Here is a 1,105,711-nt window from a genome sequence, read left to right as displayed (position 1 = left end):
TATACGTGATTAACTGGACCTGTCAGGTCTTGCTAATTTCAATAAGGAAATTCTGGCTACTGGAGCTAAAGCTGCCTTTGGTGTATTTCATAAGGATCCTAAGGCCTTCAGTGCTGTCTTTATGCTGATTTACTGCATTGAAGGTACATGATTTCACATTTAGAACTTCAATTAAAATAAAAGATGTAACTTGCTTTATGTTGGGCAATTCACATCAATAGCCTGTTTAAAAGATACGTTCTTCCCTGCCCTGAATTATGAATGCATTTGTTGAGTGTCTAATTTAGCTAAAAACATATTTCTTGTGATGCTGCTTAATACAACAGTTGTCTTAATATGTTATTTAGCACTTCACCTGTAGCAGTGTAATGTTAAAGATTACATTTAGATGAGAATAATCAGCAAGCCAAGTGAACCATGGGCACAGTAAGAGAAGAACGTTCACAAGGCCAAAAAAGGCATTACAATCGTGTTTTGGTCTTCACTGATCTACTGCTAGACTGATGATACAACAGTTAACTATTTTTAAGTTGTGAGATATTTTGCATAGTTAGTATTTAAAAAATTAAAGCAAATGGTGTGTTAGTGAATATCCAGGCTACGTGTTTGGAAAAGGGCAAGAAATACTCAGGATTTAACCATTCGAGGAAAAACAAAAAATTCAGAACACGACAACATTGCCAGTCTTCAAGCTCTTTATTCAATTTATGCTTTAGGCATGAATAGTACTCCTTGTTAGGGCAGGGAAAGCAGCAGCTAGAGGAGACTCTTATCTGGTCCTGGCAATTCTTTATTGTATGGTTGCACTTGACACTCAAATTAATGAAACAAAGAGCCAACTTGATGAATCATTGCAAGCAGATTATCTGTGTTTCTCCAGGGCTCCTTTTGAGATGCCACTAGACACAGTTCTTGCATTTTTCAGGATTGCTCCCCCTTCATCTAGCAAGTTGCCAGTGACCGATAAAACACTTCTAATATATTTTGCCGTGCCAAGCAGAGATGTCGTATTTATGATTTAAGCTCATGGCAGTGCGTTGGACATCTGTTACATGGTATGTCTGACCAAATTCATTAAGCTTCAAGCTTATGCTCCCTCCCTTCTCCTGGGATAGCAGTTAGCTAGTTGTTAAATCTACTTATGAAATGGCCAAATTTAAATTAAATTTAAAAATTTAATTCTGTTCTTGATTGGAATGATTTTTAGGACCCTGGTTTTCAAATATTTGATTAAATTGGTGTAATTCTTGGGCATTCTGAATCTAAGGCAAATGCACAACATGAGGGTGAGGGAAGGGCAGATAAGATAAAAAAGAGTAACTGAAGTTAATTAAGTTTAATAATTACTCGTTGAAATGCAGTGCGATGGCCTAGAGGTTAAAACCCTCACTTGCATGTGCTAGGATCCCATATGGATGCAGGTTCGTATCCCAGGTGCTATACGTCCCTTCTAGCTCCTGCTTGTAGCCTGAGAAAGCAGGTAAAGTTTGCCCAAAGCATTGGGTCCTTGCACCCCTGTGGAATGCCAGAGGAGGCTTCTGGTTCCTGGCTTCAGATTAACTCAGCCCTGGCCCTTAGGGCCACTTTGGGAATGAATCATTAGCTGGAAGATCTTTCTGTGTCTACTCCTCTCTGTTGCTTTGACTTTCCAATAAAAATAATAAATAATTCTTAAAACATGACAACCCTTTATCTGTGGTTCTTTATTGCAACAACACAGAGATGAATAAAACACACTTGTTCCTCTAAGGAAATTTATGCGTGTGTTGGCATACATGCCTGAATAAGAAATGGGTGAGTGTACTATATATTCAACATATATTTATTAGGCAACTACTATATGGGATCTTTGTTGAACATCTATAGCATGGGAAGTGTTTGAGAGTGCTTAGATTAATAAACAAGCAGATAAACAAACAAACTAAAAAAAAAAAAAACCAACCCTGTAATGTCCTAAAGGAACTCACATTCCAGCCCCAAATAAGTACACAAAAGTTTATTTTACAAAGAACTAGGAACAATGAATATGCTTGATTTGTTTTCTATTCCTGTGAATGTCTGCTTATTTAAGATCTGAGAAGTTGATATTTCAAGGGCATTCATGTATGTTTACATAGCTTCTTACATAGCTTCTAAATAATTTGATTTTTCAGAAAAAGCAGAAAATAGGCAGTATTCACAAATACTTCCTTGACTTGGAGACAAGTAGACAGGTAGTCAAGCACATGAAGCTTTTTCAGTTCATATAACTTGCAGAATTCAATAGAAATTTCGTAGAGGAATCACAATTTGCTTCTCAAGACTCTAGTAGCTGAGACAGATTTCTCACCATTTAAAATTTTGCCACATTTCTGCCTTTGGTGCCATCACATCCAATCAAATAGATTTCTACTTATGAAAAAAAAAAGAAAAAGAATGGAAAATAAATTGAATGTTCTACAATGCAAGTTATGTGTTAAAATGAAGGTGAGAATTTATGAAACCAGGCATGTCACGAGATGAAGGGGGGCAGATGAGAACCAAAGCTCAGGAGGCACACTTGGCTATGCGCTGGACCATAAAGTAAGCAGAGGACGAAGGAAGACTGCTGGAACTCATCAAGCCCTGCCCATGATTCCTAAGTCACTGTCTTTCTTCCTCTCTTTCTCTTTCTTTCTTCCTTCCTTTCTTTCTTTCTTTCTTTCTTTCTTTCTTTCTTTCTTTCTTTCTTTCTTTCTTTCTTTCTTTCTTTCTTTCTTTCTTTCTTTCTTTCTTTCTTTCTTCCTTTCTTCCTTTCTTTCTTTCTTCCTTTCTTCCTTTCTTCCTTTCTTTCTTTCTTCCTTTCTTTCTTTCTTTCTTTCTTTCTTCCTTTCTTTCTTTCTTTCTTTCTTTCTTTCTTTCTTTCTTTCTTTCTTTCTTTCTTTCTTTCTTTCTTTCTTTCTTTCTTTCTTTCTTCCTTCCTTCCTTTCTTTCTTTCTTTCTTTTTCTCTCTTTTTCTTTCTTTCTCTTTCTTTCTCTCTTTCTTTTCTTTCTCTCTCCTTCCCTCCCTCCCTCCCTCCCTCTCTAAGACTTGTTTATTTTTGTTGGAAAGTCAGATATACAGAGGGAAGGAGAGACACACAGCAAGATCTGTATCCCCGACTCACTCCCCACGCTGCCACAACAGCCAGAGCTCAGCTGATCCTAAACCAGGAGCCAGGAGCTTCTTCCAGGTCTCCCATAGGGATGCAGGGTCAAAAAACCTTGGGTTGTACTTGACTACCTTCCCAGGACACAAGCAGGGGGCTGAAAGGGAAATAGGGCCACCAGGACATGAACCGGTGCTCAGATGTGATGCTGGCTCATGCAAGGTGAGGACTTTAGACACTAGGCTACTGCGCTGGGCCCCTAAATGATTTCTTTATTCAGAACAAATGTTTGCAGCAATAAACAGACTACATGGTATTAACAGTGTTTGAGATAAGGATGCTTTCTATATTATGATCTCAAAGAAAGGAAAGTTCTGCTAAATGTACCAAAGTAAACAATAACAATAATAATAATAATAATGGCAGAAAGTCCTGAAACAGATTTGATGATGGTCATTTGTACTGTGCACTGTCTTTGATTCAAAGGCTAAATCTACTGGCCTGATTGGTCGAGAACAACTTCCTGAAGTTAGACTGCAAGGATCATGATCCTCCATTTAACAATTATGAAAGCTCTGTGACCTGGGTGTGTTACTTAGTTATGCCATAGTTTCCTCAAGTATAAAACAGCACCCATCTGAAAGTGCTGCTGTGGAGGTTAAATGAGATACTATTCGGGAAGCATCTGGAGTGATAATAAGCTTGTTAAAAGTATTTTATGATCATGACTGATTAGCTGAGCTTAAAGGTAAAACACCAGACTTGACCTTATTTCTAATAGCTACATAATCTAGAGCAAGGAACCTAAAACTGTATTGAGTGCTAACTTAGTTGTAAACTAAATATAATAAATTCCTCAAGGATCACAGAAATATTGTATATGTTATTGCTTTGCAAATTATGAAACTGCATGTGTTCAAGTGATGGTAACTCATTCCGTCTTTCAACAAATATCCGTTGGGCATCTGTGTGCCAGGTTTGATTTTAAGTGAGTCCTAGAGAAATGTAAAAGGCACACAAGGCTTTGCCCCATGATGCTTAATATTCTAAGGAGAGCTATAAACCCATATAGGATGCCAGGCTCTAGGAAGACAAGCAGAGGGAGCATGCAGATTTGAAGGTGTCTTCTGTTTTGATTAGGGTGGTGATAGTTGAGCAGCAATGTGGATCAATGAGGGAGTGAGCCACCAAGGTTGTCTGTAGGAAGAATAATGCACCAGGCAAAGGAAATGGCTTATACAAAGGCCACAGGCGAAAGAACTTGCTGGATATGTAGAGAGACACACGAAGGCTCACGTGGAAGGGCACAGAAAGAAGATGGTGGCCATGGGTGCAGGGAACTACTTCAGACCAAATGGTCTAGGATCTCCTAGGTTGTGAAACAGACACTGTGAGGAAAACACATTAGAAGGATTAATGTAGGCAAATATCTTAATCCTTAACTTCGGCAAAGATCACTTGACTACTGGGTGGAAAATAACTTGGGCAGGGGTGGGAGGTAGAATGGAATCGCTACGATAATTTTTGTTATTGTAGTAGTTCAGGTGGGAGGAGGTCAGCTTGCTGTTAGAGATGTTGAATTCACAACCTGATGATTAATAAATATGAGATATGAGAGAACAGGCAGGAAAATCTGCAATATTTTTGGGAAGTGCTGTTGGAAGAATGAAGTTGTGTTTCTGACATGGAAAATGCTGTAGAAGAGGCAGGTTTCAGGGGGCCATGGATGAAGAATTTGGATTTAGATCTACTCAGTGTGAGATGACACCGGCAATTGCAGTTCAGACTCACATACATTTATGAAGGAGAGCACCTTGGAATGAGCCAGAACCCAGGAGAGAAAATGTCACGGCCTTGAGCCCTGGCAGTTCTAAAAATTCAGATGGCAAGGACAGGAGGAGTCATTATTGTAACTGCAATAGTGAAGAAGAGCAAATGACTCTCTGAACTTGATTTCATTTAGGTGGATGACTGTTCTCATTTTGAATGGGTTTCGCATACCAAGGCAGTTAGTCATTTATGTTCTCAAAACACTTTCAAATTCTATTATTGTGCCAAGCATATTTAGTCATATTTATTTATGTATTTATTGTTGATCCTGACTTCTTGGCTATAAATTTACTAGAACTAGGACTATGTCCTATTATTGTTTATATCCACCAAGCATGGCATGAAACAGGAAAATATTATTCACTAACAATTTATCTGGCCTTTACTATGAGGCAGTGTTATAACAGTTTCATGTATGTTAACTGATTTAGCCCTCATCATTGCTGTGTGAAGGATGCTGTGATTATCCTCACTTCAGAAATGAACAAATGGAAAGTCAGAGCATCATGTACCCAAATATTATTAAAAAAGAAATTGTTAGCATTTGGATAAATATGTATTAAGATACGTACTTGTTAAAATTTGAATAGATGTGTATAAATTTATACAACCAAGTTATTTAAGTGAACTCTAAATTGGTCTGATTCACAAGACTTTTGTTGGAATTTTCTCCCTCTCTCTCCTTTTTTTTTTCACATTTTATGATACAGTTCCATAGACTTTGGGATTTCCTTTCCCTCCTCCCAAAATTTCCTCTGCCCCATTAATTTCCAAATTATTACAATAGCCCATAAACAGTCCTAAGTCTGTCGTTCTGCTCTTTAAGTTTATCCTGACATTGTAGGTATGGACAATGGAGAAGTCCAGCATCCTATTGTCAAGATATATTTATCAGTTGCATTGGGATCTATCTTTGATTGGGAAGTAGAGATGCACACTGCATTGTATCTTCCCATCTGCATGTGATAGTGCCTATTACACAGTTGCTATACATCTCCTTAAGTGAAAAGCCACAAAACAAAATCAACAATAGGAAGAACAATAGAAATTTATAACACAACGAAGTTAAATGATGCTACTGAATGTCCAGTGTGTCACTGAAGAAATGTAGAAGAAAATAAAAAATCCTTTTTGAAGAAAATAATGCTACTATATGACATATGAATCAGTGAAGAAATTAATAAGTAAAACATTTTTTGAAGAAATGAAAATAAAAAAGTCAAAACTCACGAGATTTTGCAAAAACAGTATTGAAAAGGCTATTGATCTTCTGTTTTGCATAAAGGTTGCCTTATGTTAGAGAAAACATATGATATTTGTCCTTTTGGGATTGATTTATTTTGCTGAGCATAGTGGTCTCTGGTTGGGACCATTTGGGGATTATTCTCTTTAGATAATATAATCAAAGAACTCGCTGTGTGATACTCTTTTTTCTCTTTTTTCTGAATCCCCACCTCCTTTCTGATTTCTCAAACAAGGGAATGTTCTGATTAGCATTCCCGTGTAGGGAATACTATACTATACTATATGGTATACTGCACATATCTTTTAGACTGATACTCACTTTATTCATCGTGTTGAGTGTATTAATACTTTGCTCCTTTTTACAGTTTACTACTGTTCTATTTTGTAAATACAGTCCATAATCCTAGCAATGAATATTTGGGCCATTGAAATATGGAACTATTATTATTAAATCTACTGAGAACGTACTTTATACAAGTCTTCTGTAGATCTAAAATAATGCTATCACATCTCTTGTGTGAATACGTAGAGATGGAATGGTTAGATCATATGACAGGTGTATGATTAGCTTAGAAGAATTTAAAAAACTGTTTTCCAGCATGCTTGTTCTATTTTATATACTATTTGTAAGTGAATAAGAATTTCAGTTGTTCCATGTTCTTGTCAGCTTGTGATGTGATCATTTTTTTAAAGTATGCTTTACTCTTAAAAAGAGTTTTTGCAGTTTTGAAGATAAAGTTAGAAACCTTTTTTTTTTTTGTACCCAGGATGCTTTGTAAGTATGTGCTCTTCATTCTTTTTTTACTCCATCTCTGACCTTCTCTCAACAATCTTTTGAACTGGTCTTTAATTGAAAGAATTCATAATTATCCATTGAGTCTTTCAGAAGTCCCTCTATCTTTTATTCTTTCTTCCCATCTCAGGATATGCCTTTACCTCAAGATCCCTGGACCTCCGGAAAGCCAACTAAAGCCCTATCTTATGCTTATTTAGTTCTATTAAAATTACTAACTTGAAATCACAAAGAACAGCTTTGGTCTAGCCTCTGACACTTGATTTTCTTATGACCAGGTCTGACTGACTGCAGAACACTGTCTCCCAATGTGTGCATCCCACACACTACTGTTTTCAAAATGCTCTAACTCTAGGCTGAGCCCTCCACTGGATGTTAGGGCTTCAAAAAGGAATAACACAGCTTTCGCTGCAGAAAACACACCCATGAACAAATAATTATAACCCAATGAGCCAAACCTAGCTTTAGTTATAAGCAAAGAGGTCAAAGGGCTTGAAAGGGGGACACATAGACATGGAAGGGTGGTTTGGACCTGAGTTTTGACAAGGCAGAATTGCTCAGATGGTTATATAGGATCACTAGGAAAAGGCCAGGAGAAGGTCAGTGCTTACTGTCAAAGGGGATGCTATAACAAAGACATACAAGCACTGGGCCTCATGATAGGTGCTGGGCATGGACTAGAAGTTCATGAGAGAGATTGGGAAATTGTCGGAACCAGGATGGGGCCATTTAGTTGTGCAGGCTGTACAATGCACATGGATGTACATCTAAGAGGGTATCACTCATCACAGACATTGCAGATTTGTAATTTATTTGTGAATTTCCATGAAAATAATTATTATGTATCTTACTTTCCAGAATGTTATAACATTCTTTTTTTTCATTAGATAGATGGTAAAGTGTTTACAAAAACAAATGGTATTATAAGCTTGCATGGGTTGGGGGTAATCTGATCAGAATCTTTTTCTGGTTGGAAGTCAGTAGAAATAGACAGTAAGAAAGACAGATTTGTGAGGGAATCTCAAGCCAGAAAGAAGCTGGAAGACTGACAAAATGTATGTGAGAGACAGAGGCTTAAGCCAGAGCAGGGTTGGCCCTCTACTGGTCTAAAATTCTTACACATGTATGATGTTGTACTGCCTAACACTGATCAAACTCCAACTTGCAGGGGGAAACTTTAATAAATAAATATGATGTAGTACTTTCTCCATGCAAATAGTGGGTACAATTCTGGCCACTCTTCAAAATGAGAAGGAATAATAATAATAGATGATTTACTTCGTCTCTTAATCTGAGTATTCTCAGCAGCATACACTGGGATAAAAAGGATCCACATGCAAGTCTTCACTGGCAGATGACAAAAATTCCAATGGGGGAGTAGTGAAAATACATAGAAATGGAAGACTGCTAATGAGCAGTACATTTTCAAGCAAGTTAACAACTCTAGGCAACTAGAGCCCAATTCTGCTGGGAAAACTCTGGCAGCAGGCCCCAGTTATTATAGCTGAACATGAGAGAAGGGTGATGCCTATTTGGATGAGGGATGCTTTGGGTGTAAGGAAGAGAGCACTAATTCCTTGGCATACATAATCTGAAGCACAGGTGGCACAGCAGGCAGGCAGGCAAGCTCTTGAGACTGGAGATATCTTCAAGCAGCATGTAGATGCTAGAATATTCAGTGTCCAGTATGCAGTGAAGTGGCAAAGGTGTGTGGATATGGGCAAGGTACCAACAGCACCTGCTGCACATGGAGATTACTCTTCTTACAGCTTATTTCGTGTCATTTGAACCTTTCAATAACCCTTGTTAAGTAGAGAAATGAGCAGTTTTCAAAATGTATTAATCTGCTTTGCCATAATTCAATAAAATATCTGAGAAGAGGTTTTTCTTTTTTGTTTGAAGAAAGAGTTTATTACAATTTATAGTTTGGAAGCCACAGTTTAGGATCAGGTGGTTGCATAATCTGGCATCTATGAAGGCTCATCATGTTAGGTGTATAGACAGGACCATACACGGAGCCAGAAAACAGAGAGAGTGAGGCAGAACTTGAATTCAGAGTCTGGGAGACAAATATTCAACATAAACAGGCTATTGCTTATGAAAGACCTGTTTCTCCTACTCTGCAATTGCTATCCCAATCAGAATCATCTCTACATCAAGAAATATCTTCTTAGGATGGATTTTTATCCTAATTTACCTTCTGATTGGTTAAGTCATACATTTTGAAATGCCTTTGTTTTCCCATTCCTAGAAAACAAATTGGTTTTGTTGAATGAGATGGTGAGTGAATGATTGATATGATCATTTTTTAAATTGTGAAGACAGAGATAAGAAAACTTGTCTGAAGTCACAAAGTAGTTAATAGCAATGATTTTGCACTCAACTTTATCATATTCGAAAACTCTTATTTTTACAACATAACTCCATAAAGGTGGACATGGCAAACTTTTTATTGAGAATGCATAAACCATGGCCAGATGTATTAGATATGGAATATTTGTGAATGTAAGTTCAAAAATGCATACATATACTTCTTAGAGGAACCTGGCTCAAAGTCCTATTAGTAGCTATGTCTAACATGAGACTGAGGATTGGTACTCCGTGTCCATTGCTCTTTGTTCTCTTCAGGGCTTTATATCAGTGTTATAGACATAAAAATTTAGGAAAATGTGGAGGAAAGAAGATAGATATTTGATAAATTGTGCAAAAAGATAAAAATAATAAAGAATGGAAGACAGTATAAGCCAATAACTGTGCAGAGCACCTAGTAAGTTTCAATAAACAGAGTTCATTGCAGAAGCAATTGATTTTTGTTTCACTTGTAATGTTTCTTAACAAAGTGGGAAAGAACAAATAGGGATAGGTACCATTGCCTCTTTAAAAACAGCAACCATCTTTTTCTCTAAATAAAAAAGATAAAGAATCTTCCCTGCAGGATCCAATGTAGCTCCTCCTGCAGAACTCCCAGTGTGCCTGCTAAATCAGGAACTCAAGGACGATACTGCTCCACATTGAGACAGTGAGGTGTTTTTGTGCTTTTAACACAACATGCGACAGAAGCAGTAGCAGCTGCAAGCAAGGAAGCCAGTTAGTATTCAGATAAATGAAACTTTCATTTTGAGTGTCCTTGCGGTATCTCTGTTAATGTGAAAGGCATGATTGATCCATATGCACCTTGCTGTGTCTTCCCATGCTAATTTATGCCTTTTTTTATGTCTTTTTAAATTTTTGTTTAGAAATGTTGCATTTGCCACTTATGTGGAATGATTTATTTAAGCAGCATTGAAATGTTAAACCTGAAAAAGTCAACATTAACAAGAGTCAATTAGAATCATACCTCCTCATCAAAAGATCTAAACTTGAGATTTTTCAAATTTCTCTTCACTCCTTGGAAACTTCCCTTCACCACTTTGCAATGCTAAGTGTTCAGGTTCCACTGTTGACTCAATTGGATAATCCTCTCTACCCACACTTTTCTTGGCCCTCTCCTTTCTCCTCGCCCTGAAGCAAGTGCTAGGATCCCATAGGGGTAGTAGTTCATGTCCTGACTGCTGCACTTCCTATCCAGTAGTTCCCTGCTTGTGGTTGAGATGGCTCCAAAGACTTGGGCGCCTGAACCCATGTGGGAGACCCAGAGGGATCTTCTGACTCCTAGCTTCTGAAAAGCTCCTGCCGTTGCAGCCATTTGGGAAATGAACTAACAGATGGAATATCTTTCTTTTTCTCTTCTCTCTGCAAATCTGCCTTTCCAATGAAAAGTAAATTAAAAATTAAATTAATTAAAAAACCCCAAATGCTACTAATTATTATTGTTGCTAATGTAAGATTTCTCTTGGAATCCCACTGAGTAAGTTGGAAGTGCAGCCTCTCTGGATGACGTAGAAGAGAGATGGTCAAATCTCTCTCCTCCTGAAAGAGGCAGCTGCTTAGAAAATAAACACAGCATGGAGACCACTGGCCTTCCTAATGTTGGCAGAAAGAAATACACTTCAATAAAAATGAAAACAGGCTGATGGATTCCTATACGCTATGTTCTGTTTGTTATGTGTCCATGTTTCATTGACTACTTTTAAACAGCGCTCCAGTTGTCCTCCAGGTAAACATCAGCCTATCCTGGAGTGGAAGTCCAAGACAAAGGGCCATCCCAGCAGTTTTCTTGCTGTTTTTATAATATTCGAACATCAGTGATATAGCCAGCTTGATCTGTGTTGAAATTTTCAGCTCAATACAAGTTAAAATATTTGAAAAATGTTAATTCATTTTGTATTCATTCATTCAACAAACATTAATGGAATACCAAGTCTAAGTCAGATGTCATTGTAATAAGCTGAAGATTTTGAAGCAGGAACACAACTGCGCAACCCTATCTCTTCCCTTGGCTCCAACCAGGGCCCCTTCCTGCTGTGCCCATCTGTGTGCAGTCTAGGTGACACCTTTTCCGTTACACATGCTCAGCCTGCCACATACTTCTGCATGATATCTCATGTGTTCCGTAACACTTTGGGTTTCTCTTCCAGTGGAGGAATGCCTTGCTTCTGTTTTCATTTTCAGAACTTCTCTCCCAATAATTATTCACCATAGCTAATTCCTCATGTGAATTTATCTCCCATTTCCTGTCATGGAGAAAGCCTCTGCAGCACCCACCTGGCTAGATGACCTTGAGGCTTAGCTTTAATGACTCATTTTGCCCCTGATCCGGCCCTGACATTTAGTAGGGCCTCAGTGACATGTGATGTCCCTTCTCCTTAGGAACACAGCAGCTGAAATGGAATACTATGTGACCACTTATTATTTATTCATCGTGATGCATCAAGAACTTCAAAATATGGGGGGTCATTTCTTCTTTTTGTAAGTTGTCATCAAATAGGATTTCTCAATCTTCAGATTCATTAGGTTGGAGTGAATAGTGCAAACTTGAGGCAAATAAAACTCTGTATTTTTGCTGAGTTTTTTTCTCACACATTTTCATACCTAATAATAATATATTTTTTAAATATTTATTTTTTTATTGCAAAGTCAGACATATATATGGAGAGGGGAGAAGACAGAGGGAAATACTTTCCATCGGATGATTCACTCTCCAAATGATCGCAATGGCTGGTGCTGTGCCCATCTGAAGCCAGGAGCTCTTCTGTGTCTCTCACATGAGTGCAGGGTCACAAAACTTTGGGCCTTCCTCGAGTGCTTTCCCAGGCCACAAGCAGGGAGTTGAATGGGAAGCCGGGCTGCTAGGATTAGAACCTGCACTCATATGGGATTCCAGCGCGTTCAAGGCAAGGACTTTAGCCACTAGGCCACAGCCAGCTCCAGGCCTAGTATTTTGAAGTTGTAAAACTTATTTTCAACTTGGGAATCTGCTATTATGGTTTGTGTGGTTTCATATATTTGTTAATTAGTTATGTATTCTGATGAGTAAAATTTCAGGTTTTCATATATGAATTTGGCACCTGGGTTTATATGTATCCTAAGTAGAAATACCAATTGATAAATGATAATATTTTAATTGAGGTGACTTGACATGTAGTAGTTCCCCAAATCAGTTAATTAACTAATGAAGCATTTATTGAGAGCCTGTGCTGTGTCTTCCAGAAGAAAAGGTAAAGATACTACGAAGATAGAGGAGTTTCATGGGTTCATGGCGGGCATTTCTAAGAATGTTTACAGTGTACTGTATTGAAAGTAAAAGGAAAACCAACCAACCAACCAACCAACAAACCCTCCCACCCTCAGACTATTTATGACATTATGGTAACAGTAAAGGAACAATTCACTCACTGGTTTTAAGATCTATGTTTCTTTTGAGGAATTGTTTATTTTTACTCAAGAGGCAGATTTTAAATATATAGAGAGGGAGATACAGAAAGACAGAAAGAGCTTCCACTAACTGGTTCACTTACCAAATGGCCATGACAGCCAGAGCTGAGGTGGTCCAAAGCCAGAACCAGGGAATTTCCTTCATGTTTCCCACATGGGTACAGGACTTGAGCCACCTTCCCCTGTTCTCCTAGGCCATAAACACAGAGCTGGATCAGAAGTAGAGCAATCGGGACACAATGAGTGCCCATAGGGCTGCTGGGGTCAAGGCCTGCTAAGCCATGATGCCAGCCCCTGGGATCCAGATTTTGTTATTATTCAGGTGTGGTAAAGGCAACACATTAGAACATGTTGCCATTGAAAAGGTTGTCAGAGAATATGATAAAGATTGCACATCATACAATGAAGGTCATCAGAGGAGCACTTAAAATGACAGGTGGAGAAAGATTTTTTTTTTTTTAATTTGCAATTTAGCAGACTTTGTGGCCATGGGGAATTATCCCTAGTTTTGTGGCACCTGATTCTAGGGCAATCAGAATGAGTAAGAGGATACTTCCAAAACAAGTGTGGATAAATGGAATTAAAAGATAAATATAGGGGTGTTGCTTGGTCTACTGGTTAAGACTGCTGTGTCTGATGTTGAAGAGGTGGGGATCTAGCCTCAGTTCTCTCTGAGATTCCAGTTTTCTACTAATGTGCACCCTGGGAGGTTATAATCATACATCAAGCAATTGTTCTATAGGCTCCCATAAAGGCATAATGTAGTTTCTTTTATACACATGTAAAATAATTCAAAGATAGAGGTATAAAGATGTATAAGGAAGTAAGATTTATTGAAAGGAAAACAAAGTACAAACTCAAGAAACTAGTGCATTACCAAATAGCCAAAAATGCAAAATCCCTGCCCTCTCAAAGCAACCACACCAGAGAAAAACATCTGATATTGAACAGTTTCTGTATGAAGGAGAAATCTTCACCCAAGGGGGAAAAAAAAACAAAAACAAACTAACCCTAACCCTATCCTTTATCCCTCCAGAGGCATATGGAGTGATGTTTAGGACGGGGCCCGACTGAATACTCAAAAGATGGTGTGGTGTGGAGGGGAAGGGTTATAGCACTTTCCATTTTCATTCCCTTTTTTAGGAAATAACAAAAGTGCCATGGAGTCAGGTGTATTGTAACATGAAAAATCATTGAGGTTATTAGGTATTACACATCTTACAGCCATGTTGGCTATTTCCAGATAGTGCTGACTCCCAGTCTGTGTACCATCTGAGCTTGCCTTCCATATACCAACAAGCCTCCCTTAATCTATTTTCCAGTTGTGGAAGCCACATTTTATCCCTTTTGCAAAGGCTATACAAGGAATGGGAAGATAATTTGGATGGGGTACAAAAAGGGACTTGACATGTAGATCAATGGGGCTGTCTCATGCACCAGCTGCAGTCGTCTTGTTTGGAGCTGGGGTGTTGGGCTGTGGCTGTCAAACCCTGGATTTCCTTGAGCTGTTCATCACCAACCAAGATGGTGGAAAAGGAGCTTTTCAGCAGCAGTTCAGCTGGAGCTGTCAGACTTCAACTGCTTTTTCCAGATACTTGTATTCCCCCAATAGTTGAGTTATTGTCATTCACATCAGTTGCTCCTGACTTTGTTCTATTTACTTATTTATTTATCTTTGATTCAGCCCTGGCAGTTGAGGGCATTTGGGTAGTATACTAACATATAAAAATTCTTTTTCTTACTTCTCAAAAAAGAAAGGACTGAGTTTATTTTGGTACAAAAATTGAAATTCATGCATAGTTTTTCATAAAATACATTTTTTTGTAAACTTACTGAGGACCCCAAGTGAATGAGAACTGATAAAGAAGGCAATTGAATATTTGTGCTCTGTGTTGGTCAGTTTGTGCATCATGTTCTTATAAAAGTTGTTTGCTATCTCTAGGAATAAGCTGAACATGGATAGTCACTCTCAATGTAAGCAGGGCTCAAGGTGTAAAACATCAGAGTATGTTAAATTAAAAATTTTAAAAATGATTAATATTGCCACACAGGTCAAAATGGTTGGGAAGACAGGTGAGGGCAGGCTGGGAAGAAGAATCTTTAAACAAGGGGCTCACTTGGTGCTAATGCCAAGGTGTGAAGAATAACTTGTTTGCATTCCAATTTATTTGAAGCCCATGGTGAGGAGTTAATATGAGTAATAAGCTAGTGTGTTGGGTGTGGGGTGGGTGTGGGAGCTGGTGTTGGCAAGGGTCAGTTTTTGAAGTTTAGATAAAATATTTGGACTTTAAAGATATTCAAGAATAGTTAAGTGATTTTATGTTGGAGGGTGACAATGATTTTAGTTTGTATCTGTGTAGTGAAACTCTATGCCAGTAAATCCATGCTACTTAAAAATTAATGAAGTTTCACATTTCATTTTTGTAAGATAAACAACATGATATGTTTAGTACTTTCAACAGTTATGTAAAGAATGTTTACTCTTCCTCTCTAAGGGATTGTAAATCCTCAATGTTCTCTTTTCAGTGACTGCCTCACAGACAAGTAATACAGCGAAGGAGAGTCTAAGACGGTAATTAGAGGATCAGTGTCCTGGTTATTGCATTGGTTGAGTCACCTAATTTCTCTGTGCAATGGATCAGTGATTAAGATCATCCACTACAGGCAGACAGTGGGTGTGAATCCTGCCTCAATCACTTACTATGTGACCTTGGGCAACTTATTAGTTTTTAATTCAATTGCCTCATATGTAAAAGGGAGATGAAATTATCTGCATAATCATATTGATAATATTTGGATTTTTTCCACACTAAGCATGACTTTGCCAGCACAAACTCTGAGCATATTAATATCTTTTGCAATAATAAGTTCAGCTACACTGTGAACCAAATAAAATAGAACAATAAAAGGCAATGGGATGAAGCTTTTGGAAATCACTGGTACTATTATATATGGGGTGAGTTCTCTTGTATAAAATGTATTTGGAGTGAACATCTGATGTAATGGCTAAGATGTTTCTTGAGATTGCTCCATCACCATGCTATAGTGAGTAGGTTAGAGTCTTGACTCTTCCTAGGGTTCCAACTTACTACAAATGTGCACACAGGAGGGGAGGGTAAATCAGGAGTTGGATCAAGCACTTGAGTTCTTTTCATCTGTGTGGGAGATGTGGATTGAGTTCCATACTCGTGGATTTGAGTAGACACAGCTTTGATTGTTGCCAGCATTTAGGGAGTGAACCAGCATTTGGGGAAATGAAAATAAACTAACCAATTTTAAAAAATGCTTGAGATCAGTAGTATTTTAAATATTTACCTAGATTGTAAAATGTTTACATGTTTAACACAGTATTTTTGTAATAGAACCCATGTATAAACACAAAATAATTGATTTATGCTTCATATATACCTGTACACATGACCTGGTTTTTTTTTAAAAACAGAATGCTCGGTTTATCTATGTTTCAACTTGCCCATCATGTGAGTCCAAGTATGAAATTTTCCACTTGAAGTGTCATGACAGTGCTCAAAGGTTTTGGACTTTTGGAGTATCTGAGGATTCAAAATTTTAGATTATGAATGCTCGAGCTCTATTTTCACACTTAGGAATAGCCACTTTAACACAACAGAAGAATGGAATATTGAAAAATATTTTTATTGCTTGATATTAACATCCTGTAAATTTGGTGTGCTGCTCTAAATGTTTATACAAACCATAGATAGACTTATAATCCATTTTCTTTCTCCTATACTCCATGTCTAAGACACAGATCTCAAAGAACCAATGGGTACAGGGAGTGGTGTCCTGCAGCCATATTTCTATTGGCCTCCTAGTGACATTTGTGCTGTTGCCCTTGTGACTGCAGGCTCTGTGGGTACCAGGAGATATAATGATTATTCGCTTGGATTGGTAACTGCTGTACTGCCTTGCTCTTTACTGTCCTTTATGTCAGTAGGCAATCACACACCCACAAAAAAACTTGTGTGGGCTGGACTGAATGACCCTGAATAACAGGGTCAGATAGAGGAACTGTGAGAGTATCAGAAAAACGGAGATTGTAGATATTGTACAGAATACTAACGGAAGACTATTAAAATCATCCATAGGCAGATATCCTGTGTTCAAATACATAAAGAATGAATATCTGTGTCAAGGATGACTGACTAGATGATTCAAAACCAGAGAACTCAGAATGCTTATCTTATTCCTCTGCCATCTCTAGTAATAACAGGTGTTATATACACATGCTTAGCAAAACTACACTCTAAAATGAAAAGTAAAGCTTACCATTCTGCCAAATGTTGTGCTACTGTAAGTTCAGTGAAAACACAATGTATATTAGCTGGCTTTTGAGTCACTATGAAGTAAAAGGAAATGCTTTCAATTATTAGTTATTTAGAAATTGTACCAACTATTACAATTAGAATAAGTTCTAATCATGCCCATGAACAAACATAACACAGTCAGACTCTAATTTGAACATACTATTAAAGCTTCTCATGAACAGAGAAAATCAAGCCTAGTTCAATGTTAGAGCAAGAGCTGAATGGAGTGCAGAGTAAACAAGAAATAATTTGCTACATAGATGTATTATTCTTTTGGGGTTGTGTCAGTGAGTAGTTTTGTTTTAGTCTGGTTCCATGATTATACCTGATAATGCTGATTGTAGCTTGAACTAAATCTTAAGGAAGGGAGTACTATTAATCTTATTGCTACCTTGAATTCATTCTTTTCCCTTTTTCTTTGCAGAATTACTTCTTCCCTGTTTTTTGACTTTTAGATGGACTTGCAGTCAAGAAGTTCTGCCCTCGTATAGCCTGAGTTCATGATCCCACACACATAACCTAAGTCAATCTGGTTTTCACCCATGGAACTTGAAAAGTTGAGCAGTCATGAAAATATGAAAACAGTCTGAATGAAGCAGACCTGTACCTGTGACAGATGTCTGCAGCTCTTTTGGTTCTTGCCCCTTTTGAGCTTGGTTCGTAACGTATTCTTTCAATCTGGGTGTATCACCCCATGTCCTCTGAAAGATTCATTGTGTTAACCAGAGACTTGAACTTTGATAGCATTAAGTCAGAGTGTACAAGATTTCAGATCAGGCAGGAAGGGGAGAAATTGGTTCTTGACATAAGGAAGATGATCACAAAGAACAAGATGAGTCTGTGTAACTCCAAGGCAGAAAGGGAGTGGGTACAAAATGAATTCTGAAGGAGTTTTAGTCTTATCGATTCCTAATATGTGAGCTGTGGATCCCAATGTACTATGCAGTCTCAAAGGCATTTATGGGCCCGGCGTGATGGCTCATGGGTAAATCCTCATCTCGTAAGCACCGGTGCCAATTTGTGTTCTGGATGCTCCACTTCCCTTCCTGCTCTCTGCTTGTGGCCTGGGGAAGCAGTAGAGGATAACCCAAACCCTTGAGACCCTGCACCCATGTGAGGAGGCCCGGAATAAACTTCTGGCTCTTGACTTAGGATCTGCGCAGCTCTGCTTGCAGCCATTTGGGGAGTGAGCCATCGGCTCCCTGCTGAAAAGCAGCATAAGAATCCCAAGTGTTTGGGTGCCTGCCACCTATGTGGGAGACCCAGATGAAGCTCCCAGTTCCCGTCACTGGTCTGATTTAGCCCTGGCTTTTGTGGCCATCTGGGGAATGAAACAGCAGATGGAAGATCTCTTTCTCCAGCTCTCTCCCTCTCCCTGTAACTCTCATTTTCAAATAAGTGAATAAATATTTTAAAAAATGTTTAAAAAAGAAAATGTTTAAAGTACGAAGCTTTTTGCAAACACAGGTGGCATAGGCATGGTGTGCTTGCTCAGGTTAGTATAGACTTGGGGTAACCCTAACCTAACCTTTCTCTGTTCATATTGTTCCCTCCCTGGTGCTCCCTGCATCCTATGCTCCAATACTTTTCTGCCTGTGTATCCAAGAATTCCTTTTGCTCGTTGATCTAGTCCTTTTCTCCCTTATTAGCTTTTTGTCTCTCCTTCCCCTAGATCCCTGTCTCTGTTAAACCATAAACTGTAATGTGATGCATGTCACATGTTTGGTAACAACTTAGCTAGTTCATTTCAAATTCCCCTGTAGCAGCTAGCACAGTGCCTTGCTTGCAATGGTCACATTGTATTTGTTTGCTGAATTGAATTCCCTCCTATGGATCCTTCCTGATTTTTAAAAGTGCTTCCAATTACATTTATGATTCTGAAGCTTATAACGTCTTAAACTACATTTTCTAAAAGAAAAATATTATGACTTTTCCCCTTATAAGAAAATGGTTTTAAGTAAGATTTTTTTTTAAAGATAGATACAGTAGGAAAAAGTATAAAAGTGTAAATAGCAAATTCCTTTTCTTCCGGGATGACAGAAGGGTAACCTTCTCCTCCATATGAGTTCATAGAACGCAAGCTATTTTTATAGCTTATTGTTCATATCAATCCTTTAAAAATTAGCATTGCAAATAATGGTAATATGTATTAAATTTTAGCAAAAAAAAGTGTAATCTGATATCTAAAAAATGAGGGTTCTTACACCCAATGTAAGTCAGCAGTTCTCAGCTGTAGACTGGTTAGCGCTTTATTGAGGTAACCATGATATTAGTATTAATTAAAATACCAAGGATTACAGATGCAATGCTTCTTTTATAAATTGGGGCAGACTTCAGCTGCTCTTTACATAAATATATCTTGTCTACTTGTATTCTGATTTGCTTTCTTGAATGTAAGAGAATGATGTAGAATTTCAATTGCTGTCACAAGAATTGAACACCATTCACCATCTGTCTGTCTCAATCGCAGAGCATATTGGCCCACTTGTGTTGATACTTATATTAATTGTAATAGCAATAAATTCTTATGGTATTTGTGATTTTTTGTAGTTTTTTTGTAGTTTCATCATTTCTTTTTACTTACTGTTCACTTTACCTATGAGAGTATTTATTAGTTATTTTAAAACTCATTTGGCCTAGTCTTTAGGCTGTCATCTGGGATAACCACATTTCAAATTTGAGTTTTGGGTTTAGACCTTGGCTCCACTCACAGCTCAGTTGTCCTGTTATTGTGTACATTGGTAGGCAGAAAATGGTTGCCTAAGTACTTGGGTACTGTCACCCACATGGGAACCCTGGGCTGAGTTCATGTCTTTCTCCTTTGCCCTGTTATAGCCCTGGTTTGGTTCGGGTATTTGAGGAGTGAGCCAGTTAATGTGTGTTCAGTTAATTGTCCTTCTGTTTATCTCTATCTTGTGTTTCTGCCTTTCAAAGAAATAAAATCAGTCTATTAAATAATTTTTACAATTTAATTGCATTCAAAAGTTAACACAGGGCCCGGTGGCGTGGCCTAGCAGCTAAAGTCCTTGCCTTGAACGCCCCGGGATCCCATATGAGCACCAGTTCTAACCCCGGCAGCTCCACTTCCCATCCAGCTCCCTGCTTGTGGCCTAGGAAAGCACTCCAGGACCTTGGGACCCTGCACCTATGTGGGAGACCCGGAAGAAGTTCCTGGCTCCTGGCTTCAGATCGGCATAGCACCAACTATTATGTTCACTTGGGGAGTGAATCATCGGACAGAAGATCTTGCTCTCTGTCTCTCCTCCTCTTTGTATATCTGACTTTCCAATAAATAAATAAATCTTTTAAAAAAAGTTAACAGAACACTACAATTTTTTTCAAATTCCCTTCACTTGAATTTCTCATTTAAATTTTTTATCACATTTACCCTATCTCTTCTTATAAATTGTATATGACTCACACAGGCACAGAAACACACACAGACTCCAATCGGCATTCATTTCTGAGGTGTTCTTGCAGAGAATGTCTTGATCACAAGAAAATGATGCATGCAGCTAGACATTGCATTTAGCTGTCCTGTCTGTTAAGTCTCTCTCAGTCTGAAACACTTCAATCTTTCTTTTTGTTTCATATCAATGTTAATTTTTTTTTTCTTTTTGGAAGGGCTGGACCAAAGTTGGAGCCAGGTGTCTGGAAGTCATTCTTGGTGCACAAAAAGTTACTTAAGCTGTCACTGATCCTCCCAGAGAGCACCTCATTGGGAAGCTGGAGTTGGGAGCCAGATTGGGAAAATGAACTGGGCACTCAGATGTGGGAGATAAATGTCACAAATATTAAGTGAAAAGTTCTCTCCCTTTATAATAGTTCTAAAGTGATGTATACATTTCATTCTTTGAAGAGCCTTGCTCAGTGCATGAACCAAAACTGTATTTAAAAGTTGTTCAGTGGCCACATTACAAAAAGCAAAAACAACTAAGTGAAACTAATAGCCACTATAAATTTATTTAGTTCATTATATTAAAATGTTATTTCAAAATATAGTCAGTACAATGAGAACCCCCGCAAAGCTAGCATTAATTTTCACAGCAGAAACCTTACAGGCAGAAAAATGTGGGATGATTTATTCAAAGTGCTAGAGAAAAAAAAAAACATATCAATAAAATACCATATGCTCGGGCCATTTTTGTGGTGCAGCGGGTTTAACTGCTGCCTTTGATGCTGGCAAAGCATAGGCAAGGAAGCTGTAGTCCTGGCTGCCAGCACTTGCTCATGTGCCTGGAAAGGCAGCAAACAATAGCCCAAATGTGGGGACCCTTCCATCCATGTGGGAGACCCTGACGGAATTCCAAGCTTTTGGCTTCCCACAGATGGAAGCTCTTTCTCTATGCCCTCATTTCTTTCCCTAATTTTGCCTTTCAGATAAATGAGCAAATATTTTAAAAGAATACTATATTCCACAAAGCTGTCTTTCTAAATGATGAAGAAGTAAAGACTTTCTCAGGGAACCAGCAACTGAGGGAGTTTATCAGCAATATTATTAACTTACATGAAAAGCCAAAGGAAATTCTTGAAGTTCAAATGAAAGGATGCTAATTTGCCACATGAAAATGTACAAAAGCATAAAACTCACCAGTATGCATAGTATATCAACAAATTCAGAATATTCCAGTACTGACAGGATGGTGCGTAAATCACTTAATTCCTATATAAAATGTAAAAGCATTAATTAAGAACAGCTGTTGTTATAATATCTTATTAACAGATATATAATATGAAAATATGTAACTTGTGACATATAAATCATAAAATGCAAAAAGCAGGGAAGAAGTGTGGAGCTTTTGTGTGGATTTGCAGTTAAATTGTAATCATCTTAAAACAGACTATACAACTATAAGGTGATTTATGTAAGCCTTAAGGTAACCATGAGGGGAAAAAATCTCTAGTAAAAAGAGAAAAGATAAAGAGGAAGCAATAAGAGAGTATCATTAAAAATAATCAGATCAAGAAAGAAGACAGCAAGAGAGGCATAAAGGAATAAGAGAACTGTGAAATAGAAAACAGTAAACAAAATGCCAGAAATAAGCAATTATCTGCTAATAATTAGTTGAAATGCACATAGATTAAATTCTAACCTAAAGGAAGTGTGGCTGAGAGGACTGAAAACAATTTACGGGTATTCGTTTGTTACTATGTTTAAGGAGCCACTTGGGATGTCTGATCCCATACTGGAGTGCCTGGCTCATGTCCTAGCTCCCTTTCACCCATGTCCCGGTGATGTGCATCCTGAAAAACAACAGGTGATGATTTAGGAGCTTATATCTCTTGGCCTGGCCCAGTAGCCTAGTGGCTAAAGTGCTTGCCTTGTATGCGCTGGGATCCATTATGGGAACCAGTTTATGTCCTAGTTGCTCCACTTCCCATCCAGCTTCCTGCTTGTGGCCTGCGAAAGCAGGATGGCCCAAAGTATACGCCCACATGGGAGCCCCAGGACAAGCTTCTGGCTCCTGGCTTTGGATCAGCTCAGCTATGGTCGTTGCTGGAAGCTTTTTCTCTTTGTCTCTTCTTCTCTCTGTAAATCTGACTTTCCAGAAAGATGAAATAAATCTTTATTTTTTAAAGGACAACAACAAACCACCTTACATCTCTTCCCCATATGTGGGAGGCCTGTACTGAGTCTTGGGCTCTTGTTTTCAGCCTTGTCCAGTGGTGGCTACTGCAAGCATCTGGGAAGTGAACCAGCGGATGAGTGATTCTGTCTCTCTGACTTTCAAATAAAAAGAATAAGCTAAAAAATGTGAAAACATATTCAAGTATATGCTCTGTGGAAGTGATTTACTTTAAAGACATAGTGAAAGGATGAAAAAGATATTCCATTCAAACCATGGTCAAAAGCATAGGGATAGCTATATGTATGTCAGCCAAAATAGACTTTAAAGTCAACAGCTTTACTAAGAAATAGGTATCAACACTTCACCTTCTAGAATGAATAGATTGTTCAGAGAGAAATTCAATAATTAAGTAATTTAACTGAACAATTCTGTAAACCTTCCAGACACACAGAACTTTCTAGCCAATATTGGAGTAACTACATTTTAGGAACCCAAGGATTAGTCTCTAAGATCATATGTTAATCACAAAACAAGTTTTAACAAATTCAGAGAAGGGATTGGATTCATTTCCAATATCTTTTCCAATCACAATGGAATTAAACCAGAAACAGAAAGAAAATGAGAAAATACACAAGTGTGGTATTATTAAAGCAATACACTCTTAAATACTCATGAATAAAAGAGAAAATTTAAAATAAAGTTTACAGGTATCTTAAGATAAAAATGAACAAACAGGGCCCAGCATGGTTGTCTAGCAGCTAAAGTTCTTGCCTTGAATGCACCAGGATCCCATATGGGTGCCGGTTCAAATCTCAGCAGCCTTGCTTCCCATCCAGCTCCCTGCTTGTGGCCTAGGAAAGCAGTTGAGGCAGACCAAAGCCTTGGGACCCTGCACCCACATGGGAGACCCAGAAGAGGCTCCATGCTCCTGGCTTCGGATTGGCTCAGCTCCAGTTATTGTGTCCCCTTGGGCAGTGAACCATCCAACGGAAGATCTTCCTTTCTGTCTCTCCTCTTCTTTGTGTATCTGACTTTGCAATAAATATAAATAAATCTTAAAAATAGAACAAACAATGCTAAAATTTATGAGGTTCAGGGAATGATGAAATAAGCACAAAATTTATATCAATTAATTCCTTTGTTAAGAAGAATAAAGATCTCAACTAAATCTAGCATTATGTCTCAATGAATGAAAAAAAAGGAATAAATTATTCTTAATACATTAATCTCAGAACTGAGTGTTTTCCTGGGTGAATTCTTTAAAATGTTCAAAGAACAACTAATACAATATTTCCTAAACACCTCACAAAATAGAGGAAAGAACACACACAAACTCATTTTATTTCTAATTTTTAAAAAGATTTATTTATTTTTATTGGAAAGGCAGATAGGATTAATGGAGAAGAGTGACAAAGAGAAAATGTTCTATCAACTGGTTCATTCCTGAAATGGCGACAACTGCCGAAGGTGAGCTGATCTGAAGCTGGGAGCCAGAACTTTCTTCCAGTACTACAATGTGGGTGCAGGTCACAAGGCCTTGGGCTGCCCTCTACCACTTCCTCAGACCACAAGCAGGGTGCTGGATGGGAAGTGGAATAAATGGAACACAAATCTGTGCTTATGTGGAATCCCGGTGCGTGCAAGGTGAAGATTTAGCCAACGAACCATCTTGCCATGTCACAAACTCATTTTATAAGGCTAGAATAATAAGGCAGACACTATAAGAAAATTTAAGGGGCACAGTGGTGTGTACCTGTAGTCCCAACTACTCAGGAGGCTGAGGTGGGAGGATCACTTGTGTCCAGGAGTTTTGGTCCGTATTGTGCTACGCACATAGAGTGTCCACAATAAGTTTGACCTCCATAGAGTAACCCCTTTGGGAGTGGAACATCATCGGATTGCCCAAGGAGGGGTGAGCTGGCTCAGATCAGAAACAAAGCAGGTCAAAAAAAGAAAGTTATATTCATGATTAACATAGATGTAAAAACTTTTGCATAATACCAGTAAACTAAATTCAACAGCACACTGAATATGATATTCATCACGACAAAAGGAAAATTATGCTCGGAATGCTGGGATTGTTCAGCATTTTTTCATCGAGCAAGCAAATAAATGGGAAAAGAAAAAGAAAAAAAAAACTTCCACATGATTATTTCAGTAGACATGGAAACCATTTTATGAAGTTCAACTTCAATTCATAATTGAAATGGTCAGAAAAATAATAATGGAAGGTTCTGATTCCAGTGTAGTAATGACTGTATATAAGAAACTATGGCAAACATGATAGTCAGTGGAGGAAGGGCTGGAAAAACTGAGTTTCTGCATGTAAAATAAGAAAACTAGAAGATTATTTTGAAGAATACATAACATTTCTTGAAATGGCTGAAAGACATAAACACAATGCTTTAAACTCATAAAATAACAGAAGAAAATAGGAAATTTTTCTGGACATTGATCTTGGCAATGATCTTTTTGAATATGAAATGAAAAGAACAGTCAACAAAAGCAAAAACTAAAAAAATGAGACTGCATCACACAAAAACGATGTACATAGTCAGGGCTAGTACCATGTTTTAACAGGCTAATCCGATTGTGGTTTCATGTCTACTCAGCTCTGGACATTGTGGCTACTTCGAAATGAATTAGCAGATGAAAGATTTCTTTCTCTTACTCTCTGCGTCTCCTTCTATCTTTAAATCTGCCTCCTAAACAAAAATAAATAAATCTTGTGAAAATTATGAGAACAATAAGGGAAAAATAGCAATAGGATGGGAAGGCAATGCAGAAACAGTAATAAATATTTGTAAACAGTTTAACTGATGAACACTCAGTGTCCAGAATACATTAGGAATTGAAACAAATCAGCAGCAAAATAAGACAACAAAAAACAACTTAAAATGGTAGAAGATATGATATACTTGTCTCAAAGAAGATTTAAAAATGGCCAATGGCTATATCAAAAACTGCTTGGCAACATAAATCACTGGGGAAATGCAAACTACAATTCTGGGTTTCTCCTTTTCTGCTTTGTAGTCCATTTTTCTGACAATAAAAAGCTTCACTCTCATTATAGTTAGTGTATTTATTTAAAATAATTTCCAAGTCTATTCCTAAATTAATTTATTCATTTCCCTTGCTTCACTCAAGGATTTCCAAATTTACAGATACTCAAGTTCCTTGTATGAAATGATACAGTATTTGCAGATAGCCTATGCAAATCTTCTCTAGTGTTTTTGTTTATGATACTTAATACAGTGAAAATAATACAGCTAAATAAATAGCTGTGTTATTTGTGGTATAACAACAGCAAACACGCCCTGAACATGTTCACTGCAGGTGTTTGATTGGATCCTTTTGGAAAAAGAGGAAGATTAAACTTAAACTTTATTTAATTTATCTTAAAGGCAGCATTACAGAGAGAGGGAAAGACACAGAGAGAGGCCTTCTCTCCAATGGTTCATTCCCTAAATAGCTGTGACAGCTAGAGCTGAGCCAATATGAAGTCTGAAGCAAGGAGCTTCTTCCAGGCCTCCACATGGGTGCAGGGGCCTCTGGACTCAAGCCATCCTCTGCTGTTTTCCCAGGCCATTAGCAGGAGGTTGGACCAGAGATGGGACAGCTGGGACAGCAACTGGTGAGCATAGAAGATGCTAGCACCTCAGTGGGAGGCATAGGCTACTGCACCAAGCCCTTGCCCCCAAATCAGATATTTTTAAAATTGTGCCATTTACAGACACATAGATTGTGGACAAATGAAACTCAATTAGAAAATTAAATACATTACGAAATTTTCAAGAAAGTAAGGGCACTTCTGAACACCAATGACTCTTAATAACATAGTAAATGAGAGAAAATAATGAAATTGTAAAAATTAGAACCTGGAACAAGAATGGACACAGGAAGCTGGGGTTGTTCTGATTGGAGAGAGGGCATAGAAATACAATAAAACACAATTTATTGAGAATTAATGCCCCAATACAGGGATCGGATGTAACCATTCTGAGGACTATGTGAGTGGACAGCTGAATGAATCACTCTCACTCTATATTCAAGGTATAGTAAGGAATCACCTTTTATTGAAAGAGTAGGGTAACTATTGCCACTGCTATGGAAACTAGTTAGGTGATAAAACAGAAGTATTCCCTAAGAATTTTCTACCATAGGTCTACTCTAGAATGGTGTCCATAGTTTAACTATATGCCACCTTTGTGACCAAACTGCAAGCCAAAAGACTACACTGCTTCAGCACTGTAAGCACTGTCAGATATACTTAACAGTCTGAAGATTAAGTTCTAGCAGATATGATCTCATGATTAAAAGAAGAAATGTATCAAACACATGAGAAAACCAGATAGTATATTTAACAATCAGCAAAAAAAAAATCCACATAGGTCTGCATACCTAGATTATCAGATACTTAATGCTGCAGTGCCGTTTGTTACAAGCTTAAGCAGCAGTAGTGAAGACAAGGAAGAAAACAGCAACAAGAGAAGCCTAGAGCAGTTGTGCTCATGGCTCTTCTAACAAACAACCCCAGCAACACTTTGGTCTCAGCTAGAGTTCAGATCCGCTAAGCAATACATTAACACTGCCTGGTTCAGCCTGTAATACTTCAGTATATCCCAGGAATTCATTAAAGTAACTGTAAAACAGAAAAGAAGAGGTTAAAAAAAAAAGGACAAGTGACAAAAGCAGTCAGCGACAGGTGTTTGAGGTGATGGAGACACTGCCTGGGGCTTCAGCATCACTTTTCAGATGCCTGCGCTTAAGTGCTGGCTCCACTCCTGATTCCACGTCCTATGAATGCACACCCTAGGAGCAATCAGCAAAGGTTTCAGTAGTTGGGATTCTGCCTGACACGTAGAGACAACAGATTGAGTTCTTGCCTCATGGACATTTGCAGAGTCAATGAGTAGAATGTCTCTCTTCATTTGTGTCTTATCTAATAGACATATTAAAAAAAAATAACTGTATTTAGGAAGAAATTTACAGCACTGAAATAAAGGCTCAAGAGCGTCTAGAAGTGTCATATACTGCTAGCAGGGATGTAAATTGGTACAAGCACTTGGGAAAGTTGGTTGTGACTACTTCAAGTGAACTTACATGGCAAACTTCATGACCCAACAATTCCATTCCTAAGTGGGAATGTATGTGTACCAAATTATGTTCTGAAAATTCATAGTAGCACTACTTTTAATAGTTCCTAATCAGAAACTATTACATGGCCTTCAGCAAAAAATATATAATAATAAATAAATTATGGAAGTCATATGATGGAAAATTATCAAATAAGGAGAATTAACAAATTACATGTTCACACAACAATGTGTATGGTCCTCACAAAAATCATGCTAGGGGTTAGTGACACAGCACAATAGCTTAAGCTTCTCCCTCTGGTGCCAGCATCCTATATGGGTGCTATTTGGAATTCTGGCTGGTTCACTTCTGATCTAGTTCCTTGCTTATGGTCTGGAAAAGCAGCAGCGGATGGCTCAAGTCCTCTGGCTCTTGCGCCTACATGGGAGCCCTGGAAGAAGGCTCTTGGTCCTGGCTTGTAACCAACTCAACTCCTGTCGTTGCAGCCATTTGGGTAGTAAGCCAGTAAATCAAAGATTTCTTTCTCATTTTGTCTCTCCATTCCCCTTTCTCTATCTCCATTTCTCTCTTTGCAACCCCATCTTTCAAATAATAAATAAATAAGTAAATAAATAAATAAATATTTAAAAATTCATGTTAGAATATTGTGTGCATGAAGTCACATGGAAGAGAGAATATATTTATGATTCCATTTAGTTAAATTAATTATTAATTGTTCTTGCTGTGGAAGTCAATGGTTTCTGTAAGCATTAGTGACCAGAAGAATGTATGAGAAGGTAGTGGGTTTGCTCATCCTGCTGTATCATCTTTGTTCATTTATTGTGTTGTAGGTTGTTATATGATTGTGTCTGGGTTGTTAAATTCATCATAATATATGTTTAGGGTCTATAAGTATGTTCTTCTGTTTGTACGCTATGCTTTAGTTAAAAATTGAATATTGAAAATGCTAGTGTAAGAGACAGGGAATAGTGTATCAATATTTATCTGCTCATTCAGCAAATCTATTTTTCACCTGTTCTGGCAGTTCCTAGTGGTAGAGCAGAAAAAGATAAACTTTTCCTGAAAGTGCCTATGCTCTGCTGGAAGAGTCAGAAAATAAACAAACAAACAAACAAACAAACAAATAAATAAATAAACAAGTTAAGGAATGACATGTTTACGGAAGAAGGTATAGAGTGTAAGAAGATAGAAGATGCTGACTGGGAGTACTTATGTGCATCTTTCTTAGGACGTGGTAACAGAATAGAAGCTGGAATGAGACAAGGAAAAACTGTGTGGTCCGAGATGGTGCAAAGTTCCGCAGTAGGAAGAACTATTTGTGTAGCGAGAAAAGGGAAAAGTCATGCACCATTTGAAAATGAAGATGGCTAAATAAGCATTCCATGAGCTGAAATGGCCTTCCGCATGACTTACACATGCAGAAGGTGTCCTGACAAGCATTTGTGATACTATTTGCTTTCCTTCTGTATTAAATTTTGAGAGTGGGGTTTGGTGAGTGACCGTGTGTTCTTACATCTACCAAACATTGGTTTTGGGCATTGCATTGCCAAGAGCATATCGCTCAAAGTCCTTGTCTGGTCAAGAGAAGCACCCACCAGAATCAAGTAGGGGAGGAATCTGATGAGATTTTTGTGTTCTTAAAGGATTATTTTGGCTACTGTGTTGAAGAGCCAATGGGAAAAAACCTGAAGCCGGAGAAATATATGAGACAGGGAGGGTCATATATGAAACAGTACTGGCAGCCCAGAGTAGGAACAGCTGGCGACCTGAAGTGTAAGTAGGGTACACCATGAACATGGCGATGTCCAGATTCTATAGGCAATCATGCTGCCTGTGTAAGAATTACATTGTTAGAGCAGCTGGTGGAGATCATACTGATGATACTAAGCTCACAACCAACTCAGTTTTCATTCAATGGGCTATGTTTTTATTCAATATACCTAAATACTGATACAAGATTTCTGGGTCTTTTGTTGCTGTTCTTTAAACTTGAACTTAATTCCCTTGAGATACAAGCCACTTGAACAAATCATTTCCCCATTTAGAGATACTAAATAAAGCCTTCCTGGGTACCATTTTAATTACACCCTCTGTATCAAATATGAAAATGTGTTCCTAAATTATTTAGTTAATTTGCTGAGAAATAAATAGACCAAACTGGACACTGCCTCCTAATTGGACCTGTATCAAGGGAATTAACAGTCTCCCATCTATTTTCACTATGTTCTCCCAAGCTTGCTGACACATACTGTAAGATAATTAACCCCACCTTTCCACCATCTCCATTATTAGCGGTTTTCAGTCTGCGGCAATGTGAGCAAAGAATCTGTTACCTAGTAATATGAGTGATACTGACTTTATACACTGAGTTAATCTAATGAGCCTGCATTTAACAGGTTTTTGTTTCCATATAGGCATGCATCAGCTTTGGAACTCTCCTAGGACCTGCTATGAATACTCATTGGACTCATCATATATGACTTCCCACAAAGTTGATTTAACTGAAGATCCATGCTGTATACCAGGAACCAAATGCATTTTACAGTAGTAGAAAAGATGTTGGCACACATAAATATATGTTTTCAATTTATATATTTGTATATACTGAGAAGCATAAGTGATCTCATTTTAGGGTCTCTGCTCATCCTGACTTTCCCAGTCCTTCACCTTGGAGAAAAACAGAGGTCAAAACACTCGTTCACAGCTGTCTGCATCTCCAGCTGGAAAAGGTGGTGAAATGATGGAAAGGTTTACAGCTTAAGAAGAGTCTTTACCCATTGTTAATGTCAGATCACACATGGTCTTCATTACAAATTCATCACTTTGATTTAAGGGAATCCTTCCTGACTCAATAAGAAAATATCTCTGGAATATCAATAACCGTGAGGAGTCTGAGATTTGACTTGCTTGCAAGCTAACAAGTGAGTTTGGTGTTAATTCTTAGATACTGGCAGGAAATGTGAGACTCCTGATCAGAGGCACGGATGCATTTACTGATCACAGAGCAAATGGCATGAGCTTCATGTTTGTGTTGGCTTCCATACTTCTCCATGTGCGCAGGGGAGATGTTGATGCAGGTGTAAGTGATACTGTACACACACTGGGTTTAGTAATGTGGTGGAGAAAGCCTGTCTTTTAAGGGCAGATGGTAGTGACCCCTCCCAACCCTTTCCTTGGAGGGAGATTTTATCTTTATTACTCTTGGTCTGGAAACAAAAATCCTCTCTGTCCTAGAGGAAGATGCTATCACTGTTGCAAATATTCCTGAAAAGATGGCCCTGGACAAAGGCTGAAAAAGGATATCTAGAAATACGATGGAGAATTGTCCAGCAACATGTGAGGAAAAGCATATCAAGACCTTCATAACTTACACATAGAACCAAATGGATCTAAAGATATCATCTGAGGCTAGTTATCCAAGGACAGCTCCCCAGGAAAAGAAAGGCAATTACAGTTAACATCTCCTGGGGTCTCTGTAGTCTGGTAATCACATAATCACACTGAGGGACAGACATGGAAGCAACAGTCACCTGGAGATCCTGGAGTAGTATAGAGATGTTGCTTTCACATTACTTAAATTTGCTTTCATGGTTCCTTCACTCTGGACCACTATTCCTTCCACATCCTCAGTACGATGCTTTCCTTTTGTCTTTCAATATTTCACTAAGGGGACAGTTTTCTGAGCAACAGCTATTCTGAACCCTTGCCTCCAACTAAGATAGTCACCACATCTGTGTTCCTATAGGATCCCGGGTTTATTCCCTCAACAATACCTTCTTTCACATGGCATCAATATTGTATTGTGTTGATAGGTTTCCCCTGGTCAGTTTTAACCTTCTTGAGGGCAAAGATTCAAGTGACTTGAACCAGCAAGAATGTAAGGATGCACATTTGATCTTGCACCTTCAGCTTCCTTTAATTCAGTATAAATTTTGTCACAGATTATAATTTCCTTCCTTCGAGGAAATAAATTTGTCTTTGAATTATTTGATATTTTCTCTGATACAGTGCTCCTCAGAATGTTAGAGGGCACGATAGACTGCTGTAGCGGAGACCCAAAATACAAAAATCCCAATGTGATTAAGTTTATTTTTCATGCAGTGGCACAAAATAATTAAGGAGGTGGAACAAGGTGGTGGGCAATTCTCCAAAGACCAAATCATGTATTTCAGTTTGTCAATTACAATTATTTTCCCCCTTGGGCTTGCATGCTTCACATTTTCAGACTCTCTAATTCTCAGAATTTCTCAATCCTTACTGAGATGTTATAGTTCTTGTAATATTGCTGAATGGCCAAGGACAACATTCACAAAATGTCAAATTTCAGTTTTCAACCTTTTCTTCCTAAGCTACTATCTCAATACACAAGTGATTTACTTTCCAAATTACCTTAGAGGATGGTTTTATCCATTGCTTCATGTATAGCTACATCTCACTAATTTCAGACAGCAGTTTTCTCAACACTTTACTGTGAGGTCAACACCTCTTCCAATGGGTTTTGTTCTTTTGCTTTAGTATTTGATGATAGCTCACTGCTTTTTTTTCACCAAGTACCTGCCTCTGTCCAAGTGAGAAAATATGGTAGACTGTATTATTATTCTAAAGTATTTGCTGTAGAGCCCTCAGCGTCCCCATGGAAGTATGACAATTCTTAGCTTCATTGTGATAAGGTTGGCCATATCACTTGGTTTTATCAGTCACTGGGGACAGAAACATCGTATATCACATCTGGACAAGTTTAAAAGTCATTGTGTGGTTCATCTAGTTCTTTTATCTCTTCCATTAGAATGGTGTTAAAGATAAGTGCTGCTTCTTCATGTTGAATATGTTGAATCATAGAATACCTGTGTTGTGAGGACATTTGTGGGTTTAAAGTCACAGACTTTTTTGTTTATTTGTTTTTGAGTGATTATATATTAATTTATTAATTTATGTATTTATTATCGTTATTACTATTTCCGATAATATAATTTTATAGGTATAGGGATTTCCTCTTCTCTTTTCCCCTCTTGCCCCCTTCCCCATTCTTGCCTTGCTGCTTTCCCTGATATTATTTCAATAGTATAGTCCTTCAGCAACGGTCACAAATTCAACATTCTGCTGTTTAAGTGCATTATGGCATTGTAGGCTTAGGCAATGTTACAAAGTCTAGTACCAAATTCTCAAGGTTGATTTAACACACATCTCTACTCAAGAATAAAAGGAGGACTTACAATGCTCTTGTTTATTTTCATGGCCTAACTTAGTGAAAGAGGACTGGTTCAGTTAGACTAGCCAAATGCCCAAAGAAGTCTTGGTAATTTAACAAAGACATTCAATATTCTCATTTTGGGTGGGATTGGAGCACCCCATTTTCTCTAGGAAACAGCCTCCTTTTAGGCGTTGCTAAATTGATGCTCATGAGCAACCATGGGTTTGAACATAACCAACCTCTCTTTGTAACACATATAAGAATAAATGAGGGTGCTTCAGAAAATTCTTGATCAAATGGAATTAAAAGCTTAGTTAATTTTGGTGAAGAGCTTGAAATTCATGTACAGGTTTTTCATAATACTATTTTCCATGAATGTAGGAGATACCTTATAAAACCAAATCTAGTGGGATACAACCTGAGATGAGAGCTCAACTGTTATTTTTATTTTCTTGTACTTCAAATCCTCCTCACTTGTGTATATAGCCAGACTCTTGGCATTTCGAGATTTCTTGTGCCTTGCTTCTGATCATTAAAGAAGGATTAGTTTGTTCAGCTCAAAACGAATTCCATTCTGTTTTCCAAATTCAATATCCTTGTGTTCTAGAAACTTCAGTTGAGTTGGTGTCACGATGATAGAGCATTGGGACTCTGCCATCTTGGTGCTTGTTTATATCTCTTTGCTCTCAGTCTCAAATCTCACATTACAGTTCTAAATGAACAAAACCAGCTTGCCTATTTCTCTCTTACCCAAGAGTTGTTAAAATTTGCTCAATCCTGAAATTTGACAAGCCTTGAACGGAATGCAGCAGCTCAGTCCATCTTTGATTCAAATGTATTCACTTAGGTGATCTAACTATTTTAAAAACTCTTCTGTAAATTTCCAAGCCTCTTGTTTAACACAACTGACCGATTGTACTTCCAACTTCTAGCCCTACAGGAGTACGAAATCATTTCTCTGACATTCTCATCGACTAATTGGACTTTGGTGTCAGCAGCTGTCAACTGTGATAAAACTGTTTTCGAGAAGCCGTGGCATTCTAGAGGTGATATTAGGTCACTTCCCTATAAACAGGAAGATTTCAGATCCAGAAGGGAGTTGATGTTATAGATAATCATTTATTCAACAGTCCTGAATTAAAAACTATGTTCAGGTACTGTTGGGTTAGGTAAACATTTACTCCTTTCTCCAAATCATCACTAACAGAAGCAAATTAATATAATTAGAAAAGATGCTATGTCTAGAAGGAGAGAATTACTGCCTGGTTTTAAAATTGCCATGTAGGGAGGAAGAGTCCTAGAGTGAGTAGAAAAGAGACACAGTGAACATGCACAACAGCCACTAGCATACTCTATGGGAATATGGCATTGTGGAGGGGTGTGTGTGTGTGTGTGTGTTTATGAGAGAGAGAGAGAGAGAGAGAGAGAGAGAGAGAGAGAGAGAGAGAGACTGAGATCTGTGAGCTCTTTCATCTGGACTTCTGGAGAAAGGCTACTGGTGTTGGTGTTAGCGTTCTCAGTTTGAAGGCCCTGGACATAATGACTACTTCTGGCTTATGATCTACATATAATTTGGACTTCACATGCAATGACCCATCCCTTCATTCCAATACTTTCATGAAAGACTAGCACCCTTAATTACCAATGAGGAAATAACTCCTTCCCGGAAGTTGCTAAAGGCTACTATTGGCTCAGATTTGAGTAGCTTCCCAAGAAACGTGGTTATGTAATTTGATAGAGAAGGAAGACAAGAACCCCATGTCACGTCAGCTGCCACAGATGTCTAGGAAAAGAGCCAGAGCATTGATATAGACATGATGCTCCCTGCAGTGAGTGAACTGGGACTGCAGCTTCCTCTGATTTCCCATGGTTACCAGATGACTCTTGTCACAAAGGGAAACTATAGTAAATCTAAATCCTCTTTTCTAGTTGTCTTGCTTCTGAAATATATGATCAGAGACCCATATTCTCTGACGTATTTTCCTGGACTCCTGGTGCTGAACAGAGTTGTCCCTTTACAAATTGGGCAAACAGAAAGCTCACCGAATGCATGAGCAGTAACAGCAACCCAAGTGCAGATCCTATAATGACTCAGAGCAAGTGTTATATTTCCAGTGATGGGAAGCAGTAGGAAAACTCACATAATCTCTCATTTATACTTTTGACAATCTGATAGTATATTTATGATGCAAATATAGATAGGCTTAAAAGGGCCTTAGAGTCAAAAGAATTTGTTGGACACAAAAAAATATGAATTCTAAATTCATGTAATAGAAGAAGTACACAATGATTGGGAATCAAGAGAAAACTCAAATAATGCATGAGAAACAAAACTTCGTAACTGTGTGAATACAGGGTAATATAAAGGAATGGAAATAATGAGAGGAAAGAATTGTGGGATATGATTGTGCTGCTTTGATCATGCAAACATTAGGAGAGGACACAACAGGTGAAAGGAAGTAACAATCACAGAAATATCAAGACAAATATTTTTAGTGGAGGCAACACCTGATTTTAAAATTGGAGTTGCTAAAATGAGGTGGAATATTGGGGAAAGTTTTTTATTTTATTAAAAATATCTATTTTCATTTTATTTGAAATGCAGAAACACAGGGAGAGATACAACAATGATTTTTGTCTTCTTGTTGATTCCACAATTGCCCACAACATCAAGCACCTGGAACAGACTGAAACCAGGAATCAACATTTCCAAAGTTGGTAGAAGGATTTTACGTTCCTAAGCCATCGTCGACTGCCTCCTTTGGTAAGTATTAGCAGGAAGCTGGATCCGAGGCAGAGAAGCTCAGGCTCAGATGAGCATTCCACCATGGGATGAGAGTATCACAAGCATTGTCTTAACTTCTGTACCAGAATCTTGTTCCCTAGGCAGTTTTTAAATTGTAGTGATTTCTCAGCCCATGCATGTAGGTAGGCAGATTTGAGAGAAACAAATATATTCATTATTAAAAATAATAATCTAGTTGAAAAAAATTCTTCTCTTTAAAATGAGCACTGACAGAAAGAAAATGGACATACAATTTCAAGAGGCAAAATGTTACATTCCTGGGATTCTAGTCCTACTTGCTCTTGCCTTCATACAGGAGAGTGAAGAAAAAACAGTCTGATTGCAAGGCTTCGGAAAGCATGCTTCCCGTGTATCCTTCCTGCAAGAATTACTTAAATAAGTGCTCCAGTGAACCAAGAAATTAATCATAATAAAGAATTGAGAAATCAGGAAGATTTATCAAAGAAAATGTAGTGAAGGATGAACAAGTGAAATAGCATTAAAATTAGATTACTGCTGCTAATGCAGTTATGAAATTCAGAGAAAATGCCAAAAGTAAAGAAAAAGAGAAGCTGCATAAACTTAAAAGTGAATTAAAAGGACCGATACAAAAATCCGAGTCATTTTCAACACAAACTGAATGATGAGGTTTTGTGTGTGTGTGTGTGTGTGTGTGTGTGTGTGTGTGTGTGTGTGTGTGTGTGTGAAATTCCTCATTTTCCAGGGAGGGGTACTATTGTGGGATGCTGGAATCACAAGAAACAGCTAACTTCCTACATCAAAATGCTGGATCCCAACATGTCTGTCTTTCTGTCTGTCTCTCTCTCTTTCTTTCTCCTTTTCTTTCTTTCTTTCTTTCTTTCTTTCTTTCTTTCTTTCTTTCTTTCTTTCTTTCTTTCTTTCTTTCTTTCTTTCTTTCTTTCTTTCTTTCTTTCTTTCTTTCTGTCTTTCTCTCTTTCTCTCTTTCTCTCTTTCTCTCTTTCTCTTTCTTCTTTTTTTTTCTTCAAATATTGCATTTGTAAAATGCAGGCTTAAGGCTGCTAGGATTTCATAGTTTTTTACCTGAAGCTTCTTCATTGAGAGTTCCATGAACAATGTGATGCTCAGTAATGGCTTCCTTGGTTCAGACTGGCTGGCAATGTGCTTCTCAGGAGATTCTGTCACCTGGACATTTCCCATTAGCAAGCATCCATGAATGTTAACACAATATTGTTTGTATATTAGGAGGAGTAGCACAGCACTAGCCCCAGATGAAGCCGGTCCTGGGTGAAGGTTTCCAGTGGGTGTAGTGCAGGTGTTTTTCTCAGCCTCCAGATTCTCACTATTTGAAACTGCCCACTTCTGACAGAATGTCAGAACAATTCAGCTAACTTCTGCATGGCCTTCTAAAGAATATATGCTCATTCTGAAATTGAGAGCATCAGCATTATTTTAAAATACCATGAGAAAATTTCAGGGAATTCAAATCCATTTACACTATCATAAGGAATTTCAATATAACATTAAGTGATAAAAGGAAAGACAGAGATGTTAGTTTCTTTAAATATAATTTTAATATGTACATTTTGAATTATTGTTAAATACTTACATTTTTTATCATCTATGCAAGCAGTTTCTAAAGGCAGTTCTTAAAAGGAATTTAAACATATCTTGAAATATTCTTCTTCAGGAATTTTGAGTAGCTGCTTTCAGCTTAAAACCTGATGTAAATAAAAGTTAGAACATGGAAGTAAGTTCAAAGTTGTCATTAAAAACCTGGATAATATTTAAGAGGAAGATTTGCACAAATTTGTTACTTCCTGTGTCCTTCATTTTTACTTTATAAAACCATTTTTAATTAGAATTCTGTAACAAGGGTAGTATATGTGTGAACGTGTGTTTGTGCCCTCACTTTTCCTTCAGCTTACTAAGTGTGCCATATACTCTAACTTTTACTTCTTTTGGATGAGTGCTATGATGTAAAATGTTAGGAAGCTCTGCATTAGGGAAATAATTATGCAGATGATTCCAATAATTACAAAATTAAATGGGGAGGATAAAGGAATCTCATTAACCATATGCAATAAATAAAGGGGAAGATCACATAGCAATATATGTGTGTTATTTCAATGTTGCAAAACAAAAATATTAAAACTACCACCGGTGGGCATAAATGACTGTCTCACCAGTTCACAGTGAATGCAAATGAAACAGCCATGTTCTTAGAACATCAGCTTGATCAGGGATGGGAACTTTGGCAAATCCTTATTCTCTTCCTAGTGGATTTTGTGATTCTGACCTAAAATATTCAGCATCATTCTGGCTGCTATATTGAATACAGTTTTTAAATCACAAGAAATTGTTGCTAGCCATTTTCTTTCACAAAATGAGGAAGTAAAAATGAAGAATACAGAAAATAAATGTCTTGAATTCCTTGTGTTTTACACAGTGTGAGGCTTGATATATTCTAGAGGGATGTTCAGGGAGACATTCTACTTTCCTCACAATAAGCTTTCCCTTTGCTCCAATTATTTTGGTTAGTTTTACTTTGCCTGCAGCCAATAAACATATGACCTACATATAAAGATGAAAGATAAAACAGAGGGACACCAACACCAAAAATGTTAGTGGAATTTAACTTTGACTGGTGAGGTATGATTTGATTTTAGTTAGGTGTTTACAAGGGCATGCTTGGCTCTTGTCATAAACAGAAAAGCTCGACAAAGTATTCATTTAGAAGACAATTTGAGGAATTACATTTAAGTTAAATTCTTACATTTAAGCTCTTTGTTTTGAGCCTTATTTGTGATATAAAATGCAGATAGCAAATTATTTGGGAAACTAAAATACTATAGTCATTTCTATGACTCTAATACTGGAACAAAATCTACTCTTTCCTTTAAAAAGTATTTATTTGTTTGAAGCATTACACAGAGAGAGCAACTCGGGAAAACTTTCCCGTGCTTGTTACTCTCCAAATGACCACATGGCTCAGGCTGGACCAGCCGGGAGGCAGGAGCTTGGAATTCCATCTGGATTTCTCCTATGGGTTGCCATGTTGTGCTACTTTTCCAAGTGCATTCATTTAGGGCTGGATCAGTAGTTGAGCAGCCAGCCTCTAATTGGTGCTAAAATGGTATGCTGGCATCACAGGTAATAGCCACAAAGCCCGCCCCGACTCTTTAAATAAAAAAAGTAGCTTAATTTTTAATATGCTTGATAGAGGAGGAACTTACACATTTTTTATTGGCATGTAAGTTGTACACCATTTTGAGAAAATTTTTTGAAGGGAAGAATAGTAATCTTCATTTAAAAAAAATGAAGATGTTTCCAATCTTAACCTTCACAGTGATTTTGCACTTCCCTACAATATTTGTGACAGAAACCATAATTTTGATGACATTTAACTAACGCCGTAATACTCAGGAGGTAGGAAATGGCAATCAGGAAAAGAGACAATAGATTTAGGAGATTCTACTTGTTAATGAGCGAATAGGATATAAGGCAGGAAATAAGGCAAAGGATGCAGGATCTATAACCAGAGATTGATTTCAAAATTCAGGAATTTTAAGGCATCAAAACTCTAGATTAAGATATGTTAGAAAAGATAAAAACACCCAGCACATTACTAATTTGGTGAAGCTGGCCATCTGATGCAAAAAGCTCACTTGTTAAAATAATTCATCCTAAAGATTGTGTGGTTTTATACTTAACATAGATGGGTTCACCGGTGTGAATTTCTGTTTCTACTTAATGTTTTCTTTAATGTGATAAATGGGAACTTAATATTCTTTGATGCGTTTTCTCTGGCAAATCTGAGCACAAACAATCACTAATATTGTTTGTCTGCTCACAGTACAATGGGTTAAAATGAGAGATGACAGCCCTTGGCATCAATCCTTTGAGGAGAAAGGATCTGAGATTTCTTCTGTTGAGAGAAGAAATGTTTGGTAAAAATGAAGTTCCATGGGGGTAAAACAAATGTTCAAATGTTCAAAACACATCTTTTTTTCTCCTTATTACTTAACTCTGAAGGTTGCCTGTATCATGTTCTTGCAAATAAGGACCTAGTTACTGTAAGTACCATTGTTAGTATTCTCTGAGCCCAATCAAAACTGTTAAGAAGGACACTTCCTGACATCTCAGGAGCCCCATCAATGTGAATAGTCTTAGCATTTAGAAGACCTGGTGTGAATCCCATTTTGAAAGCAAGACTTTAAAAGGTGGCTTAACTGTCTTTATTTGCTAAAAATTTTAAAAAGGCGATGTACACATAAACTGTGATTAAATTACTCATTACATTTGATGGCTGACAAAATGTTCATTATTGATATTAAAGCTAAGGTTTAATTTCAGCTGTATGTTTGTCCACATCACAAAAAAATCCACAATATAGCCTCCTTATTAATATTTTCTTCTCCAATGCTATAATAAAAATATAAGAGATTGATTCCCATATTAAGAAAAGGGATTCATGAAGATCAGAGTTTTGGAATTTCAAGCAGAAAATTACTGGCTCAGAAAACGGTGCCCTAGCTACATAATGTTGTGGCAGATGGTGAAAGTACAGGTGGGACAGAGGGATCACATGATGAGAAGGAAAATCAATGAGACTGGGGAAGGTTCAGTCTTACTGCTTTTTTTTTTTTTTAAAAAAGATTTATTTATTTTTATTGCAATGGCACATATACAGAGAGGAAGAAAGACAGAGAGGAAAATCTTCTGTCCAATGATTCACTCCCCAAGTGACTGCAATGGCTGTAGCTGCACCGATCTGAAGCCAGGAGCCAGGAGCCAGGAGCCAGGAGCTTCATCTGGGTCTCCCACACAGGTGCAAGGTTCCACGTCTTTGGGCCACCCTGGATTGCTTTCCCAGACCACAAGCAGGGAACTGGATGGGAAGGAAGCCATGCAGTTGGATCTGATGGCTTGGGTGTGTGATGAAGACCGCTTCTCAGTTAGCAAGGCTAGGAGGAGTTTCTGGCTGCATGGCAAGACCAAGCAGAATGTCTCTGGTCACCTCATTGCTGCCTCACCCCATTGTGTGGACACTCAATCACCTCTCTGATGTTTCATAGAATTCTCCTGAGGGTGGTGGTGTTGTTTTTCTGCTAATGTGAAGTGATTCCTGTAACTGGTAAGACACCTCAAACTGATCAATCATGTTATGATAAAAACATCTTTAGTGAGGTAAGGCAATGACACACAACTAAAAGCATACAATAGTACAATTGAACCCACAATATCTCCAAGCATCCTGTTATGGGCCAACTTTTGTCCTGGAGCTTGCCCTAATGTAAGAAATGGCTTGATGATATCTTGGAACCAATTACAATCATGGAGGTACAAAGAGTTTGTTTACCATGCACCTTGAACTGTCACAACACATGAAATGATGCATTTTGGTTTCTCACCAAGGAAAGTAGAAAGTATATAGGGCATCTTCTAAGGGGAAACATATGTGAACTCCCCCAAAATTGGCTTGAATTTCTACCTTATATTGGCACTCATATTTAGGAAAAGAAAACAGTATATAAAGATAAAAGGCCCTCTGTTTGTAGAATGGCTGAGTTGTCCTGATCCCTTTCACTGCCCTTTAACAAAAGAACAAAAAACAATTGAATCAGCACTAGGAGAAGGTGATGGTAATTAATGTATGATTGATTATAAGATTTAATAAAGAATCTGTGTTATATGCCTTTATAAATTCCTTTCATTTATGAGCTTTTCTTTTTATTCTGTACTCTTGATAATATTAGTTAGTTTATGTTTAGTGAAAATTTATTTTGGATATAAGCAAACCACTTGTCGCTATGTAACTGTATGTGCTGCCAACCACGGAGTTCCTGGCTTCAGCCAAGTCACCACAGGTTTGGATGAAAAATAGCTTGCTAAAAATATTTTCTGTGAAGTAAAATAACAATAATGTGTTTTAGGATTGTTTTTGTAATCATTCTTTTATAATGAAGTAAAAATGAAACAATTGGATGCTGTTCAAAAGCTTGTGATGATTTGTATTTAAATAAAGAAAGCACCTTTTTTGAGTTGTCCATTATGAACATCATTCATAGTGGTCCACGTCTTCTCTCTTCCTCTCGTCCATTCTTCTTATCTATTCACCGATCCACGCATCCTTTGCAAGCTCTCAAGTCAGCTGAAGCTGGTCTCCGGCAGATGGAAAGCAGGGCTAATGGAATTAGAACTGGTGCCCATATGGGATTCTGTTGCATTTAAAGAGAGGACTTTGGCTGCTAGGCCACCACGCTGAGCCTCTACTGCTTTTTTTCTTAAACAACCATTTCAAAATAACTAACTGGAGTTCCCTGAGAACTACCATAGTTCCTTCTCAGGGCAGAATTCTTTTTATTTTTTTTAAAGATTTATTTATTTTGATTTAATTTTTTTTGTCAGATATACAGAGGAGGAGAGACAGAGAGGAAGATCTTCCTCAAGTGACCACATTGCCTGTGCTGTGTTAATCTGAAACCAGGAACCAGGAACTTCCTCAAGGTCTCCCACACGGGTGCAGGGTTCCCAGTCCTTGGGCCATCTTCCACTGCTTTCCCAGACCACAAGCAGGAAGCTGGATGGGAAGCGAAGCTTCTGGGATGAGAACCAGCAATGAGGGTTGAATTCTTAAGAACCAAAAGGATGTCCACTAGGACTAGTCTCCTAAAAGTCACACCACGTCTCAATGTTGTTACACCGGGGAACAAGCTTTCAAATGGGAACCCTTGCAGCGCATACCATGACCAAACTGTCAAGACGTCTGTATCTTTGTTTCCTGTGTCTGTATTCTTATCACCTTAGAATTGTCTAGGAGTTACCATTTGAAGATTTTGTACAATGTTCTTTCATAACTGTTATTCCCCTTAAAACTGATCCTGCTAATTGTTAGGTTCAGGGGTTGAAATGAAGCCAGTGATTTGGAAATAAAACTTGATTGTGAGAATTAAACTGTGGCAATCTCACGAAACAGAGATTGGTTATACTTGTCCCGTCTCATCATTTTCAGGACTAAGTTAGCTTAATGCCTTGACATAGCGATGTCCATAGTGATGTTGACTATATTGTGCCCTAATCTGTGTTCCATTGCTAATAACACAATACAACAGATTTCATGAATTAAAAGCAAAATAAGTTTATTTTGACTCACAACTCTGATACAAGTTTTTGGGGAAACCTCTGCTGCTGGCAGATAGCACATTAGCATCACAAGGTGAGAAATAGGAAACACACAACAGTAGCCAAACAGCTTTTGAGAACAGACTAAGTCTTGAGATAATCCATTCCTTCATTCATCAGTCATATGAACAGATAAGTTCATTCAAGAGGGCAGAGCTCTAGTGCTTTCCATATGTTCTTCTTGGTCCCTCCTCTTAGCATCTCACGTCAGGGATTAAATCACCACAAGAGTTTTGGAGGAGACAAATCATATTCATATATATTGTGTTGAATGGTCCTATGAATGCCAGGTAAAACATCGAAACAACAATTTATGAACAGTATTATATTGTAAACTTTCCCTCAATATTAGACTTTAGATATCGGATCAAGATAAATCGGGTTTCACTTCTATGCCTGCACACCATCTGGAATGTTGGGCTAAGGATTCTGAAAAGTACCATGACTATTTAGGGACATCAGCTGTGAGAAAAGGAAAAGGAGTGCTGATGGCTGGAATTTATTTAGTAGGGTTCTTCTAGGTCATCTCTTTTGCTACCTTTTTGCCTGAAACTTGTTTGAGTGAATAAAATGTTTTTTGGTTTATCTATGTTACTTTCTAGTATAAAGAAAATCTCTACAATAACAAAAATTGGAGAATATGATAATGAAAGGCATATTCAAATTTCACTGAGTTACTGAAAACTTACAAACCAAAAGATCATCATTGATCTTAGAGTTAAGTAATCCACAAAGATGTGGAAAAAAAAGTCAAGCTGAAGTAATAGTTACTAAAAAGGAACATGAACACCTGTTGAAAACCCGATCAATCAAAACAGCACTAGTGATATTCTGACAGCATATTCTCTTCCTGCAAAAGTGTGTCTGTGCAGTAGACTATTTCCACCGTTTCCAAGGCTGTACAGCAGTCAGACTTGGCAGAATCTTACATTAGAAGCTTTTAGAAATTCCGATTGCGGACTAATGTGTTAAAGATTACTAATTGTTGCCTAACATCCTTGAATGGATGTAGACATATTATCTGTATGTTTTTAGAAGCTTGTGGACACTAAGTGAGATAGTAAATAAATGGTGTCAATATTGGATGGCACAGAGCCTAAGCACAGAAAAAATGTTTGCTATTAATTTATATAATTTTTGAATTTGATGAAATGCTACCACTTATATTGCTCTCTGTAATCTCATGATACATGAATTAAAACACTTGACTACTTTTTTGATTTTGAATATTTAAGACAGGCATACTGATTTCAAAGGATTTCACAGTCAATTCCTTTATATATTTAGCATATTGCATATTTGTAAGCGCTCCCATAATGAGCCAAACACCAAGCAATGTCTCCCTGGGGGGAATAAGTCACTGAAACAAATGTCATGATGCAGAACCCCAAGGACTCGTGAGTCATTCTGGAGTGTGCATGGCTGCCTGGCTTAGTCAGATAGCTTCTGTGATGTGGTTCCAAACCACCTTTCCAAATGGGTTTCTCACCACAATGTTTTATGCTATTTGAGATTCCACGTTTTCAATGTATTCCTTGTTCTTCCCTAACCTTGTACCTTGTGTATGTTCTATTTCCCTTACTCAGAAGGATGACCATTCTCTTATTTCTAATAAGTAGGTTACTTGTAACGTTAACTGTGAAATACATTCAAAAAAGAGAGAGAGAATGAGAGAGAGAGAGAGAGAGATTGATTTACTAATTTAGTCCCTAAATGCTTGCAATCGCTAAGACTGGGCTAAGTTAAAACCTGGAACTGGGAACTCAGTGTGGCTCCCCATGGGGTGGAAGGCACCCAAATTATTGAGCCAGCACTGGCTGCCTCCTAGCTGCGCATTAGCAGGAAACTGAAATCAGGGACAGAGCTGGGACTTGGAACTGGTCACTCTGACACAGAACACAGCCATCGTAGGCAAGATCTTAACCTCTTGTCAAATGTCTGCCCAAATTTATGAAATCATGCATTTCAGTGTGAAAGCAAGTTTCCATTCTTTGTATAGCCACTGCAGTATAGATTTTTGGTAAGTGAACGATTGTATTTGCAGATAAGTTTGCAACTTACCATAATTATAAGACATGGGTAAAACTGTATCAGGTATAATAGGTGAGGTTGCAGAATAGCACGACAAAAGATCCTAAGACAAAGATCAGTGACTTTGCATTTAATGCAGACATACCAGAAACCATACTGCCCACTGAGACATCTAGTCTGGAATAAAATTCCATCCAGGGGCAGACCTGTGGCAAAGTGAGTAAAGCTGCCCCCTGTAACACTGGCAACACTGGTATTCCATATGATCAACAGCTCATGTTCCAGCTACACCACTTCTGATACTAATGTCCTGGGAAAAGCAGCAGGTGATGATCCACATATTTGAGTCTGCCACTCTTTTAGGATACATGGATAAAGTTCCTGGTTCCTTAGTTTTGGACTGGCCCATACCTGGATATTCAGCCATCTGGAAATGAACCAGCAGATGGGATATCTCTTACTGTCTTCTTCCCTCTCTCTGTAACTCTAACTTTCCAAACACATGGTAATTCTTTAGTAAAAATAAATACCTGCATTCACCTTCAGCTCTCGACTCTTCTCAAACAAGTTGATCAGTTTTCTCCGCTGTAAAATGAATATGCCAGTAATGTCAAATCTTAAGGCTCTGAAAAGTAAGAAAGAAAATAAATATTAAGATCTAAGATGATGAGTATTGAGAATGTGGAAATAATTCAATTGATAAATATTGTTACTGTAGAACTAGTTTGTGAGCATGGCATTCCCCATGATGTCCTGTGGACGTATAGGCCTGATGGTACTTATGAATCTAGTGTTTTGGATTCATTCCTTTTTGGCAGATAAACATTATTGTTTCTTATGCAAATATAAAATTGGAGACAGTCAGTAGACCATTTGGAACAGCAGGAAATGTGGTTTGTGGAAGTTCTATTACCTGTTTTAGATAAGCCAGTTTTCTAATTTGCAACTTCCATGTGGTTCCCACTGCACTCTCTTTTAAGATCACATCTATCAAATTTGATGGTCATCTCCTCTTGTTAGTTGGCAATAGTTAAAACCAATTAAAATGCAATTAATAAATGACAACTCTAGTGTAGAATGATGCTGGCTAGAGGCAGAGACATTTGGAGGCTAACAGCCCAGCAGGCCTGTCAGCTTGGCAGAATAAACTGGAAACCTATTTAAATGTTCCTTGAAAACAACCAAAATGCTTTCCTCTAAGTGTCATCAGTAAAGCACAAAGAAATAAAACCACAAAGCATATTGATACAGTGCTGTTTACAGCAAATTTCCCTGATCAGGGACAAATGCATTGTTCATGTTCTATTTTCTGTATGCGTGTCTGTTTAAGAAATGCATACCATCCATGATAACAGGAGATTTGGATGGTGTCATTTAGAGAAAAGTGCAGATGAGAAGATTAGAGCCTTATCTTTGCAACACTACAAAGGATGTGAAACTCAGCATTTGAGGTCACTCAGAGGTTCTTTGAAATCGCTTTACATAAGGTACTTAAGCTACACCTCATTTGCGGTTTCAGTTTCTAAGTGGATGGCTAGGTCAGAGAATGCTTGGGTGAATCCCTCACAAAATAGAACAGAGAAATGTTTGAACTAGGGATGAAACCTAACAGACATGGGTATCACTGGGGAGAGAAGCTGAAGGAAGAAATGGCACTTATACAGGTATTATAGCTGAAGTGGTTATATGCTCCAGTTTGGTTATTCCTTTGTTCAGTCACATCATCTATTTAACAGCTCTTTCCTCACTTGAAAATGTCCTGGTTTATGTAATAAACTATGTAGCAATCAACATTAAAACTGAAGTTTTCTATTTCACTCTCCAAAGCATGAAAAATATTTGTGTCAACAACATTCCCCAGCTTCTGAAATTTTTATGCTGTCTAATTGGGGTTTATTCGGAAAGGCAAGAGAGTGCATATTGAAAATTCAAAGCACATTCCGTTCATTACCTAAATAATAAAGATGGCAGTCTCGGGGCACAGCGAGATAACCTAGTAGCTAGTCTCACCTTGCATTCTCTGGTATCCCATATAGGCTCGGGCTTGTATACTGGCTGCTGCACTTCTCTCCAACTCCCTGCTTGTGGCCTGGGACAGCAGTCGAGGATGGCCCAAAGCCTTGGGACCCTTCCACCTGTGTGGGATAACTGGAAGAGGCTCCTGGCTCTAAGTTTTGGATTGGCTTAGCACCAGCTGTTGCGGCCACTTGGGGAGTGAATCATTGGATGGAAGATCTTTTTTTTTTTTTTTTTTTTGACTCTTTCAGTCTGGCTTTCTAATAAAATACAAGTAAATCCTTTTGACTCTTTCAGTCTGGCTTTCTAATAAAATACAAGTAAATCCTTTTTTTTTAAAGATGGCAATCTTGGACTCACAAGATCATAAAGTGTATTCACATCACCTGCATATTTGATCCTATGAAATATTGTTAATTTGGTCATCTAGGGGCTCCTGCTCAAAATTTTGCTCATTCTTCAAAGTAGTTAAAGTAAGAGACAGATGTTGTGGCACATGGGGTTAATCTACTGTGTGGAACACCCACCTTACCCCATGTCAGAGCGTTAATTTCAGTTCCAGACACTCTGGTTGCCAAACTCTCCAGTTCCTTGCAAATGTTCCTGGAAAGTAGCAGATGATGGCTCAATAACCTGGATTCCTGATACCCATAGTGCAGACCTGGCTGGAGTTCCTGGGCCTTGGCCTTAACTTCACTCAGCCTGGCTCCTGACCAACAAATGGAAGGTCTCTCTCACTTTCTCTCTAATGCACTTTTAAAATCTTTAAAAGTAAACCATGAGACAAATATAATGATAAGAGTTTATTCAAGGACACAGGCTACATTGATGTGCTGTGAAGGTATGGTTCCAGTGCAAGGGCTGGGATTTTTATTCTAGGAGAGCAGACTCCACCTGTTCAAATATTTCCTTAGGTGGCTTTTTGCCTGCCTGAGAGAGACCACCTACCAACTGCGAGAGTTGAATTTAGCTTACCTTCTTTATCAGGTAGTACATGTGCTAAACATGGAACATGTTAAGAAGGGTAGCATGGCACCACTGCAGGTGTATTGTAGAAACATTCTGGGGCTGGTGTTCTGGTACAGTAGGCTAATCCTTAACCTGCAAGCACAGGCTTTCAATACAGACACAGGTTCAAGTCCTGGCTACTCCACTTCCAATCAGTACCCTGCTTATGGCCCAGGAAAGTGGTAGAGGATGACTCGAGACTGTGGATTCCTTTTTCAGGACCAGCTCATCTTGGGCCATTATGGCCATCTGGGGCGTGAACCAGCAGATAGATCTTTCTGTTTCTCTTTCTTGACCTGTAAATTTGCCTTCCGAGTTAAAATAAATAAATCTTTGAGAAATATAAACATCTCAACTATTTTAAGCCAAACATTATTTTGTACTGGTGATTCTAGCCTTTGGGGTATGGCAAGAAAAAAAAAAGAAGTCATAATGATTGGAAAGACATAAACCAATTGATTATTGTGAGACTATACTAAAAGATTTCAATTGAAATATGTTGCATATGCTGTCATTATACACATGCAGGTACACAGGGTTTAATAAAATATGTAGAGGTGTGATGATAGACAATTGCATACACAACAACCAGTAAGTGTAAGCTCTTAATTTTAAATATAATAGGCATATAATAACAATAATGTGGTAACAAGGGATATATTCTATATGGATATATTCTATTCCAGCTCCCTCTTATGGCCTGGGAAAGCAATTGAGGATGGCCCAAAGCTTTGGGACCCTGCACCCATGTGGGAGACCTGGATGAGGTTCCTGCCTCCTGGTTTCCGGCTCCGGATCAGCAAATGCACCGGCAATTTCACGTAAGCATGTTTTTATAGATTTCTTTTTCACACGCATAGTACTGGAGAACATTTATATTGTGTTTACTCAAATAAAAACCTAAATACTCATTGATGGAAGCCTGAATTAGTAAACTGTATATTTGAATGTTGTCAAGATGACTGAATACAATTGAAAGTTTTGGCATTATTGAGAATCAAAAATATAGTAAGAAATGGAGAACATGAATCACAAAAGTATAGGCACTGTATGACTTTACTTAAAGTACAGATATATGGAAATCAGTATTTTTTTTTAGGGTTGCATGTATATACAACACATTTTTAAAGTCATCAATGGATAAAGGAATTTAAAAAGTCACAAGGTCTTTAATCAATAAATTTTATGTTTTCCTTTTTTTCTTATTATTTTCCATAATACAGTTTAGTAGATACAGTGAATTCCCCACTTTCCCTTCTCCATTCCTCTCCCTTTTCAAAATAAAGATTTATTTTTATTAGAAAGGCAGAGTTACAGACAGAGAAGTAGAGGAAGAGAAAGAGAGAGTTTATCTGCTAGTCTAGTTTCCAGTTGGCTGCAATGGCAAGGGCTACCGGGTCAGGCAAAAGCCAGGAGCTTCTTCCCCAGGTCTCCCACGTGGAGTACAAGGACTCAAGAACTTGGGTCGTTTTCCACTTCTATTTTCAGGTGCATAAACAGGTTCCTGATTAGAAATTATGAGTCAAGCTGGAGCCAATAGGAAATGCCAGCATCCCAGGTGGCAACTCAATCTACAACAGTACAAAACTGGCCCCTGATTTTCTAATTCATAAAATGGCTATGGGAACGTGATTGTTCATGTGACTATTTCTACATCTTGGCTATCCACTGGACATGATTTTGAGGACATGAATTATTTTTTAAAAACAAATTTTTAAAAAGTTTCCAGCTAGCTATTATCAATGGACTCAATCCTCGAAACTACTAAATTGCTATTTATAACTGGATTTTAAATTTAACTTTGGCTCATCCATGAACAAATTTACTGAACATGGTCTAGTGATCAGATTAGCAGGACTTACAATGTTTTAGCCAATCCCAACCTCAACATATGCGTAATACAATTTTAATGGCCCAGAACAACATATTTAGTCATCTAGGCTAAGCAGTTTCCCCATTAACAATTTCATTGGAAACCCTTCAGTATGTAATTTCTATTAGTGACTTTATTATGAAGTTCCATTGCTGCCTGCTGAGAGCTGTACCAGGAATCAGATTTGATGGTTCCAAAAAAATGCTACTTTCCTAATAAAGCCTACAAATGCCTGAAGGCAAAATTTGTTATTCCCTTTTGTGTTTCCTTGTTTGCAAAATAGAAAGTATTGACATCTACTCTCTACCTAGGTCAGAATGAGGAATAAAAGAAATAATGCCTTTAGATCTCACAGTAAGTGTTCAGCAAATATTAGCTATCTGCATTTGTTTGGAATTTATATTCTTATTCACATCACTCTATTAGAATGTACAGCACAGTGTGACATGAATCAGCTAATTATTCATACCACTCTCTCTGTTTTAGTATAAACCTATTGAAGATGAGAAGTGTGTCTCATTCATCTATGTGTTCCTAGCACTTAGTATTATTCTTGGTTTATAGGAGGCATTCAATGCATACTTCTTAAATTTTGTATAAAAATCACTGTTTTTATAGTTTATTATTCATTCTTTGCAGTTCAGGATTTCTATATCTATCCCAAGTTCCAGTCTCTTGAAACTTCTTGAAATGTGTGTTCCAGCTCTGCTATTTGCACTCATCCCTCGCTGGATATAACCAAATTATAACAACTTAAAATATTAATTGGTTTCATTTTGTGATTTTAGAAATGAGTGACATTTCATTTCACAAATACAGTCTTGCTATAAGCTGAGCAGGTCAGATGTAAAAATGTGTGTCATTACTTTCATTGTCAATCAGAAAGAGAGAAAATAGAAAATGGCAGATGGTTAATATGAGGTTACTTCTGGCTACTTTTTTATTGCATTTTTTAAAAGATAATTTTGTTTTAGTTGAGTTAGAGAGAGAGGAAGAAAGACAGAGATCTTCTTAATAGAAAGAATTAAAGCAGAGGCAACTTCATTATCATGATGAGCAAACTGGCCTGTTTGGAAAATTTAACCATTATTTTTCTTCTTTACTGATTTATTGGAAGGCCAGATAACTAATATTTGATAACATAGAATGCTAGTGTGAATGACTTAGCTTTGGTTTTTAGTCCTGTCTTATGCAGGACATATAATCTCTATTTAACCTAGAGATAATTACTCACAGATCTTCAGAAATACTTCCAGAGGAAGATAAGAAATGTCCACTCTTGTTTGGGCAGTTTGATACTGTGGTCAAAAGGTTCTTCCAATTGTCCCTCACTATTACCTAAATTTGTCAGAAAATGGAAAATACAGGATTCAACTATGAAAAGCTTCTCTTTATTCAACACTAACTGATTTTTTTAAGATACCTGTTTTGAAGAGAAAATCAAAGTTCATTTAGATCTGAGTCTGATCCACAGAGTGCATATTTTGTTTATCAGTGTTGGTCAACCTGAAATAAATGAAAAATGATATGATTGATGGCAAGGTAAGAACTAGGGACTGGGGACATTGACGAATTAGTTCACTCTCCCAGAGGCACATTCTGATCTTGACCTGTGACTGATCCTAGTCCTATAATTATAGGTTAAAAAATTTTAGAATGTCTCTGGGGGAAACAGTGTGGTGTGATGTGTAGTACAGATCACTATGAAAATTTACTGAGAATTTTATTAGTTTAATTAATAAGCATATAAAATATATTTGATTAGAGGGCTTATAAAGATACAATTATGTGGTTACATATGCTTGGAAATAATTTCTATTGTATTAGTGGAAATGGAGTATAATAGATAGTAGGTGTGAGAGAATTAGATTTTTAGGTAGTAAGCTGTTTAAAGGTGTTATTCAGATGGAGAGGAGGAGGCTAGTTTGGACCTTGGCTTTAGTGATCATAGAAGCAGTGACAGCCAGGAAATTATTAGGAACCTCATTGAGTGAAGCAGAAATCACGTGTAATAAGCAATTCTGCAAGCATCACTCTTGGTAATCCAAGTACAAAATTTCTCCCCACGTGAAGATACTAGAATGATCAAAAACTGCTTATAAGTGAAGTTACCAAGGCAGACTGGAATATGGTTTTATCAACTGTTTGAGTAGAATTTGGTAAGGAATTGAGAAACGGTTGGCATCAGTGGCAAAATGTGAGATCAAATGCGGAAGGACTTTATGGGAAATAATCAGGATATACCGACATTTCAGCTTCACGGTCCTGGTGTAATGAGCAATGCTTCTCACAGGTCATTTGCCTACTAGGAAGGTCATGACATTGGGCCAGAAGGGGAAGTTCAGAACTCTATATAGTCCCTCACTGGTACCGTCACCAACATGAAGTGGGAGAAAAGCCCACAAGCAGCTGGTTAGGATTTCCACAATGTATGGCTTTGTGTTTAAATCACTTAATAATTAAGGCCAACTCCTGTGACTCATACAACATGAAATACTGTACATTGCTGATTCTGTTTCCAATATTTTTCAAAAATATTAGATGCATATAGGTTCTTTGTAAGCCGTTATATTGGTTATTCTATTGTATTTTAATTGAAAATTAGAGAATGTATGTGTCAAGTACCTGGCACAATGTGCATCCTCCAAAATCAGTTTTACTAATAAATATTTAAAAACATTTATTTATTCATTTTTATGTACTTGAAAAGGATGTGAGGGGGAGGAAGGGAAGGTTTGGAGAAAGGTAATAGGAAGAGACACACACACACACACACACACACACACACACACGAAGAGAGAAAGAAAGAGAGAGAGATTCTCATCTACTGGTTTACTCCCTAAATGCCTACAAGGGTTAAGGCTACACCAGGACGAAGACAGTAGCTGAAGCTCCACCTGTGCATCCCACATGGGTGGTAGAGGTCCAAGAACTTTTGTCATCATCTGCTGTCCTCCAGGATGCATTAGCAAGAAACTGGCCTGCAAGCAGAGGAGCTGGAGGTAAGCACTCCAAAGTGTTATGTAGATGTTCCAAGTGGTGGCTCAAAGTACTCTCACACAAGGTTCCATGGAAATTTAAGGTGAATGCAGCACTATTTGTTTTGCATTTTTCTTCAAGAATATAACTAAATGGTTGAGAAAGTAGGTTATTCCGTGTGATAACCTGTTTCATAAAGAATGAAGGATAGTGATAAATGTCTTCAATATTCCTATTCCTTCTTTCTTAACTAAAAGAAAAAAACACCTATTTTTAATAGAAAAATTCCCTTCCACTAAAATACTATTCCCCCAACCTGATTTTAGAGCTAAGTGTGTTCTTGCAGTTAAGTTACAGTCAATGAGAGATGAGAAAAAGTTCTGAGTGTGCTACCTGGAATGTTTGCTGAGGGTAAAGAAATTTACTGTTTCTTTTCCTTGTTCTGCTGTGGAGTGTGGATATGAAAACTGGAGCTTAGCAGCCTTCTGCAACTTGAGGTAGAAACTTTTCCGGAAGAGAATATTGCCGCAGGAAAATAGATTTACTGCTAAATTTTGATCATTGCTTATCTTTGGGCAAACCTTCAGCTTTAAACGCTACCTTATTTTATAAGAGAAAAAAAATGACTGTAGCTTTTGTTCTTTACTGTTTTATACAAGTTGCAGTCTACTTAAATGAATTAATGCAACGGCATATAGTGAGAGACACTAAGGAGACAGACAACTATTTTTATGAGAGCAGGGAATGCTGAATGAAGTGATAGTCAAACAACTAAGCAGGATGGGCAGAGGGGCTCCTATGTGACATTGTGTTTCATTAGGAAGAACACAGTGAATCTATTTATGATCGATTAGACACATAGCTACCCGTGCCTACACAAGCACATTAGAAGAAGAGTTTGAGAGCTCTTAAGCAAATTGGTTCATTGTTTCCAAAACAAGAGAAAGTTGCAGATTTTCACTAGAAGAGTGAAAGAGTTGGGTTAGTATTTTATAATACTTTTAAAATGTTTATATTTTACTAAATTTTATCACATTTACATATTATATCACATAATGCATTTTATGTATTATATAGTACTTATTATATTTTATAATACAGTTGTGTTTGTGTAGGTGGCTTTTATATGATGTATGTATGAGCATTAGATATAATATATTGGATATGCTGATAAAGTTTTCTTCTTCTATTTCTTTTTATTCCTTGATCCTTCTCCCACATTTGATCTTATAAACAAGAAAGTGTTCATTGGATCAGAAGAAAAAATGTGACTACATAAAAAAGACAAAAGAGAATTGCTTTATTGGCTTTTGAGTTGGAAAAGGAGACTGAGAAGGTTCTCAGATGGTCCAGCAAAAGTGTAAGAGCTTATCTCCTTAGGGATACATGGCAGTTGGAGAAGCAACTTGGGTAAGTCTTTAGGAGATAAATTCTGCACATCCTGCTCTCTTGGGCCAGTCCCTGGCCAGGGTGCTTGAGAACAGAGAAAGACCCAGATAAGGTTTAGGGATCTGAACAAAAAGGGATTCTGAACCCTCTTGTATGATAGTCACCTAGGTAAGAGATTGACTCTGAAGACTAGTGACTGTGCAGGGTATTGGCAGATTAGACCTGAGGTATTCAGGAACTCCTTGAATTCTAGTGCAATATCGAGCTGAAAAAAATGATGTAAGAGTGTCTCAGAAATAGCATAGAAAGAGATTCAAGGGATTCTGAACCATTAGGAAAAAGACTGAGCAAGGCCAGAAAAGATACTTGAATGGGTATCAGCATGGGAGAATAATTTGGAAGACTTGCTGCTCACCCCTTACCACGTTAACACAGTGACTTTTTGAACATCTGAGTATCAAGATAGTGACTAATGATCTCTTACTGATTCATTCATTTACACAAAAATAATATTCCAAGTGCCTACAAAGTGGTTGGCACCATTCTAGTTATTTGGGATGCTGTAATAAGCAAAAACGGATAAACTTTCCATCTGTATATCATAAGTATACTGCCTAGGAAACAGATAACACATGGGAAAGACATCTACTATTATCTCATTGAGCTAGGTAGCATTAAAGACTATGCAAAGTAGTCAGTTTAATTTAATGGCCTAAGTTGCTGCCTGAGTCATTCACCCCTGTTTTAAAGTGCTTGGTTCAAGTCCTGGCTACTGCTCATCTGTTTAAACTTCGTATTAATAAATATTCCTGGAGGTAGGAGTTAAGGGCTCAAGTATGTGAATCCTTGTCACCTATAAGGGAGTGGAACCTGAATGGATTTCCTAGCTCTTAGCTTTAAATTGACCTAGCTCTAACTGTCCTAGGCATTTAGAGATTAGGTTAAATAAATTTAAAATAGCAAATAAAATTCCTCTCTTTCTTACTCTCCTTCTCTCTTTCAAATAAAATGAAAATAAATGTAAACAAATTTAAAAGTTAGATAGTAAAACAAAACATTAGGAATAAGTTACTCATATTAAATAGTGAATATAGAGCTATTAATGATGAGTCTGAATGGAACACCTTGTTCTTGTTATCAGTCCTGCATGTTGTCTTGATCTTGTGTAATTGAATTTGCAAAAATATTGATCATGCTCAAGAAATGATGATGGGTACAAGAAATTAGGTAATTTGTTTATTTTGCCTTCCAAAGATGGAGCTCAAAGGTGAAACATGGCATGAGATTTTGGCCAAACTCCAACACTGAAGCTGAACACCAACTTTAGATTATGCTTCAGATTCCCACTCTATAAACTTACAGTGTGAAAGTATCATTTATCTCTAATGTCTCATAAATCTTTATTTTCTTCTCTACTTTTAGGAATAGGTTTTTGGGAAAAGCTTTCTAATCAGTTATCCAATATTAGATTTTTATTATGTTCTGTATAAGGTAGTGTAAGTTGAGTATGGTTTTAGGCAGAAAAACAGAATTGGATTAAGACCCAAGAAGCAAATTATTGCTTTGATCAATTATTTGGGTAAATCACTTAAGTTCTCTAAATTTTAGTTAATTCATTTGTAAAACAAAAAACCGGATTAGACTCATTTCATCCTATTTGTAGAAATATACAGTTCTGTTTGTCTGGGATAGTGTTACATGTATGTATAGGATTGTGCCATCAAAGCAAAACAATAGAACATATAATTATGCTTTGATTTTTTGCTAATAAGGTCAGAATCCTTTAAATAGAAACATAATTAATCTGTGGGGAGTTAATCCTGAGAATATGGGTAGAATACTGAATAAGCCAGGATCATGCCATGTCTCATTCATAGACTCCCAAGTGTTCATAAAATTATTCTCAGGGCTCTACAAGTTTCTAAATCTGATGAACACTGTACTAGAGCCACCAAACCACTGAATGTTTAGACGTTCAGAAAATGCCACCCTAAAATACATTGCTCTGGCATAGTAATTCTTTTAAGATAAAGAACCCAGTACATGCAAAAACTATTTTCACTTAACCTTTTCTCCCCAAAGCATAAATGATCTTTCCATGTGAATGCTAATGTCCATGTAGCAGAAGCTAAAAGAAACATGACCAGGAATGGGATGGACAAGCTGAGAAGAAACCCATGCAAGCAAATCTTGTTAACTGAATTCTTACCTTCCCACTTCATTTTTCCAAGATTAATGCCCCAAACAAAGCTATTTCACTTTGATCTTTATTCTCAGTTTTACTAGATTTTGTCTATTAAGTATATAAGCATTTCTTTCTAATTTTATGTTTTGTTTTCATCTTTCTTTTCTTTCATTTTTTAGTATTTTATGATACAGTTTCATAGACTTCCCACTTATCCAACTCTCCCTCCCTCTCCTCACTAATCTCCCCAATATTATCACAATAGTGTAGTTCTTCATAAACAAACAATAAGCCCACCATTTTGCTACTGAAGTGTATCTTGACATTGTAGGTATGTACAATGGCAGAGCGTTCAGCTTCTTATTGTCAAGATATATTTAACAGTTTCATTGGTAGTCCATATTTGATTTGGAAGTAGAGATGCATACAGCATTGTATGTTCACATAAGGATATGATAGTTTCTATTACATATCTATTATATATCCCCTTAAATGAAAAGCCATAAAACAAAATCAACAACAGAGGGAAAACAAAAAATTTTCAGCAACATGAAATTAAATAACACGTTACTGAATGAAGAAATGAAAAAGAAAATAAAAAAAAACTTCTTGAAGAAAAAAATACTACTGTATGACCTATGGGTCTGTGAAGAAATTAATAAGAAAGAACTATTTTGAAGAAATGAAAATAAAAGTGAAAAAATCAAAAGCCATGAAATACAGCAAAAACAGTACTGAGAGGGATCTTTGTATCTTCAAGTGCTTATAAAAATCAAAATATCTCAAATACATGATCTAATAATGCATCTTAAGTACTTAACAAAGAAAATTAACAAGAAGCAAAAATGATAAAAACCACAGCAAAAAACAAATGGAATTGATACTAAAACCTATAAATTGCAACAAGAAAGCACCAATGTTTAAAGAAGAGGAGCAAAACAAATTTTTAGCAAGACTAGCAGCGAAAAGTAAAATAGAAAAACCAAGTAAAAATAGAGATGAAAAAGAAAACATCAATGATTCTTAAAAGATCTATTCAGCAAGGAGAGATCATCTTACTAGCTCATAAGGGTGTTTTCATTTTTTCTTAAGAAGATTCTGATGGATGGAACTTGCAAAAAGATGTAAGACTTGTAAGTTTTTATTTATCTTTCATCAGTGAAATTCTGAGGTCCATTTGCAACAAAATGTATCCAAGTAGAGACCATTATGCTCAGTGAAATAGACCAATCTCAAAAGGACAAATATTATATGTTCTCTGTAACATACAGCAATTTGCATACAAAAACATAATATCTATATGTGTATATATATACATATATATGTATATAAGCATTTATATACATATATTCATCTAGGGGAATTGTGTAAATGGAGACTAGCATGCTGAGAAGTTAGGATACTCTGTAGGATGTATCTCTACTTTCCAGTCAAAGATGGAATAGCAGTGGAACTGTGAAATATATCCTGACAATATGATGCTGGAATTTCTACCATTGTCCATGCCTACAATGTCAGAATACACTTACATAGCAGAATAATGGACTTGTGACTGTTGTTGAAGAACTATACTATTGTTACAGTACAGGAGAAAACAGCGGAAGGAGGGGAATTGGGGAGGGTGAAAGGGGAAATCTCTGAGGCTATGATGCTGTATCATGAGAAATAAAAATTAAAAAAATCCTAAGTCCAGTAAGAGACCCTCTGAGAGCAGAGGATCTGCTCCAGGTTGCTTCCTGGACCTTATTCAGTGCTGCTCTCTGCCTAATACCATACTCTGTTGACCCTCTTATATATGGAAATAATGAAAAGTAAACTGTTGTAAGCTTAAATAGAAAGCATTTTCTAATAATTTATTCCTGAAAGTAGGGAAATAATTATAGATTAATAAAATATTAGGGCTAAGAAATACTTTTAGACTCTCCTCAAGTTTATAAACCAAGGAAAGATTGATACTTTTCTTTGAATTTCATAGAACTGAAAGTGCACGGGTGGTAGTAATAGAAGTGGATGGAGATTGAGAGGAGAGTATATTGATCAAATCTTGTCAGGGAGGAGAGGGGTGTCCATACTGAGTAATTTGAGCATAGTTTAATAAAAAAATTATATGCAAAGTTTCAGAGTGCAGGACATTTATAAGTGGATCTATGGTGGCCTGACAACATTAATATACTTACTCCAAAGAGAAAGGCTCTGATGTTCAGATGAGGGAACCAGCCAGAACCCAGGACAGAACTTCATTTGCCTTCCTTCTCAGGGCAAAGTCTCCTGTGGGTCTTCTCATTGATGGAATTGAACTGGGGCAAGAGAATCTGGGGACTGAGGCACACAGACCAACTTGCAAGGGCCACAACACAGAGAGATAATGTACAGAATCCAAGGGCATATATTTAGTGTAACGCATAGGAGAAATAGCAAAGGCTAGGAAAGACTTAACCAGTCAGCACCATCTATACTGAAGCCCTGCTTTGCTTGATGCGACTCTACTTCATAACGTTCCATAAGTTAACATTCCTCTCTACTCCTTTCTTGAGGTGTATGGTGCACTGTGTGGTACACATAACAGGCTTGGTTTACTTAAATGTGTTGATTTACTTAAATGAGTACTCTCTCATGCTCTAAGTTTGAACTTGGGCATTGTTGTGCAGTAAGCTAAGCTTCCACTTTGGATGCCACATCCTATGTTTGATAGCCTCATTTGAGTCCAGGACACTCTACTTCTGACCCAGATTTCTGCTAGTGCATGCCCAGGGAAACAGCAGATGATGGCTCAAGTGATTGGGTTGCTGTAACTCACGTTCGAGTCTCCGACAGCATCACAGGCTCCTAGCTTCTGCCTGGCCCACCTATGGCTGTTCCAGGCATTTAGAAGAGAATCACTGATTAAAGTGTCCTCCTCACATCATCACACCTTTCAGGCAGATGAAAATACATGTTTAAAAATAGAATCCCAAAATCTATAGTAATGTGATAGTTTCTCACACTTCGTATTTTCCCCATACAGGTCAAGAGAAAGAGTAGAAATAGGAATAATCTATAATTGGAATTGTAAAATAAAAAGTAAAGAGATGCCAGGATTTTATTTCATCATTAGCTATTATTAATGATGTCATTTGCTTTATAATACCTTTTCAAGGTTGCTGGCTAAATTTTAAAATAACTGTTTCAATGTGTATGTGTGTGTGTGTGTGTTTTAGCCTCCTTTTATAAATAAACAGAATGAGACACAAGAGGTTAAGCTATTTGCTTGATGTCCCACTGGTAGTAAGTATAGCCATTCTCAGTGTTGAATCCAGCACATGGCTAATTACTTTGAAAATACTGAATGCCAAATTCCTTGAGGGGGACGCTACACTATTAACTTATTCATCTTCTACCTTTTCTGTTTGTAAATGGAAAATATGCAATTTTATTTGCATCCTAATGGACTATTTTTGTTTGAAAATAGAATTCAAATGATATCATCAATCATCTTTGCAGATGATGTTTGGCTTCAGGAAATGAAATTAGAAGAGTTAAAGCAGTTAAGCATGTATTCTATTTCTCTTTTGCATTTTTAACAGACCCAGAATAGAGTATACCACAAATACTTGTTTTTGGTTGCAAAAATAATATATTTAACTTGCTCTTTTCTTTAATTGAGCCAGATTTCATATGAAATTCAGATTGCAGATGAATTATTTAGAAATGAAATGTCAAGATTCTTGTTCACGTAGCTTACTTCCTTTTTTGGCCTCAGAGAATTCCCCAATTCTAATGAAACTGTTAGGTAGGGGAATGCAAAAAAAATTTTTTTGGCTGCTATGCAGCATTTTTCTGTCTTTTTATGTATTTTTTATGTTATCTATTTTGCAATTACTAAATGGTGGTCTCAGGAATATCCATCTGTCATGCCTAATTAGTGACTGTAAATGGGTCTTTAGCAAATATTTCATTAAAAATGAGATTTCCAAGTAATAGAAAAATATTATATCTAAGCTATAATGGCAAGTACTTTACAAAAATATTACATAGAAATAGGGAGAAAATGAATAATATACGATATTATTCCAATTTTAATTAGACTCATAGAATGTTAAAATGGAAAGTGAGCTTGGAGAGGAAGTAGCTGGGAGGTAGAGAACTAAACATCCATTTAAATAAGTGTGCTTCATTTAATACCCACAACATCACTTGCAAGTGGGAATAATTATTGTTATTTTATATGCACAGATGCTGAAACTCAGAAAGGCTTTTAAATTTGCCCAATATCACGCAGCTAGAAGATAGCATGCCAAAATTCACACCTTAGTTTGTCGAAATTAATCGCTTAAACTCACACTAACAAGTCAATTACATTGCGAAGACCAAAATTCAGAATTTTTGATTCCCAGACTCCTGGTCTTGCCACTCACTATGATGCCTCCAAAGTGAAATCTGGCCTTAAGAAATAATATCTGAGGCTTTGAATGTTTGTCTTACCCTAGTGATTCTCTCACATTCTCTAAATAACCCCATATGTGAACATGTATTTCTGGCAAATATGACCCATCAGTATGAAGAAAAGAGGAAGAAGTAAAGAGATAACCAGCCTATCCCCTGTTTATTATACATGAGTATTTTATAACACTTTCAATGTGTCAAGGACTGTTATTAAGCAAATATTTGCAAAGCCATGCAGCTGGCTGGGTATTGTTGGCTCTAGGAAGCAGAATATTCTTTAGAGAGTAAGTCAACTTTTCTCCAATTATAGTATATATTTTGTAACATAAATAACTCAAGCATTTGAACTGTAAGTGATGAGGAAATCAAAGCAATCATTAGAATTAAAACAAACCACTTTAGCATTAGAAAACCATGGAAAGATAGCAATAGAAGACAATGAGCTATGAGGATTATGCTTGCAGTTTGAAATATAAATAATTAACAAAACCAGGATGTGAGATTATGGGAGTCTGAAAAGGAATGAAGCAAAGCCTCAGTAGGAAATTCTTAAGCCAAGAAAGAGAGACATATGCGTGTATTTTATGCAGTTACAGAAGCAACACTGGAGGAACTAAAAGCACATCAGAAAAGAAAATTTGCAAAACAAAGTAAAACTAAAATACAGACCATTAAGCAAAAGATCAAAAAGGCACGAAAATGAGGATGGTTTTATGATGTCATTTATGTAAAAATGAATACATATAAAATATTTATGCCTCCTACACAGTACCTGTTCATAATGATGACATATAGGAAAGCAATGGGAGAGCCATAACTTTTTACTTAAGCATTTTCATCTTAGATTTTATATTTTATACATTTTACAATGTAGTAAATATAATCTGATTTTTAAAAAATTAAACAAATAAATGAAAAGTAGGCAAATAATAGAGATCACCTTTAGATTTTTAGCAACCATTCAGGCAAAAAAAATACTAGGGTATATGAATTACTACCTATCAATCACAATCAACTACTAATATGTTGTCACCTCAGTTCCCCAAACAGCAATTGGAATACCAGGTCTGCCTGATCTTGCTGATGATGCCACCAAGGTTTTACACTTTGGAAATTTTTACTTTCCTATTTTCAGATTAGGTTAATGCAAGCCTACTAAGCATTATGAAAATTTTAACTTCATACTCAGGCTGGTTATTGTCAATTATCAATTGTTATCAATTAGATTTTTCATTATTCCACAATTAGAGCAAGTAGAACGTTTGATACTGTGTCTGCTTACACAAATGGGATGTGATACTAGGCTAGGGGAAGAATGTGACGAAAAGCAGGGATTTCTTCGTCAGGTTTTGGGAAGGGTGTTCTTACACATGACATCAGATCTCACCAAGTATGTATTCAGGTTGCCTGTCTGTTTTGCATTTGGTGTATGGTCTTTCAACTGATGCTTACTATGCATGTCTTAATGAAATGTGTATTTCTGTTCCTATTAATATTTGAAAAATAAGTTGTTTCTTAGTATTTTATGTATTTTTAAACCATAATGAGACAATGATCCTGAGGGCCCTTAAAATACTTTTATACTGAGAATATTGAGCGACAACAAAGTAATTTTTAGTTTTGTTAAAAAAGGTTTTGGAGTCTTCAAGATTTGGATGAATAGAGAAAATGCATGCTAATTTGGATTAGGGAGAGCTAGTCAAAGATAAAGGCAAATCGCATTCCCAGTTGAGTTGATGAGAAGTGCAGAGACACTGTGAGGTAGTGTGTACAGTGTAACTAACCATGCAACAGTGAGAAGAGAAACTTCCTGGGGACTGGAAGGGATCTGAAGGGAAGGGTGGGAACAGACCATTGCAGCCAGTCCCACTAGTGACGCTGCCTGACGTAGAATTTCATGAACTATCCCAACCTCTGGGTCAAGCTGGGGCCAGAGAGGAGGGAAGGGTGCAACAGATTATTTTATGGAAGGAGTCAGGGAGTACATTTCTTTTCTTCATTCTTCCACAAAGCTCCCAGACCAGTGGAAGGAAAGTACAGTTTTGGATATGGACTTAGGAAGGCAGCTAATTCTAGGTCTCCAGTTTGGAAGCACACTGTCCCCACACCACTTCTTACTTGGGATCTGAGTGAAGGGTGGTGTCATGTAACCACTCCCCTTTCAAGCCCCTTGAACATTCTGGGGAGAGGCTTGTGCTATTGTGTCTTTCTATGGATGCTGCGGACAGACAGTATCTTTCCTTTCCTGTCCAACTTTATCCCCAAATATGGCCCAACGTCTGTCTCAACTCCTCACCTCCTTACCACTTTGTAAGTTGGGTTGGTGACTGTGCTCAAAATGCCTTTTAAAATTATTTTTCGTGGTAGAGTTTTGTAGGTATAGGGATTTTTCCCTTTTCCTCAATTTTCTTCATCTTTTCATCACCACCATCACTTCCCTCCTTAGTATTATTATAGTAATAAATTCTTCAGCTGCAGTCACAATTCCAACATTCTGCTATTTATGTGTATCATGTCATTATAGGTATAGGCAATGGAAGAAAATCATGCATCAAATTATTAAGGTATATTTAACAGTTTTATTCGGAGTCCTCTTATTCAGGAGTAGAAATACATTAAAAAAAATTTTTTTTTGAGTAAGGGATAAGAATCTAGGAAATAAATATTAGACCCTAACCTACTCCACAACATTTTGAGGGGACTTGGATCAGCTGCATGAGACCACCATGTTAAGATCTGCAAAAGATGGCCGTGTCTGGTGACTGTACTCATGCCTGGCTCTGTATGGGCACACATTATTACTTGATCCTATCAAAGGAATGAATCTGAGTCGTGCATCTAGGAATGTGAAGTGTGCATAGGGGATCCTTAGTACCCTTTGACTGTGGGAGTCTGTGGACAAAGACTATCGGAATTCTGTAACTGTCCACTATATAGAGTGTGGTATAGAGCTGGCTCTCTGGGCATTCATTGTGTCTGACCTCAGACATTAAGCATTCCTTGTTTATCTGAGATGCGTTATTGTAGAATTTTGTTTTCACACAGAGAATGCCCCACAATGGGATATTTTATGTGGTGCAAGTACTGATGGTGGTGTGGTTGCTCAACTTGAAGGAGAGAAAGTGAGCTATGGTTATACTAATAGCCATGATCATTGCCTGTCTGCATGATGACAAAAGGGGAGAACAACCATGACCAACCTGAGTATCACCCTGGACTTTTACCAAAGTGCTGACCAGAGTATGCTGTCTACACCCAACACACATCTCTAGATATTTATTGAAGGAGCAGTCACTCCACAAAGTCACAGAGGCATAAATCAAATAAAAATAATCAGAAAAGCACTTTCAGAAAAGTCTAAAAACTGATGAGGAGCAAAATGGCAGAATAGGGTAAGGACACATTAAAACAGAGACAGATTAACAGAAGAGAAGCAGGGGTAATAGGAGTTGGAAGGCTGATTGAGGAGGTACGCCTGTGAACCTGTGGACATGGGGAAGAACTGGAGACAGTGGAGGAGGAATGAATAGACATCCCAATGGCGATCAGAATTCCACTGGTGGACAGATGGGAAAAAGAGGTCACTGGGTTTGTAAGAGATGAATCAAGTCAGAATTGTAGATCCTGGTAATCTTTTGTATCTGACCCATAAGCTGAAACAGAGCAGTGGAGCTCTTGAGGTATGTTGGGAGTTCATAACCCAGCCTTTCCAAAAGTTCCATAACTGCCACAGTGGACGCCACTTTGAGTACTGTAACAAAGAGCCTGCTGGTAAAGGGATGCCTCCAGACTGAGCTGCTAGCAGTTTTCTGGGGAAAAAAAAAAGATCTTGTGTGCTGTCATCAGAGATAGGCACCACTGAGAGAACTATGATCCTGTTTAAAGACAGAACTATTATCTGCCTACTTCTGGGTATTACTAGAACCATGAGTGAAAGACAGAAACTCAGCAAGGAGACAATAAAGCTCACACAGACAGCAGAGCAAATATATGTAACTGCATCCTACATAAATAAAATATATTTGTTTCATCAACATAGTATCTTCTCCAGGACTTTTCTCATTATAGGCCATGAAAAAAGGATTAGCAAATTAAAAACAAAAACCAAAAATATACCTTACATCTCAGACCGTCATGGAGTGAAAATGGAGAAAAGCAAGTCAAATTACCACAGAAAATATGCAAATACTTTTAAACTGAACAAGATGCTGCTGAATGAACAGTAGGTTATACAAGAAATCAAAGAGGAAACAAAAAAATTCCTTGAAATTAATGCAAGCATCAACACAGTATAGCAAGCCTACGGGACACGGTCAAGGCAGTGTTAAAAGTGTTTATTGCTCAATTGAAGAGAGCTTAATTATCATGTGTTGTGGTGAAGATTGTTTTTGGTCAACCCTCTTGGGAGTTCTGTGTCCCTCCTGGATTTTGTTTCCCAATTCTTTCTCTAGATTAAGGAAATTTTCCCATTATTATTTCATTGAATATATTTTTAAACCCATCCTATCTTTCTGCACCTTCTACAACTCCCATAACTCATAGATTTGGCCTTTTAATAATGTCTTTCAATTCTTGAATACTTTTTTTTTGCTTGATCCAGCTCTGCTTTCAGCTTTTTGTTTGTTTCCCCCTAGTGACAGAAATATCTTCCAATTCTGAGATTCTTTCTTCTGCTTCCTTTATTCTATTTTGGAGACTCTCCACTGTACTTTTCATTTGCTCTACTGTATTTTTCATTTCAGATATGTCAGTTTTCGTTTGATTCATTTCCTGTGTGACATATTCCTTAAATACTTTGAACTCCTGCATTATGTGCTTCTCCTTGTTGACAAGAAACTTTGTAACAGGTGTTTTGAATTCTGTATTCTCCATTTTCTCGATTTCTCCCTTAGTTCCTCTGAAGTTGGCATAGGGTTTTGCTCCTTTGCAGGGGAGTCTTCAACAATATTCATTATGCCTCTCTCTCTCTCTCTTTTTTTTTTGGTCACAATTAGTGTCTGTGTCAAGAAACTAGAAAGGTACCAGGTAAATGACATAACCATACAACTGAAAGACCTAGAAAAACAAAAACAAAACAATGTCAAGACTAATAGAAAAAATAATCTAAAGGAAATAAACTATATTGAGACCAAAAGAACAATATAGAATCAATGAATGAACAAGCCAGTGCCATGAGGATATCAACAAAATAGATTCCCCACTAGCCCAGCTAGTCAGAAAAAAGAGGGAGAAGACATGAGCCAATAGAATCAGAGACAAAAAGAAATATAAGAAAAGATACCTTGGACACACATAGGATAATCAGGAACTACTACAGGAAACTACATGTCAAACAAATCTGAAGCTCTAGAAGAAATTAATAGATTTCTGGACACAATAAATTTACCAAAACTAAATCACAGCGTGATTAAAATATTAATAGTTGACTTTCATTCCTTTTAATGGCTGAATAGTATTCCATGGAGTACATGTACCACCATTTCTTTATCTACTCCTCTTTTGATGGGCATCTGGTTTGTTTCCATGTCTTTGCTATTTTAGATTGTGTTGCTGTGAATACTAGAATACATATTCCTTTCTCACATGTAGATTTCATTTCCTTTGGATGTATTCCCAGAAGCGGGATAACTGAGTCATATGACATGGCAATTTTCAGTTATTCTGGCACTCTCCACGCTAACTTCCATAGTGGTTGTACTAGCCTACACTCCTACCGACAATGAACGTGGTGCCTTTTCTCCACATCCACGGCAGTGGGTGTTATCAGTAGAGATCTGAATCTAGGCCAGTGTAACTGGAATTAGGTGGAAACTTAATGTGGTTTTCATGTATTTCCTGGACAGCTAGGGAGCCTGAGTCTTTTTCATATGTCTATTAGCCAATAGAATTCTTCTTTTAAGAAGTATCTGTTCATTTCCTTCCCATATTTCTTACCAGGGATGTTTGTTTTGCTGTTGTTCAGTTCCTGATGCTCTTTGTAAATCGTGCATATTAGTTCCCTATCTGTTGTGTAGTGTCAAAGATTTTCACCCATTCTGTTGGTTGCTTCTTTACTTTTTGTGTTTTCTCCTTTGCTGTACAGAAGCTTCTTAGTTTGAAGCAGTTCCATTTCTTTTGGCCCTGACAGCCTGTGCTTTCAGTGACACTCTAAGAAGACTTTCTCTATTCCTGTATCTGTGAGAGTGCTTTGTATGCTTTCTTCTGAGAGTTGGATGGTTTATGGTACAGATTTAGGTGCTTGATCATTTAGAGAGGAACGTTGTATAAGATGACAGGTGAGGTCTTGCTTCTTACCTCTGCAGGCTGCTATCCAATTTTCCAGCTCCAATTTCCAAATGGACAGTTGAGTGTGTGATTAATGTGGGCCTTGTCGAATACATTAACTGGATGTGCAGATAGGACGAGTCTGTTTACTTGAAAATGCTTTAAAATGTTGAAGCATTACATAGCATGACGTGAACAGAGACCTCGCTCTCACACTCTCTCCTGTCTTTCTTTTCTGTACTTTCTCCTTTCTGCTCTGGCTCCATATCTATATACAAACTGTCGTGATTCTTGCTGAAGCACAAAGGCTTTAGTCGCTTGGGTTGAAATTAATTTGTTTGTTATGCAATTTGGCACTCCAAGCATATATATATATATATATATATATAAATAAAGTAATTTTTATAGCAAATTGTTTTCCCCAAAATGCTTGCTTGCAGCTGCTAAAAATATTTCTGAATATTTGTGAATGGAAACATAATTTAATTCTAGGGGAAAAATAAAACAAATGCCAAAGACAAACCCAGAAAAACAAGAAAAAAAAAGATAAAACAAGGAAGACTTGATTATCCCCAAAAGGAGCACAGCAACTCTTCAGTATTGAGGAGAAATCAACCTTGAAAAAAATCACCCAGAATTATTATAAATGACAAATTCAATATGACAAATAGAAAACACAGTGAAACACCACAGAGGCAGGTTTATCTGAGATAGCAGAGAAACCCTGGAAATAACCCAGCCAAAGCCATTAGACAAGAAAAAGTAATGAAATTGATACACTTGAAAAAAAAATGAAGTCAAGCTATCCCTGTTTGCACATGACATGATTTTCTATGTAGGGGAACGAAGCAAAGACTTCTTGGAAAAGACCCCAGAAGTACAGGCAATTACAGCAAAAATACAGTATATGTGCTGCCAAAGAAAGCACGAATTACAGCAAAAATGGTATTACATCAAGATAAGAAGCTTCTGCACTGTAAAGGAAACTGTCAATGAAATAAAGAGGCAGCCAACAAAATGGGATGTGAAGGGCACACAGAAGGACTCTACGCTGGCATAGCGAGCTTCACTGTGCACTTTGGGCATTACAATAATTGAACTCCCATTCTACAACTTTCTTCTTAGGCTTCCTCATGCCCTTCCTTCCTTTCCCTCCATTCAGGCTCTTCATGAAATAACTAAGCCATTTCTCCCTAACCATGGGTCTACTTATACTCTGAGTTTACGTCACTTCTGCTTTTAACACAAATGAATAAGAAAGGAAACTGCTCAAAAGTCTGCCCAAATGAATAGGTTTCTATCATTGCTGTGTACCAAGGATGTCTAAGAGTGAGAATGCTCTCCTTTTCAGTTTTCAATCCAATACCAACAAACCTATCTGCAAACCAGCCATGGGGATCTTTTTTCCATTCCCGTGTGTTTCATGGGGGATATGCTGTGGAGACATGGGGTTTGGCCAGGAGACGATGGAGAAGCGCTGATGAAAGAATGGACAAGCGGCATGTGAATCTGTCCCATTTCCTCTTTTGTCTTCTTTCTGTAGTCCATAATTACTGAAGCTCAATCCTAGCTGTGCCACTTCCAACTTAAAATGGGCTGCTACTGGAAACATCCAATTTTATGACTTGGTGAGTCTGACAGGACTTGAGCCTTGATGGGCAGTTCTGCCTACATGAACATTTGATGTGCACTCATCTGTCTTTCACAAAGCCCAAAGGCAATGTTGCAAACATGCACTGCTTTCTGTTCAAGGTAGGATAACTACTTTTGATTATCTTTTCTTATAATGTTGGAGATGAACTCATTTGCCAGACCAGTAGCTGAACAGCATATATATATATACACACAATTGTTTTGAACTGTTCTGATAAAGATAACGTATCAAGCATAGCAGCTAAAATCGGGCTTCCTACGTTTTGAACTGTGAGTAGCACATATCATTCTCCAGAAGTCATTGGTTTCTCTACAAGGTTCAGATTTATAAATAAAATGTTGTTAATGATGGGGATCCCTATATCTATATTGGTTAGGTCTAAGAGAGGCACTTACTTCTGCCATTCTCCCTTAGATGTGAAATGATTTTTAATTTCTGACTTTGACTTAGAATGTGGAGCAATTTTTGAGACTCCTACTTGGTCTTCCCATTCCCTATACACTTAACATTCCCTATAGCAGTTATTTCAACTACTAGATGTGAACTTACAAACTATTCCTTTAGACACTGAGGTAGAGAATACTTGGTAGGCACATAGGTCTATCATGAACTGAACCTAGGGAGTGCCACATTTATTGTTTGGGCAAGAGTGGGCGGGCAGTCCTGTGAGACCAAGCCCTTAGCGTGTGTGATTTGTTATTAACACTAGTCAGTTAAAAACTAGCTAAAGAATTGAATTGAGTTTTATGACTCCTTACTGGTGTTGGGAAACTGGTTGGTGTGGGGAAAAAAAGCTTCATATAATTGGTGTCAAAAATTGTGAGTGAAAACAGTTCCTAAGGGAAATCATTATTATTTTGTACACATGTGTGACATTATACAATCCTTCCTCTTGTGACCCAGCATCTTGTCCAAAGAATCTCAGATAAGGAATTTGAATCTATTATTGGGTAACATCTACCTTAATTGTCATCATTATAAAGTGTGACTTCATTTATTCTTGATTTCATATGGTGACATAATTCCTTCCTCAGGTATGTCATACACAATTAACTATCATCCTAACCTCTGTAGGTCAGATCCCCCACTTTCAACTGCTGTCATTTGACTATGTCATTCTCCGTCATAGCCTCCATTTACCCTTTGGTGTTTGCTTTTTTTGTTTTTTTTTGTTTGTTTGTTTGTTTTTTTATCATCTTCATCCTACTTGTGACCCCAGTCCTGTAATGGTTTCTCAAACTTTAAGTTTGGCTTGTAGAAGACAGCCAGCACTATTCTTCTGAGTAACATTGGTAGCCATCTTACCAGAATATTCCTTGTTACTTTTGTAAATGTATCACATGAACTCCTTGCAGAAACATAGTACTTGAGATGTTTTTACACGCTTACATAATAGAGGGACTTTTTAATGGCCGACTTCTTTACATTTCTTATTCTTTTCTTTTACCATCTGTCATAATTATTCTAGCTTACTTTGCATGGATCACCATTTTTACTATCTCCTAGGTTATAGTCTACTAGTATGCTTACATCAAGTTCCAATATCCTTGCCAGAGTGTTAATTTTTATATCCTGGAAGAGTGCTCTCAAACTGATAAGCTTTTCCTTATAAGCATTATGTCCAACTCCTTGATCAAACATCCTCAGAATTCAGTTCTGTAAGTGAACTTAAACTCTGCCATTACATGCTATCTATGTCTTGAAACTCCTTTCACTCTTTGTCTAACACAATGTGTCTCTAGCTGAATTATGGTATAATTTTAGCCTAGTCAATTGCCTGGTGACCAGGAGAATGTAAGCATTGCTGCCTTGGTATAAATTTTGATTGAAGAGTGGCCTCTACATCTTCACTACTAAAGAGAAGGAATACTAGTTCTTTGTTCTCCAAGCTCAGAAGGTTCAATGGATTTGAAAGTCAGGAATTTTGGGTGAATCAGCTTGGAAGTCCCTCTCCCATGTTTCCAGCTTACATTCGTTATTGATTAAAACACTAATCTTGGCATAGCAGACCTTCGCTGTTTGGAAATGTGACCTTCTTTGAAGCTGTGCTTCTCTTCCAATGAAGTATTGGGTTTGGGCCTCGGTTTTCTGTGCTTTTACTCTGCAGGAGATAATAGCATCCTTACATGCTTCCAAGGAAATCTTTGATTTTCACAGTAAGCTTTTAATCAATGATTAAGCACCCTTAACTTTTTGTTATCTTTTAATGAGATCAATTGGCATAAGAAATAAGCATCAATTTTGTCCTATTTATAGGTGTGATTTCTCTCATATCTCTCAGAAACTTGGTTTATACATTGCCATCCACTAATCACTTTCTCAGCATACTGGTCAGAGCTTTAAGCAAGGCACCATGTGTCAAAGACTATCAGTTTTCTACTTGCCACTGGAGACAGAATTCTCATGGCCAGCAGGAAATGGGTGCTCAATCTCTGGAATCCCATATTAGTATTTCTTCTCCAATATTCCCCAGAATTAATTATCTCAGGTTTGGTTTCCTGGGAAGCTGATTCTGAGGTGGAGATTAATTTTTTTGTGTGTGGGGAATATTCTCAATGGTCATAAGAAACACATTAGATAGAGAAATTGAGTTGTCCTATAGTCTCAGTAGATGCTTAACTGATCCCAAGGAATATTCTAAAGCCCTTGAAAGCCTATAGATTTATTGTGACTTTGAGTACAGGAGTTGGGCCTTCGTACTACATTCAGATAAGTCTTTGGGAGCCATTTTCACTGAGAAGAGATGTAATCAAAGAAAAGATAGCTCTCTGGGACCAAATCTGTCCCTGTAGAGAAAGCTGAGAGCTTTCTGTTGGCTACACTCTCCACCAGGGACAAGAAGCTTTCTTCCTATAGAAGAATTTGTATGGAGGAACATCACTTTCCATTATAACTATAACAACAAATGACAGTCAGTAGTTTCCATTGTTTGTTCTGGCTAAGCATTGTGCCACATACAGTGTTGACATTTTTTAAATCTAATCTTCTCTAAAAATCCTACGGAATATGTACATTTACTTTCTAAGTTTAATCTCTAAACTAGTAAGCAAGAGAAATGGGAGTGAACTTAAACACAGGGGCCCATCCCAGGCTTCCTCCTCATCTCAGCTGGGAGCCCTACCAAGGCATCCAAACTTAGTTCAGTTGAACTAGAAGTATGTAGTCCTTTGCTGTTTATTCTGACCTCTTCATTAATATTGAGGGATGCTTTTTGTCTACCAATACTGTGTCTGTGAAGATTAGAAAAAATGTGCTTCATCTTCCTTGCTCTGCTATGTGTCAGAGTTTCTGGAGCATGTGACTGGTACAGTAATTAGCACATTTTGGTAAGGATAATTTCGTTTAGGGATCCTACATCTGCTCTAGGGTATAAGGCTTAGCAAGTCACACCCAGATTGTCATTCAGTCCCAACTTGCCTCTTGGGATCAGGGATTGTCCATAGTATGTTATATGAATTGTTTCAATACTGCTGTTGAATGGAGTTGCCTCTTAAATCCTCATTGCCAGCTCAAAACAATACCTTGAATTTTATACCTAGTGAATCAATGAGCTGCCAGATATCCTCATTTGTAATTTCTCCACACACATAAAGCTATTTATGTCAAAGGCAGAAATTCTTCATCATCTTCCTACATGCCCACATAAATCTGTTCTGTCTTCTGTATTTTCCAGCTCTGTTATTGGCACTGTCCTCATTTTCCTAGGATAGAACATGAATGCAACTACCTAGTATATATTTAGTATTGTAGTTATGAATAAGACAAAGTGCTTCTTTTCATTTAAATTAGAGACAGAGGGAAAACTAATTCAAATGATTTCTGATTAAAATTTCAATCAAGAAAAGCTTAAGGGCCCAGTATGATAGCGTAGGATCCAAAGTCCGCACCTTGCATACACTGTGTGGGCACCGGTTCATGTCCTGGCAGCCCCATATCCCATCCAGCTCCCTACTTGTGGCCTGAGAAATCAGTGGAGGAAGGCCCCAGGCCTTGGGAGCCTGCACCCGTGTGGGAGACCAGAAAGAGGCTCTTGGCTCCTGATTTCGTCTGTTATTCACTTTTACCTTTGGTTTTGGTGGGTGCTATTCCTCTTCTCTATCAAGAGGCATATTATTTTAGCTTTTCTTTACTGTGGAAGAGTTTTATTGCATTTTGAAAGACAAAGGGAATCTTTGCTGAGTATGTGACTCTGGGCCAACAATTTTTTCTTTTTAAAATTGCTGCATTCTGTTCCAGCCTGTAGAGTTTTCTGTGAGTGGTCCCCTACGAATTTAATTGCCATTCCTTTATATGTCAATTGATTTGTTTTCATGTGTACATTGAAAGATCCTTTGCTTGTGTTCAATTGGAGAGAGCTTGATAATCATGTGTTGTGGTAAAGATTGTTTTTGGTCAACCCTCTTGGGAATTCTGTGCCCCTCCTGGATTTTGTTTCCCAATTCTTTCTCTAGATTAAGGAAATTTTCCCATTATTATTTCATTGAATATATTTTTAAACCCATCCTATCTTTCTGCACCTTCTACAACTCCCATAACTCATAGATTTGGCCTTTTAATAATGTCTTTCAATTCTTGAATACTTTTTTTGCTTGATCCAGCTCTGCTTTCAGCTTTTTGTTTGTTTCCCCCTAGTGACAGAAATATCTTCCAATTCTGAGATTCTTTCTTCTGCTTCCTTTATTCTATTTTGGAGACTCTCCATTGTACTTTTCATTTGCTCTACTGTATTTTTCATTTCAGATATGTCAGTTTTCGTTTGATTCATTTCCTGTGTGACATATTCCTTAAATACTTTGAACTCCTGCATTATGTGCTTCTCGTTGTTTGCAAGAAACTTTGTAACAGGTGTTTTGAATTCTGTATCCTCCATTTTCTCGATTTCTCCCTTAGTTCCTCTGAAGTTGGCATAGGGTTTTGCTCCTTTGCAGGGGAGTCTTCAATAATATTCACTGTGCCTCTCTCTCTTCTTTTGCTTTTGGTCACAGTACTTCTGGTTATCAGATTTTTCTCCTTGGGGCAGTTTTCTAAGCTGTGTCACCCACAGGTCTACAATTAGACTTTACTCATTGCAGTTGGTGGCTCTTTGTTTGCAATCATTTTTGCCACTCCCTCCAGCGAATTCCAGGTCTGGGCTCTCATGTTAAATTTCCATCAAGGGGCCTGGAGCACCGGTTCTAATCCCGGTGGCCCTGCTTCCCATCCAACTTCCTGTCTGTGGCCTGGAAAAGCATTCGAGGACGGCCCAAAGCCTTGGGATCCTGCACCCACATGGGAGACCCAGAAGAGCTCCTGGCTCCTGGCTTTGAATCGGGGCAGCACCTGCCATTGTGATCACTTGGTGAGTGATTCATCGGACAGAAGATCTTCTCTGTCTCTCCTTCTCTCTGTATATACGCGTTTCCAATAAAAATAAATAAATCTTAAAAAAATTCCATCACGGTCTCTGTAGCCACAACTCTTGGCTCACCACTCTCTACCTCCTGTGATACTGTGCTGAGGCTGCACTGTTGTCTGTACAAACTTTCTCCCACTTCTGGTTGAAGCAGGTTCCAGGATTAGAGAAACACCAGGACTCACAAATAGTGAGGTTGCTGGTGGTCCTGATCTTGCTGGAACCTGTGGGCCGTTAGGTCTGAGTGCCACATGAATCTATTTTGACCCATATGAATCTGAAAGTCTGTATTATTTTTTCCTGTGGGACCAGTGCAATGAACTGAGCTCTGTGGGTTCATATCCAGGTTAGTGCTTGCACAGCTCAGTTTTGTCCCTACATTCTTGGAAGGCAGCTATGCTCACCACTACGCGACCAATGCGAGTTTGTCCTACAGTCTTAACACTTTTACCACAGTGTAAAAATGGCACTGATATGCTACTACTAGAGTTCTTGATCTGCTGACTGTCAGGTCTAATGCCTGTCTGGACCTATCTCAGGTGGAACTTGTAGGATGCCACATTGTTGCAGTTCACTGAATCAGAAATGAATTTACTTCCAGCTCCGTGCATGCACAATACTGTCCATAGCTTTTTCCTCCATACAAAAATGGTGCCCAATTCCTCTCTTGGGGTGCACTGGGCTGTGAAATTCATCCTGTTCCCACACTGCCTTTCTGTGATCTGTTGTCTGTCTTGGCTCCTGGTCAAATGAAACAGACCAGCAGGAAGGGCAGTTCTTTGTCTGGGTTCACCTTCTGAGCCCCAGTGAATGGCCCTTTCCATCTTGTTGCTGGTGGAGTTCTGGCTGCTGGTCTATTCAGATTGCTGCTTGCTGAATGCCGCTGAGGTATCACTGCAACACCACACCATTGTGCTTACTGCTTTCCCATGTCTGTCAGTCTCCAGGTGCCCCTCTGCTGTCATTCTGTCCTCTCATATTTTCTGGAGTGTGCCTTCTCTGCTTCATGCTGGCTAATGTTTCTCCATCTGTTTAAGTGTATCTTTACCATATTCTGCCTTCTTGACTTTTCATTGGGTTCAGTTTGAAGAAGATGGATGAATCTCAGTAGAGTAAGCAAAAGTATCTGTTTTCTGTAGAGGATTGTGAGAAACTGGAAGGGTTATATGAATGCATCTGTATACCAGGGCATGTCAGCTGTCTCCACCACTGGTGGAATAAGACAAATACTGAGGCATGCAGTTCTAATATAGGCATGTCACTGGATCCTTAACTCCAGAGAGGATATCACAGGGGAGCACCAGAGCAAGCTACAGGATCCTGTCTCTCTGCTCTCTGTATCATTCACAATATCAAAAATGTACTAGACTTGTCACAAGGACCTCAATACAGCTGTTCATAAAATCAAGAAAATGATGGCAACTGATAAAGAGCTGTTAAAGTCACAGCTATTAAGTCAAAAACATACACAGATCAAATCTTGTTCCACATGTTTTCAGATCCTGTTCCAGTTATTCAAACTTTCTGAATATGTATGTTTTTATTCAATACTGGTGACACAGGCCTTAAAAAAAGCAAGTCACAGGATTATTTGATTGAAAAGATGATGATGCATGTAGTGCACTCTCTAGTACAGGGCACACAATTACTTATTTACAAAGACATCCTATTATGGCTGGGGAGCCCTTTTTGTGCCTGTGGCCATACAGAATTGTCCTCCCAATGTTGAACACTTAATTGTTCCTTGTTTTTATATTTCTTAGAACTTCTATATATACTCTTAGAATTTATAATTTCAGCAAGATAAAGTCACATAGGAGAAATTTCTCTAGCTTCATTCCTTTTTTCCAACTTCATTTACTTTCCTCTTGATTATTTTACTTTTTAGTGCAAATAATTAGTCACCACCAAGATAGGACAGCAAATGCAATCCTTACTTTGAAGGCAAATACAACATTGTGAAGATATTCATATCAAATCCTGGAAAGAACTATGATGGATACAAAGTGAACAATGTTTATTTTATAGTTTTGCTGACTGATTTTTTTAAAAGATTTATTTATTTGCAAAGGCAGATATGAGAGGAGGAGAGACAGAGAGGAAGATCTTCCATCTGATGATTCACTCCCAAAGTGACCGCAACGGCCAGAGCTGAGCCTAACCTAAGCCAGGAGCCAGAAACTTACTCTGGGCCTCCCATGTGGGTGCAGGGTACCAAGGTGCTGGGTCATCCTTGACTGCCTTCCCAGGCCACATACAGGGAGCTGGATGGGAAGCAGGATCTCCAGGACTAGAACCAGTAAACATATGAAATCCCGGTGCATTCAAGGTGAGGACTTTACCGCTAGGCCATGGTGCTGGGCTCACTGATTTTTGATTAAGGTATTGCAATTTATATTTTCTGTCTTTTTAACTATCTTCTAATTATTGGAATATTTGGAACTTCTTTGTCTTCCTTATAAAAATAAAATTTGCTGTATGTATCCCAGCCTATATCAAATTAACTGCTATAGATAATCATTCTAAGATTTTATGACCTCTATTCTGAGTCTCTATCATTTCTTTGAAAATCTTCTGAAATGGTAATATTAACATGGACTAGAGCCAGTTGTACTACTGAGCTTGATTGATTTCATTAAACAGCTATTCACAAACTTGTGTTCAAGAAGGCATATACATTCTAAATATCTAAGGGGATGACATGAACTTTAGAGTCAATGATAATTGCCCAATAAAAGTGGACTAAGAGTATATGAACATATTTTACAAGGAAAGTTTTATAAACAACAAGTACAAAAGTATGTAATTGACCATCATTAGCAATCAAAGAAAAAGAAGTTGACTATTAATACTCATTGCAATATTAAATATTTTTAATGTTACTGTTAGTTGAATCTACTGAATATTGAGTGAAATGAACTCATGTTGGCATTAGAAAGTAATTTGGAAATTTGTATTCCAAACATTATACTTAATATTCTTTGATGCAAAAATCCCTTCCCAGAAACTGACCTAAGGTAATAATGACACAAACAAAGATTTACCAAGAAAATATTCATTGCAGTGTTATATAAAGCAAGGCAAACAAATAAACAGATTTCAGATTAGGCAAGAGGTTAAATAAAATCTGTGTATTCATATAGAATAATACTAATGTTTAGGAAGAATTGTGATGTTATGGTAAAGTGATAATATTGTATTTTATTAAAAGAATTCACAATTGTATGTTTACATTATTAACAGCTTTGTGAAGATATTCATTTCAATTCTTGGAAAGAACTATGCCAGATCAAAAGTGAGAAGCAGTTATTTCTGGGTGGCACTTTGTTGGCTCATTTTAATTGGCATTTTTCTACTTCTTACATTTTCTTTCAAGTCCCCAATAGAAAAATAAATGTTGTAAAAATCAATATAGCAGAGAATTCTTACTCTCTTTCGCCACTTGCAAGTTATTTTGTTCATATTGAGTATTTTAGAAAAAAAAAGTGCTGATTTTTTTTTTTCTTGTCCTCAACTGATATGAAGAACTAATGCAGCTGGTCATCAATAGTGTTGACAGTTATAGTCCTCAGAGTCCCTGATCCTCCTGCCCCTGGCAATGCTCCCCAAATCCCAGTCTTCTTTTATTATGTTCCTTAGTTGGGGATCCTCATAAGATACTAAGAATCTATCAGCTTTTCCTTCTGCTACTCTGCCAACAAGAAGGTGTAGAACACACACTCTCAGCTGCAAATCAAAGTAATTGGCTGGGGTTGGTCAGAAATACAGGGAGGGCACCTTCTCCAGAAACAAGAAAATGGTGAGTTTGTTTTCTGTACTCACTTTACTATCTCTTTTTCCTTTGTTTCTATTGTCATGTCCTTGGTGACATGTGGGCTTCTGTGTTATGAAGAACTGTGAAAGTTTTAGTTTTATATCTGGCTTGGATCAGAGCAATAGATTTATTATAGAATACTCAGGAGACATTAATAATCAAGACGAATTGTGTTTTGGTTGTTTTTTGTCATATGACTGCTAATGAAATACTACAATTCTTAGACTGTCAGGAAAACAAAAATGCAAAAATATCAATGATATGGTGTGTGCACACAGGACATTTTGGAGATTTCTCTGTTTTTGAGTTATATGTAGATAATGATCTGAAATGCTGCCTTTTGTTCGTTTTCTAACACTATAGGCTGATAATAAAAACACCCAAGAATGAATAGTACTTTTCACGAAGTGTTCACACATATGCCACGTCACTAAGCAGAAGAAATCAATATGATGAAATGGGAGGCTTTCAGTCCTCAAATTCAGACAGATCTGGACTCAAGTTTCACCTGTGTCATGTACTACTTGTTTTATCTGTCTTTAAAATTTGGAGATAATCTATTCTTTGTGAATTTGACAAGAATATTACCAGTTATATATGCAACTACCTGGTTTGATCATTTTCTTATTCGTTGTTCAAAAGGCACTTTGTTTATTCAACCTCAGCAATAAAAGAATTAGGAATTAAAACATTATGTATTAGAGGTGGAACCAAATGAAACATTATTCCTGTTGACATGGATTTTACAGTCTGTTAGTCTTAGGTGAACACTAGCCAGGAGATAACAAACACATTAAAAATTATTGCTGTGATAATTCCAGAAAGGACATACTTCAGATCCTAGTCAGGTAAGGAAATGTGCATAATTGAGCTCTTATAAAGATGTATAAGGATTCTCCAGAGAAATAGGAGAAAGAGGCGCATTATAGAAGAGAAGCTATGTACAAAAACCAGAACTGTGGTAAGAGTCAAGACGGGGGATGAGAAAGGGAAAAAACGTGACAACTGTTTAGAAAGGAGAGAAAGGGTTTGAATTTAACGGGATTTTTTATGAGTGAATAAATTTATCTCAAGACGAATGCAAAGTCACCAGAGTGTGTTAACCTGTTGATAAAATGATCATATTTAATGTGGAAAATTGTGGCAAGCCTGTAAAAATTAGACTCAACAAAGTCCAGGTAAGACTCTATCAGATCAATTAAGAGAATAATTAAACAGTTCGTGAGAGAGATCAAGGTGATTTGGGGCAGCGAAAGTGATGTTGGAAATAGAAAAGTGTATGAAATTCACAGATATTGAAGAGGAAGCTAGAACTTGCCATAGAACGAAAGTATGCATTAAAAGACACGTCTACAAAACTGCCCAAGGTTGTGAATAGTGTAACCCAGAGCCATAATGATGAGGTTGAAAGGCAAAGATTGGATCTCCTGAGGGTGGATATATTGAGTTTAGCATACTTTTGGATATTAAGAGGAAACTTAAGACACTGGTTAGTATATTTTCATTGATAAGATGGCATGTATCCATTATGCTATATAAATAATTCGTATTTGCAGCATTATAAGAAACAGCCCCTAGGTTAGTACTTCTAGAACTAGCCAGAATACTCAGTTGTAAACAATGAATTCACTATAGGTATTTGTTGCACAGTAGTGTTTGTTGAAGAAATTGACAGACTCAAATAATCTATAGGTAGAGTGAGAGGATGCTTTAAACTATGAACAACAACTTAGGGGAAACACACTTAGGAAAAACACCCAACCGTTTGGGCTATTTGGTTCCTATTGGGCTTGAGAATGAGACCCCAGAACTCTGGCAGTTTCCAAATGGCCAGACTTTGGGAGTTGCTTTCCAGAAAAGTGATCTCCCTAAAAGCACTGTTATAGCATCACACCTTGCTCACTTCCATATCCAAAGTGGGCATGATTTGGTATGATGACACTCTAGCACCATCTACAAAGGAGTGTGATTCTACAAAGTACTTTAGCGGATAGTTTTATGGATCCTAGAATAACCAGTTTAAAGAATCCGCTAGATCTTTCCTTCGGCACTTTTATATTGAAGCACATTTCTTTTCCTATGATTTTTTTAAAGATGTATTTTATTTTAATTGCAAAGTCAGATATACAGAGAGGAGGACAGACAGAGAGGAAGATCTTCCATCTGATGGTTCACTCCCCAAGCGGCCACAATGGCTGGAGCAGAGACAATCCAAAGCTAGGAACCAGGACTTATTCCAGGTCTCCCATGTGGGTGCAGCATCCCAAGGCTTTGGGCCGTCCTTGACTGCTTTCCAAGGTCACAAGCAGGGAGTTGGATGGGAAGCGTGGCTGCCATGATTAGAACCAGCACCCATATGGGATCCTGATGCATGCAAGGCAGAGACTTTAACCACCATGCTATTGTGCTGGGCCCTCTTTTCCCATGATTTTAACTTAGAAACAACACTGCACCTCTGCCCTATATAGCATAACTATCCCTCCTAGGAGCAGATGAGGATGATCCTCACTTCAGGGTGTGGAAACCAATGGACAGGAGCTAAGGTAACTTATGTACATCAACTATCAACTTTCCTTCTTGACTAAACCCTATTTTGTCTTAGCTGGCAACAGACCTGGTTTTAGAAATCAACTCCTCCAGGTTCTCTTGCAAATAGGGTAGACATGGGACATAATTTGGGTAGTGAAATGTGAATAAATTTTGGGGGAATCCTGGGAAGGTGTTTAAAAGGGGTAAGGGCAAGCACAGGCATGCTTTATTTTGCTTTATGTTTTCCTGATTCTTCCTGCCTGGGCTGTGGATGGTCTTGTAAATGCTCTTGTAAGCATCTCTCTAGGGAAAGGCCTGGACATAGGAGAAGACTCAGCACCGAAGTACCCATGCCCTCCCCAGCCTTGGGTTGCCACTTGTATGTTTTTGCTTTCACACAATGAGGGCATTCTTTAGGTCTCTAAAAGTCTTTTTGTGCTTTTTAAAAATTATAATCAATCAAAGCTAAATCCTCAACCAATGCATCCAATTATGTGCTTATATTCCTTCTTTCCCCTTCAGGCTGATGAACCTTGAGTGGGTATTTCAATTGGAAAGAAGCAACCATAAAAATAGTTGGGAATCTGAGACAGGTGTGCCAGAGCCAAGTGGAGTTTCTGAGGGATAAAGGTAACTACTGAGATTAGTTCATAATTTAGCCTTTTTCATCCTGGAGAACTCTCCAGATGTGACTTATGATACTTCTCCCATTACAGCCAGATCTGTGTTGTATCTGTGCATGGACTTCTCTGTTTTACAAAGTGTACTGCCTTTAAAGAAGTACAGTGAACGTGTATTCAATGGATATTTGAACATGGGCAGGGATCAGATCACATAAATCAAGACATGAACATTGAGGGATGTGACTGGATTTTTATTTCTCATAAATGTCCACGGTCTTAGAAATTAAGAGAAAAGCAAATTCTGAGAGACTGAAATGCAGATGAGGGCAGTAGTAGAAGGATGTTAAAGTGTATAAGCTGTTTTGTGGTCGCACAGTATATTTAAAGTAAAGCCACTTGTGATGAGTGTGTTGAGAAATAATTACAAATAAAAAAACCAACTTGGGCCCGGCGCGGTGGCGCAAGTGGTTAAGTCCTCGCCTTGCACGCCCGGGATCCCATATGGGCGCCGGTTCTAATCCCGGCAGCCCCGCTTCCCTTCCAGCTCCCTGCCTGTGGCCTGGGAAAGCAGCCGAGGACGGCCCAAAGCTTTGGGACCCTGCACCCGCGTGGGAGACCCGGAAGAGGCTCCTGGCTTCGGATCGGCATAGTATCGGCCCGTTGCGGCTCACTTGGGGAGTGAATCATCGGACGGAAGATCTTCCTCTCTGTCTCTCCTCTCTGTATATCCGCCTTTCCAATAAAAAATAATAAAAATAAATCTTTAAAAAAAAAAAAAAAACCAACTTGAAGTGGGTAAATATGTCATCATTTTGTATTGTATGTTATCATATGTAAGGTAGACCCGGAGTGCTACAAGGTATTTCTCTATTATGAGCTGCAAGAAGCTATTACAGAAGGGTACTTCAAAATTTATGGGAAAAATGAAACTAAATGATGTGTTTAATGGATGGAAAAGCACACATTTTCCATGAACATTTTTAAGACTATCATCTACTGGATTAAAAAAAAAAAACCAAAAAACCCACTGTTGCCCTCCCTTTGTGATTCTTCTTTGATTTCTGGTGGGTATTAATTTATTAATTCTTCTTCTACTCATCAATAAACTTCTTTGGAATGGGCATTTTTGCTCCCCAAATACTCATTGGTTGGAAACTTAATAGAGAAAGGTGAGATCCTCCTAAAGTCATGATTCAAGTAGCTAAAGCAAATAGATCACAGGATAAATATTTTTCAGGCCTCCCATGATGGCTTAATTGGTAATCTTCGCCTTTCAAGTGTAGAATCCCATATTGGTGCTTGCTCGTATCCTGGTTGCTTTGCTTCCTAATCAACTCCCTGTTCACGGCCTGGGAGAGCAGGGAAGGATGGAAAAGTCTTTGTGAGCCTGCACTAATGTAGGAGTTGAGAAGAGGCTGCTGGCCCCTTGCTTTGGATCTGCTTAGCTCTAGCTGTTGGCAGCCATTTGGGGAGTGAACTAGCAGACAGGAGATCTTTCTCTCTCTCTCCTCTCTGTAAATCTGCCTTTCTGATAAAAATAAGTCTTTAAAAACTAAATATTTTTCAAATATTAGAGAATAAATGAATACTGTATCCAACTGACAAACTAGATGAAACATAATTAGAAATCAAAAGAAATTTTATTCTAAAAAAATGCCAACTTTTGTAAGGAAGTTATAACTTTCCCCAACACAGCTGTTTCTCAAAAATAGCAAAATATACTTTCATTAATTTCTTAAAAATTCTCATGTTTTCTGAATTGCTGATTTTACTGACAGTTCTTTGGCTTCTGAAGCTACATTTTATTCTTTTTCCTAAAGTATGAATCATGTTTTTGCTTCCTTATCTTTAGCCTCATCCCCACTCACCAGTTGGTCTACTAAACTAGAAGAACTTTTAAATGTTAAAATTCCTCTCCCTTCCATTTTTTTCCCCAATCTACATTGAACAATGTCATTTCCCAGTCATCTTCCAAGCTTTACATATGACCAGAGTGTCTTTCTGTTAAGTCAAGATTTTCTAGCTTGTGTTTCATTCAGTTGAATGCCCCTTAAGTACCTCAAATTCAAATGTGAAGGAATCATGTTTCCACTCCTACCAAAAACCAATTCTTCAGCAGCTTGTATCTCAATCAGCTCAGTACACATCCAGTTAGCCAAAGCCAACCCTCAGAGTAACTCTTGACTCTCTTTCCCTGTATTATACTCTTCCAGATACAGGTAATCAGCAAATCTGATTAATTCTATCTACAAAATAAGATTTGCAAGATGATGTAAGAAGCCAATTATGGTGTACAAGCAGACTTGCCTGAAGATAATGCCAAAGAGTCACTGTGTAAACAACAGGGAGGATCCAGGGACCTGGAACCAGGGTTGTTTTGACTTGCTTCCCAGAATGACAGAATACACCCATGCTCCGTTTTTGTGTATCAAGAAGCTTCCTCTGCCAACACAGTCAGTTACAATGCCTCTTGAGCCCAAGCTTTCTAGACTCAGAAGAGCTGTCCCTCATGGTTAATTCCTAAACCTTTATCCTAAAATTCAGTTTTGTACCTGGCATCTTGTGTGTCTCTCTAATGCCAATGTCACTGTCTTGAGCATGTCCTACAAAGAGGAAGATTCATGCTGAGTGTGATTTCTCCTCTAGAACACAGACCTCAAATGTATGCTTTGCAGAGCTTATATTAAAATCCAGAGAGCCGGGCTTGGCACAATAGTCTAGTGTCTAAAATCCTTGCCTTGCATGCACTAGGATCCCATATGAGTGCTGGCTCATGTTCTGACTGCTCTGCTTCCCATCCAGCAGTAGAGGAAGGCCTAAAGCCTTGGGCCCCTGCAATCTTGTGGGAAACTTGGATCAGGTTCCTGGCTACTGTCTCAGCTCCAACTGTTGCAGCCACTTGGGGAGTGAACCAGCAGACAGATCTTTCTATACCTCCTTCTCTCTGTAAATCTGCCTTTCCAGTAAAAGCAAATAAATCTTTAAAAAACCAAAATTTAGAGATTCTTACTTTTCTTGGCTTTTTTTCTCCAGTTTTTAAGTTACTTTCTTAGCTAATTAAGCCTGTTCCGTAATCTTGCTATGAGCTGTTGCAGAATATAACTGAAATCATTGTGCATGACAGAATGTGTGTCAAGAGGTAGCCAGCTGGCCTGTAAAGTGCAAGCCTCTCTCCTCTAGCCTAAAGCAGCATCTTTTGTTAAAGTCGTTATTGTTCATGACTGAATTACAGCAAGTTTCCCACCAGCCATAATTGAACTCCTGCCTTAGAGCCTGACTGTCTCCATCCTAATCTTTGTACAGTGCAAAGATAAATGAAGTTTGCTAATTATATTTTTCTACTTAACACATAAAATTGTACATACTTGTATTTATGAGGTCTCATGATGTTTCTATGCACGCATATGGTACATTTTATTAAAATCTTTCACTTACCCATCTTTTTAAAATATTTTCTTTAAGAAAGCATGAATTTATATTCTCAGTGTTGACACAAATTATTTATTAGAATATTAACAAAACTTGTAGATATGTAAGACTGGGAACAGACTCTTCTTTTTTCACATAGATAGTATAAATCCAAATTCCAAACAGGAATATACCATTAAATATTTTTAAAAATATACAAGTAAAAAAACCCCGCTAATTGACATGGATTTAATGTTAAAGATGAAGAGTCAGATGAGACAACAGGCTAGTGGGTGAAGTCCTTGCCTTTGTTCCATCGGAAGCTCATATGGATGATGGTGTATATCCCAGCTGCTCCACTTCTCATACTGCTCCCTGTATGTGGCCTGGAAAAGCAGTCAGGGACACCAGAGGACTTGGGACCCTGCACCTATGTAGGAGACATAGAAGAAGCTTCTGGCTCTTGGCTTCAGATCATTTCAGCTCCGGCTGTTGTGGCCACTTGGAGAATGAATCAGTGGGTTGAAGATATTTCTTTCTGTCTCTCCTTTCTGTAAATCTGACTTTCAATAAATCAATCTTTTAAAAAAGGAAAAAGAGAAAGCTGAATCTTTCTGCATTTCTATTTTTCATGTTTTACCTGTTTTTAGTGCAGGATAACTGTCATGCTGACATTTGAATGTGTCAGTCTAACTCCATACAATCAAATGTATTTACCAAAACATTAAAAGTAAAACTGCCATTGTAGTTCGGAGTTGCAATAAGTTTCTGCAGGATTTTGTTTGGAATGCAGGGTTTTTGCCTTTAAAATCTGAGGTGAGCACATTTCCAGATGGAAGACACATCTCTAATAGTAATGGTCCTCACAAGAGCTAGCAAGACACAAAGAATGACTCAGCAACATAATCAATTATTTACATGATGAAAACTTTTAAGTATTCAAGTTCCATACTCTATCAATTCTAGGTGTCTATAATGTAACCATGGTTACTATATTGGACTAATTAAATGATCCAGAACATATTTGTATTCAGTTTTACCCATCTTCCTGCTCATTGGTTCCCTCTTCAACTAGTTCAAACGTTGTTCAAATATAGCCAATTAATTCTTAATTTTATTTACTGTAACTTAAGTTTTAGAAGCTCTGGTTCTTCTTCAAACTTGTTACAAGGACTTCTTGTGTTATTGCTTGTGGATATTCCATAGCATACCTCTTATTGAATCATAGTAATAAAGTGCATGTTCTGTGTGTTTCTGATCATCTGTGAAGATCTAGCATTTGTAAGTGTAGAAGATAATTCCATTGCCCTCAGTCCTTACTGTTTCAGTGCCTGCTCGACTACATTGTGGCATCTATAACTCTTCGAAGGCTGTCCCTGGTGTTCTGAGGGGGGTACAGCTTTGCCTCTGCTGTCTTGCTCCTAGGGTTTTTCCCGGTCCTAGAATTCCTTAATAGGGTTGAGTTCCAATCTCCTACAGAGATAACTAATGTGGCAAGTACTCATGCCCACTATGAGCCAGTTCCTTTTCCTGTGTGCTTCTTTCCTTCTGTACAGGTTATTTCTACTCAAATATTTGGCCCAGTGAATTTCACTTCATAGTGGTGAATCTTTCTGCTCCACACTTTCTTTTTCTGGATGTTTGCTTATAGTATTATGTTTCTTTGCTCCCTAATTATATTTCTATATCAGCCACTATATTTTAAAAGCATTGAAGGAAATAAATGGGAGCCCAGGATAATACTGGCTTTTCATCCAAGGAGACTAATTGGCTAGGTCTTGGAGTGATACTAATCTTGGAGAATATAAATTGGCTTTTAAGTTCTGATATTTAGTAGACTCCTAGATATCATGAACTGGATTTAAAGTAAAAAAAAAAAAAGTCGTGATTTATTTCTAGTTTATCCTTAATAGCAAGCCTTTTGTGGCCCTGCTTTAATGTGTAGGAGTTTTGAGATTTCCAAGTATGGTTTAGCTGCAGCTTTTTCATTTTTGTTTTTGTTTTTGTTTTACTTGCTACTTTCAGGGCCACCAAACTAAAGGTTGATTTTGTGGTTATTTCTTCCAAATAGAGAAGTGTGCTTTGGGCAAATGAAACTCTAAGTTTTGAGATTACTTTTTGGATCCACACCTTTAGCTAGAATGCAGATCAAAATGAATTCTGTTGAATCATTCTTGGTTTGTTGCTGGCTCTTAGGTACTTTAAAAATATGCTTATTGCATTTCTTCCCTTCTCTTTGTCATCCTCAGTGAGAGGTCTGATTAAAATGGCCTAGATGGCTATGATTGAAAAAATTTGTTAGGCAGCAGCCTTATTGCAAAAAACTCTGACCCTTGAGTTTTTTTCATTCCCAACATAGAGAATCATTTTAGACAGATAATTGGTACTCATCAAATTGTTGTGTTGAATGAATCAATGTATGAAAGAATGAGAACAATAGCTAACCTACATTAAAGGCAAACAAGATAACACAGGTAAAAAACAGAGATTCAGGATGTCATGTGATAGATCTAGAGGAGTTTAGATCTTTGTTCAAGGACCCACAAGTAAGTGAAGAAAGAAGCAGAGGGGAGAATGGATTCCTGATTCCTGATCTGGGTTTTTATGACAAATGATGCTCCAATGAATAATTGTGCTGTGGTCTTAGAAAGGAGTAATGAATTCAGTGCTCCTGTCATGAAAAAATCTGCTTCAGGGCAACACAACTGCTTCCTGAAATCTTCCTGGGTGCACACAAATTGATGGTCTCAGCTCAGCTCAGAGTGTGATAATACTGCATTGCATGTACAATTTAGTGAAGTAACAAACCAAATGAATGTAACATGCATAGCATTGTTGCAGAAGGAAAATAGTCTATGAGAAAAGTAGTTTTCTTCTAGCCATTGTTTCTGCCTTAAAATTGAGCCTAGCTCTGTATGGAATTTGACTGGAACTACGTAGTTAAATGTGACAAGAAGACTGTTGTGGATTGAGCTTTACATTTCACTAATTGAGATGGGCTTTTTTTTGTTTTTTAGCAACCATTCAGCTCAAAAACATGTATGTGGGCCAAGCCATGTGCATAGTGCAGGAAGCTGGAAATTGGGAATATTAATCACACATAGCCTTCTTCAAAGGGACTATAGTCTAATGATCATGAAAAGACACAGGAACACAATTTAAATTAAAATTAAATTAAATCAAATTGTTAAATTTAATTTAAATTGTTAAATTTTAGACCTTTCACTGTTGATATGCCCAAATACTCATTTCAGGATCTGGATTGGGAAGCGTTTCTAAAGGTAACTAAAATATTTCCATTATAGATTATATTAGTTCTTCAACCCAATGAAGGTTAACAGAATAAACAATAATCTCTGCATTAGACTCATGTTGGACTGAAATAGAGGTGATTACAGACTTACTTACTGTTTTTAAGAACGTTTGTATTTCCTTCAACACTGTGTCCTTCAGCGAGACCATGCTGTTTCCCTGGACCTGAAATTTTCCGACTGCCAGAAGCAAGAGTGTTCATAGCTGAAACATCTGCCTCAAGAGAAGCTGGAGACTATGTAAATCTTCTGAGAAATCTGTTTCTCACCAAATTATTCATTCACTTTACAAATTCGAAAGCTGGGATAAGTTTCAGGAAAAGAAAAAAGAAATCAGATAAGCTCCTATGCTTCTTAGCTTTCGGGCACTAATTTACTCTGAACTGATCCAGCTTTCACCATTTAATATTTCCACACTTTCCTACAGGATGCAAAGAATAGGGCATCTCTTAATTTGTAGGTCAGGTAATGGTGTGCCTTTTTGTGCGTTTCTGCGTGTGTGTAGTGAAGGTCTCTAATGGGAAATGGTGAAACTAAAGCCTACCTGAAGAAAAATAATGCACAGCTAAAGTGGATCTGGCATTTGACACTGAGCAGGATGAATTTTCTGCATAGTATTTGATACAAATGGGTAAAGGGAGGTGGATGGTGCTGTGTCAGCATATGGATTGCAAATGCAATATAAATAAAGGTATCTGAAACTCCAAAGGGAGATGAGAAGCAATGTAAAACACCGAGTAGAAAAGACAAAGCAAGTAGAGCTGCTCCAATGGGCAAAAATAAATGTGACTCAGGAAATAGAGTGGGGAGGACGGTGGAAAGAACAGAGAGCAACAGAGGAAAGAGTTGCTAATCCTAGATGACTCTGATCCCTTCCTTCAAGCAATGTGAAAATATGAAGCTTATGCTTTTTGAGAACTGTCCCTTCTGCCTACTTTTCCTTTATGTACCCACCCTTCATTTACTCCTGTAGCATTCAGTAACTCTTAGGCTCCTGAGTTTTCCTATCAGTAAGCCAAGGTTTTTGACTGAAGTCTCTGAAATTGAAGTGTTAAATAGATTTCTGATTCACGGAGCCCTAGTGAAATCATTGCTGGGAACAGAAGCCTGGGAACTGTGTAAGAGACCTCCACTAAAAGCACCTTCTAGCGAGTCTTGAGACACATCTCTCAAGTCAATGACAATCACATAGTATTAGGGCCAGTTATCAGAACAACTGAAAAACAAAAGTACTAGAGAAAAATATCCTACTATTAGGGGAAACGGGTGCAAGTGGGAATATTCACTTTGGTATATACGGATGAGCTTCAAAAATGTCTTGGAAAAATGGCATTAAATGATAAGCTTATTTGGGTATAAAAATTTGAAATCCGCATATGGCTTAATGACATTTCACATTTTACATGAACTTTTCAGAGATGCCTAATAGTTTCATAATATCAAGGGAATAATATCATGATAGCTGTAATTATCAGAGTGAAAAGAGAAAACAGTTACTCGCTTGTGCCAAGTGTGTTACCATCTGTTTTAAAATCAGTTGTCTCCATTTCTGCCAGTTTGGGTGGGTTCATGGGGTTTGTGGGTGTGGGCTTCCAGGGGATCTGGGGTTGGGTGCTGGTGGGGGGAGTGGAGACCTGGGTGCTTGCACCCAGGCAGGTGAAGTGAGCCTGGGGATTTCTGCACATGCTCAGTCCCAGAGTGGAGCTGGATAGGGTGGGGAGGGAAGAGCCCTAGATTAGCATGTTGGTATGGTGTGCTGGTGGACCAGGCTTGGAGAACTGAGAATGTGCTTGGGTTTTGAGTGATTGCAGGGGTAGGGTTTCAGGCCAGCATGCATGACAGGAGATCGGAGTCCCCGGTGGGCAGGCAGAGCTCCAGGTCAGCAAGCAAGCTCACTGGAAGACTGGGCATGGGAAGACAGGGCTGGGGAATTCACATTCTCGCAGATGCAGGGACCATGGATTGCTCAAATAAGGGGTAGGGGAGTATATGGGAAGGAGGATGGCTGAGGGAGTATGTTGCAGCTGAGGAATGACTTCTGGGGTGGTCCTTACGGGGGTTACTGCGATTTCTTTGACTGTGCTACAATTCCTACTGGTGTACATGAGGGCCAAGAGTGTGGTGGGCAGGGTTGCACTTGGCTACAGCATCCCCTGGCTTGCATAAGAGATTGGAATGGAGATAAGAGAGTCTCAGCAACTGCAACCAGCAATGTATCTGTAGGCTGATGTGGGTGACAGACTGACCGAGCCCTGAACTGGCTAGCACACACAGGAGTCAGTTCTGGGGTCACCTCAGATGAGGTTTCTTTGGCCTCTCCCTCCCCAACTAAATCATTGTATTCAAAATGCAACATGGAGACTTCGTAGGATCTTCAGTCTGACTGAGAAGTGCATGTATCAGAATGGACCTCCTTGCTGCTAAAGATGGTGCAGTGGATGCCATTTCCAGATGCACATGGGAGACATGACAACCAGTTCATTGAGGCCCGCAGAGGACATCTAGTAACATGGAAGGGAGAACAAATTGGACAACTCTCCCAGCCAATTGCTGACAGCGAGTATCTAGTTGAATAGAGACTCTAAAGTGGACTGTGTCAGCCAATAGACCTTGGAAGGATTTCCTCATTCTTGGAGTAATGAAATCAAAAGCACTTCAGAACTATCAAAACCACTTGTGCAGTACCCTTGAAGCATGCTCCACATTGCTGACCTCTAGGATGGCATGAAATGGCTGTCGCTCATTCCCAGGTACTGATGAAATTAGGTTGTTGGATTTGGTTTTCCCCCTTCTCTCCACCCTCCCTCCAGATACAGGAAGTGGAAAAAGAAAACTGGATACAATGGTCTCACCTACTTTCCCCTAATCCTCAACCCTTCCCACCCCAATCAGTGGTCCATATGGGAATGCATCCTTCTGAAAAATAAGCTTAAGAATAAATTAAAAAAATAAAAAATATAGATCATCTCTATTGTAAAAATGGTCAATTTCTACTGTATGTGTTTTTATAGGTGAGAAAATTAAGGCCTTGAAGTATTTGTAAATTTATTTAACATCCAATGTCTGCCAAGCATATCACAAACTTTTATGAGCTTTCTAGGTGCCACACACTGTTTTCAACTTCACAAATACATATGTTAGTTTGAAGGCTGAGCTTTGGAAACAGGTATCAGTTCCTGCAAATGACAGGAGAAGGAAAGGTTATACAATCAGTACATAGTAGGGAAACGATTGAGCACCAGCCTGTGCTACACCAGGTGCGGGCATGACATTCCTGATGAACAGTGCTCTCTGAATGCCCTGTGCAGTGTTTCTGGCACTGTTGCTTATGCCCACATCTAAGACTTTGGCTCTTCATGGTGTACCCTTCTGTCTATATTAATCCTTGATGCCCTGTCCTACACCCTGACATTGAGCTTCCTCCTCTGCACAAAAGACACACTTCTAACTAGCTACTGTTCTGCACGCACCAACTGTTTACAATCATTGAAGGTAGTGATGAGGTATTTTACAACAGAGGAAACTAAGGGTTGGAATACCAGCTAATTTTTCCAAGGTTCAGAATTTGGAAATGATGGATTTGAGGGTAAAATTAAATCCATTTCACTCTGAAGCTCATGTCCTTCTTTCCTGCAGGATCCATTAAATGTGTTCTGGGGAGTAATTCTGTCCTCACAGTGGGGCAAGGGATTAGAATGCTGAACAAAGTGAAAGTGCTTTCTAATCATTTTACTGTCAAAAAGCCTCCACTTTACTTAGTACCAAACTCCATTTTTTTTTCCAATGTGAAAAGGAACCTTTGCAAATCAGAAAAAGTACTTTCATTCCAGAAAGAGTCCTAGGAATGGAAAAATGGGGTGGGGGAAGGAATGCAAAAAGAAAAGCCATGGGAGAGAGTTTTAATACTGCTAGTTTCATTCTCATAAGGGGGGAAAAAGACATTTTAGGAAAAGATCTATTGTGTGAACTTGAAAACAAGAAGTTAGGGTTGGAAGTGCCATAGTGCAGGTCCATGGAAGAAGTAGCCACAAGAATAATAGCTGTGACTGCAAGCCAGTGTTAATTAGACTTGGGGGGCCAGTAATGAGCAAGGATTGAGCACTTATCAGTTCCCACATGAAGGCTTTTTGTATTGCAAAAAAAGTTATTGAAATCATATGCTAATAAAATCACTTTCATCTGGAAATCCTTTCACCAAAAATGTGAAATGCTCACAGTACAATTCTTAAAATGGCCATATGAAGCAGACAGTTAAGTGACACTTGGTTGTCAGGGGCATTTTTTAACAGCTTTTCTCTTTACCATGGAGCACAGATCATTTTCCATCGAATATTTCCAAGTTTCTGTGTATACTATACCAAAGAAAAATTACAATACAGCAAAAGGCAAGCATGGAACAATGCTTGGTTTAAGTGAGAGAAAACAGGGAAGCAAGACAGAATTTGTATCAAAGAGGAAGGGTAAGATACTGTAGACAAATAAAATGACAATCATGTCTTTGTGATGAATTCTCAGGATACACTGAATGTCCAGGATTTAATACTGATCAATATTATTTGTTAAGTAGCTGTTTCCCTTGATGTTGGGATTGCATCACTCAATGTCTATTTAAGTGTGGAAAGGTATGTGGCTCAGAACTGTGATTACAGTGTTCGAATTCCACCTCTGCTACATCCTATCATAAAGAGGTGACCATGGGAAAGAAAGTCTCCTGAGGAATGCAACAAGGATGGACTGTCAGATTTGCCTTGCAGGATAAGTATAAAACTGAATGCTTTTATATTTGGGGAATAATGCCTGGTGCATATGTAAACTGAATACAATCCTGCTGCTATAATTATTCTTCACAGCTGCATCTTCAGCACTTATGCAGAACATTTAGAGAAAGATGAATGAATGATACATTTTATTTATTTTCCTCCTGGAAGAAAGTATCTTTTATCCTAAACAAATAAGTCCAAATTGATAAAATAACATTCATTTGCCCCAATGCAAAAATAAACCAAAATCAAGATAAAGACCCAAAGTAGTACATTAATATTTCTTGTTCATATTTCCATACTCCTAGAGTCTAATAACATATGAGTCTTAGTTCACTTTTTGTTGCTACAATAGAACACCCCAAACTGTAATTTATAAAGAAAGAAAATGATTTCTGACATATCTGAAATCTAAGAAGTCCAAGATCTGTGACCCTCATCTAGTAAATCGTCCTATGGAGGGAGATAAAAAGGAAAAACAAAAAACAGGGGCAAGCAAGAGGGGGCTCACATTCATTTTACAACAAACCCTTCTCTCAGCAGTAAACACACTCCCGTTTAAGGACTTTAATCCATTCGGGATGGTAGAATCCTTATGAGCAGATATCCTTGTGAATAGTCTTACTTTTCCATATCATTTTATTGGGTGTCAAGTTTGCGGCACATAAATTTTGTGGGGAGGCACATTGAAATCATAGCAATATTTATGTTCTATTTCACGATTGTTTACAATACAGTCGTATCTATGAGTAAGGCAACTCACATCTATCCTTGAATACATTTTCCTCTCTTAGTGAATATTCTTTAGCTTTACTTGCAAATGATATCATAGCTCATGCCCTGGGAATTCTCCAGAACAAAAGCTTCCCTGTTTAGAACTGCTTTTGAAGCCAATTCATTATCCTTCTTGTGAATTTTAATGTTACTATTCTTTGCTTGGAGTTATATTCCAAAATACCTATTTTGAAAGATACATTGACCAAGGAGTAGTAATTCTCTGTAATTGGTATGGATGACAGAATTGAGACTATGATTATTTAAGAACTGTCACTATCATTTAATGATTTACTTAGAAATGAGGTTGACAAATTTGGGACATGATCAAATTTCTCTGTTTTGGGGTGAACTGTGATAGCCCTAAATGATCTTAGCTATTTTGTTACATAGCTTTGCATTCAGTGTCCTTATTTTGATACAGCAGAAGAGACAACCATTTCAAACTTCTCTGATAGAAAAGAAGATTTCTGCTTTTCTCCCTCTTACTAAGAAACATGAGTGCCATGTAAGAGGGGTTTCAAAAGTTGGTAGACAAAAAAAATGAAATAAAAAAGTTTATTATGATGCAAAATTTTTTCAAAGCCAGTCTTGATTTTTATTACAATATGCATTTTCCACAAACATTTTGATGATATTTTGTAAGCAAAGATTTAAAATATTTTCTCACCAAAAATTATATTTTTTGCGAATTTTTAAAAGCACTCTCACTTTAAAAAGCTTTTATTGTTTGTTTGAACGGCTGAATGAGAGCGCGAGAAAGAGAGAGAGAGAAAAGGAAACACAGTTGTGGGGCACAGAGGATTATTTGCTCTGTTACTCCCCAAATATCTGCAACAGTTAGGCTAAATCAGACTGAAGCCAGGAATCAGAAATCTGGGTTTCTCATGTGTGTGGCAGGAATCTAAGTAACTGTGCCATCATCCGCCACCTTCCAAGGCATATTAGCAGAAATCTGACATTGAACCTGATGAGCTGAGACTTAGTGTAGACACTCTGATAGATAGTGCAGGCATTGCAATCTATGACTCAACTTGCTGCTCCACAACTCCTAATCTTTCATATTAATAATAAATATTCACTTTTGGCTGATATTTCCAAGCTATAGTATCAATGCTAGTCATTCTGATATCACATTTAACTAAATGTGATCATACTCTTTTAGCATATAGTATATACCGACTTCAAACTAGGCATCTGGTTAGTCACTGTTACAAAATTGAATATGTGATTACAGGTATTGATGTTACAGATGCAGTTTGGTTTTATGTAATTACTAAATGATGTTATCTTTTATTCTCTATATACCTGAGTGTAGCAACTGATAGAAATGGAGACATACCAATAAATTAGTTTGTTTCTCTTCTCCTTTTCTGGAAACAATCACAAAGTCATTCAATAATTATTCACAAGGAAGAGAAGGAATGCATTAGGGGTGGTGCCTACTTGAATCTCTCTTCTTGTCATCTCCTGCTAACTGTCACTGAAAACTTTTCAGCCTTAAAATACTATCCCACTTGCTCATCTCTCTCAGTTTGCCTCTGCTCCGCCTCCAGGACAGGGTGTTCCCAAGCTAAATTCTTCCTGACTTTATTGTCCCCACTTAGCTCTTGGGGACAGCTGTATGAAGGTGGCTGAGTAGGTGGCTAGAGGCTGTCATGTGCCATTTGGCTTGTGCTAATAATTTTAAATGTTTTCTTTCATTTCTTTTCTATTTTGTACTTAAAAAAATGGATATCTGTCTGCTGAGTAGGATGGAAAGGTAGTGGGTGGGCAAGGCTGTTGGAACAAGATTGGACACACCATTCTTGCCACCTGTTAGCTGAGAAATTTAATTCTTTTCCCATTGGTGCTTTGTCCCCAACCATCTGCCAAACTAAGTTAGTCAGATTTTTTTTTATTATGAATAACTAAAATAAACTTAACCTCATTTACATAAAATGGATATTTAGTTTAACCCTAAAAGGATGTTTCAAAATAAGAATGCTTCATAGCACCAAAAAGAGAGGCATACAGGTGGGCCTCAGGAAGTATGTGCTTTGAGCCTTTAAATTTCCCCCTTTTTCATTCTTTATTTTCTTGCTAGCATCTAATGCTAGCGCCAAAGGCCCTTGTCGCCTGTCTAGCAGGCAGAATGTGAACATCCTGCAACACTCAAATTTAGGTGCCACGTTTTCATTCAGTTACAAAGACTAATTCTTCTCTTTTGTAGTTTCTCATTTGTGTTTGATTGGTAAACTTTGTTCTGATGCTTGCCTCTTGTCAAATCAATTATGGTAAGAGGACCAAAGACAGAATGGAAACATAACTGAAAGATTCACTTGTGAGAGCCAGGGAATCATTCCTAAAATAGGGAAGACTGGAGAATTGGGCAGCAAAGCTAAGTATGTTCCTTCCAAATGAACTATCATAATTCCACTTTTTCCTTCTAGATTTATTTGGTTCATTATTGACATGCTTTTATTGTAAGGCAGATATGATCATTGTGTGTTGTGCTTCTCACTCTTTTTTTTTAAGTCATTTCTTTTTATTGGAAAGGCAGAAAGAGGGAAAGAGCTTTCATCTGCTGGTTCACTCCACAAGTGGCTACAACAGCAGGAGCTGAGCTGATAGGAAATCAGGATCATAAACTTTTTCCTGGACTCCCACTCGGGTGCAGGGTCCCAAGACTTTGGGCCATTTTCTACTGCTTTTCCAGGCTGCCATCAGGGAGCTGGTTGGGAAGGGGAATAACTGGAACAACTAGGACATGAGCCCATAACATATGAGATCTCGGTGTTTGAAGATGGAGGATTAATTGAACCATTACACCAGGCTCTTTAAGGATGCGCACCTGCATCCAGGAACCATAAGCCTACATAAATCATATTTTCTGGATTGTGAGTTTGCCATTAAAAATATTATTGTTATTATTGTCTGACTGTTTCTAGTCAATTAGTTCTTTAGAATCCAATTCCAAGAAAAAATGAGCAATAGCTCTTTGAAATTTTACGGTTGTTTACTTGTGCTTCTACATACCCCAAATGAAGAATGGCAGTATCTAAAAGATTTGAATGCATGGCTTGACTACAAGATTTGACAATGCCAAGCACATACTCAATAAAGCAAGCATAACCTGTTTTCTCCCTTGTATCTCACTTTTCCTATTTCCAGGTGGTGATAATGTTATCAACCTCCATAATAATCAGCCTAAGGATTTGTGAAGTTAATCTTGTATAATTTGTGCCAATAATGTGGTACAATGACTCTGCTTTCATACACTTTTGTTTACTATAAAATGCTATAGGAGAAAAACATTTTAATTATTTTGAAATGTATATTTTGTGATTATTATGTTATGTTTTATGCCAAAAAGAATTACAAAGAATAAGCAAAGTTCAACTTGAGCAATAAAATAGCTCCACAGCAGTTGAAGTCTCTAGTAACACTTGCCTGAACATACACTACCCCTTCTCTCCTGGAGTAAATATTTCCTTTACTTTGGCATTCATCATCACTATTTCCTTGTGTATCTTTGTTATAAGCTGAATTCTGTACCATTCCCAAATTCATGAAGTCACAGCCCCAGTATCTACTGTGCATGGCCTTATCTGGAAATAGGGTCTTTTTTAATCATCATGTTAAGAAGAAATCATTAGGGTACATCCTATTCTGATGTGACTATGTCATTAACTATTGGAACAATTTGGACAGAGACAGATAAAACACAGGGTGAAAGTTGTTCAACTATGATGACTAAGAAGACAGAGAGTGAGGTGATGCACCTCCAAGCTAAGAAGAATGCTGGTAGCCACCTGAGCCTAGGAAAGAAGCAACGGTTAGACCTTCCCACATGCCCTCAGAAAGCAACAACCCTATAGACACCTGGAAGAAATAACACAGTAGTTTTCTGTTTCTAAGTTACCTATTATTTCATTACATTAGCCACAAAAAGCAACTACAATTTATTTTACCTGTGGAAATTATTGCAAAAAGGTCACTGCAGTTGGCTTAACCAGGACTCAAATCAGTGTTATTGATTATAATGTAATCTAAATATTTGTTATCTCAAAAATAGAGAACAGTTTTCTAAAAATAAAGTTCATGGAAACTGGAATCCAGATGATTTTACTGTGGTACATAACATTTTGAAAGCCATATATGTGAGATATCTTCAAAAATTTCATGAAAAACAAATAGTATGAGGAATTATGCATGGGGACAGGCTTGCTTTCTTATTTTTAATAACCATTTGCTCTTCTGGGAAGATTTCCTGTCCTGGGAGATTTTACCTACTCTCATGAGACAGCATTAATCTGCCCAGGACAGTAATACTTTCATTACCTACACATCATCTACTAGACCCCTATTTCTTGAAGTTCTTACCACTTATCACAGCCACTCTGTATGTCAAGCTTCCACAAAATGAACCTTTGGGGAACAAGCCACAACTGCACCACAATGCACACATATGTTTTATTTGGGGGAAGATGCTTGTTATAGCGGTTTACAAGATGGGGTGACACATTCCATATCAAAGAGATTGGGTTTGAATTCTGGTTCCCTTTCCAATTCAAGTTTCCTGCTAATGTACACCCTCAAACACAGCAGCCTATGACTCGAGTATGTTGGGCCCTACTGCTCATGTGGGAGACCAGATTAAGTTATAGGATTTTGACTTTAGGCTGGCCCAGGGCTGGCTCAGATTGGCATTTGGGCGAGTGAACTAGCAGATGAGAGATCTCTGTGTCTGTCTCTACACCTTCCACATAGATATAAATAAATGAATAATTTTTTGTGATGAATAATTAGCAATTGAATTTCTATGTCAAATATATACAAATGTGTGCAGGTACAAATATTCACTACCACTGGTGTTATCAAATAGTTCACATTGTTGCACAACTATGCCAACACTCAATAGCTGCCTAGAACAGGTATTTAAAACTACAAGAGTTTTCATGTATAAGTAAATACACATTGCTCTAGGAATGCACAAAAGAGGTCCAAACTAGCCTGGGAGATATGGTAACAAGTCTCTGTTGAGAAAATAACACACAAACTGAACACTGAGCTATAAACAGGTGCTAGTCAGATAGGGAGGTGGGAAGGGTGTTAGGGATAAAGAGAACAACTTGATGAAAAATGTAGAGGTAAATGTAGGAGACCCACACTGAGTTTCCATATCCTAGTTTTGTCTAGACTGGCAATCACTGCATACATGGGAGGGAGACCGAAGACTGAAGTCTCTCTCTCTCTGTATATATGTAGGTGTTTATTGCTATTCTCTCCTCTTCTCTTTTTTTCTTTCAGTTTTTCTGTTTGTGTCTGTCTGTATGTTTGTGTCTCTTTGTCTTCCCCTTCATCTCGCTGTCTCTCTACCAAATACAATAGTAAATTAACAATTAAAAAAACACAAAGAGCAGAGAATAGATACACTGGCACTGGTTTAATCCTTCAGTGATTCTGGTAGAGGACTCTTCCTAAAGAGACAAGAATAGATACAGAATGACTTTATAAACTCAATAGTGACTCATATTGCCTCCAAATCTAGCACATTGGATGAAGAAATACTGTTTTCCTAACTTGAATTTAAATCAAAATGTAATTTAGAACAAAATGTCCGTGGGTTGATTTAGGTTCTCAAATATATATTGTATGGATGATACAGTACTTTTTACATTTTGTGGCTTTAGTGTTAATAGTGTCATATGAATTTACTGCCCAATATTCTGTTGTCTTATATACAGATAATGAATTCATTTCTTATCTCCCTGTTTTTCCTTTGAAGTCACCCGGGCTTGACACTTTTAGCTAATTGTATGTAGAATGTAGGAAGGGACAGATGAACCACTTTGGGGCTGACTTACCTTATCAATATGCTGTTACTGAAATTTGTGGTGGGACTATTGCCCTATCAGTAAGCAGAAAGAGAGTAACTGAATTGCAGAATCCAGGAATACCCTTGCCTATGAGATCAAACTTAACTTCAACTCTATTGACTAGAGAACCTAATATGGTGAAGAACATCTTTATCCACCTGGCTTAAACATAAGGCTGCTTCTCAGTGCTTCAGGAATCCAATTTGGAAGATGGTTTTTGGCATGGGTGATAAAACAATTGGGAGAACAAAGTGGTTGGATTTTGCTGGAGCAAAGGGACTTCTGAGGAATTTAAGAGAGAAGAACTTTGATAAAACAACTTGTAATCATTATGACAGGGAGCCCTGGTAAATACCCATGAGGGATACCTTCCCTTTGAGCCTTAGGAAAGTAGTGGAATCTTAACTTCTTCAACAGATTTGTTTCTCCTTTCTGAGATTGCCTAAGCACTTCTGCTAAGCTTCAATCTGGTCCAGTTCAGTGAGTTGGGGAAAATTAAGACACCAGGTAGCAAGCGAGGAAGCTGAGTGTTGTAGTGTATCTTATAAAGACTACTGGGTTCATTCACTGTGCTACAACGTACACTGTGGTGCCCATGGTAATTTGGGAGAGACGTGCTTGGGAGAGTACTAGAGAGGATAGAAGAGGATACTGGTGAATACTTGCATCAGAAAGGAAAACAATCTCAAATGTTTTTGATTTTCCCATTGATTCTCACTCTTGCTGCTGCTTAGAATCACATGGGAGCTTAGAAAAAAATGTTAGGAAGTGCATCCTAAATCAACTATAAGCCAAAGATTTGATAGCGAAAGGTTTCAGGCATCAGCACTAAAAAACTTCGCAGTGATAGCAATGTTCATTTAGGGTGGAGAACCACTGGGACAGAGGACTCTGCCTCCTCAAGGGGATCAGAAGGAACCATACCATAAATCTCCATAACAACAATAACTGTAGTTGAATAGAAATTCACTGTCTCTACACCACTGGGAAAGTGAGTCATTAGTGGAAACAAAGACCAGAAAATGAGTGGCTTTGGGATGAAAAGGGCACAGTTTGAAAACACACACACACACACACACACACTTTGGAATAAAATGCCTTAATTTTTTTCCTTGCTTGTGAAATGTTCAAATTTTGCCAAATATAGGTTGAATTCCCACCACATTTTATTCCTTGAAGCAATTATAGTGCCTGGCCTCAGATGCCTTGCAGCCCCTATCTGGTTCATAGATCATGAAGAGGTTGTGTGTTCCATCTGAGAAATTTATTCTTCCTTGAACTTAAAACATGTTTCCACTCTCAGGGCATTTGGAAGGATCATTTAGAAAAAGCCTGACGGGGAATCTGTCATAATGATGCAGTTTTTAAAAAATACCCTGGACCACTTGCAGGAAATCACCAGCTGCCCTCTGGTGTTTTGTTTGCAATCTGGGTCTCCATGCTTACTATAGTTCTTCAGTGGGGTTTCCAGGATAGAATTTATGGCACATTGCTGACTGAAGAACCATTCAATTCTATACATTAATCTTGTAGGGTTTCAGTTTCCCACCAGGAGGACCAAATCAAATTTTCCCACAGTTGGCCCCAGCATTTTGCTTATGTACTGTGTTCCATGTCCTTCCTTAAGGAGGAAAAGAGTGAAGGCGGAAAGTGGCTAAAACACAATTGCCCCGGTAATAGCAGGTCTCAGGTATGAATCCTTCCTTTTCTGATGGAGAAGCAAAAGCTCTGGATATGAATCTGCATGTCTATGTGTATGTATACTTGCATGTGTCCACTTAACTCCTTGGCTGTGGAAAAATGGGTTTTTACAGAGCACTTCGGATCATCATAGGTGCTCAAACTGGCTTCGTAGATCTTGACTGCTTACTTGAGTTTTGTGACACTTCGCTGTGGTGTCTGAGTCTCCACACTTCTGCTTTCAGCTCAGCTCATTGTTTAACCTGTTGGGCAGCTATTGTGTGTGAATACAACTAAGACTTAAAGGATGGAATTGAATACCCTGGAGATTTCTTACAAAGGAGGCCAATTGCCTTTTATTATGAAAGCATATCCCCTTTTATGGGAGATCTCAGTTGAATATGTTTTCTTTGAACACACACTCACATACCCCAAAAATAGTACAAAAAAAGGAGATACAATCAGATTTCATATTCTTTCCCCATCTATTTTCAAATGAATTATTCTTGTTTCTCATCAAAATTTGGGTATCACGTCTCACATCTTCAGATATCTGAGGCTGATTGCTGTTGTTCTCACTGCACCGCTATTGTTTCTTTCTCTCCTTTTTTAATAGGCCTAAAGAAGACTCCACAGGTGTTGTCATACTTAGCACATTTTCCTAGCAGGTCCCAGCGAAGACAGTGCCTCGGTAGTGTCTGTTATGAACTCATGGGCTAAATCGATAATGAGCCTATTGAGACAGAGGCCAGCAATTCTGACCAGGCTAAAGGAGGCAAGCAAAATGCCAGTTGCTCACCCAGTGGTGAACTGAGCTGCTGCAAGCAGACATGACCGGATTAATGAAATCTCAGGCGCTCAGCTTGCACCTGAACTAAAGCAGCTTTGCGACAGGCATATGGCAGAAAAAATAAAAATAAAAATAAGCCAAAGTTAATCGCAAAGTCAGGCATCCAATAAAGCAGCATCTGCTAGCAAAGGAAAGCGCATCAGCCGCTGCACAGTGATTTCCCTCCTGCTCCGTAAAGCGAGGGCGATTCAGAGTAGGATTAGCCAAGCAAAGACCCTGCGTGCGAGTCTGCCAAGGTGAGGCCAGCTCTGGTCGCCATTGCCTGGGGTCTGAGACACGCTCGCAAGGTGGTGCCAGGCTGCTGGCTGTGGATCTGCTATTGGGAGGCAGAGCAGGCAACTCCAGGGCAGGGTCCACCCTCTCTCCTTTCCTTTCCTGTGGGGAAAATCACTCTGCCAACTGTTTGTGCAGTCCAATTCTCCCAGTGCTGTCAGTGACCTACGATTGTCAGTGATGGGTGTTTCCCCTCCTCGGGTAATGACAGCGTTCCTGTTTGCCACTAAGCTGAGTGTGCTATGGTTGCCCTGAAGAGTATCTAGGCCTGGGACTTAGTTACGCTCTCAATCTTCTCCAACGATGCAAAGAAGAGACCAAAGCATTAGGGGTAGCCCTAGGCTTGCTGGGCAGCCTGGTTGTTCCTTGTTGCTACAGACCAGCAACATAGTGGGGCTACTCTCACATTAGGTCATTTGGAATCCACTTTTCAATTTGGGAAGTATTCCTTGGAAAGCTAATGGAATGGAAATGAGTGTCACTAAAATAGATTCCCAAGTAACCTAAATTTGAGAAAAATCAAATTTTACAGGGCTGTCTTGCTGTACATGGCATTTTTGTTGTACAGAATTGTATTTTTAAGAGGCCTGTGGATTTGAATAGTGCATAGCTCTGGCACAGTTTCCCAATTTCATTTTGGCCTTAGAATTCTATTTTGGAAGAACATGACCTTTCTTCTTTGGAAATAGGAAAATTGCAGATGTAGTTAGGTAGCGTGGCCTCATACTGTAGTACTTTGGATCTCATTCCAATACGACTGGAGTCATTATAAAGAGGCATGGACATGTAGAGTACTGCACACACACACACACACAGAGAGAGAGAGAGAGAGAGAGAGAGAGAGAGAGAGAGAGAGAGAGAGAGAACATAGGTTAAAGTTCTGTGCTTAGGCCAGGAATTGGGGGAAGATTGGTGAGAAGCCAGGAACAGACTCTTCAGCAGGACCATGGATTCATGGCTTGCTGGACCTGATTTCCAGCTTCCGGGTCTGTTATACACAACTGCCAGCTATACCATTCTGCTTGTGGTACTGGCCTGGGAAGCATGAATTCTGTACAAGGGGATACTATTTTGACCAACTTGCTTTGAAAAAACTCCTACTTCAAGCTGACCACAGTAGCTGATTCAGCAGTAGAACACACTTGTGAAAGGTTACCATTTTAAGTGGTCTGAAGATCCATTTTTGTTTTCATACATATTTTGGGCAAAGTTAGTTTTGACTATACTGATGTTACTCCTCAGTTAAAAGTCTTGGCCCAATCATCTGAGATATTTTCTAAAGGAAAGCGACACATTCATTCCCACATCCCCACATGCCCAAATTATAAAACTAGTTTCATTTTCAAGCAGATGATAATCTTTCTGCCTTGCTTGAGTAGCTTCAGCAGCCTTTAATTAGATGGGTTGGCAAAAAGTGTCCCAGGAGTTTCACTAGTCTGTCTGGATAGTACTCTTTCCTCCCACTGGCTTGAGTTAAACTGGAATGCCTTACAATCCATGGCTGCACATGAGCTAGGGTACAGCTATTTTGTAGAGGAAATGCGTATGGATGAACACTAATTATTCACATTTGAGTATTTCATGGGCTAGTAACCATTAAAAAGTTAATTTTTTGTAAATCTAGGACTAACCTAGGTGTGTGAAGTTAGTTATCCTTTTGTCAAGGCAACAACTGCAATAATCCCTATATACCAATGAGACTAAGCTTTTTAGTTTTGCTGATTATGTAAATAACTTAACATATAAAAGTCAAAATAAATAATTTTAGCAGTCATGAACTGAGGATATTGTTTATTAAAGGAGAGTTTTAAAAGCAAAAAGAAAAAAAAAAGTTTTGAAAGACCAAATGTCACAATGATCCCTGTGGGTTTTGAGTGCTGCATCACAGGCATAGTCTAACTGTTTTATATGATTAAACTCAATCTTCACTACTGTAATGTGGAAGTTAACACCTTTATCTTATAGGAGAGAAAAACCAGCTGGCAGGTTTAAAAGATGACAGAGGTCCCTCACTGGTAGGTGGCGAAACCGGGAATTGGTTCCACAGTCAGGTCTCTGGAGATGTCTTGAAGCTAACTATGAGATTGTGAAGAAGTCTTACTGAGATGGGCTTGGGGATGAATTTACTGTGTGTGTTGGTTGTACTCTCAGATTCAGGATGACATCATCACCAGGCTGTCTGGACTGGCAGTTAAGAAGTCCTATCTTACAGCTACAGGCTGTGAGTCGGTAAGGGCTCCAGGTTGGAGATGTGGCATGCTATTTGAGGAGAGAATTTCTACCAAAGTTGAGAGGTGGCTCATTTTTCTTTAATCAGTCATCCATGTTTTGTGGTAGGACTCGAGCAACTTTCTAAAAGGTGAGTATAAATCAATCATTTCAGCTGACATTTTGAAAATACTTCAGGATGGCAGAAAGTTAATGTGTCAAATGCCATGAAATGTTTAAAACAGCCAAATCAAAACTATTGTTCTTTAAACTTAACCTCAGAACACAGGCAGCAATTTGGAGTTGAACTTGGTGGGTGTGCATTCCTGTGTGTGTGTGTGTGTGTGTGTGTGTGTGTGTGTGTGAGAGAGAGAGAGAGAGAGAGAGAGAGAGAGAGGTGGTTTGTTTTTTAGAGCCAGGATGTGTATGAAAACATGATACATAAGCCACTTAAAAGAGAACAATAGCATTTAGCACATAAAAATTGGTTTCTATACTGGAAAATTATTACAAAGATGCAGGTTTGCAAGGGAAGACATTTGGAACATAGCAAGATTTAGTGTAAGGATCATTTGGTTTGGGAGCAGGTTAACATGGATGCAAATTACAGCTCTATTCTTGCTGTGTGATCTTATGAAAGTCAACATCTAAGTCCATTCAGGCTGCTAAAACAGAAATTAGGGGGATTAGAAACAAGAAAGAATTCTTTCTCATGGTTCTCACGTCTGTGGATCCTAGGACCAAGGCAGCAGCAAATCTGAAATACAATGAGAATCTGTTTCTCATCGGTGGTGGCTTCTCATTTTGTCCTGATCGTGCAGATAGGTTTTATAAGGCCACAGATCCACTCACGAGGGCTCTGACTCTGTAACCAGTTACTTCTCAAAGACACCACCTTTTGCTGTTGCTACACCATAAGATTAAAATGCCAAATTTAAATTTCTGGGAGATATTTCGCTGTAATAGTCATGGGCCTAGTCATTTTGGACTTACATAATTTATAAAATGGGAACAATAAAATCCTTACAAGTTTTAAATAAAGATTAGGATGATTCATGTCCAATGGTTAGCATATTATTGGTTAAAATGAATTGTACTTTGAATAGGTAATTATGCAGTAGAGCAAATGTTGATAATAACATTCTTACTGCTTCCACCTTTTAATTAGGAAAACCAGGCATTGGGAAGCTAAATGAGTTGTCCAAGTTCTCACAGTATCTTGAAGTGGACATCTGCTTCCCAAATGGCTCTTATTCCTTTCTCTTCGCTTCCTGTGAGTTTCTTTGGTCTGACCCACCACACTTGCCCCACAGTTCTGCCGTGACATTTGCTGGATTCAGCGGCTCCTGAACACTCTCACAGGCTTTCTGCATTTGTGAGTGCTTCAGGTGTGGGCTTTTACAATTTCGTTCACACCTTCTTCCTTATCACTTCTTTGCCCCACTCATGCTGCAGTTTCTCTTTATCAGTTCTGTCTCTACTCCAAAATCCTATCAGCTCTCATTTTTCCCTTCCCTTCACTTACACACATCTTGAAAGAAATGTTGTGTTCACACTCTCTCCTTTTTCTGTGCAATTGACTTCTCAATTCCTATTGTCTATTTGCCTTCTTTCCATAACACTTGACTGAAAGATTCTTGTGGGATCATCAATGCTGTATTAATTGTTGAATCTGATAGCATCTTCTCCTTCATCACATTTGACCTCTCAGTGAGTGCCTGTAGAGTATGGCCCAAGATCGACTCTGTTGCCTTGTTTCCTATTTTACTTACTATGTGACAGCTGTAGAACCCACCTACTGTTCTGTAAACAGTGTTGCTGTCTTACTGCTTTTTGCTGGTGTTGGAGGTTTTACCCCTGCAATGATACTCTTCCTGATATTTGCAAGGCTATCTTCTGAATTCAGTTCTCTGTACATATGTCACTTGTCAAAGTGTTTCTGCTATCTAAACAGAGTCCATTTTTTTTTATCACATTCTACCTTCTACCTGCTCTGGCTTTCTCTAAAGGATGTATCAGTAGCAAATTGTACCTTATCTGTCCCCACAGAGGTAGGAACACTATTTTGACACGTGTATTTTCAGAAGCCATAGTAGCATGTGTGACACAGCAGATGCTCCATAAATATTGGGTTGAATGGACAAGTTTAGGTGTTGTGTTATTCTCTGTGAAAGCATCCTTTCTGCTTATTTATTGCCCTTATGACAATGGTATTTTTTGTTCTTTTTAGTGAGAGACATAGAAAGGTCTTTCATTTGCTGGTTCATTCCCTAAAAGGGTACAAAAGCCAAATTGAGTTGATCCAAAGCCAAGAGCCTGGAGCTTACTCTACGTCTCCTGTGTGGATGCAGGGAACCAAGGACTAGAGCCACCACTGGTACTTTCCAAGGCAATAAGTAGGGAGATGAATCAGAAGTGGAGTAGCTGGGACAGGATCAATGTCCATATGGAATGTTGTACTGTAGGCAGAGGCTTAGCCTACTATACCACATTGCAAGTCTCAAGAATTGTTAATCTGTGTTTTTCTGAAATGTGCTTGCCTCATGGGAAATAACACTTTACCATTAACTGTACACAAGATGTTACTCTGGACATTTTTGTATGCATCCATCAATTTAATCATTAAATAACCTTAAGTAAATTCTGATTTTCCCCACTTTACAAATGAAAAACTGAATCACTGGGGGTTAAACTACTTTCTAAATGGCTTACAGGTAGACCTGAATCTAGGATTGATATTCAAGTAATGATCTTTTGGTATTAGTAAGAACATCAGGGGATTTGAAAGTCTCATTGAGATAGCAGTGATATTGAAATTGGGGTAGTCATATTTCCTTCTTTATTTAGGACTCGCAACAGCTGTGTTGTAGACAGTACCCTGAGTAACAAACAAGAACATACTTGAATGTTGGGGAAGAGTTCAGGTTTTTAAAAATAGTTTGAGTGCCTAAAGAGAGGGATGAAGGGGTAATGTGCAGAAGAGAGGTTGAGCGGTACATGTATGGGGCAGAGAGAGAAATACATACACAGAGAAATATCAGGGACCAGTGGGGGAGCTTTTGGTCTTCCTTCCATGAAGGCTGGGAGCCTGGGAATTCTTTCTTTTATTTGACACAGGATTATAAACCAAATTGCCAAATTGTGGCTCTTTATGCTCTTCAGTCCCTCCAAGAATCCACACACCTATGTAACTTTCAAAGAGTTTGTTCAAGTGGTGGCAGATGGACATCATATCCACAATAAGGATCAATTTCTCTACTCTTCGCAGTTCGATTTCACTAGAATTATGCAGCTAAGGGCTCACAGAGATACTGTTTTCTGAATGAACTCAGCTTCGATTTGAGTGTTGGTGTCAGAGGCAAAGTCTGAAATTTGTAATTGTGTTAGAATGATGTCTCAGTACAATGCAAGGGCTTACTAATACCAGATGCACATGCTTCAGCTACTCAAAAGACTCATCTTTGGAGAAGGGGTCTGGACTAGCACTGAAAATGGCCATCTATTGGAGTTCTTGGATTTGATGCCTGATTCTTCTTTTTTTTTTAAGATTTATTTTATTTTTATTGTGATGCCTGATTCTGAATCCCAATTCCAGATCCCCACTACAGACCTTGGGATTCAAGAGTTGATGGTTCAAATAGTTGGCTCCTTGCCTCTCATTTGACAAATCTGGATGGCATTCCTAGATTTTGGGCTTTGGTACCTTGTCAGATTTGGGCAATGAATTAAAAGATGGGAGGTCTCTTCATATTCTCTCTCTCTCTCTCTCTCTTCCTCCCAACCCCCCTTTATCCTTTCCATCTAAATGTAACAACTTACCATTGACTAATCCCAGGCTTATCAACTAGTATTTTCCCCTCTATCTTCACAGGTGACCTTCCTCTTTTCTCCATTTTAATCCTGCTTTTGCAACTCCCCCAAGTTCTTTCCCAGGTCTATGGTGGGCTTATAGATCCCAAGGGACATTGGCGGTTTTCCATTATCATATAAAGTTTCTCCTTCTAAACTGAAAACTCCTCTAAGTACATTTTAAATTTCACTCTTGTTATTCCCAGAAAGCAGTATGGAGCCCGTGATAGATACTTAATAAATGTTTGATGAATACATAAATGAATGAATACCTGTAAAACATTTAATGTTGCTGCAGCTGTTGCTGCTGTCACTCCTCATGCATCTCAGTGGATTTTTATTATTTTTTTGTATTTTGTTCCTGTTGAGAAGTAAACAACTGTTTCCCCTTAGGTTATTCCAAGGGTGTTGCTAATTATATGCTGCTCCCTATGCATGTAAATAATACTTGATCTATTGTCCTTTTTGTTTCCTGAGTTAAGGAGAAAAAAACTAAAACTCTCCCCTGAGAACTTGCACTAAAAAGACTTTACTTCTTGATAGCGATTGTGGAAATTTTCACTGAAGAATTTATTTTATGCTGGTTACGTTGTCAGATACTTTGAAGACATTTTTAAATGTAGTGTTTAGCATAATTTTTATTTTAAAATCACTATTTTTAATATTAAAGCATTTATATTGAATTTTAAGCATCCTATGTAGCTTTCTCAAGAAAATCATTTTTATTGTTCTTACTTTTTTGACACAGTTTTGTAGGCAAAGCAATGCTTCCCTCTACCTCCCCTTTTTTCTCTCCTTTATAAGTTTGCTCACAAATAATAAATATTATTTGTCTAAATTCTCCAATTAAAAGACAAACTAACTGGAACAGCCCATCTAAATGCTGCCTACAAGAAATGCACTTTACCAATCAGATATACTAAAAGTGAAAGGTTAGAAAAATATATCCCATGCAGATGGAAGTAAAAAATTAGCAAAAGTTATTGTCATGTCAAAGAAAACACACTTAACAGAAAAAAATTTCAAAAAAGACAAAAATGGTCTCTGTGCAATGATTAAAGAATCAAGTTGATGAGACTACACTAGATACATGTGCACCAATGCTAAGTTACTCAGCCTTGTGAAACAAGTGTAATGCGTGTAAAGGTAGAAACAGATTCCAAACTAACAATAACAGGGGACTTCAATTTTTCATTTTCATACGCAGACAAATCAGACAAAAATTTAATGAATAATAGAAATAATGACCTATGGAGCAAATGGAAGACCTAACAGATACTAAAATTTGATCCCACAAATGAAAAACACACATTTTTGTTATAAGGGCATGGAATATTTTCTGTGATAGATCATATAAAAGGTTTTCTAAAACAAATATTCCAGGGAAACTGTCAGAAATATCTTGACAATGGGATATTAGACTTTCTACCATTGTCAATACCTACAATGTAATAGTACACTTAGATAGAAAAATGATGGACATATGACTATTTTTTGATGGGTTATACTATTTTAATAATATAAGGGAAATTAGTAGACAAGGGGAGAGAGAGGGGAAATCCATGAACCTATAGAACTGTATCATGAAAAAAATAGTAATAATAACATATGTATATAGTATACATATATACATATATGTGTGTATATATGTGTATACACACACTCACACAAATCCAAAAGGTGAAATTACATCTTTTCTGGTTACCATGGAATGAAGCTAGAATTAACAATAAAGAAACTGTACAATGTATGCAACATATGAAGACTAAATAATGTTCTCCTGACTCAGCAGTGATTTGTAGAAAAAAAATCAAAAGGAAATAAAATGCATTGGAGCAAATAAAAATAAAAACACAAAATATCAAAACTTACGGCATACCACAAAAGGAGTATCAAAAGGAAAGTAAAGTAGTAAGTACCCACATCCAATAACTGGAGGGATGATGCATGAGATGATAATATTCCATCTGAGACTCAATTTGAATTCCAACTTCTCTACTTCCGACACAGTTCCAAGCTAATGTTCTTTTGAGAATGGAATATACACAAGCACCTGGGCCCTTGCCATGTGTATGTGAAAATCAGATAAAGCTAATAACTATTTTCTTCATCCTGGTCAAGCCCTTGGCCATCATGATCACTTGGGAAATGAATCAGTGCATATAAGACCTCTCTCTCTCTGCTTCTCTATTTGTAGCTCTGCCTTCCAAATAAGTAAGCAAATAAATCTTTTTATTAATTGGAAAAGTGTGAAGTGAATCTCTACACCTACAAAACCATATCAAGGAAAAAGATAATAACACTAGAAATATCAAAAGACAAAATTGAATGACCTTGTGCAGAAGTATGAAACAAGATCCTTATCAAACACCTAATACAAAATCAACTCACAATAGATCAAGGTTCTAAACCTAAGACCTGAAGCTATCCGATTATTAGAGGAAAAAGTAGGAGAAATGCAAGAATCTATTGACATTGGAAAAGAAAAAAAAAACTGCTTGGGTAATATCCCAGAAGCAAAAGAAATAAAAGATGACAATATACATCAAGGCAAGAGGCTTTTGTAAAGGAAAACACTCAACGGAGTGAAGAGGCATGGGTCGGGGCTGCGGCTTACACTAGTCTTCCATTTGCAGTGCCAGTATCTCATGTGGGCACTGGTTCATGTTTTGGTGGCTTCTCTTCTGCTCCATTCCATGCTGATGGCCTGGAAAAGCAGCAAAGGATGGCCTGAGGCCTTCCTTGGACCCCTGCACTCACTTGAGAGACCTAGGAGAAACTCTAGGCTCCCAAGTTGAACTAGACCAAGCCAGTTCTGGCCATTGTGCCCATCTGTCTGGGGCATGAACCGGCAGATGGAATATTTCCATCTCACCCTCAATCTCTCTGTAACTCTGACTTTGAAGTAAAATAAGTAAGTCTTCAAAGTGAAGAGTTAACTGATAAATGGGAGAAAATACTTGAGAATTACATACTTGATTCTTTAATATCCAGAATGTATAAAGAGCTCAATAAACTCAATAACAAAGCAAATGATCTAGTTAAATAATTTAAGGACCTGAATGGGTATTCTTTAAAGCATGAAATACAAACAACGACAGACACATGAAAAGATGCTCAGGATTACTAGACATATAGAATATGTAAACAAAACCCATAGTGAGGTATCACTTTACTACAATTAGACTATCATCCACAAATACTTAAAAAAATTGTTGGCAAGGATGTAGAGGACAACATACATTAATACAACACTGGTGGAGTGTATAATGGTACAACCACTTTGAAAGACAATATGGAGCTTCCACAGAAAACTGAAAATAGATCTATCATATAAACCAATTATCCCACTCATGAGAACACATATAAAAGGAATTAAAATAGGGCATGAGTCACCTCTACTATGTGTATGGGGGCATAATTCACAATAAATATAATATGATAGCAGCCTAGAAGTTAGCTAAAGAAAATGTGGTAAATATACACAATTGAGTATTACTCAGCAATAAGAGAATTAAATATTGACATTTGCACAAAATGGATGCAACAGGATATTATTATGCTAAATACAAAAATTAACAGGAAAAATGCAACATATTCTTAACTGCAGTTTATATATATACTAGTAAATGTATAAAACCAAATATATATAGTATATATGTGAAACTTTTAACATACATACTAAAACTAAATTAGTATAAGTGGCATATACAGATAGATATACATAGACATAGAATGTATAAACATAATAACATATATATAGAATAGCACATATTTAACAATTCTAGTTTTAGTGTATGGATTATTTTTATATTTGCTGTGTGAGGGTCAAATAGGTATCTTTTCACTGGTTTATTTTTATAGTCTTTCCCTATATTCCTGCTGAATTATGGTCTTTGTACATTTTACTCATTGAACATTTATTTGATGGAGCATTATACCTTTGACTATAATATAAATAAATGCTTTCTCAAAAACTAACGAAAAACATAAAGAAAAGCATTAAGGAAAAACAGAATGTTGGCAAATGTGACAGAGCTGGCTGTCCCTTTTTTTCTGTGCTGTTTTTATCAATTTGGAAGCAGTGAATGAGAAAATGTTATAACAATAAATGCACTTAATTGAGATCTTTAACATTTGTGTTGATAATAGTTGCTAGACCACAATTTTAGAATAGCATAGATAGCTTTAGGGGAATTGGAAGTTGTCTTGTAAGAACAGTTCCCCTGGTGTACCTATACTATATTGCGATTCTCTACTGATGCCATGAGTTTGTTCATTTACTGACAGATGTGAATAAGATTTCAGAGACACAGTGTTTTAGAGCGAAAACCTGTGTAGCCTGATGGCCTCATGATGAGGGTGTAGATTCTCTCCAAGATTAGCTTATTTATTGTGAGTTTGTAAATTCACAGCACCTGGAAACCAACATAAACAAGCTGTAATATCTTGATTATGCTGACATCTAGTAGAAAAGACAACAAAGCATCCCTGCCAATGATTGAATTAGACCTGCAAGTTTTTCACTGCTCCTGGCTAAGCATAGAGCATCCTACGTGTGTGGCATTATTTTGACATCCAGAGAGCTGGATCACTTCATATGAATGGTTCCCAACTCATACAAGAGCAGCGATGTAAGCTGGATGAGCATCCCACTGCCGTAGGCTGTTCTGGAAAGATGGTCAAAGCTCAATTCTCTAGTATGGCCAGCTAATAGTAATTTAGATCCTGGCCAGGAATATCAGCGTAAGTAAATATTGGGCCTCAAGTTCATCAGTAGTAACAAATAACATAAATATTATACTGGTATTAATAAAAAATTTTCAGACACACAAGAGCAGAGATTCCCCACTAAAGTAACTGCTTACCAAGACAGCACCCCCAAAATTTAAACAACTGTTTTGCAGATTTTCCCTGAAATAATTCTTCAAATTTCTATAATTTTTCTTATCCATTCAATAAATATTTATTGAATGCAGATTCTTTTGGGACTAAAACTCTTAAAAATGTAGCAGCTGATTGCACAATTCCTTCAGAGAGAGAGAGAATCCTAACTATGCAATATATATCACATATATGCATACATATTGAATATTGTATACAGGTTATAGATGAAAATTTTTTTACCCTGCCATGCTTCTAGAGCTACAGCTTTTTTTTTTTTTTTTTTTTTTTTAATCCACAGTCTATAAAATATCTTTCCAATGGGCCTGGCACAGTGGCCTAGATGTTAAAGTCCTCGCCTTGAATACACCAGAATCCTATGTGGGTGCAGGTTCTAATCCCTAAAGCCCCGTTTCCCATCTGGCTCCCTGCTTTTGGCCTGGGAAAGCAGTTAAGGATGGTCCAAAGTCTTGGGACCCTGCACCCGCATGGGAGACCCGGAGGAGTTCCTGGCTCCTGGCTTTGAATTGGTGCAGCACCGGCCATTGCAGTCACTTGGGGAGTGAATCATTGGGCGGAAGATCTTTCTCTCTGTCGTTCCTCCTCTCTGTATATCTGACTTTGCAATAAAAATAAATAAATCTTTTTAAAAAATATCTTCCCAATGAGGAGTGAACACAAAAAAGTTTAGTATTAGCTTTATAAAGCAAACAGGATTTGAATCTTCTGCCAAAGAAGCACATCCCATAGGCTGGTATATGCTCAGTTTAAAGATGATCTATCGTATGACTTGATTTATGGCAGTGTTTTCTTATTAACTGGGAATTGGTCATGTGGCCCCTTCTATTGCCACCTGATATTCTAGAATTTAATGCAGAGCACTAGTTCAATTAAATTTCTCTTCTTCTGAAGGTTCTTTGTGTCATTTTTGAGATCTGTCTGGTTGTCTGGGGTAGATTTTTCCAGGTATTTGTTTTTACAAACTGTATTTTTTACCCTTTATTTTTATATACCTTTTTTTTATTGTCCTCTTCCTTATTTTTTTTGTGTTTACTTTAAATTCTTCTTCTAATCTCAAGTTTCTTCAAACTCCATGGCTTTTCCCAAAATGATATTTGCCGGTGTTTTTAACACTAGTCCAAAAGTGAATTTCCTATTCACTAATGTAGACAGTATGCACACAATACTGCTAAATTACCTTTCGTTTAAGTTTGGTTGCTTCTGTGGGCTTTAATGGGAAGATCTTCCCCTTTGCCATCATTGATTATGATTAACTTCCTTTCTTTCTGAATTCAGCATGTTTCTGAGCAATGCTTTTAGGTCTGGCTTAGTATTGGCATATTCTTCCAACTTCTTTTTACTGTGGAAATATTTTATTTCATTTTCAAACACAAATCAGAACTTTGCTTGATATAGCATCCTGGGTTGAAAGTTTTTCTGTTTTAGAATCTGAAAAATGTTATTCCATTCTTTTCTTACTTGAAGGGTTACTTCTGAGAAGTCAGCAGTGGTTCTGATCCTTTTGTGTGTGTGTGTTTTATCTGATCCTTTTTTGTGTGTGCTTGCTTTAATATTCTTTATGTTCCGTTGAGGGGAACTTGTCAATGATGTGTCTGAGTGAGGATCTTTTTCTATCAAACCTGTTTGTGGCTCATTGCTCTTCCTGTGTTTGGCTTCTCCTTCTGTTCCTAATGTTTGGGAATTTCTCTTTTATAGTTTCATTGAATCCTTCCTGCAGTCCTGCCTCTTTTTTCACACCTTCAGAAATTTTTATAATTATGACATTCAATTTTTTGATAGCATCATTCATTTCTTGTATAGGTATTTTGGCTTTATTCAGATTCTCTTTCATATGTCTAATTGTGTGTTCTTGAATTAGTTATCTTTCAATTCTGATGTTCTTCTACAGCATTCATTCTGTTGTTGAGGGCTTCTGTTGTGTTCTTTAGCTCAACTATTTCAGTTTGCATCTTTTATAGATTCTATCTCTGTGATAATATATTCTTTAAATTCCTTGAATTCTTGCCATTGTTTCTCATTGTCTCTGAAGAGTTCTATGATGGACTTTATTTTTATTTAATTTTATTTTTGGTATTCCCTGTCTGGGAGATCCTCACTATCTTCATCCTGCAGCTTTAAGATTGATGTGCTATTTTGTTCATTTTTGAGGGAAGTGCTAGTTTCCTAATTTCTGCTGCTTCCTGCTTTTCTGTTTCCTTTCCTCATGGCCTTTCAGATCTGTGAGCTTTCTTGCTCCTGTTGGTAATGTGCGTGACCCTGTTGGCCATCAGTCTCTGGTGTTTTGCTGGTGTTTTCCAAGGTGTCTAGGGTCTTGGAGGCTGCTGGGGTGCAGGAACACCCGCTGTGCGACTACTTGGAGAGAGTTCCTCTCTGATGGAGATAGTTTGTCTCTGAGAATTCTTGTCCTCATGTCCCTCTCTCAGTTCACTCACCAGATTCTCCGTCCCCAATGGCTCATTTCCCAATTGCAAGACCTCCTCAGTCAGGGGACTTAGCGGAAATGGGTGTTTTATAGAGTACCTGTGGGCTCCTCCTCAGGTTTACCTTCCTTCACTAGTGCTTAGTCCTATGGATATTGTTGTTGCTGTTTTGCCTCCCACTGTCTCCTTGGGGAGGCTGCTGCTTGGAATTCCCTGTACTGGTTTGAATCTTACCAGTCTGCAGTTTGGGGGCCCATCCAGTAGCTTCTCTGTGCTCATCCCCCTGGGCTGCCGGCTGCAATCAATCTTAGATGTTTTTAGCAGGTTTTCCTCTTCTGTGTGGCCTCTGCTTTCCTCAGGTAGACTCATCTGCTGATTCTCCTTTTCCAGTTCTTGGCTCAATCTGTTCCTGACTCAAAGCTTTCTACATTCTCAGCTACACCTGCCTTCCGTGATTTACCATTTTGTCATCTCCCTTGCTAGGTTACCTTCTAACAAGTAAGTGTGATTATGTTACTCCACTACACAAAAATTTTAATTGTTCTTAGTACACCTTTGACTATAGGCAGATAGCTGGAGAGAGGGACTGTGAGGGACATCCAATCTCCATCCACATGCTTACAGGTCTAGGATGCAAGCTTCCAAAACGGAGCACTCCAAGGTAGCTGGTACAAGTCTTTTACAGATGTGCTCAAGAGAATTGACAAATTACCAGTGTTAGATAAAAATTGCACCAAAACAGTGGGACTACAGAGACCAGAGTGATGATAAAACTAGGCTTTATTGGGGTCTGCTTCCAGGCGAGGGTCACCAGTCAAAAAGGGAGTGGGCTGCTGAAGTTCTGACCAGACTGAGATGCACATTCCTTAAGTAGTGGTGCTGATGGGGCTCAAGGGAATGTTGCTTTTTGTCTTCTGATTGGTTGGCTGCATTTGAATGAGTCCTGGGTTGCTATTCTCAGCAGGAACTTTTGGTGCCACCTAGGGACTTTCTGTCTGCCTGCCCCCAGGTCCTCTGGGATAACAACCATCAGAGGACCTTCAGTCACACTTACAGCTTATTTCTTATCACAAATCCTTTGGGTTAGGATAAATTGGAGAGATATAGCTTACATGCCAACACAAAGAAGCTACCAACCCCAAATACTATATCCAGCAAAGCTCTTCTTTATATGTGAAGGCAAAATAAAGACCTTCCAAAACAAACAGAAATTGAAAGCATTTGGTACCACCAACACAATCTTATGAGTAATACATAAAAATGTGCTACACACGGAAATTGAGAGTTATAACTGCCATAATGAGCAATAGAGTGGTAGAAAATCTAGCAGAGGTGCAAAGCAAATCCAAAGGAAGCAGTGAGAGTATTACACAAAAAATGTTTAGACAAAGGCACTACCTTTGAATCACAGCCCTGAATAAAAAAATGACTCAAACTCTCCAATCAAAAGATATAGGCTGAGTACATTAAATAACTTGGCCCATCCATTTTTGTCGATAAGAAATATGCATCACGAGCAAAAATTTGCACAGACTGAATGTGAAAGGGTAGAAAAAGTTATTCAAAGTGAATGTAAAGGAGTAACAAGCCATTCTAATACCAGACAAAATATACTTTTTAACATAAAAGCTATTAAAAGATAAATAAGTGCATTACATTAGGATTAAGAAGTCAATTCAACAAAAAAGTGACTATGGTAAATGTATTTGTACACATTGGCACATTTTTCTATGACTTAGTGGCTTCTTCTATGTCATTCTTTAATGTTTTATTATTTCATTGTAGGAATCCCTAATGTCCTTGGTTAAATTGTGTCGAAGGTATTTGTTTTCTTGCAATTCTTATAAATGTAACTGCTCTTACAATTTCATGCAATCACATGGAGACTAAAACAGCATACTGCTAAATGAACACTTGATCAAATAAAAACCAAAAGGAATATTTAAAGCAGTGCCGGAAACTAATTACATGATAACACAATATTCAAATTTCTGGGTAAAGTAAAAAGCATTTTTAAGAAGGAAGTTCATAATAATTATTTCATACATCAAGAAATCAGAAATGCATAAAATAAATATCTAATCATTGCATCTCAAGAACCTACAAAACAGTAGTAAACCAAATCCAAAACTAACTGAATGAAATAATTAAATTTAGAGAATAAGCAAAACTGAAAATATAAAGGCACACATGATCAGTAAATTGAAGAGCTGTGTTTTTTTCCTGAAAAGAATAAACAAAACAGAAACATCATTGGCTCAATTAACAACAACAAAAATGTGAGAAAGCCTAAATCACAGATGAGCATCACAGATATAAGAAGAATCATCAGGAAATACTACAAATGGCTATATGTCAAAAACTAGAAAATCAGAAGAAATGAACAGATTGCTGGGCACCTATAATCTAACTAAATTGTGCCATGATGATATAGAAAACCTAAATAGGCCAATAAATAACAAAGATTGAATCAATAAATAAAGATCTTCCAACAGAAAATAAAGTTCAAGATAGCTTTTTTTCATGTTAGTGGATTGGTATAATTAATATCAAAATATCTATACTACCAAAGCAGTTTATATATTCAATGATATCCTCATTAAAATATCTATGACATTCTCAGTTCCAGAAAAAAATTCCCAAATTCATATGGAAACACCAAAGACCCAAAACACCTTAAGCGACATTGTTCTCCAAAAGCAAAGCTGGAGTGAACACAATACCAGACTTTAAGACATACCTCAAGATTGTTGTAAGTAAAACAGCCTGGCACAAGATTAGACAGATAAATGGACTAGAACAGAAATCCACACATCTACAGAGGGCAACTATTTTGATAAAAAAATGGAAATCGATCTAGTGAGAAAGGACAGTTTCTGAAACAAACACTCCTAAAAAAATTGTATTTATGTCTGCATAAGTATGAAATAAACAAGACCCATTTCTTATACTTCCATAAAAATAAACTCTAAACATATCAAGGAACTAAATCTACAACCCGATACCATGAAATTCTTCGAGGAAAATATCAGGGACACTTTGCAAATTATGTGTAAGCAAAGACTTCTGGAAAAGGCTGCAAAAGCAAAAAATAAAGCAAATGCATGAAGTAATGGGATTGCATCAACTAAGAAGCTTCTGTACTGCGAAAAAAATCAGCACAAAATTGAAGAGACAGCCAGCAGAATGAGATAAAATATTTGCAAACTACACACTAGTAGTAGATTAATATCCAGGATGTGCAAAATATTCCAGCAACTCAACTACAAAGCAAGCAATCGGTTAACAAATGGTCATAGGACACGTGCAGGCATTTCTTAAAAGATGAAATTCAAATAGCTGATAGAAATATTTTAAAAATGCTAATGAACATTATCAATCAGAGTTATGTAAGTAAAAATCACAATGAGGTTTCACCATCTCAACTTAGAATGGGTATCATCTGAAAAAAATTAAATAAATAAATGTATTTTGGGGTGATGTGAGGTAAAGGTTCTCCAATTCACCGTGTGGGAAAGTAAACTAGTACAATCATTTGGAAACTAGTAAAGAGAGTCCTTAGATAATCTGAAAATATATCTAGCATATGACCCAGCCATTCCATTCCTAGGAATTTACTTAGATGAAATAAAATCAGGACATTAGAAAGCTATGCATACAACCATGCTTATAGATGCTCAGTTCAGGATAGTAAGATACAGAATCGATCCAGCTGCCAATCAACAGATTGTGGTATGAATGCACTATGTATTACTACTCAGTCATTAAAACAAGAATGAAATATTTCCTTTTGCAACAAAATTGATGCAACTGGAAACATTCATGCTTAGTGACAAAAGCCAACGCCCCCAAAACATACACACTATGTTTTCCCTGATTGGTTATATATAATACACAGAGTACCAGAGTGTAATGTTTATGACTGAGATTAGCATTTTAGTATTTGATGTTTGTTTTACAAAAATTGTCTATATTTCTGAAGAATTTTAGGATTGTTTTGTACTTGCTATTTGTTTATTTTTTACCTAATGGAGTGTTAAGTCTATGATTTTCAATTGAAATGAAAATATGGAAAACTGTAAAAGAGAAAATGGGGAAAGATGAAGAAAGGAAATTGGGAATGCTAGCAGAAGTGAGGGTAGAGTGGGAGATGTCACTACTTTTTAATCTGTATCATGAAATACATGAAATTTATTGTCTTTAAAGAAATAAAGAAATATAGCCAAACTTTATTAGCAAAGTCTTTATGTATTTGTTAACCAAACAAATATATTTTTTACAGAAACATGGTTATGTGCCAAGCATCACTCTTATGTACAACATTGAAGCAAACCTTCCCACATGCTCATGGAATATACATTGTAATAAGATACACAGAGAGAGTAAAGTAAATGAGTGATAGAAAACAGAAACAGAATATGGAAGAAGTTCTTAGGATAGAGAGTGATAACAATGAGGCCCTGAAAGAAAAGAGCCAAGAAGCTTATAGTTCTTTGAAAGCAAGTGTCTCTCTGCTGGAGGAAACATAATTCACTTAGACTAACATATCCGATTTATATTTAGTCTTAGATGTTAAGCAAGATGACATATTAAAGGTCTCCTATCAAAATAAATTGAAATTGAATCATATTCAAATTTATCAAAGAAGAAGCATCATATATATGATATACATACCATATATATGATATATATATATATCATATATCTCATATATATATAGCCTAGATAGAACCAGTTTTGAATTAGCTGATGCTTTTCAAAAAGGTAATTTTCCGGAGAAATCAGCAGATTACAAATGATGACTCATTTTAAGAAGGGACAAGATGATGCTGGAAATGCAGACAAATGCCACAGATCATCCACATCAATAGATGAGGAAAAATTACGTTACTCTTGTTGTTGCTGCTGATTCCCAATTGAATAGGAACAATAGTTAACAGCAGAAGTACTAGCCAACATTATAGACATCTCAGCTGGTTTAGCCCACAAATTTTTGCTGAAAAATTAAGTGAAATATGTTTTCTGTGCAATGTAAAAACCACTGCACCTACATCAGCTGCACACAAAATTTCTAATGAAATTTTAAATACGTGGGATTGAAAAGATTTAGAATCATTTCTTCAAAGACTGGTAATAAGAGATGAAACATGATTTTACCAGCATGCTCCTGCAGACAAAGCACAATTAAAACAATGACTGCAGCAGGTGAAAGTAGGCTCATCAATGCAACAGTGGTCAAGAGCTAAAATCATGACAAGCTTGTGTGTGTGTGTGTTTGACAACCCAAGACATTTTACTTGTTCAATTTCTGGAGAGCCAAAGAATGACATCTTAGGAGAGTGTTTTGAGAAAAATAGTCAAAGTCTTAAGAAAATGTCCCGAGAATCTTCACCAAGAAAACGCTCCTGCTCATTCCTCTCATTGAGCAAGAGCAGTTTTACAAGAATTTCCAAGGAAAACCTTACAGTAGCAATTGGTTTTCTTTTGATTTATTTTTGTTTCATAATCCTAAAGTAATAAATCATTAAAGGACATGTATTTTTATTCAATTAATATTGTAAAAAGATTCTGCAATGTGATTACATTCCCCAGACTCTCGCTTTGCTTTAGGGAGGAAGTAAATGCTGGTATTATTGCTTACACAATTGTTTTAAACTTGAAGGTCTTATAAGAAAAATGAAGTTTATATCTTTATCTTTTAATATAATTTTTCCCATAAACTTGCTAAAGTCACTTCCTGTGGTGCATTTTGGCTAGTCATAATAAACAGATGAGGGGAAAGTATAAACAGAATTCACATTCCGTTTAAAATCATAGTGTAGGGAAGAGATGAAGAATGCAACTGAAATATCAAAACAAGTACCTGATGATGTCATATCCAACTTCAAAAATGAAATCAAAACTGCATTTTAATGTTTATGCTATAATGAGCTACAGTCAATGTCAATTTCAGGTTTGAAGTATATACTTTGAAGGTTGTATCAACTTCATACAAAACAGCAGTGAAACATGAGTGTTGATACCATATTTTATGTCTGTCCAATAAACATCGTGGACATGTGTGTAGCAGAAATAGAGGCAAGCCTCACAATGTTTTTGTTTTTTGTTTTTTTGGTTTTTTTTTTGTATATCCGTATGAGGAAAAGGAGCTCCTGAGAACTAGACTATGATACAGATCATATGCTACAGATCTGTATCAGGAATTACTTTTCTTCTATTAACAAAAGCTCCCATTTACCTTGCTGAAAACAATTGCATTGGACTCACTACAAAAACTCAGCAGAAGATTCTGTAGGCGTTGAGATGCAGACTATTGTTGCCCAGTGAAAGACCCTGACAGAAGGTGCCAAAAGAAGAGATTACTGCCCCACTTTTGGCTATTTCCTGCCAGTGTCTTAGACATAACAGACAAGGCTTCACAGGGGACATCTCCCATTGCTTACGTTTCAACCTTGGGAGGAGACTAGTGGACTGTTCTCCCTCCCTGGTACTTTTCAGACAGGCATGATCCAGTTTCAGTACTAAACTTTGTGCTGCTTCCTCGGCACTACAGGTCTGTTTAACAACCTGCTGAAGTTGATTTTCTAAGTAGTCCTTATACTCTGTAAGGAATTTGGACTGAGGCATTAGCCTAAGGATACAAAACTGACTCAAATATAGTCTTAGATGTCAGTTTCTCATTTAAGGCAGGCATTTTGCACAGTGACTATGACACAGCTTTGGATGCTCATATACTGTATTACAGTGCTTGTGCTTGACACTTGTCTCTGTTCCTGAATCCAGCTTCCTGCTAATGTGTATCCTGGGAGGCACTGGATGATTGGATGGTTGACTGCCATCCATAAGGAATGCCTGGAATTGTTCCCAGCTCCTCAGCATGTGAGGAATAAACTAGCAGATAGTAGGTCTCTGTCTGTCTGTCTGTCTGTCTCTCTCTGTCTCTCTCCCTCCCTCTCTGTTTCTCTACCTCTATAATCCTCTTGGATTTGGGACCTCATGGACTGGCTGTAAAACTTGAGTGTGTGTGATTTAATGTTTTCATGTCTACTTCTCTTGTCTCTAAAGAAAAGATATAAAATCAAACAAGAATACTCAGTATAAGCATTTCATCCACCATGCAGGTGTTTATAATTTGCAAAGTTTTTTTCTTGCCCCTTCTTAGTCCTCATATTTTTAATCAATTCCATATAATCACCCTACCTCACTCCTTATCTGAGACAGAGAAGAAACATCACTGAACTCAATTCTGACAGACTAGAAGTGAAAAGCTCCATGCACTGCAAATAATATAAACACAGTAGCTGGAAATGCTTGTGCTTAGGTTTCAAAAACAGAAACAAACAAAAAGCAGGGGCAGGCATCGGTACAGTGATTGAGATATCAGTTGGAATGCTCACATCCACATCTGAATATTTAAAAAAATGATTAATTTACATGATTGAATGTCATATTTACAGAGATGGAATGAAGATCAAAGGAAAGAGAGAGTCCAGGGCTGGGCCAGATCAAAGCAAGGAGCCAGAAGCTTCTGTCTTTCCCATGTGGATGACAGGGGCCCAAACACTTGAGCCATCATCTGTTTCTTTCCCCAGGTTGTTAGTAAGCTAGAGCACAAGTATAGCAGTCAGCATATGAGCCAGCACCAATATGGGATTTTGGCATGACAAGCAATGGTTTTACCCGTTATGCCACAACTCTGGCCCATATACTTGAATTTTCCAAATACATTTTATGTAAGAGAATAGAGAGAGAGAGAGAAATCTGTGCATCATTGATTTGATTTAGTACCTAAACGAACACAGCACCAGAGGTGGACCAAATTGCATATAGAAGCCTGAAACTCCATTTGGATCTTCCATATGGGTGGCAGAGGTCCAAGTACTTGTTGAGTCATCTTTCATTCCTTGACAAGAAACACTGTATCAGATACAGATTAGAAGCAGAGCAGCTAAGACTCAAATTGGATTTCCAGTATTGCAAGCAATGATCTAAACAGCAACGGAGGCCTGCCACAGCAGGGCTTGATTTCCAGAATTAATTCTTGATTATAGATTCCTGCTAAGGTGGATCATTGGCGGCAGTTTGAATGTTCAGGTACTTGGGTTTTAAGATTCTTGCATATGATGTACATTGAGTTCCCAGCTTCTGGCATTGACTCTGGACCAGTCACAGACATTATGGGCTTTTAGGAAATAAACAGATGAAGCAAGGTGTGTGTGTGTGTGTGTGTGTGTGTGTGTGTGTGTGTGTACCCACATCTGTTTCTGTCAGTTTCTGCCACTCAAATAAAGAAAATTTCAAAATAATTTTTGAAATGCACAATGTTTTTCTTATATGTTGCTGTTGTCAAAAAATATAAGGAGGTAAAAAATTGCTATTCAAACTGGCTGCCATGAGAAACACACGCATAGTTTATGGACAGCTTAAAAGATGAGATACTGGGACCAGTGTCATGTTGTAGCAAGCTAAGCATCCACCTGTAGCAACAATAACCCATGTTGGCTCAAATCCTGTGGCTCCACTTCCAATTCAGCTCTCTGTTAGTGCCCTAGGAAGGCAGTAGTAGAAGGTCCAATTTCGGGGGCCTTGGTATCAATATAGGAGACCCAGAGAAACTCCTGGCTGCCTGATTCAGATCAGCTAAGCACAGATCTGGCTGTTGTGCCATCTGGAGAGTAAAAAAGTAGAAGGGGGATCTCTCTGTTTCTCTCTCTCTCTCTCTCTCCACCCCCCCTTTATAGCCCTGACTTTGAATAAAAGTATATCTTTTTTAAAAATGAAGTGTCATTTAGCTTACTAAAGAAAAAATTGAAAATCCTAGTGGAGCTTTTTTTTTTTTTATGAATATGGGAGCCCAAGAATATAGGTCACAAAGCATTGAAACAAGATTAAGCTAAGTATTACTAAGCACTGAAGTTCTAAAAACCCTATTATGGGTTAATAAGTTTGTTTTCTCTAGGAGCTTTACAAAATAAGATGGGTCCTCATCTGTGGGAGGAAGTTTAAGTGCAGAACACTAGGAATAAACCATGCGGCCAGCCTTCTTGAATGTGCCTTTGAGCCTTATAATCTCTAAAATGTGAGAATTCATTATCACCTCTGTTTATTTACTTCAAAATAACAACTGACACTTTGCAATTTACCGAGTGCTTTCACACATAGCCTCTCATTTAGTTCTCACAACAACCTCCTAATATATTATGCACATTTTCCCAGAAGTAACAAAGCTGAAATTTGAACAAAGTTCTTCAGAATGTAAATCGGATGCTCTTTTCTGTACAACACTTCTGCTTCTCATTTCTCTGTGATTATGCTGCGGCTGAAAAACCAGGGAGTTCACTGTCTTCTACTTCACACCTACTCCTTTTGTAGTCACGCTTTGGTTAATGAAACTACTTTCTAACCAGTGCTGCCATCAGAGACCTTAAATCTAAACTGGACTATTTGCTCTTGATTTCCCATATCAACTCAATCATCATGTCCTACAAATTTTAGCTTCAAATCATTCTAAAAAATTTCCCTTTTATTCATCCCACCACTATTTAAAAATTTTAAATATTGAATTTCTATTTAAAATATTGTTTAGGAATTCTTGCTTGGATTTCTCTCCCTTTAGCATTTTTCTGAAACTTCAAACGAGGATCAGAGGAGAGATCTTTTAGAAAGAGACAGAAGAGGTGAGGTTCCTAAAAAAACCCAGCATGGAGCTCTTCTATAACTCTTTGTGTTTCAATTGCAATGATTCATATAGTACAATTATTTTCCAAAGTCCCTGCATATTGCTTTAGTTGTTTTATACCACAGGAAATGATATTTGACATATTGTTGAGTAGCATATAGCAATAACCACATCCAATACAAGGTAATATATGTGACCAGTTCATATTATGTGCTCATTCCAAAGAGTTGTGAGAGAAGTTGCAGATGTTTATGGTTTGCAACACTCCTGTCAGAGCACTGGGACAGAAATTTATGGTCTAGGTAAAGAATTTACATGAGTAACAACCATTTCAGTCAGCCAAAACTTTACTAGTTCAATGTACTAACCGTATCTCTCCAATATATATTAAAATGGGTATATGCATATGAGTATAGACTGTTCGATATTAAAAAAAATTACTTGCTGTCTGCAACCATCCCTCTATGCTAGTTATAAATCTGCAAGTCAATTGTAGAGTGATTATATAAATTGTATCAGAAAACCTGGGAATATGATCATCTGGTTTATTTATTCACATCTAAATTTCTGCTCTAAGTACACGGACAATGCACACTATATACTCAATATTATTACGTTTTTGTATGTACTATATGATTTCAAGATTTAGGTTTATTACATATTTTAGTCCATCAGCCTGGATATCCTATTTATTTATTTATTTATTTATTTATTTATTTATTTATTTATTTTTGATACTTAGTTCCTGGGCATTACTTTCTTTAATAAGTCTTTCTAGACTACGGACTATACCTGATGATTGTTCCTAAAATTTTCTAAGAATCCACAACACATATTATGTTATTTTAACATGACACAGTCTTCAGAGAGGATACCATGAAACACTGAGCACAGTTTAAGGCATGTGTTAGGAGCATATAGATGACACGTTATTGGTTAATTCTCTGTAGAGATATACATTGTCCTCTTATAAGTAACGCTTTTATTAACCCCAGTCTGATTGATGGCACTACCCTAAAGCTAAAGAATTTTCTCTGCTCTCTTTTCTTTATTTCCCCCCACTTTTTGTTTAGAAGCAAAATATCATGGTGCTTAAGATTTGACTTGGGAGATAGACATGGATTAAAATTCCCACTATATACTTACTAGTTTTGTCGCCTTGGGACACATTTTTCAATTTGCTTATTAAACCTCAATTTTCCTTCTCTGAAAGATAAGATAATTTTGTGGGAATTAACTACTATCATGCATCTAAAGAGATGGTAACAGTGCCTGTGTGCAATGTATTCTCAATACAAATATCTCATAAAATGAGACCACAACATGATAAACTGGGAGAGTTTATATCTTTTGTATGCCTATTAGCACATTAATCCAACAATTCATGAATTTCCTTTGTGAAAAATCAGAAACTAGTTGAATGACTCTTACTCCTGGTAGAAAGCAAAACAGGACTTAATGGAGACAGTAGAGATGTGGGACATTTTTGCCAAACCCCGTGACACCAGTGGAGTCTTATTTGATAAGGAAGAGATGACCAAGCTTCTAACTTCACCTAGAAGAGGAAAGGAGTTCCATCTTTAGTTCTTTAAGTTTATGAACAATTTTATGCACTTGCTTCTGTCTTGTCAATCTTAAATTTCTTACAGGTCTAACATGATCTAATGATAGAAGGGAGAACAACAAGTGGTTCCTTAACTGAGAGATTCCATTTATCCTCATCCTTGCTGTATTCACAGTGTGTGTAGGAATGACTTGTGAGAGAAAAGGTTGATTCAATAATGGAAGAACTAAATATCCACATGTAAAATAACAGAAAAAAAAACTTTAGGTACTTACACCAAACAGAAAAGATTGATTCAAAACACTTGCGTATAAAAACTAGAACTATATAACTCATACAGGAACATGGAAAAAAGTTACTTCACATTGGTCTTAGCAATGGTTGTACGGTATTACTAAAAAACAAAGAAACAAACAAAAAAATACAAAACAAAAAAACCTGCATCATGATGTTATATCAAACTAAAGAAAGCTTCTGCACAGGATAAAACAGAATAAAACGGCAACAATATGAACAGGTAACCTAAGGGCTTAGAGAAAATTTTCACAACCTATACCTAAGCGAGGATTAGCCCCCAACACATTACAGGTACTCCTCAAACTCACAGTAAAAAATAAAAACAACAAACAAATGGAATAAAAACTAATAATAGTTTTTTTAAAAACCCTATTAAAATAGGCTAAGGGAGCAAAACTACGTTTCTCAGAAGATATACTGATAAGTGGCCAGTGGGTACATGAAAACCACGCTAAACAGCCCAAATCATATAGGAAATGAAAGCAAACCACAGTGGAACATCACTTTACATCTATCAAAATATTTATTATTATGTTTTTTTAAAAGACACATGTTAGTGAGAATGTTGAAGCAGCTGGAACATTTTCACACTGGCAGGAATGCAAAGTAGTGTGACTATTATGGAATTTTGCATTAAGTTTCCTTACAAAGTTTAAAAAAAAAAAACTCACTGTGTTCTAGCAATATCACCTCAAGGGCTTTATACAAAATAATTGTTGTATAGATCGCAAAGAGATACCAGCACCTGTATGCTCATCGCAACACTGTTTATGCTTGTTAAGATATGAATAAATCAGTCAGCATTCATACATGAGTGAGTAAATGAAAACTATATATGGAATTTAATTGTAAAAAGAAGAAAATTATAAGTGAACCCAGATGAACCTTGGAGATAAGTCATAGATATTGTATTATTTCCCTTTTGTGAAATTCTTAACATAGAACCTGAGTGGAATGGTGGTTTCCAGGGACTGAGGGGAAGAATTAATACTGAGTTTCTAAGTAGTGAAGTACGATAAATAAACTCAGGAGGTCTTCTGTGTAACACTGTACTTAGAGTCAGCAATAATGTAGAATTGTCAGAGAAAACTCTGAATTAATTCTATATTTCTGTTACTTGATGTGAAGTATTCAAAATAAAAGTAACATTGACCATGAAAAACGTGTGAATGAATGAGTGCGTATATTAGAGAACATTGGATTTTTACACCTGTTATGTTTAATCCCACTGCAAAGTGTCATTCACTTGATTGTCAGGTAATAAACAAAAGTATGGAATTAAGATCCTATTTTATGTAACCAATATTTCCTACATGTGAAATGAAGCTCTAAAACGAATTATTTTTTTCTGCAGTATTGCACTGAGATCAACATTTACTTGAGTTGTATTTGAAGTTCTTTTTTTTTTTAGATTTATCTTTATTTTTATTGGAAAGATAGATTTACAGAGAGAAAGATCCTCCATCCGCTACTTCACTCCCCAAGTGGCTGCAATGGCTAGGAGCCAGGAACTTCTTCCAAGCCTTCAATGTGGGTCCTGGGTCCCAAGGACTTGGGCCATCCTCTGCTGCGTTCCCAGGCTGCCGTCAGGGAGCTGGAACAGAAGTAGAGCAGCTGGGACACAAACTGATACCCATATGAACCATGAGCCATTGTACTGGACCCTATTTGGAATTCTTAGTGTCGTACCTTCAGTATATGAGAAAAAAAGATAATGAGAATAAAAGATATATCCCTAGTGTCATCTTCTCCCGCCCAAGAACAATCTGAGTAATTAATCAATCATGCATTAGCTAGTTCATTAATGAATCAGAGTTAGAGTGCCTATTATATATCAGGTACTTCTCTCCACTGTCATCATGTATTGACCATTATAGTATTTATAGTATTTATGGTATTGGGAACACAATAAGAAAGGAAATACCTTGCCTTGGAGCTCAGTGGGTCAAGCAAAGTTTTAAGTTCACTAACTCCATAAATGTGGCAGCTAGACCCAGAGAAGTCTGTCCAGGTACAAAGGGAGCACCAGGCAGAAGTAGTTAACCTCCTGGAAGTAGAAAGAGTGTGTTAGGAAAAATCTTCTAATCTATTTCACCAGGCTTTCCATTAATAGAGATTATCTGACATGGATGAAGCAACTGATCTGAGACACATTTCACGGGGCAAAAGGAAAGGCCTTTTTCATAGGGAATTCTGACTTGACAGCTTAATGAGGTTGTGAAAGTGTGAAGGCATTATCTTTTGGGCCCTATCTCTTTGCAACATCTCACTCCCCACTCCTCAGTTCTCAGGGCCTGGATAAAGGTAATCAGCTATGGTTGGTGAAAAGGTAATTTAATTAGTAATCAATGAAATGCTAGGAAAAGGACAGGTGGAGACAGTGAAATAGAAGCGATTTTAACTTAAGAAGCATCTCAAGGGAAGGGGATGAATTTTGATGACACCAAGATTTCAGCCTCAAGTGTCTTGATGATGATGGATAGTATCAAGAACTGGAAAATAATGGGAAATGACGCCACTTGAAGACTTGTTTTTGAACCACACTTTTCAACCAGAACTAAATTTTCTTTCAGACTATGACAATTGCCCTCTAACCAGATTTTTCATTTTTTTAGGTTTCAAAAAGAATGGTTAGTGCCAAACATGCCCTACTGCTACCTAAACATTCTCTATATAATAACTTTAACATTGACTAGCATGAAAGAAGAATACCAGTCTATGCTCAGCTCCAAGCAAACTGTCAATTGTTAGTAAACAATTTCTAACACTTCATCAGTTACATTTTGTTTCTGTAGACATGTTTTGAAAATTATGGCAGGTTAAAAGTGGAGTGCTGCCAACCAATATTGGCATGCGATCCTTGATCACCTTTTGGAACATGCACCCTTGAAATGCTCTTTGAATCATTCCCATATTGAGTGTTTAAAATAAACCTTGTACATCACAAAGATCATACCTAGTAAAACTGTTTCCGGTTGCAATGATTAGGAAAATGCCTGAAATGCATATTACTTTAAATCAACTACATGCATCACTATGTCCACTCCATGTTATGTCAAAAATTGTGCCATCAAACATGTTGGTAGATCGCTGTTCTAACATAATAGAAATGAAAAAATATTCATTGCTATTAAATCAAATATCATTATAAGCATTTGTATCATCAAAAAATTGAATTAAATGAATGCTTTTAGGTTCCAAAAATCTTTGCTTTATGATGCAGCCGAGCATTCTCTTTGAAATTTTATTTATACATTTCATTACAGAAGCACATCATTTTATCTCTCTGTTAGTGCAAGGTTTAACTTCAGAGCATTTTTCAATTTAATTTTTATTGATTTCCTTTCCTTTCTTTTTGAATACAGTGTAAGGGCTTATATTTTTTTTTCTTAATTTGAAAGTCACTGTGACACAGAGAAAGAGATTTTCCATCTGATGATATACTCTAAATGATCCCAGTGACCAAGAGCTGGGCAAAATGAATACAAGCCAGGAAGTTCAGTTGGGTCTCTTACATCTGTAGCAGGGGGCACAAGTAACTGAACCATCTTTTGCTGCTTTTCCAGGTTCAGTAACAGTGTCTGGATTGGAAGTAGAGTAGCTGAGATTCAACTGGCACTCTGGTACAAGATGTGGGCATTGCAGCCAGCTTCTTCCATCATTGTTTCATGATACAGGCACTACTGATGTTCATTTTCTTATTGAAGGGTATGTGTGTTTGTATGTGTGTTCAACAGTGTTTTATGAGAGTAAGTGCAAACTACACATGCTAGATTTCTGACTTCACAATGCTTTCATCTGTTTTGGTACATAGAGATAGATTTACTGTAGCAACATACTTTTATATCACTGAGTAAATCAAACACATCAAACAGGAAAAGTAGGAAATGTCAGTTACTTCGGCTAGAATATTATGAAGGATCTAGCTGAAATTATGTCATTAGAGTTAAGACGAGACAGACAAGCTAATAATTAGGAGGCAGTGGACACTAAGCAGAGAGAAGAGCCATGCAAAGACCTGAAAGCATCCTGGAAAGTGATAATATTCAAGAAACAAAAGGAGACCTTTGGGGCCAGAATGTATCAGATGTGAGAAAAGGAAGATATTAGTTTGATAGGACTTTTGTGATGGGAAGACAGTGGTGGGTTATGTCATGATATGCGAGCTTTGAGAATACTGCTCTGGCATCATTGTGGAATGTGAAATTTGGAAAACAACAACAACAATAACAACAAAAAGAAGCAGGATGACACTAGCAACCAAACTGTTGGTCTAAGCAAGAAACACCTACTACTTCAGAAGTTGAAGATGGGTCTAGCACATAGACCCTAGCTGCAAGAAGAGGCATCCCATATGGATCATGCCTCAGTTTCTTTACTTCCCAGCCAGCTCCCTGCTTATGGCCTGGGAAAGCAGCAAAGGATGGCCCCAAACCTTGGGACCCTGCACCTGTCTGGGAGACCCAGAAGAAGCTCCTACCTCCTGGCTTTGGGTAAGCTCAGTTCCAACTGTTTGGTCATTTAGGGAGTGAACTAGGGGATGGGAGATATTTCTTTTTGTAAATCTTCCTTCCCAATGAAAACAAATACACATTTACAAAAAAATAAGTTGAAGATTGTGAAACGTGATTCAGTTTTGGTATATACTGATAACAGGGTCTACAAGACTTATTGGAAAGCTGAATGGAGGATTAAAACAAGCAGTTAAAGATGATTTGGGGAGTTTGGTTGGAAATTCCTGGTTGGTAGTGCTGTTTATTGAGACAGGGTTATTGGAAAAACCAAAAGTCTGGGAGGTAAAATGCAGAGTCTATTTTAAAGCAGTAATTTTGAGTAGGTTTTAGAGATCTCATAGTTTGTCACAGTTGTATATCTGTAACTCATAAGAGAATCAGATGTAGAGAAGTAGGTTTGGAAATTATGTAGATCATGTAAAGGGTCTGGGGACTAACAGATTAATTCTCCCTGTTGGATAAAAAAAGGCTCTAATTGGGAGGTCCAGCATAAGACAGCTGGAGGCTAAGAGTATTCAGGGCAGGGTGATTAATAGATTGTGTTTGTTATTGGTGAGAATCATTCCAAAATGGGAAGGTAATATGTTAGGGAATTGGGCTTGACCTTCCCATTAAGATTATTTGGAGTAACTGAAAATGAAAGTTGAGTGAGAGATGCAGAATAGATGTTATAACCATTGTGATTGAAGAACAAGGATCTTGATAGGTGTCAATAACCAGGAAGGAAGGTAGATTATGATGACTTACCCTTTAAAAGGTTCTGGGGGGAAGGAGGATAAGAGGATTCATGGGAGCAACAAAATGCATCAAGAAGACACCTTACTCCTACACCTAAGATAAATATTATTAGTAAATAGTTTGGAAAGTGCAGACTTGAGAGAGTGGCTAAGAAAGTGGCATATTCAGTAGGAAATCTCAATTCCAACTAGAGTCGGAATCTCCAGGCAAATTGTTAAGTCGCTGATTGCCGCATCCTTCCCCTGTGTTTCTGATTTTGTAGAACTGCAATATGGTCTGATAATGTGCATGTCCAGCATATTCTTAAGCATACTAACCGTGGCCTGAGCATCACTAACTCTTGAGTCTGAAGCATCAGACAAGAAGAGAAGGGTCTCAGGAAGCCTTCGTACCAGCATTGAGCACCAGAGGCTCTTATGGGAGTTTCAGCAGAACAAGGAAGGATGTGGTTCTGATAATGGTCAGGGAAGCCAGGTATGTAAGATTTCCTGGGCTGTCCTTGCTGTCCCTAGAATAATAGAAATGGCAAAAAGCTTTGGGGTTTAGGTAGGCAAGTAGCTGGTTATTCCTTTCACTTGAACTGCTGTGTTGGTCAACATCATGGTCAAGGAGCTGCACAGAGGCAACTCTCCAGCCAGGCAGGAATAGGAGAATATGTCACCTTCAGGAGAGTGTTCTTGCTTTGTGAAGATGCTCTGGCTAAAAGGCTCAGGCAACTGAAGGCACGTGGCTTCTGGTACATGGATAAGACTAGGGGTGATATCAACCAGGTTGGAAGCAGGCTTCTGACACAGAGTGATGATACCACTGTTGCAACCTTTGTCCAATACCGGAACACCATAGCTTGAGTCTGGGTTCTCCTCATTCTAGCTTCATGCTAATGTGCACTCTTTGAGGCAGAAGGGCATGGCACATAGGCAGTTTGAAATCTCTCTCTCTCTCTCTCTCTCTTTCTGCCTTTAGAAAAAAAAAACCAGTGCATGACTCTCTCAAAATCCTGGAAGTTTAGGGAAAGACAAGCTTCAATAATCATGTCACTTTCTTTTGCCAATCACTTGGAGTGATTATCTTCACACAAGACTGGACCCAGGTGCTTAAATCCTGTCATGCAGATTCTGTTGCTCATAGTCTCTTCAGCAAGGATTGCAACTGTGCTTGCTTCTTTTTCAGGAAGGTGCTCTCTTTTTGTCAATGATCAGTAGCACCAACCTTATACCTTGCTACTTAGTCCAATGGGAGTAAGTTTTTTTTCTTCCTTTATCCCCACATCAGGTGGGATTATTAAGACATGAATCACAGTCACAGTAGCCAGTGGGACAGTATTTTGGTCTGGCTTGTCATGTGCCCTGGAGAAAAAGAAGATTGTGGGATTCTTTATAAGCTTCACTTGAGTCACATGAATGAAAATAGAATTTGTTTTCTAAAACAAGATTACACTTTAGAATAAAAATGCAGTAACAATAATGTTTATTGTTCATAACATTTGGGTGTTAGGTATTTTACATGCACTGCCTCCTATAAGTTGCGCAAAGCCTGGTGGAAGTAGTGCTATTATTCTTCCCAATTTTGCTTGAGTTCTAAGAGCTTAGGTCATTCCCTAAGCTTATAGGTCTTGTGAGTGGCAGATCCCTAAAGGAAATATTAGGCAATGAGAAAGGATAAACTACTTATATCAGGATGCAAGGGAAGTTCTGATCCAGGGGCCTACTGAGAGTCATCTGGGCGAGAACGGAAAGAGTGTGGGAAACAGCAGGCAGAGGCAGTAGTAGGTGGACATAGGAGGCAGTGTCTCCCATGTCCACTGTGCTAGGAAACTTTGCAAGGACAGGAAGCAATAAAGTATGAGTAGAGACCATCAAAAATGTAGCACTTCCAAAATCAGAAAACTTCAAATAAGCAGTGATGGACTTAGTGAGGCTGCACTGTGCTAAGCTGCTGCTGTCATGATCACTTGCACTGTGTACAAACACGTTTAAGCTGAGGTGGCACAATTGTTGACGGCAATAGAACTTGAGTCACGTACCATGTTGATAATTTGTTGACATGTTTGGGGAGCAATCATACATTTCCCATCTGCTTTTCAATTTTGCTGCATGAATCTGGATCGTTTTGCTTACAGAAACAGTCTTTCCCCTCCATTGGGCAGAACTGTGTTGAACTAGACTGAACTTGAAATATAAATTGTGATCCCAACTTTGGCTATAAGAATGTTCATTCTGTCATCTCACACAACACTTTCAAGAAATGCTTTGGACTAAGAAATTAATGGAAGCTTCTTGTTGTACAGCTCACAAGGATCCTGGTGTTTCGTATGCTGGTATCCAAATGCAAATCTTTGTGCTGACAAAATCTCCAGGGTCGTATTGAGAGTGGTCTGGCCGACGTGCTGGGGCTCCTCTCTTTATCTGTGTAGGTTTCCCCCTCATTGTCTTCCTTACCTAAATGACAGGATAGTGGACAGGCCAGAAAAATCTCTCCAGGGTTAAGCACTTGATATCATGAAGATTGCAGAGGTTCATGTATGTTCCGTGAACAGGTAGAAACTCATGGTTTTCTCACTAATGTATCATAGGCATCAGGCTTAGCAAATGACGTCATTAAATTCAGTTTCCTCAATATAGATGATAATGATGGTGTTGAACAATTGATTTTGCGTAACCATGTAACCACATAACCAAAGCTGAATTTGCTGTCATTATTGTGAAAGGGAAAATGACAGTGGTTGAAGCTGAATGCTATGCATCCCTAAAGAATGTTGCAGAAAAGTTACACTCAGAGGTATTTAATTATTTTCACATGAGCTGCTTTGACAGTTCATCATTGTGTGGCAGCTAGACAACCTGCAAGTGACAGCAAATGCCACCAAGATGTGTGCTACCTATACTTCCATTCTTCGGTTTGTATCCCCTTCAAACCACAAAGTTTGCAGGTTGATGAGTTCACTTAGCCAAGAGCACAGACATCACCGTGCTTCTAAGCGAGGATTATCAAGCTGTGCTTGCTGTCTTTTATTTTATTGGGAAAAATAAAGCCTGTGCTATTCTCTTCTATTCAACAGAGGTTTATCAAGTGCTCAGTATATGTCTCAAGCTCTTTGCTAGGAGCTCTGGTTCCTGTGATTTGCATGTATGTGTTGTTTCCATTTGTGTTTGAACGTGCCATAGGGATTTTTCCTGGGGCAACCATTTCACTGTGAACTAGATTTCTGCTCAACTCCATGGCTGTCATAGTGTGTTATTGTGTCAACTAAACTCTTAGAAAAACCACAGACTGAGTGGAGCACCACAGCTGCTGAAATTCCAGGTTCCTTGCTCACAGTGGGGGAGGTACTGCTAAGATAATGGATGTAAGCTTGAGCTTACCTACATCACATAGATTGGGAGACTCAGAAAAATATTGGGGAATAAGATTTGGCCCTCATAATTCTAGGCAGAAACATGATAATTGGGAAATTATAAATACTATGCAAAAGAAAAGATTGAAGGTCATAATTACCTAGGGAAAACCACTGTTACTATTTTTCCTCTTTATTATTTGTCCATGCGTATACATCACACATACACACACAGACACTAATGTACCAACTCAATTTAAAAATGCATGTTTTGTTTTACAGCTTTATTTTTACTAATTAAAAAAGGTCCTGTAGTTACATATTCATTTATGTCATCCATATATTTTATTGAATACTGAGTATGTAACTAGTGTTGTTCTGAGCACAGAAATCTGAATGAAGGAGGACAATTCTGAATACCATGGAGGCACCTGTCTTTTGGGGGCTGAAAAGGAGACAGAATATAAGGAGCAAGAAAATGTGATAAAAACCACAATATGCTAATGTCACCGATCATCTTGGTATAGGCTTTTTATTTAGGCAGAGTGAACCAGAAAATAACACTAAACAGTGAATTGAAGGAACCAGCCATGGGAAGGATATCCCTGGCAATGGGAAAGAGACCAGCAAAGGTGTAAATTTAAACAGAAAGCCAGCTTGATAGGCTGTAGAAACTTGATGGGTTAGAAGACCCTCTTGCTGGAGTAGAGACTGAAAGAAAAGAGAAGAAGGAAAGACTGGTAAAACACAAGCTATTTTCAATAAAGATTTTTCTATGCGAAAGTGAAGCCATTGGAGATTTTTAAAACAGTATTCATTTATTTGAAAGACAGAATTAGAGAGAGAGAGTTAAAAGTACATCTTCCACCTGCTGGTTCATTCCGTGGATAATTATAAGGGCAGGGAATGGGGCCAGGTTACATCCAGGAGCTAGAAATTCCATCTGGATCTCCATGTGGGTGGCAAGATCCCAGCTCTTGAACCATCTTCTGATGTCTCCTCAGGTGCACGAACAGGGAGCTGAGTTAGTAGAGCACACAGCAGGTGAACTAGTGTTCACAGGGAATGTAGTACTTACAGCTTACAGCTTAACACATTGCACCCAATGCTTGCCCCTATTTGGGGCTTCTATACAGGAAAAATAACAATCATGGATTTGTATTTTACGAACGGGAAACCTCTCGCCCTTATTTGAGAATGATTGGAGTGAGAAGAATGTAACCACTGATGCTACTGAAGAGTTCATTAAAGTGGTCCCTGAGAAAGGTGATAATAATTTGAAACAGGCAAACCATTATCATGAAAAGTTTACATCATCTATGGGTATTCATTAGTGAGATGAAAACTGACCTATGAGAAGAATAAAGCAACAATTCCTTATGGGAAAACTTCTTTAGCTATTAGCAAGACTGATACCAGAGAGAGGGTAAGAGAGAGAGGGAGAGACAGAGAGAGAAATATGACAATGTGGAAAGGCCAAAAGGAGGAACTTGAAAAGGGTATACTTGTTGGGTGGTTGGTGGTAATTTGATGATGCCTTGAAAAATTTCCACCCACTAGGGCCTGGTGCTAAAATCCTCTCCTTGCACGCACCAGGATCCCATATAGGCAACGGTTATAATCCCAGTGGCCCCACTTTCTATCCAGCTCCATGCTTGTGTTCTTGGAAAGTAGTCAAGGGCGGCTCAAAGCCTTGGGACCCTGCACCCACAGGGGAGACCCCGAGGAGCTCCTGGCTCTCGGCTTCAGATTGGCTTGACTCCCAACCATTGTAGTCACTTGGGGAGTGAATCAGTAGATGAAAGATCTTCCTCTCTGTCTCTCCTCCCTTGTAAATCTGACTTTTCAATAAAAAGAAAATAAATCTTAAAAAAAATGTTTTTCTACACACTAGCACCAGTACCAAAAATTATCTACCTCCTCCAGCATTGTGTTATCAGCTGAAATTAAGTAGTTGTTGGGAATTTTAAAAGATGAAATCCAGCAGGTTGTTCACAGTTACAAGGGCTATGCTGTCTTAACTGAAGTGGGATCATATGAAAATATGGTAACAAGCCACACAGGGTCCCAGACAGGAGTTGTTACACATAACCACATGGTGTCATCTCCAAATCGCTTCCATAATAACTACACACAAAGAGCTTGATTTATGCTCTCCTGCTTGCACGTACCCTCCAGTTCTCTTACTTCTCAATTAGTAGTGAGGAATTTGACTATCACCGTGATGCCTTTTGCTGGACCATATCATGTTCTTTCTTCTAATTAATCCCTTTATCTGTCCTCCTATGGTATTATCTAGTGTCCCTCTCTCAGTGGTACAAAAGCAAAGCAGACAGGATGGGACAGACTGGGAAGAAGTGTGGAGAGCAATTTCAAAGCTAACTGGCTGCATTTTCACTGAGACAAATGTCTTTTATATGGGCATTGTGTGGGAATATTGATTTTCCTGATACATCTGGATAATAACTAGGAAATCCTATGCTCATGGGATAATTGCTTCAGGTAAGAGAAATCAGGAGTTGTGGAACTAAACACATGATTTGAATCCTGGGTCTAACAATGTCTTTGGAGATGAAGTTATCTGTCTTGCAAATCTATCATGAGGACTATATATACTCCTTGTGAAAAGTGCCTTGCACACAGCAAGGGTTAATTTTCCTAGAAACCTGCTTCCACATGAAAATATCAATGTGTGTACAGACCAACAAAATGCATAGCTTCTCCCTGTCACCTTTCCTCTAGTCCACGAAGTCGTGTTGCCATTCACTCGTAGATATGGCTTTGAGACTTCAGCCTGTCAACTCATGGGCCAGTTTGGATCTATAAAACCTGGTTAAGGACCATAGAGTATGTAAATAATGACACCTCTTAAAATATTTTTAATCTTTCATCTTGATGGATGCTTTTGTGTTTCACATTTGTCCTTTGCGGACGGAGAAGGAAACTAATAGCTCCTCCTCATGACAGGTAATTACACACCAAGAGCTGCATGAACACCAGGCAGTGTGCTGGGATGACTTGCTGAAGAACAGAGCTGTTCAGAGGTGTACTCATTTTTCTGATGGTGAATTTTTAATTACAAAGAACATCGATTCATCAGAATAGGGAAGCCTATTGTATCTCCAACCACATTAGAACAGTCTGAATGCAGAGTCAAGAAGAGACACCTCAGCCACAGCACCCCATTGCTGCAAGCCTTTGGTTAATTTCCAGAGTTCTGAGCAGGTTGTTCTGAAAGGGCTATTTTTGTTATTGCCATTTTTTTCTTTCTATGGACAGGTACAATTTGAAATTCATGTCATATTTTCCTGATTTTATGTTCCCTCATTTTCTCTTGTTAAACAATTACATTTTCCTAATTCCTTTGCATGTTTCATATTCTTTAAGTGAATCTGGACTTGAATGTTAAAGTGTAAGATGCTGGGTTTTGTACTGTTCTTTTAAACATTATTGAATTTTATTCTGGGGATCAGTAACACTACTTGGAATAAGTTTGTGTTTTTCAAGGGTCTGTTGTCAGTTTTGTGAACTTGGTCCAGAGCAGTCTGTAAGCAGAACTGAGGAGGCCCTATTAAATCTACCAATGTAATACCCTTCTGTGGACTCCATCCATGTCCTAAATATCAGTGGTTTGTCTACTATGGATGGTAGGAATGAAAATGATTCACAGACCTATGGGATCTCTTAGGTCTTTTCCATTTTATTTATTTATTCATTCATTCATTCATTCATTTTTATTGAAAAGTCAGATATTACAGAGAGGAGGAGAGACAGAGAAGAAGATCTTCCGTTTGCTGATTTATTCCCCAAGTGGCCACAATGGCTGGAGCTGAGTCGATCCGAAGCCAGGAGCCAGGAGCCTCTTCCAAGTCTCCCAAGCGGGTACTGGCTCCTAAGGCTTTAGGTTGTCCTTGACTGCTTTCCCAGGCCACAAGCAGGGAGCTGGATGGGAAATGGGGCTGCTGGGATTAGAACTGGCCCCCATATGGGATCCTGGACATTCAAGGTGAGGACTTTAGTCGCTAGGCTACCACGCTGGGCCCCCATTTATTTCTACCCAGTACTTCTTTCCCAAACATAAAACTTGTCTTATGAATGTCTACATTAGTACTCAAAGATTCGAGGAGTTTCTCTGCAGATTTCTCCAGCCGTGTTTTTGTGTAATCTTCTCTTGGCTGTTCAATACCAAAAACTCTTGACAATTTGTCTCTAAAACATGAAATATGTCTCTTTGACATAAGAAAACTGCTGAAAATCTGACTCCTTTGTCACTTCACCTAGTCCTGGAACCCACTCCATATGGTAACCTAGGAAAGCTGTAAAAATTGTCTGTTTTTTTTTTCTTTTTATTCCTTTTTTTTTTAAACGGCATTGTTCTCTGCTGCCTGTTGTTCAATGGCTGAAAATTGAAAAGGAATGTGCTTTGGCTGGTTTCCCACCTGCTTAAGGTAGGATTATTTTTCTGTCTGCGATGCTCCATCGTGACCAGAAGCAGCTCCTCCATAGTGCCTTCATTTACGTGGGCACAGATGGATTTTCCTTTTATTGGTTCTTTTGGTCAACCTTGTATTTGTTTTTTTACATTATCGTATCTATTGTTTTACTTGGGTTAATTCTTATTTTTGTTGGAAGAAATGGTTTTTGAGGTGTATGAGTTCCAAAGATTTTCATAGCTAAAAATATCATTTCTTCATTTTTTGATGTAGCTAATAAATATATACTCAAAATAGACATACGTTACCGATATTCTTTAATTGTTGATCAGTCTCCATCTTTAATGTTTTATTTAGTGTTTCTAATAGCACAATTGATAATGTATTAGATTTCTAAGAGATTTATTCCTTAAAAGAACTTACAGTTTATATTTTTCTTGGAATTCAGAAATGTGTGTGTGTTCCATGAATCAAAACTCATTTCCTGTGATGGGAAGAGGATACAGCAATATATTTTTAAAACATAGTATTAAGTGAGAAAACTGTGAAATTCACACTTAAGCTATTTTTGATACCTTATGCATGCTTATACCCTGGTTGTTATGCTGAACTCCCTTAACCAGTATGAAAACAGTCCTTGACCATCATGGTAGGATACTGAACCTTGGGATCCAGATATATGTTAACTTTGGTAGTTAACAATTGCTTTTACTGTCTACCTAGAAACATAGGTAGAAAGCTTTATTTTCCTTGTAAAGGAAAGATTTGTCAGAAAGTTATTCACTATAACACATAGGTTTCCACAGTTGAGTACGTAAACATTCTAAAATGATATATAAACTTAATGCTTAGGTTTAAACAGAAAAGTAATTTAGGTGGAGACTGAAGTTCTAATATAAAAATGACATATACTTGTAACGAATGTTAAAGCCTATAAAAATTAACTTGAAGTTTAAATAAGCCAGAAAGAATGATATTAGAGAGTGATAATGTGCCAAAGAGGAGATTATGATTCTCATTTTCATTTTGTAAATTGTTATTAAATTACGCAGTGTCATCAGAACTGAAGTCAGCTTACAGAAGGACACAGCTGCTGACTAAAGCAGTAAAAGCAGCATTTCCTGGGAATATTTTTTAAATCATGTGTCTGTCTTCAAACAACAGAAGAGGTGACTGTCCCTTTACCAAACACTTGGCCAAAAAAAGAAAAACAAAGGATAGAAAATAATTTGAGATAGTGATTTTATTTAAGAATATAATAATCAAAGTATAGTTTTCAAAATAGTTTATTGCAGTATCTTCTAACAGATGTTTGATTCTGCTATATGGAAGATGGGAAGAGAATAATTCATTTTATCTTTGGGTGTTAATATTGCGTACAATGAAGTAATTACTCAAATATCTTGATCAACATTGTTCTTTATGGCTCATCTTGATCATCTGTGGCTACAGCATGCATAATTTCAGCACCTTGGGTCTTTAGGGTACAAGATAGCTGTTATCAGAGATTTTGTTTCCTATGGGCTTGAAACAGATTGCAGAGTAAAACAATTACACTCTGGAAGGGGATAAAACATAAAAGTAGGCTGGAAGAGAAGGAAATATTAAAGAATACATTATTAGGAATTAATCTTAGAATCAAGTTGTAATTTTTGAAACTATCTAATCTCAATGGAGACTATGCCATTAGATATTACATCCCTGGAACAAAAAAGTTGAGGCCTGGGCTTGAGCAGTGCATCATTGTTCTGGCTTCCAGAGTGCCTCTGCTTAAACATGAATCGAGCTAGAGAGCCGGCTTCCAACAGTTCCTGCCCATACTAGAAGACTGAAAAAACAGGAGTAGTTCTTTTGAAAAGAAATTTTCAAACAAGACATGTCAAAAGTGGCATAGAGACAGTGAAACTCCAAGACTGAGATAGAAAAAGATGCATGTTATGTAAGGGAGAAAACACATTTGTAAGTGGAAATCTTAGAAAATGCATTTAAGAGGGTTTGCCTTGAACTCGGGACACTGCTTGGAACAGCTATATTCCGTAGTGGAATGCCCAGGTTTGAGTCCCAGCTTCATTGATTCTGATCCAGCTCCCTGCTAATATACATAAAAAGAAGCCACCAGGTAATTTCTCAAGCACTCGGACTCCTGCCACACTTGTGGGAGAAATGGATTGAACTTCCGTCTTCTGCTTTCATTTAGCCCATCCATGGGTGTTCTAGTCATCTGAGATGATTCAATAGATGGGGTAGTTCTGTCTCTCAACTAAATGTATAAATATACAAAAAAAAATTTTAATTTAAGTTAACACTTAAGAAACTGTTGAGATACTCTTAGGAATAAGAATAATAAATTCTTGTTTGCAGTGAGAATGAGCAACAGACGCAGCAGAAAGGATAAGGCCCACATGGCCACAGCTTTGCTAGACTTAAATTGCTGTGATGGCAAACTCATTGGGGAATAACCTGTGGACAGGCTAGAGAAAAACAAAGAGTCAGGAACTTTTTTCTTGAGAGAAAGAGTTTAGGACAGCAGAGTTGACAAATTCCCAAATGCAAGCTGAATGCATTTAAATTGGCACTTCTGCACATTGCTGGTGACAACTGTACACTAATATGATCCTCTTGAAAGCAATATGACAACATAAAGCAAACACTGTGGCGATGGTAATAGCCCTTAACCCTGGAATCTCACTCTGGGGAATAGATCTCGAGGAAATAATTCCACAGATGCAAAGACCTATGTGGAAGAAAATACTCATTGTAACAGCTTTATATAGCAACTACCAAAAAAATCTCAGAGAAACAGTATATATATATACATATGTATGAGTTGTGAGATTATTTGCTAAATTCTTGAGCAGGAAGTCTTTAGAATCTTTTTCAGCCATTCAAACTATAATTGTGTAGACAATGAAAACCAAAACAGTTTACATTATAATATTAAAATATTATGCATATTATGATTGTATCTATTAAAATATGCACATCAAGCGAAGAAAAATCTATAATATTAAATAAAGTTAATAAAATAACAAATATTTTAGAAGAACTCGTAGATAATTTTCCTTGAAAATTGTGTTAAATAAGCGATTAATATATTCTTAATAAAATGCAATCCAAACAGAGCTGGTCAAGGAGAGTAAAAATGATAAATAATGGGATAAAGAGACTATATGTGGGAATGCTATCAACACCTGTGAAATTTCTGTGGTATTGACTTAGTGGGGAAAATCATCCCAAGTGTGTGTAATATAACTTATCTTTTATACTAAAAGTGGTTACATGGGTTATGTGAGTAAATGGAGCTGTTCGGTCCTTTTGCATGAAAACACACAAGTTTCTTCTTGTCACTTTCAATTGCACGGACTGAGAGAATGCAGAATGAACAAAACCACTAGCTTACCTAACAATAGATTGGCTAAATCTTGCTTCTCCATGTCCCGAGACTGCTGTCAGAGTCCTCTCCTACCAGAATTATTCCTGTGGGTTTGATAGAAACAATTGAATTTGTGATGTTTCTGTGTCCTGTGTTTGAACACATCTTTGTGTGCATGCTTTTTATGTTCAAAAATTTTAGTCTTATATTTATATAGAACAAATGCAGGAAATAGACAGGCACAGTTTAATCAATAATTATGATAGGAACCTCACATAAACAATATGTAGACAGGAAATGGGGGAATGCCAATATCTTAATCAAAGTCTTAGAAAGCCGTCTCTGTCAGTCATTAGTGGGGACCCCTAGTCAGGAAACACAACCCCTGATTTTTTAGATACCATTTCCTACTTTTGTGTATTTTCCTCTAGGGTTTCAGGTGCACAGAATTGCTTTCATTAGAATTGTTGGCTCATGCATTCTATCATAAATGATCTAAACATAATCCTCTTTTGTCCTTTCATTTCACAATTACATATTTATGAATTCATTGTCTAACCTAAGAAGTATGCCACCAGAACTAACATACAGCTTTCTATTGAGCACCTCAACCATCCCATTCTACTGCCTCTTCTGCAGAGGCACCCAGCATTCAGTACTTCCTTCTTCATTACCAGCTATGTATATATTTTCTAAAAATTGCTTAATTTCATATTTATTTCAATCTACATGGATCAAATTGTACTGTGCATATTCCTTAGCAACTTGATTCTTTCACTAAAATTATATTTGTGGGCTTCATCCCTGTTGATGTGTATTTCTATAGTTTATTTTCATTCTGAGTAGAATTTTATTGTTTGAATAGACAACCATTTATTTAGTCAATTTCATATTGATTGATATTTATTATTTTCCAGCTTGCAGAGCTATGAGCAATAATGCTACGAATAATTCTGAACATCTCTTGGGATGCACACACACAGAAATTTCCCTGGGACGTATTCTGGAGGTATACACCACATGTATATTTTGGCAGGTTTTCATAATCAATTTTCACTTAAATTTGAGACTAAATACAAATGTTAAAGTAATTGAATCAATTCTACTAAGAGTGGAATCTGAAATTTTACATGCAAAATTTTATCATAATTTGAATATGAAAATGTTTAGTGATCACATTTGAAGCATCTAAAGTGACATTAATTTCTTGCTGTTTTTGATTACCCTCGATTTGTTGGTTCACTGTGTTCACTGTGACCAATCTTTACTTTTTAAATAGCCATGTTAGATTAGGGTCAGTGGCGGAGTAAGAAACCATTTGGCCTTCTGTATTAATACAGGATTCTCTGATGGGAAAACTGGCATCAGTTTTTGCTACATTTCCCTTGCCTTCTTTTTTTTTTTAATTAATTTAGAGACAAAGACAGAACCTTCATCTTCTGATTTATTCAAAAATGCCTGGACCACAAGCAACTATGCTAGGCCAAATTGAATCCAGAGCTCAAAACTCAATCCAGATCTCCCATGTGAGTGGCACTATTTGAGACCTCTCTAGCTGTCTCTAATAGTCTGCATTAAAAGGAAGCATGAATTGAAGGAACAGTGGGGAAACAAACCCAATTATCCGATACAGGATGTAAGCACTCAACCTGAGGCTTAATTGCTAGGCCAAATGCTTGCCCTTACTGGACTTTCTAATGGGAGGGGTGTATAGTGATAATACAATTTCACTGAAACAAAATGAAGCTTTACTTACTGCTTGAATAGGACACTGTCGATTTTAAAAGAAGATTTAATGTGCCAGCTTTGTGGTTTAAGAGGTAAAGTCTCCCACAGGACTCCAGCACCTGATATGGGCTCTGATTGATGTTCCAGATGCTACACTTCCAATCAAGTATCCCGCCAATGATCTCAGGGAAACTGCAGAATAATCCGAATGCTAGGGCCCATCTCATGCACATGGTAGATGTGGCAGGAGCTCTTGGCTTCAGCCTGGCCCAGCCCTAGCCTCTGTGGCCATCTCGACAATGAACCAGAGGATGGAAAATTTCTCTCTCTTTCTCACTCTCTGTAATTGTGAATTTCAAATAAATAAATACAGCTTTAAAAAGGCAAAATTAACACCATTCTTACTAGTTTGTAACATGTCTAATATTTTTGTTAGTAATTTTTCATATATGCATCAAGTTGATAATTAAATCTTGGATTTAGAAGTGAAGCAATGTGGAGAATCAAGATGGCAGAATAGGGTAAGGACATATTTAAACAGATGGAGAATCATTAGCCATGGTGAAGAGGAGAGGGCAAATTCCAGGAAACAGGAGAGGACACCTGGAGACCAGAAGACATGGAAAAGCAGAGAGACAACAGTGTGGTGTTGCAGTGACAAGATACTCCAGTGGCAGTTAGTGGGTGGTGATCTGAGCTCCACCAGCAACCAAGTGAGGAGAATTCACTGGGAACTCAGAAGTTGAACCCAGCCAAAGAACTGCCTGTCCTACTGATTGATTTGATTCAACCAGGAGCAAAGAATGCAGTAGATCCCAAACAGGTGGTATGGTAAAAGGGTGGATCTCACAGCCCAGACCATCCAGAACAATACAGGCAAATGTTTTATGTACAAAGATAAAGGCACTGACACAGGACTGTGCAAGCACTAATCTGGGGAGCAAACTTATTTCTGGTTCAGTACATTACATCAATGTAGCTTCATGCAAAACCCACCCAAGATAGGTCTGGGTAGACCCCAGTCCTAATCCCAGCAGATCTACAACTCCACCAGTGGCACATCAGGTGCCATTTTGTACAGTGTGACAAAGGCTGAGATTGAAGAGACAACAGTGAGCTGTGCATGTGCTGAGTTGGCAGCAAACTTATTTCCAGCTCAGTGCATTGCACTGGTTCCACAGTACTTTGGCATCCTATGGGTTAAAATAGGTCCGAGTGGCCCTCAGACATAAAAGTCAGGAAGTTCCAGCACAATCAGCACCACCAACAATCTAGTTACTATAGGACACCTGGTGTCTCCCTAATCCTGGGAATTGCTCTAACAAGAAGTGGGAGAAAGACTGCACAGACAGTGGTACAGCCTCAGCACAGGATCACAGGAGGTGGAGAGGGGTGAGCTAGCAGGTGGGGCTATGGAGACCATGGTGGAAGTCTAACGCAGTGCAGAACTGAAACTTGCTGGAGGGAATGATACAAGTGACTGCAAAGAACTAGGTGCAAAACACAGTGAGTAAGACTAAACATAGACATGTGAATCATACAGCTTACAAACCTGCCCCAATGAGAGGAATCTTTACCAGCAGTATCATGACAAAGAGCAAAAGCTAAGACAGAAGCACAATGAATATTACTGAAAACTCCCCTGCGAAGGAGCAGAACACTTTCCGAACTTCAGAGTTAACTGATGAATACATCAAGAAAATGGGGAATATAGAAATCAAGACACTTATAAAGCTTCTTATCAACAATGAGAAGTACATAATGCAGGAGTTCAAGGAATTTAAGGAATATGTTACACAGGAAATAGCAGACTGAAACAAAATCAAGCTGAATTCTTGGAAGTAAAGGATGTAGTAAACCAAATTAAAAATTCAGTGGTAAGTGCCAACAATAGAATTAGCAAGGCACAAGGAAGAATATCAGAATTTGAAGATATTTCCCATCACAATGGGGAAACAAACAAAAAGCTGGAAGCAGAGCTGGGTTAAGCTAAAAATTCAAGAATTAAGAGACACTATTAAAAGGCCAAATATAAGAGTTATGAGAGTTCCAGGAGGTTCAGAATGACAAACTGGGTTTACAAATGAAATAAAGGAAATTTAATGAAATAAAGGAAAACTTCCATATCCTGGAGAAAGAATTGGGAAACAACATCCAGTAGGGGCACAGAACTGCCACCAGGGTTGACCAATAGTGACCTCCTACACGACACATGATTATCAAGCTCTCTTCAATCAAGCATAAATAAAAGACCCTTAAATGTACACATGAAAAAACCAACCAACCTTAGAGGAATAGCAATCAGAGTCACAGTTGACTTCTCACAGGAAACTCTACATTCCAGAAGAAATTAAAGTGACATAACCAGACTCAAAAAGGAAAAAATTGTCGATCCAGAATAATATACCCAGCAAAACTTTCCTTTGTCTTTGAAAATGAAATAAAATTCTTCCGGAGTAAAGAAAAGTTCAGAGTTTGTGTCTTCCAGAACTTCCCTATTAATGATATTTAAAGCTGTTCTCTTGACAGAGAAAAGAATGGCACCCCCTCAAATCAAAGGTAAATGTGAAGAACATCTCAGTAAAATAGCAACAGAAGTCTCAATCAAACAACGAATAAGCTATTGCTAAAATGACAGGACTAAGTTACCAACTTTTCATATTAACCCTGAATGCAAAAGGCTTAAACCCATCAGCCAAACATCACAGATGAGTATACTGGGTTAAAAACACAAAACCCATCTAGCTGTAGCCTGCAGGAGACACATCTCACGGACAAAGTTCAATAGAATTATATCACATGGATTTTGCTGTTGTTGTTTTTAGCTACATTTCTTCAAAACACTTCATTGCATTTTCTTCACTAACTCATAGATCATACAGTAGCATCATTTTCTTCAAGAAGGTTCTTGATTTTCATTTCTTCAGTGACACAGTAGTCATTCAGTAGCATGTTATTAACTTCTAAAATTGTAAATTTTTATTTTTCTCCCTGTTGTTGATTTTTTATTATTTTTTAAAATTTATTTTTATTATTGTTTTAGGTTTTAATTTTGCAGCTTTTCATTTAAGGAGATGTGTAGTAACTGTGTAATGGAGAGTATCATATAAAGGTATCAGGATATAAAGCAATATGCACCTCTACTTCCATACAAACATGGACTCTCGCTGAAACTGCTAAATATATCTTGACAAAAGGATGCTTGTGTCTCTGCCATTGTCCGTCCCTACAGTGATGGACTTACGATGGTTTATGAAGAATTGTACTATTGTAATAACATAGGTGAAATCTGTGCAGGGCTGGATATTTGGGGAGAGTCCAAGGAAAAACCCAGAGTATATATAATTCTATCTCAAAATAATAATAATAATAAATGGGAACAAAAATTTTAAAACAATAATAAGAAGAACGAAATGAAGCAATGTAACAAGGTGATTTGCTTTTAAGCTGAAAACAAAAAAGTCATATAAAAATATTCATTTGCATGGCCTGGTATGGTAACCTAGCAGCTCAAGTCCTCGTCTTGCATGTGCCAGGATCTGATATAGGCACTGGTTCTAATCTTGGCAGCCCTGCTTCCCATCTCCAGTTCCCTGCTTGTGACCTGGGAAAGCAACTGAGGACGGCCCAAAGCCTGGGGACCCTGTACCCGCGTGGGAGACCTGAAAGAAGCTCTGGGCTCCTGGCTTTGGATCAGTGCAACTCCAGCCGTTGCAGCCGATTCACTAATCACCAAATGGAAGATCTTCTCTCCTCCTCTCTGTGTAGCTGACTTTGTAATAAAAATAAAATGAATATTAGAAGATACATTTATCTGGAGCAATATTAAATATTCATCTGATATTTCACAATGCTGTATAAATGTAACCGTAAAACTTAAAAATACCTATATTCAAAAAAGTTTCAAAAAGCTAGGAAAAAAACTCAGCACACATCACACAAATTAGAATTCGAACACGAATAAAATTAACCCAAGGAATGAAAAAATGAAGAGAAAAATATAGGAGTAGAAATTAATATACATAAATAAAATACATAAATGGAAGATCAAAAAATTTATTAGAAAAGGCTGCTGAAATTTTAAAAAATCTGGGTAAGACAGAAGGAAAAAATTTAAAAACCACACAAACTGTGGTAAGAACGTAAAAGAGGACATAAACATAAAGGCGTAGACACGGTTGTTTCCCTGCCTTAGTGCAAAGCTCTTTGTAAATCCTAGATATTAGCTCCCTATTGATTGTGTAGTGTACAAAGATTTTCTACCATTTGGTTTCTTGTTTCTTTACTCTGTTGATTGCTTCCCTTGTTGTAGAATTTGTCATCTTGATCTAGTTCCATTTGTTTATTTTGACATTGACTGCCTGTGCTTTTCAAGACAATTCTGTCTTTTCCAATTTTTATATTTTGGGGAATGCTTCCTATGTTTTTCTTTAATAGTTTGATGATTTGTGGGTACAAACATGGAAAGAGATTGGTGAAGAAAATGAACAGAGGTTTTTCAAAATAACAAACTCAAATGGCTAATAGACATATGAGATGCTGCTCAGGCTCCCTATTTGTCAGGGATAAACAAATGAAAACCACATTGTGGTACACCTAACTCCAGTGGGACTGGCTTGCATGCAGAGCTCTACTGAAAACACCTTCTGGCAAGGATATGGGGGCAAAGTTACCCTCCTCACTGTTGGTGGGAGTGTAGGCTGGTACAACCAAGATGGAAGTCTGGACAGTACCAGGAGAACTAAAAATAGACCTGCCACAATATGACTGAGCTATCCCTTTGCTGGGATTACATCCAAAGGAAATGCGATCTGCATATGAGAAAGGGATCTGTAATCCAATATTTACAGTAGCACAATCTGCAATAACAAAGACATGGAAACAACCTAGATGCCCTTCAAAAGAAGAGTGCATAAGGAAACTGGGGTACATGTATGCCATGGAATACTACTCAGCCATTAAAAAGAAAAACTTCTACCATTTGCAATCAAATGGCCACAACTAGATACAATTATGCTTAGTTGGGCCAGGTGTGATAGTGTAGTGGTTAAAGTCCTCGCTTTGCATGCACCAGGATCCCATATGGGCACTGGTTATAATCCTGGTGGCCCTGCTTCCCATCCAGCTCCCTGCTTGTGGCCTGGGAAAGCAGTCAAGAATGGCTCAAGAACGGCTCCCTGCTCCTGCATGGGAGACCAGGAAGAAGCTCCTGGCTCCTGGCTTATGATTGGCTCAGCTCCAGCCATTGCAGCCACTTGGGGAGTGAATCATTGACTGGAAGATCTTCCTCTCTGTCTCTCCTCCTCTCTGCATATCTGCCTTTCCAATAAAAACAAAACAAATCTTTTTTTAAAAAAAAAAAAAAGAAAATTAGGGCCCGGCGCAGTGGCGCAAGTGGTTAAGGTACTTGCCTTGCATGTCCGGGATCCCATATGGGCGCCGGCTCTATCCCGGCAGCCCCGCTTCCCTTCCAGCTCCCTGCCTGTGGCCCGGGAAGGCAGTCGAGGACGACCCAAAGCTTTGGGACCCTGCACCCGTGTGGGAGACCCAGAAGAGGCTCCTGGCTTCGGACCAGCATAGCATCAGCCGTTGTGCTCACTTTGGGAGTGAATCATTGGACGGAAGATCTTCCTCTCTGTCTCTCCTCTCTGTATATCCGCCTTTCCAATAAAAAAGAAATAAAAATAAATCGTAAAAAAAAAAAAGAAAATTGTGCTCAGTGAATTGAGTCAATCCAAAAAGGACAAATATCATGTTCTCAGTGATACAGGGCAATCTCCATGCAAAATACAAGATCTATAGCCCGTTCATTATTGTTTTCATTATAACTCATGGGATTTAATATTCATGTTTGTGTTTTCATAAATTCAAAATTTTTGTTTTGGCATTGATTTCCTAGCTGACTCATAGGTCACAAGAGCATCATTTGCTTCCAAGCTTTTTAATGTCTTTTTCATTTCTTCAGCAACATGCTGGTCATTCAGCAGCATGTTATTTAACTTCCTGTCATTGTTAGTTTTCTATTTTTCTTTCTGCTGTTGATTTTGTTTTATGGCTTTTCATTTAAGGGGGTGTATAGTAACCATGTGATAGAGACTGTCATATGTATATGTCAAGATACAATGCAGTATGCATTTCTACTTCCAAATCAAAGATGGACTCCCAATGACACTATTCAATATATGTCAAGAATAGGATGCTGGACTTCCTGCCATGGTGCATGTCAACAATGTCAGGATATACTTAAATAGCAGAATGATGGGATTATGACTGGTCATGAAGGACTATATACTGTAATTATATGGGATAAATCAGTGGGATGTGAGGGTTTGGGGAGAGAAAAGGGAAAACCATAGAGCCTATGGCAATGTATTGTAAAATAATATAATTAATAAATTTAATGTATAACAAAATATAAAAATTATTGTAACTCATCAGCCAGTTCTTTTTTTTTAGAATGTGTCCCCATTGTACATGTGTGTTTATATATATATATATATTTTTTTAAATTATGTTTTGACAATCTTTACATAGTTAATTAGGGTAAAAAGGTTCAAGGGCTACAGGAATGTGGGTAAGACTATTATTTTTCCAGCCAGTTCTTAAAAGTAAAATTTAAAATATATCTTATATAATAGGCTATATTAAAATTATGGTAAAATAGTATGCACTCTAAATATATATATTTTCTAATATGTATATATGTGTATATGCTAGAAAAATACTATCGGAAATAGGCTAGAAAATAAATATTCTAGGAAAATAAAACTTTGCAAATTTGACTAACAGTATAAAATCTGAATTATAAACATCAAAGTGCTTTACAGTATAGACTGTGAGGATCAAAGCAGTTGTCTGAATCATCAAATTTATCCCCCTAATGCACTCAAGAGCCACATGACTCCACTTACAAACTTCAGGAAACATTCAAACAAAGGTACTTTCGATCACAATTATTCAAGAGATACAAACAAAAAGGTATATTCTCAAATTCCCTTTATGAACCTAGCTTTACCTTTAAACTAAGAATAGCAAAAGAATCAAGAAAGGAAAAGGGACCCAGCACAGTAGGCCAATGGCTAAATCCTCAGCTTGGAAATGCTGGGATTTCATGAGCTCCAGTCCATGTCCTGGCTGTTGCACTAGCCATTCCAGTTCCATGCTTGGGACCTGGGAAAGCAGGAAAGCACTGGAGCCCTACACCCAAGTGGAAGACCCGAAAGAAGCTGCTGTCTCCTGGCTTTGGATTGGCTACGCTTGGCTGTTGCGACCATTTGGGGTATGAACCAGAGGATAGAAAATCTTCCTCTCTGCCTCTCCTTTTCTCCATAAGTCCGATTTGCCTTTCCAATAAAAGTAAACAAATCTTAAAATGAAAGAAAGGGAAAAAAAGAAAGGAAAAGATGAGACATTTGTAAATGGAACTACAAAAACTCTAAAAATATTAACGAATTGAATCCAACAATGAATAAGGGTGATATATCACAGCCATTTTGATTTTATTTCAAGAATTTAATACTAGTTTGATGTTAGAAAATTAATTAGTGTAATTTACTATATCATTAGATGAAAGGAAAAACAACATGTGGTTATCTTTATAGAAGTACAAAACTAAGATTAAATCAAACATCTATTTAGAATTTATTTCCTGATCAAACCAAAGGCTTTGTAATGCATAAAAATATTGACAATAGTTTTTACCAAACCTTATGTTTACATTGAAATGTTGAAAGCATTACCTTTGAAGTTAGCAAAAGAAAAAAGGCCTCATTTTAATTTCTTTCAGTGTATTTAGAGATCCAGTCAGCACAGTGCTGCAACAGAAAGAAACAAAAACAAAGAAATGCAGCTGCACTTTTTCAAGCATGATAATGTAATTATTAGAGCTCAGAATTTTAAATGGAGTCTATAACTTTTATCAGTTGTTAATACTTACTACTATTTTCTACTAATCAGAGAGAACAAAAAATAGTCACCATTGCATTGTGAAACTGACTTCCAGCAGTCCTCTACGCTGAGTGAATTCATCTTTTCTCAGTGCAGAAATATTGGTCACCCTCCAGCTTTGCAGAAATCAGGGAATTTCTCCTGGGCCAGTTTCATGATCTGATGTGTGGTAGATAATGATTGAATGCTCCTTAGTGACATATCACAGAACTTCCATCCATTTGTGAATGTGTCCCTTTCACTGACCTTGGGGCAGGTTACGACAATGCTGGTGACGCTGCCATCACATACCACAGTGCCTATTCAAGCACCAGCACCTCTTCTGATCAAACTGACGTACTAGGCAAGGCAGTGGAGGCTTGTCCCAGTGCTCTTGGCTGCAGCTGGCCCAGCACCAGTTGTAGCTGTTGTAAACTGAACAAATGGATGAAACAAGTCTGAGGGATACTTAAATCATTTATTGTTCCTGTAGAAAAGAGGAAAATCCCCTTGTGAACCTGTTTGCTGTTTCCCCATTCGTATCGTTCACAGGTGCATGTGTGAAAAATGCGCTATTACTAAGTTCTACCATTTAGAATAGTTACTTAAACAAATTCTCACAATGTTTGCTATTGGCACAAAGTCCTAAAGAACTACTAAGGGCTTTGCATGCACTAAGTGCATTAGAGTGCTGGCCCTCGGGTGTATTTTCTTTGTGTCGTATATCTCTGACACCTAAAATCTGAAGGGAATTTGGGCAGAAGGAGACAACGTTTCCTCTAGCTGCTTTATCTTCAGTCCTTTCAGGAAACTTCTAAAAGCTGATTAGCCAATTTTGTCTTCTACTACATAAGTTCTAATGAGAGTTACAGTACGACAGGCAAATGCTTTCCGCTTCTTCTCTTGGTAGCTGACCATTTTTTCAAAAACACATCACCACAAACAGATCAGGTGCATAATGAGACAAGCAGGAAGCCTGCTTACATGTTCCTTTCTGCAACTGTCTTGGCAGTCGCCACAGTCACGTTCCTCTTGGGCAGTTCCGGTGACGTCATCAGCTCACGTGCTTCTTGTCGGTAATCGCACACTGGCTTTCTTTTGACCCTTCCTTGGTTGCGCTCTTCCTTTTCTATCTTGCTCATTGTTTTCTGAGTACATGAGCAAAATGAGATACATTTAGCAGATTTCTTTGGAATAAAGTAATTGTCAAAATAACAGCATTGTTCTTATTATTCCTTCCTAAGTGGTTGAGCAGACTGCTTTATGGGCAACAGAAATGTTCACTTCAGGTGCAAAGACAAAATAGCCAAAGAAGATAAAAGCAGCGTTGTTCGGTTCTTACTGTTGGAAGTCAAATTATGTCTACCGTCTTTCCACAAAATTTCTGTGACTGAAATGTCAGGCAGGAATACTCTGACACTTTGATAGTTTGTGTGATAATAGGATTTTGGGGTTGGAGCATATTGACAGAGTTTTGGCATGACTAATATATTAATTTTTTATTCCAAAAAGATATTGGGACTAATAAACTATAAACACTCCAAAATTTACAGTTACTTTCTTTTGTCTGTTTTGAAAAGTTGACAGTGAACTACTCCTTCTTGGGTGTCAATTTTGTTCTGTTACCATTGAAAAAAATTTTTTAGTGGAAATTCAGATATACAGAGAGGAGGAGAGACAGAGAGGAGAATCTTCCATCCACTGATTCACTCTCAAGTGGCCACAATGGCTGGAGTTGTGATGATTCAAAGCCAGGTGCCAGGAACCTCTTCTAGGTCTTCCAGAAGGGTACAGGGTCCCAAAACTTTGGGCTGTCCTTCACTGCCTTCCCAGGTCACAAGCAGGGAGCTAGATGGGAAGAACAGTCAGGATTAGAACCGGCACTCACATGGGATCCTGGTGTGTGCAAGTGAGGACTTTAGTCACTAACTAGGCTACTGCACCGGGCCCTTCTGTTACCTTTTATAAGCTTTTTTTTTTTTTCCCCTCAGTCTGCCCAGAAAAGGAACAGAATTTTCAAAAGTTACTGATTTTTGCTGCTATATAAAGATGTGTCAGCTTCTTTTACTGTTTCTGGAAACATTCTCTCTGTAACAATATTAAAGTGGTTAAGAATATGGGCCATGGACTCAAGAATTATTAGCTATGACTTTGCCATTAGCATGCTCTCTCAGAGTCTGTTTTTTTTATCTGCAAAGTGAGAATAATTAATGTACCTATCTCATATGAATGAAAAGGTAAATGAATGCAATCATTTGGACACAGGCAAAAAGGAAATAAATGCTTGGGAATTTTTATCTATCGTTATTAGTAAGTTAGGAGAAATACGCATGGTGGTCGCATGCATGAACACTAGCGGTGAGGGTCGTGTTATAGCTGACTACGGAAGGGGTACACCACAAGTGAGATCATGGGCTGTGTTATCCACAAAGGTTTCTGTGGTGCTGACCAAAAATGAAAATCCAAAGGACAGAATCCCAACACACACAGCGTTCAAGTGATCTGGACAGAATCCTAGCACCAATCTGCTAACAATGAGAATAATTTTCATCTTCAGAAGGAAGTAAAAGCAAGCACAAATAATGCAGGGAAAAGGACATTATCTTCCCAGTGTGACGAACTAATGAATCGATGATTAGAAAACTTTAAAAATGAAATGTGACCCAAAGGAAAGCTTTTGGCTCATGTATGAGTAATTAATAAATATTTTATGTTCTTTTTCCTCTTTTTAAAATCCTTTTTTGGTACTTTTTGCTGTTATTGTTATTGTCCATGACACAGTTTTATAGGTATAGCGATTTCTTCTCTGCCCCACTTCCTGCCTCCCTGTCTACCCCAGACACATTTTCCCCAAATTATTGCAATAATGTAGTCCTTCAGCAACAGTCACAAGTTCAACACTGTGCTGTTTAAATGTATCATGGTACTGTAGATATAGGTGATGATAGAAAACTCAGTATCAAATTATGAAGGTATGTTTAACAGTTTATACTAGATGCCTTGTTAAACATTTTTTAAGAATTATTTTTGGGGCCCGGAGCGGTGGCGCAGTGGTTAAGGTCCTCGCCTTGCACGTCCGGGATCCCATATAGGCGCCGGTTCTAATCCCAGCAGCCCCGCTTCCCTTCCAGCTCCCTGCCTGTGGCCCGGGAAAGCAGTCAAGGACGGCCCAAAGCTTTGGGACCCTGCACCCGCGTGGGAGACCCATAGCATTGGCCATTGCGCTCACTTGGGGAGTGAATCATCGGACGGAAGATCTTCCTCTCTGTCTCTCCTCTCTGTATATCCGCCTTTCCAATGAAAAAATAATCTTTAAAAAAAATAAATCTTTAAAAAAAATAAATCTTTAAAAAAAATTTTTTTTAAAAAAAGAATTATTTTTGTTGGGAAGTCAGATTTACGGAGAGAAGAGATCTTCTATCCACTGCTCGCTCCCCAATGGACATAATGGCCAGAGTTGAGCTGGACTGAAGTCAGGATCCCGGAGCTTCTTTCAGTTCTCCCACGTGAATGCAGGGTTCCAAGGCTTTGGGCCATCCTCTACTGTTTTCCCAGGACACAAGCAGGGAACTGGATGAGAAGTGGAGCAACAGGGACGTGAACTGGTGCCCACATGAGATCCCAGCATTTGTAAGGAGAGGTTTTAGCCACTAGGTTGTCAGGCCGGGCCCCCTTATGAGACATTTTTCAGGCTTATATTTAGGCTCTAAAGCAAGTACACAACAACAAAACACACCAACATAATCAAATAATTCTCAAATACACACAGTAAGTTAAAATCTCCTATCAGTTCCTTTGCAATCAATCTTATCTTCCATAGTTACACTGTGACATCAGATAAAGCAGATGAAGACGGGAAGGAGGAAGTTATATATCCAGAAATGTCAAGAGGTGCAGGAAAGCACCCAGTTTATTATCATGATCACTGAAGACCATGGGTTAACGATCTCATAACCCCTGACCATGTGTCTCCCAGTCGATGAAAAAGCCTCACAAAATTAACATGATAAAAGATAAATCAGTGTTCTTGCAAATTCATGAAGTCTTAAGTATTAATTTCCTTAGTGAAATCGTCTCTCTACCAACTTATTATATATAAATCACGGCCATAAAGTGAGAAAGCAGTGAGCAGACACTGAGCACTGAGCAGTAAGCCTCCCACTCTAGGTCAAGTTCTCAAACTCTGGGGAAAGCAGCCTAATTCCAGAAGATCTCAGAATGGAAGGGCAGGTTGAGGGGACAGGTGGATTTGAACAAATAACAAATGAAGACAAATTTCACAGGGATCTCATTGACATTTAGAAATACTTTCAAAAACAACTATGACCACTGGGGTGCTGTAATGACATGCCCCATTATAAAATGTAACACTTAGTAAATGTAGGAGTGGAAATTTAACAATTGAACATTTAATGGCTGCAATTATGGCAAAAGAATAATGAAGCTATTAGACAGGAGAACTGGCAATTACTCTACAGCTTATTGGAATACAGCTGTGAAAAAGTAATACAGTAGCATCCTTAAGAATGGTTATTAAAAGAAGATAATGCATTCTGTTTACACTGACAGAAGCAATTTTTCTTCTGAAATGAAATGGTGCTTTTTGGCTATCAGACGTAAAAATTCAGATATGATGAATCATACTATTTAAAGGTAATGCATTTTCAGTTATGCTTCTGTAGCTGTAAATGATGCCTCCACTAAGCCTATAAGGGTGAGTTTTTTTGGTGGAAGAAATGGAAGAAGATGTCAAAATGGACTTATAAACACTAAATAGATCACCTGAGAAAAATGGGCTAAATTTTAAATGATCCAAATAGAGGCAATAAATGAAACAGCTACAAGTTCAAAGACGAGGGTTGTCAGGAGAAGGTGTTCAGAACAATTACGTGATCTACAAAATCATCATTTAGGTGTCTGGGAGTAATGGATGCACCCCATTAAACTTTCAAATGTATACACTTCTAAGTACAATTTACATGGCCTTTTCCATTTTCATATATATTCTTCCAAATGGACTTATCAGAATCCTGGGAGTCAGCCAATACTAGGCTGGCTGGAACAATAATCTAGACAAAGGGTTAGGCACTGAAGTGTAGTTGAGGTGTAAGGAAAGGCTCCCGGCTAACTCATTTGACAAGATGGAGAGGAGAATTAGTTCCTCAAGACTTTGACTCCTGTTCAGAGACTGACTTTGGAGGGGAAAATATGTACTTGTAACATGGTATCATTTTAGTAGTTTTAGAGGGAGATTGGAAGAATATAAAAGAGAAGTCTTAGCTGAACAGAATGCTGAAAATACAGATCCTTGGGGAAGTCCTCTGATCTACCCATGTACTACCAACTGGTAGAACCACATTCAAACCATACAACATGGAAGAAAAAATTCTTTCATGTGGAGAAGTTTAGCAAGCAAGATGATTTATTTACTGATTTATAAGATTTTATTTAATTTAATTTTTTTGGAATGGTAGATTTACAGAGAGAAGGAAACACAGAGAAAGATCTTCCATTTGCTGATTCAGTCCCCAAAGTAACGATGACAGCCAGAGCTGAGCCGATCTTAAGTCAGGAGCCATGAGCTTCTTCCAGGTCTCCCACGTAGGCGCAGGGTCCCAAAGCTTTGTGTCACCTTCTACTGCTTTCCCAGGCCACAAACAGGGAGCTGAATAGAAGTGGAGAAGCCTGAAATTGAACTGGCATCTATGTGGGATCCCAGGGTATTCAAGGTGAGGATATAGCCACTGAGCCATTGCACCCAGGCTACAGGTTTACGATAAGGTGAATAGTTATGTATGCCCTTTTCCATGGTTAAAAAAGAAAACTACCTGAAACCCTTTTTTTCTATTACATTTAAATGGATTTACAGATCATAATTTGAACCTCAACTTTTGAGGAAAATTATGTATTCAGATGCCCCCTTCCAACCCAGTCTTTTTTTTTTCTTTTCGTTTTTTTTTTTTTTTTTTCAATAATCAAGTCACCTGCCTGGAGCTCTGAGACAGCTGTTCTCTGTATGCCCTAGATAGCAAGCTTGTGCAGAAAGGGTTAGTTTTAAATAGTCTGTTCTGTCTGGTCTAGGGCAATTTTGATGTCTGACACATGATAAAAGAACAAAGTGAATTATCTTTTGACCTGGAAGGAAATTGCTTAGGGCAGCGATTGAATATAAGGCTTTAAAATAACAAGTCATTTTTTAGTTTTACGGTCACAATCCTGCTTTGAGAATCAATGGGTTCTGTGAGCAATTATCCAAGAAAAATACACTGATGAGAGTGTTATCAAAAATAGTTCATGAAAAAACATGAGAGACACAGAAAGAGAGAGAGAGAGAGAGAGAGAGAGAGAGAGAAATTAATCTTTCATTCTTCCATTCTTCCATTTACTGATTTGTTTCCCAAATGCATGCAACAGTCTGGGCTGAATCAGGTCCAAGTCACCAGGAATTTCATCCAGGTTTCCTGTGTGTCAAGGACCCAAGCAAGCACTCGGTCCATTATTTTGTGCTTCCCAGGCGAAGTAACAATTATCCATATCGGAAGTGGAGGCATGACATAATCATAGGCACTCCAACATGTGTTTCAGTCTTCCTAAACATCAACTTGAGCTGCTGTGCCACAGAGCCCATACCAAGAATATTATTGCTAGAGTTTATGGTAATGGGAGATGGTTCTTGTTTCTTATATGTGCAAAAGTACTCCAGTTTCAACTGCTGGTTTCTTTCATCTGATCACACAGTTTAGAAAGAAGATACAGAGATGGAAGTGAAAAGCAGGGTATCCATTCTAGTATTTATCTTCACCAAGTGTCAGATCACAGTGTTAATGTGCAGGGAATTACAGTAATCCTTTTGAATGTCATAATTATCTTATGAATAGTATAATTATACCACTTTGTGTGCATAATAAAATTGTTAATTTGTTAAATGAAACAGTTGGTATGTGAATCCAAATTTGTCATTTCTGTATTTTCATATAACTGAATTTTCACAAAGGGCAGAGGAGATATGCTAAACTTTCATATGTTCTTGAATATATGTTCATATATTTCATATATTCTTGAAATCACCCAGAATTTTCTTTTTCTGAGAAGCCTCTGGGAAAGAAAGGAAAATAGAAATAAGATGGAAAATAAAAAAGGAAGAATTTTCTAGTTTGATTGCCTATGAAGAGATCTACTCTTTCCTCAAAATCCCTGAGGTGTCGCCTCTGTTTCTTCTTCCACATTAAGATGCACTTTTCCCCTTCGTGTTCTGTTGCCTTATTGTGTTCTGTTGAATACGTGCAGATTAAAACACATAGAGTATATGATGTGACTTCCATGGTTACATCCCAGAGTTTTGTTAGTTATTAAAATACAAAGGATTACAGCATTCTGATTATGTGACTTTCTATATTAGTGTCTCGATTAGCATTTGCTATGTTGAACCCAACTCAGTGAATTCTTAGAGAATAGTTTAGCTTCAGTTTCTTTTGAAATATCCCTGACGGATCGATGAATTTAGGTAACCCTTTGATTATCCGGTGGTACATCGGCTCTGTTCTTCCACAAGTCTTCTGGTCAGTCATCTGCAATTTTTGTGCCACAGATGTCTGATGAGCACAGAAATCTGAGTTTATAGTTCCAGGTTTTTGGTTTTTTTTTTTTTTCAAACTAGTCTTGACCACAAAATCTCTGAACTTTTCTGGATTATTTCTTACTCTGAAAATACAGACACTGAGTTGTAATGATATGAAAAGGTTTTTATCCAGCTTTAAATATTTATGATTCTGTGTTGTTAATTATTGTTCAACATGTTGTAGTTTATGACATATGTTGCAGTCCTCCTTATTTTATTGCTGGAGTACACGGTGTGAACATTTCCAAGGAAAGCAGTTATCTCAGCTTACAGCTGCTGTCCTTGTTCTGCTGAGAACATCTCCAGTTTATTTTCACTTGGCATGGTCGCATAGAGTGATGGGGATTTGGCTGAGAGACAATTACAGAAGTAAGGCTTATGGTTATTAAGAAACTTATATAAATATTTCAAAAGAATATAGATCCTTCCTGGGTGAATTGATATTTTAAATTTGAAGCCAGTCCTAGTCTACCACTGGGAATGTAAAGTTTTTATTTATCTCTTTGGAAGGCAGAGAGAGACAGTAACAGACCTTCCTCCTGGTGGTTTATCCTTTAAAAATGGGTATAGTCAGGGTGGGGCCGGGCTCTGAAAAGCTCAGAATTCGACCCAGGTCTCCTAAACAGGTGGCAGGCACTCAAGTACTTGATCAGTCATTTTCTGCCCCTCAAGGTACATGTCAGAAGCAAGCTGGAATCTGAATTGGAGCTGCATTCCAAGCTGGGATATTGGCCTCCCAAGTGGCACCTCAGCTACTGTATCAAACTATTGCCCCTCATTTCGTGGTTAGACTCATTTTATTGCACTCTAATGGGAGGTAGTTGAATGCACTGGCAACCTGCTTTCTGTTGCTGGAACTTCTATCATGCCTGTAAGGGTACAGCTGTTTCTTTCAAAAGAGCATTTTGCTGAGTACAAAAATAAAGCTTAAGCGCAGCAAACAAGGCACTCAGGAAGGTGATTAATATGAACAGAAATTATATTGCAACACCATATCCTCACGAATGTATACCCCCCATAGCTAGCATCTGTTACCAATATTTTGGATGTTGAATGAGCACATAAATGCAGCTATCAATAAAGTGATATCAGATTAATTCTTTGCTAATGAATGCATTTTTGGAAAAATAAACATAGCTCCTTATGACTAAATAGTGGATCTTAGTTGATTATTGACAAAAAAATTAAATAGAAACAGTATGAGAAAACTCTTCAGATGAAGCCTCTGTAAGCAAACCATGTGACTGAGAAAACAGAGAAACTTTACCAACATGAAGCATCATCTTTTCAATATTTTCTTTGCTAGATTTCAGTGGCCATGGGGAGAATAGCTATTTGCATCAACTTATCTTCTCCTTGGCTTCCTTCGTCTTTGGTAGACTTTGAAAAAAGAACACATTTCTTTCACAAATATAATAAAAAATTTCATGCACAAAGGAAAAGCTATACCCTTTCAAATCTAACAAACTGAGCAAAGCTTTGTTTCTTTTTTCTCATTTACTCTCCCTATGGCATATCATTGCACAAATCGTTACTGGCGTATTAATAATATTTTGTGATAATCATATTAGCAACATTAATAAAGTACTTTCATTCTCTTTTGTGGTTAAATCAATTCCCCGTGTTAAAAAGAAATCATTATTAATTCCACATTGACTCCCAAAACTTTGCAATTATTTTGATCTGAATTTTCAGACTGTCGCTGACATGTGGTGCATAAATAAGTGAGAGGTTAAACCCTTCTCTCACTGCCTTTGTTCATGGCATTTTGTGAACAGTCCTTAGGATGGGAAGTCAGGGCACTTGAGATGTTATAAGGGCCTGAGAATCTGCATCTTCATCTGCCATTTCAATAAACGGTTTCTTCCATAGTGCAAAAGTTAAATGGAGATTGTACTTTTCTCTTTGTTTCATTTTTGATACGCTAATAAATCCTGTTTGTTAATATTGTTATTAACAAAGATTTTCTGTTGACTTCTTATGTAGCACACTAATATTTATCAGACTGTCAAGTGAAAAGAAGTCACTATCTCCTTGAATTAATACAACCAGCATTCATTTCTCACTCGTGGCAAAGCTCCCTGTGTATCAGTCCTGTATGGTTCTCATCCAGGCTGTGAGTCAGCCTGTCTCCACCATTTAGTGAAAAATCTGCAAAGCTCTTGCTTCCAGCCACTCAGTGAGAACAGAGAAAGAATGGGTGTGCCTGTGTGGGGAAGGTGCGTGCACCCTCATCCCTTTCACAATAGAGAGGACACAGACTTCTTTTAGTTGTCCACTAGTAAAAATAATTCCTGTGTCTCCACCAAGATGATGAGGGCACAAAAACAGAGTGGAGCTCATGGATAATGTGAGCAACACTTCTAGGTATGTCTTTTGAAAAATTAGAATTGGGTGTTTCTAAGGAAAAGGAAGAGAAAAAAAATTCAAAATGTAACTAAGCAACACAGAGAAATCATCTGTTCTCCTAAGAACACAGAAGGCTTTTCTGATCAGTAAATTGCACATTCAAGCATCTCAACAACTTTGACACCACTAATGTTGATGCCATTTGTAGGGTAGTTTCATTTTAGAGAACACTTTTTAAATAATGTATCTGCTGAATTTGTTGTAGTTTCTGATGGATAATAGCTAACCCTCAATGAATGCTTTTTGAATTAACTATATTGTATCAATTCAATGTAGGCCTTTGCAAGTCATGAATCCTATCATTGTTTGCCTGATGGTGCCCTGGTGACAAAATAACTTTGTCACAGATGATTTTGCCACAGCTCATAAAGATCATTGGGCAGCAAATGAACAGAGTAGTTCTGCTTCTTTGGTTCTGCCCAGCCAGCCGGTGTATTCAGAACCTCCCTGGATCTGTTTTCTACAGTAAAGAAAAAGACGTGCAACTGTGGCTTCGTTCTCTCTCTCTCACTCTCTCTCTCTCCCTCTCTCTCTCTCTCCAATAATTCTTGTTTAAAGTGAAGATCAGATTTCGTTCTTCAACAGTTTCAGTGCATCTTATCACTGAAGTGTAATCTTTACTCGGGGCAGGGGCAGCATCCACTGTAAGTTTCCTAGTCAGTCAGGCTGCTTTCCAAGCTGTAATAATGACTAAGTCTCCTTGCAGCTCTAGCTTCAACTGCCTTCAACTCACGACTCTCATGTCGCCTCCAGGCAAGTCATCTGGAAGGAGACTAAATCACAAGAGATCATATCTGAGAAGTTTTTATGAATTTTTTTGCAGACCAAGAAGTTATTGTGCATATTTCTACATATTTTCTCCCAGCCAATTTTTAATCTTGTGACCATTTCCAGTTGTGACAACATTAGGAGGTGTTTTCTGGCTATTGTTCTAGCAGGAAGAAGAAACTGTGACAATTGTGTACGCTGATTAGATGGTCATGATATTTATAGTTAAGTCTCATTTGCAGAAAACATAACATGCTTAAGTTAATAAGGCTTAAGACTTCTCACATTATACACCGAAATGTGTATGCACACATATACACATACACACAGTATACACAGTATGTATATGCATATACCATATACATGTGTTATATATATGCAGTATACATAGATATCTTTACATCTACCTTTTTTTTTGTCATTCTTCTATTTTTTTTTAATTGTTGCTTACATTGTATTATGTAGTACAGTTTTATAGGCGCTGGGGATTCCCCACCCCTCCATACACCTCCCCCATGGTGGATTCCTCCACCTTGTTGATAACCATAGTTCAAGTTCTGTTGAGATCATTGCTTGCCAACACAATGATAGCATGAAAGTTCAGCGCTTATGTCCGATAAGTTCAGTGGCCTCTTGGGGAGACTTCTATGGTCTGAAGATAGGTCTAACTGAGTAAAGATCGGTCAGTTAAAAAAGCCCAACAAGGCCTCAGTATCAATATAAAACATTTATGGAATTAATTGACTAGTATTGGGTAAACCAAATATTGTTAAATATAATGCAAGTTCCATTCTTCGAAACTCTGGGTTGAGACAGTATCAATGACAGGTTCAAAAAGTAAAAACGACCTAACAAAAATTAAGGTTTTAAATCAAGGCAAAACATGTGGTATCTAATATTCCTTGGGTTACGATATTTCATTTAGTTTATAGTTTCGTTGTCCCATTTAGACACAAAGAAATGCATTTTGGTTTTTTTTTTAATAGCTGGTAGTTTTCATGGAGTAGATGAACCAAAGCTTTCTTATCCAATCTTTGCTGTGGGCATTTTGGTGGCTTCCATGTTTTTCAATTACTGATTGTGCTGCACATGAACATCGGGGGGGTGCATGTTGGTTTGTCGTAAAACAGGTGTTTTGGTTATATTCCTAGGAGTGCTATTGCTGGGTCATTGGTATGCAGATTTTGAGTTGTTTGCTGTAGAAACAAAAAAGATAGATCCACATCTATCACCTACTCCAAGGAATCCATTCTACAATGGTTAAAGACCTAAACCTACTTCCAGAACTACAAACTCTGTAAGAAAATGTTGGAAATCCCTTGCAAGACATAGGGAGTAGGTCCGATTTCTAAGAAGGACACCAAAAGCAATAGCAGTTGAGAACTAGAATAAAACAAATGGGACCTCATCTAAATAAAGAAGCTTCGGCTACAGCAAGGGAAACAATCAACAAAGTAAAAAAGCAACCCACAGAGTGGGAGAAGTCTTTTGCACACGTATAGGGAGACAGGGGGTAATTTCCAGGGAGATACAAAGAACTTCAAACAACAAAAACAAACAAACAAGGCCACTCAAGAATATGGGCACGGGACAATGGGCAAACATTTCACAAAGAACAAGTCATATGGCAAACAAACATATGAAAAAAATGTTCCAGCTCCTAGCATCAAGGGAATCCACAATTAAAACATCGATGATGGTACCACATAACACCAGTAGATAGGACCACATTAAACAAGAACACCAACGACGCTTGCTGGCGAGGATGTGGGGAAAAGGGAGCCCTACTCCACTGCTGGTGGAGCTGCAAATTGGTACAGCCTTTACATCTACCTTTATTTATAAACATATATATACAGTATATATGAGTGTACACTGAAATTCGAATTTTCCATTTTCCAAAGCTCCCATTCACTAGTGCAAAAAGAAAAGAAAAAAACGGTTTTAGTTCAATTGAGTGAAGCAGTACTATAGAAGACTTCTTATCTGACATGCTGAGTTACTAATATTTTGTGATAACTTAAGTTGATGAGGGAAAAGATCATGAAAGCAGAAAATCCACAAAGAATTTCAACTTAAAATATAAATGCTGGCATGGTGCAGTTGCCTAGTGACTAAAGTCCTCACCTTACACGTATTGGGATCCCATATGCGTGCCGGTTCACTTCCTGGCAGCTCCACTTCCCATCCAGCTTCCCTGCTTGTGGTGTGAGAAAGCAGTGGAGTACAACCCAAAGCCTTGGGACACAGCATTCACGTGGGAGACCCAAAGGAAACTCCTGACTCCCGGCTTTGGATTGGCTCAGCTCTCGTCCTGTCAACCACTTGGGGAGTAAATCTTCCTTTCTGCCTTTTCTTCTCTCTGTATATCTGCTTTTCTTATTGAAAATAAACAAATCTTTCAATAAAAACATATAGATGTACGCTATTTTACATATTTGTTATATAAACTCATATTCTCATTTGTGATGATGTATTCCCTAAAGTACATATTATCTTTCTCATATGTATTTTATCTACCATGTGCTTTTAAAAATTGTCAGTTTTAGTTTTCTTACAATAAAGGAGCAAATTTATTGCCCTATACTTTACATTTTCTCCCTGAAACCTAATTAGACAATATTTTTAAAATACAGAATTTAATGATTTTAAATATGTTCATATGTTTGTCCAGCTATCAAGATAATCAAATTTTTCAAAATTTTCAACACTCCCTATTAGCACCCATAAGGAACCACCCTCATTTCTACCTTCTCGTAGCTTTTGGCAACTGCTAGTTTAATCTCTGTTTCTATGGATTCGGTTATTCTATAATGCTAAAAACTTAATATTGTTGCTAAATTTTTACTTGCTTACTTTTTTCTTCTAAATGTATATGTGTTTTGAAGCACGAACACATGGTGGAATTGATCTAACATAAATATTACCTCACAGAATTATCAATTTTCAGAAAACAACATTTAAAATCTAGTCTGTTAGTGATTTTAAATTAAATAAAACATTGTTATTAATATTCTGCCACTGTGTATTACTTTTGAACTTCTTAAGCTTACTATTCTCCTCTAACCAAAGCTGTGTAATTTTTAAGGATGTCCTTCACCAGCTCCCCTTTCCTATCTAGTTCTGCCATTTTGAGTATATATGTGTGCGTGTGTGTGTGTATTTCAAAGACAAAACAGCAGCCACATCAACTGCCTTACCTAAAGCTGATCCTGCCAACTTGACTGGCTCCCTCTCTTACCTGAAATCTCCCTGTAAATGAAAGTCATGTCTGCCCAGGCAGTGTGTTTACCCATTCTTAGTATTTCTCTTGTCTGCTTGCTGAAATCTAACAGGCCATCTTACCATTCCTTCTGCTCTACAAACATGAGAATACTACCTGTTACAATTCTTTCACAACCTGGTAAATCCAGCCATGGTGATTTTTTGGCATCTCCCTGTGGTCTCTTTCTCCTAGTAGCATAGAAGCCTTTGAGTTCAGGGAGCCTATCGGACTCATTCTAGTTTCTCCATGCTTTTGCCAGAATTCTGAACATGCAGAAATTTGCTAACTTTATGAGAAGTGAATAGATTTCTTGCCTTTTATATCATATGTGTCTGTGATTGTAGGGTTAGTCCTGGATGATACACTGAATAGAATGAAGCCAAAGACCCATTTCACTTCGGCTTATTCTGTCTTACAATCTGATTTAAAATTCTCAAAAAGGCATTGTATTTGTCTTTCCATGGATCTTTTGGAATAACTAGCATGATTGTGAGATTACATTGTTGGTTCCTGATCATATCTTGTTAAGTTGATCAGAGAAGGAAAGATGTGAAGAAAAGAATTCAAAGTAAAAACATGGAAATCAGCATTTCTAGGACAACGGGATAGAATGTCCCATGGCTGCAGTTGTTTTCTAGTGAAGGGGAACTGAGGGGTGGGTGGAATGGAAATAGGGAATTATTTCAAGATATTGCATTGAGACTTCTATTTTTTCCTCTCATCACTGTCCTTATTTTTAGGATTCAAAGCAATCTTTGAGGTGATCTTTTCTGTCACTACACTCTTCCCTCTTAGAGCAGGCTGTCATACTGCTTGACAGTTGCATAATTCTATTTAGTTTATACAACTTGCTGATATGTCTCTAAGCATGATACTGCCTTGTAAAAAACAATGTTGACTGTTTGACTCCATTATCCCAATGCAGTGATAGGGCTTTAAATATTCTGTGATGAATTCATGCTCTTTTTTGGGAAAAGTTTTCACTTTCTGAAAATGAGCAGAGCAGTGAATTTTAATTATGATTGTAATTAAGATTTCAGAATCAGTACAGTTGAGATGGCTAAAATGAGTCAAAATCATGCCAAAAGTCACACTATCATCAGGCCATATATCAGGAAAACATAATTTCCTTACAATTAAGATCAAATAGAAATGAGGAATAAGGATGGAGATGGCTGAGAAGAGTAGGAAACACAATATAAGAAGCTTCTTTCATGCTCATGGGTAGGGCCAAGGATGAAGTAGACACAGGTGCCATGAAAAGTAGATCTGATAGTGATAATAACAAAGGGCATTTGCTTATGTCTTTGGTTTAGTGTATATTTGCTTATTTTGTTTCTATCCTCCAAAATGCAGCTAACAGTCAAAGGTGCATCACGTCAAAGCAGAGCACTTGAAATTCAGTCCATTTTTACCAAATGGTTATCATGGACACAAGTGCCTCAGCCATCATCTACTGATTCTTAGAGGGTACATTTGCAGCGACTGGAGTCAGGATCCAAGCAGGAACTCAAATCCAAGCACTCTGAAATGGGATGTGGCCATTCCCTGTTGGTTCTGATTTCTTATGGAAAGCGCCCACCTTGGGCAACTTCGCACAACTCCTTGTAAAAGACACTTTATAGAGGAAATAACTTACAAATTAAGTCTTAGAGGACAAATTTGACTTTCCACTAAAATATTTTAGGGACAGACAGATTAATTGTGTTCTCATGATCTCATGGGGTAGATTATTAGAGAAGATTTCAGGTCACTGGGAAACATACCTTGTTTTCCATTACTTATAGGAAAAGAAGTGGGCCATTTCTGGAGTAGTTAACACTGCATGTCTACAGATACATCAGGTGAGAGCTGCACCAAAGGTAGTACAGCACAATCATTAAGTGTACACATTCTGGAGTCTGACTGATGGCTTTAAATGAGATCAGTTCACTAAGTGACTTCATGGTATGATGCATAAAAAATGAACGATCATTGCAAGCATGTCCCATTGCTGTGCATAATGAGCATCCTTAGGGTTTAGGATAGCAACTGTAAAGGGTTTCTCCACTGTGGACTCATGCAGTAATTCTTCATAGCAAATGGCTTCTTCCCTGTTTTCACTGCCCAAGTGTCCATGCTGTTCAAATATCTGTGTATCATTTTCTGAACATTCTTTGTAGTCTACTTTTGCCAAACACGCCTCTAGAATGCCCAACACATCTCCAGTATTATATGTAAACTCCCCCTCTAATAACACATTTCTTTGACATATGATGAAGCCCCAAAATCTTACATCTGTTTCAATGGCAGCTGTTGACCACCTGCAATGTTTGCTAAAAACAACTTTCTGGACTCAACTCAAATGTTTTGAAAGTGTCTCTGAAGCAGAGACCAGAAGTTAAAAAGCTCCGTCTAACTATCCGTCCACATTTGTTCCACCAGTCACTGCAAGGGTGGCAGTGGATGTTTCTAAACCACAGTATGAATGAAATAATGTTTAGCTACAACCTGCAAACTCAATTCCTTCTAACAGCAGAAGCAGTACTTAATAAAATAAATGACTGCTTGGGTCTTTTCTCTGGCGCCATGTCTTACAGCTGAACTGGAGACATAATTCATGGAAGCGGACTCTTGACAAATTAATTCCATCACAAAATCAGTCATGACACTTGTAGGCAGCATGCCTAAGATTTTGTTTCCTATCTTGTGCCTTCTAGACAAAAGCCTCTTTAGCACTGGCTATACTAAAGAATGTGGCACCCACTGATGCAGTAAAATGGTCAAGGCATGCCCTGTCATCCCAGTTCTACTCAATAGTGATCTACACTAAGTTCGTGCTTGGCTCCTGTGGAGCTACATAACATAACCAACTTGCCATGCTTTCTAGCATAAATAGTGACTGCTTTATCCAGAAATAATAGTTAATGGCCACATCATAAAATCTTACTTTATTTTTTTAACTGATATGCTTCAATCAGCTTTTCCCTGAACAAATATCTGCCAGCCAGAGAATTAAAAAAAAAAAATCTGGAAATCTCTGACTATGAGAAAAATGAATTTCCTGTTCAGAAAATAGGAAATAGAAATTCTTTATTCACTCCCAGGGTCAAAAAAATAGAAAAGGAAACACAAAGGGGCAGCTAGCTGAGCCCCTCATCTATTAAAGGCAAACTGTAAACATTCATGCCATAGAAAGACAGGTAGGGAGGGTGAAGAAAAGAACAGAGCTTCCATTTATTTAAAATCAGTGAAGTCAAGGAAGGAAATGCATTTGGGGTATAAAAATCTTGAGGAACAGGGCTGTTGACCCTTCCTTGCTTTGGTCAGCGATATTCAACTATGGGCAAAGAGGCTCAGAATCAATGTCCTCCCGAAGACAAAGTTTTTCAGTAGTCTGTAATGAGCTTTATTGGAAGCCTTTTTTTTTCCAGGTACCAGAACCAAGCCTTTTTGACTTCTCCATAGTTAGTTATTTACAGACAAAACAAAAGATTTTTGGTTTATTTGGAAGTCTGATGTGGCCACCACACCTAGCAACTGGCGTATGTCTGCTATCTAACCAAAAGTCACCCTGCATTAGTATTTCAATAAGAGAAAGATGGCTCAGAAATACACCTGGATATGGGTACTTAAGCATCAAATTGAAATAAAGCTTTTTTCAAAGCTCTTAAATTATCATTTAATAAAACAATCCTGTGGCAAAAGAAATTAGCTAATTAAGCATTTCATTATCAGATTGATGAAACAAAACACAAAGTGACAATGGAAAAAATGAGCATTAAGAAATATCTGTCTCACTCTGATGTTGAGAAATTCACAGCCTAATTCAACATCTGTAGAAGGAGATTTAAAGGAATCTTCAATTAGCTTGTCTTGGACATATTGATAGAGACTAAGCTGCTGATGATGTTCTCTTCAAAACTGTACATAAGTGTACTGTTCTTACAACTGATAGTGTACCCTTGTACAAAAGTAATGATTTCATGATGACAAGGAAACTACATTGGAATTTCTTTTTTAACATTATTTTTTTACATTTTATTATTATTATTATCATTTTATGATACAGTTCCATAGGCTCCTGGCATTTCCCTTATCTCCTCTCCAATTCCCTCCCTCCTTTCTAGTTCCTCTATATCATTACTAACATATAGTTCTTCATTCACAGTCATATGCCCATCATTGCGGGCATGGACAATGGCAGACAGTCCAGCATCCTATTGTCAAGATATAGTAAACAGTTTCATTGTAAGTCCATCTTTGTCTGGAAGTAAAAATGCATACTACATTGTATCCTTACATCTGGATGTTAGTCTCTGTTTCACACCTACTGCTATACATCCCCTCAAATAAAAAGTCGTAATACAAAATCAACAATAGAAACAAAAATAGAAATCTACAATGCCATGAAGTTAAATTGCATGTTACTAGATATGACAGTCTCCAATACACAGCTACTATACATCCCCTTAAATGAAAAACCACAAAACAAAATCAACATCAGGGAGAAAAAAGAAATTAACAACACCATGAAGTTAAATAACATGCTACTAAAATGACTAACATGTAGCTGAAGAAATGAAAATCAAGATCCTTCTTGCAGAAAATGATGCTACTGTATGATCTACGAGTCATTGAATGATTTAATCAAAAGAAAGTGTTTTGAAGAGATGAAACTAACAGAAAACATCAAAACCCATGCGATATAGTTTCTGCTGGTTTTTGTTGGCGAAGTGTGTCTCTTTTAGACAATAAATAGATGTTGTTTTGTTTTTTAATCCAGTCTACTAATCTATGATGTTTGATTGAGCTTAAGCCATTTACATTCAGAGTTTAATATGTATGGATGGTTCTTTGGTCTTGTCATTTTAGGAATGGGTTGTTCATTGGTTTAGTGTTCTGTTGTCATTTTACTGGGATGTTCTTCCTGTTTGCCTTTGGTTTTGGTGGGTGCTATTCCTCTTCTCTGTCAAGAGAACATCTTGAAGTATCATTTGAAAGGCAGGTTTGGAAGAGGCAAATTCTTTTAACTTTTATTTACTGTGGAAGAATTTTATTTCATTTTCAAAGACAAAAGAAAGCTTTGCTGGATATGTTATTCTAGGCCGACATTTTTTTTTTCTTTTAGAATCTGGAATACGTCACTCATTCTCTACTTGGCTATAGTGTTTCCTGTGAGAAATCTCCTGTGAGTTTAATTGGCATTCCTTTATATGTCAACTGATTCTTTTTCACGTGCATATTTAAGGATCTTTTGCTTATGTTCTATTCAAAAGAGCTTGATGATCATGTGTCTTGGTGATGATCGCTTTTGGTCAAGCCTGTTGGGAGTTCTGTGCCCCTCCTGGATCTTGTTTCCCAATTCTTTCTCCAGATTAGGGAAATTTTCCTTGATTATTTCATTAACTATATTTGTAAAACCAGTTTCTCTTTCTGAAGCTTCTGGGACTCCCATAACTCTTATATTTGACCTCTTAATAGTGTCTTTCAATTCTTGAATCCTTTTCTTTGGTCTGATCCAGCTCTGCTTCCAGCTTTTTGTTTGTTTCCCCCGATGACAGGAAATATCTTCCAAATCTGAGATTCTTTGTTCTGCTTGCTTCATTCTATTTTGGAGACTCTCCATTGTACTTTTGATTTGCTCTATTGTGTTCTTAATTTCTGATATATCAGCCTTGATTTGCTTTATTGCTTCCTTAAATTCTTTGAACTCTTGCATGTGCCTCTCATTGCTGATCAGAAGTTTTAAAATGAGTTTTATAAATTCTGTGTGCCCCATTTTCTCGATGTCTTCCTCAGTAAACTCTGAGGTGGGCACAGGGTTTTACTCCTTTGCAGGGGAGTTTCCATAATGTTCATTGTGCCTTTGTCTCTTCTTTTGCTCTTGATCATTGTGCTTCTGGTTAGCAGAGTCTTCTCCTTGGGGCAGGTTTCTAAGCTGTGTCACCCACAGGTCTGCAATGGTATTTTACTTATTGCAGTTGGTACACAACTCTTTGCTTGCATCACTTGTGTCACAACCTCTAGCAAGTTCCAGACCTGGATTCTTATTTTAGATTTTCACCATGGTCTCCACAGCCCCAGCTCCTGGCCCACCACTCTCCACCTCCTGTGATACCATGCTGAGGCTGCACCATTGTCTGTACAACCTTTCTCCCACTTTTGGTTAGAGCAGGTCCCAGGATTAGAGAGACACCAGGTGTCCTATCTACTTAGGTTGTTGGTAGCACTGATCTTGTCAGAACCTGTTGGATGTTAAGTCTGGGTGTCACACAGACCTATTTTGACCCGTATGATGCCACAGTTGGTATTATTTTCCTGCAGGACCAGTGCAATCCACGGAACTCAGTGTGTTCTCCTGAGCTCAGCACATGTGCAGTTCACTGTCGTCCCCTGAGATCCTAAATTTTTTGGCACAATGGCTACTGACATACCACTACTAAAGTTCTTGATCTGCTGGCCCTCATATCTGAGGGCTACCTGGACCTGCCTTAGGTGGAACCTGTAGTATGCCACATTGCTGCAGTTCACTGAGTCAGAAATGAGTTCACTCCCAGCTCAGCGTATGCTCAGTCCTTTCCCTTGCCTTTGACTCCTTATGCAAAATGGCGCCCAATTTGGCTCTAGGGGGCTGGCTAGGCTATAAAATTCACCCTGTTCTTACGCTGTCATTTTGGAATCTGCTTCTCTGTCTCTGCTCCTGGTCAAATCAAACAGACCAGTAGGGTGGACAGTTCTTATCTGGATTTACCTCCCTTTCTAACACTCCAGCCTTTCCTAAATATTTCTCTAGAAAACAATCAAATTCTGAGTGTGCAGTGGGCCCAGGTAAAATATCACCTCTTATCTTGGTAGTTTATAAATTCTTTGGAAGATCTCCTTGGTTGCTGGAGGAGTACTTGTTGTTGATATCACAGCTCTCCCACATTTACTTTAATGTGCAATAAAATTGGGGCTTCATATACATTAGTGGAATGTAACAATGAATTCCCTTACAGCCTTTCCATTACTACTATAGTAAATCAATATGTAGGTACTAATGTTCATACAACCTGAAAATGTTCTATGTGAAGATGGAACTGTCAAACACACACTAGCAAATAATAGCACTCTATATGATTATATTATAAAATTTGTAGATTGATATAGAAACACAGAAAACACACATTTGAAAAGTAAAAGCAATCTACGATCTCAAGCCGATGGACAATATCATACATGTTTTCTTGGTATGCCGTTAATGCTTAAGAAGTATTTGTTAATTAAAAATTTCTTTTCCATTCTTTCTTTTGCAAATGCACATTACTAGTCACAAAATTTGGATCACACTGTATCTACTTTTCTGAATTCTGATTGGAAATCCTTTAATACTACATTGTACCTGATTTACCAAACCATGAAATATTCTTAATTGTTCTCTTCACTATGTGACATAACATCTTTGAACACATTTGAAGCAAAGTATGATGTAAAATTTAAAAACATGATCCCATTCTTCCATTTAGTCATTAAATATTTATTGAAACTTACTACATGTGAGACACTGCTTAGAGAATCCACTCTATTGATACCCTCTTTTACCCTCAACAAACATTTTAGTTCTAGTAGAGGGAGAGGGATCACAAAATTACGTGTAACAAAAAATGTTTAAGGAATCTAAGTGACATGGAAAAGTATGCATTTGGATTAGGGGTATATTGAATAACAGGGAAGCAGGGAGAATGGAGAGTAATCTTAAAAAATTAGATAGGAACACATTCCGGATGGAGAACAAGGATTAGACATATAAATATTTTGATGATGGCTTTTTGGCAGAGGAAACAGAACAACTACTCCATGGCTGAAATCTGGCCTGTTAAAGGAATAGCAAGGAGTCAGGATCCTGCTCAGGGAAATGAGAGTTGGACAAAGCTGGGAAGCAAAGCTCAGAAGACCATGCAAAGATTTTGGCTTTTTGAGTCTGTTATTACCTGTTATGTTCCTGATAGGTTAAACTTCACGTCTTCCTCACAGACTCAAATCGGTATTAGACAATAGTAAAACTACAAAGATATATAAGTGGAATCAAGAGCAATCCTGACAACCTCTTAGCAGGAGGTCATATGCACAAAGTAGGGGGGAACCCCAGGGTGGAGCAGGTGGACAATAGGAGGCTTGTATCCCAACCCTGGGGACTCCCAGATCCTCACCAAAGACTATCAGTGTGGGCACCAAGGACTACATCCCAACTGTCAAGGAGAGCACCGGGGACTGGAGTGCCTTCAGACACCGAGAACTCTGAGGTCATCCACCCCTGTTTGGATCTACCACATGGGATGGAAGAAGCCCGAACTCTTCCTTGCAGGATCCAAGATCATCAGAACAGTAAGCTTCCTTCAGGACTAGGGAGAGGAGCTTTCTCTGGTCCTCACTTAGTTCCAACTTTGGATTCCCACCCTAACTTGAAATGACCATCAGGGTTGCTCCAGAGCCCCCCCACCCCAAAACACACACACACACGAACGCACACACACAAATTAAAATAAACAGAGAACAAAAAGAAAAGTTTGGAACCAGACAGGAAATGGTCAGTGTGGACTCACACATGCCTTACTAGGTAGGACACAAAGATTTGTTACTCCTCACTAAGGTATTGAAGATTTCTCTGCACACCCCTCCTAAAACTGTTCTGTACCTCAACTGTTGACATATGCCTTGTTAGAGTTATAAGCCAGTTTAGACTATCCCAAAATCTGCCAAGTTCAGTAAAATTAAGCTTCAACATTATAAGATGCTGAATACTAAAATGAAAATAGTCACAAGACAGCTGAATAGTACCCTATATTCATTTTAAGGAGTATAGCAGCCGGTTCTGTGTATAAACTAAAACTGAAATGTCAATGAAGTAGTCACAGGATGTGGTTAAGAACTTGCATTTTTTAACATATTGGTTACTCAATACCATGTCAATTAATTCCATAATATTGTAAATTGTTGTTGATGTTATGTTGGGGCTTTTATTTGATCAGGATGATATTCTGCCAGCTCTACCTTCAGACCAGAGATGGTCTCCCCAAGAAACCTTTGAATTTATCTGGACAATAAGATACTGGACTCTAAGCTGCAACGAAACAATCTTGACTGAATTTGAACTGTAATACTACAACAAGGTGGAGGAATCCACCATGGGGCAAGGGTATGGGGAGAGGTTGGGGGAATCCCAGAGCCTATGAGACAGTGTCACATAACGCAGTGTAATCAATAAAAAACAATAGAACAACAACAAAAAAATATTTTGGCTTTTTCTTGGAGGGAAATCAGATACCCCTGTTCTGCTGTAAATGGAGGAGTTCAGTGGTCTGCCTTCCTTTTCCACAGGATCTGGTAGAGTGCTACATTGAGAATAGAATGTTAGCAGTGGAGGAGACAGCAGAGAGAGAGAGCGAGCAGTTACAAGACTACTGCAGTGAAGCAAGGAATGCTGATGCTGGCTCAAAGAAGGATAAGCTATGCGAACTGACCAGAGTACAATTGACATATCCTGTTGCCAAGCATTTGTGCACAAGAACAAGACTAGAGTGAAAGGAACTCAAGGTGTTTATCATATCAGAGATACTGGAAGAGAAGTGGAGATTGCATTTGGAGTCAATTTCAAAGCTCAGTTTGACCATGTTGAGGTTTAGATTCCACATATACCTCCAAGTGGAGATGCAGAAGGAACAGTGTTATTTAAGAGCCTGTAGTTCAGAAGGAACACAAAGCAGTTTTAAAATATGGGGAACAGTTATATCACATAACTACATAAGTATTTTGATGCATGAAAATCAAGTGTATTGAAATACTCATACCATAGGAATGTCTACCAGAGAAAATGAACATACGTGAAAATACTGAAAGGATCAACGAAACAGCAGATTGGAAAACACAGATTACAGGATCTAGGAAACCACATAAAAACATAATGTGTTAAGTAGAACTATATAAGCTACTGTTAACAGAATCTTTGTTACCAATCATGATAGAACCTTGTGTTAGGAGCAAAAGATAGTTTTCTTGCAGTTATGTTCCTTCATATATGCAGGTCAGCAGTCAAAGAAGGCAGAATAGATTTCACTGCTCCCCACACCAATCCTGCTTTCACATTGTGCAGACAACTTTTCCCTGCTGTACATTTTAACCTTCACTGTTGATGAGTAAATTAAGGGTCAAGAGCTGATCATCTAATTTGGCAACATGGATGTCTATACTAACCTTGATGTGAGAAATCAGGGGGATGTTGGTGAAAAATTTACCAATTTCAAAGGATTAAGAAGGAATACGGGGCGGCCTGGCGTGATGGCCAAGTGGCTAAAATCCTTGTCTTCAACCCCCGGGATCCCATATGGACGCCAGTTCTAAACCCGGTGGCCCTGCTTCCCATCTAGCTCCCTGCTTGTGGCCTGGGAAAGCAGTCAAGGACAGCACAAGGCCTTGGGACCCTGCACCTGCGTGGGAGACTTGGAGGAAGTTCCTGGCTCCTGACTTTGGATTGGCTCAGCAACAGCCATTGTGGTCACTTGGGAAGTGAATCACCAGACAAAAGATCTTCCTCTCTGTCTCTCCTCCTCTCTATACATCTGCCTTTCCAATAAAACAAATAAATTTTTTTTTTAAAAAAAGGAATGGGAACATAGGGAGTGGATATAGTGATGAACAGTTCTTGGGACATCTGTTGTAAGGAGAACTAGCGCACAGATGTTGGGGGAATCAGGAAAAACTCATGCTTGCACGCTTGTGAGAGAGACGTCTGGCATCCTTATTTTATTTATTTATTTATTTTTTTGCTTGAAACAGTGTGCTGTCTTTTTTTTTTCTTTTTGCTTGTTTCCTTACACTGTTGCATTCCACAGTCATTTTCTCCAAACATCCCTGCTGTGTGTTAGCCTCTTAAATCATAAATCAAACAAAGTCAGTGTCTCTTCATTACATTCAAAATAAATTCATTCTTTGATTACTGTTGGGAATCAGTTTCAGAATCTGTGATAGATACCAAGCTCCATGAATGTTCAAGTTAAAGTAGTGTGGAATTTGCTTGTAACATACAAACATCTTTCTGGATACTTTAAATCACCTCTAGATTACTTGTAATACTCATTGCAATGTAATTGGGACTATAATTGTTATCATAATGTATCATTTAGGAACTAATGACAAGAGTAAAATCAATTACAGATATAATATTTTTCTCAAATATTTTTGATCTGCAAATGATTATAGTGTTGATTATAAAATCCATGGATACAGAGGCTGACCAGAATATTGTGAAGAGAAGTGACAACTTAAAAGGAATTCCTTTGTTAAGATGTACATGTTTGAAAAGCAGAGAGAGAAATCTTTTGTCTGACGCTTCACTCCTTAAATGGTGACAGTGGCTAGATCTGGGCCTATCTGAAGCCAGAAGCTTCTTCCAGGACTCCTACATGAGTGCAGGAGCCCAAGCACTTGGGCCATCCTCTGCTGCTTTCTCAGACTTAATAACAAGAAGCTGCATTGAAATTGGAGCAGCTGGGACTCGAACTGGTGTCCATACGGCAAACCAGCACCATACAGGCAGCTCTGCCAGCTACATCACAGTAACAGCCCCTCTCCTTTCTTCTTCTAAAATCTGTTTCCTCAACTCTGCAACTCTAGCCTTGCTGGCTGCCGTTCTGCTCCCATGTACCAAGTGTCCTCTCACCTCAGGGTTCCTGAACTTACCATTCTACCTGTAACTTTCCTCTCCATATTTGTACATGTCTTCTTCGTTTCATTCGATTTCTTCCTAAATGTCATGTTTCCGAGTCTCTTAATCACTTTATGTTCTGCCTGCTAATCTATATTTCTTTGCCACACCTTTTATTTTTCACTGTACAGATCATTACCTGATTTTATGATTTTCCCTTTAACTTTTTCCTAAAACTATAACTGCATTAGGACAGAGACCATGTCTCACTTGATTACATACTGTGCCCTAGCACATCTTATCACATGCCACACATACAGAAGGCACTGAATAAGAATGTTTTAAACATGCGAATAAGCAATTGAAAGAATAAATACTACAATTAATACTAGAACTCCTTAATGCATTATAAGATATTGCCAGTTGGGGCAATAGATTTTAGTTGTCTTCCACCTGTAGAGGTGGTTTAATCTGATCCCACTGCTTGGCATTTTAAATTTAAAACAAACAAAACCTGGATAGAAAATAGAACCAAAGTTGTCCTTTACTGTAGTGGGAAGGAGAAGAGATTTACATCAAGTCTTGGAACCAGACTTGGAATCAAGTCTGAGCTCTTCCTTTTCTTAGTGCTGTGTGACATTCTGTAAGTCACTGTATTTCTCTGTGTCTCAAGTCCGTAGTTTTAAATCTGTGAAAAATAACACCTCATCTATTTCTATGATCTCATTGTTTGTTTGCTGAGTGAGAAATTTGGGATAGTGCTTTAAGGAAACTTGCATAAATATTTTCTCTGGATGAAAAGGAAGCAAGGTTATTCCATGGGGATGAAAACAGAGTTCTGTAGCATCATGAGCACCATCTGGCTCTTGAAAATGTGTCCCTCAGGAAGAAAAATGAGACTGTCATCAAGACTGCAGAAAAGACTTTCAAAAGTGATATTTTCCAACTCTAATAAGTCTGTGATCAAACAATCAGCTTCTGGGGTAGAGGGCATCATTTCCCACCCACTGACATGGATGCCTGGACTATATATTTAATGTCAAGAGTGTGTAAGCATAAGCAATTTCTTTCCGTGAAGACTTGAAATAAGTACCTGTGGGTGTATGAGGCAAGACAGTCTCATCCAACTGGGAGCTGAGAGATGTGCCTCCAAAGGCCCTGCCTGACATGCCGCCTGGCAAATGCCAGCCTGTCTCTGTTGGGACCAGGGGAGGCATTTTAAATGCAGCATGTGTGTGTTGGATATAAGAACTCAGGAACTGCCTAGGAAAAGGTGAATGCTAAAGACGGGGGAAGTGTAGGGGTGCTCAGAGCCCTCGCTTACCCCTGATACATTCCCCTCTCGCAACCACTCCCATGCTGTTTTCTATCACCCTGTTATTTCTATCTGCGCATGATCCTACTGGATCATCCTGAGCTTGTGTCATTCTATCTGTAGTATCCCAGATTATTCTCAACAGCCATCGGGCTTCTGAGTTTCAGTGCTCATCGAGGAATCTTTAGCCTGGCCACATAAATATTGAGTCATTGGTGTCTTTACATTGGACTTTCCTTGAGATAGATGCCATTCTCAGAACAATCAGCTGTGTATAGTGATGTGGGTGGTGCATGCAAATGGCTGGTCCCCTTGCAAGGCACTTTCAACTTGAGCACAACCTATAAGAAAAGAATTGTATCACATCAACATCCAAAACGGCAAGGTCATATCATGTGTATGGTTTGTCCATGGTCTCTTCCAGTATCACTGTTAACACAGAAAGCAGAGACTGCTCCTGAGAGATACAGTTCAGTATGTTTCTGAATGTCCCACTTGAAGCTTCATTTTCTTTCTATCTTATCCATTAGTCTAAGACCTGTTATAACAGACTTAAGATTTTTTGAAGTTAGCAACTGTGGTCTAATATGCTCAAAGAGGCTCTGTACTCTGGGTCCCATTAAGCTGGGAGAGCTGTTTCACCATACATATTTCTATAGTAGACTGAGGCTGTCCAACGCTCATGATACAGCAAGTGGGATTCAACCACAGGACACCTTTCCTTGCATGCTCGCCCCTTCTCCCCAACTCTGCCTCAGTTCTTCAAGAAACCTTTCTTGGTTCCTATCACTGAGAACTGGACCTTCGGCCAGGGTCTTATTTCCTTGTGAACACCCTTTTGGTTATACAAATCCAAACAAACATTCCATGGAACAAGAAGTACTAAACCCTTTGCATCTGTCACACTGAAAACAGAGGCTTCATTCGTCAAGCAGAAGAGGCCAGGTATTCTTGCTTTTGACACCAATTCATCTAATATTCTATTTTTAAGGAAGTAAATTTTTGGAGGTCATCAGAATAGCAACAGGGATTTAACAACCAGCACTGCTTAGAAACACATGTGGGCCAGTAGTTTGACAATTTTGTTGCCTCTTGAGAATGTGTCAGTGAAAGAATATGACCAAGAATTCCAAAATCAGCTTCATTCCAGAGTGTGCAAAGCAGTGAAGCCCTCATGCCACTCACAGTATCAGCGTCAGAGGACTGAATCCTCCAGGCCTGTCTGCAAGTGGGGACTCCTGTGGCATTCTTTGTCATGCCCAATGACCAGCAAGTTGCTGTTTGATAAAAAGCAGAGTGAGAGGTCTGGTTCTGCTTGATTAAGAGGTTTACTTTATAAGCTTGCAATGACATTCATTTCTAAATATCTCTTTGGTTCAAGAAAGTGTTCACTCAGATCTCTGGCAAATAAACAGACGTTCTGTGTTTGACAGGGAGAATATCTAATGATAATCTGACTATCAGAAGATGAGGTCTTAGAGATCCTGAAGCTGGGTCTCCAAATTATGTCCTTTCTGAACAGGACATATGATGAGGATAATGATGAGAATGATGAGGATGCTAATGGTGAGGTCAATGAGCACCATCAGATACTTGCAGACATTGACTTAGAATGACTTACACAGAATGAATAATACCAAAGAACACACACACAGACACATGTTTGCAAGTAGGATGGTACTGTGATACTGTGGTGCTGAAACTGGCCTAGCAGATAGAGTAGTACAGATTGGTGCTCCAAGAACAATCTGCCATCTAAGATATTCCATAAATCAGCTGGAGAGAAAAGACTTCCTTAATTTTATATTTTATCTCCTTATGCATTCTGGCCATCCTCCTTTTCATTGGTAAACAGCAGGTCACAATTGGCCTAGCACTTCATGTGTATTTCACAGTGGAATGCTAAATGAATCCAAAATTACTTTCTGTTGAACACTGGGAGGCAAGAGTCCCTTTGGAGATAATTGTGCTTCTGTGAATGTGATGTTGAGAGCAGAATGTGAGTCTCCTCTGATGACGGGAGCAGTGTGATCAGACATAGATGCACAACTACACAGACCTGGGCGGGACTGTGCCTGACATTCACCAGGTAAGCTAACGCAGTATTGCTTCATAATTTAAAGGCCAATTGAAAATGATCACTGTGGAATGTCTCTGTAATGTAACTTACCACAGATTAGAATTCAGTCTAAACTTAACGAACTTACATCAATTAGCATAAAAGAATTTGTCCCAAGACATTTCACTAGCAAGTCAGGGCCATAGCATGAATGGGGATATCCCTGGTTGAGAGCTTTCTTTGATATTTTTAACAGGGGGAAAATTAATTAATAAGACTACTCTTCACTTTCTCCCTCTCATGTACATTACACCACTTAGCTCACTCCACCTCTCCAAACTTTTCCTCTTCTTGAGTTCAATAATCAGTGAAATGTGTGAAGTTTAGCAAATTTTATATCTTGTCTAACCGAATTAGTGAAGTTGTGTTCCATGCAACACTTGATGCAAGTGGAAACATTATGCAAAGTATAAAACAAATTCTCCCCTCTACATTGCCTCATTAGAAATCATTCTTGGGCCCTGCGCGGTGGCGCAAGTGGTTAAGGTCCTCGCCTTGCACGCCCGGGATCCCATATGGGCGCCGGCTCTATCGCGGCAGCCCCGCTTCCCTTTCAGCTCCCTGCCTGTGGCCCCGGGAAAGCAGTCGAGGACGGCCCAAAGCTTTGGGACCCTGCACCCGCGTGGGAGACCCGGAAGAGGCTCCTGGCTTCAGATCGGCATAGCATCGGCCGTTGCGCTCACTTGGGGAGTGAATCATCTGGCAGAAGATCTTCCTCTCTGTCTCTCCTCTCTGTATATCCGCCTTTCCAATAAAAAAAATAATAAAAATAAATCTTTTTTTAAAAAAAGAAATCATTCTTGTTATCATCTGCCATACAATACACTAAATATTAATTGTCTTTCTCATGAATATAAGCAAATGATTTACAGCCTACCTGGTGAAGATGGGTTATATATTTGGCTTCTTTCTTGCCTGTTTTGGATGCTGAGTACTGAGATTGGAAAAGCTGGCAAATCAAATATGGAAGGAAATGGGAAATACAGTTGAGTCTAGAATCTTCCTGCTCCTGGGCCAAGATTAATTTGCTAAACCACGTGTTATGCAAGAGGTCATTGCCTCTGTAAAGTGATGTTTCCAGGGCCCGGCGCGGTTGCGCAAGTGGTTAAGGTCCTCACCTTGAACGCCCCGGGATCCCATATGGGCGCCAGTTCTATCCCGGCAGCCCCACTTCCCTTCCAGCTCCCTGCCTGTGGCCCGGGAAAGCAGTCATAGCATCGGCCCATTGTGCTCACTTGGGGAGTGAGTCATCGGACGGAAAATCTTCCTCTCTGTCTCTCCTATCTGTATATCCGCCTTTCCAATTAAAAAAAAAAAAAAGGAAGAAGAAAAATAAATCTTTAAAAAAAAAAAGTGATCTTTTTATTCCAAATGTGAGAGATGAGCTGCTTGTTCCACATTTTATTTCATTTTCACACGGTATCTGTTGTATGATTCCCCTTAGGTAGTACAAGGATATGAGCCAGAGAAGGTGGTGCAGCGTTGACAGCAGGCCAAATCCACGAGAAACTCATCACAGTCAGTCAGCAGTCTAGCTTGAACTAGAACTGGGACATTTTCAGCTTCTCATACTTCCGTATCCCTGCTTGCCAAAACGTAGAATTTGATCCAAAACGCGACATGATCTCTAGCTCTGTAATGACTTAATGAGTCTGAAATCTAATACTAATTATTTTGTTCACATAGTAACCAATGCCACCATATCGCCTGTGATTTTTCCCCTTAAAATCTATTTGTTATCTTGAAATTCTTTCTGACAAGTTTTACAACTTAAAAATTGGTTAGGGATTGTCACATAGCACATATACATGGTGTCTCTCTTATACAAAGTTTCCTCAAAAAGTAGAACATGAAACAATTCCTTAATTAGTTTAGATCATGGTGGTAAGTATTAGATCATGTGTGCAGGATGTGTGTAAAAATAATGAAAGCTGGGATCCAGGAGATTTTTCTGGATCTTCCATGTGAGTTCAGGGCCCGAAGGCTTTGCATCTTCCTCTGCTGATTTACCAGCTAATAAGCAGGGAACAGGATCTGAAGTGGAGCTAACAAGACCCCAACTAGCATTAATATGGCATGCCAGCTCTTGCAGGCAGAGGTTAGCCCCAAGATTGATGGGACAAGTGATGGCCTCCAAATTATCCCCTTTTTAAAGGTTCAGAAATTTATAAAATGTAGACTTCAAAGTGATGATTCAATAGCCATGATTAGGTGATCTTTTATAAATGAATGTTGGACTTGGGTGAAAAATGGGTGAAGATCTTGGCACCAGTTAGAAGTACCTTCCCTAACCCTACAACTTGTAGGCAACGGATTTCTAGCCAGGTCTCACATGAATAGGTTATGTGTGAGAAAATACCATGGTGACAGCTAGTTTTCTGGTTCAAACAACAAATTATACAGCCGGGAGATCACCCAGGGGGCTTAAGGTCAGTGGCTCTGAATATCAGTTTAGAGAACCTTACAATTTGCAGAAAATTACCTTCAGCTGAATGAAAAACATGATATATTCCAAGAAATATCAGTTTTATTTCTAGGCTGTGAAGACTAACACCCTTTTTTGCTTTAAGTTTCTAATATGAGAAGAGTCAGGTTGTAGTCCAGCATTGCTGTATATAATAATAAATGTATATATTATGCCTTTATTACCAAAGAAAAGTATATAAATTGGTAAGCAAATTAAGATTTGTATTTTAATTTGAGAAAGACTGAAGCACATTTTCTTAATTTCTTTTTTTTTTTAAATAAATAGATTGTCTTTCTTCCACATTGCTGAAGAGTATTCTGGGTACAGAGTATAAAAAAACCCTTTTAGTGGCATGGTTTTTACTTGATAAAACTGACTTCTACACTCATCATTTATGGAGATATCTCCAGATGTGCATCCCACATGTTTGGTAAAATGTGCATTATAGCAATGTTACTCCTCAGAACTATTATTTTTAGGAAATATCTTTAAGGAATCTAATGCTGTTTTTAATGGGTAAGTGCCATTCATTTAATCTTTTGTTGCTGTGGTGATTATACACACACACACACACACACACACACATATATAAAATATCATATGTGATTTAATGTACATAATATATATTGCATCTGTAATTTTAGTCTTTTTAAATGTATAGTTCAATTCAGTTGCATTTAGATTATATTCACAGAACTGTGCCATCATCACCACTATCTATTTCCAAATTTTCTCATTTCTCTAATAAAATCATTGCTAGATTTTAAATAATTATTTACCATTGTCACTTCCCCAGGCTCAGGTGACTCCTAGTTTACCTTCTGTGAGTTTTCCCATTCTATATATTTTACATGCACAGAGTAATACAGTTTCTTTCCATTGTGTCTTGGTCTTTTCACTTGCTTCAATGCTTTCAGTTACTGTCCATATTGTAGCATGTGTGGGAACGACACTCATTTGTAGAACTATCTGGGGCTTGGCTGAAGTGAATGTTGTGAAGCAGGCTCAATCCAGTTTTTGTAAGTGACAGGGACCAGACCACTTGTATCATCACCTTCACCTATTATATTCTTTATTGGTAGGAAGCTGTAGCCAGGAGGAAAAGTCAGGAATCTGTTATAGGTACTCCCAACATGAACTGTAGGTGTCTTAATGGAAAGTCCCCAAGGTTCGTTTTTCAAGGATCCCTTTTTAAGCATTTTTAATGGAGATGAGTTCCCAATTGTACTCTGCCTATTTAGTATGGTGGAAACTATACTATTGCTCTGAATATTAAATGAAAAAAATTATTTCATAATTTATTCTAGTTTTCCAGAATAAACTAAGGGGTATCATCACATTATTATTGTCCTTTCACCCAAAGGGATGTGATAATAAGCAGTGTTCAGTCACTTTGCAATAGTAGACAAGAAGATAGATTCTGGGAGAAGAATGCACATCTGGATCATCATCAAGAGGATTAGCAGCTGGACAGTCAGTGTGGTTCAGAGCTGAGCGTATGAATCAGGCAGAGATCCATTTGGGAAATAGAACCACACAGGGTACTTTAAAGGCAAGAAGGGATTTCAAATGGGGAATGTGACTGCTTTTAAAACTGCCAGAAGATTAATGAGGTTGGGACTAGGAGAGTATGAGAATAACTCTGAAAACCACTTTCCTTATTGGTCCCCACAGTAATTTCATGGGAGTTACTACCCATGAAGCCAACACTAAGGAGAAGATTCAGGAACATGTTCATGCCATTGTGATCCAAGGTAAGGGGACCTGGAAACTTTTCAGCAGATTGGCTTTCCTTTCCTTTCCTTTCCTTTCCTTTCCTTTCCTTTCCTTTCCTTTCCTTTCCTTTCCTTTCCTTTCCTTCTTTCCTTTCCTTTCCTTTCCTTTCCTTTCCTTTCCTTTCCTTTCCTTTCCTTTCCTTTCCTTTCCTTTCCTTTCCTTTCCTTTCCTTTCCTTTCCTTTCCTTTCCTTTCTTTTTTTTTCCTTTCCTTTCCTTTCCTTTCCTTTCCTTTCCTTTCCTTTCCTTTCCTTTCCTTTCCTTTCCTTTCCTTTCCTTTCCTTTCCTTTCTTTTCCTTTCCTTCTTTTTTGTTTTTTCTTTTTCTTTCCTTCTGTCTATAGTTATTTGATGCAAAAGTCTATTCACAGAAGATAAGATGTCAATAAATCATCTTGAAAACTAACTTAAAATACATTATTGCACTTTGTGTCAAAGCAAGGTCACTATTTCCCTTCATTACTGATAGATTTTTGTTTTGGTTAGATCTTTAGAAATTATAAATCTGGCATTGTATGCATGATTTACTTGTGACCAGCATCCTTGCACAATTCTTTTTGGAAGTTTAGGTCTGGTAGTGAAGGGATGAGGCAGAGAGATCAGGGGAGATCGAAACATTAGTGTGCAAATCCAGGCACAGAAATGGTGGATTGCTGTGAAAAGAAAAGCAGGAAAGGGAACGAGATCCCTTGTAGGTGATAGATATGAATGGGCTGTAAATTGTGGGTCTCAGAAGGCTGGATACAAAACTCCAGTGAATGATTCTTTATTGCTCACATTTAAGAGTGTATTTCACTGTGATATTGTGATGATTCTGGGAAAGGCATTTGGGTTACCCTGTGTGTGTGTGTGTGTGTGTGTGTGTGTGTGTGTGTGTGTGTGTGTTGGAGAAGCTACTTCCATGGAAACTTCTCATATGAATGCCACTTCATGCCCTGACTGTTCCAGTTCCCATCCAGTTCCCTGTTTATGGCCTGGGAAAGCAGTATTGAATGGGACCCTGCACCTACATGGGAGACCTGAAAGAAACTCCTGTATGTTAGCATAGCTCTAGCTGTTGAGGCCACTTGGGAAGTGATCCAATGGATGGAAGTTCTTTCTCTGTGTATCTCCTTGTCTCTGTAAATTTGTTTTTCAAAAAAACAATAAAGTTTCCAAAAAATTCAATATTATTAAGTTATAATGTTAAATTTCAAACCTTTTATTCTACTGATGAATTAATAAATTTTAGAATAAAATACAAGCCAACTTAATTAATGTATATCAACTCAAGTTTCAAAAAAAAAGTGATTCTCTGTAGCAGACATCAAATGAGCCCCCTCATGTTCATCTCTGTATTACCTACTTCTCAAAAATCCACCCTCAATGAACTCTTTAGACACCTCGTTTCCTTAGCCAACCAATATGATATCAAACTTTGTCAACAGTGGGCACTGAGAGACAGTATAGTAGGAAGGGGGTTGTCCGTGATGCAGTGAGCTCCTCCAGGAAGGCCTCTGTGATGGTTCTGAAAGTATTGAGCTGCTGCAAGGTGAGAGACCTCTCTAAAGTCTTGAGACTTCAGTACAGTTACCTCTTCTGCCTCTATGCTTCTGTAGTGCGAAACAGCCAGCAACAGCATCTGGGAACCAACAGCATCCCTCAGCACCCTCTTGGAAGAGCTTGTAGCAGCAGGATTCTAGCAACACACCCCCATTGACAGGTGGCATCTTAGACAATCGGTTCTGAAAATGTTCAAGAGATTGGATCTGCAGAAAGTTCCACCAGTGGAGCGCAGTGTGACTGCTCTACCACTCAACGTGGCGTGGTTTTGCTCTCTGCAGTAAGGTCTGCCCCTCAGCCCTGCATAGGCTCCTTCCTGCATGTGGTGTTTCCGGTAAGGGCCAGGGTGTTTCTTGCATCTACTGTCCCTATTGTTCTGATAGTTCTATTTACTTCTTACTAAAATATCCCTTATTATTTCACTCCTCTATTATAGGATATAACTTTTTATTTGGTTTGTCCGGTGAATTAGCTGCACTGTTCCTATCCTTTGATTAGATACTGACTGTCATCGAGTATATTGTATTTCGACTCTCGGAAGGACACTGTAGCGATTAAGCAAGCAAGTAGTGTCATGCACACTCTAGAGTTAGGTATTTATAAAGCTGAAGTGAAATTCCAATAAGAAAAATTTTCCCAACTCTTAAAATATCCTTGTAAATCTAACACGTGAAATTCATAAATGTAGGAAAGTTAATGTTCACAATGCTACAACTTGCTTACAGTCAAATTTTTGTATACCTTTTAGCTCAAATCAAAAATAACTAGAATGCTGATTTTTCTGTAACTCATAGCTATCTTTGGGGTCTGGAGCAATAGCCAAGAGGCTAAGTCCTCACCTTGCATTCTCCGGGATCCCATATGGGTGCCAATTTTTCTTATCTAGCTAAGGTTGCAGAATTAACATTTCATAATCCTTTGCACTATCCTGTACGGGCTAAGGTGACAATGATGTTTACCAAACATGACTTTGAGAACAAAAGGGAAGTAAAATATCTTTGTTAATCTAAATCATTATTTCTGAAGCATTGAAGAAATGTTTAGTCTTTACATAATATTAAAAGGAGACTGGGCCTGGCACAGTAGCCTAGTGGCCAAAGTCCTTGCCTTGCGTGAGCCGGGAACCTATATCGGTGCTGTTTTGTATCCTTCAGCTGCTCCACTTCCCATCCATCTCCCTGCATATGACCTGGGAAACAAGTTGAGGATGGCCTAAGGCCTTAGGACCCTGTGCCCGCGTGAGATGCAGCAGAAGCTCCTGGTTTCTGGCTCCTGGCTTCAGATCTGTTCAGCTTTGGCTGTTGTGGACGGATCGAGGGTGAACCAATGGACAGATGTTTTCTCTCTGTATTTTTCCTTTCCAAGAAAAACAAACTTTCAGAAGAAGAAGACTACTGAGGACCTGGTCCAATGACTCAATGGCTAAATCCTCATCTTGTAAGTGCTAGGATTTCATATGGGCACTGGTTTTTGTTTTGGAAGCATTAGTTCCAGCTCCCTGCTTGTGGCCTGGGAGAGCAGTAGAGGATGGGCCAAAGCCTTGAGACTCTGCACCCACCTGGGATATTTGGCAGAGGCTCCTGGCTCCTTACATCCGAATGGTTCAGCCCTGACCATTGAGACCACATAGGAACTGAACCAGCAGGTCAGAAGATATTTCTCTCCTTCTTTCTTTGTGTTCCTGTCCTGCACTAGATGTGTACCTTGTGTGGAAATATCTTTCCCTCTTTTCAGATGTAATGTGTCCCTTTTTGTCTTATTCAGGCACATGTGTTGGATGACATCTGCCCAAACACAGTCACACAGGACTTACTTCAGCCCCTTCCAGGGAGGTGATGGGTCCTCCTGCTGCAGCACAACAGGTGCCCTGCCTTTGGCCTGCCAATGATACTCCTGGGTGAAATGATGCCCATCACTGAGGCTCACCTTGCCCATTTTCTCTACACAAAAAAGCCTCGATCCATGCAGTACTCTACTCCATTAGGTTTTATTTGACAATTTGAGCATCAGGATTCAGTAGACTTCTGATGTAATTTGTTTGCTAATTCCTTTTGATATTTGTGTTTTAATGTGTTTGGGGTTTTTTGCAGACCTTTAATTAATTTATTCAGAACAAAAATGGTATACATTATCCTACTTTTATCTATTACATGATTTCATGAACATCAGAATTTGCACACAGGGGCACATGCATGTAAGTATACCTATATGCTACAAAATCCTTTATGACAAGACACTGAATTAAGTAACTGCTTCTTTAAATGCTATGTCATTGCTTTCTTGTGATTAAAAAAGACTACATGACAATTTTTACAGATAGTTCAATGTAATCTGTCTAGAGAGCATGACTTACATGGAAGAATTAAACTTTGGAACAACTACCCAAAGAATCTAGAAAAGCAAATCTGTTGTTACACACTACTTTCTTATTCTATATTCTAAATGTTATATTTGAAGTTGAGTCTATTTAAAAATTCAATTGAAGAAATTACTTTTCTCAGTATTGTAAAGCCTCAATGCCCATATTGGCAGTATGCTACTAATACTTGTTTCAAAACTCCATTTAATTATACTCCTAATGATGTGTTGCCAATAGAAAATTGTATTCTTTTTTTTCAGATAATCTCAATAGTTCCATCAGCAAAACTTGTAATGTATGATCACAATTTTAAAATCTGAAGGAACAATCTAAGTGGGAAATCAGAGGAGAGACATTATCTTTTACTATAATATGAAAACAAACCTTCTTAAACTAAAACCCAAAATTTATTCTGGAAAGCCATTGTGGCCCAGAGGGTAAAGTCCTGTAAACAAACTTTGGAAGACAAATTTCAGGAATGTAAGTGGGAAGAACTATGTCCTCACTGTGGTTGAGGTTTTTCTGGCGTAGATACAGCGGCTGAGCATCAGAAGAAGGGCTGGAGCCAGGGGTGGCATCACAATGCGTCAGTTTAAGCTTCCACTTGAGAGGTTGCCATCCCATATTTCACATCCAATACAACAATCTGATATGTGCATATGGAAGTGGCAGAAGATGGCCAAAGTGCATGGCCACTGGTCTTTTTTATGGGAGACCTAGGTGAGTTCCAGGCTCCTGGCTTCTGCCTTACACAGCCTGGGCTATTATAGCCATTTGGCAAGTAACCCAGCAGATTAAAGATTGTGTGTGTGTGTGTGTGTGTGTGTGTGTGTGTGTGTGTGTGTGTGTTTTCCACTCTTTGGGTAACTTTCAGTTAACTAAATAAATATCTTCACCAGGGTTTCCAGAAGGGTTCTCTGATCCACATATAAAACTTGAGGTTTCCTTGCACCAAACAGGAACATTTTTGGTACCAAAATCTAAATCTTTCTGAACTTGACATTGGCCACAGGTCACCTAAATCCAATTTGCTGGAAAGTCTCAAGGAGCTACATGGCTAAACTAGCACTACATAATGCTTCGTGATGTCATTCTGCTTACTTGTTTCCATTTTATGGAAAATGTCTACAGAAATCATACTTTTCCAGAACATAAAATGTGTCATCAGATCTTATACAGAGCTGTTCTGTTTTCATTGGTGCAGGGGTCAATCAAGCATCCTACTGTCCAGTAGGGGAGTTACCACTTCTGGAAGGCCACTGGAGCAGGCAAAATGCATAGGGATCTACTGCAATTGGCAGCATTTTCAAAGTTCCCTCATTGCTACATAACGTATTAAGCCATCATGCAATCTGTGGTGACTTGTATTGAATGCAGTATTCAGTAGATCTCTGGCAGTTATAGTTAGACAGTAAGCATATAAACCAATTTTAGCTTCTAAAAGTCCTGTCCATTCTGTCTCTATCATTCCTGCCACCTGCCACTTCCCAACAATCGCAGCTGCTTACTTCTGCCAGTTCACATTTGCAAACCACGCTGTAGATCTCACCAAGATCTTGGTCTTAGATCTGGTGTCTAAAAAATTACTTCACCTGATTTCTTTAGAGTAAATTCTTAATTATGGCAACAAGCAATTAAAATGTTATCATTTGATTGACATTTATTAGGTAGTGCATTTCTGGTCACATACTTTTCTGGTTCTTAGGTCCTCAATTCTAGCCCATTTCAGTTTTGAGAATAATCAGGAGTGCCTCTGTTTGAGATGAAGCCACTGAAGTATGCTGCCCAGAGTCAAAGCTGGCCTCATCCCCTTCCCATGCCTAGATTGGTTACACATGCTCACTATTGTTTAAGTTTTCCTTATTTTACCTTTGTTCACTAATCCTCAGGAACCTGGCTGCTGCCCTCAAAGCGCCCCTTTTTTTTGGAAAAAGCATGAGGGACATCACATTTCTAGAGGCCTGTTTTCATGCACAAACTCCCTAAGGGGAATGGACAGCCTTGTAACCCTTCACAATGGGTCAAAGATGGAAAAAAGTAAAAGTTAAAAAATACCTTAGTCAATGCAAAAGGTTTTGTTTCACCACATCCTTGCCGTTTTGTTCAAGCCTTGATTTCTCAGGATTTCACTTTTCACAGGAAACTCGGAGACTTTTTCTCAGTGCCATTGATTATGCAGCACCCCATTTGTTTTGCAGGTTACGGCAGCCTTGCTCAAATTGCCTGCCCAGGACTCAATTATTGCGATTGCATCAAGATAGTTTGAGGGAATGGCTTGTTACAGAACACACAAAGGGAAGCAAAACACTGATTATTTGATTTGCATTGTTTTTCCATGAATCTAAGGAAACTCCCATTTGCAAGGAGCACGGAGGTAAAATGATTAAGACAGAACAGCCGGAAGAGAATGAAATAAACCTAGTCTCTCAAAGGAATAGAGAGAAAAAAACAGGAAAGCAGAGGCAGACATTAAAAGCCATGTTATTTCGTAACACAGTGCTTCTCCTGCTTTATGCTGATTACATTGAACTAATCTACAAAAATTGAAAAATGATTAATATTTCCTTAAATCATAGTAAATAATAGTATCAAATGCAAATTTATTCATTAAGTATAGATGAATATGTTAAATATTCATGAAATGTTGCAAACAGTATATAATTAGTCCCATGGCCTTTCTCTCCACAACATTGAGAAGATAAAGGGTTGTACCATCACTGTTGTAAACTGAAGCAGGTTCCAAGGTACCCCTGAGGGCAATGGTCAGGCCCCTGCCTACAGGCTCCTAACTCAACTCTATTCATCAATATATTACGATGTATTTAATAGAAACATGTCTATGTGATGACAAAGAATTTATATTTTAAACTCCTGCTGATAACCTATGTGAGAAATAAATATTTCAGGTTTGAAAAAGCCCTTTGTCTCACCTGGAAAAACTGGACCTAAAATTCTTTTTTGTTTTGTTTTTGACCTTGGGCAAGTGGAAACACTTTTACTTCCCTCTTAAGCAGAAAATATAGTGTTTTGCCTGCTTCTCTATTATTTTCTTGCTGTTAATATTGAGCTTCATCCTTTCATTCAGTTTGGGGTGCCACACCCTAATTTTAGAATCTTTTTGGAATACAACTCATTTTTTCTCTATTGTCTTTCTGTGGCCATGTGGAGCATGAAAATAATCTTTTAAAATGAGTGTTTGTAGATTCTGGGAATTTAAGCCTCTCTTAGTAGTCCTTTTTTATTTTTTAGCTCTGTTGGGTCACTGTTTATATTTTAATTCACAATCATTATTATTGTTCATAATAATAATTGTTGATAGTATGTTTCCTTAGGAAAACCACAAATGCAAATTAGCAACAAAAATCCAAATATTTTACCAAAACTCAGAGACCCTATAATGTTTATTCCATTTTGTTCTTGCATTTTCTAAATTAAGTGATAAATTTTGTAGACTTTGGAGATGCTAAAGCCTGAAACCAGGATCTTCCAATTCTAGTACAGAACTATACCAGATAGAAACAATAACATAATATGTAGATAACTATTTCTGTGTGGTCATTGGGTTCTTGTTTCCAATTCTTTACCTGACCATATGTTTTTCCACCATAATGCTTGTCATGTAGATAGATTCTGTTTCTCTGCCTCATTGGTGTGACACAGCCATCTAATGTTGGTGGAAGTGAAAGTAAGCCATCCAAGGCCTGAGAAGGCACCACATGTCCGTAGTCATATGGATATAAAAAATCTCTATTAAAGTTTCTGCTTTCTATTTTTTTTAGTATATATTCAGAGCTTGAGGTTCTATATCATACTACAATTGAAGAGTTGCCATAATGCTTTCCATAGTGCCAGGATCATTGTACATTAACAATGCACAAGGGTTCCGATTTCTCCACGTACTTCCTAATCTGTGTTGTATTCTGATTTAATATAAGAGACATCCTATTAGGTGTGAAGCACATCTCATTGTGTTTTAATGTTTAATTTATTTGAAAATTTTATTTATTTTAGAGAGTTTTACAGAAAGAGAGAGAGAGAAATGGACAGAGAGATATCCTTCATCTTCTGGTTCCCTCCCCGAATGATTGCAACAGCCAGAGGACAGGTCTGAAGCCATGATCCAGCAGATATTCTGTTTCCTACATGAGAGCAAGTGCCTAAGTACTTGTGCTATCTTCTGATTCCTTCCCCAACATATTATCAGGAGTTCAATTACTGCTATCTTCTCCTCAAATAATCAATTATTTGTGTTAAGAACCTTAAAACTCTTTAGCTTTTTGGCAATCAATACTTGTTGGAGATTGTGAGCACCTTAGCTTGCTGTATCACTAGAGTAGCTTCCTTCTAGTTGTATTTCGGTAGCTACTATCTACCCTATTATTATTCTCTCCCCGTGCCCCCACCAGGTTCTGGTGATTTCTATTCTGTTCTGTTCTGCTATAAGATCAATCTATTGAACTTTCAAACATGAATCGCAGTATGGTCTTGATTTGCATTTCCCTAATTCTGGCGATGTTAAGGAACTTTTCAGCTATTTGTATATTTTCTCCTAAGAAATAAGGAGAAAATTTCACACCATATAAAAAGAATTCAGGATGCTTCTCCAGCTCAGTGTTTATGATCCTGCTTGGAATACCTGCATGGAATTCAGAAAGAGTGCCTGTGGCCCCAATTCTGCCACTGAGCACTTCAGGATGTAGTTGGTGACAATTAAAATGGCCAGCTATGTGGGAAACCTGGACTGATTTCTAGGCTCCTGATTTTGGCCCTGCCTATTCCTGGGATGTTGCAGGAATTTGATAAGTGAATGAGCAGATGGAAAATCTATCTGGTTGTTCACTTGAATCTGTATCTCTGATGTTCAAACAAAATAAGTTAAAATAACAAATTTTTAAAAATCGGCAATATACAATTAGTACAATATATCCTAGTGCAGTTAAGAACATTCATTTAAACAGCGAAGTGGTAATTACTGATAGAAAATTCAATGTTTCATTTTTCCATCTGTAGATTGTTGTGTTTTGAGTCATATATAGACTCATCATTTTTATTTTAATGTTGCATGCAAAAAGTGTTTAAATAAATAAGATTCACAAACAATTTTAAAAATGAGTAATTTTCAAAAATTTCTAGTTTCTATTGGGAAAAACTCAAAGGAGTTCCAACTAGGGCTGGTCCTGCCTTCCAGCACGTCAGTACCAACTCAGCATTGAACTGAGATAGCTGATTTTCTTCCCTCCCATCACAGCACTTACTATGGCAGTGCTATTTGAATTTCTGATTGCTGGTCAAAACACAGCTGTGTGAAGCTTGGAACATTTAACTTCCTGAAGGCCTCAGATTCTACGTGGGCTAACATGAAATGACAGGAAGTGCCAAAGACTTGAATTGTATGAAACCTGAGGTTGGAATGTGTCTCCGCATGGTTCTTTGGTTGACCTTATATAACTATTCCCACTCTTCAAAACCTCACCTCTGCTCTTTTACTTACAGAAATGTTGCAACAGACGACATGAGATCACTTCAAAGAGTTTGTGGAAACATTCAATTAAAAGATAAGTTTACATTGTTTCATAATATTTTTCAAAAATCAGGCATAGCCCCTAAAACAGAGTTTAATGCAGTTTAAAGTATATCAGATTTATATATAAACTATATCTATCTTTATAGAGATACTGATATATAAATATATATATATATATATATATGAAGGCAGGGAGAGATTTTCTATCCACTTGATCACCCCTATAGGCTGTTAGAAGCCAGGATCCTAGAGACTGGAACTGAATTCATAACTGAGTTATCATCGGTACCTGCAAAGGTTAACAGGAACAAGAAGCTGAGATCAGAAGTAGACCCAGGTTTCAAACCCGGAAATTTTGACATGGGAGGTAGGCATGCTAAGTATATCCTCTCCATACACTTTTTAAAGAGCCCTGATTTACTAAAAGTCTTGTCTTTTAAATGTTTATTAAATGCTAAAGATTTTACTAAATGCACAATAATCATTATCTCTGGATTCATCGCCTCCAGTGATGCCTGGGGGAGTTGCGGAGTGGCTTATTCCCGATGCGCTGGCACCTATGTCCTTGCCTACTTTAAACCTTTGCTTAGAAAGACTAGCAAGATCTGGTCTGTCAACAATTCAGTTTATTACCCTTTGTACTTCACTGCATAACTTCTGCAACTGTATCTTCAAGCTAATTTTTTGTCTCCTGCAATTATTCTAATCTACTCTTAATTCTAAAATATTCTTAACTTCATGCATTACAATTTTCATCTCTAAAAATTAAAACAGAATCCATTTATTTGAAAGAAAGGAAAACAGATTGAAGGGAGAAACCTTCTATCCACTGGGTCTCTTCAAAAATTCCATCAGTCACTGGGGCTGGGTGGGTCAGGGCAAAACCAGGTGTCAGGAAATCTATCAGGTCTCCCACATGGATTACAGGGACCAGCACATTTGAATATGTTTGCTATGTCAATTGTAAGCTCCATATGTACAAGTGTGAGTCCCTAAATATATAATATCTTTCTCTAGATTTTTAGACATATATAGGTATTTCTAATAGTTATTTTCAATATTCTTGCTAATTCTAATATCTCCATCAATTTGGGGGAAGTTTTAATAGATTTTTTCTTCATATATTCTTGTTGCTTTATATTACTAGTAAATTTGTATTGAAGACCAGATTTTGTGAACTTTATTTTTATTTTTTTGCATACTGGACATTTTTGCAGTTCTGTAAATATTATTGAGCTTTATTTGAGGATGTGTTTAAATTACTTAAGCAGTTTAACACTTTGGGTTTTGCTCTTAAGGTTTCTTAAGTAGGACCAAGGTACTATTATGCCTAGAGCTAATTATTTCCCATATCTAGTCAAGAACTTTTTGAGTAATAAACTCAATGCCTCATAAATTATGAGACTTTCCAGGTCTGCTGGAAAAGGTGGGCAATATTCCCAGTCCTGCGTGAGTCTTGGCACCTGCGTTTTCTAATCCTTTCAGATGATTAATTCTTTGACCTCAAATGTGTGTGCTCATACATACACATCTGAAGATTCTAGGGGACACCCTGCACATTGCCAAAGGTCTCTATGCATCTTTCTAATGTCGGGTATTCTCTCTGTCCTACTCTCTTTGAAATTCCAGCTTTCTGCTTTTACTCAGTGTGTCCACTAGACTCTCTCTTGGTCCTCCTGTCTGGAACAGACATGAAAGAACTTTCAGGGTAATAAGCCAGAGCAATCACATGGCTCATCTTGTTTGGTTACAATTTCTGATAGCTTACATCCTTGGTTACTAAATATTTAGCAACTTGAAACTGAAGATATACATACATACAGATTGCATTTTGGTTGTTTCAAACAGAAAATAAATCTAGCTTTTCCTTTTCTTGACCAGGAGAAGTGTGTGTCATCATGCAGATTGGGGTTGAATTTATTTCTTTACTTATTGTTAGGAAAATGCTACTGTTGGAGTGTGGCTACTACTTGCTTAATGCTTTTAGTCCTAACACTAAAAAACTGACCAGAAACCACATAAAAATCATGAACAATGACTACATAGATTCTTCCCTCTGGAGCTGTGAAATCATAGATGCTCAGAGTGATAACCAAATGCTTGACTAAGCACAAACGATGGGGAAGCTGGAGTTGGGTTACTTAAAAACTATGGGCTATGTTGAAGTGGAGTAAACATTTTGGGTTCAGTATGAATTAAATTCTTCACATGAATCAACTGTTGATGCCATTAGCTATAGAAGTGGGATACTTGAGCACTTGCATATGAAGCTTAGAGACCTAAGTGATTTTCTCAAATTCATCATTATACACGTAGGGAATCTGAAAAACACCAAATTCCTCATCTTAAAATGTAGGTATTTATTGGATTTGCTTTGAATATTTTACACTAAATTGCATATGTGCAAAGCTTTTAGTTGCAGTGCGTACTACAAAGTAAGCACTCAATTCATAACACAAAGCATCACCTTCATTTCCATCAGTATTTTCTCAAGGTTATTCAGTAAGTTCAACCTGGTGTTAGAAAGCCAACTTTTGCGATTTCAGCTGTTCTACCTATAATTTTGAAAATCTTATAATCTATTTCATAAGGCTTTGATGTGATTAGAGGCATGGCTTCGATTCCTGGCAGCAAGATCTGACAAACAGTAAAGTTTTGAAGAAAAAAAAAATTGAAGCAAAGTAAAAATCATTGAAAAGAGGATACATAGTTTTTGCTGAAACAGACTTCTTCAGGAAAGGGATGTTAGACTCTTTCTCCCTATTCCATGCCAAAACAAAACAGCAAATAGAAGACTTGCCAACTTCAGAGGGATGCATGGTGCCATCAGAAATTCTTGTGAATATCAGTCAAACTTTGAAACATGTATTGAGCAGAATGTAGTAGCCACTAGTCCTCCACAACTGCAAAAAAATCAGATCGGTGGACCTGATATGGCTGGCATTAGCATTAAGCCACAACTTTAAAGATGGTCTTTCCATATATGGGTAGGGTTTCTTTTATTTTTTTTTATGGTTTATTTATTTTTATTGGAAAGGCAGATATACAAACAGGAGGAGGGACAGAAAGATCTTCTGCCTGATCATTCACTCCCCAAGTGGCCACAATGGCCAGAGCTGCACAGATTCGAAGCCAGGAGCCTGGAGCCTCCTTCAGGTCTCCCAGGTGTGTACAGGATCTCAAGGCTTTGGGCTGTCCTCGACTGCTTTACCAGGCCACGGGCAGGGAGCTGAAGGGGAAGTGTGGCTGCCAGGATTAGAACCGGCATATGGGATCCTGGCACATGCAAGGGGAGGACTTTAGCCAATAGACTACCATGCCAGACCCTCCGTAGGGTTTCTCATACCTTGTCAATCACAGGACAAGTAAGAATCCTGAAAAGATAAAACTCCAAGTTAAGAAATTAGTGACCCTTTTTAGACACAAAAGTTTGAAGGCTGATAAAGAACAAGAACTTGTAAGATGAATCTCAAATAGGACATTTAGTCAAGGATACAAAGCATATTTATGATGACCATTATAAAACTTTAAAGAAACAGCAGAAGAAATCAAAAAACAATCTTCCACGTTTGTGGAACAGTAATTAATATCGTCAAAATACTCATTCTACTAAAAACAACTTAGAGATTCCATGTTATCCCAACCAAAATGCCTATCTCATTCTTCTCAGATCATTTTTAGAAAAAAATGCTAAAATTCATATGGAAACACAAGATACCCCAGAAGAGAAAAGGATATCTTAAATAACAGAAAGAAAAATGGAAGCAGAATAATAACAGATTTCAAGATATACAAAATGGCAGTTGTGTCCAAAACAGTATGGTCCTGACACACACAATGAAATGTGCAGATCAGCGGAACAAAATAGAAATCCCAGAAGATTAATCCACAAATCTACAACCAATTAATTTTTGACAAGCAGATAGAAGTCAATCCAGGGAGATAGCACACTCTCTTCAGCAAATGGTACCGCAAACATTGTATCTATGTTTGCAAAAATGCGAACTAGGACTCACACATTATATCCTACGCAGAGATTCACTCGGATGGATCATGGATGGTCCCTGCAACCTGATACTGTCATACTACTGGAGAAAAACATCAGGGACACTTTAGAAAACATAGGTGTAATCAAAGGCTTCATGGAAAAATTTGCAAAAACACAGGCAATTAAAATAAAAATAACAAATGCAATTACATCCAAGAAGCTTCTGTACTACAAAGGAAACACGCACAAAACAAAGATACAGTCAAGAGTATGGGAGAAATTATTTGAAAATTACACAACAAATAGCAGATTAATATCCAGGATGTATAAAGACCTCAAGCAAATCTAGAATAACAAAATAAAAATCCAATTAAAAATGGGCAAAGGACAGTGAATGGGCATTTTTGAAAGGATAAAATACAAATCCTCAACACACACACACACACACACACACACACACACACACACATGCTCAGGATGCCTAGCCATTAGAGAAACGCAAATAAAAACCACAGTGATGTTTCACCTCATTGCGATCACAGCTGTTGACATGCAAAACCCCAAATCGTTGAATGCTGGTAAAGCTGTGGGGAAACAGACATCCTAATTCACTGATGGTGGAATATAAACTAGAACAAACATCAGGGAGGACAGTTTGAAGACCCCTCAGAAATCTGAAAATAGACTTACTATACGGCCAGGAGATCCCGGGACTGTGAATTTACCCAAATCAAATGTAATCCACATGTGAGAGTATTTTGTGCACACATGTTAATTGCAGTTCAGTTCACAATAGCTAAGATTAAAAAATCAATCCAGATGTTTATCTGTGGATGACTGCATATGGAAAATATGTGGCATATAAGCACTGTGGAATACTACTTAGCCATAAAAATAATGAAATTCTGAATTTATTTTTTATTACATTTGATTTTATTACACAGTTTCATAGGTTTTGGGATTCCCCCAACCCCTCCCTGTACCCTCCCCCCATGGTGGATTCCTTCACCTTATTGCAGTATTACAGTTCAAATCCAGTCAAGATTCTTTAATTGCAATCATGTACCATGCAGAGTTTTGCAACAAAATAAATGCAACTGAAAACCATCATACTAAGTAAAATAAATCAGCTCCTATATGATAAAAGTCACATTTTGCCTAATCTGTAATAACTAATACACAGGGCACAAAAAAAGTGTATTGTGTGTTAGTACAATTGTAAGATTTTATTATTTTTACAACCTGTGTTTTTGCTTTTGAAGAATAGTAAGGGTTTTTCATCTATCTGCTATGTGTTGAAATCTTTACCCAATAGAGTGTTAAGCCTGTGACTGTGAAATAAAATTTTAGTGTGTCTCATTGGCTCCTGTTCTTTTCTGTTGGTGGTGGTAGTTTTGGGTTTTTTTGTTTGTTTGTTTGTTTTATTTTTTGCTTTGGTTTGTTTATTAAACATTGTTCTTGAACCACCTAAATTTCTATCCCCCTTTTCTGCTATACTCATTTCTTACCTATTACAACTGTTCCTCCACTATAGTGATAAGGGTCCTCAGATTATAGTAAGAATGAGATCAAGACCATCATTATTGAGACTATCAGAAGCCCTGAGGGTACTCAAGTTATATCTAAATTTTTCTTAAGCCTCTCAGGGTGCTTTATCATTTCTCCTCTAGATCTTATGATCCCTAGAATGGGTTCTTACAAACCTGAAATGTAATTTTCCCTTATATCTTATTGATGATACGAGCTTAAGTAACAAACTTAACCTCTTTCTACCTCATTTTCTTCATCTGTGAAGGGGGAATGTAGTAGTACCTACTAAGTTGAGTTGATGTATTGAGTCAAATGGGATATTCTCCACCACCAAGTCTGTATATTGAAATGATAAATGCTCTTCAAGTTTATGGTCTGTTATTTCTGGCATATTAGTAGCACCATCTCTACTTCCAAACTCATTACTTTCCTTGTGTTACTTTCATCATTTCCTGTTCTTTTTTGTCTCTGTCATGTTCAGGTTACTATCATGAAATTATTCTATATTCTTTGAAAAAAACTGGAATTTTTAAAAAATTCAGTAAGAATACAAAAACAAAGGGAACACAAATGTATTCATAACAAATCACATTTCTATGACTCAGTCCAGGGTCTTATGCTTCAAAATCATCTACACTCGTGTTTTTTTAAAAGAGTCCATGAGTGCGAGAGATTAAATTCTTACTATTCAAGCAAATTTTCACGTCATTTTATGAAAGGAAGTGATGATATTTGTGTGCCATGGGCCAGGCTGAGCTAGGATTTTGGAACTCAGTCCAGATCTCTCCCATGAGTGTGGTAGAGATCAACTACTTGAGCCAATGCCTGAAACTATCCTGGGTGTTTTAGAAAGAAGCTGCAGTTGATGGTGGTGCCAGGACTCAAATTAAGGCATTGTAACATGGAAAGAGTGTCTTTTAATTAATTAAATTAAATTTACTTGAAAACCAGAGTCAGGGCCCGGCGCGGTGGCGCAAGTGGTTAAAGGCCTTGCAGGCCCGGGATCCCATATGGGCACCGGTTCTAATCCCGGCAGCCCTGCTTCCCTTCCAGCTCCCTGCCTGTGGCCCGGGAAAGCAGCAGAGGACGGCCCAAAGCTTTGGGACCCTGCACCCGCGTGGGAGACCCAGAAGAGGCTCCTGGCTTTGGATCGGCATAGTATCGGCCCGCTGCGCTCACTTGGGGAGTGAATCATCGGACGGAAGATCTTCCTCTCTGTCTCTCCTCTCTGTATATCCGCCTTTCCAATGAAAAAATAATAAAAATAAATCTTTAAAAAAAAAAGAAAGAAAGCCAGAGTCAGAGATATTTTCCACTTAGTCCCTAAATTTCTGCAATAGCCACTTTCATGTAAGACCAATATCAGAAGCCGGGAACACAATTCAAATACCTGACATGGTTGCAGGGATCCAAATACTTGACTCATTATCTGCACTTCCTAGAGTGAAAAGCAGCAGAAAGCTTAACTTGAAGCAAATCTGGAGCTCCAACTCAGCATTGATGGAGTTGTTTCAAGTGTTGTCTCAACTTCTGCACCAACCATCTTCTGTCTGTTGTCTATAATCTTATTTTGCAAAATTGACAGTGAAATAACTTTTTATGGTGTCAGTTTTGTTCAGTTACCATTAAAAAACTTTTTAGTGGAAATTCAGATATACAGAGAGGAGGAGAGACAGAGAGGAGAATCTTCTATCCACTGATTCACTCTCAAGTGGCCACAATGGCTGGAGTTGTGATGATTCAGAGCCAGGTGCCAGGAACCTCTTCCAGGTCTTCCAGAAGGGTACAGGGTCCCAAAACTTTGGGTTGTCCTTCACTGCCTTCCCACATCACAAGCAGGGAACTAGATGGGAAGAACAGTCAGGATTAGAACCGGCACTCACATGGGATCCTGGTGTGTGCAAGTGAGGACTTTAGTCACTAACTAGGCTAACGCACCAGGCCCTTCTGTTACCTTTTATAAGCTTTTTTTTCCCCCCATCAGTCTGCCCAGAAAAGGAACAGAATTTTCAAAAGTTACTGATTTTTGCTGCTATATAAAGATGTGTCAGCTCCTTTTACTGTTTCTGGAAGCATTCTCTCTATAACAATATTAAAGTGGTTAAGAATGTATACTGAAATATATCTTCACTTCCCACTATTATTCTCCATTATACATGGAGCTTGCTTATATCAGAGAGAACATAGGATGTTTGTGCTTTTGGTATTCACTTATTTCCCTCAACATAATGGTCTCTCACTGGGACCATTTTGTTGCAAACGGTAGGATTTCATTGTTTTTAGTGTCCCAGTAGTACCCCGTTGGGGTAGATGTCCCACAGCGGCTTCATCACTGTTCTTTAATGGGCACTTGGGTTGTTTCCATGTCTTCACTATTGTGGATTGTGCTGCTGTAAATATAGGATTGTAGGTCACTTTCGCATATGCAGATTTCATTTCCTTAGGATAGATTCCCAGCAATGAGATAGCATATAGTAGATCTGTTTTCAGTTGTCTTAGCATTCTCCATAATGACTATCATTAGTGCTAGCCTACACTCCCACTAACAGTGGAGTAGGGTTCCTTTTCCCCAACACCTATGCCAGCAAGTGTTGTTAGCAGATTTCAGAATGTGGGTCAATCTCACTGGAATTAGTTGGAACCTCAATGTGGTTTATTTGCATTTCCCTGACAAGGAGCCCAAACATTTTTTTTTATATGTCTATTAGCCGCTTGAGGCATTTCAATTTGTTCTTTTGAAAAATATCCATTTCCTCTTCGCATGTGTTCACTGGATTGCTTGTTTTGTTGTTGTTGAATTACTGATGGTCTTTTTAAATCCTGGATATTCGTCCCCTCTCTGTGCTGTAGTTTGCAAAGATTTTCTTCCATTCTCTTGTTTGCTGCTTCGCTTTGTTGATTGTTTCCTTTCTAGCCAGAAGGTTCTTAGTTTCAGGCTGCAGCTTTAGGTCCTTGATCCATTTTGAGATGATTTTTGTATCAGGCTAGAGGTTGGGGTCTTGCTTTTTTAGTAATGCTGGCTGATATCCAATTTCCCTATCACCATTTGTTGATAAGGCCAAACTTTTTTCCTGGATTATTTTCAGTTCTGTTGTTGAAGACCAGTTGGTTGTATGTGTTTGGCTCTCTTTTGGGGTTCTTCTCATTTTAGTGGAATCTTACAGGTAAAGAATGTGTTTGTGCGAAAATGTCTTTGTTTGGACCCAGATTGGTAGGTTATTACCACTGGTTATAACACTTGGAGTTGGCAGTATCTACTAGGAGTCAATTCTCAATGCAATTATTTGTCTTTTGAAGTTAATTTATCTGTTTTCCTAGAGGTAATATAAGGTTCCTAAATACTACTTCATTGTAGAACCTTTAATCAGCCTTGCTCTTTTAAATACTTCTTGAGTCTGATGTCATGTTTTTCTTCTCTTACAAAGCCGGTTGGTTATGTATCTTCAAATATTCTTACACGAGTATTAATACGTGAATATTAATCTTCCCCTGTGCTTCCATCTGGATACTTATGACTGGCACATACTTTAGTTCACTCACCCTCTCTTCAGCCACGTCTAGTCTGCTGTAGAATCAACATTGAGTTCTTATTACCCATTGTAAAATTTTGTTTGATTTTCTGGGCTAGCTGATGAATTATTCATCTTATTTTTCCCCTGGATTATGCTACATACAATTTGTTTTTGTATTTGAAAACATCACGACTTATATTTTCAGTGGCTTATTCTCATTGAGTACTATTTTCCCTGAATAATTTGACTAGCACTTATGTATTTTGGGGGGCATTCTACATGGGCAAAACACAGAAACAGTTTGATTCGGTGACATTATCTTCCTTCAGAGAGGTCTTATTTTTTTCTTGCAAACAGGCTGGGGGGCAGATCACACTCTTAATATTTAATTTCAGATATTTGCCATTTTGTTTCATATAGTCTATTTCTTTTTTATCTTTCTTCTAGTGAATAATCTTTCAAGGATCTTAACTGAAATCTCGGGTATTTCCCAAAGTCCTCTCTCTTTTTTGGAACCTGAGGATGAATTTCTTATTCTGAAGCCTCAAAAGATGTTGAATATTTTGTTTTCCCCCCATATTCCCAGGGGCTGCCTACAAATCAGCAAATGCTTTCAGGAGAAAAGGGGAACTAAATGTCAGGCCTACCTCTGTACTTCTCTTCTCTGAGAATTTTGGATCCTCATATCCTCATTTAGTGATAGCTCCCTGGTGTTTTTTGACAGACTTTTGGCTCATATTTCATCCAAACTTCTCTCATTCTTGGCAGTAAAGCCTGGTCTTTTATAGGTTAATGTGCCATCACAAGGATCAGAAACTCTAATCATGCTTTTCAAGTTGTATTTTTTTGATGCACACATTTTTTTCTTTGCTATTAGGTGGTAAATTCTTAGAAGGCATATATACTTTTCACCTGTAACAGTTTGCCCTGCCATTTAATCATACTTGAGTGAATTAATGAATTTTTGTGTATAAACCAATAACATCTCACATAAAAATACTATTGAAAAGTCATTGTGACAAATGAATATAGTCTCAGAAAAAAATGAACCAGCTAAACTACATCAAAGTTCTGAAATAATGTCAGAAGACTCAGACACAGAAATTCTGAAAACCTTTAACTCTCCAGGATTTATTCATTCTACGTGAAATAGGTGTTCTCCCAGTGCTACTTTGATCCAACACCCTCATGTTGTCAGAGTTCAGAAGCCCTAAGGCCTCAAAGTGCTCCTCTCATTTTGATCCAAAACCGTAATCGAGTTTTGATCCATTTCAGGTGAGGGATCTAATCTCTCAAGCTCAGCAGCAGCCAGGCCACAACGATCATTATGCACAGCCCAAAGGCACAGTGTGGGGCAAACAACTGGGAAATGTGTTGCTGAAAATGTTTGTCCCCTTCCTTCTATTCCTTTGACTATTTGGCATAATGTTCATTTCATCTTTTATAGTCTTATGATCACAGTTGTTATTATTGCCATTCATTTTAAAACAGTTTATTATTTTCTATGATCCTTTGCATAGCTAGTATGCAAATAATAAAGCTTGGTGAGTGAAAAGAAAAGATTTTAAAAATATTAAAAAGAAGTCCTGGTTTATTTGTTTCTGTTAACTTCTTGCTCCTGAAGTAGGAGATAATTGTGAGGGAGGTGTGTGTGTGTGAGCATTAATGTAATATTTATAATGACGAGAGTATACAGACAAGAGGAACTAAAGCGACAACCAGCTTCTGAATGCTGCACTGAAGCCTTGCTGTGGATTGCATGTAAGATAAACAAATGGCTTTCCAAAACTCATTGGAGTGTAGGTTCTGATTGCTACAGAATGTGCTTATAACTGAAGCGCCTTGAACTAAATTCCCATGAAAATGGTACATTAGGTAAGCTGAATTTGACAATGGTGATGGACATCTGATTTTTGCAAATCAGAGATTCTGACATTCTTACAAGGAAGTTTTGGAGCTCACCACCCCTAAACCAGGAGTTTTACTCTAAGTTAGCTCAGAAAAACATAAGAAGGCCATTGTACCTGAAACCTTCAGTTGACAACAAATTAAGAATAGAGTTCCAGGGCCTGGCATGATAGCATGGCAGCTAATGTCATTGTCTTGCATGCACCAGCATCCCATATAGGTGCCAGTTCTAATCCTGGCTACTTTGTTTCCCATTTAACTCCCTGCTAGTGGCCTGGGAAAGCAGTGGAGGGACTGACCTAAAGCCTTGGGACCCTGCACCCACGTGGGAGACCCGGAAGAAGCTCCCAGTTCCTGGCTTCAGATCAACACAGCTCAGGCCATTGTGGCCACTTGGGGAGTGAGTCAACTTGGGAAGTGAATCAATTAAAATAAGTAAACCTTTAAAAAAACAGAGTTCCATATTCAGTCCACAAGAAAGAAATCAGTTGGAAACCTAAGCCAGTAGAATCCTAACCGGTCTTAGACTGAATGATTTAAAATCAAGTGTGTTCTTTGGTCTTTATTTTTACAGAGAATGTAGCAAACACTTCCCATTCAACTTAATAATGAAAGTGTTCAAACCAAACTGGGAAATACAGTGCTTTAATAATTAACAAATAACACTTCATTAAACTAATGTTTGCTTGATAACTATTGAGTAAATTAGATATATCTGCCACTATTATAAGATTTGGGGGAATTTTAGGTGAAACATGTTGATTATTATTTAGAATGGCTTCAACTTCTTTTAACAGAAGATTTATACATGGTATGTACTCCCGTAATAGTCTGCCCATTTCCAGTAACTTTCACTACCCATGATGTCTTTGCTCAAATGGCATTGATATTCCTTAGACAATGCAGAAGGGACGAAGAACAGTCGAGCTGTCCAATTTTAACTTTCATTGTTATTATTTTAGTTTATATTCAATAAAATTCACTTTGTATTCATGGAGCTCTTTTAATACATGTGTAGAATTTTGTAAACACCACCATAAATAGAATTTATAATAATTCCATAAACCACAAAAGTTCCTCCACCCTATTTCTTTGAAATCATCACTCACCTGATCCAACAGATGATGATCCAACACATGACCTATTCATTCTTGTGAATATTCCTTTTCAAGAATGTTGTATAAATGGAGTATACAAATGTATCTTGTTGACACTGCCATTTTGATTATTTTCTGTTTGGACTGATTAGAAGTATGTTCTTAAAATATTTTTACATTAATCTATTTAAGTGGAAAGGCAGAATGTTGAGAGACTAAGCAAATGTGAGAGCAAGAGAGAGAAAGAGACAGATGTTAACTGTTGGTTCATTCACAAATGCCTACAACAGTTAGAGCCAGATCATGCCAACCTAGGCACCAGGAATTCAGTCCAGGATTCCCACATAGGCGACAGGGATTCAGTTACTCGAGGCTACAATTGCTACTTCTCAGGGTGTATATTAGCAGGGAACTGAATTGGAAGCGGTCAATTCTCAAACCCAAGAGCTCCCGCATGAGATGCAAGCAACATGTTTGTCCTAAGCAACATTTTAATCACTGTGCTAAATGCTCATTGCAAATGCTATTAATGTAAATACCACGCATAGATTGTTGCTTCAACTGTAAGTTATTTTCAGTGTGTAAGAAGATAACTTCTGTGACATCGATTAAGATTATACTTAACCTTATAAGAAATCAATGTTTTATATTGTGAGTGTATCATTTCACATTTTTTTAAAGTTATTTATTTTTATTACAAAGTCAGATAAACAGAGAGGAGAGACAGAAAGGAAGATCTTCCGTGCTATGATTCACTCCCCAAGTGAGCATAACGCGAGTACTGTGCTGATCCGGAGCCAGGAGCCAGGAGCCAGGAGCCAGGAACTTCCTCCAGGTTTCCCATACAGGTGCAAAGCATTGGGCCATCCTTGACTGCTTTCTCAGGCCAGAAACAAGCAGGGAGTTAGATGGGAAGCGGAGCTGCCAGGATTACAACTGGCACCCATATGGGATCCTGGTGCGTTCAAGGTGAGGACATTAGCCACTAACCGCGCCACTGGGCCCCATTTCACATTATTTTTTAAAATGCATATATATTTAAGTTGTTTCAAGTCCTCATCAGTATTTAATATTATGATATAATACACTATGCTGTTTTGCTTTTATTGTCTCATTTTCTGAAATTTTTAAACCACTCTGATCAATCTGTATATGGTAGCATTTCATTGTGATTTTAATTTTAATGCAACAAGAAAATTGTCAGCTTTCCCTTATGGAGGCTTCAACTTCATGCTCATGCTACAGTAATGCTTACAGCTCAGTGACCAAAACCTCATATGTCTTGGACTGATCCACAGACATTACCATACATCAACCCCAAATTAGAGATGTTGTTACTATGAAAAAACAGAAATTCAGCATAGCTACTACTACTACTATCCTTGCCTTTGAAAATATTAGAATCTAGATATAGACATGTGGACCATCTGTTATGTTCTTATTTGCTATGTGAGATATTTATGTAAGTGTAATTTCCACACTAGGAGTTCTGAAATCTTGGGTGATGCAGTCTCCAAACTGCTCTAATGTTTTGGGAAACCTTATAGAAGTTATATATTTATCTTACGTCTTAAAAATAGGTAATGCATTATACCTACTTTCTTTCGTTTTAGGTTACATCAACTGAACTTGCAAATGTCATCTTCTCATCTGGATTTGAAGTTTAGAATAGATATAAAACTTCATGGTTATTAAAAAACAAAACAAATTAACCTGATATATTCAGTATGGCATTTAATATCTTTTAAAACATGAAATCTTCACATTCTTGACAGCTTTTCTTAACCTGGTTCTTTGACAAAAAATAGGAAAGTTTTTGATTGTGACAAAAAGTGGAAAGGAGAATTTACTGGTTAAAATCACTGGAATAAAACACTACAGAAGTCATCACAATTTGGGGAAAGGGATTGAAAGTGGCCAGCTTCTATGCAGTAGGGACATTTTTCCCAATAGTAAGAAACTGTCTATTGGCCACTTGCTAACATGCTTTATAACAGCATCAATGAAAAGGTTCAAATTTTTTTTAACAGAGCCTATACATCTATCATATCCAAGAGATTCAATTGTTTATGCTTGGGATAAATGCCAATTTGAAATCTAAATTAATTTAAATGTGCAATAAGATATGGTATAACATTTGCTGCATTTAGGGTTTAAGTCCACTCTTACAACCATGGTTTACTAATAAATGAAGAGAGAATGATACAAATTAGTGTTGGGAGAAGAAAAAGCAAGAACTATCTACCATTATTATAAAGTGCAGTGAGAAACATTATTCCTAAAATTATTTTCCTATGTTTTCTTTTTATTGTATATGTTCTTATTTAGTTCAGTTCCATCCCTTTATCAACCATTAAGCTTTTCCTTTGAGAGAGATCATGAACATAGAAGTTCTCAAAATTATTACTTGCTATGTATTCCAAACTTGACTTTGTACTCTCTGCAAAGAGTTCTGAATCATCATTTTAAGTCCTCAACTCTGGAATATTTTCTGTCATTAGAGCCAAAAAGGCTTCATTTTAGCGATAGGTGGTGTAGATCTGAAAGCTCCTTATTTTACTTTTCTGTATCCCTTTGCCACATTCCAGCTGTGATGTAGATATCCCAGCACCAGGCTTCAGTATTAATTTGGAATATTGTAGATTCCTACTTGGAAAAAAATGTCCTGAATTATTTTTTTTCTTGAACTTTCAATTGATACTTAGTGAAAAAGGTATCAAATGAATAAATTAATAATTGCTTATTGATAGATGCTGCTAAAAATATCAAATGTCAAAGGCATTTTTATTATGTTTTAAGATCTTACTATTTCCATCTGTTGGTTAACTCAGCTGGCCCAAACAGCCAGGTCTAAATCAGAAAGAAGCCAGGAGCAGGAGCTTCACTCTAGTCTACAACCCAGGTGTCAGGCGCCCAAGTACTTCAGTCCACTTTTTTTCCTTCCCAGGGGGTACATTGTCGAGAACCTGGATCAGACATGAAGTAACCAGTGCTCAAACTAGCACTTCCATGTCAGGTGTCAGAGTCATCACTAAACCATATCTGCCAAATCGCCATATCCATCAGATAAATTTTAAAAATTGAATGCGTTTCTCATTATTTCTATCTCTATCAACTTATAACCTATCTGATGATAATGTATCTGGGATTCTTAAATCACTGTACCTCTGTTACTTCTTGGTTAGCAAAGTCACAAACGTTTATGCTTGGCAACAAAACCTGTTGCCATAAATTGTAAGAAGACTCAATTCTTAATGCTATTCTTTCTTTTATCACCACCTCCACCCTAAATATGTGATTTTCTTTGTAGATTTGCAAATATTTGATCCTGCTTTTCTTTCAGAAACCAATCAAATGGATTTACTTGGATTTACTTTTTCTAGCTGTCCTAGTTTTATGACAAATTGCCTACTTTGGTCAGTGTGGTCCACAATCAATCTTGATTTGGGAAAACATGAACATTTTGCTCAAAATTTCAAGATAGGAAACGGAAACATCATTTTCTTTCATTTTGTTTTAACACACCCTAGAATCCACACGTTTCTCAGATTCAAGTATCACGTTTATTATGGAAGCTGTTTTACTTCTTCCAGGTTCAGATAGGTGTAGGTGACTGTTACAGTGGCCCTCAACTATTACGCCTTCTGGCCTTCTGCAATCCTTTCCCTTTGCAGGACTATTTCCTAAAGGATCGAATATGCCTTAAATGTGAGGTGATGACATGATGATCACTAGATTACAAGAGATTGTAACTATTTACCGGCTAGCTGACTTGCTTCTTTGCTAACTGATGAAACGGGCTACCATTTTGTGAGCTGTTCTACGGAAAGGTCCAAGTGGAAAAAACTAAGAACTGCCTCAAGTGGGCAGATATCAAGGAACTAAATATAACCAACAATCACATGCCTATGCCTAGAAGTGGATCCTGAACAACTGAGTTTTCAGAGGAAGTGCTGGTCTTTGTTGACATCTAGGTTGTGGTTTTGTGATAGATCCCAAAGAAATGGAGCCATGTAAGTCATGCCTGCTTTCTTGTTCCACAGAAACCAAAACAGATTTGTGAGCTTTTTGGCAAATAAAGTGGTTGAAATGTGTTTCACAGAGACACCTAACTGGTAGAGATGACATTTTGGCCCTTTTTAATTTTATAACATTTTGTCACTTTCTATTACTTATAAATTATCCTTGGTTTCTTCCTCCCATTCTTTTAGTTAGTAAATTACAGACAATGTTTCTTTATCTAAAACATTAGCATACTTTTAATGGATTTCTTTAAAAATACCGTCAAAATTCCTAGCTAGAGTCTGTAGAATTGGGTAATTTGACCTCTAATTAAAGGGTTCTTTTGTTCCTAACCATCACCCCAACCATTAAGTGCTGGTTTTCCTGTAGTCTGCCACATTAAACTTTCAAGCTCGGCAACTTGTCATTGCATTCTCTCTTCATCATGGCTTCCTGTATCATTGTATTCATTGCACATACCTGCCTTTTCTATATGTCCATTGCTTGCTTCACTTATCATTGTGGATTTTTCCGTGAAAGCCTGTCTTGACTATCTTGGGTAATCTACCTACCCAATTTGTTGCCTGTGTTAGTATGTTCTTTAAGCAATACCCCCAAAGCACTTACATTTCTCTCATCTCAGTATTTGTTCTTTCTGTATCTGTCATCACAATGGAAATGCCATAACAAGAACTGTGCTGTGATTTTTCACCAGTGAAAAACTACTTTGCAAAGTAGACAGTTTTAATTTTTAGTTACTGTTCATTCTGGTTTTGAGTATGAGTTCTTGTGCTCATTTGTCATTTGTATGTATTTTCTTCTAAAGTATCCATTCAAATTGCTTGCCTTCATTTAATGGAGGTGCTCACCATTTTATTATTGAATCTTGTGAAGACACTATTCCTTTCTCCTTTGTCAGCTATATGTACTGCAATTTTTTTCCTCTTTGTGACTTTTTTGTCATTTTTTTGAAGTCTATGTTTATTTGAAAAGCAGAAGTACACACACATACACACTGAGACAGAGAGAGAGAGAGAGAGAGAGAGAAAGAGAGGAGAGAGAGAGAGAGAGAGAATTAGCTCTTCCATTTACTGGTTCACTTCCAAATGGCTTTAATGGTTCAGACTGAGTGAACCTAAACCTGGAGACAGGAAGTCCATCTGAGTCTCCTCTGAGAGTGGGAAAGACTCAAGTATTTTTGCCATTCTTGCACTGATGTTCTGCACACATCATATGGCTGGTGCTGCAGGGAACAGCTCAACTCATTGCACCAGAATGCTGACCCTTGTTTTGTCAATTTCTTGATGGAATATTTCCAATACAAATTTGGAATTTGATTGCCTTATTTACCAATATTTTTATTTCATTATTTTGCTTCCTTGTATTCTAGAAAATCTTGGACTAATTCTAAGTCATGAAGATTTTATTCTTTGTTTAATTCCAGAAACATTATAGTTTTACTTTTTATGTTTAGGTCAATAATCTACTTCAGGTTAATTTTCCCATTTAATATAGTGGTTTTCCCATAGGATATAAATTATGTTCTGAGATTCTTTTTTATCAATGATGGTTGCCAGTTGTTTCAGCAGCATATTGAAAAGACTATGTTTCCTCCATTGAGTTAGCTTGGCATCACTATAGAAAATCAATTGACCAAATATTTATGAATCTATGTCTGCACTCCAGGCTTCAGCTGATACATAATAGAGAAAGAGAGCCATTAGGAAAGAATATAAGATTTCAGCAGAAACTGAGAAGTGACAAAGGGGTATGTTAGTTTACAATACAGAAACATGCTATTGCCTTTCCCTTTACCCTTCTTCTCCATACAAAGTAAAACACCAATCACATAGAACAGTAACTTTTCCTGAAAACCATTGAGGGACCTCCAGGAGGATATCAATAGGCTATTTAGAGTTTACAGGCCATTTAATCAAATAAAAATAATACAATACTCTCTTAGATTTTCTTTATACAAGTAGAAGTTGGGGCAAGTGTATATTATGATCATTGCATTCCCAGCCTGTTTCTTAGACTTGCTGGCGTTTTCAATTTGATGTAAACAGGTATCACTATATCAGAAACTTTTCATTCAAGCTCTGTACGTGACTATAGATGAAACCACCTTAACAGAAAGCATAATCAGGGTAATTCACATTCATGGTAACTCCTGAGGCTGAGAGCAAGTGCATATGAAGAATAATAACACAAGACTAATTGATCTACATGGATAAAAGGGATAAAATGGAGCCGTATTTACACCCACATTTGTTCCACATCTTATGCTATTTGAATTCACAGCTTACTTTGAAATGTCTTTCAAAGGTGCTGTTTGTTCAATGAATACATTTAAAAATAGTTTCAGAGCCTTCGCTGAACCCTGGTCGCCCCTAGCACATTCCAGAGAAGACAGAAGAATTCTCAGCATTTTACTATCCTATGGTTGTTTTCATTTCATTTTTCAAAAGTAACCTCTATATTTTCAGATAAACATTGCTCTTCTACAGGACACTACTGTCAGGAAGCTTCATCTTGTGTTAGATGAAAGCATCTTTTTGTCTTGGCGGCTGTCTCCTACTTTAACAATTTCTATAAAGTATTGCTAATAGAAGTTCAGGATTCACTTCCTGCAATGCAACATGCACTGTGTCTTCCTGAGAGTCTGAATCACCCAATAGCTATGATAGACATTAGCTGCCCATATAACACAATAACTGTTTCATGTATGAATCACCATTCCCTATTTTTGTTATGCTTCTGTATTGAATACAACATATTTTGTTCCCATCACTCATTGCTGTTCCCTTTTTCTGAGTCCTCTTCCTGATATTTGAAATTTGTATCATTTTTCTAACCTTAATTAAGCTCCATAAACATAAATACTGTAACCTATACATCTCATTATTTTGAAAAACCCAATATAATATAATGGACTCAATTATTTAGTGTACTTTTATTGTGGTGATATTTTATATAGATAGCCCAGGACTGATTCTGTGTATAACAGTCATCATTTCAAGCTTTAACTTTAGTTTTATTGTCAGAGACACAATTAAGCTCCTGGCCTATCTAGCTGTTAGTACGAAGGAGACAGGTTTGACAGTGTGGAATGATTAAAATGCTTAATGTCCAATTAGCCTTACTGGATTAAGTCTAGTAAAGGAAAAGGCCGGTAATTTAATGTTGCACAGTGGAGAATATTATTTTATAAAAACCTTAAGAAGGCAATTTGAAAAGGGCATTGATTGCTCAAATCTTAAAATATCCAAGACATCATTTTGGAACTACAAAGACCAGATAAAAGGATTATAAATATGCTGGATGTAAGTGTTACAGACTAGAAAACTGAAAAATGCAGCAAAACTCAATATGAACAATTTATTTAATCTTGCAGAAGTAGGGAAAGGTGGACAATATAAATGGATTCTAAATCTACAGTGACATCCATTATCATAAATTACCACCATGAGGAATGCTATGATACTAAATGTAATTTTCTTGAGTCATTACATTTCAAAGATATCAAAATACCAGGTATATAAAATACGAGTGTATGAAATGTGAATGAATTCCCTCCACTGGGAAGCAAAGGAATTTATACTTTTGGTGGCACGTTTTGAGAATAAACTCAGTGACAGACAAGAGTGGATTTAGGGACAGTGGTGTGTAATGTTGTATGTGCATGTCTATCTGTGTGTGACCAACAGGAATCATGCACTGTACTTTATCTGAGTGAAATCAGCCATCAAGAGAAATAATCTGTTTTACAAGATAGCTTCTTACTATTCTAGTGCTGGTATAACAATCTTTCAAAGCTTAACCATTTTAGGGTTTTGTTTTGTTTTTTTTCAAATTCTCATCTTGCTTTCTTGCATGGCAGATGCAGTCTGTGTCAGAGAATGTAACGCACTATCAGAGCGATTCTCCTGATCACGTGATCACTATAAGATGGGCTGATTCACGTGCAGCTACTTCATGTGATTACACCCATGTTAAAATGTACACTGTCATTTTGCATTCTGATATCTCTTTGTAAGAAAATCCAAAATTTCATTCACTAAGATTTTGTCAAATTGAGTCTCACCGTTTATAATTAATTTCACATCTAAAATTGCTTCTAAATATTTGGATTTAGTTCTCCCTCAAAAATTGTATTAAGCTGCTAAGTATTTCCAACTCCTGGCTAGATAGGGAACTTTTAGCTCCCTTGTACCTTGTCAAGTGGCTCCCTTTATTCTGAATGCTTTCTCACTTGTCTGTATTTTGAAAATGTAACATCTCTTACTACAAAATAATGAAAAATATAGAAAAGCCAATTCATGAAACAAAAGGTATACTTTTCATTCAACATTCAAAAATCTAAATTTTAAAACAATCAATTAAATGCTGATTACAAGAAAATAACTTCATGTATATGAAGTTGGAAATAATTTAAAAGCCACAATATTTGGCAAAGATTCAGGGAAGCTGGAAATGTTGCATGTTGGCACACACACAAAAAGAAATCAAATAATAAGAAAAAGTCATAAACAAAACTGTTTACCATGTAATGTAAGATGAGAAATGTTTTATAGATTATGGTAAATACAGCTATTGAAAATAGTTTTACCATCTTTTTATGACAACAGAAAATAGTTGTGATATAGAGTTGATTAAAATTGTAGTTTGGGCCCGGCGCGATAGTGTAGCAGTTAAAGTTCTTGCCTTGGATACACCAGAATCCCATAAGGGCACCAGTTCTAATCCCAGCAGCCCCCCCCTTCCCATCCAGCTCTCTGCCTGTGGCCCAGGAAAGCAATCAAGGACAGCCCAAAACGTTGGGGCCCTGCACCTGTGTGGGAGACCTGGAAGAGCTCCTGGCGCCTAGCTTCAGATTTGCTCAGCTCCAAGCATTACAGGCAGTTGGAGAGTGAATCATCGGATGGAAGATCTTCCTCTCTCTCTCTCCTTCTCTCTGTATATCTGTCTTTCCAATAAAAATAAGATAAAATTTTAAAAATGTATTTTGCAAAACTAATGATGAGGGTGTTAGAAAAGAGGAAAGGATGGAGTGAGAGAGATTGGTGGTGGGAGCAGAGTGCGAGATATCCTTTTCTTTTTAGAACCTTGACTAAGGATTGAAAGAAATCTTAAAAACTAACAAAAAAATAAGTCAAAGCAGACCAAACACACTGTGTATATCATTAATAATATATTTATAAAATGAATAATTTATAGTTTAATAATGAGCATCATATCTTTCTTTCTATTTGATGTTTTTGAAAGAGAATACATTATACATCCAATTGGAAATGGGATTTTTAAAATATTTGCAACTATGTCCACTGAAGTTCTGATTAGTTCTGATTCTTGCTATTTGCTTCTAAATCTATTTTCTATGTATCTTGAGTTCAATAGTGACCTTCTAAGTTACCCTATGTCTTATTAGCCTACTGTATATTGATGACAACTGCAATTAGATAAGATTTCTGACATTTTTCATGTAAATGTCTATTTGTTTCTGTCAAATTCAATTCAATTTCATCAAACCCTTAGTTGTTGACATTGAGCATTTAAATTTGTTTCTATTGTCCATATTTAGCAGCAAATTGCATTACATTGATATCCTCATCCAACATTAAAACCCTTGTGTCCATGGAAGAAGTATAATACGCTGCTTTTTAAAAAACAAGAGTTAAAACCCATCATGCTTAGCATTGTTAGGTGTCATGTCCAGTCAAAACTGGCACTAAATATGGAAGACCATTTTAAATATTGCTTCTGGAGACATTTAGGCATTTGAGGCAATTGTTTGGGAAGATAATATAGAGTTCTAAGCAGTTTCATAAGCATGGAAAAATGGTATATTTGTAAATTTTTATCAATTACACCTGCAAGAACTCTCAGTCATAAATAATACGAGAGAACATTGTGGGGCAGTGGCCTCATTGTCATTCGAAATTCGTGCATCTCACATCATAATGGAGTTGGTTCAGTTTCTAGCTTCATTTGCTCCACAGCCTGTTCCCTGCTTCATCAGCTCCATGGTTTCCACCTGGCAGAACTTGGGCATTGGTTGGCATCTGGGCACTTGGGGAGTAAACCAGCAGAGTGAAGGATCTCTCTCCCTCCTCTCCTGTCCCCTGCCTTTTAAGTAAAAACAAAAGAACAAGAAATGCAAAAGTTAAAATGCAGCATGTAGACATTACATGCCTAAATTATTTGAGAAATTTAGCCATGGATTTAGGGATAGTGACAAATACCACTGTAACTAAACTAAAAACATATTGCCGGAATACGACATAAGATGTTCCTTATATAGCTCTTAGAGTTTTAAATGTATACCACTTTACAAATACATAATATAATTTCCTGACTTTAAAAGAAATTTCATATTACTTTGAAATAAGATAAGCACTGACAGATGCTCCTCTCTGTTTTTTAGGATTCTAGCTAATTTTTCCAAGAGAATAATAATAAAACATATATGCTAACATATAAAGCACGTTTCCATGGCAGGAATAGTTGCCTTTCCTGATTGTTGGGAAAGAAATTTAAGGCCCCAAAATTTATTTGAATTAAAAAAATAAGATTTCTAGATATCTTTAAAGAAAATGCTTACAAAAATTAGAGAGCATTGGGAAGAGAAGAGAAGGAAAAGCTGTAACATGGTCTTTCTTTAGGAATGCAACCTGTGATGCTGTTGCGACTCATTCTATGGCAGAGTACTGAATTTTTTTTTAATATGTATTCATTTTTATTACAAAGTCAGATATACAGAGAGGAAAATCTGTCCAATGATTCACTCCCCAAGTGGTCCCAACAGCCGGTGCTGTGCTGATCCGAAGCCAAAAGCTTCATCCCATTCTCCTGTGTGGGTGCAGGGTCCCAAGACTTTGGGCTGTCCTGGACTGCTTTCCCAGGCCACAGGCATGGAGCTGCATGGGAAGTAAGGCAGCCAGGATTAGAACCGGCGACCATAGGGGATCCTGGTGCCCACAAGGCAAGGACTTCAGCTACTAGGCCTTCACGCTGGGCTCATAGTACTGAATTTTTAACACAAGTTGCTATGCCAATGAGAACATAAATAAGGAGAGAGGAAAAGGAGAGAGCTTGTAATTTTTAAGATTTCCAAACTAATACTTTCATATTCAATTGAGAAATCTCATTGCAGCTCTGCATAGATCTGAAGACCAAAGAAGAACAGAAAAGAATGGTGAATCTTTTCTTTTTCAAAAGAACAGGCACAAAATGAATGGTTCATCAGAAGTAAAGAGAGACCTATTTTACCTTAACTTATTTTATTCTTCCCCAAATTCTCTTCCCTCAACTGATTTCCCCTATATTATGACAAGAGTATAGTGCTTCAGGGGCAGTCATAAGTCCATCTTTCTGTTATCTAAGTGTATTCTGAAATTGTGGGTACAGACAATGACAGAGAATCCAGCTTTCTAATGTCAAGACATATAGAAAAGATGATGCAAAATATACCTGGGTATCATGAATTTCCAATTCTATCTTGAAGACTAAAGCTGGAGAAATCCCAATTCCAGACCTCCAGACATGCTATGGGGCAGTGATCATCAGAACAGTCTGGTGCTGCTACAGAAATAAAATCAGTACAGCAGAATAGAAAACTCAACAATGAGACTACATTCCTTCATAAAGAACTGAAGATAACCCAGGGAATAATAATGTTGGTCTCTTCAATAAATGCCGGTGAGACAATGGCATAGCAGCATGCAGAGGTAAGAAAAAAGACCTCCACCTCTTACCGTATTAAAAAAAAAAATCTTTAAACGTATCAATGAAGTAAATCTGCACCCAGAAAAAAAATCAAACTATTGGAGGAAAAAGTAAGAAGCACTCTGCAAGATACATTGGTAAAGTCACCAAAACTGCAGGCTGGCAAGTGAAAAATAAATAAAAGGGACTAAATTGTTCAAAAGAACATATTGAAATGCTTCAAGTGGTTAATGAACATGTGAAAAAATGCTCAGGTGCTCAGGCTTCTTATCTGTCAGGGAAATACAAATAAAACCACTTTGAGGTTCCAACTAATTCCAGTGAGACTGACCGACATTTTTAAGTAGGCTAACAACACCTGCTGGCATGGATGTGGGGAAAAGGTACCTTCCTTTACTGTTGGTGGAAGTGTAAGCTAGTACAGCCAATATGAAAGGCAGTATGGAGAGTGCTAAGGCAACTGAAAATGAATCTGCTGTATGGTCCAGGTGCCCCATTGCTGGAAATCTATCCTAAGGAAATGAAATCTGCATATGTGAAAGTGACCTACAATCCTATATTTATAGCAGCACAATCCACAATAGTGAAGACATGGAAACAACCCAAATGCCCATTAAAGAAGAGTGATGAAGCCACTGTGGGACATCTACCCCAACGGGGTACTACTGGGACACTAAAAACAATGAAATCCTACCATTTGCAACAAAATGGTCCCAGTGAGAGACCATTATGTTGAGGGAAATAAGCGAATACCAAAAGCACAAACATCCTATGTTCTCTCTGATATAAGCAACCTTCATGCAAAGTACAAGTTAAATAGGTATGTAGGAAACATGTATGTATATTTTTATGGATAAACTCTCTAATGGAGACGAGCATATTGGAAATGAAGACATGCTTCAGTATACACTTCCATTCCTGAACAAAAGGATGATTTCCAGAGAAACTGATAAATATACCTTGACAATATATACTGGCTATTTCGCCATGGCAAACACCTACAATGTCATGATATACTTGAATAGCAGGATGTTGAACTTTTGACTGTTGCTGAAGGAATGTACTCTTGTAATAGAATGGGAGAAAATGTTGGTGGGGGAGTGAGGATGATGAGAGGTGGAGAGAGGAATCCTTATACCTTCAAAAATTATCATGGAAAATTATGATAAAATTACAAAATAAAATAAAATAGGGCAGAGGAGGAAGCATTGAAGGAAGAAGGAAAAAGAAGGGAATGGGTATGGGAGGTAGGAATGAAGCAAGGCTTCCCTATTTTAAACAGTTATGGGGTAATGTGACTCTGCATGTTGTTTTGACACAACATGGAATGAAACGGCACCAGAGATCTAACGTGTGCCAAAACAATTCTGGAGGCTCACCAATATTTTCTTCCTTTATTACCTGCAGTATTTTTAAATGTATTTCTTTCTTGAATATTTGATATACCTTATCCCTTTTCACTTTAATGAAAATTATTTTTTAGGCTTTGTTAACAAATTAAAATATAGACCTATGCTGCTTCTAAAGCTTTTTTCTAAGGCAAAGTGCGTATAAATAAAGCAATATGATACCAGAAAAAAGATCCCTCACAAAAAATAAAATAGCACAATTATAGTCTCTTCTGTAAACAGGCAAATATTATGGGTTTTTAAAATGAATGAGAGATTACAGCAGAATTATGTGAAATCAGAAAAAAGATTATAAAATATACCGTATGTAATAGATGTGGACATTTACTCAGCAGTTCTGACAACAAAGTTAAACACAGGGAAATTAGTTCTTTCTAGTTTGGGTAGCAAGGAACCATGAAACATCCTGATTTTCATCCCTCTGGAGCTTCTTAAAAAGCTGCTCATTTAAATGTGGCAGTGACTGTTTATTCACAAGCTGTTTATTCACCTTTATAGAAGTGAACTTCTATCTTCTTGGAGTTTCTAAGGCATGAACAAAAGATGTGTCTGTGTAGAAAGAGCTTTTCTATCTCAAAAATGAAATGTGCCTACTTTGAAAAGAGAAAAAAGAAACAGAAGGTTTAGAAAAAACTAGATGAGTTTTCTGTACTGCTACAATGCCCAAGGACAGTTCCGACCCAATGCCTGAGCAATTTACATGGAATTTTACTCTGATGGGTTTTCTAAGAATCAGCAAAATAAGCACAGGACAATATACCATTTCTAAGCCACAAGAAACAATATTCAGAACCCAGCCTATGCAGTTTCAAGTTCTCCAACTCTAATAGCATTACATAAATGAAATGGAAAGAAAAAGCCCTTTTCAAACTTATATGCTGATTGAATGCCGTGGAACATCTGGAGTTTTCATTTGTCTTCCCCCAAGGACAGGTGAGCTCAAAGGTTGTACGCAATGCAGAGATGAACATGAATCTGAAGGGTTGGGCTTCACTAACTAGGGGTGAAGGATGGATTGTTTCCCTGACTCATGCAGCTGAATTGTTTCAAGATGAAGACACCTCTGTTTTGGGGCAAAGCTAACAGATGAAGACACCTCTGTTTGGGGGCAAAGCTAACAGAAGAAGACACCTCTGTTTGGGGGCAAAGCTAACAGAAGAAGACACCTCTGTTTTGGGGCAAAGCTAACAGATGAAGACACCTCTGTTTTGGGGCAAAGCTAACAGCAGAGCCTGCCAGTTTCATCAGACAACATACACACTCACAGCTCCTTGTTATCAATGACTTGATCAACTTTATAAGAAAAGGGAAGTAAGATACTCACCTTTACACTCTTTAACTACCCCCCCCTTTTTTAAATAATAGAAAATGGACCGATTTTTGCAACAAGCAAAGAGAATGGTAAACATAGACAGTAACTAGGCTAATGTTATTTCAATTTGTAGGAATATTTTTGGGGTTCTCTGAACCTGAATAGAATTGATGCTAATTGGAGACCACGTTTTCTATGAATGGACATTTTGGGAATCACATGTGCATTTATTTTCAGCTACTTTCTGTACTTGAAAAAATAATAATAAAGTAATTGTGGTACTAGTGTTATGGCATAGTGGGTAGGCCTCTGTCTATAGCACCGGAACCCCATATGGACTCTGGTTTGAGTCCTGGCTGCTCCATTTCATATCCATGTCCCTACTAATGTGCCTGGGAAGACAACAAAGGATGAATCAAGTTCTTGGACTCCTGCACCTTTCCTTTTTTTTTTTTTTCTTTCTTCTTTTTTGGTTTTAATGGTAATTGTGAAAGTACTCCAGCAGAAAAAATGAGATGAGAATTTGAGTTTCAAAGGCAGAGGCAAGACTCCCCTCTTTAGAGCTCATTCTTTACTTCCAAGGTGCAGATGCTTGCTTGCTTGCTTGATATTTAAAACTTATTAATAGCACTGAAAGTCTGGACAATGGCTGCCACTGCTTACTTCATTCACTGGATCTGTGTACAGTATTAAAATGACAAGGTCTTGTCTTTTAAAAGTGTAATTAAAACCAAAGCATTGTTGTCCCCCATGCACTGGGAATGTAATAAATTTGTGGTATTAAGACATGCAGACCACAGGAGGGCATAAAACTAGGACAGCAGCTGGGGTGGAATGGGGTGTGGAACAGACTGGATTACTGCTATACATGCTGGCAAACCAGGGTACGGGGCGGGTCGGGTGGGGGTTATTGTGGGTCGCTCCAACTAGGCTGCAGCCCCCACTGGTTTTTGCGAGGGCTGTGTATATGTTGGGCAGAACCAGGCTGGACTGCAATACCCATTGCTTTCAGTGGAAGTCGGGAGTGAAAACAGAACCAACCCAGCAATTGCAACCACCAGCTGATCGGGGCAATTAACTGTGGCAGGGCCTCTACTTGCTAGGACATACAAGAATCTGGTTTGAGCACACCTCAGACAAAGTATCTTTGGAGATCTCCCCTCAGAACCATAAACAAGAAAAGAGAGAAGACAGAACAGGTCAACCAACCATCTCAGCTATGATGGACTATGTCAATCAGTGGATTCTTCAAGGACCTCATAGTGCTTGGAGAGGCAAGATTGGCAGTGATTCATAACTATTGAAATATCAAAACTACTTGAGCAAGAACCTCAGAACATGCCTTAAATCCGGGACCTGGGGAGGGTGGGAAATTGGGTGGGCCTTCTCCCTTAATACCCCCCTTTAAACAGGAAGGAAACAATATGGAAAAAATAATAGTCTTACCCACTTTCCTTAAGCCCTTGAACCTTTTTACCCTAATTAACTATGTATAGATTATCAAAATAAAAAAAATTAAAAAAAAAGACATGCAGACAAATGACACTGGACAGCAAAGCTCTTAGCACTAGACATGTCATATCAATGCTACATGGATATGTTGCTTAAAAGAATCAGCCATCTGATTACATTTTCCTGCTTATCAAAATTAACCTGATCTTATAATTAACATCCAATCTATATCACCAGATGAAATACTTGAGTGTACATTTTTCTAAGAAATGAGTATGTCTGCTCTGAAAGCTTTTTATTTCTTGCCCCCACATCAGTTGATCTATGCCAGATTCTCAAAGAGCAATCTCCTTATGTAATTTCCTTTTTTTTCACCATAGTCACAGTTCTCTAGCTATATAATAAAAAGCATGCAAATCTGAGTTTTGCTTATGCTAACAAGTGGCTTATTTGAATAGTAGGACCAGTGTTCATTTACTTCACTGTGAATGAAGCTGCATGCAATGTTTTTCAATGTGACTTCACTAAGCTATAATTGACAGAGTCCTCCGATACGGATTGCTATACTTATGGGGTCTGATTTGTGACAACTGTGGTATCTAATTGCATCCTCAGTTCTAGATTTAGTGGCTTCCCTAGTTTTATTCTTCCAACCAACATTGAAAATGATTTTATGTGCTCTTAGCAATCAGTACATTTAATTTGGAATTTTGCTTTTCTCATCAGAATTCAAAATATAACAACAGATTTCAGACACAGTCTGCAATAGAGACTTTTTTGAGTCATGCACATCAATGAGGGATAGAGTATTTCATGTATGCCTTTTTATAGAGTATGAATATTCATATTTATACATATACTGCATACATATGTATATATACACATATGTATACTTAAATGGACTTTAGCTGTGTGCATTTAATATATATAAGTATATGTATATGCATGTATGTAATAAACACATACTCCAAAATCATTCCAAATGCTTTGGGAGGTTCATAGCAATATAAAATCATATGCTCTAAAATGTTACTTATTCACATTACCAATGTGACAATGGAATCATTATTACTTGTCATCACGTTAATTCTGAAAGATTCAAATATTAATTTCAAAAACCCTTTTTAAATTACTTGTTTTCCCTAGGATTCTGAAGAATTAGAAATATTATTTATACTGATGCTTATATTTGCATGTATTAAATCTTATTAAAAATAATGGCCATTTTTCATAGTCTATTTTTCTAGAAGAAATCTCTTTTTTTTCTAAAGATTTATTTTATTTTTATTGGAAAGGCAGATATACAGAGAGGAGAGACAGAGAGGAAGATCTTCCGTCTGAGATTCACTCCCCAAGTGAGCGCAACGATCGATGCTAATCCGAAGCCAGGAGCCTCTTCCGGGTCTCCCTCGCGGGTGCAGGGTCCCAAAGCTTTGGGCCGTCCTCTGCTGCTTTCCCGGGCCACAGGCAGGGAGCTGGAAGGGAAGCGGGGGCTGCCGGGATAGAACCGGTGCCCATATGGGATCCCGGGCGTGCAAGGCGAGGACCTTAACCACTGTTCCATCGCGCCGGGCCCCAAGAAATCTCTTTAATTTGATTGGAACCTGTGGAACTGACCAGGTATTTTTAAGGCAAAGTTCTCTCCTTGAAATGCCCCTAGGTATGTTCTCCTTTGTCAGTAAATCTGAGTGAAAAATCTCTTGTTAATATGCTAGAAATTAAACTGTTTTCCCAAAAACTAGAAAATCGAAATAAAGCAAAACAGGAAAGGAAAGTAGAGATAATTAAGACTATAGAAGACAAAAAACGTGTAATTCTGTTAAAGGGAAATCATTCCTTTGGGCTTCCAAATTGAGAATAATGCTTTTATTTTTTGTGTGTATTTTCACAAAAACAAGTAAAAGACACAAAATTAAAAAAAAGAGCAGAAGTTCAGCTTTGAAGAAAAATGACATAAAGGAACAGAGATGTGAGAGGAAGAAAGCCCATCTAGCCCTACAAAGAATCGTGGGTGAAGTGTGGAGCTCGCTGTTGCAAGCACACCTCCTGCCCAGGGTGAGTAGGCCAGGGTGCTGCAAATGCCTCTTTTGTCAGGAGACTTATGATGAGGCAGGAGATTATGAAAGCTTAGAAAGCTTCTCATCAGTATGAGAAAGCTGACCCTCCAGATACTAGGAAACCAAATAAATCACATCATGTAATTTCTTGAAGCATTCTGATTAAGATTTACTTTTTATTGAAAAGTCAGACTGTAGTTTCACAATAGGGGGAAAATAGCCTGAATTACAATTTTAGGCCTTTTCTTATTTATTTTTTCTTTACTTTGCATTTCTATTCATTATTAACAACAACAAAACTAACATTCACAGAACTGAAAATCATATCAAGAAACAATAAAATAATAGCTTGTTCTAATAATGGAACTGGAGTTTGGTAATTTATGGAGGGGTACTAAGGCATCAAAAACAGCAAAGGGAGCAGGAAAGAGGGTTTTACAAAGGATGGTACATTTTAACGATAGCTCATCATGTTACATAGCACTGATATAACCTGCCAATTCTCCTGTGGCAAAATGCATGATTACTTCCAACCTCCAGAAGTTGAGCATGACTTCTCTATGTTGAATCATTTTATGTAAATATCTTTAGATTCTCAGCTATTCATTAAGCCAAGCAATCCTCTAATATTTAATGGGAGTATGTGTATAGATAACAGAGTCATCTCAACCTTGGGTCAGGAAACTATATTCTCATGTTCTGAATATTTCCTGTTGCCTGTTTCCTCATCGTTTCCACATCTAAATAGAGTCATTAAAAAATTAAAGTTACTTAAGCTCATAGAAATCTTAGTCTTTGGCCAAGACCATGTTTTGTTGCATAATTCTGACATAATATATTGTTTTTGGCACTGATATCAATCGATTCCTAGTCTATGTAATTGTTATTCTATACAAGTATTAGCAAGAAGAATCTAGAATAAATCAGAATAATTAACATATTACAGATTATTTGTTTAAAAGATGGCAGAATGTTCAGGCAGTAACCCATGGGGTGGTCATGAGAATCATCTGGTATAACATATGTAAAGGGGCTTTCAATGATAAGCACTTTGGGTAGTAATGTCATAATCTTTGTTATTATTATGAAATAACAACTCATACACTGTGGGGAAAACAAACAACAAGAAGGCAAAAGCTCTGGTCAGATTTAATGCAAATAATAATTTTTTTTTGCATATCTAACAATTGGCACTTGGCAATGACAATACTATGTATGAAAAGAAACATACTGGGCCCAGAATATAGAAATTTGATTATACAAATATATATTATGGTGTGTGATAGGATATAAATTGATGTAAAAATATGCCTTACTTTCCCTGTTTTATTGTTTTAAAAAGCATATATGTTTGTGTTGTTGGATATTGAAGCAGAGTTGAGAAACCCTTTGGTTACGCTTCAGGAATGTTTTCACAGTATGTTACTACAGTGTTGAAGTGGATATGTTACAAGTTAAATAGCCTTTGGAAATATTTAGGGATTTACCAAAAATAACTAAACACTAATACAGATCATTCTCATAACTTCTAGTTATATATATATATTTTTGGTAGAAAGAATGGAGTGGTGTGAGTGGAACTCTGTCAAGGCTTACTACTTGGCTGATTGTGAATTTAATTTATAAAACAGTCAAGTGACTCCCATGTGTAAACAGTCCATGATGTCTTCATGGGTAATTAGGCAATGGCCTGAGGTTTCAGCTGTAGGAAGTACTATAGGAAGATAGCATATCAAGAAGATTCCTTCCCTTCCCCAGATTAATGAGTAACTGGTAAGGTGTTTGTATCTGATAGTATTTCCTTGGCTCAGTGTTTGTGACAGCCATTCTTCAAGTCAGGGAGCTACTCATGTTCAAGAATCCATGGAGTCGAAAACCCTGCCTCATGAGGACACATACCATAACTTTCAGAAATCATTGTTTAAGATTTCTGAATAGCCACCTTGAATGGTAATCTTCCCATTTCTCAGGTCACAGTTGCCATGTTACTGGCCTTCACATGAATTCCAGTTAAATTATAAAGTGCAGTATGTCGTGTTGAACCTTCAGAAACAACATGATGAGCACAATCACCCTCCACCAAATCTCAGACCAAATTACTAGAAAATTTACCAACCATTTCCGAGAACGTATAGGAGCTTGAGCATCATTGTTCTACCATCAACATCATTCACATCACCCTCATTAGCATCACAGTTGCAATATCATGGTCATGTCAAGTGTAATGACAATATCAGGGAAACCAACATCAAGACACTGTCCAGTTCGGGTGTGTAAATATAATCCTGTGGGTTTTGGCCCATTTAGCAAACACTTTCTTTTCTGTGATAAACCTATGTCCCCCATATGGTGCATGTTCGTGAAGAAAATATTCATCACATTCATCACGTCCTTGTTCATAGTAGTGGTACGGGACTTTTCTATACCCTTCTGTCCTAGAAAAGAAAAATAGAAGAAGGGGAAAAAGCATTAGATGAACACTAAAGCATTCAATTACAAGAATCCATTATGTCTCTTGTAAATGCATTTCCTTGCGAAGCTACACATGATTCTTCTCCAAGAACTCGGCTGAAAACTATTAGGTATGAAAGCTTTTAGGTAGATGTACCTGATGGTTAGTGCTCTTAAAAGATCAAATAAAACTTATACATCAGACCAATTTCAGTTAAACATACGGTCATCTTTTGCAAGAGGAAGTGGTGTATAATGGAAGCAGCTGATATTCTTACATAATTGATTTTTAAAATTTTTTCATAGTAATGTTTTGAGTTCATCTGTGCTTCACTATCCTTGTAGTTCAAATAGCAATATTCGCTCATAAAGATTGTGTCTAACAGTTAAATTTTGACAATATGATTAAAACCTTCTCTGCATTATATTGTCAATTGTAGGTAGATAAATATAATTTATTACCCTGACGAATCATTAAAGGATTGTTTTATTGTCTAAATACAAATTATCAGGGACTCTCATTGTGGTGCAGTGAGCTAATCCAAATCTCCCAATATTCCATTCTATATGAGAGCACGTTCAAACTCGGATGCTCCACTGGTTAATGTACCTGGGAAAGCAGTGGAAATGAATCAACAGCTTGACCCCCTGGCATCCACCTGGGAAACCTCAATAATGTTGAAGGCTCCTGGCTTCTGCCTGGCTCAAGCATGGCTATTGCAACCATTTGGGATGTGTACAAAAAAAATAAAAGGTCTCTTTCTCTCTGTGTGTGTGTCTCTCTATGCCTCTCTGTGTCTCCCCTTCGATCTTCCCTAGCTCTGCCTTTCAAATAAATAATTTTTAAATTCCACTGTATTCAATATACTGTGAATGAACAGTCATTTTAAACAGATATGGCAGAATACTTACTTAGTGAAATAAAATTTCTCAAAAGCCTATTTAAACTGTCAATTCCTCCCAGGTGTCAGGACATTTTATCCTTCATGATCTAATCTGACCCTTGATTCAGTGTCCATCCATCAAGCCATTAAGCTGGCAGAAATGACAGATTTGCTTTTGCAAATTAAATAGAACTAAACTTTGTTGAGCATTTCTTAGTCACAAGTCTCTGATATGTTAAGAATGAAGGGAAAAATGTCCCTCTTGACATTTGGCATTCAATTGTGGTAAATATTTTTCTTTTCATCAACCCGAAAAGTCACAATCTGATGCACTGACAATAAAATGTCATGCCAACAAAGAACACCAGGAAATAATTGTTGCTTTGTCTGTTTCTCCAATTTATGATATTAAAATGAATTGTGATATTTTGACAAGATATCAGAAGTGAAGTTGCATAAAAAAAATTTCCTGTGATCTTACTTGCAGTAGGTGTCATTTATCATCCCATAGACGTGAATGCCGTAGCAGGCATCCATGGCCAGAATGAAGGTAAACCACCCCGTGCTGAGATAAGAGCCAGACTGGACTCTGTGGGGGGGGGGGAACAGACACAAACAACGACAAAACACAGAGAAAACACACAGAACAAAAATAAATTGTGATGAGAAACTAGCAGCATTTTATCAAAAACTCAGCACTTGTTATCAGGAAAAAGCATTAAGAAAGTTGACAATCTGTCAAGGATACACACTTATTTTGAATTATCTCTGAATAATTTATAGACATGCTCTTGCTCTTACTACCTTAAGCCTCAAAGCAATGTTGTGTGCGAGAGAAGCCATATGGCAAATATCTGAAGTCAAATAATTCTGCTCCCTTCAGGTGAAAAACACTTTATTTGATTTTTCCACAAGATACAAATTAGTGTTGTGTATTAGAGGACAGGTTTTGGTAAAAGTTGCTGGAAGCCCTGATGGGAGCTGAATGATAATGGTGTTATCTTGCTTCCCTTCAGTTTCTTGAAGGTTCCTTGTGTTTCTTCGTGTAAATTGAAAGCAGAGAGGGCGATTGACTTGGCCTCTGAAAGCACTTGAAAAGTCTTCCTAAACTGCTTTGTGGCATTATGAGACAATGACTTTTATTTGCAAAAACCTTTGTGAACAGCCCAATATATGTTTACTGAACACCTACTATGTACTAACACTCTATATACCAAAAGATCAGAATTTCTGTCTTTAGGGAGGACAGAGAATTCAATTTCAGTGTAGCTATATGGTAAACATTGAGCTTTGTGAAGAGGGGAGCAACATGCCAGGGTGGGGACAGGTGGGGAACTAGAAAGAAGCTGTGTACAACACATGAGAGCAAAGTATTTCAGAAATAGGGAACCTCAGGGACAAAATGTGAACATGTATGTGATATAGGTAGGGATCAGATGGGAAGCATAACACCAGAGCGAGGAAGTGATGGGTGCAATGTGGTGCTGAATGTAGGAGTGTGCTAAATTTCAAATGTTGCAAAGGAGTATTTGCTGTAAACTTTGACCTCTGCATCTGTCTACCAAAATGACCTAGTTCATGCAAAACAGATGGTTGCCCATCTTCATAAAACTCCACAGATACATTTGGGTGGCCTCATGTATGCTGGAAGCTGTGTAGCAAGACTTTTAGAAAAGATTAAACACTGTTTTTCATCCAGTCTTGCTGGCACACTGGTGCAAAGCCAGTTCTACAAACTGACATTCAGACACGGATGGCTCTTCCCTGGGTGCAGCCTTCCAACCAGCAGTTGCTACCTAGCAATGTCCAGTATTGTAGACACACTTTCTCATACCCAAGGACTCCTGAATCCTTTGCAACTATTGCTTCTTCCTTTAAAAAAAGCCGATTTAGTGTTAAATTACAACATGCCAGCTAGCAACACCAATTACAGTAGGAGTTGATGACTGGATTTTTCAACCATTAGGTTCGTTGTTTTAAGTGACTGGTAAGGAGAGGCAGCCCAGTCACCTTCTCTCTATTCGCTTGTCACTGAGATTAAAAGCTAATACAGAAATAGCCATTCCTTTTCATGTCTTGCTTCTTGCTTTCTGAACATGAAACATTACAGAAGCTGGATCCCAATGGTCACATGAACTTTTCTCTGTGATAGGAAGTGTGGCAGCAACTGTGATGTGAGCTATGCTGAAGAACAACAGTGCTGTTTATAAGACTTAACCTGCAATGAATTCTGCAATCTGAGACCTTAAGAGGGGCAGCATAATGCAAACTGCTTGAAACACTATCTGATTCAAAAGTCCTTATTGGAAAGCAGGGAGAGACCAGAAGAGGCAAGTATCTTGATAAACTGCTCCAAAATTGAATCTAGGAATCTATTTAGGTCTTAAATCTGTGTGGTATGTTTCTACCATGCTATGTGCTCTTTCCCTTTCTGCCTGCTTCCTTGTATAACTTCATCTCCATTCCCCTTCCTTACTATCCTCTCTATCATTCGTCATTACTAGCTCATCCAGTATTCATAGAGTTCAAAATTATAATATTTGCATGTTTATGATTAAAAGAAGCAAGTTGCAATTGCTCACACACTCGTTCATCTTTTTTCCAATAAACATTTGATTGGGTCTCACGTCCAAGAAACGAGTAATGAACCTTTTCTTCAAGAGAGAATAATCTTTTGGGGTTTGGAGGCACACACTTTAAAACAATATCACTACACAGTGTAACAAAACCCAAATCCATGTGTGTCAGTGTCAGAGCGTAGCACGGAGTGCAGTGATGACACCGTGCTGTGCATCACAGCTCTGCCAGGACTGGCACATGAGGCTTCAGACAATCTGTATAGCCTCTTTTGTTCTAAATGGGATGAAAGAACAAAAGTCCTATCTGAGGATTTCTTCTATTTAAGATAAAATCATTCTTAATACTCAATCTGCAGTTACAGTTTTAATCATGGGGCACTACTATGCTCTGTCCAGGGTGAATGTTGCAATTAGAAGATACATTAATCTGTTGATCCCATTTAATGTTCGCGTGCAGGAGGAGCATGCTGTTAAATATATGAGATAAGATTTAGAAGATAATGCTCGCCTTGCAGTGGTAATGGCCAGTCACTAAACTCTCTCAGAAAGAAACCCCATCTTTCCTACGTCACACTTGTATTCACAGACAGTAGAAACAGCTGTCCAAGGCAAGGCACCAACTGAACCTAAATGTGGTTAAAATCCTCTTTCCTTTGACCTGCTCCCTTAATGAAAGGACTAAGATGACATGTAAGAATCTCTAAAATTTCAGGGAAACTTCATAATACAAAAAACATATGTAATGATTTAAGATATCTTCATTCCTTTAATTTCTTAAAGATTTTTATTTATTTTCTTGGAAAGGCAGATGTACAGAGAGGAGGAGAGACACAGATGAAGATCTTCCATCCGATGATTCACTCCCCAAGTGAGCGCAATGGCCGGTGCCACTCTGATCGGAAGCAGGAAACCAGAACTTCTTTCCAGGTGTCCCACGCGGGTGCAGGGTCCCAAGGCTTTGGGCAGTCCTCGACTGCTTTCCCAGGCCACAAGCAGGGAGCTGGATGGGAAGCGTGGCTACCAGGATTAGAACCCGCACCCATATAGGATCCTGGCACGTGCAAGGTGAGGACTTTAACCACTACGCTATCACGCTGGGCCCCATTCCTTTTATTTTCAACAAATTTTTGAAATGTTGAATATTCTGGGAGAGACAAGGACCACTACTCTGCATGCGAGTTTTTCTGACTGTCACCACTTCCTGAGAGCTCAACAGTAAATTTTGCAATGAAATTCTCATAAGGGCGGTGATTGGACATAGCATGGTAGCCTAGTAGCTAAAGCCCTCACCTTGGGTCCCATATGGGTGCAGGATGGTGTCCCAGCTGTCAGACTTCCCATTCAGCTCCCTGCTTATGTCCTGGCAAAGCAGTGGAAGAAAGCCCAAAGCCTTGGGACCCTGCACCCACGTGGAAGACCCGGAGGAAGCTCCTTGTTCTTGGCTTCAGATCAGCTCTGTTCCAGCTGCTGCGGCAGATGTAAGATCTTTCTGACTCTCCTTCATCTGTAAATCTGCCTTTCCAATAAAAATAGATAATCTTTTTAAAGGGGTGGCTGTTATCACCTGTGCTTAATATTGATATCTGGCCAAGTCCTTCCAATCTTACCAATCCAAAATGAAATTTTATTACATTTCTGATGCTTGATGCTTTACAGGCCTAACCCAATCTTTTTTCAGATAGCTCGATCATGCTAATTACCTGGAGAGCTCTTCAAATAGTGTGAATCTCATGTGTTCATATTAGAGTAGCTCATACTGCCCAAGTGCCCTGTCCCACAAAAGCCATTTAATTAGACAGTTGCATTTCCTCTCCCTGATGTCTCTAATGAATTTGATATATGTATCCCATGAGTTTTGCGATCCACTTGACATGCTGGAACTAGCATACTGATTTCTTCTCAAAATACTCCATAAAATGCTTTCAGGGAAATAATAACAATTGCTTGGTAAATTCAGGGATTCTGGTTATCTGTGTCCCTAAAGGAATTCAGTGGCCTAGATGGAGACATCCTCTGGAATTCTTGAGGCTTCACCATTTCCAGACTTCCCTGTGCTGCTAAGGGCCACACTACAAACGAAGAAGTATAAAATATACCCAAGTAGACCTTTGTAAGTGTAATGAAAACAGAACCAGAAAGACTTCATGAGATGTATATGAATTCAGCTTAGAGCCGCTTTGTGATAATAACAAATGACTTAAGTAATTTTAACAGGTCTCCTCTAGGGCCAAATGTTATCTTGTGCATTGTCACAAGACAGCAATTGTCACATGCTGTATTTTGTACCAGCTGCCTATCAACCATGGAATTTTTCATGTCTTCTGCATTCGGGATTCCATGAAAGCAATAATTATTATCCACAAATAAGCAATCAAAATTCCTGTAAGGATGATAAGAGAATGTGGCCCTGAATTCAGTATAATAGGAAAGCTTAAACTAATATAGAAAATTAACAAGCCATGCAGGGTAAAATAAAGGGAGAAGTGTTAACTCCAAGTGATCAATCATTTGTTTCCACTGGTCAGCCTCTGTGTCCCATTGCTCCTTGGTAATCAAGATACTTACAACTCGGAAACTACTTAATTTACTTGCTCATCTCTTGGAAAAATGATGCTGTCAACATTTTGATGCAGCAAATGCTTGAAGGCAAATCATTTAAAATATGATCTTTCATCCAGTTTATTACCAAATGAAAGCTACCTTGCTCCTTCATGTCTAGACCTATCCCTCGATGTCTGAAAGCCATCACATAGATATAGGAATTAGCTGTTTATCAAAATATCCCTATTTTTTTCAATCTTCATACTTTTGCCTATCAGTATCCTTTATTTGCCAGCATTTCTTTTTCATCTTCTCATTTCTGGAAACATATTGAAAAGATTTTCCTCTATCACCTGGTAAGTTGGAGCCTTCTATTGAGTGACATTTTCCTTCCAGATTATTTTGGAGGAGGAATTGAAAAAACAGAAATAGTCACTCTTCAAATAAAATGCGACTTGTGTTGCATATGCAGTCTATTCACAGGACACCGTTCATTGAAATCTCCAACCCCATTAGTTCAATGACTTGGGTTTGGAACTGAAGAAGCCTATGCTTGATGGACAACATAGAACACCTGGTGTCAATCAGATTTTCTGTTCTGACATTAATGGCATTTTGGATGATTTGGATGGTGAGATCAGCTTTTGTTCTCAGAGACTGCTCTGTATAGATCCCATTCACATGTACAAGATATACTTCTGATCTAGGTTACCTATGTCATAGAAGGCAGAATCTTTGACTCTCCAGTGCAAACTCCTGGCTAAGGGTGATCTTTGCTGAGGTTATCCTTTGTCCTAAAATGGCAGATTCATTTTATCTATAGTTGTTACTCATATCACACATTATCCCTCAGGTTTTGCTCACACAACAAGTGTCTCACTTCCTTTAGATTTGTTTACAAGTCTATCTTACACCGATCAGGTTTGACCAATTCTGCACAGTGACCTTAGTTTTTAATACAACTCTAGAAATGATAAAATTCAGTTGACCTAGACCCAAAGGTCAAATCTGACCTGCCATAAGGGACTGTAAATGACCCATGTGGTGAAGTGTCAGTTGAGGACAAGCACAAGCTGTTTAGGAGCCTCGGTTTCAGAGGATACCTCCCTTCATGAAAGATGCTTTTGAAATGCTCAAACTTTATAGCCTCAGTTCTACTATATCTTAATTGTTTCTCCCATGAACCAATGAAAGCTAACATTTGAAATGCTAACATCTCAAAGGCAGAGTAAGCATTTATCAAAGCCCAAAGTGCGATCAAGACCTTCCCAATAATGGAGGTTCATTGGCAGCTCAATATTGGCAGCAGTTTCTGAAATCTGCCACACTAGGGAGCAAAAAGGGAATTTTTAAAAAGAAGTAATCAATATTTCATGTGTAGTTGTAACACTATTGAACCTCAGTTCTCTCATCAGCATACAACCTACATTGGCAGGGTAAATAAAAATATTAAAGAAGTTTCCAGATACCTTGCTAGAAAGAAGTACCTGACAGAATATAGATCATTCAATTAAAAGCATTATTTTCTCCAATTTTTCCAAAGCTCATGGATAACGAAAGAAAGCATTTCAGCAAAAAGAGCAGGCTAGAAAAGCAGCTGATGCTTATTAGTGTTACCTAGGGATTCAATCTAATAGTTATTCTATTGTGAACATGATCAAAGTGTGGAAAAAATTATAGTTGTATCCAAATTATATATTTACCCCTAAGAAGGTAGAACATATGAAAATGCTCTGAAAGCTGGATCTATAGATAATATTGTACCTTTGTCCCATTGCCAATGAGGCACACGTAGCCCATTTTTGGTGACAGCAACGTTTTGCAATCAACTAATAGAATTCCTAGTTTTGGCTTGAATCATTTGCAAATCAATGTAAGCTTCTCAAATGGATGAAAGCATCACCCCAAGGAAGGAATTCTTAACAGAATGCACCATATGAACGGAATTCAGGCCTGAAAAACAATGAACAATGGACCACGGTACATGAAGAAAGCAGTAAATCTTAGAGGAAGATTGCACTGACATCATGATCTGCCCATGTGAAATGCCTGGGCTAATCAGTAGGCACTAGGGATGTGCAAACTATAACAAATACTTTGCCTGCTATGAAATCAAGAGTACTTGCTGACTTGTGATGAATGCAATGAAACTGTACAAAAAGGGCATAATAAGAAATGACTGTGTTCTTTTTAAAAGGTACATTTGAAAGTAAAATGGTACAGCTCCAAAAGGTATGATTTATGACTACTAGAGAAATAGAAGATCCTATTCAGAAAAATTGCTTTATTCATTCATCTCAGAAATTAAAAGCTTTTGCTTTTCCTTTGGGTTTTTGGTGACCTTTCAATTGGAAGTGTTGATTTCCGGTTTCATTCAGTTTCTTAAAAGAACTGTGGAATCTCAGAAATGGCAAGGGTAGATGATGGCAATCTCATTGCTCCATTTCATTTGCCAATGATCAGTTCTTAGCTATTCTTTGTGAATGAGTGTTGTACCTGGCATTGTATCTTTACGAAATTAGCATATTAAATTCCTAACCCAAAGCCTGATGACATTTGGGAATGAGGACTTCTGGAGATGAGAAGAGTGGGTGGTTCTGAGATGAGGTTACCTGCTTGGTTCCTTAATGATGGGATTAGCTTCCTTACCAAAAGGGGAGGACAGAAACAGAAAAGAGATTTCTCATCCTACCATGTGAGAGCCTAGCAAGAAAGCAGCCATCTGCAAGCTTGGAGGAGAGCCCTCCTAACTCCCAGTTTCCAGAACTGTAAATAAACAAATTTCTGTCATTTAAGCTATGAGATACCTTTGTACCATATGTCATGGCTGGGCAGTGGCATTATGGTGCAAACAGTTAAGTTTCACACTGAGACACTGGCACCACAGCTGAGTTTGTTCAAACTCCAGATGTTCTACTTCTGATCTGACTGTCCACTAATGTGCCTGGGAAAGTAAAGGAAGATGGTTCAAATACTTGAGCCCCTGTACCCCATTTAAGAGACCTAAAGGATTTATGGTTATGTGACTCTGGCTTTGCCCAGCTCTCCTGGAGGCCACTTAGAGAAGGAACCAACAGATTGAGGATCCATTTTCCTGTCTCTCTCTGACTTTCACATACATAAATAAATATATCTTTAAAAGAATGGAGTGTATAATGGGAACATTTAACAAAAAGCAACAGACACAGCTGTGAAGTTAGGGAAGGTCATTCGCTTCCCACTAAGAAGTAAGAACCGAGCTTGCATCTACGGACACCATGCAGAAAAAGGAGGCTGCTTCAGGCCACAGAAATGACATTTGTAGTTGAGATACAGAATCAATGGGAAGAAAGAAGAGTCCTGATATGTCCCCTAATCTAAAGCAGGCCTCAAAGTAAAATCAGTGGTTCTTACTATAATATATTGCTGGATGAACAGAGACAGGTTGTATAAGCAGCATGATTTATTTTCCTTTGTTACAATTCATTTTGAAATATTAAAGATAACTTGATGTTCTGAATATATCTTTTTTCAGATGAAGAAAATTTATGGATTTAGAGAAAAGAACTTGGAAAAAATTGGCAGAATTATGTTTTTTTTCTTCCTCATTAAATTCCTCATTAATTCGAAATTGAGAATGAATGTAAACAACATATGAGTAAGGGGAAAAACAATTAAAAATGTGTGAAGATAAAGGATGAACCTAGAAGTGCCCATCTGCGTTACAAACTAAGTTAACAAATCATGAACAAATTCATCTAATCCCCACTTCCTACCCAACAGACTTCCTCAGTACACACCTGCAGGCTCTCAACCATTTCCATTTATAAAGAGCAGTTTTTACATACACATTTCATTCAATGAAGATTTTTGATTAATGGAAATGAAAACAGATACTACTGATATTCAAAAAATGTTTAACTTCTTTCATGGCCTTTGGTCTCAGGGTGGTACATGATATCACATGCCTAATGTGTAGCCATCAAAAGATCTCTTTTCTTCCAGCTCCACCATTTACCCTCTGGGAAATCTTGTATATGTCATTTCTTCCTGGATTACAGTTTGTCTGCAACCTGACTGGCCTGTGTGCACTGATGATTTTTCATCATTGACTGCAGTTACAGAATTGCAGTTACTGTGAAACAATCTATGTTAGAGAAAGTATAAATATATGGTTGTGGTTTTATGTGCTTGTTTATCAGGTAAAGTGAAAGGAAGAAATGGAGAAAGGGAGGGGTGAGAGAAGGAGAGAGAGAGAGGGAGACAGAGAGACTAAGAAGAGAGAGATTCCTATTTGCTGAATCATTCATAAAGTGCCAGCTACAGCCTTGGGGAACAGACTGAAGCCAGGAGCACAGAACTCAAGGACTCAGTGACTTAACGATAGTCACTGTCTCTGGGAGTGTGCATTAGAAGGAAGCTGAAATCAGGTCGTGCAAGTGGAACATTGGACCTATTCACTCCAATATGGGAAGGGGGCGTCCTAACCATCAGACAAATGCCCAACCCCAGTTGTATTTTTAATACATAAAAATAATTATCACATTATTGATTTGTGTGATCACAGTCACACAATTGTTTCATTCCTCTGATAAGATATGTGCATCAACATTAAAAGACATTAAAGGATAACACCTGAAATAAAGCCAAACTCCTGAACTCACTTCTTTCCCAGGCCTGAGTCTTTTCCAGTCCTTAGTATCTATCATCTTTTAGTAAATTCCCCATTTTGGTTGGCGTTGGTAGTAGAAGACATCTGTTCTTTGAAAACAAAGGCAGATTCAACTAATTTACCTCAAATATCTTTTCCAACATAATTTAACTAATTATTAAATATGTAAGATATGACAAGGCAGTTTAATTACTACTAACATTCTCTATTTGGTCTAATTTTAACTTAATGCTTGGGTTTTTGAAAGTTCCATCTTCATACCATCTTCAGCATCCCTTAAAATCACGCCCTTCCCCAACTGATGTGATGTTGAGTATTCTGTAAGCTAGTCACTTTTTTTCTATATGACATAAAGATTCCTGTTACTGGCCAAACTTAAAAAAAATGGTAATTAAACTCTTAGCTTTGCCTTCTAGTTGGCCTTCAGCCATTTCTTCTGTACATCCTTTTTCTATGACAGAAAAAAATCGCAATGCAGTTTGAATACATCTAGACAAAAGAGCGTTTGCTTTCAGCTTACTTTTTTTTTCCCTTAGTAAACTGATCAAATGACTCATTTCCCCTTAGCTTTGATTAAGTAAAATAGTTTTGGGTTTTTTATTTTGTTTTTGTTTCCAGAAAAGCAGAAAAACTGTGGGTGTGGTAGGGTGGGTTAGAGGTATTGTGGATCTTCCATCCATTGATTCACACCCATAATGCCTGCAATAGGAAAGGCTAGGCCAGGACAAAGTCAACAGCCTGAAATTCAATCTATTCCTGGTGGGTGGCAAGGAACATGTACTGGAGACATCATCACCTATTTCCCAGGCGACCATTAGCAGGATACTGGAATAGGGAGCAGCCTGGGACTGAAATTCATTACTGTAACATGGGATACAGGTTTCCCAAGCCGTGCCTTAACTGCGTTGTGAACTACCTGCTTCATTTAGTTGTTTTTTTTTTTTTAATTTTTTTTAAACTTAACTGGAGCTTGAGTTAAACCGAATCTTTTCTTTAGAAATGGCTGTAACACAAGATCAGACTCAAGGTTGTGTTGGACAGAAATGCTTTAGAGTTCCTGTTCTTGTTCAAGATGAAAATTTACATACAAATAATTTTTAAATGACTAATAACTTCAGCAAGAATTAAAGACCACGATTTGAAGTGGCTTCACCTCAGAGAAGGAGATCAGGGATCTAAAGCATGTCACTACATTCTTCAAGACTGCTTGAATCATCACCCAAGCTGTCAGCTCCCCACGGAAATGGAGATTCAACGATGCAAATCACTTCTGTCATAAGAAAAAGGGACTAATTTTTGAGGTTACTTCCTGACCATCTGTAGTTGTTTTCACCTCTCTGAAGGAGATGAATGGCTCATTAGACCCTGAAATAAATTATGTGTAAGAGAATATTTATCAATGGGAAAAACTAAAACCACAACTCCACCTCCCCACAGCTATTAAAATCATTTTTATCCATTTCAATAAATGATGATAATTCAATTAGAAAAAAGGTTAGAAGCAGCAACTGACACAGAAGGCCTCAGGCATTCGGATTTTTAGAATTTCTAGCCTAAAGAAAAAAAACACTAAAACCTGTTATTTTCCAGTTTTAACTGACCTTGATTGACCACTTAATGCAATAGCACATTAGCAAAATGGTAGAGTGTCATCAACGTATCAAAGCAGGTGTTGATTTAGTTCTGTGAATTCAGCATATTTCTACAGGAGGAGTCTGTGTGCTTCATCAAAACACATGATGTCGAATGACTTGTTCAGAGAATCTTTCCCGAAACCCCAAAAGACAAAGGATCCTCACATATTTAATAAGCAGTGTGTTTTCTACAATACAGTACTAATCCAAGTAAATTTTATCTAAGAATTTCAGTTCTAAAAATACATTCCTTAATTTATTATTAAGATCAGGTCTGGTTTTAAAGGAGAGAAATATTCCTTTAATATCCATCTGACTTTCTCGATTGAACAAGACTCCATATTTGGCCAAATAATTTCTTTTTTGATGTTGATGTCTATCATAGTCCTGCGACTGAGCTCAGGTCATGGGTTAGGAGTGAAAGATCTGTGTGTGTGTGTGTGTGTGTGTGTGTGTGTGTGTGTGTGTGTGTGTGGTGTCTATCATCTCGGGAAAAGTTATTCTTTGCACACCTCTCCAGAAATTTGTGAACCAGAATAATTTTTTCTTTTTGCAAAATTTAATCCATTTGCATTAGGAAAAAATATGTTTTTGAAGTATCCAAAATGTTGGAAAAGGCATTTCAAAGACTATCTCCCTGAACATGGAAAAGGTTAGCCTGGAATTCAGCAAGGGTGATATTACATCAAAAAAGGACTAGAACAGAGAGCAATCTTCTCTGTGAGATGCCAGGAAAAAAATACAGAGTGGGATTCAGAAAATGTCTCTATTTGAAAACAGGTGCTAGTAATATGACAAGATTGTATCTCTTCCGATTTTGATACAATACTACAATGTTAGAAAAAGAATTCACTGTGCCCAACTATTACAGTGAATGGGGACTCAACAAAACAGTCAAGGACATTGTCAAGCTGAAGAATTTGCTTTCTTCAGTTGCTGTAGACACTCAGTGTCCATGTTTCTGATCCTTGAAATTCTAACTGAAGTAATTGCAAGGAACTGACTGAAACTGAAAGCCACAGCTTTGAGTCATTGGCTAGCGGCAGAAGACACATAGAGTTATTTGTCTACTCCTATTTTTTTTTTCAAACTCCCTTACTGGATTCTTTTCTTCCTTCGCCATTACTTCAACTGAATATTAGTGACCCAAAATCCCATAATTACAGAAAGAGAAGAAGTACTTTTTAAAGGTGTTAAATGAGGCATTGCATCTTACAAGGGCCTTACCCTGCCTAAAATAAGAAAGTAGGCTGAAGGTAGTGTCTTTCACTCATCATGAATTAGACAGAGGTAGCTGGTGAGTGAGTATGACCAATGAGATCCTTACAAGTCCACTCCTTATCACTGTGCCCTCCAACTCATGTATTCTTGGAAAGTTTTTTCTATTATTTGCCCACTCCTTAAAACATCCTTCATTAACAAGTAACTAAAATATTTCACAGATTGCAGACTCAGAGCCTTCTTCCTTCTCTGAGGGGCATGTTTTTCACCCAGTCCAAAAACAAGTGCCAGGTCCACTTCCTGGAGTCCTGTTCACATCCAGGACTCAAGGCAGTGAGTCCTCACTCAAGGCATCATTTCCTCCCAAGTCTTCGCTACCCTTTTCTGAGCATCATTTCCCTCTCACTCTTATTGATAACAGGTTCTAATTTTATTTTCCTGAGAGTACACTATGGTTGGTTTGGTCTATAGCATCTTGGTGTGAAAACCACAGCTGAAAATGGTGTTTAGGAACAGGATTTTAATAGAAGTTGAGTTGCACTTCATTTTGTGTTGAATTACTTCTGGTAGGCAAGGTATCTTGGCTAAGTTAACCATGTCTGGAGCATATAAGTACTTAACTCATCTAATTTTATTGAAAAATGTTTGCCATACAACCTGTTCCTAAGTAGAAAATTGCAATGTTCACAAATGTTCAAGGAAATATAAACATTTTTGCTAATGTCATCTCATTGATAATTAAACAGTCTTACTGATGTGGTTTATATCAAGGATATAACCTGTATTAACAGTCAGCTTAAGGAAATTTCGTTTATTTTCAGAATCAGGTTTTAAATTCTTTTTGTTTCCACTCAGTTGGCAGAAAGCTTGGCCAGCTCAGAATTGAGACATGCTCTTTACTTTTTATAACTAACAAACGGTAGCAAAAGGCAATTCACACACTATCTTCCACAGAAAGAGAACAAATGAAGATGGGTCTTTCCAAGATAGGAGTATGTGTCTCCCTAATCTATGGGATTCACAGAAGATATATCAACATCAAGAGGCTTATGCACTGGTAAATATCTCAAGTCATGTGTTAAAATGTCAACTCTACCAAACTAATTTCTGCATCTTAAATCTTCGTTATACAGCTAACTGAAAATTCAGAGCATCATTTGTATCCTAAAGTTGTACAAGAACACACTTAATGGAATTCATGACAATTGATGTCTCAGGTCACTCTACACACTCAGAGGCAAAGTTCAACTCTGCTGCTTTTGACTGTCAGCACCCACTCATTTTAAAAATGGGTTTTCCAGTTCCTCAATTGACAATGCCAGGAAAGTATCATCTGCATACATGTCTCCTGTAGAAAACCTCTTCCGATATCCTCTCAGCACAAAGCTCTTTCAGTTGTGTTAAGTCTCAAAACTGTATTAAATGACTCTGAACTTGCTAGTTTGAGTAACCCTGACCACAAGAGCAGTGGTCATTCTCCCGGGACTGGGCTGTAGTACACAACTAAAACTTACAATTTGTTAATGCTGCAAGTAGAATTGATACATCAGAATAGAGCCTGGATTTATTAAGGAGGCCTTTAAAAGTGCAAGTACTGATTTGTAATACAGTAAGGGAAGGAAAACTAAGTACTCACAACTTGATATAAATACTATTATTTCTGTTCATGGCTGAGGAGTAGATAGTGATATTAACATGCAACACCCCAGTCTGTAGATACATATAGCTCTGAGCTGATTGATTAATTAATTAAATACTTGGTAATCACAGCATCCTGTCCTCTCCATAATCCTTGGTGATCCATTAGTAACTGAGTCATGTCAACTCATTTTCCAGGTTGTCTTTCTTTGCTTCTCACTGCTACTTTAAACCTTGTAACCTGGCTCCTGCGTGGTCCTCAGGATTGTGCATCCATCCACTATAGAGCCTCTATGAGATTTATAGCCACTTATAAAAGAATTGGGTTGGTTGGTGACATCAGTGAACCTGGTCCTAGGGACATATCTTCCTCTCACAGGTTGACCCTTGCAATTCCAGCATATTATTTAAAATCACAAAATGGAAGGTGGATAAGGGAACAGCATTTTTAAGAAGTATAACACCAAAGCATTGCTATGGGAAAAATACATATTTTCACATCTCCCTGCCCAGTAATTTTTTTCGAGTCACAAGTGACTTTCTTGTGGAAACAGCCTCTATGAATTTACCAGTCAGGTGCTGGGGAAAGTACAAGCTGGGTTAGACATAAAATCAATATTGTTTGATTCAACCTCAGCGATTCATCGTGGTACATTCCCACATCATCTCTTTCAAGAAGGCAGTGCAACAGGAAAATCAGATTTTTCTCTAATCAAAGGTAAGGAATGATTTTTAGCTTTGTGATAATCAAGGAACTTCAAAGAACCAAGTGTCTGTTAAAATACTATGGCTGTTCTAATCTATATTGCAATAGACTACCAAAATATTCCTTTGATTTTTTTTTCTTTAACATACATCACTAGATAAGAAATGATATCTGATAATCAAGTTAACAGGAGCATGGAACTATCTGGAGGAAGAATCTGTGTATGAAAGAATGGGCTCTGACTTTTCCCCATGAGTCCCTTTGAAAACCAGGAAGACAACATGGAGCGGGAAGAACCACTTTCCTATGGCTTGCCATCATTTCTTCTGACATGTATTGCTGAGCTTGGGACTCACCATAAAAGAAATACTTCAGACACATATCATTATCCCAGTTTCTTCTTTTAATCTCAAATAATCCGAATGCCAGAACAGAGTGTGGGTCGAGACAGTTTCGGTCACGACAAAAGCAGTACACAACACGGAATGCCAAGGTGAGGTTGCCTGTGCCAGATGTAGCACCCAACCAGCACACTTGATAACTAGAAAGGGAGGGAGCAGAACTGGCAGTTACTCCCACTGGAGAACGTGAGCTGGGATGGGGGTAGACCAGATTAAGCAGGGCTACAGCACCTGTGCACCTCATGTGGACTAGATCAGGGAAAAACCAGGCTAGGCTGATTATTCCTACTGGTACAATCTAGAATTAGAGTGGGTGAGGGTTGTTTGGGCTTAGCCACAGCATCAGCTGGCAGAAGCTGGCACTGGGGGCTAGTTCTGTCAAGTTAAATCACAGAACCACCTGGAGAGTGCATAATCTGGTAGTGAGAGTGGCCTGCGAGGGAAATAGTGGGCTCCCCCATTTTGGGTTACCACTTCCACGGGAGGGCACGAAAACTAGGACAGGGGCTGGGGTAGCTAGACAGAGACACCCAAAAACATCCGTGAAGGCTGGATAGTTGAGCTGGTTAGATGGAACAAGGTTTTAATACCCATTGACATGTATGAGAGCTGAGTGGGATGTGGGACAGACTGGACTAGTCTGCCACCACATACTGACAAACCAGGGTAGGGGGTGGACCTGGTGGGGGTTATTGTGGACCGAATATGTGCTGGGCAGAACCAGGCTGGACTGCAAACACCCATTGGTTCCAGTAGAAGACAGGGATGGAAACAGAACCTACCCAGCAACTGCAACCACCAGCTGATCAGGACGTTGGACTGTGCCAGGCCCTGTGCTTGCCAGTACATACAGGAATCTGATCTGGGAACACCTCAGAGAAAGTTTCTTTGGGGATCCCCCAATCGAGCTTTTGGACTCAGAACGCTAAGCATCAAATGACAAAGGGCAGAACATGTCAATCAACCATCTCAGTTACATGTTGGCAATGAAAATACTGGGCAAATGGAGACTCTATGATGGACTATGTCAATCAGTGGATTCTCCAACGACCTCATCATGCTTGGAGTGGTGACAGTGGCAGCAATTCAGATCTGTTGAACTATCAAAACCACTCTGCTGGCTCTAACTTCAGATCAGAGATAGTCTCCCCAAAAAACTGATGAACTTATCTGGACCATAAGATGCTGGACTTTATGCCTGGTAGATGCTTGCAATGAAAGAATCTCAACTGAATTTGAACTGTGGTAATGCAACAAGGTGGAGGAATCCACCATGGGAGGGGGAGAGGTGGGGAGAATCCCAGTGCTTATAAAACTGTGTCACATAATTCCATGTAATCAATTAAAATATATATATATATATCATGGAAAATAATAAAATCAAGGAAACAAAAAAATTTAAAATAAACAATGTGAGTAACTTTGTAACTTATAAAGTTTTAAAAATAAAACTAAAATAGGCAATTTAGAAAAACAAAATAATACGCTCAAATTTGGTTTAAGAATTATGCTATGTGAACTCTTGTTTTGGATACAGTTACAGTTCATTTTATTTTTAGAATACCCAGAATATGAATAAACAAATAAAGCTCCTAATGAATTAGCCTATTAGAAAAAATAGGTTTGAATATTAACACGTTAATATGTACAATTGTTCACTACAATTACTACATCTTGAGAGTAAGGAAGAGGAGAATTGAAAGTTAGAACTTCAGTGCTAAAAAATATGCCAACTGAAGAGGGATGAATACCATAGACTAAATTATTGTGAAATTTTTGTGTATACTTCTAAATGTTTGCATGGAAAATGAAATTCAAGGTAATCTTCTTAGTGCATAAACATTTTAGACTTCATACATAGTCTTTCATAATATGCATTTTCCCTGAAGTTTTCGAAGATCCCTTTATGTGTATGTGTATACAGTGTTACATGTGTCTATGTGTGTATGTATCTATAGAAAAAAGATTAATTTCTACTGATTATGTCCCATGTTTTAAGTGCAAATCTAGCATATGACAACACATACATATTTATTTCACAAACACTATGCATTTAAGTTACCAACACCAAGCAAATAGCTGAGTGCTTGTTATGATCCTGGCACAACACAGAGAAGGCATCTGCTTTTTAATGTTGCATAATTCCACTGTCAGAAAAGAATGCATATGAAATCTTTCTTTTATGCCTAGTGTGATAGAAAGTTTGTGAACTATTTTGTTCATAATATGGTATTTCTCTGGATAAAGTGAGCAGTGATTCAGGGGGAATTGACCTGGCCTTGATGATTCCCTCCTTTGTGGAACAAGAGCAAGAGGTATCTGCTTCAATGCAGAGGGCATCACCTGCACCATGAACATCCTAAATGGACAGCATTCATGCATACCCCCAGCAAGGAAAAAGGAGGCACTAGAAACCACATCAAATGAAAAAGTAAGGCCACTGTGGGCAGGGCAGCAGTAGCTTTTACAAGCACGAAACTGATTAGGTCTGTGTATAGATTCATTTCTATTTTGGCTTGTTTAAAAAAATTGAAATTAAGGAAATAATTTCCCATGATAATATCTGTGCTGCATAAGTTGTTTCAGAGACCAGAAAATATGGAGCATAATCCAGTTCATAGAACCACTTCCAGTCCTACATCACATTGATACCCCAAACCTCAGAATGAGCCAAAAGGGGATAGAGACCCTTCCCAAAACAAGTGGGAGCGGCAGCACGGTGGTCTAGCAGCTAAGGTCCTTGCACACGCCCAGATCCCACATGGGTGCCAGTTTCTGTCTCAGTGGCCCCATTTCCCACCCAGCTCCGTGCTTATGACCTGGGAAAGTGCCTAGCTCCTGGCTTCAGATCGACTCAGCTCTAGCCATTGCAACTGCTTGGGGAGTGAATTAATGCATGTAAGATCTTCCTTTCTGTCTCTCCTGTTTATCTGCCTTTCCAATAAAAAATAGATATGTCTTAGAAAAGTAACACGTTTTATAATTACAGACTCAAAAATACTCAATTAAAACCCAGCCAGCAGGGCCCGGCTCGATGGCGCAGTGGTTAAGGTCCTTGCCTTGCACGCTTGGGATCCCACATGCACGCCGGTTCTAATCCCAGCAGCCCCGCTTCCCTTCCAGCTCCCTGCCTGTGGCCCGGGAAAGCAGTCGAGGACGGCCCAAAACTTTGGGACCCTGCACCCGCGTGGGAGACCCGGAAGAGGCTCCTGGCTTCGGATCGGCATAGTATCGGCCATTGCGCTCACTTGGGGAGTGAATCATCGGACGGAAGATCTTCCTCTCTGTCTCTCCTCTCTGTAAATCCACCTTTCCAATAAAAATAAAATAAATCTTAAAAAAAAAAAAAACCAGCCAGCTTATCTTTGCACTAAAGGAAAAAGCCATAATTGTTGACCGGTCACTATTTCAGCAGTGCAAGGATGATTTAATGTAATGGAATTTATTCGTATAATACTGCTCAGGCTTTTTAGATTAAAGCCTAAGTCAGTAAGATGATAATCAGTGTTATACAAGAAAGGGATAGGTCACGTTTGGAAATGATGGCTTTAGCAAAGTTAACCAAATTTCTTGACTGCTGGACTTGTCAGTGCCTTTTCATTGTTAATAAGCTAATGCATCTTGAGAAACAGTGTATTCTAGATGCCATTTCCCCCAATAATCCTGCCCTACCCACAATGGTTTGTGGACTTATCTACAAAAATTCTTATAGGGGAAACAATTCTAATAAATTTCACATTAATTTATATTGCTGTAACAGTCAAAGAGGAAAAACCACATCATTTCCTCAACCCATACCAAGAATAACTCGATAAAAATCAATATTCTATCAATGACTAGAAGAGTATGTCCTTGACACCTGACAAATAATACCTCTGTTAAAGACCAATATCACAAGTAATGGTAAAATGTTAAAGCTACATGTCATTAAAATCAGAAATGAAAAATACATATGCTATTTTTTTCTTGAACACTGGAAATTTCAGTGAATGAAATAAAGATATGTATGGGATCCTGGCACTTCCAAGTGAGTATTTAATCAATTGAGCCATCCTTCTGGGCCCGAAGAGAAGCAGAATTTTTGAAATAAGTGTACATTTGTAAAAAAAAATCATTATTAATACAATTTTGTTGACTTCTTTTCACTTTACTTGGATGGCAGAATGACAGAGAATCTTCCACCTTGCAGTCCACTTCCCAAATGTCCACAATGGCCACTTTTGTTCTGGGCAATAGCCAGAGCCAGGAAATCAAAGCAGGTCTCCCTCAGGGTGGCTGGGAACCAAGTACATTGGCTACCACCTGCTGCCTCACAAGGTGAGAAAGGGCAAAGACAGGACTTGATATGAGATGTGAATAACTCTAGCAAAACCTTAACCCCCGAGCCATTCCTGAAAATCTTATAGATGAAACAATGGGTAAGAAATAGTGTAAGAAAGCTTTAAAAATTGGAATGAGAGAATTTGATAAAATGACCGACTTCATATATAAATATATATGTATACATATGACTTTATATACATAATTTTCTTATATCCAGACTCATAGTGAGAAAATGAATGCTTTGAAATAATTCTAAACTCATCATCACAGCGAAAATCCCAAAGAAAGAATCTTAATAAAGTTCTGTGAGATTTTCAGGACTTGACTACCAATTTCAGAGAAAAATAAGACTGAATTAATCGATGCACTCAATGTGCTGATGAAAATTTCACTGGTGGAAAAATACGGAGAAATACCCTGACAAGGTAAGGGAAACCACTGGCAATATGCATTAAAAATAATAATATAAACATGTCTTTAAAATAATTGAAAAAAATACTACACACTAAAAAACAGGTGCACATACATGCACTCTTCCACCAGAGAGCTTTAGGTTGCACTTTGGCAAATACTTCCTCTTAGTGAATTATGTCACAGCTTTCTTACATCAAATATACAGATCTTCCACGACTAACTGGTCCTATCATTGGACTTCACAGTGCTTTATCACTACCTGATATGGTGGAGATTTAAAAATTTTTGTCCTTTTCATCCATCTGGGTTGCAAATTCTGTGGTTGTTATTTTTCTGGTTAATCTCTGTTTTGCCAGAATCTAGAGTAATAATAAAGTTTTATTTATTTAATGAATACTACTAAGCTTCCCTTATGTATTCTTAGTATTTCCTAAATTCATTGGATACTCATTTAGTCTTTGTGTGACTGTCATTTTCATTCATATCAGCCTATGCCTCAGATTCATATGCTGCAATGATCACATTTGACTTAGGATAGACTTGTTATTTCGTAATGAAAATGTTTGTAACAGGAAGCAAGGCATTAAAGGCATTTCTTCTTTGGGTAAAAAGGAACGTTTAGTTGGAGTCTGTCACAAGTAAAGGAAGCTCCCATTTGTATTGATTGGTGGGTTCATTTCAACATTCAAGAGAATTCTTAAAAATAATGATGTAAATGCTAGATTTGGATGAGGAAACAATAGGGCCACATGAAGTGCAGGGCCACAGAGTCACAAGGAAGAGTCATCACTTGTCCCCTGTAAAAGGGATTGGAGGGAACTTAGGAGCTTCAGATCCCGTCTGTATTCTGGCAACACTTTAACTGTGGTGTGAGCTTTTCCTATGCTATGGTGTGTAATGTGCAAGAGCTTCTAAAACCTTTGCAATGTTCTGATAGTAGCACCTCTTGTTTAGATGTTTGGTCTTGGTTCCTGATTTCTCACACAAGAGCTTCAAAGACCCAGGGACTCCTCAGAATGATAGGAGTGTTTTTTTATCTTACTGACTGGTGGCTGAGATCTTTGGATTGCTTCAGGATAGGAGCTGCTTGATAGAAACAAAAAGAGTGGATAGGAATTCAAGATTGAGTTGAACCACCAACAGTCATCGATTTATTCATCCAACCTACCTAATTTGGCCACCATAAAAATCCCTAAATAATGGATTTAAGAGAGCTTTTGAACTGGTGGTACATGGAGGTGCCGAGAAGATGGTGCAGATAGAACAATACAGAGGCTTCATGTTTTTTTTCATTTGGTTGTGCTTGAGTTGCATCTTCAGTAACAGACTGGTAATAGTAAACTGTATTAATTAATGAGCACAAAGAAGGAGAAGCCTTTGATCTTCTGCTTTATAGGTAGTTGGTCACAAATACAGGAGGCCCAGACTTGCAATTGGTGCCTGAATTGTAGGTCACACTTGCAGCACTGAACCCTTAATCTGTAGAGCTCATGCTGATTCTGTGTGGATGGTATTAGAACTAAGCTGAAGTCCATGATCCATAGCTGGGATTAGAGAATTTATCAGAGGGGCAAAGTAAACTTTCACAAGTTTGAATTATTTACATAATTCATACTGAAAAATCACAAATTTTTATGTGTTTACTACGTATGGATATTTACATAGGCCAAAGTCAATTTTGTTTCTCTATACTTAGCTTTTTATTTCTCCTTTAATTTTTACTCATATTTATACTTATTTTTAGGAAATATGAGGGAGTGTGGGGAAAGCGATCATAGGTCTACAGAGTAATAAACAACTAAGTTGAAGAAAGTAACCATTATCCAGTCAGGCACTTTTATTCACTGCTATTATTTTAGTTTAGATTTTTGCTTAATTTTTTCAGCATTTATAAATTCATAAACAAAATATTCTTTGGTTTTGTAAGTTTTTCTCCTTTCCAAAACAGCATCATTCAGTGTTTTCTTGTTCGGGAGCATCACCTGTATTAATGCTTGTGGCTGTAGTTCATCTATGTTTACCACCCTAGTAAAATCCATTCATGAAGGCATAACGATTTATTTACCCATTTTTCTGTCAATAGATACTCAAAATGTTTCCAATTTCATTTTATTTCTTCCACAAACATTCCCAGTATGAACATTCACGCACCTGTATCAGTGTTTCTTTAGGGAAATAGATACAGGTAGAATTGCTGGGTGGGAAGGTAACCTCATGTTCAACGACAAGATAACTCAAAATTGTTTTCTATGGAACTGTCACCAATTTATCCTCCCATCAGCAGTCTATAGGAGCTCCTGCTGTTCCTCATCTTCAGCAATACTTTTTCAGACTTCAAGCTTTTTTGTCAACCTAGTAGGCATAAAACACTAATTTTGGTTTGAATTTTCACTGCTCTTATTACTGATGAGGTTGGAAATCTTTTCACATGTTTATTAGCTATTCATCTTTTTTCTGCTATGAAATAACCATTCAGGGTGCTGCATATTTTTTTTCCAATAGATGTCTGTCTTTTCTTAATGGTTTTACAGGAGTGCTTTATGCTACTGCCATCTGTATATGCTGTAAATGCCTTCTCCCACTGTGCTTTGTCTTCTACTTCTTTGAAACTTCATATTTTAATTTCAGTTTAATCAATTTAATTGATTAAAGTTAAAAATGAAGCTGCTTTATTATAATAAAATTAATATAAGCCAATGAATAAAATTAAAAAATGCATTAATATTTCATTTTACAACTTGTGCTTTTGAGTTTGACTAAGAAATCCATCCTAGGGCTGTCACTGTGGTTTATAAGGGTAAATTTCTACCTTCCATGATGTGATTCCCTATCAGATTGCTGACTCAAGTCCGGGCTACTCCACTTCCAACCCAATTCCCTGTTCATCATCCAGGAAAGCAGCAGAGATGACTCAAGTGCTTAGGTTCCTGCCACACACACATGTTGGAGACCAGGATTAAATTCCTTGCTACTTCAGTCTAGCGCAGAAGTGGCCATGGTCGTCACTAGGGGAGTGAACCAGCAAATGGAATCTCTCTCTCTCACTTTCCCTCTTTATTTTTGTATTTGTGTGTACTTTTTGTTTCAAGTAAATAAAAAAACAACAACAAAAAAAGAGAAATGCATCCCTAATCTGATATGAAATATAAGGTTTCTATAAAAATCACATTTTCTTTGCTTGTCATACAACTTACAATCACACACTTATTGAATAAGTACATTCAGTATTACTTTTAACAACTGGCAAAGCAGTTTGAGAGATCTCAAGCTTACTTTCATACCTTAGTTCTCCTGATACCTCTTTCAATTTTTTTTCACTGGAACACTTTCTCATTTGCCCAGACTCATGGTCTCCTGACATGCACCGATATGACTGCATATACAACACACACAGATGCAGCAATGAGTCCTTCTGGTCCTTTATCTTGTCTCTCCACACTCATTTCAGTCTCTTTTCCCACTGACATTGTGTTGCCTTCTACTTTGGGTGAAATGGTAGCATAACACTTTCTTACTCCACTCTTTCTTACTTTAGTTTTACACACAATTTCTAATAAAGATGTGTGTATTTGAAGTCCTTTTTAATTTTTCTTAAATCCTTTTTTCCTCTTTCCTAAAACTTTGTAACATAAAAGTTCTACCACACAATGGCTTTATCTTTTATTTGGAAAGCAATGAGAAACCAAGCAAACGTCTTTAAACTTTGTTTTCCTACTTTTCCAACTTCCTGAATTTTTCTAACACTTAAATTTTAATTAGTTTTTAATATATTCAATGTTTAAAACTTGTGGACACATTTCTAAAAACCTAACAATATTATCTTCCTCCCTACCTCCTTCTACCTCTTCTTCCTATTATCTTTTCTTCTCCCAATCTTGTTTTAGCTTTTGAGGTTACATATTTTAAATTACAGTAATTAGACTAATATTTCACTCAATAAGAAGCTTAATAAGTAAGGAGCAAAAAGACCTTAGTTAAGTGAGAATATAGACAATAACTATAAATAATTGAATGGAAAAACAATGAAATCACCCACAAACAGCAAAATTTAATGTAATCACAGATCATTAAAACTATACTACCATAACATTCTTATGTTATGATCTGACAAAGGTACAAAACAATTTTCCAGAACTGCATTTATAGCAATAGTGATAAATACAGATATTAATTTTTAAAAAATTAGCTTTCACATATAAGGGAAAACTCATGGTATTCCTCATTCTAAGCTTGGATTATTTCACACAACATGATGTCCTGCATTGTACCCACTTTACTGCAATTAGCAGAATTAAATTCTTTTTTAATAACTGAATAATATCCTTTTTTGTTTATATACCATATTTTCTATATCCACTCATCTGATAACAGACACTATGGAGCTTCAAAATTTTGGTTATGGTGAAATGTGCTGTTCAGGTATCAGAAGAATCAAAATTGCGAAAATATCTATACTATCTAAACTAGCTACAGATTCAATGAAACCCCTCATCATGAAACCTATGAATGACATTTTTAACAAAGCTAGAAAAAGCAATCCTAAAATTCAAATGGAAACCAGAATAATGAAAATTATTCTGAACAAGGAAAATTAGGCTATAGGCAGCACAACACTTGACTTCAAGGCATATTAAAAAGCTGTAGTAGTTAAAACAGCATGGTACCAACATGAAGACCAGATACAGAATAGAAGTCTCAGAAAAAAAAAATTAGTCCACACACTTACAGTCAAGTTATTTTGACAAAAGTGTTCAAACCACATAGTGCTGTAAGGACAATTTCCTCAACAAATTTTTTTGCTAGCAAAATACTGAACATGTGTTTGCTTTTATCTATCATCTATCTATCTACATTTATAATTAAAATTAAATCAATACTTCTCACTACTCATCAAAATCAAATCAAATTGAAAAAAATAAAACTTAAAGATTTAAGAACTGAGACTCAGACGTGCTTGGAAGAATATATAGGGAAAACACTCCAACACAAGGATTTAGGGGATGTCTTCTTAGTTAAGCCATCCAAAAGAAAAAGTGAACAATGGAAACTATATCAAACTCAGAAGATTTTTCACACCCCAGGAAATGATAATAGAGTGAAGAGACACGCAAAAGAATAGGAGAAAATTTACACACCCCCTATCTGACAAAGGGTTAATATCTCAAATATACCAGCAACTTAAAAAGTTCATCAGCAAAAATGAACAAATCCCAGTTCAGAAATGTGCAAAGGGCCTCAGAAGATATTATAGTCAAGATAAAAAATGAAAAAATGCTCAATGTCACTGACTACACGGAAATGCCCACTAAAATCTCGGTATTACCTTACTCTTGTCAGAATGGCTAACATGCACACAAAGTCACAAATACTGCAGGGAATATGGAGAAAGAAGGACACGTATACACTGTTTGTGGGAATATAAATTACTGTAATCACTATGGAAAACAGAGTGGATATTTTTTAAAAAATGCAGTTGGAAATAGATCTGTGAAATGACCCAGTAATTCCAGTAAGAAGCATGTACTTAAAAAGATTTGAATGTATCATGTCAAATAGAACCCTTCCATGAATTTTTCCACATTTATGACCTTTTCTGATTCTTTGGAGAGAGGAAGCAAATACCCTGCCCATTGCCAAACTCAAGGATGGATTCTGCCCCGTATGATTCTGGATTTTCTCATGCTGCACAGAAATTTTCCTATCCCTGTCTCTTTCTCTTTAGTGTATGGAGGTGTTATGTTTCTGTAAAGAGCTCACTTTCAGCACTACCTGTGCTAATACTTATTCATTTTCCCATTCCTTTCTCACTCCACCAAAAACTAGCTACTTTACCTTTCCCAGACCCTAGATCGTAGATTCCACATGGTTTTCCTTAAGAGATTTAGTTTTGACTCCTTGATTGTTTAGTTGATTATTGTTACAGCTTTGGGCAGACAGACAAGGAGTCTCTCTCATCCACAGTGTCTTTGTAAATAAAAGTTAGCACCATCTCATCAACTTGTTATGAGGATTCGAGCTATAGAGGCTCAGAAAATGATACCCCAAATGGTAGTACTTTGAGAAGCTGAACTGAAGAAAGTCTCAAAATCAAGGTCTCTAGTTGCCTCTCATTTATTACTACAAAGCAAGGCTAACTCAAGGTCCCTTACATGACTGAGAATGGCCAAAGACTTGGCAATTGTCTTAAATGTTTTTCCTCAAAAACCCCTCAAAGAATAAGGAAACATGAATTTGTGAAGAGGAGGACTAAAAATTCTCACCACACCCAGCAAGACTGTTTATCTATTCTCAAAGCAACTTCTAGAGCCTACTGGGAAATCTTCTCTGCATAACAAGTTACCCTGGGTCTGCAGAAAAATTCAAACTCTGATCTTCCAGAGGTTAGCCACTGCTCCTACCCCTTTCCTCTGCTTTATGAAGAAGGGTATAGAAGCATCTGAATCTTATGTGGGCTGGCAGTTAATCACACTCCTGAAATTTCTCTCTTTTATGCTAAGTAAATATGTATGCCCTGTTCTGCTTATCAATGCCACATTACAATTTGAAACTGAGCTTCCTGCCAGTTGTATGTATGTAGATTCTTTCTTTATGCTTTATGCTTCAACTTTGAAAAATTGGCTTCTTATACTTCTTAATGATTTAAATTCTTTTATCCTGTAATTATCTTTTTAAACTGAGAACCATTGTCTTCATTTCTTTATTCATCTCAAAATAACTTACACTTTCCTCAAATGATCTTAGTCATTTGTTTTGAATCTCACTGTTTATCTAGTCTTATTTTAAAGAACATTAGACTATGGGTTTAAAAAAAACCCTGAAATTAGTGCACTTTAAAATGTTATTTTCTTGAAAGAAGTTTTTTGTTGGGGGGAGGGGTGCTCCTTGGCCACAGTATATCTTATCTATTTTGTTGATGACAATTTCCAGGAAATTTTTCAGTGAAATGGCATTTCAAAAAATACATTAGATAAATGGCTTCTGCAGCAATGTTCTAATCTAATTATTAAACCCCATCTATATTCATAAGTTGAAAGTTGGCAAAAGACATTGCTTTGATGCATTTATTTTATAATGTCTTTGACATGTTTTGAAATGTACCAAGCATCTTCAAGCTGCAGCACAGTTTTTGTTCAGCACAGTAGCACAGCCACAGAGGCAGAACAGCTTTGTACACCAGATTTGATAGAGACTGGCACGCAGTGACATCCAAGCCAACTTCTAAAGAAAAGGGGGCAAAAGAAAACAAGAGGAGCTTTTTCTTAGCAGTTTTTGTGGCTGTTAATTCCAGGAGAAGGTATGTACTCAGGGTAGGTTGGACTGAATAATGCACATGGGGTTCATGGGGTTCAGTTATGACTCTTGATGGAGAGAAGCAGACGTAATCCCATTCTCAGGTTAGTATGTCTTCATTTAAGCAGCTCTAATAAACCATTAATGTGGGGGAGGCTTCAGACTGAACTCTGGTGTAGACACTCTTTTGTGTATTCTTCCAACTTGTCATATCCTTACATGTCAAAGAGCAGAGAGGAGACGGAAACTGTTCCACAGCTCTAAGGTTGCCATCCCAAGGACAGGCTTCACTCTATGAACTCATCCCATACTATGTACCTCCCAAACTTTCCAATATAACTACATCAAGGGAGTAGGCTTCCACTAAGACTAGCATGGTGGGGGGCGAGGAATACAAATATTCAGTCCATAATAAGTGTTGGGTCTTTTTGGCATTGTCACTTTTTAGTGTTAGCTTTTATCACTTTGCTGCCACAAATCCAAAACATCATGCGACTAGCCATCCTTTGGTTCTTAGAAAGTCCCAGGAATATGACAGAGCATATCACAAGAAAACATTTCATTTCTGGATGAGATCTTGCTTTTCTTTTACAGCTCACTGATGCTCCAAATTGGTTTCCGTACATGGATTGAGAAGGACCTGTTTGCCTGGGTCAATTGTTCACTACTAGACAGGATGTATGTACTCTGAACAGTTTAAAGTGCACGATGCTTAAACTGATTGAGTGTCTGTGTTTTGTGCCACTAAAACTGATTGAATAATTTATATTGTGCACTGATTTAAGCTTGGTTGATTTAATGATCCATTTAATTTGCCAGTGCTCTCTTAGTTGGCTGGATGACTGTTGTTTAAAGCCCCTGAACATGTTGGTTGGGACTGCCCTTCTCTTCCACTTACAATAGTATGGGACAGTCTACTGGTCAGTGCCCGCCACTGAATGAAGATTTAAGAGCTTCTATGACTCTATCTCTGACTCATTTTGGGGACAGAATTGGTTTGCAACAGGTATTTGATACAATGACTAATAGTGTACTTGGGATGGCCACATTTTACATCCGAGGGCTCAGCTCCCAGTTTCAGCTTTCTGTTCATGCACACCGTGGGAGGCAGAAGATGAAGCCTCAAGTGCTTGGGCCCGCTACCCACTGTGGGAGGCCTGGAGTGGGTCTGTGGCTTCGGGTTTCATCCTGACCCAGCTGCAGTCACTGGGGCCATTTGGGTTATGAACCAGCATACTGGTTATCTTTGTTTTCTGTTGTTTTATTTCCCTGTTTCTTTGCCTTTCAAATAAACAAAAATATGAAAAAATAAAATAGATTTTTAAAAATTATTTTTATTTATTTCAAAGGTAGAACTAAGGTCAGAGACAGACAAAGGGTGAAAGAAGCAGAGATCTCTCATCATACTAGGTATTTCCCTAAATGTCTGCACCAGTAAAGGAGGGGTCAGACGAAAGCCAGGAGCCAAGAACTCAATTTGGTTTTCCCACATGGGTGGTGGGGACATCATTTACTGCCTCACATGGCTCACTCAAATTTTAATGAAAATCTATTTATCTTTTCCCATTATCAAAGTTTTCTAGGTCCAAAGTACAGACTCAGCACATAGGATACTATAACATTTGTTCTTAAACCTGAGATATTGATTACAATTTTGTTAATGTTGGCCATTAAAAGCAGTTCTAATAAATAATCCTCTATCACACCCTAAAAATGGGCATAAATGAATAAGAATTGACAAAATAACCAAGCCTAATATATTATAATTCTTTTTATTTGAGGCAATTCTTCAAGATTGAATTATAGTTGATTTTTCATGTAGATGCAGCTTTGCTTCTTTTCACCACTAGGTGTTTACTTGGCAATTCTTTTTTATAATAGGCTTGTACTCTAAAATTGGGGGAAAAGTCAAGAACTATTGCATGAACATTTCAATTATTTGTATGCATAATAAAACTTCAAATAATAATTTATTTCTATGTGAACAGCTAATAAAAAAGAGAAATATTCATGTTATTTCTATCAAACTTATGGAAATCAACAATCATAAAAATATTTGTAAGGAAAGCTATGCAAAAAGCCTATAACTAAGGAAAAATGATAGAATCAAGTAATAGTAGGAGATAGATTGCTAAAATAATAGACATTTTAATATTGATTTTATTATTTTAATATTATTTTCCATTTCTAGAAAAAACATAAAAAGCAATAAGAGTTAAGTAAATGTATTTACATTTAATATGTTTTTGTCAGAAAATGTAGTTTTTGTATAGATATAAGAAAAGGCACATGGTCAACTTAGCTATTATTGTATAAATGCCATAATTAGTCCCCAACTAAATACTTAGCCCTAAAATCCTTCACTTTCAATCTAACAGGGGCCTACCATTTAATATTTAATTAGTGAGGAATTTATAGCCAGAATAAGCAGTGAAAAGCTGTGCTAGATCTATGAAGCATGTTGGATTATGAACGTAGCAGAGATCAACAGATGGATTGGTGGGGAGTGAGAAGGCATTTTAACTCTTTCCCAGCAGTGGGCACAGTAGAATGGGTAGAACAAAAAGACTGACACAGGATTATAATTCACATTTCTTACAAGGTCCTTAGCATCAGTTTAAATTTCTGCTCATCAACTAGTCTCTCATCCTTTGTTGGTACCTTGGGACAACTCAGCTTTCTGAAATCCATGGAAGGTGTAGAGTGGACAAAACTGCATGATTGTACCAGATCCTGACATTCAACTGGCATTTGTTCATGAAAAATATTTTTCTTGGTTGAGAAAATATTGGGGATATGACTATAATCTGAGTGTTTACTTGGTACCCAATGTGATGATATTTGGAGGTTTGGGCCTTTGGAATGTGACAGTTCATGAGATGGAGTCCTCTTTATATACTCGCCGAAAATAAGCATCACATCTCTGACTAAATTTTCATGCTGGAGGATCTGATGCATGACATCACAGACACGTGTCTGCAGGCAGACATGGATTTCCTGACAAGATTCGAAAGTGTGGAGCACAGGTATAGAGAGCTGAAAATCCCAGAGTTCTTCCCTGTGATATCCAGAAGGACATGTGAAGTCTCCTTGCCCATTCCTTTGATCTACAGAAAATGATGAGCATGTTTCATGTCGATTTGAGGCTGGATTCCAAATCTACCCAGGCAAGGTGACCGAGGCTCCCTGGAATCCACTGCAGGGAGGCTGGTGGAATGCAAGTGAGGAAGAGTTGCTGAAAATGCTCAGTAGTACAGCTGGCAGCCCAGAAGGATAACCATAGACCAAGCACCCCAGCCACAGACAATGACCTGATGAGTTTCAAATTAGTACAAAGAGTCTCCAGGCAGAAACCTCCCCAAGGAGACCAGACCAGGCCAGAGGAAGATATCCACCATCATACATATCGCATAGGTGGGGGGCAGACCAGGCTGAACCCGTTCACATCAACCGCTGGCGAATCCGAGCACCAGCACAGAGTATGGGTCAGGCCAGTTTCAGTCACAACACATACAGGTGCACATTAAGGAATACCAAGGTGAGGTGAGCCGTACCAGATGTGGTTCCAGCGCCCAACCAGCACATATGAGAACCGGGTGGCAGGGGGTGGGAGTAAAGCCTGTAGTGGAATGTGGGCTCCCCTGTTGGACAACCACTCTCACTGGAGAGCATGAGTTGGGATGGGCACAGACCAGACCAAGCAGAGCTATAACACTTGTGGGCTTCATGTGAGCTAGATTAGGGAAGGGCCAGACTGGGCTGTTCGACTAGTGCAAGGAAAGGTTAGAGTGGGTGAGAGTTGGTTGGACTTTGCTTCACATTAGTTGGCAGAGGCTGGCATTGGGGGCTAATTCTGTCAAGTCAAATGCCAGAACTACCTGGAGAGTGCACAATCCACAAGTTGGAGTGGCCTAGTAGAGAGATAGTGGGCACCTTCCAGCTGGGTTACCATTCCAACTGGAGACACGAAAACCAGGACAGGGCAGGGGTGGCTAGACAGAAAGGCACCTGCCAGTATGTGTGTGGGCTGAATAGTAGGTTGGTTGGGTTGAACTAGGCTTCGATGCCCAATGGCAAGTACCAGAGCTAAATGAGATGTGGGATGGACTGAACAAACCTGCGGTACATACTGGCAAGCATGGGAACCAGGGTAGGGAGCAGGCCTGGTGGGGTTATGGGAAGTTGCCCCAACTAGGCTGCAGTTCCCACTGGTTTGCATGAGGACAGAGTATGAAGGGGTAGGATTGAGCTGGACCACAACACCCATTGGTTCAAGTGGAAGACAGGGCGGGAAACAGAACTGACCCAGCAATAGCAATGACCAGCATTTGCATAAGCTGATTGGAGTGACGGACTGTGCCAGACCCTGTACTGGCAAACTCGCACAAGAATCAGGTTTGGGATCATCTCAGATGAAGTTTCTTTGGAGATCCCTCCAATTGAACTGCTAATCCTCAGAACCCCAACCATGAAGAGACTATGTCAGCCAGTGGATTCTGAATAGGTTTCATCGCGATTGGAACGGCAAGATTGGCGGCAATTCAGACCTGTTGAACTATCAAAACTGCGTGAGCAGGACCCTCAGAGCGCGCCTCATTTTGGAGACCTGGGTGGGGCTTTTTCCCTTTGTTTCTCCCCTGACCCCGGATACAGGGAAAAAATGATATTAGTGTGGAAACAATGGTATTACCCACTTTCCTAGAGCTCTTGACCCTGTATATCCTAAGCAACTTAGTAAGATTATTTTAAAAAAATGTAAAAAAAGAATCTTTCAGCAGCCAGGTTGTCACAGTGCCATCCTCCGACAGTGGATGCTGGCAAATGTGGCAGTCCGTAGGCCACGACGAAGTGCAAGTCAAGCAGGTTGGCATCTTTCTGAACTCTGAGCTGGGAGACGTGTCGTTTTATGATTTGAAGAACAGAAGCCACTTGCATAAATTCACTGCTACTTTTACAGAAAATCTTGTGCCGTATTTCTCAATTGTGCCTTCAAACTCTCTTGTCACCAAAGTCATGTTGAAGGAATAATCAACTTGCTGTTGAACTGCTGACCCTTCTCAGGATTCACCTTCCTGCCCTCCTGCCCCACGCCTGTGCAAGCTGATGAGAAAGTCAAGGTGTTCCCTCCACAGGCCCGAGAGTGAGGTTGGGAAGAAGGATGGACCTAATCAACAGGAACCCTTTCCCAGCCCCAACTGTAGTCGCCACCAGAGTGCCCTTTCCTTGCCCTTTTAATCCCTTGTGCCACTCTGCCCTCTTTCCCATTGGCCTGAGTATATGAACCAATAAACATTGTTTGTCCTGGTAAAGGAAAAAAAAAAAGATGGAGTCCTCTTTATAAAAGAAACTTCAGAAAGCACTATCATTGGTTTTGCCATTTTAGGATACTGATAAAAGGCAACATCTATGAGATATATTAGAGCTTCAATAGACAGAGTCTGTAGCTAACTTTATTTTGAAATTCCTAGCTTCTAGAACGGAGAAATATTTTTCTTGTTGTTTGACCCATCTATAGTATTTTTGCTTTATCCTCTCAAATGTACTAATATAGTTATCTCCACTGAAACTGAACCTCAATGACTAACATCAGGGCCTGGTGGGGAGGAGGCATTCTAGACATAGTAGAGATTAAGAGCAAAGGCATAAAATTGCAAATGGCTCAGTGGAAATAGCGGATTCCCAAGCTCTAATCCCATTAGGGTTACTTATCAAGCAGTTTTAATTACAGCCCATTATCCCCAACTCTTCAAATCTCCATCTCTTCCTCTGCAGGAAGAAATGCCCCGTGCAAACTAATAGTTTAGATTTTCAAAAGCCACTCAGAAGTCATTTTGTTATTAAGTCCAAATAAATTTACTTTTAAATTTCTATCAAAACAGCATTCTAACCTAGTCTTCATATTAGTATATGTTATTTAGAGATCTCAAAACAGAGTTCTTCTGCTAATTGAATTCCTGGGAAAAGTAAGCAGTCACTTCCATTTCTTCTCACCACAAACCATGTTCACAGTGACCCCAGGGAGCACTCCTACTTCCAATATCTACACTCGTGTCTGGTCTTCTGCTTCGCACAGCGCAAAGCTGCATAGTGTCTGCACCCATGTAATCATCTTCAACATGGGAAATCAATTTGGTACTTTCCCATTCTTTGGGAAAAAACTGTGCTTTAACAATCCTAAATTCTTAACCAGCAGGTCTTAATCCAATTTTTAATACCTAATTTTCTTATTGTCTTTATTTTAAGCTTCCATTCATTCAGGTGGCTGAAAAGAATCAGTCAATCCATTGTATTTTTTACTGAGCACAAGGCCTTCCCTTCCCCAAGTTTTGGGGCTGTGTATGTTTGCTAACGGCCAATGTAATAATATTTGCTTTGTTCCTCAGTCTCTGCATGTGTCATGTTGGTTCTACCCAGATGTTTCTATATCTACTGACTCTCTGCCCATTGATTCATGTAACTCACAGCATGAAAACTCTGGATCCCATGCTTTTATTTACTTTTGAGCCTATCTTCATTTAAGGAATATGTATGTTCACTTTGTGTTCCACATTGAATTCTGCAGACTCTTCAAGGGTGTTTTAGCTTCCTCCACTCCCTTCAATCACCATCCAAGTTGCTCTATGCTGCTTGCCATAAAGTGATAGAAATGTTCCTTTCCAGAGTTCTATTGTCAATTCAACACTGCATTGCGTGAACTTCCCTAATGCCCCGCAGGATTGGCACCACTTACATACAGTAGGAGTGATTTGTTTACTGAAGGTTTTGGTGTTCTGAGTTGTCTGCCCTGACTTCTCACTAGATGACGGCATGCTCAGTTGCAATTCAATACCTTTACGTATTATATTCCAAAAATGTCCTGTTACTGTTTCTTCCAGGAGGGCTGGATTATTTGGCATAGACCTTGGATTATACTGTGAGGGCCCAAGCATCAGCTCTATCCTGAACTGAGTGAGTGTATAGCCTCACTGGAACTCAGGATCCTTATCTTTACATACAGGTACTAGAAGCAGTGTGTAAGCATGAAGCAATGGTGAAGATAAACTGAACTAAATTTTCAGTAAAACATAGAAAAGTGCCCACAATACAGCAATGCTATTTCTAATTATTTTCTTTGACACAATCATTTGATAAATCAGATTCTTGGCTTGCATTGAAGGTGGGTGGGCAATGACGGACACAGAGATCTCTGTGCCTAAGATTATCTATAGAAAGCAAAACAATGTGTCAGGGTGAAGGACCAGCTTCACTGTGGGCCCTGCTGTAGTTCTGGTATCTGTTGCAAAGAGATGAGTTATAGAAAGAGGTATGAAAGGGTCAGAGACAAAGTAGATTTTATAATTCAAAGACAGTGGCATGTAAAGGCCAGGATTCTGGTCTACGTACCTTTCCTTTTAGGTAAATCAGGAGGTTCAGAAAAACTGGACATCAATTGGCTCTACTTGATAAAAAAAATGTGTAAAGTGATATATGTGTTTGTGTGTATGAGAGAAAGAGAGAGATGAAGAGAGAGAGAGAGAGAGAGAGAGAGAGAGAGAGAGAGAGATGCTTTAGGCTGTGCAGGCTGATACAACAAAGTATCATAGACTTGGTGGTTTATAATCTAAAGGATGTGTCAGTTATTGAAGCTAAGTCCAGTCAATGCCAAGGTAAGATTTATGCTCTTAGCTTTCCACATGGCAGATCATGTAAGGTGATTTCATGAATTCTGGGAGAACACACATCCAGACCGCAGCATTGTGTGGATTTCTGAACTGTGGGAAAACCTTTAGCTATGAGATAGTCATAGCTTCCCACTAGAAAGGCCAAGAAGCTCCCTAATATCAACAGAAGGGTCCAGTATATGAAAGTTAGTGTTACATATTTATTAAGTATCAAGACTCGAATGAATAGACAAACCAAAACAGGTGGGCTCTTGGGCTCTTCGCAACTTTGTCAGAGCTACTGCCTGCTCACCAGGTGTTCTGGCTAGCAGATTCCTGGGCAGACCTCCTCTGTTGAACACACAAGCAAACTTACCACTAGAACTGTGCTCTTAATACTTGCAGACTGAGACTACACTACAGTTCTTCTTACATTTCATTAATATCTCCAGAAATCTATGAGGAAGCATAGAAGAAGTAAAAAGGTAAAAATAAAATCTAGAAAGTCATCTTATAAAGAAACTCAAGCATAATTATAATCTTATAATATAAACATGCTCACTTCAAATTGAATGCAGGCCTGAAGAGACTAAGGAATTGCATCCAAGTCATCTATTTTTCTGTCAAATCATAAAGAATCCAAAGTACATAATCCATTGAAATCAACAAACAAATGTTCAAGTGTGCCAACTTTGGGGAAAAGTTCTGTAATGACATTATTTCAGTTTTGTTTACAGCTCAATAAAATTGGTAATTTATCTGTTAACCCTTATTACCTCAATGTTGTTTTGATTTTTTTTAATAAAACATCAACATAAACTCTTTAAAGAAAGGGTCTGATAGTTGCCATTTCCTGATAAATATAAGTAGTAACACACAAATGTACAAATTTGTATCTATTAAATTTCTAGGACTTAAATCAGTGTTTGTTTAGGAAGACTGTTTCCAGGTAGTATTGCCTTAATCTTCTCTCAGACTCCTGCCACCCCCACCCCTGGGCCTTCCTGGGACACTTACTAAGCTACTACTGTATGCCAGAACTGTGGCAAAGGGTGCAGTTATCTCACACCAACAGTCATAGCCTCTGCCTCAGAAACTGACGGTTTAACTGGGGAGGTTGGCTCTGAAAAATAATTACAATTCTACATGATAAGCAAAATGAAAGAGTCATGAATAAGTTATTAAGGCGGAAGTAATTAATTCTGCTTGAGTGGCAAAGGGAAACAAAGCTAATGCAGAGGTCCTTGACGAGTGTTCCGGGAGTCTTCTAGTCTTTGTGTTAATAAACAAGGCCCCTATTTCAGGTGTTTATTTTAATTAAGAAGCTAAACTACATTTTAAAAATGCTTTGGCTCTTGGATTTGGCTGTGCTTTTGAGTCACCTGGGAAGCTCTTCAAACTGGGGACCAGGAGACTACACAGATCAATTCAGATAGAATCCCAGGATTGAGCCTCAGGCACAAGGATTACAAAAAAAAAAAGGTACCAGGTGATTCAGATTATTCACCAGACCTGACAACAGCTTTTGAACAGTAACCAACCACAGGTAGACCTTTTTGCTCTACGTCAAGGGGACCCTTCATTGTGGGGGAGAAGAGATGCAATACTCCATAAAAATGTATATGGAAATTGCTTATGTTATTCAGTTCACAACCTTCATTTCACACACCTAACTACAGTCAACATTAATGTTAGGCAAGTTTAGATTTGATTATTGGTATTCATCAATTCTATTTATGAATAGTTATTAGCTAGGTGTTCAAAATTACAAACCAATATGTAGACTTAAAGACTTACATGCCAAAGAATTAGGGGTTCTAAGTACTTGAAATGATGCTTGTTTCCAAATAAACTATAGTGAATGACTTCTAAATATGTTGAAGTATGTGATGAATTGAGCTTAGAATAATTTACTAACCTGAAATCTCTGCCTTTAAAAATATGTATGCATATTTGACAGAATTACACAAGAAAGGAAAATCCAAAGAGACAGAGAGAGAGAGAAAGAGAGAGAGAGAGAGAGACCTTTCATCAGGTCAGGAATCTTGGTTTCTTCCAGATTTTCTACATGGCTGCAGGGGCCCCAACACTTGGCCCTTACTCCAATAATAATTCAGGCGCACTAGCAGGAGGCTGGATTGGAAATGGAGCACTGGGTCTGAAAGCAGCATCCATATGAGATGTTACTCTCTCAGATGGATGCTTTATTTGCAACATCTCAATGTTGGCCCCTAAAATGATTCCTTTTGGGGAAAAAAAAACTGAGAAAATCGAAATAAACCATGGATTTTTGATAATAACAATGAAATATGTAAATATGAGATCACTAGTTATGACAAATGTTGACAGAAATACTCCATACTGCAATATATTGCATATTAAGAGTGTCCAGCATGTTAAAATTTCATTTTAAAATATATCCTTTATTTAGAAAACTTTGACAAGATTCAATGCCACTTTTCCCTTTTTGCATAAGAATTTGACCTTCAGTTCACTTTCTAGCTCTTTTCCCCTATAAAATAATAATACATCAGCTATTTCTTACTAGGATAACACTGCTTGTGAAAAACTGACAGCTGGTTGATGAATTGCAGCTGAGCCGCAAGAACTATAAACATCTGGAAGAAAGCCATTGCTTTAAACTTCCTTGAGTGTGAGAACCTTTGCTAATTGGCCTGATCCTTGTAGAGAACTTGAAGGCTTTCTTGATGGAGTTGTTGTGGGAGACATTGCGTCCGATGAGATGAGATGGTTTTAATCCCTGGCAGCTCACAATTTTTTGCTTGCAAAGGAATAATTTCCCTAGAATTAAACAGTGTACTAGATGCCAGACGAATAATCAAATTGCTTAACATGACTTATGGGAGGTTGAGTCTGTTAGGCAAATATCTGATAGAAACTGACCACACATATCATGATCTCCTGAACACATAATCAAAATGATGAGAAATGGTGTACTATTTTCTCTCATATATCCAGACGTATCTACTGGATGGTCACATAAATCAAGGCAAGGATCGGTGGTGATTTAGGGAATTACATTGTCTTATTCATTTGAATCATAGCTTTTTTATTTAAAGGTAACCAAAACAAGAGATAAAGAGTCCAAAAGTCATTATCGATCTACTGATTGATCGAGGCCTCAGTAGTGCAGTCGTTTAGTAACAGTGACAAGTTTAACATTCATTTTAATGATTGTGTCATACTCCATGAGGTATATGTTCCACAGTTTCTTTATCCATTCCTCTTTTGATAGGAATCTGGGTTGTTTCCATATCTTTACTATTGTAGATTGCGCTGTTACAATACAGAATTGTAGGTCACTTTCTCATACACAGATTTTATTTCCTTTGGCTGTATTCCCAAGAGTGGAATAGCTAGGTCATGTGGTAGATACATTTTCAGTTGTCTTATCATTCTCCATACTGTTTTCCATAGTGGCTTCACTAGCTTACAGTCCCACGAACAGTGGAGTAGGGTGACTTTCCCCTCGTATCCATGCCAACATTGTTGGCAGATTTCAGAATGTAGGTCATTCTCACTGGAGTTAGTTGGAACCTCGATGTGGTTTTGATTTGTAGTTCTCTAACAGTTAGGGAACCTGAGTATTTTTTTGTATGTCTACTAGCCACTTGAGACATCTCAATGTGTTCTTTTGAAAAATGTCTGTTCATTTCCTTTTCCCATTTCTTCACAGAATTATTTGTTTGCCATTGCTGAATTACTGAAGCTGTTTGTAAATCTTGGCTTTTTCTCCACTATCTCTTGTGTAGTGTGCAAGGATTTTCTCCAATTCTGATGGTTGCCTCTTCACTTCATTGATCATTTACTTTGTTGTCCTACAGAAGCTTCTATGCTAATGTAGTCCCATTTGTTTATTTTGGCTTTGACTGCCTGGCTTGTACTGACCTTTCTATGTCTTTATCAATGCCTCTATCTTGTATAAAATGCAATACCACTTCATGCTAAATACCTTAAAAAAGTTATGCACAGGATGAAAATTCTACAACACAATCAATGCAATACATTAAAAACACAAGTGAAGCTGGACGTCTTCCCACTAAGATATGGAAGCAGATAAGGATATCTACTTCCACTACTGCTATTCAACATAGTATTGGAAGTCCTTGCTACAACTATTGGGCAAGAAAATGAAATTAAAGGGATTCAAACTGGAAATGAATTCAAATTATCCTTGCTTGAGATGACATGATTCAATACATAGGAGGAATAAAGACCTGATAAAGAAAATGTAGAAACTTATAAGAAAATTTGACAGGGCAACAAGGTACAAAATCAGTGCACATCAATCCATAGCCCTAGTATACACAAACAACTACACTGACTTTAAAAGCATAATATCAGAGAAGAACCTTAAAAACCTTGAAATAATCCTAACCAGAGACATGGAAGACCTCTATGATGAAAATTACAAACACTTAAAAAGTAATAGGAGGAGACATATAAGCTGGAGAAAGTTACCATGTTCCTGGATAGGTAGAATCAAGCATCAACATGTCCAAATTCGAAAAAGTAATATACAGATTCAATGTGATCCCAATCAAACTCCCAAAATATTCATCTCAGAAAAGATGATACAAAAATATACCTGAAACCACAAGAGACCACAGATATCTAAAGCTATCCTGAAGAATAAACATAAAGCTGGAGGAATCACAATTCCAAAAATCAAGTTATACCACAGCATAGTGATCATCAAAATATTCTTGTACTTACACAGCAACAGACAAGATCAAGGAACAGAATAGAAACCCTAGAAGCGAGCCCACGAATGCAAGATCAGTTGGCTAACTAATCTTCTACAAAAGATCTCAGAATAACAGAGAAAAGTTTGGTCTCATCAATGAATGCTGTTGGGACAACTGGATATCAGCCTGTTGAAGTAAGAAACTCTACCCCACCTTTCACCTTGTGTAAAAATCAGTTCTAAATGGTCTAAATCTGCATGAAGAAACCATAAAAGCATTAGAAGAAAATCTATGAACACTCTTACAGATGAGACTCATGCAATAACATATTTGTAATATTAACTTGTGTGGTTGTTGGACTTTTGTTTAAAAAATCTGAGCATATAGAAATAATTGCATTTTTGTTAGTATTTCTTCCTTCACTACTCTTCTGAATATATTTCCAGTCTCAATTGAAGACATATGATCATATGGCTGAATTTCAATAGCCCCTAAGCATGATCTCCAAAAACATGTTTAGAGCTATATTCAGAGCCAATTCAGAAATTTCTGTATGTAAAATAGGAATAGAAGGGTAGCAAAAGGGTGCCCTTAGGTCTTAGGTTCTTTCTTATGTTATTTTTAACAGGCTCTTTGTAATTCCAAATAATTCTCAAGGATATCTGTAAGTAAGTTGATGGCTTTTTCCAAATGAGTGAGCCATTTGCCATTCCTGTCAATGTGACCTAACGTAAGTATATGTCTATGCCAATAAACTGGAGCATTTGTTTATAAACCTTTGTTTCCCGCCAGAATGCCCATGAATGCTTTGAAAGCAGAGGCTGGGCTTCCTTTATTTTATTCCTTTTTTTATTCCTTTTTTTTTTCGCTTTATTTTTCATTTCCCAATGATAATCACAACTATCAGATATTCCATAATCAACTATTTGAATGAAAATATTCTTGAAGAAATAGGGTGAACAGGCCTGGCACCGTGGCCTAGCAGCTAAAGTCCTCGCCTTCAAAGCACCAGGATCCCATATGGTCACCAGTTCTAATGCCAGCAGCTCCACTTCCTATCCAGCTCCCTGCTTATGGCCTGGGAGAGCAGTCAAGGACAGCCCAAAGTCTCAGGAACCTGCACCTGCATAGGAGACCCAGAGGAGCTCCTGGCTTCAGATTGGTGCAGCACCGGCCGTTGTTGTGGTCACTTGGGGAGTGAGTCATCGGATAGAAGATCTTCCTCTCTGTCTCTCCTCCTCTGTATATCTGATTTTGTAATAAAAATAAAATAAATCTTAAAAAAAATAAGTAGGGTGAACAGTCTTAAAAAAAAAAAAAGAGTGTCAGGGAGATTATTCTAAAACTCTGGACCAGATTTTACCAAAGATACATTTCTTACTAAAGAAAGAAAATGATAATCTTGTTTGGAAAGATGCTTGTTGAAATTCTTTCTCTACCAAGTTCAGTATTTAACAATAGCATCCTGTTTTAGGCTATCAGAGACTTCCATGTCCAGTTTCTATCTTTGACAAATGCTTATTTCTGAATGTTCACCATGCCAAAAACTTGTTATTAAATGTGGGCAGTCTGTGTACTCTAAGTACCTGGACCCTAATGACCTTGCTGCTATTAAGTCTCCCAAATTGAAAATTAAGAATGTGGCCAGTCAAAATTATGATAACATCACAGTTAGGTCTGCAGAACAACACAGTGTTTTACAGAATCTTCCTTTGCTTCTACACTGCATTTTCTCTGATAAGTGCTTGCCAAAAAAGACATCATACTAATTACAATTTGTTTTACAAAGGGCAGGAAAACTGATAAATGATTCATTGATTATTTTCCTTTCCATATAATTCTTCTGTTCTTGTTCTCAAGTTCCATTTGGATAATAAATGGAGGCCTTAAGTGCTTTTCCAAGGAATTAGAAGAATTCATGTCAAGGGTTTTAATTCTCAGCAACTATGACTGAATACACATTGTATAAAAAAAGGGAACACAGAAAAATAACTCATGCTTGTTAATATGGAAATCAAAATGCAGTGCCCTTTGAAAAGCTTGCCTATGTTATGAAATGTTCTTTGGCTTTTCTGAAGATTCATCAAGTCCCAACATTCCAAGTTGGGTAAATGCAGCTTCCTCTGCTCCCGTGTCTCCAGATGACTGTGCTTGAAGCACAGGATGTCGCTCACTATCTATCCTGGTTCTCTGGTCTTGCAAATGTTAATACATGATGTCTAATTTGCTCAAACTGAATGGTTGGGCAAGTACAGGAATTTGGTTTGAGCAGGAATTTGAGACAGATCAAAAGGTTTTCAGTGATGAAATGAACAGGAGTCCCACGATGAAGAAGAGTGAACCCAGAAAGCAAAGAGAGCTCCAAAAGGTCTTGTAATGTCTTGTCTTCCCTAACTGTCCTCTCCTGCTATCCAAGGTTGTGTTAGCCAATGCTAAACAAGGGACCCAGAACTTCTTCCATCTGGACATTGCTGTCATGTGTGCCTTATGCACCTCACCTTGTAATATGCCCCCATTAACTTCTGAATCCATTTCCGAAGTGTTAGTATTTCAGTCTGTGAAATAGAAATGTTTTCTCATCATCTCTGTCTCTTGGGTCTCATTTTACCTCATACTCAATTGCTAGCTTTTGCTGCGAAATATTCCTCAAATTTATTCCCCTGATTTTCCTATACTAAAAACTTCATCATTATCTCTGTTCCCCAAAATTGCAATCATTTGATGTTGGTTTTCTTTGCCATAAGACTTTTCTTCCCTTTATCTGTCTCTTAAATGATGATCACAGTGAGTTTTCTAGAATGCAAAGCCAATCTGTCATTCGTCTCGCTAATGTTAGTCCAATTGCTTTTTATCACCTAGATGAGAAAATAAAATGTAATATGCTTCACCTTTTATAGAAGTCTTCACACTTTCCCCCCTGTTTACATTTCTGGCATCCTCTGTGCAGGCTGACTTTCCACTTGCATGGCGTATTAATTCATTCACAATATACAGAACTATTCACTGTGCAATGTATAAATTAAATAATTATTTACGGCTTTGACACCCTGCATCAAGTACTTTTCTGGGTGCATGAAGGATTTCAGGTTCATCCAGATTTAGTGTAGTCGGACATGCTCTTATTCATGCCATTTCTAAGCTTCTTTTAGAGTATTTCTCTCATATTGGGACAGGCATTTGGTCACCTGGTTAAATATTTTCATCCTATATTGGAGTGTCTGGGTTTGATACTTGCTTCTGTCTTCTGACTGCATCTTCCTGCTAATGGAAACCCAGGAAGACACACACACACACACACACACACACACACACACACACACACACACACACACACCTCCCATCCACTGCTTCTCTCCACAAATATCCACAATGGTCAAGCTGAGCCAAACCAAGGTGGGGTCCACGCTACTAATGTAGGAGACCAATACCTAGTTCCCTATTCCTGATTTCACCTCGATTCTACCTAAGTTGTTGAGCATATTTATGGAATGAATAAAAAATTGAAACTCTATCTCTCATGGAAATAGGCAATAATTTAAACAAAAGAAAACAAAATAAAATTCTTCTCATAGTTCACATCTTCCATGGGGCAGCCATGCCCAGTGGCTGTGCTGGGCTAGTAAGAATCTATTGACTTCATGCACACATTGTAATATGTGTGTTGGTATCTCTTTCACTCATTAAACTGTAGGTCATTTTGTGTCTCTGTCATATTGAGTGTAATACCTGGAATACAGAGAGCTGAATGAATGATGGTTGTGTATATCCTAGGACGAATTTGCACAAGTGTCTTGACCTCTACAAAATACAAGATCATCACTAGCGAACCCCCGCTGATACCCCTGTCCATCAATGTCAAAGTGCTCCCTTTAATTTTAGAATTAAAATAAAACACATTGTAATGAAAAATATTGGGACCTTAGTAATGGTTCCCTCAGAGTAGTAGCTTCCAGGGGGAATCTGGGCAAATGTATATATGTGTGCACATGTCATGTATTCTTATAACACAAAATTCCTTCCTTTAGCAAATGTTATTCATTGGTAATTACATTTATTCATGCGATTATTTGTTTATTTATTTTTAAAAGCATGATTTCTTCAGGGCAGATTTAGTTTCTGTTACATATTCAACAATACGTAGTTGCTGAATAATAAACAGATGAGCAATCTTCTTCAGTCTTTGTAACAACAAAGCATGGCATTGTGTTTTCAAGAAAAAAAAATGTACATTCAGTGTGACAAAATAACCTGCCAAGGGTTACACAGTTGGTGATAAAGCCTTGGGAGTACTACTGCACTTCTGCATCTTGGTTTCCTGTACCAGAATGAACTATTCTAGTGCTATTTAAAAACTTCAAATAAATGAGCTCAACCTCACTGTTCATTGTAGAATGGCTAAGAAATTATTAAGTTTAAATACTATTTTAAAAATATGAGTGAACACACAGAGGATGTGTCTCTTTTGATCTCTCGGTTCTGTTTGTAAGTACGCTCAGCATTTAAAACAGAATCCCCACCATGGAAATGTGGAAAATAACAACAGGAAATATAAGCGTATAGTTGTTTCTCACATAGATAATTTTTTCATAACTTCTAGTGTGAACTGGAAATTATGAGCATTAATCTGATATTTGAAAGTTAGTGCACGAATCTGACAATTAGATATTAAAGATTTAATGACTGTCTTATTTTCCAAACTTCCTAAAATCCTTTTTCTAAGGATCTTACAGAACAGATATATTCTTTCCTACTGAAAGATACTGAAAATTTTGAGATGTGGTCCTACTATGCAATTGTTCAGAATCTGGGTAAGGTTCAGTCTTAATTACATAGAGCTTAAATCTGGAGTAGACACAGAGCTACATCTTGAATAGATGTACCACATGGGTGAAACTATACCACAATGAGCAATTTCCAAAACACTTGCTGATCATGCTCTTAACCGATGTTGGACTCATTTTAGAGTGCCAGTGGCAGGGTTCTCAGCCAGGTGCCAAGGAAAATATCAACAAATCCAAAGCAGATTACAAGAACATTACTGGTATCCATCGACCACCCTCAGGTGGAGTCAGGACATTGTTGTTCCCTACATTTCAAGTTTTCTAAGGACAGAAACATAATATCATGAAAGGGTGCTGTCATAGAAGAAATGCTTTGTAACTGAGAACCTGAGTGACCAGATCATCTAATGCATTTAATGTAATTTTGCTACGTTCAAAACTGACTTAAGCTACTTTAAAAATAAGAAAAAAATCTGGTTCCCCATCTTTCCGATGCATTCTCTTTGTGTAACTCAAGAGGCCAAGCACTTAGAGAGCATCGAAGAGTCAGCTCCTCCACTCAACACATCACATCACATTAATGATGAATTTCAGACATGAATTATTTTAATGAACCATTTTACAAGCCACTTATTGTCTGAATTCTTCTTAAAAATTAGGAAGGTTTATTCTTTAATCACTTAATAAAACTCCTCAGATTTTCTCTTTCACAAAGCATGTATTAGGGTACATTTCGCTTACAGATCAGGAGACGTCTGCAGACCAGAGAAACAACAGGTCTTCTGGTAGTTAGATATACTCATAGATCGTACGTCAGAAAGCTCACAGTAAAAGAAAATTTCAGAAGTTTTTTTTTTCCCACCTGGGAAAGCAGAATTCTTTCAAATCTCTGTAAAAGTACTTGACTGTCATATGAAATTAGTTTAGCCCTAATAAAAAATCCCCAGAATAAAAAATAGAAAGGCATTTGCTATTAGCATGAAATGTTAGAAACTAAAGGACTGCTTTGTTGTGATGAAATATCTTGGAACATTATTCATACATTTTTGCTTTTATTCAGACCTGTTCAGACACACAGCTGCTTAAATACATTAAGCTTTCCCAATTCTATAGACTCATCGGGCAGAAATAGATTCAAATCATCATGTGGAGTGAGTGTTTCAGTGTGATTCTAGACAGGAGAATAAGCACTTCAAGTAGAGAAATTTTAATATTTGAGACTGGTTATACAAATTACAGAAGAGCTGAAGTCAATCAGGGAAAGATGAAGCTACCCAGATATATGCCACATGGGAAACTTGTCCCAGAAACTAATATACTCAGGAGGGAATGTCACAGTATAGCCTGGAGAATGCCCAGTAAAGGCTGGAGCAATGGTGGGAGGGGCTGTCCACAGAAATGGGGCAGGGAAGACACAGTGTCTCCAACAGCTGTATTATGAAGGCAGAGGCAGAAATATCTGGACTTGGACTTTTCACCCTCTAGTTTTCTGCTTGTACTTCATTGTGGTCAAAAACAGCCAGAATCAAGAGAGCCCCTAGTTGGTGTTTCCTGTGATGGAGGCATGGAGGAAAGGAAGGGAATGCCTGTAAGGAAAACGCAGGATAATGGCCAATCAGCACGCACAGCTGACCCTGAATTCCCTCTGTGGCAAATGTCAAGTATATTATCGTTGTGCTATAATATTTGAAATTTCATTCAGTATTTTATTTTGCTCATAATTCTTACTGATATTAACTGACCCACCCATTGCACTCTATAGGTGCTGGCGTTCACTGTCATATAAAATCAGAGGAAATGCATGAAAGAAGACAAAAGAAGAAACTATTGTGCTTTATTTGGATATGGCTTCCTTGAAAAAGATTCAGTTATAATGCTTTATTCTTTCTGAAGTTATATCAATTTTGACAGATATTCTTGATCATGAATAGTGTGCACACACTGGCTCTATCATTAATTTTTAGGATGTGTTCAACGGCAGATTGAATACAAAGAAAAACAAGTTATAGGATGAGGTCAGGTCTGGTAAAGAGTAGAGTGGTGTGTATAAAAAAAGAGGGAGGCATTGTGCTCCGCGTCTATCATTCTTACATCATAGCTCCATTTCCTGTGGTTTATATCAGATTTTCCAGGGCGCAGCTTGCCTAGCTGCTACCTCCACCTGCATTTGAATCTTGCATATAACCTCTTTCTGCATAACCTCTCTGTTGAATGCTTACATGAAGGTGGTATTGTCAATGCCAGTAGCAAAATCTATTCACACCTGTGCGTGCCATGAATTTGTCACTTCCCAACCTGAGCCTGCAGGTTGTGTCACCCACATGCCTTTTCTCTTGTCCTCTTGGAATTCAAGAGAGTGAACCAAAGTGCCTTAAAGTCAGACCCTTCATAGAGCATCCACTTATCAACAGCCTGGTACATGCTCAGAACTGGGTTGGATACCTTGCCTGGATGACTTATCGAATTCACACACGATATCAGTTTACAGATGAAGAGATCAGCTTGGAGATGAAATCATATACCAAGGTCATTCAACCAGTAAGACACAGAAATGGGAGTTAAACCCAATTCATTGTGTGCAATCATACGCTACATTATACTGCCTCAATCAGACTGAGGTCAAGAAAAACTGTGGCCCTGCAGATTCCTTATCACTTAAGTGAGTTTTCCTGCACCCAGAGAAAATTTTTTCTTTAGCCAGGCTCCTCAAAACCACACCAGAGTTCTGGATACACGTGCACTGAGGAAACCCAGATAGGCAGGTGTTACATCATGGCAGGGCCCAACCAGCCAACAATGCTGTCCTGTACTTGCTGTGCACTGACCAGGATTCATGCCATTCACCCGTTCAGTCCCTGGACTCCCAATTAGGCTTCCATCTTGCAGAGCAAATCGGTGTCATGTAATCAAACACATTTCTCCTTGTCTCTTCTCATTTAGGGTGTTGTATCTACTTCCTACAGCCTATTTTGTTCCACTTATCAGGACTAATATAAAATCATTCTATTAATAATCTGCCCATCTTGTGTTCATATCTGGTGTCTGGGATACGACAGAAATCTTTCCATTTCAGTTTAAAAGCATTGCTTCATCCAACTCACTGACTGCAAACCGACACATAAACTAACAGAAAGGTTATGGATCAGTAAGTAAATGCAGAAATTCTATTAGTTTTCAGACCTGGGATTTACACCGTCCATTTCAAATGAAACCAAAATCCTACAGTGGAATAGGAAAAGCACCATGGATAGATCCATTTTTAACAATATCCACTTAACTATTAGACACTGGCCAGGAAGGCAGTGGTTTCAATGTCATGTAGGTACTTTTTATTCCTGTTCACTGAATTTGACAAGGAGAGTAAATAACAAACCTATACACATTTTGAAGAAACATTAAAATACTGATGAGTGTAACATTAAAAGATGTAGTCTTCTTACATAAAGAGAGAAATTAAAATGCCTTTGCTTCTTAATGAAACTGTGCCAGACTTACATAAATCTAAATTCCTTACCTTAATCTGAGCTTAAAACAACAGGATTATTCAACAGTATTTTACAAATACTCACAACCAAAATTATCATTTACTACAGTAATGAGTGATCACAGAGTAGACGAGAGATAGCACCTATTCAGAAGCATCTAAAGAATTTAGCAAGGTAATATTTATTTTTCACCACAAAAAGATAATAGCAGTTGTAAAAGTCAGAGCTTATTTCATTCATTTAGAGAAGGGCAGGTGGGTGTTCCTGTTGCAATCCTCTCCTATAAAAACAGAAAGGAAAATAAACAAATACAAGAGGTAATATTCACTCCACAATGCAAGCAGGTTCATGGACTTAAAGTCCATCACAGTAATTAAATTTCAACGTTGACATAGTACATCTCAACATTCAGAGGTCCAAATATACTTTATACAGAACTTGTGAGAAAAATACAATGTATGTAAATATTTATTTCCATAACAAAGCTGCTTCTTCCATGTGTTCAGAAAGAAAGGGTGGAGATTAGTGCAAAATGAAATAATGACCACAGAAAGTGAATATAATCATTTTTAAATAATTGAAACAATAAGATGGACTCATCAAAAGGAATGATTTCCAAGTACTTTTAGTTACAGAATTGTTTGTACATATACAACCTAATCAGAAGCCAAATGTGAAATAAACATAAGTGGGATACTGTAATTTTTGATGAGGTACAAGGTGTTTCAGTCCTCTTCCTCCTCCATAGCAGAGTAAATGCGAAGAATCAGAACCTAAAATTACTCTTTTAGCCAAAAAATATGCAAAATTGAAAAATGTTACTTAATTTTAAGGTACTGTAGTGATTTTGAGATACCGACAGATGGAAGAGAGCTAGCTATACATTACTAGAGAAGAGCTTATGGAATCTGTAGATTATAGTAGGGAATAAAAGCAATATGATTAGAAGTAAATGCTATTCATTTCTTCCACATGAAAAAAGATGCATAATTCTTTTTCATTGCAGACTGTGTCTGCCTGCAGCCCTAGTCTGTCTGGCTATTGCCTCCAGCCCTAGTCTGTCTGAACATTGGTGTGTGCATGCAGGCTGTTGCACGGATGAAAGTGCCCGAGACTACAAGATGCTCTTCTTCTTATGCTTAATATGTCTCCAGCATCAATCCAGATTTATTCAGGCATGTACATAGTTTATTAGTCAGCTGAGGGTGTTAGCTTGCTGTGAAAGCAAAGGACTTCAAAACCTCAGTGACTTGTAACAACTTACAAGGAAATCTTCAAAAAAATTCATGAAAATTAGTATTATGAAAAAATGACATGAATTTCAATTTTTGCAGCAAAGTAAATTTATCTTTCAGTTTCATTTTCCACAAATATTTTAAAGTAGTCTTGTATTTCTTGATAATAATTATAAGCTCCTTCACTCTACGACCAAGGCTAACACAGTAATTTTGATACATTGCTGGCCTGTGATAGAGAAAAATATATGTAGCAATATGCAACAGAAGCTGTCTAGAAGCTTCTATTTCAACTTAGTTTTGTTTCTTTTGTTACAAGATACCAATGATGGATATCACATTTTTCTACAGCTGGCATGACTCATGACAATTTCCACTTAAAGGGAAACGCATGGTTTCTTCTATACTCCTCTTTCAAAACTTGTTTCTCACTTAAGATATGTCCACTGAATAATATCATGTCTGAGACTGCTGTTAGTATTTGAGGTATTTGGAAAACAGAGATGACACCTACCAGGTCCCGAACAAAAAGAATGTATAATTTAGAGTTGCTGACTCTTCAACAGATATGATTTTAAGGAATCTTTTAATTATAAAATCACAGCTCAAAAATATTTTCAGCACGTATTGAAAGTGAAAGATAAGATAAACATCAGGAGAAATTGAGCTTTGCCTCATGCTTAGGAGTGGATTCATGGATGGACTGGTGCAAGGGCATATTCATTCATTCATTCATTCATTCATTCATTCATGCATTCAGTAGTATGAACCCAGCAATCACCGTGCCACATTAATTCCTGCTGTCTTGAGTGTTACAAACACAACGCAACCTTTAGGAAATAGCTGATATCATATTCAACATCAAACATCATCCCAGCTGCTATCCTGCTTCCAGTATTTACTGACATTAAGACCCGGGACAGATTATTTCACTCTGATAATCCTCTCCATCCACAGTTGCTCATAGGATTGTTGTACAGATTTCCTGAGATAACAAGCATACAGTCATGACTCAAGCACAGAAAGTACGCAATAAAAAACGATCACAGTCCTCATCATCACCACGAGCATATTGTGTGTGACAGCAGTGGTGAGAAAGAGGATCTGTCTTCATAGAACATCTGAAAAACATCAGAAGTCTTCACTGAACAAACCTGGGATAGGCCCATCTTGAAATGTAACGATCTGAAAAGTTAAAGCCAATTCAATCAACAGATGAACAACATCATATCATAGGAAAATCATTTATGACTCAGTGTTTCCTGAGCAAAATTCACTGAGAATACAGAGAAGTTTTTTTTTTTTTCTCCTTTTGTAGTGCTTTGGTTTCTGGAAAGGGGTACCTACTGGATCTGCTTCACACAGAGTCCAAAGAATACCATCCTATAGAGATGAATTCCCAGCATTATACAGTGGCAGGCATGTTTTCATTTTTTTTTTTTGTCAAAACCACTTGAAATCATGATATGTAGTAGCCTTAGTTTCTTCTAGGAATTTTTTCAGGTAACTGTCGGTCAGTCCCACATGGATGCTTTACAATGCCCTTCAGAATGTCAGAAGGACTTAAACCAATCCTTAATTTCCTGCTGATCTTTACCATCTGTTACCTTGACCTTTTCATCAAAGGCTCCTCAAGCTGCAGAAAGCCCTGCATGTTAACACCCAGTATGAATTTTTCCCTCTGTTTCTTTGCTTCACTCTCAGAAATACCACTTGCATACATTTTGCCTACCACTATGGTTTCAAACAGTCCATCTGAACAGAAAAATACGTGGCAGGAAGCGAGACTCCTAAGGGGTATAGAATACAGATACCTCAACACTTTCAACTCACTGTGGTGCACTTGAGTGTTCACTAGCTAAGAACATTTACCATATGTGGCACACATGTTTGCTGCCTGAAAGTATCTAGTGCAGCCTAGCCTCTCAGCTCTCATTGGCTTAAAGCATGCTGGCACTCAGCAGATTTACAAAACAATCACACATTAATGCTATGAGCTAATGAATTGTTCTACAGATACACAGACATATATTTTTTTTGCATACTACTTCATATATAAATTGTATTTTAATAATGTAATCAGCAAAGGACAACATTAAGTGAAAACTGTGGTTTCAAGAAAATATGGTTCCCAAAGTTTGGCAGAAGTCTAAATACCAAACTCACAAGTTAATGGTACCAAGGGAGTGTAAACTAACCCAAGTATGCTATTTAGCAGATGTGTACGTTAGAGAAGCCCTATGTTACTGGAGGCATGGCCTCAAAATGTAGTTCTCAAAAGATGATTCATTATAAATTCTAGATTGAGTCCAGAAGCTCATTACTTGTTAGGCTTGTAGCATGATCCTTCCTCTGCCCAAAATACACATTCTACCATCACCATCCTCACCAGAAGCCAAACCAATGGGGTCTCTGAGCATGGGCCAGGATTTTCAAAACTGTGACCAAAATAAATCTTTTACCTGTATAAAGTTAGTTTTCTGTCGCATCGTATTGTAGCAACAAAATGTTAATAATGAAGTATGTGTTCAAATTTAATAGCACTGTAAGAAGGATAAGAATAAGCAATTGATACTTATAAGAAAACTATGATTGGAGCATAGGAAACTTAATAAGAGCAAGAAGCATTAGGAGCATTCAAAAGAAAATGCAGTTTAATTGTAAGCAAAAGGAGACATTTGCGGGCCTGGCACTGTAGTCTTGTGGCTCAAGTCCTCTCCTTGCATGCGCCTGGATTCCATATGGGTGCTGGTTCATGTCCTGGTGGCCTGCTTCCCATCCAGCTCCCTGCTTGTGGCCTGGGAAAGCAATTGAGAATGACCCAAAGCCTTGGGACCTTGCACCCACACAGGAGATGTGAAGGAGGAGGTTCCTGGCTCCTGGCTTTGGATTGGCTTAGCTCTGGTCATTGTGGCCACGTGGGGAGTTAGTGGATGGAAGATCTTCTTCTCTGTCTCTCCTCATCTCTGTATATCTATCTGACTTTCCAATAATTTTTTTTAATTTAAAAAAAGAGAAGTTTGCTTGCTCTGGCCTGCTTGTTTTTGAGGGAAGAGGAGGAAGAAAAGGTGGAAGTGTTAAGAAAGCTTTCTTCTGACAAGCATAAAAATATTTCCTAGTATTTAATGATACTATTTAAACAGGGGATAGATTGCATTCTGTGATAAAGAGATCTACCACTATAAGTAGTGAAATTTGATGACTGCTAATTGTGTTATATATGGGATACATTCATTGTGTAATACAGTGGATTAAAACCAAACTGCCTGGCTTCTTGGACATTCCTTCCTCAGAGAGGGCTATGTTCTCCTACTGAATCTGTCTTGGCTTGGAACTACTTTACCTAAAATAGGTTAGTTCATAAAAGTCTAAGCAACATCCTGATATTTTAAAAAACATTTGCCTTTGAGTTGCTCCATCTCAGAACTTAGCCACCAGGCAGTGAGAAATCAGAGTCATGTGGAAAGCACAGTGGGAAGCAGGAGTTCAAGTTAAATTCAAACTTTCTTTTATATTAGTTTTGTCATTTGAAAAATAACAAATTCTACAAAAATAAAATACTCTACCTGACAGTGTTGCCATCACTCACTCACATATCAGAGTCCATATTCTGTTTGAGCATGTGTGCCATATTCTGATTTAGATGGCCTACTCAAACTGGCATAAGTATTTATTTTATAATTTGGAGTTTTAAAAAATTTCTGATCATGTTTACATAGTTTGAGAAGGATGTGACTCACTGAAGATTTGCAAAATGCAGGAAACTAGATGAGACAATTGTTTCCAGAATATATATATATATATATATATATATAAACATATATATATATATGTTTTTTTTCCTTCCTGTATCTGGAGGAAGGGAGCAGAGAAGTGGAGAGGGCTGCTCCCAGCAGCCTAACCTCAAGAGTATCCAGGGATATGGGATGGCCACTCAAAATCATCCTTAGAATCTGCAGTGTGAAGCATGTTCAAAGGCACTGCCCAAGCAGATTCAGTGGTTCTGAGGTGTTGTATTTTTAACATGTTAATTAATCCTTTCAAACTGGACAAAGAACTTTCTTCAAACAAACAAACAAAAACAAACAAAAACACTTGTTGTCAAGAAATAATAACTGTGCAAAGGCTTGAACATGAGAAATTGCCAAAGTCAAATCTCCTGGTTTACAGGGCAGGAATAAAACTGACAATCTGATCTTTGAAAATGTACTGAAAATTGAGAAACCAATTAGGAGACTAAGTTACAGATTTTGCCACTATGTGATTAAGCTACTCTGAAGAGATACTGTGTTTTGGTAAACTAAGCATGTGTGAATGTTTGTAACTAAAAACAAAACAAAACAAAGGTGAAAAATACATGAAACTGCAAATGTCAATGATTTTTGACTCATTAAATATTAATTACATGTGATTCACCCTAATTTTTTTTTTGATTCACCCTAATTTCTTGAGCTTAAATGCTCAAAAATTATTTACCTTTGGGGAAATATAGAAAAAAAATTGCATGTAGACTGTGGTTTAAGTATAAGATGTTCGATAGCCATGGATTTAATAAGTGCACATGGAATTGTGTATATGTGAACACAGATCCATGACAGATTACAAAATTATTACTTCCTCTGTTTAGGGAACAAATTATTTTGTGACAGCACCTTTTCAATTAGGGTGTCTCTGTGCCTAGACAGAATATGAAACACTGACTTGAATGACAATGATTATTCTTTGCCTGACTCCATTCTGCAGTAATCTATCTAGAAAATCAACATTCTTTAAGAAGAAAACAAGGCTTTAAAAAGAATGATCTTTATGGGAGCTGGTGGTTATAGAGAATTTTAGTGCCAATAAAAGAAGATGAGGATTACTTGTTCCTAAGAGTCTGTAAGGTAATTAAAAAACAATATTTAGTGGCTTTTAGAATACCTATTTCCATGAAATCTCTGCACTAAACAACTCAAGGAAATCAGAATATATAAATCACCTAAACAGATTAGAAAAAATGAATTAAACTACCATAATACTGCGGTATATCTACCACTCCAAATGCATTTAGTTATTGCAAACTCTCAATACAAAATCCCTTAACCCTGCAAAGCACACATTTTGCTTTGGTGCTTGTTATAATTAATGTGTGACAAACTGCACAGGGCATATTTTCCCTCAAAAGTGGCAGCTTGTTAATGAAAGTCACTTTTGTTCTGCTCATATGGTACCAACTTTCTTATCCACTGTGTTTGTTTTATTGTGAGTTTTTTGTTTTCTCCTTTGAATTTTTAGTCATTGATTCATTCATTAACTGTTCAAGTGACTACCATGTGTCACAGATTGATGAAGAAAAGCTCACAACCATTTGCCACCACGTGCTCAGAGAATGCGGGAAATGTTGTACAATTCTGGAAAAATCAACAGAGTGTAGGCTGAGTAGGAGAGGAAACCAAATAGGCTTTTCCAGAGTCCCTGGGATGCATCACTGCAAAGTTAAGGGTGGAGAAGAATATGTGAAAAATTTGTAGAAGCCCAGATTAAGTCCTCAATGCTGGTTAGAGATAGAATGATTTGAGCATTAATAAGAAAGATATTTACCATGGATTGCAATATATCAATAAAGTTTAAATCTTATGTTTTCTCGGTGAAAATTAAACTTATGGAAACTGCCAGAGAACTAACTAAATATTTTGAAAACCCAAAAAGACCAAGAATTTAACCTCCTTTCTACATTAAAATTAGGTAACCAATAGTCAGATAAAGTGAATACTTCTGCAGAAATAACCATCATAAAATAAGACTATCCCTTTTTTATAATTTATAATGAACTAGGAGACCTAGGCATCTCCAAAAGATACATTAGATACTTGCACTTTCCGTTAAATAGAATCAACACTAGTTATGTAGGTGTCTTGTCAAAAAAAGGCAGATTTGAATGTGATCAATGTCTACGTACAACAACTAATTATGGTAAGCAATAAGACAAAGAACATATAGACTTATTGCAATCAGTGGAATTCAGATTGTAGGAGTTAAAGGTCAAATAGCCATGCGACTTAGCAAATGAACTGCAAGAAAATACAGAGAAAAGGATTTTTCTTATATTTTAGAAATCTTAAAGGCATATCAGTCAACCTCACTGTATGGGTATTTATATTTGTTTAAATGTATTGTACATGATTGAATTGCATTTTGACATGATAATCTTTTAGTTTGTAACTGGTATTATGGTCATCCATTAAAAACTGAGTTTCTGAGCTAGCGTTGTGATACTGGAATGTAGCTGATGTGGCCTTTTGTTGAACAAAGATTCTTTTCTCTTATCTGTGTGTGTATGTTTGTTCCTCTCTCTGTAACCCTGACTTTTAAATAAAATAAATATATTCTTTTAAAAAATATTGAGTTTCTGCCTTCGGAAAGTACAATATGATCTATGTATAAGTGAAATCATGGCATGCTCTTCATGATGACATTTTGTTGCATAATGAACCACATATGTAAAACAGTGGTTCTATTTCTTAGTTATGTCTGCCTTAGTTTGTATATGTGCACTTTATCATATTCCCAGAATGACAAAGTCACCTAATGATGCATCTCTCATATTGATAATATATGAGTGTAATGTGATCTTTCCTCTAAATCGTAGATTGGGGAGAATTGGGAGGACTTGAGTAATGATGGAGATGGGACAGGGTAGGCCAAGGAGTTGATGTTGGCAATGGATATGTTGAGGTAGATTATGTTTTAGTTCCTAGAATTCTCTGCAATCTAACACTAAATGAAGCATAATGTAGTAGGCATAGAAATTCATATAAATAAAAGATAAGGAGGCATTGGCAGATTTATTCTCTTACAGAGTTCCCTGTAAAGCTATATATCTTTTCATTTTTAAAATCCCACAGATTTATTTGAAAGCCAAAGTTAAAGACACACAAACACACACACCCTTTGGTTTGGTCATACGGTGAGGTCAGAGGATTCAAATCATAGATCATGGATGGAGGAACAAACTCATGGCAAACCAGTAAACAGAGAGAACAGCTAGGCTAGACTTCCTGGCTTTTATGTCAACTCTATCACTAGAATTACCACCCAAGGGTGCATCCCCAGTTATCTACAGACCCCCAGTAGGGCACTGCCTAGAAAACGAATGCGGATTCCACCCTTTGGTAACATTGGTTTCTGACTGGCAGGTAAAAGTCATTCTGAGTCTGGAAGCCACACCATTTTCAAATCTTAGCATGTAAGTGCCAAATATGAAATGTGTTCCTAGCAATGTGCATGTAGAATATGTGCCTCATAGGTTAAAGAAAGCTACACTATCGAATATCTGTCCTCTTGTCAATTTCAGCCTGAGAAAAATCACAATAACTCCAGATTTCCTGGGGCCAATTTTAATGCCAAATATATAGAACATTTTCCTATCTCAAAAATTCAGCCAAACTTGTTTCTATCTATTTTGCATCAAACAGCAAAGTGTCCATCCTAATACTACAAGATAAAATGCTACCACAATGAAATTATAACAGAGCACCACAAGAAAACAACCAAAAATTCAACCTGCTAGAACAATGATAAAGTTTATATTATGGTAGGATGGCTTCTTGCATCTGTTTGTTTACATTTGGCTGTTTATATAACAGTGAAATCATTACTTGCAAACTGCTAACATTATTTTAAAAAGTCAGTATGTTTCAAGAAAGTAGAGGATTATTGCAGATGAAAGTGTTTTACCAATAAGGATTTTATAGTTGGCAAATATGATTATATATCCATTAGCACCCACAAGCCAAACAACCACATGCCATTTACAACCCAGAAACACCTCAACAGATATTCTAATTTCTACTCTTTCAAATGGACAAAATAATTTTTATCCAGACACTTATCCAGGCATAGCCAAAGAAAACTTTCTAAAAACCAGACAATAAACTAAGGCAAGGTATTTCTGCCGCTGAAACAATTTTCAAGTCCCCATCTGCTATTTAAAGACAAACGGACAAAAGAGTTGTCTGTTGTCAGTTTTTGAAAAGTGGCAAATGTTGACTACCTACTTAATTAGGCTGCTGTCCTTACTCACTTAACATAGTGAAATTTAATAGTAAAAAATAACCTTGAGAAAACAGAAATATTCTATTTCTCCAAGAGAACCTAAGAAAGCTGTAAAGAATGAGGAGCTTATCTCAGAGGACGCCTGGACTTGTTTACTGTAGGCTGGCCAGGGTCTCTCACTGAGCTTGCTCACTCCATCACCACTACTGTGTGCTAAGTGCTAGTGCTGAATATTTTGCCACTGTGTTACAGCTTTGCTTTTGAAGAACACTTGTGTGCTGTAACAAACTTTCAACAATAGCTGAAGGAAAAAGGCATGCCAATTTTGAAGGTCTATGGGAGAATAAAATGTTTTTATGACATGATTTATAAATGATATTATATCTATGAAATTTTAATGCTTTAATTTTGGCCCACATGGCATGAATTAGTGAGCCAAGATACAATCAGGCCTCATTTTCACAAGAGCAATTTCGACTAAAAGATGAAGAGGCCATAGCTCTTGTTAAAGGTTACCCTTCCTAGCAACAGAACTGGCATGGGATTTTTTACAAAACAATTCCCTTGGCGGAATCTAAAAGTTTTCCATTCTATTTTCTTCTAATCAAAAATCAGGAAATGAAGAGATGACCACGTATTTGGATAAGATTTATTGAGAATAAATTATATTAAGCAGATAAAAACGGCAGATAAAAATAGTGCAAACATTTAGAAATTTCTCCTTTAATGCTGCCATTATATCTGAATAATTATACAGAAAGTCTATGGCGGGAGGGAAACTTGTACAGTCACATTCCTCATTTTTGAGCAACAGAAATCAATATTTGTTTTGCCTTAGTTCTTTTTTCTTTTTTGCTTCCTTTCTTTCTGTTGGGGTTAGGGCAGTGATACAAAGTGGCTGTTGTCCAATGGATACATATTGATTTTTGTTCTACACAAGATATATCATGGTAGGAGAGAACCAATGCCAGAGCTGGTTTTGTTTTGTCTAGATGGGAATGGAGATATAACCATTAGAGAACAAACTCTTAAAGTGAGGATTGCACCTTTGCTAATCTCAGATTTCAAGCATTTCAGGCAAAGAGGTAAATCAGGGAGGTAAACAGGCATCAGGAAAGAACTTTACTAAGAGAAGTCAAGGGCATGAGCAAGGCACTGAAACAAGAGAATTCTGGTAGCTACAGAAGGAGGAGACACACTAGGCAAGAGATTCCACTAGCTCAATAATGGAATCTCTAGCCTCTGAAGAATGAGTATATCTGGTAGTTTCAGAAGAAGATGATATTTATCACATACACACACATATATGTGTATCTATGTATATAATGATGCTGAAGGAAATTAGTTATTCATGCAAATTGACTTCTTTCGCCATGAGAATCCTGTTGTCCTTGGCAACCACTGAGTAAATTGTTAATCAGACTCTCCAGAGCTCCTCCTCTGGTATTTTTTTTTGACACATCATCTGTTCAATCCAAAATTATGACACAACTCTTATGAAACTAAGTCTACAAGACAGGGTCTAAGGTGTAACTGATGTCTCTTTCCTCCTAAGTCAGAGAAATTTGCACAGGCAGTGTCTTGAAAGACGAATGTTTCAGCTTTGTGGAGGGTGTTATTACCTATTTGTGTCTAGCTTCTACAGCACTAGCCTGCCAAGAATCATCAGTCTAACTGCAGCAAGTGAAAAGCGATCATCAATTATGGACCGCAAGCAAGCAATTAAATGTGCAGGAACCCACTGAAATAAAAGCCAAATTTTGTTTTGGTCATTCTTTGATATCAAAATTTTATCTTGCAAGCGAAACAAGCAAATAAACAAAAAAAACCCCACCTCATCTTCATAATATCTTATGGATGCTATTGAGTTCTGGTCCTTGGCGTTTCTCTGCACTCTGAAAATAAAAGCACCACCACAGAAAAAATCATCACGGCCAAATCACTAATAATCCTGTTCTCTGGCTTCATCTGACACTCTCCAGGGAAGAAGGGAAATTCTTTGCACAGAGTTACCTAGGGTTTACCTAGCTGGCCCTGACTGTACTGGCCACCTGTTCCCTGTTTAGGGAAACCATCCTCCTCCCTCTACCTTCTGGTCCTTGTCTCACACTAACAATGATATATGGGATACTGTGTTCCTCTTAATTATGAAAACTGCTTCCCATTGGTTCCAAGATTTTTATTTGATATCTTCTCACAATGTTGGCTAGCCTTGGGGTCCTTAAGTAAAATTAGATCTTGGAGGCCCCATATGTGATCTGACACACAGCTTTTAAACTGGAGCTCTTATTTAAAGAAGGAAAGCTAATGCTTCAAAGAAAAGATGCCAGTTCTCTACCAGGTAAGCTAAGCTTCCGCATCTAAAGAGAACTTCCTTGGCCCTGATGCACAAAAACCATCATTGGTGAAAAATAGCTATTCCTGCAGAACTATATCCCTTTTCTACACTAGTAGAGGCAGCAGCTACCCTTAGCTGCTATGTCAGAAATCTGTTTTTCTTGGTTCCCCCCACCACACTCACATTACTCATCATCATGGCTTCCTCCTCACCTCACTTAGCCCTGCCCACTCCAATTAATCCATATGTTAATATTTTATTTTATTTAGGCTGTCATGATTTTCCATTTGTGTTCTAGAAGACAGGCAGTAACTCATTTTCAGTTGCACCTGCTTTCCTTGCCTTTCCCTTACTCTTATTTAATTGTTCCTGCACATTATAATCAGAATGCTCTGAAGTGCAAATTTGCAATTATTATTCCCTTCTTACAAACACTACAGTAGTTATCCATAGCCTTCAAAAGACATACAAGTCATCTGCCAACAATAAATGGAATGTCCTTCTCTTATCCTCAGTATTATGACAGTGTCCAAAACAGCCTAGGTTCTTACTATTTGTTGAATGCATCAATAGTGAAAATTAATTAATAAAGTTTTCTTTTCATTGCCTGCTAAGAACATAAAATATGACACTGTTTTCTTTCTGGTGCTCCTGGAAATCACAAGATGGAGAAAAAACCCAATTGATGTAACAATAAAACTGTTAGTGTGTTTGTGAAGATGTTGGAAACAAAGAATAGTTTCCATTAGTAATTAAAATGGATATTCCTTTTTTTTTGTACATAAACTTTTCTATGGCTCACATCAAGATATTTCAGAGATGATACCATGTTGTACAATTAGTCTTTTTCTCTTCTTTAAAAATAAGTGTTTTAGTGACTTCATGCTGCAGTTAAACATTCAAGGTCTTAACAGAAATGACTCTGCTATTCAGGTGTCTTTGACTCATGTAATAGTCCAGATAGATCTTAAAAGTCAGCTTCTTTGTTTTAGTATTTGGCTCAAGAAAGGTTACAAACAGATCAGTGAGGGAAGCTGTGCCACCTACTCAACTAGCCACATGAGTTAATCAACCTCACTGCAATGACATGACATACATCAAAGCCAAATCACTATCTATCAGTCTTCAATATGGTCCTGGTGTCCTTGATAAACTGTCATTTTCTTCATCAGTTTTGTGAAAAAAAAAAACTTCAGCACTGTAGAGACCTTTATGATGTTTAAACTTTGAAGCTTGGCAAAGAAATAAGCTTTGGCTTCAACTTTGCTGCCTGAGCCAGTTTGCAGAGACGTGCAGATAACCTTCAGCAGAAGGAACTATGGGTTCATGGATTTCAGATTAATATAAGGAAGATTATTTTTAAAACTGGAGCTACTGGGTAGCAGAACATGCTGCTCTGGAAAGTAAAGAGATTTTTTTCTCTTTCTCTGTAAAGAGCTCTGGATGCCTGGGGACTGTTACTGTTTAAAATGTCAGGGGATTCAGCTGTGAAGGGAAGGAATACACAGTAGATTGGAACAGGGAAAACAGACCATATAAGTTCATCTCTGAGAATCTAGGATCCTAATATATCCCATTCAAATGGTGAAAAAGTCTGTATGCAACTTAAATAATTGTCAGAAGATTGTAACATATCATCTAGACTGATATGATGTTTCATCTTTGTGTAACTCACTGTTTTAGACTCACAGCTTAGATAAAAATTTCTGATTTTGATTTTAACACATCATCACTCAAAATCTTGCCAGAAACCGCATCCTATCAGTATTATTTTAAACAGTTTGGCAACAAATTTTTATTAGACTGTCAAGTTTTTTTTTCTGAGTATTTCTACCCTATGCCTTCTAGTTTCCATAGATTATAACTTTTACTAAGGCAGTTTTGCATTATTCATTAGAGTATTTCCAGTATCTAAATACTTCTTGTCAAATAGTAGGTGCTCAATGAATATTTATTGAATTATGAACATTTTATTATCCAAAAGATGGGAAGAAAAGGATAAAGGTATCTCTTCAGAGTGTATATTTTCTGCAGAGCCTGTTCTGACGTCACTACTACCCACTATTTTCATCTTTAAATAAGAGTCAAAGGGCACGATCAGATTACCAGATACCTCCCAGAAGCACGAAACTGGTGGATAAACAAAAAATTGTTAGCTATATTTCCATCTGGAAAGGGAATTCATGAATGGACTTATGCTTTCTTTATGCTATTCCACGCACATCAATTTTTTTTTCTCAAATGAAACTTTGTTACCCATATCCTAAAATAAAAGCAGCAGGAAGGGAAATTTTCCATGTCGGGTATATCTTCACTTAAATTGGGCCATCATTTCTGTAAACATGGAATCCAGATGATGTTCTTGTCCCTGTGTATGTTGAAATAATGAATGTGCTCTGTGTCTTATATTCGGATAGTCACACAAAAGTCTGGGCAGACAAGGACCTATACACTTAGGCTCCCTGCAACAGAGCAGAGATCATCATTGGATTTGCTGCACACCCCTGACCGTACCACTCACATGCAGAGCCCTTCTTCCTCTAAAAGGAGGATAACAGTCTGGATGTTTGTCTGATGTATGCTGTTGCACATGAATTAACAACAGAATTTGGATGTGGAAAGTGTAGACAAGTGACAGTGACCCACTGGTTAGCTCATGTTAATTTTGACATTTCAGTACATGACTGGATGCTTATGAAAGTACCTGCAAGGCAGTTCTCACCAGGACTAGTAATCACTTTTAAAAACTGTCTGCAGGAATCAACAGATACCTTACATCTCCCAGATTAGACATGGCCAAGTGACCGCTGAGATTTGTCCAGCATTGCCTTGAGCCAGAAGTACATCTGAAATGATGAAGCTTGTTTCCCTACAACTCCCCTGAAAATTCACTTCTAATCCAGCCACATCAATCACTGGGAAAAAATGATCACATCCACAGAATTTGGCTAACTTTATGGACCATGTTCAGAGATCAGCAAAGTTTTTCTTTAACTGATAAGACAAGCAATTTCATTTTTTTCCCCGGGTGAGTTTAAGGTACTAAGTCACTACCTAGAATTGTTTAAAACGGTATCTTTTTGTCTTCCTGCCAAGCTGCGAGACTAACAATACTTTTGACAAGCTGAAAAAATTTCTTAGCTGTCTGCTGTCTCTGCAACAAACTTCCTTCATCAACTAATTCACCAATTTGGGCCTTCTTGAGAACTCAGCTAATTTGTAAGAACAGGTGGCTCATTCCATAAGTGTTCAATAAAGATTCACACATGATTACACACACAGCATTGCCTTTAAAACAAATGAAGAAATGTGCGCAGTATTTGGGAGGAAGCTAAAGAGACAGGCAGGATATTCTTTAATAGTTAACAGAGTGCATCTGGTAATCTGGCAAAAATTCTTACAAAATTGGATGAAGTAAGGGAGTAGAAGCAGGTAACATAAGGATATAATGTATTTGTCACATGTATATTTAATTATTTGGAGGAAACTACCATGAGGTGATCGTTATAAGACAAACAACATTTCATAAACACAGTTTCACTCTAATTTCTTCATTCTCGCTAGCTATGAGCTCATCCATTCACACAGTATTTATTGATCATCTTAACAACACTTCCTCTTGCTAGATCCTATTTTGGTCACCTAAATCAATCATCTTATTTCATTAGCTAAAGAAGAAATTGTATGCACATGCTAAGAAATTTTCATTAACCTTATTTACATGTTAAATTAGACACAGAGATATCATTGGAATAAGCTAAAAAGAGAACATAATTTATGTGAAAAAATTATAAGCCAATAAATCCACTAGTTACTTGAATATAAGGGAATAAGATACAAGAGCAATTCTGATTGCTATTTTTTCTAGTCTAAGAAATTGGTTAATTGTTTTCACACAAGGAAGATTAAATTAGCCCAAGGAAAAAATGCTTCTAGCAAGAAAAAGAGTAGATATAGAGTGATGTTATTTTTTTATTTGCTCTTAGTAGAGAATTTTAAAAATGTTGATTTTTGCAAAAATAATTATCCCACAAATCATCAGGACCAAACAGTAGAAAGTACAGTGAGCTCCAGGATGGTTTTGAACTAACACATAAGTAACAAGGTGATAATGAAGTATGTCCCTTTTTATATAAGTAGAAAAAAGGGCATCCTTTTACCCAGGCACAGTGACTCAATTTCCTATGTATAGTCCCACTTACCAATCTATTCCTTTATTCAGGAAAAAGTAATATTTGCATTTATAAGATAGCAAATTCTTCTAGAGCTCTTAAAGGATGCAGATTTCAACACTACTCCCAACAAAACATGGTTTCTGAATGAAAGAGGATCTACTTTCTGCAACTGTGAAAGTCCTATGACTGATATAAAAATGACTGGCTTTTAAAAGTGTTGAAATTTTCTCTTTCAAAAGCAGACATATAAAAAATAATCTTCTTGTTTATCAAGAATTCAAGAGCAGCTTACTTTCTCACTGATTTGTTTGTTTCTTCTAAAACATTTACGACAGATCCAATAAGAACTAGGTATTATGATAAGCTCCAAGTCTATGAAGACAAACATAATGCTGTCCTCACTCCTGGAGTGAAGTTTAGCAAGGATAAGGGAGGGTATATGAAATTCAGAGGGGTCTTTAAATAAGACTTCCCAGCAGAAGTCATGATAGAGCTAAGTTCTGAAGAAAACTTTGGAAGCTGGAGAAGAGGGCGGAAGTATAAGGAACCACCCTTGAGCAAAGGGAAGGCACAGCGTGATAAAAGACATGGTGTACTTATGAGAATTTAAGTAATTTAGTATAGCCCTGGAGATGGGGTGGGGGTGGGGAGCCAAGGAGGTAACACTGAAATTCAGAATGTGTTAAGAAAAAGTCTAGTATGACAAAACCAGATGCAGAAATTGCGGAAAACTATTGAGATTTTAATCAGAGATCTAATATGATTGTATTTACATTTTGTTTTGACTTTTTAAAAAGATTCATTTATCTTTATTTGAAAGGCAGATTTACAGAGAGAGAAGAAAAATATGTTCCATCAGCTACCTCAATCCTCAAATGGCCACAATGGTCAGAGCTGGGTCAGTCAGAAACCAGTCTGAAACTTTTTCTGGGTATTCCACATGAGTACAAAGGTCCAAACAGTCTATCATAGGCTGCTTTCACAGATGCATCAAAAGTGATCAGAATTGGAAGTGAAACAGCTGGGACTTGACCTGGTGCCCCTACAGGATGCTAGCCTTTTGGAGTAGGCCATACCAGAAGCAGAGAATATGTTGCATAGTTCATTGGAGAAAGGACAACTGAAAGGCATCCAAAATGGGAAATATGCTGATACAATTCATGACTAAAAAAATTTGGTGTAAAACTGAGGGGTTAACATGGTAACTCAACAGGCTAACGTGCAGCCTGCAGCACTGGCATTCCAAATGGGTGCCTTTTCAAGTCCTGGCTATTCCACTTCTGATACAGCTCCCTGCTTAAGACCTAGCAGAGCAGAAAAAATGGGGCTCCTGCACCACATGGGAGACATGCAGGATGCTCCTGGCTCCTGGTTTTGGATGGGCTCAGCTCTGGTCTTTTCTGCCATTTGGAAAGAAGTTCTTCCTCTTTCCATTTCTCCTTCTCTTTGTTTAACCACTTGTCAAATAAAAATGAATAAATCTTTAAAGAGAGAGAGAAAGACAAAAGATTTAGTGTAAAAGTGAAAGCAGAAGAGATAAAACTTGCACAAAAAAACTCTGGATAGAGTTTTGGCCAAAGAGAGGCTTTGGGAGAAGAGAAGATACCTTACATTTTGGGAAATTTAAATTCCATTTGCATACAAAAGTCTTGAAATAGAGACATCTGGTAATAGAACACATTTGGATGAAATAGAGACATTTGGATCTGGTTCTCAGCAAACATTGCCTGAGAATAGGACCGAGTAGGAGGTACCTGAGCCACGTGCATAAATGCAATTACCTTCGGGTAGAAGTACTACGGAATAAGAGACAAATAAGAAAGAAATCCTGTGAAAGATGTAGAACCTGATTTAAAGAAGACATTTAAGTGAAAACCAGAGTGATGTCCCTGAATCAAAGAAGTGAGGGTATTTTAACAAAGAAATGTTAAATGCTCCAAAAGGGCATTCTAATAAAGAAAAGTGTGTCAAATCAGAAATGTGTTTATGCACTTTGTACTTTGGAAATGATGATGTCAATGGTAAGCCTTCTGGATGTTGGTGTAAAAAAAGCAGATGCATGAGTGCAAAGTCTGAATGCTGCAGGTAGGACAGATGGATGTTTTAGTAAAATATATATATAATAATAATATACAAATGGGGAAATTTTAAAAATAAGAGAAACGGATAGAATTCAGTATCTACATGTACAACATGAAGAAACTGGAACAACAGAGAAATAATGGATGATATAATAGAAAGGGAAAGGGGAGAGAGAGAGAGAAAGGGGGAGCAGGGAAGAAGAAGGGGCCCGCATAAAGCAAGACCTTGGTCTGAGGTCAGTTGATCCAAAGTACAGGTGCAGATGTAGTTGGTACTGCATGCATGCTTAAGAAATCCCATAAGGTTTATAGTTTGTAAAGATATTTTTATAAATACATTCTGTAAAGGTTTAAATTTCTTATTACTTCATTATGGACATTATTAGCTCAACCAACATGAATTCACAATGCTAATAAATAATGAATTAATGATCTATCTTAAATACATCACTTCCTCAGGAGCATGACCCAATTCTTTAATTTTGTTCTTGATTACAGAAAGTGGATCATGTTCTCATTTTACATCAGATAGGAAATGATTATTGATTTAGTTGTTTGACAGAGAAATATGCTGTCATCTGATTCTCAAAGAGAAACGTGTATATTAGAAACTGATTTTTAGAGCTGATGCGGTAAAGTATGGGTAAAATCATTGCCTGTGGCTCCAGCATCCAATATGGGCAACTGTCCAAGTCCTAGCTGCTCCATTTTCAATTTATCTCCCTGCTAATGTGCCTGGGAAAGTGGAGCAAGGTGTCCCACATGCTTGGGCTCCTACAACCATGTGGGAGACACAGAAGAAGTGCTTGGCTGTGGACTGGCTCAGCTTTGGCCAATGAGCCAATCTGGAGGTGAACCATCAGACCAAAGTCCTCTCTGTCTCATCCCTTGCTCTTTGTAAATTCAGCCTTTGAGGTAAATAAAAATTGAATGAATTTTAAAAAAGAAATTGGTTTTAATTTTCTGAACTTCAAATCTAAGAACTTAAGAATTCCATAGCTTAAAATATTCCTGATGCTAATAGCACAAGTGATAAAATATGGGTATAATCAAAATGACTCAGTATTGAACAGCAAGCTCGCAGCACTCAATTAGTCAGTGCTGTTTCTGGTGAAAAATAGGTCATTCAAGAATATAACCTAACTCATGACCATAAATAATATACTGCAGGAGAAGAAATAGGGAGAAGCTCCCAAATGATATGATCCTAATTGCACTCCTGTAAAGAGATTCATCATTTGGGATTTATTTTTCAGGCAATCAGATTTCCTCATCTAGGCAACACTTTTCTCAAAGTTGACTTGCTAATAAAGTTGCGTTTGAAACTGGAATTAACATGATTTTATTTTGAACATGACATTTTCATTTTTTCTAGTAGGCTTGTATTGATTTACTTGGACTAAATTGCAGCAGGACAAACACAGATTTTTTTTTTTCCCTTTTAGTTATTTTAGCTCATATAAGGTTAGTCTGGCAGTTCCTGTGCTTCGTTAAATGAGTGACCTGCCTGTTTCCATTAATTCATTTTTGGCAAGCCAGATCCATTTTCAGGCTGGACTATTTCTTCCTCCTTGCATTTACTGACATCATTTTGTACCACAAAATATGTCCTGGAAGGAAAACGTAACTTGAAAATAGAGAAGCCAGCAGGGCTTTTTTGTTTTGTTTTGTTTTGTTGCCTTCACTTTTCAAGCAAGTATATGTTTGGGCAGTAGAGACAGCAGAATATGGCCCTTCGTTCATTTCACTAGAGAATGGTTTATCAACTGCTAAAAAAAGGTGTTATTTTATTCGGCAAAATGCGACTCACATCCTTTAACAAGCAATACTCACTGCACTCTGGCGCTCTGCTCTACGCCTGAGATGCATCCACAGACAAATCACCCCTGGGGGCAGTTTAACCCTGCTTATTCTTCAAAGTTTTCCTTTGGGTTTATAACTACAAAAATAGCAAGATAAACTGAATTAAGAAAATACATTTGTAAAAAGAATCTTGTGTGATGGGTTAGAGGAAATGTTTAGTGCAGGCATGAATATGCCTTGCAATTTCACTCATTCAAGAGAGAGAGGACTCTGCTTTGACAGATGAGCAGACAGATTCTTGGCAAACCTGGGATTTAAAGCTAAGGCTCATTAATGCACCTGCACGCTAAGTAATGTACTGTGTGTCAGTATTGCCATGGTGCCTTTCAATCGCCTCCGTTCCATAATGTAGAATCTTAGTCTGCTATCACTCGGTGGGGTAAAAACTGTCAGTGAACCTGGGGAATGGCTGTGTGTGCTGAAGATGTTAACCCATGCATTTGGCTCAATGTTGTTGGGCTCCTGTAGAGATTCCAAATTACAATGTGACTGCCCAGGGTTTATTGACAACCCTCATGCTGAGACAGAGATGGCCTGCAAAAAGAGTGCCATGAAGAATGTACATCCACGCCCCAGAAGCAGGCGTAGGCACACACCTTCCAAAACACCTCGTAGACAGGCTTTGGGGTAAGATAACATGAAGTACTTAACATACTAATCAGTTCAAAGACTGAAGTGATGTACAGATGTCCTGGAAAGAATGCCAGACTGTAGTTACATGGGCAGGATTTGAATTAGGTCTCTACGATGCAATTGTCTGATTGTGGGCAAGTCACTAGATCTTTCTGAGCTTTACAAAGAGGGGAAAACACTTGCTTCACTAAGCGGCTTACCAAATGAGTGACAGAAAAGGAGCCTCCTAAAGCTCACGATGAGTTAACTGTGCTTCTTCCAGGCACTAGGATACAAAAGAATCAAATATGATTCCTTCCTTGAATTTAAAGTGCTTTCTCTCTTTCTTTAATTTCTTAAGCCTTTCCTCCCATTGTCATAAGAATGCAAGGTAGCAAGAATCTTATCTTTATCGCATACATACAACTGCCGAGGCACTTAGCTATATAATAACTTGCTTACGGAGAATATAACACAGACTTGTTAGAACACCTGTGGTCCTGGCACCAAATTCATAATTCCAGGCTTAGGAATTTAGGAAAGCAGGTCTCTCCTTATCACCTCGGAGAAACTAATCACAAAGTTTCACACCCACAGTGGACAGGCTGAAGAACTGTCAAGGTGAATAGCAGAAATATGTAGTAATCATTTGGAACTAGAACATGAGGCTCCACAAGGGAGATCTATTTCCTGTAAGTATCAGTTTGATTTGATATGGGCTGTTCAAAGGATATATCTGACATATTAAAGGAATTAAAAATGCAATATATTAACTGCTTTTACATTTGGGTATTATTGCCTCTGGTGGAGTGGCTCACAAGTGCCTATTGGTGCAGCTTTACATGCTCTTTTGCATACAAAAAAGGAAACTATGAAATTTTATAGCATTATTATGCAAGCTGGCATAGATGCTAATATTAGGCATATTCCTCGAGTCTACCATGCCTTTGCTTTGCTATGTCCGACCAAGAAATGTACCAACAAGAGAACAATAATGAGAGAAATGATGGGGGATTGGCCAATTGTTATTTACTTATGACATTGTGTTAGAAAAACTCAAGCAAAATGAATGACAGCTTCTAATAATGAGTTGAGATGTGGGCATCCCAAGAGGTGGCTTAATCTACTGAGACACAATGACCATCCCTGGTATATTATATTTTGATCTTCCTACTTCATTGTAGACAGTGGATCCTGCCCTAGTTTGGTATTTAATTCTGAATCTGCCCTTGCAGTGTAGGTCGACAATCATTTACTGTGGCATTCTTTCGAATTAAGTATTCCAATGGTTCGCACTGATACTACATGACCTTTAAGGCTTGTACAGATTGAGGGATACAGGGCTTTTAAGTAAAAGTAATATTGCCAATCCAAATTAGGTACAAAGGGAGTTATTTACAATTAAATAATAAATCACAACAACATATATTGTTCTCAGTTTTCACTAATTATCTTCCACAGTGCTCTATGAAGCCTGGGAGCAATGGCAGGAATACCATCATATTCTCATTCAGTCTATGGGCTCACTTTACAACAGTATTTTATGAAATAAAATAACCAATAACTTCCAGATTAAATCTGTGATCCACTTAGAGGAAAACTAGAAGGCTGCAAAAGCTGCTTTGCATGACAGTCCTCACTGGAGAAAGAATGTGCTTACGCCTCACCCGTTAGCTCTCCTTCCATACCTCTTATTTAATTTTTTAAAAGAGATTTATCAACATATTTATTTAAAAGGCATAATTAAAGAGATAGATAGATATAGAGAGGGGGAGAGAGAGAGGGGGAGAGACAGAGAGAGAGATTCCATGCACTGGTTTACTCCCCAAATGGCTTCAAAAGCTGGGAAAAGGTGAGGGGGAAGACAGGAACAAGGAAAATCATATTGATCTTCCATACAGGTGGCAGAAGCATGAGCTCTTAAGTAATCATCTGATGCATTTCCAGGCACATTAGCATGGAGATGAATTAGAAGTGGAACAACTGGCATTTGAACTGCTGCTTCAATACGGAATGCCAGCACTGCAAGCAGCAGCTTAACGTGCTGTGCCATGACACTGGTCCCTGCTAACTCTTTTGGCACACTTACTCCTCAGTACAACTTGGTGCTCAGGGGTTCCTCTTGTCCATAATGGTGAAACCAAGAACTATTTTCTGCTGCTGGAAGTATTAGGGACATTTACTCTCTTTTACTCAAAATATCTTCAGAGGTACAGAGGGAAAAGAAACAATTGCTGAGCACTCTCTCAGGGGCTCTGCTAAAAACAGTTCTAAGGGTTTACTTAATTTTTCTATGGAGTTAAACTTATAGGTCATATTTTCTAATTATAAACTCAAGCCAAACATGTATTGAACAAACAGAGCAGCTTTCTCAGCTGAATAAATTACATAAGACAATACATGCAAAGTACTCTGTAAGTGCACTGTGCTAAATAAATGCATGCTATTCTTATTATTGTTATTATTAGTTCTATGGCTTTGTGAAATGAAAGTTAAATTAGTTCCTAAATAAGCATGACTTTGCTGTCAGGATCTGCTGAAACTTAATATCCAAGTATTATCTTTCTTCAGGGAATACTGAAGAAAATTGTATGGGTGAAAAGAACATCATTTTAAGAGAAGGTATCAGACATAATCAGCTTATTGAGACACTTTCACATAAAAGAGACATCAGAAATGTTCCTCTCTGGATGTGTCCCTTTGTCAGCACATGCAAAGTAATGCATGTTTCAAAACAGTTGCACCAATGAGAAATCCATCTCTGGCTCAAGGTTTACCATCCCTTCCTCCTATTCCCTGGGTCTCTACCTGCGTTGTTTCAGGAAAGCGCTGCCAAACAAGATTGAAGACTGATCGATTTTGCATTTTGATACATCTACGATGTTGCTTGCATTATTCCTTAGTGATGTTGGTTAAATATTTAATAGAATCTTAAGAGAAAAATTCTCCCTGTGCAATGTAAACATACTGCTAGGTTGTCTGAGAGGGTCACATCTTGATTAACAGAATGTCAGAAGTATTGATGGTATTTTCTCAGTATTCCAAAAGAAGCTGTTGGTAAAGGTCTTATCAGGGCTTCTGTGACTTTTATGGACAACTCAAACATACATAGGAGAGAGCTGGCCCAACACATGTGAGCTTGATATTTCCTTGTGCACATCAGATTGTGGTTTAGACTTTCACCATGAGAACTCTAATTTGAGAATTTGTGTGACCTTTATTCAATAAATATTTATACACTTTCCAATATAGAACAGGTCTTGACCATTTACAAAAAAGCAAATGTTTTCAACCACTATAAAGCTAACTCATTTAGTTTTATAAGACAGATTTAAAAACTAGTGATACACTAGATTTCCTCTTTGTCTACACTTACACTGCCATGGTACACTTAAATGGTATAATGTTGAATGTGTACCTATTACTAACGGACCACACAGCTGGGATTATATGGGATGGGAGATGGCCAGAGGAGAAAAAGAAGAGGAGAGAAAGGTAAAGTGAGGGAGACATCCCTATACCTACAAAACTATCACGCAAAATAATAGCGATAAAAAATAAAAAAGAAAGAAGCAAGGAAAAATGGTTGCACAAATATTTCCTCAAATAACCAATTAAAATTTTTAAAATTAATTAAAATGATTCTATAGGTAAGCTTGCAACTCAGGGGTGATGGTCAGATGCTTTAGATATAGATTATTTTGAAATTCTATTTGTTTATTTGAAAGCAGAGAAAAAGACAGAGCTCTTCTATCCATTGGCTTATTACCAAAATACTCAAGATACCTGGGACTGCACCAAGCTAAAGCCAGGAGCAGAGAACCCAACCTGGGTCTCCTAAGTGGTTGACAGGGACCCAAGTACTTAAGCAATCAATGCTGCCTCCAAGGGTGAGCAGTAGCCAAGAGTATGAATGAGCAGTGGAGTCAGGGTTGGTATTCCAGTATGAGATGCTGGCATCACAGGAGGCATAGTAACCTTCTGTGTTCCATAGCTCTTGGTTCTTAGAAGTGTCACCACTCATCAGAGATGACCTGGATGACATTGAGACAGCTGACCTGGTGACCTCCTTTTAAGCTTGCATTTGTTCCTACTATGTTGCTCCAATATTATAGCTTGGATCCTCCTTGAAACTTCTGTAAACAATATCACCATTGCATTTATATTGTGTTCTGTGGTCTCAGTTTCTTATATCTTGTCCTCCACGATAATACTTCATCATCTTCATTTTTTTACTTCAATAGCTTTATTGTGATATCATGTAGTTTTATTGTGATATCATGCAGTTTACCCACTCAAAATGGTTACACTGGGTTTTACTATGTTTATTGCAGTATAGATCTATTTCCACAATCTAATCAAAGCGAAAAAAAAAACTGTGTAATCTTATTCATGAGTATTTACTCCTGTTTTCTTCTTCTAAGAGGTTTATAATTTTTGTTCCTACATTACACATTTGAGATTCACTTTGTCAGTTTTTATAGATTGTGTAAGGGAGGGATCCAACCTCATTATTTTACACGTATATATGCAGTTGTGCAACCACTATTTTGTGGGTGTTTTATTGTACTTAACATTAAAAATTTCTCAGTAGTTTACTATTGTCTGCTGCACTGAACTGGATTTCACAAATCAACAAACTAAAATAATAACGTTTTAGAAGATTTATGAAAACCTTTTATTACTGCAATTGAGGAGGGGAAAAGAAAAAAATGCTATCTCTATATTTTTTCTGTGATTTGGTGAAAATGTTCAGGTATGAACACATCAAGTAAGGAAGCAGTCTCAGATGCCAAGTATTTAAGTGGTTTTAGCTTTATTAAAAATCTGCCATGTGTCTGTTTTCTCTCTCTTTTTTTCCCTCCATTTGGATATTTGGAGAAACAGCATTACTGTTTATCAATTTGGAACCACCATGGTGATTATCTAATAAGCTTTGTCTTTTGTTTGGTATTTTCTAACAATTTTTTGATTAAGTCATACTGGAGAAGATAAATAATTTTCTTATCTTCTCTGTTTTTAGCAGGAAAGCTGCTCTCACCTACTCTCATTATGTAAATGAGAGAAATATACATGTGAACTCTAACGTAATCTGAATGGCACATTAGTTATATAGAGGCCTTTTGCAGAACGTACCAGCATTTCCAATCTATCTAAGCTACCAGTCTCTTGGGAAGGTAGTTATAATAATTAATGCAGAAACCCAAGATAAATTTTGACATCACTATTTATTAACTATGAATAAGATTTAATCTTTCTTAGAGTTAGATTTATTGCATTCATACTGGGGTATAAGTCCCATACAGTTATTGTGAGATTTAAACAACAAAATAAATGTAGATTTTTTAGTCCAGAAGCTAGAATAGCAGGTGATCTAGAAATATTACTCACTTCTTAGGCTTTTAGCTATGATTTGCAATCATGATAATACATTAGAATTGCCTTGGGAGTTTGAAAACAAGTTCACACACTATTGACAAGTTAATCCTAAAATTCACAGAAATTCGTTAGACCTAGGAAAGTATCAGACAGTTCTAAAAATGAATAAAAGTTGGAAAACTCATGTTTCCTACTTTCAAAATTTTCCGCAAATCATTGATCAAGGCTATATAAACTGCATCAGCAAAATCATGACAATTAATGGCATAGAAAAGTGAAGGTAAACCCATAAATTTAGGATCAGTTCATTTTTGACAAGAGTACCAAGATAATTTAATGGGACAGAGAATAACCTTTTTAGCAAGTCACGTTATTCACATGCAAAGGAATGAAATTGTACCTTTCATCACATAATTCCCAAAGTCAAACTAAGATTAAGTTAGAGACTCAAGTCTAGACTAAAATTGAGTTATTGTTTCTTAAATTGGGGCAGGCAAAATTTTCATCCACTTAAAAGAAATTGTGGGCCTGATGCGATAGCACAGTGGTTAAGGCCCTCGCCTTGAACCCGCTGGGATCCCATATACGCGACGGTTCTAACTCTGGCAGTTCCACTTCCCATCCAGCTCCCTGCCTGTGGCCTGAAAAAGCAGTTAAGGATGGCCCAAAGCCTTGGGACCCTGCACCTACGTGGGAGACTTGGAAAGAAGTTCTGGTTCCTGGCTTCGGATTGGAGTGGCACCGGCCATTGCAGCTACTTGGGGAGTGAATCATCAGACGGAAGATCTTGCTCTCTGTCTCTCCTCCTCTCTGTTCATCTGCCTTTCCAATAAAAATAAATAAATCTTTTTAAAAGATTATACTTCCAAGGATATTGTTAAGAAAATGCAAAGACAACTTATAAAATGGGTCAAAAGGCATTCAAATTATATTTGTAATTAAGAGTGTATATTTAGAATAATAAGGAATTATTATAACTCCACAGCAAAAAGATTAATAAAGCAACAAGAAATAGGTAAACATAACAAAAAAGATATTTTCTTCATAGAAAACATATATACAGACAATAAATACACGAACAAATACTCAGTGTCTTAAGCCATGAGGAAGATACAATGGACAGCAAAATGTGGTGTACCTCACACCCATCAGCAAGTTACTATTAAAATGATGCATAAATATAAGTATTCATAAAGATGTGGCTAAACCAAAACCACCCTAAGTTGTTGGTGGGAATAAAATGAATAGAGATTTAGAATAAGAATTTGCTTTTCCACTCCTAGGCATATATCCAAGCGAAATAAAAACCTATGTCTGCATAAAAACATGTACATTATTGCCAATAGTATCATTATAAAAAAAAAAAAACAAGAAGTGGAAACAACTCAAATCTGCATCCCTTAACAGGAAATAAATAAAATATAAACATATATGTCCAAATAAAGAATTATTCAGTGATGAAATGATAAAGAAATACAGATGAACCTTGAAAGCTTTGTGTCAAGTGGAGGAAACCAGTCACAAAAGGCCATATATCTATTACTGATACATTTATATGAACTATTCAGAATAGGCAAATTTACATAAACATTAACAGAGGTTAACAGTTTTTTAGGTTCTTGGAATAGGGAAAACTACAGAATAACTGCTAATGGGCATAGCTTTGTCTTGAGCAATAGATACGTACCAAAATTAATTTAGGTGATAGTTGCCAATTCCCAATGTACTGAAAACACACTGTAACACATTTTTAAATGGGTACATGTTATGGAATGTGAATTATTTGTCTCAATATATTTACTTATAAAATATGATGTCCTATCCCTACAGCTTCTCACTGCTATCATTGGTAACTGGTATCTTCTAAAAATATCGACTCATTTAAACATTTCCCTCCATTTCCCAGTTATTGCCAAAAAAGTAGGCAACCTGCCACTCCAGATTCTGCTTTTCATCTTCATATTCTCATTCTTTATCAACATCTCTATTTAATCTTCCGCCCAGACCTACTGAACCAGTCAAAGGGCTTCACTATTTTTTACTCTCAAACATCGTCTCTGGGGACTTCCACTGGTTAGCCTCACTTTGAATCAGGCAACCCTTGCTGTGTCATTTACTTTGATTTGGTCCTATACACTCACTAGAAGCATTGACTTATGTTTGAAAACAAGAAGTATCCTCGAAAGAAAGTAGCCTTCTGACCACCTCCATCATTTATGGTCAATAAAGTCCAGAGAAACTAGAATAGTTACAAATTTTTACTTACTGTACATTTGTCGACATTTTATCTAATTATTTCATATATTTTCTCACACATTTAGCTCTGATTAAAGTCTTCTTGAAGAGGTGTGGTGATCTTATTTTAGCTGAAGTTTCTAGGATTTTAAAAATAAGATTCATACTTACTATAGTAAGTTGACATTTCTATTGTCTTCCTGACTGTATCTTACATTACTAAAGAAGATTTTTACTTATGATAGCATTAAGACCATTGTGTGGCAACAGTCAACTACTCTGTCTCCATTTTAGAAAACACAAAAGGAGACAAGGAGAGGTGTAGATCATCTTGGGGAAAATAATTAACTTCTTAACATTTCTCTCTGTTACAAAATGACACAATATCATTTATGCTTCTTTCATTGATACTAGTAAGTCAACATTCATTCAGTGTTCAGTGAGTGCATGCAAGTGGTATCTGCTTAGGAAATACTATTTTTATCATCATCGTAATTACGATGAGTATTTCTGGTCTGGAGTTAGTCCTTAGCTGATCAAGAATTGAAATGCATTTTTGCTTTATGGTATTCAAAGAATTCTTCATCATCCTTCGAGTTAATAGTTTCTCTCATAGCTAACATTTTCACCAATAAGTATGAATACTTAGAAGACTGTATGCAACAAATGTTAAAAACATTGTTTCTACCTGCAAGCAGATCAAGCCTCATGTCTAAAGGTGCTTGTTTGACTAACCATGTAAGTTTCTGGACTATATCCTTCAGAGAAGGAAGAGCCTGTGCCCGGGAACAAACTGCTTCTGCCAAGAAATAGCATCCCCTAGGTGAAGCTTCCTCATTAGTAAAGTTCTGACATCAATTTTCAGGATCATAATTTTTTTTCCTGATGCTGAGTAAAGCCGGCTTAATTGGCTTTTTTCCAATAGCAGAAGTTTTGGGGCAGAGTGTATACCTGGAAATCTAATTACATATCTTAACTGTAACCTGAGAAGCTTAAAATTCACAGATGCACTTTATCTGTCAAATATGGAGACAGTTGGCAAATGCAGGCCATAAAGGTAGAGATTTAATACCCAATACAAGAATTGTAGCTGCTTTCCTATGTTTATTACTTCACAATTAATCAAGGAGATAACTCCCAGGAGTTTGGTATTTTCTTCGTACGTTCTACTTGATGAAGAAGGAAAGAGAAAAAGACTATTCTCAACCTAATACATTTCAAATTGGAATAAGGTATTTGGTTCACAAACCCTGAATGAAGGACTGGCATTGAATGTTTTAATCAATTTCTGAAATCTTTTTTAAAATCAACAGACCAAGACATTGCCTTATTATTATGTGCATACAGTGATTTCTTAGCAATTTTATGAATATATGCATGTTGTTAGGACAGTCATTCAGAAGGGAACAGCTCAGCAAACATCAGGACTGTACTTATGCATTGGCTTGGTGTTTTACTCTCAAGTACAATTACACTAAAGTCGTTTTATAATATGAAACTGTAATTATTGGACAGAACATAGTTCCTTGCAGAACATCAGAACTATAATGTGTTTTACAATTATATAAGTCCCAAAATGATTCAATTACCAAAGCCAAACAAATACAGGAGAAAATAAAAGTGGATTTCAGAGAATCTAAACAGAGGCATTCTCCATGATGGACCATCATAAGTGTTAACCAGGAAAACTTCTAAGCAGGCAAATCCTCCCAGTTCCCAAGCAACATTCAGTGACTCATAGCAGTCAGGGTTTCCTAAACACTTCAGCATAAGGGTCTTTAGACAAATGGTCACCCCGATTCACCTTCTCAGCAACTGAGATAGTTATGATGGTGAACAAAGGTCCTCCAGCTGATAGATTTGCAAATATCAGAAGTATTGGTTAGAAACTCTAACACTTTCATTTCACGATGCACAACATGCAGACCTAATTCTTCCCAATTTCTTAATCTGCCTCTGTTCATAGCACTGTAACTATTGTTACAAAAGATTTTGATTTTCATTAAACAAAGAAAGAGAAAAGTAAAACATGAAGTAAATAAATGCTAAATTAAGCATAAAATGATTAAAAAGCTATGTGAGGTCAAATAAACATAATAATTGCTCAAAACTTTGGAGTTAGTAATTCTTTGAAACACTGTGGATAACAAATAGCTATTAGATTGTGATGAAAAATGTTTCAACTTCAGAAAATGTATTAATGAATAAATAATATATGATAAACTCAATAAATGCCAAAACATTTTACTAAACTAGAAAAAAGAGACTTCCTAAACTTGAGCCTCATTATATATCAAACATTTATAAGGTTCCAAACTATTAATGAAAGTTAAGAAACTTCCTGCTAGAATATGATGAGAATGCCTGCTATTGTTATGTTGTCTTAATTCTTTTACAATATCACAATCAACTCCATAAGAAGAGAAAAATAAATATGAGACACATAACACAATGATAATAACCACATTCTATTTGTGTTTAATTAGTTTGAAGACATGAATAGTTAATGAGACTCTAAAGACCATTATCACTACTTGAGTGTTCAAGAGATTCAGGATCAACATGAAAACAGCAACAGAATTTCTATGTAGCAGTAATAAGTCTTTCAAGAATAGAAATATCAAATAGTATTTTATTTACAAAAGCCACAGCAAACTAAAATAACTAAAAGTTGAACAAATACGTGCTGACTTTTGTAAAATAAATTACAAAATTAGTTTCTGATTGGCTTAAAGAAATTGGAAAACAGAGGGGTGTACCATGTTCCTGGATAAGAAGATATAAATTAATCCCTACATTATTACAATGACATCTGCATTTTTAGCAGCTGAAATTTTTTCAGAAAAGCTAAATTCTAACATTACTTAGAGCCATTTGAAAGAACGAAAAAAGGACACAGTTTTCTGATCTATCAAATTTTACAAGTGGCAATACTAACACAGACATTAAAAACAACTAAAACTAGCAACTAATTTCTACTGGGCGTTAAAATGACCAAAAAAAATCATTTCATACATTGAAAGTTTAATATGATTGTTGTCATAATTGTACAAGTTAGAAAAAACTGAGACACACACACAAAAATTAGCGTATTCTCTCAAGTTTATGCACTATCAGAGGATTCAAACAAAAGTAGTGTGGATCCTGAGCTACTACATCTACTCTGTAGTAATAGTAATAAACTCTCAAATCACAATAGAGAATCAGAGTAAAATAATACTAAATGGAAATTTGGTATTCATCAATGATAACAAAAATGGGCAATTAATAATGTCATTGAGGGAAATGAATGAAACTAAATCACTCTATATTACATAAAATATGTAAAAATTATTCAAGTTGGTCTTAATGTAAACAAAAAATCCAAAGCTTTATTAGAAAAATGCAGAGAGAATTATCTTTAGAAATTGGGAGTTAGAGATTTTTTACATCAGACATACACAGCGCAATTTATGGTTAATAAATTTTACTATATTAAAATTTAATACTCTTCTTCATAACACAACATCATGAACATAGCAAAAACAGCAACATTTTGGGACAAGATATTTGCAATGTGTGTGTTAACAAAAGTTGCTATCCAGAAATACAAAGAACTTCATAAATGAATAAGAAGAAAATCTCTGTTCTCTTAAGAAAAGATATTAGTACAAATAGCAGAATTTTATTAAGAAAAGATAACTGGCCAATGTATGTATTGAAAGATCCCATCATTCCTCATTATCATGGAAATATAATCTGCCAAAAATTATTATAAATCAGAATTTCGGTTCTAATAGCTACTGAAAACAAAAAAGCAAGTTTCTCTCTTCCTTGATTGTGGGAATACCAATTGGTACATGCATCTTGCAGAAGTGTTGGTAAAAGTTAAAAAAAAAAATGTAAATTTAAATGTATACCTCCCTCTCTCAAAAAATTAACATAAATGAGTAAGCAATAACTAGAAAGCATACAGTGCCTAGTAGGCAGTGGCTGTGGGAAAGATGCTAAACTTTATAAAAGTAACAGAAATTCATTCAAAAATTTCAGCCTGGTAAATGTTTTGTAGACTCCTCAGAATGCTCTTAGGGAAAGGGTGGACAGAAGCAGAAGTGGAAAGAATGACATCTATTTGTATAATGTGTCAGTAGCCCAGACATGACTAATGTGACAGCCATGAAACTAGTGACAACTTGCATGTGAAATGCATTTTGGAATTAGAATTACTGAAGGCCACTGATAGGCTGGACGAAGAGGGACAGGAGTAGGGAGAAGAGGAAGAGAGTTATCAAGGATGATTTTCTTACTTCTGGGTAGAACAGCTTGCCATTAAGTCACAACATCTGCCAAGATAGAAACATCAAGAGATGAACAAGTTGAGGCTCAAAGAATCAAGGCCCTTTTCTGAGTGTATTAAATTGAAGTTGCCTATGAGGAGATAGGGTGTGTGTGTGTGTGTGTGTGTGTGTGTGTGTGTGTGTGTGTGTGTGTGTGTGTGTCTGTGTGTGTGTGTGTGTGTAGAAGAATGTTTTGCCACTAGATATGTGGTTATGACTTATTGGTGTGGCAATGGTATTTAAAGCCATGAGAGTAGACAAGGTTTCACAGGCCGGATAAAGGAGGCATAATCTTCAGAGCATCTTTCTATGAAAGATAACATTTTAACATCCACAAAATAGAAAGAAGGCATTATTAGTCCTTTAAATTAAGGACATAGAGTGCATGAAATTTCTCTACAATGTCCTTTTCATTCTCATTTTGCTGCATAGGAGTGTAAACTGTGCTGTGGATCAGTAGTTTGCAAACCACTGACCCGAAGTTTCTGCAATTGCCTTAGGCAAAATGACTGCACTTTAGTACAGAAAATCCTATCCACCCCCAGCTTCACCTGATCTCTGAGACTGTCCAGGCCTGAAACATATCTGGAATTTGAATCAATTTAGAGTGAGAATGAAGGAGAGGCACAGGTCCCACAAGACGACATCAGGCCCTCTATCCTATAGGGCAAAGCCACTCAACTCCTGTGCACTAGGTGGTATTCCAAGACGACTACATTGATTGAGAATTATAGTCTGGTTGTTGTATTTAACAGATTCAGTAACACTTGCAGAATTATTTCCTAATCCTACCCCTTACATAGTGACTTCTATCACCATATTCATATTTTTGAACTGGTATTATATTCTGATTTCTCCTATTCTAGCTTTAAAAACAGCCCTGATCAAACAGATTCAACATAAGAGATAATAATAATTCTACTCTTATACAATATTTTAATAGTTAATATTATGAACAGCTACATTGTTAACTTCTTTATATTATATTGACCTTAACTACAACTTAAAGTATTTGTTCTATTTTACATATGAAGAAACTGATGCCACAATATTACTCTCCCATGTTTATATTTTACTCTGGGTTTTTACAGTGTATTACATGTCATCATCTGCTAAAATGGGAACTCACATGGACTCCACACTTTCCCTTTTGGATTTTCAGCAGTTGTTGTGTAGTGTATTTAAGGTGCCCATCTAATAGTGAATTGTGGGAGATCTTAGATATTCTACAATGACAAAAATCATTTGAGGGACAAAATTATGTCTGACACAATTTAGACTACAATACAGCACTCAGCATGATTATACATATTTGAAAGTTGGAGTATTTGGGTTTAATGGTGGCTGCAAAACTTCAATAGCTTAAGAAGGTTTAGGATGATGATTCTGGTGAAGGGATTACCACGGAAAGACGATTATCAAGATGTGCCATCTAATAGGTTACGGCTGCCAATGTGGGTCTGCCTCTTATTTAAGTATTCTTATTTATGGCCTGTATGGAAAAAAAGCAAAAAGCTGATAGTTTTTCCTTTCACTAATGATTCCAATTTGGAAACTATCTGGAGCAGCTCAGGCAACAGAAATAAACTGCAAACAGCCTTTGAGACATGTGGTTTGCAAAATGGGAATAATAACTTTGCGAGCTTTTGAAAATGCATGGCAGGGGATACACCTGAGGAAAGAGAATCCAAATACAGAGCTGTTCTCTGGGAAGCAGGCGCCAGGTCTCAGAGATGCCAAAGTAGGCCCAGGAGGTGCAGTGGTGTGCATGTTAAATTCTGGCCAGTCAAGCATTCTGGCAGGATGAAAGTGAAGTCCAGGTTGAGGCTGCCTGTGCAGAACAACACAGAATAACTGTTCCTCTGTGGACAGTTGTGGCTTGCAGCACCTGGCACCACATGTTGTGTTCCCACCGCTTCATTCCTGGGAAAGTTCAGGCTATTTGGAAACAGTGCAGAGAATAGCAACAAGAGTGAGTGAATTCAGGAGCTAAGGAAAGGATGCATATAAAAGATTAAAAGCAGGGAGGAGATGCTTGCCAACCAATAGTAAAAATACTGATCTTTCGTAAAATAGCCAAATACAAACTTGCAGAATACCAAGCTTTTGGAGATGAAAAAGGACATTTTCCATTCAGACTTCTTGCCTGAACTGTCACTGTACTTACTCAGGCACTCAGGACACAGTATCTTATAAAATAACTTGTTTGTCAAAAAAGCACAGGACCAGGGAATGAGACCAACTGGAAATGCATTAAAAACCAGCCAACCCTTTCTGCAGTGCCCAGTGAGGACAAGATTAAAGAACTACAGTTTTCGTTTTGTTAACTTTTACTCTTCAGCAGCAAAACTGCCTCTTCCCATTCAGAGAAAGACAGAAAGAAATAGGAACTTTGCAGCTTCTGGAATGCCCTAAGATACAGTTGGCTAAGCTTTGGCTAAATCCTATCACTGCGATTTGCTTTATGTGGCAGAAAACAAGATGTTAGTTCTGAGCCTGAACCTCACCCTGGGTACACAGAGGGAATGTATAGAGAATGCCATACTTGGGAAACAATTGGTGGGGAGAGGTTTCTCTTTTAAAAGATCAATGGCATCTATCCAAGTACATAAATTAGGGGTAACTGTATATAGAAGAGTCTCTTAAAGACAACAACTCCCCTTGGTGTTATTGAATCAATGTTTGTCTGCACATCATTAGCCTCATTGCTCTTAACCTAGCACTTAAAAGTCAAGTGTTCAGCTTCCCAGCTAGTTGCAAAACATGCACTGTGGTCTTCCTTTAGTTTGAGCTTTGGAAACATCCTGTTCCTCACTGGCCTGGATTACTTTTCCTGCCATTTCCTTGCCCCCTGTCTGCTTTCTGCATGGCTGGTTCCCTCTCATTCCTTCCCACCTCATTGAAATTATATCTTTGCTTAAGGACCACCTATGTATGAGTGCTAGGGATGCTTTGGGATGGAAATGAAAGGGAACAGAATGATACAGTGGCTCAATCCAACATGTGCTTGAAATCCAGAAGCAAAGAGTGCAGTGCTGGCACCAGGGATCCACAGTGTTGTTAGAAACTCAGCAACCACCTATATTTCAGCCCGACCGTCACCATTAGCTTCCACTTTTACTTCAAGAATTTGAACCAGTCCTACATCACATCTATGCCACAGACAGGATGACATAGCCAGAGTTGAGGGGTCTCAAAAACTCCTCCAGTGATGTTGAAGTTTTGCCTTATTCTTCGAGACAGGGTGCTGTGTCACATGCCAGGGAGTTGGGGAAGTCTTGATTAACTTCTCAGCCTCTGTGATAGAATACGGCAAGGGAACAGGGATGCAAGTCATGTTCAGGAAGGCTGACTCTAGTGTCTGTTATGGAATTTGCCTCAATCCTTGGTTACTCTGTACAGTTTCTTCCTTTCCTTCATGGCATTTGTTATGACTAGTCCTTTACCTTTCCAATCCCACTGGGACATACATACTTCATGGCTGATTATTTCATCACTGAATTCCTAGAATCTTGCTTTGTGCCTGATGAATAGCAGGCACTAAAATAACACTTAATTTGTGAGCCAGTTCACTGCTAGATGAATAAAAGAAGCAATGGTCTCTGAAGTGATCATGCAATCATAAATTCCTAGGAAAATAAGATTCTGGGTATCAAAATTCGCACATATCTGCTTTATATTTATTATAATATATTTCAAGTATAAAGAGAAATGTATGAGCTATGTAAGCAGCATCCAAATACCTGCTGCTTGGTTCTCTGAGAGTCACAGATTTTGCATTGGCCTCTGAGGTTTGTTGTTTGTGTTTGCTGGTGAGAGAGTGAGAGGAGAGAAGAGAAGCAGAGGGGAGGGAGGGAGAGTAGTACGGGAGGTGACAGTAGTACGGGAGGGAAAGGTGAGAAGAGGGAGGGTGGAAAGGAGGACAAGGGAGAGGAGGTTTTTGGAGGGGAGGGAAGGAGAAGAAAAGAGTGAAAGGGAGGGGAGAGAAGGGGGAGAAGGGAGGAGAGAGGAAGGAAGGGGAGGAGAGGGGAGAGAAGGGAAGAGACATTCTATCTTCCGGTACATTCTAAAAAGTGTGTAATGAACAGGATCCAGGGGTCTATGTCAAAGCCAGGAGGTTGGAACTGAAACTAGATCTCCCATGCGAGTGTCAGGCTTCCAACTTCTTGAGCTGTCACTTTCTACCTCACAGGAGCAGCATGAATGGGAAGCTGGCATGAAAAGCTGGAGCTAGAATTCGAACCAAAGGACACTGCTGCAGGATGTAGATATCTTTATTTCAAATAATAAAGAAAGTAAAAAGAGGAGGTTGATAGAACAGGGATAGATCTAACAATTTTGTTATATTTGCTTTATAGGTAAACATTTTATGTGGTTATATATATGAATACACACATATACAAGGCTTTTTTTTGTTTGTTTTTTGCTTTGTTTTAAAAGCAGAGAGAGATCTTTCATCCATTTGTTCATCCCCCAAATGCTCAAATGGCCACGGCTGATTAGTCTGGGCAAGATCAAGCATGAGTTTCATCTGGATCTTCCAAGTGGGGACTTGGGCCCAAGGACTTGGGCCTTCTCCTCTGTCTCCCCAGGTACACTAGTAGGGAATAGAATCAGAAATGGAGTAACTGGGTCTCAAACCAAATCCATATGGGATGCCAGAATCACAGGTTGTGACTTAACCTTGCTTTGCCACATACCAAACGCCATGGCAGTTTTTAGATAAAGTGTGGATATATTAACGTAAAGCAAGATTCATTAAAAAAAAATGAAGAAAACAGGGTGTGGTTTTCTACAAGAGGTATAATTCAGTAAAGAAACATTAATAAATATTTATATGTCAAATTATATGGCATCTACATGTTTTTTACTGTGGGTTTACTTGTCTCATACATACAAACATTCTCAACATATGAGAAAAAATGGTGTTTGTTTCTGTGTCTGGCTTATTTTACTTAGTATAATGGCCTCCATTTTCACAAATTTTATTCGAATGTCAGGATTTTATTCTTTGTCATGATTGAGCAGCATTTTGCTGTGTACAGATAACACATGTTCTTCATTCAACCCAAATGGGACACCTACATTGATTCTATATCTTGGCTACTATGAATACAGCTGTAATAAACATGTGGTGAATGGATTTATTTCATAGATAGCTACAGAAGTGGGAGAGGAGGATTGTATAATAGCCTTACTTCTTTCAAGAATCTCTGTACAGTTTCCCATAATGAATATAATAATTTGCATTAATACCAACAGTGTATTAGTTCTATTTTTTCTGTATCCTTACCAGCATATGCTATTATATCTTTTTGATAACAGTCATTCTGACTGTAGTGAGCTGGTACTTCATTACAGTCTTAATTTATATTTCCTTGATGGTTAGATACACCAAATTTTTTGCATGTATTTCTTGGCTTATTATTATTATTATTATTATTTCAAAAAAATCTCTACCCAGACCCTGTGCCAATTTCTTTAAGTAGATTATTGATTTTGTTGCTGCTGGATTTCTTTTTAATCCTTTATTGAATGTGTAGTTTGTAGATATTTTTTCCTGTTCTTTCAATTATCTCAACTCTGGGATGCAGACATCTTAATTGTTAGGCCAAAAACCTACTTTTGTGTTACGTTTTAAGGAACAAAACATTTCAAATTCAGTTTAAGTCCATGCTTCCTTGTTCCATTCTCCTGTCCCACTCTCTCTCAAAGTAACCATTAATCTGAACTCAGATTTTTCTGTTTTTATATTGAGGTTATCTGTGAACATATCCATAAGTCACATAACATTATAAGGTATTGTTCTGCATGTTTCAAGCTAATATTTTATATAACCATTCCTGTAGATTATATAAATATCAAAAAATGTGATTGCCTTTTTAGTCTGTCTTGTTACTGATGTTTAACAACATTTCTGCATGGATCTGTGCAGTTTTCATGGCAGGAATACACTATAATTTACTTTTACATTTGCTATTGATAAACATTTGATTATTTATAGTCTTCCCCATTAATAATAATGTAGTTATCATTCTCCTGTTAGATTTACTGGTCTATGCCTATACAATGACACTTACTTTCTGAACAACTATTCCCCGAACATCTGTGAAGTGATACAGTCAGTGGTCCTTCAGGTCTCTCCAGGTGTCTTTATTAGCTTCTCTTCTTTGGCTCAGCCATGAATCTAGTATTTCAGGATTTCTGTCCTTGCCTGTCGTCATAGTATTCCTAATGACATAGAGCATCTTCGCACAGGATTTTAACTTCCTCTTCCATCGTTTAATTCCCAAGGTGGAATTTCTTAGTCAGGACTTTTACAGTTCAGGGTCATAAGTCCAATGGCCTCGTGGAGCCTTTCCTCAAATGTCTTGTAGAAGCATTGAAATACAATGAGAAATGGACAAATAGCTTATCCCCTTTTTGCCAAATCTGTACCAGTATTCTGTGTTTAAACTGTACTACAAAGTGGTTAGCCAGCTATCTAATAGCTTGAGGGTAATCCTCTCAAGTTCTCATATAATCAATGACCATACATTGTCTCTTTTAGTTAGTTTTTAAATTATCTATCTCAATTTACCTTAACAATTTCTTCTACACTATTCTCCAACAACTTGAACCTGCCCTTCACACACTCCAGTATGGACACCCTTATCCTCTTGCATTATTAGGTTTCCTTCTTTGGCTTTGTTTTTTGTTTATTTGAAAGTCAAAATTACAGAGGAGACAAAGGATCTTTCATCTGCTAGTTCACTCTCCCAAATGACCATGATGCCCTGAGCTAATCCAGGCTGAAGTCAGAGCACAGATATTTTTGTAGGGATCCAAACACTTGGAACAGCTTTTGTTGTTTCCCCAGGTTCATTAGCAGGGTGCTAAACCAGAAGTGGATCAACCAGGTCTATGTGATTCTAGTCATCCTAGGCAGAGCCTTAACTTGCTAAATCACAACAGCACAACACAAGTTCTGTCACTGTGTTTCCATAATGTACAGGATAAGATATGACTCTTTCCCAAACACATACAGATCTTCTTTATCTGAACTCTAGAGATTCATCTTCTGCTCTCCTCTGCTTGATATCTCAAACTCTGTAACACTGACTTCTTTTCTGATTATGTTATTCTTTACTTCAAGGTGACATTCATGCTAAGCCTCCTTTATGACTGCCTTCCTATATTTTCTAACTTCTTCTGAATTCTTTGATTCCAACATTTTAGAGACTCCTTTTGATGTTTTTAAGCATCTTTACATATCTGTATCACACCTCTTATCACATCACATCACATCAGCGGATGTATGTTTTCTCAATTTGAGTATGAAATTCACAAAGGAGATCAGGATCATTATTTTTTTGACATTGGCTAGAGCTTAAAAGAGTTCCTGGTGCACAATAGACATTTTAATGCTTTTGTTAAATAAAAAGATAATAAATACTTGCATAGCATTCAATATTTTTCAGATTGCCTTTATATATATATATATATGTGAATATTACTATATATACATGAGTATTATCTCTAATGTATGGAAATCCTTCTTGGGTATTCAGAATACATATTTTATTTCCAAACAGACCATTTGGAAAGCAACACAGTGCGATTTGAGAACTGTATAATTAATATAACATAAAATTATATTATTAGAGTACAGTTTATCTTTATTTTAATAGGAACCTATGGCATTCCCCAAAAGTAATTTCATGAATGAATGAATAATTAAATAAATAAATATCCATAATTTACCATGTAAGTCTTCTTGTTAAGTGTTAACGACTTCTAAACCAAGTGATTTCTGGTAATTGTCCTATGTTGCTATTGAGAACACTATTTTACCTACACGTTTTCACAGCTTTTCTCTAGAAGTTTTAATCATTTCTTGGTCCCCAAATTTCTAGCTCACATGAGGTCTTAAATTTTCATTTTGCATTTTTATCTGATTTTTTTAAAAAGCCTTGATAGCAGAAAAATTCACAAAACAGATTTTGCATGTAAAAGCATTAATCCAAAATGATATTTGATTACAACTTATTATCCTCATTGCAATAGTAAAATAAAGTTGTCATCAGGTGCTATTTTTGCTCATGAAACAAATACAGTCAAGTGATAAAACCTGAAGTCTATCACCAACATCATTTAATGTTTTCTTTAAGACAAATAGCTTTACCTTTTGACCTGGAGGGGAAAAAAGATGCTTATAGCAACAAACAACCTCATGCTTTAAATCCTGCTCAGAATTTTAATAATGGTTTATCCAATGCTTGGATTCACTTTACTGGGGATAAGGTAAACTAAATTAGATTATTTAGTTACTACTTCCTCAAAATAACTGCACACTATATTAATAAGTTTAGTTCTGAGTCTCTTGGTCTTTTTCAGATACTTTGGGATCTTGAATGACAATAGTCATTTGCTTTACTTTTTAAATCCAGGAAAATTAGAACTTCAAATAAAACTAACCATACGCCAAAATAACAGAAAGTTTTCCATGCATTTTACAGGTACTAAGTCATTGTGATTCCACAGCTTTCTGCCTAAGATCAAAACCACAGAGCTTAGTCTTACTTATACCCAACACTGCCTCTCCCATGTCTTACGGCATCAATTATTCTGTATTCCATCGAGACAATTTCATATTGAAGATTATCTCACTTTGCTTGAATTGAACAGATAAGGCTCCCCAGACACTTGTAGGCAGTTAAAACCAGAAGCTTCATGCTAATGGCTGAGAGGGCAGAATCGATCTAATTATGACCTCTGGTAGGCAGTCTTTAGGTTATTATGGACTTGCCTTCAGAAGGATGATCTAATGAGAGGGATGCTTATCTAAGCTGAGTTCTGCTTAGTGTCTCTTGCTGCTTCCTGACTTTCTTTAAAAAATGTATTTTATTTTTATCAGAAAGGCAGATTTACAGAGAGGAGATACAGACAGAAAGATTTCCCACCCACTGCTAAAGTCTCCAAATGGCCATAAGGGCCAGAGTTGAGCTAATCTGAAGCTAGGAGCCAGGAGTTTCAGGAGTATCCTACACATGTGCAGGGTCCCATCCTCTATTGCTTTCCCAGCTCTCATTATATATTTTTATCTGATTTTTCTGAAATAAAAAGCTTAGATACTCCGCGAATTCAAAAAGTAGATTTGCATGTAAAAGCACGGAGAAGCCCGGGCATGAACTGGTGGCCATTTGGTATCCTGGCAAGTGCAAGGTGATGATTTTAGCCACTGAGCCATCATGACACTTCCTGCTTGCTGACTTCCAATATGATCCTTACCCTACATCTGCTCCCCATAGCCTCTACAAGAGGCTAGATTGAAGGGTTCATCTTGAACCATTAATTTCCAAACAGTAGGCCAAAACAAATTTTGCTTCCCAATAAGCTGCCCTCTGGTACATTAGTCAAAGAACAGAAAATTCACTGCAACAAACTTGATCTGAGTCAGTTAAGCTGCTGCCTATGATGCAGGCATTCCATATGAGCACCAGTTTGAATCCTGGCTGCTCTACCTCTGATCCAGCTCCCTGCTAATTCACGCAGGAAAGCATCAGAAGATCATTTAAATACCTAACTCTCTGTCGCCCATCCAGATAGAGTATGTGGCACTAACCTGGGCTTTGCTCAGCTTCAGATCTTGCAGCCAGTTGGGGGAATGAATCAGTGGACAGATGATTGTGTGTGTGTGTGCTTGTGTGTGTGTGTTCTTCCTCTGTAACTCTGCCTTTTAAATAAGCAAATCTTTTTATCAAATGCTTGACATCGAATTGTTAATGAAAACACAATCTTAGCAAGTTGTAATGCACAAGGACCCCAAAATATACCTCTGTCTAATCAAGACATAGGGAAGCCTCCCAATGTGTCCAGTATTAGTCACCTAGTTTGTGGTGATCAGATATCAGAACATAGGTATCCACAGACCTGTATAACATAGCATGCCATAATTCTCTCTTATGTGTGAAACATAAGCCATTTACTAATTTTGAACCTGTCTTATCACTTCAAAGATGCCAAGAAGCCACTGAAGACCCTGGAGACATGGTTGTGAACAGAGAAAATATTTACCACAGTGCACTCATGATATTCAATTCACTAAACAAGGTTTTATTGAGCATCATTTTTATATTGAGCTTCAAGGAAGCTCTATAGAGATAACAGGAGTAGAGGAGAAAGGTGTAAGAGATGACCCCTCTTACATGTGAGATGTTTGGTTTCAAAGGAGTTACATAAATGAAGGGAAAAACAAGAACCCTGCACACAAACTGCTGAATATAATTAGGAGCCTGGTGGCACCCTCAGAAAGAATACTGATGATCAAACATTGAGGAATTCATGCTGCCGTGTTCAAACGTGCATGGATTGGATGTGAATAAGTGGAAACCAAGAGTGTGAAGCAAGGAACAAAGAACATTTCTGTGGTTTGAAAAAGACTTGTGGTTTCTGAAACTCATGTTGAAATTAGGTGGCTGCTCTGATAGTGCTGGGAGGGGAGCCTTTAAGAGCGGATTAGATTTTCAGAGGGCTTCGTGCTGCCTTTACAGTAGTGAACTCTTGCTCTCACAGGGCTCGATTAGTTACACAGAGAGAGGGTTCCTGGGAAATGAGCTTGCCTTTTGTGTGTTCTTTGTATTGTTTCACTGATGCCACGTCAGGACATAAGAGGAAAGTCTGCACCAGAGGCTGCTGCCATGTTCTTGGATTTCCCAGCCTCAAAATCTATGAGCCAAATAAACTTCATTACTCATGAGTTACCCAGTCTCAGGTATTTGTTACAGCAACAAAGTCAGACCAAGACAGGCATGTGTTCTGGAAAGACAACGATACCATACCACAAGGTGCATTAAAGGGGTGCTTGTTCAGGAAATTTTCAAAAGTTTGCTGCACAATAGCCATGGTTCTTGCGATCAGTTAAGTGGGTCACTTACTTAGTTTTCCTTAGTGGTAGATTAATTAGCCAGCTGTAACTCCCGGATCTCTATTTTTAAATAATGACTTGCATAAATCTCTAAAGACAAGAACTCACCATTGGTACACAGCGTATTCTGGCAGCTGCAAGTCATTATGCCCAGTGGAAATTAAATATCTTTTAGGGAAATCATGCAAGATCTCATGATAAATATGAAATTAACCCCTAGCACCTCTATGCCCACCTCATTTCTTCGCTTGCCTGCCATCCCTAATAAGCGGAGTCTCTGGGGTCCTGGAATAACAGTAGAATTGGCAATATTTTAAATAGGCATTATTCATCTGTGCGCAACAGTGAAACAGAGCTTTTGTCCTTGGGTGGCCTAAAAGCTCTGGAAATCAAGTGTTGCTAAAAATGCACAGTGCCTTCCTCCCAAAACACTATTAACCCATTTCTGGTTAGAAGGGCATAGTAACTCCAGGGATGAAAGCAAATCAACACAGTAGTTTGTTTAGCTCTATAGACAATTTTTCTCCTCTAATATCCTCAAGATGACACTTCACTTTTCTTTGGGCTAAATACATTCTGGTTCTTCTTCTTCTTTTACTCTGACAAGCTCAAGGTTTCCTATCACAGGTGAACTTTTTATTTTTCTATTTCACTTCTCGATTTTAGACTGGGTTTGGATCGTGTAGTTTGTAGGACCTATCAAACAAACACTAGATCCACAGTCAGTAAACACAGTCCAGGGACACAGGAGCTGGTGATCAGTCGCGCTGTCAAGCTGCAGTAGGAAGTGCCATAGGCTCTGGAGCAGTACGTGATCTTGAGTGGCCATTTATGATTTTTAAAAAGATTTCCAAAATTCATTTGAATATTCCATCTACTGGTTAATTCATTCAAACGACTGTAGCATCCAGATTGAAGTCAGGAATCTGGAATTTCCTCCAGGAGCCTAAATGCTTTGTTCATCTTCTACTGCTTTACTTGATGCGTGAGAGTGCTGGCATCCCAGGCAGAAGCTTTCCTGGCTATGTCAGGACTCTAGCTTCTTCAGGGCACATTTGCAAAAGTATATTTAACAAAATGGCAGTCAATACATTTGTCATTATCACCAAGTGGAGGACCTAGGTTGTTTGGCTACTTTGAATAAAAGGTAGAAATCAGGCTACTCCATGGTTTTGGCAGGTAGCCTATCCCTGGATGGGTGAAAATAGAATGTTTAAGTTTTACATGTTATCATAAAGACTCCATTGCACATTTCTGATTTCCCACTTGAGTACCAAGAATCAAGAATCCAGGGAAGAAAAAAAATGAGTAATGCCTTATTATGGGCAATACGATTTAGGGTTAGATGAGAAGTAGGGGGAATCCATAAGGATCTAAAGAGCATATCTCCTAGAGGGTCCTATCCACTGCGGGGACAGGAGAGGCTTTCTTATCAACTCCACTGTGGAATTGTAGGCCTTTCGGCAACTTTCCACATGCTGCTGCATGTCTCTGAGCCTTCCTCAGAGGACTGCAAGCTCCAAGACTGCTAGGCAGCTTCCTCTTTCTACCTGCATCCAGACATGGCTACAGCCTAGACCTTCCCCTTGATCTTTGACATCCTGTATCAAGATGTTAACACAGTTCCTGCCTCCAGGGAATAGCTTTGAACACTGCAGAATTGAGTCTATCTTATAAAGTATGGGAACTTCAGCCTATGGCATTAAAGGTCATGATTGTGTTTTGCACCTGGAATCACATTGTAATGAGGCAAATCACATTCTCTTACAGTCAATGAGGGAGAAAAAGGCACACAAAATGGAAATTACTCCTAAAATGACCTTGCTAGATTTCTACATCTGGCGAACGGAGCCTATTTCTATACATCAAGAAATTGACATGGCAGTTTTGTCATAGAAGCAGGCAGTCCGATCCCAGGCTAGCAAACATGCTATTATGGAACATATGGCATAAGCCCATTAATAGTGTGCACTGTTGATGAATTCCCAGTATAATACTCACGATGTTTACTGATTCACTGCCACCCTGTCCCAGGCTGCTTCCAAACGTGTCAGAAAAATAAAATGCCATTGTGTTTGCATTCAGAAGTTATTCCATATTACCACATGCTAATAAAAATAAAAAAGAAAGGGACGAGATCCATAATCAATTTTCTGAGAGGCCCTCATGCTTGTTGTTTTCTGTATACATTACATTCACAGGAGTAACACCTTGAGAAATTTGGGTGGCTTGGCTCTGTGGCTTTTCACAGCTTGTTGGCAACTGCGGCTGAAAGGAAACACCCATAGGGTTGGGGGTACTTGTGGCTCACTCACATCCTAAGTAACTTGTCTTTTATCCTTTTTTAAAATCCCTGAACAAGTATTGAAGAAGCAGTGAATGACTCAGTTGTAAGGGCAGCTATGGCTTGCTTGTCCTCTAGCCTGCCTGCTTCTTTCATTCATTGACTTTCTTTCTCTGATTCTTGGCCTTGCTCTTTTAACTTGATTATGGCATTGGTGGTCATCAAGCTGGTATGAAGCTATGGCTCTGAAAATCATTCGTTCTGCTACCATGAGACACTTAACCTCTCTGAATTTGAGTTCCCTTACCTATAAAATGGGTGAGTTATAGCATTTGTTTGAAATGATTTTAAGTTGTAAGAGACAGAAATTTTTAACTAGAATTATTTTTGAAAAATGTAAAGAATGTGTTTCCTGTGGCAGTTAGGAAATACTGGGCTATCTGACCAATCAAAGGATGTGATCCAGGAGTCAAAACTCAAAGTCACCAGGATTTTCTCACTTTCTCATCTTTTATTTCTGCTTAACTTTGCCGGTTTCATTCATTTTTACAATAGCTGTGCTTTCAATACTTGGCTATAGACTTAGTCATTTTGGCTGCAATTTCATTTTTAGCCTCATGAACCCCAAGGGAAAATTGCTAATTCTTTAATTTCCAATCCAAATCATTATTTTGTATTTCAAAGGGAGGCCTCAGATTGTTCTTGCTGGTTCACAGGTTAATGTAAGTGTGAGAAGCATCATGATGTCCAGGCATGGAATTGAATTGTGTCTACAGCTGCACCAGGGGTAGACTGATAAGAGAAGGGGGATCAAAATCTTGCTGAGAAAACATGGTCAAACAAAGTTTCCACTCTACTAATCTGTCTCACTAATATTTAAGATTTCTGGTACACAGTAGTAACACATAATGGCAGCTAAGTATTATAAGTAGGCGCTCATGAATTAACTTTCAGGCTTCTGACTTTGGTCTGGCCCACCCCAGGTTGTTGCAGGTCTTTGGGACTAAACTGGAAATGGAAGATCTCTTTCGGTTTGTCTCTGTCTATTTTTCAAATAAATGAAGATTTAAAGCAGACAAACAAACTGATTGTGGAGCTGGGGTTTGGAGCCAAGGGGTTTGGGCCAGAGTTTACGATTTCAATTTCCAAACCTCTCTACCTTTCAAGTCTTTCTGTAATAGAGGTCATGGGCATAGGTCTGAAAGAAATAAACATTCAAAACAAATAGATACATATGCAAACAAGTATATACACATATATATTCATAGATGAACTGAATAGTGGGGACTAGTATACCAGAAAGTACAAATCTGTTGCAGTAGGAATCTCTGCTCTCAAATAAAAGGAGGACTCCATTTGAAACAGTTAAATATATTTTGGCAGTTGGATGCTAGTTTTTCTACTGTTAACTATACCTGCAATGACATGATATACTTAAATAGTAGAATGTTAAAATTGTACCTGTTATTAAAGGACTACACAATTGTGACAATATGGAGGAAAATAGTGGAAGAGGAAAATAACGAAGGAGGCAGAGGAGGTCAAGGGGGGTAATCCCTGTGCATAAAAAACTATGTAATTGAAAATCATAATAGGGCCTGACACAGTAGCTTAGTGGCTAAAGTCCTTGCTTTGACCATGGCGGGATCCCATACGGTCGCTGGTACTAACCCAGTGGTCCTGCTCCCCATCCAGCTCCCTGCTTGTAGTCTGGGGAAGTAGTCTAGGATGGACCAAAACCTTGGGACCCTGCACCTGTGTGGGAGACCCAGAGGAAGCTCTGGGATCCTGGCTTCAGATTGGCACATTTCCGGCCATTGTGGCTTCTTGGGGAGTGAATCAGTGGAAGATCTTCCTCTCTGTCTTTCCTTCTCTCTGTGTATCTGACTTTCAAATAAAAATCAATCTTTAAAAATAATAATAATAATATAACAATATTATAAAAATTTTAAAGAAACAAATATTCTGTTGTACTTTATGTCATTTCTTTGATGTACTGAAAACCCTAGGATATTGATGCATAAGTCTATCTGACTCATAGTTGCATATTTTAATCCTGCATGACTGCTATGAGAAGAGTAGAGATAATTAGGATCAGACAAGACTTTTAGTTGAGTGTCTGAATATTATTCAAATAATAGTGCTGCTGAAAATGAATATGTGCATCCATTTTTCTGAAATTCAGAAAAAGATGCATAATATTCAGGGTCTAATAACTTAGCTGCTAGTTAATCATGCTTGACACTTATGTAGCACTTCACCTTTTAAAATCATTTCAGAATATGTTAGTTCATTAATCCCTACAACATCCATGTGAGACAGGGAAGGTTCTTGAGCATGCCTTTGATCTTCCTACCACCGGATTGGTGAATTGCTGTAGGGATAAAGAAATTAGATAAAGCCAGCAGAAAAGAAAAAGAACAAATCACATGGAACCAACAATGACAGAGAACAGTGCACAGTGTGGAAGGAATTTCCTGACTTCAGAGTTTTCCTTGACATACAAAGTTTCAACATATATTATCCATATGATCATTTTTATCTACTTCAATAATTAAACACTTAAAACAATCAGATTGTACTTCCACCTTGATATGCCTATGTACTAATGACTTGAACCACCAATAAATGTCTCCATGAATTAAAAAACTGTTTTTCCTGTTGAAAACTTTCATATTTGAGCACTTCATTGTCTGTATTACTCGGTTTTGGCTACTACAACTAAACTACTGTACGTTACATAGAAAGGAAGGAGCTTACATGGCTTATAGTCTGGAAAGATGGCTCCATTTACTTAGGTATCTGATGAGTCTAAAAAATGTTAGAGGGAAAATGAAATGGCAAGCCAGGAAGCTGAGAGAACATCTGGGCTGAACTCAGCTAATAGAAGCAAGTACCTTTCCAGGACGAGCCACTGATGACTACAGACCTTTCTCGAAGGTCATTGTTTCCAAGACACCATAACTGACTGAATTCCCCACAGACAATTCATCAACCACCATTAACATTAAATATCTTGAATTGGGGAGTCAAATCATGCTCATATTATAGCACATGCTAAATTCTATTCCCCATCCCAACTTCAACATTTCTCAAAAAAGAATCATAGTGTTATTATTTAGTATATTTTTAGTCATGTTCAGCATAGATTCCATTGCAATCATTTTTTTACTTGATGAACACTTGGTTCTAGGTGATAACATTAAGCTAATCACATATTCCTCTGAACAAAGTTGTTTTTGTCCATTTTCCAGTCATGCACTGCTACTTCTGCTTTACTTGAGGCATCCATGAAGATCACCTCTGACAACCTGACCAAGTACACAGAGGACAGTGTACCTGAGCAAGTTAACACAACCAAGAAGTAGCCTCAGTAGTATATGTTAGCTTTGAGAAGGCCATCCTGGATGCTTCACTCACAACCATTCCTTAATTAATACAACGTCACATTTCAGACACAACTCAGGTCAGCATATACTGTTTGTGTCTAGTAATGAAGACTCATCATTTTCCTAGCATTAATTCCTTCCACTTTCTCAGAGCACTGCGGAATAAGCAGCAACCAATACAGAACTAGAGTCATGAGCTAAATTGAAGGCTCAAGTTCCAGTTGAACTTTGATATTTGACAAGTTGTTTAGAATCTGTATGCATTTCAAATGAAAAAAATCATAGAACCCATTTCACTGAATTGGTAGACTAAATGATATAACCAATCATAGGCATTATATAGTGCCATGGTCACAGTGGATAAATGCCCATGAACAGATGTTAACTGGATGCAGGATTTTTTGAGATTTTCATATACTATCTTTTTTTTTTTAGATTTATTAATTTTGTTATTGGAAAGTCAGATATACAGAGAGGAAGATCTTCTGTCCACTGATTCACTCCCCAAGAGGCCACAAAGACCGAAGCTGAGCCAAGCCAAAGCCAGAAGCCAGGAGCTGCTTCTGGGTCCCCCACATGGGTGCAGGGTTCCAAGGCATTGGGGCGTCCTTGACTGCTTTCCCAGGCCACAAGCAGGAAGCTAATGGGAAACTGGTACCCATATGGGATCCTAGCATCTGCAAGATGAGGACTTTAGCTGCTAGGTTTCTTTGCCCTTTCGTGTTCAATTTTAAAACACAACATTGAAGCTACTTCAGAATTATAAACCCAGAGATTTCGCTTACAACTATCTTTGAGACAGGTATATTTTGTGATTTGTATTATTACAAAGTAATTTTCATCATACCATTCTAAAATGGAAGATGCTATAAAATGTCAATTCGCCTTGTCAATAGTTAACAAACTAACATGCAATGTTGACCCTAAGCAAAGCAAGGGAATGGGTGACTTGTCTATGACGTGCTTGTATTTGTCTGCTTGTACTCGCTCTCCTCTTCACGGGATGTTATCTTTAATACAGCCTATTTGGGCCAATTGAGACCTTTTCAAATGATCAATTTATCTTTTTGTGAGTGCTTCTCTGGCACCAGAAAACTCTCAGGGTAACTAATGTTCGCTTTTGTCCATTTTCCATAACCACATTATTAACTTGGAAGAATGATTTCTCAGCGCCTTTCCTTCCCTTCCTTTCTGACAACTACACAGACAATTCAGGGTAAAAGGACTTGATAATGTCTCTGACTATCCATTACCCTGAAATGGCAAAGATGGCAGGAGTTGAAGAAGGTATTAGTAAGTTCATGGGTTAATTTGCAACATCATCCAAAGAGTAGATCTTTTTTAGAATCAGTCTGCTTGGGAAGACTATAGTACAAAGCATTCAACCCATAATTCTCAAGCAGAATGAATGCTTTTTTCACAGACACAATTACAACTGCAAAGGGAGAGAATTTTTCCAAAACTATTTAATCTCTGAAATGGATGATAAGCCTGTTAGCCTCCTGGGCATTGCAACCTTGATGCAATGGTTTGAAGCAAATCCTTCCATGAGCAAAGCCCACCTGATTCATCAAATGTCTCCATTCTCTCACTACAAAAGTCTTTTATGGATGAAGCAGGCCTTGTGTGTGTAATATATGCTCCTTATGTCACCATTGCAGAACCTGGGAATGTGCAGGGAAAAGAAATCTTGATAAATGAAGATATTAATCTTACAAGTGTTTCAGATGTTGTTGCTAAGCTAATCGAACCGACAAATCAAGGAGTCCAGTTTAGTTCAAGTCCAATTCAGGCTTGTATTCCAGATCACCTTCTAAATCCTCAAAAACACAAATGGCATGCTTTCCAGTGTGTCTTGTTTTCGATCTATCCTCTTGTCAGTCCATGAGTTCCATAGCTATAAAAATCACTAAAATTAAGACTGAACTCATCAGTGAAATATTGGCTATAACTACCCCCTCATGATTTTTTACTATCATGTCTATTAATGACTGCAACATTACAAATAATAAAGTTTAATTAGGAACTGAAGTATCTACAGCAATTACATATAAAGGAAGTATTCAAAAGCAGCAGGAAGGATCATATTTAACACATTTAAATTGCAAATGATGTTGATGGAACTTTAAAAAATAGTTTTTGAGCAAAAAGTAAAAGGAAAGAGAGAAGTATAAAATTATCAGTTGACTCTATGACATTTGCAGACAAATAAATATTTAGGATAGATCAATTTCAGCCATGAGCAGATGGTTTGAGAAACACATAAAGCTAATGGGAGCTGCTTTTAATTTCTACCTCATTAGGTCAAAGGAAAAAAAAAAGAAATCAACTTAAAAGATTTCAGAGTAATGACATAACTCATTAGTGTTCAGACCACTTCAAATTAAAGGATTTATCTTCAGTTACTGAGAGAGAAAAATTATTAATGAATTTCATGCATGAATATTTGGAATCAGCTGTATTTCACTCTTTAGGCATACCTGAAACTGTAATCACCAGAGTGTAATGTTTTTTAGATCAAATTCTAAGAAAATTTTTGCACTACTGATTCTATAGCCAATTGCATTATGAACAGTGCTGTGAATGAAAGTGCTGTGCTTATCAACCATTGAGAAGATATGAGAGTGTTATGAACTGTATAGACAAAATATGTGCTGGAGAGAGGGTAAATTACCATTAATGAAAGATATAGAAATAAAGCAAGAAGATTAGTCTTCATTCCTTTCAATTTATTCCCTTTCAAATACAGTGGTAGCAATTCAGGGAGATAATGTAAGGGGAAATAAGTTAGGTATCTTTTTAGATAGCTGAATGCACAGCTACTGAGTCTATCATTTTGTTTTTGGTATTTATACTAAGGATGGGATTTTGACTTCATCTACACTACCACATATTGGGTCATTTCAGAATGATACCTATTTGAAGCCTTCTGGTATTTGGAGGAACTGTGGATTGTCTTGATTCCTGAAAGCAAGTGCTAGAAATGCTTCATACATAATTGTCTGTATTAATGGGCAAAGAAAGAGTCTGGAATACAGGGACCAAATGGGGTTTGAGGTGTTTGTACAGTATGGTGACACCTCCGATATCTATTGTTGAGTAAGACCTTACGATTCTCTAGAATTCTGACAAACAACTGGACATTTATTCATTGGCTCATGGGATAGCCAATACCAGTGATTCAGTCCTAAGTTATGGACGGAAGGAGCAGAGGCCCTTTAGGATTCCTTTCTGGTTCCCAGAAGAATGGCAATTTTATTTTCTGGTAGAAGTTTTCATCTTCATACCCTGAGCTTGAATTGCAAAGGAATAGAAGCACATCATTACTCAGGGAAGTTCTTCAACTTGAAAGTCTGATAGTCTGGTTGATTAACATTTACCTTGAAATCTAAATTCAAAGTCAGTATTCATAGATGCTTCCACAACATGCTTCAGGTCTGTTGGACATGCTGCAGCCTCCTCTGTGTATCTGAAGTTTGGCCTCCTTATTACAATTAACATATCAGAAGCTAACTTTTTTCTGAGACCAGAATACAAGTTACTGTATCCTACGTTATCCACATTGATATTCATTTTCTCTTCAGTGCCTTGTTTATAACTAAAAATTCGCAGATGATTTCATAACGTGAGCATATAAGGTGGAAATGGGAATATAACTTTTGAGAAGTGTGACTTTTTATATGTTTGGTAGCATTTTCTTTGAATCTCTGTACTCATGTGATTGCTTTTCTTTTCAGAAGGGAAGTATAATGTTAGAAGAAAGCTAAAATATATATACTGGAGACTTTAAATATATATTTTTCAGGTAACAAAAAATCTAGAGGGACTAGATGATTAAAGTTCTACATTTCTAAAGAACTCTCTTTGAGAAATCCCAGAAACTAAAATCAAATTGTGTCTATTACTGTATAAATTGGTTAAGGGCAAGGAATATACCAGTTTCAGTAATGACACAAAATATCTGTTATATTTATTTATCTATTATACTATATGTTATATATGACATTATGTATATTTTTAGATTTTCTTATTTTTATTGGGAAGGCAGATTAGATTTGTGGAGACAAGGAGAGACAGAGAGATATTCCCTTCATTGGCTCACTCCCAAAATGACCACAATGGCCAGAGCTGAGCCGACCTGAAGCTAGGAGCCTGGAGCATCTTCCAAGTCTCCCATGGGGGTGCAGGGTCCCTACTACTTTCCTAGGCCACACGCAGGTTGCTGGATGGGGAGTGGAACAGCCGGGACGTAAACCAGCAACCAAATGGGATCCCCACACTTGCAAGGTTAGCCATCTAGCCCTTGAGCTGTCACACTAGGCCCGAACATTATACATTGGTAAAGCAATACTAATAATCACATAAATTCAGATCCACTGAAAATTAATTTTATGTAGTTATTTATCCAACCATTTCATATTGTGTTTAATAATTAGATAAGCACAATTTATATGTGATTAAACATGCTAGTATTACAGTAAGCGTGAATGTGAATAATATAGTATAATGTTTAAAAACTTTAAAATATAGCAGTAGAGACAGGGCAAAATGCTCAAACTGTTGTATGATTTCTAGTTCATACAGCCTACTGAAGGTACAATTTTCCTTTAAAAATCACCTATCTTCCGTTTCAAATCACTGCTGATACAAACTTTTAACAAGCCATTTACAAAACTGCAGTGAGATAAAAAAACTGGTTTTCTTAATAGCAGAGAAGGCAGTGGTATGAATTGGAGGAAGATATTAAATAGCATTGACTTCTTTTCTGTTCTTTCAAAATTGAAATATTTTTTAGTACAATAATTTACCTTATGAAAATGATTCAAACACACACACACACACAATCTTATGTTTAGTGGTATATCATAGACAACTGTAGATGCTTAGATCATCGAGAATGGCATTTCCTGTAAAGGTTTTGTAGTTCCCTTCACCTGTATGTTTCCCAGAAGCTGTGATGATTCTTGGCTGAGGCTTTCACTAGGCAGAGGGCCTCTAACGAGGTCAGACAGTTACAAGACAGAGTACTTCTGTAGCCTGGACATAGAACTACCTCCACACTCATAATGTTTGCCAAATTCTGAAGGTGTTCACCGTAGGAGTCCAAAGCTAAGCTACAAAATTTTGAGGAATGGAAAATTTTGTACTATCCTGACACAGAGAAGAGAAACACCTGTTTGGAAGAATGGAACTGGTGAGCAGAGCAGCCTCATCACTGTGAACAATGGTATGACAGATTCGTTCAGTCTTAAACAAAGCTTTCAGTGGCTTAAAAGCAGCTCATCCTTGAGTGAGGCAAGGTGATAGCCTCGCCTCCTATCTTCCCAGCAGAAGACAGGGCGATTATTTTCCAGTGAAAAATCATATCATATCATGGGCCTTTTCAATATTTACACTGAAATCTGCATTCATACAAATATTTTAAGCATTGAAAAAGATGGGGCCATGTGTTCCATAAGCAACAAGTAAAAATTAAGCAATAGAGACAGAAGCTTGGATGATAAAGGTAGTAAGACAAAGATTATAAAATGAGTGATTAGAATGAACAAGAAAAGATTGAAATGATAGAGAAAAAAGTTGAAATGTTGGAAAATGTTGCTAGATAAAGTGTAAATCAGAGATTATCTATCATCTATTCATCTATCTATCTCATTAGAAAGTGACCTTTAGGTAAGTATCTTTGTGTTTGATATTGGAGCTCCATGTTCCTAAGGTTAGGCATTTAAGAAAGGAAAATGAATGGATGTTTTTGGTTAATGAGAATAAACTGGAATCTTAAGAAAAATCCTGGAACATGTGAGGATAAAGCATAGCTCATTCCAATTTTCACTGCCAGTTTTCCCCTTTAGTGGCAAGTTGTAAAAAGAAGTTTATGGGCCTGGCGGCGTGGCCTAATGGCTAAACTCCTTGCCTTGACCGCGCCTGAATCCCATGTGGGTGCAGGTTCTAATCCCAGCAGCTCCACTTCCCATCCAGCTCGCTGCTTGTAACCTGGGAAAGCAGTAGAGGACGACCCAAAGCCTTGGGACCTGTGTGGGAGACCTGGAGGAAGTTCGTGGCTCTTGGTTCCAGATCAGTGCAGCACTGACTGTTGCGGTCATGTGGGGAGTGAATCATTGGATGGAAGATCTTGCTCCCTGTCTTTCCTCCTCTCTGTATATCTCACTTTGGAATAAAAATAAGTAAATCTTTAAAAAAAGAAGCTTATATACCTTATCAAACAGTTAGCATACACTTTGCTGAGAGTTCAGAGAAACTGAAAGAGGAGTTGCTGAAAGTATTCTTGCTATCCGACACCAATGCCATAAATCAAGAGATCAGTGACAGCGTGTGTGGCTGCAACACATTTGATGTCTCCTCACTGCTGTGCAAATTAGGTTACTGTTCCAATTACGCCTTTCTTTTTTTAAGATTTATTTTTATTAATTTTTTTTTTATTGGAAAGGCGGATATACAGAGAGGAGAGACAGAGAGGAAGATCTTCCATCCGATGATTCACTCCCCAAGTGAGCGCAACGGCCGATACTATGCCAGGAGCCTCTTCCGGGTCTCCCACGCGGGTGCAGGGTCCCAAAGCCCTGGGCCGTCCTTGATTGCTTTCCCAGGCCACAGGCAGGGAGCTGGAAGGGAAGCGGGGCTGCCGGGATAGAACCGGTGCCCATATGGGATCCCGGGCGTGCAAGGCGAGGACCCTAACCACTGCGCCACTGGGCCGGGCCCCAATTACGCCTTTCAAGTCTTACATGGTCTGGGCCCACATCAGTTGGAAACATAAAAGAAGAGAATTCTAAGAAATTAGCATCACCCTAACATAATCAACATAAAGTCACCATACAATACTTACAAAATAATTATATGGCAGTTGTAGAATTAAAACTGTAATATTATGACATAGGAACAAAACTGATGCATATAATACAAAGTTGAACATAGCAGGGGATGAAATTCGTGAACTTAATTTATTAAATTGAAAATATTCAGGAACTAATACAGAAAAAAGAATGTAAAGAGGCAAGAATAAATCACAGGAAATCATGTAACCTGCAGGTAATCAATACATGTAAAACACAGTAAAAAAAAAAAAACTAGAAAAAAGTCACTGTTTGCCAATAAGATTCTGGTTAGGACACCCATGCTCCATATCACTGCATGCATTTAACACTGAACACCTCTAAGGAAGACCAGACCTGAGTTCCTGGCATCTGTCTTCAGCCTTGACCAACCCCTAACTGTTGCAGGCATTGGAGGAGTGAACTAGTGAATAGGACCTCACCCCCTCTCTGTTTCTCTATTTCTCCATCTTTTAAGTGAGTAAATAAAATCATTTTTCCAAACTGATGTGAAACATCTATCCATAGACTCAAAAATGTTTAACAAACTATAAACTGAATATACATATTTTTAAAAATTATTGACCCATTATAGAAAAATCAATTGTAAAAAATAGATGAATAAACAAAATAAATCATCTGCCACATATGTAGGAGACCTGGATGAAGATCCCGGGCCATGGCTTTGGACTGGCTCTCGTTGCAGTCACCTGCAGTCATCTTGTGAAGTAGTAGATGTAAAATTTTTCTCCCTACTCTCAGTTTCTCATCCATCATTCTTCCCTCCCTTCATCCCTCTCCCCACTCTCTTTCTTTCCTCTCCCTCTACTTCTGTAAGTCTCACGTTCCAATTAATAAATAAATCTTACAGCAAATATTTAAAGCATTCAGGGATCATAATACACATTATTTTCAAAAGAGCATCATTAAGACTGCAGATTTCTCAGTGGAAATGGGGTAAGATGGAAGAAGTTTGGATATTTTAAAATGTTGAAAACGACTGCAAAGCTGCCATTCTGGATTCAATAGAAATTTATCTCAAAAACAGTGGTTAAAGGGGACCAGTACTGTGGCATAGTGAATTAAGCACCCATTTGTAACACCAGCATCCCACATCATAGCACCAATTCTGATTCTGGCTGCTCTGCTTCAGATCCAGCACTCAGCTGATGTGCCGAGGAAAGCAGTGGAAAATGGCGCAGGTGCTTGGCCCCTGCACTAACATGGCAGACCTGGATGGGTTCTTGGCTTTTGGCTTCTGCTTGGTCAGCCCTGACCATTGTGGCTAATTCTGAAGCAGCAGACAGGGATCTATCTTCCTTCCTTCCTTTCTTCCCCTTTTCTTCTGTCTCCCTCTCTTCTTCCTTCCTTCTCTCGCTTTCTCTTTCAAAAACATATTTTTAAAAATATGAAACATAAGAACATTTACATAAAAGTTATTGAAGAAGGACTACAGTACAGAAAATATTCCAAACAAATCTTCAAACACAAAGAATATGATCAGAGGGGGAAAGGCAGGGATAAAAGAAGAAATTAGGACCCAGAATTCAAATATGTGAGCAAAGATAAGTGAATATAGATAGCACAAAACAACAGTATTTATTTCTTTTTTCTTGAAAACTTAAAAAAACTTACAGTTAAAATGCATGATAATAATATAATGTCAAAGATATTAAGTATTTTGAGGTTCTATCGTTACTCTAGAAAAGGTAAATGTAATAACTTCTATTAAGTTTTAATAAGTCATGGATGTTTTAACCACCAGTAAATTTAACTAAAATATAAAAATAATAAGTTAATAGAAGAAACTTGAATGAGTAAAAATCATTTAATTAACCCAAAAAGAAAGCAAAAAAAAAAACCAGAGCAAAAGGAATAAAAAGCCAGAAAACCAGAAAACCTAGATGGGTCAAACAGCAAACAAATAATAAAGCAGATACAAACCAAAATATTTTATAAGTATGTTAATAAACAATATTATCCAAGTAAAAATGTTACCATTTTTGCATTTTGGGCTACGTTTTAAAAAATTCTATTTGCTTACAACAATAAGATAGCATGTAGCATCTAATTTTTAAACAAGGAAAATTCGTGTAGCTATAATGATGTCACAAGGACTTTCAGACCAAAAACGTTGACTAGGAAGAAGGTCATTTCATAATGATAAAATACCATTCTCTAGAAAAATACATTAATCCTAAATGTCAGTGGGTCATGCTCCTCCCCCCCAAGTACTAGCTAAAAAGAAAAAAAAGAAAAAAACAAACAAACAAACTACAATGCCAATACCCTGAGCAGATCTCTGGAATTCTACTTAGATATGCACAAAAAAAAGTGTCCCCAAGTAATTTTCTTCCAGAAAAATCACCAGTGATGATCAGATGGAGAATAGCATGAAGGAGAGAATTAGTAGCAAGTGGGTGGTTGATGAGTAATTTGTATTGTTTTATGTATATGAGTGGGTGAGTCACACTTGCAGGCATACAAGGCCAAATCACCTGCTCTCACAGCAGTTGACTTCAATATTCAACTCCAGAACTATGTTTTAAATGTTCACCCCAAGTTATCAAAGGAAATTCTCAGAATTCTCACTTTAAAAAGGAGCATTTACAACATAGTTCTAGAGATGAACTTTGAAGTCAGGAAGAAGCTATGAGCTAGCATTAACAAGGGACCTTTTTACTTATCTTTCTCGCCAAGTCCCCAGCACCAAGGCTTTTGGTACTATGGACTACATTTGCTACTAGTTCAAAAGGGATTCTCATTCTGTTGAGTAATAAGATGTGACTATCAATACTTTTCCATAAAGATCCTCATACACAAATATAAGCAAGTATCAATGAATCACTAAAGATATGAGGGAACCAAAGCATGGGAAAAGAGTCATTAATTCCACAAACAAAGGTAAACACAAATGAAATAGTAGATAAACATGAATGTACATGTGTGGTAAGACATTTATATTATATACGCTATGTAATTTTTAAATTACATATACTAAATATCTATACATTATAAAATAACTTCCACAAAAAGCAAATGAGCAGAGTACTTGAAAGTTAAAGGCACAATTATTATAGCTTAATAAGTCAGAAAATAGTTCCAAGTTGAATAACAAAGAACACAATGAAAGCGTTATAGAAAAAAATGCACAAATAAAAAAGGATTGAAGGTTGTGAAGGAGACACCGCTAGTCTACACCAGTCATTACTAAAGATGAATGGGGCCAATGTTGTTGCACAGCCTGTTAAATTCGCACTGCCCTAACAGCTCTGATTGGAAACCTGGTTACTTCACTTCCAATCCAGTTCCATGCTAAGATATCTAAGAAACCAATAAAAACGTGCAAGTAAAAGAAAGCAAGTCTTTTTTTTTTTTTTCTACACAAGTGCTAAGAATCTGCTACTTATGTTGGAGAGTAAGATGAAGTCCAGACACCTGGTTCCAGCCTGGCCCAGACCTGGTGCATGCAATCATTGGATAGAAGATAGTGGGATCTCTCTCTCTCTCTCTCTCTCTCCCTCTTTCTCTCTGTTTTCTTTCTCTGTAACTTTACCTATCAAATAAATAAATAGATATTTTAAAAGAAATAAATGTATCAACTAATTATGATTCTATAAGACTACATTAACAAAATAGCTTTTAACTACATGCAACTCTTCAAAATCAGTTTTAAACTAAGTGAAACTTGATAAAATGTAGTTTCCCAATACATTACAAGCGGTTTGAAGGTTCAAGAGTCATAGGTTATAGTGGTTACTACTTTGAACAATGCAGTGAATAATAATTAGTCACAGAGTAAAAAGAGGAAATGGGTGACATAATTCATCTAAAATTTGAATTGACAGAAGTCATAGAACAATAGTATCATGATTCTGAGAGGAAATGATTTTGAATTTAAATTCTACATTTAAATACTTTTAATGTACAAAGATTGTTTTGACATTTCCAGACACAAGATCTCAGAGTTCTTCATCCTATAAAATCGTTTCTAATACCTGAAACACATAGCAAAGAAAAACAAATAATCCTAAAGGAGGATGAAGATGAGAGATACAAGAAAAGGTAGTCAATAATTTCACTAGAAAACACGTCAAGAAGTCTAAAAGTAGTTAATAGTAAGACAATGACACTGAATAGAATTTGGTCAAAATGATTACAGGAAAGGGTTTTAAAGAAGAAAGAAGCAAAATACAATAGTTGATCACTTATTTCAATGAAACACTGAAAGAACAAGGTAGTGGAAGAAGAAGCAAAATATAATAGTTGATCACTTGTTTCAATGAAACACTGAAAGAACAAGGTAGTGGAAGAAAAGTAAAAGTATCAAGGACAGTTGTGGAAAATATTAAATATAAAAGTGAAACTGCAAAATTTAAATGATGTATTTAAATATATGTCAGAAATGTGAAATGTGTGACTCATTACTAAAAGAAAAATGAAGAAACAAAATTCAATGAAAAATATCTTTCAGTACTAATAATTTTTCCTACAACCATAAACACACAGATGCAGAGGTCCAATTGTATTTAGCAACAAACATTCAAAACATATGTAAACAGTAGAATTCTTTGAGAAATAAACAAATTCATAGTTATATTTAGATGCCGCAATACTACCTTTTTCAAATATTGATCTGAAGTAGCTAAATAGATAGAACTTCAATTTATTTAATATTGAAAAGTATAATGAACAAAATGATTCATTTCTAATAGTCACAGAATGCTTACAAAAAGTGACTTTATTAGACTACAGCAATCCCATACATTTTGGTTAGTCCTTATATTTAAATATTTATTTATTGGGGCCCGGCGCGGTGGCGCAAGTGGTTAAGGTCCTTGCCTTGCACGCCCCCGGATCCCGTATGGGCGCCAGTTCTATCCCGGCAGCCCCGCTTCCCTTCCAGCTCCCTGCCTGTGGCCCGGGAAAGCAGTCGAGGACGGCCCAAAGCTTTGGGACCCTGCACCCGCGTGGGACCCGGAAGAGGCTCCTGGCTTTGGTTCGGCATAGCATGGGCCGTTGGAAGATCATCCTCTCTGTCTCTCCTCTCTGTATATCCGCCTTTCCAATAAAAATAAAATAAATCTTTAAAAAAAATTTATTTATTTATATTGGAAAGGAAGAGCAGATTCACTTCCTAAATGGTCACAATGGCCAGAGCTGAGCCAATCTGAAGCCAGGAGCCAGGAGCTTCGTACACATGTCCCACATGGGTGCAGGGTTTCAGAGCCTTGGAGTGTCCTCCACTACTTTTAAAAAGTAGATAACTAAGTTCTGCATTTTCCAGCTTATTAAACAGAAAAAATGCTACACACACATTTTCCACCTACAATAACAAAAAGGAAAAAGCACTCCAGTTATAAAGAAAGCCTTATAAAAATATTATGTGAATTTAAGAGAAAATGAAAAGTAAAACATCAATTTTTTTTAAAGATTTTTTTCATTGGAAAGTCAGACACACAGAGAGGAGGAGAGACAGAGAGGAAGATCTTCTATCTGCTGACTCACTCTCCAAGTGACAACAACAGCCACAGCTGAGCCAATCTGAAGCCAGGAGCCAGGAGCTTTTCCCTGGTCTCCCACAAGAGTGCTGGGTCCTAAGGCTTTGGGTCATCCTCTACTGCATTTCCAGGCCACAAGCAGAGAGCTGGAGGGGAAGCAGAGTATCCAGGACACGAACTGGTGCCCATATGAGATCCAGGTGCATGCAAGACAAGGACGTTAGCCACTAGGCCTTAAAATCTCAATCTTAGAAGTAAACAGACGTAAGAATGTATCAAAAGGTTACCTCAAAGAGAAACTCAAACAACAAAATGCAGCCACCTCCCATTAATAACTGAAAAATGTTGAAAGTAATTAGTCAACTGAAAATTGTAACCATCAACATTACAAATCACCGGTATGGGAAAGAATTAATAAGTGCAGAAAGTAAACATAGTAAACCACAGGAAGACAGACAGTTATTCACAGCAAAAGGTAGCTGTCTCCAGGGATAAATGAAATACACAAACCACTGACAAGTCTAAATGGGGTAAAATGAAAATCAACTTCTATACATGCCAAAAAATTAAAAGCCTACCTCAAAACCATAAAACAAGTAGGCACAAAGCTACTTAAAATGTAAGATTTATATGAGAAAAACAATGAACTTTCACTCTAAAGCATAAAAAAAAAAAAAACACATGAACAAATGAAACAATATATCATGTTCTTGGGTGAGAAGTGTCCATATATTAAATGTGCTGATTTAATGCATAAATTTATGGATTTAATAAAATTTTGCATTTCATTATTATTAATCAATTTAACATAATTTTAGTACAGACATAATAATGAAACGTACAAGAATTTTAAAAAGTTGAAATGAAACCATAATTAATTGGAATATACTATACTAAGTATTAAAATTAAAAAGAAAATGATAAAAACAAATATTCAATGCAACTCTGAAGATGCTGTTTGGAATGCCCACATTTCCCATATCAGAGTTCCCAGATTTTAGGCTGGTTTCACTTCCAATTCCTTCCATTGTGCACTCTGGGAGGCAGCAGTAATGGCTCAAGTAGTTGGAGTCCTTCCACCCACTGGGAGAGCCAGTGGCATCTTGGTCCAGGCCTGGGTGCAGTGCTCGTTTGAGGAGCAAACCAGTGGATGGAAAATCTCTGTCTCTATATATCTGCCTTTTAAACAATAAGGACAGCAACAACAACACCAAAAAAAAAAAAATACAGATGGCAGAATGTAAGAGGCAGAAAGAACAACATGTATAAGTGCATGGTACAGGTTGGTTTGCATGTAGGCCTATAGGAAATGCATAGTAACTGTGTAACAGAGACTGCCATATCCAGTTGTAAGATACAATGTAGTACGCATCTCTGCTTCCAAATGGAAGATGGACTCCCATGAAGCTACTGGATATATCCTGGCAGTAAGATATTGGACTATCTGCCATTGTCTGTATCAGCAATGTCAGGACACAAATAACAGAATGATGGACTTATGACTGCTTATGACGTACTATATTATTGTAATAATATGGGGGAAATAAATTGAGGGGGGCAATATGGGGAGGTGGGGTAAATTCCAGAGCCTATGGAACTATACCATAAAATTAAAAATAAAATAGAAGAAAAAAATGTGTAGGAAAATGGACTCTTTTTTTTGGGGGGGGGGGCGGTGGTTATCTGTGGACAAAGTAGCAATCAAAGCAGTATTTCACCATTGTTAATCTACTCTCCAAAGTAGTAAACTTCTTTCTCTTAAAAAGCATAGTATTCAATTAGATTTTTTATGTGACGGGAACCATTTATGAAGAAAAAATGTTGTGGATGGATAGAGTAAGTGGAGGCCATGCCTAGAAAACAATCCCCAAATCTAGAACCAACACACAGTGTGTGTGCCTACAGGAGGTGAGGGGAGACAGTATAGAGTCCACAACCGAGGACATAACAAGCTGCAGGAGAAGACAGGAGACAGCTGCTACCTCCAATATTTTATCTAATAATTCATTTTGTTCCATCACTTAATGCTAAGAGGAAAAGTCTAATTCAATTGAAATCATTTATTTATATCTCTAAACTGAGCAGGATATTGATTTTGGTATTTTTGCTACCTTCAAGAGGCCTTTGAACATTGGTGGCATAGTGGCGAGCATAGGTGCCTTCCAAGAGGCCTTTGATGTGGAGCCCTTTGCATTTTGAGGTGTTCTTGAGTCAACTGCGATTCTACTGTCACTCTCCAAATGACAAAAAAAGGCACAGTAACACAAAAGCCTTTGTTGTTCCTTTTAGTTGAAGCTGGCAAAATCAAAGAGCCTTTACCTCCCAAGCACTATGCCAGTGCTGGAGTCGGGGGAGGGTGCTACACATCCTTCACATCTCCAGGGAGCACAGAGACCCCAAGGGCCAACCCATGTCAGGGCTCTGTGGGGTGAAAGGGCTGCAGATGAAGCCTGAGTGCCCTCAGGAGCAGCAGGGCTTGTATTTTTAGCTGAGGGCAAGGCCATAGCTGGACAAATTGGAGGAACTAACAAGTGACTCACTCATTCTGCATTTAAACAGTGACAGTGGATGGAAAAGGGTGGTGTGGAGGTGAGACCAGACAAGGACTGTGTGCCCAATGCAAAGTTTTGAGATTTATGCTGGGCAAGATTGGGATTGTAGAATTAAATTTCTTGTATAAAGTGATTCTTATTGGGAAGGATAAAAGAAAAATACAACAGTGAGCACACATTTCAAAAGGCTCATTTGGTGGCAGGCATTTGTTGAGCAAGTTATATTCCATATGCACATGCCTAGGTTTTGTAGCTTAACTGTTTCTAATTCCATCGTCTGCTAATGGGAGCTCTGACAGGCAATACGTGATGGTTCAATTAGTTGGTTCTCTGTTATTTATGTGGTAAGAGGCTTCCAATCTGGTTTGGCCCATCTTGGATTTATGTGGGTACTTGGAGAGGGAACCAACGAATGGGAGTTCTGTTTGTCTCCTGTGGAAATAATAAAGACTTGGTATCCTGAACTACAGTGATAGCAATAGAGAGGGCAAGAGTTGGAGAAACCTTTCTAGGAGGCTTGCATACCAGACTGGTTGGGATGACTAAATAGTTAACATAGATCTTAGGCAATGTATGGCATATGGGAGACATCATGTAACTGCTAGCTATTTTTTGGATCCACAGGGCTTTCTCTTTCCTTGGACAATGGTGCATTCTTCTCCCTTTGCTTGAACCATCCTTTCTCTTTCTGTTCCCATAGCTTGCTATATTTTTCCCATAATACTCCAGTACCATATATGCTAACTCAGGCTTCCATATTGTAGGGTCTGCATCTCATTTGCATTTCCTTCCTAGTTCCCAGCATATCACCTGGTATCAGAGTTTCAACACAGTTATAAAGAAGGGTAGGAACCAAAGGTCATGCCATTTTATAAACACTGTTTCTGGCTGATAATCACACCTCAAAATGTAAGTCTATTTATTATGAACATCCATTCAAAACTTCTTGTCTGGAGCTTCTTGCATACTGTGGGTTAAATTGTTTCAAGGTCTTTGTGCTGTGATCTCTAACAAGGAAATCTATGCTATCATGCTATTTCAGCAGTAACAAATGATATTTTGGGACATCCCCATGTGTTTTAACTGTGCTTGACAGAGTTCAGTTCAGCCCTCACCAAGCAAACATATTTTTAATCTTTAGGCTGATTTTGACACAAGGACTGAGAAAATCCTTTGTTCCCTATAGTAGGCAAAACAATTCTCTCCATCCCCACCCTACCCCCAAATATGTGTGCCTGTTATCTTGCAAAAGGACCTTTACAGATGTAATTAAATTAAGGATCTGGCATAGGAGAGAGTATCCTGGATTGTTCAGGACCAATGTAATCACACAGGTAATTAAAGTAGAAATAGATTCAGGAACTGTAAAAAAGGAGATGCGAGAATGGAAGCAGAGGTCAGCATGAATGGGGCAGTGAGCCAAGGAATGAGGACAGCTTTGTATTTCTTGATGGAAAGGGAAAGTAACAGAACTTTTTCTTAGAATTTTTAGATGAATTGCAGACCTGCCAACCAAGTTTAGTCTTGTAACTCCAAAACTGAAAGAAAATTATTTTACTGAGTTGCTTTAAGCGACTAAGATTGTGAGAATTTGTTACAATTTGTTAGCAACAATAGGAATTTAACATGTTTCTCAAAATAAAATATCATCAATTCCAGTTTACTTGTTCCCTTTGTTGCAGCTTCAGTATCCCAAGAACTACTGTTTCCTTTTAAAGTGTCAGATTTAGCTTGGCAGTTCTTTCTTTGAAATCACTGTAGTAGAAAACAAACTGGTACATATAATATAATATAATATAATATAATATAATATAATATATAATATCTGATTCTTAGAACAGAGCTCAATGTGAACAAGCCAATTTTCTGAATCCTGTCCATATTCTTAATGACTATTCTTTAGATGTGAAAGGAACAGTAACTGTATTTTTCTGTATCTTCCATTTAATCACTGCTTGTTTGCCTGATTTTTAGTTTTAATCTGTTCCAAGTAATACACATACTTTCTTTGACCATCAATATTTGGATAATTTTATTCTATAACAGGAGCTATGTGATGAATCTTTTATTCTCTCCAGAATAAATAGTGTCATTCCCACTTCTTGATGCAACTTAAAAATGACAAGCCAGTCAACTCATGGAGTATTTACTTTGTTCTGCTTTGTTTTAAATCAGATGCATCAAAATTCTAGAAAACATTGTCTTACTTGGTTATGTATTTATCCTAACTGTGCATTTCTGAGTTGAAATATAAACAAGGTAAAACAAAAAGCATTCATCTGAATGTTTAAAATCTTCTATAACATAAAAGTTAAAGTGAATCCTAGTAACTATAAATGTCTATAGCAGTACAGCATGAAACCAAAGGAGACAGGAAATCACACGGTCTGTGTCAGCCCTTGGCTGGGATCTATGAGGAAGTCCTCCTCCTTTTCTCATACTCTTTTCTGTGTCATCATCCTGTGGGCACTGGGGCTCTAATGACGGGTAACTGGAGGTTATGCCGGTCATGGGGCCCAGGTGGCAAGCTTCAAACAAGCACAATAACTCCAGAAGCTATTTTGTTCACACTGACTAGAATGTTGAAATTTGTATGCCCTTATACTTACATCGTGATAGGCTAAATCCACGAAAGTAAGTCTACTAGTGCAAATAAATAAGTGGAGGAGCAAATAAGCAAGTGAAAAGATACTACACATTATCATTCATCAAGAAAATCCAAATCTACATGCATGACTACAATCAAGAAGACAGATAACAAATATTGGTTCAGAGGTGAAATAAATGGGACTTTCAAGCATTGTTCATCTGAGCAAAGGTGCGGCTGCCTTGAAAATCAGTTTAAAACATCCCCAAAAATCACTACATAAAGTTACCATAGGACTCATCAATCCCACTCCTCAGAACTTGGCCAAGAGTAGTAAAACTTGATTTCACATAAAAATCAACGTGCATGATTGCTCATAATTCTGTTGTCAATAATCACCAGAAGTAGAAATGCCCCCAAAGTCCATAGCTGAGGAATGGATTAATACAATGTGACACATCTACATGACGGAATATTACATAGCCATAGAAAGGAATGACCCAAAAACTTACAAAGCTTGAAAACACCTTGCTAAATGAGGTAATTCCACTACAAAACACCACATATGGCATGCGTTCACTTATAAGAATATGCAAAATTAGAGAGACAGAGATAGCAAGATCAGTAGCTTCATAGTTACACGGGTTTACACAGTTCTGGAAGACCGAGAATTGGTGGTTTAGAGGTAACTACTATGTAAATGATTGTGGTGATAACTGTACAACTCTGAATAAGTGAGACATAATTGAAGTATACACTTCAGATGTTGGGTTACATAGTATGTGAATTACATATTAATAAGAGAAGTAGAAGAAATGACATCTCCCAAATCTTTATTTCCTGAAAGTTGCCACTGATTACCTGCCCACATTATTTCCTCCAGCCAGCTTTCTGTCCAGCCCACTTACTTTTTTACTTAGCAGCTATGAGATCAAAACCAATAGCAGCTCCTGAAAATGCAGGATTCAATTGGCTAGAATTGCCTATGTTTTGTTTAGTTTATGAAATAATAAACAGCAGAGGCATTTTTTTGATTCTTCTTGCTTGTTCCTGAAAATTTTCAGCTGCATGTCATTTTTCATTATTTCTAGAGAAATACCAACCTTAAATATTTATTTCTATTCCCTCCACTAATTCTCCAAGTTTCTACCCTGTTGAGATTCATACTCATATCGTCTACTGACTTCCAGTAATTTCTCCAGGTTTTGCTCTATTCAGATAGGTGGCTGCCATTATCATATGACCTGAGAATTGTTATTTGGGCAAGCTTCTTTCAATAAATCACTGACACCCTCCTCTTCTCATTTGCCAACACTCCTACTTGGGCCCAGAACTACAATTAATGGCCTCTCTATTGGAGTAAAATATTTAAAAGCCTTAAATTACAGATTCGCTTTGAAAATAACAGAATGTGGAGATGTTCCCACAATTAATTCCAAAATAGAGTCAAACACAATACATGCTCAAGAACATTTTCTTTCTAAAAATTGCTTGGGAAGGTCAATGAGGCAAGGTTTTGCTCTGTTGGTAAGTTCAGGAAAGGTGATGAAAAAGATTCACCAAGCAAGGGGAAGCCTCTGACCATGAAAATTTACTTAAGTAGGTCACTAACAGGAGACATTGAACATTTAAGAGAGATGTGGTTTTCCGATAAGGGATCTTTCTCTTAATATACAGGATTGCCTGGGAGAAGCCCAGATATTTTTCTATCTGAGATGCAGTCTTTTCTTTCTTTTTCTTACTTTCATGAACTATTACTCTACCACTAATAAGTCATACTAGAAATGGTTCCTGTACCCGCCATGGATATAGATCAGTTAGAAAATATGTACAAGTAACCAAAGAGTCAACAGGGTGAAAGACACTGTAAATGATGTCAGAAGAAGGCCACCTTAGGCTCATAATGTTCATTTCAAACAGTCTCAGAAACATTCTGGTGTTTGTACCATGTAATGTTTCAGATAAAGCTCATGTTTCACATATAGCAACTTATTAAATCATGATTATTTCTCAAGGTAGGAACTGAACATATTTCATTTTTTCTTTTGCTGTTAAACAACAAGTTTAACCTCAGTGGCTACTGACAAGTACAAACAATCAAATCAACACTGCCTGGACTGAGAATAAGTGGTACCTTTCCCCCATGCACATGTTTCTCCACATGTCCATTTAAAAATTGACTTTTTAAGATTAGCAAAGGTGAAAGATTCATAACAGTGCTGCCCAAGGCCTTCCGTTATGAGTTCTATTTTCAGTGCTTTTTAATATACAACTCTTCATTGCAAGCAATGATCAGCCAGAGGGGTTAGATCTGCTTCTCCAGGGATACAGAGGGGATTCAACTTCTAAGCTTACTGAAGTCCTTGCGCTCTTGGAAATAAAATTCTCAAATTAGACTGAATGAGTCCTGCCAATCATGGTTGCAGTCTAGATTTTACTCAGATCTATTTATAAAGTGAAGAACAGACAATCCTTATGGTATCAATAACTGATGATGTAGGATAAGCTCTAGTTTGATTATATGTCTAAAATATTATTTGACATATTGCTTTTAGTTTTTCAATAATAGACTGCTTGTTTCTTACCAAGGAATTCTAATTAGCATATCTCTACAAAAAAACAGAATGCTTCTACTAGGTACTAAAGAACATTTGGTCACATTACCTAACAGAGCATTGTTTTTTGTTTAGTAAGCTATGATGTAAATGTACCTGTCTCCTTCCAGGGAAGATTGAATTTCCTATATGAAAATATAAGTTGCAAAGGACTCAAAGCCTCTGCCCGCTCTACCCTTAAACAAGGGTACACCTGAAATATACTTTAAAAATCGCACTGGAAATTATCCTATTAAAATTCTGCTATATGACAAGCATATTTTTCTAAATTCTAAGTATTTCAAAATAACAAAATACTTAGCATATGGACTAATACATAGTACTACTTAGTTGTTTAGAAAACTCAATCAGTAAATTATATAACTCTAACAAGAGTAAAACATCACTGTAACATGATGTATTATCACTGGGCCACAGGTTTGTGTTAGGTATTTTTAAATTTAGAACTTCATACAACAAGTGGCATTCCTACCTTGGGTAGCTGAGGAACCATATTATCCATCAACTGTTCTTTGAATGTCCTTTAGGTTCCTTGTATTATCCATGTCAACAAATCACACAAATCTCAATACTTTAAGCACAGTTTAATTTATAATATGAATGGAAATTTTTTGCCTAAATATTGACACCATGCTCATTCATTCCTTAATAATTATTCAATACGATAGTGTGCTGAATTGTGCCCTCCTCCCAGAACCTCAAAATGGCTCAAAGAGAAAAATAGTCTTTAAACATGTGTTTACTGCATAGATTTTGAGATGAAATCATCTTGGATTAGAGTGGGCCCAAAAGTCAGTTACCACTTCTATAAGAGAAGAAGAAACAAGCATAACAGCAAGCGGGGAAAATGCTCTGTGAACACAGAGGAAGAATCTGGAACTGTGCAGCTTCAAAGCAAGGCATGCCAAAGGCTGTCCGAGCAGATGACTCAGAGCCTCCAGAAGCATACATTGTTAACACTTTGATTTCAGATTTCTGGTCTCTAGAACTGGGACAGAATGCATTTTTTGTTGTTCTGGCCTGATGTTTGTGATATTTTATTATAGCAGCCTAAAAACCCAAACAAATACCAGCAACACACCAGGTGCTAGGCTAGCTATTTGACCTATATATAGAGAAAATCTCTTGTTCCTTCCTCTCAAGTGTTTGTGGTCACATGTGTGAAGAGTAAGGAGTAAATCAACAATGACAAGATATTATCAGGATGGAAGGAAACTGTGAGAATGCCACAGAAGGAAACTGTGAGAATATCATGGAAGACATGGGACATAGAGGGTAAATGGATTGTAAGGGAAGCCTTTAGGAACAGGTAATGGTTGAAGTGAGTGAGTAAAGAATTTCCAGATTAATCAGTTCTAATGAGTACTAATCATATTTCAATCAGTTAGTATTATTCCTTCTAGAGAGGACAGATGTTTATAGCAAGCAGTCACCTACTGTGTGCACCCACTCTTCCAGATTAGAAGACATCTCTGACTTTCTCAAAGTCTTAACAGATCTTATATCTTATAGATCTTACATTAATCTAGGCTCTTATTAGAACTTACTAGATCTAAGATCTAATATAGATTAAGATGATATGTAAGACGTAATATAATTACATATACACTTACATTTAATTTAAGATTATATAAGATCTTTAATATATACATATAATATACCTTATATATTATATAATATATAATTATATGACATCTAATATAATTATATATAAGATCTACTATATCGTTAAGATCTTATGTTAGATCTTACAGATCATGCTAGACCACCCATACGATGAATAACAAAATTAGGAATCTAAGTATAACTGTTTGTTTTTCTGTTACGAGAACCAACCTAAGTCCATGGTTAGTTATGAAGAACACTGGGAATCCTAATTTCAAAAATCTCTCCCATCTGAAGATCTGGAACAGTACAGTCATTTCTTTGGATATGATGTGTGTTCTCTATTTAAAAATACACATTTCTCCTGTAAAGTAGGAATAGATTTTGTTTATTATCACTCAGTAACATCTCAGCAGGAATTAACCCAACAGTTTCTATCTAACAGTGGGACTCTAAAAGTAGAAAGACAAGTTTCACAAGTTTCAGTAGTGTAAAAGCAAATTAAATAGGCCTCCAGTGGAGGCTTTATTCCTTATCTGCTTAGATAGGAACTAAATAAAACGGAGGGCTGTTGGACAGTCAGTGTTATGAGGTGTCAGAGTGAGAGGCTGTGGGGATAACTGTTAGAGGTACACAGGTTCGGGGAGGAAATGAACAACTGGAAAAAACCACAAACGAACAAAAATGAATTAGAAAGAAAAATCTCTTGATTTTTCAAAGAGTCTTAAAACTTTCTGTATAGTTCTATTACTGGCAAGTCCTGCTTGCAGATTATGTTTGGTGAATCAGTTATTTCTGCCCTGTGTAAATTTTTATCACAACCAAAATACCTTGGATGAGCAATTTAGCACACAAGGTTTATTTCAGTATAAAGATTTGGAGGTTAACGGTCCAAGACCAGCATGTTCCAATTGGCATCTGATGAGGGCAAATGGATGGCAAAACATATGTAAAAGTCAGATCATATGACTAGACAGGAAGCAAAGCCAAGTTTCTTAAAAGAAGCTCTGCAGGGGTCAGCACCATGGCACAACAGGCTAATTCTCCACTTTCAGGCACTGGCATCTCATATCGGCATCAATTCTTATCCTGGCTGTTTCACATCCCATTCAGCTCCCTGCTTGTGGCCTGGGACAGCAGAATAAGATATCTTAGGTTTTTGGGCTGCTGTTAGTCATGTGAGAGATTCAGGTGAAGCCCCTGACTCCTAGCTTCAGATAGTTCAGCTCCATCCATTGAAGCCATTTAGGGAGTGAACCAGCAGATGAAAGCTTGAAAACACAAATATATTAAAAACCCTCTGAGGGTAAGCCCTTAGGGCCCTAAACACCTCTGCCCAGCCTCACTTCCCTGATGCCATATTTAGAAAATGTTCCTGTTTTTAGTCCATTAGCCATTAATATTGTTGCATTAAACATTGCCATAAGGCTTTAAGTTTTAAACTAAAAGTATCCTTTTTGGAAGTCATATCTATTTAAATAATAATATTTTACTGCTCTAAATTTTTACTGAGTTATAGATTGAACTGTTTTAATTCACATATTCCTATGACATTTGTACATTATTGTCTTACACAATAGGAATATTGTGATACAGTTAATTCACTCTTTCTCATGGGTTGACTTTTCTTCTTGTGTTTTAGTGAGAAAACAGATTGATGGTAGGAGTGACAAATCTTGGGCAAGTTACTTAATGTCTGTGAGCTGCGGTCTCTTCCATGTAGTAGTGGGATTGAACTGTGTTCTCCTAAAATGTTAACTTGAAATACAAATCCTCAGTATTTCAGAAAGTGTTTTTATTCAGAGATGGGATCTTCACAGGAATATTAATTTTAAATGAGCTTGGTAAGGGTAGGCATTTGTAGCATAGTAGGTGAAACCTGGACTTGGGACACCTGCTTCTATTGAGTGCTGTGATTGAGTACAGATCCACTTCAACTTCTACGACAGCCCACGGCTAATGTGGCTAATGGTTCAAATATCCATGATCCAGTCACCCATGTGTGAGAACCTCATGGAGTTCCTGGCTCCTGGTATGGACCTTGCCCATCCCTGACAATTATAACCTTTTGGAGCGTGAAGAGATGAAATATCTGTCTCACCATCACTCTCTGTTACCCTTCCTTTCAAATAAGCAAACAAGTAAATAAATTATTTAAAACAAATTTCAATATAGGTTTTAATTCACATTATTGGAGCATATATAAAAAGAGAACATTTAGACAATGTAGCATTTATAAAAGGATGGTAACATGAAGAGATACAGGGAAAAGACTCCGAACTCCGAACTCCGAGACAAGTCAGAGCAACAAACCACTTCTTCATAGCTTTTGTAATGAACCAACTATTGACATTTGTTTCTGGTTGTCTAAGTATTAAAAGTGTGAGACCATAAATCTCAATGTTTAAGCCACCCAGGCTGTGGCATTTTTTATGGCAGCCCTAGCACACAAACACGAATGGTGAGACCAAGCTCCAAAGGTGCTTTGAGAGGATAAAATCACGTGCCAGATGTTGTTGACTGTTTTTCTTACTTGCTAATGCAGTTCTGATTTTCTTAGGTATGAGAAAGAGATTCCTTGATGTCAGAAAACGTGCATGCTGTCTCAGAAGAAGGCGAACTTCTGACACATTCACAGTTAATGAGATGCACGTGGAAATGGCTTGGGGTTCTCAGGAGGCCCAGGAAGTCAGCACTGCCCTGGGCTAGCCTTTGTCCCCAGGCTTTGCAGTGCAGTAAGACAGGATGTGATGCTGGGCACAGACATCACCAGAACATGTGGGAACTCTGGAAAGACAATTATCCCAAAAATGCTGACCTGACCAGCAGCTCAGATTTCACAGATTTGCCATATCAAAATGCCTATATCTAGATAGCTCCTTACATGAGAGAAATAAATTTCTATTGTTGAGGCACTGTGAACTGCAAACCCTGGCACCCAAGGGAAGGATTGGGCTCTAACTTCAGGGAGCACAATGTGCCCACTGGTCCCTTTACCCTTGGTCTTCATGGAGGACCTTCTCTGACTTCCTTTCCTTGTTCTTCCTTCTGCTGCTGCTCGCTGTCCTCCTTCTCTATTTTTGGTTTCATTTATTTGGGAGAACTGCAGTCATCTTCCTAATCAGACACATTCTTGTTTTGTTTGACCCATGTCATATAAAATTTGCTTCCTTCAATCCATTTTCCACAAAATCTCCTCTCCTGCTGTTTTCACTCAAGAAAATTATGTCCTGTTCTTTGGTGTTTGTGTGACTTGAGAGTATAAGCTCCTGGGCTAAAACACTTGTTTGTGAAGCATTTGTCTCAAAGCGATCATGCACAGATTTGGAAATTTACAAACTGAGACAGAATGTGAACCATACTTTTGTGGGTGACTCCAGGAGAGAATGGATAGAAAAGAGGCTGGAGTCATTCAACAAGCCCTACCCTTTTCTACTGGGGCAGTGGTTTAATTTGACTCAAGGTAATGGCAAGTGATATTCCAAATGAGGCTAGTAGAAGGAGGGAGATGGGAACGAAGTAGGAGAGAAGAGCATTCTAAACTCTATTAGACAGATCACTGCCAACATTGCAGTAAGGGTAAAATGAGGAAAGATATGTGTCTTCTTCCTCCTCCTGGGTTCCCCCAAAATACAATAACAACAAGTTATTTCATAAAAAGTTTATGAACATATGTCCACAAAATTACAGATAATGTTTCCTAGGATAAGCTTTATATTTTGTGCAAATGGGTTCACAATAAATGCTATTTCTTAATCTGTTCCTTTATTTCAGAAAATATACAATAATCATTTAAATACAATAGGCATATAATATTGCATACAGAATCCTTTTCCCATATATTTATCTCTTACAGAAGTTCATGAGTTAAAGTTGGAGTTACCGCCCTAAAATTATCCTTTTAAAAAGAAAGATGAGCACCGGCCTAAAACCCAATGGCATGTACGAGAACTGGATCTGGGAGTGGATCAAGTGGAGGAACTTGGGAAACTCCCCTGGTAAGTCATAGCTCCTGCTGGTGAACATGTGGTCCAGACCTGGCGGTCCAACAAGCTGGGCAAAGTAGCTCCAACACCTGACCAATGTGTGAATTGGTCATGGAACGGGATGTACCGGGCAGGACTGAGCAAACCTTAGCCCAGAAGTAAAATTAGAAACCAGGAGGGAGCACAGGTCATGCTGAGCTAGGTTCTTGCACCTACTGGTCTGCGTGAGTCAGGGACACTAAGCCACAGTATTGAAGGCAGAGGCCAGGACAGGTGAGGGGCTGAGCCAAGCTAAGTCAGAGCAACCACTGGCATGTACATGATCTACAGCTGGGATCAGGCCCAGTTGGGGAGCTAAGGGGACACCCTAGCTGGGCTGAAGTTCCCATCAAGGAGCTTGTGGGCTGGAATGGGGGCTGCATTCTGATCAGGATACAGTTATAGTTGCCCTTGGCACAAGTGTGGACTGGGACTGGACATACCAAGTCGGGTCAGATTCCAATACCTTTTAGTGTCCTGGAGGACCAGGGTAGATGTGGGATGAACTAGGCTAGGTCTCAACCCCTACTGAGCCATGTGTGAGCTGTATGTGGGTATGGATGAGCTGTGGCTGGGCTGAAACATCCAACAGCAAGAACCTGACTGGGTTGAAGGCAAGTCAGGAAAAGCCACTGCTCCTGCTAGGACAGGAGGTGAACTGAGTAGGGCTGGCTCATAGACCCCCTGGTATGTGCAAAATCTGGTACTGGGAGAGGTTCTGATGGAGGAACCTGGGCAACTCCTCTGGCAGGACACAGCCCCTGCAGGTAAGCGCAGGAAGCACGATAGGAAACAGCCCAGAAGAGGCCAAGGAAAGTTACCCGATGGCATACATTTGGCATGGGTCAGGGTAGACCAGATTGAATCAGTTCATGTCATTCACTGGTGAATCCGAGCACCGGAAGAGTGTGGGTCAAGCCAGGTTTGGTCATAACAACAGCAGTACACAACACGGAATGCCAGGGTGAGGTTACCTGTACTGGATGTGACCACAGTGCCCAACAGCACACCTGAGAACTGGGAAGGGAGGGGTGGAGCCAGCAGGGGGACTATGCACGGGTGGGGGGTTCCCTTGCTGGACAAGTACTCCCACTGGAGAGCACGAACAGGATGGGGCAGACCAGACTAGGCAGGGCTACAACACCTGTGTGCCTCATGTGGACAAGATCTGGGAAAAACCAGGCTGGGCTGATTATTCCTACTGGTGCAAACAACAATTAGAGTGGGCAAGGGTTGTTTGGGCTTAGCCACAGCATCAGCTGGCAGAAGCTGGCACCGGGGGCTAATTCTCTCAAGTCAAACCACAGAACCACCGGGACACTGCATAATCCGAGAGTGAGAGTGGCCTGCGAGGGAAATAGTGGGCTCCTCCCTCTTAGGTTACCACTTCCACGGGAGGGCACGAAAACTAGGACAGGGGCTGGGGTGGCTAGACAGAGAGGCACACAACAACATCTGTGAGGGCTGGATAGTTGAGCTGGTTAGATGGAACTAGGCTTTAATACCCATTGACATGTATGAGAGCTGAATGGGATGTGGGACAGACTGGACTAGTCTGCTACACACACTGGCAAACCAGGGTAGGGGTGGAACTGATGGAGGTTATTGTGGATCGCTCTGGCTGGTCTGCAGCTCCCACTGGTTTGTTTGATGGCCGAGTGTGCATTGGGCAGAACCAGGCTGGACTGTAACACCCATTGGTTCCAGTGGAAGACAGGGATGGAAACAGAACCAATCCAGCAACTGCAACCACCAGCTAATTGGGACGATGGACTGTGCCGGGCTCTGTACTTGCTAGTACATATAAGAATCTGGTCTGGGAACACCTCAGACAAAGTTTTTTTGGGGATCCCCCAGTTGAACTGCCAGACTCAGAACCCTAACCATGAAAAGACAGAACAAAACAAGTCAATCAACCATCTCAGCCATATGTTGGCAGTGAAAAACTGGGCAAAAGGAGACTCTATGATGAACTATGTCAATCAGCGGGTTCTTCAACGACCTCATCGTGTTTGGAATGGCGAAATTGGCAGCAATTCATAACTGTTGAACTATCAAAACCAGTTGAACAAGACCCTCGGAGCATGCCCCATATCAGGGACCTGGGGTGGGTGGGAGACTGGGTGAGGCTTCTCCCTTAAAATCCTCCTTTACCTCAGATATATGAGGGAAACAATATGAAAATGATAGTCTTACCCATTTGCCTATAGCCCTTGAACCTTTTTACCCTATTTAACTATGTAAAGATTATCAAAAGTATAATAAAAAAAATGGGAAAAGTTAAAAAACAAAAGAAAGATAGATGATCTTGTGTCCTTGCAACGTCTCTGGCATTATGTGGAGATATTTTTGTAACTGTATTTTGAATAAAAGTTTGGGGGAATTGCATAAGCCTAAAATATCTTCATCAACTAATATTGTGAATACTTGTTTGGGTCACCTAACGTAGCTCATTAAATGAAAGTAAAAAGAAAGAGAGTTATTACAGATTGGTCCTTACTTTTGGGGGCAAGAAATGAAAAACTTCAAAAGTAAGGGTATACAAAAGACATTTTTTAAAACTTCTAGTTTGTTTTTTCATGGAATCCTACATACACCCCTATAGGATGAATGAGAATAGAAGAATATTCCACGATGTTCCATGAAAGAATTTTGTGGATTGTGAAAAAATTTCTAGGGAGATCATCATAAATGGCCAACAAATTCTGTATCCCAAATAATCAATTGAAATATGGCAAATATACTTAGAAAATGCATGCCCAACAACTCAGAAAGCAGATCTTATAAAAAGAATCTATCATGGGGCCCGGCTCGGTGGTGCAATTGGTTAAGGTCCTCGCCTTGCATGCCCGAGATCCCATATGAGGGCCGGTTCTATCCCGGCAGCTCCACTTCCCTTCCAGCTCCCTGACTGTGGCCCGGGAAAGCAGTCGAGGACAGCCCAAAGCTTTGGGGCCCTACACCCACGTGGGAGACCCAGAAGAGGCTCCTGGCTTCGGTTCGGCATAGCATCAGCCGTTGTGCTCACTTGGGGAGTGAAACATCGGACGGAAGACCTTCCTCTCTGTCTCTCCTCTCTGTATATCCGCCTTTCCAATAAAAAAATAATAATAAAAATAAATCTTAAAAAAAAAGAATCTATCATGAAAGATGCATTGAAATTTTAAATAATACCAATTAAAGAAATTTAAAAAGTTGGGGGTCTGAATGGTGATACAATATGTTAGTTCTCTGCTTGGGCTGCCTGTGTCCTGTGTCAGGGTGCCTGGGTTGGAGTCCCAAATTGGCATCCGATTGCTCCTTACTGTTATTTTGCTCCTATTGTGCCAGGGGAAGTCTCTGCCACCCATGTGGGGAGACTCAGTGAATACCAGATGTCTTGATTTGTGTATCCATCTCTCTCTGCATTTCATACATAAGTATACATCACAAATATATATTTTAAATTGCAAAAGCATAAATATTTCTACAAGTTCTATGATTTGTGTTTTTAATGTGAACATTAATTAGATTAATAAATTAAATAGGAGTTACAATTTCATTTTTCATTCCAAAAGCATTCACATTACATTAGTCAAAATTCTCCTAAAAATACTGACATTAGAGAATCAGATTATTTGATATTCTACGTGACTTTTTTAAAGAATAGAATGGAAGTCATAGTGATTTTTTTAGAAAAAAAAATTTATTTAAAAGGCGGAGTGACCAGAGAGGGACAGCTAGACACATAAGCACACACAGAGAATCAATGAAAGAGAGACAGAATTTTCTGTCTGCTTATTCACACCCCAGATGCTCACAAGAGCCAGGGATGTTCCAGGATCCAGGAATTCCACCCAGGTCTCCCTCATGGGTGGCAAAGTCAAGTGTCTATGCCATCATTGGCTGCTTCTCAGACACAAACACACAAAGCTAGATTAGAAGGGGAGTACTGAGACTCACACTGGCACTGTGAGAAGGGATATGGGTTTGCTTTACTCTAGCTGCAAAATAAAGCGATACTTTATTTTCAGTGATGGACTTGATTTCCACACTTTTACCAGCCATCACTGCAGGGTTTGTTTGTTTGGTTGGTTGGTTGGTTTTTGCCCCAGAAGAACTGGTCTCAGATTATACTCCAACAGTTTTCCTCTATATTTTCATCAATGATTCATATAATTATCTTTACGTGATTGCCAAACAGTAAAAGGAATGATGTCTTGTTGGCATGTCTTTAATTATATATAAGTATAAACAGCTTTTCATGGCTATTAGTCAATTGTATGGTAGGTATTTAGATAATCCATTAAAACTGTGCATTATTGGGCATGGCACAGTGGCCTAGCAGCTAAAGTTCTTGCCTTGTACAGCCAGGATCCCAAATAGGCCCCGGTTCTAATCCAGGCAGTCCCACTTTCCATCTGTCTCCCTGCTTGTGGCCTGGGAAAGCAGTCTAAGACAGCCCAAATCTTTGGACCCTGCACCTGCGTGGGAGACCCAGAGGAGCTCCTGGCTCCTGGTTTCAGATTGGCATAGCTCCAACCATTGTGGTTACTTGGTGAGTGAATCATCAGACAGAAGATCTTCCTCTCTGTCTATCCTCCTATATATATATATATATATATATATCTGTCTTTGCAGTAAAAATACCAAAGTCTTTAAAAAAATTGTGCATTTTCTTCTGAGTTCCATTTTTACTAACATGTAGAACTACCTTGATGTGTCTAATTTTTCTGTTCTCTGATTGTTTACATCTTTCTGATTGATGTATAAAGAGCTTATTGTATATTAAGGAATGAACCATGTGTCACTGGCAGAAAATTACTTTCATTTTTATCTTTGTATTATATTTAATCAATATTTACTGCAACTCAGCAGATTAACAGGCACAGTTTCATGGAATGAAACTTGTCATTTTTCTTATATATTCAGTATTATGAAGTACTGTTAGATTTTAAACAAAACATTTAATACATCAGAAAACAAAAAGCAGTTGGAATCTCATCTCAACCACTTCTCAGCAAACTGACACTGGACAAGTCACTTGAACTTGTCTTCTATCAAGGAGAGGTTGCTCTTTTGTCTGCCTGCATTTCTCTTGCCATCTTTAGCACTAAACCACCAAGCTTATCAAAAGCTCCTGGTCCTACATGGTATATGTACATGATAAAATAGCTTATATGCTCACACAGAGGAAAAACAGGAGTTATTTTTAGAAGAATACCTTTAAAATACATCTTTGGATTGAAAATAATGCAAAGTTGTGAAATCAACTAAATAAGGATTCAAGGAAAATTAAGAGAGGTTTTTCCAAACACGCTTTATCCTTCTAATCAAGATTCCCCTTAAAACATCCAATACTTTAAACAATCAGATAACCCAGGTGATCCCTACATTCAGGAAGTTCTTCCTTGTGTCTTATCAGTACTATTATACACTGGTGGTCAGAAAGGAAATCTAAGCCTTTATTTGCCCACTGTAGGGGTTCTAATCAAATGAATAGAAAAAAGAAGTTTCAATTGATCAAACAGAGTATCATTTAGTTTGATGATAAACTTTTGGGAATATGGAAGGTTTGGAAGTAAAGCTTGGGACTAAAGGTTTCTGACTCAACCACCAGGTGCAAACAGAAATATAGACACTGGGTTGCCAAAAATAGCTCCCGTTTTACCTGTTTATAGCCCAGAATAGAGTGGGAGAACTCAGCAATGGGATAGTTTGGGTGAGCTTCAGTATTATGTTTCTGCTCCTGAACAATGTGGTTAAAAACCTCAGGCTCGCCCTTTCACAAGAGATGTTTTCTGGTGGAGAGTGGGGCCATGACAGAGGAAAGAAGTGTCATACTGTTCAGGATGCCACATTATGGTGCTGGAAAGAATTCCTTCATCTTCTACAACGACAATGAGGAGAGAACAAAGTGGATATCAGTATTATTCACCTCCTAAGATTATATGAGTATGACACAGTATCATTTTAAACCTGCCTGGGGTATCCTGGACCTTTGGACACTTCCTTACCTTTTGATCCAAAGCTGTATCCTATCTAAAATGGGTCATGAATGCGTATTTAGCAAGAAAAGTAAACAGATTATGTACATGAAGAATAAGTAAAGTAACTGATGCAGAACATGGATTCAAAGGATGTTAGTCCTCTTTGTGTATCTCCCCTAGTCTGTTCTAAAGACTGGAATTTGTTTTGCTCCTTCACCTCGGTGAAGGTGAATAGTCACAAATCAGCTCTTTATAAGGGCTCATTGTTTAGTTCCACATTTTTGAGATCACATGCAATAGTTCTGCATCCACAGCATTAGCTGTCATCATTTCAGCTACTTACAGTTAAATGTAGTCCAAAAGTTTTACAGAGAAAGTTCAGGAGATCAAGTATTTAAATGGCTTAAAAATATTTATTACAGTATATTCACATAATCATTCTATTTTGTTGTATTGTTGTTGTGCATCTCTTACTGTTCTAATTTACATATTAAACTCTCATATGTATAATGTAAAGAATATAGTACGCATAATCAGCCCCCTATATCATGGGTTCCACATACATAGATTCAAATTCATCTTGGATAAAAATATTTTAAAATATGGGGCCAACATTACAGTATAGCATGGAATCCCATACAGGTAACTCTGGCATCCATGTGGGTGCAGATTTGTGTCTCAGCTGCTCCATGTCCAGTCAAACTCTCCTTTAATGGCCTGGGGAAAATAGCATAAGAGGGCTCAAATGCTTAGGTCCTTGTATCCAGGTGGGAGACCTGGAAGATCTCCTGGCTCTTGATTTCTGGCTTTAGCCTAGCCCAGTCCTTGTCATTGTGGTAATATGGAAACTGAATCAGTGGACGAAAGATGTTTCCCTTTCTCTCTATGTCCCTTCCTCTCTCACTATAACTCCGATTTTCAAACAAAAATATATATCTTTAAAATATATTCAGAAAGAATCCCATTCCTGTAGTCTTCCAAATGCTGCATGCCCAGTGTTATGATTTGATCATGACCAATACTTGATAATTAATTTCTTTGAATTTTCTTGGTATCACCGAGTCTTTGTTTTTCTCCATTCCAGATAATGTGGCTCTCTCTTTCTAAGAAAATCCCAATTTAGTGTTATTGAGACTCAAGTCAAGGTCTGCTAAAGAAAGCATGCCATCTGGCACCTTTGGCAAAAATTCAGAGTGAATACATTAAAAACAAATCCTTCTAAATAAATGAAAAAGAAAAGAACTCAAACAAAATTGTTTCTTCACTCATCTAAGGAAACCAGATGGTACCATGGTCCCAACATTGGAAACAGTTCCCACTCTTGGCCAAGGGGTAGTGAGAATTAGAGGGCAGCGACTCCGGGTACAAACATATGGAGAGTTCATTTGTTTCTCATTTACTCAACAGATAAGAATATGGAAATAGTCTCAGTCCATTTGTTTGATGGCCCTCCTAAGCCAGTGATAAACAAATCAATACAATTAGTTTGGGCTCATCATCATTAAGAAACCTTTACTTTTGGGATACAGTTTAATTATACCTCTTGCTTCTCCACAGGAAGGGAAAACTTTGGAGTTGAGCAGGATTGTAGTGTAGCAATAGCAGGTTGGGAATCTCAGAGACACTGTCCATTTGACTCTGTGAGAATACTGTGCATATGTAAATTACAACAAACATCTGTCTGTGTGATTCTTTAAAAAAAAAAAAAAGAAAAGAAAAAACAAATTTTGGGCCTGGCACGATAGTGTAGTGGTTAAAGTCCTTGCCTTGCATGCGCCGGGATCCCATCTGGGCACCAGTTCCAACCCAGGCAGCCCTGCTTTCCATCCAGCATCCTGCTCGTGGCCTGGGAAAGCAGTCGAGGACAGTCCAAGCCTTGGGTCCCTGCACCCACATGGTAGACCCGGAAGAGCTCCTGGCTCCTGGCTTCCTAATGGCTCAGCTCCAGCCATTGCAGCCGCTTGGGGAGTGACTCATCAGATAGAAGATCATCCTCTCTGTCTCTCCCCCTCTCTGTATATCCGCCTTTCCAATAAAAGCAAATAAAAATTAAAAAAAAAATAAATTGATTCCTTTTTGTTTGAAAGGCAGATTTACAGAGAACAAAAATATCTTCCATCAACTGTTTTTCTCCCAAAATGGCTCCAATGCCCAGAGCTCAGCTAATCCAAAGCCTGGGACCAGAAGCTTCTTCTGGGCCTTCCACATATGAGTGTGGGTTCCTAAGGACTTGGGAAATCCTTTGATACTTTCCCAGGCCATAAGTAGGGAGCTGGATTTGAAGTAGAGCAGCCTGGGACCTGGTGAGGCAGTCCTGTGACTAAATCCTTGCATTCTGCTTGACAGGATCCCATATGGGCATCACAGTATTTAGTGTAGCTCTTGGGGATTGTAACCATGAAATGCACTTTGCGCGGCAATCCTTTATAGGAGTCTGGCTACTCTACTTCCCATCCAGCTCCCTGCTTGTGGCCAAGGAGGGCAGTTGAAGATGGCCCAAAGCCTTGGGACTCTCTGTCCATATGGGAGACCTGGAATAAGCTCCTGGCTCCTGGCTTTGGATGACCAGCCATTGGGCCACTAGGGGAGTGAACCAATGGAAAAAAGATCTTTCTCTTTCTTTCTGTCTCTGTGTAAATCTAACTGTACAATTAAAATAAATGAATGTGAAAGAAAGAAAGAAAGAAAGAAAGAAAGAAAGAAAGAAAGAAAGAAAGAAAGAAAGAAAGAAAGAAAGAAAGAGAAAGAAAGAGAGAGAGAAAGAAAGAAAGAAGGAAGGAAAGAAAGAAAAGAAAGAAAGAAGAGAAGAGAGGAGGGAGGAGAAAGAGAAGAAGGAGGAGGAGGAGGAGGAGAAAGAAAGAAAGAAAGAAAGAAAGAAAGAAAGAAAGAAAGAAAGAAAGAAAGAAAGAAAGAAAGAAAAGGAGGGAGGGAGGAAGGAAAAGAGGAGAAAGAGGAAAAGAAAGAAGAAAAGAAGAACAGAAAGATGAGAAGGAAGAGAGGGAAGAAGAGCAACCAGGACATGAACTGGCTCCCATATAGGATGCAAGCACTTGATTGTCAGGGATTAGTGTGTTGAGCTGTGTGTCGCAACCATAAGTTCTTGAGAATTCAGTTAAGCAAATCTGCATTCTGCACAGTGCTCAGAAATAAATACTGATAATAGACTGACATAATGAATAAAGATAAAACAGACATCTACTCCAATACTAAAATCTAACTACAAATGAAGCTATAGTCCATGCTTTGAGTTCAAGTGCTTCACACTTCTCTGTTACAGTGACAAAAAATCACAGAAGTGCCTTCAGCCTCAGTTTCCTAACTGGATCTCTAGCAGATAATGATTAACAAGAAGTTAGTACTCAATAAACAAAATCCACAGTCTAACTGCTACTTTCCAGAACACGCCTTGAAGTAGGGATAGTGTTCAGTTGATTTATAGTTTTTAATAACACCCGTCTCTGGTGGACTATTTAACATAAATGGAGGAATCATTTCACATATTTTCACTTGTTCTTTTACCTTCAATTTGACCTCATCATTATATCAAATATAAAGAGATGATCACCTAATCAGAATAATTATAATTTTGTTTTGGAAGAGATTTTAGGAAACCCAATGTGGCTAACATCCCAGGTTCCAAATGAGAAAATCAGAGGCCAAAGCGGTTAATTGATTTGGCTAGGTTGCCCAGGACAATGATGAAAATGTACTAGAATCCAAGATACAGTTGGAGGCTTCCTTTTGCTAACAAGTTTAGATTTTCAAGCTTGTTCATTAAAGATTTCCCACATGAAAATATTTTTGCTACTTAATTTTTACTTTTATCTATAGTCTTTTCCCAATGGGTTCAGAGCAGATCATCAACAATGAAAAATTGTTTATCCAATATCATGTCAATTCTAAATCATAGGTGTTATTAATGAACTAAATGTAAAATTTTGGAATGGATTTTATGTCACTTCTCTTTTCAAAGCACTGTGAGATAATCCGTGATTTAAATGCTTATATTTAACGTTGTAGAAGGAGCCTGAACTCCATACTTGAAAGTAAGTTACCTAGAGCTTCCTGATCCACAACTTACTTGTAATAAAATGAGAAATAATTTTAAAATTTAAAGCAGAGGGCCTGGCACAGTGGCCTAACGGCTAAAGTCCTTGCCTTGCACATGCCAGGATCCCATGTGGGTGCCAGTTCCTTTTTTTTTTTTTAAGATTTATTTATTTTTTATTGGAAAGGCAGATACACAGAGAGGAAAGACATAGACAAAGATCTTCCATCTGATGGTTCACTCCCCAAGAGGCTGCAACAGCTGATGCTGAGCCAATGCGAAGCCAGGAGCCTCCTCAGGTCTCCCACGCGGGTGCAGAGTCTCAAAGTCTTGGGCCATCCTCGACCACTTTCCCAGGCCACAAGCAGGGAGCTGTATGGGAAGCAGGGCCGCTGGGATTAGAACCATCACCCATATGGGATCCTGACGAGTTCAAGGCGAGGACCTTAACCGCTACGCTATCACAACGGACCTGGGTGCCAGTCCTAATTATGGCAGCCCCACTTCCCATCCGGCTCCCTGCCCGTGGCCTAGGAAAGCAGTAGAAGACAGCTCAAAGCCTTGGGACCCTGCACCCACATGGGAGACCTGGAGGAGCTCCTGGCTCCTGGTTTCGGACTGGCGCAGCACCAGCCATTGTAGTCACTTGGGGAATGACTCATCAGACAGAAGATATTCTTCTCTGTCTCTCCCCCTCTCCCTACATCTGCCTTTCCAATTAAAGCAAATAAATCTGAAGAAAAAATTAAAGTGGAAAAACTTACAGAAAAGTTTCTATAGCATTTATCACTGCTTATCATGACTAATACCTGAGACCCCACACTATTGTCTGATATGACAAAGGGAGTCACAACATATCTTCCAACCCAAACCAAGGAGTTTAACATGCATTCAACATGTTGTGATGAGCATATTATTATTCATAGCACTATTTTCTAATTATGCTAAAGCTACTTGAAAAAAAGGTTTTTAAAGTTAGCATTGAAATATAGTGCATGCTGTGTCAATTTTTTGGTTTTTTTGGTCAAGTTACTTGGGTCATGTCATTGCTCAGACATTTGGTGAAACATTAGTCTTGATGTGTCTGTGAATGTGTTTATAAATAAGACTAATGTTTGAATCAGCTGAGTAAAAGCAGATCATCCTTCCTAATGTGGGTGGAATTCAAAAAGTCCAGTGAAGGCCAAGGTGGGACAAACAAACAAACTTTCTTGAAAGTAGGACAGAATTTCCTTCTACTTAACTTGAGCTGGATGTCCAGCTTGACACCAGCAGATCTTGGAATTCAGCAGCCTCTGCAATCACATAGGAAAAGCACTTATAATAAGCTTCTCTCTATATATTTATTACAAATATATACATGTAATATGTAAATTATACATCTGTTATAGAAACACGTTCATCCTATTTGTTCTATTTCTCTGACTACTTAGGACTAATACACAATGTTTCTGGATAGATGAACGAATGAATGGATTAGGGAATGCAATGCAAGAAGCTTAAGTGATTTATAAAAATCAAACTGTCCTGTAAGAAAGGACAGCAACTTTACTTAAAGTTAAGGCTCCCTGTTGAATACCGAAGCAATATAACTAGATATTTCTTTTGATATAACTAGATATTATAGGGGGATGGATTCTTGAGCGCACAGGATCTGGTCAAGATATCATTTAGCCTTCAAAATGGACAGGAAATGATTAAGAAAATGGCAGTAGGAGTGTGTTCAGAAATGTTTCTGCCAAGATTGAGTTGAGATTTTGGTAACAAGCTAAGACATTTTGACAAGATATTCTGTTCTAAAAGTCCACCGCCTTTTGGAAACCTACAGAGATTCTGACATAACAGAATACCCTGCTAAGGACATGAGCAGATGTGACAAAGGAGTTTGATGAGAAAGGGAAGCAAATGCCAAGGTGTGACAGAGTGACATGGACTTGCTCCTACTCCAAGGGGAATGGTCCCTTCACACATGGACATATTCCGGTTGTGGGGTGTCCCGATAACTTGGTTGTATTGATGCTACTTTGCAAAAGGTTTGAGGGACTGAATTCCACACCTCTTCCTCTTCAATACAATCCCAAAATGACAACTTGGGCCAAACAATATAATTCATGTATGGTGAATAAATATTAACATTAGAATCACCTGAACAATAGTGAGACACACGTTACTTTTGACACTGGTGTTTTCACTCTCAAGGACTGAAGAAATGTTACCTGTTATCCCACTTATAGCAAAGAGAGAGAAACATGTTCTGAACATTCCAAGAAGATTTTAAAACAAGGGGATATCTGACACATGGTTCATCAGAATTTAAAAATAAAAGTACGTATATTACAATTTGAGATCACAATGCAGAATCAGGAGCAAAGAGCAGAGCAGATGTAAGAAGGGAGATGAGGGGAATGGAAGGATTACAGCTGGACTCGTCATGTCTTTTCCCATACCAGAATCCCATTCTACTTCCTGAATCATCTAAACATCCCTGCCTTACAGGTCTCACACCAAAGGATATTTTCCAGAACCTCATCTGTTCAGTTTCTCTGAGCTTAGTGTGCCAATAGGCCACAGTGTTTGGATTTTGCCAGCTCTCTAGAGTAGCATCTGCCTCTCAAGCTACTTGAAAAACTTCCAGCATAAGTATTTTCATAACAGATGTTCTTTACTTCCAAAGACAGCATTCAGTTCTGAAAGGTTGCTGAATGATCTAAGCAATTGAAACAGAAAGCCTAAAATTGAACTTGATGTAGAGTAAAATTATGTATAAAATAAGTCTAATGGTGCTTTAAAAATAAGTCAACAAAAGAAAAAAAAAATGTAATTTCACTACTCCCTTTACCCTCGTGGCCCAGCTGTTACAGCTGTAACTGGCAAGGTAAAGTAAGGATGTAGCGTTAGAAACATCGTAAGATGTCCCCATCACAGAGCATCAAGACAACCTCTCTGCTCGCTCTCTACTCAAGAAAACCAGCTACTTGGTAAAACGAGCGGAGAAACATGGTTCATGAATGCATCACTGACGTGACCCTGCAAAAGATCTTCTGAAACTGAAAATGTCTCAAATCATATGCTTGGTTTTACAGATATATTTAAATTGCAATCTCTCTTTTATTCATTCTGTTATTTTGAGTCTACTTAGATTTTTTGCTTGATACTTATCTCAACACGTGGTTTATTTCGATATCCAGTTAAGCATGTCTATCTCATCGTCCACACAGTGTCTACTGAAAGGTGTCTACATACTGTCTCCCGCAGTGTTACAAGATGGGTACAGGTTTGTGTCTCAAGACACTTTACATTTATGTATGGAGGCCATTACTATTATCATTGCTAGGCAAATTTCCTTCACACGGGAGTAAATCACATTCACAGTTTATTATCAAGTAATCAGATATATAGCTTTCAATGGCAGGTGCTTTCTTTGTTTTTTTTTTTTTTTTATACTCACATTTCCAGAAAGCGAAACAAATGCCAAGGTGTGACAGAGTGACATGGACTTGTCTTTGAAGTGAGTCCATTTTCCTTACTAAAACATACTTTTTCCTTTTAAATTTTATTTTAATAGATATGTAATAATTGTACATATGTATGATGTGCAATGTGCTGTTTTGCTATATCTATACATTATGCAATGTTTAAACACAGACAATTAGTGCAACCGTTACCCCAAATGTTCACTTTTCTTTATGGTGAGAACTTTCAAAAATTCTTTTCTGGTTATTCATAAATATCCATGGTATTATTGTTAGCTATGGTCAGTCTCTCTACTGTGTAATGAAACATCATAACTTATTCACTCTATCTAAATGTTAGTTTGTATTTATTTGTTTATCTTCTCCCATTTACACCTCTTTCAGACTTTTCCCATCTGTGCCAACTATAGAGGTGAAGAACATTTTTAGATTTCACACATGGATTAGATCATGTATTACCTGTCTGTCCATACCTGGAATTCTTCACTTAAATTTAAACATTCTGCTTCCATCCAGCATATACATATATATACTTATGCACATTTTCTTTATCCATTAATTTATTGACGAATGCCTAGTTTTATTCCAAATAATTTTGGCTATTGTTAAACAGTGATGCATTAAACATGGGCATGCAGGCACCATATTTACTGATTTAATTTCCTTTCAAAACTTCACACCTAGTATGAAAATTCCCAGATCATCATTTCATCATTAACACTGCTCCTGCTTATCCACTCTTTGGGCCTCCAGTGCATTGTTAGAAGGACAAAATGCTAACTCATAGGTAAAGACATAGAAAAGTCATGGACTGAGAAAATCTAAATATTACTTGACTTTCCCAAACTTAGTTTACTTGTATATCAAGTGGGAATATAATATTTAACATCCATGTCATGTGATTGTTGTGTACATCTGTGTATATACAATATTAATTTGGAAGTTTGGGCTGAACATTCAGTTTTCACAGATATCAGACACTTCAGTTTTCTGTGAGAAAGACAAGCCTGTAATATTTCAAAAGAGGTTTAATATACATAGGTGTCTTGTAAGCAATTCAGCCACACTAAAGTCATAAAGCTTAGAAAGTAAATAATTTGAGGGAGGATAGTTTTTTCTCTTTGTAAAGATTTATTTTTATTTGAAAGGCAGATTAATATAGAGAAAAGAAAGCGAGAGAGAAAGAGAGAGAAAATGAATCATCCATCCACTGGTATATTTCCCAAATGACTGCAACGGTTGCAGCTAAGATGTTCCAAAGCCCAAAAGCAGGAGCTTCTTCTGGGTCTTCCACATGGGTGCAGGGGCCTAAGGACTCAAATTATCCGCTTTTGCCTTCCATGTAATAAGCAGCAGCTAGATTGGGATTAGAGCGGTTGGGACAGAAACAGGCAGCCATAGAAGATGCCAGTGTCACAGTTGGAGTATTAGTCTGAATCTGCTATGCCACCATGCTAGCATGAGTAAGGAATTTTTTGTTGTTAGTGAGAGATATGTTATGCAGTCCCTCTTCCCAATACATGCTCACTCCTATATTTGTAATCTAGTGGAAGAAACCTCAAAAGAGCCACTTAATACTTGGGATACATACACAAGCAGAAACATGGCATGCACATCTATCATTTATCAACTGATGTTTATACTTTAAAGCACATGCTAAACAAACAAACAAACAAACAAAAACATCAGCTTTAGAGAAAACACACAACAAAAAGGATGGGACTTTCCAAGATCCATATACATAATAAAAAAATCTTTAAAATTCATGGATCATAGAATACCCTTCTCCAATTTAAGAATACAAGAGGATCCAGGGTACAGTGAGAAGGAATGCAAGCAAAGGAATTTCATCAGAAAGCACCCATTTTGCTGACATAAGAGTCTGCTACCTCACCTGGTAAGAGCACTTTGGGACATTGAGAGACCTGTGGGATCTGCTTCCCATTCAGATTTGTGGCCAATGATGTGAATCCGTGGGTCACAAAGGAGAGAGAGCACCTGCAGAGTTCTCTTATAACATTTATTAAAGTCATCTTGCATGACACACGGCAAGGTTGCAAATGCAACCTCCAACTCCTAAGAGTCAAGAAATGGTAATCAGGGCCCGGAGGTTAGCCTAGTGGCTAAAGTCTTCACCTTGCACGTATTGTGATCCCATGTGGGTGCTGGTTTGTGTTCTGGCTGCCCCACTTCCCATCTATTTCCTTGCTTGTGGCTTGGGAAAGCAGTAGAGAAACGGCCCACAACCTTGGGACCCTGTACCTGTGTGGGAGACCAGGAAGAATCTCCGGGCTCCTGGGTTCAGACTGGCTCAGCTCCAGCCACTGGAGTCCCCTGGGAAGTGAACCAGTGGATGAAATATCTTTCTCTTTTTCTCTCTGTAAATGGGACTTTCCAATTTAAGAAAAATGAAAATGACAGAAATAAATAAAGAAGAAGGAAAGAAAGTAATGAAAGAGGGAGAGAAAGAGAGAAAGAGAGAAAGAAAGAGAGAAAGAAAGAAAGAAAGAAAGAAAGAAAGAAAGAAAGAAAGAAAGACAAAAAGAAAGAAAGAAAAAGAAGAGAGGGAGGAAGGGAGGAAAGGAGGGAGGGAGGAAAGAAAGAAGGGAGGAAGGGAGGGAGGAAAGGAGGGAGGAAGGAAGGAAGGAAGGAAGGAAGGAAAGAAAGAAAGAAAGAAAGAAAGAAAGAAAGAAAGAAAGAAAGAAAGAAAGAAAGAAAGAAAGAAAGAAAGAAAGAAAGAAAGAAAAAGAGAAAGAAAAAGAAAGAAAATCACCAGAGATCATCCAATACCTATGAAAATGGACCTCAGAAAAATGGGCCCAGGATGACAATCTCTGAAGAGCCCATCAATTTAAACCACCTGCCACACCAACACCTGGGTAGGAACCAGTGAGATTCAGTCATTAATTCCTTATCTCTCTTCTATCTTATTCCCCTTTTGTTCAATTCTGAGATGGGGGAATCTAAAACAGCAGCTACATGATTAAAATATAATAAGCTTGGAGAAGACAGAAAAAGAGCTCAAGACCCACAACAACCTCCTTACGGCAAGGCCCCATTTTGGAGAAGGAAGAAAACTTAATATTAAGTGATGTTTAAAGTTTTAACAGTTCTTTGGAACTGAACATCAGAATTACTGAAATGACTCTGACTTTATGGCATTTTACGATACCTATTATCTACAAACAGATTAGAGAGCTGACTAGAATCTTCATGCAGAAACAGGGAATAAGAACTCTTTCCTCAAAATATTTATTTATTTACAGTTTAATTTTTATTTATTTCAAAAGCAGAAAAGCATAAACACAGAGAGAGAAAAAAAGGAGAGAAAGCGAGAGTGAGAAAGAGAGATCTCACCCACTGGTTCACTTTGGAAATGCCTGCCCTTCCTGGGGTGAAAGCTGGAAGCTGGAATGCTGTTCAGATCTGTTAGGGTAGCAACATCAGTGGCAGCAATCCAATCATCTGAGCCATCACTGCTAAATACCGATGACTCCACAACAGTAGGAACCTCGGTCAAAAACTGAAACTTGAAACAGCCCAGTGACTCTACTGCAGAATGTGTATTAACTTCAACACTAAATGTCTGCTCCACAAAAAGCATTTAAAGGCTGTCAGGTTGGCTAATTATTGTTGATAGACTCCAAAGTCTAGAACAGTCCTGGTACAAAATAGTACCCAACAAATAATACTATGTAAATGAATTACATGCTATACACACACACACATACACACTTACCAGTAGTAATGCTGTCAGATAAATACAACATAATTACAAATATTAATGGTAATAACCCATTCATCTACAGCTTTGATAAGCCAGGTTTGCAGTGGAAAACACGCATCACATCCACCTTTATAAATGCTGGCTAAATGGCTACTATGTTCCATGCTGAGCCCTAGAGATGTTAAGAACCTGTTACTCCTGTCTTCACTTATCTTACTGTGTAAAGAAGAAGGCAGGCAAGCAAGCAAACAACTGCTTCTAGAAAGGCTAGTATTATTATTGCAAGAGAGAAAAGTTAAGAAGAATAGATATAATCAAAAGATTCCCAAGAAGAATTTGCCCTGGGTCTAACCTCTGGACAGCCAAAGGCCAGTGTCAAAAATTACATGAGCTTGGAAAACAGCAGTAGAAAGAAGGGGAGGTAGGATAAGCTGTCAAAGAGGCATTTTGCTTTTTACACATTTGTGCAGAAATTGGTTCTTTATAATGCCATATTGTATTATAGTCAGGGACAATTGATGGATGCCACAGTGGGCTAGAATGGATGACTAGGGGGTGTTGTAGGGCTACAATGCCAGTAACTTGTTCTACATTGCCTTGCTTTTATCCATGCATTCACACATTCAACAGCTATTGATTAAATGTTATTTCTGAAGAAGCCCTTGAAACCAGAGGGTGGATCTGAGCTCTGGAGTATTGTCAGTTGGAAGCCCACTCTGTTTTTCATGGCCTTTAGCTACCTGTTTCTCCAATGGTTTCTGGGTTCTACTGTTCTCTAGGGAAAGCAGTAGTGTAGTGGCACAATTAAGAATAGTGGTTTTAAATCAATTCTATCTGCTTTTAATCAGTGTGACCACAGTCAAGTTATTAAATTTCTCTTGAGTCTCAATGTCTTCAGGGGTAAAAAAGAAAGCATGTAACTGTATCAGTTCTGAGTGAGTTGAATGAGACAGTGTATGTGAAGGACTTGGTGCACTGCCTGGCACACAGGAAACCCTGAATAAAAGGTTCTTATTTATCAAGAGCATTCTCCTTGTTTTTCTGCTCTGCTTCCTAGAAAACTGGCACATTCTCTGTGAACTACAAATGTTGTGGGTTTTAATATATTTGTACCATGTGAACCCACTTAATAGTGGAATTATATCCCGTTTCTTTTTCTTGATCGGTGTTATTTTTAATGACTCAGAAGCAACTCAATAATAATGATTCACAAGGCAAGCAAAGCTCAAATGCGTATAATTTTCTGGAAAATAAAAATTCCCTTGGGCAGAAATTCCAAATGCTGTTTCTAACTGCAAAGGTGAGGTTTTGTTTGAGTATGAAGAAAATTTGACAAAATTATCTCTGACAAATTTTGGAGTCACTGAAGCGTGAACAAAGGTGTTTCACAGTTTTTGAAAGAAATTCTTGGTGCCTTTTTCAGTCCATGAATATCTCAATAAGCAGCTTGATTTTTTAAATGTCAAACCTGCCACTGAATTAGGTTCTTAGGGAGGACAAATGCCTTTGATTTATTTGAAGAAATTTGATTTGGAAATGCTCAAGTGATTAGTTGTTGAGACTAAGGCTTTGAAATCACAGAGTTTGGATTTCCAATAGAGATTAACATGGAACCCCAGACATCTGCATGTAAAACGTTTCTAAAACTTTGGCATATGTTTAAATATTAAAATGAGCATGTCTAATAAATGTCTAAGATCCCATCTGGCACATACACAATGCACTTCAAAATTCTGCCCATGAGCAAAAATTATTTTTCTGTTTAACCTTAATCAAATAAGAGAACACATACTGCTGATGATCTATGATTGGTGAAGTCCTAAATGCAAGTTGTATTTAATTCCATACATTACACATTTGGGATACTTGTTATATAATAGCTCTTACGAGACATTCATTTGAAAGGAATCAGAATAGGGAGCTGAACTGATGAAAGTCAAGAGTAATTCAAGCATAAAAACAGAAATCTATAAAGGACATTGAAAGGTTATAGCACCCAACTCCTATCTCAAGTTACAGACTTTGGGATGTTAGGATTGGGAAGGGGTTCAAAGAAAATCATTTTCCTCTAAACCCTTCATTTATAAAAAAAAAATGAAGAAATTGGAATCCAAGTGAGAGTTCATTAAAACTTTATTTGTGCTTCTCTTTCAGATTTTTAGAAGAGAAAAATTCTACAACTTTCCCTAGCTACAAATTCTAGTGTTAAATCATCTAGGAATTGCAACTACCTTAATTTCCATTAATTAGACCTATTTTCTTCATATATCTGGACTGAAAAACAAGAGTATGCTATGCATATATGTGGCTAATACTAGAACATAGCTTTTATAGCAAAATATTACAAATAGAAACTAAATAATGCAGAAATGAGAAAGCTGACAAGGCACACTACTGGAGAATTTCAATAGATGCTTAGCTATCCTATAAGATGGAGGGTTGGGGATGCTTAGAGTATGTAGTCTGGTCCTAAATTCCATCTCTGCTTCTTACAGCTGTTACTGGTCATATGACTTATCTTCTGTAAGACTCTAGTTTTTCATGAATAACAATAGGTAGCTGTAATTTAACACTAAAAAGACAAGATTTTTTTTATCTACTTGGAGACCCAAAATACAGTATTTTCATTTTGACTAATACTATTATATACAGTATTGCAGGATAATAAAGCAAGGACAATGACTGCTTATTATCATCTCTATCATCAATAACAAACACTCTATTTGGAAATCTACAAAACAAAGTTTGAAAATATTTATATTTAGGACGGGGTATGGAGAATTTTTTACATGATTCTGGAGTATTTAAACAAATCATTTACAAATGATCATCTAATGATTTTCAGGTTTTCCAAAAACTTCATGGGGAGTGGATTTAAAAGATAAATTTATTTGCTGTAAAATAATTTTGAAAATCATGCATATGGAAGGCCTCAAAATATTCAGGAAAATGCATATTTAAAGAAAATTATGCATGGATTTCAACATTTTTGGACTAAAATAAATTCATGTTTTAGTTTCATATTCCATGCACTTTTGGAATTCCCCTCATCTGTGTTCTCCCTAAGTGACTGAAATATACAACTTTTCCTTATCTTTCAAATCTAATTTCCTGACCTGTGTGCATCTATCATCAACCTCCAGTTTCATTATTCTCTTCATTTCATGTAGTATTATCCATATTTTCACTTAAAAGATTCTTAGGATTAAGTAAATCCAGCCATTTGTACACTTTTTATGTCCAAGCTCAGAATCCAATAAGAAATGGCTATTATTTTAATACTTTCTCAGAAAAGCACTAAATAAGCATTGCTTGCTGTCACTGGAGATTGTCATTTACCTGAGTAAAATGAATTCCAAATGATATTGACAGTGGTATCTCTTACACAAATCTATTGCAGTTTGCTAACTGAATGTTAATTTGTCCCATAGTGAAAAGCAAACCTTTTAAGATTTTACTCTCATCATTGACTACAAATTGATATCACAACACAACAGGTAAATGAAAAAATACCTTTATGACTTCCATTTGTGGGTTTTGCACATTTAATTATAGGCCTGGGAGCTTTCAACTGTGCTGCCTTTATCAACCAACAGCTATAACAACTCCACTCCTTGTAGGCCAAGATGCTGCATTTAAAAATGAGATTTTTTTTTCCCTGTAAATTGGCCAGAAAAGGGATTCATATGACTAATAAGAGGTTGGCATGCACATATTAAATGGGATCATTATGAGCCAGATGGTGACCAAGAAATTGTTTGCATGATCCTGTAGGAGGTTTGAGGGAAAAGGAAGGAATTTTGATGTCACTTTCTTTATATTCCAATGATTTCCCTTAAAACTTGTTTCCTGGGATAACCTCTTCTACTTATTATGATACATAAAATTCAAACTACCATCCCTTCCTATATGAGGACATTAATTCAATTCTGCACTTCTGCTGTAGGTATCCAGAATGCTGGTCTAATCATGATGGGTCCTGTCTGGGACAGCATTAGAAATTAATAAACTAAAGGAAGGGTTATAGACACAAACTTGACCACGGTAAAGTAGGTCAGAGGAAGGAAAAAAATCTATTGACACATGATGGCAATAAATACTCATGTTGGCGGTATCTTGATTTGAGAACAAGAAATCAGATCAATTCTCCCTTGCAGGCAATAATAGCACATTTTCTGTCTTAGAGATATTGAGTCTGTATGCCAAGGTACTTGACTTCAGTGAAGAATTGAGGTGTCCCCAGCAACAAGTTACAGTAAATCAGAATAGAAAAGCCCATATGCATCAACCATTGAATAAATGTTGGTTCAGCCTGGGAGTCATCAGCATTTCATCTGAAAATAAATCAAGTGGCCAGATCTTCAGGAAGCAGAATGTGATATATGTTTAAAGGGAGACAAGTGGTCTACCATCCATCCAAGGAAGTAGCTTCCTTATCCCATAACGGCTGTGACATGAACAGATGGCAACTGCTGGGCTTGAATACCATAATGTAGGCTGAAAGGGAATTAGCCTAAGGTCAAGCAAACAGAAAAGAACCAGTTGGAATCAGGAGACAAAACTCACAAGACAGCACAAGATATCTTCACCACAGAAAAAGGCAAGCTGCAGAGGCAACTCGCAGTTCCCATCTCCTCACTTCCCACCAGGGCCATGCCATGTCTGAGTGCATTTCAGACAGCTTTCTTGGCCATGGGCTCATAGATTTCAAAACGCTCAACAAAGTCACATAACAAGGACCGAATCTATAGAAGAGTGCAATCTTCAGAAGCAATGCTTCGAACATGGTGTGCAGTACATATTGTGAGAGGAATCTTGGGTCTGTGTTTTCTCTTGCTGAAACCCTGAAGCTGTTCAGAGGGAAGAGCTCTAAGCAAGCTGGGGCACAACTGTACTCAGGCTCACCTGGTCATGAACTGTGGCTTATTCTTGACCATGAGCATTTCCATAGTCATCTTTCTCTCACTACCAGAGTGGAGAGATGCCAAAGGCCAGGCTGCAGAACAGGTGAAAAGGACAAAGAAAGCTGCATTATAACCCACCAAAATCAAACCCAAGAAACTTCCTGGTCCAATGTGGATCAGCAAAGACCCCCATCTGGGCATAAGACCAAGTCCAGCAAAGCACCTCATCTGGGCATAAGACGAAGTCCCCCTTGCCAGACTTTATGCTCTCAGGGAAGTAAGGGAATGATTGAGGAAAAGAATGGAAAACACAGATAGTCAGTTATTATTTCACTTCTCTTTCTAAACACAAAACTTAAGGTTCACCAAAAATGTCCATGGATAAATGGTTTGGAATGCTTTGTTTAAAGTTATTTCTTTGTCTTCAAGTCAATGAAATGTACAGGGAAAAAAGCACAGAAAAAAGACAAAAAAAAATATTACATGGGTTCCTCAAACAAAGCATCCCGGGGCACAGTAGGAAGATGAAGAACAGATCAAGACAATTCTGCACCATGGGTTCCAGATGAGTATTTCACTGCTAGGCCCAGAGACACATGAGTCCAGGCGACCAGTTGCAGCTGCTGGTAAGGAATTCTTTCCCAGTGACTGATAAGAAAATGTCCTAAAATCCATGACTAGGCAGAGATATTCATGTTACTGTACACAATACCAGTAGAACTGCGACGAGCCATGAACTGGGAATGTCCAGTTTCAGAACAGGACATGTAATGTACACTTTAGAGTTTCAATGGAAATTTACATCTGATTAATAAAGTCCTATATCCAAGCTGCTCCTCTGAGGAAGGAGAAGAAATTTATGCCAAGTAAATGATAATATTCAGAACAATTATGCAGGATGGTCACCAAATGTCTAAATCCTAGCTAACTGCACTATGTTTCATTGAAAATGGTCCTATCTCATAAGGGAAAATCTTCATAATTTTATTTAAACCAATCATTTGTCTGAATCAAATAAATGGATCTCTTAGATAAGTGAATACAAATCACTTTAATGTTAGTTATGTAATGCATTTCTTATTCTCTTTAAAAAATCTGTAAAGGTGTTTGTACTTATTAATAATCAAGACACATTGGCACTGTGCAAAGGTTTCCAAACACAGACAAGGGGATACACTCAGAGGTCCTGTTTTTATGAACCAAAAATATTTTTATAATTTTTGAAGAACATACAAAATGATAAAGAAAGAATATGTGACAGAGATCATTGTGGTTTTCACAGCTAAAACGTCTAATTTCTGGTCTGTCATAGAAACTTGTTGACAATCACAATATGATTGACTTTCTTGCATTTCAATTTATGAAAAACAAAAGAAGTGTCCAGTATGTAGGCTTAGGTTTGCATGAAGGTTTCCAAAATATTCTGTGAAACAACAGACTCTGTGCTCCAGACTTTCTTGTAAGATTATAAATTTTAAAAAGAATTGTTATACAATGTTATATATATGATGTTATATTGGTTATTTGTTACATTTTAATCATGAACCAGGTTGTATTTGAAAATAATTTCTTAATTTTATAAACAACTTATAAGAAATAGTTTTAGTTTTAAGACAAATGTATGATAGTCTTAGATTACAATCAATTCTAATGACAATAGTTACCACTTCTTTGTGTGTCAAACTAAATGCATCTCATACATCTCCCTTACTCATCCAAACAAATCCACAAAGTAACTAGTAATTGCTCCATTTAAAGCTGAAATCAGTAAGCCTTTAGGAATTAACCCTTCACCCACAGTTAGCAGCAGGACAAGGATTTGACTCAGTCCTAATGTACCACAGAACACTAAACTATACCGTAGTCTCTCCAATGTTCTATCTCCCTTAGAAGAGACACAGTATATTTTATTTTTCAGTCTTTTGTGCAGATATTGCGCATTTTGCAAGTGAGCCATTATCATATGGCCTGCCAGGTAGAACATCATGCTTCAGGATTCTCAGCTTCTTCCCTGGACACACAGAGAACTGAAGGTGTAAGAATCCACTTAAAGAGCATCTTTTAAAATTCTTCCATGGTGATTGAAAAAGCTGAAGTTAGACTTTGCTATTTAAAGGGAGAACCTCTGAGTGACAATGATGTTAGTTGCACTTCTGTTTGCCTGAACAGTGAATCATTTCAAGAAATGCAGCAAACAAGAGGTACAGGCCCACAGAAGGGCAGATTGACCTCTCTTCATTGAAATACTGCTCACCCACTCTATGTTTCCTCCTTTCTACTTTCATTTAAGGTCGCCATCTTGGTTACTATGAACAGGAGTTAGGAAATAGCCTATGAGCGGGAACAGCAAGGAATGAGAATCGGCTGTACATTTTTACTTTAAATCTCTGACAGCTCCATTCTCTACTTTGTCCTGCTCCAGGCCTCTCCCTTCAGCTGCTAAGCTGTTAAAGAAATTTTATTTTTACATAAAAATTGTGTTATTGCATCAAGAAACGATTATCACTAGGACTTCCTCAAATATCAAGGTTGCTATTAGACCGGTTTGTTGTTTGTCCACAATATTATTTTGTTATAGATTTTCATAATAATTTTTTATGACACAGTTCTTTAGGCTCAGGGATTTCCCCTTCACCTTCTATCCCACTGTTTTTCTCTATTTTGTCACAATAGCATAGTGCTTCAATAACAACCACATGTCCATCAGTCTTCTGTTTAAGAGTATTATAACATTGTAGGTTACAGACAATGGTAAAAAGTTCAGCATCCTTTTGTCAAGATATATCTAACAGTTTCATTAGGAGTTCACCTTTTATTCAGAAGTAGAGGTGCATATTGCAATGCATCATCACTTCATGGCATACTTGCCTCCATTAAACAGGTGACCAGGTCATACAAAACATTGCAACATTTTTCTAATCTCTCTCCACATTTTCTCCATTTCTCTGTCCCTTTTAACTCATTATTTGATACCTAGAGTATTTTCAGTGGTTTCCCTATCTTTAAATGCATCCCCTTCACATCTGATTGTAGCATAAGAAATCCCTTAAAACCTAAGTTAAAGCAACACTGACTACTTACTTGCTCATAATTCTGCACTGTGGTTAGGTGTCAGTATCAATGCTTGTTTGTGCTAGATGGATTTTCTGGGGCAACTTTATCTGGCATAGCAGCAGAGATGCTGGCACGACTAACATGCCCATTTTATCTGTTGGCATGGCTAAAGCTGCCAGGGTATCTCACCTGGTTTTCTCTTCTATGGTTTTATCCTCCTGCAACTCTGTCTGTCTTTTGTCCAGCTAGTCACAGATGTTAATAATGTTACCTCATTGTTTTGAGTCATGAGGCTAAAAATGAAAACCACAATGTCTCATTAGAGATTGGAACAGGAACCACTCTGCCTCACGTCTGCCACATTCATGCATAAAGCCTACCTCAGATTCATTGGGAGGGGATATGAAAACATCCTCCTTGATAGAGAGATTGATAAAATTATATTGGAAAAGGCAATGGAGGATAGGAGGGCTTTTATGTGGTTGTAGCAATAAAATAAAAAAGAAATCATAATGTGTACATTTTTACATGAATAGATTCCAGAGTGGTCAGCCCAATGAAAGATGGATTTCCTGTGACAGCAAAGACAACAGAAAGTGGTGACAGTAAGACTGGATCTCCCAACACATTTCCAGGATGTGTTTACAACCTCAGGTTCTCAGAAAGTCCTGGAAGGTGAGTGAGGTACTTATCAGGAGAAAATATCTCATTCTAGGATGAGATCTTGCTTTTCTTTTACAGCTCGTGCAGTAGCTAACTGCCCCGAATTGGTTTCTGTACATGGAGTTGGAAAAACCTGTTTGCCTGATTCAGTTGTTTGCTACTACACAGGATGTAACTTTCATTGATTGAATAGTTTAGAGTGCCTAGAGCTTAAAATGATTGGGTATCTGTGTTTTGCACCACTAAAGTTGACTGAACAATTTGTATTGTGCACTGATGTAAGCGTGGTTGATTGAATGATCCATATCATGCACCAGTGCTTTTTTAGTTACTTGGATGATCATTGCTTAAAAACCCCTGAACAGTGTTGCTGTCCCCTTAGGGCTGCTCCCTTCTTTCATTTGCAGTGGTATGGGATAGTCCACTGGTCAGTGCCAACTGATGAAAAGGACTCATGAGCTTCTAAGAGTTTGATTCAGGTTTGAGACAGAATCGGTTAGTATGCGACATTTTCCATCTAAATATTTTCAAGGTTGGCTTGGGTGAAATAGAGATAGGCTCTAATTCAACTCTAAAGGTCTATCTGCATGATCGCATTGCAAAGCTGAGGGAACGATGAAAAAAATTCAATAAATAAATAGTATGAACTTCAAAGTAATCATTTGTATTCAAATCATTTAAAACCAATCCTTACACTGTGGAATATGAAAATATTCACATGGCTTTAGGTCTGCCGTTGCCTAAAAATGTTTCACCTGTGGAGGCAAACACCAACGTCTCACTCTGTGAGCCTGACTTTTTATCATGCTGGGATGCTCATTCCTTTTGTCAGACTGTACATTCTGGATGCTGTCATCTTGTCTCCAGGAGTTACTGCTGGGAAGCTTCTTCATCTATCAGTCCTGCTCTATTCCTCAGTGACACCACTTCTTCTCTCCCACCAGATGAGCATGCTCCTAATTCACAAAGAACACGCTATTCATCCTGACTGCTTTCAACAGTTTTTAACTCAGAGAGACAGGCATATCTGTATTTCCCCCTCTTCTTTCTAATTTGCCATTATTTATTTTATGTAAAAGGCAGAGAGGTACAGACATCTTCTATCAGTTGGTTCACTACCTGAAGTGTCCACAAAAGTCTGAACTGGGCCAGGAAAAAGCCAGAAGCACAGGCTCATTCTAGGACTTCTATGTGAAGGATAGTGACTCAATACGTGACCTATTATCTGCCTGGTAGAAGCTGAATGGGAAACAGAGTACCCGGGACTGAAGGTAGGCACTCTTATATGGATATGAGCATTCCCAGCTGTGATTTAACTGCTATACCACATGCCTGTCCCAGAATTTCTTTTTCTTGGTCCCATTCTAGTTTCAGGCTTAAAAAAAACATTAAATTCTTTGCCTTCAAGGTTTAATCATCTGGCCCCACATGGTGGCCTAGTGGCTAAAGTCCTCAACTTACACACTCCAGGATCCCATATGGGCACTGGTTTGTGTCCTGGATGCCCGGCTTTCCACCAACTCCCTGTTCGTGGCCTGGGAAAGCAGTCGAGGACAGACCAAAGCCTTGGGACCCTGCACTCACGTGTGAGTCCCAGAAGTAGCTCATGGCTCCTGACTTCAAATTGGTTCAACTCAGGCCATTGTGGTCACTTGCGTAGTGAATCAGCAGATGGAAGATCTTCCTCTCTGTCTCTCCTCCCCTCACTACATCTGCCTTTCCAATAAAAGTAAACAAATCTTTTAAATAATTTCAGTCATCCAGCCAGCCACCCCTTCTTCCAATCCTATATTCTCTCAACTCTCAGTATTGCTACTGCATCCAAAATCTCTCTTCTTTCCATGTCTTCATTCTGTCATTCTCTGAGAAGCACTTCTCCTTCACCAGCCTATAAAATATTCATTGTTTAGCGATCTAAGGGTAAACTTCTAAAAACTATTTTATCCCATGTGGCTTTTAATTTTCATGCTCAAGCTTCAGTAAGTCTCAACTTGAGTGTTCTCACACCAAAACAATAACAAAAACTGAAGACTTGTTTTTAACTGCCACTGTCCTAAGTGTTTTATTCAGTTGAACTCATTTAAACCTTTTAACTAATGTGATATGCTCTGTTTTATTCCCATTTTACAAAAGCAGAGAATGAGGCACAGAGAACAGAGGGAGTGAGAAAAAGAGAGACTGATTAAGTGAGCTTACCTACAGTTAGTGGCTACAAACGCAAGTCGGGGTTTGAGCATGACGGTACACTGGGGTAGCCAGGGACTCACTAGCATACCGTTGACTCAACTGTCCATGATAACCCTGACCTCTGTATCTGCTGTCCCCCTTACTGCTTCCCTGAAACTGCTCTCACTGAGGTCATCAAAGACATTCTAGTTGCTTATGTCAAAAGACACTTATTGGTACTCATGAAACTTGGCTAAACAATTATTCATGAAAAGAAAGAACAGAGAAAGAACAATGATAAGAAAGGAAAGTAGATGCTGGTGTATATACAGGTAGGAAGGCAGCCTGGGAAATTTGGCTCTCAGCCAATATGACTAACAACGAGAAAATTAATCTATCTTCCCACTCATCCATGCATTAAGCATTTTAGACCAAATTCCAACATCTGAAATGTCAATCAATTCAAATTATGAACTCAAACAGGAAGACAAGTTACTCAATTGTACTTGAAAGTGACCCCACAAATGGAATGCTTACCTCACTAAATGCGAAATTTGCTATGGCCATAATTCTCCAACACTTCCACAGAACATGGCCTGAAAAGCCCTTTGGTGTTTAGGAGCACTTTACGAAACCCAGTTTTTAGCAAAGGGTCACTGGCATTGGCATGTGCAATTATTGTGGGGAAAAATGCCCAATTGTTTAATAATGCTGATCTTAATTCTGCCCAAGTTAAAACACAGAACTTCAACATTCTTATGAAAGCTGTCTGAAAAAGTTCAATGACACATTTCAAAAATGATGCTGAAGATTGAAAGAGGATTTTATTCTTAGATATTTTAATATTTAACATTTATGGCTAATTTAGAGTTGAATACATTTATTGCATGCAGATCACATGCGTGTCACCATACTGTACAGCTGAGAGATTTGAGATCAATTGCCTACACTTTTTTTTGGTAATAACTCAAGTGTATTTATTACTCACCACAATACAGTTTTTTAGGAACAGAAATTCTTCCCTTCGCATTTCCTTCCTCCCTCCACGTTTTCCCCTACTGCAAATTTCCCTTTATTATTACAGCAGCCTAGTTCCTTAATAGCAGTTACAAGTTTACCTTGCTGCTGTTTAAATTTGTCATGGCATAGTAGGTATAGGCAAAGGTGGAAAATCTAATTTCATACTGTATAGGTATATTTACATGTTTTGTTTGGGAGTTCTAATTTTGCTCACAAAAAGAGACAATTACTGCAACAAAACATTACTTCATAGTATATTAGTCTCCATTTTACAGTTCATCTATGAAAATATATATCTACATTTATTTTGTAATTTGCCTAAAGTCTGTCTTGTATCAGAGACAACATATAACATTTGTTTCGTTGGGACTGGCTTATTTTACTGTGCCTAATTGTCTCCAGTTTGGATCATTTTGTTGCAAACTTTAGGATTTCATTATTTTTACAGCCGAATAGTATTCGATAGAGTAGACACAACACAGTTTTTTTAATCCATATGCCTGTGATGGGTTTCTGGGCTTTTTCCATTCATTTGGTAATGTGAATGATTCTGCCACAAATATAAGGTTGCAGTTCATTTTCTTGTATGCAGATTTCATATCATTTGGATATATTCCCAAGAGTGGGACAATTGGGTCATATGGTAAATCAATTCTCAGTTGTCTGATCAATCTCCCATATTGATTTCCATAGTGACTGGGCAAATCTACTTTTTTTTTAGGATTTTTAAAAAATTTTTTAAGATGCATTAATTTTGATTGGAAAGGCAGATTTACAGAAAGAAGGAGAGACAGAGAAAAAAAATATTTCATTGGCTGGTTTACTCCCCAAGCAGCATCAAAGGCTGCAGCTGAGCTGATCCGAAGCCAGGAGCCAGGAGCTTCTTCTGGGCCTCCCACACAGGTGCAGGGTCCCAAGGCTTTGGGCCATTCTCCACTACATTCCCAAGCCACAAGCAGGTAGCTGGAAGGGATGTGGAGCAGCCAGGACATGAACCAGCATCCATATGGGATCCCGGCACTTGCAAGGTGAGGACTTTAGCCACTAGGCTACTGTGCCAGGCCCAAGATTTAGTTTTCTTTGAAAAGTAGATCTATAGAGAGAAGGAGAGGGAGAGGAAGAAAGAAAGGGTGGAAGGGAAGTAAGTAGAGGCAAGTCATGATCTTTAAGATCTCCCCGTTCAATGAGTTTACAGCTTATCATGGCAAAAAACACAAGAAAAGAATGAGTAATACGAAAAGCAGGAAGATATTTTGAGCACTAAGAACAACAATAATCACATAATAAGTGTTCACAAATATTTGTTAAACAACAAGTGCAGAAAGACCATTGCATGTTAAGTGCTGCACACATTAGGTGAAGGAAACCAATGGTTCTTAATGAAGATAGTATCTGAACTGAAAGAAATCCAGAGTGCCAATGAAAGCATGCAGGAATACCTTCCAGGATAAAGCTAAGGTGAGGAAAGCCCCAACAATATAAAGCTAGGATTAGGAGGTGACCTGGAATTATAAAGGGGGTTAGTCAGTGTTTACATTTGTACCAACAGATAACAAAGAACCTATAACATTGTTTCTGGAAGGATTAGAATTTAAAACAAATTGCCAGCAGGATTTTCACATAGGTGATGTTATCTATGGGATGAAATTCTGAAGGAGAAAAGATAAGATCATGTTAGCATTTATATAAAAAGTATGGCACTGTGTCTAGCTATCAGTAAATACAGTGACATCTGTCCTTTGCTCACACTATGCCACCTCTGCCTCAAGTAACAGCACCCCTGCACAACCATCCTGCCACATGCCCAGCCCAGTTAGTGTGGAGCTGGTTCCAGCCTCAGGAAATGACTGAATCCAGACAGTCTCTTGGCCTATGGGGTGTGCTCTTGGGAGGGACAACTGACTCAATTTGGACTAATGAAATCAGGCCTTGAGTTTTCAAGCAAACATGTGAAGAAAAGCCTTTAATTTTTTCTCAGTGTCAGATCTGCAGAAAGTATGAAAATGGAGATAAAAAATAGAAGAAAGCCTATTCCATGTTTATGACATAATGGTATCTTAAGTTCTTCTAAATTTCTAACTTGCAAAGGATTCCTGCATGGTATGAGAGCTCTACTGAATGAATCAATAAAACAATATGTGATTTTTAAAAAGATTTAATAAATTTTATTGAAAAGTCAGATTTATAGAGTGAAGGACAGACAGAGGGAAAGATTTCCACCTGCTGGTTCTCTCCCCAAGTAGCCACAACAATCAGTGCTAAGTCAATACAAAGCAAGGAGCCAGGAGCTTCTTCCAGGCCTCCCACGCAAGTGCAGGGTCCCAAAGCTTTGGGCCATCCTCAACTGCCTTCCCAGGCCACAAGCAGGGAGCTGGAAGGGAAGTGGAACATCTGGGATACAAACTGGTGCCCATAGGTGATCCCAGAAAAAGCAAGGTGAGGTCTTTAGCCACTAGGTTACCGTGCTGGGCTCCTGTGTAATTAGTTTTATATGCAGAAATGAATTAGAGCTGGGGGTATAGGAGTCCAGTCATTGGTTAGCCAATCTAGAAACCATTTCTCATCTCTGGTGTCCACAACTCATTTCATGTGAACTCTCTTTTATCCCTAAGTTACGATTTATTTCTGCGCCCTACGATCATAACCTGATGGCGACTGATACAGTCTAAATGATTTCTTTCAGAAATAAGTTTTAGAGAGAGAGAAATTTACAAAAGATCCTCTGAAGCAAAACAAACAACATTGTAATTAGGGGATCCAAACATTATTGTTAACAAATTCAGTTTGGGTCCTGAAACATAAATACAGTATGGAAGGTAAACTTTCATCTTTTTTTTTTTAAGATGGTGACATCTTTTTCTTATATTATACTCATAACAGGATAATTTTGTTCATGTTACAGTTAAAATAATGAAATATTACAGTTTCAAAAAACAAAGAAATTCCAGAAAAACAAGAAGGGGAAAAAAATCCCCGAGTACATTGTAAGGAGATAGGAATTATTTCTACATAAATTCCACTCAGCTGCCCCTAATAACCTGCACTGGGAAGCAGGCAGAGGGCATTTTCATTTGTGCTCACCTGAAGCAATGCATCTATTAATACAAAAAACCTCAAATGCCTATCAGAACATTTCAACGTTGTTTCATTTGAGCAGCCCTCTACAAGCTGGTCAGCCACTCAGTATTCTCAATACAGCCATGGTTGCATTACATTGCCCGGCCTGTGGTTGTTCTGAAATAAACTCCAGCTCATCCCTGTGTCACCTAGCATATTGGTGGGCTTATACATCATTCATAAACCTCCTGCCGCTATTTATTGTACATCATTCTGGCTCAAGTCACATTTGATCAACATGCCGAAAAACAAGTGTTCCAGCCACTACAAAAAATTCTTGTAAGAAGGGAAATGTTATGAAACACGGTCCAGATTCAGCTTACCATAATACAGTTAACTGAATTACCTGTCAGGGATATGTCTCTTTGTGAATTATTTAATAAATTGATGACATTTTCCCCCTCAGACTTCTGAATGCAATTCACTTCATATTTTCAGATCCTCTACACCATGCAGAACACTATGCTGGTCCTGGGACAACCCTGCATTTTATGATTGAGTATTGTTTCCCAAAAACATGAGGAACAAAAATGTAAGATATTAAAGATGAAGGAGGAAACAGGAGAATATGTGTTGTGTTAGTTAGCAGTATATAGGAGAAAGAAGTGTTTTATTGTTAGTGTTTACTAGAGAAACAATCATTTTTGAATAGCACTAGGGTAAACCACTGTAACACATAACCTTAGAAATTAACTTAAACAGATATCATAATGATCTTGCATAAATAGTGTCCTTTGATTGTCTAATAAAAATGTAATAATTAGTGACTTCATTGTGGGGTGAGGCTTTCTAAATCAGAGGTAAAGCAAATGAGTGCACAGCAGCAGGTAACAATGGCCGAGGAAAAACACCTCTTTTCTGTGTGTGACTCCACAGTATATTTTTGCTCTCCTTATGTTCTGTAAATATTTACACAAAGCCAGTAAACAGTTAAGGATATGCTTCCCATAGTATCGTTATGATCAATTTGATGAGAAATTGCTTCTAACAATTATTGTGGGTCATCACGCTCTGGGTTGGAAATTGCAGGGTCGATTAGGATCATCAGAGTCCATATCCTAACAAGTAAAAGACAAAAGCTGCTTGGGATTTCCACACGTTACATGAGGATGAGTCTGAATCCTGGCTATTCTGCAGTTCCAATCCACCTTCCTGCTAACACATCCTAGAAGCACCTGACGAGGTCTAGTTCTTGGCTCCCTGGCACCCACTCGGGAGACCTGGATGGCATACCTGGCTTCCACCTTCTGCCTTCCTGGTCTCAGTTACTGTGGCCATCTGGGGAGTGTGCTGCTAAGTTGAAAATCTCAATATCTCTATTTCTGCCTCTTTCATTCGGCTTCTAAAGTAGATGAAAATTGTTTAAAAATTAGAAAAATGAAATATACATTCAGTTGCTTAAAAATGATGTAAACAATAGAGATACCTAAGGGCGTCTCCGTTTTTTCAACATGTTTCAAACAGTTATCGGGCAGTCTGAAGAGTCTGTCTCAATTCACTAACTTTGGGGCTGGCAGTAGGCAAGTGATGAGAAGCTGACAAATCGGGGGCCAGTCTACTTCAGGACATATTTGACAATGACAACCAATATAACAACATTCTAGTTTTCAGGGTATTCCGTTTAATAAAGTTCAAATCTATGTGTTTTTTCCTAATTGTATTAATTAAAAAACCTAATATCAGGTTCTCTAATATGAACAGAATAGTCATTTAACTAACAAACACTAATGTGCTTAGAGACTGATTCTATATCTAGTTGCTACCAATACTTACGTGAGTTTGTCTCTGCTTATTTTTTTTCAGAAATTTATGAACCCAAGAATATGCACCACTGGGAAAGCACTGACCTCGGCCCATTCTTTCTACCTCTGCCTAAACTTAGGGTCTAAAAGGAAGGAAGGAAGAAAGAGAGAACTAAGAAAGGAGGGAACAACTTGATTGATTCTAATATAAATTCAACATTATACATCTGGAACAAAGAAAACATTATAACAAAAGAAAATAAATAAAAGGAAGAACTTGAAAATACAGAAACACAAACAGCAACTCAATGCAATCTCCTCACTGGGTAAAGTTACATTAAAAGAAATTGTCTTTACATGAATACTACTAAAAATGTTTACTCAATTGATGTAATTAAAACTGTATTTCATTTCATTGTAATTTATACATAGTCTCTTACCAAAATAATTTCAGGCAACAGTTCATTCATTATGTGTTTGGGAATCCACATTAAATTCAATTTAAAAATTACTGCAAACAACTTTCTCTTAATTATGTTAGTAATGCACATGTATGAGAGAAAAAAAAAGGAGAATGTTGTTTGAAAAACGAATTCTGTCAACTATTTCAACAACCAAATGACTACTATGGACACGTTTGTATGCTTCCAATTTTTTCTTTCCTATGCACAAGAGTGTAAAAATTAGAATTATCTTTTATGCATATTTTTTCCTACAGATTCGTCTGCTTACATGAAAAGTAGATTAACTAGAGGAGGAAGAGAGAAAAAATTATCCATCTGTTTGTTCATTTCCCAAACTGCCAGAACAGCCAAATCTTGGTCAAAACAAAGCCAGGAGCCAGGAACTCCATCCTGTTCTTCCACGTGGAAGATAGGGAACTAAGTACTTTGCCAACATCCACAGCCTTCCCTGCCATATTAGCAGGAAGCCAGATTGAAAACGATGTTATGGAGATTCTGAAGGACTATACTCGTATTATAGTATAGGGGATAATGGTGAGGGGGGAAAAAAACGCAGAGATACAAATGAAAATAACGTTGAGGTACCACCTAACTCCAGTGAGACTGGCCTACATTCAGAACTCAACTAACAACACCTGCTGGCATGGATGTAGGGAGAAAAGCACTCTGCTTCACTGCTGGTGGGAGTGTAGGCTAGTACAACCACTGTGGAAATCAGTATGGAGAGTGCTTGGAAAATTGCTAATAAACCTGCCATAAGACCCAGCTATCCCGCTCCTAGGAATATATCCAAAAGAAATGACATCTGCATATGAGAAGGGGATCTGTAATCCTATATTTGCAGCAGCACAATCTACAATAGCAAAGACATGGAAGCAATCCAGATGTGCGTCCAAGGAAGAGTGGTTAAAGAAACTGTGGTATATCTACTTCATGGAATATTATTCAGCTATTAAGAAGAATGAAATTATTCTATTTACAACCAGGCGGTCCCAACTAGAGACTACCATGCTCAGTGAAATGAGTCAATCACAAAAGAACAAATACCTTACATTCTCTCTTACACAAGGAAACCAACATGGAAAATTTAACTCCAACAGTCTAATCCATACTGTTTTTTGATTGATTGTTTGCTTTTTTTGGCTGTATCCCATATGTTCTAATATTTTTTATTTCAGTTTGGTTCATTCCAAATAATCTCTTTTCTCTAGTTGAATTCATTATGGGCTCATCAATTACACGATGGCATCATTTTTCCCAAGAGACTTCTGTGTTTCCTTTTTGTCACTCATATGTTGTTTACTCAGTGGCGCATTTTTTTTCCGTGGCATTGTAATTTGTTGTTGATGTTGTTGCTGTTGTGACTGTTCTAACTCATACCACTTGTTGACCTTGTTTCATGGCTTCTCACTTACGGTGATCACTTATAGTGATGGAGTACTGGGGTCTATCATATAGAGACGGTGGGGGGGAGTGGCGGGAGTATAACGGAACATGCACCCCTGCATCCAGAAGAAAGAAGGATTCCCAATGAAACTGTTGGACATGTGTAGACAATGGGATGCTGGACTGTCTGACCTTGTCTGTACCAACATTGTCAGGTACACTTAAATAGAATTATGATTCCTTATGAAGAACTACACTATTGTAACAAAATGGGGAAAAAATCTGATGGGGGTGGGAGTTTGCGGGGGTTGGGGGGAATCCCAGCCTACACAAAATTATGCCACACAATTCAAAATTCAAAATAAAAATATTAAAAAAAGAAAATCAGCTAAGAGTGCTTCCATTGTTTAATACATACACTGTTTCTAACTATTTAATAATCCAAAAAATTCTGCAACGAATAGGTAAGCTCTTTTTCTTTAAGTGATTTTATCTGTGAAATTCCCATGAACGTAATTAGAGTATTAAAGGAGATGATCACTTCTACGCACTGCCACAATGCTTTCCAAAGCAATAACACTGCTTCCACTTGCATACATGCTCAGCAGTTTCACCAAACCATACCTACAGTAACTGTTACATTTGAGAAATGATTTCTAATTTGACAGATGTAAAATGGTGATTGCCCGTGGCTTTTAATCTATATATCTCTATGAGTTGCTTACTTAAGACCCCAAGAGAACTATCTTCAGAAGTTTCTGGGGCATAGTGGGTACACTGGCAGTCATAATAGCCAGGTGCATAAGTAAAACGGCCCATTTGAAGCAATTCCAACACATTGAGACATCTCACCTCGTCTAAACACAAGATGATCTAGGGGGTTGATGCATGTTTGTGTGTCCTTATATATATGAGGCGATGTCATCATCACAGTGATTTAGCATGACTATTTGAAACTGAAGGTCAATCTTCCTGCAGCCTAACAACATTCAGCCTAGATTTATTGGAGATTAGAGCTATTACAAACCATGACAGGAAGAAATGTTTTCTTACGACACAATTTATTTTTATATGAGCACCCTTTATACCAAGAGTCATAAAACATTTTACTGTGATACATAAGCTAATGGTCCTTGCAGAATGCTGATTTCTCAATGTTTATTTAACCTGAGATGAAAAATTGGTTATTTCATATTCTGCCAGGTAATGTCTGACTTCCCACAATTATTTGGGAAAACAATCCCAGAGGTGTAGAAAACCACAAAATCAGAACGTCACCATTTATCCTTTCCTAACGCCTCCTATAGAACCAAAGTACAACCCTGGAGTGAAGATGAAAGAGGAGACTTAGAATAAAGATGACCATGCTCACCTACTGGGAAATCTGTCAGCCAAGTAAGTTTTGGATTCCTAACAGATGTCAAATACTCCTCTGATTTTTCCAGGGGAATTGCAACTCTTCCTCTGTTCTCAGTGTTTAGCTGATATGATTTGGCCATCTTAAACACAGAAAAAGTTCCACAGGAAATTTTAAGGAAAAACAGTGGTTATCCTCTTGCATGTTTCAGGCGTGTGGTATTATTAAGCTAACAAGAAATTAATTACACACAAATATATAACAAGATGAATTGCTTTATCAGACGTCTTCAGAGAAGTCAAAACACCCTTACTCCTCACTGAGATGACACTGACAGTCTTCAGATACGTACTGCAGCTTTTTCCTTTCTTTAGCTCCACTCTGTACCTCGTACAGAAATCCTGAGAGTTGCTTGCTTCAGGGAATAAGCTATAGGTAGGATTATTCAAAATAGAAGAGACTCAGCCAGACAATGGTAAAGCCTTTGATTCTCTGAGGATACAAGTTCAACATCTACAATCAGGAGAAAGGCTCACTGGGTCAAAGGGCAAATGGCTCAATATCTAACATGCAGAAAATTCAATCTTTGATTATTATTCACCTGGGTGCTTCCTGGATCTTTTGCTAATGTGCAGCTCATTTATTTCTCCTCCCACCTCAACTCCATGTACTCTACTTCTTACGTGCTGGAAAGGAAGGCGATAAATGTCAATCAGATTTTTAAAAAGTTTTTGGATCACTGTATACTAAACATTGTAGTTTGATAAGATCATATATGATACCAATTTAAAAAAAAACTTGGCAAAATCCATAACAAAAACAAAAAGGTTTTTGAGAAGCAAATCATAGAAAGGACCTTGTAAGATGGAATTGGGTTCAAATGTTTGCACTGAAGTATAGCTGTGCAACCTGTACAAAATATTTATCCTCACTTCTGGTCTCTCCATCTATCAATGGAATTAAGAGCTACATTATCCAGTAAGCACTGATCATGAAATGAAACAGGTGTTTATTGATTTTCATGCGTTACTGTCAAAATACAGTGCTTGGCATACAGCAGGTAATGAATAAATGGTCACAGATTCTGCTAATTGATGTTTTTTACAGTTTATTATCTTATCCTTCTGCCTCATTCCATGGAATATGTGGTACCCCTTAAAATCACACTCTCAAAGTGAATGTTGGTGGTCAATTTGTCAGCAACGTAGTGAGTTCTCTGACTCTTTTATAAGACTCTCGCTCCCAATATATTTACTTTCAGCTTGTCCACAAAGCCCAGTGAACCGGGTAATTAATAGTGAGGGCTCTGCCCTGTTCATGGGTCATGATCAACATCACCCACAAAGGAAAATAGTTATTGAACTTTTCTAGTATCAAGTGCATAGAGATAGAGCATATTTGCAGGAACCAGAGGTTGTGGTTTTAAATATCTTCCTCTACTGATTAATAAGATGACTTCCTGGAGCCATATGCAAAAATAAGCAAGTATTTGAGATATTTCCAACTGTGTGTGGCAGGAAACCAGTCATGGCATAAGTCATGAGCACTGACAGCTCTTTATGTTAAGAAGTGGGGCAAAGTTGTGGATGGTGAGGTGTCTGTGAGTGTCAAAGGGCTGCCTTGGAAAGATATGGGCAGCATGTAGGAAAAGCCTGAGCTATACCAGTACTCCAGACTTGGGGCTGCAGGGAGGAAGAGGAAGCCACCCAGAACACACAGGCAGAAACAACAGTCATGACAGGGATGCCGGACAGGAGGTGCGATTTTCTGAGGATGCTGAGCTTGTCTGGGGGGTCTCTGTAAGGAGGTCACTAGGAGAATACATCTTTCCACCTCACTCTTCTCCTGCTATCTCTTGCTAATGCTCTGCTATGAATGAAAAGTGTCCACCCAAACTCACGTGTTAACTTAGTTCTTCAGCATGGCAGTGCTGGGGAATTGGGCTTAGCGGGACCTGTTCAGTCACAAGGAGGAGGCCTTATGAATAATCAGTGCTGTCTTGTGAAAGTGTTTTGTCCCTGTCCTGGCACTGGCTGTGTTACCACAAGAATGAGTTGTAAAGCAAGGTTTTTCTTTATGCTTTTGCTATTTTGCATGTGCCACTTTACTTTTCTGCTGCGTTCCATGAATCCAAACCACACAGGCCCTCATCAGTCTCCCAGGCCAAATATCACGACAAAGAAGGCCACTGAGTATGCGGGGAGGGCAACTGAAGGATTTTCATTCTACCCATAGACCTGGGGAAGATGATACTTAGCTCTACATAAACTTCAAGATCAGAGGATCATTTATAATTATAACCTCAGTATCTTTCAATTACCTAGCTCAGAGTTGATACTCAGCAAATATTTGGTTTAAGAAAGGCAGGAGCTTGGTATTCTATTCAGTATGAGATTTTTTTAAGAAGAGCATTTCAACTTGCTGTTCTACTGATCAAATGCCTGTCTCTGCAGAGTCATAGAGAAATATGAAAATAGACCAAGTGACAAAAGTTTGGCATGTAAAGTCAAAACTGTCTTATCTCCAATGAGCTGTGCAAGGCAGCTCTGTACATGAATGCACTCCTTCAAAAAGTCACGTTTCCTCACAGTAACTTGAAGTTTAAATCCTCCATTAATGTTATTGGTTGATATAAATGGAGCATCCAAAATTTACCTAAAGTGGTAAGGATGTTAGAAAAGAGGAGAAAATGAAATAATTTTGCAAATTTCAGAGCTAACTTCTCAATATTAAAATTTCCAAAATTTTTAAAGATTTATTAATTTTTTAATTCAAAAATTAGATATATAGAAAGGAAGAGAGACAGAAAGGAAGATCTTCCACTTGTTGATTCACTCCCCAAGTGACCACAATGGCCAGAGCTGAGCCAATCTGAAGCAAGGAGCCAGGAGCTTCTTCCGAGTCTTTCATGCAGGTGCAGGGTCCCAAAGCTTTTGGGCCATCCTCGACTGCTTTCCCAGGCTACAAGCAAGGAGCTGAATGGGAAATTAGGCTGCCGGGACACGAACCTCTGCCCAAATCCCAACATGTACAAGGCAAGGATCCCAGTCATTAGGCTACTGAGCCGGGTCCTAGGATTTTTTTATAATAAATTTTTTTTTAGATATTTTTCCCATGGGTTCATATGTGTATTTACATTATTTTAGAATGTAAAGAAAATAGATTTCATACAGTTTATAGATAAAATTCTAAGAAGATAATATATCTCCCCGCTCATTTCTGTTTTTATTTTTTAAATGTGTTAAAATTTTAAATTTTTTATAGTTGCAGGCTTAATGCTCCACTAAACAAAGAGTTGAACAAGTAAAAGGCAGAAAGACCACTCATCAGCAGGAATATAGACAAATGCTACAACAACAGATAAATCTTAAGATGTCAATTTCAATATTACAGATTAATTTAAAATACTGAACATATTATCACACATCAGAAAGAAAAGCTGCACGAGGAGTTAGATTTTGTAAACTCTATAATTTTTATGATAGCTTTTGACTAAATATAAGACTTCATGAATTGTCTAAGCAGGGCAGGAGATAATTTAGGAAAGTACATCACAAACAGTAAGTAATGTTGGTGACATAACAGTCCAGCACATACTCACAAATGGACTGGATCACAGTGTGAAACACTTTCTTACTGCAAGGATGATCGAACACTTGGCAACAAACTCTTCAATGAGCATCTACTGTTACATCTATTCTATTGAAACACGTCTTAATGTATGGTTTAAAAGTCAGTGCTACTGACAGATATGCATGCTTACTCTCTGTACCCACCTGAAATAAGTGTTTCATCTGCCTATGTTTTTTCTCATGTGGATAAGTTGTGTTCTTTTCTACTCTCTTTTCTCTCTTTTTGAAATGCTGACTGCCATGCACTGAATTAATTTCAAGACCTGCTAATGGATAAGATCCCACAGTTTTAAAAGGTTTGATTTAGCTTAGCCCATATATCAGCTCCAATTATAGAAAATAAGAAAGCACCAGGCTATTAAAGAGGAAACAATGAAAACTAAACAAACTAAAAGGAAAAACAATGGAGTGATTTATCCAGAGACCTGTGGAAAGGGCTTTGATGATTTTCTGTTAAGAGTTAAGACAGAGGCAACAGGAAACAATCTGTTGGCTCACTTATCCACACATTCATTTGTTTCCTCATTCCTTTCATTAACTTTGACCTCCTGGTGTGTGGAGTGCACTACAGATTCAGGGGTAAAAGACATAGCATCTTTGTTCACAAGATCACATTGTGCAGAGCTTGAGACAAGCCTAGAGACAGTGTATGTCGATGATAGTGGGTACTATAGAGGCAAATACAGCGTGCCAAGCAAATTGGAGGCCATGTTCTCAGTTTAACCAGGAAAGTCAGGTTTGCTTTTCAGGGGACCATGCTAAAGGTGTGCTAGGTTTCAAGAACCTACCTGGCTTGTTTTGTCAGGGCTTGTCCCCATATAATATGTATCTAAATTCTTAAGCTATTATCTACTAACTTTACACCTTTTGATCTATAGTCTATTATTCTGTGAAATAAACAGCTAAAAACACTTTGTGTGTCTCAATAACAATCAAGTAGGCAAATAACATAAGGAACTTAATAAAATGGCAGCAAGAGTACAACACATGGTCACTGCTATAAGCGTACTTCAACACTTTCATGCAACAATGGAATTAGAAGATAAGATTATTTTGGTAAATACTTTTAGAATGTGTGACTAATTTCTTCATAGTACACATCTTCCTGAACCAACTGAAAACCTCAAATATAATATTCATTGTTGTCAATATCAAGATCATTGTTTTGTTTTTCTTTGCAAAGCTTGTCGCAGGACCCTCCTTACAAAATAATTTCTGATTATTGGAGTTTTTGAAACTGAATCTTCTTAACCTGGTAACAGGCATGTCAGATGGCTGACATGAGACTAATACCCCGATGTGAAGCCATTAAGAAAAAGGAAATGAAATAGAGTGCACCAAGCAGAAAGCACCACTCTGTTGCAGGATATGTCTCTTCCTGAAGTGTTAACATTCACTTGGTTTTGTATTTTAAAAGATTTTGACGGTTTTGAGGCACAAAGTGTACTTATTTGTGTACTTATTTGGAGATGAAATATAAAAAAATAAGGTGTAAAGAGCTATTAAAATTCCATAGTGTGCCATGGGCAACTACTGGCGAGAAAATGTTCAAACATAAAATATAGCTCACAAAAATTGTATTAAAACTCCAATGATAACTTACCACTGTATGTTTTAAATAGCTACACAATTCCAAATAAAGTATGAACTATCTGATACAGGGTATCATGAAGAACAATTTTACAGTGTGAAGAGTCAAATGGAGTCAGATTAAATAAAACAGTGACCAGTCTTGAGAGTCAGGTTCCAATTCTGCCTCCAGCTTTCCTAAGCTAGATTTTTTTGTGCTATGAACTTGCTTCAATAAATAAGGCATTCTAACAGAATGTTCACAAATATTACTCTGACTCACCTAAAGCCTACAGCAATCTAACCTGACCATTATAAAAACTGCCACCACTCCTCTTCTTACACATTTACACAAAATGCTTAAATCTAGTCGTGGATATAAAAAAGAATTCAGACATATTATGTTTCCACTGAGAACAATTTTGGAGGAGAATGTGAAGAGGAAAAGTAAATGCTCTTTAAAAGGCAACTATTTCTATGCATTAAATCAAATAAATGATAGATAACACGCCATTGGTTTGGGTTATAATCTTGTATCTGCTTAGAGCAACTGTTAACTCAAATGAAGAATAATGAAGTCGGGACCATTTAGCAATTGTCTTTGATGGTAATGCTGACTCTTGGAAACCCACAGAAATGAGGCTTTTCCGAAGCAATAATGTTGACTTCATTCTACAGTGTCTCGTTTTCTGGAATCAAAGGCTGGCTTGTTTCTTGACAGATGAAGCCAAAGGACCAGTGATCAAAGGAAATGAAAGGGAAAAAAAAGCCTCTTACTGAACAGTGAGCAACAAAGTTAGTAAAATTTACCCTTGAGACATTTCCAGGTTATAAAATTTCTAATAAAATGGTCCATCAGTAACTTCTACTTTTTCTAAAGGTTTGTGGCGGGCAACATCATGGATGAGTAGGTTAAGCCACCACTACATCCAATATGGAATTGCAAGAAATTGCAAGAGTGGCTCTGCTTCCAATGCAGCCTCCTCCTAACATTCCTGCAAAGCAGCCAAATATGATTTAAGTGTTTGGGTACCTACTACCCACATGGGGGAATCAGGCTATATTTCTGACTCTTGGTTTTGTCAAGGCCGAGCCCGACACATTGCAGCCATTTTCAGAAAGAACCAGCAGATAAATGACATATTTCTCGGTTTCTCTCTCTCTTTTGGTCACTCTTGTGTTTTAAACAAAACAATATAACTGGAACCTTTACCCATTACTGGATGCTGAATGTTCCAAAGATCCATGTGTAAAAGCTCATTTGGCCATTTACAGGAATGAAATATTTATGAGTGCTAAAATATGAATGAATCTTGAAAACATCATATGAAGTAAACAAAGTCACATATAAAAGGTCACTATTTCATTAAACATATTTTTAAGCCCAGCTTCTTCTGCACCTTCTGGGACTCCCAAACCCTTCTATTTATTAGCCTTTTAATACTGTCTTTCAATTCTTGAATACTTTTTTTTTTAACTTGACCCAGCTTTGCTTCGCAACTGGGTCAAGTTAAAAAAAAAGTATGGGCGCCGGTTCTAGTCCCGGCAGCCCCGCTTCCCTTCCAGCTCCCTGCCTGTGGCCTGGGAAGGCAGTTGAGGACGGCCCAAAGCTTTGGGACCCTGCACCCGCGTGGGAGACCCGGAAGAGGCTCCTGGCTTCGGATCGGCATAGTATCGACCCGTTGCGGCTCACTTGGGGAGTGAATCATCGGATGGAAGATCTTCCTCTCTGTATCTCCTCTCTGTATATCCGCCTTTCCAATGAAAAAATAATAAAAATAAATCTTTAAAAAAAAAAAAAAAGTATGACCAGCTTTTTGTTTGTTTCCCCCCTGGTGATAGGAAATATCTTCCAATTCTGAGATTCTACCTTCTGCTTGCTTCATTCTATTTTGGAGAAATACAGAGTAAGTGAGGAAGACAAGGAGAGAAACAGAGATAGATACTTTTGGTCTGCTGGATCAGTGCCCAAATTCCCACAACAATCAAATCTGGGCCAGGTTTAAGCCAAGTACATGGGATTTCATTCAGGTCTCAAATGTGGGTGGATGTATTGTAAGCACTTGAATTGTTACATGCTAAATGCATCAAATAGGAGCTGGATTAGAAGCATCAGAGCCAAGACTGGAACCAACTAAAACCAGCACCCATATCTGGGATGTGGGTATCCCAAGCAGTAGATTAACCCATTAAGCCCAAAATCCACCATAATGCTCTTTTTAACTGAAAACTATACTCACTTAATAAATACAGCATTCAGCAAACCTTGGAATCCTTTAAAACATGCTGTTTCTCATAACAATTTTCTTCAATTCTATAAACAAGCTTCTTGTCATAATGACCTGTGTGCATTTAACAAGATGTAAATAAGGGCTAGTGCAGTGATAGTACAGGCTAATTCTTTGGCAGATGGAGAGAGAGAGAGAGAGAGAGAGAGAGAGAGAGAGCGAGCACTTTTCATTCACTGGTTCACTGCGCAAGAGTGAAAGTGAGCTGACTGTTCTAAAGTAGCTAGGATCAATTCTTAGTTTGCTGTGCACTCTTCAGACTGATTTCCATAGTGGCTGCATTAGTCTATTCCCTATTTAATATTAAATTAACAAAAACTTCACAAGGAGCTAAAAAATAGAAGAAATTGTCAAGAACTAATTCAAGGAAATTTCCCTAAACTAAAGGACAGAGTTTATACTTAGAAGCTCACTGATGCCTACCACAATTCATTTAAAAAGATGCACACATAATTACATTAAATCAAAATATATCTCTTGGGACAAAAATATTTTCCAAGGAGAAAAAAAAATCAGGCCAAACACAAAGCATCAAAATTCAAAACGATACTGGCTCTAGTCACAGGGAAAGATTACACAATAATTCTGAAATTCTTATGGGAATTATTTTTCACCTAAATCTTGTACTCAACCAATAAATTTGTATGAGAAGAATAAAGATTTTTAGACAAACTCTCACAAAACTTATTTTCCCTTTCACAGGATGCTCACAAAAGATAAAGTTTAATAAAACAAAGGCATTAATTTAGAAAAAGAAAGACAAAGATCCAGAATTATGGAATCCAACAAAGAATAGGTGATCCTGACAATTCCTCAAGGGGCCTAGAAGGCCACCACCCATTTTGTAACGACTATGCTTGCATGTTCTTTTTCATGGGAAATGATCAAAAAGCATTGTTGCTAGACCACTGAAAAACTATTCATCAAAATATGTTTTCAGAAAACAAAGAAGATAATTTCTTCAATAACAAAGAAAATCTATAAGAACCATAAGCTAACATCATTATCAATGGTGAGACACTAGAAGATTTCCTGTTAAGGTTAGAAACAAGACTATCTTCTCTAAATAATTCTTTCAATACTGTTTTGGAGGCCTTTGCAAGTGCAATAAGACAATAAAAGTAAAATAACAAGTACACATTGAGAAGAAAAGACAAGGTTTTATTTTGTCATATGTGAAGTGATTGTGTACATAGAAAATCAGAAAGAACTGACAAAAAAGTCATACTGAAGCTAACAAGAAACCAGAGCTTTATAACACAAAATTGATTCCTATATGAGCAAGAAATAATTTGAACTTAGGATTTAAAACATAGTAGTCTTACAAAAGGTTTCATTAGCATTCTCAAAATTGAAATTCCTAAAAACTAATTTAACAAACTACATATAAAAGTTGCATAATGAGGGCCCAGCGTCTTGGCCTAGTGGCTAAAGTCCTTGCCTTGAACGCGCCAGGATCCCATAAGGGCGCCGGTTCTAATCCCGGCAGCTCCTCTTCCCATCCAGCTCCCTGCTTGTGGCCTGGGAAAGCAGTGGAGGACGGCCCAAAGCTTTGGGACCCTGCACCCGTGTGGGAGACCAGGAAGAAGTTCCTGGATTCTGGCTTTGGATCGGCATAGCATTGGCCGTTGCACTCGCTTGGGGAGTGAAACATTGGACGGAAGATCTTCCTCTCTGTCTCTCCTCCTCTCTGTGTATCTCACTTTCCAATAAATAAATCAATCTTTTAAAAGAAAGTTGCATAATGGAACTATTAAATGCAGATAAGACAGTAAAAGAACTAAATAAATGTAAAGATATTCCATGTTCATGGATAGAAAGATTAAATATCGTCAGGATGCCAATTATTTTGAAGCTGCTACATAAATTCAATAAATCCCCAATCGAAATTTCAGGAAATAGTTTTATAGATACTGAGAGGCTGGTTTTGAAGTTTGCATGGAAAGGTAAAAACACCCATAAGACGCATAATTATTTAAAAGCTAAAAACTCATACAATTTGAATTTAAGAGTCAGTATAGAGGTCAATTTTGTGGTGTAGCAAGGAAGGCTGCCGCCTGCAAAACCAGTCTCCCATAAGGGCATCAGCTCAAGACCTAATGCTCTACTTCCACTTCAGATCCCTGCTAAGCTTCCAGAAAAGCAACAGAAGAAGTCCAAGTGTTTGAGGTCCCTATATCCATGTGGAAGACCTGGAAGAAGTTTTAGTATTCTGGTTATTCCCTGGCCTAACCTCAGCTGTTGGGGCCATCTGGAGAGTGCAACTGTGGCTAAAAATTTTTTATCTCTATCTTTCTCTCTGTCTCTTTTCCTCACTTTTCCAGTGAAATTAATTTTTTTGAGATTTATTTTTATTGCAAAGTCACATATACAGAGAGGAGAGTCAGAGAGGAAGATATTCTGTCCAATGATTCACTTCCCAAGTGACCGCAATGGCTAGTACTGTGACGATACTAAGCCAGGATCCAGGAATTTCCTCCTGGTCTCCCACACGGGTTCAGGGTCCCAAAGCTTTGGGCCATCCTCGACTGCTTTCCCAGGCCACAAGCAGGGAGCTGGATGGATTAGGACCGGGCCCATATGGGATCCAGATGCATTTTAGCTGCTAGACGACAACACTGATCCCTCCAATGAAATTATTAATCTTTCACACAAAAAAGGATCATTGTAAAATCACAGTAATCAAATCAATTAACAGAGAAATAGACCAAGGGAAAAGAATAAGAAGAATGTAGAAATAGATTAATGTATTCAACTGATTTTTTAAATTATTTATTTTTTAACTAGATTCTGCGTGTCTGTGTGTGTTCATGTGTGGGTGTGTGTGAGAGAGAGAAAGAGAGAGAGAGAGAGGGAGAATGTTCACCTGATGGTTCACTTTGCGATGCCTACACTGGTCAGAAGATGAGATCTAGGAGCTCTACCCACATTTTCCATGTGAGTGTCACAAACACAATAACTTGAAATAGCATCACTGTTGCCTCCCAGGGTCTATGTTAGCAGGAAGTTGAAGTCAGGTATCACATCCAGGATTCAGGAAGCTGGTGTAACCTACAGGCCAAATCATTATTCTTTATCAACTAATCTTTGATCAAGAAGAAAAATCAAAAAATGAAACAAAGTCATTTTAAAAAATGCTACCTGAACACCTGCACATTCATATGCAAAAATAAATGCAAACACAAGTCTTAAATTCTTCACAAAACATAATTCAAAGTGAATCGTGGACTTCAATTTAAAATGCAAAATTGTGAAATTTCTACAAGATAATACTAGAGAACATCTAGATGTCTTGAATATGGCGATCACTTTTTAGTTATAGCGTCAAAGTAACAATCACAAGAGAAAAGAATTGTTAAGTTGGACTTCATTAAAATTTGATGCTTCAGATCCACAAGATCTACTATGAAGCAACTAATACAAGCCCAGATTGGAAGAAAATATTTGCAAAAGATATATCTGTGTATGTCCATTTTATCCTAACAAATTCATCACCATAAAAATCTTGTAAAAGACTATGATCTAAAATAAATAAGGAACTCATCAAATCATACAATAGTAAAAATAAAATCTTCCTTAAAATGCCCAAATACGGAACAAACATTGGTAGATGACAAACAAGCAAATGAATGGATGATCTATATTCAATGCCACCAGGGAATTGCAAATGAAAACAACAGTTAGAATTCATTGCCTTCCTGTTTGAATGAGCATAATTCAGAGGACTGACAATACTAAATGCTGGATAAAAGGTTCAAAAGGAGCTCGCTGCTGGTGGAAAGGCAAATGGCAAAGCACTTCTGGAAGGCAGCATGGAGAGTTCTTACAAAACTAAATGCATTGCACCAAATGCACTCCTTGGTATTTACCAAAATAAGCTGAGAACTTATTTCCACACAAAATTTGAACATGAATGTTTACAGAAGCTGTATCCATAGTTTTCCAAATATGGGAGCAAACAAGATGCCATTGAGTACGGGAATGGATAAACTGTGGTGTATTCAACAGTAGAATATGGTTCAGCACTAGAAAGAAATCAGCTGCAAAGCCGTAAAAAGATATATAAGAAGCATGAATGCAATATTATTATGTACAGGAAGCAAGTTTGAAAAGGCTAAAATTTGTATAATTTTAAACTTGCAACATCCTGGAAAAAGAAAACAAAGCAACCAATAAAAAGATGAGTGGTTACCAGAATTAATGGAGAGGGAAAAATGAATCGGAGGAGCACAGAAGATTTTCAGGGAGATGAGACCAATCTGTATGATGCTATAATAGTGCATACAATCTATCACACAGTTATAAAACTTACAGACTATGCAACACTGACAGTAAACCCAATGTGTCAGTGAAGATTTAGCCACTTTAATAAGTGTACCATTTTCATGGGGATAAAGAGACTAGGGGAGGGTGTGCAGGTGTCAAGCTAAGGAGTATTTTGATTGTCTCCACAATTATTTTGTTGCAGCTAAAACAAATATAAAACATTAAGTCTATTGTGGTGGGTGCTGTATTTTAAGCAGTGGGCAAAACCACTACTTGCAACAGTGGCATACTATATGGAAATCAGTTGGAATCTTAGATGCTTTACTTATCATCCAGCTCTCCGCTAATAGCCTGGGAAAAGCAGCAAAAACAGATCAAGAGTTTGGCTCCTGCCACCCACACAGGAGACATGGAAGAAGCTCCTGGCTCCTGGCTTTGGGGTGGCCCATGTGGCCATTTTGGGAATAAACCTGTTAGTGGAAAATCTGTCTCTTCTCTCATTCTACAAAACTGCCTTCCTTCTTAAAGCCTTTCTGTTGAGCTTTTTCTAGGTCAGCCAAGTAGGTACAGTGTCCAAGCACTTGTGCCAGCCTCTGCTGCTTTCATGGGCAAACTAGCTGGAAACTGGAAATGGAGTAGCTGAAGCAGGGATCAGCACCCATAAGGGAAGTTTGCACTGCAGGTGCATTTTACCCATATGCTACATAATCCACTGTCCTGCCATCTACTAGGAAATTCCTGGCTTCTTGGCTTTGTGGATGTGCCCAGTTACAGCCGTGATGAGCATTTGGACACTGAATCAATGGATGAAAGAGTGTGTGTGTGTGTGTGTGTGTGTGTGTGTGTGTGTGTGTGTCCTGCTTTGTCTGTAAAACTCTGAATTTCAAATAAATAAATGAATTTTCATAATAAATTTTCAAATAAATAAATGAAATTTCGAGTGTGAAATCTATTCTAAAGAAGAACCAATATTACCTCAAACATGTTCTTCAAGAAAAGAAACATAACTATATCATATTGTTTGGCTTTTCAATGTGTAGCATTTCTTATTACAAAGGCTGAAGATTTTCTTTAAATCTATGCTTTAAAGCTATACTGGGATGATAGGGAATCAGGTAGCTAAAGCCATGAGAGACAAAAATTCTCAACAGTATGAAAGGAATGGCACAGATAATGTTTAAAATTCATATACAACAGAAGTACATATATGTAATTTAGGAATGTGAAGATAGCATGAGTTAAGGTGATTTTAAAATGAATTTCACTAGAGGAATGTATGAAGAGTGGCAAGGGGGACTGAATACTGTTATTATTAAGCAAACTTTTAAATCTATGAATGCATGATTTTCATAAAAACAAAAGCATATGGAAAGTAACTTCATGGTGACTTACAATGAAATACTATATATAACCTGATACAACCAGTGCAACAAGATAGTATGGAAATTAAGAACCAATATCACAAAAATCTACATTCAAGGGAAAGAATACTCATAATGTATTGTGGGGGTGACAATATAAATAGGTATTATGTAGTACTATTTTTCTAACAAACACACACAAGGTTTTTATACTGTGCGTGTAAAACACATGGCTCCTGCCTTCAGAAAACTTCCAATCTAGTGAAGACACATGTATAATTATTAATGATAACAAGAGTTCCCAAACTGGAGTGTGCATCCCAATCACTTGGAGAGCTCTTTGAGGCAAAGACAGAAGTATCTATTTCACAGTTTCTGATTTAACAAGTGTAGGATGTAACATGTTCCCATAGAGCTATTGCTATTTTGACACAACACTGAGTTATTTACAGGCAGGACTCTCAAACATACAAGCACAAAGTGGGAAGACATCCTGGCGGAGGCAATTGCAAAGTGCATACTGAGGGGTTCAGAGTTGCTGGGGGTTCTCACAATGCCAGAAAACTAATGACAATTGCTAATGGAAATTCTGGATTTCTAGAGATAACAGTACATAATAGTAACAAACAATGTGCTTCCTTGCTGTGGACTCTTATTTTATGGTCAATACCAGTATTCTAAACCAATCAGCCACTATGATTGGCAAAATGGATATAAGCAAAGGTGAAGACTTAGAGACAGTCTTGTGCTGCCTCCTGCTCAGCCCCTCTCATTGTCCCCACCCCAGAAGGGTCTGGCCCCTCCTCCACTGAAGTGACCACAGTAACTGGCCGCCTTAGGGAAGGTTCCGCTGTCTTGGTGGATGATTCTGAAAAACTAATATGGGAGACCTCAGGAGGTGAACTGGAAACTTAGCTTGACCTGGATACAGGGAACAATAAAAATGATCTTACTGAGCTATCAGCTGCTACAATTAAGAGCAAACTTCAGGGACCCATGGAGGCTCAACTGATCAATCCTATCACTGCAAGCATGGAGATCTCATGTGGACAGCAGTTCATGTCCCGGCTGTTCTTCTTCCCATCCAACCCCTACATGTGGCCTGGGAAGGCAGTGGAAGATGGTCCAAAGCTTTAGGATCCTGCACCAACGTGAGAGAACAGGATGAAACTCTTATCCTGGCTTCAGATCAGCTAAGATCTGGATGTTGTGACCATTTAGGGAGTGAACCAGCAGGTGGAAGAAATTTCTCCCTGTCTTTCCTTTAAAAATAAATAAATACGGGCCCTGCGCGGTGGCGCAAGTGGTTAAAAGGTCCTCGCCTTGCACGCCCGGGATCCCATATGGGCACCGGTTCTAATCCCGGCAGCCCCGCTTCCCTTCCAGCTCCCTGCCTGTGGCCTGGGAAAGCAGTCGAGGACAACCCAAGGCTTTGGGAACCTGCACCCGCGTGGGAGACCCAGAAGAGGCTCCTGGCTTCGGATCGGCATAGTATCGACCCGTTGCGCTCACTTGGGGAGTGAATCATCGGATGGAAGATCTTCCTCTCTGTCTCTCCTCTCTGTATATCCGCCTTTCCAATGAAAAAAATAATAAAAATAAATCTTTAAAAAAATAAATAAATACAAGTAAATATCTTTTAACAAAGGACAAATCATCATGCTACCCATAAAATTCCACATTCTGATCCCATAATAAAAACAACTGTAGTTCAATGATCAAAACCATCTGTGGTTGGCATGAATAGAGAGGTTCTCCATCAGTTTGGATCCTTGATGATGGCAGGTCTGATCTGGTCTAACAGGGACATGGAACACATATCTAGCTGGTTACAGAATGGCCAGGGAAGCTCTGTGAGAAGCTGCCCTCTGCTTATTTTTTTTTTTTTCCTAGAGAAGAATAAGTAGAGGAAAGGGAATAAACACTAATACCAGTTGTCCCTACCAGAAATGAGGCCATAGCCCGAAATACAATGTCCACAGGATAAAATCATACCAAGTGCTTAGAATGTTAAGGAAATGCCAGAAAAACTATTCTCTGCTTGTGTGTTGGCCAGCTGCTTTTCATTTTTATCCTACCTTTTATTTATTTAGTTACTTACTTATTTGTTTTTACTAAGGACACAAATAAGAGAAGCTTTTTTCCATCATATTACATTGTTTTTTGAACTTTCATATACGTTACTGCATCATGGGGTTAGCTTAACACCAGGCCAGAATTGGTACTGGGTAACATTTGCTAAATAAAGGTAAGCAAATGTTGTAGTAGCTGTTTGGGAGAGGTGGGAAAAGTGTTTAGAATATACAAAGAATTTTCTTTCCTCCAGACTCAGAAAATTGAAGAAACTTTTGACATACCTTAGTCCAAATCTCAGGGCTTTTAACCAGATAAATTTTAGAGATGAATGCTAGAGATTGGCTGGTCATCTGATTGCATGAAGGAATGACTAAGTTTATTGTTGATTAACGTCTACTCCCTTTCTCTAAAAAGGTGCCAACTTCTTGCTGTTGGTTTGTGTGAATTAAGTACTCAATTGCAGTTACCTGGCCTCAATTACTCTAAAACTTATGCTAAAAAATAACTGGAAGTAATCTTCTTGCACTTGGATTGTTGTAAGATGTCAGACTGTACCCAGCCTAGTCTCAGAAAATGAAAGCAACAAGATTCACGTGAAATAAAAGCTTTTGCCAACTCTCTTGAAAAGAACTTGGCCTCTTTGTCATGTATAAAGCAAAGTTAGAAGGCTACTTTCTACTGAAATATGCAAATCAGCTTGTTTCAAAATGCATAAAATATTTATAGTATGATATTGTGTGTTTAAAAAAAACTCAAAAAATTTAAGAATGCTAAATTGCAGTCTCTGTTGCAAGTAAGCAAAGGTTATTAGAAAGTAAAACATTTATAATGTAGGGATTCTTGATGGCACTGAGAAACGAACAACAAAACGATGCATAGGGATTTCAGGTGCCATAGATTCCTGTTCTGATCAGTACTTGTGGTAGTACTGCAACACAATTTTGTGCCCTGCAACACAATTTTGAAGATAATAGACAAATTCCTTGCCCCATCCCTCACCCACTTCCAATGCTGGGTGTAATAAAGTGACAGACTCTTCATTCTTTGAAGCCAAATGAGATGAAACTGCCTGAACCTGTTCCAACAACTATTTGAATTAACAACAGATCTGCTTTTGGCTTTGTTATGGCCAAGATGCCAGATCTTGTCATTAAAATGTGTATCAGAAATGTGCTGGAATAAAACCAACTCTGGTATTCTGAAGACTTCAGAAAGTGAGACTTCAAGGAAGAGAAATTGTGAAAATCATAATTGTGATACTATTAAAAGAGATCACAGGAATATGCAGAGAGCCACTTATTTAAGGAGGAAAATAATAGAGATCTTAAACACAGTAGGTGACCATTTGGATCTTCCTTATCGGTCTTTTATGTGAAAAAAAATGAAGACTCAATTCAAAGGAGTCTGATGGAGGAGGAATAGCTAAGCTCTTCCTCTCAAACTTTTGAATTGTAACCTCCATTAACCAAATACATATTCTGATTCATTTTCTGTTGATGGAATCAAAAGTGGGGTCCTAAAAGGAATGATATCAGACACCCTGATTGGTGGTGAGGGGCTAATGCCAGGTTTGATGCAAATCAAGGTATTCTCACAAATTACAGAATGGTTGCTAAGAAGAGAGAAAAGTAGGATGTATTCTTGCTTGGATAAAAAGAAGTAGTTTAATGCATTTTTGTTTCTCTTCAAATGAGTCACTAAAGCCTGAAATGAATTATATAGCATCTAGGCTGACTATCAATTGGAGAGATATGAAATTAAAGTAATATAATGAATTCTGAACTTCCACAATAACAAAAGACAATTTTGATACAGGCATTTCCAAGGAATACAAAGTCAGAAAAATCGCTTATTTTTAGATATAGATGTACACATAATACATATTATTGAGGAGGTATCAGGTTCACCTTTTTATCCTTCTTGTAGCAATTAATTTGTACACAATGCCATGCTTCTTACAGACGAGGATGGTAGGTGGAATAAATCAATTTAAATTTCTGGAGATAAATTCCATGTGGCAAGTTTAGAGTTAATGAATCATTAAATTACAAAGGTAGAATGGACATAAACTCATTTTGTGGAAAGACAACTACCACAGAGGCTAATTTATCTAACTCATGACACACACAGGCAAGTTTCCAGACTCTTATTTGCAACTGAGCATTCTTCCTACTGAGTCATACTGTTTGTTCCATGCACTTATACATTATAAATTATCACAGTGGACTATAAGGACATAAAGAAGATCACAGAAGGGTCTGATAAATTAATGAGTGTGATGCTTTCAAAGAGTTGTTTAGAAACATTAAAACATTTTGAAGTTTGAGGTTGACATTAAGAGCATTTGACCCTTCCAAACGTGTCCCCACAGAGGCTGAAAGGAGAAAGAATCAGAGTGCTAACACTTCCTTGATGCTCTGGCTAGAGGAAACAAACGTTAAATCTGTGCACTTCAGACTTGTATCTAGTTTGGAAACCTTTTTGGGCTACATTTTCTCTTATTATTTTGCCTCTGCTAGTTCATGCAGGTAACAGAATCTTTTAGAGGCTCACTGTCTTTACTGTGAAATGAAAATAATTGTGCCTACCTCATTATGATCATTGAGATTAATAAATAAGATACACTGTAAGAAACAACCCACTGATTAACATATACTAAGGACTCAATAAGTGATACTGTTATCATTATAATACTAATTATAGAAGCTGATGTGGATGCTTGGCAGACATACCAAGATAGACATGAAACAGAGGACCTCCTGTGTATGTGCCAGAGTTGTGCACAGAGCTGGAGTTATGAAAGCCTGTCCCCAGTGTCTGATGTTTTGTTGTCCCTCGCAATGTGGCCTGATTCTTTTCTTCCTACAGTAGAGCTACTTATCTAACCTGTGCTTGGAAGTGTTATGAGCTATTCTGACCTTGCAGAAATTTAGCTAATCTGTACTTTGCGTGCCTGCCTTCCCACCACTTGCACTATGATTTTGTAAAAGTATAAAAACCCTCAACTTTCTGTCCCAGTATGTCATTCTGCGAGAAGATTGATGCCCTGCTGCCATAATAAAAAATTCATTTCAGCACGATCTCATGGCCTTTCTTCTGTTAGTCCCTAACAAGAAGCGCATGCCATAGTCTGGATTAATAAAGTTCATATTCTCTAAGCATATCCTTGAGTTTGGTGATTACATTGCTTTGTTTCTCTTTCAACTTGGTGGATTAGAGCAGAGTGGTGGGGTGTTGGACGAGTTAAATTTTTAAATTCTGTTTTTTCTGCCTTGTTACCACCAGGCAGAGACTTTCATGATAAACACATTTAAATTTTCCATTTACTTTAAGTACAAAGTCATAAAGTTAATCAATTATAGTTTATGAGGCTCTCATGTTTCTGAGTGATATGAAACTAAAAGTCTAAAACAGATTTTGATGATCAAGAATCTAATAAGCAACAGTAAGATTCTATAAAAAGAATTCTATTTTTTAGGAGCGGGAAAGGATAAATGTCTGTGGACATTTTGCTCTGGGTACAGCCTCCATGTACAGGTAATGGTTCATGTTGTCACTCTCATGGACAGCAAGTTCCCATCCTGACTCCAATGTTTCTAACCTGGGCTACTGAAAAAAGCAATTAGTATTACAAACTAGGCTCCTTGGGCCTCATTCTTATCAAAGCTCACTTTTTTGAACATAAATATCTGGGTCACAAATGCTTGCTTTGGTATCCAGTGTCCTCTCTAATACAATGTCAAACTCCAGTTCAAGGACATCGCCCTGATCTTTTCTATTAAAAGACATTTTCCCAATGCTGAATTTCTCTAGTAGAGTTCACTCTTTCATACTTTTGTAATTCTACTCAGGCTGCTCATCTTTGACCCAGAAATCCTTTCTCATTTTCTTTCTAAAAAGTCCATAAACCTTCATGGAAGCAAAAATGATCCATTCTACTGAGCATACATGATTTCATAGACTGTTCTAAGCATGTTTGGCTAATGTAATATCTAGTACTTACAAATTTATCTAAGCTCCACTAGAATCCTTAGAGGTAGTCTTATCAAGTATTTAAAGAAGGATAAAGACAGGAAGGTAGAGGTTAACAGTCACACTGAGGATAAGTGGAGGTACTTCTGGTCATTCAGCATTCACTCTGTATATTTTTCTACAGCAGCATCTTTTGCCTGCTGCCAATATTTCTTCTGCTACAGTCTGCTAAATCCCAAGCTCCTTGTCTCATTGACCTTTGTATTCTCCATGGCCAGGCCTATAGCTCACACTCATCCAGGGTTTAACTCATGTTTACTAACTGCATGATTGCAATTGCAAATAAGACGAACCCAACTGTATCCTCTACAGATTTCCCTAACATCACATAGGCTATTGTATCTTTGTTGGTTGTGAAAATGGGTTTAGTGGAAACTTTATGTCTATAGGGAGTAGTCAGATGAGAGAACATAGTTTTGGAGATCGTAAAGTACGTGCTTCACCCTACAGCAATAATCGAATGCCTTACATACTCCTAAACCCTGAAGACACATGAAGAGAAAATGAAAAAATAAAGATTAGCATTTCAAAGCCCCAACCTTTTCAAACAAATTTCCTTTTTATTTTGATACATTTTACTTTAAGCTATAGATATTATGGAAATTTAAGAGCTTCTTGAAACAGTGTTTTTGTTTTGACAATATCTCTTTACTGCATAATTTGTTAAGGACTCTCTTCTCCCCTTAATTGTCACATGAAAAAACAATGATATGTGATATCGCATACCTTTGTTTGAAATCACTTGCCTTGGCCAATGGTTTAGGTGAAGAGTCTCCATGTTGCTATGGAAAATCTCCACATGTTCCCAAAGATAACATCTTACTATCCACTTCAACCCCTCAAGAAATATATATAGCAATGGCAAATGAGACTATTTTAGAGGAAAAAAATGGAACACCAGCATATTTAGTTCATCATAACACTGTTTTTTGAGTTTTCAAGTTCATATTCATTTAGCACACGTTGAAAATACAGAAAGAATAAAAGTGGCCCTTGTTCTTCAAGAAGCTCATGGTTATCTGCTGAGGCGGGCAGTTATTAAAATAACTGTTATGTTCCAAAATCTGTCCAGTCCTCAAGACATATCACAGATCAGAGGAAAGAAGGCGCCATTCTGCCTCGCTGTGAGCACAGCACAGAGGACTGCAAAGGAAGTGCCACTTTTGAATGCCGAGAAATGCTGCACTGGCTGAGTGGAGAAGTAAGGAGGAGGGAGTTGGCAACCAGAATTAAGGGCAGTAGGAAAAGTATTCATGAAAACAATAGAAGCTTAGCACACAGTTTGAAGAGGAAAATGCAGAGGTTTATAGGAATTAAATGTTTTGGAAAGTCATAATAAAATATCACTTCATGATGCCAGGATTTTTGAAGGTAATCTGTACAGTCTTTCATATGGACTACAAGTCATCCTTAGTTGAAAATTTATATCAAGATTTAACTTAAAAATTATAAGACTTATCATCTTAGACTATTTTACTTTAAGCTAAACTTATACATAGACTACTCAGGATTTTTTTTTGGGGGGGAAGGGGACAATAACTTTCTTAAGCAAAGACTGAAGAAGGTATTCATTGCCATGTACATTCTTCAAATTGATGTTATAAATTGATGGGATAAAACAAAACTCCACAATTGGTATTACTATTAATACAGAACTATTATATTTTCTTTTTTTAAAAATTTTTTAATGATGTCTTTTTTTTTAATTGTTAATAACATTGTATTATGTGATACAGTTTTATAGGTGCTTGGATTTCCCCTACTCCTCCCACAACCCTCCCCCCATGGTGCATAACCATAGTTCAAGTTCAGTTGAGATTCCTTCACTGCAAGCACATACCCAGCATTGAGTCCAGCATCTTATTGTCCTGATAACATTTAACGGCTTCTTGGGGAGGCCTTCCCTGGTCTGAAGGCAAAGCTATACAGAGTAAAATCCTGGTCAGTTAAAAGACCCAACAAAACATCAGCAACAATATATAATGTTATGGAATTGATTGACAGAGTATTGAGTAAACAATATGTTAAAAATAATGCAAGTTCAAGTTTTCACAATACATGGGTTGAGACAGTATCAATGACAGGATCAAAGAATAAAAAAAATAGAGGTTAAATTAAGGCAAACATGTGGTATCTAACCTTTTGGGATTCGCTCATTTCCCTTAGCAGTATAGTTTCCAGTTGGGCCCATTTAGTCACAAAGAACTGCATTTTGTTTTTTTTAATAGCTGAGTAGTATTCCATGGAGTAGATGAACCAAAGTTTTCTTATCTAATCGTCGGCTGATGGGCATTTCGGTTGCTTCCATGTTTTGGCAATTACTGATTGTGCGTAGGGGTGAACATAGGGGTGCATGTTGGTTTGTCGTGAAACAGGTGCTTTGGATATATTCCTAGGAGTGCTATTGCTGGATCATATGGTTTCTATGATACATAATTAAGTAAGTTTTTAAGAAAGACTTCATTGTACAGTAGGAGTAGACTAAGTTTTGTGGTATTTTAAAGGACATATTCATCTTGAAAATCAGACAAACACATTTGATTGTGAGAATAATGAGAATAGGGATGCTGAGAGAGAATGTCAAGAAAGCTAACAGAGCTACAAACCTGGAGAATCCTGAGCTTCAGAAAAATAGTTTGGATCAGTATTTTGGAAGACTTGAGGAAGCTGGCTTAATGGTCCTCTGTTTTCTTAGGGGAAATTCCTGCCTTCTCATTCGACTTGATTTGATAAATTCCATTCCAATGAAGATATGAAGATAAAGAAGTGAATGAAACAAAGGAATTAAGAAGCTTCCGCTCATTTTGTGGCATTGAAAATTCAGTTGGCTAGGGGTACATGGAGCCCCTGGTAATAGAAATAAACAAGAGCACCTAATATTGACAACAGTTATCAGGTCAGCCGAATGCACAACAGGTTCGCTCAGACAGGAGGTCTGAAAACAGCAGTGGTCCACTTTCTTTTCTTTTTTTTTTTTTTAAGATATATTTATTTAATTGGAAAGCCAGATGTACAGAGAGGAGGAGAGACAGAGAGTAAGATCTTCCATCAGATGATTCACTCTCCAAGTGGCCTCAAAGACCGGTGCTGCGCCGATCCAAAGCCAGGAGCCAAGAACTTCTTTCCGTGGGAACTTAGGTGCAGGGTCCCAAGGCTTTGGGCCATCCTTGACTGCTTTCCCAGGCCACAAGCAGGGAGCTGGATGGGAAGCGGGGCTGCCGGGATTAGAACTGGTCCCATATGGGATCCTGGTGCGTTCAAGGCGAGGACCTTAACCATTATGCGATTGTGCCGGGCCAAGTGGTCCACTTTCTAACATGCCAGGTACCTTGGGAATGGGAGATAAAACTCCCAGGATATGCAAAGGTTCATTTTCTAAGATATAATGACCTAAAAAATGGCCATTTTGCTTTTCAAAATGAGGTGGGTGGAAAACTTAAAATTAACAAAATAACCCCTAAATGTGTGTCATCTTGGACAGTGGATAGCAATAATTCATTCAATTATTTATGCAGCAGTCATGTCTCCATTCCCTCACATATCAGAGGAGTAGAGCAATTTTTCCTCATGCAGTTATTGTAATGATGAAATGTGATGATGTAAGAAAAATCATCGCCACAGTGTTTTGTGCAAAGCCCAAACCCATTAAATGCTGTTTAAAGGTCCTAATATGGGGGAGGCATTAGACTTAGCACGTAAGTTGCCACATGGTACGGAAATGCCTGATTTTAGCTCTGGCTCTTCTACTGCCAGTTTACCTTCCTGTTAATGTGCACCTCTGTAAGTGGCAGGTGATATGTTAAATACTTTGATCCCTGCCATTTACATGGGAAGTCCAGATAGAGCTCCAGACCCCTAGTTTTGCCTGGCTTTTGTGGTTACTTGAGAAATGAGCAGCACATACATCTCTCTGTCAAATAAGGTCCTGTCAAGTAAGTTATAAATAAATATAAGCTTAAATATATATAAAAGGAATGAAAAGCCATGTGCCGTATAACACTGCAGTTCAATAGGAGTACGTGTATCATAAGATTATTGGAGCTACCTAAACAGCCATCTTAGTGTGTATAGGTAAATTCTGAATGTTTACCCAAGTATGAAACCATCTAATGGTTCATTTCTGATAACACATTCATACTATTGATACTTGACTGTACTTATGGAAACACTATATTTTTCTGTTTATTTCCAGTATTTAATATACTAATTCAGGTCTGATGCATCACAAGTGTAGAAATACTGACTATGATTTAAGAGCTACATAGTCCTCATTAAAATATCATGACAAGGGACACACTAATAATAACACTGGTTATTTAATTCTAAAAGAAACAATGTCCCTTTAGGCTTAAATAATAACCGAAGTCTATAATGACCAGCCATTTCCTAATGTAAAATCCTGATGGACGTCCAGGTCTTTTCAAAACCATTGTCATCCTCAATCAGCTGTCCTTTAATCTCTCACTACTGGGACTCATTTGATTATTAACAGTACAAGCTTAAGTGAGTTTGGACAATTGAGTATTGACAGAGAAAATGTATGCTTTTTTTATTCAAATGCTGTAAAGCAAAAGAGACTGAATTACAAATTTCATTGAAAGAAGTTTTAAAATGAAAAAAAGTTATTTTGGTTTTCACTCATAGAAAACCCTTAAAAGGGGTGAAGCAAAGGGCAATAACAGGTCTGTTTTTGATTGATTTGTTTGTGATTCTTGGTTGATATTTAACCAACAACACCAAGTAATTTAAAAATATAGTCATGAAAACATAATCAATTATTTTGAAGCTATGCTGAAATATTGACCTAAAATTCTATGGAAACCACTCTCTCAGGAAAGGGAAAAAAACATTAACTTTACAAGAATAATTTTCAAGTTTTTCTTGGTTTGGCTAAAAAAAACTCATATAGATTATTACCAAGGCATCAAAATAATACATCTCACGTTTTTAGATTTATAGAGTTGTTTACACAGTAATCAGGACAATCATTATCTATGATCTATCAATCAAACAAAAGAATGTCAAGCTTTCACATACACATTTTTTCCAAAGTACCTGAATAAGAATATTCTTTCTTTATGAAATAGGAGATAGAAGACATTTCCAATCACTAATCAAATATACATATTTATTTATAAAGTTTTATTTTACAGTAGAAATACATTTATTTTCCCCATGTACAACCTAATAATCATTTTAATACCCCATTTTTATATATTTTCAAAATGGTTTTACAATCATATTCTTACTTGCTTATATACATATATTTTTTTAACAAATATCTGTAGTGTTTGTGTTTGGTTCAGTAGTATATTGCCACTTGAGATGGCAGAGTAAAAAATTAGAATGACTACTTCAAGTTCAGGCTGACCTGCTTCCCATTCAGCTTCCTGCTGGTGCACATCCTTGGAGGCAACACGTGACATCCCAAGTGCTTAGATCGCTGCCCCCTCATGGGATCCTACTTTTGGCCTGGCTAAGCACTAGCTGCTGCAGGCCTTTGAACAGCAAGCAGATGGGAGAGCTTTCTCTCTCCTCTCTCTCTTCCTCTTTCTGCCTTTGACATAAAATGAAAATTAAATATTTCTAATCTATATACTTTTGAATACAGAATACACACATTAGTAACATGACTATGCGAATAGAAATTGAGATACTGAAAAACTAAATGACTAAGGGTATTAAACATGAGTTACAAAAATAGAGAATGGCAGTCTAAAGTCATCTACTAGTGGTAGCCCATAATATGCAATTCTGTATTTTATATTAAGCAGCTGTAGTAAAATTAAAATAATTTAAAATAATAGTTTAATTTTTCCTGTTAGCTTAATCTGTAAATGATTACTTCTCTAGAAATAAAACTTTTCACAATCCTCCTTTGCACTTATTTGTTATCATGTTTGTATGCCTTACTGGAAGAATTTCTCTAAGGACATTTTTATGTTTTTCATTGTTGTAATGTTCATAGCATGTAGTAGATGTAAAATAAATGCTTTTTGCATCAATAAATGACATGTTCATTTGTCATGGTATCTGAGTTTTTTCCTTCAATAAGAAGTTTCATATTAACACCCTGACAAAACAAGACACTTGGATGGTGATTGTTGTCATGAAATACCAGCTTAAATTCACAATGGGTAGTACAATGAATGGCAACCCCTTCATGGGCATGTCAAGTTGGGTCTCTTCTATGACCAATGTGAATTATCTCTGGGACTGATTCCTAACACATTCAAAAGGTGTTAATCTGCGTTAACTAATCATTCAAGTCTTTTGAAAATAAAAGCAAAAATTTAGAGAAGTGGAATTTCATCAACCAAAGAACTTCAGCATAATAAATGAAATAATTAAAAGACAATCTACACAAAGGAAAAAAACCTGTTTTTAATTGTATCTTTCACAAAAGGTTAATAATCAAAGCATATGAGGAATTCATAGAATTCCATAGCAAAACAAAAACGATCCAGTCAAAATGATCAGAGTGTCTTAGCAGATTTCTCAAAAGAAAACCTGAAAAATAGCCAACAGATACATGAAAAAATGCCCAGAATCATTATTAATCATTGTGGAAATGCAAATCGAAGCTAAAATGGGATAACTTCTCACTCCATTTAAGGTATCAAAAGATGAAAAATAGCAAATGATGTAGAAGAAATCTTGTACATTATTGGTGGGAAGGTAAATTAGTGGAGCCATTATAGAAAAATCGCAGGTAGGTTTGAAAAAGGAAAATAAAACTAGGGCTACCATGTCATCTAAAAATTGAATAATGATTAAATAGTCAAGTGAAATGAAATTAAGAATCATCTGCATTCCCTTATCTACTGTAACATTATTCACATTATTCATGAACTGCTCCTGAACTATATCTCCATTAACTTACAAATGGATAAAGAAAATGTGTTACCACATATACACAATACAATTTTGTATTCAAAGTAAAAATAGAAGAAATACTGTCAGTCAGCACAACATGGATGGAATCAAAGGTCATCACATTACTTGAAATAAGTGAAGCACAGAAAGGTAAGTATGACACATTAGTCTAAAACACTAATGATTTCATAGAGGTTAAACATATAATCATTGTTACTAGAGGTGGATAAAGGGATGGAGAAAGTTAACTAACAACTACTAAATTACAGTTAGCTTGGAGAGAGAAGTTCAGAGATTCTACCATATAGATAACACTAATCTACAGTATGCTGACCTATTTGAAGAAGAAATGCAAGATACAATCTTGGATGTTTTCACCATAAAGAAATGTTAAATGGGGCTCAGCACAGTGGCCTAGTGGCTAAAGTTCTTGCCTTGCACACACCAGGATCACATATGGGCACAGGTGCTAATCCTGGCAGCCCTGCTTCCCATCCAGCTCCCTGTTTGTGGCCCGGGAAAGCAGTCGAGAACAACCCAAAGCCTTGGGACCCTGCACCCATATGGAAGACCTAGAGGAGGCGCCTGGGTCCTGGCTTCGGATCGGCTTAGCTCTGGACATTGCAGGCACTTTGGAAATGAATCATCGGACAGAAAATCTTCTTGTCTGTCTCTCCTTTCTCTCTCTCTCTCTCTTTCTCTCTCTTTCTATCTGTATGTATATATGAATTTGCAATAAAAATAAATAAATCTTTAAAAAAAGAAATGTTAAATGTTTGAAGAGATGGATATCTTTACCCTGATGGGACAATAGGCAATAAATACTTGTATCAGAACATCACATAATGCCTCTAATTCTAAAATAAATAAATCAAAACAAATTTTCTTTTAAAAAAAGATTATTAAGAAAACAAGGAACTGGATGTCTGTATTATACTCAGGGTCTTTCCACTTTAGTTTCTTAGAGACCTGCCAGGGTTTGCTGTTTTGAAGTTATCTGTTAGAAGTGGAAAAACAGCAACACTTGTCATGTAATTTAAATGAGCATACAGTAATCAATAAGAACAATCAATATGAATGCTAAAATAAATAAATGAGAGAATAAATAGATAAAATGATAAATATACTCTGCAATCACAGTATGGTGTTCTCATAATAAGTGTAATAATGCATCACCACAATATGCTATCATCAGCAGCTCTCAAAAATAATTGCCATTTTAGATTGAGTATATTGGATTTCATAAGGCAGTCTGTGCTACTTTCCTGCATTTCTTCCACTTAGGCATAACTGGCAACAGGAATCCAGCCTTGGGGAATCAACAGAAGTGACCCTGGCTTGCACTTTGTAACTTCCTGTTAATCACTATATCATTCCACAGATGCAATCCCCATGGATGGCTTCCATCTCCAGCTCAACAAGGTACTGTAACTATACACAGTGGTGAAGACAAACAAGTGAAAAGTGGTTTGTTAAAGACACAGAAACAATACTGAATGCCAGGGATTAATTAGGATGGTTTTGGTTGTTTGTTTGTTGACAAATCATAAACAGTTTGATATCAAAATTTTTCAGAAACATACAATGTTGAAACAAAGAAGACAAGAATTCAAGTATAATTCTAACATCCATGAGCTAACCATCCCTTTGGATCCTAAAAACATTAACTAGCCATATTACAAAACACAGCAGAGAGAAAACAGGGAGTAACAGGACAAAAATCTTTTTCACTTGCAAGAAAAATCAACCCAGCTTCCAAATGCTTAAGAAAAAAATAAAATCAAAGCTAGAAAAAAAGTGCAAGAATAATGACAAGCATTGCCAGAAATCTAGAATGTACAGGGGACAAAGAAAGCTTTCAAAGGGTGGAAAAGGCAACAGTTAGGGATGATACTAAAAGGCAAAAGTGGTAGAAGCAGGAGCTCTGACAAAGAGACACAATGGGAACACAGAGACCAGGTGTCATAAAGAGACGGGTGGTAAGAACAGAGTACAAGAGGCAGAAGCAGCAGCAATGGCAAAAGGTCTCCATTCACACATGAAGAAAGAAAAGAATCATAACGAGAACAATGGTACTCCCATATTTTACCTGCAGAGTCCAGCTCTAAAACCTTAGGAATTGTAAAATTCCTTCAGCTTAGTTTTTCATTAAATAATAAAAAGTCCAAGTTTTATTTTGTCCTGTATGCTTCTTATTGATTCACAGTGCTTGTAAACACTTGTGAGATACAATAAATGAAAAGGAGTTCTAGTTTATATTCCATATCTATTACATAGACAAAGTAAATCACTCAGCATCGTGAAAAAAAAATCAATGAAGGCAACTTAGCTACATGCATCAGCCAGCGCATAAAATGAAACAAAACAAGTTTTCGCCCAAAGGAGTTGAAAACTTATGGTTGTACCAAGACCTACACACACATGTTTATGGAGGCTTTGTTCATAATTGCCAAAACTTGGGAGCAAACAATATCCTTCAGTAGATGAGTACATAAATAAATTGCAGAACATTCAGACAATGAACTATTACTCAATGCTATAAAGAAGCTGTTGAACCATAAAAAAAAAAATGAAGGGAGGAATTTTAAACACATGTTATTTGTAAAAGATCCCAATCTAAGAAGGTTGTATATTGCATTAATCCAAATATATAAAATCCTGGAAAAGACAAAACTACATAAAAGTAAAAACATCAGTGGTCATCAAGGTTTGGGAGGAGAGAAGGATTACTATGCAGTGCATGGAGACATTTTAGTGCAGGGAAGATATTATGAATGGTTACTTGATAATGGGTATCCATCATACACATCTGATACATAGAATGTACAGCACCAACAGTCAGTTCAAACTTGACTACTCACTATGGCTGAAAATTATCAATCATTGTACCTTTATGTATGTAACAGATATGTCTAATGAAAGTGGTTCAATATAGTAAGGATGCCATGCCTATGTGGGAGCAAAAGATATGTGCTCTGTTTTCTGACAACCAATATCTAAAAAGTCATAAAACATGAAAATGTTCCTAATAAATTAAGCAACTGACAAACAAATACAGTTTACTTAGTTTCTTATCCCAGTTCTATGTCTTCTTTCATTTACAGCACATTGATGAGAATGCAACATAAAAAACAAAACAAAAAACTCTGAGGCCAGCATTGTGGGTGAAGTTACTTTCCTGCAATTCTGGAATTCCATTTGGTTACCAGTTCATGCCTGAGTTGCTCCACTTCCATTCCAGCTCTCTGTTAATGGCTTGGGAAATGCAATTGATGATGATGCAAGTGCCCAAGCAAAGCATGAAATAATTGGAAGAAGCTTGTAACTTCTGTCTTTGGCATGTTCCAGTCCCATCCATTTCAGCCATCTTAGGAAGAAACCAGCCAATGGAAGATCTGTATGTTGGAGTGGGAGGTGGGGTGAAGTGCAGTGGGGTTGTCTGTAACTGACTTCTAAACAAATAAATAAATCTATAAAAAGAAATTTCTTGGAAAAACTCATTTGATATAAAAGTATGCTACATTTTACCACAGAAAAAAACAAAGGGAACTTGTAATGATTTTGTCTATGAAAGGGAAACTCAGATTGCTTTGCCTTGAATTTTATTATTTTTCCCAGTACACAACTTTCAGTTTGTTTAAAAAGTCTAGCCTCTGAATAAAAACAAGACAAAACAAGGAGAAATTAAAAGGTTTGGACTGTGAGAAGCCATCTGCTAAAGATTACTTGGTTAAATAGTTGAACATTTTAATTCAGGTATACCCTATTCAGCTGCTTTTGCTTTGGAGTTTTGCTGTGTAGCATCAATGCCAGTTGATCCAGCATCAACTCTTAGTGGAAACAAGGTAGGTTAAGAGCACTTACAATATGGGAGATTAAGGTGGTTATCCTGCTGGAGCAAGGATGCTGAACCCTGTTGGTTTGTCACCTTCCAAAAACTCTCAGCTAAAATAATATTTCCTAAGAAAGAGGAGGTCTTTGTTATCAGGGCAGAGGGCATTGTGTGTGCTTCTTCCAAAAGGTTTTATTAGACTTCTGTGAGGAGAGCCAGAAAATATAACAAATAAAATTTAAACTGTGAAATCAACTCTTGGCAGATTGCAGGAGCTGCAGAAAGAATTTTGAGTATTTTCAGTGAGTGCATACAAAATTGACATTCTTGTCAATAAATATCTGTTGGGAATTTAATATACACTGAGTACTCTGTACAGCAATATGTAAGGCAGCCTTGGGGGTTTCCAATCTTGTCAATCTCTTCGGTCAGTTAGAATCATACATAAACAGCCAAACCAGCCTTCACAAAGAGAAAAGACAGAGGACAGAAAAAACAGATGCCTGGAAGAATGAATGACAGGGAAAGATAAATGGGGCTGATCAATATGAATACACATGAAAGTTGACACTTGAGCTGTACCTTAAAAGATTTATACAGCAAGCATACCACACACACACACACACACACACACACACACACACACACACAAAAGAACGAAAGAAAGAAAGAAAACTGCATGTCAACTGGAAAACAGGACAAGTAAAGACAGAAAACTTAAAATGTGTTTTGCAGGATAATGAGCAGAAACAATTGCTAGGCTAAAGAATTATCTATAGGGGCTACCTACTGAAAAATTTAAGATAAATTCTCAGAGGAACAAGAATACCAGATGAATGATACTACACAGAATGAGGCACTTAGAATCTTGTAGGCAGGTAATGAAATGCAAATTGACTTAGGAAAATTAATCTATTAAATATACGAAATGAAGAGTGAAGGGCAAAAGAAGGAAAACAGTGAGAATAGATGGAGATGATAAGAGCCTTACATTAGAAATAAAGCTACTCTTAGTGTAAACTCAAATTTCCTGTTCACTTAGCAGAAAGGTAGTAAGTTGCAGTAGTTCATAAGACTGGTGGCTACAATTTAAAAATCAGAGACAGATTTCTGCTTCACTAATGTCTCCACATACACTATTTCAAGCAAAATATAGCCCATTTATAAGAAGTGCAAAAATGTTAAACTTAATTAGATGTAATTGACACTCTTTCATTAGCTATTAACATTATGTAAAGATAAACTGATGCATAATGAGTTCTTTCATTTTCACATAATCATAATTTTAATGATTACATTATGAACATTATAATACAGTGCATAAGCTTTTTTATTACAATCTGCCCACAGAGACCATGTTATTAATGCCTCCATTTTCCTATAATGATGACCACAATGTTGAAATCAACACTACGGCATAGGGAGAACTGCAAAGTTACATGGAAAAAACAACAAAGCTACAACCATGTAGTTAGCTCACTCAGCACTTGCCTGAGGAATTTTCAAGATTGAGAAAAAAAAATAATGTATTAGCATTCTTCTGAGAAGTTGTAGTTTACGAGATTTCCTCAAATATATTTTGTCTCATTCTTTTGTGGCCTTAAATATCCAATTCATTCCTAAGTCAGTTTCCATGGCATAAAATATTTAATAGCCTAGGTTTTGAAAAATGTCTTAAATAGTTTTCATCACACAGAGAACTAAATTAAAATCTTACAAAGCCATTTCTAAGATTTTTTTTAATTTTTCAAGTTCTGGGGTGCATATCAAGAAGGAAAATGCTTTGACTAATTCTAAAAGATGATGCAATATAGGAGGAATTCATTAGATCATTGGCAGTCTCTGGCCATACCACCCTGAATGCACCCTATCTCGTCTGATCTCGGAAGTTAAGCAGGGTTGGGCCTGGTTAGTGCTTGGATGGGAGATCATAGGCAAAAGGCTGTGTGATTCTGTAGTTAAGGCACAAGGGAATGGGTATGGTCCCACAAACTAATGAAAAATAAAACAATGATAACAATAATAACTTCTAATATAGATTTCACTTTTAAAAATTGTCTATATTCACCATTCTTCGGATGAATTCCAGGAATATTTGATAGACTCACAAAAATGTTCTGGAACCAAGGGACTTACAGATGTGCCCTACTTGCAAAGGACCTTAGTAGTTACAGTCCTCGATCTTGAGGCCTCCTAGGGCAGCAACACAGACTATTCAGAATTGGTTTATGTCTCTGGGAAACCATGTCTTCCTCTTAAAGCTGCATTGTCCTTTAACCTTTAAATCCCTGACACCTAGCACCCTATAAAGTTTGTGGAAGTAATTAATGATTTAAATCTAAATTACCTCACTTGATGATTAAACTGAGTACATTTTAATGTGGCTCAGTGTCTTTTCATGAAGGAAGTTAGCTATCAGTCAAAAATGCCTCTAAATGTATGTTCAAATAGTCTGATGGAAAGATTTAAATGTTCATTTTTCCACAATTGAGGAGGATCAAATATTCTTTCAAATGATTGGTCACTGGTTGTTGGACATTGATAAGTGTAAAATACATCGAAGGGATTGATCATATGAAGAGTTCTTAATTCAGACCTTCTGAAAGATTCTGAAACAGGTAGTTCACAGAGTATTTTAGAGAAACACTTCATCTAACTCTCAGAGATGGGGAGCCAGGTGGAAAGGTAGACATGGCTTCTCCTGTTTATTGCAATACTTGATGCAGATATCTGAAAGTACACTATAATATCCATGGAAAATGGAATTAAAGATTAATCTACATTGGTGCCAAACAATTTTGTAATCTTCTATTCATGGGTCTTGAAAGAGTCATGAAACATGTATTCTGTGATAAAACTATGTATGGATTTCAAAATTTTTTGAGCCAAAATAAGCTTATATTTAACTTCTACCTTCTTACACATTTCTAAAGCATCCTTGTAAATATCTCAGATTCACAAAAACAGAGAAGTCAATAAAATAATACTTAGTATAGTTTTTGTAGATTATTTCTTTCGAAGTGCAAAGCCTGTAATGGTAAAGCTACCCAAAAGAATTATGGACAGAAAAAATCTTGAGACATAGGATACAGTGATTTCAAAGAGTTCTTGACCAGTATTGCTTCATATAGCAGGACTGACAGTCCTCTACACCTTCATGTCACCCATTCAACAACTGCACAGAGAGTGTCACCTGTGTCATGTGCTATTCCAGAAGAGAAAATAGAGTGCTGAAGTGAAGACAGAAAGCAGCCAACAAAACACCAGGCCATAATAAGTGACAAAGATGAAGACAGTTTGGTAAACAGATCTGGGAGTTAGACGGTGGATAATGTTTTCAAGCAAGCAGGCTCTTTCAAGGTGACATTTGAATCAAGAACTCCAGGAAATGAAGAAAAGAAATCATCTTCATACCTGGAGGGACTCCAAAAAAATTAAGTTATAGGATATATGCTTTTTCAAAATAGGAAGATGATTCATCTTCTACATTATCATAAGCTTTACTTAAGCTAACATATTTATGAGCTCATTTTCTGGGTAGAATCCAGGCTTATGGAAAAAGCAGATGATCTTCATTTCCTATCAGTGCAGTGGGAAACACAGGTGAATTCTCCAGCCCTTTGATTGTCTGTCAGTGAGGTAAAGCTTGTATGTTGGCACAGTACTTAGTTTTGCTGTCCCAGGAGCACATCTTGGATTGTTGCAGATCAACACACCTTCATTGCACCCTGTGGTTTGTTCTGTCTGGGACCTCTTGACTACTTTAATTTGCTACCTACAGACATCCTGATGATCATGACTTATTAAGTATTAAAAATGAAATGATGAAACCAGATGCAAAGAACCTGCCAACACATGCCAGAACCTCTGATGAAATTAGTTCACATTAAAACTAAAGAATATGCTTCAAATAGCAGTAGATTCCGACATACGGGTCAATGTGTAACACACCCAAGGAATAAGTACTCAACGTGTGTTTGCAAAAAAGCTTGACTAAAACTGCATTTCTGTGCTGCCTATCTCAAATCAAAATTAAGGTTCTGACTAAACAGCAGAACTTGGCATGAATAAACGTGGGTGAGAGTGTATGACTGCATGTTAGTAAACAGGATGTTTCTATCTTTTATGAGAAAGCATGGCAGCTGCACACTAAGCTTCTAATAGGGAAAGCTGCTAGTTTTACATCCTTGAAAGCCTCTATTTGCATAGACCCTATTTAGAAGGCTGACTTTGGAAATGGAAACAGTATCTGATCACCAGATTTCACTTGTGATAGAACGTTCCGCCTGTGGTGTATGATTTTTGGAAATGTGGATGTGCTGACAACAAAATTAACTTCTCCAAAGAACTGAGAATTGCCTACTCTCATCATGCCTCTCACTATAATTTACATGACTTGACGAAATGAGCCTGTTATTTTCATCGAGGTGATCTGCAAAATCATAAAATGATGTATATTTTGGGAATGCTTAATTAACTCTCCTAGGTTCCATTGAGGTTTCAGCTAGGAATATAAGCCCCGCAAGAATCATGGAGGTGCTCATATTTGGCTTATCAACAACAGAGACACTCAGAAGACTCGAAATAAAATTGTCTTTAGAAATCAGGCAATGATGAGAAATTAAAATCAAATGGTGAGCCCATGGGGGAAAGAATCGCTTATACACAAATGTGACCAAATTTGTCTTGCATCAAATAAGAAATACTTTTACAGTTGTAACAAGTATTAATAATGAAAATCACAAAGTAAGAGACATATATAAAGTCCTTCCCTATCTGCATTTTAATCACAAACATTAACTAATATTGATGTTGCTGTTTGCCTTAATAAACAATCAGCATTTTAATTCAGTCACATTTCTAGACAATTGCCAGCACCTTGTGTCACACTTGTAAATAATGGACTACTCCTATTGAGCACCATCTGCCTAATAGAGAAAAATGTTCATCTTAATTAAGGAATTCATATTATTTAATATTTATCGAGCACACGTAATGTGCTTGGCAGCAAAAATGCCAGATACATGCTCTCTGCACACTAAGAAGCCACCTGCTAAGGAAATATGATGAATCAGTTATCCAGCCCTTTCTGTTTTTATCGTGTTTTATGTTATCACTTTCCAGGTGACAGTGTTGCAAATGGCTCACTTTCGGAAGGATCTTCACTCCTAATTACTGATGAGTTATCAGATGAAATACAAGGGAAGAGCAGATTAATTAGAGTTTCCATAAGGAAAAAGTCAAATTTCCTCCATTAATGGAATAAAATCATATGCATTATAAAATCAATTGTCTATGTAGCTGACTGATGGATTTGGGCTTGAGATAATACCAGAAATATGGATTGTGCAGTGGAAATGTCACCTTGAAATAATAACCATTGTTTGTTGGATCTACCTTCAGAGCTTTTGTGTTTCCACATGGATAAAGCTATGTTGTAGGACATAGCTTTTACTAAAAAGAAATTAAAATGTTGGTTAAGAATACTTAATCTTAAAAATTTTGCTATCAACTTGAAAAGCCACAAATTTCCAGAAGGCCCTGCAAGCAACGAAATTTCAGAAATCTTCACAAGTTCAGTGCTAAAACTATATAGAGAAGCATCATGAAGAAGAATAAATGGCCTATACATGTTAGGAGACGGGCATACATGCCTATAATGTGTCTTATAAATTATTTGATAATAATTTTAAATCTTTCATTGAAAATTATAAATAAGAAAAAACACATTTTTGCTTAAATTATTGAAAAGCCTAGGTAGGATTTTTTCCTAAATCCTAAATTCACTTCATCATGATTTCCATACCTCTGGAAAAGGCTTCCCATCTACTTCGCTAGTGTCTCATTAAGTGTTTCATTTTTAAATTTTTTAACACTTAAAAATGTATTATGATTGCTTCATCCATATTCATAAGGAAAGCATACAACAAGTGAAAAAATTAATGTTGGTGTTAATATTGCTATTATTGGTCTCAACTTTCACTATTTCTCATAAATCAGCAATTCTGATCTCAGGGCTGGAAGCTTCAAGGGAATAGTACCGGTTAAATTATAACACATTGAGTCAGACAATGGAATATTATTTAGTGTTTTAAATTTATTAATGACGTCCTGGATAACCACCTCATCCAGATAATTCAGGCAACAGAGGAATTGCATCTTAGTGGAAGTAATGCTGAGATAACGGCAGTTGTCAAACAGTGCCTATCTGAACTTTAACTGAATATAATGTGAAAAAAAATATACAACACAGTGAAATTGACTAACTTGTACATTGTCAGGGTGATAAATACCTAATGAACAGACTTGGGAAACAAATAGTAGGTTGAAAATACACCCAAATGTTGCTTCTTGACTCAAAAGTCACACAACAGAATGATTTGTCTTTTATCTGGAAGGATAAAGTGCCACTTTCTTAAAGGCTAATGAGGAACACCATCTGGCAAGATTATAGAGGAGCATAATCTCAAGAAAGGAATAAAACAATATAGTTGGAGTTTCAGTTTCACAGGAAGTTTAAAAAAATCCCTCTCCTTCAAAAAAAAATCGTAACAAGAGTAACTGTTGAATTTCATACACTAAATCAATAGCATAAAGGACACATGTTTGCGAAGTAATTAAATGTGACTCAGCACACTCTTGGAATATTTCTCCACCCCAATGGTTCTCGAAATACAGCCCCAGGCTCAGCAGTAGCTACCCTGCCAGAATATTTAGTATCTAATAAATATATACTATGATCTACTTGTGTTTTAGATGCTTGGTCTGCATTAGTGAACAAAATAGAGAGCTGTTCCTGAACATTCCTAAAGGAACATATGTACTATTGGAAGTGCGAGACAAAAAGCAATAAACAAATAAATAAGTATATTACAGAGGATTTTAGAAAATAACACTAGGGATAAATAAAGTAAAGCAAAGTTTAACTGGGACATACTGGGATATGAGATGTGATGAGGATTTTAATATTTATAAGGCAGCGGGAAAGAGAGATAAACAAAGATAGAGAACAAGAAAGACAGAGACCTATTGGCTAGCTCATTCCCCCCCAAATTCCCACAAACAGCTGGAGCTCAGTTGAGTCAAGCTGGGAATCTGAGAACTCAGTCTGGGTCTGTTACATGGGTAACAGCAACCCAATTACTCGAATATATTCCACTACTTCCCTTGTATGCATATTAACAGAAAGCCAGAATCAGGAACCAGCAACACAAATAGAACCAAGGTACTTTAATTTGTGACCATGAACATCTCAACTGGTAGATTAATAGCTATATTTAATGTCTACCCTAGGGGATTTTAGCTCTAAGTAGTAACATTTTTGAGTAGATAATAAATGCTTGAAGAAGATAATAACAGAATCGATCACAGTACAGGGAGAGTGTCGCAGCAGTCATCTATAGCCAAGATCCAAAGCAGAGAGCATCTTCAGGGCTGCAGTATGTGGAGCAAAGGGAGCCCAGGGCACGTATAACCAACAAAGGCCAGAGAGGAAGGATATGGAGACTCAGACTGCTGTGGCAGGCAGTGTAAATCATTTAAAACAAAACGAAATGCAAACGAAAACCAAAAAGCAGTGGTGACTCATTCTAAAGGGAAACACGGTTTTGAGCAGAAGAATGACATGATGCAAGTTACCTAAAGATGCTTTCATTAACCGCCATTTACATCTCCACACACAGGCAACAAATATGTAATCAGGGAATGGAAAGCCACTTGCTGCCATTTTCAACCTTTCTTTGCATTCATCAAGAAAGTAATAAAAAGTTTTTTTCACAAAAATGATTCACCTTTGCAATCTAAGAAGAAGAAAATGATTGTTTTCTGGAAGATGAAGGCAAAGTTAAGTTCTGACACTCACGCAGTTTCATTGGAGTCTCCATTCTCCCTTACTTGAGTTTTTGTTTTTGCTCTCTGCGGTAGTGTTTTTATCGGCCTCCTAAGCCCCAGGAGTTTAACTTTGGGTTTGGGAACTAGAAATTGTTTTCTTACCAGGCAATTGACAACTAACAGAATTGTAAGTGAAGTCTTGGAACCTGTTTCAAAATGAAGTGAAACTAAAATGGAAACCTGTATTTGAGGAATGGCTCTGTCAGAGATGTAAAAAAATAAAACAAACCAACCAACCAACAAACAGTGCCCAGTTAACAAAACCCCTGGTGAATGTAACAGATTTGCTAACCTTTGGGTAAGATGGGGTAAGAAGTGGTCTCTCTAAATAGCACAGTGGAAAATTTGCTATCACAATTTCATCCTAAATTTACCTCTTTGGCATTGCTAGGACCTTTCTGTACTAAAAAAAGCATTTTGAAATTCTCAGTTGTTTCAGAAAGAGGCAAAGAGATTTTAATAACAATCTCACCCTGATCAACCATTTAATCATTATTAAAATTAAAATTTGTTTTAAAACAAAAACAATATAAAACAAAACAAAAACAATTATCCAATATTATTTCTTTGAACCATTTATTTATTCAACCACCAGATGTTTATTAAATGCAGGTTTAACATCCCTTATCTAAAATTGTTACAACCAAATATGCTTCAGATTGTAGAATTTTTAGATTTGGAAATATTTCCTTAGACATTACCAGTTCAGTATCCCTAGTCTGAAATTCTGAGATTGGAAATATTCTGAAATCTAAAACATTTTAAAAAGGTACATTAAATTTATTTGAACGGCAGAGAGAGGTATGGAGACATAAATAGAGAGACCTTCAATCTGTTGACTCATTTCCCAAGAGCCATGACGGCCACCGCTGGACCAGACTGAAGGCAGGGATTTCATCCAGTTGGGGTTACCTGGGACATCTTCCACTGCCCTCCATGGTGCATTAGCAGGGAGCTGGATTGGAAGCAGAGCCATCCCAATGCAACTGGCACATGAATCTGGGATGCTGGTGTTTAAGGTACTGGCTTATCCTGCTGCTCCACAATGTCAATCAAATCAACATGATGCCAAAAAGTTTACACATTTCATATCATTTAGGAATTAAGATTTTTCAGGTTATGAATGCTCAATTTATATCTACCAGGGTCAAGCATTACAAGATACTTGGGAAAAAACAAAGATATAAGGACTGGTGTTCCCTCAGAGAATTTACAGACCCTTGGAGAGATCAGATAAACAGCAAAATGTACGTGATTATTACTATTTTAAAAGTCCAAAATACTAAAGATTTTCAGAGGAACTAAAAGTTCTATTTAGTAATATCATGAAAGACTTTAAGAAAAACATCATATTTAATTTGGTGCTTACATCTGGATTGCACTTAGTTAAAGAAGTATGATTTCACCGGAGAAAAGTGATTCTACAAGAACATCAAGGGAACGCTGCTTTGGTAGTGACACATGCTAGGGCAGGAGTACAGAGGAGGAAAATGGGTAATGTAATCGCAAATGCATGTATCATTCAGTAATTGCTGAGATCAGTTCATGGAAATATGGGTCATCTAGCTGAAAAAGTAGGGTTCAAAAACAACTTTTTATTTTGGCAGATGACCACTATGCTAGAGTAGATAATAAAATGGTGTTGGGAGCAGGTGGTTAAAATATTATTTGGGATACCCACACTAGACACTGGGGTGCATGTGTATGAATCTTAACTCTGCTCCAATTTCAGCATTCTGTCACTGTGCACCCTGGAAAGCAGTGGTGCAGGCTAATGTCGGATCCTAGGCATTCACATGGGAAACCTAGATTAAGTTACCAGCTTAGGCTTTGCACAGTCTTGGCGACGCACGCATACAGGGCAGTGAAATGAAGATGGGGGATATGTTAATCTTTCTCTGTCTCTCAGATAGATAAATGTATGCCCAAGCAGAAAAATGGAAATGATGTTTAATAAGAAAAAATTTTTTCTAGGGTATATCTTGCTGATGCTCATGGTGCCATAATTCCACATGGGTGCAGGTTCCAGGCCTAACTACTCCGCTTTTGATCTAGCTCCTGTTGGTGGCCTGGGCTTTAACCCCTAAACCCATATGGAGACATGGAGAAATCTCCTGACTCTTGGCTTCAGACTGATGCAGCTCTAGCCATTACAGCCATCTAAGAAATAAGTCAGCAGATGGAGGATTTTTCTGTCTCCTCTTCTCTCTCTCTGTAACTCTGCAAGTAAAATAATACAGCTTTTTAAAAAATGAATAAATTCATTGTTAAATTACTAGAGGCATCTTAGCCCTACCATTAATTGGCTTAGGAATAAAATAAGGTCTCAAAATTTGGAATCAACTATAAACAGTTTATCAGGGCTATTTGGGAAATTCTGTGCTGTGTATTTGTTCAAAGCAAAGCACAGTGCAAAGTTCCATCATCTGCAGACGAATGGCACTGGCTGCCTAGCTTGGAAATGCAAATTCTCAGGTGCTGCTCAAATCACCTGAATCATCAAGCAAAATGCTGCACATTGGAGTTTGATAAGTACTGATCGAGAGGATCTTGTCTTTATTAAGATCGAGAGCTAAGCAGGGAAGTCCATTTATAAATTCAGCAATATCACACCTGATAAAAGTACCTTTGGTATCAGAGAAGCAAACATTTATGCTTCAGCAAAGGTTATAGAACTCCTACCATGTTACAGAGGCCCTGCAAGGTATTTTGAAATGGTTGTCTGAGCAATGACAAATCTAGGAGTACAGGTGTGCATGCTTTGAATATATATTCATAGATTAACCATCCAAGTTATAGGGTCAGAGCAGGCAGGAACTAAGGAAAACAGAGATTGCTCAGCAAACATATTCATTCAGTAACTGTTATTTAATCTGAAAGACAACTGACTATTCCAAGAAAGAACCAAAAAAAAAAAAAAAAAAAAAGCGAAAAAAAAATCTAAATTACAAAAATAAAGGAGGAAGTCAACAGAAAAACAAAACACCTCTATGTTCAATTTATAAATCTGGACATGTTTCAATGAGACTTCTAACTTAAGGTCTATTTGTCATTGATTTTCACACTTTTGGCAGCATTCAAAAGCCCTCTGGAGGGAGGGAGGTGTTTAGCCCCTGTCCATCGGGACTTACTTGCTGTAGGTGTGGTCTGCCTGTGCATATGGCTGTTTTGTCGTTGGATCTTCTATCTTGAGAAACTGGCTACAAGTCCTAATTTCTAGAGCCACCAAGGATCTTCCTAGTACTAGTTTTAAAAAAATGATCCCTGAATTGGAGAAGTTCTTTTGATCCTAAATTAAGCTACACTGTTGAATATATTTTTGTTCAGGGTGTGGGGTGAATGCATGTGCACAGAGCATGCAGCTTGCTCCCTCAGGGTTTATGTGCAGCACACATGGATGTTAGTTAGTGGAACCTCTGAGAAGAAAACTAGTAGAAGGACATCTAGAACCCTAATCTTGTAAACAGTTAAGATGGGACATCATGGTAGTTTTCAAGAGAAGGCTGTTAAGAAAGTCTGATCTGGTTTTCACCCATTCAATCTGGCTTTCAATATGGGGAAGTAATTGTTTCCTCTCACAGACGGGATGTATTCAGCCACAGACAGAGATCACAGCCCAGTCAAAACCAGTGCATGTCCTGGAGTTTCCAAAAGTGCCATGGAGCCTGACTCAGGTATTTGTTACAATAACACAGAGCAATGTGTGATCTGCATACATATGTTTCTGTGCACATGTGTATTTTTTAACACATGATATGTTGGTACTGTTATCTTGATAAACCTCATTCCCATCAACTAATTATTAAAATAGTTATTTCTATTTTGTTGGATTTTAAAATGCCAGTGCATGTGGATTATACAAAAGTCCCAGTGTAGCTTACTATGTAGTGGGAAAAAGAAAGTTCCCTGTAACCCAGTGCTTGTTAGCATGAAAACATAGTCCTCTATCTCTTATTGAAACAGGACCCCTATGGGCCTGCCCAAAACTGCTGTGTGAACTTGCTGTTCCTGCCAAATGCATCAGCTGGAGTGTGAACATTAATTCATTTTAACAGAGGTGTGTCAATGTTGCTTCTCTAAAGTGCTGAGATGCTGTATTTGCAGAGAGTCTTCAAATAGGAAGCAAAAAGGAAAATGCTGGTTTTATTACTTCCTATTTTCTGTCCTTCAAATCCAAAAGTTTTGCACTTTACTATTTTTTTTTCTTGGCCCAGGTTGTCACTGGCTCAAGAGATATTTGGTCTGAGTTATGAGCAGATAGAAATGCTTGCTTTTAGAGTGCTAGGCATCTTTATTGCATCATTGTGTGTATTAGGCATCGGTCATGTCACAAGGCTGGAATAGGTGGTATGATCTTTTGTTCGGGAGGCATTGGTTCCTCTTTTGCCTTTGGCCATTCATTGCATTTCAGAAACATGTATTCTTTTCCTCAAGGATGATTTTTAAGCTGTGCCATCCAAGCATGTATAAGTTGAATTCACTGATCCTGTTCAGTACTAATTCTTGGTTTGTGTCACCCACTATACTCCCACCAGGGAAGGTCAGTTTTAGGCTCCCATGCTGTGCACCTGCCATGGCCTGCAGAACCATGGCACCCAGGTTGTTTCACTCCTCTCCCTGTGATTTTATGTTGTGGCCACATGGTCCTGTGCTTGGCCTTTCTACCGTTCACAATTTCATCCACTATTAGGGAAATATCAGCTGTGTCTTTAAACTGGATCACATGGAAGTCAATGGCACCTGTCCCTGATGAAGGTGTATGCATTTTTTCCCCTGACAGAACCTAGGGGCAGAGCTAGCTTGGATAGAACCTATGGATGCCAAGTCAGTATTATTTCCCTATGTTCAGGGGGAATTCCTCTCACCTCTGCAGTATCTCTGCAGGTCACCAGGTGTTCCTCTGCCATAGATCCAACAACTCCTCCTACGCTGGATTGTCAGCCCTATGCTTCTCAGCTCATCCTCCCCCATCTACTTTAATGTGTCATCACTCAATGCTGCCATCTTGCTCTGCTCCAGTCTAATCCCAGTTATTCACTTTCAACAAAAATAAGTGAAATTCAATCAGTTGTCCATTGCAATATTTTTGATAATAGATTAATTGCACATTCTTTGTTTTGTTTCTAGGTTTTTTATGGATAAATGTATAGTATATTGAAAATGTCTACAGTCTCCTGCAGGTATTGGCAGGAGACTCAAAAGATTTTGAAATTCTCAAAGACTTGAAACTCTCTTCTGTTCTAGAAACTACTGCTTGCAAACTAGGGGATGTCAATCTGCTACTTGTGGAACATTTCCAGAATGGCCATACTGAAATAGACAAACCAAGAGTGCCCTTAAAATGCTGGCCTGATTTTTTTAAACTGATACCACAGAACACATTGCTGATTCCTTTTCTGTACTTCTGAATGACGGAGATGAAAAGAGCAATGGCAAAGGTATACTCACAAATCACTGTTGCATTTTATTAGCCACCTGCAACTTGCTTTTGTGTATCCTGGTTCTAAACGATCCTTAAAAGCAATTTTCTTTCTTCTCATCCTCTTGACTTGAAACAGGGACATCGTGAAACATTGATCTATTTGCTGCTGGCTTTCATTAATTTCATCCATTGCTGAAGGTGGAGTCACATTGGTGCCAACTAATTAAGACCTATTTAGGGCAGCTCAAAGTCCATTATCAGCCCTGAAAGAGCATTGTTCTTTTAATGTAATTATAGCTTACTCAATTATTACCTCATTATATAATGTGTTTCCACTTGCCAATGTATTTATTAGGTGGGATGCAGTAGACTACCTGCCGATGGGTAAGCAGAACATTTCCCAATGATTCTCTATTGCTTCTCCAGCAAAGTTAATATTCTCTTTACATCTATACCTGCTTGAAGCACAGTCAAATTCTTCAGTGTCAAGTGTGGCTTCATGTGATGCTGTCAGCACTATAGCCCCTGCAGGGTGTTTCAGTCTTGAGATGCTTTAATGCAAATGCATAAGTATCATCAGTCTAATATTATTTGTGCCTGCCAATCACTGAAAAGGGGAAAAAGTAAGTTTGGTCCAGATTGTTTTATATATGAACTATTTTACCCCAAGTATTTCTAGGAGACATGTAATTTCTGTAGCATGCAATAACCTTGTTTCCCAGAAACTTATTTGGCAGGAAAAAATGTAAAGCTGACCATTTCCCAGAGGACCTACAATCTTACAGAAAGTTGAGCACCCAAAGGTGAGAGAAAGAGGCACCTAACCCTTTCTCTGCATGCTCCCAGCCTTCTCCACTAAGTCACCTTTTCTAACTGAAAAGCCAACAAATGTTTGGTATTAATTGGTTTAAAAAAAAAAAACTAAACTTTATTTGGTTTGAAAACACAATCCCATATGCTTCTGAGTAGATTTGGTTTCATCCTAAGACACTTAAAAGCATTCATATCTGCTCTACTGTTACATCTGTTACATCTCTACTGTTATAATTGTTATATCTTTACTGTTACATTTAAAATCATTAATTAGTAATCCCTTAAAACAAAAATAATCCACTGGGAAAAAAATTTTTACATGCCTACCTTAAATGGCAGGATGTTACATTTTCAAAAGGATTTTTACTATATAAAGAAGCAAGCTGAGAAGCAAATTTTTCTTTGAGGGACTCCATCTAATAATTTTTCAATCATGAATCACTTTAACTACTTACGGCATAATTTTTCAACTCTATAAATTATACATAATAATGGTTGCATGGTCTCTCCATAAAAACTATGATGAAAATGTGCATTTGCTAAAAACTTCAGTAAGTGTAGGCCAATTCTTAACATAACTTCACAATATAAGTAAAATGCACAGATAACCATTTCTTCCACTCCCTCATCTCCTGGATGATGCATGCCACTTAACTCATTGCTGTTTATTTAGGAGAAAAATACTAAGAACATTTGAAGCAGTATCAGCACCACACACCTTGTGAGCCTAGACCAACAGGAATGTTTGTGGCTAAGGCATCTTCTTTGATGAAAACTAATCACAAACTTTTGCAATATTTATATTGCCTGTTGTGCAAGTGTTCTAAGAATATTATGTATACTGTCAGAGAAAGAAGATGAATAACTACATTACTTGCCATCTATAAGACCTGTGATTGTCAGCATGGTAGAAAGAAGAAACAGATGTAAGATAGATGATGTATAATAAAAACTTGGTCTCCCTGAATTACAATTAAAACTTCAATTTGAACCCATGATTATTTCATTTGCAAACAGTTTACATAGCATATATTTTACACATTCTAGTTCTGTCCACTGCAAAAGTCAAGAAACAAGATTAATTTAGTAGCAATAAGCACCCATAGTAACAAATGATATTGTTTGGACTAAGGAAGCCAGGATTTTAGGATAACAGTCTGCTTTCCAGGTCTGTATCTTGATATGTTCAAGAGTCTGAGACATTTTGAAATGCCAGGGAATTATTCAGTACATAGAGGCTAGCCAAGACAACAACAGACACATCAAAAAATCTGACACCAATTTGAACATACTCCCACAGGTGAAAATAGATCAGTTTTTACATTAGCGTATAATTTTAATGAGCTAAAAGACTTCCAATATGTTCATCAATGAAGATGTAAGTATTGCTTTGAAACAATTCACTGGACATCCTCTGGAGGACGTTAGAGAGCAAATATATTAAAACTGTTTACTGAAGAGAACAGTGTTACTGTCTATCCCATAGTAACCAAATGATTGAGGATAAGCTTTTTCTTTTTCTTTTTATACTATTTTAAAGGCAGTGAGAAGCAGGAAGGGAGGGGGAGAGAAAGAAAGTGAGAAAGAGCGATAGAGACACACACACACAGAGATTTTCTATCTGATAGTTACTCCTCAATGCCCCATATAACTGAGGCTGAGCAAGGCTGAAGCCAGGAGATAGAAACGCCATCTAGGTCTCCCACGTGGGTAGGCAGGGACTCAGCATCCTCATCTGTTGCTCTCACAGGCGCTAGCAAGATCCTCGATCAGAAGTGGAGGTAGGGGTAGAAAACTTCATTACAGGCAGTTTCAAATGGTATCTCGGTATCCTAAGACGCAACTTAATCTGCACTAAATTGCCTGCTTCAACGAAGGCCTATTTTACTTTATAAAGCCTACGGACTAGCAAGCAAAAAATAATTAGAATATGTGCATTGTTCAACCCCAACAAATGAGTAGATATAGGCAATGATCAGTAAAGGCTCCTAATATAAACAGAGAGAAAATCAGGCATTATTTCTCCACAGAGAAGTACCATGCCATAGCTTTTCAAAACAAAAACACAAAAATGGGCCTGAATCCAACTGCGCCTCAAAGCAGGCTACCTCTATTGATGGAGAAGAAATACTAAACACCATGGGAGCACAGACAACAACTCTAGATTGTGGGAAAAGTGTATGAAACAAATGCCTAAGGAGGAAAAGATAGAGAGCGGGAGGGAAGGCAAGTGAGAAGGTGCTATGTAATTAATGGAAAATAAGAGGAACCTATCAAGTAGCTTTCTGCTAACCCGGATTTAAAGAACTTTTAAAAATACAATGCTACATATCATATATAATATAAATAATACACATATAGAAATATATAGAAATGTTGATATAAGTCATAAATTAATAATTAAATAAGATGAGTGATGACTATACATATTCATTACACTATGGTAGCTCTATAAGTTTGACATTTCTGGAAAGTTCATGAAAGAAATTTGTTTGACATTCATTTATGTCAAATTACCTTGAGAAATCCTGAGCAGTATATAAATATTAATATATGTATGTATAAATGTATATATATATATGCACACACATATTTTAGATAAATAAATAAATAAAACAAATAATCATTATGAATATTACTCCGTGGCCCATAAATGTGTGCCATTACTGTTAGTTTAAAAAAAGAAAATTTAGGGGTTGGTATTCTGACATCCACACAAAGTATAGGTTTGAGTCATGGCTGCCATACTTCCAGTTCAGTGCCCTGGTAATGGGAAAGTAACAAAAGATGACCCAAGTTCTTTTCTGATACTCCTAAATGAAGTTAGGGCTTATAGCTGTGAATATAGATATTATGAAGGCTAAGTCAAACTAATAAAATTTATGTATCTAGTTAATTGCATTTCTCTGGGTTTAAGACAGTCTAGACATTTCCAAACGCCTTTCAGAATGGCCACAATTCAATAGAATGGCTCCATATATGAGTACATTTCTTTGTAGTGTCAGACAAAACCCTTTCATTCCCGCTAACCATCTAACTTTACAACTCATACCACAGAGATTTCAATCCAAACTTTGGGATTCTTCTTGCTAACACTATCAAAGAACAATAACAGTAACAGTTTAATTTCTTTCATCAACTGCATGTGAGGTTGTGTTTTGCTTTGTTGGTGCTAAGAAACTGATAGTGGGAAATTCAAATCAATCCACATATTCAAAGAAAAGTTGATGCATCTACGATTTTAAAATAATTATTGAATTCAAGTTAGGTCCAGAGGTAACAGAAGCTGCTACTCCCCATGCACACACATCAATGTAATTAAAACTTAAGATAAAATAAAAGGGTTCTTCTGAAAAATTTGTGGAATAAACACAATTAAAATATAAAATTTTGGCATAAAAGAATTTTTTAACTCCACATGTGGCTCTTTTTAATAAAATGCATTTTTCAAGAAACTTTTGAAGACTCACCTTCTCCTTCCTGCCACCATTTTGTATAGCAAACAACAAACATTTAGAGAAAATCAGAATGATAGTATTGGAATTATGGTGTGGTCAATCTACAGTTTTGTGCAAATAAACAAAATTCACAAATAGTATAAGTCTTCAGTACTGGTTGCTATATCTTCATTAAGCAATCCTTTAATTGAGCTAGAACACATATTAAGATTGACTGATAGGAAGCTCTGACTCCTGCTTTATACTGATAATCTTTCTAAAGAGGAAGCAAAAATGGCAGGTAACGGAGTTCTGTAGGAACTTTAAAGGATCTTCTTTCAAGGGCAAGGAATGTGAAAAGAATAATGAAGAACACAGCCTCAAGTAGAAGTGGAAGAGTAATTACTGAATGTTGCAGAAAAAAATTGGATGCATTAGGAAATGCAAATTGGTTTTTGGATAATTGAGTAGAATGTATATATACATAATTTCTCTTCGAGAATCCAACTGGTAATGATTTGAACTAATGCATAGCTTCAATATGTGATTCCACTTAAACATATCGGTTTCCAAGTTGTGTTCGGGATTGAAGGATCTATTTACATTAAAGAAGCTGCATAATCTCATTAGAAAATCAATAATGTGTTCTATGTGTGGTCCCAGATAAAATTTTGCCACAATTTCCACAGTTTAGGTCTCAGAGTTCCTTAACATTTCTATGCTTTGACATCTAAATTTGTATACCTCTTCTTTCAGATAAAATTGAATGCAATCATTAATAAACTAAGCTAAATAACAACAACAACAACAAAAATAAAACAATGTAAAAATACCGTTGGGGAAGTTTTGACTATCAAACAAATGAAAATGTAGAGAACAGAAGACAGTGTAGGTGGAATACATGGGATCTAGTCCTGGCTCACTAAATAATTGTAATAGTCAAGAACATAAATCTGTTTAAAAAATAACAGTTCATTTGATAGCTAGTGAAAATATTCCACAAAGATTCAGCAAGCAAAGACAATATGATGACATGAAAGAGACTCACCTGTCTTTGCCAGTTTCCTTCTTAAAGACTCCATCACAGTAACTCATGCGCTTCTCTGTGGTCACATAAATTTGGGCATTTGGATAGACATCAACCGTCTTCTTCAACATGTTGTACACAATGCCATTGCCATCTTTCCTCATGTTACGGAAAGGACCCCAAATAACGTAGATAGTAGTGTTGGCTTCCTTGAAAAAATAATCAGGGTTTTTTAACAGAAGAGGAACACTGGTGTGGGAAACAACGCGAATCATTGTCATGCGGCCAACGTCTTCTTCATAACCCTTCGTGGGAGCATTGTTCATTCTCCAAATGCAGGAGGACTGATCTATCTCACTTCCCACTTTCTGGCCAACCATCTGACCAGAGTTTGACACTATGGCACAAAGGTCACAGTCCAGTTGCAAAGGCTGAAAAACAAAAGAAATAAAAAGGTGGTTGTTAATTCCACCTAGCAGTAAGTTCCTCTGGGAAAAATACTTCAGATATCATAATGGCTCAATAAGGGAATATCAGATATATTTTGCATATATGCATAAATGTGTGTATACATAAATGTACACACATATATAGCAGTCTGAGCTATATGTTATAAAGTCAGGAATTGTCTTTCATTAAATAGTGAACACATACTGTTAAATAGTAATTCCAATTTCTACAACTTCCATGTTTTCGTTTAAAATCATACAGAGAAACAGTCATTTATTTTCCACTCTAACTAATGAATTATTTTTTATTCAGAAGTGTAATTTCAAATAATGTAAGGAGACTTGAAAATAGGTGACCTCTATAATAAGCTTGGTGGATCTAAAGGAAATGCCAAAGAAACATATTCAGACATTTATTTCCATATTCTGCTTCTATACATGCATGGTTATGTATCAGCTGATAAAAACACAAAATTTTCAGCAAATGACGATGCTCCAAAAAAAGATTTTAGAAACCAGGCTGACTTCATACAGGTCCTTGGCTGCTAAAATATCACAGAGATTCTAATATCTTCAAGACTCTTTGTTAATAGGCCTTTGTGGTTATATTTATTCTAGGTGAAAATTTAGAAAAACCTCTTGTAAGAAGTCACAAAACGAATTTCTAACAGTCTCTACAGTTAGAGACTAACTCACTCCCTCTCTTAAAAGTGAAGCACCAACTTTTAAGATTTTCAGTTGATAGAGTTGTGGTAAGAAGATTCAACCTCAGATTTTTTAGCTGCTCCTTTCATTAGTACTTGCTTTCTTCCATCCTAAAAACAGCCACATGAATTAACTTTGCTGAATCTCTTCCACATGCAAAAGTACATCTTGTACAACAGCAATAAAGAAGCCATATGCTTTTTTGACACATATTTTCTCATTTTCTTTCTATGACATGCACATTGTGCATGTGACTTTTGCTCCTGAATTTTCATTTTGCTTCTTGGTGAGTCGTTCCGCACATGCTGGGTATTGTCCTTATTTTACTAGTTGTATTGCACTTTAACTTATGGTTTAATTATATCTGTCCTCTAGACAGTAAACTATAAAAAACAACAATGCCTGTCTTCTTCATTTTACTCCCACTCCCCAGAGTCTCTGGAATATATTAGGTGCACAATTGGTTACTTTAGGAAATGAAAATGACTGAAGTAAAAATAACATATTAGTAGTCTCAACAATGATCTTAGCATTGGGAAATAAACAGACTTTCTGAAATTATTTACAATTGTTCATTTGGATGAAAGAGAAAAGCCATCCTAAAGAAGTACAGCAATTTAACAGCAGATTCAATCTAGAAGCCACAACTTACATGGGTGAAGTGAATGTGAGATATGCAAGAAAGACAGGAGTTAAGGATAATTTTAGACTTTTAGCCCAAGGAAGAGGGGGAACTGAAGTTTCCTGTACCTGAGAAATAAAGGGGAAGGGGAGGTTTCAGGAAGAGTAGGATCAAAGGAAAAAGACATCTTAGCCCAGTAGGATTTCAGAACAAAAGTAATTTAAATTGCTTTACAGAAACTTATGAAAGGAATAAGGGCTCTTTGTGATAAACTTACAAAATTTAAAAATTAGATAAAATAATAAATATATTCCATAGTCCATCAGTAAGTAACCATTATAAACATTCTACCATCTGTTTACTTATCATATAATTTTTCCTCCTTCTATTTATATTCTCTTACACAAGTTGAAGATTTCCTTATATTCAATTTAGCACCACTGGTTTTTCAATTAATTTTATACCATTAATCTTTCTTCCCATGTCATTAAATTTCCCTTAGAGATAATTTCAATACCTGACCTACTTCCTATCACATGGATATACCACAATTTATCTACATATCTAGTGCTGGAGATTTAGTGATTATCTGCTTGTTTTTTAATTCTAAAAATGTTCTCTGCCATGGGCAGCATGGCTTTGACCAGGAAATAAGAGGGGGCGAGTGATACATAATGACAAAGGCAAGTACAAGGTTTTGTAAAGGGGGTGGGAGGGAAAGAGAATTCCTCTTAGAGAGGAAAAACTCCATGTCTGTCCTGGTAGATTTTATTCATTTGGGGAGCGATATTTCACATCAATTCACATGTGGTTTTTGTTTGTTTGTTTGTTTGTTTGTTTCCTGACTAATCACCATCCAGACAGGAGAGCTACAGAGAGAGGAGAGCAGAACATCTGGCCAATGCTTTAGGAATGTGCAGAGTAGATAGCAGAACATGTGCTGCCTGGAGCTCTGGCTTTGCAAACCACAAATCTTGTCAATAAAGTATCATCTCTTACCTTTTATCCTCAGACATCTGGCACTGTGCTATCTGTGCTGCTCTGGCTATTGATGACATTCCCTAACGATCTTCAAACTGTCAACTTGCTATCTTAAATACAGAACTTAAATACAGTACCTACATGGTGCGCCAGCAAGTTAATCTTCTGCCTATAATGTACATATCCCACATGGACACCAGTTCTAGTCCTGATTGCTCCACTTCCCATCCAGATCCCTGCTAATGCCCTGGAAAAGCAGCAGAGGATGGCCCCAGGACTTAGGCTCCTGCCTCCAACTGGAAGATTCGGAAGAAGCTCCTGGCTCCCAGCTCAGCTCTGTCCTTTTCAATTACATGGGGAAGTAACTAATGGATGGGAATGTTCTCTTCTCTGTTTCTCTGTTTGTCTCTCTCTTTCTCTCTCTCTCTTTCTCTCCAACTCTGACGCAAATAAAGAATAAGTAAGCATTTTTTTCTTTTTTTTTAAAACAATTGCTTCTGAGGCTTTAGCTTTTGGTCAATTGTTGCCTTGTATGCAGAATGTTCTAGCAGAATTTGTTCTGAAAACACTTAGCTTCTGTTAGAGGCATCTGATGATCATATTTATGCTTCCAGCTATATTTATGATGAGTTATTACATTAATTTAAATTTTCTTTGGTTCAACTTTTATTATGCTTGTATAAACTATTCTAGATAGACAAAAATGTTTGCCATGCTAAAATTAGGAATTCCATATCTTGACTTGAAGTATCTATTAAATGTCTATTCATGAGACACTTTAAACCTTTGCTGGTAAAGGGGCTATCATGCTTGCCACAGTAAGTATTCTGACCCAAGTCAAGAAGCAGGTAGTCTAGGACCCAAGTTAGGATAGACCCACTCAAAGTGTGTGAGTGTATTAGGGCACTTGAAAATAGTAAAGACTCTGGCACCATAGTAAAGACTGCACCAGTGACCAGATGCAAGCACACAAACATGTCTGGCATTGATCTGATATCTTTCCCCACTCATATGGTAGTTTATATGCTTTTAGACAGTAAAGAGGAATGCAATATTCTTGGAGAACAGTTTACCCAGGTATTTTATTTATTTGACTTAACTGAGTCATCCATACTCACAGTCACATTAGCCAATGGTGGATTTAAACCATGTTTATGATATGGCACACTTCAACTTGTCTTCAAAGATGGATATGTCATGGGAAATCATATTTCAATTACTGTACCAAGAAGTTGTCTCATTGTATAATAAAAGCATTTTAGAGATAGTCTTTAAATTTAAAAATAAAAAAGAATAAAACATTGTTGTGCTTTAGTCTATAAATGCAGCAGTTTGCATTGGCTTTCCCAGTCATTAGACTGAATTAGCTGGTTATGCTGTAGCAAAGCTTAATTTAACTAATAAGAATCAGCACACTGGTCTCACTTGACAATTGTAACCTCCAAAAGTGATCAATTAAGACATCACAATCTGTTTCATGACAACATATTGGGATGCCACAGCTGTGCAGATTATGAGGTCAGCAGCTGACTAACAACTTGAGGGCAAACACTGGGAACAACAGCTTCTTGTTTATGTGAAAAATATGTAATTGGGCTTCTGCTATGAACACACAGCTTTGCGGGGAGATAATTATCTTTAAACGACGTCTCACCCTTGTTTTGACTACTCACTTGGCCATACGGTCATTATGGTCAGAGTCTTAAGAGACTTTATCACATGCCTATACAAATTGGACACATTTCCAACTTACTGACAGTGATTCCAGGAGACCCCACTGAATGGGATGACTGCTCAAACTACCACTTAGTCCTAGGTGTCATTTCGCAAGACTGACAGTATTAATGTGCCTTGATGAATGAATCATTCCTAAGATTCAAGAAATACAAAAAGCTGGCTAATATTGAGCGATGCCTGTATGCAGTAAAAGGCACCTTCAAACTAAAATAAGAAAAAAGAAAAAGAGACACATGAATGGATGGCTTGACCCAAGGGGTGCTATAATCCAATTATCTCCATTTTTTATGTTAGTTTTACTGGTATACTTGTATCTCAAAATTCTTCGTAAAAAATGTATTGCTACAGGGCCCGGTGAGATGGCGCAGTGGTTAAGGTCCTCGCCTTGAGCACGCCCAGGATCCCATATGGGCGCCGGTTCTATCCCAGAGGCCCCGCTTCCCTTCCAGCTCCCTGCCTGTGGCCCAGGAAAGCAGTCGAGGATGGCCCAAAGCCTTGGGAACCTGCACCTGCGTGGGAGACCTGGAAGAGGCTCCTGGCTTCGGATTGGCATAGCATCGGCCGTTGCGCTCACTTGGGGAGTGAATCATCGGACGGAAGATCTTCCTCTGTGTCTCTCCTCTCTGTATATCCGCCTTTCCAATAAAAAAATATTAAAAATAAATCTTTAAAAAAAATGTATTGCTGTTTTTTTAAACTGATCTATGTTATTTTATCTGGAGGCCTTACTTGATAATATACCTCCATTTATTTGGTTCTGTCTCAATAAGTATTTATTCTTTTTACTTATCTCTCTGTTTATTTACTTATTTTCTGATATTGAGGCCCTGGATTCCCCAAGATCTTCGTTAACACCTGGTTTCAGTTTATCAAACCCTATCTTAATTCAGAACTTTTTGTTGTCTCTATTTTTTGCTTCTTCTCATTAAAATCAAATTGTCCTTCTCTATTATACATGTATAACTCCTGGTACAATGCCAGCACTGTGGTATAATGGACAAAGCCAGACCTACCACCAGGCATCCCATGTTGGTGACTGTTCAATTCTTGCCTTCTTCACTTCTGATTTAGCTCCCTGCCACTGTGTCTGCGCAAGCAGCGGAGGACAGCCTAAGTGTTTGGGCCCCCACACCTACATGGCAGACCCAGGAAAAGTTCCTGGCTCTTGGCTTCAGTCAGGTGCAGCCTTGGCTGATGCAGCCATTTAGGGAACAGATAATGGATAGAAGAGCTCTATAATTTGGTTCTCTTTTTTTAACTGTATTTCAAATAAATAAGCTTACACATTTATATATATGCAGAATACTAGGATTGGACAAAGAGTGTGTTTAATGAACCACTTTCACCACAAATAATCCCCTGTCTGAGCAGCTATCCTTCTGTTAAATAAAGCTTATAAATGTCAAATTTTCTTTGGGTCTAAAATACTGATTTTTAAAAGCAGTACATTTGATTTGGATGTTTTCTTATCTGCAAAAGTATATTAAATCTACACCGTATATTTGGTTATAAAAAACAGCTCGGGGAGAGTTGTTCAATCAAAAAAATTTTACTTGGTATTTATTATGCACAAGGTCACATGAAGAATGAAGGGGGGTTTTCTGTGAATTTTTATTGTTATTATTATTTTCCACGATATGGCTTCATAGCTCTAGGGATTCCTGACTCCACCTCCCCTTCCTTACTTCCCATTCTCCCACTCCCACCATTTATTCCCATATAATTACAATGCTATAACCCTTCAGTAATTATTTCAAATTATGAATCAGTGTGAACTTTAACCTCATGACACCATTCTGACGTGTTTGTTGTGGTGTGAGGTTTGGGGAGGTTTTTAGAGTCAAATTCTGAAAGCAAGGTGTGTCAATTCCTACGCTGCTTTAGAGGGATAAGGAATTTGTCTTGAAAAACAAACACTTTCTGCTAACATGAAACCTGGTGTTTGCTTCCTTATCAGCAGAGGGAACTTGATCATTAGCTAGGACAGAGAATGGGCTGAGAACGAGAAGAAGTGAAGAAACAGCGTGAAGACATGGAAGGACAGTGCGTCATGCTGAGTGATGCGCACAGGCTCAATTGTTGCACATGGGTCTGTCATAATGCTCAGCATTTTACTATATGACCCCTTTTGCTTTCCAAATAATTTTTGCATGTATTTCCATGTATTTGCTCTTTAGGACTTCTGATTATATAGGTTTTAGATGATAACTCCATTAACTTCTGAGCATGTATACCTGAATTGTTAGGTATAATTGATAGACTATTTTATAAAAACTACAACACCTGCATTAGTGGACTCTGTTTTAAATCTTACTTATTAATTTTTAAAATATTAATTTATTTTTATTGGAAAGGCAGATTTACAGAGAGAAAGGGAGACATAAAGATCTTCTATCTTCTGGTTCACTTCCTAAGTAGCCACAAAGGCCAGAGCTGAGCTGATCCAAAACCAGCAGCCAGGAGTTTCCTCTGGGTTTCCCATGCGGGTGCAGGATCCCAAGGCTTTGTGCCATCCATCCTAGACTGCCTTCCATTCTCAACTGCCATTCCCAGGCTAAAAATAGGAAGCTGGAAGGAAATTGGAGCAGTCAGGCCCCAAACAGAGCCCATATGGAATTGCTGCACCCGCAAGGTGAAGACTGCAGTCACTATGCTACTACACTGTGCCCCAGGAATATTTTCTTAAAGATTTGTGTGACAGCCCAAGGGAACTCTTTCATGTAGTTGGAATTTAGCATTTCCGTGATTGGGGAGACAGTCTTGGAATGCAATCCTGCTTCCATGGCTGTGTGAGAATTCCTTTGGGAGCCGGCTTGCCGTACATTCACAGCCCTCCTTTGTAACAGATTTTAAAAGCTAACTTGTTTTTAATTCCCATGATAGTGTTGAAGAAATTGAGATAAATATGGTAGCCTATGGAAACTATCTATCTTTCAGGTTAAAAAGAGAAACATAAACCAAGAGACTCAATACAGAGACTCCTAGAACTTATACGAGAATTTGGTAGAGTGGCAGGGTACAAAACTAATGAACAAAAATCAACAGCCATAGTGTATGCAAACAGCCCCAAGATGGAAAAAGATCTAATCAGCAGGATACCATTCAAAGTAACAGAAAAGTATGAAGTATCTAGGAATATTAACCAAAAATGTAGGAGACCTTTTTGAAGAAAATTACAAAACACTTAAAAAACAAATTGAACAAGACTTCAAAAGATGGAGCAACATCCCATGCTCCTGGAGAGGCAAAATCAATATCATTAAAATGTCTATTCTACCAAAAGCAATATATACATTCAATGCAATCCCAAACAAAGTACCCAGAACATTCCTCATTGAAATGGATAAAATGGTACAAAGGTTCATCTGGAAACACAAAAAATCACGACTGGCTAGAACCATTCTAAAGATTAGGAACTTAACAGGGGAAATCTCAGTCCTGGACCTCTGGACATACTATAGGGCAGTAATTATCAAAACAGCCTGGTACTGACACAAAGGAGGATCAATGGAACAGAATAGAAACAACAGAAGGAAACCTACATAGATACAGCCAATTAATCTTTGACAAAAAGACAGATGACAATCCAAGCAAATGGGAAGTTCTCTTCAATAAATGCTGTTGGGACAACTAGATGATAGCCTGCAGAAACAAGAAGATAGACTCACAACTTTCACCATACACTAAGATCAAATCTAAATGGATAAAAGACTTAAACCTACATCCAGAAACCTTCAAACTTTTGGAAGAAAATGTTGGAAACACACTACAAGATTTAGGTGTAGGCCCTGACTTCCTAAAAAGGACTCCAAAAGCACTAGCAATCAAAGCCAAAATAAACAAATGAGACCTCATCAAACTAAGAAGCTTCTGTACATCAAGGGAAACAATCAACAAAGTGAAAAAGCAACCTACAAAATGGGAGAAGATCTTTGCACACTGCATAGGTGATAGGGAGCTAATCTCCAGAATATACAAGGATCTCCAGAACAACCAAAACACCAAAACAAACAAGCCACTCAAAATATGGGCATGGGAAATGGGCAGATGTTTCACAAAGGAACAAACCCAAATGGCAAACAAACATACGAAAAAATGCTCAAGTTCCTTGGCAATAAGGGAAATACAAATTAAGACAACAATGAAGTACCACCTAATGCCAGTAAGGATGGCACACATACAAAAAACCACCAACAACACTTGCTGGCGAGGATGTGGGGAAAAGGGAACCCTACTCCACTGCTGATGGGACTGCAGACTTGTACAGCCTATATGGAAATCAGTATGGAGAACAGTCAAACAACTGAAAATCTGCATGCCATATGATACAGCAATAGCACTCCTAGGAATATATCCAAAACACTTGTTACACAAGAAACCAACATACACCCCTATGTTTATAGCAGCGCAATCAGTAATTGCAAAAACTTGGAAACAACTGAAATGCCCACCAACAGAAGATTGGATAAAAAAGCTATGGTTCATTTACTCCATGGAATACTACTCAGCTATTAAAAAAAACAAAATGCAGTTTTTTTGTGGCCAAATGGGCCCAACTGGAAACCATTATGCTAAGGGAAATGAGCGAATCCCACATGTGTGCCTTAATATAAGATGAAAGGATTTCAATCCAGAAAAAAGTATCCATGTAATGTAATATTATTTTAACCTCAAACAGCCTGTATCTAATGCATTAAGATATTGTAATGTAATCAATGAACATACAATTAATATGAATCAGACTGCTTATGTTCTACATCAAAGAATTGTAAAAGCTAACATACTTTTAAAACCCTAAGCTACTCGGAAATGGGGTGAAAGAATAGGGAAATATTCCATCTCCTTAGAATGTGTAAGGAAGACATGAAGTACAACCTATCAGAAACATAACAGGTAATTTATAGACAACAGACTCAAATCAGCATTAAACAATAGTTAAATTACAAAGACATAAAGGGGAATCAAGAGCGATCCTGACAACCTCTTAACAGGAGGTCATATGCACAGAGCGGGGGGGACCCCAGATTGGAGCAGGCAGACAGGAGGAGGCTTGTATCCCAACCCTGAAGACTCGGATCCTCACCAAGGACTATTAGTATGGGCACCAAGGACTACATCTCAACAGACAAGGAGAACATGGGGAAGTGTAATGCCTTCGGAGGCTGAGAACTCCAAGGTCACCCAGCCACATTTGGATCTATCACATGGGATGGAGGAGGCCCAAATCTTTCTTCACAGGACCCAAGGTCATCAGAACAACAGCCAGGAGCCCTGACGGATCTGCAGAAACAGAAGAACAGCAAACTTCTTTTGGGACTAGGGAGAGGAGCTTCTTCTGGTCCTTACTTAGTTCCAGCTTTGGATCTGGTCCTTACTTAGTTCCAGCCTTGGATCCCCACCCTCTCTTGCAATGACCATCAGGATTGCCCTAGAGCTCTCCCACCCAAAAAAATAGAATAGATAGTCAGAGAAATACAAGGAGAGTTTAGAACCAAACAGGAAATGGTCAGTGTGGATCCACATATACCTTACTAGACAGGACACAAAGATTAGTTACTCCTCAGTAGGGTATGAAAGATTTCTTTGCACACCCCTCCTAAAACTGTTTAGGCCTTGTTAGATTTATAAGCCAGTTTAAGACTATCCTAAAATCTGCCAAGTTCAGCAAAATTATACGTCAACACATGTAGGGAGCCTGCATCCCACACCTTAGACGGACGGCACTGGACTGCTGCTTCCTCTTGCGCTAGCAAAAACAAGTCACAGGAAGTCGGCTGTGATTGGCCCAGGGGTGCGTGGATGGCACGTGGATAGCGCGTGATCTGTGTGAGGATTGGCCTGCCCGCTGCGTGCACAGGTGACCTTTACGTTGATTGGCCGGGTTACCCAATATATAAGGGAGCCAGAGAAACGGGGAGGAGAGAGAGAGCACGCCTCGCGATGCTGTGGCTGCTGCGCGGCTGCACGGCGGCTGCCACACGCCGGTTTTGCTGTGTCTTCTACACAATAAAGGTTCCACAAAGACAATGAGTGTCCGGGTTTGACTTGCTGGCGAAGGGACACTGACAAACACAATAAACGGCTAAATACTAAAATGAAAACAGACATGAGACAGCTGAATAGTACCCTATAGCCACTTTAAGGTGTATAGCAACCGGTGCTGTGTACAAACAAAAATTAAAGGGTCAATGAAGTAATCACAGGATGTGGTTATGAACTTGCACTGTTATAACGTATTGATTACTCAATACCATGTCAATTAATTCCATAATGTTGTAAATTGTTCTTGATGTTGTGCTGGGTCTTCTAATTGATCGGGATGATATTATGCCAACTCTACCTTCAGACCAGAGAAGGTCTCCCCAAGAAACTGTTGAATTTATCTGAACAATAGGATGCTGTACTCTATGCCTGGTATATGTTTGCAACGAAAGAATCTTGATTTAATTTGAACTGTAATACTGCAACAAGGTGGAGGAATCCACTGGGGGCGGGGGGTCCGGGAGGGGTTGGGAGAATCCCAGAGCCTATAATCTGTGTCACATAATGCAATGTAATTAATTAAAAAAAAAAAAAAAGAGAGAGAGAGAAACATATGTCATCCTTCATGAATGGCACTCACAGTAGAATTTGAAAATGGAAGATATGAAAGAAACAGCTATGAATTTCCCACTATTCTTAATACAGATAAATCCATACACAAATACTATTCAGTGGCCCCTGTGCCCATGGAGAGCAGGATGGAGTTTTAGGCTCCTGACTTCTGCCTGGCCCAGCTTCAGGCACTACATTCATTTGAGAATTGAGCCTATAGAAGAAAAACAAAAGATCTCTTTATTCCTCTTTCTGTGTGTGTCTCTACCTATCTTTCTGTCATTCTGCCTTTTACATTTAAAAAAAAAATTCTAAATAACATAAATTATCATTTTAAACATGCTGAAGCTAAGAGTTCTAGCAAAAGGTAAAACCCCTCAGTTGCCGAAAGGCTCCAAGCATGCCAGGGTGTTTATGTGAGCAGACACACTCCCCTTCCTGGCAGGGCAGAAAGCAGCACTAATGTGGAAATCACAGTTTTCATAATTTGTGTAAAGTATGGATGAAATTTCAGTATAAAACAAACTAAACCTGAACAATTTAGTTGGGTTTAAAATGATCCTTCCCATGCATTTATTCAATTTGTTCTTCTAATTGATCCTGTTGATGTTTTAAAAAACAGAAATGAAGACGATGGACAAAAGACGTCACTAGCTAAAAGAAATACCTCTTCTTTCACACAGATCTTAGAGAGTTGGAATCAGTCCAGGAACCAACGCCACCGTTTTCATGTCATTGGCAAGCAAAGTGAGCCAGAAACTGCAGGCTGTCCTCTCCTCCTCCTCATCCCCTCCCATTCTCCCAAATCTTTACAGACGCAGAGCCAAGCCGTCTTGGTCATTGGCTTCCTCTGCAGGCCACTACCACCGTGTCTTCTTTAATTGTTACTTATATTATTAACCTGAAGATTTGGCCAGCACAAAAAATTAAATCTGTTTAACAACAATGCTGAAGAATATAAGCAGAGGACAAGTGAGCCCCTGTGAGAGACCCATGATCCCCACCATGTTGAGACAAAAGAAGAAGCAGATATTCTTACTTCTTTGTTAAGACGTGTGGCATTTTTATAATCAGTCAGCTTTATGGCTCTGTGTTTGAACATTACATGCATTATTTATGTAAACCTTAGAAATCAATTTACCATGATATAGTCAACCAATCCTTACCTGATTATTAAAAAAAAAAAATGATGCTTGTGGCTTGTGTGAAGGAGAAGTGGGGAATGATCCAAATCAACAAGTCACTCACCCTGATGGGGAAGTCTCACCTCTCAGAAGTCATTCACTTTTCTCCTTACACAGGTACACACAGTTCAATATGCATCTGCTTCTTGGTTCTTTATTTACTTACACATACAGACAGACACTACTGGGAAAGTTTACCTTTCCAGTCACTGCTGTGATTCTGCTCCCCAGTTAGCCATCCCGAGACTCCCCTCTGTTCTCTGGAGATGAACCTCACTGATTGCCTTGTCCTTTGTGAATGATACATTGAGACAACTGCCAAGCATGTCACATTTTAATTAGCATGAAGAATGAAATATTTAACCTTTACTTCCTCTCTCTCTGAATAAGCTTATAGACAATAGAACAGGTAATTAAAATCTGTGAAATGAAACTTACAAAGTAGTGTGGTTTCTGCAGCAAAAAGGAACCGCCATGTACAAAAGGTCACCTGTCAACTAGTTCTAGTTATTAAATCTTTGTATTTATCACTAAGATGACTCTACAGAAAACGAAGGTCAAGACATTAAATTATGCAACAGTCAAGATTAGAAAAGGTCACCAAAAAATCCAAGCAAAAATTTAACCAAATCTATTAATTCCATATTCTGGTAGCAAGCAGTAAGTGCCAGGAATGAAAAACAACACTGAATATCTCCTTTTTAATGGATATTTTTATTTCCATCTAAGAGAAAGGCTTAGTTACACACACACACACACACACACACACACACACAGAGAGAGAGAGAGAGAGAGAGAGAGAGAGAGAGAGAGAGAGAGAGAGCAAGCAGAGCAATTACTTCGAAAATGCCTGGAACAACAAGATCTGGACCGGGGCTAAGGCACCAATCCAAACTTCCATCCAGGTCTCACACTTGGGTTGCAGGAGTCCAATACTTGAGCTATCTGCTGCCTCTCAGGGTGTGCATTCACAGGATACAGGCAGAAAGAGAAATTGGAACTGGAATAGACAGTCTCATACAGGACACAGGCATGCAAGCAGTGGCTTAACCTCCTGTGCTCTGCAGCCACCCCAACACTGGATAACTCTAATTAACCTCCCTACTCTAGCTCCACAGCAGAAATGATCTTCTATTTGATGTCTTTAAGCCTAAAATGAAACTTGTTCATCTTAAATAAAAACAGGAGTTTCAATAAATATTTCAGAACAAAAATCATGTTTGAATCGAGCAAGTCTAAATTATTAAAAGCATTGTTTTACACCACTCTAATGGCTGCTTTCCTTTCAAGCATAACACTGTAATTTTAAAAACTGGAGATAGCACTCACAGTACCTTGAATGCTTCACAGGACAATTAGCAACTCACCACTCACTAATTCTGTACTTTAATGTTGAAACAAATGAGATCTCTGCTTTTCATCATTCAATTGAATTAATGTGCACAAAGTACATTGAACAAAGCTCCAGAGACGCACTCCTCAGTTTGCTGTCATTTATTCTTCCACTCTTCCTGAATGTCTTTAGAGTTTTAGCTTTAGAGCCTCCAACATGTATAATGACGCCATTAGGGAATAGATTTCGCTTTTATTCTCCTTGATGTTCTTTTGAGGTCTTTCAAGTGAAAGGTACAAAAGGGGCATTAACAATCTGGCATTGTTTTTATTGCTTGACAAAGAAAAAAATGTATTTTAATTTTTCCCGTGTTTCAGGAATGATTAAGCAAGCTGTTTCCTTCTTCCCTGAGTCACTTTCAGCAGACCTCTAACTGTGAGCAAAGAATTGTGAAGACTGTTAGAGAAGAAACCCGACATGGCTCAGCCAAACTCGCCTGTAAGGCTCCTTTCTGTCCCTCTACAAGCTAGAATCTTCCAGCGAATTCAGCTTTGCAAAGCAGGAATATAAATCACACGCTAAGAGTAGCAGCACATAAAACGACAGATTTGATAACCCACTGTTTGGCTCTGATTCTCTGTGGATTTTGGATATGGCATTTACATTGTTTGCTACCTGGTGGCATTATATCTAAGCATAAAACTTAATATGGGGGTACATAAAAATGTTAATGCCAAGAAATAATTCTACAGCAGGCAGCATAAAGCTACGCTTCTCAGTTGCTACAGATGAAGTGTTCCCTTTATTTGGAAGTTTCTCGAGGGAATGGAACTGTATAATCATGTAGGTGTGCCGAAGGAAAACAGCTTGCTTTTCCCGGACTAAAAGGCAAAATACACACACACACACATACACACAGACTTTTCAAAGGAAGGAGTTTCTACACTATTCCACCATCAAAAACTTGAATAATGAGAATGACTCATGTCACTGTCTTTATCAGGACATAATATAAATTGGTTAATTGTATGACCAATTTACTAAGCATTATTATCCCTCTCCTTTGCAAAAAAAAAAAAAAAAAAAAAAAAAAAGCTCTCAGGACTTACTGCTTAAGATACCATCTAGCTATGACTGGAAAGAAAGAAAATTGATTTGCTACAGTGATGGTATCCTAACATTCCACTTAAAAGGAACAGGGTTCTCAACTGCTGCACATTGCAATGATCAGAAGAGGCTTAAACATAATGTTGGCTGCATTCCACCCGGGGTCAGAGAAAATAGACAGCGCTGCAGGATGGATTTACACATTCCTATTTAAGGTTCTACACATAATTCCAACATGGTTGTTGCTTTGAGGAACCTTGTGCTAGAGGAATTATAAATGATAAAAGATGAAAACAAAAACCAAAATGGTAGGGGCTGACATTTTGGTACAATGGGTCCTGTTGCAACCCAAGACACTGACATTCCATAAGAATGCCATTTCAAGTTCAGGCTACTCCGCTGCCTGTCCAGATTCCTACTATGTACCTGGGATGTAGAAGATAGCAAAAGTGACCCTCTCCCACGTAGAACCTAGACAAGCCTCTAAACTGCTGGCTTTGGCTTAGCCAAGCCCCACCTGTTTCAGCCATTTCAGAAGCGACCTGAAGTTTAAATATTTCATTGTACATTTATCTCTGTAACTCTGCCTTTCAAATAAATAAATAAATCTTTTCAAATGGTAAATCTGATACCTGGATCCTTGGTAGGGAGGATACTAGAGTTGGAAACCTTCCAACTATCCTGCAAGTAATGCTAGACTGTTGAGAAGCACTTACAAATGAAATCAGTTAGAGAACTCAGACATTTTAAAGAAAGTTGAAATTATTATAAATTTGCATACAATTTCAAGTGGTAGCATTTTTATTTCCTGCAAAATTATTAATTATGTAACATTAAAGGTTTTCTTATTGCTTAGAATTTGTTTCAGAAGTAAGAAAAGCATAGTACCTTTAGTACGTTCTTAACCGTTGTTTGGACTTTCTAAGGATATGCCAGACTTATGGTAAAATATACATTCATTGATATTCATTCATTAAATGTGAATGGTCTTCAAAAAGTTCATGGAAATCTGTACTAAGAAAACCAAGCATGATTTTTAAAAATAGGCACCAAAATAGATATTTTAATTCTACTTTTCAGTTAACATTGTCACTTGCCCTTGGACAACTTTCATTTACTCTTATACAGTCTTCATTTTCACTTGTAAAGTTAGTTTTGTTTTCTAGGCTACAGGATACTTTAATGTGAGAGGGAGAGGATGTTAGGGATGGAGCAAATGACCATACCACATGAGAGTCAACTAATGTAAGAAAAACCCATGAAGACTCAATAATCTAAGAATGTATTTGTCTGGGTAGCCTTTGCAAAGACAGAGACAGAAAAAAGAAATAAGAACGAGAGGAAAAACACATGATCTTAGAAAACTGGAATTAGAGTTCATTTAATTTATAGATTCTCTTATATTTCTATATGGCAGTAAGGTTTAATTATTGAGAGCTGGCTAGTGAGAAGAAAGGTAAATGGGCTTCAGGTGAAAGATAAACTTTTGAGAAAGAGAATATTTTGAGCCAGAGAGCTAGGAATCAAATGGATTGCCAGTGATGTTTCTGCTGAAATTTAATAATTATAGCTTTATGACAAAGCTAATACAAGCTGATGTATTCTTTGCAATAATAGTCAAGAGCACACTGGCAGGAACACAGAGCAAGAAGGGTTGATCCCTGGCAGGAGATTATTGCCAGACTTAGACTGATCATTTAAAGTTGAGAAATAATATTGTGCCCTCATAAACAGAGGAAATGATGGTAAAATGAATAAATTAAAGAGATAAGGAAGTACAGGTGCCTGATGGTGTTTTGTACACCCTTTGATGACAAGAAAGAAATATGACCAAGATATAGGCCTTGGCTTGTATTAGGGATATGAAGAAAAATGAGGCTTGTATAAATTTTAATTAAAGATTTACAAATTCAAATGGGGAAGGTGTTAGAGGGAAAGCTAAATATATGTGGTTCCTTCTAGTTTTAAAACGGAAAACTAAAAAGCAGGGTAATTTATTTCCATTATTATTTAAACACATCATCACAACTTCTTCAACAATTTTAACCTACAAAGTCCAGACCAATCTTCCCATGTAAGATTAACTCAGTAAGCTGGAAAAATATATGGAAATTATCTCTTATACTCATCAAAGATCTAACAAGATGGTGAGGAATTTCCAAGATATGTCAGTTTAAAAAAAAGTTTGATTAATTTATTTGGAAGAGAGAGTCACAAGGAAAGATATACCAAGAGTTTCCATCTGCTTATCTATTCCCAAATAAACCCAATAGCCTGGGCCGGACCAGGAGAACTCAGGAGCCAGGAGATTTTTCCAGGTTTTTCACTTGGGTGCAGAGACCTAAGAACCCAGGACATTCTCTGCTGTTTCCCCAGAAGCTTTAACAGGGAGATAAGTCACAAGTGGAACATCCTGGATCAACTCAGTGCCCATCTGGGATGCCAGTATTGCAGGAGGCAGCATCCCTCCTAAGCCTCAAGAGATATTTTTGCCACAGGGGCATAGTTTGCTATGAAAGAGGTAGCTAAACTCTAATCCTGGCAAACTATTGAGCACAAGTGGACAGAATCAGAATTCAGAGAAACCAAAGATAAATGAACAATCACATTTAATTAGGCTTTCTGGATATATTCTAAGATTAAATTTCAATTGTAAATTATTCAGTCTTGGAAAATCTGTCATCTCTCATCAACTAGCTCTGAGAAAAAGCTCAGTTTTGAAAATTATGTGGTTCTGAATCTCTGATGACTTTGGATGTAAAAAATAAGCAAAAAAATCATTGTAAGGAGGAAGACAATATAATGTGCTGTTTTTTTAAGATTTAATTTTTTAAAAAGTCAGGTACACAGAGAAAAGCAGAGACAGAGAAGAAAATCCTCCATCCACTGATTCATCCCCCAAGTGGCCATAACAGCCAGAGCTGATCTGATCTGAAGCCAGGAGTCAGGAGCCTCCTCCAGGTCTCCCATGTGGGTACATGTTCCCAAGGCTTTGAGCCATCCTCCACTGCTCTCCCAGGCAATGAACGGGGAGCTGGATGGGAACCAGGGCTGGCTGGGATTAGAACCAGCACCTATATGGGATCCTGGCAAGTGCAATGCAAGGACTCCATCTATTAGGCTACCACACTGGGCCCGAAGGTAATAATATCATCTTTAAGCATTCATTTTTGTTCAAAATTTCAAACACTGGAAATTGTGAGTTGGGATGCAGGAGGACAAGACTGAGCAAGGTTACAACATCTGTCAGCCTCATGTGAGCTAGATCAAGGAAAAGTCGGGCTGGGTTGACTATTCCTTCTGGTGCATATATCACCCAGAGTAGGGTTGGGTTGATTGGGCTTAGCCCCAGCATCAGCTAGCAAATGCTGGCACTGAGGGCTAATTCTGTAGAACTACCTGGACAGTGAATGATGTGAGAGTGGGATTGAGCCCTTTAGGGAACCAGTGGGCAACTTCCTTTTGGGTTGGCACTATGACAGGTGAGCATGGAACCAGGACTGGAGCAGGCATGGCCAGACAGAGAGTGGCACCCGCCAGGACTTGTGTGGACTGGACAGTGGAGCTGCTTGTGTTGAACCAGGCTTCAATGCCCATTAACATGCATGGGAGCTGAATGGGATGTGGGACAAACTGGACCAGTCTACTGGACATACTGGCAAGCATGGAAACTAGGGCAGGGGGCGGGCCTGATGGCACTCATTGCGGGTCCCTCTGAGTTGGTTGCAGCTCCCACTGTTTTGTGTGAGGGCTGAGTGTGTAGTGGGCAGGATTGGTCTGGGCTCAAATACCCATTGGTGCGTGTAGTAGACAGGGCTGCATGCAGAACTGACTCAACAATTACAACCACCAGCATGTGCATAAACTGACTGGGGAGACGGACTGTGCTAGACCCTATACTGGCAAGCACACAAAAGAATTAGGTCTGGGATTAACCTCAGATGAGGATTCTTTGGGGAGCCCCCAACTGAACTGTTGGACTCAGAACCCCAACCACGAAGAGAATGGCAGGACCTGTGGTCTCACCATGGAGTGCAAGTGTCAAAGCTGAGCCTCCTTAGAGGCTCAGATGGAGCAGTGAAGAGCATATCCAGGTATACATGGAGGATATGACAGTACATGGGAGCCTGCAGAGGTCACCTGTTACCATGACAGAGGACAGAACAAACTAAACAACTACCCCAGCCAAGTGTTGGCAGTGAAAATCTGGGCAAACAGAGTCTCTGAGACGGATTATGTCATCCAGTGGATTCTGGAGAGATTTCATCTGTTTGGAATGGGGAGATTGGCAGCAATTCAGAACTGTTGAACTATCAAAACCACTTGAACAGTGTCCTCAGAGCATGCCTCATATCAACATTGCTTGGAAGTTTGAGAGGGTGGGTGTGGCTTCTGTCTTTATCTCGTCCCCTCCCCCAGATACAGAAAGGAAAACAGAGAATGTGGAAACAATGGTCTTACCCACTTTCCTGTAGCCCTTGACCCTTTGCACACTAATCAACGATATAAAGATCATCAAAATAAAATAATAATAATTTTTTAAAATTCAAGCAAAGTGTCCAAAACACATGCATAAAATCCACGCATATGATAAAACATTGAAGGACACCAATTCCAACAGAAAGAACATAAAAAAAAGTCAAGACACAGACTAAATCAGATGGTAATTGTGTTAAATCTGATGAAAACCAAATGTAAAATCTGAAAAGAGAATGAAAACCATGAAAAATGATAGAGCAGAAATCGAAGAGTCATTTAGAAGTTCTAGAATTCATAAATGCCCCAAATGAATAACATCAGGGTTAAACAACAACAACAATAAAAAAAAAAAAGATAAATCTAAAGACACAATCTGCTAAAAACTAATTAAAACCTAATCAATCCCATACAGGCACTAGTTCAAATCCTTGACTGCTCTACTTCTGATCCAGATTCTTGCTAATTGTTTGGGAAAGCAATGAACGATGGTCCAAAATCTTGGGTCTTTGTACCCACAAAGAAGACCAGGAAGAAGCTCCTGGCTCCCAGTTGGTAAATGGCCCAATTTTGGAGGGCGTAGCCATTTGAGGAGTAAAACAGTGGATGGAAGATCTCTCGCTGCCTTTCCCCTCTTTCTGTACCTCTACTTTCAAGTAAAACATTTTTTAAAAAATCAAATACAATTTAAATTAAAAACACAAACTCAATCAGTCTTTTGCTTGCATGAATCTTCTATTCATGCATGATTTTGTTGTATCATATGCCAGTATTTAAAAATTTGAGTACATTGAGTGATGCAAATATTCAAACTACAGGAACTTCTTACTACATATTTTTTGCTTTCATCTGTTTAGGCTGCTATAAAAAAATATATAACCCAATTATAAATTGGGTAATATAAACAAGAAATAAAACAGAAATTTATCTCCAACAGTTTTTGAGACTGAGAAGTCCTAGATCAAAGTGACAGTAAATCAAATGTCTAGTGTAAACCCACTCCTTTTGAAGAGGAACCTTCTAGCTATGCATTCATGTGGCAGAAGGGGCTAGCTGGTTCTCTGTGCCCTCTTCCACATTCATAAGGTGAGACCTCGCATGATCTTACTACCTTCCCAAAGACCCATCTCTTGTCATCATCCTGGAATTAGAAATTCCACACGGAAGTGTTAAAGAAATATAAATATTCAGATAATAGTAATACAACATTTTATTTATTTGAGCACGTGGGGGGGTTGCACACATACACTCCCATCCATTGGTTTACTACCCCAATACCAGGAATGGGCCAGGCTAAAGCTGGGACCTAGAAAGCAAATCCAGGCTTGTCCATGGGGGTTATCAGCACTGCCTTCCCTGTTCTGCAGTTGGTGGGAAGCTGTATTCAGCACCAGAGGCCAATAGCAACCGCAGCCCTTCCAGCAAGGTACCTGGTAGCTCAATGGCTAGGCCAAACACCAATTGCGGATCACTGCAAATTCAAAAATAGCTACTGATGTTACCGTGTCTTATATTGTAAGTCTTTAAATTCTGGGGAACTAGAAAACCGGTGGTGACAAACACAAGTCTTTCAAAAATGCTAATTTTGACTCAAAGATTTCCTTTTTGCATTAGTAAAATATGTTTCCTGTTATTTTCTTGAAGTGACAGGCTTATTTCACTTACTTTTAAGAAAATGTCTCCCAAATGCCTAAATCTAAATATTCATCGTTTATCTGTTGGCTGTTATTATAAAGAAAATAGTGTTCAATGTAACTTTTAACTCATTTAAAATTATTTTACAATATAAAGTCAGGAAGAAAAGTAAATTGATGTGATTTTTAATATTAACAATTTAAATGAAATGACCATCTCAAAAATAAAATCATGATTGTATCAATTAAGGCAGTAAAAGAACTTGATATATTTAAACATTAACTAAAGGTATATTTTTTAAAAAAAAAAACCCTCTTAGTTAAGGGACAGTGACAACAAACTTCCTTAATATGAATATATTCTTTTCAGAATGTTCTATAGCAAACATTATACTTGACATTAAAGTGCTGAAAACAGTCCATTTGAAATTTGGAAAAAAATAATTCTTCCTTCCATCAGTGATGCTACCTATTATGGGAATGAGATAGAAGTGACCACTGATGTCATAATTATTTAACACTATTATAGAATTTCTACTTAACACAACATTAGGAGCCTGGGGCAGGATAAAGGCAAGGATGAATAATAGAACACAGGAGAAAAACAAATCATTGTTATTCATAGATTAGATGCCCTAAATCTTTATTGCATACTAGGGAAACATTCTAGAACTAGTATATAAAATCATGAAGTTAATTACACCCCCCCCCCAAATACAACAAAAGAAAGAAATCCAACATATGAGAGCAACCAAAATGTACATTCCTGCAATGGTGGGTGGGGTTCAAAATAAGGTACAAGGGAGGACATTTATCACAGCCATTAAGATATTGAGTCCTCACCTTGTACATGCCAGGATCCCCTATGGGCACTAATTCTAACCCCAACAGCCCAGCTTCCCATCCAGCTCCCTGCTTGTAGCCTGCTGAAGCAGTCAAGGAGTTCAAAGCCTGGGTACCCTACAACCATGCAGAGACCAGGAAGAAGCTCCTGGCTCCTGGCTTTGGATTGGTTCAGCTCTGGCCATTGTGGCTGCTTGAGAAGTGAATCATTGGACATAAGATATTCTTCTCTATCTCTCCTCCTCTCTGCAGATCTGACTTTTCAATAAAAATTTAAAATAAATATTAAAAAAAAAAGACATTGGGGTGTGCCTAAATTCAAGTCCCAGCTCCAGTACTAGCTTTCCGCTAATATGCACCCTCGCAAGCAGCAGATGTTCACTTCCTTCCTGGCCATCCATATAGGATACCTGAGTTGAATGTTCGGCTTCTGGTTTGGGTCTGGCCCAGCCCTGGCTGCTGCTGCGGTGAGCAGCAAATAGGAGATCTTATATCCTTTCAACAAACAAACAAAATATTTTTAACAGTGTGAACACTGGGGTTCAAATTGTGATGTAGTAGGTAAAGCTGTCGCCTGCTCTTCCAGCATACAATATAGGTGTTGCTTCAATTCCAGCCGTTCCACTTTGATCCCTGTTAATGTGCCTGGGAAAGCAATGGAAGACGGCCCGTGTTCTTGAGCCCTGCACCCACACTGGGAATCCAAATGAAGTTCTTCTCTCCTACCTTCAGCTTAGCTCAACCCTGGACATCGTAGGCTTAGGGGAGTGACCTTGCAGATGGAAGATTTGATTCTTTCTACACGTTCTAACTCTGCCTTTCAAGTCAATAAAATGCTAAAAAAAAAAAAAAAAAAAAAAACAGTGTGACTGCTATAAGAAAAATGAGCACTTTATATGAGAATGAGCTACAATAGGCTGTCAGGTTGAGTATGTAATTTTTAGGTCATCCTAATAAAAAATAATAGCTTCTACACCCAGAGTAGATGCTTCCTGAAGCTCATTTCAGGTCTAAATCTTTTTGTTTTGTTTTTGTTTTTTTTTTTTCGGGGCTAAAATCTTATGATCTTTACTACTGAGAGATATAAACTCTTTGAGTTGTGGGGATCAGATATTACTACTTATATGTATTATTTATACTGTGGAGTCTTCCACTCCTTTACTGCTTTTGTAATTAGAGTTTGAAATTTCTTTCTTGTTTAAGTAATTATTTTTAAACTACTTTAAATTTTCTTCTAGATATCATGGGTTATTGACCCAGTAAATGAAATTACTGAGCCCACAATATTCTAATGTTTTAATGAAGAGGCATTCTAAAATGCTCAGTCTCCATGACCATGAGAGGCACAGCAATTAGCTAAAACTGAAAATTATCACTCTTCCAGTAGCCAAGACTGCAGAAACTATACCAAGTAAAGATCCCATTCAGAGCTTGGAAAATGAAAATACAAACAATGAACCAAAGATTAGTCACAGGATGGTTACACCAAAATGCTATATTGGAATACTATTTTAAAAGAAGCATTCAGACTTAAGTCCTAGTCTATTTTCTGCTGCTATAAAAAAGTGCTCTAGACAGCATAGTCTATATAAAGTAGAATTTGTTTCATACAGTATTAGAAATTAGGAAGTTCAAGGTCCAGCAGTTACATCAGGCAAAGACCTTCTTGCCACTTCATCCCATAGGTGGAAGGGGAGGGCAGAAAATGGAGGAGGGCAACAGAGTGTTTAGAAGCCTGAAAAGAGTTAGATGACAGGCTGGCATTGTGACACAGTGACACAGGCACGGTATATGAGTTTTAGATAGTCTCCCAACTGCTCTACTTCCAATCTAGCTCCCTTCTAAGTGCTCATGGGAAAGAAATGTAGGAGAACCTAAATTTTAACATCACACCCAGGTGGGAGGGAGTCTCCAGCTCCCAGTTTCAGCCTGGTCTAACCCTCTTTTTCTCTCTCACTTTCTGAAACTGCCTTTTAAATAAAAATAAACATAGTATTTTTCTAAAAGTGCTTTCATTCACATGAAAGAGTGATGGAGACTAAGAAGGAAGCTGAATTCCTTATACCGACTTCCATACATTGATGTACTTTTATGATGTAACAATTATACCTCTAGATCCTGGCCTAGTGCCTACAGTCCTAGTCTTGCTGAACCAGGATCCCATATGGGCACTGGTTCTAATCCCAGCCAGCCCTGCTTCCTATTCAGCTCCCTGCTTGTGGCCTGGGAAGGCAGTTGAGGATGGCCCAAGGCCTTGGGACCCTGTGCCCGGGTGGGAGACCTGGAGGAGGCTCTTGATTCTTGGCTCCAGATTGGCTCAGCTCTGGCTATTGCAGCCACTTGGGGAGTGAATCAGTAGACAGAAAATCTTCTCTCCGTCTCTGTTTTTCTCTGTACATCTGATTTCCCAATAAAAAATAAATACATAAATCTTTAAAAATAATTGTACCTCAAAAAATTTACACAATGTGGGCTAAGTTTTCAAACACACAGCAGGGCTTTTTTAAAAAAATATATTGTTTGCAAAACCTTATGCAGCTCAAATGTTTGATAAACAGCTTATTGCCGTCAAAGAACAGGACTCAAAATAATTTATCTTCAAATATCTAACTACCTTTTGTTTTTAATTTTGAAAATTGTTTTATTTGGTTAAAAGGCAGAGAAGTGGAGATAAGAGACAGAGATTTGCAATCTGCTGTCTTCAACAGCCAAGGCTATGTCAGGACCAAGCCAGTTCCAGGTCTCATAAATTGGTGACAGGACCCAAGCACATGAGCCATCACCTGATTCCTCCCAGGGTATACATTAACTAGAAGCTATAATTAGAAGCTGAGCCAGGACTAGAATAAGAACTCTAACATGGGATGCGGCTGTCCCAATAGCACACTAGCCATAGTGCCAAACATTTCCCAATTTGATTGGGTTCTATCAAAAAATCGTGGATCAAATAGTAGCCCATCTGTACTTTGATGATCTGAAGATAGGTTTTATGGGCAGAAAAAGGCTGAGAAAAGCGTAAATAGGACAAAGAAGTGGAATGGTCATTTCAAGTTTAATTTTCTTGTACAGGGGTATGCACTGTGGCACAATGGATTAAATCTCCAATTGACGCACCTGCATGCTTTATCAGAGAGCTGGCTCGATATCTGGTCACTTCACTTCCAATCCAGCTTCTTGCTAATGCACCCCAGAGGGCAGCCAGTGCTTGGATCTCTGCTATTCCACCTGAGAGATCCAGAAGCAGTTCCTGGTATCTGGCTCCAGGTTAGCCCAGTTTTGTGGTTGTGAGCACTTGGAGAGTGAACCACAGATGGAAGAAATTCCTGCCCTCACTCTCTCTGTCGCTCACTCACTTTCAAGTATATGACAGCAAACTTCTAAAAAGTTTCCGTATAAAGTCAAAGTACAGGCATTTCCTAATACTGGCCTAGGCTGATTGGCCCCTGGTTGCAACTGTTGTGGACTATTTGTGGGAAAATGAAACCATTTCGAATTTCACATTGAGCGTGGCATCTGGTGCAGATCATTATTTTATTCTCGTCTAATCTGCTCTGTTGAGCCTTCATGACATGGGGTACTTCTGACAAAGATCTGTAAGTGACATTTGTTCGGTGCTGAATACCATAGCAAACTCATAGGTTAAAGGTGAAGAAGGCCCATGAGTATGCTTGTCATACTATTTTAAGGCACACCTAGTCCAAACTGTAAAACAAAGACTTCGTTTTCACGTCATTTGATAAACTAGGTTTGCTACCAGGCAACAACACCTATGCAAAGAGCCTAGTCACGGTGAATATATTATGGATAGGCCAAACAATGAAATAAGTAAAAAATCTTATAGTAGCAAATTATTTACTTAGGGCAAATTGCTATGGGGAAAGTAGGAGACCAAACAATATTCTTTCTACAGTGGGAGAGAGATTCTAATCTGTATTAAAAACAAAATAATGTGCATCTACTTCAGCCATACAGATCAATGCACAACCTTTAAGTAATTTATTTTTTCTTATCCATTTAACTCCTGCAAATAAAAAGTGCTTCTCAATGCATGACTAACTGGTACCTATTCATTACTAAATTTAAGTATAGAGTTTTAGGAAGGAAACAGATAATAGTTCAAACCTTGAAACTTACTTGAAGTAAATGTTTATTTTTTTCCTTCAAAGGACATCAATTCTGTAAGATTGTTTAGGTAATTTCCATATCCTTTAACTGCCAAAAGGACCCATTTAACCATAACTCTATTTTGCCAGTATGGATTAAATAAGGAAGATATAATTTTAAATAAGTGCTACTGGGATTTTTAAAGTTTAATTTAAAAATAAATATGGACATTCAGAGTAGTTTTAATACCAACAAATTTTAACATCTCATTATATTCCATCTCTATCTCATCTTACAAATTTAAATTGATTTGAGAAAATTATACTAGAATCAGTTTCTATCAGCATCAAAAAAAAAATGGCCCTGTCATGAAGTATGTATGGAAGTCCTTCTCTACCACTTTGCAGTTGTGTGCTTTCACACCAGTGTCTCAAATACTTGACTGTTTCTCTGTTTCTTGTCTTCCATCATCACCTACTGGTTCCTCATGTGCAGCCTTTCCATTTACCCCATGGCAATTTTTAATAAGATCCAATACACAATCCATCTCTCCCTACAGAGCATGCAGATGATTCAAGGAAATGGACAAGAAATCTCTCCCCCTAGATCTCCATTTCTCAGGATCCATGTCCCAGAACAGTTTCTCTATCCTATTTCTCCATGCATGATCATCACCATTGTCACTCTCTCAGCACCATTACTTAAGCCATCCTTCTTAGCAATCAGTAGAGACGTATTGATAACCAATCCAGTAATTAACAAAGAAAAGCAACTTTATACACATTATACAGGGAAATATGGCCTTGCCATTTCCAGCACTATATAAGGTCAAAATTCCCTTCCAGAGTTGAAAAATCATTCTGTTTTGATTTTAGCAGTTTGTTATTTACATAGGGATTTCTAGTTATATGTCTTTTAGAACACATCATAAAACCTTCACTGATTTTTTTTTTAAAATATGATGACCAACAGAAAAACATTGCTTAGAAAACATGAGAAAATCAGGGGCTGACATTGTGGTACAGTAAATTAATCTGCCACCTGTGATACCAGCATCCCATTTAAGTGCCAATTTGAGGCCAAGTTCATTCATCTCCAGTTCAGTTGCCTGCTAATGAGCCTGGGAAAGCAGTAGAAGATTATTCAAATGCTTATGGTCCTGCCACCCACCTGGCAGACCAGGATGAAACTCTCACCTCTGGCTTCTGGATTCAGATTGGCCCAGCTGCAGGCATGGCACCCATTGGGAATTGATTCAGCAGATGGAAGATCTCTTTGTCTCTCTAGCTATGTAACTTTTCTTTTCAGCTTAAAAAAAAAAAAATCAGGGACCAGTATGAGGGCTCAATGACTAAATCTTTATGTTGCAAGTGCCAGGATCCTATATGGGCACCAGTTCATGTCCTGGCTGTTCCGTTTCCCATCTAGCTCCTTGTTCATAGCCTGGGAATGCAGTAGAGGGTGACCCAAGTTTATGAGACCCTACACCTGCATGGGAGACCTGGAAGAAACTCCTGGCCCCTGGCTTCAGATCACCTCAGCTCCAGCAGGTGCTACCAGTTGGAAAGTGAACCACTGGTATGGAACATCTTTCTATTTCTCCTTCTCTCCATTAAAAAAAATCCAATTTGACTTTCCAATAAAAATAAATAATTCAATCTTTGAGGAAAAAAACCAAAGCATCATTAGGTCAAATGTCAACTGTGGCTTCAGAGTGCACAGAACTAAGTATTCTGTGAGGGGTGGATAATCAATGCTAAATATTAATTGTGAACAATAAAACTCATCCGCCTAATGAGAAGAAAGTTTGAATTTCTGCTGCCACACAGAGGAAATTCGTCCCTGCCAAGAAAATCCTACTAAAAGCGATCCAGTTCCTTGGAGTGACCATGCTAATCCACTGCCCAACCATAGCACTGGCTTTAGATTTTAGAAACAAATGGCGAGATTCTTTCAATATTTTAAAGGAAAATTTATTTCAAAATATATTTCCTGGCTGGTTATCAGGAACACTGTTCTCAAAATAAAGTGTGTTTTCTGGAAAGCAGGCAAGATTTTAGATATTATGGATAACCACAGATGGTAGAGTGTATAATGTATGCAATGGAGGAAGGCTCCAGACTGGTCTCCTGTTTAGGGAAATCTTTCTGATACTTCCTCATTAATAATGAGCCATTATTTCAGAATTGAAATGGCGAAGTTTAAACACCACAGAACTTACAGCCACACTCTGGACGTGTTCTTGCTATTTCTAAGCAATCTGTTAAATAAATGCGCTATAGGCTATAGCTTCCTAAGATCAATTTTGACTCCTATTTCTGTTCAATTGACATGTACTTTTTCTTTTTCTTTTTTTTTTTAGTTAATTATTAGGTCTGTCAACAAAAATATCCTAGAAAAGTACAATGACATTGCCACAAAGTCTTGAGTTCTGCTTCTCAGGCTGAAAATGCAACCTCTAATTTACTCTAGTCTCAAGCTCATTAGACCCATTATTTGATGAAGTCTCTCTTACTTGTCCATCAAATCATTTTTATCCATGGAGAGAAAGTGATAAGCCAAAATGGTAATTACCCATTTTTCTAAAATAAAAGGTCCATGCTAAGAATAACAACGAGTTACCGAAATAGCACTTTTCATCTGACACAATACATCTTAACAAGCTCTTTAAATTTAGGGATTTTTATTGCTGGACATCTCATCTAATAAAAAGGAAGATGTTTACTTTCTGTCTACTTAGATTTTCTAGCACTGAGCATCAGCTTTTCATTTTGATATTGTTGGAAATAATAAGGTAAGTCTAGGGAATCTGACCTCTTAAAAACTGATGGAAAATAGCAAAAGCTACACTTAATGGGTTAATCTGCATTATGACTTGTCCAAATACCTGGGTCTAACATGGCATTTCTCATCTGAAACTAATTTTGATCTCTAGGGACATTACAATGCATGCAGACATTGTTAGTTGTTACAATTGTAGAATAATATTGGCAATTAGTCAGCAGAAGTTAAGGATAGTTCTAAAGAATCCTCCAATGAATGGCACAGACATAAAACACGAACAACGAATAACCTGTCTGAAATTGTTGATAGTGCTGTGGTTGAAAAACACAAGTCGAAAAGAAATAAGCTGTTGTGATAAATAATTGCAACATGTGTGCAATAGCATCACGCTACATTAAGTGTCATGAAATTAGATTTTTATGTGTTCATAGTTTCGTTGTGTTTCTTTTCCTCACAAGAGTTTACTTTCTAAAAAAGAATTCTAATTGTAGTAAATACATGATCCCACATATTTTTGTCGATCAAATAGTAAATTTTCCCTCGGATGAAGAAAAATATGTACTAGCAAATAAACAGAAAAAGTAAAAGGAGAAATTTACAGCATGCTAAAAGGACATAAGGATGATTAGATGAAAGTGAGTCCAGGGCCCAGCACGGTGGCGCAGTGGTTAAGGTCCTGGTTCCTGGCTTTGGATCAGCATAGCATAGGCCCGTTGCGCTCACTTGGGGAGTGAATCATCGGATGGAAGATCTTCCTCTCTGTCTCTCCTCTCTGTACATCCGCCTTTCCAATAAAAAAAAATAATAAAAATAAATCTTTAAAAAAAAAAGAAAGTGAGTCCATTGCAAGGAAGGAAGAAAAGGCGGGCGGGAGGGAGGGAGGTAAGAAGCAGAAAGAAGGGAGTGAAGAATGAAGGAAAGAAGGAGTGAAGCTCTAGTGACTTCACCACCTGTTTCTGAGAATCTTTGATCCTGCCAAAGTTTAGTTTTCTGCCTACTTTACCTTATAGAGACCTCAGTGTCATTATCTACCTACAAAACTCACAATAACCAACCTGAGATAATCTCAACTGCTCATACACTCACAGCACACACTCACACAGAAAGTCATTCCCATGCAAGGATTGCCTTAGCTCATGAACTGAAACTACTGTCACTACAAGAACTAGCATACTGATGATTAAGAAAATGGAGACATTTTAATCATTGGAAGTAAAATTGCTTGGAGAGTATAAATAATGTGCCCTTTTGTTCTAAATGTGAATCTGTAACATTGGACTTACAGTATTTTAAGTCACATTCTAACCACATAACAACTTATAGGTTTAAACTCTTTCTGTCTTCATAGCAGATATGTCTAAGAAAAATGCAGCTAATTTTCTAGAGAGACTTCTGTTTCCTTGGCACACAGACTCCTGGCACTAGAGAGCTGTGAGGTACACAATGGCTTGGAGCTGGCAAGCTCTCAGCATTGCTGTTCTTAGCAGCCTGGCTCTTTGGAGAACTGCCAAAGCCACTGAGCAACACTTAGTCTTTGTAGCCAAAAGCTCTTGGGAGGGAACCATCATTGATGCAAAAAACTTAATATCTGCTCCATTACCTAAAAGGTTGATTATCAATAGCAGAAATTTGAATAACTGTAGCTATATTTTAGAATTTGAATGATAATACCATTAAGGGGTATTCGTAACCATTAAACATATCCATAACACAGATCACAGAGAATAGCAGAACCAGTGTTAGTCAATGCCAATGTCTTTCAAAAATAAAAATAACTCAAAGATTGAGGACTGTAGTTGTCTTTTATAATGGATAGATTAATAAACATTTATTCTTATACAGAACAACTTATCTAAAAACCCACGTATACCTAAAGCAATAGAATTGCTAGAATAGGAGATGTTTCCCACAAAACAAAAGAAAAACATCAATATAAGCATTAGGAAACCAAAATAAAGAAACGATACAGACAACTGAGTTTGGGGTAGGCTGAATTAAAGGTCGGTGTATTCAGTGACAGCAAGCGGTACTAGAGCATTCATAGTGGAGAAAGCACATAGCCAGCTGCTCTAACCAGCTGGCTATTAAGTCACATGTATTCTTAACAAGTGGTACCAAAAAGTTAAGGCTGAGAGTATAAACTGTGGAGAATTAGAATACTAAATCACCCAGAAACAAATACATTGGAGTATATGGCATTGGACTTTTGTCATGTATCTTATGTTTTGAAAGAATTACTTTTTTTTCGCTTTAGAAAAAATGATTAAAATATCATTGATGATGCTCATATATTCATAAAAAGGAATTTTTAAAAACAAATTAAATGTGATCTCAAGGTTAAATATAATGAACTGTATTTAAGACAGTTATCAATTAAAAACATATTTGTGATAATTAGAATTCAAAATAAATGGGGAGAAATAAATCTTCAGAATCCACTTTTCGTATTCTCACAAAACAAATTAAACTATAAAAATAAATGAATCAAAACAAAGCAAGTCACTACCACTTGGCATTCCATGGTGGGAGAAACCTTGAGAAAATTGTGCTGTTACTTATGTTAACCCCAAAATCAACAAGCTCTCCATTGTATGTTGAATGAACTCCAAAATCCTACAAATGTTTTCAGGGGCCCTGGACTCAAACTCTCTTAGTTATTGTCAGCCAGCATTCTTACTTACATAGAGCATTTCAACTACACAAGGTTCCCATCTCAATGTAAGAATTTAAAATATTTTCGTTGTTTTTCCCCTGCAGTTCTTTGTCCTCTACTCCCTCACGTTTTAGATACCTTTCATTAAACAAGATCCAGTCCAGATGCCAACTTCTCAAAAAGTTCTTTATTGAGCCCCAAAGCAAGTTCAGGGTAAATCTTCCCTGTTGGACCCTTTCCCAAAAGGCCATGCTTTATCTGCAGAGACATTCAGTAGAATTACAGTTGTGTACTTACTAACCTACCTGCACAACTTTTTTTCAGTCTCTTCCATTAAATTCTAAGTTTACTGAAGGAAGAGAACATTTCATTTTCCACCATATTAACACTAGCAAAGTGTCTGACTCAAGGCAAGCATTTAGTAGTTTTCAATCCATAAAAGTAGATTCTGGGGCCTGGCACGGTGGTGCAGTGGTTAAGGTCCTCGCCTTGAGCACGCCCGGGATCCCATATGGGCGCCAGTTCTAATCCCAGAGGCCTCGCTTCCCATCCAGCTCCCTGCTTGTGGCCCGGGAAAGCAGTCCAGGATGGCCCAAAGCTTTGGGACCCTGCACCTGCGTGGGAGACCTGGAAGAGGCTCCTGGCTTCGGATTGGCTCAGCTCCAGCCATTGCGGCCACTTGGGGAGTGAATCATCGGACGGAAGATCTTCCTCTCTGTCTCTCCTCTCTGTATATCTGCCTTTCAAATAAAAATAAAATAAATCTTTAAAAAAAAGTAGATTCTGAAATATTGCAATTATCACATGGATTAAAAGACATGTGTCAGGAACCGGTGCGATAACATAGTGGATAAAATCCTTGCCTTGCACACACCAGGGCACTGGTCCTAATCCCAACAGTCCAACTTCCCATCCAGCTCCCTGCTTGTAGCCCGGGAAAGCAGTCAAAGATGGCCCATAGTGTTGGGACGCTGTGTTGGATACCTGGAAGAAGCTCCTGGCTCCTGGCTTTGAATTGGCTCAGCTCTAGCCGTTGCCGCCCTTTGGGGAGTGAACCATCAGACAGAAGATCTCCCTCTCTGTCTCTTCTCCTCTCTGTATATCTGCCTTTCCAATAAAAATAAATAAATCTTTTTTAAAAATGACATGTATCATATTTACCATAAGAGTGATTTTAGCATCATGAAGAAATACTGGTGTTAAATACTGTCCATTTTGTTTGTACAACTTGTCCTTTTTTGATTTTAAGTCTTTTATGGGTTTTATGTTATATGTATAAATATATATACTTTATATAAATATTTACATTATATTTATATAATATATGTACTCTATTTATATTTATGTATAAATGATACACACATACATATATAAAATATGTATAAATAACACATACATATATACACATATATAAAAGATGTGGATGTGGTGGGAGGAAAACAGATGAATAGAAAGTTCCAAATCACTGGTCACTTCCCAAACGTCTGTAACAACGGGAGTTGTGTCAGGATGAAGCCTGAGCCAAGGGCTGCATTCAGAAGGTGGCAGAGACCCAACCACAGTAATCTCGTTGTGCTCCTTCCAGGGTGACCACCAGCAGGAAGCTGGAATTCAGAGTGGAGCTGTCTTTACCCCAAGCACTAGGACATCACATGTGAGTGTCCCAATGAGTGGATTACCCGTAGATCAAATGCTCTTCTCAAAATATAAGTCTCTTTATTTGTTTATTTAACAGAAGTCCTATTTACAAACCTGTGCAACAAACTGTCCTGAAATTGTTATGTGAGGATTTAAATCTCAGTTTTTTCATCTCTTGAACACAAAAGCATTGCTTTCTATGAAAGCATTGTTTTATTTCAACCTGCACTTTTATTTCAACATCCAAAAGGCTTACTATGAAATTTCAGATATAGTACCATATTGACTTGAAGCAGAGTTAACTTTGTAATAATTAGGTTATGGCAGCTACAGAGACCAGGATCAAAGGATATCTTTTATTTGAGCAGGTTATTCAAACAGACTGCATGAAAATGGAAAAATGGGTTTGAAGACAAGGAAAATAAAGAATAAAACTACAACAAAATTATCCACTTACATAGATGATCATAAAATTATTTTCTGTTTCAGTGTCTAATCGAAAAGGATATTTTTAGAAAGAGTAGCAGATAAAAAGTTTAACTGCAAATTTAAAGAAAGTAATTAGATGGTAAGTTTTATAAATTAGGAAAACTACTGTATTCCCTGTACAACTTTAGCATTCCGAATAATAATGGACATCTATCAGGTACTTAATAAACAGCTGTAGGATGAATAATAACAGTAACAACAACTACTACAATTACTGATAATTTTTGAAACACAGTGCCAAATAATTCATGCAGCAATATATCAAAACCCTAAGAAGTAAGGTTTATCCCTCTGATAAGGTGAACAAAAACCTGTTTCCAACTCTTAATTCAGCATTCTGTAATGTCACATAGAAGGAGACATGAATTGAGTTCCCAGTTCTGATCCTGGCCATTGCAGATTGTTGAACATAAACCAGGATATGGGAGTATTCTCTCTGTGTCTTGCTTTCTATTTACCTATCTATATTTCTTTCTATCTCTCAAATAGATAAAGGATATACAACACAAAACCTCCACTACAAGGGAGCGGGGGATGAGATCCAATTCTATACAACCAGTTTACTGAAACTACAAACACAATGTCATAGAATATTTCAGAGGTGGCTAAAGGCAGGGTGGGAGTGAGAAAGGGAGGCAGGAAAGACTAGACAGCAAATAAAGAGCTTATTTCTTTCCATGGTAACAACTATACCTCTAGTTGCAACATCGCCAGTGCTGTCAGAAGAACCTTATAGAAATGAAACAGACCTTGTTTTTCAAAAGAGTAATAATGAAAAAATAAAGTCCTGTGGTGCTTTTCCCCTATCAGCTCTGCTTATAAATTCATAGCACAGCATGGAGGTTATTAAAATACCATATGCGAGAACCACACACAGCACAAAGAGATATGAATTGGTGTTCCATGGAGATAATGCTATCTAATGGGCAAAACAAGTAGTAGGGTTTCATTTTTTATTCTGAGAACATTTGAAAAGGGCTCAGCATCCAGCTACGGTGCACGGATAGCTGACTGTCCAAAGAGCATTTCTTCTCTTCCTACCTACGGATTTATAAGTGGAATATAAAGAGAAGGGTTGCTATCTGCCCAAGCCTGGATAGTCCAATGGCATTTTTTTTTTCCTGCACTTGCAACTGTTTGAAACAGTGGATTAAAAGTTACTTGGGCTGCCTTGACACCAAACAGAAGCAGAGCAAATCTGCCTCTGTTCCCTTGCAGGGCATCTGGAAGGCCAAGGCCTCAGAATAAAGGTATGATTTCTGATGCAGGGTCCAACAGGGACCACCAGGGACTTGCCTTCAGACTCGGGCAAAAGGCCTTACAACTTTGTTGCTGCTGGGTCTCTCTGTTCATGGATTTGTATTTTAATTTTTTTCATTTTGACAGAAAAGGCTACTCCTGCTAAATGTCCTGCCAGGCAAAATCCTATGGAATCAGTTGTAGCAAATGCTTCTCCATTTGATCTGGCAAGAAAAGGATAACATACCCTTCAGATCAAGAATCAACATCAAGAAAACACTGCAGAATTAGTCAACAGAACATCCGCATCTGAAATCCCTAAATAACCGAGTGCTAGAATTTAAAGTAAAATAATTATTTTACTAATTTATGACAAATCTACTCTTTAAAAGCAGGTAGACTTTTTGGTCGTAAACACTTGGGTCTAGGAATGGGGAAGAGAACTCTATTATGCTGAAAGTCTTTCAATCCATGTAAAACACCAAGAAATTCTTTAGCCTCCCAAAGCTACAAGCACCTGAAAGAAACTGAAATACATCTAGACATAATCTAAATTGAAAATGTGAAATATATAACAAAATGAATAACATGTGAAATTAACTGACGTGTGAGAAATGTCTGAGTTACAGCATCACTAACTCAAAAAAGGTTTGCTGAGCAATATCTGCCAGGCACTACTGCATGCCCTGGGGTGGGATTCTGCAGGAAAACAGACAAGGTCCCTATCTTCACATGCTCTTGCAACAATGCTGAGGTCACACTGAAAGACCTCCCATAGTCATGGGGGAATTCACCATTGTTAGGGAAAGTAAACAGCTTGGTTAATGACACAAAGTTTACCCAAGGAAACATTGGACCCTCAGTTTGAAAAATCTTGGTAGTTTGAAGTGAGGAGCCATGATGCTGAGATCTGTGAAACAATCATTTTCAGGCAGATGGGCAGAGACCCAGAAAAGCCCAGCTAGGAGGAAAAACATCAGCAGGACCTAAAACAATGGAGAACAAGAGGTTGGAACTCAAAGGAGCCCAAGCTGGGAGAGCAGAATGAGGGGCTCTTAAGAAGAATGTTCCCATCAGATCTCAAAGACTCTGTAGGGTCTCTCCTGACCTGTGTGAACCATCTATCTCAAGAGACAGGTAGTGATTTAGGTTAACATCCTTGTTTCTGGCATCTTTTACATGAAGGTAGTGACTATTTTCTCACTAGTTACAATAGGGGCTAAGAAGGTGGACAGTAGAAATAACAATCTCAAGGCTGGCATTCAGGAACCCTGAGTTCTAGGGTTATCTGTATCACCAGTGGGTAGGAGATGGTTGGGCCAATCAGTGCATCTCTCTATGCTATTATCTCATAATGGAGGTGCAGATAATAGTATTTACCCTGTCTAAACTCAGAGTTGTCTGGAGAAGTGAAACCGACAGACACTTTAAAATAGATAAGGAAAACATAGGAAAAGTTTGCAGAGCTAATTTTCACTGTATAGTTTGCGTTGAGCCTCTTGGCTGAGAGAAATAAAAAGATAGCATCCACAAATAATAATAATTGCTATGACTTACTGAAGGCTTAACACGTGTGCTAGGCACATTTCTGAATTAGTTTTTATGACAACCCTATAGGATTCCTATGATTATTAGCCATATACTAGAAATGCTATAAGTATCCAGTGAAAATACATGTATATGGTAAATCAAACTCAAAGCCAATCTGACTCTTACAAGATAAACCACTAAGCCTTGTTTTATATCTTATTCATCTCTCAAGATCCATTTGTGTTCAAGTCTGCACAATTCAATTCAGTGCACGTGTGTGTATGTGTGTAAGATTTCAGAGCTAATGCAGCTTACATGTGAGTAGAAAATGACACAGAAAAAGAAAAAAAAAAAGAAAATTTCCCAGATGCTTCCAGCAAGAATGAATACAACAGGAGTATAGTGACTGCACAATGGGGATGGGAGCACATGGCTAGGCACTTATCCCTTGGTACCCAAGCAGAGTCCTAAGCTGCTCAGCACCCTTTCCAGGGTCACAGGGTCCTGCCACACTTGAGTAAACAAATTCTTCCAAACCTATTCCTGACACACTAATTTATGCAGCTCTGTTTAAGCTCCTGGTTCCTGAGCCAAACTTGTCATCAAGTATAAGCTCATCTTCATCCACAGAGGGAAAACAGAGTCAGTTCCCAAAATATCTTTGCTTCCAGCTTTCAGGAAGCCCATCTTCCTGGTTCCCAGTGTAGTTCTAGGGAATTAAAGGGATTTAAAACAAACATAAAGAATGATCCAATCTTCCAAAGTAATTATAGTAGCAACAACAAACATTTATAGAGTACTTACTTTTGTGCCAGATACTGTTTTAACTAATTACTGACTCATTTAATTCTCAAAACAGCAATGTGACATAGGTACTGCTATTATTTGCATTTTACACTAAAGAAATAAACACCGAGAATTTAAGTGACTTGTGCAGAAGGCAGAGAAAGTATTTGTACCAGCCAGTCTCTCCCTCTCGGACTGGTCCCTACATCATGCTGACCCACAAGCCAGGTAGATGGGCAGTAAACATTTGAGACAATTAGGTAGTAGAGCTCTCTGATTTCCATAATAAATAATAAATTAGGATGTCAATGGAGTTCAAAGTAAACATCTACTTAGTGGAGGAAGGTGCCTAGCTTTCACAGAACTTGAATGCAAGGAAATTTCTCTTTGTAATATTTGTCCACTTTTCTTCACCAAAAAAACACTCTATATTTTTTACACTGAACTACTTTCCTTGTATGCTTTTTTTTTGAAGCAATTTTAATAGGCTACCAAAAGTATACAGAGAAAAAACCACACTATTCTGACTTGTGTCATGATAGCTTAATTTCACTTCCTCTGGAAATTACGATGAGATAATGTAATGAGCCTTATTCGTGTCTGGCTTTGTTTGTCACCATTATAGCCAGAAGACTCATCCATATTGCTGAGTGAAGGAGGCATTGATTCATTATCCTATGTATGATCATACCCTGTATAATTTTTCCATTCCAGTATTAATGATTATAGGCTATTTTCAATTTTTACAAACATCAACATACATTCTCTGTCATGGTGGCTGAACCAATATATTTGCGATATTTACAAATAAAATTCCCTGGTCACATGTATATTTCCTTGTTATCTTTTATTGAGTTTGTAGTTTTAATTCATTATGATCAGAGGAGATACTTTGTCAGTTCAACCCACTGAATTGCTTTAAAAACGATATTGATGAGTAATAATCAATTCTAATAATGTGTTACATTTACTTGGAAAAAACGTGTATCTGTAGAGTTCCATGTATGTCATTGTAACTCTGCTAACTGGGTGAGGGCAGTACTTTCACTTGGTGATTAGGGAGGATAAGGCACTTCCTGAGTGCTCACATCCCATGTTGAAGTGTCTAGATTTATGTCCTCATGATTCCAGCTGCTGCTGACGTGCACCTCAGGAAGCAGCAGGTGATGGCTCAAGTAGCTGGGTCCCTGTACCCATGTGAGGGACTTCATGAGTTCATTGGCTCCTGGCTCCATTCACGTCCAGTCCCAGCTTTTGAGGTCTTCAAGGAAGTGAGCTGGTAGATAAGAATCTGTCTGTCTTCAACCTCTCTCTGCACTGTCTCTGCCTTTCAAATAAACAAAGATATCTATTTTGATTTCTGCATTGCTCAATCCCACAGTATCATTCTTACATTTTAGTGTGCCAAAGCTAACAGGCAGAAAGGAAAAGTTCTCTTGCAATGTTCAAACTCAGATTGCTTAATATCTTCTTAGCTTTGTTCTTGCATTAAACATTTTGAGTTATTAAATGTACACTTTTTCAGATTCTTGGATATTATTGTCAAATTTCAGGCATTGTAATTCATCAGGTTAAGATGAATGTTTGAGAGACCCACATGCTGAATCAGACTATATGTTGCAGTCCTGCTTTTCCACTTCTAATGACGTCTTCTGCTAATGCTCCTTGGAGCAGCAGATGATGGACAAGTTCCTGGATCATTGCCACTTGGAAGAGCTAGATATAGTTCTTGGTTCCTGGATTCAGCCTGACCCAGTCCCAGTTGTTGCAGCAACTTGGGGTATGATCCAGTAGATAAAAGTTCTCTCTATAAATTTATATGCGTGTGTTTGTGTCTTTGACTTTTCAACTACTTTTTCAAGTACTTTTCAAGTTACTTTTCAAGTAATCTTTTCACATGAGACACTTTCATTTTTACAATGAGTTCTCAAAATTTGTAATGTCTAATATCAGTATAACTACCCTAGCTTTCTTTCGATCAGTGTTTGCTTGGTATAACTTTTTCCACTTTTTTACTTTCACATTTTGTGTATTGTTATTTTTTTAAAGATTTATTTTTTAAATTTTTATTGGAAAGGCAGATATACAGAGAGGAGAGACAGAGAGGAAGATCTTCCGTCCGATGATTCACTCCCCAAGTGAGCACAATGGTCGATGCTATGCCAATCCGAAGCCAGGAGCCTCTTCCGGGTCTCCCACTCGGGTGCAGGGTCTCAAAGCTTTGGGCCTTCCTGGACTGCTTTCCTGGGCCACAGGCAAGGAGCTGGATGGGAAGTGGGGCCTCTGGGATTAGAACTGGTGACCATATGGGATCCTGGGCGTGCTCAAGGTGAGGATCTTAACCACTGTGCCATCAAGCCGGGACTGTGTATTGTTATTGAAAAGCATGAACCAATAAGTAATCTAAAAGTATGTTTAATATGTTTGAGAAATGCCTCTTCTAATATAAATATGAATATATTAAAATTAAAAAACATCACATTCCTATTTGCTTTATATTTCCATTGACTCTTTGTCCCTGAATTGTTATTTTTAAAATTAATCAAGATATTTTAAACACATTTTCTAACTCCTTTCATATTACTTACTCCCAGTATTTTGCTTTTTCTTTTTGCAGATTACCTAAAAAATTTTTATTATTCAATCTTAAATTATTTGAGCATGATCTAATTTAGTACTTTTATCAATTTTTAAATATTGCAAGGTCCTTGTGTCACTTAAACACTTTGCCCAGCTCATGCATTTTTAGCTGTTATTGCATCGTATCTTAATTTCTCCAGATATAATTGCTGTTGTATACATTGTCTATGTTTTCCTTAATTCTGATTCATTCTCCTGCTCTTCACTCCTTCATTTCTGCACTTCCATCTGGGACCATCTGCTTTGGACCTAATACCTCCTTTCAATATCTGGTTTTGCTTGCCTACAAATGTCCTCATCTTGCCTCTACACTGACATGTATTTCAAAGTTGATTTATAAGTAGGTTAGTGGTTTCATCCCTTTGAGCACTCTCAAGATGCCATTCCATTTACTGTTAGGTTCTTCATGGCTGTGAAACCAAGCTTTGATCTTGCCATTGGTTCCTTTGAAGATTTCTGGTTGATGGTGGTCGTTGCCTTTGCTTTTATTTTGTTCTAGAAATCTTTAAAATTTTTTTCTCTTAGTTTTTCAGCAGTTTCATTTTTATGTGTTTCAATGTATTTTTATTTGAATCTATGCTGTTTAAGGTTTATGCAACTTCTTGAAGTTGTTTTTTGAGGTTATTAGTTTTGAGACATCATCAGCCAACAAAATTTCAAATGCTTTTTCTTTCCCACTTTTTGACTTTTAGAAATCCCAGTGTACTTGTATTATACTGGTAATTTGCAAACATTAATTCTGCTTGTTTACTTTGCAGAGAACAGTATTAGACGTGGTATCAGTATCATATGTTGAGAAGGATCATGCTCTAATTTTCCTTGGATTTCATAGATCTGTCTTTTCTCTGTCTCTCACCTTTTTTGTACTCAATGCTCCAATCTATTATTTTTATTAACACTCATTTTCAGCTTTCTTAATAATATTCTGCTAAATGGAATATGTTATTAAAGACATTCCTTAAAGTCTAATTTTAAGTTTTCAATAATAAGATTGCCATTTCAGCCTCACCTATGAAGTCCAGTTGTGAAATTATCAATTCTTTTGATCCATTTTCTTATTTATAGTTATTATAAAGATTCATAGTTGTTACAAAGATTGTCTTATAGTCTTAATACATGAATAGCTTATAGCTGATTTCTGTTTCCTACTGAAAACCCATTTATTTGGTCCTGTTACCTGACATACCTGTTAATTTGTTAATGATTATCATATACTACAAATGTTGTCTTCCAACAGAAAGGATTCCATTTTTCTCTTGCAGATTAAGCATGGAGAAACTGCTCTGATGCTATAGTAAGTGGTCTATTTACAATTTTCTCTTACTAGGGGAGTTTAACTCTTCAAGGTTTCAATTCTTTATCTAATGAAGTTTTAAGCCTGGGGTTGTGAAATGAACTGAAAGAATGCCATGGTAAAAACTTTAAAAATAAAATAGAGAAGAAAGGAGGCGGGATGGTGGGGAATGCAGGCAGGGAGAATGATAAGGTGGGAATTCTCAATATGCTCTTAAATCTGTATTGTGAAATACATGAAATTTGTTTATTTTATATGAGTAAGTGAATATATATGTAAAAGTTATGTATATATATATATATAAACATATATTAGGTATATATATAAAAGAGTATGCCTGTTTAACAGCACCACTGTTCTCTGGAGGTAGGGAAAGGGATCGCTGCACTGCAGTTGTCTTGCTTCAGTTCTATGGGACTGTTTAAACCACTGTTTAGACATTCGGCCTTTTACCCGCTACTCTGTCCTTGGCTTCTCAGTGGTCTCACTCTGTTGGTGTGCAATGTAGAAGATATGCTTGCAGATGCTGCTTTAGATCACTGCGGTTCCCTCTGCTCCAGCACTGTTGTGCCTCAAAGTGTGGCTGCCCCAGCATTCATGATCATCAATTGTTGCATGCTAATTTCACTGAAATTTCCATAATAGCTAGGCTACAATTTTCTGCTCAGGCTTTTATATCTCTTCTAGGCATTCTAAGTGCATCACAGGAAAAGTGCCACAGAAGCCCTGCTCACCTCACTTCATTTTCTTCTCTCAGCGGCCTCGACCTCTCAAGTCTAGCCCTTTTTGGTTCACTCTGATACTGTCAAGCAGCAATTTGTCCAGTTCTTTAATGAGATGTTAGTCAGACAAGAGGCACTCTGTCATGACTGCAAGCACTATGTTCTCAAGAGAATTAAATAATGTCTAAGCTAACACTACTGAGAAATTGAACAAATGTTTACTCTTATGATTATTAGTTCTCCTAATTAGGTGTAACTATAGGACATCTATCAATGTAATGTTCCCAAAGTCTTTACTCCAGACTCCCAATTTCAAGTGTTGCGGATTCCTACCCTCACCCCTGGTAGCAACATAGACAGACCTTGCCATATTAAATGGCCTGATATATACTTTCTTGGTGCCTGATAGCCACTTGTTATACCAACAGCTCTCTCAAGAAGCGGTTATTTTTTCAGAGGCTCAAACCATTTTGAAACAAAATTGTAACATGAATTCCCAATCAATGGATACAAAATTGCCTAATTTTTGCTCCTATCTCATCCCTCCTGGTAATCAACTGATGTAAGGATTGAAAACAGATATGGGCAAACATAGAGATGCGCATATAAAACTAAATGGAACTCCTTAGTTACACACAGTCTTGGCACCCATGGGGTCGGAGGACACAATGTTAAAAACTGTTTCCACAGCAATAATCTCTTCACACTGGATTTCTTAGACAAAACAGTCCTTAAAATTAATGCCATAATTTGGAAAAATAGTACCTCATATCTTATCCCATTTGTATCCCCTTACAGAAATGTCAATATGGCCCAATCAAAATTTCTAATGTTTTCTTTGCATCTCTGCATATTTCTGGCCTCTTCAGAATAAAAGCCATCATTATATTTCATCCATAATGTGACCAATACATGAAACACCCCATGTACCATGTCTGTGAATCAACCAGAATTAAGAAGCAACTGACAAAGCCAGAGACATCTCATACACTCAAAATCAACTCTGACACAGCATGTCCTAGTGCTCATCTTGACTCCTCATTGCTAGAAGAGAACTACTCAAAGAAATGTGCAAAGGGGGTCTGGCATGGTGGCCTACTAGCTAAAGTCCTCGCCTTGTACATTCTGGGATCCCATATAGATACTGGTTCTAATCCCAGCAGCTCCGCTTCCAATCCAGCTCCCTGCTTGTGACTTGGGAAGGCAGTAAAAAAAATGGCCTAAAGCCTTGGGACCCTGCACCCACATGGGAGACCCAGGGAAGGCTCCTGGCTCCTGCCTTTGGATCAGCGCAGCTCCAGTCGTTATGGTCACTTGGGGAGTGAATCAATGGACAGAGGATCTTCCTCTCTGACTCTCCTCTTTTCTGTGTATCTGCCTTACCAATAAAAATAAATAAATCTAAAAGAAAAAATGAAATGTGCAATGTGAAATGATTGAGTAGGAAAATTGCTAAGAAAATGATAAAAAAAGCCAACATGTTATATAGTGGGTACATCATCTAAGTTTCACACAGTATTACGTTCAGTGTCACATGGATATAAATAGAATAATTTAAAAACTACAGGGGTGACATTTACACTATTTATTGAGATGTCAGTTGATGATACAGCATCAGGTAGTTACATTTTGATACCCATCTCTGGCTCCTGACTCCAGCTTCCTACTAATGGAGACCCTCGAGGTTAGTGGTGTTGGCTCAAGGAACTGATTTCCTCCCACGGACATAAAGGAACTGGACTCAGTTCCCAGAGCTTAACTTTCCTGGGCTAAGTCCTAACCAGGTCAAGGATTTGGAGAATAAACCAGCAGAAAGCATCTCTTTCTCTATCTTTGTCTTCCTAATAAACACATATAAAAATAAATCAATCTATTTTTATAATATTCCAGCTTGATCTTTGTCAAATTAAATTAACAACTAAAAATTAATTTATAACCATAAATTATAATATAATCATAATATATTATATATTACATATGATATATTATATACTTATATATTACATACTATATTATAATATAATCATAATTATAATTTTCTTTAATAAGTTTTTGAAACTGATGCATATAACCTAAATGATAAATATAACTTTAATGGATTCTTTCAAATTGACTGTGCCTTGGGCATTTCCGGACCAGCAGGCTTGGAGTCACCAAGGGGTGAGGCAGTGGTGTTCTTTGGCCACAGAACCAACTGAGATAAACTGATAAGGGATGTATGTTTATTCAGCATGAATTGCAAGTTTATCAAGTTAAAGAAGAGGACAGGAGAGTGTCTTCTGACAGTCCCTCTGCCCAACAATGGCATTGCAATTGGCTAGAAAGCAGGTCTATTCCCCTCGACTCTCCAGTTATAGCAGAGGTCAAGTTGCACATGCATGTGCCTCAGGTCCTGTGTAAGCAGGCTGTAAACCACACCCACCAGGTAGCACGCAAAGACCCAGGGGCAACTGCCCACAATTGTGGATATGTAATCAACTCTAAATATTTGCCAAAATCCCCAATTTCAGCTTTTACCAGTTCCTATTGACTCTAAACTGCCCTTAGTGTAAATCCTGTTGCAATTTCCTCAGTAGCATGAAAGACAAAACCCAACTTTTGCCTTATGAATAGAATTCTTGTTGGGAGATTTAACAAGGCCTGGTGGAAGGTGAGCTGAAATTGGGGATTTCGGCAACATGTATGGGGAAAATCCCTGTAAAGAAAAGATGCAGATAGCCAAATAAGATTACACCTTGTTCATACAAATTATCTCAGTTTGTAAAGAGAAGAGGCACAAGGAGGAAAAATACACATTCTCAGTTCTTGTGGTAATTTCAACCCTGTTCCACAAAGTAGCATTTCAATTAAGGACAAAAGAAGAAAGCTCATTCCAAGGCAATGCTCTCGATGTGATTTGAAGAGAGTAACAGGATGTGTGGAGCAGCATCTGAACTGGATGATCTTTCATACTCAAAAACACTAGAAATAAGTAATTCTAAGAGTCATTCATGTATTTCTGAGGTCCTGCAAAACATAGGCAAATATTTAGAGTTGATTTTTACAAAAGATGTAAGGTATGGATCTTGTTTCATACGTCTGCACACATAAATCCAGTTTCCCCAGCACCCATTGTTGAAGAGAATATCCTTTCACCCTGTATTGACTTCCATTTGCTTGTCAAAAGTTAGTTGGATGAAAGTGTGTTGGTTCATTTCTGGGATTTCTATTGTACTACACTGATCTTCAGGTCTCTTTTTATGCCAATATCAGGCAGTTTTAATTGCACTGCCATGTAGTACAACTTGAAGTCTATACCGCAATAACTCCAGATACGTTTTTGTTGTTTAACATTATGTTAGCTATTTGGAATCTCTTCTGTTTCTGTAGAAATTTCAGCATCTCATGGGCCTGGCGCGGTGGCGCAGTGGTTAAGGTCCTCGCCTTGCAGGCCCGGGATCCCACATGGGCGCTGGTTCTAATCCCGGCAGCCCCGCTTCCCTTCCAGCTCCCTGCCTGTGGCCCGGGAAAGCAGTCGAGGACAGCCCAAAGCTTTGGGACCCTGCACCCACGTGGGAGACCCAGAAGAGGCTCCTGGCTTCAGATTGGCATAGCATCGACCGTTGCGCTCACTTGGGGAATGAATCATCGGATGGAAAATCTTCCTCTCTGTCTCTCCTCTCTGTATATCCGCCTTTCCAATAAAAAAAAAAAATAATAAAAATAAATCTTAAAAAAAAAAAAAAGCTTCATGCTTCAAAGGTCCTGAACAGTGTTCAACTTTCCATTTCCAAGACATGCCCTGGAAATCTCGGCTTAACACTTTTTCTTCTTAATCAAACTTTTTTGAGCTATTGTTTCTAAAGTTCATTTTACATGGTTTCTCTTCCTGTTTATGGTCTGTAAACAAGTGGGTTTTATTTGTATTATTCACTGAGGGAAAATGTGCAAGAAAGCATTTTGGTTTTCCAGTTTTATTTACTTTTCAAAATTTAACATGTAGGTGGTAACAAGTAACCCAAAAGGCAAAAATGAATATAAAAGCAACAGATACTGCTAATTTATGTCTGCATGCATAATATGTAGAGTAACCAATATGAAAATTATTCAAAATAATAGACCCACGAAACTATAAAGAAATAAATATGGAATCCTAAAATGTTTAAATAACCCCGAGGCAGCTAATAATAGAAAATAGCAGCATAAGAACTGTAACAAGCAAACAAAACAAATAATAAAATCATGAGCTTAAGCTATCACACATCATTAATTTTCTCATATGTAAATGGTCTAAATGTGTCAGCTAAAAGTGAGAATTTCAAAGTCTATAAAAACAAGAATCCAATACGCAGTTATAAGAACTGATATATGCAACAACCTGGATGGAGCTCAAGGGAAATATGCTGAATTTAAGCAGCCAATCTTAAAATGTGACATACTATACAACCACTTTGCGACAGCATTTGTTAAATGACAAAGATGCATCTTTGGAGAACAGATTGGCGGTTGCCAGCAATGGGTGAGGCAGAGAGAGAAGGAATGAGATGGTTGTGACTATTTAGCAGTAGCACAGGATATGCTTGTGATAAAATTATTCTTTATCTTGACGGGGGTATTGGTTATATAACTTTCACAACTGATAAAACAGCATAGCAGGGGAAACTTACACAACACAGTGGTGAAATCTGAATAAGGTCAGTGTGTTATATCAGTGTCAACTTTCTCATTATGCTGCTAAAGGATATCTATACCAGACACTGAATTTAAGATACAAGATCTGTATTTTTTTGTATGTCCATATTAATCTATGGTTAACACAGAAGAGAAGCTTGTAAGGTTCAAGCATGTTGGCTCAGTGACCAATTTCTCGCCTTGTGATCTCCATAACAGACATTTAAACATAACAGCATGTGCATATTGATGAATATTGCTGGAAAAATCAAGAACAGGAAAAAAAGAGCTGTCCACTTCCCATTGCATATTGCAGAAAAACAGAACATAAAGCTTTTTTTGGTAATTTATTTCATTTCCATTACCAATATCAAAGTTCACATTTTTGCTTGGGTGTGTGAGCTCATTTCTACCATTGAGTCACAAAGAAAAAGGTTAAGTGAATTGAAAGGGCATGTGTAAAACTAAGGTGAATTAGGTAAATTAAAAGCCCCATGACATACCTGTAATTATCCTATAACTGTCCCCATGTATTTAAAAAAAATATTTACTTAGTTTACTTGAATTTCAGTTTTACTTAGAGGAAAAACGAGAGAGGTTTAGTTATTCACTTGAGAAGCAGAGTTACAGAGAGACAAAGAGAGGAGGGGGATCTTCCATTTGCTGGTACCGTCTGGAAATGGCCACAAGGCCAGACATGTACTGGCTGAGAACCAAGGGCTTCCTCATGGTGCATCCTCTGCTGCCTCCCCAGGCTATTGGCAGGGAGGCAGATCAGAAGTAGAGCAGCCAGAACTCCAGAACTTGAATCCACACCCATACAGGATGCTGCAGCCACAGATGGAAGGTTAGCCTGGAACATCGCCATGCCAACCCATGGCCACAGCTAATTTTTCAATGTATATCTCCAGTTTCCAGTAATATGATCAAGAAATATTTGTTAAATGATTTTGAATGAGAGAATGATAATACCCTCTTGCCAATGAGCTCCTCTTAGGACACATGCATCTATATGTCAGACATGTTTCATCAGTATTGCATGTGCCTATGATTATGAATGTTTAACAAAAATTAGATGATGAAGCTTTTTTTGGCTTTTACTCCTGATGTAAATATTCGGTAGCCTTTGCAGTATTCCATTACATGCAAGCTCTGGCAAGCTTTGGCAGGCTCTGCCTTATCCCTAACCATTATTACTCTGTGCAGCAGGGCTATTTCAACGTCTGATCTATTCCACCAGGTGAAGCAAACAAATTAGTCAGTACACCTCAGCTGCCTCATATAGGATGTCCTCTTGTTTTTGTTCCCTTTTTAATACACCCAGGCATCACATTTATTTTTTCAACAGCTGCTGCACAATGAGCAGACTTCTTAATTAGCTAATGTTTGGAAAGCCCTTTGAAGATAAAAAGCCTTATAGAAGTGCTAAGTGTTATTATTACCTTGACAAAAGAGTTCTGTTTTACCTTAGCTCACTGAAAAATGTGTGAGCTTTCCTTCTCTCTAACTAGCAATAGTCAAACTACAGGTTACATAAATCATGGGAAAAGAACTTAGAAATCGAGCGCTGGCTCCTGCACACAGGCAGTGGGCACCCTGGAATCTGCCCTCATTCCAACGTAATCTTCCCCAGGCACTGGAAGAAGAGATTTTTGGAACTTGCAGTGGTTGAAAAAACAAATTTTCAGACTCTAGTTTAAAATTGGGCAAATAACGGGTAAAGATGAACTGAAAATTGTCACTAGTCTGTGATAAGTTATTTTTCTTTTCTGAGTAAATAAATTAATGAAATCTACTTAAAATACTTTCTGCCTTTGCCAGCTTTCCTTATCGATACTGAAGTCCCAAATTTAAGTGCTAAGAAAGATGGAACAGTAGTGGCATTAATGGAGAGGGAAAACAATTAAGAGGAAAGAAAACTGAAAATGGAGACAACCATAAATTTTGTGATACTACTCCCAATTCGAAATATTCCCCATGAAAATGCCCAGTATTACTTACAACCTGTGTTAGTTGTAAGTAATATTGCAATACAATGTATACACATATACTGACACATCGAATTGGACTCTCTAAGTATGTATGGTTAATTATTAATAAAAAATAAACCAACTGTGTAAAAAGCCAGCTGAAATGATTTAGGCAAAGACTTTACAAGCAGCATTAGGACTGTCTGTGCACTTACAACTCTACCAGCTTGCTTCTCCCATCGTTTGAGAGCTGCTGTCTCTGCTTCCCGGTGCCAACCCATACTTATAGAACAAGGACACACTTGACAGGCTCACATGCCAAGAGCAAAACACTTTTTGGTGTCTTCCATAAATGAGGCTAAGAGTAGAAAATACTCTCTGTTATTCCACAGCTCTGAGGCTGTAACTTAAAACACTTGTGAAGGTAGAAATCTGCATTTAAGATTAACTTTAAATAAATTTCTGCAGTTCTGGGACAGTTTATAACTCTTCAAGAAAATGGAAGAGCAGGGAAAGTAAGAAAACCACAAGTAGGATTTTGTTTGTGGCTAATATATTAGATAAATTTTCCGTGACAACAACCTTGTGAGTCCTGTAATTACGGCCAAGTTACTGAGCTGGTTGATCTACAAAATGGTGACCAAAGGCTAAAATCTGCACTTGGTGCAAGATTCCTTCCATGTCTGTTGAGCTGGCCAACTCTACTTCGAAAACAGAAAACACAAAATGTTGTCACTCAGAAATTACAATGTAGGAGAGTTGGAAACGTTGAGGAACCTCAAAGGCTGGGACTTCACTGCCAGCAGGTAACATCAACTCCTCCATAATCAGACCCAATCACTATTCAAATAGGTCTCCCTTTCTACCTTCAAGGGGAGCAAGCTTCCTCTAAACTGAACTCATCACTTTCGAAACTTTTCCTCATCCCATACTTCCCACCTTCCCTGGGTAATTTCTGTTGTCAGATTATTTTAGAAAACCTTTCCACAGTATCATCCCATTTTTAAATCATCTTTCCTGTTGAATGTTCATCTCATATATCAGTTCTTCAGAGAAGAATTTCTCTCAAGGTGGGATACAAATAGCACTTGATTCATTTCTCACATCGTTTGTCTAGTGACACCATTCAAAGACTATACTGGTGATAGCTTCATCAGCCTGCAGTCTCCTTGACAGTGGGGTCCACATATGTTTCATCTCAGTTCAGTGCACTGAAAGCAGTGGCTGTGGGCCCAGCACTAATGGCTCAACTGGTTAATCCTTACTTGGAAGTGCCAGCATTCCAAATGGGCATCAGTTTTTGTTCCGGCTGCTCTACTTTCCATCCAGCTTCCTACTTATGATCTGGGAAGCAGTGGAAGATGGTCCAAAGCTTTGGGACCCTCCACCTACATGGGAGACCTGGAAGAAGGCTTTGCATCAGCTCAGCTGTGGCCATTGTGTCCATCTGGGGAATGAACCAGTGGATAGAAGACCTTTTCCTCTGTCTCTCCTTTTCCTTGTAAATTGACCTTTCCAATAAAAATAAAACAAATCTTTAAAAAATTAGTGGTTGTTAGATAAATACTTACATAATAAAAATACTCTCAATATTCCTCACATTTGCTATCCTTTGCGGTCAAGTATTATGCCAGGTGATAAGGACAAACCATAAATGAAATGGAATGATTTTTTCCAACTTCATTAAAATTTTGTTTTAAAGTGTGAAGCAGGTGATAAGTGAAATTCAAAGGTTTCAGAAAGTAGAAATGCAAAGAGAAAAAGAAAAGCAGAAAATTATAAAATGGATCAGAAAGGTGGCAATTTTTGCTGGAATGGATCATAGATGAGTGAGTAGGTAGGTGGTTAAGCAGTTCTACTAAACGTAAAAACAGGCTTTATTAGTTAATAAATTAATACCTTTTCCAAAAACACTTTCTCTCCTTGAATACGTTACTTATGGTCTTATCCAAAAAAATAGGGGACAAAACTTCTGATTTCTAAATTTATTGCCATATTGACTTTAGTGAGTCTGTTAAACTAATTTTTTGGCTGATATTGCAAAATTTTAAAAAGCTAATGCCTATGAGTTTATGAAGAATTCATTTCTTTGTGGTTCAGAAAATCCATGTTTTAATGTGTTAGTCTGAGGACACTCCTATAAAGAGAATGATGTTTTCAAACGAATATTAAACATTAAAGAAGAAAATTTGAGAAGATAAAGGTATGGAATAAAGGAATAAGGTTTTAAATTTAAAGAAGGATTAAATTAAAGTCTGTATATCATGAAGATTAAAGGGGTTAGGCGAGGAAGCCACACCAGCATCAACAGATGGGTTTAGTGCACCAATTCGAATCAGATCATTTAAATTCAATTAATTGGTTCACAAATACTAGTTGTGACTTGGTGCAATTTAATTAATCTCTGTGTGTCTCAATTTTTTCTTTTGTAAATAAGGATAATGTTATGACTGTGAGAGTAGTTACTATATGAAAATACCTTGCAGATCATAAATGCTTAGCACATTAGCACATAGCCACACGCGCGCGCGCACACACACACACACACACACACACACACACTTGTCATTAGTTATCGCTACCTTTGCAAGTGGAAGAGAAATACAAGAGTGGTTCAGGCCCTAGCTCGCTCCCTGGCAAGAATGCAGAGTGATGTCTCATACTGCTGGATAGGACTCCTAGAGTATACCCTTTATGGGGATAGAGGAACGTCTTAGAAAATGGATCCTGCCAAAAGCTGAGCCCAGTAATTTTCTTAGTAATGAAGCACTGGTCTTAGTGAAGGAAAAGAATTATTCTGATGATACTGGATTCTGATTGCAGTATTATCTAGTGCACTTCTCTGAGTTTCAGGAATACAATGAGATACATTCAAAAGGAACAAGATGCTTTACTAAGCAATCTGTAAAACACTGAAGTACAGAGGCTGGTGTTGTGGTGAATCAGAAGGAGCTGTCACATGGCATCCTATATCAGAGTGCCAGTTGAAGCCCAGCTTCTCCTCTTCCGATCCAGCTCCTTGTTACCATGCACAGAAAAGCAGCAGCAAATGGTCCAAGTGCTTTAAGCTCTGCTACCCATGCGGAAGACCTAGATGTCATACCTGACTCCTGGCTTTAATCATTGCAATCATTTTGGAATCTTCAAATAGAAGAATTCTGTCTGTATTTTAAAAGAGCCAATTTCCACAGCCCTTCCAATACAGCAGGAGCAAAATACTAGTTAATCCTTTGTTTTGTCACAATATGGTGACATGGCTCATAAACTATAAAGCCAGAAATAAATTTCTCTTGCTGCACTTATGATGTTTGCAAAGTATCTTATACATAGTTTCATCCATTAAATACTAAACACACATTATGAATTCTCTTCTATGTCCAGTACACTGCTAGGTATATTGAGGTGAGAAGCAAGCAGGCTTGTACCTTCACAAAATGCCCTCTCTGGAGTGGAGAGACACAAGCCTCAGACACCTAGGAATCATAGCTTAACAGAAAGGTTTATGGAACCTTCTTCCTAAAGAGAAACATCTAAGAGCTGAAGAGTGACTGAAATCTAGTCAGGCAGAGAGGTAGAAAGCACAGTGCAGGCGAGGGTGACAGCCGACAGAAAGGTGCAGAGGCCCTGGCTTACAGGAGCATCCTGGGCATGGGCAGCAAGCAGTGGCCTGCAAAATTCTGCCAGCTAGTACAAAATCATATTTATTGAAATACAACCAGCTTTGTTCGTTTGCCAATTCTCTACATAGCTGGTGACGGAGGCAAAAATACTTGCTAGCTGACCTTTTGTAGGAAGCATCATGGTCCAGAGCAGAGGTAAGCAGCAAAGTGTGGGTGTTCTGGAGGACCCGTTCAGCATTACTCAGGTAACATAAAGCAAAATGGAATGGGTCAACAAGGTCACATCCCTGCACAATAAAGCTGGACATTCAGGGCTCACCTCCCTGGCATCAGGAAAGAAGAGATACTTGTGGAACACATTTTTACATTTATGTTTCATGGAGCCTGTTTACAGGGTAAATTTTTATCACAGGCTTTGGGAGGAACCAACTCAAGGCATACTAACAATTTGAATACTTAAAATTCTGCTTTCAAATTTCTAACAACATAAATGGTGCACACTTCATTTTTTATAGCAATTTAAATAAAAGCCAATGGAAACAGAATTAGACCATCATATCAGGCTTTTTAAAACTGACTTGATTTCTTTAGTTCTTGACTGCTTTGAAAGCAAAAAAGAACACATTAGACAAAAATAAACTGGGTTACAAATGCAATATTTTATGCATGAGTTGATTTGTAAAGAAATATGACTTAAAAAGGAATTCTGAAATGGATTATGAATCAGCTTAAGAAAATACACAAATAATTAATTCTATTTATTTATTTATGTTTACACATTTGCTTTATTTATTTGAAAGACAGGGAGACAGAAACAGATTGGCAAAGATTTCCCTCCCCCCCTTTTTTTTTCATTTCCCACATACCTGGAGCAGTCAGGGCTAGGTCAGGTGAATGAAGCCAGGAGCCCAGAACTAAATACAGGAATTAGAACGAAAGTGACTCAACTAACTGAGAGCCATTACTTCCTGCTACTCAGGGTACATATTAGCAGCAAGCTGAAATTTAGAGTGGAGCTAAGATTTGAACTTGTGCATTTTGACATGGGATGCTCTTCATCGAATCAGAATCCTAACATCTTCCACAAATTTTAAAACAAGGAATTATATAACATAAACAAGAAAAAAAAACACTAATTCTGAAATACCAGGGAAATAGACTCTCCTAATGATGGTAATTCATAATTTTCATGCCTAACAAATGTGCATTGACAGGGATTATAGAAAACAGGAATAGAGGGAGAGAATTGATAGAAAAGTAAGAGTGAACATTTGTGGAAAATTATGACTAGCAATGTATACATTATATTTTTGATAAAATTTATATCAATGAACCAATTCGTTAGAATACTGGAGACAAAACTGATGGTTCTACAAATATAACTGTTCTCAGAATATGAAAAAAAAGTGAAAACCATGCTTTTCATTATAGCATAGAAATTCTTGGAGCTCATTTTAAATAATGCATAAAACCTTCATAAATTACTCTTAGAAAAGATCTTATTCGTGTAACATGACATTGAGCTTTCAACAGATCACTTAGGAATGGACACTTTGGCCATAGAATTATCTAAAAACATCACAGAAAATTCTATTGACAATAGCACTAAAACTAAAATAATATTATGTTCAGTAATTTCAGAATGAAATGTTAAAACTTCTTTAAAGGGATGTGGGGTTTCAACTAAAATTTCTGTCCAAAGTTTCTTTGGTCTGATTTGAGAACCAAATATTTCCAAATATGAATATAATTAAGCTAAAAAGAAATTAGTAAAAGTCTTCAGATGGAAGCTACACAAATGATTACAGACAAATAAATGGACAAAATGTACAATATGGGTGTAATAAAATATTACTCAGCCTTAAAAGAAACAAAACCTTGACAGAGGCTACAGCATGAAGAAATTATGAAAACTTGATCTCCAGTGAAATAAGCTAGCCACCAAACAATAAAGAGTGCATGAGTCCACGTATATGAGGCATCCAAAGTAGCCAAACTGATAGAAAGAGAAAGGCGGTTCCCAGTGCTGGGGGCAGGGGAATGGCAAGCAGTTGTTTAAAGGGTAGAGTGTTTTCATTTGGAAGACGAAAACATCCTTGGGTTCTGCATCACATCAGTGAAAGTACACTTAAAACCACTGAATTGTCTATTCAAAGATGGTTACGATGGTATATTTATATTATGTGTTTTTACTACAATTAAAAAAAAGCCCTACGGTATGTTTCTGACTCATTTACATTTAATTTATCGCTTCTTTGTGGAAAAATCAGAGGGCCATGAAACCCTTGCCTTTAGTTCTTTAATTAGCCTCTAGCTCCCTTTTCTTAGACACAAAATCTCCTATTTTAACAGGATTAAACGAACACACATACATGAAAGGAACGGTTTAAAAATTCCTTGAAATTCAGACACTGATTCCCAGAAGGCCAATGAGATTCTAAACTTGAAATGTACACTTGACGATAACTATTAATAACTAAGATATATCATCAGACAAATTCCCCAGCCTACTTACTATGTATGAACATAAGCAATTATGCTTTTGCACAACACATATACCAAATGCTGCAGAGTATGGAATCAAATTAATGCATAATATAATCTGGCATGGTTAATTAATAACAAATATTGATTAGCAGGCATAAATATTTTAGTTCAGCACCTTCAATTATCATTATTAACACAGAAATACAAATATTTATTACTAAACATAAGAACAAAACAGCTGGGGTAGAGAATACTTAAAATTGTGGTCCCAATTTGTCCACTCTTAATGGAACAGCAGTTATTAAGTGATATTGTGAATGCCTAGTGGTAGGCATTGGTAAATTAACAAAGCTTATTCTTCAGAGACCTTTCCATAAAATAAGAAAAAGTGTTTATGTTATCAGAACATACAGAGAACAATATAAGGACTGCAAACAAAGAGCTGTAAGTGCCGCAGACAGGGAGAAACAGATCAAAGACATAGATTTATAGCCATTCAAACACAGTCTGAAGAAAGACATTTGAGATTTGGTCTACCTTCTGAAGGAACCCATTCCTTGTGGGAAAGAGCTCTCTTCATCACTTTATCAAAATTATTTAGAAAAGTTACATATCAAATTTCCAATTTCACCTACAGGGTAATCTTTATTAGCCATTAGTTATCAATTATTATATTTGTTTAATTAAACATTCATCAAATCCTTTGGGGAAAAGTAATTGTAGTTGAACGGGCATTTAACATATTAAGAAATCTGAAAGGAAGAGGTTTTAGCTAAAGATGTGCGTTTAGAGTCATCAACCAATACATGGAATATGAAATTGTTCATTATTTCCCAAGCAATTTTCCTTCTTTTGATTCCACAAATTTATTCATCCACCCAGCTTAGTTGATTCTACTTTCAAATGAATGCCCTAATATTCTGATGATTATCCCCTATCAACACCCCATTCTTTCCTCTAGTGAAATTTTGCCCACTTCTATATCATTCTCGATTAGGTGGCTTGAATTACCCTGGCTAAATGTATTTGCTAGGAATCCTTTACAAAATATCAGAAACTAAGTGGCTTAAGGAACAGAAATTCATTGCCTCATGGTTCTGTAACTTAGAGGTTTCTGATCAATGTACTGGCAGGTTTTATGCTACCTCTAAGGAATTAAGAAAGAAATACATATATAGGTGAACAAATTCATACACATATTCTCATAGATAAACATAGATGTAGAATAGCATATTGGGAAGTGAAGATACATTTCACTATTCATCTCTACTCCAGAGTAAATGAGGAGTCCCCATGAAACAGTTACATATACCTTGACAATATGATACTAGAGTTCCTACCTTTGCATATACTTACAACACCATGGTACACTTAAATAACAGAATGCTTAACATGTAACTGTTACTAAAGGACTATACTCCAGCAATAATGTGGAGAGAGGAAGAGGAATGCTGAGGGGATTCCTATACCTACAAAGCTGTATCTTGGAAATGAATCACAATAAAAATTATATGCTTTTAAAGAAAGGATGTTCTACAGGCCTTTCTCCAAGCTTCTGGCACTCCCTTAGTCAGCAGCAATGTAACAGATCTTCACATGGAATCCTCACTGTGTACATTTTTATGTCTCTACATTTTTAGGAATTAATACAGGCTTTATTGGTTTAGAGGTTTACCCTACTCCAGCATGCCCTCATCTTACTAATTACATCTGCAATGACCCTATCCAGAATAAGGTTACATTCTGAAGTACTGAGGTCAGGACTTACATACAAGTTGCAACAATACACAATTCAACTCACACCATGAAATGTAAATGTGATCTTGTCCTTTCCTCTTAAAATGAGCTAATGGTTCCCTAGTGCCTGTACTATGAAGTATAAAATGTGTTAACATGGTTTAATAAACTCTTCACTTCAAATCCTGGCCCCAGGTCCTCTTGCTTCATCTCTTGCAGTCCTCTTCTCTCCCTCCAGAAATAATCAGCAATGAATGCAAAACTATAATAACAATGCATGTGTTTCATAGCATGGTGCAATATGAGATTCTAAAAGATTTAGTTTGAGAGAAACCAAGGGAATGAAGACTGATTTGAAAGGCAAATAATCTGAGGGGAGGTAGGTTAAATGGAGCCTAGTGAGAAGAGTCAGCTAGACAGAGGGAAAAATCTGTCCTCCATGCCTGAACGAGGAACTGAAGAAGATGAAAGCATGGCATGACAGGAGGCTGGAGAGGAATGGAGGGCCAGATTGAGCAGAGTACCATGGTCCGTGTACCTCTGCTGAAGGCACAGGTAATCACTGGTAATCTTACCAAAGTAAATAAGGCACTAAATCAGGATCTAGAAAATCATACTGTTAACTATGGAGAGCTGGGAAGAATAGCATGGAAGGAAAATACAGATATTGGAAGCTCAGAAGGCACTTATAGAAGTCAAAGCAAGGAACCATGAAGCCTTGTATGAGAATGGTGGCTTTGAGGTGATTTAGCTCTTAGTGGATGCTAGATACATTAGGAAATAAATGGACTGATGCTGTGGCACATCAGGTTAAATTGCCCTGGTGATGCTGGCATCCCGTGTGGGTACCAGTTGGAATAGTTTTTGTTGCAATTCTAATCCAGCTCCTTGTGCTCCTTGCTAACAAATCTGGTGGTAGAAGATTACTCAAGTTCTTGGGTTCCTGCCATTCAAGAGGAAAAACCTGAATGGAATCCTGGATTCTTGAATTTGGCCTGAGCACAACCACCAGCCACTTGACAAGTGAACGGCTTATGGAAAATCTCTCTAAATCAATCTCTCTCTCATTTTCAAGGAACAGCCATGAATATTAACCTGAAGACTTAAGAGCTTTACCTTTTGGCAGTAAGCAATCATTAATAGTTATTCATGATCTATTTATGTCTTGCCTTAGTCCTGGGAAGTTCTACCTGGTATATCTTAGGTTATTATCCATTGAGGGAAAGCTTCTTAGGATCAATATGAGAAATTTCTTTCAAGAATAATTTCTCCATTTATATCTCAGTCAAGTTTCCCTGAAATTACTGAGATAGAAGAGGCAGATGGCTCAGAGACAGGGAGAATAGCTAAGCATAAATTGTAATGCAATAAGTTCTCAACTCACAATGGTTAAACTTCTGATTTTTCAACTTTACAGTGGTGCATATGGAATAGAAACTGGACTCTGGGGGGGCCCGGTGGCGTGGCCTAGCGGTTAAAGTCCTTGCCTTGAACGCGCCAGGATCCCATATGGGCGTCGGTTCTAATCCCAGCAGCTCCACTTCCCATCCAGCTCCCTGCTTGTGGCCTGGGAAAGCAGTCAAGGATGGCTCAAAGCTTTGGGACCCTGCACCCGCGTGGGAGACCTGGAAGAAGTTCCTGGTTCCTGGCTTCAGATCGGCATAGCATCGGCCGTTGTGCTCACCTGGGGAGTGAATCATTGGACGGAAGATCTTCCTCTCTGCCTCTCCTCCTCTCTGTATATCTGACTTTCCAATAAATAAATAAATCTTTAAAAAAAAAAAAAAGAAAGAAACTGGACTTCAGGCTTTGGCTTTTTTTCCAGGCTGTAGAAATGCAGTGCAATATTCTCGCCTGAGGCTTGGCAGTAGCAGCAGTCAAAGCTCCCAACAAGTCATAAAATGACAATGGTTAAAAAAATGGAGAGAGATGTTGTGCTGTATGCTCCATTGGTTAGCTCTGCTATTCAGTAGAATGGGTGTATTTCTGACTAAGAATATTTCCAATTCATGATGCTATTTTAGGGATGCAATCCTATTGTAAACTGAGTATGTGTAATGCTTTTTTGCATTCAGCTCAGGCAAAGATAAGCACTCACTGTGATTGGCATCAAGATCAGAAAACTATGTTGATAGAATGAGGATACCTTTTGATGCCTTATTTTCTCATACTACTCCTTTAAATGAAAGTTAACAATCATTAGCAGTCTTACTACTTGTGATCGATATCATTCCTGTCCATTCCAGCTCTCCCTCTGGCCCTTTGGTTTACTTCTCTTCATGACGCTTCACAACATACATTCACATCTTATTTATTCATGTTTTTGTTTCTCTCCTCTCTCTCCACGAGGATGTAAGCTTCATTAGGCATTCTTAAACTCTGTCACTGCTATATCTCCTGAGTCTATGTACAGGGCTTAATACATAGCAGATAGCCGCTGTTATTAAACAAATTACTTGATTTATTTTAGCCTCCCTGTCTTAATCCTCACAAAATATTTTAAACAGGATGCTTCAACTATTTGAAGACAAGACAGTGTGGTGAGTCCAAGGAAACAAGAGAGGGGCTTCAAAAAACATCAGGAGATTGAATTCTGTGAATTTGACAGTTGAATAAATGCCTTGGAAATGGGAGCAAAGGAATTAAAAAAGATTCTGGTTTCAGAATCAGTGAGTAGGGAAAGTAGAATTTAGTGGCTACAAAGGAACCAGGAGTCCCAGCAGAAGTAGATTTGGCAACATTAGAGTTAATACAATGTTCTGGAAATTGGTCAACTGTATAATTATAATTTCAAGTTTGTCCCACAATATATTATTTTGAAAAATCATAGCAAAATTATAAATCATTGCACTGCAAATAATCATTTTCAAGCCAACAGTACATACATATGAAAGAATACCATATGGAAAAGTAAGAGAGAGAGAGAAGCAGACCAAGGAAACTCTGACTTTGATAGATTAAACCCTTGACTTGATAAATGGTTCATGCAGATCAGTAATGGAAAAGCCTGCATGCCAACAAAAAGAGCCAAAAATAATCTTGTAGTTTAAAAGAATGAATGATTGACACAGCACTGTGACTTTGGAAAAGTCTCAGCCATGATCATGAAATTCGTATCAAAAGTACTCTGGCTGATATGTAAAGTACCCCTCCAGCTGTGGTGAAAGTTGTTTTTCTTTCTGGTTTTTTTCTTTCTTGTTTTTCTTTCTTTTCTTTTTTTTTTTTTCCTAATGCATAGTAGGCCAAGTTCAGATTACAGATGCTAAATTTTATAATTTTTATAGCATAAACTGTTTCAAGCTTCAAGCAAACCCAGAATACACTTTTTCTTGGTTAGTGGAGAAGGTGACAGTCAATAAAAGGAAATGAGGTAATAAATTTATCCTCTTTGTCACACAGGGAGAGCACAAGGCAGAGCTCAGAGTAGAAGCCAAAAAGATCACATATCTGAAAAAGAATGGAAAAGCAATACACTGAAGTGGAAATTCTCTCTGGAAGGAACATGCACGCTTTTTATTTTATTCCCTTGCAATGAATGTATAGTATTGTCCAATCAAAACTTAAGCAAGAGGCTTCTTTCCTAAGAATACTCAACTGCTCCAAAGTGTGATGCTGACCTTGCATGTCAGTTTTAACAATTTTTGACAATATGAGATCTCTCCTGAAAGAATATAGGAGTGTTAGATGGATATTTTAAATTTCATTTTATTTCCTTCCTAAATAAATTTAAGTGTAAGCAAAAAAGAATGCACACAATTGTTTTGAAGCAGCTAAAACATAGGCAATTTGATCACACAAAGTACATTAAATCAAATTCATGGAGACCTCTTAAATTCTCTTTCAGACAATAAGCCAACCTTTGTATCCCAAAATGATTTCAAATCATTCAGTATCCTTTTCATCTTAAATTTTCCCTTCTCGTTTCAACAAATGTCTATTAAAACAGGGGGCTTGATTTGCTTTGTTCTAAAGCACCAGAATGGAAAAGAAAAACAGCAGAACAGCAAGTAATCAATAAGAACCCTTGATAGCTGATTGTAGATAAAATGTGAAATTGTCAATACTGGATTCAATCCTTCCTATCAACATTTTTAGACATTCACAAGTAATACTGGCAAAGTTTAATCACTTGTGAAGAAATAAAAGAGAACCCACACCCTTATATAGTTATCTGCACACCTCACCAAATTACACAAAATTTCATTTACATAAGAAGAAACCCATTAATCCACAAACCATCCAAAGACAGCCAGTCCTCAGCACTTAATGATAGCATGTCCATCATTTAATTGTATGAAAATTAAGCCAAAAGTACATTGTGTAAAACACAAATACCTACTGGGGGGGGGGTTGTCTCAAGTACTGAGAATTAATATGTTATAAATCAAGAAGCAAGTTCCTTTCCCAAAGGAACAGATGTAACAGCAGTGGGAGGAAAGCCAAAACATCTGATAAAATGCATTTAAAAAGAGGGTTCTACACCAAAAAATCAGATAACTGTAACAGGAGAAAAAGGCCGTAACTGGTAAGCAAGGCAGGACATTTTCAGGACCCAAAAGGTGCTTCCATTACTATGTGTCCCAGGATGTACAGCCCACATGGTCCTGTGGCTCTGTCACAATGAAGTCAGAGCAGTGACAAGAGCAGGTGAGTTATCAGAAACTACCAGAAGAAGGTAGTTGGATAATTTGAGAACTGGAGCTTCACCCTCATCTCACTAGCCTTGGTTCTTATCATAATGGGAAGATGCTTTCCCAGCCTAGAAGTATGCAAGGAAATGAATACTGCAAACTAGATGAACTTGATGGGGCTCTAACAGTAAAGAAGGATGGGCAGTTTGAAGTCTTGTGATCTCCATCAGGGTTGTTCAGGGTCAGTGGTTGGAGTACGGGACTTAGGCTACTGTTCTAGGCCTACAGCTCAGTGTCAAAGTCTTCATGACTGGAATACATGGATAAAATCACCACACAGAAGAATTGCTTGGTGCATGGCTGATGTTACTAGGAAGTGGTTTTTCGAATAATCCAATGTTGCCCGTCTTTTTTCTGGAATAAGACTATGAGATTATCCAAGGGAAAGAGGACAATGTGATGAAGTTGTTGAATAAGGCTGACCATACAAACTGCACCTTAAACCACCATGTCAGAGTTGCCCAGATCCACAGGCATACTCTTTGACTCACTGCCAGCTCAAAACAGAAAACCTGGTGAAAGCACAATTGGGGCACCTGACTGGAATAATAGCCACAGTGTTGATACAAACACTCCAGTTCTAAATAAACATGAGAAAATGGAACAAAGTAACTTAAGCATTAGTGGACAAGACCTGGCATCAGTTTTGGTGTGGAGGATAAGGACTCTCTGAGGGCAAGCATGGCAAACGAACAGATTCTCAGAAGAGAATGGCAGCCACAAGACTGGGACTTGCAGAGCACCCAGGAGAGGAAATAGCCAGAAGCCCTAAAGCAGAAACTAGTGCGGGATGTTCTAGAGTTAGAGGGACCCAGAGTAGCTGCAGGGGCATTTGAGTAGGTTCCTTAGTCACCTAAAGAAGAACTCAACATTTATTCTGATCGCAAGCAAAAGTCAATGGGCATTTTAAGGAAAGGAAAAAGCTGATCAGAGTTCTAGCTTTAAAAGCTCTGTTGAGTTACTCTCGGAAGAACAAAAGATGCGGTAAGAGCTGGGAGCTTAGGAAAGTAGCTGGGGAACAGTCCAGGATATTAGATAGGATGGCATCTTAGAACGAAGAAGGACATGTAAAATGAAGAGAAGAGGATAGGTTTGAAGATGCAGCTAGTGGATGGAACATGGAGGAAAGCAGACAGTGAATAAGAGGCATCTTGGGTTTCTGGTTCAAAATGAGTAGGTAACAGCATTGTTTATGAGATGCGGAGGAATGAAGTATGGGTGTAAAAACAAAACTCCTTTTTTAAAAATACATACCTAATTTACATAACTTTTAAACACCCATACGAAAATGTCAAGTAGGCAATGATAATTACAAGTTAGGCGCACATGCAGAGTTGAGCACACAGTTACACAGAGGATTTACAGATGATTCACAGCAATGAAAATGGATGACGTGCCTAAGAGGAAATATAGACAGAGAAAAAAAGAAAGTTCAAGCTGTTTTGTACTCCAGCAATTAGAGATCAGCCAGAGGCGAAAGAAAAAACAAACCAGTCTGAAAAGAACCAGTAAGAGAAAGAGAAAACCAAGATTGATGGACACAATTATGAATACAGGACCATCTCAACTCAAATGACCTTACCATTATGCATTCTAGAAAAGAGGAAGTGGTCAACTTTACCAGATGATTTCAAAGTTGAAATCACTCAAAAAAAAAAAAAGACAATTACTTTGACAACTTTATGCTACTGCTACATCAATAAAGGTATTTCAGAGTTATAGCACTACTATCTAAACAGAAAGCACAATTGCTTTCAGATTAGCAAAAAAAACTGTGAATAACTATTGAATGGCAATAGTCAAAGAGCATTATAACTGTGTCACAATATTTCTTTTAGGATTAAGGGTCCAGGTTAGACAATTATTCCTTACCTGCAGTACAATCTGCTGGAGATCTTAATGCCACAAAATTAAACTGCACAGTTATGTCTCTGTATTTGCAAAGGTCTACTTCTACAGGTTTCACAGATACCAAAATCCAAATCCTCAGATTCTTAAACTCCTGACATAAAATGGTGTAGTGGTACAACTACTCTATGCCATAATAACCAATCATTAATAAGAATGAAATCCTACCATTTGCAACAAATTGGTTCCAACTAGAGACCATTAAGCCCAGGGGAATATGCCAATTCCAAAAGCACAAATATCATATGTTCTCTCTGATATAAGGCAACCTTCATGCAAAATATAAGTATGTATTTACATATATTTGTCTAGATGAACAGTATGATGCAGATTATCATACCATGAAGGGAAGATACTTTGTAGTATGCATCTTTACTGTTGAATTATAAAAGGACTCCCAATGAAACTTTTAACTATATCTTTTTAAGAAAGATTTATTTATTTTTATTGACAACTCAGATATACAGAGAGAAGGAGAGGCAGAGAGAAAGATCTTACGTCCAATGATTTACTCCCAAAGTGTACACAACGACCAGTACTGTGCCGATGCGAAGCTGGGAACTAGGAGCTCTTGCAGGTCTCCCATGCAGGTGCAGGGTCCCAAGGCTTTGGGCCATCCTCAACTGCTTTCCCAGGCCACAAGCAGGGAGCTGGATGGGAAGCGGGGCTGCCGGAATTAGAACCGGGGCCCATTTGGGATCCCGGTGCTTGCAAGGCGAGGACTTTAACTGCTAGGCCACCACACCATGCCCAAAACTTTTAACAATGTTTTGACAATAGAATGCCATACTTTCTAGCATTTTCTATACCTACATTGTAATGATACACTTAAAAGAAGAATGATGGACTTGTGACTGTTGTTGAAGGACTATACTAATGTTGTAATATAGAAGAAAACAGTGGGGGAAGGGAGAAAGAAGAGTGGAAGGGGAAATCCCTGGTCTAAGAAACCATATCATGAAAAATAAGAACAATTAAAAAGGTGTAGTATTGGCATATAATCAATATACAGCTTTCTATATATCTTAAACAGATATCACAGCTAATGTAACATAAATACTATGTCAATAGTTGTTACACTATATGTTTATGGAATAATAACAAGATCAAACAGTCATGCTTTAAATAGAATGCATGTTTTCCCAATATTCTTGACTTACATTTGGTTTAATGCTCGCATGCATAATCCAGAATATGAGGAGATGACTATATCCATGAATGTGGCACAGCCTTTTGAAAGTCCACAAAATATTACAATATCAAAGGCCTATGCTCCACCCACCCCAATACCTCCAGAATCCATTTTCACTTCCAGATGGATATGATATGACTCAGCTTGGGAATGCAAGCATAATTACAGGCTACTGTTGAATTCAGGGAAAATGTATTGCCCAACGGATATAACTTTTTTAGATGAAAGGTGGTGCCACTGGTATTCTGGAATGTCCCAGGCAAATTAAGATATCTGATCATCTTTCTCATGATATAAAGTTTGCTGAAAACCACAACAAAATTTGGGGGGAGGGCTAGTATAGTGGTATAACAAGCTTGAGTCTACAGTGCCAGCATCCCATTTTCCTATCATGTTTGCTCCAATTCCAATCTAGCTCCCAGCTTACGGCTTGGGAAAGTAGCAGAGGATAGCTCAAATCACGGGCCTCTACACACATGTGAGAGATTAGAAGAAGCTCCAAGCCCCTGGTTTCGGGAAGGCCATTTGGGAAGTGATCGAGTGGATGGTAGATTCTCTCTCATTTTGTCCTTCTCTCTGTAAATCTGTCCTTTAAATAGAAATAACTGAAGCTTAAAGAAATATTACTCTTCTTTTGAAAAATCAACAAAATTATGAAGATAACATTATCAATATGATTTCTAAATTCGATAAATAAGTGAATCCAGAGTTGATTTGTCAAAAATAAATAAAAAGGGTAAATATAAAAGATCTAGCAAAACCAGAAAAAGAAAAAAGGCAAAGTAAGTTAGAAGTCCTCAAACTAACACAGCATAGGAATAGTGGCCTTAAAATACATCATGTATCACTGTGTTCTAAGAAATTTGATAACCTGGATAAACAATTTTTTCTGAGAATTGGCAGCTCTCAAAAAACTAACTTAAGCAGCACCTAACTACCATCATACAAATAATCAGACAAGAAATTAAAAGTGTTATCAATGATTTGTTTCCAAGATAAATTCAGAACAATACATTTCCTTGATAAAAGTTATTTAAAATAGAAAACAAAAACACATCATGATTTAACTAACTCAAAAAAAACTTTATTCAATTCATTTTAAAAACCAGTATAAACTAAGTGCCACACTTGATAAACTACTACACATTACCCCCTGTCATGTATGAAATAGAATGTTCATCTAAAAGAAATGACAATAAATTATCTCTTAGTTCAGCTGATTTGTGTGTACAGAGTAGGACCAAAATCTGTTTCTCAATGCTAACTTGCCCTCTGAACTTTTGTACTTAATTTTAACAGATGTCTTAGTCACATGAGCAAAGAATAAGAAAATAATGTAATGCTACAAAACTTTATTGAAAACAGCACAGTATATCAGAATAATAACTTAGAAAAAATTTCCAATAATTTAGTTTCTTTTTCACAATAGCCAGCCTCAATGTATTAAAAGACATTATGACAATAATATCTTCTGCCTTAGATGACATAATGAAACATGTTTAGTCCATTATCACAATTAGTACATACCACAGAATTTTTTTAAATTTTTTTAAAATTTTAATTTCTATTATGTTTTTATTGGAAAGGCAGATATACAGAGAGGAGAGACAGAGAGGAAGATCTTTCGTCCGATGATTCACTCCCCAAGTGAGCGCAACGGCCGATGCTATGCCAAACCGAAGCCAGGAGACTCTTCTGGGTCTCCCACGTGGGTGCAGGGTCCCAAAGGTTTGGGCCATCCTCGACTGCCTTCCCGGGCCACAGGCAGGGAGCTGGAAGGGAAGCAGGGCTGCCGGGATAGAACTGGCGCCCATATGGGATCCCATGCATGCAAGGCGAGGACCTTAACCATTTGCGCCACTGCGCCAGGCCCCATACCATAGAATTGTATAACAGATTGGATATCTAACTTCCATAATATTTTTAAAAGAATATTAAATTTAATGGCTTTGGTGGAAATTGCTACGATGGGCAGGGCAGGTGTCTGTGTTCCTTTGGGCACCTAGAATCTCCCACAGTTGTGCAGAGCACAGATAACTACAGACTCTAACATAAGCTTCATTAAAAGAGACACATGGACCATTAATGGACACAATATGAATCAATCTGTATGGCAGCATTCAATTCCTAGCAATTTTGGCAATCATTAAGTTCCGACTTTTGAAAGATCCTGGCCTATCATCATTGCTCATTCAATATTTGAGTTGGACCAACCTCATCAAAACTCAGATCCTCTCCATAGCATCAAGTGTCATCTGCATGAAACCTCTCCACTGAACCCTCTCAGAAAAGTCAAAGCTTAAAGGGAATAAAACCCGTTAATAACTGCATTTTATATCCCTTTGTGTGGCTTTTCTTCAGTTCTGTGTGTGAACTTTAAGGTCTTTCCATTACTTATGTTCCATTAGACTAGAGTCAAAACAACTGAGTGCTCTATAAAAATATGCCTTTTGTGGCCGTAAGTGCCCACGTCTAGAGAAACATAAGCTTGTCATAAGTTTCAAATTAAATCTTTTGTTGTATATTTTCTGTAAAGTTGAATCAATAATTTTTAAAAACTGAAGTTATAAAAATATTTAAGGTGGACCTGGCGGGGTAGCCTAGTGGCCAAAGTCCTCGCCTTGAACATGCCAGGATCTGATATGGTCACAGGTTGTAATCCCCGCACCCCACTTCCCATCTAGCTCCCTGTTTGTGACCTGGGAAAGCAGTTGAAGATGGCCCAAAGCCTTGGGACCCTGTACCGCTGTGGGAGACCCAGAAGAGGCTTGAGTCTCTGGCTTCAGATTGGGTCAGCTCTGGCCATTGTGACCACTTTGGGAGTGAGTCAGCAGACAGAAGACCTTCCTCTCTGTCTCTCTACCTCTCTGTAAGTCTAACTTTCCAATAAAAATAAAATAAATCTTAATATATTTAAGGTTGTAATATGCTCTAAGAAACTGTTTAGACAAATGCCCTTTCAGCCTAAAACTGTAATTTTTGTTTTACTCCACTTCCTACAAGATACATAAAGCCCAGGAAAGTGATTCAATCTCAATAAATCTCAATGTCATTACAGGTAGAATAATTTTCACAATATTTTCTTTTAGAGTGTAGCTGTGGGATTAAATAAAATAGTGCATACAAAAAGGGCACTTATGTGCTTACATAAAATGTAGGACAGACATACTGCCCTTTCAGACAGTTGCAAGTCATTTCTTCAAATCCAGGCATGGGAGAGCAGATGATACACACATCTTAAGCTGGATACACAGTAGCAAGGAAATGGGAAGCTTTTTCCTCTCTGAGTAATAGAATACTAACGTGAGCTAATTCTAAAAAACTATAAGCTATTACCAACAATTCTCTAGAAAAGTTATAAATTTTAAAATATTAATCACCTATAAAATTTATTTACCATTTTTTAATGTGAGAACAAGTACAGAACATTTTTGCAGTGTATCCCACTTGGTAGAAGTTAACACTGGTTTAATTACACATGAAAATGTGTGTGTGTACTTGGCCATTAAATAAAATACATTTTTATGTAAAAAAATAATATATTGAATTAGTAAACACCTACCATGAGCCATAAACTGTAACATTGCTTTAAATACATTATCTTGGGGCTGGCATGGTGGTGAATCAGCCTAATTTTCCACCCTGTGGCACCAGCATCCCTTATGGGTACTGGGTTCATGTAACAGTTGCTCCCCTTCCAATCCAACTATCTGCTTATGGCCTTGGAAAGCAGTGGAGGATGGCTCAAGTTTTTGGAGGCCTACTCCCATGTGGGAGACCTGGCAGAGGCTCCTGGCTCCTGGCTTCCAATTAGCTCAGATCTGGCCCTTGCAGCCATTTGGGGGAGTGAACCATCAGATGGAAGACCTTCATTCTCTCTCTCTCTCCTTGTCTCTCTGTAAAATCTGGCTTTTGAACAAAAATAAGTAAACCTATTTTTTAGAAAATGCATCTCTTACTCTTAAGAAGATTACGTATTTTACATAATGGCATAACCAAGCCGGTGAGCTTATCGTTGGAGACAACCTGGCTGCATAAGAGGGTTGCTAAATGGAGGCATTGTACAGGTCTGTCAGAATGCATGAATGAAGAGCAAACATTGCATGTAAACTTTCGAATACTGAAGCATTGCAACAGTCTTCACCAATTCCTTCCCCATAGATTTCATCACTCCAAGGGAATTGCAAGAAACTGGCATCAGCATTTTCAAAGATCATGGTTTTTCAAGGAAAAAACAGAAAATCTATCATACAATGGTAATTTCAATTTCTGTAGCCTCTTCTATCTTGGAAGTTCTGTCTCCAGCAGTCTGGAAGAGAGGAGGTTCATTCTGGCACAGAAAACCTTAAATTAGAGCAAATAAATGGAGACTTCGCATAGCTCTCCTGAAAGGTTGCCAACCTCTGCTCAGCTGTCTTTTCCACATCAACTCTCATGTGCAAAAAGAAATCAGAATGTACAAGTTGCTGGGAGAGATACATCCACATCCTGAAATGTACAAAAATCACAGGTGGTCTCTCACACTAAATTAAACTTTCAGGGTAAATCAATAGGGTCAGAAAGTGCACAAGACAATAAAACTACAGACTAGACCAATTACTGCTAAATAATAAGTTACCTCTGCCTGCAACACAGTGTGGCAAGTTAGAAAATGAATAATGGAGGCTACTTGCAAATGCATTCTGCACAGGCTATTTTAATTTGTAGGACTCTATGGGAATAAACCGCCTTTATGGTAAACAGATTTCACAGCTTACAGTTTTTTGGCTTCTAAGAAAAATAGAAGTTGTCTTATTGCATAATTATTGCCAGGGTTTGAAAAGAGCATATTAATATCAAATATAATCGATGTATTTTTAGTTTCATTTTAAGATCCTAAATAAAAATCAGCAGTAAGTCACAATAACTAATACTTATTAATTATGGGTCAGACACCATGCTAAGCACTTCACATGCATTTCTTTATTTTTCAAAATAATCTCAGAAATGAGTGGCACTAACATTATCTGAAGTAGCTGGTATGGTTAAACAGCTCATCTAAGATCACAGAACTGATACATGTCAGTGCAAGAGCTTTAACCCAGGATTATGACTTTAAATTCTTGGCTCTTAACCATGATAATGTTCTCATTACTTAGCCAGCAAGCAAGTGTACAGCAATCATTCTTATAATCAGTCAATTTCATCAATAACAGCCAGAACACATGTATCTGAGGAATTGGTCACAATTTCAATACCTTAGGTTAAATTCTTTGCTATAAGATTATGCTTCATTCTATTCTATTCTATTCTATTCTATTCTATTCTATTCTATTCTATTCTATTCTATTCTATTCTATTCTATTCTATTCCATTCCATTCCATTTGTGTGTATATATGCAAAAATTAAAAGGCACAAAAATATAAAGGGTATATGTCAGACTACATATAAATTATTACAAAAACAACCAGAAAATATTAAAGCTGATTCAATGGATAAGAAAAGAAACTAAAGTGCATGCAGGGAGATAGATGTATGGACTGGACAAAGATTGCAAGAATATCAATTTTAGGTTAAATATACAAAAATGCTTAATGGTTTACAGGGCTTTAGAATCCCAGTATCTGTAGTTTTATCCTTAAACACTAAAAATCATATGCCTTTCTAATAGCAGTGATTTTTTATCTTAATTTTGTACGTTAGTACAAAAAAACCCTGCATTGTTTTTCTTTTTTTCTACTATTCAACCTTTACAATTATGAAAGGGAACATTTTTGCTTTATTTTTCATTTCTTTCTTAATGATCCCAAATATTTTTCATGTTTTTCTAACAATTTTAACTTCTTTTGTGAATTAGTCATGTCTTTTACTGAAGCATTCATTTCCTTTTTGAAATTTATTTTATTTTTAATGTTGATAACATAGTTTAGAGGGATGTCTGCCCACGTGAGCACCAATTAGGGTGAGTAGGGTCAAGGTAAAAAGGAAGGTGGGTGTGACAACTATTTCAATTTTTTTTCTCTTTTTTTCCCTCTTCTGTGTCAAAAGAGGGAACAGATGGCAGTTGCTCCATGCTATAAGACTAAATTAGCACCTGGGGCTGGAGGACGGTTATTTGATTACATCTCAGAGACCCTGAAACACAGAAGATTGTCCCAGGGGTGCTACTTGAGTGGTTATGATAGTTTTGACACATCTTTGGCTTCGTTGCATCAGGGTTGAGAAAATCTCTCCAAGGAATATTCGTTGACCAAGTCTACCTTACTGCATCCATTGACTCACATTTATTACAATGCTTGGTCATAGAAGGTGTCTATCCTGTTCTGCTTTCCATTCTCTAATGTGACACTCAGTGTCCTCTGCCATGTTCTCTGTGTGCCTCTGGGCATGCTGCCCACTGCTCAGGCATCAGCAACTGAGGAAATCCAGTCCCAATACATGTACTCCAAAGTCAGACCACGTATTCAGTGATTTTACTTGTGGCCAGGGTTTGAGTCCAGCGATCCAATTGGGGAGTTCCCCAAAATACGTCGTTTACAGTGACCTCAGACTTGACTCTTGTACATCAGCAGTACAGTACCAGGTTTGGTCTGTCATCTACACCAGCCAACACACATACAGGTGAATGCAGCTGGCGGTCGTTTCAGCCCCAACCCTATCTCTCACATGAACTGAAGGGTTGCTACAACTTAACCAAGCCCAGACAACATACATATGGTTTTTATGCACACCAGTGCATAATTGCAGTGGCCTAGTCAGGGCAATTCCCAATAACTCCCAACAGGTCTGCCCCCAGCCCCAGGTTTTGCCTGCGCCAGCATGTGCTGTAGCCTAACCCAGCCCAGCCCCCATCCCAAGGAGCTCGCATGCAAACCCATGAGTGTTAGAGCTTAGCTCAGCCTGACTTGTCCACAGATCTGGCCCACACATATGCCACTGGGTGATGCCACCTTGACCAGACTGACATTCCCCCCAGAACAGGCTTTCATGTTCGCCAGTGGGAGCAGTAGCCTAGCAGAGGAGTGCATTCACTTCTCACCCATGGAACATGCCTCATTGTATTGGAGTGGGGGCCTCATAGTTGGCCCCCACTGAAATACATCCCTAGACCTCCTTCCCCAGACAATCTGAAGCTGTCCTCATGGCCAACATGGTGGCACAGGTGTTTCTGGGGATGGTGACATGGCCTGGAATCCCCAGCTTCCCTGCATATCTTTTTCTTTTTAAGATTTATGTATTTTTATTGGAAAGTCACATATACAAAGAGGAGGAGAGAGAGTGAGAAAGATCTTCCATCTGCTGATTCACTCTCCAAGTGACCACAATGGCCAAGTTGAGCCGATCCTAACTCAGGAACCTAGAGCTTCTAGTTCTCCCATGCAGGTGCAGAATCCCAAGGCCTTGGGCCATCCTCAACTGCTTTCCCAGGCCACAAGCAGGGAATGGATGAGAAGCAGGGACACTAGGATACAAACCAGTGTCCATATAGGATCCAAGAGCATGCAAGGTCAGGTCTTTGGCCACTAGGCTACTGTGCCAGGCCCTTAAAAATAGAATAGGCAATTATGCTGGCATACTGGCATGGTTAACAGTTTGGGCATTAACCAGGCCCAGAATGCCCTCCAGCTATTGGCTGCTTTTCTTCCAGGCAGTGTAACACTTGCCTAGGTACAAGACAACCCAGGCAGCTGCCTACAAATGGGGTGAATTGCCATTCATAGTTAGAGACTCTAAGAAGAGTCTGTCAGATAATGCTGTGATAATGACAATGAAAGAAGATTCAATCATATTTTGCCTCAATTACAAACTGTAGATGCTAATCCTTAGACTAGTGGTATGTGAACAGACAAAATTTCAAGTTAAACTTTATGAGAAGATGTCAAAAGTTTATAGAAAAGTAGAATTGGGGCCCAGCACGGTGGCGCAAGTGGTTAAGGTCCTCGCCTTGCATGCATGGGATCCCATATGGGCGCCGGTTCTATCCCAGCGGCCCCACTTCCCTTCCAGTTCCCTGCCTGTGGCCTGGGAAAGCAGTCGAGGACAGACCAAAGCTTTGGGACCCTGCACCCGAGTGGGAGACCCGGAAGAGGCTCCTGGCTTCGGATCGGCATAGCATCGGCCATTGCGCTCACTTGGGGAGTGGATCATCGGACGGAAGATCTTCCTCTCTGTCTCTCCTCTCTGTATATCTGCCTTTCCAATAAAAAAATAAAGAAAGAAATAATAGAAAAGTAGAATTAAATAAGTTTGTTTTAATTAAAAAAACCTTTTGAAATTATTGCATCTTTTTTATAATACTCATTTTTAATGAAATGTTGAGAAAAGCATATAAATAATAAGTAAGCTTTATAGTAGCAAGAGCAATGTCTTGAGTGCTTATTAACCAATTATTTTTGTCGTATTTTATCCTTCCAACAACCTTAGGGGCAGGTATTATTCCTTTTATCTAAGCCAAGTCATACAAGAGGAAATTAGTGCTAAAGCATTATATAAGTTGGCTAGGGTCTCAAAATCAATAAATAGCAAAATAGAACTTTGAACCCTATCTCTAGAATCTAAAAATGATGCCACTAACCACCAATGCATCTACAACTGTAGGGCATTGCTAAAACAAAGTGTACAGGTCAAGCTTTCATCTGGTGTTCTTTCACTTATCCAGCTTCACTACAACCACTCTCGCATTGATAGTGACGGCCAACAAAAAGGTATCACCTGACATGCCAACCTACCCTCTGGAACAGGTATCCTAGCACTGTGGAGAATTCCCAAAGAGACATCTAATGTCTGATTCGGGCGTGTGAGTCCTGAACTTAAGCAAATCTCTACTGCAGGGCTTGCTTTATCACCTGTTATTTGGAAAACATTCTCCCCTGCAGGGGAAAAGGACTATCTTTCTCTAAGAATACTGAGGGAAAACAGAGTGACTACCAAGACTGAAGGAAAAAGCTGACCTGGTCTTCCGTACTTATATCCCACAGGCAAGTAGTAAATAACATAAAATAATGCTATATGCCAGGGTGTGATAAGTGAAGGTGTATGCAGAAACAGGAAGGAATGGCAGTGCTGACAGCTGACAGAGGATGACCACACAGAATTTTGGTAGGGAAATGTGTGCAGCGGGAAAGAGGGACCAGGAAAGTTTTCTTCAGAAGCCTAAGGGTAAAAATCTCCTCTTTAGACCTTGTGACTCTGTAAATCAAATCTTGCCCTTGTAAATACAGGCTTTCACGTTTTCCCAGAAAGCCAGAGTGAAAATTGCCGCACTCCTGGCATAGAACAAAATACTTGGCTTCATCTCATCACACAGGTCTCAGATGAAATCTTCAGAGGTCACCACTGACAATCCTATCTAATGTTGATTGTCTCAGTCCTCGCCTGCCAGTCATAGCTCCCACAGCACAGTAACACATCTGTTTCTAACACTTCCAACAGTCTTTAGCTTGATTGCGTGTTCATGTTATTACTTATCTGTCTTTGCACCATTTATATTATGATTTCTATGAGTCCCATAGAGTCTGCCACTCACTTGTCCCATGTCTGTTGTGAACTCAGCCCCTAATATTTAGTGCATGCCCACAGGTCTTTGATGAATAAATAAATGAATATGGAATTTGAAGCAATCCTCATAGGTTGCCTCATTCCTCTGAAAAAAAACTTGCTTTGCAGTTATTTTGACTAGCACACATATCACATAATATTCGGGAATCCTATTATTCTGTGAAGCTAACATGCTTTCAAGACTTAAAGAAAATAAAAGACTAAGAATTTCAAACTCAGAAGGAGTTGTTTGGTCCTAACTTCCTCTTTGTACTCTGTAGGATTTGGCTTTAGATGTTGAGAGTAAGAAAGAAGAAGCGAGAAAGAAATGCTTCTAACCTTGAGGAAAGGGGAAGCTGCTGGCATACCAGTATTTGACAAGCCATGATTCCAAAGAGTTCTTCTAGCAATTCATCCTGGCTGCATGCCTAGTTTATTTCTGTTCTGGGCTACTTTCCCAAGCTTTCTAGGATACAGATTCAGCTTCCACAAAAGTGGTCCTCTTTCACTTAATTTCTCTTTGTTCGGAGTTGCCCATTTTGCTTAGGCTCCCTTTAATTCCAAGTGTAAGCACCTCTGATTGCAGAGACAACTGATGTAAGATGACAGGCTATGTTAAAGAGGAGCTTTCACTTCATGGATGCTATGACTGGAGTTGTCTATTTTCCTTTTGCTACTATGAGACAAAAAATAAAAGTCTTGCCCACTCAGAACATTAGGCACATACATTAATATTTCAATTCTAAAGATACTTCACTTGTCTTATCAAAAGGCAGGAAAAGGAATGTTCATAAAATTAATAAGCCAAACGTCTTTCAGTTATAAATGGGTTCCTCAGCATAAAGAAAGATGAAACACATACATATCTCCTCTGACCTTGCCTTCATCATTAGAAATAGAACATGCACTAACAAAAATCCTTAAAGCTAATGTGTAAACACATGGGTATGTGAGCCAATCTGATCAGATATATGCTATGAGAATCCCCTGGGTGCCGCCTTCTCTGAGGTTTCTGAAATGCCCATCCCAGATTTCAAGGAAAATCTTACTTTCAAACACAAAGCCATGTGCAGCATTCAGCAGTTTAATTTTCTGGTTTGTTGTTGTTGTTTTTAAAATGAAAACTACACCACCTGCCTTGGAAAAAGAAGTGTGAGGATTATATTTCAAATATTTTAGCTTCATCCTTTGACAGAGTTGAATTCCTCCTATGGATGAGTCGCTAGAAAGGCTAGGCCACCAAAGGCCGACTTAACTGTTTAGCTCGGTGCCATGACAAGGAAGGAGCTAAGGTCCTTAATTCCTGCATGCTTTCTCTCCTGGATGGCAGTAGGCTCCGTGATGGCCATGTTGGCTGTACTGGGCCCCATTTGGCTTGGGAGTAGCATCTTGTTGGACTGCAGAGCCATGATCATCACAGTGCTCACCATCCTCCAAAACTATGACATGAAAATTTGCCAGTGTGAAGGACTCTTGCAGATTTTCACCAGCTCTACATTGGGAAAACACTCTCTGATGCCTCTGGGTACCATTTCCAGGTCCTTGGGACAACAGCTGCTTCCTCTTCATTTGTACAGGAACAGAAATAAAGGTCACCCTACCAGACAGTGGGCAACCCCACAAATGTGCTCTGAGGCATTGCAATAATACTGCACATACTGTGTATATGGTGCTTTGAAATTTACCGAAGAGTTTACTGCATATAGCCCAAAAGTTTCTGTACAGTCTTGTGAAGAAAGTATCAACAACACAGATATCTATGTCTGAAGCACATTCCTAGCTCAGGGCACAGGTTCATTCTGTTTCTACTACCAAGTCTATGATTCCTTAAAATATTGATACTATTACTCTGACTGCCACTCTTAAGATGGATCTTTGTATTGCAGACCTGATTCCACAGTGCACGTTAGGTATTCCAACCAATGGCTGGTCCATCAGACTGTAAGGAAAGAAAGGGCAGCAGTCAGCCAGAGTTCAGGGCTTTATAGACAGAAGGAAGTGGCTAAAGAATCACACTGGTCTCTCTTTCTATATGCTCACCTTGATTTCATCCTTGATGGATATTTAAGATAATAAACCTAGAAAGCCAGATGTGAACCCACCCCAACTTAATTTCTTTATCTGTCAACAAAGAGAATAAAAACTTAGCTCCAATTCTTTGGATCACACCCTTAAACTAGAGGGCTCTGAAATGCGGCCTCCAGCTTCAACATAACCAACACATTAGTATCAGCATAATCCTTGGCCTCTACCAATTTTACTTCACCCAGTAACAGTCTCCAAACAGTCAGAAATGCTATGTTAAGGGAAATTATCCCAAGAAAGGCTCACTGCTTTGGAAGAAGTAGACCAAGCCCTACTAATGGTACAACCCAAGTGCAGGGTCAAGAAAGTCAAGCACCAAGAATTCAGGAATGTATAATTATTAGCAGTTTTTATATTCAATTTTAGGCGCCTCTCATTTACAACACAGGATTCTGGCTGAAACACATTTGGCTGCACCACGCATAAAGTGCTCCCTCATTCTGCTGGCAAAACATAATTAACCAAATGACAATGGCTTTTACATACACATTGATTCCCGTAATTCCATGTCTCCATTACCAGATAAATCAACAGCAGAATTATATTTATCAGCAAAAGCCTCCTCTCCTGGCAGGCTTTTTGTTAAATATATTAATCCTAGAAGAGTAATACTTTCCTTCAGCTTTGCAAAGCAGCCCACCCATAAAAATGTTAATAGCCCCAACATCTTTTTCAGTATGCTACTTCTCCATTAACTGTGTGGTTCACCCATGCAAGGTAGTTGTTGGCTTTCTGAATATAAGGTATACTTATATGGCCTACGGATGGCCAGGAGAAAGTTTTTCTAACTGGTGATTCCTTGTATGAATGTGCACCATCTTTCACAATACTTTGGAAATGTCAACCTGGGCCAACAAAAATAGGAAGGCTAACATCTGCTCCCCTTGTCACTGGAGATAGATCCTTACTAGACAACACCAACATAGGGTGCAACAGCAAACAGGAAATGATGCAACTCCCAAGTGTCTCACAAGCACCTGACTTTTCAAACATACAAACCAATCCCCCTAGCATTCTTGATCAAATGCAGATTTTGATTCCATATGTCTGACCTAGTTGCTGGTATCTTACATTTCTAATCAGAACCCAGGTGACTGGAGCCCATATTCCATACAAGTGACAGGTAAACTGCTTTTAAAGCCCTTGCCTTAAAACAACTCAAAGGGCACCTATCAAGAGGAGGACACCCTGAATGGAAAATTGTTCAACACAAAAACAGGTGGCTTGCTATGTCAGTTACCCTCGATTTTAAATCCAGCAGAAAAGATAATTTCATGACTTCTCTGCGCTACTTTAACTGCATGGCAGGGCCTGCCATTGGTAAGCAAACACATCTGGAAGTCCTGTTGCCCCCAGGCCAGCAGCCCCAACTCTACAGTCCTGCAGAGTCTGGGCAAGCATCCAATTACTGACGCAGCAGCCAGAGAGTGCTTGGGGAATGCGGAAATGATATGCTTCCTGTCCAAGGGATGTCAGTCTGGCCTCAGATTCACCAAGAAAAGAAATGGAGCTGGGAGAAAGGAGAATCTAAAGAGCAAAAGGCTCTGCACAAGGCTTCATGTCCCTGTAGCCATGAGCAGGATTTAATAGCCAGGACTGAATGCAGATGTCTTCTTTAGCCTGTCCAGCGGACCCTGGTATTCTCCCCTCTGACCACACATTAGCTCATCTGGGGGAATCACTGGCTACTTGCTCATATAGCTGCTCTACACAAATCTGAAACATCTGAAACAGACCAAAAGAGGAGGGAGACTAACTACAGTGGAGTTCTGCATAGACTGGGGATCTATAGTTCTTGAATTGGCAAGTTGAATTGAATCATGCCACTGGCCTTTCTCTTGTCTTATATTTCATCCATCAAATAAGGGGTGACAAAAGTAACTTCTCTACACCCGGGAGCTGAGTAATGAGGCTCAGGATTTCTGCACTAAGACAGGTGCTAACGAATCTGACACACTGTTGCAACTCACAGCATCCACTACTTAGTTTATTTTGGCCAAATAACTTAAAGTTTCAGGGACTCAATTTCCTCATCTATATATAAATAACATCCTAATGATTGCTTCATGAATTTCTAATGAATATCAAATAAGAATGGAACTCTGGGGCCCTGTGTGGTTGCTTCGCAGCCGAAGTTCTCGCCCTGCACACTCCAGGAACCCGTATGAACGCCAGTTCTAATCCTGGCAGCTCCACTTCCCATCCAGCTCCCTGCTTGTAGCCTGGGAAAGCAGTTGAGGATGGCCAAAGCCTTAGGACCCTGCACCCAGGTGGGAGAACTGGAGGAAGTCCCTGGCTCCTGGGTTTGGATAGGCACAGCACCAGCTATTGCATTCACTTGGGGAGTGAATCATTGGACAGAAGATGTTCCTCTCTGTCTCTCCTCCTCTCTGTATATTTGATTTTGAAATAAAAATTAATAAATCTTTTTTTAAAAAATGGGACTGTGAAGTAAGCTGTCCAACGTGCTGTAAATCCCTCAATGGAACCAAATCAGATGGCACATTAACAGTCTTATTTATCATACCATGGAGACACACTACTCGTTGTGACTGGACAACTCTAAATTATATTTTTTTGGGTTTCACTTATATGTGGGTGCTGTAAAAACTCCATGGAAAATGCAAATTTTGTTAATAAAAAACTATGCATGGATTTCAACTTTTTGCACCAGAATATAAATGTCCTTCTTAATTTTAGTTTTGTCATGAAATTTTGGAAGTACTTTCCCACAGTAAGTTTAAGGGACTTGCATGTCAACTACTGGAGCAAAACAGAAAATAATTTGAAAATCTAAGAACATGGTTTATGTCACAGTTCTATCATTCCAACAGCTAAATTGAAGCAATGCCAAACTATTCAAGATCTCTGAGTTCTGTCTTGCTCCCCTCCTGGAAATGCAATGCGGTCTGTGTTCCTCCTGGTAAGCAAATGGCACTCTGAGGAAATCCACAGTGTGAAATTGCAGCTTCCTCTCAGCTGGCTCAGTCAGCTGGCGCATTCTAATCTTTGCCTCCTGTCAGAGAGGCTTTGTGAGTGTGACCCTGCCCTCCAGACTTGCTTATTATCCTTCCCAGAAATAGAAGCCCTTATTAAAATCCATGCAGTCTACTCAACTGGGGCTCTATTAGCTGAGCAGAAATATGAGAAATAGAAAATAGTGAACAAGAAGAGGAAAACAATCTTACATTGACCCATCAGATCAATAAAATGAATAATTATTACTAGAAGTAAGATACACATATTTCAGCATGATTAGAGGTACGTGGTTATCCAACCTAACTTAGTTAGATATTTTTCATTGTGTGAAATACTCATTCATTTAACAATCATTCACTGTGCCCTAGACAATGTTTGGTAACCAGTAAATGCAATTAAAAAGGAGGTAATAGCTTTAAAGTGACAATTTGCTTGGTTTTTAATGAGAAGATTTGAGGTGCAATTTTATTTCCAAAACACTTTGAAGTAGGGATGGACACTTTATCAAATAGTGAAAAATTGTCTAGTGGTTCTGTACCAAATTGATAAAATCACCAAAGGATTGAGTGCTTAGCAACTTACCTATTTTGAGACAGTTGGAAAATTGCTATGAATATGGGTAAATCTGTAAGTCTTCTGAAAGTACTGGTTCTTGTGACCATGAGCAAAATCTAAATCTACAGTTCGCAAATTCTAATATCAGGATCAGAAACATCAACATTACCTGGGAGCACCACATTACACATGCAAACTCTTGAAACTGACCACAGATCTGCTGAGCTGAAAGCCCTGAGTTTGGGACAAAGCTATCGGGTTTTATTCCAGTCCTTCACGTGAATTTGAGGCATACTAAATCTGAAAATCACTTCCCTAAATTATACTTTCTTGGAATGCACTTACTGAAATCTGATCAACAAAGACGGCAGAGAATCACTGCAACTTAATATCTGCCAATGGTAAGACAGATAATCTGAGACCTAGTTCTAAAACAAATACATGAAATCTGTTAGGAAGGTATATAGATGAATCTCACTTCTGTGTTCAGCACTTCACTCAAACTGTGCAATATCACTTTCTTTGTACTTCTTACATGGCACCTTCTTTTGGAGAGTATATCTTCTACTTTCCTCTAGACTACATTCTGCATATACTACACATTCAATAATATGGAAAAATGGCTATTTTCGTGGTTACTTCATCATGCATGCTACGGTGATTCCTAGATAAGCAAAATATACATGAAGGATATTCTGGGTCAGTGGAATTAACAGAATCACACCCCTGTGAGTTCACAATTAAAATGACTACTTACAAAATTTAGAAAATCATCAGTGGTACAGATGAGAAAAATATGGATTGGGATGGCCAATTCCAGAATCTTATAAAGAGAAAACAACACAGAGAAGCTTGAAAGAATAATTTTAAGATTAAGGAAGGAATTTGTTCAGAGTATAATACATACATATAATTCTACCCTGAAAAACTATTTCTGAGTGTGAAAGATAAATATTGGCTTTTCATTACTATCACTTCTCATGGCAAGCTACTTGTAAAAGAATATTCACAGCTTGGGAGTGTTACATTTCAAGATAAGGTGTGATTCATTGGTTCAGCCATGTAATGAGGCAATCCTGGAGTGCATGTGAAGGCATGATAATATAGCAAACAAGCACCAAAAAGACCAGGCCAAACATGGTTTTTATACTCATATGAGAGCTATCTTCTAAAGACATGCTCAAAAGAACTAAGGACCTACTACTAAGAGCCTGAACACCATAAGGGAATTGAGCCTCTATTCTTAACCCACAATTAACATAACATTGTGGGAACCAAGCCTTTTACGTATGTGCTGCTGGGGTGTATCCAAACTAATATCCAAACCATATCAGATAATATTCTACCAAATATATTCATCAAGAGATAGTAATGATGGCTTGTTATAAGTTCAAATTAAGAGAAGATTGTGTTTTTCTACCTGGCAGCAATATGATCTTAGAAAAATTAGGCTGTCTTTGCCACAGTAGCCTCATTTATAAGATGGAAAAATACTAATTACAAGAACCAAATGACTTCATCTGAGTAAAAATAAATCAGTAGAAATTTAATGACAGCTACTAAGATATTTAGCAGAAATTCTTTGTATCTTCTCTACTGTATATGACATATAATTCAAGTATTTGTTGAATTGAGAGATCATTTTTAAAATCTTAGAAAATTTGTCACACATATTTATATACACAAAGAAGAGAGAGTATGAGAAGATAAACAAGGACAACCAGATTCATTATGGTGTAAAGCAAAATATAATGGTTTTTTCCATAGATCTTGACTAACAAAACACGTAATAGCTAAGATAAATTACAGGATTTCAAAATCATAGCAATGAACAGAATTAAATGACATTTGTTTTGCTCTTAAGTGTAGAAATAAGAGTAGAATCATAAGATAAAGAAAGGATCTTAGCAAGCACCTATTAAAACTATATATATATCTGATATTAAAACTAATATATATATATATGATAGCATCACTGTATCGGTACAAACACCTTCCATCAAAAACAAGACAGTACGTTATATATTTAAAAAGTGCCCACAAAGTTATTAATTACACTGAACTGAAAACTGCTTTTATCCCTTCTAATCACTGGTACTATTTGCTGATATTTTAATAAAACACAAAATCATTATTATTATTATTATTACTATTACTACTGTTAATGGAAAGGCAGAGAGACAGAAAAATTTTCCATCTGCTGATTCCCTCCTCAAACAACTGTGGTGGCCAATGTGAAGACAGCAGCAAGGAGCCAGAGCCTCATCTAGACCACCCACAAAGGCACAGGGTCCTAATGCTTTCGGCCATTCTCTGCTGTCTTCACAGGCCACAACATGGAGCTGGATAAGAAATGGAGCATCCGGAACATGAACTGGTACCCATAAGGGATGCCAGCACTAGCAGACAGAAGATTAGCCAGTTGAGCCATTGCGCCAGCCCCAAAACACAAATCTTCCTCGGGATTCTAAACCACTGAACATGCCAACTGAGTAGAATCGTATGTCTGGACAAAACTAATTGCAGTTTCTCTTGGGAGTGATTGGTTTCTTCCTGGGTGAAGGTGCCACTATTGGTGAGAGAGAAATGGAAAAATGGACTTGGGATACAAAGGTACTTATGGTCACAAAATGTGAGAGAGCTCTACACACAACCCATGTCAAAAATTGCTATTGGCGCTCTGACGGAAACAGACAAGTTCTAGAGAAATGAACAAGCCAAAAATATGAAAGTAAGAAAAAAAGATCTGGAAGATGAATGCTAAGCCAGGTAAATGAGGGAAAGCACAGGCATTTGAAACTAGAAAGGTATGAAATATGTTTTACAGAGTAGAACTGAAAGTGACTGATGATGTTTAAAGTATTGAGCACTATGTTAGCAGGGTGCAATAGCAAGTATGTCTGGAAATGCAGACAGATCCCAGAGTTTATAGAATGAATGATATTTAACAACTATGTGCATGGATTGATTCACAACCCAAGACTTAACCCTGTAACCACAATATCCACTGCATCAAGGAATAACTTTATTCCTGACATACTCTGCACAGGTGGAAACCTGACCCATCATGTCCCTATTTCTTTTTAAGGAGTAGTACTGACTTTGTTCTGTCAAAATAAACCTAGATCCACAATAGCAAAGACATGGAAATAAACCAGATGTGTGTCCAAGGAAGAGTGGTTAAAGAAACTGTGGTACATTTTTTCATATGTTTATTTGCCATTTGGGCCTGTTCCTTTGTGAAATGTTTGCCCATTTTTTGTGCCCATTTCTTGAGTGGCTTGTTTGTTTTGGTGTTTTGGTTGTTTTGAAGTTCTTTGTATATTTTGGAGATTAGCCCTCTATCCCTACATAGTGCGCAAAGATCTTCTCCCATTCTGTGGGTTGCTTTTTCACTTTGCTGATTGTTTCTCTTGCTGTACAGAAGCTTCTTAGTTTGATGAGGTGCCATTTGTTTATTCTGTTCTCACCTGCTATTCCTTTTGGTGTCCTTCTTAGAAAGTCAGGGCCTACTCCTAGGTCTTGCAGGGTATTTCCTACATTTTCTTGCAAGAGTTTGAAGGTTTCTGGATGTAGGTTTAGGTCTTTTATCCATTTAGATTGGATCTTAGTGTATGGCGATACATGCGGGTCTATCTTTTTGTTTCTGCAGGCAATCAGCCAGTTGTCCCAACAACATTTACTGAAGAGGCCTTCCCATTTGTTTGGACTGTCATTGGTCTTTTTGTCAAAGATTATTTGGCCGTATTTGTTTGGGTTCCCTTTTGGTGTTTCTATTCTGTTCCATTGATCTTCCTCTTTATCTTTGTGCCAGTACCAGGCTGTTTTGATAACCACTGCTCTACAGTATGTCCAGAGGTCCGCAACTGTGATTCCCCCTGCCCTGGCAATAAGGGAAATCCAAATTAAGACATCGATGAGGTACCACCTAATGCCAGTAAGGATGGCACACATAAACAAGAACACCAACGACACTTGTTGGCGAGGATTTGGGGAAAGGGAACCCTACTTCACTGCTGGTGGGGCTGCAGGTTGGTACAGCCTTTATGGAAATCAGTCTGGAGAACACTCAAACAACTCAAAATCTGCATACCATATGATCCAGCGATAGCACTCCTAGGAATATGTCCAAAACACCTGTTTCACAATAAACCAACATGCACCCCTATGTTCATAGCAGCACAATCAGTAATTGCAAAAACATGGAAGCAACCGAAATGCCCATCAGCAGAAGATTGGATAAGAAAGCTATGGTTCATCTACTCCATGGAATACTACTCAGCTATTAAAAAAAACAAAATGCAGTTCTTTGTGGCTAAATGGGCCCAACTGGAAATTATAATGCTAAGGGAAATGAGCGAATCCCAAAAGGTTAGATACCACGTGTTTGCCTTGATTTAACCTGTAATTTTGTTTGTTCGTTTGTTTATTTGTTTTTGAACCTGTCATTGATACTGTCTCAACCCATGTGTTGTGAAAAATTGAACTTGCATTATTTTTAACATACTGTTTACTCAATACTATGTCAATTAATTCCATAACATTGTATATTGTTGCTGATGTTTTGTTGGGGATTTTAACTGACTGGGACTTTACTCTGTTAGCTCTACCCTCAGACCAGAGAAGGTCTCCCCTAGAAGCTGCTGAACTTATCTGGACAATAAGATGCTGGACTCTATGCTAGGTATATGCTTGCAATGAAGGAATCCCTATTGAACTTCAACTGTGATTATGCAGCAAGGTGGAGGAATCCACCATGGGGGTAGGGTTGTGGGAGGGGTGGGGGGAATCCTAGTGCCTATAAAACTGTATCACATAATACAATGTTATTAACAATAAAAAAAAAAGAAACTGTGGTACATCTACTCCATGGAATATTATTAAGCTATTAAGAAGAATTAAATTATTTTATTTAAAACCAGGTGGTCCCAACTAGAAACCATTATGCTCAGTGAAATGAGTCAATCACAAAAGAACAGATGCCATATACTCTCTCTCATATAAGGAAGCCAACATGGAAAGTGTAACTGCAACAGTCCGATCTACACAGTTTTTTTGATTGTTGTTTTCTTTTTTTTGGCTGTATCCCATGTGTTTTGATGTTTTTATTTCAGTTTGGTTGCTTCCAAATAATCTCTATTCTCTAGCAGAATTCATCACGTGCTCATGAAGTATACGATGGCATCATTTTTCCCAAGAGACTTTTGTGCTTACTTTTTGTCACGCAATGTGTAGGTTATTCAGTGGCATGTTATTATTTTTTTCAGGGTGATATAATTTGTTGTTGATGTTGTTGTTGCTGTTGTTGATGTGGCTGTTATGAAATGATGTCAATCCAAAAAACAGTAATATTATTTCAACCCCAAACAGCCTGTATCCCATGCAATAAGATATTACGAAGTAACCAATGAAGCAACAATCGATATGAGTCAGACTGCTTATGTTCTACATCAAAGAATTGTAAAACCTAATATACTTGTAAGGCCCTATGCTACTCAGAAATGGGGAAAGAGAGCAGAGAAATCTTACACCAGCCTAGAAGGTGTGAGGAAGACAGGAAGTATAAACTATCAGGATCATAACTGATAACTTATAGACAACAGACTCCAATCAGCATTAGACAATAGCAAAACTACAAAGGCATATGGGGGGAATCAGGAGCAATTGTAACAACCTCTTAACAGGAGGTCATATGCACAGAGCAGGGGGGGACCCAAGAGTGGAGCAGGCGGACAGGAGGAGGCTTGTATCCCAACCCTGGAGACTCCCAGATCCTCACCAAACACTATCAGTACGAGCTCCAAGGACTTCACCCCAACAGCCAAGGAGACCACGGGGAATTGGAATGCCTTGGGAGGCCGAGAACTCCGAGGTCACCCACCTCCATTTGGATCTCCCACATGGGATGGAAGAAGCCCATACCCTACCTTTCAGCATCCAAGGTCATCTCAGTGACAACCGCTCAGAAGCACTAAGCGGTCCGCAGAAACAGAAGAACAGTAAACTTCCTTCTGGACTGGGGAGAGGAGCTTTCTCTGGTTCGTACCTGGTTCTGACTTTGGGTCCTCACCCTCTCTTGTAATGACCATCATGATTGCTCCATAAACCCCTCAAAACAAACTAACAAACAAACAAACAAAAAATCTAGAATAGAGAACAACAAGGAAAGCTTAGAATCAGACAGGAAATGGTCAGCGGGGAGGCACTTATAACTCACTGGATGGGACGCAAAGATTAGTTACTCCTCACTAGGGTATTGAAGATTTCTCTGCACACCCCTCCTATAACTGTTCACTTAAACTGTTGACATATGTCTTGTTAGAGTTATACAGTTAGACTACCTGAAAAACAGCCAGGTTCAGCAAAATCATGCTTCAACACTATAAACTGCTAAATACTAAAATTAAAATAAACATGAGACAGCTGAATAGTAATCTATAGCCATTTTAAGGTGTATAGAACCCAGTACAGCCTTTATGGAAATCAGTCTGGAGATATATAAACTAATAATTGAAATGTCAATGTAGAAGTCACAGGATATGGTTCAGAACTTGCATTCTTTTTTTTTTCTCTCTCTTTTAACATGTCAGTTACTCAATACCATGTCAACTAATTCCATAATGTTATAAATTGTTACTGATGTAATTTTGGGGCTTTTAACTGATTGGGATGATACTCTGTTGACTCTACCTTCAGACCAGAAACGGTCTCACCAAGAAACCGTTGAACTTATCTGGACAATAAGATACTGGACTTTATGCTTGGTAGATGCTTGCAATGAAAGAATCTCAACTGAATTTGAACTGTGGTAATGCAACAAGGTGGAGGAATCCACTATGGGAGGGAGTGGGTTGGAGAGTGGGGGGCGGGGGGACCCAGTGCCTATAAAACTGTGTCACATAAATGTAATGTAATCAATAAAAAAAAAGCATCCTAGATCACAGTATCCTATCTCAATTTCAACAATAAACACAGGACTATTAGTGCCCCAGTTTACCCAGCTCCAGTGCTTTCAAGGGTAATTACATGAATTAGAAATGGGATAAAAAGACACATGTATAAAGAAAGTGCAGTGTATTTTTCAGATTCAGATAAGAAGAATTAATGAAATATAGACAAATTAGTAATGAAACCCCCAGAAGAGCAATCTCACATGTAAACTTTCCACAAAAAGTCAGAAGCAAATGCCTCATTTTGCTTTTGGGGATCCTCACTGTCATTAACCTATGTAAGCTTTAACAGAAACACTGATTTCGTAGAAGATATCCTGATTGTACTAATGCATTGCCACAGAATTAATTCTGAGTAAGGAAATTATGAGTACGAGGAAATTTAGCACAAGAATGGCTTTTACAAATCTGAACTGATTAACAGGATGCTAGCAACTGAAATCTTTGTGTTCCAATCAATCTTGTGGAAAATTTCATAAACACACACTTTAGGAAGAATAATCCTAGGAATTTCTAATGGATCTCTTCATAAAAATGCAGGACCAACTGGAAAACATAATACAGAGACAAACAGGATGATTTTTAACTAATAATTCCTGTTACTATTCCTTTTGGTAAATATAAGTCCACGTTTACATTTATAATTGTTCTCAAAACAGAAGCCTTAACATTTTTTTTTCCAAAGGCCCATTGGAGACACAAGCTCATCCGAATCAGCCTTACGCTAATCAGTGGCTGAGAAAATGCAGAAATGGAACATTTTCACGCCAAGCCTATTACTGAAATGGGAACCTGCAAGTAATTCATGAACTGAATGACTGGTCAGATGAGGAACTGATGGCAATCTATCCAGTATTTAAATAAATAAGTTACAGTGCACTTGGGAAAGGATGCCTATGGGCAGGAAGAAATGCCATTGAAATAGCATGTGAGCATGACAGGGAAGCAGCGGTTCTTTTCAATCACGACTTAGACAGTTGAAGGATGAAGGAAGCATTTGGATGACAGCACATCCACAGAGTGACTGCAAATAGAAATGCATCTGGATGTATTCAAGCAGTTCTTTGCCTGATTAATTTTTCATAAAAGATGGCATAAGCTGCTCCTCAAAAGCAACAAGAAACATTCAATTCTTTCTCAGTATTTCTTTCTTCCATTCTTATCAACAGTATTCCTCAGAATCTCAAAGTATGCAGTTGTTTCTCTGCCCTCACCATTTCATGTCTGAGCATTTAAACACTCAGTGGTCATTTTAAATTTTTACTTATTTTTCTAATTTTTGATTAACACTTAATATGTGTATATGCAACACATAAACAGCATAATTAATCAAATCAGGTAATGATAAAAGTGATTTCATTTCCTTAGTTTTTTTTTTTTCATGATTGGAGCCAAGACCTCTTCTCTTACAGACTATTGTAGAATATAAAATAATTATGAACTACAGCATTCCTATTCAGTTATGAAACACTGGACTTTATTACTCCCATCTAACTGTTTTACAGAAGCTCATTCTGAAAAAAAAATGCCAATCATCTCACATCATTATAGTAACTATACCACATACGGTCTGCTGGGAGTCAATACCCACACTACCTTAGCGTACGCTCTTTCCTACCCTAGAGAGCAGTGGCTGAAAATGTAACTAAGTACCCCTGCCCTTCTTGCTGCTATGGTTGAGGATGGCATTTAAATTCTGCCAATTGAATGTACTTCTGTAAAATTTGAAATGCACGAGGAGATAGGTTCAATCACCAGTAGCAGTCTTGGCCAAAGTATGGTATGGACCCCAGTAATTTTAAGAGTTTGTATCATTTTTCACTCACCAGACATCAGATTTGTGATGTAGAGTAGAAAGACTGACACTTGTAATGACCTCTAAACTTCTTCAATTATATCAATTACATAAGCTTGTTTAAAAGCCACACAAGTATTTGGTAAAGGAAAAAAAGTTATTACTGTTGCTGCATATAAACTATTTAGAGTCCAGACAATGTGGCACAGCCGAAAAATGTAATCATCAATGCTTGGGACATCTACATTCAATATCAGGTTGCCTGAGATTCATTCTCATCATTCATTCTCTTCTAGTTTCCTGTTATCGTGCCCATGAGACAGAAGATAAAATCCCAGTAATTTGAGTTACTCCCTTCAACATGGGAGACCTGGATTGAGTTCCTCCTTCCCTCCTTCCCAAAGAAATAAAACGAGAAATAAAACCATCTCCTGCACTGTTGGCCTCCCAAATGGGTTCTGGTGAGTGTCCCAGCTCCTCCACTTCCAATCCAGCTCGTTGCCAATGCACCTGTAAAAAAGAGGTGGAGCATGTCCAATTTGTTGTGTCCCTACTAACCACGAGGCCTATCTGGAGGAACTACTCATTCCTGCCGTCATCTGGCCCAATCCTGGCCATTGCTGCCAAGTTTTGAAAACATCTAAGATGTCAATGATGAAAATTTCAGAACAAGATAAATCTAGGGAAAACAGAAAGTTCACTTAAAGAAGACAGAGGATTCTGTATGATATTAAGAAAATTATTAGGGCCCAGCGCAGTGGCGCAAGTGGTTAAAGGTCCTCGCCTTGCACGCCCAGGATCCCATATGGGCGCCGGTTCTAATCCCAGCAGCCCCGCTTCCCTTCCAGCTCCCTGCCTGTGGCCTGGGAAAGCAGTCGAGGACGGCCCAAGGCCTTGGGACCCTGCACCCACGTGGGAGACCTGGAAGAGGCTCCTGGCTTTGGATCGGCATAGTATCGGCCCGTTGCGCTCACTTGGGGAGTGAATCATCGGATGGAAGATCTTCCTCTCTGCCTCTCCTCTCTGTATATCCACCTTTCCAATAAAAAAATAATAAAAATAAATCTTTAAAAAAAAAAGAAAATTATTAAAACTCTATGTGCTCAATCTGTTTAAGGTACACTCAATCGAAAATGGGGAATACAGTCAAAGTAACATTATTAAGTGGGATAATTGATCTAAAGACTTTATAAAACATAAGCAACTTGACAAGTGGTTAATTTGTAAATACTATGAGTTTAAAAAACAAGGCCTGGAAGCTATCAGCAAATTTTTTTAAAAATGGAGGAATTGCCATTCAAATTGAGAACTGAAGTACAGTCATGGAAATAATATTTTTAAACAGTTAGTTTGAACCAAGGTATGAGGATTAAAAATTTAAAGGATAATATAAAATACATCACTATTATTTTTGTAACATTTGTCGTAGCCGTTATTTCACACAAGCTTGGAGAAATGGCAAGGTGAAAGGATCCTATGTGGAATCTCCTAATTGGCTCTCTGCATAGTTAAAATCACTCAGAGAGAAGAGAGATGGAGAGAAGGATGCATTAAAAACAGAAGACTCCAGGGTTTGATTATTTTAGGGTACTAAATTTAAGATGTATTCTTCTGTATTAAAAGTAAAGAAAAAGAAATGAAGCTTCTTACTAGCCAGAGAATGTCAAGGTGGCTCAGATGGCAAATATTATTCTGTTACCAGGATTCCTGTGTTTTTCTCAGCATAAAATTTTTGACACAGCCAACTACCCACTATAGATTTGAATGACTTCATGTCAGATGACTCCATTCCCAGTGTCTAAGTAGCAATAATAACAAGGGGCTGAGAGTGGGCTCTTAAATGAAAAAGAAAATTATGATCATGCTGGTTTTGAGAATCAACCAAGCAAAGTGATCACAAATCGACACAGAAGCAAAATAAATATATTCCGGAAAGGAGGTGGGCAAGTGAAGTCAGCTCATATTCATATAGATATGCATATCACATAGAAATATGTCTCTTTAAAGTAGATGTTGAAGAAACACAATGACCCAACATCTACAATTTTGCCTTATTCTCATTCTCAGTGGATTTCCTACAAGCAATATCAATTTCCAACTAGTTAAGAATCAGAGAGAGAAGTCATTTAGTCTGGAATTCTACATCAGAGTACTAGGGTTCAATTCCTGGCTCAGTCCCGTGTTCCCAGCTTCCTGTTATTGTAGATCCTGCTGGGGACAGAGTCAAATGACAGAGTCATATCCCAGGCTCCCCAGAATCATGTGGGAGATCTGCATTGTGTTTCTGGCTCTGGGCTCCTAGATTTAACCTTGCTCCAAGTCTGGAGTCTGGCCATTCAAAGAATGAATCAGTGAGAGGGAGTGTTTCTGTCTCTCTGTCGCTCTCTCTCTCTCTCTCTCTCTCTCTCTGTACCTGTGCGTGTGTGCCTGTGTGTCTCTGTGTATGGACTTTTGTATGTGTCTGTGTGTGTCTATGCGTGTATGTGTGTTTGTGTGTGTGTTTTTGTGCCCTCTCTGTTTCAAATACACTTTCTCAAGAAAATAAAACCAAGTTCCTCAACTGGGGAAAATAAACATTTTCACGCTGAAAGTATGTCCTTAACACAATCTCTCAGAAAACTGGTAATTATTTCAAGACCACATGATTTAAAAGATTCAGTGCAGTAAACATGCTACTTAGGAAACAGAGAAACACCCAAAACAGAACCATTTATTTTGAAAAATTCAAAGAGAGAAAGATGAAATCAACTCATCAGCAAGATGGCAAGAGTAATGTTGTGTTGTTATTCCTCTAGTACAATGAAGTAAGAGGCCAGGAGAATGTTGCTTTTGTATTTACTCAGTGCAGAAGTGGATTGCAGCAAGGTAACTGACTTAACAGAAGTTTTTCCTGCAAGGTGAAAAATCCCCAAACCTATATATGTCATCCATGAAGTTCCCTATATCACCAAAGCAATCCACATAAAACCACATAGTAGAATCACAAGTGCTGGGAACCTGAACAAAGAAAATATGGCCAGTATGGACAACCATGTGTCAGGACACAGGGTGCATTTCCTCTGCACTTACTCATGAGACTAAAACCTGGGACTCCAGAATCAGTGTTCAAAACTCAGCCCTCTCACTTTAAGCATATGTAACTTCAACAGAGTTGTATCACTCACCCAGGCATGAATTTTATCTTCTTTATTATGAAATGAATCTTTGTGGGAAAAAATTTCAAATTGGACAGCCCATTTTAAAATATCAAACAATGACAAGTAGTTTTAGTGTCTCCTGGTAGGCCTCATCAGAGACTGTTGTGGATGTTCCACAGAGATGTTTACAACATGATGTTAACACTTGAGTTGGTGAACTTTGAGTAAATTGGGCTATCATTATGTGGTATGAACTCATTTATTCAGCACGCTTGATCAAACAATGACTGATATCCCCCAGGCAGAAGGAATTCTGCCACCAGACTGCCTTTGGAAGATGAGCAAAGGAAAGGTATGCCTAATCTCATAAGCAATAACTTCAAAATAATACTTATAAAAGTGTTAATCAATGAAACCAAATAAAGACATAAAGAGCATTAAAAGAAAAAGGTATAAAATAATGTAATAATAACAGCAATGGAAAAAGAGACATACATCTGCACATGTACATACACTTACTCCCATAGCATTTGTTAGTTCATAAATATGTTAGCTTATAGAGAAAGGTTAGATAGAAGGAAAACGTGTAACAGGACGTGTAACTGAAGCTAGATTGAGGGATTGAGGAACAACAAGACAGTGGAAAAATTTATGCATAATCCTTCCACATATCAAAACTAGGGACAAAAATACCTTACAGGTCATGTTTAGAGAATAACAAAATACTTTGTTTTGCTAGCTCTGTAACATATATAAGAAACATGAAGAGACATACCTAATCAAAGAGAGTGGTCCACTACAGGGCCTGCCTCTGTACCAAGCCTAAACAGCCTTCCCCTACCAGAGATATGAATATTTTACATGTCTTTTACATAACTCTCAGGTATTACCATAATAACACTAGTGTTCTGTTTATAAGAAGAAACTGTGAAGTCGTAATTCAAATATCACTTCTCCTCTTCAACACTATATAATTTGGGCTTCTGTTTTCTCATCTGCAAAATGAGTTGATAAGAGTATCTATTCCTTATGATTGCTAGGAAGTCCAAACTGATATGAAGCACTCTGAAATGTTTTTGACACAAAGTAATTATGTTATGCTCTGTGTTGATCATCATTTATTGCTACATTATTGTTATTATCTTCTAAGGAACATGCTCAAAGCATTATCCTGCAAGTTCTGGGAAGATAGCTACCTGAAAGTAAAGTGTCCCCAATCAATTCAATATCATTGAACATTTTAGAAAGAAATAATTATTGGTAAAATGTAATATCATGTTATGCCATAAAAATGTTACCTACAAAAAAAAATAGAAGAAAATGTTACCTACTTTACACTTTTCCTTCCTGTGATCTTTACAAACAATTTACATAGTTAGAAAGAAGGTTAGTTAGAACAAAATACACAATGGCAGAGTATGACGACAAACCAGAAGGCTTAAAAACATCACGATGATTTCAACATATGTTCTTGGGACATCTTTGAAGAGTTTACTGTTTCATAAATAAGACAGGAACTATTTCTAGAAAACACAGTTTTCTCTCTCAAAAAAAAAGTTTCCATTATATTCAGCATGGAAAATTAAAACAATGACCTATTCATAATGAACTTGTCTTACACATCCCCTCCCTGGGAAACCAGATAAACAGATTTCAATTTCAAGTTATTATACATCACTGCCTTCTACAATCTTTGCATTCTCAAGAAATGAAAATTTCAGCCTCCCAGATAGTTAGGTCAAGTCTAAAAATCCTTAGAAAACTTTATAACAGGATTAGATTTGCAGAAAATTGAGAAGATAGCACCATTATCGCCACACACCTAGTTTAAAGTATTATCAGCATCTTGTAATAGTACATTCATTTGTCACAATCGTGAATAAACATTCATGTTATATGAGCTACCATCCACATTTTATTTGGACTGCCTTAGTTTTGACCAGGTGTCCTCTCTCTAAGATCCCTTCCAGGACACCACACTGCATCAGTTCTCATGTCTCTAGGGTTGCTTTTGATCCAGCAGTTTCCTAGCACTGCCTTGTTTTTGATGACCTTGACATCTTAGAGGAATCCTGAGCAGGTGTTTTGTAGGAAAGCTCTCCATATTTCGTACTATTCTGATTAGACATAGGTTATGGGTTTGGGGGAAGCAGGTCAGAGAGGTGAAGCCCCATTTTTATTACATGATATTGAGAATACACATTACCTACATCATTCATTGCTACTGGCACAAACTTTGGCCACCTAATTGAGGTAATAAATTTTTAGGTTTTCTGTTGAAATGTTTCTATTTTCCAACTTGAAAAACAACAGAAGAAATATATAGTATATTAGGAAACACCAGTAAATGTTACGGGAAAACATATTGTGACCAGACTGGCACTTTTTAGCAAAATGTGAAGAATCACAATAAACAGACTGTTTCCTTTGTGCCTTATTATTCTTAATAATTAATAGTATTGCATTTTATGAATCCCTTAGGTCTCGGGAACTTTTAATACTTTTATCCCCACTTTGTCATTGAATAGACACCCTTTTTAGATGATTTCCCACTTAGCAGAACTTCTAGAAAATACAAGTAGTGAAATCCCAGCCTCTAGAGTACCAGGGATCAAGTCTAGCTTTAAATTGCAAAGGATGATTTTTAGTGATCCAAAATCCAAATCTATAAACAGGTTTGTTTCTCTATTCCCTTGATCATTACTCTACTCCCACTCTACCTTCTGTCTAGAGTTTTTAAAGACAGCATAACGTTGGAGTGTGGTAGAAAGCCACCTTTTACCTGTTTTGAGCCCAGACTTTGGCTCAGGGTTGACGCTATTCAATTTCTTTACTTGTTGACAATGATAAACGTGTCAGTTTATCATATTATTGGCCTTCCAGCTTCTGTCTGCTATTCCTCCTCGGCTTCTGCTACCTGAAATTCTTCTTCTCTGGTAAGCCCAGTGGGGCACAAAATAAACTACCCCTTTGTAGCCAGCATTCCTTATTCCTTGATGGCATGACATGATAGTGTCAAGTTACCTGAGAAGACAAACTGTCAGATCAGAACGCTTTCATTTTCCTTTTAATCAACAAATAATTCATTCAGTTTGGGAAAATATATGTTACTGAATACATTTAACCAGAAATACAATTGCCCTAGCCATGTGGGATAGCCTATGATTCAGAAGCCGGTAACTTTTGAAATATAATATTCTGTGATGACACGTGTGTGTGTGTGTATTTCAGCCTTTTATACAGACATTATAATAAATGAGAAATCACAATTTGATGTAATCTGCTTAGCGTCCAACTATTTTTCAAATGTTTTACACCATGTTTAGTTGAAAGAACTTGAATGTTGACTGTTCTTAACAATGAAATGAATCTGTTATGTACGATGGCTGCTGCGACCTTATAACTGCAGACTGAAATAGCAATGCATTCCAAAGGTAATACTAGTCCAGCAGATTTACAACTGAATTCATCTTGTTGTCTTCTTTCGTGAACCTGTTTCAACACAAAGTTCATCACTGATCCTTACCAATTTTTCTGGAATACAATATTTATTAAATGTTCAATGATTAAGTAATATTCATGCTTAATACTGTCTCTTAATAAACACATTGTGTGCTAGTGACCTTGGCAGGCTATCACGTTGAAAAAATAAATAAATAAAACAAAAACTACCACAACAGCCTAATTCTGTCATCTTTTGCAACCCTCAAATCAAAGTGTTGTGATAGGTGCACGGTTTTGTTTTCCTTAGCTTGCCACAAATGAGGTAATTTGATAGGTGAATTTTTAATAGGTTCTTTTCAAAAGTGTTAACCTGACAGTTGGCAAATGGGCACTTTACCACCTAAGATTCTGTAATGAATAAAATTCCCTCACATCTTCATGAGGAACCAATTACAACATTGAAAACTATAATAATGGATCTTTCATCAATAGCATATGTGATATATAAAGTAAAAATCAATCTCTTGATTGTTGATACCTCATAGCAATAGAAAAATCTCATCTGACAATTATAATAAAACTACATGATATATCACTTGAGTGAAACCAGAAATTCAATAAGGAATCAATTTTAACACAGCAATTTTCTAGCTTTGCAACCTTAGGAAATCGTGACCTTGATTTTCCTCCCACAAAAATGTAAGTTAGTTGCCTAAGCAATGTGTGCTTAACCAGACAGCATTTGCCTCTCAAGGACATGGCAAGCCACCTGATAGATGCAATTCCTCTGGCTTGGTCTCTCGGTAGGTTTGAGAGTACAGATCAGCAAGAGGCCCTCTACTCCTTCAGGTGGCTCCTCGTTTAAAGATGATCACAGGTTGTAACAGGAGAGTATCAGCTATGGCTGTCTTGGTTGCAAGTAACAACAACAAGAAAAAAACAGAGCTCAAATCACCAAAATGAAAACAGAGGGATTTCTTAGCTTCAGCACACCATAGAGAAAGAATACTGGTCTCAAAAAGGGGACCTAGCACGCCTTTTGGAACTTGTTTTAAGTCCTCAAACGTTTTCCTCATTTTTCATTTTGTCTCTCCAGGATGATGACAACTGTCATCCATAGAATTCTATCTCAAAAGCCCCACCACCAGAGGGAAGACAGCCTTTCCCATGGAGGTTTTTCAGAACCTGAGAAAGCGTCAACACTTCTTAGCTTGAGGAATGCACCCATTTCTTCATCAATCACTTGTTCAGCCCTGTGATCAGAAGGAAAGGTTTGGTTCCTGTACAAAAGAGGAGGCTTGGGGCAGACAAGCACAGGAGGCATTATATATACCACATTAACTTTCTCCTCCTCTCTCATTATCCCTTTTTCTCCTCGTTAGATAGATAAATATATAGATTATTCAATAAATATGCAATCATATTTTGTGATAGTTCTATGAACTTATTAAATGTATGCTTACACTCAAAGTATAAATTATTCTATAAACATGTGCTCATGTACACATGCATTTTCTGCAAATTAATGTATATTCATTCATGAATATGGATAAATGGATATTTTTACCCATATATAATATATTACTGTATATTATTATGTATATGCACATATATCAATGTATATTAATATATATTATTGTTTTGTGACTTAGAGTGTGGTCTTTCCCTTTACATGGGTCCTATACACATTCCAACATCATGATATTCAATTAATGTTTTTCTAACTTCTTTTATAGCCCAGAGTAAACTTGATTGTCGCCAGGCTGACCTGTTTTGGTTTCTATGTTTGTTCACAATCCCATTTATCTGATTTCCTTCTCTAGAAAGTAATTGCCTCACACAAACGTGGGGCAGGTGTTGTGTCCATATCAAGCACACGCATATGAAAGCATTATCAGAAATGACTTATGTGGGCATGGCACTGTAGACTAAAGTCCTTGCCTTGATGTGCTACGATCCCATATGGGTGCCAGGTCATGTCCTCGCTGCTCACTTCCCTTCCAGCTCCATACTTGTGGCCTTGGAAAACAGTCAAAGATAGCTCAAAGCCTTGGGATCCTGCACCCATGTAGAAGACCTGGAAGAAGCTTCAGGCTTTTGGCTTTGGATCAGCCCATTTCTGGCTGTTGTGGCCACTCCGGGAGTGAACCAGTGGTTGGAAGATCTTTCTGTCTCTCCTTCTTTCTGTAAATCTGCCTTTCCAATAACAGTAAATAAATCTTAGAAAAGAGAAAAAAAGAGAAAAGAAAAGGAAAGGAAAGGAAAAGGAGAGAAGAGAAGAGAAGAGAAGAGAAGAGAAGAGAAGAGAAGAGAAGAGAAGAGAAGAGAAGAGAAGAGAAGAGAAGAGGAGAGAAAAGAAATAAAATGAAATTACTTGTGTGCAGTTTGCAGAGTAGCAGGATCACAGTCAGAGCACTCCAGGACTGGGTAATCAGGCAAAGAGAATAACCACAAGGTTGTAGTAAAGCTACTGAGTCCAGATAAAGGTATAAAATGAATTGGTGGAGTGTGAAACCAATGGTGATCTGCGTATGACTTCTAATGTTGCATCCTTGGCTTACTATGAATGGTTAAAACTGAAGAAAAGAACAGAGAACATATTTTAAATTGTTGCTCCTTTTCTTTTTCTAATACTGTGTTCTCTTCCCTCTCTGTTAGATTTATGTCCATCTAAACATGTGCCTCACCCCCTCACAAAAGTTATCTGGAATTATTCCAATGTATGGGGATGTCTGTCCCTCCCATTTGTCACTCAACCATAGGTTTGGTTACAATATAGTCACTGAATGAGACTTGCTGCTTCACAACCAAACTAAGAAACATAACGATTGCTCCTTCCTTCAAAAAAACACATACACTCATACTTGGAAAATGTAGTAATTTATCCTTAAAATGACAAATCCAATATGTGCATGTCAAATAAGTAATATTTATGTCTTGTAAATTTAGTTGTTTCCTTTTCTAAGGCAACTTAATAGTTGAAACTTCTTTAGCTCTATAGTTACATGAGTGGGAATATTCAGATTTTAATTAACAATTAAACTTTTAGAACATACATTTGCATGTAATTGCTCTCAATATACTTATGTTAAATCCAAAGCCCATATTATCAAATATAGAAATCTTATTCATGTCAGCTTTAGTTACATGTGTACATTTATTTGAATGTGTGGAATGTGTGCTTTTATTGCCAAGAAAGTCATCTCTGTTCCTTAATTGTTACTATAACCACAATTTGGGAAATTCTATTGGAACATCAATATGTTATGCACATCTTTAATTAGGCTACTGCAGCCTGTCTGTCACAGCAACTCATCTTAAATATTCTTACTCAGTCTACTTGAGGCTTCATAATGTTCTCATTTTTAAAGAGGCATACTTGGGCCTCATTAAATTGTTAAGCAAAGGAAAATGCAGTCCTCCACTTGATTGCTGCCTCCTGGAAATACCATGATTCTCACCACATCTTTAAGCCTCTGTGAAAATTTCCTCTTGCACAAATGCCAGCAGTCTCCTGCTGTTCCAGTGTGTTACAGTTCTCTTATCGCATGTAAGAGAGACATCTGTCACCCCCACCGACCACCAAAAAGATCTGGCTGTGATATCCTATTGATCACCATAGCTTGATTCTTTTACTGAGTAGCAAATGCAAATAAACTGCAGGCTGTATGCTGTGAGCAATACCCTCACACCATGTCATACAACAAAAAAGACAGTATTATGACTGAGTCCAAGGTTTAAAAACCACAAATAGAACTTAGCCTGAAGTTCTTTGCCTGTATTTACCTCCACATCTACCATGATGACAACAGGGAGAAGGAGTGATTACCCTAAACCCAGCCCCTGGGTAATTCAGTCCTTTGTCTTCCCTATCTGCTCTGATTAGTAACTCAGAATGAATAGTTAGAATTTGTGCTAAGGAGAATGGAGGATTCACAAAACATTACCAAGCACAGATTTCTCAGTTTTATTACTGTTTCAGAAACATGCATAGGTCACATGTATTTTTGCCACATGCAAGGAAGCATGACAATAATCTTGTAGATGGTGTTTCCACTGTTAAAAATGAGAGGTGGCCTTCCTGGCACTGTGGAGATACAGCAAGGCAAGCGTGAGCAGTGAAGGAGTCAGAGATGATGAGGCTGTGCAGTACATGGGGGCTATACATAGAATTAGCCACAAAACCTAAACGACTCCTATGCCTGGCTTCAGTGTGGTGCAGCCTCTTGAATGTGGTCAGCTCAAATCTGAATAATGATGACCTTCAGGGTTTTGCAGTCAACAAAGACTTTCATAATTCCAGCATCTGCTCAGTTAGCATCATTTTGCTTCCTTACAGTTTGAGATTTCATCTTCCCTCAAAGAAAAGAACTTTAATAACTGCAAGGGTTGAGAAATGGAATGGTGGAATCAGAGTAGAAAATTATCACGAATTTCATTATACATTAGATTGTCATTTACACAAAGGGATTTTTAAAATTACTTATTTATTGATTATTTGAAAGTCAAAGACAGAAAACAAGAGACAGAGAAATGCCCTCCATCTATTGGTTCACACCTCCGAATGCCTGCAAAAGCTAGGACTGGGCCAGGCCGAGGCCGGAAGCAAGGAATACAATCAAGATGTCCAATGTTTGTGTCAGGGACCCAATTACCTGAGCTATTACCTGCTGCCTCCCAGGATGTGTAGTGACAAGAAGCTCAAACAGAAGTAGCGTCAGAAGCCAAACCAGAATGGGATATGGGATAGGACAGTCCCTAGGTGGTATCTTAACTGCTTTGCCATATGGCTGCCCCATTGTGGGTACTTCAAATCTTTCAATTAGCTCCTCTTCGTGTTCACAACATAACGCATTTTTCCAAAGTGGTTATTCTAATTGATATTTCTGTTACTAATACATAGACTTTCACCAATACCTGCTACCACCAGGCCACATAATTTCCTGTCTGATTGATAATTTAGGGTACAGTGATATTCTTTGAGTTTTTATAATTTTTTTTTTGCTCATTATGCAGGTAGTTTAGAAAATTCTGACTACCAATAAGATTGGAAATCTGTTCATGTGTTTATTGCCTTGAGTACAGAATCTTTAGTATATTAAAATAAATTCTGGCACTCCAGACTTCGGCATTTTGGTGTTTATCAACTGAATGCTTTATGTCATGCTGTTAAGTACAGAGAAAGTACTAGAAACTATTCACTAAACAACGATTCAGAGCTGGAAATCTCATGTATTTTATCCCATGTTGGACTCATAATCACTTTGGCAGGTGGAAGTTGCCATTTGTACTTTGCAAGTAAAGAAACTGAGACTCAAACATTAAGAAATTTATCCAAAAGTAATATACTGCTTTTCAAAATATGAATGTCTAATGTGAAACCCCAAAACCACACCTTTGTGTTTCCTAAGCCTGAAATCATTCCATTAATCAAGATTGTTCTCAAGAAATAACCTATGAAGAAGCAAAATAGCATGCATTATCCTCTGGTAAAGTAAAATTTGCTACACATGTTACCCAAAGTAATTCAAAAGTAGCTTGGTTAATTTCACTAGTTAAGTAACTGTGTCCCTACATCAGTTTTCCTTTTAACACCCCATAACTCAACTCTTCAATGCTGAAATACCATGAGGAGGATTTGATAGCTAGTGAGATTTCCCATATGAGAGTCACTGATAAGATAATTCAATCATGTGTCAACCAGTAATATTCACATGTGAAATGACTAACGCAACAATTTAGGGTTTTGAAAGCATACACAAATGACAGTCAGAAATGAAAGTTACCAAAAGATGAGGATGTAGCAAACTATTCTCAAAGAAGCATGTTTTTATATATAGTTAATCAGACAATAAAATCAAGCAAAAGATTATTCAAAAACATTAGTTTAAAACCAGTTAAAGAATAAAAAACAAGCAAAGCTTCTTGGAACTTATCTGCCAAAATGGCGCATTTTTCAGCAAAATGCTTTTTTAAAAGCTTGTAAATCCTGCAGAAACAGAAGCAATGTTCAAAGGATCAAATTAACCAGAAGCAATGACTCAGATACCACATTGCCTGCAAACAAGGACACACCATGCCAGCTTTCAGCATCCCTCCCATGATGCTAAGAATAATTCCAGAATGGGAGGAAGGCACTGTGCATGACACTCCTTTCATTTCTTCACAAAATGATTTCTCCATGGGATCCCAAACCCTCACCAAAGAGGTAGGCAGACTGGCGGGCTATACCTTTGTCAGCAACATTGTCAAATAAGCTTGGCCTTTGGATTCATGAATATTAACCTCATATTCATCCCACTGCTCAGAAATGAACAGTAAAAACAATTTTATTAACCCATTCTGTACATTTCCCACATGTTGTGGGGTTCAGTTTTTAATTATTATTTTATAGGATAAATACTTGCTGGCTAAAGTGCTAGCTAGCACAGTGTGTACTTTGAAATTATCAATACACCTCCATTTGCTTCCATATACTACCAACTAGCTACAAAGGTTTAAAGGTTCAGAGATTATAGGATTTAAATTATTTTAACCCCTCTAAATTTGGAAACTCTTTAAATCCCATTATCTCTGCAGCCACTGCGAATTTTAAAATCAGCTTGGCCTTTTCTAGCTGCAGGTCTAAGGATTACAGAGTTTTAAAGAGTACAAATGCTTTTCTGAAGTTCTATAAAGAGCTGTCTTTCCCCAACCAGTTGACCCACAGGAAATAAAGCCAGCCAGTTCTCCAGCTGGTCACTGCTGATCAGAGTCTCTGTATGGAAGGATATAAATGGCATGTCACAAACCACCAGGAAAACAGGTAATTGCTTCCCTGACACCATATGAAGCCAGTTCACCAGAAGACTTAGTGTAGATGGGGCAGTGCATTTCAGACACCTGTCAGTAAGTGTCTAAGAAGGACAAAAAAGAGGATGCTGTCAGGAACCTAAAGAAGCCCTCTGGGACAGGGAGTAGATTCAGTGGCCTGAAAGCCACTTTGCTCCTAAGGAAAAGCCATTACTTTGAAGAGCCTCTGAACCATGGTTAAACTTTTAGGTTCTTACCTCTTGTGTCCTCACATTTACATATCCATAATGAGTTCGAAGGGGCCGCCTGTACGTGTAGGAGAATGGTATCCATTTTGCATCAGGTTGTCCAAAGCAGTTTAGTAGCAAGGGAAAATTCACTTCATTTACAAGACGCACAATCAGCAGGAAGAGAAATGCTGCTATGAAGCTCACTGCAATCACAGACTTTCTCTACAAAACATAAAAAAAAATAAAAGAATGATTTCTCAACAAGAAGCAGTCACAGGGATCCCTTTATTCATTTTACTTTTTCATTTTATTTTCTAAGAATCAAAGGATTCTGTTTGAGGACAAAAAATAATCATGTGGTGACCAGGCTAGCTTCATGTGCTGTGCCCCTGAGAGCATGGGAAATAACTTTTTTGGACTTTTAACTTCCGAATTCTACTATTTCTTACCTCACCGGCTTTTCCGCAAACTCTTATTCAGATCTCAAAGCTCACACTAGGCAATCCCAACCACAAAAAGCTTTAGTTGCTCAACCTCCTCCTCTTGGCCATGTGTGTACCCCCAACCTACTGACCCTAACAGAGTCAGGAATTTTTGTCACCCAGTACTTTACTATATAAGGACACCTATTGTTATTATTCACATGTTTATTTTTCCATGTAATTATGACTTCCACGTAACTATGTCTATCTCTGCACTCTGGGTCCTTAATATAGTACCTTATACATACTGTGGGAACTTAATACACATATGAATTCAATGAATGAATAAATGAATGAATGGATGGATTTTCCCAATTCTTGTCAATACAGTGCCATTATCATTCATTCTTGTTTTCTGTACATGGCACTATATAGGGGTTGGGAAGTCTGTGCCACAAAATGTGCAAAAGTTGATTCCAAAAATCTGCTAAATCAGAGTGAGAATTTCAAGACTAGAAACATAATGACATTCCCCTAAAGGCCCTATAAAGGAAAAAAAGCAGGGGCAATTATTCCAGATTTTTATGAGAGAAAGCATAAATATATTTGAGAAGAAACTAGACAAAATGTATGAGTCTTATTGTAACTATTGTGTTACAGTAGGCTAAGTTGCTGCTGGGGATACCCAGATCCCATATTAGAGTCAGTTCCATTCCTGGCTACTCATGATCCAGCTTCCTGCTAATGTTACCTGGAAGGAAATGGATGATCATCCAAGTGGTCTGGTCCCTGCCAACAAATGCAATACTTGGATGGGGTTCCAGGCTCTTAGCTTTGACTTGGCCCAAACTTGGTTGGTGCTGATATTTGGGAAGTGAATAATGGATAGAAGATCTTTACTTTATGCCTATCTCTACCTCTGTATCTCTCTTTAGCTCTTTTATTCTATCTTTTAAATAAGTGACCATAAACATACTTTTAAAATACACAGGAGACTTCATTGATTGTGAGGTATGGGAACAAGTTTTAACTAGAAGGAATAGAACAAGTACCAAGAAAGTATAAAATATCAACAAAACAAAAATATTTCTTTTGAAAATATAAAAGAAGGACAAATTTTAGCCAGACTAAAAAAGAAAAAAAGGGAGAAAAGTTAAATACAGTTAGAGATGAAAAATGATACATCATAATTGATAGCACAGGAATATTAAGAATCAGGAGCAATTGTTATGAACAGCTGTGCGGTAACAAACTGGAAAATCTGTAGGAAATGGATAAATTCATGAATACACATAAACTGCCAAGAAAGAAAACCATAATCAGTAACGAGTTTAAAGCAGTAATTAAAAGTCTAACTCAAAGAAAAGCCCAAGATATGAGGCCTTACACTTGAAGACTAAAACATTCAGAAAGGAATAAATTTTGGTATTGGCATCGTGGTATAGGAGATCAACGTGAGGCCTGTGATGCCAGCATCCCATATGAACATCGGTCATTTTCTGTCTCCTCCACTTGAGATTCAGCTCAATTAACAGACTGGGAGCTATAAGATGGCCCAAGTACCTGGTGCCCTGCTTCCCGTGTAAGAAATCTAACAGAATTTCTTGACTCCTACTTTCAGTCTAGCCTACCCTTGGCCAATGTGATCACTTGTGGAGTAAAACAATGAATGGGAAATCTCTAACTCTCCCTTCTTCTCTCTCCATGGAACTGTGCCTTTAATATGAATTCAATTCATGTTAATGAATGAGCTAATTCCAACATTCTTCAAACTATTCCAAAATATTGAGAATAGAACTCTACAAAGTTAAATTTTTTAAGCCAGCATCACTCAGCTTTCAAAAACCAAACACAGGAAGAATATCGCAGACCAAAACCCTTAATGCACATAGATGTAATAATTCTCGACAAAATATTAGCAAACCAATCCAACACTACATCAAAATGATCATGCACCACAATCAACTGAGATTTATTCTAAGAAGCAAGGGTGGTACAATATTCACAAAGTAAAAAAGTATGACACATCACACACAGATATAGAATAAAAATATAAACTAAATGCCCACGTAAACAGACACAGGGAAAGCAACTGATAAGCTTCAATATTCCTTCATAATAAAAGCTGTTAACAAATTAGCTATACAAGAAACATACACAAAATTATAAAGGGTATACATAAACTCATAGTCCATGTAACACTGATTAAGAATAAGCAAAAAGTGTTTTCCCTTTAATCTTGAATAAGACAAAGATATCCATCTTCACTACTCTTATTTATTACATTACTGGGAGCATTAAGAAGCACAATTAAGGAACAGAAAGAAAAGGCAGCTGAATTGGAAAAAACAAAATCATAATATTTATATTTCAGCATGACATGATCTCATCTACAGAAAACATCAACACCACACCAAAAGTTATTAGAATTCAGAGGCTAATTCAGTAAAGTTGCAGGTTACAAAATCAACATATAAAAAAAGCAGTAGCAATTTTACATGTCAATAATGATACTGATGAATAAAAACTCAAGAAATAAATAACATTTACAATAAGTATCAAAAAATCACATATTTAGGAATAAATTCAACGGTGAAGGAAAGCATTTCTATAATGAGAATTATTTAAAAACAGAATGAAAGAAATAATCACATGCACAAAAAGTAAATATATTCTTTAGTCATGAGTTGGAAGAATCATCATTAAAGTATCCCATGTAAGGCAATCAATTAATCCCTATCAAAAATATTAATAATATTTTTTACAGAATTAGAAAAAACTATTCTTCAGTTCATATGAAACCACACACACACACAAATATTAGTCAAGATGATTGTGAGAGAGAAAATTTGGGGGGAATAATGCTGTTCTTGAAATATTACTGTGAATATGAAAAATTGATTACTACAGGAGAGTGTTGGGAGCATTAGGAAAGAGAGAGTTTGGATTAAAAAACCGCAGAAGATGGTTATGCAGTATATGGGATCTCCTTGTACTACTTCAAACAATGTTATAAAATAAACAACTCAAATCACTGCTCAAATGGGACGCCGGTACCACACTCGCAGGATCAGTGTGATACACCACAGCACCAGCCCTACTCCTTCACAACTTTTACAACATAAATTTAAAATTATACTGAAACTAAAAGTAGTTTTAATGAGATTATTCACAAACAGAAATCAACTGATCTTATTGAAGCACAAAGAAGGAAAAATATTAGAAATATGCATGATCATTTTATGATGCACTGTCCCAGATAATGTGCTGTGTGCTAGGAGATGGAAGGTGAAAGATAAATATGAGAGAATTTACAACACATGAGAATCCCAGAAACTGATAAAGAAGGTATGGAATTTTGAAAAACGTTTTGAAAGTAAGCTTTGAAAAAAAACAGAAAAGTGGAGTTAGAAACTATGTGAGCCCTGATGGAAGGCTGGTAGTCTGAACAGAACGGTGGAACCCAGGAGCCTAAACACACAAAAAAAAACAGGATTATGTTTTACTTTGGAAAGCACATGGAGGGAGTTGCTGGAGAAACAACAAAGAACTCTTCAGGCTAGACAAAACCAATAGCAGTAAAGTCTGTCACTAATGGACTTTAAATTGTATCTTTGGTGGGCCTATCACAATGGTTCAGTAGCTAAAATCCTCGCCTTGCTTGTACTGGGATCCCACACAGGCACCAGTTCATGTCCCAGCTACTTCACTTCCCATCCAGCTCCCGGCTTACGGCTTGGGAAAGCAGTCAAGGATGGCCCAAAGCCTTGGGACCCTGCACCCACATGGGAGACCTGGAAGAAACTTCCAATAGGCTGAGCTCTGGCCATTACAACCACTTGTGGAATGAACTACTGGACAGAAGATTTTTCTGTATGACTGCCTTTCCAATAAAAATAAATAAATGTTTAAAAAATTGGTTTTTTTTGGCAACTAGAAAATACTTCTAAGAATTGGTTTTTGTTCTGTTAGTAGACATACTAGACAAAGTTTACAATCACAGATTACATAAAATATCTATGTTTTGGTAAAAGCAATAAGAAAAGCTAGGCAGCAATTAGGAGATGATTCCAATTGACTATGACAGAGGTAATGAAGGGTGGAAACTAGAGCAGAGGCAGAGGGAGTAAAAAAGGTGAAAAAGAAATGAACAGAATGAAACAACTGATGGGCCACAAATGGTAGACAGAAAATCAGAGAGGATGAGACCTGGGGCCTAGATACTGCAACAGTGCTGTTCACATCAGGAAAATCAGAGCAGTCAGAACAGGAAGATATTCTGACAGTTAGGAGAAAAGAGCATTGTTTTTCTATGTCCTGGAATCCTGGTAAAACCATCATGGAGTCACGAGGAGGAAGGCTAAGGCCATGGCAGAAAGCACAGAGCTGAGGGCAGACCTCAAGTTCAATGCTGTCATGAAGTGCAGGGTAAAGACACAATGAAATAATCTTTCGCCAGATCGAGCTTGATCTCTGACACTAAGTAGCTCTCTGATAATAATGATATTTGTAGTTGCTCTGTTTTCAGTTTACAACTTCCTGGTGGATTCAGCTTCATGTTTCTCTTTATAAGATCTACCAAAGAAGAGAACTGTTCCCTGGCACAGGGTCACAGCCTGCACCTGTGCAGGATAACTGGCCTCATAGGTCTGAGTACCCATAAGAAACTTGCGATTCTGAGATTCTTTCTTCTGCCTCTTGCATTCTATTATTGAGATTTTCCACTGAATTTTTAATTTACTCTATTGCATCCTTCATTTCCATTAACTCAGCTTGATTTTATGTCAGTGATATTTCCTGTTTGATATATTCCTTGAATTCCTTGAATTACTGTATATGCTTCTCTTTGAGAAGATTTATAATGAGTTTTCTAAACTCTGTATTCCTCATTTCCTTGTTGTATTCCTCAGTTAACTCTGAGGTTGGTAAAGTCTTTTGTTCCTTAAGGGGAGCCTTCAATAATATTCAATGCACCTCTCTCTCTTCTTGCTAGCAGATTCTTCTCATGGGGGCAGGTTTCTAAGTTGTGTCACCCAGAGGTTTACAGTTTGATTTTACTTAATGTGTTTCGTGCCCAGTTATTTATTTGTGGTCACTTATGCCACTCCCTCCATTGAGTTTCAGGTCTGGATTATTGTTTTATGCTTCCACCATGGTTTTCAAAGCCCCATCTCCTGGCTCACAACACTCCACCTCATATGATCCTGTCTGTGCTGTGGTTGCACCATTATACAACCTTTCTCACACTCCAGGTTCAAGTAGTTCCCAGGATTAGGGAGACACAAGGTGTTTTTCATAATTGGGTTGTTGGTAATGCTGATCTTGCCAAAATTGCTGGCCATTAGTTTTGAGGGTCACCCAAACCTATTTTGACACGTAGGATGCCAAGATCAGTATTATTTTCAATGTGAGACTAGTGCTGGGCAGGAGGTGAGTTTGCTCCCAGTTCAGCCTCTGCACAGTTCACTGTTGTCCCTGCTGTCTCATAGCCTTTGCCACACTGTAGGAAATGATGCCTGATGTGCCACTCAGGAAGTTCTGGATCTATTGGTCGTTAGGTCTTGGGGTCACCCAGAACTATTTGGGTGGAACCTGCAGCCTCTCACATTGGTGCAATACATTGCGGCAGAAATGAGTTTGCTCACAGCTTCATACATTTACCCTTCTGCCCCACAGCCTTTGCCTCCCTATACAAAATGATACGCCATGTTGTTCTTGTGGCAGTCTTGGCTGTGGCTATCCTGCACACCCTGTTTGGGAAAATATTTCTTGTCATCATAGAGAAATAAACAAAAGGTTGGAAGCAAAGCTGGGTCAAGCTAAAAAGAGTAATCAAGAATTAAGAGACACTACTAAAGGCCAAATATAAAAAGTATGGGTGTTTCCAAAGGCACAGAGAGAGAAGCTGGATTTAAACTGTATTCAATAAAATAATAAATAAAAAGTTCCCTAATACACAGAAGGAATTGTGAAACAACATCCAGGAGGGGCAAAAAACTCCCAACAAGGTTGACCAAAAACGATCTTCACCAAAACACATGATAATCAAGCTCTCTTCAATTGAACATAAAGAAAAGATTCTTAAATGTGCATGAGAAACAATCAATTGACATATAGAGGAATGACAAGCAGACTCACAGCTGACCTCTCACAGGAAACTCTACAGACCAGAAGAGAATGGAGTGGTGACATATTCCAGATTCTAAAAGGACAAAACTGCTGGCACAAAATAATGTACCAAGCAAAGCTTTGCTTTATCTTTTAAATGAAATAAAATTCTTCCACAGTAAAGAAAAGCTCTAAGAATATGTCTCTCCAAGTCCTGCCCTACAAATGATGTTTAAAGATGTTCTCTTGACAGACTAAAGGAACAGCGCCCACCAAAACCAAAGGCAAATGTGAAGGAGATCCCAGTAAAACAGCAACAGAGGAGCAAATCAAACAATGAACAGCCCATTGCTAAAATGACAGGATCAAATTACCACCTATTCATATTAACTCCATGTGCAAAAGGCTTAAAAAACATCAAACATCATATATTAGTAGACTGCATTAAAAAATAAAACCCATCTATTTGTTGCTTAAAGAAGACATATCTCACCAACAAAGATCAGTGGAAACTGTATCTCATGGATTTTGATTATTTTTTTCTTAGTTTCATATCTTCAAAACATTTTCTTCTGATTAAATTCTTCACTGACTCATAGGTCGCACAGTAGCATCATTTTCTTCAGGAAGGTTCTTGATTGTCTTTTTCATTTCTTCAGTAATGCATTAGTCATTCAATATCATGTTATTTACTTCAAGTTGGCTTAGCAAATTTCTATTTCCCTTCCTGTTATTGATTTTGTTTTGTGACTTTTCGTTTAAGGGATATATAGTAACTGTATAATGAAATTATCATATCCAGATGTGTGGATACAATGCAGTGTGCATCTCTACTACCAGATCAAATATGGACTCCCAATGAAACTGTTAATTTATCTTGACAATAGGATGCTGGACTCTCTGCCATTGTCGATGCATGCAATGATGGACTTATGACTATTTATGAAGTATTATATTATTGTAATGATATTGAGAAAATCAGTGGGTGTTTGGGAGCAGAAGGGGTAGGGAATTTGCAAAAGGGGTCAGGGAAATACCTGAGCCTATGGAACTACATCATAAAATAATAATAACAAAGGAAAAAAGAAACCTTCATTGTTACTCATCTCCTGTATTTTGTAAAAGTGCCATCACCCTGTCTTGCCAGCCTAATTTTCCAATCACCCAAAAATCCCCTGTGTTCTGCCTCCTCAGAACCCCTTATCTCACCGCTAACTACCAAGGCCTTACCTCGTTTAACCTTCTAATCATGAAAAACCATTTTAATTTGCTCCTCTGTGGAATCATTATGTCCACAACATTGCAATGTGTCAAGGTAGCAGCCTAAATGAGGTGATGGATCTTACAAGTTTAAAGGGACACAGACCAGAACAGATGGCTAAATAAAAGCAAAGAGGTCAGTCACCCATTAAGTAAACAGGTAAGAACCTTTTTCATTGCCATCATAGCGTGTTGCAAAGCAGCAATTTGCTTTCTAGAAGCCCCAGATGGGATCTGTGCTTTTGTCTGTTGCAGAGCCCAGCAGGACTCTGGTTCGCCTAGCTGCTACACTGCATTGCATTGCTTGGGGATTGGGAACAAAGGCACAGAGGCCATTCTGAATCCACTGATTGCAAAAAGTAACACATATAAAATGCACCTGAGAGGAAAACATATCAACCATTTTAAGGGAAGCTTCAACACAGAATGAAATCACAGCTGTAAAGTCTGTCCCCTGGTATTCCACATCTTCCTCCCATGTTCTACCAAAGAAAAGCAAGCACTAAGCACAGACAGAATGAAGCAGCAGACTGGGAGGCAAGCGGTGGGCAGTGGGCATGCAGTGCCCCACTGGAATTGAACTCTGCTGGGGTACAGGGGCTCTCTGCACAACTCAGGCCTCAGCCCAGTTTCTTCTGCATTGCTCAGACCTAACTCTTTTACAAGAAAGTGTCCTCATAAAGCTGACCCACCACCACCATGAAATTCCACTAGAAAAGGTAGAATTTCAATCACATTCAATGCTCCAGTTGGCAAAGACAACAGAACCCAAGATGTGTGTCCATCTTCTAGTAGACAGTTCTGCTGGATTGTGACGTTGAATTTCCCTGGCTATACAGAACACCAGAAAGAAGTCCCTTAAAAGGCTATACGCAATTGAATGCTCTGTGTGTGTGTGTGTGTGTGTGTGTGTGTGTGTGTGTGTGTGTGTGTGTATTATAAAGTCAGAGGCCATGGAGTGAATAAAGTACTGGCCCACATGATATAAAAATGTAATTACACTTTTCAGTCATGATTGTTCATTGAGTCCATACTCTGTAAACATTTGTCCAACTGCTGAAAACAGACATGAAACCATAAAAGGCCATTGTTTTCAGTCACAGTTTAGCACAGCTGGTAAGGAAATAAAAACTATTCTATCACTTGATGGAGGTATACACATGGTGCTGTGGGGACTCAGGGAAAGGGTACGTGTGCAGGCTCTGGGAAGGACGAACCAAGCAGTGCTTATTCAAGGTGTTACTGCTCAGTTTGAGGCCTAAGAATCGGGGACGTTAATAACGTGAATGTAGAGAGAACAGCATAATTTGTTCAGAAACTTTCTTTTCAACTTAAAAAAAAAAGATTTATTTATTTTTATTGCAAAGTCAGATATACAGAGAGGAGGAGAGACAGAGAGGAAGAGCTTCCATCCATCGATTCATTCCCCAAACAGCTGCAACGGCTGTAGCTGAGTTGATCCAAAGCCAGAACCTGCAGTCTCCTCCAGGGTCCTACAGGGGTATGGGATCCTAAGGCTTTGAGCCATCCTTGACTGCTTTCTCAGGCCACAAGGAAAAAGCTGGATTGGAAGTGGGGCAGCCAGAACTAGGACCTGAGACTATATGGGATCCCGGTGCATGCAAGGAGATGACTTCCGCCACTAGGCTACAGTGCTGGACCCTTTACTTTTTTACTTATAGGGAGGAAACACACTTCACATATTGCCTGTGTGCAGTATAAGGACACAATAATGTTCCAACACTATCTTCCCTCACTCCTTCTCTTCTTACTCTTTCCCCTCACTTTTCTTTTAATTTTTACACAATGACATACTTTCCAGTTAATAACCACAAATTAACCCTGTACTACGTAGACTTCAACAAGTAGTAAGCAGAAAAGCTAATATTCCCATAGCTGGAAACAATACTTAAATATCAAGATGTCAGTATCATTCACACATTAATTGTATGGCAAAGTTGCAATTTGCATATAAACTCAGACAAAACACATACTAATTGTCTTTCTAGGACTGGCTTATTCACTAAGCATTAGTTATTTGTTAAACAAACATGAGCTACGTGTAGGAGCCGATGTTAAACAAGCCTACGATTATAAAAAAGGCCTAAAACATTAAGATGGATGCAATTATTTGCCTTATATTTATTGTATAACAAGATAAATGCATGAAATAGCTGTTTTAGAATTGGAAAAAATTTTAATCTCTTTCCAGTAAGATAGAAATATATCAAATAATATTATTTGAAATTTGTTTCAGTTTTGCATCAATCAATACACAGAAAAATTGGAAGACTATCTGTTCCCAATTATATAAAATGTCTACCAGTATATTTATGGAAACAATCACTGGTGCCTTTACTGAAGTAGTCATAACATTCTTTAGATTCAACAACTACGAGTTAGCTTATCGAACACAGTAAGTCCGCTTTGTTTATAATAGACAAGACTTGTTTCAAGAAATTTTCATATTCTAAAAGTCAGATGTAGACACAATAAACAGGTATTTTTTACAAACAGAAGTATAAAAATAAAATCTCAAAATTACTGAAAGATGTGAAGCACAATTCCAGGCATACAGTGAGCATGAAACAGACTTTTTGATACAACAACCAACTTGCATATCCTCAGTACACATTGGCCAGTTGGTGAACAGTTTCTAGATTATGTAAAATGCAAGGATAACATCTAGAAAATTCTTCCCACGTATTCCAAGAAGGTGCGAACCCTTGAACTGTTCTGTGCAACTTATCTCTGAACCCAAATAGACTCATTAATAGACTCATTAATTGCTATAGGGAAAGTGCTCTCCTTTTTGTTCTTCTTTTTGGGTAAGTCTGAAGGGGCCTTCAACACTTAGACAATTAGAATTTAATCCCCTCTGTGCTTCAGAAATACGCATCAAAATGTGACATTCTAGTTGTTTGCTCTTTAGAGTATCACTCATCAGACTTCATAGCAGAAATGCCTAATTCAAATAAAACACAAAAGAGTAATAATTTTTCCTATATGTACTCTTCTTATATGTAATTATTTGGGAAAAGAACACAGTTGTAGAGGTTTGGACATAGCAAATGTTCACTGTATTAATACGTATACATTTTCATTCTTTGCACCACAGTATAAGATTTTAACCACTAACTAACATCGTTAGTCAATCAGTTGCCAATACTGTTTGATTTCTTATAAATGACAGCCATGAGAATGAAAGTACATTCTTCTATTTAAATAATATTATTAAATGACTTGAAGTAGTTATTAAGGGTAAAATAGCATTTATTTATTCCTATATGTTGTTATTTAACCAATAATGAAATAATGAATAAGAAATGCCACGTCAATTACATTATTTATATCAATGCAAAAATTACCTCACATATTAAGGAATCAGTCCCCATCCACTGCTTATTTGTAAGCTTATGAAATGCTAATTCTTTGTGTCTTGAATGTAATTCTACCTTGTGCCATTGGCCAAGCCCCAAACCTGGGTCTCCCAGGAAACAATAAAGCTTCTTACCATTTGCTCAAAGATAAATTGGCAAATCTCCGAGTATATTAAAAAAAATTTTCCATTTGTTTTGTTTTATCTGTTGAATCAACAATCTGCTTGGATACTGCTTATTACACTAAAGTGGCTTCTGGGGGAAATGTCAGCCATTTGGTGAGATGAGGAACAGAGGGAGTAGATGTGAAGAAAAGAGCATAATAAAAGGTGAAAGGACCTGATGGATCATGTCCATGTAAGACCTTAGCAAGGGCAGGCAGTCTCGGACAACATAACTGGTGACAGAATCTTTAAGGTCATCATGAAGACAGGAGTGAATGTCAAACTAGATCAATATGAATTAACCACACATCAAAATCAGGGAGGCTGATGAAGAGGGTGTGGAATGCTGAAAGAAACGGATTTTGAGACTAGGCTTTGAAGAGCGCAGAGTGAGTCCAGTTAGTCAAGAAGGAATGTAATCATGGGTGGAAGGTCTTACATGTAACCCCAAAGAGTCTGCATTTACAGTGTAGAATCCAAAAGAGTCTGAAAGTGGAATGGATATGATCAGATTTTGTTTTCACAGCTCACTTGTGGAATAACAGATGAAAAGGCAGGAAGAACCTTTCAGGAAAGAGTTACTGGTAACCACGGAGTACTTCAGCAGACATCACTCATGGATTTTACCTTTATGACAACTAACCAATATGACTTCCAAACATTGACTTTTCTTCTCCTAGTAGGGCCTCTTAGTGGAAGAATAAAACCAATGTAGAGTACAAATGCATGCATAGATATCACAGTATTAACAGGAAGATTTAGTGACTGATTTCAGGTACATATATTTAACAGAACCCTCATTTTATAGATAAAGAAAGACAGTACCCCTTGGCCAAGGTCATAGATTTAAAAAGTATAGACAGAATTTCAATTCAACTCAAATATCCCACTTATACAGCCTGTGTTCAGGTATGTGAATTGACAAAGGTATTCATTGGTATTCATTCCAGTAGGACTACTTATACAGAACTGGTTCAGACATTGCAAAATCTGATAGCATGTCGGGCCCGGCGCGGTGGCGCAAGTGGTTAAAGGTCCTCGCCTTGCACGCCCGGGATCCCATATGGGCGCCGGTTCTAATCCCGGCAGCCCCGCTTCCCTTCCAGCTCCCTGCCTGTGGCCTGGGAAAGCAGTCGAGGACGGCCCAAAGCTTTGGGAACCTGCACCCGCGTGGGAGACCCGGAAGAGGCTCCTGGCTTCGGATCGGCATAGTATCGGCCCGTTGCGCTCACTTGGGGAGTGAATCATCGGACGGAAGATCTTCCTCTCTGTATCTCCTCTCTGTATATCCGCCTTTCCAATAAAAAATAATAAAAATAAATCTTTAAAAAAAAAATCTGATAGCATGTCTAAGCAGATTCTGTACTTTTGTTATCAATAAACAAAATTCTAATTCACATAGAAAATGAAGCTGATGTGGACCACAGTAACTTCATTTAGTCTTCATGGGTGCCACTGTCATGAATTTTGTGTAAATAACTAATCCTAGAGAAAAATTGCAGTTTGAATTTGTGAGGTGATGTGATAACAGATTATACTGAACTTTCTAACACTGTGTCTTAAAACTACAATGAAGAATCTCAACAAGGTTTAATAGTCCCTCATGTGCATTCTATTTTTTAGAGCTGTATATTCAAGCTTTCTTAGCCTGACTGAGTTTTAAACTGGTACAAACCATACTAACATATTCATGGCTACATTCAGTAAGTCTGTTTCATTCTGAAAAAAATATTATTTTTTTGCATTTCATTTTTTTGTTATTAATTACATTGCATTATGTGACACAGTTTTATAGGCACTGAGATTTCCCCCACCCCTCCCTAAACCTTCCCCCCATGGTGGATTCCTCCACCTTGTTGCATTACCACAGTTCAAGTTCAGTTGAGATTCTTTCATTGCAAGCACATACCAAGCATAGAGTTCAGCATCTTATTGTCCAGATAAGTTAAACGGCTTGTTGGGGAGACCATCTCTGGTCTGAAGGTAGAGTCGGTAGAGTATCATCCTGATCAATTAAAAGCCCCAACATACCGTAAGCAACAATTTATAATGTTATGGAATTAATTGACATAGCATTGAATAACCAATATGTTAAAAGAAAAAAAATGCAAGTTCTTAACTACATCCTGTGACTTCTTCATTGACATTTCCATTTTAGTTTATATACAACCGGGTTCTATACATCTTAAAAAGGTTATAGATTATTATTCAGCTGTCTCGTACCTATTTTCATTACAGTTTAGCATTTTATAGCGTTGAAGCATGATTTTGCTGAACCTGGCTGTTTTTTAAAGGCTAGCTCCTTCTCTCTCTTCCTCTATATCATATAGCTTTAGCATTTGTCCCTACAGATAGCAGAATGAAGTCAATACTCTTTATATGCACAATTTAATGCCAAAAATGGATATGGAATTGATTAGGCTAAATGAATGACACGGATACCAAAGCTTCTGAATGTGGCTGGACAGATATAGCAAAATTTAATCTACAGGGTTTGGTCTAATGATAACACCAGCGACTGGGGGCAGATGGCTCTGACTTACAGGGATGATATAAGATCAGTTTACAATTGTTCTCACTCAGACCTCCCAGGACCCCTGGCATTCTTTTGAGAGAAGAGAGGTGCTATCTAACCAGTCAGTGAAGGTAACTAGGTAATTGAATAAGGTGCTTTCCTTTCGTTATCAGCCACCTTCTAATCATCACTTCTGTAAACCTTGACTTCTGCAAACATTTGCTTCTCATTCTTAAAAAGTTGAATTTCTCTTAGACGCAGTTCTTACTTCCAAATTTTTTAGGACACAGAAGTGGAGTAGAGGAACAAATTCTGGTGGTGGTTGTGTCATGATGGAGGGCTTCCAGCAGAGTCATCAACATGATGAAGATGACTACATTGAGTACGGAGATCCTGACACCAGTTGCAGCCTCCTCATACGTTGCTCTGAGAGCATACAACCTTAGGGTATGTAGCATCCCCATTTTGAGCAGGCACAGGAGTTTCTTTGATGCTGGTAGAGTAAGAAGCAAGGGCAGGGCACCTCAATTTCACTGACCATCTCTCCCCTTCCTCTCCTCCATGTTTCACAAAGGACTTCTCACCACTTCCATTTACCACTTTGTTTCTGTGAATTTGTTCTTGCTGCTCCTTGTTGTATCTCCTGGAATTTTTGGCCAAATACTTGTCTGTAAGTTCAGATAGAACTCTACTGAAACAATATTTACGGCTTAAATCTCCTTTTATTCCTCCCAGGCTCTCAGTTCATGGATGAGGATGTGTGAAATGTGATGGGAGAAGCAAGCTGGGAAAACAAGAGGAGAAGGGAGGAGGGAGAAAGACAGGCAAATGTTTCCCTTTAATCTGATCTTTGAAAATCCCTTGAGGACATGAACATAGTCTGAGAAACATTCTTATATTTTAGCATCAAGCACAGTGTCCTGAAACTAAAGATACTCAGTAAATATTTGTGGAAAGAATTAGTGACTGAAAGAAAGAAGGTCTGAATAACAGGAGGATTAACTGTTGTTCACTCATAAATGTGAGTGATAATAACTGCAGTTTTACAAAAAAAGGTTATTAGGAAGAGTATGTTTTTCTACAAGGGGAAAACACATTCTCCTTTTCTCTTTTCCTCTCACCTAACATCACCTGGCACTTGCTATGTAGATTTGACTTGTGCGTGGTGAAAATGTGGGGAGAGAGGTTTAGCATTGGAACCTATAAAGTGAGAAAAACTTGACAACCTGTTAACCTAGACTTTATTTTGTGACATTATTTTGAAGTTCCTTCCAGGACTTCTAAACTCGATGGCAGTAAACTAATAAGCCTGCTAAGAGCCACATTCTTTGCATGGCATATAATGAAAAGACTTAAAGAAATCGATCTTTTTAATCCATGATTATCATATTCCCAATAGATTAATAGCCATCTCAAACAGGGTATCTCAGACACAATTCAAATGCAACTGTCCAAACTGAAGCCAACGATCTACACCTCCAACCAATACACTCCTTTTTTCTCTACAGTATCCCTCTGAGTAGCCACCACTAAACTTATCATGAAGGGGATGACCTTGTGCCACAATGGGTTAAGCCACCAGCTGCAGTGACAACAGGCCATATGAGTGCCATTTGCTTCACTTCCACTCCAGCTCCCTGCTTCTGCACCCAGAAAAAGCAGTGAAAATGGTCTAAGTGTTGGGCCCTTCTACCCACATTCCCCGTGTGGGAGATAGGAATTTTAGGTTCCTGGCATTGACCTACCCCAGCCCCAAATGCAGTTGGCAATTAAGAGAGTGACACATTATATGGAAGTGTGTGTGTGTGTGTGTGTGTGTGTGTGTGTGTGTGTGTTATTTGCCTTTCAAATAAACAAATATTAAGAAGAAAACTTACTTTGGATCACCCAAAATTAAAATCTCACTCCTATTTAGCAGTTACACGACCTTAGACACATCAATTTTGTTTGCCTCTGGTTCCTCATCTTCAAAATCATATTCATTATCAAAGCTAATATTAGTCAAAATCCTCATTTATTACCCCACACAGAGCAAGCAATAACTAGACATCAATTTCCTTTAGAGCAACATATTCCTTCTTTTTTCTCCTGAGGAATACTGCTGCTTCGCCTTCAAGACCAACTCCAAACATCATTTCCTTTGAGGAAAGTGTCCTGTCGCTTCAGAACGTTAGAGCACTTTGGTTCTGACTGAAACATTCTTTCCACCATTCAGCAAATAAACAATTATAATCATGTATTCATCACTCAAACAACTATAGCAAATATCTCACATACGATGTCCTTACACTCTCCTCAGACATTGCTAATCAAGGTCAGCACCATGTCTGCCAAGGTCAAGATGCAACTCAGAATTCCTTCAACACAGTACTCTAAGTAATAGTAGCACCAATTAATTTACCATTTAGCACAGGAAGCATTTTAAGGCCAGTGGCTATATCTTGATTTATACATAACCATGTAACCACAAAGGACTGTTTTACCTGTGTAGATCTTGGTTTCCTCATCCACACATACATTTCAGATTTTCTGGTGGTTCTCAAATCGCATGACTCTTTAATGATACTCCAGGACCTGACTGGCCAGAGCTGGTGTGTCACTAGGAAAGCCAGCAGCACAAATCTGCACATGGCTCTCACTCCAGTGCAGGCCCATTTCTTATCACAGTTAGGCATGCCTTCAGACACTAACAAATTGAAAGCAGTGTCTATGTAATTGAAATAGAAATGGGGTGAGAATTTGTGATCTTTCAACCTGGCAGATAGCAGCTGCCACTTACCAAAGCCTACCTGATTGCAGCTATTTTGCACCTGCTGAGAAAAAGTTTGGAGCAAAAGAGATTATTTCCTGCTTAACCCTTAACCTCCATATTTTTTGTCTGGTTATACAGGACAGAACAGGCTCAGTCTCCCATAAGCAATGAGTTAACACACATGTTCAAACGACCTGCACTAAGCCCAAGCATTCACAGTGGGGATTTTATATGTCCAATGAGTTAGTTTGTTGAAAAGTTTAAATGTTATCAGAAATGACGCTACACAAAGCATAGAGACTGAAATTTCATTCTATGCATATTTCTTAAGATAAGGGAGAAAAATCTGTTTTTCTATCATACACCTGCCTGCATAAAGATGAAAATTTCTCTGGAGATTATTTCCTTTATCTTATAAGCCAAATATTCAGATTTATTCAGTAAAGATTATTGTGATGTATGTGTATGTACACACACACACACACACACACACACACACACACACTAGTTTCCAGGGAAGGAACTGCAAATGAATAGTCCTGAAGAAACAAAAGCCCTTTCCCCCACATTAGAAAACAGACTTAATTGCTGGATGGAAGCCTGCACTGGACCATATATTTTAAATAGAACTTCAGCTCTAGGACTCAAAACCACCAGGGTGTTCCACACCTGCTGAGCACTCTTTTGCAGAATTACATACCAATGACTGAATTTTTGCACCCTCTAAAAGATGTAATCAACCACCCACACATAGCTGCCCACATGAGTGCGGTGACCAGCTAAACTGATCCTGAAAATCAAAATTGCAAAGCTTTTGTTCCCTCAACACCTCCTCACTGGAAAAGTTAGCTAAGCCAGAAGACTCACAGACACAAGCCCAGAGAATACAAGAGAACCTGGCCCAAGGAATACTGCCAAGTTTGCCAGCTTCACCCACAGACCCACTGCTGAGGCACAACAGGAAGCTGAAGACCACCCCCACACTTGTTTCTTCTCCAGCAGCAGTTCAGTGTTGGAGAAGACAGTACGGAGGAAACAACAATTCACATTCACCTCAAAGTAGCACTCAATGAGTCTGTTAAGTAATTTTCCAAAGCTTGAAATTGGCCCATATTCTAAACATATTTTGACATTTTCATGTGTTTTATTTTTAGGTGATATCTTTCCAATCAGGCTTTGCTCCTGATTTTGACAAAGCCTTTTCTCCTGAGTAAAATAGATGAGCAGTTGAGCAAGAAAGGGCAGCTTTTATCCACAAAAAAAAAAAAAAAATCTGTCTTTCAGCAAAGCAAACAATACAAGTAAACGGAGGCAAACACTCGCAATATTTTCTAGATGTGAACTGTGATTCTTTTCTACTGTGGGATGTGCAAGTGGCAGGATGGTTTATTCCCATGTGGCATTGACAGTGGGTTCTGAATATTTCTGAATATATCACCTTTATTGCATTTGCATTGAATTACTGTGAAAGAGAAAAATATTTTGTGAAAGAATTCAAAATCCAAATACTTTAGGAGCTTTTAGAATTCACCTCCAGGGCCCAGTGCAGTAGCCTAGTAGCTAATGTCTTTGCCTGGCACTCACTGGGATCCCATATGGGAGCCCATTCTAATCCCAGCAGCCCCGCTTCCCATCCAGCTCCCTGCTTGTGGCCTGGGAAAGCAGTAGAGGACAACCCAAAGCCTTGGGACCCTGCACCTGCATGGGAGACCCAGAAGTAGTTCCGGGCTCCTGGCTTCGGATCCACTGCACCCGCTTAGGAAGTAAATCATGGGACAGATGGACTTCCTCTCTGTCTTTCCTCTTCTCTGTAAATCTGCCTTCACAATAAAAATAAATAAATCTTTTTTCTTTAAAAAATCCATCTCCAGGACATAAAGCAAAGTTTAAGAAAATAAATAATTCTGCTCAGAGATACCAGACACCATTCACATTGAGACAGGTCTTCCTAACAGGAAAGGAGTCATTATCAAAGACAGATACTTAAATTCAGGAAAATTCTGCAAGTATATCATCTGGGTTCAGGCCATTGAGTCCCGTGCCTGCTGCTTCAGAGCTTCCCAAATCATGGACAAAATCTACCTCACAGTGCTTGCCCCATAACATTTCACATTGCGTGCTCATTCTGATATTTGGTTTAATACACTTCCTATACGTTGTATCCCACTGGCAATCTCACCTCTCCACCATCCATCAATGATAAATATTCCTGCTCAATCTACTATAATGTATTGATTTAGAGTTGGGGAAGTTGTAGATTTCATCTGTTTCCATGTAATCAAGAATCCCACAAAGCATTGTATATCATCTCAAGTACTTTTATTCCCAGCTTGCCACTTTTCATGCAGATGAAAGAAAGTTGGTTACGTAGTAAGAGGAAGTGTCTTACATGACACAGAAGGCCCTTGATGACCTTCTGACCACCCATCCTGTGATTTCTCAGGCTCCTAAAATTCATATCCATAACTTAAGCCAAAGCTAGCTTACTGTGTAAATTCACAGTAAATTCACTAATATTCGACGGCATCATGCATGTTTTTTTTTTCAGTTTCCATTTCAGGAAAAGTGTGTGTGTGTGTGTGTGCACACGCGCGTGTATGTCTTCACACATTACAATACTTTACCTTTTCTCTGATAGTTCTATAATTTCTACTGTCTTCTCGGAAATAGCTACTAGAGTCTTGAGTAATTCGCTGCTAGGTAGATAGCTGGGTAAGTAGAAAGAGAAGTCGTAAGGCAACAGACTGACTAAACAGAAGAATGTGATAGACCCTTTATGCACATCATCTCAAATATTTACACTGCAATGGACATAAACACCCTAAGTTCCTTTCACCATTGAGGAAACTATTGATCAAGGGGGAAATGACTGGCATAGTATAACAGATGCTAAATGATGATGTAAAGATTCAAACTAAACATCTAAAAAGCTAATGATCTTTTCACTGTACCTCAATAATATCTTATCAGGCATATTTCTGATTACTTCAATAAATACAATGCCTTGATGAAAATGACCACATCACGTACTCCTGGCACTCAGAACTCACTGGTACTCAAAATTGATTCTTTGGCCCCTAAAACGTTGGTGACTCAACAAATTTAAATGAATGTAATAATTTACCTCTGTACTTTTTAATAAAAACAGCTGCTATAATAGAAATTGAGACATTAATTGATATGCTTCTTGATGTTTTGTTCTAATCATTTTCAAGAGGTAATACAGTCACAAGAAAAGGCAATTTGTAGATAAGAGGGATCAGATTGCAATCTCAGCTCCATATTGGACAAATCAGTTCTTACCTAGGGATTTCTAGCTGTAACAGAAAGATAATAAAAGCACCTTCCACACAGATTTATGAGGCTTACTTTTGATAAAGCCTACAGAACTCTTCATCAAATCCCAAGTTCCATACAAATGTTGACTGATATTGATGGTCAGCTCCACCTGATGACTTCCCTTAGTGACCATTTATTTTAAAATATTACTTTTACAACAGGAAAAACCAGAGCTAAAGAGATTTGACATTTTCCACAAATCAATATTTATTTATTGGGTGTTTATGTCACATAGGATACAGAATATGAGTTTAAGCCAAAATAAGAAAGCTGAGGGTAACAGGAAATATGAAGGAAGAAAAATAGCATGCAATAATTATAAAATGATGCAGTACCTTTCCTTTGTTTCAGGATGGAAGCTCTACAGTGACTAGAATGTTGTATGTTTTAGTCATTCTGGTATAACATCTGATATAAAAGTGGCACTCAACAAGCAAATCCTAGTTAGTTCTTCAGTAAAATACTATGACGGACACGTGGATTTTCTGTGTTATGTCATGGTCTGAAAATGGTTGGCAAAAATAAAGAGAGAATCGACAAAAAGAAAAAAAGAAAGAAAATAGTAAGGATGCTCAAACTGTAAAGTTGACAAAGCGAGGAAGAGAACGGGCAAGAAAACAGAAGCAGCCCAGGAAAGTGGGAGCAAGCCAGGATTTCAGCAAGTGATGCAAGATATTCCCTCAAAACCAGCATTTCTGGTATCTATAGATGTTAAGGTCTCAAAGCATTTTATTGCATGAAAATGTACTCTTATCTCCACTTAACAAACACTCACTCACTAACTGTTTTCCCAATGTCTGTTTTCATTCACAAGGCCTTCACTCTTTTTTTCTAATTCCTTTTCTCTGAAGTCCACCATAATGAGGTAATCATGGATATTAGAGAAATCAGACTTTCCTTTCTAGACAAAGAAACTGACCTCTCCGACTCTAAAAAACAATAGTCACTATTCAATTCATACTGAAAGAAATACGCTAACACTCTCTACTTGGAAGGATTTACAACATCCTATCCTCAAACATGCCGTTTAGCGTAAGAATTATTTTGTGTGGGGGCCAGTACTGTGACATAACGTATTTAGGCTGCTGTCTATAATGGAAGGATCCCATGCGGATGCCAATTTAAATTCTGGTGGCTCTACTTCTGACCCAGCTCTCTGTTAATGTCCCTAGTAAAGCAATCGAGAATGGACCAATTCCTTGGGCCTCTGCACCCATGAAAGACCTGGATGAGGTTCCTGGCTTCCGGCTTGCCCTGGTCCAGTCCTAATTGTCGTGATCATTTGGGGAGCAAACTGGCAGATGGAAGATGATCTCTCCATTTCTACCTGCTTCCTACTTCCCTTCTGTAGCTTGCCTTTCAAGCAAGTTTAAGTGAATAATTTAAAAATTATAATTAATGGCACTTAGAAACATCCTTCTTACCCTCCTTCTGTTTGTTAAAATAGGGAGTAGAAATTCTCTTACAAGCTTTAGGTGGAAAATTCTCTGAACTCTGTATTCTGTCCTATCCTTAATGCTAAGGATAAAGACATTTAGATGGAGAGAATTCTGTACAAATCTTGGTAAAAATAACTCCTTTGTTCTAGCCTGTCTTTTAGTCTCAACTCATAATTACTGCCTTTTTCCCTCTAACTTAATATTCTTTGTGAATTTCACTATCAGAGTGTTCAAGTCTGTGTCTCCTAATCTCCTTATGAAGCCTGATAAAATAAATGTGCATATTTTTCTTCTAGATCTATCTTATGTTAATTTTCAGGTCCAGTTGAAGAAATCCAAAAAGAGAAAGGTAAAATTTGGCCTTGCCTACATATCAGGTATCTCACACACAGTGAGTTCTCATTCAATTTCATTGTTTTCTCCCTATCCTGTTTTCCCTCTATTCATTGCGCTTCACGAAGGAAACATTTTGCTATCTCTGGGACTCAAAGGTGGAAATGAACACAAATACACACACACACACATACACCCACACACAACCTTTTACCATACACCGTAACACTGAGGTTGAACAAAGCCCAATAAACAATAACAGACTTGGTAGAACATTCAGAGAGTTTTTAACTACAAAGGACCATGCTAGGTGCACATTGCAATACAACCTTTGGGTCCCTTTAGTTTGGAAATATCTTCAAGAAGTTCTTTGATATCAAAGAGCTTACCTATTTTCAGTAGCTTTAAAATAAAATTGCTCAGCTTCCCCGGTGGGAAAAAAATAAAGTCTCATGAAGAAAAAGAAAACATCACGATCAAGGCTTCAAGGGAGTAGGAATGGAATCTCTCACTGGTTTTCAAAAATTTTTAACACAGCAGTTCCTCTGCATAGCATAGACTGGGGCGGGTGCCAGGCAGATATACCAAATTCTACCAGGAGAAAAGAGGAAAGAATTATGGCATGCCACAAACTATTAGCTCTTAACAAGCTAAACATCTCCCTTCCTGATCACAAACTATGGATATTTGAATTGTTTCACCTTCTAAAAGGTGAACAAAATCTATAGAATAAACAGCATCTTTCCAGGAGGTATGGTTTCCTAGAGTGATAGACAACTCCATTAACTCCACATAAATTATATGCCTAAATACAACAGCTAACAACATGCTTCCTCACACCCATCACTCTGCTCCTCTTAAGTAGGTTGAACTTGACCTTCAAAGCCCTTGAAATGCAAAAAAAAGAAAAAAAAAGCACTCCTGACATTTATGAGTGTCTTTTCTGCTTGATTGCCTTTTACCGCCTGAAAATAATAGTGAAAGCATTGTGGCCAAAACCTGCTATAAACACTGACAAATAATAGGAAAGGAGACTGTTTTATTCCAGGCAGGTTAAAGCTAATCTAATCAAACCTGCTTCTCTTTTTGTAAGCCCACCACTATGTTCAATTTCTTTTTGATTAGAAGTGCAATATGGTAGGCCTCTGCTGGACTACAGTTAAAAAACTGAAGTTTACATTTTCTTTACAAACAACTCTAGTGAAGGATTATGTTTAAAATGTTTTTTTAAATATATTTTACACTAAATTTCTAAGAAGATTCTAAGAGGAAAATTTTCCACCAAACCCTTTTGATTCTGAAAATGTACCAAATCTTTCTATTTCACCCAATAATAATATACAGCTAAGAGAAAATTTCCTTGACCCTGTTTCAGAGATTTCAGAAAAGATCTCTTTGAAAAATATACTTTGCTAATGGCAGTCAAGATATGTATTACATGTATTTAAATATTCAATAATGGGAACAATGAGACTTGTGGCTGAAGAATAGTTACTAAGTCATTCATCAAGGTACAAAGAGCTATTTTCTTTTCATTGGACAAATGTATAGTCCCTCATCAAAAATAGAGCTTTCACATTGAGCACAAAGCAAGGGTATATGCCCCAGCAAATGGATTTGCATTTGCTTTCCTGTGCAAAGTTTGCATACACCAGTAAATCACTCTGCCTCTCCATTCCTCAATTATGGTATGCAGCAAATAGACATCTATGTACGCATATACACTACACTACACACACACATACACTTGTCTCTACTTACAGTGTGCATGCTGCCGGGTAATCACTATGTAGTATTTTAAAGCTTTACAGTCAGAAGGCGTTTTACTGAGAGTGTTAGAAGAACAAAGAAGAAATAGCTATTGCTTTCCATTCCTAACCTCAATAGTAACACACAGTTCATACAAAAAGGATGAGGAAATCTACACCCATATATTGGGATTTCAACAATATGTTTAACTATTGCTTGTGACTTTGGTTTGGGAGAGCTGTGCAGAGTGGCAGCCATGCTAAGGAGAAAAGGATCCTTGCCTTGGCATTATTTTGTCTTGTTAACAACCTGGTTTTTTGTTTTTTTGTTTTTTTATTTTGTTTTGTTTTTTGTTTGTGTGTGTGTTTTTATTGACTAGCACTGTGGCCATGGCCTCTTTTGGACTCAGTTTTCAAATGTGTAAAATCAGTAGACAGCATGACAGAATTTAATATCCTCTCAAATCAATTCTAGCTCTATAGAAGATTTTGTGCAGGCCTAGTAATCACATAAGACAATAGATCAAAGGTACTACAAAGGAAGTGGAGCACATTTATGGCATCTACCAAGAGACAGAATTTTTCTGTGACCAATTTTGATCAAATTTACAAAAGATCCAGTGCTGTGGCACAGCACTGGTGGACAAAACGAGCATCTGAAAAATGCTTAAATCAGGAAGAAAAATAGATAAAAACATTATGATAAATTCTACACTTGTGAGATCACAATTTCAGTCAAAAAATATTTTTGAAAGGTGCTTCAGAAAAGATGGGTGGAGATGTTTCCTTGAAATTACTTGACGGAAAAAAGAAGACTAGATTTTGGTTGACCAGGAAGCACAAAATGATTGACACAGCTGCTGAAGAAAATAATTAAATTAGGGAACAAGGGATTAATTTGGAGCAGCAAAGACTTAAGGAACTATTAGACATCAAACTACTAACATGAAAGAGAGCACGGGAATGTTTTTGGTACAAAAGACAGAAATAGATCCACCAAACTGAAATTTAAGAAAACAAATTTTTCTTGACTTGGATTTCTTATGTCAGAAAATGTTTACACGTGTTTAAGAGTCCCTAGGAATACCTGGCATTAGGACTACACTTACTGACACAGACTTACATTCAAGGAACCCACAGCCCTGAACTAAACACTCTATTATGAGATAAAGCGAAAGCCACAAAAGAAACAATCAAAAGGCATACTGGTGACTCTGCGAGGCAAATAATCTGGTATTGTCCAGTTGATAATGTACCTTCTCCTCAACTTTAAATGTAGAACATGGGTGTAGCAAAACACTCTTTTAAAATTGCACATAATGAGCCACTCTTCCTTAATTTTACTTAAATATCAAGTGTTAATGTTTTACTCACAAGGAGAATATGAGGACTCATGGTTATCAGTCCATTTGGGTTATTTTTACATTTTTTAAAATATTTATTTGCTTTTATTGGAAAGGCAGATCTGCAGAGAGAAGGAGATACAGAGATAAAGATCTTCCATTGATTCACTCCCCAAGAGGCCACCATGGGCAGAGCTGAGCTGATTTGAAGCCAAGAGCCAGGAGCGTCTTCCAGGTCTCCCACACAGAGGCAGGGTCCAAAGGCTTTGGGCCATTCTCTACTGCTCTCCCAGGACACAAACAGGGAGCTGGATGGGAAGCAGAGCAGCCAGGACACAATTCAGCACCCATATAGGATCCTGGTAGAAGCAAGGTGAGACTTTAGCCAGTAGGCCACCATGCTGGGCCCCAGTCCATTCATTCTTGCTGCAAATGTTTCACAATGGAATCCCAAGACCTGCTCCACACTAGCATGCGATGCTGAAATCTCTCTGGTTTGTCATGAGCATTCCTCAGCACTCTGGTATATCAGATTATCACTTCCTACTACAATGAGGACACCATTTCAAACAAAACAATTGAAAAATAGGACTGAGAAGGCTTTAATATCCTAGCAAATGCAGCATCAGCCACCACCCATTTTACAATGTTGCTGTCAGAATATTAAGTTCCTGAGAACGTTCAGTGCTCATTACTGGTTAGGGCAATGTTTTAGACAGACTACAAAGAATACAAATCTCAAGAATTATCGTACAATGTTCTCAAAATAATGGCATAAGATTTCCTCAGTGGAGAGTTAAGACTTTTGGCTATAAATCTCCCCAATAACACTGCTCATTCAATTATAAGGCTACAAGCCCAAGAGAGGTTAATGAGATGAATTGTCCACTAGTCAAAGGAAAAACACAATATCTATCCTAACTTATTTCATCTTCTGGTTTAATCATAATAAGTGTTATGTAATATGACATTCACACGTTATTGAATACACTAAAGGAACAAATTGTGTATAACTAATCAGCAGATCATTCTTCACTTTTCTTGCAGACTCAAAAATTAATGACACACTCTCTTTTTTATTAAATCATTTTCAAAAAATACATATGAAATTTTAAAAATATGACCATGGGGAAAAAGTATTTTTTTTGCAGTTTGGTTTTTTTTTTTTTTTCTCTAAGACAACCAACCTCAGCCATGTTGAAAAACAAGTTTAAGGAATAGCAACTTATTTTTTTTCGATTTGTTAGAGCTCTGACAAGCAACTTGCTCCTCCAAGATCCAAAATGTTCTTTTCCCACTTGATTCTTTCATGTTTGTTATTCCTCTTTAACTCGGTGGTTGCAATACATTTGGATGTGATATCCAAACCGTTAATTGGGTCCCTGGGAGTGTCCTGGCTGGACTGGAGCAACGAGGCCAAGTTGAGCTAGCTGGACCCCACACTCTCTTCCAGCTTCCGTCCCAGCAGGGGTGCCTTCTGATGGAGCTACTGGGATGACCCCTAAGCTGGGGCAGCTGATGGAGACGGGCGCTCTGTCCTGAGCACCCTGGTTTCTATTTAGTCACCTCTCCAACATGCTGAGAATTTTAATTAAGTCAGAAACTCTTTGGATATGACATCATGAGTTACTGAAGAAGGTGCATCCAATACAAGCTAAACGCTCTCCAAAGAATCAGCTTGCACAGACCCCAGCAAGTCATCTTATTTTAAAAGATGACAGCCACTTATATCACCATTTCTACCTTTCCTGCCCGAAACAAGCCAGTATCATAGGTTATTAATCTCGATCCCTTTATCATCTTCTCATATAATAACCTAAGAGTTTCTTTGGGTCTTTCAAATTTCAGTCATGGATGACTATGTCTGTGTCACTTTCACCTGACAGTCTGTTAAATAGTTTGGGTCAGGCACTGTGTGAACTCCACCACCCCCAATACAATCTCACACATCTGTCCACCTTCCCCAAATGCCTTACTTTGGAGTACACACAGCAGCTGCCCTGTCATCTAAAGTGAGAAAAGAAGCAGAGATGTTTGGGACAGCCCCTAGGATGTCACTACTAAGAAATAGGTCACCTACCAGAAATGCTCCAGTCCAGTCAGAGGTGGCTATGAATCAAGAGGTTGGGAGGGACCATTAAACCTGAATTAGGAACAAAGACATGTGGGAGGAGTGGACCTGCTGCTCTCTGCAGGCCTCAGGCCTTTGTACAATCATCGTGTTAAGTATGCTACAGACACGTACCCACATACCTATACACTCAAAGAATTCCTAGATATGGTTAAAAAATAAATCCCTCCCATGAGCGATGGGATATCATTCCATGGGGATGCAGTTTTTTAATAGAATCAGATGCACCTATATGTTTTAGTATGGAATGAGTCCAAAGACATATGAGTAAAACAGAAAACCAGAATAAAGGCTAACAAGATACCGTTCTGTAGAGCAAAGTGCTGAAAAATGCAGAAAACATTTCGGGCCTACATAACAGTGTTATTCATGTATAAAACAAAATAGAAAAACTACTGTACATATACACTCTATTTAAGGGGATGAACCCTAGGAAAAGAAGCTGGATTCCAGTTGAGTGATGATGCTCACAGGGAATGCTACTTTTATCTGTAATTTAAACTTGTGGCCACCCAGGCATTGCAGAGCAACCTCTCAGGATGTCCACATTCCTATCAGAGTGCTCAGACCACTTTCTGCTTCTGCCTCTGCCTCTAACCCAGCTTCCTGCTCATACATCTGAAAGGCAGCAGATGATGATCCTCGTGTTGAGGTTTATTCCACCCATGTAAGAGACGTTCATGGGGTTCCAGGCCCTGGCTCCAGCCTGGCCTAGACCAAGAAGTTATAGATATCTGGGGAGTGTGTCATTGGATAGGTGATTCTCTCTCTCATCTGTGTTTCAAATAAATAAATTAGCAAATAAATGAATTTTTACAAATAAGTTTGTGGAAAACAACAAAGTTTGAAGATAAATTTAGGAGTGGGTATTTTTAGCCTAGCAGTTAAGAAGCCTATATCCAGATTCCTATCATCTAGGTTTAGTTTCTAACTATAGGACCTGACCTAATCTATTAATTTGGACCTTGGAGGCAGTGGCGTTGACTCAAGTTAGTAGATTCTAGTCACCCACATGCTTAACCAATATTGTGTTCTTGGTTGTTGCATCCTGGTTTCAGTCCTGGCCTCGCTGTTATTTTCTCAGGCATTTGCAGAGTGAACTAGCATGTGGGAGTACTCACATTCTCTCTCCCTTCCCTGCCAAATTCCCTCATTTCTCTCCTTTTATCTGCCTCTCAGCCTCTCAAATAATAAAAGTAAAGGTTTTTATTTTGGTGTAACAATTTTTCAAATCCATCCAGACTTTAGTCATGATACAATATCCATGAACTGTTTGAAGATCATGCATATCCACAAATTTCAAAATTTCTGCATAACAACGAGCAGTTTTAATTTCATTTTGCACAAACTCCTTGAAGTCTTATTGTATTTAAATTTTCTTATACAATCACGTTTTCTTTCCTAAGTATTATAGTTAACACTTATTTTAAAAGAATAATGTTTATACAACAATGTGTGTGAAATTACTCTGAAAAGCAGAAAAGGCAAGGCATATGATATGTGAACTTTTACTATTAACTCCGCCCAAACCAAACTGTCATACCCAAACCATTTTTTCCTAGGAAGAGGCAGACAGAGCAACTCATGCCCCCACTGCTGTGCTCTCCTTGCACCTCTGGCTTCTGGAAAGGACACCGCTGAAAGAGAACCATGTGTCTATCACTTAGTTCTTTGTGCACATGGCCAAAGAGTAAATGTACCATAGCTGTTTATGGAAAACACCTATGGATAAAACCCTCTGTTGACTGATTAACAGAAGGTAAAAAGACTGCTTCATTCCTCAAATGTCTGCAACAGGCTAGACTCAGGAGTCTGGAGCTCAACACAGCTTTCCCAAGGGAAATTCAACTATTTGAATCAGCATCTGCTATCTCTAAAGTTGTATATTGGCAGGAAATTGGGTGAAAAGGATCCAGCACTTGAACCACGTACTCTAATACAGAGCATGGGTCTCACAAGCAAGGTCTTGACTTCTACAGCAAACACTGGCATCTTTGATTCATTACTGTGCCTCAACATACAGGAACAAAAGCTCCTTCTGGATTACTTCTATCCATGCTTCATTGGATCTAATATACCAGGATTTAAAATGCAATCCAGTAATTCTCAACTTCTCTCTCTGACCATAACCCCCAAAAGAAACTTGTTTAGCTCATTATTTTCCCAATTTCATTACTCATAAACAGAGATTTTTGCTCCTTTGTTTTGAGAAAGCAAAATTTGGGGCCGGTACAGTACATTCAGTTATGTCATCAACTCAGATATCAGCAGCCCATATGGAAGCAAAGATTTGAGTTCTGGCTGCTCTCCTTACCATCCAGACTCAAGCTAATGCCCCTGCTAAGCCAGCAGATAAAGGCACAAGTACTTAGGATGCTGTCACCCATGTCAGAGACATGGATACAGTTACAGGTTCCAGGTTTTGACCTGGCCCAACTCCAGCTGTTGGAGCCATTTGCCTGGTGAACCAGCAAATGGCAGTTTTATTTCTCTCTCTCTCTCTCTTTTTATGTGACTCTTCCTTCCAAATAAATAAAAAGAATCCTTAAAAAGAAACAGTGAATGCACAATTTAGGCTAATTGTTTTTCCAATGTGTCAGAATTGCTCCTGAGTTAACATGCTTAATCTTCAAATCCAGACAAGTAATTGAGGCACAGAGACATCAGGCTCCATGGTATTAAGTGCTAGGTAATGATCTGAACCCAGAAGGTTTGACTTCAGTCTGTGCTCACAGCCACTGCCCTCTGCCAGAAACTCAGAGAAAATGTGCCCCCAAATGCTTGAGAAAAATATCTTGCCTCACACACAGAGATCAATGGAGTTTGTCGCAAATGAAACCGTCAACTTCCAGCAATGCTTGCAGCAAATGGAAGTTGAGATTAAAGGTAACATGGTACAGTGCAAGTAACACATAGTCCTGTAAACACAGGATTCAGGAATACAACTGGGAGGAAGGAACAAACCTGCTTTTATTGGAGTCTATGGCACTGAAAAATATAGCTTCTTCGACAAGACAGAAATAAGCAATAGCAGGAGACACACTTTGGACGGTGCAAACCAGCTCCACTTGGCAAGGTGAACAATATCCCATTGAGTGTCACAGCCTCATGAACATGGAAGCATAGTAATAACATGCTCATTGTTCTGTTACCTGCAGGGGAGCTTGCATCAGTCTCATCATCCAGGAGTCACAAAATAGTGCTCTCCTGTCTGACTCTGAACATCACTTGTTTGTTACTTTTCTAGAACCTTGCTCATGCAACTCCTTACGTGGAATGTCCTTCAAACTAAATTTCAACCCTAACTTCAGCCAAGACCACATCTACCCACTCTTCAGGATCCCAATCACCCACCCATTTCTGCTTTTTCTCTCATCGATACTTCCATAGCATTCACTGCCTGTCCTTTTTCATCTGAGACTTTGTTTGCAGTGACAGCCTGTGTGTCATTTCCTCTCATAGGCCAGAAGTTCCTGGATGGGGAGGTATCGTCTAAGTATTTTCCCCAGGGTTTGGCCAATACTGTGATATCCTCAGGGTTGACAGGTTTGAGACATTTGTGCTTGGTATGATTTGCTGTTTCAGATTTATATATTAAAATATCTATATAAAAGTAGCAGAGTGAATTTAAGAAAGAAAAGTTACCAGGGCTGACTTTGTGGAATAGTGAGGGAAATCCCTGGCTGCAACACCAGCATCCTCGACGGGAGTAACAGTTCAAGTCCAGGCTGTTCTGCTTCCCATCCAGCTTTCTACAAATACACCCAGGAAAGCAGCAGAAGATGATCAAATGTAGGAGATCAGAGTGAGTTCTTGCAACCTGCTTTCAGCCTGGCCCATTCTGACTGTGAAGTGAACCGATGAATGGAACATCTCTTTCTGTCTCTACCTCTCTCTGTTATTCTGATTTTCAAATAAATAAAATAAACCTTTTAAAATCTTTATGAGTAAAAGGTTGAAAATAATAAAATAATCAACATTTCAAGACTAAGCTCACAGAGATTTTATATTCTGATAATATCTTTCTCCAAAATTTCTAGACAGGATCATAGTTTATGCCACACCATACAAAAACAACAGATGAAGATACTGGTAAGCAGAGTCTCTGAATCAACTGCATAGTGAATCAATCTCCCAAAGTGAAATAGGAGATGGAACTTCCCATGTTGCTTCTTAGTTGGGTAGTGGACTGTAGGGTAAAAAGATGGCTCCCAACTCAGGCTGAGAGCTAAGCTCAGCATTGTTGCTCTCAAGCTGTATGAACTTGAAAAACTACTTAATTTTGTGCCTCAATATCTCCAGCTAAAAAACAGAATTAACAATAGCATGCCCAGTCAAACATTATGGTAAAAAACAAGAGTGGCACACAGCATAGTATCATTGGCCATACCAGCATACACGAACACACACATAATCAACAAAGAAGAAACTAGCAGATGTTCTTCAAATAGGTACAACATGAAAGATCCAATCCACCCAGTGGATTAGCTTTTAACAATGTTTAAACTCTCTGGATTGCAGTGTGCATGTATCCCAGATAATAATCATAAAGCAGCCTTGCTTTGAGAATGCTTGTGATTTGTGTTACAGATGATGGAGTCATTTCTTAATTAACCTACTTCTACCAGGAGGATCCTAAATAAACAATTCATCTTCTGAATAGATGAGCTTTTCAAATCTACTAAGTGAATGGAAACTAATTGTTGTTTGGTGGGTTAGAGGCATCAGTTTCCTGTGAGCATATAACTCCATTCTTGCAGAATTTCTAAATTACCTCACACTCACTCACTTCAAGAAACAGCAGTAAAATAACCTATGACTGACACAAAGCAAACTTGCAGATAATTTCACCTATCCTGAATCTCCAAACTGAGCAAATTACTTCCACGATGCATAAGGCAGTGGCTGCGACTACTTACACAAACAGATGGATGCTATGGTCATTTGTGTAAGGTAAAAAGCTAATTCCTGTGCACAATCGAGGGTGTGTGTGCACAGCACCTTCATAAGGCTACTGCCAGATTCCTGAATAGCCACTGTTTGTGGCTCCTCTAAAGCTGTGAATCTCAGGAAGGCCAAGCTACTGCCGCTTTAGTAACTTGCCTTTAAAAAAAAATATTGATTTCTTCCTACAAATATCCCTCGCTAGATCAGAAAACCAGAAATCAGAAGAGATTGAAGTACACTCACTTTTTAGTTTAAACTGTTTCACTGCACTGAGGATTCTTGTGGGGAATTTAATTGGCTTATGTCTTACCTGGTATTTTCATACCACCACTTCCCAGTTTTCCAGAGGCAATACAAGTAACAAGAAACTGTGCGACTTTCAGCAGGAGAGCAAGGTCTGCAGGTTGCAGTTGTCACACTTTCCTAGGGCAGTGATCCAGAGGCTGCAGCTAAGGAACTTCCTGCCCCAAAATAATCTTTACTTCCACATTCCCAGTTGGTTTTGCCGAAGTGTGGGCACGAAGCCAGAGGCTTCACAGCAACAACCAAGCTGCTTGGTGAAAAAAGGGGACTGCGTCGGAGGATGAGCCATTCCACTGCACCTTCTGAGAGCAAGAACACTGGCCAAGGTCAGGGACAGGGACTGCTATTCAAGCAGCTTCTCGGGATTCCCATATGCCACAAAACGACCCTCTCCCTTTGCTACTGCATGTCTGTCTGTGGTTGGAACAGTTTAAGAGTTATATTGGACTTCAGCCAGGCTCAATACTGGGTGGCGAACACAGGTCACGGCAAAGCACACGGCTGCCTCGTCCAGCAGAATCCTCCCTGTGACGTGTTTGCCCATGTCTGTCTGTCTAGATCTGAAGATTTGTCCTATCTGCATCTGTCTCATTCTATCTGCCTCTCTGTTTCTGTCAGGGCATGTGTGTGGTCTGCCTGTCCCCCTCTGGGTGTCTTTGCCTCTCTCTGTCTGGATAGCTTCTTGTCTCTGCTACTCTCTGTTCTGTGTCTGCCCATTTCCTCCTGTCTCTCTGCAACTCTCTTTCAGTTTATACCTCTCTCGCTGTAATTTGTCATTCAGGGCTGCAAAACGACTATCATGGCTCTGGGCACTTCGGCTTTCATGAGCTCTGATTTCCGTAGAGAAAAATGTTAAAACATATTTTACGATTGCCTTGGGATAAGGCAAATATAACCCCAGCTGGATTTATTATTGCATATTCATTATTATTATGTTCATTTTTTCCCTCCAGATTCAATCTTTTTCTCTGAATTGAAATGGTTTGGAGGAGATTTATAACCATCATGGGCCAAAGGCATTGAGATCAAGATTCCTAATGGGAAACACACACACACAAACACCACCATCCCACACATGAAACTGCCATGATTGGCTTTCTCTTCAAGCCTAGAAAAATAGTAGCCTAGGTCAACTAGTCTACTTCTGCTGTGGGCTTCAGGGCTCAAGCTATGCCTTCCTCTATTATTTCTTACAGATCACAGGGGTAAACCTTGTCTTTGCTTCAGGTCATATGTTAAGCTTCCAGTAAGGTTTCAAAATAGGAATCAGCAAGATGTGTGTTCCTGTTTGCTTTAGTTCTAGGTTACACATAAGGAATTCTCTACAGGACCAGCTCTTGTCCACTAGACATCTGCCTTGGAATGTGGCTGATGTCAAAGCAGGGAGGAAGTGTTCCTTTCCTCACATAGCTTCCTATTTCTTCAGAACAGAGTAGCTGAAAGAAGCCATCTACCTCCCAGTCCAGGCATATCCTGACAGTCTGCTGTGAACGTCTTAGACTCACCACCATTTCTTTGAGTCTGCTGTGGCATTGTACACACAGTTAAAGCTAGGTCTGTCTGCTGGGAGGACTGACAAGACAATGGCACATGGTATGAGTCAGGAGCAAGTAGACTGGGTCACCTTGGCATATGAAGACTCAGCAGCTTTACGTGAGAATTGTTAACAACAATTTGCCTCTAAACCACACCATCACCCACATTCTATCCTCCAGTGATATTTCTTAGGTTTGATATTCAGTTCTTTCATTTGTTTCTATAATAGTCCTAATTAAAAAGTCTCCCCTCCTCAAAAAATCCCCAAGCCTTTTGCTATCTCCCTGGGAAACAGTATAAAATGAAATTGATTTTCTTCTTTATCAGCAAAGCTTGTAAATTGAAGACACAAATCCCACGAAGCAAGCACATTAAATTTATCTTAATGTTGCTAATTGGACCAAAAAAAAAATACCCTTTCTCTTGTTAAAGTACTGAAAAACAGCTAAAACAATCATGCATTTTTTGTATCCTTTGTCCTCAACAGAATAGAAAATATATTCATATAGTCTTTAAAATTTTTACTCATTGTTGCAAAGATTATTTGACTATATCTGACTTCAAATTGTCCCTTTTCTCCAGTTTCTGATTACAATAATACATTTTTCTTATTTACTAATGGATTTCTTCTTTTAATCTTTTCGCATAACCTACACACATTTACCTTCTAATTTTCTTTTAGTCTCACAGATCTGTCAACAACTCACCTTATCTAAGAGCAGAGGGAAAAAAATCAAAATTATAAATCTAATAATGGTAATAATTCAAAGCATAAATTTCCATCCATTCAACATCCCATGCATATCTAACTCAGTTCTCTGGCATTTCCATTGGTTTGAACTGATCATAAAATTCCCATCTTCCAACAAGCAAGGGCAAAGAAAGGATGAATAACAAAAGAGATTAGGTTCTTAATAACATATTCATGAAGGTCCCCTTATACATGGTCACATGAAGCTTACACGATAGGCTCAATCTATGAAATTTCCAAACAAACTGAATTCCAATATCTGAACAAAAGATATCTTTTGTTTGTTAGTTAGATATGATCACACCCACCCAAAGAGGTTCACCTTGCAGGAGTACTGTGGAGCAACAAACAAAAGAACTGCAACGAAAACACAAAAGCTCGTGCCTGCTTTTCTATTCCCTTCCTCATCACTCCAGAATCACTGAAGAAACAGAAAACTCATGGTAAATAAAGTTTTGTTGCATAGGAAAAAATGTGACCATTTAATAGATCAGATACACGTGATTAACCTCTCTAACCCAAACTTAGCCAAAAGGTAAAAGGGGTAAGACATGCAGCACATTTTTACCAATGAGGCCAAGATTTATTTTATTTGTACTTTCCAGGAAATACAATAAATCTTGGCCCTTTCTGAATTCCCCCAAATCGACTGGGAGGAGACACATGGACGTTGCAGTCCCACTCAGATGAACCCAGCACTTCCACTGAGCTCCACAACAGTCTGCCTGAGAGTGCTTGAGTTGCTAAAATATAAAGATTCCATGAACACCTAACCAGATAGGAAAAGCAAAAGAAAAACAATGTCATAACAGAAAATTTTTAAAAAAGATGAGTTACATAATTTTTGTCTCCTTACCCAGGACAATTATGATTTATCTCCAATCACGTTAGGTGAAAGCACTTATTTTGGAGTTAAACATACTTAGATGCATCCTGCTTTGTAATTACTATTGCTTATCTATCCTATCTCCTTTAGGAGTATTTTACTATCCGTTCCATTATGATATAAAGGTGTTTTGATTTTTCTATTATCATCAATTAGCTGACATATATAGAAATATCCACGAAGGCACCCAACACTTGGTGTGACCTCACTGTATGTTCCCTCTCTCTTTCCTTACTGTAGATTATACCTAAAAAGATATCAATGACTTTAAAAAATAACACATCCAGGCTGCATGTGTTAACTTCTCAAACTCTGAAGTAGGCAGTAAAATTGGATAACAAAGTGAGGTTTGGGAACTTCCCAAGGAGCAAACATTTGAAAATGAGAACAAGATGCTGAATCGGCCCAAGCCACAATCATTTTGTAGTCATTATTCTGGACCTGACGTCAGTGTTCGAGTTTACACAGAAGGGCGCTGTCTGTTGGCCAGGTTTCATATTCCAACACTTTCCCTGGTTCTTGGCCCCACTTGAATTCCCATCTGTGTACTTTGGAGCTCTGCACAGGCTCCATGTAGATGAGGTGCGTGGGCGGATGGCTGACTGAGCTGGTCCCAGCCTTTCCCAAAGGCCCTAGACTGCTACTGGGCTTCACTGTGCAAAAGCTTCTCTATGTGAGGCCACCCTCTGATTGGAGTTGAATGTGAATATAAGTATGGCAGGCACTCACGCTTTTACTATGATAACACAGAAAATGAGCTTATAATTAAATGTGCTTTTGTTTAATGCTATTTTTTCCTAAGGCCTTGAAGAGAGAAAATTTGCAGACTCAAGAGACTCTATATTGATTCCAAGGCAGTATCTCAGGGCAATAATATCTTCAGTTAAAGAGAAAAACTGCATTAATGTATCTGTACACAAATATCAGTTGCTGACTTTGGAAGTGACTATCCATGTAGCCTCGGGCAAGTTATTCAGCTTCCCTATACTTAAAACTGGATAATTACAGCAAGTACTACAAGAGTTATTTAATATTGAAGAGCCAAATTTATAAAGTGCTCAGAGTACAACCTGGCACAAATTGAGCATTAGATGTTAGGCTGATAAATACAAACACACACTCAGAAGGAAGGCAATAAACAGTGAGCATCCACTCAGTTCATGTGTGATATCACAGAATTCCATGATCCACTTGTAAATAATTTCTATTGATGTTGAGGCTCAGATGAAATAAAGTGACTTGCCCAAGAATAGACAGCTAGTCCAAGACAACAGAGATTTGAACAGAGGTTTCTGTGAGTATAAATTTTTCTCATATGTAATATCAACTGTAATAATAATTCTCTTGCTTAATTCTAAATCACAAGACCATTATTTCATTCAGTTCTTGTAAAAATCCTTTGCGATAAGCGCACAGAATCAGCCCCTAATGATGGCTGTAGAGTGTTCAACTCAATTTTCTATTCAGAGTGGCAGCAGCAGGAGTGCACACAAAAGGTCATGGATTTGACCTTGGACCAAAAGAAATACAAATTTAGTTCTCCAAATGGCACATTAGGTGTCAACTTGCCAAAAATTATTAAGTGTTGAAAGTAACATAGAAGAAATATACATGAAAGAATCTGGTCTGGGATCACCTCAAATCTTCTTTGGGGATCTCCACAATCGAATGGCTGTACTCAGAACCCATGGGCTGCCATGGAGTGCAAGTGCCAGAGCCTTGCCTCCTCAGAGGCTCTGACGGAACAATGGAGGGCATGACTAGCTGCACGTGGAGGATATGGCAGTCTATCAGAACCTGCAGAGGATATCTGGCATCACAATAGAGGACAGAACAAATCAATCAACTACCCCAGCCACATGTTGGCAGTGAAAAACTGGGCAGAGACTCTAAGGTGGACTATGTCAATCAGTGGATTCTGCAGCAACTTCATTGTGCTTGGAATGGCAAGATTGGCAGCAATTCATAACTGCTGGACTATCAAGACCACTTGAGCAGGACCCTCAGATCATGTCCCACATCAGAGATCTGGGATGGGTGGGAGACAGGGTAGGGCTTCTCCCTTTATCTGCCCCTTACCCCAGATACAGGAAAAAAACATTGTGGAAATAACAGTCTTACCCATTTTCCTGTAGCCCTTGAACATCTGTGCCCTAATTAACTATTTTAAAGATTGTCAAAAATAAAAAAAATATATAACCTCCCCCACCACACACACACACACACATTCTAAAAGAGTTGTAATGGTATTAGAATGAAAATTGAGACCCTTGAAGCATCACTCTACAGGGCTACTTCACTTCATCAACAATTAATTTTTGAGAACATGCCCTCGATTTACAGAAACCAGCAAAAACAGGCACTTATACACATCTAATTAAATAATACACAAAGAGTTCCAAGACTGGTTTCAACTTTCCACAGTAGCGATCAATGATTGTGAATGGGGAGAGGAAGGAGGCACAGAGGACAGGAACACAGCAGGAGAACCAGAGCGAAGCAGAGAAAGAAGCAAGACAGCAGAGGAGTAAAGGCCAACAGAGACACAAGGACAAGCGTAACAATGAAAATCTGACAAGGGGCAAGATGTCAGAGAAGAGGCAGAGGAGAGGAGGCAGGGCTGGGATGTGCTGGCACCACACTCTTACAACCCTGCACAGCAACATGGAATAACGCAAATTACTCCTCCAGTCCAACAACCTCATCTCCGCCATGGTTCTCTGTTTCTGAAGAGAGTGCCTGTGAGGACATGTAGGCATTCTCCTGAAACTTCAGCTTTCAGCTCTGAGGGAACCCTGTCCCCGGAACCCAACATTCCTTGAGCAGGCTTCATCACTGTGCTCTGCTCCTTACAGGTGAGGTGCTTGCCTAAAGGCTGCCTCAGACCCTCGTGCTGCTCCAGGGCAGCTGTTGGCAGCTGAGACCTGAGCTTAAGCGTCACACTTTCTTGGCTGTGGACACTACCACTTGAAGCAGGCATCAGAAATCCTAGTTGTCTTTGCCCCAGCAAAAGCTCCTCCTCCCTGATTTTCCTGAACAGCATCAGTCCAGAAGCTCCACAGGCCACTTGCAAAGCACACTGACAGATGGCCACACTGCCATTCTGCTGAAGAGTCCAGCCCTGGGGGTCACAAATGGCCAGACGACTTGCAGTTTCTTTCTCGCCCAACTACACCAGGCTCAAGCATCAAGGCCAGACTCAGCAGGGAATCGTTTCCAGCCAAATCCACAGGGGAGACTTTTCACAGCCATGAGCTTTCACTTATGAGATAATCGCAGTTTTCTATCACTGACTGTTTCAGAAAAATATTAAAAGACCTCCACACAGAACGCTGCCTTGCCATTTTAGTGCCCTAACCTGGCTGTGTGCATCAAAATGCAGTCCTGATGAAGCACATTGGTCATGTCTGCTATCTGCTTCCTCAGGTGTACCAAAGCCCATCCCTGGGGATCCATCAGCCGCCTCAGCCAGCCACAGTGACAGGAGAAGATGGATAAAATAGTTATCAAACCTCTGGTGATTACAAGGGTGGGAGAGGAAGTCATATAATTGGGCTGTCAGATGGATTATCTAGGCTGGTCATTGTACTGAGTGCTTAGAAAATTCTGAACATCCTTGCCTGGAGGAAAGCACAGTGTGATGAACAGAACCATTTGGGAATGAAATCCACCTCATTTTAAATCTTGGCTTTACCATAAACACATAAGTTCTGTGACTCTGAACGATTTACTTGGATCTCCTAGATTACCATTTGCTTTTCATTAAAAGTAGAAGAGCAGTGCATTGTTAGGGAGGAGGATTAGGATGCCGTTTGGAAAACCCACACCCCATATCAGTGTTGATTCCAGTCCCAGCCACTTAGCTTCCTACCCAACTTCCTACTAGCGTACATTCTGGGAAGCAGCAGATGATGACTCAAGAGCCTGGACCTCAGCCAACCACGGCACAGACCCAGATAAAGTCCTTGGCTCTTAGTTTAGGCACAGAGCAGCCTAGTAATTATGAGCACTTGAGAGCTGAACCAGGATAGAAGTGCACATGCTTGCTCTCATCACTATCCCATTCAAATAACTAAATTACTATTTAATTACTTGAAGTATTAGCTTATACCTGATTTGAAATATTGTGGTAAGGATTTTAAAAGATCATGCAGGTCTAGTACACGAATATACTAAAACTACTTTTAAATTGCATTGTTGTCCCTTTGCTTTATTCTCTTATGTTTGAAAGACATATTTATCTGAAAAGCAGAGTCACAGAGAAAGAAGGTGGGACACAGAGAAAATTCCCACCTGTTGGTTCACGCCCCACATGGCAACAATGGCTAGAGAGGGGCTCGGAGTCAGGGCCTAAGCACTGTAGCCATTTTCCACTGTCTTCCCAAGGACAACAGCAGAGAACTGGATTGCAAATTAGGGCAGCAGTCACTCAAACTTGGAACTTAAGCCATAAGCTAACATGTGCCAACAAGTTACCCCCTTTTATTTTCCTTTCAAGCTGGTAGAAAAATTCTATCATTCCTTGCTTTGGGAATTTGAGCAACGCAAAAAGTAGAGGTAACCAAGACATCAAAGGTTCTTGAAAACAAAATGCCCAAGGTTAGAACATGTGATAGTAGATGTTAACATTTATAATAACAGACAGAAAAGACACAAAAATAATCTGATACAAGTCACCAGATTTTATGAAAGTACAGAAGCTACTGGTAATGTGGTATGAACACAAAGACAAATAGATCAATGACAAACAACCTACAATCCAAAGATGAATCCATGCATTTATGAGGAAGCACAGTGGATGACAGAGATGTCATTACGTATCAGTGGGAAAAGATGAGTGATGTTGAGACATTAACACCCATAAAAAAAATTAATTAAACAGAATCCTCCCTCCTTCTTTTCAGCTAAATTAAAGATATATGCGTATGTATATGCACATTAATATATGTCTGTGTATACATGTGTATATATATTAAGATGAGTTTCATATTTTTAATTTTGTTTTTAATATTATTAGATAATTGAGAGGGACATGTGGACCTCCGATTAGGGTGGAGAGGTTCAGGTATGGAGCAAAATAGGTGGGACAAATGTTTCAAGTTTTTTTCAAATGTGTACACAGGGTAAAGAGGTATGGGGCAGGTCCTTGTTGTCAAACTGCATTAGTAATCCATTATAGGGAAGAGTGTTCCAAGCATGTTACTTGAAAGGTTATGATAGTCTTGAGAAGTTGTTGGTTTCATTGCTCCAGGTCTGACAAAATCTTTCCAAGGTTTATTGGTTGACAAAGCCCACCTCAGGTGAATCCACAGACCCAGGAACATGCTGCAAAGCTTGGCCAGGAGAATTGTCCAAACTGCTGTGCTTTCCATCCTCTGAGGAGACAATCACTGTCCCCTGTTGTGCTAGATAAATTGGCTGCCTTGTCTTTTGTGTACATCTGGGAATGTTGTCCACTGCACTGGCATCAGTAAGTGAGGAAACCCAGTCCCTATACATGCAGTCCAATGTTGGTCCACACATTCTGTGACTTTCCCTGTGGCCACAGTCTGAGTCCAATGGTCTAGTTGGAGAGTCTCGTAAGAAACCTCACCTGCAGTGACGTCAGACTTGACTCTTGTGTGCACCAGCCAGTGCAGGAATTAGGCCTTGATGATCAATGGAGAATGTCTTAAGTCCTTGGCTCCCTTTACCTAGTGGAAACCCCAGAAGAAGCTCCTACTTACTAACTTTGGATCAGCGAAACATTGGAATTTTCACTACTTGATGAGTGAACTGGAAGATGGAAGATTCTCTCTTTCTCTCTCTCTCTCTCTACCCCTGTCTTTCAAATAAAAACAAAATAAATATTTTAAAAATGCTAATCTCATATAGATTAAATATTGTATGTTATAATCTACACTTATCAATTCATAATACACCTTAGCATATTGTAGTTCAACAACAAATCGTTCTCAAAAATCCTTTGAGTAACATAAGCACTTCAAAGAAACATCTACCACAAGCTAAGGAACTGGAATTGCATCCAATACATTTTGAATAATACTCTCTACAAGCAGCACTGTCAGCCTATCTGTCCATGGGGATGCCATACCATCACTTTCTTAATATACATGGCAGAGCCGTGGGCTTCATAGATTGTGGCTCAGAGAGTGGTATTTTGCCTCCTTCTCACAAAGTAATGGCATTCTGCCAGGTCTGAAGTCACCACAAAATGAAGTTCGATATTCACTGAATTTGAGTGCTTCAGTTTATCACAGTAACAGACTTGGTGAAAGGCTCTTCCAGTAACTACTTCATCAAAGGAGCTTGTCAGGAACACATACAGGAAATATCCTTAAAACGCAAGCCCCCTACAATCTCTTCATCCCTTTAAAATTGCTTTGCATCTACTGTTTCCTTCAAAGATTAGAAATCAGTTGGAGACAATGAGATCTAGTTTTTAAAAATAAAACCAAAAGTTGGGCTGGCACCACAGCATATTAAGTTAATCCTGACTAGAACCAGTATCCAATACGGGTGCTGGCTTATGTTCTGGCCACCCTACTTCTGATCAAGCTCCCTGCTTATGGACCGGGAAAGCAACAGAAGATTGCTCAAGTCCTTGGGCCCCTCCACCCATGTATCAGACACAGAAGAAGCTCTAGGCTCCTGGATTTGGATTGGTTCAGTTGCAGCCATTGAGGCTATTTGGGGAGTGCACCAGCCAATGGAAGACCTCTCTGTTCCTTTCCCTTGTAACACTGGATTTCAAATACATTGGAAAAAACCTTTTCTTTTAAAAAGTCTTAAAAAATAATAGCAAAATTTAGTAGAGTCTGGACTGTGAGAACTGCTGACATTGCTTCACTAAGTGAAGAGGTATGGGCCACAGAAAAACCTCATGCCTGTCCCTCTTCAAACTCTTGGCATTGCTTATTTGAGGACTCGGGAAGCAGAATGATGAATGAGAGAGGAAGCTGGTAGATAAGGTGGATAAAGATGAAATGCTTGATTTACTGGAGGTCAAAGGCAGTAGGTGACAAGCTGAGGATGGACTATGTTTGCCACAGATCACCATGCTGTTACAACAACTACAGAGAGATTCCATAGCCGAGTGCTCTAATATCCCTCCACAAGGCAGGTGTACTTTAAAAGTGTGTAAATTAGGGCTTAAGATTTACCTTAGCAGTTAAGACTCCCATGTCCCCTATCAGAGAACCTACTGGATTCCCAGATCTGGATCCTAACTCAAGCTTCCTGCTACTGCAGATCCTGCAGGGCAGTGGGGATTACTCATGTGGGTGGGTCCCTGCCATGCGCATAAGAGATTTGCATTGAGTTTCTGGTTCCAACTTTGATTCTCCACTGAATGTAGCCATTGTAGGTATTTGGGAAGTGGACCAGCAGATGGGAGACAGCAGCATTTCCATCTTTTGCTGCGCAAGACAATTAACAAATTATTTTTCAGAAGCAGACAAATTAACTGAAAAAAAAAAAAACTTGGGCCAGAATTGTGGCACAGCAGGTTAAACACTCCTCTACAATGTTGGCATTCCAGCTGTGCACCAGTTCGATTCCCAGCTTCTCCATTTTCAATCATTTCAATCCAGCTCCCTGCTACTGCACCTGGGGAAGCAGTACATGGGTGACCCAAAAGAGGCTCCTGTCTCCTGGCTTTGGATTGGCTCAGCACTGGCTGTTACATACACTTGAGGCATGAACCAGCAGATGGAAGATCTTTCTGTCTCTCCCTCTCTCTGTATATCTACTTTTCCAATAAAAATGAAATAAAATCTAAAAATAAATAAATAAATGTTTAAGATGAGTTGGTGTGAATTCATTCTAACCTTAAACCAAAGAAATGCTGTATTACCTTTCTTGTATATATGCAAATACATATAGTACCTCTGCACGCAAAGATGTACAATCTGTACAAAATTTAAAGAAATTTTCCATCATTTACAAATGACAACTAAGTAAAACTTCCTTGAAATACAAATACATTTTGTAAAAATTAGAAAGGAAATTACTGAGACATTGAATAAGTCTGACTTTAGATGCTGGGATAATGGCTTGTCTCTCTTTTAGGCTTGTTTTTTGTGTCTAAACTTGTATGACACATGTGGCTATCATATCTAGGCCATATAATAAGCTGACACTAAGAGAAGCAGTGAAGACATAGACAAAGAGTAACTGCAGACTTGCATCGTATAAAATACAGCAAGGGTACGAAGAGTATGTGTGGAGGGAGAAAAATTTCTAGATAATTTATCACTAATAACCACAGGAAAACCAGCTTAACACAAATGGAATATGGATTTTAGATTATTACCAATATTTCCTGATTATTGACAAAGTGATAATATAAAGCATTCCTCAAATTTTAGCTTTCCCTTTGCAGGATAAAGACCCAAAACTTACACGCGTGGATGGATGAATATCAATAGCCAGAGGCACTCTGTGGCAGGTGTTTGACTAAAGCTGCTTGGGACACCTGCATCACACTGCCTGCGTTCAGTCCCAGCTCTGATTCCTGCAAACGTGCATGCTAGCATGCAGTAGACGATGACTAGAGTAGTTGCGTTCCTGGTTCCTGGCTTCCATTGGCCCAGTCGTCCTCACTGTGAGTACTGAGGAACTGAACCTGGGGATGTGACCTAGATATTCATGCTCATTCACTCTCTCTCAAATCCCTCTTTTTATAGCCTGTTTTTGAATATTTTCTTAGTTTTCAAAGTCTATTCAAGTATCAAATACATATTCACTCACTTTCTTTAAATATTTTTACAATTGTTCTCCATTTGAATTGTAGTCCACACAGATTTTATATTCATTAATAATACAAAATCTAAAAACAACTGGGAATATTTCTCCAGAAATTTAATTTTCTCAACATCCTTATCTTGGTAATATTTCTTTATCAAATATGTTAAATTATTTTATACTTATATACCAGAATCATTTATCAAAGAAAAAGCTATATATACATTTCAGCTTTATACATACAATGACCATCGTGACACTGAAAAGATTATGAGGTAAACCCTCTGAACTCTTTTGTAAATGGTTACTCTTCCATCATTCCTACACCTATTACATTACATAAATATAAATCCATCAATTAATTTGTCTACAGGAAAGTACACTTGTCTGTTCCCATTTTAGTTCCTTTCTTTTTTTTCTCCACATAGTATGCCACGAAACTAGTGTGTAGTCCATGTTACTCCATCCTCTCAATGCTCATTATACTTAGGATGCAAACATCAAGTCAGTCAATTCTAAGGCTTTCTAAGAGCAGTTAGAGAAATCAAGGGCTCAAGTTGAACCACATGATGCCTGATGACAGCGAGGATGAAAACAGAGTGGATCCAGCACATTGGCCCTTTGATGGACAAGCACATTCTCTGGTTCTGACACTCACTCTGACAGTGATACTGAGACAGAAAAGTTGCTCATATTCAGGGACCTATGTTATAAATGAACACTAAGCTATGACTCAAGAAAGTTGAACAGCCTCGTCATTCTCATTCTAAAGATCTTAGGGGTATCAGTGAATCTCATGAAACCTTGAGGCTTCCATTTTTTTTTTTTTTAGATTTATTTATTTATTTTCATTGGAAAGTCAGATATACAGAGAGGAGGAGAGACAGAGGAAGATCTTCCGTCCAATGATTCACTCCCCAAATGACGGCAACGGCCAATGCTATGCTGATCCAAAGCCAGGAGCCAGGAACTTCTTCCAGGTATCCCACACGGGTGCAGGGTCCCAAGACTTTGGGCTATCCTCTACTGCTTTCCCAGGCCACAAACAGGGAGCTGGATGGGAAGTGGAGCTGCCGGGATTAGAACCCGGTGCCCATATGGAATCCTGGCGCGTTCAAGGCGAGGACTTTAGCCGCTAGGTCACGCCGCCAGGCCCCCCCCCCCATTTTTTTTTAAGATTTATTTATTTTTATTACAAAGTCAGATATACAGAGAGGAGGAGAGACAGAGAGGAAGATCTTCCGTCTGATAATTCACTCCCCAAGTGAGCGCAACGGCTGGTATTGCGCAGATCTGAAGCCGGGAATCAGGAACCTCTTCCAGGTATCCCATGAGGGTGCAGAGTCCCAAAGCTTTAGGCCGTCCTCGACTGCTTTCCCAGGCCACAAGCAGGGAACTAGATGGGAAGTGAAGCTGCAGGGTTTAGAACCGGTGCCCATATGGGATCCAGGTGCATTTAAGGTGAGGACTTCAGCTGCTAGGCCACGCTGCCAGGCCCGAGGCTTCCATTTTTAAAATGAATACACTTGACCCAGAGAGGTAGCAGTCAGGGAGTTCAAATGCCATTGTGCAAATGTATTTAGTTTGGTTTGAATAGAATTTTCATTTATTTTTAATGTAATAGACATGACTCTCCACTTCTGAAAGTCCTCATTGTTTTAAAGCAGATAGTTTCACTCATTTTTGTTACCTACCTGGCCCTGGGGTTTAAACGATCTCTAACACTCTTTTCAATTTAACTGATTTACCTAATTCAGTTATTGAATTCCACACAAGCTCTACCTTCAAAATATATTTGGAATCTGAGTACTCTTCACCACCCTACTGCAAGGCATTTTCAGGATTGCTGTTATAACTTCCTAATGTGTCTTCATGTTTTCACACTACTCAGTCCATTGCCTTTCCCCAGCAGAAGCATCAAGAAGGGTCTTTTCTAAAGCATAAAGTTGTCACTCAAATGTCACTTAATCAGAAATATTGACTCTGCTTTAAGTTACAATCCCTTTTCCCAAACTTCTGATCACATTTGCTTTGCTCTGTTTTGCAGATACGATCATCACTTTCTCACATTCTATGTCATATTGTTATATGTGATGAGTTTTGTTGTGTTTTGTTTCAATCTGCTCTAAGAACAGGCATTTTTTGCCCTGTGTAATGGATACTAAGGTCACATGGTCTAAAATAGGGCGTGGTATAGAACAGAAACTCTGTAAATAACTACACCAGCACACATTTATGAATACATCTTCTTTCTCTCTGATAGAATAAATTCCTCAGGTTCCAAGAAGTTATATCAATAAAGTGGTATTTCAAAATGAATATAGAATTCTCTTTTCTAACCTCTTCCAAGACAGCAAAGTACTTTAACACACTCCAAAGCCTGCAAAATTCTCCCCAAGGAAGTGGTTTGCCAAATCAACTTCAGTTGGGGAAACTTTTATGTGACAAGCATAAAGGCGACCCACAAAGGTACAACTTCAAACAGGAGAAGGACTGCTTTTCCACAGTCATCAAGTGAGAAATCAATACGAGGATCAATTTATAAAACAAACAAGGTAGCCAGTCCCAAAATGCAGGCTGGGCAACACTCATATGAAATAGGTCAAAGTTGCATGGCATCGTCTATGTTCTTTGAGCCCATCATCGCTTGAGACCATCTCCAGGTGTGTTTGCTGAATTTAAACACACTGACAATAAGATCCTTCATTTCTCAGGAGTAATACATTCTCTTTGAAAAACCAGAAAGGTCAAACTCCCCCAAAACCCAAACTGCATGAACAGCTTTCAGAGAAATCTCTCAAGTGTGGATTGAATGAGGACACTTTCTTTTCACAAAGGTAACCAATCTCATTGGGAACAGATATCTTCCCCCCACACCTGATACATACTCCAGGATAATCCCATCATCCTTTCTCTCTGACCTGTCATCAACTGACAGCCTGTCTCAATTCTGGTCGCACACTCTAAGACTTCTCAGAGCAACACAATCTAGAAATAAAGAATTCAGAAAAACGGACTATGAATCAGCACTACCCATGTGGGAGATTCGGAAAGATTTCTGTGGTTTGGCATCGCTCAGCCTAGGGCACTGTGTGCATTTGGGCACCATATGAAACAACAGATGGAAGAATCAATCTCTATCTCTCTCTCTCTTTCTCTCTCTCTCTTTCTCTCTCCTATGCCTTTCAAATAAATAAATCTTAGGAAAAAAAGAAGATGGTGAGAAGCATTCTAAGGTAATCGATTTTTTATTTCACTAAGTGATTATAGCCACTGGGATATTTTAATACATTTGGGAAAAAATAGGTACATAATCTCAAATAATGCTGCTTTTATTTTAAACTTCAAGAATTCCCTGTTTGCATTTGAGTTTTTCTTATAGCATAAGCAGTTGGTTACAGACCAGTATTTGGGGAACATGGAAGTCATGGCCCTGATCCCGTCTACAGAATGACAAGATCTCACAGTAAGGCTCCACTGAGCAGCACGGCTCTGACTTCATGCTTCACACTAGATACAAAGAGGAACCACCTCTCTGTGTCTCAAGCACATAGACATGATGGCTTCTCCTCTGTCTCAGCATTTTACAGCAGCCAGAGTTGGGGTGAAGACAAGATCTTGGATTGTTGAAAGATGTAGTTATAGTGGGGGTGACCTAACCCATGATTTTGAGAGAACTAGGCAATCCTACTATATAACTGGGTAGCTTCAAATGCAATGTTAAAGCATACTGTGTAAACCAGAGGTGCACAGCTGAATATGGCACCCCTTTTGTAGGTCAGAATGAGTATCTAGGAAAGTACATATATACATACATTTATATCCCCGTATTATCTGCCTGTATTTAATAGCTGTGGAGTCTTAGAAATTCAAAGTTTGGCACCATTCCAACATGCCACCAGTAAATACAGCTGGGTATGACCTGACTGCCATTTGTTGTTGGTAGTGCTTAACTTAGCATGTAGGGTTATTTGTACTCCACTCAATTCCTAAAGAATTGAAACATTAAAAAAGATCCACAAAATGGGAAAAAGAGGGGAGCAGGTTAAAAAAAAAAACACTCAGATGAAGTCAAGAATACAGCCAGGAGCCACAGTGTGCATCCCACAATCCTACATCCTTTGTTGGAGATAAGCTTCATATTTGATTCTGGGCTTCTTCATTGTTGATCATAGCTGATAAACTAAGACCAAAACAGAGTCAGTTTTTCTCCCTGTATTTAAGTACAGTTTACTAGAGTAATAGAATTAAATTCAAGGATACATTTAAAGTTGGAAAGAAGAGAGCAATACAGAAAACATAACTGTCCACAGCATATGGTTTGGTTGCACAGTGATCAGGGTGGGCCCTGGTGAGCCAGGGCCATCAGTGACTAGTAAGATAACTGCAGATGAGAGATACTAGTAAGATAGATGCAGAAGGGCTTAGCAATAAAACCCCAGCTGAAGAATGGAAAACACAACTGCATTAAAATGAGAAGTGTCAAATTCATTCAGCCATCAGGTTTCAACTATTTTTTCCCCTAAGGTATTTTCTTTATCTGGTTGTTGTCAAACTACTAGGAAAACTCCAAGCTAGTTAAAAAAAGAAATGCCTCTTAGAATTTATTGCATAAGTACCTTAGCTTGGAGACTCTGGGATCCAATTTCATTTTCCTTTCAAATCAAGATCACTCATGCATGGCTTGCCTGATGGTCTCGGCATGGAGATGGAAGAGAAAGGCCAAATGCCACCGGGCAGGGCTCAGAAAGGAGTGTGCCACTCACAGAGCACTCTCTGTTCTTCTCCTGGGTTTGACACTCAGGGCAACAGATGGCTTTTGTTTGATCTCTCTTAAATCTGCATTAACTATCATCAGGATGAGTTCTGACAACATTTGACAATTCCATATTCATTCTTGCATGTCACTGATGTATAGTTTGGTGTGGTCACAATGAAATTAATGGAATATTCACTAGGTAAAGTACAACAAACCTTGAATTAACAAATAGTGCTGCTACAACTTCACAGTTTGTTAGCACAGAGAGATATATTTTGTGCATTTTCTTCAGCTCAATATCTTATCTGTATCAAAATGCGGAACAAAGAGCTCATCACATCAATAACTGAATTTCAAGCAGCTGTGGGCACAGAACTACAATTTTCTTCCCTACGTAAGTAGAGATCTGTGGATTCCACAGGGAATGGATCCTTTCCAGATGAATCAATTAAAAAAATTATGAAGCATCTTGGTGGCTGAGTCAGACGGTCATGAGAACACTGCATACTTCCTCTTCTCCTCTCTACACTGCACAAGGTAGAGAGCAAAAATCTTTTTCATGAGATATTGACTACATCCTCATATCAAAGCATCCACAGTCATTACAGAGTCTGCCCGTATTTCTCTAAGAAACACTGTCTGGGGAGGATTTACAAAATATTGGCTGCTTTTGATTCACAAAGAGCTGATTTTGAAGCTGAAGTCTCAAAATGAATTCATCTCATTTGCATGTTACACATAGTCAGAGCAGAGTCACTTCTTGGGCTTCTGACTGTGAGCAGTCTTACAGAGGTGATAATTATGATAACAGACTACTTTCTTCACAAAATATTAATCTTTATTATCTAGAATTATAAAGAACAGATTCTTATTCAGTTTCAACACTAACACATTTTCTTTCAAATCGTATATTTTATTTTCAGGTGGTGGGGACTGAAGGAAAGATGGTAAAAAAAAAAAATACAGTGAGGATTGCCACAGGTTTTCTTTTTTTTTGGCACAAAGAAACACAGTACAGAGTAGAAGGGAAATTCTAGCAAGGGATGCAGTTCTACATTGTTTGAACTTAGGGCAGTGACAGGGCAGAAACTGGACAGGATGAGAAGCAAGATCATAAGTGAAGCAGGCTGGAATTGGAAGGAATGCAGGTCCAAAAAATAGGAGCTCATGTTCAGCAGATTGAACTTGAGAGTCAAAATGTAGGAAAGAGATCCTAACTAACACTCTGATTGTCATGCTCCAAAACAGTGGCATAAGAAGAGACAAGATTCTCCTGGGAGACTGGGCCTCTGCCACAGTCAGGAAGCTCTCTGAGTGGAGGGCCTTTTGTGTTACCATTGTGTTTTCATAGCCCAGTTCTCTTACCATCCACCATGCTGCTTTTTTTTTTTAATAAGATGCGAGCATGGCCTTACACTACATGCAACTGAAAGAAAATGTTTCCCTGGACCACTGAGGTTGGTCCTGCAAAGGCACAGTGGCTGAGTCTAAGATTGCAGGAGGCTGTAGAACTCAACACATGGCTACAGAGGCAAACAATGAAATGAGAACATTCAAGTTTCTAGTTTGGCTCTTCTCCACAACAGACAGAAAGGAATGCAATCAGTGTTTAAATACTTACAGGAAGGGTGCTTATAATCAAGATGGAGGGTAGATGATCATTAGAATGGCACTTAGTAAAGTCAGTGGTTACAAGAGATCCTAAAAGCAACTTCTGCTGATTTATGCCTAGATCAAGTCACTGCCTTAAAATGCTCTGTCTTTATCTACTCTCCCAGGAGTCTGTGCTCCACTTCTAATTTTAAGCTAACATGGATCTAAGCCAGACATACAGTCTGTAGTCTCACCAAAGCACAAGCTTCAGGCCACATGTTCTCCAAAACCACTTTTTTTGAGACCTCTACCATCTTCCTGGAGCAAGTGCAAGAGTCCTAGCAAAACCTTGGAATTGATCTACAGACCTATGTGAGAAGCATTCCTACGCTGCAGACAACAACATGTACCTGGAAATAGAGTGCTGAACTGTCAGAGAAGGGAGTTGCACATTTAGTGTACAGCATCAATGCCTGCCTTGTTTATCAACATGCTTCCTGCAGAGAGGAAAGAATTCACCAGACAGAAGCCATCTAATAATACATTTTAAATAATGAACCCTACAACATCCAGTTTTCTATTACTGTCTATATTCATTTGATCAAACCATCTCAAGGTTACAAATTATTTCTCTGTAAAATATAGGGTACTTTGGACTTATGCTATGGATGCTCGTTTGTGTCATGAATGTTCCACTTCCCTTCTAGCTCCCTGCTTATGTTCTGGGAAAGCAGTGGAGGACAGTTCAAAGCCTTGGGCCCCTGCACCCACATGGGAAACCTGAAAGAAGCTTCTGACTCCCAGCTTTGGATTTGTTCAGCTGTAGCCATTGTGGCCATTTGGAAGGAAAGCCTCTTTCTGTCAATGGTTCTCTTTATAAAATCTGTCTTTCAAATTAAAATAGATAAATATTTAAAAATATTTAGGATATCTGACTATAACCCCGGCATAAAAGAACCAGTTAGACAGAGAGAGAGAGAGAGAGAGAGAGATAGAGAGAGAGAGAGAGAGAGAGAGAGAGATAGACATGGAGAGAAAGGGGGGAGAAAGAAAGAGGGAGAGAGAGAGATCATGTGTTTAGAACCTAAAACATAGTATTTATAACTATAATCTCCAGACCAGCTATTGGTGTGAATGCAGATTCCCAGGCACTATCCAGACCTACTGCATCTGCTGCATTAAAATCCTTGGAGAGGAGAGTTAAGCAACATAGGAGACACTGATTCACAGAACAGTGAGAAACATAAATAGAAAAATACTACACATTCAATGCAAAGCTTGAGATACAATGTAGATACAATGTAGTTATTTCATTCTTAACAATTACTCTATCAGACAATTACTCTATCTTCTTACTTTATAAGTAAGCAAATGGCTGTCAACAAGGTTACGCAGCCTAAATTCCAAATCCCTGCTCCGACAACCTGAGTTCAGTGAACATTGATCATAGTGCCTGAATTAATGAAAATATTCTGTGTTTTATTTGCAATTATATTTAATTCAAATAGAAAGTATGTGCTTGTGAAGAAATGCAAGGTTGCATTTGGTGGGTGTTTATGTGCTCTCTGCCTATCAATATCAGGAGAGGTAGGGAAGAGGAAGACATTTGAGAGGAAGGACAAAAGCAACATAGCTGAGCAAATACAATGTTTGTGCACTGAAGTGAAATGTTACAGCTGAATTTTATAGTCTTGATTTAAAATTGTTAGCAATGCTGGGCTACTCTCCAGTAATGTACTTAGAACATGACACTGTACTAATATCATGACCCCACAGAGCCGCCATAATCCCATACAGTTAACCTTGATGGTCACCATTGCACAGTTGGTGTCAAAAACTAAATTGTGCTCCCAAAATATAAAAATACAATATGACTCAGGCAAAGCTTCCACGTCAATTTTTAATAGTGCTTACTCTAGCCAAAATGTTGCTTTTCAAGGCAGTTGTCACTGTCAGATAGGACCTGCATAACCCTTCCTAAGGCAAAATGATCCTGAGTGTTACATTCCGGATGTCTGAATGGAGTCTTGTTATTCCTAATTTAGTTGGCTTCATGTAATGAGGAATACAAAATTTAAATTTTTTTGCAATATAAAGGGACAAAGGTCATTTCTTTATTAGCACCATTGTATTATCAAGGAAAACCTAACTTGAGGGAATATAATGTGTTAGAACATTATGGGTGTGGTATCAGCTTGTGGCACATCAGGGAAAGCTGTCTCCTGTGACACATGCATCCCATACTGGAATGCTGATGAAGGCTGAGTACTGAGCCCCTCTGACCCATGTGGGAGAGCATGATCAGGCTCCTGGCTCCAGGCTGCAGTCTGACGCACAGTACTATTGTGGCCATTTGGCATCTAGGGAGTGACACAGATCTGTCTGTGTCCAGCACTCTTCCTTCAAAATAAGTAAATAAAGGTTTAAAGGGAAAAGAAAGAACAAAAGAGAGAGAGAAAGAGAGAAGAGAAAAGAAAAGAAGAGAAAAGAAAAGAAGAGAAGAGAAGAGAAGAGAAGAGAAGAGAAGAGAAGAGAAGAGAAGAGAAGAGAAAAGAAAAGAAGGAAGGAAGGAAGGAAGGAAGGAAGGAAGAAAGAAAGAAAGAAAAAAAAGAAAGAAAGAAGAAAGAAAGAAAGAAAAAGAAAAAAAAAGAAAGAAAGAAAGGAAGGAGGGAGGGAAAGGCAATGTTGTTTCAGTTAAGAGTCAGTGGTATGGTTTCATTGACTGTATTTCTAAGATGACTGGGATTTTTAGGGCCAAATAAGACTTTACCTTTTTTTAAGACTTATTTATTTTTATTGGAAAGGCAGATTTCCAGAAAGAAGGAGATACAGAAAGTTCTTCCAGCCGATGGTTCACTCCCTAAGTGGTTGCAACAGTCATAGCTGAACTGATCTGAAGCCAGGAGTTAGGAACTCCATCCAGGTTTCCATGAAGGTGCAGGGTCCCAAGGCTTTGAACCATCCTCAACTGCTTTCTCAGGTCACAAGTAAAAAGCTGGATGGAAGTGGGGTAGCTGGAACACAAAGCAGCTCCCATATAAAATCCCAGCACATGCAGGGCAAGGACTTCAGTCTGTAGGCCCAAGTCTTCACCTTTTCATAAGCACCTGTCAGGGTAATTACTGCTTTTTCAGAGGCAATCAAAGAGGCTCCATTAGGCCAATGAATAGAGCTTTGAGGACAAAGCTTTTATTCTAATGTGACAAATAAGATTACCATGAATAAAACCAGGCTTAGAATTGGATTCTGGGAGATTCTGAAACTCTTCACAACCACCTATGGATTTGCGCCACTGGATTTCAGTAAGTGGTTCTTACAAGTTCTTTTGATCAACTCACAGAAAGATGCATGTGAAGAACAAATTATTGTTTTTATAGAAAATATTAGAAGAGCAGCCAGTAGTTACTACAATTAACGCTTAATGAAGAATCTTCTTAAGTGCATAGGTCAATGTACTTGGTGAATCTAAGTATTTTTATGAGTCCTAAAGGTTTAAACAAATAGTATCTATATAGTTACTGAACATAATCTGATGATTATAACATATAAAAATAGGTAGGTTCATTACTACCAATGCATTCAGCCAGGATAAAGAAAAATTGAAGCTACTATAATGCTGATATGACTGTCTAGAGCTAACCTTAACTCATGGTGTCTTCTCTGCTCGTTTTAAGTAATAGAATTTTAGACTATTACCACCTTGCTAAGAAGTATCCTCATCTATAAAATTGGGTAGATATAGGTAATCTCTCATTCCTTCCAACTGTATAAGGAGAAAATGGTTTCTGTATGTTGTACAAAATAACAATGGTGACTGTAATAACCAGCTGACACAAAACTTTTGGCAACCCTCTCTTATCTTTCTGCTTTAGCTACCCAAATGGTAGCAGTCACACTTAATATTTGTCCATTCAGTGTCTCAGTTCCTGCTCTAATACAAACCTCTCCTTCTCTTGACCAAATAGTATTCATTATAAGATGCCACTAAGGAACCAAAACTAATCAGTTGATAACAAGTGAAAAGGGTGTATCTCAGGCCCACAAGAAGGGTAACTTTGTCTTTGGCTAACAGAAAAGGTCCACTGTATCAAGCACCAAATAAACATGGTGTTCAGAGCAGCAAAGTGCATTTACCCTGCCACCTCCAAAAGGATGAGACACTGGAGCTGAGAAACTAAGCCAATTCCACTGCCATAAAGAATCTGTTTTGGTTGAGTCTGAATACTTTGTGACTTTCCCAGAGCTTCAGTATCACATGCCCAAATAACCTCCCCATCTTGTTGACACCAAGCTCATTGAGCCATCTCTTGAATGATGACTTGGTTTTCCAGTAACCCCAACAGAAAATGGTGGTTGGAGGACCAAAACATGACCAAGAGCATATAGAGAGCTCCATATATGGAGATTTGAGAACTCTATGAAAAGAATATTGCATGATAAGTTCATTCTGAATTTTAGATTAATCATAATAACATTAGCATATGTTTAACAAGCATTGGCAACATCCCCATTCTAAGTGCTTCATATGCATAAGTCCATTTAGGAAATACAGTATTCCACAAGAAAAATCCTGTTCTAATATGAAGATATTGAAGTTGAAACAAAGGAAGTAATTTAACCAAGGCTACACAGACTGGCAGAGAGATTGAGATGTGAACTTCCAGTTCAGTTTTCTGCAGACAGAGGCTGAATTCAACAACCCGATGATCTAAGCAACCTGAATATCTCCATGTTCTACACTCACCAGATAGATGACAGGATCTGGAATATGTTGGGTTAATTGAGATGTGGTTCCTAACAGCCCTGCCAGAAGGAAGTGATCTGCAGATCACCATATACCTCAGATCCAATGAGCCTCAGAAAACAGAAGTGTGCCACTATCTAGCACATGACAATTAGGAGACTTGACTTCCATGACACCTACAGGTAGGGAACAGCATTGCATATGTTCTCTATGCTTTGGAAAGGGGAAGCAGGAAATGTCTGGGGTGACTTTCTCAATTTCCAGGGATAAATGACAACCTGTAAGATGATGAACCATGTTCCTTCTCCCACAAGCTACCCCTGGAAGAAGGTCTCCTTGTTACCCACTTTCTGTCCGATCCACGGCATTTTTCATTTTTGTTGATTAACTGCCATTTCTACAGCTAGATTTCTTCAACGCATGCCCAGTGACTTCAATAGCTTCTCAGTCACTTTCCTCAACTCCAGATTTTAACACTTTTGCATTATTCTACACATAGCAGCAGGAACAGCCCTGTGAATAGTATTCTCATCATCACACTTAGGTAATCTAAGTGCCAATTTCAAGGAAGAGGCATGAATACTGACAAAACAATACTCTCATCTTTTAGATTTTTGTGTACATCTCTGTTTTATCCCTTTTAATATGATAGTAAATTCTCCCAGTATTTTTATGCATAGAAATTTCCATGAGAACTGAACTCACTGCTACATTGTCACTACATCATGGCATGGAATTAGCTTGGTGGCACTGGTGTGATGCAAAACTGAGTGGGATATCTTCTTCCATCAAAATGGGAAAATTTGCTACACTAATGAACGTTAGATTCCCAAAATGGAAAAAAGGAAATGAAAATGATTCATTTTTCACAGGATTACATTGACTGGCAAAAAGGTTGAGGCATGCTTAAAATTGGCACCTATTATATTGTTATTATGATTGCCATCAGGAGGCTTAGAGGTCAAAATACATGATTTAGAAAAAACATAAATGATGAGACAAGGGCTCTATAAATTTCATCCCAGCATTTTTCTGTAATATGTCTTTGAATAAAAATATTTGAAGTACTGAAGGCTGTTCATCCAAGACACATGGTCAGTTACTGATGAAAAATCTACCATACAGAAAAGGCAGTTCCTACAACAGTGGTAGTTTTTAAACCTATTTTATCGATGAGTATTTATTGGAATCTACTATGTGTTAGGCTCAGAGACAAATGTCACATTTCTATCCTCAGATCAAACACCAGGCCCCACCAGGCATTGTTGGTGGGTACTAGCCACAGTTTCTTCTCTTGTCCAGTACCTGCTCTAGACAAGGCATGGTGCTCACCCTGTGCATATGTGGTTCTGTTAGTCCTCTTGGTAATTCCTTGATGGCAACACTCTACGACTCATTGTTTTTTCATAAGAAGAAACTGAGACTTACGAGAGGTTAGATGGCTTTTCCACAGTCACACAGCAAACAGGTGGAAGGGCCAGGACTTGGAAGAGTCTTATCTGTGTGTTCACCTCTGGTCTGTTTCCTGATTATACATTGCCAATACTCAATCTTATCAAAAGTAACAGAGATGTGGACCACATCAGTTCTCAAATGGAACATTTGCACAAAATCCTGGAAATAATCTGAACAGTCAATGATAAAAAAAAGCTGAATAAATTACGACTCATTCAACCAAATAAGAGCATGAATGCATAAACCGGGTATTCAAACCACATCACGCAGCCAAAGAGATACATAAAGAAGCTGACAGATACATAAGTGGAAGGAGAGGGACTGGAAACATTTGATCAATGGATACAAAATTTCAGTTAGGCAAGAGGAATAATTCAAAGTCTACTGTACATAATGTAAATAATACCTAGCAAAATTATAGTGCATATTCAAAAACTGCTAAGGAGTTGGACTCTAAGTATCCTCATTTCAAAAAAAATGACAAGTATGTGAGGCAGTATACATATATTTTCCCGGCTCTGTCACCCCATTATATATATACAAATATCAAAAAATATTGAACACATAAGTATGTCAGTCTTGTCCACTCTTTTTTCAATTTTAAAGACAGATATATACATATTAATCTGCATGGATGCCTACAATATTTTAAGTTTTTTAAATGCTTAAAAATATGTTTAAGAACGAAACTGGAGTAGGTGTTACAGCACAAAAGCACAATAAATTATACCAGCCCCTGCTTTGCTGGCTTCCTGCATAGGTACCCATTCAGTCTGGGCTATTCCATTTCCAATCCTTCTAATAACACATCTGGGAAAGCAGAGGAAGATAGCAAAACTGCTTTTAGCCCCTGCCAGCCATGTGGGAAACTTGGAAGGAATCCCAGGCTCTTGGCTTCAGCCTCCTCCGTCTCAGCTGTTGTGGTCATTCAGGGAATGAACCAACAGATGGAAGATCCCTTTTTCCCCTCGCTCCCTTTGAACTGTAACTCTACTTTCAAATAAATGAATAAATAGGGGCCAGCATCATGGGTCAACTGATTAATCCCCTAACTACAAGTGCTCCACTTCTCATCTAGCTCTCTGCTTGTGGTCTGGGAAAGCCATGGAGGATGGCCCAAAGCTTTAGGACTTTGCACGCATGTAGGAAACCCTTGTTGCTGGCTTTGACTCAGCTCTGGGAGTTGCAGGCATTTGGGGAGTGAATGTAAGATCTTTTCGTCTCTCCATCTCTCTGTAAATTTGCCTTTCCAATGAAAATAAAAAAAGAAAACTTTTTAAAAGCAATAAATAAATAAATCTCACATTCATCAGCTAAAAATGATGATGATAACAATCTCACTAGAATATTGTCCCAGTTGAATGAAATAACATAAAGCCAGTGCTGAACACAGTTATCGGCACACGGCAGTGCTAAGCAAGTAATGGCTATTATTTTAAATAGTATCTAACTGCCTTCGATACCAGCCTTTATAGAGAACAGACATCCTTCTGCAGATTGACATTTAAAAGGCCACCACCACAAAGAATATGCTTAGGCTTCCAAGAAGGTACTTGTGAAAGTGTGGGCTGATGAATAAATGACATTTGATTTTCTGTTCCAACATCTTTCCATTTCAAAATTTTCTGAGTAGGCAGCCACATGGTACTCTTGAACAGCCCGGCTTCCCTCCCACATTTTCAACCAGGGTTCTTCCAAATGTGAAGTATGGTCCCCCAGCCTTCCTGCTTGCCATGATCACAAATAACCCACAAGGCCTTGGGTTCTATTACCTGAAAGCAGATATACTAATTAGCTCAATGAACATAGCCCAGTTATCCGATGCCTTAGTCAGGGGGTGGGGTAGGGGAATGGAAAAAAAAATTAGGTTAGGGCCAGAGACAGAAAGCAGCAGATGCATCAGTCCCCATTCACTCTAGACTAATTTTTGAACAACATCGGCTGCTTTACAATTACATGCAAGCTTATTAACAGTGAGAATGCTGTCATCCCAAATTCAATTAAATGCATTTTCAGAGTGTGTGACTCCACAGCAATATTCATATACCAACCCAAAAGGTGTTATTTTCAGCACCATGAAGGTCACAGCACCCATTTCTCTTAACAGGCTTCCTCATTGCAATCTATACAATATTGCTTGTGTTTTAACCAATTAAAAGAAACCTTTGATAGAGAGGTATGGATGGACTTGCTCAGTGAGAAAGGCTCAATTTTTATTACAGAAGGATGATGATGGTGGTAGAGGTGGCAGTGATACCAGTGAATATTTGTTGAGCACCCCCTGGACTCCAGGCTCGATTTAAGCACATGATGCAACAGTACATATGATAGATCTTATCACATAAAATGGGACACACTCTGGTTAAGCCACCTATTCAGACAACAGGAGAGCCAGGATTTACAGACCACTACCTAAGAGAATCTTCAAAATTGTCAGGGAAATGTATGGATGGAAAAACAATGAAAAAACACAGATTTCACATTTATGCATCAAAACAAACTTACCTCTGGTCCCATTTCTCAACATTTTTTGCAGTACCCTCACATTACCATTCAAGTGGGTCTCTGAAGTACTTGGTCACTTCATGTCTAGTAGTTGGCTTTTTCTACCTGTTGAACTTTCTATTACTGTTACTGTTTTTGATATTTCTGAAATACATGGTAACCTAAAAGAACTTCATTCTAATGCCTCTCTACCATATATTTAATTTGTTTCATCTCCTCAAAGAAAGAATGGCCATTTTAACTGAGCATCATGATTCTGTATTATTTCAGAGCATGAATTCATCTTTTATTTCCCTGAATGAGGTTTGGCATATAGCATATAAGATAGGAAAACTGGATTGAAAAGGCAGGGAAAATACAAATCCTTTCAAAGAAACAAGACAATCCTACCACAATTGAAAGAATTAAAACTTGTGATGCCCTCAGTTTACTAGAAAATTTCAGAGGAGGTTAAGGGTCAAAATATATGCAAAGATATTTTCCAAGTGATTTTGATTTTTTCAATTACATCATACATTCTGTCCTATAATGTGCCTGAGCCCTTCATGTGGGTTCACTGAATTTTTTTATTGGTAGATACTTCTTTGCAACTAGACTGCCAAGCCTTTGAAAGCTAAATGTTACATTTCACAAAGCAATCTATGCCCAGCCCTACCAAAATACAATCTATTAAGTCAGGGATTATTTATATTTTAAGCAAATTCCAAACCTTTGAAAAGTTGACATTTGAAAATGCACAGCTTTCTCCAAATACTGTTTCATCCCAGGGGAGTCTTCAAATGACAATAAAATTGATTTCTTTTCCCAGCCAAACCTGAAACACTGATGGCTTTGGAATTATGATCTGGACATCAACCCGTCCGTGTTAAATGTGGATACTTCTTTAAAAAGCTAAGGAAGCAAGAACCTGAAGTAACAATATTGGATGAGACTACTTGCCTTCTGGTTTAAAGATCATGCAATTTTATAAGGAGCTATACTATACTTTATAAATGGAATTGTGCTATGCCAAAAATGCTTAAAAATGTTTATTGAAAGGTTGCCTTCCTCCAAAAAATTAAACTTAACACTTCATCAAATTTTACAATTGAATTTCACAATTAAAGCCAGAGGTGGGTTCATGATAAAAAACACTTTAGATTACATGAGCATCACTTAAATTAAGAACCAATTCCACATGAAGAAAGGGTGAATTATACTAGATTATTTAAATATTAAAAAGCCACTGCAATATGCCTATTAGTTTTATCTGAGACATAAATGCTTCAAGGTTGTATCAGATTTGAAGGTCATTTGAAGCACAGGGATCTGGATACCCCAACGCTTGAGTCATAGGAGGCCAACAGAGCAAGGCTGACAGCCCCAGAAGCTGCACTTCCTTCTGCTTTCTTTATAGGGTAGGATTCTGCATATGGTTCCACTTGATCAAAGGAAAAACAATCAAGAATGTAAAGACACTGGACAAAAAATAACATCATTTGGCTTCTGTCAGTCTTTTGTCTTACAACAGTCAGCAGAACAACCTGTCATTCCTGCTCAAATTATACCTCTCGTGAATTTTGGTTCATTTTAGAAGCTATCGGCATTTCATTGGAGAACAGTGGTATAGGCAAAAAACAAACAAACAAACAAACAAAACAAGAAAAAACAGGGATAGAGCAGAAGATCTCAAAGTGGGGCAACGAAAGAGTGAATCACGAAAGGATTTACTGGAGTAAATGCAGCACTAAGAGAGGTTACTGTTACTGAACAGCACAACTAAAGGCACAGAAAACTTTGAAATGAATTAGGACAGCCAACAGGGACCCTGAGATGTGGGGAGGCTGGGTGTGGCTTCTCCTTTTGTCTATTCCCTTCCCCCAGATATAGGAAGGAAAGCAGAGAACATGGAAACAATGGTCTTACCCACTTTCCTGTAGCCCTTGACCCTTTGAGCCTTAATCAACTACATGAAGATCATGAAAAAAAAAAAAAAAAACCTGACTGTGCTTCAGAACTGGCCATGATCCTTGTTATTCACACAGATGCCTGGATTCCAATGATCCTAGATTTACTGAGAGTCTAGAGAGGGCAGGGGGCCCAAGTAGATGTATAGTTAATAAGCACTCCCGCATCCAAACTATTCTGACATACACATAGGTTTTGGAATCACTTGGAGAAGGCATTTCAGGGTCCTGGTGGGAATTCTTGACAATGTAATTCCTTTAAAATGAACTTTTTAAATTAAGAAATACCAAGACATTTTGATTGGTGATAATAAAAGCCATATTCGTGTACTGTGGGTATTAAAGCACCTTTCGACATCCAAGAAAATGAACTGTCATTTTAAAAATTTGGGGGATTAAACCATATGCTCTGAAACCTTCTTTATAAACATGACACTCTGATGCAATACCTCCCTGTAATAGTTCTATATTTGGAACAGATAAGAAAATTCACGGGCTTACTCATAAGAACTAGATGCTTTCTGACAACTGTCAAATTTTCTCAATGCTGGGATTTGGAGATTCATCAAAACCAATTGCCAGCTAGACATCTGGTTTTATAAGTTTCTTTAGAGACAGAATCAGTAGCCTGATTATGGACAGGATATTCAGAGAACTAAGAATGCCTCAGATCACTCTAATTTTAATTTTTGTGACTGGAATATTCTTCTCACTCCTGCAAAATCCCTATCCAATGTATCCTGTTTATAACTTAGAGAGTACTTGTTTTCTCAAGTCTTCTGGAGATTTAAAAATAAAAAAAGCATACAACTGAAGTAATTTTACATGCTTAGATTTTTACAGACTTCAAGCCACTTCCTTGAAAATACCTACTATCATCGTATGGACCCATAATAAATATAAAAAGAAGATAGTTTCTAGTATTTTTTAAAAATCTCTCACCTAACCAAATGTATCCTCCAAATTTTCATGCTTTAAATTGGCTTATATTTTATGTTTGGTTGGTACAGTTTAAACTCATGAAAGCAGTAGGAAGCCACTTATGACACCACTTTAACATGCACCTACCCTGTGGGAAAGCTATGTGTTCAGTAACTTGCTTTCATTTCCAGTACTACGCTTTGCACTCTTAATGGGGTCTCTTGCTGCCTCTGAAATTCAGTGTCTTTTTGTTATGATCAAGGAATTATCCAAATACATGGCCTTTCCTTGCAGGATTGTCTTTTGAAATGATGACAATTTTTAAAAGTGGAGGATCTGCAATCTGATTAACAATGGTCGTTCCAGAGAAATTTAGCTGAAGGATAGAGAGAAGACATTATCACTTTCTTTTCTTATTTTAAACTTTCAGAATTTTATCCTTGTTATATAGTTAAATAGTAAAGAAATTAGAAACATATTTTCAAAAGAGATTTCAGATTCTTAATTTTTTTTAAAAAAATGTTTACTGTTTCATCTTTGTCAAGTCAGAGTTGACACACAGCTACAATATTGTCCAATTGCATTCGTTGTGTATGCGTGTGTTACCACTGACAGTCTTGTTAAGTAATTCTTAAATTTCATTGTTCTCTTGTACCAGGATACTTTACTTTCCCTTTTCTTTTATAAAACCTCTCATGGTAATGTGCTTGATGTTTATTTTGTTTTCTTATATCATTATTTTCCTGCTTTTTACACTGACTTTTGCTTTTGTCCTTCCTTTCTTTCAACCCCTTTAGTTTCCAATTACTGTTCCCCTATAGCTATCTTTTTAGCAAGATAAGAAAGAATAAGTCCTTAGTGTAAGTACCCACAGTTTCATAGTAGGAACTCATTCTTATACCAGGGACTGCAAATTCCAATTAATTTAGAGACCAGACAGGCAACAAAGCCATGAAAGAGGCAGGGTACAAGACATTAAAGAGCAATGGGGACTGTAGCAAACTGCATTTGAGAGCCATTTAAATGCATTTAAATTTGCACAACTAAACACAGCACACAGAAGGAAGGAATTCAGCCTTGCAGGGCCAGCTTGCAACCTCTGCAAGATTTCATTCCCAATCTCACTTTATGTCTCTCCAGAGAGGCAGTTCAATTGACTCTTTCATATTTATACTGATGGAAAAGTACTACAGAGCAGGTAGCACAAAAAAGAAGCGATAATCCAAAATGCAGATGGTCATAACACACCCTGTTTCTTTCTATAAAAATTTGTAATTTAACTGCACTTCATTCACACTGACCACCTATTAAAAGTATTTCCAATTCCTTGCAAACACAAACAACTCAGTGAGTGATACAGGGTGAATAAATTGGCACAGGGAATGAAAACTGACACAAGTCTGTAGGCAAACCTTAAATAAAATTTGTAGCAAGTCACTGATTTAGGTTGAGCTCTTGTGTTCACCTCTACAGACTAGAGCAAACCAGAACTGAACCATGCATGACAGATATTCAGAAAATCAAATTGAATTTGGAAAGAGGTCAGTTTTCCAGAAAACAGGTAACTTATAGCTACCAATAGCCAAGCTTTCCTGATCCAACATCACATGGATACTCCTGCTTTAACCTAAGCAAAGTAACTTGACCACAAGTGTCAAGTCATGTTCTAGAACACTGTAACTTACTTTGTCCCACTTACATATCTTGGAAACCTGACCCCTCAGGGAGCCCAGCTGGGTACTTTCCTATGTCATAAATAGACTGCGTCTCAAGGTATGGGTTGATAATAAAAGCTGCTCAGATGTTTACATTCAATTTCTTGAAATTATGCCTTGTGATAATGCATAAAAAAGAATATATCTTAATATAAATTTCAGGACAGCTCTAAGGCCACAAATTCACAGGCAAGTAGTGGCAATGGCTAAATTTCTCCAGGTCTATTAGACAGCCTTGAATTTGACCTTTGGAAAAGGTTGAGCCTGGTAAAATAAAAGCGATTTACAATCTCTTCCCTGTCATTTTGCCATTTTCAGCAGGGGATGATTCTTAACACAAACAGCCTTTGAAATTTGGTCCAATATCAACTCTGCCCACTGCTTACCAAAAATGGAAACAGCAGAAGGGGAAGATAATTGTCATTTTCTTCCTGCACAAAAGAGAGACTTCTAACAAACTGAAGGGGGTAAAAGAATCAAAGGCACGGCATGAAACAGCTTTGCCATCCTGATGAAGGCTGAGTCACTAATTCCACAGTAGCTTCCACAATGGCAACTAAGTTCACCAACATCCAAGGTAACACTCCTGTGCTTCTTACAGCATTGAAGCATATTCTCTTCTGATTCCACCTGGGCCAAGACACAGTAACTCTCCCAAATATAAAGGAAATCACATACTAATCAGTGGTGTACAGTTAGCATATCTATGGTATTTTTAAGTTTCACGATTTCATAGGACTATTTTCCTGATGCAATGAAAATTCAAACATAAAGTATCTCTAGATCACGACTTCATTCTCAGAAGGGCTCAAACTCATTTACACCATTTCCTTCTTAACTGCTGACTGAGGGGCCTTCAGAATCCTAAAAAAGATTTCTTGACCTGCTCTTCATTCACCATCCTTCCACAGAAATCACTGCCAGATTTGAGCCAAGCACACAGAAAACTGATTATAATCAACAGCTCATGCCATCTGTGAGAACACTACAAACAAAATCAGAAGGTTCTGTGCAAAGGTCTGCCTGGGCCTCAGAGTGGCAGATGCTGTTTTGCCTGCCTGTCAGTGTTCGCAGTCAAGCCAACACCTGCAGATCACCATGGTGATCAAGGTTAACACAATTGCATTGATCATTTTCCATAGAAGGCTGCTCCAATTGAGTTCATCTCAAATAAGACACAGTAAAAGAATTCTGTAATTTGACAATATAGGGCATGAGATACATTCCAGAGTTGGCATGGACTATCTGATGTCTGATGCTTCATATTTTTGAGACATGCTACATGGTCAACCTCTCCACTGTGATCTTGGAAGATTTTTGATTCTGTGTCAGCTCAGGTACACTGGGAGCTTTAACGATGAAATAATTGACATTTTTTTAAGTTCTTACTTGAGAGGCCAAGTGATACAAACACAGCTTCCATCTGCTGGCTCATCAAACAATGCCTGTAACTGAGTCAGCAGGAGCAGACAGGAGCTCAGTCTGGTCTCCTATGCAAGTGAAAAGGACTCAACTATGAGAGCCACTACATATTACCTCCCAGGGTGTACATTAACAAGAATCTGGAACTGAGAGAGGAGCTGGGATACAGATATTTAAATAGACCAAATACCCATCCTGAGGTTGAACACCTTCAGTGAATTACCCCATCTATGTACAAATCCCAAAGATATTCATGACAGCATTTTCCTGTCCTGGACTTGATGTAACTCTACAAATACTCACATATATTTCCTTCTTCAAGAAAGAAACAGAGCATCCTCCTTGTCTCCAATTTGCCAAAGTAACAATGATGTAGCAACGTTTAAGGTGAAAAATCCAATCATAGGGCCCACAGCTTCTAAGATTTTTTAAGGCAAAACTTAACATATTCTATTATTTTTCCTTCCAACCTCCTCTAATTCTTTGGCGTGTTGGTCTATATTTTCATATTCCATAAAAACACTAACTGAAAGTATTTTAGTCCAGCAAACGATAGAGTAACCAACACCATAGAGTAAGTCACACAACGCAGAAATGGTAAAATTCTACTTTGTATCCTCATTTTGTCTACCTCTAGCACTATACCATCAAACAGAGAATTTGATCGATCAGTTCATGACAATAGACAGTGATTTAATTTCTGATATACCGCAATAAGGTAGACTTCATCAGCAATCTTTGCTGTGTAAAAGACTTCCTTATGATTTTGCATTCCACAAACCTCATTTCAATTGAACACTCTCACAGAGAAGCTCACCAATTAAATCGAGATGTCTTAATATTACAGAAAAGAGATTCTTAAATTCAATAACAGCATTTTTCAGCTGTGTTTACACCAGTGTACATTGGTATTTAAATACACCCAAGGATAAACTCTAGCAAGAATTTCACTTGGCATAATTTCAATTCACTGGCTTTCAGGGCACAACTTTCTCAGCAATAATAACATCCAGGAATTACAGCCTATACCCAGCCCAAGAAATAAAAAGAGGAGACGGTCCCTCAAGGTTACTGGATAGATATGTTAGAAATATATATTCTTTTCAAAATGAATATGACATGGCTCTCATTTGAAAATTCATTCATACATATAAAGCCTTGGCTTTAATCACAGCATGCATGTTACCTTATTCATTCCTACAAAACTATGGAGAACACTGTTTTATAGCATAGTAGCAGAGTCAGGTAAGTTATACAATTGACCACAAATAAAATCCAGAATTCCAGATTCCACTACCTTCTGAATCTAATGCAAGTGTCCATGTAACTGCCAATTATTACAGAGCACCATACACAAGGTTAAATGAGTCATTCCAGACTTAATCCTTGAGTGTCATGAGGAACTCAGTACCATTAAATGACTCTCATTTGATTATTCTTACTTCTGATTTTCAAGAAAACCCTCTATCATCCAATAACAAAAGCTAGTGACATAGGGGCTAGAATTGGAGGTTCAGGCAAAGCTTAGCAGGCATACATAAGCTGAATAAAGATGTAATCCTGATTCTCCAGGCATTCAAGAGAAACTGAAGATGCGTGAACACAGGACTGGCAGAATGAGGTTTGTGGTCTTGAAAAATTACTTTGGCGGAAATGTAGACAAGGCATTAGAGGAGAAATTGTGTATAAAAACAGCCTTAACTCAAAATATTCACAAAAGAAAGAATGTCTGAACAAGGTAAGAAAGGAAAGCAAGGAGTATAAATAGACTAGAACTAGTAGTGTGTTGGTGAAACGGGACAGTTTGGTCATTAGGGTAGCTAGTTGTGCCATGGAAAGAGAATAGACAGGTATGCATATAAGAGGAGACAAAGAAGAGATTAAAAAACAAAACAAAACCTCCACTTTACATCTTGTGTTACCAGGATTTTTATGTGAAGATGCATACAAACAGGTGTCAATTCAGGGTAGATTCCAGAAAAATATTAAGGCTATGAAAGAACTGGAAAATGGTCAGATTTGGAAATTTATAGGTGAGTTTATGTTTCAAGGGATCAAACCAAAAATCATTGATGGGGGCTCGCATGATAAATCAGTGACTAAATCCCCAGCTTATATGCGCTAGGATCCCATATGGGTGCTGGTTTGTACCCCGGCTGCTTCACTTCCCATCTAATTCCTGCTGGTGGCCTGTGAAAACAACAGAGGATGGACCAAAGTCTTCGAACCTGTACCCCATGTGAGAGACCCAAAAGAAGCACAAGACTCCTGGCTTCAGAATGGCTTAGCACTGGCCTTTGCAGCCACTTGGGGAGTGAACCAGAGGAGAGATCTTTCTCTATATATCTCCTTCTTTCTGTAAATCTGCCTTTCCAATAAAATAAGTCATAAAAGAGAGAGAGAGAGAATGGCTAATGGAATTCAGGGTGCACTAAAATGAGAACTATACAAAATACATTGTGATTTTAGCATATTATTCCTAATTATTTCCTGCGTGTTTCCTATTTCTTCCAATGAAGAGAAGCAACTCGAAGCAATCACCACTACCAGTCTCCCTGGCATATCCCACAATCACAACCATGCAGAAGAAGTGAGGTTGAGAGACTGACAACAGGCAGGAAGTCCTTTGTCCGGAGAGCCCTTGAAGCGCACGTGGAAACTTCTGAGACTATCTGTAACATCTCTTCCTCTTTCACCTCTGCAAATAAAATTCAGGCTTCCTACTGGCTGAAGGCTTCTGCTTTTTTCCATGGATTACCGCTTCCAGGAGAGCAGGAATTGACTTGCCAAGTAGTCTAACTGACTTGGCTGCTGTATCTCACTTAAAAAGCCATTAACAAGTCATAGCAGAGGGGTGAGGAATGTCCAATTAAGGTGATGGCTGCAAAGTCCCAATGTCTGGCAGCTGTGCTCTCCTCACACCACCAGCTAGCTATGAAAATAAGATTTTAACATTCCTTTGATAGCACAGCCAAAACTTCATCTGGGAACCACTGAGGCCTGACAAGGATTGCTTAGAAATTACAAGCCATTCTCTCCATATATCTCTGTTCTTAAAGAAATGAGACAAACATCCCTGAATTAGGACATGATTCCTTAGACGTGGCACCCAAACCACAAGATTAAAAAAAATATTAAGTGGGCTCCATCAAAATTAAACATGGCATATTACAAATGGATATCACTAAGAAAATGAAAAAATGTATTAAATGGAACAAAATATTTACACCCCTTATGTTTGTTAAGCAACTTATACAAGGGATATATATAAACCACTCCTACAACTCAACAAAACAAAGGAAAGCAATTCCATTTTTACAATAGGCAAATGGGAATTTCTCCAAAGAGATAAAAATATGTCAGTGGAGAAAATGCAAATCAAAACCAAAGGCTTTCATAATGCATACTCACCTAGGATGCCTAAAATAACAAAGATAGACTGTAGCAAGTGTTAACAAGAATGTAAAAAATGTTGTCCCTCTCATATTTCTAGCAGGATCGCAAAATGATACAGTTTTGAAATCACTTTGGCAGTTAAACATACATAATATGGTGCAGCACTTTCAATCTGAAGTATACCAAAGTATTTCTAAAATCTATGTAGTTTCTTTTTAATAATACTTATTGTACATTCATTTCTTGAAAACCCACTCATATGAACCCATTTCCAATTTTTTTTTAACAAAGCAACTCATGTTTTCTTTTTGAAGAGAGCAAGAATACAAGGAAAGCAAAGATCATCCACTGTTGACTCACTCCCACATGCCCAAAATAGCTGGGACTGGGCCAGGACAAAGCCAGGAGCCAGGAACTCAACCCATCAATTACTGCTTCTTAGGTGTAAACATGAATCTGGTATTCTGAACAGAATTAGGAACCAAACCCAGGCATGTGAGCACACAGAGCAATACCTTAACCGGTATACCAACCACTGCTCCTAACTCATCTTTCAATCTGATTTTCCACAAACTTTTTGAAGTACTCTCATATACTCAAAAGAAATCAAAATTTTCCCATAAAAGTTGTATACAGATGTTCATAGCAACATTATTAGTAATATCCTAAAAGTGAATAAAAAAGGCTGAATGAATAAAGCTTGGTAAGTTCATAGAACGTGATATTTTTGATACAAAAAAAAGAATTACGTACTTCTATTCACTACGATATGAATGAATCTCTTAATATTAATCTAAGATTAAAAGCAGCATATCACAAAAGGCCACATATTAAATTATTTCATTTGTAGAAAATCAACAGGATAAGCAAATACATATACAAAAAGTTAAATGGAATAGAGAGCAGTCGAGGAAAGAGAATAGAAAAAATAAGTTTAGTTTTATAAAGGACTAAAAGAATGAAGATGGTAGAAAGAAGTTAGAAAAATGGTTGTATAGCGCTGAATATAATGAACTGTATTATGCACTATAAATTGGTGAATTTAGGGAAAGTGAAATAAAGCTCAGCAAAGCTATCACTTAAAAATAAATGTGTGAACTCCTGTCCTACTCTCAAGATCACCTACATCCTCAAAGAAATAAGAGGAGAACAACGGTGTCAAGAATCTGTAGAGCAGACTTTACTGTGGCACAGTGTGTTAAGCTGCTACTAAGATGCCTACATCCCATGCTGACACACAGGATGAAGTCCCAGCTGCCAAACTTCTGTTTCCTTGAGGACATCATCCTTGCACTGATTTCTCTCTCTCTTTCTCTCTCTTTCTTCTTTTGGAGACCCAAAAGAAGCTCTAGGCTCCTAGCTTCAAATTAGCTCAACTCTGACTACTGCAGCCATTTACGGAGTGAATCAGTGGATGGCAGATCTCTCATTTTTTTTCTCTCTTTCATTGTATGTGTATGTGTGTGTGTGTGCCCTTCTCTCTATAAAATTGCCTTTAAAAAAGAAAAAATAATAAAAGACATGCTTTATGCAAATAATAAAGATTATGGCTTTTATACCAAAAAAAAAAAAAAAGGAGTTCTATTCTATCTCTCCTTCGGAACTTACATAGCAGTGATTGGATTTTTAAAATATTCACTAAGCAAAAGGCTTTACACAGAGATTGCTAGACTTGAAATTCATTTCCCTAATACCAAAGAAGCTAATTGCTCTCAATTTCCTTAGATTAGATCCGGAGACAGGTTAGCTGTTACCACTGGATGCTAAGGGAGATGGTGACATTTAAAGAAAGAATGTACAGGAGAACAAAAACTATCTCAGCCTGATGTTGCCAATAGATTACAGGGAGGTTTTAAAACAAGAAACAACGGCTTTTTACTTAATGAGAAAACTCAAAGTCAGTATAGCCTGTAAGATTATAGAAGCAGCTTTTGGATGACTAAAAAAGGTAGAGGAATAACAACAGCTACCACTGGTGGAACAGCTTCCGTAAATCATGCACTCTTTTCAGAAGAGCTTCACTCTGAATTACAGTCCTGCAAGATAAGAGCCATCATTTCCACTTAAAGAAATTTTGTTTTCCACTTCCTATTATCCAGTACCTGAAGCAGTATCACAGGATGTGTATTTGCACCAAATATGATGAGTTTCCAAGAACTTCATGAAAAATGTATGTTATGAAAAACTATGCGTCTACTCTCCAAAACTATCTCATTTTTAAATTACACTGTTTCATGAACTTTTTGAAGTGTCATCCTGCCTTATGTCTGCAGTAGGGATGGCTCACAGAAGTGAACTGTTAACTCTGGAAGTAATCTTAATTTTTCAGTAGTCACATAAAATCAAAAATGGCAAATTAACTTCAACAACATATCACTTAATTCAACATATTATAAAATATTTCATTATATAATCAATATATTTAAATTTTACTTGACCTTTGTGTGTACTCAGTCTGCAAATTTCAGTGTTAATTTTTATACAGCATCTCAAAATAAATTATTTTTGAAATGCTAATTAGCAGCATATGACTTGCAACTACATTCTAGACAGTGAACTTCTACAGGACTCTACAAATGTAAAATCCTAACATGCGTTATCCTAATTAACCTCAACAAGAATTCCATGATGACATGTTTTTCAGGCAAATTATCTGAGACCCAAGAGTAAAGTCATATAGATCATCATAATTCTTTCTCAAGGTAGAGTAAGAATGAATAGGTAAATAAAAGAATCACATAGCTGTGAGACATATAGCTGATTTAAGCCGAATTCTGCTGCAAGATTCAATGATCTTGCAAGAGAGTAAAATAGTTTAGGTTTTCCTAGATATCTCAGTCAAATTTAGAAATAATAGGAAATAATGAGAATTATAGTAAAATAAATTGCCTGAACAAAAAGACCCAAAATTACACCGTTCAAGCATAGTAGTTTATTTCTATATGTCCCATTCCTCCAAGTCTACATGTGCAAGCTTGCACAGATGTGTTTGTACGTTACTGGTGGTGAGCTCAGTTCAACAGATACTCAAGGACTCTGACAAGCTCACAATTGACTTGATCAGCTTCCCAGGTACCTCAGTGCATCCCGATCTTGATTAGAAACTAGATTAAAACCACAGAGGAGAGTTCTGAGGAAGCTGGTGGTCAATTCTGAAAGCAGCACACTTGGTTTCTGCTTAACATCCCATTGATGAAAAACTCACACATGGCCATACTTCACAATAAAGATCAGAAATGGAGACTTATGGCAAACTAAGGAATAAAAACACAAAACTTTAACACACAGCCAGTAGGCAGTTCTCAAAATTGAGTCACTAGATACACCTCGCCTCTGCCAAGAACTGAGACATGAAAGATTAAACATTAGAAACTTTCTGCAGACCTGAGAGAAGAGGGGCTCACACTTTAAAGCGCCACATAGGATGCTATGTCAGACATTTTATCTTTATTTTTCCAATTAACCCTCCTGCAAAACTCCAACAAAATAGGTCCCATTTTCTCAATTAAAAAAAAAAACTACTAAAACTAGCATATAAGTTGGTCAAAGAAAATTAATTACTACTGCATAGATTTAGTCTCTCAATCTGAAGATCTTTCCAGTATATTACACTACTGATATGGAACTAATTCTGAATATATACATATGCACATAAATATATATATGAAATGAATAATATATATATCAGGCATTTGATAAATGGTAACCATATATATTTATATTTAAGAAAACTCTATTTTCCAGTTTTATTCCATCTTCCTAGTATCTCTAAGGACATAATTTCTTTACCAGTTTACAGTGAAACTGAATAAGTTAATAACACTATCTCAGTGCCCAGCAACTAACCTAGTAGTAGTTGTATTTAAATCCATATCTATCCAAAAATTATATCCCTTATTATTTAATTTATATAAAATGAACACGTTTTACCTATTTCACAACACAGATTTAGGAGCATAGCAATACTTGCCACTCCCACAATTAATTTATCACTGGCCACCTTAACAGGCAAATACAAATATGAGTTAGAGGACAGAGTATGAGCATGGAAGGTAGAAATACAAAGAGTAAAAGAGAATCCAGAAGAAAAACAAAGGATCCTAATACAGAATTTTCTTCTTTGCATTTCATCTCAGCCACACATCAGATCGTATAACAAAGTTGTGAGTGAAAGTTAATATTTCCTTCTTCTAGGATAATTCAGTATCTTTTCTGGACATCCTTTGCATCTCTCCCTACTGAAGAAAAGAGTTGGCACTAACTGGTCAGGTTCACGGATGCTGATTTAGCTCCCATATTTGGGAACTGGGAAGCTAGAGGAAAGAGGTTCTTGGGACAAAACATCTCTTATGTTTTTGTGTGAGGGGCAGGGAGCAGGGTCAGAGTGATTATAATTCTGGGCAGTTCCTTTTCCTTCCCAGGGCTCCAGGCTTGACAATCACACAGGTGCACCAGTGCATTTGGTGCCCAGAGGCTCCTTATCTTTCTGCTTTCTTGCCTCACCTCTTTGTAAACAGTATAAACCAGATACATGAAAGCAAGGTTAATAATCTAATCTGTTCCATGTTAAGGAAGATTCAGAATACCCAAAGGAAGAAACCTGAACTCCCCCATCAAAATCCATAGTTAACATCAATACATGACACATCCACATGTATCATTTCAATTCTTGCAGCTAAAAGAAATCTACAGGTTCTTAGAATCTAATGTCACCACTTTAATGAAAGTCTGTTCCCCTTCCCTCAGAATTTTTAGTTCACTGCCTATAGAGGGAACAACACTGCACTGCCATTCGTTCTGACTAAAATTTCCACCTTCTTCAGCTAAATTTTAGCTCCTAGATGCTGGATATCTCTACAAATCCAGTTCCAAGCAGCAAACCTGGTAAGGAACAAATCTAAAACAAAGTCTATGGATATACTAACAAAAGAAGTCTTCACTATACTGCAGGATGACCTGCGTGGCATGGAATTTCACAAGACTCAGCTCCTCCAGACTGAAAACTGACTCATGCTGTGGGCATCCTCGTGTGCATCTTTCATTCTCCATAATGGCCTCTTCTTATCATGCATGGTATTGATCCATCTGAGCAATGAAATTTATTATTTATTAGATTTCTGTAATAACTTTGCTCCATAGAGCACAGCAGGGTATGCATACATTCCAAGGCAACAGTAAGAAAGATGAGAACAAAGGAAGCACAGTGTGGAAAATGGAAAGGAAGAGTTAAACGAGTAAGCTAGGAAGACACTGCAAGAGAAAGCCACTGCCCTCAGCAAAGCAGCACCCCAGTCAGGCTTGGGGGAGCCCTGAGGAAGTCCCACTGCCTGCACAGCCAGGCCAGACTTGGTGTAGTCGTTCTTATATCAGATAATATACACTTTGACATGAAAAATATTAAAAGAGATGAAAAGGGACACCACATAATGACCAAAGGATCAGTTCAGCAAAAAGAGTTCACCTTTCTAGTCTCTTAGGATGTTTTCTTTTTCAGCTCTAATTTTACTTGGTTTTACTCTCTTGCTTTTTGTTGTTGTTGTTACTCTGGCTAAAAGTTCGTTTTGCTCATCTTCTAAAAAAAATAGATCCTTCTTGTTGCAATTTGTAGCTTTTTTTATTTTATTTTCAATTCCCCTTGTTTTTGCTGTGATTTCTGTCATGTCAGGCTTCCTGTCCATTGTTTCTTCTTTCACAAGTCCTTGAGATACATTGTTAGAGCATTTATTTGAGTTATTCCAATTGTTTGTAAATGTTGATGTTATAAGTATCCCTCTCAATTCTGTCTTTGCTATATTTCATGGGTTTTGCTATTTTTGCTTTTATTTCCCAAGAAAAGTTTTTTCTTATTAATTTCTTCGGTGACACATAGGTTATACTGTAGCATTTTCTTCAAGAACATTTTTGATTTTTTTCATTTTTCAGTGACACATTGGTTATTCAGTAGCATGAAATTTAACTTCATGTTGTTGCAAATTTCTATTTGTCTTCCTGTTGTTGACTACGCTATGGCTTTTCATTTAAGGGGATTTATAGTCACTGTATACTATCGTATCCAGATGTGAAGATACAATAAAGTGCGCATCTCTACTTTCAAATCAAAGATGGATTCCCAATGAAGCTGTTAAATATATCTTGATAAAAGGAGGCTGGACTTTCTCTGCCATTATCTGTACCCACAATGTCAGCAGACACTTAAGTAGCACAACGATGGACTGCTTATGAAGGACTATGTTATTACAATATTGTAGGGAAAATCAGTAGAGGGAAGGGGACTTGAGGAGGCAGGAGTGGAAATCCCAGAGACTATGGAACTATATCATAAAAGTGGTAATAATAGTAATAGTAGTAATAATAATAATACGAACAAAAAATTCCATATGTGGAAATCCTAGACCCCAATACCTCAGAATATGATATTATTTGGAAATAAGATCATTGCACATGTAATTTTTTCCCCAAAAACATTCATTGGGGAATGGTAGAGGGAAAGGAGAGCGCTTCCATTCACTGATTCACTATGCAAATGGCCACAATTTCCGGGGCTGGGAAGGCTGAAGCTGAGAGTTTAGATTTCCATACTGGTCCCGCACATGGCTTGCACTGCCCAAGCAGGTAGGCCATCATCCTCTAGCAAGCACATTAACAGAGAAGCACAGTAGAGGGGACTTGAGCCAGTACTTCTATGTAACATGTTGGTGTAGTAAGTCGTGGTTGAACCAGACATACCAGAATAACACCAGATATAATCAGTTAAAATGCAGTCACAATGGAATAAGCGGGCTCCTAACACCATATGACTGATACACTTAGAAAAATGGGACACTGAAACACAGTTACCCACATGGGAAAAGCACCATGTGAAGCTGTTCACAAACACATGGTATAGATCAGAAACACCAAAGACAGTCAACCAATCTGAAGCCCTCAAAAGAAACTAATTCTGCTAGCCCTTGGTATTGAACTTCTAGCCTCCATAATTGTGCCAAAATAGATTTTAGATCATCCATGTTGTGGTATCTGATTAAAACAATCCTAAAAACATGATTTCTTATGGTTTTAACTTTAGGGAGGCAGAAATTGAGGCATGAGAATGAATTCATTATCTTCAGTGAGAGACACACATATACTTATGGATCTAAGAAAATAACCCTGGCTTCCATAGGCATTCAACGCAGGCAAGACTTGGCACTGACATACACAAGTGTGAGTACAGGCTCCGAAATTTATATGTATAAGGGGTGAAGAGGGAATAGTAACCGTTTCCCCTTTTGACAATGCCCCTGGACTGTTTTTGCTTTTCTCTTGAGAGTCAGTGATCATCAGCTGAGTGATGAGTTCTTGGTGCACCTTGTAAGGAAGGCCTAACTTCTGGTAGCTGAGTCACCAGCATTTCTGTAGAGGGTCTGCAGCCCACTTTTCTTGGCTCTTGGGGGAGTATTTGCATTTGATTTATCTAAGTAGGGCCCTCCATGGTACTCTTAAAAAGAGTGCTGTTCAATGTAAACTTGATTGACTTACTAGTATAGCTTCTAGTCTTCATCTTCTACACCATCTGGAGGAAAGAAAAAGAAATCCACCCATCATTGAAAAAGCTGCCAAGTAAGATTTCAAATTGTTTCCCAGCTGCCTGGGAGAGACCTCTGGAGGCCACAGGGAAAGCCTCAGTGCACTACAGAGGCATTAAAATGCAAACACCCATTCCTTCAACTCAGGAGTAGAATTTCTTGTGAAGCACTCCCCTGCCAACAATGAATCTACTCTCCCATCACATGCTGGAAGAACAGAGCAGCTTTGAAGGAAGCAGGGTACAGAGATGTTTGGGAGGAAGGAGAGCATACAGACTTATGGAGGAAATGAAAAGCTGGAGGGATGAAGCAGCAATAGGTGAAGCACTGGAGTGGATGAAAGCACAGGCTTTGGCATCACACCAATGGTGAGAGCCAGAGCTCTTGTAACTAGCAAGCTTATGCTCTTGGTAAAATTAGTTAACCTCTCAATCATACTTCACAACTGTTTGTCAAAAATAACACCAAATGCTAATACATCCTAGATGTTCATTATTTCCCCAATAAGGAACCTTCATAGATATATTTGGCACAACTCTTTCCCCACATGAATTTTAATACACTGTCTTCATTGGGCCCGCTTGACTAGAATTCCTGTGATTATATATACAATATGTAAATGTATATATACATGTGCATGTATATATAATGTACATTTTTGCATACAGATATATAGATAAACATAACACAGACTATTTACTGCCAAAAATCACTTTTGCCATTGGGAAAGATACTGGCTCAATGGCAAATGCATGAATGGACAATTGCTGTAAATGATTAATTACTGCATGATCTAGCCATTGCATTAAAATGTACGTCTTCTACGGAAATGAAGCTACTTTGCTGAAGACATCTGAACACCCATGTTTATTGAGGCGACATTCACAATAGCCAATATATGGAAATATCCTCAAATTACATAAAGTAAAAACAGTACATTTTTACAATGAAACACTCATCACCCATAAAAACATAAAATCTTGTCATTTGCAACAATGTGAATGGAACTGTAAGCCATTACACAAAATGAAAAATCTAGGCATAAAAAATAAAGATCCAAGATCCTACTCATGTGCAGAATCTAGAAAAGCTGACTTCATAAAGGTTTGTAGAACGGTCATTCTTAAAGGATTGGGAGAGCAGAGTTGACAGAGGGGTAATGTTAATTAATGTGTTAATATGTTCTAAAATGAGAATTAACTTAGAAGTAAGAATTTCTGTCATAGTATTGAACAGTTGCATGACTGGACAATAATACTATACTGTATATTTTGAAAAAAAATTAGAAGAAATTATTTGGATATTTTCACCAGAAAGAAATAATACATATTTCAAGAGTAATATAGTTACTCTGAGCATTACATACTGTACATATATACCAAAACATCACATGGCACCCCATAAGTAGGTACATTTTTGTGTTATCAGTTAAAAATAAAGAGTTGGAGCGGACGCTGGGTGTAGCAATTAAGTTGCTCCTCTGGATGCCAGCAACCCACATCAAAGTACCTGAGCTTGAATTCCGATTCCATTCTCCATTCCAATTGCCTTTAAACTGCACTCTGGGAAGCACTGGATGATAGCTCAAAGTATTGGGCCTCTTACCACCCATGTGGCATATTCAGATTAAGTTCTTGGCTCCTAGCTTTGGTCTTGCCCAGGTCCAGCCCATGCTACTGTGGGCATCTGGGAAGTGAATCAGCAGCTGGGAACACTGTCTCTCTGTTTACCTTTCAAGTAAATAACATAAATGAATAAATACAAATTTTAAAAAACAAAATACAAAGAGTAAATAGAACACCTTAGTGGAAGTTTTTAGCACAATAGTTGGCAGGGGGAATAAAGCTCAAATTACTGAAAAATAGATGCTGCAATGTCTCCATTAGCAAGCACAGGAGCTGCCCCAGTTAGAAGGGATTGCCTTAAAATGACAGATGTGCCAATCAAATCACTGGTCACAAGTCTTCACTCTCCTCTACAGGCACTGTATACTCACATCTATTAATATCATTGGTTATACCTACTTGTATGTTGCTGTGGACAATGTATGTTAGAAAACTCAAGCATAAAACTTGTCACTTTCATAACGATACTAATCGTGTATCAAGGATCCTATACCAATGCAGGTGAATCTTCAGAATCAAAAACAGGGCTTCAGCCATAATTCTCCCAACTTAATCATTTGAGATATCAGGAAATGCTAGTAAATCGGTTTCTTCGGTTTTAAGTTCAAGTTGGTAATGCTATTACTTGTAATAATTAAAATATTAACATTATTAATACTGTAGAGAAATTTGAGAGGAAGTAGAAAACATAAGAAAAGTAAGGAACCAGAGAGGACGGTCTTCACAATGAAGACACATTAAATACTGATTATAAACCATGCTGTCTACCAGTCCTTCTAGAAGATTTTGTTTCATATCCTTTTATAGGATATCCTTTTTTCTTTAAAAGACTGGTTTGTTTGCAGGAGTCACAGAGAAATGGGGAAAAGACAGAGATCTTCCATCCACTTTTTTACCACCCAAATGGCCACAGCAGCCAGGCTCGACCAGACTCAAGTCAGGAGCCAGGAACTTCAGCCAAGTCTCCCCCATGGGCGCAGAGGCACAAGGACTAGGGTCTTCTTCCACTGATTTCCAGAGTACATGTAGAGGAAATTCTTGTACTGGAAGTACAGCTGTCAGGACTAGAATCAATGTCCATATTAGATGCTGATGTTGCAAACAGCAAATTAATGCACTACATCACAATGGAGGCCCCCTGTTATAGTCCCATAAGAAAAATTCTTCCCATGTATCTTTGTCTGTGAACCCTGATAAAGCAAAGTACAGTATGCAAAAGTCACTAAGAATTACCCTGGATCCAAAGGCTAGGCCTGTACACTCCTCAAAGAAGCAAGACCTTCATGGATCACAAAGCTGACAGTGGTTTACCTAGAACAAGGTTGGTCTCAATTTGTGTGGTTCCTATAACCTACCTGAATGCTGCTTTAATAATTCAGCTGAGAGTTCATCATTGTCAAGCAATAGTCTTATCTGATTGTCTCTTACAAGACAAAGGTTACCCTAATGTAGAAGAAGTATCCTTACCTTCTATGCCAAGTGAAAATAAGCCATTACCACAAACAGTATGATTTCACTTATTGAAATATCTAGAGAAATCACATTCGCAGAAACTGGAAGTAGAGTTTTGGTTTCTAGGTACTTGCAGGAAGTAGAAATGAGGCATTTTTGTTTGATGAATATAGAGTTTTACTTTGCAAAATGAAAAAAATATCCAGATTGGTGGCACAGCAACATGAATGCGTTATTGAGCCAAATACCTAACAATGGGCAACACAATCGCTTTTATTTAAAAAAATAGAATAACACAAATAGAAGAGCAATCATTTTCTTAGCTTACAATTCTGTGGATTAGCAGTTTGAGCTGAGCTTTGCCTGTGGCTCAGCACGACCTGGGTTGTTCAAGATGCCCTCACCTGCCCTTCACAGGGCTGGTGCTGGCCTTTTGGTGTCCCATCACCTCTGTTTCTGTGGCCCAACTCTGTCATCTAAGATGGAGAGAGATGAAGCAACAGGGTCTCTGGAAGTTTCATCTTAAAAATCACAAGACATCACCCTCACTACAAGCTATTTGTCAAAGAAAGTTATAAGGGCACCCCAGACTCAAAGAAGCAGAAAACAGATTGGCCTTCCTGGGGGGAAGGTAGACAGCAAGTTGTCATTGCAAATATACACATATGCTGGGAAAAGTTATCACAGTGATCTTTACAAAGATTTGTAAACTACCACTTAATATAACAAAAGAAAAGCATAAAAGTAGTGCACATCGTACAGGATGCACTTAACAAGCAATATCATTCTGTTGTTGCTACCATTCTTAGAATTCCAGAAAATGTTGAACAATCAATAAATGAGCTGATTGATTCTAATATTTGTCTAATATTTTTTTGTAACAGGAGAAAGGGGGAACCATCAATGTTAATAGGGATTCTACACAGCAAAATTCAAAACGGTCACAAAAATTAAAGCAAAACATGTTTACTCTGATATAAAAGAATTTTGAAATCCATGAAAATGAGAGTCTCTAAGCTTTCCTCAGGCCGCCTTCATTTGATTGGATTTCCAAATTCACAACAAAATAGAGGTACCTTTTCAACTTCACAATATTTTAAATATGCTTTTGTTTCACAATCAAAATCTAATAAACACAAACTGAAGGCTGTAGTGAGAAACTGTTTAAATGTTAATTTTATCTACTTGAAAGGCAAAAAGAGTGAGCAAGTTCGTCCCCCCCAAAGTCCAAAAACTAGGGCGGAACCAGGCCAACACCCCCAGAACTCCAACCTGGTCTTCAATGTCGGTGGCATGAGACCACGGGTTGAGTCATCATCCCCTGCTTCCCAGGACACATTAGCAGAAAGCTGGGCTGCAAGCAGAGTAGCCAGAACTCCAATCGGCATTCTAGTATGTGATGGAAATAATTCTAACCCATAGAGCCACAGTGCTTGTCCCTACAATCTGAAATTTAATAGGGCTATCCTCACAGATTTCTTGTCAACTAATTCAATCCAGTAAAATTTACCTAGTCATAATTACATAAAATTATCATGAAAAAATACTTGGACTGTAGTATATTACTACAACATTCTAAAAACTCAGCCAATACAAGATAATTCGAAAATAATGTAGATTTTTCACCAACAACAATGTGTATTTTTGTATTGTTTTCTTTCATTCTGTTAAAGCCCTACAATGGCAATTTTAAATAGAGTAATAACAGGATAAACACAGATAATGAAGTCAGCACAAAAGAAACCAAATATAATACCAAAATAAGGTGTGATATGGTTTCAATCTATTCTTAGACAATCGGTACAACTTCTAAACGTAATACTTCTGTCTCACTGGGGCTTGGGGAGAGGTCACTGCTCAAGCAAAATTGAGTTTTCATTTAAAAAGGAGAAGGGATAATTTGACTTTGTTTCCACTGTCCTTGTACTGGGTCCTATTATCCGTTCAAATAAAAGCATAAGGAAGTTGGAGCCCCTAGGCCAATTCATCCATAAGCAAGTACTGGCCCTTTGCTGATCTGCTAAGCTCAGATCTCCTATTCCCAAATCTTTTGAGAATAATATTTGAAAAGGTTTTCTTTTGTACTTTTATATTTTAAAAAAAAAAGCCCTTGGCCATTGATCTCTGTCACAAAGCATGAAGAGACCCATCTGTTCCTCCCTTCTGGGTGCCACAAGACAGGGAGTTCACGGTGAGACAGCAAAGCCTAATGTATGCACTGGCATTTAATAATGTGCTTTACTGCTCAGACCTTTCCACACATGGGATGGCACCTAGGGACCAGGGCACATCTCTCAGATCAGCTACAGCCCCCTCCAGAGCTAGGAAATGCTAACGTACCCTAAAGAAAAACAGCTACATAAAATTGCAGACTTACAGAGAACTTGGAATTACAAAGTATTTCTGGACAATATCATCCTGGGCCCAACATGGCCCTACAAAAACAGAAATAAATGACGACCAACCAAATGGAAACAAGCCAGGTTATTTATTCAGAGTTTGCTATAGCCAGAGAGTCAGCCACACTGGCACTTGCATTTTGGCACAGCCTCAAAAGCAAGCAGAGGGATAGAACAGCTTAATCCAGAAGAACAGGAAAGCTTCAGCTACGGTATGATTAGGGACTATTCGTTCTAAGTGGGCTAATTGGAAACAGGCATCCTATCAGACTGGTTAGGAGTGCTTATTTGGTATTCTGATTGATCCTAGGTCAAAAATCAGGACAAACATTAGGGAAACTCACAATTATTAATCATGGCCTGCTCATTTGGGGCTAGCAGTTATTATTGAGCTTCCCAGACTACTGCTAGATTCAGCAGTCTGATCTCCTACAAATCTAATGCATAGCAGGCTGGTATCTGGGACTATTTCTGATGCGTAAGTGGTTGATTTCCTGGGCAGAAGCTGCACCCTGTGGTTTAGGGTTCTGTTTGTATATATAATCTGGCTGTGATCTCTTATGTGTTCCATCTCTCAAGCCTAAATGGAAGCAGCATGGGGACAGTAAGCACTAGCCTAGTGAGCCTGACTCAGCCCACCTGAGCATGCCTCTCGTCCCCATCCTGCCTTAGTCTCTCCCTGTTTAGGTGTCCACCAACCTCTGTCACCCAGATGACCATTAACACAGGCCCTCTTCCAACTGGCATGAAATTCTTTAGGCAAAAACCATCGCTTATGTTGCTTTATTTCAACCCTGCAAAGTATTGTATGGCAAACAATTTCAACCAAAATTTACTCTCAGCTACAATAAAAAAAAAGGACTACACTTGTTATGTTTCCTGACAAGAAAAAGTACATCACTTTTATAGTGATAACTTTTTTCCTGAAAGTGAACCAAGTGGGAAATTTGAGGGATGGATAATTTTAAAATCATGCATAAGATTAACAGCAGAGTTTGTTGAGTTCCGAGACCCACTTTCCCCAGGGCTTCAAATCTGTTACAGTGTGGTTTGACCCAGAGCACTCTGTAAGCAACATGGCAGGTTAATCAAACATGCAGCGAGGCAGATATGAAACTGAAACAGGGCTTCCTACATTTTCACCCCAAACCGATCCTTCTTTCCTAGGTTCCTGGATCACTCATGAATTAGCCCAGTTCATGTAAGTGTTGAAAAATCTTTTTTTATCTTCTAGATTACCAAAAGACAGAGAGGAGCCAGAATTCAGGAGTAATATGAGAGAAAAATCTGAAACTTCAGTGGAAGAGGTTGTTTCAGGAGTCATGTTTTAATTCATCGTAGTCCTGAGACCACAAGGCTTTGTTTGAAACTCACCACTCAGGAGTACAATGTTCTCAGAATGGTGGACAAATGGCAATGGTCTATTCTAATGACTCAACAGGAAAACCCATACTGATGTAGAGTAAATGTATTTTGCTGCAATAGACATCCTTCTGTCTAGACAGCCTAACCTCAGTTCACTTCACTTGGGTCTGAAGCGTAATTGTAGCTGACTGGCATTCACCTTCAGATACACGCTTGATTAACAAAGTAATGAAATGAAATGTTCCATAAATGAGTACTTGCAGGTTTTAGATTTTATTTTCCTGAACATAGATTCTAGAAACCACATCTTTTCCAAAACACATGGAGTGCAGTATTTTCCAAGTTTTCTAGACAGACAGAGCTGCAAATTTCTTGCAGCACTTTGGCTATACAGGGGTACTAGAAGGTCACATAGGAGCAAGGAAAGTCACACTAGAACTATAGTGGTGAGTAAGTGCATGCTGATTACTACTGCCATGGGACATTTAAAACTGGAAACATGGAAGTTGTAGAGTTTTCCCTTGGGATTTTTAAAATATAGGATATTGCTGCTACAATACCTTTCGATATGTAGGGTTAAATATAAAAATCTGCATGACAAAAATTTGTTCCTAGCTCTGCATGAAAATTCTAACAATTTTCCACAATTTTAGCCAGTATGGAAAATATGTACTGAATTCTGGCTGTGCCAGTTCCTGCTTCAGGGACATCAACACAAAGGTAGGCAATGCAGACACGGTCCAGTCTCCAAACTCTAGGAAAAACAGCAGCAAGAACATCAACAAAAACTCATGTTTCTGCACGATCAAGAAATAGTTATCTTTTTTTTTTTTAAATAAAAGTTAGCTAGTCCTTGCCAGGGAATTAGAATGCTTTCCTGGTGCTTTCATTGGTAGGCATGTAGAAAAATTATCTCTAACAAGTTCTTCATGACTATTAATGATCATTTTGCTTGAAAGCCATTCTTTAAGAGGGAAAAAAAAGATATCCCCACCAGATCAGAGGAAGCCACTGAGGCTCCTCTGGAGGGCAAGGAGATCCGCATACAAGAGGTCTCTGTGCTGGCACTGAGGGCAAACATCGATCACAGGTGTACTTTCGGAGACAAAGTGGATTCTTTTTTCAGAAGAAACACACAGCATTAAGTCAAATTTTAATATTTCACACCCTCCCTTATCTACCAGACAAGAAGGAAAACCTCGAGCACAGTATTTTATACCACAGTCTGGATGCAATTGATTTACTTTCATTGGGATCATTCATCTATCAGGGCCGAAAACATAAATGTCAAAGCAGCCATAATATACTTGCACCAATAAAGTCATCAGTTATGCTTTCATACCACATATAGAGAGAGGACTTTATTAACCTTCATGAGGATTAAATCTAAAAAATAACATTAAAGGAAACTACTAGGTAGCATTTGGGGTAGCTGGTGTGGGGGTGGGTAGAGTGGGACAGAATGAAGCAAGTGACTAATATTTGGTATTCTCAGGTGACTGAAGCAAGAGAAAGTGAGCTCTTAAAATGAAATGGCTCCTTTCACATCTTAAATCTTGCATGTTCTCTTACAACACTCATTGCCCTCTCCTCCAATTTGTCATCATTTCCTCTCCATTGTGCAATTCATAGATGCATGCAACTTATTAGCAAACTATTTCCCCACTTCTCCACAAGCTATTATCTAAGTAATATTATTTCCTTACAAAATGAGAGAACATTAACTAGGCTCTCCAAATTCAGTGAAGCACACAGCAGGTTAGAAACTGCTTCCAGAATAAACAGTGGCATAAGCAATACAACTTTTGGTGGCCTTAAAAGTCACTGGAGTTTGTTGGGATGAGGTTCCCTGTATTTTTTAATGAGTCAATTTTCCACCCTTCATTGCTCATCCCTTCATCAATGTCTGACACCTGAAAAAGAATTTCTGATGGGCTCATTTAAACTAGTAAAATTCCACTTAAAATATATATTTTTAAGGGTGAAAATAGAGAGGCAGACAGAGAACATCTATCCATTAGGTTCAATCCAAATGCCTGTAATAGCTGGGATTTGATTAAGCCAAAGCCAGGAGCTGGGAATTTAATCTGGGTCACCTACATTGAGTGTCAGGAACTTAAATCATTCAGCCAACTCCAGTGCTTCCAGAGCATGAATTAGCAGGAAGTTAGAAATGGGAGAAGAGCTGGGAGGTAAATCCAGGCACACTGACACACAGAATTCCAAGTTCTTAACCACTGCACTAACTGCCTGTGCCCATAATGCATTTTCAGAGACGATCAAACCTTAAGCTAATGTACCAAATTTCTAATTAGACATTATGCAATTTCTGACACTGATAAGGAAGGGGTCTGGGGAAGGACTGTTTCATGGACCTAAGGCTTAAGATTCAAGTATCAGATCAAATTCCATTTCAGCAAATCTAAAGGTATTTTGAAGGCTTTCAGTACACAGAATTTTACTATACCAAGTGTACTTCAAATGGAATAGCTTTATCCAGTAGATTAGAAGCAGATAGCTACCACTTTTCAGTAAACAGAAAAATAAAAGAGAACTTCAGAAAAGGAGCAAGTGCTGCTGTGCTGACTGCTATTCCACCTCTATTTCCACTCCACAAATCTGAAAGCAGCCAACTGCCTAGGTATTTCCATGGCTTACATGACTAGTTTCACATCTACACAGTGCAAAATCAACCATACCAGCCCTCCTGAGTTTTGTGCTGTCAAAAGATGCCAGCACTATCAACGATCTATCAGGGGACCCCCAACTCCAGACAAGACCTCTGTATACGTAAGGGATTCTCCAACCTGTCAGAATCACTTGGTGATTTACTACAAAACAAAGGTTATCTTGCCATGTAGTACATTTTATCAGGTTGATTTACATCTTTCTAGCCACCAACATCCTTCATCTCCTTTGAGATTTACTAACAAGTTTATAACTATCAAAATCAATTTCCAGCATGAAAAACCTTTTGTTATACAAAACGCAGAGGTATTTTTATAATCTGTTTGTGATGCAACTCAGAATCAATGTACTATTATTTAGCAGAGAAGACCAAGATAATGCATTAGGGCACAGAGCAACTTGATGTCCAGACTAAAAAACCCATTCGGACCCTGCGCGATAGTATAGTGGTTAAGGTCCTTGCCTTGAACGTGCTAGGATCCCATATGGTTGCCAGTTCTAATTCCGGCAGCCCCATTTCCCATCCAGCTCCCTGCTTGTGGCCTGGGAAAGCGGTCGAGAAAAGACCAAAGCTTTGTGATCCTGCACCTGAATGGGAGACCCAGAAAAGCTCCTGGCTCCTAGCTTCGGATTGATCAGCTCCAGCCTTGCGGTCACTTGGGGAGTGAACCATCAGATGGAAGATCTTTCTCTCTGTCTCTCCTCCTCTCCGTATATTCGCTATTCGCCTTCCCAATAAAAAGAAACAAATCTTTAAAAAAAAAATTCACCTGCAAGATGGCAATGGTGGTTACAGCACAGGAGCTCTCTAAATGAGTCTTAATCAAGGAAAGGGCTTGTCTTCCACTCATTTGCCTATTATGCAACAAATGCTGAATGAGCATTTACTTTGAGCCATTTTCTGATGACAGGCACACAGATAAGCAGAATGCATTTCTCATCTTCGAACTTGGTGGGAGGAGGTGGGCATCACAGTATAGTGGATTAAGCCACTGCTTGCAATGTCGATCTTGTGTACTACAGTGTATATCCTGGTGCTGGCTATCTGCTTCCAATCAGTCTTCCTGCTAATGCCTCCCTGGAGGTTGCCAACATTGACTGACTCAAATATTTGGGTCCCTGATATCCATGTGAAAGACCTGGATAGAACTGCTAGCTTCATGCTTCAGACAGGTACAATCTTGGCTCTTACAGCTTCCTGCGAGGTATAATATTGAATAGAAAATTTGTGATTTTCTGATTTCTTTTTTTTTCTCTTTGACTCTGTTGATTTCTCTGCTTTTCAAATTTTAAAAGTATGTTTAAGAATGACTGCTAAAAGTAATGAAGTAAAAAAGTCCTAAAAAAAAATCCAGCATCAATAACAAAAGCACGTAAAGATGAATAAGTAGAGTAGAAAGACAGAAGGCTGCAGGAATGTTGTAAGAAAAAGCAATAGCATATTAAAAACAATGAAAAAGAAGATTGTTGTTGCAATACTGCAACATTCCAAAAAGGATCATTTTCTAGTTTCTTTATTTTGTTGACCAACATCCAAGAGGGAAATGTGAATTTAAATAATGTCTGGTCTGCACAGGATATTTCCAAAAGCAAGATTTTTTAAAAATGGGGTAAAGGATTCTTTCACAAAACATCTATATCTACACTCCTCAGCTGTGGGGCAAAAATCTGCAAAACTTTTACCCTATTTTTATGTTTCTAATGAAACTTACCAGAGTATTGTGAGATAGATTGTGAAACATTAATTATAAAATCTATTAAAAATGAAGAGAACAAGGGGACCAAAAGTAAAAAAAAAAAATCCAATTAGTGGTTTGCCATTATATATTTTTAAAAACAAAAACAACAACAACAAAAAACCCATTATAGTGTAGACTAACCTACTGGTGGTTTTAACAACCATCATAAGTCACAGCAATGTCTTGGACCCAAAAGGTGGCTGCAACTTGAGAATCCAGAGCAAGTTTCAGAATCACTCTCTCAAAATCCAGTTCTTCAGGCCTGGCAGTATGGCCTAGCGGCTAAAGTCCTCCTTTAGAACACAACATGATCACATATGGGCGCCAGTTCTAATCCTGGCATCTCCACTTCCCATCCAACTCCCTGCTTGTGGCCTAGGAAAGTACTAGAGGACAGCCCAAATACTTGGGACCCTGCACCCGTGTGGGAGATCTGGAAGAAGTTCCTGGATCCTGGCTTTGGATAGGCGTAGCACCAGCTGCTGCGTTCACTTGGGAAGTGAATCATTGGATGGAAGATCTTCTTCTTTGTCTTTCCTCCTCTCTGTATATCTGACTTTCCATTAAAAATAAAATAAAACTTTTTAAAAAATCCAGTTACTCAATTCTGACTTGAATTATGGCTGAGTTAGAAGAGAACGAGTCTATGTATTTGTATGGGTCATAGTACAGGTCATTTTCTGGCATGGAATTTGATTCAGCTACAGATGGAAAATGGTTAATTTTCAAATAGTGACCACATGTCCTATGAAGCACTTACCAGATCCAACCACACAGCTGCTTCATTGTACACGAATCAATAGACAGTTGGCAACACATAGTCACAATTCACGGCCCTTTGTTGACTGGAAAACTCTATGCAGAGGTTCTGGAGGAAGCTTGTTCCTGGAACAGAGAAAAGCTTCCCTGGAGGAGCTGCCTGGCCCCATGCATTGTTTGACTGCAGAGAAAACAGGAGCAGAAGCTTTAGAACACGAATCACTGGGGTGAGCCTGATCTGCTTCAAGGCAGAAGGATGGGATGCTTTGAAAGCATCTCCTAGACACTCAGTATCTAAGATCTCAAGCAACTTGTTAATAATGTGAGAATAAAGATCTAACCTTAAGTGAGGGCCTAACAAATAGTGAAGAAAGAAGGAAAGATGCAGATAATCCCATGTTAAAATTGTCAGCTGCCACAGATCAACAACCTACTGCAAAGTCAGACCAGAGTTATGGAAAGAGAGACAGAAAGAAAGATCTTACAATTTCTGGTTCACTCCCCAAAATGGCTGCAACGGCCAGAGCCGAGCTGATTTGAAACCAAGAGCTTCTTCCTGGTCTCTCACACAGGTGTAGGGTCCCCAAGGTTTGGGTCATCCTCTACTGCTTTCCCACGTCATCAGCAAGGAGCTGGTTGGAAGTGGAGCAGCTGGGACAGTAACCAGTGCCCATATGCGATCCTGGCACTTGTAAGATGAGGATTTGGTTATTGAGCCATTGCATTGTTCCTCCTCCTTACTAACAGTTCAAAACAAAGATTCTTTAGCCAAAGAAACAAGGATAATAATATCTGTATCACAGGATTATTGTGGAAGTTAACACAAAACTCACATAATTCACTTAGCACCTGGTATGAAAAATATTAGCAATTTTAACAGTAGAAGTGTTTGCTGTCTATGGCAAAAAAATAAATAAATAAAATAAAAAGGGACTGCTGCAAAATGGTACTCTTGAATTCGAACACAGCTACATCCAGTTCTCAAGATTTGACTTATAATTTATACATCTACAGTATGGTATTCAGCTAATAAGAATTATGATACAGTCATGAATGAATCCATGAGGAGAAGAGAAAAAGATGAAAATAGTAGATGAGAAAGAGACAAGGAAGAAAAAGTAAATAAATATTTGGAAGATATCAATATTTATGACTATGAATACATGTGCATGCAGATACATGGTTTTCTGTATCTGAAAACAGTAACATCAGGCAGGTGTCTGGCCAAGCACTTAAAGATACCTGCATCCCACATCAGACTCCCTCAGTTTAATAAACATTTCCTAATGCAAATTTCTTGCTAATGCAGTGCCTGGGAGGCAGCAGTGACAGCTCAAGTAACTGGGAGTCTGCCAGCCTTAGAAGATTTGAAGTAAGGTCTCAGCTCCTGAATTCAGTCCTAACCCAGCTCCAGTCATTATGGACTTTGGGGGATTGAACCAGCAGATGAGAGTACACACACTCTCATTCTCTCAAATGAATGCTAAAAAATGAAATAAATAAAAATGTCAACCTGCCAACTGCATTGGTTCTTTAAGGTGAGTATCTTACAAAACATTCCCTCACCACTGTGTTCTCCAGCTCCAAGCATACAATCTGATGCACAAAAGGTAGGAAGTAAAGATTTGTTGACTGAGTGTGCCCTCAAACTCAATCTAACTTAGGACATAAATATGGCCACTGAAGCCTCTAATTTCTCTGACATGGACATGAGCCTGTGATCAACCAGCCAGGATAAGCACCTAGAAACACACCCAGCCTGAACATGAGAAGTCTGCAAAGTGAGGCATTCCAATTACCAAGGCACTCGGAGGAGGTCACTACGGATAGTGCATGGGAGATATTGTTTATACTAAATTCCAAAAATTTCACCAACTGTAGGAATAAAGATATTGCTGGGTATGGACTATAATTTATACTATCTCATCATATTAGAGATAAAAAAATTTGATTCAGAAAGTTTTTCGAGCTTTTCCTGGACCACGATTAAAAGAAAAATCTACTTCTAAAAAACTGAAAGGGATTTAGGATCACAATTTAATTTCCTCTTCCCCTTGAGAAAAACAAACACATTAAAAAAAAAGACAAAGTAACTCAGGGTTTCTCAAAATCTTCTGTCAACAAAAGAATGTTATTAAAAAAAAAAAAACAGAGAGATATTAAGTCTTTTCCAGAGGGAGTTAAAGGGTACCATTGTGACTTCAGAACTTATATCTTGAAAGACCTTTGAATTGATGGATTTAATCATGTATGAAATTTAAATGAGGTATTATCTTAAGAGGCTAAATTTATTTTAGTACAATTCAAGGATTTTAATATATGCTCAAGGCTGACTGTTTATCAGATTTGGCATTTTTAAAATAACTAGGGATGATGCTAACATTTTTTTTCTAACAAGATTTGTAATTTATGTAACAGAAACAACTTAATGTGCCCACGACGGGTCCTCCTGCAACCTTAATTGATGACAAAGCACTAATTTTCACACATCAAAGAGATTAAAGCTTGCTTTCCTGTGCATTATTGGCCTTTACTGTACACAATGTGTCTCCAAAGAAACAAATTACACTGCAGTAAAGTTGTGGATTTCCTCCTCACATTGGATTTTATTCAATAGTTGCCTGAAAACTCATCAGGGAAGAAAGTTTTGCCTTTACAAAATGCTGGTCCAATTTGATGTGGGGAGAGAGAAAAAAATGTTGGAAAACCCATCATTCTTGCTGCCTATTTCTAAATTCATTCTTCAGATGGGGCAAATTAAATGGTCTCACACACAGGAAGCTTGTCCAGGCTAGAGTAGGCACTCAAGCTACTCCCTGTGAGTTCATTGAACTAGAAGATCCTGGAGATTCACAGAACGGCTTTTCTTCAGCTTCTCTGAAATTATCACTACTGTGGCCCTGGGGGCCTCTAATATTCTCTAAGACAAACTTGTTCATTTTTTTTTCAACTTTTCTCTTAAAATTGCCAATCCAGGGGCTGGCTCTGTGACTTAGTAAAGCTGCCACCTTGAGTGCTAACATCACATTTGGCCACTTGTTTAAGTCCAGACTGTTCTGCTTTTGATTCAGTTCCCTGCTAATGCAGATGCCACTGCAATCAGCTGGGGACCAAATCAGCAAAAATGTAAATAAATCTTGAAAAAAAAAAAAACCCCGCCTAGCCCTGAGACTTTGTGAGCACACTCCAAGCTTCAGGCAGGATACTGAAGCAGCATACATAACACACATTCTATAAATATGGAGAGAATGGAATTAGGTGGTACCGCCCTGAATTTAAGCAGTGGTTGTTAAGCTTGGCTCATGTTAGGATCCTGGAGTCAGGGACAGGGAGTTAAATGTGCCACTACACACACACACACACATACACACACACACACACACACACGCAGCAAATGAATAATATCTGCAAATGATCTAGTCACCAGCAGTTGTAACCTCCCAGGAATCCATCCTAATGTGCAATTTCGAATCCATTTTTCCCACTGTTGAAACTTTTTCACCTACTGACGTTAGTTTTTAGATCCTCAATATGGTATACACTGCTATCACGAGATGTCTTCTGCCCATTACTATCACACTTTTGAGTATAGCACAGATAACTGTATTTCTCCTTGAAATAGTTTTAACTGATTAGATTCAGGCAATCTTTTCCATCTATCAGGTTCCTTCTAAATTCTGATTCTTACTCTAGTTGGGACATCCACAAACACAAATAATATGTCCTTATTGAAGTCACAGAAAAGAGCCTGGCTAGCTGAGAGTGCAGAATCATATGTAAATATATAGACCTTGAAGGCTATTCAACCCAACCTTTTAGATCATCATACAACAATGCAATGCAGTAGATATTACGCCCATTTGAGGAAAATGAAACAACTGACTACCTGATTTCCCACAGGTTGCATGCAAAGCAAGATTAGATAAAGTTGCTTGTTTTCCCTTCCCTTCCCCCCCCTTTTTTTGCATTTCTTCTCTTTGAAATGCAAAGAAACAAAGACATCTTCCATCTGGTGGTTCACTTACCAGATACCTGGAACAGCTGGACCTGAGCCAGACAAAAGCAGAGCCAGGAACTCATTCAGCATCTCCCACATGTATATCAGCAACCTTAGAACTTGAGCTACCATCTGCTATTTCCCAGGATGTGCACGAGCAGGAAATTTGTATGGAAGCAAAGCACCTGGGACGTGAACCATGTACTCCAATATGGCATGCAGTTGCTACAAACAGCAGCTAGCTTGAAATCTGTGCCATATTTCTGTCCCTGAGCTCTGTTTCTGAGTCCTATGCTGTCTCTATCAGCTGCTTTTCATGGTTAACTAACTAGTTATCAACACATCCAACTTCTGTATTACCCAGCAACCACCTCTTCAAGGACGGAATGAGAATTTTATTCTTTTAACTTGATAAAACCTAAACAAACTGCAACAATCGACTTGATCTCTCTGATAGTTATTCAAGAAATATTCATTGAGAATCTATGATACACAAGCACTGTATATCAGCAATAAAGACAAAATATGAAAAATCATTTCTTTCAATGAACCTTAGGTTACTATGGCAGTCACAAGAAAATGACATCAATTTGTCATAACTTAATTTTAGTGAATGCTTGGTAGCTTCCAATTATCACAACTTTCTTTTATGAGCACCACGAAATAAAATTTCTGTGATTTGCTCCAGAATTTACACTGAAACCATCTTAAAAATGTCATGTGTGTTAAGTAAACAGCATAATGCTTTCAAGCCTATGACAATGTCTGGAAATTTGGTTGAATATGAAAAGATAAAATTAAAAAGTTAATCTCTGGGATAGTGTCATCTACTGGTATTTCAGCAGTGACAAATAATACCTGATTTCTATGCTGCTCAATTATGGTGGCCATTAGCCATATGAGGCTATCAAGCCATTCAACTGCAGTAAGAGTGACTAAGAAAATAACTTCTAACGCCACTTAATTTTGATTTAAACTGTCAAATATGACTACTGGTTACTATGAGCACTGCACAACTCTAGGGAAATCTAGGCTATAAATTACTCACCTCTAAAATGGAAGCAAAAGACAAAACAACTTACAAATTCACTCTTTAGGACCTTTGCTCACCTCTCTTCCTTGGATTTCTTTCAAATACATCTAGTTCTCCCAAATAACATCCTGATAGGCAGATGGGCCATTAAGAAGGTCAGAAAAGGAAGAATTCACTTAGAACGTAAACTACTCTCACCAGTGGCCACAAATGGAGTTCACACACTCCTTTCCTGAGAGTTTCACAATCACAGGACATATGTCAAAATGGGCACCTGTACCAGGTGGTTTCATCAGATGGATGATTATATCTGCCAGGTTGGACCCAAGCAAGCTCTCAGACAAACGTTAGTGGCAGAAGAGCCACCTAGGGCTAGTTATTCATCTCTCAAGAAGATTGTGTTTTCATTGTTTCAGTGTGTGTATGTGTTTTGTGTGTGGGTTGTGTGACAAAAACTCAACTAGCTTATAAAGTAGCTTAATCCTATGATTTCAGGAAAAAAAAATAGAGCAAAATGTTTTTAATAGGACAAAAATTGGCAGAGATGTATTTTATCTAGCTTCATTGCTTTCAGGTAAAATATTTTGCAACACAACAATACTAAGAAACGGAGCCATAGGGACTCTGTTTCTATCTAAATAAATAACTCCCAAATCAAATTTCAGTAGCTTAAAACATAACAAAGATTGATTTTTTTCTCCCAGGTAGGTTGATGAGGGCCTCTGTTCCATGTAGTCTTTCAAGGACCCAGAATACTTCTGTAAAACCAGCTACACTAACTCCCACATTTTCCTCTGTGTCTTCTTGCATTCAGTGGGTAGTTAAGGAAAGAGGGGGGAAATGTGAAGAATGCAGGAGTTTTAGCTTTGAAGTACCACATACCATTGCTCCCAAGAGTCACTGTCCAGAATCCAGCACCAAAGACCTAACCACATAGCAAGCATACAAGTTAAGCATTTCTAGTTAGGCATCTAAGGAAGAAAAGGAACACACGGCATGATCTTTTTCCCTAACACCAATTTGGGCTGTGTGGAAAAACATAAAAAAAAGCAAGCCTGAATTAATGAAGTCATTCATCTACTCAGTTGTTCATTTCAGATATATGCAGGCAATGAACTAGCCACCAAACGTTGCCCACTTCAACTTGACTACACAAGACTTACCTGTATTGTTTCTCCCTTTCTATTTCAGACATGCCTTCCAGTGGCACCCACAAATACTATATATCCCCGTCAGCAATTAACAGAATAATTCAAGTCAAAAATTCATGACCAGAAATTATCCCATATTTCACTGGACCAATGAGTTTCTTTATAAAAATTCTAAAACAGTCCATGATTATTCCCCAAAGAATCTGCATTTTTTAAACAAGCTCCTATATTTCAAAATGACCTAAAAACCCTGCTTTTCTCAAGAAAAAAAAAAAGATAAATCCTTGAGTTTCTTCAACATTCCATGATAAAAGGAAAATAACTCTTGCAGCTCCCTAAATATTTAGGGGTATGGGATTGATAACAAAGTCCTCCTCCAAGTTTCTGTTGTTAACAAAATCACCCATTAATATCATACACAAGTCAGTTATCCTTCCTGAAAAACTAAAACCACAAACTCCTCTTCATGCTCCAATACCTGGAATGTAAACCACAAGCCATCAGCAAGCATTTTTCAAATGATCAAAAAAGCGAAGCTGCCAAAATAAGTCTCTTGATTAAAACTCAACATGATTACTGCAAGCATAGGCATGGGGCCCCCAGCCTGTGGAGCCCTTCAAGAACACTGCTTATGGGACACGCACGCTCTAGAAAGCACCAATTTAATTTTAACAAAATGAGATTGTCTGGAAGCATTTCACCACATTTAACTTAAGGGAGCAGTTTCCAAAAACGAGGCTTAGGTTTCTGGATATAACAATTAGGAAGCTGTCTAAGGAGCAAGATCCAAAGTATAATTATTGCTAAATGGAGAGTTTTTCTGAGGGTGGAAATGAAGTCTTCAACAAGGCTGCAGGAGCTCAATTGGACAGAAAAGCATAGCTGAAATATTGTTGTTTTTTAAATCTAATGAATATTTTTAAATGAGAAAGTCTAGCAAGTGAGGTTGTTATGAATTAAATTATGCCTGTGCTCCCAAAACTGATAGTTTTGGATCCCTAATCCCCAGAACTGTATTTGCAGGTGAAGCCTTTAAAGAGGTAATTAAGATTAACAGGATTATCAGTCTGGGGTCCTAATCCAATAGGCCCAATAGTTTTCTAAGAAAAAGAGAAAAAGCCACTTTGAGTCACAGAGACAAACAGGTGGTCACCTGCAAGTCTAGGAAACAGACCTTAGACAAAACCAAGCTTGCTTACATCCTGACCTTTAAATTCTCAACTAAGATATCTGGAAGTATTTCTGTTATTTATTATATGCATTCTGTGGTACTTAGTTATGGTAGGCCTGGCCACATTAATACAAGGATGAATACAGAATACAGAAAGTTCAGTCTTTCAAAGAGGCATAAAATTCCATTCAGTACTATATGCTCCAAGTCATAAACCTCAGAGAGGCAGCAACATAAGGAAACATCTGGCAAACAGAAATGTACTTGCACTTACTCACGCTAGTCAGAGAAAAGCTACGTATGTATGATCTACCTGTATGTATATCATATGAGGGCAAAGGCAAAAAAAATCTAAGGTACCTGCACACCTCTTTTCCAATGACAGTGTGATACAGAAGCCAAGCCCCTGTGTTATTAGCTTCCAGCAAATGCAGTACTAATTGCTATAGGTCCTGCTCTGGGAACTCACTGCCCAACCCAAACTGAGAAATGGATGCTGGCTACTCTGAGCCCCTCCTTTATTACCCCCTCCCTTCACCCCTGAGGACAAAGCCATCCTAATAGAGCTGTTTCAATGTAACTCGAGGGGCAGTAATTCCAACTCAAAGCCAAGAGCCAAAATAATCCCCAAAATAATTCTCCAGGGAGAACAATACTTAGACCCAGCAGCAAGGGTGACCCAAGGGCTACACAAGCAGAAATGGGATCTGTGGTTCTGACTGCAAGTCCCCTACAAAGTAAAGAATAACTGATGGGACCTAATAAATCATCTTGAGCATAGAAAATGCTGGCAAATGTCAAGGGATTTTTTTCACCACATTCAAACAATTTTGTTTTTGACCTCCAATGACTTTATGTTGGGAAACATCAAGAGTCCAGGTGAGTAAGCACTTCTTAGTTCCCCAATAGAAATGCTACCATTTCTCCTTTCACCTTCTCCCCTAAGGATCCCCACTCAGTCAAAGCAGGAGAGCTTCCACTCCATGTGAGGCTTTTGTGTGTATCAGCAAAAGGCTACTCTGCAAGGATACAGCTGACAGCAGGTGCAAGACTTGGCGCAGTACTCACAGGCTGGCATTCAGCTCCCTACTTGGCCACTCAGCTCCACTCGCTGGAGCAGTACACATTTATATTAGCATACGAAATGCTATGACGTAAACAGCAGAGCTGGTTAGCCTTAGGAGCCACCATGCCATGAGACAGTAAATAGCCCATATCTTGAACAATGCAGAATCCTTAAGGAGTTTCAAGGCTTCAACAAGTGCTCCAGGGGCCATAGACTGGAGGCGGAGGTAGTCATTACAAGACTACATCACAAACCTACTTTCAGGACAATTCAGCTTAGCAGTTTGCCAAGGAAACTTTAGAATAACAGACTGAAAATGCTAACATACCTTTGAAAATAGCAGGATCAAAAAATAAAGGACTTGAGGAAGCTCCAGAAAGTAAGCAAAATGTTCCAGTAGACACAAAAGCTTTGCGATGAGAATTACAAAAGCTCTATTTATATCTAAAGACAAAGCATGGAAGGCTTCTGGAGCCCAGAGAAACTCAAGACTGGGACAAGCAGAATTAAGGAAAACACAAGAGACAAAGAGAATGAGAACATAGGCTAGCTCATAAAAGACTTATCAGAGGTAATAGAGAAATGGAAAGGGGCGTTGCTTCTAAAATTCATGGAACTCCTCAAAAGAGGCTATTTTAATGTGAAAATTATCCATGATATAAACTACTACACGTAATGGGCAGAGCAAGATGTTTTAAAAATAAAGCACCAATTTCTTCACAAAGCCCATCACTATCATAAAAAGACAATCCTGAACTGGACAACAAGGGCACTGAGATCGCAGCCCAGCAAGGGCCAGAAGACAGGTACAGCAACACACGCCATCCTCTTAGACCCATAAAGTGATGCAGTCACCCACGGACCCACTGTATGCCTTTTGAAGTATGACCCAATGGCTTGTTCCAATAAAGTCCTTGAATGTCTCCCTTACAACTTTAGGCTAAACTATCCCTGAATGTCCCCATTGCAGCATTCTGTACCAGGAGTGAGACTGCAGAAGCAAGAGGCATCTGATTTGAGTCTACTTCATTTCTGATAGATTAGACTCTAATCTTTGCATGGACCCCAATCCCACAACTAAATTTCATTTATGCAAAGGAGCTTTTGTAGATAAAGTAGAAAATGACCAAATTTTAAACCATAGCTTCTCATTTGCAAAGCATTTTCATGGAGAGTTGCCGTATTCATGATGAATGGATTCATGATGGCCTATAAATTGTAATACCATCCCTATAGCTACCTGTATATCTTGAGTCTAGGGAATGTTCCCATTGGTTTTAGGCATGCAGCTCGGAAAAGGAAAGACCAAAGCCAAGCTCCTAGCAGTCCCTGAGATGGGGAAAGGGCTGGTTAACTGAGACATTCTGGGGTCCTGGGCTCCTGGGCTCCTGGCTGTATGACATAAGAGGTGGCACACATTCTAGGTAGCCGTCTTCTTGGTGCTAATCAGCAGGTTGTTGGTAGAAGCAGCTGGAAGAGGTCTAATGCAGGTCGTCAGAAGTACAATGATGAGGCTGGGAGTCTGGGTCTAAATCTGAAGCAATTCCTTCACAAAGGTCATTTCCAAGGTTAGGCACACCGGAACTAGTAAGGTGAAAATTTCACAGTGCAGACTCAACACTGGATAGAAAATTTAATATCCACTCTTCCGCATAAACTTGAACAGCTGCCAGGTAACCATCCTTAGTACAGATCTTGTCAGTGGTGCTAAACCCCACACAGGAAGGATCATGGGAGCAAATACAGAAGTGGTACAGCTCCCTGTTTTGTGGCTCAGTGGGGAGGGCAGTTAAGCCCCAAATTACAGCTGGAAGCCCAGGTTAAAGGCATAGTTCCAAATTTCATATGTCTCAGTATCACTGCCTAGCCAGCCTGATAATGTGCATTCTCCTTTTAAAATGAAGTTAACACCTACTTCATGAAAGTTTTGGGAAACTTAGATGAGAAGATTAATCATATAAAATGCTCAGCATAGTAGTACTAAAATCACAGGAAAAGGAGCCAAAACACTAAGCTACTACAGTCCCTCTCATGTGGGAAAGGAAACTGCCTGAAACTTCCTTCCCTGAGAATTATTTTCCCTCTTCTTATTTCAATGGCTTATATTTCTTTAATTGAGCAACTTTTGATGGTTAATTTATTTCTTTGCAAGGCAGGGAAACACACAGAGACAGAAATACAAGTAGATGATAAAGCTATGCCATCTGCTGAAACACTCCTGAAATGCCTAGAACTGTGAGGATAGGGCCAGCCCACAGTCAGGATCCAGAAATTCAATACAACTTTCCCCCACGAGCTGTAGGGACCCATGTACATAACTGTCATTGTTACCCTCAGAGTGTGCGTTTGCAATAAGTTGGAAATCTGAAGCAGAGCCAGCACTTGGGATACAGGTATCACAAACACCTGCCCCAGATTTTGTAAGAAATGTCAATGGAGTAAAAAGTAGAATAGCATATTGTTATCCCAAGGGAGAAAACAGCTCCCCTTCAAACAAATGTTCAGTGCTCCTAATTTAAGAGAAATGAAAGGGTCTAAGCCTGTAATACATTGAAAGACAGCTTCACGGAGCTAAGGAATGAAGGTCTTACGCTGCAAGCGTAAAGATTCAGATGAGCTAATAGGTAGTTAGGGTCAAGCTCCCAGGTGAAAATTTCCTTTAGAAATATAAAATCTCTCCACTTGCCCCTTTGAAAAGGCAAGTTCCTTCTTTTCATTGTAGTAACAAGTACTTGGAGCTCTTGTAGGAATGCGAATTCCTCTTCCTTAAACTTGGCAGTTTTATCACAAAAGAGCAAAAAAAAAAAAAAAAGGCAGGGCATCTCTGTGACAGAACTCAAAAGGTCCTCAGGAAAGCTCTCTTTTCCAAGATCAAAACCTCCAACTCTTTGAGTCCCCAGCTTTATCCCAGGAAATCCAGGAGAGAGTGCCTGAGATTCTAGCTTAGCATAAGAATGGGAGGAGTGGCCAATCACAAACTTCTGGCTTTCTGTTTTGAGAAAGGAACTAAACAACATCATGGATCTTCCCTGAGTTCCCTCTCCACCTCTATTGATCCTTTTTTTTTTTCCTCAAAAGTTTGCTTAAACAACACCATGTCCACCATTTCCCCAGGTCTTTCCCCTCTTGGAACCCACCCTCCTGAGGCTGCAAGAGAGGGTTTCTATCTTTGGTAAGTCTTGCTTTGCTCACTAAAATTGTCCACATGAAAGTTCTTACATGTGAGACAAGAATTAAGGTCTCATTTGTCTTCCACATAAAATTCCCTGTCACAAAAGCTACCAGTTAAACATAAGCTTAGAGACCCAGAAGAAACATCTTCACAGTTATGTTAATTACAATCACATTCAGGATTTCATTGTAGCACAGCAGGTTAAGCTGTCATTTGTGGCATTGGTGCCCCATATAAGAGTACCAGTTTCAGCCCTGGCTACTCCATTTCTGAACTAGTTCCCCAAGAGTGTGGAAAACTGTACAAATGCCTGAGCCCCTGACGTTTATGTGGGAGACACGAATAAAAGTCCTGGCACCTGGCTCTGTTCACCCAGTCCCAGCCGCTGCCAGTCACTTGGAGAATGAAAAAGGCTCTCACCTTCTCGCTCCCTCTCCCTGTACTTCTCTTCCACTCTACTTTTCAAAATAACTTTAAAAAGTAAATCGTTTTTAAACAAAATAATAGTCATCACCTATTGAGGGCCTTTGAAATGAGGGCCTTTCAAAAATCTGAAACATGTGTTTAGTTGTGTTTAGAAACATTAATTCACCTGCCTTAAACCCTACAGCTGGAAAGCAGCAGGGTTAGGATTTGAACAGAGAAGTAACCCTCACACCCACACTCCTCCCACTGCCTCCCATAGTCTGGAAGAGAATGAAAAGCCACTAGGTCTTAGTTGTCTCACGCCAACAATGCAAGGAGCACCACTCACCTCATCCCATCTGCACTTCCTCCCTGCATTTCAAAGATTCTTTCACCAAAGCTCACACCTTTATCACTGAAGGCCGTTCGTGACAATTCTATGTTCTAATTTTTCTATTTCGAAATACAAGCTTCTAGGTCCCAAAGATCAGGTCTTCACATTTACTTACATCCTTCTCAGCAGTTTGCACTAAGCCGTAGCATGAAAAGAGCTCATGAAATACTACTTTAATGATGTTCTTAAGACAGAAGTAATGTAAGAACCAAATTGGGAAGATATAATGGTACTGGCAACAGTGAAAAACATAAAGGTAACTGCATTCAATTCCGTCGTGGAAAATAATACTGACATTCACTGTTTGGGGATCCATGGTCTAATCTCTTTTCACGTCCCCAGTGCTTAATCTGTCAGTCACCAACACAGATTTAGTACTTACTGCCAGGTATTCATTCTCAATTCTTTGAAGCATAACATTGGCAGCATTGGATAATATAGCCGTGGAAATGCTTTTAGTTTCTTTGGGAGAAAAAATATATATGCACTTTCATTATTTCTCATTGCTATTTTAGATTTCCCTCCTCCTTTACAACATAAAAGCAGCAGTAAGGGACCCATTCATAAATGCATACTAACTTTCTTTCTGAAGATGCCTGCTGGGACCAAACAAGATGCTGCTTTGAAAGGGAGCTCAGGTGTCTGGCTGGCATGTCATCGGGATCTAGCCCTCTCCTCTAACTCCCCTATCTTACCCATCGCTCCTTTGGCCCTAAGGTCAGTCTTTTGTAGGGAAGGTTGAATTAAGCACTGTTTTATGCTCTCTGGAACCAGCAGAGTTAGATAGGAAGATGTGGTGGTCTACACGCATCAGGATAGGAAAGAGAAGGCTATGGACTCATGAGTGTGCAAGGGAACCCTCTTCCCAAGGAGTCACCATCCACTGTTCTAACACAGTAGAGTGCTTGAGGACACAAAGTTCTTTCTTCAGGATGAACAACACTGAAACACTTAAATTAATTGCAATAATGCTTTGTAGTGAAATCAGATCTGAGCCATCCAGTCCTTCATTCAGCACACACTGAAGAGTGCTAAACACTCAGCAGACATTGCCCTGGGAGACAGGGAATATCAGGTCAAAGAGGTGAGGTGACCTGCCCTCTAGGGCCCCACAGGGCAGGAAGTCAAAACAGTGCTAGTAAAGTCACATCTTAGTAACATTTACTGAGTGTTCTTCCTGTGTGTGCCCTTGCCCTGGGCCCATTTACACCTATCAAGTCATCTAAATTTACAGAAGAATGTTAAATAAGGCTTGTCATCACATAAGAATCCAAGGTTGTTGGCACACCAATGAATTAATGTGGAAACAAAGAAATATTCCATATCATCTCAGACACAATTGTCTTAAGAGATTGCAAGTAGCAGCTGAGAAAACTGTAGGTGTAAATTTCTGCCAAGATTTCTATCAAATTTCCCTCACACTCCATTCAAAAGGACTACCATTGCCTGATTTCAGTAATGAGTTCCTTGTCCTGCAAAAGGGAATGTTCAGAACAGCACACACTGCTCCTGGACATCCAAGCCAACAACTCTGCTCATGACCATCCCGCATCCTCTCCACAGTGGAATATGAGCCATCCCTCCCACCACCACCAAAGCCCTCCCACATAACTTCCAGGGTTCCCAGATCTATTTAACTCCTCCTCCCACTCCTATTCCCTTCAAACATATTAGGCTTTCTTGGAGTCCTAACTAAAGATTCAGGTGTCAGTTCTAACTTTCCACTTCAGAATTTTGAGTAATCTTCGCAGCTAAGAGGATCAAGTGTTCATTCATCATGTAAAATAATGGTGAAGATGTGTAATAGAAAAAAGTACTTTCCTTTTTTTAATAGATATACTTTCCTTTTATTCTAAAATACTTCAAAGCACATTTTTCCTAAGACAAGGATATTCCTTTAAAATGCAGTACAACCACCAAGAACAGAAAATTATTATTGATGCTACATTGTTCGCTAATCTACAATACTTATTTAAATCTAGACAATTTTACTGTGGATGTCTTTTATAGAAAAAAAAGAGGGGAGGTCCAGTCCAGCATCAGACATATCATTTATACTATGTCATTTAACATTCCTTGAACTCTTTGCAAATTTAAAACATTTTTGATACATACCTGTATCATCAGAGAAAAAAAGTGCTTTCAATTATTAGTATACTCTTAAAAACAGCATTTGTCAGAATCCATGTGTAAGATATAATTTTTAATGTTTTCATTCTTTGTCTTTCACTCATTTTTATCACTTAAGCATAGGGTCTCTTAAATTTATCCTCAGATGTCTAACTTGGAAGTCACTTTCCCCCTGCTTGGTACCCATCTGAAGGGCAATGTCTACACTGCCATTTGTAAATCACCCCTGCACACCATAAAAATCTGGGAAGCTGACAAACACAACCCCAACTTTTTAATTAACTTGATGCTGAATAGTTACTGATGCTTTCCTGAGTTTTGTTCTGTATGTCTTTCATGGCTGTGCATTGGGATCTCCTGAGTTAGAGCGGGTTAAGAGGCATTACAATAGAGCCAATGGCCAAGTTCCCTGCACAGAGTATGATTTAACTGATGTGAATACAGCTGCTGCTGATTTCAGTACAATCTCCATGAAACACAAAGTTCTCCATAGGTCTCCAGGAGACTCCACTTGGCAACCAAAACTGATACTGTTTCCTGTTTCTTTGGTGTATTCTCTAGGACTTAGGTCAGCATCTGCATATCACTACCTTTCATATGTTTTCTTTACTGTATAATAAAATGATTGTATTATACAGATTCTGAACTCCAGTTGTGGAACTCTCCATCCGAGCCTACAAAGCCTCATGGTATGTTCAAAGTTACCATAGTTTGATCCCAAGCAAACTGCGGACTGATTATCTCAGGCAATATTTTCTTCCTTGACAGGCAATTTCCTCACAATTAAGAGAAACTGAGGAACATCCATATCTCAACATTTAACACCCAGGACCCACAAACCACATCCACGCAACCTTAGTAAGTTAGCACACTGAAAATGCAATGCTCTGAGATCACAGCCAGCCTGCCTGAATTTTTTCAGACTCGAGACATAATTTTCACTAAAATTCTGATCTCAACATTTGAGATGGGAATGGTTTCGTCAGTACAAAGTGGACAGTTTCTGATTGCAAACACTTCACATTTCACTCCTCTCATTAGACACTGTCTGAGCACTATGTCTACTTCCAACAACTCATCAATGCTACACATCCGTCAGCTCCCACTGCCAGACTTCATAACAACCAGCACTGTTGGAGATATGAGATAGTTGACATGGCTTGGAGGTGGGGCTATTCTTTATTCCCATCTGACCTTCAGTTTTATAAACACGGGGCCTAATGCCTCACCCACATATGTATCACCACTAGAATTCGGAGAAGGTTTATGTAGTACAGGTGCAGACCCCTTGCACAATAAAAGTTTGCAACACTTGTCTTTAATGCCTTCAAAACCTTGGAGCTAATTGTAATACCCTCCCCAACCCCACACACATACACAACCCACGCTTCCAGAAGGTTACTCCTTGGAATCATCAAGGGTTTCACCCAGTTCTGTGAAAAAAAAATATATTCCCGTTGAATTACAAACATGTGGACATGATTTTCTCTATGTCACCCTTGCTATGGTAGACAGAAAATTCACCCAGTCTGTGCCCTTCAAGGATTTCTCTGACATCTGGCCACTTTCCACAGTTGGAGTGCTGAGTCAGTTAATTACTTTTGCTTTAATGGGGATTCCATTATTTTTACCCAGTCAATGTTCCCAGAGGCTTTAGGACAGTTAAATTTTCTAATGCATTTGCCAATATATTTTGCACGTGCCAAATACCTTGTACAGCAAGACTATTAGTAATTATAAAATTGAAATTATTACCCTGCTCCACAGGACATATTCTGGTTTGTTTGCATGAGGACACTTCTATAAGTTCATGGAAAATGTACCTTGTCTTCTAATTCCATTTCTGTACAAACTTTAAAACCCATTCATAAGATATCCTATTAGAACTTATTTTAATTAATAGAGCAATGAAACTTCTCAAGAAAAACTCTCTATTTCCTCTCGGCAGAGACCTCTGACTTTTCCCTTTCCCTCCTTCTTTTCCCTTTTTATTTATTTAATTTAGTAGCTCTGTGGATATAGTTTTATTCTTACTTTTGACAATGTACTATAAAGAACAACTATTTCCTCTAAACTGTCATGGCTTTGCAAGCAAAAAAAAACTAACTAGCTTTTCTGGATTCAGAAAACTGTAAGCAAGTATCATCAGTGCCAACTAGCCATGTAACCTATGAAGTCAGTTTCCAACTCAATAATCAATTCTTTTTCTTTTAGGTTCTTGGACTCAACATGAACATTTAATAATATGGACCTTTCTCTACTCCTTTTTTCCATACTGGCATAATGAGCTGTAATACTGTTTTGCATTACTATCCCATGCACAAAAGACATCTATTATTAATAATATTAAATGTCAAATAGATAAGAGCAGTCTTCTCTCCACTCATGAAAACACTGGTTTATTAATAGGCCCTACAAGGTTGGCATCTCAGGGCACTTATGCTAAAACAGAAATAAATACAAAAAAATGAGAACCAAACCTCATGGAAGAAGGCTTGGAAGCTCCTTTTCTTCCCAGGGGTGCTCTCATCCCTATGACATTACGTTCCCTTCCTGTGTTTTGTTTTCCAGAAAATACATATATCATTTCAAACAAAGACTGACACTGGAAAAAGTTATTCAACAATATTACCAACTCCTAAAATGGCCTGCTATAAGGATTTCCACACAGCAAAGGTTAGAAGCATGCACGTGTCTCACAGAACTCCCAGGCATGGACGAGCTGCTATTCAAAACTCATGGAGACTGAGAACGACGGTGCCCCTGGAACACCTGCGAATCATCTCTTGTCTCTTCTTTCTTTTCATTCTCTATCTCTAGTGACCTGATTTCTTAGTTTCCCCACTTCCACAGCAGAAGATAGTCACACCCAAAAAAAGCCTACTGGGAATCTGTCTTAACCAATAAGATAGAGTCCCAGATGCTTACAAGAATAACAAAACCCGGGCCCAGCAGGCATAGCCTAGTGGCTAAAGTCCTCACCTTGAATGCCCTGGGATCCCATATGGGCACTAGTTCTAATCCCGGCCTCACCACTTCCCATCCAGCTCCCTGCTTGTGGCCTGGGAAAGCACTCGACGACAGCCCAAACCTTTGGGACCCTGCACCCGCGTGGGAGACCTGGAAGTAGTTCCTGAGTCCTGGCTTCGGATCGGCATAGCATCGGCTGTTGCACTCATTTGGGGAGTGAATCATCGGATGGAAGATCTTCCTTTCTTTCTCTCCTCCTCTCTGTATCTCTGACTTTCCAATAAATAAATAAATCTTTAAAAAAAATATCAAAACCCAGGCTTATTCCAATTTGTCACTGTTAAAAGTTGTACTACACAAGAATGGATTTTTGCATACTCACTGCACAGGTAGTCAAACAGTGTGGAATTATTTGGAAGTGGAACCGTAGTAAGTAGCGGAGATAACCCACCACACATCTGATTCAAATTTTATTTGGCCAGCCACATTTTTCCATGCGAATACACACGCAAGTTCTCATTTAATCAAGAATCTTAACTCTCTCAGCTGTGATGGCAGTAAATCTCTACTTTCCAACTCCTTCAGGACAAATGGGACTCATAAATTAGGAAAACTAAGATTGCCAGACCAGAAAATGTAAAGCCTCTAAGGGTCTTAATTCACATATGCAATACCAAGTGCATTTCATACTATGTGGGAAAAGTTATGAAGCATCTTATTTTAATTAATAGAGCATTGAAACTATTGCTGAATTTTTAAGCATAAAATTCAAGCACATAGCACAGAATTTCCTTTTAGTGAAATTAGCATATGAGCACAGGATCTAATTCTGCAACAGTCAAGATAAATCAAAGTCATTTAGAAAGCACCAAATCGTAGTTTCATGTAAATAATATACTAATACCTTCAAAGGTCAGGGATTTAGAGCATATACCACTGTGGGAAAATAAATGATTTGTATTGTACAATTCTGATATCTGAGACTTGGTTATGAGACACCATAATCTTTCAGTGAAACCAACACATCTCTAAAATAAGGTTGTTATTCCTTCATCAAAAGAGCTTTTATAAAACAGAACTCAGTTATATTACTCATCAGCTTAACAGGAATTTTCTTTTTTTAAAGCAGTTTTTCAAAGATTTATTTATTTTTATTGCAAAGTTAGATACATAGAGAGGAGGAGAGACAGAGAGGAAGATCTTCTATACAATGATTCACTCCCCAGTGGCCACAACAGATGGGCTGAGCCAATTTGAAGCCAGGAACCTGGAGTCTCTTCCAGATCTCCTACACCGGTGCAGGGTCCCAAAGCCTTGGGCAGTCCTAAACTGCATTCCCAGGCCACAAGCAGGGAGCTGGATGCGAAGCAGGGCCGCTGGGATTAGAACCAGCACCCATATGGGATCCTGGTGCGTGCAAGGTGAGGACTTTAGCCACTGAGCTACTGCTTTAGACCCAAGAGTAATTTTCCTAAGGAAATGGCAGATAATCTCCAGCTGAGCAGATGTCTCTCCATTAGAAAGCCCTTACATAATTAAGCAGTGTGGTCCAGCATCAGTCCTGTGGAGGTACAGCATAGCATCTCCTCGACTCTGGAAAACAGTCTCAGTGTAACTTAAGCCTTCTGTGGGGGTCATCCCACGGGTAACTGTGGCAATATCCATAACCAGTCATCCCCTGCTGCATCTTGAATACCCCATCACTTCAGAATAACCCTATTCTGAACCCTGGAACTTAACCCTGGAACTTAAAATACCCACTCAGTGCCATATCCTAGCGGCTAAACTCCTCGCCTTGAACACGCCAGGATCCCATATGGCCACCAGTTCTAATCATGGCAGCCCCGCTTCCCATCCAGCTCCCTGCCTGTGGCCTGGGAAAGCAGTTGAGGATGGTCCAAGCCTTGGGGCCCTGCACCCGCATGGGAGACCTGGAAGAACTTCCTGGCTCCTGGCCTCGGGTCAGCTCAGCACTGGCCATTGCATTCACTTGGGCAGTGAATCATTGGATAGAAGATCTTTCTCTCTGTCTCTCCTCCTCTCTATGTATCTGACTTTGTAATAAAAATAAATAAGTATTTTTTTAAAAAAATCTACCCATTGAAGCAATGAAGGGCCTCAAAGTCTAAGTAGAACGTTAATTCTCTTCATAGAGTTAGCTCTTCCAATCATTCCCATTTGCTATTTCTGCCTGGTGGCAGCCAAGATCTGCTTTTTAGTTCCAGCCTCTTCGTCCTCCACGAACACAGTCTCACTCAGTCTATCGCAAAGTTTCAGCTACCATTTATTTGGTGATTGGCCTAGACCTATCTCCTAAGTTCCAGAGACAGAACTCCTCCTATAGGTGAAAATTTCCATGAATTCTCACAAAGCACCTCAAATTCAACATACCTGAAATCAAACCATAACCTCCTGAATTCCCACATAAATGTGTGTGTAAACTGTATAAGTTTCAGGTCTCCAAAAAGCTAACTTCCATCAGATTTGATCTCTCCCTATCCCTAATTGGTATCACCCAATTACCTCCAAATATTGTTGAGTCCATCTCCCAATCATTCCTCAAGTCTGGTTAGTTCTATCAAATCCAATCCTATGGCCACTCCTACTGATCAGGCTATTCCTGCACCCACATTGCAACCACACTCTCACATTTCCCCATCTCAAATCCTGTCAAGCTCCAATTCATTCTCCTCACTACCAACATAGGCACTGCCCAAAGATATAAACCAGGTTGTGTCTCTCACTTGTAAAAAACCTTGCAATTTTCTTCCATTGTTGTCAGTGTAAACACAAACCTCAGACAGTAGTCATAAACAAGGGGCGGATTTATTCTGCAACAGAACACTGGCACTGTCTGAGGATGTTGCTTCGTTGTCAACACTGGAGGCATGGAGGTTGCTGCTGACATCCAGGACAGAAGCCATAGATGCCACTAAATGCAATAATGCACAGGACTCAGTTCCTGTCCCTACAACAAAGAACTACACAGTTTGCAATGTCAATGACACTGAGACCTCGTTACCCAAAAGGCTTTCGGAGTCCTGCCAAACCTTTCTAGACTCTACTTCCATACCTTCTACAACTCCATTTTGACCTAAATTTTAAAAACCAATAACATTAAGCTTCTCAAGGACACTATGTTTTCCTTCTTCTAGAAGTCTTATCATACACTGTTCACTAAGCCTGGGATATTGTCATATTTTCGGCCTCCTTTCCTTCCTGACTGACCTAAAGTTTCCCTTCAGGTTTCCATTCAGATGTCACTTTCCTTAAAAATAATCTCTCCTGTGTCCCGCAAAGATTAGTTGCTCCTTCAGGACAATTAGCTTTCTGCCCTTCCCTTGCCATCTGACTGTTTTATAATTGCCTCTGGAGCTAATAGCATCTTCCTAGTAGACTAAAAGCAAAATCCATGTCTCTCTTGTGCTCTACTTAGTTCCCAGCATCCAGAATAAAACCTTGCATAGCATTGGCACTCACATGTGTTAAATGAAGGTACGAACTGAAATTAACATTACTGTTCACTCTTCAAATGCTTTCCCCTTAGCACATCTTCATCTGAGGCCTTAGAAATTGCCTATACTTCTTTTATCCCCAGAACAAAGTAGGTCCTGAAAAGTTCAGATAAGTGCCAAAGCTGCCCTGTGACACCAGTCGGGGAGTTTAGAGTTGGTAACATTATGCTAGTGAGGAAAACTACTGGCAAATCAGGCAGGCCATTGGAATCCAGTCATATGCCTGCAACTAACTGATAATTAGTTGCATAGAAAGAGGGTATGTTAGAAAAAATGCAGATATTAACTCAATTACTATACTAGATGATTTTTCAGATGAAAATAAAACATGGAAATTGCAGTTCTTGGACAACATTAAAGTAAAATAATGAAAGAGGAAGAGTAAATAGATACCTTCCATTCATATTGATGAATAACACACGTTGCCTTATTGAGGATCTAGGAAGAAAAGGACACTGCTTGAATTGCTATGATTCAGTTTCCTGTAGGGTGCTACTGGAAATGCAGCATCAGTAATACAGGAACTTGACAGAAATGCAGATTTGTGGTCTCACCGCCAATCTTCTTAATCTGAAACTCCAGAGGCAGAGCCCAGCTGTTTGTGCTTTAATAAAAACTTTCAGGGTATTCTGCTGCCAGGTACAGTATAAGAACCACTGCCTCTAAGTCATCATAACTAAAACAAATCTTGTTTTTTCAAAGCAATATATATGACATACAATATCATCGCCAAACAGCACTTCAAACTAGTTACAGGCACTGTACAGAACAACCCCCGCCCCAAGCCAGTTCCATTTGCTCCCCATGCAATTGGTGGTGGTGGATGAAATTAAGTATTTATTGTAAAGCAGAACAAGAATCCTGGAAAGCTATTGCTTAATTCCCAGGTCCCCTGAGGAGTTAGGAGTACAGGTTCTTACAGGTTGAAATTTGCAATGAGAGGTGATGTCCAAGTTCCTGATTAGTCAGTGGAGCTTGTGAATGATCAGCGATGCCAAGCTCTTGTTACTGAGAAACACTCCACACTAGCTGGACGCACTGTTGTAGAATCGCCAAACCGAATGCACTCACTGGATACACAGAAAACCAATCACTGACATAATTATGATAGAACAAAGTAAATCTCCATTGCAAAGCACAGAGCACGAAGGCAGGCAGTTATTGCTTAATCCCCAAGCTCCCCAAGGATTCAGTGTGAAGGCTCTTCTTGACAGAATATTGGGCTGCAAGGTCCCCATGTGCAAGGTTCCTGATCAGTCAGGAATGCCGATATCTTTAGGAAACATACAATCATTTGGTGGGCTCCAGACCATTTGGGGGGGGGGGTAACATGAAAGTTATTTATATTTTCTCCAAGATTTCCTTTCAGACAACAATGGCCATCAAGGTTCTTACTGACAAACCACATGACAGACAAGGACACCCAGGGAAGGTGAAAGGGCCTGGATCTGGGCCATGCTTTTACACTATAGAAGTTCAATTTCACTCTTTAGGGAATTAGTGATGGTCAGGTGGGCTCCAGTTAGTCTGCGGCCTACGTGAATATGGCAGTAACATTCTGCCCAAACCTGAAATTCCCCTATCCAAATCACTCCAGGACAAAACTGGCCACTGATGTTCTTATCCACTGGAGAAATTCAGTAATTATAGTAATTAGAACCTTGTAAGGTCAGCTAGATCACTCCAAGTCAGTGAATTCATTTTGGTAAGGGACAGGCAAGGACACTTTGTGCTAAGGGAAACAGACAGGAGGCGGGATCCGGCTTTTACATTATGGAGGTTTGGTTTCAACATGCCAATTCCTACTCACACAACAATGGAAACAATCCCATTTCACAGATGGGAAAATATGCACAGTGACTTTCTATCATACAAATTACTAAATTCATAGTTTTCCTTGGACAGCAATTATCCTAGAATCTGAATTCCAGACTTCAAGATTCCTTGCAAAAATAATTTTTCTCTCTTATCCAATCCATTTACTGGTTCCTCTGTTCCTCATTCCACAGGCATCTCAGAGATTAATTCCTGAATTTTCTACTCAGATCACACTTGTTTCTGACTTCCTTCATAGAACTCATCCCTGTGTCACATGCCTGTAGCCTAGGAGTCTGCAGAGTGTGGGGTTTGGGGTGGTGGTGGAGGACTCTACGGAAGGGCCACAGGCCAAAACCCTGTCTGTGATAATTCTTGTGTGTATTTGCCTTTTTTGTTACGGTGAAAATTGCACCAAGTATATCAAAGCAATGGTAGCTAAAAGAGCTAGCAGTGCAGCATGAATTAAAGCAGTAGCCACAAACTGTACTACAAGACATTGTGTTCTCCTCAGCCATGTTTATAATAAAATAAATACCAGTTTGAGCTAACAATGTTCTGGGTAGAACCATAGGGATTATTAATTTCATGAAACCTTGAGTACAAATCCTTTTCAAATTTGATGTGATGAAACTATGCAAAACCATTTCTACTGCAAAAATAAATACAACAGTGTCACAAAGAGCTTTTTTGAAATAATGTGAGATAAAGCTCAACTAGCTGATGGTTCATTGAAAACGATTTTTATTTGAAAGGATAACTAATAAGGTGAATTTGCTCAAATATGGACATTTGGAAAACAATTGAAAAAAACAAAAAAAGGAATCCTAGTAATTAAAAAAAAAAAGACTAACAGTTTTTCATGTCAACGATAAAAATGCAATTTTTAAATGAAATTGGGATTTTATAAAACTTGTATCTGCCACCATTAGCCTGACAGCATCCCACTATGTACAGACTTTGAGATACTTGAGTGGCGATATTGAGGAATGTCATTTTTGTATATATTATACTGAAAAGTGTCAACCTTTGAAAGAACCACATTAACTCAGTGAACCAATGTTGTCAAATGACCAACACAAGATCTTACAAAATATAAGAGGGGAAAATCCATTCAAGATGCAAACTAGACCAATGTATTTTGTAGTGCAGAATTTGAAAAGTTCATTGATTCAGTTTCAGATTTCACATGGCAAATAACCTTTAAAAAAAAAAAACTACCAGCTGGAGTCATGCTGCAGTAACAAAGCAGAATGTCCATGATTCTCAATTCAAATATTCCTCCCTCTTCCAACTGTGTATCTGTGCAAAGTTAAATTTTCATCATCCACTCCAACCAACACCCATATTGCAACAGATTGAATGCAGAAGCATACAGGAAAATGCAGCTGCCTTCTATTAAAGCAGACATATTTGGAAAAAATGTTTTAAATTATTTTTTACTTTATTTTTATTTTGGAAACTACAATTATTTCCCATAGCTGTGTTTTTCATACTAATATGTAATAAATTTGCTATTTTAAAATAGATTATTAAGTATGTTGCCTTCATATTACTATATATATATCAACAGAGATCAGATCAGAGATTAGTCACACAAACAAAAGTTTTTTGAGATCTGTAGTCCTGTTTCAATGTGTACAGAGGGGACCACTGTTGTGAAATGACACTACCAGCATCCAGTACTGAAACACTTTGTGTCCAAGGTACCCCTGCTCATGAGCTTCCAATTAATCAGCGTTGGAAAGCAATGAATGCTACCCAAGGTACTTGGGTCCACAACACCACATCAGAGACCCAGATGAAGTTCAAGGCTCTTTGCTCTAGACCCTACCAACACAGCCACTTAAGGAGACACAATGGATGGAAGAGCTCGATCTCTTTGTGTGTCACTGTCTTTTCCTCACTCTCTTACTCTCTGTATTGGAAAAAAAAAATCATTTTTGGAAAAAAAAGAAAACTGTATATGGTCTTAAGACACAATTTAATTTTTGAAATCAGGATTTTTGCCAGTGAACCCTCTTTGTCACATACTGTTCCTCTAGCTCCTGCTCAGTATGTCAGATGACTTCTCTGCCACAAGGCTCCAGTGGCTTACACTCAACCAATTCTAATCATTTTGCTGCTTAGTGGTCTTTCATGGCACATGTAATACAGTTTGGGTCTTTCTATGTTTACAAGCTCAAGAACAGTGGCCATGAGCCAACTTATTCAGTCATTAATTGGAACTTGAGAAAGGTCCTTGCTTTAGGCCTTAGGTCCTCAATGGTAATAGAAATAACCATAGTGCCAACTTTATCAGGGCTGTGGGAAGCAGTTAGGATCTGATATATGTGCCCTCTCCCCGCAGTTCCAACATTGACGTCACAGCCCTAAGTGCACCCTACTAAGAGAAAGGCGGTATAATAGCTTCCAACTGCAGCCAGTATGCCTAGTAAAATAAGCCAATCAAAAAAGAAAAATACATTTACCCTGATTTGGAATAACTAATATTCAGAGTACAAATATATGTAACTTATAAGACCTAAACTGACATTTTAAGATTGAATAATGGTTTATAGCTTGGTCTATAGTCTTGTAAATGTAGGTTTTGTTCCTATTTATTATTTGTTTAATTTTTTACCTTACTACTTATTCTTCATTCTAGAGTGCTAATCCTTTGCTTGCTAAGTGAATTAAATGTATGTCACTGTAAAACTTCTAAAAAAGGAAGGCGAAATTTGGGGGAGAAATATAGGCAACAGGGAGGGTAGGCTGGAAAGTATCATTGTGTATCTAAGTCTGTATTATGAAATAAGTGAAATTGATTTACTTCATGGAAATAAAAATTGTTAAAGAGAAAGGAAGTAATTAGGGTTGAATGTTGTCAGTAGCATGGGGCTCTGATCTCATGGGATTAGAATGCTCAAAAAAGAGATATTAGACGGCCTGGCACAATAGCCTTGTGGCTAAATCCTCACCTTGAATGCACCGGGATTCTACAGGGGTGCCCGTTGATGTTCCAGATGCTCCATTTCCCTTTCAGTTTCCTGCTTGCAGCCTGGGGATACAGTAGAGGATGTCACAAAGCCTTGGGACCCTGCACCTACATGGGAGACTTGGAAGAACCTCCTGGCTCCTGGCTTCAGATTGGCTCAGCTCCAGCCATTGCAGCTACTTAGGGAATGAACTAGTGGACAGAAGATCTTTCTCTCTGTATATTTTACTTTCCAATAAAAATAAATAAATCTGAAAGAGCGAGATTAGAGAGTTAACTGTCTCTTCACCAAATGAGAACATACTGAGGAAGTCTACAAGCCGACAAGAGAAACCTTACCAGAAACTGAATTGCCAGAAATTTGTTCTCAGACTTTTCAGCTTTTAGAACTAGGGAAAAACAAATTTCTGTTGTCTAAGTCATGAAATCTGTGACATTTTATTACAGAGGCCCAGGTGGCCTAGTATAAAATATGCTGCCAATAAATTGGCATTGCTTCAACAAATAGCTACAAATATGGAAATACCTTTGCAAGTGAGAAGTGGATGCGAATTGCTAAAGTTTGAAAAAGCCTAGACTGCTATGAAGGCAGTGCTGGTGACAATATAAAAGATGACTGTGGTGAGGACTCAAAAAGGCAAGAGGAAAGCTGGGTAGAAAGCCTCTAACTCCTTACAGGAAACATAAGTGATCCTAACAGAAAGCTGGGAGAAATATGGACATTCATGTCTTCTATATACTAACTCAGATGAAAATGAGAAACATCTTGCTGGAAATGGAGGAAAAGTGGTTTCTATTATAAAATGACAAAAGAAATCGTATGCGCTCTGAGCTGATGTTTTATGCAGGATAGAACTTTGAGAAAATGAAACAGGATTCTTCACTGAAGAGATTTTTAAGCAACACTTTGAAGTGACATGTTGCCCTAATGACTGCTTACATTAAATGTGAGAGGAAAGCAAGGAACTGAAGAAGAAAATGGTAAGAGAAAATGAACCTGAATTTGAAACCTGAAAATTTCTCAATATGTCCACACTAACAAAAATAAATGAATAAATGAAAATAAATATTCCATTTAGGAAAGAGCATCCAAGGTTTAGCTACCTTTTCATAAACAATTGTGAGGATTATACAAACACTAACCTGGTAGTTCGAACCAAAAGAGGCAGAAAGCAGGGAAAGGATGAAATGAAAGCTGTCAGACTTATGGGATCAGGACAGGATCATGGAACTACATATTCTTCAAGAAATGGGAAAGGTAATCAAGAGACCATCAAAGCTACTTCCACATTTCTGTTTCACTAAGTGGGGCTTCCACCACACACATGAAGCTCCACGGGCAGGCTGCTATCACTGAGGCCAGGAGAGTGGGCTGCTGTTTCAGTGGGTGGGGAGGGCACAGCAGCGAGCATAAAGGATTATTCAAGACTCAAGGGCTAACGGAATTTGCCTTATTAGGCTTTGGAAATGTATGGGATCTATATCCTTACTTTCTTACTTTAACAACTCCATTTTGGAATGGGAACATCTATCCAATTTCTGCCTCCTAACACGGTACTGTGGAAGCACACAATTTATTTGGTTTCACAGGTTCACAGCTGGAAAAGAATTTCGTTGTAGGATTAACTATACTTTCAGTCTCACCCAAATCTAGTTTGCATAATACACAGTCTTCAGTGGTGAGACTCTAATGACCATTTTGACTTTGGAAACTGTTGGGATGCAACAAATGTATTTTGCATACAAGAAAACAAGAATTTTGAGGAATCAAGTGAAGAACATTATGAATTAAATGTGCCTTCCCCAGATTCACATACAGAAGTCTTAACCTCTAGTGCAACTACTTAAGATCAGAGTGTGAGGCATGTATCTGATAAGAGAAGCACATTCTCGTTCACTCTATTGCTCATGCTCTCCTCTGCCCTCTCGATCATGTGAGCATACAGCAAAAAGATCACAGAGAGCTGTCCCTAACAGCCAAGACGTCCAACTTAAGTCTTGGACGACTAATCTCAAAACTATGAGAAAATAAATAAAGATTTGTTAATAAAGCCACGTGTATTCCCATAGAATTGTGTAACAAAGATTAGCATACCAGGGAGAAAAGATATATTGCAGTATGCATCTCTACACCTGAATAAAAGGAGGAATTTCAAGAAAACTGTTAACTATACCTTGGCAATAGGATTATAAATATTATACCCGGGCCCGGCGCGGTGGCGCAGTGGTTAAGGTCCTCGCCTTGCACGCCTGGGATCCCATATGGGCGCCGGTTCTGATCCCGGCAGCCCCGCTTCCCTTCCAGCTCCCCGCCTGTGGCCCAGGAAAGCAGCTGAGGACAGCCCAAAGCTTTGGGACCCTGCACCCGTGTGGGAGACAAGAAACAGGCTCCTGGCTTCAGATCGGCATAGCATCGGCCATTGTGCTCACTTGGGGAGTGAATCATCGGACGGAAGATCTTCCTCTCTGTCTCTCCTCTCTCTGTATATCTGCCTTTTCCAATAAAAAATTAAAAAATAAATAAAAATCTAAAATAAATAAATAAATAAATATTATACCCATTGCCTTTACCTACAATGCCATGATAGTAGAATGTTGGACTTGTGACTGTTCTTGAAGGACTATACTATTGTATGTGAGGAAAAGGAGTGTGTGGAGGAGAAACAGAAAGGAGGAAGGGGAGTGGAGCAGAAAATCCCTGTACCTACAAAACCATATCTTGAAAAATAATAAAAAAGGAAACTTGCTGTACTTAATAACTATATTATTTATAAAATTTTATATCAATTATGAATAAATAAATTTTCAAATAGGAAAAGCCCCCATGCAGATTTCAGGGGAAGTTTTAATTAAGTGATGAGTAGTTGAAAAAACAGAATTTATTCTGATATAAAAAACTTTTTAAAATTATTTTTATTTTGATGAATTTACATAATTGTTTAGGATTATTAGGGTCAACGGCTACAGAAAGGTGGGTGAGACAACCATTTCTACATTCTCTTTTCTTTCTTCCTATATTTGGGGGAAGGAGAAAGATAAGGGGAGAAGCCACACCCTCCCTCCCAACCACACCAGTGTCCCTGACGTGGGTCACGCGCTGAGGGTCCTGCTCAAGAGGTTTTCAGCGGTCTGAATCACTACCAATATTGCCATTCCAAAAACAATGAAATCTCTCCAGAATCCACTGCTTGACATAGTCTACCTTAGAGTCTCCGTTTGCCCAGATTTTCACTGCCAACAATTGGCTGGGGTAGTTGAACAATTTATTCTTTCCTCCCTCCTCTGCTGTGGTACTAGTTGTCCTCTGCAGACTCCAATGTACTGCCATATCCTCCATGTGCACCCGGACATGCCATCCACTGTTTCAAGTAAGCCACTGAAGAGCCACATGCACTCCACTGTCAGACCTTGGAACCTGCACTTCTCCCCATGATTGGGGTTCTGAATTCAGCAGTTCAACTGGAGGAACCCCAAAGAAACTTCATCTGAGATGATCCCATACCTGATTCTTCTGTGTGCTTGCCAATACAGGGTCCAGCACAGTACAGTGATCCCTTCGACTTACACATATGCTGGTGTTTACAATTTCTGGGCCAGTTCTACCACCAGCCCTGTCTTCAAAAAAGAAACAATGGGTGTTGCAGTCTAGCCCAAACTGGCCTACCACACACTCGGGCTTTACATACACCAGTGGGAGCTACAGCCTAGTTGGAGTGACCCACATTAACCCCCAGCAGGCTTGCCATGGTTCCTGTGCTTGCCAGTATGGACAGCAGACTGGTCCAGTCCGTCCCACATCCCATTCAGCTCTCATACCTGCTAAAGGGCATTGAAGCCTACTTCAACCCAACCAGTCCCACTATCCTGCCTACACACGGGCCAGCAAGTAACACTTTCTGTATAGCCATGCTTGCCCCTAGTCTTCATTCTCATGCTCATCAGAGGGAGTGGCAACCCGAAAGGAGGTACCCACTCTCCCTACTGTACCCACTACCACTCCCAGATCCTGCATGCTTCAGGTGGTTCTGCAGCTTAACTTGATAGAATTTTGCCCCCTGTGCCAGCCTCTGCCAGCTGATGCTACAGCAAAGCCTAGCCAATCCAAGCCCACTCTGGCTTATGCATGTACCCGTAGGAACAGTTAAACCAGCCTGGCTTTCCCCCGATCCAGCTCACATGCAGACCAAGAGGTGTTGTAGTCCTGCCCGGCCTGGTATGCCCCCATCCCAACTCTCATGCTCAGCAGTGGGAGTGGTGGTACAGCAGGAAAGCCCCTCACAGCCTCCCTACCGGCTAAGCCCCCTCCCCTCAGGAGTCTCATGTCTGTTGGTTGGGTGTTGTGGCCCACCTTGCCTCAGCATTTGTCAGTGGGTGCTGTAGCCTGGCCCAGCTTGGCCCACTCCCAATTCCAACTCTCACTAGCGGAGACTACAGCCTAGCTCATCCCAGCCAGCTCCCAGTTTTGGCCCTCATGTGAATTGGCATGTGTTGTGATCCAACCCAGCCAATCCACACTCCATTCTGATACTCAAGATTCACCAGCATATGATGTGAACTGATTCAGCCTGATTAGCGCCTGACCTGCTTCACGTGTAGGCCTGTGGATACCATTTCCCAGCCTTGTCTTGGCTGGTCCCTATAGTAGTTCTTGTGCTCAACTGCAGGGCCTGTGTCCTGACAGAGGAGCTCCCCAAGGTCCTCCATCAGATCCTCTCCCAATTCCAGATCTTGCGCACATCTGTGGGTCCATGGGCCAGCCCTACTTAGTCCACCTCCTGTCCTGGCAAGAACAGTGGCCTTTCCTGACTGGTCTTCAATCCATTTGATTTTTACTTAAGGGTGCTACAGCCCAGCCAAACCTGAACCACATCTAGACACAGCTCACACATTGCTTAGGAGGGGCAGAGACCTGGCCTAGCCCATCCTACACCTACTCTGGGTCTCATGATCGCCAATGGGTGCTGGAATCTAGCCAAGTCTGACACATCCCAGAACCAGTCCACAACTGTGTTGACAGACAACACTGCAGCCATGTCCAGGCCAGATAGCGGCTCCCACTCTGGCCTTCGCACACACCAGTGGGAACCACAATCCAGCCAGGGCATCCCCTTAGCTCCCCAACTGGGCTTGTTTTTAGCCATAGATTTTGTGTATGCCAGTGGTTGCTCTGAACCAGCTTGGCATTATCCCTCACCTCTCTTAGCCTTTGCCTTTGGATACTGAAAACTGGCCTGACCTGCCCTGCTCTCAGTCCCAACTCTTGCTGGTGGGTGCTAGAACCTGGCCCTGCTCAATCTGCTCCCATTGCTGGCTAATGAAAATTGGTAGGTGTGAAAGTCTAACAAGGCATGACCTGTATTCCAGCCTGATTTCTGCACTTGCCAGTGAGCTAATGTTTGCTCAGCCCTGCCTGGGCCACCCTCTTCCAAACCTAATCCACAATTCTTTTATTTTTTAAGATCTATTTTTTGTTGTTGTTGCAAACTCAGATGTATACAGAGAAGAGGAGAGACAGAGAGGAAGATCTTCTGTCTGATGATTCACTTCCCAAATGACCACAAACGGCTGAAGCTGCACCAATCTGAAGCCAGGAGCCAGGAGATCTTTAAGGTATTCTACACAGGTGCAGGGCCCCAAAGCTTTGGACCGTCCTCGACTGCTTTCCCAGGCCACAAGCAGGGAGCTGGATGGGAAGTGGAGCTGCCAGGATTAGAACCAGAACCCACATGGGATCCTGGCACATTCAAGGTGAGGACTTTAGCTGCTATGCTACCACTGCACTAGGCCGAAATCCACAACTCTAACAGTAACTACATGTATAGACTACTGAACAGAAGAGGTCACATCTTTCTTTGTAAATCCTGCACAAGGTAACATAATTTGTTATTTTCAATATTGGATAGTTTTCTGCCTAATTTAAATTGCACTCAGCAGAACAAAAGCTTGTTTTTATACAGTACTCCTAAATGTAATGTTTATTCTAGCTTCTATGTGAATGCTCTAAGCTTAGTGTTGGTTGAAAATTATTAAGAGAAGTAGAATTACCCTCTGGGGAAATTGAAAAATGACCTCTACAAGCAAAAAAGCAGAAGATAAAAGGATCAATAAACAAAAGTCCCCAGTGTCCCAAATCGGCTGACTAATGTTACCATCAGAAAGAATTTAATTCGTAAGGTCAGACTCTTCGGGGAAGTAAAGACAGCAGGTGAGAACAAGGACCCATGGGAGTCTGAACACAGATACCCGTCTCACTGTTAAGTGATTTCTTTTACTGATCAAAGAGCAAAAGCAATGAAAAGCTTTGAAAAATAATCCACAGGGCTAAGAAATATGTAGCCACAAATATCCCAACTAAAACCGTGTATTTTAACCACCTGTCCTCAGAAACAAAACGGCCTCTCAGTTAAACAGAAGCCCTGGCAGGTAGGAGTCAACGGAAGGATGAAAATCAACTAGTCCCTTGTAGTAGTGTAGACAGGGTCGGGAGACCTCTGACTGAGGCTGAGTGGAGAGAACATGAAATACTAAAGTGTGTCTCCCTTTCCTTTGTCCTGTGGCAATCCCACAGAAGTTCTGTGAGAGCAGGTGTTTTCAAAAATCTCTCTTCCAACTCAAGGAGAGTCACAGGCTCTCAATAAGTCATAAAATGTAAGCAGCTTTGTGGAAGAAGCTGTAGCCAGGAACCAGCAGAGCCCAATACCAAACCCAGCACATACTCACAGGAAAATCATCATGCTTCCATGCCCAGGACTCCCCATTTCTTACAGGCGGATAATGACCCTTGCAGAAAATTAGTTCATTGATGAGGAAGATCAGACTTCTCAGAAATAAGCAAGCATTAACTTGGTGCCATACTTTGTACCTAAATTATATTTATTTTCTTTTAATTGTTTGCTGTTCAGGGCCTGCCTGGGGTTAATATACATGGATGGAGAGAGACTTTCACTCCGGGAATCTGGAAGGTAATCTGAATTGTCCAAGAGAATGGCAAAGCACGTTGTAACTCAAGTTCCCTTATTCTCATCTATTCTTTGCCTCACCCATACATTTGTCCAAAGGCCCCTGATTTTCAATTAAGTCTCAAGATCTGTTTCAGCCGTTTACTTTCAGGACATGAACTTGTCTCCTTTGTGAGTAAAAACAAGTTACTATTTTTGGGTACTCCAACTTACTTAATACCTTGCCGTATTTATATCTAACTCCACCCTTTGTTCCTTGCTTCCACCCTCAAAAGAACAAGTGTCACTCATCCAGTCCATTCCAACCTCCTTCCTGTGTTTACGTAATAGCCCTTCACCTCTCTAGGGGCCGGAGTCATTTCTCTCCTTTATTTTATTTCTTGCCCCCCAAAATCTCCTTTTTCAAGTAAATATGTTACATGTGTCCAGATTTAAGATACACACATCTCACCCCCATGCTTCTGCCACAGCCATTTCCCTTTTCTGCACAGTCAACCTTCTTGAATTAGTCATGCACACCATGGTTTTCAAACACTGATCTGCAAACCCATCACTCAAGGACCAAGGTCAGGATGCAGGTTCTAATCCTGCCAGACTGGGAGGGCTAGACATTTTGAACTGCCAACAGCTCCAGGGAGATTACATTTCAAGAGCTTTTATACTCCACTTTTGTTATTTTTGCTGTTATAAACAGTATCAGTGTTTAAATAGACTTTTAAGGACGAAAGTACAAATTTCAAATGAAGATAGCATATCCTTACTTTCTCTTCCTCTATGACCACAGAAGCAAGGGCCAATAGCATCTCAGAGCCAAAGTTTTGCTTGGATGGCCTCATGGATATAACTCCTCTGTGGTTAAACAAATACTCTAAAAGCTCATCACCTGAAGTTCATTCAGACTATGATGGAACCACTGCTTCACAAATCTGCTCAACAATGATAAGTCAAATTATTAAAGTGCTTGTCGACCACAGTCCTTATAGCATTTGAGGGAAATTTTGAAATGTGTGGGAATTTAACTGACTAAATCATTTTATTTGTGTTTGTTTACATGTTGCATTTAGGCTTTTTTCCTTTAGGTTGTTTTGTTTTGCTCTCATTGTCAAGTTTTATTTTTTCTTTCTTTAAATTTTACTTATTTTTATTATTATCATTTTATGCTACAGTTCCATAGATCCTGGGATTTACATTATCCCCTCCCCAATTCCCTACCCCTTACTGAGTTCCCCTATATCATCACTATATTATCAATGAGGACCTAAGGCCTAAAGCAAGGACCTTTCTCAAGTTCCAAATAATGATTGAATAAGTTGGCTCATGGCCACTGTTCTTGAGCTTATAAACATAGAAAGACCCAAACCATAGAAAGACCCAAACTGTATTACATGTGCCATGAAAGACCACTAAGCAGCAAAATGATTAGAATTGGTTGAGTGTAAGCCACTGGAGCCTTGTGGCAGAGAAGTCATCTGACATACTGAGCAGGAGCTAGAGGAACAGTATGTGACAAAGAGGGTTCACTGGCAAAAATCCTGATTTCAAAAATTAAATTGTGTCTTAAGACCATATACAGTTTTCTTTTTTTTTCCAAAAATGATTTTTTTTTCCAATACAGAGAGTAAGAGAGTGAGGAAAAGACAGTGACACACAAAGAGATCGAGCTCTTCCATCCATTGAGTCTCCTTAAGTGGCTGTGTTGGTAGGGTCTAGAGCAAAGAGCCTTGAACTTCATCTGGGTCTCTGATGTGGTGTTGTGGACCCAAGTACCTTGGGTATCATTCATTGCTTTCCAACGCTGATTAATTGGAAGCTCATGAGCAGGGGTACCTTGGACACAAAGTATTTCAGTACTGGATGCTGGTAGTGTCATTTCACAACAGTGGTCCCCTCTGTACACATTGAAACAGGACTACAGATCTCAAAAAGCTTTTGTTTGTGTCACTTATCTCTGTTGATATATATAGTAATATGAAGGCAACATTCTTATTAGTCTGTTTTATTTATTTATTTTTCTATTTACTTTTGTCTGCTCTTTATTCGCTTGTTTTTGGTTTAATTTTTTTTGTTCTTATTTTCCTTTTCTAATTTTTTGGGATTTCTTTTTTTCTTCTTATTATTATATTTTAAGATACAGTTCAATAGGACCTGGGATTTCCTTTATCCCTTTCCCAATTCACTCCCCCTCACTGAGTCCACTTATATCAATATTATAGCAGAGTTCTTAATACACAGTCATATGTCAATCATTGCAGTCATGGACTATTGCAGAGAGTCCAATATCTTACTGATGAGATACAATTAACAGTTTCATTAGCAGTCCATCTTTGATCTGGAAGTAGAGATCCATAATGCCCTGAATCCTCACATCAGGATATGATAATCTCCATTATACATTTACTATATATCCCCTTAAATGAAAAGCCACAATAAAAAATCAACCACAGGAGGAAAAATACAAATTTGCTATGCTATGAAATTAAATAACATGGTACTAGATACGATAATCTCCATTACATGGTTACTATAAATCCCTTTAAAAGAAAAGGCACAAAACAAAATCAACAACAAGAAGGAAAAAAAAGAAATTAATAACACCTGAAGTGAAATAACATGCTACTGAATGACTAATGTGTCACTGAAGAAATGAAAAAGAAAATCAAGAACCTTCACGAAGAAAATGATGCTTCTGCATATGATCTATGAGTCATTGAAGAATTTAATCAGAAGAAAATGTTTTGAAGAGATGAAACTGACAAAAAAAATCAAAATCCATGACATACAGTTTCCACTGATATTTGTTGGTGAAATGTGTTTCCTGTAGGCAACAGATAGATGGGTTTTGTTTTTTAATTCACTCTACTAATCTGTGACATTTGATTGATGAGTTTAAACTGTTTACACTCAGTGTTAATATAAATAGGTGGTAATTTGGTTTTGTCATTTTAGTGATGGGTTACTCATTGATTTAGTCTTCTGTTGTTATTTTACTGGGATGTTCTTCCCATTTAACTTTTGTTTTGGTGGGCGTTATTCCTCTTCTCTGTCAGGAGAACATCTTGAATTATCATTTGTAGGGCAGGTTTGAAAGAGGGACATTCTTTTAGCTTTTCTTTACTGTGGAAGAATTTTATTTCATTTTCAAAGACAAAAGAAAGGTTTGCTGGGTACAACAAATTGTTGGGTACAATTGTTATCCTGGGGCAACAATTTCTTGCTTTTAGAATCTGGAATATGCCATGACTCCATTCTCTCCTTGCCTGTAGAGTTTCCTGTGAGAGGTCTCCTGTGAGTTTAATTGGTATTCCTTTATATGTCAGTTGATTTTTTTCACGTGCACATTTAAGGATCTTTTCCTTATGTTTGATTGAAGAGAGCTTGATTACCATGCCTTGGTGAAGATTGCTTTCAGTCAAAAATGCTGGGAGTTCTCTGTCCCTCCTGGATGTTGTTTCCCAATTCTTTCTCTAGATAAGGGAAATTTCCCTTATTATTTCATTACATACATTTTTAAAACCAGCTTCTCTTTCTGCAACTTCTGGAACTCCCATAACTTATACAAGGCCTCTTAATAATGTCCTTCAATTCTTGAACACTTTTTTTGGCCTGATTCAGCTCTGCTTCCAGCTTTTTGTTTGTTTCGCCCTGGTGACAGGAAATATCTTCCAATTCTGAGACTCTTTCTTCTGCTTGTTTCATTCTATTTTAGAAACTCTCCACTGTACATTTCATTTGCTACACTGTATTCTTCTTTTCTGATATATCAGCTTTCATTTGATTCATTTCCAGGGCAATATACAACATGAATTCCTTGAATATCTGCTTTATGTGTTTCTCATTGTTGATAACAAGTTTCGTAACAAGTGTTTTGAATTGTGTATCCCCCATTTTCTTGATGTCTTCCTCAGTGAATTCAAGTTAGCAAAGGTGTCTGCTCCTTTGCAGGGGAGTTTTTGGTAATATTCATTGTGCCTTTGCCTCTTCTTTTGCTCTTGGTAATTGTACTTCTGGTTGGCAGAGTCTTTTCCATAGAACAGGTTGCTAAGCTGTGTCACTCACAGGTATACAATTTAGTTTTACTTATTGTGGTTGGTACATGGCTCTTTGTTTGGAATCACTTGTGCCACTCTCCAGCATGTTCCAGGTCTGGGTTCTTATGTTAGATTTCCACTATCGTCTGCATAGCCCCATCTTCTGGCCTACCTGTTCTACCTCCTGTGATACTATGCTGAGGCTGCACTGTTGTCCATGCAACCTTTCTCCCACTTTCAGTTGGAGACGGTCCCAGGATTAGGGAGAGACCAGGTGTCCTATATAGCTAGGTTGTTGATGGTGTTGATCTTGCTGGAACCTGCTGGACTTTAGGTCTGAGGGCCACACGGACCTATTTTGACCCATACAATGCCATAGTCAGTATTATTTTCCTGTGGTACCAGTGCAAAGCAATGAGCTCAGTGAGTTCTCACCAAGCTCAGCACATTTGCAGCTCACTGTCATTTGCTGCTGTCTTAAATTCTTTGCCACATTGTAAGAAATGGTGCCACTACTAGAGTGCTTGATCTGCTGGCTGTCAGGTCTGAAGGTTACCCAGACCTGTCTTGGGTGGAACCTGTAGGATGCCACGTTGTTCCAGTTCACTGAGCCAGAAATGAGTTCATTCCCAGCTCCATGCATGTGCAGTCCTGCCCCATAGTCCTTGCCTCCTTAAACAAAATGGCACCAATTATGGCTGTAGGGGATGGACTTGGCTATGAAATCCACCCTGTTCCCATACTGCCCGTCTGCATCCTGCTGCTCTGTCTCTGCTCCTGGTCTAATTAAACAGACCAGCAGGACAAGCAGTTCTTTGTCTGTGTTCACCTCTGGAGCTCCCGGTACACGTCCCATCCCACTTTGTTGCTGGTGGAGTTCTGGCTATGGATGGAGTTCAAATTGCCGCTTGCTGAATGCCTCTAGTATATCAGTCACTGCAACAACACACTGTTGTTTTCACTGCTTTTCTGTGTCTGTTAGTCTCAGGGTACCCCTTTGCTGTTGTTCTGTCATCTCCTATTTTCTGGAATGTGCCCTCTCTGCTTCACAGTGGCTAATATTTCTTCACCTGTTTAAAAGTGTCCTTCCCCTATTCTGCCATCTTGATTCCATGTTTTATTTTTCAATAAAAGGTAAGCCAAATCCTTTTGGCAGCTAGACGTATGTCCCAAAGCTTGTAAGAAGGAAATGACTATTTCTAATCAGCAAGAAGCTACTATGCTGAAGGCTTGGAGTCCTGGGCACTTTTCTAGCAATTCTGCATTATTATGCATGAATCCTTCATCTAGATCTCTAAGCCCTTCAATCTCTTAGTGCACAGGGAAGGTGATAAAGTCCCTGAGTCTTATTGTGCTACCAAGGACACTTTTGGACAAACCAAACTCTTGGTGTAATGTCATGAGTGACATATACTAAGTATTTTGGTTACATTAACAATTAGATACATGAGCTGTCTTAAAAAGTCAAATGCAATTCATAAGGAGCAGTATCCATTCCACAGTTTTTTCTTATTTGCCATGCTGAGCTATAAGAATACACAATCTACTCTGCTCCCATGGCTATATGAAACTCATTTCCCAGGCAGGCTCAGGGATGAACTCCTACAATATCAGTCACAAATTCCTGATCTTCCAAGGTTGTCTCATGCCTGTGATGAGGATGCACAAAGCTCTTAGCTTATTACTGAGAGCCTTAACAAACTGTAGATGGATCTGGCATCACCTATCTCTGAGGCAGTTTTTTCATTGTTTGTACTCTCTGCAAGAGCCTGGCTACCCAACCTTCACAGGTGTGTTAAGGAGGGCAGATAAAGACCAACCTCTTTGTAAAAAAATAAGATGGCAGTCCAACTAACTTCAGAAATTTCACACTCCAGAAAGAGTGTAACAGAAATGTCTTACATCCCATATGCACATCATTTGGGTCCTGGAAGCTCCACTTCCAATCCAGCTCCCTGCTAGAGGTCTGGGAAGGCACCAGAGGATGTCCAATTCTTTGGGTCCCTGAACGCCCATGGAGACATGCAAAAGGTTCCTGTTGTTTCCGGACTTCAGAGTGGCTTAGCCTGGTCCATTGCGGCTATTTGGAGAGGAAACCATGGAAAAATATCTCTCTGTGTGTCTCTCCTCTCTCTTTAACCCTGCCTTTCAAATAAAAATACAATGAGTCCTATTTAAAAGAAAAAAAAAAAAGACTTAACCTGCATGAAGTCACACAGAAAAACCATGCTCTCTTTGCACATGGGCAAGCACACCTGTCAGGAACCCATCAGGAAGCTTCTTTTTTCCATTCTCTACTGGGAAGAAAGAATAAAAGTTAAATATTCCTGGCCCCATCAAACTCACTGCAGAGATTTGCTGCAGGCCTCTTGATCACGAGAAGCTAGTACTAGATAAAAACCCTAGCCAGGTTCAAGTGCTTAAAAAAATTGAGTGAATTAAAGATCAATATCCAACACTTGACCATCCCTTAGCAGATATCACAAACCTAATACAACATGAGTGCATTCTCCTCCATTTCCAAAAGCCCCATAATCATCATCTTTACTATTGTCTACAAAATGCATACAGATTATTACTGAAAATACTCATAGGGTTACCTACTTTCTTTGAAAACAAATCAGACCCTGAATTATACCTTCCTTAAAAATTGAATCTCTAAGAGATTTTAATGGAAAAAAAAAGTAAGGTATAGGTCTTTGCATCTAAAAGCCTGAAGGCCTCAGAGACATAGAGGCTCATGGCAACCACTGGGTGGACATAATCACTAGAAGTTACCAGTACACACTGCCAGACAAAGCAGCCATTGCCAGGCACAGTTTCCTATAAACCCATCACTAAAACAAAAGATCAGAAGACGTGTGTGAGTCTCTGTGTGTGTGTCTGTGTCTGTGTGTGTGTGTCTGTGTGTGTAGGAAGGCAATCTTCCATGGACACGGCTCTAATGCCTAACACAGGTCGGCATATTCAAGTCTGGGACTCTACATGGCTACCCAGCCTCTCTTTAAGCCTTTCAGCAGATTACCAAATATCAAAACACTTTGGAGAAAGAAAGTACTTCCTTCTCTTCTGTATTAATTCTGCCTAAGCTCAGTAATTCAAAGAATACTATTTTAATCAACTGAATAATCTACAAGAAAGCAATGCTTAAATTCAGCAATAAATTTATCTGAGGGCTACAAATTTATCAAATGTATTCAGTTAACTGCACATTAATTTATGCAGTAAAATATGCACATATATGCATATGCCCTTATCCTTTACTTTTCTCCCAAGCTTCACAATGGAATACCAAGTAATTATAGAACTACAATATGGAAAACAACCAGGGTATTTTGGTTAAAGAAGCTGTGACTCTGATGTATGATATATTCATCTATTGTGCGTCATAATGAAGGCAGTAATTTATTTCAATGCCATTTACAATGCATTGATATTCTGCAATAAGGCATCCAAAACATTTAGATAATCAGAAGGAAAATTACAATTTCCTAGGAACTAGTGCCAGAACTAAAACTTTAACAATAGCAAGAGGTTGAAATGGCACATGTTGTGTTTTAAAAATCTCAAGCTTGAGGAAGTGGGAGGGATGAGGGAAAGGGAGGATATGCAGTTTCCTTGGAAACTAAATGCAATATTATGGCAGCAAGAAGCCTCAGAAATCATGGTTTTAAAGGGGGAAATACTGTTCATCTGCTGAAGACTGGACAAGGGTGATTTAGAACCTAAATAATTATGATCTCTATGAGGATCTTTAGGGAACTCTAAGACTGTCTTCAGGTGGTAGTACCACATATACACTCATAAATCTAAAGAGAGTCACAATAAAGACCCCCGTGAGGTTACAGAAAGCAGGAAAAGGTGTTAGTGAGTTACATGCACAATTTCCAGGCCATGAATACAAACAGGCTCCACTAGTCAGCTCATTATCCATCCCTTTCTCATTGCATTGGGACTACAGCACAATCCCCAGTGAGTTGGTTTATGGTGAGACTCACTACACTCTGTTCTTGCCCTACCACTCCTCATCTCTATGAGTTTGGACACCTGACTCACTTTGTTGGTCTTTGGTCGGGAAAAAAATTTTTAAAAAATCACTTTCTTCTCAGAATTATTAGACAATTTAAGAATGGAGGGAAAGCCCAGAACACTGCTGGGCCCAAAGAAGGATGCTTATATTTATGATCATTATTTCTCTTCCCAATGGTTAAAGGGGTTATTTCAACCCATGTTTTTCTACTATTACTGTGCCATGTAAGCAAAGGAGTGTGTTTCCTACGAGACTCCATGGCAGCAAGTGGCATGGGCCCAACTACTTGAATCATCACCCCCTGCTTTCCCAGTCACATTATCAGGTAACTGGATTAGAAGTGGAAGCTGGGACTCAAACCTGAACTTTGATATGGAATAGCAGCATTACAGTTGGTGGCATAATCCACAGTGCCACAAAACCAGCCACAATAGCCTGTCTTTGTAGAAAAACTCACAATGTATGGTGTCTGGCCAACCCAGTGTAGGAGTGCATAGACCTTTATTGTCCTTCAGAAAAACTGAGAAATCAATACTTCTAAAGACACAGAGTCAGTGCATGGCAAAGGATCATGTGTGTGGGAAAGTAGCCAAGTTAAACCTAGATGCCAAAGGGAGATGTTAATCCAAATATATTTCTCCTAGGCAGGAACTATGCCTGGTCTGTCCATTCTGTGCCACTAGGGTGAGCGGAGTGCATGGAACACAGTATTTGCTCCATTTAGCACTAGGTAATAGATGGTAAGGTAGCTGGTATATGACAGGTATTTATGGGAAAACCACCAAGGGATCAGGAACCAAGAACATGCTCCAAACCAAAAAACAGTTTCCTCTACAACAGATTCTGCAATGTGTTCACTGAATTTGTCATTTTATTGCATGTTTCAAATATTCACTGAGCACTTTATTATGTTGTTATAATGTCTTAAGAGCATTACAGCAAAGAAAGGCCCTGCTTGCCAGGAGGATACATTTTAGTAACAGTTGATTATGTGACATCAAAATGATATCTGCGAAATTGATTCATTAATCATTACATAATGTTCTTTGTTTTTTATTAATAGTTTGTGGATTGAGTCTGTTTTGTCTAATATTAGCATGACTACTCCAGCTCACTTTTGCCATCCTTTCACTTTCATTCTGTGCGTAACTTTGTTGGTGAACCATGATTCCTTTAAGCAGAAAATAGATGGACCCAGCATTTAATCAATTCAGCCAGTCTACATCTCTTATTTGGAGATTTTAGGACATTTAATATCCAATGTTGTTATTGATAAGTAACTACTTAGTTCTATCATTTTCCCATAAGCATTCCTATTGTTTGTTTTAAAATTTCCTTTGTAGGGCCCGGCGCAGTGACGCAAGTGGTTAAGGTCCTCGCCTTGCACACCCGGGATCCCATATGGGTGCCAGTTCTATCCCAGCAGCCCCGCTTCCCTTCCAGCTCCCCGCCTGTGGCCTGGGAGAGCAGTTGAGGACAGCCCAAAGCTTTGGGACCTTGCACCCACGTGGGAGAACCGGAAGAGTCTCCTGCCTTCTGATTGGCATAGCATCGGCCATTGTGCTCACTTGGGGAGTGAATCATCGGACGGAAGATCTTCCTCTCTATCTCTCCTCTCTGTATATCCGCCTTTCCAATAAAAAAATAATAAAAATTTTAAAAATTTCCTTTGTATTTTAAATAGATTTTCTGCCTTCACATTCCATCATGACTATCTTTCTGTTTCTATTTATCACATCTTTAAGTAACATTTGTAGGATCGGGCAACTGGTGACAAATAGTACTTAAAAGTACAATTACCCAAGATGTGACATAGGAAATCTATATGCACCCAAAGCTTAGGCACCTGTCAATTTAAAATAAATGAAATGTATCTGAAGAGATTCATAGGTTCCAATACAATAACAATGAGGGCTTCAACACGAAACTCTCATCAATGGCCACATAAACTAGATAGAAAAAATGGCAAAGAAACAACAAAGCTAATCTACAATATAAACCAAATGGACCTAACTAATATCTACAAAATATTTCAGCTCATAGATGCAGCATACACATTCTTTTCATTAGTACATAGAACTTTCTCATATGCTAGGCCACAAAATGAGTGTCAAAAAATTAAGAAAAAACCCTGAAATTATACCATGTATCTTTATTTACCACACAGAATTAAACTGAAAACTGACAACCGAAGAAACTCAAGAAAATATGCAAACACAGAGAGTCACAGCAATATGCTCATGAATAAAGAGCTGGTTATGGAAGAAATAAAAAGAAAAGCAAAAAAGACCTAAAAACAAATGAAGATTACAACACATCATATCAAAATTTAAGGAATACAAAAAAAGCAGGGTTAAGGCAGAGTTTACAGTAATTAGTGTCCACTCAAAGAATTGAAAAAGTATAAAATAAATGATGGACCAATGCATCTCAAGAACCTAGAAAAACAAGAACTAAATACAAAATTAATAGGAAGAAACAAAAAAATAGAGAAGAAATCAAATTGAAACTGAAGATAGGCAGTGGGACTGCTATATTAATCTTCCAAATCTGCCTTACAACCCCAAAGGCTGTTCTGCACAAACTTTGTGGGATGACCGTGGGAAGTTTTGTTATTTAAGATGCTCTGTCATAGAAAGGGAGCACAGCTTCCTGCCCCCTTCTGATTAGCAAACAGCAACACCTGAAAGACAGACACCTTTTGTCCAGGCCACAAGACTGGGCAGGTGTTTTCACAAAACTTGGCACTTTTTGTTCTGCAAAATATAAAATGCCCATGGGCATTAGAAATATTGCCTAATATGATTAAACTATGGGAAACATGGGAGAAACCACAGTTCTATGAGTGATCCTGTAAGATTTTAGGACTACACAGCGATAAACTATCAATACTTACATGCAATGGCTTCAATGAACTGTAACCCCTCAGTAATTATAACAGCACATAGGATGATTTGCCAGAGAACCATGGTAACCTGTTTCTAGCTGAAAAACACCACCACCATCATAGCAGACAGTATGGAGATCCCTCAGAATTCTGAAAATAAATCCACCAGACGACCCAGTCATCTCATTCCTGGGAATTTGCCCAAACAAAATAAAGTCAACATATGGAAGAGTTATTTGTAACCTCGTGCTTATTGCAATGCAATTCACAATAGCTTTAGTATGGAATCAACCCAAATATCCATCAATTGATGACTGAGTAAAGAAAATATAGTATATACATTATGGAATGCTATTGATCTATAAAAAAGAATTCACTCCTGTCTTTTACAAAAAAAAAAAAAACCAAAACACTGAGAACCAATAGGTTTGCTGAAATAAGCCACTTTCAAAAGTTCAAATATCATATATCCTCAGATATACACAATATAGGTAATACAGAATATAGAAAATACATGGGAATAAAATGGTCACTTTGGGATATGATTGTCTTTTCAGCCCTAGGTTATATTCCAGTTGAATTGTGATCATCGTACTTTCTGCTTGGTGAATATTAAGATTATTGGTGAATTAAACCGATTAGACACAGTGGGGATTTCAAGTATGTCCTTACAAACACTAATGAAGAGAGGAGGGGAGAAAAGGGAAGGGATGCAGGCAAGTGAGGGCCATGTGTCTTCACTGATCTGTACCAATGGAACATATAAAATCTGTTCTTTTCATTTTAATAAAATTTTGAAAGGAAAAAAAAAGAAACTGAAGATAAGTGCAAATGATAAATGAAATAAAGAGCTGCTTTAAATACATATATAACAAAATTAATACATTAGCTTTCCCAACCAAAAAGGGAGAGAGAACACCCAACTTAATATAATGAGAGATGAAGAGAAGCCTCATACAACAAATTACAGAAAGAAGTAAGAATCATCAGGAATACAATATACAGCTGTATGCCAAAAAAATCAATAAATCTAGAGGCAATGGTACATTTCTGGGAACAAACTGAGTAAAACTCAATCATGACAACACGGAAAGCCTGCATAAACCAATAACCAAGAGAAATTGAATCTGTCTTAAAGACAACAAAGAATTGCCCGGGACCAGATGGTCTCATGGCTGAATTCTATCAAACTTTTCAGGAACTAATTTCAATTCTTAAACTATTCAAAATTATTCAGAGAGGCAATCCTCCCAAATTCTTTCTATGAGACCAGCATCATCTTTGTTCCAAAGTTACAAATAAATACAACAAAGAGAAATATAAAATTAATATAGATGCAAACATTCTCAACAAAATAATGGCTAATTGAATTCAACAACACATCAGAAAGATCACTTAACTGGATCAAACAACATTTATCCCTGCTACAAAAGAATGGTTCAACATATGAAAACTAAACATTGTGATACATCACATTAACAAATTAAAGAATAAAAGCCATTTAAAACCTCAATTTATGCAGAAAAAGTAGTTGACAAAACGCTACATTCTTCAAGGTAAACACTTCAATACAGTCCAGGCACTATACAACAAACCCACAGCCAGTATCTGAGCATTTCCATTAACATTAAGAACCAGACAAGGATTCCCACTTTCCACACTTTACTTCAGTCTAGTTATGGAAGTTTAAGCCAGAGTCATAGACAAGAAAAATAAGTCTAAGAGATACAAACTTGAAGGCAGGAAGTAAAATGATCCCTGCCTGCAGATGACATGATATTACAGTGAGAAGAATCAAAAAACTCAACTAAGTAACTATTAAAATTCATAAGAGAGTTTGATAAAATTACAGTATGCAAAATCAACACACGATAGCCTTTGCATACACAAATAATACCATCACTGGAAAAGAACTTTTAAGATCAATCTCATTCAAAATAGCTATGAAAAATAAAATATTTTGGGATTAAATTACCCAAAGTCATGAAAAGATCTCTAGAATGAAACAAAGATAGTAAGAAATAGAAAACATAAAAATGAAAAAATCTTCCATGCCCACGGATTGGAAGAATTTATATCATTAACATGTCCACATCAATATAGCAATTTATAGATTTCATGTGATAATAATCAAAAGACCAATGAATTCTTCTCAATTGTAGGGGTGAAAAAAAGAAGCTAAAATTCATATGAAAGCACAAGAGACCCCTAAAATAGCTAAAGCAATCTTAACAACAAAAAAAGCCTGAATCATAACATCAGGTTACAAGCAATATGTAAGAGTAGTCAAAACAATCTGGCTCCAAAACAGACACAGAGATCAACGGAACAGAATGGAAAATCAGATATTAATCCTTGCAGTCCAACCACCAAATCTTTAACAAATGAGCTAAGGTCACTATCTGGCAGTCTCTTCACAAGTGATTATGCGAAAATCGGATGCACATACAAGTACCAAACACGTTTTCTACCTTATACTTTACATACTGATTGGATCAAGAATCTAAATCTATTATCTGATATCATCAAATTACTAGAGGAAAACATTTGTGAAACTATGAAAAAAAGGGTATAGGCAAAAATTTCTTGAAAAATGTCCCCAGAAGTATAGGCAATTAAAAAAATAGACAAATGAGATTACATTAAGCTAAGAAGCTTCTGCTCTGTAAAAGAAACAATCAATAAAATGAAGAGGCAATCTACAAAATTAGAGAAAATATTTGCAAACTTTGTGACCGATAGAGGATTAATATCCAGGTTCCATAAAGAACTCAAGAAAGTCAATTACAAAAAAAAAAATCCAGTTAAGAAGTATGTGAAAGATATGAATAGGCAGTTTTTAAAGGATGAAACAATGATCAATAACTAATGAGAATGATTCATTAATCATTGATCAAATGATCAGTAACTAATGAAAATGATCACTATCACTACCCACCAGAGAAGTGCAAATAAAAATCCAAACGAGGTTCCATCTCAATCCAGTTAAAACAGCTATTAACCAAAAATTTAAAAGAGTAAACACGCCAAGAATGTTGAAGAATGTGCCCTAATACATTGTTAGTGGGAAAGCAAATTAGTATAACTATTATAGAAGACAGTAAGGAAATTCTTCAGAAATCTGAAAATACATCTACCATATATGTCAGCCAAACCACTTCTAAAAATTTGTCCCCAGGATGTAAAATCAGTATAGGAGAGCATTATTTGTAATCCCTTGCTTACTGCAGTGCGATTCATAACAGCTAAATTGGGAAATGAACCCAGAAGTCAGTGAATTTGCTGACGGGATGCAGAAAATGCAGCCTAAATACACTATGGAATACTACTCAATTATTAAAGAATTAAATTCTGTCATGTGCAACTTAAAATTTACACTAATGAATCAGTCTCAAAAGGACAAATATCATAGTTTCACTCATAAATGGTAGCTAATATGGAATTTAAAAAATGCTATGGTTAGTGATGCATTTAAGCTTATGATTGTGGAGTAGACTAAAACTACGTTTCTGCAAAAATTATAGAACAAAAAGAAAGGAAGGATGGAGGAGAGTTAAGCCAGTGACAGCAAGGGGGGAAAGTATAGTTATCTTCTTAGAATTGTGCCTATAAAATAATAAAAGCTGTTTTCTGTAGTTCAATAATTGTTCTACCAATAGCGTCTGTCTCCACCACTTGCTTCTGGGCTTCTATGGGAAGGCCATATTCCTGGTCCTCTCAAATTCCTTAGTGCTGGCACAGCATGGGCACTATAAGGATTTGCTAATCTGAATTCAAAAGTGTCCAGAGTCACAAAATTCCATTGGCTTGGAATTGTAAACAGTGTTGTTCTAACTTTAAGTTTCAGCCCCAACACTAACCAGGCTGGTGACTTGGACAAGTTTATTCTCTGATTCTCAGTTTTCCTATCTGCAAAGTAGAGATACTAACATGAGGTTCAAATGCTGTGGTAAAGGAATAAGGTAATCAGTACACTATTTACGCATTAGAGGTGATCAATATCATAGGTAATGACTGCAAAGGAACTAAGGGAAGCAACTTACAAAAGAACATATAAAGAGTTAATAGAGACTTACATGAATAGGTTCAGAGTAGAGAGAGAAGTGATAAGGAGAAACAAGAAAGACAGACTAACCAAAATAGGTATTTCAATGTATATGTAGCTCCAAGGATTTAGTGCATATGCATGAGGGTTTAGTACAATTCAGCAGCATTTTATTAATGTACACATAACATATTCAACAGCATCTGTGTTATATAAAAACATATTTATACACATACAGTCTTTACCTTTCTTCATTCTCTCCATATATAATATATAAACATATATTTATTCATATATTGCAAATATATCCATATATCTCTCTATATATATATATACATATATATATATCCACATATTTATGATTTGAGGCTCAGCTACTGTGTTTTCAAACTCCCTAAAAATGTGCCTAGGAAGGCAGCAGAGGATGCTCTGAGCACTTGGCCCTTTGCCATCCACTTGGGAGACTTAGGTGGCATTACAGAATCTTGGCTTCAGAGTGGACCAGTTGAACCTGTCTCAGGTATCTGGGGAGTTACCAGCAGATTGAAGATATCACTTTCTCTGTCATTCTACCTTTCAAATAAATACATACAACATTTTTAAAAGATACATTAATTTTGGTTCAAATTTTTTTGCATTTATGCAGTATTTTCATAATAATTTTTCTGTAGGTTCTTTGTGATAATATCTGTGAGATATATATACATGTACAAAGAGCTTTTGTACCCCTCCAAGCCAAAGAAGTTGTATAGACCTACTATACCATTAAAATCAAAATAAAGACACAGAGGCCTCATGTCTTGTGGTGATAACCATTGTCTTAAAAATAAAGCAAATAAAACCTCAGTCAAACTGGAGAAAATAGTTAACATAAATTATATGAAACATTCTCTGGATGAATCTACAATAATTACACTAAAGTAGATGCCAATGAGTGCTTTACCACGCTTCATGTGGAAACTTCAGCCACCTATGGTTCCTAGGGGAAGGCCCTTGGGAAAGAGATTACAGTGTGGAGCCACTTGATTACATTCTGGTGGCTTTAAAGGCTGAGGGAGAAATGCCAGGCAGCCACCCATACAGGCATGTGTTCCCTCTCTCTCGCCATGAGATGTTCTGCATTGCCTTGGAACGCTAGCAGGAAGTTAACTACCAAAAGAGACTCCCTGACCTTGCATTTCTAGAACAATGTACCCAAACAAACCTCATTTTTGTAAAGTAGCAACACAAAACAAACTAATTTACTGGTACAAAGAAAAGCCTCCTGAATTCTCATTAGCTTACCCTAAGATTTACAGTAACAACTACTTCATTATCATTCCTTTCTATTCTTCTCCATAATCATATATTGAACAGAAGCTCAAACAGAGCTGCATTATACATGGCAACATCTATAAAATCTGTAATGGTCCTAATGTCTAGCCTTAGACACCAATACCATAAATACAGGCTCTATTTCTCAAATGACAAATTTGCACATAGTAAAATAAGTGGCAAGTCAAAATTCAAATGACTGGAGTTGTTTTAGGTAATTCATGGGTTGTAAAAACTAATGAGAAATAAAAAAAAATTATGAGGGTATTATAACACTCCCATTAAAATGAAAATCTATCTTACAACTTTATGCTCTTCAAATACCATACCAGAATGAAGCCTCAACCAATATATCAAGTATTTTGGTTCTAAAGAATCACGAGGTTTATCTGGAATGATTGCCATATTTATTAATTTTCTAAAATAACTACCACATTCTTCCTTCTAAACCAGAATTCAACTCCAATATGCGTAACTATGAAAATTTACTTTTAATCATTAATTAAACCCACATACAGACACACACACACAGACAGACACAGCCAATTCTACTCCGACAGCCTAAAATCTAAGCAGATAGATTTCTTTTTTAACCACAAAAATAAAAATAACTACTATGAAGTCAGTGCAATGGACAATTTTATCAAAAGCACTGAAGGATTAAGCACAGGTAAGAGAAACAGTCATGCAACAAAACTCAATCAGCCAGTTAAAGATTATGTCTAGACCAGCCAGAAAAGACTACATCTAGAACAATTCACAAAAGGGGCCCTGCTGTTATTCTCTTAGTGTGTGTGTGTGTGTGTGTGTGTGTGTGTGTGTGTGTGTGTGTGTGTGTGTGTATGTGTGCCCCTGTGTGTCTCTCCCTTTTTCTCTCTCTCTCTTTGAATTCACTTATTTTTATTGGAAAGGCAGATACACAGAAAGGAGTGGCAGAGAGTGACCGAAATGGCCGGAGCTGAGCAGATCTGAAACCAGGAGCCAGGAATCTCTTCCGGGTCTGCCACACAGGTGCAGGGTCCCAAGGCTTTGGCCCATGCTCGATTGCTTTCCCAGGCCACAAGCAGGGAGCTGGATAGGAAGCGGGGCTGCCAAGATTAGAACCGGTGCTCATATGAGATCCTGGTGCGTTTAAGGCGAGGACTTAAGCTGCTAGGCTGCCACTTTGGGCCCCTCTTAGTCTCTCTTAAAAGAGACTGCTCAGTGCTTCAAGGACCCTTAGCATTTGGGTGCTGAATGGACAAATGATTACTGATAATTAGATGGTATGATTTATCTTTTGTAAAACAGAATCAATTTACAAAGGCCACCAATAATATAAATTATAAGCATAGCTTAGTGCGGTGGAAGTACTTATTTTATTTCCACCTTCAAATCCATGATACAGAGAAAACAAATAGGTAGAGAAAGTTTGATACTAAACTCCCACATTTCCACCAGTAAGGCTACTGATAACATAGGGCAATACTTGGTCACACCATGAGAGAGATTCAGTGACCCTTGCTGGAATGAGAAACAAGCATTTTAATTCAAATTTCTGAGTGATCATGTCCTGTCATAGCATTAAAATAATCATGCAAAAATCTGCTTCCAGCTGGTCTTTGATTTGCATTCATTTTTTCCTGTCTGCAATGATTTACACATGCTTGTACTAAATTTTAAACTCTATTCGTAACATTCAGCCTTAGAAGAACAGACATTTGTGATGTTTGAGCTAAATTTACAATATCAACAGATAGCAATTATCAGCTTCATAAGTATGTGGCTGACATCAAACCTGATTAACAAGCAAACTATCAGCATATATTGTTTACAGAAATTTTTAAAATGCCATTTTTAGCTAATGTAAAAAATAGTTTCCATAAATATTAACTCTTATCACATCAATGATGAAAGACCAACAATTACATATTAATTAAATATGAAAAGATAAAGAGTTTCTTAGCAAATTCTGTGTAACTAAAACAATGAAACTCTATAATTTATAATTAATTTAATTTTATTGACTAGCTCAAGAACAATGAGAAAATTTACACTGGGAAAATTCTTACTTATTTAAAGATTATTCAAGCAGAAGTGCAAGAGTCAGCCATTAGCAGGCAATCCACACTCTTTTGGGAGAAGTAAAACAGAACCAATCAAAACTGTCCTTCTAGTCAAACAGCATGAAAGCTAGTTCTTGAATTCTGCTTCCCTTGAATTCAACCTATGCTTAAATAAATTCAAGCCTTAAATCTCATGTTGTACAACCAGCAACAATATTATTAATATTTATGGTACTATTAGTATAAACTTGACCTAACATTTTCTTGGGCAAATTTAAGAATTAGTTTTAATCTATAAAACAATTCCATAAGCTATCTTCATTTTTTTAAGAGATTTATTTTATTTTTATTGGAAAGGCAGATATAGAGAGGAGGAAAGACAGAGAGGAAGATCTTCCATCCGATGGTTCACTCCCCAGTGACTGCAATGGCTGGAGCTGAGCCAATCCGAAGCCAGGAGCCAGGAGCTCTTCTGGGTCTCCACACGCAGATGCAGGGTCCCAAAGCTTTGGACCGGTCTCAACTGCTTTCCCAGGCCACAAGCAGGGAGCTGGATGGGAAGCAGGGCCACTGGGATTACAACTGGCGACTATATGGGATCCTGGTGCGTGCAAGGCAATGACTTTAACCACTACACACACTATTGCGCCTGGCCCTAAATGTAGCAACTTAAACTCTAAGAAGTAACTGCTTAATAGTATACAATCCATATATGACACAGATTTTAACTACAGATTAACTAATAAAATATTCATTCCATAAATACTTTCTGAACATCTGTGTACTGAACACTTTTCCAGACATCAGGATCCTCAATGAGCAAATCATGGAGGCTGCTGGACAGAAGTCGAATTGAAGTACTTGAAGTCACATTATAAATAATAAACATGCAAAATAAAGAAATAAAAATGTAAGATGATGAAATGCGCTATGAGGAAAAATAAGTGGAGCAGGGGGAAAATAAAATTTAAAACTAGAGAGAGTTCCATTTTTATAAAAATTAGGCTGGACTGACTGACTCTACCAAGGCAAAACTGGTTAGACTTGAAAAAAAATGATACAAATATCAATTTAGCAAAACAAAAACAAAAGACAAACCTTCAGGCAGGGGGAACAAGGGATGTGGCCTTGAAGCAGGAGGGTGCCTGGCCAAAGGAGAACAGTCAGGGAGGAAAAGATGGACAAAGAGGGACAGCCACTAGGCACACAGGCAAGAGACGCAGTAATGGAGATCACGTTGGCGCCCAGCAAGTCAGGAAGAAGGTTGTAGGACAGCAAGGTCATAGCTTAGATGCTGGGTGACAGGAGTTCTGGGCAAAGAAAGACCTGAGTTCTGTTTTGAAGGGATTGTGACTTCTGTGTTAGGGAAATACTCAAGAAACAAGAGCAGAAGCTGACAAACCAGTTAGGAGACCCAGCCTAGAATCCAACCAACACACGTTAGTAGCTCAGACCAATATGTCAACAATGAGGAAGGTATAAGCAATGCCTATTGGTATATTTAAAAGGATTCACTTTGAAACGCAGGGTGTGAAAACAAGAAAAGGGAATTAAGAATGACTCTTGAGATTTGCATCTTAGAAAATATAAGGAGAAGAAGTACTGCTTGCTGAAAAGAAGCCCGTATCCAATTCCTGAATTAGAACCTGCATGATAGAAAGGCAGTCGGTGAGGTTCAGAAAACCAACATGGCATGGAAAGAAACATCAAATCATTTATGCTTCTAAAGCCCTGTGTATTACTGGGCACCTGAGAAATCCCAGCATCCCCAAAGGCTGTCAGATTTTTCTTCAAAGGCAGAATACTGCCATGAGAAATTATTCTAGCCTTTGTAATCAGAGAAACCGTAAGCCCAATACAGAGTCAGCCTTTCGAAGATGATTTTTCCTGGAGGACATGGTTCCCTATCCTGTGAAAACTGTAACTGATTTTACTGTGTCCATGCCTTCAGGCAGAAAATGGGTAGGGCACAAAATTCAAAACCACAGTTTTCTGGAGTCTGTACAGTTGCTCAACAGGTTAATCCTCCACCTCCTGACACGTGAACTCCATATGAGTGCCAGTTCTTGTCCCATCTGCTGATCTTCCAATGTAGCTCTCTTCTTATGATCTGAGAAAGCGACAGAGGACGGCCCAAGTCCGTGGAACTCTGCACCCACAAGGGAGACTCGGGGAAAAAAAGCTCCTGGCTCCTGACTTCAAATCAGCTGAGCTCTCTGGGGTTGCAGTCATTTGGTAAATGAACCTGCAGAGAGAAGACCTTCTCTGTCTCTCCTCTCTCCCTAAGATGTGCCTTTCAAATAAATAAATCTGAAAAAAATTCACAATTTCCTTAAAACTACTCAGATCTAGCTTTGAATAACCATGGTAAAGTAACGCCCAACCCGACACTCAACTCAAACTACAAGGATGCTGAGTCAGAGTGTGCTGGCCTTTTCTGTCCAAGCCAGCATTCTCTTTGCTCTTCATCTGTCACACTGGTGGATGACTGCTTCTGCTCCCTCTTTCCCAGGGAAGGACCACATTCTGTGAGAAACTGGCTCTGTCACTCAAGAGTGATGAAATTGGTGGAGCAACTCGGGGCTGGAAATGATTACTGGAGGCCCTTCAGGAGGCGCCTGCAGAGACCCCATTAACCATCACTCCCTCTGTACACAGTGATCCGAGATGAGAGAAGGTTTTCTGCTGCTCATGGTATCTTAGGGAATCATCTGACAGCTTATTTATTAAATGCATTTTAATATTAATTCTCCTCCGCACTAGAGCTGACCTTCAAAAACATTTGCTGAGTCTCAAAAACACACAATGCCATGGGCTGAGGGAAGGCATGAATGTGAATGCTGCCCTCACACTTATTTCTGCTTGTGCAATTAGCTGTGAACAAATCATTCCAGCTTAAAAACCACATTAGGTAGCTGATATTTTAATATAGAGCCTGAAGCAGATGTATTAGAACCTAATTCATGAGCAGCCAGATTGTTTTCTCTCTGCATTTCAGGGTGAAATGAATGGCAGGAACGCACAAGGACGTGAAGAAATTGTTAGCTCTTTTCCAAATGTATGCTAAATTCAAAACACATTCTGTCATCCCAAGTCCCATAACACAGGTGGCCTCAGAATAATGACCCTTATACATCCAGTAAACAAATAATTAATTTTAATATCCTATATTAACCAAGACAAAGCTCATCCCAAGAAGCTCTCCAAAAGAAGATTCCACTCAACCTTTATCAAAAAGTTGTGGAGAGGCGCACATTTTAATCAATTTTTAAGTTTACATCTAAGAGGCGTTAAATACATTCACACTGTTATGTAACCCCTGCCACTATCTCCAGAACCATTTTAATCTTCCAAGACTAAAATTGGTTCCCATTAATAAATAATCCCTTCTATTTAACACTTGACTGAAAAAGTCCACCAAACAGAAACCAAAACTTTTGAATATTTTGACTTGGATTTCATTCTTACATAGGGTAAAAGTAGAAATATTTCTTTATATGACTTAACTCACATTTAATGTAGACTAAGTTTAGGAAAGTCTGTTATTTTTGGTATGTGCAAGTGTCATTATCAAGTGTCTAAAAGCCAAAACTGACAGGTAACCAATCAATACAGTTAGCTTGTTACAGGACACACAGAAGTTGCAGATGTCTTTCTTCATGAGCTCTAGGAGCAAGTTTATATCACCAATTAGGATTACAGCCATTTTCACAAGGATCTTGGGAATGACGACCTATGAAATCTATTTTAACATCTTTAAAAATACATAAAAAGCTATCAAAACTAGTGCTTGTGAACCTCCAGAAATGAGCATTCCAGAAGCTAACCCAAGCGCTTTCTGTGTAACACTGAGTGTGTCTAACACTGAGTGTGTCTAACACTGGGAATTTGGGTGGCAGGCTTCTTGCGAGCGAGCAAGAGCGTGAGGCTGCTCTTCCGAGCATCTGAAACTCCAGTGTGAGATGAAGCTCTGTGTCAGTCTTTCTTGTTTCCGAGTCATTAGTTCATGGGAGGGAAGGCATTAGAAAATCTTCCAAGCCACAAACCGTAGATCTTAAGGAGATGGCTAATTAGAATTCACCCTAAACTGTGAAAGAATTAGAAGACATTAAATAATCATTATTTATAATTGGGGAATCAAAAGAAAAAAACAAGCTAAGCTCAAGCTGCCTTGACTAATGTTTAATTTAGAAGAAATTAAAGGGTATGTAGATTCCTCCAAATCACCAATAACTTCTGTTCTGAAAGTTTTCTGAGATATTTTTCTGGAGAATCAATGTTAAAATAGCAATTAGGGGCAGCAAGCACTTAGACTTGAAGTTAGAATGCCACACCCACACTGTAGTGCCTGGTTCGGGTTCCCAGCTCCCAGCTTCTGCCCTATCCCATAGCAGCAGTCTAGAGGCATTTAAGCAATGTTGATTTAAGGAAAGTGGTTGGAAATTCTTGCTCTGTTTTGCTGCCTCTCAAATAAAAAAAAATTTAATTATAATTAGGATCTTCATTCTTAAGGATAATTCATCCAAATGTAGCCATAATATGGGACAAACAGCCCACCAAAGATAGGGAGTTAAGGGCTAGTAAAGTGCAGCTCAGAGGAAAAACATAATTTTCTTCCTTCTTATGGTAAAACATTGACCTAGGGAAAATTTTTAAAGAAGAAAAGAAAAAGTATTTCACTCAACCGTAGTTCAAAGCCAGTTAATCAAATCAGATGCCATGTTCTATTACTCCTAAAAAAAAAAAAAAAAAAAGAAGAAAAGAAAAAGGATAGCTTTGCAACATTTTGCCTGAAAATGTGAAAGCAATACAAATTAAAACATAAAAACACATTCTATCCATTCTCATTTAATGGGCTAAAAATGGGGAGAAGAGTAAGATTATGTAAAGTGAGAGAGAACAGAGGAGTAAGCACCTCTTACAAGGTCCTAAGGGCAGGACAATTGGCTACAACATCTCAGGAGGATACTACAGGGCACTAATTGGAAAATAAACTTAAAAAATACATTTATTTGAATGGATTTTGGCATGAATGCATAGCTCTTTCATAACATACAGGTTTTATAAACTCTGAAGAGTCCTTATGCATATCCAATGTCTTCAACAAACTTTAAGCATCATGTTGGCCCAGCAAAACACCACTACCAATTATACACAGGGCATGGTGAGTAAAGTGCAGTCTGCAAAGTCGGCATGACATATGGGTGCAGGTTCATGTCTGAGATGCTCCAATTCCAAGTCCCCTGCTGCTAAAGGCTTGGAAAAAGTAAGAGAAGATGTTCCAAGTGTTTGGACCCCTATCACTCACGGTTGAGACCCAGGTGAAGCTCCTGGTTTCACCCGCTTCAACCCTGCCTTATGCCCATCTGTGCAACAAAACAGGAGATGGAAGGTTTCTTTGTCTCTTTTTTTCTCCCTCTATGTATAACTGTCAGATAAATAATCCTTTAAAAATAAGAATTATACAAAAGAAATAAAGAAGTACACAATGGTGTATGCATAAAGATATAAGGATGATAAAGAAAATTCAAAAATACTAAATGTTCTCTGAGAATAAACTGTTAATAATGTAACTTCTATACAATGAGTGCCTGGATTCAAGACCTAAGCCTGCCTCTGATTCCAGTTTCCCTTCATGCACACCAGAAGCTGTAGATGACAGCTCAAGTTGGATCCATGACACCCACATGGGAGACTCCAATTGAGTTCTTGGTTCTTGGTTTCAGTCTGGCCCAGATCTGACTATTTATAAGCCTTTGGAGAGCAAATTATCAGATGAAAGTTTCTCTCTCTCTAACGCATACCCTGGGAGGCAGCTGTGCTGGCTCAAGAAATTGGATTTCTATCATCCATGTTAGAAATCTGGATTGAGTTCCTAACTCCCGGCTTCAACCCAGCCCAGATTTGGGGATTATATGCATTCAGACAGAGCCAATGGATAAGGTAAGCTTGCACACTTGCACTCCCTACCTACCCACAGCTCTCTGTGACTCAGACAAGCAGAACAGAACACTGGAAAATTATATTCCCTCTTTCTATTTACATGTATCCATCCATCTATGCATATATACACATACAAAAAATCATATATTATAAAAAATATAAATGGTAGATTGTTTTCTTGTGTTTAATTCTATAACTTTTAGGATCTCTGTGTTAACCACAAAACTAGGCAATTCTATAACTATTTAGAAAGTGATTTCTAATAGAGAGCAAACAATAGTACTAATATCAGTCACTCAAAGCATGTTAAGTGGGCTGAGATTGAAAAAAATGTCTGTTGCAAGTACAGATGGTCTGTATGTCTGAGTTGTAGCTAACAACTATGTATTGTTATCATTTGTGGTAACACTTAACACATACACACACACACACATACAAACACACACCAGCTATAATAAAGATCTCTGGGTTGAGAAAAAAACAGTCTTTAAAAATACAGTTCTACCTTTATACTTTTTGGAAAATAGCTGGCTGTTTCCTCTACTATGAGAAATATTGTACATTAGGAGGCTTTAAAAGCTTGAAATCATGTAAATTATTCTGAGGAAATGATTAAAAATTAATATTATTTACTCCTACGGGACCATATCATCTTTCCACAAAACACCAAGCTATTCTGTGAATCAAGTATTTTAATTTCTAAAATGCAACTGCAGTGCTGTGTGTTCAGATCAATAAAAGGAAATGAGCTAGTGTGGTTTGTCTGCCTTCCATCTTCCCCCTCCACACTTATTCACATCCCTGAGTGTGTCAAAACCTCATTTGTAAATTAAACTACTTTGTCTAATACAGAAACACAGCTCTACCACATTCAGGGCAGACCACACTCGTGGCCTGTTCTCAGAGCCATGGATACCTCTTCCCATCCCAAACCCTGGACCAGTGATAGTAATCCTGTGTGTGCAACATTTGATTATCAGAACTTCATGTAACTATAGAATTTGACACTGCATGCAAAAATTAAGTTTTATTACTTTTTTTAATTTGAGAATTGAATAACAGATCAAATGATCACTACAATAAGAAAATCTAACTGTAAGTAATGCTTAGAAATCACAGACACACACACATGCTTTTCAACGACTGCTCCAGAGATAACGATGTAAAACAGTATTTTGGACTTTGGAATCACTCTTTTTTCTTTTAAACACATCATAATGCTCTTTATTAACTACCATCTGTTCAAACCTTCTATTTCCTTCAGTTGGGCAGTCGCTACTGGAATTCCTCTTCAGGACTGCAGATGACTCATCTAATCTGAACTCAATTTGTAGTCCATCTCTGACCTCTTCCTTTCTCTCCTTGAAGCAAGCTGCCCACAAAGAACCAGGCTCTCCTTGGCATCTGTACGTCAGTTTACCAGTGTACCTGGAACTTCTCAGGTAATTCTAGTGCATAATACATGGAGCTCACTTAATACAAACGTAAGCTAAGCACTACAAGCACTAGAATTAACAGCACTTTGATTCTCCATCTGTTGGTTCTTTCTTTTTATTTCTCAGTTGGCCCAAATCTAGGTTAGGAGCATGAGAGCTGATTATAGACCCAGTGACATGAATATCCTGCCTCAAACCTCAACATCATGTAAACTGGTAGAATTTTATTGTCAGAATGGGTCCAAGGATGAGCAGCTTGGCGCTTTCGTGTGCTTTATTAAGCATGGACCATACAGTCTTAACTCTGGCAATTTACAAAGCTTGTACTGGGTCATGGCATTGCTTTTTGTAGTCTGCAGCTATCTTCTAACTGCTATGGCTTTGTCAGGTAAATGAACTGTGGACAAATGAATTGTGTATATTAGCTTGAGTTTTCACAATTCTAAAATATAAAGGTTATTATAATTCATCAAATCTAAAATGCCATGGAATGTAAGACACATTGTTATTTTATGCATCACTAATAAAGAAAAAAATCCCCAATTAAACTGCAACATGTTGTTCATTATAAGACACATCCACGTTTTTAGAGCTATTATGATGTGAAGGGGAAAATGAGCCTTACAGTCAATGACCTATGATATTTTATCTTTATTTTCATGGCATTTGTCTTCAAAAATGACTTGTTCAAGATCACACACATGGCAAATAGCAGTAGCATCCTTCTGAATTCTAGTAACATGGCTTCCCAACAGCACCCAGAATACACTGTCAGCTTCTGGAAGATGATCTTCCTCAAATATCAGGTCTCACATATCTGAGGATATGTGGATTCCTCATTGTAACATTCCCTTTAGAGACTCAGTCATATGAAATCAGGACCATTTCCAAAGAGAATAGGACCCAAAGCCTTGGGTTCCTGCACCAATGTGAAAGCCCCTAGAGGAGGTTCCTAGCTCCTGGCTTCAGAACAGAACAACTCAGCTTTGGCTGCTGCAGCCACTTAGGGAGTGAACAGGCAGATAAGATCTTTCTCTCTCCTTCTCTGTAAAAAACCTGGCTTTCTGGTAAAAAAAAAAAAAATAAAATAAATCTTAAAAAAAAGAGAGGAGAAAAGAAAAGAAAAGAAAAAAGGCTGCTAAGTGGAGGCAGAGCAAAAAAGACACATAAAATTTTAAGAATTAAAAAAATACAATTAATCATTGAAATATGTAACATTGATTAAAATGTTATAGGTTTTCAGAGCAGAATGGAATCAGTACTGAGGTAGCCAAATATAATCTCACTAAGGAGAAAAAGTGATGAAACGTAAAACACCATGATGTGAGTTAGGCTTCAGCAACCTGAGAAGGAATCTAAAACAACTATGTTTGACTGAGTGAGCTCCTGTTCAACTCAAGCCCATTCTTCCAAACGCAGCACATGCTCTGGAGCCTCTGAACTAAGCATATGCCGTTCCCATGATCTCAGGCAGTTCTTCCCAGCTCTGCTTCTAGTCAACCTCCTTTTGTTCTTAATGTTAATGTACAATACCATGTTCTCTATGAAGTTTCATGTGATCACCAAACTTGGCTGTGCCACTCTACCAAATGTTTCCACTGCCTTTTGTAACTATTTGGAATTGCAAATTTGTACTTCAAGACTTACAACTGTTTATAGATAGACATTGCCATTCCACAATGGCAGGGACTGTCCAGATCACAAACCATTCCATCTCCAGGCATTAATATGTAACAGGAGCTCCCTAAAATCACTTGTAGTTTTCCTGACTACACATCATAAGCATTATCTCATTTAAACCTCACCATCACATTGTCAGGTCAGTACCATTATTCCATCCATTAAATAAAATAAAGAAATTGGGATCTTAGTGAAGTTAATTTATTTACAAAGTATAACAACCGAGAAGTCAAAATTCCAATGATGTATGTTTGATAGTAAAGGTCACGTTGTTTACACTTTGAAGAAACCCTCCCTCTGCCCCCATAATCCAAAGAACAGAGGCAGGGATAAGACCCCTGACATAAGGAGAAAGGCCTGACCACAACAGATAATGCACACGCAGCAGACTCAGATTAAACTCGTGTGAGTACCTGCCAAAGGCCAAATACTAGAAGAGGGTCTTTTAGCTGGATTATTTAATTCATTCTCCCCAACAGTTTGTGATTTATTATCTCCATAATGGGGAAAAAGAGAGGGTTAGTAACACACCCATTCACACAGCTGGTGACAGCTGTAATCACAGAGCTTGTGTCCAGCACAGATTTTAGAGGATTTAGAGGCACACTTTTCAAAGATCTCTTTTTTTACTAGCCCTGTTCCCTAATTCGAACATTGTCTTTGGCCAATTGACATTAACAAATGTCACTTTCCATTAACTTTTTCTAAGTCTTCAGTTGTCAGTTTGCAATTTTTTTTTTAAATCAAACTCTAATAATACCTAACTAAACATTGTTAGAATTCAGTAATACTTAGGAAAGGCAGACCAACAGAAGTGCACAGGGACAGCACCAGGGCCCATGTTGAACTGGAACACATACAGATTTGTGTCCAAATCAAGGGTTAGCCCTTCATGGCAAATTATGTGGCTCTTTATGGGCATGCCAGCATTAGAACAGCCAAATTACAGATCAGCCCCTCAGTAAAACTGAAGTTGACACTCTTTCCTCAGGAGACTGGGAATTATCTTCCCAGCATGCACTTTAGAACATCAGTGTCAGCCCATCTGCAATATAAATTTAGATCTCAATACAGCATATGAAGCATCTTTAGCCTGTGGTCATTAGTAGAGAGAAAGATCTCTGAAAGTCCCATCATTAAGTGAAGATCCATTCCATCCTCCAGGGAGCCTGCTTGGCAGCTCCTGAGGAGGGACCGAGGAGGGGGCAGGAAAGCAAGCAGGGGAGCAGTGGGAAAGGGGTTCAGGAAGCTAGGTGAAAGCCCCAATCTGTGGATCAGTAGTTCTGTGACAAGGGTCTAATCAACAAAATCTCAGGATTACAAAGTCCTTCTAAAGTCTGTCTGTACGGACATTTTAGTGATAACTGAATCTCCTTAATAGCAAGATTTCAATTCAGCTGAACCTTTACACTCAAGTGAAAGAGAAATCCTTACTTCCAGTACCTTTCCCGTGCTTTATACTAAGTAGCCTTTCTGTAAAATCAAAAGAAAACTCTAAAGATGTGGAAGCTTTCAAACAGTACTTTCCATATACAATATTTGGATTTGGAAATAAGAATATTTTAAGTACACAACTTACATGTAACTGGTAAAATAAATTCATTAGCCAACAATGTTACTACAGTTTTGGATATGGACTGATAAAGAGCCACAGATTGCTATCAAACCATAATGAGACAGAAGTTTTTCTAGAATCTAAATCATCTTTGTTGGGGCCAGCACCATCATGTAGCAGGTTAGGCCTCCACTTGTGATGGCAGCATCCTATTTGGGTACCAGTTTGTGTCCCAGCTGCTTTGCTTCCATTACAGCTCCATGCTTATGTCCTGAAACAGAAGCAGAGGATGGCCCAGGTCCTTGGACCCTGCCCCCACACTGAAGACCTGGAAAAAGTTCCTAACTACTGGCTTTGGATCGGCTCAGTTCTGCCCCTTGCAGTTATTTGGGGAATGAACCAGTGGATGAAAGATTGCTCTGTCTCTCTCACTCTCTCTCTCTCTCTAAATGTGTGTGTCTTTCCTTTACTCTATAACTCTGCCTTTCAAATAAAAATAAATCTTCTAAAAAAAAAGATAAAAATCAACTTTATTACTAAGCCCATTATTTTCTCCAGTAGATTGTGCACAAGTGCAAACAACACATACAAAACTGAAGGGCACAGTGAATTGGTGGACATTCTAGTCCACACCCCTGATCTTGATCCAAAAAGAAACAACCTTAAATTGCCTACTTGGTGGAACACTGTAACAGGAATAAAGTCGAAATTCTCCATAGCAACAGGTACCCCAAGTAGGATTCTAACAACCAGAAACAGCTTTGTCTTCACTCCATGAAGCAACAACTTCCTCATAGCACCCCCTCACACACACAGAGTCACACAAAACACCAGGAGCAGGAACTCCCACCTCCTCATTCAAAAGCTGGCTGCCCACAGTGTTACAGAGCCTTCCACCAGACCCTGACTTCACACGGTTCTGACACATGCCCAGATCAACCTTCACACCACTGCTATCTGCATCTTCTTGACACCTAGCTGAACACAAACTCTCCCACTTCAACTCCTCTGAGAGTTCCCCAGCGCCTCCCATGTGGGCCTTCACCTTATGCACTTAGTCACCAACCATTTTCCGCCACTCCCACAGAAGGGTTAGTCATTCCCTGAACATATCACATCCACATTTTTATCTGTCATCCCCCTTTATGCACTGAACTCATCCTTTAATATAAGTTCAGATAATGGCTCTTCTAAAAGTGTTGCCAAGGATCAGAAAAAAATCTACTCATTTAGACCCTCTCTGGGAGGCAGTTTGGTACTACATTTAACAGGGCAGGATTTGGAACTTTCAATCTCTGTTTCAGGTTCTCCATCTGTAAAACAGAAACAATAAGAGTGCTTCCCTCTTACAATTAGTGGGAATAATAAGTAGCTGGCTCTGGCCATGGAAAGCATTTAACATAGTGCCTAGTACAAAGCAAGCACTGTGTAAACTATTTTCAGATGAAAACATTTATTTTCATCCCTCTGATATTTACTTTGTGTTATTTTTTGAAACTATTTCTTTCAACACATTATAGGTATTTAAAAAGTAGCCCTTCAGTAGCTCCTAATCTTTTTGACTCTATCAGTCCTTAACACAGTGTGTGGCACATGGAAAGAACTAAATAAAATGTACAATAAATGTGGACATTCACAAATCGCACAGGTTGACTGCAAGTACTGGTACAGCTCAAATGTCAGTTCAGAAAGGGACTTGACCCCTACATTACCCAAACAAGTCCCATAACTACCACCACCCTCTTAGACTGTACTACTGGCTATCTTGGGAGGTGTCCTTGAAAATGAAACAGGAAAGCTTCCTGCATTCACCATCATGCAGTTCCTATTTCAACCACACAGGAGCCTGGCCCAGTGAAGAAAAGTCTGGACTTGCCAGCAAACAGTTTTAGTAGGGTTCCAGCTCAGCCACTTGCTGGCTTTATCCCTGGGCAAATCCCCAAACATGACCATTTCCTCATCCAAGAATGCGGATACCACTTCCACCCAGTTGCCTAGGAGATAAGCAAGCAACAGAGCACTATGTTATAAAGCACTATGGAAATATCAAGAGCTATTATTAGATAATTGTCAAAACTGCTAGCCTCCAGAGACTTACTCATTGATAAGCACCAGGTTAAGTGTTTTGTCCTGTATCTTATCTCATACTAAAACCAATGAGATAACTACAACCACTTTCTGCAGTAACTAAGGGAAGGGCAACCAAGAGAAGCTGATTCTGGCTTGGGGATAAAAAATAATCACTAAGAAGAGGAGGAAGAGACAGGGTTTTAAATACCAAAGCTCCTAAATTAATAAATCCCTAAGCATCCAGTCCAGGCTAGGCAGGGACCAGGGGCAGTCCTGAGAACTGTAACAAAGAACATGACGGAACCTGCTAGCAGGTACAGACATAAAGGTACATTAATATCACTGGCTTCCAAATTTTTAGGTTTAAAAAGTTAATTGATCTGATTCAGTCAGCAGCTATATCTGGGGAATGGAACAACACTGCACAGAATTTCCATCACTGCTGAAAAAGGGCGACTGATGAGTAAGTGTTCAGGACAGATTAGAGAGGGCTGTGATACTGCCATGTTACAAGTGAAGAGTTTGAACTTAGACTTACGACTGCCTAGGATTCCATGAGTTTCTATTAACTGATAGAGTCAGGTTCAGCCCAGGTCTCTGACATAAAAGCAATTCCACACTATCCTACCTACTTTCCAGGGAAATGGATCCAGGCAATCATCTCATAAATACTTTCACTACTTTGCCTAAAAATAAACATCATTTCTTCTTCTTTACCTCCTAAGGGCACATGTTGGGTGGATAAAAGGCAGGCTAGACAGCCACACTTGCCAGCATTTGATGTTGTCTCCTCCATCTAAAAGCTGTATGATTCAGACACGTTGTTTCATTTCTGTGGGTCTTTTTGTCTTCAAGGATATATTTAAAGTACTTCAAACTATGTTTGCAGCAAAAGACCCAGACTAGCCAAAATAAAACTAAAGAACAAAGGCAAACTACACTATTAAATTCCAAAACATATAAAAAATACAGTAATCAAAATTGGATGGTGTTAGTGAAAGAATACAAGAATCAATGGAAAATATACAGTCTACAAACAGGTTTGTATAAATAGAGTCAATTGTTTTTGACAAAAGAACAAACGCAATTCAATAAAGAAAATACAGTTCATTCAATGAAGGTGCTTGCACAGTTGGATATTATGTGCAATAATAATCATCATCATAATAATAAACAAAGACATTCCATCTCTTACAAAAAATAATGCAAACTACATCATAAAGATAAATGCAAACTGCATTTCTAAAGCTTTTAGAAGAGAAACAGCAAAAAAATAATCTAGGTGATATTGGGCTTGGAGATGAGCTTTTAGATACAACATCAAAAACATGATGCATATAGGAAAAACGGATGTTTGATTTCACTGAAATTAAAAACATTTGCGCTGCAACAGAAACTATCAAAAGAATGAAAGGACAAGACACAAGCAGCAAGAAAATACCTGAAAACATGCATCTGACAAAACTTATATCCAAAAACTACTAAAACATAATACTGAAAGACAATTTAAAATGGATAAAATATTTGAGAAGAGATGTCATCGAAGAAGACAAATACGTGGCAATATGATGAAAAGATGATAAATATCACCGGTCACTGAGGAACTTAAAAATAAAACAACCATAAGAAACTACTTCAATCCCATTAGAATTAGTAAAATTTCATAAGCTGACAACATACATTGTTAATAAAGAACAGGAACTCTCACCCATTACTGTTGAGTAAACATTAAGATGATACAGTCATGCTGAAAAAATAGTTTGGAAACTTATTTGAGAATTGTGAGAAAACTCCAAAAGGTTAACACAAAATATAATTTACAATGTTATTTTGATGCAAGAATTTTTAAATTCCCATTTGGTTTTCTAATAATATACATTTTCTATGAATTATCTGAAGACTTTTCATAAATCCACCAAAAACTCTGCCTGCAAATGTTAATATTGTTGACGTTTTACCATAATCGTTAAAAACTAGAAGCAACTGAAATGTACCTGAATAGGTTAACAAATAAACAAACTGAAATATATCTATTCAATGGAACATTATTTAGCAATAAGAGAAAATGAGCTATCTACTCATGAAAAAACTGTGATGAACTCTAAATGTATGTTGCTAAGTAGAAAAAGTCAGTTTGAAGAGGCTGCATGCTATACTATTCCAATTATAAGACATTCTGGAAAAAGTAAAAGTACATAAAGTTGCCTGGTGCTGGGGAGGGTTAAGCAATTGAGTAGATGAAGCACATGAATGCTTAAGGTGCTGCAGCTGTTCAGAGTGATCCTGTAATGGTGGCACTGACACATGCCACAGCAATTCACAGCACAAATAGTGAATCTTAACACAACAGCTCCAATTAGGGGAGTCAGGAAAACCTCACATAACAAAGAGATCTATATTACCTGTCAATAAAACTTCTCTCACTAAAGGGAGTAGAGGACAAAGGGTGCTGTCCAAGCATCTCTGGAAATGAATGTGGCAAAATAAACCATACAAAAGCACAGTACTCTCACTGAGAAGGTGAATTCATGAGGCTGACATTGTTGCTCAGTGGGTTAAGTTGCCATCTGTGATGCCAGCATCCCATATGAGTGTCTGTTCAAGTCCAGAGCATTCCACTTCTCCTTAAGGTTCCTGCTAATGTGCCAAGGAAAACAGAACATGGTTCAAGAGCTTGGGCTCCAGTGACATATGCCAGAGAGCCAGATGGAGTCCCAGGCTCTTATCTTCAGCTTGGCCCAGCTCTGGCCACTGGGTCATTTAGGAAAGAAACTTGAACCTGGAAGATCTTTTATTCTCTTCTTCTGTATCATTTTGCCTTAAAAGTAAATAAATAAATAAATAAAACTTATAAAATCTGTGAATTTCTGCAAGGATAGGTGTTATCTATTCTGATGAAAATCTTTTTACATTGGGTTTTGAAAATTACATTAATGCATAGCAGATGCTGGAGCCAAGCTTACTGGTTTCTGAAGTAGAAAGCTATAGATAAAAAAAGGAGAAAGACAGGCCAGAGTGGTGGCAGAAGAGCTTAATCCTCTGCCTATGGTGCCAGCATCCCATAAGGGCACCACTTCACATCCCAGCTGCTCTACTTCCAATCCAGTTTCCTACTTCTGGCTTGGAAAAGCAGGAGAGGATGGCCCAGAGCCTTGTGCTCCTGCAATTGTATGGGAGACTCAGAAGAATCTGCTGACTTCAGATCAGCTCAGCTCTAGCCGTTGCGGCTTTCTCTCTGTCTCTCTTTCTCTCTATAGATCTGCCTTTCCAGTAAAAGCAAATGAATCTGGAGTCAGGGGGATGGGGACGATATCAGGGGAGAAGGCTCAAATGATCCAGGTGGTTGGCTTAGAGCTGGAGCTTTCAGGAGAAAAATGCATTCAGCTTAACACAGACACAACTGGTTATGTACAGGCATTCACAAACTCTTATTCCCATCTGTACAAATGGACACCTACATATATTTTTCCTTGCTGTCAGCTGAGAACATTTATAAAAAAACTGCATCCCAGCAACAGAAGGCACAAACCAGCCCAAACCTTGATTCTTAATCCCATTTTTCAATCAAAGGAACCAGATTCCTTAGAGAAATGATCAACTCTAAGACTATGGCAGGGAGCACACAGATATGCCTGGAATGTCTTGTAATGACAGAAAGTACAAAATTTTTTTTTTAAAAAAAAAGCACAATTTCACAATGATGAGAGTATATCAATGGAACCCAGGAGCTATCCCAAGTTCCCCATGGCCACAACTGAAACAAAATAAGTAGTATTAGATATATCCCTACACCTCACAGAATAAATCCTTAGGAATCCAAGTTGATAGAAATAAATGCTGAATAAGTAAATAAGTGCAGGGGGAGTCAAATCTTCTGAGCAGAGGAATCACTGTGTAGATACCCTATCCTCAGGAAGTGAAGAGTACCTCCTCCCTCTGCAAGTGTGGGCAGAAACCTCCCCCCAATAGTACAGCATAAAAGAGGGCCACAGTAACATTGCAGAGGCACCTGACACACCACCCCTGCTGGGCAATGGAGAAGAATACCAACAAAGGTAAGCTGTGATGACAGCAGGTGCTGGCATGACTGATAACAATAGCATTCCATTTCTGATCTTCCTCTCAGAAGTCCAGAATCCCATCACACAAATTCCAGCAGAGGAACATCCAACACCATACTCAACTAGGACTTGTCAAAACTGTCAAGGCCATCAAAATGAGGCATGTCGGGGGAACTGTCACAGCCAAGAGAATCAGAAGGAGATGCATTGACTGATGCAGTGTGGTATCCTGGATAGGATCCAGGGATAGAAAAGGAACATGGGGCCAACACTAAGGAAATCAGAGTAAAATATGGGCTTCACTTCAGAGTTACAGATCAATATTGGTTCACTGATGATCACAAAATAATGGAAAATTGGAGGAACTCGGCACTCCACTCACAGCACTTCTGTAAATCTGAAACATAAAGTTTATGAAAATAGACAAACAGAAATAAACTGGCCTAGGAAGTTGTAATTCCTTCATTAGCTACAAATAATAGAGGCAAAAGTAGTGTTGGCTCCAGGAAAAAAACAAAAACAATTAGCTCAACGGGCCCTATATATTCCTCTTGTGGGAATTCTTGGTCAAAGATCCTGGAAATAAAAGCAGCCAGTACAATAATCCCTGAGGAACAGCCACTGCCAAACCCAGCACCGGGAACAGCACTGCCAGTAGCTTTAAGGATAACACAGGAGACTGGGGGGGAGGGCGCTCCCTCAGCCCCACAATCACGGGGAGGGTCACCTCACATGTCCTCCCAGGGAAAAGAGTTAGAAAGGAGCTCACCACCCACTGCCGACAGCATCCAACAACAACAACAACAACAACAACAACAACAAAAAGATGAATAGAAATGTGAGCATTCCATTACAGATGTGCAAGGTTCTTGTCTAGAATTTTAAATCAATTCTCCATGGCCAAGTTCACATCCTGATGGTCCACACCGATCACAGGCACTCTTAACTCTTCTCCTCAGTGGGCAAGAACAACACAATCAGTAGAGTTCAGTGTTTGATTCCTGCCTGACCTCAACAGGTGCGTGCTCCTGCTGCATTCCAGCAGGCACATGCAGGAGAGAAGTCCAGCACACACACGCAAGCCTAACAATTCCACAAGGTGACAACTGCACTTCACTGAGGAACAGAGATAAGAAAAGTCCTGGTTTTTCTCCACAGGGGTTTCCAAACACCAATCGCCTCATGCCTGACTCAGCTGAAGAGGTGTCCTCTGTTTATGATACATCTTTTATGTGGAACATGAGACACCAAGTAGGATCGTAAAAGCACTGCATTTCTGGGAACTCTAAGAAACAACCAAGGTCCCCCCCACCTCCACACACACACTTTTACTTTAAGAGTGACAAGAGTGCCCTCGTGTGGGAGAGGACGTGCCCGGCAGTACACAGTTGGCATGCAAGATTCATTCATGTAGTTGGATCCTGCTCTGCATTCTCCTCTCTTTGTAATTTTAACCATGGTCCAGAATAATCCACAAAAAGCATGAAAACTTCTGGGGAGAACAAGTGGTCACACTACCACAATGAGTGTCACATTTCTTGTGATCACTGTTTGTTTGCCTGAGTTGATAGCTCATCCTCATCACTCCAAGAACCATTCTGACCACCGGCCATCTGATCAACTTCTCAGGAGGAGCAAGCCAACTCTATACCCCAGGAGGAGGAGAGCTCTTAAAGAGCACACCAAAATGGAACATGTTGTCCATAGCCGAAGGGTGCACCTTTACGCAGGCAACAGGTGGGGAAATTTTCTAAAACCTGGCAGCTGAGGACATCATTTAAGATAGAAAAGGATGACACAGGGCTCAGAGGTAACGTAACGGCATGACACATTATATACCTCCCTGCAGCCTGTCAGGGCCAACTAATTGGAAAAGAAGGCTAAGTCAATTGTTGTTTTAAAACCATTTTAAGTTTACAAGTTAGGACAACAAAGGACACATTATAACAACAACAAAACACAGAAAAGGCTACTATGGGAGAGCAAGCAATAAGCTCCTTTATCTGAACTTACTGCCCTACTAAAACGAATGAGGAAGAAGTTGCCGAATTGAAACGCCTTCCTCCAGAGGGTGTTGTTAGCTGCATGCAGTCAGATTTATTTGCATGTTTGGGCAGGTGAGCCTAGGTTGTGGCAGATCTCAGAGCTGGACCATTTCCCAGAGACTCACAAGTACTCTCCAGCCAGCCTAGAGGTCTATAGAACTCCTGAAGATAAAAGGCACAGAGAGCCCAGCAAAGCTGTTATTGTGGAAGCAAACTAAAAAGGCAGGAGACAACACATTCATGGTCCCTCAAGAACAGACAACAGCATGTAACAGGTAACTACACGAAAAAAAAATATCAAAATAACTGCAATAATATTCAAAGAAGTACAAAGTAAGGACATTGTGTCATTTTCTAGCAAAAGAAAATAAATGAAAAAGCATGATGCAGTCATTACTGAAGATCATCTGAGAAAAGATCTACCAGAAACCACTAAATGGTCTCCCATTTCTGGAGGCCAGATGCATCTAACACCTAGGACATACCTGGGATTGGGATTTGGCCTGGTGGGATGCTCACAGGCCTTCAGCTCTTGACTGCAGCCTCCTGTTAGTGTACACAGTGGGTGGCAACAGATGGTGGCTCCCACAGAGTGCTGTACTGCACTCCCACTGCCTGACTTCAGCCTACCCCATTCCCAGCTGTTCCAGACATCTAGGGGTGAACCAGTGGCCAGGTGATCTCTCTCTGCCTGTTTCTTTCTCTCTCTCTCTCTCCTCCTCCTCCTCTTATATAAATCAGAAAATGCTTAATGGGTGAATCTTGAAATTTGGCAATTCCCTCTATAAATTCTCAAAAGAAAATATAGATGACCTTTTGTTATCTAAAAGTATGGGAATGACTACAGAGGAGGATCTAAACTTTTGGCTTCAGGTGAGTAAAAAAAAAGGAAGACAGAATTCAACAGTGAAAAGGCATGTAAGGATTAGAGACGTTTTGATGAAACCTTAGACCTTTGCTCCAATTCTCCAGTGAACATGATCCATAATCAAGCCTGTGATTAGAAACCATGGTCCAGAGGTTAAAGTGACTTGTCAGGTATCTAGGTAGTCTGAGCTCAGAATCGCACACAAGTACCTTATTCCAACGTAAGCACTCATAGTCTATAGGGGTCTTGTGCTTCTGCCAAGAGGGCACAGTGTACACCCTCCCCAGGGTGTCCTTCTCAGGAGCTCACACAAGCACCTCACAGTGAGCATTGCAAAGGCCTGTGAGCATTTCACAGCAAGCACATCTGACTCCTTCACCTGAAGGAACTGTGCAAGTGCAGTGCGCACAGGGCATACGGCAGTCACACGCCTCACGTCCCCCTGAAGGGACACGCTTAGACGAGGCTTCTCTGCAAGAAGCGTTTCTTCTGCATCTTAAATAACCCAGACACTAATGAGCCATTGCTGAAATGATGCCTGTCAGACTCATCCAAAATGGATCAGCAGTGTCCTTGGTGAAGCAAAAAGCTCAGAAGCCCAAATAAACACTTATGACACGACAATGACAAAAAGACATGAATAATAAATGTGTTAAAGATATGATCTTCCTGGGAGTCTTTATTTACACACTCAGCCACTTTTTTGTTCTTTCTCAAGCTCTCAGAAATTTACTTCTTTTGACAATTTTCACTCTGAGAAAGACTGAGGAATCCCCTGAGGAAAGGGAAATATTGTTCCATGAATCAGGTATGGTGTGCCTTGTAAATCACCACAAACCTCAACCACCGCCCTAAGAAGCACAATGGAAAGAGCACTGGAGAAGGGGTTAGGAAGCCTGGAATCTGCTCTAATTCTTACAAAAAGCATCTGCAGCCAGGGACTCCACTTGCATTCCTGAATTCTGCATTCATTCCCTGAAGAGATAATGTAGGCCCTGATCTAGATCCCGTGGAGAGTGAATATGGGGCCATCCACGTAGCACAGATCACATTGCACTCATGTAACCTCAACCAATATAACAGCAGGGCTTCTCCCTGCCTTGCATTTCGATATCAAAGTCTGTCTGCCCAGGAGACTGATCATGTAGGATAACATGGGAGCACTGTGGTAAACTATTTTCCAGACATTCTCAGAGAAGCAAGTCTCAGATATCTACAAGGAATAGGTACTAGGCATCCCCTTTCCACTATTTCATTCCTCACTTCATTTCCCACGTTTCCTATCTGAGGTTCTGCTTTTGCCGACATCTATACTAATACAGGGAGTTCTATGCCTTTTAGCAAGAACAAAGTCTTAATAGATGACCCATTTTTATCTATGCTTTTGAACGTATGCATTTTCCTATTTATTTCATTTGGAAATCACAAAGACAAGGAAGGAAAAAGGGTATAGAAGAAAGAGACTTCCAACCCAAGTCTTCCATGAGAGCAGCAGCTCTGCAAGCACTTGAGCTTCGCCTGTTGCCTCCCAGGGTGTGCATTAGCAGAAAGCTGGAATCAGCAGCAGAGCCAGGACTCAAACTCAGACACCTGCTATGGAAAGTGACCATCTCAAACAACATCTAAATCACTGGACCAAACACCCATCCACAACCTTGTCATCCCATCCACAATCTTTAATCAATCCTTGTCATGCTTGAAATGGAAAATTTTCTCCATGGGTTCAAACTTCTGAAAGTGACAAAGGCTGACTTTACCATCTCCTCAACATCTCAAGGCAGTTGTAGTTGTTACTCCTGATTTCCAGTGAGTCACCAATAAACCACCCAGAGGCAAGGAGCCACAAAACATTGTCTCTTCCCTCACCATCAGCACTTGGGAGCTTCTATCCCACTTTCTTGGTTCCCTACGCCCTCCATGCTAGAGACTATCCAAATATATTAGTTCACTCTTAAAAGAGAGTTCTGTCTCAACATTTGGAACCCAACCACATCTGTTCAGAATCCAAATGGTTGAAATTTTAGAGTTGCTGCTTGACTTACAACAATGGTGCAAAACACTAACCTCTACTGAGACCCATGCAATCCCTGCTTGACAGACACAGGCATGACTTCAGTGAAGATCTGATATGCCAGCAGCTCTCTGGTTCCTGTCCTATTGCAGATACAGCTTACAACTAAGACATTCAAGGAGAAACCTCTGTGTCTGAGGTGCTGTAACTGTCATGGTCCACCATACAGAGGTGGAGTAAATACACTGTCAACTCAGACATTAGGTGATGATGCCCTGTGTCTGCCCATTGTACAAGCCTTGCTCAGAGGGAATCTCCTAAACAGCACATAGCAGGAAACTGGAGTAAGCCACAGAAAATCAAAAAGACACAAAAGGGAGGACGTTGTGAAGGGTAAATGTCAAGAAAATTCCATGACAAAAGATATGTATGATTGAAAGAAAAAGGCAATTAAGACGGAATAGTCCACCCAGACAGACACATGATGAAACCTCACCCCACTCACAGATTTCACATCTCAACAGGCGTGGTGAATTTGATTTATCACGGTTGGCCCTACTTGACACCATTAAAGAAGAGAGAACAAAAAGAAGAGGTTAAAGTGGAAAGTTGAGGTCAATTGAAAGAACTGTGCCTTTCACACCAAAGCACTCAACGTAGAAGCTAGCTCACCAGGGCCATGATTGATGAAGATGACCTTAATAGAAGCACAAAGAGGCTCTTAAATGTGAACTGTAGAAAAAGTGTAGGTCCTGCAGCACAAGGCATTAGAGATGATCTAGCCCATCCTCCTTGTCCTGCAGAGATGGTTTACATGGCACACTGTCAGCACAGAGAGAGGTTCAGTCCTGTTCTCCTGAGAAGAACTCTTGCTGGACCACTACCCTTCGAGGAAGTGCAGAACCAGGCAAGTATCATGCTCAAGGATGGGATCCCCATGTCAGTCAGGAAATGTCATCCAACACAGCAAATAATTCCTAGAACTATGCTATGATACAGCAATCTCACCTCTTGGATATTTAGCCCAAGCGATGAAACCAGTGAGAAACCTGCAACCCCATGTTCACTGCAGCATTAATCATAATAGTCAACATATGTAACCAACGTGAGAGACCATGGAAAGATGAGTGGAGAACAATGATGTGAATGAGAATCTGGCACAGTAAAAAATGACGCTGCTTGGAAAATCTGATAGTGTCTGTATTTGAGGCCAAGTTCTGCTCCCAATCCCAGCATTTTACTAATGCATGTCCTCGGAGGCAGAGATAGCTCAAGTACTTTCCAAGAACCTTCTGAAGCAATGAGTCTGATTATGGTAATTGTTTTTTTTTAAATATCTTTTTTTATTGTTATTAACATTGTATTATGTGATACAGTTTTATAGGCACTGGGATTCCCCCCACCCCTCCCACAACCCTCCCCCCATAGTGGATTCCTCTACCTTACTGCATAACCACAGTTCAAGTTCAGTTGAGATTCCTTCATTGCAAGCATATACCTAGCATAAAGTCCAGCATCTTATTGTCCAGATAAGTTCAGTGGCTTCTTGGGGAGACCTTCTCTAGTCTGAAGGTAGAGCTAACAGAGTAAAGTTCCGGTCAGTTAAAAGCACCAACAAAACATCAGCATCAATATACAATGTTATGGAATTAACTGACATAGTATTGAGTAAACAATATGTTAAAAATAATGCAAGTTCCATTCTTCAAAACACCTGGGTTGAGACAGTATCAATGACAGGTTCAAAAAGTAACAAACAACCAAACAAAATTACAGGTTAAATCAAGGCAAACATGTGGTATCTAACCTTTTGGGATTTGCTCATTTCCCTTAGCATTACAGTTTCCAGTTGGGCCCATTTAGCCACAAAAAACTGCATTTTGTTTTTTTTAGTAGCTGAGTAGTATTCCATGGAGTAGATGAACCAAAGCTTTCTTATGATTATGGTAATTGTTACAGAATAATTTTTGCATACTTATGCCAAAACATCATACTGCATATGATAAACATACACAATTTCTTCCTGTCAATAAATAAATAAATAAATAAAGCTGGATTAATGTCTCTAAGGTGCATTTTTTACATACAGCTCTGTTTATAGATAAATAGAAGGCACCAGGATCCCCAGGAACATGTTCTTTCCCACAGCACTGCAAAGAGGAATCCTTGTGCACAGTTTTCAAAGGGCCGACATAGCAGACCAGCCATAACCTCTTCCTCATTCTCCTTACTTGAATGTCTTGGTAAGGTGAAACTCTGCATTTATCTTTCAAATAAAATGATTTGGACATTATGTGGCAGGCACACAAATATAACAAAGATTCCAAGGAAGGATGCTATGGTGTTCTGGGTTAAGTCCTTATGGATACCTGCATTACACATCACAGTGCTAGTTCAAATCCTGGCTTCTGATCCAGCCTCCTGCTAATGCATCACAGGGAGGCATAAGGTGATGGTTTGAGTACTTAGCCACAGCCACCCATGTGGGATACCCAGATGATGTTCTCAATTCCTTTGTTCAGACTGACCCAGCATTTGGGTAGTGAACCAACAGATAGAAGACCTCTCTCTTCTCTCTCTCTCTCTCATACACACACACACACACACACACACACACACACACACACACACAGAGTTTTTCTCTCTCCTCAGTTCTGACTTTTGAATACATCTCTTTAAATGAAAAATACTCCAATCCTAAGATCCTGTATAAGAACACTGTGAGGTGAAGATTGTAATCCCTAGCTTGTGAATGAAGACACTGAGCATAGAACGTGGAGCTAACTGGAATACGAATGAATGGAGAAGCTGACGATAAAGCCACTCTACCTGATTCCCAGCTTTGCTATTTTTCCTCCAAAATCAGACCATATTTCATTCATTTAGTTAATTCCCACCTTAGAACAGAATAAACTTGGGCTTGGTAGATTAGTAAGGGCTTACAAAAGGCAGAATAAATTTCAGTTTGGCCTCCACTGCCCTCCCTTGAGGTCAGAAGCCACAGCATGGAAACAAAAGGAAGACTGTGCTGTGGCTGGATGGAAAGCCAGTGTGAGCAGTTTCAGTGCACGCAGGAGGCCTGCGCTTGCACAATGAGCATGGCCCCTTCCCAGAACTGTTTAAAAATTGTGGCGAGGATCTGAGGCCTCATTAGCAAAGTGAGGTGAAGCAAAGAATGAGGACAGAGAAACAAAGATATTGGACAGAAAGCCAATGAGTAGCCCTAAAGTGGGCATCCTATTTGCATAATATAGGAAAATATTTGAGAAATATAAAACCCACCCGTTCCACATGGCCCTTATTCGAAGTTTCAAACTATTCTCTCCTAGCATGATGACTAGTCTAAACTTTGGCAACCAAGCTTTGTTACTTGCCAAAGAAATATGTTAAAGCTGGGACTGGCATTGTAATATGGCAAGTTAAGCCACTGTTTGTGACAGTGGCATGCCTTATGGGTGCCAGTTCAAGTCCCAAGTGCTCCACTGCCAACCCAATGCCCTGTTAATGCACCTGGGAAATCAGCAGATGGTAACCTAAGTGCTTGGGTCCCTGCATCCACCTGAGATACACAGAAGAAACTATAGGCCCCTGGCTTCAGCCTAGTCTAACCCTGGTCATCATGACCATTTGCAGAATGAACCAGCAGATGAAAGGTTCTCTCTCACTCTCTCTGAACTCTGTTTTTCAAATAAATACATTTTTTTAAATAAAAAATAAATGCTTTATAAGGACAAAAAAAACCTCTGGAGAAATAAAAATCCCCCCAACACCAGCTCTTGAGGGTATTTGTATTTATTTTTTATTAAAACTTACTTTTAAATGTGTGCTACATATTTGAGGAGACTGCAGACACACACGGGTCTCTGGCCCTGATGGGAAGAAATGAAGGGGAAGATGGATGAGGGAAAAGACCCTTCCCTCCATCCTATGACTTCAGGGTTGGGGCAAAGGAGACATGTTGTACTGCTCCTTGCTGACAGATCAAATTAGTGCCAGGGGACAGAATTGTTTCCCCAGTTTTGGCACAGGGACCCTGATGGAAGAAAGTATACCCTAAGACTGTTACTTGAGTAGTCTCAGTTGTTCTGAAATGATGTCACGGGTATGATATGCCACCACTTCCTATACTTGCCAGCTGTCTGTTTTGGTATCTTCATAGCCTTAAATGTCAAGCACTTGTCTTAAGGATCAAGGGAAAAAGCAAATGCATGGAGAGCCTTACTGCAGAGCACTTTGTAGCTACTGAGATACAATTGGGGGTCACCTGATGCAAAGCCACAATGTTGGGTTCCTTCCATTCACTGTAACATTACTGAGCATATTTCACAGTGATGTAGGAGGCCAAGATGAATATCCCATTACATTTTTTTTTCAGCTTTAAAAGGCAAGAAAGAACAATTTCCAGAGAAGACAGATATAAACAGCAACTTTCCAAAAACAGGGAATCATACTTAAAGGATCATGATTCAAGAAGGCTTTGGAAGAAGAAATACAACTTGGGAAGGAAACTCTGTGTAGTGAATGATGGCAGATTGAGACAGATCTAAAATGAGTGGACAAATGCAAGGGAAAAAAAGAAAATAAAGACAGAATACAGGCAGGAGAGAAACAGAAAAAGCTCACTCACTGATTCAACGTACATTTGAAACACAGAGTACCTATTATTTACTGTTGCTATATATGCTTGGGTTGCAGCAGGAAAAAAACAAACATTGCAATCCTGTGAAGTTTATGTTCCAGTTGAAGTAAGAGAGACAAGGAGAAAAATAAAATAAGTAAGTATTATGAGGAAATCTAATAGAAAGTTTATCTTTATTAAAAAAAAAAACAGGCATAGGAGAGAATATGAAATGCTGATAGAGGAAGTATAGTTGCAAACATTTTGGTCCAAGAACACATAGGAACTTCAATGTCAGTGTAAGGAATCCTAACTTGATTTTTCACACAGCAAAGAGCCAAAGAAGCTTTTCTGAGAAAATGCTTGTAAAAAGCTTGGCAGTAAACAAGCACCATGAGAGAAGAGAGCTATCAGTAGCGGAGTTGAATCCAGGATGGACCTCAAGATGCTGATTTTGCAGCACTGTGTACAATGGCTGACCACAGCACAGGATGGAGGCATGGGGGCGGGACACCCAGGAGACAGCTGGATAGTGTATTTCAAGCAACACTGGTCTTGCTAGATGCTTCCCAAAAATGCTCTACCGGCAAATAAATTTGGGAGCGAGACAACCACCCACCCTTCCCTCCCTGGCAACCTGTAAAAGGTTCTGATTTATTTTGTAGTTAAACCAACAAACAAAACCACATTTAACTCTGTCTAAATCAGCATTTTCCATTCTTTTCTGACCAATTAATTTGTGAGGGGTGGGAAGAGGCAGAATGCCCATTAAAATTTGGCAGGACAAACTCTAAAATGCTGATCAAGAGAGAAGGTAATAAAATCTTGTAAATTGAAAAGAGAGAAAAGATGTGAGAGAAGGGAAACTGAATGGCAGGCTGCGACAGACACTCGATGAAGAGGGTGGGCAGCAGTACATGGCAAGGACCAAAGTCAGGGAGGACACAGCATGCCAGAGTGCCAGGAACACACAGTCCTCAAGGACATCACCAGGAGTTGGTCCCTTCACAGAGGCACAAGGAATACTAACTCACTTCTGAATGCCTGCCATCTGACAGCAAAGAAAACAGGACTTAAGAAAGCGATAATCTCCCTTTAATAATAAGAACAGAAGCATTAAGGCTTTAGACAGGCACCATCCAGGATCACACCTGCAATCAATCTGGAAGGGTTGGAGAAGGGCAGTGAATTCTAAAGAAGCAAGAAAAGCAGAAAGTGTTGTTTCCAATTAAACCTCGTGTAATCAGGCTAGGACTGTAAAAAAGCATCTTCACTCATTTATCTTGAGAAGCACGTCCTGACCACTCACACAGACATGCCTAACTGGGCGTCTCTTTTCTTGGCTGTTGAGCAGATTGTCTGTAATTATTAAGTCACCTTTCCACCTTCTAAGGGCTCTGAGTTTTAACAAACCAAAGCCTCAGAAAGCCAGTTATATTTGTTTGCCCAGATGTCTCAGGTAGAGGTTCAGATTTTCAATATCCCCTCCCAACTAGAGAATAAATGTGACAATTACTGAGTAATAAATACACATTCTTAAAAAGCTTGAAACACATAAAATTTCTTTGCTGAACACACTATTCAGGAAAGCCATTGAGAAAGCAGGGAAGAGCTAATACACATTACAATGTCAAAGCCTATTTTAAACTGCCATCGAAATTCAGATTTACCTAATTTTTCAACACACGCGGAATTTCTTCTGCTCAGAAACACCATCAGCTCTGCCATGGCATGACAGCAGTGAGAATGTAGATGTGTCAGCTTAAACACCCAAGCAGCCCTCCATCGGAAGAAAGGTTCAAGCAAGGAATGGGAAATAAAAATGAGCTATGTACCTGCGTAGTATTTTGACTCAGAAATCTTCAATAGGCTGGTGGTTTTCTTCTTTTCTTTAAAAGATTTATTTATTTATTTATTTATTTACATTAGAAAGGCAAATTTCCACGGAGAAAGATAGACAGGGAGAAAAGACCTTCTGTCCGCTGGTTCACTTGCCAAATGGTCACATCAGAGCTGAGCTGATCTGAAACCAGTAGCCAGGAGACTCTGTCAGGTCTCCTTTGTGGGTGCAGGGTCTCAAGACTTTCAGCCATCCTCTACTCCTTTCTCAGGATGTAAGCAAGAAGCTATAGAAGAAGTGGAACAGACAGGACTAGAACTAGCACCCATGTAGAATACAGGCACTGCAGAGTGTGGAATTAGCCTGTTCAGCCACTGTGCCATCTCCCCTCTCTTTCTCTTTCTTAAAGTTTATTTATTTGAAAAACAGAGTGTCAGAAGATTGGGAGGGAGAAAGGGAGAGACAGAGAGAGATCTTCCATCAGCTTTTCACTTCCCAAATGGCTGCAACAGTAGGGCCAGTCTGAAGCTAGGAGCCAAGAGCTTCATCTGGGTCTCCCATGGGAGCAGCAAAGGCCCAAGTACCGAGCAATTAGCTGCTGCTTTCCCAGGAGCACTAGCAGGGAGCTGCATCAAGAGCAGAGCAACCAGCACTTGAACTGCAGCTCCTGTGGAATGCCAGCATTGCAAGCAACACTCAATCTACTATGCTCCTCAAACAGCACATGAATAGAAAATACCGTAGGAGCTGGTTAAGATTCAGATGCTTGAGGGGCAAGGCTGCAGCAAGCAAATTCAGCTTCAGTCTGCAGAGTACCAAATAGAGTCCTGATTGCTATGGCTAGGATCAGGCAGGCCATTGATCATGCACCTGGAAAACTAGTGGACGATGGCCCACTTAATGGGTCTCTGCCACCCACAACGGAATTCCTGGCTTCAGGTTTTAGCCTGTCCTAGGACTTACTACTGCTGCCATTTGAGGAGTGAACCAGTGTATGGAAGATCTTTTTCTGTGTCGTCCCCTTTCTCTGTCAATTTACCTTTCATGTAATTAGAAAGTATTTTTAAAAGCAAACACCAGCCTGTCGAAGATCATCTGGGTAAAAATAATACACATGGTGGGGAGGAATGTAGAGGAATATTACACAGGTATGTGGATCTTCATAATTAATTAATAATAAATATTTTATGTATCAGCACTGTGGCATATGAACTAATCTCCACCTGCAGTGTCAGCATTCCATATGGGTGCTGGTTTGAGTCCCAACTGCTCCACTTTCTGTCTAGCTCCCTGCTAATGACCTGGTAAAGCAGTGGGGAATGGTCCAACGCCTTGGACCCCTAGAGGCATGTGAAAAAGCCAGAAGAAGCTCCTGTTTCCAGACCACCACAGCCAGAGCTGTGAACCCACATATAAAGGATCTTTCTTTCTCTAACTTTCAAGTAAAGAATAATAGTTATAAAATAAATCTTCAAAAATAATAGCAATGATAATAAAATTTTTCAAAGTTTTAGATGTAGAATGAGTAGCAACAGGATGGGACCAACACATTCTAGCATTTAGTGAGTTCCTGTTAAGGGCTAAGAAGTACAGATATAAAACTGTAAAAAATATGGTCGAGGGCTATACTTCTGATAGGCTTCCTGGCAAGGCCCATGCTACTGGACATGCCTCGTGGTCTAAGTCACAAAGCAATAGATCATCTTCCAGAGCTGAAATGTGGTGTGTTTAACGAGACTAGGTGATAGGGAGCTATTTTAGTATAGTTTGCCCAGTGACCTCTGCTGAACTCTTTGGGAAAGCATTACCGCCCGTTTCTATCTAGGAAGTCTTGAAAACTCAGCTTACAAAGTCCTACAGCAAACTGTAGAAGAATAAATAAAGGCGATATGAGAAATTGTAAATAACAGTGTAAGGCTGGTGAAAGGCTTTCTATGGTGAGCTGTTAAGAATAATAAAGAGGGGTATTCTTAGGAAAGCCTATGTTGAGGCACAGGATTTGGATGTTTCATAAATACATAGCTGATCCTTACAACCAGAAAATCTGTGCAAAATAAACAGCCATCTCCTTTTGGCAACAAAATAAATGCAAGCAAGGCCACCTAACTCACAATTGTGCTGAGAAACAAACCCAGAAAGCCTCCTGATTCCAAGGAAAAACATTATTTGCTCTGGATTACACAACTTTTCACAGTGGTCCCCAAACCACTGCTGATATATGTTTGAAAAATTCACAGAAGCTGTTAGGCTCCAGGGCAAAAGTTTCTTCAATGTCAAATCTTCAAGAAAGGAAGGAAGAACAGAGGAGTTTACCTAACAAAGCCAGGGCTTAGGGTTGTAGGAGTCAGAAGTGGGGGAATTCTGTGCTTGGAACACATGAAAACATCAGCAGCCAGCACAGGCTCACTGTCCACCTCCACCTCCAGATGGAACCAGAGCTGGCAATTGAGGCCCGCACGGTCAAGATCTTGCTCAGCAATCGAACAAATGAATAAGCAGTGAACAAGTATACACCAACATTCAGTGAGCTCCTCCTAGGGGCTAGAAATGATGGAGGCAAAGAGTGCAAAAGATAGGCTCCCTGGCTAAAATGGTTAGCATCTGGGTCTTGATAATTTGGAATGCTGTCGTGGTCTTGCTTATGTGACATTTCATGTTCTGGTTACTCCTTCCTCCTTCCTCTTTCTTGACTTCTGGACACACATACCTGATCTTGCACCTGGATCTTTTCCCTTTCCACCAGGTCAAACAGCAGCCTTTCCCATCTTCCCATTCTGTGCTGGAAGTTCTCTGAAATTCCCGTTTCTCAATAGTGAATTCGGGAAAATGTTGGCTCTGGAGCTTGAAAGTCCTATATTATTTACTGAGTCTGCTATCTGCTCATTGCTGCCAAGAGCATTTACAGGTAATAACTCATGTGGTCCTAAGCACCTGTGTGAGATAACATCGGACTGTCTCACAGAGGGAAGACTGAATGAGGCCCCAAAAAGTAGTGAATGATCCAAAGTCAGTCCGTTAGAAAGTGGCCATGCAGGCCCGGTGCAGTAGCCTAGTGGCTAAACCCTGACCTTGCAGGCACCAGGATCCCATATGAGTGACAATTCACATCCTGGCTGCTCCCCTGACCTTTCAGCCCCTTGCTTGTGGCCTGGAAAAGCAGTAGAGGATGGTGCAAAGCCTTGGGACCCTGCATCCATGTGAAGGTCCAGAGGAGACTTCTTGCTCCTGGCTTCAAAGAGACTCAGTTCCGACCGTGGTGCCCACTTAGGGAGTAAACCAGTGGAGGAAAGAAGGAAGGAAGGAAGGAAGGAAGGAAGGAAGGAAGGAAGGAAGGAAGGAAGGAAGGAAGGAAGGAAGGAAGGAAGATGGAGTGAGGGAGAGAGGAAGGAAGAGGCCATGCAGGTGCAGACCTCAGGCAACCCCGCTCTCCATAACTCCAAGCAACTCCAAGCTCTTTCTCAATAGCAAAGCCTGCACAAACCCAGAAGCCTCATCCCATTAACTCCTCACAGGCAGGAGTGAGGTGTCAGCCTGTGGACAGGAAGCCACAGGGGTCAGGGGTAAGCTGGTTTGTTTTTTTTTTAAACCAATGTTCAAAACTATTTGCAATTCTTTTCCTGAAAGCCTTTATCTCAGCACATGAACAGATCAAAGAATAATTTATGGCATTGCTTGAAAACTGCTTATGGTACATGTAGAAGCAAAGTTTGGTACTATATTCCAAGAACCATTCAGGTAATTTGTTCTCATATGTTTTAAGTTATCTTTCATGACGTACCTTTTGCAGAGGAGACTTGAGGAAAAATGGGTGCTGTAAGCTTGTCTCCACCAGCATGAGCCCTAAACATCCCCTCTTCACACAGAACATACAGAATGTACACACACATAGACACCCGGCTTGGTGAGTCCAGGGCGGGTGCTCAGAGAGCACCTGCTCTGCAATCACCTATGACAGTTATGGCAAATGAACTTGCTAACAGGACTATCACACAACCAGAGAGGAACTGCATGTTCTTTCAGCACTACACAATTTGTTTTCCCTTTTAAAAAGGAAGACAAGTTAGTGGTAAGGAGATTACTTTTTAAATAAATCCAAAGTTTGTTTTAAACCCTTTACTGCCAAGATCCATTTCATTAAGTGCAAAAATAGTTTCCTTCTCACCACTCAAAAAGCCTGCCACAAGGGTAAACAGGATAAGTTCAATTTTCCTAAAAAAAAAATCACTCTATCACTAGCTTAGGCCTCTAATTTCCTTTGAAAAGAAAGAAAGTAATCCCTTACTCCTCCTCTCCCACTCTGGCTGCAGGCCAACATTTTCAAGCAGAACAAAGTCAAAGAAATAAGACACAATGTCCCCAGATCTAATCCTCCATGTGAACTGGTCCAGCACTGCCCCCAGCAATGCGATCCTGAAGCAGATACAAAATTTAAAAGCAGAAGAGGCAGGCATTCAAGACAGTGAAGTGTGACCACTCCCACCACGTTCTGCCCACTGCACTCTCCTGAGCCCCAAGCTCATTGCTCCTCACGGGCCAACAAAGCCCAAAACACAACTCTTCAGTGTCTTTTGACTGATTACCAAGTCTCAGTGTTTCAGATATTCCTATTTTTATTCCCATGATGAAGCACCTTGTGATGGAACAGACTGCCTCCTCTCACTTCTGTATCAACAGCTTCCCCCTCCTCATCCAGCTATACCCTTTCCTATCCCTTCTTGCAGCTAGGCAGGGTCAAACAGTTTACTCTTGACAGGTATGACACATCCAGTGAGACTGATAGGGTTGTGCTGAGTGTAACCTCACATTCCAACGCTGAAAAGAAGCTGTTCTCATCCCCCACACCCTGCCCAGGTAGGGGTGGCCTTTAAAGAACTAGGCAACTCCTGAGGGAATTTTGCAGCAGCCCCAGCAGCAGCAGCAGCAGCACAAAAAAAGGCCTGGGTCTATGGAAGGCACCATGGAGCACAGCCAACTATGCTTTCCGGACATTCAGCCACAAGCACTCTGTCATGGGAAAGAGAAACAAACTTCTATTTGATTTAAGCCACTGATATTTAAAATCTCTTTGTTATAACAGCTTTGCCTCTTCCTCAATAAATTCACTCACTCTAGACTCCTGCTCCAATAAAGATGAAATCTCCCCACCCTTTCCAGCATCCCCTCCCACTTCCCTCTCTCAGCTTTGTGGGAAAACTGTTTCCTACCAGACTCAGACTATCCCCTTCCAAATTTCACATTCCTTATCCAAGACTTCAGGTACTTCTCACTCTCTTAAAAAAAAAAAAATCTCCCACTAACTGAATCCTCTTTCTTGGGGTTCTATTGTCATTTGCTCTGCAGTTCTGGCAAAATACCAGGAACCCACAGGCATAAGACTAACTGCCCTGCCAGTGTGTCCATATCTTCATGGGAGAAGAGTGTAACACACTGAAAAAGCCTATGACTGAGGCAGGCACCCTGGTACTGGCAGTACAAGATCAGGCAGCATTCCAAGCCTCTGCAACAGCTTTGACCTTGCTTATCTGTATGTCTCAGTGCCAGAGGCACATGCTAACAGACTTAGAAAGATGAAGATGCACAGCCCTTTTTTGATTCCTTTCATTTCCAGTTGGGAGGAGCCATATGTACAATGAACTCTAAAAAAAAAAAAAAAAACCTCTGCTGTCAATCCAGGCATAAAGCACAAATTTTAAAATATTCCTTAAATTGAAACACTTTCGGTGTGTTCTTAGACTTTTTACCCTGAGTAAACTGTGATGTGGCCATACCCCATTTGGGTGACAGGGGCCCAGCTATCTGAATCATCTTGTTCTTTTTCCAAGCCATTAGCAGGGAACTGTAACAGAGAGGAACAGGTAGGATATAAACTGGTACACCTGACAGACCCAGAATCACAGGTTGCAGCTTTATCCACTTAGCCAAAATTCTAGACCCTTTCATACTCTTTAAAAAAAAGTAAAAAGTAAGCTCTCTTGTTGGATTTTGATCTTCCTCCATTGACCTGGAATCTCTAAGAGCTCAAGTGACCTGAGTGCAAGTGTTATAAGGCCCTTGTGGGCCCTGGGAGGTGTGGCTTGCTTCATTCAAAGTCTAGCATGCCATCCGCTTACCTCCCAGTCTAACCCAGGGCAGAAGGATATTTAAGCTGACTTCTTTTCTAGGTTACAGATAAGAGGAGCCCTCTCTGGTCTGCAAACACAAGTAGCTCCTAGAACTAGTGTCCACTGTAGAACACTCTGCCCTTGTGGGTTATTACAACTCAGCACCATGAAATAAACCACGCTGCCCAAAGGATAAAATATACTGGTAAGCACCCTGGAGATTGCCTGAGATATCCCAGAATGCACAGAGCCAAGTCCCCAGCCTACTCCACCCAACCCTGTTTTGTCTAGATTAATTCAAATTATGAATTATTTAAGAAATATTTATTGAGTGCCTACTATAAATAAATCACTGAGTACATAATAAGACAAGAGAAACGCCCCTGTCTTTGTGGATTTTGCCATCCAATAGAAAAGGCAAAAATAAACTGGCAATTTCACTATACCGTGACAAACACTATGCCAAAGGAAATACAAAGGTCAACAAGTAGGCAATAGCCTTAGGGACCAAACCAACCCCCATTAGGTCCCAAGCATGTTCTAGAGCTCTCCATTTCATTGTCCCTTATCTTGCAAAGAAAAGCCTACCTGTATTCAAAGGGATTACAAAGGTGCCAAAGATAAAAGGGTCAAGAGTTACCCACAGTGTGAAAGAAATGCTTATGCATGCCAAACAGGCAGAATGCAAAACTTTCTGCTCCCAAAGATCCCGAAATCTACTTGCAGGAAGCATAAAATTGATCTCTTTCACCATCAAATTCAGTGGAAACTGAGATAAGAGACAAGCAGGGGAAACACCTGCTTCGGTAGTCAGAAAACCAAAGTTAGACAACTATAATGTTCAAAAGTCTCATTCCCATGGAGAGAGGCACCATATACACAGAGCAGTGGCTGACAGACACATGCAACACGAGCCCTTAGCGAAAGAGTACAGAAATGAAGAGGCATCATCATCTTTCTGGTATTGTGATTGATTTTATTTCTCCTCAGGCAGGTGAGGATTTAGATCTTATTCACACATTCCTATTCTGCTTTGTAACTCCTCAGTCAATGGGAAAGAGACATGCAAGGAATTTCCAACATAACAAATGAGATCACACTTTACAAAGTGATCCTGAAGCAGATGTGAGGAAACTGGATTCACAAAAAGTAAGTGATGATCTAAGGAGCAGGCAGCTCCAGAACTCAAATCCTGAACACTCAATCTCATGCTTGTTCCATTCATCCATTCTCACCAGGCCAGAAAACTGTGAGAATCTGTTGTAGAGACATAGTTAACAGGATCAAAGTAGTAGCTATTTGAAATCATTCAGCTTGGCTTCCAGGAGAAGTTTAGGTCAAGAAGCAATCCACAAAGCCATAAGGAGAAGTTGCTGCTGGGGCCAGCATTGTACCCCCAGAAGTGCTGGCATTCCATATGCCAGTTTGAACTCAGCTGCTCTGCTTCTGATCCAGTTGCTTGTTTATGTAATTGGAAAAGCAACAGAAAATGGCCCAGGTTTTTGGGAGACAGGGAGGAAGCTACTGACTGCTGGCTTCTGCCTGGCCTAGTTCTAACCACTGCAGTCAGTTAGGAAGTGAAACAATGGATAGGCAATTTCTCTCTCCCTCTCTCTCTTTCCCCTCCTCCTCTCTCCTTCCTTCCCTCTCTCCCTCTCTTTAATTCAGCCTTTCAAATAAATAAAATGTTTCTTTAAAAAGAAGTTACTATTGGGCCCGTCGCGGTGGCGCAAGTGGTTAAGGTCCTCACCTTGCACCCCCAGGATCCCATATGGGCACCAGTTCTATCCCAGCAGCCCTGCTTCCCTTCCAGCTCCCTGCCTGTGGCCTGGGAAAGCAGTCGAGGACGGCCCAAAGCTTTGGGACCCTGCACCCGTGTGGGAGACCCAGAAGAGGCTCCTGGCTTCAGATCGGCATAGCACCACCCATTGCGCTCACTTGGGGAGTAATCATTGAACGGAAGATCTTCCTCTCTGTCTCTCCTCTCTGTATATCTGCCTTTCCAATGAAAAAATAATAAAAATAAATCTTTAAAAAAATTTTTTAAAAAAGAAGTTACTATCAACACGTGAGTCTTTCTTCCCTGGAAACAGTACAAATATTGTGTGAGAATGCTTAGGTATGATTACGAATGTACAGAAGAATATGTGCACGTATTTATGTACATGCCTATAGATATATGTATATGTGTGTAACCGCATCTTAGTTCTATTTACAGAGTGAGTTCAAAAAGTTTTTAGAGGGGTGGGCATTTAGCCCAGCACTTAAGATGTCAGTTAACATGCCTACACTCTTCTTTTGAGATACATGGACTTCAATCCTGGTTCTGCACCTAATTACAGCTTCCTATTAATACAGATGCTGGGAGGCAGCAAGGATGGCTCAAGGTCCTTGCCACCCCATGTAGGAAAACAGGACGGAGTTCACGGATCCCAGGTTTAGCCTGGACCAGACCTAACCTTTGCAGGTATTTCGTATGTGAACCAAAGGATGCGAGATTTCTGTCTCTGTGCTCCTCAAATTTTAAAAAGCCAGCATAAAATGGAACTAAGCCAGGAAGTTTAATAAAAAATTTAGAAAACTATGCTGTTTGTTCAATTGCCTTTTCATGAACTTTCTCAAGAGCTTGCCATATGTGTGTCTAAGACTTGTGAATATGTGTATTTCTGTGTGAGAGGGATTACTAGGTGGATTTATGTGTACAGGTATGAATATATATAGGTCTATATATGTCTGTATAGAAGCTAATGTAATTATTGATTATGTGATACAACATAGAATTATGAGACATTTACATATATGCATTTTTTTAAAATTCTGCTGCCTGAATGATAGCCTAGTGGCTAAAGTCCTCCTTGAACACACCAGGATCCCATATGGATGCTAGTTCTATTCCTGGCAGCCCCATTTCCCATCCAGCTCCCTGCTTGTGGCCTGGGAAAGCAGTCAAAGATGGCCCAAAGCCTTGGGACCCTGCACCCCTGTGGGAGACCCAGAAGAGTCTCCAGATTCCTGGCTTCGGATTGGCTCAGCTCTAGCCATTGCGGTCTCTTGGGGAGTAAATTAACAGACAGAAGATCTTCCTCTTTGTCTCTCCTCCCCTCTGTATATCTGACTTTACAATAAAAATAAATAAACCTTTTTTAAAACTCTGCAATATATTCATGGTGGAGTGGGAAGAAAATTATACCTTTCAAACCTGTTTCTGCATACTCTGGTTTCTCATCAGAATGCATAAATCTTTTGCATTTTACAAAACTCTTTCTGGCCGCCTTTACAAAGCCATGAATCTCTCCTGCTACAGAGCTCACTGGACTACAGTTATTGGCATTCTATTCATTGTGTCAAGTAGATGGGAAGTCACTGCACTCAGGTTCAAAAGAACTAATGGACGCCTGAAGAAGCAGCCAAGGGAGCTGTACCACCTCTCTCTATTCAAAGAAAAGCCACGCAGTTCCTGCTGAGGAAGCAATGCTGGTGCCTGAGGAAGGCTGCTTTGATTACCACAGAATGACCGGGATGGGAGGTGTTCTTGAAGAGAGCTCAGCATCCATCTCTGGTCCTCCAGCCAATGAAGCCCCTTTCTGTAAGTGGTTCTGAATCCTCCATTTGCTGGAACTTCCTGCTTCCTCTCAGTCTCACCCCAACCAGACTGGCAATGTCAGTGCTGCCCTTGGCAAGCAGCCAACCTCTATAAGCAAGAAGCTTGAACAGCGACACACTGCTCTGTCACTTCACTGAAGCACTAAGTGGCTCAAGGGTGCCGTCTTTCCAAACAGCCAGATACCCACCTCCATAAGCACTTCTGAGTCTAACAATGAAGACTGTTGTTGAGCTGATAACGGCATTTAGACAAAGGCACTAAGTCACTTGTGCACGACAGCAGCTCAACAAGGAGCACGGAGGTCAAGCATTTGTGGATGACTTTCTTGGAGCACTAGTGAATTCAGAACCACAAATGAAAACAAGGAGTTCCTAGGTAAACCAATTACTTTCTGACATGCACTTTGGTTTTGAATAGGTAGCTATGGAACCCTTGGAGGGACTTCCAGCCCAGCCACTCTCTTGAAACCCATGGAGATCACACAGACACATTCCCTTCGGGGCCATGACCTCAACTTAATCAGAAAGAAAGCCAACACCTCTTTTGTTTCTTTTTTTTCAAAAAAGATTTATTTATTTTTATTGGAAAGGCAGATATATAGAGAGAGGAGGAGAGATAGAGAGAAATATCTTCCACCCAATGACTGACTCCCCAGGTGACCACAATGGCTGGTGCTGCGCTGATCTGAAGCCAGGAGCCAAGATCCTCTTCCAGGTCTCCCATACGGGTGCAGGGTCCCAAGGCTTTGGGCCATCTTTGACTGCTTTCCCAGGCCACAAGCAGGGAGCTGGATGGGAAATGGGGCTTGCCGGGATTAGAATTGGCAACCATTTGGTATTCTGGTGCATTCAAGGAGGGTTTTAGCCACTAGGCCACAGCACTGGGCCCAACACTTTTTTCTACAGTGCTGAAGAATACACATAAAGATTAATGATTATTAAATCAAAAGCCCCCTTTGCGTTGAAGAGAGTAGGTAGGAAGGAGATTTTGCTCACTAGAAGTTTCTACTTTTGGGAAACTGTCCTGAACTTCACTGCATTTGTTGAGATCTTGTGATCACTTATTTCATGCTTCCTGACTACCATCACTTGATCATCTGCCTCTACGCCTTGATTGGGAAACATGTTGATTTACAGCAAGTCTGAGAAAGCCTTCTTGTTTGCCAGTAATTAACCACTTGATCAACAAAACATTGCCCTTAGTAATTGAGACTATATAGCAGCAAAGAACAGAAGGTTCCTGAAAAAGGAAGCAAGAATCTCTGAAAACACTGAGGCATCTCTGGCAAACACCATAATGCAAAGAACCAACTGCACGTTTTCACAGGTAGTAAATTCATCTTTCAGCCACAATCTTTCTTCATATGCAGGCAGCACAGCAGAGCCCAAGCAAGTGCAATAAACTGCACAGGCTCCAGAAAGGCAGACCTTGTCTCCAGTCCTTCCTCCTCTACCCCCTTGCTCCATAACCTTGATCAAGCTACTCAACCAAACTACCAATGTCCCAAGCTATTGAAAGGACTAACAGAGAACCCAGAATTGACTCTGATATTGAGAAATTGATGTTCAATGAAAACTGTCATCTCAGAGAACTACAGATTTGGTACACTTTGGGGAAAAAATTTTTTTTCACTGAGAAAGTTAGTGACAAATAATGCAATTCCAAATTGTTGAAACCAAAGCAATAAGGAGAAACAGAAAACTTTTCAAGTATCTCAAGCCTTTTCAAAGCAACAGTAAGTTTTCTAGAATTGGCATGCATAAAAGATGTCATAAAATTTTGGGATAACATACCACCCCAGCCCTGGTGGTTACTCAATGGTGAAGCCAGGAATCTTCTTGGGATTGCTCAGTAATGAGTGTTTCATGTGCAAACACACACACACACAAACACACACACACACACACACACACACACACACACACACACACACATACTTTGTTGCCCATCCCCTTTAGTCATTTTTCTTCTCCAGTGAAAATGAAGTAGAATAAAATTAGCTTAGGAATCCCTACACAGAATCACAGAAAACATCAGTCAGTGAGGTTAAAATAGAGTTTTTCAAAGATGACTACATGATATATTAGAGACTAAATTTCAGCACTAATTTCAAAGCTCTTGCACATTAGGAAATCCTAGAAATGCACTTATTTGCAAGCTGTACATCAAGGAACAGAGTGTCTATTGACAAGAAAGCTATTTTGGAGAAAGTTTGCCTCCTGACAGAAATAAATGCATTTAAAACAGCTATTGACCAGGTCCCCACCATTTAGTAAATGCTTTGAATTTTGTTTCTGGGAATGCATTCATAAATGGCCTGTAGCTGTCTCTTTTTATTAGCCTTTTGCAATGAAGAGTATAAACCTCTAAAATAAAGCACCTGTATTAAAATTCCACTGTTAGTGGTGGATGATACTGCTATCCAACCCTATGTAGTTATTGCTGAAGACTGCACATGAGCAAGCACAAAGATCTGACCTCAAAAAGGGCCCTTCCTGAGCAAAACTCTAGGCGGTAGCAGAGCACAAAATCTGGAGGCATACAACTGGATCTCAGATTCAAGGGCTCAACTGACAGCTGAGCCTTTCATGGCCCTGCTCTGGGGTTCCTTCAGCACAAAACATGGAAGGACACATGTTGACACCTGAAATCAACAGCGTGTGCCCAAGATTAGAGCAGAGCCCATGGTTAGAAACCTAGGCCAGGAAGGAACACAATCACATCTGTGTCTGCTCATCTGTGTACCAGATTGGCCTTTAGGACACAAGAATTCACAACACAGGATTCTGCCTTAGGCAGCCATAGCTCCATCAAGAACGCCCTCCCCTGATGGTCAGTTCACAGCATGGTATAACACGACTGATCTTTGGTGTCAATTAAAATGCACAATTTCTGAAGTCATGTCCAAGTCAGATAAATTTTGTTTCTGACCCTTATTAACTGTTCAATCTGACCAAGTGGCATAAACACTCTGAGCCTTAATTTCCTCAAGAGCAAAACAAGGGTAATAATGCCAACCTCATTAGAGTGTTGCACTAATTTAGATAAAACCCCCAGCTCAACTTCTGCCATACCCATAGATAAGCAATTGATTTGCTTTTAAAAGAAGTAATACAACATGGAAAATACTTAAATATTAATCTAAAAATCAAAACATTGGGACCAACACAGCTTTTTGCAATAAAGTAAATAAATATACATAATAGCATAAAAGGAAATTTACTCAAGCCTTACCTATGCTACAGTTGTGTTGAGGGGGTATTAGAAAGTGGGTTTTTTTCCCCATCTTTCCCAGTTTTTTAAGGAGAAAGTATGTAGATTTACTAACGACTAGTTTTTAAACCTGGCAGTTCATTAGGGACAATTTGTATGAAAACATTGATACAGAACATGAGTCATTTTCCTTGTAGACAGGGAAGAGCAAACCACAACAGGAGCCCAGCTGTTGTACCTCATAGTCAGAGACACAACAGGAATACAGTAACAATGGCCACCTGTGGATATTTCATATTAGAAGAAAGACATGGGGGAAATCAAGGGGCATCTGCAGTGAGGGAAAAAAGCCAAATTCTACCTCACACGTCTTCACCCCAAGGTTCAACCTTTTGTCAATGCCATATTAATACTTTTTGTTACTATAATAAAATATCTGAGGCAATTCGTTTTAAATAAGAGTTTTACTTAGCTCACTATGCTGTAGGTTCAAGGGCATGGCACCTGCATTAGCCAATTTCTGTATTGTATCACAGCAGAAGTGCATATGTGAGAGAGGGATGATTGTCTGTTGACAAAAAGGCAAAGTGAAAGTGGAGCCATGCCCTCCCTTCTGAGGGCATGCTCCCAATCGACCTAAAGATCTTCCTCTAGGCTACACATCTTAGTAGTCTCACCTCTCAACACTGCCACACAAAGGATGCAGGATAAACCACATGCAAGCCATAGTAGCTGATAAAGAGCCTCCCTAGACAGTATTTCCATCACAGAAGTTCAGTGTCAGAAGAAAAGTTAAGGGTCATCTCTCTGACGCCCTCATTTCTAAGCATCCAGGTCCAGAGAAGCTGGACATTCCAGAAATCAGAGTGCCAACCATGACCAAAACTTTGCTCAACTTCATACAGTGGGGAGACAGCCAGAAGCCAAGTACCTTGGGGGATCTATACAGGAGGAAAGCAAAGAATGCATGAATACATATTAATGTTGCAGAAGTAGTCACTGTAATCTGCTTGCTAATTCTGCTCTTGGCCCAGAACATTCCCTAAAGTAGAAGAGGAATGACCAGCTATACTATCACCCCAGAATGTTGTTTCTTATTAGGAAAAACATTCCCTTGTCCTACCTAAGCAACAAACATGTCCCACTTATATGACAATAGCACCAAAACAGGTCTACTTGCATATCTGCCCACATGGAGCGTGGGGACAGGGGTTGAGGTCTTCACTCATAGGGTAAAAAGCTGTAGACAAATTAAGTAGATTGGTTATGAGGAACCAGGGATAACTCATCTCATTTTTACTGTTAGTAAAGCATTGTTCCGAACAGGCTGAGTGTTGAATCCTCCACGTCTCCACAGCCACAGAAAATGCAGTAGAGAGTGGTCTTTGGCTACCACTTCTGATTATTGATATTGTATGCTTTCTGTCATCCTCCATACGTGGGGAACCCTCACCTGGGATTATAAACTGGATCTTTCTTCTCTAGAAGTTTCTTACATTCAGTACCTCTGCAGGAGACTTCACTAGACAGCCTGGCAAAAATCGAATCTACGGTTCTACATCAGCCCCTTGCAGACTCATGGAAATTCTCACCGACCTCTGGATAAGGTGGAATAAATATGATTTCACAAAGCCCCCACAACTGGGATGCATTGCAACGATGGGTCAAGGTGAGGAAATAGAACATAGGACTCCCAAAAAAAGCATCCATTGGCTGCCTGTTTGCTCCCTGATGGCCCAGTTAGGATCTCTAGGTACACAAACTAAAATGAAACTCACAGGATCAGCAAGGCTTGGTTGCCAAATGAGAATCATGTTCATGCAGGGTCAAAGCACCCACCGTGCCACTAAAAATACAGCTGTGGCAATGCACTCAGTTCTCTGGACATGAGGTGAGGAAACTGATGGATAAATATGGAAGAAGCCAGGGGAATATCCTGCTGACTGTTTAATGAGATGTGTTTGTGAGCACAAATGTCTAGAACAGAAAGGTAGTGCACAAAGTTGTCAACCAGCCCCATACTGTAGCAGATCAGCCTGCATCAAACAGGACAACGGAGAGGATCTGACATGACAAATCCATGTCATTATTAGTCTGGAGACCTGGGACACTAAGAGAAGTGTATCCCACTGCAGGGGATTATCCAAGAAGCAAGAACCTCTGGAAAATGGTCCAGGAACCAACTACAACAATTAAAGTAAAGGTCACAGATGCCTGGCTTTATGGCTCTATCCCAGCACAAGAGATAGCTCAAAATGCCCTGTTCTATATATCCTTAGACCTCTTCATGAGGCAGATTTTCTCACTGAGGAAGACTCTCCTGCCCCTTATACTTCTCTCAGGATGCTGGTAGGCAAAGCAGCAAACACACAGTGTAACATTACATTGTGTACAGTGAGGGGATACCTACATAGCTACAGGTAAGAGACCTAAGGGACTAACACCAGAGCAAATGGCCCTCAAAGGCAAGAGTGGACAACCAAAGAAGGAAGAACCCACGTACCCTGCAGTGTGGTTGTGGCTCTTATAACAAAGAACAGGCAATACTGAAATGACAGAATCCCCACCAAAGGACTTCATTCATCGTATAAAGCATAATGTCTTCTTCCAGAAGCTTCTTGGTTACCCTGGGTAAGAAAAACTGCAGCACAGGTTTTGGTCAAATATTACGTGGATTACACCTTGATTGTGCGGTCACACCAAGAAACAAGTAGCCTTAGCTTTTTGTTCTACAGTGACTGGCAATTCATCCATGAATTCAGATAAGGCAGAATGGCCTGGGTTGAGCACTGTGTGGTGCAATGGGCTGGTTAAGTAACAGTTTGGGACACTGGCATCCCATGTCTGAGTGCCTCTCTGAGTTCCAATCTAGCCACCTGCCAATGCATGCTGGCAGACTTTCTCTCTCTCTCTCTCTCTCTCTCTCTCTCTCTCTCTCCTTCTCCGTCCCTCTCTTTTCTGCCTTCAAAGTACATACAAACTGACACGTTCAGGAACACAGTCAACAATTATAATTTCCTAGGGCCACTTGTTGAAACTAGACCATCACTGAGAAAGTAAAACCTAAGTTACTGTCCCCGGATGCATCCATTAATAGAAATTATACAAGAGATAATACACAGCCCACCTGGGTATCCTTCTGGTACCTAATCCAGGAAGTATGGAATGCAGCAAGCTTTGAGAAGCTATTCTCAACAGTATCAGGAGCTGACCAGCTTGTCATAGCCCAGGCACTGCCTGTGGCTGAGACATTAGCAGCCTGACAGTCAGAGAGAACTGCAGGCAGCAACAATTCCCAACAAGCTGACTGGAGCCTACAGCAATAGAAAGCTCCCACTACAGTGCCTGCCTTCCAGATTCCACATGCCATGACCCAATATAAACCCTTCAAATTGCAGCTTCTTGCTAGTGGTTAGAGTCTGGTGGAGACAAAATCTTTCACCACCGAAGCACATAAAGTGACTCTGAGGCCTGGGGTGTCTATCATTACAATCTCATTCAAAAACCTGAATAAGCCCAACAGCGTTCTAATACCAAACAGAAATAGCACATCCAGGATGGAGCCAGGTGAGAACCCCAAGTATCAGTCAAGTCCATCAGTAGGTGACTGTGCTGCCAACCACCTAAGACTCTTTCTTGGGACCATTTGGGACAAGTTCCAACTACAGGTAGAGCCTGCTGTTCAGATGGCCCATAAAACTGAAAGGTGACACTGTCTACTGGACCACTTCAGCCATCTACCCCACAGATGGCCTCCTTTAACCGAAGCTTGAAACAATACTCTGCCGCACTGTCTGAGCTGCATGTGGTGTGATGGCTGCACAACTGATCCTACTGCACATGCCTCGCTACATCACTGCTAATCCCTGGGTGAGCCACTCAGCCATTTGGTTAAAATACTGGCAAATAAATTGCTAAACTATTAGGAATCCTAAGTAGAAAACCATGTGTCACACAAAATGACAAATCGTTGTCACCTATGTGAATGCTCATGGCAAAGAGTCAATCAAACAGTATCTCAAATGAAATTCCAGACGTGACAGAGCCTGCACAAAACAAACAGCAACTATCATTTGCTGAGGGCATCAGTGAATCAGTCTTGGAGGCCTACCTCAAATGCAGGAATGGGTCAATCTAGGAAGTTAATCCTCAAAGATTCAGATTGAGAAAGTGGTGTACTCTTGTGACCGCTGCCAACAAGCTCAAGAAGAACACTGGAGAGAACCAGGACATAATGGCAAGGGGCACTGTCAGACTTGGCTTTGGCACTGAAAATACTGGATCTATATTAGCAAGCCTTTGCATTCTTTTGGTACCTACTAGGTGATCACAACTACTCTGGCTATAGAACATCCCTGAGCAACAGGTGGCTGCCAGCATCACTAACAAATATGTCTGCCTTGGGTCTGGGTACCATACCAAACTCCAGTTGTATCAGGCCATTTCTTCTTTTATAACAGATACCATGTCACAATCATCACAGTCTAAAGGCATGTCCTGGACCATTTCCCATTTCATAACTCTCAAAACAAATAGATCCAGGGAATTGTGGGATAGAAGACTAAAATAACAAGACTGTCAAGGAAGATTATTAGCAGGAAGTAAATCAACCCATTGATTTGGACACCCAACACTGTACCCAATCAAAAGGAATCACAGAACTGCAATGCTCAGTGGTAAATAGGAAGCTTAGTGAAAACAGCTTAAGGACCAGGAAGATTCCCAGTTACGTTACACAGGAATCCAGAGCTCAGTGTACACAATAACTCCATATTTTTTTTTCCTGATGGACCACTGCCCACAGTAGTTTGTGATGCATGTAGCAACAGTGCCTAACATAAATCCTATGCACACATACCCTGATTCTAGTGTGGAAAGTTTGATGTCCCTAGGCTTCTAACCTCCTTTGAAAACACCACAGAAAGGAGGGCATGGTCACAGAACACTACAATACCAGAATCCCTCTGGCAGCACCAGAAATTCCCAACTACCCTAGAAAGATGTGTGCAAATTTTGTATAGAACATAAAAAACTTCATAGCCTAGATCAGATGACCATAGTTGATAAGTGTGGGTAAACACCAAAAACAATGTGCTTTTGAGCAGGTAGAACAGATGCCCTGGGTGAGCTTTCTGAAACCTCCACCTAACAAGTGATTCAACAAGAGCAGCTCCAGCCTCAGTAGCTGTGGCGTGGACCAAGGGTTCTGGGTATGAGTGTCTTTCTTCCTCCTCCTCCAGAAACACTGCTGAGGCCCTCATCAAAATCAACATGACCTCAGTAAACAGAGACGACCTGAGGGAAGGCTGAATATTCCTTTCATCTTACACTCCTGTCATGGTGACCAGGCCAACACAATGCAGAACTTCCTCATGATATCAGTGCAGCCACCCATCAAGTAACTCCACTGACACTGGTTTTCAGGCAGAACAGTTCCTGTCCTTGCTATACTAATGTCATCCACAATATGCATAGTTGGTCATTCACTTAGGTCAGGCACCAATGACTCAAACTGTCTTTTTACACAAAGATGGATAGTTATTCTCAAGTTACAAGTGAAAGCAGGCAGAGAAAGCAAGTAACTAGCCTAACTAATAAAACTGGCATACCCTAGCTGGTCGCTTGTGCTCCTCCACGGTACGCATTTCACTGTATACTCTCAAGGGCTAAGGAATATCTCAACCCAGGAGAAAGGTCTTGTTTTACAGTTCTGTGATCTATTTTCCATGTGTGACAGAGGGTTAGAATGGCCCCACCACTCTGCTGCACCATTACATGGCAGCATCTGACACCCTTCTCATGGAACAGCCTAACAGTTTCGCTCAGCTATCCAACAGCATAGGTTACACACCCTAGAAAAGATAATAGGAAGCTGTTCTTTGACTATAGTAAATAAAGCTAATGCTGCAGCCAGGCCAACCAGAATCAGCAAGACTCAATAAACTGGCTAGCCAATGTGGTGATGGATAATCATATCACTCTCAATTAAGCATTAATAAAAGCGGTAAGAATGTGTGTTACTCTCAACTCCACTTGATATAGCATCAGAGGTCACTAGGGAAAGACATCAGCCAACAGAGCAGGCAAGAGACAGACCACTGCCAGGTATGGGAGTAGACGCTGTAGGGAGAACACTGAATTATCAATGTTCATAGTTGGCAAGGCTGAGTCACAGCCGTACAGGGAAATTATGCAATCGGTCATGTATTTACTTGTCCTTCTGCCTGGGTATACAATGATCCACCTGAGGACCTCCTTGCTGGGAAGTGATTATACAGAAAATCATCAAGGGGAGTGAGCCACAGGTGAATTAAGTCAACATGAAACACAGCTCCCTAAGTGAACAAAAGCTGCCAAGAAAGCCATTGAACTGTTCCTCTTTCTCACGTTGAGAGTTCCCTCTGGCCCTCACTTTCAAAAATTACTTGTACTTGATTTTTTCTTTTTTTCTCATTATGTGTGTCTCCCTCTACATTCCTAGTTCATGCTGTACAGGTCCTGGCAGTAAAAGTAATCTTTCTTTTCTCCTTTTGATTTTAGTTGGAAGGCAGATATACACACATAAAAAGAAAGAAGTCTCCCATCTGTTGGTTCACTCCCTAAATGCTTGTAGTAGGAGCCCATTGAGTCTCCCACGTGTGGCAGAGAACCAAATGCTTGAGCAAACTACCACTTCTTATGATACACATTAGCAGGAAGCGGAATCAGAACCAGTGGACCCAGGACTCAAACCAGGCACTCTGATACAGAATTGTGAATTCTTAGGGCAACTTAACTACTGTACCAAATGCCTGTCCTTGCAATAAACTATACAGTGAAGGTTACCCATGAACAACTAGGATAGCTGTTGTCTATGAAATCACTAGATTTTTTTATACTCTTTATTTGACCTGATGACTTTGATCTTAGAATGATATTTCTAGAAGCCTTATTCCTCTTTCTTGTACTAGTCCTATTATTAGCCCTAACCAAATGCTATCTGAAATGAGAATGGAAACTTTACGAACCAAGAAAATCATTCCCCAACCACATGGAACACAGCTCTGTCTTTAGCGGTGAATGGGGAAGCATTCAGAGTGTGGGGTAGTTGTTTTTCCATATGTAAGTGACATGCCAATGTCTTTTGTTCTTGATATCCTGATGAGCATAAAGAAATGAACTGTTGGGACACCAGCCATTACTAAATGTGTCCTTTGTCTCCAGGATTGATCAAGTAACATCCTTGACTTAGAATTTTCTACTGTCAAGGAATGGCCACCAGGTCCCACATACTTCTTCCTCATAGGGTACACAAATTCCTTGTACTGCTAAACTGTATGTATTATATAGCACCTCTCCAGTCTCATTTGTATAGCTGCTCCATTGCCCAGGGGAGGAAACAGGTATGCAGATGCAGTAAAGATATTGTGTGTAGGCCACCACCCCATGGAAGCTCTCAGGAGAAACCTGGTAGCCACAGGAAACTGGTGCACACTGTGGATGCTGATGTTGCTGTCTATTCTCATTCCTATGAGCAAAGCTTTGTTCCCCAACCCAGTGACATGTGTGTTGAGTCTTCCTTGGAAGCTTCCCACCACCAGCCCACAGAAGACACAGTGGGAAAGGTTAGCAGGCTTCTATTTCTAATTTTTGGAATATATTATCTGCCATCTTTTTGCAGAATGGGGATTTTCACCTGAAATTGGTAACAATATATTCCTACTTAACACTTGACATAATATCAGGAGGCATGTTTGCTACAGAAACACACGGCAAGAAAAAGAAAAACAGAACACAGGGAGAGTAACAGAAGATAAAGTTGAGTCTCAAGGTGCTTAGAATGAGATAATCCCTAGGAATGCCATTTTGGCATTACAAATACAATTAGAGGATATGTGTATGGTCACCTATCTTGCATACCTAATTTCCAGGCACACAATCTGTGACTCCTGGAACTAACAGAGTGAACACTGTCCTCTGGTCAGGTAGTTAGTCCTATCATCTCTGTGCCATCTCAGAAGACAGATATCACTGATGCACCTTCACATGCAATTGCAGACTTTATCCTCATATTTTGAATACCACTCAAAACAGTAATAATACTTTCCTCATGATAATGATGATGAATGAGATAATCTGTACAAAAATTTTACCACAGTGCATGCCATAAGCATAGAATAAATGTTTACCACTTCATCACACAGTAAAATGTAAATAAAAGTCCACCAAGGATTTGAGTTTTATTGTAGCAGCCAGTGCAATGGCTCAATGGCTAAATCCACATCTTATATGCAAACAGGAGCCCATATGAGCACTAGTCCATGTCCTGGATGCTCCACTTTCCATCCAGCTTCCTGCTTATTTACTGGGAAAGCACTAGATGATGAACCAAAGCCTTGGAACCTTGCGTCTGAATGGAAGACCTAGAAGATGCTCCTGGCTCCTGGCTTTGGACTGGTTCAACTCTGGCCTTTGTAGACATTTGGGGAGGGAAACTGTAGATAGAAGATCTTTCTTTAATTTTTTTCAGTAAATCTGATCTGCTTTTCCCATAAAAAAAATAAATAAAAGGTTAAGTTTTATTGTAAATAAAACCAGAGCCTTGGCTTTATTTCCATCTCACATTTGCAAAGAAATCTATATTTGGAATAACATAGCCCTTGCCATACTTTCCCGTTATCAAAATCTGTTATAAGAAGAAGGAAATCTGTATTTCTAAGCCAAATCAGCTATAGTATTACTCTCTTTCCAACAACAACAACAACAAAACCATATTACTAATAGTTTGGAAGCAACTTTGACGGCTGTTTGTGCAGATTACAAACCTGGGACAGTCAATCTTCCCCACAGCAAATTATTCAGGCTTCTGCCATGCTAGTTAGGCTCTGTGACCATAGTTTTCTCATTCACAAGATCACCTGCATCTTTGAGGACAAGAAGTGCACATATAAATTCATACGGAGCACATAAAAATCTTGACAATGACTCCATGAACCTACATTTGACATCAAAACTTCCTTCTTAAAAACAACACTGCAGGACCTGGTACAGTAGCCTAGCTGCTAAAATATTCACCTTCCAAGTAAGAGGATCCCATGAAGGTGCCAGTTTGTATCCTGGCAGCCCTGCTTCCCATCCAGCTCCCTGCTTGCGGCTTGGGAAAACAGTCAAGGACAGCCCAAAGCTTTGGAATCCTACATCCACATGGGAGATGCAGAGGATGCTTCTGGTTCCTGGTTTCATATCAGCACAGTTCTGGCCATTGTGATCACTTGGGGAGTGAATCATCGGACAGAAGATCTTCCTCCCTGACCCTCCTTCTCTTTGTATATCTGACTTTCCAATAAAAATAAAATAAATCTTTTTAAAAAAACCACTACATCACTGAGAAACTTTGAACCTTGTTGCAATCATTTTCTTTCTTATGTGCTTGATAAGTGTTTTCCAAGTATAAAGTGTAGTTTCTTGAAGTAATGAATGTGCATTCTCTGTGCACTCAAGAAGGGTAAGACAAAACATTTCTCAAAGCCCTGGCTGGAGTTGTTTAGAACTAACACTTGAACACCCAGTGGTACTTGATATTTCATACCTGCAAACTTCTTTAATTCTCAGCGTAAGCTGGCCAAATAGATATTTTCACCCCATGTGATAAAGCAGTCAGTGGGAATTATTTACCCAGTGACATTATTTACCCAGGATAAAAGGAGAGCAGGGCCTCAAACTCGTGACTTTGCACCCAAACATTCTACTCTTTCTTGTGTCAGAAATGGTAACCCAGAGCAGTAATCCATGGACAAGATCCCACAAATAGGTAAGGCAGAGACCCACTGATTTAGAAAAGCAATGTAGTGTGGCCAGTGTTCCGACCAGTAGGTTAAGCTACCACTTGCAGTGATAGCATCTTGTGCTGCAGCACCAGCTCTACTCCAGACAGCTCTGCTCTGATCCAGGTGAAGACATCCCAAGAACTTAGGCCCTAGCCACTCACATGTGAGACTTGAACTGAACTTCAAGCTCCTATTTTCAGCATGGCATAACTCTAACATGGAGACCACTTGGGAAGCAAACTAGAAACAGAAAATTTTATCTCTCTCTCTCTCCTTCCCTTCCTCTCTCCTTCCCTCCTATTCTATTACTCATAAGTCAAATAAATAAAGTTAAGCTTTAAAAAAAGGCATACTTCATCACAAAACAATTACATTCAGATCTATAAGGAATATACATTCCTGCCTTAATATAAGTCATGATAGAGGGAGAAAGACAAAAAGTGAAATAAAAAGGAGACACAGGAGGAGGGAAAAAAAAGATGGAAGATGAGGAGAGAAGGAAGGAAAAAAGAGAAAAGGGGAGAGGCAGAGTGAGAGTAGAAGAAGGAGAAGAAAGATAAAAGGAAAAAACTTCTGCGTTTGTCATCACTTTCACCGTAATCAATTTCATCCAAAAAAAGGGTCTTAGGTTAATGAGTGAGAGAGAGTGGGAAGGGAATCTAAGAGAGAAGCATTAAAAAGTCACTAAGGTGATGGAAGGGCATGGAGAGAAAAGGTATTAATGAAAGAATTCTTGTGCTTTGTTTCTCATAAAATATTAGAAGATTCTTCTTTTTATCAGCAACATTCTTAAGACAGATCTCTTTTTTAAAAAGTCTACAAAGGCAAAGAGATAAGCTCCTCAACTATTTGTAGGGCTTCTATATTAGCTTAAGCGTTGCAATCCAATAAGATTGCCAAACAGAATCCCAGGGGACCACAATGTCTCCAACCCCAGCAGGAAGATTTACATTGACTGAATAGGGCTTTCTACAAGGCTCCTTCTGATGACTCCATCCATCTAAGCAAAATCCTAAGATAGAAAATAGGAATCAAATTGGAAGATTTGAGTGGTGAGTGTCCGGAGATGCCTTAACCTGAACACCAGTGGCATATCCTAACTGATATTTTAAAATTCCATCAGGATGCGAGAGATCTTGGTGCTAAAGAAAATGCATAAGCAAAAAGCATAAAAAAAAAAAAAACATAAGCTGAAACACTGCCAGAAATAGTCAACAAGAAAACTTCAGAGCCCAGCCACAAAAGTCTGCAGTGTTCTGATGGGAAACACATGTCGCATTGCTGAGAGAAACCCGTTCTGATCTTCTGAGTGTATTCTAGGTACAAAGTAATATCACAAAGGATGATTTATGGCTCCTTCCACATGGACCACAGAGCCTTGCACTGCCAGCTGGACAGGGGTCAATGTGACTCTGAGCGCCAACTCACAGGAAGGAGCAGGGAAGTGGGTAGATTTGCAGAGAAGAGGTCAGAACTGTGAGATTACTCCCATGCATGGGATGCATGGAAAGGCCTAAAGGGAAGTCCAGAGCAAAGCAGATGGGTGTAGATGAGACAGAGAGTCAGCAGCAGCAGCGACCAGCAGCCTTGGCACCTACAATCTGACCAGGATCTAACTTCCAGTATGGAGAATAGCAAAGGAGAAATCCACGACAGGGAAGTTACTCCTGACCTTGACTCTAAATGTGGATTCCAGCACACAGAAACCCTGTTGGCTGGTCCTAGCACAATGGGTTTAGACAGGGGTAGTCCCAGAGAGACAGAATAAGATTGACAGCTACAAAACACTGGATAATCAATACTAAAAGTAGTGAAATACTGGTTCTCCTTTTGTATTCATGAGCTGTTTTACATCTTGTTGGTAGGAAATCTTTGTAATCAGGTGTGTATCTTCATCTTACATCACATCTGGTTCATGCCATCCACATTTAAAGTGCTCAGCAACCACATGCAGCAAGAGGCTATCATATTGGTAGTACGGTCCTACAGTTTATCTACCCCTTCCCTTTCCCCAAATTTTGTATAAGCAAAATCCTCTGAAGAAGTATATTATCAGCAAAAACTTCTAAAAGGCTTAGGTAGCAGTCAGAATATCAAATCCAAATTAAGAAAAACTGCAACAATTGGGAAGATTTTTTTAAAAATACTAGTACAAAAGGAAGCCAAACTTGGGATCAATGTTTCACAGGTTTCTGGCAGAACAGCACAGCAGAACAGCTGCTGTGAAAGGAACTTTCTACCTGCAACTCATCAGCAACAATTGCAGATGAACCCCCTGGGCATCTTGCAAAAATGCAGACTTTGGTTCAGAAGATCTCAGATGGGTCCTGAAGTTCTACATCTCTAATGACTTCCCAGGTGACCTCACTAAGGAGCACCAATGCAGATCATTAGTCCCTGCTGAACTGTGTCTCAAGCACTCTTGAGCGCTCTTGGCACAGGGTGTATGTTTAATAAATTCTGGGTAAACTGATAGGAATGATTAGCTGAGGAGCTCTGCTGTCTCTTCCAAAGCTGGTTCACACCACCAGAACTGAAGTAAAGAAAACATTCTCCGGCATAACCTCCCTCACAGTAAGCCTATCCCCGAATTGCTTCTCAGTCTTTTGGCTAAGATCAAGTGAAACCCGCCCCTATGCCATGCTCAATCATGGAGTAAGTCCAGGGTTTAAAAACATTAACAGATCACCACATCTCATGAGAGCAAAACAAAATGTGTGCATGCAAGTACAAGTGTGTACGGCGGCAAAGAGGGCTTCCAAGGAGTTCATATGGTTTACCTTGGGAAATTCTTGGCAAACATCTCAGTGCTTCACTGGCTCTGGAGCAAATGAGCCATTCACCTGTCTATCTACCTCCCGGCAGACACGGGGCATATTTGATCTGCTAACTAATATTTGAGAAGGCATCAGGAAAACAAAGACTACAGATGCTACAAAATCAAGCTCTTCTCTCATTGTCTTTGAAGAGCAATTGTGACAGACTGAAGAGCACATTCCATGCAGAATCAGAGATCAAGATTTAAATCCCAGATCTAACTTATATATTTATTAAGCTCTTATGCTTAAGGCACCATTCCAGTATCTGAGAAAATGCAAATTCTCTGCACTTGTGGAACTACTTTATCAAGCAGGATGGCAAAGGATAAGCTTGCAAGCAAAATATAAGGAGACTTGAAAAAGTTCAGTGGAAATGAAAAATCTATGTGTGAATACAAAAAATATTTGCACCAAAATAAACTTCTGTTTCATTACCACTTTCCATGAGTTTTATGAAGTACCTTCTTACATATGACATGTTGTTAAGCAGTGACTCTGAGGAGGCATACTGAACTGAGACATGAAGGAAGGGATGGATGGAGAGCCAACACTGCTGCATGGCAAGTTAAATCACCGGCTGCAACTCAGGCCTCCCATTTGAGCTCCGGTTCCAGTCCAGGTTGCTCCTCTTCAAATGCAGCTCTCAGCTAATCTATCTGGAAAAGCAGCACAAGATGGCCCAAGGGATTGACCCCTGCCACCCATATGGGAGATCCAGATGGAGTTTCAGGCTCCTGGCTTCCTCCTGGCCCAGCCCTGGCCATTATGGTCATTTGGAGGGTGAATCAATAGATGGAATATTTATCTGTCTATCTATCTATCTCATCTACCTATCCATCTACATCTTTATTTCTCTGTAACTCAGTCTTTCAATTAAATAAATACATTTGAAGAAGAAGGAGGAGGACAAAAAAAAAAAAAAGAATCAGCAAAAGGATTGGAAGAGAGTGAGCAAGGCATGTAACAGGCGCAAGCAGTCAGATATATAAGGCTCAGGAAGAAAAGGATAGGGCCTAAAGCAAGGGAAAGAGTTTGTGCACTTTTTTCTAAGTGAGATGTAAACCTTCTGGCATGTCTGGGCAAAGGGAATGGTTGTGGTTTGACCCACAGTTTTAAAGTGCTGATATACAAGGAAGAAACAGTACCCCTGAGAGGAAGGGTAGATATGGAGACTAAATGGAAAGTGTGGGCCTAATTAGTCCAGATGAGAGAGGGTGATTGAGGAGGTGGTAGTATAGAGAGCCAACAGATTTGCTGATGGATTGGATGAAAGATGAGAAAGTGAGACTTTGATTATAGTCTTAGCAACCAGAGTGGCAAGCAAGATAACTATCCCCAAAGATGTCCACAGCCTAATCTCCAAATCCTGGAAATGTGTAATGATCCATAGAAAAAAATGGATTTTGCAGGTATAAGTACAAATGGATGCTGAAATGTGGAAAATGTCCTGCATTTGTGAGTGGGAACATACTTAGGGAGAGGCAGAGGCAGGAAGGTCAATGTCATAGAAGCAAGTGTGGCAACAAGAACGATGTAGGCCTTGAACCAAGAAACATGAGAAGTCACTAGAAATTGGAAGCAGCAAAGAAAAGAGTATATACACAGCCTCCAGAAGAAACACAGCCTCTTTGACCCAGTAACACTTCTGACCTCCAAAACTATGAAACAACCGATTCATATCGCTTTAACTCAGTGCTAATTCATTACTGCAACAAAAACAAACTAACGCCCCACATTCTCCATGATGCCATTTACTGAGACAGCACTGCAGAAGGAGCAGGAATCAGACCTCTGTAGTGCATTCAGGGTACAGTGGATTTGAGGAGCTCATCCTCCAAGTGGAGACATCAAGCAGGCAGAAGAGCACCAACCCAGGAGTTCAGAAGGAAACTGAAACCTCAAGTATTCTTGACCAAGCTCCTTAATTTCTCTAACTCCAGTGTCTTACATAAAATGGAGATTAAATTTTCTTTATCCACATCAGAGACCAAGGGAGACAACTCATACACACGACCAGAGACCCCTTACACAATGCATTTGTTATACCAATAAATCAGTCTCTAACCCTAAGGCAATGGTAGTCATTCCTCACAGAGATTTTAGCATTTTCTGTCGCCACAAATTCCATTGCATCCCATCAAGATCATCAGAAATGGGGGACGGGGGTAGAGGGAAGCAGCACTGACAGCAACAGGTAGCTACTGTTCTCCAGGAAACATCAGATCACTCTGGGTAAAGCCAATTAGTAAGACAGGACAACTTCAGTGCTCTCTGAACCTACTGCTCTCTATCTCAGTCCAGCCTTTTCAGACTTCAACTATGTCAAGCTTATATCCAACAGCCATATGAAAGTGATATTTATCTGCTGCCAAATGGTTATTGGGGAAGAAAGAATCTGAGTCCACTCAGTCCATGTTCCTCTCAAATGTAGGACCCATTCTTCCATTCCTTGCATAACTATTTGCTGAGCAGAGGCAGAAGTCAAGCCCTGTGCTGGATGCCCTAGGCAGGGCACCACACAGAATAGGCCTGAGATCAGGAGATTTGCTCCTCTTAAAACCCTGTAGTTGCCCACTGCAGAAGTTAATGGCTTACCACAAGGCTTTGAGTGACCTGGTACCAATTCCCAAACCTATCAGAATCCCTGTAGTATAATTTGTACAAGCGGGATTACAATCTCTGAATATTGCTTGGCATGGTGCTCACCAAGGGCTCAAGCATCAATCAGTTTCACTATAAAATTGTTAGTAAACAGTCTAAAACAAGTCTCCTTGAAATCTCTAATACAATAAAGGAAACTCTGTCTCTCATTGACACTCTTGAAATACTTGGAGAAATTTTTCAAGATATTCGTCATCTCTTTTCCAATGCAAATACACACAATTTCTTTACATCCCTCCCACAATGCAATTCCAACAACCCTCTTCCCACACTCCCATTGCATTCTATCATGTGCACTTAAATTTGGTCACATGCTCTTAAAATATGGCCCTCCATGGAACACTGGCCAATGTCATGAATGAAAGAACCATAAGAGAGTAAATATCTAGCACTGAGTTTCAATTATTCACAAGCAATTCCAAAGATCTGTGACTTGTTCTAGTGTGAAATTTCACAGAGGAACAAGTTCAGATTCTTCAGATGGAGAAATCAGAGTTTGGACTGTTAAGATCCTCAGGGTCTAGCATCCTTTTGACAATCAACCTTGATGTTCCCTCCCTGCTCTTGTGTAGCATAAAGCCTGACAACTGAAGGCAAGCTCAAGTTGCTTGTGAAAAATGCACCACCAAGCAAAGGAAAAACCTTCAGTCAAACAGTGTATTCACAGGAAAAGATGTACAAAGGAAATGCAGGAATCCATACAGAAACATTATTTAGGCAAAACAAAGAGCCTTATTCACGAGTCTGGAGGTTTGTGCTGGTCTTAACTACAGCTTTTGCGAATGTCCTGTGTCTTCTGCATAGAAATCAGTGCAGCTGCAGAATACACTAGGCCTGCTGCACAGGAAGCAGGCCATGCAGTGGGTGCAGCATTGAGCTCAGAGTGCCACACCCAACTCGGCCAGGCACTGCCTGGGGCTAGGAAACTGTCTCAGCTGGGTTTTGATCTTCCCACCTACAAAATGAGGAGGTTAGATTATATTAGGGATTCTTAAGTTGCTGTCCAGAGGCTAGGCTCACTGAAGTCTTATAAGATATGGACACCTATACTTTTTAGAATAAAATAGCCATAGCACTTATCCAAGCCTAGGCATTAACATGCATAATAAGTGTTAGTACTTAAAAACTTAGTATGTATACAACAAATATTATTTTACTGAGTCATAATAATTCCATGAAGCAACTGTTATTCCTTTATTTTACCAATAAGGAAATTGAGGGGGCAGCTTAGTGCTGTGGTGGGTTAAGCAGTTACCTACAATACTGTCATCCCCTACAAACATTAATTGAAATTCTGGCTGTTCCACTTTCAATGTTCCTGTTTATATGCCTGGAAAAATAGAAGAAAATGATCCAGTGCTCTGGCCCCCATACTAACACAGAAATTGGAGTCCAGGTTCCTGGCCAGTGGTAGGCGATGACCCAGCAGATAGAAGATTCATCATTCTCATTCATTCTCTCTTTCTCTCTCCTGCCTTCTTCCCTCTCTAACTCTCTGTCTCCTCTCTCCTGTTTTTCAAACAAATAATAATGCAATTAAAACAAAATTGAAACTCAGAAGAATCCATAATATGATAGATTTCACCCAGGATAAGAACAAGGTGGGATTTCCTCTGAGGTCCAGTCCACAGAGCCCACTATCACCAGCCATTTGCACTATTTTTTTTAAAGATTTATTTACTTCTAGTGCAAAGTCAGATATACAAGAGGAGGAGAGACAGAGAGGAAGATCTTCTGTCTGATGATTCATTCCCCAAGCAACCACAATGGCCGGTGCTATGCTGATCCGAAGTCAGGAGCCAGGAACTTCCTTCAGGTCTCCCACGCGGGTGCTGGGTCCCAAGGCTTTGGGCCATCCTTGACTGCTTCCCCAGGCCACAAGCTGGATGGGAAGCAGGGCAACCGGGATTAGCACCGGCACCCATATGAGATCCTGGCACATTCAGGGCAAGGACTTTAGCCACCAAGCCATCACTCCGGGGCCAGCCATCTGCACTATTAACATGTAGCCCAGTCACTAGGGAACCAGAATGCCTGACTGTCATGCTTAGTGTGGAATTGTCTAATCTGCCCCATCTTCAGGCTTGACCTTCTCAAAGCTCAGCAGCAGCTGGCAGGTGGTGTTAATTCAAATGAGCAGGCCCAGAGACCAGTCCAGCATGAGTGACCTCTTGCCAGTAAATCTACTGGTTAAGAGCTACTGGTACAACATAGACAAAATTAGGAAGATGGAGCTGGTAGCCCCTGAGGTTTATGCTAATACCACTGCTATTTGCATCATGTCAGAAAGCACACCGGAATTGGCTGTAAAGATTCAGCTAACAGAGAATGCTATAGCTAAGTGTCAACTTTTGATTAAGGTTTTATACTCAGAGCCATAAATTTTCTTATTCAAGTGTTTCTGCTTAGGCACTGAAGTTCTTTCATCACATATCCATTCTTGGGAAATGTGAGATGAACTTAACTTCTTCTGCCCCTTTGTTTCTTCAACCTAAACTAGAAGACAACTGACTCTCCATGAATCAGTAAGCCTTGAGGACTACTTGCAGTGTGCAGATGAGGCTTAAAGCAGACTTATTTTTCACAAGGGCATTTCCAAAAGGTCAAAGACATTGAAAACTATAAAAATAAATGCATAGATTTCAACAGCTTTTATAGCCAAATGAGCTTTTCTTGTAAAACTTTACTTTTCCACAAAGTTTTTCTCATATGCCTTCAGATATCTGTATAAAGAAAATAATTTCACATTAGTTCTAGAAGCTAACTTTGGCTAGAATAGACAGAAAATGGGAAAAAGAGATATTTTAACATAAATAGTTATATACAGAAGCCATGACAAGGATACATGCTGGAAAAGTCTGGAACTGGGGCACAGAACAAGTCCAGGAGCTGCACAAAGGCTCCCCTCTCTGGCCTCACCTCAAGTCTGCCAGAACCATCACCTTTCTTCGCCTTTGCTCAACAAGCAATGACAGGACAAGGTCCCCAACAGCACTTTGCAAGGTCACTAAGTTGCCAGGCAAAAAAAATAATAATAATAAAATAAAATAACTTCTCTTTCTCAATCTCTATTCAAATACCCCAAGGAATTAAGTCAGAGGGCCCCAGGATCAATGAACTATGGTTGGACACAATAGCCTATAGCCACAAAGCTGCCTCCGTGGTAACCACAGAGCCAGAATAATGGAGAAGTAATTTTCAGAAAGGGGAATAAGCAGGCAAACTGTCACATGAAGTGTTCTCCACATACCTTCGCCAGGTAGCTACTGGGCTTTTGGGGACAGAAAACCCCTAGGTCGGCGAGACTAAAGTCCTCCGTGGCCAAGGAGGACTTCCATTCCATTCGGGCATTGGTCTCCTTCCATCCTCTCTGGGCTCTCTCACCTTCCCACTTGAAGCTTCAGGAACTGCATTCCCTTAACAGTCTTCAGAGTTTTTCTCACTTCCAAGCTTCACCTAAAAACAGCCACATGCTCCCTCCCTCTGCCTGACCACCCCTCCACAGCCTGCCTTCTTTTTTTTTTTTTTTTAAAGATTTATTTTTATTATTTTTTTCATTGGAAAGGCGGATATACAGAGAGGAGAGACAGAGAGGAAGATCTTCCGTCCGATGATTCACTCCCCAAGTGAGCGCAACGGGCCGATACTATGCCGATCCGAAGCCAGGAGCCTCTTCCGGGTCTCCCATACAGCCTGCCTTCTATTTAGCTTCCCGGAGGTCACCTGTCCAGGAGACAGCACTGGTCACAGTCACTTTTATAGGGCTGGTCAGCTTTCAGGTTGATTTCTTTGTTCTGTTTTGGTTTTCCTATTATTTATTAAGCTTAAGGAGGGCAGAAGGTGTTTCTCTGGCTTGTATCTAATTCCGTACTAAACAGTGCCTTATGATAGTCAATGTTTAAAATATAGCTAATGAATTTTTTTTTAATTAGGTCAGGCCAAGTTCTAAGCTTTGGAGTAGAATCTAAGTATCAAAATGGTAGGAGTGATCTAGAATCAAAGTATTTCTCACTTTTTCTCTTCAGACAAGAACCAGTTAACAGGTAATGCCTTACGAGACCAACCTCAAAAACATAAGAAAATCCTGAAACAAAATCAAACCATGGTTCACCAGGGAGCAAAATTTCCACACCCAAATAAACCAAGCATATGCTCCATCTTGCTGTTTTTCTAAAAACAACCTATTAGTCACTCAGTTGAAAATCAGAAATGCCCAAACCCAGGGGTTCTTTTTGACCTGAAACCAAGAGACACATTACCAGAGGATCACTACTTAAGACTCACAGATCCTGTTGCGTGTAAATGACTCCCTCTGTGGTTTTAATACTAAATGTGCATTTGGAATGTGATAGGCATGTAATGAATTTAAAGTATTTGCTTTCTAACTGGCATTAAAAAATTATATCCAACCTACATCCATCATGAATCTTGCCCAGTGGTAAGGGAGGGTCCAGGAAGGAGCTACCAGTTTACTTCGAGAATACTGAAATTACCAACTTGAAGAAGGTTTACCAAAATGTAGCCTAAGTTCCTGGGGCTAAATTTCACCATGAAGTGTCTGGAAATAGATCCTGAAATGTAATACATCTGACAAGCAATTCTACAGTACCAAAACGTAAACAAAACCTAATTCCAACAAGAACAAAAGGACAAAGCATGCCCTTAGTTGAAATGAGATGAAGCTGCCATGCCAATTACTTGCTCTTGCATTACGTGTCCTTCTCATTCTTGGCAGTCTTTGGACTCCCTTTAGGGAATCTTTGCTACTATTTGAGCCCTGAGATCCAATGGCAGAAACCTACCATTTTTGTGCACTCTGCCATCTGTCCCTTTTTTTTTTGCTAATCCTTTCCAGGTTGGTCTCTTCATTTACACTAATATAATTTCTGAACATATAGAGTACTTAATTATGCAACTTTCATTTTAGTAAGGGATATTTTGTAATCAGTAAAAACTGGAGAAAAATTGAAAGAAGAAAATAAATACCTCTCAGTTTACTGCTCAGAAGTTTCATTGTCACGATTCTGTGCCCAGTGCAGAACAGATGGCCCTTGTTCCATGAAAAAAAATTGATAACCAACCGCACAAGTAATGAATTGAAATTTTATGAGTGCTGTAATACAAAAGCATAAGAGAAGATGCTACAGAAATCACTATGGAACCCCTTACTCTTACTTATACTTTGATGTCCACTCTAAAGACATGAGGTCAGTGTAAGTATATATTAAATATGTGTACATTTTAACTCGCTTGGAATCAGACAGTGTGTTCTGCTTTTAGATTGAAATCTCAGTTTTTATTTCCAAAGCTAAGTTCCATCAACAAAGGAGTTGCTTCTCTCAGAATATCCTTCACAAATCCCAGAAAACAACAGTCAGCAAGATAGCCATCGCTTAACCACAATTGGCCACAGATAAAACCTATGAATTGTGTTTTCCAGACGTCACTGAGGCTGTCAAGTAATGCCTGACCCAAAAGGGACCATTGTGGAGCTATATGAGGAAATTACATCATCTGAAAGGCACAATTAAGAGTATACAAAGCAATTACATTCTAGATTTCTCCTCCTCTTCTTTCTTCCATGCTCTCACAAATTTGTCAAAATGGCTCATCCAACATTACCTCAACACAGAATCCTGAACTTGCAGAAAACAGCTTGTAACAACCTAATTTGTAGTCTACCCCTCGCTCAACACAAACACACATCACTTGACCTTTCCTTTCATCTAGGTAAGATTGGGCAAGGATTCCAAATTCCACCTCCAATGAAGATTACTAAGGCTTCAGCAGTTTTGTAGCTGGGACTCAGTTCTCTGATCACCTCATCAAGAGAATCTCTGTTCTACTCTCCACATGTCCATTAACCTAGATTCAGAATCCCAATGCTTGCCTCAGTTTCCACAGAGCAATTCACTCAAAAAAAGCTCGAGAGAAAAACTTAGTTACCAAGATTGACAGGTCACAGAAATCAAATGACACATCAAACATGACAGAAATGAAACAAATTCAAAAATACTACAGCTCCTAATATCCCTGGGATTTTCGTCTTGATCGTCTACAGCACCCATCACCCAGTCTTCTTTCATCCTTCCATATTGTCTTTCTCTTCCCTCTCTCACACATACTCCTCCGTTCTCTTTCCCACTCCTGCCTAGAGGGAAAAAAAATTATTTTCCACTGATTAACACACAAAAGACTAGCCAGTTTTTTTCATAGCTTGGTTTCTGATACACCAATGTTTTCAATGTTTCACCACTGACTCCAAATGACTTAAAATATCATTTTTCCAAAGATATTCCTCCCTAAAAGAAAGATGGCACAACCTGTTAAAATTAAAATTGTAGCTTTTTCCCCCTTTTTATACTGGGTTTGTAATCCATGCATTGTTTTTGAATAAAAGTCAATGATGAATTTTTGAAGGTATCACCCATATGCATGAATTAAAAAAAAAACTTTTGCACCAGGAAAAAAATGTATCATTTCTACCAAGATACCTTCATATTTAGGAACTTATTTCTGCCTCCTTTAAAAAATTGTCAATCCTTGCAATTCACAACAAAATATAACTTTCAAATTTGCCTGGGCTTACATATGTTTAGGTTACACAACATCCTTATATTATAGTGAGGTATATACATGGGGTATAGGGTACTGAATTCCAGTTGTTTCTCAAAAAGAAGGTACCAGGGATGGAAGGGAATGAAGACTATGAGGGTGCTAAGGGAATGAAGAGCAAACAAAACAAACCCTTTGCATAAAAGAACAGAAGAAACTCAGTTTCATCCAGATAACCAACAAATGGTAAACAGATTAAACTCTAATATGGGCTTTCAGCTCACTACCTGACCTTCTCATACTCTGTCTTATCATTTTAAAAATGAATAGGGGGTTGAATCGGTGAGATGGCTTAATTGGCTAATCCTCTGCCTACAAGCTCCAGGATCCCATTTGGGCACTGCTTCATGTCCCAGCTGATCCATTTCCCATCCAGCTCCCCTGTTATTGCATAGGAAAGCAGTGGAGGACGACCCAAAGCCTCGGGATCCTGCACCTGCATGGGAAATCTGAAAGAAGTTTCTGGCTCCTGGCTTTGGATCAGCTCAGTTCCTACCATTATGCCATCTGGAGAATAAACCAGTGGATGGAATATTTTCTCTGTGTCTCCCGCTATCTGTAAATTTGTCTTTACAATAAAAAAATAAATAAATCCTTAACAAAAATGAGCATGTAGAGGCCAATGTCATAGCCTAGCAAATAAAGTCACCACCTAAGATTCCAAAATTCCATATAGGCACCTGTTCGAGTCCAAGTTGCTCTACTTCCAAAACAGCTCACTGCTAATGGATCTAGGAAAACAGTGGAAGATGGCCAAAGTACCTGGGGCCCCTGAACCCACATGGGAGAGCCAGAAGAAGCTTCTGGCTTTGGAAAGGTTCATTCACAGAGGCTGTGGCCATTTGGGGACTGGATCAGCAGATGAAAGATCTCTGTCTCCTTCTCTGTGTGTAACTCTGCCTTTCAAATAAATAAATAAATAAGATAAAAATGGAAATCTACCTTAAACATCACAGTCTCCATCCTAATCCTGAGCTAGGTTTTGCTTAACTTTGACAGGAAAGTTTTTTCATCTTGATTTTCAGAGAACAACTTCACCCAAAGTGTGCTTGTAGACCTTGCCCTTGTGTCATGCCCTAGCAGACAGGCAGCACCAGGAGCAGTAGTGCAGATGCCATGGCCACGCAAGAGCAGGCCTGATGGGCCAGAGATGAACCTGGGTTCCCACCAGGCTATCTTAACACAGTGAAACATGGAGCAGGAAACCCTGCCCCAGCACACGGGACACATACAGGATATCAGGACAATAGAGACAGAACAATAGAGACAGAATTTCCCCTGAATGGAACATCCCAGAATAACTTATAGAAAGCTCCAGACAATGAGCCCCTTTGATCAATTCAGCCTACAGCACTGAACACCAAATGACAAACTCCCAGCCCTTGAGTTTCTTGCACTTTCTACCTCAGCTCAGCTTACAGGAGGCTCTGGTTTTCTGCAGGGAAACTCAATGCTGCTCTAGTTTGGGAATTCTCCTGTTACTCCTAATGGGGAGAGAGCAATGAGAGTGGAATCAAGAGGAGAGTCAGCAAAAAACACTAACTGCCCTTTTGTTAACCAGTCAACCTCTGTTTACACAGGCGGACATCATAGCTGTCCTCAGCAACAGAAACCATGAGAGCCCAGAGGGCCTGGACAGCACCATGTTCCCACCATGTATTCCAGGACACTAAGTTATGTGTGAGTCCTCCCAGGGCACCAGGGCTGCACCAGATCTGTCAGAGAAACTACAAATCATCTAATTAAATAATAGGAAAACAGAATCAGAGTGTGGCAGCTTTCTGATTAGCTGTCATGCTGCCGTGAACTACGAAATCCCAAAGAGAAACACTCCTTTATTTTAGACAGGAAAATTTCATTTCCTTCACACACACACACACACACACACACACACACACACACACACTCCTACAGCTCTGAGAACACATTATTGTTGTTATTATTATTTTCAAAATGACTGAGACTTCTGCAAATACCTAACCCATTATATTTGATCATTACTGAAGTTTTCTTTTTCCTCCCTCCTAGGATATTTCATTCAGGTGATTTAAATTTCCCATGAAATACTTCTAGAAACCCTTCACACCAAGGCTCAGACACCAGCCCAGAGGAAGACGATGCCTTTGCCAAAGACACCTTTTTGATCATCAGTAACTCTGCGCAATGACTTTGTTTCTTTTCACCATCTCCTAGACCTTTCCTGATGAGCAAACAGAACTCAGCTGCACACACAGTTTCCTCACAGTGTCTTGGGTGAGTTTCTACCTCTGTTGACAATGTAATGGGGATTAAGATGTAATTAGCAAGAAAGGGGCTGCATCTCAGGGGTCCTCAGAGGGATTCCAAAAGGTCTGCTGAATGCCCCACACAACATCCTAAACCCCCTGTAGACTAAGAAGAGAAAGAAAGCAACAAACACTGACAAGGCAAGGAGACAAGAATCAAAGAACAGGCAGAATTGTGGTTGAAAACCCTGTAACACGGCTCCAACAGCCAGGTCATGTTCAATGTGAGTTCTGGCTATCTTTTAGAAAATTATGAGCTTGGGCCTGGCACCGTGGCCTAGCGGCTAAAGTCCTTGCCTTTGATGAGCCGGGATCCCATGTGGGTGCCAGTTCGCTTCCTGGTGGCCCCACTTCCCATTCAGCTTCCTGCCAGTGGCCTGGGAAAACAGTTGAGGATGACCCAAAGCCTTGGGACCCTGAACCCATGTGGGAGACCTGGAAGAAGTTTCTGGCTCCTGGCTTTGGATCAGTGCAACACCAGCCATTGAGCTCCCTTGGGGAGTGAATCATTGGACGGAAGATCTTCTCTGTCTCTCCTCCTCTCTGTTTATCTGACTTTGTAATGAAAAATAAAATAATGGGCCCGGCACGGTGGCGCAGTGGTTAAGGTCCTTGCCTTGCACGCCCGGGATCCTATATGGGCACCGGTTCTAATCCCGGCAGCCCGCTTCCCATCCAGCTCCCCGCTTGTGGCCCGGGAAAGCAGTCGAGGACGACCCAAGGCTTTGGGAACCTGCACCCGCGTGGAAAACCCGGAAGAGGCTCCTGGCTTCGGATCGGCATAGCACCGACTGCTGCGCTCACTTGGGGAGTGAATCATCGGACGGAAGATCTTCCTCTCTGTCTCTCCTCTCTGTATATCCGCCTTTCCAATGAAAAAATAATAAAAATAAATCTTTAAAAAAAATAAAAATAAAATAAAATCATAAAAAAAATCCTATGAGCTTGAGCTGACCAACAAAAAGATAAAAATAGACCAGATATTACTGGATTATGAATTACCATGAGATTAAATGGGGTTGTCCATAAACTTGAAAGTGTTACTAAAGGACTAAATTTCTTCGTAATAATATGGGTGAAAATGGTGGGAGGGAAGAATGCGGAGGGTGAAAGGAGAGGGATGGGGGAAAAGTCCCTATGCCTACAAAACTTCATCATGGAAAATAAGAATAATTTTAAAAATTGAAAAAAGGATAATGTATGTGATTAATAACCATACAATGTAATAATAATACAACAATAGTTGCTATTATTCATACCAGCCCTTGTACACACTGGATTAGTCAGGCCACAAATTGGTCAGGATAGAGGGTCTGCGTGCACTCCAGACATGGAAGAATTGTATACACCACAGCTGCAGATCAGCATGAAAATTCCCTGCATGACCAATTACACTGTCGGCTTAGTGAGGAACCTGAACAAATCTTGTTTTTCTCTCACGAACTCATGACTGAGGAGCAGGTGATCATGACTCTTCTGGCTCACAAGAAATGAAAAGAAGAAGTGAAATTCTCCATGCATTATCTTCAGGCTCTGGGAAATGCACCAACCTTGGCAGAAGGAACACAGGGATGCTCCCAGTGCAGAGGGAATTTCCCCCCCACACACACCCCTCCCACCACAACGGCTGCTGTGGTTAGAAAATAGGCACGTAGGATGCCGGGAAGCGCCATCCTGGTTTGTGCCTCTACATGAGCAAACTGATTTCAGTCACTGCTCCTTATCCCAGGCTTTATGTTCTTCCTGCTTTTCATAAATCCACCACAATCCAAATAACAACAGTCCTCAGATCTGAACTACAAATTTTTTCTGCTTGACTAATTTAAAAGGCACACACACACACACACAGAGTTTTGTTGCTATAGCTCTGATTCGCCCCACCAAACTACCATTGGCAGAATCACTGGGAACCTGATTACCCAGGAATGGGGCACAGTGCTGAAATCAAAGTAGACTCAGATTCCCTCACAGGGCTCAATGTGCAAGATACAGAGTAGGAGGAAGGGCTGCAAAGACTTTCCAAGACTATTTAATTGGCATGTCCAAATTCACACTTGGAGTAGGCTTCACCCTAGTGCTGAGCAAGCCTGCTCCCCACGGTGGAGTCCTCATCTCTACTTCCTGGAGCCACTCCTGCTTCCTGCTCCCTAAAAATCCAAGCCTTGGGAGGCCATGGCACCTCAAGCAGTTGGATCCCTGATTCCTACGTGGAAATCCTGGACTGAGTTCCTGCCTTTGGTCTGGCCCAGCCCTGATCCTTGTAGGCATCTGGGAAGCGGATCAGCACATGCCTGCTCACTTTCACTGGTGCTCTCTCTCTCTCCTCACTCCTGCAGCCCCCTACCCTTCCTCCCTTTTTTTTTGTTGCTCAAGTAAATAAATAATAATTAAGAAAAATATTTAGCTTGATCCCACAGCAAGCATGATTTAGTTCCTTTTTCAAGAAAATAAAACTGTAAACAAACTTCTGGAAGCAACTGATATGTCAATCATCATAATAATTTTTCCTTTTTTTTCCTTTTTTTCCATTTTTCCTTCTTAGAAACAATTCAGCTAAGAAAGAAAAATAAATCTCATTTGTTTTCGTTATCATCACCATAAGAATAACAGCAAATATAGTATTCCGGGACAATGTTATGGCACAATGGGTTAAGCCTCCATTTACAACTCTGTCCTTCTACATCAGAGCAATGGTTAAGTCATAGCTACTCACTTTCCAATCCAGATTCCTGACAATACACCTTGGAAGGCCACATAAGATGGGTCAAGTACTTGGGACTTTGTCACTCATGAGGGAGACCTAACTGGAGTTCCTGGCTTTGGCCTTGGCCTGGACCAGCACTAGCTCTTTCCACCATTTTGGGATGAACCAGCAGGTAAGGATCTCTCTCTCTCTCTCTCAACCTAGCTCTCATATATATTACTAATACAATGCACATGTTATTGTCATTTAACAATAAAACCTAAGAGAGGCTGAGAAGTTTGCCTGATGTCACAAAAGGCGTAAGCAACAGCAAATCCTGGCACACAGAGCAGTCCCTCGTCTGCACTCAGTCTTCCCAAGCTCCTTGACGATTCCATCTGCCCGAACATGTGAAGAATTGTCTCTCATAATCATAAATGATCTCTGATCTTTGCAGTTTATAAAAAAATGGAAATAAAATTACTCAAACTGGTATTTGTACAATCATTTTAGGAAATATAATAGTCCAATAATAGCAGCGCTAGCAATCCAGGAGGTATTTTACAGGGCTATGAATATTTGCCTTGAGTGTTCAAGTGCTTTGCCACACTCACTTGAGGCAAGTAATAAAGGCCACTAAAACATGCCATAATGTATTTTAATGTCACATTATATCATCAAATTTGTGATGAAATGCTCTTAAACTTCAGTGTTATCAGAAGAGAAAAAAGAAATGTCAGGTTAACAAATGAACGAAGACAAAAGCACTCGGAGCACAGACCGTGGCCTGGCCGGTGACTCCGAGCACATCTCAAACCTCACTGTCTCGGTATCCCCATCTGTGAAGTGAGGCTCACTGTGCCACGGAGGACCTCTACAGTTCTTCAGAGGATTTCTACGCAATGTCTCACTGAGCACACACCTGCTCCAAGGCGCATGTGCTAGGGGAAGCAACACACCAGTCTCATGTTAGAAGCTCTCATCTCTAACATTGGACTTTAGGGGTCGGTGAGTGTCTAAGCAGAGGTCCTGTCTTGTTTTTATAACATTCTCTTCTCATGATCATGAAAAATTTCCATGCAATGTAACAAAATCTTAATGGTTAAATTTGAGAGATGGTAGGGGGAAGGCAGTGCTGAACACTATTATCTCAACTTCTGGGATATTTGAAAATTCTAAATATAAAAATTTAAGATAAAGAAATGAGAAAAGCTTCAGGGAGATTTCTGCTTCTGACAGCAGTCCACTAGTTGAGACTGATAAACCTTTCCATTTGAGATAAAGTAGGAGAGATAAAACATTTACTAAATGCCATAAAACATCTGAAAACCAACAAGACTATGGCGGAAAAGCACTAAGCTGTCAGGGGAAGGAAGGAATCTAGAGACTAGAACATGGCAATTTGGATCGACTTTACATATTTTAAAGAGCCGAGGAAATGGAGATGTTTTGTGAAGACCACAGGAAAGGGAAGAATGATCTGAGTACAATAGGAAGGGACATCAGAGAGCTAACAAATGCTTACAGAGGATTCTGGATGAACTTCCAACCATCTCAGTCTCTAAAGCTGAATTGAGGGGTTTTTAGAATGCTAATGCTGAGACTGTGTGTAGAAGAAAATGCAAATCTTCCAGAAAATAATCCCAACCCTGAACTGAAACTATATCTAACAAAAAATTACAAATAGAATGTCAGATGCACACAATTAAAAATAACCAAGCACACAGGGAGATAAGATTTCAGCAAAACCAACAGGAATAGAAGCACACCCACAAGGTTCCATCTACTGGAATTATCTGAAACAAAATTGCTGTTATAGTTCTACTACTTCAGGGGAGACAAAATTATAAAGTTGAAAATGTCAACATGGCAAAGTGTGGTGGGATGATCTGTGGCCGCCCAGAAGATATGTCCACATTCTCTCTGGAGCCTGTGAATGTCGCTTTGGAATAATAGCAAAGACACAATTAGTTTAATGAAAAAACACATGACTGCATTAAGGTGTGAGAAGAGATTATCTTGTATGATAAACCGTGAATACAATCTTTAAAGGAGAATACTTTAAAAACAGCAGCTCAAGTGTAACATTCTGGTATTTAAGTGCATCATGGCATTGTAGGAATAGAAAAAGTGAGAAAATCAGGTATCATATTGTCAAGATTTATTTAACTGATTCATTGGGAGTCTGCCCGTTAAGTTGTAACTGTTAGTAAAGAACTATGCTACTGTAATAATATGGAAGAAAATGGTGGAGCAATTAGGGAGAAAAGGGAGGGAAAGAGGGGAACCATTATATCTAAAATACTGTATCAGGAAAAATAATAACATTTTTTTCTTTTTAAAATTTTATTTATTTTATGATACAGTTCTTTAGGCTCAGGGATTTCCCCTCCCCAGGCCCCAAATCCCCTCCACACACTGATTTCTCCTATATTATTACAATAGTATAGTCCTTCAAACAACAGTCATGACATTATGGGTATGAAAAGTAAATAAATAAGTAAATAAAAGACACAGGAGAAGGCAATGGAGAAATGCAGCAGGACAGGGCCAGGAACACTGGAAACTGGAACAGGAAGCTCCAGAGGACACGGAGCTTCACACCTTCATTTACAGCCTCTAGAGCTGTGAGAGAACACATTGCTGCTAAAGCCACTCAGTTTGGGGGGGAGTGTTACACAGTGCTGGGAATAAAATGAGGAGATTTCAAAGAGTTTATAGAAAAACATAATTAAAAGTGAAGTTTGGGCCCAGCACAGTAGTCTAATGGCTAACGTACGCGCCCATATAGATGCCAGTTCATATCCCAGCTATTCCACTTCCCTGCCAACTCCCTGCTTGTGACCTGGGAAAGTAGATGAAGATGACCCAAAGCCTTGGGACCCTGCACCCGCGTGGGAGACCTGAAACAGGCTCCTGGCTTCAGATTAACTCAGTTCCAGCCATTGTGGTGACCTGGAGAGTGAATCAGCGGATGGAAGATCTTTCTGTCTTTCTTCTCTGTAGATCTGATTTTCCAAAAGAAACAAATAAATATTTTTTTAAAACTTAAGTTTATTTCTGCATAGTATAGGTGGCTTTTTTCCACTGCTTTATTTTTGTGATGTTTCAAACTATAATGGCCAAATTTTAAGGTAGAGGTGAGAAAAGCTTCAGTAAGATTTCTGTTTACATATTTGCTTAATAAGATGTTTTGCATGAACTTTTTAAAGACTTCTTATATAGATGAGAAACTCAAAAACAGAATTTTAAAAAAAAACTAGCCCTAAAAACACATTCACTTAAGTTCATAACATAATGAATTCATTTAACTGTAAGAATAAACAGAACCAAACCAGAAAACACAAGTCAAAAGAAAACAACTGCAACAAAACACAACTATAACAAAAGAAAGGGGAAACAAATAAACAACCTAACCAGGACACTCAGCAGAGTGAAGGTACAACACAAATTTGATTATACCCAAGGGGAAAAGGAGAATGTATGGGTCAAAGCATTATTTGACAAGATAATAGCTGAAAGCTTTCCAAAGCTGAAAAGAGATAGCAGGTCTTAGAAGAAGCCAAACCAAAAAGCCTTAGAAATCCAGGCAGGATGTATAAAAAGAAAACACCAGTCAGGCACATTATAATGAAACTGCTAAAAACAGAGGGAAAAATCAGCCTAAAGGAACAAAAATCAGACTTTCAGCTCACTTATCAACAGAAATAAAGGAAGCCAGAAGTAAATGAAATATCTTTAATGTTGCGAGAATATAAATGACAGCCCACAGAAAATACCCTCAAGAATGATGGTGAAATAAAATATTTCAAAGAAAAAGAAAACCTCAAAGATTTCTTCAATAAAGAAAATTCTAAGAGATATTCTCTAGGCAGAATGAAAGTGATCCCAGGTGGAAGATCAATGACATAAGAATGAAAGAAGTACAGAAAGAGCAAATATACAAGTAAATCAAAGTGAATTATGATTGAGTAAAGCAGTAATAATGTCTTGAGTACCTGGATGGTATTGAAGTAAATTACACAACCATCAAGAGAGATGAATGCCATTAAAGTGCTCTAAGACCAAAGTCAAGCAAGCATGCCATAATCTCCAATGCAGGCACCTAGACAATACCAAAAGAACATAAACTTCCAAGTGTATAGAGGGACAGAGGGAGTGAGCTAAACAGCAACAACATATAAATTTTCAGTGGAAAAGAAGGAAGAAAAAGGAATATAAACATAGAACAAACAAAAACAAAAGAGAGATAGTAAATAAGTTATTGCGAATACTACAACTCAAACATAGTGACTGTCAAAAACCAATCTTCTGCTAATAAGAGACACATCTTAACAATGAAGCTATCGAAATGTGAAAACTAAAAGAATTACCACAAGTCCACAAACACCAGGAAAATATTAACCAAGAGAAAACTGCTATGGCTGTACTAATAGCAAATAAGACAGACTTTAAACAACAACAAAACATTTCTGGGTGCATGGAAGATCACATTGAAAGGAGAAAAGCAGAAGTCTATAAATATAATATGGAATTTACACATCTCTCTCAGAAACCTATAAAATAAAAAAGAAGAGATATTTTGAAGAACATAAACAGCAAATTTATTCAAATAAACATTCATAGAATATTGCACCCAACACAATACAGAACACATTTCATTTTCAAAACATAGCTAACATGTACAAAAACAGGCCATATGCTATCACACTTGTCTAAACACATTTCACAATACTGAAGCCATTCAGAGTATACTGTAACAATACAATGAAGTTAAAAATCAGTAAGATGATTAGCTAGGAAATCTTTGGACAAAATTAGAAAACACTCTTAACTGAAGGAGAATAAAGTGATAAATAACATATCAAACTTGGCAGATGCAACCAAACAGTAATTAAGGGAAATGACTATCTTGATTCATATACTATAATAAGGCAAAAAACTGGGAAGATACAAGTTAAGCTAAGCATCCAATTCTAGAAGCCATTTACATAAATCAACGCATTTCCAACTGAAGAAAGTTGAAGAAAGAAATAAAGATAAACATAACAAGAGATTAAGAGGGAGCTGTTAAAACTATTAATAAATGTACTAAGTTTTGTGAAGATTGATCACAAAACAAGATTAGAACAGATATCTCTATAGTTCAAACATATATTATAAAAATAAGGATATTATGAGCAAGCTTATGCTACTGATAAATGATATCATTTATATAATTTAAATGATACTGGAGCTAGATGCAAACTTTCTACCCTTCACAAAACACAAAACTTTTACAGCATAATACTGGAGAAAAACTGGAGAATCTTGGGTTTGGCAATAACTTTTCAAAAACAACATCAAAGACTAAATCAACAAAAGAAGGCAGTGGGGGTCCCGGGACAGGGCGTCTCATGCCCGGATCCCATACTCCTGCCATCATGAGCACACGGTGACCCGGGCTTGGGCAGCCAGGGCACCATTTGGTGCCAGGCTTTGCCTGCTGGCCGCCCGACAGGGGAGCTCTGGGATTTTGGTAGTTTGAATTGCTGCTTATGTGGCTCCACGTTGAATCCGATGTGTTTCTGCGAGTTGAATACATCCTAAAGTTTCCCAATGACAGTTACTCTTCCTTTAAAGAATGTGTTACCACTTAGCAATGCTGACCACCAAATATCAGTTCATGCTAAAGCTTTGGCACGGGTCTTGTCCAGTAGACACACTAACTGGATAAACCTACCACCAAGAAGCACGTGGGCTGGAATGGGGGCTGCGTTCTGATCAGGTAACAGTGTAATCCCCCTTGGCACAAGTGTGGACTGGGACTGGACGCACCAGGCTGGACCAGACCCCAGCACTGTCTGGTGCTCCTGGAGGACCAGGATAGACGTGGGACGGACTAGGCTAGGTTGCAACCCCTACTGAACCATGTGTGAGTCGTATGTGGGAATGGACTGGACAAGCCATTGCTGGGCTGAAATATCCAACAACAAGAACCAGCTTGGGTCGAAAGCTAGTCAGGAATTGGGCTAGGGCTGGCTCATGGACCCACTGGCATGCACAAAATCCGGCACTGGGAGAGGTTCTGATGGAGGAGCCTGGGCAACTCCTCTGGTAGGACACAGACCCCACAGGTAAGCACAAGAAGCATGAATGGAAACAGCCCAGAGCAGGCCACAAGAAGTTTCCCACTGGCATACATTAGGCATGGATTGGGGGCCGACCAGGCTAATCAGTTAACGTCATCACTGGCAAATCCGAGCACCAGAACAGAGTAAGGGTTGAGCCAGGTTTGGTTGCGATAAAAACCAGTCCACGCTACAGAATGCCAGGATGAGGTTGACTGTGCCGGATGTGACTGCAGTGCCCATCCAGCACACGTGAGAAACAGGAAGGGAGGGGATAGAGCCAGCAGGGGAATAAGGGGTGGTTCCCCTGCTGGACAGCTACTCCCACTGGAGAGCATGAACTGGGATGGGGCAGACCAGACTAAGCAGGGCTACAACACCTGTGCACCTCATGTGGACTAGATCAGGGAAAAGCCAGGATGGGTTGATTGTTCCTATGGGTGCAACCTACAATTAGAATGGGAGAGGACTGTTTGGGCATAGCCACAGCATCAGCTGGCAGGAACTGGCACTGGGGGCTAATCCTGTCAAGTTAAACTGCAGAACCACCTGGAAAGTGCACAATCCAGGAGTGAGAGACCTGGGAGGGAAATAGTGGGTTCCCCCCTCTTGGGTTACCACTCCCACGGGAGGGCACGAGAACTAGGACGGGGGCTGGGGTAGCTAGACAGAGAGGCACTCAACCATACCCGTGAAGGCTTGACTGTTGAGCTGGTTAGATGGATCCAAGCTTCAACGCCATCTGCCACATACGAGAGCCAGGGGCAATGTGGGACAAATTGGACTGGTCTGCCACACAATATTGGCAAACTAGGGTAGGGGGTGGGCCTGGTGGGGGTTATTGTGGGTCGCTCTCATAGGATGCAGCTCCCACTGGTTTCGGTGAAGACCGAGTATGTGCTGTACAGAACCAGGCTGGACTGCAGCACCCATTGGTTCCAGTAGAAGGCAGGGCTAAAAACAGAACCAACCCAGCAATTGCAACTACCAGCTGACCGGGTGATGGACTGTTCTGGGCCCTGTGCTTGCTGGTGCATACAAGTATCTGGCCTGGGAACACCTCAGACGAAGTTTCTTTGGTGATCTCCCCAATTGAAAGGCCAGACTCAGAACCCAAACCATGAAGGGACAAAAGATGGAACAAGTTAATCAACCACCTCAGCAACAAAATACTGGGCAAATAGAGATGCTATGATGGACAATGTCAATTAATGGATTTTTCAACAACCTCATCGTGTTTGGAGAGGCAAGATTGGCAGCAATTTCAAAACTGGTGACCTATTGAAACCACTTCAACGAGTATCTCGGATCATGCCCCACATGCAGGACTTGAGGTGGGTGGGAAACCGGGTGGGGCTTCTCCCTCAATATCACCCTCTACCACAGATATATGAAGGAAACAATATGGAAATAATAGTCTTACCCACTTTCCTGTAGCCCTTGACCCTTTTTGCCCAAATTAACTATGTAAAGATTGACAAAATAAAAACAATTATTATTTTTTAAAAAAAAGAAGGCAGTGATAAGCTGTACTTCCTAAAAGTAGACATTTCTGTTTTTGCAAACAGCACTTTCAAGACAATAAAAAAAACAAATTATTTGCAAAAGATATATCAGATGGCAAGCCATTATCTAATATATGCAAAGAACATGTAAAACTCAGCAACAAAAACACAAAGAATCCTATTTTTAAATGGACCAAAGACCTTAACGGACACATCACTAAATGATAGTAAGTATTCAGAAGAAAAGCTGCTCCAAACCACGTGTCTTAAAGCAAAGGCAAATTAAAGCAATGGCACACCACTACAGTCCTCTGAAAAAGGCCAAAATCCAGACCGTGGCCAACAAATGTTGAGCAGGATGTGCAGCACAGGAACAGGATCAGAAGGTTCCTTCACTGGTGATAGGAATACAAAATGGCGCAACCTCTACAAAAGTTTCTAAACCCAACAATATTTTAATCCTATTATTCAGCACTCAATTTTCTTGAAGTTTACCCAAAGGAGTTAAACATGGACCAGTAATGTGGCCTAGTGCATAAAGCAGCCGCCTGCATCAACAGCATCCCGTATAGTTAATGGTTTAAGTTCAGGCTGCTCCATTTCTAATCCAACACTGTTATTGTGCCTGGAAAAGCAGCAGAACATGGCCAAGCAGGTGGGCACTTGAATTCATGTGAACGAGCTGGGAGAAGCTCCAGGGTCCTCAATTCTGATCAGCCTAGTTTAGGCCATTTGAGAACTAAACCAGCAGATGTAATCTCTTTTTTTCTCTCTCTCTCTCTATCTCTGTCTCTCTTTAACTCTCTTTCATTCTCTCTCTCCTTGGCTCCCTCCCATCCACATGTGTTTTGTATGTTTAATTGTCTTTCAAATAAATAAATTGTTCAAATAAATAAGTAAAAACTTACAAACATAAAATTGACACACTGAGGCTTACAGCACTTTTATTCATAACTAGCAAAACTTAGAGGCAAACAAGATATTCTACAAGTAAGCGAATGGCTAAACAAAGTGTAGTGCATACATTCAGACAATGCAGGAGCATTTAGTGCTAAAAAGAAAAGAGCTGTGAATACCCACAGAGGAAATTTAACAGCAGATTACAAAAGAAAAGAAAAGAAAAGAAAAAAAAAGAAAAGAAAAGAAAAAGAAAAGAAAAGGAGAGGAGAGGAGAGGAGAGGGGAGAGGGGAGAGAGGAGAGGAGAGGAGAGGAGAGGAGAGGAGAGGAGAGGAGAGGAGAGGAGAGGAGAGGAGAGGAGAGGAGAGGAGAGGAGAGGAGAGGAGAGGAAAGGAAAGAAAACCAATCCAAAGGGCTACACACCATATGATTCCAACTATATGACATCCTAGAACAGGCAAAACTCTGGATGATAAAAACAATCAATGATGGCCAGGTGTAAGGGGAGTGGTGGTGATGAACTCTCTAAGAACAGGCATTCTTAGGGCAGTGACAATACAGTACTCACTGGATGTTGTCATGGTGGATACACTGCATACAATTATTCAAGGTCAAGGAATCTACAATGTACTGTAAGTGATGAGATGTCACTGTAGGCACATCAACTATCAGAAATGTAGGGCTCTGGTGGGGATGTATATATTGCATGAGTAGAGTCGGGAACACATGTTATGGCAAATCTCTTTGCCTTCTGCTCAATTTTGATCTGAATCTAAACTTGCTGTAAAAGAATAATCAAAATATACTAGAAAGAGTAATGCGAAACTCAAAATCTCATCATAAAATATACATCAAATTTTGATGACTTCATCACAGAATTTTCTCAGAGAATCAAAGAAGGACAGAGATGTTTTCATAAACTGATTCATGTTCCAAATGCCTGCAGCTTACAAGGCTGGGCCAGACCAAACCCAGGATCCCAAAATGAACTCCAGATCTCTCGTATGAGTGTCAGGGAGTCAAGTACCATGGCCTCCCAGGGTTCACAAGAGCCAGAAGCTGGAATCTGAATCAGACCAGAACTTGAACCTAGGCATTGCAATACGAGATATGGGAGAGCTGTTAACCACTTTAGCCAAACAATTACACTTACCAAAAGTCCGTACAAAGGCACAATGCTAAGCAAATACAAAAATCTCCATGAAAAATTTTTATTGGAAAGGCAGATTTGCAGAGAGAAGGAGAGACAGAAAGATCTTCAATCTGCTGGTTCATACCCCAAACAGCCACAACAGCCCAAGCTGAGCTGATCTGGAGCCAGGAGCCAGGGGTCAGAAGCTTCTTCTGGGTCTCCCACATGGGTGTAGGGCCATCCTCCACTGCTTTTCCATGAAAAAAACAGGGAGCTGATGGGAAGTGAAGCAGCTGGAACACGAACAGTAACTAGCTGGCAGTTGATTAACTATGTGAGCCACTGTGCTGGCCCCAATCTCTGACTCTTTTTAAGCATAACCTTGGTAACCCAAATCTGACATAAACCTCATGATAAAGGAAAAGTTAAGGTTTATCTTGTTCTTGAATGTATTGTCAAAAGCTTAATGTAAATATTAGCAACCAAACAGATTAGTAGTATATCAAACTATTAATCCATCTTAATCTAAGTTTTCGCTACAAATTCATGGTTATTTAACATTTCTAAGTAGTTATTCACCATGTTAACAGAATTAAGGGAAGCAGTTTTTAAAAATTCAACATCCATTAATGAGTAAAACCTCTTATTGATTAAACAATAATTTGCAAGTGTGTCACTAGAAAAATACAAATAAAAATAATAAAAATAATAGGAGGGAGAATAGAAGGGAGGATGAATGGAGGATAAGGTGGAAAGCATAATTATACATTTAAAAATGCATATATGTAATTATCTGAAATTTGTTCCCTTTACATAAATCAAAAGAGAAATTCCTTCAAATGTTCTTAACATCCTGTCATAAATCTAACACACACTGATAAAACACTGAAAATATTTTCACTGAAAATAAATCTTACTAAAGGTTCTAATCACCATTACCAAGGAAAGCACCAAAGGATGGCTCAAGTCCTTAAACACCTGCACCCACATGGGAAACCTGGGAGAAGCTCCTGGCTCCCAGCTTCAGATTAGCTAATCTCTGGCCACTACATCCAACCATTTGGAGAGTGAACTAGAAGATGGAAGATCAAGCATTATCTGTCTCTGTCTCTGTCTTTGTTTCTACCACTCTCTCTCCCTCTCCCTCTCCCCCTCATTTCCAAGTTAAATAAATAAAACATAAAATAATACTAGGGGGCCCAACACAGTGACCTAGTTACTAAAGTCCTAGCCTTGAAATGCCAGGATCCCAAATGGACACCAGTGCTAATTCCAGCAGCTCCACTTCCCATCCAGCTCCCTGCTTGTGGCCTGGAAAGACCCAAAGCCTTGGGACCCTGCATCTGCGTGGGAGACCTGAAGGAAGTTCCTGGCTCCTGGCTTTGGCCATTGTGGTCACTTGGGGAATGAATCATCAGACAGAAGATCTTCCTCTCTATCTGTCCTCCTCTCTATATATCTGACTTTGCAATAAAAATAAATAAATCTTTTTTAAAATAAATAAATAAATAAGTAAAATAATGCTAGAAATGGAAAATAAAGTCAAATTAAAATTTGAAAAATTATGTATATCAGAGGAGCCTTTTGAACAAGTAGTTAGGACACCTCACATCTCACATCAGAATGTCCAGGTTCAGCTGCCAGACCAGCTCTTGACTCCAACATCCCACTAATGCAGAATGTGGGAAGCAGTAGTGATGGTCAAGTTACTGAGCTCTTCACACACATGGAGGATCTCAATCGAGTTCTCAGCTCCTGGGATTGCCGTCAGCACAGCCTTGGCTGGTGCACACATTTTGGGAATAAATTATGGAAAACAGCTTTCTTGCTCTCTCAGTACCTCTTAAACAAATCAATTTTTAAGACCACAATGTGGTATTGCTATAAAAGTAAATCAATGGATCAACAAATTTTTTAAAGCTCCAAAATCAGAGCCCATCATATATGAACATTTGTGTATCACTGCCAACTAGTTGTGAAGGTATTCCTTTTAAAGAATGGTGCTAGGAAGCACTAGAACCACACTGGACTGACTTCCCTTTTGACATCAAACAGAAAATGGAACACAGACATAGAGTGGAAGAGAAAGCTAAGGTGGTTTTCTAGTAGTTAATAAGCTAAAATATTTTCATGAAATAAAAGTGGTTTAAAAACTCCTTAAGAACTATTTAAAATAATTCTAGGAGTTATTTAAAATAATAGTTATTTAAAATAACCTAGGAGTAGGTCCCGACTTTCTAAGAAGGACACCAAAAGCAATAGCAGTTGAGAACAGAATAAACAAATGGGACCTCATCAAACTAAGAAGCTTCTGTACAGCAAGGGAAACAATCAACAAAGTAAAAAAGCAACCCACAGAGTGGGAGAAGATCTTTGCACACGATATAGGCGATAGGGGGCTAATTTCCAGGATATACAAAGAACTTCAAAACAACCAAAAAACCAAAACAAACAAGCCACTCAAGAAATGGGCACGGGAAATGGGCAAACATTTCACAAAGGAACAAGTCCAAATGGCAAACAAACATATGAAAAAATGTTCCAGCTCCCTGGCAATAAGGGAAATCCAAATTAAAACATTGATGAGGTACCACCTAACACCAGTAAGATTGGCCCACATAAACAAGAACACCAACGACGCTTGCTGGCGAGGATGCGGGGAAAAGGGAACCCTACTCCACTGCTGGTGGAGCTGCAAATTGGTACAGCCTTTATGGAAATCAGTCTGGAGAACACTCAAACAACTCAAAATCTGCATACCATATGACCCAGCAATAGCACTCCTAGGAATATATCCAAAACACCTGTTTTACGACAAACCAACATGCATCCCTATGTTCATTGCAGCACAATCAGTAATTGCAAAAACATGGAAACAACCGAAATGCCCATCAGCAGAAGATTGGATAAGAAAGCTTTGGTTCATCTACTCCATGGAATATTACTCAGCTATTAAAAAAAACAAAATGCAGTTCTTTGTGGCTAAATGGGCCCAACTGGAAACTATAATGCTAAGGGAAATGAGCGAATCCCAAAAGGTTAGATACCACATGTTTGCCTTGATTTAACCTGTAATTTTTTTGTTTGGTTGTTTGTTATTTTTTGAACCTGTCATTGATACTGTCTCAACCCAGATGTTTCGAAGAATGGAAATTGCATTATTTTTAACATATTGTTTACCCAATACTATGTCAGTTAATTCCGTAATGTTGTATATTGATACTGAGATTTTGTTGGGGCTTTTTTTTTTTTTAAAGATTTATTTTTATTATTTTTTCATTGGAAAGGCGGATATACAGAGAGAGGAGAGAGAGAGAGAGGAAGATCTTCCGTCCGATGATTCACTCCCCAAGTGAGCGCAACGGGCCGATACTATGCCGATCCGAAGCCAGGAGCCTCTTCCGGGTCTCCCGCACGGGTGCAGGTTCCCAAAGCCTTGGGCCGTCCTCCACTGCTTTCCCAGGCCACAAGCAGGGAGCTGGAAGGGAAGCGGGGCTGCCGGGATTAGAACCGGCGCCCATATGGGATCCCGGGGTTGCAAGGCGAGGACTTAACCACTTGCGCCACCGCGCCGGGCCCTTGTTGGGGCTTTTAACTGACCGGATCTTTACTCTGTTAGCCCTACCTTCAGACCAGAGAAGGTCTCTCCAAGAGGCCACTGAACTTAACTGGACAATAAGACGCTGAACTTTAAGCTAGGCATGTGTTTGCAAGGAATGAATCTCAACTGAACTTGAACTATGGTTATGCAACAAGGTGGAGGAATCCACCATGGGGGGAGGGGTGGGGGGAATCCCCAGCGCCTATAAAACTGTACCACATAATACAATGTAAACAACAATAATAAAAAAAAAAACTCCTTAAGAACTATTTAAAATAATTCATTATGCATAAAGGATGAATAAATTAGGCTATATTAAAATTCCTTTATGCATGAAATACATGCACAAAGACCTCAATAAGAAAAATAAAAGGGCAAGACAAAAAGTGGGAAAAGACATTTATAACCCATATAACTGGAAAATAGGTATGTTTAGGAGATAGGGAATTGGGAGCATCAATTTAAATGCTCTTGGGATGCCCACTTAGCACAGAGTGCATGAGCTCAAGTCCACTCCTGATTCAAGCTTCCCAATACTGCTTACACGGGGAGACATCAGGAGACTTTGCAAGTACTTGGGTCTCTCATACCAACAAGGGAGATCCTACTGAGTTCCTGGCTCCAAGCCAAACTCTATTTCAGAGACATCTGGGAAGACCAGCAAAATAGAGATTTCTCTATCTCCTTCTCTCTTCCTTCTTGCCTTTCAAAAAAAAAAAAAATGCTGGGGCCAGTATCTGGTTTGAGTCTCAGCCACTCCATTTCCTATCCAGCTCCCTGCTAAAGTGCCCAAATGAAGCTCCTTCCTCCTGGCTTCCGACCAGCCCAGCTCTAGCCATTGTGGCCATTTGGAGAGTAAATGGGTAGGTGGAAGAAACTCTCCCTGTCTTTCTCTTTCTCTAACTCTTTCAAATAAGTGGATGGATCTTTAACACATGACTAAATAAATCCCTAGCAGAAGAAAAGAGAGGGAAAAAGCACAAGTTTTTTTTTATATAACAGGAAAAAGTCTAGTACATTGCAGCTCAGAAAAGAAGCTATTTAAATAGCCAATAAATAATGAAAAACTGCTCCACCTTATTCTTAATCAAGGAAATGTAAATTAAAACCATGAAGAGGGCCCAACATATTGGCTCAATGGCTAAATCCTCACCATGCAGAGCTAGGATTCCATATGGGCACAGGTTCGTGTCCCAGCTGCTCCACTTCCAATCCAGCTCCCTGCATGTGGCCTGGGTAAGCAGTAGATGATGACCCAAAATGTTAAGAGCATGCACCCACATGGGAGACCAGGAAGAAGCTCCTGGCTCCTGGCTCCAGATCCACTTAGCTTGGGCAATTGCACCCATTTGGGGAATGCACCAGCAGATGGATGATCTTTCTCTATGTCTCTTCTTCTCTCTATAAATCTGATATGCTTTTCTAATTTCAAAACAAGACACAAAATTACCAGAAAAATCAAAACCAACTGTTAGCAACAAGAACTCCAGTACTCCTTTGGTGTGACAGAAATTTGAAGCAATAATTTCGGAGAACAGATAGGTACCTTGTACTATCAGAAAAAGTTGTAAGAGACTTTGAATAGTGAAGACAAAAGGAATATAGGAATATTGCATATCCAATTAAGAGCACAATTAAGAGCACCCTTTTTTGTGATCCTGCTTTCATTGTCTTTGAACTACTCTTCAACTATTCAAGTTGCAGGAAACTATGCTACAAACACTTCTTGACTCTATAAATGCAAACGCCTTGCATCTAGTGGGATGCAATGCATTACTGTCATCTACTTTTAAGTTTATTTCCTCAACTCTTATTACTTATATATTTGTTAGTTTTTCATTTCTCCTCTGAAGCAGGTAAAATAGCTTACCAGTTCTCTCATTAATAAACTCACTGAAATCTTTAATACAAGTTCATTTTTGTTTATATGAGAACGATGCTTTTTTTCATTTAATTATTATTTTATGATACAGTTCCATAGGCTCTGTGATTTCCCTTATCCACCCTCCCAAATCCCCTCCTCACCCAGATTTCCCCTTTATTATTACAACAGTACAATGTTTCATAAGCAGTCATAAGTGCATCACTCTGCTGTTTAAGTATATCCTGATACTGTGGACATGACAACGATAGAGTCCAGTATCCTATTGTCAAGATAAATTTCACAGTTTCATTGGGAATCTATTTTTGATCTGGAAGTAGAGATGCATACTGCATTGTATCCTCACATCTGGATATGACAATCTCCATTACCAGTTACTATATATCCCCTTAAATGAAAAGTCACAAAACAAAACCAACAACGGGGAAAAAACAGAAATTTATAACACCATGAAGTCTAAGAATATGCTACTGAATGACTTAATGTGTCACTGTGGAATGAAAAAGAAAATCAAGAACCTTGTTGAAGAAAATGATGGTACTGTATGATCTATGAGTCAGTGAAGAATTTAATATGAAGAGGAAAAACTGTTTTGAAGAAATGAAAGTTTAAAAAAAAAACAAAATCCACTGATCTTTGTTGGTGAGATGTGATTCCTGCAGGCAACAGATAGATGGGTTTTGCTTTTTGATCCATTCCACTAATTTATGACATTTCATTGATGAGTTTAAGCCATTTACTTTCAGGGTTAATATTGATAGGTAGTAATTTGGTCCTGTCTTTTTAGCAATGAGTTCTTCATTGCTGAATTTGATCTTCTGTTGTCATTTTACTGGGATGCTCTTCACATTTGTCTTTGGTTTTGGTGGGTGCCATCCCTTTTCCCTGTCAAGAGAACATCTTTAAGTTTCATTTGTAAGGTAGGTCTGGAAGAGGTGTGTTTTGTTTGTTTTTGTTTTTTTTTTTGAGCATTTCTTGCAGGAAAAGAATTTTATTTCATTTTCAAAGCTAAAGGAAAGCTTTGCCAGGTAAGTGATTCTGGGATGACAGTTTTTCCCCTTTAAAATATGGAATATCTCTCTCCATTTTCTCTGGCCTATAAAGTTTTCCCTGAGAGGTCAGCTGTGAGTCTGATTTGGGTTCCCCTAAATGTTCATTGATTGTTTTCAGATGCATATTTCATGATCTTTTCCTTTTGTTAGACTGAAGAGAGATTGATTATCACGTGTAATGTGAAGATCACTTTTGGTCACTCCTATTGGGAGTCTGTGCCCCTCCAGTATGTTGTTTTCCAATTCTTTCTCCACATTAGAGAAGTTTTCATTTAATATTTCATTGATGAAAGCTTTAAACCCAATTTTTATTTCTGTGCCTTCTGGAACTCCCATGACACTTGTATTTGGCCTTTTAATAGTGTCTCTTAATTCTTGAATACTTTGCTCCACTTGAGTCTGCTCCATTTCCGGTTTTTTGATTGTTTCTCCCATTATGGCAAGAAATATCTTCCAATTATGAGATTCTTTCTTCTGCCTCATACATCCTATTGTTGAGGCCTTCTATTGAGTTTTTAATCTGCTCCATTGTGTTCTTTAATAACAATGCTCTTGCTTCTTTAAAATAAAATGTCTTTGAATTAAGGTGAAAGACAACACATGTCTTATGCCCCATTTCAAATCTGCTCCTAAGTCCACAACCAACATAACCCAAGCATCACTCTCCCAAGAGATATGTTCATAACATCATTAATCATAACAATTTATAATAATAAACAAAACCTTAGAACTAGCCCAAAAATGCATCAATGGTCAAAAAGACAAACACTGACAAAATCTGCTGTCATAAATAGAGTATATCAGATGAATGCACCACAGTTTCACATGTACTTGAACTTCATCTACATAGTGCTGAGAACAGAAAATCAGACATAAAACAATACCATATGAAACAAGACTGAATGGTAACGTTTATAAATACATACTTGAGTGATAAAACTTCAAGTAAGAACTGCCTTGTTGATCTTCACAAAGTCATGATGGAAAAGGAAAGAGTTGAAGAGGTGTTTCTAGACACCTACAATTTTCTCATCTTTACCCCAGTGGCAACAGCCATTATAAATATATTAACATGATGAATTGTTGTGCTATTTAGTTCTTTTGTACACTTTTCTGAATGTTACATTATCCTTCACAATAAAGAGAACATTTAAAACTGGGGGATAGTTACAGTTTTCACAGTTACAGACAAAACTATTGGTACTCATTGTATTGTCCAGCAAGCAAGCTTTTCCATGTTAATATTCCAAGTCATTAAAGAAATGGCCTTCAGAGATTATTTTCTAATCCTCCAAAGCAGTAACATAAATGCAATAAGCTGCTGAAAAGACAGAGAGCTTTTTTCTTAATAGGCTTGCCAGGTTCACAAACTAAGGTATTTTCAGTCAAAAGTTTGCTTAAGCTTTTTTCTCTTTCTCATTCTCTCTCTCTCTCTCACTCTCTCTCTGAAAACAGAAACTTAGCTGTCACTGCAAAGAAATTAACATTTTCTTTCAAGAGGAAATTGTTTCCATCCCCAGTAACTTAATATACTTCTGCAAGTATCACACACTGATGACAGCCCTTTGTCACCATGGCAGGTAACTGTTGCCTAGGTAACCAAGGCCTGTACTGGCAGTGCAAGTTCCTCCCACTGTTCTGGGCTTAGTTCACCAGGTAAAGTGGACACAAGCCCCACACCAAGAGGCTGAAAAGTTTTAGAAAATTCGACCAACAATTGAGTTGTTCACATCATGATTTCTTAGCTCACTGTGTTAGCAAGGCATGTCTAGTGGCACCATGTCAACTTCTGTAAACAGATACAAGACTGAAGGCAAGCTGAGTGAAGGGAAGGAAAAACTGTAGAAACATTTCTCTGGTCCCTCTGCCCCCCGCCCAACTCCTCTAACACTCAACAAGGCAAGGCTGACTCCTCCCTGCTCAGAATAGCAATGATAATAGTGTCCATTGAACACTTGCTAGGTGCCAAGAACTTAATGTAAAATATGTCATTTAAGCTTCACAGTCATCTTCTTTTGCTCCAAGAGGAAACCGGGGTTCCAGGAGGTTAAGCAACATATGTAAGATCACATGTGGAAAACAGAGTGATCTACAGCCTGAAGAAAACTGTTCCCTCGCCCTGACACACTCACCTCCGTGTATTGTCAGGAAGCAGGGAAATACCCAGGTATCCTTGAAATCAACCAGGTAACTAACCATCTTCCCTATCTCTCCAGCTTCAAAACAGTAAAGTCGACATGAACAATGCAGAAAAAGCGGAGTATAAAAAGTGTGAATAAAACTGTTGTCATTACAGACAATTGAACCAAAAACCAGTGCTGCTGCTTGAGACCCCTGTATCCCGGTGTACCCCTGGCTCCACTTTCAACTCCAGCTTCCGCTAACATGTCCGCTGTGAGGCAGTAGTTGACCATGTGAGTGGTCTCCGCCATCAAAGAGTAGACCTAGATTGATTTCCAGGCCCTTGGTTTGAGAATGGCCCAGTTGTGGCCTGGCAACTGTTGTAGGTATGTGGGGAGTGGACCAACAGACAGATCTTTCCCTCACCCTCCTAAGTTATAAAACAGATAAATATTTTTAAAAAATATATTTACTTGAATGGCAGAAATACAGAAAGAAAAGAGAGAGAGAGAGATGTCTTAAACCTGTGGCTAACTCAAATATCCACAAAGGCCATTAGTTGATAGGCCCCTCCTACCACCCAACTACCACATCCAGCCCTTTACTCAGGGCCAAATACCTGCAATTCCTGCTGACCAAGCCCTCCATCACCTCTACCCTCTGTTCTCACTCTTCCTTCTATCGAGAACATTACTTCCTACCTCTCTACTTTGATCATTCTTAGGATCCTCTATGACCCCTTTTAACTTTGGTAACATTTTCCTGGTGCTCATGAGGCAAAGCACGCCTCTCTCAGAGCTAATTGTTACTCTGTGATGATTATCAGGAAGAAAACCCCACTTGTTCCCTCCTCCTCCATGGATTTTTAGCTGGGACAAACTCATGTAACAAAAGACAGATGAACAGGAGAATACCAAGTTTAATGTCACACAGGGGATAACCTCAATAAAAGGTAACTCAAAACAGTGACTTACCCTTCTGGCTTGTAGACCATATCCCATGGAAATAAAAATTTATAGAGAACGGACAAAACAAAGAAATGCAGCTCTAGGCTTCTAAGAGTGGGAAATCATGGGAAGATTAATACATGGGGGGAAATAATGAAATTAAGCATGTGTGCAGATCCCTCTGGTGCCATTTCTGTAAGAGTTGGGATTTGTATCCAATGAGAAAGAATTTATAACCTGTCTTCAGGCAGAAGAGTGGGAAGATAGGACTCTTCCTCCATTTGCTGCCTAATTGTCTTCAGCTGGAAAATAGCTTTCATGCCAAAGAGGCCTACCCATAAGTGGCATTCTGATTCCCTCTCCATCCCCACCTGCTTTCTTGGTCTTCTTCTTCGGCGCTCTTGTGTCCTGCTGACCTCCGCCTCCTGAAGGAAAGTTTCCAGGTAATGCTGCCAGAGGGAACTTGGCAGTTTCAGCTCTAGCCATAGACCATGGAGGACAATGTTTGCCAAAGCAATGGAAATCCCCCTGATTATCTTTCTATATTTCCCTTTATTACAGAATCCATGAGAAGCTAACAAGCAGCTTCTCATAAAACAGTTCATAAAACTGTATGTGGTAATTAAGTGTGGCCAGTTCACAATGTTGCATGCAGCTAAGCCAGGCCAGGGGCTCCCTGCATTTTCTCTGCGTTGAAGTTGCTTTCTTCATTCTTTCTCTTTTTTTTTCTAGTAAAGTCATAAGAGACAAAAACATTTCAAAGGTCCCATTCCAGGATTTTTCACTATGGCAAAGATGTATAGTTTTTATCCTATCTTCAAATCTCTACAACTCTTCTACATACCTAAGTAGGATTTCACATTTATTGGTCATGCTAAGTTCAGATCTCAAAATGTTTACAAAGACAAGCCATCTGCCTTTCAAGACAAGCCTAGAAAACTGGTTTTACTGCATAACGGATAAAACTGCTACCTGAAATGCTGGCATCGTATTGTACCCTTAGCTGCTCCATTTTAGATCGAGCTCCCTGCTAAAAGTCTGGGAAAAGCAGCAGAAGACAGCAGAACTGTTTGGCCCCCCTGCTACCCAAGAAGATCACCTGGAATGACCCAGATGAAGCTCCTGGCCTTGGCCTGGCCCAGCACTGCCCACTGCAGCCATGTGGGGAGTGAACCAGTGAGCGTATCTTTGCCTCTCTCTTTTTCTCTCACTTTTAAAATAAATAAACTTTTAAAACAAAAAGCATACTCAGTACAAAAGAAGGTGAAGGAACCCTCTCTTAAGAACTCAGCAAAACCAAAAGAAGAATACAATGGGAACAAAAGAACAAGTTTGAGGCCAAGACCCCCTGGGTTTGAATCCAGACTCTACAGCTCACCACCATGTAACACTGCTTGTGGAGACACTGTGTGAAATAAAAAATGTAGGGCTCCTGTTTAACATTACGAAGAATTTGGTCAGCATAATGTCAGAATATTAAACAAGTTTGTGATCCATCAAAGCACAGGATTCTATGTGATCTCTACATCTAGCCTATGCTCACCTCAGGTTTCTCTGTCACATGGCAGTAACCACACCTACAAGGAAGAGTTTGTTTCTGTAAAGACTGTATTAGAAACTTCCTTAACTTCCTTAACAACTGCTTGTAGGAATACCTGGCACGTGTAAAGTAATGTTAGTGCTTGCCATTACTATTTATTGAAAGTCAAGCTATGAAACATAATAACTCAACATTAATATTCAATCACATAATAGTTCTTTACCAAGGGATTAGTCACAATTTCTTTAAATTGCTTACTTCCTTATTTAACTCAATATTGAGTTTACAAAAGACTTATGATTGTACTACTTCGTAAAAAAAAATGTATTAGGCAAAAGAAGGTATATTTCTAATCAGAAAAGCAAACCCAAAACATAAAGATGGGCTTAAGATAAAACAGTCCAAGAAGCAGGTAGTTTTTAATCAAAAATCTATAAGAAAGGCAATTTCTTTCTTTTTTCTTGTGATCCTGGATTCCTAGAGGATGGTCCTGTGTCTTAGCCAGGGTTTGGGTATGAAGACATTCACACGTGAGGTGGAATGGACTTCCTGGCTCTAAAACCCAGAACTCTTTGACCCTGATGAATTAACTACTTCAAGCCAGTACTTCCTCATTAGCAATTCAAACTCACGGGGGGAATGAAAAACAGATTCACCACATTGTTAGAAGTTTCAGATGACATATATGAGGAACTGCAGAAAGTTTATGGCAAAAATAAAATGAAAATATAAAGTTTGGTGCAATAAAATAAAATAAAATCTATGCATTTTCTGCCAAATAAGCAATTTTCATGGTCTTTGAGAGGTCCCCTTGTATACATGGATTTTAAGCAATTTTTTGCCACAAACTTAGCTTTTAAATCCATTTCCCATTGATTTGTGAGGCACCGTCATACATGGGTGATGCTGAACTCAAAGTCTGAAACACATATTGTTCAACAATCACTGGCCTGAGGGCATTAAGATGGAAGAATATCCCAAGACAGCACTTGAAAACAAGTTATCAGCACTTAATGTGCAATAGGCAAGAAATGCCTCTGACACCCAACCCCTCCAAATTTCAGGTTCAGATTAATACCCTAACCATTCACCATTTTAGAAAGAACATCAACTGTGTCATTAATGATCCAAAGGCTCAAAAAATTAGATTCAATGAATGACCTAGTAAAAATTTCAACACCTGCATTAATAGCTTTATTTGACAAGAATATTTTACTTTAATAGCTCTTTCAAACAGATTGATACATTGGCTTATCATCATTTGACAAGTAACAGATGATGCATTCTCCATGCAAATGTGGTCACACAAACTGTGATCCAGAGGCAGGGCATGGCCCCAGCCCAGTTCTTCAATTCCAAGGAACATGTACCGTAAGTATAACTTACTGCACCACACCTAGGGGGAGAGATTCCATGGCCATGTTCTCATTCAAAGCTTTCTACATAATCACTAAGACTGCCATAGTTGGAAGAAATCATTTCCAAGTACAAAGGACAATGACCACAATCAATCCAAAAACTCCGAAATGCTAAAAAAAAAGGCATAAGACAGAAAATATCCCACTCTACAGTTCACTAGCTCTCCTGAATTTAGCTTAATCATAAGGTATCTCCAAGGAGTCCACTACATAGAGGGTCAAGTGCAAACTCCACAGTCAGCTTATTCTTTAACGAGCATTCAGAGACCTGAACTTCAGCCATCCAGAAATACTCATCATGTTTGCAAACACCATGCTTCAAGTCTGGGTTTTGAAAAAACCCCAGCACAGCTAGAATATAGCCTTAGAGTGTACTGGACAGAAAAGCAAGAATAGATCATGTAAATGGAATCATGATAAAATGATTGTAATTTATTCTAAATGAAAGGGGAAGCCACTGGCCAGTTAACAGGAGGAAAGAGCTAGTCTCATGTGCATTTTTCAAAGTTACCACTAGCAGCTGAGCCAGAACCTGATAGAGCAGAGATGAGCAACCAAGAGAAGGTTGTAGCAAAGACCAGCACAGATATCTCACCTCGTTAGTTCCGTAAGCCTCAGCGAACTAATCCCACTAGATCTGAACTGAGAAAAGCACATCAAATAAATTGTCTTCCTAAGTATAATCTAGTTTGAAAGTTCTTCAAATCAAAGTTCAAGAAATGGTTTGGTGTTTTTTATATTCAATTCAACACAGATCAGAATTATTTCCATAAGCTCCTTCAACACATATTAATATCTAGTTGGTTCCGCCCCGCCCATGGTCCTATATGAATCTCTTCCCTAGAGAAGTAATATAGCAGATAGTTACAAAGCAGGGCATTCAGTCATTCAGATTAGAATTTGATTCTCTGTATCACCACCTACTTGAGAGAATTATTTAATTTCCTCACTTCTCCATTTGGAAAATAAAGACTCAACCCCTCAAAGGAATGCTATAAAGCTTTACCCATAGCTAACTTGCAACCTAGAAATATATGGTAGCTGCAGCAAGGATAATATTACCATCCCAAAGCCTGGCTTAAAGACAGTTACTTTATGAGTACAAAGACTGGTACTACAGAATTACCTAGCATCTTTGTAACAGCAACATTGTTAACAATATAAATAAGTTAAACAAAAAGGACCTGCAGTTAACAAGAAGACAAAAATAAGTTTAATGTCCAAATTCAAGATTCCCTTCACTACATAGAAAATTCAAATTTTTGTACAAAATGTTTATTTCACTTATCATTGTCCTGCTTCATTTAATGCATTCAACACCAGACTTCCATAAGCAGCCACACTAACATCTTCAATATATTTTAATTTTCAGCATTTGGTTGGAAATTCTACCTATATAGTCATTACAGCAAAATCATAACTGGGATGAGTAACTTCCAAAAACAAAACACAATGACGAGAGTCATCACAAACGCTCTGTATTTAAAAGAAATAAAAAAGGACAATTGGCAATGAAGTATTCTTTTTCCTGCTCAATATCTCCACAACATTTCCAACCTACTTAAGACACACTGATGCTCCCCATCTCTGAATGATAATTTATATCTCTATGTAATCCTTCAAGATCTGAATCCAGCTGTACCATTTCTTTCAGTCCTCAAAGACAGGCATTCACAATTTCTCACCATTTACCAAAATGTCCATCCCTTTCTTCCACCATATTTTTTCCAAATGGTATCTACACTTGAAGTTAATCCTCTTGCTTACTGATTACACTCGCCTAGATGTTAGATAAAAAGTGATAAACAAAACAGCTACACTCTCTACCCTTTGGTCTTTGGACTAGCAGATAAACCAACAAGTATACAGGTACACATTTCTTAAGAAAGTCAAATGGACATTAATAGGGAAATATAATAGGAAAACTAAGAAGGAAGCTAAGTGATTAGCATTATCAGCAAAGTGCAATTCCAAGAAGCAAACTACACTCTGAAGCTTGAAAAATGAGCAGAAAGGACCTCAAGAATAACTGCCTGGGGCCAACACAATGACTCAACAGGCTAATCCTCCACCCTATGATGTAGGCATCCCATGTGGGCACTTGTTTCTGTCCTTGATGTTCCACTTCTGATCCAGCTCACTGCCTATGGCCTGAAAAAGCAGTAGAGGATGGCTCAAACCCTTGAGAGCCCACACTGACAAAGGAAACCCAGATGCACTTGGCTCCTGGCTTCAGATCAACCTGGTTCTGGCTGTTGTGTCCATCTGGGGAGTAAACCAACAGATGAAAGACCTTCCATGTCTATCTCTCCTTCTCTCTGTAAATCTGTCTTTCAAATAAAAATTTTTAAAAACTGAGTGGTGAGGTAAATAGTAGACAGACAGAGGAGCAGCACCCCTGGACAGGCTCAAACAGGAAAGAGCTTAACACGGTCCAAAAAAAAGAACAGAATGCTAAGAAGCCCAAGACTAAAGCATATCAGATAAAGCCTTAGGGGTAGTAGGGCAAGATCATGAGCACCCTGCTCCATAGAAAGGAGCAGGGAGCTCCCATGATCTGAGTCAGTTTTTAAATGATCATTCTGGGTTTCTCTGTTGTTACTCCAGGGAATGCGCGATGAAGAGTACATAAAAAAATGAGCACTCAAGAAGAGAGACTGCCTGCCACACCCCAGCCAGTCGCTGATGAGCTCAATCTCCTCCAGCCCTCATTCAAGGAGATTAATCCCATCAGGTCTGTCCCTGTGTGATTTAAAACCTAGCCCACAGGCCCAGTGTGATAACATAGTGGTTAAAGTCCTTGCCTTGAACATTCTGGGATCTTATATGGGCACCAGTTCTAATCCCGGCTGCCCTGCTTCCCATCCAGCTCCCTGCTTGTGGCCTGGGAAAGCAGTCAAGGACGGCCCTAAGCCTTGGGACACTGTACCTGTGTGGGATACCCGGAGGAAGCTCCCAGCTCCTGGCTTCAGATTGGCTCAACTCCGGCCATTGTGGTCACTTGGGGAGTGAACCATCGGACAGAAGATCTTTCTCTATGTCTCTCCTTCTCTCTGAATATCCACCTTTCCAATAAAAATAAATAAATCTTTTTTTAAAAATGTAGCCCATCTTGTACCAGATATGTGACTGAGCCTTTCTGGGCTCTCTCTCTCTCTCTTTCTCTCTCTCTCAGTCTCAATCTTCTCATCCATATTGAATGTATAATAGCATCTACCTGAAGCACTTATAAGTATTATGCAAAATAATGACTGTGTAGCCCCATAGAGTACATGTAAGCAAAGAGCAGATATGATACTATTATTGTAACTATTCACACAGATCCTCAGTCCCCTTTGTTCTTTGAATCTTCTTTATCTCCAGCCTCTCCACATCTCCTCTCACCCACATAGCCTGGATTCTAAATGCTTGAAAAATAAACTTCCTTTTCACACATCTCTATTTGTTGAAAATAGGTGGAGGGATAAAAAGGTCAAACACAGTTTGTTTTATCCTATATAAATTCAGAAGAATACACCCTGACATTTCAATGGTTGCAATACAGACGTCTACAATATATGGTCTCAATGTGATGCCTTTAAATAAAGCTTTAATATCACAAGTCAAAGATCCTTCTGCAGAAAACAAACTTAATTGGCCAACAAGTTAAAAGTCACCTATAGAAATCTTGGCTCAGCTCAAGCCACCAACCCAGCAGCTGAGGGTAAGCAGCATGGCAAAATCAAATCAACGTCAAACCAGGTGAGGAACAAATAATTAAGCAACATAACCCAGGATAGTTCTTTTAGTTTCAGTTAAAAGAATGAGGAAAAAAATAAATAAGGGAGCAGACATAAGGATGCCAAGGTTCAGGTACTTACTCTCTCTGCCTCTGGGAAATGGATTTTCTCCTAGAAATGTGCAAAAAGGAAGGACAAGAGGGTTACGGAGGTCAGCAATCAAAGAGCAAACAGCAGTAGGTGTAAAATCAGCCTCCAGGCCATGGCACAGGTGGGAGCGGTGACATCATAGATGCCATGAGTGCCAGGTCATTGGTTTTATGCTAGGCATAAAAATGATTCATATTTTCTAGAGCAGAATTCCTAACAGAATAGCCTAAATCTTGGGACTCTTAAAAGAGGGTGTTTTCTATTGGTAATAGAGTAGTACGCAGCTTCTCTTCTCTATGCCTGAGATTCTAGTCCTTGAGACCTATTAGCTAATAAGCCCTACAACTCCTCAATTGGGAAGGGGCAAGGAGGCCAGAGGTGAAACGCAAGAATAATAATAATAATAAAAAACCAGGTTGTCAGCACCTAAAGCATAGAAATGGAGAGGCATGGGAAAGCAAAAGGGAAGACTTTACAGATCCTTTTCCTACTCCTCACCAACATGATCCTGAAAGAAGAAATGAAGTCAGCAATTTTCAAAGGTTTTTGTTACTTATTAAAATCCCAAACAATGCTATGAATCATCAAAAACTTTTTTAAAAAAAGCTATCGCCTTACACCAGCCTTCTCTCTTCCCATTCCTAATCCTTAAATAATGGCTTTTTAAATATGAGACTAAGCCAATAATAAAGAAAAGGAACTCAGACAATGATTAATTAACTTTTGTGACCGAAGGCAGCACATTTTGACTACAAAAGCTGTTTCCTGAACCCCTGACTCTCAGGTAGCCAACCAAAAATGAGGAGGCCACAGAATAAGAAAGATTTGATACACAGTCAGCAGGAATTAAATCCCTTGGTTTGAAAATTATCATAATCTGACTGCAGAAAAGCATGAGTTCACTCCAGGCCCTGCACCTTGCTGCCAGGCACAGTGGTACAAGGTTTTCACCACACCATGTGACCCAGGACCTGGTACCTAAGAAAATGTATGGCTTAATGAGAATGATGGAGGCAGACATCAAATGATTACTATGCCTAAAATATCTGGGGGAAATAGGGTTCAGGATTGGAATGCACAGGGCATAAATTTCTAAATTGACTTAAGTCTAGTCAGTTTAGTCCATCTCTTTTGGGGAAAATCACAGGTTTGAATCCTTGCTCTGCAGCTTCCCTTTATTGAGTTGTATGTCACATGGTAGGGTTCTCAGAGAGGGAATCAGCATTAGCCCAAGGCTGTTAGAGATGCAAATCATCTGGCCTTATCCCAGCCAGAAGGAATCAGAAACTCTGGGAGTAGGCTCCAGCAATCTCAGTGTAATTTGCCAACCAGAGTCCTGACACAGTTCAGCTAGAGCAGCACTTGGGCCAGGGTATTTCTTAGCAAGACCCTGGATCTGAATTTCAGTGCCACCACGTGACTTTGGGAGCATTTCCTGTCCTCTCTAAACTTCAGCCTCCTCTGCCACATGGAGTGCTTGGTTCAGTAAGTTGCACCAATATCTACCATGTGAGGCTCCAGGACTGGTGCCAGCCATACCTGGAAGAACTACACTGACCTTGACCCTGGTTCTTATTGTCTACCACAGGGGCTGGAAAATCTTATCTGTAAAAAGACAAATCATAAATATCCCCACGTGGGCCTCTCAACTCCGCCATTGTGGTATGAAAGTAAACACAGGAAACAGGAAATGAGAAAGCCTGGCTATGTTCCAATAAAACTTTATTTATGGACACCAATACTGAAATTATTTTCATGTGTCACGAAATGTCATTCTTCCTTTGATTTTTTTCAACCCCTATAAAATGCAAAAACCACTCTAATTCACAGGCGATACAGAAACCAGCTAGCAAGCCAGAACAAACCCTGGGGCAGCAGTGTACCAACTCTGCCATTCTATCACACTGACATGAATTAGGTTGTTAAGTTATACGAACCAAACTTTTCTCCCCAGTCTGGTGAATGTGATACTCCCCATCCTAAAAATTTGTTGTAAGATAATAAATATCTGTAAACATCCTGATAGGCTGTCTGATTCAGAGAATGTACACAGTAAATGACACCTACTGCTATTATTACAACGTAAAGGTCAGCTTGGAAGAAAGTGCAAACACTGTACAAACTAGGAAACTTTGCTGAAGCAGGACAGGAAGACAACATGAAAGTACAGGCAAAATAGCGCTTCAGATTCATAAACTTGTTCTAAGCACTGGTGGATCTTCTACTCAATTTATACACACACCAGCAACGGAAAATAAGCAAAATGTGCAAAGGAACCCTATCTGCTTTACTCTCTTAACTTAAAAGAAGATTTGTGGTTTATTCTGGACATCTAAATTGGCCCCAGATGTGCACTCCTCCTCCCCTGGACTAACCAAACAGCTGAAAAAAAAGTGCAGAAAGTCTGTCTCTGACCTCAAAGCCTGCAGGGATTCACACTACCACACTGAGACCAAAGAGCCACTCACACATGCCATGAAGCAGCGTCCCCTGGGGAGCAGTCACAGCTGCACAACACCTGGGAGAAATCAGGCTCCGGATATGGAGAGTCCCAGGACCCCATTTTCAGATGAGATTTCAAGGGTCCATCAAAGGCTCACAGGGGTTCTGTTCTCAGGTCAGGCATTCACTCACGACTTGCCTGCCTTTGGCTGCCAGAACTTAATCAACATGTGTGTCCTACATTCTGATCCCAACTTGGTGGACAGTCCTTTCCCCACCCCTCTTACACTACTCTCATTGCTCCCTGAGTTGGTAGTCTCTTTTCAGCGTGAGGACAGACCTGTTATGCAGCACAACAACTAGCAGGATATATATACTGAACACTGAAATGTGGCTGAGCCAATTAAGGACCTGCTTTTTAATTTATTTTCATTTAATTAATGTACATTTAAAAACTGATATACAAATAACTGAAGTGAGCTACATCTACAAATCTACTTGTCTACTTCAAATGAATAAAATATAGATTAAAACCAAGTGTTTCTGATCAAAATACAGCATCTTAAATAAGATGCTGTGATCGTTAAATATGCACCAAGTTTGAAGACTGCTTATGAAAAAAGGATATAGGTAGTTCGTTAATAATTTTATGTTAATCACATAATGAAATGATATTTTGGATGTACTGCATTAAGCTAAATATTAAATTCTACATGCTTCTTTTTGCTGTAATACTGTAATTAGAAAACGAACTATTGGAAATAGGAATTACATTCACTGGTGGTTCTGCCAATTGCATAAAACTAACATATTTATTACTTGTATTCATCACAGAGCTGGAATTGTATTCACAGTAAGACCATCTCTGACCTCTGCATCCTGTGGTCTTCTTACTAACCCCATCTTTGGCTATTCTTTGATACAGTGAGCCCTTCATGCAAAGATTTTATTTCTCTTCACTTACAATCCAGCCCAGTGCTAGGCCAGGCATACCCCAAAAATGACACCAGGACTCACAGCCCTGCTATCCACAGGTGCATCTCTCACTTGTCCCAAGAATAGGAATCATTTCAGAACAGCCACCTGCTGGTTTCAGTTCTTAAGAACCTAAAATGAGGGTTGTGAAGTGGCTCAATAAATTAATCTGCCACCTCCAACCACCAACATCCCATATAGGAACTTATTCATGTCCCAGCTGTTCTACTTCTGATCCAAGTCTCTGATTCTGACCTGGGAAAGCATCACAGGATGCTCCAAAGCCTTAGGACCTTGTACCCACATGGGAGACCTCAAAGAGGCTCCTAGCTCCTCACTCCTGGCTTCAGATTGCTTTAGCTCCAGCCTTTGTAGCCATTTAGGAAATGAACAGAAAATGGAAGATCGTTTTCTCTCTTTCTCTCTCTCTCTCTGTCTGTTCCCTCAAATAAAAAATGCATATGTGCCTGAAATAAGTTCCATAACCAAGCCTCAGTCTCATACCATGACCCATCCAAAACCAAAGATGCACAAGTTTTTACCTCTAATTTCTTCCTCACAGCAAGATGCAAATACAGTTTCCATAACTGATCAAACAAGTTTTCTATTTTGTGTCTGGTGCGTGCACAGTTAGCAAATTCAGCAAGAAACAAAACAGTCTGAACTAAAGAGAAAGGCCTTCCAGAAAAGCACTTGATGTACATTGGTTTCACCTCTAACTAAATATTAAGATATAACTGAATAAACATGAACATATCCATGAGTAATTCATAAAGTTTGTGTAAACTGAAATGAAACGAGAATTTTTTGGAAGCAGGTATTTGGCCAATTAAGATGCCATCTCTGATACTGAAGCACTTGTGTTCAGTAACTACCTCTGCTCCCAACTCCAAATGCCTGCTGATGGAGGCCCTTGGAGGCAGTGGTGATGGCTCCAAACACAGAGTTCCTGCCCACCGCGTGCTAGACCTAAACTGAGTTCCCTGCTCTAGGATCCAGCCATGGCCTGCCCAGTTCAGCCATTGCAGGCATTTGGGGCATGACATAGTGGCTGGTATATCTATGTATATGTCAGCCTCGCTGCCTCTGAAATAAATTTTGAAAGTATTTTTAAAAGATACATTTATTTGCCAAAAAAAAATTGAAGTACATGCCTTATTTTTCATAATCTCGTATTTCTCTGAACTTTTCGAAAACTCCTCATTTTTGTATTTGCTATGCATCACACACACACACACACACACACTAACTTTACACAAACACTAGAAGTTGCCAAGTACAGGATGTCTCTTTCTTCCTGGCCTCTGAACAATCTCTACAAGGGGTCAACCTCTCCCCCACACCTCCTAGTACCAGATGTTGTGGGCCTCCACCCCCTCCGCATCACACAGGAAATGAAAGGGAACCTGAAGATACAGAGTGTGTGGCAAAGAGTCTCTCAGACAGCATTGCCTACCCTGAGGCTACAATTCATGCTGGTCCCTTGCACAGGCCAAGGTCCCAGACTTGGCAATTTCAAATCTGTTTAAAATAAGAACCAGAGCCTACTTAGTTCTGGACTAGAAGACATGTAGTGAAATCACAGATAATGCCTTTACCTTATCCACCTTCCTGCACTGAAAACCCTGTGTAGAGCTGCTGTAACGACAGGAATTCAGCATTTGGGGTTCACCTCTTCCTTCTTCCTTTCCCTATTCCAGTGAAGGTGCTAATTGGCAGTAAAATGCATAAAACATGTACAGCAGGATGGCTAGAGACCAACAGTGTTTAGCTATCCCATCAACTGTATAACAACCTTTCACAAGCAAGGCACACACAACAGCTTTCAGGAGGCAGATCCTGGTAGCCTTCCAATTCAGAAAAACATCTTCCTCCACTCTTTCTGATAGCTGGTGATCTGAACTTGCCCTCCATCTAGCTCCCAGGCATAAGTGTGTGTTAAATTCTCACTAAGACACTTTCATTCCTGGAGAGATTTTGTAACCTGAGAAGTCAAATATAGACCACCTTGGTTCTCAGATGGAAGCCCCTCCTTTCCTCCACCTACCTCCATGACAGGCTTCCCGGATTCCATCATTATTATTGCTATCATTATTAATAATATTCATAAGAGTTTTGCCCTTTTCACTTCCTATATGCACAGCACATTCCCTTTTGGTTTCAGTACTACACTATGGACTGATCTCCACTGGGGAGCTTGAAATTTGAACAATTTGTGGATCTCTTTAAGAAAGTGAATAGAGAATTTTTCTATTTTTACAGAAAATAGAATTTTTACAGAAATGCTTGGGCCTCTTCCTAAAGTTTTGGAGGTGCCCTGAAGCATGGCCTCAGGCCAAGTCCAATCCTGTTCTTGCCCTCACTCCAGCCTTGTCCTCACCTCCACCTCTAAAAGCAGGGGTTCACCGGAGGAGTCCAAGAGCCACAGGCAACACATTATCAGATACAAGAACTAACCTCTTCATGTCTCCCCAGTCTTGGTGCACAGCTCCCCCCCCCCCCCCCCGCCAGCCAAGTTTGTTTGTAACAAAAGAAACTCAGGAAGGAACAAATCAAAACAACTCACAGAAAAATTATGGTCTGTAACAGGCGGGTGGAGTCAGAGGATTGCCAGGGGGAGAATCACTGACACAAAACCAAAGCCCCGTACTGCTTTGGCAGTAAAAGCCGCACGACACAGCGCAGGGCTGCAGCCCAGCATACCTCTACCACTCCTAGGCCAATAGGCCCAGAGCAAACTTCCCCAGCTTTTCTAAAATTCAGTATCTTGTGTAATCAAAGCCTACTCAGTCCAGGCCCCAGCCTGAGCATTCTGGCTGATTAATAAATGGTAACTACTGTGGTTGCCTTTATCAATTTGTTCAAAGAGCCCCGCTTTACACAAGTAGCTGGTCCACCAAAGTGCATTAACGTACACAGCAAAAGCCTCAGCTCAGCCACCACAGACAGAAAACCAGGCCAGGCGACTCCCGGGCCCTCAGCATTCTCCAGGCAGTGGTGAGGAATGTCACAGCAGATTTATTAGACAAAGCACCTCATCTCAGAGCTGCGCGTGGGGTTAGCCGAGAGTGTCAGATTTATCATCTGTGTACCTGGGAAGTCTCTATGGCTTTCCTGTCTCACTGAAGTCATATTATTTCCAAAGTTTCACAGTTAGGGCACTACACAGTTGCATGGTTGTGGCTGCCTGGCTTTTGTTTTGGTTGGTTATTTCCATTCGTCTGGGGAATCTATCGTTCTCATCTTCCTCTCTTCCAGTCCTGTTCTTTCTCCCCACCCCCACCACATTTCAAATTGGCTCCAGATTCTACAAGAGAAGTAATCACTGATATACAATAAAAACAACTTAAGAAGCAAACTGATGAGTTCTTGCTATTCCTTCAACTGAAAATCCGTATTATCTCCACGAAAAAGTATCCACTCCATATGTGCAACTGACATCTTAAAAAAATTAAATAATACCATTTATACACTCAATAAACACTTGAAGAGCATCTTCTAAGAGCCAGGCTAGTTCTTAGGGAAGTCAAGCGAGGTAAGGCAATGCCTTTCCATCCCTTGCCCCATGAAGTCAGACTTGTGGAGACCACCCCATCAGATGCACTCAGCATGTACAATAACAAATAAGAGCTCCGAATCTTCAGGACTCATCCTATCCAGGTCCTGCTACAGAGAAAGCAGCTCATTTACTCCTCTTGGGCACTATTCTGTTCCCATTTCACAGATAAGGAAAGAAGGTTGTAGATGTCATACCTGGGACAGATTGATGTGACCACATTACTCAGTTTCTTGATCCCTCCACTATACCACAAACACACAGAGCAGTGAAGGGGAATAAAACATTTAGAGATGTGTGGACTATCTTTACACAGTGTATATGGACCATTGGACAGAGCAAATAATGAGGCCACATGAATGGGAAGGGGCCAATTTTTGAAGGAGTTTGACTGTCATGCCAATCTAAATGTTCAGTTCTCCAAATGGCTTGATTGGGATTGCATATTAGTACCATGCCCTGGACATAAAATAGAAAGGGGAAAAGCATGGGAGAAGCCTAAAAGATAGATGAATATGTAAAAGCACAGACCAAACACCAGGTCTGAACAGGACAGAGAGAATAAAATTGCAGAGCAATGGGAAGACTCCAGAAATCTTCCTAAGACTGAATTGATGCAGTATGGTGAAGGACTAGGTCTGGGGCAGGAATGGGACAAACGGTAAAGGACAAGAGCTCAAGTTGCTAAGTTCATATCATCATCCATTCAATTTCCCATCTTTCTAGATAAACACATAAAGACAAGTGACTGGAGACATGATAACAGTAGCTCAGTCACGCATCTATTACATTATCATCTCACTGCTTCCTAAGCAGCCTGGCAAAACCATAATCTTTCCCAAGGCAGAAATGACTCACAAATATCTTGTGTCCACATGTCCATTCTGCATCTACTTCCATATTAGGTGCAAAATGTAATGTAACTTATCAGATAGTTGTTAACTATCAAAAGTATACAAGTCACTGCGAGGAAAAAAAAAAAACGCTTAGCAAAAACTGAAATCTTAAAAGGTAATAATGAACCCTTTTCACTAAATAAAAATGTAAAGCATTTGCATTAAGGAAGATGAGTGCCCAATACAAGTTTAAAAGTTTAACTTCGCCAATAATCAAATAACTGCAAATTAAAACAGATAATGATCTTGTCTACCAAGTTTCAATGACTCTTTAACATCTGTGAGATTTTCCCTGTGCTTTTTCTTTGATGGGGCAGCTCATAGCAGAAGATCCAGTGAGGACTCTGGGGCTGTCCAGAGCCATCACAGCCTGTTGATGGAAACAGGCTGGCCTTTGATTTGATAGCTTATTAAGTTATAGAGCTAATCAAAGAGCAAGCTGCCTAACCAGGAACACAGAAAGAAATAAACTCACTAAGACTGGCAGGTTTTTTTGATTTTGCATTCTGAGTATAACTAATTAACAAGTATTCTCACTGAACTCCCAGAGCAAACTCAATAAGGAATGCATATTTATCCCCATTTTTCACACAGGGGCAGCAAAATAAAGAAACTTGTTTGCAGTTCTACAACTATCTAGTGGTATACTGAAAATCTATATATTTCTGACTTGAAATCTCATCCTATATGCATTGAGTACAAGTGACCATGAGATGATCTTCACTCGAAGAACCAGCCCCATGCATGCCCAGAGTGGGGCTTTAGGACGCCTGGAGGAAAGAGCACCCTCTCCCCGCAAAAGACCAACATTAGCTGACATGGCTTCTTGTAGTGTGTCAGTTTCCCATTTTTAAGGTCACTGTTACATACACAATAATGATACTTTACAACTCTGTATTTCAGTCTTCTCATACATCCAAACAGATAGGAAAATCTACTTCAAGATCTGTTGAAATTAAAGTATAAACCCACACATTAAGCTGGCACTACATCAAAAGTTATCTTTCAAAATGCAAAGCCTATCACAGTAAATCCCACCCCAGTGTTCACGTCCCAATTCCGATTCAATCAGCAGCAATCCTGTTTTGAATACCCAATGACAAGGTTCACTCTCTCTCCCTCTGTGTTTCTATTATGTCTTCCTCATACTTATGCTACTTTTTTCTTTGCATCACAACATAAACATTCATTTACTGTTTCATCTCCCATACTATATTGTAAACCACTTGAGAATGAGGCCAAAGGTTTTTATACACTTTGATGTGAGAGCAACCAGATTAGGCCTTCCCAATATAGTACACCTCTGCATACTGATGACTTAAAGGTGCAGGCAACCCAGAAGACTACACGCAAAAAGAGCTCGATCACTTTCTCCCTTTCTCTCTCTCTTTCTCTCTTACTCTCTTACTCTCTCGTTCTCCCACTCTCTCACTCTCTGGCACTCTCCTTCTCCCTCCCTTAATCTCTCCCCTTCCTTCCTTCCTTCCTCCCTAAATGTAGAAGTTCTCCTACACCAAGAAGAAAACATGTTTTTAACCAAAGTTGGGGAGTCAACACCAAACTAAATTAGTACAAACCTACAGAAAAATCCTTATTTCTCATTCATTTCCCCTATATAGTTTTCAGTCGGTTTCCCTCAATTTACTGCCCCTATTCTAAACTTGTTTTTGTTTTTTCTTTATCATATATCTCCATCCTTTATCAACGTTTGCTAAAGTAGTATATAAGCTCTCAGGTCTACCCCTTTAAGTCTTCCTCTTACACATACAAAATCCTCTGTGTAAACACAAAAACACTGACATCAAACAAAATTTGTATTATTCTCTCCTGTTTATCTGCCTTTTGTTAGTTTAATCACGTGGCCAAAGCACCAACAGTAAGAGAGCAGAGAAAAATCCTTTCCCAACACATAACAACTGTCCAGGGTCAGCTTACACAGAAAATATTTCACTTAAAATAAAGTAAATTGTGTTACTCTCATAACAATTCTGTAAAGCAATTATTATGCCTATATGCATACTACAATTTAGGAAAACCAAAGCTCCAAGTTGTAGTTACTATTTGAAACCTTAGGTAAGAGGCCAAGCTTGCACTGAACCCAGGTCTTCGGAGAGCAACTTCTAGTCTCCAATCTAGTATGTCCAGATCATCAGAGACAATGAAAGAAGTCATCCCAGACCATCTGGATCATCACTACAGAAAGAGGCCATCATGCTCAAAAGTGGAAAACAGTATGAGGACAACTTAGTAACTCAGCATCTGGAGAAGTACAGAGAAGAGCTTTAAAGTTGGTAAATCTGGGTCTGAACTGAGACTCACTCTGCCCTTACGCCTGTGTGCTCCTGGACAAGTCTCTTAAGCTCAGGAAACTCAGTCTGTTCATATAAAAGTGGGGCTCACAGCAGTGATACTTAACTTTCAGAGTTTCACGTAAGAGTGACATGAAGCAACCTGAGGCTATAATAAGAATTCAGTAAACAGCAATTATTTGTTGGGGAAAAATATCATATATTAAATGCTTATGTCACAGTCTTTTCCTTACCCTGTCTTATTTCATCCCCACACAATCTCATCCGATCCTACGGTCAGAAAACTAGGGTTCAGGACACTTAACTAACTTGTTCAAGGTCACACAGGTAGCAATGGGCAGAGCCACAGTTTGAACTAATGACTTCTCAAGTGTAAAACCTTTGCTCTTTGCCACATACTTGTCTGCTTCCCAGGTGGAGAACAGTCTGCCTAAGGCCACCGTAAGATACTTAAAGTGGCTGATGGATCCAACTCATCTAGAACTTAGGATGTGCACTAAAGATGTTTGGAATATGTGCAGCTTGAGAGTGGGACAAACCACATGGGAAGAAGACACACAGCAGTAAATGACATGCTCCTCAATTTCCCTTTGGGCTAACAACATGAAAAACGGTAGTGATGACTCATGACATATTTCAGTCCTTGTGCTAAGAGTCTAGCAGTTGGAAATTCTGTCTTGTAAGCTCAATGCACTTTTCTTCTCATAATTTTACTACCATTTGCTAAGTCCCGGAAAGCATTCTGAAACAAACCGAACAAGTTCAGAGAAGTCACAGGAAATGTCTGATCTCTAATACTTCAGAAAAGGGAAACAGATTACCCTACATTAGCCTCTTATTTCCATCATTAACACCAAGGCATGTTGGAAGACGATTCTGGCAAGTAGAACTCAGGACTTTCAGGTTACTATGGTGGATGACTTGGCATCATCCCTCAGAGAAACAAACACTGCTTTGAAAGGAAACAGCAAACTGTTGCAGGAATTCTCCTCTGGGGCACACATATCCCACAGCCTGGAACAAACAGGCCTTGGCACCTTCCAGTCCAGGAAGCCTTCACACTATGGCTATGAATGTTCCTGATGCATGCTGTCAGGTGAGACACTTAGAGCGTGCAGTGGGATGGAAACTTCTCCTCAAGTGATGGTCTCACACCAAGTTCTCCCACCTGAAGACACGGGCTGTGAACTCAGAAAGATGCCCAGCGCGGCCTGAGAACCCAGCCTTGGAAAAAGAACTCAACGACAGTAACATACAATTGGAAGTCAAGTGGGCTTTGACTGGGTGTATCGTTCTATAGGTTCAAATTGTGAGCATAAGAAGGGCGCGAGGTTCTTCACTGAAGAATTCTGCAAACTTTTCTGAAGTAGAGCAAATGACACCGGGAGCTAGCTAGCAGTTCTCACAGAAAACTCACTCCTGGGGGACTACCTGTAAAGCCCAGAAGTTTTTTTCTTCAAATGACCAAAGGCTCAACAGATATCTCTCATCCCTCTTCCCTCCCCACAGCTGCACTCCTCAGCAGCCCGTGCCCAGCCGCTCCTGCCTTCGCCGGGGACCCCTGGAAGGCCTCGAGCTCAAGAGAGCCGCAGGACCCTCTGGAACCCCCGCTCCTCTCCCTGCCAGCACCATTATTCCACACAGCCCTGCACTCCCCGGAGCCCACTGCCTGCAGCTCCTTCGAGGCAGGCGCGAGCAAAGCAGGCATGGCGGGAAGGCAAGCTGTGCCCGCCGCATGTTTCAGAATCTCCCTCCATAAGCGTTTGCCAAAGGAACAAAAAGGAAATCACTGCCAGGAAAGGACAACTGAGATGAGGATGCGGTGGGACCGCGGCGGACTCCTCGCCGGGCGCCGCTCAGGGGGCTGGCCGACCACGCGCCCGAGCCACAGCTCCGAGTCGTTACCTTCAGGATGCAGGCCATGGCGCTCCGCCGGCCCTCCTGCCGCCGAGCAGCGGGCGCGCCTGGTCAGGGCCAGTCCCGGCAGCAGGCTGGAGGCTGGCACCGCGGCGCGGCCGCTCCAGCCCACATTCCCGCAGACCCAAATAAGGGGAGCGGGGCGCGAGCGGCGCGGCCAGGCCCCGCCCCCGGCGCGGCCACTGGCTGGCGGCCCGCGCGGCCCCGCCCCCGGGTCACGTGCCGGGCGGCCCGCGGAGCCGCCGGCCTGCTGCGCGCGCTCCTTTCTTCTGCAAGTGTGCCCCGGTTCAACGCCGGCGAGGTCCGCCGCGCAGCGGGCAGGGAACCCGGGTCTGCCGGGGAGAGAAAGCGGCCTTTTCTGCTGCTGCCGTCGGTCTCCCCACAGACATCAGAGAGCTCCTGGCAGACATTTCACACTTTTCAAAAAGTTAAATGGGCTTGGCATCGCCCCTCTGCAGGCTCTGGGCACATCAAAGCGTTGTTCAGATGTAGCCAGAGTTTCCCCGTGATGTTAAAAGATGAAGCCATCACTGCTGCAGTATTTCATGATGGGCTTATCTAAAATGAATAGTTTACTGTTCAAAAGAAACACGAATATCTATCAGGGAAAACATGAACCTTACGCCGTATCAGATCTTGGGTGTGCGGGACATTGCACATTCTTCTACAAGCTTTTTCATGGAAGATGATTGTGTGTAAACACACGCACATACAACCATATTACCAACGGGCTCCACATATATATATGAAGCTAAATGTATACTGTGTGTGTAAATACATGTCTAGGATTTTGTTTTGTCCTTTAGAATATGGAGGAACTTGTTAAAACTTTGTTAAACCAAAGAGCTAAACTTTCCTGTGAAGTTCAGAAATCGACAGTTCCTCTTCGAACCACCCAATGTGAAGTCCCTGAGAGGGGTGGCGTACAGGAAGGAAAACATCACAGCCTCTCCACTGAAGAGGCCTGTGAGAAAGACGCTTGGGGTCATATCTACCCCTTTTCTATAGAGGCCCTCTTCCAGTGATGCAGACAACCCCATTCCCAAGCAAAAGTCAGCTAAGGAGAGCTCAGTCCTACAAAGAAGAGAACGTAGCATCAACGCCAAGTAGAAGAGGGAAGACAGCATTTTGAATATATACTATATATATGTATATATACTATATATATATATAAATATACATGTATATATACACAGATTTGCACCACTTGGTGCTTCAGAGAAATTTAAACCAGCCTCAAAAGATTTACCCAGAAGATATTTCATTTGCTGGAAGCCCTGGCTGGTTGGCCTACATAGTCAAGAAAAGCTCAGCAGGCTGGTGATAGCTGTGGCATCATAAGATTGGTTCACAAACCACAAGTCAAAAACAAGGTTTTCAAGGAATTTGGCATTTTCTGAACAAGAACATTCAAGATCCTGAGGGAACCAGACAAGCCACAGAAAGCTTTGAAGGCTGGGGCTGCTGTGTTAGGCCGCTTGCTGCTAAGAGAGCTGCTCTTTCTAGATTCCCAGGGACTCCAAGCCCAGATTCCCCACAGCTTCCTCCAGCCCTGCTCTCTCCGCGTCAGACATCAAGTATTCTTTCAGCAAGGACTCCTTAACTGTACCGTAAGTTGTTATTTTAGTTCATTGTCTTCAGCGGACAAGGAAAGGTCCATTATTGCATTCAGCCACTCCTTTATTAATGCAATAAGCTTTTTAATGATGTGTTTATTTTTATTGGAAAGGCAGATTTACAGAGAGAGAAGAGACAAAGATCTCTCATTTGCTGGTTCACTCCATAAATGGCCACCTTGGCCTGAGTTAAGCTAATCTGAAGTCAGGAGCCAGGAGCTTCTTATGGTCTCCCACATGGATGCAGGGCCCCACGGTTTTGGCCCATCCTCTACTGTTTCCCAGACCACAAGCAGGGAGCTGGATGGGAAATAGAGCAACTGGGGCATGAATTGGTGCCTGGACATGAATTGCTACCATGAAGTGCCCTACTGAGCACTTCCTTGCCAGTGGACCTGGAATAAGCTTCATAACCTTTATTTTTCATCCTTACCAGAAATAATAGTGTTTGTAAACACACTCCTCACCTTAATATATGCCAACTCTGCAGAAGCACATTTGAAGAAGAAAGACTTCCTCCAAACATAACTTTTGGAAGAATATAAATAGGATGATTGTTGTGATCTTGAAGTGTCTCAGAAGGATGAACTTCACTAATGGGATAAACATTTAGCATCTTGTGACTTGGGTGCACCAAGCTGGGGCCTTTCCACCTCCCTCAGTCCATGGGTTTGGAGCCTTCCCAGTGAACTCCCACTCATGCCCGCACTTTTCAAAATGTCATTTTGAATAAAAAAATTAACATCCACAAATTATGCCTAAATAAGGCTAGGAATAAAGGGACATTTATAAAACAGCCTAAAAATATACTCAATATGTTCTAGAATAAATTTGGACCAGAAATACACAAAACAGTATTAAAAGCCACTTCTCTGAGGATCCACTCGTGCTTGTTTGAAAGCAATCCAACTTTTGGATGAAAAGAAAACCAAGCTCTGAACCTATCAGAGAATGAAGGTACAGCCAAATTTTGGGGAGGAAGAAGAGAGGGAGCTGGGGACTAGGATATTTTTGTGTTAAGACTGGCCAAACAACAGGAATAGCTCCATCTAACCTATAGTGTAATTTTCTGCCTCTCAAGTTATGTGACTTAAAGCCAAAAGATTCTGTGTTTCCAGAAACAACAACAAATGGAGGCATCTTACAAATAAGCACAATATCCCAACTGATGCTCACAACATTCACGCAGATGGCAGCATGCTCTGGTGGGGATGCAACTGGAGGAGTAGGGGTTTGAACCGAGGGACCTCTGGATCTACCTCTTTCTCAGTTGACTTGTCTGTTACAAGCCCAAATTCTTTCATCATAATTCCAATTTAGTTTGTTGTCTTAGATTTGCTCATAAAAACAAATGGATACATAGAGTGAGTACCAAATAAATGCAGAACCTTTCAAGTGTACCCAGAGATAATCTGCAGTTTTCAATCCCCTGGCCTTTGGGCTATAACTGTCAAAAAAAATTATTGTGTATCTTATGCAAGTCTCCCAAACAATCAATCTGTTACCATATTCTGGTCATGAGAATAATCTCACATCAAAGACTCACCATTGAATTTCACCTAATGCATCAGGCTGGCTGTAGCAAAGCCAGTAGGCCTTAGCTTGGCTGCAGTGAGACCCCAGGGCACAGGCCTTACCATTAGTTCAGCTCTCTAAAGCTCTTCTTGGCTCCAGTTGGTCCATCATCATTTTCCTCAGAGATTTCACCAGGAAAAACCTCATGCTTAAAATTGAGACTTCATAAGGTATGACAAGTCATGGGGTAAATTTCCAATTTAAATTCAGTTTTGCTTCATTGTAAACAACCCATTACCAAGTAATTCATAGAGTTATAACACACAATTCCATGATAGAAATAGAACTAGAATGAAGATTCACATAACTTTTCCAATTTCATTTTGCACACATTAATTTAATATATTTATATTCAACACACAGTCATTTATTAAGGTTTTAATTTGATCTCAATTTTTCCCATCTGAGGTTTTAAATGAATTCAAGATATCATAAACCACTTCTTGTCATCCACTGTATAAATTATGCTTCCATAGGAGACTATGACTGGAAGACCCATTAGAAAATGTTATGGGAAAGTCATTTATTTACATTGTGAGCCAGAACAGATTTTTTTTTTCTAGAAACCATAGCACCGTCAGAATTAGGCCCAGGAAATTTTTCATATCCAAAAGTATATGTCTGCCCATGTCTATGTGTGTGTGTTTATCTGTATTGGTACCTAAGTGTATGTGCTACTGTGCTTTTGGGAGAATGTCTCTGAATATGCTGATACATGGGGCTAATCTCCACTTCCCTCCTTTTGGACAATAGTCATCCCAAAATCTCATCCAATTCATATTCCCAAGGCCTGAGATTTCTGCTATTTTAAACCTTTACACAGTCTAATCCAGAATTTGTCATTATCCTTGATACTTATCTGGGATGAGCTCCAAGACAAATTATGCAGAATGTAAAATTGCATTTTAAAAATATTATGTTTTCTCTTATAACATTCTGCCTTAACTTCAATTCAATTCTACCTTTTATATTGGAAGTTCATAGCTTCTGTCTTCCAATTTTTAAAAATGAACCATTCAAAGAAAAAAAAAAAGAATTATGCCTTCTACTGAGAGAAAAAAACTGAAATTAATGTTTAATTTTCATACTTAAAAGAATTTTAATCAGATTTTGCCTTCAGAATTTCCCCTGAAATTTTAAATGTAAAAATGTGAAAGTAAATATGGCTGGAAGAACTGGCATGTAGTTGGAATTTGGTTTGTATTGGATTTCTCCAAGCTTATTGAAGGCTCCATTATTAATTGAGTCTGATATTTCTTAACCACATTTCCCAGAGTTTGTTTTCTTTTTATTGTGAGGTTCTTCCCATGTGTGTTTCCACACACTCGTCTTACAATTCTCTGAGCAAGGCTAAGTTACACTGCTGCCCTAAAATATTAGAGTAGAAATTTGGTATTTGCAAAGCATCAGTGGTGGCCCTGATGGGAACAGCTGCACACAGGAGTCAGGACTCTTACTAACTGAGCCAGTCTAATCTCTAATGATCTGGCCCTCACAGGCACTCCAGAGAGAACTGGATTTGGGTTCATTTTAAGGTTAATACCGGACCTTTCCAGTACTCTCCTCCAACCCTCAATTTCCCTGTCTGTGTCTGAGGTGTAGGAAAGGCAGGAGGACAACGTCATGCAAGCAAAGAAATCTTCAAGTAGGATACCTAAATATACTTAAAGAAATCCCAAACATATCCTGTAAATAACAAATGTGTGAGGTGGCTCACAGTAAACTCTAATAAGCAGAGGAAACTGAAAATTCTGGTTCATTTCTCAATTTAACATTTGCATGTTTGGTTCATGTGCTTAAGAAGCAGGGAATTGATGAATTGGCTTCCTCTTATATTCTCATTTTTCAGTAATTTGTCTTTACTTCCAAAGCTTGGTCTATTTATGCTCCTTTCAGTATTGGTGTCCACCATTAATGTCCACTATTCTTGAACTCAAAAGGCAAGTACAATTTTTAAATATTTATTTATTTTTATTGGAAAATCAGATCTACAGAAAGGAGGAGAGACAGAGATGAAGACCTCTGTGACCAAGTGACCGCAAAAGCTGGAGCTGCGCCAATCAGAAGCCAGAAGCCAGGAGTCTTTTCCAGGTCTCCCACATGGGTACAGGGTCCCAAAGCCATGGGCCATCCTGGACTGCTTTCCCAGGTCAGAAGAAGGGAGCTGGACGGGAAACGGAGCTGCCGAGACTAGAACTGGTACCCATATGTGAACCTGGCGTGTTCAAGGTAAGGACTTTAGCCACTAGGCCACCAGGCTGGGCCAAAGTACATTTTGCCAGTAAGGAGTCAGATAGTAAATACTATGTTTTTCGTCTTAACTGCTCACATCGTCAACTACAATATGAGTACTATGCTGCTGTAGCCACAGACCTGGGCAAATGGACAGTGGCTATGCTTATGTGAAACATATAGATACTGATATTTTAATTTTGTTTGTGTTCTGATTTAAGGAAATACTCTCCTTTAATGTTTTATCAATCATTTGAAACATGTATAATCCATTCTTGCTTCTCCAGTATGCAAAAATGATCTGTAGGCACAATTTAGCTTACAGGCATTAGGTTGCCAACCCCTGCCCTGATCTGTGCACTCTTTATTTAACCAAATTTCACCACCCTTTGAACTCAGAACAATTCAGATCATTGCAGGTCATACAGTTTCTACTCCTTGAACTGTAAAAATCAGTGTTTGCAAAAATCTTTTGACAATTAATAATCATCTATCTAGTGACATTTCTTTTGATATTTACTTGGCCTGTTACCTGCATCTTTGTTTTGCCTTTTTAACTTTTTCCATTTTTTAATTATATTTTTGACAATCTTTACATAGTTAATTAGGGTAAAAAGGTTCAAGGGCTACAGGAAAGTGGGTAAGACTATCATTTCCATATTGTTTCCTTCATGTATCTGAGGTAAAGGGGGATATTAGGGGAGAAGCCCCATCCAGTCTCCCACCCACCCCAGGTCCCAGATGTGGGGCATGCTCCAAGATTCTTGCTCAAGTGGTTTGATAGTTTACCAGCCATGAATTGCTGCCATTCTTGCCACTCCAAGCACAATAAGATTGTTGAAGAATCCACTGATTAACATAGTCCATCATAGAGTCTCCCAGCTCTTCACTGCCAACATATAGCTGAGGTGGCTGATTGATTTGTTCCATCCTCTGTCTTTTCATAGTTAGGGCTCCGACTCCGGCAGTTCAACTGGGGAGATCCCCAAAGAAACTTTGTCTGAGGTGTTTCCAGACCATATTCTTGTATGTACTAGCCCTGTCTTCCACTAGAACCAATGGGTGTTGCAGTCCAGCCTGGTTCTGCCCAGCACATACTCAGCCCTCACATAAACCAGTGGGAGCCACTGCCTAGTCGTGACCGAACCTGGCTCGACCCACACTCTGTTCCGGAGCTCAGATTTGCCAGTGGATGATGTAAAATGATTCAGCCTGATCTGCCCCCGACCCATGCCAAATGTATGCCAGTGGGACACTTTCCATGGCCTGTTCTGGGTGTCTTGTGTTTTTGGCCTTATTTCCCAAAGACACTTCCTGGGTTGTTACAACATTTGCCTTTGTATGCCTCTAGGAAGAGAATTCAGTTGTTTATATGCCCAGTAAATGCTAATTAATTTGATTTAAGTCATTCAATCTTGAAGAAATATCAAAGAATGCTGGTGACAGGACATTACAATGAGTTGGTAAAATTAAAAATCACCTTATCCTACCATTCTGGATGCCACTCAATGATTTTGAATAAAGAATGCGAGATATGTTATCAATTCCTCAAAATATATGATATTGTCAGGTCATCTCATAATTCCTCATGAGGCATATATCAAATCATTTTTATCCCTTTTATGTTTTAATCAACATGATGATTACTTGATTTAGATGGATTTGTTAGTCCATGTTTAATGACAAGAGTGGTCCATAATTACTCAGTGGGTGTTTTCAGTTGATTGAGAAATCAGTGATGCTTTTCTTCCCAGTAGACACTGCCTTAGTTCCTTCATAATTTTTAAAAATCACAGTGCAGTATTTTTAATTAGTCCTAGTGTATCATGCTCATCTATTATTTACTCCAGTTAAAAATGACTCAGTGAATTACACTGTGATTTTTTTGGTTACATGCTACATCATCTTTGTTTTTTAAGAATGCAACTTTACAAATAAATCTGCTTTGTCTAGTAGGTAAAAAGCTCAGGATGCTTTCAAAAGCACAAATAATTGAGTTTTCAGTTTTCATTGACATCTTCATAATTAAGTAGTGAGAAGTTATATATTAAATAATGGCATGTTATAAATATGATTAATCTTTCTTTTGGATGGTAAATTTGGCAGTATTTAAAATAAGAGTGACATGATTTTGAACACTAGAAAAAATGGGTTTCCTTTATCTTTATCACCTAACATTTTAAATGAATTATTATTCCATTTTATCTCTCCCTCTTTCACAACACTCTTTACCATTTTTTCCCTTAGGGAAGTTTGTCAGTTTAAATTTAACAAGAGGGCCCGGCGCCGTAGCGCAGTGGTTAGGGTCCTCGCCTTGCATGCCCGGGATCCCATGTGGGTGCCAGTTCTAATCCCGGCAGCCCCATTTCCCATCCAGCTCCCTGCCTGTGACCCGGGAAAGCAGTCGAGGACGACCTCATTGCTGCCTCACCCCATAGTATGGACACTCAATCACCTCTCTGATGTTTCGTAGAATTCTCCTGAGGGTGGTGGTGTTGTTTTTCTGCTAATGTGAAGTGATTCCTATAACTGGTATGACACCTCAAACTGATCAATCATGTTATGATAAAAACATCTTTAGTGAGGTAAGGCAATGACACACAGCTAAAAGTATACAGTAGTACAATTGAGCCCATAATGTCTCCAAACATCCTGTTATGTGTCCACCTTTGTCCTGAAGTTTGCCCTAGTATAAGTAATGTTTTCCTTAAGAAATGGCTTGATAATATCTTGAAACAGATGGCAATCATGCAGGTACAAAGAGTTTGTTTACCATGCACCTTGAACTGTTACAATACATGATATGACACATTTTAGTTTCTCACCACAGAAAGCAAAAATATACGGGGCATCTTCTAAAGGTAAAAAAACGTGAACCCCCTCAAAATGGCTTAAAATCTCAATCTTACACTGGCACTTATATTTAGGGAAAGAAAACAGTTTCTAAAAACTTCTATCTTATATTGGCACTCATATTTAGGGAAAGAAAACAGTTTATAAAGATAAAAAGAAGTTTCTTGTAAAGGCCCTCTGTTTATAGATTGGCTTTGATCCCTTTCACTGCCCTTTAACAAAAGAACAAAAAACAATTGAATCAGCAGTAGGTGAAAGTGACAGTAATTTATGCTTGATTAGATTATAAGATTTAGCAAAGAATCTATGTTATATGCTTTTATAAAATCCTTTCGTTTATTGTCTTTTAATTCTGTACTCAATATTTTAAGCAATATTAGTTAGTTTGTCTTTAGTAAAAATTGATTTTGAGTATAAGTGAACTACTTGTCACTATGTAACCACATGCGCTGCCAACCTTGGAGTTCTTGGCTTCAGCCAGGTGACTGCAGGTTTCAATGAGTACTGCTTTGTTGAAAATGTTTTCTTTGAAGTAAAATAATATTTTTTAGGATTGTTTTTTGTGTTCTCTTAACCATGAAGTAAAAATGAAACAATTGGATATTGTGCAAAAGCTTGTGATGATTTGTGTACAAACAAAGAAGGCAACTTTTCTGAGTTGTCCATTATGAGCATCATGCCATAGTGGTCCACGTCTTATCTCTTCTTCATATCGTCTTGCCGATCCACGCATCCTTTGCAAACTCTGGAGTCAGCTGGAGCTGGTCTCCGGCAGAAACCCACACCTGACCTTCCAAATGTCCCAGCACCCAGGGATGGGGAGCCACTGACTGATATCAACCCAGAATCCCACTACAGAGCACGTTCTGAGGGTTCTGATCAAGTGGTTTGGATAGATCTGCAATGTTGTCAATTTTACCAATCCAAGGGTGATGCAGTCCTCCCAATGCCCGTTGGCTGGTATAGACGACTTCTAGTCTCCATTAACCCAGATTTTACTTTATTTATTTTATTTTTTTGAGAACAGAGACAGAGATGAAGCACTTGTATGCCCTGGTTCATTCCTCAATTACCCACAGCAGTTCAACTATGACTGAAACCAGTTTTCCCACTCTGGCAGAAGAGAACTAATTACCTGAGCTATTATAGGACAAATAATCCAAAAAATCACTTAGCAAGGCCAGGAAGAAAGCAGAGAAAGTAAACAAAAAAAATCCTTTTTTAATAGTTTGAAACAATCACATAGATCTGACTACTACTCAAATACTAATATTTCTTGAGTGTACATCCGAATTAATCATGTGTTTTCAAGATGACATTAACTCAATCAAGCTCAGAAAGCAGGGAATCTATCATATTTGAAAAGCTCTCTCTTTCTCTTTTGGGGACCCTCAGCTTCAATGGTTCTAATCTTTTCAAAATTATCCTCTATGTGAAAATCAAGTTTTTTCTTGTAATGAATTAAAGCTATCTTGTTACATGTAACCCTAATATTTTGGTCTTTCATTCTCTATTCATTCGAAACCTCTGCATTGCAGTGTAAAATCCATCTCTGTCTTCATGTGCAGTGCACTTGGCACTACAAAATATCTGTCTGGCACTGAGCTCTGATAACAGCTAACAATTAGTATGTATGAGCCAGTGTTCTTCAGGGATGTGTCAAATGGCTTCTTAATGAATTTGGGATATTAAAAACCTGATATTTACTCAAAAGTTCATCTTACATGAAAGCAAAGATACACTATCAAATGAAAGAGCTGCGGAGTCTTGCAAAGCTTGTTTTAGCTCTGCCCCTCAGAGTAGATATGCCTTGACATCATAAGCTCTTAAGGTTCAAATCTAAGCTGACCTTAGCTATAGGAAGTGTTCTTGGTCCTAATCTACAATGTGATGGGGTGGGGCGTGGTGGTGAGACAGGGACTGCAACAATACATAGAAAAATTATTTTGTGTCTCCAAAATAATTACCAAGTTTAAGCATAAGACAAGACATAAAGAAAATCTAAATAACTTCATCCAAGCAGTTTTCTGTCCCACCTTAACCATGCTTTATCTTTCCGAGGTCTGCAATTTTTCTCACATGCCATTCTTCTTCCCAGAGGGCCTTCTCCTCTCTATTTAAGTAATCAAAATTCAACTCACCTTTAAATACCTGGAATGGAAACTGAAATCTATATACTAATCATCCTAGTAGAAACCGCATGTTCAACAAATTGAAGTGCCCTCTACACCTAAGGAGCTACACAGGCAGCTCTAAGGAAATCAGTTATTGTTCCAGGCCTCAAGGCACTGGCAAGATGCAACAACAACTGTAGTGTTTGTCTGACTCTGACTCCTTTGGAAGCTGGGATAAACATCTTGGTGTTATGAACCAATGTTGGGAGTTACCTCTTTTTTCCCCCATTCTCATGGCAGGCAACTATGTGCAGAAAATTGATCCAAGGAATAAACCAGAAAAAGCTAGGTTTAAATCTCAGCTTTGCTGCTCATTATTTTCTCCCTTTGTAACTCAGCACTTTTGCATTTTTCTCAAATGTTTCTTTAGAGAAATTTCAAATCTGAGGGGCAATGCAAGAAACACCCTGGGCAAACTTCAAAGAGCTTTTCTGAAACTAAATGAAGGAATGGACAATAGTAGGTACTCACCCAACACTGCTTCTCTTCCATTCAATGTGAGTTTCCCCAGAGCTGCAGGCTAGCCACAGGGTTATTTCAACTCAACGGGATTTCCCAAGGGGGGAATAAGAATTTTTCCAATGGAAAAAAACTTGGCTTTGATGATAGTTCTCTTTAACAGAACTGTTTAGAGATGTCAGCACCCTAAGAAACTGTTTCCTAAGAAAAGTATCAGGCTCCCCAACTGCTCCCAAAGTGCTGGGTACATCCCTACCACCATCAGCCTAGTTCCCACCATGCTCCACAAGGACCCCCATATCCCACAGGTGGTTCAGGTCACCATCACCACAACCCACAGCAGCAAGACTAACACTCAGCAGTCCCTGCCTCCAGCCAGCCCTACCCCCAGCAGCACAGCAAGGTAAGTTACAGAAGCAGGGAACAGGGGCCCCTCGAAACCCACAACGGTGTCACCTACAAGCGAGGGTTAAAAAGGTCTTTACAAGGAGGTTTTGGGAACAGTAAAATGGTCCACTATAAGAAATGGACACCATTTTACCACCAGTTTGTTATAAAGAAGAATAACCCCAGGAAGGGCCTCCACAGAGTAGGAGATGGAAATGGTGGGGCTTGATGTTGATGGAAAAACAGGCAGTCAATATGCACCCAACTTAGCCATCATACACACTATCCACTTCGTAGGATCCTCCACAAAATAACCAGCAGAATGCCCAGAAATGGTGAGTAAAAAAAAATAAGGCAGCAGAGTAGCCAGGCCCAACAGGCAAAGGTTCCCTCTTTCTCACTCCATTTGGAGACTTCACATAGTGGACCAGAGTTAGCTAAGCAGGGAGGAGCAAAGGAGGTGCAGAAGATATATTAGCAAAGGTGGAACATGCTTTAGGGTTATAGACCACCTTTCTGCAGGTGTCGTTCTCACCAAAGATATCTTACAGAGGACAGCAATGAAGAGGATAAGAAAATCAAGACGAACTCTAAAGTCAGAAGCCCCCTCGACATCAACACCCCTGCAACATCAATTACTAAGGCAGATACCTAGAAAACTGAAACACAACATGACAAAAGGACAAAAACAGCTGATTCAGTAGCTCACAATTAAACAGCAAGGTTGTTGAGCAGTGCAGGACTGAGTAAATGCACGTATGAGCTCTGCCATCATCCAGTGTAGTTTTCCAGCAAGAAGAAGGTACAAACATTCCGGCCCAGGCTCGCCTTGAACTTGAACACACTGGATACCAGTGTGGCACTGGTTTGTGTCTCAGCTGCTCCATGTCCCTTCCAGCTCGCTGCTTATCACCAGTGGAGGGTGGCCCAAACCCTGGGAACCCTGCACCCACATGAGAGACCAGGAAGAATCTGGCTCCTGACTTCAGATCAGGTCAGCTCTGGCTATTGTGGCCATTTAGGGAATGAATGTGAAAGTCCAGTAATAACAAATGAGCAAAAGGCTGGAGTTGAGGATCTTACGTGCTTGCTTCTTGTCTATTGACAACATAAATGGAACTTTCCATTGTCTTTGCGCCATGAGGTTTGATCATGCACCATGAGGTTTGATCATTTTTACGTTAAGATGTCTCTTTTGGTAGTGAAAAAATTTTTTAAAGTTTGTTTTTTTTCTCAGCATACATTTACAGGTTTTAGATTTTTAATATCTGGTCAAGCTGAGATTTTTTTAAAGCATTTTAAAAAATTTAGTGTAAGTTTATAACTTTAGAAATGTTTTATTAGTCTAAACATGATAGATATTTCAGATACAATTATAAGGTAAACACCTCTCTCCTACCCTCTTGCTCTCTATCCTGCTCCCTTTTTTTCTTTCTTTCATTTTGGAATAATATACTTTCAATTCGCTTTATAACCACAGGCTTAATACACTATAGCCGTCATATTCAACAAGTAAAAAGGAGAAAGAGCATTGTTCCACAGGAACATAGACAAGAGCTTTATATAATAATCAATTCCTAAGATGTCAGTTTCCCTCCTGTATTAGCTGCCACCTTTTGCAGATTGTATATGATATTTCCTTTTTGGGTATGGGTTTATAACATTCAACATTTTAGTTGCAAGTCGCATTCATTTTGCTACAAAAAACAGAATTTCACTCTTTTTTACAACTGATTAATGTGCCATTATGTATGTATCTGTATATATATTTCACATTTTCTTTATTCCGTTGTCAGTTAATGGGCATCTTAGCCACTGTGAATTGAACTGCTATAAACATGGTGGTAAAGATCATTCTTCCTTATACTGCTTTCATTCCCTTTTGGTAAATTCTCATGAGTAATATCATATGTAGATCTATTTGCAGATTTCTGAAGAACTTCCATGCTGTTTTCAGAGTAGTTGTACTAGTTTACATTCCCACTGGTGGTATATTAGCATATTTTTCTATATATACTTACCAGCATTGCTATTATTGTTTATTTGTTTTGGGTGAAGTGAAATCTCATCATGGTTTTAATTTGCATTTCCCTAATCGTCAATAATCCTGAGCATTTTTCATGCATCTGTTGGCCATTTGTATTTCATCCATTGAAAAATGCCTACATGTGTCTTTTGCCCATTTCTTAGTTATATTATATATTTTATTTTGGAGTTTCTTGGATTCTTTATGGGCTTTATTTATTAATCGTTTATCATGTAGAGTTTATAAATATTTTCTCCCATTTTGTTGGTTGCCTCTTCACTTTGTTGAGTGTTTCCTTTGCTGTGCATATGCTTCTTAAAATGATATAATCCCATTAGTCTGTTTTTGCTTTAACTGCTTGTGCTTCATTTTTAATTTCTAATTAAGCAACAATTTGTAAGTACCTGCTAATGGTCTTAAAATAATAATAATAATAATAATAGTAATAATATTTAAAGATGTCAAATCATAGAGCATTTGATACAATAAAACTGAATTACCATAAAGATGGGGATAAAATTATATAAGTTAAAATGGACAATAAGCTAAATATAGAAAACTATTTTGACTCTATTCTTATGGTAAAAATGTGTGTTTGAATCTGTTTTTCTACTTTATAAGAGCAATGTAAAAAACAAAGGCATGCTGCTTTAAAGTTTTCCAGTGTTGTCTTTAGTAATAATAGTTTTCACTAATATAACAATAGATCAAGGGATATTAGAAAATTGAGCTGAATTTATACTGCCCAGAACCATGCTTGGAACCTGCTTAGATAATTTCCTATTATTGGTTACTGTCTTTGCCTTGCTTCTTATTTTTTAAACAAAACTACAAGAGGAAAAATCCAATTATTTGGGAGTTCCAGTTAGTTGGGTTCTCATATAGCTTACTTCCAGTCATTAGTTTCTTGGGCTATAGTTGAACGAATTTCAGCCAGACAGAGATGCACTCAGATCATCTGGCTGCAGTGTAACAGTTGATCTCATGTCATGTCATCAGTAATTGCAAATTACCCATGTTTTTGCACAAATGAGTAATTAACAATTTAATGAAATGCTCTATTAAGATGAGCATTAACATAGTCAAACCAGATAAAACACCAAACACACAATTACAACCAAATTGTGTACTGGTTGAGCCCTAATTGTTTTCTGGTGTGTCTCTTGCTTGTGTAAGTCATCACTCCATGTGAAACAGGCTGTGTGCTCCTCTGATTTTCTCTGAATGACCTAGTGTGATGCAAGCATGTGATTAAGCCTTATTGTGCATTTTAAAGGCACTAAGCATTGAAAAATATTATATCCTCTCCTTTGGTGTTAAATTCCACATGGAAACTGTAAACTTGTATTAGTTATAAGGAAGTCCAAGGAAGTCCTTCTTGCCTCCACCCAATGGGAATTACCTTGACGCAGATGCATTTGTTTGAAAAATGCAAATTTAAAAAATTATCCCTAGTTTTTTAGAAATGGTCCATATAAGTTTACATTTTCACTATTTCCCATGATCTTTTAAAAGTATCTACATATACATACATACACACATATGTATTATCAACTTCTTAATCATTTTCATTACTGATTTTTTTTGTGTTTCTATTTTTCATGCTTTTACAGTATATGTAGTCTACCTAGTGAGCAATTCAACAGTGCATATAATGAGGCACATTGGGGAAAATAAAGACCATGGAATGTATTCTATATACATGGTAGCGACCTTGGCCAAATTTCAATAACTGGTTCTGGTCTGAGTCACTCTTATTGGTATTGGTATATAATTAAAAAACTGTTATACACCATTGTCCTAGGAATAGAGCAACTCAGAAATGCCACCCTCTCATAATTTCCCTGTCTAGGTCTACTAAATTCCCAGAAATTAAATTTTCACAATCTGCAACATTTCACTGTGGTATCAATATACTTGGAATTGATGAGACCTAAGAAGAAATAGAGCAACTGTGAATCCATTGTTATAAAAGTCACTTCTCCCATCAGAGAAAAATGACTTCCATTTTATTTTCATATTAAAAGTATGTATGTGTGCTATAATTCCCCTCAAGTCAATATAACTTGTTTACTAGTAGATTTCAAAGTTTGGAGATAACTTTTTACATCAACTTCTGGTTCTTTAAAGCCTACCCTCACTACTTGGTATGTTTTTGAAAGCAAACACTGCTCACCTAATTCTTATACATACTTACACATGTTCTATGTTTCTGTTTGTGGTTGTATACTAACACTCTAAGTTTAATAAGAAGTATGATTTTTAAAGTTGCTATGTTTCCCCAACATGGGCACCTTGTCCACCTCCTGTAACAACTTCTCAGCAGTTAGAGAGACCCTGAGGCTCTGTGGAACCTGCAGTTCCTTCAGTACCCGCCTCCCTCCCAGGTCTGCACCACAAAAACAGTGGAAAAAACAGCTCACAGCTTTCCTGGGCTTTTCTTCCTAGAAGAAACTTTAGTGGCATCACAGAAGAGATAAGGAAGCAAAATTACCTAAAACACCACTGGGGAGAGGATTTTGTTTGAAATAGGGTTACCTTCACCACCATCTCTGGACAGTCTGTACACTCAGCTACTGCTGCTTTTTCTTCCTCCTCCTCCTTTTCTTCTTCTTCTTCTTATTGTTCTTCTTCTTCTTTCTTCTCCTCCTTCTTCTTCTCCCCATCCCCCTCCTCGTCTCCTCCCCCTCCTCCTCCTTCTTGTTCTTCTCTTCATCCTCCTCCTCCTCCTTCTTCTTCAGTGGCCTGTCCTGTGTTTTATCAATACTGATAAGCCATTTTTTACATTTTGTTTTCTGAAATCTGGTTCTGAAAAACCACAAAAGCTGAGCCATCATTTCATGATGGAAATAACAATATCAACTTTTTTGTTTTCCTTTTGTTGTTTATCTAAGATGTATTTTATTTATCCAAAGGAGTTAGGGAGAAACAGAGAGAGATCTTCTGTTTGCTGGTTCACTTTCCAAATGGCCATAGCCACCGGGGCTGGGCAAGATCAAAGCCAGGAGCCATCTTCTACTACACTGCCACATGCATTAGATGGGAGCTGCATGGGAAGTGGAGCAGCCAGGAAGATAACTGTTGTCCACACTGGATGCCAATATTGTGGAAACAGCTTCCCTACTGGGCCACAACACTGCTCCTAAATATTCTTTGGTTTCTAAGTCTCTTCTTTAGATGGACATTTTGAACAAACAACTAGAAATATGCCGCCACACAGTCATTTGTTCTGTGACCAGGCTGCTCCATGGAAGAGTTTACAACGTAAATTTTCTGGACATTCATTTAATGAACTTCATTATCTAGTGCTCCTCACATGTGTACACATATCTGTACACTGTTGCAAAATGCATACAACACCTGAAATCATGCCATGTCTGCCATGTCTTTATGAGAGCTGTTTCTTCAGTCACTGGCAAACTCCAAGAAGCTTTAAGTTAGGTCAAAAGTAACAGGATTATCAATACTGTGTACAATCTGTATTCACATTTTTAGAAGTTCCAAAGTAGTCCATATGTATTCTATCATTTGGCTTTCACAACAAGCTGGATCCTACAGCTGGTAAGAGTTAAAGAATGATGCCAAGTTCAATTCTCACACTCTAAACTAGGGATCAGCAAGTCTCTATAAGGGACCCAGGAGTAAATAGTTTAGGCTCTGCAGGCCATGTGGTCTCTGTCATGAATAATCAACTATGCCACTGTAGTGAAAAAGTAATCATAGACAATATATTCATGAATGTGTATGACTGTTTCCCAAGGAAATCCTATTCTCTTTATAGACTCTGTGTTGGATTTGGCCAGCATGCTGTGATTCATCAACTTAATCTCTAAACCACCATGCTTTCAAATCTAAGAAGGCAGATGTTACAGTTATAGGTAAAACTTGGTGAGTTTTGGGCTACCTCGGTGGGCAGGGCTGTTAAAGTTTAAACGATCCTAAGAGGTTTCACGGAGTAGGAAGCACTTTAGGAGAACCTGCAAGGTGGATGTTTCATAAAAAGAAAAATTGAAGCAAAATTGTGAAGGCAGGATGTGGAGTAGGGTATGAATAGGAAGAAAAATAAGTTTAATTTGACAGATTTACAGATGTATAAAATAGGAGAAAAGCATCAGAGCTAGGACACTGCTTGGGATACCTGTCTCCCAGAGAGGAGTGCCCACGTTTGAGTCTTAGCTCTGCTCCTTACTCCAGCTTCCTGCTAATGCGCCCCTTGGGAAGTAGCAGGGGATGGTGCAAGTAGTTGGGTACTTGTAACCCACATGGAAGGCTCCTGGCTTTGTTCTGGCCTATGTCTATTCCCTGTGGACACCTGGGGAGTGAAGCAGCAGATGAGAGACATCACTCCCTCTTTCAATCTCTCTCATTTATCTCTCTGTCACTTTGAATTTAAAATAAACTTAATTTTTAAAAGATGTCAAATAGGAAAATTGAGATTTTTCATTAGATAAGATGGTTAGCTAAAAGCTAAAATCTTTGTATTACAGAAAGTTGAAAACTCTTAGTTTCTTTGTGAGTAGAGACCTGCCATGAAAGAAGAAATTATTTTATATATATATATATATATATATATATATAAGTATATATATATATATATATTTTCCTTATGAGAGGCAGGGGGAGACAAAGCATAGGGAGAGCAAACAAGCTACCATCTGCTGGTTCACGCCTTCAAATTCTGGCTCCAGCCAGGGCTCAGCTAGGTTCCAACTTGAACTGGAATACAATCCATGTTCCCACATTGGTGGCAAGAACTCAAATTTTGGAGCAATCACCACTGCTTCCCAGGATCAGAAGTAAGAAAAATGAATTGAACTTTGACACTCTAATGTGGAATACAGACATTATACCCACTGAGCTTGCTTCTGGCTCTTTATTTTTTTCTTGGGATGATCAGAGAAATTTATACCAGAAACCCCAATAATTAAACCGTGTTTAATGAGCAAAGCTATATGTTTAGTCATCACAATGAAATGTTGCACATGGAAAAACACATGTGAAAGATGGGCCTGAAAGACTGCACTCCCAAGCTATGAAAGTGATAGAGCAGCTGGCCAAGTACCCATACTATAAGCTAAAAAGGGACAGTTGGAAGAATCCAATCCCAAGGCTGTTGTGGTGGATTCAAAGTTTGCTTGTGAACTGTTGAGTCAGAAATGCAAGCCTCCCTTAACTGGACAGTTCTTCTGTTCATTTAGTGCTGAGTCCGTTCACGCCCCTGCATTCAGCTTGGGAATGCCGGGAGACTAAGAGGGCCTGCAAATCTTCACTCCTGTATTTGAGTACTTTTCTATTTTATCATTTGACCTGTGTTTGTATGGACTTCTTCACAGTATGATGGGTTCAGGCTTGTCAAGCTTTTACTATGATGACTGGTCTCCTATGCAAAACATTTCAAGTAGTGAATATGGAAGTTGAGATCCTCAGAAAAGCCAGTATTTACAAGTGTCAGAGTAGCCCTTCTGCCATGTTCTTTTGGTCAAAGCCAGTCATTGGCAGCTCAGAGTCAACAGAAGGGGAAGTGAATTTCACTCCTTGATGGAGAGGTGGCAAGATCACACTGCCAAAAAGCTAATATTATTAGGGGAGAAAACACTGCTCTGATCTTACCTGGAAGACCAGTTATACAGTATGTTAACATCAAAGTTAGGCTAGAACCAATGTAGAGATCTGGTACAGACACACCCCAAACTATTTTGATAGCCCAGGTCTTAAGAGAGTCACATGATACACAAATACTACAGGAAATGAATGGCATCAAAAATCACAAACACATAGGAAAACAAGCTATAGATACAAAAGGCAGCAGAATTAGCATAATATGATTTGGATGTGGTAATAAAAGAATGAAAAGACTTACAAAAAAGCGCAAAGCTAAAGGGGGGGGGAAATGATGTCATCAGGCAAGAATTGGACAATATGAAAAATAAATAAGTCATGTTTAAAAGTCTGAAATTTTAATTTTAATGGTAGAATATATTAAAATAAAAATCCTAATATGGGTGAAAAGAAATAGAAGAGAACTAAAAGAATAATTTTGGCCCAAATATAGCACAAATAAATAATGGTACTGAAAATATTAAGTCTTAAAGGGCTATTAAGAAACTAGAATGTCCATCCAGTCATCAGCTGTTGGACATCTGGATTGATTTTGCCTTAGGCATTGTGAACTGAGCTGTGGTAAACATGCTGGTGCTGATATTGTGGTACATATTTATGATGGAAAATTATTTTGCAACAAAATGGATTTAACTAGAGACCATTGGGCTTACTAAAATAAACCAGACCCCAAAAGACAAATATCATATAAGTACGAGCTGAACAGATAATATATAATTTTATTGTTGTCTATAACACTTGTCTATCTACCCACAGAACGTAAGTCCAACTACTTTCCACTTAGAGAGCTGTTTGTTTACAGAAGCATTATGCCTGTGATTATAAGGGAAATTGAAAGTATGTATTTTCAAAATATAAAGAAAATTGAATTGTATGTATGAATGACATGAAAACTATTCTCTCTAAATTGATAAATAAAGTGTAATAAAAAAGAAACTAGAAGTCTAAAATGAGAGTTTGATATACCTCTGATATGCATTCTAAAAGCAAGGAATAGAGAGGATGAAAAATAAATATTCAAGCAGATAATGACTAAGAACTTTGCAAAAGCTTTCTGGAGAAAGAAGTCATTAGATTTGAGTCAAATTAAATCTTAAGCAATATAAATGAAAATGAAAATCTCTGACTAGAGACATAGTGGTGAAAATTCAAAACATCCAAAAGAGAAAATAAATTTTCTAAGTTGCTGAAAAAGAAAGTAAGACTCATCAATGATTAAACGGACTTATTTCTGAGTAATAACAGATCCAAAATAGAATAATGTATTTTAAATGTTGAGGAAAAATAACTATTGATCTAGAAATCTGTGTGGTATTAAATTACCATTAGTAATGTGAGCAAAATAAAATTACACTGCTGTTCAATTTTATTGAAACATATGTACATACAATAAACTCATCCATTCCAAGACCATTATTTGATGAGTTTGGCCAAATAAATGCAACCTCAAAGCTAGCACACTATCTCCATCACCAGTGTTTCCTCCCAATCAATTTCCCTGCTTTACCATCAGCCCCAAGTAACCAACCATCTGCTTTCTGTCACTGAAAATTAGATTTCTTTTCTTCTGCCTTTTTTTTTTTCAAATAAAATTAGACTGCATATAGCCTTGGTGTCTGGCTTTTATCACTCTGTTTACTGTTTTGGGAGATTCATTTGTGGTATGTAAATCACTATTCCAGTCCTTTCATTGCTGAGAAATATTTCATAATGCAGAAAACGAAACTGATGCTTCAATACTTAATTCAGAAAAAAAGAAATTTGAAGTCCTATTAGGGTTCAAAAAAGACCATGTATCTTCTCTTTTCTTGCAATTTTAAGAATCGATATGAAGAGAACAGATTTTATGCATTCCATATAATTTATAAGAGGACAATTGCATTTCCTCATTCTCGGGTTGCCCAGCAGCCAACTCCTTTCCTTTTCTCCCCTTTCTTCAACAGTATGTTCACAGAAATATGTTTTAATCCACTCTGACTTCAGAGGCTTAATTTGCTACTAATAATATTTAACAGTTGAAAAATAAAAAGACTACGAGACCGCATTTCCACTGGAGTATAACCACAGGTTAAAAATGATGATCAGCTCAAAGTGACCACTTCATTCAAACAGGTTTCTATATTAGCTGTCATATATCAGAAAAAAAAAAAACATGGCGTTTGTCTTTTTGAGACTGGCTTCTTTCACTGTTCATAATGCTTTTCAAGTACATCCTTTTGTAATATTCTGAACATTGTACATGTATTATCTCTCTTACTTCTTGTACCAGCTTTTGAGTTCATGGAAGAGGAACACTGAGGGACATCTGAGGTGCACTTGAACTTGTTTCTAACTTTAGTACCAACACTTCATATTATGCAACATATAGCCATAACAGGAATCCACATGTTCACGAATTCCCACTTTGCTCTTTTCCTCCTGGTTATTCTGACAGCATAGTTCATTCCTGAAGTGAATCCCTACTAAGCCACAGGTCAGTTCATTCCTACTCAGACTGTGGAGCAAAGACTTAGCTGGATTAATTCTCATGTAAAACTTTCCATCTGCAGAGAAGCAAGACAGGGCTTACTTTTTTTTTAGAAAGCAGACTGCCTGGGGCTGCACTGTGATGGAAGTGGGAGGCAGCAGGGGGCCATGGCCCAGCTGACAAGGAACAGCAGGAAATCAAACTGGGGAATGGCAAGGGGGGTTCACTGCATCTCAAAACCAGAGGAGGGAGAACAGGCAGCTGCACTGACCTAACTCCTGCTGCTGCACTTAAGCTGCTGCAACAGGCCTTACTTTAACCAACATCTTATTTTTCATGGATTCTTGGCCACTATGACCTCGAGTTTTACCTCGCTATACATAATTTAAAAAAAAAGAAAACAAATATTTCAAAGATAAGTGACTTTTAGAAAGCTGAAAATGTAGGACTTGAGTGAATTTCTCATGTTTGTGTGCTGCCTCTATTAATGCAGGCTTATGAAATCAGCTCTTCCATAACCTGGATTTTCTTACACAAAAGAATATAAAAGAACAACTCATTGATATTCAGCAGTCAGCCTGTAGTTTTCTGCAGAAAGATTACAAGGAAATACAACATTGTAGCAACCCAAATGGAAATTCTTGGAAGATACACATTACCTTTGCCAGACGCTGGTATATTGGTCACCTCGCTTGAAGCCCAATCTGTGACTGGTGCTAAATAAATATTTTATGATAACCATGAGTAATTATGGTATTTTACAAAACTTGGGAAAAAATTTATTTGTTGAATTAGGAAAAATAAGTGACACACTACATTTACATGAGCAAAATAGGGGATAAATTAGCAGCTGTTCACTGCATTTTATTGTGGTTCAAGTCATCATTCTGTTTGACCTTGAACGTATAACTGCATCTCCCTGTGCCTCAGTGTCCTCATCTGTGAAATGGAAATTAGAAGCTAATCGGCAACCATTACCGTGAGGATCACATTCAGTTATATCCATGAGCACATAGCAAAAGCATTATGCAGCAAATGCGTACTAAATGTTGGTTCTTGTCTTTATTACTGTTTCTCCAGGTCATTTTCTCAGCTGCATTACCTTTGTGAATAAATTGTATCCATAGCAACTTCAAAGAGATTTTTTTACATGATAATGACAAACATTTAAAAACAACTTTTCTCCAAAGCTGATTTTCTTTCCATGGTTAATGTGATGAATAGTGTGGCAAACATTTAATTAAACAGGAACTTTTTTGTCCCTTTCCTCCAAAAATCACTTAACAAAAACAGAAAACTGATCTCCCTAGTTTGCAATCTACCTTTACTTTTTGGTATTATTATTATTTATGATACTGTTTGGTAGGTATAGGGTCTTTCCCGCCCTCCCTTTCTTCCGTTTTCCCCTCCTGCCATTTTTCTCCATATTCTCACAGTAGTATAATCCTTACGTTGCAGTTGCAAGTTTAACATTCTGCAATTTCAATATATCATGGCATTGTACATACAGACAAAGATATTTAGTGTGAAGAGTGACTAGAACATCACCCCTGATGTTTTGGACTCAGTAGTATTTTTAATATCCCCTGGGTCTCAGCTCTCAGCTCGCTTAAGATTCACACATCCTTCAGGTTCAAATTTTGTTGTCTGCCTATTCATCGTAACCTTGTAAGCCCATCCCCACCAAGTCACCTACCCCCACCTCAGGACGCCCTGCTGACAGCCCATTCCACCAGTCTCTCACAGCCCCATGACGGCCTCCCCTGGCCACAACAAGGGTACACTCCCACGTGTGTGCTGCCCCTTCATGTGCTGCTTTTCCTTTGTCCTCCTTCATCTTGCCTCCACCCACTTCCTGTAGAGCCACCTCCTGCCACCATGGCAGGAGACATCTCTTTCTCTTTCCCTCTCTGTCTCCACTCCCATCTTATAGCCTCTACCCTGCTGAAATAAAGCCTCCTGTGTGGCTCTCTGGGTCTGATGTTTTGGCTGGCGGCGCCAAACTTAAACCAAAAGGGGCTTTTTCGAAAATAGCTAACATTTAGTATCCTATTGTCAAACTGTATTTAACTGTTCCGTTGAGAATCCTCCTTTTATTTGGGAGTAGAGATGTGTACCACAATATGTCTTCACTTCCCATCTATAAGAATATACGTATATACTTGATTACCTATACATTTGAGAAAGCGCAGTTCTATTAGGGACTGTTTGTAGTCAAGACAGGCAAGTTGTAAGAATCATTCTTTTAAGCACTGAGGTCAAACAGTATTGATGTCAATGCAGAAGGACTTAGAGGGTAGATCTTGGGAAGAAACATTTGTTTATCCACAATCACAATAGCTTAGGTGCTTGACAAAGAGCCTGGCACACGCCAAGTACTCAAAAAAGAATACACTAAAAAGTGCCCCATTGGCTGCTTTCTGTGATACCAACGTGTTCTCTATTAGTCTGCAAAAATCATGTGACACAGTGGAAAGAGCCTAAATCAAACAGATTCAGATCCAATCCTCCATCTTAGGAGACCTATAATATTCAGTGAGATCTTTGTTTAAGCTAGGTCATAATTCTTCAACTATAGATGGGACAACTCCTTAGAGTTGCTTTAAGACTTAGAAATAATAAATGTAAATATTTCCTGAACATGATAGCATTCAAAAATGAGACTTATTCTTTTTCTTTTTTTACGATATATTTGTTTAATTTGAAAGACAGTTACACAAAGGGAGCTACAGATCCTCCACCCATTGGTTCACTCCAAATGACCACAATAGCTAGGGCTAGGCCACTCCAAAGCTAGAAATCTCTGAGTCCCCAACATGGGCAGTAAGGGTGCAACCATTTGGGCTATCTCTTCTAGCAGAGAGCTGAAGTTCAGAAGAAGAGCATCCAGGAATTGAACCTGTGCCAGAAGGGATACCCCTGCTGCAGGTGGCAGCTTAACACACTACAACTCAACACCTTCTTGCTTAACTCTCCTAATATTTTGTCATCCATGAATAAATCATTGAGCCTATTTAAATAATGCTTTCTCTTTCTCATAATTTTCTATCTTTACATGTGAATTCAGAATAGCAGAATAATGAGTTACACTCAATAAACTAACAGAGCTATGATTTCCTCCAAGGAAGACAGAAAAAAGACTAAGAACTACTATCCTGGTGACCCTGGACAAGCAAGGTCTGAAATTCTTTAAGATGTGACTTTTTTAGATAGAAATAATAACCTTAATCCATGAGGCTGCTGTAAGGACTAGATAAGGGCTCAGTTAGGGCTTTGTTTTATTCAGTTTTCTCATAAAACCAAATGAAATAAGCACTTAAGGCAATTAATAATGGGGAAAGAATGAATGATTAAAGCAGCAAATGAATCAGAAGGAAGGAAGAAGAGATAGCAAAAAGTTCACTAAGGGTGTTTCAGGATGTAGGTACCTTTCTTTGGAAACAAGGATAATGAGGGCAAATCCTGAAAGAAGCCATTTGTAAAAATTAGCACTTTGTATAAACCTGACATCCCATCCTTATCAAACCTCATTAAGCATTTACAATATCTTGGAAAAACACCAAATACCAAGTCATAAAAAATGGGAGAAAAAAATTCCCAAGGCAAAACACTTGTTTTCTTTTCTCTCAAGCATCTGTTCTCTCATATTGAAATATTTTATGCAAAACATTTCATGTAATTCAAATAACTAACAGAAGTCAATATTTAAGAAGTAAAAGAAAACAGCACATAGCAAATGTCTTCTGATTTCACTGCCATTGTTCTAAGCCTTCAATAAACTATAAACACTTTTGTACCCAAATTGCCAACAAAATTAAGAATGCACTATCAGTTTTATTAGAAAGAATTATTTGGAAGGAATTATTCTCTGAGTCTTTTTTAATCATAGAACAGCAACATAAGCAGTTAGCATTGTGTATTTGTTAATGAAAAGAGCAACAAAAGTAGCCAGCTATTGAAATCAATTAAGCATTTTTTTATTTGGTATGAAGGGAACATCCAGACTTTACTGAAAATTGTCTATTTTGAGTAGTCACAGTTTTCATTTTCTCTTAAACACATTAGACATAAATTTCACAGCTCATAATTAATTCCCAGTGCCCACATCACCATTAATTTTTAATCAAAGCAGAGCTGCTGTGAATGCTACTGCTACTTCACTAGGGCTAGTAGGGTTTTTTTTTTCCCCCCAGGCTGGAAAACTCTTATCTGTTCTGCATAGCAGAGACTGATGCCTATGAGGGTGGCTAGATGCACCCTGAAATTCCTGGTAATTACCTGTAGGTGATGGGGACCAGGCTCTGAGTCTTGGCTTACAAAAAAAAAGAAAGAAAAGGAAAGGAAAAAATTTTTGCAGACAATTACACATCTACACAGGAATGTAGAGATTTGGGACTTCCTACTCTTGGCAGTGTTTCAGAAGGTATTGTTTAAAAACGTTTCCTCTGTGTGTGTGTATAAAGGGAGTTCCCCAAAATCAATTTGTTATCCTAATGCTCATAAATGTATGTTTACAAGCGTTCTCCAGATAGCCAGTAACATTGCACCAGGGAGCACCTGGGGTACAAGTTCACGGAACTTTTCTGATGTCACCGGACAAGAAAATTATTTCAATATGGATCTAGGAAAGCCCTGGCAAGCTATTTTCCAATCCAACATCAAACAACACAAAGCAAAACCCGAGGCCTAATACTCATTTTCAAATCAAGAAAATATTCTAAGTAAAAACCAAGTATTATCAACTAAATAGTATCTTCATTTAAAGGTCACTTCTTAGGTTTAACATCATTACATAAAACATTACTTGGTCATTTAGACTGAAGCATTCACATAATGTCTAAATTAATTTCTTTTGAAACTGTCAGGTTTAAAAAACCTTATAAAATGTCTAATAAGGAAAAGGGTAAATCTGGAAAAATCAACCAAACACAAATTAAAGGCACATTGCTTTACATTCTGAGACTTATACACACGCATAGATATCACTCATGTTTAAAGAAAATTTCAAAGATAGACATATTAGTGATGTTAATGTTTGTTTTCATTTTTATTATTCTTTCTCTTTTCCAAATTCCCAAAAGTTCGCAGAACTGCCATTTTCTGCTTCTGATTCAGCTTCCTGCCAAATTCTACCACGTTCATCCTCCCATGTGAAAAACGCTGATGGAGGTCCAAGCTCCTGGAATCAGTGTGATCCAGCCTTTTAGAAAGTAGACAAGCAAATAGAAACTCTCTATCCCTTTCTATCACAATGCCTTTCAAATAAATTAAAACCGTATATAAATAAAATTTTTAAATTTATTTTTATTTTAAAATTTTATTTTTGATGATTTTTACCCAAGTTGATTAGGGTGGGAAGGGTCTTGGGGTCCCTGATGCATGCTCTGAAGATTCCGCTCAAGTGGTTTCGATAGTTCTGACATGCAGTCAATCTTGATGATCCAAGGATGAGGAAATTCTCCCAAGAAAAATTGGCTGGCATAATCCACCTTATATTATATGACATAGACTACCCAGATATTTGCTGTCAACGTTTGGCTGGGGTAGTCAACCAATTTGCTTTGCCCTCCTTCTGCTATGGTGTCAGAAGTCCTCTGCAGGCCCCAATAAATAAAATATTTAAAGTTCATGCAGGGCCCAGCGCAGTGGCACAGTGGTTAAGGTCCTTGCCTTGCACACCCGGGATCCCATATGGGCGCCGGTTCTATCCTGGCAGCCCCACTTCCCTTCCAGCTCCCTGCCTGTGGCCTGGGAAAGCAGTTGAGGATAGCCCAAAGCTTTGGGACCCTGCACCTGTGTGGGAGACCCCGGAAGAGGCTCCTGACTTTGGATCGGCATAGTATCAGCCATTGTGCTCACTTGGGGGGTGAATCATCGGACCAAAGATCTTCCTCTCTGTCTCTCCTCTCTGTATATCTGCCTTTCCAATAAAAAAAAGAAAGAGATCCCATGTCTTGGCTCACTCCCCAGATATCTGCAATGCCCTGGGAGGCCAGGCTGAAGCCAGGAACCTGGAGCTCAGCTCAGACCTTCCCTAAAAAAGATGGCAAAGACTCAATGATGTGAGCCTCCTCTGCTGCCTCTCAGGGTATACATTGGTAGGACACTAGAAATGAAAGGCACTTCAGCATGGGATGCAGGCATCCCAATGGGCATGAGAAACCTACATTAAACACTTGCCCTTAACTTATACCTTAATTCCATTTTCCTCTGAACTTTGGAAGTACTTTTTTGTTTTGTTTTACAAGAAAAAATAATATTTTTAGACTTAATCTCATCAACAACCTTATACACCATATTTGAAATGTGTTATTGAATAAAGAAATCTGGTCCCCAAGAAGTCCCCAGAAGTACAACTGGCCTCCTCACTTAATAATACCTTCTGCAATCAAATTTTTCACAGTGTAGTAGCAAATATACAGTAACTGACTTCACAGTGCTTCTACAACAAACAGAACCTTTCAAAGACGCCAGGAGGAGCTCCAGAAGAATCACTTCAACCCAATAAAAACAACATGAATGAGAGTTAATGTGGTACAGTCCGCTTCATGCTTCAGAATTATGTTCTCAATGCCATGAATCTTATTATTGCAATTTCAAATAGTATTGATTCCCAAGCATGTAAATCCAGGGTTTATTAAATGAATTTCCCTAGTGTAACTCATCAGTGTCAACCCTCTTCTGATATCTTTCCTCCCTACCTTATCCAGATAGCTGAGCATACCTACACATGGATGTGCAAGCCAGTAGAAATGAGATATTTTTCTCTGAACATGAGTTCAGAGAGTAAGTAAGAAGATTGAGAAAAGATTTTAGTGAAAACTGGGGCTGGGAGATGTGGATAGGCATTCAGCAGCAGAAATGAGCTTGTGTAAAGGAAATAGCAAAATCAAGCCATGGAAGAACAAAGGGGTCAAGGCAAGAGAAAAAGTATTACATTTACTGAATACTTGTGTCAGACCAACCAAAAGTAGATGTTGTAAATAAATGTCAGTTCTATGAAAGCAAAATCAATGTCTTTTCCATCTTTGGTATTTCTAGTATTTACATTTAGTGAATGCTCATTCAATGTTTGCTGGATAAAAGACAGAAGGAAAAGGAACGATTCACAATGAGATGAAAGAATGCCTTCTCAAGGGAGGAGTGAATAACATAAGTCCTGAAGAAACAAGCACAATAAGCCCACTGCGCAGTAAGAATCAAGGCTTTTTAAGGTGAAGATCAGTGATATAGGTTGTGAGAATGATGATGTTATCAGCTAAAGAATGAGAAAGAGATCTTACTGTTGCTGTAAATCATGAAATAGAAACAGACATACTTGACATGAATAAAAAGTTCCAAATAGCATCAAGGGACTATATAATGTTTGCAATGACCCAATAGGTCTCTCTTTATTAGCGACCACAACAATAGCCTAGAGTAGGATTAAATGCAGAAAAGCCAGAGAGAGAGAGAGATCATTCTGGTCATTTGGCCCTATATTCCCCCAGAAGATGTCACTATATATTTGTCATTAGTTTATTGGTTTTTTTGCTGTTGTTGGGTTTCTTTCAAAACACTTAAATGTTCTCAGGGATAGGACCTATATATCTTAAACATCTATGTATTTCCAGTCACTGGCACTGTCTACAGAACATCACAGAGCTCAAATAACTTTGCTGCAAGTGTGAATTAAGCTAACAAGAGCAAGGGAATTTCATTGCTAAACATACTCTTGTGTGGCAAATTTCATATCAGCCAAAGAAACATAGTAAATGATATGTAAAATTTAAAAATAGATAAATAGATTCTAAGAAAGTGGAGGGAAGTTTTATGCAAAGAACAAAATGGCAGTCTAAAAATATTTAAAACAGTCACATAAACCAGTCACATTTAGTCAGTTACATAAGAAAATTATTCAGAGCAGTTCAGGGTTGGCACAGTGACTCACCTATGTCTAGTATCTAATTTGTCCCATATTCTTTTTTGCTCAAATTTCAGCACATCATCAACATTTACTCTTTGATTACAAAATGGCTGTAGCACTTACTAGTACTTTATGAAGACAATAAATTCTGTCATAAAAGATAATTTCTCTATTTCATTAAGAAAAATCTTTCCTAGACCTGAGGTGCAGGGTTTAAGTGCCACTGCCTACATTAAGATCAGATGGGAGGTCTCATGGAAGACCTCCATGGAAGATAGTTCATGGAAAATATGTTATGAGAAACATTTGCATGGATTTCAGAAATTTTTGCACCAACAAAATTTGTCTTTTAATTGCAGCTTTTCCAGAGCTTTTGGAAGTGCTCTCATGCTCACGCCTTAGGGGTAAGGTTTCTGGAAAGCTCTGGTAGTTTCTAGCTTCTGTATTAAGGGAAATCTGTTCTTCCAGCAAGGCAAAATGCAGGTTACGTGTTCGGAAGAAATGTATGAATGGTAGCTAACAAGTAGCACACGTAAGGTGGACTGGAAGAGTATTGACGCTCACTGAGGATCTGACTTGGCAAAGCTTCAGACTGACTGGCCAATCCACTGCCCCACCTATAATTTCATGTAACTTATCAGATTTGTAGATTATGTGATTTACTCATTTCCAGTTGCTTGGACCAATTTAAGTCACCCATATGTGATAGCTCAGAATGGTAGCCACATCAACAGGAATGGCTATTTATAGCAAAGATGATATACTTGCATTGGTGGGATTCATTCCCTTGCATTTCTTTGCTCTTGCCCTTTATATCCTTCAATATTTGGAGTGCTTCAGGAAATCAAATGGAAAGGATTATATAATGTTTATATTTATCCACACCCTCTAGTTAAAATTTTTCTTTACTTAATAAATAGTCAAATGAATGTCTCTCTGTTCCTTGATATTAAAATTGTTGAACATTACTATGGGATTAAAACAGGCTATTTGAGTACCAAGCTGTATACCAAGGAATTGTGCAAAAGGATAAGATCCCTAAGCACTAACAAGAGCCAACAGTTGCCCAGCTTGATACTGATGCCAGGAAGAGTATTATTGTTTCATGAACTGTACTTCAAGAAAAAGCCATAATGCATTGAAAGACAATCAGGCCCAGTGCGATGGCTTAACAGCGGAATCCTTGTCCTTGTAATGAAACTTCTCACTAAGACTACTTATGAAGAACAGTTTTGTTTAGCTCCAGATTTTGGAGGTTTAAGGGCATCATGCTGACAGTGACACATTTTTAGTGAGGTGCCGGAGTCCAGCTCCAGCTGAGTTCGGAGCTCGAGAAGGGTGCGTGAAGTAGGCATAGAAAGAAGAGACGGACCACTACAATTCCAACATCATTGTGGACCACGCGAGAAAGCTGTCCGCTTTATTTATACAGAAGCAGTACACAGTCTTTTTTTAGGGCATTTTGACATAGCTTCAAGGGGGGCACAATTTACAACCGCTTGAGAGGCGAGTGAGGGAGGATCCCACATTCTTTGCTTATCTCGGCTTGCCAGCCCCTACTTACTTCCTTCAAGTCTGGGTCCCATCCTTGGCGCTGTCTGTGACAACCAGACCCCTACCTTGAATTATGCATGGGAAAAAGGCTGAGACCTTGGTTTGTGGGGATTAGGGTATTGGTCATTAGGTCTGCAGGCCCACACAGTTTGCTAACTAAGCAAGAGTTACAACGACGGAAGGAACTGCAATTAGCAATGAGCCATGTTTACTCCATTTAGGTTTCTGCTCTACAATGGGCAAGTAAATGTTTCCAAAGATAACTCTACAGATAGTTTCACCTTAAGACAGGACATTATCCATTCTGATGTTGCAGCCAACATTTTCTCAGTAGACAACACATCTTATTCAGTAATACATTCCTACTACATTTCTTATTCTATAACTTATCCATCACTTAATGAGAGAAATACATCAAAAGAGAAAAAATATAAAAATCTAAGACAAAAGTTTCAAACAATAATCAAAAGTATACATGAAGTTAGTAAAGTCACCCTATATTTCCTCTAATTAAAAAATTATGAAGGCAGCCAAAGCAACTACATTTACTATGTTCTAAAGAGTTGAGAGTTGCAAGGACAGGCTAACCTTTAAGGTCATAGTAGCTATATTTTGCCATAGCAGGATAGCCTTTAGGGTCACAGTAACTATACTTTTGCCATAGCAGGATGGCCTTTTGGGGTCACAGTAATTATAACAGGATAACCTTTAGGGTCCCAGTAACAGGATAGCTATATTTTTTGTCATAGCAATTTCAACCCATACTCCCATCACTTTCATTAGTTTGTGAAACTCTTATCAGGCCATTTCCCAGAAAGCATGCTAAATATTTGGGCCAGATCTCAGAGCAATGGTTAGGCACACAGTAAGGTGTCTGGAAACAGCATGGGCTTAATTGTACTCCTGTGCGTAGTTAAAGGCCCACTCACCAAGACATTATCAGTAACATTAACTTTTAAGCTCATGTTGGTTGTAAAAGCCATCTCACAGGGGCAAACTATGCCTAATAGATTGCAGAATTCTTAGTGGGGTGGTTGAGTGTCCATGCAAACAGGGGGTGAGACTGCGTCAAGGTGGTCAGAGAGAAATCCGCCGGGCCCTGCCAAACAGCTGTAAGCTCCCCCAGGCCCTGCCAAGCAGGGGAGCTGTTCTCTTCACACCTTCGTGTCATCCATACCTACTGCACGGACCCCAGCAGTGAGGGCCTCTTTCCTAGCTGCATCGTCTCATGGTAGGTTATAATGGCAGGAATGCAAGCACCATGGAGCAGTCATATTGCAGTTCAGAAGCATAGGGGCTGGGAGGGTCAGGCTTGTCCCTGGAACTGCCATGAGACCTCTGTTGCCACTCACTGATGACAGGCTCTTCTTGCAGGATGCTTTGCCTCCTGCTCTGCACCAAATCTTCTCTCCAGGTTACGGCAGCGAGAGAAGACCAGACAGTAAGTTGGGGACACATATCTTCAAGTCCTTTGCACACAGGTTTGGATCTTACACCTGTCTTTTGTGTTTGGGGGGGTGGGGGGATGGCGGGCAGAGTTCTGCCCTTTATTGTGCTGTCCTTCCTGTTTTCTTCTTCACATTCCTGGTTTCATCTGTACCTATTGGGTTTATATTCAAGGAAACCTAAAGTAAAATATCCAACAACTGGCAAGAAAAACAAAGAAAAATAAAACAGGTGGTGTGAAACAAGATGGCAAACCATTTTCTCGTTTTACTGGGAAACCTGAGAAAGTCACGATGTCAAGAGGTTTTGGTGAAGATAAATGTGAAGACACTATAAAAGTGCTCAGGCCTTATAGTAGAGCAAAGATAATCTCTTCAACAAATGGTGTTGGCAAACTGGATATATATGAATAAAATGAGATCTATACCTCTCACCTTATACTAAACTCAACTAAAGATTGGTAAAAGACTAAAATTTAAGAACTGAGGCAGTGAAATGACTAGCATAAAATATATAGGAAACACTCCAAGACATGTGTGTAGGGGAAAACTTCTTGGACAAGATCCCCAAGGTGCATGCAACAAAACAAAACAAAGCAAATAGGATTATATCTATCTCAGAAGCTACTGCACAACAAAGGAAATGATTTATAGAGTGAATAAACACCCAACAAATTGGAAGCTATATTTATAAACCATTTCTCCAACAAAAGATTGATATCCTGAACATATTAGCAACTTAAAAATCTCAACAGCAACAAAAAAATCTAGTTAAGAAATGAAAACAAATCTCAATAGATATTTTTCAAAAGAAAAAGTTCAAATGGCCAAAATATATCAAAAAAATATTCAATACCACTTGCCTTCAGTGAAATGCAATTCAAAACCACAATGAGATATTACTTCACCCCAGTCAGAAAGACCAAACCCCAAAACACAGAGGGACAAAAAATTCTGGCAAGGATGTAGAGAACAGGGAATACTTACATACTGTTCGTGGGAACGTAAATTGGTGTGGAGATTTCTTCTACAAGTGGAAATAGACTTGCCATATGATCCAGCAATCCCACTACTGGGCATGCCCCCAAAAGACATGAACACACTGAATCAGAACAATACCAGCACCACCATGTTTATAGCAGCATTGTTCATAATAGTCAAACTCTGGAACTAATCAAAGTTTGCAGTTGATAAAGAAAATGAGGTATATATGCACAATGAAATATTATTCAGCTATAAAAATAACAAAAATTCTACCATTTGCAGCAAAATGGAAATGATTGGAAGACACGCGCAGTGAAACTAATCAGACCCAGAGAGATAAATTCTGCAAGGTCTCCCTTTTTGTGGGACATAACATTTAAAAAAAGAAAAAAAACTAAAACAAAAAAGAAATAAGTGCTTATTTGCAACAGAATTGATGCAAATATAGTTCTGTAAATGTTTGTTTTATACCTTTGTCAAACCAGTGCTTAAGCATGTTATACTACTAAACTTATCATGCTCTGTGGTTATGCTAACATTTACTGTGTATGGGAGAGATTGCCATTTTTCTGTTCAACTAATGTTTATAGCAATTGCCTATATTTCCACGAAACCAGGGTCCTTTCTACCGTCCCTGCCTGCCCCCATTTTCTAGACTTCTTATTTGGTGAAGTAGTAAGCCTTCTTACTATAAATTTAAATGTTAACTCAAAGACTAAAAAACAGAAAGAAAAGGAGAGGCAGGGGGATGGGAGGCCGAGAAGGGGAGGGAAGAAGAGAAGGAAGGGTGTATCATTATGCTCATTGTAGTCTTGGCTGTTCCCATTTGGAATCAATCTCCTATCAATGCACCTGCAGGAGCAGCCGACAAGGCTTACATATGCGGGCCCTTCCACTCAGGTGGAAACTCACATGGAGTTTCTGGTTCCTTGCTTCAGGCTGCAATTCTAATCATCTTGGGGAGTGATACACAGTATGGAAGACCCTCCCTCTCTGTCTCTCTTTCTCTCTAATTCTGTTGTGTTTTACATGATGTCACACAAAAGCATTTGAATAATATATTAATAATATATTGAAAGCCTAGCTTTAAATTCCTATTAGCTGCCCGTGTTTCTGATTATGTGGATATTTGATCTGAGCATGATGGGATGAATCTGGAAAGTACATCTTCATATTAATTTTCCTTACATCTTTCAATTTTTTTTCTTTACCACCACTGCAATTCCAATATCATGCAAACTTGATTTTTTTTTTCCTAGGCTGAAGATAGAGGGCATTTTTTTAAAGCCCCTGTTCCTATGTGGCTAGAAAGACAAGTCAGGAAAGGCTATCATTATTTGAAATCAAGATATGTCTTTCTTCTAAAAGTACTTTAAAACTATATAATTGAATTTCTACTGAAGGTATTCCTGAGAAAGACATTTTTTTATCCCCATTTAATAAGTGGAATTGAAGTCTGTTGGATTACCCTAGCTCACAAAAACTAGCTTTGATTTTTTGCTATAAAATGGTATACACTCAAATGTAGCTGTCTCACATAGCTTTCATCTTTGATAGAATAGTTAAGGCTCACATTGTTGGGAGTCCTGACACTAGAAAAGCTATTCCAGCAATTGAATAGACCAACATTCCAAATCCCTTCGGACATTTTTGGGGGGTCACAGTCCATTTTGCCTGCAGGGAGGAAAAAAAGTAATGGTAATAACAATTGGGAAATGTATTATCTCACAAAGAAAAGAAATCTAGAAGTAGTTTACTCAGTGACATACCATTGTCATTGAACAGCCAGCTTCGTTTTAACTGTGCTGTGTCTTTCACAATACCAACATTATACTCAGGCCAATAACAAAATCACTCAACAGTTCCAGGCATCACAGTCGGTCAATACAACAATCTGAGTCACTACAGAAATAAGCCTTAGAATTACTCACTCAAGAATGTGCCTTAGAAACCCTCTTCCTGGGTGGACATTGCAGTTAAACCATTTCTTAGGACAAATGCATTTCATACCATGTCAGAGTGTAAGAGATTGAATGGCATCTCTGCTTCCTGTTGGGCTTCTTGTTAAAATACACACTGGAAGGCATTACATGCTTGGGTCCCTGCAGTCCATGCGAAAGACCTTGGATGGAGTTCCTGGCTCATAGTTTCTGCACAAAGCTTAAGCCTGGCTGTTGTGGAAATTTTGGGAGAAAGCAAGCAATGGAAAATTTCTATCTGTGTGTGTCATTCTCCATTTCAAATAAATAAACTTTAAGACATTTAAAGAAAAGAACCCCTCTTCCATCCTCACGTGTTAGACTTTGTCTCTTCAGTCACTGTCCACCGCTGGGTGGCAGGTTATTGCTGACCTAACTTTGGCAAGGGGATGAGATTTTTGTTTCTGCAAATCAGGCCCACCCTTAGAGCTGAGACTGACATCAGCTTCCTCCACACATGACTATACAGGCAGGAGGAGATCATAAACCAAAAATGGCGGTTCTCAAGTGGAGAAAAGGATATGGTGCAGGCAACCAGTGACACATTAGCATCCATGCTCTTCAAACCCCAAGCTGTGAACTAATCAAATACTGCAGAAACCATGAAAAAAAATTCCAGCTCTGCCTTTGCTTCAGATTTTTTATAAACCTGACACACGACCCTCCAAAAAGTGTCCTACTTCAATCCCCTCAGTCTAGACTTTTGATCTGCAGCATCAATCTGCAAAGCTGGTCATTAGTATTTGGTCATCCATTGTCTGAAATAAAGAACTTAGACATCAGTGCTAGAGTGGGTAACATGAAAACTGACTGGTGTATGTGATAGAGCTTAAGGAATTAAGCACACACATGTAATGTCAAATGGCAGAGTTGTATCCAGTATTTGTTTTAAAAAGTCTCTAATATTTGATACATTCTGATATTTGGAATTTGACTAAATCACTGTAAACACAACTTTTGATTTCCTTTCCTTTTCACTCCCTGCGTATGAACTATTTTATTTCTAGACCATCTTGAAAAAAAAAAAAACAAAGAACACTTCAAGTCAATAGTTTAGATTAGCTCAAACATTAGCTATTCGGGGGTGGTGCGTTGTAATTTACAGTTAGCTGTTTGACAAATGTAATAAATAGAAATATCCAGGAAACTTCTTCAATGTAAAGGATTGCATATACTCTTGCTTTCACATTCAAATGTTCTTTAAAATAAGTGGATTTTCAAATGATGCCAATCAACCTGGAGATGCCAGTGAATTTAAACAGAAGTGTGAAAGACAGCCTTCATGTGAGTGAGACAATTGTCAAGAAGACATCTAGGAAATCTAATGATGAAGCTCTATGTAAGTACACTGGAAAACCACAACTGTTTCAAGGACCAGATTTAAATGTCTGCTAGCCAACCCACATCTCGGGTCTTTAAGTTATAATGGGCCCTCAAAATGGCAGAGGTTTCTAATTGAAGCAGACATGATGCCTGAGTGAGCTTCCCATCAACTTATTCTAACCCTGTGCTAAGCTTCTATGAGTCTCAGGTGTAGGCGAGAAAGTAACAGCCCCTTTCCCCAGGCTCAAGGGTTTTCCAAAGCTTGTTTCAAAATAGACACAGGGGCCGAGCGCAGTAGCCTAGTGGCTAAAGTCCTCACCTTGAGCATGCCAGGATTCCATATGGGACCAGTTCTAAACCAGGTAGCCCTGTTTCCCATCCAGCTCCCTGCTTGTGGCCTGCAAAAGCAGTCCAGGATGGCCCAAAGCCTTGGGATCCTGTATCCACATGTGAGACCCAGAAGAGGCTCCTGGCTTCGGATTGGTTCAGTTTCAACTGTTGCGGCCACCTGGGGAGTGAATCAACAGAAGAAGATCTTCCTCTCTCTCTTCGGTTCTGTATATCTGACTTTGCAATAAAAATAAATAAAACTTTAAAAAGAAAAAAAAATACATGTTAAACTTGTTTAAGGATGAGATGGAACTGCTTGGAATTGATGCCTAAGCAAAGTAAGGATCCCGTGTCTATTTTTCAAAATATTTTTTTTAAGATTTATTTATTTTTATTGCAAAGACAGATATACAGAGACGAGGAGAGACAGAGAGGAAGATCTTCTGTCCGATGATTCACTCCCCAAGTGACCACAATGACCAGTGCAGAGCCGATCCGAAGCCAGGAACCAGAAACCTTCTCCAGGTCTCCCACGTGGGTGCAGGGTCCCAAGGCTTTGGGCCGTCCTCAACTGCTTTCCTAGGCCCTGAGCATGTATTTCTTTTAAACAAAGGTTTAATTTCTAAAGTAGTTTAAAATATTTGATATATCTAGGAAAAATGTCTTTGGACTTTAAAAGAAACCTGTAAATCTCATCAATGTAGGTGGCAACCGGTTGTGTGAAAGCTGTTAATTTGCTTTCTTTGAGGGTGTCTGGGGAGGAGCCAGAGATCTGCCCAGAGAAAGCCAAGAGCACTTGTGAAATTAGACTCTGCAGACTGCAAGAGCAGGATCCTGACCCAGGCCCGGCGCGGTAGTTTCAGGGACTTTGGGTAATTTCCCTGATTTCGTTTGCATTCAACCATTGTTTCTGCTTTCCTTTCTCTCCCCACCACACACATTTCCTGAAATAAATGCTGTACCTTCAATGATAAGAGAAATATACACTATCTGTCCTCATGCAGGCACCTGTGGAAGTGGGGAGCTGGCACACAGGGCAGGGAGTGGGCGAACTGGGATGAGAGAAAAGCCAGCAGGCAGAAATAGAGGTTATTTGGATTCTGGAGGCTCTTCTCTCACTCTCATTTTCCCAGTTCTGATTTAGTCTGTTTTTTCTTACCTTTTTTTCCCTCTGTTTTACCCCTCTCTTCTGTTCTCTTTTTCATCTGTGAAACACGAAAAGGCTGAAAAGTGATACAGTCAAGACAAGAGGGTAAATGTGTGGTCACAGTGTACTCCCCGACTTCCTACCCACACATTCCTAGTCTGCCCCCCCTAAAAAAAAAGAAAGAAAAAGAAAAAGCAAACAGAATCCCCTTCTTGGCAAAGCAGCTCTCTCTCTCTCCACAACCCCATTCTCAACCACTCTCAGAAGGCATGAAAGATGAAAGGTGCCTGTGGGCAACCAGACTTCACATTCAAAGATCAATTCTTCCTAGAAACAACTGGAACATTCCGGATTAAGGAAGGCCTTGAAGGATGGACACTTGGCTTAGACATTAGGATGCCTTTATCTTACCTTGCTATACAGGGTGGCTGACTTTATCTTTCTGCTTTTGCAGGCCATGGAAGCAGCCAGTGATGACTCACAGATTGGACTTCCTTGCCACCCACAGGGCAAGGGCATTCCCTGCTTCTGGCTTCAACAGAACTGAAGACATTGCAGGAATTTAGGGGTGAATCAGTGCATGGAAGCTATCTTTTTCTCTACCTCTCAAATAAATAAATAAATTAGCAGGGCAGGCATTTGGCTCTGACACTGAGAAACACACATCCCATACTCAGGTGTCTGATGAGACGCTTGGCTCCTCTACTTTCTTTCTGTTTTGGAGATTTATTTGGAAAGTCAGATTTACAGAAAGAAGGAGAGACAGAAAGGAAGATCTTCTTTCATCCAGATCTTCCATCTGCTAGTTTACTCCCCATGTGGTTGCAACAGCTGGAGCTGAGTCAATCCGAAGCCAGGAACCAGAAGCTTCTTCTAGGTCTCCCATGTGGGTGCGGGGTTCCAAACCTTTGGGCCATCCTCTACTGCACTCCTGATCTTAGATGGAACATCTTGTGTTAAATTTGCATTAGAATCTTTAATCGTGTGTGAACTCAAATGTCATACTTTTGGGGTTGATGATTTACTATTCAATGTGTGGCAGGTGGCTCAGTCGTTTTCAGTAGCTGCAATAGTATCATCATGATTCTAAATCAATGTGTAATAGATCATCTGGGAATCTTATATTCTTACCTATTAGAAATTATGAAACAGGTCTTAAATTGTGCTTGAATTTGAGCAATCAAATTTTCTGTAGGAGATTTAAAATGAACTGTGCATTTTCCCTCACCTTTCCCACATGGAACAATCAAATGAAATTACTTCAGAGGTGGGCATTTGGTACAATTGTTGGACATTGCTGGAACATATTCACTCCTTACTGATGTGCCTGGATTCCAGCCTGAACTCTGCTTCTTGGCATTCCTTCTGTACACACCCTGGATAGAACAGATGATGACCCATGCATAAGGGACTTTGACACCCAGATAAGAGATCCAGATGATTTTCTGATTCTCTGTCTGCAGCTTGGTTCAGCCCTGGCTGTTGAGGCCATTTGGAAAGTGAACTAGGAAATGGGCAGTTTCTCTGTTTCTTTTACTTTAAATAAATAAATAAATGAATTTAAAATGCCTTCAAACATTGAAAGCATAACTAATCAGAATGCACTTGTTGTTTTAATAGCTTTGTTGTTTTTTATGAGCTTTCACCAGAGCCCACACTTCCTCTGCAGAGAAAACCTCTTTCCCAGTGAGAGTTTCCATGGTATGGAATTCACCACCTACAACCATTATGCCAAATCTTATCACAGGCACTAAAATAAGTGTATACCTCATACGTAACTTTAGGCAAAGCACTAGGCTTTAGTCACTGTTCATTCAGACCTGGAACTCAGACTCAATAACATTTGCTGAATATTGAAATGTCTTCCTACAGAAAGAACATCTGTTCCATGCTCAGGAGTCTTGAACCCTAGTTAATTTCCCAAAAGCCCCACCTTCCTTGGGACCTACAGAAACACTACCTTGTCCTCATGTATGTGCAATCCAGTTGATGTAATCCAATGAGAAGCCAGTGACTTTTTAGGATAATTGTTTTCCAGCAATAAAGAAGCAAAAATGCTTTAAGTTAAAAAAAAAATAGTGAACCAAACACAGAAAGACAGCTACAGCATGTACTTTTTTTAATATGTGGAAGATTTTAAGAAACTGATGTAAAAATAGAGTAATGATTTCTAGAAGTTGAAAGGGGTGGAAAGAGGGTGGATAATGAGTAATTAAATATAGTTACACAGAAGGAATAGCCTGTGGTATTAGATCCAATTGGAGCTGGAGATTCCAGGGTTTCACTAGTCTTCAAAATATCAAATAGTTGCTCATGCAGTTTGGGACCAAGTTTTCTTTTAAGGCTACACAGTAGGATAAAGCATACTGTGTTCTAACTTCGAAGGAAAGAATTTGTAAAAACAAAGCATTGTCAGGATTTCCAGATGAGTGATTTGCAGGGAGGAGCCTTACTCTGTCCCAGTGCAATCAGAAGCACAAGATGCAATTCTGAAGCAGGTGTGGCTGGGCTTTGACATCACTTATTCCAGACTAATTCGGTACTCGATTTTATTTGGAAAATGAGACTATTCAAAAGAAAAAACTATATGTAACTCTGTAAGTTTGAAAAACTTGCATCTGTACATTTTAGTGCAATAACTGTAACTGACACAAGTTGTAATATTAATACCTGATATTCCTAAGGCCTCAAAAACCTGTTTTTCAATAAACTTCTCATCTGATTCTGGTCTTAGGCCACTTTTTCAAATCTTTCTTATAGATTCATTTTAATAAAGATGCAGCTTTTGTTAAGCCAAATGCCTTATGTTGTGAGATGAGAATGAGAGTTGAAGAAATAGCATTGAATATATGAAGTGTGGGTTCGTGTGCTGTCTGTGGATTTATTAATGATCATGAGTGGGTTGTACTAGTCAGTTAAATTATCTGTGAGCTATTGATATTGTGTTCCAGGATTGAGCACGGAGCCCCTTTTGACTCATGGCTAATTTCATCATGAAAGATTGGAGAGTTGTAGTGGATAATAAATAGGGCCATTTTCTCGCTGACTTTCTTCTATTTAATAAAGTAATTTAATTTGTTTCCAAGAGACAAATATATTTTACTTTTCAATTTTTGAAGTGACCATGAATATTTAATATTCACAAATTGGTCTTTGGCTAAAAGGTTGTAAGAAGCTCTTCACATACATCATTTCCTTTAATTCTCACCACTTCCTTATGATGTAGGTTCTAGGAATATTTTTATTTTATACACGAGGGAAGGAGACTTAAAGACATTAACAAACTTGAATATGGTCATTTGGTCCATAAACACTAGCATTAACATTTAAACTCAGTTCTTTCAGACCCTTCCTTTATGTGTCTCAGAACTAAAGGTACACCCATGCCTGGCTGGTTGTCCCAAGCATATTAAAGAAAATGAAGATACAGTTGTAGCTCACTGGATAACTGAATTTAAACCAAGGAACAAGAATTTTTCTCTTTCAGGAGTAGGGGAGAGAAGACCTGAAGAGTTTCCCTGCCAACTAAATTAGGAGAGTGACAGTGTATAGCTGGCAGCGGTTCAGAGGGGCTCTCAGAATCTGATGGGTCCAATCTGCCCACTGTCAGCCTTTCTAGAGACCTTCTGCCATCACTCTAATGGAAAAGCTCACAGCACTGTGTTTAAACTGTAATATAATACACACTTTTCTATTTGGATATAGAATCATTTGTGAGTATACATGACAGTGACCCAGTGAGGATAAGTAGACATGTGTGATATTCCCCAAGGAAAACTGGGCAGGGTCCTTAACACTCAGCTCCCTGGAAAACCAATGCCATCTCCTGGCAAGATCCATAAATTTTAGATTGGTATTTCTAGGGGATTGGCCAGTTATGAATGGAAAATGTGACTTGAAATTACTGAATCACTAAAGAGCATAGCCAGAAATCAGAAAACAATGAAAAAAGACTTCCAAAACAACAAGAAACACAAAATCCCATGTTCTTTCTACATACAAAAAGTCTGTCTCTTGTTTAGATCTTACTGACGCACACAAAATTTATAAACAATTTTAACAGTCAGTAACCAGCATTAAGTGGAGCAGCTGCTAAGGTTTGTACATCAACGGGACCAATAACTGCTGATGGCCTAGTAGAAGACGTTTACAAAACCATTTTTAAAAACTCAAAAACTGAAAGGCACCGTTGTGTAAGAGTAAAACAGAATAAGTCATAGATCCACGGGCCTTGTGGTCCTACAGACACCTCTGCACTGGAGCCAGCAAGCTTCTTTTGTGTTTCTGATAGAGTAAGGAGTCTAGAAGAGACACATTCAGTAATGTTTTTCCCAGTGTTATAAAAGCAGTAAAGCATATTTAGATGGTTCATGGCATATCATGATAAGATCTAATGATTTTCTGACTTTATGATAGTACAAAAAAGATGCATTCTCTGGGACCCACGCTCTCAATCTGGATATTTTCCCGGGCTAGCAATGCATAAGATCACACCCTCTTGGGATGCTGGGCAGCAACAGAGTGCCCAGTTCCCAGTCAGTCACATGACCATACAAGAAAACAATTCATTCTTACAGGTGTTCTGTGTAGCTAAGTTGAAATATCCAATAAGTAATGGGGATTTGATGCACGTATTTGACTTAGAATATTTTTGTCTTAAGATGAGCTTATGATCCCAGTCATGTTGAGGAGCACCTGGAGTCATTTAAGAAGCAAAGGTAAGAAGACTTCTCAGTGATACCTTTTGCACTTAGAACCATGATGTCTTTTCTAACATAATGGAATCCCACCAACTATGTGATTCACTCAGAGAAGCTTATTTTCTCAGACTCTGTAGGCTGAAAGTCTGAGAGGAAAGTGTCCGCAGGGTTGGTTCCTGGTAAGCAGCAAGCTGTGCCTCATTCACCCAGGTATGCTGCAATTCTTCAGCCCTATGCAGTCCCAGAGACAGATAAAGCCGTCCTACATTGCAGAGGTGTTCTGGCCCCTTGCGACAAGAGCTACACTGTGCTTTCCCAGTGAAGTCATCCTTCTCTGGTGTGGCATGTGGAGACTGACAGCGCACTGAACCATACCACCTTACGGATCCCAGCGTGAACCTAGCCCTGTGTCACTGCAGAGACTGACAGGTGCATTCTCTTTGCCATGGATTTGCACTGAATCACACTTTCCAAGACATACTGAAGTCACAGTGCTGAGCTGCTTCAATAGTCTTGCTACTTGGTATGGAGACTAATACGCTCTTTGATCTCATTACTGCACACACCATAACAAAAGGCATCAATTATAGCTGGGGGAGTTTTATGCTCCACCTACATTGTGACATCTACCTAGAATCAACTACAAACAACTCATCAAACTGAGAGCTGAAGACCCCATACCTTCATAAAGAGGCCTTTTATTGCAAGACTCTCCAAAAGCAACAATGACAGTTAATCTACCATGTACACAAACTTCAACACAAGAATATAAGGCAAGGTAACGTGGTGTCTCCAAAGGAACATAAAATCACTCAAGCAACAGATACCATCAAGAATATGATATGGAAAAAATGCATGACAAATAATTTAATGGAATCATTATAAGGGAACAGTGAGCCACGGAAGAATCCATAGAGTTCAGTAAAATTAGGGAGAAAATAATAATGTGAATGAAAAATTCAGAAAAGAAACAACTTGAAAATAAAACAAAAACCTTGAGAACTCACTAAGCAAAAAAATACAGATAAAAGCTGCAACAATAGACAAGATCAAGCAGAAAACAGAGAGCTTAAGCTTGAAAATAAATGTTTTGAAATAGCCTGCTCAGACTATACACATGTATGTTTATATACATAAATTCATACTATGTATGTGTAAATTATCGATATGCATATAGATGTACATAGACATCCTAGCCTTATCAATAATAAATTTTAGTATAAATGAACTAAATTCCTTAATTAAAATACTTAGACTGTCTGAATTGACTTGAAAAAAAAGGACTACTGATGTTCTGCATACAAGAAGCTCACCTCAAAAACTGAAACATGTAAAGACTGGAAGTAAAAGAATGGCAAAAATTATGCCATGTTAACAAAAATCAAAAGTGAGCAATAATGGCTATATTGATACCAGACAAAATACACTTTAAGATAAAATTTATGAAAAGAGACAGGAGGATCTATGGCCATACCACCCTGAACGCGCCCGATCTCGTCTGAAAAGAGACAGGAGGGTCATAAAATGCTTCAGATATTGCTCAAGTAAGAGAAAAATAACAATTATAAGCATATGAGCACCTATTGCTCGAGTACCCAGTTTTGTCAACCAGACATTACTGGATCTAAAGAGAGAGATGATTTCCAGTGCAATAGTGAGGGAGCTATCCCACTTCTTTCAATGACAGATCATCCAGACAAAAATGCCAACCAATGAGCAGCCAGCGTCCCAGCATAGCAGGCTAATTCTTCACCTGAAATACTGACATCCCATATGGACACCAGTGCTAATCTTGGTGGTTTCACCTCTTGTCTAGCTCCCTGTTAATGGTCTGGTAAAGCAGCAGAAGATTAACTAAGTCATTTGGCCCCTTCACCCATGTGGGGAACCCACAATAAGTTCCTCGTTCACAGCTTCTGACCTGCCCAGCTGTGGTGACTTGTGGCCATTTCAGAAGCAAACCAGCAGGTTGGAAAATCTCTCCTCTTTCTGTTAACTCTGATTTTCAAGTAAACAAATAAATATTAATTAAAAAAAAACAAATGAAGACTAGAATTAAACTGTTCTATAGGGCAAATTTGAACTAGGAAGCATTTACAGAACATTTTAACTAACAGCTACAGCATACATACTCTTTTCATTAGCATATGGAACACTTAATAGCATAGACTATTTAGGAGACGATAAAGCAAGTCTCAACAGGTTTTTAAACAATCAAGCTCATCTCATATCTTCTTGGATCACAAGGAAATGAAACTAAAAGTAAACAAAACAAAACCTTAGAAATTATACAAATACATAGAGACAGAATAACATTACTAGTGAATAACCATGTGTTTGTTGAAAGGGTTTCAACAAGGGAATTGTTATAAGGGAATTATGATATATAAGGGAATTTTAAAATGTGACAGTGGGTGTTGTGATGCAACAGGTTAAGTCACCACTTGTGATGCCAGCATCCCCCATTGGTGCTGTGGTTCGGGCTCTGACTACTCTGCCCCTGATCCAGTTTACTGCTAATACATCCTGGTGTATAACAGATGGTGGCTCAGTTCTTGGACTCAGGCTCCTATCTAGGAGATCTAAATTCAGTTCCATGCTTCTGCCTATTGTGGGCATTTGAAGAATTAAGATCCCGCCTCTCTCTCTCTCTCTCTCTCTCTCTCTCTCTCTCTCTTTCATACACACACACACACACACCACTAACTTTCAAGTGAATGAAAAACAAAAATAAAAATTTTAAAATGTCTTAAAGCCAATGACAACAGAAACACAACATACCAGAACCTAAATGATGAGATATGGGAGAGGCTCCAGACACCTGGCTTCACATCGGCTCAGCTCCAGCCATTGTGGCCAACTGGGGAGTGGATCACTGAGTGGGGGAACTTTTTCTATGTCTTTTCTCTCTGTAGAAGTGCCTTTCCAATAAAAATAAAATACATATTTTTTTAAAAAAGGATTTATTTATCCTGCCTGGAAAGTCAGAGGAACAGAGAGAGAGAGAGAGAGAGACAGAAAAATTCTGTACCCCTGGTCCAAAGCAGGCAGTCAAGAGCCTGCTCTTGTTCTCCAACATGTGACCCAAATGTGACCCAAATGCCACTTTACACTGCTTATTAACTGAGGCATAAAGTACATTAGTTAGCTAAAGAGTGAAATTATGACTACACTAAGTGCTGAATCTCAAAATATTTTGGTAGATTAAACACGTTTGTAGCCTTTTAAGAGTCATGATTTCTATCTCAATTTTAAACTGAGATGTTAATACGAAAACAACACTAAAGTTGTTGGTAACACCTGGAACTAACAAATGAAGTAGGAGTGATTTAATTGCTATTAGTCCTAGTGATTAATTTAGAGAATATGTATTTCCCAATCGTTGAGGCTGTAAGGAACTGGGAGTCTCGTAGATGGAGGGGAAACCCTTTCTCTGCCGAAGTAAAAATAATTCTGTTAAATGTTAAGCCATGACAGCTGCTACTTGATTTGTGCTGTTTATGCCAAGAGGGCAGTAAGCAAGACATTCCATTTTGGCAGGAATTCAGGTTCTATTAAGTGTTCAATAACATATTTGGTTTCAAGATAATTGTGAAAACCCTTTCTTGGAGCTCTTTAAATGTACCAAGTACAGATATCTTGGCCTGTGGAAGGCTTCGTGTCCAACGTGTATCAGAGAAGCAAACAAAAGAATAAACCATGTGCCACTCAAAAAAAAAAAATAAAAGATGTAGTAACATTGGTACTCAGGGAGCATGTATTTTAAAAAGAGAGAATTTTGGGCCTGCCTTGGTAGCCTAGGATAAAAGTCCTAACCTTGATTGCTTCAGGATCTCATATGGGCACCAGTTTAAGTCCCAGCAGCCCCACTTCCCATACAACTCCCTGCATCTGTCGTGGGAAAGACTCAAGAAAGGCCCAAGGTCTTGGAACCCTGAAACCACGTGGGACAGCTGGAGGAAGTTCCTGGCTCCTGGCTTCAGATTGGTTTTGCTCTAGCCACTATGACCAATTGGGGGAGAGAATCAACAGAAAAAAGATCTTCCTGTCTTTATGTCTGGATTTCCATTAAAAATAAAATAAACCTAAAAAAATAAAAAGAGAAAAATTTTAAATAAGCAATTTAAGGATGCATCTCAAAAACCTAAGAAACCAAGAACAACAACAAAAAAAATCAAAATTAAGGGCCCAGTGCAATGGCCTAGCAGCTAAAGTCTTCACTTTGAACACGCGGGAATTGCATATGGGTGCTGGTTCTTATCTTGGCAGTCCCACTTCCCATCCAGCTCCCTGCCATTGGACTGGGAAAGCAGTCGAGGATGGCCCAAAGCTTTAGGACACTGCACTTGTGTGGGAGACCTGGAAGAGGTTCCTGAATCCTGGCTTCAGATCAGCGCAGCACCAGCCATTGTGGTCACTTGGGCAGTGAATCATTGGATGGATGATCTTCCTCTCTCTCTCTCCTCATCTCTGTATATCTGACTTTGCAATAAAAATAAATAAATCTTTTAGAAATCAAAATTAATAGAAGAAGTAACAATGATCAGAACAAAAGTGACTGAAATAGAGATTGAAAAAACAAATGAAAGATTAGTGAACAAAGAGCTAGTTTCTTGAAAAGGTAAACCAACCAAGAAAGAAAAGACCCAGATAAGCAAAGTCAAAATCAAAAGGGAGCTATAACAACTTACACCACAGGAATACAAAAGATCAATAGAAACTTTTATGAACAACCACAGGTCAACAAATTGAAAAACCTTAAAGAAATAGAAAAATGTCTGGACAAGTATAACCTGTCAAAATTAAAACATGAAGAAACAGAAAAAGAAAAAAAACCGAACATAGGATTAATTAGTAACACAATGGGATCAGCACCGAGAAGTCCACACACAAATAAAAGCCCAAGACCAAATTACTTTACTACTGAATTCTACAAAACTTAAAAAATGAACTAATGCCAATTGTTATCAAATCACTCTAAAAGATCAAAAAACAGGAACCCTTCCTAATTTCTATGAAGCCAACATTACTCAGATACTAAAACCAAAAGATGTGATTTAAAAAACTGTCCCTCAGAATATCATTGTGACAACTCCTTAAAAAACACTGGCAAATTAAATCCAACAATGCATCAAACAGTTTGATCCCCCAATTTAAACGGGATTTATGCCAGGATGTAAGCATTGTTCAATATATGTAGATCAATAAATGTAATATTTCTCATGAACAGAATGAAGGATAAAAATCTCTCATGTGATCATCTCATTAGAAGCAGAGATGCATAGTAGAAGATTCAACATTGTTTCATGACAAAATTTTTTAGTGGATATAGAAGGAGTATGTTTCAATGTAATAAAGGCTATTTATGGCAAAGCTGCAGCCACATCGCATGCACAGGGAAAAGCTTGAAAGCATTTCCTCCAAGACCTGGTGGGACACAAGGTTGTAAACACTAGTGGCTTTTATTGTACCTAGGATGAAAATTTAAGCCAGATAATTAGGCAAAAGAGATAAATAAAAGGCATATAATGGAATGAGATAACATCAAATTGTTCCTACTTGAAGATATAATTCTATATAAAGACTCTAAGACTAAAGACTAAAGACTCTACCAAAAGACCATTAGAACTGATAAATTAATTCATAAAGTTACAAGGTATAGAATCAGCATTAGGACACCAGGAGTGTCCTTACATATCCATAATAAACTTACTGAGAAAGACATCATGAAAACAATTGCACAAACAATAGCTACAAAAACATTGAATATTTAGGAATAAATTTAAGCAAGGGAGTATAGGACCTCTACAATGAAAATTAGTAACTTTGATGAAAGGAATTACAGGGAAAAAAATTGTATGTGAAAGACTCACATTGTTTATGTTGATGAAAGGCACATATTTCTTTTTTTAAGATTTATTTATTTGTATTGGAAAGGCAAATATAAAGAGAGGAAGATCTTTAGTTCGATGGTTCACTCCCCAAGTAGCAACAACAGCTGGAGTTGAGCCAATCTAAAGCCAGCAATCAGAAGCTCTTCTGCGTCTCCCATGCTGGTGCAGGGTCTCAAGGCTTTGGGCCATCCTTGACTGCTTTCCTATTCCAATGACAGGGAGCTGGATGGGATTAGACAGAGATTAGACAGGGATTAGAACTGGCGCCCACATGGGATCCCAGTGAGTGTAAGGCAAGGGCTTTAACCACTATGCTATTGAGCTGGGCCCGGCACATACATCTTAAAGACATTTGCAATCTAATTCTTGTCAAAATACCAAAAACATTTTTCTTGGATCTGGTAGGAATAACCTTAATTTCATATAAAAGCACAAAAAATCCTGAATAGTCAAAGCAATAATGAATATAAATGAGGTATCACAATAACTAATTTCAAGACATGCTCCAGAACTATAGCAACCAAAGAGTACGGAGTTGGCATAAAAACAAACACAGATCAATGCAACAGAACACAGAGTCCAGGCAACGGGAATTCTCTATAGCAAACTGATCGCTTGCACAGGTGCCCAAAGCAAACACTGATGAAAGGACAGTCTCTTCAATAAATGGTGTTTTTAAAACTGTATTTGCACATGCAGAAGAGTAGAATCCGACCTCCACAACTACCACCACCTCTCATCACATACAAACATTAAATCAGGTCGAATGTCTAGCTGTAAGATGTGAAACTATGGAGCTATAGAAGAAAACATTAAAGAAACTTTTCAAGGCATCAATACAAGCAAGGTGGGTTTTTGATGTTGTTTTGTTTTCTTCAAAGAAAAACAAACAAAAGAAACGTTAGAATAAAAGGGTTTTGCACAGTAAATGAAACCATCAAGAGAGTGAAGACATAATCTGAATACTGGGAGAAAATGTTTGCCAACTGTTCAACTCACAAACCATTAACATCCAGCATATACAGGGTGCTCAAATAATTCAATGACAGTGGCCCACATTCTGGTGCATTTGGTCAAAATGCCGCGCATGACTCCAGCATCTCATTAACAATTTTGGCAGTCATTTAGGGGTGAATATTATATGGAAGCCCTGCCACACACAGTTTTTCTTTCTCTCCCTCTCTCTTGTCTTACCTTCTGTCCTACTGTCTCTGACATCCTCCTGCCTTTCAAATACATAAATATGTAAAACCACATTAAAAAAAACCCTCAACAGCAACAACAAAAAATAAAGGAATCCACTTTGAAGATGTACAGGGGAAAGTGTTTGGCACCGTGGTTAACACGCCAGTTGGGCCATCTGCAATCCGTATCAGAGAGGCTCAGTTTGCATCCTGGCTGTGCTCCTGATTACAGTCTCCACTTGATGGGCATCCTAGTAGCAGCAGAGCAGCTGGTGATGCAGGCAGCAGGTATTAGTTCAGGTAGGCCCTGAACTAATCTGTATGGAGTTCCAGTTTCCAAAGCATTTAGTAGCAACCAGATAAACAGACTGAACTGGTCTCTAATGATCTCTTACACTCCCTAAATAAATCAATACAAAATTTGGTATAAAATTATCTGAGTATACATCTGTCAGAGAAGAAACACAAATAGTCAACAAGTGTATGAGAAAATTCTCAACATCACTACACAACAGGGAAACGTAAATCAACATCATAATGAGTTGTATTACCCCAGTTATTAAAAAGACAAAAGTAAGAAGTAGTGGCAAGGATGCAGTGAGAGGAGACATTATTGATGGGAATGGAACTTAGTGTTGCTGTTATGAAAAACAGTATGAAATGTCCCCATAATCGAAAAATATTATTTAAATCTATGGATCTACCATTGGATCCTGCTTTTTCACTTCTTGTTATATGTCTAAAAGGAATGAAATTTTTATACCAAAGGCATACCTACACTCCCATGTTGATTGAAGCGTAATTCACAATAGTCCAGGTGTGGAATCAACCTATGTACCTATTATCCACACAGATGAATGCGTGGATAAAGAAAGTCAGAAAAAGAATGAATTATTTCATTTTCAGCAAAATGTACATAACCGGAGGCACATTGTTCTAAGTGAGACTTAGAGAAGCAAATATCACATGTTCTTTCTAAAAAATAGTCACTCCAAGTGTAGAAGAGCAGTTACTCGAAGGCTGAGAAGGGTAGGAAGGAGGGGGACTGGAGGAGGCTGAGTGATGGTACAAAAACACAGAAGGAATACATTCTAGTGTCCTACAACATGGTGGTAGTGATGAGTTCACAGTAACCTTGAAGTATTTTATGCAGAATGAGAAGAGCTCAAAGCCGCACAAGCATCAAGAAATGCTAAAGAGGTGGGAATGGCTAACCGTCCTTATTTCATCGGTTCATGCTACACATACGTACTGATATCTCACCCACTACACACTAACTAGGTACAACTGTCTGTTAATAAAACACAAGAAATTACACAGTATATTTATGTTTAATTTCTTCAAAAATGAACCATCACTGTCTAATGATATTGTAAGACTTTGCTGTATACAATAAACCAAACACAATACACAATGTATTAGTATTCTTCTGTGTTCCATCCTTGTGATTTCTTTTATATCTCTCTCTTTCCCTTAACTCTCCCTCTCATTTTATTTTGCTTACATGTATTTTGAGCAACTTTTCTGTGAAATCATTGACTTAATGGTTTCCAACAAGAATCTCTGATATAAAAATCAGTTCAGAGACCTTGGGAGTCTTGCCGAATGATTGCTTATGCAACAGAACTTACAGAAGTTAGGGAAGCCAATAAAGACTTTTGTTTCCCCTGGAAACTTGCTGTTGCTGCTTTCAACTTCCCTTTGCTATTATTATTTCAAATTGCTTGGATAACCTGACAGCTGTCTGTTTTTCCTACAGAAATGTAATAGGTATGACTGCACACACATGCTATTCCAGGAAAGGACTGCAGAAATGTAAGTCTTGTTTAACTCTTTTCTGTGAAGATGCAGCGCCATCAGGTCAAAGCAGGTGAGATAACTCTGGAGAGGAGCTGCAGAATGAATGCAGTGACCTGACCACAGAAAACTCAGTGTTCTGAGCAGATCGGTAGCCACTGGATGTTGAAGGCAGCTGTTTAACAGGCTAATCATTTCAATAAAATGTTTCAAAAGAGTACTTATTTTTCATTTTTGATTTATAAGCAGAGGTTCCTATTTTAAATTTGTTTTGCTAGAAATCCATAGTAAGTAAGAAGGGGCAAAAGGTCTATTCTGCTTCAATAAGCTTCCTATACATGAGACAACCAGGGATGGGTTATAAAAGTCCCATAATTTGCTGAAAGTACTTATTCATAGCTTTCTATAGGGATTTGCTGATTCTTTTTCAAACCTCCTGGCATTTCTCTTATCAAGATTCAACAGCAGTAGGCCTGTAGCTCCAGTGCCTGTTTATGCCTTAAAATGCAGCAGAAAACATTTCGCTGTTATAGATAACTTTCTAAAAAAGTTCAGCTTCTACTTAGTGTGAAAAGTTCAAGGTTTGTCTGCTTGAAATTGTCCATCCAACAATCACTGTGAAATTGCATTTACAGAGGGAAGAAGACAAGATCAAAATGTGGAGCAGATGTCATCCAAGTGGCCTTGGAAGTAAATATTATAATGGGATATTGAAAATTAATGACCATAAAATTGACTTGAGCAAGTCCCAGGCCCAGCTACAGAGTGAAGTTTCCTCGACACTGATTGGCCCACTCCTCCTACTCTAATAATATTAGATTTTCAATAAAGTCAAGGCTCCCGGGCAGATGGGTACTCAACAGGAAGACAATAGTCACATCTGGAATCTGTTTCCAATTCATATTCAGGCCTCAGAATGTTCCTAATCTGTTTAGATTTCTGACTTTCTGATTTAAAGACTAGCTCGCCTCTTCAATTTGCCCATAATGACATAAAAACTTTTGTAACTTGAAGACTATTCAACCAGGGAATCTTATCTTGCAAAATGTCCATGGCTCCAACATATGTATTGTGCCTGATACCTGAAATTCACAGCAGAGGAGGCAGCTGTCAGCGTCAACAAGGAAGTGCTTGTTTTGCTGCTTCACTGTTCCAAGGAGGGCACCTTATGTTAACAGAAGACAGGTGAGGCAGCTGGACCTAGAATTATGTAGCCTGGCATCGCTTGTTAAGTGATTCCAACTCACAGCTTCACGACTGGTTACAGGCTGGCTGCAGTGAGGCTGGCACAATGCCATTGCTCCATGGATGCCTCCTCCGTGAGACCCAGAGGTGGCCCTAGGAATTTAATGTCACTCCACGTAGCTGAGTAGGAGCTAAGCCACATTCACAAATGCGAGTCACAGCAAAATGAATCTAAACCAATCTCCCAAGCAGCATTCCCACCACGTACTTTTGTATTTCCACTTGAACATTCCCACCCAAGGTCACTGACTCCATTTTTGAAGAGCTCTAATAATGAAAAGCTCTTGTGTATTTTGAGCTAAAATCTTTGTGTAGTGCCCACTTGTTTATCCATGTCTAATTACACTTCTATATGACAGCTGTTCCAATACTCAGAAATGGTGATCTCATTTCCCTTACATCTTTGATTTATCAGTCTAAGCTTTTCTCAATTTTTCATATATTCCCCGCATAACATTGCTTAGTCTCGTGCTACTTGGCCTACTTTTTTTATGAAGTGCTCAGGGTTTGGCTGATCAATGTAGACATACATGAGGTTCACAGGCTATCAGCTCATTTGGCCGTGTTCATAGGAATATAATATCTGATTCCTACAGATGCAGAGAAATAGGGCACTCAGATCACACCTCTGGACTATCCAGTACTTGCAATGCCCCTGTCCTCACTTGGGAGTGACTGTCAGCCCTCATGGCAATTCCTGTCCTTGGTTATAGCAGTCTTAGAGCTTCTAGGGCTGTCCAAGTCCTGCTTGGCCCCGTCTCACCTGTTATCTCTTCACACCTCCCCAGGCAGCAGCAATTTATGATTTTCAACTGTCCCTTGAAAATTACATCACTGCTATCACATCACATTTTAGGTAGCTTCTTGATGTTGGACTGGCACATCCTGAAAATATCCCTATTTCACTCCTATCAAGGAAGCATCATGCTCCTGAAGCAAATCTAAGCCTCTAGCTTACTTCCTTGTCATCCTCTTGGCAGTGCATTTTGTCCACAAAAGGAGCTGGATAACTTGGAATCCGTAAGCATGTTTTTATCATGCATTTCTGTTAAATCATATCTTCCTAAGCACATTTATTTAGATGCCTTATGACAATATGCTTATCCCTGAAAACTTTATGCTGCTGGATTTGTCTATCGTGTTGAGGTTCCCAACATCTGGACTAATATGTGACATATTTGTTCCACTCCCATATGATTTTCCTGGCAGCAATAACCTTCTCTAAATTAATACTGAAATGATTGAGAATAGCAATGACAGATCCTTGCATACATATCCCTAAAACTGTTATCCATGTGACATTGGTCCATGAAGACAACCCCTGGAGCACTATGTTTTAGTAAGTTACAAACCTGTAAAATAGTCAACACAAAGTCTTACCTACAGTTATGTGAATTGCAATGAAATATAAGGTCATAAAAAATAACAACAACAACAACAACAAAAAAACAGAAGGATAAGAGCTCATAACAAATAAAAATAACGTAGTATTCTGGATGGGATAGACAAAGTCCTTAGTAGGAAAACTAGTAAATTCAAATGAAGTCAACATTTTTCAAGAACATTATACCTTTGTTCCTTTCTTCATTTCAATAAAATCCCCTTAGTTATTATGTAAGAGGTTTGTCTTAGGAGAAGTTGAGTTGAAGGGATATGGGAGTTCTCTGTACTATATCGCAATTTTTCTGTAAACCTAAACTTATTTCAAAACAAAATGTTTGATAAATTCAAGGTGAAAGTATTTTTAGAAAAAGAATGCATATTCTAAATTAATCACTTGATTATTTTATCTATGTGATTTCAGTTATGTACTTCTATGGTATTGATATGCAAAGGCTTTTTCCTAAAGATGTGTTACTGTAGTAACTACCGAATCAACTTAAAATGCTAAACTAAAAAAAAATCACTTTCTTCATGTAACCAAACTAAAAGTGGATTCTCCTATTATGCAAAAATGTAACATTACTTGGAAACAAACATTCAAAACATTACTGATGAATCACTTCCCATCCCATGTATACTGATTGGCATCCTACATGCCCACATCAGTAACATGTTGAGTACAAAAGCAACAGGCTGTTCTTAAATCAGGTATGTGTCTACAGCAGCCTGTTGACTCCCTGGCTTAGAAATGTCTTTAAAAAAATGCAGGCTGATCTGATGGTCATTTTGCTAAACTCTACACTTGCATATCACTTTCTTCTAAAAAGTATGTGAAGTGACTCCCCTAGTTATTAGTTTGGTTGCAAACTTTCCAAAATTCAGACAAATGTAAGAGAATTACAGGAAAAATTGTTTCCTAATTGTCAGACTCCCATACCATGTTCAGGAAAACACAAGGCTTGCTTCAGAATTACTTCTATTTACCTTCATTTTAATCAAAACCAAATAATTAAGTAAGTTTCTCTCTGGAAGACTTCTTATTAGTGAATTTCCATTATCCTTAACCACATAGCGGGAACTCACTTTTCTTCTCTTAATGAATATTATAATGCAAATGTGGACACGCATTAATCCGGGCTTGGCTGAGCAGAGTACATACAGCCTATTGAAAAATCAAGTGCCTCCCTCCCTTTGTACTGTTATCAGAAATGTCCGGTGGGTTCTTTCCTCAGCTTAGTATAGAAATAAAAAAGCCAGGAATCTGTTGCAAACAGAAAAGTTTATTTGCGAAGGGACCAGGGAGCAGGGAAGGGAAGGAAAGGGAAGCACCTCCGGAAGAGAAGCCGGGAGGTGGGGTGCCTCTCGATAGAGGAGGGAGAGAGAGACACCAAAGGTTTGAGGAAGGGTCTTGGGGTTTTAAGCCTTCCTTGACCCCTTCTTGTTGGGTGGGGAACCTACGGGTAAGATGTTCCCCATTGGTGGTCTCTTAATTAATAAGGAAAAGGGTGGGCAGTGCTGATGCCGCCCAACTGAAGGTGCGTCCAAGACCTCAGCAGGCCTGGATGGGCTCATGTACCTAGACTAATAAATGCAGAATGTAGCCTTTATGGGCTAAGAATCAAAAAGGACAATAAAGTTTGCACCTCTTTTTGCCCAAGAAGCTAGACATTATTTGCATCTTAATGTAGCTACATATATTGACACAACCGAAAATGTGACAGATTGTGTAACAGATTTTAGCACTGATAGTAGATATTACTTATTGTACCAAACACTAGTATACCATTTGAGTTAATTATCCCATCTAAAGTCAGGGGATTATCTCCCCTTTTAAATAGACGAAGAAACTAATGTTCAGAAATGCATACTTAAGGTTTCTTTTTAGCATTTCATTTGTTTATTTACTTGAAAGGCAGAATAACACAGACAACAGAACAGAAAAGGATAGACAGAAGAAGAGAGACAGATCTATTTTACTCACTGGCTCACTCTCCAGTAGCCACAATGGCTAGCATTGGGCCAACCCAAAGCCCAGAACCCAGAACTCCATCCTGGCTCTCATGTAGGTGTCAGGGTCCAAGTATTTGGGCCATCATCTTTTACCTTCCCAGGTGCATTAGCAGGAAACTGGATTGAAAGCAAAACAGCCAGAAGTCTAATAGGCTCTCTGAAATTGGTGCCAGCTTAACCAATTGAGTCACAAAATCAGCCCTATAAATTTGTTTTAGATGACCAAGATAGCAGGTGGATAAAGCAGGAATTGAGTCCAGGTTGGTGGGGTACTAAAGTCATCAGGCTGCACCGAGCCTCTCTCTTGAGCTGTGTGCCCACTGGACTACTGAACAAATTCACTGTTTTGTAATGAGAGTTATATAAAGTAATTCACATATTGATCACCCTATATACTGTTATAATGTATACCACTGACTGCTCCACCTCCCCAACATAACGCCGCTCTTTGCCTAATATAATTAATTACATACTATCTTGGTAAATCCTTGCACAATTACTTTGAGTCTGAATTTGTCACATGAGGATTTATGATTTAAAACATAATTAATAGCAGAAATCACTGGCTACTTTTCAACTATGGATGACATAAAAGTAGCATGACTCTTGCAGAGAATTGAAGAGTGAGAGTCAAACCTAATTTCATTGTTCTCCAAGCAAAAGCACACACTAACCTAAAGGGATGCTGTGAAGGAGTGGTTGCCTGAAAATTAACAGAAGGTTATAAGCCACAGAGCTCCTGGTGGTAGTCACAGTGCTATATGAATATTTTCTAACTCAGATTCATGACCTGTTTTCTGGACTGGTCATGTCATTGAATAAAATGACTGGAATGTTGAGAGCTTGGGTGAAAACTTAAGAATTGTGCAAGTGGAAGTTGCTTCTTTTCCTGAGAACCATGTGTAAAATGACTAGGAAGCTGCCTGCTTAATCAGACTGCTTTCCCACCTAAATCCTTAGCAAGGGGAGGTTTCACAAAAGAATAAGCACAACTTAGGTGGCTCCATTTGTGAAAGAGAAGGATACAGTCAGGGGAATTACACTACAGAGGTAATTCTTGATGAATAATCATCCTTATGGTGCCATAACTAAGTGTTCTTTCATATGGCTTAACTCATTAGCTGTCAACTTCTATTCAGTGGCTTTCAAGAAGGTTAAGAGATGGAGGTGGGAAGAGGAAGAGCAGGACACCAATAGGGTGGGCTCCGAGCCTTCTCTGTCTGGAGCAATTCTCTCCTGATCAGTTTCACACAATGAGCTGCTCAGAGGATTCCATTCAAACAATAGACTTTGCTGTACAAAATTAGCCTAAGCTCCTAAAAATATTAGGCAAGCTTAATATTTTCTTCAAAAGCCTAATGTTAAGCTTGTCTGTAGCTCATTTTTAAAACTCAGGGCAAGATTGTGAGACAAAAATCAGACTGGATCAAATCCCAAGGGCGAAGAAAAATGTGCAAAAATTCAACAAATTAATCATTTCAGAGCCTCTACATAGTCTCCAAATTTATATACTGGATTCTTGAATCACCCACAGTTAGAATTTCAAGCGGAGAGAGAGAGAAACTTAACCCAGGATGAGGGTGACCTCGATGACAAAGTCACTGAGCCAAGCACATGTTCGAGCCCTCATGCAGATCCATCTGGAGGATTGATAGGGATGTTCTGGGGCTTTGAATCACTGATTGCTTCGGGAGTAAATCATGATGAATCTTCTAGTGGAGAAGGGAGGAGTGTGAATACACACACTGAAGAGTCAGTGTCCTTGCTCTGAAGGATTTTTTTCTCAAAATATATTGGTGGAGAAGTGTCACTTCCAGTGCAATGTAACATTTTAGCCTGTCATTGCTGACAGTGCCTCATTAGTGGCTTGCTATGGGCAAGACGATGAACATGCAGGCCCAGGTAGCTATGACAAACTATGCTGACAAGCAGAGACAGACTGCCACAAACTCCAGGAGACAGAAACTGCTACTACTTGACTCCATCTATCTTTAAGTTCTATGCTCTGAAGGAACCCCCTCCCTAACTTGGTGAACTCTTCTCTGATTTTAAAGCTAAAGAACTTGCAAAGGAAACATTTCCTTCAGTGAGGCAGATCTTATCCATTACTAACTTCTGTTCTACTAAGTTCTGTTCTTATTCAATCTCCAGCCTGAAATGTCTCCTTGCTCTTATTCACATTATTCTCATTAATTAAGAACTAAATCAAATGTCCTTAGTTTTTAATCAGTGCTGTTTGTAGTCATTTGTCTTTTCTTAAAATTTTATTTCACTTTCTTCATGTTTGCTTACATGTGCTAGGTGCTATTGCACTTGTTGTGTATACATTGGTGAACTAGAGACATAAAGTTTTTTGCCTTATTAAATGAGAAATACTGTTTTAAGGGGCAAACTTTTGGAATCAAGGTTAAGTCACTGCTTGGAATGTCCACACCCCATCTTGGAATCGCTGGCCTCAGGGGCTGGTTGTGCTTCCAGTTCTGTTCTCTGGCGAAGGACATGCTTCAGTGGCTGTGTCCCTGCCACCCACATTGGAGATCTGGATTGAATTCCAGGCTTCTGGCTATTTACACCGGCTATTGTAGGCAATCGAAGAGAGAACCAATGAATGGAATATCTCCCTCTGTCTCTTTGTCAATTTCTCTGTTGACCCTTAAAATAACTAACTAACTAAATAAAGTTAGTCTTGAAAATCTAGTGGGCAAAACAGCAAATATATATAGGTAGATATAGATACACATATATTTATACTTATATGTGTGAAAGAACATAAACATGGCAAGAAAATTGTTGATATTCACTGTCAGTGCATAATATCATTTACTACTTCCACTTAATTCAATCTGTGACTGTCTTAAAAGGGACTCCACAATGTCTATCTCAGGCTTTGCAACAGCTGTCCAACAAATACTTGTTGAATTTCCTCAAAGATTCATTTGCCTGAATCACAGAGTAGGCTTCAATTTGATGTGGACTAATGGGGTAGCTTAGACCCTACATAAAGATGATAAGATTATGGAACAGTTTGTAGCTATCACATGACAGATGCTAACTCAACTCACAGGACATTTGAAATATGTATGCATCCATTCATACAATAGTTAATATAATTTCCCTGTGCCAACTTTTAAATGGGATGTTTAAAACATCTCCATTTTTAAAACAGTACTAAATCCATATGTTTTAAGTTTTTATAAAATAAAGTTTTAACTATCAATCATATTGAAGATTTTAATCTATATTTTATAATTTTTATATTAGTAAATCTACAAGTGATGGATTTGTCAATAAACGAGTGAAACAGTATCTGCAGGTGCTTCTTTTCTGTGATATGATCAATTCACTTACACAGCCAAAACCACAATGATATGTCCTTTATGCCATTCTTTGTTCTGTAAATATGTTACATTGTTACACTAGGTCAATTTATTAACTGCTTTTGAACATCCATGGCCACAGGACTGTCTTGTGTAGATGTAGAAATGTAGGCACACGTGAAATGTTGTACACCTGCCTTGGATTTGCCAAACACTCAATGCGCAGACTTTATTGGTGTCTTTTGTTTTCATCCATCTCATAGATTCAGAAATCAGGATACCCCTCTAGGACAAGCTTCGTGTTGTTGCACTGAACAGAGTGTGTACTCTGTAGTCAGACAAATGGTATTCTATATTTTATATGTACAAACTTTGCCATAAAGGTTTTTTAAAAAAAAAAAAATTAGAGGGCGAAATAGAAAGAGAGACGTTTTTTCTTTGCTGGTTCACTCCCTAAATGGACTCAACAGCCAGGACTCAGTCAGCCAAAACCAGGAGCCAGGAGCTTCTCCTGGGTATCCTGCCTGTTTGCAAAGGCCCAGGTACTTCTACTTTCCTGTACTACATTCCCAGGCACACTAGCAGGGAGCTGGGTCAAAAATGAAGCAGCCACATCTTGAACTGGCAGCCGCATGGGATTCTTGTATCACAGGTGGCTGCTTAACTTGCTTTGCCACAACTCCTGTCTTAGGATTTCTAATTGTGCCACTCATTTGCATGGTGTCTTTGATCAAAGTGTTCCATTCCTTTCAGAATTTCAGTGCCCTTTTTGCACATTTTTTTTTAGCCTAACCATAACCATTCTTTTAGGTGATATTGAAAATTAATCAAAATAATATGTGGATATGCCTATGAGGATGTTTCAGAAAGTTTGTGAAAATTCTATTAAAAGATTCATTTATTTGGTGCCAAAAGTGTTGAAATCTGTGAATGTTTTTTCCACAAAGCCTTTGAAGAACACTTAAGCATCTGTGCACAGGAGACTCTAATAGTGTCACTAGTGTTATCATTATTTCACACTTACAATTTCTCTATGCCAAGAATTAAATTAGCAATTTAAATAAGACATTTTCTAACACTTGAGATAACTTACCGTCTAAGTCTAGATGAGGAGAGAGAAACATAAGCAGACAATTCCAAATCGTGAATGAACAGAAAGAAGTGAGTGCAATGACAGGGAGGTACTGGGTTAGTCTGAGAACTTGGAGGAAGATCATTTAACTCATGAGGTGGAAAAGGCTGCCAAATAAGTATCACAAGAGCAAGTCTTAAAGGGCACATGGAAGTTCAGAAATACAGAGAACAGAAGAGCAATTCAGGTGTAGGGAGGAAAGTGAAAACATGAAAGCAAGGTACAGAATGGCTTGTACATTCACTGATAGAAATACCTGGGTTGAAAGTGGTAAACCTGGAGAAATGAGTTGGACTGATAAGCAGGAAACAGCTCCTGCAGCCATGTCCTGGTAAGGATCTTGACTACTATCCTGCAGAAAACAGATAGAAAATACAATTAAGGCATTTAAATAAAGAATTGGCACAGCTATATTTGTACAAAACCTACCACATTGTTGGCAACGTAGGAAATGGATTAGAAGAAGATACCAGGAGATGGGGAAGACACTTTTGTGTGTATGCACTGTGGGAGAAGAGTCCCACTGAACCAGTCTAGAGAGACAGCCTTGTGTTGAGAGCAGATCTAGGGTTCAGTTAAGACCTAAGGGGTGAAGAAGCAATTTATGAAGAGAGTTCAAGGATTTAGAGGGCTTGTTAGTAATGGTGCATGATCTTGTCTCATCTCAAGACCTGATAGTTTTTGTCTCTCCTTCAGTGGTGTCAATGTGAAGTGCTCTCTAATTCATTATCCTTCCCTCTTCACAGAGCAGGCTATTAACTGTTCTGAACTTTGTAGCCATATACTCCTTTGCACTGATGCAGAGATCAATGTCCATGAAATACCTTTTTCCTGAGAAGTTTCAAGCACCTCAGAACTCATCACAATGGAGGAGCAGCTGACACTGTTTCTGGAGTTGTGATATGGCTAAGACAGCAAGTGCCAAGAGTCTACAGCTGCCTCCGAGCCTAGTGATGAGGCCAGGTGCACTTGTGACATGGCGCCTCTGGCACACATCTTGCTGCTATTCAAGTCACCTGCTGACGGGTTACTCAGTGCATCTGGCTTTGCCTCACCAAACTGATGTACGTTTCAAAGAATTTTCTGTTACTTTGCAGCACTGTAAGCCAGACTCATGAACAGCTTAATCTTCTAACTGCAAAATCTGTTCTTACTGGGTATGTATGTGGATATTCTGATTTAGTTAATAAACCTTTTTAGAGCAAGAGATATCTGTAAAATAATTAATAATTTTTATGAAAATTGAAGGAGAATTCTATTCTGGATGATAAATTCAAATCCATTAATGTCTAGCTATAAGAAATACTGAGTTTTCTATCTTCTTGGGGCTAGAAATAATGTTCCTTTGGGTTGTATAAAAAGACCAATTAGCAAACATGTCTACTGAAATGTGTTAAATAAATACATGGGATATCAAGGATATGGGCAGAGTGTCACTCAAATTAGATTGATTCTATTCATTGAGCTTTGAGTTCAATTATATTGGGGAAGTGAACACACTTAAAATAATTCTTTACAGTACATTCTTTCCAACTAACACATAAAGGACATAAAATTTAGGGTTATGGTTCTTTCAAAATAACTCAGCTGCTGTGTTTCTTCTTATTCCTCCACCTTCTGATTCCCTTCATGGTTGTTTTGAGAAAATTAACTCCAAGCACATGACTAAGACACACTTTGACATGTATTCAAGCATCTATGAATTCCCCAGTTGGTGAAATTATTGTGACAAAGAGAGGTCTCATGATGCTTGTTAAGTGTAAATGAAAAGCACATCAGAGGAGGCAGCAGGCTATTTTGGTAGCACTATGCAAAAGCACAGAGGAGAGATTGCCTGCTTTTCAGGAAGGCTGAGCTGCCACAGAATAGACTTTCTGTGGATGTGTTTTCTTGCTGCTTTTTTTTTTAAGTCAACTTCAGGGCAAAAGTATATAAGACTGGGAGTAAGAATGGAGAAAATCTTGTGTAACAGTAGGCTCAATGACACAATCACATTGTGGTAGAAAATAAGAGAGGACACTGAATTTCTTTAACCAGAATAACTCAAGATGGGTTCAGGACATAAGGATCTGACACACCTATGCTAGGCACATTTGCAAACAAGGCAATGAAACCATTAGCATGTTTGCCTTCAGGCTTTGAAGATCAAGTCTGGGTTTCAAATGCTTTGAGCACTCAGCCACAAAAGCAAGTTTCTGAAAACACCTATCCAGCTCAGGATATGTTGACCTTTTACACCTTGATTGTATTTGCATTTTCACGGTTAGCTTTGTATGTCACTACTGCATGCTTTGCAAAGAGCTTTATATGAGCCTAGAATAAATGATGATTAAAGTCTACAGTAGTCTGAAGCCTATGGATTCAAACATGAATCTACAGGGCTTGTGATTTGCAGGTTGAAAGGTTCAACAACCTATAACCCATGCAAACATGAAAAGCCTAATTTAGAACTAAATGTCTGTGGCTTTTCAATCTTGTCCTAGAACAGAAAGTGACAGGTAACCTGCCAAACATGGCTAAGTTGGACATGTGACCTAAGCTGTTGTAATTGCAGAACAAAGTACTGGTTTTCTCTACTTCAGAGTTAAAGTCATTTGTTGTAATGGATAGCCCATCTTATTTTTAAAATATATTCAAGACTAATTGAGCTTTACATTATTTAATTCTAACTAAACTTGATATTTATTACTTACTTTCTGGGTACCAAGCAAAATGAAAGGCACATACTAAAGAGCTAGACTAAAATAATATAGCAAGATAATGATCCAACAAAACACTTGTAGTGAATGAGGAAGAGTTTTTAATATTAAAAATAGAATGCCAAATAATAGTTTAAAATCATTTTTATGTAAGTGTAAAAAAATATTAAATGCAATTTTATAGTTGTTATCATTATACAATAATCCTGCTTTAAGCAGTGGTATCCTGCAATCAGGCATGCAAGCAAATCCTGTAAAACATCTCCCATGATAGGAGGCATTTATGTTTCCAAAAAGCTATAGTTCCCATTCTAAGCAGGATAATTCCTGGTCGCTGTGCCAATGGGTTCCACCTTTTCTTGTGCATAGTCTTAGGATGCTATCTAAAATACTAAAATGTTAACTTGAATGGTTGCCTGGCTATAATTTCCAACTTATTATAATTATTTACATTTGCAAATGTTGAGTGTTTCACTATGCCCTTAAATAAATACAATGGAATCTAAATATTGAAACGCTTTTATACTCACCATCATCTATTTAAAAGATACATGAACACACTCTTGGGTAGTTAGACGTTTTATGCAACACTTTTCCTCTTAGTGAAATTTTCCACCCCACTTCCCTTCCATAATTTTACTGTAATATAATACAAGGTTATGTTTGAGAATATTTTATTGATCACTATATTATGTTTCTCTTCTACAAATGTATTTTGAAACTGAAATTTGTAAGATGCATTACTTCTGTAAACATGAAGTTGTAAGAATTACACTACTTCTGTATTGTTATTCTTACAACTATTAGTTATACATGGTTGATTAAAGAAATAAAACTATATTTCACTTCTTGAAATGTAATTATTGAACAATGAAGCAAAACACTATGGAGAATCTGTCTCTTAAACCAAGAAATTTTCCTTCATGTAAGTTCAAGTAGTTTCGATGACTATTTTCTTGGGTTTCTAAAATAGAAAAACATACAGTGCATTGATGTTATGAATTGTAATCCAATTGTGCAACTGAATGCTAGAATTTATTCCTATGTAACTGTAACCTAACATCTATCAATCTCATCTCTAGTTTGCTCTCTAGCATCTAGTGTCCACTATTGAACTTTGCAATTCTGTGAGATTACCTATTAAGATCCACATGAAGAGGTCATTTGAAATATATCTTTCTGTGCTTGACTTATTCTACTCAACAAAAAGAGATGAATATAATTTAATGCTAAGATAAAATAAAATGGGATTTTACTTCCGTTCAATGGGAAAGAATGTTTTTGATCTACTGAGTTAGACACCAAAGTTCACACAGTAAGCCATCATCAATAATTGCTTTATTCATGATCTTTCATCTGACAATTCAAAGAGATTCTCTTTAATTTCTTGGTGGTAACGAATCAGAATGTTATTGAATCATTAGAATGATTAATTTTCTTTTGTTTCTGGGAGTTGTACCAAATCATGAATGCGTGACAGAGCTAATTAGGTTACTCTTAATCATTAATTAAACTCATCAAAGTTTACTTAAAGGAATCTGGTTTATACCTCTTTAAATTAGGTGAAATTGGAACATTTACATCTTAAGTTTTATTTCATAACCTGTAAACAAGTACTATTTCTTTTAGCCAATCTTCATATAGTAGAACGTATTAAAGCAACTTTGCCAAGGCATGGCAGGTAGACAGTGAGACAGACAACTCAGATCCAAATAGACAGATTAGACAGATAGACACATGATAAATAGACAAATGATAGATAGATAGATAGATAGATAGGTGGATAGATAGGCTATTGTTATATCATGGCCTGAGATTATTAACTGTAATATTATGAACTGGACAGGACTGAAACACTGATCCTATTTAAGTGAATTTCATGTTCTAAAATTCAGTTCTTCAGGTGCTAAATGGAATTCAGGAAAAGTTTATTCTAGACTTAGAGATGAACATTAACAAGCAGTAATGGAGGGGCTTAAACAACTGTGTTAACAACTGTGATCAAACAAAGTTTTTACAATACAATTCACACCTGTCATGGTTAATTTATATATTGTAAAAATGTGGTAGAAATGATACAAATTTTCAGAAAAGTTGTGGAAGAATGATAGGGCGCAGAAATTATATGCCAAGTTCAGAAAAAGAAGAACATGGTTTCACAATATCCAACAATTTTGTGTTCTAAGACCATTCTACTATTTCTTCCATAGTTTTAAACAAATACTTAAGAAAAGTTCACTTTGATGGGTTTTAGTTTTACCGAGATGTAATGTTGACTCATTCAAAGTCAACATAGCTATTTTCACTTTCCTCTCTTCAAAATAGCGTGAAAAACACAGCAGAATAAAAGTATTTATTTGTTCTGTTATTAAAATAGGAATTTTACTATTTACAATGTGAATATATCAAGATGATATATTTTGCAATTTATATCATAGCCTTCTTATTACTCATCTTGCATATTCTAAAATAACCAGGGGTGCTGTGGGCAGGGGGACCCAGCCAAAGAAACAAAAGCCACACGAGGCACACGACATTAAATTTACTCCAGGGAACTGGTTTCCAAATACTGAAGAGCTGAGTGGGCAAAAGACATCCCTGAGACAACTAACACACAGAAGCAGCAGCTGCTGTTACCTAGAAAAGATGTTGGAATCACCAGGGCCTGGAAGCTCAGAGCAAGAATGCCACAGCATGGCAAACAGAAGCACAGCCCTGTTGCTCCTAATACTTCAGAGAACAGGCCAGAGGCTGGCACAGAGGAGTCCCCAAGAGACTGACTACCAGAACCACCACTGCTGTTGACTAAGGCTCCTGTTAGGATGGCATTGAGAGGAACAGCAAGAAAACAAGTCGAGAAAGCCTCCTCATCATGCTTGTCTCTGTATATAACATACCAGTTGGTGAACCTTTTCAGGAAGCCAGTAGGCAAAGAGAGTCATGGGTCAGCCCCATGAGTAATGAGGCCTGGAGGAAGGGAAGTTGTAACTGAAAAATAATACATTAAAAAAAAAAATGAGGCTGTTTTTTGAGTGACACTGGGTGCCTCGCCAACTAGCAAGTGGACATTAACATTTATTTACCTCCAATTATTGCACTCCTATGCCTGGAACAGAGTCAGATACATAGCAGGCATTTAATGAATAATTGCTGAATCAAGAACCTATTGAACAGGATTCAATCATAGGACACTCAGACTGCAGAGTCTACACTTAATTCTTTCTATCATCACTACAACACCCACTCGCTTTGAAGCAGTCTAAGCCGAAGACAGACTTTTATGATTCTGCCTGCTAAAGGCCCTGACAGCCCATTTTATAAGTATCTCCAATACTATTAGAGTGAACCAGGAAGAAACTGACACAGCATGAGCAGTGACTAATGACTGTCAGGCTATCTCTTTACAGCATAGAATGGAATTTCACCTTATGGATATGTCAACATAAAATCACACAGAAAAACAGTGCGCAAGAAACTGCATCTACAAATAAAACAAAATGATAAGGATTACAAGAATCCCGAGAGTATTCTAGACATGCTTGTCCTCCAAAAGAAATGAGTATATATGTAGTAATCCCTATTAAAATTGGTACAAACTTAAAAATAACAGCAGTGAATAATAAGCTGTTTAAAATGAGCTGTGGTTTTAGTAGTCCCATAGATTCACACCTAGCTCAAGAATGAGTCATTCTCTTCCCCCTGGCCTGCCTGGGCAATGTGCCTTAACACATCACTCAGTCCTCCTTTGCAAAACTCTGAGCCCTCACTGCCACTCCTGTTTGCATTTTTTAAGAGAAAAGAGAAGCAGAATATTCCAGATGAAAAATAACAGCTACTTAATTATACAGAATATCATGACAATCCCTTTGGTGTATGTATTCTAGCTACAAAGCAATTAAGTATCTGGAATTTTGTCACCCACCTTGTCAGACTTACATAATCTTTCTCAGTGATGTCAAATGCTTGGCACCATCCCACATCCCATATATATGGGAGAAGCAGACAACTGAGACTTTGACCACTACCACCAAGCACAGAGATTTCCAGGAGCATTACTTTTAGCAATAGCTGGCCTTGTGTTCTGAGGAGACTTCAGTAGAACTTCCTTAGAAACTTGGACCTGGCCCATTGAAATCTGCTGTGGTGTTGCTCACATCATCTCAGAGCTCAAGACCATGGATGATGTGTTGGATTCCTGTGGCTACTTTCAGTCAAAAGTGAGTGTGAGTGTAGCTTTGATTTAAAGTTTCAATTACAAATCGATTATACTTACTAGAATGAAAAACTGATTTCTTTCTCCCATCAGTTTGAAATAGATGACATTTCCCCCTCTTCCCTCACTGTTTGGGTTGTCTGACTGCATTGCCTGGATATCTAATCCAGGAAATCGAGGCACCGGGTTGTTTTACATTTGGTCACATTCAACTGCAATGGGTTTTATGACAGTCGTGGCGTTAAAGTCAGAGTCTCACATGCAGGAGAGAAGTGTTGGCATCTGGGCTGGAAAAGCTTAGGCAGAGATTATTTTTGTACCCTAAGGAGTAATGTGAGACAAGCATATGGCTTTAGACATACGAGTGTTTCCTCCTTTGCATTCCCTCTGTGGGGAAGGCTTTGGGGCACACCGTTTGGAATCAGGCTGCCGAAGCAAAGCTGAACTAACAGAAAGGATGATGGAAACTAGAGCCACTGTGCCATCCAAAGAGAATTTTCGCCATTTGTCTCCTATTCTTCCCCTAAGTTTTCCCTTTTTATTTGAAAGTCAGAATAGCAGCAGAGGTGGCAGAGAGCTCCTCCATGCACTGGTTCACTCCCTATGCTATAAGCCAGGATTGAAATGGGCACTCTGATAGGAGATTAGGGTCATTGCAAGCAGTGGTGTAACCTGAAGTGCTACAATAATTTTTAAAGTTTTATGTACTTACTTGTAAGCCAGAGTGAGGGAGAGATGCAGAAACAGAGGTTAATCTCTCATTTAGGAATATACTTAAAGCTTTCTCTTTTTTGCCCTTTCTGGAACCTAATTTAAAGCAATGCTTAATTTTTGCTCTTCTATGGCCCACCAGCCTGGAGATTAATTACATAGTAGTCATTCTATAATCACTTTATCATTCTAATTCATGGGATTGATGTTTATGCCTCTTTTACACAGAGCTGTAATCTTATACCTTACATTATGCTTTCTTTCGATTAGCAGTTTTCAAAGTACAATCTAAAGAATCCTGGGAGTCTTTGAGATTCTTTGAAGAGGACCATGACACCAGCATTTTAAAGAGTATCTCTGATATGTTATTGATCTTTCTCACCTTTATCCTCTTGCACGCGTGCAGGGGAGTATTTCAAAGACTCCGCAATATGTGGAATCACCATAGACTGAAAGCAGAAGCAAATATGAGAATCTGTTATGTGTTAATGGAAATTAAATTCACAAAAATAGAAAGAAATTCTATTATTCTGGCTAATATTTTTTGTTTTATATAACTTAGCTAAATGTGTTATTTCTATTAGCAAGAGATAGGTTTATTAATTCAATCTTGTTATTCTTAAATTAATCAAATAAATACACATTTTCAGCATACTTTGTAGCAAATCAAGTCCACACAAACAAAGCTCTCTGAGGTCTGCAAGAACTTTTAAGTATGAAGCGTCTCAGGACCAAGTTTTTGAGCACTCTGCATTAGGTCACAGCTCGCACAACCAAGTACCAGTTTTCTTTTCACAGCAGCTTTACCTCGGGGTGACTGAGTGAGAAGATTTTCTGCAGCTGTTGTCTTAGAAAACAGAGGCCACATTCTCATTCAACTCCTGGCCCCGTGGGAAAGGGAATTAACTAATGTACTGAATTTGATCAGCTCCTGGTGCCACTGCTGGGTAGGGTGTTGATTCTGTAGCCTTCTGACTGTGGGGACCTTCGCTGACCATTCATGGAGTACCTGGAGAGCTAAGGAAGTAACTCGATGGAGTGAATGCATGACGTCACTCTGATACTGAAATGTGGTCATTTTCTTCTATCACAGACATGGTTTTAGAATGCCAATTCATGGACTGATCATTGTGGTTCAGCCGTTTAAGCTGTATTGGAGGGACCCAGCACAGTAGCCTAGAGAGCAAAGTCCTCACCTTGCGTGCACCAGCATCCTATATACGCACCAGTTCTTATCGTGGCAGCCTGCTTCCCATCCAGCTCCCTGCCTGTGGCCTGGGAAAACAGTTGAGGAGGGCCAAAGCCTTGGGATCCTGTACCCATGTGGGAGACTTGGAAGCAGCCCCTGGCTTCTGGCATTGGATTGGCTCAGCTCCAGCTATTGTGGCCTCTTGGGGAATGAATCATCTGATGGGGACCTTTCTCTCTGTCTCTCCTCTTCTCTGTATATCTGACTTTCCAATAAAAAAATAAATCTTGAAAAAAAAAAAAGCTGTATCTGGGATGCCCATTCTATCTTAGAGTGCTCATTTGAACCTGAGCTGCCCTGCTTCTGATCCGGCTTCCTGTTAATGTGTCTTCCGAGACACCAGATAATGGCTTAAGTGCTTAAACCTCCCACACATGTGGCAGATCTGGGTGTATTTCATAGAAGGAATTCATATAGACCTCTATTAATCAAATTTAACAGGCCAAATGCCATAGACTGCAACTGGTTGCCTAATTCAAGTTGAAAGTTCATTAATAGGAGGAGAAAAAAAAACCTTTTTCAGATCCAATTAAGAGTTGCAGAGAATTATTTTTTCAAAGCAAGTAGCACTATGTAAGATCCTGGCTATCATCCAGGATCTTCTGCTGCCTATAAATTTGTCAAAGATGATAAGTAAGGTTCCGCATCATCAGCCTAAGTTACTGCTTGTAAAACTACGTCCAGATGGAGACCAGAACTCATAAGAGATAGCGAAGTATTTCAAGGAAGAAACAGTAAATTCTGAAGACAGGTGTGTCAGCATCTTTGCACAGCAACTGTTTATCTATGAATGACAGATGTCCAAGTTAGCCTGAAATTGAGCAAGTCAACATTTCTCCAAAACTGACATAAAATGGACCCCCAAGATGAACATCTCTTGTTACAATGTCAACGACACAACCTCTCCTCTATCATCTATCAATTTGAAACATCATTCAATACTTAAACTTTAAGATTCAAAGTTTGCCTCTAGGTTTGCCTTTGGAGCCAACTCACTATTTTCCCACTCCCTTAGCATCGAAAGAGACGATCTCCTCAATGCCTGTCACATCTGTCCCCACTGGCCCGATCATGTGCCTGTTCTGAGGACAAGAAAGATTGGGGCCCTGGAGGTGTGCAGGAAGAAACAACATAACCTACAGGTACTCCTGCTAAGGCTGGCAAGGATTTACTAGAAGTCCCTCTGCTTGTGCCTTTATTGAGCCTCTCTGTAATATATATTTTGAAAGAATTGTTCGTTTGTTTTAAGATACATTGCACTAAAGGAAACCTCTTTTAATTCTAAGTCTCCACAAAATTTTGGAAGTACTTTAAAATAGTATCTACATTCAATCATTCACATTTATGTATTTACTTTGATTAAATATGATAAAGTGAAGTAAAATGAAATAAATTTTATAATAACCAGAATGTATTAGAGAAACTTATGTAAAAAATATACATAATAAAGGGGTTGGCAGTGGTATGGAGGGTAAAGCTGTGATGTTTGCGTTCATATTGGTGTAAGTTTGGTTCCTGACTACTCCACTTTGGATCCAGTTCTCTGCTGATGTATCTGGGAAAGCAGAAGATGATGGCCCTTGTCCTTGGCCGCTGTACCCATGTAGGAGATTCAGAAGAAATTCCTGGCTCCTGGCTGCAGTCCGGCCCAGTTCCAGCAGTTGCAGCCATTTGGGGAGTGACTCAGCAGATAGGAGATCTCTCTCTCTGTCTCTGTCTCTGTCTCTCTGTAACACTGCCTTTGAATCAAATAAATAAATGTCAAAAACATAAGCTAAAAAACAAAACAAAACTACCATATTCTCTAAAATCAGTTGGCAAATGTAGATATTGTTGCATCTACTTGACCGCTAAAACAGAATGTTATATAGACCAGGGACAGTCTAAACAAAGTTTTATTACAATAAGGGACAAGGCAGCGCTGGACTGACACCCTTTATCTGAGTGCGGCCCCAGACAGCACATTCGCAGAGTTTTTATAGCGGCAGTTTACAATAGCTTGTAAGGTGAGGGAGGAAAGGCGCGTTCCCTGCCTATCTGAGATTCATCTGCACGATAGGTCACACAGGCCAGTTGGCCTGCAAGCTCACACAGTTCCTTAGTCAAGCAGAAGTTACAAAAGTGAAAAGTATTGCAGTTAGGAAAAAGCCCTGCCTTACTCCATTTTTGTTTTCAACTCTGCATTATGGTTTAAGAGAAAGTGAGAAGTAAGATAATATATGTGTTGATGACAAAATATTGATGTTGGAAACATAAAACTGCATTGAAAACCTGATCTAGAACTCAAGTGTTAGTAGCTATAAATTTATAAATAACATGAAAGTAACTAGAGATTTTCCAAAAACCAAGATCTGCTCAGATAAGGATGAGCTCATGTTTTAATTTTTTGGTTTGTTGGTTTGTTTTAAAGATTTATTTATTTTAATTGGGAAGGCAGATTAACGAGAGAAGAGATAGAGACAAAGATCTTTCATGCGCTGGTTCACTCCCCAAGTGGCTGCAACAGCCAGAGCAGAGCTGATCTGAAGCCAGGAGCTTTCTCCTGGTCTCCCACATGGGTACAGGGCCCCAAGGCTTTGGGCCGTCCTCGACTGCTTTCCCAGGCCACAAGCAGGGAGCTGGATGGGAAGTGGAGCTGCTGGGATTAGAACCAGTGCCCGTATAGGATGCTGGCACATGTAAGGTGAGGAATTTGGCCACTAGACTTCTGTCAGATCTGAAGGCTGTAATTAAAAAAAAAAATCCTTTGTCGTTTTGGGTAGAGTTATTAAAATAATTTTATGAACTTCATCACTTAATGAAATGTGTAGTCAATAAACATTTAGCATTGGTAATGATTACTATAGTGATAGTTCTCTCATAAGCAAAGTCATAAAATTTCATTAACAACTAACATTTGATTAAGTCTTTACGAAGAACTTCTCATATATTACTCTGATAGCACCTTCCAGCAACCCTCCGAGAAAAATAGTATGCTTATTTTTTTCTTAGATGGGAAAATTAAACTCAGGATGGTTGAATGACATTCTAGAGTTGAACAGCCTTAAGTGGTAGAGATGACTCCATTTCCTCTATTATACCACAATGAGGATTGAGGGCTAGGCATATGCCCAAATAACTAAAGCTGGATTGTTATAATCATTCAGTTAACATTTGGTGATATTAATGTGTTAGTAGCCACTCTATGAAGCTTACCCAAAACTTTTTCTGTTTCCTGCCTCAGTGATTCTTTGAATAAACAATCGATTGGTCTCTCAACATCAGGACAAAGGAATATTTTTAAATAAACTCACGTGGGCTAAGTCACTGTTTCTTATAAGCAGCATCGTAACCACTGTGCCGAAAAAACACCCCATGAAGTCACTTTCAAATACTAAAAAATTGCTAAGAATCAGTAATAATCACCATTGTAATTCTTCAAAAAATTTCCAGACAGTTCTCATGAATGGTATGTTATTAAAACAAGGGCCTAGTTCTGATGCAGGGATATTGTCCTAGTTAGAGTAAGTAAGGCAACTAGAGACCTGTGGGAGAGCATGGGCTGAAGAGGCACAGATAACTATACAGCGAAACTATTGACATTGCTAAAGGCTGACTGTGAGCCTGGTGTAACAAGGAAAAGATTCTGACAGCCTCACCTGCTGGGGAGCTGCGCAGTTCCAGCTGACTCTTCTTCAAACGATCACAAGAAAGAGTATGGACAGATGACATTACTAAAGAGAGCTGGCCTCGATAGAGAGAAGAAGGGATCAGTCAGCCAAAATGCAAAACAAAACAAAACAAAAACCCTAATCCAGATTCCTTTCTGGAGTCCTTTTCCCAAGGCCTCCAGTGACTTGCAAATGTCAATAAATCCTACAGTTGTCATAAAATACAGACACTCATTATTGCTAGACAAAGTATACAAGAAACAACTCTCTTCCCACAGTGAAGAAGCAGGAAAAAATTCTAAGCCTACACTAAGCTACACTATGGAGCTCTTCTATCACTGAGGAAAAAGCAGTGACTCACCAAGACAAAGCAAAAACACATGCCAGCTTAGCTTCCAAGAAGAGAGAGCAGACACACTGAGAAGGCTCCTCCGCCCTGGCCCAAGTACCCAAGTCTACCTGGGACCAAGCCTGCAATGCAGCAGAGAGCAGCAGCAATCAGGAAGTCACCCCAAAATTTCAGGGAAGAGATAATAGTGTTGGTTTGAAACAAGACCATCATAATGGTAAAGGCTAGATGGTGTTGGATTTTGGGTTGGTTGTGAACCCACAGCTGTACCCAAGTGGGGTATCACAAATTGCCTTACCTTGGACAATCCCAGTTTAATTCTATGGTCCAAGAATAACTGGTAATAGCATTTCTTTTAATTCTGAAAACATCCTTGTTTGTAAGTTGAATTATATAGACTATCTAAGTTTCAGAGACAGAGAAGAGTGAAGGTTGCCTCCAAGTAGGTGAGCTAATTCATGAAAAACTGAATTTCTCTGAACGGGAGAAGCTTGAAGGCAGAGACAAGCTGAGGAAGCAGGGGCAGGAGTGTACTTTCACATGGGCTAAGTTTGAGATGTCCTGGTGAAAATGTCATATTGGCAATTAACTGTTGAAATTTGTATTGTGGAAAGTAGGACTAGAACAGGACTAGGTGGTATTATGATTTGTACACACAACCTGTTTCCCAAATTTGGGCAGAATTTAACAGTTCAATATAACAGGTTAATAGAATTAAGAACATGGAAACTTCATCCAATTACGGTTTTGGAGTTGTGTCTTGTGGGAGGTCCTTTGGTCATTAAGTATATGCCCTCAGATGGTGGTTCTCATGAGAGGGCTAGCTAGTTATAAAAGCCTTAGAGACCAGCCACACTCACTGCATTCCAGTTTACACTCACCCTCTCTGCATCCCACGGGCATGCCCCACATATGCTCCAGAACTGCCATCTGTAGCCCTCATCAGAGGCCCAATCAATGGAACTGACTGTGGGAGATCACCCCTGGATCTCTGCCTGCCTAGTCCACATGGGAGGCCATAGGTTCATGGCATATTGTGTCCCCAAGGAAACCCCTGACAGGACTCTCAGTTAACCGAGACCTCAACAGGGCCTGTTCACTGGGCATGCAGGAAGAGCAATGTGCTGCACCCCAATATTTCTTCTCTGTCTCTTTAATGAATTGTGATAGGACTTGGTAAACAACTCTAGGAAGTCAAATGTTACGTTCATCCTTCTTTTCAACAGGTAGTGAGTTGGCCCTGATACATAGCTTCCTGTGCTTCATAACCTTTAATCTCATTGGAGGGTCCAAAGAGCTACAGATGCCTATTAGCCAGTCACAATGTAGTTGCTGGGTGAAAGTACTGTTGGGACCACCCTTTTTCAAATAAATGGACATTCCCTCACCAGTTTTGTCTCCAGTGATTTTGCTGCAGAAGAACATGGTAGCCTCACCCCTTGGTGGTCTCAGGGTCTACTGGCAGAAGACCCCCAAGAGCTGTCCAACAACATGAGCTCAATCAATCCTTTCTCTTCATAAATTTAGTTGCCACAACTGCCTTGTCACAGTAAAGATAATCTGGTTAACATAAAAATGGTACTGAGTTGTGGAATCATAACTATAAATAACTATAGCTATAATTAACTATAACCGTAAGACAGGGAGGAGCCTTTGGAATTGGTTAATTGAAAAAAAATTGGAGAAAGCCTGGAATGCATCAAAGATCACTGAAAGCAGCTTTGGAGAAAACTTTAAAAATATTTCTTAAATATTCACTTATTTTTTATTGGAAAGGCATATTTACAGAAAGAAGGAAAAACAGAAAGATCTTCTGTCTGCTGGTTCACTCTACAAATGGCTGTAACGGTCAGAACTGAGCTGATCTGGAGTTGAGCTGATCCAGAGCCAGGAGCCAGGAGCCTCTTCCAGGTCTCCTATACTAGTACAGGGTCCTAAGGCTTTGGGCCATCCTCTGCTGGTTTCCCAGGCCACAAGCAGGGAGCTGTAAGTGAACTGTAGCAGCTGAAACATGAACTAGCACTCCTATATGATCCCAGTGCATGCAAGCAAGGATTTAGCCACTGAGCCATCATGCCAGGCCCTTGAAGAGGCTCTGTAAGATGAGAAAAGCAGTGGAGGACAAATACTTGGGCTGCTGTCACCCACATGAGAGACCCAAAGGAAACTTCTGGATTCTGGCTTTGGCCTGGCACAACTTTGACTTTCGGTGGGCATATAGGAAATGAATCAGCAGATGGAAAAGTCTCTGTTTCTCTTCCTCTCTATATAACTCTTTCAAATAAGTAAATAAGTTTCTTTTTAAAGATTTATTTATTTTTATTGGAAAGGCAGATGTACAGAGAGGAGGATCTTCTGTCTGATGGTTCACTCCCCAAGTGGCCGCAATGGCCAGTGCTGAGCCAGTCCGAAGCCAGGAGCCAGAAACTCTTCCGGGTCTACCACATGGGTGCAGGGTCCCAAAGCTTTGGGCCATCCTCAACTGCTTTCCCAGGCCACAGGCAGGGAGCTGGATGGGAAGTGGAGCTGCCAGGATTAGAACCGGCATTCATATGGGATCCCAGCATGTGCAAGGTGAGAACTTTAACCACTATGCTATTGTACCAGGCCCATAAATAAATCATTTGAAAATTGAATTAAAGGCCACTATTTTTACACTAAAGCAAAAGCTTAGTTATACTATATTCATATCCTATAACTTTGTAGATGAATAAACTTAAAGATAGAGCAGTAGTTCATTTGGTGTAGATTTCAAAGTAGCAAAACATTCAGGTTCTTATGTAGGTATTATTGTTCACTTTCAGCCAGGATTACAATCAGCATGAGAAGCAAAAAGGAGCAGTGCAGAGAAATTTGGAAGTCATGGTTGAACCAGAGAAACAGTGAAAGCAAAGGTAAAAACAAAAAGCAGTGTATTTAGAACAGGCAATTCTAGTGGAGAAATTGCTTTCTAGAGATTCCAGAAGCTAAAAGAAAACTATGATTAATTCAAGAAGACAAGGAGCAGAGGGCCCCAAGGCTGTTTCAGAAATGCCCTGCCCTTCTGCCCCAAGCCGAGGAAGTGCAGCATTATGTATATGGCAATTTCCTGAGGCACTTGCCCTGTATTCACAGTGCAAAACACTCCACAGTGCATCCAGAGTTCAAGTGGGCCCAGCTGCAACTCTAGCTGGCTGTAGCCTTTGGCATCATCTACACGATACTGATTTTTGCAGAAATACAGAATGCAAGAGGTATGGGTTGTGGCAGCTTGCAACCAGATTTCAAAGGAAAACCTAGGAGACTGGTTAGATTTGTGTTCTACAAGGAACCACAGATGGAGTGACATCTACTGAAGCTGTGGGAGTGAAGCTAGAGTGGAGATCCCAGGAAAGGATGAGGTAGCAGAAAGGTGAAATGTCCAATAGGAAAGCTGCAACTAGTGTGCCACGTAAATCATGCAAATATCCACATACAAAGCCAACTCCTGGAGAGCAGACATGGGCGGAGACCAACAGAGCCCAGGAGGCATGGACGCTTTTAACAAAGGATGTCTCCAGCAACCTGGACCATTCACAGAGTCCTACCAGGGATAAACCACCCAAGAGAACCTCCATGAAAACTCTCAGCAATGTGGGAACAGAGCTCCACACAAAGTCTCCACCAGGGAAGTAACAGTTATGACCCCCAAAAGCCACAGGGTCAGAGCTGCCCAAGTCCTTGAGGGCCGCATTGTGCCCAGGAGGCCAGACACAGAGCTTCAGGATTTTTTTTTTTTTGGAGCAAAGTGAGATTTATTAAAGATAGAAATCCCTTACTGAAATAATCAGGAAGAAGTTCTAAGAAAGGCACAGCAGAGAAAATTCCAGCAAACAGACTAACAGCTGACAGTTAACAAGAGGATGAGGACAACACCCATCAGAAGGCCAGAACTGTAATTCTGTTTTCCCTGTTCATGATAAGGTAAAATACATTAGAAGGGAGTGATCACTAACTTTTTTCTATTCTTCCATGGTCATTACAAAACTAGAAACTCAAAAGAGTGAGATGTCACTTTTTCCTTACTAATATACCACTTGGGCAGAAGCAAGCATCATGCACACTTTTATAGAGACCCCATGTTTCTCATTCTAACAGGGACATAACCCTGCGTAGCTCTTGGCTCATCTGACTGTTACATCCCTCCTCTAGAAGGATGGATCCTAACTGCTGTTGTTAAACCCTGAGAGGGTCTAACGGTTACGGACCCCGAGAGTTGCCTTCCGAGAGCTCAACAACCAGGTCAGAGGCTGCAAGAAGCAAGAGGATTTTATTGACGTTCACGAACGGGCCCCGACTCCAACAGGGGAGAGAAGCCCCCAGCTCCGGGAGTACAAGCCTCTTATAGGCACACACTACAAGCTTAACATACTTTTGTGACAGGCCTTAAGTTTTATGGCCCTGACTCTGATGCCGACTCAGACCCCCTTGACTCAGACCCCCTTCCCGCAGCCCGGGCTGTTAGTTTTATGGCCCTATTCTGACTCCGACTCAGGACTTTCTGGGCCCATTTCTCAGGATAAGGAATTCGCTTGTCAGGAAACAGAAACCCAGACCCCCTTCCCACAGTAGGGCCTGTCACAGCCTTCCTCTTGTTTCCTATCTTATCTTGCCAAGCAACATATAGAAGCAAGGAAAGCATTAACCCTTTGCTTTCTCTCTTTCACTGTAAGGGATATTGGGGCAACTACTGCTCTGGCTGCTTCATGATCAAAGAGGGGGCATCATTGGGTGACAGCAGTCAGGATTATCTAAGCTCCGACCAAAAAGTTATGAGTTACTTGCAAATACGAGCTAACGGGATCTAGAATCTGAGTTTGTAGGAATTGAAAAGATGTTGGCAGGGCAAAGAAAGCACTGGAGGAGTGACAAATAGGAAAAGAGACGGATGTCAAGTTCAGGGGTAAGGTGAGGACTCAGGGAGGCATATAACACTCAGCTCATGGTCTCACCTCAGACTACACCCAGTCACCCACAGATTGATCTCTGAGAAAAGAGCAGAATGTAGCTTTGCACCTGGCACCCTTACCGACTGTTAGGGGCTTGTGTCCAGTCTAGGAGCCTTTTGGAAAACACCAACATTTCCAGAGCTGAGATAAGAAAGTACTGCATCTCAGATACAGGCAATTGTGCCCACCTTGTCTGCAAGCCTAACTTGCAAGTCTAAACACCAGGAGTTGCAGTAATAGCTTTTAATTGGCTGACCAAAACTAGTGTTTCCAGGAGAAAGTTACGAATGGAGGAGAGTGAGGCTCTCAGGAGAAACAGAAGCGGCAGTAGCCTGCTCGCTTACCCATCCAGTGAAATGATCTGATGCTGGCTGGAGTTGAATTTGAGCTGGGTCCAAGTCACACTGAATCCGAACAGCACTGGAGTTAAATCTCTGAGTCGCAGTGCCATAGCTCTTACAGGGCAATGGAGGTAAAGGACGGAGGCAACCTCAGCTCTTACTTCACCTGCAGACAACTCAGTGAGCACACCGATATATACTTAACTAAAGATAGAAACCTCCTGCCACAGCAATCAGGAGCAGGGCTTCAAGAAAGGAAAAAACCTGAGCTTCAGGATTGAATGTTTGCCCTGCTGGATTTTGGTCTTGATCCAATTAATCCTTATCTATTATTTCTTTTTGGAATGGAAATATTTACCCTGTGGCTTCCCCTGATGTATCTTGAAAGTATGCAACTTTATTGCTTATATACTCACAGCTGGAAGAACTTTCCCTAAGTGCCAGAAGAGAAGTGATTTGTGAATTTGGAGCAACTGGGGAAAGAACGATTGTAAGTTGTATATGAGAATGAGATGCATTTCAAGCAGTCAGGGGAAGACATGATTTGCACATGATTTTGTCCTGAAGTTACACAGAACTTTAAAAACCAAAATCATAAGTTAATGATGATAAGATGTGGAAAATTTAGTTCAATTATGTTGCTTATAGGTTAGAATTAATAAAAGATCCTTAGCTCATTGGAGGAGTGGCTAAGAATGTGGTTCTCACAGAGTGCTGGTTATGAAATTCTGAGTCAAGCCCAACTGCTTTCTTTGCTTCATTGCTCACAGGGATGGTCCTTCCACATAGACAGTGCCATTGCATACACTATACCATCATCCACCCTCATCATCCACCAAAACAACAGGGCCATCTGATCTTAAACTTGAGCCTCGAAAACCATAAGCCGGGCCCGGCGCGGTGGCGCAAGTGGTTAAAGGTCCTCGCCTTGCATGCCCGGGATCCCATATGGGCGCTGGTTCTATCCCGGCAGCCCCGCTTCCCTTCCAGCTCCCTGCCTGTGGCCTGGGAAAGCAGTCGAGGACGGCCCAAAGCTTTGGGAACCTGCACCCGCATGGGAGACCCGGAAGAGGCTCCTGGCTTTGGATCGGCATAGTATCGGCCCGTTGCGCTCACTTGGGGAGTGAATCATCGGACGGAAGATCTTCCTCTCTGTCTCTCCTCTCTGTATATCCGCCATTGGAAGACTCCAATGCAACCAGAAATCAAGGAACCTATACTAATAAGGTAAAAGAAAAAGCAACATATACGATCTTAGATACTAACAGAAGCATGTGAAAATCCACTTTAAAAGACTATCACATGATTCTAATTCTACACTATGCCATGTTGGTTTTATCCAAAATTAAACTATCAATAATCTTTGAATAATTTGCAGGGAACTGGAAGAAGTGTTCACATTATTATGTAAGGTCAGAGATATACTTGGTGTTAGCTTGTACGTTTGTTAGAGAGAAAAGACTTAGGTTCAGCTTCAAACCCTAATAGTAATTTGACTTGCAACCTTAAATTAGCCTGCCATGTCTAATCAGTGTTTCATTGTCATTTTTTGCTGAGTTTTTTATTTCTTGTTCAACAAGTACTCATCGTTCATATGGAACATCCAAGAAGGATCCATGCTATATCACGCATTTATTATGATAAATGTGATAGTCTAAGTGTTTTGAGAGGTGCACTACGTAAATATGCTACATGTCAAATGTGATTTTGCTGACTATCGTTAAACCCTAAAATACACTAACCCATGTCTTTTACATGCCTTTAGTATAGTCATAATCAGAATTAGAATCATGACCTGCTTTTTTTTTGGCTTAGCATGCATTCATTTGTGTTTTCATGTTTTAAGTGTCCATTGGATGCCCAGTCATGCACTGGCTAAAGGAACAGAAGATGCGGGCCCAGGAGAATAGGGTAAGGACACTTTTAAACGGACAGAAAAACATTTAATAAGGATGAAGCAGAGAGGACACATTCCAGGAAATGGGAGAGAACAGAACAACAGCAGGGGGGCGCCCTGAGACTGACAGACACAGGAAAGCAGCAGACACAATGGTGTGGTGTTGCAGTAATTGATACTCCAGCGGCATCCAGCTAATGGTAATCTGAACTCCACCATCAGCTGGAATTCCACCAGCAACCAGGTGGGAAGGGACTTTCACTGGGAGATCAGGAGGTGAACCCAAAGATCTGTCCGTCCTGCTGGTCCATTTGATTTGACCAGGAGCAGAGACAGAGCAGCAAATCTCAGACAGGCAGTGAGAGAACAGTGCAGACATCACAGCCCAGTCAGCCCCCTAGAGCTGAATTGGGCGCCATTTGCATAAGGAGGCAAAGGCAAGGGAAAGGGGCTAGGCATACGCTGAGCTGGGAGTAAACTCATTTCTGACTCAGTGAACTGCATCAACATGGCATTCTACAAGTTCCACCCAAGACAGGTCCAGGTAGCCCTCAGATCTGACAGCCAGCAGATCAAAAACTCTACATCAGGAGCCATTTTGTACACTGTGGCAAATGCTTTAGGACCGCAGGGGACAACAGTGAACTGTGCATGTGCTGAGCTTGTAAGAACTCACTGAGTTTAGCAAACTGCACTGGCCCCTCAGGAAAATAATACCAAATGTGGCATTGTACGGGTCAAAAGAGGTGTGTGGCACACAGACCTAACATCCAACAGGTTCCAAGAAGATCGGCGCCACCAACAACCTAACTAGATAGGACTCCTGGTGTCTCTCTAATCCTGGAACCTGCTCCAACCGGGAGTGGGAGAAAGGTTGTGCAGACAATGGTGCAGCCTCAGCATGGTATCACAGGAGGTGGAGAGTGATGACCCAGGAGCTGGGGCTAGGGAGTTCTTGCTAGAAATCTAACATAAGAATCCAGACCTGGAACTCACTGGAGGGAGTGGCACAACTGGCTGCAAGCAAAAAGTTGTATAACAACTGCAATAGGTAAAATCGCATTGCAGACCTGTGGGTGACAGAGCTTAGAAACCTACCCCAAGGAGAAGACTCTGCTATCCCGAAGTACAATGACCAAGAGCAATAGCAGAGACAAAGGCATAATGAATATCACCAAAAATTCCCCTGCAAAGGAGCAAAACCCTTTGCCAACCTCAGAATTAACTGAGGAAGACATCGAGAAAATGGGGGACACAGAATTCACAAAATTCGTTTTAAAGATTCTGATCAACAATGAGAAGCACATACAAAAGAGTTCAAAGAATTTAAGGAAGCAGTAAAGCAAGTCAAGGCTGGTATATCAGAAATTAAGAACACAGTAGAGCAAATTAAAAGTACAGTGGAGAGTCTCCAAAGCAGAATGAAGCAAGCAGAAGAAAGAATTTCAGAATTGGAAGATATTTCCTGTCACCAGAGGGAAACAAACAAAAAGCTGGAAGCAGAGCTGGATCAGGCCAAAAAGTGTATTCAAGAATTGAAAGACACTATTAAGAGGCTAAATATAGGAGTTATGGGAGTCCCAGAAGGTGCAGAAAAAGGAACTGGGTTTTACAAATATAGTTAATGAAATAGTCAAGGAAAATTTCTCTAATCTGGAGAAAGAATTGGGAAACATGATCCAGCAGGGGGGTCCCAGAACTCCCAACAGGCTTGATCAAAAGCAATCTTCACCAAGACACATGATCATCAAGCTCTCTTCAATTGAACATAAGGAAAAGATCCTTAAATGTGCACATGAGAAAAATCAGTTCACATATAAAGGAATGCCAATTAAACTCACAGGAGACCTCTCACAGGAAACTCTACAGGCAAGAAGAGAATGGATCAACATATTCCAGATTCTAAAAGAAAAAAAAATTGTCAGCCTAGGATAACATAGCCAGCAAAGCTTTCTTTCATCTTTGACAATGAAATAAAATTCTTTCACAGTAAAGAAAAGTTGAAAGAATTTGCCTCTTCCAAACCTGCCCTACAAATGATACTTCAAGATGTTCTCTTGACAGAGAAGAGGAATAGCACCTACCAAAACCAAAGGCAAATGGGAAGAACATCCCAGGAAAATGACAACAGAAGACTAAACCAATGAACAACCCATTCCTAAAATGACAGGACTAAAGTTCCATGCATACATATTAAACTCTGAATGTAAATGGCTTAAACTCAATCAAACATCATAGATTAGTAGACTGGATTAAAAAACAAAACTCATCTATTTATTGTCTAGAAGAGACACACTTCACCAAAAATCAATGGAAACTGTATTGCATGGATTTTTTTGTTTTCTGCTAGTTTCATCTCCTCAAAACACTTTCTTCTGATTAAATCATTCAATGACTTGTAGATCTTGCAGTGGCATCATTTTCTGCAAGAAGAATCTTGATTTTCATTTCTTCAGCTACACGTTAGTCATTTAGTAGTATGTTATTTAACTCCTTGGTGTTTTAATTTCTTTTTTCTTCCTGATGTTGATTTTGTTTTGTGGTTCTTTGTTTAAGGGGATGTATAGTAGCTGTGTAATAGAGACTGTCATATCTAGTAACATGCCATTTAACTTCATGGCATTGTAGATTTCTATTTTTCTTTCTATTGTTGATTTTGTATTATGATTTTGTATTTGAGGGGATGTATAGCAGCTGTGAAATGGAAACTAACATATCCAGATGTGAGGATACAATGTAATATGCATCTCTACTTCCAGACCAAAGATGAACCACCAATGAAACTCTTAACTATATCTTGACAATAGAATTCTGAACTCTCTGCCATTGTCCATGCCCTCTATGATAGACATATGACTGTGTATGAAGTATGAAGAACTATACTTTAAAAATGATATAGAGGAACTAGGTGCGGGGGGGGAAGAGGGGTGTGGAATTGGGACTGGGATAAGGGAAATACCAAGAGGCTTTGGAGCTATATCATAAAATGATAATAATAATAAAATGTAAAAAAAAAAAAAAGAAAGAAAGAAATATCCTTCTCAAATTGAAAAAAAAGGAAAAGACGCGGCCCCGGCACAATAGCATTGTGGTTAAAGTCCTCGCCTTGAATGATCCAGGATCTCATATGGGCGCCGGTTCTAATCCTGGTGGCCCTATTTCCCATCCAGTTCCTTACTTTGTGGCCTGCGAAGGCAGCGGAGGACAGCCCAAAGCTTTGGGACCCTGCACCCGCGTGGGAGACCTGGATGAAGCTCCTGGCTCCTGGCTTCAGATTGGCTCAGCTCTAGCTGTTGCAGCCACTTGGGGAGTGAACCAACCATTGTACTGAAGATCTTCCTCTCTGTCTTTCCCCCTCTCTGTATATCTGATTTTGTAATAAAAAATAAATAAATCTTTTTTTAAAAATAAAGCAATAAAAGATGAATAAGACACAACCCTTGTCTTCCAGTAACTCAAAATCATGTAGAATGATAAGCATCTGAACAAATATATAAAATACAATGTACCTTCCTAAAAGTTTCATCATATGATCCATGACTGTATGAATGTTGGACTTTTTCTGGCCAAAATAATGCAAGAGAAAGTTAGAAATAAAGAGACAAAAAAAAATTAAGGCATTAAACCTCTAAAGATCAGCAAAGTGATAGCTATTTCCAAAAGCATTCACCCTTCTCGGATGCATTTACAAATATAACTCAGAATTCTCACAGGAGTCTCTGAAATTCTGCAGACCAGCACTCTCTGTAGTGCAGCTCTCCTTGATAACAAACCAAACGTTTTTTTGGATTTACAATTAATTTCCATCAGAGCTGACAACCTCAAGGACATGAAAGCAACTGAATGAAAACACTCTGAGGCGGAAAATGCACATTTTTCATTGTATTACTCCCAGGCAGCTACTTTTGTTATAGCAGAAGCAAGACTTCATTAAAATTGGAAGGAGACAAATGTTTGCATTTCCAAGGGCAATGGTAAAACAGGATAAAACAAATTTTAGATAATTAAAATTAGAAGTCCAAATGTAAAGAGAAAAATTATTTCAAACACTATTTAGTTGAATGAATAATTATAGAATTTTTATAATAACCAAAGAGCTTAGCATATTTTTTTAAAAAAATCCTATCTCCTAAAATATAAAGAATTATTTCTCTGGAACACTAAATTTTCAATTTTCAATGACCACCGAACTGTTAATTATACTTGTACTTGTAGCCTTTAAGTAAATCACTTAATTGGCTTATTTAAACAGACATCTGGCTAGGGAAAAACACACTTCTGGGTACAAATTTCCCATCACAGTCTTTTCATTTGAATTTGTTTTCACCCAAGTTGTCTCATTTGTTAGATTGGGATGTTGATTTAATATTAATTTGAAAAGAAAGATCATATATTTTCTTTGAAATGTCTGATGTGTGTCTTGTTCAAGCAATGACATTTTAAATTTATTTATAAAGGTAACCTATTTAACTATAGATAGATAGATGACTAGACCTCAAAGAATGAGATTAATTTTGTTTTAGGCATAATTAACTTTTGAAACTTTAGAAAAATGTTAAATGACATTCTAACAGTAGTTAACTTTCAAGCATGAAACATTAGTATTGATACTAGGTAAAGAGGATGCATAATTATAATATCATAGTCATAGGAAATCCTAAGACTTAAACTTGTACTGCCGCCTTTATGTAAACAATAATAATTTGTTTTGAAGCAGGCAATATTTATCTCCCACATGCAGCATAGTTGTAATAGTAGGCCTTGTACTGCAGAATGCTAGGTCTAACTTGAAGCACTTTAGAGATTTTTTAAATGATGCTGAAGTCTACTAGGACCTATTTATCGGGGGTCCTCCCGTCCCGCGGAAGAAATCACCTGACACTTGAGAGTCTCCAAGGCGCCTTATTCCGATCTTCTGTTGTAACCGTTATGTCCGTTGTTTCCGTTACGCTCCTGCCCCTCCCCCGCCAAGCCCCTGGCTTATATGTCAAACTTGTCCAATCAGCTTGAAGATACCAAGGCGCACCAATCAGGGCAAAGGGCCAATCACAGGGCAGGAAATGGTCAGTGCCCCCAACACCTATTGCCTTACCAGAGCATGTGCCTTGTATGACAGGGAAAGAATGACGCCAGGACATATGCCTGTCACATCTCTTATAAAAGCTTCCCAGGTAACAAGGTACCTGTCCGCAAATGATCCTGTTCAAAGGTAGAATATAAAAGGTGGCAGGAATAAGTCAACAGGTTATTAGCACTAGTTCATATGTGATTAGATGTTAATATCTGTCCCTTATGAAAGAAAAGGACACACACACACACACACACACACACACACACACACACACACACACTTGCATTGGGTTGCCGTGAAGGTTAAAATAACTAATGCATAGAAAGTGTTTAGAAAAGTGCCTGCATTGAATAGAAAGCTGCATTATGAGATATCAAAAATCTTACCATCAAGCTAGGTGGGTTCTTTTCTTAGCTTAGTATAGTAATAAAAAGCTGGGAGTCAGTTGCAGACAATAAAAAAATTTCATTTGCAAAATGAACCAAGGAATGTGAAAAGAAGAACAAGTGGAAAGCACCTTTTGGGAAGCATCCGGGAGATGGGATGTTTCCAGAAAGAAGAGAGAAACTGGGGTTTCTGGAAGTGTCTTAGGTTTTTAACAGTTCCCTGACTTCTCCTTGTCTGGGAGAGAACATACCGAAGACCTTCCCATCAGTGGTCTCTACCCAATTAGGAAACGGCTGGGCAATTCCTGTGTTGCACACTTAAAATAATTATTTTCCTGGTCACCTGATGATAGACAAATGGGTGACTGACAGTGTTATCTGCAAACATGGGGCCAGGAGATAGTGGCTCAGGGAGGACGGCCTCACAGTTGTGCCACTAGACTTGACAAATGAATTCAGTGGGCTTGGATGGTTTCAACAAAGAAATCCAAATGACTAAGATGCTCACACTTCTACTTTGTGATACCAGGAGAAAGGTATAAATACATAATGAGACACAGGAAATTCACCAAAGAACAGGTTATACACTTATATTCCAGGTTTGTATTCAAGATCACCACCGTATCTCTATCTCTTCTACGTCGGCTGACATCTGTTTTAGCTGAAGTTTTGTGTATCGGTTTTAGTACATCTACCTTATCTAAAGACTGTCAAATCCAGGGCCAGCACTATGACACAACAGGTGAAGCCACTACTTGCAATGCTGGCATCTCATGTGAATGCTTGTTCATGTTCTGGCTGCTGCACTCGCAATCCAGCTCCTGGCTAATGACCTGGGAAAAGTAGTGGAATGTGACCCAAATGTTGGGTCCCTGCCACCTGTGTGATCTAGATGAAGCTCCTGACTTTGACATGACAAAGCTTTAGCCATTGCAGCTATCTGGTGAGTGAATCAGCAGATGGAAAATCTCTCGGTAGCTTTGATTTTCAAATAAATAACATATTTAAAATAAATTAAAAGTTCCAAATCAATTAGCATAATATGCTTTATAATGTTCAAGAAAGATGTCCAAAGCATCAATCCTAACTGTATTTTCCTTGCTATTACTCCCGAGGACACTGCCATATGTAAGGTGCAGAAAGAGGACACAACATACAGAGCCTGTAGGGAAGTAGAAAAACGCAGCTTGCAGGATTCTTAGGTCAAAATAGAAAGACACAGGCATCTGGTTAAAAATAAAAAGCCATTTCAACTATCTCCATTTTGCAATAATTAAAACATGCTGAATGTACACCGTATGGAATCCTTAATCAATTGAGCCAGCATTGAATCTTCTGGATGAACATTAAAAGCATACCAAAAAAATGTTTTGGTGGGTAATCAGTTCCAGGCAAATCTATGTACAGAAAATTTTCAATACAAGAAAAAAACGAAACACAGAGTCTTAGTTTCCAGCAAGTCACTTTTTTGGGTGGGTATAGGACATGAAATCTGATTATGGTGAGGTTTTTTTTTATCCTAAAATGAATGCACTTAAAACAAAAATTCAATGAATATGAGTTTATGACTTCATTATGACACATGTATTTTCAACATGGAGCTTGTCAGAAAAGAAGGTTGAAAGTGATCATTTGCATATTTTGGTGGAACAGACCACAAGGATTTCAGCAAGGTTGATCATTGCCATACTAGATATCCAGTAAAAGTCCAATACATGACAGCCTTAAAATGTAATCAATCTGGTCATGTTCCCTAAACATTAGAAATTGGCTAGCATCACACTGGATCTGCCTTTTTCAGCTCTAAGAATGTCAACCCAGTCTCCTCTCCATTGACAGACAGGACCTCTTGCAGTGAAAGTTAGCTTAACATGAGTTTGATTATTTTAAGAGGAAGATTGAAGCAGATTTCCTTAAGAATAAAATGTTCTTGTGAATGTTGACTGAGAAAGTTGTACATTTTTATGTGACTATCTCGAGATTTTTTTAGACATGGCCCTGAGAAAATCCTTGGGGAGAACCCTGGCTCCATGTGTCCAAAATAGAGATTTCAGAAATCCGTAAGAACATAATAATCTGATCTAAACCCACAACAAGCCAAATTCATGTGCTATAAGACCCTAACTGATAATTAGTAAAAGTGAATGTATATAAGTCCCTGAATGCACAATTCCCCTTGTTCCTTTCAACAATATGGTTCTGAAAGAAGCCAGCAATAGAGAACTACTGAGCAATGCAATCAGTTTGGTCAGCATGTCAGATTAACAGGACAACCTAGTGGTTTTCTCATTTTTGTTTGTTCGACTTTAAATCTGATTCCTTCCTAACTCACAAGCACATGCAGTCCGCACTGGATTTCTGCACTGTTTGATCTACTCTCTCTTGCCTCAATCTTCTCTCTCTCCCTGTCTCTATCTTGGTACTGTCTCTATTTTTCATTCTCTCTCCTCTCATCTCCCTTTTTTTTTTTTTAGAAATATGATCTGAATTAGTCAGAATTAACTTAAGTTGTGAATTCCTGGCACAGTTGTTTTATACAGGATTCCGTAAAACTAATCTGTTGTAATGGAAGTTTCAGGAAGAGGGGATTTAAATGACCATGATCTCATGATTGTGAATTCAGTGGCAGGGTAATTTTTCAGCTGGAAAATCCTGGGAACCCCCAACAAGGTTTACATTTTTACTTCCTCAACTCTTCCACCCGCTTATACACAGCACTTTTTCCAACTAAAACAAAGAATTAGTTGCTTGCAAGTCATGCCTGATGTGATATATCAATGTGATAATCAAATAGAAAAATGAAACTTTAACCAAAAATAGCCATTTTGTGCATGCCAGCAAGCTTCCAGAGTAATTTCTTCCGAACCACTTTGGGAAGCTCTGCCATTGTGCAACTGCTCCAGGCATTTTTTGGAAACTCCTTTATAATTTTCGTTTGTGGTTGCACTGTATCAATATCTCAGTTTGAAATGAATCTCTGAATGTTATGGCATATTTAATTTTGAAATTTGTTCAAGATCATTCAAAGTTTAATCTGGTGATTGAAATAAATGCTTTTAAAGTTAAAATAAAATATGGCTATAAAATTCTAACTAGAATGGATTATTAACATTTTACCCTTTCAATGTTTAATATTCTACCTAGCATATACTCAATAAAAGTTGGAATGGACAAGAAATTTTCATTGTACGGCTCATCATTTGGTTCTGAGGAGCATGTTGGGAGTCTTGGAATCTTTCTAGATGTGTACTATGAGTGGAAAAGCACTGATTTTACTTATGAATTCATTTTTTAAATAAATATATTTATTCCACTTGTAAGACAGAGGAAGAAAGACAGATACGAAGAAGAAATACCTAGCTTAACATGAGTTGGATTATTTTAAGAGGCAGATTGAAGCAAGTTTCTGAAGAATAACATGTTCTTGTGAATGTTGCCTGAGAAGGTTGTATGTTTTGGATATACTCTCCAAAAGCTCAGGAGCAAGTAGCTCGACGCGGATCTACCACGTTGGGGTAAGAGCCAAATCCCTGAGCCATCACTCGCTGTTTACCAGGGTATACATGTTCAGAAATTCGGAATCAGGAGAGTAGCCACATTCCAATACGGTATTTGGACATTCCAAATAACATATTAGACACAACTCCAAAACATCTGACCTAGTACCAATTTTATATGTGTATATTCCAGTGGATTTTTTTAAGTCTCATTGCCTTATACTCATATTTCTAATATGTTTCCCACTGGTTGGGTCTGTTCATTTCAACAAGTCGATTTATCTAGTCTATTTTCAAGTCAGGTATCTGAGTACCTTTACAAACCAAAAAAAAAGACCAATTTAGAGTTTCCATTTTGGTCTAGAGTAATTGTCAGCATTATTTCACTGTAAGGAACTTATCAGTAAGAACTTTAGAATTTTCAGAGAAAGACATGAAACAGAATATTTTATAGGTACTTTTGTTACAAAAAATCTCTATAAATACATTATTGATGAAATTTTAAATATAATAATTGAAATTTTTATAATATAAATTCGTTCATGACAAAAATAGAATTATTTTAAGATGGAAAATATTTTCCTTAGTCGGAGTCATAGTTAATGTTTCCTAACATTAAACTCTTTGCAAATCTTGATCTGTGAAGAGCGTGTGTAGCTTATGAGCTATAAAATAGGTGCTGGACCAGATTGGGCACAAGAATGATCAATTTCCAACCCCTGGTCTGGAGGTGGTTGTGAGTCCCCCATGACTTCAAGGAGGTAGTGAAAGGCATCTATTTGTCTTTAGACTCATAAAGGACAGGAATGTGCCTCTGAGTGTTCCATAGCCTTGACTGTTTCTATCACAGAGGTACTCTCAGGCAGAACCAGATTAAGGAAGAAAGCTGAGAGAACTCATAGATGATTGGTTCTTACCATCGTCCTCAGAGTCAACACATTTCATTGATCAAAAGATTAAAAAATTTTGTTGTTGTTTGGAAAGGCAGATTTGCAGAGAGAAGGAGATACATAGAGAAAGAACTTCCATCTGCTGCTTCACTCCCCACGTGGCCACAGTGGCCAAAGCTCAGTCTGAGCCAATCCGAAGCCAGGAGCCAGGAACTTCTTGGGGTCTCCCAGGCAGGTGCAGACTGCTCTCCCAGGCCACAGGCAGGGAGCTGGATGGGAAGTGGAGCAGCCCTGGAATCAAGTTTAGGCCTTACAATGATTTGTTTAATTGGAGAATTTTTTTTCTTACAGTAAATAAAAAGTGGGGAGATTATGACTGCTGACCACTTAGCTTCTCTGAAATCTGCTATTTCACATTCAAGGCTGCATTTCCATTCCGTCTGGAGTCTCTACCCCATCTGAACAACTTTCTTGTTAGCCCTTCAGTTTGACTTTCTTCCTCAGGTGTCACAGAAATGGCCCTTTTAGAAATATCACTACCAGTGAAGGCCTTGCATGAACATTAAGAAACTACGAATTCGGGATTCTAGTATTTGGGGTTGGGCGTGATAGCTCTTACTTACTTTTTTGTAAAATTAGAGTTTATCTTTTCAATATAGTTAAATGTTTCTTCCTTATCCAAGAGAAAAGAAGCATGGAAGTCTTGAAGGTGTTGAGCCCAGCATGGAATCATTCCTTATGGATTAACAGCCCTGGAAGAAGGAGGTAATCCGGCCTCCAGAGTTGGTCCAGCATCCGGTTCCCCTGACAACTGCCACTCCAAGTTTGATGCCAGGCGCCACCTGGTGTTCATACCAAGAATTATAATAAGTAGGTATCCTGCTGAAGAAGTTGTTGGGGAAAAAGAAGTCTGAAGGATATGCCAAGATTGGAGCTTCTGGAATAGAAGCAGAAAGGCAGCCACTAATGAGATGTAATATAACTGGTTCATTTAAAAGAACATGTTAACTGTTTAAAGGGCATCAGATGTCCTTGGTATTTCTGGATTTGCTGTTAATCAGAAGATTGTTATGTGACAGATACATTAGTGGGCATTCCAGCCTGGCATTGTCCTAAATGCTCTACATAGATTATCACTAATCTATGAAGGAGACACAATAATTTTGTCAGGAAATCGAGGTCAAGGAGGTTGGATAATTTCCCCAAGGTCACGCAGCTGATCACTAGAAGGGCTGGAGTAAAAGTTTTCCTTAGTGTTTTGGCTGCTGTACAACAGGAACTCAATGAATACATGTTTCACAAAGAAAACTCAGATGCATGATATCAGGGTCACCATTCATACCCACCACACACACTTCTATTCCTCTTTGCCCTAAAGCAATATAGACCATGGCTTAGGACGGCTGCTTCTCCCTTATGTTGCCTGTGCAGCATTTTGGAAGTGGCATTGAGATAGAAGTCAGAGAAGTTAACCCCATGGAAGTCCATATCCAGTTAGTGCAGTGTCATAGAGATACAGACAAGAGAACAGCATGCACAGCGATTATCACCAAATATTCAATCAAGGGCTGGAATTTTTGTTCCTGGTGCTGTTAGTTCACAGCCAAGGCAATCTCAGAGTTATTATAAAAGTTTGCTACCAGTCTTCTTTTTTTGGGCTCATGGCCTAAGCTAAAATCAAATGATTTCCTAATCAACGTCAGGTTTTCCAGAACTAATGCTACCACCTGTGGCTGTCTGAACTCTTTGTTCAAATACCAGGAATTACATCACATCTCTGCAACAACAGTCCCCCTATCCCCACCGCCCTCTCAGCCATCTGTCTCACTAGCATCATGCATCTCTGCAGTCAGAGATGAATCCCAAACGTTAGGAAGGGAAAAAAAAATGTGTAAACATATGGAGGAGATAAAGGGCTCTTGGAATGTGGTGGATTTGATTTGCACTCTCCGGGAGCTGTCCTCCAAACTTGTAAATCTCCACCTTCTTGGAAAAGCATCTGGAAGTTCAGAATTGCTTTCATCTGGCAAACACATGAACTGTGACTCCTAGCTATACTTTTTAATCAATTTTCTCACTAGACTTGCGTGAGAATTCATTACAACGGGCACATTTCCCTCATCTTTTTCTATCACGCCCTTGAGAAGCTTACATTTCATCAATAAAATAGCAAATCGAATCTCAGGAAAACTTTGGAGTGCATGAAGTCATGTCGATGGAGTTACCTTTAAGCTGAAAGTACTGAGTGGTGTGAGAAAAATAGCACACTGTATTATTGGGAATAAAGGATTTAAATAGGAGTTAGATTGTATACTAAACAAGGGAGGAACTGGGAGAGTGAATATCTAAAAGAGGAAATATGCAGGGATTTTTAAATCCATGGATATTTGAATGAAAGGTTTACTTAGATGAACAAATTTTGAAATCTTACATCAAAGGGTCTTTAAAGAGTTAATGGAAAGTGCATAATGTGCAAAAACTATTCATAGATTTCAAAATGTTTTGCACCTAAACTAGCTTAGTTGTACATTCTATTTTTCTTTAACATTTTGAAATCCCCTTTTAGAGTCTCAGGCAAATTCCTTCATAGTTGTGTATCTCAAACTCTCATTTACAAAATAGCAGAAACAAAACACCCATATTTAGGGTTTTTGTGTGACCCAAGCTTAGCACAGTGCTGCAACATGTAAGCACCCATTAAATATAACCATGTTTACTCTCACAGGAGCATGGTCACAACTAAATGAGACGGACACCGACAGCTTACTGCCTGGAATAGAAACCACTTTTAAAACACTGGCTGAGCTATGATGACTTGGGATTTTGAGTTAGAGACACTCTAAGGACATTTTGGGAAAAGTTCAGAAATAGGAATGGTGGCTGGAGGAGTGGTTCTAAGGGGGACTGACAGCCACTATGATGGCAGAGGCATGCCAAGTCCGAAGAGGAAAGAACTTAGTTGCTGAAGAGCCCCAATGCACCCTTGAGATGGACAGTAATGAGAGTTGTGTTTTCAAAGATTATCCTGCATGGATCCAAGATAGTTGAATATGATGTAACCACACTAACCTAAGCTACTTAGAAATATTGCAAGATCAAAGGAAGGACTATGCTTTCATGGATCTGACTAACAAAAACTTTCAGTAAAGAAATTCAGAACAACAGAGACTCTGGGACAAGAAAGAAGACAGAAACGCTGCTGTCGTCAGCCATGCAGCACAGTCAGCTTCTGGCCATGAACCTGCATCTTACCGCATCAAGGAACAAAGACATCGCTGTGCTTTGGGCTGCTTGCAGTTTTAGCTGACAGGGAATGCCACAGTCACTGACTTTTACTTCAGCCTGAGCAGCTGAATGGGATCTGAGCAACCATGGGGTTTGGAGCAGCAATGCTAGCATGCTTCTTTCCCCTCTGCTACGCCCATAGAGCACTATTTTTGGCAGTGGAAAGTCATGTTCTGCTACCAGCATCATAATCAAACTCAGGGCAACATGTAGGAAAAAGAACAGACCCCCTTCAGCCTCAAACTGTGGGCGGTTGGGGGCATGAGCCTCAGAGCTACACTTACAAACCCTACATGAGCAAGGGAATTCAGCTTAGCTTCTGGGGAATAATACCAGAAGCAGCCCATGAAAAACATCTGCTTCTACTCTGGGAATTCTGGGTAATGACTGCAACATACCCAGCAACACCAGGACTGTAACAATCTGTTCTGAATTTTTGGGTGCCACTGGAATCTACATGGTTAACATAGGGAAGAACCTACCTGACTCCACCTCTCTGGATAAATAACCCTGTAGAGTAAAATCTCCCGTATACCCTATAGTTACCTTATAGGAATGGAACAGCACTCAGTCCACAGACCTTAGCCCTAAAGCTAGGGCTGTTGGTGTTACAAGCCACAGCATGAGCTTGAGTCTTCTTGTAAAACTCGAGGAATGGAGCATTGGCGGGTGGTGCCCCATGCCTCAGCACTGCTCAGGCTAGCCAATGGGATCCCCTTATCCCACTCAGCACCAAGAACAAGGCCTTGGCTATCACGTTTACCAAGGAGACTGACATTGAGCTCTCTGGACAAATGACACACTAGCATGAACCGTTTATTCATCTCAAAGGCAGACTTCCATCCCAATGAACTGCAGCCATCTCATTCCCTTTGTCCCTTATGGACACAGATAATGTTGATTAAGACAAAAAAATAACTCAGAGATTATACTCCTCATCTCACCTAGAACCAAAGCAACAAGCCATGCGATACCCTTCATTCCAACTAATTCATAAATTCATTTCCAATAAAACCTGCTAGGGATGAGTTCACGAGATGGGAAGACATCAATGTAGGGACATAGGAGACATGAAGGCAAGGTAACTTGACACCTCCAAAAGAAGATATTGTTTCTCCAGAATAAGATCTGGAGCTGAAGAAAATCTATGAAGTGACAGACACAGAATTAAAAATAATGATTAATGAATGAATGAATGAATGAATGAAAATGAATGAGATGCAAGAGATTACAGGAGGATAGATGAAGGAAATCATTGAGTAACATGAATGAAAACATTACTAAGAAGACACAAATCATTAAGAAGAACCAAATAGAAATCTTGGAGATGAGATCCTTAGTTAGTTAAATAAAAAATACAAAGCTTTGGGTCTGGCGCTGTGGCCCAGTGGCTAAAGACCTCCCTTTGAATGCGCCAGGATCCCATATGGATGCTGGTTCTAATCCCGGTAGCCCCACTTGCCATCCAGCTCCCTGCTTGTGGCCTGGGAGAGCAGTCGAAGATGGCCCAAAGCCTTGGGATCCTGCACCCGTGTGGAAGACCCTGAGGGAGTTCCTGGCTCCTAGCTTCAGATCAGCTCAGCTCCAGTTTTGTGGTCACTCGGGGAGTGAATCATCGGATGGAAATCTTCCTCTCTGTCTCTTCTGCTCTGTATATCTGACTTTTCAACAGAAATAAATAAATCTTTAAAAATATATGTGCAAATCTTCAACAACAAAATAGACCAAGTATCTGACCTGGCAGACAAGAAATTGGAAATAAACCAAACAACCAAAAATAAAGAAAAAATAATTTAAAAGAATGAAGAAAGTCTATATGAAATGGGGGATACCATTAAACAATTAAGAAGAAAAAGTATGTCAGTGAAAATCCATTAAGCAGAATAATAGCTAAAAATTTCCCAGACTTTGAAAGTCATGGACATCCAGACATAGAAAAAAGAACAAAGAACCCAAATTAAATAAAAATAAAATTTGAATGTACCTAAAATAATATACTGGCAACTCTCATTAGAATCCAATGTGTTGCTGCCTAATAAAGTAGAGATGAAAAAAACCCTAGAATATCTATCAGAAATAATTGGCTATAGAACAAATTAAAATGGAAAAAAGAGAAATCCATGTCAATAAGTGCAGAGAGATCATTTGGTGAGGCGGGCATTTAGTGCAGTGGTTACCGTTCTGTTTGGAATATCTGCATCCCATGCAGAGTGCCCAGGTCTGAGTCCCAGCTGCATTCCCAGGTCCAGATCCCAGCCAGTGTGCACCCTGAGAGACAGCAGGTGATACTTCAAGCAGTTGATTCTTTGCCGTCTGTGTTGGAGCACTGGCTTGGGTTCCCAGCTCTGAGAAGTGAACCCATCAGTATTTGGGGGGTGTTTCTTTCTCTGCCTCTCAAAAATAAGAAATAAAACATTGGAAAAAAAAAACACATTCAATAGAAGTCAATATCCACTACATTAAAAAAATATTCTTATCAAATTAGAAATAGGAAAGAAATTCTTGAGGAGGACAATTGGCATAGCACTTAAGATGTGCCCTGGGACACACGTGTAGCATATTGGAGAGCCTGAGTTCAAGTACCTATTCTACTTTCAATCCAATTACCAGCTAATGTGCTGTCTGCGGATAGCTGACCTAGTGGTGACTACTGCAGGCATTTGTAAGTGGTTTAGCAGATGGAAGTTCTCTCTACATATAAATCTCTCTCTTTCTCTCTTTCCTGCCCCCACTCTGTGTAAGTGGGTGCCGTGTGTTTATCTCTCTGCCTTTCAAATAAATAAATATTTCAAAAAATAAACCTAATATACTAAGGAATGTTTACTAAAATCTGTCTTAAACATTATATTCACTGGTATAACACTGTTTGTGTTTATGGAACCGTGTTGTGAAAAATTTATAAAATCAATTGAAAAGTAAAGTAAAATCAAAAATTTGACAAAACACCCTTTCTCATCATTTCCACTGATCATTGCTCTAGAGACCCAAGTCAATTGAGTTAAATAAAAGAAGCAAAAGGCCTGTACAGTAAGAAATAAAATGCATTATTTTCAGGTGGTGTTATGTATAAATAATGTAAAATTAATAAATCATAAATATTTTAGTGTAGCTTTCCAGTGATGCTTCAGAATATAAGATCAACATACAAAAATCAATTTTGTCTACACATCGTCAGGGATCTGAGTTTTTAAAAAACACCATTAGCAGTATAAGCACACACACAAATCAGAAATTCAAACCAAAGATGTAAAAAATATCTATGTAGAAAGTGTTTAAATATTAAGAGGTATTATACATATCATACATAAACAGAGAGGTACACAATGTCCCTGGGAAAAAAGGCTGAATATTATAAAAGTGTCAGTTTTCTAAAATTCATTCATTTATCTACTGTGATTTCAGCCAAGAATCCGAAAGTTTTTCATGCATTGAACAAAGTGATTTTTAAAGATATGTAGGGGTACAAAAGGCCAAAATGTATGAAAATATTGAAGGAGAAAACCAATATTGAGGGATTTCTCCTACTAACATCAATATATATTATTTATAGTAATTTAAAAAAGGTGATGTTGACCAGAAAAAAACAGAAGATCAATTCTAATGGAAATACCAAAAAGCTGATGCAAACATATTTGGAAACCTAACATAGGATCCATTCAGTACTATCATGTATCCTTGGGTAAAGAATAAACTATTTGATAAGTTTCTTTAAAATGAATTTCCCATGTAGGAAATATAAAATTATATCCCTGTCTTACACTCCACACAAAAAACAAATTCCAGGTAATTGAAAACTTGAATGTGACGGGTCAACCAACCATCTCAGCTACGATGGACTATGTCAATCAGTGGATTTTTCAAAGACCTCATAGTGCTTGGAGTGGCAAGATTGACAGCAATTCATAACTGTTGCAATATCAAAACCACTTGAGCAAGAACCTCAGAGCATGCCCTACACCCGGGACTTGGGGAGGGTGGGAAATTGGGTGGGCCTTCTCCCTTAATACCCCCCTTTTAAACATGAAGGTAACAATATGGAAAACATACTAGTATTATCCACTTTCCTGTAGCCCTTGAACCTTCTTACTCTACCTAAGTATGTAAAGAATGTCAAAATAAATTTTATTAATAAAAAAAAAAGAAAACTTGAATGTGAAAAATAAGCTTTGAAAAATTAGACTGCCTTTAATAGACTGACTATAACTATTTCTGATTTTTACACGAAGTAAAAAAGTCTTGAAGGCAAATATTTACAAATTCAAATGGCATTAAAATGATCAATTTCAGTTAATTGCTGTGGAGTGATTGTTCTTGCGGGTCAGCTGAGACACGGGGATAGCCTCTGGTTTTTTCTAATGAGGGTGATGGCAAGCCCAAGTTTCAACAGGCAGTTTTTCTCCTAGGTAGCTCAAGTGTCATCCCTTGAAATCTGTCAGCCTGTCACTTGACTCCAAATTGTAGAACCTACGTCCAGTGATAAAAATGTAAGGGGAATTAAAAAAAAAAACATGAATGATAAAGTATTGTATCCACTTATGCCCACGTGGCTATGTAAAAGCAATCTTTAGTGTCTGCAGTGTCATAATGGATTATATGTGATGTGTACCACATTCTTGTTTAATGCTTAGTAAATAATAGCTCTTTCTTTCTGATTTAAAAAAAGGCATCTCAAATTACTAATAATTAAAGAAATGTAAATTCAATCCATGAAAGACCTTCATACACCCATTAGATACTTGGTCCAGAAAATTTAAATAAACACAGAGCAACACTTTAACAATCCACGCATCAGTTATGTATAAATGCCCAAAACTCATACATGTAAATCAAGGTCCATGTATACAAATGTTTATAGTGGTAGCCATGCTGTTTCTCTTTTTTAAATTTTTCATTAACAATACTGTACATTTTTATGGACCACACTGCGATATTTCAATACATGTATGTAGTACATATTAACCAAATGAGAGTAATTATCATTTCTCCTTCTTTGACATTGCTTTATGATTAGACCCTTGGAGCTACTTTATTCTATTAGCTCATAAAATACAAGATAGGTCATAGTGAACATAGCCACCTCACTGTGCGTGTAACACTTGGAACTTCTTTCTTTCCTCTAACTCTGATTTATCCCATTATCTAATTTCTATCTTCTTTAACCTTCCCTACCTCTTGAAATCACGGTTTTGTGTTCAACTTCAGTCTTCTTAGTTTCTTAAGCTTATGAAGGGAAATAATGATGTTTGTCTTTCTGTGTCTGGCTTGTTTCACTTAACATTGTATCTGTCAGTTGCATCCATTTTGCTACAAATTATAGGATTTAGTGCTTATTAACTACCGATATGTGTTCTGAAAGTAAAACAAAATTCAGCTACTCCCACTATACAAATTAATCGAATCCCCCAACATAATTATAGTGAGGAATTAACCTTATACAAAGAGACGCCTTTTCCCCCTCAACTGCTGAGAGTGGATTTATAGGGCCCTGGAGCACCATTCCTGGCAGGAGTAGTGCTTTCCTGGGACCTGGACCACCAAACCATTGAACAATGTGATTGATGATGGTATTGTTGAGCCACCTGGTACCTAATCTACCTCTGGATAGGCTGAAAAACAGCAGCACAGGGCATTGATACTGGAGCTCCGGTAAAAACTGGACTGTGGGTGAGCACTCCAGATGGACAATGCTCTCTGGCTAGCCTCGTACTTGTTGCTAGCAAAGTAACACTTATCTATGACTCCCTGCAAGCTCCTTGTGTGATGGTCTCCTGAGATTTGTCCAATCTGTTTCTTTCCTTGGCTGATTTTTCTTCTAATAAACAAGTGAGCATGAGTCACTTGCAATAAATGAGTCTTGGGAAATTATCAAATGTAAAGATGGCTTGAAGAATCTCCAGCATTTGTCATTGGTGTGAACTCTCGGATTTGCAATAAGGTTGAGGGAAACAAACACATAATGCTATATATAAAATTTCAAGTTGAACCATTAAGGCATAATATCTCTTTATGCAGATAATACACTGCACAACATCAGGGTGCATCTTCCCTGGCACAGCCTTTGCCAAAGATGAGTCAAGTAGACAAGGAAACATCATGAAAAGCATTCTTTCGTAACAGTTTGCAAAAATGTAGGAGAAAGACAATTTCAACATTCGGGACACTCCTTAATTCTCTGGTGGAAAAACAGGCAAGAAGCATACATTGGAGAATGTAGCTGATATAGTTTATGTTTTAGATTGGACAAAGGCAAATGGATATTCTTTATACTAATCTCCATGTGTTTTCATAAATATGAAGCATTTCATTTTTAAAAGCCCTCAATTTAAAGGGAAAAAGAGGAAAGCTATCCAGAGAGAGAACACAACCTCAAAGAATTTTTACTTTTAAAAAGAATTTTAAATAGGAATTGTTGAGGTCTGTTAATTGTGGAGATCTGCCCTCCGACCCAGACCACCACATGCCCAAGGGACCCTGAATCTCACATGTTTTTGGCAGATGGAGAATGTGGCAGAAGGAAGCCTTTGCTGAGAATTGAGGACCACCTTGTTGACACAGTGTGCCTGGGGAGGTGTGCAGCATCTTCACTATCATTTCTTTCTTTAGCGATTATGACTTGAACGCATCTGAGTACAAAGTTCTGTTAGATTTCCTTTCTAGTTAGATTTGTTTGTTTACCAATGTCGATTCCTGTGATGCATACTTGCTTATCCAGCTGCTCAAGCATGGTGATTGTGCCCCAAATCTCTTGTGATCTATCACTGGAAGAGCTTGTATGCTATTGTTTAGTTAACTTATTAACTTTTACCATCCCGCTTGCTTTGCAAAAAATTTAGAATAAGTTCCACAGAAAAATTCAATAGTGTACATTGGTTCCTCTTGCCTCTGCATCCCCTGTATCCCAAATTTCTTCTCGGCGCAGAGGTCACAGCTTGAGTCCTTGTTTCCAGTAGAGGGACCCCTGAGAAAGAAAGAGTGTTTAACCATTCTTTAAAGATAACAAGGATAATAAGAAATGATGTGTGATTTTAACAATTAGGTAATTTTGATCTTTGAAAGAGTAGCAGCAATGCAGCAGTAAGGATAAAATTGGATTGTGTGATTTATGTGAGGCCAAGAATGTGCTGGGCAGCACCAGGCTGGACTACAACACCCATTGATTCCAGTGGAAGTTGGGGCTGAAAACAGAATCAACCCAGCGATCGTAACTACCACCTGATCAGGGCCATGGACTGAGCCGGGCCCTGTACCTGCTAGTATGTACAAGAATCTGTTCTGAGAACACCTCAGACAAAGTTTCTTTGGAGATTTTCCCCAATCGAAATGTTGGACTCAGAACCCTAACCAAGAAAAGAGAGAAGACAGAACAGGTCAACCAACCATCTCAGCTATATATTGCCAGCAAAATACAGGGCAAACAGAGACTCTATGATGGACTATGTCAATCAGTGGAATCTTCAAAGACCTCATAGTGCTTGGAGTGGCAAGATTGGCAGCGATTTATAACTGGTGAACTATCAAAACTACTTGAGCAAGAACCTTGGAGCATACCCTACATGTGGGACCTGGGGAGGGTGGGAAATTGGGTGGGCCTTCTCCCTTAAGACCCCTCTTTAAACATGAAGGAAACAATATGGAAATAATAGTCTTACTAGTCTTACCCACTTTCCTATAGCCCTTGAACCTTTTTACCCCAATTAACTATGTAAAGATTGTCAAAAATATAATTAAAATAACTTTAAAAAACAGCAAAACAAAACAAATTGGATTGTGAGTGCTGGTGCCGCTATTCGAAGGTTCAGCAGAGTAAGCAGGTGGAACAGGAACATCAGCTGCAGATGTTGGGGTTAGAGTTGAGTCTTTTATTGTTGCTTTGTTCCTAAGGGAGGGATAAACTTGTAAGCTGATAGTGGAAAAGAGAATGTTAAAAATTGAAACGAAAATATAATTTTATTATCATTCTTTGGTAGAATAATCACTTCTTTATGCCATACACCCTGAGAAGGTGTAGTGATTCTGAGTGATCAAACTTTCCTTGATAATATCAGCAAGAGAGTAGAAGAAGTTATCTTGGACCCTACAGAACCCCTCCTCCACCCAGGAAGTCAATCTAGCAACTATCCTCAGCCTAGAGTATCTTTTGGAAAATTTCAATACTTAGAAACAAGCCCAACACTCCCTATAATGTGCAGAGCTGAAAGAAAACAAAAAATAAAGTCAGGAAGAATTTTCATGCGACTGCTGCTCTCCCTTCCTAAAGCAGGCATACCAACAGATAGAGTCTCATAGGTCACTAGCTTGCACAGCCAGGAAAAGAACCGGAAGTATTCATCTTGCCTCTCAAACATCTTAAGATGCTTCCAAAGGAGTCCACACTAGTCTCTCCTCACTGGGTACACTGAGGGCAACTGATCAGTTTGCACAGGATCAGACAGAAACAAAGAAAAAGGATAGAGGTTGTGGAATCAGTGTATGGATAGTGTACACCAGCTTGGGTGCTGCTTGGGAATTAACAGTAAGGGCCACAGCCCTTTCACCAAGCCAAGCTGATAGGCTTCAGAAGCATGGTGAGAACTGCAACCTGTCTGAGCAGTGAGCCTCCTGGTCTCCACACCCAACCTCAGAGCCCAAGCAACTGCCCTCCACAGTCAGGAAGATGCCCACTGCACAGGAGTGTAGCTGATCTGTGAAGCCAAGAAGCAGCCACGGTCAGCAAAGCAATCCTGCCCAACAACCATGTTCAATCAGGAGATTCCCACCCCAGGAGGGTGATTCAGGGAAACCTAAGGGCCAGACTCAGCTGCCACAGAAAGTGAATAGCTGCCCAACTCAGCCAGAACTCCAACCCATACCTCCAATCTGGCAAGAGTGTAATCCTCAACTGTGCATCTGCACAGAGCACGGCCTTTGGCCTTTCCCATTCCCAAGCCCTCAGTGCCCAGCAGCACCTATGCCTGATCACCGATCCAAAATACAGAAGCTGCATCTGTAAATGCCATTGTAGCACCCTGCCAGCAGCTCACTTGACAGCAGAGCCCAGCAGAGATTTCATCTTAAAAGAGATGGGGATCCTGCTGTGTGGAACACCATGGATGTGGCCATTATGCTAAGAGAAACAAGTCAAGCACAGGATGACACATTCTCACTTATATTTTGAATCTAAAACAAACAAACTCATAGAAGCTGAGAGTACAGTGAAGATTGTAGAAGTTAGAGAGATTATGACAGCCAAAGGGTACAAAGTCTCAGATGGGAGGAACACTTGCCTTATATATTTTTAGATCTGTTGCACAGCATAGTGAATATAGTTAAATAACAGTGTGTTGCTCATTTCAAAATGTCAAGTGTTCTCACTACACAAAAAGGTATTTGAATTGAAGGATTTTAATGCGTTTGATTTAAGTATTCTACATTATATTCATGAATCATAACCTCACAGTATAACACTCAAAACATAAAAATTATAAATGATCAATTTATAATAAAGGAATGTAGAAACATTTTCTAATCAAGGGCTTACATTTGTTTATATGATTGGAAAACTAATTGCATTTCTCTAGCTTAAACCATTTAAAAAAAAAATTATTTCCATGTAATTCCCTTTTGCCCTACAGAGAAGGTCACAGGCTAAAACACGACAAAGCTAACTGATTCTGATCAGCTGGCAAAGTGGTTGTAAGATAATACTGGGAAAAAATAGATCTTAAAACCTTTTCTGGAATTGTGAGGCTTGAATTACAGCAGAGATAAAAAGGTAGGGGCTGGGCCCGGCGCGGTGGTGCAAGTGGTTAAGGTCCTCACCTTGCACGCCCAGGATCCCATATGGGCGCCGGTTCTATCCCGGCAGCCCCACTTCCCTTCCAGCTCCCTGCCTGTGGCCTGGGAAAGCAGTCGAGGATGGCCCAGAGCTTTGGGACCCTGCACCCGCGTGGGAGACCCGGAAGAGGCTCCTGGCTTTGGATCGGCATAGCATCGACCATTGCGCTCACTTATGGAGTGAATTATCTGACGGAAGATCTTCCTCTCTGTCTCTCCTCTCTGTATATCTGCCTTTCCAATAAAAAAAAAAAAGGGTAGGGGCAAGCCGACTGGCATTTGGGGGACAAATATTCTGGAGGGACCTCAAGTTGTTCTTCACAGCTGTTAAGTATGAGGATCACTGGTCTTTTGGTTCAAGGCCAGGCCTGAGACAAGACCTGGCCATGTCTGGAAGGGTGTCCCTCCAAGTTTGTTTGTTCCCACTGAGGTCTGTGGAGGCCAAAACCTTTCAAAAAAAACAAAACAAAACAAAACAAAACTCCAACCCTGACTGGAGCATAGCAAGGGACACGTGTGGGACTGTGCAGGATCAGGGATGAGTGAATAGCCACAGTCTCACAGCAGGAATTTCTCCTACAGCAAAAAACATAGCTGTGCCTGTAATGACACAATAGAGTAGGAGATTATTCATATACAAGCCTAAAGAGTAGTTTAACAAAACTTTGATGTTTTTGGATCCAAGCAACTGTGTTTTTTGACCACGCACACACACACAGAAAGAGAGAAAGAGAGAGAGAGTGAGAGAGAGGTCATATCATAGGGAAATGAGCTCTTTCCCCCTTTCCTCACTGAAGACTGAGCAAAACGAGGATAATGGACCTGAACCTGACTCCGTACCCACACTGATCCAGCTGCCACATGTGGTAGCTCACAATGCCTCATTTAGAGATGTGTGTGTGTGTGTGCACCACAGTCACAATCAGCAGTAAACTGCAAGTGGCTGCATTGGCAGTGCCAGCAGCAGGTAGCTGTCTGGGCTGATTGGTGGGCCTGCTCCTCTGTAACCTACAGGGATTTCCACCCCGAAATGAAGGAGGGGTGCCTTTGTATAGTAGAGGTATGTGTGGGACCAGGGAGATCTGGAAATTATCACCCACTTCCCTCAAACACACAGGCAGCTAAGGCTTTGGGTTCTTCAAGCCCCATGTTTGCAGGTAGAGTAAGAATTCTATGGAGATAAAAACAGAGGGAATACTTGGTAAGAGGAAGCCTTGAAATACAGCAAGCAAACAAAAATGCTCATCTGTCAGCCAAAAGGACAGGGAACAAGCAGGGAAGAAAAAGAAGAAAAGGAGGAAAAGGACAGATAAGATGTACATTGCCAGGAAAAGAAATCAGGAAATGGAGGCAAGTGAATGGAGCCAGATGAAAGGGGTACACTGAGGGTTTAGGGGGCAGAGAATCTGGTCATGTAACTGTTGTTATAGCCAGAGGTTTAAAATCTGTTATTACAGGACAAGGCTGTCCACAATACTCTGCCACACAGCAAACACAGCGATCCACTCCTTCCTAGACACCAGTCCCTGAAACATTTACAGATTTCAGTAGAAAAAAGGACTACTCAGCATCAGGAATCCCAAAGATTCCTCACCAAAGCAGGACTTAACACTCATGGAAGGGGTGGAGCTGTTCAAAAGCGGAAAGGTGGAAGCAGATTTCCGCTGCAGCTGATGATTCCCTGTAAGACCTGTGGAAAGTAAGCTAATTTGCTCTATTCACCCAGTCCAGGTGCATGAAACCTGGTTTATGTCTCAGTTGTTCTTGTGCTTATACATTTGCATAAACAATGCATTACTTTGGTTTGAAGAAAAGTCAATGCATTTGCATTCTAGACTCCAATGGACAAAATATTATCTGAGACAAAATAGACACTTTTCTGTTTATAAGCTGAATCCCCTGTGGTATCAGACGTCAAGTCTGTGTCCTCTTAGAAACTGTGGGTTGAGTCTGATTGCAAGATAGACAGGTAGAATGCTAGCAATCCCTCACCACCAGAGATACATGCCTTCCCAGTTCCAATTTCTCTTTTCCAGGTTTCTAGAACCTCTTCTTTGGCTCATCTTCTGAACACTATGACCTTTAGTTCTTGACATCTCCCTGTTATTAGCTTAATTCTGCCCATGGATCATCATTGCTGACTTTCACTGGAAGATCTCTTGCCCTTTTAATAATCATTTTAATAATCATTTCCTTCAGCAACTGCTGCTTGGTTACCTCTTTTCTGGTGGCAACGACCTATAGGCTCCTGTGACGTTGGCCCGACTCCAGTCTTGCTGGTAGTTAAAGATATACCATCAGTTACAACCTCTTCTGTACCAAATTAAATTTGTATATTTTCGTTCATGTCTGTTGGAAGTCTCAGAAGCCCCCTGATTTTATATAAACCAAATGTCAAATTCTGCTGTCTGTAGGAGTAAGCAACATAAACATGATTCATACAATTAGGTCGGGAAGTATTAGAGGTGACAAACACTGAGGAAAAGCAGGATCCAAAATCTACTTCAAGAATGTACAGATGAAGCCAAGCAGGACCCACACCTCCCAAATCCTTTGATTTTTTTAGAAATGTCTCATTTTTTCTTATGGTAGAAACTAATTCAGCATTAAAAAGAATATAGCATGAACTAACACTACAAAGAACAACTGAAGCATGTGTGCCACTCCGCTTTGATGACTGACATGTTAATTTATAATAGAAATGGCAACAGAAATGGCAACAGCACTCAGAAATGAACACAACTCTCCAATTCTACCTTATGGTAAGATGGAAGTATGCAACATTATTTGTTTCTCCCCTGTTAATTAGGTAGAAGAATGAAAAAAAAAAAGAAACCAATACTGTATTTCAGGGGAACCTTAATCAAGTTAAACATATCATAAGCTGAATTCTGGTTTCAACAAAATAGGCAGCTTTAGAAAGCGGAAAGGTTCATGGGTCTCAAAGCCTTTGGCCTGTGCGTGAGGGGCTGGGATGAGCGTGGGTGTTCACAGTGAAGATTTCAGGAGTTGGATCTTGGCCTTTGGCTCTGTAGCAGTTAAGGTACTAAAAGAGTGAGTCTCATGCATGTAGAGCCGGAAGAATTGTGTTTATATGATAGAGACGAGCATCCACGCGCTATCTCAAGTAATTGTTCACACTCAGCAAAACCTGCCTTTAAGACTTCATTCACCATCTTGCAAGCATGTGCAGGGTTATGTTACACCAATGAGTTTGCAAAAAATTCTGATGCTTCAACTCTTGGGTTTGCCTGATGACCTTGTGGCAGCTAGAGACCTGGAGGCTGCCATTGCTGAAACAGTAATCTCACCTTTTTACCCAGGGCACAATACAAATATTTTCTTCAGTAATAAACAAAGAGGAAGCGACTAGAAAGTGCCACCAACTCATCTCTCTGCCAGGCTCTTGTGGATGAGCTTGCCTGGGAGGGGGCTTCACCTCTGTTGGAGATGTGCTGCTAAGATCCCATTACCTCACCTTCCTGCTCCACCCCTGATAGGACTGAAGCTCTTGTAGTCCTAACTGTGCAGCGTGTTGGCAGCTGACAGTTTTCAGATGAGACTGTCACATTCTTCCCAAGGATGGTCTGTATGTAATCACTGTGCAAGATAAGGACAAAGACTCCTCTAGCAGGCACCACCTCTTACCACACCAGCACCAGAACACTTCTAAGTTCCATTAAGGTTTGGATTCAGTGCATCTCGGTTTTAATTCTGTTTTCTTTGTTTCTTATGATGCTAACCCAGGATTATACCCAAGGATTCTTCCACAAACTCATCTCCATCTCAGAGGCAGCCTCTCTGAACCACCTTACAAAACAGCCCACCATAATTCTCATGCCCTCTGGAAACACGTAGAAACTGAAGAAAGCATTACCTTGCCAGCTCAGATGAATTTCATTTCAACGTCCATTTGCCACACGGATTATTAAGGGTTTGATTCAGCCTGCATTTTCCACACAGGTCATCAGGGCCACTTGCACTCTCTTGGCCTTCTGCAAGAATAAGCATCACACAGTGGAGAAGTAATATAAAACCTCCAATTCTGATGGCCTCCGTCCATATCAGGACGCCACAGTTGTTGCATGGTGTTGACCGGTGGCATAGGCAGGATTGGATTGTATAGGCTACTGTTCCGAACTTGATGATCTTTATAGTAATAATCTTTATAATAGTGATTGTTATCATTATTACAATTCCCATTTGTACTATCACTTTTATATTTGATATGAAATAAGCTTCAAAATAATAGTTTTTTAAAAATACATTATAATTTTGCCCAGAAAAATCAAATAAGAAAAGTATCAACCTTTAAAAGACTGAGGAATGTCCAGCCCATAGACCATACAAGACCTGTGGGATCATTTGGTTCTGCTATGGCAACCATAAGTAGGGCTCAAAATTTAATAAATCCAGAGCAAGGCAATTAAAAAAAAGATTTATTCCATTTTCATCAGAAAGTAAGACATACAGAGTAAGATCCTCCATCTGATGATTCACCCCCCTCCCCTCACCAAAGCGGCTGCAATGACCGGAGCCACGCCGATCTGAAGCCAGGATCCCAGAACCCCTTCCGGGTCTCCCACGCGGGTGCAGGGCCCCAAGGCTTTGGACTGTCCTCAACTGCTTTCCCAGGCCACAAGCAGGGAGCTGGAAGGGAAGCGGGGCCACCAGGACCAGAACCGGTGCTCATATGGGATCCCGGCACATGCGAGGAGAGAACTTTAGCCACTAGATTATCGCGCTGAGCATGAAGGCAATTTTTAAACTGATATTTGGCATGGTTCATAAATGATGTTAAAATATCCAAATGGTCATTGGCAAAAGGAAAGGCTTCCCACCCCTGCCAGGCAAAATGGGAGAAGAGCCAAACTGCTGAGATGACACCATTCAATGCCAGATTTTTCTGTTAAGCCTGATCAGGTTTCCTGAGCCACTTTCACCTTGCGCTCTACTCCATGACCTCTTCAGTCCAAATTTCATTTTGGAAGGAAAATGTCTGATGGCAGGGAGTACAGCCAGTACTCAAGACAAGGGCTGACATGCGGCAGCTGTCCTTTTAGTTTTTTGAATGAATGGATGAATCAGCTCCCAGGACATGATTCTGCCAGAATGGGATCCAGCATCAAAAAATGCTGAAGAGTCTGTCAGAACTCCTTGTTTCTCATAGCATCTCACATCACTGCTGCCCCACGTGGCATTTTTGTGCTAATTAAAGTAGCTTCATTATGAAGACACTTAGATCCTCACTTTAGAAAACTCTCCTCATCCATACATTTGACAGAACAAGGGAATGTAGCGCCATCTGCCTGAAAATAAGTTCATAGATCTATATCACGCATGTTCCTTCAGGGTGGCGCTGTTAAGTACCTAACAACCTATACACGCAAGCGTGGCTGCTGTGCTATGGACTGGTCAGACCTGTCTAACTAGGTGCTGGAGTCAGATTTACCTTATTATCTCACAGCTGAAAAATAACTCACATTTGTTTAAATTCCCTACTTACTCGCCTATTCTCAACTTTGAGATAATGACCAAAGTCTCAGAAAGTTCCCTAGATGAGAGCCTTGCTAACCACCTGGGCTTCCCACTCCGAAGTACTTGCTGTCTGTGCTTTCTCATCTTCCTTGGATGGAGAATTACTTTCAAGAGCCATACAATTTGCTGATATTCTTCTTTGCTTGTTGAAGACAGATTCTTGCAAGAAAGTACAATATCTTAAGTACTTTCAAAACACTCTAAATGCCATTGCCTTTTTTTCTGAATCAAGCTTTCTTTCTCAGCATAATCCCTTCTGATCTGATTTTCACAGCCATTTTTTACTGCCTTTGTCCCAGACCAATGAAATAACTAGTCTGGAAAAAAATCAAACTCAGCGTGTCTGAATAGTATGAATTCTACAGTTCCGATGAAAAGAAAGGAAATTTGAGAGATAACATGGACCAATCCACTTCTGAGGCGCCTACAGAAGAGACACCGGAACTGTGAGTCTTTGATCAGGATTGCTTAGATGCCAATATGTAAATCAACTGAGTATTTTATCTTTCCACAAATTTCTTTACAAACAAGACCTTGAGAAAATAAAAATAAAATAAAATGTAACAAATTATCCTGATCTTATAAAATGAAACAAAATCAAGGCAAATCTGACAGAAACCAAAGTGGTAGTTGGTCTAATTCCCAGGATACTAAAATAGACATAAGATTGCTATATAGACAGGTTACAGTAACTGACAATGACTAAACTTGAATGGTCATTTCAGTGCTCTAGCCACATCAAGAAGATGATATTTTAATGCACAGTACAGACTTTTGCTGCTTCCTTGTTAAAAACCTATTGCATTTTTTTCATTTTTCTGTTGGAGTATTTAATGAGGATTCTTCCAAAAGTTCACAGAAAACTGAAATTAAAAGTTAGGTTTATGAGAGAAAAAAAATGAAATCTCTGCATAGTTTTTTTAATAATGCACATTCTCCATGAACTTTTAGAAGACCTCTCCTATGATTGGCTTAATAATTGGTACACACCAAAATAATCTTTTCTTTTAATTTCATTTTCCATCAACTTTTTGAAATGACCTTACATACTGTATGGAATTTTCAGTTCACCTCACCACCTTTTTCTCTTTTTGATTATAAATTCATTGAGAGTAAGAACCAATCTTATTAATATGTATCCTCCAAGTGGCAAGTTTGTTGCCTGCAAGTCAGAAGTTTCCAAAACGCTCCAAGAGTCAGTTGGATGTTTTCCATTGTTTAGCACCCTCCGTTAAGAAGTATTACTCAGGATAGTAAATGAAGAGATTTCATTAGTAGCATCCAGAAGTCTCAAAGAATGGCATCCAAAACAGAGTACTTTTTCTCTCACCGTGAATACTGCCTTGATTTCCTGCAATTTCTGCTAAATCTGATAAAGCTTATTCATTTCTCAGAAATCTTCACATATTGCCCTGCTCTGTGTGATGACTCAGTTAAATGCATGTGCCTAGTAGAAGTCTGTGATGCTTACTCAAAATGATGTGAAAGAAAAAAAATTTATGAGCTACTATACCAAGAAGATATTGCTCCAAAGCAAATGTCATAGCATTACACACATGGGGGCTTTCAGAGAGTGGTGTTGCTCAAGAAAGAATTTAAAAGTTCCTCTCCATCACCCCTCCAGATTCCAACAATCCAGTGGACATATTATAGCCTTCACAGTAATAATGACCTATTCTGTGACAAGAATGGAATTTCCAAAAATTCTAGTATAGAAAATCTTGATAATCTAGGTAGTAAACACCACAGGTAACGTGCAAGAGCTCCTGCTATATGCAGTTACTTTGCGTATATTTGTTCTTGAAGTCACGTAGGAAAGTCAATATTACCATTTTTATTTCACAGAGAAAGAATTAGGTTTATTAAATAGATCAAATGCTTAATTAGATCACAGAGGAAGCAAATAGCAAAGCCCAGCCTTGAACCCTGGTCTCCACGCTGAGACTCTATAATTTGCATAATTGCATATGCAGAAACTGAATGTTGTAAGCATTGTTAGAGCTAAGAAATGTATTGGGCTTCTATCCTACTTCTGAGCATGGGGGGAAGATTAAATGATGCTACTCATTTGTTAGTTCCCATTGCTTTCAGCAATAAAATAACATAAAACATTAATCAGAAAGGTATTTAAGACCTGGAGTTGCAATTCCTCACTTCTGCCCCCACAACGCCTGAAGCCTGATGTTGACAGAGCAGCAATATCTGCTGTCCACTTCAATTTGGTATCAAGGATGATCCTGGAGAAGGAAGGCTCTGCTAGAGGACTGCACCGTGGATTGTGGAGACTGATGAAACAGGACGCCTGTAGGAGTCCGAATGGAGTCCAATCAAGGAATACTCCCCAGCTCCAGGTAAGAAATCACCACAGGCCTGGTGAGTCTTCAGACTTGCTTCAGAGTAGCTACTGCTGTGAATCTCCCATGTTCTTGCAGAATGTGAACATTTATGGAAGATGCGCTATCCCTGTTCTTTCTCTTGCATTGAGTAGAATATAGGAGAATTACATTCTGGTTGAAATTTAGTATTTGATTGTTAAATTATCATAGCATTATAAGTATACTCCAATATTTCATTTCTCTTCTTCTGTGATTATTGAAGATTTGTATTTCCTTGTTCTCTTGAGGTTAAGCATAAAGTCACTAGCTTGCTTAGGCTGGTGGAAGGTGAACAAAAATGACATGCCAGGACTACCTACCTTATCCTAAAAGCACTCTGAAGTTCAGCATTAAAAGCACTCCAGACTTAAAGGATTATTTCCCAGGTAGGAGTGAACAACCTGAGACAAGATCAGTGAAAACCACCTGAAAGAAATCCTAGAATTAACCTAAAATCTTTCAAGGTCAAACTGATCATTACTGACACCTTCATAGTGAAGAGGTTTGATAGATGCAATAGAATTTAACCCAAATGCGTATGTATGCTGAAAGAACTATGGTTCATGTGGCTGTATTTTTTAAAATAAAAAAGATCTTATTCATCTATGAAACAACTGAGTTAAAATCCTCTTAGGGATCTCCAGAGAGCACAGCCTGACGAGAAACAGCTGGCATCTAAGTGTTTCCCATATTGCGATTTTTGAATATCTTACATCAGATTCACCAGGGTCTCTCTGAAAAATCCGAGTTCTTGGACTTCATTATTGAAACACACTGCTCCGACAACTTCTATTTCAGACAGCCTCACTCCTCTCCGTGTATGTTAAATAATATTCTTTAATTTTTTGAGACAGTCCAGTGATTTCACAAACCCTTTAAATCAATAAATATTTAAGAGCATGAACAATTCATTAGAAGCTAATGCCCAAACTAATGGTAGAAATGACTTTTTCTATTTCTGGCTCACTCATCAAACAGCTGAGACTGAACTGTGTCAAAGCTGGGAGACATAAGCGGGGGCATTGTGGTCCAGAATGTTAAACCACTGATTGAGATGGTCACAAGTGATATCAGAGTACTTAATTCTGGTATTCCACATTTGATTCAACTTTCTGTTAATACCTACTAGAAACAGAAAATGATTCCCCAAATACTTGCGTTATTGCCCTCCCCATGACAGAATCAGGTGGAATTCCTGGCTTATATTCACATGTTATAGACACTTGGGGAGGGAACCAGCAATATTACAGATTGATGTGTGTGTGTGTGCATGCATGTTTCAAAAAAGCAATTTTATTTTAAAACAAACTTTTTTAAAAAAAGATTTATTTATTTTTGTTACAAAGTCAGATATACAGAGAGGAAGAGAGACAGAGAGCAAGATCTTCTTTCTGATGATTCACTCCCCAAATGACAGCAACGGCCGGTACTACGCCAATCTGAAGCTGGGAATTAGGAACCTCTTCCTGGTCTCCCACATGGGTGCAGGGTCCCAAAGCTTTGGGCTGTCCTCGACTGCTTTCCCAGGCCACAAGCAGGGAGCTGGATGGGAAGTGGAGCTGCCAGGATTAGAACTGGTGCCCATATGGGATCCCAGAACATTCAAGGCATGGACTTTAGCCACTAGGCCACACAGCAGCTGGGCCCTAAAACAAACTTTAATAAACAGCTCAACCCAAGTCTCCAGCATGGCTCTGATATCCCCACCTGCTGGAGCCATTGCTTCACAGGTGTTTTTCCTGATGGGCTTTTTCAGGAACCTGGAATTGAATCAGCAGTGGAGCTGGCTCTGAAACACAGGCAGTGTGCAATGTGGGCATCCCTCGCAGTGACTTAACAACACAGCCAAGTGCCCACCCCAACTTTGGTCTTATATTAATAAAGGTGTTTTATTTTACAAAGTAGGGGAACACCTGAATGTATAAATCCTCTTAGTGAATAAGTTACAGGATATATAAATTATGTTCATGTTTCCATTTTATTTAACAAAATTACATGATTACTCACAAATTTAGAAATAAATACATGTAATAAATTTAAATTTTAACTTAAAAATGACTTATAATCATCTTCTTTTGGTTCATGATGGACTTTGAATAATGAAGAACAATAATGGCCATTGAAACCAATATTTGAAATAACATTTGATATTCCTGGCAAGAATATTATGTGTCTGCTGGTTACACAATATCATGTCAACTAATTCCATTGCGTTATAAATTGTTACTGATGTAATGTCGGGACTTTCAATTGATTGGGATGATACTCTTTCAGCTGTACCTTGAGACCAGAGACTGTCGCCCCATGAAACTGTTGAACTTATCTGCACAATAAGATGCTGGACTCTATGCTTTGTAGATGCTTGCAAGGAAAAAAAATCTCAACTGAATTTGATCTGTGGTAATGCAACAAGATGGAAGAATCCACCATGGGGGGGGAAGCGGGTTTTGGGGAGGGGAGTGGGGAATCCCAGTGCCTGTAAAACTGTGTCTCATGATGCAATGTAATAATAAATAATAATAATAATAATAAAAGAGTAAAAAAAAACAGTGAAGGGAAGTGACCAGTATCATGACACAGCAGGTAAAGCAGACACTTGTAGCACTGGTATCCTATATGAGCAAAAAAAAAAAAAAAAAAAAAAAAAGAATATTATGTGTCAACCATACAGTTAATATTAACTAATATGCTTCTTGTATATGTATAAAAATGATAGTTTCAATTCTAAAGGAATTCCACAAGCATAATAATAAATAAATATGGCAGTTTTTCATTGCCAGTGGGAATTACATGCTGTAAAGCCCTCCAAGTGCTGTATGTATGAGCCACTAATCTTAGGAGAAATACAGATTTAGATTCCTGTGAACCTCATGTCATAGCAATTTTTTGTCAACCAACCAATACATGCTCTTGTTTAACATGTAATTTTCCTAAAAGAAAGCTAATTTAATGTATATTTTGGTTCATTATATATAACTCATGCTCAAGACCACTAAAACTCCTGCCTTGAATAAAACATACAGGGAAGCACATCAGAGGTTTCTCGCGTTTAAGAATGCTACATAAGGAACTTTCACACTGAGGCACCAAGCAGTTCATGAAAAGAAGACTTGTTTATAATATGAAAGAGAAATATGGCTAAGTACTACCTCGTGTGAGTCAACTAGGAATGTGTCCTGGTAACTCCAAAATTTTCCCTTGCTTTCAGTCTTGCCGTATGACTTCTTCTAAGTACACTCTAAAGCATCCAGCCTCCGCTATTTTGCTGTAGCAACACAAAACTAAGACAGCATCATAAATGTGCAAAGTGTTACAATGGAAACATAACAAGGTACAATGGAAACAAGGCACAGGAAGGAAACAAGCATTTGGTGGGTGGGGATGCAGGAAAACAGCAAGAAAGCTGCATCTTACGTGAAGATTTTTGAAGTAAGCAGCATTTGCACTTAGGCCATCAAGAAGAGGGTAGTTTGGAAGAGAACCTCAGGAAACAACATGAGGCTGAACAGACTGAGAGGAAAGATGCTGAAGGGCCTTGCATGCCATACAAAGGAAGGAAGATTTGATTCTTTGAACGAAGCAAGGAACGAAATCTTGGCTAAACTGAGTAGACTTCTTCCATTTACATTTCCCTGCTATTTGCCATAATGCTACTACAAAGCCATGTACAAGATTGACTGGAAATGATTACAATAACAATTGTTTTCCCTACCCCTTTCTTAATTTTTTTCTACTTAAATTCCATTCCCTAAGCATGGATTGCCTGAAAGCCTCATGTTATCAAGTCTTTTCACTGAATAATTCACATTTAGATGATGATGTTTTGGTAATGTTTTGATTATACAACCATCTAAGAGACGGAACATGACATGAATCAATACCTGTCTAATCCTCAGATAACTACAACCCTATCAAAGAAGAGCACTCAGAGAGGCTATGTCTGCTGCATGTTTTTGAAGAAGCATAGAAAATGCTATCAAGGAAAGAATTTATGTATATCTGGAGGAGTTAAACTATGTATTAATTCACAGATTTGACAAGTTAACTGCCGACTGAGCAGAACTGGCACAGTTTTGTTGGGTTTGTTTCAAGTGCCTGAAGCCATCATTGCCTTGCACGTCTCAGACCTATCTCCTGCTTACCAAATAGAGTTGCCACAGTTTCCTGGGAAATCATAACTGGCTATTAGGAAACATTCATTCTTTGTACTCCTTACCACAGTGGTCTTTTTTTTTTAAAGATTTATTTTTATTATATTTTTTTATTGGAAAGGCGGATATACAGAGAGGAGAGACAGAGAGGAAGATCCTCCGTCCGATGATTCACTCCCCAAGTGAGTGCAATGGCTGATGCTATGCCGATCCAAAGCCAGGAGACGCTTCCGGGTCTCCCACGCGGGTGCAGGTTCCCAAAGCTTTGGGCCATCCTCGACTGCTCTCCCTGGCCACAGGCAGGGAGCTGGAAGGGAAGTGGGGCTGCCAGGATAGAACCGGCGTCCATATGGGATCCCGGGGACATGCACGTGCAAGGCGAGGACCTTAACCACTGCGCCACCACGCCGGGCCCCACAGTGGTCTTTTAAAAGTTGTACTATAAGGGGCCCAGCACCATATACTAGTGACTAAAGTATTTGTCTTATATGTACTGGGATCCCATATGGGCAATAGTTCATGTCCTGGATACTCCACTTCCCTTCCAGCTCCCTGACTGTGGCATGGGAAAGCATTTGAGGATGGCCCAAAGCCTTAGGACCCTGTATCCATGTGGGAGACCTGGAGGAAGCTCCTGGCTCCTGGCTTCAGATCGGCACAGCTCTGGCTGTTGCGGCTACCTGGGGAGTGAATCAACAGACGGAAGCTCTTCCTCTCTGTCTCTCCTCCGCTCTGTATATCTAACTTTCCAATAAAAATTCTGGAGCACCTCAATGTCATTGTATTTGGGATAAGGCCTTTAAGAATGTAATTAAAATTCAATGAAGTCATAAAGGCAGGACTAGCCTGACAGGGCGGGTATTTTAATCATAAAACAAAAGATCTCTCTACACACACCAAGAAAATGTTATATGAGGACACAGCAAGAAGGGGGCACTCTACAAGTCAGATACCTATCCTACTGTACTTTGATATTGATCTCCCAATCTCTAGAATGGTGGAAAAGTAAGTTTCTGTGGTACATACCACTGAGGCTGTGGTATCTTTTTTTTTCATGTCAGTCAATGCAGAGTAATACAAATAGTATAGCCAACACATCAGTCTTCCACTGTGAAGGCTGCAGAAGTTCTTGACATGACCTCAAGGCCCATTTGCCCATTTGCTTAGGCTTCCTTTGTTTCGCTCATGACTCCCAATCTTACTGAACATTGGATCAGTGCACTCTAGCTCATACTTCTACTGACTTTTGCCTTCACATATGCTGCTTCATTAGTCCAGAAATTTCTTCACCATTTCCTTTCACAAATTCTACATATTTATTCTCCTTAGATTTCACCTCCTCCATCAAGAAGGCTGAACTCACAACTCAGGATCTGAAAAACTGGATGTGAGTTATAGCACCCCCTGGGTACTAAAAAGAGGTCTTCGCCAAGTATCTTCTTCCTGTGACCCGGGCTTTATCTGTAAAATATGGAAAACAATAACAAGTACTTCACAGAATTATGGTAATTATTGATTTAAAGATACATAAAGGGACTATGTAAACTTCAATTTGTTAAACATATATTAATTATTTCATATGTAGAAAATATACATTTATTATTCAGGAGGCTTAATTTTTAATCACTGATTTCATTTTTAAAAAGAGTTTAATTTGTTGCTGTGGGCGCAATTTTATCCTATAAATGGAAGTCACTGTACTGTGACTAGATTAGAATATTAGAACTTTGGTGAAATGCAGCTGGAAATTGGAAATGCTTTCTTTTAAAAGGGGCTAAATAGAAGAGGCTGTTTCAATTTTAAGCTTCCAGCAATCACCGAAGAAACTAAGAAATACATTGTAGAAATATGATAAAATTTCTATCCAGTGCAAAAGAGAAGAAATATGGTCAGTGCTAACTTTATTTGCTGACTCTAAAACAAGAATTTATAACCAACTCATTTGCTGTGTGGTCAAGTGGAAAAGTGGACACTGCTAATGATCCTGGGACACGTAGACAATGGACATTCTGCTCTTCGGCTCAGCCAGCCATACAAAGTTCTGAATTCATTTCTCCACTGGTTCCGCACAGAACGCTTCAGGGGCAAAAACTCAGCTTCCCTAAATGACCAGGAGAGCTAATGGACAGTCACACTCATCTGAAAACAGACACAGGTTATTTCTCACTGTTGGCCTTCAGACTATTTCCAAACCTACCTCTTTTTAAATTTCTATATCAGCAATCATTTTTAAAGTTCAAAGAACTGACTAATTCATCAGTATGTGACCTGCCAGTGAACTCCAATATGGAACAACCATTTTGTTCAAACAAAACAGGGGTCTATTCAAATCAATTCCTGTTCCCAGATCTCAACCGTGAATGAAAACCTTGTCAGCACATAGTTTTTACTAAATTGTGAAGATGAGTGTGTCAGTCTAGAAAATATTTCTCCAATTTTTTTTCTTCCAGTTCCTGTGAATGAAATGGACATCCCCAATTCCTGTAATTAATATTTAATACAAATAACATCATTTTAAAACATTAAAAAGATTTAAAACATTTAAAAAGATGTATCTGGGTAGGTGCTTGGCACAACAATTAAGGTGCCACGTGGGACTTCCAAATCTGTCTCGAAACGCCTTAGGTTGATTTTCCGCTCCCTGTCATTCTGGGTTCCTGCCAGTGCACGTGGTGGGAGGCAGCATGTGATGGCTCAGCCGGAGCCCTGGAACCCTCACGCCTCCAACCTGACCCAGTCCTGGCTGTTTGCAGGCATTTGAAAAATGAGCCAACAGAGGTGAGCTTCCTGCTTGTGCCTCTGTCTCTCTGCCTTCCAAATTTTTCAATTAAGCTTTTTTTTTTTTAGTAATTACATTGCATTATGTGACACAGTTTCATAGGCTCTGGGATTCTCCCAACCCCTCCCCAAACTCTCTTCCCATGGTGGATTCCTCCTTGTTGCAGTATTACAGTTCAAATTCAGTCAAGATTCTTTCATTGCATGCATATACCAAGCATAGAGGCCAGCATCTTATTGTTCAGAGATATTCAACAGTTTCTTGGGGAGACCATCTCTGGTCTGAAGGTAGAGCTGGCAGAATATCATCCCAATCAATTAAAAGCCACAACATAACATCAACAACAATTTACAACATTATGGAATTAATTGACATGGTATTGAGTAACCAATATGTTAGAAAATGCAAGTTCTCAACTGCATCTGGGGACTACTTCATTGATATTTCAATTTTAGTTTATATACAACCAGCTTCTACACACCTTTAAAACAGCTATAGGGTACTATTCAGCTGTCTCATGTTTATTTTCATTTTAGTATTTAGCAGTTTATAGTGTTGAAGCATAATTTTTACTGATCTTGGCAGATTTTAGGATAGTCTAAACTGGCTTATAACTCTAACAAGACATATGTCAACAGTTTAGGTGAACAGTTTTAGGAGGGGTGTGCAGACAATTCTTCAATACATTGGTGAGGAGTAACTAATCTTTGTGTCCTACCTAGTAAGGTATGTGTGAATCCATGCTGACCATTTCCTGTCTGGTTCTAAGCTTTCCTTGTTGTTCTCTGTCTATCTATTCTATTATTATTTTTTTTTTTTTTCATTGGAAAGGCGGGATATACAGAGAGGAGAGAGAGAGAGGAAGATCTTCCGTCCGATGATTTACTCCCCAAGTGAGCACAACGGGCCGATACTATGCCGATCCGAAGCCAGGAGCCTCTTCCGGGTCTCCCACGCGGGCGCAGGGTCCCAAAGCTTTGGGCCGTCCTCGACTGCTTTCCCGGGCCACGGGCAGGGAGCTGGAAGGGAAGCGGGGCTGCCGGGATTAGAACCGGCGCCCATGTGGGATCCCGGGCGTGCAAGGCGAGGACCTTTAACCACTTGTGCCACCGCGCCGGGCCCATGTCTATCTATTCTAATTTTTGCTTGTTTGTTTGTTTGTTTTTTGGAGGGGGAGGCTCCAGCGACCCTGATGGTCATTACAAGAGAGAGTGGGGATCCAAAGTTGGAACTAAGTGAGGACCAGAGAAAGCTCCTCTCCCTAGTCCGGAAGGAAGTTCACTGTTCTTCTGTTTCTGAGGACTGCTCAGGGCTCCTGGCTGTGTTCTGATGACATTATATCCTGCAAGGAAAAAGCTGCCAATACTACTTTCCCCAACAGTTAACAGAGGTAGAGGGAGAAGGACAACACAACCTTCTGATGGGAATACTAAATTGGCACAACGTTGCCATGGGTACCTAGGCAATCCTCGGTATGCACACACAATGCAGTGGCATTTCCAACGGATGTCATTTCTGATTTGCCAGCACCTCCTGCTCCTGGCACTACTGTCATGAGAGAGTCTATGGGTCTTCCTTTCCTTCCCCCACTCTGCTTGCGGTTTTGAGGCACTTGCCAAGGTGGGCACCCATGGCATGAATCTGGCAGAGTGTGGGCAGGCCAGTACAGATGTGAAGTCCCAGCTCGGACAAGCCAGAGTATGTCATGACTCCATTCACAATGGATAATTCTACCACATGGTAGCAGAAATAGGCATGTTTGTGTGTTGCTTATATTTAACCTCAAATTAAATTGTGTATATATGATAATAAAAATCATCCATGCTTTTCACACACACACACACGTTATTTGAGTGTGGTTGGCTTTTCTTTATTTATCTACAATGCATTTTCATGATTTTGGTACTGTTAGTTACTTACTCCCTTGGCTCCTAGTTCATCCTATTCCGAGTAGGAAAATATAAACAAAAAGAGATTTAATTTTCCTTGACTAATTAAGAGGCCTCCTCTTCCTTCTTTGAGAAACACATCAATTTCAATTGCTTCAATGACTAAGTTCAACTCTTGTTACTCTCAATAGACAGTTCCATTGACAAGTATTGATAGTTCAGTAATTCCCAAACACTAGAATATTAATTGGAGTGGTGTGTGAAACACCTAAAAATTGTAAGGAAATTGGAATTCCTTTTATAGCTTTGTGGCTAGGATATTGGTAAACCCAATATCTTAAGTGAGACTTTAATTTCTGAAGAGAAGATAGAAGCCTTTCCAGGATATGAGAAAACCAAATTCAAGATGCTGTGTTTAAGCCTTAGGACTATATTGAGATCACAGCACTGTGCCCATAGCAGGCAACCTCTTCCCAGGAACTGGAGTCCAATTCCCATGCAGATGTTGTTTACTAGTTCTGAAAAAGGGGTTCAATATTCCTCTCTCTGAGGGAAACAGCTTCAGGCAGGATTTCCTCATTCTTTTCCTCAAGCTTTTCCTGTACTGGTTAAGAGTAGACAAGCGCAAGGATTAGGAGAGTGTGTTCATGAGGCCCAAGAGTACCCATTTTCCCCTCTCCTTAATTTTCATTCCAGGGGATTATGTGTGGAAATAAGACTTCGTAGATATCATATTCCCAAGTGCTTTCCTAATTACATTACCTTGGCCTATTTCGGAAAATAGAGAAATAATTACATCACACATCTTTTGATAACTTCTTCTTTGAGGAACACACATAACAACATTATTTGTTTTATACAATTTTACATTTATTATACTTACAGTTTAAGTTTTATTATTAAATACTGAACATGAAAATATTGGTCCTATTGAACACCATGGAGTTTTGAAGTATAAACGTACAAGAAAGGGATGAGATTAAATTGTAGGCCATCATTGTAGAGGCACGTTAGTGGTAACGCTGCTAGGTCTTGCATAATGAAGTAGTTCACAAGTAAATACCATAGGCAGTTGAAGGTATACAAGGCCACTTCAAAAGGATAGAAAATGTCTGGCCAAAATGGATCTTATGAACTCTCCCCTCCAAACCACCAAGTCTCAGTCCTCATGCTTTCAGTAAGTTCTTTGACCCCGTTGCTGGGAGTCATACAGGATTCATCCTTCATCTACACTCACATTGGCCTTATCCATGGATATCCCTAGGCAGCAATTACATACCCTAAAAACCCTAGAGCTCGCTGCCAAGTGGCCAGCAGGCAGAGTCTGGCGCTACTTGACATACTGGCCACGCAAAGCCCAGGACTCAGTCACCATGTGGCAGCAGTTACCATGGCCTGAGTCCCAAGCATTGGGTCTGGCCTGGCTCGGGCACCCTCTGTGGCAGCCATGCTGCAGGGGGCGCCTTTCACCCCAGCCCAATGGCCAAATACTGCCCTCACTTTTCCTCCTGCTAGATAGTGGTGGCAGGGCAGAAACATGGGTCTAATCCCAATCCTAAGATTCTCTCATGGTGTGCTTACCCTGAGGGAAGAAATCTCTTGGTCCTGGGAATGGCTAGACATGGTCACCACATGGCAGCAGTGACCATGGCCTGAGTCCCAAGCATTGGGTCTGGCCTGGCTCTGGCATCCCCCTCCCCATAGCAGCCATGCTACAGGGAGCGCCTTTCACCCCAGCCCCACAGCCAAGCTTGTGTCATGTCTTAATGCCTATGAGTTTATAATATTCTTCAGAACACAAAATGTGGAGATGAAAGAACATGAAGATTTTTGTCTTTGAGAAAGATGGAAAACAGGAGCCCCAATAAGAGGAGAAGAAAAGTATACACATGCAACTAATTTCATGATTTTTCCTGGATTCTTCCTCTGGAGTTGAAGCAAGGACACTTTGGATGAAATAAGATACTTTGTTTCAGAGAATTCTATATTCTACTTTACACATTATAGATCAGTTCTTATTAATCCATCAGTTCTCCCTTTATTGCCATTCCCACTGAGGAAAAAATAAGCATCCAAGTGCCCTCAATCACTGGAAATGAGTATTTTTTTTTGTTACATAGAACAGAGAAAGTATACTTAAGTGATTTTTGCTTTCTCCTAAAAGCTTTTGTTCTCACATTATATTTGCTAGGAGGCCTTTTAAAATGCATTTCAAGGACAAATAGTTAAAACCTGATTATTACTTCTTTTAACAATACTTACTCAAAACCGGGAAGAACATTGTCAATTTCTTACTTGGTTTGACCTTCTCAATTTCTAATGACAGCAGCAAGAATTAGATCTCTGTCAAAAGCAATGTCTTTGCAAGAGAACATGTTAGAGAAATTAATTGTTTAGTGCCTTACAATTTTTAATCTTCATCTTATAAAATCAAGGAAAAGAGATTAATGTCAGCCAATTGTATTTTCATTCTAAGTCCATTTTGATATATTCACTATGATTCTAAAAGAACATCGGTTTATATTTGATAAAATAGCTATGGTTTTAACATTAATAATACCAGTATTAGCTATAGAAAGTCTATGGAATAAGAATAGTAATGTAAGCTGTTATATTACTTTTAAAAATTTAATTGCCTCAAAATATAAATTCTTTTAAAATATAAATTCTGATTTTTTAAAAGATTCATTTAGTTGTTATGGGAAAGAAGATCATATATGCAGAGAGAAGGAGAGACAGAGAAAGAGCTTCCATCTTCTGTTCACTCCCTAAATGACTATAATGGCCAGTGTTGAGCTGATCCAAAGTCAGGAGCCAGGAGCTTCTACTAGGTCTCCCCTATGGGTGCATGGTCCCAAGGCTTTGGGTCATCTTCTACTGCTTTCCAGGAACACAAGCAGGCAGATGGATGGGAAGTGGAGCAGCTGAGGCATGAACTGGTACCCATCTCAATCCCAGTATATGCAAGGCAAGGATTTAGTTTCTGAGCCTTTGCGCCAGGCTCAGTCTTTATAATTTCTTATAATAAATCTCTGAATATTTTCAAAGAGAAGTTAATATATTATAACATAATAAATTTCTTGATATGTATGTGTGTGAAGGAGAGTGCTTCAAAAAGCATAGAAAGCACAATAGACAATGTGGAAAATAAGAATTAAATTTTTAAAGTATGCTAATATGAATTATTTGTTAATTCTATTTTTTCACAACCTTGTCAAAGCCCCTTCATATCTTATCTTAATGTTTTATAAATCATACTCCATTTCCCTGGAGAACTTTGGCTAATATAACAGGATAGTAAGTCTTAATGAGGAAATGAAACAACAAATGTAGCAAGCATAGTATCTGGCATATAATTGTATAAACCGCTATGAAACGTATTTTTTATAATAGTCATAGTTCATAGGTTGATTTAGACTACTTTATGACACAAAAATATCCCAACATTGTTTTTTTGGATTCCAAACAGGGTGATTACTAATGTATTAATTATCCTTGATTGGGATTCATTTCATGTATCTTTGTTAGCTGAATTGTTTGTTTTAAACAAACCATGAATTGGGTGACTTTATGATCTATCATTGGTTAGTTATTAAATCAGTGTTATAAAACTTTGCCTAATTACAATGTCAGAAATGTGAAGACTATCCACTTTTTTCTACTTCTTTAAATAAATATTTGGAGGGTTTTATCTTTATAAGTTACAGTTTTCAGAAAGAGAATATATGAGAAAAAGAGCAGCTCATTACATAAACTATTCAGTCAATACAACGATACTACCCTATATCATCAGAGTGACAGAATTATTGTCTATAAAATATTCTTGTGAAAAGTATGTAGTCAGATCACGAATAAAGAACATGATATACATTGTTTTAAATGACCTATTCCCAAAATTAATCTTCCAGATAAAAATAAAATAGACATAAATATCCTTATAAGAATGCTGAACAAATTGGGCATGACACATGTCATTCAGAACCAGAATTCCATTCATTACGGTCTACACGCTTATTTTGTGCCAGGTACTGCACAAGGTACTAGGACTACAAAGGTGAATTAGACCTTTCAATATCTTAAAGGAGATCTCAATCTAGGCTCCATTCAATGTGGAGTCCAGAGTTTAAAAAAAACAGGAGAAAAAAACACGTCAGTTCAGTAAGATAATGAACTGGGTGCAATGATGTAGTAAAAATAAGACAGTTTGTGAAGAGTGGCCTTGGGAATCAGGAAGTCTTCGGGAAAAACACCAAAGCACAGAAAACATTTCTTATATTAGGAGTAGATCCTGGTTTCTTCTGACTCAAGCAGAAAATCAGCATAGAAGAGGGAAACATCAATGGTGGAAGATATTCAGATGATCTTTAGTGAAATGCACAGGAGTTTAGCTATCCCAAATAAATCATTCACATTAATCCAAAAAGACCCTTTTCTTCCATTTTCAAAGTTTCTTAGTCTACTGTTCTAGACTCTTCATTGTGCATGCTGCTATACACTGAGGTCTTTAATACAATCTATTTGGCAACAACCCTTTATCATCTATATATAAACAGAGCTAGAAATGAAAGGTGATAGAGACTGAATAGGGAAAAGGCATGCTAATTTTGAATACTAGAAACAACAAACAAAAAACAAGTGGAGTAACTGCACTTCTGCTGGAGAGTTGGAGAGAAACCTGCAGTGGAAATTCCAGTGAAAGAAGAGGTGCAGGAGAGGTCATCAAAATGGAGGAACAGGGAAAAAGACATGTTGACTTTGACTAAGAAAGACTAGAGAAAGTAGAGAAAGCAAAGTGCTTTCCCATGGGAGAACTGGAGAGAAGTTTGCAATAGAAAATCTGAAAAAAGTGGGGAGATACATCAGAGAACTGTGGACCATGTAATCATCATGTTGGGTACTAGGAATGATCACAGACCTAGAGAGAAACGTCAGAGTAGACCATAGCGGACAGTCACTGGCAACACTGCCTGGCGGAAACTTGCAGACCACATTGCCGCAAGTCTGGACTACCACCAGAGCTGGGAGCGAGGAGAGGTCTGAGGGGGAAGCTGAAGTGGGTAACCATAGAGGAAGAGCACACTTATTTCCCTCCTTTCCCCCCAAAGCACCCATACTAGTAGGGAGAAAGTGACATTTTGAAGGAGGCATGGACCAGCCATGACTGCCATATTAAGAGCAAAGATAGTGGTCGCTGTGGAGGCTGCAGTATGTGCCTGGCTCTGCATAAGCACACAGAATTTGGTGTTTCTATTCTGACATGCAGGAACAGTTCAACATACACAAATCAATAAACATGATACTTCATGGTAACAAGCTGCAAAAAAAAAAAAGCATATTATTACCCCAATAAATGTAGAGAAAGCATTTGATAAAACAAAATATCCTATCATGATTAAAAAAAAAAAAACTTTAAACAAACTGTGTCAAGGAGATACATGAAAAATCCACAACCAACACCATATTGAATGAGGAAACTTTGAAAACATGCCCATAAAGATCCAGAAGCAGAGAAAGACGTCCACTCTCATCATTGCTATTCAATATAGTGCTAGAATTTTAATCTAAAACTATTAGGCAAGAAAAAGAAATCAAAGGGACACAAATTGGAAAGGAGGAAGTCAAGATATTCCTACTTGCATATGATATGATCCCTTACATAGGGGAACCAAAAGACTGTAAGAACTCATGTAAAACTAACAATTTTGCAGGATATAAAATCAACATGCAAACACCAATGGCTTTTGGATACACAAACTCTAAGGCTGAGAGAGCATCTGTAAGATCAGACCAAATAACAATAGTTGCAAAAAAAACTTAAATGCCTTGGAATAAATTTAACCAAGGGTGTGCAGAACTTCTATGATAAAAATTACAAAATATGAAATGAAACAGAAGACAGTAAAACACAGAAGAATCTTCCATGGGCAAGGATTGATAGAACTAACGTAATCAAAATGCCCAGATAGCCAATAAAAATGTACAGATTTAGTGCTATCTCAATCAAATATCTATGAGATTCTTCTCAGAATAAAAAAAAAATCATGTTACAATTTATATGGAAACACAAGAGTTCACAAAGAGCTAAGTCAATCTTAATGAAAATGTAGCTGGACGCATCACAATACCAGAAGTACAGCAAACAAGCTGTAATCAAACACACAAAACAACAAACAGAAACATAAATGAAGATCAGTGGAACGGAGAAAAATTCCTAGAAATTTACCCACACATATATAGGCAGCCAACACTTTTTTTCTTTCTTTTTTTTTTAATATTTTTTATTTGAAAGGCAGATTTTCCAGATATAGAGGTGTTTCTTCTGCTGGTCTACTCCACAAGTGGCTACAAAGGCCAGTGCTGAGTCAGTTCGAAGCCTGGATCCAGGAGATTCCTCTGGATCTTCCATCTAGTTGCGTTTCATCAAACGCTTTCCTCAATTCCACCTCTTTCCACACCTTCTGGAATTCCTATAATTCTGATATTGGAGTTTTTGATGGTGTCATTTATTTACTGGATAGATTTGTTGGATATATTTCTTGGCATTGTTTCAGATTTTCTTCCAAATGTTTAATTAATTGTATTCTTGTATTGGTTATCTCCCAATTCTAATATTCTTTCTTCTTCAGCATTCACTCTGTTGTTTAGATTTTCTATGGTGTTCTTTAATCCAAGTGTTTTAGTTTGGACCTGTTTTACTGAGTCTATCTCTGTGGTGACATATGCCTTAAAATTCTTGAGTTCTTCATTGTCTCTGAAGAGTTTCATGATGATTTTTTTGTATTTCCTATGTGGAAACGTCTCAATATCTTCATCCTGCTGCTCTGAGGTTGATGTGACCTTTCATTCATGTTTGAGGGAAGTGCTAGCTCCATCATCTGTGTTATTTCCTTTTCTGTTGCCTCTCCTCAAGCTCTTCTGGATCTGTGGGCTTTCTTGTCGCTGTAAGCCTTTAGTCTCTGGTGTGTTGCTGGAGTTTTCTGGGATGTCTGTACAAATCTGATGTCCTGCAGCCTGCTAAGGCAGAGGGACACACACACAGTGTCCCTGTTTGGGGTGGAGAGAGGAGTTTCTTTTTGACCTGCTTTCTTCAGTCAGTGGGTAAACAATGGGGATACACACCAGCAGCAGACTCTGCTTTGTGTGCAACCGAGATGTGCACTGCCACTCAGTGTCTGGGCCCACCCTCTGTCCCCTACGCATCCAGTGTTTTCCTTTTGGCTGGTTCCAGTGTTCCTCCGGTGGGCTCAGGGTACAGATCCTTCAGGTGTGGGCATATTCAGTTCCAGCTCCAGGTGATTCCCAGCCGCCCACTCCCAAATGGTATCCTCTCCTTAGTAAAGGGTCGCCTGGTCCTGTGCCTGTGGGTTTCTCCTCTGGTTTGTTTTTCTTCACCAGTGTTTTGTTTTATGGGTTCTTCTGCTTCCCACTGTCTCCTTTGGGAAGACAAACACTCCTGCAAGGAGTCTCCCTGTACTGATTCGAAACACACCAGAATTTCCCTGTTTGCCTTAGTTGGGTTCTGCATTTCCTGTCTTAGGCTGCCGGATGAAGTCTTGGCAACTAATTCTTGACAGGAAAACTGAAATCAATCTAGGAATAAAAACCAGTCTCTTCAACAAATTCTGCTGGTGAAATTGGACCTAAATGTGCAGAAGTATGAAACAAGATCTCTACACTATGCTTTATACAAAATTCAGCTCAAAAAGCACCAAAGATTTAAATCTATGCCCTGAAAGCATCAAGGTATTAGAGGAAAATATCGGGGAAACCCTGCAAGACATTGGCATACATGGAACGTCTTGGAAAAGAGCCCAAAAGTACATGCAATTAAACAAAAACTAGACAAATAGTATTACATCAAGGTAACAAGCATTTGCACTACAAAGGAAACCCCCAACACAACGGAAAGGCAACTGACAGAATGAGAGAAAATATTTGCAAACTATACAGGTGATAAAACCTTAATATTCAAAATCCATAAAAGAGCTCCAGAAATTCAACAAGAATTAAATAAACATCCCAGTTAAGAAACAGACCAAGGACATGAGCAGGCATTTTTTGAAAGATGAAATATATGACCAATAGCTATTTAAATGTATATGTAAGAAGTGAGATTACATCAATAGAGTCATGTTTCCATAACTGAGTCCTGGTAGTTTTATAATGAGGGTGACAAAGACCACACACAAACTCCCTGTCTCTTGCCAAGTGATTCCCTGTGCCACTTTTCCTCAACCAATTGGAATCATTGTCATGTGAAACCCACAGGCTGTATATCTCCAAAGCTGAGTCAATACAAATGTAAAGCTATAATTTATCTTGGAAATTTCAGCACAGTATTGAAAAACTAAATAATACAGACCACCTTCCTCTGAAACTCTCTTGCTTAGAAGCAAATGAGAGCAGCACAATTGAGAAAGTACATTGTCTAAAATAAGCATAATTAAGAAAGGCAAGCATTGTGGCACAGAAGGCTAAGCCTCTGCTTGTGACCCTGGAATCCCATGTAGGAGTTCCAGTTGCAAGAACCAGCTGTGCAGCTTCCAATTCAGAGTCCTGATAGTACGCCTCAAGAGGCAGTAGAAGGCGACTCAAGTTCTTGTGCCCCTGCAGCCCACGTGGGAGACAAGGGTAGAGTTCCAGGATAGATCCAAAACTGTTGTTTGGGAGTGAACCAAAAGACGGCACATTCTCTCTGTGTCTCTCCCTTTCTCTCTGCTTCTCTGATTTTCAAATAAATCGTAGATAACTTATCTCCTTGATTCCTAGGTCTTGAGGGGAGAATAGACTACACTTGAGGAGCTATGCTTAAAGAACTATACCAGAAATACCTCATCTACGGAGCGCTAATAGAGTGGTGTGATCCTAGGCTTCAAACTTAGACTACAAATGATGAGATTTTTGTGGAATATCTAAGGAGACACTAATATGCTACATGTTACAAATTTTTTAGCTAGAGAGCACACTGTGGTGGTTTTAAAGCACTTTTAGAAATTGTTTAATACTCATCCCTTACAAATGTAGACTTTAATTCTCCTTTCATTATATGTGAGTTAAAGTTACTTGCTCAGTTCTAACAAATAGAATTTGGCAGAGATAGAATGCAACATCTTCTAGATATTGGTAAAATTGTTATGTAGCAATAGTTCATGGAAGTATCGTAATACAAATAAGCAGTAAATAAAAGTCAACATCTGGTGTAATAGAAATTACATCACTTCATAATAGTCTCTCCATTCCTTTGACATTATTTATAAATGATTTGTTCCAGAAATAACTCATTTCTCTTTCAATATTCATAATTTTTGTGTAGAGACATTTCCTATATTCATCTCCTAGACTGATATAAATACTTCTTGAGAAAAGCAGCATTCTCATATTAACGTATTTGGTAGGTAGTTAGTACTATTAATTAAATAAAATCCATAACACATGTGATAGATTTAACATGAGCACTTTACATCAAAAACAAAAGAATGATTTTTACATAGCAAGTGTGTCAATTGTGTAATTGATTGAACATGATTTACAGTGCTAAAAAGAGGAGTTGGCATGTCATCTGGTAATTAAGACACAAAATACCTTTGTCCCACCTCAAAATGATGGTTTCAAGTTTCACCCCTCGCTCCCAATGGCAGGCTTCTGCTATTGTAGACATGGGAAGCAAAAGTGATGGCTCAAGTATTTTGGGTCTCTGCCACACATGTGGGGGACCTGTATTACATGATCAGCCCCTGGCTTTGGCCTGATCTTATCCTGGTTTTTGTGGGCACTTGGAGAAGGAACCAGTGGAAGGGATCTCTCTCTCTCTCTGAAATAAATTAAAATTCCTTTTTAATGTTAAAAGTAGAAAAAAATGGTAGAGAGTTTTTCAATGAGTAAAGTCAAAGCAAAAAGTAGGAATTGAGTCAGTGTTAAAAACAGTTTGGGCTACAGTTGTAGTGCAGAGGGCTAAGCTGGCTTGCCATGCCAGCATTCCATATGAGCATAGTTCAAGTCTGGTAAGTCCATATCCGATCCAGCTTCCTGGAAGTGAAGATGGTCCAACTTTTGAACCTCTGTACCCATGTAGGAGATATGGGCGGAGTTCTAGGCTTAGGCTTTTAGAAGATAGTCCAAGTCCTTGAGCCCCTGAGACACACATAGAAGAACGGGATGAGGATCCTACCTTCTGGCTTTTACTTAGCTTAGTCCTGGCTGTTATAATCACTTGGGTATTGAACCAATGAATGGAAGACTTGTGTGTGTGTGTGTGTGTGTGTGTGTGTGTGTGTGTGTGTGTGTGTAACTCCGACTTTCAACCAAATAAGTTAAAAAAACAAAAGATGTATTTGAAAGACAGTATAGCCAAGAAAGAGAAACACATATCTCCTATCTACTGGTTTACTCAAATGCCAGCAATAGCATTGGATGGACCACGCCAAAGACAAGAGTATGGAACTTTATTGGGGTCTCCTATATGTTTATTATCTGCTGACTTCAAAGTTGAATTATCAGGGACTTAAATCAGAAGCACAGTAAATGGCAGCTTAGTCTACTGTGCTGTGATGCCAACCGCTAAACTAATCTTTTAATTATTTTTTTTCTTAGAAGTACCTTCATATATTGTCCATATGGTTGCTAAGATATGAAAAAAGCATTAAAAGGTCTGGGTAAATTAAGAAAATGATCTAGGGCCTGGCACCATGGCCTAGTGGCTAAGTTTTCACCTTCCATTTGCCAGGATCCCATATGCTGCTCCATTTCCCATCCATCTGCTTGCTTGTGGCCTGGGAAAGCAGTAGAGGATGTCCCAAAGCCTTGGGACCATGCACCCATGTGGAAGACCTGGAAGAAGCTCCTGATTCCTGGCTTTGGATTGACTCAGTTCCAGTCATTGAAGCCACTTTGTGAGTTAACCAGCTAATGGAAGATCTTTCTGTTTATCTCTCCTCCTGTCTGTATATCTGCCTTTCAAAGAAAAATAAATAAATCTTTTAAAAAGGATCTAAAAAATGTAACACAATATTGATATATTATACAACACTGACAATACATAATGCAATATGTTATACAATACTGATTATATGTAATAGAACCAAATGAAACCAATGTGAATCAATAATATTTTTATCACAATATTGAGAAGCCATGTTGTTTTTGTTGAAAACAATATCAAAGGAATCTTATTCATCTTTCTAAGGGGAAAACATGGGTAGTAGATATGACACTTAATGGGAAATATGTCACATTGTAGAAAGAGGAAGATGACTAAACGGGGACAACAGAGTCGTGATTCCAGGGCAAGAGCCAAGGGTCGTGGAAGACAGCTGTGAAGAAGTATGACTGAGGCCTACTCAAGATATACAACATGTGCCCAGATGGATGTCATAAGTTCTGCAAACCAGTGACTATTATGTGCCTTTTGTTTTCTTCTTTTATTCATAAGGCTTCTGCTTGACCTGCTATTATATGTTCAGAGTAAATGTTGACAACTCACTCACCTCAAGTGAATCCATTTCACTGTAGTATTCTTTAGTACTCTTCATTCCTATCACCACCCTATTATTTCTTCATTTTAATAGTCCTTAGAACTTTATTCACATTCTTTATCTGATCAATTTTCTGCAATCCTTATAGCAACATTGACATGGACAATTTATGTAACGGCTTTGTTATAAAAGTTGCGGATGCTTTAACTGTAGTAACAAACTATAATCTCAACATGTGGGGAATGTCTTGTCATCAGTAAAAATATTCCATGTCAGGTAGGCTAACTTTAACATTGAACCGTCTGATCATGACTTTCCATCCTGGCAACTATTTCAAACCCTCATTCCTATTTCACCTAGTCTTTACCCCTGGATAAATTTAATTTCAATAGCTTCCAGTACAACATTTTCCAGAATTCTCTTGCTTCCCAAAATGATCAAGACAAATAATTCTAATCATAGTTTACTTGCTTAAGTAGTACATGTTAAAGGCTTGTAAAACATCCCAAAGATGGAGGGTAAGAGGAAGTTGCATATATAACATTGGATAAGCATAAACATCTTGGAGGATAGCATCATCTAGGTGAGGTGGGAGATAGATAATAAAATAAAATAAAATAAAATAAAGCATAGGTAGACCTAAGAGTCAGAAAAAAAGTAAATTAATTCTAGGGAAACATTAAACATTATGAAGTAAACAGAGGAATGAAAGCTTTTTGAGATGGCTAAGCATCTAAAGAAATAGGGAATGTCTAGAATGTGAAATGCAGAAACTAAGAGGAATTGCTTTGAAGATGAATGGGAATGACAAAAAAAAAAAAAAAACAATTCAGTCTCAAATTCCCCCTAAGGTCCACCCATAAGGAAATCATATATTAAAAGGTGCCCATTTGAGGCTTACATGATGTAGCAAGCTGATTTCTGCCCGCGATGAGAGCATCCCAAGTGGGTGCTGGTTTGAGTCCCACCTGCTCCACACTTCTGATTCAGCTCCCTGCTGATGACCTGGGAAAGCAACGATGGCTGATGAAAGCCCTTGGTTCCCTGAAGTCGTGTGGGAGACTCAGAGGAAGCTCCTGGCTCTCAGCTTTGGACCAGTCCAGTATCAGTTCATTTGGTCTCTGGTGGGGCAGCAGATGACATCAGCAAGTAGTGTGTGCACGTGTGTGTAATAGTTTGTATCATTAGTTTGGAAGTCTGAAAAAGGAGACTGGAGCCTGTTGATCCCTTCTGAAGACCTGTCCCCTCATTCTAAGGGCTGGGCTATACCACCTCCCAATAATGACATCGTAAAGAGAACAAGGGTTTTTTGTTGTTGTTTTGCTTTGTTTTGTTCTGTTTTAATGCAGGTACCTTTGAGCAACATTTAACATCCAAATCACAGAACTCAATTTCAGATTTTTAATGTTCAGAACCATGAGAAAATAAATATTTTAGTCATCCGGACAGGTAACTTATAAGGGAAGCCCTAGGAAAAGCTTGTAATATGAGATGCTTGCATTTGAGAGGCTTTCCTCTTAATTGCTTACTATTTCTTTTCCAGTCACACAGAAAAGGATGACAGGATGTAAAATGACTAATTTTACATCTGGTCAAGGTAGTGCAATAGATAATATTTGGCTTTGGGTCTTTTTTCAATCAATGAGACCAACCAGTGGAGTGATTGTTTGAGACTAGGTAGTCAAGATGACGAGCCTCACTTATCATTTAACCTGGAAAACAGGCAGGAGTTGTCACTGGTAATGTGATTTGGTCACTAGTAGCTAGTACTATTAAGCACTGAAAGTCATTGAAAAGTTCGTTTTAGTGAATAATTTCCCCTAACAAATTCGTACTGACTTCCATTGTAAACAACTTTGCCCAATGGCTTTCATTCCCCTGCCTAGTTGGTATTTTTAAAAGGAAGTTCAAATTCATATTGTTATCTTTTAGACAGTTGCTCCCTTTTACTTTAAGTAGCGTGTATTGCAAATGGAAGAATATGAGATGTCACAAGTTGAATTCTGACCTCTTTAACTTCATTTAAATAGCTCTAACTACAGAAGCTAGCAGACCTTCTCACTTTTGGGGTGAAAAGAATCACAATTTGAAATGCCACTTGCCTCAGGCAGGCACATCCTATTGAGTTATATTTAAAGATTCCATAAAGCTAACTTCACACTGAATTATAATAGAAAAGTCACTGGAGTCACATTTTCACCAATAGTATAAAAAGGATAAGAATTTTAATACATTCAAATATGGCAAAAATTGTTCATGCATTCCTAGCAGTACATTATTTTTTTAGTACTTTATCACAACTTTTCTCTGAAAAAGTTAAAAACCTATAGTTTTCTAATCACTGATGTAATTTGGTAAATCAGTGTATGTAGGCACTGCTATAAAATAAAGACATAAATATAAATATTTAACTCAGTCATTATGTTGGTTGGCAACAATAAAGATGCATCATACTGATTACTGTGGAAGCACTAAAAAACAGCATTTTGAGTCTGAAAGCACAAATGTGTTTAAACATGCAAAGCTATCTCAGAAAAAAAGAAATTTAAAAATATCACCCCTATTTTAGGTAGATCCAGCTAAACATACACAAATTATTCATAGGATATACTAATAATACCTTCTTACTATAATATGTATGGGATTCAAGCTATGTTACTAGAGAATATGACATCTTGGATGTGAGCGATCAGCAGGAAAGGAAGGCTCCTCTCACCTTTTTCTCACCCTTATTTCCCAAACAGGCCATAAATCCTCAGAAGGTCACACCCTAACCTTTTCTCTCCCTTCCCCTCAGGAGACCTTCATGTGACAGATGTTCTGCTATACACACGGAAGGAATAAACACCACACTGGGTGCCTAGAGGAATCTGAATGAACAGCCCTTGTCAACTTCCTTTACTTCCTTTACATCACACATTCTTGACCTCCAATCATATTTCTGTACAGTTGTCTAGAAACACACACAGAAATTCAGGGCAGTGTAAAGTAGTATTTTGGATGCCTCCATTCCATTTAATAGTGCCTGGATCATGGCCCAAATACTTGGATTCTGCCACCCACAAGACCTAATCTAATCATACTGTCTTTTGTTTTGTTTTGTTTTGTTTTGTTTTGTTTTGTTTTTTAGTGTCTTTTTGCTTCAGGGAACTTTCCTAAGCTGGAATTATACCTCCTTCTTCCCATCTAAATTGCATAGTAATACTTCAGAGGTCTCAGTGTAAACATTTTTTCAGACAGGCTTCCTTAACATTCACATAGGTTAACTTTCCCATGTGTATATTTCCATAACACTGTGGCACTTAATCACATTTGTTCACATCTTGTCTTTCTTGATTGGCTATGAACCCAATCAGCCAAACGCCATTTGAGATCATTTTAGCAAAAAGCTCTACAGTACTAGAGTCCTCTCTGTGGGATGCAGGCTTAGAACATTCTTGTTGAAAAAAATGCTGAAATGAATAAACAAATGGAAGAAGTCTTGAGAGAAACCACAATTAAAGACAAATTTGCTGCAACTTGAATTTACAAACTAAAAAGAATCAAAATTTAGAAAATTAAGATAGTGGAAAGAAAATAACAGATGTTTCTTAAGGAGATTTTATACATTATCAGAGAATGCTATGTGTTATCATATGTTAAAAAATTTAAATTGCACTTAGATAAAATTTTCACAGCACATAACAAGAAAAATTACACAAGGAAAAATATTTCAACAACCAGAAAAATATCTGAAGTTTTTCAAATATAACCTATAAAAATTTATTCAGATGTTTTAATTTTATTTATTTATGTTAAAGGCATAGCAATGTGAGAAAGAGGGAAGAAAAGAATGGGCAAGGGAAAACAGGTGGGAGAGGAGGGACAAGGGGAGGAAAGGCAGGAGGGGAGAAAGGGAGAAATCTATCTACTGATCTGCCCCCCAGTGCCTATGCCTTTCTGGTACATAAAAGTAAATAAATGTAAGGGGTAAAGAAAAAGCACTGCAAGAACAGCAAGGAAGCTGCCTACTTTTTTTTTTTTGCCTTGAAATTTCTGTAAGAATAACAAATGAGGAAAGAAAAAAAGTAATTTCTGTAACTATTGTATATGAAGAGTGTAATTATTTTTAGATGACATTGTTTTGTAACTAAAAAATGGGGAAAAAAATGAGGGAAAAGATTAAAACAAGAGAGTCTAATCAGATTTCTGAAATGTTAGTAAGGGAAATGTGGTGAGGAATATATGAGCTCTTCATATTCCTTACAATTTTATTTTATAGATTTAAAGCTAACCTGAAACAAGCTTTAAAAAATGTGTGGGTAGGTCAGGCTGGGCCAGGCTACAGCACCCACTAGCAAATGCAGGGATGAGGCAGGCCATGCCAGACTGGGCCACAGGGCTAGTAGGAACCAGGGAGGGAGGGGGTAAAGCTGGTAGGGGAATGTGGAGGACTCCCATGCTGGAACACCTCGCCCACTGGAGAGCATGAGTCGGGATGGGGGCAGACCAGACCAGGCAGGGCTACAACCTCTATGGGCCTCATGCAAGCCAGATCAGGAAAATCCAGGCTGGGCTGACTATCCCTGCTGGTGCAAACATAAGCAGAATGGGTGCGGGTAGGTTGGGTTTTGTCACAGCATCAGATAGCAGATGCTGGCACCAGTGGCTAATCTGTCAAGTTAAACTACAGAAGCATCCAAAAAGTGCATGATCTGGAAGTGGAAATGCCCTAGGAGGGAAATAGTGGGCACCTCCCTCTAGGGTTATCACTCCCACTGGAAAGCATGAAAACTAGGACTGGGGCAAGTGTGGCTAGACAGAACAGCACCCGCCAGCATATGTGAGGGCTGGAAAGTAGGACTGGCTTGTTGAACCTGGCTTCAATGCCCCTTGACATGTATAAGAGCTGAATGGAATGTGGTACAGACTGGACAAATCTTCTGTACATACTGGCAAGCATGGGGACCAGGATAGGGGGCAGGTCTGGTGGGGGTTACTGTGGGTCCCATCAACGAGGGTGCAGCTCCCACTGGTTTGCATGAGAGCCAAGTGTGTGCTGGGCAGAATCAGGCTACACTGCAACACCCATTGGTTTGCGTGGAAAACAGGGCTATAAACAGAAATGATCCTGCAATAGTAACCACCAGCTGATTGGGGCAATGGACTCTGCTGGGCCCTGTTCTTCCAAATACACACAAGAATCAGCTCTAGGATCACCTCAGACAAAGTTTCTTTGGGGATCTCCCCAATCAAACTGCCAGACTCAGAACCCCAACCATGAAGAGAATTGCAGGTCCCATGGTCTGACCGTGGAGTGCAAGTACCAGAGCCAAGCCTCCTCAGAGGCTCCAACAGAGCAGTGGAGAGCATAACCAGGTGCACATGGAGGATATGGCAGTCCATCAGAACCTGCAGAGGATACCTGGCACCACAACAGAGGATAGAAAAAATCGATCAATAACCCCAGCCATATGTTGGCAGTGAAAAACTGGGCAGAGATACTAAGGTGGACTATGTCAATCAGTGGATTCTGCAGCCTCTTCATCATGATTGGAATGGTGAGACTGGTCACAATTCATAACTGCTGAACTATCAAAACCACTTGAGCAGGACCCTAGGATAGTGCCCCACATTGGGGACCTGGGATGGGTGGGAGGCTGGGTGGGGCTTTTCCCTTTATCTCTCCCTTTACCCCAGATACAGAAAAAAAAGTGTGGAAATAATACTCTTCACTTTCCTGCAGCCCTTGAACCTTTGTGTCCTAATTAACTATTTAAAAACTTAGTAAATATATATATATAAATTGAAAATTTTATTATATCAGCCAATATTCAAGACTTAGAATATACATCATGTGCTAATAAATATGTCTTCATTATTAAAAATTATTTCTGGTAGCAAAATAGGCAGTTAGAACATATAATAGAAAATGACATAACATTTATATATACATACACACACACTCATATATGGTAAATGATAGAGGGAATGCATTAAAGATTGAATGACAGTGATAGATCAGTTTGTTGGAAATGCAATTAAAACCAAAAAAATTAATTAGAAACACAACAAAAAGGAGTAAAACATAAAACAAAAATAAGACAAGTGTTGTGATGCAATGAGTTATGCCTCCACCTGGGACACCGTCATTACACTCCATCTCAATGTGCCTTTATGGCTGGGGATGGGTATCATGGGGCTGTGAGGGACTGGGGCATATGGCCATGGATGAGCTGCAAGCAACTGGTAGATGCAGTGATAGGTGAGTACTAGGGGGAAGGGCTGCAAGGGATTGGCTTGTGGATGGGGCCATCAGGTTTGGTGCCATCAAAGCCATTGGCATGTGGTTTAGTGGGAACAGGGTTACAAAGTTACAGCAGATGTGTGGAGAACAAGCTTGTGAGGTTACAGTGGATTGACAGACAACAAAATTTGAACCTAAAGGGTACACCAATGTTTAGGAAGCCTAGACCTAGGGGAAGCAGATATTTAAAATGGCAGTGGTCTTCACGACCGATGTTCAAGTCACTCCTCACGGAGAGAGGAAGAGTGATCGATTTGCAGAGGCTGCACTGCTTACTTTGAAGAGAGAGCAAGGGATCACAAGCATTCCTGATGTCCCAACCTCTGAATACTGAAAAGTGCAGGAAAATGTGTGTGTGTGTGTGTGTGTGTGTGTGTGTGTGTGTGTGTGTGTGTGTATTTGGCTTCCAGTAGGAATGCAAGCTAGCTGATCTCCAAAACTGTAAGGTAATCTGTGTTATTTTAAACCAAAATGTTAGTGGTAACTTGCTTCAGCAGCATTAGAAAACTCATATGGGAGCAATTAGGTAACTTGTAATTCTGTCTAGTCTATGACTCAACAATTTTATTTCCAGAAATCAATGCTAAAGAAGTTATTGAAAAGCGTACAAGTTGTTAAATAAAAATACATTCACAACAGCATTGTAGTATATAACCACTATAAACTACTTAAATGCTAAATGAGATTAATTGCATTAATTATTGCATAAACTCTATAAAGAAAAGAATACACCACAGGAATAACACATAGCTGTTGGCAAGCACCCAGAGAAATTGTTTTATGTTTGAAGAAAATTTACAAAACAGTACTGTAGCATTATACCAATTTTAAATATATACGTATATATCTTTAATCATAATCAAAAGGTTTAGGGCCTGGTGTGATGGCGCAGTGGTTAAGGTCCTCGCCTTGCTCGCTGGGATCCCATATGGGCGCAGGTTCTAATCCCAGCAGCCCCGCTTCCCTTCCAGCTCCCTGCTTGTGGCCCCGGGAAAGTTGAGGACGGCCCAAAGCTTTGGGACCCTGCACCCGCGTGGGAGACCCGGAAGAGGCTTCTGGCTTCGGACTGGCTCAGCTCCAGCTGTTGCGGCCGCCTGGGGAGTGAATCATCGGATGGAAGATCTTCCTCTCTGTCTCTCCTCTCTGTATATCTGCCTTTCCAATAAAAATAAAATAAATCTTTTAAAAAAGTAATCAAAAGGTTTATCTTTGGGTCATAGGATTTTAGGTGATTTTGTTTTACTTCATATTATAATGTAGTATAATTTTATAACCAGCCAGAATTCTGAAGTATAATATAATTATGTTCATAATTGTCAAAATGTCTTATACTAAAATTATGTTCAGAAATATCAATATCACTTATTTTGCAGTGTAGAATAGCCTGAAGGTATAATGTAACTGTACTTTCCTGTAACAGTCTAGACAATTAAAAATGGCAACAGTAAGTCTAGATCTCCTGATAGGTTTCTGGACATGTCCATAACCTCGGATTCTTGGAGAATCCTGAGAGGAGTGAGAATATGCATTGCAAGAAAATATTTCATTCCAGTATGAGACCTTGCTTTTCTTTTACGAGTCACATGGTAAGCTGATTGCACAAAATTGGTTTGTATACTTGGATTGGAAGGACTGTTTGCCTCGTTCAGTTGTTCACTACTATGGGATGCAACTCTTACTGATTGGATAATTTAAACTGCATAATAGTGAAACTGATTGGGTATCTGTGTTTTGTGGCACTGCAGTTGATTGGATAATTTGTATTGTGCATTGATGTAAGCTTGGTTGATGGAATGAGCCATATCATGTACCAGCGCTCTCCTAGTTAATTGGATGATCCTTGCTTAAAAACCCCTAATATAGTTTATCAGGGCTGCTCCCTTCTTCCACATGTGGTGGAATGGGAGAGTCTATTTGTAGGTGTCAGCTGGTGAATAAAGACTCCTGAGCTTCCAGGTGTCTGTCTCTGGCTCATTTCTGGGACAGAGTAGGTCAGCTCACAACCTTCCCATACTATAAACAATCCTGAGTCTTTTAGCAATCAGAGAATCATGTATAGCACTTCAATTTGAGCCAGGCAGAATTCTCCAGTGGTGCTTGCTGGTGCCACCTACTACCCCTTAATTTGGATTCCAACTTTGGGAACTTAGTTGATCATAAAAATTAGAACAGTAAAGGATCACATTTTTAAGTCACTAATAACATATCCAATTTACTCTTCTAAAGTGCATTAGCTTTATCAATTGCTGAGGTTTTTTTTGTTTCTGTGTTTATTTTAAAAGCTATAAGACCTTTTCAGCTTCATATTTGTATTCTAGACAGATCAGAATATTAATGTAAAGTGTATAAAAACACATAAAAATATATATACATTGGTACATATGTGTGTATGTATGTATATATATATATATATACATGTAACTTTAAAGTCAAGTTACAAACTTAGAAACTAAAAAGAGAATAATGATGGATTGCAAAATAAAAATGTAGTCCATATGCTTTTTTTGGATTTTGTGGACTTTACATTTTTCTTTACTTCGAGCAGTGTTCAAAGAAAGGAAGCATATATTTAAAGAGAATAGAGCAGTAAAATGATTTTTTAAAGAGGGGTAATGATTCTAAAGACATTTTAATGCTCAATCAGTTGTATAGCTGACACAGAAGTATAGAGGATACGAAAGATGCTATAGGTCTCAAAGTAATCCTTGATAATTGCAATATTTCCAGGTATTTTAGCTGAATTCAAAAATATGCAGCTGGATAATGTTGCATAATATCGTTATATAAATGTCCTCATTGGATTATTAGCAAATACTAGAATGTTTTCTTGCAGAAAATAGGAGATATGATATTAAGGCCTACAGAGGAGAACGTGAAGTTGCTATCCAGTTAAAATACAGTTTTAGCCATCCAAGATGAAAGCATTCAGATATCTGCAGTACAACAGTAAGTATAAAGTTAACTATATTTAAATGCTAAGAGAGCAGTTTGTTTTTTAAGATTTATTTTTCATTTGAGAAGCAGATTTACATAAAGGAGAGACAGAGATTCTCACCATGATTTATTGACTCTTCAATTGGTATCTATGACTAAATCTGAACTGAGAGTCAGACGCTTCTTCCCTGCCCTCACTTAGGTGCTGTAGCCCAAGAACTTGAGCCATACACCCCTACTTATCCAGTTGTAAACAGGAGGATGAACAGAAGTGGAGTAGCCAGGATGTGAGCTGGCCCATATGAGATGCCAGTGGTAGCAATCAGTGTATTAGCCTCCACTGACCCAACCGGAAAGATTTCATATAAGGGTTTTTCTTCTTCACGTTAGAAACACTTAGAAAAATAATAATAGTAAAAGAATGGAGAATCAAGATAGCGGAATCGTGTGAGGACATGTTCAAACAGATGGCAAAACTTTAGCTAGCATGAAGCAGAGAGGGCACATTCCAGGAAATAGGAGAGGACAGAAAAACAGCAGAGGAGTACCTGGAGAAGACAGACACAGGTAAACAGCAGACACAACAGTGTAGTGCTGTGGTGACTGATACCCCAGCAATATTCAGTGAGTGGCAACCTGAATTGCACCAGCAGCTGGAACTCCACCAGCAATAAGGTGGGAAGAGACATTCACCAGGAGCTCAGGAGATAAACCCAGACAAAGAACTGCTCGTCCTGGTGGTCTGTTTGATTTGACCAGGGGCAGAGACACAGCAGTGGGTCCCAGAGCGGCAGTGCTGGAACAGTGATTTCACAGCCCATTCCACCCCATAGAGGCAAATTGGGTGCCATTTTGTGTAGGAAGGAAAAGGCTAAGAGATGGGACTGCTGAAAGTGAAATCCTAGGGCCTATGGAACTGTATCATAAAATGATAATAATAATAATGGAAGTAAAATTTTTAAGAAATCAAAGAAACAGCAACAACATGAAAAGAATCAACAGGGAAGAATTCTACAACTTCTCGAGATAGAACTAGATTAAATGGAGCTTCCCTACCATGAAATGCATATAAAAGTCATGCAATCATTTCATGAAGATGTATACTTATGATATTTGATTACTTCATGTATTTTGGCAATGAATATTTTGTACCAACTTTTTTGATCAAGTGAATTACTGTAAAAATATCTGAATATATATTTCTGGCTTTCACTGTGAATTGGAGCCTTTTGAGGAACAAAAAAATTAAGGATTTATTTTGTTATAAAAATATATTTTGTGTATAAAGGTATATCTATTTATAGACATGCAAAAATATTTGAAAGGATGTACATAAAACAACATGATTACCTTGGGTACAACCTTTGCTCGCCAATGTTTCAAACTTTAATAAATTTTTGTATTGCATTTTTAAGAAATAAAAATATTACAATTTAGAAATATGAGTTTTTTTTACACTGTATAATGTGCTGAAATAGCACTGTCTCTCATAAAAGTACTATACCTCATAATAACATTTAAAGGGACTGCTGTAATGGCTTAATTGCCTACTTCTCCCCCTTCAAGTGCAAGGGTCCCATAAGCAAAGTAATTTATATCCCAGCTGCTCCACATTCCATACAGCTTCCTGTTTGTGGCTTGGGAAAGCCATGGAGCACAGCCCGAGGTCTTAGGACCCTACACCCATCTGGGAGACCTGGAGGAGGCTCCTGGCTTTGGTCAGCTTGGGTCCAGCCATTGTGGCCACTTGCAGAGTAAACCAGCAGATGGAAGATATCTTTCTCTGCCTCTGATTCTCTATAAATCTGCCTTCCTAATAAATATCAATCTTTAAAAAATAACAGTTAAATGTATATTTTTGTAGAAAAATTAAAATTAAAGTATATTTTTTGGAGTACAAAGGATTTTGCTAAATGAAAAATATAGAAAAATAATGAAACTTGGTTTTCATTGTAAAAATGCATCATCATGTTTGGAAAAGTATGATTCATAAAATTAAATGTAAAAATGATGGAAGTGTATCATAGCAAAAACAAGATTTACTTGATACTTAGTAAAGATATGGTCATAAAACCTAAAAATATGAAAAATGAAAAAAAGAATATTTTCATACCTTTAGATATTCTGGGACATTTTGAATGTACATTGAAGCTGCTTAAATGTTAAGGCTGATCATGTTTTGTATGGCATAGATAAGGAACTGAATACACTGCTAAATAATGACAAACAACTGTAACCCCTATGTACCCCTATGTTTATAGCAGCACAATCAGTAATTGCAAAAACCTGGAAGCAACCGAAATGCCCATCAACAGAGGACTGGATAAGAAAGCTATAGTTCATATACTCCATGGAATACTACTCAGCTATCAAAAAAAAATGAAATGCAGTTCTTTGTGGCCAAATGGGCCTAATTGGAATCCATTATGTTAAGAGAAATGACTCAATCCCAAAAGGTTAAATACCACATGTTTGCCTTAATCTGAAATGAAAAGTTGTTAATCTGGAAAATAATACCTATACATTGTAATATTATTGCAATCTCTGACAACATGTATCCAATGCAATAAGACAACGTATTGTGACCTATAAAACAACAATTAATGTGAGACAGAATGCTTATGATCTACATCAAAGAACTGTAAAACCTAAAACACTCTTAATACCTTATGTTACTCCATAATGGGGAGGGAATGCAGAGAAATCTTCCATCTCCCTAAAAAGTGAGAGGAAGACGTGAAATATAGCTTATCAGGATCAAATCTGATAACCCATAGACAACAGACTCGAGTCGGCATTAGACAATAGTAAAGCTACACAGGCATAAGGGGGGAATCGGGAGCGACCCTGAAAGCCTCTTAACAGGAGGTCATGCGTATGGGGCAGGGGGGAGACCCCAGAGTGGAGCGGGAGGTCGGGGGAAGCTCGCATTCCAACCCTGAAGACTCCCAGATCCTCACCAAGGACCATCAACACGGATACCAAGGAATACATCCCAACCGCTAAGGAGACCACAGGGAATAGGAGTGCCTTTGGAGGCCGAGAACTCTGAGGTCACCCACCCCCACCTGGAGCCTCCACAGGGGATGGAAGAAGTCCAAACTCTGCTGTGCAGAAACCAGCGCCATCAGAACAACGGCCAGGAGCCCTGAGCGATCTGCAGAAATGGAAGAATAATAAACTTCCTTCGGGACTAGGGAGGCGAGCTTTCTCTGGTCCTTGCCTGGCTCTGGCTAAGGGTCCCCACCCTCCCTCACGGTGACCATTAGGATCGCTCCAGTAACCCCTCAAAACAAACAAACATAAAAACAAACAAAAAACCTAGAATGGACAGACAACAACAAGGAAAGCTTAGAATCAGACAGGAAATGGTCAGTGTGGATTCACTCAGACCTTACTAGGTGGGACACAAAGATTAGTTACGCCTCACTGGGGTATTGGGGATTTCTCTGCACACCCACCCTAAAAGAAAAAGTACTGTACCTAAACTGATAACTGTATGGAATCAGGTTGAATATAAACCAAAATTGAAATGTCTATGAAGAAATCACAGGATGTAGTTAAGAAATCGCATTTTCCTATCAACATACTATTAATCAATGCCATGTCAATAATGCCATGAGGTTGTAAATGGCTGTTGATGTTATGTCGGGGCTTTTGGTTGACTGGGATGATACTTTTCTGGCTTTGCCTTCAGACCAGAGATGGTCTCACCAAGAAATCGTTGAACCCACTAGGATAATAAGACACTGGACTTTATGCTTGGTAAATACTTCCAATGAAAGAACCTCAACTCAATTTGAACTGTGGTAACGCAGCAAGGTGGAGAAAACCACCATGGGGAGAGGGTTCAGGGAGGGGAGGGGGGAATCCCAGTGCCCATAACACTTTGTCACATAATGCAATGCAATTAATAAAAAAAAAAAAGAAAAAAAGATTTATTGATTTTTATTGCAAACTCAGATATACAGAGAGGAGGAGGGACAGAGAGGAAGAATCTCCGTCTGATTTTTCACTCCCCAAGTGGCCACAACGGCTGGTGCTGTGCTGATCCAAAGCCAGGAGCTGGGAACTCCCTCCAGGTCTCCCACATGAGTGCAGGATCCCAAAGCATTGGGTCATCCTCGACTGCCTTCCCAGGCCACAAGCAGAGAGCTGGATGGGAAGTGGAGCTGCCGGGATTAGAACCGGTACCCGTATGGGATCCTGGTGAATTAAAGGCAAGAACTTTAACCAGTAGGCCATAGCATTGGGTCCAACTGTAACTTCTTTTCCCTTTACTTTAGTAGGGCAAAAATGCCATTTCAAACTTGAAGTACTTTAAGGTCTGAATGGTATTTATTTTCTCTGCTTATGGAAGAATAATTTCAAAAAAGATTTTGAAGCAGAGATCCTAAATTTTGTTTAATATTGTATGACATCCTTTCTTGGAATAAAATAATACATATTTGGAAGCTGCTTCTGCACTTCACTTTCTTCAACTATAAGATAGAAAAAATAATCTATGAAAATTGAAAGAGAACAGTATTCATACAGAACATGTGATCAGTGCTTGAACAATTTAACTCCATCACTATCTCTTTATATGATAGCCTTAAAAAAAGTTATTAATGTTACTTAGCCTGATGTACAGTTTTAGCAAATGGGAAACTTACAATCCTGAAATAAATTCTTGGTAAGATAAAAACACTGTATCTTAGTTCTGCCACAAGCCATTTCTGTCAAATGTATCCCAAATGTCCCCAGTTACATATAATATCCCACATTTCTGGCCTGTGCTGATGACAGCTGTTCTGCTATTGTGATGTCATCCAGCACCATACATCATAATATTTCATACATGATCTTTGGGCCTCTGTGTGGAAAAAAAGCCTACTACATTATCTAAATATGTAATTGAAGCATTACAATATGCCTACCTCTGATTTTATTTCTGTATTGCTTCCTTAAACAGCAATGAGTAAGCATTCTAAATTATGTCGAAAGACTTCTTGTCTAAGAAGCAATATATTCTGCAATCTTATTGATAAAATTGTTAGAAGACCCTCCTTGCAGTTTCTGGGTCAGTGGGGATATCACTGTTTTGAGCCTAGAATTTACCGAACATTGGCAAAAATTTTGAGGTATGTCGACTTGGATGGGTTTGACATGCTACTCACAGATTACATAGCATTTGTGGAAAAGTCAGTGTATCACTTGGAACTAAACTTTAATCTTGAATTTACTGAAATATGTGTGAACACAATTCTGTACTGGGTTTTTGCAAGAAAAGGTAATCCTGACTTTGTGGAATTGCTTCTCAAGAAGACAAAAAACTATGCTCAAGACAGAAGCTGTAACCTGGCACTGATATGGAGGTAATGATTTTACAGGTTTTTATTATAGAACAAAAATTATGCTTAGGAGATTGACATTTTTCCTAAAATTAATATATACAGTGTCTCTATATATGGGCAACAAGTGTTTTTTTTTTCACTCCCTCGTTCCTTTTGTAAACTCAGTAAAACTTTTCCTAATATGTATATTATTATATATGAATAAATTATTAGTTTTACTCTGTATAGATTAAATTTTGATGATGTATTAATGTAAAAAATTTAGTTTCCTCTAATTAGACAACAAAGTGGCTTTGTGTGATGCTATCAGCTTTTTGAAAATACTGAGATCACATATTGAATTATGTAAGTTGACTTTCAGAGTTCAAATCAAACCATGCACAATTAGTAATTATTATTCACTTAGTAATGATTATTAAACACAGTGATTCCACAAATTTATGTTATATAGTGATATTTTAATTTTTGCAATTATAAATGTTCAGTTTATTTTGTATTCACATGTTTATGCTAAATAAAGCATTCAACAGATACTAGATAGAAAAAAAATAAAAAAGGAAGAAGACAGGAAGGCACATGAGAGCTAGAGGAAGGTTAGTCTAGAAAACATACTCTTAAATCTGTATATACACAATAAATGAAGTTTATTCATCTGATATAATTAAAAATGTAAAAGATTACAAACAGCATGACACCTTGTAAAAGCATAAACTCTAGAAACATTACAAAGACATTCAAAATAAACAGAAAAATTTTTGAAAAAAATTATTGATTTGTCTCCAAATTCACCAGAATCAAGCTCAATTAGTCACCTGGGGCCATCCATTATTAAGCCAATTTTTACACAGCCTACCATGTCAGTCGTGATTCTTTTGTAGACTGTGTTACAGATTCTAAAGTTACCTAGCTTGCATCAACTCCTATTTACTCTTTTGTGTTTGGTATCCACCTGATTAAAACAGCTGTCCATTTGTTCAGCAAACTGTTGGTCTCTTAAAGGTGTGTTCAAAACTTTAAGGGGCACAGTGACAGAGGTATATAGGCAATGAAAAATAAACAGACCACTTAAAGACTAAATCAATTTAGGTTCTGCCTGAAACAAATTGTTTGCTTGATTATGTACTACTATTGGAAAACCACCAGGTTATCTAAGTAGATGAATTGATAACTATAGCTTGAAAATATAAAAAAATAAAACCTCCCATTAGCACTTTAGTTGTTTTAAGTAATTGTTATATTTGCAGCAATAACAGACACAGCAGCTTTTACAGCTGGGCTTTGTGATGTTTATATGTAGTTCAGGCAGAATCACGGGGAATAAAGCAATATAGAGGAAGAGAAAATAAACTTTTTACAAAGGAGAATAGGAGAGCAAAATTGTAAGGAAAATTAAAAACAAATGCACAGTGCAATATGATAGAGCACTTCTGTTTCCAGAGACAGTCCAACTTAGCTGCAACCACAAGGTAAAGGCTGGTAGAAGCCAAGTCTAATTATGCACATCATTCAGATCTTCCAGAATCTCAGACGTTTAGATTTGGATGAAGCCTAGGAATTAAAACCTTTAAAATTATTAAACAGCATCCTCTTCGACAGCATGATTGGCTGATGCTCAATGGTCTCTACTTTAAAAGAAAAAAATCTTTGAGTGGTGAAGTAACTGTCTTCCACAGTAAGACATCCCTTTCTCTGAGGATCCTTGGCCTGCTACTATACACTTTCAAATATTTGACTGAGGTCCATGACTTTAAATATTACGTATATACCAATGACAACCTATCTCTAGCTTTAATCTCTCCTTTAAACAGCAGACTCCTTCTATAGTTAGCTGTCTTCTTGACATTGCTCCTGGCATCTTGAATGTAAAACAAATAAAACACAGTATTGTTCTAACTCATCTGTGTCTCTGTCAGCCTTCATCTTCTCCAGAACTCCCTACCCTATTAACAGCAGAATCTAGGATTTATTCTTGATTCATCTTTTTTTATTTATCAACACATTGGCAAGTCTTTTTACTATTACTAAAACACATCCTTTTCATATCTATTTTTAACATTGGAGAAATCACTAACAGACTTCTAAATTCTGTGTGACAGTTTAAAAATGACTGAAAAGAGATAATACCTCATCAAAGTAATAATCATTTGTCAAGCATTTTCTAAATGCTAACCACTTTGTTTATTTGTTGGAGCAACAAAAGCACCAGATATGTTTTATAATTTAAGAAAGTTTGCATACTAGTGAGGCATAATATAAAAGAAATTAAAATTAGTACCATAAAAAGAGCACATAGGTATAGCGAGAAGGAAATCACGACCACTGCTGGGGAGAAATGTGCATTGGGAAGGCTCTGTAGTGTAGGTGATTCCTTTTTAAATGGAAGGATTTTTCTTCTTTCACTTGAAGAAAATTGGAACAAGAATATTAGAAATGTGGTATCCACTAGCTATAAACTGTTTATTACGAGCTACAAATAATAAAAGAAGCAGGTAGCAATGAAACACAAAGCCCTGTAGTAAAACTTTGAAGGAAATGGTACGCCAATCTAAGCAATCTGGAATTTTCACCAACAGTGATGTCCAGCTGATAAAAGGTCAAGATTGTAGAATGAAAGATTTATAAGCCCTCGCTTGAGGTCTGCGTTGTGAGAAGAGCAGCTGAGGTTAGAGCACAAAAGCCAGTTAGTGCTCAACTCAGATACACTAGGCACAGTAGCAGCTCCACAATTTCTATATAGAAAAGGCTGGTGTAAGCAATTTGATTTACAAAGGGAAGAACTTGGAGAAGTTATTAGACATCAAGTTTTTATAACATGTGCAATATGCTTATTTATCTTACGTGAGGGTGCTTAAAAAGATTTGGAAACTAATGGGATCAAAAATGTAAGTTTATTTTGGTACCATTTTTTTAAAATCCAACCTTTTTTATATAATATGCATTCTCTGTGATTTTTTCGGAAGACTCCTCATACGCATGTATCTTAACAGTTTTTGTGTCAAGCTCATCTTTATATCCATATTCTCATGAACTTTTTTAGTGCCTTCATATATGTGTTTACAATTGTTTTAAGGGGAAAACTAATTCTGTTCTCATACCATCCCCCAGTCACAGATTCCAGCCACCCTGAAATACCACAATTGTCCATGTAAGTTATAATGACAACTTAAGCAGCAAAAAAAGAAATGAGAAATTTTAAATATGATAATAAGGGACAGTAACTGTAACTCCCCTATCATCCTATTTAAAATCATTAAAAGGCGTCACTGTATCCGCATCACATCTACATTTCTTACCCTTTTGTCCCACAGCACTTACCACCTGATAATATATTATAAACTTGGCATATCTTCTGTAGTCACCCTGTGAGGGTTGGTCATCCCTCACTGATAAGCAAGACAGAAGGAGTCTTTTGTATATTCCACATATCTATAGCCTAACATGCAGTATGCATTCAATATTTGTTTAAAGAAATGAACAGCAATTAAAGTTATGATCACAAGTGAAATTGCCTGAGAATAATTAGTCAAATTAAAATTGCTGAAAGGGCCATGAATATTTAGGTGCTGAGCACTGAAGAAGAGCCTGCAAAGCAAGACTGAGAAAAAAGAGCCAAAGAGATAGAGAGGTAATGTGGAGAGACTGGTGTGACTGGGAAAAGGAAAATATGATTTCAAAAATGACAACTGAATTAAATATCACAGAGATAAAATTATTATGGAAGAATGTGTAATAAACATGTCAGTTAGAAACCCAAGGAAGATGAGTAGAAATAAATTTAGGAATGATAGCTACAAAACTGATTATTTTATACCTGTCAAGATGGAAATACATCTCATTTAATAAGTTCATATGGCAAGTTTTCAGAGAGGGGGTTAGTTCATTAACTTCACACTTAAAAGCTGATTTTTACTTTGCTTGCTTCACTCCGTTCATGTAAGTACTGTTCTAACTGCCAGTGCAGATTAAGCAAATTTTCATTTATAGTAACATTCTTTAAACACGAGAATTAATCACATGCCATTTACTACAAATTAGACTTTAAAATTGCATTTTAAATATCCTTGAGTTTTAATCAAGTTTTCAACAATTTTAAATATTCATTCAAAATCTTAATATCTTAGAACTAAGCAAAATAGCTTTTTTTTTTAATTTTATGATCCAATTCTGTAGGCTCTGGGATTTCCCTTACCCCTTCCCCAACTTTCCTACCCCTCCTCCCCACGGATTTCCTCTATATTATCACAATGTTATAGTCCTTCATAAGCAGTCATAAGTCCTTCATTCTGCTATGTAAGTATATCCTGGCATTGTGGGTATGGACAAGGTCAGACAGTCAAGCATCCTATTGTCAAGATATATTTGACAGTTTTTTTGAGAGTTCAATAATGATAATGTTTGGCATATTTTGTCCCTTGAGTATCTAGAATTTCTATTCTTACAAAACTTCTAAGTAAAGTATTTTAAGAAATAGAAAGATTGATGCATTAAATTGCTTTTGAAAAGTGAATGATTTCATTTCATTAAACAAACTTTTCAGAGTTGTAAGCTCTAAAATAAATTTAAAGGCAGTAAACACATCATGTACATATGTATGTATGTGTGCAAATATAGATATATTCAAGATGATAGTTAAGATTTTTTGGTTAAATATTTGAGTTGCCACCTGGGCCCAGAATTATTCTAGATACTTAAAACTATAGTAAGCTAAAAACACAAATGAAATTACAGTTCTTTGAAGCTTAAATTTTTATAGATTCTTGCTTATTTATTTTAAATATAGAAAATGAAATTTTATAGGTAATAATTTTCAAATTAAGAACTTAATGGTAGTATGATCAAGGTGCTATGAGAAGCAATAGAATGATTAGGATATCAACAAAGTTTTCACAGAGGAACTTACTGGATAGTATCTAACGACATGATCTAGACTGGTTCCAGAATAGAAACAGGATATATACTAAGTAAATAGACAGATGCTCAGCAGCTAGATGCAGTGGTGGTTTGTGAAACTTACTAAAGACAAATAATGTGAAAGGAGAAGTTGTTTAGGAACTTGGCTTTGAATATCTGTTGAAAATATTTGTGAAAGACAGTGCTGAACTGGAGATGATTTCAGAAGAGATTATTGACCAGTAGAGAGTTAGGCTAAATAGGTAGTGGGAGATTTATGATGAAAATTCGCATTTTGATTTCTAAAATGCTATTTTGCATTGCACTAAACTATTTTATTTAAATTACAGAATTCTTGAAATCTCTGACTCAAGTGCAGATCAAGCAGTTAATTGCTCTAGTGAGTTTGAAACTGTCCTTTGGAATCCCTAAAGAGACCCCATAGGCGGGAAGGCCCTAGGACCTTCATTCACATCTGTTTCAATCAGAAACACTATTGGTTTTGAAGGATTCATCAGATAAAAGCAGCTTGAAAAAATTAATCTTAACACAAAATCTTAACACAAAAACTGTTCGGGTATAGTAATCTTCCAATACCGGTGCCTGAAACTTTCTTTCCAATATTTTTATTGGAAAAATCTACAGATTCATCAAGTCTTAGTTCTCAGGTAATCAATATGAAATTATTTTTCCCAGTGGAGTTAAGCTTTTCTCCTGAGTGCTTCTATGTACCCTGTTTACTTCCATAATAACAATGATCACCTTGTTTTATATTTTTTATAATTATTATTGTCTGCTTTTCTTACTAGTTGTAATAACCAAGAGTTAGTTCTTTCATTGCCAATATTTACTCCTCAGTACATTCTGAAAAAATTTGCGGGGTATATAAATGTATAAGGGAACTGAAAGTCAAAGAAAAGAACTTATTCAATATCACATAACTGGGTAAGAGAACAAAAATACACAACCACAGTTGCTTGTCTATGTTTATTTGTTTGTATTATATTATCTCCCATCTTCAGTGCATAGAATCTTGAAGTCCCCTTTTCAAACAAAACTTTCCTTGCCCTGCATAGCTGTCTAAAAGCCGATGTTTTGAACTTTGTATTTTCACAAATATATTAGCTTTGCTTGTATTAGGCCAGACAAGAGAATTACTGAGATAGGAATCATTAATAAAATGATCCTTTAGTATGAAAAGCTATGTTGATTGTAAAAACTAGGCTTGATAAAATAAGATCTTGAGACCAGAAAAACTCACAATTTCATTTGCTATAGGTATACGTTAGAAAGCATAAATTAACTAATCTATATAACACTGAAAAAATAAAATTTTCATGTTTTTCATAAGGGAGAAAAAATTTTCAGGTTTAGCCATCATTTGACACCAGGGAAAATAAGATGTCAGATGAAGTCCAAGTCTTTGATTATATGGCTCTTACCATAATTTATATTTCTTAAGCCTATAAACACCAATTCTAGTGTTATTAAAACAAACAACAAAAAGAATTAGAGTAACTATACTTACTTCTTTGCATCTATCACCAAACTCAATTTAAGTTCATACTTAATACAAAATAGAGAATAATATAAAAAGATATCAAAACAGCTCATGTAATCCTGTTCTAGTAAAGAAAAAGGAGAAATAGATATTTCTGTCTTTTCTCTTTTAGATTTTCCAGAGCTTCATTAGTTTTGTAACTGTCATAATAAATATGGATTTTCAAAATAAAAAACAAAATTGCTATTACTAAAAATATATACCTAGCATAGCATTGCAAATCATTTTTGTCTACTTTCACAAATGTAAAGAGAATTAAGTATGTTTGCTATGAGCATTCTTTTGGTTTGGTCTAGACTCATAGAGTGAAAATTCTTTTTTATGTAAAGTTACACTTAGAAGTTATTTAAGCCACTTAATACTTAAGATAATGTTATTTTTCTCATTCTTATACAAAATATTTATCACGATTGTTAATACTAGTCAATGAATTTTCATTTTGTTTGGTTCACAGAACTTTCACACCAGTGTACTGTCCAAGCCCACTAAATGGCATCACACCTCTACTTTATGTAGCTCAGACAAGACAGTCTAACATCTTAAAAATACTCCTACAATATGGAATCTTAGAGAGAGAGAAAAATCCAATCAACGTTGTCTTAACAATATTGCTCTACCCTTCAAGAGTGAGAATAATGGTTGATAACGAACTGATTGATATCCAGGAAGATGCCAAAACATGTTTAGTATTATGTTCCAGAGTGCTTTCTGTCATTTCAATAAAGGAAATAGAGGTAAGTAAAATACTGCCTTTGAATTTCAACACAAACACTGATGAATTAAAGGTAAAATAGCAAATTTGAGACCAAAGTTAATTTTAAATCTAAAGGGTAACAGTGACAAATTAATTTTTGAATATAATTTTGAAAACAAGCAAAATCCAGAAAATATTGAACTGTAGTTCATTATTTGCAAAGCTTATGTTTTTTTAATATGAAAGAATTTTGAATTTTAAATGTGATTTATGTTAGTGTTAGTTGTTGAATACATGCTTCTTAAAGAAACTGCTTATTAATATTGCTATGAGTTGTAAAAGTAAATTAAAAATTGAGATTTGCTTTCCAACAATATTTCAAGGTAAGAGCTGCATTTTCCCCCACAAATACAACCTCATGCCAAGAGACATATTTTTCCAGTCAAAATTCCAAATTCAATTTAAACATTATAAAATGTGAATGAAGATTTTTTTATAATATTTGCTCAATTAAAATAGCCAACCTTAGGAAATGTAAAGATATTCTCCTTGATAAGCTTTTTGGAATGAAAATCTTGATTAGAAAACACATGAGTTGTATATAGGGTATGTTCATCCTGGAAAATGAACTGAAAGTTTCAGCATCAACTTGCATCACTTCCATGAGCAGCAAAAAATAGGTCTCCTTCAGGGAGAGAAAGCTACTCCTGTAAATTTAACTAAACTATCGAAGATGTACTTTATATGTCTTATAAGAGATATAACTGTTGCTTTTGTTTGTTTTGTTTTTATATTACACAATAATGAATATCAACACCTGGGTCAACTGTAAAGAAAGCAATTCCTCCAAATATATTGGCAAATTATTTTGAAAACTAGAGATAATTAAATTTTTTCTATCCTCAGTAATTGCTTTTCTTGTCCAATGTTAGTCCTAGATGATTATTACAAAATATATCAACTCCCAATCAGTTCCATGAATGCTATCCTGAGCTACAATCATAGTAGAAAGGTACTAGAATAGAGTGAAATAAAATTAATTGCCTGAGTTGCAGAGAACTCCTAGCTGGATTCGAATAAATTTCAGCTTAAAATATGAAGTAGTGTTGAGAACAAAACGGGGCAACCAGCATTAAAATTGCTTAAAGAACACTTTAAATGACCCTTCTTGGCATTTCCACATTTCCTCATAGTTTCCAATGTCACGGCACGTGTACCTTATTGTAAGTATAGGCTTTAATATCTCTACACGATAATCTTTGTGAAAATAGAGGCATGCTTATTTTTGCATACCCTAGCAATTATCTCAAGGACCTATACCAATGTTGAGCATATATTATTCTTTAAATACAAGGGTACTTTACAAAATTTGTGAAAATCGGAATCAAATAAAATGCTGTTATGCTTGGCACTGCAGTTGAGATACCACTTGGGGTGTGCATGTTAACACTGGGGTAACAAACTGCTGCCTGTTGGGGCATCCTAGGAGACAGTGGATGACAGCTTCCACATGGGTCTCTGCTGCTCATGTACAAGCCATAAATTGAATTTTAGGTTTCTGGCTCTGGCCTGACTCAGCTATGTTCTGGACATTTGAGAAGTGAACCAGCAAATGGAAGATCTCTTTCAGTTTTTCTGCCCTTCAAAATGAAATGAAGAATTAAAAAAAAGCAATAGTACTATGTGTTTCAAACAAATTACACCAAACGAACATATTTTAAAATATTTATTTATTTATTTATTTATTTATTTGAAGGGGAAGGTGACAGACTGAGAGAGAGAGAAAATGATGCAGGATTAAGGGGGGGGGGGGGAGGAGAGAGAATGTCTTTTGTCATTGATTCACTCCCCAAACCGCTGCAACAGCTGGGTCAGGGCCAGGCTGAGTCATAAGCCTGGAGTTTCTTCCACATTTCCCTCACGGGTGAGAAGGGCCCAAGTGCTTGGGTCGTCCTCCCCTGCTCTCATGGGCACGTCTGAAGGGATATGGCAGAAGCAAAGCAGTGGGGGCTTAAACTGGTGCTCCGATATGGGAGCTCCAGCATTGTTAGTGTTGGTGTACCTTGTTACTCTGAAATGCTGACCACCAAAACGCTTTCTTAATTTCAATCTTCAATGAAGTTTTTTAAGTATTTTAAATTTTGAAAAAAACAATAGTGAATTATACTAGCATATGTATAATTCGAAGACAGGTCTAATGGACAAATAGCTCTATATTACAGTGATGCCCTTCCTCCTGATTCAACCAATTGACATTGGCTTCTAGAATCAAATATTTTTAAAATATTTTCCTAAAACTTCAAAAATATATTCACATTTGAACAGACCTCTAATCAAGTCTTCCAGTACATGAAGTTTTACCTATGAGAGTTGCAATTACTTTGGAAACTTTTAAGCTTTATGCTGTTTGTGTCCAACACTAAATGAACTGAATCACAATTTCTTGAGTAGAACCTGTGCACTGATATTTTACACAGACTCCCAGATAATTTCAATACACAGTCAAATTGATACATACTCTGGAAGGAGAAGCTGAAAAAATGTGATTCATCTAAAATGTAAAACTTATCAGTATTCATAGTTATGAAAATATTGCATTGTGTCCTTATGCATAGTATTTATACCTTATTATTGTGGGTATAAACTGGGAATAAAATACACACATGATGTAAAATTCTTTGAAAAATCATTACCAGGGCTACATAAATTTAAGATGTATTTTCTGAATTTAAATGACAAATTAAAATGTTAGTATTTTGAACTAATCTAATGGTGAGTATACAAAAGTAAAATGTTTCCCTTTTCTTCAGACACAGCTAAGTCTGGGAAGACGTCCAATTATTTCAAATTGGTTGGATTACATTCCTTCAACAAGATACAAAGATCCATGTGAATTATCACATCTTTGCAGAACAACCATCAGGAATCAACTATTAATCAACAATATGCTTCCAAATGGAATACTTTCACTTCTGATTCCTGTTTCTCTACAGAACTACCTGAATTTAGAAAGCTAATGTGTGGGTTTATCCTAGGTTATTCAAGGATGCTTACCATTTTGTGGCTTTGAGGTTAATAAACTACTAACATCATGGCAAATTTGATTGTGTTGAAAGTACCATTAGAAAGCATTTTCCTCATGTAAGGTCTTAAATGTAGAGCTTTTTAGTCAATAATCACCTTCTATACAGTGGTATAAGTTACATGTATTCTGATAAAAAAAAAACCTCCTTTGATCCAAGGTTTATATCAAAACAAAAATGCTACCACTTAAACCTATATGTCCGTTGTTTAAAAATATGGAAACTTATCTATAAAACTGGGATTTATTCAGAGATCAGTTTTAGGTCTTCTGTTTTCAAATACCAAAGGTGCTAGACTTTTTTCTCCATGAATATGTGGCATAGCTGGTAACACAAACATAATCGTCAGACAGTTCTCCATGGGTCTATCCTGTTTCTGCCTTTCTTAGCAGCAAAGGAATCAACTGTCATTTATTACAGACTAGCATTTCAAACATGTTTGTATAAATTAATGACCTTCAAGAATACAGATACCATCTTCTTCTGAAGCACTTGTTGTTTACTGTCTATTTATAAAAGTATTATTTCTCCTTGGTAAATTTTATCAGGTTTGCATGAAGCTTATTACAAAAGAACACAATTCCCCAAGCCCAGAGCTCTTCAGTCGAAGAGCAGATATAACTGAATTGCTGTATGTCTTTCGGTGAGTTAAAGTGGAACTGATCTAAGTATGAAACTCCTGCTGGTTGCTATGCCATTAGCAGTAAAATCTGTATTTATGATCCTGTATTTATGTCTTATTAGTAAAGTGAGAAGAAACACTGGTAGGCCAAATGGCAAGTTTACAAACAGGTTGAAAGTCTCAAACTTTTCATAGTTCTTGTCAATGAGCATCTATCCCCACTTCGTCACTGCGTATTTTAGGACCTGTATTAGTAAATCAAGGCAGAAAGTGTTCATTCTGGTCACATAGTAACGAACTGTGTGAATATTATTTTCTTCTGAAGAGCAACATAGAAATAGCAAAATACCAAAGATTTGAATCAATATAACCAGATAACATCTTTTTCTTAAATTTCAGTTAAGTAGAAATTCCATATGCATTATAGGATAGATTCATGCTATTAATTAGAATATAATTAATTGTATATTATATTTGTAACCTTGAAAATAAGTACAGAGGAAGTTTATTCTATCCACCACATATTAACAATTGAATATTTCCTTTACTAGTAATAAATAATTATACATTTTACTTGAAAGTGTGTCATCACAAAAGTCAAAATAATACTTCAGTCTAGCATATAAACACAGTATTGCTTATTCAGATGAAATAATGTCTTCAGCAAATCTTTTTACATTTATCCTTTAATGTCCATCTTTTTCTTTCCTTTTTAAGGAAAGATTATTTATTTATTTTTATTGGAAAATCAGATTTACAGAGAGAAGGAGAGACAGAGAGAAAGATCTTCCATCTGCTGGTTCATTCCCCCAAGTGGCCACAATGGCCAGAGCTGAACCTATCCAAAGCAAAGAACCAGGAACCAGGACTCAGGAGCCTCTTCCAGGTCTCCCATGTGAATACAGGGTCTCCAGGTTTTGGGTTATTTTCGACTACTTTCCCAGGCTACAATCAGGGAGCAGAATGGAAAGTGGAGCAGCTGGGCTATGAACTGGTGGGTGTGTGGGATCCCAGCAGAGGCAATATAAGGACTTTAGCCACTAGGCTATCATTCTTTTCTTTTGTCCTTGTCAACATCTTCATCTCTAGTAAAACTTCGTAAATTTGGTCTAGTTATCACATTGGATGACCATGTCCTATACCTAACTTAGACAATAAATATTAAAAAGCATCAGAGGGTCCAGCGCGGTGGCACAAGTGGTTAAGGTCCTCGCCTTGCACGCCCGGGATCCCATATGGGTGCCGGTTCTATCCCGGCAGCCCCGCTTCCCTTCCAGCTCCCTGCCTGTGGCCTGGGAAAGCAGTCGAGGACGGCCCAAAGCTTTGGGAACCTGCACTCGCGTGGGAGACCCGGAAGAGGCTCCTGGCTTCGGATTGGCATAGTATGGCCCATTGCGCTCACTTGGGGAGTGAATCATCGGATGGAAGATCTTCCTCTCTATCTCTCCTCTTGGTATATCCGCCTTTCCAATAAAAAAAATAAATAATAAAAAAAAAATAAATCTTTAAAAAAAAAGCATCAGAGAAATTTCTTCCTACTGGAATTCTTACTACTGCTTTAATTCTCGATATGTTTAATGGCATTGTCATCCAGAATTATATGTAACTTTTGTCTTCTGTACTAGTTTCCCAGAGTTGCTATAATGAAGAGCCATAACAAGGGTGGTTTGAAACAAAAGAAATTTCTTGTCTAATAGTCTGAAACCCAGAATCCCAATATCAAAGTTTTACCAGGACCTTGTTTTTTTCCAAAACCTTCAGGGGATTTTTTGCCTGCCTCTTCTTAGTTTCCGGAGGCTGTTGAATAATCTTCATGGTTCCTTGGTTAATCTGTGTATCACTCTGATTTCTGCATTCACCTAGCCATGTTCTTAAAGGAATATCTGTCATATTGGTTTAGGGATTCGCCATGCTACAGTATTATATTAATTGCATCTCCAATGCTCTTTTTCCAAATAGGATCACATTCTGAAGTACTGAGAGTTAGGACATAAATCTATATTTTGAGGGGAAAGAGGGATAAAAGTCAAAGCATAATACCTTCTAACTAAAAATAAACCATTATGTCTCATTAATTACTCATTAAATGTTCTCTACTTATTTCAAACTTACCAGCCACTCTTTCCTTTCTACTTATTTTGTTCTCTCTGCTTCTAACTGCAAAGCTTACTGAAAAAGCCTCTTTTTAATAATCAATGTATTTGGGCCTGGCATGGTGGCCTAGCAGCTAAAGTCCTTGCCTTGAACGCACCGGGATCCCATATGGGTGCCAGTTCTAACCCCGGCAGCTCTACTTCCCATCCAGCTCCCTGCTTGTGGCCTGGGAAAGCAGTTGAAGACAGCCCAAAACCTTGGGTCCCTGAACCCGTGTGGGAGACCTGGAGGAGGTTCCTCGTGCCCGGCTTTGGATCAGCATAGCACCGGTCGTTGCGCTCACTTGGGAAGTGAATCATCGGATGGAAGATCTTTCTCTCTGACTCTCCTCCTCTCTGTATATCTGACTTTGTAAATAATAATAATAATAATAATAATAAATCTTTTTAAAACATCGATGTATTTGGAAAGCAGAGTTACAGAGAAAGAGAAGCAAAGAGAAAGACGTAGGTCTTTCATCTACTGGTTCATTCCCCATATAATCACAGCACGTGGGGCTGTGCCAGATTGAAGCCAGGACCAAGCAAGCTTCTTCCAGTCTTCAACATGTGTACAACGGCCTAGACTGTGTTACCAGGTATATTGTAAGGGAGTTAAATCAGAAGTGCAGCAGCTGGGTCTTGAACCAGTGCTTCTATGGGAGATGACAGTGCTAAAAGCCCCAACCTCCTGAAACAACTAAATTTATCTAGTGTTCTTAATTCTGGTTTCTCCATAATTTTTGCTTTAATTTCCCATCTTAAAATCATTCATGCAGTTATCTAACTGCTCTTATAAATATGTAAATTTAATCATATTATGCCTTACTACCACTGCCATTCCTCCTGTAACCCTGAAGTTCCATCTGTTGGTTCACTTTCCAAATGACACCAACAGCTAAGACTGGGTCAGGCTGAGGCCAAGAGCCAGGGACTCCATCTGTATTGATAATTTGAGTGACAGAGAAACACATATTTGAGCAGTAAACTGCTACTTCCAAGAGTACACAATAGTAGGAAGCTGGTTTTGAAACAGGGGGAAGACTGATCTCAGATACCCTGATATAGGATGAGAGAGACCCAAGGGATAGAGTAATTTGATGTGCAACCAACACTTGTCATTAGCTGGTACTGTCACTTATATATGTTATATTCTATCCTCCAGCAATATCAAGCTGCTATTTCACATCTCTCTGCCTTTAAACGTGTTCATACATCTATGTAAAATATGCTTTCTTTCCTTGATACCTGGTATAATTTAACGTTAAATTACCTTTGGTGGTTGATATTGTTTCGTAACAGGTAGTCACCATCTGCAACACCAGCATCCCATATGGGTACCAATTCAGATCACAGCTGCTCTACTTCCAATACTGCTCCCTATTAGTGTGTTTGGAAAAGAAGCAAAAGATGGGTCTGATGCCATGGTGCAATTAGCTAATCCTCCATCCTCTGGTACCGGCATCCCATATGAGCACTGGTTGATGTCCTGGCTCTCTGCTAATGGCCTAGGAAAGCAATGGAAGATGGTCCAAGTCCTTGGGACCCTGCACCCACATAGAAGATCTGGAAGAATTTCCTGGCTCCCAGCTTCAAGAGTTGGCTTGTCAACTCAATTCTGCCATTGCAGCCACTTGGGAAGTGAACCATCAGATGAAAAACATTTTTTTTTTCTCTCCTTCTCTTTGTAAATCTGCTTTCAAATAAAAAAAAAATTTAAAAGAAGAAAAGCAGCAAAAGCCAGACTAAATCCTTGGGTCTGTGTTTCCCACAGGCATACCTAGATAAACTGTTCCTGCCTTCTGACTTTGAACTGCCTCAGCTCCATTTACTATGGTCATTTAGGGAGTGACGGAAAGATCAAAGTTTTCTCTCACTCTATCTCTTACTTTCAAATGAATATTTAACAAATTTTCCTTTGACTCAAAGTTTTTACACATTTTTAGGGATTACCTTAACATATCCCTCTGTCATTAGGATTTATTGTAATAGTTTATCCATTTTCCTGTAGCCCTTGACCCTTTGTGGCCTAATTAACTATGTTAAAAAAAATATATCGTATGTTAACCCAAGTCTAACATAAGTGTCTTTCTTCTTTACTACACTGGAGGTTGTGCTACTAACACCTAATATTTTGTTTCGTCCATAGTAACAGTTCTTGAATTAAATTTATCCTGTGGTTTTCTAAAGGTAGTACCTATTCTAAAACTTTGGCGTGAAGGTGCAGATTTAGAAATGTACTACCAGAGTGGGTAAGCAAAGAGCAGCTTGAAAAGTAAGTCAGAAAAAATAGAAATAAAATACTAAATGACTAAAGAAATATCAGATTAGCTTTAAAATTAAAAAGGAAAATACAGCTAATAGCATACCTATTAGAAAGGCTAAATTAAAAGAAGAAAATTGATAATACCAAGGAATAGTAAACCTGATGAATAGTTGAAACTCGCATACACAACAGACAGGCATGTAAACTGATGTAAACACTCTGGAAAAAGAAAGTTTAGACATTATAAATGTGAATATGCACGCTGGGGGCCACCCTTGTGGCACAGCACATTAAGTTGCTACATACAATGCCATTATCCCCTGTAAGCACAGGCTCCAGTTTTGGAAGCTACAGTGCTTCCAATTCAGCTCTCTGCTAATGTGCCTGGGAATGCAATAGAAAATGGCTATGGGAAGCCCAGGAGGTCCAGGCTCCTGGTTTGACTTGGTCCAGTCCCAGTCATTGCAGCCATTTGGGGAGGGAACCAGCAGAGAGAGAGAGAGAGAGAGAGAGAAAGAGAGATGTGTGTCCTTCCCTGAAATTGTGCCTTTCCAATATATTTTTTTAAAGTAAATATATATTTAGCATATGACAACTACTTTACTGCTATTCAATCTAGAGAAATAAAAGCTGATATCCAACAAAAAACTGTACAAAAAGTCTTGTTTATAATCATTGGAAATTTAGAAATTCAAATGTCCTTAAATGAATGAATGGGTAAACCATAGAATATCAAAATGTCAAATGCTTCTCAGGAAAAAAAGGAACAAAAACATGGATTATACATGTATTATGTGAGCTGAATACAGTCAATCTTAAAAGGTCATATAGCATACAATTCTGTATGTCAGACATTCTGACAGCAAATAGTAGGAAATGGAAATAGAAAATTATAGGGAAAGAAAATTGGTGGATTACAGTTTGGACTCAGGTAAAGATTGGATTACAAAGGTATACCATGAGAGTAATCCTTGAAATCAATGGAACTGTTCTGTATACTTATTGTAGTGGTGTTTACCTGAATACATAAAGACAGGATTGACCAGAAAGTAAGTTTTATTGTGCATCAATTTAAAAGGAAATATATTGTTTTTTATGCATGAGAATAAGCTGCTTTCTCCCCCTACTCTCACATACTTTACCTCTAGACTTTAGGATTTATTTTATTTATTTGACAGAAATGCATTGTGCAGGATTGGGAAAGACAGATATCTTTGGGTTCATTCCCCAAATGGTTGCAAAAGTCAGGGCTGGGTCAGTTCAAACCCAGGAGCATGGAACTCCATCCTGTCTCCCACATGATTGACAGAGAACCAAACATTGACCATGTTCTGAAGCTTTTCCAGCCACATTAGCAGGTAACTATATTGGAAGTGGAGCTGTGGGAACTTGAACCAGTGCTTGAATATGAGAAGATGGTGTGGCAGCTTAAGTCAGTGCACCACAATGAAGGCTCCTACTTCTAGACTTGAAAAAGATCACTTTATGTATGATTTTATACTGGGAGTGAAAAGATAACAGACTTTTTAAAATGCTTTGAAGTAGAAATAAGGGCAACTGCCACCATATTTCCAGTGGGGGGAGGCCAGGGACATAGCCCTGGCATAGCATGTGAGAACCTGGGAGCTCATGTCTAGGCAAGTGGAACAAACCTGGGATCTCCCCATGTGCTTGGTCCTGGGCGAGGTGAGGAAATGGGAAGGGAGAGCCCCAGGTCATCGTGCTGGCCTGGTGTGCTTGTGGTCCAGGCTTGGAGAACTTCAGTGGGCCTGGATCTTTGGTGTGGGGAGAGGCAAGGCACCAGACTAGCAAATATTCCAAGAGCTTGGCTCTCTGCTGGGAGGTCAGCACTCCAGACCAGTATACCATCCATGGCTTCTGAAGGCTGGGCCAGAGAACCCATGTGCTCCTAGGCACATAGATTGTGGATTGATTAGGGAAAGGGGTTAGGGAATACAGCCTAGGGAAGACCACTGTGGGAGTGTATTGCACGTGAGGAATTACTCCTGAGGGACTGCCAATGGCAAGGCCACTGTACTTGCAGGTAAGCGAGGGGACTGAAACCTGGTGGTTTGAAGGGGAGGGGCTGAAGGACTTTATGGGTCAGGCTGATGCACCAGCCACATGACCTGAGCTGGGCTTGTTAGCATGGAACACTGCTGACCACAACTCATCAGCCCACACAAAAGCTAGAACTGGTGACCTACCTGGCAGGGCTAGACCACAGTACCTGACAATGAGTGTCAGAATAGGGATGGGTAATATTAGGCTGGGCTGTTACACTAATCAGCATGCGATTGAACTGAGTCCAGGGATAGATTATGTGAAGGATATGTGGGCCTACCTTGTACAATTACAAGCCTGTAACGTTAGCTTATGAGTTGAGGGTAGCAATAGGCTCAGCTATACATGACCATGGAACCCCCTTGTACTAGGACTAAGAACAGGTGGGGCATGGCCAGGTTGCAGCACCCACATGTACATCCTAAAACAAGGTGTGGGACAGGACAGGCCACAACATCCATCACCCCTTTCAAAGGCCAGGACAGAGGAGGCAAACTACACTGGGTAAAGGCCTAGCAGCTGCCACCATGCATGAGATCTAGGTCTAGGAGTGAACCTGGTAGAGGAACTCGGGAAACTCCCCTGGTGGGCCATAGCTCCTAATGGTGAGCACGTTGTTCAGGCCTGGGTGTTGAGCAGGCCAGCCAAGGTAACTCCACCCATCAGCAAGTGTGTGGGTTGGTTTTGGACAGGGGCAGATTGGGCAGGGGTGAACAAACCTTACCTCACTGGCAAGTGGTGGAGCTAGTCTGGAGTGCAGGTCATGCCAGGCTAAGCTATCACATCTACCAGTTTGCATGAGCCAGGGATAGGAGCAGACTGTGCGGGGCTGGGTTCCAACACCCACCAGTGATGTTGGACTGAAGGCCAGCTCAGTCAGGCCAGACTGCAGCATCGAGTCAAAGACCAAGTCAGGTGAAGGGCTATGCCAAACTAGGTCAGAGCAACCACTAGCACCCGCAATATCTGTGGCTGGAAACAGGCCAGGTTGGAGGGCTAAGGGGACACTCTAGGTGGATGGTGCCAGACTGGGCTAGATTTCAGCACCCACCGGTATTCGTGAGAACCAGGGTGAGTGTAGGCCAAGTTTTGCTGTCTCTGTCCCTGCTGAGCCACATATGAGCTGTATCTTAATGTTGACCAGGTTTGGTTGGGCTGTAGCACCCACTAGTGTGAGTAGCAACTGGGGATGGGCCGGGTCAGGTGAGAGTACAGCACCCACAGGCAAATGCCAAGGTGAAGCAGGCCATGCCAGGCTGGGCTGCAGAGCCCAACCAGCACACAAGAGACTCAGAGCAGGGGACGCAGGAGCACATGCCTGGTAGAGAGACTGTGAGAGACTCCCCTGTTGGGCCTCTACTCCAACTGGTGAGCATGAGAGCTGGGATCAGGGGTAGATGTTGGACTGCATGTGAGATGGGTTAGGGGGAAAGCCAGACTGGGCTAACTCTTCCCACTGGTGCTTGTATAAGCCAGAGTGAATGTGGGTTGGCTGAGCTTTGCTGCAGCACCAGGTGGCAGGTGCTGGCACTGGAGGCAAATTCTGTCAAGCTAAACTGCAAAACCACTTGGAGAGTGCAAGATCTAGGAATGAAGTGGGCCCATTAGGGAAACTGGGCACCTCGCTCTTGGGTTGCCACCCCCGCTGGTGAGCATAAGAACAAGGGCTGGGGCTGGACATTCCTAGACAGAGTGGCACTTGCCAGCAGCAGTGTAGGCTCTTTAGAAGGGCTAGTCAAGTTGAACTTAGTAGGCTTCAATGCCCATTGATATGAGAGCTAAATGGGATGTGGGACACACTGGACCAGTCTGCTGTACACATTGGCAAGCATGGGAACCAGGGCAGATGGGGCAGACCTGGTAGGGGTCACTGGGGGTCGCTCTGCTAGCTTGCAGCTCTCACTGGCTTACATGAGTCATGAGTGTATGGTGGACAGGGCTGGACTGCAACAACCATTGGTTTGGGTAGGAAGCAGGACTTTTTTTTTTCTAAGACAGACTGACCAAGCAATTGCAACCACCAGTGTGTTTGCAGACTGATGTGACAGACTGAACCAGACCCTGTATTGACAAGCACATGCAAGACTCATGTCTAGGATAACCTCAGATGAACACCAACCATGGGGAAAACTGCAAGTTCCATAGTCTGACTGTGGAATGTATGTGTCAGAGCTGGGTCTCTTCAATGGTTTAGACAGAGCAGTGGACAGTATATCCAGATGCACATGCAGGATATGGCAGTTCACTGGAGCCTGCAGAGGACACCTGGTACCATAACAGAGGATGGAGGACAGAACAAATTGATCAACTACCCCAGCCAAGAGTTGACAATGAATATCTGGGCAATCACCTCTCAGCCTTTTGGCTAAGATCAAGTGTAGTGAATATCTGGGCAAATAGGGACTCTAAGGTGGACTATGTCAGCCAATGGGTCATGGAGGGATTTCGTTGTGATTGGAATGGTGAGATCAACAGCATTTCAGAACTACTGAACTATCAAAACCCCTTAAGCAGGACCCTTTGAGCATGGCCCACATCAGGGACCCTAAGATGGCATTGGGTGCCCATCCCCTATAGCAGGGTATGAAGGAAGTGAGCAGCTGGGTATGATTTCTCCCCTTATTTCCACCCTTACCCTAGATAAGGAAGCCCCCCCCCAAAATGTGGAAACAATGATATCACCTACTTCTAACTTCTGACCCTTCTAACTTCTGACCCTTCCCATGCTAATCAACTATGTAAACACCATCAAAAATAAAATTTTAAAAAAGCAAATGAACAAACAAAAAAAGAAATTAAAGGAGTTCATTCAAACAGCATGGACACTAGTCCTGAAAGACTAGATTATAAGATAATGATCTATATAATTTCACACAAAGGCAAATGTAAGGAACTGAAGAGCAAAGCAAATAGATGTCAAAATTAAAGGATTCTTTCCCTAGTGTTAAGTTCTATTCTATAGTAAAAGAATACATCTTCATTTAACTTGCTTTTTGGTACACTTCTGTTCCACATAATAATACTATTTTTAAAAAAGTGATGTGATTTTTAAAACATTTTTCAGTATCTCAAAATCAAAAACAAAGGATCAATCAATTGATTGAAGCTTTTACATTGAAAATCCTAATTGATGCAGCCAGCAAGGTAGCACATCAGTTTAATCCTCCACTTGTAACACTGGCATCCCATATGGGCCATGGTTCATGTCCCCGTTACTCCATTTCTGATCCAGTTTCCTGAAACTGGCCTGGGAAAGCTTGGTGCATGGCCCAAGTCTTTGAACCTCCGCACCAACAGGGGAGACCCAGAAGAAGCTCCCAGCTTTGTACCTGGGTTATTGTAGCTATTTGGAGAATAAGCCAGCTCTCTATCTCCAAAACTCAAGTAAGATAAATACATCTTAAAGGAAAAAACCTTGGATAAACAATTTTCTTTAAAGTTTAATAGAAAGGGCAGAGATAGGGAATGGGGGTGGTGAGAGGTGGCAGTACACTTCTAAATTAGTAGCATGAAACATATGAAACTTATCCACTTTGTGTAAATAAATAAAATTGAAAATAAAAAATGTGGCTAAATGTAACATTTAGAGAAAGTCAATGAACTTGAGGAAATGGTATTCAACACATGTGATGCTATGCACCTGCCTCCTCCTGTCTTCTTTCCGCTGCTACTTCATTTCTGCCTTTTATCAGTGTCTCTCTTCATTTTGACCCTTTCAATATGTCATTCCATTTTCCCTCTATCTTCTATACACCAGAAGGTACATTATGTAGTTTATTTTATAAATATTCCCATAAAATATAAAATATAATTTACTTCAAAAACTGTGGATTTAAAAACACTGCTATAGGGCCCAGCGGCATGGCCTAGCGGCTAAAGTCCTTGCCTTGAACGCCGGGATCCCATATGGGCACCGGTTCTAATCCCGGCAGCTCCACTTCCCATCCAGCTCCCTGATTGTGGCCTGGGAAAGCAGTCGAGGAGGGCCCAAAGCTTTGGGACCCTGCTCCCGTGTGGGATACCTGGAAGAGGTTCCTGGACCCTGGCTTCGGATCAGCATAGCATCGGCCATTGTGCTCACTTGGGGAATGAATTATCGGATGGAAGATCTTCCTCTCTGTCCCTCCTCCTCTCTGTATATCTGACTTTCCAATAAATAAATCTTTAAAACACTGCTATAGAGGGTCAGCACTGTGGCAGAGTGAGTAAGGCTGCAGTCTGCAATGTCAGACTGCATACAGGTGCCGATTCTTATCCCATCTGTGACACTTTCCATCCACCTCCCTACCAATGGCCTGGGAAATGCAGCAAACTGGTCCAAGTGCTTGGGCACCTCCCACCTATGTGTGAGACCTGCACATAGCTCCTGGCTCTTTGGTTTTTGGACAGGCCTAACCCTGATCACAGCAACCGTACTGGGAGAGAACCAGTGAATGGCAGACCTCTCTGTATCTCTCTTCCTCTCCATCTCTGTGTGTTTCAGAAAATAAATCAATCTAGAAAAATATAAAACATGGCTAAGAGTCAAATTCAGATACTATTTTACTCATTCTAAAACATGACAAAAGATTACATAAATTGTATTACAAGACATATAACATTTTGAGGTGACCAAGATGGCTGAAGAGGGACATAATGTGCTGATTTTGGCTAGAGAACTCTAGTGAGAGAACAGGTGTGGTGGCATTACCTAGGGGGTGTCATGGAGAACTTTGCAATGCAAATTCTGCAGACAGTGGAGACAACATAGTAACCCAGCAACAAGCAGAGACACCAAGCAGGGGACTGGAAAAAGCAGCAGTGGAGAAGAAAAGTAGGGAGCAGATTGTAACAGTAAGAGTCACTGGGCATATTGCCTGATGTAGAACCTTGCAGACCACATTGACATCAGGTTCTGAATGGAGCCAGAGTGCGACTAAGGGATTTTGGGCTTTAGCAAGTCATTGTGGAACAGGAGCACACTTCTTTCCCATGCTACTTCATAAAGCAGCTAACACTGTGGGCTAACACCGGACATTGCCTTGAAAGACAGAGTGTAAGACTGGAATTCCACTAACAGTCATGACTGTTGCTTCTCCTATGCTGACAAAAAATTAAAAATATACCCACCTATACCCAACTTGAAAGTCAACCTGGACTCATCCCACACTCAATCAGTGACAAGAGTACACTGGCAACATCCAACACACACTTCTCTCTTTGTAACTCTTTTCAATATAAATAAATTTTAATAAAAACAATTCAGCTAAGAAAGGGGCAAAGGGGGCCCCCACCACAATGGCCTAGTGGCTAAATCATTGCGTTGCATTCACTCAGGAATTCCATATGGGTGCTGGTTCTTGTCCCAGTTGCTCCACTTCCCATTCAGCTCCCTGCCTGTGGCCTGGGAAACCAGTTAAGGATGGCCCAAAGCCTTGGGACCCTGCACCCACATGAGAGACCCGGAAAAAGCTCCTGGTTCCTGGCTTTGGATGGGGTCAGCTCCGGCTGTTGTGGCCACTTGGGGAGTGCATCAGTGGATGGAAGACCTTTTTTTCTGTATCTCCTCTCTGTAAATCTGACTTTTCAATAAAAAATAATAAAATAGATCTTTAAAAAAATTACTTTTAAAAAAAGAGAAAAATGGCAAAGGAAATGAACAAGCAAGTTTCAAAAGATAAAACACAACTGGTAGACATATGAAAAAATGCTCAGGATCACTAGCTATCAGAGAATGCAAATAAAAATCACAATGAGATTTCACTAAATGCCAGTTAGAATGGTCATCACTCAAAAACAAAAAACTGTAAATGCTAGCAAGGATGTAGGGGAAAGGTGCCCTAATGCACTGTGGGTGTAAATTGATGTAATTTATATTTGAAGGACAATACTGTCTTTCAAAAAAGATTGTCCAGAGGTCTGAAAAATACATCTAACATACCACACAGCCATCCCACTTCTGGAAATTTGCCCAAATGGAAACAGCACATGAGAGAGTTACCTGTAAATCCATGTTTATTGCAATTCAAATCACAATAGCTAAAACATAGAAACTATTTATAAGCCCATCAATGGATAATGGATAAAGAAAATATTGTATACATACACTATGAAATATTATTCAGCCATTAAAAAGCAGAAATCTTGTCTTTTACAGCAAAATGCATGTAACTGGAAACCATTATGCTGCATAAAATAAGCCAGTCCAAAAAAGAAAATTATATGCTTTCCCTGCTCTGTGTGCTACACAGTTTTTTAAAAAAAAAATGTAACCTATATGAGCAAAATTGACATTCTGAGATTTGATTATTTACATCCTTTTCTATATTCTTGAGGGTCAGTTGCACTTTTCTCTTGTTGAATTGCTTGGTATGTGGTGAATTCTTCAACTAATGGAGGATTAAGCCTGTGATTGAGAAGTGCACTGAAAGTATGACACTATAAATTTTTTAGAAACATGTAGTTAGTATCACGGCATGGTGGGCAAAGCCTCAGTGGTATAGTGGGGCTAAGCCCCACAAGTACACAGGCTCAAGTCCCAGTGGCTCTACTTCCAGTTAAGCTCCTTGACAGTTGCCTGGGAAAGCAACAGAAGGGTCCCAAGAACTCTATGCGGGAGACATGGAGGAAGCTCCCAGCTCCTGGTTTTGGTCTGGCCCAGCCTTGTCATTGGAGCCATTTGTGTAGTGAACCAGCAGATGGAGTGTCTTTCTTTGTCTCTTCTTTTTCTCTGTGGCTCTGCCTTTCAAATAAAAAAATAAATCTTTAAAACTTAAAAAAAGTACAAATAACAAGGAGAGAGAAGGGTGAGCAGAGAATATAGGCAGGAAGGAAGACACAATAGAAAGTATCAGCTGTGTTTCTTAGGGTGTATTTTGATATATGTAAAATTTCTACATTTTTATATAAATAATTAAAATAAGAAAAAGACTAACAACAATTTTTTTGTAAGAAATGCATAGAATGTAAAGTATAAACTTTTGATTTATCTGAGCATCAACACTTACCTAGAACTCTGAGAAAGAGTTTAATAAGGTCAATAAAAATGTGCTACTCCAAAAGTTTTGTGGAAAATGAAATTAAAAGCTTCAGTTAGGTATAATTTTGAAATCTATGAAAAGTTTTTCCAAAGCAACTGTTTTCCATAAATTTTTAGACATCTCTTATACAAGGATTTCAATGTTTTTGGCACCAAAACAAACTTTCTTTTTGGTATCACTTCCCCTAAGATATTAAATGTTGTATTATGTAACATGCATGTGTTAATAAAAATTATACCCATAACCAGCCTGTGAATAATTGTTTGATCGAATTGCTATGAATACTTCAGGTTATTCTATAAATAGTTTAAATGTATAATCTGAATTCCAGACACTTAGTTTCCCAAGAAATGAAAATCAGCCATGTGTTGGCTAAGACCAGGTAAACAGGTCATATGCTGAGAATGGAAATGTAGAAGATGTTTAGAAAGATAGGAGTTTTTCTCAATTACTAAACAACTGGTGGTCTCTTTCTCTTTCACAAAACAAGAGTGACTGAACAAACTTTGAAGTCATGATTAAAGACACATGCCTGTGGAAAAACAGCTCTATAATATACTCGTTTGTGTTCTGAAAACAAAGGTAAGTAAGTAAACTTTTAAATTATCAGTTTAACCTTAACTTCAGAACTATTCACTGTTGAAAATTGTAGGTACTAATTAAGAAATTACTGAGTAATGGAGCATTGTGAATAGTATTGAATGCAAAGAAAAAAACTCAGATAGCTTTCTAGAGTTAAAGAGAAAGTTATTTGCTTATAAAAAGATGTATTTATTTGAAAAGCAGAGTCATAGATAAATAAGGCCAAACCTGATAATCATATGGGATGTCAACATCTTGCATAATAGCTTAACCTGATGCATCACAACGTTTGTCCCAGAAGAAAATATTTTAAAGCTAAGATACTTACAATAGTATGTAAAAATATAATTTGAAAGTATAAATAAAGTTAAGAAAAAACCGTAAATTTTCAAAAATGGAAAAAGTGGTACACTATACATTTTTTAATATTAAAAAAATTCCTGTGCAGATGTTGTGATATATTAGGTTAAATCAGTATACAATATGCCTGCATGCTTTATTGGAGTACAGTTTTAGTTCTGGCTACTCTGTTTGCTCTAACTTCTGGTGAACACTTTCTGAGAGGCAGAAGATGATGGCTTGGGTATGTGGGACCTAGCTACCCAAATGGGAAACTTGTATGGAATTACTGTTCTGTATTCTGGCCAAGATCTAAAGGGTTGTTAGAGCCATTTTGGTAGTGAACCAACAGACTTAAAACCAGGAACACTTGGGTTTTTCCACACTTTGCGTATGTCTCTTCGGCTAGCTCTGCCTTTCAAGTAGATGAACATTGAAAGAAAAAAAAAAAAACCTTGGCAAAGTGGCATTTTTAAGTTACAACAAAAAATATTTTTCATGTGGAATGTACGACAATTATGAAACTAATATACCATAATTTTCATTTAAAATGTAAATGTTAACAGATTCTTATATAAGAAGAAAAAGAATTCTAGGTTCCACATGCTATCTTATAAGATGTGAATTCCTATTATTCTTCAGTGTTTTCTGCAACTGGTACAGCTGTGAGAAAATCATCTTCATATTTCTTCTTCAGATTAATTAAATATGATCGCAAATTGTCTGAATTCAATTGAGAGTTTCTGGCAGTCTGAATAAGCCTAGTTGCTAGACGGTACACAGCTCTCTGTCTTTCCATCTCTGGGGTACTCCTTTGGTTTTGCTGTTATTGAGGAAAAAAATACATGTAAAAATTAAGATATCACTACAATGATTTTTATTTGAACCATATCTTGGCAATTGTCTATCTCGCTCCACAGAAATATTCAACTCAATAGCAAACTAATTAAAAAATCAGTTTCAACCAACTAACAAAGAATACATTTTAAAAAAGAAATATTTGATAAACTGAAATTTCAGAGTATTTACTGTTTCATGACAGATTCTTGAAAGTCACTTTTCAATTAAAATAAATTCTATTAAATAAGTTAAATTTCTCTACAATACCAAAAAAGAATACAAAATTCACTACAGATAGGTCCTAGAAACATTGTCTCAAAAAGAGTATAGGAAAATAGCACTGTTCGTTGTTATGCAGTAATCATAATTTTAAATATTACCCAAGAGTACAACTCTGTTATCTCTAATTTCACAACAGATAAATTTGTGGACAGAACGTATCATCCAAATAGTGTCTCTACCTAAAGAGAGTACACATATAGAAACTTCTGGAGCCTGGGCCCGACACAATAGTGTAGTGGTTAAAGTCCTTGCCTTGAATGCACCGGGATCCCAAATGGGCACCAGTTCTAATCCTGGCAGCCTCGCTTCCCATCCAGCTCCCTGCCTGTGGCCTGGGAAAGCAGTTGAGGACAGCCCAAAGACTTGGGACCCTGCACCCGCATGGGAGACCTGCAGGAAGCTCCTGTCTCCTGGCTTCAGATTGGCTCAGCTCCAGCTGTTGTGGCCACCTGGGGAGTGAACCATCAGACAGAAGATCTTCCTCTCTGTCTCTTCTCCTCTCTGTATCTCTGCATTTCCAATAAAAATAAATAAATCTTTAAAAGAAAAAAAAAAGAAACTTCTGGAGCCTAAGGAATATATTGTCTGAAGGGTAAATTACATTTTTAAATAAGCAACATGAATAACTATTGGGAGCCATACTTTAATGCTTAAGAAAGTATACTTAATGAAACCTAAGATATAATACTTGAAACAGGAATGTGGAAAGCCTTTGCATTCAGTCCTTGTATAGAACTTCAGGATTTAGAATATAGCCAGAAAAGTCTTAATTCACATCTATGTATGACCCAAATGAATAAATCAACATTTTCTATTTTAACTGTCTATGGAAACTTCTAGCAGATGTCCTAGAAAATGCAATATTTTCTATTCTTTTTCATATCAAGAAATTCCATATTTTGTACTTTATTTTAGAAAACATGAACAAGATTCAATCTAGTAGATGAAAGAACCATCAGTTCACTCACCTATATGATATACTAATCAATCATCAATTAATTGATAATTTAAGTAACAAGTTACTGAAGACCTATAAGCCATTACCAGACTCCAAATCTTTATGTCTACATATGTGTTCCATGACAATAGTTCTCAAGGAGCTTCCAGTTCAATAGTAAAGAGGCTTGTTTACAAGCAACAGATTATAAGCATGAAAGTTCAAAAAGAGAGATACAACATAATTTGTGGGTTTTTCTAGATGGTGGAATAGGGTGAGGACAGGTTTAAACAAATAGAAAACGATCAAACAAGAACAGAGAGTACATGATCCTAGCCTATACTGCTATATTTGTAATCCAAAAATGAGCATAAGAGTGACAGAGCCCAAGCCATTGGATACAGGAACAGGGTGAATTTCACGATCCCAGATCCCTACCAGCGCCACATCGGGTGCATTTTGTGTGCGGAGGCAAAGGCTGTGGCTGTGGATTGTGGGGTTGGGGTGGTGGTGGAGGGACAACAGTGAGCTGTGCCAGGAAACTTAATTCTGGCTTCACACACTTCACTAGTCCCACTGGGAAAACAAGACTGATTTGGCATCAGATAGATTACATCCAAAATAGTTCCAGGATGCTTGCACAATTAATTGCCATTATATCCTGGCAAAAAAAATTTTGTGTAATGGGTAACACTGATAACTGTGTGACCTAGGACAACTGCTGTCAAAATACTGCAAAATATATGCAAATATTTGGAAACTGAGCAATATGCACAATGGGTTATAGAAGAAATCAAAGGGAAAATTTAAAAGATGCTTGAAATGAATGAAGGCATCAACACAGCATACCAAAACTTTTGGGATATGATCAAGGTAGTGTTAAGAGGAAAGATCATTTCACTCAACACCTATGTCAAGAAATTAGAAAAACTCCAAGTAAACAAGCTAACCATACATCGAAGGAGATAGAAAAAAATAGCAAAACAATTCTGATTAGCATTAAAAGAGATGCAACCAAAAAAGGGAAGAAATAAACAAAATAGAGACCAAAATAAACAAGATTAGCAAATCAAAGAGCTTCATCTTTGAGAAGATCAACAAAGTAGATTCCCCATTAACCCAATTAGTCAAAAAGTGGGGCGAAGATACAAATCAATAGAATCAGAGACCAAAAGATGAAATATAACAAGATATATCTCAAACATACATACAATAATCAGGAACAGGGAATCAAGATGCCAGAACAGGGTAAGGATATGTTTAAATGGTTGGAGAAACATTACCCAGGAGAGAGGGCCCATTCCAAGAAACAGGAGAAGGGAGAACAACAGCAGAGGGGTACCTGGAGAAGACAGACACAGGTAAACAGCAGACACAACAGTGTAGTGCTGTGGTGACTAATACCCCAGCAATATTCAGCGAGTGGCAATCTGAACTGCACCAGCAGCTGGAACTCTAACAGTAATAAGGTGGGAAGAGACATTCGCCAGGAGCTCAGAAGATAAACCCAGACAAAGAATTGCTCGTCCTGGTGGTCTGTTTGATTTGACCAGGGGCAGAGACACAGCAGTGGGTCCCAGACGGGCAGTGCAGGAATAGTGATTTCACAGCCCAGTTGGCCTCCTAGAGCTGAATTAGGCATCATTTTAAGAAAGCAAAAGCTAGGGAAAGAAGTCAGCTGGAAGTGAACTCACTTCTGGCTCAGTGAACTGCAACAAAATGGCATCCTACAGGTTCCACCCAAGATAGGTCCAGGTAGCCCTCAGACCTGACAGCCAGCAGATCAAGAACTCTAGTAGTGGCACATCAGGCGACATTTCTTACAGTGTAGCAAAGGTTTTAAGAATGCAGGGACAACAGTGAGCTCCACGTGCACTGAACTGAGAGCAAATTCGCTGAGATCAGTGCATTGCACTGGTCCCACAGTGAAACTAATACCAACTTGGGCATTGTAAGTATCAAAACAGGACCTTGTGGCCTTCAGACCTAACAGCCATCAGGTTTGAAAAAGATCAGCACTACCAACAACCTAGCTATATATGACTCCTGGTGTCTCCCTAATCCTGGGACCTGCCCCAACAGGAAATTGGAGAAAGGTCATACAAACAGTAGTGCAGCTTCAGCACGGAATCACAGAAGGTACAGACTGATGAGCCAGGAGCTGGGGCTATGGAGACCATGCAGGAAATCTAACATAAAAATCCAGACCTGGAACTCTCTGGAGGTTGTGGCACAACTGACTGCAAAGAGCCATGTATCAACTGCAATAAGTAATATCCAACTGTAGACATGTGGGTGACACAGTTATAAAAAACCTGCCCCAAGGAGAATAATCTGATAATCAGAAGTCCAATGACCAAGAGCAAAAAGAGACAGAAGTACAATGAATATTGCTGAAGAATCCCCTGCAAAGGAGCAAGCACCTTTGTCAACCTCAGAGCTGAGGAAGAGATCAAGAAGATGGAGGATAGAGAATTCAACACTCTTGTTATAAAGCTTCTTATCAACAATGAGAGGCATGTAAAGTAGGCGTTCAAAAATTTAAGGAATATGTCACACAGGAAATGAATCAAATGAAAGCTGTTATATCAGAAATGAAGAATACAGTAGAGCAAATGAATAGTACAGTGGAGAGTCTCTAATTAGAATGATGAAAAAGAAAAAAAGAATCTCAGAATTGGAAGATATTTCCTGTCACCAGGGCGAAACAAACAAAAATTGGAAGCAGAGCTGGGTCAAGCTAAAAAAAAATATTTAAGAACTGAAAGACACTATTAAAAGGCCAAATATAAGAGTTAGGGGTATCCAAGAAGGTGAAATAATCAAGGAAAATTTCCCTAATCTGGAAAAAGAATTGGGAAACAAGATCCAGGAGGGTCACAGAACTCCCAACAGGCTTGACCAAAATCGATCTTCACCAAGACACATGACCATCAAGCTCTTTTCAGTCGAACATAAGGAAAAGATCCTTAGATGTACACATGAAAAAAATGAGTTGACATATAAAGGAATGCCAATTAAACTCACAGGAGATCTCTCACAGGAAACTCTACAAGCCAGAAGAGAATGGATCAACATATTCCAGATTCTAAAAGAAAATATTGTTGGCCCAGGATAACATATCCAGCAAAGCTTTCTGTCGTCTTTGAAAATGAAATAAAATTGTTCCACAATAAAGCAAAGTTAAAAGACTATGCCTCTCCCAAACCTGCCCTACCAATGACACTTAAAGATGTTTTCTTGACAGAGAAAAGGAATAGTACCCATCAAAACCAAGCGTAAATGAGAAGAACATCCCAGTAAAATAATAACAGAAGACTAAATCAATTAGCAGCAACCCATTGCTAAAGTGACAGGACCAAATGGCTTAAACTCATCAAATATCATAGAGTAGTAGACTGAATTAAAACAAACAAAAAAACATCTATTTGTTTCTTACAGAAGACATATATCACCAACCAGCGGATTTTGTTCATGGAATTTGGTGTTTTTTTTTTTTTTATTTTACCGCTTTAAAACACTTTGATTAAATTCTTCAATGATCATAGATTGTATAGTACCATAATTTTCTTCAAGAATCTTCTTTATTTTCTTCTTCATTTCTCCAGCAACATATTAGCCATTCAGTAGCATATTATGTAACTTCATGGCATTTTTAATTTCTTCTTTCTTCTTGTTGCTGCTTTTCTTTTGTGGCTTTTCATTTAAGGGGATGTATAGTAATTGTGTGATGGAGACTATCATATCTAGTAGCATGTTATTTAATTTCATGGCATTGTAAATTTCTATTTTTCTTCCTGTTATTGATTCTGTATTGTGGCTTTTCATTTAAGGAGATGTATAGTACTGTGTAATGGAGACTATCATATCTAGATATGAGGCTACAATGCAGTACACATCTCTATTTCCAGACAAAGATGAACTACCAATGAAACTGTTAACTATATCTTGACAATAGGATGCTGGACTCTCTGCCATTGTCCGTGCCCGCAATGATGAACATATGACTTATTATTAAGAAATATACTATAGTAATAATATAGGGGATCACAGTGGCAGGGCAAGGGTCTTGGAGAGGGGGTAAGGGAATTCCCAGTGTCTATGGAAATGTATCATAACATGACAATAACAATAAAAAGCAGTTAAAAATAAAATAAATAGAAGAGACATTAAAAATGGAGAAATTTATACCATTTTCCTTGATTAGCAGAATCAACATCATCAAAATCTCTGTTTTATTGAACATAATAAAAAGGATCAGTGCAATCCTAACCAAAATTCCCAACAACATTCTTCTCAGAAATAAAAAAGATGATAGAAAAAATCATCTGGAAAACAAAAGAGACCATGAATAGCCAAAGCTATCCTGAAGAACAAGAACAGAGAAGGAAGAATCATAATTCCAGATCACAATACATATTATTGGGCAGTGGTCATCAAAACCATCTGGGAATGCTACAGAAACAGAAGAAGATCGAAGGGATAGAATAGAAAACTCAGAGTTGAACTCACACATGTACAGTCAACTAATCTTTGACAAGAAAACTGAAAATAATGTGGGGAAAAGGGTTAATCTCTTCAACAAATGCTACTGAGAAAAGTGGATAATCACTTGCAAAAGTAAAGAGCAAGACCCTCTACCCCCACACCTGACACTTAATGCAAAAATGAGCTCTAAATGGATCAAGGACCTAACTCTGCACCCAGAAACCATCAAACTGTTAGAGGAAAACATAGGAAGAACTCTGCAAGACCTAGGGTTTAGTAAAGACTTCTTAGAAGATTCACCAAAAGCACAGAAAGTCAAAGCCAAATTAAACAAATGGGACTACATCAAACTAAGAAGCTTCTATACAGCAAAGTAAACGACCAGCAAAATGAAAAGGCAACCAGCAGAATAGGAAAACATTTTTGCACACTACACAACTGATGGGAAGACTAATATCCAGGATTTACCAAGACTTCAGAAACTCAACAACAGCATCACAAACAACCCTGATTAAGACATTGGCAAAGGTAATGAGCAGGCATTTTTCAAAAGAACAAATTCCAGTTGCTATCGGATATATGAAAAAAATGCTCAGGCTTCTTAGGGGAAATAAAAAAAACAAAACAAAACAAAAAAACACTACATTTAGATTCCACCTAACTCCAGCAATATTGGCCTACATTTGGAACTCTACTAACAATACCTGCTGGCATAGATGTGGAAAGAAAGGTACCCTACTTCATTATTCGTGGGAATGTAGGCTAGCACAGCAACTATGGAAGTCAGTATAGAGTGCTCAGACAACTGATTTTGATCTACCATATGACCCAGCTATCCTATGTCTGGGGATATATCCAAAGGAAATGAAATTTGCATATGCAAAGGTGATCTATAACCCAATATTTAAGGTAGCACCATCTACAATAACACAAGACATGGAAACAACCTGGATGCCTGCTGAAAGAGTAATGGATAAAGGAATTAGCATACATCTACTTTTGTACTCTATTTTATTAACTGCAAAAGGTTACAATATGTCAAGCTAAAAAACATTTGGAGAAATAAGATAATGTCTTGCTTAGAATTAGGTTTATTTTAGATATTATAATTATTAATATTAATAATGTGTATCTTAGTCAAAAATCATATTAAAATATATACACCAAGTTTATTTTCTTTAATGTAAAAGATTTTTAAATATTATTGCTAAACAGTTTCTTACCAAAATCTGTCTTGCAATTTGATTTGTTATTTCTCTGGCATCTGTGATAATTGATGATGGAAGTGATGATGCTTCTGCAGCTTTTAAGCCTAATGTTACAAAAAAATGTGTTTCAATATTATGATACTACTATTTTTATGTTATGTTATTTAGTGCTCATTTTTATCCACAGATTTAAAAATTTTTTTATAGGCATGTCTGAAACACCCAAAAACTCTCAAAATTAAGTTGACCAAAGAGTTCTGGAAGGAAGGCAGCTTATCAATTAATACATTTATTTACTTGTCTAAAATTTAAGTCAAAATACATTATCAGTTAGCTTTCAGTATACCTCTGAGAAAGTAGAAAGGAAAAGAGGTAATAAAAGTGAAATTGTAATTACAAATACAATTGGCTACTATCCGAAGAAAGAATGGTTTACAGGGAGGAGGATATTTAGTTAGAAAAATAGCTATAGTTGAATGCTTGCCAATTAGCAGATCTATGAGAGTAAAATTCCTAATATAATGGTGCATGATTACTCTTTATGCAGTTTAAAAATACCAACTAATACTCTTATATTCAGAGATCAATTTTATTGTATTAATGACATACAGATCTCATAGAGTGTGACAGCAGACGAAACATCAACATTTATTGAGAAGTTACAATTGCTTCGGATACCTTTGCTAAGAAGGTCACTTATAATTCAGTGAATCTATACAATCTCACTGATTTGGAAAATTATCCTCAACATACAGATAATGAAGTTTAAACATACAAAGATTAAACAACCTATGCCAGTAAGCTATCCATTGAGTTCTCACTTCAAATAGCAAAACAATAATGGCTTCCATCCCTTCACAGCAATATTGGCCTACATTTGGAACTCTACTAACAATACCTACTGGCACAGATGTGGAAAGAAAGGTACCCTACTTCATTATTCGTGGGAATGTAGGCTAGCACAACCACTATGGAAGTCAGTATAGAGTGCTCAGACAATGAAAATACCAACTAATACTCTTATATTGTGAAAATATGTTTTGAATTTTGTATGTACAGTTCAATCAAAAATGTCCTGAGTCCAAGAGATGTTAAACACTGTTTAATCAAGGTAAAAAAAAAAAATTGTGTGGTTTGGTAACATATTTCCTTTTAAGATTTAAGATAATCAAGCCCCTACAATCTAAAGAAAAGAGAAAAGGGACTCTTTTACTGAATATAATTTTCAATTCATTATATAACTTACTAATAGAAACTAAGGGCAAAAACCAATTATACTAGGGTATTCATATTTCTACATATTGACTCATGTAAGTTAAAAAATGAGAATTTGACATGGGAAATACAATCTTGGAGTATATAAACACTTATAGGAATGAGAGGATAAATTGTTTAGATTGACAGCCAAGTAAAGGGGAGAAGATAGTTTTGGGGAAATATGAAGTGTTTCAATTTATAGGTATAATTTCTATATGTGATACCATAATTTTTTTCTTCTGTGAGACCCTTAGAAATCCTGTAGGTATACACAATTGCTTCTTTATTTCTTGAGACATTCTTTACATGTTGTACTTCAAAATGCATGTTTTCTACATTAGGATACAGGACATCCAGGTGGCACAGCTCCAGGAAATGAGTAGCAAACAATGTAAATGCCTGGGATATATAACAATGAATATTAGAGCTTTTTTAAATCAAGAAGAAAATTCCATTTTAATGTAAAAAGTTTTCATTTCCCAAATAACATAGTAGAAAAATAAGAATGAAGCCTAACTTGAAGGACATATAATCAACTCACTTTAAAGTGTTTTGAAAGTTTAAAAAAAACATGGTTTTTTAAAGTTTTTTAAATTATTTTTTTATATTTAATTTTTTTATTATATTTTTGACAATCTTTACATAGTTAATTGGGGCAAAAAGGTTCAAGGGCTATAGGAAAGTGTGTAAGACTATTATTTCCATATTGTTTCCTTCATGTTTAAAGGGGGGGTAAAAAACATGTTTATTATGTTTGCATATAGACACCTAAGTTACGTTATAAGAAATAAAACAAATTGAAAAAAGAAAATGCTAAGAAATACATTTGAAAACATATTTTGAAAGATCAAGTTTACCAGGAATAAAGGTATCACATGAGAATCATTTTTTAAGGCACCAACTCACTCAAATCCTTACATGCTTTCATAAATACTATACCTTCACACACGTCCCTCAAATGTTAAAAAAAAAGAAATTTAAGTACCTTCTTTCCTTTTATGTGATTTTTGGAAAGTGAAATCAATAGACTATGGTATTTAGATTCGTATCAAATCTGAGTTACGTACTTACACAGTGAAAAAGATTGCAAATGCTGCTTAAGATACGATTTCAATTATGAGTAATTATTTTGGGAGCTTGTTAAAGATACAGATTCTTGATACCTATTCCCTCCAAATTCTGTCAATATTTACAATGTGGGGTCGTAGGAAATTGTGTTTTCCATAGTGCTTTATGTGATCTTTTTAAAAACAAGTGGCTCAATTGCCTTACGACCAGCACAAAGTTTCCAGTCCTGAAGTTGCTAACACAAATAAAGAGCTGATGATTGGTTACATTTTAAGACATGGTAAATAAAAAATTAAATAGGTGACCAGCGGAATTTAAATAGTAAACCAGTAAAAAAAAAAAAATTTAAAATACTGGCAAAATCGCTATCAACCATGGCATCGGAAGAATGATCTTTTACGTATCACAGGGGGAAAAGCAAATTTTCAACAGCCTACTCAAAAAATAAAAGGACATATAAAACAAACCAAATCAATCTTAGTCTCCCATGCGAGTAAGCCATCGTCACTGCCTCCCAGGTCTTACATTAGTAGAGAGCTGGAACTAGCAGTGAAGACAGGCATCAAGTCAAGATAATCCTATTTAGGATATTAATATTTTAACTGATGTCTTTGCCACTGGGCTGAAAAAGCGGTATAACCCTCACGTAGAACAGAAAAGGTATACACCAATTGGATGTGGCATACTTCTGCTGGGCCTTGCTGATACAGTTGAAGAAGCAAATATTTTTCTATATCAATAGTGGCATATTGGGTAAATCAAGGAATGTTTTGTTTATTCAGTGAAACAAGATATCATAACTGCAACTGAAGTTGCAATCTGGTTAAGTTTATAATAATCTGCTCTCAGACTCTAAACTCCATCTACCTTTAGGCCAAAGAGTCTAAGAGAACTGGAATATTACAGAAATTACCATCTTTATATTTTCCAAGTCCTTGATGGTGGCACTAGTCTTTGAAATCTAAGAATACAGAGTTTCTTTTGGTATACCATTTTCCAAGGTAAAAGCTGTTCTATTGACTTCCATTAGGCCTTTAATAACATAATAACCTCATTCCACAGATCAGGAAAAAATGTAGCCTCTAGGAATGTCTATTCTTATGTTTTCTGGAAATGAGGAATGACTGCAAGTTGGGTTTGGGATTTACTGGGTCCATTATACAATAGGCCTGAGCTAAATTTCACTGATCATCTGATTTTCATATTTCCAAATCTGACTAGAAGACCCCAGTGACATTTCCAGTGTACCGGAAATTAGTGTTAAGAGCCTGTGTTCAACAACCCTTAAAATGTCTTATTCTTTTTCCCATATACATCTGAATTGCTCAAAAACAGAGGTTCCTTTAGGGGAGGTTAGGAGAAAAATTAATAGTAGAGTAGGCCTCATGTATCATTGATTCTGTGGCTATCAAGCATGTGGTAAGGGGGGGGGGGGCGGGAGAGAAGGAGAATGGAACTGAGCCCTTAACAGCAAAGCCTGCCATATCCAACAATATGTTTCACCATTATCCCACATTCAACACTCATTGTCATATAGGCTAGCCAGATTTTTGTTGTTATGAATTAGAAAATTCAAGTATCCATGGATTATTCTGTACCTCATTTAGAGGCCTGCTTGGGTCCAGGTTTAATTACAAATCGAGAGCCACAGAAGATTGGAGGGGCTGGGTCAAGAAAAGACCGAATTGTCTTTTTATAGTAAGTATCTCAAGGGAGTACACTTGCATCTGAAGTACCTTCAGATGGAGTAATGAGGATTCTTCAATAGAGCATACAGAGTCTCTTTCATTAGCAACACATACTAGAATTTATGTCCCTAGTTTCAGTAAGTTATCCCAGCTTTTAGTATTCCATTCATTTTTAATTAGTATCCTTATTTCAACAAAAGATGCCCTATAATTCACCTTGTGTTGTAATTCAGTCACAGAACGGGAATTTTGGATTTGACTTTTTGTAATCTCAGCAACAACCATAGGAGTTAAGCATTTCCTTTAGGGTACACATAGAATATCGTAAATCAGGCCTGGCAGCATGGCCTAGCAGCTAAAGTCCTCGCCTTGAACACACCGGGATCCCATATGGGCGCCGGTTCTACTCCTGGCAGCCCCACTTCCCATCCAGCTCCCTGCTTGTGGCCTAGGAAAGCAGTCGAGGAAGGCCCAGAGCTTTGGGACCCTGTACCCATGTGGGATATTTCTCATATATATGTATATATATTCATATATGTATACAGACACACAGACATACAGAATATACATATATGAGAAATATATATATATATGTATAAAGAGAATCATTATAGGGAACTCATGCAATTATGAAGACTGACAAGTACCAATATCTACAATGGGATAACTAGAGACAGAATAGACAGCATAATTACATGTGGAAACTATAATGGAAAGGACTTTCTAATTGCCATTTAATGTAATCAAACTTACTTCTCTTATTATTTCTTATTATTTTTCTTCTTATTATTTCTGTATCTTAATTTCTTCTTTCCTTGTCTATACTGTAGCTATCACACCCATTTTAACGATATATTTGTGTGTGTGATAATGCATTTTAAAAGGCAGAGTTACACAGAGAAATGGAGAGAGAATAGTCTTTCATTCAACAGCTCATTCCCCAAACAACTGCAATGGCCATACCGGGAGCTTCTTCTGCATCTCCCACATGGCTGCAGTGGACCTAGCACTTGCACTGCTCTCTAGCGCTTTCTCAAGTACATCAGCAAGGAGCTGGATTGGAGTGTAGCAGCCAGGACACAGTCACCTATATGGGATGATGGTGCACAGCAAGCTGCTTAACAAGCTATGCCTCAATGCCAGCCTGAGTGCTAATTTTTTGGAAATATTTATTATTTAGTTAAAAGGCAGAGAGAGAAAAAGAGAGAGAGATAAAGTGAGAGAAAATCCCATCTGGTGTTTCACTGCCCAAATGTCCTCAACAATCATAGCTGGGACAAATCAAAGCCAGGTGCCAGGAACTATATCTGTGTTTCCCAGGAGTGGCAGTAACTCAGTATTTGAATCAGAAGTATTAGCATAAAGCTGAATCAGAAACAGAGGCAGAGATGAAATTTCATCCAGGCACTCTGATATGGGGTGAAGTATCCCAAGCACTGGCTTTATCCCTTGTACCAAGATACAACTCATCTCCAGATCAACTATTCCCACTTTCTTCAGAAATGAATAGAAAAGTAAATGGCACAGTACACATTTTATGTAAAAAGCTACTGTGGGTCCCTGTAAAATGCAATGATAGGTATATAAAGGAAAACATTATAAAAGGACTAAAAATTAACACATTAAGATAGGAAAGTATACCTTTAAGTTCAGTAGATATTCACACACAGCATAACATATGCTGATTCCTTCTTCTGTATTAGTACTTCTGCCAAGTTCATCTATTAGTATGAGTGATTTATCATTAGCATTATGTAGGATATACGCTATCTGAAAAACACAGTTTTGATATTGTAACCAAATAGAAAAATAATGAGGACAAATTCAATTTCTTCCTTAGTTAATTTAAAATGTATTTTTAGATGAGCAGAAAATAATGCCCTGCATTCCTTTTGTAGTATTTAATGACTAATAATTCCAAAAGAGTAGCTCATGTGTATATAGACATGTTTATGTAAGTGAAAAAATATAAAGTAAACAACCATTATCTAAAATACTAATATTTTAGAAACAGTGAGATAAAACAAAAGACTGAATTAAATGTTTAAATAAAGCAAAAAGATGCCTATAGGCTTCTCCAAAACAACTGATCACTACCTATCTCAATTATATTTTAATCTCACAATATATTCAGAAAATAGAAAAAAAGGAAAATTTAGGAAAAGTTACTTTTTAAAAAATCTATTCATTTAAAAGAGTACAGGGAGAGAGACAAAGAGAAATCACACACTGACTGGTTTATTCACACAATGATGGTTGAGTCAGAAAAGGCCAGGAGCCAAGGAGTTTTTCAGGGTGCCCCAGGTGTGACCTGGCTAAGCACTTGGGCCATTTTCTAGTGCCTTCCTTGGTGAAATTAGCATGGAGATGGATAGAAAGTGGAGCAGCCAGGAACCAGTGCCATATGGGATGCCAGCATTACAGGTAGTGACTATAATCTACTGTGTCACAAAAGTAGTCTCCAGTCCCTACATCTTAATTTTTGGTTTAAAAAATAAATTTAAGATAAAAAAAATCATGCCTTAAGTTGATATAAATTTTCTTTGCCTCTGGAGGTTACTTAGCTCTTTCTCAAAAGAGACAATTTGGGGGGTCTGGCAAGATAGCCTAGCAGCTAAAGTTCTCACCTTCAACACTTTGGGAGCGCATATGGGCACCGGTTGTAATCCTAGTGGTCCCATTTCCCATCTAGCTCCCCAGTTGTGGCCTGGGAAAGCAGTTGAGGATGACTCAAAGCCTTGGGACCCTGCACCCACATGGGAGACCAGGAAGAGCTCCTGGCTCCTGACTTCAGATAGAGCGCAGCTCCATTCGTTGAGGCCGTTTGGGGAGTGAATCAGCAGATGAAGATCTTGTTCTCTGTCGCTCTGTATATCTGACTTTCCAATAAAAAATAAATAAATCTTTAGAAAAGGATGAGAGAGAATTTGGGATGGCACCATGTTATACCTGTGGTACTGGCATCCAATATAGGCACCAGTTCGAATAGTAGGTGTTCCACTTCTGATCTAGCTCCCTGCTAATGTTCCTGGAAAAGCAGCAAAGATGGCCCAGATCCTCGGATCCCTGGTACCCATGTAGGAAACCTGGAGAAGCTCCTGACAAGATCTCTCTCTCTCTTTCTCTGTGTCTGTCCCCCTGCTCTCTGTAACTCTGCCTTTCAAATAAAAAGAAACAAATCCTTGAAGGAAATAACAGAATTCCACTCATGACACATTATAAAACTTGAATTAACATTGTATGTCTCTATAAGATTATGCTTCTTAGGCTAGTACCTGTTAAATACATAACTCAAGTACATAATATGTTGTCATCCTACTTCATAAATATTTCACAACATACTACATAACTTTGTAAGGTAGTTAACTTCATTCACGTCATATCCACCTTCAGGAAATCACTACACTCAATTTCATTAGTACTCAAACCCACCTGGCATTTACGCAGATGAGAAAAAGGTGATGGGAAGAAGCTATTTTGCCTAGCAGTTAAGAACTAAGTTGGGGTGTTGGCATTCTTATCACAGAACCTGAGTTCTTCTCCTTACTAGGCTGTTAATTCCAACTTCCTGCTAATGTACACCCTAGGACAAAGGCCCTACTGGGCCTAGTAGCTGCAGCTTGTGGGAAACCTGGATTAAGTGCCAGGATCCTGTCATCGGCTTGACCCAATCCTGAAATTTATAGACATTTGCGTAAGAATAATCAGATACAAGCTCTCTACTCCTCTCTCTCTCTTTTCCTTCCTCTAAAATAAATACATAGAAAATTTAAATATCTGAAAATAGATATTTTAATCAAGAAGTAAGAAATATATATATAATGAAAAATAAGAGGGTAATTTTAAATAGTCTTCAAATAAAATTTTCTTATTTTAAAATTAACCTGAGGTGAAATAATAGATAATGTGAAAAATTATAACAGGTCACTGTTTTCTCAAGTTTTACATAGTCCATAAAAATGCTAAGTATGCTTTTATCATTCAGTAATGCTAGCTTTTTCCTTTAAGACTGTATTCCTCAATAAAACCTTCACTCTATTTCCACATAAGACAGAAATTAGGACGCTGTCTTTGACTGCCCTCTGGCTCTCAGAAAGGGATATAAACACATGTGCACAGTATAAGGATACTTTCTTACATGATAACTGACTATTAGGGGAAGAATTTAGTGCATTTTAACATAGAAAAAAAAGAGTACCTCTTTCATTTCCTTCATAAATGTTGATGAGTTTGTTTCAATATCATCATCAGTACTGATTCTTGTAAAGATCTGTTCAGCAATTCTAAAGGAAGAATATTCTGCTGGAACGTAAGATCCTATAAAATAAAAGTACAAATTAAATTCAGATTCTTTGGGGATCAGGGGTTGTGGGACAGAGAGTTAAGCTGGTGGTTACAAAGCTGGCAACCTATGATGAATCATTAATTCAAGTCCTGGCTGCTCCACTTCAAATCCAGCTCTCTGTGAGTACTCCTGGAAAAGAGAAGTCAGACGTCCCACGTTCTCGGGCCCTGCCACCCAAATGGGAACCAGAATTGGACCATTGGCTCATGGTTTTAACCTGGCACATCACAAGCTGCTATGACTACCTGGAAGTAAACCAGTGGATGGAAGCTCTTTCTGTCTCTGCTTCTCTGTTACTCTTTCAAATAAGTAGAATAAATCTTTCAAAATGAAATGCTTTTATAGCATATAAGTGTTGTGAGCACTTTTCACTTCCATTATTTATAAACTCCAGGTGGCAGAAAGACTACTGGCTATGGAGTTAAAAGACTTGGTCACACCTCCGTCATTTAGTATACAACTTTGGGCAATACCTTCTCTCCCAGTATTATCTTTCTTAAACATAAAAGGAAAACAGTTGCCCAAGCAAACTTAAAGAGTTATTTGATACGGCAAAGAAGATCATTTATATGCAAGTATATCAGAAAGGCACTATATATTGGAAATATTTTAAACAAATTAAATCATAAAAACATTTGAAATATGAAAATTTTCAGGAAGTATTTATAAAACTGAAGTTGTAAGATCATTTTAGAATGGTATACTAGGAATACTTGTATTATTAAAATATGCAAAAATACCCAAAATAAGAATGAAACCAAATATTAAGTGAGAAGAAGAATTTTTGAAGAATCAAGATGGTGGAATAGGGTAAGGACATGTTTAAACGGACGGAGAAACATTTAATTTGGATGAAGCAGAGAGGACATATATCAGGAAATAGGAGAGGACAGAACAACAGCAGAGGGGTACCCGGAGACTGACAGACACAGGAAAGCAGCGGGCACAGCAGTGTGGTGTTGCAGTGAATAATACTTCAGCATGGTGATCTGAACTCCACCAGCAGCCAAAACTCCTCCTGCAACCAGGTGGAAAGGGACTTTCACTGTGAGCTTGGGAGGTGAACCCAGACAAACAACTGTCCATCCTGCTGGTCCTTTTGATTTGACCAGGAGCAGAGAGAGAGCAGCAAATCTCAGACAGGCAGTGCAAGAACAGGGTGGATTTCACAGCCCAGTCAGCCCCCCAAAAGCTGGGCACCATTGTGGGTAAGGAGGCAAAGGCAAGGGAAAGGACTGAGCATGCGCTGAGCTGGGAGTGAACTCATTTCTGACTCAGTGAACAGTAGCAACGTGGCATTCTACAGGTTTCACCCAAGACAGGTCTGGGTAGCCCTCGGATCTGACGGCCAGCAGATCAAGAACTCTAGTAGTGACACATTAGGCACCATTTTGTACACTGTGGCAATAGCTTTGGGACTGCAGGGGACAACACTGAACTGTGCATGTGCTGAGCTTGTAAGAACTCACTGAGTTCAGCAAATTGCATTGGTCCCGCAGGAAAATAATACCAACTGTGGCACCATACAGGTCAACACAGATCCATGTGGCACCCAGAACTAATATCCAACAGTTTCCAACAAGATCAGCGCCATCAACAACCTAACTAGATAGGACACCTGCTGTCTCTCTAATCCTGGAACCCACTCCAACCAGAAGAGGGAGAAAGGTTGCAGAGACAATGGTGCAGCCTCACCACGATATCACAGGAGGTGGAGAGTGATGACCCAGGAGCTGGGGCTGTGGAGACCACGGTGGATATCTGACATAAAAACCCAGACCTGGAACTCACTGGAGGTTGTTGCACAAGTGGCTGCAAACAAAAAGAGCCATGTGCCAACTGCAATAAGGAAAATCGCATTGTAGTACTGTGGGTGACACAGCTTAGAAACCTGCCCCAAGGAGAAGACTCTGCTAACCAGAAGTACAATGACCAAGAACAAAAGAAGGGACAAAGGCACAATGAATATTACCAAAAACTCCCCTGCAAAGGAGCAAAACCCTTTGCCAACCTCAGAGTTAACTGAGGATGACATCGAGAAAATAGGGCACACAGAATCCATAAGACTCATTTTAAAGACTCTGATCAAAAATGAGAAGCCCATGCAAGAGTTCAAAGAATTTAAGGAAGCAGTAAAGCAAATCAAGGCTGGTATATCAGAAATTAAGAACACAGTAGAGCAAATTAAAAGTACAGTGGAGAGTCTCCAAAATAGAATGAAGCAAGCAGAAGAAAAAATCTCAGAATTGGCAAATATCTCCTGTCACTAGGGGGAAGCAAACAAAAAGCTGGAAGCAGAGCTGGATCAGGCCAAAACAAATATTCAAGAATTGAAAGACACCATTAAGAGGTCAAATATAAGAGTTATGGGAGTCCCAGAAGGTGCAGAAAGAGAAGCTGAGTTTGCAAATGTTTTTAGTGAAATAATCAAGGAAATTTTCTCTAATCTGGAGAAAGAATTGGGAAACAAGATCCAGGAGGGGTACAGAACTCCCAACAGGCTTCATCAAAAGTGATCTTCACCAAGACATATGATCATCAAGCTCTCTTCATTTGAACATAAGGAAAAGATCTTTAAATGTGCACGTGAAAAAAATCAGTTGACATATAAATGAATGCCAATTAAACTCACAGAAGATCTCTCACAGGAAACCCTATAGGCAAGAAGAGAATGGATCAACATATTCCAGACTCTAAAAGAAAAAATTGTCAGCCTAGGATAACATACCCAGCAAAGCTTTCTTTCATCTTTGACAATGAAATAAAATTCTTTCACAGTAAAGCAAAGTTGAAAGAATATGCCTCTTCCAAACCTGCCCTACAAATGATACTTCAAGATGTTCTCTTGACAGAGAAGAGGAATAGCACCTACCAAAACCAAAGGCAAATGGGAAGAACATCCCAGGAAAATGACAACAGAAGACTAAACCAATGAACAACCCATTTCTAAAATGACAGGACAAAAGTACCACCTATGTATATTAAACTCTGAATGTAAATGGCTTAAGCTCAATCAAACATCATAGATTAGTAGACTGAATTAAAAAGCAAAGCCCATCGGTTTATTGTCTGTAGGAGACACACTTCAACAAAGATCAGCGGAAACTATGGGAAAATCACATGGGTTTTGTTATTTTCTGTTAGTTTTGTCTCTGCAAAACACTTCTGATTAAATCATTCAATGACTCATAGATCTTGCAGTAGCATCATTTTCTTCAAGAAAGTTCTTGATTTTCATTTCTTCGGCTACACGTTAGTCATTTAGTAGTATGTTATTTAACTTCTTGGTGTTTTAATTTCTTTTTTCTCCCAGATGTTGAGTTTGTTTTGTGGCTCTTCATTTAAGGGAATGTATAGTAGCTGTGTAATGGAGACTGTCATATCTAGTAACATGGCATTTAACTCCATGGCATTGGAAATTTCTACTTTTCTTTCTATTGCTGATTTTGTATCATGATTTTTCATTTGAGGGAATGTATAGTAGTTGTGTAATGGAGACTGTCTTATCTAGTAACATGCCATTTAACTTCATGGCATTGGAAATTTCTACTTTTCTTTCTATTCTTGATTTTGTATCATGACTTTTCATTTGAGGGGATGTACAGTAGCTGTGAAATGGAGACTAACATCCAGATGTGAGGATACAGTGTGGTATGCATTTCTGTTTCCATAAAAAGATGGACTTACAATGAAACTGTTTACTGTATTTTGACAATAGGATCTGGACTCTGCCATTGTCCATCCCTGGAATGATGGAATATGACCGAGTATGAAGAACTATATGTTAGTAATGATATAGAGGAACTAGGTGGTAGGGAGGGAATTGAGGAGGGGATAAGGAAATATGGAACTGTATCATAAAATGATAGCAATATTAATAAAATGTAAAAAAAGAATTTTTAATCTATGACAAGTTATTCTGTTAACTAATCTTAAGCATTCATAGTTTGAAAACAAATCAATTTTATGTTCCTGTATTTATAAACAATGAGATGTTAACGGCATTCTAAAATTGCAGGATGTCTTCCAAAGGACTAGACAGGGAAAACAAGTATGAAAATAGCAACTAGAGGGCCCAGGGCACAATAGCCCAGTGGCTAAAGCCCTCGTCTTGCATGCACAGGCATCCCATATGGGCACGAGTTCGTGTCCCGGCTGCTCCACTGCCCATCCAGCTCCCTGTTTGTGGCCTGGAAAAGCAGCAGAAGATGGCCCAAAGCCTTAGGAACCTGTATGTTTGTGGAAGACCCGGAAGAATCTCCTGGCTCCAGGCTTCAGATCAGCTCAGCTTCAGCTGTTGCAGCTACTTGGTGAGAACCCATAGACAGATCTTCCTGTCCATCTGTCCTTCTCTCTGTAAACCTGCCTTTCCAATAAAAATAAATCTTTAAAAAAAAGAAAATAGCAACTAGAGAATATACCATATATTAACTGGTATTTAAAAATTCTTTCCTATTAACCTCCACCAAAAAAGTCATGAAGATTTCTTGCCTGGATTATTACACCTGCCTCATGGCTGGTATTTGGCTTCTGCTCTGGCTCTTTATAACTATCCACAGTTATCTATCTAAAAGTCAAATCTAATCAAGTTATTCTCATGCTAAATACCTTCAATAGCTCCCTATGGACTGTTAGGCCAAATTTAATCTCCTAAGTAAGGAACTTCATGACCTAATTCTTAAAACATTTACTTAATTTTATTTGAAAGGTATATTTTTACAGAGAGAAAAGTGTTCCATCTGCTGCTGTACCCACCAAATTGCTGCAATATCCAGAGCTGAGTCGGTCAGAAGGCAGGCGCCAGAAGACTTCTCCAGGTTTCCCACATGCAGGGGACCAAGAACTCTTGCTGCTTTCTCAGGTCACAGGCAGGGACCTGGACCAGCAACTGAGTAGCCAGGACACCAACTGGGTACCAGCAATGCAAGGAAGGGATTAACCTAACCACCACGCTGGTTCCTATTATCTAACTCTAATGTCTCTCTCTTGCTTTGTATTCTGTTACTTCTCACAGTCGCTCTATGCTTTGAAAAGCAAAATAATTACAAAGCTATCTATATTTGAGAATATCATACTGGTTTTTGCTCCATTGCTTTACAACATGCTGTTACCTTTGCCCGGAAAATTGTCTTCCTTCTCATACATTTAAATTCACACCATTTTATATACATGAGCTGGCAGAGCCCTTAAAACAGATCTTAAAAATAGGTATTATTACAATCTTCATTTGCATAGGAAAACTAAGACGTAAAGAGCTCAAGTATTTTGTCTATAACTACATAGCTAGTAATGAGATAAGTTGATCTGCCTCCAAAATAGATATTCTTAATTTCCATGGCTTTCAGACTTTGCTGCTTTCTTTACAGTCAAACAATATCATATTTTTACAAACTTTTATGTGTTCCAGGTTAAGATCGATGGTGACTATAGAAGTAGAATAATTGTTTACAAATATCTGAAGAGCTAAAGCCAACATGACTATTCTGTAACACACCAAGAAGTGGAACTAACAAGAAGTCCTGGCACAGAAAAAGTTTAGTCTCAATTCAGTACAAAGAATCCCAAGCAATTAGAGGTGTCCAACAGTTAACCTGTCTTTAAATGACAGAATTCATCATTGCTAACTACTCAAGAAGGAGTATTACATCACAGGAATCAGACAGCATCTTCAAAAAGTGAGAAAAATTACCAAAGATATCTTTTAAATGCCAATAAAACTTTAAACATAATACAGTATTTACTCATCATTCATTTATCTTTCATTTCCTTTCCTAGTACTAACGGTGAACTTGCATTATTATCAGCCTTATTATTCCAGTATACTCTTTATAATTCATTACATTAGAGCAGGGTTTCTCACTCTTGATAATATTAACTTTAGGCTCAGTAAATCTTGTGTGTTGATAAGGGGATAAGAAGAGTGGTAAGAAGCTCTATGCAATAAAGAATGTTTAGTATGATTCCTGCACTCAATAATTCCAACAGTTTGTGATAACCAATAATGTCTCTAGACATTGTAAAATTCTGAGGTTTAGAGGATATTGGAACCCAAACTACCCCTATTTAAAAACCACAGCATCAGGGCTAAACACCCCTCACAGAAACCTAGCTTCCACAGACAAGAATTAAAAGTCTGCCTCTACAATAAGTAACAGCCATCAACAAGCACATACAAATGTTTGTGTAACATTCGATTAACACATTCAAGTTACTGACATCTCACAAATTAAAAGAGGTATTTCTCTGCCTGACATGATAAATTGGGGAAAATTTCACACTAAAGCCGCAGCTGATCCTATTTATTTTGCTTTTTTTCACACTTTTTTATATAATGATTCATTTAATTTTTCCCTTGATACACATTTACACACATCGGGATAATTATCACATTTTAGTTTTTTAACCCAGATTACCTACATTTTATTAACTACAATTTATTATTTTATATAACGTTAACAGTTGTTAATAAGGAAATTTCCACTTCTATAATTTTCCATAAAGATTTTAGTTTAGTGAAACCCAAATTGGGCAGAGCTTAATACAATACCAAATAGCAAAAGTTATATTCAACATTACAGAGGCATAATTACATTTTTAGGTGTTAGTGAGGCTACTGTATCTGAAAAATTAGGCGTAAAACATTTTGAAAAGCAATCAGTATTGATAGTTATAAAGTAAAGCCATATTTACCAATCTGGGCCATAATCTGACAAAGAGCAATTTGCTTTAAATATGTAGACTTTCCACTCATATTTGGTCCAGTTATGATCAAAAAATTACTTCCTTCTGTAATATAGGTATTATTAGGCACAGGTTTTTCCAAGCATATTTTTTCAAGAATGGGATGCCATCCCTGTTTGATTGCCAAAGTATCAGTAAACTCTGGTCGAACTGGAAAAAAAAAAAACCAAAATGGTTAAAATTAATATATTTGTATAACATATTTTGAGGTATGCTTGTATTGTACACATCTTAATGATTTTAATAACATTAGTGGGGCAAAAATAGCAATTATTTTATCCAAAATCCCAATCTAGATTCTTCTAAATAATAATAAACACACTCTAATCACAGTTTTTATTTGCTTCCACAGAACTCTAGAATTTAGTTCCTTATCATTGCACAGGATTCCAGAAAAATCTGTATACATCATATGTATATGTACATTATGCTTATGTATAATATATATGAATATATATTTCTTCTGAAAAACAAGCTATGATGTGATTCAAGTTGAGAACAGAGAAACAGAGGTCTAACTTAATTTTTTTTACACAAAAGTTAGGATTTGAATCAGTTCTTTTTCTTAACTTTAAATATAAAAATATCTATCAAAGGATTCTCTAAATATTTTTTGCTTTTTCCAGGACTCTTCTCAGCAAATCTTAGGCACTTTTCCCAACTCATTTCTTTAGAAATAGACATGTACTGCCCTCCCCACCACCAAAGGTAGGGAGCTTGTCTTTGACCTAAACCTAGTTCATGCAGCACTTCATAGAGTCAGTATGTGCAGCCGGGATTTGGATTTGATGGGTCCTGGAAACTTCTTATTCTCACATGTGCTCCAGACTTCCGGATTCTTCTCTGTGCTTCTTGTTTTACCATCTGGTACAATAGCAATTGTCTTTCTATGTTCCCCAAATGGGAAAGCAAGCTGCCCTTTATCATGTGCTTCTGTAGGAAGAACTATTTCACGTGGAGCATCTCAGCATCCCCTCCTCAAGAGATGGTTTTCTTTTGCAAGACATTCGTTGTCCATCTACTCTAACCTCTCTAAAGCATTAGCTTAACTAAGAAAGAGGCTTGAGTGACTTATACTTTCTCTTCTCCTGATCTTACACCGCCCTCACCCTGCATGTGGTGTTACAACCTAAGGGCAGAAAACCTAAAAAGAAATTTTTAACTTTTACCATCAGTTTGCTTCATTTATCAAAATACTGAGAGCCAAAATTGACACCTGTTGCCCCTGTGACTTCAAGAGTAGTGATATGGGGCAAGGCATGCCACCCTGTGAACATCAGGCACTGTGGGGGACAGAAGTGATGCTCATTAGACTGGCTAGAGCTCCAGTCATGATACGAAGGTAACTATTATATTTTTGGTTGTGACTTCGTTCCACTTTTTAAAAAAACTTAAATAAATGGATCAAAAATAGGTCATTCAAACCCTGACTTCAAAATGAAAGAAAAATTACTATTATTCAGCAAAAAACAATTAAAGGGCAGAGAACATCACATAAAAATATTTCCTAATTTAGAGAAACAGATAATAAACAGGTCTTCTATGAATAGCATCTGAAATAGAAGGAATATAGAGAGAAGGACAAAGAAAAATTTAAATGCAATACACCTTGAAAAGATTATAAAAGTTTTAGTGCAGAAAGTTAAGTCATCAATATCAATTGCGGCATCTGATATGGATGCAGTTTGAGTCCCAACTGCTTGGGACCCTTCTCACACATGGCTCCTGACTTCAGCCTGGCCCATTCCTTGCTGTTGCCACAATCTGGGGACTGAACCAACAGATGAATAATCTCTGTCTCTCCCTCTCTCTGTGTATCTGACTTCCAAATAAATAAGTAAATTTTATTTTAAAAAACTGAAGTTAGAAAAAATTTAGAAATTGTAAGAAAAAAAAGTTTGTGTAAGTTTAGAATTTAAGGATGGTCTCTTCTAAACTAAAATGGAGCAATGTTAAATCTCTCCATAGTAAGAAAATTATTAGAATAGTAGATCCCTAAAGAAAGTAAAGCTTCAACCTGAAAAAGGACACAAAGGATTAAAAGGTTTTGATTTACTGTTATAATCCCTGCAATAACTCACACTCATCTGTGAGAAATGGTGTCTTATTTGAATTCTTCTGCTTCAGACTGGGAAAGCAGTTGAGAATGGCCCAAAGCCATCAGTCCTCAACCCCAACACAACTGGCACTTGTTCTTGGAAACTTGGGTAAAGGATCAATGTATCTTGCAGCTCTGGAACTGGAACTGTTGATGCTTTAAATCCCACACCACTTACAGACTGCATGAGAGCTGAGTAAGATCCCATCTTCATTCCTGTACTCCAGGCCTGCCCTCCACCTGCTAGTACACAATTCCCAGTGTAAAATGTGATCACCTGAGCCTGGGTAACATACCCTGTGAGTCCTACGGCTCTGTATCTGGGACTCCACAGTAACTTGAGTTCTTGTGCGGCATGGGGAAGAACGTATCTACATTCCATTGTGCCAGATAATGGTTGAAAATATTTATAAGCTACTTATCTGACAAAGGATTACTATCCAAAATGTACCAGGAACTCGAAAAGTTCAACAACAACCAATTAAATTAAGAAATGGGCAAAGGGGCCTGGTGTGGTAGCTTAGTGACTAAATCCTTGCATTGCACCCACCAGGATATCATATGGCTGCCGATTCCTGTGCCAGCTGCTCCATTTCCCATCCAGCTCCCTGCTTCTAGCCTGGGAAATCAGTAGAAGATGGTCCAAAGCTTTGGCACCCTGTACCAATGTTGGAGACTCAGAAGAAGCTCCTGGCTTTAGATCAGCTCAGCTGTGGCCTTTGCAACCACTTAAGGAGTGAACCAGCAGCTGGAAGATCTTTCTGTCTCTTGTTCTCTCTGTAAGTCTATCTTTCCAATAACAAATAGATCTTTTAAAAAAAGAAAAGAAAGAAAAGGACAAAGGACCTGAATAGAAATTTCTCAAAAGAAATACAAATGACAAACAATAAATGAGAAAACTCTATTTATTAGTATCCATTAATAAAATGTAAATCAAAACAAAAATGAAATAGTACTTCTCCCTAGATGGAACAACTATTATCAACGTCCTGGTTTGGATGGTTATTATTTAAAAACAAAACAAAACAAAACAAAAAAACCACCAGAAAGTAACGATACTGGCAAGATGTGTAGAAAGGGGGACTCCCCATTATTGGTGGGAATATAAATGAGTACAGCCATTACAGAAAACAAGGAAGAGATTTCTTTTAAAAGCAGATAGCTCTTGAATCTTTCTAAGTTGGAGAACTTTTAGAGCTTCTTACATTTTTTTGTTTGGTTGCTTACTTTTTGATTTGCCAATTTCTGAGTGGATAGCTTTTTTGGCTTTAAAAGTAATCTTTTCTTCTAAACATTTATTTTTACTAGAAAGTCAGAAACACAAAGAGAAGGAGAAACAGAGAGAAGACTCTCCATCTTCTGGTTCACTCCCAGAGCAGCCACAATGGCCAGATCTGAGCCTACCTGAAGCCAGGAGCCTCCTTCAGGTCTCCCACGCGGGGGCAGGGTCCCAAAGCCTTGGGCTGTTCTCTACTGCTTTTCCAGACCACACACAGGGAGCTGGATAGGAAATGGAGCAGCCAGGACATGAACTGGCACCCATATGGGATCCCGGCATATGCAAAGTAAGAACTTCAGCCACTAGGCTACTGCACCATGCCCTAAAACTAATCTTTTTAAAGATTTATTTAGCTTCAAAATCTGAATTACAGATAGATAGGGAGAAATGGAGAGAAACAAATCTTTCATCCTCTGGTCTACTTCCCAGATGGCACAGTGGCCATAGGAGAGCTAAGCCAAGGCCAGGAGCCAGGGGCCAGAAACTACTTCTGGGACTCTCACATGCGTAGCAGAGGCCAAAACATGTGAACAACCTTTTTTCCTCAAACTATTAGAAGGGAGCTGGAATGGAAGTGGAACTGTTGAGAAATAAAGTGGCTCCATATAGGAAACTAGCAGTACATGCAGTGGCTTTCTCCACTATGCCACAACACTTGTCCCACTTTAAAAGTAACTTTATAGGTAATTTTTTACTCTCTGTTTTTCACCTTAATCTAGGATCACAGACAAGAGACCATGGTTCAGGTAAACGTTTAAAACATGCATAATTCTTACATTGAATAGAATCCAAATTTCAGCACACAGTGCGTTTATTCCAAAGAAAGTAACTTACCATAGTCAGAAAGAGTGCAGGCATGAGCAAAGGCAAGCAGCATATCCAGCATTGACACAGTGTCGGACAGTTTATACAAGCAATGAATATGTTCATAAATCTCACTCAGTAGTTTGCATACTATCCTGAAATCACATATTTGATAAGCATGTAATGATGCCTTTTGAAAGGTGACATATAACTCTAAAATTTTATTAAAGTCATTACCTGAGGTAAAATAATATCCACACTTGAGCTGTACACTAAACATACAGTCTGTTTTTCACTTGTCTCATTGATACTTCTCAAGGTTATAGCCACTAAGTGACAAAGAATCCATTTTCTAATATGGTAACATCATGCTTTTAAAATAAGTGCTCTCATTAAATATTAATAAAGTAAGATTTCATTAATAAAAATATGTGAGAATACTCTATAAGCATTCACTATACTTTGGCACATTCCATATGTTAATGATTTTGCATATTTGCAAATTTTAACTTTAACATGAAATCCGTTTTATATTTTCTCTCTCATCTATTTTTCTCCCCAAACCAACACATGCACAACCAAGTAAGTTTTATGAGAAGAGCCATATTGTGATAACATATCACAAGGATAAATATGTACCTAAAATTTAGTATACTTAGTATAAAGTTATAGTCTATAGTCCATGTTTTCAAACTGTTGTGAAAATCCAACCTTTATTGCCTCAGCTCAACAGTTACAAGTATTTTGTTTTTTTTTTCTTTTTGGCTGTATTGCTAAAATAATTGGTACCATTGTAATGCTGCTAAAGTTCAGAATATCAAGGTGTGTGAAGCTAATGGCTTAAAGACCACAAGAAAAGAATGAACCAAGCAAAACCCAAAATAAACTCATGATGTGCTGAATTCTACATTATGGAATACATGTTATAGAAATATCAGCTAGACTTTCCCTAAAGCTTTTGTGAGTCTCAGCCATCCTAATTACAATAACAGATATTATTATTCACAAGTCTACAATTGTCAGTAGTCAGACAAAAAGTCAATTAATGAAATTTATCACAGTTCCTCAAATTAAGCCAAATTAATTCAATGTTCAAATACTTCAAATGTTCTTACATGTAAGTCATATGATAGATTTCTCGCAAGGACTCCTGGCATCTTTCATTCATTTTAATTAAATCTGTTGATGTAAAGCTGTAGGAATTTTTAACTTTAGAAATCTGCCAGGAAATTAAAAAAGCAAATATCAAGATTAATGGACACGCCTATGAAAGAAAATAAATATGCAAATTTAAAACATTATAGGTATCCATATTAATCACTTCAATTTTAACACAGAACATCACAAAGAAACATTTTAAATAATGTTTGTGAAAGGCAAAAGGAAGATTACTTCAAACGATAGAACAAAATATTTTCAACCGAGTCCAGCCTACATGACCGCTTTAGCAGAACTTACAGCGGCTTTTTCCTTGGGGGTGGCACCATGGCTTAATCAGTTAAAGCCTCTGCCTTTGGCCCTAACATCCCATATTGGTTGCTCACTTCCAATCCAGCTCCCTGATTATGGCCTGGGAAAGTAGTGGAGGATGGCCCAAGTGCTTGGGCCCCTGAACCCATCAGGGAAGCCTGGAAGAAGCACCTGGCTCCTGGCTTCAGACAGGCTCAACTCTAGCCGTTGCAGCAATTTGGGAAGTGAACCAATGAACAGAAGATCTCTGTCTCTGTCTTGCCTTCTCCTTGTAACTCTGCCTTCCAATAAAAATAGATAAAGTTTGTTCTGAATTGGTGTGCCGGTTATGAGTTTTATCAGAAAACTTTAAAAACTGACTTATGTACATTCACATGCATTTCTTAGCATATATACTGCACTTCAATAAAATGTCTAAAAAGTGGCCTTGTAAAAATGAGACAATGTTGCCTCATATTACCAAGCAGCATGTTTGATGGACATCAGTGATCCTCATTCTATCTCTAACCCCTGCCTCATATCTGAGTCTGAGTCATTGTCTACCACAGTGCTGAATTCCAATCCACTCTTATTTCATTCATCTCTCATTAGTTGGTAATAATTATGTGAGCATCCTGAAGCTCCATGGTTTGTTTTTATTGAAAGAAACCCTTCAGAAGCAGAGAGAGCAGAGATAACAGTGGGCCACATTTATCCAAATTGGTATATTGCAGACTCAATGTGCCTGTAGGAACAAGTTCTTTCATGGTCTACAAGTTTGGAAAAACTAAATTTTTAAAAAGGAATATTTGTTTTCTTCAAGACTTTTAAAACTTCTACTAGGCAAAAATGCCTTGAGAACTACTTAAAACAACTAGTGGCACACTATTTTCCTAATTCCTTTTGTCAAAACCATCTTTGGATTTTCTTCTTCTCCCTTTCCTCCCACCTTCCAAACTGGGCCTGCATATCTCTTCAAAATAGCACTTATGTCATCTGTGTATGCATGAAGAGAAATAACAGGAAAAGTAACATATAAATATTAAAATGTTTGACTTGTAAAACCCAAGGAAACACAATTTTAAATTTTGTAAAATCAAAGCTAATGTCTTAGCCACTCTAGAATGAACCTTAATAAATTCTGAAGGAAGTTGATCATTGGGTAGAGCTGTACAATCTGTAGCCATCTGGATGAAAAATCCTCGTGCAGAACTAAAACTTGTCCTTAAAGGAAGATTATATTTTTCTGCTAATTGTGATATCATTCCTAGGGACAAGAAACAGGAAAAACATAACAAAACAAAGAAATTTTAATGAGACAGGAGTCAAAAGAATTTTTTTTCTTGTAATTTTGTATATACCTAGGAATGTCTTATTACTTTTTTAAATTCTAAAGATCTTTAAATGTTCAAAGCATGTGACTAAGTATCTAAAAAAAGAGCCAACACTAAAACAAAGGTAGTCATTCTGATACTGCCTTTCTAAAATCTTTTTCTAAAGGAAAAGAATTTACAAAAACCAAAAGTGAGGGAATATGATCTATTTTGTACTCTGTATGTTAGGTCTATTATTTTTATGTGTATGCAATATACTTTTAAAAAAGATTATGAGTTATTATAATTATTAAGGTACAATAAGAAAATAAGGCACAATAAGAAATCCCTTTATAAAAATTAAAACTGTAAAAAAATTTTAAAAAGGAAATAGTTAACTCATCAAATAAGATTTCTAAAAATCTCCAAACCCTGTTTCAACTTCATACTCACTACAAAGTTATAAATCTGGGCCCGGCAGCGTGGCCTAGTGGCTAAACTCCTTGCCTTGAATGTACCAGGATCCCATGTGGGTGCCGGTTCTACTCCTGGCAGCTCCACTTCCCATCCAGCTCCCTGCTTGTGGTCCGGGAAACCAGTTGAGGACAGCCTTTGCAAAGCCTTGGGACCCTGCACCCTGGGAGACCTAGAGGAAGTCACAGGCTCCTGGCTCCGGATTGGCACAACACCAGCCGTTGCGCTCACTTCGGGAGTGAATCATCAGACGGGAGTGAATCATCAGACGGAAGATCTTCCTCTCTATCTTTCCTCCTCTCTGTATATCTGACTTTGCAATAAAAATAAATCTTTAAAATGATGTTATCAGCATCAAAATGAGATTATTTACTATAAAAAAACAAAGTTATAAATCTATACAGCAATCTCTCCTTATTCATTGTTTTATTTTTACAGTTTCAGATACTTGTGGTCAAATATAGTCTGAAAAAAACAGATGAAGAATCCCAGAAAATAAGCAAACAAAAATTCCTAAGTTTTATATCATGTGCTATTCTGATCAGCATAATAAAATCTTGCATTGTTCCCCTCCTGTTCTACTTGGTTCCTAGCATACAGTTGCAATAAGATATTTTAAGGTCCATAAACCACATTCACATAGCTTTTTTAAAGCGAAATAATTGTCTTATTACTAGCTGTCGTTAATCTCTTACCATGTCTAATTTATAAATTGAACTTTATCATAGGTATGTATGCATTATAAAACACAGGACATACAGAATTCCATACTGAGTTTTAGGTATCCACTGGAGATCATGGAATGGGTCACCTGTAGATATATTAGGGCTACTGTATTTCTTACTTGATGATCATCAATACTTTGAACATTACTTGGAAAAAAAAAAAAACAACCCTAACATCTTCATTACTTTAGGCTAGAAATCCCAATCAACAGTAATGGCTACATTTGCTTTTACCTTGGCCCTATTAATTACTAAGTGCTACGAATTTAATCTTCAATCCCTCTATTCTCTACTCATTTATGTTGCTGTTGCTATAAATAATGCCTTATTAAATTTTCAGTAGCTTAAGTTAGGATCCTCTCCATTTCTCAAATAACATCCCTTCAACATATTTTTTCTTGATCAGTTTCACTGCACAGAGCAAAAACATTTCAATGTCTCTTCATTCTCTTTGTGAAAAAAAATCTGGACTTCAAAAGCTGAATTCTGATCTCCAGTCTACATTTCTGATTTTATTTTTGCAAGAGAGTGCCCCCATCCCATACTAACAGGTTCCTCACTCATCCTTTGAGGTGCTCTTATGTATCTACACTTCAGATTATACCATTACCTGTAGGTAGATTCCATTTATTAAAACCCTGCCATTGCGGGCCCAGCGGCGTGGCCTAATGGCTAAAGTCCTCGCCTTGAACGCCCCGGGATCCCATATGGGCGCCGGTTCTAATCTCGGCAGCTCCGCTTCCCTTCCAGCTCTCTGCTTGTGGCCTGGGAAAGCAGTCGAGGACAGCCCAAAGCCTTGGGACCCTGCACCCTGGGAGACCTAGAGGAAGTCACTGGCTCCTGGCTCCGGATTGGCACAACACCAGCCGTTGCGCTCACTTGGGGAGTGAATCATCGGACGGAAGATCTTCCTCTCTGTCTCTCCTCCTCTCTGTATATCTGCCTTTCCAATAAATAAATAAATCTTTAAAAAAAGAAAAAACAAAAACAAAAAACCCTGCCATTGGAGCCAGTGTTGTGTAGTTTAAACCATTTCTTGGGACACCCACACCCTATAGCAAGGCACCAGATCAAGTCCTGAGTTCAAATGCTTAGGCCCCTGTCACCCATATGGGATAGCTGGACGGAGTTCTGGGCTCCAGGCTCATATGGTCCAGCCCTGAGTATTACGGGAAGTGAACTAAAAGAGGACTGATCTCTTTCTCTGTGTGTGTCACTCTTCTCAGTTGGTTGAATACAACTTAAAAAAAAAATCTTCCCATCTTGTATGCCTCTGCACCCAGGATTCTATTCCTTCTCTGCTGTAATTTTCTTTTCCACATATTTCATATCAATGTGAAGTTATGATTATATATCAATACTGATGTAAATATGTATACATATAACATATATACTTGCATCTGAGGAGTCTTTAAAGAGCTCTTAGAAAATACACATCTTTTGATATTAATTTTCTGAGATACTTTTGTTTGTATGTATTGCAAATGTGTGTTTATTTTCTTTACTGTTTCTCTCTCCTATTATAATTTAAACTCATTACAACAAGGACCTTATCTTTTTCACTGTATATTCTAGTAACTAGAATGAGGTCTATATGTAGCACAAGCTCTTGTTAAGATCATCACTGGCTGTTTCAAATGCCAGCTCTTTGAGAGTTTAAAAAAAAATGACATCTTTCCCCCACTGAAACTTTCTAATAATGGCAGCCTAAATTTTTCATATGGCTTATATACAATATTGTAGGTAGGTAACTCTATCAGCATACCTCAGCTCAGAGAAAAAAAGAGACATTACAACACTACAAGATAAAAAAAAGCGGAGGCAGGTAGAAGAGAAACTTTTCAAATGGCAATATTAAATATTAACTTTGTTTGAGACAAAAGCAACTTAAAATATTCCTGACAAGCATTCACTAGTGGAAAAGCCACATCCTGTCCTCAAAATATTTGTTTTGCTCCTAAAAGCAAGCAGAATATTCAAATAAGTGAATTACCTGCTATGTCATCTACTATTTCTGTATATGTTCTTCTAGCTATATCAAGAAATTCATTTATGTTAGACCTCACGGCATAGCACTTCTGAGTCCTCATGTTCAGGCATCCTTTCATGTATCTTGCATCATCATTAATTACTGTTTTGATCTTTTCAAGTATGATTCCAAACCTAATATTTAGGCCAAAAAAAACCAGAATATTATAGGGAAGCATTTATTTTATCTTCTTTTAAAAGACGTTTATATACTTGAAAGGTAAAATGACAGAGAGAGGGAGGGAGGGAGGGAGAGCTTCATCTGCCTGCTCACTTTCCAAATGCTTGGAACAGCCACAGGTTGGGCTACACTGAAATCTGGAGTCTGGAACTCCATCTGCATCTCCCACATGGGTAGCAAGGAATGAAATATTTGGGGCTTGCATCCATCGCCTCCCCAGGGGCATTAACAGGCCAGAGCAGCAGCAAATGATTCAGTATTGTAACTGGTATTGGATATAGAAGACTCAAACAGTACCTTACCCGTAATGCTGGCCCCTTACTTTTTATTTGAATCACAGTTAATGACAGCAAGTTTCTGTTGAAATTTACTTTGAATATTTAAGCAGCAAATACATTCAAATTTACATAAATCAGAGGCATTATTATATCAATTTTGCAATATTTTTGCAGTCACTACTAGTTTTAAACAGTATGAGATCCACTAAGAGCAATCCTAAAATCTGTTCAGACACAGTGCTCCCAAATTATACATACTGACTGCCTATGAAAATAAAATATATCCCCAAATAATTGTTAATTGAGGGGATGATATTCTGCCAGCTCTACTTTCAGACCAGGGATGGTCTCCCAATGAAACTGTTGAATTTATTTGGACAACAAGATGCTGGACTCTCTGCATGGTCCATGCCCACAATGAAGGAATTATGACTGGTTTTGAGCTGTACTACTGTAATAATATGGAGGAATTCAATATGGGGGAAGGATTTGAGGAGGGGTTTGTGGGAATCTCAGAGCCTATGGAACTGTGTCATAAAATAAAATAATAACAATAAAAAAATAAAATAAATTTTAAAAAGAAAAAATAAATACATCTTTAAAAAATAATTAATAGAAATTCTGTATTAACATTAACAATTCGTTAATCACATACTGTACTAGGTGCAGGCATTCAAAGAAGGAAAACATGGAATCTGCACTTAGGAGGGACAACAAACAGTAAATATGTATTTTGAGACAAAATAATAATAAGAACTACATAATCATCAATGATTGACTGAATAATCATGTAAACTGGAAATCTGGAAACACCTATTTTCCTAAGCTTTCTTTTTATTCTGTTCTTTTACTTGTAATTAAGTTACTTTTATTATTAACTTCGATTTGTGCTCAATCCCAGAGTATAAATCTTGAATCAGTAAAATAGTTCTAGATGTCACAAATCATTTTGCTGGAAAACAAACATACCAAGACAGGAAACTGGCCTTAATGAGTGCTAATTAAGACATTTATATTCAAATGAAACACATACAGCTTCTAGGCTAACAGGACAGGATCTGACACTGTGGCAAATGAGTAAAGCTGCTACCTGCCACTCTAGCATCCCTTATGGATACTGGTTCATGTCCAGCTTGCTCCACTTTCAATCCAACTCCCTGCTTATGGCCTGGGAAAGCCATGGAGGATGGTCCAAGCGCTTGGCTTCCTGCATCCATGTGGAAGATTGGGAGGAAGCTGCTGGCTCCTAGCATTGACCTGGTCAAGCCTCAGCCATTGGGACCAGCTGGGGAATAAACCAGCAGATGGAAGACCTGTCTGTCTCTCTCTGTAAATGCTGCCTCTCATAAAATAAATAAATTCTCAAAAAAAAGAGACACTTATACCCGTATCAGAGTGCCTAAGTTATTTCATCTCCATCTTCTGACTTTGACTTCCTGTTGATATGGGACCTGAGAAAAACTGAAAATGAAATAACTAGTTTCCTGACACAGGGGAGACCTACCAGCTTCAGTCACAGCCCACAAATCTCTGTTGCTCAAATAACTAAGTAAATAATAAACTTGTTAACTGACTTTTTAAAAGTCAAGATACTAATGCTAATAACTTCAAAAATATCAAAATTAAGTTATAGATCTTATTCAATATTTGTATCTACTCTGTTTTCTTACGCTAGGTCCTTTGTGATTTAACAAAAGAACATATTTCAGGTTTGTAAATCTTTCTATGAAAAATGGCTAGAAACAGTAATATTGTACCTGGATTTTAGCCTGTCATGATATTACTGTTCATTATCAGAAATAATTATGTTGTTTCCGTATTCATTATACTTAAAGATGAAATATATATTTTAAAATTTTATGAACAGTTTAAGATTCTGTGTTGTACAGAATAGAACTAGAATCTTCAAAATTGCTATGTTTAAGAGGAAAAGAATCTTCAAAATTGCTGTTTAGGAGGAAAGTATCATCTAATATTAATAGTTAAGTGACAAAGACCTCTTATCTTCCAAGGAAGCATAATACGCTCTTAACAAAGGTGTGTTACAGTTCTTCAGTGATATCTATTAAGGAATGAAATAAAAAACAGTTAAGGATAATAAATTTTACATTATTTAAACAGCATTTCATAATTTATACATTGTACTCTATTGAGTGCTTTTTTGCTTCATTTTCTTGGTATTATGTTCAAATAAGCACAGATGATATCCTTTCCATTTTCCAGGTAAAGATCACATGGCTAATAAGTAACAGGTACCAATTTCCTACTGTGACTCTTTTTTATCTTATCTCCCAAGTAACTATTAACATCAGAACACTTATAGAGGTAGGTTTGTAAACAGGTACTGTTGATCAATCTACATTTAGAGTATCCTATTGGTAATTCCAAAACTTGTGTTAGATATACAATAAGTTTAAAAAGTTTCTCATACATTTTTGAATGAAAATTTCTGCATTGCAAGTCCATTTTGCTTAATGGACAATATGCCCCCTAACCTGATGAACTGAAAAGAACAAACATAGTTACCCTGAATTTCATGCCAGATTTTAGTTTGACATGAGGCAATCATAATATTTTTGCTAATGAGTAGAAAAACAGCATACATACACTGATACAAACTAGAAAACAAACAGAAACACAGAATAACTGAATAAACTGGTACTGTCTTAGGGATTTTCCTGCTAGCAGGGCCATGAAACCACGGAAAGGGTGAAGCAGTAGGGTTCTTCAGCAAGAAAAACTGGAAACAGTCTGATTGAGCATATTTATTTATTTTAAAGTAAGCTCAAGCTTATGTAGACTAAGAAAGGGCAGAAGGACATCTCCCATCCAAAATGGCACTGTAATTGGCTAGAAACCATGTATAGCTCTCTAGACCCTACAATAATGTTATATATAACATATAACACCCATTGTGTGTCTGTGACCTCCCACATAGGTCAAGGAGGCAGAGATCCAGGGGAGATCTCCCATAACACTTCTAACTGTACTCCCAAAGATAAATACTTAAATATTATGATACATCTACTTTTACTGTTTGACATAAACATTTAAATCTCTTCTCTTCAAAGATGGACTTCCACAAAATCAAGATGGTGGGATAGGGTAAGGAAACTTTTAAATGGACAGAAAAACACTTAATAAGGATGAAGCAGAGAGGACACATTCCAGGAAACAGGAAAGGACAGAACAACAGCAGAGGGGTACCCGGAGACTGACAGACACAGGAAAGCAGCAGGCACAGCAGTGTGGTGTTGCAGTGACTGATACTCCAGCATGGCGATCTGAACTCCACCAGCAGCCAAAACTCCTCCTGCAACCAGGTGGGAAGGGACTTTCACTGTGAGCTTGGGAGGTGAACCCAGACAAACAACTGTCCATCCTGCTGGTCCTTTTGATTTGACCAGGAGCAGAGACAGAACAGCAGATCTCAGACAGGCAGTGTGAGAACAGGGTGGATTTCACAGCTCAGTCAGCCCCACCAAAGCTGAATTGGGCGCCATTTTGGGTAAGGAGGCAAAGGCAAGGGAAAGGACTGAGCATGCGCTGAGCTGGGAGTGAACTCATTTCTGACTCAGTGAACCGTAGCAACGTGGCATTCTACAGGTTTCACCCAAGACAGGTTTGGTTAGCCCTCGGATCTGACGGCCAGCAGATCAAGAACTGTAGTGGTGACACATTAGGCACCATTTTGTACACACTGTGGCAATAGCTTTGGGACTGCAGGGGACAACACTGAACTGTGCATGTGCTGAGCTTGTGAGAATTCACTGAGTTCAGCAAATTGTACTGGTCCCACAGGAAAATAATACCAACTGTGCCATCATATGGGTCAAAATAGGTCCGAGTGGTACCCAGACCCAACATCCAACAGGTTCTGACAGGATCAGCGCCATCAACAACCTAACTAGATAGGACACCTGGTGTCTCTCTAATCCTGGGACCTGCACCAACTAGAAGTGGGAGAAAGGCTGCAGAGACAAATGCGCAGCCTCAGCATGATATCACAGGAGGTGGAGAGTGATGACCCAGGAGCTGGGGCTGTGGAGACCTTGGAGGAATCTGACATAAAAACCCAGACCTGGAACTCACTGGAGGTTGTTGCACAAGTGGCTGCAAACAAGAAGAGCCATGTGCCAACTGCAATAAGTAAAATTGCATTGTAGAACTGTGGGTGACAGAGCTTAGAAACCTGCCCCAAGGAGAAGACTCTACTAACCAGAAGTACAATGATCAAGAGTAAAAGAAGGGACAAAGGCATAATAAATATTACCAAAAACTCCCCTGCAAAGGAGCAAAACCCTTTGCCAACCTCAGAGTTAACTGAGGATGACATCGAGAAAATAGGGCATACAGAATCCATAAGACTCATTTTAAAGACGAGTTCAAAGAATTTAAGGAAGCAGTAAAGCAAATCAAGGCTGGTATATCAGAAATTAAGAACACAGTAGAGCAAATTAAAAGTACAGTGGAGCATCTCCAAAACAGAATGAAGCAAGCAGAAGAAAGAATCTCAGAATTGGAGGATATTTCCTGTCACCAGGGGGAAACAAACAAAAAGCTGGAAGCAGAGCTGGATCAGGCCAAAACAAATATTCAAGAATTGAAAGACACCATTAAGAGGTCAAATATAAGAGTTATGGGAGTCCCAGAAGGTGCAGAAAGAGAAGCTGAGTTTGCAAATGTTTTTAGTGAAATAATCAAGGAAATTTTCCCTAATCTGGAAAAAGAATTGGGAAACAAGATCCAGGAGGGGCACAGAACTCCCAACAGGCTTCATCAAAAGTGATCTTCACCAAGACATATGATCATCAAGCTCTCTTCAATTGAACATAAGGAAAAGATCCTTAAATGTGCACGTGAAAAAAATCAATTGACATATAAACGAATGCCAATTAAACTCACAGGACATCTCTCACAGGAAACCCTATAGGCAAGAAGAGGATGGATCAACATATTCCAGACTCTAAAAGAAAAAATTGTCGACCTAGGATAACATATCCAGCAAAGCTTTCTTTCATCTTTGAAAATGAAATAAAATTCTTTCACAGTAAAGAAAAGTTGAAAAAAATTGCCTCTTCCAAACCTGCTCTACAAATGATACTTCAAGATGTTCTTGCGACAGAGAAGAGGAATAGCACCTACCAAAACCAAAGGCAAATGGGAAGAACATCCCAGGAAAATGACAACAGAAGACTAAACCAATGAACAACCCATTTCTAAAACAACAGGACCAAAGTCTCATCCATACATATTAAACTCTTAATGTAAATGGAAAACAAAACTCATCTATTTATTGTCTAGAAAAGATACACTTTACCAACAAAAATCAGCGGAAACTATATCGCATGGGTTTCGTTGTTTTCTGTTTTAGTTTTAGTTTTATCTCTGCAAAACACTTCTGATTAAATCATTCAATGACTCATAGATCTTGCAGTAGCATCATTTTCTTCAAGAAAGTTCTTGATTTTCATTTCTTCAGCTACACGTTAGTCATTTAGTAGTATCTTATTTAACTTCTTGGTGTTTTAATTTCTTTTTTCTCCCAGATGTTGAGTTTGTTTTGTGGCTCTTCATTTAAGGGAATGTATAGTAGCTGTGTAATGGAGACTGTCATATCTAGTAACATGGCATTTAACTTCATGGCATTGTAAATTTCTATTTTTCTTTCTATTGCTGATTTTGTATAATGACTTCTCATTTGAGGGAATGTACAGTAGCTGTGAAATGGAGACTGACATCCAGATGTGAGGATACAATGTAGTATGCATTTCTACTTCCAGAAAAAGATGGACTTACAATGAAACTGTTTACTATATCTTTACAATAGGATGCTAGACTCCCTACCATTGTCCATGCGCACAATGATGGACATATGACTGTGTATGAAGAACTATATGTTAGTAATGATATAGAGGAACTACGTCTGGGGAGAGGGTCTTGAGGGAAGGGATAAGGGAAATGCCAGGAGCCTATGGAACTGTATCATAAAATGATCATAATAATAAAATTTAAAAAAAAGAAATCTCTTCTCTCCACATCCCAATTAGTACTATGTCGTGTTGGAAATTTTAAAAGAAAAATTAATATTTCTGCCTACAAGAAGTACATAATTTCTTTGTCTGTTGGAATTCTGATTGACTCATAATTTCTAACATAAAATAAAGCTGCAATAATTATCTCAAGATATAAATGTTTGTCAAAATTGAGGACTTGTTCTTTGAGACAGATTTCTAAAGGCAATATTACAGAATCAAAAGCTTTTGAAGACTGTGTGATTCTTTTTTCTGTAAAATGTGTGCAATTTGTATTCCTACCAGCTGTTTAAGTACTTGTCTGTCTCACTAATTTCTCATTACCAGTGAGTTGAATCTATTAAGGAAAAAAAATCTACTTCTTAAAGTAAAATATCCTAATTTGTATTTCTTTGATTAATAATGAAGTTGAACACTTTTGTTACCATTTTTTACCCATTTTGAATTACTTTATTGAGTCATATGCATATTTTTACCCAATATTTTTATGAAATTAAATGAGTTCTTTGATAACTAAATGTATTTTGTCTATTTTTGCTATAAATTTTCTTATATTCCTGCTTTCACTTTGCTTTTGACACATTCATAACAATTTTTGAAATTTACTGAAATTATATTCAACTTCTTATAAGAATGGTGAAAATGGTTCTTGAAATCTTTGTTCAATTACTTTCATTATATAATTATATATGTGTTAGATTGATTTTTACAAAAGTCCTCCACATTTTCAATAGCCTTTTTCTTTTAAAAAAATCACTAAGCACAACACAACATTCTGGATTGGGTCTTGTATCAGGAAAATGGTAACTGCTATGAAAAAAATAAGATAATTTGAAAAATTAGACTGTGTATTATATTATAGCAATGTATCCATATTTGAAATTAATTATAATTATAATTACTCAAGAAAGCATACTTAATCTTAGAAGAGGTACACCTCGATATTTATGTACTACAACTTAATTGTAAATGATTCACTAGAGGTAACTAGTATAATAACATATATGCTATATTGTAGGAAGAAAATGCAAAAATTCATTATATTATTCTTATGACTTTCTTTAAAATTTAAAATTATTACTAAAAACAATATTTTAAAATAACATTGCAAGCATTTTGTCCAATGCACATGCATTTAAATTACCTTTAGAGGATCCACAAGTTCCAAAGTATGCTTTAGATATATTAAATTTGTTATCTTTGATTCAGCTGCAGTAACCTATTAAGATAAAAACCCAAAAATGGACACCATAATTAATATAAGAAATGGTTTGCTTCTTGAACCTTCTATTCTACCAGTATTCTCTATACTCCTATATATTAGCTTAATTAGAAATTATACATTCACTATAACAAGTCTAGTAGCACACTAGACTCCCAAATGTCTGCCAATGATAATTCATTTCACTGCAAACAACTTTCACTCTTTTAAACAATTAATATAAAAGCAATAGAAATGATGCTCCCTAGGTACAATTCTAAGAAGATATGGCAATTTTGATTTCTATGTCAAAGTCTTGGGTCTAATTTAAATGATAATAAGGAAAGAAAACACCATGTAATTCTCTTTCTATTTTTTTATTTTAGTTTGAATATTGTTTACAATAATGGATTCACATGTGGTCTCTGATTAGGGTGGGGAGGGTCAAGTATGGAAGAAGGTGAGTGGAACAAATGTTTCAATTATTTTTTTTCCTCTTATACTGGGGGAGAGGACGGGAAATGGGCATTTGATGTCATCTTAGAGATCTGACGAGGGAAGAATGTTCCTAGGGTGTTACTGAAGTGTTTTTGATAAATCTGAGTTGTTGGCTTTGTTGTTTCAAGATTGAGAAACATCTTTCAAGATCTACTGGTTAACAAAGTCCACCTTAGTGCTTTCAGAGTCCCAGGAATGTGCTGCAAGGTTTAGTCAGCATTGTCCAACCTGCTCTGCTTTCCATTCTCTGATGAGGTAGTCGATTTCCCCTGCTGATCTAGATGGGCTCAATATCATGTTCCCCATGTGCATCTGGGCATGCTGTCCACTGCACAAACATCAGCAACTGAGGAGGCCCAGGCCCAGCAAATGCGCTCCAAGGTCAAACAATATATCCTGTGATTCTCCCTATGGCTAGTGTCAGAGTCCAGTGATCTAGTTGTTCCCAAGAAACCTCACATAGGGTGACTTCAGACTTGATTTTTTTTGTGCACCAGACAGTGCAGGGTCAGGTTGAGGGTCAGTCCATCATCTACCTAAACCATTGCACATACTCGTGGATGTAGCTGCCTGGTCAGTTCTGCTCCAGCTCTATCTCCCACAAACTGATGTGTGCTGCTGCCCACCCCAACAAGACCACCACAGACCCAGTCCTCATGCATACCAAGGAGTTCTGTGATCTAGTCAGGTCAACTCCTGATAACCCCACCAGGCCCACCCCTGGCCCTTGTTACTGCACATTCCAGCTTCTGCTGTAGTCTAACCAAGTGTGTCCCACATACCATCTGGCTCTCGAGTACACACGGGTGCTGCAACTTAGTCCAGCAGACCTGGTCCTTATGTATGCTGATAGATGCTGCCACCTTGTCCATGTTGGTCCACCCCCGACCTTGTTTCTTGGCTCACCAGCAGTAGGTACACCTTAGTAGGGAAGTGCCCTCAGTTCCTCTGCCTGGGATTCCCCCAACCTGGATCTTGTACTGGCCAATGGTACTGTTGTTCAGCTTGACATGACTCACACCCAGTCCTGTCAACTGTCAGCAGGTGCTGCAGCCTCGCCAGGTTTGCCACACTCATTCTGGCTCTCCTGCATGCCAGCAGGTGCAACAGCTTATCACAGCCTGGCCTACCCCCAGACCAAGTACTCATACCCAACGGTGAAAGCAGCAGCCCAGAGAGGACCCCAAGCTCCCTTTCCAGTCTCACTCCCAGCCCTGGCTCTTGTCCTTCCAGTAGGTTCTGTGGCCCAAATTGTGATAGTCCACCCCAGTCATGGCATTCCCCAGCAGGTTTACACCATGGCTCAGCCCACTGTACCCCTAATCCCAGCTCTTGCTGACAGGTGCAACATCCTAACCCAGCCTGGCCCACATCCAGCTCCCATGTCAATTGGCAGGTGCTGTGGTCCAACCTGGCCTAGCCTGTAACCTGTCTTAGCTCTCACTCATGCTAATGTGTGTTGTGGATTGACCCTGTCCAGCCCAGCCCCAGACCTGTCTCACATATATGCTAATAGGTGCTACAGCCCAGCCTTGTCTGGTCTGCTCTTAGCTGTGGTTCTTGTGCTTACCAGTGGGAGCTGTGACCTGGCAGGAAAGTTCTCCAAGTTCTTTTATCAGGCCCATTTCCCAAGAACAAATATTTTGTGCATGGTAGGTACTGCAGCCCAGGCTGCCATTGCTAGTCCCCATTTCAGGCACTCACTGGTGGGCACTGCAGCCTAGCCCAACTAGCCTGTACCCATTATGGTTCTCATCAATTGGTAGTACCACAGCCTAGCCCTGGGTTTTGTGTGTGCTGGTGGGAGCTTTGACCCAGCCTGGTATGGTCCACCCAAAGTCTCAGCTCTAACTGGCAGATATTGCACCCTAGCAAAACAGGTGCAGCCCATACCCTGTCCTGGCTCTTGTACCTGCCAGCAGGTGTTATGGCTTAGCCCAGATCTGGCCCACACAAATGCGGAGGAATGCTGCAGCCTTGCCTAGTCTGGCCTACATCCAGCCCCAACTCTTGTGCTCCCCAGCAGGAGCTGTAGATTAATAGGTGAGTTTCCCAAGTTCCCACACTAGGCCAGCTCCCAGCCTCAGAACTCAGACTTGCCAATTGGGGCAGCAGCACTGCACATGCCAGTAGATGCTACAGTATGACCCCACCCGGCCTCCTCCCAGCCCCAGTTCCCGTAGATGTCAAGTGGTTTCCCATCAGGTGGGTTATGTGGTACAACCTGGCTCAGCCCATCACCACCCCCAGCTATCTGCTCAAACCTAGTGCAGAGTCCCAAAGTGGCAAACCCACAAATCCTCTACAGAATGTGCCCCTAGGTGAATCCATTGGTGGAAGCCCCCAGAAGTAGTTCTTCCCCTGCGAAACATGCTCTCAGCTGCTCCTACTCCAACACATCCCAAACCCCCTTCCCTGAGCAATCTCCAGCCACCCACGCACCCACATGGGAGCCGGGGTGGCATGTCCCAGCCAGGAGTTCCCTGCCTTTCTCCCTTACCTTAAAATAATAATAATAATAATAAAATAAGCAACTATGCTGACATAGTGGTAAGGTTAACAAAAATTTGGCATTAAGCAGGCCCAGAATGCCAGCCAGATGCTGGCTGCTTTTCTTCCACAGTGTAACACACATGGCAACTTAGGCAGTACCCTACAGCTGGGGAACACCATTCAGTTCTAAGCAGCATCAAGAGAATAGGGTTAACTGAAAAGGGTAAAGGATATTATAGACAGTACATCAGATTGTTGAATTTGAACCTCCCAGATAGTTAAAAAAACAGCATAAACTTCCCTCATTGTTTCGTGTTTGTACGAATAAAACAATTTTCACAATTCAAGTGATCTAAATTACAGGTTTTCAAGATAAGGCAACATCAACACTGTTTATGATCAACATTACAAATTTTATATAACTTAAATTGTACTTTCTACAGCTGAGCATCAGTACTGAACTTCATGAAATGAAGAATGTTTTTGCAATTGGACTAGTTTATCAATGGTAACATAGGAATGGATTTTCAAGAGATTATGATTAGGAACAAGTGCTTTTGCCCATGCTTCCCCTGATCCTTCTCTCTCTTCAATAACTCTGATATTTTCTAATATGGGCCTGCCTAGCATATCCTCTTCTCTTGTGAGCTTTAAGAGATAAAAATCTTGTTTCAATAATAGATTCTGTGTCATCACTCAGTTATCTCCATAAATTATAACTCCATTAGTGCAATCGAGACATTGGAGTATGTAAAAATTTCTCAAGCACAATAAAGCAAATCCTACCTATAACAGGAAAAAATGACAAACTACATTCATTTAAATTAAGAACTTCCACTAAATATATTACTTGTCCAGGATAAATGAGAAACTAGAATTTGAAGGCAAATACTTTATTTGAAAAGTGATTCTGGCAAGAACAGGAAGAGGGGTAGGGAAGCAAATCAAGGAAGAGAACACCCACATAGAACACAATAATGATCAGATCTCAGGCCTCTGGGAAATAGTGTAAAATATGCTTCAGGAGCTATTGTTTGAGATATTGAAAATGCAGCATTTACTAACTAATTTCTATTCATCATTGTTGGGAACTGCTGCCTGAAGCATCAACTCTCTGCTGCTTCCTGGCCTGTCCTCCAGAGAGAACATAGCCAGGCAGAGAATCTCAGACCCTTTTCCAAGAGATCTCCCCTGCTGAGGTGAATGCTGAGGTTATCAGTGTGACACACCAACAGTATCTTGTCCACAGCACTAAGTGCTAAAGGAAACTATAACATAGGAGATGATATTTGCAACACAAAGAACTAACATACTTCTCATCTAAAATATTAAAAAAAAAAAACCCTAATAGAAAATGAGGAAAAATCCTGAACAAGATTTTCATAAAAGATTTTAAAATGGTCAGTATCTTTTGAAAGGGTAATCCACTAAATTTTCAGGAAAATGCAAATTAAACCAAAATTAAATACCACTGGTTAAAAACTTTATGGCTACAATTTAAAAAATGAGCAACATCAGGTTTTGAACAATAGAAATTTTCTTACATTGCTAATGAGAATATAAACTGAAATAATCATTTTGAAAAACATTTTGGCATTATCTACGTAAGTTAAAAATACGTATCCTTCATTATCCAAATTTCACTACAAGCTATATACTCAACAAAAATTCCTGCAGAATTATATTGAGACAGGTATAAGATTGTTTTACAGCATTATTTCTAATTGTTCAAAACTGTCAACAGTTCAGAAGTTCAGCAATATTAAAGTGGAAAAATAATTGTATATTAATACAGCAGATGAGTATACAAAGTACAGCAACTGAAATAAATAAGCTAAAGCTAAAGCTGCCACATGTAAAATCTTGAAAACATCATATTGACTAGAAGAGAGCAGATACCAAAAAAGCAAACTGAATTACTCTTCATAGTCAAGGATTTTAATGAAAAAGTAGGTAAAACTACAATATGAAGACAAATAGAAAAATGTCTACTTAACACGGGAGCTTATTTTAGAGGGAAGTAGAAAACCATAAACACAAAGGAGAAAAAATAATGATAATATTTTATTTCTTTATCTCAGTAATTCTCTCATGGATATGCCCTTTATGATAAATCAATGAGCACTACAGTTTTGTAACTTCCTGTGTGTAAATTATCTCTCACTACTTTTTTTTAATATGGTCTAAAATTCCTACAAATAGGTGGGGAGAGGATATAGAAAAAAAATATTTTCAGAAAAGATGTCCATTTGTGCCAAATTTTGCTGCTAAGTCAAATACAATGAGCACTGCCATTAACAATAGATTAAGCAATATGAAGATTATTGGTCTTGACAACAGCAGTTTTAGTAGAATGGTAAGGTGAAGACTTGATTAGAATGGGTGAGGAGAGAAAAAGAAAACAATTAGAGTCACCAAATGCAAATCCATCAAAGAATTTTGTTGTCAAGGGAGACAGAAATAAGAGAAAAGTAAAGAGGGAAGTAAAACCAAACCCCAAAAGGGCTATTTTCTAAAAGTGATAACAATGTTTGTGTGCTGATAAAAGAACAAAAATGTGAAAACTCAAATGCAAGGCAGAGGAAATCCTGAAGTACTTTTTAAGAAGAAGCAAGAAAGGTGGCAGGAGGAACTTAGGGATTGGGTATTTGACTACGGGGCTCAGATAAAAGGAGCCCTCAGCAGCATTGAAGCTGCAGAGGGTACCCAAGCCAGGTTGGATCCAATGCTTGGGACTCTGGCCATGGACAGTGTGGCCACGAGGTGACCGAGTCCTGGGCTTTTGAGTGGCCAGTGCGCCAGTGGTGTGAGGCTCTGCTTGCTGGCCACCCAGTGGCGAGCTGTATGGTTTCTGAGGTATTTAATTGCTGCCTAAAGACATCCATGCATAAGGCCAACATCAGTGTAGGTGAGGGATGAATACAGTGTGACTCCCGGTGACGAAGTCACTGAATTTGCTGGCAGGCTTGGGTACTGAAACCTGGTGGTTTGGAGGGGAGAGCCCAATGATTTCTTTGGGTCAGTCTGATTCACCAGCCTACATGGGAGTCCTGAGATGGGCTGTTAGTGCACAACATTGCTGACTGCCACTTGCCATCCTGTCTGAAAGCTATGGCTGAGGGCATGTCTGGCTGGGCTAGATCCCAGTACCTGACTGAGTATTGGAACAGGAGATTGGTCACATTAGGAAGGATCATGACACCCAATCAGCACTCAAGAGAATCTGGTCTGGGGGTAGCTTCCACGGAGGATAAATGGACCCAACCCTGTGGAAATACAAGTCAGTTCCTCTGGTTAGCTTAAGAGTTGGGGTGGTGATTCATGGAACCTGCCATCACTCACAGGTAAAGGAACTAACAACCGTTTGGGCTGGTCGAGGCAGCAGCACCCAAATGTGCATCCTAAAACAGGGTGTAGGGTGGGCTGGGATGCAATGTTCACCAGCTCATACAAGGCCAAAATGGAAGGGTAGACTATGCTGGGCACTGGCCTAATACCCACTGGCATATATGAGATCTGGGTCTGGGAGTAGGTTAAGTGGGGGAACTTGGAAAACTCACCTAGTGGGTCACAGCTTTCACTGATGATCACATAGTCCAGGCCTAAGGGTTGGGCAAACTGGGCAAAGTAGCTCCAACTGTTGGATAATGTGTGGGTTGCTTATGGAATGGGGTGGACCAGGCAGAGCCGAGCAAACCTCAACTCACAAGCAAGAACAGAAATCAGGCTGGAGCACAGGACATGTCGAGCTAGGTCTTACACCTACTTATATGCATGAGCCAGAGACACTAGGCCACAGCCTCTAAGTCAAAGGCCAAGACAGGTGAGCGGCTATACCAAGCTAGGTCAGAGTAACCACTGGCACACTTATAAATCTAGGGCTGGGAACAGGCCTGGTTGGGCAGCTAAGAGGACACCCTAGCTGGGTTGGGCTTCTCACTGGTGAGTGTGGGGGCTGGAAAGAGAGCTGTATTCTAGTCTGGATATGGCTACAGTCTCCATTGGCACTAGGGTGGACTGGGACTGGCACACTGAGCCAGGCTAGACTCCAGCACAATCTCGGGCTCTGGAGAACCTGGGTAGATGTACGAAAGACTAGGCTAGGTCTCTGCCCCTACTGAGCCATGTGTGAGCAGTGTCTGGGTATGGATGAGCCTTGGCTGGGCTGAAACATCTAACAGTAAGAACCAGAATGGGATGAAAGCCAGTCAGGAAAGGCCACTGTTCCTGCCAGGATAGGAGGTGGACTAAGTAGGGCTGTCCCATGGTCCCAGCAGAATGCATGAGATCTGGCACAGGGAGAGGTTCTGTTGGAGGAACCTGGGCAACTCATCTGTCAGGACACAGTCCCTTCAGGTGAGCACAAGAACCACCATAGGAAACAGACCAGAGCAGGCCAGGGAAAGATACCCACAGGTCTACATTTGGCACAGGTCGGGGGTTGGGGTGACCAGACTGAACCAGTTGACATCACCTGCTGGTGAATCCGAGCACCAGCATGGTATGGTTTGGGCCAGGTTCAGTTGCAACATATACCAGTACACAGTGTGGATGGGATTGGGGGCCAGATGTCCTGGGCTAGGCTGTAGCCCCCACCAGTGTCAGCTGCAATTGGGGGTGGGCTGGACCAGGCCAGGCTACTGTACCTACTGGCAAAAGTCAAGCCGAGGTGGACCATGCCAGACTGGGCCACAGCTCGCAACCAGGACATGTGAGAACCAGGGCGGAAGGGACAAAGCTGACAGGGGGAATGTGGAGGGCTCCCCTGCTGGACAACCACTCCTACTGGAGAGCGTGAGTTGGGATGGGGGCAGACCAGACCCAGCAAGGCTATAACACCTGTGGGTTTCATGTGAGCTAGATCAGGGAAAATCCAGGCTGGGCTGACTGTTCCTACTGGTGCAAGGAAAAATTAGAGTGGATGAGAGTTCATTGGGCATTGCTGCAGCATCAGCTTGCAGAAGCTGGCACTGAGGGCTAATTCTATCAAGTTAAACTCCAGAACCACCTGGAGAGTGCATGATCCGGGAATGGGAGTGGGCCCAGTGGAGAAATAGTGAGTACCTTCCTCTAGGGTCACAACTCCCACTGGAGAGCATGAAAGCTAGAACTGAGGCAGCAGTGGCTAGACAGAACAGCACCTGCCAATATGTGTACGGGCTGGACAGTGGGGGTAGTTGGGTTGAACTAGGCTTCAATGCCCATTGACATGTACAAAAGCTAAATGGGATGTGGGACAGAATGAACAAGTCTGAGGTACATAGTGGCAAGCATGGGAACCAGGGTAAGGGGCAGGTCTGATGGGGATTATGGGGAGTTGCCCCAACTAGGATGCAGCTCCCACTGGTTTGTGTGAGGGCCAAGTGTGTGCTGGGCAGAATCAGGCTGCACTGCAACACCCATTGGTTTGCTTGGAAGATAAGGCTATAAACAGAAATGACCCTGCAATTGCAACCACCAGAATATGCATAAGTTGATTGGGGCGACTGACTGTGTTGGAACCTGTACTGGCAATCACACCCAAGAATCAGTTCTGGGATCACCTGAGATGAAGTTTCTTTGGGGATCCCTCCAATGAACTGCCAGACTCAGAACCCCAACCATGAAGAGAAGTGCAGGTCCCATGGTCTGATCGTGGAGTGCAAGTGCCAGAGCCAAGCCTCCTCAGAGGCTCCAACAGAGCAGTGGAGAGCATATCCAGGTGTACATGGAGCATATGGCAGTCCATCGGAACCTGCAGAGGACACCTGATACCACAACAGAGGATGGATGACAGAACAAATCAATCAACTACACCAGCCATATGTTGGCAGTGAAAATCTGGGCAGAGATACTAAGCTGGACTATGTCAGCCAGTGGATTCTGAAGAGATTTCATCATGCTTGGAATGGTGAGATGGGCAGCAATTCATACCTGCTGAACTATCAAAACCACTTGAGCAGGACCCTAGATAATGCCCCACATTGGGGATCTGGGATGGGTGGGAGGCTGGGATGGGCTTCTCCCTTTTTCTTACCCCTTTACCCCAGATACAGATAATAATAATGTGGAAACATGGTATTACCCACTTTCCTGTAGCCCTTGACCCTTTGTGCCCTAATCAACTATGTAAAGATTATGAATTAAAATATTTTTTAAATAGAAGAAGAAGCAAGAAAAGGAAGCACAGAAGATAAATGGCAGCAGAGAAATTGCTACCACTTAAGAGATCAATAAAAACACAAGTTGGAGGCAGAGAAGGTACATGCCCAGGAGAAAGCAGGAGAGAAGCTTGCAGGAGATTCTCTTAGAGGGCAGAGAAACAGCAATCAGGGACACAGCCAAGGACTGGAAGACAGCAGACTCAGAAAGTGAGATCAGACCGCAGCAGCCAGAGATCAGGAGACACTGCCATTGTCTCTAGGTCACTGTGGCGGAGGAGCACGTTTCTTTCTCCCATTTCCCTTACAAAGTGACTGGACCAGAAAGGAGAAGAAGCCATTCTGAAGAGGGCCCAGGGATACCAGGAGAGGCTGCCATATTAAGATCAGCAAAGGTCACAATGGCTGTATAGGCTGCAATGTGTGCCTGTCTCTGCTTGGACACATGTGATTAGGTGCTTCTGTCTAAAGGATAAACCTTTGGTACCCATTAACTCTGAATCTGGACCAGCGGCCTGGAAGGGGATTGTGTACACGTTTGGGACTGTGAGGCACACACACATGGCCACCCTTCTATAGGCTCCAAGACAATTGCCCAAGGTGGAACACTTCATAGATAGCTGGTGATTAAAATGCCTCTGCTCCCTCTGTGGTCAGGACAGATTAACAGCAAAATGGATTCTCAACATTCTATGACTGTAGTAGTGTCTTGCACAAAGAGATTGTGGGAATTCTGTGATTGCACAATAGGGCATGGTGTGTACCTGGGTCTTTGGAAACACAAAGAAATGAATAAATTTTTTGTGTGGCCTATGTGCTGAATTGGGTAGGAATTACAGACACCATGGGCAAATTCCAGACATTGATCACCTTGAAAGAAAGGAGGGAAGACTATGATTATGCCTTCCCTATGCTGCCAAAAGTGGCAAGGTGCCCAACCTAGATTGTCACCCTGAACTCTCAGGCCACAGACTAGAACTGACCACAGTAAACTGGCCATACCCAGGACACACCTCTTTATATCTGCCAAAGGCAGTTTGTATAAAGAAACAGCATGATTTAAATAGAGTAGAGCAGAACACACTGTGTCCGGAATCTTGATCTCACAAAGACAGCTGCTGCCAGAAACTGAGGTTAAACTTTGCAGGCAATGGTCTGTGACTGGGCAAGAGTCCACAGTAGGGCAATTATCCAAGGCCCCAAGACTATGTGCTTCAGGATATACATGAGACAGTCACGTGCTGACTGCTGTGCTTGGGTCATACTGTTGCTTCCTGATCACCAATCACTGGCTGGTGAACATCAATATGCCACATAGTTATCAATGCTTGTGCCACATCAATTTCTACAATTAGACACCCCAAGCAATTTAATGAAAGATTGGGGCAGCAAGCCTTCTAGGTTGACCTCCTTTCTCAGAAAAGGGGGCTTCACTCTGGCTGCCAGCTTTCGTAGTCATTATTTTGTGTCTCTCTTTTCTTATTTTCTGAATTGTACATTGCCCCTTCTCCAACCCTCGTCACACCATGCTGGTCATGGTCTACAGCATACCATGCTGGTCTACTGAAGGAAAAGTCACCCTCCAAAAAACATCAAGGCATACTTCCAAGATAAAAACTATCCGAGGAAAAAATAAGTAAGTGCTTCCAGAAATACATAAAAATAAATACAGAAACACAAGAAACAAGAACAAGGAAGATATTTTGACTACTCCAAAAGAAACCTAACAATTTTCCAATATTATAATCTTAAGACAAAGAGTTTGATGAAATGGCTGAATATGAAAGGGAGAAATGACTATAGGATTACTCAAAAGCACAGAGAAACAAATTACCAAAATTAAAATCCATACATAATATAGTAAAAAAAAACTTTGTAAAGAGATAAAGACTGTGAAGATAAATCGAGTTCAAACATTAGAAATGAAGTCATAGCTACCCATCAAATAAAAACAAACAGTATAGATTGGAACAAGCCAGAAGCCTATGGACAGAGTTCTTCAAGATGTTTAACTTGACAGAGTATCTGATGTGAATGAATGTACTACCAGAATAATTGCATAACTGGTACAACTATTCAAAATGCTGAAAGAAGAAATAGTTCAAATGTCCATCAACTGACAAAGCTGCTATTGGCAGAACTCCTTACTGAGTTCTTACAATATAGCGTTACAAGATCATGAAGGTAATTTTTTTAAAAACTTGATTACTGCTTTAGGTAATTTGGCCTACACTTCAAACCAACTTCTACAACAAATACTCAAGTCTATAATTTATCAACACCTAGTATTTTAAAAGTCAAAATATAGAGTATTCCACTCACAGTCTAATTCTGTTTCAGAATTCAACAACTTCTCAGAGCAATGAGGACCATGCAGGGGCCCCAGCCATTGGCACTGACTGGAAATTCTTTGATTCAGGAGATAGATTAAATGACACTAGAAAGGGTTTCTGAACCTAGAATAGAATATCTATGCACCTAATCAACAGAAAGTACTTACAAAAGATGTGACGAATCTGCATCATTCAGTAACCCTCAAAATTAAGGGTTAGACATTTATGAGGAGGTGATGAAATGAAATAAGTAGATAACTAGCTTAAGTTGGAGTCCACACTTCCACTCTCCTATGTACTCCTTTCTGTCAATCAAAGGATCCAATCAAGATGATCCAAAGGATCATCTCAGGATGAACTTCCCCTCACTTGAGACTTGGAGGTGATATCATGTAGCCATTCTCCTTTCCAGGCTCATAATAATCTTGAGAATAGGGCCTGGTGTTGTAGCCTAGTGGCTAAAGTCCTTGCCTTGTATGTGCCAGGAACCCATATGGGCGCTGGTTTGTACCCCAGTTGTTCCACTTTCCTTCCTGCTTCCTGCTTATTGCCTGGGAAAGAGCTTGTACCAATGTGGAAGACCCAGAAGTTCCTAGCTCCTGGCTTTGAATCAGCTCAGCTCCAGCCGATTCAGCCAGTTAGGGAGTGAATCAGTGGATGGAAGTTCTTTCCACCTGTCTTTCCTTTTCTCTGTAAATCAGCATTTCCAATTTAAAAAATTAAATCTTAAAAAAAAAAAGAATCCTGAAAATATGGAGAGGTACTCTCTCTCTCTTCCCACAGACATAAGGTGGGAGGTTTTCACTACCTGTAAATCAGAAACTCAAATGAGAATATGTTGGTATAATAGGTCGTTCATCCAGTTCTGTAGATCCAGAGCCGTAAGACCAGTCTACATCAAAGACTAGCCCAAAATTCTCCAGTGCCTCAGCTCTGCAAGACTTGCACTGGCTCCCTACTTATGACCTGAAAAAAGTAGCAGTAGATGGCACAAGTTCCTGGGTACCTGACACCCACAGAGGAGACCACAGACGAAGCTCCTGGCTCCTGACTTCAACCTGGCTCATCCCTGGCCATTGTAGCCATCTACAGAGTGAACCAGTGGATGAAAGATCTCTCTCTTTCTTTATATATTACTTTGACTTTCAAATAATTAAATACATCATTCTTTAAAATGTGCTACATTTATATAATAGAATATCATTTGGCAAAATAAGAATGAAGTATTATTTGCCATAATGTTCAGCTTGAAATGTTAAATGATAATAATCAAGTCACAAAAGAATATCTATACATATAATTTCATTTATATGAAATGTCCCAAATAGGCAAATCTACAGAAAGAGAGTGAATTGGTAGTTCTTAAGTAGTGGGGAGAAAGAGGTTAAGAAGAATGGGAAGGAATTGATAATGGATACAAGAGTGCTTTTTATTCAAAAAATGGTGATGCTGATGACTTTGCAATTCTGTGAGTATACAAAAAACAATAACATTTTATGCTGTAATGGGTGAATCTTATGTAATTATATCTCAGCGAGTTGTTCCTCCAGAAACAAAATATAGTGAGATATAATTAGAACATATGGCAACAATAGCATAATGATAGGGAAGGGCAAAATAAAAGCATATCATGAAAAATTATTACATCATATGCAAAGTGGTAAAATACTATTTGAAAGTGGACTAAATTCAGCTGAAGATATATTCCATAAACCCTAAAGCACCCATTAGGATAATAAAAGAATAAATTGTAACTAATAAAACAATATACAAAATGAAATGGAATCATTAGGACCATGTAATGCAAAAGCAGGCAGAAAAATGAAGAAAGGGAAAAATAGATACAAGTAAAAAATCACTAATATGCCAGATTTATATAAAACTCCATCAATAACCTATTAGATGTAAATTAAACACCTCCATATCAGATATTATCTGATTAGATACAAAAAATATGGTGCCTTTAAGAAATCTGCTTTAAATATAAAGATATGAGTAATTTAAAGGCAAAATGTTGGTAAATGTATACTATGGTAATATTAATAACAAGAAAGCTGGGCTGGAGTGGCAACACTAATACTATACAAAGCAAATTTCAGAACAAAAATATAACTAAAAACATAGATGGTCATTTCATAATAAAGTTCTAATTCATCAAGAGGAAATAATATCAAAATTTTTATATTCCCATTGCATTCTCTTCTCCCTCAGATACAGGAAGAAGAAAACAATGTGCAAACAATGTTCTTGCCCACCTTCCCTGATCCTTGACTCTTTCCATCCTGATCAACTATGTAAACATCATCAAAATTTTTTTAAAAAATTAAAACTTATAAACCTAAGAACAGCTTCAAAATACACTAGATAAAATCTAATAGAACTTCATGAAAAAAATGAAGAAGCCTACATGTATAGCTGACAATCATCTCCCAATAGTTAATTGAACAAATAAACTACCTGCCTCTTGAAAAAATGAAAATAAAAGGACATATAAGTTTTACAACTCACTACATATGATTCATCTTGAACTGAAGAGGAACAAAATATCATTATATTCTTAGGATCTCTCTCCATGTCTGTATCTCTATGCCTCACTTCTTCTTTCCATAACACTGACTTTCAAGCAAAACATGAATAAAATTGAGCCTTGTAAGTACCAGGATCCCATATAGCCTCCAGATTATGACCTGGCTGCTCTAGGTCCCATCCAGCTCCATCCTTATGGCCTGTGAAAACATTTAGAAGATGGTCCAAAGCCTTGAGACATGGACTTGCATGGGAGACCCAGAAGAAGCTCCTAGCTCCTGGCTTTGGATCAGCTCAGCTCCAGCCATTGTAACCATTTGGGGAATGAACGATCAAATGGAAGATCTTTCTCTGTCTCCCCTTCTCTCTGTAAATCTGGTCTGCCTACCAATAAAAATAAATAAATCTAATAAATAAATAAACAAATTTTAATGGTTTCATATAACACAGCATCAAAAAGGAAAAGGATAACACTAAATGCACCACTGATAGCAGGTACATCCACAGCCTATTATGATGATAGATCCTTCCAGCATCAATTAAACTCAAATTTTTGAAAAGAAAAATTGCCAGTATTACACAGGAAATAGTACATCACTTCCAATTTTACAAACAAAAATGAGAAATAAGAAAGAAATTATGAACAATATCATAGCTCTATATGTGAAAAACTATAGAAGGACATTGTGACCCTAGAAAGTCAGCGAGCACAGGATTACAATTGATAGGATAATATTTGTATGAAAACAACTTAGTGTGTACCATTCACATAGCTAAATGGATATCATTTGTATGAGAACAGCTGAGTGGACAGCATGTGAATGAGAACACTTGGTGGAATATACAAAACAAAAGAGTTCCAAACAAAAGTATAGAAACAATTGATGGGTTCTGTTGATAAGCTCAATACCTCCTCCCTTATTCTACATGACCCTCAGTCTATAAGGTCTGATGCCACTAATAAACTTCGGCTTTAGACCATCATTCAGATTTCACACATGTAATTATCAGCTCCATGCACCATGTCCATCGCTGCCGGACAGCGACAAAAAAACTTAGTGGAGTGGCAAATCATTTGCTTTTTCTTTTTTGTCTTTTTTTTTTAAAAGATGTATATACTTATTTAAAAGGCAGAATTACAGAAAGAGAACTCCATCTGGTTGTTTACTCTCCAAATAGCCAAAATAACTGGAGCTGGGTTGTTTGCAGCTAGCAGCCACTGGGTCTCACACACAGACAATAGAAGCCTGAACACTTGGCCCCATCTCCCACTGCTTTCCCAATCTAGCAATTGGATCAGAGGTGTGGGGCAGCCAGGACTTGAACCAACACTCATATGGGATGATGGCAATGAATTACATAGCTTAATGGTATTGGCCCTGAAAAATTATCTGAACAAATAAATTTTCAAAGTTCACTCAAGAAAAACACATAATCTGAATAATCCATAAATAAAGCAGCAGTGACAGAATTCCACACAGGTACCAGTTTGACTTCTGACTGCTCCACATCCAATTCAGCTCCCTGCTAATGTACCTGAAAAGCAGCAAAAGATGGTCCAAGTGACTCAGTGACAGATCTGGGTAGAAGTCTCCTGACTTCAGCCTGGTCTATCTGAGCCACTGTGGCCACTTAGAAAAAAAACTAGCAAATGGAAAATCTTCCTTTCTCTGTATTCTTTGTAACTATGTTTTTAAAATAAGAAATACATCCTGGCCCAGCACGGTGCCCTAGCAGCTAAAAGTCCTTGCCTTGAACATGCCAGAATCCCATATGGGCGCCGGTTCTATCCCAGCGGCCCCACTTCCCATCTAGTTCCCTGCTTGTGGCCTGGAAAAGCAGTTGAGGACAACTCTAAGTCTTGGGGCCGTGCACCTGCGTGGGAGACCTGGAAGAGTTCCTGGCTCCTGGCTTCGGATCAGTGCAACTCCAGCAGTTGTGATCACTTAGGAGTGAACCAGAGGATAGAAGATCTTCCTCTCTGTCTCTCCTCCTGTCTTATACATATGATTTTGCAATAAAAATAAATAAATCTTTTTTTTTTAAAAAAGAAGCACATCCACTTTTAGCAAGAAAGAAAACTAAGCAAGGGAATGCTTTCTTTAGACAATGTATACATAAGTACTGTTCAAATTTGAAAAATACGCAGACTTTTTCAATTACGCAGATGTTTCAATTATGAAGACTAAACTTATTTAAAGATTATTTAAACTTATTTAAAGATCAGTTTAATGATAATTTTTAACTCTTTGAGCACAAAATTGTTTAGTTATCAGGCAATTTGTCAAAAACTTTATATAACTCTAGGTATTTGGTTAGCAAAACTGTAAATTCCTTAACTAAGAAATTTTATTCAAACACACAGGAAAGAAGTTTCCATTTAAAAAGCATAATAATACTCCATATTTCAATAATACTTTCACCACAGAACATTTATATAGTTTGTGATTTTTACATCATAGCAAAATACATACAAAATACATAATAATGTAACAAATAATGCATACATAAACATACCGTGTCTTGTTTTGGAATTTGTACTAACACAGAAAGAAGCTGCTCAGTATCAAGAAATCTTGAGATAACTGAAATAAATAAATAAAGGTAAATGTGAATATTTAAACTTCATAGTGCGCTAATCATCACAGAAGCAAAGGCAGTGGTTCAATAACAAGAAATATTCAGTTGTATCAAGTTAGTTGTAATCTAAATATGAGAACACTTGCACGTTAAAATTAATAAGCCTGTTAGTGATTGTGTTAGTTTGGGCCAAGAACTCGTGTGTCAATGGTATATTAAGAAAGTGCTTTAATAGTGAGGTGAGGTAGGCCATGCTAGACTAAGCTGCAGCTCTCACCAACACGTGTAATGTCCAGGGGCAGGACCATTAGGGGGCAGCAAGGATTCCCCTGCTGAGCCACTACTCCCACTGGTACAACTGGGGCAGACCAGGCCAGGAAGGGCTACAACAGTCATTGGCCTGTATGTGAGCTGGGCTAGGGGAATAGTCAGGCTGGACTAAATGACCATATCTACTGGTACATGCATGAGCCAGAGTAAATGCAGGCTGGTCGGGTTTTGCTGCAGCATCAGCTGGCAAGAGATGGGAATGAGGGGCAAGTCCTGTCAAGCTAGATCATAGAACCACAGGGCAAGTACAAGATCCAAGGCTGGGAATGGGCCTAGTAGGGTAACTGTGGGCACTCTTCTGATGGGCTGCAGCTCCCACCAGTGACCATGAGAACCAGGGCTGGGGATGGACCTGCCTGGACTGGCGGTAGCACCTGCTAGCATAAGTGTGGCCTGGACAGTAGGACTGGTTAGGCTGAGTTAGGCTGACACATCCATTGGTATGTAGGAAAGCCAAATAGGATGCTGGACAGACCGAACCAATCTACATACTGACAGGAACCAGGGCTGGGAGCAGACCTGATGGGGATTACTGGGAGTCACTTCTACCAGGCTGCAAATTCCACTGGTGTACATGAGGGCCGAGTGTGTGGTGGGCAGGGTTGGGCTGGGTTACAGCATCCATTGGTTTGTGTAAGAGATAGGGCTGGAGACAAAACTGACCCAGCAATTTCAACCACCAGTGTGTGTCTAGGCTGATGTAGGTGATGGACTGAGCCAGACCTGTAATGCTTAGTACACACAGGAATCAGGTCCGGGATCCCCTCAGATAGGTTTCTTTGGGGATCCCTGCAACTGAACCACTGGACTCAAAACTCCAACCATGGGGAGAATTGTAGGATCTATGGTCTACTGTGAAGTTTACAAATTAGAACTGGGCCTTCTCAGTTGCTGAGGATGGTGAAGTGGACAGCATGTCCAAATGCACTTGGTGAATATGACAAACATTTCATTGAGCCCTGCAGAGGACATCTTGTACCACGGAGGGCAGGAAAAATTGACAACTTTCCCAGCCAAGCATTGGCAGCAAGTATTTGGGTGAGCAGAGATTCTAAAGTGGACTTTGTCAGCCAATGACCTTGGAAGGCTTTCCTCATCCTTGAGGCAATTAAATAAATAGTATTTCAAAACTTATCAAAACCATGTGAGCAGAACCCTCAGAGCACGCTCTACATTGGGGACCCTGGGATGACACTGGGTGGTCGTTCCCCATTCCCAGGTACTGATGAGTCTAGGATGCTGGATGCGGCTTCTTGGCTTCTCTCCACCCTTTCCTCCACCCCAGAAACAGGAAGAAGATAAAGAAAATTGGAAACAATGGTCTCATCCACTTTCCCCTAGTCCTCAATCCTTCCCTCACTACTCAGTAGTTTGCATGAACACGCATCCTTCTCAACTCCATAAACAATATCAAAACTAAAATTTAAAAAAAAACAGCTAAAAAAAAAAGAAGAAGAAAGTGCCTCTAAGAGAAACTACTAATAAAGAGGAGAAGAAAAGAAAACTAAGCAGAGGATAACTTTGGGCAAAACCTATCAAAGGAAATTTGAACTGATTCTGAAAAAATTCTTGAATTTAAATTATGATGGTGTTATTGCCATATTAATAGTTGATCTAAGCTTTTAAAGTTTCACACCATTCAAGGGCCACCAGGGACATTTGTATTCAATTGAGAGCAAAGGACTCTTGCAGTTCAAGGGTGGGCCTCCAAAAAGAGCCAGCCAGTAGTAGTCAAAGCACACAGAGCACAGAAAGACAAAGAAAGTTATTAAAAGGGATTCAAAGGGATCTGGACAGAGAACCAACAAGTCCTTCTATGTTTTGAGGAAAACAGTCTCAGTTAACAGCAAGCCTCGAAACCAGGCTTCAGAAACTTGAGGGACAGTGATTTTTAAAAAGATACAAGTTTGGCTATAAATAGCTAAACACAAATAAGATGAAATTGAGAGATACTTCTTAAAAAGATGGGAGAGATCAAGTTTAAAACTTTATAGAAGGGATCCACGGTGAGAAAGATACTACAGTAACAGGAAACAATCAAATGAGAGCACAGGATCTAAAGTTCCGGCAGAGGAACTAGTCATAGCAATACCTCTTCTAGCTGAAACACAGGGAAGGGAAAATGGATGTATGTAACTATATATCTGATAGCAAACATCTGAAAAAGGATAGCAATCATTGAATTTGGACCAATATTATGATTAAATGACTTTATGTTCTTGAAACTTATGTATCACACTAAATGCAGATACAGATAGACCGCAAGCTACTGCTATTAATAATAGTAATAATAATAATAATAGTAAAAGTTACTGAGTCAGCATATGGCTCAGTGGGTCAGGCCGCTGCCTGCAATGCCAGCATCTCATATGAAACTGATTCAAGGAGCAGCTGTACCACTTATGACCTAGTTTCTTGCTAACGTGCATGAGAAAGCAGCAAAAGCTGGCTCAAGTTCTTAGAACCCTACACCCATGTAAGAAGTCTGGATAGAGATCCAGCTTTCTGGCTTTAGCCTCAGCCAGACCCAGTTTTTGTGGCCATTTGAGAAGGAAACCAGCACATGCAAGATTTTTCCCTGTCTTTCTGAAAGCCTGCCTTTCAAATAAATAAATCCTTTTTTAAAGATTTTTATTATTTATTTTTATTGGAAAGGCAGATATACAGAGAGGATGAGAGACAGAGAGGACGCTCTTCTGTCCGATGATTCACTCCCCAAGTGGCTGCAATGGCTGGAGCTGAACCAATCTGAAGCCAGGAGCCAGGAGCTTCTTCCAGGTCTCCCACGCGGCTACAGGGTCCCAAGGCTTTGGGCCATCCTCAACTGCTTTCCCAGGCCACAAGCAGGGAGCTGGATGGGAAACGGGGCTGCCAGGATTAAAACTGGTGCCCATATGGACCCCAGTATGTGCAAAGCGAGGACTTTAACCGCTACACTATCACGCTGGGCCTCAAATAAATAAATCTTAACAAAAGGGGAATTACCAGTTAAAAATGGCCTTTCTCTACCTTTCCCAACATTCACTAAATGCATCATACACATAATATATGTGTGTGTGTTATTTTTTAATAAATGTACTCAATAACATTGGAATTATAGTCACAGCCTAAACATTACTGAAATATTAAAAGAATGACACTAACTTAAAAAGTATTTGTAATTAGATTGTGCAAAACCACCTCCAGTTGCAAATGCCTTCTAACTATTCGTGTTATCGTTTCAGCCTAGAATATCCAAATACAAAGTGGGGTAGTCATGAGAGTGTGAAAATAGCACAAGCTGCTGGTAATCAGGAATAATGCAGGAAGCAGTGTGTAGACTCTCCTCTCCAAGCTATAGTCTAAAGAGGAAAACAGCCACGCCAGTAAATATGTAGCCAGGTCCCAAGGAAAATGTTCTTATCCCACTTCGAATTGAATTGTGTCCCACCCTTCCAAATGGTGTGAATTTCTAATTCCCAGTAACTGCGTATATGAACTTGTTTGGGAGATGGGTCTTTGCAGATATAATCAAGTAAAGACATCATTATATTTGGTTTTAATCCAATATGACTGAAGTCCTTATGAAAAGATACTGTGGACAAGCATTGAGAGAACACCATATAGCAACACAGGCAGAGTTGAGTCAAGATGCTACAAAGGCACACCATGGAATCAGCAAAGATACTTCAGAGTATTATTACTCTGGAGGAAAAGAATTACAAGGTGTTTTAGACTCTCTCTCTCTCTCTCTCTCTGTCTCTCTCTCAGACACACACACACACACACACACACACACACACAGAAAGAAAGGAAAAGCATCCAGCTTCCACAAAACCAAAACATAAAATCTGTCTCTGAAACTATTTCCTTCAGGATTCAGAAAAGAATTCTAGAAAATAGTTATTATATAAGAACCTAAGAATTTATACTCTTAGAGCCTATGGGCCTAAGGAACTGTATTCTATATTTTTTTAAAACATAAAAAATTTTAAAAAGCTAGCCACAGTAAAGAGATATAGATATATAGATATAGATATATAGATATAGATATAGATATAGATATAGATACAGATATAGATATAGATATAGATATAGATATAGATATAGATATAGATATAGATACAGATACAGATATAGATATAGATATAGATATAGACACAGATATAGATATAGATATAGATATAGATATAGATATAGATATAGATAGATATAGATATAGATATAGATATAGATATAGATACAGATACAGATATAGATACAGATACAGATATAGATATAGATATAGATATAGATATAGATATAGATACAGATATAGATATAGATATAGATATAGATATAGATATAGATACAGATACAGATATAGATATAGATATAGATATAGATATAGATACAGATACAGATATAGATATAGATATAGATAGACATAGATATAGATATAGATATAGATATAGATATAGATATAGATATAGATATAGATACAGATACAGATATAGATACAGATATAGATAGACATAGATATAGATATAGATACAGATACAGATATAGATATAGATATAGATATAGATATAGATACAGATACAGATACAGATACAGATACAGATACAGATATAGATATAGATATAGATATAGATATAGATAGATATAGATATAGATATAGATATAGATATAGATATAGATATAGATATAGATATAGATATAGATATAGATATAGATAGATATAGATATAGATATAGATATAGATATAGATACAGATACAGATATAGATATAGATATAGATACAGATATAGATATAGATATAGATATAGATATAGATATAGATACAGATACAGATATAGATATAGATACAGATACAGATATAGATAGATATAGATATAGATATAGATATAGATATAGATATAGATATAGATATAGATATAGATATAGATATAGATATAGATATAGATATAGATATAGATAGATATAGATATAGATATAGATATAGATATAGATATAGATATAGATACAGATATAGATAGATATAGATATAGATATAGATATAGAGATATAGATATAGATATAGATATAGATATAGATATAGATACAGATACAGATATAGATATAGATATAGATATAGATATAGATATAGATATAGATATAGATACAGATATAGATATAGATACAGATATAGATATAGATATAGATATAGATATAGATATAGATAGATATAGATATAGATATAGATATAGATATAGATACAGATATAGATATAGATACAGATACAGATATAGATAGATATAGATATAGATATAGATATAGATATAGATATAGATAGATATAGATATAGATATAGATATAGATATAGATATAGATATAGATATAGATATAGATATAGATATAGATATAGATAGATATAGATATAGATATAGATATAGATATAGATATAGATACAGATACAGATACAGATACAGATATAGATATAGATATAGATATAGATATAGATATAGATATAGATAGATATAGATATAGATATAGATATAGATATAGATATAGATATAGATATAGATATAGATATAGATATAGATATAGATATAGATAGATATAGATATAGATATAGATATAGATATAGATATAGATATAGATAGATATAGATATAGATATAGATATAGATATAGATATAGATATAGATAGATATAGATATAGATATAGATATAGATATAGATATAGATACAGATACAGATACAGATATAGATATAGATATAGATATAGATATAGATACAGATATAGATATAGATATATAGATATAGAAGTCAGCTTCCAGCAAAATTGAGAAAAGTAATCCAACTGTATTTTTGAAATAACTGGGATAGGCTTTGTGGCACAACAGGTCAAGTCACTACCTGGGACACATGCTTCTCATATCACACTATTTTTCTAAATTTGACCTACTCTATTTCCAATCTAGTTTACTGGGAGGAAATTATTATAACCCATGTACTTATTCCCACCACCTACACTGGAGAATACGATAGAGTTCCTGGCTCCTGGATTCAGCTTGGACTCAGCTCAGCTGCTGTGGTGAATGAATCAGCAGATGGAAGACTGATCTCCATATCTTTCGCTGTCACTCTCCCTTTCAAATAAATATATCATCCAAAAAAAAGTATGGTATCTACTATGTATCTTAAATGTTTTCAATTATGTATACCCTTTATAAAATATTTGTCATTAATCCATGTTATGTGATGTTACTATATCCATCCCTGCTTTTAGAAAGTGTATGTTTCACATATTAATATACTTGCTTATTTACATATGTATAGCATGTGTATATATAGTGTGTGCTTATATACGATGCCAGCACAGCATATGTTAAAATTGCTATATTTATGTATGTTCAATTAATTCTTTATGCTTTTTGTACTGAGGTATTTTATAAAAAGACAAAAAGTAAAATAATTTGTATTTACAAAATGATGACATTCACTTACCTGACTGAAGTCCAAAAAATAGTTCCTCGTCTTGAAGCAGCTCTTGAACACAGTCTAATCTCATGTTAATGGTTTCAACATCAACTAGAGGTTCCAGTATATTCGAACGCAGCCTTCTACTTCCCCCAGGAGTCTTAGTATAATTTAAGACACCAAAGAGAGTGTGATTATTCCTTTGAAAACACAAATTACAAAGTTTCACTAAGTACACAAAGGAAAACCAGGAAAATCACATTTTAACTTTGTAACTAAACAACCATATAACCTATTGCAGTTTTCCCAAACTTTACTATGCACAAAAATTACATAGATTCTAATTCAGTGGGTTTGGGATGAGAGAATAACAATTACATCTTAAACTAGTTCCAAAGTATATATATATTAGTTAACAAATCATAGTTTGACTAACAAGTAGTAACAATATCAATATGCTGTTAATTAATGCCTTTCTTTCACATCAGTTATTATATTGAGATTAATATAAAGTTTTCTTGTCTATGACATTCTGTAAATAACACAACCGTTGGGGGAAAGGTTTTTTTTATATTGACAAAAAAAATGGGTTTTTCATATAGTCGCTCTGTTGTAATTTATGGAGCTAGAGAAGTACTACAGATAATTTGATCATTTCTAAGTGATTCCTATGGGAAAAAAAATGAATTATTATGAAGAACTTATTTCATTGCACTACTTACTGGACCACTATAATTCTTGTGAAAAAGTTAATTTGGGGCAAGGGTTTGGTGCAGCCATTAAAATGCATCTCCTGTCATGGTGCACTGATTCAAGTCTTGACTCCACTTCCAATTCTACCTTACTGCTGATGAACACCCTGGGAGGCAGCAGGTTGTAGATCAATTACTTGGGTCCCTGCCGCCAATGTGAGTCAGATTCCATTCCCAACTCTCGACTTTGAAATGGGTTAATACAAGTGGTTGTAAGTATCTGGGAAGTAAGCAATTGATGAAGGTCTCTGTCTCTGCCTGTTTCTTGCTTTCTGTCCTTCAAATACATAAAAAGTAAATAAATTCAAAAGATTTTTACAGCAAGTTCATTTCAATATTTAATAATCACATACTGAGTAGTTATTCAAAACCCTATGCTGAGCTCTGAACATAAAAGACAGACTGATTTCTATCTTCATGGACTTTACATTCAATTGGTACAATAATTTGTATCAATTTACTGACCACAACTGAAAACAAGACAAAGACTAAAAAGAAAAAGAAAATAAGCAACTATCACTATATAATGAAAGATTATGCCCAGTATCCCTGATGAACATAGGCATAAAAAATTCTCAACAAAATGCTCACCAACAGAATCCAACATTGTATCAGACGTATCATTCACCCAGACCAGGTGGATTTATTCCTGGCATTTATGGATGGTTAAATATATGCAAATCAAGAACTATGATACACCACATCAACAAAATGAAGAATAAAAACCATATGATTGAGTGTTTGGCTGTGGGGTTGGGGCAAAAAGAGCCCCTGCAGTGTGGCGGTTGTTGGGGGGGTGCCCCAGCCAGCCGGACCCAATGCTGGAGACTCAGGCCGAAGTCACTGCTGCCAGGAAATGACCAAGTTCTAGGTTTGGGCAGCAAATGCACCAAATAAGGGTACCAAGTCCTACCTGCTGGGCACCCGGCAGCAAACTCTGCAGTTTTTAGAATATGTAATTGCTGCCCAGGAACCTTCATAGTTAAGGTCAATATGAGTGTTGTTGGGGGATGAATTCTGGGTGATTCCCAGCAATCAGGTCATGGAACTTTCTGGCAAGCATGAGGACTGAGACCTCGTGGTTTGGAGGGGAGTGTCCATAAGATCTATTTGGGTCAGACTGACTTACCACCCCACATGGGAATCCTGAGATGGGCTGTTAGCATACAGTATCTCTGACTGCCACATACCAGTCCATACAAAAGCCATGAGTGGGGACCTGTCCAGCAGGGCTAGGTACCGGTACCTGACTGAGTGGTGGAATAGGGGACGAGTCACACCTGGCAGGGTCATGACACTAACCAGCACGTGAGAGAACCAGCTCTGGGGGTAGATTCTGTGGGGCAAGTGTGGGTCCAACCTGGTAGAAATACAAGTCCGGCTGGTTAGCTCGCAACCTGGGGTAGTGATAGGCTGAGCTAGGTATGACCATGGCACCTGCAATCACTTGTGGGTAAAGAAATCAACAACAGTCTGGGCAGGTCAAAGCAGCACCACCAAGATGTGCATCCTAAAATAGGATGTGGGGTGGGCCAAGTTGCAACTGGAATGGGAAGACCAGGCTGGCTGAGCAGACATCAATTCACAAGGAAGAACAGAAATCAGGATAGAATATAGTTCATGTCGAGCTAGGTCTAACACCTACTGAAGGCCAAGACAGGTGAGCAGCTATACCAAGCTAGGTCAGAGCAACACTGGCATGCATGTAATCTATGGCTGGGAACAGGCCTGGTTGGGCAGCTAAGAGGACACCCTAGCTGGGTTGGGTTTCTCACTGGTGAGTGTAGGGGCCAGAAAGAGAGCTGTGTTCTGGTCTGGATATGGCTACAGTCTCCATTGGCACTAGTGTGGACTGGGACTGGCACACTGAGCCAGGCTAGACTCCAGCACATTCTCGGGCTCTGGAGAATCTGGGTAGATGTACGAAAGACTAGGCTAGGTCTCTGCCCCTACTGAGCCATGTGTGAGCAGTGTCTGGGTATGGATGAGCCTTGGCTGGGCTGAAACATCTAACAGTAAGAACCAGAATGGGATGAAAGCCAGTCAGGAAAGGCCACTGTTCCTGCCAGGATAGGAGGTGGACTAAGTAGGGCTGTCCCATGGTCCCAGCAGAATGCATGAGATCTGGCACAGGGAGAGGTTCTGTTGGAGGAACCTGGGCAACTCATCTGTCACGATACAGTGCCTGCAGGCGTGCAAAAGAACCTCGATAGGGAGCAGCCCAGACCAGGCCAGGGAAAGGAAAACACCTGTCTACATTAGACACAGGTCGGGCATGGACCAGGCTGAACCAGTTGACATCGCCTACTGGCGAACCCAAGCAACAGAATGGGGCCAGGTTCGGTCGCAACACTAACCAATGCACATTATGGAATGCCAAGGTGAGGTGAACCGTACCAGATGTGGCCACAATGCCCAAACAGCACATGTGAGAACTAGGGAGTGAGGGGAGCAAGGCTGGCAGGGGGAATGTTCAACTTGCTAGACCACCATTCCCATTGGAGAGCGTGAGATGTGATGGGGCAGATCAGACCAGGCAGGGTTACAACACCTGTGGGCCTCATGTGAACTAAATCAGGGAGAAGCTAGGCTCGCCTGACTGTTCCGACTGGCATAAACAGAAATTAGAGTGGGTGAGAGTTCATTGGGCATTGCTGCAGCATCAGCTGGCAGAGGCTGGCACTGGGGGGCTAATTCTGTTAAGTTAAACTACAGAACCACCTGGAGAGTGCATAATCTGGGAGTGGGAGTGACTTAGTAGAGAAATACTGGGCACCTCCCTCTAGGCTTATCACTCCCTCTGGAGAACATGAAAACCAGGACAGAGGCAGCAGTGGCTAGACAGAAAGGCACCCACCAGTATGTGTATGGGTTGGATAGTAGCATTGGTTGGGTTGAACTAGGTTTCAGTGCCCATTGACATGTACAAAAGCTAAATGGGATGTGGGACAGAATGAACAAGTCTGCAGTACATAGTGGCAAGCATGGGAACCAGGGTAGGAGGCGGGCCTGATGGGGGTTATGGGGAGTCTCCTGAACTAGGCTGTAGCTCCCACTGGTTTGTGTGAGGGCCGAGTATGAAGTGAGCAGGATCGGGCTGTACTGCAACACCCATTGGTTTGCGTGAAAGACAGGGCTGGAAACAGATCTGACCCAGCAATTGCAACCACCAGAATATGCATAAGTTGATTGGGGCAGCTGACTGTGTGGAACCTGTACTGGCATTCACACCTAAGAATCAGGTCTAGGATCACCTCAGATGAAGTTTCTTTGGAGATCCCTCCAACTGAATTGCTGGTGTCAGAACCCCAACCATGAAGGGACTATGTTAGCCAGTGGATTCTGAATAGATTTCATCATGCTTGTAACGATGAGATTGGCAGCAATTCATAGCTGTTGAAGTAACAAAACTGCTTGAGCAGGACCCTCAGAGCATGTCCCACATCAGGCACCTGGGATGGGTGGGAGGCTGGGTGGGGCTTCTCCCTTTGTTTCTCCCCTGACTTTTTACAGGGGGAAAAAAGTGATGACATTAGTGTGGAAACAATGGTATTACCCATTTTCCTGTAGCCTTTGACCCTTTGTACCCTAATCAACTCTGTAAGATAATAAATAAATAAATAAATAAATAGTACACACACACAAACCATATGATCGTCTCAATAGATGCAGGGAAGGCTAAAATCCCTAAGCAAGATAAGCATAGAAGGAACATTCTACAACACAGTTAGTATGACATATGTAAAACCCAATGCTTAGCTTTTCACTAAGATCTGGAACTGGACTAAGGTATTTGCTTTTTACCACTATTATTTAACTTAGTACTGGAAGTCCTCACTAAAGCTATTTGTTAAGAAAAAGAAATTAAAGCAATTTAAATTGGGAACGAGGAATTAAAATTACCCCTGTTCATAGACAACATGATTTTATAAATAGAAGAAACTAAAGACTAACTCAAGAGACTGTTAGAAGTCATAGCAAAGTTTGATAGGGTTTCAGGATACAAAATTTGAGTAATAAAAATGATGGCCCTACTATATATAAGTAACTCCATGGCTTGTAATAACAATTCCATTTAAAATAGCAGAAAAGAATTAAATAGCTTGAAAAGAACTTAACCAAAGCTGTGGAAGACCTCTTTAAGAAAATTACAAAATATTAAATAAATAGAAAAAGACATTAAAAATGGAGAAATTTATACCATTTCCCTTGATTAGTAGAATTAACATCATCAAAATGTCCATATTACTGAAAGTAACATACAAATTCAATGCAATCCCAACAAAAATCCCAACAACATTCTTCTCAGAAATAGAAAAGATGATAGGAAAAATCATCTGGAAAACAAAAGAGACCATGAATAGCCAAAGCTATCCTGAAGAACAAGAACAGAGAAGGAGGAATCATAATTCCAGATCACAATACATATTATTGGGCAGTGGTCATCAAAACCATCTGGGAATGCTACAGAAACAGAAGAAGATTGAAGGGATAGAATAGAAAACCCAGAGTTGAGCTCACACATGTACAGTCAACTAATCTTTGACAAGAAAACTGAAAATAATGCAGGGGAAAGGGTTGATCTCTTCAACAAATGCTACTGAGAAAATTGGATAATCACTTGCAAAAGTAAAGAAGCAAAATGCTCCATCCCCGCACCTGACACTTTATGCAAGAATTAGTTCTAAATGGATCAAAGACCTAACTCTGCACCCAGAAACCATCAAACTGTTAGAGGAAAACATAGGAAGAACTCTGCAAGATCTAGGGTTTAGTAAAGACTTCTTAGAACATTCACCAAAAGCACAGAAAGTCAAAGCCAAATTAAACAAATGGGACTACATCAAACTAAGAAGCTTCTGTACAGCAAAGTAAACAACCAACAAAATGAAGAGGCAACCAGCAGAATAGGAGAAAATTTTTGCACACTAAACAAATGATGGAAGACTAATATCCAGAATTTACAAAGAGCTTCAGAAATTCAACGACAGCATCACAAACAATAAGAAATGAGCAAAGGGGGCCTGGCACAGTAACCTAGCACCCAAAGTCTTCGCCTTGAACTCACTGGGATTCCATTTTGGGCACCAGTTCATATTTCAACAGCCCAATTTCCCATCCAGCTACCTGCTTGTGGCCCAAAGCCTTGGGAATCTGCACCCATGTGGGAGACCTGGGAAAAACTCCAGACTCCTGGCTTCAGATTGGCTCAACTACAGCCATTACAACCGCTTTGGGAGTGAATCAGTGGACTGAAGATCTTCCTCTCTGTCTTTCCTCCTCTCTGCATATCAGACTTTCCAAAAAAAAAATAATTCTTTCTTTGAAAAAGAAATTGACAAAGAAAATGAGCATACATTTTTAAAGAGAATATATTTAAATGGCCAGCAGACATATGAAAAAATTGCTCAAATTCCCTAGGTATAAGGCAAATACAAATAAAAATCACATTGAGGTTCCACCTAACTCCAGTGAGAATGACCTACATTCAGAAATCTAATAACACATCCATAGTTGTAGCTGCAGTTCAAAAGATACACTACTCAACTGTTGGTGGTAGTGTAAACTAGTGCAGCCACTTTGGAAGTCAGAATAGAGACAACCTAATCTACCATATAACCCAACTATTCCACTCCTGGGAATATAGCCAAATGCAGTAAAATCTGCTTACAAGAATCAACCTATAACCCTATATTTACAGTAGCACAATCCACAATAGCAATGATATGGAAACAATCTAGATGCCTGTTAAAAAAGAAATAGATAAAGAAACTGTAGTACATCTACTCCTTGGAATACTACTCAGTCCTTTAAGAAATGAAATTCTACCATTTGCAACAAAATGGTACCATCTACACATCATAATGCTCACTGAAAAAAGCCAATTCCAAAAGAATATCCTATATTCTGTTTGATAGAACTAACATTCATGCAAAATAGTTATAAAGGTGAACAAGTATATACATATATTCATATATAGTAGAACTGTATAATAGATACTAGTATGCTGGGAAGTGAGCACACATTGCAGTAGATATCTCTACGTCTAAACAAAAGGAAGACTCCTAGTGAAAGTTAAGTATACCTTTCAGTATGATACTAAATTTTTTTTTAAGATTTATTTTTATTGGGCCCGGCGTGGTGGCGCAAGTGGTTAAGGTCCTCGCCTTGAACGCCCGGGATCCCATATGGGCGCCAGTCCTATCCCGGCAGCCCCGCTTCCCTTCCAGCTCCCTGCCTGTGGCCTGGGAAAGCAGTCGAGGACGGCCCAAAGCTTTGGGACCCTGCACCCGTGTGGGAGACCCAGAAGAGTCTCCTGGCTTTGGATCGGCATAGCATCGGTCATTGCACTCACTTGGGGAGTGAATCATCGGACGGAAGATCTTCCTCTCTGTCTCTCCTCTCGGCATATCCGCCTTTCCAATAAAAAAATAATAATAAAAAAATAAATCTTAAGGATTTATTTTTATTACAAAGTCAGATATACAGAGAGGAGGAGAGACAGAGCAGGATCTTCCATCCAATGATTCACTCCCCAAGTGACTGCAATGGCCAGTACTGTGCCAATTAGAAGCCAGCAAGCAGGAATCTCTTCCAGGTCTCCTGCATGGGTGCAGGGTCCCAAGGCTTTGGGCTGTCCTCCACTGCTTTCCCAAGCCACAAGCAGGGAGCTGGATGAGAAGTAGAGCTGCTGGGATTAGAACTGGCACCCATACGGGATCCTGGCGCGTTAAAGGTGAGGACTTTAGCGGCTAGGCCACACCGCTGGACCCAATATTGCCATGATACTAAATTTTCTATCTTTGTCTATGCTTACCAGGTCATGATGATGTTAAATAGCAGAATGTTAATTATGTGACTGTTACCAAAGTACCAAACAAATGCAATAATATGGAAAGTAATGGTGAGAGGGGAAATGGAGGGGGAGAAATGGCAAAGGAAGGGAGGAATTCTCTCCTACAAAAAATGTATTATGAAAAGCTATAGAAATAATTTTTTAAAATAAATAAATTTTAAAAAGCATGACAGAGGTTCAGGTTACTGTGATAGCTTTGGTAATGAATGTATGTGATCAAGAATTGGTATTCTGTGAAGATTGAGTAAAGAGAATTTGCTATTGGACTGAATCTGGGAAGTAATAGAAGAAATAAAAATGACTCTTGGGGCCAGCATTGTGGTGTAGCATATTAAACCACAGTTTGCAAGCCTGGCAGCCCATGTCGGAGCACAGGTTCAAGTCCCAGCTGCTCTGCTTCCAGTCCAACTCCATACTAATGCACCTGGGAAAGTTGCAGAAGATGGCACAAGTACCTGGGGTCTTGCCACACATGTGGGAGACCGGATAGAGTTCAAGGCTCCTGGTTTCAGCCTGCACCAGCCCCAGCTATTTCGTCATTTGGGAGTAAACCAGTGGATGGCATATCTCTTTTTCTAAGTTTGAGTTATCACACTATATATTTTTAGGTGTATTAAATAAATTTAGGGGGAATTGCATCTGCCAGCTGAGAGTCTCTCATCACATAACGTTTGTATTTTTGAGAATTTAGATAATGCAGGGACAATAAAATTGAGAACCACACACAAACCTGCCTTTGCCATAGAAATCAATGTTGTGGCAGTACAGGAGACACTTCTCACTTGTCATTCAAAGGGACAATTCTATGGATACAATAGTTATTCAGATTCTTCAGTTGGTAAAATATCACTATTTTTTAAATGTTGATTTTCATAGACTTGGATATACAGAGAAAGAGAGGAGAATCTTCCATCCACTGATTCATTCCCCAAATGCTGAGACTAGTCTGGGCTGGGCTAGGCTGAAGCCAGACACTCGGAATTTCATACAAGTTTCCTAGGGCAGAACAGTGCTTGTAGCAGGAGCCTAAGCACTTGAGCCATCTTCTGCTGCTTCCCAATTTCCCATCCTCCAAGCAAGAAACCAAATCCGAAGTGGAATAGCTGAAACTCAAATTGGCACACCTATAAAGTATGGGAATGTCCCAAGTCATAGCTTAATCCATTACACCAACAATTCATCCCCAAAAATCCATCTTTTAAACTGAGATTCTTTAGTTTAAATCTATGAAAATACTCCTCAACTTCTCCTTTTTAAATATTATGACATCCTGCAGATCAATTATTCTATCGTTTAAGTATCTTCATCCCTGATATATAGTAGGAACCTAAGCAAAGTTTGGTAATAACAAACAATGCTGAATTTTGAAACATAACAAACTAAAACTGAATACAAAACATTTTGTAATAATTACCAATCTTTGCCATTAACTTTCTATGCTATAGTAATATTAGACAACACAAAGTCTAAGACAGTAACTTTAACCCATATCCTAAAAAATATGATCTGAGATTTTGATTTGTATTTTCCCAATTACTAGTGATGCTAAGCATCTTTTCATATATCACTGGGCATTTGTTTATCATCTTCAGAGTAGGGTTTATTAAGACACAGTTTTTAACTAGTTGGGGTTTTTAGTTTGTTTTTTTTTCTGTTTAGCAAAATATCTTTTATTTTGTAGTTTCTATTTATTTGAGAAAGATACAGAAAGAGAAACTGAGAGCAGGAGAGCAAGTGAGGGTTGGTGTGATAGCCTAGTGGCTAAATCATCTCCTTGCATGTGCCAGGATCACATATGGGTGCCAGTTCATGTCCTAACTGCCCTCAATTTCCAGTCAGTACCTTGCTTGTGGCCTCTGAGAGCAATAGAGGATGGTCCAAAGCCTTGGGACCTGCACCTGTTGGGATATCCAGAAGGAGATCCTGACTGTTGGCTCCTGGGTTCAGATCAGCTCAGCTCCAGCCACTGTGGCCACTTTGGGAGTGAACTAGTGAATGGAAGATATCTCCCTCTCTCTCCCTCTCTGTATCTCTTTCCCTCTTTCTCTCTCTTTCTCTCTCTCTCTCTCTCTCTCCCCCTCTCTCCTTCTCTCTGTACGTCTGTCCTTCTAAACAAACATACAAATAAATAAATAAATTTTGAAAAAGAGAGAAAGAGCAAGTGAGCTTCTTCCATGTATTGATTCATTCCTTACATGCCAAAAATTTCTGGGTCTGAGCTAGGACCACACCTGCAAGCTAAGAATGCAATCCACCCATGTGGTAACAGGAACACAATCACCTGAGCCATCATTATTGCATATCAGGGTCTGCATTAGCAGGAACCTGGAGTGAGAAGTTAAAGTTAGGAGTCAGAACTAGGAATCAAACCCAATTTTTCCAAACTGGAATGTGGTCATCCTAGCTGGCATTTTAAATGCCTGTCTCCAAATATCTTTTCAAAACTTCTGAGAAGTTCAGCAATGGTTATACAAAGACTAAAAATGCTGGATATTTCTCCTAAGAGTTAAGATGCTAGTTAAGATGTTGTCATCCCATATCAGGAGGTCCTGGGTTCAATTTTCATCTTTCACTGTTGGCTTCAGCTTCCTGTCAGTGCAGATCCTAAGATGCACTGGTGATATCTCAAGCAGTTGGGCTCCTGCCACTCATGTGGGAAACCTAAATTGTGATCCTAGCTCCTTGCTTTAGCCCCCAGCCAACTCTATTTTGTTGCAGACATTTCAGGAATGGACCAGTGCAGAGAAGCTCTCCTTTTCCCTCTATCTTCCCCATCTTCTCTCCATTTGTCTCTGCCTCTCAAAATAAACTTTAAAATAAATATTTTAATAAAACAAAACAAGTATATTTATTCAATATTTTTCCTTTAAAGCAACTGGAAAGGACTATAAAGTAAATGATCTTAAAAAGCAGGACATAAAACATAATGACACTTTTCTAAAAACTTTTATTTATTTGAAAGGCAGAGGTACAGAGAAAGAGACGAGAAGAGATGAGACAAACATTTGTTCCATCTGTAGGTACAGTCCCCAAATGGCCACAGTGCCAGGAATGGACCAGACTGAAGCCAGAAGCCAAGAGCTTCTTCTGGGTCTCCAAACAGGTGACGGGAGCCTGAGCATCTTAGGCCATCTTCCACTAATTTCCCCAGCACACCAATAGGGAACTGGGCTATAAAACAGAACAGCCTGGATACAAACCAGTACCCATATGGTATCCCAGTGTCACAGGCAATGGCTAACCAGCTATACAATAACACACACCCCTAAAAATATATTTTAAAAAAAAAGTGGAAGATCTTACCTACAGTCTTGATTATTAATTAGCAACTCAAGGTTTTGGGCTGATGATGAATCTATCATTGCTGTCTGTTCACTACCTTGGAAACAAATCTTCAATGACTTGGGTGCATAAACTGAATTTTGAATGAATTCAACATATTTTAACAAAGCTGCAAGAGCTGCAAGACAGTAATATCTGTAAAATAATAATACATCACTTTTAGTGTTTAAAAAATAAAATATTGCTATGGGAAGAAGTATTTTGTCTCACTTATTTTCAGTAAAATTACAAGCATTCAGTAAAATTACATAGCATTTTTTAAATTCAAAGGAAAAAGATGGGCCTAATGATCCTTATTTCAAAGCACGATACCTAAGAGATCTTAGAATCCAATAAATTGTGTGTCAGAGACAACATTCAATGGTTTTTCGTGTCCATTTTTATGTACAATTGTAAGTACACAAATGATGCTGAAAGAGTATGAATACTTTGAGTATGAAGACTTAAATGAGAATAGGCAATCATTAACTGAGGTAAACAGGGCCCAATCTGGCTCAGAAAACACTGATTTAGCATGTCCTAAGAAACACTTATAAAAAATATCATTTCCTGTCTCATACTTTGAAAAGCATGAAATAACAGGAACACAACTTTAACTGTACTTCATTGTCATGGCCCCACACTTCTAATTTACTGACACACCCAAACTTTTTAATCCAAAATAGACAGCAATTATCAAAGCAATAGATTATGACTAATTTGCAGAAACTGCATATAATTTTAATTAACAATTAGTTTAGTAATATTGTATATCATGAGCCAGAAACTTTTCTAGGTGGTAGGGATAGAAGAAACCAAACCAAAACTTTATGCCCTATAGCTCTGCAGCTTTAAGTCATAACTTACTTGGCCTGAACCTCCATTAGGACAGTGTTGAATTCTGGTGTGCACAACTGTTCAATATACTCTAATCCTTTTGTTTCATTGAAGTATTTCCTTTGTATAGTAGTAAAATTAACATTCTGAAAAACGTTTTAAGAGCAAAATAAATGTTAAGTGTCAAATGCATGCTCACAAGGGTTTTTACAGAGGAGTAGTATAAATATATATACTTTTTTTCAACATATAAATAGAAATATTGAAAAGAAAATTGTTACCCATCTTGTTAAGTATCACATAGTACAATCTGCAATCATTATTAGGTTTTACACTTGGGAATTTTAACTGAATACAATAGGTATGATCAAAGGGTGAACATAAGAATCTTCCTTCTAATAAGTTTATTCTATAACATCACCTAAGTTTTACATCAAGGCTTCCAAACTCCATCATAGTTGAAAAAGACTGGATTCTTAGAATGTGTCTCTTGAAATTATGAAGACAGTAATTTCACCTATCAAATCCATTAAAAGTCATTTTATTAGGCAAATTTATTGAGACTAAAGGCAAAGAGACTAAAGACTTTTTTAAAAGAATCAGTCATACAGTGAAAGCTTTACATACTTTGAATAAAGTAGTAGATAAGAAATAAAATAATTGTCAAGGAGCTATCAAGATTGAAGAAAAAAAGAAACTTGTGGAGCCTGGCACGATGGCCTAGCAGCTAAAAGTCCTCGCCTTGAACTTATCAGGATCACATATGGGCGCTGCTTCTAATCCCGGCAGCTCCACTTCCCATCCAGCTCCTTGCTTGTGGCCTGAGAAAGCAGTCAAGTACAACCCAAAGCTTTGGGACCCTGCAACCATGTGAGAGATCTGGAAGAGTTCCTGGCTCCTGGCTTTGGATTGGTGTAGCACTGGCCGTTGTTAGATATACAGAGAGGAGGAGAGACAGAGAGGAAGATCTTCTGCCCCATAATTCACTGCCCAAGTGACCACAATGGCCAGTGCTGTGCTGATCCAAAGCCAGGAGCCAGCTTAGTGGTCAAAACATTGCTTGAAATGCCAACATCTCACACCTGAGTGCTTGGATTTGATTCCCAACTTTGCTCCTGATGTGACTTTTGGAAGGCAGCAAATGATTGCCAAAGTAGTTGTGTCTGCCATCCTTGTGAGAGAACTGGAGTAAGTTCTTGTCTCCCAGTTTTTCCTGACCTAGTTCCAGTTGTTGCAAACATTTAGAAAGAAAATCAGGAAGATATGGGAGACTAATTTCTTTCTCACTCTTCCTTTCTCTTTCCCTGTCTCCCTCCAAAAATAAACATAAACAGATAAACATATACATGTATATATTTTTAAAAATAGAAATAAAAAGTTTCCTCTAGGTGGGCATTTGGTAAAGCAGTTGTCACTTGGGATCCGTGCAATCCATACCAGACTGCCTGAGTATGACTCCTACTTTTGCTTCCAATTGTAGCTCCCTACCAATGCGCATCCTAAGAATCACTAGGTACTCAAGTCCCTGGGTCACTGCCATCCATGTAGGAGATCCAGACTGAGTTCTGGGATCTTGACTTTGGCCTGGCTCACCCCCCACTGCTGTGGACATTTTTTTTCTCACTTCTTATTTTTCTTCTTTCTTGCTTTTTTGTTTGTTTGTTGTGGACATTTGAGGAGTTAATCAGCAAGTAGATAATCTCTTTGCGTCTGTCTTCCAAGTTTTTTTTTTTTTTTAATTTACTTGAAAGACATATATAGAGAGGGAGAGACAGAGAGAGAAGAGAGAATATTCCATTCACTGGTTCAATCCCCAAACAGCCATAACAGCCAAGGTTGGACCAGTCCAAAGCCACGAGCTAGGAACTCCATCAAAGTCTCCCACAGTGGTGGTGGAGCAGCAAAGACCCAAACAGGCTTGGGATGCCAACATTGTAGGCAGTGAACCTTGCCATACACTGGTCCCTCAAATAAATTCTTGTAAATAGTAAATAATTTAAAAATAAAAGTTATTTCACTTAATCTTTATAGTAAGCAGACTTGAGATGTCATATCTATTTCATTTCTGATTCAACTTCCTGCAAAACCACCTAGAAAGGAAGCAGATGATGGCCCAAGTTTTGGGCTCCTGCCATACACATGGGAGAAAAACACAGGACTCCTGGCTTAAGCCATGCCCAGCCCTGGTTTTTGCAGTCATTTGAGAAGTGAACAAGCAGAACTAAAATATCTATTGATATCTTTAGCTCTCGCTCTAGTTCATTGTCCCTTCCCTCCCTGACTTCTCCCTCTCTCGTGCCATTCGAATAAATACATCTGTAAAACAAAATAACAAAACATCTCACAAATTAACTTCTGCAGTAAAAAAAAAAAGAAAAGAAAAAAAAATATATTACAAGGAGTGAGGGCAGTGACAAAGATTATCTGCTTGGCCAAATTCTAGACAAACCCTTCTGAGCCTTCTTATCAACTTGGACTGAATCCTGGCCTACAAAGACTTGACGTTGCTACTAACAACTCAAGGCCACATCCCCAGAATGATTCCCTACCCATACCCTGCCTGTTCCTTCACTCTTCCTTCAATATGCCCAGTCACTTCAGTGCAAACTAAAGTTAACTTCAGTTCACACTAGACTCTTTTTCCCTTCAGCAATAGCATACTACTGATTGAAATAAGTCCTTATCACTTCAATTAATGTCTGCCTTTGTTAATCCTTGGCAATAAGGATAAGATCCATATAATCACTGATTTCCAAGTTGCACAGGCCCACAAACTTCCTTTTAAATTTAAGTTAATTTGGGTTGAATGGCTGCTATTGAGAACCAGAAGACCTAGAAAGTCTACTCAGGAGAAGACTAGCAAGGTGAAAGTTGGGAGTAACACAATGTGAGTTCCCATACTTTATGGGAAGGCTTACATAAATAAGGTTTATGAAAAGAAGTATGGAGTCATAAATAAAGCATCTAATCTAATAGAGATAACAGACTTAGAATAGCAATCAATCAAAGACAACTGACAGCTACGTAGGATCTCTAAGGGTACTACAACATCAAATGACTGCAAATGTTGAATATATTAAAAACAACAAAAAACGGTGGCCGGTCTTGTGGTGCAGTGAGTTAAGCTACTGCTTAGGACACCAGCATCTGAGAAGACCACTAGGTCTGCACCCACTCCAGTCCCTTGCTAATAAGCCTGAGAAAGCAACAAAAGATGGCCCAGGTACTTGGGCAAAGGCACCCTATATGGAGTTCTTGGCTCCTGGCTCCTACTTTTGGCATGGCCAAACCTGACTGAGGCAGCTATTTAGTGAATCAACCAGTGGATGGGAGATATCCTTCCCTCTCTGACTCTCCTTCTCTAACTCTGCCTGTCAAATAAATAATACATCTTCAAAAAAAAGAAAGATGAAAAATCACTCACCTTGAAATTTTCTGTGATCAGAGTAAACAACTTGGTTGAATTCCCCACAACACAAGCAGTATTTGACATTATTATTTCCAAAGGGGATAAAATTTTGAGCTTAGTGATCACCTGAAATTATTTAAGTTAATGTTTGAATAAATAATTCTTAGATGTAAGTTTAGGAAGGTCTCTGTAACAAAAAGATTGATGTTTTCTGAGAGAAGTATCTAAAATTAATTTGTAGACACCCAGAATTACAACTGTCCTAATTATATTTTTAGTTAAAGTATATCATTTTTATGGTGATGTGTGCAACATATACTCTTACATAATCAGAAATATAAAATATTATCATAAATATAGGCTTTATTTTATACATAATGGCTTGTAACAGCCCTAACTTTAAAAATAGTTTGAACTCAGTAAACATATATTCATTATAAGATGTTTTTAAGGGGCTGACATTGTAGTGTAGCAAGTAAAATCTGCTGGCTGCAGTACAAGCACCCTACATGGGCACTGGCTTCAGTCTCGGCTGTGTTACTTCTAATTCAGCTGCCTGAAAACATGCCTGGGAATACGACAGGAGGTAGACCAAGGCCTGAGGCCACTTTATCCACATGGGAGCCCTAGAAAATACTCCTGGCTTCGGAACAACCCAGTTCTGGCCATCCATTGCAGCTGTTTGGGGAGCGAACCAGCAGAAGGAAGATTCTCTCTCTCTCTTCTGCTTTCTCTCTCCACAACTCTTTCAAATAAATAAGCAAACCTTTAAAATAAATTATTCTGCTCAGTATTTTGCCCATCTCCAAGAAAAACTATAAAAATATCTAATAACCTAATAATGGGGATACAACTTGCATGACCAGCTTGATAACAGTTTAGAAGTCAAAAAGTTATAGAAACGCAGAGCAGAAACATAAAACATCTGCCTATCTTACTTCTCATAAAATAGTTTTTTTAGACTTATTCAAAAAACAGGAATTTCCATTTTCTCCAAACATTCCTATGATTTTTTTAAAAACCTGTTAAGGGCCAACACGTGTGGTGGCTCAACAAGCTAATCCTCTGCCTGCTAGTGTTGGCATCCCACATGGGCACCAGTTCGCGTCCCAGCCATTCCATTTCCTACTCATCTCCCTGCTTATGGCATGGGAAAGCAGAAAAGAATTTATCAAGTCCTTGAGCCCCAGATTCCAATGGGAGATCCAGAGGAGTCTCCTAGCTCCTAGTTTCAGATCAGATCAGCTCCAGACATTGTGGCCATTTGCACTGTAAACCAGTGGAAAAAGTATCTCTCTCTCTCTCTTTCTCTCTCTTCTTCTCTCTTAAACCTGCCTTTCAAACAAAAATAAACAAAAAAAAATTTTTTTTAAAGGGCTTTCTTGGGCCAGGTGCCGTGGCCTGGCAACTAGAGTCCTCTCCTTAAATGAGCCAGGATCACATATGGCCACTGGTTCTAATCCTGGCAGCTCCACTTCCCATCCAGCTCCCTGCTTGTGGCCTGGGAAGGCAGTCTAGGACAGACTGTTTGGGACAGTTTGGGACCCTGCACCTGCGTGGGAGACCTGGAGGAAAGTTCCTGGCTCCTGGCTTTGGATTGGCACAGCACCAGCCATTGTGGTCACTTGGGGAATGAATCAACAGATGGAAGATCTTCCTCTCTGTCTCTCCTCCTCTTTGTATAAATAAACCTTTTTTTTAAACAAAAAGCTTTCTTATTCGTCAGGCATAGTGTATAATTGTAAATAAAATGACAACAGTTAAATTTAGTGTGCAATATTTACATAATTTGAGTTAAATATAACAAAAATTAGGGGTTAGCATTGTAACGGCAGCATAGCAGATAAAGCCGCCACCTACAATGCCAGCACCCCAATTAGCACCAGTTCCTGTTCTGGTTGCTCCACTTCCAAACCATCTCTCTACTAACACCTGAGAAAAGCAGCAGAAGTTGACTCAAGTACTTGGGCCTATGTTACCTATGTGAGAGACCTGCAAGCTCCTGGCTTGTATGAAACAAAGAAAAGCGACCTACAGTCTGGAAAATTATAAAAAGGAATTTAATATTTAAAATATAATAAAATAACAATAAAATTATAAAAATTATATAGCAGTTCATATTTTTAAAATAAAAATTAAATCAAACAACCTTGAAAAATAGAGATACTAGGAGCAGATTCCTCTGCCTAATACATCACACAACTCCCACAACAGCAAGCACAGTGTCCAAATTGATGAGAGGTGATATTAAGTGCAGGAAAAGTCAGAAATAAACACAAGACCAGTACCTATTATATGCAAAAAATAGAATTCAAACAAAGCTTAGAGAAAATAACCTTCTGGAAATGGCATCATCAAATACATTACCTTTGGAATGAGCCAAAGATTAGGATTAATTTAAAAATATTAACTTTGGAAATTAAATTCATAAACTTGAAGCAATCAGGTACCAGCAAGACATACTTGTAAGAAAAAATATTTTTAAAATAAAATTAAAACAGAAAACATTTATAATTCAGAATATTTATATTATTATAATAATGAAAAACTTTTACTCCAGGCAAAAAGTATATTAGAAGAGCACTATTTTGCAAATCTGCATACCGCTCACTAAATCAATCACTTTCTAAGATTATTAATACTCACCTTTGCATAGGTTGTGTTGTCTGCAAACTGGGACAGTATAATCTGTGGGCTTTTTAAGTCAATACTTGCCATTCCTATTTCACCCCTGGCAAGTCCTCTCCCTTCCACAACAGCTACAATAACTGATGGTGAATGTGCAGACACTGCTGAAGATGATGTAGCTGTTCACATTTTTTAAATAAATAAAACACATAAATATGAGTAATCATTTATAATTATCTTATTTAATTTTTATAATATGTAAAGTGTAAAGAGAAAGAGACAGATCTTCCATCTACTGGTTTATCCCTAGATGCCCGTAACAGTCAGGGCAGGACAGACTGAGGCCAAGAGTCCTGAACTCATTCTGTATCTCCTATATGGGTGGAAGATCAACTACTGCTTCTCAGGATATGCAATAGCAGGCAGCTAGAGTCAGAAATGGAGTTGGGACTCCGGTGAAGTACATATGGAATATTCCAAACAGCTTCTTAACCACTGCAGCAAATGCCTGCCCTTGATTTCTAATTTTCTCACTAGGAAACCAAATCACCCAGCTTAGGACATGGCTATTAGTCTCCAAAGAAATAACCTTCATTTCTCATAAAAAATAATTTTTCATTGTTCAGACCAAATAAAATGTTACTTATCAAAGCACTTGTCAAAAATTCATACTTAGAAATAATACTTTTAGACATTGCTTTATACTTTATTAAAATACAATCATAAAAGGAATGCTGAACTTGCAATCCCAAACTTATATTATATATGTAACTCTATCATCCAAAAGCTATTAATATTTGGAGAAATTTTTTCATAAAAAATAATCATAAATAACAAATTATAATGTAATAACCATTCTGCCCATCTTAAGAACTGGATAAAAGGATGAGATGATTTGCATAAATGCACTATTTGGAAGTTAAACATTATACAATTATGAACACCATTTATTAGATACTTGTACAATGTGGAAATAAAAATTAAAATAAATTATTTAGCATCTGAGAGATGCCCAAGATAACCAACAAACATTCTAAGTTCATTGAATCAACTCACTGCATTGCCAAAAAATCCTATCAAATACATACCATTATTGTTTATTGAGACTGAAACACAGATGGAACTTGTAAGGATAGAATTCACAGCCAGATTCCAGAGCTAGTGCTCTGAACTATAACACATGTCACTGATTTTGAGATGTATGCCTTAAGAACTATGCATACTCAGGCAAACTGAGTCTTTATAAAGTCATCAATTCTTAATTAGACATATCAAGCTTTTTCATAAGGTTGTGACAAGAATTAAATGCAATACTATAGAAGGACTCTGTGAAGCTTAAGAGGCTACTTGAATACAAGATACTATTCATGAATGAAAAATATTTAAGATTCCAAGTAGGCACTTAGCCTAGGGGTTAAGATACATACCTCTCCCATCAGAGTGCCTGTGACTGATTCCTGACCCCAGCTCCTGGTGGCAGATTCTTCCTAACACAGACTCTGGGAAGTGTAGTGACAGCCCAAGAAACCAGGCTCCTGCTACCTTTGTGGGAGACTTGGATTGTTTTTCCAGCTTCTCACTTTGGCCATTGTTGTAAGCATTTATGAAATTAACCAGGAGATGGGGCTGAGGCTTAGTGAATAAAGATGCTACCTGCAGCCTCCTATATAGGGGCCTGTAAGAGTCCCTACTGCTCTCTGATCTGGTTCTCTACTAATGTGCCTGGGAAGGCAGAAGACGGCCCGAGGTCCTGTGACCCTAACCCTGTGTGGGAGACTCAGAGGAAACTCCCAGCTTCAGACCAGTCCTACTTGGCCTTTGGGGTCATTTGGGGAGTGAACCAGACACTGAAAATCTCTTTTTCTCTTTAACTCTACCTTCCAAACAAAACAAACAAGCTAGTTAAAAAATGGGCCAAGTACATGAACAGGCATTAAAATTTAAATGTCCAAGAACACATGAAAAAACACATAGGATCACTAACCATCAGAAAAATGTAAATAAAACCACAATGATATTATATCTCACCTAGTTGGAATGGCTATCACCCAAAAATCAAAAAAGTTAAGGATGTGGAGTAAAAATAACCCTTATGTACTGCTGGTGGTAATGTAAACTAGTACAAATGTTTCAGAACACAATACAGAGATTCTCAGATATCTAAAAATAGTTCTGGGCCCAGCACGGTAGCCTAGTGGCCAAAGTTCTTGCCTTGCACATGCCAGGATCCCATATCAGCACTGATTCTAATCCCAAGTACTCCACTTCCCATCCAGTTTCCTGTCTGTGGCCTGGAAAAGCAGTGGAGGATGCCCCCAAAGGCTTGCAGACCTCCACCAGTGTGGGAGACCCAGAAGAAGCTCCTGGTTCCTGGCTTCAGATGGACTCAGCTCTGGCCGTTACAGCCACTTGGGGGGTGATCCAGGAGAAAGAAGATCTTTCTCTCTGTATCTGCCTCTCTCTGTATATCTACCTTTCCAATAAAAACAAATAAATCTTTAAAAAAATATTGCTTAAAAAAATAGTAATAGTTCTATCATATGACCCAGCTATTCTCCTTTTGAGATTCTATCAAAGGAAATAAGATCAATATATGAGAGTTATCTATACCCACATGTTTACAGCACTCAAATCACAATAGCTAAGATATGGATACAACCCATATTCAACTGATGATTGGATAACAAAAACGTCACACACACACAACAGAATACTACTCACCCACAAAAAGAATGTTTTCACAATAAAATGGATGCAACAGGAGACCATTTTATTTAGAGAAAAAAGACCAAAAAAGACAAATAGCACAAATTTTCCCTGACTTGTGGAAACAAACATACAAAACAAAGTAATATATGTGAGTAAAATCAACATTTTGAGACTTGATTATTGTTTATAGTTCTTGTCCATATGCTTGAAGAACAGTAGTTTTTCTGTTTATTATTTGTTAAATTCCTTATTTAGTGGAAGCTTGTGAATTTGAAGTATATTGAAATTATGCTATTGAAAAAACAAACATTTAAAAGATATGAGGAAGATAGAATGGGAGTGGGGGGTGGAGGAAGGGTACAGTGGGAACTATCATTACGCTCTAAAAACTATCATTACACTATTAAAACTATTTTTCCAGTTGTAGGCAACTGCCTAGGTTGGATTTATACCTAGCAGTGCAAACGTTGCACTGCTGGGAGAAAAGTAGCTAATAGTTGGTAGGCATGCTGGACCTGGTTAATGCTAATTTGTGTTAACTGTATCAGTATGCCAGTATAGTTGCCTATTTTGTTTGTTTTGTTTGTTTTTAAGGTATGTGAGAGGAAGACACCAGCACTCCAGCAGGGATTGGTTGGTACCAACCACCACCTACCAACACACATGAAATCATGGCTGGAGGGCAAAGACCAACCAGCTTGAACTTATTCTGGCTCATTCATGCACTCATTCATGGATACAGTCTCTTAGCCCAGCCTGGCTCTCCCCTTAACCCAACTCACATGCAGGCCAATGGGCTTTGATCCCTGCCCAGCCTGGTCTGCCCATAATCCCAGCTCTAAGTGGAATCATGGCCCAGCAAGGAAGCCCCCACAGCTCTCTTACTGGGTTTACTTCACAGCCCCAGATTTCACATGTTTTAGTGGGTGCTGTGACCTAGAACTGGTATTGCCCACCTCACCTTGGCACTCACCAGTGGGTGCTATGGCATGGCTCAGCCTGACTTGTCCCCAGTTCCAGCTCATGCTGGCAGGTGCTTCAGCCTCGTCCAGCCTGGACTGCTCCTAGTCCCAGCCCTAATGAAAACCAGCTGGTGTTGTAGCCAAACCTGACCTGTCCTGCACCCCGTCCTAGTTCTCAGATCTGCCAGTGGGTGTCATGAACTGACCTAGCCTGGCCTGCCCCAGACCTGACCTACACGTAAGCTGGCAGGTACCATAACATGCCTTGTGTGAGCTGCAATCACCTTTAGTTCTTGCATTCACCTGCAGGGACTATGTCCTGACAGAGGAGTTCCCCAAACTCTATTAGGCCACCTCCCAGAGGCATAGTACACCTCCTGTTTTGGCAGGAACAGTGGCCTTGTTCAACCAGTCCACACCCATTCTGACTCTTACTGTTGGGTGCTACAGCCCAACCACACCTGGTACACACCCAGACACAGCTCTCTCATGGTTCAGCAGGTGCTGAGACCTATCCCCGCCCATCTTGCACCTACCCTGGCTCTCATAAACATCATTGAGTGCTGGCTGGAATCTAACCCAGTCTCGCAAACCCCAGACATAATCCACACCCATGCCAACAGATACTGCAGTCATGTCCAGCCCAGATCACCACTCCTATTCCAGATCTCATGATCACAAAAGGGAACCACAACCCAGCTGTGGGGTCCTTAACTCCCCAACAAAGCCTGTCCCCAGTCACAGATCTTGTGTGTGCCACTGGTTGCTCTCGGTATCGTCCAACCCATCTTGGCTTTTGACATCAGATGCTGCAGCCTGGCCTAGCCCAGGCTGCCCCAGTCCCAACTCTCGTTGGTGAGTACTGTAGCCTACCCCTGCCCAGTCTACTACTGTACCTTGGTTTCATGCAAACCAGTAGGTGTGATAGCCTAGCCTGGCATGGCCCACACTCCAGCCTAGCTCTAGCACATGCCAGTGGGCTAATGTTTGGACTGGCCCTGTCCAGTCCACCCCCTTTCCAGAACTAGCCCACACATTTGCTGACAGGTAGAACAACTTGGCCCAATCTGATCCAGGCCTAATTCACATGTTCACCAGTGGGTGCTACGTTCCACCAGAGGAGTTTCCCATGTTCCCCCACCAGGCCCACTCCCAGATCCAGATGTCACATGTACCAGTGAGCTCAGCCCTTACCCAGCATAGTTTGCCCTCTCTGTCCTGGCCTATGAATGAACTCGTGGATCCTGCAGCTCAGCTTTCCCCACACCTTATTCTTGGGTTTGCCTGTGAGTGCTACAGCCTGGATCAGCCTAGCCTGTTCCTAACCCCAATATGCATGAATGTTGGGTGGTTCAATGGCCATGCCTAGCTCAGCACATCAATATACTCAGCCCTTAAGCAAAGTAGTAGAAACCGCAGTTCCACAGGAGTGAGCCCACTTATCTCCCACAGTATCTGCCCCCTAGACTTGGTTCTCTCACATGCTGGTTAGTGCCATGACCCAGCCTTGTATTACCTGTCCCCTATTCTGATTCTTACGCTGGGTTGGGTACTGTGATCTAACACTACCTGGTAGGCCCCCAACCCTACCATTAGTGTGCACTGGTAGTCAGTGATGATGCATGTTAAGTAGCCCAGCTCAGGTCTCCCACACAGGTTGTATATTGCTCCATCCCAGAAAGAACCCCCCCACACACACACACACATGCACCTTCTTCTCCCCAAACCACTCAGTCTAGCCTCCCTCATTTTCTTGTAAGTATAGTGGCCTTGTCAATGGAAAGCCCTCAGAAGTTATTCCTCACCTGCAAAGTACTCCCTCAGTGACTCTCCCTCCCACACATCTCCTTACCCCCCTCCCTGATCAATCCATAGTCACTGCACCCAGGAGCATATGGGTTTCCCAGCCCAGTCTTCCCAAGCCATCTTCCAGTGGAATAATGTACTGTCTTGGAGCTCTGACTGCCCACTATGGACACAAACTCCTGGTTCATGTGCTGGCCTGGAACCCTACCCTCCGTCCACCCAAGATCCAAACATGTTCACAGTTCACCAAGCCTGGTCCACCAGCATACCATGCCAGCATGCTACCCTAGGGCTCCCCTTCCTTTCTCCCCATCCTTCCCTGGACCAAGTACATGGGGAAATCCCTAGGCTCACTCCACCTGCCTGGAAGCGATTCCCCAGGCTCCCACACTCCCCTGTTGGCACCATCCCCAAGGCTGCCTACAAGCCCACTCCCTGGGCACAGCTGCAAAAAGCCTGATAAACCAATTCTAAAAAGGTCCTCCACAGTTTCACATACAATTACAGCAGCCAAATTCTCATTATCAATTTTCTTTTTAATTTTTTAAACTTTTAAGATTTATTTATTTTTATTGTAAAGGCAGATATACAGAGAAGAGGAGAGACAGAGAGGAAGATCTTCCATGCATTGATTCACTCCTGAAGCGACTGCAGTGGTTGGAGCTGAGCCCATCCAAAGTCGAGCCTCTTCTCCAGGTCTCCCAAGAGGGTGCAGGGTCCCAAGGCTTTGGGCTGTCCTCCACAGCTTTCCCAGGCCACAGGCAGGGAGCTAGATGGGAAGCAGGGCTTTTGGGACACAAACCAGCACCATATAGATCATGGCATGTATAAAGCTAGGATTTTAGATGCTAGGCTACTGCGCCAGGCCCAGCAATAACTATAAAAACAAGGGTTTTATTTAGTTCTGTTTGGTGGTCCAAGTCTAACATAAAGCAGCCCATTGGTTTAGCCTCTAAAGATGCTGTGGTTGGCAATAACTAAGTGTATGTGGAAGAAGGATCACATGACAGCTAGGAAACAGGAGGAGGTGGCTGAGCCCAACTTTTTATAACAATTTCTTATCTGAATTACCTTTTTTTAAAAAAATTTATTTATTTTTATTGGAAAGTCTTCCACGTCTCCCACTCTGGTACAGGGTCCCAAGGCTTTGCACTGTCCTCTACTGCTTTACCAGGCCATAAGCAGGGAGCCAGATGGGAAGTGGAGTTCCGGGACACAAACCAGCACCAGTATGGGATCCCAGTGTATGCAAGGCAAATCTTTTAGCCGCTAGGCTACCACACCAGACGCATGAACTACCTTTCGGAAGGTTTCCCCCATAACATCCCATTAAGTTTCAACATTCCTCAAGTCTTTAACACAAGGATCTTTGAAAGACTCACAAACTAATATTCAATTTGTATCTGTGGCTTGTGGAGAGTGAGAGCAGAGAGCTGATCTACTAGAAGTCAAGATGTATTATGGAGGTAGATGTTATGGGGCAGAGTAATTAACCCACTGTTTGGATGCCCACATCCCATATCAAAATGCTTGGTTCAAATCTCAGCTACTCTGCTCTTCTAATCTGCTCTTCTAATCCAGCTTCTTCTATCATATCTGGGAGGCAGCAGACAGTCACCCAAGTCCTTGGATTCCTGATGGCACGTGGGAGACCTGAATGGAGCTCCTGCTGCTGGTTGCAGCCTCGTCTCATTCTGGCTCTTGCAGGCATCTGAGGGCTGAATAGATGGAAGGTCTCTGTCTCTCCCTCCCTCCCTCTCTCTCTCTCTGTGTCACTCTTTTAAATCAATCCTATTTTTATATAAAAATGGTAAATGTATTGTGATTTTTCTGTCAAACAGACTAAAATAGCGTATGCCCCTGCACTTGCTAACAAACAATATCAGAAACTATGTAGCCTCAAATGCATTCTCAAATCATATATGAGAAAATTGATACATTCATCTTTTGATCATCCATGTCAGTTACAGATAATTTCATGCTTTATTATTTTTGAGATATCATTTTTTAATTTGTCATATAGTCAAAGGCTTATTGGTGCCATTAAACAAAGGTTTCAACAAACAAAAAGCCAAACATCATGATCAAACAGAAAAATGGGCATGGACTATATACACCGCCAATATACAATTTCAAATAAGCCTAACTTTCCTAAATTATAACTTGTAAAACTTTAAGTTTCAAAAGATCAATAAGGTTAATCGTATACTCATTTTACCTGAATATCCTATTTGCGGTGTCCAAGGTTTATATCCTGGTCTTTGATGACTCCCAGCAGGCAATGGAGTTTTTAGTATGTGAGACTGCATAGGATCCCGTGCAGAGGATGAACTTGTACCAAAAGTAAAATTTGAAGCAACTGCATTTTCCACATTAGACTTTTTGTTTCCAAAGTATAAACCTGAATTTAAAAAAATTATTCTTATACATTAGAATGATATTAACTTCTACTATTTATATCATGTTATTTACTACAAAACTTCATCTAGTAAATTTTTTTAAATATCACAAATTATGACAAATTTAATGATAATACTGATAATTTTTGCTAAAATATGCTATCTTTTTAAAATATTTATTTGTTTTTATTGCAAAGTCAGATATACAGAGAAGAGAAGAGACAGAGAGGAAGATCCTCCGTCCATTGATTCACTCCTCAAGTGACCTCAATGGTCAGAGCTGTGCCCATCCAAAGCCAGTAGCCAGGAGCTTCTTCTCTAGGTCTCCAAAGCAGGTGCAGGGTCCCAAGGCTTTCTGGGCCATCCTGGACTGCTTTCCCAGGCCACAAGCAGGGAACTGGATGGGAAGCTAGGCTGCTGGGATTATAACCCATATGGGATCCTGGTGCATGCAAAACAAGGACTTTAGCTGCTAGGCTACTGCACCAGGTCCAAAATATGCTGGTTTTTACATCTCTAATTTCTCTACTTTTATAAAAATAATAAATTATCTCTAAATATACCAATATGCTTACTTTCAAAGATATACCAGTGTATAGAATAGTTTCTTGGTATATGTTTGGGCTTATGAAAACTTATTATTTTCATTTTCCTTAAAAGCCTTTTAGGGTTGGTGTTGTGGTGCAGTGACTTAAGCCACTACTTAAAAAGCTGATAATCCATATTGGAGTGCCAGTTGAAATTCTGGATAGTCTGTTTTCTGTTTTTGATCAGTCAGCTTCCAGATAACGTGTCTGAGAGGACAGCAGAGGATTGCCCACATAATTAGGACCCTGACCCATGCTGGAGATCAGGAGGAAGTTCCAGGCTTCCGGCTTTGTCCTGGCACAAACCTGGCAGTTGTATGCATTTGGGAAATGAATTGGATGAATTGGTGGATGGAAGATTTCCCTTCCCTGTCCTTCCCTCCCTTCCGTTCTCTCTCTTTATTACTGTGCCCTTCAAATAAAGAAATAGATCTTTTTCTTCTTTTGTTGTGTCCTTTTTCTTCCATCTCCCAGTTGTTGCCCTCCAGAGTTCCATTCTTTTAAACTCCTCTCACAAACAAATATGGTACATTTTCTCTGAACATCTTATCTGTTCTCTTTCTTTCTATGAACATCTATTTCCTGAAAATTTTCAAATGTTCATTTACAGACTGACATCTACCTCACACTGTATACACTTTTCTAATAAAGACATATTGTTTAATTATTTTCTATAATTGTTTCATAATACAATTCCGTAGGCTCAGGAATTTCCAGTTCAACTCTCCAAGTTCCCTCCCAACTCACCAACTGATTTCCCTTCTAGTGTTACAGTGGGTGGAATAAAGTCAAATGTTTCAAGCCATGTGGACAATAGGATAATGTTCACAATTATTCAACTCTAAAAAAGAGCTTAAGGTGTTATAACAATACAGAAATGAATATGTCTTTCTTTCAATAAAAATCTTTCTAGACAGCGAAATATGAATTTCACACATTAACATCACAAAATATTCTTTTGATTTCAATCTTTTTTCACTTTTTTATTACTATCATTTTATGATACAGTTCCATAGGCCCTGGGATTATTCCTACTCCTTTCTCAACTCCCTTCCAGCAATCTTACTGAGATCCCTTGTATTATTACTTTAGTGTAGCTCTTCATAAACTGTCATATGTTCATCATTACAGACAAAAACAATGGCAGAGAGTCCAGCATCCCATTGTTAAGATATATTTAACAGTTTCATTGGAAGTCCATCTTTGATCTGGAAGTAGAGATGCATACTACATTATATCCTTACATCGGGATATTATAGCCTCCATTACTGTACATCACTTCAAATAAAGAGCCATAAAACAAAATCAACAACAGGAGGGAAAAAAGGCATTAAAAACACCATGAAGTTAAATAACATGCTACTAAATGACTAATTAGTTGCTGAAGAAATGAAAATCAAGAACCGTCTTGAAGAAAGAGATAATACTGTATGATTTATGAGTGAGTGAAGAATTTAATGAGAATTTTTAAGAGATAATACATTTTTTAAAAAATCAAAATTCAACAGATACAGTTTCCGCTAATATTTGCTAATGAAATATCTCTCCTGTAGGCACAATGGATGGGTTTAGTTTTTTTAATCCAGTCTACTAATCTAAAATATTTGAATGATGAATTTAAGCCATTTACATTCAGAATTAACATGAATATGTGAATATTTGGTTTCATCATTTTAGTAATGGGTTGCTAATTGATTTAGTCTTCTGTTGTTATTTTTACTGGGATGTTCTTCTCATTTACCTTTGATTTTGATGGGTACTATTCCTTTTCTCTGTCAAAAGAACATTTTTAAGTACATTTGTAGGGCAGGTATGCAAGAAGCGTATTCTTTCAATTTTTCTTTATTGTGGAACAATTTTACTTCATTTTCTTTTTTTTTTAAGATTTATTTTTATTATTTTTTGATTGGAAAGGCGGATATACAGAGGAGAGACAGAGAGGAAGATCTTCCGTCCGATGATTCACTCCCCAAGTGAGCGCAACGGGCTGATACTATGCTGATCCGAAGCCAGGAGCCTCTTCTGGGTCTCCCACGCGGGTGCAGGTTCCCAAGGCTTTGGGCCGTCCTCGACTGCTTTCCCAGGCCACAGGCAGGGAGCTGGAAGGGAAGCGGGGCTGCCGGGATTAGAACCGGTGCCCATATGGGATCCCGGGCGTGCAAGGCGAGGACCTTTAACCACTTGCGCCACCGCGCCGGGCCCTTACTTCATTTTCAAAGATAAAGGAAAGCTATGGGATACAGTATCCTGGACCAACAATTGTTTCTTTTTAGGATCTTGAATATATCACTCTATTCTCTTCTGGTCAGTATAGTTTCCTGTGAGAGGTCTTTTGTGAATTTAACTGGCATTCCTTTATATGTCAATTAATTTTTTTCATGTGTACATCTAAGGATCTTTTCCTTATGTTCGAATGAAGAGCGATTGATGATCATGTGTCTTGATGAAGATAGTTTTTGGTCAAGCCTGTTGGGAGTTCTGTGCCCCTCCTGGATCTTGTTTCCCAATTCTATCTCTTGATTAGGGAAATTTTCCTTTAAGATTTCATTAAATACATTTTTAAACCAAGCTTCTCATTTGCACCTTCTGGAACTCCCAAAACTCTTATTTTTGGCCTTTTAATAGTGTCTGTCAGTTCTTGAATACTTTTTTTAGCTTGACCCAGCTCTGCTTCCAACTTTTTGTTTGTTTCCCCCTCGTGACAGGAAATATCTTCCAATTCTGCGATCCTTTCTTTTACTTCTATCATTCTATTTTGGAGACTCTCCACTGTACTTTAATTTGCTCCACTGTATTCTTCATTTCTGATATATCAGCTTTCATTTGATTCATTTCCAGTGTGACATATTCCTTACATTCCCTGAACACCTGCTTTACGTGGTTCTCATTGTTGATCAGAAATTTTATAACAAGTGTTTTGAATTCTGTATCCCCCATTTTCTTGACGTCTTCCTCAGTGAACTTTGAAGTTGACAAAGGTGCTTGCTCCTTTGCAGGGGAGTCTTCAGTAATACTCATTGTGCCCTCTGTCTCTTCTTTTGCTCTTGGTCATTGTACTTCTGGTGATCAGATTCTGCTCCTCAGGGCAGGTTTCTAAGCAGTGTCACCCACAGTACTACAATTTGCTTTTACTTATTGCAGTTGGCATATAGCTCTTTGTTTGCAGTCAGTTGTGCCACTCCCTCCAGCAAGTTCCATTTCTGGGTTCTTTTGTTAGATTTCCTAGATCACCAGTTTCCACCTCCTGTGATTCCACACAGAACCTGCACCATTGTCTGTACAACCTTTCTCCCACTTGCATTTAGAGCAAGTCCCAGGATTAGGGAGACAACAGGAGTCCTATAGAGTTAGGTTGTTGGTGGTGCTGATCTTTTTCGAACCTGTTGGCCATTAGGTCTGAGGGCCACACAGACCTGTTTGACCCATATGATGTCAAAGTTGATATTATTTTCCCTGTGGCACCAGTGCAATGCACTGAGCTCAGTGAGTTTGCTCCCAGCTCAGTGCATGTGCAGTTCACTGTCGTCCCTGCATTCTTCAGTTTTTCCACACTATACAAAATGGCACCTGGTGTACCACTACTAGAGTTCTTGATCTGCTGGCTGTAGGGTCTAAGGGCTATCTGGACCTATCTTGGGTGGAACCTGTAGGATGCCACACTGTTGCAGTTCGCTGAGCCAGAAGTGAGCTCACTCCCAGATCAGTGCATGCGCAGTACTGTCCAGTAGCCTTTGTCTCGCTAGAAAAAATAGCCAATGATCTTGATCTAGGGGGCGGGTTGGGCTGTGAAACCCGCCCTGTTCCCACATTGCCTGTCTGGGACCTGCTGTTCTGTCACCACTCCTGGTCAAATTAAACAGACCAGCAGGACAGGCAGTTGTCTGGGTTCACCTCCTGAGCCCCTGGTGAATGTCCCTTCCCACCTTGTTGCTGGTGGAGTTCCAGCTGCCATTGCAACTCAGATTGCCACTTGCTGAATGCCACTGGAGTATTGGTCACTGCAGCACCACACCGTTGTGTCTGCTGCTTTCCTGTATCCGTCAGTCTCCAGGTACCCCTCTGCTGTTGTTATTTACTCTCCTATTTCCTAGAATGTGTCCTCTGTGCTTCACACTGGCTAAGGTTGCTCTGACTGCTTAAACACGTTCTTACCCTATTCTGCCATCTTGATTCACCACTTTCTTTTAAAAATGTAAAATCTATTCTTATTTCTATACCTGCATTGTTCAGCAAGTACAGTAGATACAGGCCATATGCAGCTATTCAATTAAGTCAAAACTCAACACAATAAACTGCTAAACACTAAAATGAAAACAAACATGAGACAGCTGAATAGTACCCTATAGCCACTTTAAGGTGTACAGCAGCCGATTCTGTGTACAACAAAAATTGAAGTGTCAATGAAGTAGTCATAGAATGTGGTTAAGAACTTGCATTGTTTTAACATATTGATTACTCAATACCATGTCAATTAATTCCATAATGATGTAAATTGCTGTGGATGTTGTGCTGGGGCTTCTAATTGATCAGGATGATATTCTGCCAGCTCTACCTTCAGACTAGAGATGGTCTCCCCAAGAAACTGTTGAATTTATCTGGATAATAAGATGCTGGACTCTATGCTTGGTATATGTTTGCAATGAAAGAATCTTGACTTAATTTGAACTGTAATACTGCAACAAGGTAGAAGAATCTACCATGGGGGGAGGGCACAGGGAGGGGTTGGGGGAATCCCAGAGCCTATGAAACTGTGTCACATAATTCAATGTAACTAATAATAATAATAAAAAAAAAACACTCAATACTATTAAAGGTCCAGTTCCTCAATCATTTAGCCACATTTCAAATGTTCAGCTGCTGTATTTGTCTACTGGTTGCTATATTGGACAGCTCAGAAGCAGAACATTTCTATCATTAGATAAAGTTCATATTACACGTGTGGCTCTAGGCCACTGTATTTAACTTTGGATATAAACCTTTAAATAACTTCCCAGAACTTTTTAAAAAAAAGATTTCATTTTCTTAAAGACATCTTTATGTTTATTAGAAAAGCATATATACAGAGAGGTGAGAGAGCCAGCATGATATTCCATCCACTGGTTCACGCCTGCCCCAAGTGGCCATAATAGCTGGAGCTGAGCAGACCCAAAGATAGGAGCCAGGAACTTCTTCCAGGTCTCCAAAGCAGGTGCAGGGTCCCAAGGCTTTGGGCTGTCCTCAACTGCACTTCAGGCCACAGGCAGGGAACTGGATAGGAAGTAGAGCATCCAGGATTAGGAACAGTGCCCATATGAGATCCTAGCATGTGCAAGGCAAGGACTTTAGCCACTAGGCTACTGTGCTGGGCCCATAAATATTTATTGTTTTATTGGAAAGGCAGATATATGAGAGAAGGAGAGACAGAGAGAAAGATCTTCTGTTCACTAGCTCACTCCCCAAGTAGCTGCAATGGCCAGAGCTGAGCTGATCTGAAGCAAGGGGCCAGGAGCTTTTACCTGGTCTCCCACAAGGGTACACAGTCCCAAATCTTTGGGCCATCCTAAAACTGCTTTCCCAGGCTGAAAGTGGGGAGCTGGATAGGAAGTGGAGCAGCCAGGTTACAAACTGGCACCCATATGGGATCCCAGTGGATGCAAGGTGAGGATTTACCACAAGGCTACAGCACTGGGCCCAGCTTTCCAGAACTTTTTAATGTCTAAATGTGAACTCATTATGTTGCCTACAATGGTTTTTCCTTATTAGTCATAGTCAATTGTACTCTGTCATAAATGGTGGAATCATTGCCAACTGATCTTTATATATCTATGTGTGTGTATATATATTTGAAAACATTATTTGAAAAACAGAGATCTGAGATTGAAATCTGCCATATGTTCATCAATGGCCAGGATTTGGCTGGGGTTGTGCCAAACAGAAGTCAGAAGCATGTAATTCTATGTGTGTCTCTAATGTGACTGCAAGGTCCCTGATTACTTGGGCTATCTTTCACTACTTTCCTAGATACATTAGCAGGGAGCTGGATTGGAAGTAACTGACACTCCAACCAACACTCGTCAGGGACAAGGCATCGCAGATAACAACTTAACTAGCTATGCCACAGCACTGGCTCTCAAACTCATCTTTCATGAACCCTAACTCCAGTCAAGGATCAAGTACTGTAATTCTTTTTCTGTTTTTAAAGCAAGTAAAATTGTATCTCTTGGGCCTGGCACCATGTCCTTGCACCTAAAGTCCTCACCTTGAATGCACCCAGATCCACTTCCTGTCCAGCTCCCTGCTTGTGGCCTGGGAAGGCAGTCTAGGACGGCCCAAAGCCTTGGGACCCTGCACCTGTGTGGGAGACCTAGAGGAAGTTCCTGGCTCCTGGCTTCGGATCAGTGCACCACCAGCCATTGTGGTCACTTGGGGAGTGAATCATGGGGTGGAAGATCTTCCTCTCTATCTCTCCTGCTCTCTGTATATCTGACTTTGTAATAAAAATAAAAATTTTAAATAATAATAATAAAGTGTATCCCTTTCCACTCACAGAAGCCCATTTAAGTGTGTGTTTTCGTCTGATCTTTCACAAGTCTCCTACTTGTGCTCCTTTCTTCCAGCATTACGTATCTATCCTTCATAGCACCACTGGTGACTTGATTACTTCTAAGACATAAACTCGATTACTTCTTTCCCTTTCTTAAAGCTCTGAGTGCATTCCTACAGCACGGAATCTTAGTTCCTGTATGGGTTCCAGCAGAAACCATTGACACATTCAAACCAGGATAATTTGAGGAATGTGTGGTTGAGAGTATTTACCAGGCTGTCGGCAAGGAGTAGGGCTACCAGCATAAAGATAGGTATAGAATAGACCCGGAGCTGTGGCCTAGCGGCTAAAGTCCTCGCCTTGAACGCGCCAGGATCCCATATGGGCGGCGGTTCTATCCCGGCAGCCCCGCTTCCCTTCCAGCTCCCTGCCTGTGGCCTGGGAAAGCAGTCGAGGACGGCCCAAAGCTTTGGGACCCTGCACCCGCGTGGGAGACCCGGAAGAGGCTTCTGGCTTTGGATCAGCATAGCATCGGCCGTTGCGCTCACTTGGGGAGTGAATCATCGGACATCGGACAGAAGATCTTCCTGTCTCTCCTCTCTGTATATCTGATTTTCCAATAAAATAAATCTTAAAAAAAAAAAAGATAGGTATGGAAAAAGACTAAATGTGCTCCATTAGCATTCCTAGGCTCCTAAAGGAACTCCAGGCCCCTTCTTCAATCTTATGCACTCTTTCAACTTCCTTAACCTCTATTTTTAAACTTCCTTGACCTCTATTTTTAAACTATCTTCTTCGTTATTCTCCCTCTTCATCACAAATGTATTGGTACCTTTGAAATCTATAGCCCAAATGCATTACATATATGTCTTCCTCAGATCTAAGTCATCCACTATCACAATCGTAAAACCATTCTTAAACGTCTTTTACTCACTGGGACCTACCGCGTTCCCACCCGCCCAGTTCTCGCCAGCCCGCCAAGCCGGGCTGCGTCTGAGGTGACGGCTGAGGTAACCGCCGCCAGCGGCGCCAAGGGCGCTGAGGTAACCGCCACCCACGGCTCCCGCACCCGACATCGGGCTCTCGGCGCACTCCCACCCGACACTCCTTGCCTGGAGCTGCCCTGGTGCTGGGAGGGCGAAGGGTGCTGCTGCTGCTTCTGTCGCCTGCGGCTCCAGAGGTGCCAAATGGGGTGGACACCAGGAAGGCCTGGCTCGAAGGACGACTCCGAGGAGTGTCCGGGGGTCCGGAGCTGTGGCGGAGACCCCGTGAGCCTGCCTCTCCCGTCGACAAAGAGGCAGCAGGGGCAGAAGGCGAAGTTGAAAAGATCTCACGCCTCAGCATCCTCCCAAACTTCTCCCCTAAACAATTGAAGCTGGGGCTCCTGGGCCAACGGCCTCACAGGTCGGAGCGCAGAAGGTGCGCGCCACCATGGGCTGGAGTCACTAGGCCGCACTGCGCAGGCGCACAAAGCTCTCAGCGGCTTGGCGATCCTCAACTCCCAACTGATACTTAACGGTTCCCAAGCCTGTCACCTCCCGCGGGAATCTCAACTTGTAGGAACCAGGCTAAAAGGAACTCGTTAAGGCCCTCCAACACCTAGACCCTAGCGGCTTGGGTCCTCCCCTTCAACAGGCCAGGATCCCATATGGGCTACGATTCTAATCCTGGCGAGCTCGCTTCCCATCCAGCTCCCTGCTTGTGGACTAGGAAAGCAGTGGAGGACGGCCTTGGGACCCTGCTCGATCCGAAGTTCCTGGCTCCTGGCTTCGGATCAACGCTGTAGGTCCCAACTGAAAACTAAAGACTTATATCTGAAAACCCACTTTAAACTGGCTGTTGAGCACTTAAGATTTTTTTTAAAATATTTTTATTTTATTGGAAAGGCAGATGTACAGAGAGGAGAGACGGAGGAAAATCTTCCATTCGATGATTCACGTCCCAAGTGGCTGCAGCAGCTGGTGCTGCGCCATCTGATGTCAGGAGCCAGGAACTTCCTCTAGGTCTACCACATGGGTGCAAGTTCCCAAGGATTTGGGCTGTCCTTGGCTGCTTTCCTGGGCCACAAGCAGGGAGCTGGATAAGGCTGCCAGGACTAGAACCAGCACCCATATGGAATCCCAGCATATTCAAGGCAAGGACCTTAACCATAATGCTATCACTGTGGAAGTTACAGCCACAAATCACTTTTCTATAAACCCAAAGTTCAATCATCCTAACCCCACATTCTAGTGGTACAATTCCAGTTCAAAGCATATATCGAAATGGGAAATGCTATAATGGCTTTGTAACAATGACCTTTGGGAATTATGGCAATCTAAAGATTGGAATTCTGTTATACAGATAGCACCAGATACAGTTGGGTCATGACTGCAGCCCTATAAACTGCACTCAGTAACATGTTCATAACATACCTGACTTTTAGAATATGTCAACGTTCTGCACAGCAAGGGAAACTATCAACAAAGCAAAACAAACAAACAAAAAAAACCCACAGAATGGGAGATCTTTGCACACTACAGAGGTGATAGGGGGCTAATCTCCAGAATATACAAAGATCTCCAGAGAAACCAAAACAAACCACTCAAAAAATGGGCATGGGAAAACAAACTCAAATGGCAAACATGTGAAAAAATGCTCAAGTTCCCTAACAATAAGGTAAATCCAAATTAAGACATCAATACGGTATCACCTAACACCAGTAAGAATGGCTCATATACAAAAAACCGCCAGCAACACTTGCTGGCGAGGTTGTGGGGGAAAGAAACCCTTCTCCTTTGCTGGTGGGGCTGCAGGTTGATGCTGCCTCTATGGAAATCAGTTTGGAGAACACTCAAACAACTGTAAATCTGCACACCAAATAATCCAGCAATAGCTCTCCTAGGAATATATCCAAAACACCTGCTACACAAGAAACCTACACGCACCCCCATGTTCGTAGCACAATCAATAATTGCAAAAAACTTGGAAGCAACCAAAATGCCCATCAACAGAAGACTGGATAAGAAAGCTATGGTTCATTTACTCCATGGAATACTACTCGGCTATTAAAAAAACCCAATGCAGTTCTTTGTGGCCAAAAGGGCCCAACTGGAAACCACCATGCTAAGAGAAATGAGTCAATCCCAAAAGGTCAGATACCACATGCTCGCCTTAAATTGAAATGCTGTCAATTTGTACAAGGGGACCAGTGAAATGTATTACTACATTGTTAATTAACCCCATAATGTTGGTCGGAACAATAATCTGCCAGCTATGTCTCCAGACCAGAGTTGGTCTCCTCAGGAAACTGTTGAATTCAGCTGGGCAACAAGATACTGGACTCTATGAAAGGCACATGCTTGCATTGAAAGAAGACTAGATTTAATCTGTAATACTGCAATAAGGTGGAGCAATCCACCATGGGGGAAGGGCAAGAGGGAACATCAGAGCCTATGAAACGTTGTTATAAAACTAAATGCAATTTAAAAAAATACATTATGAAAAAAAAGAGTATGTCAACGACCAGCTCATTTCCAAAAACCAGCAGGTAACACGTATCCCAAACCACAACCCAATTTGAACAGTAAATTGAGTAATCACGAATCTTTGCCACCTTTTTTTAAACAGCTGTTTTTATTTGGAAGAGTAACACCTCGTAACATTTCTGTTGCTGGCTTAACCTCCAAATGCTTACAGCAGTCCAGCACTGGATCAGTCCAGATACAGATGCCAGACACTTCAATCATCATTGTTCACTTGGGTGGCAGGAAACCAAACCATGGCCTCCAGTCTCTTAAGCTGCATACTAGCAAGAGACCGGATTAGAAGTGGAATAGTGTCAACATCCACAGCTCCGTGTAATTCTTACATATATGGGTCTGTCATTCTAAAACTTGCAAACAGTATTACAGCAACTGTAATTATACAACAAATACAGATGAAGCAAATTCACTGACATGGATACAAGTGCAAATTTTAAGATTATACAAGTAAATCTAAAGTGGAGCGTAACACCAGGACATTACTTTACAGTATGTATAATTATAATTTATTGAAATTAATTTAACACAATGTACAACATATAAACAGTTAATGTTGAAATGGCAACTACACTAAGTAACTTTTTGCATGGGCGAGTCTAGGTTACTAGTTCAGGTTGAACATTCACCCTCCGAAGCACTTCTTCAGGCATGCAAAAGACTGGATTAACAGGTTTTATCTGTTCTTCTCCCAGAAGAGACAATCCAGCTATTCCAAATAATGTATGAAAAGGATCCACCTGCATTAAAAAAGTTACAGATTACCAAATCAAATACCCCCTCCAACATTCCTTCCAAATTTTATATAGCAGTCCACCCCAATTTTTCTGAGTGCTTCAATATTTTCAAAAATAAGCTTTAAATTGTTTCCAATTGTATGACCTTTATCACATATTTAGTACTTGGTTGGCTAAAAAAGCACCAAGAATCCTTTGGAGTATTAACCTCCATGCCTGGAAGTCATGGTCATGGACATACTGTGTACAACACATTAGAAGTGCCCTGCAGGGACTAGCGCTGACATCCTATATCGGCAGTGGTTCAAGAGCTGGCTGAACCACTTTATGGACTCCTGTCACCCACCCACAAGTAAGTTATAGCCATGTGATGAGTAAACTAGTGAATGTAAGATGTTTGCCTCTGTTTTCCCGTTAATGCGGAAGTACTTGCCATATCTCCTGGTCTGTCGGCAAATCCCCCCGTTTCTTCATCTTGACATGCCAAAATGAAATTCCTCAATTTTTCCCTATCGATCCAATGAAGCCTTCCAATAATCTTTAGAGACGCCAGCACCCACCATGAATAGCACACATCTGGTAACTGAAAGGAGAGGCCAGTTAATTACTGTTGTTCTCTATAATTAAGATTCATAAATGAAGTCTCACCTAAGCAACTTTATATTCACAAGAATGACAAAGAACATTAAAATCTGAAATGTCTGCATAGAACTAAAGACAATGTGAAAGACAAAACCAAACTATGCAACTATTTTATTTGTAACTTCTCTAAATAACGAGGAAGCTGGTGTAGAGGCTCAATGTAAGCATTTTCATATGCATTCTAGGTATGAAGATTATGTAGTGTGGCTTCCAATCTCTTACTAATGATTAAGCTCATTAAGAATGGCTCTACAGGTGTCTCTCCCTCTCTCAAGAGGAACCCCACCTCCTGGCTTTCTCTTGGGAGGTACTTTCCCCTTCCTTCTCCCTCCCCTGCTCACTTGGTCCCTTTGCAAAATAACCTTTTTCGTCTGCAACGTGGGAAAAAAAAGGCTCTACAGCTGCCTGGTGCAGTGGCCTAATGCCAAAGTCCTCGCCTTGCATGCACCAGGATCCCACATGGGGGCCAAATCATGTCCTGGCTCCTCAACTTCCCTTCCAGCTCCCTGCTTGTGGCCTGGGAAAGCCTTGGGACTCTGCACCCCTGTGGGAAACTTGGAGGAGGTTCCTCGCTCCTAGCAAGCTCAGCTCCAGCCACTGCAGCCACTTGCAGAGTGAACCAATGGATGGATTTTCTCTCTCCTCTTTGTAAATCTGACTTTCCAATAAAAAGGCTCTAAGGTGCACACAAGAACTTTTCAGTCCCTTGGGTACTACCTTTGCCACTGGCGCCTTTTTTGGGGGGAGATATTAGAAGAGAAATGTCAAAAGTCACATAGGAAGGCCAAAAGCATGTCATGAATTTGAAATACATGGAAGAAGCATTCATTCAAGTTTGAGGTTAGCAAAAATGCAGCTCATCAAATACCTTCTCGGGTCTTCCATTAAGTCCTCCTGAAGGTAACTGTCTTTCACAAAGCCACCAACCAAGTAAATCAGAATTTACTTGATGAAGCTGATTAGTAATAGCCAGGAATCCTGTGCAACAATAGATCTAAAATTACAGACATAAAGTACATGTATATAACTTGATAAATGATTGACACCTTCAATTACTAATTGTCAGTTTTACTGACAATTCAACTTTTAAATACTTAACTTTAAATATGCCCTTTCCAAAAAAAAAAATCAAGCCTACTTTTAACAAGAGCCAATTCCATACTGACATACTAACGGGATGAGATTTTACACCAAGAGTGGGATTCAATATAAAATAAATCTCAAGTTGATCATGGGTAATTAAAGTTAACAGTGCATTTCTATCTGCATAATAATTTAAGAACACTGTGTAGTACATGGACTACACTGGGATCCAACAGATTATCATAATGCAAAGCATTGTGAAAGTTACCACACACCAGTTTCTAGTGTGTTCAAATGAAAAACCCTTCAACATCTGCCAACTTTAACCTTGAATTACCTGCCCAGCATGGGATTCAGAACCCGGTCTGCAACCAAATCCACCATCAAAGTTCATACAAGATAAAACAAATTCAATTGCTTTTTCTACATCGATTGCATCAAGCTTCCCCTGTAAAACAAACACAGCAAATAAATTTCAGAATACTCAGATGGTTTATTATTCAAAGCACGGGACAGGCTGGCACACAGGTTAGATCACTACCGGGGATACCCACCCACCTGCCCTATAAAATGCTGGGACAGTCTCAAGTTACACTTCCAATCCAGAGCCCTGCTACATGGACCTGATCATCCCCACCCCTGCATCAGACCGACATAGGAGCTCCTGGCTCTGCCCTTGCCCTGTCCCAGGTTCTTGCATTTTGGGAGTCAACTAGCAGGTGTAAAGATCTGCCACTCTGCCTTCCAAAGAAAACAAATCGTTAATATATCAAAAGCTTACCAACAGAGCTAATGTTGCCACCGCACAGAAAGAGAATCTTGTATCAATTTCTCCTAAAATAAAATGGACATGTGTCATCAGATCTGAAATTGTCTAACTTGAACTTTGTCAAAATCACAAATTATCTAAAAAATTTCTGTGGGGGTACAGACAGGGAAGGAAGGCTAACAATTTATTAAAGAACTAGCTGGTTTCAAATAATGCAAAACTTACCCTACTTAAAAGATTTTCACATCCCATGAAGCAGCTGGTCTCTCTGGCCTGCACTGTGTTCAGTCCTAAAGCAGACGTTATTCTAGGTTTCAGATAAAATGCTTTTCCCTCCCTCCACACAAATATTCAGTAAGCTTGTAAAGTTTTTAAAATTGCTTCTCCCTTTCCAGAAAGTTCTTTATAAAAACTTTACAAAAGCACCAAATACTGGGGGAAAAAAAAGTCACCTACCTTATCTTTTAGACTGGCCCCCTCTGCTCCAGTGCTCCCGCATGCTGATATAACTATCACAGTGCATGCTGGAACTTCCAGCAGACCATTAACTCCACTTAGACCAGCTGCTTCATGGGACCTGAAAAGATGAAATGCTTAAGGAACTCTACAACGGGTTCTAAGCAAAGTCAGGACATTTTAGCACTGATATTTTGGGTTGTAGCAACTCATTTTGGCATTACCCCAAATGTCTCCAGCAAATGAGCCATCTTCTTTCTGTAGACTCTGGACATATTCCACAACTTTATTTACGTCAATAACATTAATACTATCATATAGAGTGAGAATCTGCAACAAGAAAAATACATTAAGTAATCCTGTAAGGATGCTCTAATGTCATTATCCTATCTTTAAGTATGTTCTGTTACAATCTTATCAGTCATTAAATAAAATTAAGACACCAACCCAAAGCCAATCATCTTTTTAAACAGCAGTGTTGTGCAGTGAGCTCCCACCCTACATCCCAGGTCTGAGAACCACTTATTCCCAGTTCGGATTTAGAGCACAGCCAGGGCACCTGGAAAGGCCAAGGGAACATTACCCAAACACTTGGGACTTGCCTAGTCTTCTGAAGACTCACCAGTGCATGGAAGCTATCTCTGCTACTCCCTGCTTGCATTTCAAAATTTTAAAAGCTCCACCCAATAGTTTTTCAAATATTTACATTTAAAACCATTGTTATCCTCCAAGGTCTCAGTGTAATTTTGGAACTTGCATCAATGGAGATTCAGCTAATACATGCCATGACATCATTGACCTTGAAGGACACACTTGTAAAGGACTTCACTTAGAGCACTGATTTTTCACCTTCATAGTAGTTTCAATTCCTGGCTTTCAAGCAAGAACATAAAATCAAAATTTGGTAAGTAATTACCTGGACAGCACTTAGAGTATATAAGAGATGAGGATCATGTCCAATACTTGCACTTATTCCACCACATTCATGTTGGCACGACTTTATAAATGTTAGAATTTCTTCTCTATTCATGCGGTTCAGTTGTCCCATGAGATCCATTACTGTCAGACCCCAATATATGCCACTCATCCTCAAGTACTCAGACATGCAATATTCCTAAAACAGATTTCCTAAATTTATCAGTTTGAACTGATGGGAGATACATAATCTCTATTTTGTCATTAAGCAAGCCACTATCTGGTTGGGATTCACGAGATTACCAAGAAGCACGTGGCTAACAGCAGAAACAGTTTTAGAAAACACATCTACCACTTCTTCAGTAGTATCCAGGGAGAATGCCCTTCCGTTTCCATATTACAGCCACCAAGCATTCTCTTAAAGGGGACTGTGATCAAAACACTATTAGACATTTGTAAATGACACTGATTCAAGAATGTAAAATGCAGCACACTGATAAGTAGATTCCAGAAACAAATTCCTTTCAGTTAAAATGCGTTACTCATACTTCAAAGGTGTAAAGTCAAAATTTTCAACACCAGACAACCTCCATCATCAGCTAACCCGGCTACTTCAGCACGACAGGCAAAACTTTCAAGATTGTCCCAGAATAAGTTTTTTTCATTCAAAACGTTAAGGTGAAGTATTTCCAAGGTCTCAGCGTAATTCTAGAGCTAAAGTGTTATCACATCAGCAGTGAATTCAGTTAATACATGCCAACACATCATTGACCTTGAAGAATCACCTCACCTGCAATAACAGACCTACACTGTGCCTCAAAATTCTTCCCTTGGCAAGTCCCCAATGACCGCCCAGTACACACATTCTGACCATCTCCCATCTCCTATGTCCCAGGTGTCCTTGGCAGACCCAGACTCAGGGGCATACCAGGACAAACCAACAATACACTACTGCTCATGCACGACATCAATGGGTCATACATACATAATCATCTTTCTTTGAGCCATAGGATGCGATATAATCAGCATGCTTCTCCAGGAACAGTGAGTTGGGAGCATCTGGCTTGATAATAACATCCTTCTGAGGTGTGCCCTTGCAAAACAAGAGTTACCAACGTTTAAGTCATCGAATTACAAGGCTGTGATCAGGAAGAACTTAAAACATTAAAATCCTCAGTGAAGTATGTATTTTTCAGGTCTCAGAGTAATTCTAGAGCTAAAGTAGGAATAATCAATTTTAGATTCAGAATACATGCCAGCTCATCATCGACCCAAAAAATTACTTGCCTTTGTTGATACTCTCCTTTCATTGGTAAAGTAAAATGTAAGCACCACAGATTACCAGAATGAACAATTTGGGGGAACTTAAACGTTTGTACTTGGTAAAAGGCCAAGCAGATCGCTTAAAACTACGTCCCAGGTTGGCAATTTTCAAATTCTTCCTTAAAAACAATTAAGGCAGTCAACACCTTTCACATCCCAAAGTTACACAAATTACCAAATAATGCGTTTCTGCGCCTCCACAATCAGACTAAGATTGCACCACGTGCCCCAGTGAGGGCGCTGCCGTTTCTTCCCCTTCTCAACTACCGCTTTGCAATCGTCTGCAATGTGGCCACTTTAAGTTGGTCACGAGGATTCCCAAAAGTGATTATGCAGCGAATGCCTTGACTTCACTTTAAGATGGAGGTCTTCAAGCGGCATAACACGGTTATTTTAGTAATCAGAAATGTGTATGAATACACCAAGGGCATATAAAACACGTAAGGGAAAAAGCCATCCAGCAGCTCCCTGTTTAAGGATTATGAAATCAGGTCGCTTAATGCGGAGGCCGCAGGCGGAAGTCCGGACAGAATTAGAAGCAGCGACTGCGCCCGCGAGGTCAGCTGAAACGCTGAGTAACACTGCAACCTGGAAAGGGCCGCGTCTTACTGCAACCATCCTCCACCGCTTGGTAATCGGCCACATACCGCACGGCCCGATGCCACCGCTGCCCGCCCGACCCCGCTAGCAACCGGCTCTCCCACCAACCGACACTCACCATGTCTCGGAGCGAAAAGAGAGAGGAAGCCCCGAGCCCGGGAAGTCTTAGGAGACGCGCGCCTGCGCAAAAGCGCGCCTAAGGCCCCTCCGCTCCTCCACATAGCTGACTACAGTTTCGCCTGAAACGCGCCGCAATTCTGTGCCCTAGGACCCCATTGGATGCTCATAGGTGTCCTCACCGCCTGTGACAAAAAGTCGGAGCGTATATTGGCGTGTTCCGAGTTTACTGCAATGTGTGAAACTCAGCATCTGAGTTGCTTTTAAAAAATTATTAGTTCCTGGAGCCAACCCGGTGGCGTTGTGAACTAATCCGCGAGTGTCGGCATCCCCTATGGGTTCCTATCCTGACCGTTCCACTTCAGTCCAGCTCTCTGTTTATGGCCTAGGAAAGCCGCGGAGGACGGGCCAAAGCTTGGGCTCCTGCACCCACCTGGGAAATTCTTTGTAATCCATTCGGATTAGGTAGATTGCATGCTTACATTAGTTACATATGTTGCTGTTAGTAAATGCCTATAGCATTTTACTAAATGAGTCTACTTTGAATGAATGTTAATATTTCCTTATATGTGAAATGACTTGTATGTAAGAATATTCATAGCAACAATCTGTAATATTGCAGATATTTCCGTTGCTCATCAGAAGCTTTAATAGCACAGCAGGTAAGATGACCACATTCTACATACGCGTGCTGGGGTTAAATTCCTAGCTCTGGCCCTTGATTCCTGGTTCCTCAGAATGCAGACCCTGGCAGGCAATGGTGATGATCAAGGAACAGGGTTCCTGCAGCCCCCAGGAGACAACTGCATTGTACTCCTCGTTCTGGCCTCAGCCCATCCCCATGAGGTATTAGGAGAGAACCAGTAAATGGAAGCTCAGCGTCTCTCAAAGGAAACAAACAAACAAACAAACATGTTTTAATTAGTTACACACACACACATTATGCGAGGATAGGTGTTGTGTGTATCAGATTAAGTCATCATTTTGGATGCTTCCACCCCGTGACAGAGTGCCACTGAGAGATCCCTCTTGCTGTGCCTGGGAAGCAACATGTAACTGAGTACTTGCGTCCCTGTCACTTACCTGGGAGACTGTGTGAGTTCATGGCTCCAGGCTTCGTGCTGGCCCAACCCTAGCTGCTGGAGCAATTTGAAGTTAATAGCAGATGAAAGATCTTTCCATCCCGCACTGTCACCCTGTTCAGCCTTTTAAGGAAATATTTCTTTAAAACAAGAAGACAATGATAATTCACTGTGCACCCATCAAAATGAATGAAGACGCTAAATATATTGCTAAGAGATTCTTCAGATACACTCTGTAGGGGCAAGTGCCATGGCATAGCAATTTAGGCCTCCACCTATGGCACCAGTATCCCATATGGACAGTGCTGTTCCACTTCCAATCCAGCTCCCTGCTAAGGAACTAGAAAAATAACAGAGGATGGCCCAAGTCCCTGGGACCTTTGCACCCATGTAGGACACTTGGAAAGAAGCTCTGTGCTGCTGGCTATAGACCTGCCTAGCTCTGGCCATTGTGGACAATTAGGGAATAAAATAGTAGATAGAAGATCTCTCTCTTTATCTGAAAATATGCCTTTCCTTAAAAAAAAAGCTTCATATATAAAAAAAGGTGTAGTATGCTACTATTTGCATATATGTATTGTGACACTTTGTTGTCTGTTTCCACTTAGTATACACTTAGCAGAGAAGGATGACCCATGTGTAGACTAAGTGGAAGCAGACACAACAAAGTGTCAAAATGTATTACATGCTACTATTTGCATAAGAAACAAAGAGAAATATATGTGTATTTTTATACATGTTGAATTACTAAAAACATTTGCCTACAAGGAAGAGAAATGGCTGAGAGATGGGATAATAAAAATGGCTTACTTTTCACTGAACATTCTGGTACCTTGTCAATGGTGGAAAAAATTCACAGTGTCTGTTAATATAAAGCTTATCCAGGTTTCTGGGACATTAAACATGGAAAATCTGCATTTCATAATGAAACATAGTAAGTAATTTTTAAAGCAGTAAATACAAAAGGAGCACATTACATGCTTCTTATTCCACTTTTTTGTTAAAGATTTATTATTTACAGATTTATTTTTTTTTACAGAGATCTTTCATCTGCTGATTTTCTGTCCAAATGGCCACAACAGCCAGAGCTGAGCCGGTCCAAGGCTGGATGCCAGGAGCTTCTTCTGTGCCTCCCATGTGGATGTAGGGATTAAAGGACTTTGGCCATCCTCCACTGCTTTCCCAGGCTCTTCACTATCCTGCAGCCAGGGATTTATTTGGTGGGTGGAGTTGATAATCACACACACGGACTACTAACTGATAACTGATGATCAATAGCTAAAGTTTATTAACAACATCAGACTTTCAGAGACAGGATCACCTAGGCATAAGAAGGAGGATAGAGACAGGATGTGGTTTACAGGCTAACAGCAAAGGCAGGGGAGGTCTGTTGGTAAACAATATGTTCTTCTAACTGGCACCTCTCTTTGATCTGTTATCCGAACTTGAGGATTACGGAGTCCTGGCCTGCGCATTTCTGTATCAAGTGCTTCAGGACCTTTACCCTGAATTCCAGAGCATTCTCACAGGATGATGGCTGTGGGAATGGTTTATGGTTTTGCAAGAGTGAGATTTCCCATTTTCCTCTCCTAATGTGTTATCTTCCTACACCAGGCCATAATCAGGGAGCTGAGTTAGAATTAGAGCAACCAGGGCATGAACTGGAACCCATATGTGAAGTTAGCACTTGCAGGTGGAAGATTAACCCATTCCACTTTTAAAATTGTTACTCCTGGCTTCTGGCTTTAGATTGGCACAGCTCTGGTTGTTGAGGTCACTTGGGGAGTGAATCACGGAAGGAAAGATCTTCCTTTCTGCCTCTCCTTCTCTCTCTATATGTATGACTTTGCAATAAAAAGAAATAAATCTTAAAAAATAATATTTATTACAAAAGTGAGGGAGTTACAAGCCTATGTGAGCTTCAGATTACAATTAGGTTGGAGAGGGTTGGGCATAATGCAGTGGCTCAATGGAAGGATCTGGATCCCCGCTTCCCATCCAGATCCCTGCTTATGGCCTAGGAGAGCAGTCGAGGACAGTCCAAAGCCTTGGGACCCTGTACCTGCATGGCAGACCCAAAGAGGTTCCTGGCTCCTGGCTTCAGATAGGCTCAGCTCTGACCGTTGTAGTCACTTGGGGAGTGAACCAGAGGATAGAAGATCTTTCTGTCTCTCTCTCCTTCTCTCTGGACATCTGCCTTTCCAATAAAAATAGATCTTTTTTCACAAATCTACTTTTAAAAAAAATCTACAGAGAGAGAGAGAGGGATAGTCAGATCTTCCATATACTGGTTCACTCCCCAAAAGACCATAATGGCCAGGGTTGAACCAGGCCAAAGTCAAGAGTTTGTCAAAGTCTTACAAGTGGGTGTAGGAACCAAGGTGTTGAGTCATCCTCTGTCGCTTCCCCAGGCTCATTGGCAGAGAGCTGGATTGGAAGTGGAGAAGCCTGAACTTAAACTGGTTATCATACAGGATGCTGATATTTCAAGCAGCAGCTTTACCCACTATGCCTGTAGAATTTAGTCTCCAAATAGCCTCAAGGTGGAGCTCATCACCAGAATGAGTAGCTAGAGTGTCCTTACACTGAACTGTACAGCCTCCCCCAGTACCTATGTTGGAGTCCCGATTCACAGTGTCAGTATTTGGAAACAGAGCCTTTGCAGGAGTACGGAACAAGCATCCCATGGGCTGAATAAAAGACACAAAATCATTGGATGTGGGCTGGACTCAAAATTGAATAAATCCATAATGCGGTAATTTTTAGGTGGATTGTTTTATATAGCTTGCAAATAATGTTATGGATATCCAAATGGCCCTTGGCAAAAGTACTTAACACACACGCTTAACGGAGTGATGGTGGTATTAGAAAGGACCCTAATCCTTACAGAACTAGTTTCTTTTTAAAAGAAAGAGACACCAGAGCTCTCTTGTATTCAACCTGCCATGCTTGTATAAGAGAGGACATGTGAGGACACTGTCAGTTGGCAGTCTATGAGAGGCCTTATCAGAAATTGTCCCTGACTACTTTATTCCTTACTTCTGGCCTCCAAACTGCAAGAAAATAAAAAGAGTATATTTAAAAAACTCATGGAAAATACATAGTGAAAAAAAAAAACTCTATGAATTTCCAAATGTTTTGTACCAAGTTTCATTTTCCATGTAATTTTCAAAGTATTCATAGGTTCTTTGTTTCAGTCAGTCTGTTTTTTTTTTTCCTTTCTTGTTTTATTTATTTATTATTCAAATGTAGATTTACTGGAAGGCCTTTCATCTTCTGGTTTGCTCCCCAAATGGCTGCAGTGGCTGGAGCTGAGCTGATCTGAAGCCTGGAGCTAGGACTTTTCCTGGGTCTCCACATGCGTGCAGGGCCCAAGGACTTGAGCCATTGTCTGCCGTTTTCCTAGGCCATAAGGTGTGAGTTGGAGCGGCAAGTGGAACAGCCAGGATATGAACCAGCAGCCACATGAGATACTGGCACTGAAGGCAGAGCATTAGCCTATCACACCATTGTGCTGGCCCCTATTATTACTCTTTTATAAAATACCTTATATTTGAAAGGCAGAATTATGGGTTGAGAGAAAAAATTATTCATCCCTGGTTCACTCTTCAGATTACTACAATGGTCACAGTAGGGCTGGGCCCAAAGCCCAGGAGCCAGGAGTTTCTTCTGGGTCTCCCCTGTGGGTGCAGAGTCCCAGCACTTGGTCCATGCTCTGCTGCTGTTAGCAGGGAGCTCTATGTGATATGTAGCAATTAGGACATGAGCCTTTGCCCATTTAGGGTGCTGGTATCACAGGAAGCTTAGGCTTTTGTAACGCAATGCCAGCCCTTGTGTAATTTTTTTCTAATGTTAATCTTGGGAGACAATATAGGTGGTAAGTTTCAAATTTCAACCCTGACCTCTGGGGAGGAGAGAAAGACAAGATCTTTAGCTCTGTAAAAGCCCTTAAATAAAGGATTTGGGAGCTTCCAGGTTGGTGAACACATAAAGTTGCTGGAAAAGTAGTATACAGGGAGGAGGAATACAGGTTCTGCACTCCTCCCTTCCCCCATGCCTTGATCAATGCATCTCTTCCACTGGCTACTCTTTTCTTGAATTGTATGTATTCTTTGCATTATGCCAACAGTAAACCGAAATAAAGGGTTTTCCCGAGTTCTGTGAACCATTCTTGCAAAGTGTGGATGCTGAGGCTAGGGGCATAGAAATACCTACATCTGTAGCCACATATGGGTAACCAGGGAACCTGGGACTTAGGACTTGCCTCTGAGGTGAGGACAGTCTTGTGTCCCTGAGAGGAGTGTCAGAATAGAACTGAATTGAAAAGCAGCACAGTTGACTTCAAAAAACTGAGTAGTTAAAAGAGATGTGAAACACTTCATTTAGTGTAATGCATCTTAGCAGAAGGAATTAGAGTACTACAGATTAAGGTGCCACCTGGGACACTCACATCCCAACTATATCATTTCTGGTCTGGTTTCATGGTAATATCCCTGCAAAGAAGCAAATGGCAGCAGAAGTACTTGAGTCCCTCTCATGTACATGGGAGACCCAGATAGAATTCCTGCCTCTGGGCCCTGCACGGTGGCCTAGAGACTATAGCCCTTGCCTTGAACGCGCTGAGATCACATGTGGGCGCCGGTTCTAATCCCAGCAGCTCTGCTTCCCATCCAGTTCCCTGTTTTTGGCCTGGGAAAGCAGTGGAGGATGGCCCAAAGCCTTGGGACCCTGTACCTGAGTGGAAGACCTGGAGAAGAAGTTCCTGGCTCCCGGTCGGATCGGCGCAGCACCAGCCGTTGTGGTCACTTGGGGAATGAATTATCGGACAGAATATCTTCTTCTCTGTCTCTCCTCCTCCTGTCTGTATATCTGACTTTGCAGTAAAAATAAACAAATTAAAAAAAAAAAGGGTTCCTACCTCTTAATTTTGTTATAGCTCACTCCCAGCTGTTGGGTAGAAAGTCAGCAGACAGATGATCTCTGCCTCTCACTCTTCTAATTACTCTTTCAAATAAGGTTCAATTCCCTAATGTACACAATGGTTGGGGCTGGGCAAAGCTGAAGCCAGGAACTCAAACTCCATTCAGGTGTCCCACATGGTTGCAGAGTTAGAAGGGAACCGGATGGGAAGCAGGGCAGCTGAGAATCAAACTGGCACTCTATTATGGGATGCCTATATTGCATGCGGCAATTTGACCCACTGTACCATATATTAGCCCTTCAAATAAATATTTAAAAAAATTAAATTTACAAACTTTGGTTCTCACATTATTTGATATTCTTATCTTCTGGAGTTTCTTGTAGTGTAATAAACATTGCCAGGTTAAGTGTATAGAATTCAAAATCAAAATGCATCCTTTTTATCATTATCAATACATTATATATGTGTATATATACCCCCCCCCACACACACACACTACTTTTGGGGGGGCAGAGCAAGGAATGTACATCTTCCAGAGTTGATTTTATTGAACATTTCTGCAGAGCTGAGAGGGACAGGAAAGGGTCTTTGAATTCCAGGGTCCCACAAGGGCCAGGCCAAGACTTGTCTGCCGATTTCAGCTCCAAGATGTATATACTATTGCATAATGTAATAAAACCTCCTGGCAAGAATACAAAAAGATATAAACACTGAACAGATGATCTTAAGTTTCTGTTCAAATTGCACAGAAATGACTTGAAATATTACATAACTGACTAATGGCCACCTAAAGACCAACAAAGTCATAAAAAAATCAAGTGTTTTCCAAATTGTAGTAAAATGAACTCTTCTAATACAAAAACATCATTATGTTTACAAAATCAATGGCAAGTTGGTTAGTATTAACCAAATCATATATTTTTTTTATTGCAAAATTTGGAACATTGTGAATTCTTTAAAGCCTACTATTCTATTAGGAATAAAAATACTGAATTTTCAAGGAATTCCTGCTACTTTAAGAGTACAAAAATAGTGAAACATGTATTCTGTGGTAATTTGATTCAAGCACCATGATACTAAGAACACACAATTTTAGTGAAATAAAATCTATTTTTAAAAAGAGAAATCAGATTTCAGCAAAAGTGTACACTATTGTTAGAATCAGTTAAATAGATTTGGTATAAGAATATTTATTTTCATTTGCACTGGAAGAATTCTTTTCTGGAGCTTCAATAGTGTTCTAATTTCTCAATGATAAACCATGCTTCCATAGCAATCTCTAACTTTTGAATTTGCCAATGTGTTCACGGGCGATAATCAGCCTCTGGATTTGTGCAGTGCCTTCATAAATCTGCAAGTAAAACAACAATGCAGGTTAAATACATTCAGTACAAAATTGCCCTGATTTACTCAAAATTCTGGACAGCAGTATAATCTCCAGTGTAAAACCAAACTCAGACAGTTTATAGGGCTGGTAGCCCTAGATTCTGAAACCTGATTTGGTGATTTAGAGAATGCCTATTACATACAAGCTATGGATAGATTATACATTTTTTGAGCCAAAAAACTCTCCATATTTTAATTCCATTTTTCCACAAATCATTTGACACCCCTTGTATAATTCTCTAAAGGTGAGTTTATTATAAAAATTCCCTTGCCAAAAATTTGGAGAAGTGTTCTACATATCAAAGAAAAGGATATTCATATTTCAAATTAAAATTCTAATTTAACATTGGCAACATATTATTCAACTTTTTTGAAGTCTTCTTAACAAGAAGTCACCTTTAACAGTTTTCTATGTTTTACTACTTTAGTATATGTGCTGCCGAAGCGAGCACTATTTTTTACTCTTAAACCTGATTTTTTCCCCCAACCTGTTTTCTAAGGAATAGAATTGCTAAGGGAAACAATGCTGGAAGGATTTGGTTTTTTAGTAAGTTATGTTTTCCTAATAGTCCTCATTTTCTTTCTTTTCTTTTTTTTTTTTCTTTTTCTTTAATTTTGACTCTCTTTACATGATTTAGTCCTCATTTTCATTCTAACCACTACTATTCATCCTCTCAGATGGTGGAGAACAGTTGAATATATGTGTTTACAAGCTTCAGAAGAGGGCGTCATCAGATAAAACTGTGATTGTAGATAAGGCACAAGTCCCGGCCCTCCATTGTTGAAATGGGGGGACCACAGTGTATCCAACATTCTTTCTAATCCCATATCAGGATTTTAAATGACTGGATATGCAAAAGGGTTTACTTAGAATAGGGGAGTTGGAAAGAGACATTAGGAGCATGGTATAATTTTTATGCCACATGTGTAGAATATGTAGTTATGTCTTATCTACTAAATTACTTCTAAGTTTTTCTAATGACCAATTTAGAAATCATCTATATGTCTTCTCTCTATTAATTTTTCACTTGGGGAATAGCTTTAATTACACCAGCAATTGTCATGCAAGATTCAAAGAAAAAGAATTTGAAATGATATGGATATTATTTGGAGAGCAAAATGTTGATAAAATTAGGTAGGATGCTAAAATTTAAAAATAAGGTTGATCCAGATATTAAATACATTTCTATTTCATTTACTTTGTTTTTTAAAAATTAAAGATGTATTTACTTGCTTATTTATTTGAACAGCAGACCTCCCTGCCTTGGCCAGCCCCACACATATACACAACACAGATATTTTCCATCTGCTGGTTCACTCTCCAAATGGTTGTAATGGCTGGGGCTGGAGCCAGGCCAGAGCCAGGAGTCAGGAATAGGGGCCTATTTACTCAGTCCCGCACCTAGGGCTTGAACAAGTATTCAGGGGGATGCTGCATTGCAGGCAGTAGCTTAATGCACTGCACCACAAAGCCAGTTCCTATGCTATTTACTTTGCTAGCCTGTTCTCGCTGTCCTTTTTCCTCCACTTTTTTTTTTTAAAGATTTATTTTTATTATTTTTTTATTGGAAAGGCAGATATACAGAGAGGAGAGACAGAGAGGAAGATCTTCCGTCTGATGATTCACTCCCCAAGTGAGCGCAATGGCCAATACTATGCCGATCCGAAGCCAGGAGCCTCTTCTGGGTCTCCCACGTGGGTGCAGGGTCCCAAAGCTTTGGGCCGTCCTCGACTACTTTCCCAGGCCACAGGCAGGGAGCTGGAGGGGAAGCGGGGCTGCCGGGATAGAACTGGCACCCATATGGGATCCCGGGAGTGCAAGGCGAGGACCTTAACCACTGAGCCACCGCGCCGGGCCCTCCTCCACTTTTTATCATTATTATTATTTTACAATACAGTTCCAATAGGCTCTGGGATTTCCCTTACTTCCACCCCAAACACTTCTCTTCAGACACTGATTTCCCCTATATTATTACTATAGTATAATTCTACATAAATAAGTCCGTAATTGTGGGCATGGAATGGCAGAACCAGCATCCTATTGTCAAGATATAATGAACAGTTTTGGGCACTGCACGGTGGCCTAGCGGCTAAAGTCCTTGCCTTGAATGTGCCGGGATCCCATATGGGCGCTGGTTCTAATCCTGGCAGCTCAACTTCCCATCCAGGTCCCTGCTTGTGGCCTGGGAAAGTAGTCAAGGATGGCCCAATGCCTTGGGACCCTGTATCTGCGTGGGAGACCTAGAGGAAGTGCCTGGTTTCTGACTTCGGATTGGCACAGCACTGGCTGTTGCAGTCACTTGGGGAGTGAATTATCAGACGAAATATCTTTCGGTCTGTCTCTCCTGCTCTCTGTATATCTGACTTTGGATTAACATGGGTAGAAGACATGTGGAGGGGTTGGGGGAATCGCAAAACCTATGAGACTGTGTCACAAAATGAAATAATAATTAAAAAAAGATATATTTAACAGTTTCATTGGAAGTCTATCTTTGATCTGAAAGTAGAGATGCATGCTGCACTGTATCCTCACATCTGGATATGACAGTCTCCATTACACAGTTACTATACATCCCTATAAATGAAAATCCCCAAAACAAAATCAAGAACAGGAAGAAAAAAAGAAATTAAATAGCATGACTAATTAATTGCTGAAGAAATGAAAAACAAAATCAAGAACCTTCATGAAAAAAATGATGCTACTGTATAACCTATGAGTCAGTAAAGAATTTAATCAGAAAAAAGTGTTTCGAAAAAATGAAACTAAAACAAAAACATCAAAATACATGAGATATAGTTTCTGCTAATCTTGGTTGGTAAGAAGTGTTTCCTATAGGCAACAGATATATATATATATATTTTTTTTTTAAGATTTATTTTTATTGGAAAGTCAGGTATATAAAGAGGAAGAGAGATAGAGAAGATCTGTCCAATGATTTACTGCCCAAGTGGACAAAACAGCTGCACCAATCCAGAGCCATGAGCCTCTTCTGGTTCTCCCACATGAGTACAGGGTCCCAAGGTTTGGGCTGTCCTAGACTGTTTTGCCAGGCTACAAACAGGGAGTCGGTTGGGAAGCGGGGCTGCCAAGACATGAACCAGAACCAATATGGGATCCTGGTCCATGCTAGGTGATGACTGTAACTGCTAGGCTACCGCATTGGGCCCCCTTTTTTCCAGTTGATTTATCTATGACATTTGATTCATGAGTTGAAGCCATAGGTGGTAACATGGTCCTGTCATTTTAGCAATGGGTTGCTCATTGTTTGATTTAGTCTTCTGATGTTATTTTATTGGGATGTTCTTCACATTTGCCTTTGGTTTTTGGTGTATGTTATTCCTTTTCTCTGTCAAGAGAACATCTTTTTTATTTGATTTTTTAAAAAAATCTTTCATTTATTATTATTATTAATATTATTTTATTATACAGTTCCACAGGCTCCTGCGATTTCCCTTACCCCCCCACCAAGTTCTCTTATATCATTATAGGGGAAAGTATAGTTCTTCACATACAGTCATATGTCAATTATTGTGGACATGGACAATGGCAGAGAGTCCATCATCTTATTTTCATATAGTAAACAGTTTCATTGGGAGTCCATTTTAGTCTGGAAGTAGAAATGCACATTGCATTGTATCCTCACATCTGGATATAATAGTCTCCATTTCACAGTTACTATACATCCCCTTAAATGAAAAGCCACAATACAAAATCAACAATAGGAAGAAAAATAGGAATTCACAATGCCATGAAGTTAAATAACATGTTACTAGAAATGATAGTCTCCATTACACAGCTACTATACATCTCCTTATATGAAAAGCCACAAAACAAGATCAACAACTGGAAGAAAAAAGAAATTAAAAACAGTATGATGTTAAATAACATGCTACTGAATGACTAATATGTCGCTGAAGAAATGGAAAAGAAAATCAAGAACCTTCTTGAAGAAAATGATGCTACTGTATAATTCAAGGGGATGTATAGTAACTGTGTAATGGAGACTATCATTTCCAGATGTGAAGATACAATGCAGTTTGCATCTCTACTACCAGACCAAAGATGAACTCCCAATGATACTGTTGACTATATCTTGACAATAGGATGCTGGACTCTGCCATTGTCGATGCCCACAATGATGGGCATATGACTGTTTATGAAGAACTGTACTATAGCAATAATGTAGGGGAACTCAGTGAGGGGGGAGTAGTTAGGGGAGGGGAACAGGGAAATCCAAGAGCCTACGGAACTGTGTTATAAAATGATAATATTGATAATAATAACAACAAAAAGAACAATAAAAAAACAAAGCAAAACAATGCGATGAGCCAGAAATGTGTTTGCTCCAAACTTGGTGCATACATAGTCTTGTCTCACTTTGCATTTGCCTCCCTACAAAAAATGGCTGCCCATTCGGAACCACTGGGGGTCTCAGCTGTGAAATCCACCGTGTTTGTGCACTGCCTTTTGGGAATCTGCTGTTTTCTCACTGCTCCTTGTCAAATTAAAAAAAAAAAGCCTGTAGCATGGGCAGTTCTTTGCCTGGGTTCACCTCCTGAGTTCCTGGTGAGCTCCCCTTCCCACTTTGCTGCTGGAGGAGCTTGGCCACTGATGAAGCTCAGACCACCACTCGCTGATTGCCACAGGAGAGTACCTGGTCACTGCAACACCACACCGTTGTCTCCGCTGCTTTCTCATGCCCATCGGTCTCCAGGTACCTCTCTGCCATCGTCCTGTCCTCTCCTATTTCCTGGAATGTGCCCTCTCTTTTTCACCTTAGCTTTTGATTCTCCCTATGTCCAAATGTGTCCTTGATTCCCCCCCTTTCTTTTTTTAAGATTTATTTACTTTTATTGAAAGGCCGATCAGATCTACAGAGAGAAGGAGAAACAGAGAGAAAGATCCTCCATCTATTGGTTTTCTTTGAAAATAGCTGTAGCAGCTGGGGCTGAGCTGATCTGAAGCTAGGAGCCAAGAGCTTCTTCTGGGTCTCCCACGTGGGAGTCTCCCATGGTCTGGGTCTCCCTGGGCGTTGGGCCAGCCTCCATTGCTTTCTTAGGACACAAGCTGGCAGCTAGATGGGAAGTTGAGTAGCCAGGACATGGACTAGCACCCACAAGGGATCTCAGCACTTCCAAGAGGAGGATATAGTCATTAAGCCTGGCCCCTGCATTCTTTTAAAGCCTATCTCTAATAAAAAAAATCATTTTTCTTTGTGCTAATATTCCTAAAACTCTTCTCACAGCCATCTATGACATTATCACTTATGGCATAAAATTACTAAATATTAAAATATTCTGGACATTTCATTCTTTAACAAACAACAGACCATTTTTATTTGTAACCTTACCTGATAGATCTTGGCATCCCTCATTAGTTTTTCTACAGGATATTCAGTATTGAATCCATTCCCTCCAAATATCTGCACAGCATCAGTAGCAACCTGATTGGCAATATCTCCAGCAAACGCCTTGGAAATGGAGGCATAGTAGGTGTTTCGTCGACCATTGTCTATCTCCCAAGCTGCTCTCTGGTAACTCATTCTTGCTAGTTCCACTTTCATTGCCATCTCAGCCAGCAAAAATGATACCGCTTGGTGCTAAAATTAAAGAGGAAAAAAAGTTTAAGAATATCTATTGGCAACATTTGAAAGTTTTTTTCCTATGACATTTTGTACAAGCTTATAAATTTGATTTAATTTTAGATTTTCCACAGAGTTCTTTCCATCTTTGTCTAACATACTACAAAGTCATAGTGCAAGGATCAATGACAGGACATTATCAATTAAACTACAGACCCTTGTTCAAATTGTGAGAAGATTTAGCTTCCAAATACTGACACATTTACAAAATGACCACAAAAACTAGGGCTGGGCCAGGCTCAATCCAACAAGCAGGAACTTTATCCTAGTCTCTCCCCAACGTGGAAGGGGCCCAAACACTTTGGTCATCCTTGGCTACCCTCCCAGAAGCATTAGCTAGAAGCAAGACTGGAAGCGCAAGAGCCAGGATTCAAACTGGTCCAATGATAATGGGACACTAGTAGCATCATACGTGGTAGCTTACTGCTCTGTGACACAGTGCAAGACTCTTTACTCAAATTTGGTCAGGTTTCCAACTAACATCTTGGATTACATACTGAATTTAACTATTTCTCCTTGGTGTTTCCCAGACTGTTTGCCATTCCTGTTTTACCTTATCTTCCATGACCTTTGCACATGTGAAGAACCATAATTATTTTTTCTAGAACATCCTTCATGTGCGCTAGTGTTTTTTCATGGCTGGAATGACATTATGTACTGGGGGAAGAGATACCACAAAAACTGTATGTTCTCAGATTTGTTAAAGAAAATAATCACAAATGGAGGAAAACAATGTGCCATTGTAGCAGATAATGCTAAGGAAAAGGAAAAATGAATGATGCTTCTTATCCTTAGAGATTCATAATCAAGCAGGCAAAGTAACACAAAGACTTTGGAGAAACAATGTTAAGTGCTCTTTGATTTGGATAATACACACATCAAAAAGAAGACACAGAACAAAATGCTAACTGCGATGATTTCTTCCAGTCGTCAAACCCAAAAGCATTAGTTCCAAATATCTATATGAAAACAGATGAGTATATGTTGATACATACTTATATATTTCCTAATATTAGACATGAAATAGCTAAACAATTATTTAAGTACAGCTTCAATACTTAACAAAGATGATATACACAGTTCTGCCTACACAGAACTCCAGAAGAATGGAGCTGCACAGAGCAAGGCACACAGATGGAAGGGCACTTGGAAATGGGGTGACAGAATTAAGAGTACTTTAAAAAAAATTAATAGAAAATGGAATTGAATGATAAGTTTGTAGCCAACACTGTGTTAAAACAGGTAAAACCACAAACTGTTATGCCAGTATGCCATATGGATGTTGGTTCAAGTCCTAGCTGCTCCATTTCCAATTCAGCTTTCTGAAAATGGCCTGGGCAAAGCAGCAGTAGCAGGTCCCTCACATGAGAGACCCAAAAGAAGCTCCTCATTCCAGATGTCAGCCTGGTCCAGTTTTGACTTTTCTGGTCATCTGGGTAGTGAACTAGAGAGTGGAAGATTCTCTGTATCTCTCCCTCTTCCTCTGCAACTCTGACTTTCAAATTAAATAAATAAATACGCATTTTTCAAAAGTTTATTTTGGGGCAAAACAACTCAAAATGTGTGGATAGTTTTTCACTTATTTGCATTTTGCATGAACACATGAAGACTTTACATGTGTCTATTAGTTGAAAATGCAAGCAACTCAAGATTGTTCATAGTGCTGAAAAGGGAAGCTAATTACCAGACTATTTTGAGGTATGTAGTAAGCAAAGACCAAGATTTTTCTATTTTGAACTTTTCTATTTTCTATTTTCCTTATTAAGGAAAAGAGAAGATGATGGGAGGAGATTCCACAATGAGGTAAGACAACAGTTAAAATAACCAAGAATTATTAATAGATAAGTATCTGATAAGAAAGATCTGGATGAGGATATCACATTACACAAATAGCACTTATAACTGCTAACTGTTTATAAGTAAGCTACAATAAGATTTAGTAAAACTTATATATGTAGCTCTGGCAACATGATTGAACTAACTAAGAAATATTTGATTAAAAAACAACTGGGGTTCCTAGCGCGGTAACGTAGTGGCTAAAGTACTAGCTTTGCTGCACCAGGATCCCATATGGACGCTGGTTCTAATCCCAGCAGCCCCACTTCCCATCTGTCTCCCTGCTTGTGGCCTACGAAAGCAGTCCAGGATGGCCCAACGCCTTGGAACCCTGCTCCCATGTGGAGAGCTGGAAGAGGCTCCAGTCTCCTGGCTTTGGATTTGTGCAGCTCTAGCTTTGAAGCCACTTGGGGAGTGAATCAATGGACAGATCTTCCTCTCTGTCTCTCCTCCTCTCTGTATATCTAACTTGCCAACAAAAATAAATTAAACCTTAAAAAAAATGGAAATCTCCAAGTTCCTCCTCTAAATTAAAGCCTGATGAGAAGTGATGACATAGGGAAGGGAAAAAACAGTCTGTGGTGAATTTGGGAGAGCAGCTGAAGTTTTAACAGTCACAAGGATCAGGAGATACACAATTGCTGGGGTCTGTGCAGCAGGTGTGAATAACACCTATTGGTGTGAAGAGAACAGCTCCCCTGCTTGGCAGGGCCCAGGGAGCTTCCAGCTGTTTGGCAGGGCCCGGTGGATTTCTCTCTGCCCACCTTGACCCAGTTTCACCCCCTCTCGCATGGACACTGAACCACACCACTAAGAATTTTGTTATCTATTGAGGCATTGTTTGCCCCTGTGAGATGGCTTTTACAAGCAACATGAGCTTAAGAGTTAATGTTAGTGATAATGTCTTGGTGAGTGGGCCTTTAACTGCGCACAGGAGTACAATTAAGCCCATGCTGTTTCCAGACACCTTATTGTGTGCCTACCCATTGCCATAAAATCTGGCTCAGGCATTTAGCATGCTTTCTGGGAAAACTGCTTGATAAGAATTTTACAAACTAATGGAAGTGATGAGAGTACGGGCTGAAACTGCTACGACAAAACATATAGCTACTGGGACCCTAAAAGCTATCCTGTTATAACAGCTGTGACCCTAAAGGCCATCCTGCTATGGCAAAGAACATAGCTACTGTGACCCTAACGGCTAACCTGCTATGGCAAAAAATATAGTTACTGTGACCTTAGAGGTTAGCCTGTCCTTGCAACTCTTTAGAACATAGACAATGTAGTTGCTTTAGCTTCTTTTATAATCTTTTTTTTAACTCGAGGAAATATAGGGTGATTTTATTAACATCATAAAGATATACTTTTGATTATTGTTTGATCATTTATGATGTTGTAGAGCCTGCAGTTGTAAAGGGATTTAATGTTTGAAACTTTTTGTCTTAGATCTTTATGTTTTTTCTCTTTTGATGTATTTCTCCTGTTAAGTGATGGATAAGTTGTAGAATAAGAATTGTAGTAGGAGTATATTACTGAATAAGATGTGTTGTCTACTGAGAAATTCTTGGCTGCAACATCAGAATGGATAATGCCCTGTCTTAAGGTGAAACAATTTGTAGAATTATCTTTGGAAACATTCACTTGCCCATTGCAGGGTTGAAATTTAAATGGAGTAAACATGGCTCATTGCTAATTGCAATTGTTTCCGCCGTTATAATTCTTGCTTTACTTGTTTAGTGTTAACAAACTGTGTGAACTTGAAGGCCTAATGACCTTTAGTACCAATGGTCCCTAATCCCCATAAACCAAGACCCCAGACTTACTAACCCATACATAATTCAAGGTAGGGGTCTGGTTGTCACAGGTGTGCCAAGGATAGAACCCAGACTTGAGGATAGCAGGCGGGGGCTAGCAAGCCGAGCTAAGCAAGGAACGTGAAATCCTTCCTCACTCACCTCTCAAGCTGTTGTAAATTGTGCCCCCCTTGAACCTATGTCAAATTGCCCCTAAAAGAAAACCATGTACTGCTTCTGTATAAATAAAGTGGACAGCTTTCTTGCATTGTCCACAATGATCTTGGAATTGCAGTGGTCAGTGTCTCTTCTTTCTATGCCTATTTCACGCACCCTTCTCAAGCTCTGAACTCATCTGGAGCTGGACTCCGGCATACAACGTGAGAATGAACAGGATAAAAACCTTAAACCGAGACTCCCTTCACAAAGAATCCTCTCTTTCCAAAAGGGAATGAAAAGTCTTTGCTCATCAGGAAAGCCACTATGAAGCTCATCTATTGCCCACGATGTAAAAAGAAAAGAGAGGCAAACACCTGTTTAATATGTGGTACAAGATTCCTTACGTGGAGAATGAAATGTAAAATATCAACTCTTACAAAGGCAAAATCTTGGGGTTATCTGACAGAAGCACACACACACAAAATGTACAAAAGCCACTGTCCAGGATGTTCCACAATGAATTAAGGAAATTGAAACCTTTTATCTTTTATCTGGCTGTGGCAGAGTTAGCAGATGTAGCAGATGAAAAGATTAATACCCTAAGAACTTGACATAACCAAAAAAATCTGAAACTGACTATAAACTAATGTTTTATATGACTAAGGAGATAAAAGGAAAGAGATGCTATGTTGAAAAAGAAAGACATCAAAGAAGAAGGGATGAAATGGAAAGAACCAAAAATAACTTCGGGAAATGAAAAGTAGTCATTAAAAATTGTCAACAGGATTAAGCACAAGATCAAAAAGTTGGAAAGTAGATCTGAGAAAACTGTTGAAATTTAGCGCAGGGATAAATTATGAAATGGAAGTTTAAGGACATAGAGCAGTACTAGTGTTGAGTTTGATCTGTCCAATAATGCCAATGTATAAAGCAGTTCATGGGACAGAAGGTGACTAAGCATTTAGAAACTTTTAGAGTAACTAACATTACTGTGACATTTGTGAAAGTTGTCAGTACCAAAATGCAGCCCTCTGTCATGTACTACCAAAAGGAAGCCGGGAGGCATGAAGGAGAGCCCCGTCACATAAGGACGGGAACTACTCTGTGAATTCCTAGAACTGCGGTATTCCAGATAGGCCACTTGCATAACTGCACTTGTCTAACTTCTCCAGTGAGCTAGCACCAGCTCCCACAACAAGCTGCTGTAACTGAAGGTCTCTGTTGATAGTTTATGTAGATTTCTTTTGTCTTTAAAAGCCCCAATCCCTTGGATGTCTATGGTTTGTACTCCAGATGACAATCTCTTGCTACTACCAATAAACTCTGGTTTCGAGTTGATCCCTCTGTCACTCATCTTAGGTTGAGAGGCATTCTTACACTTTACAGAAATAATGGTCACCAACTGACTAGAAACTAGAAACAAACTAGCCTTTCACCATAGAGTTTGAGAAGCACTGACACATGGGGATAGAAATAGGTGGTGCACTGCACAAACCATAGTGAATTACACAGGAGAGAATATGTACAATGACCGGAGAGAGCAATCAATATTTGAAGAGGTAAGGTTTAAGAATGACTCTTTAGTTCTAAAATTATTTGACGTTCAAGAAGACAGAAGTTAAGAGCATAAAAAATCTCTTATATATGGATACATTTATAAATTATGTCATGCTGGATAAATCTATGAGTTTATATATCCTGGCCTTTAACAGAGATTATTACATCACCTGTCTAAAAAGGGTTACTGGGAGAATTAGAAAACACATTTAAATCCATAGCATATGGTCAGGTGTATAACAAGTACTTAGTAAATGTTAGTTGTTCTTTTTCTTCTTTATAATAAACATAATACCCACAGTGAGGCAGTGTCATGGCTTGTTAATTAATTAGCTAATTAATTAATATGTATTTATTTACAGAGTGAAGGAGAGATAGAGAGAAAAGATCTTCCATTCACTGGCTCACTCCCCAAGTAACAGCTAAGCTGATATGAAGCCAGAGCCAGGACCCAGGAGCCTCTTTCGGGTCTCCCACAAAGGTCCCAAGACTTGCCCAGGCTTTTCCCTAGTGCTTTCCCAGGCCACAAACACAGAGCTGGAAGGGAACTGGAATATCTGGGATACGAACCAATGCCTTTATAGGATCCTGGCGCATGCCAGGCAAGGAGAACTTTAGCCACTAGACTACCATACCGGGTCTGACAGTGTAATGGTTTTAACAAAATTAATTTGGTATCTCTTGTTATCAAGGTAGAAACAGTTTGAACTTAAAAAATGATTCACACATGTTTAGATGAAATTAATAAGAAACCTTATATTTGAACGAAATAGTCACAATATTGTCAGTACCTCTACAAGCAGCTTTCCAAAGGTTTTCCTTTCCAGGGCATACTTTGTAGCTTCATCCAAAGCTCTCTGTGCCAATCCAACTGCACCAGCTGCTACCTAGGATTTTCACATTTTGTAAAGCAAAAGTTAGATATTTTGAAAACACATGGCACATAGCTACCTAAAATTCTAAGTGAAGGATATACAAAAGCAATATGATCTATAGCTAAGACAATCAAAATGAGGGAAGAGCAACACGCAATTTTGTATTATTTCTCTCTACAGTGAATAGCCAGCATTTGTCATCATAGGGCTGTAACCTTGAGAAAAGTAATTTCTTCTGCAAACAAAAGAAACTGCATAACAAAATATTTCCTAGGGGAAATATTCTTAATGAGTAAACAAACAGAAAATGAGTATACTATTAAAATGAATGACTGATATTGCCTCTGCAAATCTGGCAGCATTATAAGAATTTTGTACCTGCTATAATAATTTTTGTAATAGGCAGAAAGTAAACTGAAGAAATCTAAAAAAAAAATGGTATTTCCTCTATGCCCCTAATAAGAAATATTTAAAAATAAAGATATGTATAAATATGTGATAATAAAATAAGCTACTTATTTAATGACATAATGAATAGAATAAAGGGTATTGTAAAGATTGTCAACTCATACTACTTACTGCAGGTCTGGTTTTATCAAAAGCTCCCATGGCAATTTTGAAACCTGCTCCTTCACCAATTAAGACGTTTTCTTTAGGCACTCTCACATCTTCAAAGACAATTCCTCTTGTATCTGAACATCGTTGGCCCATGTTTAATTCCTAGCAAAGCAATTGATATATTTCAGTGAGAAATTTTTGAGCATCATCATATTTTGCTTTAGATACATCTGAAATTATCTAAGGAAGGGTTAACAATGGCCAGTAATTCTCATTTTGCAAACAAGGCTTTATTATAGCACAGTCTCATCTTTTGTTCAGTTATTTTCTATGACTACTTTTTTGCTACAATTGCAAGAAACAGTAGTTATGACAAACCACAAACAAGTCCACCAAGAAAATGTGCACTATCTGGATTTTTATAGGAAGAATTTGCCAATCTTGATTCCAAATGTTTTGCAAATATTAAGAACAACACTTGTCTAAACATCTACAAGTACACAGTATCTACAAAAATATGTCATATGTGTTTGAAAGCCTTGGATCAAGTTCACCAGCTTTGGTCTGTCCCAACCCCTGCCATTGCTTAAGGACTGAACAGGATGGGAGACATCCCTTTCCACCTCTCTCTCCCTCTCCCTTTGCCCCTTCCTTGTCTCCATTTTTCCTTCTAGGTGTCATGCTACCTTTCAAATATTATGTTTTTCAAATAATCTTTAAAAACAAAAGATAGAACCATTTGGCAACATAATTTAATTTAGTATCCTTACTTTTAGCTTAACAAATTAACAAGATAAGTTATTACATACAAAATTGAATTTATGTTCTTCCAAACTTTAAAAAAAATTACATTGATCGAGAAAGACTTCACATATAGACAAATTCACCTTTTTAATGGGTCCTTCTAATTACAATGTTTTCTTTCTCCAATAAGTACAAGAGGGTTTCATAAAAATCCATGGAAAATAGAATTAAGAGATTAATTTATTTTGGCGTAAAATCCAGTTTTTCATAATACATATTTTCCATGGTTTTGAAGACTTCCTATGCAGCCCTTGAGAAATTTTAATTTATAACTTAGGTAAAATAAGAGATTAAAGTAGAACAATTATATCACTATAATGTAGCACAAGTTATTTACAACTTCTCCCTCTACAGTCAGTTCCCTTACTCTACTTCTGTACCTTGAAACCAATGACCTGACTTCTTACCAAACAATTTTTCCTTTTCCAGCGTGTCACGTGAGTAAGGTCATCCTTCTCTGGGTAACTTCACTTAGCAAAGTCCTTTTCAGACTGATGCATGTTTGTCGTATGGTTAATAATTCATTTCTTTCACTGCTGAGTAATATTGCACTACAGGGACGTACCATATATTTCATGTACCAGTGCAGCTTTTTCTAGTTATTAATAAAGTTGCTATAAAATATTTATGTATGAGTCTTTATTTGCATTTCTCTTTGGTGAGTACCTAGGAGAACTGAACATGTATTATGTATTTTATTTTAATAAGAAAGTGCTAATAACTATATTCTCTCAACTTTTTGCTTCAAAAATTCCCAAACATTATAAACTTATGAATACAGTGTGATCCATCCACACTTATATATGTTCTCTAACTGGATTCATCAGCTGTTGACATTTTAATGCATTTGCTGTCCCCTGTCACTTTTTTTCCTGTCCTGAATCATTCCAGAAGAATTTGTAGGTATCATGATTTTTTTTTTAGACTTACTTATTTTATTGGAAAGGCAGATATACAGAGAGGAGAGACAGACAGAAAGCGAAACAGAGAAAAAGATCTTTTGTCCACTGATTCACCGCTTCCCAAGTGGCTGCAACCACCGGAATTAAGTTGATCTGAAGCCAGGTGCCAGGAACCTCCTCTGGGTCTCCCATGTGGGTGCCGGGTCCCAAGGCTCTAGGCTCTCCTTGATTACTTTCCCAGGCCACAAGAAGGAAGCTGGATGGGAAGCAGAGCAGCTGGGACACGAACCAGTGCCCATTGCCCATGTGGGATTCCAGCTCATACAAGGCAAGGACTCTAGCCACTAGGCTATTGTGCACTGCCCCCACTCTTTTACCGCTCTGCCTATTTTTTTTAAACATTTATTTGTTTTTAATACAAAGTCAGATATACAGAGAGGAGGAGAGACGACAGAAAGGAAGATCTTCTGTCCTCTGGTTTACTCCCCAAGTGACAGCAATGGCCAGTGCTGTGCCAATCCAAAGCCAGGAGCCACAAGCCTCTTCCGGTTCTCCCACCTGGGTACAGGGTCCCAAGGCTTTGGGCCATTCTTGACTGCTTTCCCCGGCCACAAGCAGGGAGCTGGATGAGAAGTGGGGCTACCGGGATCAGAACCAGCGCCCACATGTGATCTCAGCACATTCAAGGTGAGGACTTTAGCCACTAGGCCACCATGCCGGGCCCTGCTCTGCCTATTTTTAAAGACTTATTTTATATATTTGAAAGGCAGAGTGAGAAATATTTCTCATATGCTAGTTCATTCCCCAAAAGGCTGCCATAGCTAAGTCCTAGCCAGGTTAAGCCATGAGCGTAAAACTTAGGATAAGTTTCCCACATGGGTGGCACAGATCCAAAGAGTTGAGCCATCACCTGCTGCCTGCTAGGGTGCACATTAGCAGAAAACTTGATTAGAAGCAGAGTAGTGGAACTTGAACCAGTAACTCTGACACTATATGCAGGTGCCCCAAGCAAGGATTTAACTGCTGCAACAATCATCTCCCCATATACCATTTCACTCCCCCAAACTGTTCCATGAGCCAGGGCTGGGCCAAGTAGAACCAGGACTCAGGAACTCCACTCAGGTGGCAAGGACCAAGTTCTTGGCCATCATCCACTACCCTCCCAGGCACATGAAGTTAGATTATGAAGTGGCAGCTAGGACTTGAACTGGCACTACAGTATGGGAAACAGGTGTCACAGTCAGCAGATTGAATGGCTACACCCTGATACTTACCCTTTGTAAAAATGTATTTTGCAACATATTTAAAGTTGTAAATCAAATTTCCTCTTCTTATCTTGACTTACAATCTTAAATCATGATTTGTTAGCTCACACTTAAGACTACCGTTTTTATTGCATTTTGCTTCTTTTTTGTCCAGTTTTTATTTTCTAGATGTTTTATTTTCTAAATGTTAAATTAGCCATTCACCTTATGCCTTTTCTAATATGTTAATTTTTCTTATATATAAACACTTTTCTTGCCTTTCTTGATTCAGGGCTCTTTGCCATTCATATTCTTTTCTCAGGAACAAATACACCTCTTACTATTGTATGACCTTTGATAATCCATTTATGTCACATCGTTTCAATCCATACAACAAGTATAAAGCCATTTATTTTATTAACACATTTCTGTGAGGATCCAAAGGCGAAAGAGTGGGAAGATTAACCAAAATATCTAAATCTAAATATCTATGTTATTTGTTTTTACTGAGCAAATAACATAAATAATGGCTTGACTCTCACCTTCACTGTCCCTCATGGCCATTAGTACTTTCTCCAGATTGGCACTATTATAAGTAACTCTCAATATGATTTAAAATGATTATTCTCACCTTAAAATCTCCAACAACATGTAAACTATTTCACCTGACATCGAAAAAAACTTTTATTTTTATTCCAACTTGAGACAAAATGTTTTCATTAAAGGTAGCTGAAATAGTAATTTTGGAATTTCTAGTTAAGATAGAACTTGAGGACTAACCACTGATAACTATAGATTCACCTTTCTTCCGATCTGTATTCCAGGAGTATCTGCTTCCACAATAAATCCAGTGAAGGCTCTGCTGGCAGGAGCTTTAGGATCTGGATCAGAACGTGCCAATAAAAAATACCTGACGAAAGATGTACAATGGTAGTCACTATACAGCCACAACACATGGTGACCACTAGTTCAGTTAATTCTCCCAACAATCCCAACTACATTGCCCTCATTTTTTGGATGAGTAGCTGCCCAAGACACTTATCTAGTATGGGGTGAGCTTATCTTTCAACTTTTTTTTTTTGTTACTATGAGTTATAAATAAAAGTTCTCTGTAAGAAGATAACTAAAATAAAGGGAAAATCTGCATGTTGAAGAATGGCACTATTTCTTATCCAAAACTAACTTTATTCTTTGAGGGACAATATATTTGAAAGCTGGGCAAGCAGGGCTGCTGTGACAAACTCTCAAGGTTCTGATTACTTTTTTGCTTATGCAGAGAAGCAAGTATTGACATTCTAACTGAATTATTACATATTTGCTGGTTTGTCCCTCTTGTAGGATTATTTCTCAGAAATGCTTTTTAATAAAACATGAAAGAAATGCAAAATATCCATTCATGCATATCATACTTCATTTGTCCTGTATAGAAAACTTTTTAAAAAAAGGTACATTTTGGGGCCTGGTGGCATGGTCTAGTGGTTAAAGTCCTAGCCTTGAATTCGCAAGGATCCCATATGGACGCCAGTTCTAATCCCAGTAGCTCCACTTCCCATCCAGCTCCCTGCTTGTGGCCTGGGAAAGCAGTTGAGGATGGTCCAAAGCTTTGGGATCCTGCACCTCTGTGGGAGACCTGGAAAGAAGTTCCTGGCAGCTGGCTTTGGATTGGCGCAGCAATGGCCATTGCGCTCACTTGGGGAGTAAATCATTGGACGGAAGATCTTTCTCTCTGACTCTCCTCCTCTCTGTATATCTGACTTTGTAATAAGAAAAATAATAATAAAAAGTTTTTAAAAGATACATTTTTCCTTTAAAAAACAAATTAACAACATTTTATTTCCTCAAATCTAATAAATATTCACTCTCTAGTTAAGAGTTATAAACAGTTCTGCAAAGTGTGAGAACTTTGGGACTGGCGTTTGGGGCAATGGGTAAGTCCTGGCTCAGCATACCTGCATTCCACAGCAGAGTTGCTAGTTTGAGCCCTAGCTTTTCTGCTTCCAAGCTGGCTTTGTGCTGATGTACACCGAGAGGCAGCAAGCATGGCTCCCTCATTTGGATCTCTGCCGCCCATGCAGAAGATGCAGACTGAGTTTTAGGAGAATGAAGCAGCAGATAAATCTCTGAACTTTCCTCTTTTTTTTTCCAGGTTTACTTTTATATAAAAATAGCTTGAATATAAGTTTAAAACTATTTTTAAGATTTATTTTATTTTTATTTAAAAAGGCAGATTACAGATACTAGGAGAGACAGATCTTCTGCCTGCTGGTTCACTCCCCAAATGGCTGCAACAACTGGAGTCGATCTGGAGGCAGCGGCCAGCAGCCGGAGCTTCTTCGGGCTCTCCCATGTGGATGCAGGGTCCCAAAGCTTTGGGCCATCCTTTATTGTCTTCCAGGCCACAAACAGGGAGATGGATTGGAAGTGGAGCAGCCATAATGCGAGTCATACCTATATGGCATACTGGTGCTAGCAAGTGAAGGATTGGTTTGTTGAACTGTAGTGCTGGCCCCAAGACTTTTTTTTAACTATAACAACTTAACAAAATTATGCTGTTAAGATTTCCTATGAAATATTAAGTTTCTTAATAGTTACTTCTATTTTTGCCTGGTTTTATTGTGATTAATTGCTTAAAAATGATATGCCACTTCATTAAACAGGACATACATAAAATATTTGGCAAGGGCGTGGAGTGGTAGCCTTGAATGTGCCAGGATCTCACATGAGTGCTGGTTCGCATCCTGGGTGCTCCAGTTCCCTTCCAGCTCCTTCCTGTGGCCTAGAAAGCATTCGAAAATGGCCTGGAGCCTTGGGACCCTGCACCCGTGTAGGAAACCTGGAAGAACCTCCTGGCTCCTGGCTTCAGATCAGCTCAGCTCTGGTTGTTGTTGCTACAAGGGGAGTGAATCAGCAGATGGAAGATCGCTCTCTGTGTCTCTCCTTCTCTCTGTAAATCTGACTTTCCAATAAAAATAAATAAATCATATATATATGTATGTATGTATATTTGGCACAATGATTAAGACGCTACATTGGACACCTGGGTCCCATTTCAGAGTGCCTGGATTTGTTGTTTCTGACCCAGCTTCCTATTAATGCACACCCAGGACGGCAAGAGGTGATGGGTCGAGGACTTATGCTTTGCCACCCAGGTGGGAGATGGGAATGGAATTTCAGACTCCTAACTTTGGCATGTCTAATCCTTGGTTTTTGTGGGTACTTGAGGAGACTGAATACAGGGTGTCTCTTTTTCTTTCTGCTTTTCAAATCAATAAAAGTAAATAAATAAACAAAAGCAATAAATAAGACTTCTGCATGTTTCTGATTTCCAGCCAGGAATTCTAAACAGGCTCCCTGAAATAAACACACAGCTTGTTTGTTCCATGTTGATTATTTGACAACATTCAAAACTCTTCCAAAATAACCGAACCCATTTCCTTACATCATATTTTGTAGGTTTCTCTTATAGTAGGTCACTTACCTGCTTCTGGATTTATTCTGCTTTTCTAATACATGTTTTAAAATGTATTATACAGGATGCTAGCATTATTTCAGAGCTGGATATTTAATTCAGCTATACTGAGATGGGATGCAAGGTTCCTAACTAGCATCTTATGCACTAGACAAAACACCCATGCCACATCAGCTTTCTAAAGGCTGATATATAACACTATTGATCCTTTTCTCAAAAAATAATCAAATGTTTTTCTCAAACATTTTATATTTGCACAGGTGATTTTCGATAAATTGTAGAACTTCATATCATTATCTTTGGAACCTCTATATTTGGACTTCTCTACAGTGTAACTTGATTTTTAAGATTGCTTCCACTTATTTCTGAGAATTACAGAAATGTTCTATGACAATGACTTTTCCTTTCCTTCAGAGACTTAGGCATTACAAGGAGGTTCTGGGGAAGGAAATGATGAGTGCAGGGAGGTAACAGGCAGTGTAGTTGGAATGCTGGCCTTTTTAATCAGGCTCAACCAGAGAAGGCATTTATGTTGTAGACATGAATCTAAGAGTTATACCGAAGAAATAGTTTAGGAGCTTAAAGAAGTTTCTAAGATCACTGAATTATTTGTGACTTTTTGTAAACGTGGTAGTTCCATAAACATACCATACTTTATTTGTGGTGGTTTAAGAATAAAAGGAAGCAGGCAGCATTACAGCACAGCATGGTAAGCCGCAACTTACAACATCGGCATCCATGTGAGTGCCAACTGAAGTCCTGGTTGCTCCATTTCCAATACAGCTCCTTCCTAATGGGCCTGCAAAAGCAGTGGAAGATGGTCCAGGTATCTGGGCCCCTATCACGCATGTGGGAGACTCGGATGGAATTTGAGGCTCCTGGCTTTGTCCTGGCCTGGCCTCAGTCTTTGCAGAAATTTAGGGACTGAACCAGCTCAGGAAAATCCGTCTCTCTTTGCCTTTCCCTCTCTTTTGCTCTGCTTCCAAAATAAACAAATAAATCAATGTTTTACAAATTAACTTAACTAAAGAAGACAAGAAAATTTTTGACTGTAAAGTAATTAATGGGCATTGTGGCACAGTAGCTGAAGTCACTGTTGCTTGGTAAGCTCACATCTTATCTTGGGGTGCCTGGCTAGTGTCCTGCCTCTACTTCCAGTCCAGCATCCTCTTATGGCACACTCAGGAAAACAGACGGTAGCCGTTGAGTATTCAACACCAATGCTGGAGACCTGGACTGAGTTCCCAGCACTTAGCTGCAACCTGGCCCTGGCCTCCTTACTCTATTTGAGGTGGAAGATGGAAGTTGTCTGTCTCTCTGCCTTTCAAATTAATGAAAAGTAAGTAGCCCATGTCAGAGTACCTGGGTTCGAGTCCTGGCTCCCCTCCTGACTGCAGCTTCCTCATAGTGCATACACTGAGTGTCAGTAGGGGAGGGTCCAAACACCTGAGTCTCTACCCTTCACAGTAACAGCTCTACATTGTTTTTAGTCTCAGGGTTTTTACCTGGTCTAGCCGCTCGTGTCTGAGGGATGAATTAGTGCATGGAAGTTTTCTTTCTGCCTTTCAAATAAATTGTAAAAGGAAATAATCTAAATAAAAACTAAAGGAAAATTGTATAGAGAAATTTAAACAATATACCAATTAGCTTTTCCTCCATTTGTTATCCACATCTTCTGACCATTAATAATATACTCATCTCCTTTCTTTTCTGCTCTGGTCTTTATACCTGCTACATCAGAGCCTGCTCCAGGTTCGGTTACGCAATAGGCCTACAATAAAAGGAAACAAGAAAAAAAATCAGATGTTAATTTTAAAATTCTGAACATTTAAACAAGGATTGTCATTTTATGTAAGCTCATACTACAAAATGACTAAAGTTAACATGCCTTTCAAAGCATTGGAAGGTAAGCACATTCAATATACTGATTAAAACTAAGGATGGGCTTTGATGAGGCAGTGATGATGCTATTTGGGATGCCTACATCCCACATCAGAGTGCTGCTCTGCTATGGTCCAAGTCTTTCTCATGTGCTCACTATACCTGGGTCTGTGCCATCCATGCAGGACAAATGGATGAGAATTCTGGGCTCCTGGCTTTGACCTGGTCTAACGCTGGGTGTTTCAGGTATTTGGCTAGTTAACCAGCACATGAAATATATCTGTCTTTCAAACAATACGGAAATAAATAAAATCGAGTATAGGATACCCATAGCCATATAAAATTAAAATGCTAAGTGTCTTCAACTAAGTTCATTAAATTACTTTTTTCATGTTCTTTAATATGAAGGGCAAAAGGAAAAAGAGTGCATCCATATTCTGATACACTCCCCAATGCCCAAAACAGTCAAGTCTGATGCTACATGAAGCAAGGAACCGCAGCTTAATCCAGATCTCCCATGGAAGTGTTGTACTCTCGTTTTCAGAAGACTTAAGCAATTCAGAAGACTTAAGTAATTATGCTACTCATTTAAGATTGAGTAAAGAATTAAAGTCAGGTCTTAGGACCAGAGGCTCAGTGTCGATTCAGTTATATTGCAGGTGTTCCTAGCCCCAAGGGAAATACATGGCTTTATGAAAGGAATTTTCTTCAGTATTAGGCTGTGTGCATAGATTTCTGGGTTCTAACACTTTGATGAGTAGTGTTTTACTCAAAGTCTTCTTATTTATAAAATTTTGTTCAAAAGTTTAATACTTGGTTTTACTAGTCCAATACTATATAAGATAGCCAAATACTACACTATTTTAAAAAGATTTAACTTACCCTTTAAAAAATAAAATATTTTTTATTTTAATACTATATATACAAATTTTTCTTTGCATTAAGTAGCAATTAAAAATTACAGAGATGTCTTTATCTCAGCTCTTCCTCAGAAACAGCATATCTAATTGTGAGTATATCTGATATCTACTAGCTGATCAAATTGATTTTACTGATATACAAAAACAGACATCTCTGTATATTAGAATCTTGAGAGCTTGTTTGGAGGTTCTATTTGTATTCCCTTGACCAAAGACCGGTCCTCCTCTAGCAGGGATGATTGTTCTCTTCGACCGAGCGCGCAGCTTTGGGAGGGTCGCACAAGGAGCAGTGAGGGAGGAAGGAGACAACCGCCTAGCCAGCCAGATCAGCCGAATCAACCCTGGCGATCAATGGGGTGACAGATGTCGCAACCAGATCGCCTTCACATCCGACATCTCTGTATATTAAGTTAAAATCAAAATCCTGTAATTTTTAGGTCTTAAATTTTACCAACACTTTTTTTTAAGATTTATTTATTTTTATTGTAAAGGTAGATTTGCAAAAAGAAGGAGATACAGAGAAAGAGAACTTTCATCTGCTGATTTGCTCCCCAAATGGCTACAATGGCTGGAGCTGAATCAGTCTGAAATTAGGAGACTAGGGCATCTCTTGGGATTTCCCCCATGGGTGAAGGGTCACAAGGAGTTAGGCCTTCCTCCCAAGGCCCAAACCAGGGAGCTGGATCAGGTAGAGCAGCTGGGACATGAACTGGTGCCCATATGGGATGCCAAAGCCACAGGCAAAGGATTAGATATTTATACTGCCACTCTAGCCTCTAGACATTATTTTTAAAAGCAAAAGTCTATTAAGTTTAAATAGTCAACAATGCAACATAGTCAAATATTTTACAATCATAAGATATTAAACAGTAGTATCACAGCATTTAAAAAATACACTATGTAAAATATTTATGACATTAAATATCAAAGGATAAAAAACTGCATACATGAAAAATATAATCTTAATTCTTAAAAACAATATATGGAGGCTGGCATTATAACCATCTCCTGCAATGCTAGCACCCCATAAGAGCACAGCTTTGAGTAGTTGGCACCCATTTAGGCAGTGAGCCAGCACATAGAAAATACCTCTTTCTTTCTTTAATTCTGACTTAAAAATAAATGTATAAATCTTAAAAAAAAACAATAAATTAAAAAAACGTAAACTACGTACCAGTTCAATAGTAACACAATAGGGCAGTAAGACATGCACAATCAGGCAACAGACAGGGATTATATATTTTTGTTTTATACTAAATATTTTATAATCAGAAAAGATAAAAATTTTACAAGCAGTCTTTTGTGCAATATAGTTTAAAGAAATACTGGGATCAATGTATTCATTGTGAATTTATCAAAACCTACAGTTCATATACCTATTGACAAGTTTAATGTTCATCTTGACTTCATAAGAACAAGCAAAAAGTATGGTAACATTGTATTAATTAAAAAGATATGACAACCTAGGAACTTTAATTAATCCACAATTTACAAATGAACACATATGAAAATATTAAGAAAAAGACTGCCAAATCAAATCACGAGAAACTATTTTTAAAGACTCGCAGTATGGGAAAGAAAAGCCAGGTGTTTCACATAATTCTTAAATAATATTGAGAGCATTTAGCCTAAACATTCAGTGTTCAAAACAAATAACAACCAGGGACTACATATAAATGCCTTTCTTAAGCAGTCTGTTTATACTTTAGTATGTGAAATAAGTAAAAAAAAAAAAAACAGTTATTTTTTAGTATTATTTTCTGCTCTGAAACAAACTCTCACTATTAGCACAAAACTAATGACAATCCATTATAATTCAGCACCACAATTGTGTTTTACATTGAAATCTCTTCAACTTATTCACAATAAGAAAAACACAGTTTGCTAACAGAAGTACTTTTTGAAGAACTCCAGTTTAGGAATGGGCTTTCAGCTTGGTAGTTAAGATGCTCACACCCCATGCAAAGCTCCTGATTCCAGTTTCCCACCAGTGCAGCTCTGAGGAAGCAGCAGTGGTAGATCATGTATGACATCCACATAGGAGACCAGGCTGAGTCCTTGGCTCCCAGCTTTAATCTTGGCCCAGCCTAAATCACCGTGTGCTTTTAGGGGAGTGAATCATAAAACAAGAGCTTGTTTTCTCTGTGAAATAAATAATCAATTTTTTTTTCACTGAATCACTCTCAAATATTTAAATAAAATTTATGAGTATTTTTCCAGGGTCCAGTGTGGTAGCCTAGTAGCTAAAGTCCTCACCTTGCATGCTCTGGGATCCCAGATGGTAACCAATTCTAATCCTGGCAACCCCACTTCCCATCCAGCTTCTTTCGTCTGCTTGAGAAAGTAGTCAATAATGGCCAAAAGCCTTGGGACTCTGCACCCGTGTGGGAGATACAGAAGAAGCTCCTGGCTCCTGGCTTCAGATCAGCTCAGCTCTGGCTGTTACAGCCACTTGGGGAATGACTCAGTGAATGGAAGATCTTCCTCTCTATCTCTCTTCCTCTCTATCTCTCTTCTTTTCCTCTCTATTTCTCTTCTTCTCTGTGTATCTCACTTTCCAATAAAAATAAATAAAAATAAATAAATCTAAAAAAAAAAGTCTTTTCTTCCCCCAAGTAGTTCATTCAACAAACAAGTTGGTATCTCTTCTGTCATGTGTTCACATCAATTTTTCACTAATTCAAAAGATACCTATTCTGTCTAATGCAAATTCCTATTGTCTTCCATTTAGTCTGAACTTCTTGATACAACCATTCAGTTCATGAATTACGAAATGATCCAATAAGGGCCTGGCATGGTTGCACATCTGGTTAAGCTATTGCTTGCAAGGTTGCAATTGGTGCTGGTCTGAGTTCCAGTTGTTCTACTCCCAATCCGGCTCCCTGCTAATGGCTTCAGAAAAGCAGCCCAAGCACTCGGGCTCCCGCAACCACATGGGAGACATAGATTAAGCTCCTGTCTCCTGGCTTCAGCCTTGCCCAGTAGCGTTGTGGCCATCTGGGGAGTGAACCAGCAGGTGGAAGATCTCTCTCCCTCTCTATAACTTTACTTTTCAATACATAAATAAATTAAGAAACAAAATAAAAATGTATGCTCTTTTAAGCAGATAAATCTCTATTAGAAATAAGGGGACAATTATGACACTTTTCTGTCAACTCAGAAACATCGAAGTAGATTCTCTCACCCCCAGAATAAACAAGGGGATTACTATATCTTTTGGCACCCTAGGAACATCACTGTGCATAAATATGTTGCTAACTTCTGTCTTAATTTCTAACCCTCTATTTGCCTATTGTATCCATCAGCTTTTGTTACAACAACAAATATCTAGCACAAGCTATTTATGAAAGAAATTTATCTTGGCTCACAGTCTCAGAGGTTCACAGTTTAAGACCAGTCAGGTCCCCACTGATTGGTGAAGCTAGAGGATGGCAGTGGTGAAGTGGATAAGGAGGAAGAATCCTGCGGGGAGCAAGGAAGCAGACAGGGTGGCTAGGCCCAGATCAGCTTTTTCAACCAATTGTGTCCAAAGAACTAGTTTCCAAGGATACGCTGCCAGTGGTGAGGATACTCAGATCAGGCTTCTTTGCTCTTACTGCTAGCTACTCATATCTTTGGGAGCACAACAGTTTGAGTAACACTGAAAAGTAACAAATTGAAAGAAGTAGCACCTTTGTTCCATTCTTACAGGTGAAGTAAAGCAGCACTAGGCATACTCACACACATCAGTGGCTGCTCAGTCATCCTTCCCAAATATTTCTTCTTTTGTTGATCGTTTCCAGCAATAATAACAGGCATTTCCTACCAAAGGTAATTGACATTAAAAGCAGCAAAAATATTTTTGTCAAATAGATAAGTTTAGAGATATATAAATTTAGATACATAATCCAAAACAAAAAAGAATGACTTTACACCAAAAGCCATGAATCGACCTTTACTATGTAAGTTAAAGAGCTAAAACCATGCAAAAATATGTAAACAGCTACAACAGTAAAACACAAATAGAAAATTAAATTTGGGATATGTGACATGGTCCAAATGATCAGGCCTCCTAAGAATTGCTCACTAACTCTCAGCACTAATAGGGCTGCAGCAAGCCACCTGCCAAGGCTGGCCTCAGGCTTTGCCCTTGTCTAAGAATTTCCCTGGAGCTTCAGCCAAAGCATACTATTTGCTTACAAGCAAAAATAGCACTCCACATACTGGGAATTAAAGTAGCACAGTGTCAAACCTCAGAATCAAAACTAGCAGATTTTGCTGCCAAATATTTTGTTACATTAAAAAACAAAAAAACCCAACCTGTTTTACCAGTTAACCTAACCTGGCAGTAATTATCTCATTAACAACAGCTAAGGTAATTTATTTTCTAAGAAACTTACCCCCAAAGAGTTTCCTTCAATAGCAGTCTGAATCCCTGTACATCCATAAGCCAATTCTTCAGTAATTAAACAAGCATCAAAAGTTCCAAGTCCAAGACCTCCTACAGTATCAAAATATTTTATGAGCCCATGATAATATGTAGTGTATCTCAACAGAAATAAAAATGAACAATTTTAATCACTTCCAATATACCTCATTTATTTCAAAAGATTTATAAATATAATGTCTATAGGTGTTCTGGCTGGCGTTGCAAAACACATTATACTTTTCTAAAATAAATCTTAAAATATTCAGTAGACTCTCACTATTTGTAATCTGCCCCATATTCCTAATTAAATCAGATTTTAGTAAAAACATACTTCAGTTATGTTAAAATTTTGATCCACCAGTGCTAGGAAAAATGACAGTCCTAAAAAAAATAGTTTCAATAAAATATAAAATACAGAGCCTGAATACGGAGATAAAACAAGCAAGTCCTTTGTTACCAACTGAGTAGGGTTTCCTGGGTTTTTCTTGAAGTTGCATTAAACTTACCACAATTTTCAGGAATATGTGTATTAATTAGACCAAGTTCCCAGGCTCTTTTAATTAGTGGGACAGGATACTAAAAGAAAAAAAAAGTTATATTTAAAATCTAGATAGTTTTATTAAATGATCTTATTAAAACAATAAAAGTCTTTTCTAAAAATATATAAACTTACTTCACCAGTTCTATCATACTCTGCAGCAACTGGAATTATTTCTTCTCTTGCAAATTTACGAGCAGTAGCTTGAAATTCTTTCTGCTGTTCAGTCAATCCTAAGGGAAAGTTATTTAGAAAAAATTAAAATAGGACAGTAAGTTGAGGGAAAAGTCTCATAAGATGGCATATAGAAGTTTTATATTTAAAACGGCACTTCAGCTCTTGATTTTCACAAAACAGTAATAAAATCCTGATGTAATCCTAATAAGAGGTATCCAAATTTATATTAAGGATTATTATAAACTTAATTAAATGAATAAGTAGCTGGATTGAAGAGATTAGCTGATCATGAATTGCGTATTTTTCCAAAGATTTGTTTTATTTATCTGAAAGACAAAGTTCCAGAGATAGCCAGAGACATTCCATCCTTTGGTTCATTCCCCTGATGGCACCAATAGTACGGGCTGAGACAGGCCAGAGGCTGTTGTCTCCATCCAGGTTCCCCCATGTGTGGCAGGAGTCCAAGAAATTTTTTTCCGTTGCTTTCTCAGGCATATTAGCAGGGAGATGGATTGGGAAAGAAGCAACCAAGACTGGAACCAGCACTCATACTGGATGCCAACATTACAAGCAACAGCATAACTTGCTATACCACAATAGCAGCTCTTAATTGCATTTAGTCCTTTAACTAGTGCCTTAATGTGGTTGCATCCCCAAGTCAAAGAATAGGTAAAATTAAACGAATCATTGTATATCTCAGGCAAAGACCTGCATCTTCTGTGTTAGCAACTGGGTACTAGTTCTGACTCCAACTTCCTGCTAATGTGCAACATGGGAGACAGTGCAAGTCTACCTGGGTTTTTGGCTTTGCAAGCACTCTCCCTACCCTCATCCTGGAATCCCCTAGCAGAAGCATGAGAAGTAAATAAGCAGATGGGAGACTTCTCAACCTGATTACCTCTCAAATAAAATAAATAAACGCATTATACGTTTTTTATTTATTTTTGTTTATTTCAAAGCAGAGACAAGAGAGATATCTTTCATTTGCTAGTTTGCTCCACAAATGGATGCAAAAGCTGAGACTGAGTCAGGCCCAAGTCAGGAGCTGGGAACTCTACTTGGGTCCCACATAGGTGGCAGGGGACAGATTAGAGTTACAACCTATTGTCTCCCAGGGTGCACAACAGTAGTAAGCTAAATCAAAAGCAGAGGCGGGACTTGAACTTTGTGTTCCAAGCAGCAGCTTAACTACAGTGCCATAATGCAAGGTACCTCAAAGTACATAAATAACCAGAGCAATCATTTTCATAGGAATATGAGAAGTAACATGTAAAAGATAATAAATTGAATAGCATAAACACTGCGGCACAAAGTAAGGAAATGATAACTCCACAGTTTCAGTCCAGTGCTCTCTATATCAGTACGTTACCTCCAAGACAACATCGAGGTTGGAGACAGATAAAGGGATCAATCATGAATTATTTAGTATGAAACTACTTTGATACACTTACCATGCACTAGGGAGCACCTATACAGCATATAACTTAATTATCAGAGAAATTATATTATAGATATTATCCTAATTTTAACAAGATCAAGTGAGCATAGATATTATCTGCTTATTCCTGTACTTGAGCTTCATAATCTCTTTCCCAATCACTTGAAATTAACTCTGTCACACTGAACAGCAATCACATCAAATCAATGCCATCTCTCCTTGTAGTGTTCGCAAATTTTCTACTAATGCTCAGAAAAAAGGCTAAAGAAAGAAAAAAATCTGTAAGAATAAAACAAAAATAATACATTCTTACCATGTGTGAGTTCACCAAGCTGCCTTTTAAGTATATTTTGAGATTAAATAAACCAATGCATTTTTAACTAAAGGAAAAGTCAAAATTTGGGAGCAAGATGAACTTAGAAGGTGAACAATCGGGGCTGGTGCCACGGTATGGCACATTAAGTCTCTGCCCATGGAGCCAGCATCCATATTAGGTGCCTGCTCAGTCCCAGGTATTCCACTTTGTATCGAACTCCCCGCTAACAGCCTGAGAAAGCAGTACAAGACGGCCCAAGTTCTTAGGCCTCTGCAATCAACATGGGAGATCAGGAGGAAGCTCCCGGTTCCTTGCCTTAGATTGGCCTTGCTCTGGCCATTGTAGCCATTTGGAGAGGGAGCCACCACAAGATCGCTCTCTCTGTCTCTTTTTATATCTGTAACTTTGTCTTTCAAATAAAAACTAAATAGACATAAATCTTATTTTTATAAAAAGCAGCAAAGGATGACAAAGATAGGAATGATTATTTAAAACCAGTGGCTTGAGATTTTCATTTTCTAAAGATAAAGCAGTCTGTCCGATGTGGCTTCCTAAGCCCAGGACTGTGAACATCATCTATTAGCACAAAAGTTGCAGTTCAGTAACTATGGCCAAAAGAGGCTTTTGCTTCAGGGGTGTAAAACACCCACCACATGGGCCACATAAGGCCCTAGAAAAAAATTTGGTCTGGCTCTAAAAAAAAAAAAAAAAAAAAAAAAGAAAAGAAAAAGAGAACTGCAAGCAATAATCATAATTCAATAAATCCACAGCAGGATAATTTTTTAATTACTGTAATTAATTCTATATAGCCTATGAATGATGTTATAAATATCCAAATGTCCGAATGGTAATTGGCAGGAAAAGGGGTTCTTCATTCTTGCTACTGAACACCTAGCACTGTGTATCTGAGGAATGGATTTTTGAAATTAATTATCTTAAGTTATTGGAAAGGCAGAGGGGTGTCACAGATAGCTACCTAACTGCTGTGCCAGTAAAGAAACCACTGAGGAGTGTTTTAAAAGTATATATACACACACACATATATACCCATGTGTAAATTGAAGTTTATCCATATACACCAGCACACTTGTCATTTATTTTGGACTACATGTATTCTGGGAAAAGAGAAGACCGATATGTTTGCTCTAACACGGGTCTAACATACAGTGTAACCTACAGAAGGAAAAAAGATTAGAAAGAACCAGTGTGAGGGTTAAGAGTCTGTGGGTGGTGGTATACATTTTCATGTGTATAACAAAGTAAAGTAAAAAAAATATAACATACCGAAACTAAATCCTAATCCTGGTTCATGTTTTGGGACTGCTTTTGTGTGCTGCAATCTCCAATCAATGCGAGAAATATTTCTCAAGACCTGTAAGAAACAACTTTGTTAAAATAAACTTGATAAACATCTGTTGTTAAGAGAACACTGGAATTATGGGCTCAGCAACTTCTTTAATTACACTCAAGGGTACTGTTTTACCAGTCATTATTACTTAAATGCCTTCTATACAAATATACCAACCAACAATATTTAGAATATCATAGATTTAAAAAAAAAAGGAAAATAAGATTAACAGGTGTCTCGGCACTACTGAAGTGGACGCTCACGGGACGAACGACAGAGAGTGCGGGAAGGCTAGCGGTGACCATTTTGGAAATGTCCCCCAGAAGCTCTGAGGACACTGGTGATCAGGTGAGAAGGGAACCGGATGGTCTGCACTGAGTTCAAGAACTGCTACACCACTAACTTTAATAACTTGTCCCTGCGTGCCTTGCACTGTTTAATAAAGCAAATTATATCATAAAGCCATGTCCTGTATTTTCAGGTATTGTCCATGAGCATCTTTACAGTCCTGTAAACCAGAGGTCAGCAATCTACAGCAGCCACAAGTTTTCTTAATAAAAGTTTACAGGAACACAGCCATCCCGTATTGTCTCCTGCTCCTTTCAGGGCTACACTATGCAACTGCCACAGGAACCATACGGTCCCAAAGCCAAAAATATTCTCCTTTCTTAAAAAAAAAAAAAAGTTTGCCAAGCCCATTGCAGACTACACAATGCTATTTGCCTTACCCATGTCTATGTAAAAGAAAATTTTAAAATGTACAATCTGGATCTGGCACCGTGACACAGCTGGTTAGGCCTCTGTGGCACCAGCATCTCACATGGGAGCAGGTCTGTATCCCAGCTGCTCCACCACCCAACAAGCTCCACACCTGTGGCTCGGGAAGGCACAGGAGGATGGCTCAAATCTTTGGGCACCTGTACCCATGTGGGAGATGCAGAAGACATTCCTGGCTTTGGATTAGCTCAGCTTTGGCCATTGAGAGTGGGGAGTGACCCAATGGATGGAGGAGCTCTTTCTCTCTGTAACTCTGTCTTTCAAATAAAAGTAAAAAAAAAAAAAAAAAAAAAAAAAATTTTAAGTAGAATCTGCCACACATTTCCTTTCAAATCAAATTTTATATTCATGATAACTTTATTGACACAAAAGTTACCACCTGGATTTGTTAAAGTTACCAAACTAGAAATTCTACACTTGAACTTAGCCAAAAGGCCAAGAAGCGATCCAAACTAGAAATTCTAATGTGCTCCTGATCATGGTTTGAGGACAGAAAACGCATAGTTTATGCTTTAAAGGATATTGATGCATGCTGTGGTGCAGTGACGTAAATTGCTGCCAACAGTGCCGTCACTCCCTATGGGTGCTGTTTTGAGCCTTGGCTGCTCCGCTTTCCATCCAGCTCCCTGCTAACATGCCTAGGAAAATAGCGACAGATGGCCCAAGTTCTCAGGCCCAGTACCCCTATGGGAGACATTGAAGAAATTCCTGGCTTCCTCCTGGACCACTCTTGAGGGTTTTAACCATTTGGGGAGCAAATCAGTAGATGGAAGATCTCTTCCTCTCTCCTTCCCTCTCTAGCCTTCCCTCTCTCCAACTTTTAAATAAATAAATCTTAAAAAAAGATGTTAATGGAACTATTCTGACAATTTTGATAAGTTAGATACTAAAAGAAAATAACAGCTGAACAATATATAGTTTCTAGAATATAATTTCTATGTTTTTCAAAAATCTGGGCAAAGAAACCATCTACTTTGTAGGTTATAATTTCTTTCTTTCTTTCTTCCTTCTTTCCTTCCTTCCTTCCTTCCTTCCTTCCTTCCTTCCTTTCTTTCTTTCATTTATTTTCACTGGAAAGGCAGATATTCAGATTGAAGAAGAAACAGAGAGAAAGATCTTCCATCTGTTGGTTCATTCCCTGAGTGGCCACAATGGCTGATCTTAAGTCAGGAGTGTTTTCTGGGTCTCCCATGTTGGTGCAGGGTCCCAAGGCTTTTGGCCATCCTCCATTACCTTTTCAGGCCAAAAGTAGGGAGCTGGACGGGAAGTGAACGGCCAGGCTATGAACTGATGCTGATATGAGATGCTGGCACTTGCAGGTAGAGGATTAGCCTGTACAGCCATGACGCCAGCCTCAGTTATAATTCCAATTTAGAAAGTAAATCATTCACAGCTAAAGTAACACTGCAACTAAATGGTTAAATATCATAATTCAATTAGCTCTTTCAAGTTAAAAGCATACCTCACACTTTTGAAAAAAATATTATTATATGGTATGGAAACTCACGTTTTCTTTGCCACTTTCATTAATTTTATTTTAGGAGAAATTATAGCTTCCTGGCCCTCATTGTCCAAACCTGTCTTGTTTACAGTCACACTGCACATACTAATTCACTGCATCTCAGGTCAAGCCTTAGGAATAATGTGTTATGTGAATTCCTATTTTGCTAAAGAACAAACAGGGGCTCAGGGTTAAATAAAATTAGCCGAAATAATTGTGTTAATTAACAGAACCAGGAATCGTTAACATTCACCATCAAAAATTCATGCTATTGGAGTCAGCCTTCAGGCATAGTGGGTTAAGTTAACCAACTGTGATACCAGCATCCCAAGTGCACATGAGTTCCAGTTCTGGCTGTTCTGCTTCAGATCCAACTCCCTGCTAATCCAACCAGGAGAGTAGAGAAAGAAGGCTCAACTGCAGGGACCTCTGAGCCCCAGTGGGAGACCTGGAGAAAGTTTCCAGCCTCTGTGGCCATTTGGGGAGTGAACAAGCATACAGAGGCTCTCTCCCCTCCTTACTCCCACCACTGTCCCTCCCTGTAATCCTGCCTTTCAAATAAACCTTGGGGAAAAAAAAAGTCCATGCTATCAAACATGGTCATATACCGATCTTTCGGTTAGTCTCCCAATTTCGTAAACAGGTTACAAAATCATACCAAAAAATCAAATTCTGATTGTTTAAGCCCCATTGCACAAAAATAAGACCTCGTAAAACAGGTAAAATGGCGCAATGAGAAACAAATTAGGATTATTTAGTGGACCTACGATAATTTGCAAAGTATCAATTTACATATTATAAAACAGGTTATACAAGACAAAGTTAAAGATTGCTACAGCCAGGGAGCATTGCTCAAGATCCTGCTAGTCACATAATGTTAGCCATTTACTTGAACAGGTGGCTTGGTAGAAAAAGAATACAGAAACATTACTGGAATTAGAGTTTGAATTTAAGACTTGACTGTAGAACTATTTTTGCCATGTTGGGTAGATTACGAACCTCTTGTAGTTTTAATTCAAACCTGGAAGTGATCTCACTAGGCAATCTAGGATGATTAAAATATTTTGAAAGTCTAATGTCATACAAACACTGTTTTTCTTACTTTATGTTCTCTGCCCAGAACTACAGACTTCCAAATATTCAAAAGACAGCAATTTAAACAAGCATCAATTCTGCAATGATAACATCATTACTGCATATTTCTTTGAAATATTAGTCTTACAGCCCAACACAATAGCCTAGGGGCTAAATCCTTGCCTTGCATCTGCTGGGATCCCATTTGAGCTCAGGTTCCTGTCCTGGCTGCCTCACTTCCCATCCAGTTCCCTGCTTGTGGTCTGGGAAAGCAGTGGAGGATGGCCCATGACCTTGGGACCCTGCATTCATGTGGGACACCAGGAAGAAAGTCCTGGCTACGGCCATAGAGGCCACTTGGAGAATGAAGCAGGAGTGGAAGGCCTTGCTCCCTGTATCACCTTCTCTCTGTATATCAGCCTTTCTGATAAAAATAGAAATAAAACCTTAAAAAGCAGTTTATAAAAAAAAATCCCAAAACGAAATATATATATATCTTAGTTTCATGCTAGTACCAAACTAAAAACAAAAGGATTAACTTCTAGGATCAGGCTTTTCAACATCCTCCTTTCAAAAGATACCAAAAAATCTCTTCCTAGTGTTACAGCAAAAAGTTTAAAAGAGCTAATTTTTGTCTTTCGGAATCCAGTATAAAAAACTGGGCAACAATCCATTGCAAGTACTCTCCATTCTGAAACTGCAGCTTTTTTGGGTCAAAGTTCATCACTTCAGTTCGGTTTCAAGTGACATTTAAATGGCAATCTCATGTGATATTAGTAATACTTAACATATCAAAATGCAGCTAGCAAGTGGAATGTTTATAATCTGTGACATGGTAGAAATTGTATAAAAACCTGAAGCTGGTTTTTTTTTAAACCTTCCTCTTCCATGTCTAAAAAAAAGCGTGTCAAACCCACGGAGCAGTGGCTTCCATTTTCCTTTCCTTCTCGGCGACGGTTCCGCAGGACTCTCTGGATCCCACACTTTGTACCACGCCTACTTACAGAGTGACATCTATTTTATTTTTACGCTGCTGGGTGCGGGGGGAAAGTTTGCCGGAACGCAAACTTGGAGCAGTATGGAGTTCTAAGGCGCGAAGGGCGGTAGGGTTCCAGGGCTAGGGAAAGGAGGGCGATTCTGAAGGTGGGATCTCTTCCCCACAAGGCCCAGGGCCCTGGAGGATGCGGGCTGCCGAGAGGAGGCGGCGGGCGAGCGAGCTCGGCGAGGTGGGGACTGCAGGGTTGCGTCCTGGAGACACCCGGAGCCCGGGGCAGCTGTTTCCTCAACACCGCTCCCTACCCTTGTGGGAGCGCCCCTGTTCTGAACCCACCGGACCCTCTCCAAACCCCACAGCATCCAATCCCCAACCCTACCACAGCCCCGGTCTCCTCACCCCACAGCTTCGCCTAAACGCCACTGCCATGTTGACGCCCGGTGCAGCCGCTCAGCCGAAGCCCCGCAGGGACGCTGGCAGGCCCGGCCGGGTTGAGGTGACGTCGGGCCCCGCCCAGCAGGAGGACGGGGCGAGGCCTGCGCTCGGGGAGCCGCCGGGCGACGCGGGGTCGGGTGGGCGGGCGGGAGCTGAGAGGAGAGCGGCGCGTGCACGCGCGTCAGTGCCGGCGCAGGCGTGGTGCTGGGTCGCTGCGCGGTTCGCGCGGCCGTGGGAACCCGACCCCGAAAGGACGCGGGAGCCCTCGGGTCCCGGGGAGGTCCGAGGCGGGCCTGGAGGCCGTGAAGGACGGGAGGGGCGGACGGAGACTCGGTGAGAGGGCGGCCGGGGCGGGGATGCAGCGTTGCAGAACTAGCGTTCCTCTGAGGTTGTCTTTGACCTTTACCTAGGCTAATTGAGTGTGAATCATTCCGGAAGCGGTGATCCTGAAGAGAAAACGTATCTGTGCTTCGGGTTATTTGGACATACGGACGGGTTTAATTGCAAAGAGATTTCACCTTTTTGACTGCCAAACTGGGTGGGTATGGAGAGGTCTTTGGAAATTAGGGTGCAAGATGAGTCTGAAGCATTTGTCTTTCCGCAAAGTCTACTTATAAGCTTCTTTCTCTTCCAAAAGGAGCCAGGGTCCAGAGATGTAACTTAGCATGTATAAAGATGAGGGGATTAATAAAACTGCAAGTTCAGATATTTTGTTGTGAAAGTGGATAACATCGCATATTAAAGCCAAAAGTGAAAACACTCTCCTTATTTCCCAGGACTTTTCAATGTCATTGCTATCATCTTAAAATTTTTGCCGCCTTACCCTTAAATATTAACTTGCTGAACCGTCTCTTTTACCAAATGAAGATCCTCATTTTTATTTTCAGTTGTTTGATTTCTGTATTCTGACTGTACTCTTCCACCCATTAGGTGTTCATTAGGTGTTCATTATGTGTTTATCCAGCCGGGGTGTAGGC

The 1,105,711-nt window shown here is 38.7% G+C and overlaps 5 protein-coding genes and 3 non-coding genes across 9 annotated transcripts; 1 reads left to right on the top strand and 7 right to left on the bottom strand.

Annotated features, from left to right (window-relative positions):
- Nucleotides 1–228,014: 228,014 nt before the first annotated feature.
- ST6GALNAC3 (ST6 N-acetylgalactosaminide alpha-2,6-sialyltransferase 3) lies at nucleotides 228,015–784,065 on the bottom strand. Its single transcript, XM_040987216.1, has 5 exons — nucleotides 783,928–784,065; nucleotides 538,629–538,823; nucleotides 437,340–437,749; nucleotides 229,614–229,721; nucleotides 228,015–228,232 (listed from the first exon to the last, which is right to left on the bottom strand). Exons 1-5 carry the CDS (start codon nucleotides 783,943–783,945, stop codon nucleotides 228,046–228,048), a joined length of 918 nt encoding a protein of 305 aa, XP_040843150.1. The 5' UTR covers nucleotides 783,946–784,065; the 3' UTR covers nucleotides 228,015–228,045.
- A 145,908-nt stretch (nucleotides 784,066–929,973) lies between these two features.
- Nucleotides 929,974–940,698, top strand: ASB17 (ankyrin repeat and SOCS box containing 17). Its single transcript, XM_040987215.1, has 3 exons — nucleotides 929,974–930,475; nucleotides 937,360–937,639; nucleotides 940,410–940,698. Exons 1-3 carry the CDS (start codon nucleotides 930,075–930,077, stop codon nucleotides 940,614–940,616), a joined length of 888 nt encoding a protein of 295 aa, XP_040843149.1. The 5' UTR covers nucleotides 929,974–930,074; the 3' UTR covers nucleotides 940,617–940,698.
- A 15,362-nt stretch (nucleotides 940,699–956,060) lies between these two features.
- On the bottom strand, nucleotides 956,061–1,054,227 carry MSH4 (mutS homolog 4). The gene is made up of 20 exons (XM_040987291.1): nucleotides 1,053,649–1,054,227; nucleotides 1,045,246–1,045,428; nucleotides 1,037,569–1,037,729; nucleotides 1,034,938–1,035,048; nucleotides 1,031,544–1,031,659; nucleotides 1,030,659–1,030,832; nucleotides 1,019,775–1,019,947; nucleotides 1,012,933–1,013,000; nucleotides 996,369–996,443; nucleotides 991,187–991,251; nucleotides 988,696–988,865; nucleotides 985,321–985,457; nucleotides 983,857–983,960; nucleotides 982,772–982,896; nucleotides 978,510–978,710; nucleotides 971,673–971,791; nucleotides 969,116–969,244; nucleotides 964,943–965,117; nucleotides 963,477–963,565; nucleotides 956,061–956,529 (listed from the first exon to the last, which is right to left on the bottom strand). Exons 1-20 carry the CDS (start codon nucleotides 1,053,878–1,053,880, stop codon nucleotides 956,338–956,340), a joined length of 2,799 nt encoding a protein of 932 aa, XP_040843225.1. The 5' UTR covers nucleotides 1,053,881–1,054,227; the 3' UTR covers nucleotides 956,061–956,337.
- Nucleotides 1,054,228–1,056,543: 2,316 nt separating this feature from the next.
- RABGGTB (Rab geranylgeranyltransferase subunit beta) lies at nucleotides 1,056,544–1,066,748 on the bottom strand. 2 transcript variants are annotated; one of them, XM_040987292.1, is made up of 9 exons: nucleotides 1,066,722–1,066,748; nucleotides 1,061,645–1,061,752; nucleotides 1,060,661–1,060,858; nucleotides 1,059,969–1,060,074; nucleotides 1,059,301–1,059,353; nucleotides 1,058,857–1,058,967; nucleotides 1,058,305–1,058,430; nucleotides 1,057,228–1,057,377; nucleotides 1,056,544–1,056,797 (listed from the first exon to the last, which is right to left on the bottom strand). In XM_040987292.1, the coding sequence occupies exons 1-9, from the start codon at nucleotides 1,066,746–1,066,748 to the stop codon at nucleotides 1,056,657–1,056,659; spliced, it is 1,020 nt and encodes a 339-aa protein (XP_040843226.1). In that variant the 3' UTR covers nucleotides 1,056,544–1,056,656. The 2 variants fall into 2 exon arrangements, with proteins under 2 accessions (XP_040843226.1, XP_040843227.1); XM_040987293.1 differs by lacking the exon at nucleotides 1,066,722–1,066,748 and adding an exon at nucleotides 1,062,701–1,062,760.
- On the bottom strand, nucleotides 1,060,474–1,060,544 carry LOC121161109. Its single transcript, XR_005884627.1, has one exon. It is a non-coding gene; the product is annotated as a small nucleolar RNA SNORD45 (small nucleolar RNA).
- On the bottom strand, nucleotides 1,061,351–1,061,432 carry LOC121161107. The gene has a single exon (XR_005884625.1). It is a non-coding gene; the product is annotated as a small nucleolar RNA SNORD45 (small nucleolar RNA).
- On the bottom strand, nucleotides 1,061,853–1,061,931 carry LOC121161108. The gene has a single exon (XR_005884626.1). It is a non-coding gene; the product is annotated as a small nucleolar RNA SNORD45 (small nucleolar RNA).
- Nucleotides 1,066,749–1,069,598: 2,850 nt separating the features above from the next.
- On the bottom strand, nucleotides 1,069,599–1,104,809 carry ACADM (acyl-CoA dehydrogenase medium chain). The gene is made up of 12 exons (XM_040987290.1): nucleotides 1,104,699–1,104,809; nucleotides 1,099,890–1,099,977; nucleotides 1,096,810–1,096,907; nucleotides 1,096,643–1,096,712; nucleotides 1,096,108–1,096,208; nucleotides 1,095,449–1,095,529; nucleotides 1,090,568–1,090,698; nucleotides 1,086,260–1,086,368; nucleotides 1,082,530–1,082,670; nucleotides 1,081,867–1,081,962; nucleotides 1,075,440–1,075,688; nucleotides 1,069,599–1,070,053 (listed from the first exon to the last, which is right to left on the bottom strand). The coding sequence occupies exons 1-12, from the start codon at nucleotides 1,104,726–1,104,728 to the stop codon at nucleotides 1,069,982–1,069,984; spliced, it is 1,266 nt and encodes a 421-aa protein (XP_040843224.1). The 5' UTR covers nucleotides 1,104,729–1,104,809; the 3' UTR covers nucleotides 1,069,599–1,069,981.
- Nucleotides 1,104,810–1,105,711: the final 902 nt, after the last annotated feature.

This window comes from Ochotona curzoniae, unplaced genomic scaffold (genome assembly GCF_017591425.1).
Source record: "Ochotona curzoniae isolate NIBS_2020 unplaced genomic scaffold, NIBS_Ocur_1.0 contig_4612, whole genome shotgun sequence".
In the NCBI taxonomy this organism is placed as follows: Eukaryota; Metazoa; Chordata; class Mammalia; order Lagomorpha; family Ochotonidae; genus Ochotona; species Ochotona curzoniae.
Note: the sequence above shows the minus strand (reverse complement) of the source record. Positions and strands in the feature narration are given on the sequence as shown.

What these genes read in the sequence shown, in the direction of transcription:
- RABGGTB (XM_040987292.1), bottom strand. Translation starts at nt 1,066,748, where the DNA reads ATGTCCTCTCTTATACAAGCATGGCAG. An exon ending in ATTTGCTGGAGACATTTGGG is followed by an intron (nt 1,059,354 to 1,059,968) that starts GTAATGCCAAAA and finishes ATTTTATTTTAG; the next exon opens with GAGAAATTGATACAAGATTC. An exon ending in CCGACAGACCAGGAGATATG is followed by an intron (nt 1,056,798 to 1,057,227) that starts GCAAGTACTTCC and finishes TTTTTAATGCAG; the next exon opens with GTGGATCCTTTTCATACATT.
- MSH4 (XM_040987291.1), bottom strand. Translation starts at nt 1,053,880, where the DNA reads ATGCTGAGGCGTGAGATCTTTTCAACTTCGCCTTCTGCCCCTGCTGCC. An exon ending in ATTTTTTGGACTTCAGTCAG is followed by an intron (nt 1,013,001 to 1,019,774) that starts GTAAGTGAATGT and finishes TATTTATTTCAG; the next exon opens with TTATCTCAAGATTTCTTGAT. An exon ending in TTATGAAGGAAATGAAAGAG is followed by an intron (nt 969,245 to 971,672) that starts GTACTCTTTTTT and finishes TGTGTTTTTCAG; the next exon opens with ATAGCGTATATCCTACATAA.
- ST6GALNAC3 (XM_040987216.1), bottom strand. An exon ending in AAGGAAACTGGCAAAGACAG is followed by an intron (nt 229,722 to 437,339) that starts GTGAGTCTCTTT and finishes CCCCCCCCACAG; the next exon opens with AGTCCAGTCTGGCTCTTATC. An exon ending in ATAAATGACACCTACTGCAA is followed by an intron (nt 228,233 to 229,613) that starts GTAAGATCACAG and finishes TTTCTTTTCTAG; the next exon opens with GACAGAAGGGTATAGAAAAG.
- ACADM (XM_040987290.1), bottom strand. Translation starts at nt 1,104,728, where the DNA reads ATGGCAGTGGCGTTTAGGCGAAGCTGTGGG. An exon ending in CGTTTAGGCGAAGCTGTGGG is followed by an intron (nt 1,099,978 to 1,104,698) that starts GTGAGGAGACCG and finishes TGTTTCTTACAG; the next exon opens with GTCTTGAGAAATATTTCTCG. An exon ending in AATGGAGGAAAAGCTAATTG is followed by an intron (nt 1,086,369 to 1,090,567) that starts GTATATTGTTTA and finishes ATCTTTCGTCAG; the next exon opens with GTATTTTTTATTGGCACGTT.
- ASB17 (XM_040987215.1), top strand. Translation starts at nt 930,075, where the DNA reads ATGAGTAAGCATTCTAAATTATGTCGAAAGACTTCTTGTCTAAGAAGC. An exon ending in AACCTGGCACTGATATGGAG is followed by an intron (nt 930,476 to 937,359) that starts GTAATGATTTTA and finishes TTTGGTTCACAG; the next exon opens with AACTTTCACACCAGTGTACT. An exon ending in TTTCAATAAAGGAAATAGAG is followed by an intron (nt 937,640 to 940,409) that starts GTAAGTAAAATA and finishes CCTTTTCTTCAG; the next exon opens with ACACAGCTAAGTCTGGGAAG.